Raw genomic sequence first — 839,507 nt, 5'->3', positions numbered from 1 at the left:
GAAATATGTTATTTTACAAAATATCAACACATACAAAATAGTAATAATAGCTAACATTTACTGAGTATTTACTATGTGCCAAGCACTTTTCTAAGTGCTGTGCTTAGAACAACACATTTAACCCTTGTCACGGCCTTCTGAATTACTCTTACTTATCTTGGTTTTCCAGATGAAGACGTGAGATGCAGAGTTGCACAGCTTGCTGTGGTAGCCATGCTGCAGGATACTGGTCACACTCCTGAGTCTGTGTCTTAGTCTTCTGTCACTCCAGCCGTGAGGAGGTGATGAGGGGAGGAGGGTGTGCTGAGAAGTGCCAAGGAGAGGGAGGCCCCAGGGGTCCCCAGGAAGTACCATCTTGGCTCAAGAGAAATACTCAAGCCCAAGTTTCACTCCAGTTGGACCAACGATGCCCAATCTTACACTCATGGTAAATAATCATACTTGTTACTGTGATGATAACAGCAGTATCTGTTCTCGACTGCATACATCCTGGGACCCAGGAGGCCCAGAGGTGAATCCATTTATCTGAGGGTGTGTGATAAGTGAGCAGTGGCACAGACCCATTTGGAAACCACTGGCTCTTTTGACCCAAAACTGGGTTTGAGAATCAGCCTGAGAAGAGAGTTTAAGTAAAAGTTGTTCCTGTAATCATAGTGGGTGGCATTTATTTTGCATTTACCATGTGCCCAGCCCTGTGCTGAGCACTTAAATTCGTTAACACCCACACACCTCATTGAAGCAGAGGATGCCCCCTTCACAGGATCGCAGGGGTTAATAACAGGCCCTAAGTCACACAGAACCTTGAGAAGAGATGCAGTCCACATCCTCCTGCCGAGGCTGCCTGCTGATTGGTGGCATCTCCTGTGGTAATTTATGGGTGCATTCTAGAGCAGGGAAGTCACCAGTGTCTGGCCCTCCAGGGCAGGCAGTGGGGCAGAGCCCAGAGCCAGGCTGGAGATCCTTTCTGCCACCACCCTGCCACGGGCCCACCGACTCTGGGCCTTGTCACCACTGCTGAGAGGACCCTGAGGAGGGACTTAGATAAGCGAATGAGTGCTTGTCTGAGCACACACATCTTTCCATCCCCTTGACCCTTAGGCCTGGTTTACCCTTACCCAGGAAAAGTTCTAGAGGGAAATCATGTTTGGTAGTTTTTCTATCAGCTTATTCTACAGTTTACAACTGGGGTGTTTTGACCCGACCTAGCTTGTTTATTTCAGTACGAGAGCTGTTGTTTCTGTCTGCCTCATGTGATTTTCACCGAGGGGTCTGCTTTCCCCACTGGCCACTTCTGCCCAGGCAGCTTTGCCCGCAATGTTCCATGTCAGGGCCCATTGGAAGAGACACCTGGCTCAGACCTCAGACAGCATCCCGTCCAGCCCTTGTGTTTGCAGACAGGGAGTCCTGGGCTTGGAGCTGTAGAAAGGCCTGAGCACCTGTGGCAGGGCCGGGTTCCCCGTGAGTCCAGTGGAGGCTCCAAGGCCCATGTCTGCCTGCACCCAAGGTTGTTCAGGAGCCAAGGAAAGGCAGTGACTGCAGGCTTGAGAGCCATCACCGTTTCTGTGGTGGAACAGAGGAGAAGCAGTACTGTCACGGCAGGCCTGGGCTTCCAGAGACTCCCGTCCAGTGGTCACTCCACCTTCAAAGGTGCTTCAAACTCCCAGATGGATGGAGGCCCCGACTCCTCAGGTATCCAAGTCCCCCACTGGCCTTGGGTGGGAGGAGGCCTTGTTCACAGCTGAGTGGCCCACAGGGAACCCCTCTGGGCCTCTCTAGGACTCAGTTCCTCACCTGTAAACAGGACTCTACTTGCAGGATCCTATTCTTGCTCCCACCTGACTAGTGAGGAGATGAGGCTCAGAGAGGCCAAGCAACAGTGTGGATCTGGGATCGGAACCCACATCTTCCGTGGAAGCAGTTCTGGACAACCACGCCACACGTGTTTTTAAGCTCTTGGGCCACCGGGCCCTGCCAATAAACACACATGATAAAGTCGATTGGGCGAACCCTGTTAATTGTGAGCTCTATGAGGACTGATAAAGTTCCTCTGAGAAAGACCCTGCTGCTGTCTTTGCCAGTGTTGGAGATCTTTCCTTCTCCCTTCACAGTGTGTGCAACATACACTCAGTTATTCATTCAACAAAAATACCTTCAGCATCTACACCGCACATTGTGATACTTGAAATGCAGCTGCCAACGAAGCAGATGGTCCCTGTGGATGTGGAGGTTGGAGTTTCATAGGGGACACAGTTGGTGAACAGCAGGTACAGTATGGTGTGCTGGTGGTGGGCAGTGGGTGGGGGGCTGGTGAGAAACACACACCCAGAGAGAGAGAGGGACAAACTCACAGAGACCTGGGGAAATGGTGTGAGGTTCACACAAAGCAAGAGCGTCAGAGACCAAGAGAAAGAGACTGACACACAGAAACAGAAACAAGGGGAGACAGAAACACAATGAGCAAGACACACACACACACAGATACACACAACCAGACGAGATACCACTCAGAGAGAAATACAGAGGCAGAGACCAAGAGGGAGCCAGACAGAGCCAGCATCATTTCTTAAAGTGGCAGAAGACAGGTCAGCCTAGAGTTTCAAATTAGAAGCTTCCAAGTCGGAGGACAGGGGTTCAAATCTGACTTTTGTCACGTGGTTATGTGGCTTTGAACCAGTCTCTTCACCTCAGCATCAGTGCCTTCAAATGTAAAATGCAGACCATAATGCTAGTTTTGAGAGCTTATGTAGAAGCCCAGCTTATGAGAAGGCCCTGAAACAGAGAAGGCAGCTGCTTGAGGCCCGGGGGAGGCTGGGCCTGGCACAGCAGCCTCTAGAATGAGAACCCTAGTCTCCCATAGTGACAGAGCAGAGAGCATCCTGACCGCATGCAGGTCACCACAAGCCGGGAGTGTGAGCAGAGAGAAGACACACCAGGAAGGAAATGTGCTCTCCGCCAGGGTCTTGTCTGGGCTGGGGCTATGCCCAGGTCTTAACTTCTGAAGGAGGTCCCTCAGGGAAGCAGTGCAGACGGGGCCTGTTTCACCCGGAAGCCACGTGGCTTCTTTCTATTTCCCACAACTGTGTTTCAGTCGTTTTTGTTTCCTCCTTTCCTCTGGGCGAGGATGGGGGCTTGTGTCATGAGTTTACTTCCTGCTGCAGGAGTGGAACATCTTCCTGGCTTCAACCTCAGTGACTCCAGAGAATGTAGGGCTTAGTAGGCACTTGTGCAACGCTATTCCTGAGGAATTTCAAACACAGTCTCATTTGTTGCTCAAAAAAGCCCAATGAGGTAGCCAAGGCAGGTGTTATTTGGGGCAGTATGTTGCTACCTATTGTATACAGTGCAGTGTGTGGTGCGTGCAAATACGGCATGGTCCCCTCACAGAGTGGGTAATGTGCTAGTGGTAGCCGTCATTACTTACATCATTCCGTTTGTACAGTGGGGAAAACCGAGGCTAGAAACAGGTGAAGCAACGCACTCAAGTTCCGAGAGTCAGTAAAAGCTTGGATTTTATCACCCAGGGTTGTTTTGGGCTTCATGTGACAGCAAAATGACAACAGTCATTTAACCGAAGAGTGTACTTTTTTGCCCACGTAACCACAAGCCGGAGGTAGACATGCCAGGGCTGGCACAGCAGTTCCATGATGTCATTGGGATCCGAGGCCCTTCTGTCCTTTCTGCTCCTCCATCCTTAGCATGTTGCATAATAGAGACTGCCCAGCTGTTTTCACATCTGCAAAAGGTGTGAAAAACGAAAGGGAGATAGCAGGAGCAGTGCCTGTAAGAGCAATTTAAAACTTTTCCAGAAATCCCTAATAGAATTCCTTGCAGGTCCCCCAGCTGCAAGGGAGCCAGGAGAGGTGAATACCTTTAACTGGGCACATTGTTGCTCCAAACAAACTCAGGGTTCCAGCTGGGAGAAAGAAGGGGAGGATAGACATGGGCTACAGTCAAAGGTCCTTTTAGCCTCCTGACTGAGTTCCACGCAGCTCCCTCTCTACCAGGCGGCTTGGACTTTGCCCTCTTGGATCCAAAGTCCACATCCTTTTGGTCCATAGTCTAGCATCTGCTCCTGCAGTTATTTTGGCTGGACATGGACCATATGCAGGGCCCCTTGTCAATGAGGGCTAATGATGCTCCCTGCGAGCTTGGCATCTGCTGAGGGGTTACTGAGTGAGGGCTCTGGGACAGACCTGGGTGGAAAAGGCTTCCTCTCAAAGCCTCACACAGCCACCTTCCTTGCAGTGTTGGCATCAAGGATGGACATCCCTCTTGCAGGATGAATGAGACATTCTAAACAATGGAGACCTTTAGGAGCCTGTCGCTGAGGCTTTAGGGACAGCTCATTTATCAGCCATGGATGTTTTCCTGAAGCACTGATTGAGGAGGCCTGTCAGCAGCAAGATCTATGACCTTTATCTCAAGAATGACCTGTGTGTGCAGCACCATAAATCTTTCTGAGCCGCCAACTGGGAGGTGGAGGTGGGTGAGATTTGGCACTGGCTGCTTAGAGGCATTTTCCCTGACTCCCTCATCATCCTGTCCTCCAGGACATCCTCACATTTAATGGTGGGCCATTGAGTGGCAGCAGAGCTGTGCTGAGATGAAGGAGGCCATCTACCAAGGAGCTGGCCTAGGTCTGCTCTCACCAAGTGTGGGTCCTACTCCAGCCCGGGCCATGGAACGAGAGGGGGTCATATCTGAGCTGGAGAGTTTCAGGCCTTCCTTGAACCCAGTGGAGGGTATGTGGCAGCATGCAGAGGGCCGCAGGAGAACCAGAGGATCTTGTCACAAAGTAGAGGTTGACAATATAGCATTGTGGTTAAGGGCTCAGTCTCTGAGTTGGACAGTGTGGATTTAAACCCATGCCCACCAGTTATTAGCAGGGGGACCTTGGCAATAAAACCAGGCCCTCCCCCAGGCCCTGTGAGGATGAGGACAAGAACAGACAGGTCAGCACAGGCATTGCTTTCCAGTCAGAAGGGAGCCCGTACTCTTGGGAGCGAATGGTCCCCTTGGGGGCCTTCCTCTGGTTCTGGGCCTCATCTTCTCCTTTAGGCTGCAGCCTGGATCTTAGGGGAGGGGGCTTGAGGGGAAAGGCTGATGCTACAGAGGGCATTCCAAATGTATTTTTCAGTCACAGATCCATCATTTTAATGTACCCCGGTCTCCTATTTGAATGATTAACCAGGAATGGTCTGTCCCAGTGCCTGTGACTTCTGCAGAGCTCTGATAAGGCAGCCCATAAAACTCTCTCCGGCAGCCAGAGGAGCTTTATGTATGTCTCTGAAAGGGTGGTTTGATTTCTAGCAGCTTCTAGTAGAATTTTATTTTCTGGATGTGGGAGAATGCTAGGCACCAGGATCCTGTGAATTTGGGAGGGCTGGCCCTGGATGGACTCGGGAGGCCCAGGTAGAGACAGTGGGATGTGTGAGAGAACTGGGCTTTGCTGTGGTGCTGACTGCACAACTCAGGGCTGCCAAAATGGCTCCAGACTCCGGTGTGACCTCAGTGGAGCCCTCCCACTGTTGGCCAGGGGGCTCCTGTGCCCTCCTAAGCCCCGTGTAGGAGTTTCTCTTCCTGAGACAATTCCTGAATGCAGTTAATCGCTGCGTTCCCTGGGCTGCTTCTGTATTTTGTATGTATGCTGTGCATGTTTTTTCATTAAATACATGTTTATGGAGCTCTTCCTGGATGTCAGGCTCTACACCAGCTATAGAGATATGGCGTAAAGGAGAAGGTCCCTGTCCTCGTGGGGTGCATGTCGAGTCATGCAGACAAAGTACTAAAGAAGGAGTGACAGTAAGTGTGGTAAGCATGAGGATGGGGTGAGTAAAGGGGCTTGTGGATGCACACAGAGAGTCAGGGCAAGCGTCCTGGGGGAAGTGATGGTAAATGAACGTTTTGCTTTGAATAGGTGATGGATGAGAGCCAGGTGAAAGGATGGTTGGAGGTGTGGGGAGAGAGGAAGAAGGAATAGCAAGTGCAGAGGCCCAGAGGCTAGAGAGATGGCCTTTTTGAGAAAGCACAAGTCGCTCAGTATGGCTGGATCATAGAGTGTAGGGGGCACGTACAGCCAGATGAGAGGTGGAAAACAGAGGTGGGTAGGAGCCATGCCACAAGAGGACTGGAAACCATGGGGAGGAGGTAATTCTATTTCTTGAGGTCAGTGGTAAAACACTGGAAGTGCCTAGGATTGGGTTCCCCCCAAAACATACTCTGAGATGCCGAGATGTCCATGCAGGATGTTATTGGCGAGTGCTCTTAGTAAAACCCCCCAGGAAGGAGAGGGGGAGCAGGAAGAGGCAGAGGGAGAAGTTGAACTCTAGTGCACTTGCAACAGAGGCCACAGCCTATCAGCTGATGAAATGAGGTACTGAAAACTTGCTACAAGTTGGATGAACCTCGAAAACATTACGCAAAGTGAAAGAAGCCAGACATAAAAGGCCATCAATTGTATGGTTTCATTTATATGAAATATCCAGATTAGGCAGTTCTATAGTGACAGAAAGTAGATTAGTTGTTGCTAGGGGCTGGGGGACAGGGGAACGGGGGTGACTGCCAATGGGCACGAGGTATCTGGAGTATTTTGGGGGATGCTGAAATGTTCTGGAGTTAGATAGTGATGATGGTTATACAACTTTGTGAATAAATTAAATTGAATTGTACTTTAAAAGGGCAAATCTGTATGAAGTGTGAACTATAACTCCTTGGTAAAGGTCATTTTGTATGCATACCACCCACTTCCTGCCCTGCAGGTCATATAACCTTGGGTGAGGCAGCTCCCTTGGGCAGACAGCCGTATCTGGGGAGGGGCTCGGCTGTGAGCCGCTAGCAGAAGATTCTCTGGGAGGCTGGGGGAGCATGTGCCTCCAGGGAGCTGTTTGGTGCACCACTGCGTCCACTACAAGAGGCTTTAAGGGTGGAAGACCCTTACGTCTTCCTTTAAGGGTGGAGGCTTTAAGAATTTCACCTCAGAGTGTGACCTTCATGACAACCCTAAGAGGCGGGCATTATTATCCCCCCTCCAGTTCAGCTGAGTGAGCTGAAGCTCAAAGAGGTTAAACTGCTTGCTTGCACGGGGTCTCCAGACCTGAGGAAATTTGAATTGGAAGGTGACTTCACGTCTCTCTGAGGCGAAAGACCATGTTCTTTGCTACGATTGTGTGCTATGTTGTGCTCACTCATTTACATATTTGTCTCTCCTGAAAAATTAATTAGTTTGAAAGCAGGGACCAGTTCTGAATGCATCCTTAGCACCTGGTACAGTGCATAAAGAAGGTGCCCAAAAGTGTTTGTGAAACTGAAGTAAGTTTTTTTCCTTCTCAGCTACTTAAAGATGCCATGCCTCATTTAATGTTCAGCGAGGGCAGTTTTCTCCAGGTTACAGGAAAAAATGAATGGCGTGAACAGAATTTCTTTATTGTTAATCCTATTCCTTGCATGCAAATTTCTGCTTATACTTTGACAACTTGTTTGTACCAAAATCTAGTGTCAGAAGTCATCTTATTTATCAAAAAACCATAGGCTTAGCTTCATCAATATTTCAGTTTCCTGTTGGGTGCTCCCACACTAAACACATTCCCTTGAAGACATGGGGAAATTTATGGATTTCAATAAATTGAAGGCTGGGCTGATGGAGATGCAATTTGATTGCTGTTTTCCCCTAGGCTTCCCCGTGAAGCTGCTTCCTTGAGGCTGATGGAGGATCAGGAACATTATCCTCGACATGTGTGCTACCTACTCCTGCCATCAGGCCCGCTGTTTCCAAGGCCCCAAGTTGCTGCCTCTTGGATACACCCTGGTTAGCAATGGCTGGGTGTCAGCAGGTGCATCTGGGTTGCCTTTGGTAGATTTTTCTCCCTATGGGGGAGACTGGGAGCACGAGCCCACGTAGGGGGAGGTTAGCTGGGAGACCGTACGAGTACCCAGAAAGGCACTTTTCAGACTAGGTGACTGTGGGGTGTTTCCAGAACCCAGGAAGGACCCACACTCTGCTTACTTTACTCTGAAGTTTCAGCCTTCGAGCTCAAAGAGATCTTGATGCTGTTAAAGTGGTAACACCTCTGCCTGTCACAGTTAATGACTCCTATCTGAGCATGAATGCCTAAGCACATTTTCAAAGGGGAGGGAAGCAAAGGGCACTGGAGATGTGAGTGGAGGCCAGGAAGACCGGGAGGGGAAAACAGGGCAGGATAACGCAGCAGCGAAGTGCGTGGCTCCGGGGACACGCTGTCTGGCCTGACTGCTTACAGGCTGTGTGACCTTGGGCACTCTCTCCCTAAGGCTGTTACTTCATCTTTGCAATGGGAGGAATAATTGTCAACTCAGAGAGTTATTGGAAGGGTTAAATGAGATAGTGCCTATGTGTTGGGTATAAATGAGAAGACAGCCACGTGAGCAGAGAAAATGCAGTCTGGGGTTCTCTCACAGCCTCTGATTTTCCTCACAAGTCACTCACTTGCTGGCTAGTGGGAGGAAAGACCCTTCCATTTTCAGTCCAATCTGGTAAATGTAGTCTTATTCAGAAATTTTAACCATCTCTTCAGGTAGTTTTCAGCCTGTCAGGTTTGTCTGGTTCCCTTTTCTCTTACCCAGAATGGCATCTAAGAATGCGCGAGGTTGGATTCTGAGGACAGTGGAGAATTGGTCCTTGTCTAGTCAGGGTTCGGCTACAGAGAGGAATGTATAGCAGGATATTTAATGGCCTATGAAACTGTGGGGAGAGGTAAAAAAAAACACTCCAGGCTGCTGTGGCTCTCAAAGCTAGGCTGCAGAGCTCGGCTGCCTCTCTCCACGGTGGGAAGTGGCAGCATCCAAGACAGCTCCTAGCCACGTGCCTGCCACCTCTGCCACATCCACACCAGGGACATGGCACCCACGTCTGTCCCCAGATCCTTAGATCCCAGTCTCTGTTTTACTTCAGTGCATCTCCATGAGCAGAACCTAAATCACATCCAGAAACCCTAGCTACAAACAAGTCTGGGAAATGTAGGCGGGTTTTTTTTTTTTCTTTCTTTCTAGCCCCTGCACAGTAGAAGGGGATGAGAATGCCTATTGAGTTATCAGTCCTCATGATCTGCCCCATTCCTTCCGTCCTGCTACTCAACATGCATCCAGACCCTTCTTCCCATCTGACTAAACAATCACAGCAACAGCTTGCTCTTTTCTAACCTAATGCAACTGTTCTCTGCAAAAATTGAAATGTGCTTATCCTTTTTCCCCTGAGGGGAAGCTCCAGATTTCATCAATCCCTGCATCTCTAAGTGATACTCTTCTTCTAGTTCAGTGACAATTCTGCCTCCATAGCATATAGCCTGAAGCCTAAATATATAGTTAAGAGCCACAATATATTCTAGAGCCTTTATAAAGTAGGAAAAAGGAGAGAAAAAGGATAATTGGGGCATATGTGCTTGCATGCATGAATATATGTATGTATGTATGTAGTGCATGTTATGTAACATGCATATATAAACACACATATATCAGTTTTTGCTGCATAACAAAGCACTTCAAAACTGAGTGGCTTAGAACAATCATTATCATTTCTCACCATTCTGTGGATCAGTTGGGCAGTTCTCTGGTCTGTTGTGGTCTGGCTGGTCTCTGCTGGAATTGCTGATGCACCTCTGGTCAGCTGACAAATCAGCTCGTGGCTCAATGATCTCAGATGGCCCCACTCAAATATCTGGGGGCTGGCAGGTTGTTGGGGTGGGCAGGTGTGCACGTATCTCATTTTCCAAGAGGCAACCTCAGCCTTGTTCACACTGTAGCCTCAGAGTTTCAGGCACAGCATGAGATCAAGCCCCAAGTGGCAAACACTTCTCTCACATTTGCTCATGTCCCACTAGCCAAAGCAAGCCCCAGGGCCAACCCCGACACAGGGGTGGTGAACCTTTTGCTTGGCTGCTTTTGTCATTTCCCACAGTATATCTGTACACCAAGGCAAATCACATGCACACCATAAAACAAATCTCAATAAATTTAAAAGGATTAAAATCATACAGAGTTCATTCTCTGCCCAAGGCAGACATCACTAATCAATTATAATACCATATATTATAATACTAATTCCCTGCAAGGCAAGGCACCAGACAGCCTCTTGCTAATCAGTGGGAGTTGGCACCAGAGATGAACCTGATTTGTCATCTCAGTTTTAAGCACTTGTCCTTGTGCTCCTTTCCCTAGGGCAACCCTAATATTTTGTTCTGATGGTCCACATATGGGGGCAGGGGTAGAGAATCATGTCTTAGAGATATGTTACAATGGTCAAAAGTGCCTGAAATTGACTATATAAAATAGTGAAACAAGACATGACTCTTTTTTCCCCTGAAATACTATACAATTTCTAATTTTTCTCAGGTTGGCAGAATTTTTAACTGTTAACATAAACAGTGTTATGTGGAGACTTAACATTGAGCTGACAATGATCTCCCCAAAACATTTTTTCCCTAAACAATTCTTTTCCACCCTTATTCTCATATCTTAGAGAGATCCTAGAAGCTTTTCCCTTTGTATGTAAAGAGAATCTCAAAGATTTAAAGTCAGTTCTGTCCTATAACTTAAGAAAATACCGTACTTGCACACCAGAGGCCCCTCTTTGATTTAGAAATACAAATAAGTTTAACAGCTACCAGCTCCTGAATTTCTTCTGTGTGCCAGCCACTCCTTTGAATGATTTATCTACATCAGCTCATTTACTCCTCACAGCAGTCCCGACAGCCTTGTATTTGCATCCGCATTCTACTGATAATGAAATGGCTCAGGGTCTTCAAGTAATTTGTCCCAAATTGCACAGCTAGGACATGGCAGAGTTAGGATTCGAATCTGGCATCAAGGCCTTAACTAATACTTTTCCTGGCCTCTCTCTTAGGGGGTGTGATTCTCTTGGTTTGGGGGCTTATTGGCCCCTCTGCCTTTCTTCTTGCTTTCTGCCCTCTTTTGCTTGAACTAAGTCGAACACTTTTCAGTCTCTCCCCCTCTGTCCTTCCCGCCCTCCCTCTCTCCCTCAGGCCTCCCTCCTTCCCTTTTCTGTTAAGCTTGACATTCTTAGATAGGCAAATGGCCTTTCTTCCCAGAGACCCAGCTTCTAGTGCAGGAGTCCCAGCACAGACAAAATGGCCCAGGAGCCAAGTAAGCAATGTCATCAGGTCCTTCTTGGGGAGCAGAACTTGAGAGAGGTAGGAGGAAACTCAGTGGGGCAGGGGAGGAGGCAGGAGTGGCAATGTGCCTCTTTCTGTTCACCTCGCAGACTCCAGGCCTGAGACCTAGAGACTTAGTCATTGTGTATTCAGTCCTGAGCCCTCCCTGGAGCACCGCTGTGTGCTAAGCCGTGCGCAGGACTCTGGACCCACCAGGATGACTGATCCCTGCTCTAGGCGGTCACATTCAGAGGAGGGAGGACGGGCACACATGGGAGACTGCCCCCCTGGAGAGGTGCGTGTGGGGCGGGAAGGGCAGGCAGGGGCCACAGGAGGAGAGAGCCTTTCCTTGGGGCCTGGTCCTGCGGGCACCAGGCCACACTGCAGCTTCCAGCCCTGCTCTGCGTCTTTTCTCTCTGCTCTCTGTTTGGCTGGTTCTGAAGACCAACTGGCCTCTGCTTTGAGGCTCAGGTGAACCATTAAATATCATGGAATAAGTAAATCCCTGGTGCTACTCACTGCTTGGAAAGAAACTGCCCCATCCCAAACCAAATCCTGTAGGCCAGGCAGTCTGCTTAAGACTTCCAGTTTAGGCCCACACTGAACACTCCTATTTGTTTTCTCTGCCTATACTGTCTTAATAGGAATGTAAATGTTTCACTGAGGGCCTGGCCTGTGGGTGTCAGTAGATGCACTTTGTTTTCAACTGCTTTGGAGGAGGAGGAGTCACCTTTTGGTGCTTTCACAGTGACTGCTATATGTCCCTGGGTTTTAAGTCAGACTCTCTCAAACGTACCCCTAAATATAAGTTAAAATACCTCCAGCCTTTTTGGTGTGCTGTGCTCAGACAGAAACTGAGTTGTCCGTATGTCCATCCTTAAAGACATTCTCTGCCCAGTCTCTCCCACTCTAGCCTTTGGAGGAGCCTTGCATGTGGTCTGCTTGCCACACTGGCTCCAGCTGAACTGGATTCTGCAGGCACCTGTGGGCTGCCTCGCCCCTTCTCCTGCAACCTCCATCTGCTGCCTTTCTCTGCCCTCAGCCCACTGGGTTCCAGACACAGATCTGCCTCTGGGCTCACTCCATGTACAGACCCCAAATCAAATGGGAGAGCTTCAGCCCACTGAACTGGACCCAACTGGAGAGGACAGGGCTGTGGCTGGTGGTTCTGATTTCCTTGAAGCCTGATACAGCTTGGTTTTGACAACTTGGTATTGGCCAAGCTTTCTCTTCTGTTGTACGCTCGGCATGTGATATTAGACTTACTTGGTCCTGTGTTACCCCTTGGAGAAAACTGACGGCAGGACCAAGTGGTGTGGGCACCTGCAATCCCCCAGCCTCCACCTCCCGTATAAGCCCTGCGCTGACAGTTCCAGCACCGTTTTTGCAGAAGTGCTGTCTTGGAATGGCAGGAGAGAGGCAGAGCACTCCCGAGGTCTCAGCATAATTTGGTTTTATTACAAGGGTTTCCACTTTGATGGCAACATTATTCTTTTCATGGAAGAAATTATCTTCAAATTATTTAATCTTACTCTTTCATCTCTGGGGCTCCTTTGAGGGTATATTGCTGCAGTCTTTACAGATTGCTGGAAAATAGCGGACTTGTCTCTTGTTTTACTCATTCTCACTGGCCTGCATTTGGAGGGGGAGAAGGATCTTGTTATCACAGAGACATGGGTTCCCTGAAATAATCCTGACATATCTCTGCTTTCTGGAGCAGAACCATTCAGGTTCTTTGATCACTTCAAAGGGAAGTGATTAGCCTGTAAAGAGTTGAGGCTTCCTGTCAAGGAAAGTTCTAAAGGAGACAGACTCAGCTATCTTTCTTGGGTGGCGGGTGTTACCATGAATGGCATATCCTAGGCAGAATATTCATTTTATTAAAAACAATTTTTTTTTTTGGTCAGGAATGTAGTAAGCATTAAGAAGTAGAAGCATTTGTTGTTGATAATAATGAAGCAGCTGGATAAGCTGGCTCGGTGAAGCCTGGGGAGGAACCTGGAGCCAGGAGTGAGAGAAGGCCCCTCAGGGGTGAATGCTGTGACTCAGCCTGGCCTCACCAGCACAGGCAGCACCGTGGTCCACAGATCCTGGTCCAGCAGCTGCCCCAGAGGAAGATACAAGGGGAGGATTTCAAGTGGACCTGAGACCAAGGGTGGCTTCTCCAGCCAGTGTCAGGAGCTAAGCTGGCCCAGCCCACTGTGGCCTCCAGAGGGCAGCACTTTGTGGGCTATTGTGCCCTCTGTTTGGGTGAGTATCAGGTGGACTAAGGACAGAACTGAGACAGCAGCTGGGGATTAATCGGGGAAATCTAGGAGAGGGGGCCAGGTCAGCACACAGACACAGAGAGATAGGAACACAAGGGCTAGGTGGCTGCCCCTGGCTTAGGCCCTCAAAGTAGTTCTTGAATGCCTGGGTCTGGATCATCTTTCCCAGCCTTGCTTGTCGGCCTAGCTGTGCCATCTCCCCTCACAACAGCCTTTGCTTTCTATTCTCTCGCCAGCAGGGTGGACTGCCACCTCCTGTGTGTCCCTAAGGGGCGTTATGCAGACACCCATGCCTGGAATTGCAGTCATCTACTTACGCCGGCGTGTTCATGTTTGAGGGCAGAGCCTAGCAATGTGTCTGGCCCAGACTATGGTCTCAATAAATGAATGGTAAAATGTCACTGGCATGCTTTACGTAGGAAGGCACAAGGGAGGGTGTGAATTGATGGAGCATGCTCTGAATCAGGGTTCATTTCTTCCTAGAGCACTGCTCACTGGCTGTGTAGCCTTGGGTAAGTCTCTTTGCCTCTCTGAGTCTCCATTTTCACTCCAGTTGCATACAAAGGGTGAGAGCAGAGGGCTTCGGTGAGGCTCCAATGGGCTTATGGTTGTGCTGGTCAGGTGGAGGGTTTGTGTTTCGCCCTGCTCTCCTGCTTGCGGACGCGTGCACACCCCCACCCAGAAAGACTTCTTGGCAGCGCTAACATGATCAGTGTCATACTCTCCAGATGGATGAGCCCCTTCCGGGGGTAGAAGGTGGGATGACAACTGACACAGCTGCTATGTGTGAGGCTTTACCTGCGTTGTCCCATCCAGGGCTTGCAACAACCCCCACCCAGTGAGTACTATTATTGTTAATCCCATTTTGCAGTACTATTGTGAGTACTATTGTGAGTACTATTTTGTTAATCCCCATCTGGGAAAACTGGCCTCAGAAAAGGGAAGTGATTTTCTCATGTTTCCCAATATTAGAATCCCAGTGGTCTGACTCCAGGGCCATGCTCTTAACCACCACACTCCACTGCCTCTCTGTGCCTTGGAGGAAACTGAGGGCAGTGGGACAATGTCAAGTTAGAACTCCTGCCAAAGGCCCAGGGAGGTCATGGTATCATCCTGGAGACAGTGGGGAGGGGGCAGGGTGAGGCGTCTGCCTTAGCTCTGGATTCCGCTGGATTCCAGGGCCGTCCTTTCTGAGAGCCGCACTCCAATGGCCTCGGACTGCCCAGAGCCCAGGCCCTCGGCTTTCAGCTCTGAGGTTGTCTCTCCTTGTTTCAGCCCAGCAGGCAACAGGGTGCTTGCTGTCTGGCAGAGGATGGAGTGAGGACTATCATTCTCATTCTCATTGCAGAAGAGGACACTGCCAGCTTTTCCACTGTTCCCCTGGTCCTGGTTGATTTACGCAAAATTACCTTGAGGGGTGGCCCAAGGTGCCCAGTGGGAGGTTTAGCAAAGTGGTTAAGGGCGGTTCATAAGTCAGACAGACCTGGGGTTTGAGTCCTAGTTAAGTCACTTACAAGCTGCTTAACCTTTCCGAGTCTCAGACCCATTATCTATATAAGTGGGATAACACCATCTGAAATGTGGGTCTGACTCCCACTGGATGTTCTATAAACTGGAGCTATTATTATCGTTAGTAGCATTATGATGGACCCACCCTGGGGCCTGGGGTGAGTGTGGGGGGCGATTGAAAAGGGAGCCGCTCTGTGACGGGGCGCTTGTGTAGGGCTCTGGGCTGATCTGAAAGTGGGGAGCGCCCTGGCCCCAGGTCGTTGGTTCTGCCAAGCGTAGTGCCTCCCTGGGTGGAGTCATCATCCCCTCCCCTCTTCCTGGAGTCAGACATTTAATAAGGGCAAATGTGTCTATTGATCCTCCCTAGAAAAGTTGAGATGAGATAAAGGATGGTGTTTAGAAATGACTGGGTATACATTTCTAATAATATCAGGATTTTTCTTAAATTAGAAAGCATTCATTTGGAGTTTGGGCTGAGTTTGGGCTCCATTTCTCTGCCTCTTAATATCTTACATTTCTCTATTTTTTGAAGCATATTGGAGACAGACTTCTTTACCCCTTGTCGGCTTTGCATTTGTTTTCCTCTCAGGAGTGCCTCCTCCCTGCTCCAGGGAGCTTTGTTTGGGGACAGACACTTAGCTGGCAGTGGGGAGGGGGCCCACATGAAAGAGAAAGCTCAGGGAGTAGGTACCCGGACTATGCTTGGCTTTCTCCAAACGTGGGGGAGTGGAGTTTGGAGAGGCTGAGACTCCCATTTCATCGAGCCTGGAGCTGCTGCGAGGTCCAGGTGGGAAGGGATCAGGCTCCAGATCTTTCTAGTCTTACTTGTTGCCCCCGTCTCTCGTGCTGTGGGTCTTACTGTGAGGAGTGGGGTGTGGTGTGTGCGGAGGTGCACAGAAAGCCGGTATGGGGCTTTAGGAAGTTTGTTCTGGTTGTGTGTATGGGGTCTCCCACTCAGCATACGGGGCTGCCTGGCTGGGGGCTGCCTGGCTGGGAGCCGTGTTTCCATGGGAATCCGAGGGCTAGTGGGTCTGGACCAGGTGCTGAGAATCGTGGGAATCTTTTACCTGGAAAAGGACAAAAGAAACTTCCACTGGGCTTCTCGCTTCTCAGAGGATGCCTCCCCATCTCTGGCCTAGGAGGGCTTCAGACAAAGGGGGCTGGCCCATGTACACCAGGGAGAGAGCTGCTAAGCGTGGAAGATGAGACCCAGGTATTCCCCACCACTGCCTGGGGAAGGCAGCTAATTTTGTAGATAAGGAAACTGAAGCCTATGCAAGCCATTTTGCTTTGGTGTGACCCAGTTTCATCATCTGTAAAAGGGGATCATCTCCCCATAAAATAGCATCTTCATTGCAGAGCCTCCGTTATGAAGGTGCAGGACATGTAACTGGCCCTGCAAAGTGACTGGCTTGTAGTAAGTGCTCAGCAAATTGAATTTTCCTTCTCTGTGCCTGACACTCCCATGTTCTGCTAGATTTCTCTTACTGAGCTCAGGTGAGTTTTCTTGAGGGATTTCCAGTATAGTGTGTGTGTGTGTGTGTGTAATGAAGAGCTTTAATACTGGAACCACAAAACTTGAATTTGAATCCTTGCCGTATTATTATTATTATTGAGAAAAATATCCCCCAAACTTGGGCAAGTCACAGAACTTCTTGGGAACACAGCTTCCTCATCTCTGTTCATGGACTTGCAGGGCTGGTATAAAGCTTGAGCAGAATCATGTATGATAAAGAGCTTCAAAAAGTACAAAATCCCTGGCAAGTGGCAGGCACCATCCTTTCCTCTTATCTCTGTTGTCTCTTGCATGCCCTGAAGTGCATTTTCCTGTGAGAGAAATGAGGTCTTAGGGACTGAGCAATGAGAGTGAGTTGAAGTTTGATCTGGTCCTCCGAGTGAGTCTTAGAGTACGCCAATGCTGTGAGCTGCTCTAATTGATTCCCACCTGCAGGTTTTCTTCCCCTTTCTCTTCCCTCTCCCTTGATTTGTGTGAAAGCTGGGTCTTCTTTCCTATATTTTAATTCCATTAATGATCTGTCTAACCAAAAGTGAACAGCTTCTGAATTGGCTAGAAGTATTTCCAGACTTATCGGGCAAGAATATTACAATCTGATCCTGATTCATAAGAGCCAGGGGTTGAATTCCATTACAGAGGAAACAAGTGTCTGGTTTGTTTTCAGGAAAAGGGGGCAATTTAATCTGATGCATGTGATGAGGTTTTTTTTTTTTTTTAAATGGCCACAGTAATTACATCTTTCTCATGTATGGTTAATCACATCTTTTAATATTTTTCCTCTATTGGTTTTCATTCTTTTATCTTCCAGGCATCCTTGGTAAATTCACCTCTTTTTTCTTATTAACATGTTCATTAATCCTCAAACATTTATTGTGCATCATTAATCAGGTTAGAGGAGTAACAAAAATTGGGTTTTGAGCAATGAAATTTACAGGCAGGTCAGAATCGTGAACTATAGAATTTCAGTCTGCTGACGGCTTCATTGCCAGCCTGGGTTTTGAGGATGAGGAAAAGGAAAATGAAGGATAATTTGAGGTTAGTTTTCTTCCTGGATGTTGGAGCTTTCAGCCTAGTCCCTGGGGGCATTGGGAGTATGCAAGGTACAATCTTGCTGGCTTCAAAACATGTTTGTCCCAAGCAATATGTTCCTGAGACTAATCATCTCAAGAGTCCATAACAAGTTAGGGTTTAGAGTTCAAAAGCAATTATTTTAAAATCTTTTTTCTCTTGTCAAATCTTCTTGAGGCTCTAATACTTAATTTCTTTCCATGTAAGATGGAAATATTAATAACATTAGTAATAATAATGAGAGTTCTCATTTATTGAATATTTACTGTGAGCCAGACACTGCTATGCACTTCACATGAGTTATCTCATTTTATCCTTGCATGAACCCAAAGAGAGAGATGCTAATTATGTCTCCTTTCAACAGGTGAGAAAACTGGGGCCCCAAGAAGGTAAGTAGCTTACATGTGGACACATAGACAGTGAGTGGCAGAGCCCGAGTGACCATCGTGTAATAGAGTAGGCACTGATTGGGCTCAGAGACTTGGATTCCAGCCTTGATTATCTCACCAATTCTGTGACCTTAGAAGTCACCAGCCTCTCAGGATTTCAGGGTTTTATTGTTGTTTGCTTGTAAATGAGAACATAGGAAAACATGGACAATATTTAAGCCTTTCTATCTCTGACACTGGAATGCTGAGATATGCTGAAAATAAGAAGGGCCACCAGAGTGGACTGAATAGAGTTATCTCCATGCAGAACACTCCAGCTGATTTTGATTTCTAGCTGTGACCCCTCTGTGCTGGTGCCTGTGATTACTTTGCAGAGAAGTCCTTGCCAGGTAATGAGCTGTTCTCAGCCATCTCACACTCCAAGCCCCTTGAACTTTGCCCTCAATTTTGCAGTTTCTACTCATGTGCCCTGAAGTCCAGACAACAGGTAAACAACCAGACCAAGAACAATAATTCTGCTTCTTGGTATTGAGGAGTGTATCAGTTTTCTGTAATTCCTTGTAGCAGAGTGAGCATACGTTACAGAGTTCAAATGTTTTGAGAATAGGCTATAAAGAATTGTTATCTGTTTAAAGAACTGGCAATTTTTCAACTTCCAGTGACTCAGTGGCTGATTGCACTCTATGTGTTGTATGCTGTCAGTGCTGGTCTCAGAGAGGTATGGGTTAGGGTAGGTGGGGGACAGGGAGGGGACTGTCCCTTAACTTCTCAAAGAGAAAAATAATTTAGTTGTTGGAGATGTGGCAGGACTTTCACAAAAACTTGAAAGAAGCTATGTAAGTTGTGGCACATAGGTCTTAGTTTACACGGTGTTATAAAATATAAAGAAAACCCATAAAAACTTTGGTACAACACAACTCAGTCATATCACCCCTACCTACCAGCTAGCACCAAGAACTTATTGACTTGTATCAACGCCAGCAAATATTAGCATCACTTGGTATCCTTGATAACTTTCCTACTTTCCTTGAGGAATTTTGTAATTTATATTCCAGTTATGGTTGATCATGGCTCTTGGTAACTACAATAGTTTGAAAAATAAGATAAAAAATTCTTCTTTTTCACTTGGATATTAATTTTTCAGTGGTCTCTATCTTTGCAGTTGTCTTTGTTTTTTGTTTGTTTCTCTTTCTTCCTCTTCTTTTTCTTCCCTTATATTTTAAAAGAGTTCTTGGAAGAGGTTACTCAGTGATCACCGTTGTCCCAGTTTAGGTGAAAAAAAAAAAAAAATTGTACCTTGGCAAGTAGGATCAGTACCTTGGACAGCACCACAAGCCATTCATACTTCCCCAGATTCTCCATTCTTTTTTTAATTTCAAAAATTTAAAACATTTTTATTGAAGTATAGTTGATTTGCAACATTATAGTAGTTTCAGGTGTACAACATAATGATTTATTTTTTAAAGATTATATTCCATTTAAAGTTATTACAAAATAATGGCTATATTTCCCTATGCTGTACAGTATATCCTTGTTAATTATTTTATACATAGTAGTTTGTACCTCTTAATCCTATACCCCTACATTGCCCCTCCCCCTTTCCTCTCCCCACTGATAACCTAGTTTGTTCTTTATATCTGTGAGTCTATTTCTGTTTTTTTTTTTAATTGTAGTATATATAGTCAGTTTACAATGTTGTGTCAATTGCTGGTGTACAGAACAGTGTTTCAGTCATATGTATACATAAACATTCCTTTTCATATTCTTTTTCATTATAGGTTACTACAAGATATTGAATATATTTCCCTGTGCTATACAGTAGAAACTTGTTTATCTATTTTATGTATAGTTGTTAGTATCTGCAAAACTCAAACTCCCAGTTTATCCCTTCCCACCCCCTTCCTCACCACCCCAGTAACCGTAAGTTTGCTTTCTATGTCTGTGAGTCTGTTTCTGTCTTGTAAATAAGTTCATTTGTCTTTTTTTAAGATTCCATGTATAAGTGATATCATATGGTATTTTTTCTTTCTCTTTCTGGCTTACTTCACTTAGAATGACAATCTCCAGGCCCATCCATGCTGCTGCAAATGGCATTATTTTATTAATTTTTATAGTTGAGTAGTATTCCATTGCATAAATATACCACAACTTCTTTATCCAGTCATCTGTTGATGGACATTTAGGTTGCTTCCATGCCTTGGCTACTGTAAATAGTGCTGCTATGAACACTGGGGTGCTGTTTCTGTTTTGTTATAAGCATTCATTTTATTTTTTGGATTTCACATGTAAGTGATAATATAGAATATTTTTATTTCTCTGTCTGACTTGTTTCACTAAGCATAATACCCTCTAGGTCCATCCATGTTCCTGCAAATGCCACAATTGCACTCTTTTTATTGCTTAGTAATATTCCATTGTGTATATACCACATCATCTTTATCATTTTATCAGTTGATGGAAAACTAGGGTGCTTTCATATTCTGGCTATTGTAAATAATGCTGCTCTGAACATTGGGGTGGAAATATCTTTTCGAATTAGTTTTTATTTTTTCGAAATTGCATACCCAGGAGTGGGATTGCTGGATCTTATGGTAGCAGTATTTTTAGTTTTTTAAGGAAACTCCATACTGATTTCCATAGTGGCTGCACCAACTTACATTTCCACCGACAAGGTAGGAGGATACCCTTTGCTACACACCCTCACCAGTATTTATTATTTGTAGACTTTTTGATAATGGCCATTCTGACTGGTGTGAAGTGATATCTCATTGTGGTTTTGATTTGCATTTCTCTAATGATTAGTGATGTTGAGTCTTTTTAATAAAAATATATTTAATGTTGTCATCTTAGGACAGGATTGAAACTTATAGAAAAAATTTAATATTCATTTAGAAGCTATGGAGCTGAAACTGGACTACTGTGTCCTCTGTTGTTCTAGGAAAGAAAATGTTTGATTCCTAGGTCCCTGACTGCCCCAGCCAAACTTTGTGGCAGAAGGTTAATTGTTGCTAGCTTTGAGCAAGGAGGGAGGATGTGACACCTGGTAAGATTGAAAAAGGAAAAAAAATCCAGAGTTGACTTTGACCAGAGGTTGTGGGGCTTGAACTGGAACTGCGTATTCCTTAGTGGAGAGCAGTAAGCAGTTTGTCTAGAGTCTTGGTCAGCCTGCCTGAGAAGGAGACACATAGGCATTTATAGGAGTCATGGGTGGGAAATCAGTGCACATTTTGTCCTCAGAGGAATAGAGTATCAAATGACATGCAAATTGGCTACCACTGTTTTGCCACCATTAGCCCATGTGGTTTGCAGAATGTCACAGAGCCAGAAGAGTATAACCTGAACATCAAGGACATCACCCAGAAGTAAGGGAGAATCCAGTGGGCTACAAAACCTTTTCCTAAGTAGCCATGATTGAAGGAGGCCCTCTGTTGTGGGGACAAAGGCTGAGATACTTTGCTACCCAGAGGAACCGGTCCTAGGATGAATGGTGAGGCAGAGAGAGGGACAGGGATGTTTTGGGAACCACTTAATGTCAGAGATTTTAATATTAATTATTTTACTGTTAAATTTTGAATAGGTAGGACATGTGAAAGATGTGATATTTTTATCATCATCATGCAGGATCATTTAACTTTTGGATATTTGAATTTGTCACTTTTCTTTTATGATATCTGGGGTTTGTGTCATATTTTTAAAAGCCTTTGATTTTAAAATTATAAAAATATACCTTGCCATATGTTTTGTCAAGCATTTTAATGTTTTTTTTAAAGATGTTATTATGAAAAGTTTCAAGTAGGCCTCTCTTCTCCCTGTCTCCCAGCCGTGTACTTCTACCCAGAGGCAATACTGTGATCGGTTTTTTGCGAATCTTTCTAGAGGCAATCTGTGCATATAAAAGTAAATACTTTCTATATTCTCTCCCTCTTTATATACCAGTAATAGCCTGCTGAACACACTCTAATATATCTTAATTTTTTCGATTAACAAAATGTCTTTGAGGTAGTTTCATATCAGCACCATCAAGTTGCCTCATTCTTTAGGGATTTCAGATATCTCTAGGATATGTGATTGTATTCAAGCTTTGTATCAACTCTGTGAGGTTATGAGCAGACATTCCTGTGATACAGATGAGGAAACTGAATTGTCTAGAGGTTCAGCAGCTTGTACAATTTTTATTTTCCCTCGTAGTAACAGGGCTGGGATTTAAATTCAGGCCTTGTGGTTCCAGTTCTAACACTCTTCTTTCATTATACACAAAAATTATACCACATATTCCACAGAAACTTCCTTGTCACCTTATTCTGTTGGAGCTGAATTTTCTGTGTTCATTTGTCTTTATTTTTCCTAGATCTAGATTTGTGATTTCCTTTCACCACGTTGTACATTTAATTCCTCCATCTTCAGGCTTCTCTTGTTGCTGTTGATAAGCCAGCTATTAAGCTAACTCATTCCTCTTTGTCATTTTCTTCCGAGTACTCTTGTACTCTTGTGATTTTTTCCCCTTTATTTTTGGTGTTCTGTGGTTTCACTATATCATCATATACCAGGTGATTAAAAAACAAACAAGCAAACAAACTTACCCTTCTTGGGATTTGTTTGGTTCCTTGAATCTGTGCATTGGTATCTCTTATATGTTCTGGAAAATCCTCTCTAAATTTTGCCTCTGACCCATTTTCTCTTTTATCCTACTTTTAGAACTCATTAAACATGTTAGGTATTTTTATTCCTCCCCTTTGTTGCTTTGTTTTTTTGAAACACCTTTACTGAGATATAGTTCATATACCGTACAGTTCACCAATTTAAAGTATACAATTCAGTAGTTTCTTGGTATATTCACAAAATTGTGAAACCAACACTGAATCAATTTTAGAACTTTTAATTGCCTCAGAAGGGAAGTCCATGCCCTTTAGCTATCATCTCATCCTTATAGTTATGAACTAAGTGTCTGTTTCCCCCTAAAATTCGTGTGTTGAAATTCCTCAATGTGATGGTATTTGGACGTGGGGCCATTAGGAGGTATGGAGATCCTCATGATGGAGATCCTCAAGATTGGGATTTGTGCCCTTTTTATAAGAGACCAGAGAGCTAACTTACCCTTTTTTAGCCATGTGAGGATACAAGAAGCCAGCAGTCTGTAACCCAGTAGAAGGTCCTTAAAACCCAACAGTGTTACCACTCTGATCTCAGACTTCCAGGGTCTAGAACAATGAGAAATAAATGTCTGTTTATAAGCCTCCTAGTCTATGGTAGTTTGAAATAGCAGCATGCACTGACTGAGAAACTGTCCAACCCCAAGCAACCACTAATCTACTTCCTGTCTCTTTCTATTTGCCTGTTCTGACATTTCATGTAAAAAAAAAAATTATATAACATATGGACTTTTGTGAGTGGCTTCTTTCACTTAGCATAGTGTCTTCAAGGTTCATCAGTGTTATAGCTTGTACCCACACTTCATTCTTTTTTTATGGCTGAATAACATTCCATTGTGATAAACCACATCTTGCTTATCTGTTCATTAATTGATGGACATTTGAGTTGTTTCCATCTTCAGGCTAGTATAAATAATGCTGTTGTAAACATTGATGTACAAGTTTTTGTGTGGACCTATATTTCCTCTTCTTTTAAGTATATATACCTAAGAGTGGCATTGCTGAGTCAAATGGTAAATATGTTTAAATTTTTGAGGGACTTCTAGGCTGCTTTCCAAAATTTTTTGTTTTACATTCCTGCTAGCAGTGTGTGAGTTCCAGTTTCTCCACATCCTCATTTATTTTTATATGACTTTTCAATTATAGCCATTCTACTGGGTTTGAAGTGGCTTCAGTTTCCATATCCCTGATACTAATGATATTGAGTATATTTTAAATGTGCTTACTGGTCTTTTGTGTATCTTCTTTGGAGAAATGTCTCTTCAGATATTTTGACCACTTTTGAATTGAGTTATCTGTCTTTATTGTTGAGTGTGTTTTTTTTTTAAAATATATTTTAGACACAAGTCCATTAACAGATGTGGTTTGGAAATGTTTTCTACTATTCTGTGGTCTGTCGTCATTCACTTTCTTGGTAGTGTCCTTTGAAGCAAGAAAGTTTAAATTTTGATTAAGTCTAATTTAACTATTTTTTCCTTTGTTCTTTGTGCTTTTGGTGTCACATCTAAGAATACATTGCCTAATCCAAGGTCATGAAGATTTATGGCTGTCTTTTCTTCTATGAGTTTTATAATCTTGCTGTCACATTTAGGTTTTTGATCCATTTTGAGTTAATTTTTGTATATGCAAAATAAGGGTACAACTTCATTCTTATGCATTGGCTTATCCAGTTGTCCCAGCACAATTTATTGACAAGACTACTTTTTCCCCGTTGAATGATTTTAGATTTTTGTTGAAATCAACTGACCATAAAGTATGGATTTCTTTTTGGACTCTCAGTTCAAATCTGTTGATCTGTACGTCTGTCTTTTTGCAGGTACTACAGGGTCTTGATTACTGTAGCTTTGTCGTATGTTTTGTTAAACTTACTCCTATTTTTACTCTTTTTGATGCTGTTGTAAATTGAATTGCGTTCTTAATTTCATTTTCAGATTGCTTATTGCTAGTGCATAGAAATAAAATAGATTTTAAAATTGACCTGGTGTTCTGAAAGCTTGCTGCACTCATTTATTAGTTCTAGTGGTTTTTAGTGGATTTCTTAGGATTTTGTACATACAAGATCATGTCATCTGTGAACAGAGATAGCTTTACTTCTCCCTTTTCAATCTAGATGTCATTTATTTAATTTTATTGTCTTACTGCTCTGGCCAGAACATCTGGGAAAATGTTAAGTAAAAGTGGCATACTGGACATACTTTTGTTCCTGATCTTAGGTGGAGAGCCCCCAGTTTTGGTCCCATTAAGTACGGTGTTAACTGTGGAGTTTTTATAGATGCCCTTTATCATATTGAGAAAATTCCCTTCTGTTCCTAGTTTGTTGAGGTTTTTATTATGAAATGGTTTTGGATTTTGTCAAATGCCTTTTCTTCATCTATTAAGATAATCATGTTTTATTCTATTGATATGGTATATTAATTGATTTTCAGATGTTAAATATCCTTCCCATTTCTCTTCCATATTTCCATCTTATTACAGCAGTTTTATTTTTTATCGTCTGTGTCTCCCCACTAGAGTATGAGCTTGATGAAGGTAGAAACTGCATCCACGATAGATTCTTGACTTTTAGGAGGGAGATATTTGTGGATACTGAAATATCTGAATCCCTCTGCAAAATGCCACTGAGGAAAAAGGAGAGAAAAACAAATTGGATTGAGCTGTGTGTTCTGGGTAGTCATTGGAGCCCAATCACCAGAGAAGTATCTTTTTCTTATATACCAATCTTCCAGCAAGTAATTTGATTTTGCGCTTCAGCAAAACAACAAACCAGGGACCTTAGGATCACTCTTGAATAGCATAAACATTCATTGCTACATTCTCTCATACTGCAGGAATAAACACAGACCACTGGTGTTCACCCCTGCAGTGTCTGGCATGTAGTGGGAGAACAAAAAAAGTTTGTTCATTTTATTAGGACTGTGTATTCTGTGTTAGTTGCTGAGGTTATAGAAATGCATAAAATATGTTCCTTATCTCAGAATCATTGGAGGTAGAGAGACAATTAAAATACAGGGTGAGGGGGTGGGTATAACTCTGTGGAAGAGCATGTGCTTAGCATGCACAAGGGCCTGGGTTCAATCCCCAGTACCTCCATTAAAAAAATACAGAGAAAGTGGTATGGTGGTGCAACCACTGCAGAAGGGGAGAGAATGAGGCTTCCTGTAGCAAGTGGGGTCGGAGCTTTCCTCTCACCACCTTCATTGCCATCTCCTTGTTGCCATCAGCTCTCTCCTAGAATGATATAGGAACCTCTAACTGACCCCTTTGCTTCTACCTGGCTACCTATGTAGTCTGTTCTTAGTACACCATTTGGAGTGATCCTTTAAAAGCTTACGTATATTTATGTCTGTCTTCTACTCATAGCCCAGACCGACTGCTTGCCTTTCCAGAGTCAAAGCCCAAGTTGTGACATGGTTCACAAGTTCCCCTGATCTGGTCCTCCACTATCTCTCTGACCTCTTCTCCTACTTTCTGTCTTCATCGTACCACTGCACGCACTCTGACTCCTGCTGGTCGACCAACACATCACACTCATTCTGCTCCCACGTGGGGCCTTTGTATGTATGGTTTCCTCTTCCAAAATGCTCTTCCCAGATATCATTTCCTCACTCTGTTCAGGCCTCTGTTCAAAGCCCTCGAGAGCAAGGCCTTCTCTGACTACAGAAACTAACAGACTGCTTCCCTGTTCCCTCTCCACCAGAACTTGCTTTATTTTTGCTATACCGCTCATTTATTTATGTATTTATTGTGTCTTCCCCAAGTAGAATGTAAGTTCGTGAAGTCAGAGCTGACTTCGCCCATTTTGTTCACTGTTGTTACTCCCATTGCCTAGGACACTTCCCAACACATAGTAGGTCCTTATTAAATATTTGCTGACCTGGAGGATGAGTCAGAGTGACTTAGGAAGAAGAAAGGAGCTGGGATATGAGGTGGATAGGCCCTTTATTGAACTGAGTGGTTTTTAACTCCCCCGTGTGTGGGTTTGGGTTTTGAACTAGCTGGTTGCTGATGCCCATTTTCATCCAATCATCTCTGAAGTAACACAACAAAATGGCAGTTTTGCAGCTCAGAATGGACTGGAGTGTATGTGGAGGACAGTGACAGCTCTGAGCAATCTGAGGTTGGAGGGGTGTCTGAAGATTGGTGGCACCAAAGCTCATTACCAGGCAGTGAAGATAGTTCCTGAGATCAAGATGAATTATAGATGCTTCCCAGCACTATTTTGAAAGGCACCTGGTTCTCTCATCCCAAGAACAGCCCCTTCACCAAACCACAAAGCTCAAAATTTATAAAAGGCATCCCCAGCATAATGTATTATTAATAACTGTCATTTATTGAGTGCTTCCCTTGTGCCTTGCTCAGTGCTGGGAGCTTTATAATGTTCTTTCCTATAATCCTCTGAGATAAGTACTCCATCTTACAGTTAAAAAAAAAAAAACAGGTGCTGAGAAAATTAGTAAGTTGCCTAGGGCCATGGGGCTGGTAAGTGGCTAAGCTAGTAAATTTTAATTCCAGTCTGATGGAGTCGAAAACCCATGTTCTTGGCCACAATGTATATTCTCCAGATCAGCCACCTGCAACAAGTATTTTACCTCTGAGGGCAAGAACACATCCCTTTGGTTTCTGTACTTTTCTGCTTTCAGAAATGAGGTTTGGGATGTTTCGGAAGCTGCAGGTGTGTGTTTACCCAACAGCTTTGACAGGACAAGGGCAGAAGGGGCCGTGGAGGCCTGGACACTGCTCTAACTGTATTAGCTATGATTTAATATATAGTATTGTCAAAACTCAATTAGGGAAGTCATTAGGAGTGCAAAGGGCCAAGCAGATTAAGAAGGTAATGCTTTTTAGAATAAATATATTCTTGTCTAGGAAATGTGTTTTCTATAATTATTTTGGGAGTCCAGGTTCCATAAGCTTTATTGAAGGGAGCCTGATATATTTTGGGCAGAGTTTGGAATAGCCCAGGTTTCCTTAGGGAAAGAGCAGGAGGTGTGTATTGAAGTGTAATGAGGAGTTTCTGTCATTCTCCTGTAGAGAATTAGGGAGCTGGATGGGAGGGTGTGTGAGCTTCAGAAAAAGAAATGCAGACCACAAGTGGTTATAGGTTTTCAGAGGGTTTACAGATATTGTTTGCAGTCCAGATAATAACAGAATTCCTCCTTTTGGAGGCTGGTGGTATTTTTATGGGCAGCTGGGAGGGGGCTTAGCCCACAGAGACTGTTCGTGGCATCAAGGAACCAGATATTTTCAGATGAAGCACTGGTGCAGTTTCTGGTTATATCAAGGGCTATGTTGTGAGATCTCTGGATTATGTTAAGGGACGGTTGTGTGACACCCCTAGGTTATATCATGGGCAATGCTGTGAGAACCCTTAGTTCTCAGTACACTGTGAAGCACTGTGGAAAGAGCTGGGGCATTTGAAGTTAGAGAACCATTCATGGGGGCTGAGCATGTCTTAAATCCCTCTACCTGTATTATTCTATGATAACATCTCCTTTAGGGGTGGGCCTCAGAGTCTTGCCGATGATGGAGGGGAACCCTGGGAACACTGGAAAAGCTACGACTTTGTCCAGCTTTCAGACAGTTGCCTCTAAGCCTCTTTAAGATGAGAAAGATTCTCAGGATTGTCATGAGGCTAAAAGGAGTTTTTGTAGGCTATGAAGTCAGTTGTCAACAAGTTCAACAAAGTAGGGGTTTGTGAAGAGAGGCATGATATTTTGGTCTCCGTTTCAGATCCTTCCTCTTTACTCTTGTGCTGGGGCTGTGCCCAGCCAGTCATGCAAATTCTAAGGTGAGCCTGGCCAGTTTAGGCTCATTAGCTTTGTCAGGCAACCTGTTTTGTGGGGGAAACACAGTGTGTGTGTGTGTGTGTGTGTGTGTGTGTGTGTGTTTGTGTGTGTGTGTGTGTGTGTGTGTATCTAGAAGGCAGTTGGGAGGAGTCAAGGCCCGTGAGATTCTGTGAGGCTGTCGAACTGCCTCTACATGGCATAGGCACCCCACGGCAGGGGGAACCCTGTCTTACTTCTGAGCTGCTCACTTTCCCATTCCCTACCCCACTGTACACCCCAGACCTGGCTGTCCACTATCCAGGTTCATCTTTACATTTTCCTATATTTGGACTTGAGTTTGGTTCCTCCATTCAATGTCTTAATTGAGTTCCCCCTCTGAGTGAGTTTCCTTACTCCCTTGGAATTTGTTTACTCTCAAAGAAAACTTCTCTAACATACCATTAATACTGTTTAACACTCACTTTATGGAGACAATGTCTCACTCCAAGGAAGAACTCCAAAGATGAGTACTGCAGTCACTGGGAAGGCCAACGGTCCAGATCCAGGGGCTCCTGACCATGGAGAGAAAGATCTGGCTGGAAGAGCCATGGGAAGAGGAGGGAGGGAAAAAGAAAGTGAGAAGGAGGAAAGCTCCATTATGCAGGAGCTGTGGGAGGTGACTGGAGAGAATACTATTGTGCAAGAGATGTTGGACTCTGTACATATCACAAGCTAATTAAGAATAGATTAAGCTGCTTTGGTGTCAAAATAGCTGTGGGGAAAACAACCTTAATAGCAAGTTGCAGATGAAAGAAAATGAAATGGGAAAGAAATGAGGAGGATTTAAAAGAAAACAATCAAGCTGGAGGGAATGGAGAGAGCAGAATAAAGCAGAGCATTTAAAAAATTAAAGAAGTTGGCATGGGGTGCCATATGCATTTCTGATGAGCACCGGGGGAAGAGAGCCTCGTCCCACATTGCCTGGGCCTCAGTGTTTGTCATATTCAAAGCCCCAAAGTTCCTAGGGGTCAGAAGACAGGAGAAGGGAGGTGGTGGAAATTTTGGGGCAGGAGGAGCAGCTTCAGGTGGCCAGGCTGTGCTCTGTCCCTTCTCAGTCTCAGCTTTGCTACTCCCTGTAATTCTGACCCCTGTCTTCCTCTTTTTATTCTTTGCAGTGAGACCCTGCTCCTTCCATCCCTCTCAGGGCTTTCATCACCATCCCTTAGGGCATGAGTCTCAAATCTGGGTTCCCATTCCAGATGGATTTCTTGAGTTGTCTCGCTGCTACCCACCCCATCCTACATGATCTCACCTCACACGTCTGAAATGTACTCCCTCCTCTCCCCAGGATGCCCATACATGCTTCTCCTCCAGATTTCCCCATCCCAGCGATGGCACCACCATCCACCCAGTCTCTTGAGCCAGAGCACTGGGAATCTTTCTTGACTCTCCCCTCTCCTATCAGTTACTGCTTTCACTTGATTCCACCTTCTACGTATATCTCAAATCAGCTCAGCATTTCTCTTCACCTCACTGCCACTCTCTTGTTCATCACTTACCTGTACAATTGCAGTGGCCCAAAGAATTGTTCTGATCCATTCTCCCCACTCCCCAATCCTCTCCCCACATGGTAGCCTAAATGCTCCTTCCATAACCAATCTAATCACATCACTCTCCTTCCTCAAAACCTTCAGTTCTCCTTCTCTGTTCCGGTTATTTATTGCTGCATGAAAATACTACTCCAAAATTTAGTAGTTTAAAACAACAGCCATTTTATTATATCTCATAAATTGTGGGTCAGGAATTCAGGCAGGGTTCAGCTGGGTACTTCTTCTGGTTCATGGGGCATCCACAGAGGTCATTTGGTCATATTCAGCTGGTAATGGGCTAGTCTACAGTGCAGGATGGCCTCACTCCCATATATGGCACTTTAGTGGAGAGGGCCAAAAGGCTGGGCTTAGCTGGGTCTGTCATCTAGAGCACCTACATGTGGCCCCTCCAGCATAGTGGTCTTAGGGTAGTTGGTCTTCCATGGTGGCTCATGGCTCCAAGAGTGAGAGTTCCAGTGAAGAAGGTGGAAGCTGCATGGTGTTTCATGGCTCAGCCTCAAGTCATATGCCATCATTTCCAGGTACTGTGTAGGCTGAAGCAATTACAAGCCTGCCAAGTTCCCAGGAGAATAGACAAAGACCCTACATCTCAATGGGAGGGATGCAGCCATGCCTTTAGAGGATGGCTTTGGTATCATGGCCTCCTCTCTACTCAGCACTCCCTAACTCATTGTATTTTATTCTCCAGGCTCCAGCCATCCTTAGCAATTTATAACTCCTTGAGTAGTCTGAGCTCTCTTGCACTATTGGTTCCACCCTCTGTTTAGAGTGACCTTCTTACTTGTTCATCTGACAAATTCCTACTTCCCTTCAAGTCTTAGCTTGAGTGCTACTTCCTGCAGGAGGATTTCCATGAATTTGTTAGTCTAGGTTAGGTGGTTTCCCATGTGGCCAAATAATACTCATTGCACAGTATTATGATTGCCTATATAACAGTCTACATCTTTCACTGAATTGAAGGTCATTAGAGCACAAGACTATGTCATGTTCATCTTTTATCTTTGGGCTCCAACACAAAACCTAGCATGTATTAATTGCCCCAAATATATTTATTGCATTCCATACTCTCTCTGAGTCCCAGTTTCCTTATTTGTAAATTGGGAAAACAAATATTTTTGTCCAAAATGCTATTGTCTCACTCAGTTGCTTTCTTAGCATAGAATGGAAACAGATCCTGAAGTTAGAACTGGGCTCAGCAAGAAGGAAGATTGTGATCCATTAGTGATGTCTGCCATGGGTGCAGCAGAGGGAAGAGGTAGCTTATATACTATGCATTTGACATACCTAGATTATGTCAACTTCAAATATCTGTCCATAGCACTATCTACATCACTTCTACCTAGACTCCTAGACTGAGAGCTGAAAGTTTCCCATGGGATCACTCAGTCCCATATTCTCATTGCATAGATGAGAAAACTAATACCCAGAGGGAAAGTGATTCATCTGAAGTCAGAACCAGAGTCCAGGGTGAGACCTAATATGATGAATTAATTTGCAGTTGTGTAAGCAGGGCAGGAATTGAGGTTTAGTATACAAGATAGTAAATGTTAACCCCAGCTCGGTGTTAATTCCCTCTCTTGTCAATTCTGAGATTTCAGACAACTTGGCAATAGAACAAACTGGATTTGAATTCTATGCATACTTAATAGTTGTGTGTTCTTGAAAAAATTACTTGACTTTTCTAAACTTCAGTTTCCCTTCCTGTAAAATGTGAGTAATAGTAATACCTACCACTATTGTGGCTTGCACCTGGGAACTGTCTCTAGACCACTGCCAGAGCAGAGACACTTTCCATCAGGATTTCTGTAAGGGAGAAAGGGAAGTTCATCTAACAGGCCAGATGCTTTATCAGATCTAAATAGCTTTGTCTTTGGGGAAGGGAGGGAAGAATGGTAAAAGTTAATAGAAAACAATTGATTTCAGATAAAATTTATATATATGTCTTTTTTCCTCAGCCTATTAGGGGACAGTGTCAAAGTCCCCTGGGGTTTGGAAGTTTGTTCCTAAATGCTGAACTGTAATGAATTAAGGTAAACTGATTATAAGTTTTAAAAGTAAATAATTTGGGAAAAGTCAGTAGAGGGTGATTATTGCCGCGGCCGGTGCTACAGTGAGGACTCGGGAAGCGGCAAGAGTGGTTTGTGTTGATCTAATTTCTGGAGGGCTAATCCATGAAGCTCTCCAGGCAACATGACAAATGCACTTCTAATCATCTCCATATTAAATTTAGTATCAAGGAGAGGGGCACTTCTCTCTCTTCAATTTCATAGGAATGTGATTAACACAGATCTGAAAAAAGTTAAAGGAAACAATTTGATTTTAACTTCATAGTCTGTTTCAGAGCGAAAATTAAGATGTATTTGTCGGGTTTCCATGGATGAGTTCCCAGGGACTCTAAATTGTGATTGAACCAAGTCCATCTTGTATTTTTCCTTCCTCCCTTTCCCCTTTCCTGGAGGTTTAGTTCTGCTGAGAATGAAGCAAGGCGGAGAAAGAAATGAACCAGAGGAGCGCGAGGAGGATGGCAGGCTGGGGCTGGGCAGGAGAGGTGCTTTGACAACATTGCATTGTGAAGGAGTTCAGGCTGGTGTAGACAGGGGAAATGAGCCCCTTGGTTGGCAATGAATCCTTTGTCAGCATGAGAGTGGGCCCTCTGAATTTGGAACAAGCAATTTGAACACAACCAAGAAGGAACGTCCCTAAAAAATTGTAAATCTGGTGGTCAGCAGATGGCTTTAGTGCTGACATGTAGTAGGCTACAATTCCATTGACAGTCATCCAGGTTGGAGACAACTCCAAATCCTCTTGTTTCTCTGGACCCTCTCCCTCACTTTCCAACAACAATGTTTTAGATTCAAAGGTTAAGAATTTGAGAAGTTCTGTGGGCTTTCGGCACCTGGAAAGTTCTCTCCTAAGATTCTCTCCCTCAATTTAATAATTTTCAGGAATAGTGAAGGAAGATAAAGTGGAGGAGAGAAATGGAACTCCTCTGACTTTGACAATAAAGGCACCTGTAGCTTTCCTGTCTCACTTTGTGAAAATAGGCTTTGCCTTGCTGCTCTCAGCCCGTGGTGTCTGAGATTTTTTTTTTTTTTAACAGAGATGCTTTTTTGGTGTTTGCTTAGAAATATATCTACTTCTTTTAGGGAAGGGCCTTCTCTGAACATGCTCTTACCTTTAGTCAGTAATTTAAGAAACACCGACCCTTGGTCTGGCTAAACATTAGAAGATGGTGTAATTAAAGGAATGTCTTTAATCGGGAAATTGACCCAGAGCCCAATTTAGCATCATCATCTAGGCCAGACAGGGCCAGGCTGACGTCAGCAGAAGTCTGGCTGCCTCAAGAGTTGGGGACAGAGCTTGCTTGATTAAGATGTTTCCTGGGAAATGGAATTAAGCCTAATGATTTCCAATGGAAGGGACTGCTAATTGGGGTGGCAGTGCTGCTTAATTGGGACACCTGCAGGTAATTAAAGGCTCCCTCCTGATGGCCTTCTCTGTACTGAAGACTCTGGGAGAATAAGACAATGTGGAGGATACAGGCATTCTCAGAACCTGTGCTGCATCTCTGCCTTGACCCTCTGTCCAAGGCCTTTCAACTAGGTCACCTTCCTACTCCTTGGCAAACAGTGCTTTGAGTGAGGTCTTCCATGGATTCTTAGGACCTTGAGTGAATTTAGGTATCTGGAGCTAAGCTGCTGCCTGGGAGTCTAGTGAGCTCCCTGGAAATGGGAGAAGAAGGGACTGAGGTAACATGGCAATGCCCAGGAGAGGCCCTGCATTTTGATCTTGACATTCAGACCCCAGAGACCCATGGGGGAAGGGAGCCCTGGCAGAAAATACTCTAGATTAAGAATTGGATAAACTGATTTCCGGATCCAAGTCTACTGCCAACAGGCATTGTGATTCACCTCTTTAGGCCTCAGTTTCTTCAACTGTAAAATGGGAATAGTTCTTTCTAATTATGGACAATGAAAAGATACTTTCATTCTAGGTACTGGGTAAGGAACTGAAGAATGATGAAATTTTCAACTATATTCTAAGGAACTCAGTCTGGTGAGGTAGACAAACCTGTAAATCAAAAGTTGCCTTTTGGTGTTACAGGTCGTACTGTACAACAGGGGAGCAGATCAGTCATCAGAGAAGAATGGCGCAGGCTTCCGAGGCAGATAATGTTTAAGGGAGAGTTTTGAGAGAAGAAGTTTTATGAACAGTTACGGCAGAGGGAGAGAGCATCGCAGGCCCAGAGAAGAGCAGATGCAAAGGTGCGGGCACGCAAACCCTGTGGTCCACCAGAGTCGTCACGGGTGGTGGGCCTCTGTTGAGTGGGAAGGATGTGCATTTGGGGGAAAGAGAAGAGTGAGGGGAATACGAGACATGGAAGGTCACAGGAGATGGATCGTGAGAGGCCATAGACACGTTACTCTAGGGGCTTGGTTGAGCTTTTTCCCATAGGCAGTGGATGATTGTTGAAGTGTGTTCAGTGTGGGAGTAAGAGTCACAGCTGAGTTTGGGAAAAGTTGCTCTGATAGAAGTGTGGTCCTGATGGGGGAGCTGGGTTGGAGACACCAAGCTGGAGACAAGGAGACTGCGGTGACAGTCCAGAAGATGGGTGGCAAGTCCCTAAATTCAGGCAAAGCCAGTGGGAAGTGAGAGGAGGGCCTGATTGGAGTTTGTATCATAGACTGCTTTGTTTGCCGGTGTTTATGTTTTTCAGCTCCTGAGAACTCTGGAATCACAGCCTCATTCTGGCCTTTACTTCCCTTTTAGCCAAAGTCTTCTTGCTGACTCTTCTTTACCTGCTCTAACCCTTTGCTCTGCAGAGAGAGGCTCCCGGAACCTGAATTTCCAAAGGAGACTTTGGCCAGCCCTGGGACTCGCCACTTGGTGTCCTCAGACAAGGGGAGTGAGATAGGACGAGACTTTGGGGCCTCTGGCTTTCCCAGGAGGCTCAGGAAAGAGATTGCTGGCAACAGACGGGAATGCAGCCTGGCGCTTGAGTTGCAATGGGTTTGGAACAAACACTAGATTGAAAAGCAGCCGAGATGGGGAAGTACAAAGGTGAGCTGGAGCCGGCGGTAATTGCAGCTTTCACAGTGGCTGTCATTTTCTGTTTTCTCCTTTCATACCTGGCAGTTTGGGTAATAGGCCCAGCATTCATGCCTCAGTGGATAAGGTAGGAGTCCATTTCCAATTTTTTGAAAAGTTGTTCCCCAGGGTTGGGTCACCTTAAAGTCTTGGTACAGGCTGTTGGGGCCAATGCAAACTCTTGGGACTAAAGCTGTTACCTTCTAGGTCTCGTCAAAAAGCATCTTCAGGGTTGAAGTTTTCTGAAGTGTTCATTTACGATTCTCTATAAAGTGCTTCTTTGAATAGCCTGTGTGCAGAGTGTGAGCTAATGGGGATGAGGTAAACTAGGCAGGGGGTTTTCTTGCTTTTCCATCTGAAGAAGCAGAGACCCATCCCTCCCCCTCTTAACTCTTACAGCACTCACTGTATGAACCACCCCTTGTCAGAGAAGACCTTAGACTAAGATTGGAAAGTGTGTGTCTATGTGGAAAGTATTGCTTGGTACATTTTTAGAATTCTCATTCCTAAGTGAAACTCAGTCCCTTTCAATTTGTTTTGTTTCCTTCTGAAGTCCTGAGTTAAAAGAACCCATTAGAGTAGGAGTCTGGAAGGGCCCTTCCTGTCTGGGAAACCACAGGCCGACCTGCCTTCTATCCCAGCCTCTTGAAGTCAGGAGCTTGTGTTTTCCCCTGTGGCCTTCATGTGCCCAGGCAGTGAAACACCTTTAGAATTTCTGTAGGACAAGCTTTTCCACTGACTGCGTGACACTGATTTCACCCATGGTAAGGAAGAGTCTATTACCTTGGTCTATACTTGCTAGGTGAATGAATGAATTTTATACTTTATTCTGCAAAAGTGTTTTCCAAACGGAAAAGTAGGGACTGTGCTATTAAGTTTATGCCCAGACATTTCCCCAAAACCATAGAGAGGGCTGTCCTACCTTAGCAAGTAGCTTCCTCTCGTGCCCACCTGGTCTGGCATAATCGGGCCTCTTTGGACTTCTGGGGCCCCTTCTTGCTTTGCTGTCTGTCCCCTTTGCTGGCTCTGTGTCAGCTGCACTGTCCCACCAGGGACACAGCACGATTGTTCCTCTGACTGAGATGTTCCTTTTCTCCACATCCAGCAAATTCTCACTCACCCTTCAGTCAGGCCCTACGGAGGTCTTACCTGATCGCTAATTTGAATTAGGTTCCCTTTCTCCACGCCATCATCCACCCCACACTCTCACTTCACGGCCCTTATTAAAATTTGTTGGGCCACATCTACATGCGAGATTATTGACTTAGTCTGTCTGCCTAGACTCTAAACTCCAGAGGGCAGGCACCTTGTCTGTTTTATCCACTGCTCAACTCTGCAACACAGTGCTTGGCACCTACTAGGTGCCTAACTAATGTCTGTTGTGGAAATGAATGCCTGGTGTAAACTTTTAGCCCAGCGTGGCAGCTGAGGTGGCAGTGCTGGAAAGCATTAGCTGCAGCACAGTCTAGGTCTGGTCCATCCCAGAAACTAGGACTTTCCTGCCCTGTAGGGGCCATCAGAGTGGGGCCAGGAGGCGCACGCCAGGGCTGTGATATTTCTGACTCGACAGTAGTCCTGCTTTTGCTTCTCCCTTCCTCTTTGAGTCCTGACAGTGCCCCTGGTATTTTCTTCTGTTCCTGCAGGGTCGGGTGGTCTGATGGGCTGGGAGCCAGGGTGGGGAAGAAGGAGGGCAGCAATGGCGTGGCCAGATTGGAGGCTGGCAGAGCTGTTCCCTTAGCAGGATGTCTGATGATGAAATACCTGCGAGCCGGTTGTGTGAGGTTATTAATCTCAATTAAACCTGATTAGGATGTGATTCGATTTGGGCTGAGACTGTCCAAGCCAAGCCCAGCCCACTTGCTAGTCCGCTCAAGGGCAGGCTTGTATGACACAGGCTGGCTTTCACATCAGAACAGAAGGAGAGCCTCTGGCACCTCTGGAGGGAGGCATATCTGGGTGCCATGAAGAGTCAGGACGTGAGCCCCAGGGGGTTTCACAGATTGTGGGGACCTGGCTGCTGCTGACGTCTTGGGAAGATGTGCCCTTCACTGTCGGGAGATTGTCGTCACAATCCTGTGATTATTACCTTGAAAAAAGACACTTTTATTACTGAGGATGTATTGGGAGAGGACTTGGTGCTTTCTCAGTGTTGAGCCAGGGGAGCCAGTCGGCATGAGCAGCTTCCCAGCTCCTGCTGAGGGCCCTGTGGGTTCTTTAACAGACAGGAGTGTTGGCCAGGCCTGGCAGGCTGCTCAGGGCTCCAGTTGTTGAAAATCACAGCTCAGCCGTTGTTATCATAGGGAACAATGAATGAGGTCATCAGCATGTGGGCCAGACAGGCTGGGCCAATCATGAAACTGTTAGTGCCGGCCTGGACTCAGAACTGCAGAAGCCTGGGGAGCCGTTAGCTACTGAGTGGTGGGAAAATGTCAGCAGTCATACCCCTGCCTGTGTGCCTAAATGTGCCTGGATGTGCAGGTGAAAGTCCAAAGTGATCTGGTAGATGTTGAAGGATAGACATCTAAGCATGTCTCTGTTCTCTGAGAACTGAAGATAAAACAAAATATAAAACAAAATCCTTACACCGGAGAACAATGCATTGTAACTGACTATACTTCAATTAAAAAATTAAGAACAAAATCCCTCTTACCTTTTAAACATACTCTTAAATAATATGTCATGTTTCATGTGTGTTATCTAAAATATAAAATTTATTTTGAAAATTTTATTTTTTTTTATTTTTAAATTTTTTGTTGAAGTGTAGTTGACTTACAGTGTTAGTTTCAGGTGTACAGCAAAGTGATTCAGTTATACATATACATACATATATATTTCCTTTTCAGATAAAAGTTACTTTTGTCAAAGTAATATATTCACAGCTATAAAATACTTACAATAGAAATTAGCAGTTAAATGCCCCTGCCCCCCCATCCCTTTTCAGTTCTGTCCCCCAGTCGGTTGCTTTCCACATCTTTAATATTTCTTTGGGAATTCAATAGATAATATGCTAATACTGCCATTTCTTTCTATTGTTTTATTTATAATTGATGTAAAATATTATATAAGTTACAGGTGTACAACATAGGGATTCACAACTTTTTAAGGTTATCCTCCATTTATAGTTATTATAAAATATGGACTATATTCTCTGTGTTGTACAATATACCATTGTAGCTTATTTATTTTACCATTTCTTAGCGTATCTATGTCTTGGACGTTACTGAACTCTTGCTAGAGTGCGGGTAGGTTTAGGACGCTTGTACACAGCCCTCTACCCACCTCCCACTCCCCACCTCACTGCCACTTCCCTGTTCTTCCAGTACAAGTAGGTAACGTATTTTGTTTGAATTTGAAGTCAATGGTTACATGATTATGATTATGTAGTTAATGGACAAGCCAAGTACAGTACTATGGTTGTCTTCTTTTGAGGGGGAATTTTAATTTTGTTTCTTCCTAGAGTTAATGTCTTTTCCCCCCTATATTTTACTGGCAGAGTTTTCTTTTTATATAACCTTGATTTCTTTTCATTAGCATCCTCCACTTTCCTATTGAAAACTTTTTCTGAATAACACCTAGATATTCTATCCATTCTGCATTGTTTCCTCCTGGAGTCCTCCTTCCTGGAAGCTTCCATCTTCCTGCTCCTAATTTGGACTGAATATTCTCTAGGCCTGCGGCACAGTGTCACCCAGAGGTACTGCAGCTTCCCTGCTTCAGATTCCTGCTTAAGTTTTGAGTTCTTCCAAGTCTGAGAATGAATTTATTGACTCCCACATGATTGATAGTTTAGCCAGCTATGAAATCTCAGGTTAAAAACTTATTTGAAAGCATTGCTCCATTATCTTCTGCATCCCATGTTCAATTCTCTCCCTTTCTTTGGTCTCTCTGTGTAGAAAAGAGGAAACTAGGTGGAAACTCTACTTTTGAGGTAAATTCTTTACTTTTGTTTTCCAAGCCTTCAATTGAATTCTTTTTCTTTGGGCTATCTTATTTTTAATTTTAGATTTCTTTCTTTCAACTCTGTGCCCTTATGAAAGGGAATCCTATTTTTTTCTTGGAAGCCGTATCTATTTTTTTTTTTAATTTTGACGTTTATGTCTCTTGAGTAGCTTAGTTTGCCTGTCCTTTACTTTTTTGTGTTTGTTCTGATCTCTCTGTCATATCAGAAGAATTCCTCAAAAGTTAAGTGATATTTAGTTGGCTGTCAATGTTTCACAATAGGGTTCTAAAAAGCTGTTTGCTGTGCGCGTGCGTGTGTGAGTATGTGTGCATGTGCGTGTGTGTGCGTGTGTGTGTGATTGGTCAGTCAGCACATGTCACTGTAGTAATACCAGGCAGATGTAGGAATCTGGCCATCTTTTCTCTGGATATGAATCGTCTAGACTCCAGCCTGGGAGGAGAATGCCTTGTTCCCAGAGTGGAGAAAATGGGCCTGAGGACTTAAAGGTAACCTATGTTTATCTCTAATAGGCCTGCTGTTCTTGCATCCAGAGCCTGTGGGTGGATTTCTCCAGAGAATAAACCTTTGGGAATAGGGTGGGTGGAGGGAGTCACCCGGCTGTTTGGGGCTGTGGAGGTGCAGTAATTCTGTATTCTGACTCTCCACGGGTCCTCCTGTTTTCAGCTCTGCGGCTCATGCTCCCTACCTGCTGCCTTAGGGCAGTAGAACCTAGAAGCTTAAGTCCTGAGCCTTTCAGCGCTTCTGTGTTGGGGTGAGGGAAGAAGAGATTAGTTTGTATATATAGGTATCTCTATTTTGTGGGCACATTGGTGGTAGCTTTTTTGCTCAGCTGTGCAAATTACCAACCCTGCAACCACTTTCTGTCTTCCCAAAATCAGTGGAAAATTTTTATTCCCTGGTATCTCTTTTCTCATTCTCTTTTCCCTTGGCAATTATACTTAAACATTACTTTGCTATTGTTTGAGTGGGGTTTTCAGAGGGAGCAAAGATAAATGCTTATGGTCCATGGGGCATATTTAACTGGAGTCTTACGTTTATGGTCTTTTTAAAAATTGAATACATAGGTGATTGGCTTAAGTCCAGTGAGTACTACTGGGATTAAAGATGGACTGCTTTGGGCTCACAAAATAATTCTCCTGTGTCTTGAAGCTGTACAAAGTTTATATGCTTTTTTCCCCTCTCACAATGGCCTTTGGCATTTTCCTCTCATAATCTAATATTCAAATATTTGTAAAAAATAACTACACTCAAATGTAGTAAAGCAAACAAAACTGTTGTTTAGGGAGCAAGGCCACCCAATAATAGCTTGAAGTGTTTGTCCATGAGTTAGACAGCCCAGCTTTGGGGTGAAAGGACAGTGTAGAGATAACAATGTGTGAGGTACGAAAGTCACAGACATGGCAATAAGGACTGCTGGGAGATTTGAGCGTTTAAAAAAACGAGGTTGGCATAGTGCTTCTCACCAGCTGCCTCACTTCCAGTGTGTCTGTGGGACTCTAGCAACTGCACTGGTGGGATCCCTTTTCATCCTTCAGTGGGTAATTCCTCCCCTGGGAAGCCTTCCTTCTTCCATCCTGGGCAGGGCTAATTGCTTCTTATACAGTTTACCCTTGAACAACAAGGGTTTGAATTGGGTGGGTCCACTTACACGCAGATTTTTTTCAGTAGTAAAGACTATGGTAATACGTGATCCATGGTCAGTTGAATCTGCGGATACAGAACCTCAGATACAGAGGCACCGGGTACACAAGGGCACTGTATACAGAGGGCGGACTAGACATTATACTTGGATTTTAGATGGGGCGGAGGGTCAGAGCTCCTAACCCCGTGTTTTTCAAGGGTCAACTGTATGCTTTGGTCATGTTTGCTTTTTCACACTCTCTTGTGGTAGCTTCCAAATGCTCTTCTGTGGCCTGTAGGGTCTCTTCTGGACTGTAGCGCCCTTAGAAAATACTCGATACATCCCTGGTAGTTAATGGATGAACTGGTTATATGCTCTGGCCACTGGGCCGGGCTCAAGGGCTTGCCTTCAAGGGGTCAGCCTTCTTAGTGTGAGACTCAGGTCTTGGTATTAATATCAAAGTCACATGTCTGTGCTCAGGCATTTGCCTGCCCTCCCACCCCACTTTTAGCTTTCCTACCGTAGTAAGGCCAAGCTTGGCAGCATCACAGGGACCAGAATTCTTCCGGTTCCTCCTTCCCCCTCACTGGAACATGTATCTCCCCCTTGCCTCTCCCACTGTGAGTTCCTTAAGGGACTGTATTTGATTCATCACCACAGCCTCACTCTTCTGGCAAGGAGCCCAGTGCCTGAAACATAGTAGGCACTTAATCAGTGAATTGTAAATAATTATGCCTAAAAATCTCATAGTGCATATAGTTTTCAAGTGCCTCCGTGCATTAGCCGATTCCTAGAAACAAACAGATGAACATTGAGAAGCTTGCAAATCATGAATCTTAAGGAATTCATGGATGGCCTTACAGAACTTGAGAGCCTCTTAAAATTGGATGCAAAGTCTTGTGTATGTTTGGTATATGTGCATTTTTCTGGGGAGGAGTTATTATAGCTTTATGTTTAAAACGTTAAGAACCACCAAAGAAAATGAGGCTTGGAGCTATGCACAAATACATCTGAATATACACTCTAAGATGAGAAGTGCTCTGTCGGTGCAAGGTGTTATTATTTTTGTCTGTAGGTGTCTCCTGCTTTCAAATAGGCATTCTTCTGAGCTGACCATACCTTATGGTGCCATCCTTTCTTGGAAACACCATAGCTTTTAGGTTTATGGACCCAAAATATCTTTGGGTCCGTGGTTCTTGGAAACTAACCCTGGAATCTTAGATTCAGAGTCTCTGAGCCTCATGCATGAGTCTGAAGATCCAGGTTACCCAAAGACATTTTTAGGTTAATAACTAACCAGATTGGGTAGAGCGTTTTGTTTCACAAACATGATCATAATTTGTTCTTATTTAATTCTAAATTATAAATGATAAATGATTCTTCAGTAGGTTTTTTCCCCCTCCTTTTTAAACAGGCTCTTGAAAACATTGCTTTAATGAAAAATAAAACTTAAATGCAGCTGTGGTGTCTGTATGTAATGACTGAAGTATAATTAAGAGTTGTAATTATTTCCAATTAGGCATTTGGAATGCCAAAGTAGGGACCCCAATCAACTTAACCCAGGCAAGGGCACATCAGGTCTGAACCAGGGACAGGGCGCAGAGTAGGAAGGGGTTGACTTGGGGACTCCCTGGGATGGGACACCTCGGGATCAATTCCTAACATGTGGTGGGATGGAAGAGGGATGGTCCCAACCTTCCCGGGCTCTGGGAGGAGAGAAAGCTCTGAATAATATTTCCCTGAAGACTTCTGAGTCTTATCTACTTGAGAATAGTCAGACACCCTGGAATAACCTTCTCTCCTTATGAAAATGCAACTCTCTTCTCTGATTACCTTCCCGGATTGCCCACAGAGGCCTCGTGACCTGGTTTAATTTTCAGGCTGCCAGCCCTCCTTACTCCCATAGTTTCTTGCTACCTCACCTACAGCCACCTTCTCCATGGCCCCACTAGAGACCGTTACTATGCCCACCTTATTTTTTCACAGTTAACATGATCAGGTTTCCATGACCCCATGGCCCTGCTATGAGCTCATACATGAACCCAAGCTATGACTTGATGTCATGGTCCTAACATGGAGAGCAGGGTGTTAAAGTCTGAATCGTCTGGGTTTTGGACTGGTTCTCCTGGTGGTATTATTTCCCTTTGAGCCCTTCTCCCACAGTTGGGTGATACTGGTGCCTGGACAGGGTGGAAGCAGGAGGCATATCAGGGAAATGACACGCCTGGCAGACCTGTTAGTTGGTGGTACAGGCACCTGTGGCAGAGCCATGGTGAGATGTGGCTGGAAAGGTCCCATACTACCTGCTCACAGCAGTAGACTTCTGAACTGGGGTTTTATCTAGCAGCATGGCTAGTATGGGGTCGCTGGAAGATTTTGAATGAAGAAGAGATCTGGCCAGAATGGGGCTTTGGAAGATTTGTCAGGCATCCTCTTTGTAGGGGTCAATAGGTGGGGAGCACCTGGAAGCAGTAAGATGTACAGAGACCACTCCTGCTGTCCAGGGAAAGTGATGATGAACTGGCCACAGGCCAGTGGAATGTGGGATTGAGAAGTGGGGTGTGGGAGGCAGCAACAGAGGATACCAGGTGCCTAGCAGGATGGTATGGTCTGGAGAAGTGGGGAGGAGAGGGGAGGTCAGCTGTGCTGGGGTTGGGAGATTTTGAACTTAGTTAACTGGAAGCATTAAGAGAGACCGGGAGAGGTGGGACTGGATGAGAGGAGGGGGAGCATGAGTTTGGGATGAGTCATACTATCTGAGAATGTCCATGTGGAAGTGTTCAGTTAGCATCAGGAATATGGGGGCTGGGTTGGGTCATCCTTGGTGAGAGGGCAGAGTGGAAATATAAAAGGACTGGGGACCAGGTCCCTGCGGGATGCTGTGTGAACCCAGGGCTGGAAAAGGGCCAGCAGGAAACAGCCCTGCTGTATACTAACAGATCTTCATCCTTAAGGACTGGCACCAGCTGTGAGTTGGGTCTGTGGACTTACCATGACTCTTGTCTATCAGGCTAGGACGGAAGCTCCCATGCTGGTTAGCAGATTCTGACCTTAGAACTGGGCAGATCTGAGTTCTCACCCACCTCTGCCACTTCTGGGTGTACAGCACTGGCTAATTTATTTAACCTTTGGAACATCCATTTCCTTATCTGTAAAATGGAATAACAATGGGACCTTCCTCTCAGGTTCACGTAGCACATACTTCCTAAGCACACTTTGTGTGCTGAGCATCATGAGTTTACAGGAATAAGATGTGACAGTCTCTGCCCTCAAACCACTTACCACCTAGAGGGAGGCAGATGGAACACCAAGGATAGTAACATGTGATGGGCGCTACAGAGACCGGATCAGGGAGCTTTAGAAGCTCATGAAACGGCCGCCTAGTCTGTGTGTATGTGTGTGTATACTGAGGTGGGGGTGGGATTGGAAGAGAGAGAATGTTTCCTATTTCCTGGAGGGGATGTTTCAGATGAACTTGAAGGCTGAGCAGGCAGGAGTGAGTCCAGGGCTTTTCAACCCTGGACTGTGCATGAGAGTTACCTGGGGGACATGTAGTTGGTCAACCCACCATGACCGATGACATCAGAATCTGGGGGATTGGGGGCCAGGCATTGGCATATTTTTAAGGCATCCTATGTGACTCTAATTAGCAAAAGAAAAGGGGGAATAGGGAACGGAAAGGAAATTCCAGTGGACATAGCTGCGTGTGTGGAATCTCAGAGGGACAAGAAGGAAGCATGATTTGGACGGACTGCAGAAATCAGCCTGTGCCTCCAGGCCTGTGCCTCTGCTGTTTCTTTGCCTCACTTGGAGCCCCTGAATCTCATGTCCCGAATGCCTTCTGCATAAGGGTGGCCATTCCTGTACCCACCACGTGTTGTTTTTACAAAGAGAAATGGGAAACCCTGTTTTGCCCTGAGGGACCAGCCTGTTTAGCTGCCAGTCATGAAAATCCATATGTAAAAAAGATAAGTAATGATTCAAGGCATCAGACCAAGTGTTAAAAAGACCAAAGACTCCAGCAGCTGGGAGGAAAGTGAGAGTGGAGAAGGTTGGAGAGATGGTGGGGAGGGCTCCCTGGAGGAGAGAACAATGAACCTGAACCAGGAAGATGGGCTGCTTTGACAGTTCACTTTGGAGAGAAATTAATCCCATATCCATGCGTTGCCCAGCTGGCCAACTGCACAGTCCATGTGAGGTGAATTTACTGGAAGAAAGAGCCAACTTGAACTCCTGAACTTTGAAGGACTTGAAAAAATTGTGCTTAGCTATTTCTGCATTCTCCCCCAATGCCAGCCAGGCCTGACAGAGTTGGGATTGGGATGCTGCCGCCCCAGGATGGAATTGCCTCTTTTTATATTAGTGTGCGGCTTTGAAATGTAATATGACAACTTCGCCTGTCACAGGCCTGAGAAGGTCCTCAGCTGTCACCCCTGGCTCTGCTCCTGCTGCAAAGGGGCCACATTAGAATCCAACCCCAGAGCAAATGAATCTGGAGTTCACTGAGACAGCAGGTGCTTTTTATAGCTTTCAACGGATTTTGAATGGTGCATGGAACTGACAAAAAACAAAAAAACAAAAAAACAAAAACAAAACCTCTCAAGGCAACAGCTTCACTGGACACAGTGTTTTGAAAAGGATTCAATTCCATTGAAATCATGGTATTTTGAGTATTTTTCACACTGTGTACCCTCTGCCTTCCTTTTTATTTTCTATAGGAAAAGTGCAAATGTGAATTAAAATTGCCTGGGAAAGTCTAGGCATAAATATTAAAACGCTTGGCAGCTGGTTAAAGAGAATTTATGTCTGCATTTTCTCTTTGTTGCAGAAACATGCTTTTATTTTGGCAGAGGCTGTTCTTCCAGACTTCAGAAGAGGTCCTTCTTGGTGCTTTCTCCCTCTTTCTTTAGCTGCCCCTGTGTCCCTTCACCTCTGCCCCACCTCTGAGTCAGGTGTCTTGGAAACGAGACCATCGTATGTCTACAAAGCAGGGACTCAAACTCCAATGCCCACAGGGCCCGCAGATAAACAAATGAGTGACGTAGGCTGGGGAACCTCGGGTGCCCTGGAGGGGTCGTGCCTGTCCGGAAGGATGGAGACTACTGTGCCATTGATGGTGCCCACAGGCATGCAGTCCCAGGGTGGCTATGTCTCTCGAGTTGATTTTAAAATGTTGGCAGCTAAGAAATGACACCACTGTGTGGACTGAATACAATCCAGTAGGTTCATCTCCAAGGCTACCTGTTGGCAGCCTCTGCCGTCGATGTGTTGGGCTCTCCGGGCCCATTTATAAGCTGGGGCTGCCTCCCGGTGTAAGGGACCCCTCTCCTCTCTGCTCGCAGGCCTGCGTGGGCCAGCAGCTATCTCTTCTAGGAAGAGTTTTCATTTGAAAGAGTGACCTCATCATGTAGAGGGAAGAGCCTGGGCCAGCGAGGCCTGGGATCTATACTTCTGTTCATGCTCTGTCACTTCTGGGGCTGGGTGACCTTGAGCAAGTCACTTAATACCCTGTGGGTCTCCGTTCCTCTATTCTTTTAAATAAGGAAAATTATATCTGAATTTCCCACTGGTTTTCTTGTGAGACAAATAGGGTAACATAAGTAATGTGACTTAAAAAGTGTAAATTCTTGTTCTTCTTTTGGGTGGCCAGCACGTGATATGAAGGAATTGTGAACTTGGAAGGAACTGTCTACTCCAGACATGTCCAGGTTCCAGCCTGGTTCTTAGTCCTGACTTCAACCCAGGGAAAGTGAGGCTTGGGGCTTTCTGTCTGCATCTGTCAGCCTGTTTTTTTTTTTTTTTTCTGAATCCAGCAGGGTACGGACCCCAGACAAAAGGGCAGGGATGGGGCAGGCAGAGCTGGGGAACAGCAGATCCCTTCACACCCCACTGGGCTGTGATGGCTCAGAGCATTCTTGAAAAACTGTGGGATCACCGGTTTGTTTAAGTAGAATATTTAAAACCAGAAACCTTATCCAGGGTACCGTTTACCAAACTGGTGTTGTAAGGCACACTCTTCTCAGTAGGATTTTGAAAGGAATGAGAAAAGGATTTCATACTCAGGTAAATTGGGAAACATTGTATTCAAGTTGAATGACCGTGTTTCTTGCAGACCCCTCAGAGTTTTAAAAATAACATGCTGACGTGTATTGGGAGGTGAGAGGATATGATTTCTCCAGCCTTTGTTTACTGAGCACGGGCTACCATTTCCTTAAGACTCGCTTTGGGTAACTCACACCTAGGTCGGCAGATCATTTCCTCACTCCGTTGACTTCCGTTGTGTGCCACCCGAGTGCCAGGCACAGGGGACAAGATGGTGAGTGAAAGCAGACCTAGGCTCGACGCTGCCCTCTCGATGTTGACAGTCCAGTGGGGGAAGCCAGCCTTAATCAAGTAAGCACACACCGGGTGTAAAATGACAGCAGAGGAAAGTGCGTGCAGGAGAGGAGTGTGGCCCCATCAGGGATTTGCCCGCTCTGTGTAGAGAGGGAGGGCTGAGGGAGCTGTGAATGATACAGAGACATTAACCAACCCCAGCAGCCCTGAGTCAGGGTGCAGGCACTTCCCAGAAGTGGGGAGAAGCCACTGCGACCAGAGCTCTGGAGGGTGAGGGCTTGTGGGGATCTGGTGGAGAAGGTGGGGAAGGCACCAAGCTCTCCTCAGCCATGACAGGGAACAGTGATCGCCTGGCTGGGACCGGGGGGTGGGGGGTGGGGGTGGGGTTGTCTGCGCAAGGCAGATTCCCCTCATGCCCAGAGGTGCAGGAGGCCTCTATGGGCTGGGTGCACAGAATAACAAACACACGCTGGCTGCCTGGGGCAGTGCTGAGTTTCTTGCTGCCGAGAACGGTGCTCTGACCTGTGAGTGCAGTCAGCTTTCCGTGCAGACGGACTGTTTCCCTGGGAAGGATGCAGCTGCCTGCTGGGAAACTTGTGCTGGGGCCTCCAGCTGGTGACTCTGTTCACAATTACGTTCCTCTTGCTCCTATTTGCTCTGGAATCAAGAATTTGGTGATTGTGCCCCCCGGGGACTAATATTCTCCTGAATTTCATAAAACATAAAGCAGCAGAGCATCAGCGATGCCCTCCCTGTGTTCCACATTTTATGCAGTGAGTGTTTATTGAGCATTATTCAGGGCACGGGGTAGGGGTGGGGTAGAGAGGTGAACAAGACAGTTGAGACCCCAGCTTTCACTGGGCTCTACTTTGCATGGGGACGGTTTGGGTGGGAGTGGGACAGGCAGTGAAACAAGGCTGATGAGACTGAGGGCTGTGGGAGGACCTGACCTTATCCGGACAGCTTCAGGGAAAGCTCCGGGGGCAATGTTGACTAAGGTAAGGGAGGAGGATGCGCCACTGGGGCGAGGCCAGGGAGGAGAGAATGGACATGGTTCTAGAGGAAGGAGAGCATGGCTTAGTCATGTGGCTGGAGCCCAGGTGCAGGGCTCGCAGGGACACTTAAGATTTCCACTTTCCCTTGCTCTCCTGAAGACATTCCCTGGAGTTTGTCAGAGGTCCTGAGCAGTCTTGGTCACAATTATATAATGCAGTTGTATTTTTCCTTCTGAGCACACCAGGTCCCAGACACACCAAACCAAGCTGTGTTTCTCATCTACTGCGTATATGAGGGGATTGCGACGCTTGCGATGCCAGAAGTTGCATGAAGTAATCATTGCAAACTCCTGGAGTGTGCTTCCTGCTACGAAGCCTTTGTGCGGATGCCCTGAGCCCAGCACCAAAGAACTGATAGAACTGCCATGACAAGGGACAGCTTTTTTCATTTAATAAGAAGGATAGGGGTGGTAGGAATATATTGGCTGCAGTGACCTTTCACGGTAGGCAGAGATATACCAGTGTTGAAACAATTATCTCAAGCGCCTGCGGGTACCAGCTCCCTGTTGATAACATGTGGCACTAATTACCTTGAAGAATTTAGGGCAGATGTTGGTGCTCGGAATTAATTGGCCAGCAGAAGGTCTGAGCCTGGCTCAGGACCAGGAGCCAAGGTGGGGCAGCTCTGTCTTGTCACGTCCCCCTTTCACGACTGCGGATGTGGTCCCTCTCCTCCTCCAGACACTGTGCTTTATTGCTCCCTCTTAACCTTCTCAGAGGACCAAAAGTGTGATTGGCTGACCAGTTACCCCTGTCTCTGTTTATAGCCTTCTAGACCTGCAGGGGAGGAATAGGATGGCCAGTTAATCAAAATATTCTGTGTGGAAAAGGTCAGCGTGGTGGTGCTCCTACTATATATTTTCCCAGAATGAGAGATATTAACATTCTGCCTCCTCATTCCTTTCCAAGTTGACCCAGGTGGTCAGGAAATTGCATCAGTGCTGTGGATCCTTGATGACCACGATTTTAACGAAAGAGAGTGATGGTGCCAAGTCTGATGACATTTTTCTTTTTCCTATTGGACCAGTGTTAATCTGGAAGGGTGGGCAGTGACCCTGGGACACGCTCAGTGCTTTCCCTGCCGTGAGCGCCCAGGCTCTGCTCTCTACCCTCTCTTGTTTTATACAACACACTACACATGTAAGTGCTTATGACATTATTAATTAACCTTTATCTGGGGCCACTTTGTGCTAGGCTGTGTGCCAAGCATTTCACATGCATCGTCTCATTTAGTCCCCATGACAACCTAACGGGGTTCATTATGCCCCTTTAACAGACAGGGAAGCTGACAACCAGAAAGGTTAACCAACATACCCACGCGACCCAGCTGGTCAGTGGGATGCCGGGACGTGAACGCCGGGAGTTTGACTCCAGAGCCACCTTTGTTTCAGCACCCTTTCCCACCAGGTCCTGACCACAAGGATGGAGATGATGACTAACTTGCTCATTTCCATACCTTAGTTCCCAACAGAAGCCAAGCACACAGGGGAGGCTCAGTAAGTATTTGTTAAGTGAATAAATAAACTTAAACCCCCAACCTTGCTTGGATTTGAGGGCAGGAAAGGTGGGTCCAAGGCAGAGGGTCAGGACTGAGTGGATTTGCTGTGGGCTTTTGGAGACGTAGTCTGGAGGGCTGGGGTGCATGAGGGGCTGGCCCGAATGGTGGTGGGAGTGGGTGGGGGGGGAGCAGGGTGGTTCCTCTTGTAGAATCAAATGGAAGCTGCTTTGATTAGTCAAGGGAAGCTCACTTTTGCAGAATGGAGAAATCATTGCTGTTGATGGTAGCAAACATGGTGGGTCATTTGGTATCATTTCTTGTTTCCCAAAATCTTTAGCTTTGAAAACTCTGGTCCACATAGCTAGCTAACTAAAAACAGAAGAAAACCCTAGACATAGCCATTCACCTTTCACATATCCTTAGAGAATCTTGCACTCTCAGTGAGTGGAGTGTGTATTGGTGCGCGTGTGTCTGTGGGTGCATGTATCTCCGTTACTGAACTTAGCATGTTGAATTTTCTGCAGTGAGTGCTTCTCATTTGTACCATAGAAAGATGTTCCCTTTTGAAAAAAATTAAATTGTATAAACAAAACAGAAAAGCCTGAAGGAAAAAGTGCAAATCACTTGATAACACACCACCCAGAGACAACTGGTAGATAATTTGGTGAACATTCTTCCAACATCGGTGTGTGTGTAAGATAGAATTTTACGAAGGGTAAAATACTATAGATACTGTTCTGTAATCTGCTTTTTTCTGCTCCACTTTAATATACTGTAGAGATCTCTCCCTGTCAATAAATATAGTGCTGCATCATTCTTTTTAATGGCTATATAGGACTCTATTGTATGGCTTTTTCATGATTAATTTAACCTGTCCCTTATGATGTACATTTATCCGCATTCAGATGGCACTATAATTATCCATTTAATCATCTATCTTTCCCTGTAGGCTGTAGCTCATTGAAAGCAGGGACATTCTGAATCCACAAGGTGTCCAGTAAATTTTCGATGGATGGAGGAGAGAGTGAGGAGAGGAAGAGGTTTTGTCATTGCTATGGCTTGTTTCTGGCTAAACCTGTGTTCTGAATGACAGCCTATTAACCCGTGGCTGGTGAGGGCATTTCAGTGATTATAAAGCTGGACATTCACTGTTCTTTTGGTGTCATGAGTTTAAATCCTGGGGCCATGAGGAAGTATTTCTGACACCAATCAGATTAAATTCTGATCTTCTTGAAGGAAAGTGCTTGGTTTCTTCACCCTATGGGTTACTTTCCATGCTGTTACGGGCTCTCCTCTGCTCATGTCTTCCAAAGCCACACAGGCTGCCAGGGGGGATGCCTCTCACACATTTAGGGAAACAAGAATTGGCTTTTGGCATTGGGGGCAGTGCCAGGAGTGATGGTTCCTCTACCCTCCTGTCTTTCTTTAGAGCTATGAGCTGGGTGCCTTAGCCCCATTCCAGGGGGATAGAATGTGTTAAAAACATAAAGATGGAAAAAAAAATCCCAACCATTCTAGACCATTAACTTAAAATAAAGTTAAAATTCTAGATGCCTGCTTCTGGGGAGAGTCAAAGATTTTGTTAAGCTGGGGTCCTTCACCTGGGGTACACCAGTGGGGGGTTATATGGATTCCTTCACTGTATTTTCCAATCCCTTGAAATAGTATGCAGAATTTTGTATTACATGCACATACATATCATATATAATACATATTACTATATACATATATAATACATATTATATATGATACAGATATATTATATTTGTATTATAGTTTTTAAGAACATGAATTTTTCTGGGCAGGGGGGTCCATGGCTCTTATTAGATTCTCACAGGGTTTGAGACCTCAGATAGGTTGAGAACCTCTATTTTGGAGGAGAAATAATTTCAGTATATGAACCTCATTTTTAAAATCTGTGAAATGGAGCAATAGCTCCTACCTCAAAGAGTTGTGTGGAGATTGGAAAATAAGGTATTCAAAGTGCCTTGTTCAGGTGTACAGTAAATGGCTACTCTTACTGATGCTCACAGGCTAATAGAGCATGACTTTTCTCTGCTCATGGGTGATCGTCCACTCCTTCATCACAGTGTGCGTGTGGAATGGGCTTTGCTCTCACTGAGTGGTGGTCCCATGGGCCAGAGGGCGAGAGAGAGAGAGAGAGAGGATGGCTGAAAGACCATTATCATTGTTTGGGCCTGAGGTTGGCAGTGCTGGGGCTGGAGGAAGAGAAGCAAGCAGGAAACTCATTAGGTCTTGGTGACTGCCAGTGGACTTGAGAGCCAGGAGTCAAGAGAACTCTGAGGGTCTGTTTCCTTCCAGAGAAGAATGAACATTCTGCTAGCAGATGCAGAAAGGGGGCAGTGCGCGGAGGAAGTTAGGTTTGCAGGAGGGGTTCAGTTTCCCTATGTTGAGTCTGAGGAGAGATTGGCCATATAAGTGGAAATATCTAGCAGGAGATATAGGTCTTGGATCCCTTTAGTTCTTTATTTGCCTGAGTTGCAATTTGTGGGGGTTTTGGATTTTGACTGAAAGAAGGGAATTGACACCTGGTGGCCAGAACGCCTGAAGCAGGGAGAAGAGAGGTTGAGGGTGGTGGAGAGAAGGCTCTGGGGTCCAGTCCCAGCCGAGTTCCTAAACTTGATGGTGACAGGGCTTAGGGATGGAAGCTGAAGTTGCTGTTTTCACAAAGGACCTCATGAGCCATGGCAGTGCTGGAGGATGCTCTGATACCCACCAGGCAGATTGCTGCAGGGTCAGGGCGGGGCCATTCTCCCACGTGGCTGTGGAAGGTGGGTGGCTCTGTAGGCCTGGGGGTGTCAAGAGAGAGAGCATTTATGTTGGATGTTGGCAGGGGTTGGTGAGTTCTGCTGGACGCTGTCAACAGCAACAGGGGTGAGGGTCTCTTGCTGCAACTTGAGGAGAGGGTATCGATTAGGCAGAGGAGGGGTGTGGCAGGTCCTGCACAGTGGTTGCAGATGATCGACGAGCCTATGAGCCTTTAAGGGATACTCTTCAGGGGCTGTTTGGCAATGGAAGATCTCCAAGGACTGAAGGACTTCGGTAAGAGGGTGGGGCAAGGTAGGGAATCTGAGTTTTTGAGGTCAGTGTGCTTTTATCTCCATCTGCAGGCTGGAGAGGCCAGGGGATTTTTGGATAATGAAAGTAGCTATCTGAATGTTGAATTCGAGGACACTCAGTTCAAGAGTTTGGGGATTCCATTGATAACGTGATTCTTTTTTGCTAGTCAGTAGAGTCAGTCTTTTGGGAAATGCTTTCTCTCTAAGCAGGAATCTGCATCTCAGAGCTGTGTCCTGGCAGGAAGAGCCCATTGCTGGGGAGCCTCTCAGCCTTTCCCAGCCCACTGAAGCAGAACCATCTCTTGGTGCTTCATTGCCTCACAATCCTCCTCAGGTCTGTCTTCCCCTGGCATGTGACCCTGCAGGTAGAAATGTCTGGAACCCTCTGTTGAGAAGGGCCATTCGTTTCCCAGCCCACCACATGAGATTTGAGCTCCAAAAAACCTACTGGGTAGAGATGTCTGGTCAGCTCTGAAATCCACTGATTCTGTTTACAGTCTGACCAAGTCCCAGCAAATTGGGGTGTAGACATTTGGCTGGGGGCTGGATTCTTGGGTCTCCTCTTTCACTCCCGTTAAGCACCCACCTTCTGCTGCCCCTGCTCAGAGGGACAGACCTCACCTCTCCGTTATCTTCATAACTACCCCCCACTTGCCCCAAGGAAGAATAAGATGTGGGGAGAAGTGGGGGGACTGGTCTGACATGGGCAGATTTCTTAGCCCTTAGGCCAGAGATGAGGGTAGGGCTACCTGCAGGGCTCACTTCCTTTTTTAGGTCCCATATCTCTTTTTGGCAACACTGTACTCAGTGCCCAGTATCTGATGAGGCTCTCACCCCGGTCTCCCAGTCCTCCTGGGCAGTTCCTCCTGCTCTCACCCTCCTCCCCATCACCACGTGGCCAGGGGCCCTATACTTTGATGGGTGATTGTGAATGCTTAAGTGAACATCTCCTCCTGAAACATCTAGTGGGGTCCTTACATCTTTCTTAAATCTCTTTATATTGTCAAGTGTCCCCTCTTGGGGTGATAGATTGCACATGAACAGGAACCTGACATCACCCAGGAATTTATTCCTTTCAAGGACAAAACCTTCCTACTTCAACCATTTTTTGACAGAAATCTTTAAATATTGTATTATAAACTTTCTTGCCTTTATAATGAGAGTGTTGATATTGTTACTGATTCCAAACTCGTTCTGCTTGCCGCACAACAGGCCAGTAAATCAGGAGACGAGGTGTTGGGGCAAGGAATAACGACTTTATTTGGAAAGCCAGCAGACCGAGAAGATGGCAGGGTAATGTCCTGGAGAACCGTCTTCCTCAAGTCAGAATTCAGGCTCCTTTTATACTAAAAAGGGGAGGGGGTATATTTGGTCGTTGCATACTTCTTGGTGTCAGAATCCTCTTTGTTCTTGTAGCTGTCCACGTGGGTCAAGTCATGGTGTCCCTGTAAACCTCTAACAAAACAAATGTTGTTTTCTATTCTGCAACTTTTTACCTTTATATAAATGGAAAAGTGTTAATACCCTTAAAGGTGAGTCTTGAGGATGGGCTCTCCTGTATATTTCAGGCTCCAGGCAACATTCTTTTACAAAAGGTGTGGAACCAGCATGATGAAGCACAGGAAACAGAGCACAGGGTTAAAGCCAAAGGAACAGATCTATTATGGAGTCAGATTTGTTCTTTTCTGGTACAATATTATTATTAGGAATAATTTTATTAGTCCTATTGTAAAATAAATATATTCTCTGACCTCCAAGTCTGTGCGCCCTCGAGCTGGACTTTTCTACTTCTGTGCCTGCTCTTTGTCCGTTTCTCATCTACTAGCGGGCATTTGGCTGTCACTTTTTGTGCCTTAGCTTTTTATTTTTTCCTTTTCTTACTCTTTCAGAAACGTTAATATTTTTCTCATGGTAAAACACATTTCTGTAGAAAATTAGGAAGATATGATTATGAAGGAGAAAATACAGATAAGTAATAAGAAGGAGCATTTTATTTTGGTTTTTCCATCTAATCCTTCCCCACCTCTCTCTTTCCTGCCCTCCCTTCCTTTTTCCATGTATGTATATAAATCCAATCATACTGAATATAGACATACATATGTGTACACACAATATATACCCATACATATATTCAGTATAATTGAAATATTTTACAAAATGATGAAATTCTATTTTATTATAAGATGTAAAAATTTAAGTCACCATTTCTCTTATGGTTTAACATCAGATGATTTACTTTTTTTTTACTAATTAATTTCATAGTGAACACTTTTGAGTACATTTATTCTCATTTGAAAATTTTTAAAGAATAGATTCTCAGGTGTGAGATTACTAGATCAGATTGTAGAGTTTTGTTTTGAGCTCTTGATACATGTGGCCACCTTTCTTTCACTGACAATGCCAATTGCTGGTGATGGAAGAACTGGAACTCTGATACATTGCTTGTGAGAATGTAAAATGGTACAACCTTTTAGAAGAAAGGTTGTCAGTTTTTTAAAAAGTTAAGTATGCACCTACCATATGACATGGCCATTCCACTCCTAGGTTTTTATTTAAGAAAAAAGGAAATATATGTCCATACAAAGACTTGTACATAAATGTCAATAACAGCTTTATTTATGATAGCCAAAATTTAGAAATAACCCAAGTCCCTTCAACTGGACAAGGAATAAACAAATTGTGGCATAGCCATACAATGGACTATTAGCAAAAAGAAGAAACAATCTATTTCTACCTGCAGCAACATGGATGAATCTTAAAATTACTAAACTGAGTAAAAGAAGCCAGCCAAAAAATAGCACATTCTATATGATTCTGTTTATGTAAAATTCTGAAAAGTAAAAACTAATCTAGCAGAGACAGAAACCATTTCAGTAGTTGCCTAGGAATGGGGGCGGGGGTGGGAAGAACTGGTAGGGAGGGTTTACAGAAGGACACAAGGAAACTTTCAGTGGGTGAAGCATGTATTTGCTATCTTGATTGTGGTGATGATTTCAGAGGTATACATATATGTCAGATTTTATCAATAGTACACACTTCAAATACATATAGTTTATTGTATGTTGATTATACTTGGATAAAGCTGTTTTAAAAAGATGATCTTGTTACATATGGCCAAATTTCTTTCTAGAACACAGTACCAGTTTATATTCCAACTAAAAATAAATGCCCTAAATGCCCTTCTCAGTAGGTTCTTTTTTTAAAAAAAATTACTTATTTATTTTCTTAGGTAGGGGAGGTAATTAGGGTTATTTATTTATTTATTTACTTAATGGAGGTACTGGGGATTGAACCCAGGACCTCATGCATGCTAAGCACTCACCCTATCACAAAGTTAACCCCCCTCATATTCTCAGTAGATTCTTGACACTCTTAGATATTATAATTTTTAAGCATCTCTGACCAGTTGGATATATATATACACATATATGTGTGTGTGTGTGTGTGTGTGTGTGTGTATAAAGATTATTAAAACTTTTGCTTATATTTATTTTGGATACTTTTTTCCTAGGTCGTGATTTTAATTTTTATACAGAATTTTTGATTCACAGGAAGTTTTTAAAGTTCTATAGTGAAATCAATTGAGTGTTTCCTTTACGTTTGCCCACATTCCTAATTTGCAACTTTTACCTCTGGAAAAATAGGTAATCAAGGCTCTTAAGATTTCTTACTAAATAAGAGTCACTGAGGCTGTAGCGTGGGCCTGTGATCTTTTTTTCTACACAGTAATGCGTATGAGTTTGGTGACAGCTGTTCCAGCCCTTTTGAGGTCATTGCTTTCCAAGTTTATGATGTTTAGGAACTCTTTTTAATGTAAAACAACATTGTGGAGCCCCACATGATAGTGATTCTACTTTTAGTGGCGGTTGATGGAGAATATATAATGACCAAAACCACATTCAGTTAATTTTAAATATGAATTTGCATTGTACTAACCATCACAGCACTGACATACATTTGGGAAACAGTGCACCTAAGTGTGAAGCCTGTATTCTGTCTACAAAGTTTGCTGTGCATGTGGATGCTGGATCCCTTTGTAATATTTTGAGGTCCCAGGTTTGGGAACCCCTGTTGGGAATCATATCTAACCAGGTGGAGCAGAGACTCAGAACTTTTGCCTGTGCTGAAGCCTATCTCTTCTTCTAAACTTTTTAGCCGGGAATTGTGAGGATGTGGGCTTGGGGCTTCTGGGAAGCCTGAATTTGGGATAACTGGGAGTCCTAATAATCTTTAAAAAAATTTTTTCTTCACCCACCCTTTTCAAATTTGAGGGAGTATCTTATGCAGGTGTCCTGGTACCAGGTGAGAAAGACATTCACTATACTCTTCTCAGCCATCCTCTTTACAAATGGAAGTGTCTTTTCCCAGAATAATCAGCTTGTGGCTTTTCCCGGTCCCTTTGTCGTTTTCTCTGCGGGCATTCAGAGCACGCCTGCTACAAGGCGATAGCACGTGTGAGTCAGCGAGCACAGGGCCTGGCCCTCGGCTCACGCTCGAGGGATCATCCCACGCCTCCTCCTCCTCCGTTTGACAGCAGGTTCCAAGCTCACTTGCAGATGCTGCATTGATCCCACTGCAAATATGTTTTGGCTTAGCGACAAAGTCCACTCCAAAGAAGTGAGAGTATTATTTAAATTATTGAAACACCTTAATCCATCAGCTCACGTCAATATTGTTTTGAGCTAATAGTTTTCTGCACTTCGCCTTCTATGTTCCATCCTACGGGTGGTTAATGTCTCTTGCTGTCACCTACTTAAAAAATTCAGGCTTTTGAAATTTTCCTTTGTGTTAAACTTGCAATGGAGTATTGGATTCCTTGGTTCATTTGAAAAAAAAAAAAAAGCCCTTTATCAAAATGTTAAGCTTGGTTAATTTGCATAAAATATTTCCTCCGCAATTTGCCGTCTATTACTTTTGAAGCGCAAATTGCCTCAGCTGCAGTGTCGGGTGGCTGTAAAGGCAGGCAAGCTATTAGAGCTCTCAGTTCTAGGGATGAACAAGTCTCAGATTTGGAGCTCAAGGAAATAAATTAGAATCTTGCCTTGTCTTACTCCCTTGTGTGATCTGAGCTCATCTGTAGAAGAAAAGGGAGAAAAGGAACCCAGGATTGCCAAGAAAGGGTTCAAAGGCCTGGGTTAAGAAAGTTGGAGTGTGTGGTTGGGAGCTGGGTGTGGCTGTGCGCTCAGGGAGTGCAGGAGGGAGGAAGGAGAGCCTTGGTTGTCTCCAGGAAGATGCTCAGTGACAGCAAACCGAAGGGCACACAGCCAGGTTCTTCTGCCTAAAACACAGCTCTCACCCCACCATTCCTCTGCCCTGCAGCCTTCACTGCCTCCCCACCAGCCCAGTATCAACTCTGCATTCAGATGGGCAATCAGAGTAGCTCGGGGACATCCATGCTGGAGGAGTTCCCTGGGGACAGGTACCAGGAAAGTCCTACTTTGCTCAGAGATGCCCACTTCCAACCTGGATCTCAGTACCTCCGGTCATGGCAATGGAGTGGAGCCTTTTTGTCCTGAGTAACAACCTCCCATTAAGGCAAATCTGCTTAGCCTGAAAAACACTGATGTTCACAAATAACAGATGGGCAGGGCAGGCCAGGCCACAATTAGGCTTTGCTGGTTCCTCACACTCCCTTTTCCTAGAAAGAGGAGGACTTACAGGAAAGAGGGAGGGCTTCCTTTTGGGGGAGGGGTCTTCCCTTTGCACACAAGAAGTTCCTTCTCTGACTCACCCTAGGCTTTTCTCTGAAAGCTCAGAAAGAGCTTGTGTTAGTCAGAGCAAATGAATGTATATGGTGAAAGGTGGGGTTCATGTGCGAGGAGATGGTGTTATATTTAGACCCGTGTAATTAAAGATCCATTTATGTCTGAGCATCCTTAAACAGACAAATATAAAACTCATGAATACCAAATTCTATTTGGGTAACTGGCTGGAAGCACACACATTCACGCATACACTCTCGGAGCCTGTCTCTTGTCTATTCAAGCAGAAGAAAAAGCCACCATCAGTCTTGGCTCAGGTCTGATGAATTTCCAGCCTCACTCCTTAGGGCTACAATGAAGAGCTTTGTATTTCTGGCTCTTTCTGTTCTCTCTGATTTTGAAAGTCTGATTCCCTCTTGCAGCCTGAAACCCAAGATGACTCCAGATGAATACTGACAAGAGAGAGACCAACATTTCTTCTGAGTTGCTTTTCCCTTGGGACCCAGTAGATGTGATGTTTGAAACTGATGCAGGAAAACAGATGTGGGGCGTGAGAAGGGCCACTGTGCCAGGCTTCGGTTGAGCCCCTGGGACGTGCCCCGCCAAGTGTGGGTCCTTGGCTTCGCACAGGAAAGAATTCAAGAACGAGCCACAGTTGAGTGAAGGTAGATTTATTCAGAGAGATACATTGAAAGGCAAGAGAAAGGCCACAAGGTGTAGGGGTTGGGTGCTCAGATTAAAAGTAGGTACACATTCCATGGACAGAATGTGGGCCGTCTCCAAAGAGGGAGAGAGAGGGGCCTGCCGCAAAGCGCAGTGTTGCTGGTTTTTATGGGCTCTGTGGCTTCATATGCTAATAAGTGGAAGGACCTGTCTAAGTAGGCTGGGGAAGGGGCTGGGATTCCCAGGAAGTTGGCCATTTCCCACTCTTTGACCTTTTGTGGCTAGCCTTGGGACTGCCACGGTGCCTGTGGGCTTGTTGTTCACCATGCTAATATATTACAATAAGCGTATAATGAAGCTCAAGATCTACTAGTAGTTAAATCTCTCATCATCCTGAGCCTCAAGGCCTACTGGGGGTTGAATCTTTCACCATTTTGATGTAAATTGCTGTAGCATTCTTTGAATGGCTGTGCCCTGCACCCTTCCGTCTTGTCTCAAAACTTAGAAGTCAATGATTTGTACCTGTGATATAGTAAAAAACAGAACTGGTCTTTGTCTCTGGTTCCAACACAGAGATCTTAAAACCCTTGGAATTTCCTAAGTGAGAGGAGTGTCTTTTGTTATTTATAATGAGCCCCTTTCAACCAGACCTGAGTTTATGCTCGTGAGGTGACTGTTGGTGAGCTACAGGATCAGGCTGGTAGCAGAGAAAACAGCAATGTGATTAGAGGGTTGGAACTTTCAGGGCACCTCCTGACCAGGAAGAGGGGCTGGAGGATGAGTTCAATAACTAATGGCCAATGACTTAACAGTTGTGCCTACTGAATAAACCTTCATAAAAACTCCTGAACAACAATGTTCAGAGAGCTTTGGGGTTGGTGAATACACTGAGGTGCTGGGAGGGTGGTAAGTCTGGAGAGGGCATGGAAGCTCTGTGCCCCCTTCCCCTTACCTTGCCCTATGTATCTCCTCCATTTGGCTGTTCCTGAGTTGTATCATTTATAACAAACCGGTAATAGCAAGTAAAGCGCTTTCCTGACTTTTGTGAGTTATTCTAGCGAATTATTGAACATGAGGGTCGTGGGCACCCCCAGTTTATAGCTGGTTGGTCAGAAGTATGGATGGTTTGGAACTTGCAACTAGCATCTGAAGTAGGGGCAGGCTTGTGGGACCTGTACGACGTGATGCTAACTCCAGGTGGTTAGCGCCAGAATTGAATTGAATTGTAGGACACCCAGCCAGGGTCCAGAGAATTGGAGAATTGGTTGATGTGATGAAGAAACCCCACACAGTTGGTGTCAGAAGTGTGGTGAGTGAAAACAGCTCAGCACCTATTGAATAATGATTTGTTTTTCACTTAAAAATACTTCAGAAAGAAAAAGCAGACATTCCCAATCTCTTAAAAGCCTAGCCAGCCTAGAAGCTGGAACAAGTTTCCATTTTCAATGGTAATGAGAAAAAAAAACACTGATAGCTGACTTTCTCCATCCAATATCACATCAGAGATAATCACCTGAAATTACTGCAGTTGTGTTGTTTCTCAAAAATGTCAGCCCAGGCACATCTTTGGATTTTAAATGTGCTGGAGTTTGACTGCTATATCCCAGTAGAGGCTCCTCTCCCTTCCTCCCTCCCTCCTCTGAGTGCCACTCACATGGGGACAAGTTCCACACAATTCTCTCCTATCCTGTCTGGTGTTTTTACCCACTGTAATGCAGGCTCTGAAGGAGAGAGAAGGCAGACAGGGCTGTCGTGACTCATTCTGAACCATGGAAGGGACTGCATGGGAGAGTAGACATGCCAGGGACCCTGGGGACAATGTCCACCTAGACATGTCTTATCCAGGACTTGGTGAAGATAGAGAGGGTCTGCACATCAGTTTGTGGAGGACAGAGATGAGAGGATGACCACCTTGTTGAGTGACAGATGTAGGAGTCAATCAGATCTTGACTGGCTGGAGCCAAAGCCTGGAATCTAACGAGGCCAAAGCTAAGGGGGCAAAGAAGGTCACACCTAAAATACCAAGGGAACACACACGGCATGGAGGGACTTGACCTACATGGATCTAATTCGGGGTTTTGGCTGATTGTAAGTGTATTTTGAGTCAACAGTGGGCTGTGGGATTCAGGGAAGCAAGTGATCTGTGGCAGTGTGTTAGAGGCAGGACAATTGGAGTGAAGGAGCTGATTGCAGCCTGGTCATGCTGGAAATGCTTCCCAGCTCAGGACCCCCACTGAGCACTGCAGAGACCAATGGAGGGTGTTCCAGTCGGGGAGCTGGAGACTGTACAAGAGAGAAAGGAAGAAATTGGATTTTTTGATTTAGAGAATAGAGGGCTTATTGAATTTACCTTAAAGTATCTGCAGGACTGACCTGTGAAAGAGAGACTTGACTTGTTCTGGATGGTGTGATGCCAGGGTTGGCCAACTAAGGTCTGCTGGCTGCCTCTGTAAATAAAGCTCTATTTGAAATAGCCGTGTCCATTCCTTTATATATTGTCTACGGCTGCTTTTGTGCTCCGATAGCCGAATTGAATAGTTCCCAAAGCAACCGACCGGTCCACGAAGCCCATTTACTATCTGGTCCTTTCTAAAAAAACATGTTCTGACCCCTGGTCTACTGTGTGGGAAGAAGGCCTAGTTTGGAGGATTTGATGGTGAACACTTTAAAAAGGCTTATTTTTATACAATAAAAGGAAGAAAAGTTAAATTTAAGATATTAATTGAAGGTAAGAGTTGAGTTATCATCTTGGTGAGATTGATTGAGAGGTGATTTAAGCATTGGTGGGTGTTTGGACTCAGGTGACCCTTGATCCCTTTCCAGTTTTGGAATTGTCTGATTTACTGCCTTGTGACATTACTTAAATTACTTCTGGGTTTATTTGCTGACATATTTCAAATACATCTCACCTCTGTCTGCCCTTTCCTGTACCCCCCTCTTCTTCTGCATGGGGCCCACATCTCACTCTGCTCTGTAGCTCCTGCTATGGCTAAGGTAGGTCTGCCCTGGACTCTCACCAAGTGTGTTTATAATGAGAGTTCCAAGAGGGCTTGCTCCTGGAAGATTTCACCTACAAGGATGTCAGAAAGCAGGTATTTCAAGGGTACTGTTGTAACAAAAATCTAAGAAGATGGCATAGATTAGAAATAGTAAAGCCTTACAGCCAAACAGCCTTGGGTTTGAGTATCAGCTCTACTAGGATGTTAGAAAAAATTTTCTTTTTCTCTTCCCTCCCTCCTCCTTTCCCTCCTCTCTCCCTCTCTTTCCCCCTTTTCTTTCTTTCTCTTTCCCCCTTTTCTTTCTTTCTCTTTCCCCCTTTTCTTTCTTTCTCTTTCTTTCTTTCTTTCTTTCTCTTTCTTTCTTTCTTTCTTTCTTTCTTTCTTTCTTTCTTTCTTTCTTTCTTTCTTTCTTTCTTTCTTTCTTTCTTTCTTTCTTTCTTTCTTTCTTTCCTTTTTCTCTTTCTCTCTCTCTCTTTCTCTCTCTCTCTTTCTCTCTCTCTTTCTCTCTTTCTTTTTCGTGAATTGAGAGCCTGCTATGGGCCAGGCACTACTTAAGGCATTTATCAGTGAACAAAGGAGTAAAAATTCCTGCCACCCTGGAGCTTCTAGTCTTTCAGAGGAGACAGATAATACACAGTAAAAATGACAAATATGGAAATTACATCATATGTTAAAAGGTGACAAGTGCCAAGGAGCGGGAAAAAGCAGAGCAGGGTAAGGGTGTTTGGGAGCTGGGGCTTGTAATCTTAAAAACAGTGATCAGGGTAGGCCTTGTTGAGAGAGTGAAATTTCATCAAAGTCTTGAAGGAGATGAAAGGATTGCCTTCCCGACCTCTGCAGAGGACTGTGTTGTGGGAGTGTCCCTGGTGTGTTCAAGGAAGAGACAGGAGGAGGCTCGTGTGGCTGGAGTGGGGAGGCAGAGGGAGAGCAGGCGGGAAGATGTCAGAGACCTCACGCTGTGGGAGAGGTGGGGAGCAGGGCATCCCAGGATCCAGCACATGATGAAGGACATGGGAAGCCACATGGGAACTTCCCTTATGACCACAGGAATGATCGGATCTGACTTTTGATTTAAATGTATGCTCTGGCTGCTGGTTGAGATTAGATTTAGAGGGATGTATTGGTTTCCTGTGGCTGCTACTACAAATTACTCCATGTTAGGTGCCTTAAAACAGCAGGAAGGTATTCTCTTACAGTTCTGGAGGCTGGAAGCCTGAAATCAAGGTATTGGCTGGCTGCACTTCTCCAGGGCTCCAGGGGAGTGTCTGTTCTTTGCTTCTCCCAGCTTCTGGTGGGTCCAGGCTTTCCTTGGCTTGTGGGGGCATAATTCCAGTCTCTGCCTCTGTCTTCACATGGCCTTATCTTCTCTCTCTCTCAAATCTCCCTCTGATTTACTTTTTTTTTTTCAACTTAGTGAGTGGTTTACTATGTTAGAGTAAATCAACATGGGGGAATATTATACAGCCATTATGCAGTGATGACTTCACACTGCATGGAGAATGTTTAAGATCTGGTGTTTAAGTAGCATATACACTGTTATTATAGATATAAGAGATAAAGGCATCCCATTTGGAAATGACTGCAGAAAAATGAAAATAACTATGTTTGGAGAAACTTATTTGGTAATATTTCCTTAATCTTGTGATACTATCTTTTAATTTTTCTTAGAAGTTATTGTGGTTACAGAGCAATGGTTCTTTGGGATCACCTAATAAACACCTACTAAATTCCACAGAAGCACCAAGTTTGGCCAACCTACAGTGGCCCCTATGACTCAGTTACAAGGCCATCTAAATGGATGGAGTCTTCACAGTGGAGACACAGAGAGTTCTAAGGCACTGATTGGCTGATGGTTCTCTTCTGTAATAGTGTATTTTGTTTACTGACTTAGTTCTACAATCTGCTTTACTCTTGTAAGGACATTTGTCATTGGATTTAGGGCATGCCTAGATAATATAGCATGATCTCATCTAGAGATCTTAATTACATCTTCAAAGACCTCGTTGTCACAGAAGGTCACATTCCCAGATTCTGGGGATTAGGACACAGACATACCTTTTGGGGGGGCCCTCAACCCACTATAGGTGTCAGGGGCAGAAGGAGGGAGACTGGCAAAGAGGCTACTGCAGCAATCCAGGCGGGAGGTGATGATGGCTTAGCCCGTAGTGGTACCGGGAGAAACTGTGAAAAGCCCAAAAGATCTGATGACTGTTGGGATGTGGGTGTGAGAGAAAAAGGAGTCAGGATGACGTCAAGTTTTTCACATGAAAAATTGAAAGGATGGGATTGCCTTCCACTGGATTGAGGAAGGCTGGTGGTGGAGAAGATTTTTGTTTCTGTGATCAGCTGTTTGAATGTTTTTGGTGGGTGTAGATCTGGAGGTCAGTCTTTGACACATAAGGTTGAAGCATCTGTGGGGCACTTATGTGGAGATATGAAGCAGGCAGTGGTATTTACAAGTCTGAAACTGAGGGGGGACATCTAGACAGGGATGTGAATTTGGGAATTGTCAGTGTATGGAAGGTATCTAAAACCCCAAGACAAGACGAAGTTTCTAAATCTCAAGGAATCAGGGTTCAGCTGTGTGGGAAACTGTGGGATCCAGTTTGTCTGTGAAGGATGATATTATAGTCGTTGGGATGAGACCCTGAAGTTCTGGTCTTCCTCAGACCGGCAACATTGACATCACCTGGGAGCTTGTTAGAACTGCAGAATCTCAGACCCCACCCAGACCCATGGAATCAGAAACAGCATTTTACAAGATCCCAGATGATTTGAATGTACTTGAAGTTTGCGAAGTGCTGGTCTTATCAGTATAATTACTGACCTCACTTGGGGTGTTTCAGGCATGGGCTTAATTTAGAGTTTCTGGAACATTAAGCATGCCTGCTGGGGTGAGAAAAAAATGTAAGGAACGTTCTATAGGAAAGGGCCAAACTTTTGTTCTGGTGACATCCTGGCCCCTCCATCATTGCAATCTAAAAAGCAGCCCCCCACCCCATGGTCCAGCAAGGCGCATCAGCTTCAAGGGAAACAGGTGTGTGGAACATACTGGGAGGTGAGGAGTGATCCTAACTCCAGGCTTTTCATGGCAAGGGGTCTGTGTGCTGGTTTTCTCTTCCTCCAGTGTCAGTTCTCCACTTCCCCATGCAACGATTACAACTTTCGCAGCCCTTAAGGATCTATAGGCTCCTCAGGTGAGCAGAGTTAAGTTTCTTGACAGATAACATGTGATTTCTCTAAAAGTCTTAAAAACATGTAGTTTGGAAGGCAAGTTTACCTTTCCCCCCTATGGTTCAGTGTTGTACGTGCCAGAATAATCAGTAAGTCTTTGTGTGTGGAAGTAAGTGGACTTATTTTAGATGCTGTCTTCTGAGAGGCTGGCTCACAGCCTGAGTACAGAGGTTCTGAAGTGATTAATTTTAACCTGGTATCTAAGAAATCTACTTTCAAATATTTGATTTATGGGGGTTGTTGGGTATGTCTTGCTATATGTAGGAGACCCATTTCAGAAGGCTTCTCCTTAACTGTAACTTCTAGAAATCAAGCTGTATTTCCCCATGAACCTGTGTGATGGTTCTAGAGACACTTTGCCCCCTTTTCTGAGTAAGGCACAAGCAGAATTCACCCTAGCTGCCAAAGTAAAGGCAGGTCTACTAGTAATAAATTCACTCAATTTTTGTTTCTTTGAGAAAGTCTTTTTTCCCCTTCACTTTTGAAGGATAATTTTGTAGGATACAGAATTATAGGTTGGTGGTTTTTGTTTTGTTTTTTTTTCTCTCTCTCTCAACACTAAATATTTCACTTTACTCTCTTCTTGTGTGAATGTTTTTTAAGAATTTAGATTTAATTTGTTCCTCTATAAGTAAGTTTTTTGTTTGTTTGTTTGTATTCTTTCAAGATTTTTTTCTTTAGCTTTGATTTTCTTCATTTTGAATATCATCTACTGAGGTGTGGTTTTTTGGACATTTATTCTGCTTGGTTGTCTCTGAATTTCCTGGATTTGTGGTTTGGCGTCTGACATTAATTTGAGGCAAATTATGAATCATTGTTATTTCATGTATTACTACTGTTCCTTTCTTTTTCTCTTTTCCTTTTGGTTTTTCCTGTTATATGTGTGCCACACCTCTTGTAATTGTCCTACAGTTCTTGGATATTCTGTTCCAGTTTTTTTCAGTCTTTTTTCTTTTGGCTTTTTAAGTTTTGAAACTTTCTATTGACATATCCTCAAGCTCAAAGATTCTTTCCTAAGCCATATCCAGTCTACTCAGCCCATGGAAGGAATTCTTGTTTTGTTTTTTTGTTTGTTTGTTTGTTTTTGGTTGGGGCGTGGGAAGTAATTAGGTTTATTTATTTATTTATTATTAATGGAGGGACTGGGAATTGAACTCAGGACCTCGTGCATGCTGAACATGCACTCTACCACTGAGCTGTACCCTCCCCACCAGAATTCTTTATTTCTGTTACAGTGTTTTTGACCTGTAACATCTCTCTTTTATTCTTTCTTAGAATTTTCATCTCTCTGTTTATGCTGTCCATCATTTCCTGCATGTTGTTTACTTTTCTAATAGAGGTCTTAGCATATAAATCAGAGTTTAAAAAAATTCTTGGCCTGATCATTTCAACATTTGTGCCATTTCTGACTTCGGTTTTGATGCTTGTCCAGCCTCTTCCAACTGTGTTCTTTTGCGTTTTAGTATGCTTTGCCATCCCTTTTTTCTTGATGGCCAGATCTGATGTACAGGGCCAAAGGAACTGTGATAAACAGGTCTTTAGTAGGGTGGTGGTGAGGGGTGGAGAAACAGAAGTATCCTATAGTCCTATGATTAGGTCATAGTCTTTTCATGAACGTGAGTCTCTGAACTGTGAACTTCACAATGTGTCTTAGAACACCCCCCCCACCCCCGCGCTTATGTGAGACAAGATGGTTAGAGGGGGCTGAGTGGTGTATTTCTCTTCTCCCATGTAGAAGACTGGAGCAGGTTGGAGCTGGTGTTTCCCTCCCTCAGGTCAGTTGGGCTCATGTGGGCAGGCCTTGTTAGAAAGAACAGAATGCACTGGTGTATTTCAAAATGGCTACCTCCCCCTCCCCCTGCTGGAAGGATGAGTCTTTCCCCCTCACTGTGAGCTTGCCTGGAGGGAAAAGTCACAGATGTGAGGACCTCCCTGTGACTGGGCCCTGCTAGGGGGTTTAACTCTCAGACTTGTCCACTATGATCCTTTAGTACTTCATCAGTAACAGCTCAGGTTTTCTTATCCCAGGACTTGTTCTGCAGAGGTTTCTGCTTGTTGAGTTTCTCCTCCACTGAGTTGTGATTTTCTGCATCTGCCTGTCTGTCTCTCCAATGTGGGGTGCAGTGGTTTGCCCTGTGACCTCACTTCTCTGATAGACCTAAGAAGAGTGGTTGATTTTTTCAGTTTATTCAGCTTTTTACTTGTTAGGACTGGGGTGATGGCTCCAAACTCCTTACATGCCAGACCAGAAACTGGAAGTCAGAGGGGGGCCTTTGCTGTATTTAAATGAGTTCAGTTCTAGGCAAACCAGGATGGTGGTTCACCCTACTGGGGAGTGCAGAGACCTGGATCTTCTTGTGGCTCTGGAGAGTTCCCCTGGGCATGATCAAGGTCTTGAAGCCTCTGTTTCCTCTCCTGTGAAATGAGAGGGTTGACTTTGAGCTTCTTTCTGGCTACTTTTTCAGCACATAGCATCTGGTTTTCTTTATGTTGGGTGCTTTTAAGGCAAGGCGTTTCTGGACCTAAGCTAATGGAGTCTCCTGGCTAGAAGATGAATTTTAAATTCTCTTGTTAAATTCCTTTTTTTTTTTTTTTTTTGACTTGGAATAATCTTTGTCACACAGCAGGGTTTTTCCCCCCCTTTGTCACCATGTATTTGAAAACAGAACCATCCTTGTTAAGAATGGCCTTAGGATCTTCTGTCTCTTTATGTTAAATTGGATGTGAAGGATCCAAAGTAGATGTGGGAGTGAGGTGGGGGTGTGATGTTAAGGTCTGGCCCAGCCTGTGGGCTGAAGACACAAGTCTTACAGGACAGCCTCTGGTTTATTTCTTTCCAAATACCTTTCAGTCCCTGCTTCTCCAATTATTCCATGGTCCCTGATTTGCCCAGCAACATCGTCAGAAACATTAAGTACATCATTATCTTCCAAAGGCCACAGCAGAGAAAGAGCTAAGAGAATTTTTATGAAATTGTAATGCGCCCACTTGAACACAAACCCTCATTTCCTGAAGTCTAGCTCTAGTTTGAAGAATTGCCTGATTTATTTTAAAATTGAATTTTGCTGTCAGAGAAGCTGCCAATACTTACTGCCACCGTTGTTATTTTTCTTTACGTATTTTAGTCTTAGCTCTTCAGTATAAAAAGCTCTCTCCCTCCTTCTCTTCCAAGAGTTGAGTCTCAACTGCGTGACCAGATTGTACAATTTTGCATGGGTTTAAGGCTTCGCAGGAAAGTGGAGATGTGCCTGGCTCATTATCTCTTCTTGCAAATGACAGATTTTCCAGTGGCTACAAGACCTAGGGAGACTATTCTAAACTCTAAAAAGTAGAAGGGTTCTTAAGAGGTGTCCTGCTCTAACTCTCTGTCCACTGGCAGGATTGCATTCAAGCCATTCCAGGTAGAAAAGGGGATGTCACAATGTGCTTTGGGAATCATTTTATTCTCTAGAGGGTCTTGCACAAGGTCTTTAATTTCAAGCCAGTTCCACCAACAACTATAGACGACAACACTGTGTAACAGGGATGGTTTCACGTACTTGGGATACAGCAGGGAGCAGGGCAGGGGAATAAATGAGAAAACCAGGGATTGTTTCAGGAAAATGAAACAGAAACACGTGGTAGAGGTGCTCGGGGTTGATACAGCTTGTGAGAGAATAGGCAAGAGAGGGGTGGGTTTTGAAAGTGGTGATATTTAAGAGGAGTTCTGGATGACAAGTCATTTAGCTTCTCTCCTACAGACAACTGGGAACCAGTGAAAGTTTCCTGATTGGGTGAGCACAGTGCAGTGTAGTCAATAAACTATGACCCCACCTAGATAAGTGGACATGTTTTATTTTCTTAAAAAAATCTCTGTAAGGTAATTGTTACTCCCATTTTACGCATAAGAACACTGAGAGTTGGAGGCCCCCCACCTTGTGCCTGAGGGGACCTACAGTCCCTTATTTCTTTTGATTTCACACAATGAGATTCTTTTCCTTTGTTCATTCCTTTCCTTTGCCCGAAGTCACACATAGTCAAAGGAACCAACTCTTCTGTACATGTTGCTGTTTGACCTTGGGTCAGTCATCTTTGGGACCAGGTTGCCCATCTGTAGATGGACGAGTTGCCCTCAAGAGACCTCCCAGACTTTAGATGTTTTAGAAATCCAACCTTACACTGTGTCCCTTTTAGGCCCACCTACTCAGATCATGTCACTCCTCACTCATCACCTCCTGAGGTTTTTCTCATTTCATAAAATCCAAAGGCCTTGCAATGGCCCAAAAAGTCCTTCAGGATTTTGCGCCTCATTCTGAACTTCCCTCCCCCCTGTCCCTTCCTTGTATGTTCACACTGGCATTCTGGCTGCCCCCTTCCCCAGCGCCATCACTCTCCATGTTTCTCCCGCTTGGAGTGCCCACACTTCCACCACCTACCCCAGCTCCAGCTGTGGGCTTGGTCCCTCCTTTTCTTACTCTGCTCAAATGTCACCTTCCCAAAAAGGCCTTTTTGGCTGACCTTGTTCAAACATTTAAACTTGTACCCTCCCCATCATTCCCCATCCTCTTATCTTGCTCTGGTTTCTTCCTAGTCCTTATCTCTATCCTCACATCTGTCTGTCTTCTACCTCCCCCAGATTGTGAGCTCCATGAGACATGTAACCTTGTCTGTTTTGTTAATTCTGTATCCCAGAGCCCTGCAAAGGGCCTAGCATATATAAGCATTCCTATCCAGTTGTCCTTGAATGCATTTTCATGTTTGTGTTTTCATACAGTAGTGATAAATGCTTAAAAGAGAAGGCTCTGGAGTAAAATTTCCCTAGCTTCTAAAATGAGTTCCGGTTTAGTTACTTTGGGCATTTTACTTAACCCGAGCCTCAGTTTCTTCATCTGAAAAATGGGAGGAGTAATCATACCTACTTTATTGAGTTATAGTTAAGGATTCAGTGAGATAAACCAGGTAGTGTGCTAGTCACTGTATCTGCACATACTTGATGATCAAAAAAAGTTATTTTGTTGTAACCAATGTTGTTATTCTTTTGGTTCCCGCTTTTCTTTTTGCTTGATCTTGTTCCATGTGCACAATAGCGAGGATCATTTTGGGGATCTACAGGATCTTATCCTAGTGATCTATGACACTTGGCTTAGCTGTTTCCTATGTGGATGGTTCCAAATTTTTTTCCTTCATTATAGGGTCATGATTTGCCCCTTGGTATGCATTTTTATTCACCATTGTTAATCTGAGCTGTTTGGGATACAGTCTTTTATTTGGGTTGCCGGGGGAAAGGCATAGAGCTGAGTTGTCTTGTCCTTTCTCCGTTGGGCTGACCCAGCTCTTCCAGCTCACCTCCAGTGGCACCAGCTCAACACACATGCTCCTGCTTGTGGCTTTTCTGGCCAGATAGGAAGCTGAGAAGGGGCAGTGCACAGAGGAAAGGGAGGGGCTTCGTGGCTAGACAGACCTGGGTTAGAACAGTGGTGCTGACATTTCCTCACTGTGGGATCACAGTTAATTAACCTCTTTGAACTTCAGTTTTCTTGTTTAACAACGGAGACTTAAATGACCTACCTTGAAGAGTTGTTGCGAGGATTGGAGGTACAGTTAGAAGTGTGTCTAGAACAATGCCTGGCACGTAGTAGGTACACAGAAAGTGTTTGCTACCAATGTTGCTGTTGCTTGCAGACAGATGGTCTCTGCCCTATAGGAGGTTGGCTGATGGAGGAAGGTTGGTAAAATGTTAAGGCTGAGTAGTAATCTTGGGACACAGTCTTAGGAAATGAAAGTTTCTTGTTACCCTGGAAGATGTTTCCTCCCTGCAACTTCCCCTTCTGGGGGATGATCTGACTTGATGAAAACCATGTTAGTGGGAAAAGCTCCCTTTCCCATCTAGTATAACCCTTCTTTTTGTGGCCTAAGACCTGGAGCCTGTGCCTTTAGGTGTCTTGCCCAAGACTTCTGAGCTGGTTAGTGGTCGCTGTGAAAACACGAGCCATGGCCAACTTCCAGTCTGGCTGTCTCTCCTGATAGAATGAACCTCCAAGGTGAACCCCACAATGACCATGCACATCTTTCTCTTTTCCTCATTCCTCTATCTTTCTCTCTGTATTTTTACCATTTATTTTAGCGCTTAGAAAAAAATCCAAAATCTGCATTACAGAGGTTTTGAGTATGTGACACCTGGGGAAGAAGGCAGGTGGGACACTTGGTTGCTCTGGGGAGACGTCAGATTTGTAAATGTTGAGGTGTGAGGTGAGAGGGAAGACCAGGAAAGTGAGAGAGAGGAGAATTAAAAGAATTAGAAAGAGAGGATTATTATAATGGTATAGCAGAGTAGGTGAATTTAGAGACAGAATGGGTGCTGAGATTTCAAAGAAAAGACATTTTTGGGGGCCTGGAAATCTTTATTTTTAATTACTTATGCTATTAGTAAGTATTGGAAACCCAACTGAAGCTGACTTAAGGAAAGAAAGAAAGAGAGAAAGAAAGAAAGGAAGGAAGGAAGAGCAGGAGTATGTGGACAAATATATCTGCTTGGTCACCCTCTCTTTATCTCCACTTTCCTCCTTGTTGGCCTAATTCAGCATCTCTTCCAAGAGACCAGCAAGGTGGGCACCCCTGACTCTTGCCTTAACCTCCTATCACCTTAGTACAACCCTGGAAAGGAAGAGCCATTCTCTTTCCTAATAGTTCTAACGAAAGCCCTCGAAGGGAGTCTTGTAGGTCAGGTTGGAGGCCTGTGTGCATGTCTGGACCTGCCCGCCTGAATCACACAGGCTAAGAGAAGAGAGGAGGCAGTTTCTCAAAGGAAAAATGGGGTATAGTTAGTAGAAGAAAGAGAAAAGAATACTGAGCAGGCAAAAGCTGCAGGCCTCTGCTCCACTGATTATGGGCTGATGTTTACTCAACTGAGCATTTTCCTCTGTGCAAATGAAAGGGTGCCCCCTGAATGGCTTGTGTCAGTGAAAACACCTGACCTTCATAGGAATATAATTATAATGTATCACCTTTTATAATTTTCCTGCAACCTTTGTACACACCACAAACAGGGAAATTATACATGACTATTGAATTTGAGTTCAATAAAGGATTTGTACCACCTGAATTACACCTCTACACACAAGATAGGATACATTAACTTAATTACTGTTGGATTCAATAACATAGGCCACTGCCCTGGGAATTTATCTTGTGTTGTACCCAGAGAGAGAAACTGTGCATCGTTTCTAAAGGCAGTCAATTTCCAATTATCCATGCTAATGGAAGAACACAGCATGCAGAGGCTCTAAGTACAGTTTCTGTTTGATTCAGGGGGTGAACATAATTTTTTATTTTTCTACCTGAGTTATTTGTTTTGCTTGGGCTTAGGTAACACTTAAAAGAATGTGCGTTATCTGGGCCTACACCTTCTTTCTTCTCTTTTCCCGGGTTTATAAAATGTGAAGTGTATTTTACTTTTGGAAGTTGATGGTGTAACTTTTTCATTTTGAACTAATTTTAGGCATATAGGATTCTTGCAAAATTAGTAGAGAGAGTGCCTTTCTGTTCTTTACCCAGTTCCCCTTAATGTTAATATCACACAAAACCACAGTCTAAAACAATGACACTAATATTGGCACAATACTCTGAACCAAACTGAACACTGCATTTGAATTTTATCAGTTTTCCACCGATGTCCTTTTTCTATTCCAGAATCTCACATTTATTTATTGTCTATCTTTAGTCTTCTCTAATTCTCAACAATTCTGAATTAAAAAAATGTTCATAATCTTGACATATCTGAAAAGTACTGATCATTATTTTATGGAATGTCCCTCAGTTTGGTTCGTATGATGTTTCCTCGTGTTTGGAATGAGGTTGTGCATTTTGGGGGGAGGGGCAAGAGTACCAAAGAAATTGGTTATGTCCTTCTCATGCACCGAATCAAGAGGTTCATAATGTCAAAATGTCTTATTACAGTTGCTGTTTGACTTTCATCACTTGGTTAAGTTGGTTTCTGTAAAGTCACTAACTTCTTTTTTTACTTAAAATCTTGATCAAGATATTTTGAAGCGATTCATGCCGTATTTCTCTTCAAACTTTCACCTACTGATGTTACCACACATTGGGAGATCTCGTCTGCAACAGTTACTACCGTACTGTTTCAGTAATGATGATTTTCTATCTCCCTCTTTTTTCTACTTTTGTTAATTGAAATCTGCCGTAAGAAAAGATGTCCTTTCTCTTCCCTTCCTCCATCCCCTTCCTTCCTTCCTTCCTTCCTTTCTTCACTCATTCATGTCAGTATGAATTCACTAATGTTTATTTTGTTCCATGGATTAAATCCAATACAGTCATTATTTATTTTGCTTCCAAAAATTTCCCAGCTTTGGCCCTTAGGAGCCCCTTCAGGTTGACTCTGTTCTTTGGACAAGCCCACATCTTTTGGAGCACTTTCTTACCTTCTGGCACTACAACATGTTTCTGGCTCATCTTCTATTTTCCTGGCTGTAGCCCTACTATTGACACTTTGTAAGGAGCCCTAGTTTCTTTTATTGGAGAATAGTGTTTAGAAACCATGACTGGGCACAAGGTCTGCTCATTGCTACTGGCACGTGATTCCTCTAGCCTGCTCAGCAGACAGGGCTAGGAAGTCTCGGTGTGAGGACAATCCCATGCATGTACCTACATCTGTGTAAATTGCACAGTGGGCTGATGTATGGTGTGGCCACGGTGGTGAAGAAGAAGGCTATTCATAGTCCTAACGACATGGGTTTTCTTTCCCTAAGGTTGACTTAGCTCCTGCCACTGCTGAATGTTTGACCTGCCAGGAACAGAAATCACTTCTGAATCCTTTACATGAGGCCTCTTCCATCTTGGAATGGGCAGCATTTCATTCTGACTTGCACTGACACATACCCTGAGTTCCGATTTGCCTTTTCTGCCTGTCATATCTCAGCCAGCACCTCTAGCCAGTATAAGGATGGAACCAGTGTTGATGAACTGATGTGGGACACCACATAACAGTGCCTTGGACCAAGGCCCCATTTTATGTCAAAGGAGTATGGCAGTGAGCACGTAGCTGTGGGATCCACTGTTCCTTTTCTGTACTGTATCATCTGGAAGCTGCTGGCCTGACTGAGGATTGGGATGGCCTCTTGAAGGAGTAGCTGAGGTATCAATTTAGAGATGATATCCTGCAAGGGTGGGGCAATATCCTTTGGGCTGAGTATACATCTCAAACCAATGGCCATCATATGGTGCCGTGTCTCCAATAGACAGATTACAAGGGTCTAAGAATCAAGGGGTGTAAGAAGGAGTGTCCCTGCTCATCATCACTCTCTCTGACCCAGATGGAAAATTTGCACTTCCTGTCTGCAACTTCAGTCTGTCCATCTAGAGATCCTGGGTCCCAGAAGGGAGATGCTTCCGTCAGGGTTCATGGTAGGCATTCCATTAAACTTAAGCTGCGGCTGTTGCCTTGTCACTTTGGGTTCCTCATCTCACACCAGAAGACCAGCAAGTGCAGAAAGGAGGAACTGATCCACATCATCGTGAGGAGGTAGGACAGCTGCTATGTGATGGCGGTGAGAAGAAATACAGGTTGTAATAATGAATTCGTCTACAGAACAGAAACAGACTCGCAGACGTAGTAAACAATCTTATGGTTACGAGGGAGAAAGAGGGTAGGGATAAATTTGGGAGTTCGAGATTTGCAAATATTACCCATTATATGTAAAAATAGGTAAAAGACAGATTTCTTCTGTATAGCACAGGGAACTATATTCAATATCTTGTAGTACCCTTTAATCAAAAGAAATATGAAAATGAATATATGTATGTATATGCATGACTGGGACATTATGCTGTACACCAGAGATTGACACATTGTAACTGACTATACTTCAATTAAAAAAAGAAAGAAAGAAACACGGGTTGTATCAGGTGATCCCCTGAGGTCTCTTGGGACTCCCATTGTCAATCGTCACTGGAAGTGGGCACGTACAGCAGCCACAGGCCAGTAAGGGCTCAGACTCAGGGATAAGGGTCTGGGTTGCTCCACTGGGAAAGTCACCTAGGCTAGCAGAAGTGTGAGACAGGGGAGGGGAGGACAAGAATCAGTCATGACTTCAAGACCAAGGTCAGCAGCCACTCAGTAACCCACCCCGTACATGATTTCCTTGAGAGTGTCACCTATCAGAATCCTGCAGAAGCTCTGGGTGGATGGGGTGACCTTACCATGAAGAGCCAGTGGGTATGAGTGGTGCCCCTTCCAGGAGACTTGCCCTTGGCAGAGATACCTGGGGAGGTTATGCCCTCCTAACTTCCCTGCCTCCCTGTAGTCAGCAGCCAGTGCCTTGGGGAAGCAGAAGACCAGCCCCACCAGGGGCACCAATGAGGGGGTACAAGTCTGTTCCAGAGCTTTGTGAGGGACTGGGCTGAAGCTGGTCTCCTGCAGGGACCACACCCTGCTTGGCTTTCTGCCTCTGACCTCTCCTGTTCCCTTCACTCGCTTCTCCCCACAGCAATCTCTCAACAAATCCAGTCCTCAAGGCTGTGACTCTAGGGAACCACCCTCAGTTAATCCTGATTGATTATTTTTTATACAATTAATAGCTTATGTTCCTGGCTGTTAGATATTCCCAAATAACATAACTTTTTTTTTTTCTGGAAAGCTTTTTTTTTTTTTTAAAAATACATATGTATATATATGTACTTTTAATTGAAGTATAGTCAGTTTACAATGTTGTGTCAATTTCTGGTGCACAGCACAGTGCTTCAGTCACACATGAACATACACCAAATAACATAACTTAACAGCTGCATAAAGTTCTGTTATAGAAATGTAATTTGTTTAACTAGTCCTGTCTCTAAAATTTAGATTGTTTTCAAGTTTTCACTATTATAAATCATGCTGAGAAGAGCAGCATTGTTGCTAAATGTTTGTAAACATTCTAAATGAGCTTATTAGGTTCAATTCTTATAGGCAAAGTTGTGAAGTCAGAGGTCAGAAACATTTCACATGGCTGTTAATATAAATGTCACGAACTTGGCCTCCAGGAGGATTGTGCCAGTGTATGAGCCCACAAACAGTTTATGACTTTTCCCTGTATCTAGAGAATAATGATTTTTAAAATGTGCCAATTTGATAGGTGGTTTATTAGTTCAATGTGCTTTATTTTGGTTACAAGGCAGTTGACTGGGTCATAGTTTGACATTTGTATTTCTTGGTGAAGTGCCCAATCCAGGCCTTAGCCTGTTTTCCCACTGATGTGTTCCTTCCCTCCTTGATTTGTTTGAGCTCTCCTTGTAGTTGATTCAAAGTATAGGGAGCTGTCAGTGGTTAACGTCAAGGGCGCCTCACACCTCCCCAGGGTAGAATGCTGGGGTGGAGGTGCTGCGGCCTCTCCCGTCGTTTTAGAGAGGAGAAATGAGGAACAGCCGGGAACGTATGGCACGAATTGGGTCTCCCAGCTCCCAACTCAATTCTCTCTACCACCTTTGTCCGAAGCAAGGACAGAAGAATCGACAGAGTAGCAGCCACTATTGGCCAATCCCCAGGGGTAAGGAGGAAAGAGGCTCCCCTTCTTCTGAATCCTCACTGGACAGTCACTGAGAACCTGGTACGTGTCAGATGTGCTGCAAGCACTGCGTATATGTGCTACCATCGTCTCAAGATCCTGATGGGTATGTGCTACCATTACCCCCATCCTGCAAATAAGCAAGCCAAAGCTCACAGAGAGTGAAAAACTTACAGTAACTTCACAGGCGTTAAGGGATGGAGCTGAGATCCACGAACCAGTCTCTCTAACTCCAGAATATGTGATCTTCACGAAGGTTGTGCTGTTTATGTTACATTTCCACGTTGAGATATCTTTGGGAGACGGAAAAGAACATTATGCACAGTTCTCCCCTAATAGAGCCACTGCCAGTCCCTGCAGTGTGTTTTCTTCCCTTTCCTCCTGCTGCAATCATTCTGTACATCCAATTCTGTAACTTGACTTTTTCTCACTCTGTGTTTTTCCATATTGCTTCATGGATTTTATAGGCATCGTTTTAATGACCTGCATAATCTTTCTTTGTGGGGCAGATGCTAACTTCTTGAATTTAGTGTTCTCCCACTGCAGATCTTGGGAGAACTTCTGGGGACCCCCGCTGTCTATTCTATAGTTCTTCATGACTTGATAACTTCATGCCTTGAATGAAATAATACAAATTTAACTTGCAAATTGCCTAAAGACGTCTTTCATAGTTGTAGGCATCTGTAAATTATACACGAATATGCGTGTAGCCAGGCAAATTCTTCTTAACACTTTGACTTAAAAAAAAATCTAGTGGAGAAGAGTGTATAAGTGATTACAATTTCTTCTCTAAGTTTCTCAGTCCATAAAGGGGCGAATGACCTGCTTATGTGAGCCTCATGTGTGAGACTTTAATAAGACATCACTGTGTAAGTTGTAAAGCATCTTAGAGGAACAGCAGTGACACTGCTGCATCGTATTTATAGTGCTTCTCATGTGCAGACACTCGGCACTGGGAGTTTTACTTCTTAATCCTCCCCACAGCTCTATAAAGAAGGCACGCCATCATTGTTCCCATTTTACAGGCAAGAAAATGGGCCCAGAGAGGTTAACCGACTAGTCTGAGAGTCCAGAGCGAGTAAGAGGCCGACCTGGTGTTTGAACCAAGCTCCCCATAGCCTCGGTGCTCTGTGCAGGCAGCACAGTGATGGAGATTTGGGTCTACGGCAGACCTCTGGGACTGTCTTGCCCTTAGATGATGCCTTCTTAGAGTGGTTCACTCTTGGGGGCTTAAGCTGATTCAGTTTAGTGTGTAGGACTTGGTGACCCATCTGTATTCCATTTTGGAAGTTATAGTAGGAAATATTTATAGGAGGTTTGGTTTTGGGTCAAGCTAGTTTCCTGGGTGGTTTTAGAAGTCCTTTTGAGTTGCTCATGCTCCAATAAGACTGAATGCTCCGACTTCTCTGGGGGCTCAGTGAGCTAGTCTGGCTCATTGGGTTGTGTTTCCGAGGCTCACCTGGCTCTGCGTGACTTCCCTAGTTCCAGTTTCGCATTCTTGTTTCCATTCCACTGGAGAGTTTCCTCCATTTTGCTCTCAGTCTTGGGATTCTTGCTGCGTTGGGGCCTCTTTGAGCAGCCTTGCTCTCTGGAGGCACAGCCAAGCTCTCTGTCCACCCAGCATCTCCAGCCTCCATCTCCCTGAGGTATGAACCTGCATCACCCCCCAACAGAAACCCTTCTAAAGGCCGAGACCTGATTTTGACCTGAAAGGGAAGGGGGCCCCTGCCAGCCTGTTTCGAATTTTTGCCGTGTGTATGGAGGTTGATGCCAACACAGGGTATATTTCTCTGCTTTAAATGAACAAAAAGCTAATGAGAAAAAGAAAAGACACTTGGCTGGCTTTTCTGGGAGAGGAAAGGAAAATTGTCTTCAAGTCTCTGAGAGCTTGTTATTTAGTCAACAGAGATCAAATATCTTGATATTTTCCATCTCAGAGCACAATGTAAGGGAAAGAGAGTGAGGCAGGCCTGCATCAAGCTGCAGACATCAACTTAGAAGCCAGAATGCCTGGGTTCAGATCCTTCGTCATCTTGAGCAAGTCATTTAACCCCTCCACACCTCAGAGTCCTCAACCACAAGGTGGGAGAACTGTGGCACTTGGTTCCCAGGGTTGGGTGAGGAACTTTTAATTGAACAAACACCCATATAACATGTATTCTGTGTAAGCACATTGCAGATATAAACTTGTTTAATCCTCTTGGTAACCCTATGAGGTGAGCACTGCACCGTTTTATTGATTCTAAGATGCATGCTGTTTTAACTTCTCTGAAATGGAAGCAGCCAACAGCTGACAGTGCCTTACAAACTCCAGGGATTGTTTTAGCCATTGCAGAACTAAGAGAATGTTCCAGACAGAAGGATGTCCTAGCTTTTTGGGAACCTACAGGAGCACAAAAGAATCAAACGTGAATTCTCTCCAGCTGGGCCAAGCCAGTTTACCTCCAGTGGTACAAACAGGTGCTGAAGTCTTCCCAGTTGGAGGAAGCTCCACGGGGCAGGGGCTGTCCCATCCCCCTGCTGTGCCCCTGGCGTCATCTTGCCTGGCACGCAGGGCCTGCTCAGCAGCTGACTGTTGAATGAGTAAATGACGATTCAGAGGTGGCCTTCCCCAGAGCAACTCAGGCCCTTCCTTCTCATCCCCAGTGACTATTCACAAATGCATCAGTGCCTGGAAGTCTCTCTCCCATGATCCCTGGACACCTCATTGGACTTCAGTTGGAGGATTGCAGAGGTGGGTCAAGACACCACCTTACCTTGTTTCACCATGTATCTTGCCAGCGGCCGTCACTCTTAGAGGTAGAGAGGGCCTCAGTATTCCTGGGTGAGGATCAAATGTGTGACCCCTGGCAGCCAAGTACTATCTTACGCTCCGTGATGATGAGGTTACATCACCATTATGGACCCTGCAGCAGATCAAGTTTTTTGGTGCCATGTTCAGTGAGTCATAGTTGTCAGTGCCTTTTGAAGCATATAAATCACAACTGTGAATAATTAGTATGATATTCCATTTCAATCTTGTTTCATGGGACAGGACACTAGATTTCATGACAAAGATATATATTGTGTATAAATGAACTAGTAACGCGTCAGAAGGTGACTTTGCACTAGTGTGAAATTTAGTGTGGGAGGTGGGGGAAACAGAGGGCAGTGGGGATGGCACCTGTGGGGCTGAGTGCTGTGGTGGGTCACAGTGGGGCCTTTGATATCAGGTGGTGGCCAGTTGAAATACTGGCTCTTCTGTTTACTCTCTGAGGGATCCCGAATGAGGGACCACACAATGCTGGGACTCAGTGTCTCCCTCTGTGCAATGGGGCTTATCTCAGTGCCTACTTCCCAGGGGGTGGTCGTGAGGATTACATTAGATAACACACAGGATCTCAGTATCTGACATGTCATAAGTGCTCTGTGCACATCAGCAAATGTTACTAATACTGTCACCCTCGTGACTTTTCTCTCTGTGGTCAGGACTTTGACTCCCTCAGCTCTGTCCCTGGGTAGTTACTTGGCCATTAGGCTTTTCTGACAGTTATTTTCGTTTCTTTGTGCAGTCTTCATTTGCTTAAAATCAATTTCCCCAAACTAAGTTGCCCATTTGCCATGGCACTGCGTTGGGGGAAGAAAGCAAGGAGGCATGTGAGGTGGGGGTGGCAATGGGGGATGCGGGCGATGGAGAGAGATGGAGGGAGGCTGGCTCTGCTGAACACACATAATCAATAGGTGAAACTGACATGTTCATAAAAGTTACAGGCCCTACTGGGCAGCTGTTTTCAATGGTGCCAAGAAATGCATCAATTTCATTTTTCCTCTTCTTGGGGCCAGGAAGTGTTCCAACATCACTCTCAAACCAACAGAACAGCCTATGAGTGGAGAGGTCACACCATCCCCCTCTGTCACCACCTTCCATCCGCAGAGTGTTGGGGAGTTATGATATCAACATAAACCTGGCAGTATCTTTGCTTCTGAGAAGAAAAGGAAATAAATGCATTGAGCCATGGGCATTTACCAATTCACTCAGTATTTATTGTGTACCCTCTATGGACCAGATGCTTTTTTAGGCATTGCAGGTTCAGCAACAAACAAAACAGACACACACCTGGACCCCGCCCTGGTGCCCTGAGTGTTTGGTGGGAGATGGACAGCTGTGATGAGTGCCATGAGGTTGTCAGGGTCACAGGAGCCTTTTCTGAGGACTTGGAGTAAAGCTGTGACCTGAAGGGTGATGGGGCTGGCTAGGAGGAGGGCAGGGAGCGAGGAGAGCATCCAGCTGTAGGGAGCCCCCTAAAATGCCCTGAGGTGGAGGGGCAGGGTGCAGGTGATCATTAGGGGAGGGGCTGGCAGCCCCCAGCCCTAGTAGGTGCATAGGTCGTCATGGGGGGTGGTCCCTGATCTTCACCCTGAGAGCCTGGAAAGGTCAGTAAGGAGAGAGAAGCGATCATGTTTATACCAAGAGACGACCACTCTGGAGCCTCTATGGAGAATGAATTACACACAACCAGCCGAGAGGCAGAGACCCTTGTCAGGGGCCTGGCAGAGTGCAGGTGAGAGGTGTCTGGAAAGTGGACTCTAGAAGCAGAGCAATGGAGAAGAGTGGGTGGAACTAGAAATACTGCAAAGGTAGACTGGACAGATTGGTGACTCATTGAAAGTGGTGGCTGAGAAGGAGGTCAGAATGACGCTAGCATCCGGGGTGCTGATGGTCATTTTCCTGGGGCAGGGATGTGGGCAGGGGAGCAGGCTTGGCTGGTGGATGCGGCTTCAGCATTCAATTTTGGACTTACTGAGTTCAAAAATACCAGTGAGTCAGGCGCCAAATGGAGATGCCACGTGGCAGGTTGGTATATGAGTCTACAACTCAACACAAACCTAGGCTGAGGACAAGTATCACAGGCTCCTCTTTTATCAGATGGGGCCCAATGCGTGATTCTCATTCCAGCCAGCAGAGCATCAGAAAGTGTGGGCTCCACCTAGAACCTTCCACGACTAGATCTGTCTTTCTCTCTGTCCGTGACCTTGAGCAATTCACCTAACATTTCTGTGCGCCCCTGTCCCCAGCATAAAATTGTGATAGTTATGTCTGCTTCAGACTACCCATGTTTGAGGATCCATTAAGAGGAAAATAAAACATGTGGGGCTCTTTGGAAATAAGAACTATGTTAAAACAAGGAGTTATTATAGTTGTGTGTAAGCCAATGACAAGCAGAAATACAGCCCCGAGGCTCAGTATTGATTTTGGTCCCGGGTGCTTCCCATGGCTGAATAAATCTGACATCTCCCCTCAAGCGCTGGCCGAGCTGATGGCAGGTCTCCAGCTTCTAGCTCCTTGCCCCCGCTCCAAGGTTATGTCCTTTCTCTGCTCGGGCCAGATCCAGCACCCTGACAACTGCCTGGGCTGCTCTGGCTGCCCTTCCACCCTGGTGGGTGGTTACAGGGAAGATTCCAGTTGTAAAGTTGGAGCCTGGCCAAAGGCAGATGCCCTCTCATTAAACTTGGGACAGGCTCAGCCAGAAAAGCAGAGCTTGAATCTGCAGAACAAGGAGTTTGACGGCGATCAAAGGAAACGTCCCCAGACAAGTAGTTTTCAAACTTTAGGGTCAGTTAAGGATTATAGAGCTGGCATCAATCATTCATTCAGTTATTGGATAAAATTTATTGAATGCCCACTGCATGCCAGGCTGTGAGATAAGCCAGGGGATATAGGAGTGAAAAAGACAATATTTTTGCCTTTGTGGAATTGATATTTGAATTGGAAGAGAGAGAGACAACAGGACAAAATAACTCTTAAGGGAACAACTGAGTACAGAGATGGAGAGTAGTGATGTGGCTGGGATGGGAAGGGCTTGTTTTAGATGGGGTGGTCAGAGAAGGCTTCAAAGAGATGGTGACATGTGAGCTGAGATTTGACAGCTAAGAGGGAGCTGAGCTGTGAAGAGCAGGGAGAGGACCATTCAGGCAGAGGGTGTGGCCAGTGCAGAGGACTGAGGTGAGAACATGCTTGGCATGTGTGCAAAGCCATGAACAGGAGCGTGGCTAAAATCCAGGGAATCCAGGGGATGCGTTGGGGGCGGATGGTACAGGGCTTTATTGGTCACGGGAAGGAGTCCGGATTTTTGTGTTAGTGTCCTGGAGAGCCACTGAACAGTTTTATACGAAGGAGTAATTTCTGTTTTAAAAGATTGCTCTGACCCATGTGTGGATAATGGGTTGGAAGGGAAAGGAAAGAATCAAGGAAATTAGCCACGAAGCCACTGTAGTCCTCCAGGTGGGGAGTGATAGCCAAGTAGACCTGGTGGTGCCCATGGGTGTGGAATCAGGAGGCTGGACTGGAGGGGAGTTTGGAAGTGGAGGGGACCATCTTGCTGACAGATGGGCAGCGAGGGACCAGGGAAAAGGAGGGATTGAAGATGACTTGTAAGTTCCTGGCTTTAGCAGTTATGTGGATGGGGATACATTTATTGTTATAGGGATGACTCTAAGCACAGGTTTGTGGAGGGAAATCTAGACTTCTGATCTGACCTGGTAAGGTTTGACATGCCCCTGGGCATCTGGAGGAGATGTCAAGTATGATGTTGGACATCGAGTTGGAAATTATCACATACTTCCGGGTTGGAAATGCAACTGGAGAATCTCAGCACAGGACAGGACATGAACACCTAGAAAGGGCAGACAGCCTTGGCCTGAGCCCCGAGAACCTCTGGTATGTACATGGGGAGCAGGAAAGCCAGGAGGGATGGAGCCTAAAGGAACTTCTCAGAGGTCAAGGAGGGGAGAACTGAGGGCTTACTCTTGGTGGGGTGACTTGGAGGAGGCTGCTGATGGTAACAAGTCATGTCAGTTGGTCAGTGAGGGTGAAAGGATGATTAGTGGGGGTGGACAAAAGAATTGGAGCTGAGAAGACAGAAAGGACGCCAGGGGACAACTCTGGAAAAGTTTTGCCAACAAACTGGGCAGAGAAATGGGGCAGTAGCTACTTCCTTGGGTTTCCATGAAAGTTAGAAATGTTCTCTCCATCATTTCTACACCCCTCTTCTGCTGTGATACCCCCAGGACATGACATTGAATTACCTAAGATATTCCCATGATAAAATAAGCCGTGGATGCCATGAAGTCCCCCGTATAATAGTTGTGACTCTACTCCTTTTTCTCCCTTTGAAGAAAGCTTCTAGGAATGTAAATCAGTCAGAGTGATATTGGAATAAGCATCTGTTACTTTTTAGGAAAAAATCATAATCGAATTTCCAAACATTAAACTGCATGCAACCAAATTTGCAGCACAACTTAAAACTGACTGCGTCACACATGTTGGGGTATGTGGGCTGAGAACCGTGGTTCCAGACCCTGATTGGGTGCCACTCATTTGTTCACTCATCCAGTATTTTCTGAGCACTTGCTACGTGTCAGGAGCCTGGCTCTGAGCACCGGGGGCAGTGATGAACCAGCTAAATTTGGCCTCTGCCCTCAGGGAGCTCCGGGCAGGCAGGGACCCAGATAAGGAGTAAGTGATTTCAAGTGCAGTGACCTTACAGCTGAGAAGCATTGTGTTCTCAAGAGTTACCAGCGTCCTGGCCTGGCGCACTGTCTGAAGAGGTCAGGGGGCATAAGCCAGGAGGTGAATCATTGAGGCCTGTGTTGCAGGTGGGTGTGATCAGCAGCCCCAGCAGAAGTGAATGCCCGGTGCTAGAGGGAGCCCATCTCCACTGAGGTCCATACAAAGGCCAGCCTGTCTGGGAAGTCAGGGAAGGAGAGGGGAGTGGGTGGGGCAGGGAGGCGTCAGAGGCAGCCAAAGAGGTGGGCAGGGCCAGGTGAGCTGGGCCCAGAGCTCCAGATGTGAATTCAGTCTTTATCAGGAAAGCAACATGAAGAGACCAAAGTGTGCATTGAGAGGAGATGGGTGAGGATGTCGGATCTGTTCTTTTTTTTTTTTTTTTTGGAAGCTTTCTATTTTTTTAAAATATATTTTTATTGAAGTACAGTCAGTTTACAATGTTGTGCAAATTTCTGGTGTACAGCACAATGCTTTAGTCACACAGGAACATACATGCAATCGTTCTCATGTTCTTCACAATAGGTTGCTACAAGATATTGAATATGTTTCCCTGTGCTATACAGCATAAACTTATTTATCTATTTTATATATAGTAGTTAGTATCTGCAAATCTTGAACTCCCAATTTATCCCTCCTCCCACCCCACCCCGGGGTAATCATAAGTTTGTTTTCTATGTCTGTGAGTCTGTTTCTGTTTTGTAAATAAGTACATTTGTCTTTTTTTTTTTTAGATTCCACATGTAAGTGATATCATGTGGTATTTTTCTTTTCGTTTCTGGCTTACTTCACTTAGAATGACATCTTCTAGGTTCATCCATGTTGGTGCAAATGGCCTTATTTTATTATTTTTTTATGGCTGAGTAGTATTCCATTGTATAAATGTACCACAGCTTCTTTATCTAGTCATCTGTTAATAGACATTTAGGTAGTTTCCATGTCTTGGCTATTGTAAATAATGCTGCTATGAATATTGGGGTGCATGTGTCTTTTTGAATTAAGGTTCCCTCTGGATATATGACCAGTGAGATTGCTGAGTCATATAGTAAGTCTATTTTTAGGTTTTTGAGGAATCTCCATACTGTTTTCCATAACGGCAGCACCAAACTGCATTCCCACCAGCAGTGTAGGAGGGTTCCCTTTTCTCCACACCCTCTCCAGGATTTATCGTTTGTGGACTTTTCAATGACGGCCATTCTGACTGGTGTGAGGTGATACCTCATTGTAGTTTTGATTTGCATTTCTCTGATAATTAGCAATACTGAGCATTCTTTCATGTGCCTATTGGCCATTCGTATGTCTTCTAAAGGAGTACTCAGCTGTCTGGGGAATGGGTTGTGGTTGTAGAAGAGAAAGGTGGCGGGTGAGTGTCACCTGCACCCAGGCAGGGACCGCACTAATCCCTTCCAGCCCCTTCGATCAGACTTGCCTGGGGATCTGGAAAGCTGATGGGATTGGAGGCAAGGCCAGCTTCCAGCCTCATGGCCTGCCCCTGAAGCCTGGCCTGGTTCTCCTCCCTCCCAACCTGCCTCCGTAGAAAAACCCAACATGCTGGTGCTGGGGCCGGCTCTTAAGTGGGGAGGGGCAGAAGCAGGAACTGGCTTCTGTGCAGAATACCAACGGACGCCACAGGGTCAGTGTGGGGGCACAAGGCTATAGAAATGATAGAGATGGAGGCCAAAAGGCTGTCTTAAGGGATTGATGGCAGTGGGCATGGTATAGGGCATGGGAGACCAGAGATACAGGTGGGTTCGTGATCTGAGTTGGAGCACTGCAGAAATCCAATCACCTCTGGGAGACTTTCCTAAGGAATGCTGATTCAGCAAGCCTGGGGCTTGAGCCAGGAATCCCTATTTTAAAGAAGCTCTCCCCGCCCCCCATCGAGGTGATTTTGACTTAAATGGCCCTCCAAACTTCATCTTGAGAATGCCTCAACGCTGGCCGGCTTCTTGGCCTTAGATCTTCAGTACTCTCAGCTGTCTCTCACTAGCGTGGGCCTGAAAGCTTCTTTCAGCCCTGCAATAAGATGTGGGTAACCAGATTCCTGGCTGCTGGACCAGGGGCGGCGGGGCTGTCGGGCGGGCGTTACAGCAGCTCGCGGCCGCCAGGGGTCGCCAGAAGCCTCCGCTCGTGCGCTCGGGCTCTTCCGCCCGCGGACGCCGCGCCCGAGCGAGCGAGCGAGCGAGCGGAGCCAGAGCGCTTCGGGCTCACAAAGCGGCCGGACGCGCGGCGGCGGCGGCGGCGGCGGCGGCGGCGGCAGGAGCGCAGGGAAGCTAGCTAGCCCGTCAGCCTTCTCGGTGACCGCGCCACAGGAACCTAGCAACTCGGACGCGGGGACCCGGGTCGGGCCCCAAGGTACGTGCCCCGCGGAACCCCGCGCCCCAACTTGGCGTACTTGGGACCTCCTCGCGGCCACTGAGGGGCTGGCAGGGTCAGGGCCTGGGACTATCTCCACTCGCCCCCTTTTCGCCGAGGCGGCTGGGCGGGCGAGGGGAGAAACCCCAGCTGCGGGTATCCCCCCCCCCCATTCCTCGTTTTGCGAGAGCCTGGACTGCTGCTAGGAGCACTGTTACCCTCTCCCTACCCCGGAGCTCTGGGCACCGTCTCTGGGAGTGCGGCTTGAGGACTGAGGGCTCCCCATTTTTGGTGAGGGATACTGAAGCCCCTATCCGAGAGTGGCGGTCAGTGGGGCGCCCGGAGAATAGATGACACAGGTCCTCTGTAGTTTGGTAGCAGCGCCTAATTTGTGACGCAGCCTCTTCATTTGTAACTGAGCCCCCCGCTCCCCATTCGTGAGAAGGGTCTCGGTCTGTAGAGCCGCCCCAGGTGTGCGAGGGTTGACCCTGGCCCTGCTGGGAGATTCCCCGCCCCTACAGCGGGGACCGGGGGCGGAGGCACTCAGCCCTCCGCGCCGGGCGAGGGGCTCGCCACCGCCCTGGCGTCCCGGCTCACCGCCCCCGCGTGCCCCTGCCCCGCAGATGCCGGCGATTGCGGTGCTCGCGGCGGCCGCCGCGGCGTGGTGCTTCCTCCAGGTCGAGAGCCGGCACCTGGACGCGCTGGCTGGAGGCGCGGGCCCCAACAACGGCAATTTCCTAGACAATGACCAGTGGCTGAGCACAGTATCCCAGTATGACCGGGACAAGTACTGGAACCGCTTTCGAGACGTGAGTACGGTCGCCGCCGGGCCCCGCAGGGCTGGGGAGCCTTTCAGAGGAGGGCCTCTGAAGCGGGTGGGGAGGGAACTGATGCAGACTTCCCAGGCAGCTTGTCGGCCCGGGGTTCCTGGGCTTCGTCTTGCTTGAGAGGAACTTTAAAGAGAACTTCTAAGGCTTGATGCCTGTTACCTGTGGTCCAGGTGTGTTGTATTTGTAGGACTGGGGGAGGTGACTGCACTAAACATGGTATAAATAGTGAGCAGCTGCGGAAGGAGAGGCTCCCTGAGCTGCTGAGTTCTCCTAACAAGAATGGCTGGCTTTGCCAAGCCCCCTGGAGAACCTCCCTGGGCAGCAGTGATTTAGACCACCCCTAGGGTGTTCCGGAAGAATGCGTGCTGCCAAGGCTAGGTTTGGGGTGAGCCCAGCTTATTGACAAAAGACCCAGGTGTCCCAGGTTTGGAGAGTAGTGGCCATGGGCCTGATAAAATGTTGGATGAGAGCGTGGTGGTTTTGACCCTTGGTGTCTTTAGGGGAAGGGAAAAGGAACAGGCAGCTCATGGAGTTGTTCTGCCCTGAACCAGAGCCTGGGTGGCAGAGGATTGCTCCTCTAAGGGAGCCATGGGAGGGGAGAAAGTTATTTCTGGGCACCCGGAGGCAATCTGCTGCCTGTTTCTGCCCCAGGCTGGTGCTGCTCTCCAGGTACGCCCCGGAGGATGCCTGCTGGACAAGAGGCACCTGGCGCAGTCTTTCCAGCAGATGGCACCCCCTCTGTGCTGTGGGAGCCACTGCCAGCTCTTTGAAAGGCTGCCCCAGGTGACTGGGGCCCTGCGCTTCTAAGGGACTAGGAAATAACTTTTATGATACTTAAAATTAGGAATTCCTGCTCTGAGGAGAGACCCATACCACAGAGCCCCTGCTCTGGTCACAGGGCTCTTGAAGGTGGGAGGTGTGTGGGAGTGTACTGGATTCCTCTTAGCCACGTGCCCAGTATGCCCAGCCCTTGCACAGAGAGGGTCTGATGCATCCTGTGACTCTAGATATTTTCTAAAGCGCGTCTCTCCATGTTCCATTCAAGAGGAGCAGGGGCCATGAGTGGGGGTTTGCTTATCTCTCGTCTCTGTTCTTCTTCCCTCTCCCTTCAGTTGATGGGGGTCTTCTCTTTGAAAGGGGCTTTCAAACTCTTTCAGTGCGCTTCTACAGTCATTTGGGGCCTTACTCTTACAGCAACTCCCCACCCCCGCCACATGATCCCTGCTGCACCTCCCCCTGTCCCTGACCTGCTCTCTTAACCATCTTGGATACCCTCTCTGTTTGGCTCTGAGGAGCCCTGCCCTGACTACCATTGCCTGTGGCTGAAAAAAATGGCCAAACTACCCAAAAGATGTTCCAAGGAAGCTTCTGTTCCCAGACTTACATAGGGTAGAAATTATCCTGCTTTTTGTTTCTTTTGCCATTGTGTTTTAGATAGAGTTGAGGAACAGGGCAGATGCTTAACTTGGCTAGAGCTGGGAGAATTGGGGCAGGCTTGGAGGAGAAGGGCATCTTTGCACATGGCTTGGTTTGAGTGGCAGCTGGGTCAAGTGGAAAGCAGCTATGCTTGTTGGTCTTTGGATATGTACCTTCCTGCCTCTTAAAGTTTTCTAGTCTCAGTGTATCATAAACTTGACATCATTCTTATTTCCCATTCAGCTTTAAATTTTGAAAAATTGAGCTTTTATTTCTTGCAAGTGGTGACATTTTAAATTCTTGAATCAGTGTTTTTCTAAACCTGACTGATCATGAAGCTCTTACCTGGGGTGCTTGTTAAATTGTAGCACCCAGACACATCCCCACCCCAAGATTCTAATTCCATAGTTGTGGGATGAGCGCTGGAAATACATATTTAAATGAACATTCTAGGTAATTCTTAGAATGTTTAGGAAATACCACCTTATAAAAATGTACAAAGTGTAACAAAAAGAGAAGAGCTTCTATATTTAAATGTACTACTTTTTTGTTTCTGGAGCATTTTAAGGTGTTAAACTAATATTTTTAGCAGCATATATCCTTTTAAAAAGATAATTTAATCTAGCATGCCATTAAAAACATCTAAAAATGTTTAAAATAACCTTAGATATCTTTAGTCATCAACCATTTTATATGCTTCATAGAGTCTTCTGATGCTAGCTATGGGTTAGATATAATGTAATGCCAGTAACCTTTCTAAAGTGTTGTGAAACTCAGACTAGATGCCCTTTCAGGCCAAGTCTGAGTGTCTTCAGTTGGGTCATTTCCTTAGAATAACCACAAAGCCTCAGTCCCGTGGGCCCAGGGACTAAAGGGTTGCTTCCTCTAGAAACCAGCAATTCAGTGGACCGTTGATTAAGCCCCAGCTAATGGTGCAGTTGCTCAGCCTACCTGATCATTTTTGCTGAACCAGGCCTTGCTTGAGGTTGACAAGCCTACCTGCCTTCTTTCAGTTTTGTTGAAGCTACTGATAACTTTCAAAGACTGTGTCCTGAGGTTATTGTTACAATGCTTGTCAGTTTTTGAAAGTCCTCATGGAGGAAAACTTCTTGCCTTTCCCTTGACTTGTCACTTTTTTGGACTTGGGAGAGGGATAGATTGAAGTGACTTTTGAGCTTGTGAAACCAGAAACTAAGGGCTCCTTTAAGAGAGTTGATGATACCATTGGTGGGTGTTACCAGCAAACTTTGAAATGGCAATGATGGTGGACCATGTGCTCCATGCTCCCTTATCTGTTGATTGTGTTGTGACATTGCCAGAGATGAGCTGACAGACACTACTTAATGCTTTGAAGCAGTCCTATTGCTCTAGATACACAAATAATCACTGTTTACTTCTTTCCAGAAGTAAAACTAACAACTACTCCCGGGCTTGTTGCCTGGAGTGATGGAGCCGGGAGAAATACAACAGCATTTGAATGTTTGCTCCTAAGTGTACTGGTGGTCTGCTACTTTGGTCATTATTCTTTTATAAAGAGTAGCAGTTGGGATGTTTTGGCCAGATGGAGACCCAGACTTTTGCACAAATAACAGTATTAAGAAGGAGAAGATGAAGAAGGCAGATGTGTGTATTAGGTTGTACAGTAATTTCCCTGCTCCAGCTGTCACGCCTTTAATTCCTTCATGGTTTGAGGTTGAGGGGCCAGGATGCCACCACCAGTCTCCTGACTTTTTCTAAATCTGATTTGGCTTTCCATAACCTTTTCTGTAAACTTTTTCTTTCTTCATTCCTGCATTCATTTGTTTGTTCATTCCTTCCAACAAATGTTTGACTGTCTACCATGTGCTTGTAGGCAATAGGCTAGAGGGGTAAGTAAGATAAATAAATGTGATCTCTCCTCTCAGGTGGTCTCTTGTCTACTGAATGAAATTCTTTAAGTTAGGCTGTTCTTATTTCTTTCTTATTGTTTTCTGTTTTTGAAAATAAGTTTTTTTCTAATAAAGATAATATATGTTGGTTGAAATTAAAAAGTGAAAACACTGCAGAAATAGGTGATATCTCATTCATACATTCATCGAACACTTAGTGCGCCAGGTATTGTTTAAGACTCTTTAGATATATTGTCATTTAATTTTGATAACAGTCCTCGGAGAGAAGTACTATTATTCTTACTTACTGAGAGGTTAGAGCCTGCAGAAGTGGGCCTTGGAGGAACTGGGTTGGACCCATGCAGTCTGACTCTAGACTCATGCTGTGCACTGCAGCCCATCAGAAGTGGAGTGGATTTTGGCTGTGAGCTTCCATGGGTATCACACTACAAGTCTTTCCTTATTTATGTCTTAAGGCCACCAGTGAAGAGCCTTGGGTTGAGACAAAGTGGAGTGGGAATCCAGGTAGACACAGCTTATTGTAGGGGTCACATCAGGGCTTCTATTCTGCTAATAATGAGCTTCTGATTTGATTAGAATAATATTGTTGCTTACACCAAACATGACATTTTCTTTATTTTGCACTCCCGATACTGGTCCTGACATTTAACTCCAGGATAATTACCTTTAGCAGGCTCGAAGAATCAGAAGTGTTGCCTTGGCTGGCATTTATCTTACTCTGGAGTGACCTGAGTTTGTAATTCTAATGAGACCACAAGGACCAGCCCACGTGCTTTTTCCTTCTTGTGCACGCTCTGTGGGATTTGGTGGTCTCTGTAGCAGAACTGGGGTGGTGGTGAGCATCTGATCTGCTCATTGGATCTTAACGGCTCAGCTATAATGAGTTTCAAGGGCAAGTGAGGCTTTATTGACAGAACCGTGGCTGGCTCAGTGTGTGGGGTTGGTGACAAGAGAGGTGGTATGGCATAGTGGATCAGTCATTAATCTGTCACCACAGAAACTCAGCTTGTAATAGAGAGTAGCAGAAAATCATTTTGATTAAACAGGTTCAAGGAAAATTAAATGAGTTTGTGATCCTGACTCTTTTTAATGAACCCAGTATCTTAAATCCCCTGTACTAGATGACCACTGATAGAATTATTTCATGGGAATCATTATAAACAGACTGTCTGCAAGTTGATAGGCTTGAGACCATTCTTGTATTCTCCATCCTCACCATCTGCTTGCCCTTACAGGGAGAACCTAGTTTTGCCTGGCAAGGATGGCTGAGCTGTTTCCCTAGGTGAGCCTCCCGGGCTGGGTCCCCCTCCTCTCCTGGTCCTCTGAACCCTGCCCCCACAGTGCTTCCGCTGACCTGGATAGCTAGGAGGATAAGAGCTCTCCTGTACGCTGATGAGAGTATTTTCAGAAGCAAGAAGTGATCCCAAATGGCTCATCGGACTTGTGCTCCTCCCCTGGAAGAGTGGGACGTAATCATTAGCTCAACTCTTTTCTCGTGCTTGAGGAGACACAGTAATGTTAGTAATTAAGTATTTTATAATACATCCTTTCTTACTCACCCACTATAGTGTATTTCAGAGATAACACACTCAATATCTAAACCTGAATACCTTCTGGATGACTTGTTTTACCTTTCCTTTGGTGAGGTGACTGTTGATGTTCCTTAGGAAATTCCTCAGACCCAAGCTCATGCTTGGTCTCAACTTCCCATGTGAGATAGTTAACAAACAGAGGAAATTTTCTGTAAAAGACGAAATAATTTGCCCAAGGTTACAAGTGTGTTTTTCTTTTTTTAACATTTCGTCCAGTATAAGATGCCATCCATTGTAAGACGCTCCATTTGTGTGCACTACTAAGAAAGAAGGCAGTGCCCAGAAGGAAGAGTGTAATAGATTCCTGGGTAAAGGTGGGACCCCAGAGGACCACCCCTCAGTGTAGAGGTATAAACTCACTATGCTGTAAAGGGTCCATAGCAAGGCGACTCATCTGTCTGTACCTTGGTACTAGTGGGTGAAGGGGAAAAATAGGCTCTGAGCGATTGGATGGACTGACTCTAAGGTTTCTGGTCTAAATGCACACTATTGTTGCGGCTCACCAAACCTTAGACAGTTAATTCAGTCTCAGGCTCTTTGTCGTCTTTGAATTCCTGGCTTCTCATTTGTTAAATGGGGGATGATCACAGTACTGGTAAGGACTCTGGATTGCAAATGACTGAAATCTAGTCCAAGCTGGCTTAAATGGAAAAGAAAACTTATTCACTTGTGTAACTGGAAAATCTACTGATAAGCAATGGATTTAGGTATGGCTGGATCCCTGGGCTCAGGTTGCATCATAGGACTCGGTTGTGTATGTCTGTTGTCTTTCTCTCCCCTTTTCCCCCCTCCCCCGAATCTTTGGGATTTATTTCCGCCATGTTGGTTGTATTCTCAGACTGTTTAGTTCAATGTGGTGGCTCATGGCAGCTACAAATTTACATCATCCTGTAGTTTTTATGTTTCAGTATTGCCACGAAAGTCCTAGAACTTGAGACTTGTCAAATTTATCTGTTTTTGTGTCAGTACTATATTGTTTTGATTACTGTAGCTTTGTAGTGTAGTCTGAAGTCAGGGAGCCTGATTTCTCCAGCTCCCTTCTTCTTTCTCAAGATTATTTTGGCTACTTAGGGTCTTATATGTTTCTATACAAGTTTAAAAATTTTTTGTTCCAGTTCTGTGAAAAATTCCACTGGTAAGTTGATAGGGATTGCATTGAATCTGTACTTTGCCTTGGGTAGTTTGGCCATTTTAACAGTATTGATTCTTCCAGTCTAAGAACATGGTATGTCTTTACTCTGTTTTGTCTTCAATTTCTTTCATCAATGTCTTATATATAGCACAGGTCCTTTGCCTCCTTAGATAGGTTTATTCCTAGGTATTTAATTTTTTGATGTGATAGTAAAAGGTATTGTTTCCTTAATTTCTTTTTCTGCTGTTTTGTTGTTAGTGTATAGAAATGCAACTGATTTCTGTATATTAATTTTATATCTTGCAACTTTACCGAATTCATTGAGCTCTAGTAGTTTTCTGATAGTATCTTGAGGATTTTCTATGTATAGTATCATGCCATCTGCAGACAGTGACTGTTTTTCTTCTTTTTTTCCAATTTGGATTCCTGTTATTTTTCTTCTCTGATTGCTGTGGCTAGGACTTCCAAGACTATGTTGAATAAAAGTGGCAAGAGTGGGCATCCTTGTCTTTTTCCTGATCTTAGAGGAAATGCTATCAGCTTTTCACCACTGAATATAATGTTAACTGTGGGTCTGTCATATATGGCCTTTATTATGTTGAGATCTGTTCCCTCTGTGCCCACTTTCTGGAGAGTTGTTACCATAAATGGATGTTGCTGTACCTGTGTTATACACCCATACCCCAGTCAGTCGCTTTGGCCAAGTTGGTAGAATATGCTGGTACATGCCCAGCCCTAGCGTGGGGCCTGGGATCTGGGGATAGAATGGTGGTTGGGACTTCATTGGATTACATGGTTAAGTGTCTTAGGGGAAATGGATGCCTAGTGGGCAAACATCAAAGGTGTCCACTATGTTGATCAGCCTCACAGGGTTGGCATGAAGAGTAAACTGGATAATAGAAGTGAAGCTTTCAGTGAAGTGTCTGGCTTAATACTCAATAAATGGAGGCTGTTATTTTCACTAATATTAACAAGTCCTGTTATGCCTTTATGCATTATGCCTCAATTTATAGTTGTATATATTTGTGTTTTAGCTTCTTAACTAGTTGGATTCTTCCTGAAGAGCCCGAGTCTTATTATGCCTTGCACACAGTTGGTGGTCAGTTAGCATTTTGCTGACTTAAATTATAGCCTAAGCACACCTCTAGATGAGTTCCTGAGAGAGGGAAACCTTTAGAGTTACTGGCACATAGGCTTTTATAGTGTTTGGTAGGGGGAAATTCTAGGTTAACACATACATTGGAAAAAAATTTTTTTTTTTTTTTTTGCTCTAACCCTGTCTTTAAGCCAGGACCTCACAACTTTATAACCCTTTTTGGGATACACTGAGGTACAGAGCTCCTTGTCCCCTAGACTTTTACTACTGAGCCCAGCACAGAAATCTGTTCAGTGAATGCTTGAATGAATTTGAGTGAGTGAATGAATGAGTGAGTGAATTATCCTGGACCAGGACTTTCCACACCTCCAGGATGAGGAAGAGGTGTTCTTTGCAGAGGGCCGGCCCCAGTAAGTCATGCTGGCTTTGGACATGTCTCTCATTCTGTTTAGTAATTGACAATGATTATACATATCAACAGATAGACATGCTATTGAGAGCCAGGGGAACCTGACAAAGAAACTCAACCCACTCACAATCCAGGTACAGTCCCTGGACCTGTGAAAAGCTCTCTGAGGCTGGGTCATGTCCTGGTGAAGAGGTTCCTCTTAAGCTGAGCTTACCTTCCAGTCTTGTCAGGGATAAGCTTGGGTGTTGGCTACAGCATCAGTTTCCTGATCTGTAAGATGTGGAGTGATCATACATACTTCATGGGGTTTTGGGAGCATTGAGTGAGCTCCTGGCACAAAGTAGATGCTCATGACCTTTCAGTAATTGGTGTACCTGTGGTTCTGATTTGCTTTCTGAGGGTCATTTCTCGTAACTTGTGTCCTGGGAGCACACACCAATGGACGTTGTTTTCTGTCTTATGTCTTAGAGAAATGTTGGAGACATTTGTTCCATTTGCCTTGAGCCTGTCTTTACTTCATCCCTTGCTGGTCTGGAAGGCTGTCTGAGCTTCTATGGCCTATTCTCTGATTTTCCCATTGCAGCTCTTGGCACAGAAGACCATCCCATCATATTTCACATTATCACTGGACCTCTTCTGAAACTGGCAGCTCTCATCACAGTATATCTGAGAGGGGGGTTGTGCCCAGCCACACCTCAAGTCCTAGTAATGTGAAGGGCTCCCGGGGCCCTATTATGCTGAGCCCTAATTCATGTCACTTCTAATGTTAAGCTCTGATGGGTTGCCTTCAGCCCATCTCGAAGGTGAAAGCCTCATCTTGTCCTGCAGAGTGGTCCCAGGCTGGCTTTGGTAGGCGGGGTTCTGCATCGGTGTCCTCAGGGAAGCTCCTACAGGGTCTGGCAAATATTTCTTGTTGGTGTTCAGGTGTCCCTGAGCTCCAGGTTTGGCTTTAGAACCAATAGGAAGATACTAGTAGGACTGGCCAGGCCTTTGTTCCTCCCCTCTACAGATCCACCTCTTCAGTTCCAGATCATTACAGGCCATCAGAGGACCTGTAATTCACTACAGCCAAAGCAGGTTAGCTGTGGTTTAGGAAAACCCAAACAATAATGAACAGTTAATACAGGGCATGGTGTTTTGCTGATGCAAAAATGTTCTTCAAATGCCAGCTTCATGCCAGGACTTTGCTTGGTGCTGGGTGAAGAAGACAGATATGGTGTGTACCCTCCTGGAGTTTTTGGTCTAGCATCACAACAGATAAACAATCACAGAATAACCATTTAGGTACAGCTGAGAAAAGTGCTACGAGATAGAGGCACAGAAGCTCTGAGAATATGTAATGGGGAGGGGAAAGGGCTAATTAATTTTTCTTGTCAGAGAAGGCGTCCCTGGGAAAAACACTGGCCCTGAGACATGGCGGATGAATGACAGGTGAGCCGGCCGAGAGCAGAGGCAGGTGTGTTCCAGGCAGCAGGTGGGAAGACAGATCCAAAGGTCTTGAGATGGGAAAGACCTGGATGTGTTTGTCTTGGGATTGATTCCCTTAAGTAGCAAGCTCTCTCCTGATTTTATTTAAAAAGCATGCTTTGTACATTTTCAATTTCACACACATTTTGGGGCAGGGGAATCAGTTGCCTGTGGAAAGTGAGGTACACAGAGGGGCCAAGTACTGGGAACGGTGGCCCGGTTTCTGTATTCCCATCGACTTCTCCCTTTGTGGCTGGTAGTACTTGTTTTATGTATTTAGGTGCTCCTATATTGGGTACATATATGTTAATGAGTGTAATATCCTCATCTTGTATTGATGCTTTTATCATCATATAGCATCCTTCTTTATCTTTCTTTATGGCCTTTGTTTTAAAGTCGTCTTTGTCTGATACAAGTATTATGGCCTGGTTTCTTCTTGCCCCTCTCGGTGCCTCTCTGCTGTCTTTGGCAGCCATCTCTGTTGTGTAAATATCCCTCACCCTGCCTTCCACTTTAAAAAAGACTTCCCACTTCTCTGGAGTCTGTGGCCCATGAGTGTCTCCTTCTCTCTGTGGTCGAGAGCTCCTGCTGTTCCCACTGCTCCTCAGAAATAAGGGTACCCTAGAATTTCTTGGACAGAGTGATTATGAAGTCTCTGCTTCAGAAATGAGACTGGTATAGGTGGGCTGCTCTTTGCTTTCCTCCCCATTCTCCTCCCCTGCTACCATCTCTGAGAACCAGCTAGGTGCCAGGCTTGGAAGCTTAAGATGGAAACCAAGATTTCCACACACAAGGCTCACACCACAGTTCAGGGCAAGAGACAAACATGCATGTAGTTTCTACACTGACACATTGGCGTGCTGGATGGTATGTGGCATCATAGCCCCTGGGCCTGGGTCCTTCTCATGTCCTTGTGGCAGACATGAGGATAATGGTTTTTTCCTGAGGAAGAGGAAAGATGCACTCACAGACTAGTGATGTGAATTACTGGGGATTCTCCTGGAAGGATAACACACCAAATTAACCTAATTGGGTTGGGATTCTATGCCGCTATGTCCCTCAGGAGACCCTTCCCTTGATCTTTTAGGATGAACTTTTCTTTGGTGCAATGGGGAAGGAAGGACACATTATACAACTGTCTTGTAATAATTTTCAAACTCTTCCTGTGTGATTTGTGACATGTCACACTACAGAAGACACTGTCAGTGTTCCCCAGCATAATTGGTGGGTGAGCAGGCCTTTATGTGAAGTCCATCGATGCCGGTGATGGAAGCAGGGAAGCAGGGAAGCAGAACTTACGCCGGTGTTCTAGGCAGTTTTTGCATATTTGTTTTCTCCATACTTTATCTTTGCAGAGAGCAGAAGCCTCACTTTTCTGTTTCAGCTCTACCCTTCCTGTCCCACCATGTGAATCTAGTTGCTCTAACTCAGCTCTAAGAAAGGCTAGGCCAAGATGCTGATGACCTTTTGCGACCAAGGCAAAAGGGCAGATGCCCAGAGCAAGGTGTTGGAGCAGTGGTTCTCAGATTTACATCTTTATAATCTTGAAAAATCACTGGCAGTGCTCATTTAAAATGCAGGTCTCAGCTTCCTAGTCCAGAGCAGAGTCTTCAGTAGGTCAAAGGCCACACCCAGGAACCTGCATTTTGAATAAGCAATCCAGGCGATTCTGATGCAGGTAGTTCTCAGAATGTATTTTCAGAAAATCTCTGGAGAATTATTACTCATCACAAATAGACAACACCATTAGCTCCACTGAATAATACAATTTTAGACAAAAATGAGCATTTTATTTTGAAGATGTGGAGTAAATTGTTATGTGTGCCGTTTTCCGCCTTAGACTGACAGGGCTACCACTGACATCAGTAGAAAGAACGGCCTTGCTTTCCAGTGTGTGCACGTCCATAGGTCTCAGCAGCAGGTGTTGTGAAGTGTTCTTGGAGTGGAATGATGTTTGACTCTTCCCTGGCTTCTAGGACGTCAGAGATGCTTATGCATATGAGCATGGTGGAATTGATGTGGGACCTTCTCCATGACAGAGTCCCAGCAAATCTTCTTTTCTCCAAAGGGACCTGATCACTGCCAACTCTGGTCTGATTTTGCATCTTCTCTAGCAGAATTGATAATGTTTTGTGCACAGATGAACTGAAGGACATTGACTCTGACCTTGGTTTTAGTTTTTGGAGAAGTGGATATTGAAGCTGAAATGATGCTAAGCGTATGTAGTAGACAAGGGATGGTGGATGTATTAAACAGTGTTCACCCTTGTGGGAGGTGTGTCCTTGGGCATAGAGAGGCTGTACACTCATCCCTCAGTGTCAGTGTGGGATTGATTCCAGGATCCCCTGCAGATACCTAAATCCACGGATGTACAAGTCCCTTATATAAAATGATGTAGTACATGTGGCCCTCCATATCCATGGGTTCTGCTCCCCATATAGAGGATATAGAGGGAAGACTACTATCCGTTGAAAACACAGAGAAGTTCTGAGAGATATGGTCTGGACAGTCATAACTACCTGTGACTCTCTTCTTGGAATAGTAAATTTTTTTGCTTAGTTGGCCAGATAATTGTGGCAAGATCAGAGGACAATAAAAGCAAAAACTTGTCAAAGTTTAGGAAATGTATGAGGATTAGCAAGACATGGCATTATTCCATTGTCCACTGTACAAACCCTCAAACTTTGCTTTATGTTGCTGAATTTCCTCTAATTAATGGCACCTAAAATTGACAAAACTATTGCCAAGAGGAAGAAAATAGTCAAGTGTACTGAACAGACTTCTGTGGTTATTTGGAGTCTCTCCATAGCCATGTTGTTAAGGGATAATTGGGTAGTTTCCACTTGTTTCTGTGCTCATTGGACATGCCGATTCCTCTGTGGCTTTGGGGGCTTGGTTGGTTGGTGTCCAGTCCTTTCATCAGGCCAAGGCATCACTTCCTTCTGAGCCAAATAGCCTTGCTGTGACTCTGGACGTGGTCTGTTACCTTTGACCTGCCATCTTGAATGAGGCCCATGTCACTCTTGGTGAATGAGAGAGTAGAAACGCGGTCCGTGGTAGAGCTAAAATAGTGCTGTCTTTACTGGTGCTAAAAGTGTGATTTTTATGGCAGGGTTGGTGGTTTAAAACTTTTCCTACCTAGGAAAGACCTTTGCATATGTTTTAAAACATATTTTCTTTTGTTTGTTTCCATGTTCATCCTGAACCTAGATCCTCACCTTTCTAATAGGCAGATGCTGGTACACAGATTCAGTAGTTTTGTTTGTTCATGTGTTCATACATTCATACCGCAGATTCTCACTGGCCAGGCTGCTATGCACCAGGCACTGTGCTGGGCACTTAGGATGTAACAGAGAGCACAACAGCTCTTACTCCTTTTCTCTGGAGTCTACAGTCTTCTTGTCTGAGACCAAATGAAGAAAAGAGGTGCTTGGTGGTCAGGGAAACCTGTTAGGGGTTATTCTACAAAGGGATAGGCCTGGTCTACAAAAGGACCAGAGTGATCCTATCAAGCTGGATGTCCGGAGGCCTTGGGACCTGGGCAGTGTCTTGGGGGAAAAGTCACATAAATTTTCATCTCTGAATGTGTTCTGTGGTCAAACTTCTTCAGCTTAATTCAACTCTTGCTGACCTACATGAGTGGTCCCTGCTATTTTGCCTGAGTTTAGGACCCAGACACTGGCAACAGAAGGGTGCTGGTCTGTACGATCGAGGTGGAGCATTTAGCTGAGACAGGACTTGATGTGTATGCATGCTGAAGTGCAGTGAGTTGAGCCTTGTCAGGGCTTCAGGTCAAGGCCTGTAGTGAGTGTAGAGAGAATCACAGAAGAGCCCCTGTGCTCAGCAGTGCTGGATAGGCAGGGAGTATGTTTCGTTGGAGTGGAACATGTACAGAGCAAGGGTACCAGTCATGAGTGTGCCACCTGATGTTCACAAAGTGAACACAACATAAGGCTAGCAGCCAGGTCAGGGGACAGAATGGTATCAGCATCTGAGAAGTCCGCCTTGTGCCCCTTGTACTCACTGCCTGTCCCCCTCCCAGGGAAGACTCTCTTGACTTCTAACGCTCTAGGTTAGTTTTGCCCTGTTTTCATGCTTTTATAAATGGAATCATAAGGATGTATTTTTTGGTGTGTCTGGCTTCTTTTGCTTGGCATTGAATTGTGATGCATTGTTGTGTGTGGCTGTAGTTTGTTCATTCTCATCGCTGTGTAAATATTCCACAAGTTACCTGTTCTTTTGTGGAAGGACTCTCGGGTGGTTTCTGGGTTTTGGCTACTGCATAATAGCACTTCCTTGGCCAATCTTTTGGTGAACCTACATATATGTTTTTTCAGGTGTATACATACATACCTGTGGAATCCATTGGTCATAAGATAGGTGAATGTTCAGCTTTCAGAGGTGTGGTTAAATTGTATGGAAGTTCACTGGGAGCAACATTTTTGTTTTGCTGATGGAGAAATAAAAAAAAAAAAGCCTACAGTCTAACTCATAATCCAATTCAACCAAAATGTATTGAGCATCTGTTACATATCAGGTACCCTTACGGAGCCTGTGTTCTAGTTGAGAGAAAAAAACAACACACAGGTTAAGATAAAAACCATTGGTTGTAGGTGCTAATGACAAAAATAAACTATGGTGACTCAATTTGGAAAAATAGTCTCTTGGATGAATAGTGTTGGGAAAACTGGATATTCACATACAAAAAATGAAATTGGACCCCTATCTTATACCATTCACAAAAATGAATGGATCAAGGAGTTAAACATAAGACCTGAAACCGTAAAACTCCTAGAAGAAAACAGGGAAAAACTCCTTGGCATTGGTCTCAGCGGTGATTTTTTTTTTTGAACATAACACCAAAAGCATAAGCAACAGAAGCAAAAATCAACAAATGGGAAAATCAATATCAAACTAAAAAGCTTCCATATATCAAAAGAAACCATCAACAAAATGAAAAAGCAACCTATGGAATGGGAGAAAATATTTATAAACAGTGTATCCAATAAGGGGTTAATATTTAGAATATATAAGGAACTCATACAACTCAATAGCAAAAAAAAAAAAAAAAAATCCGACTAAAAATGGGGAAAGGACCTGAATAGACATTTTTCCAAAAAAGATATACAAATGGCCAACAGGTACATGAAAAGATGTTCAACATCACTAATCATCAGGGAAGTGTAAATCAAAACCATGATGAGATTTCATCTCACACCTGTGAGAATGGCTGTCATCAAAAAGACAAGTGATAACAAGTACTGGCAAGGATGTGGAGAAAAGGGAGCCCTGGTGCAGTGTTGGTGGGAATGTAAATTGGTACAGCCACTATGGAAAACATGAAGTGTGAAGGTTCCTCATAAAATTAAAAATTGAATTACCACATGATCCAGCATTCCCACTTATTTTTTAAAAATATAGTTTTATTGAGGTATAATCAGTTTCTAATGTGTCAATTTCTGGTGTACAGCACAATAGTTCAGTCATATAGGAACATAAATTCATTTTCATATTCTTTTTCACCATAAGTTACTACAAGATATTGAATATGGTTCCCTGTGCTGTACAATATGAACTTGTTGTTTATCTATTTTATATATATTAGTATCTGCAAATCTCAATCTCCTAATTTATCCCTTCCCATCCCCTTCCCTCTCTGGTAACCGTAAGTTTGTTTTTCTGCCTGTGAGTCTGTTTCTGTTTTGTAAGTTCATTTATCTTTTTTTTTTTTTTTTTTTTTTTTAAAGATTCCACATATAAGTGATACCATATGGTATTTTTTTTTCTCTTTCTGGCTTACTTCACTTAGAATGACATTCTCCAGGTCCATCCATGTTGCTGAAAATGGCATTATTTTATTCTTTTTTTTTATTGCTGAGTAGTATTCTGTTGTATACATATACCATAACTTTTTTATCTCGTCACTGTTGATGGACGTTTGGGTTGTTTCCATGTCTTGGCTATTATAAATAGTGCTGCTGTGAACATTGGGGTGCATGTATCTTTTTGAATTAAGATTCCCTCTGAATATATGCACAGGAGTGGGATCAGCAATCCCACTTGTGAGTGTATATCTGGAGGAGTGAAATTACTGTCTTGAAGAGGTAACTGCACCTCTGTGTTCATTGCAGCATTATTCACAATCACCAATGTATGGAAACAACCTAAGTGCCCATAAACAGATGAATGGATAAAGAAAATGTGATATATGTACAAAGTGAAATATTATTCCACCATGAAAAAGAAGGAAATCCTACCATTCATGACAGAATGGATGAGCCTTGAGGGCATTATGCTAAGTGAAATAAGTCGCAGAAAGACAAATACTGTTATGATATTATTTATGTGGAGTCTAAAAAAGCCAAACTCAGAAACAGAGAATAGAGTGCTGATTGCCCGGGGGTGGAGGCAATAAGGAGATGTTGGTCAAAGGGTACAGATTTCCAATTACAGTTAAGTTCTGAGGGTCTAATGTATATCATGGTGACTATAGTTGAAAATAAGTGTTGTATACTTGAAACTTGCTAACAGAGTAGATCTTAAATGTTCTCACCATAATAACCACATCAAAGTAGTAATTATGTGAGGTGATGGGTGTGTTAACCAACCTTATTGTGGTAATCATTTCAAAAATGTCTGTGTAAAATCATCACTTTGTGTACCTTACACAATGATATTTTGTAACATTGGGGAGTAAATTAGCATAAAGGGAGTATGGAGGGGAGGTATTTATGCTCTAGCTGTGGGTTTACCATGGTTCTTTTGACTTTAAATTGTTCTTTTTCCAATTTAAAGAAATAGACAATTTGGAAAGGGTTTATAAAATATAGAAGAGAAATAATTTACTTCCCTCCTATATGCAATCACTGTTAAATTTGCAGGGGGTGGGGGTGCGATCTGTTTGCTTCCTGAAGGCTTCCTAATGTTTTTCTTTTAATGGTTGATAACATGCTGTTAATAGGATTTGGTGTTCTCTCTGTTTCTCCCTCTTTTTTCTTTTCATTTAATTACACAGCATAAACAGTGTAGTATAGTATGATGCTGTTCTTTGTAAATGACATTTTAATAGTGTATATTGGTGTATGTATATACTGCAATATATCAAACTAAAATATCTGACAGCAGACAATTGGTTGTTTCTATTTCTCCTTAATCTAAATAATGGCATGATGAGCATTTTGGGCATATGAGCCTTTCAACAGTTAGAATTATTTCCTTACAGTATATTCCCAGAAGTAGAAATATGTGGTGTACTGGCATGTGCATTTTAAAGGCCACTGATGTATGTTACCAAGTTCTATTGATTCTACCTCCCAAATTATAGAATGTGTATTTGATTGCACCCTTGCCAGCATTGGCTACTAGTAATTTTTTTTTCAGTGAAGAAGAATGTGATGAAATCTTGGCATGCCAAGATAGGTGCAAGTGCTGAGTCACTGCAGGTAAGATGATGCATCCGAGAGTCCTAGGTGGGAGGGATGTTCCTCTGATCCCTCCTGATTTTGTCAGAGAACAAGGTATGAGAGGTCAACAGTTCGCCCAGAGTTGGGGAGCAGGAGCTGTTGCCCAGTCTCCCATTTGAACCTGTCCTGTGAATGCATCGCAGAGCCTGTCCTCTGAGGAGCACTTTGAACTAGTTGTGGGGATACTGGAGAATCCCAGCCTTGTCCATAATTAGGAGCAGGAGCAGATGCTTCAAGCCAGATTTCAAGTGAAATTGCTGCTGACGGATCCCCTGCTACTGGTACTACGTATAGATGCTTTAATGCCCTTGTGGTGGAGGAGGGTGAGAGGAGATCATTAAAAACCAAGTCCATCCCCACCACGGTGGTAAAGTGGTTTCTTCTGCCGAATACAGACAAGGCCTGGACCCACATCTCAGTCTTCATTTGTGTTCAAGACATCTGCCTGATTTTCATTACCCAATATTTCCTCCCACCGCAGGCCTGTCTGGTGCATTCATCTCAGGGGAGGCAGGGAGAAGGGTTGCCCCTGACTGCTGTCTCTGCATCATGCTGGAGACTGGAAGCATGCATTCCCTGTGTCTGTCAGCTCTTGGGGAGCTGTCTGCAGGCTGAGAGCAGTGATTGCCTGCTAGGGAAGGGTTTGCCCCCAGGGAACATTTGGCAGTGGACGGAGACATTTCTTGATGGCCCCAACCAGAGGGAGCAGGAGGGTTGGTGCTACTGATATCTAGTGAATGGACGCTGATAAACATCCTACCATGCACAGGACCCCACCCCCACCCCCCAAATGTCAGTAGTGCCAAGGTTGAGAAATGCTGGCCTGAAGATACGGTTGCTCTGATGATGATGATGATTTTTTAATGTGAGGTGTAGTCCAGGTGGATGCGGCTGAGGGGCCGGGGCACATGGGGAGTCATTCTTCCCATCGTTGATTTAAGAGATCGATGTGCCAGCTGCTCTCCTAGGCTCTGGGACACAGCCACGAACACCACAGACAAAATTCTCTGCCCTAGTGGAACTTACCTTCTGGGTCACGAGATACTTGACTTTGCCACAGAGTTAAGAGGAGGGAGGATGAATCAGACACATACATTATTTTTTATATCTTGAGCAGGTCTGATGCATTATTGCAGACAGGTAAATGAAGACCATATGATTTTTATTATTTTTGTGCCAAGGTAAACGGTCACAGGGAGTTTTGGTGTGAGATGTTGTATATTTACCTGTGAGTCACAGTAAATTGCCTGCACTGTGAATCAGAGAGACTGATTTTGTCTCCCTGAGGAACAGGAAAATGCAGCACAAAAATATTTCTATTCCCCCAAAGAACTGACTATCTCCAGATGGATGGGCTGGTGACTTGCCCTGGAATCTTGTTTTGCTGCATATCTTGGGTAGTAGCCGTTATTTCCAACAAGATAATCCTTGTTCACAACTCACTACTTTCTCATATGCTGCACAGCCAATTTTAACAACCCGCTCCTCTGAGTTCTGTAGCAGTGACAGCCCGAGTCTCACAGCTCAATACTGGAGAACATCTTCCTCACACTGGGTTCTTGTTTGATCTGTTGGCGGCGCACCTGGATTGTGAGCTTCTGTTTTCCAGGACCTTGGCTCATGCACTCCATCCTCTCTGAGGCTGCTGGATGTTCATTACACATTTGAGGATGTACTAGGAGGCCTTTTCTCTCTCCCTGTGTAATTGCAGCACTTGGGGACAGAAAAGGGGACCCAGTGCGTAAGGAAGCGATCAAGCTCACTCAGCCTCCCAGAGAATATCTGGTTAGCCTTTACTCCTGGTTCAAGAGTCTGCGGTGAGCCCATTTGCTGGCAGAGATGAGGAGAGTAATGTGTCTCACCTACTTGGATTTTTCCATAGCATCTTTTCATGGATGTGAAGCCTTAGGTCAGGATGACAGGTATACCATGTGCCCTGTCCCACTGGGCATTTCCATTATGTCCCCTTTCCCCGTTAAAGAGTGCCTTTTCTCCTTTATTCTTCTTCCCTCCTCAAGGGCCACCAATCACTGTCCTTTCCATCCATCGTGAGTGGCTCTCTCTGCCCTGCCAGGTCTCGCCCCTGGGGAAGGTTGAATGTCTTAGGCACTGGTAGGAGTGTGGAGAGAAGGGCTTCTTTTGGGTCTCGTCTGAAAGACCCTTTCCACTTTGACGATTAACATCCTGCCAACATAACTCCTGTGTGATGCTAAGCTTAAAGTGGACAATTCTCTTCTAGCCTTGAGTTAGTGTCAGAAGGCCCCCTGAGTTCATGGGCGTACTTTCAGGGGCAAGGAGCAAAGAGAAGAAAATGCATGTTGCCATACCTCTGCTCCCCTTTCCACAACCCAGGAGGACCCCTGTCTTTGTGGCATTTATTCAGACCTGTAGCTGACTTGGCCACTCTGTTACTAGTTGTCTCATGTGGCACCATGACCCCCAAACTAATCTCCTGCGGTAACTTTAGGTAATTTTCTTCACTCATAGTTTTTAAGTCTCACACCCTCTCTTCTCTCCTCTCCTCTCAACAGAGTAAGTATTTGTGTGAGATGTTTTCATAGCCATAAAACTGACCTGCAGAATAACAGAGATGCTGACAAGTGGGCAAGAGACTGAGCTTGGGAAATAGGGGTGGGGGAGCAGGTAAGAATCATTTCCCTCTCATTATTTTGGTCAAGTGAATTTTTGAGCTTGGGAGAGACTAGATGATCTTAATTATTGAATACCTGTGTGCTAGGTGTGGTGCCAGGCTCAGCAATGTGGAAATTCAGTACAAAATCATGGCCCTAAGGAGCTGATGTTCTGCTTGGATAAACAGAAGAATAGACGATCCTAACAGAGGTGATGTGAGTTAACGCACAGGATACTGGGGGAACCCGAGCGAGGTCATCTGGTCTCATGGAAAGGTCTGGGAGGCTTGTGGGAGAAGGACACCTTTTCTGAATTGTGCTGTGCCTTTTGGGGAAGATCAGATAAAGAGGGAAAGAAGGATGTTATGAGCAGAGAAGTTTCTGCAGAAGAATCTGTCACCCAAATACATCCCAGGGCCCCACACAATCAAGGTTTTGTTCGAAGTCCCATTTACAGATACACAGTCCAGCAGCCAAAGGATTTCAGGAAGAATTCTAGTCTTTCTACCTTTGAAAGCATGTGAGAGAAGACCTAGTTCATAACCCACAACAGCAGTTCTCAAAAGCTCTGTTCTCTGTGTTCTCCTGGTCCCTCTGCTACTCAGGAGTCCTTTTACATGACAGCCTCATAAAGCCCTTCCCCTTCTCTCCTTCCTCTTCCTCCGGCTACTTACCATGTAGCCGGACCTCGCCTCTCTTGGCTGAACACGGGGAGTGGAGAGTTCGGGACCCTTTCCACGGTAATGGGTCTCTTCCCTGTGACACCTGTGACCCACACTTTGGCTGTTGGGTGCACACCCTTCTCAGTAGCAGTCGTTGGGCTCTCAGCTACTTCTCTTAGATGCAGTATTTCCAGATACCCTAATCCTCTCTCCCTACAGGGGGTACCTTCTTTGCAGGGAAAGACAACTCTATTGCTCAAAGAAGCAGGAAGGCCACATAATTGGATTAGAATACTATGGCTGGTAGGGCCAGTTAGAGCTGATTGTCTTGGGGCAATATTGGTTGTCTTTTTCGGATTAGTTCAGTAATGTGTGTGTGTGTGTGTGTGTGTGTGTGTGTGTGTGTGTATGTATGTATGTTTGTGTTTTAAGGAAACGTGAGCAGCTGTGGCTGTCTGAGACCAGTCATAAACAAATGTCCCTGTTTACCAAACATGTATGGGCAACTGGCTTATTGAGGAACTTCAGTTTGGGAAATAAACATGTGACAATTTTGTTTATTTTTAATTGCTGCTTTCCCTTTATAACATCCTGGGCACATTCCATAGTTTTCCATCATTTTTAGCTTTGAAACTAAGGCGAGTTGAGTTGAAAACTTCCGTCTCCTAACAGACTGAGAGTTTTCTTTTTCTTTTAGCCTGCATAGTCTAGGCTTGAGGCTTGAGGTGTTGGTGTGGTGATGACTGCATGATTGTTCACTTCTTTTCCTCGCAGGGTTGGCCTCAAGGTGGGGTCTCTGGAGGGCCAGGCAGGGGACCTGCCTGCTACATAATTCCTTGATGGGGTAGTTTGACTCCAGATCAGCCTCTTCCTTCCTATCCATTTTTGAAAAATTAGCCAGGATAGGCTAGGTTATGCTGTAGTAACAAATAACTCCAAAAAATCATATTTATGGCTTACAATCAAGGGCTTATTTCTCCCTCATGATGACACACATTTCTTGTGGGTTGGTGGAGCTCTGATCTGTGTTGTCCACAGGATGGCAGGATGATGTAGACTGCCAACTCCATGTGTTCACAATCAGTGTGGCAGGAGGAAGTGTGTGCTGTGGGGCTTTGCTTTAGCAACTCAGTGCCTCTTGTTAAATGAGGCATTCTTGTGACACCACATCAATGGGGTAGTTAAGAGTAATCCTACCAAGTACCTGGAAAGAGGGGAAGTCACATGTTTGGCCAATGACCTTACCATTCCAGGATAATCCTCTCTGAGATGTCTGTCCCACAGCCTTATGCTAATAAGGTCCTCTCACCTGGTAGGTGGTTCCCATGGAGGGATACACACAGGATGGCTCCAGCTGAGCTGCCTTCTATGTTCTTTTATTCCCTAAGCTCTCATCTCCTTGTTCTGCTAAATAATACGGACAGATGCTTCCCCAGTGCTGCCTGTTCTCTGTTTGGCCAGTCCTCTTGAATTCTCTTTCTCCTGATCAATTAGTCACAGGACGATGGGCAAGCCCATTGTTTGGGAAGATCTCTAACTGGGGAAACAAATCTTCCCCTCTTGCAAGTGCCCCCAGTTTTTAAGCTGTGCTCCTCTAATACCCCCTTAAATTGCACTTGAAAGGGGAAGTATACCTCATTGGGGGAATGTGGTGAACATCTCATGTTCCAAAAGACTGATGACCACCTTCTTCCCACTCTGGTCCTCTACTTGTACAGACTGGGGAGCAGGCGAGGGCCAGAGCTGGGTGATGGTGGGATCAGTTCTGTCCCCTTTAGGAAGCCCTCTAGGTACGAATCATTCCTCAACATCTGGAAGCTTGTTGCCTGACACTTTCTTTTTTGGTAGAATATGTAGGAATTTGGTGCTCAACTCTGATCATAGTCATATTTGGAGGGCAACACAAGACCCACTCAGACAACACACTCCTGATATAAGGAGCCTGCCCATCAGCTTGGCAAAAAGTCTTACTAATATATTTACTTACTAATTTAAACAGTCTCTAGACTTGCAACCTAGCTTATGTTGGTTAACACTGGAATCTTTGCTGAATGCAGTTGTCTTTTTCTGTTCAAATTAAGTAGGGGCATGGGAGAGAGTTAGTTTAATTTCTTAAAACAAACATTTTATTGGGTCATTTAGTTTATGTTCCATTTAAAGTAAAAGCAATCATTATTTCAGATCTGATGTCTCTGATATATGTAGGACTTAGGTTTGATTTTTTTTTTTTTTAAACCAGTAACTTCTTCCTTTTTTGAGATACCAATACCAGTCTTATGTCCTGGAGACTGAGTGTAGGTACAGGTGACTGTCTAAAGCCCTCATGTTTGGTTTCAGATCTGTTGGTGGATGACTCTAGCTCACTAATCTTTGCTCTAGGATTAATATTTATTGAGACTTAGTATGTGCCAGGTGCTTTTCTGAGGTCGTCCTGTCACCATGTTGCTTTGTGTTTATCTGTCCTCTTCCTGCACATGTGTACGCCCACACAAACTAAGCTTCTCTACCAAGTACTTCGCACATAGCTTGTTTCATCTTCACCACTCTCCTTCAAAATCCTTGAGAGCCTGAGGCTCAGAATGGTTAAGACACTTGCCATTGGAGTGGAGCTAAAGGGCAAAAGGGGAGCTTCAAATCTGGGTTGGGCTCCAAACCTCCATTCTTTTTTTTTTTTTTTTTTTTTTGAATGAAGTATAGTTCGTTTACAATGTTGTGTCAATCTCTGGTGCACAGCATAATGTTTCAGTCATACATGTACATACATATATTCATTTTCATATTCTTTTTCATTATAGATTACTACAAAACATTGAATATAGTTCCCTGTGCTATTACACAGTAGAAACTTGTCCAAACCTCCATTCTTGAGCGTGCTGTGCTGCTGATGGAAAGAGGCCTCATTCTATTAACTGGCTCGGCAGCCAGCAAGTTGACGGAAACTGGGACTTTTTCAGCTTCATTACGTGAAGCCAAGCATCTCTCCTTCCAGAGTCACAAAGATATGCTGATGTGTGGGGAGCTGCTTCTGTCAGCTTATTACAGGGGTCCTTGGCTTCCAGTGCTGTCTGAGCTGACATGTGGAGCTTAGCAAGGGGTTGACACGAGGCTACATTTTCCCCCTCAAGTGTGATTGTCCCCTGGGGGGTTATGGGGGAAGCATTGTCATGGTCCAGTGGACGTTGACCTACTCTTGTGCAGAGCTGCTCTTAGGGGTTGTCAGCAGACTGACAGGTTTGTTTTGATATCCTAGCCAGTAGGTTGGTTCCCCTCCCTTTCCCTTTCCTGCAGGTTATACTGAGAAATGTTATAGGAGCCAGAGATGTGTGTTGGCAGTCCCCAAACTCTGAGTGATCTACAAGTCTCTTTCCAACCTTGAAGTTGGTAGGAAAGGTGTCTGGATTATACTTCTGAAGCTTTCTGCATAGGGCTTTTCCAGTCCTACTTACAAAAATAAATTCACTGCCTTAAAAAAATTATAGTTAAAAAGTCTCATTTTTTGAGGAAATTAAAAAAAACGAAAGGAAAAAGTAAAGTATCTGTATTCCTGTCCCCTAAGATAGCTGTATTCCTTTATGCATTTGTATACCTACATGTGTACAATTTTAAAAGAAATGATGTAATGCATATGCTCTTTTCATTTAAAAATGCTCCATAAACATCTTTGTATGTCATGGCATATACTCTGAACACATCTTCCTAATATTCCTTAGGGAAGATATTCCATAGTTTATTTAAATAAGCCTGTATTGTTTGTTTGCTTGTTGTTTTTACACTTAGCCCCCCCCCCCACCCCACTTTAACAATGTTGTGATGAACATTTTTGGTGAGTAAATCTTTGTTCATTCTTATAATTATTTCCTTAGGGCAGATTTTTAGAAAAAGAGCTACTGAATTGGCCAGGAGCACGAATATGCAAACATGTAAGACTTTGGACGTGTTCTCTTACACGGCACACCTACTCACCCCCACTCAGCCTGGGAAGACCATGTTTTCCAGTACCGAGGACATACTGACACCTCCCCTTAAAGGTCCCTAAGTTTTCTCATTGACCTGTTCCTTCCACTTTCTAGATCTTTTTGTTTCTTTTCTAAAAAACAATGTTCAATTTTTTTGGAGTAGACAATACCTACTCATGGTTCCAAATATTTAAAAAAGTACACAGTGTATATTCTTGCTCCCACCTTGGTGATGTTTTACACTTACTACTGTATCACATACGACACCTAATACCACTTTGTCTCGCTACTGGTGATGCCTAGTTTGATCATTTGGTTAAGGTGGTGTCTGCCAGGTTTCTCACTGTTAAGATACCTTATCCCCTTTATATTCAATGAACAGTCTGTGGGATGGAATTTCAAGACCATGTGGAGGTTCTTAAAAACCTTTTACCCAATAGTTTCGGCATCCATCGATGGTCCTTGCTTGTATCAGTTACTGTATCAGGGATTGCAAAGTGATAATTTTCCAGTTCTATTCTTTCTATATTTTTTAGCTGATATTTTTCAGCAAAGAAACAAAGCTTTTTAGTAATGTTACCTAGTCCAAACTCATTCTGCTTGCTGCATGACAGGGCAATAAATCGGGAGACGAGATGTTGGGGCAAGGAATAGTGATTTTATTCAGAAAGCCACCAGACCGAGAAGATGGCAGACTAATGTCCTGAAGAACCATCTTCCCCAAGTCAGAATTCAGACTCCTTTTATGCTAAAAAGGGGAGGGGGTTTGGTTGGTTGTTGTGAACTTCTTGGCGTAGGAATTTTTTGTTCTTGGAATCCTTTGTTCTTGTAGCTGTCCACGTGGGTCAGGTCATTGTGTCCCTGTAAAACCTCCAACAAAACAAATAGTTCTTTCTATGCTGCAACTTGTTATCTTTATATGAGTGCAAAAGTATTAATATCCTTAACGGTCAGAGTCTTGAGAATGGGCTGTCCTGTATATTTCAGGCTCTTTCATTCTTTTACAGAAAGTGTAGAACCATCAAGGCTAAGCCTAGGAAACAGCACAGGGTTAAAGTCAGAGGAACAGATCTAATACGGAACAGATCTAATACGGAGTCAGATTTGTTATTTTCTATTACAGTAACACTATGGACACATGGATTTTTCAGAAGTTGAGTCTGTTACCATTCAGTGTATTGTCATCATTATTCCTCTTGATGCTTAAGTTGTCCCAGGTTTGACAGTGGGGACCCATTCAAGCTTGCTTTTATGTCCTTTTGGGCACTCTCTTGCTTTCTGGCATAATAAGATGTTACAGGCTTATCCCATATTCCTCCCTTCCCAGTCTTGGAATCAGACATTGATTCAAAGAATCCTGGTTCCTTCTAATGAGAACTTGTATTTAGAAACCAAGATCTGGGTGCTGGGTGTGCTTGTCACTCCTAGAACTTGTCACTACTAGGGTCTTTAAGTGCATGGAAGTAGGAGTTACGTAAATTATGCGTTCATACCCATACTTTCAAAGTAAACCTGACACCACACTGCTAGATGCCATAAATTTATTCTTCCCCCAGTGAGAATCCCAATTCCTAATAATATCAGCACGGTTACTCATGTATTTTATCCTCCTGTTGACACGGCAGAGTCTAGGAATTTTAGCGCCAATGCCACTCACTACTCATGACAAACTTGCTAAGTAAAGTTCAAGATTTGTTTGCAGTTCTGTTGCCCTTAAACTATGTCCCACTAAGGGACTATGGTCAGAGTAGTGTGTTCAAAATTACTTGAATTCTTACTTCTAAGTGACTTTGTTACCGTTTTAACAAACACTTAGATTTATTATTGTTTGTTCATATGCAACATTAGAGTTTACTTTTTTGTCATTTTAAAATGTATTTACTGAACATATAAAATATTTCCATGTTCAAAATCAAAACTGTAAAAGGGGCTATTTAGAAATCTTACTCCCTGTTGCTGTCCATTCCTCTGTTACACCTGCCTCTGACAGGTAAGTGTTTTCCTTAGCTTATAGTTTATTATTTCTGTGTTTCTTTCTACAAGTACACATATGTGTATGTTTTTATTTCCTCTTTTTTTGTGTGTGTGTGGGTATATGAATATATATCACGTGTACTTTTGCACCTTGCTTTTTCCACTTAACAGTGTATCCTGGAATGAGTCCATAGCAGTTGATTAAGTTCTTTCTCCTTTAATTTGGCTGCAGAGTTTTTTTCCACTGTGTGGATTTATGGTCATCGATTCTGCCAGTCTTCTGTGGAAGGGCATTTAGGTTGTTTCAGTGTTTTCTGGCATATTCATGAGGCAAGTGAAGACCTATGTGTGTCTATTGTTTCACGTTTGTGGAGTCATATCTTTGGGGTAAATTCCTCGAAGTGGGATTGCTAGGTCGGAGTGAAGGCTGTGCAGTTGTGTCAGGTATTGCTAAATCCCTCTCCATGGCATTGAGTCATTTGGACCTTCTTCCAGCAACATGGGACAGAGCTGGTTTCCCCACAGCCTCACTGTCAAAATATGTGATAAGACTTTTGGATTTTTCTGAATATGATAGCTGAGAGATGGTACCACAGTGTAGTTTTAATTTGCATTCCTCTTGTAACAAATGAAGTAGAGTATCTTTTCATGTATTTGTGTGTCTTTTGTGGACTGTTTATGAATTTTGCCCAGTTTTTCTCTTGGGTCCTAATAATTTTTTTAAGTTGCATAATATTCCATTGTCTGGATATACATACTTTAGAGACTTAGTTTTCTGTTGGTAGAAATTGGATTCATTCCTGTGTTTTGCTGTTAAAAACAATGCTGCAGTGAATGATTTGTGCAAACCTCATTTCACTCATGTGCAGCTGTAGTTGTAGGTTAAATTTCAGAAGTGGATTGGCTTGGTCAGAGAGTACATGCATTAATAATGTCAGTAGGTATTGCCAAATGCTGCTTCCCTCCCATGGGTTGTCCCAGTTAACACCCCCACTAGCAGTGTGAGTACCTGTTTCCTCCCAGACTGGGTGATGACTTTTATATTTTTGTCCTGACATGTGAAACATGCAATCTCAGTGAAGTGTTAATTTGTATTGAGCATTTTTTGTATACTTGAGATATTTGGATTTCTCTTCCTGCACTGTATCTTCTGTTCTTTTAAGGTTTGCCCCCCTTTTTTCCTGGCAGATTGCACTTCTTCCTGGACATGGTTTTAGGGGTGTCACAGAATCATAATGACCGAGGTGTCTCCTTCAGACCAGGACAGTTGCCTCTGGAGAACAGCAGCCCCAGACCAAATCGTTCCTGAAGTGTCCGCATTCCTAAGGTCCCCTCTGAGCTTGCACATGGTCCGTCTGCTGGCGGTGCTCGAGCCAGGTCTCCCTGATGGTATAGCCTCCCACGAATTCATGGCAGCGAGTCCACAACGAGTTGCTCTTCTGATGAATTCCTTAGTGGAGAGAGCGCCTGCCTCCAGGACCGCAGCTCGGGACTGGAGGAGTATTTTCATCACCCTGCTCTCTGCTCACCTTGTCAGCGGCTTGCTTCCCCTTTCCTGCCCAATCTACCCAGGCTAAATCACTCTGCCCCATTATTTTCCATGCCCTCAGGGCCCGTAGACCTGTGATTACGTTGGTGCTGATTGCCAGGCTGCAGAGTTCCCTGATCACCTTGTTCTTAGCCTCTCATTTCCCCGCTGAGAGGTGGAGAGGGTCCCGAGTCCCCTCCTGCTCTGAGGAGGTGCTCCTTTTCTTATAGCTGTGACTCTACCTTCTTGCTTGGCTGCCTTTGCCCTGGGTCTCATCTACTGACTCCTGGTCCCCAGCTGGCCCTCAGGAGCCATCATCATGCAGGGTACTAAGGGACTGCTTCTGGGTTTTCATGTGAGCTCAGAACAGCCACCAAAGCCCTGCAGTTTCCAGCTGTCTTGTTCACCAAGCTAATGACAGCAAATGCCATGGTGGTAGATCTTTCTCCTGATTCTGGAGAAGGTAACCACACAAATAGTAATAGCAACTACTGGTGGTTGAGAATTTCCTCTGTGCCGATTACTCGCTGTATATTTCCATTTAACCTTTGCAGCCATGGAACAAAGTAGATGCTATTATCACCTGCATTTTAACAGGTGGGAAGGCTGCCCAAGCCCTCAACACCTATTAAGTGGCAAAGCAAGAAAGTACACAAGTCATTTGACCTTGGGGAGTATTATAATCTGGTGGGGAGGGCAGCCAAATCTGCCAATCTAATTATGCAGTGAATAATTTTCATTTCTTGAGCATAGGTAATCTGAGTAGATTAGCTCTGATCACCCCTGTGGCTGTGGGGACCTCACTTTGGGGTAGAACGTTGGGCAGAGGTAAGTCTTGCACAAAGTAGACTGTGGTTGGGAAAGTGGTGATTAATAATAACGGCTAGTGTTTTGTGAACATGTATTCTGTGCCCAGTGTGGGCTAATAAGCACTCTGTGCAATTATTGTATATTCCCACAGCAACCTTAGGATAAAGGAACTTTTTTCACCCCAATTTACATAAGGAGAAGACTGAGGCTCAGAACATTAACCAAGTTGCCCAAGGACAGTGGTTAATCATGAGAGCTCCGGGATTCAGATGGGGGCGGGGGGTGCCTGTCTCCAGACACCTATGCTCCTTCCTATCACGCTATTCCGCCTCCCGTAGGGGCTCGGGGGGTTCCCCCAGACCTCTGGGTGGCCTCCCCCAGGTGAACCCACCCTTCTGGTATTGGAGGGCGGGAGGCCAGGACCTGTTGGTGGTTTCCTTTCTGCCTCTGGCGAGCCTGTACCAGGGTGGTCTCTGAAAGCTACAGAGCACATGAGCCACCAGACTGGATTTGGGCATGACTAGGCTTGGTCCCTGGCTGGACCTGTTGGGGTCTTAGGTGCCCCATGCCCAGCAGCCACTGCTTTTGAAGCCTTTTCCACGTGTGCCTGTGGCCTCCTCTCCCTCTGGTCTGGTTTGCCCTTCTTCTTGGTACCCCCATCACAGCAGGGGGAAAGCCTTGCCTCCCACACAGTCCCCATGGATAAGACAAACAACACAGCTCTTATCTCGGGAGGGCCAGTGCTGCGCTGGCTGGTCAAGCTTGGTTGACCCCTTTTCATAACAGTACCTTGCATTTTCCTTTAGAGTTTTCTTGGTCAGTCAATAAAAAACTTGAAAGCCTCTATTCTCAGTGCTGCAGGGAGATAGAGAGTCCCTGCCCTTGTGGAATGCATTGTTTAGTTGAGGATGTGCCTACAAATCCTCCTACAAAGAGATGATCCAAGAGGACAGGAGTCATAAAAGGAAACACAGGGAGTGTGACAAGGTAGTGCCCGGGTAAGTGCCAAGAACATCTTGCAGGCCATCTGTGCTCTGAGAGGAGTGGGAAGAGGGCAGTGTGGTCTGGAATCTTCCTAGAGGAGGTGGGTTTTTGAGGGTGAAGGACACCTTGGGGTGGAGTTTCATATGAGGGGATGGAGTATTCCAGGTCCTGAAAGGTTTTCACAGCCAGCCTCTGGTTTCCAGACTGAAGTATGAAGGCTGTGCTGCCCAGAAAGCCCACCCGAGCGGCACAGTCAGTTGTGGAGCTTGACTGGGTGGTGTCCGGTGCTGCTGCCATGACACAGCTCATTGTGCAATGGTGGCCCATGGAGGAAAGGCATTTCCTGTGCAGCCGTTTGTCCTCATCAGGAGCCTGTCCCAGGGACTCAGGCCCAGGCTAAGACAGTCCTGAGCATCAGGAGTGTTTACTGGAGGAGAAAGGCAGGTGCACAGCACAGTCTTTCCAGAGTACGTGCTGCAGAACCTTAGTCCCATGAGTAAAATGATTCCCTGGAGAAATACGTCATGTCTCTCCTTTAGATGCTCATAACACACATTAATTTTTTAAAAGGCTCTGAGAAGTCCTATAATAAAGAAATCTGTTTAATTTTTCAAGTCATTGTTTCTAAAACTTACTGAACATGAGACCTCCCAACTTTTTCAGGGAATCATTAATACACAGTAGAACCAGTGTTGGTGTGTATGTGTGTCTCAAAACTTGGGAAATGATGAGATCGTATATTTCTGAAAGACTTCCGTCTTAAAAGCACTTAAGTGTTAAAAAGCTCTTATACTTAAAAGCTTTAACTCTCAATTCATAGAAGACTCAGTAACAAAGAGTCATTCCTGGCAAGTTCTGGGAAGTTGAGGTTTTATTGCATATTCGTTTTTCACCCTGAGTTAAAAAGTTAAGTTCCTTGAGGGCAGCGATGGAGTCTTAACCTCCTTTGTATCACCCCCTCAGCCTGCTCAGCACTGACCATATAGTAGCTACTCAATAATTACTTGCTAATTGCTTGATTGAAGATGTTTGCTAAAGGCCAAAAAGTTAATTAGTTGAGGCTGGAATCCAGCTCTTTCAACTTCTAGCCAGAGGCTTGTTTTACCAGCCAACAAACTCTGAATTTAGGGTCTTCCAGTCTCCTGCTGTTTCCCAAAGCTGCTTTAAAAAGCTTACCGAGCTTTCTCATTGAGTGGTTTTCTCCTGGTGCATCATTCTTGACTCCCTTCCTCCACCTTATCATGGCTGAAGCTGGGATGATGTGTGTGTGGAAGGATGTGGATGATGGAACAACATGTCGGAGATTTTTTTATGGGCAGCCTTTCTTCCTCAGTTGTACCCCACTATACCTTCTTGCCCCGGGAAAGCATGCAGCTTTGATCTGGTCTGCTTTGTTCTACCTGTGAGTTTTACCTTAGGAATTCTATCCTGTTGCCAGGTGTGAGGAGGTGGGGCTGGAGGCCTGCTGGTCTCAGAGCTGCCTTACAGTTGACATTTAGTTTTTGAGCATAATAAATGTGTCACTTACCCCCAAACCTTAATTGCATTCTTACATGTGGTTTAACTACTGGCGGCCTACTAGGGATTTTCACAGCATCAGTAAGAAAGTTGGCTCTTTGTCAATAGGATTACAATATATGCCATTTATCATAGGTATCTCAGCCCAGGTGAGCATGCAGATAATGAGAATCTACGAATTTCTTTTCCTGTGCAAATGTTTTGGATTTCTGATGTACTGAAATGTGTCCTTTTGTGGCTGTTTGACACTTCAACCTGCAGCTTGCTGGTAAGCACGAGATGGCATTGAGCAGAATTTGAGTGCCCTGAAGGAAGGTTCTTTATTTAAACCCCCACTGGGCTGCATCTGTTTCTGGGTCTGTTCTCTAACCTTGGGAATCAACAGAAGCATCTTTATTTTGAGTATTTCATTCTACCTCGGCCATGGATCAGCATTCCCGTGTTCTCTTTAACTCCAGGGGTCATTTTGCTGCATTATTTTTGGAAAAATTGATTGAATTTAATGAAATGCAATGAGAACGAGTCTTCATGGTTCGAATTGAGTGCTTTGGGTTAGCAATAATCCATCAGAATGAGCTCTGATTTTGGTTAGGGGTAGCATGTCCTTTATGGAAGCCTGTCTTCATGAGCTGTTTATTAAAATAACCCTAAGTATTCAAGACACTGGAGGTTTGAAGGTCTGGAAAATTGAGACCAAAGTGGGGTTTTATTAATTGTTTCTGTGGTAGTTTGTCGATCTCACCCGAATCATGGAGGGCCAGTCTGTCTGAATTGCATTTGGTGAATTCAGTTTAATTGAGATCAGTGGCCAGTTAGAAACTTGAATGCTGCTTGGACACTGTCTTGCCCCGACCCCTCTGTTTGTTGAGTCCACCATGTGTAGGGTATGCCTGACCTCATGGCTTTCCTTCCTGTTGTTCTTTGACATCTGGACCTCTTTCCTGGCCCTGCCCTTGACCAGGTTAACTTTTCCTCATCCTTTTGGGCTCAGCTGACTCTCTTCCTCAGGGAGGCCTTATATGAATCGGAGTGGATCACATTCTTCCCGCACTTTTACATGATTTTTCCCCCCTGGCATTGTCACAACTTTAATTCAATAATAATTTGTCTTTTTTCTTAAATATCTGTTTCTCCTGCTTGATCTGCTTCCTGAGAGCAAAGGCATATCTCTGTTCTTCAGTATATTCTCGGGGCCTTGGTGCAGGGCTGAGCACAAAGTAGGTGCTGAAATATTTGTTGAAAGAAGGACAGAGAGATTTGGAAGCTCCTTGTGAAGGTTGTGCCTTTTCAGACAGTAGTTGGCAGAGCTCTACGATGTCCCTCAGTGACCCCCACCTTGTGTGAGCCCCTCTCCTTGAGTGTGGGATGGACCTAGTGACTTCTTTCCTGACAGATAGAATGTGGCAAAAGTGTAGGATGTCACTTCTGAAGTTAGGTTAAACAGGGAGAGTGTAGCTTCTGTTTTGTGGGTCCTCTCTTGCTCTGTCTGCTTGCTCTGATGGAAGCCAGCTGCTGCTTTGTGAGCTGTCCACTGAGACGCCCAGGCCACTTGGCAAGGAACCAAGGGAGGCTTCTGGTCACCAGCCAACTAAGGCCCTCAGTCCAGTCGCCTGGGAGGACCTGGATCCTGCCAAGAACCACGTGTGTGAACTTGGAAGCAGACCCTCCCTCAGTTGAGCCTTCAGGTGAGACAACCTTGCTCTAAGCTGTGCTCAGATTCCTGACTCACAGAAACAGATAATAAATTCTTGTGGTTTTAAGCCACTAAGTTTTGGGGTGATTTTGTTCTGCAGTCATAAATCATGAACACACAGATTTTTCTCTATGAGCTTGTTAGATAATATTAATGATGATAACTAAATATATGCCAAGTCTGGTGCTAAACACTTAATATGCATACTCTTGTCTATTTCTCACGTGAACTCTGATGTTGGTTCTGTTGTCTACAATTTATAGATGAGAAAAACGAGGCAAATAGAGGTGGAGTAACTTGTCCAAGGGTCTTGGTGGAGCCCAGGTAGTGTGATCCTGGAGCCTGCACCACAGATGGAATAGAACCTGAAACGTTTCTGGGCTCCTTCCTCATCTAGAGATTAGGGCTGCTGACTCTCTGGGCTTCCAGGACTCAGTGCAGTGGGTGTGCCATTGTTCAGGATGATGATTGGCACAGTGGCTCAGCCTGGACCCTGTCTCTTTAAGGAGCTGGAACAAGCCCCTTTAGGAGCCATCCAGCTGTCGGTCTCCTAATGCCATGTGAATTAGCATGCTTAGTGTGGAAGCCCACTCCTCCTGTGTCCAAGAATAAAATCCAATCAGGAAAATAAAAGATGGTTGCTTTTGGAATAAAATGAACAGCATCCACCATGATTACAGCTTGTTTTTCAACTTCTGCAAGATGAAATTAAATTGAGTAATTGTTTGCACATTTAACCACATGACTCTGATCTGTCTACAGCAGATTGTGGCATTGTGAATGTTTAAACCAGCAATAAAGCCCTTTAAGCTTATGTTCCATTTTATCTCATTTATCTGTAGACCTAAAAATGCAACAGAACAGAACAAAAGATGTTTTGGGGGAAAGGCTAATGTGGTGTAAGATCACTATGGATTTAGGTTATGCAGTTCTAACGCTTTGTGTTGGGAATGAATTTTGTGTGCAGAATAATTCTGAGTCCTGGATTCTGGAATGTATGTTCCTCCAGAGAAATTTGAAAGACCAGGACTCCATTGTTGTCTATTTCTCTGTCCCCTGGTGTGCTTGTGTATCTCTCGCCTCAGAATCAATTTTTGTCCACTTCTTGAGTGCTGTGGTGTTGCATCATAATTGCTCACTCAAATAGATTCACTTTGAGTGATGGACAAATAACCAGGCATGTACAGATTGCAAATAAATGTTGGAAAAAAAAAATATGTTGAATGGATAACTATTGGAAATATTGCTTCAGATAAGACCTCATATTCTGCAAACATACCTGGGTGTCTGAGGTAAAACCCTCTGACAGTTCAAGAGAACTTTTCTAGATAAACAAGGATCAAGTTTGGGCTCTTATGAAAAGATCAGTTTACAGTTTGTCAAGAGTATATGCTTGTACATTGGTCTTAATGTTTTTATGTGCCAGAGTTTGGATGGAGCTCGGATTTTATATCCCAAGGCTCTGCTTTGCCTACAACATTCGTCTGTCATGATTTGAACTTGTTTTCGGCCGTCATGATCTTGGCAGCCTTTTGACACTGGTGTTGTTTTCTAATTGGAGCGAGATCACAAGTGAATTAAATGAGTTTCTGATTTGGTGTTTCGTTTGAGTATTTAAATTTGAAGAAATGTATTCTTTATATTGTAACTTATGTTTTCCTCATGGAGTTATTTTATGACTATAACCAAAATGGATGGCCTAGGTGTTTAACAGTTATTTCTTCCCATTCAGTCATAATCTTAGATTCTAGCATCACCTGATAGTGCCTTCTTTTCCTTTGGTTTCCGCAGCATTATTGTCTAGTGGTTTTTTGACATGGCCTCCCTGGTGTCCCTGGCTCTGTCTTTTTACCTGAGTCCCGTTCCTCCTCTCAACAATTAAATATTAATGATTACCCAGGCTTCTGTCCTCGGGCCTCTTCTCACTTTATTCATCTCTCCTGGATCATTTCATTCACTAAGGAAGTTGTTACATCCACATACCTGCTCACACTCTAAATAGGTCTCTCCAGCCCAGGTCAGAGGGTCAAGACATTGCTTATCCATCCAGCTGCCTAGGGATGTCTCCACTGGTGTGGTCTCTCTGCTGTGGCAGCTCAAATTCAGCATGTGCAAAACTCAGCTCGTCTTCCTCCTGCTTCTTGTCATTGTGAGTGGTGTTGCCATCCCTCTGGTCACCCGGGTATGTGGGCTGGTGTTATCCTGGGTCCTCCCTCCCCAAACCCATCCATTATACCCCCTCTGCTCTCAAATCATGTTTTCTTCCCTGGCTTCTTCTGAGTCTCTTAATTTAGTACTGCCTTTCCTCCCTTGAACCTCCACCCCTACTTCTTGACACACCCTCTTTCAGCTGATTTCCTTCCAGATCTGTATTTCTGAAGCTCAAATCTGATCTTGTCAATCCCTGCTTAAAATGCTTCACTGACTCTCCACTGTCCTCTAAGTCAAGTCCAGATTCTTTCTGTGGGCTCTGAGACCTCTCTGGGGTTTCATTCCTGCTCAGTCCTTTAACCTCCTTCTCTGCCATTCTCTGAGTTTCCCCAGCCACCAGCCACATCATGCTACTTACATGTAGTTCCCCAGACCACCGTGCCATTCCCTGCCAGGACACCTTGGGCATGCTCTTCCATTATCTGAGTGCTTCTCAGCTGGGGTTGGTTTTCCTCTCCAGGGGGCATTTGGCAATGTCTGAAGACATTTTTGGTTGTCACAACAGGAGTTGGTGGGGAGAGGGGTTTCTACTGGCATCTAGGGGCCAGAGATATTGCTAAATTTCCTCTAGTGTATGGAACAGTTGCACAACAAAGAATTGACTGGCCCCAAATGCCAGTAGTTCTGAGGCTGAGAAACACTGCCATACTGCTTGATGGCTTCCTTTTACTTTGTCTCAGGTCAAGCACAGTCCACTCTTGCAGCCTTTAACTAGCTCTGTGACCTTGGGCAAGTGACCTAACTTCCCTGTGTCTCAATTTCTTCATCTGTAAAATGCAAATAATAATAATTCAACCTCAAATGTATGTTGTGAGGATTAAATGAATGAAGAGTATGTTAGGATAGTGTGTAGGATGTAGTAATTGCTCAGTAAATGTTAGTTGCTATTATTGCCATCATTATTATTGACTCTATTCTTTAATTTTTAAATTATTATATTTCCTATTCAAGCAGAATTGAACACTCCTTCCCTGCCACACCTAGACTGTGAGCACCATGAGGAAATGATCTATGACTTCTTCATCTATATGTCAGTGCCTGGCACACACTAAGCACCTAAGTAATGTTTGCTGAATGAATGAATGATTCCATCTGCATATGTTTTTATGTTATAAATTCAGAGTTCTCCACTGGTACAAAATCAGTACTATGCATTGGTAAGCAGGGGCTTAATAAATATTTGGTATTGCCATTAGTATTTAATTGTTGATATAATTTATAATTGTTGTTAGATAAAATATAATTCCCTCCTAAAATAAGTCTTAATTTTTAAACACTTGAAATGTTTTGATGTCAACACTTCCTTACAAGTGGATTTTCTCCACGAAGGATGTGGCCGAGGACACAGTCTGGTGGTGGACTGTGGGTCCCTTGGGATCTTGGCAGTTAGCTGGAGGAGACCCATGATATGAGATTGTCACTTGCACATACATGGTCCTTTCCTCAGGGAAGTGGACGAAGACTCAGGTTTTTCCGTTCTACATGGCAGAGGTCCACTAGGCGCTGGAGAGCCCAGTCCCCTGCTGTGATGGGAATATTGGGATGGGGGTCCTGAGTTGCCTGGCTGAATTGTCCAATGGGAGGCTCTGGAAGGTTGAGTGGAGGTTCAGAGCTTGAAGAGAGTTTTATCACACTCTGGAGCCCATGTCACAGGAGATCGTCTAATTTGACATTAGAGAGTCCTCTGGGACTACTCATATGGGCAGAACCTCAAGTCAAATGCACATTTGTCTTCATGGTCCCCTACCTGGTACATCCTTTCTCAATCTGGAAAATTCCTACTTATTCTTCATGGCTCAGTGCAGTGTCATTATTGGTTCAGCCAAATTTTCTTTTGTGCATCAACTTCATGTTAGGCACTGTTCTAGGCCCTGATGAAGCAACAGTACAAAACACACAAAGTTTCTGGCTTCCTACAGCTGATATTCTGGCGGAAGAATTGGGCGCTAAGCAAGTGGACCCGTAATATCATTTCAGAGAGTGATGGATACTGTAGAGACAGGGCAACAGGGTGATGTGACAGAGTGGTGGGGAGAGGTCCCTTCAGATGGGTGGTCAGGGAAGCCACTCTGAGAAGGGGATGTGGGAACCAGCCATGGGAGGATGTGGACATTGACCCGGCCAAGCAAGTGCAAAGACTTTGAAGCTAGAACAAGCTCGATGTTCTCAGGGAAGCTTTCTCCGTCTCTTCCAGTGAGTGGTTGGTTTTGTATTTGCCTCCCAGTCTACTTCATTCATCTCTCTGTAATATTATTAAGCTTTCTGACAAGTGTGCATGTTTCTTCCCAGCCCTCATCCTTTGTAGACTCTCTTAACCTTTCCAGAACATTGTATATGAAATGAGAACAATTAAAGGCAACAGCTAACATTTATTAAGCCCCTGCTTAACAGTGCTAGACACTGTTCAAAGTGCTTTGCCGGTGTTTTTTCATTTCATGCTCACAGTAGCCCCCTGAGGCCGGTGCTCCTATAAACCTCATTTTTTCAGAGGAAACTGAGGCTCAGGCTAAATAACTTGCCCTGGGCCATACAGCTGGAAGGTGGCCGAGCTGGGCTTCTGAGCCAGGCAGTCTGACCACAAGTCTGCTCTCTGACCATTGCATCCTTCACTTCCCAGGGCTGTGGCCCGCAGGGGTCCGCCTGACCCAAGGAGGTCTTGTCACCTAAGTGTGTCAGCTGTAGCCTTGTCTGTGTCTAGTCACAGAGTTCCCCACGACCTGACAGCCTGGAGGTGCAGGGTGCTGGTTGCTGCACAGCGGACCTGCCTCTGGGCCTTTCCGTGTTCTGGTTGTTGAGGAGAAAGGAATGTGCTGGAAACAATTGGAGGAAGTTAGGAAACAACAAGGTCCTGCAGTGAAAAATAAGAGAAAATAAACGTTTCTGTGAGGACTCGGGGGCAGCCCAGGTGGGAGGCTCTGGTGCCGGCACAGAGCGCAGGGCCCTGCCAGGGACCTTCCCAGGAACTCTCCTGCCCACCACCGGCGAGGAGGTGCGGGCGGGCTGGGTGGGGAGTTACTCCCTCAGCAGGAAGGGGTCTTGCTTCTTGCTCTGCCTCCTGTCTGGGACTCAGGCATGTCTCCCGTCTGGCTGAGCCTCAGTTTCTTCATTTGCAAAATGTTGATGATACAGACAGTGGCCTCATGGGGAGTTTGAGAACCCCAAGAGAGGATAAGATGTGAAAGTGCCCAGGGAGTGATCCCATGGTACAGAAATGGTAGTAGTTTTTATTCGACCACAGAGAGGTTTGCTGGAAGATACTTCTGAATTAATATGAAGGTTTCATGTGTTGTCCCTCCACCTCGTTAGTCTGTGTAAGTGAGCCTTGGCTGCATTTTGCTGTTTCCAGGTTAGGTTGAAATTTTCTTAAAAGGCAACTCTGCTTTTCATAAAGCCTGGATGCAGGAGCAGAACAAGGCGCAGGTCTGAGAGCATGCTGTGACTTCTGGCCTAAGCCTTCCAGACTTGTTTCAATTGTGGTGGAATGCCAGCCATCTCATCCCTCTCCATCCCGCCCTTAACTTCACAATTAGGGGAGTTTTATTACCAACAACGACAGCGTTTCAAGGGGCTGCCCCCAATAGCCACATCGTTAGTGAAGACATTTCTGGGAGTTTTTTTCAGTGACTGTGTGCTCAAGTTCCCCATTGCTTTCCCCCCATTTGATGTGAACACACATAATACCCAGCTGCCAACATTTTGGTTGCAGATGTTTTAAAAGAAACTAGAAGCTCTGTAGCTCTAGTCTCTTTGAGATCTGCCTGAGCATCACACACCCTTCAAAAGATTTTCTGCTCAGAGAGGTGAAGTGTCCTAGAGCTCCCACGAGATGGATTGATTAATTATTTCACTTACTTGGCAAATATTTATTGAGCTCTAATATGTGCCAGGGACTTTTATAGACACTGAGGAGATAGAAGTGAATAAGACTGAAAAAGTCCCTGCTTTTCTAGGTTTTAAATTCTAACAGGGACTCAGACAATAACCCATACATTTAGATAAGTTAGGATTTCTGGTAGAGCAGGGTAATAAGGTAGGTGTGTTGTTGCATCCTCCTTCTGTGGGCACAAAACTTACATAAGAGTGCCCCGGAAGGTCTTACTAAAGAAATGAAAGTCAGGTGGAGGCAGCTGGGTTAAATCTGGAAAAAGCATTCTAGATGGAGGGAGCTGCATGTGCGGAAGCCCAGAGGTGGGATTGATCTTGGCATGTTTGAGGAATAGAATAGGAAGTGCTCTGTCTGGAGAGTGTTCAGTGAGCAGAGGTGTGGTGGAATAGGCAGGCAGGGTTTTACAGATCATGCAAGGCCCTGTAGACAGTATAAGGAGTTAGATTTTGCTTGAAATTAGAGATCACCTTCTCTGCCCTTCAGGTTCAGGTGTAACAGGTAGAATCCCACAGAGTGCACTTTTCTGGGGGGTCTTTGTGACCCTATATTACCTGCCTGTCTGCTGGAGGCAGTCACCGTGGTCCTCCCTGTGTGTGCAGGGATCGTCTGCCTGGAGCCTGGCCTTACCTGTTGGCTGATTGCACAGACTGGCTTTGTCTCCTGTAGGGTTGAGGCACAAGGGGAGGGGCAGGGAGTAGTTGCTAAGCTCTACTCCTTGGCTCCCCTAAGTGCACTAAGCTGACTAGTCCTTGGCTTGTTCCTTGACCTAGATTCTTTCTGGGGGCCTCACATCCAAGGGGCTTGCTCCCGTGCCAGGAAGATGGTTAAGCAGATGGGGTCGGGAGGTTCAGAAGAATCATAGTCAGTAACCTCCTCAGCCCTGCAGATGCAGGAGCCGGGCATCGCGGACTTCTGGAGCCTTTCCCTGTTCTCCAGCACAGGCTTTTCCCACTCCGGCCATCTTTAGGCCTTTCGGTTAGTAATCTTCCATATCGTGTTTAAATGGACATGCTCAGGTGCTTTCAAAAACTGCCTATTGTTGATGAATTAAATTCACACTCTTAGCTTGGCCTTTAAGGCCCTTTACAATTTAGTCCTATTTACTGCCCCAGATTTGGCCCCTTAGACTTATTTATTTGCAATCTCTAAATACCACTTGCACTTTCTGGCTGCATGCATTTGTGCAAGACAAGCCCCTCTCCCAACACGTCTTTCTATTGGCCTAACACCCCAGGCACACGTTGCATGTCTTGTTCCAAACCTGTCCCTCAAAGGAATCCTTTCCTGTTTGCTTTAGTTGATGAAGATCTTTCATATACCTCTGAACGGTTCAAGGGCTTACAGTTTTCAGTTGTAATGCCTTGCAAGATAGTTATTTTTTCTTTGTATCTCCCCCAGTGTACCATCAGCTCCTACAGAAAGCAGGTGCCTTATTGATGATGGTGGTGGTAAAAAGCTCAGGGATGGTAGAAATCTGTGAACAAGCTGGAAACCACATGCACCTCCATCAGGTCAGGCCTGGGAGTCTCTTCCAGATGAAACAGTCCAAAAAAAGGAAGCAGCGTTGCTTAAATTTGCAGGTATTCCTGGTCATCTTTATAAATAATTTTCAAAAGGAGTCCTTGCTGAAATATCTCCTCAGAACTACAACTGTGAGGAATGATGATCTTACCCATAGCCTTCAGTTAGCCTCTCTCCCTTGTAGAGTGCAAGGACATCTTGCTCTCGGAACCAGCTCTTCACTGATGGAAAACCTCCCTTAAGGCTTGGAGTTGGAGGTGCCCTTCTTGTCTGAGGAGGAAGGTCAATTCTAGAGTTGGAGTTGGTTGAGCTTGGTCACAGGAACTGTCTTGTTGCTTCTGGCATTGATTTGATTAATGTTCTTGTCTCAGACCTCAGGGAGCTTCCTCTGCTCTTGAATTCAGTAATGAGTCTTGTTTTCAGGTGGCTACAGGACACATACCTCCATATCCCCTCATCTTGTTCACCCTTCTTGTTCACCATGCAGTCACCAACACACTCATTTGGTACAGGACGTTTAACCTGGGCTGCCTGCTCACATTGAGTTGTGTGTGCAGCTTCAGTGAAGAATGACATGACATGGTCAGAATTTGAGGAACACACACTCTTCCCTCCTTGTGTGTATTCTGTTTCTCTGTTCATAACATCATTTCACTTAGGTACAACCAAGTTGGTGGTCTACCCTTATGGGCTGAGAAGATAGTAAAACCATCAAAATCAGCTTTCTCTAATACTTATTTTGGCATCAGCATTTCTAAGTATTAGAAATAGTATTTTGTATTAGTTTGGGGGCTAATCAGTGTGCTTTCATTTGGTGGCCAAGTGTTTTGTATCCACAGATCGCACATGTTTTCTCAAAGGGATAAGAAGATATACTCAGGAATATTAGGTGTTTTCCTATAGCTTACTGGTAAAAGCCAAAAGCCAAGAAATGGAACTCTTACTGCAGGAGAAATTTAGATGGAGGAAAATGAGATAATTGAACAACAGAAATGTTTCCCAAATTTCATAGTGCATGAGTTCTTACTATGAAAACTTGACTGAAGGCCAAGACTCATGGACTTTTCCATAAAGAATGGGTTATTTTCCAAATTGAAGGCATCTAGGCCCAAAGATGTTGCCTCAGGCAATGTTTAGTATTTTTCTGTTTTTTAAAAATTATCTTTCCTATTTTAAAGGTAATATATATGCACTGTAGGAAGTTTAGAAAATAAAGTTAACCCTTGATTTTTTTTTTTTTTCTGAAACTCTTCCAGACTTGTCAAGATAACTTGATCTTGTAGCCATTTTTTCAGGAAATACTGACCAACATTTGTGACTTCTTCAGGAATACTTGACTGGCTCGGTGCCTATGTCTTGAACATCACAGAAAAGTGACTGTTTACATTGGTCCTTTGCCAGGTTCAGCTCACCCATGTCGTCCTCCCTCTGAAATGTGAGGCTCTGACCTGTGTAAGAGAATTCAGCCTAATCTAGAATGAGTCGTCCCTGGAATGATGATGCTTAGTTTTCAAAGAAACAGTCTCTCTTTAGAAGACACCTCACCATTTCTCTAAGTACCTGCTTGTCTTTCCTGGTAATGCCATGCCTGACTGCCACTGTTGTCTTTGTTTTCAGTAAGCACAGAACAGAAGTGAGTCATTTCTGCGGCTTTTCTCATTTCGTGCCCTTTGGTGTATCCCCCACTTGCAGCTCCTACTTTGTTCAGAACTGAAGGATATTTATCTTGTTCGAGGCACAAATTCCTCTTTTTGTTTCACTGAGAAAATTAGAAAAGTCAACCTATTTTTATTGAAATAAAAGGGTCATGGTAATTCTGTGAGTGTGGGCCCCAAGTGTTTTTTAATCTTTGAATCCCCAGCACTTTTCAGTTTTGCACACAGTAGGTACTCAACCATGGCTGGTTGAATTACTGAATTATACATCAATACGTCCTTTTTGGTTTATTTCTTTGATACAGAGCTGTCATGCTGCATAACTCCTGGGCCATCTTTCACATGCATAATCCTGCCTGTGTGGCTGAATGTAGGAGCCTTGTCTAGAAGCTGGGGTCAATCCAGGGTATGAGGTTTGAGTAGCTTCTTGATTCTTAGTATGGTTTTAACAATCTCCATGAGAGGCATTGGGTTGGAATATTTGGGAAGTGCCGTATTCTCCCACTGCCCGACACTGAGATGACCCATTTGTCTACTTGAGCCTAGAAACATTGTATTCTGCTCGAGCTCACCCTGCATGGATAGACTTTATCTAAATTCCAATCCATGCCAGCACTGCTTCCACTTCATATCACTCTGCTCCAACCCATTCATGTCTATTTTCTCTTTGATCTTCCTCTGAAAAATTCTTAAGTACCTCTGCAGGTATCTGCTTATGTGTGGGTTTCTGCTCAGAACCAGCCATATGTGAAACTCCTTCTTGATGGTGAAGCCTTGTCTTACCTAGTGATTTCCCCATGAGTTGCTCTTGAATTTCAATTTTCTCTCTCCTAGATATCAAGCTAAACTGAAAAGCCCTGGACCATTAAGTGGAATGAGTAGTGGAAAGACACTAGTAACTCGGCAGCCTGCAGACTTATTTCAGATTTATTGACTAGCCTCTTGAAACAAAGGTTAATATGCCAACTAGCAGATGTACAGTAGTTGGTATTGTGTTAACAATGAATTTCTTCTGTAGATGTCAAACTATCTTGTGTAGAAGTAGACTATTTGATGTCATTATTGTAGTCTCATAGATGAAATAAATTTTACACAGATTTACTGTTGGCTTTAGGTGGCCATTACTGTTTAGGTCCACCATGCCATCTGTGGCAGACTTCTGTTGTAGTTCCTCTAGATCATCATTTTACTGGTTGGTTATGGGCTCTTGCCCCATCATTCATCATTATCTCCTTGAGGACAAGAATAGTCTCTTTTCATATACATTCCCAGTAGTGATAATTATGCCAGAACAATTCTGTTTAATAAGTGTTTGTTGATTGAAAAAAATATCAAAACTGTTAAGCCAGTGGGTCAGAACATCTTTAGGTGTTTGGGTATGAAGATACCATCTGGGATCAGGAGTCACTGAGATTCTTATTGTTTCCAGTATGGTTGGAGAATCAGAGGGAAGGCATAAGGGGCACATTGCCTCTCAATTTACTGAATGGGGGGAAGAAGTCATATTAGTACATATTAAAAGATGTGCAAGCAGCTACATAAATTGTGATGCATGAGTTATTGGTTATGTTAGTTTTGTAGTTCTATACAAGCAGAATTTTCCCTCCTGACAAAATGAGAACTATGAACGCTGGAATGGGCAGGAATCACCAGTGTCTGAAGATTAGGAGAAGAAATTGAGTATCAAGCAACAGTGCAGATAAGGACCACGGACAGCCACAAGGTTTCTCAGGCTCCTCATATGACCAGTATAGTGTATTAAATTAGACTGGGAAAATAAACTAGTCTTTGAATTTTAAGCCATGAAGAAAGTTGGTGGCCACCAGGAAGGATTGATCCTATTTCAAGAGTGAATCCTCTGAATGTCTCCAATTTCTGGGGCTACAGATGGTACAGCTAAGGAGCAACCTGTTGCTGTGGATCACATGAGCACACACCCTCATGAAAGGTGGTTTCTGCTGCTCCAGGCCATCACAGGGTGGTGACTTTGGCCACTATATCTTTAGCATTGTTCATTTAGGCTCTATGAAGCAGTTTTTCCTGTCATATACCCTGTTAAGCCAGCATGGGCCTGGTCTTCTAGGAGACATGCTCAGTATTCTGAGAGCACCTACCTTGGTCTGATTCAGGTAGCACAGTGTCTATAGTGCTGCCCTGGAAACAAAACCATCTGTAGAAAGGATCATTCCTTCTTGATGAGTTACTGTGAGACTCAAGACAAGTCCCTTCACTTAGTCTGGCCACTCATCCCTCTTAGTTGGAGAAAATAACTTCTTATTGCCCTTAAAATAAGGTAATATCTGTGACTAGACCCAGATCCTCTGAGTAAATATGCTTTGGAAGGTGGGAGTGAAGCAGTGTTGTCATGATGAAAAATGGGTGCATTCTCTCGTGTAAGATGCAAAATCTGTTGTTCATGCTTCAAAACTCAGCATCATTTCTCCACAACTTGTAGCTAAATGAACTCATAATACAAAGGTGTAAGAATTGAATATGAATCTGAAAAACCTCTTTAAGACAATGGTGCTACATTTAGTTTGGAAATAGAGATTGTTTTCTTGTGTATTATTTTCTCTGGGTTAAAAAAAGAAACAGATTTATGCTTTATCTTCAAGTGCTCCAAATTATGTGTGACAGCTCTTAAAAAAGCTGGTCTCTAAAGGCAAAAAACTAAACTCTTGGCATATATATGATTTGACAGCATTCTTGGCCTGGGATTGTAGAAGAGCTGTCATTTATTGCTGTAATTCAGCAATTGTGATTAATTGTTCAAGGGCCTTCATTGTACTTTGCCAAAACAAAATTAAGGGAAAACAACATTCTCATCATGCAAATCATGTTACTTTCATGTATATTAATCCTTCCATGGCGGAATCACTATCCACTCTTAAATGAGAGTGCTAGTCACTGTGAACCCTTCTCAAACATTGCTGGGAGAAATCATTTTGAATTTTTCTAAGGAACTCACCTCATTATCCCAGCAAGTTAGATCTCTTTGTTTACCTCCCCGACATCACAGACTTCTGAGGTGTTTCTATGGGTTTACAGGGATGTGACCTTTGCTTCAGAGTCTACTGGCCATGTAAAGGAGATTTTAAATGCTCCTTCCTGTGATTGTTATTGAACCACCTCTAAGCAGTAGGTCAGTGATCCTCTGAATGTGTTTTCCACTCCCCTAGGTATTTTGGAGGGTCTTTGTAGTTGAATCCACTTTGGTGATTCCAATGTTGGTGTTTCTGTCTCTTTTTGAATTCTCATAAACACCTATCCACACCCAGGTTTTGCATGTCATATAAGCAAACCTCAAGCTGTACAGATTGGACCATATTAACTGGAACAAATATGATCCTATTTTATCCTTCACTATTCTCGCCTACTCTATCTTTGAATATAGTGGATGGACTCAGATTTTGTTTCTCTTATATTCTCTTTTCCTGATTCCAAATAATATCTGTCTTCTATTTTTGCTTGTGACAGCCTTTTGAATCATAGTATATACCATTAGGGAACATGGTATGTGTTTGTACTAATCCATACACAAACAGCTAAATTTAGTTTGGAAAAGTGAAACCCAGGGGTCATCTTAGACTTTTTTAAAACCTTGATTTTTCATTTACTTTATCACTCCATTCCCCCATGTCCTCTCTCAGCAAAACGGGGCAAAGTAAAATACACAGTGACATCTTCATCCCTTCTCAGTTTGCTTCCTAAATGCATCATTGTAGTCTTGTAGGTATCTGTGGTGCAGTGGTTAAGCTTTATTTCTCAGGAACCTCCCTGTGAACTGTCCATGGTGCTGAAAGGCTTACAAGAAAACAATTCTTGAGCTAGAACGCAGTCTCACATGAAATCAAACTTTTGCTCCTTGAACTTAGCTTTAGATTTCCATGGATGGGTTTGCCATACTGAAAGAAGTAGAGAATTAAGGATAATTATTTTACTTGCTTGAGGCAAACTAATATTTTTTTTCTTTCAGTACATGGATATTTTGGTTTTAAGTTCTCTTGGCTCTAGATATCAGGAGAGTTTCTCACTTCTGGGCTGTTTCTGGTAGATACAGCTCATGTTTTCATTTTCCCTTTCTTGTAGCTACCCCAGAGAATCACAGAGAGCACACAGGGAATTGACAATTATTTTTAATAAGAGGTGTATGTGAAGCAGTGTCTCATTCTGAATTCCCTGCACTGCTTTTTAGTGGAATCAGGGGGTTTGGGATGTGCTTCTGATGCTGTTTGTGTTGACAGTGAATTCCATAGTTATTTTCTGGCAGGCCCAAATGGACTCTGGTTTTGAATTTTATTTCAGAAGCTTGCCTTCTTTTCATAAGCAAACCAACTAGTTGTGACATTTGAGGAAAAGACAAGCCATCTAATATTTGAGGAAAAGACAATCCACCTAATGAAGGTAAAGAACACTATATGGTGGAAAGGGATTTAAAAAATTAAATAATCTGCAATTTCTCTTTTCCTAAAACTCAGATTCATAGCTTGAAGGTGTCCTGAATTTGTAGGCTACTAGTGCCCTAGAAGATTCTTAGGAAGCAAGGGAAGGCTTTCTTTTTCACCTGTATACCTGTGCTACTTTGATACCAACACCAGGATCAAAAGTGATATTCAATTACGTATATATATTTTTGTAGCTGGCCCCTCTAACAGCCAACAGTGCCATAGGAAAAACAGACATAGGATAAATAATTGCCCTTGTTAGTACATGGATGCCATGTCAGTAAAGAGAGTAGCAGTTTGTTTGCATTTGAAATGCTAGTCATAACAGTACAAATGCCATTTTGCAGAACTATGTCCTGGGAATTTTTTTCCCACTAAGAATTATATGGATGTTGAATGGGGCATGTCACCCATGCACATTACAATCTCAGTTATTAGAATTTCTCCTAGACATATCCGAAGTAAAAAGGGAGAGTTTTCCCAAAACCATTAGGTTGCAAACCTTGACTCAGATCCATTCCCAAGTGGCAGTAGGCAATAGCCAACTCAAATGGAACAAAGGATGACTGAGTTACATGGAGTTAAGAAAGCCCCACCCTTTCCAAAATGACAGCTTCATAATAATTTGGCAAAGCACTGTTTTCCTTTATTTTTTTGTCCGTGCAACAGTAAAACAGCAAAACTGATACAAAAATAAATTTCTTTGACAAAAGCTTGTCTCATCAGAATACCACTGTTGTGATATAAAAAGCACATCTCATAGTGGTGAGACTATGTACTGCAAATATGGATCATTAGATCTTGGTTTATTTTACAAACCACATTTTCAAGGTTCTCTATTGTTAGTGATCTAAAATTAGTAATTATTATAGTGTCTGAAATTATCCTAATCTGTAGAATTAGAAAACATATATGTGTATTTACTTAGCTAAAAAGTGATAGGACTCACTGAAGGGAACTCATATAAATGGATGATGCAAATCAGTGGATTCTGCTGGCAGCATTTCATACAAACCAGAATTAATGTGCTGCAATAGAATTAAGATTTCAAATGGAGGCATAAAATGTATGTGCAGGACCAAACACTGCCTGAATGGGCTAAATCCAGTTTTTATTTCTACAAAGATCAAGGGAGAGAGGTTTACCAAGATGATGCTTGTTAAATATTCAAATGAGAACTGTATTTCAGTGGATGTTGGAGGGAACGCACATTAGCTGGATTAGTAAAGATCTTTCGTATTACTTTGAGGTACATTTCAAGAGTCTGTTGATGCTTAATGTAATTCCTCTGTGTTTATTGTCATGAAAAAATGAAGGAGAAAAGGAGATGACAGATGTCCTGCAGAGTTAAATACGGTATAAAAAGTACCATGATAGCATTGTGTTCACCCCTGCTAAGGTGGAAACATGAGTTTGGGGCAGGATGGAAAATGTGCATTGTGAGAAGTCACTTTTTAAAATTTCTGCATTGTGCTGGAGTGTTTGGGGTAAGTAGAGATGTAGTGGATCAAGTGTGCATTCTGACTGCAAGGAGCATACAGTATAATAAGGCTGGTACCTGAATCAGAAAGAGGGTGTGGTTCTGTTGTAGAATAAGGATCAAGGAGGGAGAGAGGACCTTGCCCCTAGCCTGTGGCTTTCCTAAAATTCTGAAGAGTCCTGGGCAGTGTGGGTCTGTTCCTAGACTGGGCCAAGGTTGGGGTTGTCAGTGGCTTCAGAACCACAGAGCTTCTGCCCTGGGAGAAAGCGGGGCACTGTGACGGGCAGTGGGCAGGAGAATGTTGTGGCCACTCTCGCCTGGGAGAGATCAATCTGACATGGGCGGGCAGGGTGGATGAGGGAGAGAAGAGCCTGGAGGAGGGGAGAGTAGTTGGAAGAGTATTTTAATAAACCAGGAGGGAGAGAGTGCAGCGAGCAGCCACAGTGGGGATGGAGAGGAAGCTGTGAATGCAGGGTTGGAATAGAACTGACAGTGCCTGGCAGCTTTCAGTGCGGTGGAGGTGGGGCTTATGGGTGGAGAGGGTCTATGATTTCCAGTCCAAGTAATGGGGAAGATAGTGATGCCATTATCAGGAACGGGAGAGTGGGTTTGGGAGAAAAGGTGAATATTGTGAAAACAGAGCCTGAGACTGTCTACATAATTTGTTGGACCAAGTGCAAGGCCTCCTTTTTAAAAAAAGACTTTCCAGGTGGCAATAGCAGGGGATGGCCCTTCTAAGCATGGACTCTGGGGGAATGCATAGATTGCTCACCCACGAAGTTGGCCCTGATTGAACCAGAGGTGCTGAAATGCAGGTGCACCCCGCACCCTCCCTGGACACCTGCTCGCATGCCTGGGAATGTCTGAGGAAGGGAGCAAAGTAGGGCAGCATGCACTGGTGCGGGTGCTGCAGGGCTGGAACATGGCTGAGAAGGACCAGAATCAACAGCAGTTTCTGAGTAGAACTGAGTCCGTTATATCCCAGTTTTTGGTGATAAGCTCATTAGCAGAGGTGATTAATTCTTCAGAATATGTGGGGACCCAGAAGTCCTCTGATAAATATTTGTCTCAGTTGAAATTTGAATAAAAACTCTTAAAGCGAAGAGCTCTCCACACTAGCATCTCACTCTCCCATGTGTATTGCTTGAAGATTCTCTGGGCGCTTTTGTGTTGGGGGAAGAAGATACCTTTTTTTCCTGAATGTCTACCATATTTGTGTGAGACACAGTCTTCTAGGACTGTTTGTGAATGCTACCTTATTTAATTTTTGGATGTGGGCATTACTACTGGATTGCACAGATAAAACTGAGGTCTAGAGAGGCAAGAGACTCTGCCACCTCACAGCTACCAGTTAGCGAAATCCATCTCTGCGTGATGCTGCCCTCCTTTGCTGGTCAAGAAAACAAATAGGCTGCTCAAGATTTTTAAAAAAGTTGTAGCAGAGCTAACGTTAAAAGTATTTTCTGAGGGAATTGACTGGTTTTTGGATGCAGGACCTAGGGAGAGGAGAAGAGAGGCTGAGAATGTTCTGGAGTGAAAATCGTAGTCAGGTGGTACCACCTCTGACAAAGTGGCCCAGGAGGCCTGTGGTCTGCTGGAGAAGGCGGCTGTCTTTTTATATCACTGGGAAAAAGTGTTTGGCCCTGGGGTCAGTTGAAGAGAAATCATTTTCCAGTTGGTGGATTTTGTTCAGTCAGCTGGCTGAAAGGAGCAGGGGGACAGCTGGTCCTCAGGCACCCTGGGGGCCCAAAACCAGGCTTCCTCCTCCTGACTTCTCAGCTGCTCGTGCCTGGGAGCAGGGCCCGAGTGAAGGGGATCATTGGAAGGTTGTGAAAGAGAACTCAGCACTCAAACAGAAAGGGCTGTCTCATTACCCTGGGTGCCCAGCTGACAACTCGGGGAAATCAGGTCTCAGGCCAGATTCCTGCTGCACATCAGACCTTCCTGCCTGGGGCCTGGCTCTCCCTAATAGGGGCCCTGCAGGATCTGAATGAGGAGCGCTGGGAGGGGGTAGAAAGCAGAACAGCTGCCAAATGCTGGATGTGTTTGTACGAAGTGTCGGCTAAATCTATGAATATCAGAACAACGGAGAACCTGATTGTTTCAGAATCTGAAATCCATCATTGAATTAATTCTAAATTAGTGGTTCACATTGACTGATAGGAAAAATAGGTCTTAAACACACGGCTGTTTGAAAACTTAGAAGTTCAAGGGTGTCTCACTTGAAAAATTTTAAAAACATGTCCGATTTTTTTCACTCACTTGCACATTAACTTAGCTGTGTTTGGATGCTCTGTGGTGGCTGTGCCTGGTGGAAAGGGGTCTGCGGAGTCCCAGCTGCACTGGCCCAAGTGCGGAGAGGCTCAGGTGGCCTTTACAAGGGTTTGGGGATCTTGGGCTGCACTTCACAGTGGAATACATCCATCCAGTTTTCCTCATCGCAGGGGACCTGAAGAAACTGCCAGATTTCTAATCAACTGATGTTTGGACAGTGCCTTGATCTTGGAGTGAGTGCCTCTCCATGGCATGAACATGAGGTCAGGTGTGGTTCTTACTGTGATGCCAGTGGGCTTGTATTTATTTACTTAGTACTAGTGCTTAAGGCCTGCTTGATGTGAGAAACTAAATGCGAATATTAGGGAAAACCAGGCATTAGGCTCCTGTCTTTTGAGCGTAGACAGATTATGTCATATACCTCAGAGTTATTAGTGTTTCTGGCTGGCTGTTCAGAGGTGGGTTAAGTTTATTTAGGGATTTTTTACAGGCCTAGGTGGAATCCTTGTCATTCCTCTTACAGGTTTGGGTGGCAGGCTCACAGATGGCTGACTAGGTGGACAAGGATGGTGTGGGAAGACGTTTCCCACCTCTGGACCTCAGATCCCTGGCTGTGGTGGTGGTGGGTGATTTCAGGTCTTTGACTCCTTATGCCTGCCAAGCTTCGCTTATTTTATTTATATATGTTAGAGGATGCTATGGATGTAATCCAATACCAATTTACTTTAACATTTCTGAATTATTAGTAGCTTTTTGTCACTGTGTACTTTTCTTTAAAGATTTTTTTTTTGATGTTTAAAGGAGTTTCCTTGTACAATAAACAAAAACCACCAAATGGGGACCTCTGGTTTAGGGGAAGGCTATCACTCCTGATGCTGGGACCTGACGGCGCATTTTAGGAAGTACCAGGATGTTCCTCCAGTACAGTCTTCTCCTCGCTGCTGAAGGTCTTTCTCATCTCTTTCCCTCCTTTTCTCCACCTTAGGGAAGAAGGAGTGATAGTTTATGTTAGGAAACAGTAAAGAAATTAGTCTGACCCTTTGGTTCAAAACAGGTGTTTCTATTTATGAGAATCTATTTAGAAGAATCATTGCCACATTCATACATCCAGGATGTAATCACGGATTATTCACAGTGGCTAAGAAGTGGAAGCCTCCCAGGTGTCCATCAGTAGACGAACGGAGAAACACAATGTGCTATAAATACATGATGGAATAGAATACAGCCTAAAAGAGGAAGTAAATACTGACACATGCTATGACGTGGATGAACCTTGAGGATGTTATGTGAAGTTAAATAAGACAGTCACAAAAAAGACAATATTAGATAATTCTATTTATATGAGGTACCTAGAGTGGTCAAACTCATAGAGACAGAAAGTAGAATGGTGTGGGTTCCAGGAACTGAGGGTGGGGAGGGGGCAACAGAATGGGTAGGGTGTCCGTTTTGCAAGATAAAAAAGTTCTGGAGACCTGTTGCACCATAATGTGAGTGTATGTAACACCTCTGAACTATACAGTTAAAAGTGGTTAAAATGGTAAATTTTTTATTCTATGTGGTTTTTACCATAATTAAACAAAAGTAATTAGTTTTTTCAGTCTCTAAGCCATGCTGATCTGTGCCTGTCAATAGTCTCTTCCCTGGTGTTGGCGCATTTTCAATTTTCCCTTACTGTGCACCTCACATACCTTCCCCCTGTGGGAATGCCCCAGAATTCAGGTTAGACTTATTTTGAGATCTCTCACCTGTGGCATCCTACAGAGACCAAAGAGAAGACTGCTTTCCCCTCTGGGGCCCCCCTGTGGTGGTTTCTCCTCTGTGTCAGTGGGTACCATCTATGATGTTTTTTCCTGACTCAGCTATTCTCCAGAGATCCAAATGCTGTGTTGTTTTCTGCAGCTGCATTGATTAGTTGTATCACTGGGTTTGGTTTAATTGCAGTGATTCTGCTGTTAACAAATTTATGCAGGTAGAGCAAGAAAAAAAAGTCTTAGGGTACTTCCATTTCCCCCAAAGAGAAAATGTAACCATTTTCCTGCATCATTTGAATTTTTACTGCTAATAAATGCCTGGCACTGCTTTTTGGTGTGATATTTAAGTCCAAAGGGATATTGTGGAGCCTGCGTATGTATGATTTAACGTAGCACATAGAATTTTAGTGCTGGAAAAAATCTCTGAGGGTTCTTATTTCAACCTCCTTGTTTTATAGAGGAGGAATTGGGGATTCTTATTAGGGAACCAATTGTGGCAGAGCCAGAATTAGGTCAAGGTCCCAGTTTGTATTGTGGGTTCTTTGTATTCCTTGATGTGTCCTCTTGGAATTCATAAAATTGTGTTCAGTGCCACGTATCTGAACACCATCCATTTCAGAGCATAATATATCTGTTAGCTTGAAGTGATCATGAGCTGGGTCTGTCACCAGTGAGAAGTGACTTCTCACTATGGAGTCCTCTGTGGGTTACCTTCCCTTTCCTCAAAAGATGTACCACTGATGCCATATGCAAAAATCATCTTTTGAACTTTCGATTCCAAGGAGCTGACTATTAGAGGATTGTTGGATTAAGTCATTCTGAAAATGGAAAACTTCCCCAACACAGAAAAAAATCACCCTTGAATTAACCTTTTATGGGAAATAATGTTTGCATTCATCTTTCACCCCCTCCTACCTTTACTCTCTGCAATGTGTGTGATGCTCTTTAGAGACCTTGTAAGTTACTTCCTGTGTGGTTTTGAGCTTCCCGAGGTCCTCCCACAGCTTCTAGCTCATGCCCAGTCCACAGGAGGGACCCCTAAAATCTGGTTATACTGGATTTAAGTAGACCATTCACACAGTTGAGGGAAAAGTATGGTCGAAAAATTAAGTGTAGTTTCCTTAAGCAATGTGAATAGTGTTTGACAACTAGGTGGCATTAGCCCCAGAAGGCTTCATGGGTGAGGTGAGATTTTGTCTTGGTTCTGAAGAATAGGCAGAAGATTCATGAAGGCAACTCTTGTAGAGGAAAAATAGCCTACTTAGGAGGAGGGCAATATAGAAATGAGGGAAAAGCAAACTGTCCAGGGTGGAGATGGGTAGTGAGTTTCCTTTGGACTGTTGAGCTAACTCATCGTGAGCGTTGTCACTCCCTCTCACTCCCCACCATTTTATAGTAGTGGGCCCCTCAATGGCCACTCTATCTTGAAGCATCCTACCTGATACCTATAGTTGATGCAGTCAGGGTTGGGCCCCTGACTCAAGCTGGACCAATCAGAGCCTCTTTTCTGGGAATTTGGACTAGGAACTTGGAGAGGAGCTTGGGCTGGTGGGTCTGTGTCATGTGAGCTTGGAAGCTGGAAGGTGGACATCTGGTACCTGCCCAGAGGCCAGAGAAGGGAAAGAGGATGGTTAGCAGAGGGAGAGGTGAGAGACAAGAATAAATTGGGTGGTTTTCCAGTCCCTGGGACCCAGCCCTATCCTAGGGCCAGGTTACAACCCTCTGTGCCCACGCCCTTCAGCACCCCTGTGGCTGCATCATTTGATTCTCCTTTTCTGCTTAGGTCACCTCTGGGGTGGAATGAGGGTGGTTGTGTTACTTGCACCTAAAAGAGTATTAAGGAATAGAGGGAGCCTCAGGAGGAAGAATTCGAGTTCAGATTGCATCTCACAAGCTTGTTGGGGAGGTCTGGGTTTACCCTCCTTGGCAGCCAGGCATAGTGGCTTATTCCTAGTATGCCTAGGTCAGTCTGTCACCTCCGCTGTGACTTGGCACTTCCTGTGCGATCTGGACTCAGAACCAAGAGAGGAGATCATTGGTTGGATGTTTACATGTTCATTTGAAACTTGGCTGTCTCCACTGTGTTCTGTACTAGATGTTGCTGTTACCCACAGCTGGAGTCCAGTAGGAGGAACATAACAGTGCTCCCCTCTCATTCTTATAAGTGTCCAGGTTGATAATAAATAGTATCTTCATCCTACTTGTAGGCTGTGAGCTCTACTGCAGGATGTTAAACATCAGAGCGACAGGGTGAGATTCCAAGATGGGGAGATGATTCAGGGGTCAGTGGAGAGGATGGTGAGTCAGAGAGCACAATTAGAAACAGGATGATGATAATGGACTGCAGTCAGCCATGGTAATGGAATTGGAAGAGAGAGCATTAATGGGAAAACCAGCAAGAAGGTACAGACCATGGAACTCTGTGAATCTATGACTGTCTAGTGAGGGGACTTCTAAGGGTAACTGAGTAAAAACAGGCTTGGTGAGCTATATTGAGGCTGTATTTTAGATACGTGGTTTAGGAGCCATGGGGCAGCCAGATAAAGAAGTCAGGTATAGAGCTGGAAATAGGGGTCTGGGGACCAGATGAGAAGACTGGCTGGAGACAGCTGCTTGGGAGTCATTAGGCTGTGGGTGATCTTTGAAGGCATCAGCATGGATGGGACTGTCCAGGGAGAGAGAGTGTTGAAGAGGAAGTCAAGAAAAGATGAGTCTACAAAGGACACTGAGAAGTACTAGTGGGAGAGGTAGGAGGAAATCTGTTATCATTAATTATTACTGCCAACTGAAGGTCTAATGTGATTGAAGCAATATGCTGGGAGCTTCATGTCCCTCACTCTTTAAACTTGCAACAACCTTGCCAAGTGGGTATCAGCCTCCAGTTATGGGCTCAGAGTTTAAATAATATATCCACAGTTAGCTTTCCAGCCAACATGGCTGACATGACATTTTTCAAAGACCACGATCTTTTCCACCCTGTGGGAGTGGTGGTTGCAGGAGAGATGGAGGCACCAGAGGCCAGAAAACCCTTCTCCTTCAGGTGACCTCAGCAATTTTGGCAGACATCAAGTTCAGGGAACTTAACCGTTGCAGCTACAAGTCTGAGGCAGGAGGGGCTGCCCTCCTTTCTCTGCTGGCCTCACTAAGTAGGCCATGTACTGGGGACCTGGACAAGGAGGCTGCTTAAAGTAGAATACAGAAAACAATGCTGGTGATGTAATTGCATCATGAATTGTGGCCAGAAAAGGAGCCTAGCAACAAACTCATTTTCTGTTGGGCACAAGACGCAGAGGGCCTACTATAATTAGTTCTGGTTTTTTCCCTTCTTATTGGCAAGTGCCTCTCTCTTTTTTCTTCCTTGAGCACACATGATGGACCAGCTTTTATCTAAAGTCCTCGTGTTGGCATTATCTCATTGTACTGTGAAGTGTTTGGAGGGGTCTTTACTTTGTATGAGTGTGGGCACATACCCGTGCCTACAATTTATTGAGCACCTACTGTGTGCGAGGGATGGTACTTGAGTGTTGTCCATGAATTATCTCATTTACCTCTTGGCGCAACCCTATGAGTTAGGTAATGTAAGTATCATTTTTTTCTGATGAAGAAACTATACTGAGGGAAGTTATCAACTTGCCCAAGATCTTACAGCTAATAGTGGTGAATTCAGTATTTGAACTGAGCTCTCTGACCTTTCCCAGTCATTCTCTGCATCTCCCCTCCTTTGTCATGGGCCGGTGTCTTGTCTAGTCAGAATCTCCTTGGCCTGAATCTGTTTTTCTTTGGCCCTCAACTATGATTGCCCTAGAAGACTGAGGGGATATCTAGGCTGTTGAAGAAGTAACTGGTTGAATGACCTGGAAGAGTTAAAGCAACTTGAGCAGAGGCCTTCCTCAGCGGCTGGAGTAGCTGACACCTGGGGGTGAGCTGAAGGCCCAGAAGGAGTGGGTCACTTTCTGTGGGAGCAACACCAGTGATGTTCCCAGGCCCCTCATCGACAAAGCTTTGTTCTTTGGCTTCTTGAGAGATGGAATGAGGCTGTCGCCGAGACTCCGGAAATTGTGATGTGATTGAATACCCTGTGACCTTTAGGGGCAGTTCTGGGGGCCCCTCATTCCTGCAGGGAGCAGGCTTTCTGGCTTGGCTGTGGAAGCTCTGCACCTGCCTGGTTGTGAATAGGTAACTGCTCATCCCCAGCGACCTGGACTGAGTGTCCTACTGAAAGCCAGTGTCTTAATACTTAGAAACATTTCCTTTGTTTGAGGCCTCTTGCTTATGGGTTTTTTTTCTGTCACCAGGGTGGCTCTGTGCCCTCTTGCTAATGAATTATCCAGGAGTTAATGGCCCGTTCACAGTGGATTGGTTTTGCCATTCATGCGGCTTAAGACACAGCTGCCAGCCCTGTGTGACTGGAACCTGAGGTCAGAGCCTCCGAGGGGAATACAAAGCTGCTCCATTAGCCACTCCCCCTGTCCCTTCCTGTCCACGGGGAGTCCTGCAAACAAGCATTTGCTCACCAGCGTGAGGGGAGCAGTGGTTTTAAGCTTGGCAGGTGGCTAAGACTTCTGATTGAATTTATTTTACTAGGTAGTGTGATTTGATAAATGTTGGAATCCCAGACTTGGGGAGCTGGAAGAACCATGGTTCAGTCCCTTTATCTTGCACCTCAGAAAACAAAGTCTGGAGAAAGGAGGTAATTCCCTTGGCTGTGTCTTGTAGGAGACTCAAGGGTGAAAGCTGAGGCAGCCCTCTGCCTTGGACCCCCAATTTTTCTAGGTTTCCACTTCAGATATCTCAGTGGCAAAGGCTTCTAAGACTAATGCTGTTGCCTGAGAAAAGGGGGAAAGAGGATGATAAGGAGATTGGAGGAACCCCATCTCTGTCTCCCAGTGGACACTGGGTGGGTTTTGCCTCAGATGCTCTGATGTTGAACATTTGATTTTGCCTCACTTATTTCTATCCAGAATCACCGAAATGGTTGTGACGAATACTCATCCACTTTCTGCCAAGTAAACGAGGATCAGTTGTCATGTTAGACAACTCCCTTGCTCTTCAGGTTATTAAAGAACTATTAGTGCCCTCCGACAGGCAAGTAATAAATGGAGCCTCCAGAGGCTTCAATAGCAGTAATAAGTGCCTCGTTTGCACCCAAGGATTCGCTTGCTCACTCAGCAGGATCTGGGTCAATAGACATCATTTTCATAAGACATTTATCATTCTTTTTCATATTAGACTGGCTTATTTTTTTCTGGAATTTGCTTTTCGGGCAATAGGCTTTGGGGAAAAAATAAAACTGACAGATTATAAGAATAAAGCTTGAATCAAGTTGAGGTATAAAAAATAAAATGTAACTTCCAGGGCAACAAAGCACTGTACCATTTCCATTTATATCAACGCTTCGCCGCAATGAGGTTTAGATTCAAAAGTCAGTTCAGAGTTCTGCAAGAAAGGGTGCAGGTGGGCCCACTAATAATGGTCCTCAGGGAGGCTGGAGAGGGCAGGTAAGGAAGATGAACAGCAGATGGTAGGGGGTTAACCCCTGACATGATCAGAAGATTCTGCCTGTGGGAGTCCCAGTTACCTGATCATTCTTGTGGATCTTGGTTTTGTTCTTTGATGAATATCCTTCCAAAGCTACGTGTACATACTCTGTCCTACAATTACATTCCTGGGCCATGAAAACCTTCCCTCTGCATTGACTGAATTGTGGTCTCCCCAGTATTCAGTTGTTGAAGCCCTGACCCCCAATGTGACTGTATTTGGAGGTAGGGCTTTTAGATGGTAGTTAAAGCTAAATGGTGGGATCCTAATTTGATAGCACTGGTAGCCTTTAAAGAAGAGGAAGAGAGATTTCTCTCTCTGCCACGTGAGTGCACAGTGAGAAGGCAGCTATCTGCAAGCCAGGAATAGAGTCTCAGCAGAGCTCGACTGTGCTGGCGTGCTGATGTCAGACCTTTGGTCTGTAGAACTGTGAGAACATTAATTTCTGTTGTTTAAACCACCCAGGCTATGTGTTTTGTTGTGGCAGCCCAAGCTGACCAAGCCTCCTTCCCTCCCTTCTTTCCTTCTATCTTATTTCATGTCAGCATTTCCAACTTAGGTCTGTAACTTAGGCAGTTTTGGATGCATTTTGCCCTGGAAATCATGTTCTAGGGTATGACTGGGTTACCAGGTGGTCCTGAAAAATCTGTATAAGCCGTGTTGCAGCTAAATGGCATAAGGTGTCACATGGTATTTAGGCATCATTAAAAAATGGATAATACATTCACATTGTTTGAAAAGGTCTAAATGGAGAGATTCATTTTCATCCCATCAACCATCCATCCTGTTTCTACTGTTGCCTCCCCAGGTAACCATTTTTATTAGTTTGAATACACACATGTACATAAATTTAACTTTCCAAGACCTTTTTTTATTTTCCAGATGGTCTTTTATTGTACCATACTATTCATATTTTATAGTTACAGTATCTTGTCTTATCCCTATGAGGATATTAATTGTTAATTATTTCTGTTTTTTTCCCTCCCTGTAGAGTCCTTTTTTCCAGTGTCTCGCTTTCTCCCCCCCCCCCCCTTTTTGATCTCTGTCTCTCACATTCAAGGCTTTCCTCCAATGTCTGATAATATTCAGTTGTTGGTTCACCTGTAAGAGGGACTACGAAGCTGTTTGGAGTCTTTTGTGTGTGGGTGGGGCTTGCTGACTCTGGGATATCTGATAAAGAATCAGTACTGGCTGAGTTCTATTCCATTGTCTATATATAGACCACATCTTCTTTATCCCTTCTTCCATCAGTGGGCGCTTAGGTTGTTTCTGTATCTTGGTTGTCGTAAATAATGCTGTCATGAACATAGGGGTGCATATGTCTTATTGAGTTAGAATTTTTTTTGTATTCTTTGATAAATACCCAGAATTGGAGTAGCTGGATCATATGATAGTTCTATTCCTTTTCTTTCTTTCTTTCTCTCTTTCTCTCTTTCTCTCTTCCTTTCTTCCTTTCTTCCTTTCTTCCTTTCTTCCTTCCTTTCTTCCTTCCTTTCTTCCTTCCTTTCTTCCTTCCTTTCTTCCTTCCTTTCTTCCTTCCTTTCTTCCTTCCTTTCTTCCTTTCTTTCTTTCTTTCTTTCTTCCTTTCTTCCTTTCTTTTCTTTCTTTTCTTTCTTTCTTTTCTTTCTTTTCTTTCTTTCTTTTCTTTCTTTTCTTTCTTTCTTTTCTTTCTTTCTTTCTTTCTTTCGTCTCCCTACTATTTTCCTTAGTACCTGGTAGTTGGTGGTGATGTGTATGCATATCAGCAAGCATATCCAGAAGCTGAAATGTCATGTTGAATACATGAAATTTGTATAATGCTATAAACCAGTGTTACCTCAATTAAAAAGAATCAGACACACTCTGCCAGGCACACTCAAATTCACCTACATACACTACACACACCTACGTACACCACACACACCGATGCACTTACCTCTACCACCTCTACACACCCCTACAGGACCACACATAACACTGCACACCTACATACACCCTACACGTTACACCCACATGCACCACACACACACTCTAAACCCCACAGCCTTCTACACACAATACAGCACACATATACCTACTCTCTCCCCTACACACACAAAAAAAAAAAAAAGGAAAGAAAAAAAATCATTGTTGCTATCTTCTGATCTTTCCTCTTGGGGTGCTCAGACTCTCCAGAGAAGACTCTTACCATCTCCTGCCTGGAGACTGAAGGACAGACTGACAGTGTTACTGGGAGCCAGTGGGGATGAGAGGGTTGGAGTGTGCGTATGTGTGGGATTATCTCAGCATTCTTCTTTGTTTGCTTAACCCCCTATTTTATGTGAGTTACCCTGGCCCTCACCCTCCACTGGGGTCCCTCAAGGAGGAGACCTAATATCCCTTCCCCTGTAATAAACCTCTTGTGTTTTGCCCTGGTAGAGAAAGGGCAGTACTCAGATCTGCAGGGTGGCTGAGGGCATCTGGGGCCTTATTGCTTCTTGATCAGAATTTCGATTAATCCTTCTTACTTTAGGTCCCCACCCCATATCTTGGGAGGAACCTAATAGAGCAAATTCCTCAGCCTTTTGGATTTGCATTGTTAATGGGTTGGATCTTAGCTTTCCCTGATGCCAGTTTACAAGTCAGTTTATCAGGTCAGCTGAGACTTCACAAGTGAGGAAGCCCAAGGCAAGAAAGGGAAGACATTTGTCTGTTGTCACATAACTGGTTAACACAGAACTAGAGTAGAAACCAGGTCTTTTGACTCCTTGTCTAGCACTGAAACCACCCGGTGTACTTGACCAGCCCGTAATGCGTGTGTGCGCGCGCACACACACTCACACTCCCTTCCTCCCTCCTCCTTTCAGTTTCATGTAACTCTCCCACCAATCCTGTAGGGTAGGCTTGATTATCTTGATTTTGCACATTCAGAAAGGGAAACTCAGAGAAATGGTAGGATTTGCCCATTACAGAGAGCTGTTTGGTGGTGCAGCCAGTGTCAGATTGCAAAGTGCATGCTCTTAACCATTACATGTACACCCTTAAGTCATGTGTTGGGTTGTTGGGTCCTGCTGAAAAACCCGGACTATCTGAATGCCTTCCTTACTTTTGTGATGGCTTTTGGGAAACCTGAGAAATGGCTATTCCCCTATAACTGGGTGTGACTATCTGGTCTACTTCTTGCTACTCCCTCTGCAGTGCAGCAGCCTCATCCTTCAACTCATTTTGCCTAAGAGGGGACTCTTGATCTTCCTTTTAAACCTGTCGGTGAGAATTCAGGCAGATGATGAGGTTAAGCTTCGTAGCTTCTGTGTGTGCACATTTGTGTGACTGTCCACACTATTTATGTGTAGGAAATCTTAGGAATAAAGTTTTCTTATAAAGGAAACAGGGTGGTGAATTGGCCAATATATTTTAGGGAAATTGACTGTAGACAGTCCCTTCCAGGGCCTCCTTGAATTCAATGAAACAAGGCACTTGTACACTTTTATTTCTTCTTGGGGTTACTTAGAAGTAGCTCCTGGGGGTACCTGACTCTTGATTTCCCCTCCCTCTTATATCTGTCCCCTACAGTCTCTCAGGTACTCAAAATATTATTTCTGGAGTATTCCTCTCCCTTAGTCCCACAATGAACCTATCAGCAAGTCCTGCCATCCTATCTTTTTTTTTTTTTTTAAGTTCTAAGGTATTTTTATTTTTTATTTAGTTTGGGGAAGTTTCAAAGAAGAACACTGAACACAGTAATTTATGTCTTAAATTAAAAAGACTTAAAAAAGGTTTATTCTTCTAAAGACTTTCTGACTTTTTGGTGTTACCGTAAGAAATGTATTTGACATGGTCACCCAGTTTTCAGACCCTCACTACACACACGACTGAGGCTAAGAATTTCATGAAACAGTTTTCACCCTTTCTATAGGCGATGCATTGTCATCCTATCTTTAAGTATATTTTATTAATCCAATATAGATCTGAATCTATCTACTACCCCCACGTCCCCATCACTGCTCCAGGGCCAGCCACTGCCATCTCCTGTCATGACCAGTGCAGGAGCCTCCCAGCTGCTGGTCTCCATCCTTCTTCCCTATTTCTCTCCTTGCTTCTCCCTCCTTCCTTCCCTCCCTCCCTTTTCTTTCCTTTAAAAAAGCTTGTAATATATTAAGCCTTAAAAAGGAAGGACATCCTGACACATGCTACAACGTGGTTAAACCTTGAAGACCTTTTGCTGAGTGACATTAGTCCCAAAGTGACAAATACTGTGTGGTTTCTTTCACTTATATGAGGTACCTTGAGGAGTCAAACCCGTAGGAACAAAAAGTAGAATGGTGGTGGCCAGGGGTGGGGAGGGAGGGGGAAATAGGGAGTTGTTGTTGAATGAGTACAGAGTTTCGGTTTGCAGGATGAAGTGGTTCCAGAGGTTGGTTGCAGAACAGTGGAGTTAACATGACACTACTGAACTCTACACTTGAAAATAGTTAAGATGATAAATTTTATGTGTATATTTTACCACAATTTTAAAAAAGGTTAAAATGGCTACAGGGTTTCTTTTTGGGATGCTGGTTGCACAATTCTGTGTACTACATACATAAAATTGTATGTTGTAAAAGGATTATTTGTATGACATGTGGATGGTATCTCAATAAAATTCTCTCTTTTATTTACTTCCAACCACCTTTTTATAATATCCATCAGGACTGACACCATCCTGACTCAGTTCCAAAGATCAGTGTCATTCTGTTTAGAACTGAAACTCCCTGGAAAACCTTGGCTTGTCTGTGCCCACCTTTTGGAATTGCGTGGAAGATCAGGGGTTGTTGGGGAGAGTCTGTACTGTGATGGCAGAGCTATCAGGTCGTTGCATAAATGTTTTAAGATGATCTTTTTTTTTTTTTTTGAGAATGTTGAAGTGGTTATTGATCATGAGAGAACCATCAAGAGTCTGCTCTGTGATCTAGTCAACCCAGTTCTTCTTCAGTACCAGGGCTTTGGGGCCCATTTGTCATTCATTCGCTGTTTGTCCTCTGGTTCATTTGTGAAACATTGACCCTCTCTGTCAGGGCCTGGAGAGATAAGCATATCTTATGATGTAGTGTTGAAATTTAGGCATGTTATTTCAGACTTTCCTTGCTTAGTGTAGTTTAGTTACAAGTAAAAATAAATAAGACGCACAGGAATAGCGTAACAGGAAATGTTGCAGAGGTCATGCGAAGAAAATCACAAAAACGTATTGACTGCCATAAAAGAAGACTTGAATAAGTGAGGCTGAGGGCTGTGGTTTCTCCCAGTGTGATAAAGATGTCAATTCTTCCCAAATAATGTATCATTTCACCCAAGTCCAATCAACATCTCAGCTGGGGTTTTCTTTCTTTCTTCCTTCCTTCCTTCCTTCCTTCCTTCCTTCCTTCCTTCCTTCCTTCCTTCCTTCCTTCTTTTTTTGGAATTTTTTGGGATGTGTCAAATTACTCTCAAATTCTTGAAGAATCAGCTGGCTAGAATTGCCAAGAAAATTTTGAAAATGATGTATAATCAGAGGAGATTTGCATTTCCATATATAAAATGCACTCAAACTATGCTAATTAAGACCATGTGGTTATTATTAGTGCACACGGTTATAAGACCATGTGGTTATTAGTTGAACAGGATAGTCTAGAAACAAAGCTAACATGAAAGAGGGTTTAGTGCATGATGGAGGTAAAGGATGAATTATTTAATAAATTCTGAATTAACTACTTGGAAGAAGTACGATTACAGCCTTTCCTCATACAATATGCCAAAATAAATTTTGGTTGGATTAAAGGGTTGAATGGAAAAGTTACCATCATAAAAAGTAAAAACTAAGGAAAATTGTAGATGTCTCTGATACAGATGATAGAGTCATCAGAAAGAAAATTTCAAAGGAAGAAAATGTTTACATAAAATTAACATTTCTAGAAATAAAAAAACTTCCTCAGGAAAACAAAATGCTGATTAAAAAAAAATCTTGGAAAGCATACCCAATGAAGGATGAATTTTGTTAATGCATAAAGAAATAAGAACCACACTAAAACCCTAGCAGGGAAATTGGCAAAGACTAACCAGGTAATTAACAGAAAAGGAAATAAAAATAGCTAATAAACGTAAAAAATTTTTTTCAACCTTTTAATACCCCTCCCTTTACTGAAAGAAATACATTTCATATGATAGTCAAAAAGTTCAAAGGAATCATGTTTTCAAAGAACCTTTAAGATCCTGATGTTACTTGTATGTTGATTGAAAATAGGGGACAAAATAGTGTATCAAAATTGGTAAACACAAAGGGAAACATATAGAAAAAAATTGGCAGGGCAGTCACTGAAAATTTAATAATGCTGTTGGGAAGGAAAAAAAGATGGTTCTCAATTAGGGCTATTCATTACCCTGTTTGTGGAAATGTAGATTGGTATAACTTTTAGTTAAAGCAATTTGGCTCTTCTTATTAAGAATCTTAAAAAGTTAATGAATGTTGTCTCAGGAGTTTGTGTCTGAGAATCCCTCCTAAGGAGTGAATCAGAGATGCAGGTATAGTTTTATGTAAGTGGATGTGAGTCAGTTTACTGATTAAAGGTTAAAACTCGGGAACAAACTATAAATCCAAAAACAGGGGATTATTTAAAAAATCATGTTAAATGTGTTTGATGATGTTTAATGATAAAATGGGATATAAGCTTATAAATAGAACATATTTACCTTGTTAAAAATATGTTTGCTTAGAAAAATACATTGAAAGGAAAGAGACCAAAATGATTAAATATGGTGGTTGGTGGGATTGTTGGTAATTTTAATTTTCTTTTTTGTACCTTGATGTGTTTTCTGTATTTTCTTCTTTGAGAACTTATTAGTTTTTTAATCAGAATCTTGCCCTGATAGATTACTTAGTATTTGAAACAGCAATTCATTGATATTTCAGGAATTATATAACTTCTTGAGGCTATTAGTATTTGACTGTTAACCTTCTTGAGAAATTGAAGGAGGAAATATTTTTCTTGACCACTTAATGATTTGCACCTACTTTTCTGAGACCTGAGATAGTTTGGTTGAAAGGTAAGTAGTAGGGGGAGTTTCCATTTATCCTGGAGAGTCTATTGAAGATTATTGGACGGGGGGATGTGTTTACGAGTTGAAGTAAATTCTATTGTGAAGGACTGAAGATCAATATAGAAATGTCTTTCTTTTTTCCCACATGACAGTTGAGGAAGAAAGATAGATCATTACTCACTGCCTATTTGGAGGCTCTTCACGAACTGCTTTTAAAAACCAGAGCACGGTTCAACAACTTTGCCGTTTGTTCAGCTGGCCAGTTTCGGTGAATCTATTTAATTAGATTTCAACATGGCATCTGTAGCCCCAGTAAATTCAAATAATTAAGCTTCATGATTTCTTGTGTGTTATAAATGTCACTAAAATTGCCGTTGCAGAACAGATAATTTCTTTGGTAATTGCAATTTCTGTCATGAATTGTTTCATCACTTACAGCAATTAGAACTTTGAAATAATTTCTTAAAATTGGACTCAACTGAGTAGTTTTTTGTTTTGCATTGGGCCTCCATATCCATTTTTCTTCTTTTTTCTCTCAATTATTTGTGCTACTTTACTTGCCTTCAGTATAGAGAAGGAGATGGGGAAATGCTCTGAAGGAGCCAGATGCCCAGAATGGGAGTTGAGCTGTAAGGAAAAGGGGCCCGTGTTCCTTTAGAAGGGAAGCCCTGATCTATCTGGTGGGAGCATGCATGTTAAAGGCTTTGGGGGGCTAAGACCGCCCTGTGGGATCCATCAGTAACTCAGCCTTTGTAGGTGATTGTTGTGGCTCCTCATTCTTTTCAGAAGTAGCCCAGGTACCACTGTAGGAAGTATCTTGGCAGTTGAATGGGGCCTGCTCACTCTGATAACCAATGCTAGTCATTTTCAGGCTCTCTTCAGATGCTGCAGTCCATTGAATAAGTTGACAGTTTGAGAACTCGTGGTCTGCTTCCATGAGTCTTAGCTGCTGTGGGTACAAACACACATCTTTATCACAGGCATCCTCTATTGAAGTAAAGATTCAACTTCATTGCCTGGTGCTGGGGGCTTCATCTGGCTCTGATCTTTTTCCTGCCCACCCCTGTGCTCAATTCTCTCCAACCAGATGATGGCTCAGCCACCTCTGCTCACATGGCTGTTACTGCTAGCTGGAAACATCCTCAAAACCACTTCTGTTTCTGCAATAAACATTCTTAGTCAAGTCCAGCTCTCTCTTCCTGGGAACTTTTCTCAAACTCCAAAGCCATGAGCAGTGGCTCTGACCCCTGAAGACGCTGCTTTGTTTCTACCTCTCTCTGGGGCAGGTGTTATATTCTCCCTCATCATGGGGCTATTTGTGGAAATCTTTCTGCCTTCTTCAGGGCAGGAAACCATTTGACTCAACTCTGGTTTCTTAGAGAGGCGAATAGTTGTGTCTGTTTGCCTTTGAATGAAATGCCCTTTAGATCCCTTGATCTGGGACAAATCCACAATGGGGGCAGGCATTGCTGGGCTCCACTAAGAGTGGTGGCCTGCCTGGGGTGTGGGCTGACTGACTATGACTTCGTTCAGATATTTCTGGCATTTTATTTAATTTCTAAAGTTATTTATTATTATTTATTTTTATTTAAAAATAGTGGTAAAATGTATACGACAAAGTTACCATTTTAACCATTTTTAAGTGTGCAGTTTGGTCACATTGAGTATAATCACATTAGGAGGAGCCATCATCACTGTCCATCTTCAGAACTTTTTTCATCCTGCAAAATGGAGATACCATTTCCTTCTTGCTCTAGTCTTTGAAAACCACCATGCTAAGAATTTGGCTATGTCCATGAATTTGATGACTCTAAGTACCTCATAGGAATAGCATCATATAGTATTTGTCCTTTTGTGACTGGCTTATTTCACTTAGCATAAAGAACTTCGAGGCCCATCTGTGTTATGGCATGTGTCAGAATGTCCTTTTTAGGCTGAATAATACTCCATTTTGTTTATCTGTTCATCTGTTGATGGACACTTGGGTTGCTTCTACCTTTGGGCTATTGTGGGTGATGCTGCTGTGAGCATGGATGTACAAATATCTTTTTGAGTTTCTGCTTTCAGTTCTTCTCAGTATACATATCCAGAAGTGGAGTTGTGGGGTCCTATGGTTATTTTATGTTTACTTTTTTGAGGGACCACCACACTGTCTTCCATAGTGGCTGCACCCTTTTATAATTTCGCCAGCAGTTATAGTATTTTCATAGAAGATGAAAACTGAACTCTGAGGAATTAAATAACTTGTCCAGTTTCCTGTAGCTTGTCAGTGACCGAGCTGGTACATAAACACAGGTGTGTCTAGTTCAAAGTCACGTGCTCAGTCATGCCCTCAGCTATGTATTCCAGGACTATGTGGCTGCAGGGGACAGAAAGCCTCTTGGCCAAAGGTTTAAACACCCAGAGCTTGGTTTTTCTTACTTTGTAAGTAGTGTGAAGGGATATAGCTGCTGTCATCTCAGAGGCTCAACAGCAGTAACAAGAATGACTCTGATTCTCTGGGTCTTTCCCCTCTGACTGGCTCGTTGCCTCCTGTCTGAAAGTTGGCTGTTACTGCTCCAAGCATCCCATCTATGTGTTGTGAAGACAGCGACGAGGATTTGGGCCAGCCTAGTGGGAACTGTCTGTTCTTAAAATCAGACCAAAAGCTTTCCTAAAAGCCCTGAAACAGATGTTGCAGTGGTTGGAACGAGGTTGTGCGATGACATTCAGTGAAAAGGAGGCTGGCAAGGGTCTGACTATTCAACCTCTGCTGTGAGAGGCAGCAAAGGTAAAGAGGGTTTGCAGTGCCTTTTGATAGCCGCTCAGCAGTCTGCCACCCTGTATGTTTCTAGAAGAATCTATTGATTTTTTCCTGCCTACTTGAAATACTTGGCCAAAATGAGGGTAATTAAGCTCCTCTGCCTGATTTTAACTGGAAACAAATTTCATGTCAAACTATTCTCAGACCAAAGAAGGAGAAACAACAATAATAAAAATCCTGGGTAAGACAGATAAAGGTTTAAATGAAATCATTTAGTAGATGGTAAAGTTCTATGTAAACGTAGTTCACTAGACTGTGAGCTTCCTGGAGCAGAGGCTGCCTCTCATCATTGCTGAATCCACAGGGCCAAGCACATGGCCTGAAACATCATGGACAGAAAAATAGGTGATTATTGAATTGGCTGAAACATCATTTTAATATGCCAGTGGTGAAAAGCTTCCAGGACACGGATTTTCCTGCATGAAGCTGGGGCTATCTGGGCATTGACTGAGTATGAGCTGTGGTGATGGATTGTCTTGTTTGTCCATGTGGAAATCAAGCCTTTGGTATATTTAATAATAATGCTGTGAGGACATTTAAATCAGAATTTAAATTCCTCATGAACACATGGCTGGCAGAAATCCATTGCCATCTTTTTAAGATGGATCACCTGCCACGTGGCTCTGTGTGCCTGCTGTTAAACACACACCTGTGTGGTAAGATGGGTATCATGTGTTTATCATCTTCATTGAACACTGTGGGCTGGCTGCCTGGGGGGGCAACAGTGACTGCTTGTTAGGAAATGCTTTCCTGCCTGCCTCAGGACTTGGCTGTTCTTGCCTGATCAACAGTTCAAAAGTTGTCCTTAGAACAACTGGTCTCTGGAGAGATTATCTATGCCCGATCCTCTGCCAATCACAGAGTACACATCGCCTCATTTAATCCCTACCACAGCCTTGTAAGGTTTAAGTGGCAGACCTAGGATTTGAATATGGCTTTTTGGTCTCTGTAGTTGAGGTTTTAGTCTCTCCTTTGGATTATGGTTGGATCGATCACTTGGTGCTAGAGTGACTTAGGTGTCAGTATCGACTAAGGATTGACCAGGGTTTAAACTACAGCTCTGACAAAGATAGCAAGACTTTGGAAAACCCCTTCCCTTCTCGGGGCTACAGTTTCTTCATCTAGTACATGGGAAGGTTGAATTGACTAAGCCAAATCAGACTTACAGAGTGTCTACCATATGTGGGGGTGCTGGGCACCAAGGGAGCCAGTCCCTAGCCTGCCTTTCCATGCGGCTCTCCCAACTCGTCCTGCATTTACCTAGATTTGCTGAGATTTGTGGGATTGAAGCATGGAACAGTTTGCACATATTCCTGCCTTCATGGAGCTTAGATTCTAGTAGAGGAGACAGCTGTTAAAGAATCACCCAAATAAGTATTTAGTTACAGTTGTCATCAGTGCTACAAAGGAAGAGTACCACGTAAGGGGGTTTCATGTATTTTACATACATCTAACTATTTCCATTACATTATATATAATTTACTTACATTTATTGTGTTTGAAGCACAGTATGATGTATATTATATGAATGAGAGGCCTAATGGAATGGTGGTAGGGTTGGTGGGCTGGGAAAGCCTCTCTGAGAAAGATGTACCTTAGGCTGAGATGAAGGATACATAGGAGTGAAGAGGGAAAATCTGGGGGCATGGTCACAAACGTCTTCCCAGAGACAGAGCAGTCTGACAAAGTCAGAATCCTGGGACATTTCAGGAACCGGAAGGAAACCAGTCTGTGGGAACAGAATGAGTGAAGAGGAGAGAAGCAGGAAGACCACTGGAAGGGTAGGCAGGGACTAGAATGGCACTGTGCTGTGAATACCATGTGGAGAATTTTGTTATTTATCCTGAGAATAAAAGGAAAATGCTCAAAGTTTTAAGTAGAAAATGCCATGATCAGATGTAAGTTTTTTAAAGATCACTCTAGTTGCAGGATGGAAAATGGGTTGGAGGGGAGCAGCAGTAGATGTGGGCCTTCGAGACAGAGGGTATCTCATCAGTCCGTGGGAGAGAGTCCATGGGTTATGGTGGCAGCAGTCGGGGCAGAGAGAAGTTGAAGGCCTTAGGAGCGATTCAGGAGGCAGACTCAGTAAGATTTGTTGCTTTACCCCCAGGTGGGGAAGTTAGGGAGACAGAGTTATCAGGATGCCTCCTACAGTTCCTGTTGGTCACCTGTCTTTGGGAGTGGGCTGAGGCCAGTGAGGAGAGCCAGAAGGGAATCAGAGGGCTGGTAGAAGGACTCTGAGGGAATGGCTTAATATCTAACAGGGATAGATGGCTCTTCCTTTAAAGTGCACTTGAGGGAGAACACGAAACTCCCATTCAGTGAATAGACAGAGCTTACCAATTTTTCAGGGAAAGATACAGGATGAGAGTGGAGGCTGCAAACAGAGTAAAGAAATCTTCAGTCCCACGAATCTAAGCAAACCAAAGGTAAATGTAGGAGGAGCTGGGAGAGTTGCATGGAAAGGCAGGCTGGGGACTGATTCCCGCAGGGCCATCTTTCCTGGATGGCCCTGACAGCCTCCTAACTGGGCTCCCCACCTTTCACTGGGAAAGTCACATGGCAAAACAGAAAGACAGATGTGACTGTATCTTAGGAACCTCTTTCTTAACACTTCTGAAGGCTCCTCATTATCTAAAGAATCCAACCTGCCTTCTCAGCCTTTTTTCTCCCACTGCTGTCTCCATTTTCTCCCTCACCTGCTAGTGCTAATGTGTTTGTAAGCTGAATCCAGTCCAGCTTATAGAGATTGGTATGTCTCGTGGTGGTCCCAGGAAGCAGCTTTTGGTAGGTCATGGCTTGGCTTTGCAGAGAAAGTCCTGAAGTAGACAGAAATGGAACACCTCTGGGTTTTTTTTCCTAGTGTGGGTACAAGCAAGGGGAGGTGACTCCTGGCACAGCAGTGATTCAGAACATGGAACCTGGACTTTAGCCAGGGTGATGTGATTTCCTGAGAAAGAAGAATATTGCCCTTTATGGTGGTTTAAATTGTTTCTCGGTGCTGATGTGATTGGAGGCATTAGTAAGACCACAGTTCTGAGATTCCTTGTTTTGGTGGGTACCTTCATTCAGGGGGGAGTCCATGACTGCATTGCTCTGAATGGATCTTTGTGAGAAAACAAGGGAGACAGTGGAGAGCTCGGCCCTCACCTGTATCCTTGGCTTCTTCCTGACCCTGGCACTGCCTGTCTGATGTTTCCAGAGTAAAAAAAAAAATATATCAACGTTGTTCTCACTGGGGCCTTGGCGTGTGAGAACAGTCCACACTGCTTTGGGGCTCAAGCATCAAACTATCAACAACGCTGGGAGAAGGGGCTTCTCTCCACTCTAGCAGTCAACACAGTGTTTTAGTTAAGGTAATGCTGCCTGCTGTAAGAGAGAAATCCCCAAATCTCAGTGGGTTAGGGGAAGGCCCTGCTTCCCAGAGTCATTCAGGGACCCAGGCTATTAGAGAGTCTGCTCTCTTTAACATATGTCCGTTGGCAATGGGGAAAGAGAGAGCATGGAAAATACATCTCCACTTTTTTTTTTTTTTAACCATTCAACCTGGTGGGAGCACTCATGACTACTTTCTATTCCATTGGTGAGGATTAGTCATGTGATCATCTAGTCTACCACCACCTAGATGCAGAGGGGGCTGGGGATTGGATCCATGGCTTGGCAGCTGCTTCTCAGCAACACCTCTAGTCTTTGAAAGAGAAACATGAGTCTTCAGTGGACCACTGCTCTCTCTGCCACACACAGTAGTATTGTAGTATACCTCTAGGTTGGGGGCCTTTGAAGCCCTTGGAGACCATCCCCTTCATAGAGGTATCAGCACACTCAAGATACTGCTCAAGTATAACACTACAGTAAAGAGGAGCCAGACAGGGAATGATTGTTTGTGAGCTTGTGTATTTTACTCCCAGACATTCCTAGAAATAACTGAATGAGACTTCTGGAAGCTGGAGGTCTTACATCTTGGTGCAGGCACTGGGGAAAGGTCCATATGTTGATGAGGTTTCAGGAAACTCAGGTTACACATAATGAGAATTTTCCAGTGCTTTGCTAGGAGAGACTATCTGAATTCTTTAAGTAGAAATACCCTTGAAATGTAGGAGAATAACTCATTAGGCTGTCATTATTAGAAACATCCTTTGAAAACATGCCATTGCCTTGGCTCTCATTCTGTACTCATAAGGCAGACTTCTGATGGGTGCTTTGGTCTCCTGGAAAACCCCATTCAGGATGAAGGGATTTCCTTGGGTGAATGGCTGACTTTTGATCATAAATATTCCTGTTGCATATGAAATACATAAGTGGGCATTCTGAATTATACATTGGTTTTATGTTTGTTCAGAAAGATTGAGTTCTTAAGCTCATCTCCGTTGCGAAACTGAGCACCAAAGCTTGTTTCAGATCACTTGTTGAAGCTCAGCCAGAGTCCTTATTTCTTTTGCAGATGTCACCTGCTATCCAGGGAGCATACCATGTCTGAGAAAGAGTTCCTGAAAGGCTGTGTATCCAGATTGGGTGTCCAGAATTCTCATTACTTCTCTCTACATTTGAGAGTGAATAGTCAATAATCTGTTACTGAATGGATTGCAGTTGATACACAAAAAGGTTATGCTATGGTATATAGAAATTAAAAACTGTGATAAAACAGCATTGATGATAGGCAGGCAGCATTCATTGATCAGTCACTGTTGGCCAGGCAGTTGAACTGCATGGTACTTTATAAACTAGGTGCTGCTGTCGTCTCTATTTTGTGAACGCAGAAACTATGGTAGATCTTCCCACGTGGTAATGTAAACCTGTGGCCAAGCTAGGGTTGGTATCCAGGCTGTTGGATTTAGCACCTGACTCTGCATAGGCACTGGGGTAGAATGAGTTGGTGGGAGACTTGAAACATGCAGGAATCTGGGTTTTCTGATCTGCATAGGTTTAGTGGCTTTAATCATATTCTGGTTCTTTGGACAGCTTCTTTTTTTCCCCCTGGACAATGTAGAAGAGGGAATATATACCCTAAAAGGATTTGAGGATTTTGGAGTTTTAATCTGAAGCAGCTGTTGCAGGTAGGAAATGTCTTGGAAGTGTCTTTTTGAAATCTTTACCAATTATGGGAATAGTGCTTTCTATTCCATAATACAGAATGACTGTTTTACCACAAAAACTTTTTCTCCATCCTAAATTTCCATGTAAAATTGATGCTCCGGAAGAAATGTGCCATGTTATTTTGTGGTTTGTTGTGCTACCTGGTCAAATGCAGGGCACTGCTAGGGGTAAGCACTTCCCAGCTTGAGTGCCTGTACATGGCTGGCTAAACCAGAGGTAATAGATGGGTTATCAGCCTTCAGGAACTGGGATGTGAACGTGGCTGCCTGGGCAAGCCTCAGTGCTCTGCAGTGCTGGATTGTGTTGTGATTCATCAACATTTTTTCATCAACATACTTGCTGCAGAAGATGCAAACCATGTTTCTTTTTTTGGAGGTGAATTTGGCAGTGAAGTTCCAGATCATTCTCTTTTGCAGGGCAAATTGGGAAGGATGTTTGCCTGGTGGCCCAGATGGGAAGATACGCACATGAGCAGAAGATGTTACACAGTGGGCTATATTTGCGTTGAATATTTCTGCTGTGTCTCTAGCATCACAGTCTTTTGCCATACCAATGGCTTTATGGAACTCTGGAAAATAACCAGGGCAGATCAATAAGTACATTAGTAATAAATGTGTCTCTGCTAGGTAAGGCCATCCATTGTGCCAAGTCCAATCTTAAGTGTTAGTTTAAAATATTAGCCTTGTGAAAGCGTTCTAGAAATAGTCGATAGAATGATGGGTAACCCAGCATCCTTATATCTATAAATGTGATCTTTCATACTAATGAATATAGACAGACCCTTGGGTAAACTTTTAGAACAGAAGGCCCATATTGATAACAGTGAAGACTGCTTTTTAAAAAGCAGTTTTTTTGAGGAAGAATTTGCCTGCAGTACAGTGCAGCTATTTTAAGTGTTCAGTTTCAGTTTTAACAAATGTACACACCCATGTAAATACCACCACAATTAAGATTTAGAGCATTTCCATTACCATACGTTTCCTCTGGCTCCTGTGTAATCAACCTCCTAGCTCTGGGAGACCAGATCTACTTTCTGTCACTGTAGATAAGTTTGCCATCTAAATGAAATCATACAGTGTTTTGTCTTTTGTCTGGCTTCTTTCTTTTCACATAATCTTTTTAAGATTTGTTCGTGTTATTGTGTGTATCAGTAATTGATTATTTTTATTGCTAACTGTTGTGCCCTTGCATGGATAAAGCATAATTGGTTTATCCATTCACCTTTTGATGGACATTTGGGTTATTTCCAGCTTGGGTCTGTTACGAATAAGGTTGCCATGAGCATTCATTTACAAAGCTGTTGTGGATGTATCTTTTAATTTTGAAAGGGAAAAACCTAGGAGTGTAATTGCCGAGTCATATTTATAGATCAGTGGAACAGAACAGAGAGTTCAAAAACAGGCCTCCACATATATGGTCAATTGGTTTTTAAGAAACATAAGTACCAAGGTAATTCACTGGGAAGAGGGCAGACTTTTCAACAGTGCTGAAACAACCAGGTATCTGTACGGAAAAAAATGAACATACCTCATTCCACATAAAAAAAAAACTTTAAATGGATTGCACAGTTAAACATAAAAAAGTATAAAACTATAAAACTTCTAGAAGAAACATAGGAGAAAGTGTTCATTACATTGAGGTAGGCAAAGGTTTTCTAGATAGATTACAAAAAAAAAAACACTTATATAAGAAAAAAATGGATGAGAGCTTGTCACCATTAAAAACTTAGATTCTTTGAAAGGAAAAACAAGTCACAGGTTGGAAGAAATATTTTACATATATATATAATACAGATATATTATATATGAATGGATAAACAAATATATATATATATGGTGAGTATGTGTGTATCACAAAAGATAATATGGAATATGTAAAGAAATGTAACAGCTTCATAATGAGAAGACAGCCCAGTTAGGAAATGGACAAAAAATTTGAATAAAAACTTCACAGAAGGATATGTACAGAGGAGTGCATGCAAAGTATTCATTGGCAAAGATATTCAGTACTTTAAAGATGTTGCTCTTTGTCTTCTTCGCATTGTTTCCATCAAGAAATTTTTTTCTTTTCCTTTACTCCTATTCTTCTGTAGGTAACCATTAGTCTTCAGGGAGATTCAAATTAAAGCCATAATAATATGCTATTTCACATCCACTGTACTTGGTAACATTCGAAAGACTGACAGTACCCAGTGCTGGTAAGATGTGTAACACCTGGAGCTCTCATGGAAAGCTGCCAAGAGTGTGAAATGGTACAACCACTTTCAAAAATGTTTGACAGTTTCTCATTCATATTATTATTGATAGTCTTCTGTTTTTTTTTCAGTGAGTTATAGATTGCTTCCATCACTGTATGTTTTATTTCATTTCCCCCAATTTTATAACTCTTGGGGGAGGGTAATATGTTTTCTCAAGTCCTGAGTATTGTTGTCTTTGAGCAGGATTATATACAGTTATTATCTTGCTCTTCTTAACTCATGCAATGCCAAAGAATGACATACTGTTTAGGCAGGAGTTAAAAGGTTAAAACATATGTTCAAAAGGATAATTACTCTAAAGAAGTATATATATATACTTTTTATATATATATATATATATAAAGAAATATATAGAATAGTGTTGATTCTGACAGCTCATGTAATTATTTCTAGAGCTCTTTGTGTCTTTGTGTAGGTCCATATTTCCATCTGCTATAGTTTTCCTCTGCCTGAAGTATTTCATTTAACATTTGTCACAGTTTAGGTCTACTGGTGAGGAATTCTCTTAGCTTTTGTTTGTCTGAAAAAATATTTTAACTTCATTTTTGGAAGACATTTTGCTGGGTATAGAATTGTAGGTTGACAGTTTTTTCTTTCAGTATCTTTAAAGATATTGCTCCTTCTTTTGTTGTTTTGTTTGCTTTGTTTCCATCAAGAAATTTTTTTCTTTTCCTTTACCATTGTTTTTCTGTATGTAACTTACCTTTTTTCCCCCTGGCTATTTTAAAGATTTTCTCTTTACCCCTGGTTTTGAGCAACTGATTATAATGTGTCTTCAGATAGTTTTCTTCATGTTTCTTGTTCTTGAGATTTGTTGAGATTCTTGAGTCTGTGGGTTTATAGTTTTCATCTAAGATTTCTGAGAACTAACAAGATGACCTGAGGTTATAGAATATTGAAGAATATGTGATTTCTCAGGGTTGCCAGGGTAACAATCAACTGTGCTAGCTAATGAATTTTCATTCAGTTGAATTAGCAGGGAAGTAAGTGGATGTGGTTCAGTAAATTTTTTTCCAGAAGCAAGGTGGGTTTGCTGCCAGGTTCTGGGTTAAGAAAATGGAATTAAAAGAAATTTAAATTTTGACTCATTTGGACAATCTACTAGTTAGAGATTTCCCAGTTGTGGGTTTCTGAATCAGAGATTCTTGGGGTATAGCTTCTGGGATGTAATGACCAGCTTGTCTGGACCCAGGAATGATTGCCTGTTTATTCCATGATGGGAATCCAGGCAGTTTCCACTGTTCTTCACAATGGAGGGAGAAGACAAGACTTGGCTGTCACCTTGTTCCCATCCTAAACAACCTTTGCTACTACCTTTGGTGCCAGTCACTCCACCCTGGGTCTGTAGAGTTCAGTTTCCCCTTGGCTAGTAGCCTCCGGCAACCACACAAAACACACAGGTTGGATTTCTTGTCCTCTAACAAATTCTGTTTCAACAGTCAGCCCAGGGGGTTACCAGTAGCACTGATTCAACTTGGAAGGATCTATGTGCTTTAATAGGAAAAGACTGCCTTTTGTGATAGGAATATCAAAAACGTTGGGACCTTGTTTATCTATCTTGCCTTTTTCCCTAATCCAGGAGTTACTCATATATATCTATTTACATTTATTCTCAAATACCCTTTTTTCCTTATCTACTTGAAATATGACCCCCTAAATGGCTCATATCCTCTCATTAGGACTTAAAAATGTTACCTTGTATCTTTTTCTCTGGTTTACTTATAACTGCTAGTTCCTAAATCTGAAGGCTTCCTTGGCCCTAATTGAATATTCATTTGTGGATTCAGGCCAAATTCAGAATCCAGGAGGTCTGTGGTAGAGCAGTTACTGATTTGTAAAGCTGCAGCACGTGGGAGATGAGATGTAATATCCTCCAGTTAGTAAGAGGGGGAGAAATACTGGAGATCATCTGTGACTCCTTGTAGCACCAAATATGCAGCATTTGAGGCTCTGGACCTTAGGAGTTAACATATGAAGTCTAGGAAAATATTTTCTGACATCTCCCAGGAACACAGAGCGCTTATTGCAGGAATTACTGAAAATGTAAATCTCTGTTGTTTTCTTTTTCCAGTGATGTAATTGATTGCTAGACACAGTGTCACATCCCAATTTAATAAAATTTCTCCAGCAATAAATCATGACCAGAAGGGTATTTTTGATGTTTTGCCACCAGCAAGAGAATGTCTTCCATGTAATGTAGGGAAATGTAAACAGAGCAAGCAGTCCCCTTTCTTTAGGTTTTAAAATCATTAATAAAGATGTCTTTACCCTCGAAGGGAAGGGCGGTGAGCAGTCACATTTTTATTATTCTACTGGATAAGTGAATTTACCCGGCACATAAATTAGCAAATACATTTTCTCCCTGCAGCACATGTTGACATTTTCCTGCAGATGGCTCGGCAGAAGGGGAACGAGAAAGGTGGTTAGTGACAAAGGACAGGCGTGTTTGGTCACTGTCTTTCGCCATCCAGAGACACTGGCCTGCCTCCCCCTAACCTGGCCAAGGGGGTTCCTGGGAGGGGAAGGGCCTGAGACTGCAGACACTGTTGTGAAGGATGGAGTGGGGATAGGAGGGAGGTCAAATATACCTAACTCCTTAGAATGAATTTTTTCCTCTTCTATATGAAATTTGTTCATACTGTTATGCATTGGACAGAGCATTTTCTGTGGTGTACAGATGATCTTTTCTTGAACCATTAGTTGGGGACAGGCTGTTTGACAGCAAAAACCTCAAATTTTGTTTTTGGGGAGCAAAATTGGAGAGAGGATTTAGGGAGAACAGGTGAGTGGAGGGGGATGATCTCTGTAAAAACCAAATGGGTGCAGAGGTGAGTAAATAGCAGCCTCTTATCATCCACACACCTGCTGGACCCTGATGGTTGACAAACTGGTGGTGGTTCAGAGGAACAGGTATGGGCTCACTGTGAGTTGTTTGATATTTCAGGATTGTGAGGGGTAAAAATTTGTTGAGGAATTTGGGACTGAGGTTTGTCTTCAGGCAGAAGATTGTCATATAAGTGAAGTGTGGGTGTACACAGCTCCCTCCAAAGGTTGTGGTTTCAGAGAAGCCAAGAGTGTAGTTCAGATCTTGGTTGGAGGGCTATGATTTGTGTCCAGGTAGGATGAAGCTAAATCCAGGAGCTAGGAATGAGTAAGTGTGACAGAGAACTTTCAGGAAGGCAGAGTAAGATCAGCTGGAGCTGCCCAGGTATGTAACTATACATTCCAACCCTCTAACCACTCACCCATTAATTATCAACTTATTAAAAATGTTCAATATAGGAAAATCCCCTTTGAAAGAACGAAGTAAGTAAAATCATGGATTATGGTATATATGTTTTTTGCTTGTGTGTATGTTGTTTCTACAAGCAAAAGAGAATCAGGATATGTATGTACATTATAATTTTTTTGAGAGCTCATGTTTAGAATTAAGAACAATCCTGGTGGGGGGGAAACCTCAAGATAGACTCAGAGTGCTTGCACTGGTCCATGGGAAGTAGTATGGTTCTGTATTCAGCAAATTGTCCAAGAGAAGAGTTTTTTAATTTGATTTTATTAATTTAATTTAATTTAATTTTTTGAGAGAAGAGTTTTGAACAGATGTTCTCAATTACAAAATGAGATAAAAGGAGATAACTCTCACAAAGGATTAAATGAGATGTTGACTAAGTTTTTGGTACAGCACCCAAAAATGTGAATTCTTAAGATTTCATAAAAATAGGATCAGACTATATACACTGTGTTCATAAGTACCATTTTTTTTCACTTAACACTAGATTTTGTCCAGCTTTCTAAGCTAGAACATGCAGATCTAATCAGATGGTCAGAATGTGCTTGGATTCTCATTTTTTTCCCTAAAGTTTCTGTCGGATGAAATTTAGGTCTTCTGTGCTTGTCTCCCCTTCCAGGGCGTTGGAGAACATTCTTGCTCTTGTGTCTTAGTGTCCTTGCCACACTCTCCTGTGGGGCAACATCTCTACCTCTCTCACTTGAGGCCTTGAATGGGGCAATGCACACCCTCTGCCTTGGGTCTCAGGCCCCCGTGGAGACTCCACAGACATTCTCAGGCTTCCCCTAATGTGGGGAATTGTAGCGGGTGGGGGCCACCTGTCCTCTTTCTGTGCCTCAGTGTGTAGGGGAAGGAGTCTCAGTGTCAGTGGGGTTTCTTCCTGTTGGTCTGGGAATGATGCTTTCCAGGTGGAGACCTTGTGCTTCCGCATGTTCCTCCCTAAAATAAAGTGGCCAGCCAATCCATTGTTTCTGTAACTCCTTCATGTCAGGGGGGCATACTTTGGGGAGCATCTCCCCACACTTGCCTGTCTCCTGTGAGTCACCTTTTTCAGGCCAGTCAGCTGTAGAAGGGAAGTCCAACTAATTTCCGACCCTGGCCCAACTTCTTCTGTCAGGCTGCCAGATGTTCACTTGGAGCAAGGCGCTACATCTGGCAGCAGTTGGATACAGCACCAGCTTCCCACCAGCCACTTTTCAGTGAGGTCCTGGGGCAGAAGGGTCTCCAGGGTGCACACCTGCACTCTGACAACTGCACAGTTCCATCTGCACTGAGGGGGACTCTGTGGTTCCAGAAAATGATTGTCTGGTGGGAGAAGGAATACATGAGATTACTGTTACATTGGGTCATGCACTCTGTCTTCGTGACATGTGGTTATTTCCCTCAATGCTTTGTGGTTGGGATGGATTATTTATTTTGGGGGTGACCTGGAGTCCAAGGGCTCTGCCTCACAGAATCCTCGAGTGTGTCTTTTCCTGAGTTCCTCTGGGCGGCTGCATTAGCCCCTCAAACCTTCTCTTTACTGCGAGGGTAAGGGTTGGAGAGAGCAATGGAAACTCACATTCAACATTTATTTATTTATTTAGATCTAAATAGATTTTCTTTTTCCTGGAGAAGGCTAGAGCCATGGGATGAAGGGAGACTTGGATGTTCAGGGGACTGTCATTACTGTTGCGTTGGTCTGACCTGTTGCAGTTCAGGATGCTCTCAGTTGGTGACTAGAGGCATATGATGGCTTGGTGAGGCCAATAGATCTAGCTGTGGTTAGCCCCATGTTATGGATTATAAAGTGAGGCTCACAAGGGGACATGAGTCATCCAAAAATGCATGGCTGGCAAGCAGCAGAGTGGGCAGAAGACCCGGTCTCCTGGCTCTAAGTTCACAGCATATTCCAAAACAACTTACTGGTTCCCCAGAAGGATTGTCTTACGAGGCCAACCTAATTGTCTTTATTCTTCTTGAAATCCTTCAGGGCAACTTGTTGCCTTCAGAGTAAAGCCCAAAGTCTTATGAATGTCTCTGTCTTGCCTCCTGACCTGTGAACACGCTCATCTCTCTGCTCCATCCTCTCTATGGATACCCACGACTCATCCTTCAGGCCCCAGCTTAGAACCCCTTGGTCTGGGAAGCCTTGGCTAAATCCCGATCTGAGTTAAATAGCTCTTCCAGCTGCACATACAGCACCCTGTTTCCATTGTGCTGTGCTGGTGTGTGTACCCATGTGGACTTTAAGGGTAGGGACTGTGCTGTCCTGTTCTCCCTGGATCCTCAGGAGCATCCAGCACTGTGTCCCGTCTATGAGAAGGGGCCAGGTAAGGACCTTCCTGTTGGAATCTGTGCTGCCGCTGGTACCAGTGCCAAGGGAATTTGTGACTTAATTCTGGGTTTTATACAAAGTGAGATGCTGGGAAACATCCTTTCCTGTGGTCCCTGAATTTGGGGTGCTCATCTGGGAACATTGTGTTCCTCTCAGGCAGCGTTTCTGCCTTTCCCACCACGTGCCCCCCTTCTCCCTTCCTCCTCTGGTTGTATACCTCTCCATCCTGGCCTCCAAGGAGAGAAGATCACCCTTCTTTCTGTCTAGGGTATCTCTGTGTGTGTCCTGGGCAGTACCTTTTAGAACGCTGGCCTGGCACACGCCCCTCCCAAGGCCAGCTCATGCTCAGGGCCGTAAAGACTGGAGTCAGCATCCACCTTACTTACTGGCTCTTTGTGATGTGTCCTAGGCTGTGTGGGGCTCACTCTCTAATACTTGTTGGCTCCATGAAAAAAAGCAGAGATGTTTTCTTAGCCAATTATCTAGTGGGCAGAAAACGCAACTTGTTTGCAATAGTGAAACTGATAACAGAATCCAACAGCAATGATCAAGCAGGCACCGAGATGATTATCAGAAAGCAGCCTTTACCCTGCCTCCCGCAGCCGCTTGTAACATCTTAAAAAGGCTCTGTTGTCACGATAAACCTACATGACCATCAGTTTCCAAAGGCTGGTTCCCCATAACATCTTGATCAGTTCTTAAAATTAATTATCATCAGGAGCAAGTGAGATGATACTTCAGAAAGATCTTTTTAAACACTAGCAGGCGCGGTGGTGGAGTTCCTAGATAAAGGGAAATAGATCAGCTGGAAGAAGTTGTAATAAACCAGCACAGCACCTTGATTAAGTGCCTGTGAACACCGAGTATCAGGAGCATGATAAAAGGATACAAAATGGGAAGACTTGAAAAGGTATTAAGTTCTTGGTGCAATGATTTGAGATGAGGCGGTGCCGAGGGAAGCAGTAAAGTTTCCAGGGTGTGAGGAGGCAGCAGGGACCCAGTGATGGCTGAGTGATGTTGTGAGAAGGCAGCCCACCATGGTCCATTGCCGGACCATCCAGATCTGATTCATCTGAGCGTCCCTGCTTCCGACCCCCAGTCCTTAGCCCTGGCCTGAAATGTATGAGGTGCCTGGTAAATGCCAAACTGAGCTAAAATGCATTTCCAGTCAGCTGTTAAGTTCCCCAAGGACCAGACATCTCTTTTGCTCAGCACTCCCTGGTGAGCCTAGAACTGAACAGATGTTGAATGATTGAGTGAATGAAGTGCTTGCATGTATACCCCTCCAAACCGACAGAGAAACAGGAACATCAGGAAGCAAAGCAAAATAAAACCAAGGTTACCAACCCAGTGATTGCTAACTTCACAGCTGGTCTTCCATGAGCAGCTGCTATATGCCCCTTATCCATGCAGTTATTTACTGTGTTCTCAGTGCTGTACATGCAGCATCTCAACCCTCACAAAAACCCTAGAAGGTGGGTACTATTATGCCATTTTCCAGAAAGGGAAACAGAGGCTCACATAGCTGGGACATGGCAGATTTGGGATTTAAGGCTAGCTGTGTTCCGAGTCACTTGGCCAGACTGCCTCACCCAGATAGCCTGTGGCCTTTAGTTCAATACACAGAGGTTTGGGAGCCTCATGCCAGCGTGTTCAGTGCAGCCTCCCTTCCCCACTGTGCACTGCTCCTGGATGTAGACTTCCCTGAACCCATGGCTTTTGTTCAGTGTCTCAGGCTATAAAGCACATCCCTCCTGCAAAGGGGAGGACAAATAGGATTAGAACACATTCTCTTGGCGCCTCAGCAGTACCATCTCCACCCAGGCTTTGAATGAAGAAAGGGAAATCCTCTTGAAGGATGGGGAGGTGGAGGACCATGTCTGGATTTCCTGAATGGGGCTGGGATTGGTTGTCATGACACTTTGGGGGCCTGGATCCTCTCAGACTTGTAAGTTTCTGCTCAGGAATCTGGTGGGCAGTGTTTTGAGGTATGTGTTTGGGGAACGGACTGAGCTTCATGGAACATAAGTTGTGCATCAGGCACATTGCTGGACCCTATTCACTCACCCGTGGAGGAGGGCAGAATTATCCTCCCATTTTACAGTTGAGGAAGTTGAGGCTCAGAGAATTTAAGAAGCATGGCCAAGGCCACACAGCTAGTAGGTGGTAGACATGCAGTGTCCCCCTGTCTGTTTCATGTCAGAATTCATCTTTCCTTGAAATCTTGTTCTACTTTCCAAGGGAATCGGTCCTTGGTAGATTTACCACGTGTCCTTTACCACGACAAAAAAAATCAGAATATATGAGCTGCAAGTGACCTTAAAAGTCATGCAGTCTGAAAAATAAAGTAATTAGGGCCCAGAGACTCTCTTCCTTACATGTTGGCCACTGCTGGGAACTCTTTCCCCTCTTCCTTTTCTTATTTTTTTAAGGATAGGTTTCAATGACAGACAAGTTCTTTTATCCTTGAGAAGGAGGGCAAGGAGTGATGTGTTTCAAAGTCAAGAACACTTAAGATGTATTGCATTCCAGAGGTGGAGCTTACAAGGTGATGATGGCCACAGCAAAAGGGCGTGGTCTCTCTTCTTTGACATCAGTGGACTTAGGTAATGGTTTGAGAAGGTCAGACATCTTACCTGTGCATCCCTGTCTGTGTTCTCTCCTCATCCCCACTCTTCCCATCTGGTAGCCAGCCTGCATCCTCGTGGTGAACCGGGGGGGAGCTAGCCTCTCTGCCTTCTGTGATACATGCCGAGTTCCCGGGGCACAGCAGTGGATGACACAGACCAGGTTTTTGTCCTTGTGGGACTTACAGTCTAGTAGGGCAAATAGACAATAAGCCAGAAAACAAATAAATCATGTTTTCAGAAGGTATTGACAGCTAGGAAGGAAATAAATCAAGATGAAATGAAATAACCTTCCGGGGAGATGAAATGGCATTTGCTCCAAGCTGGTGAGAGGTGGGGCTGCTTTGGGGGCTAGCCAGGGAGACCTGTGTGGTCAGAGCAGAGTGAGTGAAGGGGGAAGGTGGGAGAAGGGGTGAACAGCACAGACTCCACAGAGCCTGTGGCTTGGCAGGAGGACTTTGGGTGTCATTCTACGCCCAGGGAACACTGCAGGTGGGTTTTAAGCTAGGGAGTGATCTGTGTTTCAGATACTCTCGTAATCTCTGTCTCCGTTTTCTCTGACACTGGTAGGTGTACAATGGACTGTTTTCTTGCTGAGCAGAAGGACCTGAGATCCAGCTTTGTGTTAGGGAAAGAATGAAGTTCTTTATGTTAGCTTGAGTGATATGAATTCTCAGTAAAACTAGTCGTCTCGCCTGGGTCACTGGTTATGTTGGGGATCAGACTCAAAAAAGCAGTACTTTGTGCTTACTTGGCCGAGACCTTGAAGAAGAGGGCAAGGTGGGCCTGGACAGGATTTAGGTATCCATGGGTCACTCGCTAATGGGACCACCGGATAGTTCCCTAACATACTCACTGCTTCCCCTTGTTGGGTGCACCAGCTGGTAAATGACTGTGAGAACCCCAGGGCCTAGGTGCCAGGCAGGTGTCATTTTTATTATCACATCCTGCCCTCTAGTTTAAGCCTGTCATTGCTGCCCTTTCTCTGTCTACTTTCTCTTCCGAAGTTTCTCCCCAATTGTGAAACTAGTTTAAAGTACAAAAGCACAATGTTGTCATCTCTCCCTGCAGAAAGAAAAGATCAATTGCACTAAAATGGCCCATTCTCCTTGGACAAGAGCTGGTTTCAAGTGACAGCCATGGAGTTGAAGCAAAGATCTTATATCTCTTTTTCCAGACCATGAAATTATGTCCTGTGCCACTACATATTTCACTGATATAATTAAGCTGTTAATTCTCTCTGAGTTTATTTCAACCACATTTCAGCAGCATCCGGGCTACTGTTAATATTTCACAGTGGTTAAGGGTGAGACTTCAGTTCAGGACCCTGCTCTGCCACTGACTAGCTTTTTGACCTAAGACAAATTACTTTTTCCTGCAAGCTTCAGTTTCCTCCGTGTAAAATTGATAGAACAGCAGAAGCTAATGGTTGCTAACATTCATACTTACTCTATGGAAGCACTTGCTTGAATAGTTCATTTAATCCTCTTAGTAATCCAACTGGCAAGTACTACCATTATTTCCATTTTACAGGTGTGAACACTAAGGCCTAGTTCAGTTATTGGCCCAGAGTCACTCAGCTGAGAAAGAAAAGAGCTGTGATGTGAAGCCAGAGCCTGTGTTCTTAGCACCTAACCAAACTATGCGTAGATCCTCCCTTGGAGACATCAGTGGAAAATGCGAGCACTGACCTTCTCACGGTACCTGGTGTGTAGTCTGTGCCCTTCCCATGTTTTCCTCTAATTCTGAAGAGTTGTCCCCTTGGAAGCCTTCTTAGAAGGGCAGAGGTCTTGGATCCAAATGATGGTGATAGTCCCTTAGCACCCTGTGCTCAAGCGGGATTGCTTGCTTAGCCAGCAGGCATTGACATGGTAGAGCTGTCAGGAAACTGGTGTTCTGCCAAGACCCCTAGTCCTCTCAGCTGCCTTCAGGATGCTGGGTGGGCATCCCTCCTGGCCTGGCTGCTCCCATTGGAGTCCTCACTCCCTGACAAGCCTCTCAGTCCCCGAATTAATACCTTCCTGCAGATGTCTTTAGCGCCCACGGGGTTTGGCACAGGCGTGGAGCACCAAGGCTGATGCCACTTCTGTGTGTCCCTGAGCGTGACTGCCCTGCTAAGAGGCTCCCTTTGTCAGGATGCCTGGCCCTGGGCTGCGGGTTTCTGTCAGTGGAGAGTCTCTTCTGTAGGATGCTGGGCTCCTTGGGTTGGGAGACTGCGTCGTCTTCTCATTTTGCTTCCTGGAACTGTGGACGTGCTCTCAGCAGGAGTGGGGCAGGAGCCTGAAGGGCAGCAGCTTGCTCCTGGGCACTGAATTGAAGTGTGAAGGAGTCAGGCTACTGCCCGGCCACCAGGGTTTCTGTTTTTTCTCCCTTCTGAGTTGACTGGGCTAGATTGGTAAACAGAGTGGAGTGGAGCTCAGCCCCTGCAGGAAGCCTATGGATGATGACTCTGCTTGTCTGGTCTGTGTTCCCAAAAGGCGTGGTGAGGCTGCATGTTCAATCTACATCACAGCTGTGGATTCCCTGCTTCCTTTTCTAACCATGAGTAAAGATGTGTCCCCTCTAATTAGGGATTTCAATGTATTTGGCTAAACTGTGGAAGGAATTAGCCAGATTGTCCTTTGCCTCTAAACTGGGTCTTGTTAGCAGACTTGTTCCTTTTGGTCCTTATTCCTGAGAGGTCTGGGTCAGTCTGGAGCCCCAGGTCAGGAAACGGAGGGGCCCCCTTTGACCCAGAAGGGATTAGGGCAGCTCCTTGGTTTGCTTCTGGTGAGAGAGATGGGACTGGGGCAGGGCTGTGGCACTTGCCCCTAAGCTGTCCCCAGGAAGACCCTCGTTTCTGCCTGGAGGACAGGACTTGGGAGAAATCTTTGCCTTTGACCTCCCACCCCTGGCCCTTCTCCCACAAATCATGCCTCAAGCTTCCCTCCCCTTTCAGAGATGTAATAACTTACAGTTCAGCTGATTTATGGGACTAAAATAAGCTCATTATGTGAGTTGTCAGTAATTATATGAATTGATGAGAGGATTTCCCTGTTTCTTCCCTTGGATGCTTGCAGGATCATTTCAGGTTGATTTTGCATTCTTGACCTAAATAGAGATGGGTTTAGGCATGAGTTTCTTTCAGTTCAGGATAACTTCTGAGCTCTGCATCCATCCCTTTGTACTTGTCTTAGGTGAGGTTCTGATGAAGTTTTCTAGCATCAGAGGTGACAGAGGTGCCCTGCATCTTTGATAAGGTTGTGTTGTTTTTATTTTCCTAATTATTAAATGTTAAGAGCATTACCTGGAAGGACTTGAGCTTGCTGATTCCTTTTGTCAGTGCTTGCTGCATTTACAGCCAGGTTCAAAGTGAGTTGTGGGGTATCCTTGAAGATAAAAACCATAAGCACCTGGAAACATAACTTTGGGAAGGGTGCCGGTGCAGTCTAACCTTTCAGATGTTAGTTGGCCAGTTTTTCAGTGATTAATCTGTTAGCAAAGGTACACCAGAGGTGACAAACCCGTAGGTTAAATCTGGCTTGCAGATACGATTTCTTTGGACAGTATATTTAAAAAAGTGCTTTGAACAACTTGTTAACATTAAGAAATTAGAAGATGTCATTCAAAACCCCATATATCTGGATTTCCTGTTTCTCTTGGGAAATCCTCAGACAGCTACATGGTCCATGAAGGATACTGTTGGCTGGCTCGGGGTGAGGCTGCCCCTTCCGATGGGGCAGTGCACCTTCTCTGTCAACTTACCTCTGTTAGACCTTACCTATGTTGTTGATTTAATTTATCAGTTTGGCAGTATCTGGCATTTGTGTTTGTGACTCTACGAGCAGACTGGTGAGTGTGGGTATATGTGCCCAGTGATTGCTCATCAGCTCTTGTTGCTTAGCTTAACATCTTGCCTCTGGATTAGTGCAGACGCCCTCCAACAGTTCTGCCTGCTGTTTCTGCCTTTGCATCCTCACTGCTCCCCAGGCTAGGCTCAGCACAGAAGTCACACTGGTCCTTTTAAAACATGTCAGACATGTCCCTCCTCTGCTCAAAACCTTGCTTTGGCTTCTCAGAGGAAAGCCCAAGTGCTCACCGCCCTACAATCCCGTCCTGATCTGGCCTCCTGTCACCTCTCTGAGCTCGTCTCCTTCTCTCTCCTCCACTCATCCTGTTCTTGCCATACTGACCACCTTGCTATTGCCTAAGCAAGCCAGACCCCAGGGCCTTTGCCTCACCTCCCTGGAAGCTCTTCTCCTAGATACCTGCTTGGCTAATTCTGTCACTTCCTATAGGTCTTGGCTCAAAGCTCACCTTCTCAGCGAGGCCTCCCATCACCTTCTTATTTATTACTGCATCGCACCCCCGCCCATCTCCGAGTTGTCATTCCCACTTACCTGGTTCTGTATTTCCATTTTTCTGTCGTATTCCCTTTTAATACACAAGATGCTTTCTTTATCGCATTGATTGTTCGCCTCTTCTCTCTGCTAGAATGTGAATTTGACAAGGACAGGAATCTTTGTTCTGTGCACCATTTTATCCCCAGCATCTAGACCAATGCCTGGCACGCAGCAGACCATAATAAATGTCTGTCATTGGATGTGGCTAAAATCGTGGAGTGTTTTCCGAGTTCTCCAAGGTGCTTGAGACTTAAAATGGTGGAAGTGGGGAGATGCTTTTCTGTCTCAGTGGACGCCACCCAGGAGGTGAGCTCACCAGAGGAAGAGGTAGCGTGGATGTAATGGAGCCTGAAAAGGGAGGGCCGAGTTTCCAGGACTTCCCTGGATCTTGTTTCCTCTGTGATCTTCTCCCTCCTCCGTCTCTTGCTCTGTGACTGAAGAGGAAGTGGCAGCATCTTTGTCACACAAAGCAAAGAAGAAATGGAGGAGGACAGGGGAAAGGGCATGTGTCAGTGGCTCCAGCTCTGAGTCGATCCAGCTGTGTGACCCCTGCACGTTCCTGGGCTTCAGCATCACCATCTGTGAAATGAGCCTGTTGCTTTAGAACATCTCTGAGGATATCTCAGCCCTTTACTACTGTGGGTCAACAGTTCTGACAGGGTCTGATCCACACTGACTGTATTTCACATTTCAGAAGAGAACCTCCAGGTAGAGTCACTTATGCCTCTCTGTCACTGTCACATCCAGAATTGTGTCCTAAAGCTGGATTCATACTATGAAAAATAAGCTTTTTCTCACTTTTCATATTTCCATTAGAAATTCCTCTTGGGATCAGACACTTTCCTTCCACTCAGTGAAATACAACGTGATTCCAAAGTGCTGCTTTACTCCACGTGGCTTTCGTGTCACCTCTCGTGGGGACATGCTGAGTTCTGACCCCCTGGGGCTGCTTTTGGGAGCCTGGCATTTACACTGTGGTGTCTAGTATAGTTGTGTGGATTTTCATCTCCATGCCTACTTACTAATAGAAAACCAATTAGTCAGATATGAACTAGTACGGGCCACCCATCACCTCGGCCAAGTGGCGTAAAATACACTTCATTCCCCACTCCAGATGGTTGTCAATAAAAAGTGGCATTTAAAAACGCTGACTAAATTCAAACCTGTGAAACGCTGTCTTCCATAATTTAAATTCATTTTGGGGGGGATGTGCAAGTCTGTTTTGTTATAATGCCTATAAGCGTATTAATCTCATAAGAACTAGAATATTTGCAGTGGTTGTACATTTTCCTAAAAGCTTTTCGAAGAGAGACCTAACAGTGTCTCCTGAAACAAATGAAAACCCCCTCTGACTCAGGGGAACTGAAATAAATGGGCCTATTTTCTCTCAGACACGGCAGCATGGCACTTGTAACCTGTCTTCCCTGGCTTTTCGGTGCCGGCCTCAAGGTGAAATCTTCATGAACAGATGGGGCCCCTCAGAGCTCCTGGGGAGGGAGGTAGAAATGCTTCTGAGATAACACTAATAAATGTGCTTTTTGAAAAGTGCCCATTTCTTCCCGGAGAAACCTCTGAGGCTCAGATCTTAAGATCTCAGATAGAGTAGAAGCCTTTCTTGAGGGAAGGCCTCTTTAGCTTTCTCCTAAAAGAAAGCAGTGCCAGGGCTCCTGGGAGGAGGGGGTGTGCAGTGTCGGGAGGGGCATGGAGAATTTGGGCTCATATGCACACCTGTGTTCCCACAAGCAGATTTTCCTTGCTGTGTGACCTCGGGCAAGTCATATAACCTCTATACCTCCATTTCGTAACTTGAAGACGAGAATGTTAACAGTAGCTGCTGCACAGGGTCATTCTGAAGACTAAATACGATGATGTAGGTAGAGCCAGCACATGGCTAGCACTTAATCAGTTTTGCTTTTATTAGCTATCAGTTTGCCAAGTTGTCCCGCCAGCCCCTCGCTCTTTGCCTCAGACTGTTTCTTATCCTTGTTGGAGCAGTGAAGAGATCTAAACATCCTTAGAACTGCTGCTTTTTCTCCAGCTGTGGTGTTTCCTTGAGTGGGATTTGGTACACACCTCTCCTGACGCAGGGTCTGATGGAACCATCGGAGGGTCCCTGATTCCCAGCTCCTGGTTCTCTGGTGGGTGTGGTGCCAGGGTGATCTGCAGCCTCTCCATTGAGAGACAGGTCCTCTCTCTGCTCTGCTCCACACCCATCCACTGACTCTTTAGTGAAGGCAGGACACTAGGGCATGGCTTGGGGAGGCCCTGATTAATCTGGAGCTGGACTTCTCTTTGATTCACCCTTTTCCTCTGTCTTTGCCAGCTGTTTTTGGGACCATCTGTGTGTGCGTGTTTGCCCACACAGCACCTAGCTCCTTGGCAGGGAGTGGGGCTTGAGTCTTCTAAAGAGCCCTCTAGAGTTGTGAGTGCTGTGCTGAGAGTCCCATAAGGACACTGTGCGGGCCCCCATGCTGCTCACCCTGCACACTGTCTGTAAAACCCTAAAGACCAGTTATAGTAAAACCTCTTCCTCTTGATCCCTCTAAGTAAGAGTAGTATGTTGTAATTTAAAGCCCCTCCCCCCCTTTAGAAAGTGCAGTGTATCTTGGAGATTTCCTGTTCTGGCTGGATAGGGTAGACAGGGCAGGGCCAGGCATCTGTGGGCACAGGTAGGGGTCAAGACCCTGCATAGCTTCCTTGCAGACCTCAGTGGTCTCCCTGTGTATTTGTGAATCTTCTCATTCACAGACCCGTGCCCCTTCTCAGTGGAAGCTCTGATAGCAATAAGGATCTTTCCCTGAGTCTTTTGTAGGCATTGTGGGGACCTGCAGGATCTGCATAGGATGGCTGGGGTTATGGTGGGCTCCTAGGTACAGTCTCTGCCTGCAGAGACAGGCGACAAGGATCGGTCCATCAGGGCTGCATGTGGAGCACTGTCCTCTTCCACCTGGTGATCTGGTGATCACCTGAGCCGGCTAGAAGCTGCCAGGTTCATGGCCATAGACTTTGACACACAGCTGCTTGCAGAGGGACCTTTGCAGCCAGCTGATTTGTAGTTTGGTTGATGAGACTTGCTTCAGGACAGATAGTTTTGAGACTGAAAAGTAATTCTTTTGATTTCCAGGGAATATTAACCCCAGATATGGTCCAGAAAAGATATTAAATCTTCCCAGAGTTAGCAAACCTTATGTCTTTATTCTTTATTAAAAATAATTTTAAATTAATTCTTTTTTTAAAATACAGTTTCAAAAGGTCAACTTTTAATCCCTCCACAAGGCTTTCCTCTGCTGTTAGTGGGGGTCTTCCTTTTACAGTGCGCATGCTCTGGTCTCCACCCCAGACCTCGTCTGGTTGGGAGCTGCTGTGGTGGTCGTGGGCTTCTGCAGGGTATCATTTTTCAATGATGGAGACAAGGTCAAAAGCTTTTTTTCTTTTCTTTTTTTTTTTTTTTTTCTTTTAACACTTAAAGAGTCAGCATAGCCCAGCAATGAAAAACCTGGACTCTAGATAGATACTCCCTGGTAGGTTTATTAGAATTAAATGAGCTCTTGCTTGCAACACACAATGCCTAACCCTCAGTAACTATTAGTTATCATGGTCCATGATACAGTTGTTCCTTGACATCCTCAACCCTGGCATATTTCATACATGCTCTGGCATCACTTTCAGCATCCAATGTGGGCTGCTGTGCTTCAGAACAACAGAACCTTTAGGAAAAATAAATAGCTTATTGAAATGTTGCTGATAAGTACACATCTCCCAGGAGGCATGCATCTTGTCCTTGTGGCCCTTATGTACCCTTTTGTACATGACCCTCCCCCACCCATTCATTTGGCTAGATCCTCTGGCCATCTTAGGTTTTCCTAGCTGCCTGCAGTGTCAGGTTGTCAGGAATGCTACGTGGCTTGGTGCACGATGTCCCCACTAGGTTGGTCTCTCTCTAACTGTGGGTTCCAGGTGACAGCAGGTTGGTGCATTTGGAATCCACCCTTAAGTATTTTTCATGCTGCTTGTTCCTTTTCAGGAGTAAACAGGTGCTAGGATGTTAGATTTTATCGATCACTTAACTAGGAAGAAATTATGGAAATATTATCCATAAAATCCCCATAACACCCTGTTAATCTGCCAAATTTCCAAATTAGAGAATCAATTAGATTTGCTGAGTATTTGTTTAGCTGTGGTCTCCAGGTGACTCCTGCTTTATTTACGCTCATAATTTCCCCAAAGATTTGTTTCTGTCTTCCTGAGAGAAGGATGTGTTCTGCATATCCTATCAGGAGCTGTTTGAAGGGATAGGGGCATAGAGATAAATTAAGCAAATATTTCAGAGTTGTTACTGTATTTTCATGAGCCATATAAGTTAATGATCCAAGGCCAGAGACATTGCTTAGTGCCAGATACAATCACGTGAAGTTCTGCTTTTCCTGGGGGAGTTGGGGGAAGGATGGCAGTTCAGGTTTCTCTGGCCTGTCTCCCAGGGTGATGGGGACCTGCCTCATGCCACTTTATCTTGGACTGAACACTTAGTCTCCACGCACCAATTATTTCAAAGGCACAAGTTACTGTCATGGTGCCACCTTGTCGCAACCTATCAGCTAACAAGGCTGCCTCACTGAGGTTTGCACTTACCCAGAAATTGCAGGCACATCTTGTTGAAAGTCTCATCAGGTAACAGAATGGGCCTATATGTGGATGACAGAGGCAGCCGCATGCAGAGCCTGAGCTGGTGGGAGAGGGTGTCCTGGGTGGGCTCCCTGGGCTATGGAAGATCCACCCTCCCATTGCCATTTTAATAGTTCATCTTCCTTCTTTCAGGTTCTGAGGATTCTCTTTCTTTTGGAAATTATCATTAAACATTCACTGCTAAGTATTTATTGAGCTTTTACTGTGTTTCGGGTGTGGTACTAGCCTTTGTGGGCAGGAGGGTGGGTGTGTCCAAAAATGCTTCCCGGGGGAGGTGATGTCTGAGCTGAGTCTTGAAGAATGTGTAAGAGAGCCAGGTGCAATGATTCAGGCTGATTAACTCAGTTGGCCCCCTTACAGTCATGAGTTGTAGGCATTGATGTTTTTTTATTTCCACTTGATGGAGGAGGAACTGAATCTAGAAGAGGGTAAGAACTGGTACCTGAACTTGGAAGTTCTCTGTCCAGAGCCCACGTGCTCAGTAACTATAACTTCACAGTAGACAGACAGGCAAAATCCACAATTTGACTCAGTGTCGGCCAGGAAAAGAAGGAGCATCTGTGATGAGTGAGAGGATGATGAATAAACCTCACCTCCTTCAGGGCTGGTTCTATGAAAGGAGGGCAGTTTAGGGTGGAGAGAGTGGCTCAATCCCCTTCCTTAAGGAGTTTATAATCTGGTTAGAAAGATAAGGCTGCAAAAGCTCTAGTTGAAACCTCAGTTTTGCTCCTGCCTCTCTTACTGGGTGATCTTAGGTAACTTATTCACCATCTCTGGGCCTGTTTTACTTTCATTTAACAGAAGAATACTTACCTTAAGGTAAGTAGATGTTGATGGATGTAAAAAAGTTTTTATGGCTGAGTAGTATTCCAGTGTGTGTGTGTGTGTGTGTGTGTGTGTGTATACATACACAACTTCTTTATCCAGTCATCTGACAAAAGGCATTTAGGTTGCTTCCATATCTTAGCTATTGTAAATAGTGCTGCTGTGAACATTGAGGTGTATCTGTCTTTTTGAATTAGAGTTTCTCTGGATGTGTGCCCAGCAGTGGGATTGCTGAATCATATGGTAATGCAGAATACATTCTTAACGTTGTAATATTTTCTCTTCCTGCTGGTTGTAAGGGGGTGACTCACCACAGAGATGCCCTCTTGGATGGCAGTGCATTAGTCTAGCCATGTTTTGAGGCCAGATGACCCACTTCATATTCATGGAATTAATGAGCATGTTACTATGGATCACTGCTTAACCTCTCTATGTTTCTCCCCTGAGTGTCAAGTGAGGAGACTGAGTTCTGCCTTGCCAGATCATCTTGAAAATTAAATCAGATGGTGCATGAAAGGCTCCTGAAGCTGAGTAGGTGCTTAGAGAATGTTAGCTGCCCTCCCCCATCACCCCCAGCTGTTGTGTGTGTGCTCACAGGCAGCCGCAGGGGCAGTGGGCGTGGCTCTCCCATCTCATGCCCAGTCCAGTGCCTCTCAGACTTGTGGGTACCACCGGCCTGATTTCTGCCACATTGCTGAATACCTGAATTTATTTTTAAAAATAAAATAAAAATAGAAATTAAAAAAAAATCAATTCTCCTTTTCTATGTAAGAAACCACAGATTTACCACACATAGCAAATTATTTAGGTAAAAAATTTTGGGTACTCCCTAAAATTCCCAGCGGTGTATGTACCACATTTAGAAAAGCACTATGCAGATTGGATTGGTTTATGGTAACTTCATGCATGTTTTAAGTATTCTCTCTCTTGCTTCTCACAAATAAATACTGGGGTCATTTTGGAGGTTGGCTGGTGGAGGAAACACTTTTCTCTGAGAGAGTTTAAGGAGTAGAACCAACTGAATTGCAGTGTGGAATCCCAACCCCAGTTTGGCATTTGGGTTCTGGCTTGAAATCTCCATCTTGCTCCAGATAGTGGAACCCAAAAGTCTCATCTGAGGTAGTCCTTGACAGAGCTACAAAAAATTGAGCAGTATTACAGGCTGTAAAGAAATGTCACCTGTACTGGGGAGACTTTCAGAGCTCTAAATGGGTACCACTACCACGGCATCATATCCTTCACGTGGTGTTGTGGGCTGTGGGATCCTTTTGCGAGTAAACTAGGAGGATGACCTCTGGTTGACATTTCCTTCTAGGCTCTTCTCGGGGTTCAAGTGCACCCCCAGGAGAGAATCCTAGCAGGCTAGCAGCATGTCTTTGGACTAGCCCCTTGGCTTATCACCTCACTTCCCAAGAATTCAGCCTCAAGGCTTTGCAGGGACTGAGTTTGTGTCTGTCTAGATGCATCGCAGGAATGTTATTTCTTCTGTGTCACCCACCTCCCCTCAACATAACCCTACCTCCTCTTTTCCAGTGCACACACAGCGTAGCACCTGCCTGCAGTTTGGCCCTAGAAAGGTGATTGTTGTCACTATTAAATGTCAGCATTGGGAAGAAGTCGCCAGGCATTGAGTGCCAGATCTGATGTTGGTAGGATGTGGGGAGTTGGCAGGTCTGGTTGGAGTGCCCTCCTGTTGACCACTTTGCTTCCTGACAGAGACCTGCTCATCCCAGACTGATGGAAATACATCCTGTTTGTTAGGACTGTGCTTTCATTCTCTTCTGAAGAGAAATGTGGTTTTAATTTCAGAGATCAGATGGGATGACTTGTGTTCATATGGCTGATAAATCATTTCAAAGAAAATTGCTTTGGCATACTTGACATTTGTATGGATGGCTGATGAATTAAAGGAATGGATCCAGATCACGTCAGAAATATTTTACCATTACAAAAAATTGTGGTCTGCGGAAAACAAAATCCAATAAAGCTGTAAAGCTGTCTGGCCATCTTTCTGGGCTGCAGAAATGCAGCATTTGGGGACCATGTCATTGACATAAACGCGCCACATGGTGGACAGTTTGTAAGAAGGAGACCCCAGGATAGAAATGAGGAGGTCTGAGTTCTGGCCCAGATCTGCCCACTGCCCGTCATTTGCCGTTGTGCAGAACTGTTTGCACCTTGCTGGACCTCAGCTTTGCTGGGTTGGTGACTCCCCTTGAATATTTGATTAACAGTTTGCCTTCTCCCTGAAAAACATGGACACAAATAAAAATTCTTTTTTGCACAATGCTGGGGATTGAGGGACCTCTTGAAGCCCATCCATGGGCCTCAGATTGAGGGCTCCCAGACCCAGTGAGCCCTACAGTCTCCCCCTGCCTTAGAGGCCATCTTGAGGCTCACTTGGCTTTGTAACACTCTTCTACTGCAGGAGGCAAGGAGACCTGGTCCTCAGAGCTGACTTCCTCGGCTCCCCTGGGCTTTATTGCCTGCTTCAGCTCAGGGAACATTTATTGAGCACCTTTTGTATGTGAGGCACTGGGCCAGGTGGGGAGATACAAAGTGGAGGAGAAACATAGTAAATCTCCTAAGGGAGGTGGTTCATGTGGTCACGAGCGTTGTGAGTGAAGGCCATGAGGGTGCTGGTGCCGTCACTGGGGAGAGAGTCAGGATTTGAGGTCCAGTTCCAGCCTCGTGAAGAGTCTAATTCTGTCCTTTGTGATCCTAGAAGATCCACTGTGCCTCAGTTTCTTCATAAGTACAATAGGGTCAATAATTCTAGAACTTTCTCCCTCTCAGAATTATTGTGAGAATCTGATATGCTCATGTATTAATTTAAATAAAATTGTTAACTGCTCTGGGACTGTAATGTTTAAAGGGGTTAAATTATTAAAGTCGTGTTATTAATTAAGAGTTTTGCAATATTCCTATGGAAACAAGATCTTCAATAAAAAAGCAAATAAAAATGTAAGAATGGATGATGGCAAACAACACTGCGAGTTCAGAGAAGGAAGGCAACTTCTGAGGTTTGGCTGACGGAAGAGGCCTCTGCCCTGAATCCAGTGTCTTCACTTGAAGAATTTTATTTGAACTTTTTGTCTGTTATTGTAGAAATCATCATGTTAATTATAGAAAAATAGAGCATACTGTTTACTAAAAACCAAAAAAAAAAAAAGAAAACCCCAAAACACATACCATCTATTATGTGACAACCATCTATTATATAAACAATGGAAGTAACCACTTTTGATCATTTGGTGTAAAACCTCTAGACCTTTGGATGTGTGTACATGTATGGAAATTCACTCATTTATTCATTTAATGGTATTTATTCATAGTATACTAGTGTTCCTGGCCTTGAGTTAGGCACTTAAGTCTATAGTAGTAAGCATAGTAGATAAGATTCTTCCATGACATAGTCCTCTAGGGTGAGAGACAGTAAAATGAATATATAATTGCGTCTGGGTCACTTTCTGTGAACAAAAGTACAGTATACACACTCACTCTCTGTCAGTTGGTGTATTCTCTATGTTAGTGCTTTGCTGTCAGTCACTTCCCCTTTCCCTCTGTTCTGTGCTGTGATCTTTTCTCCATTTGGTTAGTATATTTATCAGTTACCTGTTGCCTGTCAAATAGAGCCTCACTGATATGTGACAATGAGCATTGATGTCTGGAGTTAGCTTGTCTTGAAACCTTGGCTGGTCTTGCTTGCTGTGAGTCCTCTGGCTGTCAGCTGATCTAAGATGGCCTTGGCTAGGACAACTCCACGTGTCTCATCTCCCAGCAGCTAGCTCAGGCATGTTCTTATGGTCAAGGCCAAGGAACAAGAGCAGACACTGAATTGCTTGAGTGCTGTGTCAAACCTCTGCTTGTGCCATGTCTGCTAACAAGTCACGTGGCTGGGCCCAGTGACACAGTGTAAGGGAAACCACTACAGGGTGTTGTGGTCAAGGGTGTACATACAGGGAGAAGAGAAGAGTTGGGGTCTTTAATGCCTTTAATATCCTGCAGTATACATCCTCATTGCCCTTCTTAGTTGCTGCATGGGATTCTGTTATGTGCCTGGAGACGGGTGGGATTTTAAACACAGGGTGTTTGTGGCAAAGATGTGGAGGCAGCCCTGGATTTGTGGAGATTGGGTCTGCCCATCTGCCAGGATCAGAGGGTGGAAAGCGTCATGTGCTGGGAGAAGGAGGTGGGACTTGATCATGTGAGTAACTCAGGATAATACGATCAAAGTAGGACCTGAAAAGGTAAATCTAAAAGTGGTATTTGGAATGTATTAGGTGAACAGAGGCTTGGAGAAAGGGAGACAAGTCACTGTGTATTGGAATAACAAAGTGTGGGGCTAGAGGTAGAAGGAAATGCAAAGGAAGGGATGGACCAAAACAATTGAATTGATAGTTATACCTTTCACTAGTTGAATTCTTACTGTGTGTCTGCTTTAGAGCCTTACTGAGGGCGTTTGGCAACCCAGCGAGGATGGCTGTGGGTGGCAGTACCAAGGGGTCCTGTAAGTCACAGAGTGGGAAGGCAGGAGGACATGGTGGGGGTGATTGAGGATGCCCGAGAAAGTGGAGCTAATCAACAGGGCATGTCCAGGAGGGATACGTGAAGGATGGACATCAAGAACAGGCAGAGGAGGAGTGATTAACCATAGGGAGGAGGGAGGGGTGGGTGGAGGCCATCTGCGAAGACTGTGAGTGGGTTGAGATTCGGTGGGGCTGGGAGGAGAGGTGAGCCCCATCCAGTTGCAGGACAGTGGCACCTTGCTGTCTGTATCTTTGCTTAAACTCCCCCGCAGTTGCCCTCGTCCCACACAGTAGCCTGCGGATCTTTTGAAAAGAAGACCATTCAGATTCCCCTTGCCCTCCGAGTAAAGCCTGCTCTCCTTAAGGTGGCCTGCATGCTAGTTGTCCTTCACATCAGGGTTCCTGCCGCCCCTCAGCCCCTTCCACCCTCCCCCAGTACTTCCACCCACCCTGTTCTTTTGCCTGGAGTGCTCGACCCCCTGTACCTCCACCCACTCCTTCCTTTCTAACTCTGGGCCTCAGTTTGGACAGTTGACCTCTGGCTTCTCTCCTGCATTTCTGCTTTGGAAAGTGCTTACTCTGCCGAATCCTCAGCTCTCAACATCAACGGGCTCAGTACAACTTTGCTAAAGGAAATCAAGATGGGCAGTGTGAACACACAGGAGCCCCTTGCTGCCTCTGGTAGCTGAGAACATCTCTGAGGGTGGGGGTTTTCTGGTGCTTGCCCTTTGAGATGCTCACCAGGAGAACTACCGTGTGTTCTTCAAGCCTGACCAACTGCCCTCTGCCCTGCGATCCCCCTTTTCTCTTTTCTTTTTGAAAATGGAAACAGAACGGGCAAAGCAGACCTCACAAGGACCTTTTTCCTTTAGACAAATAGCTGGTATTCCTATTAAAATGCTAATTTTCTTTGTTTAAAAAGGCAGATATGGTCAAATTAGGCTAATCTAATTTGCAATGTTTCATTAAAAATATATATGAATTAGGCTGGGAGGCTGTTTGGGTCCCGGGGTCATTGTGTTAGCAGCCACGGGAACAAATGTCCTTTATTGGCTTAAAAATACAGCTTCCAGCAAGCATCATTTCCTCACGGTGACTTCTTGTGACCTTGCTTGAGACCACGGGGGATTTCTGTCTGCCAGCTTGTGTTCTATTTTGCCCTTTTTTATTAAATAGAAAATCCCTTCATACCCCTAGGTTGCAGAGTCCCTTGTACAGACAAGAGGAGGAAGGGTCTCCTCTAACTAATAGGGAACCCGGGACAAAGACATGGGATTTTATATAAGAGCAAGAGAGAATGCATACTGTATAGTGCAGGGAACTATATCAGTTTCTTATAATAAGCTATAATGGAAAAGAATCTGAAAATATATATGTGTATATGTGTCTCTGTATATGTATAACTGAATCACTTTGCTGTACATGTAAAGCTAACATTGTAAATCAAGTACACTTCAATAGAAAATAAAGTTTAAAAAAAAAAAAAGAATGCAAAATCCTGCGTGAAGCCAGGAGGCTGTAGAGATGTCGCTGGCTCAGATGCATGGATCTCGGTGGGAAGGACACTGGAGGGTAGAATAGGACAGAGGCAGTTGTATCCCTGCATGTTGAGTGGTCATGTGACATTCTCACGTCCCAGAATTTGTTGGTACCACTTATTACCTAGGACTTCCTCCCAAAAGTGCAGTCAAGCATGCCTGAAACCTCCATGCCCTGTCTGAACCCTAATGAAAGTTCATGGGCTCCGGACAGTTGGGACAGCCCAGCTAAGCTATGTGGAGCCCACGATGTTTTGGTCAACCAAAATGATGTAGTTTTTTCTCCCACATCCCAGTGCTGAGGAGCTCAAATCAAATACATTCCTTAGCAGCTCTTTTGGCCTCTCAGCAGCCTGGCTTTGAGCCCCAGCCCTGCTTCATGCTGCTCTGTGGCTCCAAGTCTGTGAGATGAGGATGATGCTATGCTGAGGCCAGCTGTAGAGGGCTCTGTGTGAGCTTGGCCAGTAGTTGTAGTCCTAAACGGTGGCTCTCACCACCACCACTGGCTTTGGGATTGCTTGTCAAGTGTTGGGACCATACATGTCAAATCCACAAAGCCAGGTGTCCCTCCTGCTTCTCGTTCACCTTGGCAGTGACCCCTTGAATCCCATTGCAGGGTGTGGTCCAGTGATCTATTGTGCTGTCCTAGCTTACAACAAGTCAAAGTAGTATTAGAGCACAGGAATAGACATGTTTGGGGTCCACAAAGGAAGGCAGTGCCCAACAGAGGAGAGGGCTGTAAGATTCTGAGGGCCTGATAGACCTTGGCAAAGTATTCTTGAAAGTCTAGAAAGCTCTTGGCCCTTCTTGTAGTACTGTGAGACTCTGGAGCATGTGAGAACTCAGAGGTGCTTACTATTTGAAAGAGGGCTGATGATATACTTGGAACTACAAGTTTTATTTGGATTATCATTTGCAAGCTTGGATAGATAAAAACCATCTCCCAGGAAGCATGTGGCAAGGTGCTTTATTTGCACCCATCGCTTCCTATCTTGATTGGTCTTCGGGACGAGCCTGAGGTATTTTGCTGTTGTTGGCCTATTTTCTTGCCTGCCTGAATTATCCCAGTTTGTACAGAGCACGGTACATGATGACACGTGAATGGTCTGCAGTGAATTCTTGGTTCCACAGCCCCTCTTCTTGTCAGTGTCACAGCTGTGAGTGTTGGCACATCCTCCAGATAGATTTTCTTCTCCTTTGAAATGTTTGTCTAAAATTAATTTGAATGATTTTGAAGAGGTTGTCGAGCAGTCAGAGGATTTTGTGAAACAGAATCTGCGGCCCTGGCAGAGGAGGAGAGAGCCGCGGATTCAGTGGGATGCGGGAGTGCCCCACCAAGATGGAAACTGGGTGCACACCCATGAAGAGCTGGAAGGTCAGAGTAGCCCCTGTGCCACTGAGCAGCCCTGGGTGGGGAGCCCTTGAGGTCGGAGCCTTAAATACCATCACACCATGTGGACTTCAAGGGCAGGAAATGGCATGTATTAGCATAGGCCTATGGACTCTGGACGTTTGGCTGCCTTTCAGGAAAAATAGTTTTTTAAGCATATAGTCTGTGCCCTTGCTTCTTCTGTACAGTATCTTGTGAATTCAACATCATCTCTCTCCATGACCCTGTTCCTCAGAGATCACATCAGAGAACACAGGTTTGAGAAGGATGTGAGTGTTGAGTGGATTTCTTTGTGTGCCATGGGTTTGTATAACTCACGTGCCTTCGCTTGGCATCCAGCTCAGCGCTTTCATCCAGGAGATGAAACTCTCACCCACTAGGTTGCCAGCCGCCTGGGGGATTGGGTGTGCTTTGCTTGCTGTTCTATTCCTAATGCCTATCAGAGGCCTGGCCCACAGTAAGAACTCGCTAAATACTTACTGAGTGTGTGTATGAGCAGACTTTTCTGATAATGTTGATTGGATTTTTTATTATAAATATTTCCTCTATGCCATTGACATATAGATTCAGTTTAACTCTTCCTATATTTTTTTGAGATGTAGAATTGATTCTTTATTTTTTCTTTTTTTTGGAGGGGGCAGTAATTAGGTTTGTGTATTTATTTACTTAAATGGAGGTACTGGGGATTGAACCCAGGACCTCATAAATGCTAAGCATGCATTCTACCACTGAGCTGTACCCTTCTCCTTCTCCCTCGTTTTAAGTGTATTTTAAAAAACGTTTTTTAAAATAAAAAAAAAATTTTTTTAATTTTATACAAAATTTAAAGGTTACTTTCCATTTACAGTTATTATAAACTATTGGCTATCTTCCTCTTGTTGTACAGTTCATCTTTGAGCCTGTCTTACACACAGTAGTTTATGCCTCCCACTCTCCTACCCCTCTATTGCCCCGCGTCACTGGTAACCACTAGTTTGTTCTCTGTGCCTGTGAGTCTACTTTTAAGCGTACTTTTGATTGATGCTGGGTGGACAAGGTAGGACACAGTTCAGCAGCCTGTTGTGGGAGTGTGAGACCTGGATTCTGTTCTCTGAGTGTCCCTTCCTCTCTGTGTGGATACTGAGTCTTACTCATTGGTAAAGCCTCAGAAGCAGGAGTCACAAACAATGGCCCAACACTTGTTTTTGTAAATAAATCTGTTCTGGAACCCTGCCATGCTCATTTGTTTACACATTGTCTGTGGCGGCTTTCATGCCATAACGAAGAGTTGAGTCTTTGCGAGAGAATCCATATGGCCCAGAAAACCTAAAATACTCGCTGTCTGGCCCTTTCCAGAACAAATTTGCTGATCCCTGCTCATGAGCATCCTAGAGGTGTTTGGCACATGGTAGGTACCTCCCTGGCAGAGCCTGTGTTTGGTGAATGCCTGTAGGTTGGTTGAAGGAAGTGGTTTATCCATCTATGTGTGGTGGGTGTTCATTCCTGGGGCGCTAGAGGAGGTGAGGTGATGGGCTCCATGCTGGCCCTGCCTGTGAGGTTTCTGCAGGGATGTAGATTGGCAGAGGGTGATCTGGTGCCTTGACTGGACAGTGAGGAGGAGTGGCTGGTGGCATCCACTTATTCCGTTATCAGATATTTATTGGAACGCATGGTTGCTGAGCATGAAGAATACATTATTATTCTAGTTATGGAGCACATACTGTTGGCTGATCACTCTGGGTTATGTATCTGTTGTCTGAGATGTGCATTATATTCCTGCCCAGCTGTGATAGTCCTGTTCTTCAGATGATAGTGATTGATACCAGTCATTGATACTCATGTCCAAGGTCACATGATTAGAAGATGGTGGATCCAAGTTCCAAATGAGTCTGTCTGTCCGTGGGAGTCCAACAGATCTTGCTGCTAGGACCCTGTCCCCCCACCCTTTTAGGGATGCTTGGAAAGTGGATATCAACAAATGTGGCCCCTGCTCTTAAGGAGGTTTTAATCTGAAGGGGGAGTCTGAATCATCTTGAATTCTTTTTGGAATAAGTTATCAAAGAGGCTTCCCAGAGAAGGAGATAAAGATGATCACTGTGATAATAGCATCTTGTAATGTTTATTGCTTACCCTATGCCTGGTCTCAGCAAAACATGTTATGGACATTATCTCTTTTAATCTGAGTAACCCTATGTGATAAGCACTATAGGGTTGAACTATGTCTCCCCAAAAGAAAGGTCCACGCTTTAACTTCTAGTACCTTACTTGGAGATAAGGTCTTTGCAGATGTCATTAATTTGAGGATTTTGAGATGAGATTATCCTGGATTTAACAGGGGTCCTAAATCCAATGATTGGTGTCCTTTTAAAAGAGTGAGGGGATTTGATACACAGAGACTCCGAGGGGGAGGTCATGTGAAGAGACTGAAGTCTTGCAGCCACAATCCAAGGAATGACGGGGAGCCCAGGAGGTGGAAGAGACAAGGAAGGTTCTCCCCTAGAGCCTTTGGAGGGACGATGGCCTTGTCAACACCTTGATTTTTTTGACTTCTTTCCACTAAGGTGAAAAAAATAAATTTAAACCACCAAAACTCTGGTGGTTTGGGATGGCAACAAGAAACAAATATAGACACAGTGATCATCCTACTGGGAGATGTCGAGTCAGTTGCCCAAGGCTGTAAAGCTGGTGAGTGCGGGAGCTGGGACTCAAACTCAGGATTTAGTGTGCTTTAGCCAGTGGGAGGGGTTTGGGCTTAAGGTGGGGCAAAACCTGATTACCAGACCTTTGTTGTGGGCAGAGCCTCACTGGTCAGCCCTGCTGTCGATTCTCCATGAGTGTTCATGATTATTTCTAAGAGACCTCTGAGATTATCCTGGCCCCAAAGAGAAGGCCCCTCCCCTTGTCCCCATGGGGCACTGGCCAGGCCATATGTCCCTGCTGTGTTCACAGCCCTGTGCCTGGAATGGAGCCGTGTGGCTTATGCCAGCTGGGGACACAGAGGGCAGCTTTGGAAAATGTGGCCTCCATCCCAACTGGCTCTTTGAGGCACAGGCCACAGAGCTGGCGGGAGACAGAGGCCTCTGTGCTTGTTCTGGGAGATGGTGAGAACAGCATTGCCTTTTGTGGCCCTTGAAAGAACACCGACCTTGGTTTGGTGATGAGGAGGGAGGGAGCAGTGGCTGAGTCTTTGCGGGTGCTTTGGCAGTTTAAAATTGCTGTTCATTCAGTGCTCCTTGGGGAGAAAGAAGGTGGAATAGACCCCAAGGCTTGAAAGACTGAAGGCATTTCCTGAGAGGGAGCTGGTGGCTGATTGTCTCCCCAGGCTGCAGCATCAGAAAGCCTGTCACAGGTACCTGCTGGCACAGAGGATGAGCTAAGCGATGCCTTGGGTCACAGCCTCTGAGGCTTTATGTTTACCTGTGGCTTCCACTGCACATCAGGTCATTTCCATCTCAGTCAGTGCTGACCTGACTTTCAGGTCCTCCCATCTGCCTGAGCCTGTGTGCTGTCCTTGGTCCTGAACTGGCTGGAGGGATGGAGTCAAGTTGCATTGTGAAGCCAGCCTGCATCCTTGGGTATGAGGAGCCTGATGAGGAAGATGTGAATGGCTCCCCCTAATCTCCCCTTTCATTCTCTCTTCTTGATGAATAGAGGTAGGTAAAAGTCAGGTGCTGGTGTTGAAGGAAAAATTAATTTTTCAGGTCAGCTGTGGAAACCAATGGTTGGGTGGGTGAGAGAAAGACAGTGGGGGCTGCCGTTTGTGGAGCACTCCATGGGATGGGCAGTGTGCTGAGATTTTTAAATTTCTGCATGTTCTTATTTAGCTTGAGCTTCACAGTAGCTCTTTGAGATGTTCTTACATCCCCATTTACAGATGGGAAAAGGAGGCTTGAAGGCTTAAGTGACTGTTTCAAGGATGCATTGTAAATGGTTGTGCTGGGATTTGAACCCAAGGTCTTTCTGACTTCCAAGGCCATGCTCTTCACTGTGCTTCTGGAGCCGATGCTGTCTGGGAGGGGCAGGACCAATGGGTGGCGTATGTGGAGATGGTGGAAGAGGGCTTGAAAGACAAGGGGACCATCTTTACTTGTTTCACAGTCTGAACCAGTCCTGTCTCAGCAGCTAATCAAACTTCTGAGACCTTATCAGGTCACACACTTTCATTTTAAGGTGAATATGTTTAAGCTACTTCCTACCACTGGTTAGTGCTACCAAATCCCTCCCCCTGGGGTCTCTCTTCCTAAGCCATGGCCTCTTTCGGATGCTCACAGTCACATATTAGATACACATTACCTGCTTAGGAAAGTGCATCCAGATGACTGTACCACTAATTACATTAGTTCATCTTCTGTTGAGTTACCCACCTTTTTGACGTTGGGTGTTGTCCAATGTGTCATACTACCTCTCTACGTATTTCCCCTCTGCCAGTCCCCCACATTCTCAATTCCCACCTCTCTGACCTTAGTCCTTCTGGTGAAAGGAGCTGTCTTCCACTGCAGATGGAGTGTGACTCACGCACAGGACACTTGCTCTGTCAAGCTGTCAGTCTGGTGAGTTTATTTGGTGTGGGTCTTAGGGAGTTGGTATATGAATATCTTTGGAGGAAAAAGTGGAGAATGATGAATGCCTGAAAAGCTCTTTCCTGACATTCTAATTCTTACTCACTAAGTGTTAAAGTGGCAATATTTAGTCTGATGATTCAGTCTGTGCAGGGGAATTGGTTTTAGTGCTCTCACCATTGGGGCTCATGAATTGATCCACCACTGAGGTCTGAATTACCTGAGAGATGAGTTTATTTGGGCTCTGGAAAGAGAAGATCATTTTCAACCCCACTCACCCCACAGCCTCTGATGATCAAGCCCTGGGCGGTGACTTGGGTGATGGTACTACCAGATGTGTCTCAGCTTATGGAAGGAAAATTTCACATTCACATCATATGCTGGCTTAATGTATGATTTATAGCTATTAAGGCAGAGCAATGAGTAAAAAGTTTAAAATCATTGGCTCATCTTGTGTGATTTTTAAGCAGCACCAGTACCCTCCTGTGGGCAGTGGAGGCTGCTCAGTGGTGTTTGCTTGCTTGGGAAGCAAAAAAAAAAAAAGCATTAAGAGACCTTGTCACTTAAGCAGTGTCTTTCTGAACATGAAACCCTCCCGGTTTTGTTATTGTAGTTAAAGCCACAGGATGGCACAGAAACACATTGGCTTATTACCCAGGATTTTTTTTTTCCTTTGCAGTAAAGATGAATCCGTGTATGTTTGATCTCTCTCATGTTTGAAGGAGATTAAAATAGATTCATTATGATGAAACTCTTTTCACATGGGTATCTGTCTTTGTTGTGATGGAAAGCCAAAATGAGTTTTCATGCTAGTGGCTTCAAAACAGGATCCCGACCCCATCAGTCCTGGGGGTGTGGGAGGCTGGCAGAGGCTCCCTGCCCACCCATCAGACCGCCACCACACTTAACAACCCCAGCCCTGGAGGCAGGCCACCAAGGTGAGATGGTGTGGGGATGGTGTGGGGATGGTGTGCTGTGCTTTTTCAGACTGCTGGGAGTAGAGGCTCACTCGGGGCCCTGCAGGAGAGCAGGGCGTATGGCAGGGCTAGCCAGGGAGGGGTGGAGCTCCGGAAACAGTGTCAGTTATGCAAAAGCCAAACACTGAACAGCTGAGCCTGCGAAGTCCTGGGAGGTGGCTCAGGATACAGTAGCAGCCTGTAGTAGGCTTCCTTTCCTCCCCTCTGCTGCTTCTCTCTCTCTCCTTCCGCTGGAGGGGTCTCACATTCCAGCTCCCCAAGGGGGAACTGAGTTACTTCTTATGCTCACCATTGGCTGCTGGCTAGTCTGTGGAGGACAGCCTGGGCCTCAGGCACTGAACTCTGGTCCAGCAGTGTCAGACACGCAGAACTGTGGTCCTGGAACCCTGTCTGGCTACTGTGCTCAGTTAAGGGGACAGCCGTCTGCATGGAGCTGATTGTAGCATCTTAGCCTCTCCAGCTCACTTGGGGAGTCCGACCTCATTTCCATGAAGGGCCTTTGGATTTTTTCGTTTTCCAGCTCAGAAACTGAAGCTGTCCATGCCTGAGACAAATTGCTGCTGTTTAGCTCAACCTTCAAGATTGGCTTTGCTCATCAGCCGGCCTGTCTACGTCTTCAGAGCTGGGGTGGCTGTGCCTGTCCCAGTTGTGCTGCCAGTGCCACCTCTTTCTCTCCTCTCCCCTTTCTCCTCCAACCCCAAAGCCCAAGCATCTGCCTGTATATCTGTCTCTGGCTGGGTGTCCCTCAGGCAGCAATTCCCATGCAGAACAAAACCAACAAATGGAAGAGAGTAGGTGATTGGATTGCATTTCTCCCAGCTCTGTCTCCTGATTCTCATTCAGTCTTTCCTGATTTCTTTCAGACCCAGGCTAATTTCTCTTTGGGATAAGGACTTACTTTCGGGACTGATCTCGTTAATTTGTTGGCTTTGGACTCTGTCCAGGATACAGAACATCAAGGGGTTTCTTCTGAACACGTTAGCAGAGAATCCTGAATTTTGCTACAGCTGGTGGTCGTGCAGAAGCATAAGAAGTAGACCTCCACCACCCAACAATTGATCTGTCAGCTTATTTAATTGCTTATGTCTTGTCTTGTTCCCAAAACTTAATTTTTCCACTAGTAATACATGTTCCTTGTAGAAAATTAAAAAAAAAAAAAGTAACAGGAACAAATTGTTCCTTGATACTTGGAGAGCAAGACATCACACATTCAATTTTTGTTTTTACTACAGTAAATCAACTTTAAGCACAACTTGCTGAGATAGACAAGGAGCCTAGTGTCAGACATTTCTCAAGGTCCTTCCCTGGAGAGAGACTCAGGAGATGGAGGGAGGGAGGGAGGAGGGCCCAGAGGCCCTGGTGCTGAATGCCGCACAGGGCCTGGTCCATACAGGTGCCTCCCACACCCCACACTGTGGTCCTGCAGCCCAGAGGAGTCAAGCTCCCCTGTGGAGGCCTCCACTTGCTCACTCCCACCCCATACAACAACCTGGGTGAGGCCATGCCCTGCTTCTGCGCTTAAGCTCAGGCTGTCACCCCTTGCCATGTGGAGATGCTCATAGAGGTAATTTTCCTTGTTGGGCCAAGAAATTGAATACACAGAAATTGGAGGAGGGCTTGTCCTCTGCCTGTCCATTCCTCCTCTCTTGTTCTGAAACTCACAGATAAGAACATCTATTTTTCTGTGGAGACAGGAGAACCCAGATCTTTAGAAGTTCGAGCTGGTCTCTTCTTCATAGGTTAGGGAAGTGAGGTGCTGCTTTGGTGAGAATACTGCAGCCAAAACAAAGGAACAACAAAAGACACCGACACTGTTCTTAATAAAGTTCCCTCTTATGTACAAGTCCACACAAAGATCAAGGCACAAGTCAACCTTGATTTTGTGACCTGGGCTTCACAGCTGTTAGCATTTTGTTGCTGATTTTGTCTTTTGTCTATGCACATGTATGAATGTGCACAAGAAAGGTTGGGGACAGAGATCCAGTATAAAGCGGCACCTAAAAAAGAACAAACCCATGTGAAAGGAAAATAAGGGTATGAAAATAAAGCAAATCCAGGACTGACTTTTCTCAGAAGACTTATTTGCTTTCCCCAGCGCTAGAAGGGGGTTTCTGTGAAAAAGAGTCTTCTCCAGGGAGCTTGGAAGGAAAACCTGTTTGTTTGGTGGGTCTAATTTCCTTTTGAAAAGCTCTGTCTCTCCCCACCAATCCCAAGGGAGCTCTGTTGGCTGAGGACCTTGTAATTGCTGAACCGCGATTCAAATTAGAGTGTGATTGTGATCAAACTCAGCGACTCTCATTACTCCTTGGCCTCTTGCATCAAAACCACTCACAGTGACGGCAGCAAAGGCGAGCACGCAGCCTGTGATTCTGACGGGCTTCACATTTACTAAGCAGGGGAGAGCAGGAGGGGCAGGCATCTGTACCTGCTGCCTGGGGATGTGAGGCTCTGCCTGTGCTGCTCTCTTCCTGGGACCATGAATAGCCTGGACTGTTCCCGGGGGCTGTGACTGGGTGGGTTCCCCGGCTTTTATTCTAAACCCAACTGGTTCACAGACCTGAAAATAATTAGAGGCGAGTGTGCCCAGAGTGGTCTGCCGAGTGTGAAAGCCTGGTGGCCGCTGGCTTTTGTCGTGGATGCCCATTTTGCCTCGTGTACTTGGTTGCTTAGATGGCCAGCGGCAGTTTTATTGCCTTCAGTGCTTTCAAGATTGCCTTTGAGTTTCTTGTGGCGCCGTCTGAAAAGGCCCGATGCTCCTGGGTGCCGGGGAGGGTATATGCTTCTAAGCCCCTTTGAAGTGGAGGGCGTGGGCTTTGTTCTCTGCAGACATGTCTTTCCAGAATCATACTGTGGATCTCCTCAGTGGGGAGGGCTGGGGGTAGTTGGAGGTCATGTATAACCCATGCAAACCTGGAGCATGAGGCCCTCACTGGCTAATTCTACTGCTGACTGTTTGATGGTTGTGGCTGTATTTTTGTTTTGGGGTTTAAAAAAAAATCCTTGTTTTAATTTTAACAACCAAGATAGGCAGTTGCCTTCTTTCTTAAAGGAGTTTGGGTTCATTCTTTCCTAAAGATGGGATCCTGGATTAAATAAGTTATTAAGATTTTCTTGGGTTTTTACTTTATATTTTTATCAAGGTGTAATACAGAAAAGTACACAAATTTTAGGTGTACAGGTCAATAAATGTTTACTTCTAATATTCCTCTAAAACCTTGTCTCGATCAAGATATAGGAACATTTGCAGCACCCCCAAAGGCTCTGTCATGCCCTTCCCAGGCAGTGCTCCCTTGCCAAGGGGAAGCACCACTCTGACTTTTATCACCATTGACAGGTTTTGCCTGTTTCTGAATTTGATCTAGAGTGAACGCATCCAGTATGTATCCTTCTGTATCTGTCTTTCACTCATCACGTCTGTGAGGATGTTGTATCCTAGAAGTTCTTTTTCTATCCTAGAAGTTCTTTTTCATTGTTGCATTGTATTCCATTATATGAACTTATTACCACAATTTATCTATTCTACTGTTAGTGGGCATTTGACTGCTTGACGTTTTTTTTTAATAGCTGGGCATGTAAGCCATCCTCTGATACTGTCCATGATTTTTTTTACATATTAGCAATGATGCTTTCTTTATTTCCAAGTGAAATTCCACATAAAATTCATACCTAGGAATGAGATTGAATGTGACTGCTGTGGGTTGGTGGCTTCCAGCCCTGCTTCTTTCCCTTCCCTCTCCCCTGGGGGGGGCCCCAGGTGAGGAGGTTCAGCTCATTGTCTCAGAATCTGGTCTCTGGAGTCAGACTGCCTGCCTGATTTTCCCTTGCTGTACATCCTTGGATAAATTAATCTCAGTTTTCTTATTTACAAAATGGGAATTGAGAAAACAGTACTGACATCCTAAGGTTATTGAAAACCTTAAGACAGTGCAAAGCAAGCGTGACACACAGCTTTGCCACTTAGCGAGTGCTTGATAAGTGGCATGCTAAGGGCTGTTGCCATCCTTGTAGGCATCGTCATTTCCGTCTCGCGGGGGCCTAGTGCTCCCTGGAGTGCTGTTGCAAAGCCATGAATTCACGGCAGTGGCGGGATTGCAGCCCTTAACGATTCCTCCAGGCCCATGAAGATGCCATACACTACAGCGCCTTGGTATGTGGCTCTGAGGCGCTTCTCGCTGCCGTGTGTGAGCTCTTTGGAGTCAGGCACATGGCACCTCACGGAGCCTGGCTGGAAGCTGGCCCTCCACTGGGCGGTGGAAATGTACCCCCCAGAGCGCTATCCCAGACCCACCTTTTGATGTGTACCTGGGCTTGCTGGGACTGTTGCGTTTTCTAAATGAAGACTCTCTGGGGCTCCATCCCTGTGTCAGGATGTTCTTGTGGCGTGAGTCCAGAAAGATGTTAGGATGGGGAGAATGGAGCCCTGTCAGGCTTTTATCCCACCCTGGCTTCCAGCCAGATTGGACTTCTGGAGCCAGGCCAAGGTGTAGCTGAAAGGATTAGATGTAACTGTTATTACCATTCATAATAACAATAGCTAACATTTATTTAGTGCGTGCTGTCTGCGTTAGATGTGCTGTTTAATTGAATCTTCACAACAGCCCTGTGAGGTAGGCACTCTTGTTACATTTGTTGATACACGTTGATCTGCCCATTGGGCACCTCCTCCTCCAACTAGGATTAAGTTCCATGAGGGAGGGTTTTTTTTTTTTCTTCACCATTGTATCCCCAGAAACTTGAATAGTCCAGGCTCAGTAAATAATTGTGAAATGAATGAATGACTCCCTCTGTTAAAGAAGAAGAAATTGCAGCTCAGAGAATTTAAATAACTCAATCATGGTCATGCTGTGAGTTAAGTCCAGCTGGGGTGTGTTTGATGCTGAGCTCCTGCTGGTAACTGTGGCCTGTGCAAGAGTTGGAGGCCTCTCCCAAAAGGACAGAGGTCCAGGCTTGGAGTGGGATGGAGTGATGTTACCCTGAGCTCAGGGTTGGCGTATACCTGTGGTAATGAACCCAGTGTGCTGCAGGGATTACCTGCCACCCATCAGCCAGCTGGGGTCTTTCAGGGGGACCTCAGGCTTGGCCCTTCACTCACTTGCCGCGGGCTCTGGGCAGATGTCTCTGTCCTGGACCATTCTACAGGGATGCTGAAGGGTGTAATGGGGCAGGAGGTGACACCTGCCCTGTCTGACAGGGACCTCAGGTCAGTTTTGTGCTTAGTTTGAGACAAAGCAGTTCACCCTTGGGGGTTTTCACCTTCTTTTTCTTTAAACTCTGGGTATTCCCAGCGGCTGTCTCTGGGCTGGAAACTTTGTTGGGTGTGTCAGTCTCCTGGGGGCCTTTCAAGCCATCCTGGTTCTTGAGTCCAGTTTTGCTCACAGCACAATGGGCAGCGAGTAATTACCACTATGCTGTTCTACCAGACATCATAGCTGCCAGGAGTTTCTGGCCTGAGTAATTTCCATGTCTGTGAGGAGACAACTCAGGACTCTCTGAAGTGAGGTGCAGGTCAGAGAGGGGCTGCTCACCTCCAGGCCTCTTCACTTGCTGCTTATCCACCCTGGCTCCATCTCCTGTGAAATTCCCACTTACCTGTTCCCGGGTAAGTGCGTATTCCTTCTTCTTTGACTCTCCATTTTTCCCATGCTTAGCATTGTCATTTTCTGGTGTTTTACTTTGGGATCCTTACTCCACTGTAACTCATCCCTATCACTCACTCTCTCCTCCCTTCCTGGGAATTTCTGACACAGAGTTGGACTTTTTTGGGGGACAGTTGTGAAACTATCCTCTGACATCAGTGGGGTGCTGCTAAAAAAAAAAAGGTACGTGTCTCCCCTTTTTAGCTGTTTCCCACCCTGGGGTCATTTTAAGCAGCTTTTAGAGATGGTGCCTTGTCAGGATCTTTTCTTTACAAGTGAAATTGCAGGTGTCTCCTTGTACTTTTCCCTCAGGTTGCAGGCGCAGGCAGGAATTTGCACCCAGTCCTTGGAGTGAAAGATGAAGCCCCTATTTCTTGGCACAGGTGGTGGACTGCAGAACATGGGGTTGAACAGACTTAGCAAACAAGTGGCAGGAGAGCATAGATGCTAAGATCTTGGCGCTGGACAGACTGCCTGGGTCCATGTGGGGCCCTGGCCAAGTTTCTTCTTGTAGTTTCCTCGTTCTTCAGGCTCTCATGGTCCACCATGGTGACCAGCAGCCACATGTGCTTACTGAGCACTTGTACTGAGATGTGCAATGAGTGTAGAACACACACCAGATTTTGAAGCCTTAGTATGAAAAGAAACATTACAGATCATTAATACTTTAAAATACCGACGACATGTTGCAATAATATTTTGGATATGTTAGGTTAAATAAAATGCTGAATTTAATTCCACCTGCTTCTTTTTACTTTTTAAAGCAGCTGCTAGAAAATTTAAGTGCCGTCCACGGCTCACATTTGTATTCACGTTCTGTTTCTGTTGGTCAGTGCTGATCTGGATGGACAGTCATATCCCTTTCTCTGTGAGTTCTTGTGAGGGTGAAATGGGCAAACAGATGGATGTGTTTAGTTTGGTACTTGGCATGTAGTGAGCATTCAGGGAATCTGAGAGGCTGTCATAGTCAACATGGTCATCATTTTGTCATCAAGGGTGGAAATCTAAGCTAAGAGGAGATTTGGGGACATTTGGATCATGGTTCGAGGTAAAATCATCTCCTTCCTCCAGAGAAGTTATGTGTGATTTGGGGGGTTCTCTCTTGCTATCAAGAATCCTGCTCCCCTTGGCTTCCTGTCTGTGTTTTTAATGAAAGGTTCTTTGTATAATTCATGGTGAACCCTATTACCTAAAGGAATGACTTCTCACTGCACACTACTTTGTAGCGCCCCTGGGGCTTCCTTATTTACCCAGCTACTTTCACTATTGTATTGGAGTGAAAAGCCCATTTTTTATGAAACCAATTGTAATAGCTAACCTTTATGAAGTGCTCACCCCATGCCTGGCCCCAAGCCAAGTGCTTTCCATAGTTCAGGCCTCTCCAGGTTGCGTTGGGTTTAGGATAAGAATGTGCTCAAATTTCATAACCAGCAAGTGAGGGAGCTGGGCTTCGAGTCCAGATCTGTCTGATTTGGAAGTTACTGCATTCTTCATTCCGCCTCATTAGCACTCAGAGCAAGCCTCTCTTAATCAGGAAACCCTAAGCAGCTGCAGACTGGCTACTTCACGGTGTCTGGGAAACTGGAGGGTCATACGTCTGAAGGTGCAGAAAGCCCAGGAAATGGCTGAGCATCCTCAGGCCGAGGCTGAACTGGGTTCTGGAACCAGAGTGAAGTGCACAGTCACCAGTGACAGGTTGTGGCCAGGTACTGTGACCAGCAGTCAGAGCAGTACAGCCCTGGTCTTGGGCCATCCCTCCATCAAAACCAGGTGGATGTTCTTTGATCGTTGCATGGATGTGAAGTCCTTCCACCACAAAGGCTTTCCTGAGACCCTGCAGACGTAGAGAAAAAGGCAGCCCCGCACACTTGACAAATGCATTAACTTCCCCAGTGCTGCCTGCAGGAGGCATTTGATAGGATGTTTGCAAGGTCATAGTGTTTTCCTAATGACCATGTGTGTCAGGAAAGGACCTTATCTTTCGTTGAGGTCTGATGTAGATTTGCTGGTGACTTTACAGTGTTAGCTAAATGTCAGGAAAGATCCATGTCATGATCTGGGCGCTTCCGTTGCCGCGGGACACCAAGTGGTGCGAATGTTCTTTAATGAGCGAGTGTTGCTGATTGGAGCAGCTGCCTTTCAGGGAAGCGGTTGCTCTTGAATAAAAGATTTTTCTTTAGTATCCCAGTTATTTCCTCTTTGACCCTCTTTCTGTCAAAATATGCAAGGCATATTCCTCACCCCTTGACATCGAATGCCTGTTAGAGCCTTATTAGCATTTGTTCTCATTGATGTTCATTGCATTTTAAATCCAGCAAGGACGTGATTAAGAGGTGGAAAATCGCCGGACTTTGTCCGTGTGTGACTGTCAGATCGTGGCATGATGACCAGCTCAGCATTTAATCATCTCTTTTGTGTGTTCCCTTTCCTTTCTTACTCCTGGAGGGAGAAAGTTCAATTCCAAGTCACGCTCTGGCTTGGCAGGAGGGAGGGGCCAGGAGGGGATGTAGAAGCTGTTGGTTCTGAGTGTGTGGAGAGGCATGCTGGGGCCTGGGAGACACATTCCACCTGCCATTCACCCCAGGCACCCGGCCCGCATCAATCTCCACAAGAACAGGCCAGTCGTAGGGGTTTATGTGGGCTTGGGGCTGGTCTAAGTGGTGACCCTGTGGGATCCCAAGTAGTCCCCATGCTAGTTCTACAAGATAGGGCGCTCATGATGGGATGCATGTTCCTTTAAGAAGAGACACTAGCGGGCTTATTGCTTTTCTCTGTCTGCCATGTGAGGACACAGTGAGAAGGCTGCCATCTGCAAACCAGGAGGAGAGTCCTCCCAGGGGAACCGAGTGAGTCAGCACCTTGATCTAGGACTTGTAGCCTCCAGGACTGTGAGATACAAATTTCTGTTGTTCATGCCACCTGGTCCATGGTATTCTGTTACAGCAGCTTGAGCTGACACAGACAGTGGTCCTGATTCGTTTCATCACTTGGAGGAGCTTACCCAAGTTCCCTAGTCAGTGCCCCCAGGTCAGTCTGGGTAGTGATCTGCAGTGTGGGCTCCCTGGCTCCTCTCCCCTCTGGGATGTGCCTGGTGTTAGTGTCTGCTGGGGTTTTTCTGCTTGTTTTCTCCCTGGGAGGATTTCTCATGGTTCTGTCATTGAGCCCTGGGTCCTTCGCAGAGCCTGGAATCATAGGCACCGAGAAGATACCAGCAGAGTGAATGAATGCATGGCATGGAGTGAATGAATGAGTGAGTATGTTAGCCTGGGATGGAAGCCAGCTAAGGAAGGAGACAGACAGAGGGGACCACAAGTCACTCACCACCCTTCCCTCAGGTTGTGTGCATCCCTCTCCATGAACAAGGGACCCTGGAGCTGTCTCTCCACTGCATCTGGCCTCCCCAGAGACTCCCCACATCGGGAGGTGTTGCCTTGGTCATCTGGAACAATCCCGAGTGGTCTCACATTGTCCTGTGCCATGTGGGCCCAGCTCCGCCTCCTTGTCAGCTCAGGTGACAGCACCCCATGGGGGCCCAAATCGCTGGTTCCATTTGAGCACCGGGCAGGATGGGAAAGAGGGGTTAAAGCCTGCAAGTGCAAGTCTGTTATACAGAGCAGCATCTAGGTCATTCTTCCAACACAAAAGAAATGAAATACAGCTCTCCCGGCTGCTGGCAGCTGCTTGCTGCAAGAACCCTGCTGCTCTGTGCAGAAGAACACCAGGCGGGCACCAGGCCGTTTTAATAAAATACACCAAGATTAATAAGGGAGATACACCCTCCCCTGGAACCCACTGTCCTGTGCGCGGGGAGAAGCAGAAGCAGCAGGGACGGAATGGGGGCAGGGAGAGGGAGGCACCCAGGGCAGCAACCTGAGAGGCCAGACCAGGAAACTTCCTGGGAGGAAGGGTAGCCTATGGCAAGGATATCAAACCTGGGTCCAGCCTGAGTTCCTGGCAGTGCTGGGACGCCCTGAGATGGTGTGCTGAGTGCTCTGTGTGCCCCCTTGCGTGCTGCCTCCCGCCTGGCCGGCTTCGTGTGAGTTGCATGGGGCCTTTGCACGTGCTGTTCCTCCTGCCTGCAGCATCCACTCCCTCTCTGCCCGGGGAGCTCCCACTCTTCCTTCAGGTCTCCTTTCTTAGGGGAAGCTTCCCAGACACCCCAGACTAGGTTGCAGGTGCCCATTGTTCAGACTCAGGGGGCACGGTCCCTGCCTTTATGACATTTTGCATAGTTGTAATTTTACCTTAAATTGTAACCTCCCCTTCCCCCTTCTTTGCTTATCTTATTTGTTCTCTCACTTCACAAGGTAAACTGGAATTCACTTCTCATTCATTAGTATGTTCACATCTGGAAACAGTTTTCCCAGCCCTCTCTCAGCATCATCTTCTGGTTCAAAAGCCGATCGTTAGCGATCCACAATTTTTGAGGAGAACTTTGGTTGGATTATTTTGGGCTATTGAGTGTGTCTTCTAGGGTCAGGTGTTATGCCCACTTCAGACAGTATTGTGAGGAGAGGGTCAAGAGTTAGAGAAACTATCTTTTGGGGGTCGGTTGGGTAGGTTCGGCAGGGCAAGGAAGCCTGGGTGGGAAGGCACATGGGATAATAGTCCCGCTGCGGTTTCCTAACCAGAGGTGGAAAACCAAGAGGTATCCCCTTGTCTGCAGCTCAGTTACAGCCCTTCTGCTGCTTAAAGCAGTAGCTTCTCTGCCTTCTGCCCTAAGCTTTGAGGGCAACGATAAGCTCTTTATCTTTTTTTTTTTTTTGGTGGTATTGTTTGCTTGTTTCTTTTATTTACTTATTTTTTGTAAAAGTATAGATGACTTACAATATTGTTTCTAGTATACAGTGGAGTGATTCAGTTATGTATATATTTTTCAGATTATTTTTCGTTATAGGTTATTATAAGATAATGAATGTAGTTCTATGTACTATACAGTAAAACCCTGTTGCTTATCTATTTTATGTGTAGTAGTGTGTATCTCTTAATCCCATACTCCTAATTTATCCCTGTCCCCAACCCTTTCCCCTTTGGTAACCATAAGTTTGTTTTCTATGTCTGTGAGTCTGTTTCTGTTTTGTATATAGATTCATTTGTATTATATTTTAGATTCCAAATATGTGATACCATATAATATTTATCTGACATCACTTAGAATGATAATCTCTAGACCCACCCATGTTGCTGCAAATGGCAATATTTATTTCTTTTTAATGGCTGAGTAATACTCTTCTCTGTGTGTGTGTGTATATATATATACACACACACACATATGTACGCATGTCACATCTTCTTAAGCCAGTTGTCTGTTGTTGGGCACTTGGATTGTTTCTGTGTCTTGGCTGTTGTAAGTAGTGCTGCTGTGAACATTGGGTTGCATGTATCTTTTTGCATTAGAGTTTTCATCATTTTTGGATACATGCCCAGGAGTGGGATTGCTGGACCATATGGTGACTCTATTTTTAGTTTTTTAAGGAACTTCCATGCTGTTTTCCATAGTGGCTGCACCACGTTACATTCCCACCAACAGTGTAGGAGGATTTCCTTTTCTTCACAGCCTCTCCAGCATTTATTACTTGAGGCTTTGATGATGGCCATTCTGACTGGTGTGAGGTGATACCTCTTTGTGGTTTTGATTTGCATTTCTCTAGTAATTAGCAATGTTGTTGTTGAATTTTATGAAATGCCTTTTCTGCTTTATCAAATGCCTTTTCTGCTTTATCTAAGCGTCCCAAGAGCTCAGTAGATTTAGGACAGGTAGTTGGTGCCTAACAGGTATTGACTGAAACAGTGTGAAAGAGAGGAGATGTATAGAGAGATTTCCAAACTTTTTATGCTAAAAAAATTTGTTGGCATGTGTGGTTTACATGGGACAGCGTGAAGGACAATGGGCAGATAAAAATGGGGAGCTAGAGGAGCTTAACATGGGATAGTCATGATAATAATAGGTCTTGTATGTTGGCGCTTCTGATTTTCTGCTTACTATATGCCCGTTGTCTAATTTAATGTTTTTAGGCATGTCTCTAGTGGAATTATTTATATTTTTTTCATTAAGCTGTAAACTTCTTAAGCAAAAGTGTCTTCTAAATGTTTCATCTGGGGCCATGATCCCTTGAAGCTGCTCTAGAAATACCCAGAGACTTGATTTCTTTAAACTTTGGCTTTGTTTTCTTCCCTGCACAGTGCTCCAGTGCTGCTGCCTCCTGACTATTGACAGCATTGGGTGGGATGGTTCAGGGATGTTGCTGGCTTAAGGGGGTCCAGGAGAGGCCAGGCTGCTCCAGTGCATCACACATTTCTGACCACTTGTTGCTGTCTGGTGATTGTCAGCGGTTCACTTTGGGAAGCAGAGGAGTAGAACCTTAGGCAGGGAAGCTGTAGAGGAAGGCAAACCAGAAATTACAGGCAAACTCCTTCCCCTGTATCCAGATCGATAGAAAGTCAGTATAATCCAAGTAATTTCATTTCATCTGCTTTAAAACATATTGAATAGGTGAACAAACAAAACAACGCCACTAAAAGCACAGAATCCCTGCCGTCTGACTCAGTTGTCACAGCTTGTGCTGTCCCTCTCTTCCTTGTGCGCGTGTGTGTGCGTCCGTGCTCGCGCGCGCTCTCTCCCCCCACCGCCCCGCCCCCCGTCTCTGGCTCAGCAATGTAAGCATTGCAAGGTCTGCTGTTTAAAAATTGCAACCACTGTTGTTTGCTGTTCTCTTCATTTGCTTGGTCTGATTCTGTTTGTTTGTTTGTTTTGCTGCCAGTTGGTCCACAGATACTTAGCTGGAGCATCTGTCTCCCTTTCTGTCCCCTTTACTTGGAGCCATGCTCTTTCCCCTCTGGTGGCCTCCCGATTTCACACTGGAGGCTGTGATGGGCTCCCTGCCCCACCTGTTTTTCTGATTAAACTCTTGCCTAATCCTCGATGTCTTCACCTTACTCAGTGACCTGCCTCTTCAAAGCAGCTGAACTATTTTGACAAACAGTTGACTGGTGGTAAATGGCAACGATGCTTTGCCTGAATGTAGTCTTGCATGCTTACAGTGGGGATTGGGTGGGACTCTAGCTTTGACCGTCTGGGTCAGTTCGGAGTAAGGATTTAGAGCCTGAGTGTTGGGGTTGAACAGGTCTCTGTGCCCAGCCTGGCTTCACCACTCTTTGGTGGCTGTGGGCTGGCTGTTAATATTTTTGTCTCTTTTCTTGTCTGAAAAATGAAGATGATAATGCCTATCTCATAGGATTGTTGTGAATATTAAGGGAGATCTTGTATCTCTACATTATTTAGGACAACACCTGGCAGTGGGTTTTCAGTAAACAGTAGCTATTTGTGGTGTCATTATCTTGCTTATAGATTTTGATGAGCTGTCGTTCCAAATTTTCCATTTTGGAAACATCACATTGTCCGCTTACCTGCATGACATTCTGGACCTTCATAAATATTACCTTGTCCTTGAAGCACTTGGAGAATATTCTTGGAGACAAGTCAATGAAATTCTTGACTGAAGTACAGAGAGCCCCATCTTTGTGTGTTTGCCTGCCCACTGAACCCCTGTGTGGGGAGGTCTTCTGGGGACCCGTCTCCTGTCTCTGCCTCCCCTAGTATCTGTTGGGAGTCCACGCCATGCTCAGGGCCTTTGCTGCTCCCTCTGGGACAATTTATGGGGATTCTCTTTTTCCTGGTGCTGCCAGAAATTTTGGGACTGTACTTCTGAGTGCCATTGTATGTGAATGGTGCTACAGAATGTTTAACAAGGTCAACCGTAATACATGTTTGAAAACTGTATAAGATGAGTTAGGAAAACAGCTTTGATTGCATGAGTAATATTTAAAGTGCCTGTTAAAAACACAGTGACTTTTCTGTCAATAATAGAAAACCTTCTGAGCTCTGGAGAAATTTTTAAAACAAGACCTAGTGGCTCTTGCCCGTCTTGGTACAAGTTTCCGTTAAACAGATGATTCATGTTATGAGAGTGGAATGATTAACATGAATTATGGGAAGATTATTCTAAGACTTGCATGTCTGATTTATGAATGCATCAGGAGGCAGATTGCTCCACCACCGGCTTTTTTAAAGGAAGATCTTAGCTTACTAAGCTGTCGAAGACTCTTAAAAAGTAAAGGTTTGCCCCGATATTGGTGTTACTTTTAAGGACCTATCTCAGGGTTCCTTATTTATGAGGGAAAACTTGTTTGCAGGGGAGAGGCGCTACCCACTTCTGTCAATTCCACGGTAGACGCTTGAGTTTCACCTCCCAAACCTGACTTAATTAGTAAGGTTGAGAAAGTCAGAACTCCCCCTTAGGGGGTGAACCTTTGAGTCCAAGGGCTATGGGTGGGTTGAGGGGAAGGCTGGGAAGAACCCAAGATTCATTCAGGTTGGCCAGAGACTCCCATGTTGATGAAGGAAGAGGCTGAGGCTCTTCTCCTGCTCACCAGCCACAGCATTGCTCTTAGGGGTCTTCATGGAGAACCCTGGGCTGGGAACTGTAGTGTGGAGGAGGAGGGAGGCTGAGCAGGGGAGCAGCTGCTGAGAGCTGGGTGTTCTGCTGCCTACAAGCTTGTGTGAGTGTCGTCATCAAAAGCATGAATTGAGGCCCTCCTGCTTCTCAGGACCCATGCTGGGTGCTGGGACACTGACTAGAACCTCACATGGTTGCTCCCTGAGAGGAGCTACATTTCTCTGGGGACCACAGATGATGGAATGACAGTGGTCAGGTGGTGAGTACTAACAAGCAGTTTGCATGCATCTCAGTCACCTGGTCCTCACAGCACCTCTTGGAAGGAGGCACTAGTGTTAATATCATTCTGCAGATGAGGAGCCTTAAGGCCACACAGACAGTGGTAACTGACGGAGCCACACTTCACCAGCTTTGCCTGTCTCCAGCCTTGGCTCTTAAATCCTGCCTCATCCTAGATGTGAAAGTGTTGGGCACAGTCCCAACAATACAGAGCCCAGGAGCAGCGGGCAGGGAGGGAGGACAAGGTCCTGTCCTTCGTATACATTGATCCTCTGGGTGTTAAGTGAGTGAATTGGCCCCGTGGTCTGTTTGCCAGGCATCACCAGGGCAGGGGGAGCTCTGTATAAAGGCTCTTCATGTTCTACAGCCTTTTGTGTACCCACTCCTCACCCAAGTGCTTGAAAAGAGTGACTCCACTTTTCTCCAGCTTTGTGTGGATTCTTCTCTCAGGTCACCTGAGTAGCAATGGCAGACAAACCAAAGTGCCACTGGCCCCTAGAAATGAGCTGCACAGGGTTCCGGATGGAAACTGCAGGGCTAGAGGCTCTGCTGTACTCTGAAAGGACTGGTGGGTGATTTGTGGTCTTGCTTTTCAGATTTACCACCGGAGGTAAATTGTGTGGACACGTGTACGTGTGATAATGCCTGTGCTCAACTCAAGGAAAATGATGTTTGGGCCTCTTGTCCTGGGAATATGTGTAGGTGGCAGTTTGTCCGTTTGTTCATCAGACTCAGTTGAACACCTACTGCATGCTGAGCACGGTGGGAAGGGCTTGGGTTTAGTGGTGTAGAGGTCAGGTGATGCTACTGCCTCCTGGAACCTGATGACCTAGTGTGGAAACAAACCACAATCATCCACATTGCTGTTGGATTACAAAAGCTATGAAGGAAAGACCCAGAGCCACAGCAGAGGAGAGAGAGGTGAGGGTGGAGGATTAACCTAGATTCTTGCCAAGCGTGGTGGCCAGCAAGACCTTCCTGAGCAAGTGCCAACTGAGCTGAGAGCTACAGGTTGAACCGGCGTTAGGCAGGTAAAGAGAAGGTGGAGAGCATTCCAGGGAAGAGGAGCAGCAAGTGCCTAGAACAGAAAGGAGACCACCGTGACTGGTGTACAGTAGACGAGGGGGAAGGAGGGCAAGATGGGCAAGGGACCCCCAGTGCCGTGGGCGTTGGATAAGGTGGAGAGCCCGTGGACTCACATGGACCTGCATGTGCCACCTGCTAGCTGTGTGATCTTGGACTGATGACATAACCTCTCTAAGCTGTAGCCCCCTCTTTAAAAATGCAGATGAAAATACTCTAAAGGTTGCTATACAGATATGATCACAGAATTTGTGTGCCTAGCCCCACGGTCCCTGGCATGCTGTAGGTACAGGAAATGTCACTTTTCTTGCCCACTCCCTTTCCTCTAGCTTTAGAGTTGATGAACCAGCCACAGGTGTGCAAACGGTGGGTCACCATTAGGGGAAAATGCTCACAAATCTTTGTTTAACCCTTGCCCTCCTCCAAATAGGCTGCTTCCCGGAAAGGCCAGTGGCAGGTAGGGGAGTTGGGGGAGGGTCAGGCTGGGTGTTCACTGCCCTGCTTGCTGGAGGTTGATGAGGTCAGAGTTTATCCTAGAGTAAAAAGCAGGAGGTGAACCAATTGCAGGGGCTGGAGAAAGAGCCAGGGTCCTGGAACCTCAGGCTTGTTTGTATTGAGATGGGTAAACAGAAGCTGTGCTGTACCCTCACCGCTCACTTGAACTGCCATCCACACCTGCCTCTGACAGAGGAGGGCCTCCCGGGATCACTCAGAGGGTGCTTTTGTGCATCTCCAGGCTGCTCCCTGGCTCTGCCAGACAGCTGTGCCTTGCTTCCAGTGCTCATCCTATTTTTCTGATGACTTAGCTTATTTCGGAAAGTCTCCATTTTAATTTGTCTCACTTCCCTTTATTTTTGTACTTCCAGTGATCCTGGTGTTCTGGATATGATCATGGACAAAATAAACAGAGTCCCTGTCCCCGTGTTGTCTCCTAATGGCTCCAAGGTAGTGAGGATTCCTGACCTTGGCTTACAGGGGAGATAGCTGAGGCTTAGATCATTTGCTCACTGTCAGGCAGAGCAGGGATTCCCTTCCAGATGTCTCTGACCTCAGGTCCTATGCTCTTTTTTAAACATTTTTTATTGATTTATAATAATTTTACAATGTTGTGTCAAATTCCAGTGTAGAGCACAATTTTTCAGTTATACATGAACATATATATATTCATTGTCACATTTTTTTTTCTCTGTGAGCTACCATAAGATCTTGTATATATTTCCCTGTGCTATACAGTATAATCTTGTTTATCTATTCTACATTTTGAAATCCCAGTCTATCCCTTCCCACCCCTTGCCCCCTTGGCAACCACAAGTTTGTATTCTATGTTTATGAGTCTGTTTCTGTTTTGTATTTATGTTTTGTTTGTTTTTTTTTATTTTTAGATTCCACATATGAGCGATCTCATATGGTATTTTTCTTTCTCTTTCTGGCTTATTTCACTTAGAATGACATTCTCCAGGGGCATCCATGTTGCTGCAAATGGCGTTATGTTGTCGGTTTTTATGGCTGAATAGTATTCCATTGTATAAATATACCATACCTTCTTTATCCAGTCATCTGTTCTTGGACATTTAGGCTGTTTCCATGTCTTGGCTATTGTAAATAGTGCTGCTATGAACATTGGGGTGCAGGTGTCATTTTGGAGTAGGGTTCCTTCTGGATATGTGCCCAGGAGCAGGATTCCTGGGTCATATAATAAGTCTATTCCTAGTCTTTTGAGGAATCTTCATACTGTTTTCCACAGTGGCTGCACCAAACTACATTCCCACCAGCAGTGTAGGAGGGTTCCCTTTTCTCCACATCCTCTCCAGCATTTGTCATTTGTGGATTTTTGAATGATGGCCATTCTGACTGGTGTGAGGTGATACCTCATTGTAGTTTTGATTTGTGTTTCTCTGATAATTAGTGATATTGAGCATTTTTTCATGTGCCTATTGATCATTTGTTTGTCTTCCTTGGAGAATTGCTTGTTTAGGTCTTCTGCCCATTTTTGGGTTGGGTTGTTTGTTTTTTTCCTATGCTCTTAACTATGAAGTGAAACTGACCCAGTACAGTGATTTTCTGTTGGAAGTTCCTCATGCTCTATCTTTGTCTCTTGGTTTCTGTTCTCAAGGATTACAGATGTACAAACCAGTATTTAAAAGCCTTGAGTGAGCTGACTTCCTAGCAGTACCCTTTGTGGAGAACGTCAAACACTATTGGGAAGGAATTGGTACACTTGTTGTGCATCTGTGCTGTCGGTGTTAGCCTTCCTGACACCTGTTTTATGCCATTGGGACATACCTGTATTGGGGAGCGGGTACCAGGTAGGTACCTGTGCGGCAAATGCTCGTCTTAAATTAGGAACTTCAGAAGGCAAGGCCTGGATCTCACTCAGCCCTGGGCCCCCACCAAGAGCGTGCTGCTGGCTGCAGGGTGTGCTCAGTGTGACCTCGGAGTAAGGAGTAGGCTCTTTGGAGTTAAATTGAGATGGGCTTGAGCTGAGCCCTACCACTTCTTGATGGTGTAGCTTGGGCAAGTGACTTGTGTGTCAGAGCTTGCTTCCCCATTAGAGGCTGTGGGAATTAGAGATGTCACAGTGCCTGCTCATGTCAAGTCAGAGGTTGGCAAACTATAGCCCTTAGGCCAAATTTGGCCTGCTGCCTGCTTTTGTGGATAGAGTTTTATTTGAGCACAGCAGTGCTCATTCTTCTACGTGTTACCTGTGGCTGCTTTCGCACTACAACAGCAGACTTGAGTAGTTGTGAGACTCTGTGGCTCACAGTGCCAAAAATATTTTCTATCTGGCCCTTTACTGCAGAGGTGTGCCAACCTTCGTGTAATGCTCTTAACAAATGGTAGCTGCAGCTGTTACAGTTATTGTCGTTACCTATAACTTCGGCCCCTTCTACTCCATAAAAAAGTTATTTTTAGAGCAGTGACCTTCCTCTGCGTTTTAGAGCTTTGGGAGGAACTCTTCAATGGCTTGGTGAAAGCATTGATGATTCCCTTAGTCTTGGTCTTCATGGCTCTTGAGATTTGGGTCAGCTTCCTTCCCCATCTTTTCCTCCTGGTCTGGTGATACCTCCTAGTTTTCGGTCTGTCCTCACAGGTGGCATTTCCTCCACCTCCATCTGCATAACTTTTCCTTCTAAATGGTTAGAGCCAAAAGAAAGCTTAATGGGGAAACTCTTTGTGAAAAGAAGATTATGTGTGAGGCTCCTTCGTGCTTCTGGAGAGTTGTGAGCATCTCAACTCTGGGCCTGAGAATCTCCCCAAGTCTGGACTTCACCACCCCAAATCTCTTTGCCTTAATGGTAGAGGAGAAAATTTCCTAAAATGTGAAGGCATTTGCTATTTTTTTCTTAGTAATTTCCTTTTAAAAAATGTAATCTTATTTTGGATCATAAATGTAATGCATGCAGTTTATGGAAACATGGGAAATGGAGAAAACTACAACAATCAGTCCTAATCTTACCACCCGGAGATAACCACTATTAGCGTTTTTAGCACATTTCCTTCCAGATCCATAATCATGTGTAAATGTTTACATAATTGGAATCACATTGTTTATATAATTTTATTTCCTGTGTTTTTATTTATTATGTCATAACCATTTCCTCCAGCTTTGACTGTTTCAAAACTGTAATTTTCATCTAGGCATACACACATACAGCCGCTCACCCACCCACCCATGCATGCCTACACCCATCCATCCATTTAACAGATATTTCCTTAGTGCCTCTTACATCCCAAACCCTGTGCCAGATGCCAGGGATGCAGTGGTGAGCACAAATAGACCTTATCCCCCTCTTTACAGAGACCACAGTCTAGTAGAGAGTAGAGAGAAGTAATCTATTGTCTTAGTCGGCTTGGACTGCCATAACAAAGTACCACAGACTGGGTAGGTTAAAAACAGACGTTTACTTCTCACTGTTTGGGAGGCTGGAAGGCTGAGATAAGAATGGTTGGATTCTGGTGAGGACTCTTCCTGGCTTACATGTGGCTGTCTTCTGACTGTGTTCTCATGTGGGAAAGTGGAGAAGCTCTAATGTCTCTTCCACTTCTTGTAAGGGCACTAATCTTATCATGGGGCCCCACCCACATGACTTCCTCTAAACTTAAAGGCCCCACCTCCTAACTGTCAGTGAAGGTTATGGCTTCAACGTAGGAATTTTGGGGAACACACGGATTCAGTCCATAATTAACATCATATGATAATGCTTTAATGTGGCAAAATAAAGATCTGTAGGAACATGTATATAAGGAACCCATCATTGAACTTGGAGTGGTGCAAGTAGCCTTTCCACAGGAAGCTGATCATAGTTATCTCTTTGGAGGACACTTGAGGAATCCTGATCTACAAGCTCTCTTGGAATGGCAGACAGTCTTCTGAGAAATGTGCACCTGAATGGTATGGAAGAAGAAGAACTTAGTAGTTCCTATTAGTGGTAGAACCCCTCAAATTTCTGTACTATGTTATTATGAAGACAGTCTTCCCAGCATGGGGCACTTTAGAAATAAAGTAAGGCAATGAAGAGATAAAAGCAGGCAGGCTCATTTGGAGATGCTGAACTTATTCCTGAAATAGGAGGCAGCGTTCCAGAGAGAATCCCCTTTGTAGACATAAGAGCATGTGCTAGGATAGGTAGTACTTGGAGAGGCTCTTGTGTTTGGAAGATTCAGCAGGTGTTTCCTGGTGACTTTGGAGATGCTTCAGACCCATGTGGCCCAGATGACCATGGGGTTACCATGGAAGAGGCTGTGTGCCTTGTAAGAGGTGAGGTGACACCGACATTTTTTAGCAAGGGCCAAACTCAGACCCAGTGCTCTTCCAAAGTTCTGAGCGTACGTATGCTGCCGCCTTGTGCCTTTTCTCTTGCTTCTTGCGTGTGTGTTTGTTTTTACATGTTTCCCCTGGGGAACGACAGAGTGAACGATGGCTGTTGTGACAAACTGATTGCAGATTGAATCTTGCACATTTTTGTTTGACAGCTGAGCTGGGCCCTGGAGTGGTGCATCTGCAACAAGGGAGTAGTGGCACCAATTGGCTGTTTTTCATGAATCCTCTCTGACTGATGGAAATGGAAGCTGGCCCTCTTTGTTCCTTGGACATTCAGAGGATGGAAGTGGTCAGGGAGAGCCTGGTAGGTTCTTAGTCCATAGCGTATTTGTCACCACTAGGATCCCTGAAGTTGTCACAGGGTGAATCTGTGGCTCATCACCACCTCCCAGCAGTGGACAGGGCCAGCACACAGATGTGTAAGTGATTTGGGAAAGCTCAGCGCTATGTTAGGTCCATCACAGAGGGATAAAATCCAGTTCAGGAAATGTATCAGTCTATGTATTTCCTCTTGGCTTTTTATCTTTACCCAAACTGGGTGATGATATAAAAATGCTGGCTGTATTTGCTCCTTAGTATGGATTGCAATATTTTATAAAAAAAATAAAAATGACTTTTCATTAACAAAAGCCTGCAAGCAAGGCAGAAATGAACACAGTTTGCATTTCTTCACCTTCAACTGTACAATGTGGGTGTTATCATGACGCTGTAGGGTTTGCTGTTGGATTAAATTAGAGAGCACCTGTCCTGGACCTGTTGCCTGCTATGTGGTAGGTACTCTGTAAATGGAAGCTATTATTTCTATTGCTATAATAGCTAATTTTCATTCAGGGTTCAAAGTGCTTTCTGTGTTCTAACTCTCTTAATTGATTCCGTATGCTCTGGATCACCTGCGTTTTGGTTTTTAATCAGGTGGAGCTGTACATGCGCATACACGCCTGTGTCTCGCTCCCCTTCCTGGGGGTAGTAGCTGCTGCCCTGATGATGCAAAGTCAGAAAAATATTTTATAGCAAAAGGAGACTGTCATCCAAATGCAGATTTCCAAGTCAGTCTCTAGGTTGCTTTCTGAGATTCAGTTACATTACTGTAACATAATCCAAAGTTTTATTCTTAAGAGGGTCCTGAGCCCCAGTTAGAGAATTCTTACCTCATATGGACTTGATGCTCAAAAGAGTGCTCCTAATACAGGCCTTACCTACCACCAGCTCCCTAGTAGGCTCAATTTATTTAGGATTCCTTTGAGGCTAACTGACTGTGATAGACAATTTTTAGCCTTCATCCCAGAAATGATACCTTAAGAAGCTGTCCTCTATTCTCCATACTGCAGGCTTTGTGATGAGTTCATACTTCCAGTACCATCTGAAACTTTCTAAATTGGAGGTCAGGGCATCTAGATTCTTGATTTGATCATGTAAGTCTTGAAATTTTGTCTGCGAGGCACAGAAAAACCCTTCAAAGTTTTGAGTGTTTAATCTGTTTGAACACAGTCTCAGAAAGGGTTTAGCCAAAGAATATCAAACTGTGATATAAACAGTTTATCAAAAACCAACAGAGACTTTCTCTTAAATACACAGCCACCTGGAACATTCAAATTTTGGAGGAAATGGGTGAAGAACTGTTGGATGGATTCAGTTTCTTCTCACAGTTGGTGGAAAGTCATGGCTGTCTGGGGAGATGTTATTGAGGGAGAAAGCAGATCTTTATCTGTTTGTCTATCTGTCTATCTACCTATCTAATTTGTTGCCTGAAAGTGAACAGGGCCAAATGTGGTGTACAGGTGAGAGACCAAAGAACAATGCCCCGGGTCAGCACTGGGTCCCTTTCTGTCAGCTGGGCAGTGGTGTTGGCTGCACCTCACCTGGACACAGCACCTGCTGCAGGGCAGGTATGAAGGAAGGTAAAGAGATGCTTTGCTTTGGGAAAGTGACTGGTCTTACTTGGTCACTGCCCTGTGATGTCTCATGGACACACAGCATGCATCCACAAAGCCCTTTCACCCTGCCCTCCCTATTAAGCAGACTTAATTGGGTCACCTGTTGCTCTCTGATGTCTGCGTGGAAAAACCGTCAGGATTTGCAGTGACCGGTACAGTCTTGAGAAAGGAAACAGGGCTCTGGAAGTCCTCGTTTGAAGGTGAAGCTTCCATTGTTTCTTTCACATTTGTATCTCAGGATGGGGTGAGTCTGGCAATAATTGCTTGGTTGCCAGGATGATCTATCTGTAAGGTTTAAATGGAATGGTACCTTAGAGTCATAAGAGTTTACTCTGGTGAAGGATAGGTTATTAATGGATGGTGAGAAGAGCAGGCTGCAGGGGTTCCAATTACTCTGTTATGAAAGAATGAGAAAAATTCTATTTCCTTCCACCTTTGTGAAGGTTCTGTGAGAATCAGTAGTCACAGACGAAGTAGAAACACACTAGCGTTTTTAAAGGGAAGAGCACGTGTCTTGCCTGCCCCAGCAGCACGCTCGAGGCTGCATCTTGCCCTTAAAGTGTTCATGTGTGCTAACCCACTTGCAGTTCTCTGTGTGTTCATGCAGTTCCCTGACTGGGGCCTTTGCACATGTTGGTCCTTCCCAGGATGCCCTTTCACTTTGTCTGCCTGGTAAACTCCTACTCATCCCTCAAGACCCAGCTCAGGCATCTCTCTCTCTGTGGCCTTCCTTGACCCCATACCGGCAGAGCTGAACACAGTATCTTTTGCATCTCCACTGACCTTGAACGTAAATTTGTCTCACACAGTTCTCATCTCCTCAGTCTGTGCCTAGAACAAGTGCACCTCAGATCTAATTTCCTTTGTAATGATTGGTTTGCATGAGCACCTACCCTCTGGTCTCTGAACTTCCTAACAACAGAGAATGTGTTCTCTTCATCTTTGTGACTTAGCGAATAGCACAGTGCCTGGATCCTAGTAACAGACATTCAGTTATGATTAATCACATGGATGGATTCAGCACGGCGGCCTATGGGAAGGACGTACTAGTGTTCATGGCCACCTCGATGAATGGTCCTCTTATTGGGTTCTGTTGGCAGTGCTTACCCTCTTTTTAGGGGAGCTTCCACTACAAATATTGAGCTGTGAGTGAGCGAAAGTCATTTCTTTGTATCGACTTGAGGGGAAGAGAGAAGTCTGCTAATTACCAGGTCAGCGGTAGGTGAAGTTTCCCTTTGTGTGAGACAGGTGCTCTGTAGCTGCCCTGAAGGTGGAGCATGGCAGGGATCTGCGGAGGGAGAGTGGGTGGGAGAGTAGCTTCCCTCAGGGTGGTCAGTGCACAGCTCTCCAGTGGCTTTAGGTGGAGGAGAGTGGAATCCATCTGCTTGTGTTCCTGGGAGATAAAATGACAGCAGCATCAACCCAAGCAAGTATTCTCCACTCATTGACGTGATGCTGGGCAGATGTCCGCTTCCCTCTTCAGTGTCCCCCCAAGTTCCCGAATGTCCAGATGGCAATTGGTGGATGAATAATTTATAACAGATATCTTACGCATTATGCAGTGCAGTTTAAATTATGAATTGACGTCTCTTGGCAGTGTACCTTAGTAGGTAGACTTGGTGGCGGTAGGCTTGAAAGGCCAAAGTGGGCCTGAGTTATTGTTAGTGGATAGAAATGGGATGTCTGGCCTAGTTCAACCTGCAGCAGTGAGATCAAGCCTGTGGGAGGAGGATCAGAGCTTGGGATGCTTTGGCTCAGAGGAGCCTCTTCTCCGAGGTTGAGCTCGGGGCTCACTGAGCCAGGCACCTCAGCTGTTGTCCCTGTGTCCCACAACTTGCCTCTCATGGGAGGGTAGGGTAAGAGATAGCTGGAGAACTGGTTGCCCTACCAGCCTACCTCCTTCCAGGTGGATGAGCTCCCGGAGCCCGGCCTCTGAGCTGCATGGCCTGTGTGAGTGAGGTGTACTGGAGCCCACCTGGGAGCCAGGGTGTGATCTGGGCTGAGGGAAGTGGAGGGGAGGCTTGAGGGCCAGAGACGCTGCTGCAGGGGTGTGGAGGATGCTGGAGACACACCCCAGAGTGCTTCAAGGTACATTGAACTACCTATTAGATCTTTAAAGCAAACGGGCAGTGAGACAGGTGTGGCGGGAACACTGTGTTGATGACAGTGCATCTCCAGGATGTCACTGGACTGACCCCGAGCCCTGGGCCTGCATCATTTCATTGGCACCTCATGACAGCTCTTGGAGAGGGTACTGTTTTCATGTTTTAAAAGAGGTGGAAACCAAGGCATAGAGTGAGTCCCTTACCCAAGGTGATACAGCTAATAACCAGTAGAGCTGGCACCTGAGAGCAGATCAGCAAGTTAATAAAATATTCACTGAGTGCCTTCTGGGGACCAGATCATCCCCTCGATGCTGGGGTGCAGGGGGGACCAGGCAGACAGGACTCCCTCCTCAGGCAGGGTACCTTCTAGTGGTGGAGACACAAAATAAAGCTGTCGACAGGCAAGTACCCAATCTCTGCGGCTGGTGCCAGGGCCCTCACTCTAAATATTACGCTGTATTGATTGATTAGATAGTATGTTCAGCAAACACTGATCGAAAGATTGAGGTGTGTAAAACTCTCAGCGTTGCAAGAGACGTAGGCAGAGGTGACTGGGACTCAGTCCTATCTTCTAGAAGCTCCAAGCTGGGGGTTGTAGGGAGAAGTGGAGCACATGGTTGGGTCTCAGGGGAGCTCTGCTTCCAGGCAGCCCCAGAGGAATGTGGAGAGCAGGGCTGGGAAGGTTTGGCTGGAGTGAAGGGTGTACGTGGAGGAGACTGGACAGGCGGAGGCCAGGGTTCCTCCAGTGGTGGATGGGTTGGAAGCCCTTTTTGGGATGAGTTTGTGGATGATGTTGGAAGGCGGGAGGATGGTGGAGTTAGGGAGATGTGATTTTAGAGCTCCGATAGATCTGAGAGTGAGTGAGGATCGTGGGAATGGAGAGAAAAGGGCTACAGGAGCTTCCTGGAGGCAGCTTCCCTGAAGCTTTTTAAGGACTGTGGGTGACACGGGGGTTCCTCAGAGAGGACCCCGAGGACGCCTTTAACACACACAGAAGCCCAGTTTGCATTGCGACTTGAGAAGGAAGAGATGATGTTCAGCTTTCCATGTGCTGCTGGAGAGGCCGGTGAGTATCTGCAGAGGGAGGATGTGGGCCAGGAATAAAACCCGGGAAGGAGATGGGCCTTCCAGGGAGACTTGGGACAGAGAACTGGGGAGCGGATGCTTCTGCTCACCTCTGCTGGGCCTCCCACCTAGGAAGGAGTTTTAGGTCACGAGCTTGTGCTCCCTGAGTGTGCTGTGTTCTGGGGACCTTTCATTTGTACATGGCTACTGTGCCTGCTGGTGGGATCATAATTTGGTTCCCATGGGAAATCTGGTGGGATGACAGAGTTCTGATGGACTGAATAATTGGTGTCTGTTACAGGGGCTGCCTTATTGGATCAGGAGCCCTGTGTTACCTGATCAGAGGCATTTGTTTCTGATGTGCAGAGTTAACCCAGCCACTGAGGTGTTTGCTGGCAGGTGCGGGGCCAGCAGAAGGCTTTGTGATCAGGCTGCCTTCTTGTTTATTGGGAATAAGCCAACGGGTCGGGTCCGCTTGTCATCCTTCGTCACTTGTGGGAAAGTGTTCCCTAAGTCCCTTGTATTTGTGCTTCGTCTGTCTGTCTTCTCTGACTTGACCAGAACGGTGGTGGAACTTGGTGAATCCAGAACTACAAAGCTGTTTGCTGTGTAAATGACAGAAAACCACCTTCGAGAGGACTTTGTACACTTTTTGGGGGCAAATACAGGAAATGTGTGTGTGGATGAAGCAAAAAGACAATATGGAGATAGGTCACTGCCAAGCCCACCTCGTCCAACCCATGCATGGAGAATCACCCACTCCTCCCTTCCCTAGCTTTGTGTTGGACTAGAGAAGTCACTTCACTAGCATTTACAGGAAAGGCCAAGTTCTCCTTGGCTGTGGCCTATCAGCGTCTGTCAGTACGTGGTGTAGCTGCATTTTTCAGGGAACTTCTGACCTGAGTGCCCCCTGCCCCCACCCCCACTCTGCTGGGTGAGCTCTTCCTCCAAGCGCTGTGCTGGGCACGCCCCCAGCTCTGTGACAGGTGTGGTCTGGTCCTTCCAGAGGCTTTCCTTTAGTGGAAGCCACTGCCACATGCTTAAAAAGATTTTTCACAATTTGGTGGAAAATAGAGAAACTTCTTTACAAATCACGTGACCAAGTTGAGCATCCCCAGCAGTCATGACATAACTCCCTTGAGGTGAGATACCATGCATCTTGTTTTTCTCCTCTGCCATATTGGACCGTATTAAGGGCTCATTAAATATTTAACGTGTGATTAACAAAGATGTCTTTTTCGATGGAATTTAGTTCTCTGCCTTGAAGGAAAAAATCTAATCTATTAAAATACCTGCTAGCACAATAATCACAATAATAGTAGCTGCCATCTGTAGGGACCTGCAGTAGATTAGCTCTCATTCTAGAAAGTTCTCCCTTTTCTCAGACCTTCTCAACAATCTGACACGCCTGGATTTTAACTCATGAGGATGAGTGAAGGCACAGAGAAGTTGAGAGACTTAGTTCAAGTCACACAGCCAGTAAATTGCAGAGAGGGTCCCAACCTTGTTCTGATTCCAGAGCCTGAGCCTGTCACATCATGACACACAGCCTTGTGAGCGATTGGCCATCAGCTCTTCCAGAGCCTCAGAGAGGGAAGCTTCTCCTGCAGCGTCTCTGCCTTGCCTTCCAGAGCTAGGCTGATGTGAGGCTGAGTTATGACTGGTGTTTCCCTATGGCTGTCACATAACTTCGGTTTAGTTGGGCCCTCCTTAAATCGGGGTTTTGTAGATACTCTGATCTGCGTGACAGTGATGTATCCTTTAAGTGTTTTAAAGGGTGCTGACATTTGGCAAGTTGCGGAGAGGTTTTATTTCCATATGATTGCAGCCATGTATGTAAAATGACTGTTTTCTGATGTGGTCACCCCATGAAGTGTCATGGTTATGCCATCACACCACTGAATGTCAGGCCTTTTCCCCAAGAGGGTGGCTGGTGGTAAAACAGAACTGGGCGGGCCTGGAGGGTAAGATGCAGGGGTTTCTTCCCTTCAGAGAACAGAGGGTGGATAATTCCCAAGCTGGATTCTGGCTCAGCTTGTGTTCTTCTGTCAAGAGGAGGTAGACAACAGATGGATTAAGGAGGACCCCTGGACTCCAATAAAATGACCATGACAATGAGAGTATGTTTTGTAGAGGGTGCTTTCCACCAACCAGCCTATTGTCACAACATCCTAGTGAGGAGCTGTGTTGTGTTTCTATTTGATCAGTGAGGAGACTGAGGGGCTGGGGGCCTTGTTCCAGCACATACCCAGTGAGGGACAGGGTCAGGCTTCTGGCCGGGCTCCTTCTGCAGACCGCTCCTCTGCTGGGAGGTGGGACTGCATCCTTGATGCTCTCCCTTTCCCGGCCGGCCTCTTTCCATCCCAGCAGCCTGCTTCCTTGATGCTCTTGTCTTGATCCAGATTCTTCTCTAACTGGGGTCACCTCAAGGGCTGTGGTCTTTGGTGGGTCAGGGCTGTTTCTCTACATGTTTTCTTGAACAGATGTGGCCCCTTGCTGAGTCTGCTGCCGAGTCCTACTTGGAAATTGTGACCATCTGCACTCAGCTGGGTCCTGATGGCATCAGCTGTCTTGACCTAGAATGAAATAATGTCCTTCATCTGGAATTCACGAGAAGCCTGCCTGTTGACAAGATAGAAACTCGCATCCCAGCGAAATGGCATGAAAACTGATCAGACTTAGTGCTTTTAGTGGAGTGGTACTTTCATGCTGACTTTGGTGCCAAGTTTTATATTTTTTCACTTTTGATTAAAAAAATTTTTTTTTGACATTTGACAAAGTAAAATGCTGTCAAACATACTTAAACACAAACGTGAAACTACATTGTCTAAATAGCCTCTTAAGCCAATGTGTGTAGGTAACTTGGGTACTCTAAATAAGTCATGCCTAAATGAACTAAGTTTCTCCCCTCTGATGCACTCAGCAGCAGTGCTGTTCTCACTGTCAGAGCAGTTTTTCAAGGAGAGTAAGCCATCCTGTAGTTAACCGGGAATGTGCAGGTCTTCAAGGATTTTTTTTTTTTTTTCTTCTTTGGTCTTAACCATTTTGAAAGCTTTATTATTTTTGAATGTGAACAGGCTTATTCCCTAACTCCCTTTATGCCAAAACCATCCTTCACATAAAATAATGGTGGTTTTTAAGAATAACTACCAGTATGGCCCTGGGGACAGGGAAGTGGGTGTGTATATTGCTTTGCATAACAAGTCTTGTAGAACTGATTAAGTCATAGCTACCACACAATGGATGATAAGTATGTACCAGACTGTACAGTCCCCACCTGTTATTTAATTCTTTTTTAAAAAATTGTAAGAATTCTTAACATGAAATCTTAACAAATTTTTAAGTGTACAATACATTATTATTTTTTCAACTTTTAATAACTTTTTCGTTCTTTTTGTACAAGAAGTCCCACATTCTCATTTTGCAGCTGAAGATTGCTTCCACTGGGGAAGGATAAAGACCAGGAGGATAAAGAAGCAGGAGCCAGATAGACTGTCTCAGAGGAGCATGAGACAGCATGCTTCAGAGTCCGTGGGTGGGCACTCTGTGGGACATGTGCTGCTGAGTCCAGCCATTCCCCTGCCCATCTCTCACCCCAGGTGCTGGGTATGTAGGGGAGCAATACTGGGCCCTCCAGACCAGCTCATCCCCCAGTTGGTGCCACGTGGTGCAGGAGCATGGCTCAGTGGAGCCCTGTCTATCCTCCTGCCCACAAAACTGAGAGATGACAGGTGGTGGTTGTGTTAAGCTGCTGAGTTTTGGTGTAGTTTGCTGTGCAGTAATAGATAACCGGGATCCCTTAATGGAGGCAGTGACCCTTCCCTTCAGACCTTCTTTTCCCTTGGCCTCAGTGATGTCACCCTCCCAGGTCTTCTCTTACCTCCTTGGTAGCCTTTCGGACTGCTCTGTGGGTCCCTCTCTCATCTGAAGTGCTCATGTGCTGAGGGTTCCCTGCTCAGTGCCCCTTTTCTGTGAAGCCCTATAACTTCTCTTGGGGCAATCTCATTCATCGTGTGGCTTTAGCACACCTTCTCTATCCAGAACCTGACCTTCACACATCTGTTTCTGTTTGAACAGATACAGATAAAGGAATGCACATCTCTCAACTCTGTCTCTTGCAAATTCTCCTCTTGGTCTGAGGACCCATGATGCACAGATAGCTCACTCTCAACATGCTGGGAACTAGGCTTCACATCTCCTCTTGTCCATGTTAGAGGGTGAATTTTGTCCCTCAAAAAACACACATTGAACTTTTAACCCTTGTGACCTCAGAATGGGACCTTATTGGAAAGTAGGGTCTTGAGAGACGTTAAAATCAAGTTAAAATGAGCTCATTACCCCTTAATCCAGTATGACTGATGTCCTTATTGAAAAGAGTAAATTTGGACAGTGAGATAGACATGTGCAGAGGGAAGATGATGTGAAGAAACATAGGGAGAATGCCTTGTGAACATGAGGGTAGAGATTGGGGTGTTGGATCTAGGTTCAAAAAATGCCAAAGATTGCCAGCAAACCATAGGAGTCTGGGAGAGAGACCTGGAACAGATTCTTTCTCGTGGCTCTCGGAAGGAACTAACCCTGCCTATACCTTGATCTTGGGCATCTAGCCTCCAGAACTGTGAGGCAATACGTTCCGATTGTTTAAGCCACCTAGTTTGTTATATCAGCTGCAGGGAACACATATGCTCCCCCCCCCCATCCATGCTGCCAATTTATTCTTCCTCCTATAGTCCTGGTTTCAGCCAGTGGCTCCCCCATCGCTCCACTTGATCAAGACAGAAACCTGAATTCTCAGCCTCAAGAACTGTGCCTGCTTGAAGTTAGGTGCTCAATAATATTGACTATTTAAATATATGCCCTTAAATGTTGCAGGTCTTTTGTCAATTACAGATATTACCCTGAGAATATGCAGAATTGGAATTAAAAAGAGATAGAGACCCCAAACACCTTTTATATCTATCCTCTCTCTTTGTACTTCAGGTTTCCTGCGAGAAACTATTGATTTCTTCTTTCTGCCATGCGACAGGGGTGTATTGAGAGCCACGTGTATGTAAATAAGGACGCAGCAGCATGCCTGCCTTTTTATTCTTCTGAGAGATACTGATTGTGACTTCGGAGAGTTACCCAAAAGTTCTCTTTTCTCCAGTTTCTTCACTGTGTACAACCTGAACCAGTATGTTAAGTTCTACAATGTGATCTTTGTAAGGAATCTTGCAAGTTGGACTGAGTTCTTTGGAAGGCTTAAGGCGAGGAGGGCAGCTTTGGAACTGTATTGATCTGCTGCCGGTTACTGAAGTTGTTGCAAATGCTTGCCTCCATTTTTCCCATTCAGTGATACTTAAATCATTGGTCTGCAGAATTAAGAGTCTGGTTTCCCAAGAGATGTTGTGCTACTTTTCTCTTGACAGTGATTCAAACAAGTCCCTGTGCGCCATCCTTTCAGGGCATCCGGATTACCCTTGGCAATGGAGGAGCAATATAATTGTGGCAATTTCATTTTATATTGAAAGTACGTCAATGCATTTCCTAACTTGGTCTATGCAAATTGGTTTTTTTTGGGGGGAGCACGAAGAATTATAGTTGTGTGTGGAAGCCCTAAGCAGGGCAAAAAGACATCAAAGTCAGCCATAATCATAAAAAGCACATGCAAATCTTTCACATTAATAATTCACAGTTAAGTGCAGGCACTGTGGCCCCCTGTCTGAGATTGCAGCAAGTAGCGATTTGTTTAGCTTTGGTAAAGGCCACAGAATCACCAAGTTCAGCTGTTCTATTTTGGTCTTGTACTTGCTTTATGGATTGGATTGAGGCAAATAATCATCTTTATAAATGGATACTTCTGTATTCTCCAGAAAGGTCTGATCTGTAAGGGACAGTATTTTAATTTTGTGGACATGGTCAGCACTATCTCCTGTGGCTTTAATGACACTGTTATGTGAACTCCAAACTTCTGAGTCTCCATCCCCTCCACCTTCCTCATTTATTCATTTGATCATAGTTTACTGAGTGTCAACATGTGCTAGGTTTGGGCCTGGTGCTAGGGATGTACGGCGAACAGGACCAGCATAGCCCTGCTTGGTCCATCGTGGACCATCTGTGGCCACAGCCCAGCAGCATCAGCATCACCTGGGAGCTGGTTAGATGGGCAGCATTGCAGGTCCCCCTCTGGACCTACTGAATCCACTTAGCAAGATCTACATGTGATGCCTATTCGTTATAGAAGAGGAAGGATGAAATCAGTGAGCGTTGTAATATGATACGAAAATGCTCAGGTATGACATGCTCACCTGTAGGGCAGTCTGAGAGCAGGTAATGCCTGTGCTAGAATGAGAGGGGCCCAGGGAAGGCTTCAGAAGGAAGAGACGATTTCAGCTGAAATCTAAAGATTCAGAACCAGGCAGAGTTCAGGTGGGTGTGTGAGATCCTAGGTCCCAGAGAGCCGTGTGTGCTTCACCTCAGAAGAAGGAGATTACAGCCTTCTGGGGGAGCTCAGAGTACAAACAGGAGGCTGGGAGAAGAGAGGCAGTGAACTTTTCAGAGGGCTTAAAACAAGAAGTTTGAACTTTCCCCAGAAAGTAACAAGGAGCCATTGAGGCATTTAAGTGGGGTTGGATTTTAAAACACGATGGATAGTAGAAAGATCACTTTCTCTGCAGTACAGGAGATTGATTGGTGCAAGGAGAGTGGAGCGCTCTCCAGGCAACAGATGGTGGGCGTGGACCAAGGTAAGACCTAAGGTGGAGTGAGTGAGTGCCTGTGAGAGGTGCCTAGTGGGTGGAACTGGGAGGTCTGGGTAGGTCTTCTGACTCTCACTTCTTATAGACATGTGCCATGTGGGTTTAGGGGTATTTCTCTTCTCCTCTCTTGCCCAGATCATTACCTCTTGAAGCCAGGGCTGTGTTCCCCACGTTTGGGTTTTCCTTATGCTGCTTAGCACAGAGCCTGCCACTGGGCACCATCTGGAGTCCTCTTCTCAAGCTGTGACCCATTTTCCCAAAGAACTTGCCCTTCGGTTAAAGAATGGGCTGGAGAAGACTGTGTTTCCCTGCTTGTTTCTCTTTCATGTGAATGATGACTCCTGTTTGGTGCTCTGCAGTTCACACAGCATTTTCCTAACTGCTGTCTCATTTGCATGCCACCCGTCAGCCCTCCCTGCAGCTTTGGAAAAGGTTGTACTTTCACAGCTCAATGTTAATCAAGGCCTGATTATCTCAGTCTCGCTCTCCTCCCTGTTCTGACTTCCTGCCTTTTGACTGGGGAGTTGCAGCTGGAAGCAGGTTGGGGTCAGACAATGCAGAGTTGAGTCAAATAGATTCTCTCCATGTGAATGAGCCATCCAGGAGAAAGGAGGGGGTGGAAAGGAGGCTGAGTGTGGAGAGGGGACAGTTACCTACTCATTTTGTGGTTCAGGCTCCCAGGTAACTGGCAATTGAATCCCAGGGTGGGAGGAGACCCTGGGGAAATGGGAGCTCCCTGCCTTCCTGGTCTCTGCGTTCTTTGGGGTCGGTTTTGTTGTGCCCTGGGAGAGGTCGCCTAAAGGAACTTAGTGCAGGGGAAGGGGGAGTCGAGACCTCACTGACATTGCCTCTTGTCTGTCAAATGAAGAAAGGGGCTTTGGGTACAACAGACCTGAGTTTGAATCCTGGCTCTGCCACTCACTAGCCCCATGTCCTCATGTTATAACTGCAGTGACAGTCCCTTTCACACAGGTGTATGAGGACCAGATAAGGCAGAGATGATTGCTAACAAGCAAGGTGCCCCCGGTATTGGTGGAGCGCCTGCACCAATCTGATACATTTTTGTCTCTCCGGCTCTTCCCACCCCTTGCTAGAGATAATGCTTCCATCAGACAAGGGAGGGCACTGGGCTATGAATTGTTTCCATATAGAATGTAGGGGTTTGCAACCTTAATATGCAAAGGAATCATCCAGGAGCTTGGTGGAAGAGGCAGTCCTGGGCCCAGCCCCCAGAGGGTCTGATCTGAATGGTGCCCAGTTGATTCTCATAGGGACCATGTTCTGGGAAGGTTGAGAATGCAGACAAAGGGAGCTTCTATATTTTCACCAAGCCCCAGGCAATTCTCAGGACAAAGCAAGTTTGGATAACCCTGGGCTGTGAGATCCAGGTAATGGCCACCTCTGTGAGGGTATTTTGTGCAAGTGGTTCAAGCAGCTGGGGGGCATGTTTTTAAGGCAGACAGGTTCAGCCCATAAATGAAGAGCCCATCATGGAAGGAACTCTGTTGTCTTCCCTGTTGTGCTCACAGCAGGGACTCTGGGCAAGCAGTCTGGCAAGGTCACAAGCTCTAGAAGCCAGCGTGTCCTCATCTGATAAATGAGGCTGTAGGACTGAATGGCTTTAGTCCTTTCATTTCTGAAGCTGCTTCACTCTGAAAGATTCCGTGTAAGTTAACTTAGGCAGAAGTGAGTATTTGCTGCTAGCCGAGTGCCCCCAGCATTTGATGTTTGCGTTCCTTTTAAGTGTTGCACTGTATTATGTGAGTTTATTCAATTTCTTTATTTAGTCCATGTTGGTACTTAACTGTGGTTGTATTTTTGTGGGGAAGATAGCGCATGTATGGTTCCATGAGATTCTGCCTAAGAACTTGATGGGAATTATTTGTTACGCAAGCTAAAAGCACTGCTACCTGGTGGCAGAACCTGGAATTGTAAGCTCATGCTTCTGTGGCATTAGCAAAAGCATATCAAAACCACTTGGGGAGAGGGAAGAGGTTTTGCCTTTTTTTTTTTTTTTTAAAGCAAACTCCCACCCCAGACCACCTGAAACAGAGTCTCAGGGGGGCGGGGATGGAGGGGATCCAGAAACCTGCGTTTAGAGTAAACCCTTCATGTAAACCTTACTCCCGGTGTGGTTTGAAAACCCATTGCTGTACATCAGTTTCTTAATCTCGGCACTGTTGACTTTTTGGACGTTTCGGACTTTTTGGAAAATTCCTTGTTGTGGGAGGCTGTCCTGTGCAGTTAGGATGTTTAGCAGTATCCCTGGCTTCTCCCCGCTAAATGTCAGTAGCCGCTCCTACTCCCCATTTGTGACAATCAAAATTGTGTCCCCTAGGGGCAAAATTCTCGTGCTTAAGCACGACTGCTCTGAAGTGTGCTGTGACCATCCAGCCGATTTCAGTGATAGCACGTGTCACCAGGTCACTGAAAGCTGAGATATGTCAGCTGTCTTTACAGGAGGTCATTAATGCAAATGTGAAATGATTTCTGACTTGTAGTAGAATAAACATGCTGGCTTTATGATCTTTGTTTTGATTTTTAAATAGTCATAGAGGAGAGTCGTGAAGGAGGGACTGGCATTAATGGCTCTGCACGCTTGGACTGCGGCATCTGATCACGGACACGGAGGCCATGCACAGGGCCAGGTTCATATGTTGGCTTCGTACTGCTGGTGCATGGAAACCTTGGAGGAGGGAGTGGGGAAAGTGCAACTTGGTTTCTCTTAGAATCCCTCTGAAATAATTAAACTCTCTGAGCTTTTTCAGTTGTGAGAGAGGACTGTTTACTGTGTGAAATATCCTTCTGCACTGCAAACACGTACTCTAAGAGCATTACAAAGGGGACCCATGGCGAGGCAGAGAATGCACTGAGTGTCTGTGAGGACCACAGTCTGGTTAAGTGAATGTTGCTAAGCCTGTTCTGTGAAGTAGAGCTGAATTCTCTGGTGTGCACCTGCTAAGTCCAGAGGGGAACACCTGGACTTAACACCTCCAGGGAGAGTCAGTTGGCTGGTGAGGGCACCTCACTGCTCTTGACAACAATGATAGCCGGGCCTTCTGGTCTCCCCATGCTGGGATAGAGGGTCTTGTTGTCAGCCTGATGCCCCGGGACCTGTCATACGATGAGTACCTGCATGTTGTAGAAGGGATGACATCTTGTTCTCTAAAAGCAGAGGGTTGGGAGTGACACTAAGGAGGGTCTTTGTGAGTGTGCTTCCAGTTTGAGGTAGGATTTCACACACCAGAGCTGAGAACCTGGAGCCCCCTAGGTGGCTGTGATGGGGAGTTTGAGTAGAGGCAGCTGAGTGGGTTGGAAGCACCAAGGTACTTTCCCCATGAAGCCCCTCTCCTTCAGGCCTCATGTCTTCCCCTGTTGAACAGGAACAGTGAACTTGGGTATTTCTGAGGCTCTTACAACTCCTCTGTGTGTGGCTCCTGTGCAGAGAAGGACTGTGGCTTTTGCATCTCTTCTGCTCAGGGTGAGGCTGGACCAGAGGGTCCTGAGCCAAGAGGGGAAAGAAATGCTGTGTAATTTCTGATCTCAGTCTACTCTGTTCTTCCCTCTCAACTCCTCTTGCCCTCCTGAAGGTTTGCAGATAAAGCTAGTCTCTGCCCCATTGCGGATGCAGAGGTTTGACCTGGACAAGATCTGGTGGGTCCTCCCACACCTCCCCTTGGGGTCCAGTGTTCCTGCAGCTGCTTCCTCTGACACCCATGGGGGTGGATAAGCTTCATGATGTACTTGGGCTTGATCGAAGGCACTTCAGCTCAAAGAAACTCACCCACCAGCTCTCTGATGTCTAAAAATCTGTCTTGGGAGTGCAGATCTTTTGGTTTATTACCGAATCTAGGACAAATCATTTCTCCAGTATTAGTCATTACATTCTCATGTGAATGAAATGTAGCTTATTTCCTGAGATGAGATTGTGCTGGGAGAGGAGGATGTAGACATTGCACTCCCGAGAGGATCAGGTGAGCACAAGGAGCGGAACAAAAAAGCCAGGAGGAACCCAAAGGGCACGTGACTTGGAGACCAGCGCTGATAAAAGAAACTCCCACTGCCCAGTGTTGCCAGAGGGCAAGGTTCTCGGACTTCTTGGCCACAGGTCATGGACTGGGAGTAGCCAGCTGAGCATCTTGCATTTCACCCTGCTCTTCTCTTCTGGTCTGAAACTCTAGCCAGGTGTTCTTACTTTAAATAATCCGTGAAGACCCTCATTCCTTTGCACGGGCCTACAGTTACTGTTGCTCTGCAACTCTGTTCATCACTTCTGCGGAACACTGTCTGTTGGAAATCCACTTTACTTGGTCCTAAATGGGTAGGAAGGAGGTCACAAAAATGCTCCTTGAGATGACAGTTATTACCACCTTCAGTGGATGCAATAGAGATTGGCTGGGCCACTAAATGGATTTATTTGTATTTTCAGTTCTTGACGGTGATCAGTTATACATGGTGAGTTGAAAGAAGAATCTAAGGTACTTCTTGATAACATGAGGGATAAAATGCCTTTCAGATTCTCAATTCTACTTTCTTCCATTGAGAGAGATTTTTGTTCTGAGAGGGACATAGGAGTGAGTTTTGGCACACAGAGGAGACGGCATAGACAGGGGAACAGGGACAGGGGATGCAGAATTTTCCTGCAGCGATGGGTCTGCCTCAGCCACCATCTTTGACGGCATTGTTTTCACAAAGGGCTTTCTGGGAAACACTAGTCCCTCAGAATGTTCCACGGATAAGAGTTTGCCTAATTACATAGGTTTTAGCAAACCTTCGCCTGCCTGGTCGGGTTGGGCAGGCCCCGTGCGCCCACACGCTGCAGCCCTGATACCCCCCTGGGATGTCACCAAGCACATTCCCGAGGTGAAGGATGGGAGACATCCTGCAGTTAAAGAAACGGGTGTGCCAGCTTTAAAAATCAGCCCTTCTCAACTAATTTGGCCACCAAAGCTTTTTTGTTTTCTTCCCTTGACACCTTATTAGAAGGAGTGAGTTTTTAGAAATGTTGCTGCATGAAATGATTTTCTCTTGGGATTAGCTGTTCCCCACATCACTGTGAACATGCAGTTTTTGCAAACCTGTTAGAGCCACTGGCAGGGAACGCAGGGCCCTGGGAGTTGTCTCTGCTTCCCATGGGAGTGCAAGGGCTGTGCCTGGCATATTTAGGGTTATAATCTGTGGATCTCCTGCAGGGCCTGGTGCATAGGGTCTCAGTGAAAATTCTTGGAAGAAATCAAAACAAGAAGGTTTGTGTTAAAAATTTGATGGTCCTGTGAAACTTTTATGGTTTACACAGATGTCCTCTGTGCTGGAAGGCATAGCCTCAAAATTCAGAGAGTTGACACATTTGGGTTTTTTTTTTTTTTTTTTTTTGGCCACAATTTTTCCAAATCTGAGACACAATGATTGCATCCCTCAGGCCTAGACCATCTTCCTTGGTAGCATCTTAATTCCCTTTGTATGGTGATACATCTGTTCGATTGCTGGAGCATCTTGACACATGAGAAGAGTAAAGCCTCCAGGAACAGGTTTTGTTTATTAGGAGAAGACCTTAAAATACAGCGGCATTTATAATACTACTGAAAGGCATCCTGAGCAAGCACACACCTTAGGAGATAGAGCTTTTTTCTTGTCTCTGAGACCCTGCTTCCTAGAGCAGAAAGTCGCTCTCACATGTGTGCAGGGTCTTTATATTGGAATTTTCCCCCCTTGAGAGACCGCAGCCTGGATGCCCCAGCAAGTGCATGAGTAGAGATGAGGGAGCGTCACAAATGTGGTCTTGTGGCTGTCAGAGCTGTGGGACGCCAGAGGGCCAGCCTTGCCACAACGGGGAGGGATGCAGAGGGTCAGGGCTCTGATGACAGACCTGGGTGCAAGTCCACAGTCCTGCAGTCCTTACCTCCGGGACCTTGGGTTAGTCACCCACCCAGTCTGGCCTCCGTCATCTTGTAGGCAGAACTAAGTCAAGACCTGCTCTCCACCTGACCAATAAGTCAACCTTCATTTTATCTTTTTAAAAAACTTGTGAGAGGGTAGAATTATGAGCCTTGTATAGATTTAGAGTCTGGGGCTCAGAGAGGTACCACGACGTGGTATAGGACACAGTCAGGAAGCAGCCGAGTCAGGAATCCAGTGCCAGTGGTGCCGAGGCTCCCAGTGCAGCACTAACCACTCTCCTACATGGCCTCTGGATAATGACCAGCTTAAGGGGGGAACTACAGGCAGGGGCCAGAGAGGGTTGTCAAGAGTTCAGATGGCCTTGGTGTCAGGGTGACGACACCCTGCACCTGTGCAGTGATGGAGGGTGCATCTGCCCTGGTGTTCAAAGTTCCTTTTTCTTGGAACAGTCCAGGATCAAGAGCTCCTTCAGCAACACCAGCTGGAGATCGTGGGTCACTGAATGGTCCATCTTCTGTGTGTTTTAACCACGTGTTGTTTGTTTTCCCTTTAGAGCAGTCAGTAGAGTTTGTGAGGAGTGTCCACACTGTGCTGCAGAGACCATGGCCCTTATGAATGTCCTGGTACCTCCCACCTGAAGGATGGGGCATGGAGGGAGTCAGGAGCTGTCCTGTGCTTCATGCATCACACCTGAACTGGGCCCCATGACAGATCTGGGGTTTGCGAGTTAGAAGGTGGCGTCCTCGGGTTGGGAGCACACATCTTGGGGCTTGTTGATTTGCTGTGGGTCAGGCACAGTCCTGTCCTCAGGGTTCTTCCCCACAGTCCATGGTGAACCTGGGCCTCTCCGTGCACTCCCCCTCCTAACCAGCCCCCATCCTCTCCCTCCTCATGTCAGTCAGGGCTCTGTCGGGAGTCACAATTCTGACTTGAAATTGATTAGAGGGGGGAAGAAGGGAAGAAAGAAAGACCATTAAGACAAAACCAAGAATTCAGGAGGAGTTCTGGCTTGAGATTCAGCTTGATGACAGCTCATAGGTGTCATCAGGGCCTGGTTTCCCACCTTCCACCTCCCAGCTCTGTTCTCTAGCTCTTTTCTCTGGTGTGCATTGGTCTGTTCTCAGGCGCGCTGTGTCCTCATGGACTGAGTTGGCAGCAGCAGCTCCAGGCTTCCAGGCTCTTACAGCTACGTGGGATAGAAAATGTCTTCCAGCCATCCAAGCACACATCTTGTTGCATTTCAGTGGCTATGATTGTATCACGTGCCCATCCCCATGGCCAGAAAAGTGCAGTTGAAGGGCTGAGGTTTGGGTCACATGCTCTGTCCTTAGCTGGGGTCGAGTGTGGCCCAAAGCCAGGAACTAAGTGTGGGGGAGAGTTGATTCTCCGGAGGAACCCAAACAGGAGGAGGTGGATCCTGTTGGCCACGATGTAAAAACCATTCACTGGACTTGCTGTCCTGCTGGGTCTCTTCGGTCCCTGGTCACCGGCCATACCAGGGGTTATGTGTGCTGCTGGAGGAGGGCCTGTGTGTGCACTCATGACTATATTCCAGAAGTGGGTATGTGGTGGTACCCTGGCCATCTGCTTATACTGACACGACAATTCACACTGAATAAAATCAGTAGTGATGGCCACAGCTGCCATCTGCTGAGTCCCTGCCATGTGACAGTTACGGCTAGACACTGTGATGTGCATTCTCTGACTTCATCTTTGAAATAACACTCTAAAGGGGTATAGCCCCAATTTACAGATGGAGAAGCAGACTCTAGGTGATGAAATGCCTTGAAAAGTCTTGTAGTTACTTTGGTTAATTAGTGGAGAGGCTACAGTGAGAAGTTATTCTAGTCTAGTGGCCAGTACTCTCCCAAATCACTCACCTTGTCCTGTAGACATACTGGTTTGAAAGATAGTCAGGTATTTATTAATATTTCTTGCTAGACAAAAAGAAACCAGGAAGCATCTTCCTTCTGAAGGGCCAGGATTCTGCACAGTTGTCAGCGGGGTACCCCGTGTGTGCGTGCATACATAGTTGAGTGTACCCGTGCGTGTCAGCCTGCTGATGTAAGAATGGAGAGCTGAACCGTTGGCCTTCGTTGGACTGATGCTTGTTCTCTGCCTTCAGCTGACTGTTGCTGAAGCTGATGTGGCATCTCTTCACCTTTACCTTGAGCTGCTAGATGCCTTTTGTCAGAACATCCAGACAGAGGTGGAGGGTGCTGGCCTGCCTGAGACCACATAGGTCTCAGTATACTTAGGATTTTCATGGTACATGATACAAAAAGGGAAGACACTACGAAATCTTCCAGGTAAGTAAGAATACCCAGAAGGCAGAGTGACGAAGCAAAGTTGGAAGCATGATTTGAAGAACTGCAGTGAAAATGAGTTCTGTCCCATGGATTTCTTAGCCATGGTGTGATCTGAACTACAGACGAGATAACTTTAGGATTGACACTCAAGGCTTTCTCTCTTGTCACAGTCTATAGCTCTGCAAACATGCTTAGTGTTCCCCCCAGATGGAGCTGTTTCTTGCTCCCCGGAAAGACCCTATACTTTTCTACTTCCTTCTTGAAACATGGAACTTGTGGAGCTTGTGCCTGGAATAGATTTTTGCAGAAAGTCGATGCTCACTAATTATTTAGGCATTTTTTAGTTAATTCAGAGGGTACCAGTTGAGCCCTTTCTATGTTCCATATGCTGTTCTAGGTGTATGAGATATAGTGGTGAGCAAAGCAGGTGCTGTCCCTGGTCCTTGTCCTTGGTGAGTCTCATTGTGATCCATTGAGTGAATCGATCACGCTGAAGGCTCCACTGGGCTTCCAGCCTGGACACCTGCCCTGGGAGCCCTTCCTGGAGGAACTTGTATTTGAAGCCCTCTCTGCCTTCAGTTCTGGGGAGGAAAACGTTCATTCTTCTGGCTGTCCTTTTGTTAATGACTTCAGACAGAGAGCCAGGGGAAGTATTTCCTCTTCTCAGAGTGGAATGTATTTTGTAGGTTCTTATTCTAAGGCTCCTTTGGATGTAAGTCATACAAACTCAGGATAGTTTAAGTCAAAACTAGGAATAAAGTAGCAGTTTGCACAACCTGAGAGCTGACCTCACAGGAACTGTCACCAGGACCCAGCAAACTGTTGGAGACCGAGAAGCTCTCACTTGCTCACATCTGTGGTCTCTACATTCCCGAAATGTCTCCTGGGCCTGACTTGATCGGCTTCACCATGTGCTTGGGGCACATGGCTGGCCCAGAGCTCTGGAACATATAGATCCATGTTTCAAAGGACCAGTGGAGAGCATTGTATTGCAAAACCTGGTTCTAATGTCAAGAGAGAGGATAATTGGGTCAGAGTTTTGCCCACAGCCCCTGCAGCTGTGGTCTGAGAGGGCATGTGGGGACCTGTATTGCAAACCACGCTGTAGGGCCCATCCCTGTGATAGGTGACGGGCACTTCTTAGAAAAACGGTGACAGGCCGAGGGTTCTACGCTCAAGGTTTTCTGCCTGGGCCTGGTCAAGGAAACATGCTGTTTGCTTAAGTTTAGGATACTTCACATCAGCAAATGGTAGGAAGGACCTCAGCTGACCCTTATCCGCAATCGTAGCACCTGTGATGGAGAAACTCCTGTGTTAGCATGGTACAAAGTATTTATTGTTTGAGAAAATTCTGTATCAGCTAAGTACCTCGAGGTCCAGCGTGTGATATTAATTCTGAAGGATAGGAAATCATTAGTTGGGGCCAGTAAATCCTCTGTTACAGTAAGACTGTGTATTCCAACAAAATAAAGAGTCCTTCTCATGGGGAAACAAAGCATTTGTACAAATAGACTGTGTTCTAGGTTGGGGATGGGCACCTCAGGACTCACGCTTGCTAATGTCATTCCAGCTCCTCTTGTCCATATTTAATTGAATTGAACACACTGAAATTTGTTCCAGCGTATTAACAGAGAGCCAGTGAAGGCGTGTGCAAGATGTCACTTAATTAATGTTTGCTCTCCCTGTTGCCGACCCCCTTCTGGGAGCACACACTGTGGACCCACGGAGGGGAGAGGGATGTGCTTGCTTGAAGAGAGAGGCCTTAACACTTCCAAGCCCCTGAGTTTCAGTAACAGGCAGGGAATTGAGAATGTACTCGATTGATGGGGCCCGAAGTAATATCTTCTCAAACATTGCTATTAACTCTTCTAGCTCTGTGCACTGGGCTGACTACTTCATACATACATTATTGAATAAATTAATTTCTTAATTATGAGAGTAGTACATGTTTATGATCAAAATTTGGAGCATACAGAAAGTATAAAGGTGATTAAAATCTAATGCTGTATCTATAATAGAATCTAATTATATAGAAACTAATCACTCTAAACATGTTGGTTTATCTTTTTTATTGAAATATAGTTGATTTACAACATTATATTAGCTTCAGGTATACAGCATAGTGACTCAGCACTTTTATAGATTATGCTCCCTTTAAAGATACTACAAAATAATGGCTATATTCCCCTGTGCTGGACAATATATCCTTGCTGTTTACCTACTTTATGCATAGTAGTTTGTATCTCTTAATCCCATGTCCCTGTCTTGCCCCTCCCCCTTCCCTCTCTCCACTGGTGTACACTAGTTTGTTTTTTATATTTGTGAGTCTTTTTCTGTTTTGTATTTTATACATATATACATGTATCTTTGTTTTATTTCTTAGATTTCACATAGAAATGATAACATACTTTGTATGTTCATTTCACTAGGCATAATACTCTCTAGGTCCATCCACATTATTGCAAATGGCAGCATTGGCTCTTTTTATGACTGAATAGTATTCCATTACATACACCACATCTTCTTTATCCAGTCATCTGTTGATGGATACTTGGGTTGCTTCCATGTCTTGGCTGTTGTACATAATGCTACCGTGAACAATGGGGTGTGTATATCTTTTCAAATCAGTAAATTTCTTTCTCTTATTTCTCTTATGCCCTTGTATGTGTCAATATGTATTTTTAGTAAATTACTGTACAATTTGATGGCAGTATTCTATTTTATTTTGTTTTTGTTTTTTACTTATGTTCTATATCTTTAACTCCTCAGTGAATGCACTTTCTAATTTTATTGAGGTCTAATTTAATATCATAACATTAGCTCATTTTAAGTGCACAGTTCAATGAACTTTAGTAAAATTTTGGAGTTGTGCAACCATCACCACAATCCAGTTTGAGAACATTTCCATCAGCCTCCTAAATCCCCCAAGTTCCCACTGCCACCCCCGGTCTCTCCATCTCTATAAATGGGCCTTCTGGGGACATGCCACATAATGGACTCATCCCATATGCAGTCTTTTGCATCTGGCTTCTTTCCCTGAGCATGATGATGGCTTCCCTGTCACTGAGGAGGGTTCCTTCAGAGGCAGCCCTGGAGTGCCAGCAGTCTTTGCTTTAAGTGGGCAGTGCAATCTGAATGGTGGGGGCTTCTCTCTATTCAGAGAAAGGCAGTGCAGCCCAGGTTTCTTTCTTCAGGATTTGGTTGGATTCCTGCCTAAGTGCCAAGAGAGCAGTGATTACAAATGTTAAAATGATTGTGCAGAGAAAATGAGGTGTCTGTGTCATCATTCTGTCGACCTCAACAGGGGACCTCATCTTCGGGCCAGGGTTATTGCTTCATTCTGAACCAAATGCTGCGTTACAGCTATTGATTTTCACCATGTAGGTTATCTTTGAAACCAGAAGGGCCAGAAAAGCCTTGTCTGCTTTGGAGAGGATGGGAAGCGACAGGGCAAGAAGCACAGGGACCTGGTTCCATGACAGAAATCTTCCCATGTGCCTGGAATTTAGACAGTTTGCTCTCTCTTTGCCCTCAGCTAATTGGAGTGACCTTTCTCCAACCATTTCCTTTCTTATGTAGAGCTTAAAGGACTCCCCCCTCAAATCTTGCTGGAGTGTTTACAGCCTGTCTGCTTTTAGAGAAGTGGAAACGATGTCACTTCTTTTGGCTGGATCCTTGTTGATGCATTCTAAAGAGGGAAGCTTTTTAAAAGTCACCTCTTCTATTTATCTCAGCAGAGAAGAAAGTTGTTTGGATGTTCATACACTTTATCTTTTTGAGTCGAAATTATGTATCTACATTATTTTGAGGCAAGTCTATCTCACCGAATCCATGTACTCTTCTAAAGGCAGTCAGTTTGCATAGCTCACAGTGTAAGAGCCACGTAGACGTGGGGAGAGAGGGAGGTAGGGGAGGACGGAGGGCTTCCTTGGCACAGACCCCCGGAGAGTGAGGCTCTGCTCTGCTCTAAAGGGGCCTCTTCTAAATTCCCCAGTCAGGATAGAAACTACCCAATGTGCTTTCATTTAATAGTGATGCTTTGGATGTGATGTTTATATATCCTCCCACTCCTGATTTCTTTCCTTTTCTTTCTTATTTTTTTTTTTATTAAGTAGTAGAGGCCATTGGGATTCATCTCCCAACAAACAGATGCATCTGTTGAGAAGATATCACACTTACATTTAGTGTTCATGTAAATCTTTGTATATTTATAGATATACAGGCACATGCCAGCTCTCCTCCAAAAGCAGGTTCTCGGCTTTGACCGGATTGCAGTTACTGTTTGTTTCCAGGAACTTGTGCTCCTGGCATTCCACATATCTCTGCCAAATACCAGTGCTTGAGCACTTGAATTATGAAGGATCTCTTACTCTTTTGGCCTGCAAATAAGATTTTCTCACTTGTGCCATGAGATCCTATGTGTTTCTTTTGTCAGAGCATCCTCAGGCCTGCACTTAACAGGAAGGCCAGAGAGGATGCCTGTGAAGGAGACTTGCTGTCTGTCTGTGGTTGGTGGTGGCCAGTGGTGGCCTCCATGAAATTCTGTGTGGGGCCTTGGGGGACTGGGGAGGGCTCTGCTGGCCCAGTGCCTTCTGTGACCCCCTCACCGTCTCCCTTTGTTCGCACCCAGCTCTCTTCCCATCCCTCCTGAGGTGTTTTCCTTTTCCTCTGGAATATTGCATTTACCATGTCACTCCTTTGCCCCAAAGGCCTTTCCCTATAGAATCCAGACCTAGCTCTTGGACCTAACATTCCAAAGCCCCCCATTGTTAGCCTTGACATATATTTCCAACTTTTTATTCCCTTTATGCTAGGTTCTTCCAAGTTACTGTCCTACAGACATGACTGGGTGCCATCAGGCCCTTTTCCCTGGTGAGCTTCCGTTTAGCTGGGTGGTATTGGGTGATATCTTTAATGTGTGTCAGAATCACCTGGGGTTGTGATGAAATGGACAGACGCCCAGAGCTTAAGCTACCCGGATCTGTGCCGTTAACCAGCGCCTCCAGTGATCATGCCTGCAGGGGTAGGGCCACACTTCAGCTACTTCATCTATTGATGAGTCAAGTCTGCACCCGTTTTAGGGCCTCTCCAAAGTCCTGTTTCCCTGGGAAGCCTCACCTGCTCCCTCTTGCACTCTCTTGGCTTCGTTGTTGGTGATGCTCACTTTGTACTTAGCATATTCTGCCTTGGACCATGATTTCAATATTTGTCTTCTATGTATTTTTACACCAGTTATGCATATCTAAAAGAACCACCTGATATTTGCATGGCAGTTTAGAGTCTGGAAACACTGCTGTGTGTGTGACTTAGCTCCTACGGCGCAGGGGGCTTACTCTTCTTACGGGTCTCAGCACCATCACCTCCTCCCACTGGGCAGCCTGCAGCGGCTGAGAAGAACCCTCGGGGTTGGCTGGACATTTGCTGCAGCAAGCAGATAGGGTTTATGGAGATAAGCAGTGTCATTCTTTCGGATGTTCAGTGAGTCTTTACTGAGACTGGTTTTGTGCTGGGCACTCTCCTGGGTGTAGGTGGCAGGTGAAGTTGAGTCCTCTGTTGGGGAGCCTTGGCAGAAAAATGATGAATTGTGTTATCTGCTGTGAGGAACCAGACAGAGCTGAGACAGTGAATACTCAGCGGGAAGACCTCTCTCAGGAGGGGACCTGGAAGTCTAAAGGTCAGGGGGACTGTGCTGTGGAGAGGGGAAGAGTGTTGCAGACACAGAAGAGCAAAGGCGGGAGCAAGGTGAGGTTGGAGGAGGAGCCAGGGCTGTGGGCCCTGGTGAGCCCAGGGAGGGAGCGGGGGCCGGGGTGAGCCCCTGGGGCCTGCAGGTTGTGCCCAGGAATTTCCATAACCAGCTACTGGGGGATATGACCTTTCAAGCAGGGGAACGATGTGATCTGAGTTTTGTGAAACTCAAATATTAACAAAAGGGTGCTTTGTCGGCAGGGGAGGCGAATCAGAGGAGGAGCCTGCCGGTCCATGTCTGACTGGCATGTGGCTGAGGGGTGTTTCTGGAATCGAGTCCTCTCTGCGTGGCTGCCCGTCAAAACCTGGCTGTGGGACTGTGTGCCCTGAAAATGAGCTAGAACCCCTTGGCAGGTCCTCCACTGCAGGGATTCAGAAGACCCTGAGGCTGAAAGACAGCCTTTGGATCCCCTTATTCCACTTCCTCTTTTGCTAGATGACAAGGTTAGCTCCAGAGAGGGGAAGTGACTCCTCCAGGACCTGCAGCTACAGCCCTGCCACTCACATAGCTGTTCTCAGAGGAATAAACTGTCCCTTAGCCACGTAGACAAAATGATATGAAGGTGATCCCAGGGCTGAGTGAGGAGCAGGCCTCTTCTGAACCCCTTGGCCATCATGGTGGATCCCCAGAAGACCAGAGCTTGGCCATCAGACAGATGAGGAATTTGAGTCCTGGCTCTACCACCATTTGTTAGTTCTATGACTTTGGGCAATTCATTGAATATCTCTGGCCCTCAGCTGTGAAGTAGGAGTACTAATGCCTACCATGCAGAGATGTAGGGTGGATTAAATGGTAGAACATGCATAATACTTATCGCAGTGCGTATGGTGCTCGATGAATGGATTGGTGCCAATACGTGTGGCTGACTAATGATTAACATGTGACTCCCTTAGATGAAGGCTGTAATTATTAGGGTGAATATAGGCCTGGGCAGGTCTCTGCAAAAATTCACAGAACCCTTTCTTGGCAAATAGAAGGGGTTGGGCAGAGTCCATTAGTAGATGGTGAGTTCTGCAGTCCTCCTGTCTCCATCTGTGCCTCCATGGCCTGGACCTGGCCAGCGGTAATTCCTCAACTCGTGTTTATTGAAGTGTTACATGGATGAATATTTTTACTATCAAGAACTTCCAACAGGTTACGTAACCAAGTATTAGCCCTGCATTTACATTTATTTCTTATTTCTCCTTCTAGCTTTCCATGTGGTTTTTCATAGTGTGGCTGATGGTAGACTTAGAGCAGGTTCATATGTTGAGATCTAAGAGATAGGTGACTTTGAAATAAGTGCCAATGTATTTCATGAGTAAGTTCACCTGGCTTTATCCTGATCTACCTACAGAGGTAGTGTCAGTTTGCATTTTAGTTGAAGCTGGTGGAAGGGGCTGGGAAATGTTAGGAGCACTGTAGCCCTGCAGCTCTCATCTTAAAAGTTGCTCACAGTTGGAAATTGCAGTTACCGTTGACATTGCCACAATGTCTGGGGACCTTTGATTCAGCCAGCCAAAGTTACTGAGCAGAGAGATATGGCAGGAACATAAATATTAAGAATTGGTCCCATAGGTCATCTCTTAGCTTCTGTGCTTTGGGCAGCTCATTGTGATGAAAGAACTCATTTTCAGAAGCAGTGGCCTGGCGGGAGACCTGACAGGGCAGAAGTGAGGTCCCAAGTCTGCTTTCTATGCAATGTGTAATCATGGCTGATCTGACTCCAGCCTGATGACAGATGAATCCCCCCTAAGCCTAGTTGGAGGGCCAGGGAGGGGAGTCTGTCTTCTAAGTGGGAGAGAGAAACAGAAGCTGCAAAGAAGGTTCTGACCCAACCATGCCTTGGCCTTCTACTGCTTGTTCAGACTCATCCAGATCCTTCTGCAGACTCAGGAAGATGGGGAGACCTGTGGGAGATACGCTGAGTGAGCCACAGAGAGACTTTGTCCTCAAAGGGAAGTGCTGGGTGAGAGGAGCTGACAGAACAGCAGTAACCTGAAAAGGTCCTGCAGTGGCATCACTTTCCTGGGTCCCCCTCATCTATCCCTCTCTTCCAGTCACTTCCCATTTCATTTTCAAAGCAACATGTCTTCAGGTTGGACATTTACTTAAAGTTTTAGTTTTAAAAACTGGTCTGTTGGATGCTTCTTGTCTAAACAACCCATAGAAAAGCTTCACTGTTAACAAAGCCATCAGTTGGACTTCTGTGGTACTTGGCATCCGTATTAGCCAGGGTTCTCCAGAGAAACAGGACCAATAGGATGGAGAGAGTTATATCCATGCAACATGCAGCAATCGCTTATCTGACACGAGTCTGATGACAGGTAATTCCCCACTGAGCCTAGGGAGGGCTATTGGGAGAGCCAGGGGAGTAAATATAAATATAAAAATAAATAAAATAAGAACTGGCTTTTGCAATTATGGAGGCTGGGAAGTCCCCACATCTGCCACTGGTGAGCTGGAGACCCAGGGGAGCCACTGGTGTAGTTCAAGTTCAAGTCTGAAGACCTCAGAACCAATGGTGTTAGCTCCAGTCCACAAACTGGCAGGCTTGAGATCTAGAGGGAATCAGTTTTTCCATTTAGTTACTAAGGCAGGACAAGACCCATGGCCCAGCTCATTTAGGCAGAAGGAGTTTCATCTTATTCAGACTTTTGTTCTATTCATTTTTTTCTCATTTTTTATCGAGAAATTTTTTTATTGACATATAGTTGATACACAACATTATATAAGTTACAGGTATACAATATAGTGATTTACAATTTTAAAGATTATATTTCATTTAGAATTATAATGCATTTGCTATATTCCCTGTGTTGTATAATATATCCTTATAGCTTATTTTATATGTAATAGTTTTTACCTTTTAACCTCTTACCCTTATATTTCCCTTCCCCCTTCTCTCTCCACAAACTAGTGGTTACTAGTTTGTTCTTTGTATCTGTAAACCTACTTCTTTTTTTTTTTGACCACTAGTTTGTTCTTTATATCTGTAAACCTACTTCTTTTTTTTTTTTTTTTTTTTGAATGGAGGTGTTTTTGTTGTTTTGGGGTTTTTTTTTTTTTTTTTTGATTTGTTTTTGTTTTTGTTTTTTGTTTTCTATTCATCTCTTGAGTTGATTAGATGAAGCCCAGCCAGGTTAGGGAGGGCAACATGCTCACTGATTCAAATACTCATTTCCTCCAGAAACCCCCTTACAGACAAACTGAGAATAATGTTAGGCCGAGTGCCTGGGTGCTTCATGACCCAGTCAGGTTGACATATACGAGTAACTGTCACAGCATCCAAAGTTTGGTGTGGGGGAAGCCTGCCAGATTCAGGACCATTTATGACGTCATTTTCTCATTTCCAATTCCCACAAGACTTTCAGGTAGTAGAACCATTGTTTAAAAAACAGAATCATATGGTGTACGGAGACGCTGCGGTTTAGAGGTAGTAATGCAGAAGGCTTGGGTTGGCGGTGCAGCTCTGCAGTGGACTGACTAATAGTGTAATGCTGGCCAGTCTCCTAGGCTCGCTGAGCTTCAGTTATGTAAGCTGGAATGTGTAAATGATAATAGCACTTGCTCCTTAGTGTTGTTCTGAGGAGTAAATAAACCGAGACATGAAAGCACTTAGCATCGCGCCTTGGTCTGCGGCATGCTGGCTGCTGTTTCAGCTGTCTTCTGCCTTCAGGAGGAGGGTCGTGACTAGGGCCGGTATTTCAGAAGTAAATACTGTGGGCCTGGTGCAGTGTTAAGTGCTTTCTGGGTGAGAACTCCTGCGGCCTCTTGGTTCAGGTCTTAGTATATGATCTGTTCTCTTCCCTGCAGGCCGCTTGGATTGTTTCTCCTTTTCTAGTATTTTCCTTTTGTTATTTAAACAGGAAGAGATTTATTTCTTTGGGGAGGGGATCAGCCATCCTTTGGATGGCCTTGGCCGACTGTCATTGTTGCGAGGCCACCCTCGTGCTGCCATCCCCCTCTCCAGAGTGCAGAGGAAGATGGGGGTTTGGGGGCAAGCGCCCTGATGGGGACATGGCCCAGGGATCGAGGTCCCTGACCCAGGGACGCCAGCACCTTTGCCATCCAGTTGGATAGGATTTACAGATTCTCTAAAATCACCATGCTGTCCTTCAAGTGGGTTCCTGGAAGGCACATACTCACTGGTCAGTCCAATCACCTTTCACAGTTGGTTCCCCAGTTATCTGCGAAGAGTAGTTCAGCCATCAGTTGGCTGTCAGGCAGCAGAAAAGGCTGTGATGAGCTGCTGCTGTTTTCACCTTAAGTGGCATCACAGATGGGCATGGACAATGGACGGTTAATTCTAAGGTGAGATCTTAATCTCGGGGGTCTCTGCAGGAATAATATATTCATGTTCTTTTTTCTTGCCAAGACATCTTCCTGCTGTTTCTTTAGTTAGAGAATATGGATTATTTCCTGAGTTATGAAGACCCGCTCTAGAAAAGGCAGGTGGACGTACCTTCCCAGCAGTCATGAAGCTGGCCAACGCTGTGTGTGGGTGGCCAGATTTCTCCACTCTGATGGCATAGTACATTTTCTTCACAGCATCTCTGGCAATTATGCATTTTTTATTATTCCCCACCTTACAGATGAGGACTTCGAGGCACAGCCTGGTTATTTGCTTGGCTCAAGGTTACACAGCTTGTATATAAGATTAAGGGTTATATTTAAAGAATGTACCAGGCTATTGGGATAGGAAGCCCCGAGCGTCCATACAGAGAATTTGGGGTGGATTATTTCCTTTCTCTTTGTTGGAATGTTAAGAATCATTTTCTCAACATTGGTGTCTTAATTTCCCTGATAGCCTAATGGAGGTAATTGTGTTGGCTTTTGCCAGTGCCAGGCGGGATATTTAAGACTTCATTATATTTAAGAATTTTTTTAAATTTATTCTTATAGGTTAAGATTATGAAAATAAACTGCTACTGTTTTTTATCAGAAAAATACAGGGTAATAAAAAACTATTAGTTACATATTTTGACTAATATCAGTCTGCATTATTGGGATACACCGAACAATATTCATTGCAGCTGACACTAAGGATTTACCATGGGGCAGGCAGCCTATTAGGTGATAAACTCCTGGAATCTTTAAAAGCAGCCTGTATGGTAGGCACTTGTATGGTTCTCCTTTTAGTGTTAGGAAGTGTTGGAGCTGTGGCAGGGAGTCAATCCGACTCACGATTTTGTGTTCTTAACCATAGTGCTCCGTCCCTCCCACACCTTAGAAAGCGTAACACTTGGGCTCTTTGAAGGTTCTATTTAAGTCAGTGATGAATGCAAATGATTATTTTTCAGAATTCAGGTGAAGTGTATTCAGAGTGCGGCTCTTTTAGACAATGTCTCATCCCCAATAATGAGGTTTAATGCAATGTATATTAAAATGCACCCCATGTGAGGGCATCCTGAAAGAAATTACTTGGTTGATTTTTACAGTGGGCAGAAACACAATGGAATGATAGACGACATGAATTCAGGTAATCTCTGGATTAAAATTCTGAGCAGTCAAAGGGCATCTTGCACAAAAGGTTGAATTTCCTGATAAGCTCCAAATTATATTCCCACCTTATTTAAGAATATGTGTTGGCAGGTTTAACAAGATCTTGGCACATTCTAATTTGAGATTTATTACAAGATGTGTGCATGTTTAATAGGGGCTTAATTATTCATATCCACATCTTCCTGACAGTAACTTACTTCAGCTGTAGATAAATTCCTGCTGCATGGGGAAATACTGGCTTCTACTGTTGGCAAAAAAAAAAAAAAAAATACAGTGAATGGAAAATTGAATGCATATGCAAGAAATTACCTAGGATAATCAGCTCCACTCAGGCAGGAGATTTGAGTGAGTAGATGCCCATGTCCCTTGTAGGGCATCATCTAGAGGGCTCCTATATGCCTCTGAACTCCAAGACCCTGTGTCATGGAAAGAGCTCACATTCTGGAGTCAGGCTTAGTGGAGGTCAGTTCCAGTTATGTCCTAATGATTGCGTGCCCTTGGGCTGATTTGATTTCCCAAAGTGTCTAGGCCTCAGCTTTTTTGCATGTGAAGGAGGGTACCTGTGCTTCTCTCAAACGGTTGATGCTAGGATGAATCCAAACATTTGTCAAATAAGGAGCAAAGTGCATGGTATGGGGAGCACCAGATGGAAGCTGCCTTCCTTTCATTTTCTCTACTCCCATCATCCACTCCTTTGAATCCATCTAGCCAAAGCTCTTGAAGAAAATACAGTGGTCATTGTTTTCTATAGAAAATAGAAAGAAATATGAATAAATGAGATGCTTCTGAAAATGTAGGGAAAGAGGTACTCCTGGATGCTGCAGGTGAGTGTGAATTGGTGCAGTCTTTTTAGAGGTCAGTTTGTTGATACCCAGCAGAAGAAAATGCCCCAGGGCCTTGGCACTTGCTGTTTCCGGTCTGGAGTGCTTTACTCACACTTGTCTGCATGGCTGGCTCACTCTTTATTTCAGGCCTTGGCTCTGGCATGACTTTCTTAGCCTAACTACCCCGTGTAAACTAGCACCACTTGTCACTCTATAGATGTCTTACCCTTCCTTGTTTTCTCTGTAGCTCTTACCTCTCCATGACTGTTGCATCTCCATACCACTCACAAAGGGGAGTCACGAAGGCAGGGTCTTTGATTTGTTCCGTGCTGTGTACCCAGTGCTGACTGCAGTGATGTGTCTGGCCTAGAGTGGGTGTTTGATAAACAATTGCTGAATGATACAGTTAAAAGTTACTCCCTTGAGGTTCTCTTTGGGCAAACATTCCACAGAGCTAGGGTATTGGCTCTTGGGAGCCGCATACATGCAATTAGTTTGAGCAGAGACAGAGATGTGACAGACACTAAAAGAAGTGTCTCTACTGAGATCTGGCTGCCCTGACAAGGAGCAGGTGTGGTACTTTGTCCTGGTCTCAAAGAGCTAAGGACAGTGAACCCAGTGGCCAGAAACCTTGTGGCTTGTCAATGCCAGAAAGGTGACATTTCCCTTACTTGAAAAGGGGTGTCATGCAAAGGAGGGCTTAGGTTTTTTCATGTGTCAGTGACATATACGGAGAGAGAATACTGTAACTGATTGATAAATAGTGTTTTTAATGAAGATATTTTATTTTCACTATTTTAAATTACACAATTAAGTCATTAATGTTTTTCTTTTGAAAGATTGTAACATTACTCCCAAGGCTAACGGACGTTGACCACCTCTTACCCGGTTGCCCCCACCTTCTCCCTCACCCCCCAAGAATGTCAGTGCCGTTTGACATCTCTATATCCAGACATACTTTTTTTGTACGTGTATATCAGACTCAGGGTCTGCAAGTGGATTGATAAACATCAAGCTTTCTGGATGGGTGCTGACCCTTCATTTTGCTTTAGGGTTGGAACCATAGAACTTCTATATGGTGGTGCCTTGTTCTTCGCCCTTTGGAAGCTGAATTTAGGATGGAGAAACCTGCTTGTGAAATGTTTCGGGGTTCAGATTCTTCTGGGACTTTCAGCTTAGACAGGAATTACTGTTTCTGTTTTTTACTGTGCTAAAAATATGTAACTTGAAATATACCTTATGCACATTTTCAGTGTACAGTATAGTATTCCCTACATGCATGTTGTTGAACAGCAGAGCTCTAGAACTTCTTTGTCTTGCGTGACTGAAACTCTGTACCTACTGAAATAGAAGTTCCCATGTGTCCCTTCCCCCAGTCCCTGACAACCATCCTAATTCATGCTTCTAAGGTTTGACTACTTTAGATACCTCAAAAGTAGAATAATGCAGTATTTGTCCTCTATGACTAGCTTATTTCACTTAGCATAATGTCCTGAAGGGTCATGTGATTTTTATCCTTTCTGTCAGTCACATTGATTGGTTTTTATTTGTTGAATCATTCTTGCAACTGAGGGATAATCAGCACTTACCATGTGATCCTTTTCATGTGCAGTTAAATTCAGGTTGCTAGTATTTTGTTTAGGATTTTTGCATCTATATTCATCACTTATATTGGCCTATAGTTTGATTTTCTTGTATTATCTTTGTGTGACGTTGGTATCAGGGTAATGCTGGCCTTATAAAATAAGTTTGGAAGAAGTGTTCCTATTCAGTATTTTGGAAGAGTTTGAGAAGGATTGGCATTAATTCTTCTTTAAATGTTTAGAATTCTCTAGTGAAGCCATCTGGTTCTGGGGTTTTCTTTGAGGGAAGGTTTTGATTACTGATTTAGTCTTCCTACTCATAGATCTGTTCAGATTTTCTGTTTCTTCATAATTCAGTCTTGCTAGGTTGTGTGTTTCTAGGAATTTTTCTGTTTAATTTAAGTTTTGGCTTTTGACTATTGACAGTATTCTCTTATAATCTTTATTCCTATAAAATTCATGGTAATGTATCCTACTTTTATTTCTGATTTTAGTAACTGAGTTTCTTTTTCTTTCTTTTTCTTTTTTTTTTTTTTTTTTTTTGCTTAGCTAAAGGCTTGTCAAGTTTGTTGATCTTTCCCCAAAACCAACTTAGTTTCATTGATTTTTTTTTCAGTTATTCTCTTCTTCTCTATTTTATTTATTTCTGTTCTAATAGTTATTTTGTTCCTTCAGCTAACTTTGAGCTTAATTTTTTTCCTAGTTCCTTGCTGTATAATGTTAGGTTGTTTATTTGAGTTTTTGCTTCTTTTTTAAATCAGGTATTTACTGCTATAAGCTTTGCTTTTAGTATTACTTTTGCTGTACCCCGTAAGTTTTGGTATGCATTTTCTGGGTCAAGGTATTTTCTAATTTCCTTTTTGATGTCTTTGACCCATTGTTTGTTGTATTGTTTAGTTTCCACATATTTTTAAATTTTCTATTTTTCTTTCTGCTATTCACTTCTAGGTTAACTACATTGTGATTAAAAAAGATACTTCATATGGTTTCAGACTTCTTAAATTTGTTGACTAACATGTTATCTGTCCTTAAGACTATTCCGTGTACTGTTGAGAAGAATGTATATTCTGTTCTTGTTGGGTAGCATCTTCTTGTTGGGTAGGATGTTCTATATATGTCTTTTAGATTCATTTGGTCTATAGTGTTGGTCAGTTCTATTTTTTATTGATCTTCATTCTGGATGATTTACCCATTTTTGAAACTAGAGTATTAAGATCTGTTTATATTATCATATTCCTGCTTTTTCCTTCAATTCTGTCAATATTTGTTTCATATATTTGATTTCTCTGATGTTGATGCATATACAGTCATCCTTCAGTATCCACAAGCTCCCATATATTCCAAAATCTGTGGGTGCTCAAGTTCCTTATATAAAATGCCATAGTACAATTAATACAGTCTACCCTTTGTATCCATAGGTTTCACCTCTGCAGACTGAACCAACTGTGGATGGAAATTTCAGTCCACGGTTGAATTTGTTGAATCCGTGGATGCAGACATAGAGGGCGAGCTGTATATTTATTAAAAAAAAAAATCTGTATGAATGGACCTGCATGATTCAAATCCATGTTGTCTGAGGGTCAGCTGTATATTTGTAATTGTTTTTTCATCCTGGTGAATTGACTTTTTTATCATTATATAGAGTCTTTCCTTGTCTCTTTTGATACTTTTTATCTCAATGTCTTTATTTTGTATGATTAAGTATGATCATCTGTGTTCTCTTTTGGTTGCCATTTGTGTAGAATATCTTTTTTCATCCTTCAGCATTCAGCCTGTATGTCCTTAAACCTTGAGTGAGTCTCTTTTAGACAGCATATTGTTGTATTAAAAAAAATCCATTTAGAGACTGTCTTTTTGATCAGGGAGTTTAAATTCATTTATACTTAAAGCAATTACTCACAGGGGAGGCGTTAATATTGCCATTTAAAAATTGTTTTTCTTTCTTGTAGCCTTTTTGTCCCTGTTTTCCTCTCTTGGTATATCTTATTTTTGTTTCATTAAAATTTTTTTTTGTATTGAGATGCTTTAATTCCTTTCTCAGATAATTTCTTTGTGATCATCGTAGGACTTAAATAAAACATAATGATAATCTATTTTGAGCTCATAACTTCAGTCACATACAAAAAGTCTACTCTTTTATTTCTTCCACAATGTACTTTTGTATTATTGGTGTTATAAATTAAATTTTTTATATAGTGCATTCACTAACTTATTTTTATAGTTATTTTTGTTATTTTGTCTTTTAATTCTTATATCAGAATTAAAGATGATTTATGCACCATCATTGCAGTATTATAGTATTCTGTATTTGTGTATAAATTGACTCTTGCTGGTGAGATTTATACTTTGATATGCTTTCTTGTTGCTGTATACCATCCTTTCATTTCAGCTTTCATTTCAACTTGAAGGACTCCCTTTAGCTTTTATTTTAGCACAGATCTAGTAGTGATAAACTCCTTCAGCTTTTGTTTGTCTCACAAAGTCTTTATTTTTCCTTCATTTTTGAAGGACAGTTTTGGTTGATATAGTATTCTTGGTTAGCAGTTTTATTCTTTAAGCTTTTGAAATATAGCATCCAACTGCCTTCTGGCCTGCAAGGTTTCTACTGAGAAATCCACTGATAGTCTCATGGGAGTTCCTTTGTACATCATGAGTCACTTCTCTCTTGATGCTTTCAAACTTACTTCTTTGACTTTTGACAGTTTGATTATAATGTGTCTTTGTGGACTCCTTTGGATTCATGTTTCTGGGCTCTTTTGAACTTCTTGAATCTTGGATGTCCATTTCTTTCCCCAGTTGGGAAGTTTTCAGCTGTAATTTCTTCAAATAAGCTTTCTGGTCCTTTCTCTCTTTTCTTTTGGGAATACTACGATGTGTATATTGATCATCTTCTTACTGTCTCATAACTCCATCAGGCTTTCTTCACTCTTTTCCATTGTTATTATCTTTTACTGTTTGCTCCTCTAACGATAATTTCAGATGACTTCTCTTTAAATTCTCCGATCTTTTTTTTCTGCTTGATCAAGTCTGCTATTGAACCTTTCTAGTGAATTTTTCAATTTATGTATTATGTCCTTCAGTTCCAGAATTTTGACTTGGCTTTTCTTAAAATTCTCTGTCTCTTTGTTGATACTCTCATTTTGTTCATGCATCATTTTCCTGAGCTTGTTGAGCATCTTTATGGTGGTTGTATTGAATTCATATACCTCTATTTTTTGTGGGTTGGTTTCTGGAGATTTATTTTGTTCCTTTGGTTGGGCCGTGTTTCTTCATGTGACTAGTAATTTTGTGTTGGGATGTGCATATTTGAAATAAACACTCATTTCTCTCAGTCTTTATACACTTGCATTCTATAGGGAAAGACTGTAATCAATCAACCAGGCTGGATATTTGCAGAGCATCTCACACCTTTTCTGGGCATGTGTAATCTCTGGGCTTGTGCATGTAATTTCCCAGTTAGAGAAGTTTGCCAGTTTCTTTTCCAGCAGTTAGTTGTCTCTTGATCCTTCTCATGTGTGTCTGTGGCACTGCGGGTTCTCTGGCACTGCTACAAGCCACTGAGCTCTGTTTTGTCTCTGTGGCCCCCTGGTACCCAAACTGTGCCATTTCTGTCAGTGCTCTGAGTCATGTGAGTCAGAAACCAGTCCCTCAGGCAGCCCTCTGAAAAGCTAGAATGTTTGATGTGTGTTTCACTGTTTTCTTCTTCTCCCAAGGGAGGAGCCACAAGCTGGGCGCTTTCTCCCCAGTTGCAGCGAGCTGTGTTGGTTTCTCTTTGCAGTGTTACAGGTTCTCTGGTGTTGCCACAAGCTGCTGAACTCTTCTTTGTTCTCTGCTGCTCCCAGGCATCCAAGGTATGCTGTTCCTCACCAGTGCTCTGAGTTAGGTGAGACAGAAGCCACTCCCTTGAGCGGCCCGCCAAAAGCCAGACCGCTGATGTATGTTCCACTGTTTCCTCTCCCTTCCAAGGGAAAAGCTACAGATTGGGCTTTTCCTCCCAATTGTGAGCAGTACCAAGTCTAGGGAGGGGCTGACATGGCTGTAATGAAATGACTTTTATAACCTCTTTTAATGCATTTCTTTTTGGCTTTTAGCTTGCCTGGGGTACTATGACTTTCTGATTGATTTACGGAGTTCTTATAAAGGCTTTTTGGACCCTCTGTTGTTCTTAAGTTGGATTTTCTGTCAGGAAATGAAGTCTTAGACTTTGTTTTGCCATCTTGCTGATGCCACTTGAACACAAAGTATTGTTTTATGGCATTTCCTAAAATCGTAACCCACCATTACTCTTAGTGGTGTCATAGTAGTTTTATAATTTATGCCTTCCAGGAAACCATTTTACACGTATTAAAAAGACTTTCTTTTCAGGGGATGTCAATCTTCTACCTATAATGAGCAATAAAAATATTGGAAAAAATGTGTTGAAAGAAGGAAAGGGGTAATAAATGGCTTGAAATTAATAGGTATTTCATCCAACACTAGCCATAGAGTGTGATTTGCAAATCAATTAAAGGCCAAAGGAGAGCTGAATCGTTGAACTCTCTCTGGGTTTTTACTTACAGAGATTTTCCTCCAAATGTAGTTTATCTCAGAGTCCATGAGTCCTCAGTTCTTTGGGGAGAAGCAGCTTAAAATTCAGCCAGGTAGTTTTCATGATGTCTCAAACAGGCTCCATAACCTTTGTGATATACAGCCTTGGAGTTTGTGTGCACCTCCTCTTTTCTGTAAGGCAGAGAGATTTAGCAATCTTTAACTGCTGAGGTGGAGAAAGTGACTTATTACATTTCTGAGTCTATAGCTGCATCGGTTGGCAAATTTTAGGGGCAAAAATGTGACTTGTAAGCCTGGTAGAATGGTGTTCATGAGACCTCCTCTGACTGAGCAAGGCTGTAGATGAATGAAGTTTTATTTCCTGCAGAGAAGCAGGTGAATCGGTCAGCAAACCCAAATTATTGAGTGTCTTTGCGCTCAGTGGCATGTTTTGGGGTTAGGAAGAAATTTTACCTCGACCAGGGGATGTCCAGAATGGGCCTGCTCGGTGCTTTCCCATGCGTACTCTGGTTCTTATGAGTCCTAGCTTTTCTCTTAGTACCTTACTTATATCAGAGGGAATAGTCTGCAGTAGGCAGTGCTTGTTTCATCTTTGATTTCCTGTTTTGTCAAGGGGTGGTTTTCCTGGTGACATCCTGAATCTGTTTCTTTACCGACTTCAGATCCACTTGGGCAACTAGACAGTTATTGGTTCATCACTCAGCAGAGACCTAGTTATAGGGAGAAACCACCTTGAGCCCTCTTACCTCTTCTCAAGGCACTGAGAGCGGTTCCTGGGAGAGAGCTGAGAAGACAGAGCCTCGCATGATGATCCAGTGGTCCTTTGCTGTTGTTGCCTGGAAATAGGAATTCTGCTTGTATTCTAGACAAAAGGGCCATACTTTTTTTTTTTTAATAATTTAAAGACATTTATTTCTTTCTTTTCAGGTAGCTGACAGCTAGCAATTTAAATGAGCTAGGTTTATGGATGGTTGCAGAAATCCTCCTCACTCACACCCAGTATCTATCCATCAGGCATCGTGCAGCACTTTACTGCGGAGGCTACAGGGGGACAGTGCATCAGAATTGCCCCACTGGAATGTTATGATAGAAGAAGAGAGGACTAGATTACATATCTATGTGGTCTTTGAAAATGCAGTGGGACAGGAAGATTGCTTGTAACGTATGCAGTTACATTAAGTGACTATTAACCTTCACTGCTTGCAAATGTCTGGTGAATACGTTTGTGCCTGTGTGTGTTGTGTGGCTTGAAAAATTAATGAGACTTTTCAAATAATCAAATTAAAAGTATTTGTTACCCTAGGTCCTGGTGAGCTATCAAAAGAGAACTGGAGACAACTCACAAAAATAAAGTGTCTACCAGGGTAAAGAAAAATATAAATTGCTGGGGTGTGGGGCCTGGAATTATAGCTAAATGTAGATCTTGGAAGTTAGCTTCATTTGATGGAGTAAAAGAAGAGAAAATATTGTAACTTGGTTTCATTAGTGGATTATGATTGGTGAATTACGTCTTTGGTCATAATTGCATCATACGCTGGTGGAAGGAGGCATCCTTTGCAGTCATGCTTTATTTCCGTGGGTGTTAGACTTTCCTCCAGCCTCTGACTTGTTGGGTTGGTTTGCCTGCCAGACATGATGAACGGTACCTGCTGACCAGAACCTTCACTTCCTGAAACAGGATGTTTTGAAGATGCTCATTTGACTAACATAGTTTGAATCTACTGTAGGTTCAATCACACTGTTAAATTTTTAATTTTTTAAACATTCTCACCCGACTTTCATAAAAATCACCCTCCATCCATTGTTTTGGAACTCACCCATTCCTGATAAGCTGAAGGCCATGTTCTCCCTAGTGTTCTCCCTAGTTCTCCCTGCACTACAGCAGCACGAGTATAGGTCAGGGACAAATCCTTGGAGTCCCTGAAGGTCAGAGACCATGAGTTCTCCCTTCCCTCATTCTATGGCTGTGGGATGGGAGGGATGAGAAGGTAAGAGTTTCCAGCAATTTCACTGGAGGGACTAGCAAAACAGAGGTCTTTTCTGCTTCAGTTAAAAGATTTTTTTCTGAAGACTTAATTTATCTAGTGGAAGCCAGGGAGGGAAATAAGGGCTGTAGATTGGTGATGGGGGCTGTCTGGAGGAGGTCGGCATTCAGCTCTGCCAGCAGAGCCGTCCCCCCTCCTCCGCCATGCAGCACATGAGGGAGTAGCTGTGTTATACCGAGAGGCCTCCGAAAAAGGTGGGCTGACTTCTCTTCCTGGCCCAGTGACTGTTCAAAGACCTTGCCAACGTGGACAAAAGCATAATCCTCAGAGGGATCCACAGTGTCCCCTGTCTCCTGTGACAGGGCACTGTGGGGGTTCTGGCTCTTCAGCGTGTCTCCTCCGAAGGCCACTCGGTGTTCTCTGGTGGGTACGTGGCCGGCCCGTGCCAAGCGCAGAAACCACGCTATTCTAATTGTGAAATGAGAAAAACCACATGTTGTGAGTTAGGCTAATTGATCTGTAGAGTTCTGGTTTCCTGCAATTTAAGACTCCGTCCTGGGCATGAATGAAATATTCAAAGGGCAGAGGAGCCAGAGGTGAAACCTACAGGGGAAAAAAATCATTAGAATAAGGCTTGGTGTGTACAGTTCGGAATTCCAAGGATTGGAAGGCCATCGCATCTGTTCGCACCTCTGTGGCCGTGGCCAGGTTGTTAGTAATGAGCTGTGTGGGCCCTGGGTCCTGGCCAGGGACCTCAGAACTGGCAGAGAAGGGAGGAGGGCTGGGGACTCCTCTGCCTTAGGTCTTCAGGACCAAAGCTTCTGCCTCTGATTTTTTGGAATCGCAATTCCAAGCATCAGTGGGGTATTCTCATGACATGGCCGAAAGAAAGGACGACTCCAAGTGCCTAGGAATGAAAACCAGAAGTTGTTTTTTGAAAAGGAGAGGACTGGCTTGAGCTAGCTGAGCCTCCCCGATGACAGCCTCGCATCTCAGAATGCGCTCTGCTTTCCAGCTCATCCCCGAAGCTTATTAGAAATACGGACCGACTCTAAGGCTCCACCTCAGCCCTACTGAATCAAAATCTGCATTTTAAGCAGATTCCTCAGGGATTTGAAGGCACAGAAAAGTCTGACAGGCACTGAGGGACAGGTGAGCTTTTGCATTCATAAAGCAAATTTTATGGGAACCTAGCCTGACCACCCTGCTCATGCTGGACACAGAGGAGACAGACACAGTGCCTGGTCTTAAGGAGTTTACCATCTAGAGGGGGAAGAAGGCAAATAATCCTAAAACAAGATAAACTGATCACATCAGTGTGTTCTGAGAGTCTCAAGCCTTCAAGGCAGCAGGATGCTGCCCAGTGTGCTTTGGTGGCAAGGGTCCTGGTGTGGAGGACTTGTTTTCCTCCTGTGTAAAGCAGAGGGGCCCCAGTGGAACTTCTAAGCCTCTCTTAACTTCTGTTTTCTTGTGTACAAAATGCAGGGGAAAAGCATTATAGACTTCCCAGGCTCAGATCATTCAGTAAAAGTCTGTTGAACATCTACTCTATACCCCCAATCATACTTGGTGTAGAGTTGAAGACAGATCACAGCTCACAGCCTCCTGGGGATGACAGATGGTATGAAGAGGGAATTATAGTACTGTGGACTATGAATTGGGCAGGGACACTGAGCATTAGAGATATATGTCCAGCTGATGATGGAAAAGCTGGCCTGGCCCAGGTCACCATTATCTATTTAGCCCTAGTCATTCCCATCTACTCGTAAGTAGGCATTTCTGGTGTGTGAACCCTTTCAGCCCAGTCCTGCTGCTCAAGATTTGAGGGGGCTGAGTTTGAATTTGGAGCCACATCCTAGGGGATTTTCTAGGCAGTTTTTGCAATGAGATGTGTCTTGGAGCCCTTTGAAAAAGAAGCGCCCTAAAGAAATAGCATATGAAGGCAGTGACGTGTTGAGAAATGAAAGGGTCTCCACATTTTAAAATACCCAAGTACCTGCTTTTTCTGATTTGGTATAGAAATGGAAGACTAACTTTTGTCAGACAGGAGCACCTAATTAATTCAGACGAGCTAAGTAAATGAGAGCACAGGCCTCTGCTGCGATCCTAGACAGCCACTCAGATGATGCTGTAGAATATTTAATGACACGGAGAGAAGTTCATGCTTTATTAAGTGTCAAAAGCAGGTTACAAAAGAGTGGGTGCAGAATTACCCTATTCTCTTGTAATGTAGAAAAAGTATAGAAGACGAATGACAAGACAGGCATCACCTGTGAACAGGGACTCTTCCTAGAGTTCACTTTGCAGGTGATGGTGATTTTTTCTTACTTTTACATGTATGTTAACTTTTAGTATACATGTGATGTTACTCAAATACTAGAGAGAGAAAAGCAAGAAAAGTATGTGTGTGTAGAAAGATTAGACTTGAGAAAAGAGGAAAGGAGTTGGTATTTGGAAGTTATTTAAAAGTATGTTGGACCAATGGCTCCGCTTATAGATGAAGAAACTGAGATTCAGCACAGTGGGAATAACCTTGTCTATTTTCCAGGCTTGTTATTAGTTATCAAATGAGAACATCTTTGTAAAGAATCTAAGACATGTACTTTTGAATTCTTTTTCCAGGGGCTTTTAGTATACAGCCAGGACTGAATACCAACCATTAGCTGGGGCCCAGGAATAACCATCAATTTAGCACCCTTCTCCTTGCTTCTCCAACAACACCCCTTCCCCTCCAAAAAAACAGAATCTAAGGTGGTACTTAGCACATAGTAAGTCATAGAAAATGGTGAGCCATCATTTTCTGAAATCAGGAAATTACAGTAAAACCATGACATTCAGAAGCAAATGGGGAAAAAGAAATGACTTTGAATTTGTCCCTTTGAATTAGCTAAGTTTGTTCGGCCAACACCAGAGGCTCTGTCTTATGGCCTGAGAGATTACTATCTGCTTTGAAACATGTGCTTTTTAACATGAAAACAACATAGATTCAGTCCTGGCTGTATACTAAACCAGCCTGTAGGAGGTTTGTTCTTGAATGAGCGGAGGGATCCCTGAGGCCTGTCCTCTCGCGAGGAGTGCCTGTGTTCCGGAACAGAGCGATCCTTCTGTTCCCTACTCATAAGCGCAAAATTGATTTTAACACTGTCTTACCTGCATCTGGAAGAGGCAGCTTTTTCTCACATTCAGCCTCATAGCCTCTCATTTCCTGGGTTGCTTTTGCAGTATTTCATGGACATTACTCAGGAGAAAATAGCCAGTAATGTTTGCTAAATTATTAATTCATTAATAAACCCATTAAACTCCTGCTGCTTTGCAGTGATGAATGATGGAGGCCCAGTCTCCATTGGTACTGTCACTCCCAGGCTCGGATTTCCATGGCTGTGGAGTGGGGCAGGGCTGGGGGAATTGTTGGATGACACAGCTATATAGTAGATTTTTGTGCAAATTCTCCTTTCATCGCAGAAAGACAGCTCCGCTGAGGCCAGCTCATCAAATTTATGTTACTGTTTTGATGATTAATGATTCCAGCGTGTTGATCCACCCAGTTTTCTTGAAAACAATTATTTCAACTGTAATCTCCCCTGGGGAATGGCTTCTTATGGTTAATAAATCAGTAGACAATATAAAATTCTTAAATGAAGATGACACTTGTGTGGTTCCACCTGAGTGCTGTTATGTTGTGGTGTTTATAATTGCAGCGAGGTTGGCTTGCTTTTTTTCATGAGCTGAGAGAAGATTTTGTGTCATCCATTTAAATGGAAGGGATGGAGGCTAATATTGTAGCATCCTTCCCTGCCAGGAGCTATGTGAAGCCCAGGGTATACATTTTTTCCTATAATCTTTATTAAGAATTCTTTTAAGGAAGTTAGTATCATCCCCCTTGTATAGAAGGGGCTCAGAGAGATTCAGTAACTTGCCCGAGGCACACAGCCAGTGACTGGGACCACCTAAATCTGAACCAAAGGACCCTGTATCCCAAGTCTGTGCTGTTTCCAAGCTTCTGTGCCTCTGGGGTTATTGTGCAAAGAGGCAGGCGTTTTCACGTGAGGGTTCCTTGAGGGCAAGATTAATGAAGTCTGTGTGTCCAAAGGGACAGTGAACAACAGCTGTTGACAGAATGCCTGCAGTGTGCCAGCCCCTCTAGTGAGGCTGGACCTGTGGATGGCAGGGAAGCCCTACCGTCTAAGTCCCTACTACGTGGTGGGTGTAACGCTCGATCCTTCACCTGAGTTTTCTTGTTTAATCTTCATGATCAGCTCATGTGATAAATGGTCTGAACTCACAACTCAGTGAAGAATATGCTGCCAGAGGACACAGATTTAAAGTGGCAGAAGCAGGGTTTGGGCTCATGTTTGAGCCTCTTAAAAACACATGATCACAGTCAGTGGGAATCATGCCATCACATGCTCAGGCCACGGTGGAGAAGGAGCGTATTTTAGCAAACATTCATATTGTGCCTTCTGCTCTACCAAGAAGAAAAGGAGTGGGCCCACTTGGGGAAAATTACAGCCTTGGCTTAGAAGGGCGGGGAAGGCTTCTGGAGGAGAGGAGCTGGTTGATTTGGTTCCTGGGAGGGAGCTGGAGGGAGCTGGTGGAGAAGTGACTGGTGATGACAGAGTTCTCCAGACCAGGCTGGGGTGATCAGGAGAGGCACGGAGCAGGTACCTGGTGCCTACTGCCCCGAGCAGGAGTTCTGGCGACTCTTGGGCACCCTTGGTCATGGCCCACACTGTCTTTCCCTGCTCCATGTACCAGAACAAGGTTGGAAAGCCATCTCCATGAGGAGTTATGCCCAGGAGACTGATAAATGGCAGTGGAATGAATGATCCTTCAGTTTTTCCCAAGGATCAATCTCTTTTTATGTGATTATTTTCCCCCAAAAGAGAATTGCCTTTTAAAAAAACATATTAATCATAAAAAAAAATATAAAAGTAATTCCTACTTATTAGAAAAGAATGAAACTCTTCAGAAAAGCACAAGGATGTAAAAAAATATATATATCAATACTCTTACTACCTGGAGATAACCACAGTCAAAATTTCATGTATATTTAGTGTTTTTTTTTTTAAGTGCTTTTTTTTTTTTTTCTTCAGTGCTTAAATGAACATGCCTCTCTCATGGCTGGCCTTTTCCTAAGTATTCTACTGTTTCACAGTCATCTTATTCTCTTAACCGTAGCTTCAGTCCTCTTTATATGTTTCTACGTTTATTATTTGTCATTGTTTCTAATGGCTGCTGAGTGGTCCATTGAATGGTTGTACAAAAGTTCTTAAGGTGGTTTATCAGTCAGGGTCCAGTTAGAGAAACAGAAACCACATTGGGTGTTCTCAAGGAAGAGAGTTGAGTACAGAGTTGGGTACGTGGGAGATGGAAAAGCTGAGAAGAGCTGGAAATTGTTCCACTCCTGGGCTGAGAGGCACACGGGAAGAGGTGGTGGTACCAGAGGCAGGAGCCAGGACAATGGTGAGGGCTGCCCTGCCTGCGCGGAGACCTCAGGGACAGCTGTCTGCAGGAGTAGGGTCACGGAGGAGACATAGTTACTGCAGAAGGGCCACTGGAAGCAGAGGAAGATGGCGGGGGAACACCCTGCAGCCGGAGGTCAAAGGAGTCTAGAAATGTCTTTGCCCCTGATACACAGCAGAGGAAGAGCAAGGAATTGTTCTGAGTTCAAACAGGCAAATGACTGGCATAGATGTGAATTGGGTACATTAGTCTGAAGGCTTTTTGTGTGTCTGTAAAAAACTTGGTTGAATCAATCAAGTGCTATCTTTTTAGCACTCTTGCTTGCCCTGCACTGGCCGGAGTCTGGTTGGGAATACAGAGCACTCCAGGCTGTTACCCCGGCTCTGTAGCTAAGTTCCGCAGGGGGCATCATAAGAATTGCTAACGGCTGCTGTTTGTTGAGCATTTACTAACTGCCAAGCACTGTGCTCAGTACTTTGTGTATATTATTATTTTAATCTTCATGGCTCTAGAATAGCATCTGGTTTCTTCTTAACAGTGATCTCATCCTGTCATTATGTAAATACAGACCTCTTTCAGTGCAGGGTGAAAGCGCTCCCTGAATCAGCACTTGGCAAGGTCGCGGTGCACGAGCCCCATAGTGCTGGGTTCTGGGCTTTAGATGCCTGCAGTCACCCTTCAGCACAGACGCCCCAGGGTCGGGCCAGGCATCCACCTGTTCTCTGTCCAGTCCCCTATTCTGAAGGTTGTGTGCTAGTCCACCCAGGCTGCAGTGGTTTTTATGATGTCTTCCCTGGGGTCTGCTCATCCTTGCTCCCTGTGTCCCTGAAGTTTTCATCTGAAATTTTGCATTTTATCATCAAGTGTCAGAGTCTTCCTCTGCTACCTACTTTTGTCAACCATTAAGGGTACAACCCACAATGACTAAAAACTGTTGACCAGAACACAAACTCCATGCTGGAAAAAGAGGCCACACAGCAGAGTAAACACACTGCAGAGTAGGATCAACTCACGATCATGTAGTGGAGTGCACACTGGCTGAGAGACTCAGCTGTCCCATGAGCCGTGCTGGTTCTCTCTGCCTGGGAACATGAGTAGCTCTTGGAGAAAAATAGATGCACATTACAGCTGTACTGGTGGGGCTGGTGTATACAGACATTTTGGGTTGTTAGAAAAAGATTTCAGAGGCCGTAGTTAAGCAGATGGCTCTTTTTTTTTTAACATTTTTTATTGATTTATAATAATTTTACAATGTTGTGTCAAATTCCAGTGTTCAGCACAATTTTTCAGTTATTCATGGACATATACACACTCATTGTCACATTTTTTTCTCTGTGAGTTATCATAACATTTTGTGTATATTTCCCTGTGCTATACAGTGTAGTCTATTCTACAATTTTGAAATCCCAGTCTATCCCTTCCCACCCTCCACCCCCCTGGTAACCACAAGTCTGTATTCTCTGTCTGTGAGTCTATTTCTGTCCTTTATTTACGCTTTGTTTTTGTTTGTTTGTTTTTGTTTTTTAGATTCTACATATGAGCGATCTCATATGGTATTTTTCTTTCTCTTTCTGGCTTACTTCACTTAGAATGACATTCTCCAGGAGCATCCATGTTGCTGCAAATGGCATTATGTTGTCGGTTTTTATGGCTGAGTAGTATTCCATTGTATAAATATACCACTTCTTCTTTATCCAGTCACCTGTTGATGGACATTTAGGCTGTTTCCATGTTTTGGCTATTGTAAATAGTGCTGCTATGAACATTGGGGTGCAGGTGTCATCCTGAAGTAGATTTCCTTCTGGATACAAGCCCAGGAGTGGGATTCCTGGGTCATACGGTAAGTCTATTCCTAGTCTTTTGAGGAATCTCCACACTGTTTTCCATAGTGGCTGCACCAAACTGCATTCCCACCAGCAGTGTAGGAGGGTTCCCCTTTCTCCACAGCCTCTCCAGCATTTGTCATTTGTGGATTTTTGAATGACGGCCATTCTGACTGGTGTGAGGTGATACCTCATTGTAGTTTTGATTTGCATTTCTCTGATAATTAGTGATATTGAGCATTTTTTCATGTGCTTTTTGATCATTTGTATGTCTTCCTTGGAGAATTGCTTGTTTAGGTCTTCTGCCCATTTTTGGATTGGGTTGTTTATTTTTTTCTTATTGAGTCGTATGAGCTGCTTATATATTCTGGAGATCAAGCCTTTATCGGTTTCACTTGCAAAAATTTTCTCCCATTCCGTAGGTTTTCTTCTTGTTTTATTTCTGGTTTCCTTTGCTGTGCAGAAGCTTGTAAGTTTCATTAGGTCCCATTTGTTTATTCTTGCTTTTATTTCTTCTAGGAGAAAATTTTTGAGATGTATGTCAGATAATGTTTTGCCTATGTTTTCCTCTAGGAGGTTTATTGTATCTTGTCTTATGTTTAAGTCTTTAATCCATTTTGAGTTGATTTTTGTATATGGTGTAAGGGAGTGTTCTAGCTTCATTGTTTTACATGCTGCTGTCCAGTTTTCCCAACACCATTTGCTGAAGAGACTGTCTTTATTCCAATGTATATTCTTGCCTCCTTTGCCAAAGATGAGTTGACCAAAAGTTTGTGGGTTCATTTCTGGGCTCTCTATTCTGTTCCATTGGTCTATATGTCTGTTTTGGTACCAATACCATGCTGTCTTGATGACTGTAGCTCTATAGTATTGTCTGAAGTCTGGGAGAGTTATTCCTCCAGCCTCTTTCTTTCTCTTCAGTAATGCTTTGGCAATTCTAGGTCTTTGATGGTTCCATATGAATTTTATTATGATTTTTTCTAGTTCTGTGAAATATGTCCTGGGTAATTGGATAGGGATTGCATTAAATCTGTAGATTGCCTTGGGCAGTGTAACCATTTTAACAATATTGATTCTTCCAATCCAAGAGCATGGAATATCTTTCCATTTTTTAAAGTCTTCTTTAATTTCCTTCATCAATGGTTTATAGTTTTCTGTGTATAATTCTTTCACCTCCTTGGTTAGATTAATTCCCAGATATTTTATTACTTTGGGTGCTATTTTAAAGGGGATTGTTTCTTTACTTTCTTCTTCTGTTGATTTATCGTTAGCGTAAAGAAATGCAACTGATTTTTGAACGTTAATTTTGTAACCTGCTACCTTGCTGAATTCTTCAATCAGCTCTAGTAGCTTTTGTGTGGACCTTTTAGGGTTTTCTATATATAGTAGCATGTCATCAGCATATAATGACACTTTTACCTCTTCTTTTCCAATTTGGATCCCTTTTATTTCTTTCTCTTGCCTGACTGCTGTGGCTAGGACTTCCAGGACTGTGTTGAATAGGAGTGGTGATAGTGGGCATCCTTGTCTTGTCCCAGATTTTAGTGGGAAGCTTTTGAGTTTTTCACCGTTGAGTACTATGCTGGCTGTAGGTTTGTCATATATAGCTTTTATGATGTTGAGATATGTTCCCTCTATACCTACTTTGGCGAGAGTTTTTATCATAAATGGGTGTTGAATTTTATCAAATGCTTTTTCTGCATCGATTGAGATGATCATGTGGTTTTTGTCCTTTCTCTTGTTGATGTGATGTGTTACACTGATTGATTTGCGTATGTTGAACCAGCCTTGTGTCCCTGGGATGAACCCCACTTGGTCGTGATGTATAATCTTTTTTATGTGTTGTTGGATTCTATTTGCTAAAATTTTGGTGAGGATTTTGGCGTCTATGTTCATCAGTGATATTGGCCTATAATTCTCTTTTTTTGTAGTGTCTTTGCCTGGTTTTGGTATCAGGGTGATGGTGGCTTCATAGAATGAGTTTGGGAGTATTCCCTCCTTTTCAATCGTCTGGAAGAGTTTGAGAAGGACTGGTATGAGTTCTTCTTTGTATGTTTGGTAGAATTCCCCGGTGAAGCCGTCCGGTCCTGGACTTTTATTTGTAGGGAGGTTTTTAATTGCTATTTCTATTTCCTTTCTAGTGATCGGATTGTTCAAGTGTTCAGATTCTTCTTGATTCAGTTTTGGTGGACAGTATGTTTCCAGAAACTTGTCCATCTCCTCTAGGTTATCCAGTTTGGTTCCATATAGTTTTTCATAATATTCTCATATAATATGCTGTATTTCTATTTTGTTTGTTGTAATTTCTCCATTTTCCTTTCTTATTTTGCTAATTTGTGCTCTCTCTTTTTTCTTCTTTATGAGTTTGGCCAGAGGTTTGTCGATTTTATTTACTTTTTCAAAAAACCAGCTTTTGGTTTGGTTGATTTTTTCTGTGGTCTTGTTAATCTCTGTTGTATTTAATTCCTCTCTGATCTTCATTATTTCCTTCCTTCTGCTGCTTTTTGGGGCTTTTTGTTCTTCTTTTTCTAATTCATTCAGGTGGTGGGTTAAATTGTTTATTTGAGATTGTTCTTCTTTTTTGAGGAAGGCCTGTATCGCTATAAACTTCCCTCTTAGCACTGCCTTTGCTGTGTCCCATAGGTGTTGAGTGGTTGTGCTTTCATTTTCATTTGTCTCAAGGTATTTTTTTAATTTCAGCTTTGATTTCCTCATTGATCCATTGTTTTTTCAATAACATATTGTTTAATCTCCATGCTTTCCTTTTTTTCTCCTTTGTTTCTCTGTTGTTGATTTCCAGTTTCATGGCATTGTGGTCAGTAAAGATGCTTGAGATAATTTCTATCTTCTTAAAATTGTTGAGGTTTCTTTTGTGTCCAAGTACATGATCGATCCTGGAAAATGTTCCATGTGCACTTGAAAAGAATGTATATCCTATTTTTTGGGGGTGTAATGCTCTGAAAATATCCACCAAATCTAGTTTTTCTATTGTAGTATTTAATTTCTCTGTTGCCTTGTTTATTTTCTGTCTGGAAGATCTGTCTAGTGATGTTAATGCAGTGTTAAAATCTCCAACTATGATTGTATTCCCATCAATATCCCCCTTTATCTCTGTTAGTAATTCTTGTATGTACTTAGGTGCTCCTATATTGGGTGCATATATATTAACGAGTGTAATATCCTCATCTTGTATCACTCCTTTAATCATTATAAAATGTCCTTCTTTATCTTTCTTTATGGCCTTTGTTTTAAAGTCTATTTTGTCTGAAATCAGTACTGCAACACCTGCTTTTTTGGCTTTTCCATTTGCATGGAATATCCTTTTCCATCCTTTCACTCTCGATCTATATGTGTCCTTCTTCCTAAAGTGGGTCTCTTGTATGCAGCATATTGAAGGTTCTTGCTTTATTATCCAGTCTGCCACTCTGTGTCTTTTGACTGGAGCATTTAGTCCATTAACATTTACAGTAATTAATGATAGATATGTGTTTATTGCCATTTTGAACTTATCTTTGCAGTTGAATTGGTATATCCTCTTTGTTCCTTTCTTCTTCCTTTTGTGGTTTGGTAGTTTTCCTTTGTATTATCCTGGATTTTATTTAATTTTTGTGACTCCTTTGTAAATTTTTGGCTTGTGGTTACCCTTTTTTGTAAATCTATCCACCCATTACTATAACTGTTTTTATTAAACTGATAGTAACATGATCTCAAACCCATCCTACTGTTAAAAAAATTTAAAAAAGAAAGAAAAAAAAATTCTATATTTCCCTGCCTCCCTCTCCCACTCTCAGTGAAAGCAGATGGCTCTTGCATTAACGAAGATCTGCTGCCCTTCTGGTCTGTGTGCCTCAAAACAAGGACTATGTCTTTCTGTCTGTTTTCGCTTGATTTTGTCTCTAGCTCCTGGCACAGTATTTGGAAAAGCAACAAATACATATTTGGGACTGAATATATAAACTGCCATATAAACTATCCTCATTTTACAACCAGGAAAATCGAGGCTCAAAGCAGTTGGATAAACATCCATCAAGTGATAGAGTTGGATAAAGATGGGGGTCTGTCTGGACACCTGAGTGGTCCTGCCTGAGGGTGTGTGTGAGCCCAGTGTGTTCTGAGACTACTCAATTTTCCAGAGAGAGTAAACTCAGAGACATGCAGTAGCACAAGGCTGGGTGGATTCAGGTTTTGTGGGGTCTGAAGTTGATGCCGTGTAGGGGGCCCTCGTAATGAAAAAGAACACTGAATTGTGTGTATACACACATTTAGAAGTAAAATTATTTGTTGTTGAGGCTGAGAAAGTAAATCGTTGCAAAATTACAAATTTTATAAGGCTGGCACATATTGCAGTTATGACCCAGTCCAGAAAATAACAGATTGATATTATAAGTTAACTGCCTGACACACCTCTGTAATAATTTTTTTTTTTTGCTACATGCTCTTTGGTTGCTTCTTTATATGACATTAATTTTGTAACATCTTCAGAGAGATTAGAAAGATAATTCAGTCTTTCCTCTAACAAGGCTGATGAAATTTGTTTTCTTATTTTTTTGTATATATATTTTTTTCTTGAAGTATAGTCTACAGTGTTGTGTCAATTTCTGGTGTGCAGCACAATGCTTCAGTCATACATGAACATACATGTATTCACTTTCATATTCTTTTTCACCAAAAATTACAAGATACTGAATATAGTTCCCTGTGCTATACAGTGTAAACTTGTTTATCGGATTTTGTGAGACTCCTCCTGCATTTTGAAATCAGATTCACTCTGCCAGAGTTAAATAGGTGTTCTGTGCGATTCAGTGGGTCTGTAGATGTAATTCTTGGGGTATTTGTAGGAGAGGGCGAGCGGTGAGTCTCTGCTCTGCCATCTTGGCACCTGCCCCGGGTTTGTTATTTTTGATGATCGGGTGCATGAAGCGCAAGACTTCTCACACAGATCTCCTCTGCCCACTGTTGGTCCTGCCGTACCCCAGGGATTCTGATTAATTTGATGTCATGTGACTCCCACCAAGGAAGGAAGGAATGAAGCTTGGGTGTTCGTAGGACCCTCCTGTTGGGAGAGAGCTTCCATTTTGAATAGACATTAACAAGCGCTGTTGGACGTGTCAGATTTCTTACGGTTGTCCTGTGGCCTGGATTATGTCTCTGTATGTCTCAGACCTTGTTTCTTCCCCACCCACGTGCTTCCAGTGCTGGGCCCTGTAGGACATGTTCCTATCTTGACCTGACTTCCAACACTGTTCTTAGGTGTTACCATGAAAGCTGGCGAATGGGATCATTACTGAAAGCCACCCTCATACCATGGTGGCTAGTGGTAATTTTGCCTCTACATAGAAGTGCCCAGAAGCTGCACAGTCCATCCCGCTGAATCCTCCTTGGGTATATCTCCACCTGGTTCCTCTTGGCTGGATTCCAGTGGTAGCTGAACCAGGTGGAATGTGACAGAGGGGGCTGTGGCCTGGAAGGAGAGGAGGTCTTAATTGATTGTGGTAACAAAATCTTACTTCTACATATTTTATGTAAACATGTATCCATGTGAGCACATTGCTAGGCTGTCTCAAGGTCCTGGAGGGAGTATGTGCATGCAGGGGCCTGAGGCTTATTACCTTCATGAGTATGTGCACAGAGGGGCCTGAGGCTTATTACCTTCATGAGTATGTGCACAGAGGGGCCTGAGGCTTATTACCTTCATGGAGTATGTGCACAGAGGGGCCTGAGGCTTATTATTTTCACGGCATGTCTGCTTTCAGCCGGGGGAACTCTGGTCCCCTGGACTGCCATGGCTGTAGAAGTTTCCATGGAGGAATTTGATTTGAGCTGGGCATGAAGGTGATGGGCCTGGGAGCAGCCTAAGGGAAGGAGCCGTGTTTTATAACAGCGGTCCTAATTCAGCGATCAGGAAGCCAGCAACAGTGAGCTGGAGGAGAGCAGAGATGATGGGTATGGCCAGCCTGAAACCTGCACGTTACTGATAAGAGTCATTGGAGCTGCTGACATTCATTGAGTACTTCCTGTGGCCAGGTTCTGTGCAAAGAGCTCCTCCTGCCTAATTTCAGTGAATCTCCCTGTTAAACATTGAATGGTGGCTTCCAGAAAGCTGTGCTGAAGCCCTAACCTTGGATTTTGTGAGTATGACCCGATTCAGAAATAGTGCTTTTGAAGATGTAATCAAGTCAAGGTGGGGTCATTGGAGTGGACTGTAGTACAGTATGACTGGTGTCCTTGTAAGAAGAGAGACACACATAAGGGAGGATCTGTGTGACAGCAGAGGCAGAGGCAGCTGTAAGCCAAAGATGCCAGGGACTGCTGTCAACCTCCAGAAGAGGCAAGGAAGGATCCTCTTCTGCAGGCGTCAGGGGCAGTGCAACCTTGCTTTTGGATTTCTATTGTTTCTGTTGTTTTAAGCCACCCAGTTTGTGATACCATGTTACAGCCGCTCTAGGAAACTAATATGCTTCCCAGTGACCATGTGAGGGAGAAAGGGTAAGTCACTCATTGAGGGCACACTGCTGGTCATGGTAACGCCTGCTCGGCTCTCGCCTCTCTTCTCTGGGAAACGCTGTCCTGGTGCTGTTTGTGCAGTAAGTGGATCACTGGCTCAGAGCAGCATGTGGACTTCGCTTTTCTTTGGGCCAGGACAACCTGCCCAGCCAGCCATCAGGACGGGAGCAGCTCCCTTGTCCGCTCTGCTGGTTCCCAGTGGCACAGATCGCACCACGGTGCCTTCTGGGAGACTTCCCTATTCCTATCACTATAAATAGTCCTATCCATGACTGCGCCACATGTTCTGCAGCTTCTGCCCCCCTAGGCCTACGCAGCTCCACTGACATCTCACTGGACTGTTAAAACTGCTAAACTTGGCAAATCCCGTGCCTTCCCTTTGAGAGCCTCTGGAAGGCTCTGGAGGCCAGAGCGTTGGGAAGCCTGAGAGGAAATGCAGCTGCAGCGGGGTTTGTGTTTGGCTGTTCACAGGGGCTTCTTGGCAGACCCGCTGTGTGCCAGGGCCTGCGTGAGGTGCAGAGGTAAATGGAGCATTGTTCCTTTCTTGCTCTCAGTGTTAGGTGTTGATTCAAGCCTGAGAACATCAAAGTCTGATTTCTTATGGATACAAGTATTTCAATAAATTTATCAGCAATGTCTTCTCTGTTATCAGAAGGTAAAGGCTTTTTAATGTTTTAGCTTTTATGTATGTATGTATGTATGTATTTTTGCTCTCCTTGTTTGAAGTTTGTTTTCTGATTCAATAACAGTATTTTCAGCCACCTGTATTTAGTGAGCATCTGCCTTGTACCAACCCTGTTCCTGTTTTATTTTTAATGTATATACTTTTTTTCTTGAAGTATAGTCAGTTTACAGTGTTGTGTCAATTTCTGGTGTACAGCACAGTGCTTTAGTCATACATGAACATGAATATATTTGTTTTCATATTCTTTTTCACCATAAGTTACTACAAGATATTGAATATAGTTCCCTGTGCTATACAGTATAAATTTGTTGTTTATCTATTTTATATATAGTAGTTAGTATTTGCAAATCTTGAACTCCCTTCCCACCCTCATCCCTCATCACGGTAACCATAAGTTTGTTTTCTATGTCTGTGAGTCTGTTTCTGTTTTATAAGTAAGTTCATTTGCCTTTTTTTTTTTTTTTAGATTCCACATATTAGTGATATCGTATGGTATTTTTCTTTTTCTTTCTGGCTTACTTCACTTACAATGACATTCTCCAGGTCCATCCATGTTGCTGCAAATGGCATTATTTTGTTATTTTTTATGGCTGAATAGCATTCCATTGTATAAATATACCATAGCTTCTTTATCTAGTCATCTGTTGATGGACATTTGGGTTGTTTTCATGTCTTGGCTATTGTAAATAGTGCTGCCATGAACAGTGGAGTGCATGTATCTTTCTGAATTAAAGTTCTCTTTGAATATATGCCCAGGAGTGGGATTGCTGGATCATATGGTAAGTCTATGTTTAGTCTTTTGAGGAAACTCCATAATGGCTACACCAAACTACATTCCCACTAACAGTGTAGGAGGGTTCCCTTTTCTTCACAGCCTCTCCAGCATTTATCACTTGTGGACTTTTGAGTGATGGCCATTCTGACTGGTATGAGGTGATATCTCATTATTTGCATTTCTCTGATAATTAGCAACATTGAACATTTTTTCAAGTGCCTGTTGGCCATTTGTATGTTTTCATTGGAGAATTGCTTGTTTTTGTCTTCTGCTCATTTTTGGATTTTTTTCTTTTTGTATTAAGTTGTATGAGCTGTTTATATATTCTGGAAATGAAGCCCTTGTCCGTCTCATCTTTTGCAAATATTTTTTGCCATTCCGTATATTGTCTTTTTGTTTCGCTTTTGTTTCCTTTGCTGTGCAAAGTTTATAAGTTTAATTATGTTCCGTTTGTTTATTTTTGCTTTTATTTCTATCCTGTACCTGTTCAAGACTTGGACATTGGGTGCTGAAAGTGACTGCAATGGTTCTAGCCTTACAACCCCCATTTTTATGCCCCAGGATGGAGTGACAGGATGGGAAACTAGGGATGCACTACTGAATTCTTAAACTTTGCGTCATGAACCCCTGATGAATGTGAAAATTCATGGGCACTTTGGAGTGTGTACTAAACTACTGAAATTATTTGTAATGTATGTGTGTGGATATATGCTTTTTTTCCCTTGGGAGAGAACTTGTAATGTAAATAGACTTTCAATGGGATCTAAAACAGATTTAAAGGAACCCTAAGGTCAATGCCTTTTATAAACTATAGGAGTCTTCTACAATATGCATGCCCTCCCACAATTTAATTTTTCAAAGCTATTTAAAATGTAACTTGATTTTTCTCTTTGCCTTTACATTCGAATTCTAAGAGGTCCATGAAGGAGGGCTAGCCTGAATTTCTGTTAGTCTGTTTATAGGTACTGCAGTATTATTTAGTAGTAAGTTCAAGCCACTTATAAGATGCCTCTTCAAGAGGCAATTCAATTTTATAACGATTGGAAGCACATTGTTTTAGAAACATCATGACCTTCAGCATTATGGGTCACCTGGAGGGTGCTTGTGGATGTCAGTCACCATACTTACAGCCCTTGCTATCCTCCCAGCATTTAAATTATTCATCTGTGACTCTGAAACAGTACTGTTCAGGGAAAATTTGTGAATCTGGACTTGTCAAAATATAGACTTGAAATCATACTGATTTCCTTTATTGTCTAGATTGTCTCCACTTATGTACAGGAGATTGTGTAAGACATAGAATCATCTTGCCAGCAACATATATTTAGAAAACTGTGATTCTTCGTCTTTCTGTGTAAATAGAACAGAGCCATCCTGCTTTGTTGGGGAGGGAACGAATTGCCCTGTATAGGCCCTGGACATCCCAAGTGGGGATTGCAAGGCAGTAAGAGTCCAGAGGAGACAAGGATAGAGAGATCAAGGAGTCAGTTAGGGGACTGGAAGTTTCCCAAGGATATGTCTGTATTTCTTTCCTGTTTGGCTAAGGAAGAGCCTTTCCCTTTATCAAGACCTCATAGTCTTAGACTGGACTCCTAAAGAGGAGCAAACACATGGGTTTAGGTGTGCCAGAAGAAACTGAAAGGGAACTCACCCTTGAAAGAAGAGTACTGCACTTGGTAAAATTTTTATCCCCTCCAGTCACGGCAGCGTGGGTAGTTAGACGTCAAGCAAAAAGCTGTGCTGCTACTGAGTTGGGGGGTTGAAAGACAGAGTTCAGAGCTGCCAGAACAGCTGGAAAATGAGGGGAGCTATTTCTGAACAGAGAGAACCACAGAAGGGGGAGTACAAAAACCACTGTGAACTTTGCCCAAATCATTGGCTGACTTCTGAGCTCACACGAATGGAGGAGACTCCAAGATTCTCAGCAAAAAGCAAGAGCCTTAAGGCTGAAGAAATGGAAGTTTTAGCTCGTACCCATTGCAGGGGAAACTGAATTTGAAGTTTGAGTCTAGCCAAATTAACTGCTAGAACATAAAAATAAATACTTTCAAAAATAACATAAAAGAATCCAGATCCTCAGCAAGGTATCCTACTCAATATCCACTGTACAATAAAACTTGCTAGAGGAAACAGGAATGTATAAGCTATGGCTAAGAGACAAAGCAAATAAAGCTGAGTCTGAGATAATCCAGATACTGGAGTAAGAGAGAAATACTTTAACACAACCAGTATAAATGTGTTCAAAGACTTAAAGGAAAAAGTCCTAATAATAACAGACTGAGGAATCTAAGCAGAGAAATGAAAACTATTTTTAAAATGAAAATTCTAGTACTGAAAAGTATAGTATCTGAAATAAAAAGTTTATTAGATGTTGTTAAGAACAGATTGGAAGTGGCAGAAGAGCCCCTGAACCTAATGTTAGATCAATAAAAAATCAATCTGAAAAATAGAAAAAAGATAGAAAAAAATAACAGAGCATCAGGAACAGTGGGCAATATGAAGTCTAATATATATGTAATTGAAATCTCAGAAGGAGGGAGGGAGAGTGAGGCAGAAAAGATACTTGAGGAAATAATGGCCTAGCATTTCCTAAAATTGGAGGAAGAAATGAACTTAAAAATAGAGCAAGCTCAGTAAACCCAGAGCAAGGCAAATACAAAGAAAGCTGCATGTAGGCACATTATAGTCAAAGTGTTAAAAACCAAAGAAAGAGAAATCTTGAAAGCAGCCACAGTGGGGAAAAAGACACATTACTTATAGTGAGAATGATACTAAAAACCTGACTTTTTATTAGAAATAATGGATACCACATGAAAATGGAACATTTAAAATAGTAAAAGAACACTAAAAAAAATTGTCACCTCTTAAAATTTGTATCCAAGAAAAATATCCATCAAAAATGAAAGTGAAATATTTTCAGAGAGGTAAAAGCAGAACATTTGTCACCAGCATAACTGCACTGCGGGATATGTTAAAGGAAGTTCTCCAGGCTGAAGGAAACTGACACTAGATGTCAATACAGATCTACAGAAATGAATGTCTTCTCTTGCTTTATTTAAAATCTGTTGATCTGTTTAAGACATATAGCTATTTAAAATAAAAAGTACACAGTGCATTTGGTATATAATGTATGTAGATGATGAATATAAAATATATGTACATATATTCATATTTATTAACATCAACAATAGCTCATAGGAACAGAATAGGGGAGGGGGAAATGTGAGACCTGAGGTCAGCCGTATAATTATTACATTAAATGTAAGTAAACATTCATTTAAAAGGCAGAGATCGTCAGACTAGATAGAAAGGGAAGACAACTAAATGCTGTCTACAGGAGGCACACTTTAAATATAGAGGAATGGATAGGTTGAAAGCAAAAGCATGGAGAAAGATCTACCATGAAAAAAATAAGCTTAAGAAAACTAGAGTGGCAGATTAATATTAGAAAAACGATGAGTATCAAGACAAGAAGTATTCTCTGAGACAAAGTGGGACATTCTTCATAATAAAAGTGTCGATTCACCAATGAGACCTAACAATTGTGACTGTGTATGTTGTGTGTGTGCTTGATAATACAGCTTCAACATACTTGAACAAAAACATACACCTATTGAGAGACATAGATTCTTCACTGTAGCTGGAAGTCTCAACTCTACTTTCTCAGTAATTGGTGGAACAACCAGAGGAAAAACATCAGAATACTGAAGATCTGATAAATACTGCCAGCCATCTTGACCTGTTAGATTTTTGTAGAACACTCCACCAAATAGAAGAGTATATTTACTTTTCAGGTGGATGTGGAACGTTTGCTGAGGGAGACCATCTTGTATCATAAAATGAGGCGCATCTTTCAAAGATTGAAATCTTAGGAGTTCTTCGACCACAGTGGAATTGAATTAGAAATCCATATCAACCACATCCCAGATATATGGAAATTAAATCACATTGTGTGTGCAGTCCCCACAGGAGCTCTGGGAAGACCCTATTCTGGTGTCCAAAAACAGGACACCCTGTACTCGGAGTTGGGTATGGTCAGCCCACCACAATGAGAGGGGAAGGTACTGACAGTCAACAAGTCCTCACTGCACACATGGCAGTATGTTAAAAAGTACCTTAAATGCACTAATTCATGGAGTCCTTACACAGCCATCTCTGAGAGCTGCGACTTCAGTGACTTGCTAGTTTCATGGCTACTGGGTGGGAGAGCTGGGATTAGGGCCAGGTCTGTCTGGCTCTAGAGGCTGTTCTCTGAACCACCTCTAAATATGGTCTCTTAGTCATATTTGTATGGTTGCGTTTCCTTTTTTGATGAGATTTGGGAACTATGGTCTTTTTAGATGAAAATTTGTCCATTGTCTACCCTTATAGCTTAAAGCTGTACGTTTCCCATTTTATGTAATGATTCTGTTTTTATTAAATTAAGTTTGCACAGAAGTCATCCTTTTGCACCTCAGTTGAAGGTACCCGCTGACCCCTCTAGTTGTAGATGATGTAATCTCTAACGCATATGTGTACACACATACGGATGTATATATGTTGTGTATATGCACCCACATACATACGTATGTATGCATGCATATATGTATCGTACAAATAATATACACGAATTAGATGTGGTCTCCTGTTTTTCTTGAGGTTCACTCATGCTAAAATTCTGTAAGCAAATGTATTACAGTTCATTGGGTTTGGCAGTGCCCCTCACCTTTTTCTGGAGGGCTCAGGCAGCCTCGAGTCAGAGGCCTGCTGTGGAGGTCTGTGCCTTCTGTCTGTGTGCTTCATCAAATCCCACGTCCCCAGTCCCTGCTGCATGAGCTCATGTCAAGATTCTACGTGGTGCTGAGTGCACCTTTTAACCTGTCTCCCTGGGATGATGAATTGTCCTAGTGGTGTGTCAGGACACCTCCACCAGCCCTTCCAGAGGAGACCCCTAAACTGGGATTTATCTGTGCTTGTCACAGATGAATGCTATTTACTTATGAGGCCTGCGTTAGTGTCAGGCCAGTGGGAAAGCCTTTCCATCTCCTGATTCACAGGGCTGCACTTGTCAAACACTAATGTTTGTAGGCAGAAGCTGGAGCGCAATTTCACAGCCTGGATGCTTCTTTAGTTCGTTTTCAGTCGGCCATGCCGCACTTTGTAGCTGCCCATCATAGCCCCTCTATTATCTGGACACCCTTCCTTGCTGCTTTGCTCATAACTCTCACTAGAGATTATGCCTTTAACTCCACATAGGCCTTGAGTTTCCGTCCCAGCTCCACCTGTATGACAGTCTGCCTCTGTGACTTGGGACATGTGAGAAGTCATATTGCTTTTCTGTGCTTTAGTTTCCTCCACTTAACTGGAATACAAATAAAACCTACCTTACTGAGTTGTTAAGATTCAATAAGGTGATACAGGAGGAAAAACCCTTTGTAAAATGAAGGGGTACACTATGTGCCTTTATTGTTTTGTATATGATGCAACTCCATGGATACTTGATTGACATCAAACAGTGCTTTTTTTTTTTTCAGTAAAAAAAGACATTATCTAAGCCTGCTTGGTTAGTGAGGTTGGAATCTACCCTCAACTTCCATATGCCAGCATTATAAACACTGTTTACAGTTGTCCTTTACTGGGGGGAAACTGGGTAGCTGTTTCAGCAAGTACGGGGCCCTTTAATTCTTAGCTTCTGGTACAGTTGTAAAGTCGTCGGGAATGATGGAGGTGTATTTTCTAAATGAAAAAAGTCAAGTATGATTCATTAGCAGCCTCTCTGGTTGAGCTCCTTGGATCCAGCAGTTATGATGAAATATAGACGTGACCATTTCAAGGGCCCATTAGCTCTGTGCCATTGTTCGTGGAGCTTGGAGGAGGAAGGATGGAGAGGAGGGACAGGTAAAAGATAAGGCTTCATGGGGATACTGACATTAGGGCAACACAGTGACAACTGAGTAGGAGTCTGTGAAGAACATGTATTGATTTATGACCGCAGGGGACATGGATGTTTATTGTGGAATATTGGGGAAATAGAGTAGTCTAAATAACAACAACAAAAAACCCTATATTGCAGTCATGCAGGCAAACTTCTGTTGTATATTTATGTATTTATTCAGCGTATTTACTCAGTGCCTCTTACAGGCCAGGTATGGGGATACATCAGTGAACAAGACAGGATTTCTGCCCCTGTGACAGCTTGTATCCCAGTGGGGGCAGAGGGAGACATGATAAACAAGTGGTAATCTCATACTGCAAAGGAAAATAAAGGGAGTCAGTGCCAGGAGTAGTGGCTTGTGGGGGTGGAAGGAGGAATTAAAAAAAAAAATGGGAAGGAAGGACTCACTTCTAAGAGACAATTGAGCAGAGTTGTTAGGAAGGAGAGAGTAAGCCATGTGGATATCTGAAGATGGAACATTTCAGGTGAGAAAACAGCTAGTGCAAAGGTCTTGAGGCAGGAGAGTGCCTACTTTGTTCCTGCACAGTATGGCTGGAGCAGAGGGGAGAGCTGGAGAACAGGAGGAACATTGAGGACCAGATCCAGTGGGGTGTGTTTGGCCCCTGGAACCTTTTCTTTCTCTGTGTGATGCTGTATTTGTTTATTCATAGAACCCTGAATAGGAATGCCAATTGATAGGTGAAAAGTAATGAAAAATTTCAGGAGTTTAGGATAAGGGAAGTGACAATTCCATTACTTTTTCTTTGTGTGTTGAGTTGAGCTCGTATAAATGGAGGCAGCAAGTTGTAACGGCAGCTTTGCAGTGTTGGAATTGCAGGACTTGGATTCAAATCTTGTCTGTTATATCCAGCCCTGTGACTTCAGACCCATCATTTAGCTTCTTTGAGCTTGAGTTTCTTCATTTATAAAACTTATCTGATAGAGTTTTTGAGAATAGTAGGTACTCAGATCATGCTGTTTTGCATATATTAAAGAGATTGCTGAAAATTTGCCAAAGATAGAAAGGAATATGGTCTAATCCAGTTGACTTCCAAGTTTTTCCATAAATGCTGCTGTGCCATCAAGAATTACAGAGTTCAACACATAAGCCAATAGACACATGTGGCCACTTAAGTTAAAATTAATTGAAATGAAATAAAATGAAGCATTCACTTCCTCAATCTTACTCCTTATATTTCGAGCACTCACTACTCCATGTGTGGCTACTGTGTGGGCAGTGCAGACTTCAGAACATTTCCATCATCCTGGAAAGTTCCATTGGATAGTGCTGTTCTAGAGCAACGGACAGACCCCTGCTCATGCTGAGCTCTGGTCCATGTGTGTGGGGAGAGTGCTAATACCCTTCTTTGTGGTGGCATTTCAGGATGTTGCCCCTAGATCTCCATGATCACAGTCACTTGGGAGAGGAAGTGGGGTGGCATTTCTAAGCCCCGTGGTAGATCTCCTGAATCAGAATTCCTGAGGGTAAGGCCCAGGGATCTGTCTCTTAATCATGCCCTCTGTGTTTCCAGCACAGGCTAAAGTGTGCTATTTGGGGCTCTAAAGGGCACTGTCAGAATTAATTAAGGCGTGTTGCACGTCCTAAGTTGCTCTGATGGTGTGAGCTCCAGAACTGCAGAATATTATTACTAATTGCAAATTGCTTTGGTGAATCAGTTCCTTTCCTCCTGGTCCACTTGAGATTAGACTAATTTGTTGGGCTCTGTTAACTCCCTGCAGATAGCGTTTCATGTGTTCTCATAAAAGCTGCCTGTGTCTTATTTGTACTTTCAAAATATTCCTGAAGTAAATGGTACTCTGTGTTGGTTTATTAGATTTATTAAAAAAAACAACCCAAAAAACAATACCCAGCGGCCTGTAGTATACAGTGAAAAGAAAAAAAAGGCCACAAACCAACCACAGAGTTGAATTATACAACAGTGGCCATGGTTTTGCTATAGGAACATGCCAGACTGGCAGTGGCCACACGGGATTACTAGACCAAGAAGATAAACAAGATTAAAATGGAATTATTTCTCATTCCAAATCAGGATTTTCCACTGTTTTTGCAGCAAGGACTCTGGGGAAAATACCGCCTGCAAAGAGTTTACTGTCATGGTGCCTGTTGGGTGTTTGTGCAGTGATAAATCAGTGGATTTATGGATTTAATTTCCTCTTATTACTAACCCTCTTCCTATCTGAAGATACGAATTTAAAAGGTAAGGTGTGTATCTACAGGTAGTAAAATACCATTTTGATCATTCTCACTGGCTGAGTCTTGTACGAATTAAAATCACCAAAAAAATCTCATTAAAGATGGGTTGATTCATTACTCCATAGAGATTCATCTGTAAGAGACAAGCCTGGCTATGTGTTCAGTTCTGCTGCTGAAGGGCTTAATTCAGACAGTTGTTTGCTCTGGAAGGTGATGAGTGACTCAGCTGTCGCAGGTTCTGTCTGCATCCGTGGTAGCTGCCCCAACATTTTGGTCTGGTTGCCTTTTATTTTTTCCTTCTAACTACACTAGTGAATAGGGACAGTATAGAGTTTTATGATGAAACCATGTTGCTTTCCTTTCTCAGAAGCTGAATCAGGGTTTTGGAGATTCCACTTAGGGTGCTTTCCATTTGAAACAGGCCTTGGAGGTAATTCAGACCGCTTGACTTCACCCCATCCAGTTTGCCACCGCTTGCTTTGAAAAAGGTCCCTACCATACATCTTACCTTATTCAGAGACCTCTGCTGTGTTAGGACTTTAAAGGTTGCAAGCAAATGAAACCCAATTTAGACTAGCTTAAGTACAAAGCCAAGTTATGGTCTACTTAATTTGAAAGCCTAGCTGTGGGCTTCAGGCAGGGCTGCACCCAGGGCTTGCTCTCACACTGTCCTCATCTCTCTGCTGCAGTGGCTTTGGCATGTTGGCTTTATTCTCAGATATGCTTTTCCCATGTGACTTGAAAAATGTTCTCCAGCACTTCCAGGACAACTCTTCCTAATGGAGAACCCTGTCTGTCTGGCATCCATATGCAGACCCAGGGAGGACTCTTACTGAACTGTGGGATTGCGTTTCCCCATTCCTGTGTGAACTCCTGTCGTGTGGCAAGGAGGGAGAACCCACAGTGACCATGCCTGGGTCATGTGGTTCTCTGTGTGGCTAGGGGTGTGGTCAGCTAGACCTGGACCAAAGGTAAAGGGTTCTCTTAGAGGAAGAGGGGGACCCTGTGGGTCAGACAAAACAGATGTCTACTCCACTGCTCCAGGTGGAGCATCCTCAGGCCTCCCTCCAGCTTTTGTTTGTGGAAGGATTCTTCCACCTCATCTTGCCCCCTCTCCAGACTCCTTTCTTACTATGAGTTTGGCTCTGACCTGGGTCTATGAAGCAACCACGCAGGCAGGAGCATCCCCGGATGCTGCTTCAATAGGTTGACCTTCTGGAGTTGCCATGGAAACACCATGATGTCCGGGCCCATTCTGGCTGGTAGGACCTGGGAGACTACTGACCTTTCAGGTAGGGGAGTGTTGAGTTCACATCCTGCCTGTGCCCTTCACTGGCCTAGTGAAGTTTTCTGAACCTCATTTTTCTCATCTCTCAAATAGGGATAATAGTACTAGCTACTTCATAGCACTGAAAATTAAATCACATTTGGCATGAAGAGGGCCCTTAGCCCATTGCTTGGCACACAGTAGGTGCTCTGTTAATGGTGGCGCCTCTCCTCTTGGCCTGTCTTCTCTCTCCCTATCACTGGCATGAATGCCTTTGCTGAGGCAGATGCTTGGATTTCCTGTTCTTCCTCAGATTGTCAGGTAGTTTAGGGAGGTGGCACAGCATGTGGCTAAGTGTGTGGGTTCTCCAGCAGGAACACCTGGACTCCATCTGCGCTCTAGCTCTTCCTAGCTGTGTGACTTTGGGTTGGCCACTTAACTCCTCTGAGCTTAGTTTGCTCATTTGAAAAGTGCAGTCAGGACTTAGGAAAATTATATGAGTTAATCCATTTAAAGTATTGAAAACAATACCAGTACTTAGTAAGTGATAATACATTTATTATTATTTATGCCACTGTCAGGTTTCCCGTATGCTTTTTTGGCTTCCCGGACTTGTCAGGGTTGAGACAGGGTGGTGCCCCTCCCTTGCACTGACTAGGGGGTGTGCCCATCCAGCAGTTCACCTGGTGTCAGAAGAACATACTCTGCCATGTGCATGTTTCCTTGGAAATGCGTGTTTCTGGCTCAGAGCACAGCTGGCCCTTGAACAGTGTGGGGGTTAGGGGCACTGGCCCTCTGCACAGCCAAAAACCCGCATATAGCTCGTAGTCTTTAGAAGCAGTTTCTCTGTGTCTGCATTTCTGCATCCGTGGCTTCAGCTGACCCTCGACCATGTCGTACTATAGTCCATATTTATTGAAAAAAATATCAGCAGATACGTGGACCTACACAGTTCAGACCCATGTCGTTGAGGGGTCAACTGTATTTCTTTATTTCCAGCTAAGCACTTACTCAGCTAAGATCACATAAATACAGCAGAATAGACTATCTCTGTTTCACTCATTTCTTAAACTTTTGTACTGGAGTATAATATGCAAGTGAACAAGGTGCACAAATAGAATAGATTTCTTACCAAGTGAGTACACCCATGTGACTGGCCCTAGATCAAGCAACAGGACATGAGTAGCACCCCAGAAACCTCAGTCATCCTCCTATGATCTTACTCTTCTCCTGACTTCTTTCTGCTGCTTTCTTCCCAGAGGTTACCATGTGTCTAACTTTTCACTGTATGTTAGTTTTGTCCTTTTTTGAAATTAAATGACATTGTGCATTTTATATTCTTCTTTGGTCTTTTTTCACTCTGTATTATGCAAGTGGTCTCATCCAGTTGGTTATCATTGCTGCCTAGTATTCCATTGTGTGAACAGACTGTAATTTATCCATTTTGCTCTTGGAGGATATTTGGGTTGTTTGCTGTGAAGATTATTTTGAGTGTTACTGCTTATGAACATTCTTGTATCCATCTTTTTTCTATACCTGTACTCATTTCTGTTGGGTGTTTTCCTAGGGGTGGGGTTACTGGGTCACGGGTCCATGTAAATATCTTTAGTTTCAACTGTTGGGTGGTTTTCTGAAGAGGCTGTGCCATTGTAATGCTACACTCCTGCAAGTGGTGTGAGTGTCAGTCACTCTGCATCTTTTCTTACACTTGGTATGGCCAAAGGTCAGTGTTTTAGCCCTTATGGTACATTTTGGCCTGGGGGGATCCTATTATGTGAAATGCCTGTTCAGATCTCTTGTGCTTTACTTTTAACTGGGTTGTCTGTCTTTTTAAAAATTGATTTATCTAAATTCTTTTATACATTCTGAATGCTAGCCATTCATTTGTTAGGAATGATGCAAGTATCTTCTCTCTGTGGCTTGGTTTTTTTCACTCTCTTTATGGTGGTTTTTGATGAGGAAGATGCTGTATGAGTTTTCATCTCTGCATACCATTTCCCTTACATATTTTAAAGAAGCATCTAGGAAAGCGTGGCTCCCTGCTCTTGTTCAGCAGAGTGTACAGCTCTCTGTGGCGTTATTCTGGCTTCAACCAACACAGACGTGTGGCTCTTTCCTCCTGAACTGCTTTTTCTTTTTGAGAAAACAGAACCACTTTCCCTCACCTTTGCCTCTGGCTTACATGTTAGGATTTTGTTTTGTTGTTTTTTTCTTCCTTCTTTTTGAATGTCAGTGATTCTTTGGACCTGTTTTCAGACTATGGAGCCAGAGCGCTGTTTTTCAAAGAAAAGCAAGAGGCCAATCAAGTGTTCCTTTTAAACTTTTCCACCTAAGATCCTAATATGATCGGCCAGCTTTGAAAGAAAGAGTAATTAAGGGTTAAAATGCACATACATGAGAATCATATATTAAACAATGACTATTTCTAGTGGTTACTCTTTCTGAGGATTCATCAGTCCTTTTGCTGAGTGCTCTACATGGATTACCTCCTTTGAACTTTATAAACTCTATGAAGTTGGCTCCATTAATAACCTCATTTTATAGACTGGAAAAATGAGGTTCAGTAGTTTTCCAAGGTCACACACAGTCAACACATGTTGGGGCCAAGATTCAAAGTGGGCTCTGTTGGACTCCCAAGCTCAGTGCTCTGCTGTGCTGTCCTCCTGGTTAAGATGCATCCTTGAGCTTTACAGGACCAAGCCAATCAAACCACGTTTCAGGCCTCCTGCTATGAAAAGCTCGGTACTGATGAACAATTGGTAGCTTCTCCTACCCCAGTTCTCCATCTCAGAAATAAATCGATGAAGCTGACTGTCTCCTCAGTGCCTTTCAAAGTGCTTCTATTTCTCCTCATTACAGAAGGCAGTGTATCTTGTTCCTTGGATGCAAACAGGAGGACCTGCAAGTTTTGAGTAAAATATGGTAGACTTCAATGCTTAGTCACAACCTGGTCTACAATAATGTATGTGAAAAATCATTGTGAGTTCAGATTTGTTTTTTAAATGGAACCTGATGTTCAGGCTTGGCAGCAAATAACTGCCTGGTCTCGGGAACCTAGGAGTGGCCAGGGATTAGAACCTCTAGATGCTTCCAGATTATCTCTCTGTTCATTGGTTAAAAGACCCTTAATTTCCAGCCTGTTGGACCAAATTCTCATAGCCATGAGGGTGGGAATTGGCCCTGGTTGGGGAGATAAGACCTTTAGAGGGAAGGTGTTGAGTAGGATTCAGGATTCTGTGCTGGGCTGTCTATGTTGGGGGCAGGTTATTGTCAAGGTTGGGTTGGGTATTCCAGGGGTTCTGATATCTCATAGATTTTTGGTTTATGGCTGGGGGAAGTAGTAGTTTTGCCATTACCTCTTTTTTTCAAAATGTCATAGCACTGTGCCTGGAACAGTGCAGTTGACCACCATTGATGTTTGGATGCTCTGTCTATGTTGTAGAGTTGTGTGCTTGGAGGGAGAAAGTCATCCAGAAGTGGGGGGCTGGGCCTGACTCCCTCTTGCTGGGTGAAGTATCTTCAGTGCTCTGGGCACCATGACAGTGGGGAAGTTCAGTGACTTGTCATTTGGAGGTGACCCTTGCCCCTTTCCTTCTCTCTCCAACCAGAGGGTCTTGTCCTCTGGTGCTTCCACTCGACTATTGGTTACCTCTCATGAAGGAACTTCCCTGCACACTTAACTTGAAAATAGTATTTTCTCAATTTTACGGCTTGTGACTTCCACCCACCCATTGCTTCTCTCTCCATGTACGTACCGCCTAAAGCATAAACAGCTGTTTTCTGGGTAATTTTCCACCTCGCCTTTTGAACATTGAGCAGTAAGGGTGGGCTCTGGGAATGATTGCCCTAGCCTGAACCAGCCGCCCAGGGACACAGCTACACTGGCAGCATAAAGATGGGCTGTTTAGGGACTTCAGAGCTTAGTAATTGCAGAGGGCAATTTGCTTTCTCTCCTCACTAGTGTCTGTCTAGAGACAATTGCAAAAACTTTTAGGGGCACGTGAGAAAAATCTTATCCTTGGAGCTGGAGCTGAAAAAGGAAAGAAAATGCAGTTTCTTTTACTAATTCCCAATAACTTAACTAAGTTTTTTCCTGCTGAGGTCTCAGGAAGACAGTCATTGAATGTTTTTTATTTATTTTGCCATTTGGGTAGGGTGTGGGAGAAAGGAAGTCTCATGGGACCTGAAGGACTCTTTATCAGCACTGTCGCTCTGGGGAGCTGTCCCCATGTGCTAGGCAGGAGCAGGCCTCTGTGTTTCAGGACCTCCTGCAGCCTTGGCTGAGCTTGCTTCCTGCAAGTGACGTCTGACTTCTGGACGTCTGAGTCCAGGAGGAAGAGCGTGAGGCGTGTACCCATGGGCCGTCTCAGGACTGGGCTTGGGCTGTCTTCCTCCAGGGAAGTCTAGGCAGAAGCAGTTTATGACATGACAGCTGTGCAGGGCCCTTGTAGGTCTGCATTCCCTGTACTGTGTGGGTGAGAGGGGAGGGATGTTGATGGCCTGGGAGACAGGGGTCAGGAGAATTGGGGCAGAGGAGCCTGGGGGAACACCTGAAGTGTGCTGGGTCACATTGGGTCTCACCCAATTTGCTTTGTGATTAAGAGTCCCTTTTTGTTAAGGATGACACTGATAGCATATAAATTGCATGATGAGAGGAAAATTTTGCACCTGCTCCTGGCTTCCGGTAATAAACTCTTAGGTCGTGATCACTAAGAGAGTCCATAACTGTTTGTTGAACTAAATAGAATTTGTGTAAATCTTCCTTTAAAATCCCTATTTTCCACCGTTATCACCTTTTAGAGTAATGAAGTCCATTAATTCACATTGTGTGTGAAACAGTTGTCTTTCTCTTGACTGCAAAACTCCATCCTAACATTTCAGAGTGGAGGTGAGCTTGATTTTCCTTAGCACCTGAGGCTTGGTGCCTGGATTCCTGTCACTGGCTTCCCCCACCCTGCCATGGGAGTCTGTGTACTTGGACTGTATTCTGGCCCCCTTCATTGTTCCAGGCTACAGGTTTCCATGGCTTTTGGCGAGGCTGTTCTTCCTGCCCCCTGCCCGCTGAGGGGTAGGTGAGCAGAGCTACTGCAGCCAGCATGGTGCCCTTAGAATAGGAGGAAGTGTCCTGTCTGGGTAGGAACAGCCCTGCTCCAGGGTGTGGCTGATGCATGCAGTGCACACAGCATTTTAGCCCCCGCTCCTTTCCTGACGAGGCATTCTTATACAGTGAGCAACCTCTACAACCGTCCTTGCCGTCTCTGGGGACTCTCATGTGTCAAGTCCATGGGTAAGGCTCAATACACAGTAGATGCTCAACAAATCTTAGTTCCTTTGTCATCGTTTTGTACTTATAATGCTGAGAAGACAGTTGCCAAATTGGAAGTATTTTTGAAGCCATGGGGTATAATGGGGAGTGTATGACCCTTGAAAACCGGTCAGTCTAGGCTTGGATCCTGCCTGGCTTTAGATTAGCACACTTAAGCCAAGTGTGTGAACTCAAGCAGGTTTCCTAACATCTTAGCACCTCGTTCCCTTTGTGTTGAAAATAGGACCACACACTGCATCTACCACATGGGGGTAGAGAGCGTTAAGAAGTCTGTTTAGAGCAGGGGTGGACAGACTCAGACCGAAAGCTAAATCCAGCTGAGCTCACTAGTTTGGAGTGATTTGTACATTTTTAAAGGGAGACAGGGAAAAGAATGTCTAGGAGAGTCTGTGTGTGGCTCACAAAGCCAAAAATATTTATTCCCTGGCCCACAGAAGAAGTTTGCTGACTCCTACTTCGGAGGGTTGAGCCCTGTGGGCCACAGTTCCAGCTCTTCACGTGCGGTTTCCCCTCTTCCACCTCTTCCACATCTTTCCCCAGGGCTCTCTCTGTCTGAGCATCTGGTGCAGGAGGCTTCCATCACCAAGATCAGCCACAGAGGCCGAAGAAATGAAGATCTGCTCAAAGCGAAAATCTGTAGCAGTTAGGGGTTTTATGTCTTCTTCCTGCCTTTTAAGTATGAAGCTCACTGAAGACCATGTGTGCTTAGAGTTACTGCAGGTGTGAGTAGCTTTTGATAATTTCTAATAAATAATCATGTTTAAGCTGAATACCGGTGAAACATTTTTCTGACAATCTTTAAACTGGTTATTTATTTTTCTTGGAGAAATAGAACCCAAAATGGTTCAGTAATGAACTGCCGCTGTTATTACGGGACCTGCTCACATTCTGGTGAGGGAGATTTATGTTCCCAGGTAGATTTTAGTTGTGAAAGATTTAAGAATAGTGTAGCAAAGAGTAGTTGTTAATAAGCACAAAAGGTCTGGGTAGCTGTGGTTGACTATGTGTTCATAATTTATTCAAGATTTTCTCCAATTCTATCATTCAGGCCTAACTGTTGTGGGCCCAAATGTGAGTGAGGACCAGCAGGAAGGCAAGCAACAACCCAAATCAGATTTTTGGTAAAGCAGACTACAGCTTTGTTAAGATGTGTGTGCTCACATGCGATCGCCTGGGAGCCACACATGGCCTGCGTGCCTGTTAGCCAGTCTGAGCTCGCATTGCTGCCCAGAGAGGAGGCTCGTTAATCTGGGGCGATTCAGGGATCAGACTGAAGACTGGTGCACCCAGCCAGCTACTTTCACATAGGATGGGAATTTGCCCCTCTTGGAACCTGATCTGTGCTGTACATCTTAGGGGCAAGGTCCTGTTTCATCCTCTGTCCTTCAGCCCCAATTATACCCCAGCCACCACGGGCATTCTGATGTAATAGCTTGTTCCTCCCCCCTCCCTCTGGTGTTTCCTGGGGTTTCAGTTTTTCTCCCCTCTCTTTCCATACTCTGGCTTCCTCCCATATCTTAGCACTACAGGCTTAGTTTCCCTGGGCTTTGTCAAAGGTGGGCCTTTCCCTTAAAATAATTAAATTACAAGTTGCCAAGAGAATCCTGATTTCTCCACATATCTGCCCTGACATTCAAACAATAGCTCTTCTGAGTCTTTGCAGGTTGATCAGGTCTGAGTTAGGTCCAGCAGAGTCCATCCTTCAGGAACTGATGGCCTAGAGCTCGGTGGGGTACTCAGCCAACGTGGGGTGCTGGGCCATCGTGACATATGGAAAGGGCCCAGGACTCTGCAGTTGGGCAGAGCTGGATTTGAATCCTTGCCTGGCTGCTTCTTGCTGTGTGACCTGGAGCAAGTTACTCAACCTCTCTGAGCCATAGTTTCCTCAAAGCTGAAATGTAGGGGAAGCCTCCATCCTTTTAGGATCATTGTGATGATTATGGGGGATGATTCACATAATGTGCAGAGTGCAGTGCTTGGCTGGCAGTAGGCGCTCTGTAGATATCCATTGCTTCTCGTTGTAGGTTGAACACAGGCTCGAGTTGCTGTTCCTTGATCTTCCTTTAAAAAGTGGTGAGGTCCCAGCACCTCCCTAGGACCTGGGTCCTTGCTCTTCTGTCCACTGGCTCCATTTTGGGTCTGGAGTAGAAAATAGTCTCATATTGCCCGTGTTCATTCACGTTGTCTCTAGATCTTTTCCCTTCAGGACTATTTGCAGTCTCTTTTCAGTCCCTTTCCTCCTCTCCACTGGTTCTTAGTCATCTTTACCTGCACATCTTTAACTGGATCTGGGTTGACAGATGTGCTATAAGTTCAGGGGCTAGCCAAGGCCCTCTCCCCAAATATTCCTCACCTTCCCCCAGCAGACATCCTGGCAGGATTTTGTCACCACGGGATTGGATCCCTTATTGAATGTGAGTGGAGCTGTCACAGTCCTCTTTACTTGGCTCTGAAGGAAGATCAGGGAGCTGGTTGTGATGAGCAAGGGTTGGGGAGAAGACCATGAGGGCACAGATGCCCGCCCTGCTGGGAGGTGGAGGCAGGAAGGGCAGTCTCTGATTGTTGCAACTGAGGCTCCCCATCTGGGGAAAGGCAGCAGATGCCTTGGTGAATCTGGATTTAACATGAAGTGACCCTCACGTTCTTCCCTGTGGGTATTCTAGCCTCTGCCCCTGCAGATATCCACATACTGAGAGCATGCTCGCGGCTGGATTCTGAAGTAGCTTTTCTAGAAGTTCTGTGTTTATCCAGAGCATAAATGGTCTAAGAACCTACTACATTCCCACTGAGTGCTTGGCACCCATGAGGGTGGCTTTGGTCAAATGGAAAATGCTGTGATTTCAGAGGCGCTCCTCAGAGAGAAGGTAGATTTAGCACCACACTGTCGGTTCTCTCCTTGGCGCTTAGTTCAGCAGTCAACACTGCTGAGTCAAAAGTAAGTTCTATCACAGCCTCTGAGGAGGCTCTATCCCCACCCGGCAGGGCTGGGAGGATTCAGCTAGGGATTTCCTTTCTCCCCAACTATCTCGGAAGCCCCTGAGAGCTGAGGAAGAGACATTTAATGGCTGACATAGAACCTCGCAGCTCTTCCCCAAGCAAACACGTCTGTTTGTATTACCACCTCATTTTGAAGGCATCGCCTCCTTCCTGCTGAGTCTGTTCCCACTGATAGCAGGAATGCGGGTCCCATCCGGAGCTAATGTAGACGTTCCCAGTCAGGGATGCCTGCAGACACTTAGAAGGGCTGCAGCGGCAGCCGACAGATAATGAGAAATCCATCACACACACGCTTGCTTGCAGCTCCGAATCACATGCATTAAGCTGTGAGTAATGTGATTACTTAAGTGGCATTTTATTTACACTTTCTCACTGAGCAGTGGCTGCTGCTTTTCTAAAGCAGCCATTACCCAGATTTGATTCCTTAAAACTCTCCTTAGAGTCAGGATGGCAGCATCACAAATATCCTAATCCAGAGGAAACTGGCGATCTGTTTTTAAAACTCTGTTATCAGCTTACAGCAGAGGATGTGCTGAGGTCAATTTAAAAATGCAGTGACCATGTTTGGATTTTTGGTGTATACTCTGTGCTGGATATTTTGCATCTATGTCCTGAGTAATCCTCCCAGTAATCCCAGTGGAATGGGCACCATTGCTCTGTTATACAAATGAAGAAACTGAAGCTCAAAAAGGTTGGAATGTTTGCCCAGAATCACTTCGGCAGAGACAGTGGAGACGTCAAGAGAAGTAACGAGTTAAGAAACTGCTGTAGGCTTTAATGTTTTGTGTGTGTGTGTGTGTGTGTGTGTGTTTCAGATCTAGAAGCAGAGCCATTGATTTCAGCTCCAAACTGGGTTAAGAGCTGAGTTTTGTGAAAGAGGTGTGTGAAGCAGACATATGAGGCTTTGATGGGCAGCACCAAAATAACCCATGCAGTAATGTTCCCAAATAATTCTGGCGGGCAGCCCTGACAAGGTGCCTCTGATTCTAACTGTGATTTGTGTATCCTGCTGGTAAATCAGATGAGGGATGCAAGCCTCAGATGCCTTATTAAATCAAGCCACAATTTGGGTTTTTTGCCCAAATTGACTGCCTCATGAGTAAATGTATGATTTCTGCTGTGAGCTCTGGGTCCTTCGCCTGCCTGTTTCTGGTGGGGACCATAGGCTGTGTGCTGGTGAGTGAGCTGAGGGGTCACACCCTGTTTATTCCAGATCTTTCATTCCTGAATAGGGTGTCAAGACAAAAGAAGTAAATGAACGCTGACCTTGTGTGCCAGCCCAGAGACCAGCTACTTATAAGGGTTTGTGATTCCATTGAGCTACCTGGAAAGGGTCCTAGGTTCTAGGCCATGGCACAGAAGTCCTTTCTTCTTAATTCCCATGTCTGGGATGTGGGTACATTTCTCACTCTAAATCTCTCAGTGTACATGGCTCTCATACTGCAGATTTTAGTGCTGTGCGAATTCATATGAAAATGATTTTACCTTGCTGGCTAGAGTTGCCCTGACCATAGTATTAGGGTAATGCTGTCTTCATTTTCCCTTCCCGTAGAACTGTAAATGAATGAATGAATGGGTAAAGGGATGAATGCATAAACAGCATATAAATACATGAAATAATCCATGTAATTTTTTATTGAAAAATAATGAAGTAGAAGCAGGAAGAAAACTGTTATATTCCCCCAACCATCCATAACCATTGTTGCCACTTTGGTTTTTCTCTAGTCCTTTTTGTATTTTCTTTTCCTTATGGTGGGTTGTGGACGCTCTTTAAGGATAGTTGAGATACTTATAAAATGTGACTACATGAAAACATCAATTTTAATGAATGGGACCCAGCACTACACCCCTCGCCTCCAGTGTAGCCATGTTGTCCTGGCCTCATGCATGTTGGTGGCCGTGGCTGCTCCTTGTTCTTCACTGGCCTCTGAGGAGGTGGGCTCTGGGCATGGAGAGGATGTGGTGATGGAGTGGATGAAGTTGTCACCACTACATCTTTGGTCCTCTTTACTGCTTCTTGGTTTCTTCCTTCCCATGTTGTATGTGACCTTCTAGGAGTCTCCAGTTCTTAGAATAGGGTAATTTGGCTAAAGAACTTGATCTTGGAAATTTTTGGAATATATACATATATATATAGAGAGAGAGAGAGGGAGTGAGAGAAGTATAGTCAGTTTACAATGTTCATAAGTCATTTAGTAGGAAGGAGATTTTAAAGATCTAGGACATAATTATTGTTTGTGTTCATATTAGGCTCTTAAGATTTGGAAGCAAAACTAAAAATCAAAGAAAAAGCAGCTTATTGCTTTGGTCCATCTTGGATTCTTCCAGTACATTCTAGTCCTTGCTAGTCTGTGAAAGTTGCTCCCACTTTGTTTACACAGAGCTTTCAGGCATATTTGATTTATTATCTGACATGTTATAGAATCATTGAATTTTAGGACTGGAAGGGACCTGGATTGTTACTAACATTCCTGTTGTTTTCCAAATAATAAATGAAAAGAAAGCATAAAAATTAAAATATTGTATGGTGTCTGCCAGCTGAGTACTCTTCCACAAGAAATAAATACGTTTTTATTGATGTGTATTTTGTTATGATGTGAATGATCTCACCTGATAATTTTGCGCTGGAGGGTTTTGACTTTAAAAGATAGGTATCATGCAGGAATCCTGGTTGTTCATCGTCTCCTTTACCCCTGTCCCCTGCAGACAAGAGTGGGACCTTTCGAAGGCTCAGTGAGAGCAAGAGGACCTTAAGTGTTGTTACTGAGGGTGGAGGGGGGGCCTCCAGGGTCTTGGTTCCCAGAGTGTGGTCACCTGGCATGTTCTTTGTTCACAGGGAGGGATGTTTATTTAATGAAGAAAGGTGTAGCAAGCTGGCAGTATGTCTCTGCAGGACAGAGAGAGGGACAGGCACACAGACTAGTTGGTTCCAGTTGTGGCCCATATGACTCACACATGTCCTTAAGAGGTGGCATGGGGATGCTTGCTGGTTGGAAGGGCCGGGGAGTGAGCTGGCTCTGGTTCCCGGGATGGCATGCCATGGGTCAGTGTGGCTCCTCTAGACATTGTGTCATTGCTCCTCCTTGCAGCTGGAGTGAGCAGGTCGCAGTGATGCCAATGACCAGCCACAGCAGCTACAGGCTTCCTGGTCCCAAAACAAAGGGCAGACCGAGTGGTGTGGCCATGGGGATTTGGGGACCCTGAGCAAAGCAGGCAGGTGTGACCTGTTGTCCGGTCTCTGTGGCTGCACCTGGGCTCAGGCATCCCCACTTTTTGCCTGAGCCCAAGGCTGTTGAAACAAAGACTCAGGCTTGTTGCCCTTGCTGGCTTCTCTCTCCCACCCTGCTGTGTGTCCCTTGCCCAGAAAACTCCTTGTCCATCCAGACCCAGTGTAAGTCCCACTTCCTCAGTAGAGTCTGCCCTGGTTCCCTGGAGTAGTTTGTGGCTTCCTGCTCTGTGTTCTGTAGCTGCTTTCTTCATGTAATGACCACATCGCCTGGTAATATTACACTTCATCTCCTGACATTTCTTGTTCCCCATCCCCTAGCCAGACTGTGGGCTTCTGAGGGTAGGGGCTGGGGGTTATTCATGTCTGTTTTCTAGCACAAGGGCAGACATGCAGCACATGCTCCATAAGTGATGTTTGTGTACATGTGGAATGAACTTCTTCCTTGGTGTCCTTGGTTACACTTGGGCTCTCTCTAATCTGCCCCACACTCAGTCAGCCCAGCGTGCTACAGAAAGTAGTGATGTGATGTGATGTGATGTGATGTGATGTGATGTGATGTGATGTGATGTGATGTGATGAGGTCCAACTCCATATCAGCCCTCCAGTGGCTCCTTAGTGCCTGTAGATGAGATGTGGATGTCTTATCAGGCACTGACATCCTTGAGCCTCTAGTCCCAGCTTCCTTGGTAGCTGCAACCTCGCTCTGTTTCTGTGAGTGTGCCAGGCCCTAAATGAGCACAGCCAGATGATGGAACCCCCTCTGAAGGGCAACAGGAAATCTAGATGTTCGTGGAGTAGAATAGTTCATGGGTCCCCAAGTGGTGGGGCCTGAATGGCTCTCAGGGATGGGTGCACATTGCTCTTGGTACGAGGACTGTTCTCTTGCAGCTTCTCTGGGCACTCTGTCTTGTCACATGACATAAATTCATTATCTACATGTCTGAGTGGCCAGGTGAGCATGTTCCCAAGTCTGGAGCCTGGCTGAAATGCTCTGCGGCTGTTTCTCTAAGTCTCCTGAGTCTACCAGGCATCTCTGCGGCACTGCTGGGGTGAGGGACTGGATTACATCCATCACAGAGTTGCATAAAGGCTTGGTGGCTGAGAGGAAAATGAGCCATCTCCACGATCCAGTGTTGCTTGGACCCAGCTGTCTTTGGGAGCGTGGGTCCTGTGGAGGGTCTTCAGTCAGGGTGAGAGGGTTGTTCTACCTCGTGGCAAACCCTAGTTAAAGCAGTGGCTGCACTTCAGACAGGGCACACCCCCCTTCTCTGTGGAAGCTTTGCCAGTGATTGCAGAAGGAAACTGTGGCTTGGGACTGTGGATCTATTTGGCAGGCTTGTCTACACTGGTGACCTCTTACCAGAGGGAAAGCGCCACTTTGGAAGCTGCAGATTTTAAGTGAACCCTCTCAGATTCTGACTGTGACATCATTGCTTGGAAATGGGCAAAGACCTTGCCCAGATCTATTTCTGGGGCTTTGATGAGGAGCTTCCGCTGTGGGCATGGTCCAAGAGCTAGAGCCTCAGGATGCACAGGAGGGTAGACAGGGAGGCTGCTAGGATCCTTTCAGGGACCCCATGAGGGAGTTTTTATTGCTAACTTTCCCAGATGTTCCTTCCAAGAGAAAAGGCTGAGTGGCAGGGCCGGGAGGAAGTGCAGCAGGCCTGGCTGTGCTGCTAATGAAAATTTCATGCAAAGTCTGTGGCCGTGGCTTCCCAGAGAGTGACCGGTGCCAAAGCCACCACATCCTCTATGCGGTACCTTGATGTCGGTGTTGGATGCTCCACTTTGAAGTGGGCCCCAGAGAGTGCAGTGGCAGACAGGTGTAAGCGCTCCGTCCACAGCTCACAAAGCTTGCTGCTGAGGCTGCTGTCATCAGGGCTGACGGCCATGATGCTCAATCCCAGGAAGCCATCTGGCAGTTTGGGGGGAGGTGGGTACCAGGACATCTGGGTGTCCTGACTGCTTTTCCAGAGCCAGGCATGAGACAAATGAGCTTGCTGTCCAGTCTCACAAAGACCCGTGAGGCAGGTGTTTGCATCCCCCTTTAACAGATGGGACAGCTGAGGCTCAGCTGCCCTATGGGTCACTGCATTGGTAGACAGAGCATCTTGGGCAGCCTCTGGTCTTTGTGCTCATCTCCTACCCCTTGGTATCTCCTGTGAACACTGAGTTCTATCTCTAGAGGGGAGCGAGCCTCATGTCCTCTCTCCAGGGTTTCCGGTCTTCACCTGCGTCACTGTCCTCCCTTCACATGGTGCCATTGAACAGTGTGTCTAGGGCTTAGAGCATGATCTTCAGAGTCATGCAAAACCGAGTTCAGATCCTCCTACTTCTCACTAGCTGTGTGACCCTGTGCATTAATTTGATCTAAACTTCAGTTTTCCCAACTATATCATAGTTGGGAACATAGGCATGCTGACTGTGCCCACCTTATGTACATGGTAACTGTAAGTATTTGGTGAACTAACACAGTTGGCTTAGCACCAGGCCTCAGAACGTGGTAGCTGCCATTATATTTCTATATGATTCATGTTAATATTCCTATCATTTTGATTTTTTAATTTAATTTCAACTTCTTCACTTGAACTGTAACTGGATGCAAGTCCTGAATCTTCACTCAGATTTTTGCCAGCTGTGACAGGCCAAGTCATGAAGTCTCTTTGTTCCTTGGGGTGACTCCGGGCCTTAGCAGATGTGGGGTGAGGATGTCCGACAGAGGTCTGCCTTTCCTCCTTGGTCATCTGTGCAAGGTCTTCCAGTATCATCCCCGCTGGCCCCAGGTTCCAGTTCCTGTTCTAGTTGAAGTCACACAATGGGCGTTCGTTGCCTGTCTCACTTTCCTGGAAACCTCCAGGTCACAGAGCCTGCAGCTCTGCATCAAAAGGGAATGAACTAGGGAGCTGCAGCTCAAGATACCGGCATAAAGAAAGCAACAGAGGTTGAATTGTTTTATTTCTCCATGGGAGATGCTTACTGAGTACTTGTAGCCTAACAAGCACCCTGCTGGGCCCTGGAGGTTTAGAGGTGAAGACAGACGGCCGCCCGTGGCTCTGGGGGCTGCCATCTGTGTGGTTGATTGGTGGGAGAGTGGCCAGACACTGCAGAGTCCGTGCCCTGTTGTGGGTAGCACGGTGGGGTTGCAGACCACAGGGAATCAGGGACAGGGAGGCAGCCCACAGGTAGCATCATCTAAACTGGGATTTGATAGAACAATAAATGTTAATCGAAGAAGGGCGAGGAAGGTTGTTTCAGGCACAGAAACAGCAGCAAGTGTGGAATTTCGGAGCTTTTAAGTGAGCATGGCTGTTGTGGCTCCAAGAAGTAGTTCACTTATGGCTGGAATAAAGTGTGGGAGCTGGGATGTGGGCCCATGGGGACTGGAGGACTCAGCAGGGGCTGCTCCTTGCAGGGCCCTGTAAGCTGCTAGTGAGCTTGGCCTTCACCTGGGAGCTGGGGGGAGCAACTCGAGTATCTGATACCAGGGAGAGATGAGGCCAGAACGTCCCTTCAGGAGGTCACCATAGGAGCAGCTTTCCCCAGTCCCTGTGGTCAGCACCTCCCGTGTAGGGTGGCAGGGAGGCAGGAGGGAGGTGATAGTTAGTACCCAGTGTTTTATACCCTAAAAGGCAGCATCTGGATGTTCAGGGGCCTGCCATACTTGGGTGTGGCAGGAGTGGCATTCTGAGAAAGATGATGGGACCTGATTAATTAGGAGTTTGTGATACTTGGACAAAGCTGGGCCTCAGGCCAGCATACTTTGGATTTTCTGTAAAGTACAGGTTTATGTGTGCCAAGATGGCAAAGGTCTTATTTGGTGTGTCAATGGAATGGACCTTTTCAGAGTTCCTTTATCTGTTTTCTACATGGAAATTAATGATTATGTAGGAATTTCACCTGTTCAGAGTAGGCCCACTTCACTTCATAGTGAGTGAGTCATAATGGGAAACTTCAATTTACTTAGAATTAAATGATACGTAATAGCTAACAGTGGTTCAAAACGCGTCATTGGTTGCACAGAACAGCTCTGTGGTATATTACCTTTTTTCCACAAATGGAGTCACTAAATCTTAGAGAGTGGGAGCCTGACCTTTAAACAGACGAGCTTGCATCTCATGTTTTCCCATTTCATTGCATTTTTTCTAAGCCACTCTTCATACATAAGACTAATACAATTGCATGCATTTAAAATATTTCATAACTACTGTTCCCAAGTGTAATCAGTCTCCCTTCATTTGGACCTATTTGGTTAGGTTCAAATGCACAAGATGTCACATTATTGAAACTTTAAACACATCATTCTTTCTGTAATGCCTGTTTCTCTCAGTGTTCCTGGTTCATCTCAGTATTAAAAACCTCTGGATGTGGACACAAAATTTGTATTTATTGAGTCATTCTATGTGCTTAATAGTATCCCAGGCAGTTTGCCACGTCCTCGTGAATCATTGTGACCCATCCTCCAAGGTAGGTGCAGCGGTCTTGTCCTATGGAACCACAGCTCAGAAGCTGAGGGGGTTGTGCAAGGCCACCGAGCTGGTGAGTGCTCAGGGCAGGATCTGAACCCGTATCTGCTTCAGAGCCTCTCCTGTTCATAGCGTCTCCTCTGCCTTTAACTCCATAGTCCTGCCTGCTTCTCACCTGTCTAGACATTCATAAGCCCCCTGCTGGCCAGTTCAGACGTTTCAATCATTGTACTTGTGAGATCAAGGGTGTGGATGGCTTTGCGTCTGGGAGACACCCCTTGTCTTGGTCAGAGTACAGATGGAGCATCTTAGATCCATTTGTATTCCCACAAGAAAAGCCAAATGTAGGGCATGCTTTCTGGAAGGGACGTCAGACTCAGTTTTTGTGTCTGAGAAAGCCCAAGCCAGCAGTCACTCCCCCCGACGCCAGCTTGGATGGATAGACGGGATAGACAGACAGTCCTGGGGAGGGTGAGCGCTTTGTGGTGGTTATAACCCCTTAATTGGCTGGAGGGGCCATGACAACCCTACTCATTTTACAACCCAGGACCCTGGACCCGTGTCTTTCTCAGGTTTTAGACCCCTTCAAGCTATTTTGGAGCTGCAAGGGAAAACTGTTTCTTTGCAGCAACGTAGAAGGTCTATTACTCTTGCTCTCTGATGTCATCACAGGAGACATTTATTGAATTTCACCCTTTGGACCAATGGCATAGGAAATTCTCAGAGATAATAATCATGACTGAGAGTTTGGATTTAATCAGGATGTTGTTAGCTGTTCTACAGTAATGACACAGATCACCTGAGGACCCTCAGATTTGTCCGCTCTTAAATTATTCCACTGAGAATCTAATGTTCTTGCCTATGAACTAGTGAACGAGGGGACCTTTTCAAGGGGATGATGGTCAGTGACTTAAGGGAGAATATCTGCCTGTGACTTTTGTAATGTTATGATAATTTGAAATTGTGATGCAATTATCGAAAATGTTTACATTCCTTCCTATTGTTTGATGTGATTCTTTTATTTTTTTTTCTCATTTATAATGCTTTCGTACTCAGGAAGTTGAGGTAGGTTTTTGACTTTTCAACTGTGTGTAGACATAGCATCGAAATAGTTGCCAAATAAAATGTAAATTTCACTCTGAATCCTAAATCTCTGTGATAAATATTTGTTTTAGTTCAGTGAACCAGCGCTGCATACATTTATTTTTCAGTGGTATATCCAGGGGATGCAATTTATCAAATGCATATAAACAGTCCATTTGCTGCTTTATCTTTTCTCATTAGTTACAGTGCAAGTATGATTGTCAGTTATTATCTGTGTTTTACTGGTGGGTTATTTATTGAAAGAGCAGAGCAACTGACATTGTTATTGTCTAAATCATTTTGTCTGAGGCCTGCAGGACTTTATACCAAATGTCAGCCCAATTTATCAAAGAATCACTCTGTTCAGGAAGAAAGTGATTTAGAGTGTCTATATAAACATACACCCACCTGTCCTTACACACACAGCAAGAGCAGTTCTGGGCAATTCACATGGATACAGAGATGTTAAAGTTGGAACAGCTGATTTAGATTATATGCAGTCTAAGTAAGGACTTACTGTGTACTGTTGAGTGATGCCTTGGGGGACTATGCAGGTGAGTAAGACCCACCACAGCTCAGAAGTCACCTGGCCCAGGTGTATGGCTATGATATGTGCACATGGGAATGTGTGAATGACCTGTGCACCAGTCCTTGGTGAACAGGGCTCTCAAGAGTGCGGTCTGTGATGGGATTGCTGGGGTACGGGGCTCAAGTCACTGCTCAAGCTGGGCTGGTTGGTTGAATGCTTCATTTGGAAGGATTCTCACTGGGGCTCTTCACCAAGGATGGGAAGGACAGGCCTGACTGAGAGGAGACTGACAGCACATTGCTTGCCCAGAAATGTGACCAGAAATAGCTCAGAGGTGAGGTGGTGTCTGGGAAGCTAGCGCCTTTCCTTTCCTGATGGGTTGTTTTGTATCTCCTGACAGCATGATAGGTAGGGATTTCCAGTGCACACAAATTAAAATTGCAGGCAAGTTTCACCTTATATAGGGGATGCATGTGTATAATGTCATCTGGGAATCTCACATGTCCAGTGACTTCTATTATCTGGCAGGCAGGATGAGGGACACTCATCCTGCCTGCCAGACAGCCCTCCTTCCCATTCTCTCCAGACAAGTAGAGTGAAAATTAACTAGTTGGCACTGAATCCTTTTGAGAGCAGTTTGCCTATAGTCCCTTAATTGATCTGTTTGTAAAGGTTTTGGGTTCGATAAAGTGGGATTGACCTCCATCTAGGAACTGTGAACGTGACTTTAGTCCACCTGACCACCTGACCTTGGTATTGATAAACCCCTTTTGTATTTATCTGCAGGGGGTCTTAGATGACCCCAAAGGGGCTGCCTGCCCTCGCTCTGCCTTACTTCCTTCTATACACGTCTCCGTTGCTCACTCCTGGTTGAGACAAATGAGGCTCCCATTTATTTTCTAGGCTGGTAATTTGTATTATCTCAGGTAATCTTCAGATGAAGCTGCAGTGTTCAAACAACTTAGCTGAAATATGTATGAAGGAGAAATGATCTGTTCCATGGGAGCAAAGTGTCTTTGATCTGCAGTATCTAAAGCTGTAAGGTATATAATAAATTGCATCATCATCTTTGTAAGTGGGAGTAAAGCAGGCGGATTTCAAAAGTGGTTTCCATGTGATTATGCCATTCCATCTCTTCCTCAGAGTTGCTTTGACATTCTTGGAGCTGAAATAAACACCTCCGGAAAGGCAAACCCTTGGGGAATATTTGAGCTAAATTGCATCAGCCATTTTGGGGCTATGGAACAGTGGAAGAAAAATTCAGGTTCCCATTCAAAACTGGCTGTGACATCCATGATGAAGAGGCTTAATCATGGTAAATTATGGCAGGAATGTTGTTGCCTCATTTCATGGTAGGGAGGCTTAAAAGTTTTTCTTGGAATATGCATTATAGAGCAGAATGTTCTTTGGCATATACGTATATATGTACATCTATATGTTATTAACATGGATAAATGGTATATCCTTATTAATATCTATTAGATAATATCCAATATGTGTTATACATGTATGTATTTTAAATAAATTTCCCTTTCCAAGAATGCTTATCAAAATAGTGTATCTCTAATGTTGAAAACTCAGAGGTAAGGTCCTTTGTACCAGCCACTGGGTGCCAGTAATTTCACAGGATCCAATATTATGTTAGTAGGTTATTTATTTAGTGAGATAAAGATGATTTTATCTATATTGATCAGCTGTGGAGGATTTAAAACAAATATTTGGGGTCATGATCATTCCCATGATTCTTCCTCTGCCATCAGTACCACCCCTGCCTTCCTCATTTTTATGATTTGTCACTTTCTTATTGTGATCTGTAGGCTGACTTTTGATGTTTTTTTACTATGACTTTATTGTAACTTGAGATGTTTCATGATTTTGGACATAAGTCAATATGTTCAAATTTGAGACTTTTAAAATTTACAAGTTCTTCCAGGTTTTAACAGTCCCTAAAGAGTTGGGTAATTTTCATTTTTGAAGTGGTACAGTGAAATGGAATCAGCCTTCCTCATATGGTTAGAATTTAGAGGAAGACTGTTCTCTGCTCTGTCCAATAGAGGCTTGGCATAATTAGCTTGTGCTGTGTAGCCCATGAAATACACATGGATAGTAACATGGCTGTCCTTCATTCCTCATCCTGTAGAATGCACTAACAGGAGTTAATGAATATAATAAATGACTGTATTTAGGTATGCATCTTTCTATTAAGGTGTATGTTTTAAAAATGAACTGCTACTGGGGTCCTTGCAAGTCATTTTTAAAAGCATCATCACTAGATGGTAAAATTATCAGTTAAGAGACCAACTAAGACAGATATACCTCTCCTGGCAACTGTGGTCTGAGACATTCCACATGTCTTCCATCACAGTCTGGATTTTAATTGGCTGCAATTTTATTGGGCCTGAAGGAAAATCAAGGGTGAGGGCTCTCCGAGTTCCGCCCTTTACTGTTCTCTAGATCAGACCCTGAGGTCCCCACAGCGGGAAGGCCCTGGGATACAATGCAGCACTGGGATAAGGTAAGGGCAGGCACGCTGCTTCCCATGGAGGGATTTATAACTGAGAAAACAGAACTGTGAACAGCACAGGAAGTCCTGGGTCTGTTTTAGGATAACGTAAAATATACACTTTACTTAAATACAATATGTTTAGAAGACTTAGAAAATAAGATACAAGAAGATCTGGGCTGGTTTCCCTGGCTCTTAGGCTCTGGAGACATGACCAGCTAGCCATCTTTGTCCCTTGAGTGTACCGACTGTTCAGTGGGAATCAGGGATGACATGGGCCTCTAGAAGGACATTCTTTTATCTTTGGCTTTTTCCATGTGAATTTGGATGCTCCCTCACCAAACTTCCCGCAGAGACAGAGTGGGTTGATGGGCACAGCCCCCGCTGCTTAGACTGGCCACGTGTTCAGACCAGTCCCAGCTGCCGGTACAGTGTGGGAGGCTGACCTGTGAGCTCCAACCTCACTGTAGCAGGACCTGCTAAGCAGTCCCCTCCCCCGTGCTCACTGACCACCCCCCAGGTAGGCTCTGGGGTGGTTCTCCCCTCCGTGAGCACCCTCCACATGTTCAGGATCTTGGCCCCTGATAAGCCGTTTCTCTCTCAGCTTTAGCCAAAGCAGTTACACCCAAGGTTTTCTCAGCTTTTGGCTCATTGGGTTCTGCTTTGGCCATCAGCTTTCCTAAAGGCTGGGCGAAAGCAATCAGATTCAGGGAATCATTTTCCTTCTCGATTGGCCTTGCTGGGCAAGAGGCTGTTTGAAGGGCTTATTTTGCATAATGAGCTTTGACTCAAGGTGTACTTTCGCATTTGGGCAGCAATTAGGCAATACTACATTCACAATGACTTTTAAATATTCTAATGCAGATATCTGCTTTTAGAGGCTTTATATTTAAAACCATGATTTTTCCCTAAGAAACACGTAAAAATGGCAAGGATAGTTAGCCTGGAAAAGTGACTAGGTCCAGAAGAATGCTTCACATTCCATCCAAGCCATCACGTATGTTGAGATCATTAGGGAATAGTCAGTTCTTGAGACTTGCTTGAACCTTCCTTGGACATGAAAGAGAATGTGACACGTGAAATTAAAGGAAAGGAACTTGTCTTTGGCTCCAGCCCTTGCCTGTCAGACACACATCCTAAGCTTCCGAGGACTCTGTGTATTAAAACAGCATGTTCAAGGAGAAAATATTTCACATGATTCCAGATCGCTGTTGGTGTGATGCCTCTGTCTGGAGCTCAGAGGGCCCTGATGAACCACTGTTGGAAGGATGGATGTTTGTTATTTATTTTTTTTCCAGTGGTGAGGATGAATTCTTGGGTTATTTCTTCCCTTGCTCTTATGAAAAGCAGAGTGTCTAGATAACTTGCTTGTGTTTAGGACCAATAGGATATTGGCTGTCAAACTGGAGAAATCAGGTGCTAAATTTCCCACTGATCATCCAGCCCTTAACTTAGAATCATTTAACTCTGGCTTCTGAGTTTGAAACCACATAGTTCAAAAGATTAGGATTCTATTTAAAATAATAAATGAAGAGAGATGTGGCAGAGGGATTCTTTTCAACTTTCTCACTTCCAAACTGGGTAGATGAGAAAGCCAGTTACACCATAAAATTAAAGCCAGAGCAAAGGTGCCAATTCCTTGGAATTAAAAATAGTTTAATGCCAAATCCCAAGGATCCAGAGGCAACTGATCATGTTTATTCATGCTCTGGAAAATGGAATCACTACCCAAGAAATCATGTTCTGATTTTACTCTAAATCCAGGTTCTTAAAATCTATTGCAGGGCTTAGGTGAACTCAACAAGAATCTAATAAAGCCAGGTAACTGAATGACACAGAGGCCAATAAAATTCACAGGAAATGGTGACGGAGATAAACTGCAGCAGGAGATAAGCTGGACTAATTGTGCACTTTTGATGTAAATGAACTTTTCTAGAAGAGAAACTGAGGCCTCATTTTGGACCACTTTCTGAAACTGCAGTGTGCAGAATACCAGCCCAAAACACATAGAGTAAAGAATTTGAGTACTTTCAGGAGAAAATTAACTACCTAGGGGCACATGCCCTAATAATGGGGTGGGGATGATGTCCACGGGTGGGGCCTCTGTGTGTTGTAAACTGTCGAGCTGAGCTGACGGAGTAGGGGTGCTCGGCCGAAGTGGGGACGGGTGAGCGCTGACAGGGAGGGCAGAGTGGATAGTCGAGGTTTGGAAGGAAAGGGTTATTAGATGTGGAGAAGACGTTAAAGTGACAGTGGAGAAGTGAGTGGCCTAGCCCATTGCAAATCCAGAGTGATGAACTGTCTAAGCCTGCATGTACGAGAGACACGGTTATGAATCAACTAGATGGGCCAGCCTTTGTTTTTTATCTTTACATGCCCGGAACAAATAGTATTAAGCTAAATATATGCCTGTGGTTAATTCTAACATTTGAATGGCCCTCTCTTTTTAGGTTTTTGTGAGTGTTAGGAAACTGGCAGTGTGCACCACAAACTACATGTCTTCATGTAGAAGGAATGTTGATGGTTGAATTATCAGTGGTTACAAACACAGAGGCTTAATCCTAAGTGGGAACAGCAAGGCATCGCCTTCAGTATAATTGATAGCAAATATCTCTTGCACTTAGGAGGTGTCTTGGTGTATCTGTCAAACCAGGAAGAGCAGTGCTGCTTCCATATTAGCCTGAAATGCATTAACTGTTCCCAGTGTTGAATCTGTACTGTTTGAAAGACAAGTTTTTTTTTGTTTTGTTTTGTTTTGATTGCACGTGAATGCCTCAGAACGATTTCTAAGCTGTTAGTGTTTTCCTTTGTGTTTTGGGAGGTGGGGAGAAACTCAGGTTTTTATGCAATTATGCGAGAAGCGTCCTGAAATCTGACCTTTGTTTTCTGTTTCTTTCTCCTTATATAGGATGATTATTTCAGAAACTGGAATCCCAACAAGCCCTTTGACCAAGGTAAAGAATGCACGATTTCTTGCTGTATGTTCCCGGGAAATGCTGTCTCATTTTTCCTTCCTGGCATGCTGAGTTGCTCTTCCCACAGAGGCCAGCTCGCTGTCTTATTTTACTGACATCGGGGACTGATAGAGATTCTTTTATCAAATTGGTTATTTGTCTGCTACTAAGACAGATTAAAAGACATTTTTTGATTGAATTGACCACTTTAATCATTGGTTGGTATTGTAAAAAACAAACACTTAAAAAACCAAAATAGTAAAGTGGTTATCAGGCTAACCTGGTGGATTGTTGGGCTGAATCCAGTCGTTTCCCTCATGGAACAGACTGTGCCTGGAGACGCTGTCCAGTTCACATGAGCCACAGACATGAAGCTTTCTCTCTGGAAACAGGCTAATCCCGAGAGGCTTTCGAGGGCACTGATACTTCATTTGTTAAATAACTTCTTCGTGGTCTCTAAATGAAAGCTTGTTTCCGAGGCCGCCCCCGACCACTTGGGGTTAAGCTGGGTCCTCAGGACCATTTCTGCTCACACCAGCAAGCACCAAGCCAGTTTCCTGATGGCAATTGTACATCCCCACCACTGTCCTCCTGCGGGTTGTTTAAGACACAGTGAGGCCCTGCTGTGAATTGTGCCTTTGCTCTTATTGTTCCATGTGTCACTGCTGTTGGCACAGGCTGCTGCCAGAATGCTGGTAGGTTGGACTTCAAGTCTGTGCCTGCAGTTAATGCTGGAACTCAGAGGGAAAACACTCCCTGCCGAGTCTCAAATGTCCATACCTCTGAGAATCAGCGTCAGTTCTGTAGCTTGAGTGTTTAATGGAATCCTGATGGTCCCCTTGACACAAAGTCAAGGAAGGCATCGCCCAGTAATGTAATAGAAGGCGCCCCTTTCTGCCCTCTCCTTTGTCACTTTAATGGGTCTCTCCATCTGGACTCTAGTTTTCTTATAAGCAAAATTGGCATTAAAATATCCACATGTACATTTAGCTTGTATCCTCCAGTAGTGCAGCGTTTTATTCATTCATACATGCCTACATTTATTCATTCTCAAACACCCATGGACCTAGTGCTCTGTGTTCAAGCACCAAGGTGGTTGCTGGGGATAAGGCAAAAAATCTGTGGTGCCCGCCCAGGAGGAGCTCAGAGTGGGGAGTGGGGAAATAGCTCCGTCAGCAATTGCAGTGGGCTGTGCTAATGACTGTGATGCAGGTGTGTGTAGGTGAGTCTTTAGGTGGAGACTTGGTGAGCATGCGTGTGTGTGTGTAGGGGGCAGGTGCCAGGGAAGGCTTTCTTTTGGAGGACCTCCTAGGCTGTACATCTGAGTCTCCAAGGTCCACATTTCGACAACTCTAACAATGACTAAATCATCACAGGAAATCACACGAAGGTACTTGTAATTTAATTTAGAAATTTTCCATCAAAAATGGTCACAATTTCTAAAAAATTTCTTTTAAAAGGCTGTGCCTTCCTGGGGAAGAACACTTGGATAGAGAGCAACACATTCACTGTGTGTGCCTGGTAAATGAGTCCTTCTGTAAACACCTCTACCAGGCTCTTGCTTATGGAGGTACCTCAACTAATGCTGGCCGTGAACTGAAGCATTTGGCTCAGGTGCAGAAATAAGTTCTCATCCTGTAAGGATCAAATGTTGCCTAAATAACTGCGCAATTTATTCTTCCCCGTGGACTGCAAACAAATATGACAACTTTCCCAAGGGAAAAAAATGTGAGTCCCATTTTTATTTTTCCTAATACACCTTGGGAAAGGTTACACACGAAGGTCGGCATCCTTTGTCATTTGATACATGTAAACGATACATAGGATGTAAATGATAACTTCCTTTGAACCTGGTATTTAAATCTGCTTAACCAAAAAGCCCATATAGGGATTTTTCTCTCCAAAGAAGGTTGGCAACTATATCCAGCAGTGTCCTGTCCTGGCTCCCTCTTTTTCTAGCTCTGCAGACTGGAGAACTGGGTCTGCTAAGATAAGTCCTCCCGGAAAACTGCATGACTTCATGGGGTATAATTGAGGACCTTAGCCGAGAAGCCCCACTTTGTGCCTCAGGTGTAGCTGCCATTGGCTATTTATATACAGAGCCAGGGGGAGAGCAGGGAGGCCTGAGAATAGCCTTCACTTACAATGTCAGCCCCAGCAGATGTCATCAATTACATTGTGTGCTTCTCAATAAAAATGGGAGGTTACTAGATCAGCGCCGACACGGCTGGGTGAAATATAAACCACAGGCATGGAGGAGGTAGAGCATTTCATCTTCCAGAAAACAGGGGGATAGCAGAACTCCAGCAGAGACTGTCAGCTGCAGGGAGAAGTCATTTCCCCTCCGGAGCTGGAAAAGAATCAAACGTGGTTCTGGTGGTTTTGTGGTTGGGGAAAACTTTGGGTTGATAGAGATGGAACTCGTTGGAAAACATTTTGGAGCTCCAGATGACACATACGTTCTAGGATGGTGCCGAGGGAGGCTTCATGATGGAGTGGCTGTGGGGTGGGCATGACATGTAGGGAGAAAAGGGAAGGAAGGCCATACGTGGGGGATGCTGGTAAAGCCAGAAAGGTGGATTGGAGGCAGGTTGTGAAGGGCATTTCATACCAATCTGTGAGTTTACGCTTTGTTTTCTTGGCAGTGGGGAGCCATGGAAAGTTTTTGAGCACAGGAGTGATGTGATGAGAGCAATACTTTACAGGACTTAGTTTGGTGGCTCACCAGCCATGGTTAGGAGCCTGAGACAGATCTGCTAAATGATGTCCCTCCTACAGAACTCCTGGGTTACTTCTCTTTTGCTCCATTCATTGCGTTGGAGCCCTGGGCTTTAGTCACAGAGGGTCAGACATCATCATTCAACTCTGTAGCTTGCCCTCTGAAATGCCCATGTGGCTCCTGATTGTCTTAAGTATTGGGGTGAATAGTAAGGGCACCCATAGTATTCAAGAAATACTTACCTGTTATTGTGTGCTCTGATGAAGGATATTTACTGAACTTTGAACAACAGGGCTTTATAGAGCCAGCACTTACCATATTACTCCAAGGTAGTTAGAAGAAAAGTTCCTTACCTGGAGGTCTCCTTCCACGAGACTGAACATGTCCTTAACTTGTTATCTTTAAGAGAATCATGAATACTTCTGGCAGTGGAGTGTAATAGCCAGCAACTTCAGGCTTTTCTAAGAATTCTTTCTGAGATTTGGGCAGAGTAATGCTTTTTGATTGTAATGATTTCATGCCAGATCTCCACACGGAAGAGAGAGACTTGAGTTTGGAATTGAAGGAACAATGATTAACTCAGGTGAGAAATTTCCTTTGTGAAGTCCACAAAGACTGACGCCATGCAGGCAGCTGCACGGGCTGCATGGTTGACGAGGACACTGGGCAGAGGCAAGCAGCTCTTTGTTCTGTGTGGGCAAAGGGGCGAAGGCCCTTGAGGGGACCTCTGCAGGGGGCTGGCCGAACCTGTAGGGCTGTGGAGTGATTCCAGACTTTTGGGTGGTCTCTGCCGCTTTGTCCTTTTGGCACCTTCCTTCCACTGGCCCCCTAGCCGACCTCGGAGCACAGAGTGGGTGTTGAGCAGACATGAGGTTATGCTTCTGAAAGTGACATCTGATCCAGCAAGATGCTTCCTTAAGAAAACAGTCACCGTGCAGATAAATTTGGGACATACATATGCTCCGTTCATCTCTTGGAGATTCACTGTGCTTGCTTTGAGAAGTCTTCTGGTCAAGAAGCCCACTTAACTTACCTTTTTCTAAATTTGCCTTGGATCACATTTTTCTTTTTCTTTTTTCACCCCACTCCTATCAGGTACCCAGAGAAAGTATTGTATGCTGTGCGATACACTTTGCCAAGTGCAGTATGGGGTCTTGGGGTTTGTAGTCAGAGCCTCTAAATTTGGAACTTTGCCAATTACTAGCTGTGTGAATTTAGGCAAGTTGCTTAACTTCTCTGATTCTGTGACTTCCCATCTGGAAATGGCAACAATAAAATCCTTGAGAGGATTAAATGAGTTAATGTTTTCACAGATAGTAAGAGCTCCCTAAGTGTTGTAATTGATTAGCCAGTAATTGATCTTGTTCATTCCCTCCTTTCTGTTTAGCTGCCTCTCCTTGTTGCCTCTCTCCCTCCACGCAGGTTTTCTTTCTTATATTTCCTTCTGGGGGCCTTCACAGTTGTCATGCTCTGAAGCTCCCAGGCTAAATTGGAGCTGGCCTGTCTTCTGGTAGGTGGGTCTTTGCATTATTCCATCCCATATCCTCATGATTGGGGCTGAAAAGGTTCAGGCTCTTAATGTGTTCATTCGGTCATTCATTCTGTGCACAATTACCAAAAGCTGATGTTTATCTCCCCCTGTGCTAGATGATAGGGCCCACACTAAGGAGGGCCTCTCCTGGGACACTCGAGGTTACCCATCATTGGTTATCCATCCAGGCTCTTATGGGGGCAGAGGGGAGAGAGCAAGAGCAAGTGCTGGTGAGGGTGGGGATGCAAAAAGGGTGGTCTGGGAAACTGGGGAATCCGTATGATGTCACGTATTTACACAAGTGACATAGTCACTTTTAGTCGAGGTGAGATTTTGCTACCACTCGGCCTCACTCGTCTTGTCTGTGGAATGTGGATCGGTGCACCGCCAACCTCAGCTGGGCACTGTCCCCTTCAGGGCAACGATCAGGTGCTGTTGTAGAGACTCTCTTTTCCCCTGGAGTTGGGTGGCTGATGACGAAGTTTCTTCACAAGGCCTGAGGGGAGAGAAAGAGATCATGGATTGAACCCCAGCCCTGTGGTACAGAAATAAAAGGTAGTGCTTCGGGGGTTCACTGAGGGAGGGGATGAACAAGGAACAAAGTGAGTTCTAACAAGCAGTTTCAAAGCTTCTAGACCAGTCCTTTCTGAAAAAGAAAATTGAAGCTTATTCACAATGCTTTTGCTGAGTGAAAGGCTATCCTTGTTGTTGTTATTGCACTGGGGAGTTGGGAAGGTAATTTATGTATATAACCAATACATGACTTTAATGTAAAATTCTGATAACTTGAAGATGTCTTAAAGTGATGGGACACAAATTAATCTCGGTTCTCAACTGTAGCTGTGGTCTGCTTAGGAAAGAACCCGCTGATTTATTAGGATAGGAAGGTCCTCTTGATGAGACAAACCATTTTAGGAAAAATGGTTGAAGGGGATTTATCATGGAACTTTTTGGAGATGAGTGAGTTCCTTTAATATGGAATAAATGAATGTCTTAGGTAAAGTGTATAGGTGTTGGTTTAAAGGATAATGTCTTCCCTTCTGGAGTGAATACTAATCATTTTTCCTCCAGAGCAGCCTGACTGTGACTAAATCTCAGATGATGCTGGTGATCTTCAGAGCAGAATAGGAACTTGTAGAAATTGATCTCCAGATAAAAATAAAGCTCGAGAAGGCAGGGGCCCTGTTCACTCATGCTGTTCACTTGAGTAGAATTAAAGAAGAAAAACCTTGCCCTTTGACGTCCAATCTATAATACCCGGATCCTGACAAGCTCAGATTCTGCCCAAAGCCCTGAACTGTTTTCAGGTGAAAATTCTAAAACTCAGAAGGGAAGAGTTCTTCACGTCTTCCAGCTGTGTTTCTGGAGCCAGAGCCCTATGGATTGTCACAGCATCGTGTTTTGTCACAGTTTTAAAGGGCGCTTGGGGAGGCAAGATTGCTTATTGCTGAAATTGTTCTTCAGAAGATTTTTTTTTCCCTCTAGATTAATCTGAAATTTTACACGATGGGCTTAACAGAAGTCTGAAATCCCCATAGCTTTCCTCTTGACATGAAACTCAACCTCACCCCTTAAAAGACCCTCTGATTTGCATTTGGAGGACCTTGAAAAATTTTTGGTGTTGAAGGATCTGCTCATCCTGCCTGATCTCTTAGGCTACCGATTCTCAGAGGCAGCTGGCCTGCTTTGTGGGAAGCATCTTAATAATTTTCTCCAGGTTCCCTCATGTTTGGTCTGGTTGGTTTCCCCTCTCACATCTGCCTTTCCGTGTAATTCAAGGACCATTCCCTCCCCTTAACAGGAACAGCGCCTCTTTCTCAAGTCAACCGATTCATACTCCGCTCCATCCATACCGGCCTCTCTCCTACTGCCAGCCCTTCTTCTGTTTCTTGAGTATGACAGTAAAATAGTTACTAGTTAAAAAAATTTAGAGTATTGATTTTTAAATTTTCCAAGTCACTTCTGCCAGAGAAGAAATAGAAAACTACTCATTCAAATATTGGTTTGCTCCTGCTTTACTCAGCCTATCCGCTTTGAAGTTAGATCAAGTTAAAAGCATTATCTTTGATCTCTGGGTGCCTTTGCCTGTTTGTTTATTTTAAGGAAATACAACATCACAGGTAAGATTGAAATCCTCCGGGTGCCCCTTCTTGGTCCTCTTTTCCATTTTCTTTTTCCTAAAGCTGACCCTGTCATTAACATGCTCTTCTCTCTGTGTTCTCATCCTTTCATGTCCCGTGTGTCTGTCTGTAAACTCTGTTATATGTTGTCCAGCAGAAATGGATGTTTTCTTCTCTAACCTGTTAATTTCACTGAAAATTGTTTTTGAGGGTTTTTGTTTGGATAGTTGTCCATGTAGTTAATTCCTTTATATTGAAGAGTTCTATTTTACTTTGCTATGCTCCAGTTTATCCACTTAGTCCCCTACTGGTGGCCATTTAGATTGTCTCATCTGTTTTGCCACTGGGGCTGCCTTATCTTAAGATTTCTAACGCACGCTGAATGATTCTTCCTTCAGGCCCCTTGGCCCAGAGTGTGATGTCTCAGGAGGGAGGCCCAGGTGGGACACAACTCTACCGGTATTAAAATGTGCAACTTTCAGCAAGTCATGGCGCCTTTCTTGACTTTTGTTTACCTGCCTCTGCAATCAAAGGGGTGGGTGGGATGGCTCCTGAGGCCCCTTCCATCTGATAGCTAAGCAAGCGCTCATGGTTTCAGGCAGCAGAGAGTCTGTATATGTTTTCCTCATAAAGGAAGGAAACACGTAAAATTTGAAGTCCAATGCTCTTATTTCACAGGTTACAGTTGAACCAATGAGGTATGAATATCACTTCAATAAAACCAATGGAATTAAATGGGCCTTTTAACTGCCAGGAGTAGGGTGGGAGGCTCAGAGTAAAAAGCAAAGAAGGCCAAAGTAGAAGGTACTTTGTCTTGTCACCGAGTCCTGTGAGCACTGCAAGGAGTGGAGAAAAGAGCCAGGGATTAAAAGGCTCAAGTTCACATCTCAGCTTTCCCATGAACCTGAGGCATCTCTTTGAGTAATCTGACTTACCTAGGCTGATGAAATCCATCTTGTGGGCATTTGGGAAAACTGAGCGAGCTCATGTTTGCAAAGAGCTGGGGGTTGGTGTGCAGCACGTGCTTAGGAACGCTCACTTTCTTCTGAGCTCAGCCGTGCCCATAGTGTCTGTGTGGCTCCGTTTCCTCGTGGAAACGCAGCCGCGGCTGCGTGGGTGTTAAGGTTTCAGCTTCCTCAGGCTTCTCTAGGAGCTCCCAGCGCCCTGTGTCTTCAGAACCTAAGAGCCAAAGCCATTCTAGGCTGTTCCACCCTTTGGATGGAGTCTGGGGGAATCACGAAGGCTAGTAAAATTTACCTTCCAATAACGGGGCCCCATGGCTTTCTATTACTATGTTTAAGAGGTTCTTTCAGCAAGAACAAATCCGTTTAAGACAGGTTTATTACCTTTCCCTAAACTCGTAAAACGTAGTGTTAGTTATATAAAAAAAGAGAGAAAAAAATCCTTCCTGCTTTTCTACCTGCGAGAACAGCAGCCCCTGAATTAACTATGTTGTATTTGTGGAGTCCTAATGAAACAGCCTGGGTTTGGGGAAATTCTCAATAGGGAAAAAAATGTCAGCTGAATTTTAAAATCAATCAATAATGCTGTTTAGATTTTCCTCATTGGAGATTGTAGAGTGGATTAGAGCATTTTCACAATAGAGAGATGGCTGCTTGGAGAAACACCGCCAGCATCACCTGTGTTCCCAGAGCCCCTCTGCCTGAGGTGAAGGGTTTTCCTTTGTTAAGGTCATTGGTTGTGTTATGCAGCAATTCATTGCTGGAGGCCTATCAAATGTTCCTTCTACCCTGGTAGCCGTGGTGGTGAAAGGCGTTGTGATGTATTGGGACGACCCTGAGCTTTGCAGTCTCACAGATGGGGTTCATCTCTAGCTCTTCCCTTTAATAGGCAAGCACTTAGCTTCTCTGGGCCTCGATTTCCTTATCTGTAAAACAGAAACTATGGCATTTTTCAGCCCTGTGACGTGAGGGGTCTGTGAATCTCCTGATGTAGTGCCTGATCCAGTCTTATTACTGTGTGTATGATAAAGGCAATGATGCTTTGGTAAAAGAGGATGAATGTTGTGTTCAGATTCTCAGTTTGCAGGGTGGTTTTGAAGTGCCCACTTCTCCCTTTGAGTGTGTGAGCTGTTGGATCAGTGAATTGTTCAGTCCAGCGCTGACCAGTAGTGCTGAGCTGGTTCCACGCAGGGACATGATATGGAAGGTGACAGAAGCGTTCCTCAGGGCGTGTGTAGTCTGTGTATCCCCGAGAGAGACGGAGACGTGTGATGTGGAATAACTCGGAGGTGTCCTTGAGGAGCCCTGACAGAATCTTGCAGACAGGGAGCTCAAGCAGGGGGACAGTCAGCCCTTCCTGGGTGAGAGTCTGGAAAAGGGTCCTGGAGGACATGACCTGGAGCCTTTTTAAGGATGGGTAGATGCCAGGAGAGGAGTGGGTGGAGCAGCCTCTGATGGGAAGAAATGTGTCCTGATGGTTGAGACTTCAGCTGCTACAGAAGGGATATTTCACAGGCTGCTTTTCTAAAAAAGATGTTTCTTAAGAGACAGGAAGAAAATGTAAGTCATGACTCTAGCAGGTTGTTTCCCTCTGTCCCCAGCTGTCTCTCCAGATCGTTCTGATGTTGAAATCCCTCTAGAGCAGGGGTTGCAAATAATGAGGTGGATCTGGTGCAAGGACATGGGGAGGGGCTGGGGCCTGGGACAAGCTAGCACCTGCTCCACCTCGGGAGAGTGACCATGACCCAGCTCTCGCTGAGGGTGGTCATGAGGGGCTGGAGTGCAACATCTCTAGGAATTCTGATTTCTGCAGAGGATCAGTCTTTGTGTATGAAAACTCTTTCTTTGGTGTTAGCAATTAAATCCATTGTTTAAAAACCAAACAAGAGGGTAGATGTGTCCTTGGACTGGTTTGTGGCTTCTTCCAGACAAAAGCCAAGGGCCCCATTGTCAAGCCTTGTCTTTTGCCTGCGGCATGTGTGCTCTGGAGGCTGATGAGACCCTGGGGTCCCACTGTCCTGGAGCAGGAGGGTGGCCCGAGGGGAGAGGCAGCACCAGCAGAGTGGGGACCCAAGTGGGTGGAGTCACTGTTGCCCAGCTGCACTTTGACACAGGGAGGCCCGAAGTCACATGTGATGAGCATGAATGCTGAACCCCGGCGGAGCTTGGGGTTATTCCTACTGGTTCTCGGTGGCCGCCTGCATCGCTTTCAGATGGATTGCTTTAATCTCAGGAAGAGGGAAACAACACCGCTGTCCTCTCACAGGTACACAAGCACTCACACAACTCACGTGAAATGAGGTGCCATGGGGATTTAGAAACTCCCACCACATCCTGAAGAGCTGAGCCCCTTTTGTCTCGGGGTGACGGTATTAGGTTCCTTCTCTGGGGCAGGTTGGGGCAGTGGCTGCCTGGCCCGAGGAGCCCTCAGTGGGAGGTGAGTGCTGGGGACAGCAGTTGCTCTGTGCTTCTCCTGCTCTCCTTTGGCCAAAAAAGAATGGCAGAAAGGGATCGGACAGGTGGGAAATACCAGATGCACTCCGTGCACAGAGGAGAAGACCCCAGTTAGGTGAAAGATTGTCCTTCTGAGCCCACTGGGGCATTCTAGCCTGGAACTGGCCCAGAGTTTGTGCCACCTGTGAGCCCGGTCCTCTCCTCCAGCCCCTGTCTTTTCCTCTAACTTCAAAATGTGGCAGTAAATGCACCTGAGTTCTCCTCTTATGTTTACTTCAGGTTTGTAAGTGCTTGGTTTTCCTGCAGGAACTTCCTTGAAATGTCACTCAGCTGTCCTCAGATTGTAACCAAATGATGATAACCTGACATTTCTGTTGTCTCAAAAAAATTTTTTTTCTGTCTTATTCAGGAAAAGGTGACTTTCAGGAACATATGATATCTTGTGATAAGCAAATAGATGACTATATTTGGATCTAAGGAAAAATATAAGTGAATTAAAGCTGCAGCAGGTGTAATGCTCAGAACACGTGCACAGTGCATTTCCTTGCACTTCTAGAGCTGACCCTGGGGCTTCCTAATAACCAGCGGAAGGAAGCACCCATCTTATGTGCTGTGAGATGAGAGTAGGGCAGCTGTTCGTGAGAAACATAAGATGTTCCTGTACTGACGCCAAAGATGCTTTCTTCCAGTGAGTTCTTAAAAAGGGAGTTATGTGAGCGTGGACCACGTTCCTGACAGCGTTTTTACAATTGCTTCCTTCAGGGTCTCTCGGTGTATGCCAATGGCTTAGTGCCAAAGTACAATTCTGTAAGTTAATTCAATGATAAGCCAGACTAATACAGAGTACACAGTCTTCTAAAGGTCTGCTTGATATGGGGGTAAAATTTCCAACAGCAGGAAGAATGGATGGCCTGTCTCCATCAGGGAATACTCTGACTGTTTTGTTTCTGGTAACTAATTAGCATTGGGAACAGAGAGTTCTGGGCTTTTCCTGGCAGAAACAAGGAGTTCAGATGATCTGTGCTGCCAATTAGCGGAAGCATATGATCTCCTTCATCAGCCAAGTGGTGGTTAGAGCCAGTGTCCTCAGTCAGACACACAGAATCCGACCCAGAGCAGCGCTACCTGAATGCATAGGCCCATTCCTCCGCGACGAGTCTGTAGGTGGGTTGAGGCCCACAGGCAACTGGATGATTAGGAAGAGCAGCACCCTGCCCTCTATGCCACTGGAGCCCCGGGGTTACAGAGGTGTCCTGTGGGGGCTTTATAATGGGATTTGGGCTTCACGTGGTTGGGAAGGGCTTCCCTTGCACACGTGTATGTTTATACCTCTTTTTCTCAAATGTGTGCAGGTGCTGATGTCCCCAGTAAAATTCACATTTTATTTAAAGGTATTACCCAGTTCCTGTCAGATTTAGTTGTTACAAAATTCTCAGCCACCAACAGAACTATTAGTACAATGGTGACCTTTGGAGCATGTGGTTTACAGGTGTTTTGCAGTTTAAAAGGATCCTCATGGCAGGAGAATTTGGGCATATTGCCACAGCACGTAGATGCAGGAGTTTTATTCTGGAATGTTCTCACACAAGTGTTAGGAAGCACTCTAGAGAACTCAGTAGGAACTCCCAGAATGCCTCATTTTAAGCCATAACTCTTCTCTGCAACACTGCTAAGATAAATTATTTGTAAAAATAAAAATATATACCCTTAGGAAAAAATACAGTTTGGGGGCATGAGCTATTTAAGTGTTTAATAATTAGGATGTTCACTTTTATTGAGGTGGATCCCAGGTCTTTTCTAGCAGGGATTAGGGAGGAGCAGAAAGGCCCAGTTTGTGTTGACAAAATTACACTGTCAGATTATGGATGAACACTCATCATTCTGTTATCATAACAATGTATAGAGTTCCTCATCCAGACATGGTTTCAAGTGCTTTATGTGTGGATCTGAAAGTAGGGGCATGGTGATAAAGCACAGGGATGTGGGCCAGCCGTCATGCAAGCCAGGGCACTGCATGGAATTTGGACCTCCTTTGGATATAATACCTGTACTCGAATATTTGTTGGGTTGCTTGTGGAGAGGGAGTTTGGCTCCAAAGGACAGCCTTGGACGCAGTGGGTGGGAGTTACAAACGAATGGACGTTGGGGTCAAGTGTGGCTCTTCACAGCCCAAGCTGTGCGGGGATGTGAGGATGGGACAGGCCACCTCTGGGGGATTAGTCACCATCGCTGGGATAGAGACACCTATGACTGGGCAGCCACATGGTTGGTTGGGTGTTCAGGGAGCCAAACCTTGGGTGGAGTTGGGCGTATTTAACATTGACGTTGCTTCTGATTTTGAGTTCATGTAGTTCTGTGATAAGGCAGGTCTGTTGAGAAATGATTATTTCATAATAGAAATTATTCCCTATAGGTTTTCCTCAAACAACCTGCCTAATTGGTACAGCTGAGATAGATTCAGTTTACTAAAATTATGTCTATGCAGCTGAGTATGGATTCCTAATCAGTCAACAGGGTTGAGCAGATGGGAGTTGAAGCCTCATTCACTGCAAATACAGGGAACTGAGGAATACAAATGGCTGGATTACTGGGTGTGCCTAGTAAAGGAAAGTAATATAGCCACTCAGTTTAAGGCTTCAGTTCCATGCATTTGAAACTAACCTACTCCTTGAGATAGAGTCTCATGTCTTTGGCAAGAATGGCAGCAGAGTAAATAGCCTGGTGCCATGTTTTATTTTGCCAGAGCTGCAAATCCAGGCAAAAATTTCCAAATGCAGTGTGATTTCTCCGTGCGAGACTCGTGTAGAGAGAATGGTGTCTTCTGTGGGGAAGAAAATGTTTTTGCCTTACATTCAGATGATCGAGTTGGGAGCAGTGAATCAAGGGGAACCAGGGGTCTTCTTTATAGAGAAGCCCCCAAGGGTCTGGAGGAGTCCATTAGGCTGGTCTCTGCCCTCAAGGACACCTTGTCCCTGTAGTCTGCTGTTGTCCAGATTCAAAGGCTAGTGCCACATCCTTGGATCCCCTGCCACAGCCCCCAGGGCATGCTTTTCCAAATGCTTGTCAACTGACTGAGCTTGTGTTATTGGAGAAAGCTCAAGTGCAGGCAGGATAAATGTGGTTTTGTTAGCATATGTCATAACTCTCATGCTATCTCAGACCCTGCAACCCTCAGATAAAGAAGGATTATTGTGTTTGGAAAGTCTGTGCCTGGTGTTTACATCTGGTCAACAATCAGCTGGTTTGCTCTGGAGGAGAAAGGGGAGGGACCATCCCTGCCTCCAGGGACATTTCTGGAGAACCATCAGATCAGCGGGGTGGGGTATCAGTCACAGGATAATGCCAGCTGTCAGGTTAATCGTGCTGTAGGAGGTTTTCTCTAGGATAGTCGCAGTTCTTGCTGTGTTCATAAGTCTGCTGTTGACATTCCCTTCCTTGTATGTTTTCTATTTATCTGAGAATCGTGCTTTCCTACGTGAGTGTGATTCTTTACACGCACGAAATGGAAAGTTATCTGGGTGGCATAACTTCAGATAGTGTGAAGGAAGATAGGAAATTTGTAACTAAGAAAGCAAATTATAGTTATTTCATCTTTTGGCACTTTGACTGTTCCTTTTAAGAGTTTAATACTATAATTATTAGCAAATAGCTTGCACCAGGGCCTTTGCACTTTCTGCACCCCCTGCTTAGTGTATTTCTGGCTCCCTTCATGTGGCCTGACCCAGAGGTCTCAGTGTATGTCACTTACTCAGGGAAACCTCCTCTCATTGACTCTTTACTAGATTAGATCACACTTTCCTAATGGTTTATGTTTTGCATTGTAATTTAATAATTTTCAGAATTGTTTACTGTTTGTATCCCTGGTGAACTGTGATCTACTTGGGAGCAGGCTTAGGTCTGTCTTGTGAACTTCTGTATCTTCGGGGCCCAGTGTAGGTTTGGATACAAAGTAAGCACTGAGTTAATAATTGTTGGAAAAAATGATTACCATTTATTGAGCATCTATTGCATGCCAGTACTACTGATTCCTCTTTAAAAAAATGTGTGTGCACAGGTACATAATCTTTTAATACTGACAACTCTATAAAGAAAACATGGTTACTCCCATTTACAACTGGGAAAGTTGGTTGAAATCTTGAGAGTAGAATACTCAGCAGCTTTTAAAGGGGTTTGGGAAATTCGTAAGTAGTCATCTGGTAAAGTATCCGTGATATAATTATAAAAAAGCAAAACTGGACCTAATGTGCCTTTCCCTATGTCAGACAAAGTGTTTATATATGTATATAACCGATGAATACTTTCATTTGCATACAAAATATCTGAATCAACACCAAATGTAACCATTTATCTCTGAGGAATGGGCTGGGAGGGGCGTGAGGAATTTTACTTTTCATTTTATAGTATTTTGTATATTGTCATTTTAAAATGTTTACTGCAAGCCTCTGTTTTAAAATAAAAAGTAAGTAAAAGACAGAAGAGGCTGTGGCCAAGGTATTGTAGGTGGTGGGGTGGCTGAGGGGAAATTGAAACCCCAGGCCACATGGCTCTGGGGCCTGGGTACTGCTCCTGATACTCGTTATGTGTCTAGAGCGGTGGCTTCAGCTGGGGGGACCCCCACCTCCTCCGCCGTGTCTGTAGACATGTTTGGTTTTCACACTGGGGGAGGGTGCTACTAACATAGATGGGCTGAGGCCAAGGATGCTGCTAACATCCTGTACTGCATGGACGTCCCCACTCCCCCAGTACCCAACCTGACGTGTCAGCACTACTGAGGCTGAGGGACCTCAGCCGCCAGTCCTCTCTCAGCTGTGGTGAGCTCAGCCCTCCAGGAATGTCAGCCAGGTGGCCATGGGATGCCCAGCACTGGCCTTAGGAGCCCAGGGCACATGGGGTAATTTCAGTGCCCAGTGGAAACAGCCAAAGTTAAACTAGGTATCGGCCTTGCCCCCAACCAAAGTTTTAAAAGAGAGACAGACAGACAGACAGACAGATGCTAACTGGGCTTCTAGGGAGGCAATCACTAGGAGAGGGAGAGGGTCCTGAGGAGGTGCAGGGTGGGTGGGATCCTCCGTGTGCCTTAGCACAACCTGAGGGAAACTAAGAGTTCTTTTAGAAGGGATGATGATGTTTGGATTTCCCCCATCATCTCCTGTAATAATTTATACGTACTACCTGAAGTCAGGTGTCATGCAGGCATCCACAAGCCAGTCAGGAGCGCCGTTCTGCTGGTGCCTGCGTGGTGAGGTTGCCTCCAGTCGGTCTTAGTGGAGATGGTCATCACAATTATAGTCAAAAGTATCAGATAACCAGTATGTGACGGGTTCAGCCTTCTTTAATCTCAGATACCATGGATTAAAAAATACATTAGTTTATGTACCACAGAAAAAAAAACCCAAATACTCAATATTAATCAAACTGATTTGCCGTTGTTTAAAAAAATCTTGATCTTGTTACCGAGACCAAACTCGTTCTGTTCACCACACGACAGGACAATAAATTGAGAGACGAGGTGATGGGGCAAGGAATAACGACTTTATTCAGAAAGCCGGCAAACCGAGAAGATGGCAGAATAATGTCCTGGAGAACCATCTTCCCCAAATCAGAATTCAGGCTCCTTTTATACAAAAAAGGGGAGAGGGTGTGGTTGGTTGTTGCAAACTTCCTGGTGTAGGAATTCTTTGTTCTTGTAGCTGTCCATGTGGGTCAGGTCATGGCGTCCCTGTAAAACCTGCAACAAACAAATGCTGTTTTCTATTCTGCCACTTGTTATCATTATATGAATGGAAAAGTGTTAATATCCTCAAAAGTCAGAGCCTTGAGGATGGGCTCTCCTGTATATTTCAGGCTCTAGGCAACATTCTTTTACAAAAGGTGCAGAACCAGCAAGACTAAGCCTAGGAAACAGGGCACAGGGTTAAAGTCAGAGGAACAGACCTAATATGGAGTCAGATTTGTTCTTTTTCTATTACAATTTCAGTGTTAAAATATGAAAGCTGAATAAAAAAACAGTAAGTGCTGAGTGCTAGTCGCACATTGTCATGTTCAGCCTTCACAACAACCCTGTGAAATTAGTGCTATTATTGTTCCCACTTTACAGGTAAGATACTGACTCAGTTGCGTCACTTGTGTAGAGCACAGAGTCTGCAGACCTTTTCTGTAAGGAGTCAGATAATAAATATTTCAGGCTCTGTGTGGTCTCTTCCACCATTACTCAACTCTGCCTTGCAGTGTGAAGGCAGCTGTAATGAGATGTAAATGAATAGGTGTGGCTGTCTTCCAATAAAACTTTATTTATGGACAGTGACATTTATATTTCATAAAATTTTCTTGTGTCAGGAAACATTAGTTTTAATTTTCAACTGTTTAAATATGTGAAAATTTATTCTTAGCTCACAGGCTGTACAAAAACTTGTGGCAGGCCAGATCCCAAGTGTAGCCCCAGGGCCACGGGGTTTGAACCTTGGTCTAGAGTCACCTGGAGTCAGGGTTCAAATCCAGGTGTGTCTCCACAACCTGAGTTTAATCTCCTCTACACTATGCTATGTATAATAAGGAGAGGTAGCTGATTGTCAACTTACTTATTTTCAAAACACAAACAAAAATTGCTGTACTAAAAGTACTCTTTGCCTTAATCACAGAGTTGGTCAAGTTTTTCAAAGGACGTCTGGTTTTGATTCCCTCTGAACCTATTTCTTCTTAGCTCAGTGTTAATTATAATCTGGGGATGCATTTTGACTTTTGAACTGACAGCTTGAAATTATAAAGTTATAAGAAGGAAAACAGATTTGCACTTGGTTGGAAAAATTCACTTCAAAAGTATTAAATGAAAAGTAAATTTCTTTCTCTCCCTTGTTCCTTTTTATTACAAAATTCTTCTTGCACCACTATTAATAGCTTCTTGGGCATCCTTCTGGAAGTTGCCTGTGTGTGACTCCAGCCATGTGTGTATGCATATTCATTTCTATCTGCGTACTTTCTTTTTCATGTACTACATCTTAGAGAGCTCTCCTTATCCATTCCTCCATCAATACATTATTTTTAACGGATGCATAATATTCTACAGTGTAATACTCTTGAAGCGCTGCTGTTTATTTAACCATGTTCCCATTTTTGAATTTGAATCATTTCCAGGTTCTTTAGTTATTACCGAAAATGGTTCATTGAACATTGCCATAAGTAAATCCATCATGCTTCTCGAAATATTTCTATAGGATAAGTTGCTGGAAGTAAAGTCACTGCATCAAAGGAGATGTGCTTTTTTGATACATTAATGTTTTTCTTACATGGAATTTCAAACAAGTTACACGCCAGAGCTGAGAATGTCTGCAAAGAATGGCATTGCTGTTGGGAAAATTGACTCCCTCCTGCCTGCCTCTTGTAATATTTCCAGTTGTCTGTTTTTTTTTTTTTTTTGGTGAGAAAATAGGTCATGTTTCATCTTTAGAACAGTTGGTGGAGAATTAGTACATGGTGACACTGAGGTTTGGGGCTCTGGGTCTCATCATGATCTTTGACTCCTCTTTAAAGAACAGTCACCTTTTTTTTTAAGAACATAAGAAAAACGTGTTCTGGCCTGCCTGGCCAGAATTCTCTGATGAAGCAACAGAGGTTTGTGAAAACTGTTGTTAATCTCCATGAAGTTTTCTTGAAGCCTGAAGGAGGATTGTTATAGCTTATATATCAATTCAACCTACTAATTTTGAATATTGCCTTTGTGCCAGCTTCTGTAGTAAGCTCTTTATATGAATTACCTCCTTGATTGGGCACAGTGACCCTAGAAGGCTGAAACTATTCTCATCTCTATGTTCAGACGAGGAAATCGAGGTTCAGAGAGGGCCAGAGTCACATGGCAAGTAAGTAGTAAGTCCAGGCTTTGAACCAGGCGCTGAATCCACAACTCCCATGCTTGACCTCCAGGCACGCTGGTACGTGTCATTTGTTGTCTAAAAATAGTGTAAATATGCTGAGCTTCATGATAGAGATCGTCATTACGAGGGAGTGCATAGAAGCAGGTGCTGCGTCTGCCTTCTGCTCCATGCCTTGTGGTGGGAACGGGCTTTTTTTTTTTTTTTTTTTTTTAACTGTGAGTTCCAAGGTTAGGATAGTATGTGACTTACACTTGTGACCCAGCACAGAAGGGTGCTCAACAAATGGTGAATGAATGAATGAATGAATGAATGAGGCAAATCCATGTAAAGTGATTAGAAAACACTTTAAGCCTTTATATGACAAGGGGTTAAGTAGTATGGTATACAGATTAAGATGTTACAGGTTTTTAAGGGTGAAAAAAGCTAGGAAAACTTATATTTCTCTACATTTCCTCACCTATGAATGTAACCCAAAGAATAGTGGATTTTTATTTTTGGTACGTTGATAGTTTGCTTGGTAGCAACTTTTAGCCTCCAAGTTATATGTAGGAAAATAGATAGGCATTAATACAATACTTTTTTTTCCTTCACATTATGTGTGTGTGTGTGTGTTTTGTAAACTTCTACGGTGATGACCAGTGGTGTAGCTGGGATTCAGAAGAGGTATATCTGCTATATTTTCTGCGCTCTGGATCATTATGGATAAATAAACAGAAGGGATATTGCAAAGAAAACTTGCAGTTGTGTTAATTCCACAGCCATAGGGTGGTGTGGGTTCTAACTGAAGCAGAAACAGAATTTCTGGGTGGCAGGTGGCATGTGGCACCTAAACCAGGGGTGCGTGTAACCCTGATGTGTTTGCCACTGGCCCGCCCAGGAACTGCAAGCCCTTCCGCGGGCCTGGAGGAGCCCCGGGAGGGCTTGCTCCATTCCAGGTCCTGGGTGTGCACCCGCCTTCACCTCGCACCCCCGGCCTTGTATCACTGTCTTGGCCATGCGCTGCCTTTGCCTGCTGTGTTCTCTCTGACCTCCATGCTCTTGTGTTTGACCTGGTTAGTTCTTCTTCATCCTTCAGCTAGGTCTTGCAGATTCTTAGTAAGTCCAGTCCAGCTTTGATGTCATCCAAATTGTGGGGTCTTGGTCCTCCAAATTTAATCACTAACATATGGTTAAAACGCAGATCCTGGACTCCCCCTACAGAGGTTAGTTAAGTCTAGGGTGGAGCTTCTGATCTAGGTGATTTGAGGACTCACCCTGAGAACTGGTGCAGCAGGAGCTCCATACATGGGGCTGAATAGAGCTGCCAGAAACCCAGTCCAGCTTTTAGGTTCTTCTCCCTGGCTTCTTGCTTCCACTGCCCCATCTGCCCTGACCAAAGACTGGGCATGACTGCTTGGCCAATTTCAGGCAACATGTGTGTGATGGAATAAGATCCTGAGTGGTGAGTGAGGGTCATAATTCATGGCAGACTCTAGATGTGAAGAGCCCCTCAAATCACATTGTCCTCACCTGGAGCACACCAGGGCCACCATGTTTAGAGAGTCCAACAACAGTGAGTAACAAAGTCGCAGCTAAAGAGAAGCAGTGAATTGTGGAGGTGGCAGTGGAGGGTCTAGAATCCGTGGAGGAGAGCTGGGAGAACTGAGAGTTAGTTTAATTTAGGAAAAACCATCATGAAGAATGGAAGTGGGATAGGATATGTTCTGTTTGATTCTGAGAGGTGGGACTAGTGATCAGTGGCTATAACTTGGAGGTCAGCTTTAGCTTAGTGTATGGAGCATGTATAGTAACGACAGTAGTAATGGGTGCTGGGCAATTGACTGGTCACTTTATACATAGTGTCTCTGATGTTTATAGCGTCACTGTATGTAGTTACTAGAACCCTACTGTGTAGATGGTGGAACTGGGGACTCAGAAGCCATTAAAAATGTTGCCAAGATTATACAGTGATTAAATGGTAGTGATAACTCACATATTGATCAGATTCACTTTGAAACCGGAAGTGTGCCCCCTGTGCAGTTTACTTTTGCTGATTGGAGTTGTTTGTAATGATGTGGGCTACTGAGGTCTCATCACTGACTTGTGACGTAGAACAGGGGAGACCACCAGGGAAACCAGAAAGAAACTTCCTACAGAAGTTCCTTGTACTGTAAATAATAGGTATTAATATTTACATATGTGGGTGTATTGTGGTGACATTGATTTAAACAAAGTTAATTAAGTGCTTTACCGTTAGACTTCTCAGAGCCTTTAATACACTAACGCACATTGTGGTTCTCCAAAGACGGGCATCACAGTGATTGCCAAACTCAGTTGATCATGGATTCCATTCTTGAAGAATATCTTAGAGCAGTTAGAATTCCTGAGATGTTTGGATGTCGGGTTTTTTTTTTTTTTTTGGTTGTTTTTATTGTTGTTTTTGTTTTTTAACAAATACAGCTTTGAGAGTTTCTTCTTCAGAGACTTCATGATTGGGCCATCTGACCATAGATCCTTTGAGTTTGCTGATGTCACTGTGATTCTGATTTCATAACCAGCTGGGCAACTTTGCAAAGCATGAGCCCTCTGTGCCTGGGTGATTTTTTTTACGAAACTTGTGTTTTTCTTACTCCCACAAGTTCTTGATGCTTGTGTTGACCTAAAATTTGCTTTCATTTTTAAGGAGCTATATTGAATGTGTAATTAATTCCCTCCCCTGCTTATGTCCTTAACTATTGATTAGAACCAACAATTGGTATAATAATCATTTGAAGTATAATTATGTCTTATAAATGTTGTATGAGTCCTGGGAATGGCCTTGTAAAACTCCAGAAAGTAAAGGACAGATACTTATAACCATTTGTTTTTTCCATTTCTGAAACCAATTATTTTTCTAAAATTGCTTTTCAGATTGGCTATTAAGTTGAAAAGATCATTGATTTTTTTTAATACTAGCATCAAAGAGACTCCTAATGAAACATGACGTGTTTACAATTAATTATGTTAGCTCTCACCTGGCAGCTTAATACCAATAATGTTTTTTTTCTAGTTCTAGTGGGACAGGTGGTATTGTTCACTCATATTCTCCTCAACTTTGTGGGGGTTGGAAGGAGAGAGAGATTATCTTTTTGTTTAAATCCTTGGAGGATTATTTTGTATTGCTCAGAGTTTAAAATCACACCTTTAAATTTTTTTATCCATTTTTATGAGCTATTTTCTATTGATAGATGTAGGTAAACTTTGTCCTAGACATTGGTGACTTACCACATCAGTGTTTAAAAAATAATTTATCAGAGATCTTTATTGGAAAGAATCTGGCTACCCCAGTCTATAGGGTGTTCGTGTGTTGGAGGACACTAGGCCAAGGTAACAGATGCTGGCACCACAGAGCATCTGGTGACAACAAGCATGCCAAGGGCCATCAGTCATGTACAGCCTTGCCCGCATAGTCATTTGCAGTCACAAATGCAGGTCTGGCAGCCCCCATCCCTTTCCTCTGGCTGTGAGCACCTTCCTTTGATGGTGGAAGAAGACCTTGATGACCAGGGTCGGGGGTCTCCGTCTTGTGGCAGGACACTCTGAAATTGAGACCCACACATTTGACAGCCTCCCGATTTTAAGCTCAAGACTTTTCACCCCATTTTTCAGTTCTCCTCTGAGAAATTCATTTTTCCATTTTGGTGCCATGGCTTTGGGAAGATCTCCTAGAAATTAGACCTAATTTTGCTGATTCCTTTCACATACCTTAAAAAATTTTTTTTTCCCAATTCTGTTATGTGTCTTCCCTCCTAGTGCACTTCATTTTGTAAATCCAAGAGTAGAAGCTGTAGACTCAGTTACCTGCCGGACAATATGTACCCCAGCGTGGTCTCCTGGTCCCTGCGTCCGTCTGAATTTTGTTCATGTTGAACTTTGGGTGTTCTGTGGATTTTCTGTGGATCCCTGTGCCACTGGGAGTCTCTTTACGCCCCTTGCTTTGTGCCTTTGCGTACCTGTATCAAGCGCAGTATAGTCTCTTTATGGCCAACATGTTATTTTTATGTGCCTTACTTTATTACACATGAAATGAAACCATCTCTGACATTTTTTATACTCACTGAATTTTTATTAGGGTTGTATCTTTCATCAATAATAACATAAGCTGCAGCACCTTTCTCTCAAATATATACTGAGATTGCTGTCACTGTTTGGAAAGAGTGCTGTTGCCACCTTATTGGAAATGGTTTCATCCTCATTGCTTTTATCTCGTTAGATAATCCTTTAATCCCTGTTCATTGCCCATAGATTTTGACTCTCCTTGCCAGTGCTGTTAATGCAAGCCCTCAGAACAGTGTGGTGGGTGAGGCTGGCCCGCCAGTTGATCAGTTTCATTACAGAATCATTAGTTCTGGTGGCTGCGGTGATTAGAACTGGAGGGTCTCATACCTGAGGCCAGCCATATTCATTCATAATAAGGGACTTAGCAGATATTTATGCAAGCAGAAAATTGAATCAGCAGCACCATCGGTGCATTAAATTATGGCATTTTCCTGCAGAATTCCTGTAAAAATGTAACAGTAGATTTCGACAGAACCATTTCTTATGTAGTAAGACAGGGAGATAGGAAGTTTCCTCCATGAGTAAGTCCTCCATTATCTCAGAGACTCCAAACCAGTTTGTTCTGGTTGGTACCCCCATACCGATGTGCCACTGCACGTTTAGATACTAACCATTTTTCTGTCGATTTCAGAAAATCACCTTCTTGATGATGTCTTTGGTCCTAGGAAAATGAGACTGAAAACAGGGGAAAATAGGAAGGCTCTAGCGCTGCATTTAAAATACAGAATACTAGGTTGCCTCTGACATTTGGGTGGGTTTTATTGTAATTTGGAGAGAGATAAAATAACTCCCGATTATGTGGTATTCTAAGACCTTGGTGTGCTCTCCTGTAGGTGCCAGCCGTGATGAGAAAGGGAACAGGGGGCTCGAGAGAGAGCCAAAGGGAGCATCAGAGGCTCAGTTACAGGTGGGATGAGGCACCTCCCGGGGCCTGTGTGGGTAACAGTTTCTAAAAAAATCATCCTATAAAAGATGGTCACATACATTTTAATTTTCTTTGTTCTTTAAGTACGATTTTAAAGTCGGGTATACATTCAGACGGTTCAGAAGTAAAAATAAATAGGAAGGGATACAGTAAAAAGTCTCCTTGTGCCTGTTTTTCTCACCCAATAACCACTGTTATTGTCTATCCTTCTGGAGATATTTTCAGGCATTTATTAGTTTGTGTGTGCATGTATATTCTTTTTTAAAAAACATAAAAGAATGTTATAGGCAGTGTTCTTTACCTGCTTTTTACAACTGTGAGTATATCTTGGCGCTCTTTCTTGATCTGTATGTAGACATCATTGTCAGCTTTTTTCTTCTCCTTCCAATGTACGGATGTAGTGTCATTAATTTAATCCATTCCCAGTTGGTGGGCATTGAAGTTGCTTCCAGTATTTTGCTATCATAAGCAGTGCTGAAATGAATAACCCTGTATCTGTGTCATTTCACATATCAAGTGCAAGGTATTCGGTGTGTTGAATCACCAGAAGAGAAATTAGTGGATCACAAGATACATGCATTTGTGAGTTTGATGCCTATTGTTAAATTGCTCCCCCTTCCCCATAATGGTAAATATTTGAGAGTGTTTCCAAACAACCTTGCCAATAGATATGTCTGTTCAAGTCCTTTGCCTGTTTTTCTAGCAGGTCCTTGGTTTTTCACTTGTTGAGTTCCAGGAGCTCTTTGTATATCCAGAGAGATTAGCCCTTTGCCTCTTACTTGAATGCGAATATGAGATTCCCAGTGGTGATTTTTGCCTTCTGGCTTTACTTAGGGTATGTTGCCAGGTAACAGCTTCATTTTTATGTGTTACATTTATCGACCTTGACTCTCTTGGCATCTGGATTTTTAGGAATGACTCAAAAGACCTTTTCAACACCAAGGTTAATAAGGAATTTTCTCATCTTTCCCCCTCCCATCATGTTTTTACACATTTGGAATTTATTTCAGTGAGTACTGTAAGATGCAGAAACAACTTTTTCCTTCAGGTGCTGTTCACTTGTCCTTACATCACCAGTTGAATATACATTCCTCCCCCCACCGACTGATATGAGATGCCCACACCACCTTTACTGTATACTGAGTTGGTATTTGGGTTGATTTCTGGAATTTGTATGTGTTTATAATCGTATTCCCATTCCAGGGCCACGCTGTCATAACATTATGGCTTTGTAATATGTTAGGCTCTCTGATAGGACTGCTCTTCCTCTTTACCCTTCTATTTCAGTCTTGTCTATTTTTTCTTTTCTTTATAGTCTCATTTATTTATTTTTCAAAGTATACTTAATGATAAACTTGTGTCATTCTCCAGCTGAAAACAATGTTTTCATTAGAAGAGTATTATATTTATAAATTACCCTTTAGAAAAAAATGACATCTCTGTGAGTTTACCGTCTTGCCCATGAAAATTGTGTATTTCTTATTTGTGGAAGTATTTTTGTGTCTGTTTGAAGGTTTTCTTTTACAGGTGTGCACATTTATTATTTAGTCAATCCCTTGATATTTTATTTCATGTGTGCTATCTTGAAAGGAATTTTTTCTTGGAGTAGATCTCCTAATTGGTGGAGGTTTGCATATTAGGAAGCTATCAATGTCTTCAGGTTAATTTTTGTATCTTGTGAACTTTCTGAATTGTCTGATGGTTTTTATTTGGTCTTTTTGGGGGCTTTCCAAGAATATAAACAACTTGTCTTTAAGCAGTCCTAGTTTTATCTACTCTTCCCCAATTTTTTTTACTCTTTTAGGTCTTCCTAGCTTTCCCCTCATATGCTGTGAAATACTTGTGTTGGTAGTGAGCATCCTTGTCTTGATCCTGTCTTGGCCCAGATTCCTACTGGCTTGTATGTAGTGTTGCCTCATTAAGTATGAACCTAGCTTTGGGGCTGAGATAAATATATTTTTTTATGGCAAAGAAGAATACAGTTATTCCTCATTGATTGTTGTTGTTGTTAAGAATGGTTGTTGAATTTTGCCCAATACTTGTTCACTGTTTATGGGATGGTTATATGATTTTACTCGTGAGCTTTATTATAATGAACTAGTTTGATGGATTGACTAATATTGAGCAATCTTTGCATTCCTTGTATCAATTACACTTGGTCAGGATGTAATATTCTTTTATTGTGCTTCTTAAAAACTATGTGTTAATTTTTTTGCACTGATACTCATGAATAAGTTTGGCCTTGGGTTTTCTTTCATGTGCTATAGTTGGGAGGTTTTGTGCTTACTTGATTTAAAAAGCTACTTTTTGTGTGAAGGAGGGTTTTCTAAATAAATTTATACTGTGAACAAGATTTTAAGAAACATGTTTGGCTTAAAGGAACAAGGAGTTTCAAGGACTGCTTATAAATGTGTTCATGTATGTGGGTGCAAATTTAAACCATTAATGAAGGTAAGCTTTGTCTCTTTGGGTAGGCAAACCATGGAAAATAATTTATTAGCATTTTATTACTACTAATAAGAACTAACAGGATCAACCCTTAGTTAACTAAATTAATTAGTTTAATATGTAGTAGGTTGGCTTTACATATATTAGCTCATTTTAGTCTCCCATAATCCTTAAAAGAGGAAATGCCTTTAACTTACAGAAGAGAAAACCGACTTGGAAGAGGTGAGCATGACTTGGCCAAGATCACACAGCTAGAAAGGGATGAAACCACGCTTTAAACTTGTGTCTGTTTGACCCCGCATACATACGCTCAACCTTGGTGATGAACTGTTGTTTAAATAAATTTGAGTTGTTATAGGTAATGGGAAGTAAGAAAACAGTTTCCTTAAGCAGTGGCCTCTAAGTCTGATCTCCAGGCCAGTAGCATCTGTATCACCTGGGAGCTTGTTTGACATGCACATTCTCAAGCCCACACCCAGATTTGAAGCAGAAACTCAGGGGTGAGGACCAACAGTCTGTGTTTTACTAAGACCTCTGGGTGAAGATCTCTACAGACACTCAAGTTTGAGGACCAGCGGGTTCGACTGCAGGCGACCTTTCCCTTGTGCAGTCTGAATTTTAGGAATTGCTAGCTTGTTGACTATGAAGAGGGCAGGTATTCTTTATTTCCTCCATTTACTCTTCAGAAATAAAAGCTAATCCTTTGTTTGACACCTTATGGTTTGTTCACAAAAGGGAGTATTTGCTGTGCTTCGCTCCTTAGGAAACTTGTGAAAATTAAACATTTTCGTGAAATGTCAATAGAGCATCATTTACTCACAGCCTCAGTCCAGGCAGAGGTCTTTATTTAAGGTCTTTATTTAACTAATTAGACTTCATTTTAGGAGCATGAGCAGTTCAAAGATTTGCGTGTTTTCTACCTATGGCCTCTGTGCAGGATGTACCTTCCGGGACCAACTAGATGTGGGAAAGGGGCTAGCAGGGCCGGGACCCAGCAGCCTCAGCTCGCTGCCTCTGACAGGCTCACGAGGCATGTGTTCTGTTTCCTGGAATGAGTCAATGCCAGGAGGAAGGTGCAGTGATGACAACCTGCCCGCTTGACCGCATCTCCGCACAATGCCACCAGAGTGAGGAAATAATGATAATTTACTTAACCTGAAAGTCTCAAGCCAGTTAATGATTTCTATCCAATTGCCAATTGCTTGCCCTTCCCTTCCGGGTGTAGAATTCATTTCGTTGGCATCACGGATTTACAAAAGGCAGACGGCTTGCAAGCTAATCGGGTAAAGCCGTTGCAGAAGGCAGCATGTCTGTGAGCTGGAGCAGTGCTAAAGTGGTTCTCGATAACGTGCCTCTCGCCCCGACATTGCTTGTCACCCCCAGAGTGGTTAGATCAAATGGCGTCAGCTTGGGGCTGTGAGGATGCTGTGGGTTTACCAACAGCCAAGTGTAGTTTGCTGAAACTAGCTTTTAATTATATTTATAGGTGTCTTATCTAAGTCTAGGAGTTTCGAGACTGACATATTTCTGTGCTCAGTGGATGTCTTCCTGTTAGGCGTGTGCGTGTGGGTATGTGGGGGGTGTGTGTGTGTGTGTGTATGGTGGGTGCAGATGCATGTGTTAAACGAACCACTTTCCAGGGACTGCAAGTATTGTGCCTCTGTATGTGCTGACTCTAAATAAACCACCACCTGCGCCCACCATCCAGGTCAGAAATTACCACACCCGCAGTTCATTTTTCCTCTAATACGAGGTCTGAGGGCTGGAGACGAGTTGGTAGAGTTCTGGGAAGCTCAGAGATGCCTGCACAGACATACATCTATGCACAGGAGGGTCTAATAATTGTGGGGGCTATGGCAAGAGTGTAAATGGAGGCTCATGTTATTACCTTATGTCTAAACAATTAAGTTATAATATAATCAAGCTCACACCTAAATGGTGCCATATGTTCTGTCCTCCTCCCTTGACAGAGGAACCTTCCTAATGACCTGGCTGTGGTGTGTGGAGAGGGAGCCCCTGTCATCCCTCCCTCAGCTTCCTCCTGCTCCATGAAGGGCCTTGTGGGTCTGCTTGCAGATGCCCAGCCTTCTGGTCCAAACTCTGATCCTCAACTCATCTTCACTGTGGCCTGCTGCCCTGTCGCCTCTTGGGCCTGGGGGGCCCTCCTGGGCTCAGGCCATCTGAAAGGATGCACCCAAAGAAAAGGCCCTGAACATTGGCTCAGGAGCATTTTAGCAGGAAATTCTTATTCTGGGGAACAAGGACACGGCCTTGAAGCGGGAGCATGAGCTTTGGGTATGCATGGCTTAGAGAACTTGGGCACAGCCAGACAAGAGCCAGAGAAAGATCTTTCTCTGCCTGGTCTAACTGCGTCTAGGGGAGCTTGTGAAATGTTGGTAGGATTTCATTTATCTAGGGCCTTGATCAAGGGAGAGCCATTAAACACAGGCTTGTGGATTCATGCATACATCCCCACCGACGTTTACATCCTGTGCCCAGACACGGAGCTACCTGTGTGAGTCTTATGTGGTCCTCGCACACTCTGCCCTTACACATGCATGCACGCGCACACACACACACACACACACACACACACACACACACACCATATGGGCACATTCCTATACTCCTAGCAGACGTATGTGCATCCTCTTATATATACATACACACACTCAGCAACTGTCACCTGTCTGCTGTGGCACCCACATACCTGTCATAAATCTTTACAGACACGTGTATCTGTTAGCCTTGCACGTGTGTGCACACCCACAGCATTTTGCTTGTCCACACATCTCCAGACCTCTTGGGCCTCCTTCTGCACATACTCGCTTCTCTAACACGTAGCCACACTTACTTCATCAGGCATGTTTCTCTTGTCAGCAGTTGTCATCGAGGATCAGGTTCACACTCGCAGCTAAAGTAAGGCTGCAGGATTTTAGGCATGGTGATTTTATTGAGATTCTACTTAGGACTCATTAGCAGACAATGAAAACTGAACCTGTTGCATTTACTGATGACTATAAAGCAGTCTGGACACAAAACCTCAGACATCAGCTGTGTTTCCGTGGGTGGCACAGTCCCACTAAAGGTTGTCGTGTGTCATCCAGCAGGGCAGAGCGTTTGGCGCTGGCTCCCTTGACTGGATGTTTTAGGAGCAGCATTCACAGTTCCTTATAGCATCCCGCGGCCTTGCTTCCTGGACACAGAGAAACTCGTGCAGGGAAGACTGAGTGACCCTGGGTCTTCCTGTGGCCTCAGCTCTCACTTAGCCCAACATAAGGCTTTGAAAATCTGATCTCCCAGTCACTGCCTGGAAGGCAGATGCAAATAGTTTACTCTTTTTAGTCACTTTCATAGCAGCACCGTCTCTGCGATGGAACAGTGTGTTGTTAGTGAAGCGCTTCCAGGTCAGCAATAGTCGGGCAAAAGCCCTTTAGTATCAGTGTCTTATCTGCCTTACAGTAAAAGATGTCCAACTGTGTAATGGGACATTTCTGTTTGAAATGGGTTTTGTATTCAATAGTAGGATTATATTTCATGTGACTTAACTTTTGAAAAATGAACTTTTATTTTGGAATGCCTTTAGATTTACAGAACGGTACATCTGAAATGTATCTGCAGAGATACACAGAGTTCTTATATATCCATCACCCAATTTCACCCATTGATAACATCCCATATTACCATAGCACACTCGTCAAAACTAAGAAGCTGATACTGGTACATGACTTCTAGCTGAACTTCAGACTTTCATCACTTGGAAAAAGCAGAGTTTTCCAGTCTTCTCCTCTGTAAGGCTGTTTTTCCCTTTCCCCACACTCCTCTTTGGAAGCAAGTCACTACATCTAGTCCATCATCAATGGGGGAGGGAGGAGTTAAGCTCCACCTCCTGGAAGGAGCAGTATCTACAGATATTCTTTGGAATTCTACTGAAAGAAAGTTTTCACTCCTTCTCACTTTTAAGAAGATATGAAGATATTTGGTGCAATTTCTAGTTTGGACAGAATGTCATAGATGTGTTTATCCCTGCTCCTCCCTACTAAGAGTGACAGTAAACCCTGGAAATAGCACAAGAGGTGACCAGAGGAGAAGTCTGAAAGGAAGGTTCATTGGTCTGGGACCCAGGACTGGAGGAACAGCTCAACAGCAGACTGCCTTATGTCCTCCTCCACGAGCCCTACAGAAGGCCACCCAGGCATGGCCTTTCCTGAACTACAATGTAGCACCAAAAAGTAGCCCAGGTAGGCTCTTCCTCTCTTGATACAGTAAGAGTCCCTTCAACAACACTGGGTGAACCCAGTGTCTTGGCTCCACCGACAGTGGTAGCTTGGGAAGCTTCTTTGTTCTCAAGAGCCTGAGACTCCCATCCCTTACCCAGAGACACCTGGACAGCTGGAGGATGCCCTCCCCAACAAGCACTCAGGGGCATCTCTTCATCCCCACGAGCCCAAGACTCTCCTTCCCAACCAAGAAACACCGACTGGCTTGGACGGGAGATTCCCTTGCTTTGAGGAGTGAGGCAACGAAGTCTGCTGTCACCACTTACTCATCATAGTACTGGAAGTTCTAGCCATTGCAATAAGATGAGAAAAAGAAAAAGCATTGGAAAGGAAGAAATAAAACTGTGCCTATTTGTGGATGACATGGGGTTCTGTGTAGAAAACCCCAAAGAATACTATTTTTAAAAAAACTCCTAGAACCAGGAAGTAAGCTCATGAAGGTCACAGGATACAAGATGAATGCACAAAAACCAGTCACGTTTCTGTATGCCAACAATGAATATAGGAAAACTGAAATTAATACAATACCATTTATGTTCACTCCAAAGGAATGAAATATTTAGGTATACACTGAAATCATGCACAGGATCTATATTCTGAATGTTACAAAATACTGGTGAAAGAACTCAAAGAAGACCTAAATAAATAGATACATCTTGTGCATGGATTGGAGGACTCAACATAGTAAACATGTCCGTTCTCCCCAAATTGATACACAGGTTTTTAAAGAAATTCCAATCAAAATTGCAGCAAGGTTTTTTGTAGATGTAGATAAGTTTAGTCTGAAATTATGTGGACAGACACAGGCCCTAGAATAGATAAAATGATCCTGACAAAGAATTAAATATGAGGAATCCCTCTACCTTGTATTAAAGCTTACTGCATAGCTACGGTAATTAGGCAGTGTGGTGTTGGCAGAGGGATAGACGTGTGGATCAATGGAACAGAATAGAAAACCCAGAATTATAACCAGACTAATATGCTCAGTGATTTTTGTCAAAGGTGCAAAAGCGTTTCAATGGAGGAAATGTAGCCTTTTCAATAAATGGTGCTAGAGCCGTTGGACATCTGTGAGCCAAAATCCTAAACTTCACACCTGAAATAAAAGTTCATTCAAAATGGATTGTGGACTTAAATGGAAAATGGAAAACCATAAAACTTTTGGGGAAAAAAAAACGTAGGAGAAAGTCTTCAAGATCAAGAACGAGACAAAGAATTCTTAGATTTGACAACAAAATCATGATCCAGAAAAGGAAAATTTGATACATTGGACTTCATCAAAATATCAAAAACTAGTAGTCTGTGAAAGACCTTGCTAAGAAGATGAAGAGACAAGCTGTATACTGGAAATACTTGCAACCCACATATCCAACAAAGGACTAGTATCGAGACTGTATAAAGAACTCTCAGAACTTAAGACTCGAAAAATGTGCCAATTAGAAAATGGACAAAAGTCATGAAGAGACATTTCACTGGAGAGAGTACACAGATGGCAGAAAACCACATGAAGTGGCCTTCAGTATCAGTAGCCATCAGAGAAATGCAAATTAAAATAACCGCGAGATACCGTTGCACACTTAGCAGAACGGCTAAGATGAAAAAATAATAGTGGCAGCACCAAATGCTGGTGAGGATGTAGAGGAAAAAAATTACCCATAGTCGTTGGTGGTTATGCACATTCACTCTAAAATGCAAGTACCGTGCAAGCGGCCACTGCGCAATTGGACATTTATCCCAGAGAAATGGAAACTTACGTTCATACAAAAACTTGCACATAAATTTTTTTAACCTAAGAGATTGTTTTATATGAATAGGCAAGACGGAGTGTGTAGGAGATAATCTAAGTCAAATGAATTTTGTAACCAGTGGCTTTAAAAGCATAACAAAAGTGTATTACATAGCTCACATACAGAAACTCATACCAGTTTCCAAATGGCCAGATGAGTCCTACCCCTTTTTTTCTTGTTACTTCCCCCCAGCTTTATTGAGATAGATTTGAATATAACCCTGTGCAAGTTAAAGGTGTACACACCAATGTTTATTGCAGGTCTATTTGTAATAGCTGGAACCAGGCCAGAGATGCTTCAGTGAATCAGTGTTAAACAGACTGTGGTCCGCACCACAGAGTAGTACTCAGCAATGAAGTCGGAACACAGTATTGATACATGCAGTGGTCTTAATGAATCTCTAGGGAATTTTGCTGAGTGAAAAAAAGCCAATTCCCAAAGGTTACATACTGTATGGTACCATTTAGAGTTTAACATTTTCAAAATGTCGAAATTCTAGAATTGGAAGAAAGAGAAGTCATTGCCAGTGGTTAGAGATGGCAGGAGGGTTAAGAGGCTTCAGGAGGGGAAAAGGGGTGGTGTAAAACGGTGATGCCAGGGATCCTTGTGGTGACAGAAGTATGCTGTATGTTGACTGTGGTGGTGGATACACAAATTCACGTGTGATGGAATTATGCGGAACTGAACCCCACACACACAGTGCAAGTAAAATTGGGGAAATCAGAGTAAGATGGATGGGATATATCAGTGTGAATATCCTAGTTGTGATGTTGTACTATAGTCTTGCAAGAAGTTACCGTTCAAATAGACTGTGTATGGGATCTCTGAATTATTTCTTACAGCTGCTTGTGAATCTACAGTGATTTCAATAAAAATTTCAATGAAAAAAGAGACACAATGTGATGGAATCAGATTTAATATGTTTTGAAAGCATTTCAGAAGCATTTAATATCTTTTGAAAGCACTTCAGAGTCCTATGAAATTTTCAGAAAAGTGTATAGAACAGGTGTGAGCAATATGCCATTGAAAATTCCTATCCCAAAGTGGATAGATGAGTAAAAATGAACATGTATCAATTTTATTCTGATCTAATGATGCAATATATTTTTTTAAATGAAGCACCATTTTTTTTCTTAAAAAAGTACTAGAGATTCATTGTACTTGGAATTTCCAAGTAAGCCCAAACAATAAAGTAGACATTACCTGTGTGTGTTTGTTTTTAGTAGACATCTCAGTATGCAGTCCTTTCTTTTGTTTTCACTGGTTCCTCTTACTGTTCCTTTTGCAGTGGGTAGGTAGGGTGACTTTTCCTTTCCAAAGAGAATCCCCAAGTCCTTGTGTGGGAAGGTCTGTTTCCAGTGAACTAGGTCAGTCTTCAAGGGATGCTCTTGGTTTGAGACAAGGCTCTTGCACAACATTTCTGAAGCTAGCTGCCTACATGCCCTTAAGCAGTCTGGGCTGATAGTAGTGGTAACTGAAGGTGTGCCAATGGCTGTTTGTATGTAAAGAAGGATGGGGAGAGCTTAGGATCCAGAATATCTAATCCTGTCTCTGACTACCCCCTTTCGTATAAGGGCTTCTCTCTTGCTTCTTAGAGTCTTGGATTGCTTTTCATTCAGAGGTAAAAGGCTATCTCCGTTGCCCACCACTCTTCAGCAGTCACACAGTTGCTCTCAGCCTAATACCTCTCTCCTCTGAGTTCATTCCTGGACATCTGTTGTTTTGCCTGCCCAGAACAGTAGCCATCTCATCATACTTTCTAGGAGATAGGCCTTCCTCCTGTGTAAACTTGTGATTCAATCAAAGTGTCATCTTCCCACTGGAATCTGTGCACCCTGATGATACTAGGGACCTAGAAGCTTCCATGCTTCACTGACCTAGTGATAAAGCAGCCCCTGATACCAGTCACTCCCGAGACTAGCCCCCCTTTGAGCTGGCTGTTTACATAAACTGGGGAAGTGTGTTCCTTGGCTTAGCTGGTTCATGCTGAGTTTCCTTCACATGCATTCAAGTTTCCTCATTCATACTCTCCCCAAGATCAGTATTTCTTTCTCTCTCCTCCCCTACATCTTACTTTTCTTAGCTATAGAAAGAAGGGCCAAAATAAGTACTTCGTTTAATTTTGTTCTTTAAGTTTCCTGCTGTGCCCTAGACAAGATCAGTTGAGGGCTCAGAGCAGTGCAGCCCAGGCTTCTCCCAGTGCTGTTATCTGCAGTGACGAGCTCATCTTGTTACAGAAGGGACTGATGTCATCACCCAGTCCTAACAAATTTGTGTATCGAGACCGCAGAGTGATTGCAGAGGTATATTTAATTGTTCCTAAATTCTGACTTTGCTTGGAGGTAAATCCATTATCTGGGCAAGAGCTGCTACGTAGTAATTAAACTGAAAATATTATATTTGTATGTGCTTTCTGCCCCTCGGCAAGACATACTTAAAATATTCATAGGAGTGATTTTTTAAAATCTTGGCAATTTCACTTGAGTAACACAGAAGCAAATATTCTGAAGATGATCAGTGTTTCTATCATGTGTTGTGTGGTGTCTTGCTTCTGTGGTGTGTACAGTGTGAGTCTCTCTCGGAGGGCCTGGAGGAGGCTGCACTTGGACCAGCTGCGTGCCCTTTGTAAGTCCCCAAGCTTGTTTGAGTCATTCAGGGGTTCTCAGGTCAACTGGCAACAGTCAGAAGTCTCACATCCCCCTCTGTTGAAAAGTGGAGAAGCGGGGAATGAGAAGAAAACAGGCATGGTTTGCTCATATTGCATTTTGGTCTCACCAGCTTTGCTAAAGAAATGGAACTGACACTTTCTCTGTGTTGTATGTTGATGGAGAAATGTCCAGATTGCAGTGTTTTGCTGTTCCTTTTCATCAGTGTCTCAGCCTCACAACAGCCCCTGTTAACCATGGCAGCCCCTGGGGGAATAGGGCAGCAAAGATCCGGGGATGGGAGGGTCTGAGAGGCTTGCTGGTATCTCCCCAACCACTTAGGTGGTCTGTAGTCTATAATTAATAGTAGTCTTGGCTGTCATTGCTTTGTTCCCAGAGCCCTAAAGTATTGTGCCTGATGTCTCTTTGCAAAGTCCCCAGGTCTGCTCTGAAGACATCGGCCTTTCTTCTAAGAGCATCCCTCGGTTCAGGTCATCTAACCCTAATTATCTCCCAAAGGCTCCGTCTCCAAATACCATCATATAGGAACTTGGGACTCAATTTTTTGTTGGTGGGGGATACAGTTCAGTCCATAGCATGCACTATTGGGGCACATGGTAGTGATACTTTAACCCCTACTCAAACTTCTAGTATTAGTTTAACACAGACAAGGGAGGAGAGGACCATTTGTGCACAGGCCCAGAGATGGGGGCGTCCTGAGCCCTTGGGATGGGTACCTAGTGCACAGAAAATGAGGACGGAGGCCATGGATGCTGTGGGAGTAGACAAGTCAGATCACGTGGGCTCATAGGCCATGCTGGAGGGTCCGGCCTAACTCTGAGGGAGGAGCCCCTGAAAGGGTGAAGCATGAGGGGCAGGGAAGACCCTCACTCCATGTTGCTTTCTTAGCCTGAAAGCGCCCGCCTGTCTCTGTGGCACTTGATGGCCCAGCATCACTTACTGAGAATAAATGTGGATGCCTCTGCAGCATGACACTTCAGCCCTCGGGGCACAAAGATCAAGCCACAGTATATGTGGTAAACAGATTAATTTGGTCAATAGTTTAATTCTGGCAGGAGCCGAATGACATTATAAAGAATGCAGTGGCATTTCCACTGGAAATGTCTGCCATCATTTTCTTCTTGACATGAGGAAAATAAAAGCTTCCCAACTCCAGAAAGAATTAGCATGAAATGTGCCCATCAATCTCCCTGTGAAGAAACATTATGCTGCGGCAGTGTGTGAACACGGAGGAGGAGGCGATAACGGAACAGGTTGGTGTACGGCCCACTGGGAGCCTTGTTTCCAGAAACCCACCTCTCTTCAGGGCCCAGCTGTGGTCTGGATGTCCCTGCTGGCTGTGACCTGGGGTCAGTTCTGCAGTCCAAGTTCCAGGAGTGCAGCGAGCCTGCTACCAGTGGGAGGATGCCTGCCTGCAGCCTTCCCTGATGCTCACGGGAGACCACCTCCTGGTTTTGTTTTGTCAAGGGCTGGACTTCCCCTGGGTCTGAGCTTCTCAAAGGTGGCTTTTGTATGCATGTTTCCCTTTCTCAGTTCTTGAGCTGTCTCCTCTTTCTCCTTCCTTTAGTGCAGTGATTCTCAAAATACAGTCCTTGGACCAGCGCATCAGACGGTCAGATTCTTGAGTCCCACCTAAGACATACTGACTCAGCATCTCTGAGGCTGGGGCCCAGAAACCTGTGTTTGAACAAGCTTGCTAGGTGATTCTGGTGCATGCTCGAGCTGGAAACCCCTGCTTCAGCAAGTGTGGGTGCTCAGGCGCCATACTCCATGCCTTAGCGTGCAGGCATGCAGAAGGTGGAAGTGTGTGTTTGGGGGTGGGTGCACGTGTCTGAGCACTTAGGAAAGGCTCTGTGTAGGAAAGTAACTGTGGGGAGCACCTGGGTAGGGCTGAGTGAAGCTCGAGGGATCTTTCATATCTGTAGTTCCTAATAGTGATGTTGATGATGGAAGCTAATGACTGTTAAGTGGAATGTGCCAGTCACTCTGCCAGGCACTGTGTGCGTTACATCATTTTATTCTCATGAGAAGCTCTAAGAGGTAGCTACCTTCACTATCCCCATTCTACAGTGAGGTGAAGTCAGGCTTATTGCAGATACTGAACTTGCTCAAGATCACCCCACTGGAAAGTGGCAGAGATGGAGCCCAAGCACAGGTCTGCGCCGACTCAGAAGCCCGTGCCCTTGATGCTGCAGCCTGGCGTTCCTGTTGCTCTGCCCAGGGAAGGGCGCTTCTGGAGATGGCTGCTTTCAGCACCGCCTGGGTTTCCTGTGTGGTCCTTGGGCTGGTTTGGTTGACATGTTTCAATACAGAGTCCTGCAAAGGGATTGTGCATTGAGGACTGTCGTGCTTTGGGGAATGAATGGTACTTGATCCCCTCTCCACAGCAAGTTACTTTAGAAACATAAACAAGAACCAGAAAAAGGAAGTGAGCTGTTTTACCCTTGAAATGCACAACGTGTAAATGAGTGCCTATTAAATCGGGCTAGGCCCGAGCTCTCAGTCCCCAGTGATTGAGGCCCTTAAAATAAGGAGCTGGAGTGTGCGGGTGGGCTGGGTAATTGTTTTCGCAGGTTATTGGAACAGCCTGAAAGAGGGGTGCGGGCCTTACGGTGTCTGCATATCTCCCCATGGAGTTTCCTCTGTTATTAAGCAGGCAGCAGTAATGATTTTATTTTATTTAAGGGGAGGGGTAAAAAACTCAGATTGAGATTTAGAAATCTTCTTGTAGGCATGTGTGTGAGGTTGCTGTTTTATTAGGCTTAGCAGAGACAGTTTCTGAATCTCAGCTTGCTGCTTCCAGGATGATCGGTGATGCTTTTTCAAGTTTCTTGCTGTCTCTGAAATCTGTAGGAAGGTAGGTGCTTTGGGACTCTGATATAAACCGGCCTTTTGATTTCTACCAGCTTCCTTTCCTAGCTAACATTCTTTAAGGATTTCCATTTGGCTGTTTTCTTCCTTATGGACCATGATTTTGCAATCTGCTCCTTGAAAGCCTGTCACTTATTCCAAGGAAGAATCTGGCTAAATGCACAACTGAGTCCTGTGGACCCACATATTCTGCCTATGTGGTAAGCAACCCTCTGTCCACTAAGTGTCTCACCATTTTCCAGATTTGTATTGGAGACACCCAGCAGTAAACTGCATTTCCCTGTGATCTCTCTTTCCCAATTAGCTTGTAGCCAAGTCCTGATAATGAATTAAGCCTTGAGCTTTTCTTGTTAATTTCCCCACAGAAACTATGTGGCAAAGCTACAGGGAGGCTGAACTTAGCCTACAAACAGTGCTGAGCTATGCTGTTCTTCCTTTCAGATCATAAGCTGCTCCCTTGGAGAATAACTGCTTAGCGTCTGTAAAGATGTTCCAGCGCTATGGGAAACTGGAAACTTTGTGGCATTCTTAGTTAGGAGAAAACCACCTCTGGAGTAAACTTAATGAAGTGACTCTTGAAACTTCTCTTATTATCCAACAGGGGATGCGCTAAGGTGGTCCCCACTTTGTCAGATTCAACGTTTCCATAAACCTCGTTTTAGTACAGTATGAATTGAGGCTCACAAACATCTTTACATCCACTAGTTTTATATCATTTTTCAGATGTGCCCTAGCAGACAGAGAGTCTGAGTTCTGGCGGGGCCTGACAGCTGAGGGTTCGTGTTCTGGCAAGATCATCACCTTTGCTTGTACAGCCATTCATGTTCCAGCAATTCTTTGAACTTGCAGTGCATTTTTTTCTCATTATTTCATAGAAATGTGTGATAAAATGACAATAATGGTGTTGAAGCTTGGATCTCATAAATGTGAAGATAACACTGGGAATCATTAGACATGCCCCAAATAGCAAATCATTAGTCACAAATGGGTGGACGTGGGAATTAAGACAGTCAACTGGGTATTCAATTGTGAGGAAAGAGAAAGTTAAAGGACTCATATGAACTGCTGAAAATACGTCATCAGAGGTGGTGTTTAAAAATGGTGTCGTGAGGAATTTAATGCTGGTTTTCAACAACTTCCCCCTCAACACAAGGTATAAATCTTTAGTTTGAGCATCACACTTTTCACTTTTTTCTATATTATAACACAGTACGTGTATTATATAATGGAGCTGTCCTAAGTTATAGGGACTACCCTTCTAATTTGTTATCAGAATTTAATTTTTCTCACACTGAAGTGATAGCAGCCACAATTGGGAAAAAAATTTAAAAAAATCAATAGAAATTTTAGTCTCCTCGCATTTCCATCCTCCCTGTCCATTCTTGGCCAGTCTTTACTTCCTTTCCCTGCTTCATTTTTCCCTAGAGCACTTACCCTCAATCAACTACGTTTCACTTGTTGATCATCTGTCCACTGCTAGTAGAGTATTAGCTCCATGAGGGTAAGAATTTCTGTGTATTCACTCGTCTAGACCAGTGTTTCTCAACTCATTTTTCCCACTTTCCTAAGGAGACTTTTTAGACTTCTTTTTTCCTAATTGCCCCCTCTGTGAAATTTTAATATCACACATGTGCATATATTTGCTTATGTAAAGATGTATATCTGTACTTTATGCGTAAAAAGAGTAAGAGTGTTCTCATCCCTCAGAAACCAGGTTCCTGCCCGTGGAGAGCAGAATGCCTTCTAGACCTGGTGCCAACAAGGGTGCCTGAAACATAGCTCGTGTGGGCTGTGGTGGCCGACCTGAGCCTATTCCTAAATTTTCTTTTTTCTTTTTTTCCATTAGAGGCCAAACACACACTGGCTAACCACTTGATAGGTGCGTGAAAGGATCCTTCCCACAGTGTGTCAAGTTCTTATTCTTCTAAGATCTATGATCAACCAGTAGAGGGAATGCTTTGATTGTTGGTCTCGGTTAAACTTACAGACGGTTATCCTTGACGACTGATACCTAAACAGAAAGCCAATGCTCTCGTTTACTAACTGCTCTGACTAGCACCTGGCGTTAGCCTTTGTTCCCACTTAAGCTGTGGTCCTGAAACTGACCTGTTTGATGACAGAACCCCCCCGATGGTGGCCTGACCCAGACAGAGCTCTACTCCAAAATGGGATTGAGAAACAAACAGGGACACTTCAACAGATCTTATGCCCTGGACTTACCCGGGCACGGTGGATGTTTCCAGATCACTTGATAATCTACAGCGTCTCTGGCCCCCTTAGTGATGGCCTGTGTGTATGGCATGATAAAAAGCCAGCACATTCTATTGCATTAAATAAAATCAGAAAACTTGCAGCTTCGTGCTGTCCTGTGTGTGTTGGACGCAGTAATAGAAGCAAGACAACTAGTGTGTGTCCTTTAAGATGCCAGAGACCAGGGAGACCCTCTCAGACTGGAGTCTGACCAAGGCTCTCCCATCAGACACAGACAAACTTCAGTGCCTGAAGCCTTATGAAGGGGCAGGGACCGCTTTCCTTGAGATGCTTTGGGAGACATAACTGGTTGTGTGTATCCTCAGAAAGGAAAGTGTTCATTCATCATTTTAGGTAGCCTTGTTTCTCCACGGAAGTATTTCAGTTGCTAATTTGCTTAGGAGAGAAGACTGACATTTTCATTTACTTTTATACCAACAATTATAGAAAACTATGAATATTCATGTGAAGAAAATGAATTTAATTACAAGCTAAGCAAATACCACAATGAATGGTTCTGATAGTCTGACCCTCATGGCTGTAATAATAAAGTTAAATTCCTAAAATTGGGATCTATTGTAATCTTAGTCATTGACTTAAAATAAAAAGACTGAATTTTTTTATTTGCTCTGTTGGAGCAGATTTCTTTTTTTTTTTTTTAATTGTAGTGTAGTCAGTTTAAAATGTTGTTTCAATTTTTCATATACAGCATAATGTTTCTGTCTTACTTACATATATATATATTTGTTTTCATATTTTTTCATTATATAGGTTACTACAAGATACTGAATATAGTTCCCTGTGCTATACAGAAGACACTTGTTGTTTATCTATTTTATATACAGTAGTTAGGTTTCTTGAAATAAAACCTAAGTGGGCCATTTAACACTACCTTGTAAGAATTCTCATTTTAGTGAGGTTGGGATGTTGTTATATCTTCTGGAGTTTTGTTGTTGGGAGCCAGATGTCCCTGTAAGTTCCTCGTATTGGCCTGGACTTTTATAACACGAAGCATTGTACTTTTCTTAGTAAGAAAATTGGCCTTTTCCCTTAAGATGGACATAGTTTAAAAGACGTGTTTATTGGAAGGTGTTGAAATAAGACATTTAAAACCAAAATTTCTGAGACACTAGGCTATTTGGAGGAAACCTATGATGAATCCTTTTTATAACTGAATGTCTCTCCTTATAATTGCTTCTACATAGATACTTGGGATTTCTACCCCAGTTTTTCTTAAAGCGAGGCATACTTGTCTAAGCAGATGTGTTTCTGCTGGCCGTGTTTCTGTGGCCATTGTTGTACTATGCGGGTGGGGGTGTTAATTTAAGCAAGTCATATGAAAAGAGAATAATTGCAAAATGCTTTGAAAACATAGATATTGAATCCAACATCTTAATAATAAATAAAGTTGGTAGACTTTTTGGCTTGAATTTCATTTGGATGTTGCATGTTTCCACTTTGGAACTCTTAGACGGCTGAGGATTCAGCATGGAGAACAGAAACATTCACTGATTCACTCACATATCTGTTCGGTGGTCATCTGCTAAGTGCCCACTGCACACCAGTCCCTCTGTGAGGTCCTGGGGAGGCAGAGATGAAAATGACACAGTCCTGGCCTTTAGTATCCTCACAGTAGAATGGAGACTGTCATGTGGCCCAATAATTACACTAGGAGGCAATGAAGTTCATAGTGGTTTGGAGACTAGATTTAGGTGTAAGCCCTGTGTGATCTTGACCAAATAATTAATATCCTCTTTAGCTTAATTTGTTCATTTTTAAAATGGGGTTAAAAATAGTGCCAACCTCACAGGGTACCTTGAGAATTAAATGAGGTAAATCCAAATAAAGTGTAGTGCCTGGCAGCTGGGAATGCCCAGGAGATGATGGGAGACCCACTCAGTGGATGGGCAGACAGGTACCATAGAGGGGGATTCAGAACACAGCCAGGGATGTGCCACCAGGCAGAGCAACTCAAGTGACAGAGTCATTTGTGTGCCCATAGGGAAAAAAAGATAGGAAGGGCATTTTCTTTTTCCACTAAACTTAGCAATATAGTGCTTTGGGGGAATGAGGGATGATCAGTGTGGGATGTGTGGGAGATGATTTGGAAATTGTTTGGTCTTGTTCTTCACTGCTCTGTCTCTGCACCCCTCCTCTTCCAACTGCTTGGCCCAGAAGTGCCAGCCTCCAGGGTCAGGAGATGCAGGTGACCCCAGCAGAGGAGGGCTTACTGTTCAGACTCCTTCAGAATCTGCTGCTGAGGGAGACAAGGCAGGGTGTGAGGCCCCAGGCTGACACTTATAGCAAGAGAATCTTGAAGGTTGTGGCTCTTCAAAGGTTCACACTGTAAAGTGTGGCTCTTGAAGTCCTCCTCACTTTTAGGAGGCAAAGCAACTCGAAAAGGCAGGACTAGAACCCTATAAAGTCATCCCATCACTCTAGGAACAAGTTACCTTTAGGAAACTAGGCTGGGAACTGATCCAGGGCTGAGACCTCAGCTTCCTAAGCGTTTATCACAGGACCCTGTACTTGACAGGCATTTGTGGACTGAATGAATGGGTAATGAATAAATGAGTCTTTTGACCATGATGAGGTAGAGGACATTAAGTAGAGGCTCTGTGCTAACTCGTGTTTCTCTACATCTGTGTGTATTTCTGATACTTAGCTGTACTTTCTTGTGGAATTTGACCTGGGATTTTGTTTGGCAGTATTTTGGGCTTCTATTCATTTGGCGAAGAAAAGGCATGATTCTTAATTGGTGTAATTTTACCTCCATGAATTCAGGAATGCGATTCTGGGAATAATGAGTTCTCCTTTTAGAAAGAAACTTATTTGCAGAAATGCCAATTTCTGCCTCATTAGGCCCATTCTAGCTCTGGAGATGCGTGACTCTCCCTGGGGCAGGCCCTGTCAAGTTTGAGGACACTCTTCCATTTTCCAATCCCTGTTGCCCCTCATCAGCTCTACCTTTCACAAGTAAGAGTTAATATTTAATGAAGGGACCTTTGAGACTTCCACTGTCAGAATCCTGCTTGCTTACTACTCTGCAAATAATTTTGGATGAGTGATTTTTATAATCCTAGCATCATTATTCCTGGTTACACAAGGAACACAGTGTATTTGTGTAAACAGGCCAGTGGACAGATTGGTAGGGTGAAGATAGCATTTCCTGGGTGCAAATTTGTCAGGACTCATCTCTTTGAAGAGATTCCAGGGAAGCTTCCAGGGAAGAAGACTGTATCAAACAGCTTTCTTCTGATGTGCTGGCTTAAGATCCCTCCACCCAGGGATTGCAAAGAGGAGTGCCTTGGAGGGAACCCTGAGTTTTTTGATTGCCCCATTCCTGTTATTTATTATTTTTTATTGAAGTATAGTCAGTTTACAATGTTGTGCCAATTTCTGGTGTACAGCATAATGTTCCAGTCATACATATACATACATATGTTCCTTTTCATTTTCTTTTTCATTATAGGTTACTACAAGATGTTGAATATAGTTCCCTGTGCTATAAAGTAGAAACTTGTTATTTATCTGTTTCATATACAGTAGTTAGTATCTGCAAATCTCAGACTCACAATTTATCCCTTCCCACCCTCTTTTCCCCCTGGTAACAGTAAGTTTTCCATATCTGTGAGTCTGTTTCTCTTTTATAAGTATGTTCATTTGTGTCTTTTTTTTTTTCTCCAGATTCTATGTATAAGTGATGTCATATGGTGTTTTTCCTTCTCTTTCTGACATACTTCCCTTAGAATGATGATCTCCAGGTCCATCCATGTTGCTGCAAATGGCATTATTTTATTCTTTTTAGTGGCTGGATAGTATTCCATTGTGTGTGTATGTGTGTATATATGTGTGTGTGTGTATATACATATATATGTATATGTGTGTGTATATATAGATACATATGTATATGTGTGTGTGTATATATATTGCCACAACTTCTTTATCCAGTCATCTGTCGATGGACATTTAAGTTGTTTCCATGTCTTGGCTATTGTGAATAGTGCTGCAATGAATACTGGGGTGCATGTATCTTTTCGAATTAGAGTTCCCTCCAGATGTATGTCCAGGAGTGGGATTGCTGGAGCATATGGTAAGTCTATTTTTAGTCTTTTGAGGAATCTCCACACTGTTTTCCATAACGGCAGCACCAAACTGCATCCCCACCAGCAGTGCAGGAGGGTTCCTTTCTCCACACCCTCTCCAGCATTTATCGTTTATGGCCTGTTTAATGATGTGACTGCCCCACTTCTGATTGCCCTCCTGGGCCCTGCTTCCTTCCTTGTGGATGATCTTCTTTCCGGTTTCTGTGTCTGCCTCTGCCCAGGCGCCCAGCAGCTGGCTACCTGTCCCAGGCTTCTGGTGATACTTTCTGGGCTCTCTTCTCATGTAGTGTCTGATGTGGAAAACTCCTTCTGGACAAGTCTGGGACCACCTGTTCTTTGTGTCTCAGAGGAAGATTCTGGCTGGTTCCTAAGGACTTGATTCTGGGAGTCTGCTTCTCCCATGTCCTGGGAAGGAAATAGATGGCTCCCCCTTCTGATGTAGCTGAGTCACAGAACTTGTCAATTTTCCCTACAAAACTTGAGGAAAATCTAGCTCCTCTAGAAGGGGCTAAATAAGGAGCCTTATTCTTTTGTTTAACTCATGAGTTTTCTGGGATTCCCAGTTTACTTGTTAGCTTGAAAAAAATAAAGAGTTACTTTCTCAGCTTTATTGTTTCAATCAGAAGCAAGCAGAAATGCTGTTCTGTAGTGGGCCATTAGTTGGAGGATTTGTATCTGAGAGCTGTATGTTAGGGCTAGACTTGGGACATTCGCCTTCTGAACTTGATGATGTGGTCACCTTAGGTACAGCTCTTCTATTTATCTCTAGTCCATTAAAGAGGCCCTGTCCTCCGCATAGGGAGGTCTATCAGCTTGCTAGGCCAGGAGTCCAGAGACAGAGATGCCAGTTCCAGCTCTCATGAACAAGCTGTTACCTTAAATCACATCCCTCTGTTAGGATTTGGTTTTCCCAGGCAAAGATGAAGACAAAGGATCAGTCATCATCTTGAATTTTGATCAGTTATAAATGGATCGGTGGTCATAAGTCAGTTGGAAAAAAATTCTGTGATTGATTAGCCATTTGTGCCACAGGTAAGGAAACGGTGCGGGGTGGCATCCCTGAGCCAGGTAATGTCATACCCCTTCCACTTCTGATGTTCTGTACCTATATAGAAGCATCGGAGCAGTGGGACTGTGTGAGTGAGATAGTGCAACCTAGAAATAGGAGTGCCATTGGAGCCACACAGCCTAACTGCTGTCCCAGCTCTGCTGCTTGTTAGCGGGGGTTCCTTGGATAAGTTACTTCTCCTCTCTAAGCTGCAGTTTCCTCTTTAGCAAAAGCAAAAGGCTATAGTCCTTACCTCATAATAATGTTGGGAGGATTGAGTCAGACATTTTTAAGTATTTTGCATAGTAGATGATTAGTAAAAATGTGATGGAGCTGTTATTACAAGTGTAAGGAGTATGGTTAGTAATTCCTCCGGTTAACAGTGGCTGACTGCCAGGTAGTCTCTGTTTCTAAACTGCAGTGGATTTCCCACATTGTGGGTGTGAATGATGACTTCAGAGCAGTACAGAGGTGTCATGGCCACACCTGGAAGGGCAATCCCAGCTTTACAATCACCGTGCATGTAAGCTACAAGGAATCAGAGAGGCATATTTTACAGGAGGTAACAGAACTCTGAGGCCCTCGTAGGGGAGGGTCTTGTGGAAGTTCACCAGCTGAGGAAGAGGCACAGTGGGCCCTGTCCTTGACCATGGCCTCCCTCCCCTCTGCTTCCAGCTGCCCAGCTTGGTGGTGCCTGCAGGGACAGACAGAGACATGGCTCAGTGTGCTGGGCCCCACTCAGGGCTCATATGTGACTGGCTCTGGGGAGCAATTTAAAGGGAAGCAAAATGCTGCTTTGTAGTCATTGGAAGCATATTTATTTATTCATCATGTTTGAGAAGAGCCTCTGGTACCGGAAAGAAATGCTTCAGTCAACTGAGTTTTATTTTCTCTGTCAGTTTATCTTGAGTCCCTGTGGCTTCCCCAGCACCCCCTGTCTTTTCTCTCTTCCCATCATTAAGCTCCAATTCCATAGTCTTCTGCAGAAGAACACCTACAGAATCTCGTCTCCTAACCACCTCCTACCCTCTGGACTCCCTCTGGTGCCCTGAAGCCCCCAAACTCCTGCCTGATGCCTATTTTAAAAACATACACCTGACCATGTTATGTTTCTGCTTAAAGCTTGTCTCCTTGTGGCCTCCTGCACCCCAACCCCCAACACAGCCCGACCCCAACACAGTCCCAACTCCAGCACATCCCAACCCCAGCACAGTCTCACCGAGCTGCATCCGTCAGGCTCTGGCTTCTACCCATGCCTTCCTCACTCCTTTGTGGCTTTCTCCTGCTCTTTTCCTTCTGATTTCCTATGTATCCTGAAAGATAGCCTAAATGTCACTCTTTCAAGCTTTCCCCCTGATGGCTTCACAAATCACCCCCAACCTGGGCCCTTCCAGGCAAAATTGGGTAGAATTTTGCTCACCTTTACTCTGCTCTCATTTCATCCTTGTTTATTGTACCAGTACATTGCACAATCCTTAAAGGAAATAATGCTGTGGTATACTGTATATGTGTGCTGTATGCTGTATAGCACAGAAGGCTCTTGTTATCTGTTTCATATATAGTAGTGTGTATGTGTTAATCCTCAAATCATAATTTATCCAAGAGGGACCATATTTGAATTGGAACATGAATTGACCCCCAAGCTCTGCCACTTTGTGGCCTTGGGCCAGTTACTAACCTCTTTAAATCTGAGTTGCTTTATCTCTAGAATAAGGAGTTATATGTTCCCAGGCACTTGTAATTAGCCTTGTGTCTGGGGATTCACCTCCACAATGAACCCTCATGCATCAGATCAGAAATGGGCAGTCACCTCTGAGATACTTTGTTGTTTTTAGATCTGCAAAATTTGACTAACCCAGAGCCTTACAGAACTTACCACCACACATACCCCATTTCAAGGAATAGGAGCCATATTGCTGGGATGTTTAGGGGTGTGGCCTGAAGCAGTCTTCCACACAAACCCTAAATTCCTTTCAAGTCTGAGGTTTCATCTCAAAAACTTAATGCACATTAGGAATTTTATTCCTTAATGTCTGTGGTTATTTTGGTATGAAAATGTGTAAAATGACCACCCACTAAAGTTTACATTTCAGGAAGGTGCTCTCATCATAGCTGCTCTGGTTTATTTATTTATTTATTTATTTATTTATTTATTTATTTATTTATTTATTTATTTATTTATTTATTTATTTATTTATTTTGCTGGTGGGGGAAAGAGATTGTCTGACCTAATGTCTTTTTTGTGATTGAAGTGTAGTTGATTTACAATGTTGTATTCATTTCTGGTATACAGCGTAGTGATTGAGTTCAGTTGTATATATACATATGTATATATTCTATTTCAGATTCTTTTCCATTATAGTTCATTACAACTGAATATAGTTTGCTGTGCTGTACAGTAGGCCCTGTTGTTTGTCTATATAGCTGCTATAGTGTTCATTGCACACTAGATATGGTGGTGCCCCTCATCCTAAGAGCTTGGTTGATGAGAGTCTTCTCTAGGTGAGTGGAGGGAGTGTGATCTCAGGGGCCCTATAGAGCATGGTTGTCCCTTTGCTGGCTCAAAGGCCAGACCTTGGTGGAGGGTGAGTTCATTCAAGGGTTTGAGGCTGCTTAGAAGACTCTACCTCTTTGCCCAAGTAGAAACCAGATTCTTGACATTTCCTTGGAAGCAATATACCTGTTTTCTATGGGAGCAGAAACAGCTTCGTCTTAAGTCCTAAATGAGAAAGCCTATGCTAAGCTTGGTTCTCAGCACATAGTAAATGTTCAAAATGTTGTTTTCTCCAATTGAAATTACTGACCCTGCCACCCATTCACCCCAGCTCGTATTTATCCATCATAGGGCAAGGGTTTATCTTGCATTTGCCTGAGTCATAGTGCTTGTTACTGTTTAGTGTACGGTATTCATTTGGTCTGCACCTAATTAAGGAGCAAATGTTTATTTTCCCCTTGGAATGGAAACACTGAATTTTTTTTAATTGAGGTAGAAGTTGCTAATTAAAACATTTATTTGCATAGGAATGGAATATTTCTACAACTAAATAATTATGACTTACTGTGCTGTGAATTCTGCCTCCCGTCATGTCTTATTCAGGTACTCACTTCCTTCAAAATCAGCTCAAGTGCAGATTCCTCCTAGGTGGCCTCCTCAGGCCCCACTCATCTCTCCCTCCACCCCCTTTAGCCATGATCATTTGTGTCCTGAAACTGGCCCTTGTTGTGTGAGGCATTGTTTTTGTTTATTAAGCCTTTGTCTCTTTATTGATCCTAATTGGTTTCATGCTGTAGACAGACCACAGCTACCAAGAAATGCTTATTTTGTCATTGAATATGTTGTTGTTGTTGTTGACTGACTGCAGTGTGCCAAGAGTGTGCTCTAGGGAAATAACAGTGAGCTAGGTAAGCATGATCCCTTCTTCCTGAGCGGGTGATGAAGCCGGTGCCCCTGTGAGGACACAGTAGTCCTGGAGTGACCTCACTTTCTGGCATCTGAATGGTTGTGATTGTATTTAGGTGGCAGTACTGTAGAAGGGCTCTGGGTTTGAGACTTGGGTTACAATTCTGGCTCCACCACTGACCAGCCCTGTGGCCTTGGCTAACTTATTTCTCCTCCCTGAGCTTCAATTTTTTCATTTATAAAGTAGGAATAAAAGCAAAGCCTCTTTCTTAGGTTGGGAAGATTAATTGAGATAATACAGTACCTGGTTCTTAGTAAATCGTAGTAATTTGTTGACTATTGGCTGTCATTTAGAAATATCTGAGCTCCTGTTGTGTGATAGATCCTGGACTAGATGCCATGCTAAGTGTTGAGGTCTGTGTCTACATGGTGACAGAGCTCCTTTCCCTTCAAGACTTTTGGTAGTGATTTTCTTTGGCCTAAGTCTCCTAGCACCGATATAAACTGAATGCAGACATGAATGGATGTACAGTAAATATGCAGGGGTTTTTTTTTTTTTTGATGTCATGTTCTGTTGATATTCTTCGGGCTTTAGGAGTGGAATGAATTGAAATGGTAGCATCATGATGATATTTGGGTCTGGTTGGGTACCCTGCTGCATCCAGCAGCAACCCCAGATGGGAGGAGTCATTGCTGTCGCAGTGAGAGCCACTGTCCTGGGTGTGCGGGTCACACCCTTCCACTGGAGCCTTGCTGGACCTTTAGAAGGCAGATGCTGGTGCTCTGTTTCACAGATGAAACCAAGGGCCCATCCAGATTACTGACTTAGCTGTGCATGTGTGGTCAGCGAGTAGCAGAGTGGGGACCGGAGCCAGGTTTCCTGATTCCTAATCTGGTCCTCTCCTGATGCTTTGGAGACTCAGGGTGTACAGTCAGACACCAGCCTCACTCTGAGATTCAGTTTTCTTTACTGTAAACTGGGAAATAGCACCTACTTCTTGAGGTTTGATGGAGAGGACATGAGAGACGGTCGTGGCTCTGCACAGAGCGTGGCTCCTGAGTCTGAGGATGAGCCTCTGGGAGCCTTGTCGTCAATACAGCTGTGCAGAGCCTCTCTGGGACCCCCTGGGATGGAGTCTGTTTCTGTGACTTTGGATTAGTCACTGATCCTTGCTAAGCCTCAGTGTCCTCATGAGTGACATGGGGACAGTGACAGTTAACACCTGCAGTGTGAACAGCAGGTGCTCAGCACAGGTTAGTAACCCCTCTGATGGCGGTGACGCTGGTGATTTTGCTTTACCTCTCCACTCTTTCCACCTGACTCTGAATGAAACCTGACTGTGGGCCTCAGACTTGGGCCTTCTGTGATGCCTAGCTGCTGCATTAGCTGGCTCTTGCCTTCCCAAAAGGGCCCTCAGTGAGGTCCAGAAGCCGCTTTGGTACACTGAAACCAGGGCTTATTGCCTTGACCTCTCCTAGGCCTGGCTCAGCACTGGCTTCCTGGACAGCAGCAGCGTGAGTCTGGGAGGTCAAAGGGGGAGCCTGGGGCTTTGGATGCGTCCCTCCCAGTGCCCGTGCCTCCTTCAACAGACAACCCAGAGTCCTTGGTCCAGCCGCTGCCTGGAGCTGTTAACCGTGTGTAACTCACTGAGCTTATGACCTTGTCTACTGCAAGGAAGCTCAGCGACAGGGGAAGTAAATCTGGCAACACACAAAGTACAAATTCAGGAAATGTTGCAAATGCAGCCAGAAAGGGCTAGGACTCCTCACCCCCAGCCCCGGCTTCTATGTCAGTCATGGACTAAACAGGTAACCACCTGGGGTCCCCCTGACCTGATCAAGATGAGATTGTTAACCAGACATCATGTAAGCAATTCAAGCGGCTATGGTTGATGACAGATTCCTGCCATGGTTTGAAGGAATGCTAAGAAATTACACCATCATGTTAGCTACATTGTATTGCATACTTATTACATGCTAAACACTTTATGCAAATCATCACTGATTCTTAGCAACACCCCTGCTGACGTCAGTGCCATTAGTCCCCTCATTTTACAGTTGTGGGACCTGAATCTCAGATGCTTAGTGACTCACTCGCACAAGGTCACACAGCTAAGGAGTCGCTGACGTGGAAATCAGGGATATGTTTGACATTAAAGATCTTGCTCTTACCTATTATGGTAAAATGTGACCCAGGCTAATGGGAGCTCAAGTGAGGGGTTGTAGTCTTTTACCTCTCTGGACCTTAGTTTCCTCATCTTTAAAGAAATGGGGGCTTGGAAGTTCCTTCCAGAGCTGTCATGCTGGGTCTGGTTTCTCTTTGGGCATCAAGCGTGCATAGGGCTTGGAGCACTACCCCAGGCTTGTCTCCCTGCTGCTATTTTGGCTGCAGAGGTGAGGAGAACTGTGTTTCCACGTTGCTTTGGCTCATTGGTGGGAATTATAGCTAATTGGCTTGTGGACAGACTACTAAGGGGAATGAACAGCCTTAGAAGTAAGCCCGCAAATTCCAGTCGCATTGTGCAGGCCCAGCTTGTTGAACGTTCAGGGTCTGGGTGTCTCTCTTCCCTTACTGGCATGAAATAGGACTAGGAGAGGAAAATCAGACAGTTAGAAGATGAAAACTGTTGCGTAGAACCCTGGGCAAGCCTTCCCTCCCCCAACAGCCGCTCCTGCACATGTTGTCTGGTGGATGGCTCGTATAGGACATGGAAGTTCTGAGACTCACAGTGTTGACTTACTGGGGAAAAGCTTCCTTTTCATTTCCAGATTCCCCCTTGTCCCAGACTAGGGGCCCAACCTGTATTATAAATGTGTTTTGTACTTGGTGTTCTCTCTGGTACCTCCTTGAGTTGACAAACAGGGTTACTAGGAGGTTCTAAAGAATAGAATGATATGACTCATAAACAAAATGGATCATTTGAAAGAGTTTCAGAAACAAGTGCCCATTGTTCAGTCTTAATTCTCCAATGACTGGGATGTGATACTGCTTTAAGAGTCCCCTACTAAATTAAACACCAAGACTCAGTGGTAGCCTGGGAGGCTACAAAAAAGCAAGGAAACTCTCTGTTCTTTTGATCATCCCATTTTCAGTTTCTTTGAGATGAATTCATATAAAACTTGGCCCAGTTTCTTTTGCCTGTTGTATGGTGTCGGGGGGGTGGGTATGTGTGAGCACATGTGTAAAAAGGGAAGCTGACAGAACGTGGAATGAAATTGAAGCTCGCCTAGCTGATACACAACTGACATCTCCCATCACTTTGCTTCGTTGGAAATTTCACCCTAAAATTCTATAGAATTGGAAACGCGAGGGAAAGAATCAGCCATCCTGGATCCCTGTGTTTCGTCCCAAGCTCTTTCAGTTCCTGGCTTTGTAACAGAAAGTCAGTATCAAATCTAGTTGTGTTGGCAAATACAGAAGCTTGAAAAGACTACGGTGGAACATTGAAAGCAATAAAAGTGCTTGAGTCTTAATGCCCAGGGAAGGACATAAAATACGGATTTATTACATTTAGTGGTTGAAGAGTTTATATTTCCTGCTTTTCTTGTGGTTTTATATTTGTGTACAAAGTATATTAGATGAATCTTTTTAAGCTTGATCCCAGTAACCAGGTGCTAATTGACCATATGAATCAGTTTTCCACCTTCTAACAAAACATAACTTTCCTGGCCCTTCCCAGGCTGGCTTTTCTTTTGTATCTGATTTGATGGACACAGGGACTGAACTCCTAGGGGCCAGAATAGAAGCAAAGTACAGTCAAGCAATATGTGGTTGATCTGATTCAATCAAATCCGGTGCCTTCTCATCTGTCTTGCAGTTCTTGGCTCAACAAATGATTATGGAAATGGTTTCACATTTGCTGCCAGTGATAATGTTGCCTGCTTCCAACTTTGGGAAGGATATTTACAGTGTTTCTATCAGTTTGAGTCATATCGGAGCAAAATCAAAGTCCTTCCATACCTATTTACGTTTAAAAGCAATTCATTTACAGCGTGTGGGTCTTGCAGTGCTGGCTCCAGTGTCACCTGGTTCTTCAGGGCTTTGGCAGCCTTAATAGCTTTGAATTACCTAATGGAAATATATATTTTGGAAATAGGAAATCATAAGCACTCTTTGCAAGTAATTCTTACCGTGGTGTGGGACTTGATATGGAAAGGAAGAAAACATTGTTGCTGCCACATTCAGGAAACTACAAATAGAATTTTTTTTTTAAGCTGGCTCTTCAGGTGGAAGGAAAGAAACAACACTTATTGAGTGTGCTCTTTGAATTCTCACAACAACCCTGTGAAATAAGAATTATTATCCCAGGTTTGTAAATGAGGAAACAGAGGTGGAAGGGATCAGGAAAGTCACTGATGGTCACGCCATCAGGCAGGGATGAGACGGGGCTTCCCGCTCCGGCGGAGCTAGCTCACATCAGTGTTCCTCCTTCTACTCTGCAGGCAGAATTCTGTGTGGTTGGATTTCAGATACAGAAAAGGAGTTTGTACAGCCTCTTTCAGGAAGGCAGAATAGCACTGTGAGAGGCTGAGTCTCACCCGTCTAGGGGAGTTTGGCCTGGGCAGTTTTCTGAACCCCTCTTAGGTTTCATTTCCTCCTCTCTAAACACGGGAACTTTCTTCCCAAGTTCACATGGGTGTCCTTATGGGATCGGACAGGAGTATCAGTGTGAGCCTGTCCGTGGAGCTCTCTGCCTGCGGCCAAAGAGAATCCTGTAATTGCCAACTGTGTTTTTTCTCTCCTCCTTCCTTGTAAATAGGGCACCCCCCCCCAAAAAAAAACCTCCATAAAGTGGGGAGAGAGGCTAAGCTAGTCAAAATAATTAGGGCCAAAAAAACCACAACAACTAGATTGGGAGAAGATGAGGGATTTTTGGTGAGTGCACATAGTGAGGCCAGCTCCCCTGGGGGCTGGGAGGGGATGGAATCTGAAACACTTTTGCCAGGGATTCTCTGTTTCGATCCTTTTTCAAGTGCTTTTTGGAGACATTAAAGGATGGAATTCATTGTTTAAGTTAAATGAATGAGCTGTGCTCTGATTTTTAAGCCATGGAGGGTTTGGGATTCAGAGGGGATGATGATTAAAAATAATTACCATGATAGAGGATGACAGGAAGCACCGTCATCGTGGATGGATCGTGTGCTGAGCAGACCCAGTGCAGAGTCCTTCACACGCGTCATCTCATTTCATCCTCACACAGCCCCGGGAAGCATCCAGCACAGGGACCCCGCACATTGCCTGAGCGCAGAAAATGTTCCTTCTTGACCCTTTCCCTTAGTCCCCAAGTCACAATGCAGGGTGGCCGCCTCCTCCACTGCCTCTGCCCCTGCTGCCGGCTGTCCTTCATTCAGCCCCTGGCAGTGTCCCATTTACCATATCACCCAGGTGACCTGCTATAATTTGGAGGTAAAGCCAGCACAGACCCCGGGCCAGTCTGCGATGAAGTGCTGGAACCGAGCCTACACCTCTTTCCTGACAGGCAAAATAAAAAATCTGATTGAAAAGATCATGAAGGAAATATATATGCATCTGTAAATCATTTACTCACCATCCCTTACACATAATAATAAATCAAGAGAATGCTGGTGCCAGTGTCGTGGTTCCAACTTAAAGCAAACCTTATTGGAAGGGCTCTTTGCTGGCAGGCCTGTTCCAGGCCTGGAGGTGACCTTCATGGGGAGTGAGGGTTGTCAGTGACCCAGGTAGAAGGATAGCTGTGCTGGCCTCTGGCAGGAGTGGAAGGGATTCACTGACAGGCCATGCCGAGTTCCCAAGCTGGATACTGGAGAACCAGGACAGAAGGAGATTGCAGCGAATTGAGACCAGATCTGAGAAAATCTGTGTCACTTAGGACAAAGGCCTATACTTTAAAAAAAAAAAAATGTGTGTTCAGTGACAGCATGCCACACTGTCATACTCCTGATAGGCTGGTGACGTTGTGGTTTAGCATGTGCCCTCTGCAGTCACCTGGCTGTCTGTATTCATGTCTGGGCTCTGATACTTACTAGGCATTGTGTCCCTTTGGCAAGTTCCTTAATTTCTCATTCTCAGTTTTGTCACTTGCGAAGTGGGATTAATTGTCCTTTCTTTACAGGGCCTTTGAGAATGAAATAAAACAACCCAGGTATACTGCATAAGACGTTGTCTGGCTAGGAGTTAATGCTTAATAAATGTCAGCTATGATGATATTTATGTGAAGGTTTTCCTGCTTCTATTAATTATGCTGGTTGTAACATATTACAAGCAACTTCAATTTGTAGGATTATATTAGCCTTTCTTAAATATGTTACCTTGTATCTCATAATAGCCCCAAGGAGCAGTCGAGTAACACAGGTGAGGAAACAGACCTAGAAGAGGAAATCACTGGTTTGTCTCATGTGCCTGTCGGGTAAAGAGCAGGACCAGAATTCAGCTGAGGGGCAGCCCGCGTTTCTCCCACTCTTTTGCGAGCCTCTCTAAAATAACTTCCCCTTGTCTGACTTCTCCTGCTAGCAGGGACTCCTACCTGACTCTTGGTGTGTCTGGCCAGCCCCTGTGAACCGGATGGCCTTGTGGGGGGCGCGCAGGTGGGCTCAGCGCAGGCCGTCTGGGAGGTTGGTGCGGCTCGGCGCGCAGCCGCAGGGGCTTGCCCCGAGTTCTCAGCACGCCCTCCTGGGGGGATTCAGTGTGCAATCTTGAGAACCCCTTCCTTGAACCTGCCCTTCAGTGTGCTCCAGCTCAGGGGTTCCTGTTGGCTTCTTGGAATCCACCCAGCCTGCCAACCTTCCAGTGTTAAGTGGGTTTTTGAGCAACTCCTGTGGTTCTTCTAGGGCAGTTGAAAAGGATGATACATTGTGAATCTTGCCTTTCCAATTCTTGTGCTGCTGGGTAGTGTTAAGGTTATGAGTGTGTTTTCTGGTCCGTCCGCCCAGGTCTTTATTGGGCTTTACACTTGTAGAGCGTTTGACCTTGGGTGTTGTGTGTTGACCTCTCCCAGTAGCTAGATGTCATCTGTCCATCCAGTGGTGGCAGTGGTAGTACTTTTCCCACAGGGATCTGGTGGGGAGGAGGTGAGTTGACTTGGACACAGGGCTTATAACCTTGCCAGGCACGTGTAAGTCCTTTGTAAAGCTTAGTTAACTGTTTGTTTTTCCTCTAACTTAACTGTGCTCTTTCTGGAGATGGGCCTGGGCCAGCCTAGCAGAGATGGGCCTCTGTCTGGTTGGCTGAGCAGTGAGAAGTGCTGTTGTGCCTTCACCAGTAGCTGGACTTGATGGTGCATCTTTTCTAAAACTGAGGCCAGGAAGCCACATTTCAGGATCTGAGGACACTGGACACTTGTCGTCACAGCTGCAGAAGGTAGAACTACAGGATCTCTTTTTCTGCCACTCTACTTGGAGGATGACCAAGGGCTGAGTTTTTTCATCTCATAGCGTCACAGAGGTGAAAGCCACCTGCCAGGTTGTATGGTCCAACTAGTGATTTCCTGTGAACTGTTGACTAGTTCCTGCTTGAATCCTCTAAGGGATGGGGACCTCACTACTCATAGAGCAGGCAGCTCTTTTGAGACAAAGATGCCTGCCTTTCTCTTAGATGTGTCTACTGCCTCCTGACTTCTGCTCATGTGTTTTCCCTTCACCTTGAAAGCATGCTTAGTAAAGTCTAAATCTTACCTGAGCCCATGACACCAGAATTGTTTTTGTGTGTTTTTTTTTTAATCAATACTATTTGCCAAATACTATGCTAAGTGCAGGCAGCACAACAGTAAATGAAAGACAGGTCCCAGTCGCTCTTGCAAAGTCTGCAGTCTAGGGGAGAGATACAAGTAAATTAAAAGAAATGGCTTTCAGGTGGAGAGGACTGTTGGAAAGGAACAGATGGGTTAGCATGACAGGGAATAAGTCATTTTCTTGGGTGTCACTGGGATTCTCACTTCTTGGGAGGAAGTGTTTCAGCTGCATCGTGATGACAAGGAGGAAGCCAACTAAGCCAGGGGCCAGGGAGTCTCCTGTCATGCAGGGGAAACCATCTGTGCATGGGCCCAGGGGTGGGGGCAGGCTGAGTGTGTTTGAGGAGCGGAGGCGGTGCTCCCGGAGCACACAGGGTGAGGGGACCATGGTGGGACGTGAGATTGCAGGGTTGGCGGAGTTCTCTTTGGGATTTGGACTTGGCTCCAAAGGTGATGGGCAGCCATTCAGGGGTTTTAAGCAGATGAGTCTGGCTGTTGGATGGAGACTAGATTTGACGTGAGACAGGAAGTGGACGAGGTGCAAGGCTAGTTGCAATAGTGCAGGTGAGCAGATCAATGATACCTGGAGTCGAGGGGAATGGAGAATTGGGATGTGATTTAAAGGCAGAACCTGTGGGACAGCATGACGTGTTGAACAAAGGGAATGAGAGAAAGGAGGTGAAATTAAGGCTGACTCTTAGATTTCCACCTTGACCGTGAGGTGGGGGTGGTGCTATTTATTGATGACTCTTGGAAACCGATCGATGCGTTTGCCTTTTGTCCGCCTGCTGCCTTGCTTCCCCACCAGAGCTGAGCCGGTTCTAGCAGTGTCGGACTCTCTCCCAGACACCATTGTGGAGATGCACGCAGCTGTCTAGGTTCTGTTTGATCAAGTTTACAAAAATCTCTGCTCTCTTGAAAGTTGTTGTGCTGCTGGCTGGACATGCCTAATAATATTGAGAATGGAATTAAAAATAATATTTGCATCTGATGTTTATCAAGCCAGTGCTAAGGACTTCGTAGGCATGATATTAATTGATGCCTTGTAACAAAGCAGGAGTTAGGGGTAATGATTTCCATTTCACAGAAAAGGACACCAAGACTTGAGCTGATTTAACTAACTAGCCCAAGGCTGCCAAACAAATAAATAGCATGGATTGAAATCTGTATATCAAGAGCCTAAGCTCTTACCCACTAGCCAGAGGTGTTTCTCATGTTGCCGGTATTCCATCTTTTGGAAGAATTCTACTTTCCCCATCCTTTAGGAAGTGACAGCACATCATTAATCCACATTACTTGACAGGGATTTTCTGTGATGTCCCTCTAATCAGCCTGATTAATTTATGAAGGAGAGACAGTTATGCAAGAGTGACATCTCTCCTGATCTAAGTAGTTTCTTGTTGACACATGCAACATTAGTAAGCACGCTACAAATCAAAAAGTTGTAAGCCAGGTAGAGTAAATAATTTTTGTTGATGACTTGGTGGGATACTTTAAATTCATTTAAGCGGCATCATATGCAAAATTCCTAAGGATTAGAGAGACAGAATGATTTTCTCATTTAGCTAAAGCGTGCATTACCCTTCAGGTAAACATGGTAATGCCATCCTGAGGAAAAAAGGGTAAATAGCAGTAATGATCAGGAAATGATACACTGAACATCAGTAATTAGAAGCAGCTCTTGGGACTTCCCCAAGGAGGTAATAGTAAGATGCTCAGGCCTGGAATCCCTGTGTTGCCCTTTTTTACTGAGAGAGAGTAATCTCATGCCTTTAGCCTCACCACCTTGATTTTAGGAAATGCCCTCATCCCAAGTGGATGGTGATGTGAAAGCTCTCGTGAGCCTCATCATTGAAGGTACCAGATCAGGCACCGCTTTCCCTCTGTCAGGAGGCTGAGCAGTCACTTTGTGGGGCAGTGGGACCAGATCATCGTCTTTGAGTGTCAGTGGCCAAGCCCAAAGAAGTCACCCATGTCCACAGTGTCAGTTACCGAATTTAGGGCATGAAACTACAGAATGTCATCTGTTAGTTATGTGTTAAACCAACGTAATCATTAGCCTAAATGAAGTTTCATTAAGGGTGATGTACTCATTAGGCATAAACTGGCTTGAAAAAGCTTAACTATCATCATTTCTTAGAATAACTCCACCCTTGGCTAAGATGGTTGACTTTCACCCTTGTGCACGAAGCAATCAGCATTTAATTAGTTGAGCACTTGGTTTGTTGATTAGAGCACATCCAGGACGTGCATATGGATGACGTTCTGCAAGTCACGTGCTCACAGCTGCCGCCGCTTTTCTGAGATGGCTTGTCCAGCCAGTTTCAAAGGCTCACAATGAATATGGATGCTAGTGATTATTTACAGAATAACTCTTCTATTCCCATCCTTAGCCTTTACAAAGTTATTTTTGAGTTTACCGTGACCTGATTTTGCATTCCAGGGAAAGAATGCTTTGCTGTTATTTTCCTTTTCAGAATCTGAGCTCCTCAAACGAAGGAGACATCTCAGCCTGTGAACATCTCAGTCATGTGCAAATGGAGGAAATGATTTTCGAGCTCAAATAAAGCCTCCAAGTGCTGTTCAACACAATTTTTACTCATTGCTTCTCCCGGAGGCATTTATACATGCTGGAAACACCAAGAAATTGATATGTCATGTGCATTTGTGTATATATGTTCTTGTATACATCTCTATCAGGAGGCATGAAATCAGGTCTCAAGTGGAGCTGCATACCGGCTTGTCGTGTGTTTTGGTGTGGCTTCTCTGGTTTGTCCTCTCGCATGATGCCGTCTGGTTTTCTGTTCTATTTCCAATACAAGAAGGACATTAAACACACATGCATATATGCAGTATATGCACATGACAAATGCTTTGTCCAGATTATGAATGAGCAGACAACTCTCCCTACTCCCACTCCTCCTTTTACTCATCATTTTACTTTCTCCTTTTCACCATTCTGTTACTCGCTTTTCGTCTGTTGGAACTGGAAGTCCCGAGGATTTGCTGTGGTAACAGGAGGCTGAGCTGTCATGAGAGACTGAGTCGTGAGCGTGGGATCTGGATTATTTGGAAATGACGGCATCCAATGATGCAGAGCTGTGTTCTGCTTATATGGTGGGCAGCACATTGTGCCTTGATGCCCAGAGCATCCCTGTGCGATGCCATGAGCATCTTCACTCCCCTGAGAAGCTGCCGGGCAGAGGACCAAGGTCTGGGCAACACATGGGGACCTTGACCGGGCTGAGGGTCTGCATGGCCTGCTGTGATGCAGTTTCAGTGTCTGTGTAAGTCACGTGGGTCTTCTTTTTTATTTCCCCTGCCATGGAATGAAACTGACTCTATTAATAATACAGATTCTTTGGAGCTGCAGGACAGTTGATGTTACGAAATGATGAAGACAGAGAGACAGAATGTACCATTCACTGTAGTCTTTGTCCAAACTGGGATTAAGCAGCCTTTCTCATGGGTACAGAATTGCGTTTTCTTTTCCTTTTCATTTTTTCCAGGGGAAAGCTTCTATTGCCTTATTTGTTCAAGTGAAGTGTGTACATGAGGTATTTTCAAATGTTAACATTGGGATTGGCACCAAGGCCTGGATTACATCCCAAATGTGGCATCTCTGGGACTCAGCTAATAAGGTTCTGTTTATATTAGCAAGGAGAATATTAAAATTCTCCCCAAAACAGCTTGAAACGATACAGTGGCTTTGTTTCTAAGGCATAACAGGAATGAAGCACATTATTAATTTAGGAACAGCTAGGTAGAGCTGTCTTCCTCCTTACTTAGAATTAAGCGATGAGAATGGGCGTTTGTGAAATTGACTGAGTGCTCTTCGGGGGATGCTTATTAAAATCCTAACCTCGTTCCAGAGTTTTGTAGTGGATTCATTATCAGCTATAATCTTATTAGGACTGTTTTGTTTGGTAATCACCATTCTATTCATGGTGCTCCTACATGTGCATCATGCCTTTCTGTTGGTCTAGGCCTTCTGGTCTCTTCTGTTCCCATGAGTTAATTCCTCTCCTTTTCTGTCAGTCACATCCCTCACTCGCTCTGTCACTCAGTATTGGGCACTGTCTTTACTGATGCCTTTTTTCTTACTGGGCCAACTTAAGAGGACAGTTGCTCCATGTCTACATTGTTCCTTTTAATTTTTTTTCCCCAAGGAAAACTATATTCTAAAGATGTTGGTGGAAAGCTTGTCCAGTGCATTGGGAAACAGAGCAGGCTTAACTCAACAGATCTGATTTCTATTCATAGTGTCATCATCTCAACCCCTCACTTCATATCAATGGTGTGATGAGCAGAGGCCTCCTTACAGAAATTCTGGTCTCAACCCAGAGAGGCTTTCTAACCACTCTAAGCCCCTGCTTGCTTGTTTATAAAAGAGGGATTCATAAACCCATCCATCTATGCATCCTTCCCTTCACTGAGTAGTTAGGTTACCTCTTGTGCGCCAACTGGTGTTCTGGTATGATAGTCCTGCACGTACAGCAGTAAACAGACAAATGCCTGCCTTCATGAGCTTAGGTTCTGGCAAGGGAGACAGTCAAGAGTCAAGCTAAATAAGTAAAATCTACAATCTTTTAGTACAAGTACCAAGGAGGAAAAATAAGACCGGATGGAGATATAAAGTGGGGAGTTAATAACCTTATTTGTGTGTAGGGGTAGTTTGACGTTTTGGAAAGTCTCACTGAGAAGGTGACAAAGAGCAAAGACCAGAGGGAGTGACAAGTCAGGTGAAAGGGTCACTGGGAAGAGGGAGCAGCAGTTACAAAGGCCCAAAGGAGCGAGTGAGCCTGGCTTATCAGAGGAATTGCAGGAACTTCTGGAGGAGAGGGAACAGAGAGGGGAGTGTCAGGAAATGAGAACGGAAGTGATGGGCCATGTAAAGGTAGGGAGGCTTTGACTTTACTCTGAAGGGGGTCAAAGGGCAGAAGAAGGGAGACCACTTAGGAGACTTGTTCTGACGTAGCCTCGGATGATGGTGGCTTGGACCAGGGTGGTGCTGGTGGGGACGGTAAGAGGAATTTGAATTCTGGCAGTGTTTTGGTGGATCTGCTGATGGTCTGTGATGGGGTGAGACTGTAGGAGGAGCTGGCTTGCCTTGGGAAGGTCAGGAGTTCCCTTTAGGACACATTAGAAGTTCAAATGTTGAATTGTTGGAGATACTGGTCTGACTATCAGGCAGGGACCCAAGTTGGACATGTGAAGGTTTGGGGCATCATCAGCCTATCTTGGTGTTGAGAACCATGATGTTGGGTGAGATTGCCCTGGGAGTGAATGTAGGCAGAAAAGCGAAGAGGTCTGATGAATAAGACTGATGACTCAGGTCCCCAACATTCAGAAGTTAGGAATATGAGGAAGAAGCATTAGAAGAGGCTGAGAAGAAATTTCTCAAGAGTGGGGGGAAACCGGGAGAGTGTGGAGCCCTGGAAGCCAAGCAGAGAAAGTATTCAAGGGAGAGGAGATCAACTGGGTTAAAGGTGGCTGGTGGGGCAAGTGAAATAAGGACTTAGGTCTGACAAGGTTTAAGTAGTGGCCACCGATAGCTGAGAGCCATCCTTGACATCATCAACCTTTGCTCAAGAAATTAGCTCTCTGGTTACTCAGGCAAACCAGCAGGCTCTTTCCTGACCAGCCTAGACCTTAGTAATATATACAGAACAAAACAAACCATGGCTTGGAAGAGAATTCATGAGGTGAGGTGCTGGGGCCTGAATGGTGTTAATGAAACCAAAGACACATGTCAGACTGACACACATTCTTCTGTAGCATGAGGTCTTCATACTAATGCCCAGGCTGGTCCTGTGATAGGTAACTGTCATCTGAAGGAAGGCAGCAGTGACTCACGTCCTCTGGGTCATAATGTGACAGGATCCACTGACTCAGGATCTGAGGAAGATGAGTCTCCCCTCTCCCTTAAAAGTTCAGTGTGAATGATGTAAAACTCAATGGACAGAACACTGGACTAGAATTCACAAGCCAAAAATAAACCATAGTCATTGGAAGGTCTTTGGCATGTGGTTACTGCAGCAGTACAAAAAGGATGATTTTACAGATGGTGCTGGGAGATTTTGCAAAATACTTTTAAGATAGGTTGTTCTCTCACATATACCACTAAAACACATTTAGTCAGATTGTTAAATATTTATTCGTAAGAGTTACGTAAAAAAATTAACATATAAAAGAGGAAGTCACGATTGAATTTGCATCTAATCTATGAACACTAGGTTTTAAAAGTAAAGCCAGAAGGTTTGAATACACTAAAATTAAAATATTATCTGTGTCAAAATAAAACACAAAACAAATTAAGAAAAATATCACCACATGTAAGTCAAAGAGATGATAGCCTTAATATACAAAAAGCACTTACACATTAATAAAAAATACTAAAACTTTACAAGATGGACAAACACATGAATACGAAATTTCATGGAAGAAATATATACAAATAATTAATATGAAAAAATGCTCAACTTCATTGGCATTCAAAGAAATATAAAATAAAAAGATGTAATCTTTCTTCTGTTGTTAGCCTATATTTTTAAAAAGACAATATTTTTCTCCTCTCTCCTTTTGATAGCTCTTTATCCAGCCCTTCAATGTGTTAAGTACTGTGCTAGGCACCATATACATTCTGGAAAGCAATTCATCATACACTGAGAATTAAAAATAAATAAATAACCATTTGCTCTGTTAAACAGTAATTCATCCTTTAACAGTCTGTCCTAAAAAAAAAATTTGAAATGAAGACAAAGGCATATGTAGAAATGACATTTATTGCAGCATTACTTATAACACCAACATTTGGTAAAAAGTTATGATGAATTAATTCTGGTACTACCATCTGATGGAGTACTATGGAACGTTTAACATCATATTCTCAATAATTAGGACCTAAGAAAAGTGAAAACATTGGCACACAGCAAGGTTTATATTGTATGACCCCAATTTTGTAAAATTTAAATATTGATGTGATTATTAGAAAAAACACCAAAATGTGAAAATGCTGATTTATGATTGGTGGCATTTCCAATTATCTTACCTTCCCTTTTTTTTTTTTTGTATATATGCCTTTCTGACTTACAGTCTCAATAATAGCAGTGATGATGATGATTGAAATAATGTTTACTGAGTCTTTACAATGCGTCAGGTGCTGGATCAAGAACGTCACATAGATTATCTCATTTAATGGCTACAACTAGGCTGTAAACTGGGACATGTTATCATCTCTGTTTTTACGGATGTGGAGACCGAACTCTGGGAAGTTAAGCAGCTTGCCCAGGGCTAAACAGCTGTTAGGAACTGGTGCTGGGCTTGCATCCACTTAGTGGGTCCTCATCTCCTGTGGATTGCCTCTCAATGAAAATGCTTTACTGTGATAATCAGAAAAGAAGAGTTGTACAAATCATCTCTTAAAAGAATACAATGTGTTCCCAGATTTTATTTTTAAGCTCGTCTATTTTTGTAGAGAAGTAGTATCAGAATTTTTCTCTTATAGTGGAAACTGGAATTTGAGTATCTGCTCTCTGCCCAGCATGCCACATGCATTATCTTATTTAATCCTCTGAATGTCCTTGGACGGGAGATGTTATGATACGTATCCTGACTTTATGCATGAGAAGATTGACCCGGAGCGGCGCAGTGCCTTGTCCGTGGTCACAAAGCTTGTGCAGAGCAGAGCTGGGACTCTGAGTAATTCTATTTCCTTTCTAAGCAGATACCCTCATATGACATCCCCCTGGGGTAGCATGGTTTTCCTGTGGGTGTTTGCTGAGCAATATCTTTTTAGTGGAGCGACATCAGCAGACATCAGCAGTTTGCTCAGGGCAAGTCTCTCATTCTGATGCCTGGTGACCCTGAAAATGCCAGCATCTACAGGGTCCAGAGTAGGTTTTGGTTGTGTGATTGGAGAGATTCATGCCTATGTGGGTTCCGGGGGCTTTGCAGAATCAATGAGCTTCCCAGAGTGGTCTAAAGGGCCTGAGATCCTGACTGTGTTGTCCAGATGACGGTGATGGTCCTCTCAGGGGTATCTTGCGCAAAACATTCTCTTGAGGTCCTAGAGCAACTTGAGTCATACTCCTCGCCTGGGTCCGCCAGCTTCCTGTGTTATTTTCAGCACTGGAGTTCAGTTTGCATGAAGCTGGTTGTGGGTCATCTCATGAACTAGACCAACTTTTGCAAGCCCCTGGAGGCCAAGATTCCTTAACTCAGCAGGTACACACCAAACTCATAGTGCATGTGGGACACCCTGTTGAGTTTTGGCCATGCAGTGATGACAGAAACAAGCATGGCTCTTGCTCTCCTGGAGCTTATAGTTAAGGGAGGAGACATAGTAATCAAATGATCATGTAGGTAAATGTAGTGTTTAAACAGTGATGAGTGTCAACTATATACACAGTGCTCTGGAAGGTTATTAAAGGAAGATTTGACATATTTAGAGATGAGCCTGGGAGGCCTCCCTGTGAATGTTGCTTTGGAGCTGAAACTTGAAGGAGCTGAATCAGTAAAGCGGCAAGGAAAAGCATTGCAGCTACAAGGAATAGCATGTTGAAATGTCCTCTCATGGAAGGTGGTGGGATAAGTAAGAGGGTTTGGAAGAAGGCCAGAGTACAGAGAGCAAGGGGAAGGGGTAGGAGATGAGGAGGAGGGACTGGCTGGGGCTAGGCACACAGGGCCAGGCAGAGCATCTTAAGGAGTGTGGTCCTTATCCTATCAGCAATGGGAGCCCACTGGAAGCTTTTCCAGTGGGTGTGGAGGGTTGGATGACATATTTACAGTTTGAAAAAGCACCCACTGGCTGCCAGGTGGAAGATGCATTTGACAAGGAGGGCTGTGGTTTGGTGTCTGCCGTTTGGAGGTTGTTGTCAGAGATCAGCCTGCGGTTGGGCTGGGAGGGAGTTCCCCAGGGAGATGGACTTAGTGTAGGGAAGAGAGCAGGGGCCACTGAGGCTGTGATTGATGAGATAATGGGTAGTAAAGGATAGTTTCTGAGGCTCCAATTTCTTGGTATCCTTTACAACTTTTGTCATTATTCTGGGCACACAGTAAATGTTAATTCAATTGACTCAGGGACACTTGAGTGGCCTGAAAGAGTAGTTCTCTTTCTTCAGTAGCTTTTCTCACTTCCTCAGGGTAGGGCATCTTAGTTACCTTAACTCCCAACCCCTCTTCAGATGCCGATCTTAGGTCTGTGTTATCACCTGGGCTTCTGATCAACCAGCTGTAGATTTGTGGTTCCTAGCACCCCCAACTTGGGTTCATTTAATTTGCTAGAGCAACTGACAAAAGTCAGAGAAACATTTTGCTTACTAGATTACCAGTTAATTATACAAGGATATAAGTCAGGAACAACCAGGTGGAAGAGAAGCATAGGACGAGGTGTGGGGCAAGTGGGAAGAATGTCCATGCTTTCTCCAAAAGCACCACTCTCCCTGCTTCTTCCTGGGTTCACCCACCTGGAAATTCTCCAAACCACATCCTTTTGGATTTTTAATGGAAGTTTCATTACATACTCATGATAGATTAAATCATTGACCATGGGTGACTGAACCTTGTTCCATTTTGGGAAACAAACGTTTGTGTAAAATTCCTTCATCTGCATTGTTGGGAACACATAGATTTTGTGTTTGGGAAACAAGCCTATTTTCATGTCCTGAAGGGCCTTCACTCAATATAGCCCTTAGAGTGCATAGCCCCTACCCTCTCCCCTCCGTGGAGCCACCATCCTTAGGTCTTTTCCAAAAGTCACCCCATTAATATAACAAAAGATGCCTATGTTGCTCTCATTACTTAGGAAATTCCAATGGTTTTAGGAGCTTTGTGCTAGAAATGGAGTTGAAGACCATACTTACTATAAATCACAGTATACATGGCGGTACATGTGATTCTGCAAATTCACTACCATCCACAGTGCTGACATCTGTGTCCCTGGCGTGGAGGAGTGTATACCAGCTGTCTCTGGAGGGATGTTACCTTGCAGCATCCAACCAACATGTACTCAGAACTCCTTTCTTATTTCCAAGTATAGAGGGTAGTGAACCTGGCTGAGCTGAGGCACCTTCCTTGGAGCGGACAGTTTGGGTGATGTCTGATGTAAAGTGCACACATCTGGAAATGTGGGCCACCCCCATGTCATGTCATACCCACTAGCAGCTGCCCAGTCTGAAGGCTGACCTGCTGGAGCCTGTGGCCACATCAAGCAGCCCTCATTCCTGGATCCCAGCCTTCATCCATTGCCCTGGCTCCCACATCTTTTCTGCCTCCTGCCTCGTGGGGATGATAGTGACGTTTGGGCTGCATCTCAGCTAATTCCACAGTCACCTGTGTGCTTTGTTAAGATACTTTTTTAAAAACTTGATATTAGGCAAAACCAGAGCTCTGCAAAGTTACCTTTTAAAATATCTGTGAATTTCAGGTAAATTGCTAATTGCCTATATCAGAGCAGGTTGGCAGGGTGGTACCTGTAGAGAGTGCCTTCCCTGGAATCCATGCAACTATGTGGGCAGAGAATCATTACAGTCAGAAAGTTATAGTTAAAACTCAGAGCAGGGGATATCGGAAAGCTGTGCACAGGCGGTGGGTATGCTTTCAGTGAAGGGGAAGGGAAAGGAGAGGCCAGATCAGCTTACTCACTTCAGTTTTTTAAGAGGGTCATTTTACATCGTTAGAGTGAGAAGAAAACAAAAGGAGTGATGGATGACGCCTCTGCTGCATGGTGAATTTAATCACGGGCTGCTACCAGGCTGTTCTGTCTTCCTAATTCACATGTTGGACATGGAGGGAGCCTGAATCATGTTGGGGAGAGGCCGCTCTTAGAACTTTGTTTTCATTATGGTTAAACCTGTCGACCCTGACCAGACAGGACTGGGGCCCTTATGCTACCGTACGCAGTGTCGGCATCCTTTCCAGAAGTCTTTGACCAAAAATGGGACTGTAGCTGCTGGCCCAAAAAGTGGTGTTTATGGAGGGGTCAGAGGGAGTCTTTCTGCTGAGTCCTCGTTTTCCTCTGGACCTGGATGGATAGTGATCAGAAGGGGCTCTTCAGTAGAGGGGTGAGAGCTACCTTCCTGGAGGGAAGTCAAGTGGGGCTTGATGGAGGGAGCAGGCATCTGAGATGGGAGCCAGGAGGGAGCCGGGAGGAAGACTTGGCTCTGCTCTGTGAAATCCTGGAGGGCAGGGCCTTCCGGATGTCTCCCTCTGCCCAGCGCAGGGTGGCCCAGGGCTGAGTCTGGGGAAAGTGAAGATTTGTTGCCCCCATATACTCCTCCGCCCTCATCTCTGCATGGCCACCTGCCCCTCTCTGTTCTGACAAGACTGAATCACTGCAGTTCCACTGACAGGCCTGGCTCCTTGTCCCTTGGACATGCTGTTCCCTCTGCCTGAAATACTCTTCCACCCCCTTGGTCTGAGTAACACTCTGTGGTCCTTCGTGTCTCAGCTTCCCTTGGGCAGCCCTCCCGGCTCCAATGTGGACTCCCCTAGACACACTGTGCCCCCCTGTGCTGTCACCCTCCTCACACAGTTTCTTGGTTGCCTGCTCACTTGTCTGTCTGTCCCCTGTGCCCCTTGAGAGCTGGGCACAGTGCCAGACATAGTCAATACTTACTGCCTTATTTAACGAATGAATGACCAAGGCTCTTCAATATTGCTTCTCTCCCTTTGGCGATGAAAAAAGGTGATTGATTCTAAAGCGTGTGGGACAAGAGGTTGCTCTTGCGTCCATCTCTTTTTCCATCTATGGGTGATACTGTACAGAGTGGCTAGTCCAGGCTGTACCCCTGCTTCTATGCATATTCAGACTGAAACAGGCACATTGGTGTATCGGGTACACAAAAACCAAGACCTCGGGCAGCTTGTGAATTAAGTGAGCAATTAAACATTTCCCCATTCAGCCTAACAGAGTGGGGTATACATTTTTTGGGAGGGGTGTGGAGGAGGAGGTTTGGCAGGGGAGCCTCAGACGTGCCCACAGGAAAGGAGAGCAGACACAGGGCCGTTTGGGGCTGAGGTAGCCTGGTAGGTTATCTACGCAATCGCAATGTCATCTCTCATCCATTCTCATTTCCACACTATTAAATCTGCCTTTTCTAACGTATCCTTAAAGGGGAAATAAATTACCAGTACATATAGCCCACCATGTTATTACCGCTAATGTAACTTCTCAGGGGCAGCCAGGCGCCGTTCATATTTCATAGTCCTTGGCACCCCCAAAGCTATATTGAGCTATCAAGTATTCATGGACACCATCCAGACCTCCTATTTTTCTCTGCTGGTTGTACCCAAAGGTTTGAGGGCAGAATTAAGTGCCGGCTGCTTTACTACAGGGGGCTTCAGCTCTGTTCTTCTCATCCTTTTCTTAATTGGGTTATTTCATCAAAGGCAGGTTCCAGGCATGGCTTATAAAAGAATTCTTGTGATATTCTCTGCTGATGGCCCATTATAGGTCTGTCTCACTTCATTTGCTAGAGAATGGTGCTGGGGGTGGTTGGTTCTGGGTCAGTCCCTGGGTTGACCAGATGTTTCTCCTCCAATGCTTTCTGCTTTGTCTAGTGCTTCCACCGCCTACTTTAACTGGGAAACTGGACATCTGAATATCTCCTCTCCACCCATCAACCTCCACCTAGCCAAAGCATCCCATCAATACCCAAAGCCTATTTATTGGGTCACCTCCAGGATGTACGCTGAGTCTGTCCACGTTACATCATCTCTACTGCCTCCCCTCTCTCCCACCATCTCTTATCTGGACTATTGTGGTAACCTCCTGGTTGGCCCATCTGCTTCTTGTCTTGCTCTGTCCAGTCCATTTGCCCCAGAGCCATCCCAGTGACACTGTCTTTTTTTTTATAACTAGTATATTTTAAAATGTACATCTCTACCTGCCAACCAGCCTTAATTTAACATAGCTATGTCAGTTTCATATCATTTACTTAAAGAAAAAGATCATAGATTTGTTAGTGAAGACCCCAGGAGGATCTTCCCAGATACCATTTCCTTCTTTCCTCCTGAGAGGTAACAACAATCCTGAATTTCTCACTGTATGCTTTCTGTTGTATGTGTATATATTTTACTGTGGATGTATCCGTAAGTGGACATATATACTATCATTTTGTATGTTCTAAACTTCACGTTATGGTATCATACTGTGCTTTTTCATCTCAACATTTTCTGAGGTTTATCCATGTTGATTCATGTCGTTCTAACTCATTCACTTTAGCTGCTGGGTGGTAGTCTGTTGTGTACACGGTTTATTTGCCCATCCTTCTGTTGATGGGTATTGAGTCATCTTTCTAAAGTATACATCAGATTGCATTTCTTCCTTGCTGAAACACTTCGGTCCCTGAGAGGCGGCTGTCCCATGTCATGTGGCCTCAGTTGTGCCCAGGCTAGTGACTGCACAGCCCAACACAAGCAGACACCAAGAGGGGAGGCAGCCTTGGGAGTGGGAGAAATCCTCTAATTTAGGCTAACTCTAGACTTCTCTTTATTCTCGCCTGGCAGTGGCTGCTCTTGGTGGGTAAATAACAGATCACATTGGACTAGGGTGCCCTGGACTTGAGGTCTAGAGAGCTCTGTATTCTTCTGATAGGCTTTCACACACGCCAGGCTCTCCTGCAAGAGAGTAGGAGAGTCCCTCCACGCAGGATGCAGCCCTGGGAAGGAGGTTCTCTGAGCTTGTTTTGTATTCTCTACTCTCTTTTTGATCCCCCCTTTCCTATATCTCTTTCATGAAGACTGGTGATGAGTTTGTTGCGTACAGATATGGGGAATTTTCTGGAGCCAAGCATCTCAGCTTTAATTAAGACTTATGGACTTTAGGGACTGCTCCCCTCAGAATACTCTGCTCCCTACTATCTACAGTGACTTTGTCTGAAGGCAGTAAGGCCCAGTCAGTGGTGTGAGTGAGCCCATTTTCCATAATGAAAAGGCAGCTCCAAGCCCATTCCACCTTGGGGGCCATTGATACTGTGTGGAGACTGGAGGGTTGTGGTTGACCTACTGATACTAAAAGTCAGGTTCTACAGTCCTTGAAAAGGAGATTTGTGATTCATGCAAGGGTTTTGAACCACCAGATGAAACCTAGCTTATTTTAAACCAAGGCTTATATGTCCAAAATATAAGTAGCTCGAACTTCTCAGCCTAGGCCCCCAATAGGTGTGGTGTCACGGAGTTCACGGTCAGAGTTCCCATCACATAGTGGCCCTTATTTGGACACAAGTGGATACGAGATTCTGTAGTTTGCTTAGTGAGGATTATAGAAAAAAAGGACAGAGGAAAAGGAATGTCACAGGAACTAAGGGCTTACTATATGCTTAATAAGACACGTGGTAACTTATTTCTTCTTACAACCCACTTTTGGGATGTTTAATGTTTTTCATTTATGGAAATGGAAGCACTCGAAGAGGTTAAATAACTTGCTCAAGGTCACATAGCCAGGAAGAGTTGGAGTCTTGCTTCTGTGGCTCCCAGGTCCTGGCCCTCTGCAACTTCTAAGGGGGAAGATAAAACAGAAGAACTCAGAGAGACAAGGATTAAAAAACACCGTGGAACATTCTATCCTTAGGTGCAAAGAGAGGACACAGACAGAAAGTCCTTTCAAAGCTCCCTTCTTGTCCTGGGCAGGCGTGCTTCTTCTGGCTCTGCATCAGGTGAACCCTACAATGAGTTCTTGGTTTGCTCAGAAAATATGCCTGGGGCTGTATCCATTGCCAGAGGCTGGACCAAGACCTGAGTAGACAGGGCAGGACCAGACACCAGCCTCTCCCAGCTGTGCCCTAGATATCATGGAGGATGGGGGAGGAAGACCACAGACTCTTCCTCTGGAGTCCCCAAGGAGGGGAACGGTTGGTCATTCTTTCCTGGGCTGTAACATGTGACCTGAAGGATGGTAGACAGTGGAAGAAGCATTTCAGGCATGGGATAACCATATAAGAAAGGTCTCCAAGTCTTGGAAGCAGAGTATGGTCATAAAAATGGTGCTCAAGTTTGGCTAGAGCAAGGAGCAAGTTGGGGATAGATGTGAGATGGGATGGATGGGGCCGTGTTATGTGGACCCTAGACACCATAATGAGAATATCTAAAAGGCCAGTAGCTTCCATCCTTTCTTCTACGGTGACTGCCTGACCTAGGTTGTCCTGTGGACTTGCCTGGGGTGATGCTCACCTTATGGGACTGTATTTCTTCCCCTTAAGATTGCAACTAAGTGAGAGTGCTGTCCTAACTAGACAGCATTGTATCTGTTCTACTGTACAGGAAGATAATGGTCCCTCAAAACTCCTGCTCTTGGGCCGTAATTGTTTTCCCTAATACAGGCTCACTAATTACTTGGGATACCTCATAATGGGTCAACCTCTCCTACCAGCACTGGTAGCTCTGTTGAGGGCATCTGGAAGGGGAGTCCCTGAAGATTGTTAATATGAAGAGATGTGAATGTCTTTTTCAGTCTCCTTTCCAGACACCTGCAGAGCTCCATATGGATTCCTGTTTTTAATATATTGAATTTTAACGATTCACCTAGAATCCACTGCCACCATGAAGATATCCATAGTGAGAGTGTTTTTTGGTTCAGAGTACCCAGTACACACTAGGCGCTCAGTGAGTGTGTGAATTATAGATAGATAATCATGGCACTTCGGAAGGTGGGTCCAAGGGAGATTGAGTTTGAACCCAGCAATATCTCAATAAGGAGGTAGTTGCTGTAGATCAGATGAAAAACTGTGATGGGTTGGTGAGGAAGGGGAGAGATAACTCTGGGGGTCCTAGAGGGTAGAGAGAAGGGTGAGTTTGGATGTGGGGAGTAGAGAGAGGAAGGAGTTGGAGATGATGAAGTCTCTGTAGTTACAGGATGACTAGAAAGGAACACAGAAAGAAGAGATGGTTTGGGAAGAAGAGGGATGAGCTAAGTGTAGGGCCTGGGTCACTCTCATAATGCCTGTGGATCATCCTTGGGACAAGGACCGGCAGGCCACTGGATAAAAAGCAGGAGGCGTGCTTACAGGGGTCCAAGGAGGTGCCAGAAAGGCAGGAAGTTGACTGGGATGGGCAGAGCCAGAATGCCATGGAAACCATAGGGAGAGATGCATTCAGGAATGAAAATGTGGACAGGGGACCAGAGGGAGCTGTGAGCCAAGCCAGGTAAGGATGCAGATGTGGCCTTTGGAGTTAGGGGCCTGGAGGTCGTTGGTCCCCTGGTAAGAGCCGTGTCTGTGGAGTGAAATGATAGAGAAGGACAGCTGGGTGGGATCTCAGGCATCTACACCAATGGAATGAGATCAGATGCAGAAGAGAACATGTCCACTGCCTCATCTGTCCCCATGCTGGACACCTGAGGATTCTGGGATGATGCAGGGAACATGGGGAACACTTACTCACAGGCTGGGGCTCTGGCCGGCCCCATGTGTGTTTTGCCCTTGTTTAAGCTGGACCCTGTGATGAGCCTTGATGAAGTTTACAGCAGTAATTACCCCCTTCTAACCCCCAAGCTTCTGTCCCTTCCCTGTTGTCTTGTGGGACTAGAGGAAAGTTACCAATGTTAGCTAGTCCAGTTTGGTCCAGGGTTTTGAAGGCGTCTTCCTGGAGTGAAATTGAGTCCTTCAGGACAGTGTTGGTGACAACAGGTGCCATCCAAACAGCTGTAGCTCTAGTATGTAGCTGTTCCCCCCAGAGGAGCTTCTGCCTGGATGGAAGGTTTTGCCTTGGTTACCAGTCTGTATGGTCATCAGTGTTACTGCTTCAGACTCTGTCTAGAAGGTTGGTTGTGAAAGGTACGCGAGAGGAAAGCACTGAACACGGGTGTGGGGCCAGCGTTGTTTTGTGAAGATGGGGGCGACCCGTCCCGTTCCGCTGTCCCACACGCACATCCTGACTTGGGGAGGCTCCGTGCCTGTGGGGACAGAGACTCGTTGGATCCCCAGTCACCTTTGTCCTGCGGTGCAGATAAATTTGGTCTCAAAGGGAATTGGCTTCCACATGCTGCCATCCCCACTTCTGCCCCTTAAGAAGACTTCATTTCTCATCACTTATCGGGCTGGAACACTGTATTTTGTTACTGCCTGTCTTGTAGCAATACCACATTCATTTTGTTTTCAATTACTGGGCTGTACCTTGAAAGGCCTTATCTGGCGGAGACACAGCTTGCATCTTCCCTGCGCGGCGTCACTCTGTGGTCCTGCAGGAGCCTCCTTAGATGCCGGGCTGGCTCACATCTATTTTCTGCCCCCTTAGTGAGTTGGCCTCCTCTGGGCACCCTGGCACCGCTGTACTCCATCACCTAATCACACAGCAAGCCCCCCTGCATTCACCTCATTCCTCTCTGAATGACTTTATTTATTTCTTTATTTTATTAAGACATAAGGAGCCTCAGAGGGCGCTGGGTTGAAAAGGCGATTGCTGCGAAACTGTCAGGTATTGAAGTCATACAAGTGTAGCTAATTTGTCTGCTTCTATTTCCTGAATTAAAAAGAGAAACTCAACAAATTAAAATAATTGGTAGGACTCTTTCGGTGCTAGAGCCGGCGCCATCTGCTTGATAAATTTCTGGGTCCTGCTGCGGCTCAGGGTCCACAGGTTTCTTCCCAGGGGCAGCTGTGCGGTGGAGGGGGCAGCCAGTGGCTGTCGCCAGGTGGTAGGGGCTTCAGAAAAGGTAGCCTTAGCGCTGGAGCAAGTCAGTTTGAAATGGAGTGGAATCTTTGTAGTGCCTCCAAAGCAAAAAGCCAAACGTGAAAATACCCCTGGCTACCCAGGGCCCAGGGCAGGCACTGTCTCTTCTGCTTCAGTCTTGATGTTTCTTCTCTTCCCTCCCTCTCCCGACTGAGGCTTTCCATTTCCTCCTTGTCCTGCCTTGATGTCGCCCCACCCCCTCCCTTGTTGGGTCCTTTCCTTCATCCTGTCTATGCCATCTGCTCTGCTGGTTGCCGGGGATACAACAGTCCATAAGACAAACACAAAACAGAATAATCGCAAGCAGGGTGAGGGAACATGCCGGTTACGGTGAGAGAGAATGACAGGGACAGGGACAGTGACGTGGTGGTCCAGGGTGGGCTCTCTGAGACGGAGCTGTTGAAGATGAGGCCGGGGATGCGAGGGCACAGGTGTGAGACTGTCCTGAGGGAAGGGCTCTCAGAGGGAGCAGCACTCCCAAGGCCTCCAAGCAGGGCAGACCTTGGATGCTTCTCAGAACTGAAGAGGGGCACTGAGGTTGAGGCAGACAGGGGGTAGGGAGGGAGGGGTGCTGGAGGAGAGGTTGGAGGGATGCTGGCGCCCACGCGCCTACTTCTTGGTTCTCAGGGAGAAGTTCATTGTCCTGGTGGTGTTGGTCTTCCGTGCTCATGCCCTGGAGCTGGGCGCCGGGTTTTGAGTGGCTGTCCTAATGTTCTTTGCCCTGGGCTGTGAGGGGCAAGAGAGCTCTTGTTCGATTTCATGTATGGACATGGTGTTGATTTTATTTGAAAGGCTACACAGCTCCAGCCTGGGGAGGCCTTCACCTTCTCCCAAAATGACATGAGTGTGAGCCATGGTGGGTGGCAGGTGCCAGGAGATGATGGGACATCCTGGGCAAGGAAGGGGACAGATGTCTGGTCAGGAGTAACTCATGTGGGTTCCTCAAAAGACTAGGAATAGACTTACCATATGACCCAGGAATCCCACTCCTGGGCTTGTATCCAGAAGGAAATCTACTTCAGGATGACACCTGCACCCCAGTGTTCATAGCAGCACTATTTACAATAGCCAAAACATGGAAACAGCCTAAATGTCCATCAGCAGGTGACTGGATAAAGAAGATGTGGTATATTTATACAATGGAATACTACTCAGCCATAAAAACTGACAACAAAATGCCATTTGCAGCAACATGGATGCTCCTGGAGAATGTCATTCTAAGTGAAGTAAGCCAGAAAGAGAAAGAAAAATACCATATGAGATCGCTCACATGTGGAATCTAAAAAACAAAAACAAAAACAAACAAACAAACAAACAAAAACAAAGCGTAAATACAGGACAGAAATAGACTCACAGACAGAGAATACAGACTTGTGGTTGCCAGGGGGGTGGAGGGTGGGAAGGGATAGACTGGGATTTCAAAATTGTAGAATAGATAAACAAGATTACACTGTATAGCACAGGGAAATATACACAAAATGTTATGATAACTCACAGAGAAAAAAATGTGACAATGAGTGTGTATATGTCCATGAATGATTGAAAAATTGTGCTGAACACTAGAATTTGACACAACATTGTAAAATGATTATAAATCAATAAAAAATGTTAAAAAAAAAAAAAAAGGAGTAACTCATGTGGGGCCAAGAAAGAGAAGGGCTTTGTGTAGCTGTGTGCTGGGGTCAATTTAGGGGAGCGGCTTGACCGCTCCTGGACCAGCCTGGTGCTGGCCTCAGCAGTTTCCTTCGGCTCTGGATATCTGAGTCACATCTACCCAGGAGCTTATTTTACTAGCCTCTTAAACACAGCTGTGTACCCTCAGGAGAAAGCTCAACCCCAGAAGCTCCTTGGAGAATGCCTACTTTGCATAGTAATTAAGGAAAGCAAAGCTATGTTTTAAAACTTGGATAAAGTTTGTTCCAGTCCTGGGGAACCCTCCTTCTGTTGACAGTCACGGGGCTAAATCCTAAGGCTACACCACTATCCTACAGTGAGGATGACGGTCGTGATGCAGATAAGCGTTTGGTAAGTGCCCGGTGTCATCCACTGTGTGAAGTGCGTTATGTGGATTTTCTTCTCTATAATTTTCATAGCTCGATGTTATAAGTAAGAATAGCTCTAGCACAGAGAGGGCAAGTGTGACCTGCTCAGAGTCACCTACCGGGGAAATAGCGGAGCTGGGAATTCCATCCAGGCAGTGTGACTTCCGGCCTGCCTGTGAGGACAGGGGTTCTGATTTGCTGAGTTACTTGTCCTTGGCCGCACAGCCAGCAAGAGCTGGAGGCTGAATGTAAACACGTCTTTTCACTTGGAGTCTAAGCCCCTTCCAGCCTTCCCTGGACCACCTGCAGTCCCCTCAGGTTCTTGGGGTCTCTGTGTCCCAGAGCAGTGGTCCAGGGTCTCATCCGTAGACCAGCGCCAAACAGGCTGCCGAAGAGTCGCCTGGAGAGTTGCCACCCATATTCTGGTTTCAGGAGGTGAGATCTAGGAATCCATAGTTGGTCATGCAGTTGCGTTTAGAGTGCTGACACAGATACTTACACAGAGTAATGGTTTGCAGGCCAGGATGTCTTCCCTCTCCCTTTTACTGACTGTATCGCAGGATTGGCCAGTCCACCACTTGCATCCCCAGGCAGGTCACTGCCTCACCAGGTGTCTTATTTATTTTTTTTTATCCATAGTCTCTGTACATATTGAGAACTTTGTAGAATATTTGTGGGAATAAGGGATGTGTGAAAGGGATATGTTTATATAATGAAATGTCAGGTATTTACACAGAGAGTTACCTGTTATTTCCTGGTTGAGACTCTGGGGTTCTCATGCCCTTCATACTGAGAACAAGTGCTGGTACTTTGTACCTAAATAATACACTAGGGATTCGTTCTGAAATTGTGGGAGTGGCTCTCCACTAAGTGTTCATACTTCTTCACCTAGTCTCCCTGGAAAGTGTTGAAGTGGGACTAGAAGGTGTTTGGCCAGGGCATATGGGTCTAGGGAAAAGGCGTCCAGAGCTGAGGAACTTTGCCTGATGGTCTTTTTGGACCATGAGCTCTGGGATTCTTGACAGAGCCCCTGCAATAGTCCAGTATCCCTGCACTGGCTAGAGGGATGGTTTGTGCCATCTCTGCTCTCAAAGACTTGACCATCTGGTAGGAAAGACAAAGAAAGAGAAATGTTGGTGCAGAGGTTAAGTTGAACAGGGAGATCATTTAGACAAGGGCTCCAAAATCCAGACTGGAGTGTTGGGTGAAGGCAGGTTGTGTCTCTGCAACTTCAGCAAGTTAACCTCTCTGGTCTCCCTCATGGTGAAGTAGGGAGTACATACAGTGTACATACAGTGGACACTGACAAGTATTTGCTGAAAACCGTGCAGGAAACTTCCCAGAGAAGGAGATGTGTGAGTTGCATTTGGAAAAACAAATAAAATTTAGCCAGGAGAAGAGGAGCCCTACAGGAGGGAACTATAAGAGCCAAAGCATGGAGGGGGTTGTGTGTGTTACAGGAAGGAAGCTGCAAGCGGTTCATTATTAGGGGCATTGAGTTTTAGGTGGCAAGGAGCCACGGGTGGCAAGGGCTGGAGAGGTGTGCCCTACAGAGCATTTTAAACTTTGTTTCAGAATTGATGGTATCTTCTGAAAGATGATAAGTAAAGAAGGGGCACAACTGAGCTTTACATATGGTCTGTAAACAGAGGGGGACTCTGAACTCTGTGCACTGATCAAACTGAATTTCTTCCTAAGAACCTGCTGCTGCAGAATTACTTGCAGATTACTGTCCTTGTGTCCCTTTTGGCCAACAGTGAAGGTCTGGCGGATGAGTTCCTGGGGGACTGGAGCACGGGTGTTGCCGGAGAATAAGTTCGTGCCTCGCTCAGGAAAGAATTCAAGAGCAAGGCATAGTAAAGTGAAACCAAGTTTATTTCAAGAGATACACACTCCATAGACAGAGTGCAGTCCGTCTCGCTTAGAAGGGAGAGAGGCTGAGGAGATACACACTCCACAGGCAGAAGCGGGGTGTTTAAATTAAAAGTAGATACACACTCCATAGACAGAGTGTAGACTATCTCAGAAGGCAAGAGAGAGCGACCATGAGGTTTGGAGTTGTTAGTTTTTGTGGGCTCGGTAATTTCGTATGCTAACAAGTAGAAGGATTATTCTGACTATTTGGGTGGGGAGGGGGTGAGGATTTCGAGATTAGGCCCTGCCATTTTTGGACCTTTTATGGTCAGCCTAGGAGCTGTCATGGTGCCTGCGGGTGTGCTGTGAGGCTCACGGCCTACTGGAAGTCGAATCTTCCGCCATCTTGGTTATAACCAGTTTATCCTGTCCTCAATTACTGTGTCATTCCTTCAATGGCTGTGCTCTGCCCTCTTCCCTCCTGTCTCACTGGGGACATGTCAACTTCATGACCAGGTCTTGTCTGTCGTGTCCTGTGATGTCCTGGAGGATGGAAGAGAAACATCAAGCAAATCCTAATCAAATTTCCCAGGCAGGCATCTGCCAGGCCAGATTTAGATTATCATACATGATCCTCAGCTCAGAGAACTTGTGATGATGGTAAGATTAGCTCATGCTTTGCATTTGCCCTGGGAGTTTGCACAGCAGCAAGCCTGTTTGTCAGCTAATGCTCCTAAGTTTCCAGCCTCCATGGGGACCACACTTCTGGCTCTGTTGAATGCTCTATTCAAATGCAGCAAAAGAAAGATACAAAGCTGATGGCAAGTTGGAAGCTTCAAGAGTTGGGAAACTAGCCCTGGGGCCCCTCTCAGTCTTGTCCTGTGACTGTTTTTGTCATTCCCTCCATCCAGCTGAGATGTTTCATTTCTAAGGCTGGGATCTGAGAGAGCCCTGAGGCAGAACCACAGCCTCCACGGTCCCCTGTTGACTGGCCCTTTCAGTTCACCCCAACTCCCATGGTCGATGGGGTGAAGAACAAACTCAAGCAGATCCCTTGCATCATCCTCCTCCCCAGAAACTGCCAGTGGGGCTTGCACTGATGATGGAATAAAGACCAGACATACTAGTGCAGTGCTTACCATGCTTCTGTTGTAGTTCCGGACTGGACCACCCTGATACATACCCGGAATAGAACATTTGCTCCACATCTTCAAGTTCCTCTCTTCCCACGTTTACTCAGGCTGCTGCTTCTACCCAGAAGGCCTCTTTCCCACCTGCTGGAAATTGCATTTGCTTCTCAGTGCCCCACATAGCACTGTTTCCTCCCCTGAGCCTTTCTTTTCCCCTGGGGACATTCATGGTGCTTCCAGCCCCTTGTTAGAGTTGTTTGTGAGGGATGGAAGATCCTTGAGTTTATGAGCCTGAGGTCGTCTTTACCCCCCACCTTTCCCCGCAGTGCCCAGCCCAGGATCTCACATGTACACAGGGTTGGATTCTATCCCAAGTCAAACCTAGATCGCACTTTATTCACCTTATTTCAGTTTTTGTTTCGAGGACAAGGACAGTTAGCAGCTCGTTTGTGGCCTTTTTGTGTGTTTCCATTATCCCAGTGCCTGAGCTCTGGGGGTTTCTATTTTGAGACTGAGCTAGTCAGAGTGTGGGAAGGAGGAAAACTGAGGAGGGGAAAGGGGGCCTCCTCTCAGCTCTGACCTGAATATTCTGGAGCTACCAGCTCACCTAGTTTTCTTCTAGCCAAGCACTAGAGGGGAGGGGGTCTTGGTCATAGCCGGAGGGGGCCATGGCATGGCCAGGAGCATGGTGCCAGGGAATCAGACAGACCTCGAGGAGCACTGTCATCCCTGAGAATCTTTCAGAAAGGCCTTTGGGAAATAAAACCCACTGGCTTCAGGCTTAAGAAGCTGGAGATTGCTTTGAGTTTGATGTTCTCTCTTGTAAAACAGGGATCGTAATGTCCAGAGTCGTTGAGTAGTAAGATGTTACAAGGAGCCTGGTGCTTCTGAGAGTCGAGTATCTCTTCTTCCTCTCCTACTTCACCCCCTTATTTAAGCTGCTCAGGGGAGACATACAAACATTATCCTTACAAAAGGTAATATCCGTGAACAGTGGCATCTTACTGTCCCATCTTTCTCGCTTGCATTGCAAAATGTGTTAGCCTCCCTCAGCAAGTCCTCGTGAGTACCAGGTGCCTGGCGTTGCGGAGCCAGCTGTGCGGGACGGTGAGGGCGGAGTGAACCGGGGTTCTCACTGCTGCCGGCTTCCTGTGGTGTCTAGATCACTTTTGGCAAGTGATTTAACCTTTTTGGGTCTCAGTTTCTTCCCTGTGAAATCATGATACCGACAGTCACTTTGTGGAGTTACTCTGAGGAGAAAATGAGATGGTTCTGGTCAAGCCCTGGCATCTGGCATATATTGGGGGCACAGCACACATCAGTAAGGGGCCTTGTTGGAGGGAGGTAAGGCTCCAAGTTGTGGCTGGCCCAAGGGGGAGGTGGCCTCACCTAGGATGAGTCCTCACAAAAGCCCTGTGTCTTAGAAAGAGCCAGTCCTAGAAACCCATCCTTTTCAGTAGAGTCAGGGGCCTGCCACAAGTGTCACAACTGGCTGGTGTCTGAGCCGAGGCTGGGAGCAGCTCTGCTGCCTCGCCTTCTTGCTCCCCAACCTGGGAATGAACTTTACTCCGGCCCAGCTGGGGAAAGAGCTGTGTGGACAATCTGTTAGTGCTCTGCGAGACTCTGGTTGCTACTTGGAGAAATTTTGGGCTGTAAAAGTGGCTGGAAAAATAGGTTTCATGAGAAGGGATCCCTCCCTTAAAGGCAGGAATGGTTCTTAGGGCTCTAAGACACCCCGACAAAGCAGAATGGGAGCAGGAGGACCATTGCAGGGCTGCCGCACTTCCTGTGTGACGGCTTCAGTGTGGAAGGTAACTAATTGGTGGTGTTAGACCCTGTTAAGGGTGAGCAAATGGCTGAGCCTTTTCTAAGACAAAATCAGAACTTAGATCAGACTCTCTCCCAGGAACTCAGAGCCAGGGACTTTATTTTTAGATCAAATGGGACAAAGAGGACAGATATCTTGCCTTTTCACTGAGTGTGGATAGAAAACTGGTCCCTTTCATTTTTTTTAACCCATTATGGGTGTGGTTCTTAGCAGCCTCAGGATGAAGTCTGCCTTTTCTGCACTGTTCCATTTTCATAATCGAAACCTATTTTTCCTATTGGAGGGAAAATAATATCGGAGTTTGAATAACCTGAATGTCCTTAAAATGCTCCATAGACAGTCACTTCGTAACCAGTGTGGAAACAGAAGTCACTGTCCACTACCCAACACGGCACTTGCCCTTCTGGGCCAGGTGCTGTGCGGGTCCCTGGGAATGCTGAGGGACACGGAGCCCTTTATTAAGGTTCCTGGGGCTCCTGCCATGTTCCAGGCACTTCTCCAGGCCAGGAATACATGACAGAAAGATCACTGCTCTTGTGGGTCTGCATTCTACTAGGAGAGATAAACAAAATATCACAGAAAAGTCAGGATGATGTGACAGGGGCAGCTTCTCTATAAAGGGTGGTCTGGGAGCATCCTTAGGAAGCACAGTGTGCATGCTGAGAAGGAGCCAGCATGCAGTGACCTGGGGAGGAGCGTTCCAGGGATAGTGAGGGCTTTGAGGATAGAACCAGCTTCTGAGAAAGGGTCAGAAGGAAGGTGAGACGTGGCTGGACCAGAGGGTGAGCAGTGCCGGGGATGAGGGCAGGAAAGTGTGAACGGTCCACCTTGTGTAGGATCTCGTTGGCCAGGGGAGAGGCTTTGCAAGTCACTAGGGAAGATTTCCGGGAGGATTCAAGCTCTAGTGGGGCTCACATTTCTGAATGATGACTCTGAAAGCTGCATGGAGGGGAGACCAAGGGCCCAAGGTGGGAAGACAGAGTCCAGTCCAGTTAGGATGCTGCTGCAGGGGTCCAGAGAGGCAATGAGGATGGAGAAAAGAGGCCATGTGCAGGGGATGTGTGCGAGGAGGGCCAGTGAGACTGATGGGTGATGTGGACGTAGGCAGGGAGGGAAGAGCGGAATCAGGTGGCCTCCCCGGTGTCTGGCTTCAGGGCCGAGTGTGTGGTGCTCTCATTGACTGAGATGGAAAAGACTGGATGGATATGTTTTGCAGAATCGGAAATGTTGTTTTTGAACAGTAAGTGTGGGCTCCCTGCTGGACACTTGGAGGTGTCATATCAGCAGTTAATCTCCCAGTTGGGCACTCAGGAGAGGTCAGGCCTGGAGACGCAGAGCTGGGGCCCAGTCCACTCATAGAAGCCCCGGACGCCCTTTTCCCTGTGTAACCGAGGTAGCACTAAAATGCCACTCACATGCCCCTACAAGCTTCTCCCGTGACACTTGCTGTCATTGCAGAATTGATCCCTGCATCCACTGGGGGTGGGAATCCAGAGGCAGAGATGTTGTCAGTGTCAGGCCAGCGCAGAGGTGGGTCAGTGGGAGTCTGAATAAACAAATTAAGCTGTTTATTTCTGCCTCCTTTCTACCCTGAGGGTGCAGGACTGGGATGAAAGTGGCTCCAGCTGGGCTCTCGCAGGGCCAGGTGAGCTGTCTGGTGCTGGACTCTGTCGTTCCCGCCAAACTGTGCAGAGAAGGACCATGGGCTTCTGATTTTGATTCTTGCTCTGCTATTCAGTAATGCAGGGAGTCAAGTCCCTTGACCTCCCTGAGCTTAAGTCTCCTTTGCTATAAGATGTGTGTATGCTGCCCTCCTCTGCGAAGTTGTAGGGATGGCTTGCGGTCAGGTGTCTGGTGCCTAACAGATGTCACTAACGGGACCTGCATGAGGGTTCCTCTCTTCAGCCCCTAAGAAAGTGGTGCCCTCAGCGGTGGTCCTGTGACTGCAAATTGGAAGAGTTGAGAAATTCTTTCACTTGTTCCACAGAGTGTGTGTTTACCATGTATTAAGCACAGGAGTTTGAGGGGTAAACAGACAAATTCCCGTTCTTGTGGAACTCTTGTTCTAGCTGGGAAATCAATGGTCAGTAATCAAACAAATAGATGAGCCGATTGCTGGACAGTTTCGTGTGAAGCTGCTGGGTGGTCAGGAGGCCTCTGAGAGGAGGCATCCCGGCTGCGAACTGGGCAGGGACATGGGCTGACTCAGGGCTCAGGATGAAATGGCCTCAGAGATTCGTTTCTCCAAAGCTGCTGTCCTGCCTGGGTGTGGGGGTAATTCTGGAAGGCGGCCACAGAGCAGGTGTGTTTCTCCCATAACCTCTGGCCCTAGAGGTCCTTCCCTTTCCTTGGCCTAATGGCCACACCTTCTCTTACCTGCCCTGGCTCCTTAGAACAGGAGGCTATGGGATTTTTTTCTCTAAGCCCCAATCTGGGAGGCTTTGGGGATGAGTCTCCGCTCCCGGGTCCCCTCCCTTGCATTCTGCATCCCTCCACTCCTTTCTCTCCCTGGCTAACACCAAAGACATTTCTTAAAGAGACTCTTCAAAGTGAATGCTTGGGGCTCCCCTCCCTCTTATCTTTGAGTCTGACAGCATTTTTGTGGAAGATCTTTTTTCAGCGTGCGTTCATGTGGAAGGGAGTTTTAAACTTGGTTAGCTTACAAGCTCTCCGTTTTCATGCCCCTCCTTCCTGAACCCCTACATTTCTCCCTCCCCTCCACAGCATCCCTAAGCTTCTTTTCCCAAACTGTTTTCATCTGTTCTTCCCTTATCTGTTTTCCTCCTCTTCTCTTTGTCACACGCTCTTGATTCCTGCCTCTCACTCTGGTGCGTTGCTCCCTGGTTCTCTCTTATCTTCACTCTCGCCCAAGCTGGACGCCCTGAGCTCCCTAACCCAGAGGCTGCCAAGGGCTGTTTTCCCCGTGAGGGGGCCTCTGGGCTCCCGCCCACCCTGGATCCCTTTGAAGATCCCTTTGATAATGTGGGATGGCCCCCAGCACACCTGGGCCACAGGACACCTGCTTTGCCCACTGGCTGAGGTTGCCGTGATTTCAGAGAAAGCAAATGTTATCTTTAACTCCACATGGTGGATTTTCTCTGGGAGGACTTTGCAGATACAGAGAAAAATGCACACCACTCATTCCATCATTGAGGGAGAGACACTGCTTTACAGGCTGTCCGTTCTCCTTTGCTCCCTGAGCACACTCTGTCCGGCTTTAGGTTTATTAACGCCTCCAGCCACTGGGGATTTACTCCTTTCTGTAAGTTGCAATTCTAGGCACTGGGTGCTACTAAAAAATTTCTGGCAGAGGAGGGCATGATTAGAACTTACAAAAAGGAAAGAAAAGGGAAGCAAAGGGAATTGTGGTTATACTCTTACACTGTCACGCTTAGTTACCACCCCTCTCCCCATCCCCGACCACCACCACCTCCACCATCAGGAATGCCTTTTAGGAGAAGGTCACAAGAATGGGATGTGGGATCCTTGGAATTTTGTTGTCACTGCATCTGTTGTTACATTTGATTAACCATAGGCCGTTGATTAGTGTCATTTTTCTTCTTCATCCCCACTAGTCTTCAGCCTTTCCTGCCCCTGTGGCTGATTTGTATTGATGAGAACATCACTTGGAGTTATTGCCTTTTCTGAGAAGGGAATCATCTTTCTGAGAACTTAACAGGTGATGGATTCTTATAATCGACTTTAATTACTGATGAAAAAAGTATGTATATATGTGCATGTGTGTGTATGTGTACGTACTTATACACAAGCAGAAACACACGGTGGGTTTGATTGTGGTGAGAGAGATTTTTGTAATCATGGAAGCCTGTCAGGATTCTGAGCCTTTCAGTCATATTTCAAGTTCATCTTACCAGACTCTAAAATATCGGTGAAGACATGCAGGGATCTTCCCAGCTCCTGGGGCGTGTGCTGAGTCATGTCACCACCCACTGGCTACTGTGTCTACTGCCAAGGGGGGAGCAGGGCTCCTTCCTCCAGTGGTTCCCAGCCTGAAGAGAGCCTCACATTGTGCTTGATCAAGATGACCTTGATGGCAGGTGCCTAAGAGAACTGAGGGCATCCTGGCCATTTGTGTGATTAAGGAGCTGAATCTTTCTCCCTTGAAGACAAGTAAAACACATCGTGGAATTTGCTTCATGCTTTTCATTATAGGAGCTTATAAAGCAAGATGGGTTGGTGATTTCAATGGTTGTTGCTTTAGATTAATTCAGTCATTAGGAAGACTGGGTAAAAATTGAATGCTGTTGGCAGTCCCCTGGGGTGGCTACCCAAGTCCAGAAGCCCCTTTTTATAACATTAGAAATAGCATCAGTGTAGTCAAAAATGAGTGTGGGCAGTGCAAGCCTTCTGCCTTTACTGTTATTGAAAATACAATTTAATTATATTGTGAGTTTTGAACAATGTGTGTTTTTTTCCAGAGGAGTTACTGGTTATTGCTTGTCATAAACGTGTGTGTGTGTGTGTGTGTGTGTGTGTGTGTGTGTGAGAGAGAGAGAGAGAGAGAGAGAGAGAGAGTATATATCTACATACACAGATCTAAATCATGCTCATCCAAATGGATAGTCATGGAGGGATGGAGGGGCTGGTTTAGGAGCTTTTTAAAACACATTCTAGATGTCTGGAACTCTGCAAAGCATGCTGTGTGGATTGCCTGCCTTATTACTTGCAACTTTGGGAGATAGCTATAATTATTTTTCCACTTCAAAGATAAAGAAATTGAGGTCAAGAAAAGTTAAGTGACTTGTCCGTGGTCAAGTAAATGGTAAAGCTGGGATTAGAACCTGGAGCCTAAGCTCTTAATCACTACACTCTATTGACTGACAGTGACACTTCAGAGAACAATCCAGCAATTCCCAGTAGGGGATACACCAAACCATAACACACAGTTATCAGTCTCCTACCGTACCCTTTCCCTGCCACAACTGTACTCTGCTGCAGGTAGCTTACATGGGAACTACAGAGACCGAATATTTGCACTTGTGAGGGCTTTGCCTTTAATTTACTTTAAATCATCTGCAGCTCCAGTTATATCTTGATTTTGTTCCAGAGCCTCAGTTTCCCCCGCCAAGCCAACCTTGTCACCTCTGATCACTTTTTTTCCCTACCCACAATTTCTGTGTGTCTTAGATGACCCGTTTTTCAGAGCCCACCTCCAGCACTCCCACTTCTGATGCCCCCCCCCCTTTCTATAGGCCTTCTTCATGCCTGGTGTAGGTAGCAGTTTCTCTCTCTTCATAACTCTTACTTCCACAGTGGTCTGCTGCTTTTTCTCTTTTGTGACGCCTGGCACCTTTCTTTTTGTAATTTTATCAGCTCCCCAAGGGCAGGGACTAACTGAATTTTAGACACCTGAAGAATGAGTAGAAATTAGATCTGCATGGGGTGTGTGTGTGTGTGTGTGTGTGTGTGTCTGCATGCATGCATGATGTGGTGTTTAAGACACAGCACGTATAAGAAGGTGGTGGCCTGGCAAGGTATCATTCCTTGGGGATGCCCTCTCCCTAGGGCACTTGGTACCCCTTCTCCCTTCATTCCTTTCTGTGGACATTTGCTGGACCCCCCTTTTCTGGCAGTGCCTGTTATTCGTTGGAGGACACTGGGGCGGTGAAGGGCCAGGACTTCCCTGACTCTAAACCAGGATGGTATTTCTTCCCTGTGTAGTACCAATTCCTGGATGCTTGGATCTGCCAATGAATCATCTTTGGAGCAGAATCTCATGATCAAGGCAAATGCCCCCTTTTGGAGTGGGGGCTATCACCCACCTTGGGCATGAACCTTTTTACCTCTGCCCCTCTGATAACAGACGCCGGAGTCAGGCATGAGAGGATGGGCAAGACCAGGCACCAGGGCGTGATGCCATGTATGAGGACTGCTAACTACAAAGGACAGCCAGGACATGGTTCAAAGGAGAGCAACAAATTTGATTGTGGAGTTGGAAATTAGGGCATGTATGAAAAATAATTAGGAATTGTAGCCTCAGGAAAAGAAGCCTGCAGGGAGACCTAGTAATTGTCTTCAAGCATATGGAAGCCAATTATACCACCGAGTCAGGTCAGCTTGTCTCTTCCACATGGAGAGGAGAGAAATATGTTTAAACATGAAGAGGAAGGGTTTCTGCTAAATGTGGGATTGTTCCCTGCTGGCACGAGCTGTCACGAAACAAATTGGAGAAGGTGTCCCCTTTTCTGGAGGAAAAGGTTAAGCAGAAACTGGGGGCTGGCTCAGGTTCGGCTCAGCTCTCTTTTGGTCTCCAGGACTTAGTCATTGGATTTGACTGTGGGGGCATCATAATATGTGCCTGAGAGCAATCGATAAGTGGCATAGCTTGGTGGTGAGGTTAGACTCAACAGCTCTTAGTTCTGCCTTGTACCAGCTGTGTAAATTCAGGCCAGTCACTTACCTTTTCTGGGCCTCTTTTGCCGCTACTATAAAATGGTAATAATAAGGCACACTCTGTGTCATTGTTGTGAGGATTAAATGGTCACAGGTATACACAGAATTTTGTAACTACTTAACGTATCAATGGTCCTAGGTAGGTAGTTGCTAGATTTTTATGACAAGAAATCCCAAATGAGTTGGTACCCTATTTAGGAGATGTGATAAATGCTGAGGTATGTGTTCCATGGGCAGGGCCAGGCTAGAATTTTTCAGATCCTTAAGCCCCGACCCCATATGCAATTTAAAAAATCCACCAAAACACAAAACAACTAAACTACAAAAGAAATGCAAGAAAGACCAACACAGTTCTGATGTTTACCATGATACTAGTCCACAGCTTGGTGGTATTGAGTTGTTTTTGAAATATCCATCTTGTAAAAATATCTTCGGTACCCTAAGCACATGCTCCACCTGCTGGTTGAATAATCTGGCCTGGTGATGAGATAGAGTGGCAGTCGGATTACAGCTTCAATCTGTTGCTCAACAAACAGTGGTGGATCAGGCAGTGTCTTGGTTGCAGGAGACAGAGCCAATTCTCTTGACTTAAGAAAGCTTCAGAAGCAGGTGATTTCTGAGAGGGATGGCAGGAGCTCAAAGAACAGCTGGAGCTGGGGGTGGGCTTAACCAGTGGGTAGAAACTGAGGCCATATATTGCAAGCCATGAGGTCCAAGTGCTTTCGCCTTGGCTGTGGTGAATGTGATCTTCGGATTTTCTCTGAGACGTTCCCTGAAGACTCTGAAGGAGGTGTGGGGCTGGGCTCAGACCACGTGCCTGCCCAAAGCTACACCTGGCCTCAGGGAAAAGAAGGATCTGGTCCTTTCACCGCAGGGTGAACAGTGTGCATCACTGGAAAGCACCTTCCCTGGAACGCTAAACAAATGGGAACCTGGGTGCTGGAAGGAAGGAAGTTAAATATTGGAGGGAAAGAAGAAAGCAGACACTACTGTATATAGAGTAGATAAACAACAAGTTTCTACTGTGTAACACAGGGAGCTGTATTCAATATCTTGTAGTAACCTATAATGAAAAAGAATATGTAGACGAATATATGCATGCATATGTATGACTGAAACATTATCTTGTACACCAGAAATCAACACACTATCATAAACTGACTATATTTTAATAAAAAAAAAAAAGAAGGCAGGTGGATACTCACATGCCGTATTTACAAGCCAGACCCTGTGCACCACCCACGTGATAGTCACATGCTTAGCTGGTTTGCAGTCTCCATCCTTTGCCTATCTGTGTATTTTCATCTTGTTGCTGCAGGGAGCCTCTAGGTTCCATGAGGGTAGGGACCCCAGTTGATACGATGTAACCCCCAGAATGGCACTCAGTGTCTGGTAACCGATTGCATCACTGTTGGTTGAATTCTGAAGTGAGTTCACCTCAGTCAGCAGGAACAGATGACGATCGGGTGTCCCTGGCTTCTGGAGTGTGTATGAGACACTGGGAGTGTGTAGGTAAGACTAGAAACACCCCTGGGCCTTGGAACATAGGCAAATACATCTCTCTGCCAACTGAGTTTCAGCATCGTGTAGCGTAGGCCTGGGTCTCTGATGGGGAGGATGAAAAGTAAAATAAGCTCATCCCCTCAACTGCATTATTAAATAGTGCACAGACGACAGGGTGTGAATTATGGATGCACAGAGAGCTTGTCCTCCTGCAGGGGAGAGGGGCCTCTGGATAATTGGTTTTTTGACATGGCAACAACTAAGATAGCTTGGAAATACTGTTTCCCTCACCATATCAAGCCCTGTCTGTTAATGGAGGGATGGGGTCAGGTGAGTCTTCTTTTCCAGATGCTTATTATCCTGCTGTCACCAGGGCAGCAAAATGAATGGAGGGGCACAGCACGGTATCAATGTTTTCATTTAAATCAGCTTGCAGGATCAGAAATCAGCTTTGAGTTCAGTTTGTGGGCCATTCTGACCATCTTTTTAGAAATTGGTGGAGTATTTTTTTTTAATTGATCTGGAAAATTGAGAAATGCTAGTGTTGCAGGCAGGGGCTACATGATGTGCTGTTGAGGATTTCAGCACGGTCATCACTGAATTCTTGGAGAAGGCTGTTGTTCTATGGAAGCGAAATATGAGAACCACAATTCAAATGTCAGATGCTCAAGACCATTTGCTGGCCAAGGAGGAGGATGGTTCCTGGTGATGTAAGGTGTGAGACGTGCACGGGGCACCTGAGCAGGTGCTCTGACTGGAATTGTAGGTGGCATTAACCTTCATCATTGGAGGCACACAGATAACATGTTTATTAGAAAGGTGCCATCATTGTCATGTTGCTCTCTCAGACTGGAGTGGCAGTTCAAACTCGAGCAGGTGTTTCTCTTCAGAGGAATTGTTAGCAGATGGGTTCGGCAGTCCAAGAAATGTTCTTGGATGCCTACTGTGTGCCAGCGTGGGCTTTCTTCTCTTGTCTTCATTTTTTGTTTTATTTTTTTACTTTTTGTCATTTTTAATGTTTTAGAAAGATATTTTGTTCCAAAAATAACATGCATGTCTTAAAGTAAATGCAGATAGCTCTAAGTTGCTTAAAACTGATGAGTGCATTTTCCTTTATTCAGCAAATCTTTGCAGAGCACCCATCATGAGCTCGAATCCAACTCTTCACATCCCATAGTGTGGTTTCAAGAACTGCTTCCCGGTTCAGTGCTGCAAACGTTTGAGTCCCTGCTGTGCGGGAGGCATGGCCGAAATCAGTGGGGACACAGAGACCAGTGAGATTCATTCTCCGCCCAGGAGGAGCTCACGGGTCAGGCAGAGCAGTATGCAGAAATGATCATCCTGTGACCATGTGAGGGATAGGATGCAGGCCGGAGGAGGCTGTCCAGAGATAAGAATTGATTCGGAAGTGGGCCTGTCCATGGGGAGCGCAGGGTTGGAGCCCAGCTGGGTGATGCCCGGTGGCAGTGCCCATGGGGTCTCAGGTCCATGGTGGGTACTTGTTCTCTATGCACACCTGCTCCTACTTGCATTCTTCCCATTCACGCCATAGGACACTCCATCCCTGGGGTGCCTGGAACATAATGCATTCACATCCCTGCGGTTTCCATCCCCACCTCACATCTGGTTCACTGTGCATGCGGCGGTGTTAGGACACGTGATAAGTAGAAAGGGCTGTGTGACCCCCATGGGGGGTTCTGAATCAGAGCTTATGACTGCACTCAGGGGCTTCTTTAGTCTCTCAGAACATCAGTTTCCTTATCTTTAATCTGGTAATCGTCACAGCACCTACATTAGCTTGGGCGAGCATGATCACATACCATAGACTGGAGGGCTGGAAAGACAGGAGTTTCTTTTCTCACAGTTCTGGAGGCTGGAAGTCCAAGGTAAGGTTCCAGCAGCCTGGGGTCTGGCTTGCAGATGTCTGTCCACCTTTCCCTCTGTCCTCACGTGGCCTCTCGCCTGTGTGCACGTGGAGAGAGTGAGCAAGTGAGTTCTCTGGTGTCTCCTCTTATACTGGCACTGATCCCTCCAGGAGCCCTCCACTGATGCCCTCATCTAGCTCTCATTAGCCCCCAAAGCCCCATCTCCAGATACCATCACATTGGCAGTTAAAGCATCCATGTATGAACCTGGAGGGGAATACAGTTCAGTCCGTAGCAGCACCTGCATCATCTGGTCGCTGTAGGGTAACGTCTGCGGAGAGCCTTGGCCAGTGCCTGGCATGTGGTAAGCATTCTGTAAAAGCTGACTTCTGGTAAAGGGCGGTGTGCGTGCATCTCTTTCCCTGTAAAACCATAAGCTCTCAAGGCCAAGGCTGTGTTTTATTTATGGCTGCCTCTCTTAAGTGGCTGGTGTAAGGAACCACCTGTGAAAGGAGAGAAAGAACTTGGATTTAGAAAGATAGGTTGGGATCTTAGCCTGGCCATGTCCTAGCTGTGTGCCCCAGGGCAGTGACTGAACCTCTCTGAACCTCATTTTGAATAATTTTTTTTTCTGATCCCTGAGATGGAAGAAGTTAACTTTTATTTCCCAGAATTTGGGGGAGGCTTAAATGAGACCTGTGTGAATGTACCTATATTTTCTGATACATAGCAAGTGTCCTCTAAATGTTGGCAGAATGAGTCTCAAACGTTTGTCCACAAGGTGTCCCTAGATCTGATGGAACTGCTCTGCTCTTTGTCTTGTGGTCTTAATTCCCACGTTGCCCTGATGCTCCTGCTCTTCACATGAGACTTCGAGACCCAGTGGATGTGAGCCTGGGCAGATAGCCATTTGATGAGATTCTTGCGAGGGATTAAAAAAATATATGAAGATGAACTTATTAATTTGGTAGAGGAGTAATGATTTAGATCCAATATTCACATAGAAAAAAATGGGTTATTTTGAATGTTCTTGGTCCCATTAACAAAATCTAATCTAGTGGTGAAAATTTATGGGGCAGCAGGCAATCTGTCTTGCCTGATGGTGCTCAAAAGTGCAAATGAAGTCTTCTTATAACCTCCCTGCTTTTCAGAGTTCAACAGTGTAAGGACATTTACATTTCCAACAAGATGGTCCTCAGGCTAGTGTGTCTTTTTATGGCCTGTGTGAAATACATGAGTTTGAAATACATGGTCTGCTGACAACTTAAATTTTCTGAGAAGCCACATTGAACAGAAAGAAATACAATGTGTATTAGTGAAGATGTGTAGTTGTTTGGTATAAGATCTTATGGATAAGCGGCAGGCATGCCATTTGTCCTCCATAGGAGGGACAGGAGAATTGAGTCCCACACTGGCACAGAGTGGCTGCCATGCTGACTGTGGGTCTTAAGCTGAAAGCTGAGAAAGTCTTGATGTCATCCAGCCTCCTACTAGGTCTTGGAGACAGACAGACCAGGGTATGAGCTCCCCTAGCTCTGTGACCTGGGACTAGTTATTTTACTTCGTTGACCCTACCTCCTGCATCTGTCACTTGGGGCGCTGATACCTCTGTCACAGCGTTATTAAGAGGATTTCATGAGATGGATGGTGCAGTACCCTGTGCGTGTATCCGTGTCCAGCACGTGTTGGCCATTATTATTACTACTGCTATTGCACTACCTAGTCGTGTGTTCCTAGGCTGTTACTAGGTAATGCAATAGTTAGCTACCTGTGAAAGTTTTAGAGCTTGAAACAAAATGTTGCATCATCCTAAAACATCCTTTTCAAAGGTACTTAGGGAGTTTGCTTTTCATAGGTCTTTGAGCCCTAGAGGGGATATTAAGGTACCACACTTACCTTTAAACTTCTATTTACCTTTGGTCTTAGCTTTCCTGCTGTTGCCTCGTGGCCATGACTGCCACTCTTGCACGTGTCACCGAAAAGTCTGCCACGTGGCAGCAGGCACTTTGTGTCCCATTCACTGGTGTGTGTCTAGCACCTAAACCAGTGAGTGCCTGGCATATAGTAGATGCAAAATGCATATTTTTTGTTGAATAAATCCACTGCCTTCCAATCTTCAGATTGTGCATCTGGTTCCTCCCTAGGTCAGAAAGGTGTCTTCTTACTTCCCATCTCTCTTAATGAATTTAAAGGCCAGTGGTAGTTTCAGAGCTGTATTTCCTTTTCTCTTTTCCTGGGGATCAGCATGATAGAGTAGATGGAACACGGGGCTGGGGGTATGAGACCCAGGCTCCAGATTCAGCTCTGCAGCCAGCTTGCAGGAACCTTGGACGAACTAGCCTCCCCTCTCTGGACTTCAGTTCCTCAGTGGTATCATCTGGAAATGCTTTGTTAATTTCAGAACGACTTTCCAGTGCTGACCTTGGACAGATGGCTTCTCTGAAGGTTCTTTAAGGTCAAGCCCCACTTTGCTGCTCCCTCTTTTTTGGACCTCCAGTTGCTACCAGGTTCACTTACTTCTCAGCCCCGAGATAGAAATGAATCCAGACCAGAGACTGTTTTAGATAGTAGCTCCAGCCAGCACACCTTACATATCTCAGCTAGGGTATCTCTAGCTCAGAACTGTTGATATTTGGGGCAGATAATTCTTCGTTGTGAGGGGCTGTCCTATAGATTGTAGAATGTTTATCACCCTGATCTGTACCCACTAAATGCCAGTAGCATCCTCCCCAATGCCCGACCACCACTTTTGACAAGTGCATTGTCTCCAGACATTGCCAAATGTCTGGGTGGGGGCTTTGCAAATAATCCCTGATGTAAGCACACATTCTTCCCTAGTCTTATTTCAGATGACATTGTAAGAAGACAGACGATTTTTTTTCAGGAAACTAGAGCAAATGGGGAAAGTGTATTGATCAGAATTATCTTTTCGCTAGAGATAGGGAAAAAGAAAAGAAAAAGAAAACAACTTTCTCAGCCACTTCAAAGTAGAAATGCAGAGCTACCCCAAACATTGTGCTAGGGCTCTGGATTCACACCGACATAATTCCACGTGTAATATATCACCAAAGATGAGCATAGAGAATGACATCTCTTAGATCTTACCCTGACCGTGACAGCTATTGGATCTTATTTTTACATCATGGAAATTGGGTAGCGGTGGCGCTGAATACTTGATGAAAAAGACAGGGTTTTAAAATCTTCCATCTTGCTCACATCGTAGATGTAGGCACATCCTAGAGATTTTTGAATATAAAAACATTTTGGTCAAGATATTTTCAGTGGTGTCGGGATAATATAAACAATTTTGTTCATCACAAACTTGATGGTAATGTTTTGTCAATAGAGGTAGGATATCGGTCACTTTGAGAGGAGTTAAAACTGTTTATAAGACAGGAGCTCACAATTTGGTAGGTGATGCAAGACAAAAGTTGGTGGAAATTTAAACCATAACTTAATGTGTAGATGAAGGCAATAATGATTTTACAGCGTAAGCAGTAATAGCCATTGCAGCCCCAAGAGATACCAGTGTGAGCTCAGGTTGACAGGAAAGGAGGTCAGAAAGTCAGCCTTACCTGCAGAGAGAGTTTAAAGGCTTCCGAGGAACAAAAGCTACTCTGACGTGCTTTGTCTAAAGCGTTGGGGGGGTTGATTAAGATCCTAATTAGCTCTCTTTGGAGACTGGTGAGACAACATACACTTGACATCAAGTGTCAACCCTCATGTGTTTATTCCAGTGGCTAAGACTATTCGAAACAGAGTTGATCCCATTTTAAAAGGCATGTCTCATGTACTTCCTGAGATTGATACTCTTTGAAGTATCTTCCCAACTCGAAATTACCCATTCTCCAGGAATATTCTATCTCCATCCAGAAAGAAGAAGCTGAAGTCCCATGGGTGGGCCTCTGGCAGCCATGCCTGCTTTCTGAGGTGAGACCCCTCACCCCAGGCTGTAGTTGGCTGGGTTGAGGAGGACACCTGATTTCTGCTGGACCTGATCCTTGGCTGAGACTTTGGACTTAGGATGAAAAGGCCCATGACCACAACTGTGCCTGTTAGTCTGGGAGTTGTCGCTGCCTTTCCCCTGTGAAGCCCGAGAAGACACATGAGAAGCTGGTAGTTTGCCATCTCTGAACAAGACCCTGGGTGTACTGGTCACTGATACCCTGAGGACCAGGTGATCATAGGGCCACTCTGTGGAACTTGGGGTTTGCCTAGAGGTCTTCTTAATGCCCAGCCTATCCCTTCCCCAGGCACCTTCCCTTGTCACAGTGCCCCCCGGACTCCTGCCCTTCTGTGGCACAGCCGAGGCCCCCTCTCTGCTGCCCTTCAGGGGAGGGTCCTGAGGAAATCTCATTACCCACATTCCCGTGATATGTGCAGTGCTGTTCATCTCCAGGGAGCAGCTGGCTGAGAGCTCTAATGTTGAGAAAGGTCTGCTCACCCCAGCCCCTCTGAGCCTCATGGCAGTGATGGGTCAGTGCATTAACTTTCCAGGTGTGGCTGCATTTCTACTAAAAAGGACTGTTCAATACCCTAAAATTATGGTTTATAACCACAGACCCTGTGGCTTTCTCTAGAGACCCCGAGTCTGTGCTGCTTAAGAGCTCTCTGGATGGTAGCAGCACAGCCTGGCTCAAACATTGCCAGAAGGGTATCAAAGACTCATAGGGGCTGCGCGAGGCTGGCCTGGAAATGGGAAGGGACTGAGGCAGCGCCAGAGGGCCAGGCGGTAGGAACCACAGGCTAATGATGCCCAGTGTCCCCTCTGACCTGGGCCCCTTTCACCTCACAGAGTCGTGGGAAAGTCTGGAATTGAATGAACCGGGGCAGGGAGAGGAAGGGTTAGCTGGCACCCGTCACTCCTGTCTCTTTAGCAGGAAGTAGGCAATTTGAACCCCTGGCCCACCTAGCCTGCACACAATAGGGAGAGATGATTCTGTGCAAGGAAAACAGGATGCTGCTAGGAAAGGGGATTGGAGGACTTAAGGTAAACATCCACCCTGGGTCCTTTGCATCACAGAAACATACATAAAATTTGGGGTGCAGGTTTTATATCCTCTAAAGCCTGTCCACAGAATCCCAATAAACAACCTCTCATCCAAAGGACTTTCTGTTTATTCCTATCATTTCAGACGTCAGTGCCCAGGATGTCTATGGGCTGTGACGTGGAGAGGATGCTAATTGCAGACCATGCGAATAGCAGAAACCTATACAGGGAGGGAAACCATCTGGAAGATGCCCTTAGCTGCCACTTTGGGATGCGGAGGCAGTGAAAGCCCTGGCCGGGGGAGAATGGCGGGGGCACGAGGCCCCTTTGTTGCTCCCCCACCAGAGTCACCTCTGGGATCTGACAGCACGGAGACTGATGTTCAGCACAGTCATGACTCTATGGAAAAAAAAAAACAGGAAAGCCTGTTAGAAGGGGAGAATTCTCCAGGGCAGAGGATCGCTAAATTAATTACGTAGACGTGAAAATTCAAAGGAAGAAAAATGAGTCTTTTAAAGCTAAAAATAATAATAGTAATAAAGTTCTCATGTTGTTTGCCAAAAGCTGAAGTGCTTTTAAGCTTAAGAAAACTAACCCCTTCAGGAACATTCCATTCCGATTGTCTTGGGAGTCTTCAGTGAGAGAAGGAAGTATAGAATTTGCATGGTGCTGTTTATTTTGTAAAGGAAAGACATGTTCTTATGGAGCTGTGGGCGGTGCAGACGCCAGGCAAGCGATTCATGGAGGAGAGAGGAGGAAGCAATGGACCCAGATGAAACCGGGTGTAAAAAGGGCACAGAAGGAGACGATAACGTGGAGGAGGCGGCCACGTGGGAATGCAAGCCCAAGAGTGGCCAGCTCTTCCAATGAAAAATAACCCAGAAATGTATACTGGATTTCTGTATGATATTCTCTATTGTTATTGCTACCAACATATTCAAAACTGTAACAGCGCTGTCTAGGCTGTTCAGAGCGCAGCTGTGGGATGATGGGCCCTCTGCTCTTTGTAGCCTCTGGTGCAATGTGACTTTGGGTCCACTTCTGTCTGAATTCTTGCCCTCTTCCTTTTGCTAGATGCTCAAGCAAGTTCTGTGTCCTTTCTTACAAGGTCCTCCATTTCCTTAGCTATAAAACTAACACGATGGTTCCACCTGCCTCATGAGGTTGCTGTAGATATTCTCTGAGATCAGATGTGGCAGGTAGCTGGTGGCACTCCCAGGCCACACGCATGAGGGGAGGACCTTTCTTGTTCAGCACCCAGAACGTTGCCTGGCACATACTAGGACTCACTGAGGGTCTGTGCTTATTAACCAGTTGATGAGTTATTAGATATCAAATTCCTTTACAGTAAACTGTCTCTCCTATTGATTTCCTTTCTGAAGTCAAAGGGGGAAAGTTGCTAAGGAGATGTGTTCCTCTGAGGAACGATCCCCTAAGAGATGAATATGCAGACTCTTGGTGGGGGAAGGGATGGGTTGAGATGAGACTTAGGGCCTGGGAAGCGTACAGTGGCACATGCCAGCAGGACACGTCAGATCATGACCCACGTGTCACTTCATTTTTGCAGCAACACTTGGTGGTCGTCCTGCCACAGCCCCTCCCTACTTCTCAGGATGTAAAGGCGCCTCTCCTGCTTCCCCATGAATGTGGTCCTAAGGCTCCTTACTCTGTAGTTCTGGGAATTTCTACCATATCTGATGAAGCTTTGTCACACCCCATCTTGTTAATGCCATCGCCTCTCACAGTAGTGAGTTTAGTCTGAGATGTTGTCAGCTTGCAATTTAGAAATGAGTTAAAAATTAGTGTGGGCTGCTTTACCAGTCTGAGTTCAAAATCCTGGATTTGGGCTTAGCTTCCAGTGAGGGCAGCTTGTTCGGTGAGTGGGAGTGAGATGACCCAGCAGGGCTGCCTTTGTGACTGGGACTTTGAATTGGCATCAGGACCTGTGGCCCTTTGACTGAACAGGGTCCGCAAATGGACCAGACAGAGTTTTCATCTGTCAGAGGAAGGAACACACCAGGGAGATTTGTTGCCCATTTAGAAAATGATTGGGCATGAAATGGATACTGTTTGGATTACAGAGAAACACATCTTCTCATTAGCTTTTTCAGGATCACAAAAGGCCTGATGGCTGGTTTAGCTCCATCCAGTGGGATCTGGTGCCAGAAAATCTGTTACGCATTTGCATACGGAAGCAGCCTTGAGGACAAAGGGAATCTCTTTAATCTCATCAATGGTCTTCTTTCACTCTGTTCCACACATGTATGGAGCGCAGAGGGTATGTTTCCAGCTCTGTCTCAAGGAGTAGGGGGAAGAATCTATCTGGTCACCTTTCCTGCACCAGCTACCTGGGTGATGGTGGATGCTGAGTGGAGAGAGCTGGTTGCTGATGTGGGGGGGGTGGGAAGGGGAGGGGACCAAATGGGGTGGGTTGGAGGGACAGTCACTAGTGGGAGTTGTTGTGGAGAGTAAGACCAGGCTGGCCGTAGAGGTGGATCTCCGGAGGTCTCCTGGCAAGTAGAGAATAAGAGACAAGAGGACTTCAGGGCTGTACTTTGGCTTAAAGATGACCTTGTAGAAAAACTGGGAGAAGAAAATGGGTCCAGTTGGTCTGGTGTGACTCTAAAGAATGTTTAAGAGGAATCATGTGGGAAAGAGTTGAAGCTCACATTTACTGAGTACTTGCTTGGAATAATGTTAAGCATTTGATAGGTTGTCTCGTGCAGTCCTCCTAAGCACCATGTAAGGGTGTTGTTACCACTTGCCTTTACAGCTCAGAGAGGTTGCATAACTTTCCCAGGGTCACACAGCACCCAAGGAGCTGAGCTGAGATGTGAAGTGGGATCTGCCTGGAGCCCGTAGTTCATGCTCCTTTGACCTTTCCATAGCATCCGTATCACGCAGGTAGGTAATTTGCTCATATTAGCAAAGACATGTCCAGAGATTTCGGTTTCCTGCAGTCTGTTCACCTTTAGCATCAGCACCCTGAGCAATGGCCAGCCAAGAGCCCTGTATGAAAGCAGAGCCGCTGGCCTGTCATGGCGTGGTGGTAGTCATGGAGATGAGTCCGGGTCTGGAGCAAGGCCAGCATGTGGCTGCTGAGGCACCTCAGTTAGACCTCAGCCTGCTGAGGCGATGTCTGGAGACTCATTGGTCTCAGGGTACACATCTGAGAATGAGTCTTCGTAGAGGTAATTCCTGGTCCTACCCTAAACTGTGTGTCTTCAGAAAAGTCGTGAGATCTGTGGAGACCTGTTTCTTTCTCCAACACTCCAGGGTTGGTTCCCATCTTGATGCCTTTGCAGTCCCTCTCCTAGAATGTTCCTCTGTTGGCCTTCAAAAGAGGATCTTCCTTTTTGTCACATCATGACTTAAATGTCACTTCCTAGAGAGGTCGTCCCTGACTCCTTAATCCATTGTGACTATTCAGGAGCTCTCTTTTGTCTCACTCTTTCAAAATAAGCTATTTAGCTTTTATCTCTATCTAACATTCCTTCCTTCCTTCCTTCCTTCCTTCCTTCCTCCCTCCCTGCCTGCCTGCCTGCCTGCCTCTCTCCCTCCCTTTCTTTCTTCTTTCCCTTTCCTATTACTCCTCTTTGAGAATGTCAGTTTCTTAAGAGCAAGGACTTCCATCTTGCCCATCTTCAAATGCCCAGTGCTTATAGTAGTACTTGGCATGTACAGTGAGTTTCACAAATGTTTGCAGGATTGATGGGCTGAAGTCTTTCCTATGTTCAATACAAACGTATGTGTCTAGAGGCAGATGCTCCAGGGACTCCTCTAGCTCTGAATCTTTGTGACCTACAAATAAAAGAGTTATCCAGAGATACTCCTGGCTCAGACAGTTTATTCAGCATTACATGAGCATGTCCCTTGGAGCAGACACATGTCAGGGGACTTGGGGTTCAGAAATGATGAGCCAGGCTTGGTCCCTAGGCTCTCAGAGCAGAACTGAGTAGTGACTAAGCCCATGGGCTGGGGACCATCCACGTGCTCATTCACTGACTGTTATGGAACCCCATGATATTCCAGACTGTGTGTAGGTGAGGGGCAGGCAGCAGTGAGGAAGAAAGATGCTATCTGCGGTCTCCTGAGGCTTCTAATGGATTTCGACAGAGTTAGAATCACATCCCAGCTTTTCCACTTATTAGTTGCTTGACCTAAGGCAAGTTCTGATTTTTTTTTTCTCTTCTATCAAGTGGAGGTGAGATTGCCTTCACAAGGTAATTGTAAAGGTGGAATGGTTCTTTGTATGGGACGTTGCAGTCTAGACACTAGAGGCCTGAAAGCAGACCAGATGTTTGAGGGCTTATGAGCTGACTGATGTAACTGAAGGCAGGGTGAGTATTGGAGGAAGAGGAGAGTATGGGCAGGGAAGGGGGACTACATTTTAGAAGGGAGGTTTGAAGCCAGGTTGTGGAAGACAGAGTCATGAAGCTATTTCCTTAAAAAAAAAAATAATAAATTTAGAATCTGTAACTTGAACAAAAACAAGAACATCAATCCCCTTCCTTTAGTGGGAGAAAAAAAAAAAACCCTTTGCAGCCATTATAGTATCTAAAGATGATTATCTCCTTGTTCTGTCTTACCTGCTAGGTATTCAGTATTTATTGCTAAAGAATGAAAATGAAAGCTTTTACTCTTTGTGTTTATTCCACATTTGTCTTAGGAAACCTCATAGGTACTTGCCCATAACTTATCATTGCATCTGTCTTCCATGTGCAGTTTAGACCTGATTTATATTTTATATTAACACTATCGGCCTTAGCTTAGAGTAATGTAAGGAAGGGAATTGGCCATTGAGTGGTACATTGGTGAAGAGATAGGCAGGAAAGAGAGCTAGTTGTGGGCAAGGTTGAAACTGAATTGCTTAGCGCATGAAAAATTGTATTTTGCAATGATTGAACAGCGTGGGATGTGCAAAACAGAGGAACAACAAGAATACACAAGATATAAATGATATGGCACTTACTCAAGTCTATAGTGGGAGGTGCAACCATGCTTCTCTCGGCTTGAGGTGATTTCTAATAGCTTAAAAGGTGTCCCCAAGAAACCACAGCTCCAGGCACCACTAACTTTGTCATGATTGCTTCGATGTTATCATTTAAGGAATGGAATTTAATAACCTTGGGAACCAACCCAAGAAAGCAGAAATGAGTCTGCCCTAATTGGAGAAAGAAAGAACTTGGAAATGAATAGTCTCCGATTACCCATTTATAAATCCAGAGCCAAGAGTTTCTGAAAGCAGTGGGAGGGGTGAAAGTGATAACAGGTTTAATTTTGTTGGTCATACCTGGAGAGCCACAAAAGCTTTGTAGCTCTTTTGTAAACCTTACCTGATGCTTGGCACATGGAGGCTCTCAAAAAGGCTTTGGATTCTGTAGGATCAGTTCTCTCAAAAACCTTGGGGCCTTTCACCAGTGGGACTGAGATAGATCCCTGGAACAGATGGCATGGGGAATCTGTTCCAGGGGACATGGGATACGTTTTTTTATTAACCAGCTTTAACTGGAGCTGCTTTCTGGCCTTTGCAGGAAGAACATTTGTTTATGAAGGTTCTTTGTATGTACTTTTACTGCTGTTGATTTTCCATCTTAGATATCAGTATCCTGGAGAGCTCTCCCCTTCATTCTAGGACCCTTTAAACTTGGTTAACACTTTAAACACACATTTTCAAAATCTCCTTGGTGCAAATTTATGTGAATTTTGCATTCTGTTGCACAGTAGACCAATGACTGCCTTAATTTTTTAAAAAGTTTCAAATTACTAATTATTATCTAGTAAAAAAGATGTTGCAGGGAGATTCACTATGGGTTTACATTCTCCTTAGCCCACCACAGTCTAAGAAGGAAGGATTTAGGTTAGATTGTGGAAAACAGGACAAGGAGACCAAGCCATGATAGATACACATGGTGCGGGACTGCCTATTTCCCCATCTTCCTCTGATTTTTAGATTTGCCGGTGGGTGGCCAGTGAATGAACACCACGTTGCCCCGCTAGAGCTCTGTGCTGAGCTTCTGTTCCCCAGAATGCCACACTACACAAGTGACAGCCTTACCTGGGGATCTGAGAGGTCATATGAGCATCTCTGTCTCCCATCTGGGGCAGGCATTCCTCAGACTTTTCTCTTCTGGTTTCAGTTAACACCTGTTCCTGCCAACCTCTGTAGGGCAGGGTGGAAAGCAGTCAGTCAGACATCCTCTGGCTGAGGATCAGAAGGCACCAACCTTGTCCAGCAAACCTGCCTTGCTGAACCTTGCTGTGAATTTATCCCTCACATCCTGCATGTTACCACCATCCCTGGAGTTGAGCCCTTGTCTGCTAGGATCAACAGTGTTTGCCAGATTCTTTCTCCTCGATCATTCTCTTTTCTTCCTAATAACTTTTTACTAATAGTGCCTGAATGTCGGCTCTTAGGATACCTTAACACTCAAACTCCATGGCTCTCTGGTAGAGACTTGAAAAAGCCCAAAGACCTTCTCTCGAAAAAGAAAAGAAAAAAAAAAAAAAGGTATGACCATGTATGTTGTGCTCTTAGTGAACATAATTTAGGGCAAGAGAAGGTTTTTATTCTTTGTTTCCAGACTTGTCTGTCTCTGAGATGAGACAAAGCAGAGCATAGCTCTGCCAGAGATACACGAACACCTTAGCTGTCGTATGTTGGTTTCAGCAGTGGTGTCGATCTGGTTAATCAGCAAAAGTTTTCTGGGTAAAGTAGGACCTGAGCTTAATGTTCAGAAAGAAATTAAACGTTTTTTTCCTGTGGAGTCTAACATTTGAGATTGGAAAGGCTAAACAGCATCACAGCTCCAGGATCTTGAGTCTCTGAAATGCCTGGGGTCCCTTGCCCTTGGTGTACCTCCCCTTTCTTTATTTGAAAAGCTGGTAGGAGAGATGAAGATGATAACTGAACACACACCACATGCCAGGCCCCGTGTTCAGCACCTGTCACGCATCATCTCATTGGATCCTCATGAGACCCCAGGGAGGTACATCGGTTGGTTTGCATCTGAATCCTAAAGAAGTGAGTGACCCATTGAGATCACATCGGTGGGAAGTAGCCCGCTATGCCTCTCCTCTCAAACCCACACCTCTCTGATCCAAACCCTTGGCCTCTTGGCTAAGTGCACTAATTTTTAATTTTGAAGTTTGTAGAGTTTCTGAACTTCCCTGTTCTTACATGATTAACTACTATGGCTGCAGAATAATGGCAGAATCATGCTCATTAACACCAAAGGAGTTAGTTCTCTGGGAAAAGCTCCACGTTTTATAGGCATTTTAATTGCTTTAAAGTGAAGCACAGGTACAAAAGATAGACTTTATGAGCTACGGCTATCTTTTAAGTATACCTTTTTCCTGGAAATATTTGATTTTTACTGTGCTTTTTTATACCGTCTTATCTTCCTAGGTTATGGAACTGGTCTTAGATATTTTAAGTAGTTCTGTCTCCTTTGTTCGTAAATGTCTTATGAATAATTTCTGTCAGTTACAATGAAATAGAACCCACATGTTTTTACTGTTATAACACTTTAATAAATTCTGGCCATTTTGATGGATGAGAAGATTAAAACTTCTCTATGCATGGTGTCTTGTCCCTCTACTGAGAGTTGTGACCATTCTCAGGTCCTGTTGTTCATGCTGCCTGGTCCCATACCCTGTCACCACAAGGCATCATGCATTTCCCTAAACAGTGATATGGTACACTTCTCAAATACCCTCTCACTGAAGGAACCTCACATCTCATCTGTTCCATCCCGTATCTTACATCACAGAGAGAGCGAGAGGGAGATAAATTCACTGGCCATTAGCATTGCCTTGGAAAGGAACTTTGACTTTTATATTCATTATAAACATCATATAAGTTTATTCACATATCCAAGCATTTGGCTTTGACTTCTGCTGCTACAATGTTTTCGTCACAGTCGGAAGTTCTCTTGGGGATCCAGTGGATGGGTCCTATGGGAGGTGGAGAGAGGGGTTCGTACGCTGTTGCTTGGTGCTGTACTCGTCAGTTGTAGCCCCATCATAAGCTGTTCTCGTGAGTGGTGTAGTGACTCGGAGCATCATCTTTGGTGTGAGACTCACCTAGGTTGAAATCCAGACTTAACAGCTGTGTGACTCAGACAGGTTACTTAATGTCTCTGTGCCCATTTCCTCATTAGTAAATTAATAATAAACTGATTTCTATACCAGTTACCTCAGTGGTGAACTGGGATAATATCACATTATTCTACGTGTTGGTGGATGTCAATATCTGTTGTCAGCCCCCGATGGGATGATGCGTTATCTAATAACATGCTTCTTTCTGCCCTTTTTCCCACCTAATTCTTCTCCTCACCTCTTGTTTTCCCTCCTCTCCCTCTATCCTACTTTTAAAGAGAAATCAGTTTCTTGGTGAAAACGCGGAGTGAGGGTCCTTGTTGTTACCATCCCAGAGCAGCTGGAGAACCGGGGAGGGTGTGGGGTGAGAACTTTGAGAAGAGGGCATTGGCTGGCCAGGCTAATAATATCTTGGGGTCTGTGATTTTATGGAGCATATTTCCACAGCTGCTCTAGTCAACCCCTCTTAACGTGTTCTTTTCTATAGATCAGGACATACAAATTAGCCACGTTGGACTTAGTCGTGGCCTCTCCTGATGTCTTCTTTTGCACATGAGCAGAGGGTTAAAGCTCTTTCCAGCTACTGCCATTAGTTCCAGCCAGGCACAGGGTGTCCTTTACTCTTCAATCTCAGAGGCAAAAGTTCCATAGTCTCACAGGGCTGGACACTTGCTCTTGTCCCTGGTGATGGTCGTGACTTGACATTGTCTCCCTGCTGCTGAGATTCTCCAAGAGGCAGAAGGAGACTCTGCCTTTTGTGGGTGATGTTTCTAGACTACTCAGTGACAGGCAGCTGTGGTGGTCGCCCGCAGGTATAGGGAGTCTGAATTCCTTCACAGTGTATTGCAGGGTTGGCCCCAGAAGATAGAGGACATTTAGGAGAAACTGAGGACCCTGGTGTGTGAGAGGGTGGAGGCTGGGTCTAGTGCTTCTTTTCAAAGGAAGCAGGACAGGAAAGGGCAAGGTCATCTCCTTTGCAAGTTGACAGACCTGATTTTGAGCACTCGCTATGACGTTTATTAGCTGTGTAGTATTGGGAAGTTACTTGGCGATTTCAAATCCATTTTCTCATGTTTACCTTCCTTTTTCACTTAATGTACCATAAACATGAATCTATTGTTAATACTTATAAACCTACTTTTCCTTTATAATGCCTGGAGAGTATTTCATAAACGAATGTCTTGTAAATAACCATTTCCCTATAGGTGGTATAATGGACTGAATGTTTGTGTTGAAGCCTTGATCCTCACTGTAGCTGTGTTTGGAGATGGAGCCTTTAAGGAAGTATTTAAGGTTGAATGAGGTCATAAGGATGGGGCCCCAATACAGTAGTTGTAAGAAGAGACATCGAAGAGTTTGCTCGTTCTCTGAGTGCACCTAGAGAAACCAATGTGAGGACACAGTGAGAAAGTGGTCGTCTGCAAGTGAGGAAGAGAGCCCTCACCAGAAATTGACTATACTGGCATTCTGACCTCAAACTTTCAGCCTCCAGAACTGTGAGAAAATACATTTCTGTTATCCAAGCCACCCAATCAATGGTATTTTGTTATGGCAGATGAACATTCAGGTTGGTTACAATTTCCCCTTACTGTGCACCATTAGGATATACATTTTTGCCTAACACATTCACCAGCTGGGTCATAGGATGCTTCTTTTTTCCATTTTTCCATTGATTATTAAAATGTTCATACATACCAAAAAGCTGAGGGAATGATATAATCACTTCCCATACACCTATCCAGCTAAGTTTCATGGTTGTTATCATTTAGGGGCATGGTTGAAAAACTGCCCTCCAGAGAGGCTGTTCATAGTTGATACCACCCCCTGCAAACGCACACATACATACACACTAATACAAGAGAGAGGGTACTTTTAGTTTTAACACAGAAAGAAATGAGTCCTCAGACCCTTGGTTTGAAGGGGAAGGTAAAGGTCTCTTTCCAGGAGGATATTTTTGGTCAGATGCATCTTCTTATCCTCTTCCCCTTTGTCCTTGTCTATCCTATGTCCCCACCCACCCTCATCCCCCAGTCCTTGGGCTCACACGATCAGCCTTCAGTATCACTCAACTGTCTGTCCTGTTTAGACACATGGTTATTACGCCCCTTTGTTTGGCCTCAGAGAACATGGCCAACACTTTGATTTGAAAGCTGAGAACAGTGACGGAGGATTTCCAAACTGCCATTCTTCCCTAGTTCCAGCAAAATCCGATGGGTGGAATCTCCTGTTTTGTATTCTGTGAGGCTCTGTTGTCAGCTAGTAAACAAGCCCCTCTGGAGAGGGGGGACGCACGATGCATGCATGGGTTACCATGGGGACAGACAAGCTGTAATAAATGCTTGGGATCTTAGCTTGATGAGGTTTTAGCAGTTTGGAGTAATTTCTTTGTCAGTCATCCATTAAGTCACTCCTAATGAATCACTGGGAGTGCCTTTGGTCTTCAGATGAACCTCCGATGAGCATGGTTCGGGCAGAGAGCAATCTTAAAAGGGACAGGGAGACAACAAAGTGTCATTAATTTGTCAACTCTTTGCAAACTGAGTGGCCTCTTGTCAGAGGAAGTTTCCATGAGTCACAGGAGTGGATCACAAGTTCACATGACTCTTTTAGACTAAGTCTTTGAGTCTTGGTTAACCCATGTAGACTTGTTGCCTCCCAGAATCCTTTGCAGCTTAACGTCCCCAGGGAAAGGGATCACGGAGGTGCCTCACAGGAGGAAAGGGGCACTAAGAGCTGACCAGTGGTACTTCCACCCTGACAGCCCCTCTCATTTGGAGGGTGAGAGTGTGCGGTGTGTCTATTCTGATCCAAGGTCCACTTTCCATGTAAAATGTGTGTAAAGGGTTCTCTCTTCTACCCCTTCTCTAGCAACTTCAGCATGGAAGGGCATGCCATGTTTGTTGTCACTGTCAAACTTGGTGGCCATGGGCCCTGGAGTCCTCACTGTGGTTTCAAGGCCTCCCAGGATGACGCTGCCACGTTCTCCGGTCCTTTCTTGCACCACCGCAGCCCGAGCCCGCCGCCAGCCTGATGGAACACTGCTGTTCCCCAGACTTGCTGTGATTTCTCTTACATCTGGAAAGGGAGCTTCTTTTTACCCGAAAAGTTCTTCCTCATCCTATTACCTGGTTAAACTTATTTTTCCATAGATAGCAGTCTGTCCAGGAGGTCTCCCCTGACCCACTGAAAGGCTGGAAGAGGTACCTTCCTTGACTCCTGTAACAGATAGAACTTACCCTCTTATTTCCTATCTCCTCTATTGAGCTGTGAGCTTCTGGAGGGCTGGGCTGACATCTTGTTCACTCCAGAACTCCCAGCCTCCAGCCTAAAATAAAATGAGCCTGTACAGAGCAGATGCTCTATGTCTATGAATGGAATAAACCCAAGATGTATCTCTTAGGTGACTCTTAGGGGCCCTTTGATCAGCACACAAAATGGAACATCTTCTCATCTCAGCATCTCTGAGGTGGTACCCTGCTCTGCTGTTCTAGGCGTTATGACCCTTTGCCAGTGAGGTTATAGGATGTGCCTACGGGCAGCAGAAAGGCTTGATTCAGAATTTTAAAATCAATATAGCTAATTAAAAATTAACTTGTACTGGAAAAAAAAGTTCAGAAACAATTACAATAATTAAAATATCCCTACCTTAATTGAGACCAAGCAGTGAGCTTAAAAAATAAAATTAATTAAAAAAAACTTACACAAAGCCTGTAATTAACTGGCTTTTAAATTCAGTGTTTTCCAGCTTGACAAATTTCTGTTTAAATTAATTCATTCTTGTTTTTTTCTTTGAAAAAAATTTTTGTAGAAGTTATTGAAAAAATTAATTGGACATGTGTCTTTGCCAGTTGACACTTGATTGGTTTGTGTGTGGGAGCAGGAAAGATGGCATTAACCTTCCATGCCTGTCTGCTCCGTGCTAGGCACAATCTCCTGTTTCAATCCACATGAGTCCTGCAGGTATTATGGTAGAAGAGGTGGGCGGGAGGTGGGGCTTTGGTATCTTGTGGGGATGGCTGCGTCCTATCACCAAGCACATGCTTGGAAAGAGGGAAACTTGGAGCACAGTCTCCAGAATTCATTAGGACCTTGACAAGGAAGCTTCTACCCCTGGTCCGGGTTATCACTCACCCTCAGCCCTCTCTCCCTCCCTCCTCACCTGCACAATTTCCCTGCGGCTTATTAAAGCGCCTTTCAAATTCCACTTATCATTCTGATCTCCTATCAGTCCCTTGAGAAAGTGGAGCCACCCAGCCCTGTCCAGTATGGGAGGGAAAAGCGAATTTGAGAGGCAGCATTTACATGTAAATGACACACTCCTTTACCATCCTCATCCCCTTTCAATCCCAATATTGCTGTTTTTCAAAAGCAACATGCGTCCTGGTGATTAAACAAACCCTGACAGCTTGATTTGTTACTGTTTTGTTGTTCTGTGAAGTTCATTTACTCTTAAATAATTCCCATGCATGTTTGAAGTCTTCAGACCCTGGTAATTAATTTTTAGCAGACTTGATTTCTGTATGCAAATTGTTAAGTAAGTTTGTGTATGGAGTTAAATAACTGATGATTTTTATTTATGACTATTTCTGGTTAAAGTGGATTTATTTCTTGCTCTTTCTTTCTCTCTCTTTCTTTAGGAATGGTAGCTTCAGGAATTGGAGGGGGCCGTTTAGCCTAATGGTAGGGTGTCAGATGGCAAGGATGCAGAAAGAAAATTGACAGCTACTGGTCAGATGACTCCTTTGGGGTCCACTGCATTCACAGCGGGTAGGCAGAGGACACAGTTGCCCAGGGTCAGCACCCCACCGTCTGGGGAGCGCTAGGGCCATGTGTGGCATCAACTTGGGGCAGTCCTGTGTGGCCCAGCTCAGGACCCCCTGGCTGCCACTTACTTTTCTCCTCAAGTTTCATTCTGCCCCAGCATCCTCTCGGGAACGTGGTGCATCTGGGCTCTCTACTTGGTGTCAGGTGGAGCCCCACATCAACTTTTAAAAGGAGACTCTAGGTGATTTTCAGGCCGCTGGCGTATCGTGGTGAGGAGTTGGGGTTTGGAGTCAGCCGACCAGGTGTCCAACACCGTCTGCACCTCTCAGCTTCTTTGTGCAATGGGCACACGAACCACAGCCAGCTCTGGGGTGTTTGTGAGAATTAAGGATGGTAATCCAATTACAGTTCACTGCCTGCATGTTTCAAAAGCGCTGGGTAAGTGTTAGCTATCGTTCTTGTTATGATCAAGGCTTATTATGCACTTTGGGAACAAAATACAGACACGCAAAAATTAACCATCAGCCACGAGGTGCTTAACCCGAACCACGTCTGTTCTAAGCCCTTAAAAGATTCACTCACTTACCCTCATGACAACCGAAAGCGATACCAGGTATGGTTACTACTCCCTTTCACAGACGAGGGAAGGGCTGTATAGAGGTTAGGAAGCAGTGCGGCCAGCCTTCACCTTGAACCCTGGGCCTGGAGTCTGCTGTTCCCACCAGGCTCAGCTGGCTTACTTTCCTTGAGATCGTGCTGCCCACGAGGCCATCTGGATCCCAGCGTGGACCCTGCAGATCTTTGAAGTTGGCTGCAGAAGCAAAGACCAGCTGAAATTCAGCCCTTAAGCTTGTCCTCTAGTTCTGCGGATCTGGACACCCATTACCCTAGGCCAGCCTGGCATTCCCCATCTCTGAAATCCCCTCCGGGGAAAATCCCAAGGGTTCCAGGACACCTGACACCTGTCAGGGCAGTGTCTCGGTGGGCACCTGCAGCTGAAGCTTTGGGGCTGGTCCCCGAGTTTCTTGGGATCCGTCCGTGTCTTACTTCATCCTTTGGTGCCTGGATGTCTGAAAAGGGGCCGTGAAGGCCAGCATGGTCGTCATCAGTGGTCACCTGGTAGTTGTTCATTGCTAGCTTGATGCTGTGTGAGTCTAGGAGAGCAAGTCACAGCTGGCTGGGCTGCCGCCCTGGGGTTGGGGTGGTGGGCGGTGCACAGGGAGGCCACTGGCCTAAGACGCACCGGCCTCCTGGCCTCTCCTGAGGATGTTTCCAGGAAACCAGACCTCCACCTGGGACCAGAAGTTCCTGCTGGAAGTTTCTGGAAGGCCCAGCCTCAGAGGACTCTGAGGGCAGACACAGGCCCCCTGCCTCTCAGCTCGTAGAGGTGAAACCCTCAGCTTAAGAGCTCAGAGTGAGTGCCCTGTCTCTGGGGCTCTAGTCAGCCTCTCTTTATCCTGCTGCATGTTTCCTGCTGCTAAGCTCTGGGCTGCTAGGTCCATCCCATCCCCTGGGGAGTCAGCTCTGCTGGGTGACTCCCTGGGACCAGGACCTGGGTCTTGCTGCTCACCTGACTGGCCTGAGAATACACCCAGGTTTCTGTTTGCAGAGGCTGAAGCTGTGCCCTGCACAGTGCAAGCAACAGAAAAATGCCTTTGGATAGCGTGTATGCAGGTCCCTGGAGGAATTAACCAGCAGCCATCTGAAGAGAAGGGCATTGAGATTCTGGGTTTGGGTGGGCTGATAGGAAGCGTGACTTCCTCCAAGTGCAGGGAGCTCGTGATCACTGGGGAGCCCAGAGGTTGAGGGGACCACAACATTTATGACAGCAGTGGTGCTGTCCCTGCTTGGGATGCCAGTCTGTTTAACCAAATGTTTGTGTGGGGAGGACTGGGAAACATTCCCTCCCCAGGCTGTGGAGAGCAGTTACAAAAGATTTATCGCCCGATGGGCTTTAGGCCCCAGAGCTGGGAGATGGCACAATTGCTTTTGTTTTGCAGAGAATTCCCTGTAGGCTCTTCTCTGCCCTGATGAGCACATGCACCTCAGCCTGCAAGTGCTGATTAGCCAGGGGCTCACTGCTCTGCCTGTTCTAGGAAATGTAATATACGAACTGCTGTCTTTGGAGACCTTTTCTGCAGTGACTTGGCTGAATCAACACACACGCCGCCCCATTATTCCCCCCAACAAAGCACACAGTCTAGTCAGATTGAATATTTGAGGATTGCCCAGACATGCCTCCCTACCTTGGAGTGTGGTGCCCATCCTGGCCTAGATTGCCTTTCCTCTCTTTGCTTTTTAAAATCCTACCCATCCCTCAAGATCCAATTCACATATTAATGCTTCATTAATCCCTGCCCCAGAAATTGATCTCTCTTTTGCTCTCAAGCTCTGTTATCATTTTCTATGCCCGGCATGGCCCTTATCTAATTCTCCCTTGCACAATAAATATTTATATGTCAGCTTTCTTTTTTCCTGCCTGATTATATTGTAAGTTTGTGTGGCACTGGACTGGACTGGCTTGTGCATCCTGAAGTTCTTCACAAAACTTAAAAGAGACTTACTTATGCATATAGTCTATTTTGATTGAACTGAAGATCTCAATACTCCATCCTCTGGGACTTACTGCACCATAGGAAATAAGCAAAATTGGGCACAAAGTCATAAAAAGCAATAGCAGACAAATAACCAAAGAAGGAAATATCACTTTTGGTCCTTAGAACACTCAAGATGCTAAAGGATTTTTAAAAGTAATTCCTGCCAAGAAGAAGATGCTGAAACTCCCCAAAGCACGAAAGAATCACTGTCCTGATGCTGAAGAAAAACACGTGCCATAGACGTAGAATTCCCCCTGGTTTGCGTTTTCATCCCAATCACCTCCAGCCTAAGAAAACGGCTTAGAGTGCAAACACATGGTCTGTTTATTTCCCACTCGTTTATTTGAGTAGAATTGGAAATTAAATTTCCCAGGAGGTCCTAACGCCCCTCTTTGTGTTCTTTTCACTCAGCCCTGGACCCATCCAAGGACCCCTGCCTGAAGGTGAAATGCAGCCCTCATAAGGTTTGTGTGACCCAGGACTACCAGACCGCCCTGTGTGTCAGCCGCAAGCACCTGCTCCCCAGGTAAGCCGAGGGCTAGGAGGCGCTCTGCTGCCGGCAGAGCTGGGGTTCCTGATCTCTGACTGGGGGACTTGGGGGTGAGGGGGAGCAGGTGTCTGTATCTGTGTCTTGCGTGGTACGTGGTACCTGAACTCTTGCCATGGTATGAATCTCAGGTCTCAAAGACATATTTGCAAAGAATGTTAACATCTTGATTTCCTTTGAATCAACTTCATTTAACTCTGAGCCTTCATTCAAGAAAATGCACAGAAAGTCCCTTCCTGGCCATTGTGGTGGGGCTTTCCTCCTCCTTGGATGACCCCAGGATCCGGGAAGCGTCTAGCTAAGGAGACAGAAGCTGTACATTTAGTCTCCTGGTTGCTACTGACATCCTCACCCTGATGATCCTTTGAGGTCTGTTGAGGCTGGGGAGGAAGGAGGAGGGTTGTCTGCTTCCATGCTGTATGGGATGTGTGCATCTCCGCCAGGCTGGAGCCCTGGGTCCTGCCTCCTCGAGACCACGAGGCCACCATTCCTCCCGAGGACATGCACTGCTGTTTCCTCAGGGCACAGCCTTCTCCAGGCCAGGAGGAGGTCTCTCCTCTTCACAGCTGTTAAAGCTTCTGTCTCTTGCCCCACCCACTCCCAGCACCCCGTGGGCTTAGGCTTTCACACAAGTGACAGAAAGAGCCTTTGCACTCAGGCCGTTCCTGCCTTCAGTCCTGCAGATACTTGAAGCAAGAAAACACACACGTGCGCACACACAAATAGGCTTTTTGAAAGAATGGGATTGGATGGGGTACGGGTGGGAGAAGGGTGATTTCGGTGCCAGTGTACCGCCTGTACAGTGGAGAGGTGCAGCGATGGGCACTGGAGTCACACACCCTTGGGTCACTACCCTTGATTACACACACTTGGATTCGGCAACTTTCTCTGCCATTCACCTGCACTTCACCGTAACCACAGGCGAAGAAAGTAGCCTACTGGAACTCGATTCCCACTGAATTCTGCCTCCCTGTAACTTTTGCTCCTTGGTTTCAGTTTGACCCTGGGACCATGCAGAAGGCGTCCTCTACCGTCTCTTAGTTCTTTAAGTCTAAGTAACGCTTGCCACTTTGGCTACTTCTCTTGGGACATGCGTTAATTTCCCTCGGCCCCTGTGTGGTTCCCTCCGAACTTGCATGGGGAGCACCCATCCTCTGACAGCGTGGCCCAGCTGAGGACCAGCGCTCCTTGGGTGGTGGGACAGCGCGGAACAGAACCCCCGTCGCCCCTGCCCCTGCAAACCTGGCACCTACAGCAACAGACCTAGGCTCTGTGATCACCTAAAATAGCCAAGCTCAAATCAGATTTGAGGTATTACAACACATTAGCTCTTCCCCCAGAGCGGAGTGTCCTCCCTGGAAGTAAAGATAGATCTCATCCCTGAGCCTTCAGTGTGCGGCAGGCATTGTGCTCAGAACCAGCAGCCTTGAATTCCTCCAACCATTGTGTCAAGTTGGTATTTATTTTTGTCGTCGCTCTAAAAATGAGAGGGCTGAGGCAGAGAGAGGCATGAGTAGCTTGCTTTTGTATAGCTAGTAAGTGGCAGCCGTGACTCAAACCCAGGACTGCCTAGCTCCCAAGCTTGTGTTTTTCGTCCGTACCATGTGTTGGCCTCACGATTCAATCTGTTTTGTCATTTGTTGTCATTTAACAGAAAGGTCTTGAGTACCTACTATGTGCCAGGCTTGTGTTAGGACTGAGGCTACAGAGGTAAACAAGGGACCCTATTCCTACCCTGAAGGAAATCACATTCAATGCAGAGTGAGATTTAAAAAACAGATTTTTGTTGTTGTTATTATTATTCAAACATCCTTTTAAGGCATACATGCCCTGAGCAAACTATCCTAGATGATTCTGCCACCCATGATTTCTTCCATCTCTGAAGGAGGCAAGATGCAGCCTCTTTTGCTGCAAATACCCAAATACCCTTTGGTAGAGTGCTGTAGGTTGTTCAGCCATCTGGCTTTGTGTCTGTGTGTGTGCACGAGTGTGTGTGTAACGTGAACAGTCCATTGCCTGTTTCCTTCTAGAATACAGCCCTTTCTGTAAGTGCCAGACAAGAGATTTTTAGTTTTAAGCTCAAGTCTGTCTTGAGACCGAGGCAGCATCCTTTTTGGTATTCAGGCCTATTCAGGTGTAAATGGGGTTCTTCCGGGGTACCCCGTGTTTCTGTGTTGGAAACACCGCCACTTTTTTTGTGTGTTGAAAGTGTAATTCTCATCTCCCACATCTCCTGGTGGCCACAAAATTACAGTGGCCAAGAGCATAGGTTTCGGACTGAGACCCTTCAAGGCTCCGTTCCCAGTTTGGCTCCTTCCTAGCTGTGTGCCCTTGGCAAGTTTCTTTACTGTCCTGAATCTGTGCCTTCTCCTCTGTAAAGTGGTTTTAATGAAAGCACTTACCCCCTTCTCTGTCTCATTTGCTGGGATACATCCTCTAGTAATTCTTGTGGAGAGGGTTTATGGGCAGTTAAGTTTTACTCATTCTTGCGTAGGGTATTTTATGTCCATTTTTGATGAGAGGTCAGTAAGATGGAGGTGTGTGAGGTACGTAGTAACATAATGACAGCTAACCTGACAGTTACTAAAACAATTGTGATGATAGTTACTGTTACTGTCTGATTCCTTCTGGAAGGTCAGCCACCAAACCTCCCATTCGCATGCCCCTGAGAAAGAAGTAGCTCATGCAGCGGCCCTGCCCTCATCCCGGTCTGACTGTTCTGGCCTCTGGAGTTCCTGCCCTAGGAAACCTTGAGGTGTTGTAGGAGGGTCCCAATGCCATTTGTGCCGCCCTCTGTGATTCTCAGCAAGGTAGGACTTGCAAGAAGATTGCATTTTTGATGATGGATACCGATTGTTCCTGGAAAAGCAGCCCTAAGAGGAGACTTTGACTGAGGCGGGTGCCCACTGCCTCATCAGGATTTGGGAGGAGACCTACACCTGGGGAGGCTCCGCAACGGTGTTGGCTGTGGTTGTGGGTCCGGCCTCCCCACCCCAAGGCAGAATTACTCAGCCCTATCAGCCAAGTGCAGACCTCCTCTTAGGGTCTTGGACACCTTCCCAGATGAAACATCTGTCCTCCCACATTATACTTCAGGGGTCCCCTCTGACCAGGGAGATCATGTTGACAACCCCATTTACTCATCAGTCAGGAAAGTAATCTTTCTGTCTGTGAGACATCTGTAGGCAATCCCGTCAGCCAGTCTGGCCTCTGCAGCCTCTCAAGAGGTAAATCCTGCCCGCCAGGCAGGCACTCACAGGGAGAGGTGGCCGGGCCGGCCTCGGGCGGTGGCCGGGCCGGCCTCGGGCAGATGACGAGGCTGCAGACTTGGGCTGTTTCTTTGCAAGCAGATTGAGGCAGAAGGACAGTGCCTCCGTGAGAGAATTTCATAAGCTTTCTTTGCCCTCGGAGATTGAGTGAGTGGAGACGCTGTTGGACACGCACACCTGCGACTCACAGTGTCTGGTAGGTGAACAGGCAATTTCAGCGGGGGATAGGTGGGGCAACCAGCCCTCCCTCTGCTGGGACACTTCTCCTTTATTGGGATGGTATTGGGATTTGTATTTGGTTTCCTTGAGAGGCTTCAGCTAAACTCACATTCCCTTTGGAGGATTCTCTTTGGAAATTCTGTGTTTCATCTCTTCTTGCTGTTGAGCGATATTGATTGGGGTTGGGAGAGGGTAAATTCTTGGTAGGATGTTCATCTTTTAGGTTCTCCAACGGGGCCTTTTACACACTAAAGAGCAGTGTGAAGGCAGCCCAGACTCAGGGAGCCTTCTCTTAAATGACTTTTTCTTAATATTCTAATTAATTTTTGATATAACAGTAGTTGATGCTTATTACAGAAAACACTAAAAGTATAGACAAGTAAAAAGGAACAGGAAATAGGCAATGGTCACATAATCTAAAAATAGTAATTCAAATATTCCAGCACCTTTTCTTCCATTCTTCTAGTTGTAGGTTTTGTCCATTGGTTTGTTTTTGTCAAAATTTGATTATCAAGTGGTACCTTTCCAGTGTATAAAAATTTGTATTGAGCTCTCTTCTTTTAATATTTATAAATGAGTATTTTATGATACTGAAGCTCTTTGTAGATATAAATCTTAATGATTGTATAATGTATGATTTAAAAAATTAACTTGAAACAGATCATAGACCTCAATACAAGAGCTAAGATTATAAAAGTTTTGGAAGAAAAGAAGAGTAGTAACCTTGGGTTTGACAAAGATTTCTTAAATAGGACACACAAAACATGAACTATAAACGCCAAAAAAACAAAAAAGAGAGAGAGAGAAATCTACAAATTGGATTTCATCAGAAGTGAAAACTTTGATCTTCAAAAGACGCTGTTAGACTAATAAAAAGCCACAATGGGAGAAAATATTTGCAAAACATATGTCCAACAAAAGATTTGTTTCTAGAATATGCAGTGGAAACATATGTCCGTGTAAAGACTCAGTCATAAATGTTCATAGCAACTTTGCTTACAATAGTTAAAAGTCGAGGGGAGGGTGCAGCTCAGTGATAAAGTGCATGCTTAGCATGCACAAGGTCCTGGGTTCAATCCCAGTACTTCCATTAAAATAAATAAATAGATAAATTTTTAAAAATCCAATTACCCTCCCTTCCCCCAAAAAATAAATAGCTAAAAGCTGGAAATCAATGGGTGAACAGGTAAACAAGTTGTGGTATATATTCTTTGCAGTGGATTAATAGCAATTAAAAAAGAAAAGCTATTGATACATGCAATAGCATGGACAGATCTCATAATAATTATGCTAAATGAAGACAAAAACAAAAAAAAGTGTATGATTTTCATTTACATGAAATTGTGGTGGATGTAAGTTTTGGTGACCAAAAGCAGATCATTGTTTGTCTCGGGGAGCAGGTTGGCGGGGTGCTTGATGTAATGCTTGATAATGCAAAATGGACCTTGGGAAACAGTTAAGTCAAGCATTGGCCTTAGGTGCCAAAGATGCTACTGGCAGATGGGTTTGTTTGAGGAAGAAGAGTTTTTAATACAGCAATGTGTTACTCTTCCTGACTTAAGTTTAAAAAATATTCTCTTAGGCCTTCTTAAAGAAAATACCCCCTTAGGGTATGATTCATGAAAAAAAAGTGGACAGAAAGTCATACAACTTGCGGAGGGACCGGCTGTCAGGAATTCACTGCCAGTGGGGTGGCCCGCTCTGATTTATGGTTCTGGGTGGGCGAGAGAGGGGGAGGGCTTCTCCCTACAGAACGCTGAACATTGATTTCACCTCTCTGTTGCCATTGATTTTCGTTTGGTGAATGGAAAATTGAAGCATTTGTTTTAAGTCTCCCAGACAAGCCGCATTCTCAGATTCTGCACATGCGTTGTGAATGGGAGGAAAAGCTGTCAGGGTGGGACTTGCGGTGTCTGAGTGTATCCTTGGAAGCCTCCTGGGAGCAGTGGGAACTAACCTGTTTTTAAACCAGGAGTTGATGGCTGGTCCTCCCGATGGTCTAGGCCTCTCTAAGGTAATAGCCCTTTATCTCTACTTCCTAATAATTATCTGGAATAACAACGAATCCTCCTCCGCACCCAGCAAAGAATTCAGATCCAGTCAAGGCTGGCAGTGCAGTAGACCAATCTGAGAGCTCTCTGTCTTTTATGTGAACTTGAAAAAAAGAATCAAAGTGTCTGAGGTCAGAGAGAAGTACATCACAGAATGTGCCTCACATACCAAACTCTCACAGGATATTTGAAAGGATGACGGTTATTTCATCTCAGTTTTGTTTTACAACAAAGGACTGCCTCCCACTACAGGGGCTTTGAATGGGTTGATTATACACACACGTTTGTCTCAGATTGGGAGACACACAGCCACGAGGAAGGTGGGTAGTTCCTAGGTGCCTGGATGGCTCTCTGGTGCCTTGTTCCCAGTTACCAACAACGTGTGATCACACCCACAGCCCTTGCTATGACTTTAAGTTGATGTGGCTCATACCCTTTCTCCGAGGAGCCTATGAATGGCCTTGCATTCTGTTCCCACCTCGAGGGATCTTCAGGTCCCGTGTCCTCTCGGTAGGCTGCTCAGGAGGGCGCAGTGCTATTTCTAGGCTATTTGTGGAATTGGTGCCGCTGGGTTTTGAGTTGAGGCCCCCTTTTGAATCAGTCACCTTTCTAAACAGAGAAACTGCTGCTGCTGGGGTCTGTTGTTTTGGGAATACCTACCACTAGGCCCTAAGGAAGACGTAGGGAGGGTTGTAGGGTCCAGAGCAGCCACTCACTGATCGCCTCCCATGTTGGGCTCTCTTGGCAGAGAGGACCTCACTGATGTCTCGCAACAGCCTGCAGGTCTCTTACCGTCCTCATTTATAGATGGGGCTGTCGAGTTTCTATCAGTGACTTCCTCGGTGGCACAGGGGCAGTTTTGGAACAAGGAAGGAGGGATGCCATGCAGCCTCCTCGGCTGTGGAGTCGTGGGTGTGAGCTCTCACTAGTTAGTTGACTTTTGCCCATGGTGCTGCAGCCCACAGGCCTACCAGCCCGCCTGTTCCTGATCCTGCATTCACTGCCGCACACAGGCCTGGGCCCTTCTCTCCCGCCTCCTGCCCCTTTCAGAGCCATTGGTGGGGTCTCAAGTATTAAACCCATGTCCTCCTTTCTGTGCCCAAAGCGATAATGCTGGGTTCATTTTTTCCCTTTGTGGTTTTTCCAAAAGCAATCATTCCAACCACATGTCACTGAAAAATAGATACTTAATTACTTTAAACCACAGCCATTGAAAAAACAAACAAACAAAAAAAACAAAACCCCAACAACTGAAGTACTATCTCCTTCTCTCTGTAAGGACCCGGGTGTTACCCACGTCCTCACTGAGCAAGATTTCTTAACTCAAGCAACACAGTTACCATCTCTCTTCTTTCGTTTTCCTCTCTGAAGCTGAAGATATTGATTAGATGAGCTTGGGGACAAGAGCAGCAGAGAGTAAAATACAGTTCATAATGGAGATGTGAATAATTGGGTGGAATTTTTAGTCCCTTGGAGTGGGGCAGGGTTGGGGGCTGCTGGTGGGCGACAGGAGTGAGAGGCACATCTTACATTGGAAGGCAAATTCACTAGGCAAGTTTTATAAATGCATTAAAAATACATTATGCATATATATGTATGTATAACTGAATCACTATGCTGTACACCAGAAATTAACACAACATTGTAAATCAATCATACTTCAATTAAGAAAATCAAAATCATGACTGCCAGTAAAATGTCCCAGACCCATATCTTGCCCTGCCCAGTTTTCCTCTTTTTTTTTTTTTAAACCATGCTGCCTGTGCCAAAACAGTGTTACATCTGAAGATATGGGGGCAGGGGAGTGTGGCAGGGTTACCAGGTGAGCCTCCTAGTACGTCTCAGGGCCTCTGCCTGACTGGGCAGTTTCTGGGTGAGGCTCTCAAGGAACAGACCCTCTGCCCCGCTCTAGTCCTGTCTGGCACCCTCCTCCAGGCTGCCATCTCCACCTCCTGGGCTGCACTGCTGGAGAAGGGCCTCCTTCCAGAGGGAGCCATTCAATTTCCATTGGACGCCAAAGCACTGGATCCTTGTCTTTTTTTTTTTTTTTTCCTTCTTTTGAGCCAGGTTCTGTGTAGAGGAGATGGAGAATATTTTGTGGTGGACTTCTCAGAATATGCGTGTGCCCAGGTGCAAAGCTGCTGGAGAGCTAGTCAGCCCAGAGTTCTTGGAGCTGGGAATGGCTGTGGACAGGGCCAGGGACTGATGGAACACCACTCCCTCATTTCCTCCCCATCTCTTACACAGCGTTCAGTGCACCACCCTGCTCTGTGGTTCTGCCCCAGATCACGGGGCTGCAGTTGCTGTGTTCCCAGGTGTCCTTGCATAAGAAGGAATGTACAGAGTGGTATATTTCATGCATCAGATTTAAGTGGGCGAAAAAGTGGAGGCTGAGGTGGGTGTGCCACCCTTTGTTATTGTGTTACCTTCGCGTAGGCCTGATGCAGGCCAGGCTCAACCTGGAGAATCTGTCAAGAGAAGTGTGTCTGGGACCAGGGTAGCTGGAGTTGTGGCATCGTCTGTGCACAAATGGGTCCTTTTTTTTTTTTTAATTTAATTTTTTTATTTTTCTTGGGGAGACAATAAGGTTTATTTATTTACTAATGGGGATTGAACCCAGGACCTTACGCATGCTGAGCAGGCTCTGCCACTGAGCTATAGCGTCCCCCACACTGTCCCCACAAATGGGTCCTTGAATTGCTCCAGGGGACTTGTGTCCCATGCATGGTCTTCCTGGGACTCCAGTCTCCCGTGTCTGTCCAAGCAGGTGGACCCTTCCTTTCTGGCATTGACTCCACCAGCACAGCCGGGGGCACATGAGGAGCCCCTCATGCATGGACCACGGGTGACCTGGGCCTCTGAGCAGCCAGTGCAGATGTCCTCGGGCTGCTGTGCCAGTCGGTGTGACACCGGGCAGAGATGTTCCCAAGATCATGGAAGCCCCAACACCCCGCCCTGGCCACCTCCCACAGTATGGCCTCTGCCTCCCTGGGTCGTGGTCTCCCGCCTTTGCGTCTCTCTGATTCCTCTGGATCCAGCCCAGACCTGCCTCCATCACCCTCCCTCGCCTAGTCCTCCACCCACAGTGAAGCCCCCCTCCTCTGGGCTTGTGTTCTGGCCACTCTATGCATGGATCCTGCATTGTTCTCTGCCTGCCCATTGTGTTTCCTGGTGGCTCCGACCCTGCCCCCCCATCTCGCACAGCCTGGCTCTATCCCTGTGCGCTGACCCAGCTCTCTCTGCCCCTCTGTCCACAGGGGCCCCTGCACATTCTGGGGTGCTTTCCAGGATCCAGGGGAGCAGTGCCAGTGTGGCCTCAGAACACAACCATCATCTATTGCAGGGGTGATCAGATTGGTTTTCCCGCATTCACTTACGTCTGTTTTAATTTTCTTAGACCTCTTTCCTTTGCCTTTGTTATTACTCAGTCTGCTGTGGCCTGCTTGCTGCTCTGCCGAAACTCATCAAGATCCCACCTCACAGGTCTTCACTTTAGATGTTTGTTCTAAGATTAACTCAACCAATGAACCGTGAAAGACATTCTTTATGGATGTCAGGCACCAGAGTAGGGCCCATCTGAGGCACTGACCATGAGGGTTCTGGGGCCAGAAAATGGACTCGGGATGATTTAGACGGGCATCCAAGGCTATCTTTAGATGTACTTTTGTTTTAAATAGGATGTTCTCAAGCTAATGTCCCGTTTTTAATGTTCCTGATGAAGGGGGTGGGCAGAGGGCAAGGCCTTCTATGCACAGAGGGACAGGAGAGATGAAAGTTAATTAGTTTGGGGACCTTGATACCTTTCCAAGGCACTCTCTTAAGTGACAGTTTTCATGGGTGCACGCTGACATGAATGTGGCTGTCTTACTGAGGAGTGAAAGGCGCCTCTTCCCTCCTGTCTTGTCTGCAGCCCTGCCACAGCTGGCGGTGCTGAGCCCCTGCTTCCCATGTGCTTGGTGGGAGGGAGGAGGCTCCGGCTCAAGCTTCCACTGCTATAAGGAATTCCCAAGTGGAGGGCGAAGTGGCAAGGCTCCCCTCTGGCCTGGAACTAGTGTCCTTGTCTGGCAGGTACCAGGAAGGCCATCTGTGAAGGTGATGGTAGTGAAGGGCTTTCAGGCTTGAGTCCCCACTGCCGTTGCTTTGGTAGGACTGGTTCTCAGGAAGTGGCTCCCGTGCCCTGGTGATGACGGCTTAAAGGTCACTCATTCAGATAAGCTGCAGTCTGATCACTTCTTTATTTAACAAGTATTTCCGGTGCCTTCCATCTGCCAGCCACTGCTGTGTGTTTGGAATTCTGTGATGAATGGATGCCGTGGAGATTAAAGTCTGTTGGAGAAGACAGATGAAAAGGAAGTATCAAATGAATTGTGATGTGCATTAAGTAGGATAAGAGCAGGTACCGTGAGAGGGTCACTTGAGGGTGGTTGAAGGGGGTGAAAGGTGCAGAGTAGGGAGGAGTGTTCTTGGAGGGTGCGAGAGCCTTCGCAGAGGCCTTGGGTCAGGGAAGGGGGAGGGACTTGGTATCCTAAAGGCAGTGAGAGGAGAGAGACCTGAGTAGCAGGAAGGCAGTGATGGAGGGGGCCTGCCTGCATGATGCCAGTGAGGGAGGCAGGGCCAGACCGATTGGAACATGCTGGGGTGACACTGGATTTCCTGCGAATCTACTCACTCTCCAACTTAAGCATTTTCTACTTGTGCCTTTTTTTTTTCTTTCACTTTGTGCAATGGGTGAAGTTGGCTTGCTGCTCTTAATGGCTCTGTTGATTACTTATGGACCTTTGGTGGAGAATCTAAACACTTTGTTTCAGAGCAGCTCTCAGAGCAATACTTGGTAGATGTCTGCAGAGTGGAGGGTTGGGATAATGGAGTAATGCTCCCTGCAGGGCGCCGTTGATGGAGTGTAAATTGGTTACAACATTTCTGGTGGATATTTTGGCCTCATTGACCCCATGATTCCACACTGGAGAATCTATCTCACGGAAGAAAGTAGAGATACACATAAAGATTTATATACAAGGATGTTCAGTACACTGGACTACAGTATTCAAGAAATGGAAACAACCTCCTCTTTGTCCATCATAGAAGAATGCTTCTCACATTCTCACATACGCACAGATCAGAGTATGCCTTCTATAGAATCCCTTTCGTCTAAGTGACCTCTGCTTGAACTTTTGCAGTCTGGGGAACCTCTCTTCGCAGCCTTCTGAGATGGACCTTCTGTCTTTGGACAGCTCTCACTCGCTGTGTAAGATGTCTTCCTTGTATTGAGTCAAAAGGTTTTCTGTTGGTCACGTCTATCCTCTGGTCCAGGCTTTAGTCTGGAATAGCATTAGGACACAGGGTTACTGCTCCTTGTGCCAGCACATTCTTGAGCATCTTGTCTCTACGTAGGAGCCACTGGGTACCTGAATAAGTGTCACCCACAGTGGCCAGTGATAAAGAGCTGCAGGGCAGGAACACGGGGCTGGGAACATGGGGCAGATGTGCTTGGAAGAAGGGAGGGGCCATCTGAGACATCTTCTGAGAGGGATGGCATTGGAGCTGGCCTTTGGGAAAGGATGAGGGGAGCCTGGCAGGAGAAGGTAAAAGTGTTGGAGAAAACATAAGACCAAGGGAGCTCGGCTTAGTTCTTGGCCACCCCAACCCAGAAAATTCCCTACCAGTGAGGGCCACAGAGACGCGAAGGAGCTTGTCAGGGGCTCTGGCTTCTCTCTTCTGACCTTGACCATGAAGAACGCTTTCAGAGCAGGTGAGAGTTATGCTGTGGATGTGGCTGTACCTGCATCCTGCCGCACTTGTGGTGAGTGGCCCCACGTGGGTGGTTTGCGGATGATGGTGTTCAGCTGGATCTCCTTGGATACTGTGTCTCTGTCAGCTTCCAGCCTGTCTCTGTGCCTGTCCTGTAAAAGGCAGTGTCCCCAGTGCCATCTCCCCACTTCTCCATTTTGCTGACTTGTTCTTCCTAAAGTAGATCATATGCAGCCCTCCCAGACTGGGGTCATTTTGCTGCCTGTGACCAGAAAACAAATGTGGGTACACTTTCTCTTATCCACACATCTCATAGTAATTAAACACACGCAAGCGTGTGTTTTCTAAGATTGTAGCAGCAGAGCCCGTGGTAGGTTTGCACATGCCTGCACGCACTCTTGTGTGCACACCTGAGCTTACAGATAATTAGCAGGAAGCTGTGTTAGCAAAGCCCTCAGTACTTCTGGCCCCTCCTGCAAAGAGGCAGGGTTATGAACACTCAGAGAGGGAGGCAGATGAAATTCTCGGCCCTGGGCTTTACTAGCTTATCATTTGATTTTTTTCCAATTACCATGTCCATTGCTAAAGATTTCCTCTAAGGTCTCAGGGCAAAATGGGACCGCTTTTTCTTGGGCCAACAAAGAAGATCAGCAAATAAGAAATCCAATGGGGAGGCCAAAGGTCAGTGGGTAATAGTAACAGTTTCTTTTCTGCCCCTTTTTAGGAGAAAGGGATTTTTAAAACAGTGCACTGCTATCCGTTATCCTAAGGGAATAAAGAAAGCTCAGTGGTTCTCTTACATTTCCCTAATAGCTGCTATTACACTGCTGGCTTGGCACTTTTCGTTAACAAAGCAAAATTGTAGCTGGGCCCTGTGAGTGTGTGTGTGTGTGTGTGTGTCCATGCACACAAGTTTATGTGCAGGTCCCAGTGGCTGTGCTCTTCAACAAGCTGAACTTTGAATTAAAAACCCCACTGTCTCTGCCTTACAGAGCCTCTTGGTGCCAGTGGCCATGCTCTGTTGTCCCCTTAATGGAAGGTGACTGCAGGCATTCTCCAACCAGTTAGTGAAATTTGCATAATCACATCAGCCTGCTAATCTTCCTGATCTGGTCAGAAAGTACTGAGGGCATTGTGAGTTTAGGCCAGAAGTAGGTTTGACTAGGGTCCCTGGACATATCTGTTTGGTTTCAAGTAGAAGGAAACCTTGATCGAAGTAATGCTCAGAAATGTGAGAAACATCAAAGATCTGGGTTTGTAATCTGGCAAGTTCCTTTTTACCTTGTCTTTTACTCATTGGCCACATAGATTGCTTCTGACATTCTTAAATGTGGAATGGCTTGGGGGTGCTGATGGGGAGTCCTGAAATTAACAGCAAATGTCCTGCCATGTAGAAATTTTCTTGGGTAAGTTAGTAGTCTATGAGAATCTTCACTGTCTCAAGATGTGAGTAAAAATAAAAACACTTAAGGTAACACCTAGCCCCAGATAAACTCAGTCATTCAGAGTTCATTAAATATCATTGTGCTTACTAATAATTGTTACATGTAATGGGTGTTATAGGAAGTACATTTAATACACACTAGCATTATCTTTGATTCTTTGCCCAATTTCTGGCACATAGTAGGTATGTAATACATGTTTACTGAAAAAGACTGCCTCTAGGATCCTAACCACTTTTGGAATATTTATACCTTTAGTTTCGATAGCTTTGCTTAAACAGACCTTCAAAATATAATATAGAAACTTAGTTCTGCTAGCTCTGACCCGTTGATCTTCACTGAAACCTTTGAGGACTGGTCAGGGGGCTTATATCTAGCTGAACTTTTTTTATTTTTTCTTCCGCCCTCCTTCTTGCACCTGGGAGATCTTTCTTCTGTTTCAATCAGGTTAGCTTTTTCATACACTCCTGGAGCAATGGAAGACTGGCAGACAGGGTAGACTTGACAACATGCATTTCTTTAAAAATTCTGAAAATGTGTTAAATTTTGAACAGATTAAACCAGCAGTACCTAATTGTAAGAGAGTCGCATAATAGACATTTAGAGTAACAAAATCAAAGTTTCCTTTCTCGCTGAGGGTGTGTTCCCTCTGCAGTGTGCCCCCTTAATCATTCTCAGTTCTTTTACACGTGCACGGACAGGGTTTTTGGAAACTTCTGTCTGGCTATTGAATCCTGTCATCTGTGAAGCCTAGATTCTTCTTCCCCCAGCTGCCTTGGCCATTACACAGCTCAGGTGAAAGGCAGGTCATGGAGCCTCCAGTTGAAATGGGCTGCAGTCCAGAGGTTGACTGACATTCACATCACCCAGAGAGATGTTGCTGCTTGTAGAATTGCATCCATTCCAGACACACATCTTTTTGGTGGCCCTTATTCTTCTTTAAAAACTTTCAAAATATGCAGTTTTCCTGTGGATTTGCAGGTGCTTTAGAAACCTGGCTTGGTGGTGGTTTGGAAGCATGCCTGTGGATTGATGGCTCTTGGCTTATGTGGCATCTGTTTATCTCTTCTAATGCATTTGAGCCTTGACCTGGGGTATGTCGAGGCCCCCAGCCTCCTTATCTGGGCCATGTCCGATGAGGGGAAGCCATGCAAGGTCACTGGCTTTCCTGTGAGTGACCTGCCAGCTGGAATCAGTAGATGCTCCCCCCTTATGAGCAGGGCCCACCTTGTGAGCCTGAGTCCTTCCCATCCCCGTGGGTCTGCTTTGTTCATGAAGTCTCCCCGTCTCCCTCCCAGCACAGCTTCCCGAGGCCCACTGTCCCTTTCCTCCCTCTTGGAGCTGTGGGGAGGAGTTGGTGTGACAGTTCACGTAAAGGGCTTAAAACAGTGCTTGGAGCGTTGTGAGAGCTAAGAATGTGCTTGTTATTGTTGCTGGTAGTAATAGTAGTAGTGTCAGCAGAATGATATGTCCTCAAGAAGTGCTCAGCTGCCACTGTCATAGTTGCACATTTGCCCTTTTCAGTTTCCAGGTTCTGTAAGCAGTGCGTCTTTGTACCAGGGAGTGCCCAGTAGCACTCAGGGCACTCCTAGGGGCACAGCAGTTACTCTCTGGACACATTCTTTGTGCAGTTCTCTAATAGACATCTGTTTATTAGGAGACATGGACTCTCTTTGGAGGATCTGGTGTCTGAGACCTTCGTTTGGAAAAAGAGAGAGACTTCTGAGCCCGTGGGTACCAGGACTGAGAATGTCTCATGTGGGAACCTGTCTCTCTGCTTTTGTAAATGACACAGGCCATTATGCTCTTCTGTGTAATTTTATGACTGAGTATAATGGCTCAAATAACCCTAACAACGAAGGAATGATAGCCTCATTTTACATGACAGATTATTTCAATGGTTAACATGTTTCTCATTTCAATTAACATTCATGATTTTGTCTCTGGTTCAAAATAATAGCCACCACATCAACTCTCTGAGTATCTTCCAGCCTTGTTTGGGAAGCAATTAGTTCTGATTTTGCAAGTAAATTTAATCTTGTTTTTGAATGGGCAATTTGATATTAACATGAAAATAAAATGCATGTAGTGCTGGCGGCCAGCAAACACACAGTGTGGCTGCTGAAAGGGATGATTCTTGGGTAGGTTCTCCGTGCCTCTGAGCTGACAGGTCTACCTTAGAGATTGGGTGAGAGAACAAAGACAGGACAGAGAAGGTCCTGGGACTGGGCTAGTTAGGTAAGCCTCCGTTTTATTTTCCTTCTGTAGAACGGAGGTAATGACAGCCTCTACCACCAGGGGGTCGCTGTGGGTGAGGAATCAGGGAGATGTGTGCAGGATTGCGACAGGCATGTGACAGTCTCACAGAACAACTGGAGTGCTGCTGCTGTCATTTGTGGTCTGGAATTGCCTTTCTCTCTCACCAGCTGTTCATACATGGGGTGGAGGAGTTCTCTCTAAAGTTACGCAGACGTGTTAGAATGCACAGGGTATTGAATAAAATGAAGGGCCCTTCTTCAATAACTGAAAAAAAAGTCAACAATTCTATATACACTTATACAGACTTAACAGCCCCCACCCACCACATCATTCAAATATTTTTGACACACATTGTTGAATGTCATCCTGTGCAATTGATAACAGGAAATTTACACCTGCATATGTACTTCTGGCTGGAAAAATTACGACAGAAGTCTTTGTTCTGACCCTGCTTGACTTGGGCCCTGATTCTGGCCCTTCTCTGCCTGTGGTTGAGTGAAATATTGGGTCACAACTGATGTCATCAAAGACTCCCTCACTGTCAACTTGGGGCTTGATTGGTGAGGGTGAGGATATCTGAGTGAGGAGCAGCAGAGTCCAGTGGAAAGCAAGAGCAGGAAACCCTGACATGTGGACTTGAAGGTTGAGGTTGACATTTCTAGGAACTAGGAAGGAAGGAGCAGTCATGATCTGGCCTGCCTCGCTTGTGCCTGGGGCCATCTTCAAAGGGTGTGTTCATAGTCCACTCTGCTGCCAATGGTGAGTTGCTTTTACAAATAAAATGATTATTCCTAAGTGCATTTGCATAGTATACCTTATAGAAATGCTCTGAATGGTGTTCCCAGAAGTAGTTTTAGAACAAATACCAACGTATAATTAAGTGCCATGCTGTTAACTTTCTAGAAGATCCAAATGTCCCATTATTTGAATACTACCCAATAATGCTTGCTGACAATTCCTAGTGTTTGAATTTTCACTTTAAGCTACATTTCTTTATAAATACTACTAAACATAATGTTCCCTATTTGTTTAAAAAACATAAATAAAATATTTTGATGAATGCAGGAAAAAAATGTACTATTTCAGCAATTCTTGAGGATTCCTGAGAATTCTGATTTCTCATTCTCAAATCTTGAAAATTAATATCTGTTGGGACTGTGGAACAACTGCCTCAGAGGTCCTTCTGCAGCTTTGGAAGCTGTCTGACTTTGAGAGGACGGGGGGTCCTTCAGCCCTCAGATGACCATGAGAGTCCCCCCCTACCCACTTGTATGCTGTCTTTAGAAATTTTTGCTAATTAATTTTTTCTAGTCTGTATTAGGATTTCTGGGTCTGTTGAATTTTTGTTGCTTATTTTTCCTTCTAGTTAGTGCTAATAGTTTCCAGAAATAAAAGGAGAAAGTTTTAAATGTCCAAATTAATAAATTCACTTATTTCACTGAGCGAACCCATGTGGTGAGGGTCAACCATGTTTCCAAGCACAAGAAGCCCAAAAATGATTAAGATCCAGTTACTCCGCTTGAGGGGCATACACTATATCGCAGAAGATAGACGCAAAATGACCTGTTTTGTTCTGTGGTAACTGTCACAGTTGGGTCTGAACAAGGCGTAATGTTGGAACAAATAATGTCATGGTTCATTCTATGTGGGTTAGGGCTCCCAGGGGGAAGAGAAACTTAATGAAAGGCAGCCAGTCTGAAGCTTGGACGAGGGGCAGACATTTGCTCTGTGAGTAGAACGCATTTACGAAGTCACATGGACTTGAGTTTGCGTGGTACACGTATGTGGCTGATAGGACGAGCTGGAGGTCAAATCAGTAGGACTGAGTGATGGGGAGAAGTGGTCAGGGCAGAGAAGGGAGGTGTCCAGGATGGGATCCAGGGCTTTTAGCTTGGATGTACCCCATGTCCTATCTGAATAATAGTAGCATCTTAACATGTTGTCTGGCCAAATCAAGGTGCTTGCTTGGAGGCTAGTCAGGGAGCCTGACCAGAAGTAATCAGAGGACCATGGTGGGCTGGGAGTGCAGCCTGACTGCCTGTGGAAGGGCAGAAGACTTCCAGGGGGAGAGGATTTTTGAGCTGGGGCTTGAAGAAAGCCTCATGAGACAGAGAGGAGTGGAGGGTGGAGGGGAGAAATGTGGGTGGGAATAAAGGTGTTTCCGATCTGGGAAAAACCTTCATGATAGTTCAGAGGCACAAAGATCCTTGGTGGGCTCTGGGAAATAGCAGAGGGTGGCTGAAGCAAAAATATTTGGTGTTGGTGATTAGTGTGTGCGTGTGTGTGCGTGCGTGCACATGGAGTTTGTGTGTGTGTGTGCATGCGTGATGTGTGTGTGTGTGGTAGGCAGTTTGGAGAGGGGAGCAGCGCAGGCAGTGACCCAATGAAGGTAGTCTCAGTCAGTTTAACACCAAAACTGGGAGTTCAGACGATACCCTAGGAGGTGGGGAGAGGATGGAAGCTTTAAGCAGGGGAGTCACGTCACCAGATTTGTATTTAAGAATCATTATTCTGCTTCCAAAAACAGACAAGCTGGGAATTTTGGTAAACTTAGAAAAAGAAATAGACTGAGAATAAGCAGTTGAGCAAAAGAGCATAAGAAATGCTGGTGATCCGCCGAGTGTCTGTCTTCTCTCCATTGTGTGTGTAGGCTGGGATTTTCTGTGTGGCACTGTGAGTAGGGTAGGAGGTGTGGCTGCCCCCAGCAGCAGCCAGGCTTCAGTGGAATTCGGACTTTGTGGCCAAAGGAAAGACTGGCAGGACCTGCCTCCCAGACTAAATTGCTTGTGTCGCCCCAGTTGATGAATGTCTGTGACGCTGGGAATAGCCTTCCCATCAAGACACCTTCATCGGATTTCACTCTTCATTGACTCAAGAAGTGAAATATCTTACAATCAGAAAGCTTAGTCCCTTGCCTCGACTGGGTTGGTTATTTTTTATGGTTTGCACTGAATTGTGGGGATTGAAATATATACACAATAACCAGGGAAGTTACGCCTCCTTAGGTGCACATGTACTTGGTACATAACTTTGCATAATTTGGCCTCTGGTCAGAGACTACAGGTTGGATGCCATCTCCACTTGGGTCCTAGTGGAGTAAGTAACACCTGGTTTTGCCCTAGTATAACAGGTATTCTTGTTTCATTAGAATTGAGAAAATTCAGAGTGGTTTGGCCTTTGTACCTCTAGCCCCCAAGGCATCCCAGGAGAGGTCACCGTGGTTCCTCCTGGACGTGATCCATGACCACGTGGCCTTGCGTATGCTAAGCCTGCTCCTCCGCAGATGAAGAGCCAGGGACAGGGATTCAGAGGGGCTTTATTTGTAAAACCGAGCCCTGATAGTGAAAATATAGATGCCAAAAAAGGGAATTAAAATGGTCTCAGTGCAATGCAATCATTTCCAGGATAACATCAGTCTGACAAATAGATATAAAATAACTTTGCCATATTTCTTTGTGACACTAGGCAACTCACTCCCCCATGTCTCTGATTCTTCGTTTATAAAATAAAGTTCTTAGACTAGATTCATTTTAAGGTATTTTCTGGCTCTGATAGATAGCCTGTGAGTTTGTGGTTAAGTGCCGAGTAACCGCTGCAGTGGTCAGCCCTCCCACCCCCACTCACCCAACAAGGATATATTGTTGCACCCACTAGTAAGCAGTGGCCAGCCTTGACTCTTTGCCTGCCCTTAATGCACTTAATTTAATGGTGAAGTTCAGATCCAGAGACAGGGATGACCTGTCATTAACTAGTGATTAATAGGTGGTTCTGTCTTGTCCTCAAAGCCAGTGGCTCAGTATTCATTTCTCCTTTGTCTGCCTTTGGCTAAGCTCCTGCAGATTGACTTCCTCTGGGACATCACTGCACATGGTTATGTCCACTCCAGCAAAGCTGCCCACTCTTTGGACTTTATAGCCCCTTTCTGGAAACTCAAAACACGAATTGCTTCAGCTATGGGCATGTACGCTGGGGACTGATCCAGGAGAGGGGCTGCCAGGTGCCAGAACTGCTGCATGTATTTGCTGATTCATTATCAGTGTCAGACAAACTGCTGTGTGAATGATAAATGCGTGGTGTCCTCCTGAAGGAATCAGATGTTCTAAGGTTAACCCCGTGCCAACAACCTGCTCATCCACTGCATGGAGTCCTGTCACCTCCCCTCCCTGTTTCAGTAGTCCAGAACAAACCTGGAAAGAATAAAGTGGGTTTGGTTAGGGGTAATGGGAGACCTCATGTCCGTGTGATTTAGAAAGGCAGTGGTAGGAGAGGCCAGGACAAGGTGGGTAGAGGCTGTGGAAACAGGGAGGCTTCAGAGAGAGGACCCTGATGACAGACGTGTTGGTGCCCCCAAGAACTTTCAGACTAGTAACCTAGGTGGACTGAGATGAGTTGAAGAAGAGTCACCTCTGCACACTCTGTGGTTGTGTGAATGTCGTCACAGCCTAGCCCCAGCTTGTCTCCAGACTTCCCCCGCTGGGCTTTAGTTGCCCCCATTAGTCAAGTGAGTCATCCGGACTGGGTGATCTCTAAGTGCCCTCATAGGACTGCCTTTCCTAGTTCACTGGTCAGGCAGGCTCAGCCCTACAGCTTGTCCAGCCTGGGATCCCCGCTGGCTCCATGTTGTGCTGTGTGTACGTGGTCATCCTCCTTGATGTCATCCTCAAAGGTAGTTCCCCAAACAGACCCTCCTCCTCTAGCTGCCTCCCCCAGATCCCTGGGGGCAGGGTTCAGGTGGAATAAGAGCCAGGCTGGTGGGTGGTGTTCATGCTTACTTGCCTTCATTTGGAAGAGGATGGGTTACCTCATATGAGAGACCCAAATCCTCAAGGAGCTGGCAATTCATTACACACCTGAAAGAGGGGGTTCCTTCCTTGTGGCCCATGAGTCCTGGGGATTTCAGTGCCATTGCAGACCTCTGGCCCTAGAATTAAATCACATGTCTACGGTAACACTACTTTCATTCTCAATACCCTCATCTACTGGGGCAAATAATAATGATGACAGCAGCTACCATTTTTGTTGCTTCCTGTCTTCCAGGCATTATACCGAGTCCCTTATATACATCAGCTCACTTTAATCTTCATACCATCTGCTTGAAGGAGATTGTATTTCCACCCTCAAACCCATTTTACAGGTGAGGAAATTGGGATGTCAGAGTGAAATATTCTGCTGAGATCACACATTAAGTGGCAGAGCTGAGGTGTGAACTCGTGTTTCTGGCCCCAGAGGCCGGATGTTAAGCACCACGCGGGACCGCCTGAGCCAGATACTTCAAGGGCACAGTATTCGCCTGACTGGTGGGCAGTTCACAGTCACTTGTCCTCCACCAGAACTCGCCCCTCGGCCATGAGGGTCACCCCCAGTGGTTTGCTGGGAAAACAGCCTCAACTAAGAGGGAAAGGGCGGCAGTAACTGTAGGCCTTTATTTTGGTGGTTTACAATACAGGGATGGGGTTCCTTCCGTGGACATAAGCCATCCTAATAGCACCATTCATCATGATGACAAAGGTTAGGATGAGGGGACTGGAGCTGGAATGAAAGAGGAGAATTCTGATTATTTTAGCAGTTGAAAGTGACATCACCTCAGAGCCTCTATCAAATGGCAAATTGAAAGCCAGATTGAAATGGCTTTAAAACGTATCCAGAGATGGTTTTCCACAGCTGTGATGAAGTCATTCGGTTGTGTTTGGAGATGCGTTTCTGTCTCAGCTGTGTGCCCTCCCCCTCGGAGGCTGACCCAAGGAGCGTGCTGCTCTGGGACGTGGTTTAAGGCCTCGTGACCTGCCCTAGCCCTCACGGGGGCTGGGAGAGCTGGGAGAGTCCTCTCATTGTCTCTTTCATGCATTGTGAACGTCTCTTCGTGTCAGTAAGTGATGTTTTACAACATGTTTAATGGCCACTTGCTTTCCTCGGTCCATCTGGTGGGCTGAACCCAGACCTTTGGAAAAGAGTCTCCTGCCCCATCAGCAAGTCAGAACAAATGGGGGTGCTGGCCAGGTGCCTTCAGGGTGCACCTGGATGTTTGACTGGCCTTTATTTATGTGGCTCTTTTCCAGGTAACCGGGAAGAAAGACCCCTGGGACCAGAGTTTCAGTTAATTTACCCCTCTTTTTTCACCCTCAGGCAAAAGAAAGGAAACGTGGCCCACAAACACTGGGTTGGACCTTCGAATCTGGTCAAGTGCAAGCCCTGTACGGCGGCGCAGTCAGCCATGGTCTGCGGCTCCGATGGCCACACCTACACATCCAAGGTCGGTGCTTTCATCTTTTGTCATGAAAAAGTATCCTATGTCTGCTTGTTCTGGCGTCTCTGGGCCAAAACTGGGGCCTCTGAATCTCAGTGGGCTTTGAGACTTGCCTTTGAGAAGGCTGTCACATGAACAGACTCTCTGGCCTAAGAGACAAGATGAAAATGTTACCGCCTTTGTAACTGGAGTGATTGAAGGCTAAGGGTAATGGTGATTCTGAGAGTGGTGTGTGATCCTGAAGTGAATCTAGAAAGGCTTCCTGGAGGAGGTGAGCTTGTAAGCTGTTCCAAAGATGTGAGTCACTCAGCTCTGCTGACGGAGAAAGAAGATGTGAGGAAGGCCTAGGATGCCTGCCTTAGGGACAGCATGGTGAAGAAAAGGCATGTGATGTCAGCACATGTTTAAGCTGCATTTATTGTGTATCTAGAATGCATCCAGCAGGACACCAGGCCCTGGGGCTAGAGGGGCTACTGTTCCTTTCTCTGGGGCCTTCAGGGGTTTATTGTCCAACTGGGGCAGTGGCTAGTATGGTGACAGGTCATTTGAACTCAAACTGATGAAGAGAAAATGGTTTCATAGAAAAAGGGACGAGGGATAAAATGGGTCTGTGTATTCTTGTTGGAAGAACGAAGAGGGAAAGTTTTCCAGAGGAGTGGTGTGTGATCGGGGTTCTAATCAAAGGAACTATCGAATAGGCAGGGAGGCAGGGATCATCAGGGTGGAAGAAGGAAAGGAGGTAATAATTTGTTCTTGGAACTCTAAACAGTTTCCTTGGGATGAGGCTACCCATTTGTGTTTTGAGCAGGTGTGGCACATTTCATTGGGATAATAAAAGAAAGAAAAACCACGGAATTGACAGGGGTTTGCTTACTTGTTCTCTTATTCCACAAACATAAACCAGCACCCCCTTAGTGCTAGGCGTGAAAAGTCCCAGGTGCGTGTCCCCAGAGCTTTTGATGAGACGTGGGTCGGGGATAAGGAGTGGGGCTCTGCCCCTCCCGTCTCCTCCAGCCAGAGCTGCTCCGCTCTCATCTCCGTGCTTGTTTTCTATGGAAGGTTCATTTGCAGGATGGAGTCTGGGGCTGAGATTTGAAACTGGTGAGTCCCTGGTCCCTTGTGGCCACATTGTCACGTGGTCCTCTGGCTTCAGCTTTCCTGCTGGTTGCCCCTCCCCTCCCCACTGCACCCAGCGCTGACAGCTTCTGTTCTCTGTGATCTCCTCACCAGCCTGGCTCGACTGAGGGAGACTGCGCAGGCCTGGGGGACCCTCACTGCCTGCTGTCCTCAGAAGCTCATTTGGATTATTATAAGACTGTGCCAGGCTTTCCTACTGATTCTCTGTTGTACAAGGCCTATATTTTTATTCACCAAAAGTAGAGTCTTAGATTCTCAGATTTTCACAGTTTTCTAACCAAAGGGAATATATTTAACAAAACAGGAAGCCGGAAGGTCTGTCTTGCTTGTACCCAGACCCCTGTGATCTGCTGTAGGACCTCCACATCATAATCACTGCTTGATTGTTCTTTTGTTCTTTCAACACATATTATTGGAGCCTTTCTTATGTCTCTGTGCCAGGTGCTTGAGACACTTACAACACAATGCAAATAGAACAGTTGGCTCTTTCATGGCCAGAGTCAGTAATCCTTACCTCCGTATCTTTGGACCTGCTGTGTATTTTGCAGCTTCTCTGTCCAAGGTCCCAGCCAGGCCACCTCGGCTCAGCGTGCCCACCTTTCCCCTTCTCTGCTCTCCCTGACCCCAGTGGGACTGCAGTTGGAGATAGTTTGTGACTTCTGACACCCTGCACATGTCCGGAGTAGTGCATTCATAGTAACATTGATGAATCAGTTCTATCCTCTGCTCTACAAAGGCACATCAGGGCATTATTGTCTTTCTCCCAAAGCCCACCTTCTAGATATGTGAACAGTTGCCTGGAGTTTCTGTTAAAATGCAGGTTATGATAGAACAGTTCTGGTGTGGGACCTGACGCGTTTCCAGGTGAGGTCCATGCTGCTGGCCACGGACCACACTTTGAGTAGTGACAACTTCAGTTTTCATAGCTATCTCCTAATAGATCTCTTTACCTCCAGTATGCCTTTCCCTGGCTCCCAAAGTCCATTTCCACACGGCAGAAGGTGTGGATAATTCTGTGATAAAACTCTGTTTGAGCGTCTCCCCTACTTAAAAGGCATGGTGAGCTTTCCTCTTGCAGCTCCAAATCAGCTCAGACCCTTCACTGTCATTAGCAAAGCCCTCCAGAGTCTGTCTCCATAGTCACCTCCTTGAGACAGACCTTCATTCATTTGTCCAGCAACTATCTCTTGGACACTTGTCATTGTTCATAGCACTGTGCGGAGTGTGTGGATGGGCAGTGAGGAACCACACTGACACAGTTCCAGATCACCAGGAGGTTACACTCTGGGAGGGGAGACAGAAATAACTAACTGACCAAACAAATATAGAGTTTCAAATTTTGCTAAGTAAGACCAGGGAAATACATGTGGTGCTGAGAAAGAGAGAGGGGCCTGCTTTATAGGGGATGGTGAGGAAAGGCCTTTCTGAGGGGGCCTTTAAACTGTGAGTGGGGGATGGGGGCATAGAATGTTCTAGGTAGAGAAAATAGCATGGGCCAAGGCTCTAAGGCAGGATGATGAGTTTGAAGAACTGAGAGGATGCGCCAGTGGTGGCTTTGATGTTGAGCGGAGAGGCGCAGGAGATGAGAGAGGCATGGAGGATGTGAGAATGGTCTAAGAGGAGACGTTCAGCCAAAGCTTGGCAGGTGAGCAGGTGGTCGGGCAGTGGCAGGCTCAGGGCACTGATTACTGCGAGTGCCTTCTTGCCCGCGTCTGCCTTAAGAGTGTGCGATCCTAGAGGCAGGAACGATGCCCATCCACCTTCACCAGGCCAAGGGCACATAGTGGGCGCTCTGTAAGTGTCATGGATGAGAGCCCCCAGGGACGCCAGCTAGGATGGTGAGATTCCTGTCTCTGCAACTCTTCTGGAATTTGAGTGACTGGGTTGCAGAGAGCTTAGTGATGAAGAGCAATAAGCCATCCCCACTCTGGGCCAAGGTGCTTAGCTAAGCCCCCAGCCTGGGGCCCTGGCAGAGAGAGCTCCTTGCAATGATTCTGTCTTTGTGAAGATGCAGTTTGTGCTGTTCAGTTATTCCCTCCAGCTCTGGAGTGAACTGTCTGATCCTGGAGCCTGTGATTAGAGATGAGCCATAAAATGTCAGTGAGTGATCAGGGCTGTTTGGGCAAGTGGCATGTTACACGTCAAACTCCAGCAACAACCTGCCTGCTTGCCTCTGTCTCTCATCTGCAGAAGGAGCTTGAAATGCCAGCTCCCTGTGACCCCTGTGCTACAAGGAACAGAGGTGACTTGTCAGACACAGCTTGAAATGCTGTCAGTTGCTCAGGGAGTGTCTCTGTCAATGCTAGCCAGCCAGGGCCCTCCTGCATTTTGGGCTGGAAAGTTGACTTTTTCTGTTAGAGAAGTTTGCCTGCTTATAGGTAGTGATAAATACCATGTTTAAGAGGCAGGATCGGCATTTGGAAGACTCCTTTGCAATGACTTCCGATTTTTCAAAAGAAATGACTTCCAGGTACTGCCGGACAGAGCCTCAGAGCCTGCCCCTTGACTTGATTCTAGGCAGTAAGGCTCACCCTCACAGTTTAGCTAGCCCTGATGTCACAGTCTCCTGGCCAGGGAAACCCAAGTAGTGCAGAAATCCAGTAAATGTTTATTGCGTTCTTTCTTTATGTGCTTACTCATTGTGCTGAGTACTGGGGGGTATGACCAAAGACAAAGCCCCAGTTCTCATGGAACTTACAAGGAAGGCAGACAAATTAAAAATCATTCTCTCTCCATTAAAGTAGGTGTCCAGATAAGGGATGTTTGGGGTGCTGTAGGTCACAGAACAGGGCCGCTTCAACCAGTTAGGAGGTGTGAGTAGTCTCTTAGAGGAAGCGATGGTTCCATTGAGATCTTAAGGCTGGAAGGAGTTGCCCAGAATAAGAAGGATAGACAACTCGTTCCATCAGAGGTAAGAGGGGCTTGAAGAGATGAAAGAAAGCATGACCTTCTTGCAGGAACCAGTGACAGTGTCACTGTGGCTGGGGCGCATGTGGATTGGGGTCTAGAAAAGGATCAGGGGCCACTTTTCCAGAGCCTTGAAGGCCACATGAGAAAGGTTGGACTTTACCTGAAGAGCACTCGGGATCTTATCAAAGGTGTGTATTCGCCTTGGCTTATGCTGACTGCAGGCTGGGAGTGGCTGAGGCAGGACCATGAGGAGGTTGTTGGTGGGAGCGAGGCCTGGAATTGTATGGCAGTTGTAGAAATGGATAGAAAACAGTCCGAAGAGGCATTCGGGAAGTCAGAGCAGGACTTGGTGACCGAATTTCAAATACAGGAAGTCATTTCAGCTTTGAGCTCAGCGGAACTACGTCTTCACCATCTAGGTCCTGTTGGGACTTGAACTTGGTCTTGCCAACAGCTTTGTGGCCTCAGCAGAAACCAGAGGGACCCTGTCGTCTGTGAATGCCTTTCCGTTCTCCGCTGTTATCTGCACAGAAAGATGAAAACTTTTGGGGTCCTGGCTGCCAACTTTTAATTTGGCCAGTAGGAGAGGGAGCATCCCTGGCTGAATCCAGCCCGTCCACCCAGGCTTCACGAGGGCAGTCGCAGCTTTTTTTCCTTCCAGAGGGGAGAGCTGTTCTGGAAACTTAGGTGCACATCCGGATGGTGCTGGCGTCCTACCAGCTGAGAAGTGAGCAGGGGTGGAGGTCTCCACTGCTCCAGGTACAGGCCCTGTTGGGTCTCTCATTACACGCCTCTTTCAGCGGGACTCCCTTGACTTTGCTCCACCTGCACCCACGTGACCAGAGCTCAGCGGTCAGGGCCAGGACTGCTCATGTGCCAGGCGCAGGGCGCTCGGCCTGGCCTCCCAGGGAAGGGCTCTGGGAGTGCAGCTGGGAGCCCTGTTCACTGGCATCAGCCTGGCTGCTGGTAATGGGAAAACAAGCAGGCAATCACCCGTCTGCTCTCACCCTCCCCCCACAACATTTACTCCCTTAACTGCCGTTAAACAATTAGCAAATGGCTCATTTCTGTCTAGACACAGAAGAGAGATGCAGAGTTAAGAACACCGTGGAGGAAAATGGTTCTCCTTTGTTCTGAGCTCGCACATGTGAGGGAGGAGGAGAGAGAGCTTGCCTTACAGGGTTGGCATTTCTTTCAACATATTGTTGCTGCGGATTATATTATTTTCAGAGTCATCTTAATAGTTTCCAACAGTTGCTACCACGTAAAGGTCATGTTTGAAGTTCTTGGCAAGTGGAGTCTCTTTTGGCCAGCATTTCCCACCAACAGGCTGTTCTGAGGGTTAGAGCCAATCCAGGGTGTGGATTTGTAAGACCTCTCGAGATAGTTTTGAGCCTGGCATGCCTTCTTGGTCTCCTTCCCCCAGACCTTGATGGCCCTGCGTCCACGACAGGCATGGGAGATTTTTATGTGTGGCTTCCTCTTGGGTTTTTGGCCCAGTTGAGGCTGGCAGTATTTTCAGGGTTATTTTTGGATGGCCCTACCTTCCTAGAACCTGCTGGGTGAGAATTGTCTTCACTGGCAAGTGGATCATTGGTGAGGGCCTTGCTTCTGACTAAGCAGAAGATAAGATGATCGGACACTGAGAGTGGAAGGCATGTTTTTGCACATTTTGTGCATGTGAAGCTGGAGCACAGTGGCACTAGTAATGGCCCCAGGAATAGGAGGAGTGGCAGCAATTAGGCTAGACATTGGATGCTGCCATCTGGCAGCCCTGTGGAGGGACAGGAAGGAGTAAGTCTCCTGCCCCCATCCCCGCACGCTCTCGGGTGTAGAGGGGTAGAAAAGGGGCAGTCCTGTGCCCGTGGACCACATAGACACCAACGGTCTGATGAGGGATTCGGGTCACAGATTTCACTATTTTGCTTTACTTTTGCTGAGGACAAGCTAACGCAAGAGGTGGCATCTAACCAACTCTAAGAAATTATGTTGTATCCATTAAACAGCTTGAGGTTTGGGGACAAATCCCTGTGGCATATGCTCCAGCTTTGCCTGTTCCCCTCAGGCCTTATTCATTTTCAGTGTCCTTTCTTCGATCTGGGATAGCCAAACATCACTTGATCATAAGAAGCTAGTTTTCATAGTATGGAAACCCTCAACTATTCATTTCAAGAGAGTTCTTACCCTCGTTGGGTTATCATCCCCTTTTCTCTTCCAGAGCATTCTTTGGAAGGAACAGGTATAAATAATATTTAAAATACTTATTGTGTGTGAGTTAGGATATATGTTCTGGCTGCTAGAACAAAAATCCAAATGGAAGAGAGGCTTAAATAGGATAGTTCTACTTCTCTCTCATGCAAACATTCTAAAGGTAAGCAGCCCATATATGTGGAAGCTAAAAAATACAATAAAGTAGTGACTACAACATAGAAGAAGCAGACTCTTAGATGCAGAGAACAAACTGGTGGTTACCAGTGGGGAGGAGGGATAGGCTCCAGGATGTATTGTGCAACACGGAGAATAGAGCCAATATTTGTAATAACTGTAAATGGAAAGTAACCTTAAAAACTGTACACAAAATTTTTTTGAGAAGATCAGCAGCCCAGGGCTGATAAGCTGCCTCCGGATGGTGGACGGCCAGTGTCCTTTCCCTTCTTGTTGCTTCATCCTCAGCAGCTGGAACGGTTGAGCTTCTGCATCTGGGTCCATGATGGCTGCCACACGCCAGCCAGTAGAAGGAGGCACATTGTGGAAGTCACTGGTGTCACTTCTGCTCACATCCCAGTGGCCACAACTTAATCCCAAGGCTATGTTAAGCTGCCAAGGAGGCCAGGAAATGCGGGTTTTATTCTGGGCAGCTATGTATCCAGCTAAAATGTGAGAGTTATATTATTAAAAGAAAGGATAGGGTGGATGTTGGAGTCACCTAGCAGACTCTACCATGGTCATATTTTAAATGCTAATGACAATCACAGCAAAACAACAGTAATTTATTATTGAGCCTATGTTAAGTACTGTGACACTGTGCTCAATGCCAGAGTATTATTTTATTTCCTCTATTATTCTGTCTAATTCTCGCAATAAAGCTATGAGTTGTAGGTAGTTAGTAGTCTCAAAGATGGGACAACTGAAGCTGTAAAGCTTTGCCCGAGGTTAACACAGTGCTTAGTAGCAGTGTAGATGTTTGAACCCTGGTCTGTCGGGTTCTTGACACACAATCTTTACGTCTATGAGTAAAATGCTGTCTGAACAGTAGTACGAAATACGAGCTGTATCATCAGGATGCTTTTGATTTCAAGTGACAGAAACAGAACTCAACCTTAGCTTAATCAGAAGATGAAGATTTCGTGGCATACGAGGCTGGAAAGTGTGCTGGGGGGAGGCAAACCTTAGAGAAAGAAGGTGAGATTCAGTGCTGACGACCCTCTGTCTCCTTCCTTCTCATCTTTATCCGTCTCTGCTTGGCTTCATTCTGCCAGGAGGCTTTCTCCCTTTGGCAGGGAATAGGGATTTTGACAGCCCCAGATGCATTTGCTTGTAGCCTGGAAACTGCAAAGTAATTTTGCTACTGTCTGTGTTTCAATCCCAGGGAAGGATTCCAGTCGGCTGTTTCTGAATCATGTGTTCATCCCTTAATCAAATACCGTGGTCATGTGACCCTCTTTACTCCTACCCTCAGTTTGATCAAGGGTAGTATTTTTTTTTTTTACCAGAGGAAGAGAGAGGGAAAGAATATTTAGTGGGCTGAATAAAATTTTTAAAGAAGTGTACTACATAATCACCTTTAAAATATCAAATATTGTTAAATATGTGTGTCATGAAAGGCTTCAGCTAAATAACAGTGCTCGAGCCTAGAAGGGGGTATAAAAGCACACTGTGTTTCTAGGAATGATAGACCAAAGGGACGAATAAGATGGGTCTATAGGGATATGTTAGTTACCTAGTTAAAGAGAAAGTTCATCTAAAATAAAGTTGATTTAGCACCATTTTAATTCAGATATCTTTTAAATTATTTGGCCTACTGTCGTACTACTTCTTTCTAATCATGAGGCACATCTTGTCCTCAGTTCTATTAAATAGTTCTTTCTTTTTGGAAGCTGCCAAGATAACGCAGTCTTTTTGGCTCCTGAGGATGAAGTTTCAGGCAAAATGGTTATTGTGACATTTTCAGAAAGCACAGATGTTCAGACACTGTCCAGGGTGAAAAGGCACCTGCAGAATTTACAGAGTCTCCTTCCACATGCAGAGAAATGATGAAGTTACAGCAGAAGGAAGCAATTCAGCTAATTATTTTACCACTTATTTCTGTGTTCTGTATGCAAACATGCGTTTAACCAAGATTTGAAGAATAGGTTTCCATTTCTTCTTCTCACATGCCCTGAGTAGAATGCCATGTCATTAGTTAGCACTATTGTTAAAAACACATTAGGAAGAATAACCTTCTTGTTGTCAGCTCTGTTGAATGCACAATTAAATGATTTGATAAAGCAATTACCTGAACATGATTATGCTCATCCTCACCGCATCAGGAGATGAAATTAAGGATTAGGAAAAATTGCAAAGCTCATGAGATCTCTGCCAACCAATCCTTTAGAAGACAGACAGGTCCCTGGCCAGAATGGATACACATAGTGCTATAAATCTAATTAAATCATTACAAACAAGTTTAATTAAGTTCAGGATCATGTTGCTTTTGTTTTTCTTTAAAAAAAGAAACAAACAAAATGGTCCTTGTTGGAACAACGCTCAAGTGAGTACAGTCAGACTTGTTTACAACATGTTGTTCCAAGAGTACATTTCACTACTAGACAGGGATGATGCTCAGAGAAGCCGATCTCATGCTCTGAGCCTTGGGCTGGAGCCTGTATGTCACATGGGGGAAGGAGGGAGTATTTGCTGGGTCAGCATTTACCATGACTCGATGTCCTCACTGCCTATTGAGGATAGGACCTTAATGATGCTCTCCCTTTTACCATAGCAGGTGGTTGGTTTTTTTCCCTTTCTGAAGTAGATGAAACATTTTTGCATCTTTATCTACCATGCATGGGACAGAACTTTCTCATCGTTTGGCCAAGGATAGCCTTGCTGAGATGCTGGGTTCTGTCCAGTGAGGTTCTCAGAATAGCAGACCGTCAGCAGTAGGGAAGACCCTGTGTCCCAGAGAGCAGTTTTTCCCAAGTTCTTAACCCAGAGGCACTGAGGACTACTTTGGAATGCCAGTCTCCCCAAAGGCAGGCTGTGCAGTGGCGGCCAGGCAAGAGACCAGGTGCTATGGGAACCCAGGGACCCTGACCACATTGATCAGGTGGAGCTCCTTATAAGGGTTTATTTGCTTTCCTATCTCCTAGTAGAGAGACCAAAAGATGATATGAAATATAAGCGATGGGGGGGGGGGGGCGGCGGTGTACTCCCCACAAGTGGTCCTGAGCAAGATCTGCTATATCTCTCATGTCTTCTACCATTTCCTGCTGGGAGCTCTCTGGACCAGCCACCTGCCCCATGGTTATAGCACATCTCCACACGACCCAGTTCCCTGCCACCAAACAAAGCAAGATAGCGGTGGAGTAGAAAGGATGCATAAATTTTTTTGCATTTTAATACACATAACAGGTTGGGATGGAGCGAGCCTCCCTTACCCTTATCCACCTCTGCCAAAAATGGAGTAACCATATTCCTGGGGTTTCAATTTCAAGGTTCAGCTAAGCACCATCTCCTCAGTGAAGCATCTTTGAGCCCTTTGTGCAAGATGCACCATTTCTTTTCTGTGAGCTACAATAGCACATATGTATATATGTTTGCTAGAGCATGTATTGTACTGTGTTGGAATTCTCTGTAGATAAGTGTGTATATCCAGCCATATGCTGGGCTAGAGAGCCTTTAAACTCTGTGATGCAAAACTCCTAGATACAATAAATATCCTTTTAAGTAGATGATCTTGCAAGATGTGAGGGGAATCTCTGGTTGAGGGGTAGAGGGAAGAAAAGCCAGGATGGATACTGACCACTTCCCTGGGGGTCAAGGAGGTAGGAGGCAGCTGATCTAACTAACAGGTTTTGAAGTAACAGCTGCTTGCAGACTGGAGATAATGCCTTCAGTTCTTACAAGGGGAGATATTGGAGCTGAGACCCTACATGTAAATCCAAAACTTTCAGTATGTTTGCCCTGAGTTGAAGAGTGAGCTTGGTTCAAAAAAGATGATAATCTCGAGTTAAAGAATGAGCATGATTGTTTTTAAAATTTAAATATGCCTGTTAGTAAAGTAAGACAACATTTGTCCACTTAAGCCTGGGCAGAAAAGATGACCTGCCAAACTTTTAACATGAACCTGCGTTTGTTCAGTTAGAGCACAGTTGGTACACAGAATATTCGGTGACCAATATAGGACACAGATATAAACCAACTGGAACCAGAACTGCTGTTAAGCTGTCCTATGGCATGCCATGTGAATGGCAACCTGAGGGTGTGGTCCCAGTTTATCCTCTTTGGGTTGTGTAGGAATCCTGAGGCTTGTAAGCTGACTTAAAGTGACCCTGGGTATGGGATCCCCAAGGGCTCCTGGAAGAAACATGTGTAAATCTTCTCTGGAAGGTGGAACCATCAACCCAGCCTTCATGGGATTCCCTCAAAACCCTGCCAAATATGGCTCATAAATCCTTAAAGCATAGAAGGAAATAAGCCACCATGAGCAAGAGGCAGCACAGGTAATAAATAGCAGAATTAGACCCCCTCTCCCCCCAAGAACTTGAGAAATGAATTTTTCAGATACAGGATGTAAAATCAGTTCAAGTGTTCAAAATGTTTAAATGTTTAAGAAAAAGGCAATTGAAAACTTAAGCGATGAATGATATACTATCAAAAATACCAGATTAATTTGAAACTTATAGAAGTGAGAAATAAAATCATTAAAGTACATTATATTTATTATATTTTTTCAAGTATTTAGATTTTATTTCACAGTAAACTCAACAGCAATTAACCTTGTGTATTTAGTCGATTTTTCCAGTGTAATTTAAAACCGTATCTGAAGTCATAAAAAATAATTCTCTCCTGTTATTTTTTTACCTAATAATTTGACACTGTTATAGATTATACAGCACACAAAGTTATCATGGTATTGTTGACTGTATTCCCTATGCTCTGTATCACATCCCTGTGACTTGTTTATTTTGTAACTGGGAATTTGTACCTCTTAATCTCCCTCATCTATTTCGTTCATCCCCCTGCCCACTTCCCTTCTGACAACCACTAGTTTGTTCTCTGTATTGGTGAGTTTGTTTCTATTTTGTTATATTTATTCCTTTGCTTTGTTTTTAGATATTTCATGTATAAGTGAAAATAAAGTGTTTGTCTTTCTCTGTATGATTTATTTCACTAAGCATAATACCTTCCAGGTTCATTCATGATGTTGCAAATGGCAAGATTCATTTTTTAAATTGCTGAATAATATTCCTGTGTGTGTGTGTGTGTGTGTGTGTGTGTGTGTGTGTGAGAGAGAGAGAGAGAGAGAGAGAGAGAGAGAGAGAGAGACATCTTCTTTATCCATTTCATTTATCTATGACCACTTAAGTTGATTCCATAACTTGGCTATTGTAAATAATGTAAATAATGCTGCAGTGAACATTGGAGTTCATGTATCTTTTCAAATTAGTGTTTTTGTTTTCTTTAGATAAATACCAAGAAGTGGAATGGCTGGATCATGTGGTAGTTTTATTTTTAATTTTATGAGGAACCTCCATACTGTTTTCCACAGTGGCCACGCCAATTTGCATTCCCTCCAACAGTGTGTGAGGGTTCCCTTTTCTCCACATCCTCGCCGATGCTAGTTATTTGTTGTCTTTTTGATGATAGCTATTCTAACAGGCGTGAGGTGCTGTCTCATTGTGGTTTTGATTTGCATTTTCCTCATGATTACTGATGTTGATCATCTTCTCATGTGTCCATTGGCCAACTGTATGTCCTCTTCGCAAAAATGCCAATTCAGATCCATTTCCAGATGTGCAGGGGTTGAGGACTGTGTTAAAAGAGGCCACCCAGAGGCAAACAGACACATTCAGAATGTGAGGTATTGGAGGAGCCAGAAAATGGACCCAGTTTCTGCATAAAAATGTGGAGTGGGAAACCTGGCTACTAAATGTTTTGTGAGCACTGGTTGAACCCAAAGTGAAATAAGCCAAGAAAAATTTTAGAAGTAAAGGATGTTTTGGGGACCTTAAGGAAGCTTGATTATGAACTGGCAATTAGATATGTTGATAGCATTGTAGTTGAGTAAGAAAAACACACATTTTTAAGGAGACCTCCCGTGAAGAACACAGAGGATTTGCTTTGAGATAATTTAAGGTAATTTAGGTAAGATCAAGCAAATGTGGCAAAATCTTGAAAATTGTTGAACTGAAATTGTGGAAATTCATTGTATTAATTTCTCTACTTGGTCATATATTCACAGATTTTCCTAAACAAAAAAAGTATGCTCTTTGAGAAGAGAAACTGTCTCCTTCTAATCTTATTGTCTCCAGCACTGAATGCATAAAATGAATGTTAGTGGGAGAAGGGAAGCTATATTTGCAGGATGGTTTTAGGAAAAGCAAAAGTGATAAATCTGTAAAAGTGTAAAAATATACACCTCATATACTTAGGTATAAATCCTAAAACTGTGCACTTCTAGAAAAAAAGTAGAAAAATCTTTGTGACCTTGGATTAGGCAAATATTTCTTAGATAAAAAACCAAAAGCATGATATATAAAATAAAAAATTGATATTTAAAAAAAATTCTGCCTTCGAAGGGCACTGTTAAGAGAATGAAAAATGAAGCCATGGCCTAGAACAACATATTTGAAAATCATATATCTTATACAGGACTAGCATCCAGAATATATATAGAACTCTGTAAATTCAATAGTAAGTGAACACATAACCTAGTAAAAATAGGCAAAAGGTTTGAGCAGGCATTTCACCAAAGAAGATATGTGAATGGTAAATAAGCCCAATAAATGATGATCAACATTATTTGTCATTGAGGAAATGCCAGTTACAACCCCAAGGAGATTCTACTACATGAGAATACTTAAAATCAAAAAGATAGGTCATAGGAAATATTAGTAAAGATACGGAAGAACTGGAACTCTCATACACTGCTGGTGGGTATGTAAAATGATCTGACCCATCTGGAAAACAGCTTGAAAATTTCTTAAAGAAAAACTACCATATCATCCAGCCATTCTAATTCTAGGTCTTTACTCAAGAGAAATGAAAGAATATGTCCATAGGAATGCTTGTTCATAAATGCTCTTAGAGACTGTATTTGTAATAACCAAAAACTGCAAATAAGCATGTCCATCAGGCAAATGAATGAACAAATGTAGTCTATCCACACAGTCAAATACTTCCCAGAATAAAAAGTAATGCACTGCTAATGCGTGTAGCATCATGAGTAAATATTAAAATAATTATGCTGTGTGAAGGACAGATAATACTTGATGACACATATAAAACTTCAGAAAATTCAAGCTAATCTTTGATGAGAGAAAGCAGATCAGTGGTTTCCTATTATTTGGGGAAGGATAGGAGGGGCATGAAGAAACTTTTGGGGATGATAAGATACGTTAATTTTCTTGATAATGGTGATGGTTTCATGTGTGTGTATATTTTATTTATCACATTATACGCTGTAAATATGCATAGTTTATCATGTGTCAACTATACCTTAATACAACAGTTTAAAAAGTTTTAAAAAGATGACCAGACCTGTAGAGTGTGCCTTGAGATGAGCACATTCTTCCACATACTCGCATTTGTCTCTGTGTTTCTCTTTTTTGATGCTGGTACCCTCCATTATTTAGAAAGATCCCACTCTGTAGCCTCATCTAGGATGGGCAGTGTCAGAAGATAGAGTTGACAGTTTTCAAAGACTTCTTCCAGTGAAAAATCAGAAGATGAAAAGGATACAGAACCCCATACACCCAGTCACTTTGGAGGCTTCACTCCAGGAGAATTCTCTACTGAAAGTGCGTCTGGATTTTTACATCTCTTTGGGTACAGAGCCCGGTTTTCATTTGTAAGCATTTCCCTGCTGCCCTCTCTTTGAGAAGCAGAGATCTTGGGGGACACTGAGTGGCAGCCAGAAGGGCCACCCAGGGCGTGGCTGGGATGGTGGGGGGGGCAGATGTGTAAATGAGGGAGATAAGAATCTGTGGTCCATGCAAGTAACAGAAGAGTGACATGTTCGACCTGGTCCCTGTTACTCATGTGAGAAAGCCATTAACCCTGTAGTGACAAGGGAACAAGGGAGATGGCACCTCTGAAGGCCACGTGGGTAGAAGGGGCCGTTTCATCTTCTGACTACAAGTGTGTAGTTCATTCACAGATTCCTATCTCAGACCTCCAAGTCTGCAGAGTTGGAAAAGGCTGCAGACTTTTCTGGTGTCTACTGTGGGACCCTCTTCCAGGGTGGCCTCTCAAGTCATCAGACTTACCCACTATGAACCAGGCCCATGCCAGCCCTTGGTCCTGTCCCCAAGCTGTCCTCTGGTTCTAGGGAAGATAGGCATGTCTACATAGATTGTTCACTAGTTGGCCAGGTGAGGCGGTGTGGTGGAGGTGTGGCTGTGTGGGAGGACAGGGGAGGGGCTAACACATCATTGTCATGGTTGAGAGTTTATCCAGTGAAGCCGGATGGCATTGGCTCAAATCCTGGTTTGGGTTTGTAGCTCTGTGGCCTTGAACAAGTCATGAAACCCCTGGTTGTCCCCATTCCCTTGTCTACGAAAGAGGATGATGCTACCTGCCTCTAAGAGTTTTTGCAGGGGTTAAATTAGTTATCACGGATTGCATTCCTAGGTCAGTCCATGGCACATAGAAAAGCAAAATCAATATCAATTGCCCCTCCCCAAAGAAGCCTAAGTGTCCTTGTCTGGAAAGCTAGTCCTCCCTGTGGTTCCAACACTTTTATATCACATTTTTCATTTTCTTCCTGAGGTCTTTTCTGCCTCTGTCTCCCACGTTGGCGGGAGGCTTCATGGTCTCGGCTGTGGAGGTGGTGGTGGGGGTGAAGGTGGAAGGCACCTTTCGTTGAGGGCTTTCTCCACAGTGGGCGCTGGCCAGCATGAGGGAGGGTTCTGTTACTCACTTTGATGCCGTGGCAGTGCCCACCGTGGTAGGTGCTGCAGCTGTTGGTGTGAAATGGTGCTGAGGTCCATTTCCATTCGTTCTGTCCACTTGTCGTGAGTGTGAGGGCCAGCAGCTTTGGGCATGGCTGTGCTGCTGTTGGTGGACTCAGGGTGGACCTGAGTGTAAGGCCATCAGAATGGCCTTACAGAGCTGGTGAGGAGGCAGTAGGAAATGGATGAAGACTTGCACAGCTTTGCAGGTGGGAGTGTTTTTTGCACGCTCACTCCTCTCCTTATCTCGCCCCGACATCACCTCATCCTCCCTCCACTGTTCATTTAGTCATTCATTCATCACACGCTTGCTGAGGCCGTCTTTTACACTCGACATGTGTAGAGATGCTGAGGCAGGTGAACTGGCTGCACTTTCTAGAGCCAGAGGAGCTTTCCTGGTATTTCTGAGCCAGATTTAAGTAGCTCTGAGACAGGGCCCTTTTGGAGGTCTCAGTGACCAGCAGCATTTTTGCTGGCCTGATACATTTACTGGAAGGGCTGGGCAGAAATGTGACCCTGACCAAGTCTGCTGGATGGACATGGGGAGTAGATAACTGGGCTCGGGCCTGCTCCTGCCTGGAAAGCAGCCCACTTTAAGGAATTAAACAAAGGTAGCCCCACTCCTCACAAGGCCAGGGGCCAAAGTCTGCTCCAGAATCTCTCTGGGGGCCAGTGTCACGTCCCAGCCCCTCCACATGCACCGCTGACCGCACAGACACCAGTGCCCATTCCACATCGAGCATCTGCCCTGTGTTACCCGCTGTGCTATGTGAACATGATGTGATCTTGCTAAATTCTCGTGCTGATCCTACGAGATGGGCCCTAGTGTTAAACCCCTTCTTGAGATACTGAAGTAGGTCAGACACAGCTATTAATGCTCCTGTGGTCCCCCACCAGCTAAGCGAGGAGCCAGGCTTCCCCCCAGCATCACCCTGACAACTCGCCATGTCCAGACAGACACAATTCCCACACTGCTCAAGGCAGTACAACACAACTGCCCAATTCAGCCTAATCTAGGAGGGGCAGAATTCAGTCAGAACTGGCAAGGAAACTGGATTTTAATCATACCTATTTTAAAAGAATTTTTTGTCTTTAACTTTCAAGAAATACTATGGCTGCAGTGTAGAAGGTCTATTAATCTTGCCTTGGCAAACGCCTACAGATAATGGCGTGGGCTGGCTCATCAATTTCTTAGATACAGCTGTGCTGCTGTGATAATTTGTTTTCACCTGTCACAAGCCGCCCCTTTTCCTGAGTAGAGAAAATGGTCCTTTGGCAGTTGTGTCTGCATTCATTCCTGCCCTTCAGCAGACCTTTCCTTTCCCCTCCTGGTGATGGGAGGGACCCAGCATGGCATTTCCCAGAGCTCTGAACAGGTGCCTGGGTGTTAGGGGTGCAGTGGAGGGCCGGTTCTCCATGGACCACAGAACACCCCACTGACGCTGCCTCTGCGTGGTGTCATCCCAAGTGCCTCCTCGCTCAGAAGTGGTTGTCATGGGAACCTGTTTTCTTATTTGTTTGTTTTGGCTTGGATAGAAGTCATTATTTTATTACAGCCACGTGGAAAGGGTGGAGAACCCGCCCACCCGTGGAAAACAGCCCTCCCACCCATGGAAAATGAGCAGAGCATGTGACTGAGCGGTTTCGGGGGTCCCGGCAGACAGCTGGAGGCTGAGGACGGGGCGGGCCACGGGCTCCCGCAGGGAGGACGCTGTCCACACCACCCCGTTACTGTGTCAGATGCGCAGAGGGCTTCTTTCACATGCCTTGGGTGCTGACAGCACTGACAGCTCCCTGAGTCTAGTCTCCTTGGTGGCTCACCTCTCCCTCTCTCCTGCCCACCCCTCCAGATTTCTGTGTACTGTTGGGAAGTGCTCCCGCAGGGAGGGAAGGAGGGTTCCTGAGGTTACTTGGTTTTCACAGCCCACAGCTTTCCCTGATTGCATGTTTTGGAGGTCCACATTTTTATCCCTGTAGCTGTCATTTTTCTTGACCTGCTATTTCAGTCACTCAGAACAGTATTACTGTATTGCTTTGGAATTTCTCAGGCTTTTTTCCTCCATGAACTTTCTGTCAACCTAGGGAGAATCAGAGCTGATGAGAAGCGTGGAGAACCACAGCTGACCCCACCCAGCCTCTCACTGGGAGGCAGGGCCTGGCTCTCGGGATGTGCGGTCTGCCCTGACAGCCCCGGGTGAAGCAGTTCTGTCCTCAGTTTTACGGGTGAAGAAACCTACACAGTTTGGGTCTTTTGTCAGTGCCTGAAGAGTGTGAAGTACTCAGCTTTGCCGGTTAGTGGCAGTGAGTCACGGTAGCACGGTGCATTTACAGGGTGCCTTTTGAGTGGCCAGCGGGAGCTTTTCCTTGACTGACATACCACGTTCAAGGTGGCCAGAACGGCTCCTGATCCTCCTCCTCCCCCGGGCCTCCCCTCATCGGCTGGGACTCTACCCCACATCCAGGGGCTCGGGCCCCAAACTGTGGCCTAGAAAGGTGGCTGTGTTCCGAGCACCACAGGAGGGTGTCGACCTCACCTGGGCAGTCAGGGAGGGCCCCGTGAGGAGGTGTTAGCTGAGGTGTGTCAGAGAAATGGGAAGGGTGCCCGGAGGAGAAAGCAGTGTAGGCAAAAGCACGGACACGGGGGGCCAGCCCTGGTTGCTGGGCGCCCCTTCACACACCTGTAGCGAGCCCCGCTCATCTTCCCGCCCTCAGCCCCTACCTCACTCCCTCAGGAGTGCCTTCCCTGATGCCCTCGGGCTGGTCAGAGCCACTTGTTGTGGGTCTCAGCAACACTGCTGTAGCTTTTATTCTTGGCTTTCACCGCAGGTACCATCTAATTTTGTATTTGTAACATTATTTAACTAGCCTCGCTCTTCCCCAGTGAACTCTGAGCATCTGGGAGTTGGAGCCATATTTATTTTTGGCTGGGGCTCACACAGTGTCTGGCACAGAGAAATGAGTCAGTAGGCAGCTATGTATGGAAAGGCTGTGGGTGGGGACAGGGGAGAGAGGGGGCCAGGAAGGTGAGCAGGGACAGATCAGGAAGGCCTTTGTGTGGCCCTCTGTGGCACTTGGCAGGAAAATAATGGAAACGTGAGTTGATCGTGTCTATAAAGACCGATACGATTGAGCGCTTTGAGATTTCTATTTTGTCTCAGTGGATGGAGTAGCTTTGTGAGCAAATATAATAAAGAATCTCTTAGGACAGGTGAACTTCCATATGCAAAGAGCTTTCAGTCTTGGAGAAAGCGGTTTATGAACTTAGGTTCACTGTTCCTCAGGTGTGCACCACCACACCGGGCTTTGTGTCCTGGGAACGACGGACGTGAACAATTCAAGGCCCCTGCCTGCAGGCGCTCTCTGTTGGGGGCTCAGAGCGGACCCGTGATTCTTCACCAGTGAGCAAACTTGGATTGCTGAGGCGGAGGGAAGCTCAGAGAGCCTGGGAGCCAAGGAGAGCCAGCAGTTAAATTAAACCTGGCTGTGCACAGAACTGTTATTTTTATTTGGCCTTACCCAGAAACCAAACCTGAATGTAGGGGCTGCCGGCAGGCACATCTCTCGGTGGAAATGTGCCCGGGGTTTTTCTGAGTACAGCCTGGGCCATTTAGCTGCCTGGAGTTGATGCTGTTTTATGAAGGGGTTGTTTCTCAGCTGCAGCCAGGGCAAGGGTTTTAGCCTTTCAGTTTAGTGTCACCCTTGGGAGTCTCTTCTGCGCCTGTCTGGACACTTTTGCTAGAGCTGTTACTTTATATCCCTGGCAACCTACTCCCTTGCCTAGCAGCTAGTGTGCTCAGCAAATGTTGGTGGAAGGAAAAGATGGAGTAGACAAGGGATAGTCCTGGGAAAGAAGGAGGAGATGACCTCCAGGAGGCCAAGTTTGAGGGCAGAGTCCCTGGACACACAAAGAAGCAGATTTGTGAGATACCTCTTTGCACTCCATATGGCCATCTTCACTCTGCGTCTCCCTTCCTGCCCCTCTGCTCCCCTGTGCCTCTTGGCCCCTGAACACAGAAGCAGGGAAAGGGAACCTGTGACCCAATTTCCATTGCTCTTGGGATGCCTTTTTCCCCTGGGCCTGGCTCAGTTCCAAGGCTGTAGAAGCTCATGAGGAGGTGGGGGAGAGGGGAGGCTGGAACCTGAAACTGAGCCAGCGAGGACCATAAGAAAGAGGAATCGCTTCATGACTACAGGTGCCTGAGTCTCAGGAGAATCACGCTGCATCTTGTCAAGGCCCCTTGCTTAGAAGCCTGGGGGAACAAAGGGATTTTTCCTTTTACAAAATCTCCCTATTCTGTTTGTGCCACGACCTTCTTCTCTCCCAGCTTGGGGACTATGGAGCATTTGAGAGGTGCTTCATGCTTTCAAGATGATCCCACGTAGCAACCGAACTGGACTGATTCTCATCTTTGACTACCTTTGGCCAGCAAAAGGGCTTGCAGAGTTCTGGTCCCCATACTTGGCATGCGTGGTGATGCATTGGACATGGTGCCTGTCCTGGAAGAGTTGGCAGTCTTAGCTGCTACTTACTTCTGCCGGCTGGGCAGCGAGCGGTACTGAACATGGAAATTCAAGTGTTCCCAGGCCCTTAATGTCTGTGTGCCAGATGCCCGCCAAGCGCAGGGGGGAACGCCTGGGTATGGCTAGAGGCAGAGCCTGGAGGTGAGATGCTCTCCTGCAGACCAGGACAGGAGAGGCACGCTGGAGAGGGTGGGGAGAACAGAGCAGGGATTCTTCTCTTTCTTTCCTTGTCTTCTGACTCCTGGAGGTGTTTGTTGGCTAATTGCTTCTCTGTGAGAAGTTTGGAAATTACACAGCAATTTTGTTCACAAAAGGATGAACTTCAAATTGCTGTTTTGCAAAAAAATTGTTTTGTTCTCGAGGCAAGCTCCACCCTTTGTCATTGAAATAGAACCTTCAAACTAGCATCCTGTCTCGCAGGAGAATTGCACGCTTTGTTAGAGAAAGTATTGCTCCCATTTCTCTTGTTCTAAATGGTGGACCATCTCCACGTTGATTCCATCATTCCATTTCTCCGTGGATTCTCATCTAAGTCAGCAAGCAAAAAATGTCTAGCATCTGGGTGTTAGATCCTATGCTTATATCCCAGCCGATTATTTGGGGAGTGGAACACTCCAGCCTGCTGACGGCCTCTGTCCTATTCCTGGCTCACTTCCAGGGTGTATTTATCTTTCCTTTCTTCCTTCCATCTCCAACTGTGGAGTTTTTTTTTGTAGTTACGAAGCCCTCTAACCCAGGACTTCACAAAGCGTGTTTTGAAACTAAGGTTTTTAAAAGCCTACCCTCAATTTCTGCACTTACCTTGTTACTAAAAATTAGTGAAGGTTTGGAGGTTTTTGTCTCAGTATGAGTTGATGCATCTAATGGGTCTTGGAGGTTGAGCAGACGTCCAGGTTCAATGGAGAATGCTTCCTTTCTGAAGCTTCATCTGCTTTGTATGGCTTCCTGAAGTCAGCCCCTGATTTTCTTGGTGACTCAAGTCACAAGCAGGTCTGGCTGGGCGACGTCACTAAGAAGGCACTGAGAGACAGCAGCGCAGCCCTCCAGATCCTGGGTGTGCAGGAGCTCTTGTTGGTGTCCTCCTGCCCTCTGGTCAGTGGCATGAAGGCCCTCGGCTGTCACGTTGTGGCAGGTGTGGGAGAGAGGGGAGGGTGGTCACATCGTGGGAATTAACACGTTGGCCTCTAGGGTTAGTGCATTCAGTATGAGATATCAGCTCTCCCTTCAGTTTTGAGTCTGGAAGCCTAAAGGCATTTCTCCTTGCCTTCCCCAGCTACCCAGAGAATTAGAAGACGCTGTTGAGACAGGGTGGCTCTAAGGGTTTTTGATTTTGTGTTCTTCCAGTTTGAAGCAGAGGGAGAGTCAAAGACTCTGATGCTCTTGGGCAGGAACAGGGGAGGGATGGGAGGCCAGGGAGGGGTGGCGATGGGTTGGCTCTGTTGGGAACACACCCTCCCCTCCTCTCCCTGTGCCTGCAGGTCTGTGCTACCTCCCCGTTTCTGTCCCCTCCCCAGTTCTCCAATGCCTCCTCTTGGCCCCTGTCAGTGTCTTCCTGGTCTCCCCTCCTGGCACATGAACTGGACCTCTCCTCTGCTTGAGCAAACGCAGTAGCTGCTTCTTACTCCTCACAACAAGATGAGGCTCCAATTTGAATTCTAAGCCTCCTTCCTAATCTCTTTCTTTGTTCCTGGTCTCCCACATGCCTCCTTCTTTCCACAACCTCAGAAGCTTGCACCGAGTTGCAAGGCCGCCCAGAAGACTTCTCCCCACTAGGTGTTCTGTCTCTCAAACCTCACAGAGCTTAAGGTCACTTGCCATGGTCCACCATGTAATGGCGGCCAATTTGGTGTAACATGCTGGTCGTTTCATTTGTTAGTCTACTTGGAAACTCTCTGAGCGCAGGGCCATGACCCTGCCACCTCTTTGTGTATCTCTCAACACATAGTCCCCCCAAAACAAAAGTGCTTGGCCTGAAAAACTAAGGGCATCCCGAGAGATGGGGGTGGTGGTGGGTAGGAAGAGAGGTGAGAGGATTAGCACACTTTCTTCACGAGGTTGATGGGTCTGACATCCTGATACCATTAATTTTGGTTTTTATTTATAAATGCCTTGAAGCAAGCTGATCAGGTGATTTATATCCAAAAGTAGAAGTGAGCCCATCTAGGAGACAGATACTACTCATTTTTCAAATCCATGAGAGATTGCTGAGGAAATGAAAAACATGCCACCCACTCACATTGATAAAACCAGTGGGGTTAGGAAGTTGAATTTTCCTAATAAATATGCAGGGGGCAGGGACGTGAATTCAGATGCAAAACACTGCTTGGGGAGACTTCAGTCATATTCCCTGGGAAGCTTTGTAGAAATAGAAGATGTAGCCCCTCCCCGGAGAGGAATCCACATCAGCCTTGAGGTAGGATGCTCTGTCGGCTCGTGAAGGCTCAGTGTACTTGAGTTGGAGGGAATCCTAAAACCCAGCTAGTCCAGCCTCTCCTGGTCCCCACTCCCACCCTCTAACAACGTTGACAGGTGTGGAAACTGAGACCCGTGAAGTCAGGTTATTGTCCGAGCGGAGTCTCGAAGCTGCTACCTGACTTCCACCCCAGAGTTTTTTATGGGAGGGTGGTAGACACTTCTGGGCACCAGTAAGCTTAGAAATCCTGGGTGGGAGGTTCCACTTAAATAGAGCTACTCATGTGTTTCCCCAGATGACAGAGGTTTTTTTTTTTCCTCTTTTTCTGCCTGTTTCCTGACCTCCTTTTGGAGATGTCTCAGTGTTCTCCCTCCCGTGTGGCTTGGGGAGCCCTCTCTGGACCCCTGTAAGATCCAGCTGGTGCTGCACTTCTGTCTCCAGCCTCTCCTGCATGTCAGGGTCACAGTGCTCCCCGGTCCCCCTGCCCTGACACACACGCCGTGCCATTCAGTGAGAGAGAAGCAAAATCTCCAGTCCTCCCTGCCATCCTGGGGCCTTAGGATGCAGGGATTTTGAGGATGGGAGATCTCAGGGGAGATAACCTCTTTCAGAAGAACGTGACGACCTGGAGGACAATGTCAGTGATAATGACGGGACTGATGACGATAAAGATGAAATGGCTACTGCGTGTTGAGTCCTGCCCCAGGCCAAGAGCTTGACCTCTGTGGTCTCACTTAGACATCTCACGTGGTGGTCTCCGTTTTCTGCAGGAAGACGTGGGAGCTCAAAGAGGTGAGGTGACGTGTCTGAGTTCACGCGTCAGGACTTATCTGGACCTACTCAGGGTCTCTGGGGGGAGCGGAGGTCTGAGGGGAGAGCCCCGCACTGCTCAGCCCTTCTAGGCTCAGCCTGCAGATGTGACTCTTACCTGAGGGGAGAAGGGAGGTCACTCAGTGACCCTTCTGCCCTCTGGTCCTGCTGCAGGTAATCAGTGGAGACGGAAAGGAAAACAGACCATTTCTCTTTGGGAAGCTTTTCTCGGTGTATCCATATTATACTGCTTTAATTCATTTCAACAAATATCTACAAGGACTCCCCCAGCAGCTGGGGAGATGACAGCTTGCTCCACAACAAGAACATTTGATTAGGACTTAGAAAACATGACTCAGATCTCAGCTTTACTTGGTATTCTCCTGGTAACCTTGGACAGATCACACGAGTTCTCCGGGTCTCACTTTCTTCATCTGTCCAACAAAGCTAATGATGACAGAGGCGCTGCGGTGGTCTCTGCCCAGTTTCTGCACTTGGATGGGGGCTGATGGGGACGAATAGCCCTTGACCCCTTATCACCTTTGGGCTGGTTTATTTTTTTCCTTACAAAGAAACTTTGTGGTTGGGCAGAGTGTGGGTGTGGGGAGAGATGGCGGAGAGGAGCAGAGGGGAGGAGCCAGGGGTTCGGGCAGAAGTTCTTTGGGTCCTTAGTGGGGCTCAGGTGTCACCAGCTGTCGGGAAAGAGGTTAACCTGGGGAGAGGGCCTAGAGGATGCAGAGGTCTTCTTAGTGAGGAAGAGGGAGGAGGACCAGATGGGGAGTCCCTGTGCTGAACAATTTTATGAGCATTTTTATTTCATTTGCTTTAACTGTAGCAGCCCTTGATGTAGGCATTATTATTGCATTCAGTCTATGGCTGGAAGAACCAGACTTTCCTAGAACGTGGCTGAACTGGGGTTAGACTGAGGTCTGTCTGACTGCCCAGCCCTGAGTGGCACTGCCTTGTGGGAACAGGAAGGGAGGGGTTTGTATTGGTGAAATGATTATTAGATGCAATTTTCCACCCATCAGATTGGCAAATATTTTAAGCACCAGGCTTGCTTACCTTGGAGGTTTGTTGTGAGGTTCAAATGACCTCATGGACACAAACCTCATGGACATATAGCAGTTATTGTCCTCATGTTTCCATCATTGTCATCATCATTGGACGTCTGCTTTTATCAGGGTGAACAGGAGTGGAGTGAGCCGTTTATTTCTGCCTTATCTTTCTTTGTTCCCTTGTGAAAGGTATGGGTCTCTCTCCTCACTGGAGTGTTCACCAGCACCTCCACACCTCTTTCTCTAAGACTGTGTCCTCCCAGCCTTCTCATCGGTAGCCTCCTCCTCCTCCTGGTGTGGGAAAGCCGGAGGGAGGCCCGGCCAGCACTTGGCCCCCATTACAGATGGTGAGTTGGGTCACTGTGCTGGAGCTGAGCTTCTGCCTGGGGAAGTGTCACTCTCTTGCCCCTGCCTCCAAATGCCTCAGAGCTGTGGTTTGTCATGGCCCTAAATTTAAATCTTGGTTTTTCCTTTCTTGCATAACTTATGGGCCCTTTCTGATAGCTGCCGTTAGGTCCACTTCATAGGTCTGTCCTCGGTCGCCTGCCCTGTGTGTGTAGAGAAGTCAGGTGGGGCAGTTCTGGATGGTCTCAGAGGTGCCCCTTAGGGAACCCTCTGATCTGTGACCTCCGCCCGTGGTTTGTCACTCTGGGCCCTGAAAGTCCCTTCTGTTAGAGTCACCTGTTGGGTTGTCTCCTAGATAAAAGGAAATTTTATTATTTTTTACACAAGTTTTATTGCTTTGCTCTGATTAGAATTGTAATAAATATAGAATGTGTGTGTGATGGTGGACAGTTAATGGGCCTGGTATTAATCCCTTGTGCTCTGCAGATGGTGGGTCCCTAAAAGGACCCCTTGCTTCCTTAGAGGGATATGAGTATGAGGATCCAGAGGAGAAACATCTGGAGCCAGTGAAGGGTGGCCTGGCCTGGAGAGCTGAAGGAGAGGCTGGGTCAGCGGCAGGGGCAGAGGGACGTTTAGGGGAGACCAAAGCATCTAGTAGAGATTTCCGGTTGCTTTAGGTGTGGGGCCCATGATGTCACTTTCTCCTCTGTGGCCCTCCAGAGTCTTTAGCAGAACATTCGTGTTCACTGATGCTGCTCACAGAGAACTTCTTGTGGGAGAATCGGGGTGACAAGGGCCTTTCTAACAGTGGCTTCTCCATGTCCCCTTGGCCTGGTCCTGCTTCAGCTGTTTCCATCCCTCAGGGACTCTCTGTGTCCCCACACCATCTGGGGGTTGAGGGGGTGCTCGGGGCAAGACGGTGAGCCTCTGCCCTGCAGGAGTTCACAGCCTGGCAGGAAGGGGAGAGCGGCCGCCTGCCATGGCTCCGAGTTGAACGGGGAGTTACAGCCCATGTGCTGCCCCAGCTTTGCCGACCCCTGGCCCCTCTGTAGCTTCAAGGTACACCTGTGTGCTCAGTGCTATCGTTACCAAGTAGTAGGGGGCAGAGCCGCCTGGTGGGGATGGAATTTATGGCATTTTTGTGGATGACAAATGAAGTGACTCAAGGCCCCTGGGCACAGTCTCAGAAGTGGGATGGAGGGACTGTCACAGCCCAGCTGCCCACATCAGTGCTGAGGGAGGGCAGTGGGCAGAGGGAACGAGCGCTGACGCTGTGCCAGGCATGGGGCTGAGCCCTGACCATAATCCTGGCTGATTCTCACAACTGAAGGTGGCAGGTGCCACTATCACCCCCACTTTACGGATGCAGAAACTGAGCCTCAGGGGGTTACGTGAAGTGCTTACGGTCATAGAATGAGCAAGCCCAAGCTGGGATTTCAGTCTGGGTTTGTCTGTCCCCAGATTCTGTTGTCTCCATGACACTGCCTCACCCCTAGCCCCAGCAAGCTTCTTCCCTATCGTTGTTCACTCCTGCCGCCCTGGAGGGATGGCAGCCTGGCCCGCCTCCGTGGACAGGCAGGGGGGAGGTGTGTACCCAAGCATGGCCCGCGTTTCCCGCTCTCACAAGCCCTCACTCAGGTCTGGCATTGTGCTAAGCGCTGTGTACACATCGTTTCATTTCATATTGATCTTTCCCAGTATCTGGCTTCCTTCTCTAGAACGTAAGTTTCAGGAGGATGGCAGGGTACCTGTTTTGTTCCCTGCTGCATTCCTGGCACCGAGAACACTGCCTGGCACACAGTAGCTGCTCAGCAAACTTCAGTTGAATGAGTGGATTACAGAGGTCTCCTGAGCTCACTATTATCATCCCCCTGCAATTTTACAAATTAGGAAATTAGCTAATTTTCCCATAGCTTGGAAGTCTGGAGCCAAGGAGGACTGGAACCCGGGGTGGCTCATTCTAGAGCGTCTGCTGTGAGCTCTCAGCTCTTCTGGGAAGTGAGCAATGTGGTTCCGAGGATTTGAATATATGGGCTTCCTGGGAGCTTCACAAGTGGTGTCCTTCTCGGGCAGCAAAGGGAAGGAGATAATTGATGAGCTTAATTATCTGTGGCAGCGACATGATGGGGGGGGTGCGCACCATGAGCGCTATCACTTTGTGGTGCAGAATTGCTTGGAATGGGAGGGAGCCCACATCTGACAACGCGTGTCGTGAGACAGGAGCTGGCCCGTTTTGTTCACAAGGTTCCCCCCACCTCGGAGCTTGGTGTTACAGTGTTTGAAAACTCACTCGACTGTATGAAACAAATTATCCTAGATGGAGAGCAGCTCGTTTCCTGGAGATCACAGTTGGCCTTCATTAATAAGTTTTGGCCTGATTAACACAGGTTCTGGATTGACATCAAAATATGCAAGTAGTAGAAGCTTGGCAGGTGGGAGGAGACTAGTTTGAACTTTCTCACTCTGAAATCGGTGGAAGGAAAGGCTTGTGTAGAGTCTGGAGCTGAGGCCTGAGTGTGTAATGAGCTCCCGGATCTTTGAAGCTGCACCACTTTGCTCAGACTCCCGCAGACTGAGGCCCAGCCCGGACTCTGAGGCCTTCCTGGCCGTGTTCTGAGCCCAAGGACACAGAGCTGGGGGTGGAAATCTAAGGCTGATTGACCCTCAAAAGCTGTACCAACGGCTTCTTTCGTGTCCCATTCCTTCAGCATTTGGATAATGGTCCTGCATACTTATCTAAATTCACCGTCCCCTGCATTCTGCATGAGGACTTCTAGTGGTGTCCTGCCTCAGCTGGGGCCCTGTTCCTGCCCCTCCTGTCTGGACCCATGTCAGTTGCTCACTGCTTGGATCTACCTGCCTGAGCATCCCACCCACCTGATTGGGTCCTGGCATCTCGTCACAAGACAGAGCTTTTTGCAAGTGCTAGGCATGTCTCTGCTCCCTTTATCCCCAGGGCTGAGCGTCCCCCCTCAGATCTGCCTCTCCCTGTACATCTGGAGAAGTTAGCCAGGTACTATATTCCAGTATCTGATGCCCGCACCTCACCTACCTTATAAGTTTGCCTGTGTCAAGTCACAGCCATCTCAGCATCACTGGGGCTGTAGTTACAGCCTCACGGGAAAGTACAAAAGGAGAGGAGGTCCCCAAGGGTGATGGGACTTGGACATTTCTGGCTGTGGGACGAGTCATAGGAACCATCAGCTCAAGCTTGCCTCCGGGGCAGGATGGTCACGAGGGTCATCCTCAGGGGACACCTGGTCTAAGTAGTTCCCCTTTCCTCAGGTTTTAGAGAAATGAGATGAGATTCATTGGAGGGGAACTATGTAAGCAAAAGTAAGGGAAAATGACAGCCTTTGTCCAGCCCTCACCAGTTTCAGAGAATAAACCCTTGCAAGGGCATTTTATGACTTAAATGTATTTTTCACAGAGGCGATGCCGAGCAAAGAAAACCCTCTTTGAGTTTACGGCTCTTTCATTCAGCACTCTGGGGGCTTTCATCTCTAAGCACTAAAATCAGGCAGCAATTCAAAGTTTAAGTTAATGTTTCATTTTTTTAAGTATCACCTTAATCTTGTTGCACTTGGTTAAAGTCTGCTTTGGCATTTTTGGTCACCTTTACCTGTAGCTTTATTTTGCTGGCTCTTATGAACATAAGCAGCCTTTCTTTAGAAAGGTACTTGAAGTTTATTTTCTCAAGCAGGTAATAAAGGATGGGGGGAGAAACTGGGCTGCAGAGCAGAGGTAAAGTGAGGCCAAGTGGTTGGTGATGGTTATCTTGTGAGGCCACGGTGAGATGTTAATGGCTTTTTCTGACCTTGGCAAGACATGTTAGCTTTGGGAAAGGAGCTGGTGGATAAGCTTAGTTGGCATCTGTTTTCTCATTCTTCAGAATGTCAGTGGCTGCTGGGGATGAGACTGGATGCTTTATCCCTCTAGAAATCTGCTCCTCTTTCTCTGTCTGTATTTCTTCTCCCTCCTCTGTGGAGTCTCTGTATCTAAGTGAAGAGAGGGGTTTTTATGAAGAGGCCCTACAAGGGGTCGTCCCCTCAGAAACCAAGATGCAGGAGCCCGTCTCTGCAGCGTGTCAGTGATGACGGAGAAACGCAGACAACACGGGAAGGCACCCTGGGACCGCCCCTTAGAGGTGCTCTGGGACTGGAGGCGGTGTGTCCTCCTGCTGAGGGGACCAGAACAGAAAGGTGACTTCACCATTGTCTGAACTCCACAAGATTAAGGGCCTACAAAGCCTACATTCTCAGGAGTTCAGAACAGGAGAAAATAAATTGGAAGCCACAGAAGAGGCCTTTACTGGGCTGCCTTCCCCAGTTGTGGGTCTGATACACACTTCTCACTTGGACCTTCCTTCTCATGAGTGACTTGGTCCTCCCAGGCTTTTCGTGGTGGTGAAGGACCCTCTCTGCTGTAGCCACGTCAGATGTCTTGCTTTCTTCCCTCGTTTCTCTGAGAAGCTTATTATTTCTTTGGTGATGGGTCTGCCAGGGCTTGGGAGTGTGCTGATTATGCCGTTTCTTTATTCTTTCACTGAACAAATAAGGGTCCCTCATGTGCTGGGCACATCTTTAGGTGTCTGAGAGGCAGCAGGGAAGGAGAGGTCCAAGATCCCTGCCTTCATGGAGCCCACGGTCCAGTGGGATCATGCCAAGAGCCCTATAGAGACACTAGGGAGGGACACTGCCTTTCTGCCTTTCCAGATGCAGAATAGTTTAACCCTACGGGGCAGGCTGCCTTGCTGCACTTCACAGGGAATGCCTCCCAGTTTGTGTGACTTAGTTGTCTTTGTAAGAGAGTGGTTCCTGCAGGCACCATGGATGGGCTGACCAAATGGACCATTGTCAGCACAGCTCTGAACTTGGTAAGCATCTAGACATGAGACCATATAATAAGTGTCTTAAGAACACATACCTCAGAGTCAGATAGCCTGGGTTTGAACTCTGGCTCTGCAACAAGAACTGGCTTTCCCTAGGCAAACAACGTTTTTTTTTTAATTGAAGTATAGTCAGTTTACAATGTTGTATCAATTTCTGGTGTATAGCATGTTTCAGTCATACATATACATACATATATTTGTTTTCATATTCTTTTTCATTATAGGCTAACTATAAGATATTGAATATAATTCCATGTGCTATACAGAAGAAATTTGTTGTTTATCTGTTTTTTATATATATTAGTTAGTATCTGCAAATTTTGAAGTTGCAGTTTATCACTTCCCACCCTCTTCTCCCCCAGTAACCGTAAGTCTATTTTCTATGTCTGTGAGTCTGTTTCTGTTTTGTAAATAAGTTCGTTCGTCTTTTTTTTTTTTTAAGATCCCACATATAAGTGATATCATGTGGTATTTTTCTTTCTTTTTCTGACTTACTTCACTTAGAATGATGATCTCCAGGTTCCTCCATGCTGCTGCAAATGGCATTATTTTATTCTTTTTTATGGCTGAGTAGTATTCCATTGTATAAATATACCACAATTTCTTTACCCAGTCATCTGTTGATGAACATTTAGGCTGCTTCCCTGTCTTGGCTATTGTAAATAGTACTGCTATGAACATTGGGGTGCATGTGTCTTTTTGAATTAAGGTTCCCACTGTATATATGCCCAGGAGTGGGATTGCTGGATCATATGGTAAATCTGTTTTTTGTTTTTTGAGCAATCTCCATACTGTTTTCCATAATGAAACAATGTTTCTGAGCCTCCATTTCTTCCTATGTAAGATGGCTGTTACAATAGTTCTTACCTTGTAGAAGCTGGAGTGAAAATTAAAGAAGAAAGTGTAGGAGACATAGAAAACAATCTTAGGGTTACCAAAGGCGAAAGGATGGGGATGGATAACTTAGGAGTTTGAGATTAACAGATACACAGTATATAGAACAGATAAACAACAAGGTTCCACTGTATAGCACAGAGAACTGTACTGAGTATCTTATAATAACCTGTAATGGAAAAGAATCTGAAAAAGAATATATATGTATGTGTATAACTGAATCACTTTGCTCTATACTTGAAACTAACACAACATTGTAAATCTACTATACTTCAATAAAAAATTTTTTTTAAAAAAGAAGTGTAGGTAAAGCTTTTAGCACAGTGCCTGGTTCCACGACTAACTGAACATTATACATATTATGCATATTATATATAACTGAACATTATACATATTATTAAGACCTTATAATCCATTTCTCCCAGCACCATGGAGAATACAAATATACTTTGTGTTCATAGCTTTACTCTGAAGGCTACACATATGACTCAGAAGCCTTGAAGTCTGGCAGCTGAATCAGAAAGGGGAAGAACACAACAGGGGGACAGAGGCAGCAGGAGGAGCAGCCTGGGGCTGCGATGGCTGAAAATGTGGCTGGAGCAGGGGGTCCTGCTGGAGCAGGAGCGCTTGGCGCCTGTGAGGACCTTGGCCTGAGCGGGGAGGCTGCGATAGGAAAAGAGAAAGGCTCTGGGGGAGAGGAACGTCAGAGTGAAGCCAGGACTGGGGAGCAGGGCGGAAAAGAGCTATTGAAGGAACGGGCAGCCCTTGTGGTTGGAGAAGCTGCACCAGAACCAGAGGTGACGGGCCTCAGAAATGAGGATGTGAGCATGTGAGGAAAGTGTCAGTATTTGGGGATCTTTGGTCTGACTCCCCGGGAAGCGGGGAGAATCACAAGGTAGCAGAAGGAATCATCCGAGCTTTGCCTCCGGTAGAACCCAAGAGCCCGGATGTCACTCATGAGGCTGAGGAGCATCAATGCCCAGAGTTGTATGTTGAGAGATGACTTCCTTTAGGCAGCTTGACTGCAAGTGATGACCCCAGGGCCGTGTGGAATTGCTCAGGAGGCAGTGAGATGGTCCATCCATCCATCCATCTGCCTGAGCATCTATTCATCCATCCAGTGTTTATTTAGTTTTTATTTTTATTTATTTTTTATTGATATATAGTCAGTTTACAATGTTGTGTCAATTTCTGGTATACAGCACACTGTTCATCATACATACACATACATACGTTCGTTTTCACATTCTTTTTCATTGTAAGTTACTGTAAGATATTGAATATGGTTCCCTGTGCTATTAAGCAGAAACTTGTTTATCTGTTTTATATCTAGTAGTTAGTATCTGTACATCTCAAACTGCCACTTTATCCCTTCCCACCCCCTTTCCCCACTGGTAACCATAAGTTTGTTTACTATGTCTGTGAGACTGTTTCTGTTTTGTAGATGAGTTCATTATTTAGTACCTGTTGTTTCTCAGATGGTCTGTTCAGCACTGGGGTTAAACAAGTGAATGAAAACATCTGATTTGTGGAGCTCACGAGAGAGACCGATGAGAAAGCAGCCCTTGCAGCACAGGGCAGGTGTTGGGGTGAGGTAATCACAGGTGTTGGGAGCCTTGGGGGCCACCGTCCACAGGCTCCATGGGGGGCTGCAGACAGAGCAAGGTGTGGGGAAGGAGGGGCTGAGGTGGAGCATGTGTTGTCCACATGGGGGTCTGTACTCTGGAGCAGAGGGGCAGGTTTGGGAGGGAAGGCAAGGGAGGAGGGTGGAAGGATTGTGGGCCGTAGATCACCAGGGGCCTTTTCTGCTGGGCTCAAATTTCTGTTCTTATCTAAGGGTGACAGGGAACAAGGAGTGGGTGTAAGCTGGGCTGGAACATCACAAACACATTTGCATTTGACAGAGATCACTGGGGTGTGGAGAAGCTACTGCAGGCCAGGAGGGCTGGAGGCAGGGCTGGGAGGGCTGGAGGAAGGGATGGAGATTTATTGTCTCCCGTGTGTCAGCAGTACTGCCAGTGCGAAGGATCCCTGGCTTGTCCTTTCTGCTCTCCTGACAGCTGCACGGGGGATTCTCTTTATTGAGTGATAAGGAAAGGGAGACTTGGACAGGTTGTGCCAGTTGCCCCGGTGGTCACCTCCAGTAAGCAGTGGAGCCCTGAGTGTCAGATCCCCTGCTAGATTTACAGTGAGAGAGGCAGGTAGACCCAGGGCAGAAGCCTCTCCTCTTCCTTGTCACAGCCTGAGAGGTGACAGTCATGGAAATCAGATGCCACCTCGACTCGCCTGCCCCCTCCCATGAGTCCTGTCGGGACTCCGCCTCAGCCATGCAGGGGGATGGCCAGCTGGGAGAAGATGCTTAGCACGGGCACAGCCCCCAAGGAAGCTGGAGAGCCAGAGAGACAGGCATCCCCAGGGCACTGCTAGCCATGGAAAGGTTTTATTTTAAGCAGGTGTCAGCGCCTCGGAAGACTTCCTTTCTCCTGGCGCTGCCTGCGCCCACACACCCAGGCTGGGCAAGAGACTGTGAAGGAGGCCCTGCTCCTGCCGCCCCTCGCACTTCCTGGAGTCTCTCCGGGAGGGCTTCTGCTTCTTCCTGCACCTGCAGCGTCGCCCCCATCCTCCTCCCCATATTTCTCCTCACTTCGCTCCCATCTCTCCTTCTGCCTCGCCACCTCTCCTGCTGTCTTCTCTTCCCCTCTCCTCCTTTCATTCTTTTTTGTGTTCTCTCTTCCTGACCTGTGTTTGTTCTTATCTGTAAAATGAGAGTGGTGGTCCCTGATCCCCAAGAGGTGCTGGGGGGATGATTCGTTCCTTAATTTTTTCAGCAAGCCCTTTCTACCCACTTTTGAGGTGTGGGGCTTCAGTCTGGCCCTGGGGGGGGCGGTGTGAGCATGACCAGCCTCCAGTTCTTGCTCTCGAGGGGCTTCCCATCAGATGGGAGTCAAGTTCAAAGGCCTTATCTCTTGTTTGAGGCCCCAGAAATGCTTTGCTGAGGAGAGCCCGCCTGCCATGCTGCTCAGCAGTTACTCTTGTGAGCCCGGAAGAGCTGCAATCGTGTGCGCCTCCAGGGTAGGGGCCCCTGCGACCTTCAGCTCCTGGAGGCCAAGGAAAGGTGCCCACATCACCATATCCAGGTGTGTTGGCAAACCAGCCTGACTTCTGGAAGTTATCTTAGCTAATTGTACCAATGTACAGTGACTTTGAGTCACATCACTGTCAGTGATGCAGCTGACGAGTGAGGGTTCCATTTGGCATAATTTAGGGAGACGTGGCCAGTGGCTCATTTCCCTGCTAGAGCTCAGCCTGGTGGTAGCCCCTTCCTCCAGCTCCCCAGCTCTGGTTCTTCCCTCCTCTTGTCCTCTGCCTCTTCATCCAGCCCTCCTGGGATGCCTGGAAAGGCTTAACCAGGCCCCTCGCCATGGAGAAGTCTGTGAGTCACCACACACAGCAGCTGACGAGCGGGAGGCTGAATGATCCAGACTAAAAATGAAATCTGCCCAAAAAAGCCTGACTACCTAGAGGCAGTCATTTGCTTTCTCGAGGTTTCAGTTTCCTCACCTGTAAAACCAACAGCAGCTCTCACCTAGTGTTATGTGAGGTGCATCCTATAAATAAGCGGGCACGTGTTAATACTTGCTGTGTGCTGGGGCTGAGAGGAGGTCAGCAGCAGCTGAGAGCGACCTCAGGCAAGATGCCCGTCTTCGTCCAGCCTCAGTGTCCCCCTGTGCAGCATGGAAGAGCAGCTTTGCAAGACCTAAAATGCTGCAGTTCAGGGTGCCTTGCCAAGCCTCTCACTGCAGGGAGCTGCTTAAGTCTATGGAGATAGTTTGTGCTTCAGGACAGCCTCATTCATTTGTCTGACAAATCCTTGTGGAAGTCTGGTTCTTCGCCGTTCCAGGCCGGGTCCTTTGGGCAGCAGTGTAGGAGCCTCACTGCTTGCCCCCTAGCGGGGAAGCACAAGAGGAAAAAGTCAGTGTAGTAGATGGTGGCCGCACACTAGGGAGGGAGCAGTTCAGGGGAACAAATAGGCGTGGTTTCTGCGAAGAATTCTAGCACCGCAGGGCAAAGCAAGCTCTATTTGCTTTCCCCTAGAGATGGGTTTAGTAATTAGGAAACGTATGGAAGAGTTTAAGGAATATTGCGGTGAATACTCATATACCCATCACCGAGGTTTGACAGTTTTTAACACTTTGCAGCATTTCCTCTCTCTATATATATACATGTGCAATTTTCCCTTGAACCATTTACAGGTAATTTGTAGACATTGTGACGTCTCACCCCTTAGAGAAGAAAACAGACATTCTCCTGTACGATCACCTTAGTAGGTGTTATTACACCTCCGAGGGCAATAATTCAGCATCACCTAATATATAATCCACATTACAATCACAATGTTTTCCCCAGAATGCCTTTTTATAGCTTCGTATAATTATTATTATTCAAGAACCAATCAAGTCTCACTCATTGCATTTGTTTCGTCTATTTAATGTCTTCTAGAACAACAACCCGCTCACTCCAGGGATTTTCGTGTTTGTTTTAGGTTTTGAGCCATTCAGGCAGTTGTCTTATAAAACGTCCTCAATGTTGGCTTTGGTTTCTAATGAACAGCTTCAAGCTAAGCATTTTTGGCACTGATCCTTCAAAGGCTCTATCATTACTCCCTTTTGAGGCACTTCAGGAGACACATGCCATGTGGTCCCACTACTGGCTGCACTCATTTGGCCCCTTGGTCCCTTTGTTAAAGGGTGACTGCCAAATATTTATTGAAAATGTCCATTTTCCTCTTTTAATGAGGTACCCTATGAGGGTGACACTTCAAGGCTATGTGAATGTCCTGTTCCCCAGTAATTTTCACCCAATATTTTTAGCAAACATCAAATGATTCCTTCCTGACTCAATTATTACACAGAGGGGGTTGCAAAATGGTGGTTTTCAAATTTTAACATTTCTTCTAAATTTATTTGGCTGGCATTCTTCCATAAAGAAGAACTTTTAAAAAAACAAAATTTTAGCAACTTGATTTTAAAGTTTAAGCTTCTTCCTACTTTGGAACGCTTACTTGAGAAAAGAAAAGTGTGTGTGTGTGTGTGTGTTGTGAGAGAAAGAGAGATGGAGAATGAGATCTAAAGGCTGAGCCTGGACATACACAGGGCTTCTTCAGAAGACTGACCATCAGGCCTATTGAGCTGATCTCTTCCCCTCTCCCCACCGCTCACTCCTCTCCAGCCACGTTGGTTTTGGGACTACTTCCCAAGTGCAGTCAGCATCTTCTACCTCAGGGCCTTTGCACTTCCCTTTGCCTGGAACCTCTTTCCTCAGATAGCTGCATGGCTCACTTTATTCTGTTCCCTGCACAGATATCATCCTGCCAGAAGATATCCTGGTCACCTGTATAATGTCCCGCCCCCTCCCCATTACTCTCTGTGCCTTATTCTCCATTGTGGTCCTCACAGCCCTCATCAGCACCTGCTGCATGAGAACAGAGCCTAGAATGGGGCCCAGCCCACACTGGGCACTCAGTAAATATTTGTGGAATGTGAAAAGGAACACACAATCTCTGAATAAGACCAGAGCTCCTTCCTTTGTTTCTCCTCTGTGCTCCCTCCAGATGACCGTAGAGACACTCAAGCCCTGGGCAGACAGACGCCTGTTCCTGGTCCCAGGGCTAACGTGTGTTGTCAGCAGTCGCTCACTTGGCGCCCAGTTACAAAAGCCAGCAGAGCTGTGAGATTATCTGCCCCCACCCCTTCCTTGACATGATTTTTAGGGAATAAAAACAAATCAGAATTCATCAACTGTGAACAAAATTGTCAACTGTGAACTGTCAACAGTCTGGTTTAAAAATAGAAGATCGGTTGATGAAATACAGTGGAGAAAGCAATTTAAGTAAAATGTTAAAAATAATACCCAAAGGCTGTGAGGCGTCAGAAAGAGTGCCACGTGGTGGAGACTACGCTCGGTGGAGACCTGCGTGAGCAGTGAACCAGAGAGAGGTTATTAGAGGTGCTTTACAAATCACAGAGGAGAGAGATTTACTGGCCATTTGCGGGAAAACATTCACTCATTGTGATGTGTTGGCGTGTTATGCAAAACGGAAGGGAAGATTGGTTGGGAAATCTGCTAGAGCATTTATTTTTAAGTAGGTCAACATTTTGAAGATTTCTGCCCATTTGTGAAATCTCTGGCTCTTCTTCTGTCTTCTCTGTTTCTGTGATGGTTGGGGAAGGCTTTTCTGTTCCGGCAGGTCCAGAGGGGTCTAGAAGCTGTGGGGGGTGTGTGTTTATTTTTATATTTGTCTTCATATGAATGCGGGTTCCAGTACTGTCTTTAAAGTCCTTAACTTATTTCTCACTTCTTCCACTCTCCCCCTTTCAGTGGTCATGGCTAATTATTCATTTAACTGCTTTATCATAAAATCAATTCAAAGCCTTGAAGTCTCCATGCTTCCTCTTTTCTGGGCACAAATCTTAGCCCATACATTGGGCAAATTCTTTGTGTCCAACTGCCCATATCCCGAGGCGGCCGTTCCATGTTACTTTCTTTCTTTTTAGGAGAATTGAGCTATCTTGGAGCAAAGACCTGTGCTTTATAAACCTATGACAAGGTGCTGCAAGCCTTGGAGACTGTCTCTTTTTGCAGATCTGGGTGGGAGATATACTTGTTTCCTAGGGCAGCTGTATCAGAGGACCACAGGTTGGGTGGCTTAGACAACGGAAGTTCATCGTCTCACAGTCCTGGAGGCAGAGAATGAAATCAGGGCGTGGGCAAGGTTGGTTCCATCTGAGGCTGCGAGAGAGAAGCCGTCTCTTGCCTCTTCCAGCTACTGGCAGCCTCGGGCATTTCTAGTAGATGGTCCTCTTCGCCCTGGGACTCTTCACATCCTCCTCCCTCCATGCGAGTGTCTGTCTCTATCCAAATTTCCCCTTCTTCCAAGCATGCCAGTCATACTGAATTAGGGCCCATTCTAATGACTTCATTTTAACTTAATTATCTCTGTCAAGACCCTTTTTCTAAATACGCCACAGCCTCAGACACCGAGAGTCCAACATGAGGGACAGAATTCAACTCAGAGCACGAGATGTCAAGCTTTCCCTTCCAGAGGGAGAGTGGGGGCAGAACAGCAGTAGTTCCTCTCTGCTTAGACCAGCTCCTGGCATTGGCCGGGGCGTGGAGGGCTCTCCCCCAGGGGCCGCAGCGACCATCTGGTGGGACCTCCATATGGATTGCTCCGTGACTCTCTCCCCGTGTGAGGGATGAGCTCCAGGGGGCACCCGTGCTCTTGGCGACCTTTGAGCAGTTGAGTGGCTCTCCTCTCCACACGCAAAAGCTTTGTTTAGACCTGTTTCTTTCTCTTTCATCCACCCAATGCCATTTTTTCCCTTAAAATGAGGAGTTCTGGGTGTCCCAAGAATGTCATTTTTAGTTTGTTTTTCAAGTCTCCTTCCAGGCTGTGGACTCTAAGAGGCAGGCTCACACTCCACCCTGTGTCTCCTGGAGCTCTGCAGACCCTGTTCTGATGCAGGACGACAGCCCAGGTGGGGCAGGGTGGGGTGCCAGCTGGCTGCCTGGGTCCTCAGGACCTGCGGGGCACACGTGGAGGAAGTGGATATGTGCTGTCTGAGGCAGTCCTTACTGCAAAGAGCTCAGCATCCTCAGTTTTGTCAGTTCTCCCCTCCTGCTCTGAGAACAATGTGTGGGAGTTCTGAAGCTTTATCATTTGGTCTTGAAGTGAGGTGGGGCCAGTGATGTCCCTGTGGGGTTGGGGGACATTTGTTTCTCCCTCTTCTTATCTTCCTGGCAGGATCCTTTTACTGTCTTGCTCTCTGCTGCTCACTGCCCCTTTCCCAGGAAAGCTGCCTGTGTCCTGATTGGTGGGAGCCCAGTGGCTCTTGGATCAGGTGCACATTTCACAGCAAGGAGCAGAATCCGTGCATTGGCCCGGCCACGTGGGCGCCTCCTCTTCTCTTGGCTTTTGTTCTCTTGGTCGGTCTACACTCAAGGGGCAGCATACCTGCCTTGTGGTTCCAAAATCTCTGTGTGCACAGACCAGGGCACGCTTCCTCCAGGTCCAGCCAGGTCTGTGTGTTATCTCTACCTGCGATCCTCGGGTAAGCAGACCAGGATTTCCTGGATCTCTGTTCCCTGCATGTTGGGAGAGGGAGTTGGAGGCCTCTCCGTGGTGTGAAGGTCCCAGGCATGCTGGACAGCCCAGTTGAGTGGAAGCCCTGTGCTTTGAGAGCTACGTGTCTCCTCTGGGCAAAGTGGCACTGTGCTCACCTTTCAGCTTCCATATCTGCTCTTCGTGTGCTGGGAGCTGGGGAGAGGGGGTGGGGTGAGAGACTGGTGAGTAGTAACAGCACTGGTAGGACGCGGAGAGGAGCCGTGGGGAGGGGACGTGTGTGAGGTGGCTGAGCCGTGGGCCCTCAGCATGCTTCTGCCCGTGGATAATTCAGGGTTCCCCACCCTCCCCAGAGGGCGCCCTAGACACACGTTCTCCCTTATTCCTCCTAATGAGCTTCCTCGGGAGATGCGGTTAGAGCTTGGTCGTCACCTTAATGCAAGCCTATCAACTCTTGTTTTATATTTTATCATAAAATACTTGACACATATGTATTATTTATACACTGCCAAGCCTACTAACAAAACAAACCTCAGAATCCAACACCCACCTCGTGCACTAAACCATCCCCACTCCCCACAATGCCTCTAGGGGCTCCTGTCTGACGCCATCCTCTGCCTCCTCTGGAGGTAACCCCTGTCTTGATGGTATTTGCCAACCCTTCCCCCTCCTGTAAAGTAGCCTTTACCATCTACGTGTGTATCTCCAAATAGTGCATTTTGAGCTTTATAAAAAATGAAATTATAGCCTTTGAGCTTCATTTAAATGCCACATATTCTTCTGGATGATAAAAAGCAGATCTGTGCCCTTGAAACATGCATTTTCACCACTGCAGATAAATACTGTTTTCTCTGGTGGCATCTTCCTGGAGTCAAGGGAGCGGCCCAGCCGCCCGCACAGACTGAGACCGCGGGAGAGGGGTGCAGGGCTGGCCGAGGATGCCGAGTCACTGGAATTACAGCCCACAGGAGTCCCTAGGCAGGCCATTCAGGGGGACAGTTGTTCTGGGCATCTGGGGAGCAAGTGGACAGGAATCCCAACTCCAGTGATGGACTGAGATGAGGGGGGAGGCTGAAAGGCAGAGTGCTAAATGTGGAGCTCCCAGAGAGGACCGAGGAGGGGTGTGGGTAAAGGGTGGTTCGCGATGGGCATCTGGAAACCAAGCTCCAGCACCTACACTCCTAGTGCAGGCAGACTGGTGCCTCCTGGTGGCCAGGGCAAGGTTTAGAACTGCAGAGCGAACAGGGCCACCCTTTCTCCTGCCTGTATCGTTCAGCAGCTGTTTACTGAATGTCTACTCTGTGCCGGGGGTATGTGTGTATCATATCATACCAGGGAGAGACAGTGACTAAGACTTTTCACTGCTGTTCAGTACTTTAGAGTCTCATAGGAAGTCGCCTTTTACTGATCTCTGCTGTGGTAGCACGCAGTCCCCAAACATCAGGGCTCACAACAGCAAACGTTACTCCTTGTTCACGTTGCCTGTCGGCTGTGGGTCAGCTTAAGCTCTGTTCCATGTCCTCTGCCATCTGGGTCCCAGGCAGAAGGAGCAGCCCTTATTGGGCACGTGTCATTTTCATAATAGAGGGAAAAGGGCAAGAAATGAAACCAAAACATCCACTCAAACCTGGCTTGCATCCCTCTTGCTCACAATCTACTGGCCAGAGCAAGTCAAGTGGCTAAGACTACTGTCACCAGGGTGGGGACATCACCTTTCACACAGGGCGGTGCTGTGCTGCAAAGACACAGGACACTGAGCAGTGTAGACTCTTCTTTTGGGGGGCCCAGAGAACGTTTGGGAAGAGAATTACCATCTATCACACATATAAACAGGCAGTTGCAGTCACTGTATTACAAAGCTTTAGAGCAAGTCACTGTACTAATTTTGACTTTCTAAAATAAATTTATATGTAAAAAATACATCTATTTCCCCCTAAATTAGCTTTAGGGATCCTGTTGAGAAAGTAGTTTGAGAATCACTAGTCTGAGCCTGAGGAGTGTTCTGGAGAGCTACCCCGGGAGGAGGAGGAGGAGAGGTGGGGAGGAGGAGGAAGGTGGGGAGGGGGGCTGCAGTGGTCTCCACGGTAGCCCTGGGCGTGTGTGCATAGGCTGTGTTAGTTTGAAAAGAAGCTTCTTGTACTGGTGGCCCAGCTGCCACCTTCAGGCATGCCTCTTGGGCCACCTTTCAATCATTTGGACTGTCTGCAGGCACATCTCTGCCTGGGGTCTCTTTGATGCTGCGTCCACATACGTCCCACCTCCCCTCATACTCAGATCCACGTGACTTTATAAGGGCTCACGTTTTCTGCTTCCTCACTGAGTTACTTGACTTTTGTGGCCCAGGCTGTGGCTTCCTTTCATCCGCTCCCCCACCCATCCCCCGCCTCCTACCACCATGATGAGCACTTACCAGACACCCCACAATGTTGTCAAAAGGGAGTTTTACATCACGTGAAAGTCAGCACCCTGTCGGCTTATCTGTTGCTGTCTCTACAAGGGTAGCCGGCAGCTATGTGGGTGACAGTGGGAGTTACACAAGAGTGGCTCCAGTACATCTGGGTTGAAAGCCCTTTCTCCGCCAGTTCGGGGACTGAATAGGCTGTCCTCTCACAAGGAGGCGGTATTCATCTGCGCTCATGGGTTGCTTTGCAAATGCTAGTGGCCTTTTTCAAAGGGATGCATTTGTGTTTTCCAAGGGCAAGGACCATATCTCCTCTTTTCTTCCCTTTGAAAGATTCCCCGTGGCACCGATAAGAGCTGCACACACAGTGGGTGCCCCCTCGCTATTGCCTGTCTCCCCTTCCTTTGAACCTCCAGCAGATCCCCAACATGGTTCTGGGCCCGTGGGCCTTTGCAGAAGACTGATTACACACAGGCCTTGATCTAGAGAATTTTACAGGTAAAAAAGGGAGGGGACTATCAGGCAACTCAGACCCAGACCAATAGCAAAGTTGCATAATTCGCCTCTCCCAGAGTACAGTGCAGGCTGAGTGCTCTCGGGCCCTCCCCGTGCTGGGAACAGTGATGTGGGACCACTCAGTGCTCAGCCCTGGGGTCAGCCAAACAGGGCTTGGAATCCTGGACTGTGAGTGTCATGGTCTGTCACCAGCTGCGTAGCCTCTAAGTCTCCATTTCTTATTCCACAACGTAGAAATAAAATGCCGTTCGTTGTTGTGGTCTTTTGCATCTATCAATAGCATCCTTCTTTCCCTCATGTTCTGGACTAGTTCAGACTTAAGAGTAAAGAGCTGACAGAGAGTGGCCAAAATACTACCACTGTCACAGACGAAGGGGTTGGCAAGAGGATGTGTGGTTTGGGGGCTTCTAATATTGAATCCTAGAATTTGGTGAATGTTTCCACCGAGTCCCAGGCTGGTTAGATAATCACAAGCATCCTCTGGGCAGAAAGACTGTGTAAAACTTAGGTTTGGGATGGTTGAAGCAAAGGCATTCACTCCTCACTTGCATCCACCATCCAAACTTAATAAGTGGTTGCTCTTCCTTCCCGGGCAGAGTGCGGGCAGCTGGGAGAGACCGGAGGCAGGTGCTGCATAGGCAGCTCCTCTGGTAGGGGTACATGGCAGAGCAGCCTTCTGCTGGGAAGTGGGGGCCTTTGTGGACCTTATGGGACTCCACAGACGTTCAGTTTTGTACTAACACTTGTATACACTGTTACAGTTGACTTTACCATTTATTGAAGTTAGCCTCTCGTGGGGTGCTTTTAGACATTATCCTGTGCAGTGGGGGAAACATAAAAGTCCATTTCTCATTTAGTCTTGTGTAATTCAGTCCTCCAACAGAGATAGACTCCTCCGTTCTCTGCCTTTGGTTCTGTGGTTAGAAGGGTGCTGGCTGTGTCCTGGGGAAGCCGAGGAGGGGTCTGCCAGGCAGTATTCGTAAGGCTTGTTCTGTCTGTCTTTTGCAGTGCAAGTTGGAGTTCCATGCTTGTTCTACTGGGAGAAGCCTCACCACCCTCTGCGATGGGCCCTGTCCCTGTCTCCCGGAGCCTGAGCCACCAAAATCCAGGGCAGAGAAGAATGGTGAGTGGGCATCGCAGGAGACCCCCTGACGGAGGGCTGGGGGGTCGGGGTGGCCTGATGAGGCCTGGCTCCGCCGCACACGCCAGGGACCTGGGCTGTAACAGAGCTGTTCTACCCAGGCCGGTGAGGTGGGCGCACTTGGCGGGCACTCCATCTTGTTTAGGAACTCCAAACTAAGCTCCCTTCCGCCTCCATTAAATAGAAAAGGATGAACTGAGAGTCTCTGAATGAGGTTCTGTTAGACCAAGACAGGCACTAGTTTCTTTCAGAGGTCACGCTGGCTCTCGTATGGGGAGAGCAAGGTTTCCGCGGTCAGACTAGGCCTGCTGAGGGGTGCATCTTGGTCTTCTGTGAACTCTAATCTCTAAATCCTTTGAACTTCTCAAGGCCGGATTTCAAAACAGAGACTGCAGAGATGTCACAATGGTGGAGAGTGTCCCCCCGCCCCCCGAAAAGCATTTCTTTATTAATATATTCTGCTTGGCATGCGGCACAGAGCCAGGGCAGATGAAAAGAAACCTCCTCAGGGGACTTGGTGTCTCATGGCTGAGCAGGGCAGGAAAGGGTGGGCTTATCCTGGTGTCTTCATGATGGAGAAAGTAGTTTTATCCCACTGGTCTCAGCCCCTTTTTGAGCCTTCTGTAATGAGACCCAAGATGGAAGTTTGCATTGGCCTTCGTGGAGCTGGGCTTTTGCAGCTGGATCTGGCTGTTCCATGGAAAATGTTGGACATCTGTGTGTGTGTGTGTGTGTGTGTGTGTGTGTGTGCGCGTGCAGACGAGTGTGCTCATGCATGTATTCTGAAGCCTGCAACTATTTGTGATGGAGATGAATAGGATGTGAGTGTTTATCCACTTGTCTCTTCCTAAGCTGTCTTGTCTTTTCCAGGGCACATAGATGGAGATATTCAAGTCTAAATTTGTTCATGGTGGTGACAACTGGAATATTGTGTTAAAAATTTCTTTGGGAGGTTTAACCCGGGATGTGGACATTGTAAACTGCAAAGCACGGTGGTCACAAGTAATCTCCATAGGTTACTCTTGATTACCAAAAAGCTGGTCTTGTTGCATTTTGGGCTGATCATTTATGCAACTGCAGTAAGAAGGGTTAACTCATCTATACAAACCTCCTTGTAGTTTGGTCAGAAAACCTAAAGCCCGTGGTGCTAAGCAACTACAAAGTCTAGAAAATTAACTCTCTGGAGATTCCTTTCTTAGTAAGTCTTAATAGTGTCTCTTACTCCAGGTAAATTGTTGGTTACTTTTATCTACTCTTCTATTCTGAGGCAAGGAAGCCAAACCAAGAAAGTCGTTTCTACCATTTTGCCCGTGGTATCTACACATGGGGGTGAATGCGTCTCTCCTCAAGTACCCCCAAATCTGCTAAGGTTTCCTGACTTGTCACAGTAAGGTAACAGACCAGTTTTTGGGGAGGGCTTTGTGGTTCTCCAGACAAAGTATACACCTTGTTTCCTCAAGGCAGGCTTGTTATGCCTGATTAAATGAGATTCGCTCTCAAATATGACACTGCAAGTGTGGCCTTGGCTGTGCCATCTATTTGATGAGTTACTCGTGAAATCGAGAACAAATTCTTACTGAACCTATGCAAGTAACTACATTGCCATTAAAAGTAAAAAGACTCAGGACAAAAACGTGTTGTTACAGAATTCTGGGGGGTCAGTGAGAACAAGGGTACCACTTGGAAGTGTTTCATTTCCACATGTTTGTAAAAGCATAGACCACTGACTTCATACTGAGAGATCAGGAAGCAAGAGAAAGGACTTCATTATGTGCCTATCAGAAATGAGGACAGTAAAAATAATACCAGCAGTATCCCAAAACCAGTGGTCAAAGGTTTATTTCCTTCACTTCAGTTTCTGCAGTCCTGTATCATTATTTTTGGTGCCACTGGCTCTTGGGTCAACATTGAACTTTTATGAAGTAGACTGACCTCTGGACTGAAGAGTCCTGGAACTCCACACTCAGTCTCTCCTGTCATCTGGCGATTGTCTAAGAAATACCACCGTGGAAGCCTGTAGCAAGGGCTCTGTTATGGAAGTGCCCATCAGACTCGGCACAGTTCTTTCCATGAGGCTCTGAGACTGTCCTTCTTGGCTAAAGACCCAATTTCTGTGTGACTTAAAGCAGAGTTTTTATATAAGCATGAGGGGAAGCAGGGACTTCCTGTTGGTGATAAGACTGAATGGCTATAGTTAATTTATTACATATCCAACAATATCCTAATGAAGGAGAGTATAATCCCCATCAGGGTGAATGCTTCACTATTTAAAACGGATTTGATCAATGTTGTTTTCTACAAGGATGAGGACATGTTACGGGCAGTGAGGGCACTGATAGATCCCCAGGGTCCTTATGTGAAATGAAACATTTAAATTCATCATGTTTTACCTGGACAGACTCCATCAAGGGAGGGCTGACTTGTTCCTTTGATTTGACAGTTCTCTCCACACATCTCTCAGAACCATTTGTGACGGGCAGTTGGTGCAGACCTGAGGCTGGGGCAGTGGGGTGAGGAGGAGGTGATGGGTGCACAAGAGAGATCAGAGGTGAAATGAAAAGCAGCCTTCCTTTGGCCACGTCGCTGTTGGGGTGGAGGGTGGAGACAGTGTGCCCATCAGTCCACCTTCCCTTACCTGGCGGCCGCCTCCCTCAGAAGCTGCAGGCAGTGGGAGTGGCACCTGCAGGCAGACTGTCCACTGGCCGTGCATCGTGCCTCTGAGCGATGTGAGGAGCAGTCTTGTGTCTGTGCCTGTTGCGGAAATGACATTTCATAGTCCTACAAATACGGCGGGTCAGAAACATAGCATTGTTGTTGGTGGTGATGATATTTCATTTTTAACCTTGCCTCTATTTTGAACCTTAGTTCCGTCCGGTAACACAAGCATTCAGTTAGTTACTTCCAGGTAAATTCTGTTAATTCAGGATTGTATCTCAACTTGAAGAAGTAGGGGGTTGGATGAAGGTTTACAAGCTACCATATTGGTGTGAGGTGGTTCCTGGTGTGTCTGTTTGGCATCTACCTCTGCAGAGTTTTGCTATTTTTAATGAGTTATCCAGCAGTATTCATCCTCAGTGCGTCAGAGGAGAGCTTAGGATCCTATCTGTGACCTCTGCTCCCCGCTTCCAGTAAGGTCATACTGAATCGTCTTTCTTTCAAGTCATACTCTCCTGGGGTTCACTAGTTTTCTCACGGCCCCTCCTTGGCCCCCTTCAGGGCCACAGAAAATTTGAGGATGCCCTTCAGTGACCTTCTGGTGCCAAGAAAGACTGTGGTGAGTTTCTCCCTGAAGCCTTGTCTCCTTGGATCTGCCTGGCAGCCATTTCTCTTCCATGCAGAGGACATCTTTATGAGGCTTACTGCAAAATAGATTTCATATTGGGAGCAGGACAGGTCCTCTTTGCTGCTGGGGCTGCCAGCTGCCTGGGGTTTCAGGAGCACCTCTTCCCTGCCCAGAACCCAGAGATGCATATGGCGATGGGGAAAGCTGTAGTGAGCGGAACCTCTCCTAGGGACTCACCGGCCTCTCCCTGTGCTTCTTCCCCAAATGTTACCTCTTGTAGCTCCAACTATGATCAGCACTGGGTGTGCATGTTGAAGGTGTGTGAGGCCAGGGTCTACCTCATTCTCGTCTCTGCTTCTTCTCTCCTTGGGCCATTTGAGTTACAACATATCCAGTTCTTGCAAATCTGAAGTCTCTTGTCTCAGCTTTGGTTTCAAAACCATCTTTAGGAAGACAGAGACAAATGGTTGACTTACTGTTTTGTTCTCTGTGTTTCTTCTGACATCGCTCCTTTGATGGGGCCCTTGAAGAGTTGGTGGAGGGTGGAGTCATCCTTGAATATCTGTGAATACGTCCTCGGGCACCTCTCAGTTACCTCATGACCTTGGACAAGTTACTTAATTGCTTTATCTCTCTTCTCTATGATGACACCCTCCAGAGTATAGAGTAATGATTATCCAGAGAAAGGGAGCAAATTAAAGAGAGGGAGGTGAAATTGAAAGCCATGTGTTAGGCCTGGGTTTCTGAGCCTTTTCTAAGAACCTCGCAGGAAAGATCCTGCCCCAGTTTCTCTTGGAATTTCCTAGTGCCCAGCGGCCAGCCCAGTCAGGAAGTCGCCTCTTACATCTGACAGTGACTCTTCAGCTCTGGGTTTTGCAGCTGCATTTTCTTCAGTCCTCAGTGAAGAGTATGAGGAATGCCTGCAGCCCTCATTTCTTGATTTTTTTTTTTTTTACAGGGGTTGAAAATGTAAGAGTAAAATAGAAGTCTCTTAAACTTAAGAGTCTTTAAGACACATTTTTAAACTAGCCAGCCATTCTAGCCATTCTCCACTTCCAAACCTGCTCCTGTTCCCAACCTGACTCCCCTGGCGTCATTCACAGACAGACCCCTCCCCTTGGCCTGGGCTTGGCAGCCTCAGTCCTTCTGGAGGAGGGACTTGGCACTCCCTCACTGCTGGGGGGAAATTTTGCAGTTGGAAGATATCAGAGCGGGAAAGATCTCAGCTCTCTGACTCCATACCATATTGAGGGGACCTTTGTGTTCCTGGAAGGTAACTCAGGTTTCCCCATGAGGACCAGGGGAAGGCCGAGTGGGTGGCGCCTCCAGCCTCCGCAGGAGCAACTCCATTTTTATGCCTGACCACATCAGAGTGTGGCCACCAGCGAGCCCTGTTCAGTACCCATTTACCCAAAGAGAAAACTGGAGGCCCCACTGAGAGGGAGAATCTTGCCTAAGGTCAGACCATGGGTTGGTGTGTCACTGGGTTACGCCCTGGGCCTCTTGACTCCTGGGCTAGTCCCTCTGTCCCCCTTTGTGTCCACCCTTAAGTCACCATCAGCCAAGTCTGTGGCCTGAAGATGGTAGAGGGTCTGTAGCTGAGTTTGGTGGGAGGTAGATTTATTTCTCTGGGGCCTGATGTCACTTGCCTGAATCTTGAAGTGTTAACCGTCAGGCAGAAAATATCCCTGTGTTCCCACAGCCACAGCCGGCAGTGTTTGGAAGGCTTTCTGCAGGGCCCCTCCCACCCCTCTCCTCCACCTTTGGAGGAGGAAGTGGAGAGAGCAGCAGTGTCGCTAAGGACAGCTCCTTCTTGGCTTCTGTTGTCACAGAGTAGCTTTTGAAGAAGGGCTACAGGCCCAGCCAGTCGGCCTCGGGGGCTCTGGGGACGGCTGTGGAGCTGCGACCCCTCACTGGCCTGGAGGTGCCGGGAGGTGAGGGCAGAGCGGGGCATGTTTGGTGCGTGCAGGGGAGGAAAGATGCCACACATCCTTCCAGCAGGGCTTGCTAAAGAGGAAATAACCACTTCCCTCCAGCTGAGCTATTTGAAACAGTAGAAAAATAGTCTACAGTGATTTTCTCTTCTCAAATGGTGATTTCAACCTGAGGGCTAGATTCTGGGGAAGAAAGTCGTGGGTTGACAGACGGTTGTCTAATTCCATTACTTATCACAAGGAGAGCTGGGGAAATGTGTTTAAAGGGGAACAGAAGGTGGTGCCGAAGAGACGGGATGAAGAGTTCTTCCTGGCTGTAATGTCTCTATGGAAAAATCTGCAAAGAATCCTGCTGCAGAGGCTCCCAGCAAAATGAAGATTTGTCTTCACATCCAGGAAAGAACATTTTTCTTTAATGCCTATTGTGTAACAGGCTGAAGGCCTCGGGCTTGCAAACTTGCAGTTTGAAAGCAGTTTATGTTAACCTTCTTGTACCCAATTCAGCTTCACTCACTTACTGCTCGTTCTTACATCATGGTCAGAAATTAAACATGTAAAGGAACAGGTAGTGTTTAGGGCCTTGTTACTCTAAATGTCATGACCTTAAAAAAAAAGCTCAAGAATTAAACTGGTAACTGTGTCCAGGAAGAAAAGCATAGTTGTCAGGTCTCTTGAAATTACTTTGACTTTGGACTCGGGTTTCTCTCCTGTGAGTTCAGCTCGCGGGAAGTAGACTGCAGGTTCTCCTGGTCATTCCTACTTGGTAGCAACAGACTGGGGAAAGCTAAAGGAGAAGAGAGAGAAGGGCAAACTGAGGTAGGGGGTGGCCAGGGTCACTGCTGGAGTCCAGAGAAGGAAACAGAGTTCTGTGCTAGAAATTAATGGCTATGATAATTCACTCAAACAGCAGTCTTTCTCCTGCCTTTGTGTTTTACTTAGAAATCAATCCACATTCTTATATAAAATCCAAATACTATGGCAAAAGTATCTCATATTCCCAGTTCTGTTAGCTTTCTATTGCATATGCATCTAATTATTTTTTATTTACATGTACTAATGGACTTTTAAAACTGTACTCGCTCAGAATCAAGATCTTATTCTGCGTAATGATTTGTGCCCTGCCTTTTATGTGTATCTTAGGCGTGTTTTCATGGACGGATGCACCTGTCTGTCTGTGAGTGTCTCTCTCTCTTTCCCGCTGCCCACTCCTCCCTCCCCACCCACCTCTCTTTCCAACCAACCTTCCAGCTCTGCTCCCTTCAGCTCCAGACTTAAATCTATACTGACTGCCTAGCATTTCCATTTGGATGCCCACAGGCATATCAAACTCAACATGTCCAAAGTGAAACTCCCGATCTTCCTCCCTCATCTGTTCCTTCCTCTTACAGTCTTTGCCATCTTAATTATTGGCAGCTCCATCCATATTTTGAGCTGCTGAAGTTAAAAAAAAAAATCTTCTCATGTGCCACATATTAATCATCATGTTGAGTCTACTTTCCAATAGATTTTCAAATATATCCACTTCTTACCACCCCCACTGTTAACCACCCGCGTGGTCCAAGACAGCCTCATCTTTTATTTCCATAGCTTCCTAATTGATTTCCTGGCGCCCACGTTCTCTTTTGAACATAGTAGTTAAACATTCTGTAAAATGTAAGTCAGATAGTATCGTCCCCTGGTCAGGACACTCCAGTGACTTCCCATCTCGTTAAAAGGAAAAGATAAAATCCTTTAAGTGAGCTGCAAGGCTGAGGATGATTGCGTTCCCTGATCTGTCCCTGCCCCAGCTTTCTGCTCCTGTACCCCTTGCTCCCTCCATTCCAGGTACATGGGCCCCTGCTGGTTCCTCAGATGCACCATCACCCCCCTGCCTCAGGGCTTGGCCCAGATGGTCCCCTCAGCCTGGGCTGTCTTCCTAGACGTCTCCATCTTCCCAGATGGCTCCCTGCATCAGCCTCCTTTAAATCTCTACACAGATGTGACCTTCTCAGGATACCCTCCCCAGGGTTCTCCATCTCTCTTTCCTCCTTTATTTTTCTCCATACCATTTATCACCTTCTAATGGATTAGGTCATTTATTTCCCTATTTTACTGTCTGACTTATCCAGCTAGAATGGAAGTTACAGGAGGGCTTTTTGTCTGGATTCTCAACACTTATTTGTCAAATGTTGAAGGAATCTACCTCATTCTTTTTAAAGCCTTGACTGTTATATAGATGTACCCTAGATTATAATGTTTAAAATGGCCAAATGAAAAGATTTATTGTGACAAGAGATCATGTGTAGAAGTTGCTTAATGTATGTACTAAGCCCTTGGTGTGTGTGTTTAATTCTTCTAACAAGCAAATAATTTCATCTATATCTCTGGGGAGAAAATTTGAGGCTTGGAACATTTTAGTACTTTGCCTAAGGCCACACAGCTGATAAAAGAGCAAGGATTTGAAGTCTTTCCTACAGTGTGAGGTCCTACCCGCCCTTTGTACTGTGTTCTTAACCTAAATTGAATGTCCATTGAAAAGGTAGGCTTCCTTTGAAAGAAAACACACACACACACACACACACACACACGTTCACAAATTTGAAACTACATTTCCCCGTGCTTTCAGTGCTCAGAGAATGCTGCACCAATACCGCGGCCCCTCTCTCATGGGATTTTTCCAAGGTGAGAGAATTTCAGCATCCTCTCTCATTTTCTCTTTCTTTCTGTAAGCACACTTAGCTCTCAGACGTTGATCAAAACCTTGGTGTAGGCTCATTTGTTACCACTCTACTATGCTTTCCTGATAGCCACAAGTTTCTGACCCAGCTTCTGAAAGATAAAAATTCATTTGTAATCTGTCCTGAAGTCGACTCTCCTTCCATTGCCTTGCTATCTGTTGCGGGGAAAAGAAAAGACAGCATTACAATACAAAATAAATTGAAATTATAATTGAGAGAGAGCGAGTGGCTGCCCACCCTACCCTCACCCCATCCAGCTGCTTAGTCAAATCTTGGTCTGCCTCTTCCTTCCTAGAGCCGAGGGTTGTAGCGGGAGCCTGGACCTTGGCGGAGAGGTGAGCGGGGGAAGGTACAGCACCTTCATGACAGGTGTGGTGAGAACTGCACAAGCTCAGTTTTAACTATAGATGTGGTTAGTGTTCAAAAAATAGAGCCGTACCGTCGTCATTATTATCGTGATCATGGTTCTCTGTTTAGAAACTCAAAATGGCAATTAGACATAAGGGAGGCAGGATGTCATGTCAGTTTGATTATTTAACTTGAGGAATATATCACGATGCCAGAGAAAGCTCAGAAGAAGCAGTTTTTTGAATAGACGGGGATACATCTGCAGATGGCTTGGGAGTGTAGCCACGACAGAAACAGTGAGCCCTCTTCAGCCAAGGGAGACCAAGGGAGACCAAGGGAGAAGAGGCATCTGAGAGACGTTTGCACATCACGGTGATGTCATGAGGGTGAAACCTTGTGCGCCTCTCCTGGCCTCTCCTAGTCCCAGGGCCCCTCCCTCCTGCTTGAAAAGAAGCTTTTCTGGGAGAGATGGTCAGTCGGTCTTACACAGCAGGGGTTCTGTTCGTGATTCTCATTATTTCGAGACATAGAGTGAGCTAACAGATGAGTTAGTTTCAGGACACTTGAGGGGCAGTTCTGAGAGGTGGAGGCTCCACGACACTGGGGCGGAGGAGATGAGGAGGATGATCATGGGTCCCTAGAATGGAAAACTCCCTGCTCTCAGCTTTTCCAGGAATGCAATAGCGAGTTGCCTTGGGGGCAAGTCCTTCATATTTGACTCAACTTTACCACACAGAAGGCTCTGCATTAGGAACCAGTGCAGCTGTCCTGTTACATATCTGCCTGGGAATCTCAAGAAGACAGTTTCAGGGGCCTGTGTCCTCCCACCCCAGCCTAGAGCGTATCCATTTACTTGGGCATCCTTGACCTGGCTATGTTTTGTCCAAGCTTGAATCTCCTAAGTGGCTCTTTCCAGCATATCTTACATTGGGAGTAGGGTGAGGCTAACACCCATGTGAGTCCTCTGCATCCCACCCTAGCAAGGGATGTGCACAACGGATGCTATGAAACCAGATTTAGAAGTTGAATGTCAAAGACCAGAAGATTAGTGCTGAAAGGGGGTTTGATCAGAATTGTGGTCAAGTACCAATGCACGGGGCCAAGTAACACTCCAAAACAAAAAAGACTATCAAAAGACTGTCACAAATTACTTGAAACCAAGCTTTTTTTTAAAAAAAGTTCCTTTTTATGGGAACTGATAATCCTATGGAAGTACGACCCTGAGAGGTATTACAGAGGCTGGAGAGGTCTAGATTCCTGTCCCTGCATCTCTCCAGATCTTAGAACTTAGGGGACTCTGTCTGAAACCAGGCTAATCCCTGGGAAGTGTTCAGAGCTTCCAGACAGTAGCTTGGAGAGTGTAGAATTGTATCCCTTTATTTTTTTGGCCCCATTTGGATCCCAGTCTGTGGCTCAGTTCCTTCAGGGCCTCCCCTGGCTCCGGGACGTGGCATCTACACTTCTCTCAGACCCCTCCCCCCACCTTGCTTCCCCAGGTGTTGGACAGTGGCTGCTGTGGGGTCCCTTCACCTGCCAGGCTCCGGTCTGTGAGTCTGCACCTGCCAGTCTGTCCTTTCCACCGGATCTTCTGCCTCAGCTTTCCCTACAGACTGTTCCCCTCCATGAGCACTGTGTGCAGCACGTACGTGGGCCAATGCCTGGCATAGATTAGGCCATCTTCAATCATGTGTGCAGTGACTTAACTGGGGAAATGTATAGGCTCTTAAGGTTCTCGGAGTACTTTCATGGACTTGGGCTTGTGGCTGTTGCAGTCCTTGCAAAGCTTGGGGATTGTGGGTGACTTAGGTCCCTAGGTTGAAGAGGCAGTTTCAGGGACTCGGAGACACCCATTTCTGGCCTTGTTTGCTTCAGTCGTTCTGGGACGTGACCTCAGGCTGGACCATAACTGCTGTGTGTGTTTCTGGCTTCTCTGGTTTGGGACAGATGGCTTCATCCAACCTGAGCCCTGGCAGTTCTTCTGTCTGCCTGTATCCTGCCTCCCTGACTTAGGAAGAGGACTCAGGGTATCTCAGGAAGCAAACGTTTCTTGCCTTAATGTCAGAAGTGTAGTATCCTTTGGAGTAAAACATTCCTTACAGTGTTTCCTCAGTCTCTCATGACCACACAGAGAACATTTCTGGACAAAGGAGGGAGTACCTGGAGGTAGCAAGAGATTGTCCTCATTTGGGTTGACAGCTTCCGGTCCAAGAAACATATATATTTCTTTTGCGAGATTAAACACTAGATTAAACACTGATTACTTCGGTGTCCAATAGGAAACTTGCCTATTCAGGAAAACTGCAGTGAGCTAAAATGACACTGATCTGTGACTTCACGTGCCTTGCTTCTGAAGACCTCTAAGCCCTGTTTAAAATGTAAATTTAAAGCTTAAGACAACGTTCTGACAGCTGTTTTGCTTTGGCTTGGTTTTTTTCTAAAACTGAGAGCAGTGATTGAATCCGGAGGTAGTGAGTAATGTCTTCATCCACCCAGCATCTGTCCATCCGTTCACCCATCCATCTGTCATCCAGCCATCCAGCATTTTGTAAATGCTTATTCTGTGCCAGGTCCTGTGCTGTCTCTCCCCTAAGCAAGATGACAAGAGATCGACACCAAATACATCACTAATATGTTACTTGAGTGTCCACGTAGGGAGTGCTTTTCTGTCCCAAGTAACAATTATCTACAGCTGGGCTGTTTTCCAACTCTTTATGGAGTTGGATTTTTGTCTGGGACTCTGGAGGTTTTTTATTGTTTTCTGAGTAGATTTGTTAGAATTTTGACCTACTGTTGTAGTCTCAGTGGTTGGAAGAGCTAGACTTCACCTCATGTGGCTGAGACAAGAAAACTAACCTAATTTAAAAATCATATATCCACTAGATCATCACCTTGAAAGCAAGGATTATGTCCCATTTATTTGTCTTTATATCCCTAGCGTAGGGTCTGTTGCATGCATGGACACAACTAAGTATAAACAGGAATTTGTAGCTTATCTGTTACATGTTTAATGGCAGCAGTATTTAAATAAATACATATCCAGGTTAAATTTGGTGCCTTTCCCCTTGTCTGTTATGAGTTATTATTCTTTCTACATACGGTGGAGACACACCTGCTTCTCAATTTACTCTGAGGCTTCTGGTTCCAATTGGCATCTAAAATGTCTGGAATGTTTTACCCAGTCTCTTCCTGTCATAACTGTCCTGAATACTTTGCTCTTTGGGGTCTAGTGTACTTGATTTGTTGCCTCCTGGAGCAGAGGGAGATCACGGTCATGGCCACTAGCGTACCCAATATCTTCTCTTTCCCACAGAAGGCTGCTCTCCGTCTGACTTCCCATGAGTCTTTAACTGTGTATCTTCAAGTTTTGATGCAAACTCATTTATCCTTCCCCTAATCCATTATATACCCTCCAGATATATATGATGGAACTTGCCAAGAGGCCAGTGTTGTATACTGGTCAGCACATGGGCTGTGGTATCAGATAGCCATGCAACTGAAGCCCAGCCCCAGGACTTCCTAGCTGTGTGGTTTGGGGCAAGCTTCTTAACTTCTCTGAGAGTCAGTTTGCACATCTGTGACAACCAAGAGAATAAGACCTATCTTGAAAGGTTATTATAAGAATGAAATGAACTCAATGACATAATTATGAAAGCAGGTGGTTCTGAAAGGTGCTCAATAAATACAGGTTTCCCTTCTTCCTTTAGGTAGCACATACGCACACACATGAATAGTCTGGACTGCACTGTGTGTGGTTTGGTAACACACTGCCTTCTGAAAGACCTCGGTGTTCTACAGTTAGTCTTGCCAACACGTAGCAGACACCATTGGTTGTCAATCGCAGACCCACTCGGTTCTGGTTTTGTTTGAGGAAGAATGTGCCCAGCTACATTCTTATTTTCCCAGTCTCTCTTCCAGCTGGGGGTGTGAAGTCAGCCTGTGAGTCAGTCCTGGCCATTGAAATGCAAGGAAGGCCCTCTGGAGCTTTCTGAGTTTTTTACTTTCATGAAAATCAGGGAAAGGCACAGCTGGTGCTGTCCCTCCTCCCTGTAGAGGTTTGTGTGGAGCTGGAGCAGCCATTGTGTGACTACAAGGTGCCAAGCCTGAGGATTAAAGTCTGCTCATTAAGGATGATGGGCAAAAGCATAGCGAGAAGCTGCATCCCTGCTGACTGCCTTTCTCCAAACTTGTGTCACAAGGTAAACCCCCAAGGAAGACTTATGCCACTGTTCTTCAAGCTTTCTGGTACTTGCAGCTAAACACATTTTTCTATTGACACAGACCACATTCCTCTTACAGATCATTTGCTCAGAGACAGGCAATGCTGGTGTGAGGTCAGGAGCCCCCAAGAAGTCAGGGCCAGTGGCACCTTGGTATCTAGGGAAGGGGAGACCCAAGAGGAACTCAGGAGCATCACTCAGAGTGTCAGGAGATACGCTGGGTGTCTCAGGAACATCTAGTCCCCAGAACAAGGCACAGGGGCTTGGATTGTCCTGGAGTGGGAGCATCTGACCTGTAAGTAAAGTATGTTTGTGTATCAGGTGTTCCTCATCCTTACAAAGATTTTTGATAAGAAAGCAGAAAGGATATTCTGTGGTACAAATGAGTGAGGCATGTTGGACCAGAACACAATGTACATGAAGGGGAGTGGAGGAACCGCCCAGCTGGAGGAGTCAGGTGTGTGGTGAAAGGCAGTAGACACATGCAAATTTTAAAAAATATATTTTTATTGAAGTATAGTCAGTTTATAATGTTGTGTCAGTTTCCAGAACATAGCACAATACCTCAATTATATAGGAACATACATATATTCGTTTCCACATTCTCTTTAACCATAAGGTACTACAAGATATTGAATATAGTTCTCTGTGCTATACAGTATAAACTTGTTGTTTATCTATTTTATATATAGTAGTTAGTATCTGCAAATCTCAAACTCCCGATTTATCCCTTCCCGCCCCCTTTGCCCCCTGGTAACCGTAAGTTTGTTTTCTATGTCTGTGAGTCTATTTCTGTTTTGTAAATAAGTTTGTGTTTTTTTAGATTCCACATATAAGTGATATCATGTGGTATGTTTCTCTCTCTCTCTCTTACTTTATTTAGAATGACGATCTCCAGGTCCATCCATATTGCTGCAAATGGCATTATTTTATTCTTTTTTATGGCTTAGTAGTATTCCATTGTATAAATATACCACAACTTCTTTATCTAGTCATCTGTCGTTGGACATCTAGGTTGTTTCCATGTCTTGGCTATTGTAAATAGTACTGCTATGAACACTGGGGTGCATGTGTCTTTTTGAATTAAGGTTCCCTCTGGGTATATGCCTAGGAGTGGGATTACTGGAGCATATGGTAAGTCTATTTTTAGTCTTTTGAGAAATCTCCATACTGTTTTCCATAATGGTGGCACCAAACTACATTCCCACCAATAGTGTAGGAGGGTTCTCTTTTCTCCACACCCTCTCCAGCATTTATTATTTGTGGACTTTGAATGATGGCCATTCTGACTGGTATGAGGTGATACCTCATTGTAGTTTTGATTTGCATTTCTCTGATAATTAGCAATATTGAACATTTTTTTTTTCATGTGCCTACTGGCCATTTGTATGTCTTCCTTGGAGAATTGCTTGTTTAGGTCTTCTGCCTATTTTTGGATTGAGTTGTTTTTTTCTTATTAAGTTGTATGAGCTGTACATGTTCATTATAGAATATTTTAAAAATTCTGAAAAGTACAAGGAATAAAGTTTTTAAATTACCCATAGTCTTCCAAACTGAGTATAATCACATCCTACTTTAAAATTGTTATTATTAGCTTAATACTACTTAATAATATTCCCATATCATCAATTATTCTTTTAAAACCTGATTTTTAATGGCTTCCTGGTGTCTGATTTTATAAATGCAGTGTAATTTTTATAACTAGTCCTCTATTGAGCATTTAACTTCTCTCTAGTTTTTCATTATTATAAACACCACTTTTATGAACAACATGAGGTATTAATTTTGTACTCATCTTATTTGTTTTCAGAGGATACAGTCCTAGCAGTAGAATTTCTGGGTAAAAGTATGTGCATAGTAACTCTTGTTACATACTGGCAGAATTTCTTTCAGAAAATGTATATCATAAGTAATGTACGGGAATGCCTATTCAGAGGACACATCAATTTTTAAAAGAAGTTTTCTATTGTGTAAATTTAAAAAAAGGTCCTTTTATTAGTTAGGATTTGGCTCAGTGGTACATAATCAACACTCTGGTGCTCAAATAAGTGGTATGAGCAAAAGAGAGTTTATTTCATTTTCATACAAAATAAATCAAATGGTAGGAAGTCTACGGCTGGTAGGAACACCTCAGTCATCAAGAACCTTTCCATTTTGTTGCTCTGATGACCTTAGCATGCAGCCTCATGGTCCAGCATATCTGCTAGAGCTCCAGCCATTTCATCTGGAGTCCACTCAACAGGAAAAGGGGACAAGAAAACAAGGGCACAGTACTTTTCCTTCAAGGTGACCTCTGTGAATCTGGATATAGTTCAGCTTACACTTCAGGGGCCAATTCAGTCTGAATGCAGTCAGAGTCTAGTTGCATGGTCCTACCTGGATGCTGGGAATGTAGAGTTTTAAGCTGGAAAACAATATGCCAGCTAAAAGACAGGGTTCTGATTACTAAGAAAAATAGAATAATGTATCTTGGGAAGACAGTTATCTGGTTCCATCGAAGTCTGATTTTTTTTTACTTCTTTGACTACATTTCAGGTTTAACTTTTTTTCACGTGTGTTTCATATGCATGTATAACATATAGCATATGTTATATATGCTATTTGTAATTGTTATTTCTGAATTGCCTCATATATTCTATTCTTTCCCTTTCACAGTATTGGTCTTTTTCTCAATAATTTATAAGGTGATTATTTTATATAGTAAGGCTATGAATCAATCATTGATTCATTTATATATTGATGAATGATTGATTCATACCCTTAATATATGTTTCACTTTCCCCCCCTAATTTGTTGCTTGCCTTTAATGGTGTTTTCTGATAGACTAAGATTTTGATGTTTTTATCCAGTTAGGTGTATCATTCTTTCCTTTGGAGTTTCTGGCTTTGATGTATGTTTAGAAATCTCTCCCACTCTGAGGCCAGAGAAAAATTTCACCTGTATTTTCATTTTGTTCTTTCATGGCTTGAATTTTTCATATTTGATGCATTAGGCCAGTGGCATTCAGACAGAAAGAGTTTATATTGTGAGCCAGTACTTAAAGCTTCCACCAACTGATACTCACTCTTACTTTGTATATTTCCTGCTCTCTGCCATTATACGTTACATTTCAGAAAGTTATGTTCATCATCCACTCACAGGTTGTGCCAGTAGTTGAAAAAATACTGCTTCAATCAATCAATTCCTTAATCTGGGGTATACTGTGAGAAATGGAACTGTAAGGGTTTGTTGTTTTTCTTTTCTAAACAGCCAGTTTTCTTCATGATTTTCACTCTGCTGTTCATCTTTTCGTCTAACTACACGCTATCCTCTTTTTCACATTTTTCATGGCCGTGCTTGCTTGTTCTCCCAGATGATTCTAAAAACCATTTTGAAAACTTGCAGAAGATGAGCTTTAGATGGGATTTACAAAGTAATTTGAGACGAAGTGATAACTTTACAGTTAAGTTGTTCCATCTGGAAACGTGGCACACCTCTTTTCTCAGCTTCCTCGGGAAACGTCTGCCGTTTCCCCTCTTCCGGGCTCCTAGATTTCTCATTACACCTCTGACGAGGTAGTTGATGTCTGTGATTGCTTTTTGTGAGTTTTTTATTTTTGTTAAAATGATTATTTCTTTCAAAGAAGAAATCTTGATTCTGATAGTTTTACTTTATCATTTTGGATCTTCTATAGAAAATGATCTCCTCTGCAGAGAACGGGCATTTTATCCTCCTCTCCAGTGCAAAATTTGTATATATATATTTTTATTGAAGTATAGTCAATTTACAGTGTTGTGTCAATTTCTGGTGTACAGCACAATGTTTCAGTCAAACAGGAACATACATAGATTCGTTTTCATATTCTTTTTCACCAAGTTACTACAAGATATTGAATATAGTTCCCTGTGCCGTACAGTATGAACTTCTTGTTTATCTGTCTGTCTGTCTGTCTATCTATCTATATTAGTTACTGTCTGCAAATCTCGAACTCCCAATTTATCCTTTCCCACCCCCTTACCACCCTGGTAACCATGAGTTTGTTTTCTATGTCTGTTGTAAATAAGTTCATCTTTTTTTTTTTTTTTTTTAAGATTCCACATATGAGTGATATCATAGGGTATTTTTCTTTCTGTTTCTGGCTTACTTCACTTAGAATGACATTGTCCAGGTCCATCCATGTTGCTGCAAATGGCATTTTATTATTTTTATGACTGAGTAATATTCCATTGTATAAATAATTTTAACAAACAGCTGCTATTTTGTGATGACTTGCTGTTGTTAAACACTGTGTATCATGTGTATGTTTCCGTATCATCATCATCCCGAAAGCCCAGTAATGGGAGGTACTGTGATCTCCATTTAAAGCTGAGAAAATAGACCTTTTTGATTCCAGCGGCTCAAGGTCATTTATCTAGTAAACAGCAGAGGTGGGATTTGAACCCAGATCAGTCTGACTGGTAGACCTGGGCTTCTCGGTACATCCCTGTACTGCCTCTCTGTATGTTATACGTCTCTTTTGTGTCTCGTGGCTTTGGATGAAACTTCCAGAATGGAGTAAATGAAATAGTTCTTCACTAAGTTGCCATGGTGCAGTGATTTTCAGTTTTGCTGGGCACCCGGGTGAATCAGGGCTGTGCAGGCCTTGGCACTGTCGGTCCCTCTGTGCCTGGTCTCCCTGGCGCTGCCTGCAGAGGCCCTTTCCTCGCTGCCTCGGCTTCGTCAGTCCTCGCTCATCCTCCACGCTCAGAGCGCTGTGTACCTCTCTTTTTGAGCACTTGAGAGCCAGCAAAATTCTGCCATTTCCCAAAGTTCTTAATTCAACGTTCACTTTTTACATAAACTTCTCATTTTAGATAAGTTTTAGATTTACAGAAATATTGCCAAGAGGGTACAGAGAGTTCCCATATACCCCGCAGCCGTTTTCCCCTTACATCTTACACTGGGACGGCGCGTTTGTCATAGTTAATGAACCAACACTGATACATTATAATCAATCAAAGTCCACATTTTGTTCAGATTTCCTTAGTTTTTAACTTAATGTCCTACCTCCGTCCCAGGACTCCGCCCAGGACACTGTATTGTGCTTAGCTGTTAGGTCTGCTGAGGCTCCTCTGGGCTGTGACAGTTTCTCAGTTTCTCCTTGGTTTTGATGACCTGGACGGTTTTGAGGTGCACAGGTCAGTTATTTTCTAGAATGTCCTTTAATTGGGATTTGTTTGATGGTTTTCTTGTGACTAGGCGGGGGTTGTGGGTTTTCAAGAGGAGGACCACAGAGCTAAGTACCATGTTCATCTCATCATTTCGAGGGTACGCGCTGTCATCGTGACTTACCGCTGTTGATGCGAACCTTGGTCACCTGGCTGAGGTGGTGTTGGTCAGGTTTCTCTGCTGTAATGTTACTCTTTTCCCCTCTTTTCTTACTGTGCTCTTCGGTTGGAAGTCACTATGCACTATCCACGCCGAAGGAGTGGGGAGTTAACGCTCTCTCTCGTTGAGGATGGAGCGTCTACGTAAATTATTTGAAATTCTGTACCAAAGATTTGTTTCTTCTTCTGAGTTAAGTTTTTATTTATGTATTTATGCATTTATTCATTCAATCAATCAAACATATATTTATGGGTTCATAGACATTTACTTTGTACTTGAGGTTAAAATCTCAAACTAGTAGACTAATCCATTGCTAAGATTTTGTTGTTCATGCTGATCCAGCTTCAGACACAGGGAGCTCTTTCTGGGGTCTCCTCTGTTTCTTTGATGTACCCTTGCTGTGGTTTATTTGATTCATTTACTTTTGAGTACTTCTTAACTTTCTGGCACTGTAAGATGAGTCTGGAGCATCCTTATCCCAGCCGCAGTCAGCCATTTATCCAAGCTGCCCTGGTTATGTTTACTGAAGAAGAGTATTAGACGCCAAGATCTGAGTTCCTGGGCCCCAGGTGTGCTCATTGCTGCTGCAGTGTCACATCTCTGCTCTCTCAGCTGACAGAACACGGAATGTATGTGTGTGTACTAACACACACATTTGTAAATTCTTCTGTAAAATGTATCCGTCTGCATCTCTTGTAAGCCAAATATGAGATCCTTCTGGTGTCTCCTGCTCTCATCCATCACCATGTGGATCGTTAGAGCCTCTTCCCTTGCTTGTCTAAGATCTCCACTCCCACAGTGAGAAACCTGGCCCCTGCGTCCGCCATCCATTCAGGTAATTCTGTAACCATTGTGTGCATGTACATATGGTGGTATCAGACTGCTGACCTCTGTCTCTGTGGGAAACGACTTTATCAGCTAGTGCACAGTGCTTGTGTTCAGGCCTTTGGCCTTTCGTCTTATAGGCTCCGCTTGTTTCCAAAGCTGCTCAGGTCAGCACTTCTGTCATATAGTTAGTTTTGTCACCTTCTGGTTTTCATCCTGGGAACTCCCAACCCCCTAAATGATTTTTTTAATTTACATGTATTAAAGTTCACTCTTTGTGCTGTAATGTTCTCTAACTTTCGGCAAATACATAAAGTCATATAGCCACTCTTACAGTGTCATACAGAATAGTTTCACCACTCTAAAAAAAATTCTCTGTGCTTCACTTTTCAACCACCTTCCCTCACCCACCTCAAGTCCCTGGGAACCACTGATCTGTTAACTGTCTCTACTGTGTTGCCTTTTCTAGAATGTCATATAAATGGAACCATACAGCATATAACCTTTTTGTACAGGCTTCTTTCACTCAGCAGTATTCATTTAAGTTTCATTTAAGATTCATCCATGTTTTATTGTAGCTTGGTATGTCATTCCTTTGTATCAGTGAGTAGTATTCCATTGTATAGATGGTTCATGGTTTGTTTGCCCATTCGTCTGTTAAAGGACATCTTGGTTGCTTCCAGTTTGTGCAATTTTGAATAAAGCTGATACAAACATTTGAGTGCAGCTTTTTGTGTTGCCATAAATTTTCAGATCACTTGGGTAAACACCTTGGAATGCTATTGCTGGATCATATGGTAAGATGTTTAACTTCAAAAACAATCGCTAAGCTGTCTTCCACAGTGGCTGCACCATTTTATTCCTACAGTGGTAGTGAGAGTTTCTGTTGCTTCCCATCCTTGCCAGCAGTTGGCATTTTCTTTTTTTTCCTGACATTCTCCTGTGTGTGTGGTGGTGTGCCGGTGTCGTGTTAATTTGTATTTCCCTAATGACGACTCTTGGTGAGAATCTTTTCACGTGGTTATTTTCCATCTTATTAGGTGAGGTATCTGTTAGGTCTTTACATATTTTTAATTGGGTTGTTTCTTTTCCTGTTGTTCAGTTTTAAGAGTTATTTCATATTGGGTGCAAGTCCTTTGTTGGCTATGCATTTACACATCTTTTCTCTCAGGTTGTGGCTTGTGTTTTACTTCTCCTACCAGTGGCATTCACAGAGGAGAAGTCTTTTTTATTTTTTAAAGCCCAACTTCTCTATTTTTTCATGAATTATGCTTTTGGTGTTAGATCTAGAAATTCATCACCAAACCCAAGATCGTATAGATCTTCTCTTGTATTTTCTTCTAGAAGTTTTAGTTTTCCAGTTTCCATTTAGGCTGATCATTCATTTTGAGTTAATTTCTGTGTAGGGTATAAGGTCTCTGTCTGGGTTCATTCTTTTGCATTTGGATATCTAATTGTTCCAGCACCATTTATAGAAAAAACTATCCTTTCTCCATTGAATGGAATCCATTGACTTGCTCCTTTTTCAAAAATCAGTTGACTGTATTTGTGTGGGTCTACATCTCAGTCCTCTATTCTGTGCCATTGATCTATTTATCTACTTCTCCCCCGACCTTTTTTTAAACCACTGCCACACCATCTAGTTACTGTAGCCTTATAGTAAGTCTTGAAATCTGGCGGTCTGGGCACTCCTACTTTGTTTTCTTCTTCAGTATTACAACTTTTAAAAAATATTTGGTAATATAAAATATTTCTTAAGAAGGAAATATGGTTTTCAGCCATTTTGCCTGAAACATGTACTTGGTCTGGGTAATCCAGTGCTGGCCAAGCACATAGTAGGCCCTCATTTGTGACTTGTTGACTGCCTGGAAAGACAGTGTAGGGGACAGCTCCCTTGGCCAGTGCGTGAGTCTAGCACATGGTCAGGCATGGCCACCTCAGTGGGCCCTTGTGTCTCAGCACCTCTCATGAGGTGATCAACACTTGTGATTCCCAGAAGAAAACGGATGCCTAGTGAAGATCATTAACATGAAGAGATGTGAAGAGGTTTGTGAAATGATGGTTCTTAACCCAAAAATAGAGATTTGAAGTAAACTGGAGCTGAGAATTGCATGAGAATGAGAGCACTGACTCCACAAAGCAGGAACAAGGAAAGCAGTTCATGAACTGGTTTCAGCAAAGCCTCCAGCCAGTGTAAAGACTCCTATGGGTCACTTATGCTTTGCTATTGTCTGACAGTTTGGGTGCTGGCGAATCTTTCAGGAAGGATCCATCCTTCCCTTATGCATCTTGCGGATCTATCTTTGCAGAATATTCGCCCCCACCTGCCTTCCTTTGCTCCGAGGCATGCTTGAAGACTGTCTCCAGCACTTGTCTCCTTGCTGCAAGGCAGATACATACTTTGTGATGAATTTTCCAGCCAAAATGCAGGGCCAGGGCGAGGAGACATATGCCCAGTATAGATTGGCAGCAGATGGAGCTCATCAGGATGCATCAGAACAGTTGTCCAAGCCCTTGTGAAGTGCTAGCCTGCTGTTAACACCATCCTTCCCGCCTCTTTGGATTACTGGGCGTGCCCACTTCAGCTGGAAGCCAGTCGGTACTGATGGCCCTGTTGCTCCAGGCTCAGAGCCCAGTCTCTGCTGGCAGCAGTGTTCGGCGGGCACTGGGCAGCTGCTGGGCAGAGGCAGAGCAGGGAGACAAGTGCACGAGGAACAACAGAAGCCCAAGTGCAAATCTAGCTATGCACGACAGCTCCACATTAACCTTCGCAGAAGCTCTCCTGGAAGGAAGCCTTGGCAGAGCCAAGCCAGCAGCTGGGTTTATGACTTTTCAAACCTTCTGAACAATGAACGGGTTACTTGCCTGGAGCATTTGGTCCACCCGTGACCTGAGGATGCCTGGCATGGGAAGGAAACTGTTGTTCAGGTGACCAACCAGCTACCTGTCTACCTGTGAATGTGCAGCCTTGTCCTGGGTGCCTGGGAGGCAGGAGCCAGTGTTCCCTTTGAGTGCTCTGTTCTTCTTCTGCTGGGTCTGCCCAATGCAATAGCCAGTAGTAGCTACCAGCAACAGAGGGTGGATAGCCTAAATCCTACTCAGGGCCTTGATGCCAGGACCACGCCTCCCTCTGGGCCATGGTTGGTAAATCCATGCCTGCTGATGGCTGAGGGGGCCTGGTGCAAGGGTGCCCTGGGTTTGTGCAGGATGAATGTTGAGGATTTGTAATCTGAATTTGTATCTTCTGACGGAGGTCTTACGCAAGGCAGTGTGCAGGGCGGAATGACATTGCAGAGAAGTACTAACTGAAATTCAAGCACCCAGCAGAGCATCAGCACAGACATGGGCACTGAGGTCATCCAGGATCAAGGTTCGTAATTTCTTTTGTCTTCACGTGTCTCAGGTTTACCCTGGTCTGCCCAGGGCTCCTGCTGTGAGCAGAATATCCCTGTTGCAGAAGCATGGCGTGGCAGGCAGAGAGCAGAGGGGTGGAAAATCCTGCTTCTAGATTCAGGCAGATCTGTGTTCAGTTCAGAAACCTACCCTGTGGATGACTTTGGGCAAATACTTTAACCAGTTTGAGTTCATGTCTTCACTGGAGAGATGGAGATACAGACGATGGTATCTCCTCATGGAATTGTGTGGAGGTTTACATGGAGTAATCAATGTAAAGCACTTGGAATGGGACCCGGTACATAACCTCACAGTAAATGCCATTATTTCCACCACTGTCATCATCATCAGCATCGTCAGCTACATTATAATTGGTAATAGGAAGGTCCATTGAACAGCAACCTTTCTATTCTCTGTCATCAGCACCTTGCATTCAGTCAAAATCATAAAACCCTTCTTGGTTCCTGCTCTGTGTGGCAAGACAGAGACGTCCACACAGCTTTGGTTTCTGCTGTCATAGAACTTATACCTTCTAGGGGTAAAAATTCATACATTTATTAAATTTCAATCATAAGTATAAAAATAAGCAATGCCCCACGTGGTTATTAATTGCAGGGAAAAGTAAAGTAATGATATTCATCTGTTGACAAATAGCCATGACCCACAAGGTCTTTTTGTGGTTTATTTCACTGTCAATCTGTGTCACAAAAATACTGTTGCTCTGAAAAGTGAGGCATAGAGAAGTAAATCAGAGCGACTGCAAGGCTCCTGCCCATTCTTTGGTTTTGGCGTTCAGTAGATACTCCCTTTCCCCTTTTCTGCCTCCTGGACCTCCCCCTCCCGTTCCACTCCTCCTTCCTTCACTCCCAACCACACGGCCATTTGAAACCTGGGCACTCCAAAGATTTCTTCAGGAGAAAAAGGAAAGATGCAGATCATGTCTCTTGTGATCTCCGCCTCTGCCCGCACTTGCTTCGGGTGTTGTCATCTCCTCGCACCTTCCTGAACAGATGCAAGCATCCCGTATCCAGGGAAGTGCCGTGGGTGCCTCAGAGCTGCAGATTTCCCCTGAGACGGAGGAGTTTAGTCCATGAGATCATTCACGAGTCCCAGAGTTTGGTGACCAGAAATCTGGATTTAGAATAGCAGCTTCAACTGTCTGCCCCCTCCAAGTCAAAAGGGGAGAGAGAGAATGAATTCAGTAGTTTTTCTTCCTTCAAACCACTCCTGAGGGATTCTGCACAGTGTTTCCCGTAGGAGGCCCACTGGAGAGCTGGCTCCACCCTCAGGCGAGCATCCGTCTCAGCGGTACCTAAAGCCTTGTTGTCGAAAGGCATTTTTCTATTCTGTGACACATCCAGCCTTGCCTTTTCCATTCATGTGATCATTAAAATATGTAAATCCAGCCCCTGGCAGTACTCCACAGTGAACGAGCCAGCACCTCTGGGTTACCGCTCCCTGCTCAGCTGTGCCTTGGCTCTAAAACATCGGGTATAATTGACCAGGGTTTCGGAAACTTCATGTCTACATTTATTATTTCCAATGCACACTTATATCTCAGGAGACTTTTTGTAAGGTGGGGGGGACTCCTATGAGTTTAAGAGGCAGAGCCCACCCCTGAGACATCTGTCAATGAGAAGGACAGTATATGCATAATGATCTTGCTGCCCACTTGTCTTAGTTGGAGGGGACAATGAATGGTTAGATACTTCTTTTAATACTAAACCACTAGGTGTTGGGGATTATCTGTTGCAGTAGCGACTATTACCCTAACTCATGCAGAAATTAATTAAAAAAAAGTTGATTGAGCACCTGCTAGGAGACAGGAGTTGTGCGAAGGGCTGGGACCCTGCCTTAGCTCAGGACTGCTCTAACAAAATACCGCAGACTGGATGGCTTAAACAACAGACAGTTATTTCTCATAGTTCTGGAGGCTGGAAGTCCATGATCAAGGTGCCACCAGAGTCTGTTCTTGGGGAGGGCCTTCTTCCTGGCCTGCAGACGGCCACCTTCTCTCTGTACCCTCATGTCATGGTGGAAAGACATGGGGCTCTGGTCTCATCTTCTGGTAAGGGCACTAATCCTATCATGGGGGCTCCCACCCTCATGACCTCATCTAAAGTTCATGAGCTCCCAAAAGCCCCACCTCCTAATACCATCACACTGAGGCTTCAACATATGAATTTAGGGGGACACAAACATTCAGTCCATAACAGACCCCAGCGACAGAGAATGGGAAGGAAGATTTGCTGTCATGGAACTGATTTCCTAGGGCAGCAGCATCTGGCCAGTATGATGTGCAGGTGCTCTGCCCATACACAGGTTGTCCCCAGCAGGGCAAGGGCTCTGTTTTTATGCACCTTCATGTCCCTGCTGCCTAGTCCCATGGGTTTCCATGTGTGGAATGTAGTATGGGTTTGAAAATGTGTCCCTGGTGGCCTCGCATTGATCCTGGCTACTGAAAAGGTGTGACCTCCCGTCTTTCTTCCTAAATAGGAGAGAAAGAGGCCTTCCAAGCTAGTCCACTGTCTGAAAAATCAGCTTTATTTTTAACCATGTCATAGAAAAGGGAGCTTAAACCTCTAATTGCTCCTGTCGGAGCCAGAGCACCTGCTGGTTCTCGCAGAAGCCTCCGTTAGCGTGTTGCGTTTCTCCCTGGGCTGCCAGGCTGGTAATCTGAAAGGGAAATAACTTCTGCTTGGGGGGCGGAGGGGACTCATTGTTGCTAACTGCTCACCATGTCTATCACTGTCTCACCTCTGCTTTTGAGGAGAGAAATCAATAGCGTTTTAAATGTCTTGCTAAGTAAGTGTTTATGAAGCAGGTTCCCTGGGGGCTTAGCCCGGGGCAGCGCTCAGAGCAGCAGCGGGCAGGCCTGGAGCAGGAAAAGCTGCTGAGGTGCAAGAGCCCCACCCCCACCCCGCTCGCTCTCATTCTCGCCCCGGCTCAGGAGTGGGCTGGGCTCTTTGAGCTGCCACACGAACCAGCCTGCTTGGGGGTAAGGAGGAAAGGCAGTATTCATTCATTCACCCGTGAGCTCCATGGTATACCTTCTGAGCTTTGTACTGACGCCCGGGCTCACCACCTTTGCCCGCAAAGAGCTCCCTGCTGGAGGGAGGGAGGGAGGCTGATCAGTCGTGATGGTTGTGTAACGTGTGTCCTGCGTCCTGATGGACGGGAGGTAGAGAGACTGAGGGAGCCCAGAGGAGGACCCTGGGGCGCAGGGGAAGGAGGGAGAGGGGATAGGCAGAGAGGGCTTCATGAATGGAGGAGGAGGAAGTCTCTGGCTTTCCTGCCATTTCTCCAGAACCCCCAGGTGTGGCAAAAGATATGGGTCAGGGCGTGACAAGCAGAGAGACTTGGGACTGTGTGATCAGCCGCTACTCAGGTTACTCGGTGGAGAAGGGTTAGGAAATGTGATGTGGACCAGAGCGGGGCCCAGTGAATGTAGGTCCCTTCCCTTCAGGAAAGCACATAGATTCTTCCTCAGTCCCTGCGCCCACCCAGCTTTCCCCCCACCCCTCTCCCCGCCCCTCTGTCTTCCTTTTTGCCAGGCTCTGCGTTCTGGGCAGGCTCCACATCTTTCTGGTTCCCTGGGGAGCCAGCCCGGAGCAGCATCTGACACGCAGAGGGCATCCAAGCCGGAGAAAAGGCAGCCCTGCCCCTACCCTGGTGACTGGACTTCCTCTCTGCATGTTCTCACCACCCTCGAAAGGCTTAGCTGAGGGAAACGGTGACTTGGGTGGTCACCCGGGCACCAAGGGTGAGGAGTTGCCAGCAGACCTAGGGCCCACCCTCACGCCCCAGCTTGGGTTGGGCACAGTCCCAGCAAGGCTTGGTTAGGACTCATTCATGTGACAAGGGCCTACAGTGACTTCAGGACCATACCTTCCTCCCATCAAGTCAAAGCGCTGGACGGCCATCCCGAGGGCATTGGTAAACAAGACAGTCAGTCATGCAGAGCAGTGGCCAGAGGCTTCCCAGAGCAGAGGCCTTAGGTGAGCATCGTCTCTGGTCCTGGCCCTCACCCCCTCCCCTCCTACCTACATTCACCCTGCTGTGGTTTCGCCATCCTTCTCATATGTCCATTCCGTCTAGAAAATCAGGCGCCTTGCAGACAGGTATTTGTGCCTTATAAAGAAGGCTTTCTGGACAGCGTGAAGATCCTGTGTCTTTGTCAGGGCTTCTCTGATTCAGGGCTGGGGAGGCCGGCAGGCAGCCGACGCTGGTCCTGATGCAGCGACGCTGCTGGCGGCTCCCACTCTCCCTGTCCTCCAGTGGGCCGAGGGCGGGGACAGAAGAAGTTGCAGCACAGGCACCTGCTGAAATAGCACTAACTTGGCCTGACTTAAGTTCAGAGGCTAACACGGGTGGTCCTCTGCACGCCAGTGCCGGGGCCTGAGGAGCAGCTTACGGTCTCGCTTGTGGGCAAGGAGGCCGGACGTGGAAGGACCCGTAGTGGCCCGCTGCCTGCAGCTGCACCGCCCTTCCCACCCCCGCCGAGGCTGTGCGAGCCTGCTCCTGGATCCCTCTGGACCACCGGCACTTACCCTTTTGTGCTACCTGATTTTTGTCAAGCTTTGTCATCTGGAAAAGACAGCTGCCTGTCATCCGTATCGTCCATGCCAGCCCTGCCCTGGATGCCAGATCTGCAGTGCCCCTTCTCAGCTCTTGGTCTGTCATCACCACGTGGTTCCTCGAAGGACCACAAGCTGCCTTAACTACGGCCTAACAGTTCGCTCTGGAGTCCCACTCACCTCCGTTTCATTTCTAGTTCTCTTAGACCGCAGCTTTAAGCTTGGATGCATCCTTTAACCTCCGAGCCAACCTCAGGTCTCTCAGCTGTGAAAGGGGCATGAGGAGGGCGCTAATGCTCAGTCCACGGGAGCGGCCAAGACCATGAGATGCTGCCTGTGAAATACTTCACATGGGGCTGGAAGCCAGGAAATGCTCAGTCAGGCCGCCTGCTGTCGCCATGGTCTTCAGTAGCGGCCTGTAGGGGTTTACAGCCCATCACGGAGACCCCACCTCGTGGCTCATTTAGGGGAGGTGTAAGGGGTTGCCGACACCATCTTTGTGAAGTGCTTGCCGTGAGGTGGGCACCTGCTGGGTGCTCTGTAGGTGGGAGAGGCTCCCCCCACGGTGCTTTGCAGAGAGGAGTCTGTGTCTGTCTCACTCCCCACTGTCTCCCTGCTTCCTCAGTGGGGCCTGGCCCTTAGGAGCAGGTGCTGAGGCTGCAGAAAAACTGTGTTCTCATAGGATCCTGAGAGCTTGGGGTTAGTATCTATCCTTCAAAAAGGTACTCTACTGACTCTGGATGGCTCCGTGTGGGAGACTGCGAGTGTTTTTAAGGGGGATGCTTTAAAGTGGAAACACTTTGAAATGAGACCCAAAGCACAGCCCACCTTGTTGTAATTATGCTATGTATAATTTACAAGGAAGAGTGTGCTTTCATGATTCTGGGGGAAATGTTTACAAGACAAAACTCTTCATTACTGTACATATTAAAATTTTAAAAAAATTCTTTGGGAAGAATTAGAATTAAACACACACTCAGTAGCTGCTCGGTTCTCCCACTAGGGAGTACGTACATCTCGGCACGCGGCGTAATTACATTTGCCATTTGCAGAGGCACTTGGGTTATGTGAACTCGTAAGAAGTTCACCATGAGATCTGGTGCGTTTTGGAAACTGGTACTGGTTAAGGGTAAGCCCAGCTATAGTGTAATGGAGAGAAGTCTACTCTTGAAGCGAGGGAGCTGAGTGTGAGGCCTGGCTCTGATGTGCAGTTAGTAGAAAGCATGGCTGAGTCTCTTCATCTCTTCCAAGTCTGGGCTCCCGTGGGCAGTACAAAGAGACTGAAGGAACAGGATGAGATCCCACGAGTGTCACAGGTTACTGTTGGTTTGATTTTTGAGACTTACATTCTTTTTACAATAAAATTATAAATAATATATATATATTATTGAACATGAAGAAGAGAAAGCACAGATAAAATACAGAAAAGGCAGATTTTTATTAACAAAACTTGAATGATGTTCTGTTGTGCATTGAAATCTGCTTTTTTCACTTTGAGATCTAGTGCAAACATTTCCCACATCAACTCTTTGAGAAATTGGTTTTTGATGGCTGCATAGCATTGTATTATATGATGTATTTAAGCCATCTCTGGGTTCAAACTGTTTGCTCTGTTTTTTTTCCTATTCTAAATGAACATCTTTATAAATAAGTTTTTGTACACATCTCTGATAGGATAAACAGTTGTAATAAAAATACTAAGTCAAAGATACAGATGATTTTAGGCCTTTTGGTCCGTATTGCCAATCTATCTGCCCCCAAATAACCAACTTACACCATGTCATACTAGCCAATTGCTGACATCCTTTCCAGTCCTGAGTATTGCTTTAAAAGAGACAATTTTTTTTTTAATATGGGCTATTTGCTAGAACCCCCTAAAATCGATTCTTATTTTAGTTTGAATTCCTTTGCTCACTAGCAAGGTTGAACGCTTTTTCTTTTTTATTTGGCAGTCTATAGTTCTTGTGTGAACTGCTGTTTGGCTCTTTGTAATTAGAGACCGCGTTAAACATCTTTGTTCCTGCCCTGAATTGCTGAGGCACAGTCATGAATGGTTCATTAAGCTGTGTTGAGTCATCTTGGATCAGATCTTTAAACCGGTCATTTGTCCACCAATAAACGTCTGTGGAATAATGCTCAGTGAGTCATACTGCGGTCGTTGGATGGCTGTAGGGCCAAGAGCTAACGGCCACCCTCCCCAGGAGTGGCAGGACGTTACTTCATCTGCTCCTCCGCTCACCCACCACTCTGCCCCGCATCCTTTTTAAGTGTGCAGGGCTGTGCTTTAGGCTTTTAGTTCCTGCGCTCAAGAGCTTTGGTCTGAAGGAGAGGAGTTCACGATACAGTGTTAATTTGGAAACCCTTCAGCACACCAGTCCATCTTAAGAGGATGCATTTGACCCATAGAAAGTACACATGTTTTCATGAACAGGCGGAAGCTTCTCAGCACACCTTATTTCGGAGGGTGTGTTCGCCTTCTTTTCTTAAGTGCTTCCTGAGAAGCAAATTTAAGCACCAAACAGATCAAATTCATTTTGTAGAAAACAAAACCAAACCTTCTTGAGTGCCTTTTTTTTAGAAGCTAATAAATGCGGTTTCTTCTTGACCTCCACCTTGCCCCTTTGCGTGATCTCTGACCTGTCTGCCAAACTAAGCTTGGAAAGCATTGCTGGAGTCAGGTGTGCAAAGACTTTGGAGGCAGGTAGACACGGAGTCTAACCCCAGCTCTTGGGCTTGTGACTCATCTTCTCTGGGTCTCCATTTCCTAGCACATAAGATCTGGAAATCAACCTTACCTCACCAGTGCTGTTGTAAGGATCAGTCTAGGTGCTGATTTCAAACATCTGGTACAGAGTAGATAATTAATAATTCTCAGTATCATTATTAGTAGTAAAGTCACATAAGTTTACCATGAAGGAAATCTCTGGTTGGTTATAACAAAAGATTGTGTAGTTGGCTTTGACTTCAACATTTGCCCCTTTCTGGATCTGTTTGGACCTTAGTTTCGCAGATCTGAAACTTGATTTTGTCTTCTCACTGAGAATGGCTCAATCCCTGAGGTATGAGGTCGTATTAACCAAGTTTCCAAGAAACCATTGTATAAACCCAAAACAGGATAGCTTATCACGTCCAGCTGGTTGTCAGATAGGTGGGGACTGGAGTCCTCCCACGACAGGTCAGCGCTTCTCCCCTCCATGAGAGCCTTGTGAGAGCCAGATTATAGTTAGTGCCTGTTAGGTGAGCAGGGAATTGGAGCAAGGGAACTTAGTTGATGGGAAGAAGCCAACTTAACCACCCCTGCTCCAGCTAGGATACTGTGATGACCTGTTCTTCTTACAGGATTAGTCTTACACGACCATCCATGAACCGTGGATCCTTCAGGGACAGTTTCGATGGGCACTGCCCGTACTTGTCTCTCAAACTCTCATTTTCTTCTTGGTTCTACACTGACCATTTCCTTTTCTGATCGACACATCGCCTGTCTGGCTGTGTCATTGTCTTTAAACCAGCTATGAATTACCACTAAGTCTTTCATTCTAGAATTGAGTATCGGTAGGAGATTTTGCACATGTTCACTTGAACATCGATTCTGTCATTCACTTCTGTGAGGCCAGTTTCATTTCTAGAGAGCCCTTGAGTGGGTGAGCGGGTGAGAGGCACACACCTCACTGTCCTCCCTACCCGTGACCCATCTGCAAATTTCCTACCTTCCTGGTGTGGGATATGACACCCACCCCCAGGGATGACATCCCCACCAACACACACAGCATCTCTTGATGTCCCAGAAAGCTGGGAGAAGTCTCAGGGCTTCCTCCTGCTCAAGGTGCCCCTGACTGTGTGAACACACTAAAAGCCTCCATGTGCTGGCTGTGTGAACATTCTCTGCTAGGTCCTGTTTTCTGTCGTTTAGAGCCAGCAAGTGGTGGTGGCAGGAATTACCTTTCCTCTGAGACATAGCGTTTTGCCCGGGGGGAGTCTGGCTGAGATGATTTTTCTCCTCTGTCTCACCTGGCCAGAGAGCCCGCGTCCTCTCACCGCAATTGCCACTCACTCAGCCCTGCCCTCAGTTCCTGGGAAGGCAGCTTGCTTCCCACGGAGGAGATTCACAGCTCTGACGTGGTGACATCTCCTCCAACAAGTGGGACCTCTGATCTGCCACAGGCACCCTGACTTAAAGAAGGGAGCAGAGGAGGTGTGGGTGCCTTGCGGCAGAACATCCCCTCCCTCTCACTGTCGCAATTCTGGGGAAGATGGGTAAGTTGGCTTCCTACAATCTGAAAGAGTTTGAGGGTGGTACGTTCATTCTGGCCACAGACCCCACTCTCCCGGTGGCCCATCCCATCACTCTGGCCAGTTCCTTACCCAGCAGGCTTTTCAGTGGGGGGCAGCCACGAGATTCCCTTGAGGTTTAGGTCCCTGCCTGCTCCTGTGCAAGGAGAAAGAGGGGCACAGAGGGGTGGTGGGTACCAGGCCAGAGGGGAGGCCACTGCCAGATGGCTGACAAGCTAACCCAGCAGTAATAGGGTTGATGGGAGAAGTGTCCCCATGCCTGGGCAGACCTACTCTGTTAAAACACCATTTAGTGATTCCTCCGGTTAGTCTGGGACTGGGCTGCCCGATATGATTGCTACCACCACATCTGGCTACTAAGATGAATTCAGATTCAGAAAAACTGGAAGTTCGGTTGCTTGGCCACGTTAGCCACATTTCGGGTGGCCCACTTGGCCAGTGGCTGCCATGTTGGATGCTTGGTGTAGAACCTTTCTGTTGCCACGGAACGTTCTATTAGCCCTGCTCTGGGGAGTGATCACTGGCTCTACAAAAGACTCCACCTTGGAGGTCCTTTAATGCTAGAGTGTTTTTGTAAGCATTGGCTTTATATAAAACTGGCCTTAGAGCTTTTAACAACTACATTGTGTAAATTGGGACCTGTTTGTCTCTGAACATGTTGCCTCTTTGACAAACACACATTCCTACTAATAAAATAATCAAGTTCAAAAGATAAAAAGAACTAGAGGAGAAAATGTCCAGACTGAGAAGCGGGGTACCAGAGCCCCATGCCTCTCATTAGAAATTCTTGCCACTGTCACCCTAGCCTGTACGTGATCCTTGCCCTCCAGGTATCTTGTCCCGAGCTCCAGATTCAGTCACCTGGGTTTGGAGTTCTTTATGAAATGTAACAATTATAAAAATAAGTAAGTTTAAGTTTTTAGAGCAAAGATTTTACTTACTCAGTCGGTGTTTACTGAATGCCTACTGAGTACCAGGCAGAGCCCAGATGCTCTGGCACCTAACCCAGGGCTTGGCACATAGTAGGCATTCAGTAAGCATTTATCAAGTGAGTGAATATATTATTCACCATAAAAAAGTCCACTAAGCCATTCAGTCTGCTTTTTCTCTTTTGCTCTCTGTGAATCTTGAGGGTCCTAGGCCCAGCTATTCAGACCAACAATTGGGAGGCAGATTCATCCTGTTCTAGGCATCGTGGGATTCTCAGGGCTCTGGAAGCTGGTTCCCTAGTTCCATATTTTAATGTAGTTGTGTTAGTCTGGGGTTCTCTAGAGAGAGAACCAACAGGATGTATTGAGTGTGTGTGTGTGTGTGCAGAGATTGATTAATGGATGGCTTTTAAGGAATTTCAGTTGTAGGGGCTGGCAAGTCCAAAGTCTGCAGGGTAGACCAGCAGCCTGGAGTCCCAGGAAGCGTTGATTCTGCAGTTTGAGTCCAAAGAGAGTTTGCTGGCAGGATTCCTCTTCTTTTTTGGAGATGGTCAGTCTTTGTTAACAGATCTTCAACTAATTGGATGAGGCCCACCCACATTATGGAACATAATCTGCTGTGCTCAGCGTCTACTGAACTACATGTTAACTCATCTAAAAAAAATACCTGCACAGAAACATCTAGTGTAATGTTGACCATCTAGTATAATGTTTGGGTGCCATGGCCTCGCCAAGCTAACACATAAAAGTAACCATCACAGTGGTCTTGTCTTCCCTCTGTTTGGAGGAGGTGGGATGCTGTTCCTATCCTGGTCCCGACCACGCCCAGCACGGTTGTTCTTCCTTATGTGGCTCTTTGCCCAGGCCAGGCCTGTTCCCTCTGATGTCCCTCGTGGTGGCCAGATGACCTCAGGTGCCTAGAAGTACACCTCTTGCAGTTGTATTTCTCTGTGTGTCTTCTATTGAGCAATCATTTCACCATTCATCAAGCCAGCTTCCCACCTAGTTTTTATAGATTATTCCTTGAGCCCTATTTTCATTAGCCATGTAGTCCCAAGTCAGTCCCAAGTCCCACTTTTCTAGCTGCCTTGAGCAGTTTCTTCTCTCCTTTAGCTAGAGGGAAGCTCATGATCAGAGGGGAAGTATCACGAGTTTGGAGTCAGGCAGATGTGGACTGCAGCCTTGGTTCTACTGCCGGCCTGCTGTAACCTCTGTACACCTTAGCATTCTCATCTGTAAAATGGGATAACTGTTGTCTCATGGACCCTTTTGTAGCACTTTTTATTCAGTTGTGGAACTGCCTCTTGATCTGCTTGTTCTTTGAGGCCAGAAACTATGCATCACATAAATAGAAGAGCTGTTAGCATATAATAGATGCTCATGAAATATCTGGTGATTAAATGTTGAATGAATGAATGGAAAGGGGGCGACACAGGCAGAGCATCAGTTACTAGCAAACACTGTACATGCAGGTTTGCTTCCCACTATAGTTGGGCTTGTCTTTAGCCCTATTTCCAAGCCTTATCTCACCTGTGCTGTCCCCAGTCTCACATCACCTGCATGGCAGAGATGATTGACAGACCGTGACATCATGGCTAGTCCATCTTTTTTCTTTTCCCTGCCTACCTTTCTGGTTCTCCTACTTTTCCTTCAAGCTAGGAGGCACCCTTCCTAGGAATTGCTCTCTACTGGAATGGGAGATTAGTTTTTATGATTAAGGTGTCCAAGCTGTAGAGCGGCAGTGGGTTAGGTGGCGTAAGCAGGGCGTTTTCTCACGTGAGCTGCGCTGATGCCTTAAACATTTCTGTGGGTCAAGGGTTAGTGCTGTTTTTATTCCAAAGACCTGGTGAGGTTTCATTAATCACAGTGAAGTTCTAGAATCCCAGCTTTAAATCAATGTTGTATTTAACAAGAAGTGAGCAGTCAGTTGTAACTTTTTTTGTAAACTTATGCAATTTAGTGCTTATGGAATTTATGTCTGGCAGATCAGCAGCTGAACATAATTTTAATTACACCTGTCACCCTCGGCCGCTTTCCCTCATTCTGTGCTAACCTTCTCAGAGTTGCAGTAGTTATGCTGCTGGATTTTGCTACTCAAAAGCCAAAGTTTGCTTTCTTGTCATTTAGGGAGCTTCCTGGCCCTTGAATTTCAGAGAGAAGCTACCTTATTAATATAAAGAGACTTAACAGGAAATACAAGCTGTTAGGTTGCGTATCTAAAGAAATCTCCTGTAGACTTCCTGAAATAGCAAGGGTTCGAATGTTAAAGTTAGCAAGGAATACTCTATTGGCATTTGCTAATTGGATCGGATTTCACCATGTAGCCTGCTATGGTTATGTGAATTTTACTACCTTTATTTGCATTGTGCTATAGAAGCATTTCCTGCTGACGACCCTCAGTGTATTCAAGGGGAGCAATCTTTTAAAAGAGCCAAATCAGCCATGTTCTTCATTTCTGTGAGCAGACAGGATGAAGGGACAGGGGATGAATACCACTTAGGATGACAAAGAATTGGCATTTTCTCTCCTGTGTGGTAATTAGGGTATTGAACATGTCTGGGCCCTACATTGCCGATGAAAGGTTATCTTCCTCGTTGTGCCTTCTCTCCATCAGTAGCCCAATTTGATTCTCATTTTCTAAGCTGTTCTAGGCACTGTCTGATATATGAGTCACACTTTTCATGTCAGTTATTTCGGGGCATGTGTTGTCTGCTGCAGACTTCAGAAGTACAGCCACTGTTAGCAGATCACACCCTGCCCTCAAACCCATCCCTGGTGGCTCCTGAGCAATGGCTACTGGTGTTTCTATTCCAGATGGCATTGCAGAGGCACACATTCCCTGGCCAGAGTCCAGTGTCTGCTCTCTGGTGGTGGCTGTTTGGGAGTAAAGACAGCTCTTCTGTTTTTACTGAGTTCTACTCTTTGCACTACCAAAATAAGGCACTTCCCTCCAGCTTAGTAACTAAGCACTGTCAATGCTTGTGAAGAATTTGCTATGTGCCAGGCAAGGTTCTAAGCACTCTGTGTTAAATCATTTAATTTAATTCTCATATTTCCCCTATGCAGTAGATAATACTTTTTTAAATTGAAGTACAGTCAGTTACAATGTGTCAATTTCTGGCATACAGCACAGTTTCCCAGTCATGCATATACATACATATATTTGTTTTCATATTCTTTTTCATTAAAGGTTATTACAAGATACTGAACATACTTCTCTGTGCTATACAAAAGAAACTTTTAAAATCTGTTTTTATATACAGTGGCTAACATTTGTGAATCTCAGACTCCCAAATTTATCCCTTCCAACCCCCTTTCCCTGGTAACCATAGGATTGTTTACTATATCTGCACATCTGTTTCTGTTCTGTAGTTGAGTTCATAGTGTCCTTTTTTTTTCTTTATCTTTTGGATTCCACATATGAATGATATCATATATTTTTCTTTCTCTTTCTGTCTTACTTCATTTAGAATGACGATTTGTAGGTCCATCTATGCTGCTGCAAATGGCATTATTTTATTCTTTTTATGGCTGAGTAGTATTCCATTGTATAAATATACCACAACTTTTTTATCCAGTCACCTGTTGATGGACATTTAGGTTGCTTCCATGGGGGTGCAGGTGTCATTTTGAAGTAGGGTTCCTTCTGGATATATGCCCAGGAGTCGGATTGCTGGGTCATATGGTAAGTCTATTTTTAGTCTTTTGAGGAATCTCCATAATGGCTGCACCAAACTACATTCCCACCAGCAGTGTAGGAGGGTTCCCTTTTCTCCACACCCTCTCCAGCAATTATCATTTGTGGACTTTTGAATGATGGCCATTCTGACTGGTGTGAGGTGACACCTCATTGTAGTCTTGATTTGCATTAAATGTTAAATGCTGTATTCTTAAGATTTTATGCTGCTGCACGTAGCTGGATTTCAATCACACTCACTTTTATATAGTATTCAACATTGTAAACAATAACATAATCTACTGTTTGATGGACATTTCATTTTTCCATTTTTCAAATCATAGACAGTGCTGGTATTAACATTCTTACACATGCCTCCGGGTATACATGTGCAAACGTTTCCCAAGGCATATACCTAGGAATGAAATTGTCAAGGTATAACAAATGCTTGCTTTCAACTTTATTAGAAATGCCAAATTGTGTCCTACAGTGATTGTTCTATTTATATTTGTACCATCAGCATATGAAAGTTTGGGTTCTGTTTTTGTTTTTTTTTTAATATTTGTCAACCTGATGCATATGAAGTGATGTCTTACTGTGATTTTTTTTTGGCATTTATAAATATCTCTTTTTGTATTTATTGTTCATTCTAGTTTTCTTGTTCAGTAAGTTCCTGTTCAGGCCTTTTGCTAATTTTTGTATTGAGCTGTCTTTTTCTTATTTATAGGAGTGTTCTTCTTCTATTCTGGATACTAACCTTTTTTCAGTTATATGCTCCAAGTATTCTCTTCCCAGGCTGTGAGCCCCCCTTTTTTTAAACTGTCTTTGTGGTGTCTTTTAATTCATAGAAATTGTTAATTTAATACTGCCTTTTTTTTTTTTTTTAACTTTTCCTATTGTTTGCACTTTTGGGTCTTAACCTAAAACTCCTTCTGTGCCTCGAGGTTGTAAATATATTCTATCATAGCTTCGTCTGAATGCTTTATACTGTTTTCTTTGATGTTTCAGTGTCCAGTACACATGGATTGACTTTTGTGTTGTTAAGTGCATGCATGATGAGGAAGACTGCTTTCCTGGTGATGTGAAGTCTTACCAATGTGTTTTGGCTCTTTATTTTCAGTAGCTCTTCTGCTCTAAGTTTTGGTAATTTTAAGAATTTTGATGTCAAAATTCCAATAATTCTGATACTATAGGTACGTCAGCTCTCTTAGTATGAGCCTAGGATATTTTTCTTTGCTCCTTCTGCATTCTGTCTTTTAGTCTTATTTGTCTATTAACAGCAAATAGCTGGGTTTTATTTTTCATTTTGTGTCAATCTTTATCTTAACTAAAGTATTCAACTCACATATACTTATGATAATTCCTTCCTCATTAATTATTTTGCCTTTTCCATGATTCTTTTTCTCTCCCTCTTACCTTCTTTTGGAATTTTTTTCCTATTTTTTAAATGTGGTCCGTAAGTTTTGAAGCTAGTCACTCTGTTTCTATTCTGTTCAAGATTAATCCAGAAATTTCTGACATCATACTGTATTCATCAGGATCTAAACTTGATCAGTATCTTTGCCTCCCCACTCTGCTCCCAGACGGTGTGAGGAAGAACCTTCGGGTACTTCCGCTCTGACATGCTGTTGTCGGTACGTGTTTGAGTTCTACATTCTTTGTACTTCCAAGATGTTATTGTTGGTTTATACTTATGGTTAATGTTTATTTAGTTTTACCCAAATATTTGCCTTTTTCTTTGCCCACCATCCCTCTCTGCACTTCAGAAGTTCTGTCGGGTAATTTTCCTTCTATCTATAGCATATTCTTCGGAAATTGTTACGATGAGGGTCTGTGGGTGGCAGTGTATCTCAGTTTTTGTCTCACAATGGCTTTGTTTTCTTGTTATTCTAAGAATAATCTGGGCAAATAGAAATTATTGAAGATACAAAAAACACTGAGTCACAATGATGTCATCACAATCTTGTTTATGACAGACAAAAATAAAAGTGAAAAACCTGTAGGTCCAATAGAAGGGGAGTGGTTTATCATACAGATACATCCACATGGCCTATTATACAATCATAAATGACCATATTTTAAAGGTAATGTGATGGCATAGGATCATGCTCAATAGCAATACTAAGTGAAAAAAGCGACATACTAAACTGTATGTACAGTACATACACGCTCACCATAAATACCCTAACAAAAGGCTGAGGGAAACGCAGCAAGAAGTGAAAATTCTTTGTTCCTCAGGTGTTGAAGTGCTGGGTGATTCTGATTTTCATTGTTCTACTTTTCAGTATTATACACACTTTCTGCAAAAACAAATATACATCTTCCTTGACTTATGATGGGCTTATGTCCTGATAAATCCATCATGAATTGAAAATGCATTTAATCCGCCTAACCTACCCAACATCATAGTTTAGCCTGGCTTACCTTAAATGTGCTCAGAACACTTACATTAGCCCACAGTGGGGCACAATCATCTAACACAAAGCCTATGTTATAATAAAACGTTGAACAGTGGAATAGCTCATGTAATTTACTGAGTACCGTACTGAAAGTGAAAAACCGGGTGGTTGTGTGGGCGCAGAATGGCTGTAGGCGTATCGGCTGGTTACCCTCATGACGGCGTGGCTGACTGGGTGCTATGCCTCACTGCCATGGCCGGCATCACGAGAGGGGATCGTGCCACATGTCACTTGCCCTGGAGGAGATCAGAACTCAAAATTTGAGGCATGGTTTCTACCAAATGCATATTGCTTCTGCACCCTCGTAAAGTCAAACAATTGTAAGTCGAACTATTGTAAGTTGAAGACTATCTATATAGCATTTATAATTAGGAACCAGTTATTTATTTAGAAATTAACCATAATCAAAATGATTTTCAAGATGGTTAGATCATTTATACTCACAGTCCACCCTGGCAGTGTGAGTAGCAATTTTATTTTTAATGTTTGCCAATTTTGTAAGTATACTCTAGTATTTCATTGTTATTTCCATTTATACTTTTTATTAGTATTGAAGTAGAATGCATTTTTATGTGTGTTTATTGGCCATTTGTATTTCTTTTCCCACTAGAGCATTTGTTTATAACCCTTTGTCGATTTTTCAATTACATTCTTAATGGTTTTCCTATTGATTTGAAAGAACTCTTTATATATTAAGAATATTGACCCTGCCTCTTTTCAGAGTGTTTTCCAACTTGTCTTTTAAATATCATTTATAATAACTTGGTTGTTTTTAATACTTCATTTTTAAAATTATTCAGGTATACATCTTGAAAAAAGGGATAGAAATAATTATAAATAAGGTGAAATATACATTCACAAAGATTCTGATATACCTTTGGGTAATTAGGGGAGAAAAATGAAATACAATATACCTCTAAAAGAAGTTGCACAAAAACATAAGGAAAGGAGGCAGAGTATTCCTTGAGAGTTTTTAACTGGCGGGAGGATAGGGGTGATTTGTCTCATCATATACCCCTCTCTGGACATACAGATATATTACATTGTATCTATATATTTAGTCGGCTGTCATAATACCTTCCTAAGGTTTGTGGTTATCCATGATTCCTATGAAGTACACTAGCGGGAGCAGACAAAGACAGAAAATAAAGGCAGCAGCAAACTACACTGTATGCAAGATAAAGGTTTATGCAGCTTAGAGCAGGAATTCACCCTATGATTTTTCCACTTTATACTGGTCGTCCTGAGGTTTGGACCTCAATCTGTTTCTTCATCTATATCACCTGAGTAGTCGTCACTGTTAGTCATGAAAAACCACAAAGTAACTCTTTTTTCTCTTCCAACCCAGGGCTTCTTAATCTTGTTGCTATTGACATTTTGGGTCATACAATTCTTTGCTGTGGGGGCGTCCTATGCATTTTAGGATGTTAGCAGCATCCTTGGCCTCTACCCACTAGGTGTTAGTAGTACTTTTGTGGTTGTGACAACCACAAGTGTCTCCAGATGTTACCAGATGTCCCTGGAGGGTAAAATTGGCCATGGCTGAAAACCACTATTCCAGGTTCAAGCCGACACAGGACAGTGAAAGCTCCAGGTTCCCTTCTAGGCTTTGGGGACTTTTAAGTTGGAGTCTGGGAGAGAGACGTCACACTGGAGTCTCCTCTGGCCCATATTCACTGTTTCACCCCCACCCCGGCGGGAGGCGCCTGCATCACGTGAACGGCAGGCATCCTCGTGAGCGCCCATCACAGGCCAGCTCAGCCAGAGCCCCTTTTCTCAGCCCTTTGTTCCTCCAGTCAGTGATGCCAACTAGGAGAACAGGGAGGGACACTGTGTCCGCCAGAGCCTGCTCTGTGGCCTCATGGACCTGCCGAGTCGGCAGGAGGAGCCCCAGCTCTCCACCTCCCCAGATGGACAGCCGACAGGATTGGTTCAACACTGGCACCCAAAACTAAGCCCCTCATTCCTCGTCTCCCCATAGGTCCTCCTCAGAGCAGTCTCCCAATGCTGTCTTCATGGGGTTACACTGGGCTGGTACTTCTGGTCCTTTATTCTTTAAATTATGGCACACAGCTGAGTCCTGGGCAGCCTCATTGGGTCCCCAGGCCATCCCTCCTTGACCTAACTTTTAACGCCAAAGTTGGTTAGTTGGTTTCCCTCCAGAAGTCGAAAAAATGTACCAGTCTCCTGTGGTCAGAACCATGTGAGACCTAGGTACCTCCCTCCTGTTACAGCTGGTAGGGGCTGGCGGGCATCAAGCTGACCTAGCTGATTGTCCCAAGGCCTTACAAGCTGAGGTTTGCTTTTTGGTATGAGACCGTTTTCTACAGATTTCTAAGTCTGCTTGTTTTGGGTACACATTTGAATTCGAACGTAACAAAGGTATCAGCTTGCAGACGCCTCGCTCGGGACGAGCCCTGGGTGAGCAAGCCCAGGAGCGGGCGCTGTCGGGCGCTGGACTTGCCGACGCCCCCCACGCGCTGTGCTCGTGCTTGAGGCTTTGCGTGACCTTCGTTTAGTGCCCTTCCTGACAGAGTGTGAGGTGGAAGCACTATTTTGCCCATGTGCACGAGTGCCATCTCAGAGGTCACAGGAGAGCCCGGTGGCTCCTTAGTGATGCTCACGTCTGCCGAGGACCCAGGACAGGAATGCACATGTGTTGGCTAGTGGTCTGGTTGTGCAAGGCCGGGAGGCCTTGTCGCCAAGGGGCACCTGCATCCTGTGTCCACACCCTCACCTGCCCCAGCTTCTCCCCCTTTCAGCAGCGGTGGCCTGCCGGACTCTAGCCACTTCATTCCAAGGAACCTTCAGACACCAAATCCTGGGTCCAGAACGTGGATGCTCTGTTTCCTTCCCTCCACACCCCTCTACCTGGTGAGACCCCCTTCAGAGCCTCGTGTCGTCAGGCTCGACGTCATGTTCTCCAGTGCCAGGCCCTTCTGAAACAGTATCCTGACCTGGTGGCATGAAGAAACAGTCCCCCCGGGTGTCTCCTCCTCCCCTGACCCCCAGAAGCAGGGCCCATACACATGGCCCAGAATAAATCTGGCAACTTGTGGGTATGTGACTGCGGAAGTGGGGTCTGTTACATACACGTGCGTACCGTGACTCAGCAGATCGCCTTTGTCTTCCTGTTGAGACCCGGCAAGGGGGTGACAGCGTCAGAAGCAGGACCGCTTAGGGCCCTGACTGCTTTTCCAGCAGGTCTGGGAGAGGAGACTCGGGATGGAAAGGTACCCAGATGTGAGAGTGAGGGTTCCCGACACCAGCATCTGAATCCCTGCTCTGCTCTTTAAGCAGCACACAGATTTCTCTTTCCCAAGACGAATGTGATAACCACGCTACAAACTCTTCTCCACAGCTACTTAAGCAGCCTCTTGGGAAAAGTCAAAAAATGAGTCTTTAAGAATGCACTTTTACCCCAAGACTGTGAATCAGCTCCAGCCTAATTTCTCAGGATAAGAATCATCTGTCTTGGGGACGTCACCTCCACACCACTTGGCCTTTGTCTTTATCCCTTGCCAGCTGTCTTGGGGAGACCCTCCCTGCATCCTGAATAACTCCCGTCAGAGAAATGGGTGGTTTCTGCAGGAGTCAAGGGGGGTTTTCACATAATTACACAGGATTTAAAAAGGAAAACAAACTAAAGAAAAGATGATGTATTCTGACCCTCTCAGGACTATGTTCCTGTCAGGGTTTTTATATCCCTTGGGACAGAAAATTGGATTAATGAGTCTTAGCTATGTACATATTCCATGATGGGTGATAAGCTTTGGCACACAGACACAGAAAGCTCAGGGACCTCAGAGGGTCCTTCCCTCTCTTTCTTGGGCACTTAGTCTGGACACTGAGGTTTAACTAGCTGAAAAATTATGTCTGAGGCCACATTTCTAATAAGACCCCAAATCTCAATGTCCTGAGACCCCCACCCAGGGACTCCAAGGACATATGTGTGGACCTGAATGTCTTCACTCCACCTCATCACTGGGGACCACATGGCCAAGTAATATTGGGTTCAGCAGGGATCCCATATAATCAGAGCCATTGCTTCTGCCCCACTGCACATGATGCCACTGGATCAGGCCACCACTGTCTCCCCCAGCTGCCCCTCTCTGAGTAGTATGCAGTCTTTCTAATATGGCTTCGAACAGAAAGTAGACCACTCAGCGCTGACACTGGTGTCAACAGCAGCAGCACTGGGGGAAAAATAAAAGCATTTCACGCATCACAAAGTTTTCGGACCTGAGATGATGTCTCCAGGTCCAGGTGTCCCATGTGTAAAAGGAGCAAGAATGTTTCTTCTTTTTTTACTTAAATTCTTAAAGTACGGGGGCACACTGAGAGGAAGCAATTAATTAGTGTCATAGGTGTTCGAGAAAGGGAATTCCTGGGAGGGAAAGGTTGGCCCAAGGTCTATGAATAAATTGTAGAGATGAAGAAATAACACAGGCAAACATTTTCCAAACTGGGCTCTTCGGAGCTGCTAGATGTTAATTATGTCACACACACAGACAGAGACACACAGACACACAGACACACACACACACACAAAGTGTTTTGTGACCATAAAGATTTGGAATCCTCCAGGCTAAATTTAAACTCTCTTTAACATGAGACTCTGCAGTGCAAGTCACCAAATGCATTTCTCCATGAAACTCTTTTCTAGAAATATCCATGCACTCCGAACTCTGGGAAATGCCGCTCTGATCTCCAGCAATCGAGCCTAACTGGACTGTTTTTATCTTAGGTCTGAAAAACGGCTTTTTAAAACTCACAGAATAATGGGTATTTGTTCAATGCAGACACTTAGACAACCTCAAGGGGCAAGGGGGAAACAGCCGTGTAGGGCCTCCCGCGCAGACCCGTCCTCAGCCTTTTGTGCATTTTCCCGCCTCTGACCCTTTGCCTCTGTCTCTCTCACTCACTCCGCGTGTCCACACTACGCATTTCGTGTGACAGAAGTGGAATCCATCCATAAGTACTTTTGTATTATTCTTTTTTTCACTTAATTTATTGTACACCTTTTTATGTCATGATATCGTTTCTTCTCACACTTTTTAACGCCTTCTCGGTTTTCTGGCATATTAATGAGCCATAATCCAGTCCTTCTCACTGGACATTTGCTTGTCAGTTGGTGTGTGTCTGTGTATGTGTGGTAACCATTGCAGTTGTAATGATACAACTAAATCTTTGTAGCCATCTGTGCTTGCTTGACTTAAGTCTCATAAAATCTGCTAATCGGCCATACTTTCCACTGTGCATTTTTCATCCTGAGACAGAGACCGAATTAGACCCAACTCTTGGGCCAGAGGTACTACATCTCTAATTATTAGATTAACTCTCTTGCCACCTCCTGGCTGAGAGTACAGGAACAGAATCAGACAGCCATGATACAAACCCTGACCCTGCTGTTTGACGTTCACTGACCTTGAATAGTTAATGTGACTTCTCCACGCCTCAGTCTCCATGCTATAAAGCAGTAATGATACGGGTACCTTCCTCGTAGAGTTCTTGCGAGGATGTACAAGTCTATCACTGGGAACGGTGTGTGTCTAGGGGGAAGATCTGGGGGGAAGGGGAAGTGTTGGGTACCAGAGGCCAGCATGACTTCTGCCTGTCCAGGATGCTTCCTCCTGATTCTTCCTCTTCCGTCAGTGGGGACCTCTTTTCAAGTGGGAAGAATGCAGCACACAGCAGGACTGACATGGCTGTGGCTGTGACCTGAACGGGACTGCCAGCTCTACCCTTTATTAGCTTGTCCTGAGATGTGGTGTTACAGCCTGGGAAATGGATATTAATGAAACTCCCTACCTCGTAGAGAGTTGCAGTGATGATTCAGTGAGATCGTGTTTGTGTGGTTAGTGCCTGTCATATCGCTCACAAGCACTCACTGGCAGCCAGAAAAGAAGTCACTTAACCTCCCTAACCTATTTCTACAGTAAGAAAGAAGTAATAATGACGACTGTGATGAATTATCACCAGGACTGAATGAAAAAAGATGAAGGCAAGATGCCAGCATGGTTCCTGGCCACAGCAGGGGTTTAATACGTGGTAGCTCTTGGGACACACTATTACCGCTGGTGTTAGTACTGAGGAAAGCGATGCAGCCAAGCTGCACCGACGCCCCTGTCTCTCACAGTCAACAGCTGGCTGTTCAGGCTCTGCAGGTCAGCGAGTCCCTTGGATGCACTGCTTGTGGACCAACGTAGCACCTATGCTTGGGTCTGTAGGCTGGAAATCCTCAGGGTCAGGCACTCTGACCTGCCCTGTCCAGGAGTTCTGAGTCCACAGCATGGCTTGAAGGTTGCCCTTTGTGATGTGATACTTGTAATTAAAATTTCAGCGCAATTAACTACTGATGAGGTCCTAGAAGGGACTGAGGCCGCAGGTCTTAGTGGAGAATAGCAAACATCATCGATTGCAGGGAGGCTTTAACTGTTGCAGTGTTTTTTCAGCGAAAGGTAGACCTAGAATTCTTTCTCTAAGCCCAAGGAGAAAAACATATGCTGGGAAATTGTGTGAAACATGAGGAGTCACAGTGGAATTGAGTTTGAAATGTACAACCTCATCACACCATAAATTCAATCTCAAAGCATGTTATGGGCTGTAATTTTCTGAAGTCCTTAGAGACACCTTAACATCACTTAAAATTAGACCTATTCAAACTCTGCTTTTGCCTACCCTCTACTCCACAGTGTAAATCACCGTTTTCCACTTGTATTTGAGTTCAACTCTTCTTACAAACCAATAACTCTATTCCTTTCAGAATGGCTCTACTGCACTGAAGCTTCCTTGGAAGGTACCTTTGTTTTCTTCAATGCTCTGAAGTGTGAAGTCGACGTAATTTGCTAAATGTATCATGTTTACATATGCATAAGCCAGCTACCTCCAAATCACCTCTCCTGCCTGCATTATTGGCTGAATGCTTAAAGAAAATGAAGCTTAATTTTCTGTGAGCAGCATTCCATGGTTTCCAAATAAGCTTGCAGAGACACAGATAAACTAAATTACTTAGTGGTGACTATCCAGACAGGAATGAGAAGCCAGTGCTAAAACAAGCCAGGTCTAGGGGGTCATCCCAGCATCCTGCTGTCACAGTATGCAAAGCAACAGAAAAATGAGATCCCAGGGACCCCTGGCCGCTGCCAGGCTGGCTGAGGTGTCAGCAGGGTGGGTTGGCGCTCATCTGTCAGCCCGTGGGCCTGATTTCAGCTTGTAGGATCCTAAACTCCGAGTTGTCAGACTTTCTGGTAATTCCTTTCCTTGGGCAGGGGGAGTCAGTGTGATGTCTGTGGTGGGAGAATCATGCCATCCTTCCAGTAAGTGAGTTGGCATGGATGGAGGGAAGAGGCTGGCTTGGAATCATCTGGTCCTGGGTTCAGATGTCGGCTTTGGTCTTCACATGTGTGAGGCGAGAATGGGCAAGGCCCCAACTTGTCTAGAACTTGGTATCCTCACATGTGAAGGAGAGGCCACAGGATCACCCTCCTAGGACTCCTGAGGCTTCATTAAGACTATGTGTTCTTATATAGTTGGAATCATAGAGTCGGGGACACAAGTATCTCTTCCTGCCTCTTTCCCCACTCAAGCCCAGTCTTTTGACTGAAGTTACTTGTCTTGAGGGTGGATATAATGCTCCCCCTCATCCTCAAAGACATGTGCTGGTCACTTTTTTTTTTTGACTGAAGTGTAGTTGATTTACAATGTGTTAGTTTCAGGTATACAGCAAAGTGATTGAGACACTCAGACACAGACACACACACACTCTCTCTCTCTCTCTCTTTCAGATTCTTTTCCATTATACGTTACTACAAGATATTGAATATAGTTCCCTGTGCTCTACAGTAGATCCTTGTTGTCCTTGTTTAGCTGTTTTATATACAGTAGTGTATATCTGCTAATCCCAAACTCCTAGTTTATCCCTCCCTCTCCGTTCCTCTTTGCTAAGTGTAAATTTATTTCTCTGTCTGTGAGTCTATTTGTGGTGTGTAAATAAGTTCATTTGTATCGTTTTTTTCAGATTCCACATGTAAGTGACATCAGATGGTATTTGTCTTTCTCTGTCTGACTTACTTCACTTAATAGGATCATCTCTAGGTCCATCCATATTGCTGCAAATGGCATTATTTCATTCTTTTTTTATAGTTAAGTAATATTCCACCATCTATGTATACAATAACTTCTTTATCCAGTCATCTATCAGTGGACATTTATGCTGCTTCCATGTCTTGGCTATTGTAAATAGTGCTGCCATGAACATTAGGGTGCAGGTGTCTTTTCGAGTTAAGAGTTTCTCCAGATAAATGCCCAGGATTGCTGGGCATGGGATTGCTGGATCACATGGCTGCTCTATTTTCAGTTTTTTAAGGAATCTCCATACTGTTCTCCATAGTGGCTGCACCAATTCACATTGCCACCAACAGTGTAGGATGGTTCCCTTTTTTGCATACCCTCTCCAGCATTTATTATTTGTAGACTTTTTAATGATGGCCATTCTGGCTGGTATGATACCTCATTGTAGTTTTGATTTGTATTTCTCTAATAATAAGTGATATTGAGCATCTTTTCATGTGCCTGTTGGCCATCTGTAAGTCTTCCTTGGAGAAATGGTTATTTAGGTCTTCTGCCTATTTTTTTAATGGATTATCTTTGATATTAAGTTATATGAGTTATTTGTGTATTTTGGAAATTAATCCATTGTTGCTCACATCGTTTGCAAATATTTTCTCCCATTCTATAGGTTATCTTTTGTTTATGGTTTCCTTTGCTGTGCAAAACCTTGTAAGTTTAATTAGGTCCCATTTGTTTATTTTTGCTTTTATTTCCATTACTATAGGAGATGGATCCAAAAAATACTACTGCAATTTATGTCAAAGAGTGTTCTGCCTGTGTACTAGCACAAAACTCTGAAAACTGTAAGATGCTGATGAAAGAAATTTAGTATGACACAGAGAATAAGATACACCAGGTCCTTGAACTGGAAGAATCAATACTATTAAAATGACCATACTATCCAAGGATTCTGTGCAATCCTTATCAAATTACCAATGGCATTTTTCACAGAACTGGATTTTCTAAAATCATATCATCTGCAGTGACTGTTTTTCTTCTTCTTTAACAATTTGGGTTCCTTTTATTTCTTTTTCTTCTCTGATTGCTGTGGTTAGGACCTCCAAAACTATGTTGAATGGAAGTGGTGAGAGTGGGCATCCTTGTCATGTTCTCAAGCTTAGAGGAACTGCCTTCAACGCTTCACCATTGAGTATGATGTTTATTGGGTCGCTCATATATGGCCTTTATTATGTTGAGGTATGTTCCCTCTATGCCCACTTTCTGGAGAGTTGGTTTTTTTTTTTTTTATCATAAATGGATGTTGAATTATATCAAAAGATTTTTCTGCATCTATTGAGATGATCATCTGATTTTTACTCTTTAATTTGTTACTGTGGTGTATCACATTAACAGATTTGCAGATTTTGAAATATCCTTGCATCCCTGGGATAAATCCCACTTGATCATGGTGTGTGATCCTTTTAATGCATTGTTGGATTCTATTTGTAGTATTTTGTTAAGGATTTTTGCATCTATGGTCATAAGTGATATTGGCCTGTGATTTTCTTTCCTTTTTTTTGGTGATATTTTTGTCTCAGTTTAGTATGAGGGTGATAGTGGCCTCATATAATGATTTTGGAAGTGTTCCTTACTTTGTAATTTTTTGGAATACATTCAGAAGGATAGGTGTTAACTCTTCTATAAATGTTTCAGAGAACTCACCTGTGAAGCAGTCTGGTCCTGGACATTTGTATGTTGGGAGTTTTTAAATTACTAATTCAATTTCAGTACTGGTAGTTGGCCTGTTCATATTTTCTGTTTCTTTCTGGTTCAGTCTTGGGAGATCGTACCCTTCTGAGAATTTATCCATTTCTTCTAGGTTGTCCATTTTATTGGGGGTATAGTTACTTGTAGTAGCCTCTTACGATCCATTGTATTTCTGTGGTGTCAGTTGTAACTTTTTTACTTCTGATTTTGTTGGTTTGAACCCTGTCCCTTTTTTTCTTGATGAGTCTGACCAACGGTTTGTAAATTTCATTTGTCTTCAGAGAACCAGCTTTTAGTTTCATTGATCTTTCCTTCTTTTTTTTAAAGTCTCTATTTCATTTATTTCTGCTCTGATCTTTCTTTCTTTCCTTCTCCTCACTTTGTGTTTTGGTTAATCTTTCTCTGGTTGCTTTAGGTGTAAGGTTAGGTTGTTTAGTTGAGATTTTTCTTATTTACTGAGGTGAGCTTGGATCACTATAAAATTACCTCTTAGAACTGCATTTGCTGCATCCCATAGGTTTTGGATTGTCGTATTTTCATTTTGACTTGTGTCTAGGTATTTTTTTAATTTATTCTTTGATTTCTTTTGTGATCCATTGGTTGTTTAGTAGCATATTGGTTAGCCTCCACATGTTTGTGTTTTTTGCATTTTTTTTCTTGGTAGTTGATTTCTAATTTCATAGTGTTGTGTTTGGAAAAGATTCTGGATATTATTTCAGTTTTCTTAAATTTACTGAGACTTACTTTGTGGCCCAGCATGTGATTTATCTTAAAGAATGTTCTGTGTGCACTTGAAAGGAATCTGTATTCTGTTGCTTTCATATGGAATCCTCTATAAGTTATCAGTAAAGTCTAATGTGTCATTTAAGGTCTGTTTCCTTATTGATTTCTGTCTGGATGATCTGTCAATTGATGTAAATGGAGTGTTAAAGTCCCACACTATTATTGTGTTACTGTCAGTTTCTCCCTTTATGTCTGTTAACATATACCTTATATATTGAGGGGCTCCTATATTGGGTGCATATGTATTTACAGTTTTATCTTCTTGAGTTGATCCCTTGATGATTATGCAGTGTCCTTCTTTGTGTCTTGTAACAGTCTTTATTTTAAAGTTTATGTTGTCTGATGTAAGTATTGTTACTCTGACTTTCTTTTGATTTTGATTTGTGTACAGTACCTTTTCCATCCCCTTACCTTCGGTCCATATGTCTCTAGATCTGAAGTGAGCCTCTTGTAGTCAGCAAATATATGAGTCTTATTTTTGTACCCATTCAGCCAGTCTGTGTCTTTTGATTGGAGCATTAATTTGTTTACATTTAAGGCAATTATTGATATATATGTTCTTACTGCCATTTTGTTAATAGATTTGGATTTGTTTTAGTACGTCTTTTTTCCCCCTTCTTTTGTTTCTTTTCTTTTGATTTGGTGACTCTCTTTAGTGTTATGTTTAGATTCTTTTTTCTTTTTTGTTTGTTCATCTATTACAGATTTTTGGTTTGTGGTCACCAAGAGGTTTTTGTATAGCAGTCTGTGATTGTTTTAAGTTACTGATCTGTTAATTTCAAATGCATTTTAAATACCCTGCAATGGTACTTTCCTCCTCTCACGATTACTGTTTTTTGATAGCATTTTTTACTTCTAATTGTTTTATCTCTTAATTGATTATTGTGGACAGATGGGTTTACTATTTTTGTCTTTTAACCTCCTTACCAGTTGGTGTGTGGATGGTTTCCTACCTTTACTGTATGTTTGCCTTTACCAGTAAGCTTTCCCCCAAATTTTGTAATTTTCTTGTTTCTAGATGTGGCCTTTTCTTTTCCACCTAAAGAAGTTCCCTTAGCATTTGTTGTAGAGCTAGTCTGGTGGTGCTGAAGTCTTTTAGCTTTTGCTTATCTGTAGAGCTTTTCATTTCTCTGTCAGATCTGAATGAGAGCGTTGCTGAGCAGAATATTCTTGGTTCTAGGTTTTTCCCTTTCATCACTTTAAATATATCATGCCACTCCATTTTTGGCCTGTAGAGTTTCTGCTGGAAAATCAGAAAACTCTCATAGGGTTAATCCTGTATGGGACTCTCTCTGCTTCCTGGACTCGAGTGATTATTTCCTTTTCCCTGGTTAGGGAAGTTTTCAGCTATTATCTCTTGAAATAAGTATTTTTCAAAGTCCTTTCTCTCTCTCTTTTCCTTCTGGGACCCTTATAATGCAAATATTAGTATGTTTGATGTTGTCCCGAAGATCTCTTAACTCTCCTGATTTCTTTTCATTTTTTTCTGTTCTGCAGCAGTCATTTCCACTACTCTGTCTTACAGCTCTCTGATCCATTCTTCTGCCTCATTTAGGCTATGACTGATTCCTTCTAGTGTATTTTTCATTTCAGTTATTGTATTCTTCAACTCTTGATTGTTCTTTGTATTTTCTTCTTTTCTTTGTTAAAAACTTCTAACTTCTCACTCTGTGCATCCACTCTTCTCCTGAGATCTTTTATCTTTCCGATCATTACTCTGAACTCTTTCTCAGGTGGACTGCCTATCTCCATGTCACTTACTAATTCTTCTGGGATTTTATTTTGTTCCTTTGTCTGAAACATTCCTCTGCTACCTCATTTTGTTTAAATTTCAATTTGTATTTTTATATACGTAGTAGGTTAGTTACGTTTCTCAACCTTGGAGAAGTAGCCATCTGTAAGAGACGTCCTCTGTGCCCCAGCAGTGCACTCCCCTCTCATCACCCAAGGGCCAGGTGCTAGCTGGTCCTGGAGTAGGGTCTAGCCTGCATTTGCATACCTGTTTGGCTGGCTGCAGGATCATAGTTTTCTTGCTTTTGGTATCTGCCCCCTGGTGGGTAGCGCTGGTCTAGAGGTTTGTGCAGGCTTCCTGTGGTAGGGGCAGGTGCCTGGCCACTGGTGGTTGTGGCTGGGTCTTGGCCCTTGGTGGGGCCAAGTCTAGGGGCACGTCTAGAGGCAGCTGTGGGCTCAGGAATTCTTTACGATTCTGTCTGCTGATGGGTGGGGATGTGTCCCCTCCCAGTTAGTTATTTGACCTGAGGTGTCCCAGGCTGTTGAGTGGCACCAGGTCTTGGAGCTAATGGCCGAAACAAGATGTTAGCTTCCAGGAGAGTTCATGCAGATGACTTCTCCCCAGTATGTCTGACACCAATTTCTGTGTCCACAGTGTGAGCCATAGCCATCCCCCTCCCCCAGAAGAACCTCCAAAACCAGCAAGTAGGTCTGGCCCAGGCTATTATGAAATTACTACTTTTGCCTTTGGTCCCAGTGAGTATGAGATTTTGTGTGCATTCCTTAAGAGTCAAGTCTCTATTTCCCCCAGTCCTATGGAACTCCAGCAGTTAAGCCCCATTGGCCTTCAAAGCAAATACTCTAGGGGCTCTTCTTTGTGGTGCCAGACCTCCTGTCTGGGGAGCCTGATGTGGGGCTCAGAACTCTAACTCCTGTGGGAGGGCCTCTGCAACAGAATTATTCTCCAGTTCGGGGGTCACCTGCCCAGGGGTTATGGGATTTGATTATATCACAAGTCCACCCCTTTTACCCATCTTGTTGTGGTTCCTTCTTTATCCATGCCAGTCACTTTCTTTCTTACTCTCCTCACCATATTTATGCTTGGTACTTACATGGTGACCAGAGCAGTGTTTTCACTTAGCTCAGAATATTCAGATTATTTTCTTTGTGCCTTCTGCAAATACATACCAGTGCCTACTTTTGACCAGACACTCTGCCAGGAACTGAGGGTTAAATACAGATGTGACTGTTAGAGAATCCTTGCAGCATTGGCTCAGAGTCCAGAAAAGATGACAGGTTGTGACACAGCACAGAAAAGCAGAAGCGGAATTCTAAATATAGGGCTCTGGGGATACCCCATGAGGGGACAGTCCAGTCTTCGTGGGTGGGTACAGAGAGGATTCCATAGATGAACACATATTTCAATGGAGCCTGCTCTCCAGAAAAGAACATTCTGGGAGAGAAATCAGCTCAGGTCTTTGTCGTTAAAATTCCACCAATTCAGTGAAAGGAAAACATTGTCCTTTTACAAATAAGGAGAGGGGAGACTGAACACCAGGCAAGGACCATGTCTTAATCAAATCTGCATCCCCAGAGTGTCTGACTCAGGGAGTGCTGGAATTGAATTTAGACCTGCCCAAGGTCACAAGGCAGGATGGAGAGCAGCACACAGATCGTGTTGATTAAAAAATCCACGTTTAGGGACTATTTTTTCCCTTTGGATTAAAAAGACAAATGTTAGCGTGTGGCATTAGAACTGAAGGAGAGGTGCAAAGTATTCTGAGTTACACAAGTCACAGGCCTCTTGAGGTCCTATCACTGGAACTTTTTCCCACCTCGCGGTTACCACTCTGCCTTGCATTTGTTCATTCATTTGTTCTTTCATTCAACAAACCTGAACCACCACCTGTGTGGGTTCCACCTTGAGCTCAGTGCTGGGGACAGAACTGAGTGAGAGAGACACAGGGAGCACATGACTTCAGGAGACGAATCAGGAAAAAAAGCTTAATTTTTCAAAGAGTTGTGCATTCACATCACAATGCAACCAGAAAGTATTAAAAGGAATACAGGAATTCTTTCCATTACTGTCCCATCTCCCTGCAAAACAGAGTTCATTATTATTAGCTGTCTGCATGTCTTTGAAGAGGTTCTTGCTGCATACAGAAGTAAACACAAATACAAATTCTTACTTCCCCTATCTTTAATAGAGATGGTAGCATATGATACACACTGTTCTGCACTTTGCTTTTTTTAACCTCATATATCTTAGAGATCCTTACATATCATACAAATAGCTGTGAAGTTTTCCATTGGGCAGATGTACTGTGATCGATTTAACCAAGGACATTGGAATCATTTCCAGCCTTTTGCTATTTCAAATACTGCTATAACAGATAGCTCTATATATGTTGTTTCAAATGCATGAATGTTCATATTTGTAGATTATAGTCCTAGAGTGTAATTCTGGAGTCAAAACATCTAGCAACCTTTCTGAATCACTTTGTAGCTGTTATGTCTCTTATAATCTGTATGCAGTTAGTTTCCAAGACCCAATTTGAAAATAAAATTTTACTCTTTTAAAGGATGAATTTTAACACATTTAGATGTATTGATATAAAAATTATGTTTGGTCCTATCAGCTCTGTTATTTGTTTGTTTTCCTTTCCACTGTGTGCTCTATTTCCTTTGTGTGGGGGAGGGCAAGTGTGTGTATAATTCTTCTGATATTCAGGAATGTTCTCTTTCAAAGGCAATGAAGTAAATATTCTCTGTTCACTTCCTTTTTTTCTCTTTCCCTCCCTTTCTTCTATCACTTAATAATAGTTAATATAATTATTCTCTTAGCTTACCTTTGTTCTGTAAAATATATTCAATCTTCTGTTAACTTGATTTGTCATCTTTTGATGTTTTTATGACCCTAAGAGGCAACCAGCAAGTTTGGTCTGCCTTGTATCTTTTTCCCCTTCACCTCCTTTTTTTTTTTTTTTTTTGTATCATTTATTCATTATCAGGGCATGTATCATTGCATTCTTATCTGTCACTCTAATTTACAGGTTTGTTCATTCCTAAATATGTGTATTTCCCAAGTCATCTCCATGGGTGGGTCCAATGAGCCCCCTCATAGCCCCTCTGAAGGGCTCAGGAGAACAGTATTCCCCGAGTCACTGCAGGTTCAAAACTGGTTTTCTGTATATTTGTTATTGGAAGGTAAGCTCAGGTGGATAGAAAAGCCTTGGTTCAACTTTGTTTTCTTGACTATCTTCTACATATTGCTCTACTGGATTCTGGCTTTGGATATTGCTGTTCTGAAATCTGAGGGTTGCCTTCTTTTTTTCTCATAAGTTACTTGGCTATCTTTTCTGCTACTAAGTCCCCTCTTCTTTATTTTTGCAATCCAGTAACTTCATTAGGATGGATCTTAGTATCGACGATTCTAGGTCAATTTGCCCTGGCTAATACTGTGCCTTTTCAATATGTAGGTTCAGTTCTTCTTTTATTTCAGGAATGGTTTAACAAATTGTATTTGAAACATATGTCCCATTTCTTTTGTTTCTTCAGACGCTCCAATTATGCACATGTAGGATTTCCTCTGCCTCCTCTCTGTGGCTGTCATCTTCTCTCAAATCATTTGTAATTCCTTATTTCCTTTCCATGTTGTTCACTCTTCTCACTCTGGCATCTTCTCTTACTGGGTTTCCCATAGTGTCTGTCCTCAATTGTGTTTCCTCCAGTTCGGGTTAATTTTTGTGATGATTTTGGTTTTTCTTTCTAATTCTTCTCTGGAACCTGAATGCTCACGTGCTGTCTCCTCTGTTGTCTCTTCATCTCTGTTGTCTCTTCATCTCTCCTCTGAGTCTTCTGTGTACTACGTTATTGTCTTTCTTCATAAGTGACTGTTTTATCTTAATTTGTGGTGTTATACTCGGTCTGTATTTTCACCTTCTCCATTCTTCTGCCGAATATTTTGTGGTGAGTTTTATTCTGCTGCTCTTTTCCATAATTTAGATAGATATGGTTATCAATATGACATCTTTTTAAAAAACATATTATTGGAATAAGTTAGACTTTAATGGCCTACCTATTCAAAATGGAGTCCTGTGGATGGAGGGGGGAAACCTGTTCAGTTTTGTAGCCGTCACAGTCCAAAACCACTCTGCTTCAGTGAGTCACCAGTGACAGATGGCTTCCTGCTAAAATGGCTGCTCTGTGTTGTCAATCTTCTCCATTTCTCTGAAACAGATCAGGCCCAAGTAGGTTTTTATCATTAGCTGTCTCTGTTTCTCTTGCTGTCTCAAAGGTGCACTTTGGAGTGCCTCTTGCCTATAAGGAGTAACAATTCTGCGAGCATTTTCTGAGACATGCCCCTAGGCCACTGCACTTCCCCTGCTTTCTTATTGGTTCTTCTGCCTGTGTAGCTTGTGCCCTGTTCTTTCCTCAGATGCCTTAGCTGAACAGGAAATGTTGGTCTGTCACTTCAGGAGGAGTCCTTCACCCATCAGACACATATTTGTGGTACTTTTTTATTGGTCCACCTGGACATTTTACTTCCACCCGGGTGGCTTCTGCTGTTGTTCAAAGCTAGGGATCGTACCTCGGTTCTAGTTTTACTGGAAATGGAATTTCTATCTTTCCTGTTTACACTGTTGATTATATATGGTACTTAGGAAGACGGAAACTGCTAGTTGGGTCTTGCTGCCTTGTCAGATACTAGATCTCTAAACAGGGAATTTTGATCAAATCTATAGACGTGTTTCTAGAAATAGTAATAGCTCCTGTTTCATCTTTGTGCCGGTCATGAGGAACTCTCTGAGCCCAGAGGAGGTCTCTTGAGACTTGGATACCATCTTCTTTTTATGTCAAGCCACTACACCCATTCATGCCCTAAGGTCCAGGGTGGACGCAAATTTAGAGTGAGTTGTACAACCTGAAGGGTGAGAATAGTGAGTCAAACGTTGCACCTAGCAGGATTTGGAAGATCTTAAGACACTCTTCATGGTCTCAGGAGGCAGCTCTTCCTTAGACACTGCTTCGCTTACCCTGATCTATCACTTTGTCCATGAGAAGCATGAGAGTGAAGATGCCAGGCTGTGGCTGCTCCAGGCATCTCCAGGATTATTCTGTTCCAGTTGAGGGTTTTCAACTCCAGCTCCAACCTCTCCCCTGTATCGGAGACTCCAGCACCCTGGAGGGACTGCTGGGCCTTTGTCACAAGAAGGGAGTGGTGCTACCATCCTTCCAGACACTGTCACTCTTGACCAGGATGGGGAGAAGTTGTGGGGAGGAACTGAGAGGAGCTCATGGTTTTCTGCATTTGGGCTAAATCCACTCCCGGTTCCCAACCTAATCTGTGAATGAAAGTGTGTCGACATCCCCCCCTCACCTGCAAATTAAAGAGGCCACCCCAGGTTCTGTACACATACCGGGCCATTAGGATCAGATCTCCATCCCAAGCTTGGAAGTCAAGGTCTTCGACGAATCCTTTGTGGCATCCTGTCCCATTAAATAACAGTAAAGTTTATTTCATATTTCAAGGAAAAAACATACATGCAGGTATTGGTGCTTTAGGTATTGAAAAACACAGAAACTGAAATTACATTTAATAATGCCCAGATTTGGACACTGAATTTGAACAGATTAAACTGGACACAGATCACCAGTTATGAATGGAGACTCATATGTACCTTCAAAATATGTTTTCTGTTACTGTAACCTCATGCAGATATAGGCTTGGGCATCAGTCCTGGAATAGTCAGTGTTAACTAGTCAGAAAACAGTCTTTGGAATGTATGTAAGCATTTATGTAATGTGCAATATAATGGAGTATCTTTAAGCAAATATACAGAAGATTTTATATATACATACACATCTATGTATGTTTGATTTTTATATATGTTTATGATTTAGAATTAGAGCTAATCAGGCTAAAGCCGGTGTGTTTAATTTGAGCAGAGCTAATTTAAATATAAATCAGCTGTAAAAACCAAACAGTCACTTCATTCAAATTGGCTTCCTCATTATTTCTAAGACCTGCCTGGAATGTCTTCTCCTCTTCAAAGTCCTCCCTGCACAGGCGTCTCAGCTCAAGTCCTGCCTCCTTCTGGAAGCCTCCCCTGACTGTCATCAGCCATTTGTGCTCCTATATTAACAAAACACTAAGTGACTTGCAGACACGGAGCCTGCCTCTCTGCAGTGGGATGACCCATGCAGGCACTGGCACCACCAACCCTGCCCCTTTGCCAGGGCTCTGCCCACCCATGGTGCTCTCAGAAGTCCAGGTGGAGGCTACATCCCATACCTTGTCCTAAAGCACCTGTCACTGCTATTTTAGGTGAGAACAGGAGTTGTCATCTCTCCAATTTAGTCTTTATTAGTTGAGGACCTGGGAAGTCTGGTTGGCTATGAAATCCTTCAGTAAATCTGCAGGTTGTGATGCTGTTTCCCGCAGCACTGCTGCTTATCTATTCTAGGTTTCCCATGTAGGGAAGTGCTTACCCACTGCCTGGGAAACACAAGTAACACCAAAGTTTGCATTTGTAACCAATATTTTGTGTATTCAATATTTTTTTTTAACCCTGGAGTGTGGAAAATCTGTGGATTTTTTCAGCAGCTTTAACAGCTTATTTCATCGAGCTAACTTCCCTGCTCCTAGATTATTCAGGAGGAAGAAATAAGTGTGACTCCACTAATGCACATTTACAAATGTTGCACAAATTCTAAATGTGTTTCTTTTTCCAGATGAAGGATTATCATTAGAATCAAGAGAAACATTAAGGTCTCCTGAAATCAGGTTACTAAGAATAGTCTTAATGGGTTTATTGGGGAAATTTATCCATCTTTTCTTGTAGGTTGTACCATCACTTACTTTAACTCATCTTCCTCCCAGTTTAATGTCAGTATTTTAAGCTCTTTCAAAGACTGCTTTCTCAGAAGGACTTTACTAGCGAGCTCCTGAATAATGGTGCCCTAATTCCTTTGCTCATGACTGCTTTTACATAAAACGATGCATTCTCTAAGGATAAGAGAACATGCATATATACTGATGTTTTAGGCACTGAAAAGGAAAAACTGGAATTACATGTAATAACACAATTTAATTTGAGCAGGCATAACCTGGCTCAAATCTTTGTTAGATGATCTCCAATTAGAAATGGGGATTCACCTTGTATATGCTTTAAAAATCCCATCATGAAGCCCAGATTGTGTTCTCTGTCACTAAAACTGCTGTAGCCGGGAGCTTACCTCAGCTTCCCAAGGGTAAGTGGTACCAGCCCTTGAAACTCCTCAGAAGAGAACCAGCTGCCTGCTGGTTTTTGAAAGTTTCATCTTCTCATGAAATCCTTACCACAATCCCATGAGGTTGATACTGCTGATATACCATTTATAGACGAAAGCCAGAAGCTTGGAGAACAGTGACGTAATTGGAAAACAACCACTTGTAACCCTGGGACCTGGTGTTCAAACCCAGAAACCTGCACTCTTAACTGCAGCGCCAGCCTCCGGTTTGTAATCAAGACAGGGGGTGCAGTTCTGCCCCTATACTCAAGTGTGTAACCTTTATTTTTTTTTACTGAAGTATAGTTATTTGACTGACAACATTGTGTTAATTTCCGGTGTACAGCAAGGTGATTCAGATATATATATATATATGTTCTTTTCTGTTATGGTGTATTACAGGATATTGAGTATAGTTCCCTGTGTTAAATAGTAAATCCATGTTGTTTATCTATTTATATATAGCTGCTTGTCTCTGCTAATCCCAAACTCCTAACTTTTCCTTCCCCCATTCCCCCTCCCCTTTGGGAAAATAAGTTTGTTTTCTATGTCTGTGAATCTGTCTCTGTTTTGTAAATAAGTTCACTTGTGTCATAATTTAGATTCCACATATAAGTGATATCAGATAGTATTTGTCTTTCTCTGTCTGACTCAGTTCACTTAGTATGATAATCTCTAGGTCCATTCATGTTGCTGTAAAATGGCAATTTTCATTCTTTTTTATGACTGAGTAGTATTCCATTGTATAAATATACCACAACTTCTTTATCCAGTCATCTGTTGATGGATGTTTAGGTTGCTTCCATGCCTTGGCGACTGTAAACAGTGCTACTGTGAACACTGGGATACATGTATCTTTTCACATTGGAGTTTTCTCCAGATTTATGCCCAGGAGTGGGATTTTTGTATCGTATGATGACTCCTCAGCATTCCTCCACACCCCCACCCCCAGCACTGGGGCACTTGCTGTGTACTGGATATTCAACAGCAAAAGGGACCCACTCCCTACTGGGAAGAAGAAGCTACCTGTGCCTGAAGGCCACCAGCAGCATGAGGATACCAGGGTAGAAGGAAGAGGATGGATCCTGGGCTAGGCAGTTCAGGAAGGTATTCTTGTGTTTGCTCCATTCCAGGCTCTGCCCATCATCTAATTCTGCCCTGAAGAGGGCTCAGCCGGACCTTTTACAGAATGTGCTAACTGCAAACACTCTGAGTGCATTGATCCAGGGCTGCTCTGATTAAGTAATTATGCACAGCGGCACCTAGGAGGGCTGAAGGAGATGAGCTGGAAAGGGCCAGCACCAGGTCTCCATTTCCAAGAGGCCTCTGGCCTGCTCCAGAGAGAATCCAGTCCGGCCCAACACTTTAACTACCTTCAGAGGCACTAAAGTTTAAATTACATTCTCATTGTTTTCATATTAGATTCTGCCCGAGCCTTGAGCTAAGCACTGGTGAGGCTAAGGTCTGGGACAGAGGGTCTGTGTGATTGGGGGGTCATTTTCTCCTTTGATTCTTCAGCTGCAAGATTTTATGAGTTACAAGAACCAACCAGTAATTGGTTCCCGAGCAGAGGTTTACAGCTTGAGTGTCAGATTTGCCATTTTCAAACATCCCCAATGAGGGGTTCAAATGTGGCTTCAGTTAGGAGTTGTAACACAGAGATACACTCACACACACTCTTTGTTAGATATTAACACTCTGAAAAAAGAATTTCTCAAGTCTGTCCCCACCTCTTATTTTTACATCATCTTCTAGGAAGTTTTTTTTTTTTTGAAATAGTTATGTTTCAATTTCTGGTGTACAGCACAGTGTTCTAGTCATGCATATACATACTCGTATTTTTTCATTTAAGGTTATTACAAGATACTAAATATAGTTCCCTGTGCTATACAGAAGAAATTTGTCTTTCACCTGTTTTTATATATAGTAGCTAACATTTGCAAACCTCAAACTCTCAAATTTATCCCTTCCCACTCCCTTTCCCTGGTAATCATAAGATTGTTTACTATGTCTGCAAGTCTGTTTCTATTTTGTAGATGAGTTCATAGTGTCCTCTTTTCTCTTTTTTTCTTTTTTTTTTTTTAAGATTCCACATATGAGATATCATATGGTATTTTTCTTTCTCTTTTTGGCTTACTTAGAATGACAAGCTGTAGATCCATCCATGTTGCTGCAAATGGCAGTATTTTATTCTTTTTTATGGCTGAGTAGTATTCCATTGTATAAATATACCTCAACTTCTTTATCCCGTCATCTGTCAGTGGACATTTAGGTTGCTTCCATGTCTTGGCTATTGTATATAGTGCTGCTATGAACACTGGGGTGCATGTACCTTTTCAAATTAAGAGTTCCTTCCATATATATACCCAGGAGTGGGATTGCTGGATTGTATGGTAAGTCTATTTTTAATTTTTTTGAGGAATCTCCATACTGTTTTCCATAATGGCTGCACCAAACTGCATTCCCACCAGCAGTGTAGGAGGGTTCCCTTTTCTCCACATCCCTCCAGCATTTATCGTTCATGGACTTTTGAATGATGGCCATTCTAACTGGTGTGAGATGATACCTCACTGTAGTTTTGATTCACAATTCTCTGATAATTAACGATATTGAATATTTTTTCGTGTGCCTATTGGCCATTTGTATGTCTTCATTGGAGAACTGCTTGTTTAGGTCTTCTGCCAATTTTCGGATTGGGCTGTTTGTTATTAAGTTGCATGAACTGTTTATATATTCTGGAAATTAAGCCTTTGTCAGTCACGTCATTTGCAAATATTTTCTCCTATTCCATAGGTTGTCATTTTGTTTTGCTTATGGTTTCCTTTGCTGTGCAAAAGCTTTTAAGTTTAATTAGGTCCCACTTGTTAATTTTTTGCTCTCATTTCCATTGCCTGGGTGGACTGCCCTGGGAGAATGTTGCTAAGACTAAAAGTTCTATACCTTGTAATGCTTCCTTACCTTCGCCTGTTCTCATCCTCTGAGAGGAGGGCTTTGCTGAGTGTCATGCCACCCCCAAAGTCAGCAGTAAGCTCAGAACAGCCTGGAATACCAGTCCTGGCCCCTGGGAGCACTTTTTCAAAGCAGCACAGATTTCCCAGCTCATGTCTTTCCCCTTCCAAAACCATTACCTATTTTAAAACTTCCTCAATAGCCCTTGGCTTCGTCTGAAGGAAGACAGAGGAGCTAGGGAAGAAGGGGTGACGGGGTGACGGGCATGGGCAGAGCCAGGCTACTGATACCGATTCAGTTAAGGAGCAGTCCTCTTTCTCCCCTAGGAGCGCTTACCCCCCGGGGCTGCAGTGACCTTGTCACCGCTTGCTGCCCTATGATGTTAGCCACAGGGAACCCTTCTCCCTCTCATGAGCTGGGCCACTTGTGATGGACTCCAGCCTTTGTTGGAACACTCCGCATTCACAGCCAGTCTCACTTAATCCCCCTTAAAGCTTGTGCAGGGGATAGAGAGTGCCTGGGTAGAGAAAGTGATCACATTTTCTTACCAGGGCTCTGCCTTCCATGGAGGCTGCATGTGCCTTATTTATTCTTGCTTATTGCGTTCTGTTTATATTTCCCAAACAGACAGGAGAAGTCCACAGGGAGAACACCAGATTCCCTGGGCCTTCTCTGCCTGAGTGTGGTGTCTTCATGGGGGAGGGAGCTGTCTTCCTGTGCACAGCTGGAGTAATGCAGGGGTGCTGTACTGTTCTCTAATGAAGCCCCAGCAGCAGTGCGTGTGACACATGCTTCTGGGAGCGCAAGAGGAAGGCAGCAGGCGGGAAGCAGTCCTTCCAGAGGACCACTGTTCTCAAACCACAGCTGATCAAGGCGAGAGCCTGACGCGCCCCTCCCTCCTCTGATGCCCCTCTAGCCGCCTCCCCTGCGTCACTGTCAGAGCTTCCTGTACCTGTGAGGGCCTGATGTTTCCATTTTTTTCAACCCAGAGCATGGACCAAGAGTATTAATTGCCTCAGGCAGTCCTGGCTACCCACACGCCAAATCAATCCCAAAAGTTGGTCCAGGGGCAGCCCAGCAAGATAGCAGCCAGAATCCAAGTCCTGTCTCTGCCACTTGATAGCTATTTGACTTGGGGAGTTTATCACCAGTGCGTTCATGTTTTCCTTCAATATGTACATTCTGAACATAAACTATGTACCTGCCCTCACCCTAAGGCTGACAGTGTAGGTGTGGGCAGGTCAGACCAACCCCTCCTGCCACGGAGCTTTCCACTGGAAGGAGGCAGACATATATTATAAGCTGAATCACTTGGACTTGTACTGACCTACCTACAAAATAAGTAAAGGAGAGCTGTCATTCTTTGTATCACAGGCATCTCCTTAGGCTTTTTTAAAAAAAAAGCATAACAATAAAATTCTAACATATTATGCAGACAACTGGGATCTGGGAAGGGGGAACATAAATTTATTGAGTCCCTGCTGTACGCCAGTAGCTGTGAGCTGTTTTACTGATAATCTCTCATTTCATTCCACGCCGCGATGCTATAGGCTCAGCTTTATGATGCCATTTTGCAGATGGACGGGCTGAAGTTGACAAAAGGCAACAAGAGGGCAGTTTTACTGAGTTACGCGCGGAGAGTATGCTTCATGCCAGGAGCCGACTGCATAAGGTGCTGGGCCCCGAAGTCTGAGCCAGACTCAGGGCATGTTTCCTGTTGCTGCAATCTAGAAGGGCAGAGGGACACTGAGCCAGGCGTTCCAGGGGCGGTGAGTGCCAGGGAGGAGCAAGACGCTGGAAGCATATGAAGGGAAAGCTCGCCTAGTCGGGGGGCTGGAGTAGTCGAAGAGGAAATACCTTTAAAGCAAGAGATCTGATGGAGAAATAGGCATTAGCAAGACAGACAGAAGAGGTGGGTTCCAGGGGGAGCCTGTGTGGAAGGGACAGTAAGGGCAGAGTCTGGAGGCCAAGGAGGAGGGGAGAAGAGAGATGGAGGCCACCGTGATCACTAGTGTGGGTGGCCTGGCTGCAGAGGGACTGGGAGCCTGGGAAGTAGCTAAGTGGGAAAAGGACTTGATCAGATGTCCACTTTAGCACAATCACTTTGGCTGCTTGATGCAGAAGGGAAAATGGGGTACAAGACTGGGAGAGTGATTACCGTGGTCCTGGTGGGAGGTCCTGGTGGCAGCATGGGCTGGAATAAAGGCAGTGGTGATAGCACAAAGCAGGGAACGTTTTGTACGAGTCCGAGACGAGCAATCCCAGGAGTTTGCCCTGAGGTTATGAGTGCCTGGCAGTGCCATTCTCTGCTTACAGGAGGGAGATGGGGGTCAGTGGATCTCAGAGATGCCACCAACACAGTAGCCATGCTGGAGTAGACTGAGGTCATGGAAGAAAGATGGGGAGTGACCTGTAGAAACAAAAGGGCAACCATGGAAACACTGAGGAGTAGGATGCTGGGCAGAGACGATCAGGAGGATGAGAGCAATTAAAGTGAGCTGAAGCCAGGCTGGGGGCAGGAGGGGAGAGAAGGGGAGTGGGAGGACAGGAGTGACTGCGCCCACCCACTTGGGAAGGGAAGGCAGCGCAAGGGGGTGGGGTCCTTGCCTTCATGATCGCGCCAGATCCTCTCCCAAGACAGCACCATAGTTCCTGCTGATGAGCTGATGCTTGTGGCCCCACGACCCTGGCTTTGTCCCAGGACGAATAAAGAGACCATCAGAAACCCCGCTCTGGGTTTCTGACAGGAACTGGTTAGATGGAAGGTGGATGTGGCTCTATGCTTTTCTCCACACACAAGTTACTTTTCCCCAGAAAGGAGCTGAGTGTGTGTGGGAGGTACCCCTCCCTTCCCCTCCTCCTGAAGACATGAGTCCTCATTCATGGCTTTAGCGGGGGCAGTGACAGGCACCTGAGGAGGCCAGCACTGGTGGCCCACTGCCAGTCTGTCACAGCCAGGACACCAAGGCAGAGCAGACGACCCCCTGGGCTGCTGTTTGGGATCATTCTTTCCTCTGGGACGTATCTGGCTGCAGGCAGACTGGGCCTGACGGTCTCCTCATTAGCACCACTCGGTTGAGGACACTGTGAGTGAACAGGGCCCACTAACTGAGTGCCTCCCATCTCCATTTCAGCTCTCTGATCTCTCTCTACCCAGGCTGGTGGCATCCTACTTGAGGACTTTTCCCTGAGGGACAGATTTGGTCCTTCCAGACTCCAGTCCCTGTTTTAGAGATGGGCTGAGGAAGTAGATCACAAGTGTTCTCGGTGGCGGGGGGTTGGGAGGGAGCATCGCACACTGAGCCACGTGTACAAATGGGGGGAGGAGCCATGCGAAGCCTGGGGACCTTGGGAAGCCTGTGGGAAATGCAGCCGCCTTCTAAAGATACAGACAACCTGCACTTCTGTCAGGGGCTAGTTAGACAAGACTGACTAGTTTATCCTGCAGTGTGAGATGAGGATTCATTTCCTTTGCAAGTTGACTTGGCAATTTTCTCTGCTCAAAGAATATGTAGACTAGATGGTGTGCACGGCAATCGAAAAGAAAGAGCTGCTGTTAATTCTCCATTTTCAAATGTGAGATGGACTGTAGAGCCTACGTCCTATTCCCCTCAGCCAGACAGACCACATCCTCTCCTGTGTAGAGCTGTGTGCCATTTGAAAAGTCGAAAAAGAGGGCCTTTTGTTCCCCCAAGACTCAGAGTTGGGGCCAATAAGTGTGTTAGTGGGGCCCGGCTCCGGGGGCCCAGTCCTGGTACCCAGCCAAGCCGTCAGCACCTACTCCTCCTCCTGTGTGCACACATGGCTCAGCGCGCGATGCTGGTCCCCACCTTCAGAGGACTTGTGCTCGCCTTCCTCAGCCCATCTCTAAGCGCTGAAGGACAGGCCAGGAGGCACAGGCTCGGATGTCAGGACATGATCGTGAACCTCCCAGAGGGAGAGCTGGGTTCATCCAGAGCCCTCTGTCCAACATTCTGCCGTGACGGAAATGCCCTGCTTCTGTGCTTTCCCGTATGGCTCACTAGCCATTGCTGAGCACCTGGAATGGGATGGGTGCAACTGAGAAACTAGATTTTAACTCTTACTTCATTGTAATTGATTTAAATGAAAACAGCCACATTTGGCGAACGGCAGCTGAGTTGCATAGCATAGGCATCCATGGTCACCTGCGTCCTGTGTGGCCAAAACCAGGTTTGTTTGTTTAGGTCTATTTGTCTTCCTGGCTTTCTGAATGCTGTGAGGTTTGCTGTCAACTTAGCTATAAATCTTCCATTTAAAAATAAAAACAATAGTGGTGGCAATAAAAATCATAGCTGGCACATGCTGAGTCATGGCTGCACACCATGTGCCAAGCACTCTACACACCTGGTCGACTCTGTAGTCACAGGATGACATGGGGAGTTGACAGAGGCACTGAGAGGCTGAGTGGCTTGTTGGGGTCACCAGCCAGTCAGCCGTGAAGCTGGGACTCACCCCAGCGGTGTGACCGCAGAGCTCTTACACTCTGCTGCTGGTACGATGCTCCTCGGTGCCGTTTCCCGGCTGCTGTTCTAAGATACAGTCGTGCCCTGGTTGTTGAAAGCCAGGCAGTGTCTTGAGGTCATTAACAACCTGGATGTAAACATTGGCTACGCACAACCTGAGCTGCTGAGTTTACACCTGGCTCCCACCTGCTGTGAGCGCAGCAGATCAGTGAGAGCAGTGAGGTTGGCCCAGCCTGCGTCTGCTCATCTCCCCTCAGATGGAGGGCGGGAGGGACCCTGCCTGCCTGAGGTCTGGGAAACCTGGCTCTGTTCTCCAGTACCAGCCCCTAGGCTCAGGAGAGATGGGCTTTCCTGAAAGCAGACATGGGCTATAAAAATGAGGAGATCTGCATATTATTTCCTTCTGGAGAGGAGTCATCCCTTTGAGGGCAAAAGCGGGCCGATCGCCTCCGCTGAGTGAGAGCAGGCACCGACTGAAGGCTGGATTGGAGTGTCAGTGAGACCCTCTGCTCATTCATCAGTGGCCCCATGCTTCCAGTGGAGAGCCTGGGGGTTTGCTGGGGTCTCTCTTCACTGACTGATCCCAGCCTTCATCCATGTCTCATCAGCACCACAAGACATTCAGAACTTGGCTCTGCATTGTAATGGTGTTTTGCTTGGTTTGGCAGCCTGACTCCTACTACTGCAGGTTTAGAATTTGGGGAAAGGGACAGTCTTGGGGTTCACTTCTTTGCTGCTTCTTTTCTTTTGGCACATTGGCTGCTCAGGTCTTTATTAAGTCCCTCTCCAGATGCTAACAACTGCTAAACGCATTGCTAGTTTTTCTGCCTCTTGGTAGTGGCCACTGCCTGGACCCTTTGTCAGGAGTCTCAGTACCCAGAATTAGGGTAAAATCAGGGAGCTGGGGCAGGTCAGCTCCCTTCCCTGCACCATTGCCCCTCCTTTGGGAATTTCTCCTCTCAAGTCTTATCTCCATTCTATGAGAACTTCAGCTAGCCTCCACCCACTTCCTCAGCCACGCACCTGGGTTTTCTTGTTCTCAGAGGGAGTATTCGGTGGCCTCGAGTACTCTGTCAAACCCTGAAAGATGAGCTGGAGAGTTACAGATGGGCTGCCAACAGAAAAGACTCTTCCAGGGTGAAGGCATCCATCTGCCCACAAGGGAATGTCGTGTCAGTGTGTCCAAAGGCCAACAAAATATATGTCACATCCACAAATCCGAACTTGGGCTAAAGCAAAATTGAGAGTCACTGTTACTGGGATCTTTTGGTGTCCTGGGCAGCCTTTCCCTAAGAGCATTAGCTATTTCTGAGTGTTAATCTCTTGGCGTGAGTGGAAAATGTGGATCTTTTCTGGCAGACCGCGGTAGCAAGTTTGATCAGGTTAGCGAAAGGGACCCATGATGGTCTTTGGAGGCCGGAGCACAAGTGGGAGGCCACCACAGCTGGCTCTCACGGTCCCGAGGCAGGCCAGGCCCAGCTATGCACAGTGCTGCCTGCCTGGGGTCTCGGCTCTCGCTGTCATGTTCTTTATCTGGAGTAGCAGCATCTTGGGGGCGTTGTCACAGTGGAGGAAGGAGCCCTGTCCTGGCTGCAGAGGGAAGTCTGTTTGGAGCACGGCTTTGCTGGGGGCATCACATGCTGAGGGCAGAGAGCTCACAGGAGGAGAAAACCCAAGGGCTCACTATTTGTGCCCTCTGCTTTTTTCCAGCCTGCACAGACAAGGACCTGAGGAACCTCGCTTCCCGGCTGAAAGACTGGTTTGGCGCCCTTCACGAGGATGCTGACAGGGCCATCAAGCCCACTGGCTCTGGTGCAGCGCAAGGCAGTAAGATGGCTTCGCTCTTCTAGTTGATTTCACTGTAAACACCACGTGTCCTCAGTTACTGGACATTGGTGACTTCACAGGAGCATTTGGGGGGTGGGGGCGGGCAGGAAACACCAGGGTCCCTGTGTGCACAGACTGTGCGGGCTGTTCCATGGCCTTCCTTCACAGCATGCTGGGGCTGTCTGTCTCTGTTGCTGAGAAACTAGTATTCTCCTTTGTAACAGCAACAAAAAATCTCAGTATATAGATACAACGTAATTTGCATCATTAGACCTTTATTTTGGAGCTTGAAGGTTGTCCCTAACTTTCAGCTATTATAAGCAACGCTGTAGCAAACATATTTGATAATTTATCTCTCAGAACATTAGTCAGAGTGCATTTTGTCCATTACTGACTTGGCAGAGACAATGCTCAGAGCCTCTTCATACGCTGGAGAAGCTCAGAGTGGGTCTGGATGTTTGCACTTTGATGGAGTCTCTCACTGCCTTTAACCCAAAGGTCACGAGCGGTGAGCCCCTCCACCCCGTGGCTGATGGGCACAGAGTGACGTACTCAGCAGTGCAATTGTTCAGATACACAGAGCCTTGCCACGGCCTTTTCTACAGAGCACTTCTTATGCTGTGACAGAGTGATATCAAAACACGTGTTGTTTAAAGCATAGAGTATTGCATCCCATCTTTGATCCCGCATGTGTCCTGACAGGATTTCTGAACGTGATATGCTCCTGGACTGAATTAAATAGGTAAGAAGTGCCACTGGCAACTTGAGGGACCCAGGGACCCAGGGGTTAACCAGCATCTGGTCTTCAGCCTAAACTAGAATGAACTTCCTAATTTTTTGGTTATTCTTTGCTGTTCATGGCCATTTAGAGATATTAGTAGAGAATATTCAACTAGGGGACACTTCTTTTACCAGTTTGGATCTTTAACCTTAGTGGAAAGATAAAGATTCTGGGGGAGCAAATGTTAAGTGTCCAAAAAGTAGGTCCTGGTGGTTTTATCTGTGGAAAGGGGAACATAAAATGGTTGCTTTCCATTCTTTCCAAAGGCCTCCTTGGGGGTGTGTGGACAGTTAATTCACCGCTTTTCCCTGGGTTCCTCCAGGAGCTGCTGAGCCCCTGGGCTTTCTGAGCAACCTTTCAGTGAAGGGCAGATTGATAAGGAAGAGCTGCTTCCTGCAGCCTCCAGTCCCAGGAGACTCCTTCTGATTGCTGGGGAGCCTGCAAAAAATCTGCCTTTGGGCACAAGCAAATGGAGTCCCCCGAAGAGGTTTTCGGGTTTGATGTCCTGAAGCAGCTGGATTGAAGGGGGCCACCACCTACCTTCATTTCACTGCCATCCTTTATATGGTAGTTTCCTTTGTTTTGGTTTTTCAAATAATTTTTTTCCTGAAATATAAAAGTATAGTTTGTGGTACCGTCACAGTCCTCTGTACTCACCACGCTGGGACCCTTCCTGTCAGGCATACCCTGTTGTAAGCAAGTTTGGCAAATGAACCCACATTTACATTACAGATAAATTCATATTAGGGATTTTTTCCCTTTAGAACATAATTTCCTCAAATGCTGATTTCTGTTTTAGTGCATTTTAAATTCTTTCATTTTAAAACTCACAACAGCTACCAGCTATGCTGGTAGAGTGCTGCTCAGACCACGAGCGGAGGGGAGAAGCATCAGGGGAGGAGACGGGGGAGGGGCTGGGCCTCCTTTTGGGGCAGAGTCAGGGAGCAGGCTCGGTGGCAGCTGAGATGTGTCCTTCCCTCGGCAGGGTTCGACACCAGCATCCTGCCCATCTGCAAGGACTCCCTGGGCTGGATGTTCAACAAGTTGGACATGAACTACGACCTCCTGCTTGACCACGCAGAGATCAACGCCATGTACCTGGATAAGTACGAGCCCTGTATCAAGCCGCTCTTCAACTCCTGTGACTCCTTCAAGGACGGCAAGCTCTCTAACAATGAGTGGTGCTACTGCTTCCAGAAGCCTGGAGGTAAGGCCCAGGGGCTGGGCTGGCCATTCAGGAGGCCTCCTCTTCGTAGTCCATTAGAAAGAAAGACGGACACACTGACAGAGACACTGGTCGCCTCTTCCTCCTCCATTAGGTAGACAGGTAGGTAGATACATAGAAAGGAAGGAAGGAAGAAAGAACAAACGTACGTAAGTCATACTTCCATGTCCATGGGCTGAATCACAACTTCACAAGCTAACAGATGGTTGTTCCACTCTGTCTGGCATTATGGAAGGGCAAAAGTGGCCAGATTTATGCATTCACCAATCTTTCTTCCACCTTTGATCATTGTGATTAAGCAAAAGGATGAATGAGTAGCAACCACTGATCCTAAGAGTCAATCAGTGTCTATCAAGTGCAGAGACGTCTGTTGGGGAAATCAGATTCCTAAGTTAATTCAGATGTTTTGGGAAATTTTATAAGCATAGGCAGCAACCTAGAAAGGTATGCAGGACTCTGAGTGCATTCATCTTAAAATGAAATTTGAATTTTTTTGAGGAAACTGGAACCCAGCATACTCCCTGAATTGGGGAGATAAAGGTGATTCTGAGGAAACTCAGGTAGACAGGCTATAGCTCAGTGGTAAGAGTGCATGGCTAGCATGCTGGAGGGCCTGGGTTCGATCCTCCCGTGAGAGAGAGGCAGAGAGGCAGGCAGCACTTCCTTGGACACCTGCTGAGAGGGCAAGCTACCCAGAAACATCCCAGGTGGCCAGGGAGTCGGCGCTGTCTCCTGGTCAAGGCAGAATCGGGCATTATACCTCCAGGTGAAGAATGAGCCTCAACCTTGAACCCTGAGGATAAAACCATACAATTCTGTATGATCTCAAGCCCCAAGCTCACTAGGCTTAATGCTGAGCCACTATCAGCATTTCTGTTGAAGTAAAAAACACAGCTGTTATTTAACATTGATTTGGAAGGAACAGCTGATGTGATTAGAAAAGGGAAAGATACGAGGTATAAAAACTGAAGAGAAAAAATTATCACCATTTGCAGATAATATGGACTGCACACCTGAAAAATTCAAGGAAACCAACCAGAGTAACTATCATAAATAAAATGAGAATTTAGTAAGGTGGCCAGGAACAAATTTAGTATTGAAACAACCACCAGTGAGGAAATACAATGGGAAAAAAATGGATTTCGTTTATGCTGGTATAACAGTCAACACCAGGGCAGTGTATCTGAGAACAAAACTTGTAGCTCCACTGGTTTACAGGCAGACCCTGTGCTGGGATAAAAGGGCTCAATAGTGTAGCGCTGTCAACTCTCTCTAGATTCATCTAATTCTTCCCTTTAGTGGTGATGTAATCTTTTTGCCTGGAAGCCAAAAGGATTCTTTACCTTTCAAGAACATAAATTTCCTAGGACATATCTTAGTTTTGCTCATCCTGGTTGCTGTCACTTTTTCCTGAGACACAGTGTGTTCCTTTGAGCTCTAGAATTAAAACTTTAATCTTAAAAGCACCAGTAATATGGATGTCTCAGCTCAGTTTTGCTGCTTCAGGTATATCTTTCCTTCTTTATTGCTTAACTTTCCTCCTTATGTCATTTATATCCCTGAGTGCGTCTCTGCCTTATAAAGTCTTTTTTTCATTAGAATCCTTGCTTTCTTGGAAAAAATCTTTGGCAAATATTGTCCTCTGCTTAGCAGCAAACGGTTTCTGCTGTGAATTTTTCATCTGCAGTTTTCTCTTGCAGCATTTTTAGTAGGTCTCAGTCTTGATTCATTTCCCCTTATCTTTCAATAAGTAGCGTTTTAAAAATGACTATACGACAACTTGAGAAAGGGCCTGACAATTAGAAACTTCATACTAAACAGACACCTTGCTCACAGGAATGACTGGGACGTTCCTTCTGCGCAGTGACAGAGATGAGCATTTCCATTTGTAACTGGTTGGTGTAAACACGTAAGACAGTTCTAATACACGGTCTAGTGCAGCCTAAGAATTCAATCACTGCTCATTATTTGTCATAGCAAGTGCTACCTTTAATCATTTTAAATCCTGAAGGCAACAAAATATACTCGATAGCCGGATTCTCTCAAGGAACAAGCAGCGAGACCAGGCGGCACTGTGAAAGCCCCAGGGTAACAGATGTAAATGGGTGCTCAGGTGCTTCCTCCAGGTTCCACACCTGCAGGTACAGAGATGGTATAAGTGTCTGGAGAATCTGAATTCATGGTCTGCGCTGGAGGACCGTGAGCCAACAGGGCCTCCTAGAGCCACAGCCTCGGCAAAGGTGAGTCATGGTAAAACTCCAGACTCGAGGTCACCTTTCTTCTTGCCTGGAGGGGAAGGAACCAGGGTAGCACACACTTGCCTATGCGCTGCTTAGCCACGCGGCTCCTACTGTATCAGTCTTTCACTTGAGAACTGCCAGTTTGGAGCTCGTCCATAGCAACATGTGCTTGATACCTGAGGGCGTGGAGGATGAGAGCTACAGAGACCGGCTGCAGCCACTCAGCTAGGAAGCGGCAGAGCCCGGCGTCAAGGTCTCACTCTTCTGTCCTCACTGTCTCTCTAGGTCTCTTCTGTCCCTTCAGAGTCGTCCCCTGAAGCCCTCTGTTTTACTTTCTTGGGGTGTGAGGGCTAAAGTGGGCATTCTAATCCTCTTTCTAAACTGCAGCAAGACTGGAGGGTGATTAAATATTTTTCCAAGTCTTTGGATTCAGTACACGTGCCCTCTAGTTTAAAGCTTTGGTCCTAGTTCTCAGCTCATAGAAATCTTAGCTGATAACAGACTTTCTGCTTTAGGTAAGGAAGTAAAGCATCAAATCACCTAGAGACACTTGTTATTTGCTTGTCTTGCTGGTGGGGAGAAAGATTCCTGTACAGTGCAAGTAGCCCACAAATACTATTTTGATACTTAATACTTACAGCACCAGGTACTTGTGTACCTACGTATTTAAGATTTCTTAAACTTAGTAACACCAATGTCCTGAATCTGTTTTGCCGCACAGTAATAATAGCACATGGAGTAATTCCACTCCCAGGTGTGTCATTGTGTACATTTCACGTCAAGAGTGAAGCCAATCATTAGAGATTATATCCCTTACCATCTGGAAACTGACTTACATAAATTATTTTTAGGTCTCCCTTGCCAGAATGAAATGAACAGGATTCAGAAGTTGAGCAAAGGGAAAAGCCTGTTGGGTAAGTGCCATTTCTTGACACTCATTTAGACAACTAATTAAACCATCCATGTCTCTTGTAATATTGAGCACAGCAATGGTTATTCAGTTAGGGACTAGTGTTTCGTGAAAGAAATTCCCCGTCTTACCCCACATAGGGCTCTTCCAGGAAGCTGGTGATGTGCCCTAGGCAGCTGGACAGAACCCGAGGCCCAGGTAACTAGCTGAGAAGTGCTGCAGGCTCCATCAGCCGGACAGCATTCAGAGGTCACCTGTGAGCCGGTTGCCTGGGTGGACACTGAGCCCCATCTCTACTGCTCACTCCTCCCTGGCCTTGGGCTCCAATGGACCTTGACTTTTTCTTTTTTCAAGTACACCCAATAGATAAAAGAGCTTCCTACATTCCCCAGATCAAGTTGTACATTCAAGGAGGAAGATAAGCTGATTTCCTTCTAAATTTATCAGACAGGGTCCAAGGACTTGAGCGTACTTAAAGACATTTCTGTTTCATGTGCGTGATCCCTGGACTCTGGCTCCATGTTCCTCCTGTTATCTTTGTCCAGATGTTGAGGCAGAAGCAAGTGGGTTGTGTGAGTATGTTTTTCCCTGACATGCTGCCCTGTAGCCGAGGTAAAGGTCCCTTTAGCCCCACACCCTCCTTCCTGCAGGACTCACCTGTGGTTGTGGCACTCAGACCATGCCATTGCCGACACAGTAGGGGAACCTTATCTGTTGCTCTAAAAAGAGCCTGCATTGCTTCCCTTGCTTTTTAAAAAGAGAGCTGGCAACTGCAACACAATAATTCAATTATTCTTGTTCCACATTCAGAAGCAGGTGCACCCCCTAAACAGCTGCCATTTCAGGTGTTTATCATCTATTTATTTACCTGAAGGAAACGGGCAAGTTTTTGCAGATTGTCAAATACAGATGGTCTGTGACCTCTGGCTGTTCACTTTGAGTTTTGGGTCACCTACTTTTGAAAATTACTTATTATTTCCCTGGCTTGCCTCACACTTTCCACTTCTGATAACACCCTTTTCAACTCAACTCAGAAAGAGCTCCAGAGTTGTGATTTTGACCTGTCTGGGTGTCGGTTCTTCTCCAGTGTTTTTTAAAAACAAACATCCTTCTGGTTCTCCCTTCCATACGGCTTTCCAGTGCAAGGACTCGGGCCTACTGCTCCATTAATAATGAATGAGGTACTGTAACGGATGTGGTCTGAGACTAGAAGATGACTTTTTTTTCCCCAGCACAAATCAATGAAAGGCCTACCTTTGTCTGACTAGGCATTATCACATCTCCCCACATAGGGAGATTACGCTAGCTGACTCATAAAAATACCATTTATACTATCTGCTTACAAGGTATTTTTTACATGAGAAAATTAATATAACTGATTCTAATTTGTTATTTCTCATTTTATTTTCTGAGTCTGAATGCCCCTGAATATACATTCATAATTACTGCCTTAGAAAAAAATGGTAATTCTATTACATTATAGATAGAGTAGCACCTGCTTCTTACCAACCTGGAGGCTCAACCCAGCATGCATTTTTTTGTGTCTATTAAGTACTATTGTTTTCCAGCTGCAGGGCGAGGAGGAGGACCAGCGTTTCCCCAGCTTTTTACTTGTCCATCTTTGCAGAGCTTGACTGGCAATCTGTTAACAAATCTGCCTTTTGGTTACTGAAGGCATTTTTTTTCCTTCCTCCTATTTCTGCAGACTGGAGGTGCTGTGCACTGGCTGAGTTTCTAAGTTAGAGTGTGGGCACCACTTCTAATTGTGGCATTAGCAGACTTGACTTACCTGTCCCTTAGGAGTGGTTTTCTTGGGACAACTTCTGATCCTTGATCTCTGAGAGCCTTGTCATCTTGGAATAGCCTGGTGAACAGTGAGTAGTTGGTAGAATCAGCTGGATCTGTGGTTACTGCCTCCCCTATTTCATAAAATAAAAAGTAAATTTAAAAACAGTCACTCTAAAAAAACACACAAATTTAGAGAGTAGAAAACCAGAGTGGAAGCAGAAACCTCCATCTTCACATGGGGTGAGGTAGACAGTGTTACTACTCAGGTCACACTAAGGAGAGTTCTCCCGCAGTACATGAGCTCACAAACACATGCACACACCCAAAGAAAAATTAAAACTAAAAACTCATAAATGCTACTACCTACAGTTGAGTGAGGATCAGATTGGTAACACTGGTTTAAGCACAGGGAATACTGTCTTCAAAGCTGAGAGGAAATCACTTTGCACCTAGATATTTATTTCCATGATCACATGACAGAGATATTCTCAAACTAAAGACGCATGGCCCAGACTTGAAACGCATCACTGAAGCCTGTGATACTCAGAAAACAAATGATCCCAGAATTATTATTGAGATGCAATTGTGGAAAGGAAAAAGGCATACTGCTAAATCTTAATAAACATCAACTATACAAATAAATGTTTTGCTAATAAGCTAGAATTAAAATTTCATACTGTAGGGGGCAGTGAGAAAACTGTGTTGAGTTTCTGGTTAACTTTAGCTCTTAGGGGAAAAAATAGGCTTCTCTGCATATTTTAAGGTAACAACAAAAATATTGGAAATAGAATATACAGCTTTTAAACTTATGGAAGAAAACCATGGAATAAAGAATACTTGACCATTTCAACAAAGAGCAGGAAAGGAAGAAACAGTAAATACAAAATACAGTGGTAGAAATAAAAACATACCTGTAATCACAATAAATGTGAATGGGCTAAAAGTCAATTATTATGAGACAGACTATTAAAATCTGACAAAAGCAAATTGTTTTGAATTCTCAAAAGAAAGGGGGAATATCATCTTGCTAAAACATTTTTTACCATATAATGTTTTGTATTAAAATTATAGGTATTCTAATTAATGACAACAGAATTGCAAGGAAGAATTGTCATATTTACAACCCAATCAGAGACTTCACTGTAACCTCTTGAAACTTACAGTTCAAGTAGACAAAAAAAGTAACATAATTAGTATTCTTATACATGTAGTCCTGTGTACACAGGCATAGAATATAGTCCTTTCAAAGACACATTAATATGTCATGGATTATACCACAAAAGACAACTAAAACTAAAATATATCTCAAAAAAGTATCATAGCTCATATTCACTCTCTACAACACAATAAAAGTAGAAGATTACCCAAAGGCAAGAAAAAAATAAGTCATCCAAATTGAAAAAAGAGGAGTAAAAAGTTTCTTTGTCCGGAGATGAAACGATTTAACCAAGGGGGTGAAAGATCGCCACACTAAAAACTGCAGACACTGATGAAAAGAATCCCATGTTCATGGATTAGAGGAGTTAATACTGTTAAAATGTCCAAACTACCCAAAGCCATCTATAGATTCAATGCAATCAGTGGCATTGTTTTTCTTTTACTGAAGCAGGAAACACAATCCTAAAATTTATGTGGAACTACAGAAGACCCCAAATAGTCAAAGCAATCCTAAGAAAGAACAGTTCCGAATTTCCAGCTATAACATAAGCGACAGTCATCACAGCGGTGTGGTACTGGCATAAGAACAGACACACAGGCCCATGGGACGGAACAGAGAGCTCAGAAACAAACCCATACAGGTAAAATCAATATATTCAAAAGACAGCCTCTTCAATAAAGGGTGCTGGGAAAATTGGATATTTACATACGGAAGAATGAAACTAAACTCCTAATTTGCACCACTCACAAAAATTAATGGATCAAAGACTAGAAAGCATAAAACTCCTAGAAGAAAACAGGAAAAAAATCTCTTGACATGGGCCCTGGCAGTGATTTTTTGCATATGACACCTAAAGCAGAAGCAACAAGACAAATGGACTTATTTACAAAACAGAAACAGATTCACATAGAAAACAAACTTATGGTTATCGGCAGGGAGGGGGTGGGAAGGGATAAATTGGGAGTTTGAGATTTGCAGATACTGACTAATATATATATAAAACAGGTAAACAACAAGTTTATACTGTACAGCACAGGGAACTCTATTCAATATCTTGTAGTAACTTGTGAAAAAGGATATGAAAGCAAATCTATGTATGTGCATGTATGAGTGAAGCATTGTGCTGTACACCAGAAATTGACACATTGTAAACTGACTATACTTCAATAAATATACACAAAATAAATAACTGGGACTATGTAAAATTTAAAAGCTTCTGCAGAGCAAAACAAACTAGCAAGAAAATGAAAAGACAACCTACAGAATGGGAAGGAATATATGCAAACCATGTATCAGATAAGGGTTTATATCTAAATTATATAAAGGACTCATACAATTCAATAGCAAACAAAAACCCCACAAATATTTTAATCTGAAAAATGGACAAAAGAACTGAATATTTTTTCAAATGACAGTATTCAAATGGCCAACAAGTATATGAACAGGTGCTCAGCATCACTAATCACAAGAGAAATGTAAATCAAAACCACGATGCATTATCCCTTTGTGCCTGTGAGAATGACTGTCATCAAAAAGACAAGTGATAACAAATACTGGCAAGGATGCGGGGAAAGGGAGCCCTTGTGCACTGTTGGACGGGTTATAAACTGGTACTGCCGCTGTGGAAAACAGTATGAACGTTCCTCCAAAAACTAACAATAGAACTACCATATGATCTAGAAATTCCACTTCTGAGAATATATCCTAAGGGAATGAAAATACTATGTCAAAGAGATACCTGCACACCCATGCTCACTGCAGCATTATTTACAATCGCCAAGACAAGGAAACCCGTGTTCATCAATGGATGAATGGATAAAGAAGTTGTTACATGTATATACATGACACAATATCATTCAGTCACAAAAAAGAAGGAAATCCTGCCAATTGTGACAAGGACAGACTTTGAGACCATTATGCTAAGTGAAGTAAGTCAGACAAAGAAAGACAAATGCTGTATGATCACTTATGTGTAACTTAAAAACAAACTCATAGAAAAAGAGCAGAGACTGGTGGCCGCCATAGGCAGGGGGAGAACTGGAAGAAGGTGGTCAAAAGGTACAAACTTCCCGTTACAAGATAAGTAAGTACAGGGGATGCGATGGACAACATGACAACTATAGTGAACATTCTGTGTGGTATATATGAAAGTTGTTAACAGAGTAAATCCTCAGTTCTTATCGTAAGGGAAAAAAGCTTTCAATATGTATGAGATGATGGATGTAAACTAAATTCACTGTGGTATCATATCATTATGCTATATGATATAAGTCAGATCTTTGTGCTGTATACCTTAAACTTACACGGTGTGCTATATGTCAATTATATTTCAGTAAAACCATAAAAACTTCCAAAATAAAACAAGTTACTAATAAGAGTAGTACCAAAGAGAAAAATAAGAATTCATCAAAGAAGGAATGCTGTCTAACCTTGAGCAAGTCCTAGAACCGTGTTATCTGGACTGAGTAATAACCAAGCAGCCCATCCTGTCCTGTCAGCTCCACAGCAGATGCCCCATGTGCGGTGTGAGCCCTCCCTCTTCTCTTCGAGGGCATTAACTCTGAGTGTCTGTTCACTTCTCGGATTCAAGTTGGACCTTTTGTCCCCCCAGGAGCATTCATACCTCGATGTAACGAGGAGGGCTATTACAGAGCCACACAGTGTCACGGCAGCACGGGGCAGTGCTGGTGTGTGGATAAGTACGGGAACGAGCTGGCCGGCTCCAGGAAACAAGGTGCCGTGAACTGTGGTGAGTACACACAATGGCCTCTGATGACTTGTAGGTTCTCACTGTGTAAGGCTCTGGGCACCAGAATTTCCAGAGGTCACTGAGGTCTACAGTGAGCAAGTTTACAATGCAGACACAGTAACCCTGACATCACATGAGATGAAGCATGAGACCTGGCTTTTCGAGTGGCAGGAACTCACCATGACTAGTGAATTGCATTAACAAGAAGGTAGAAGCATCTCTAGAATTATGCGGCTCACATCAAAACAGAGCTTATGGTCCATGCCACGCAGACTAGCCCCACCGGGGCAGGGATGATCCCATTTTCAGAAGGTAAATGGCATGGTTTTGCCCTCCCGTGAAGGAGGTAGTGAGGCACGAGCAGAAACTAACCTCAAATCTTTTCTTCCTTCCTGATGTTTCAGAAGAGGAGCAGGAAACTTCAGGGGATTTTGGCAGTGGCGGCTCTGTGGTCCTGTTGGATGACCTAGAGGATGAGCAGGAGCTGGGCCCACAGGACAGACTGGGGAGGCTGCGGGTGCACACCCGGGCAGTGACGGAGGATGACGAGGACGAGGATGACGACAAAGAGGATGAGGTTGGGTACATATGGTAGTCCCCAAGAGGAGGAGGACGCGAGCTCTGCACACAACTGCAACTCACTTCCTGTTCCTGCGTTTGTATCTAAGACTCCATGGCCCACGGCCTCTTCTCCATTGTTGCCCTCTCTACCCAACCTAAGGTTTGGAAGACGACTCCTTGTTCCCAGAGCATTCTGATTTTGCATACGGTGTGTGGGAAGAAGGGTGTTGGGTTTTCTTTTTTAGACAGAGGAATGGCTGGTTGAATTAGAGCCTCCTTCCCTCCCGTGAGTTTTCTGCAACAAGCATGTGATGTATGTGGGATTCTGACAGCGCAGGGAGCCCCCACCCTCTAAACATCAAAGACCCTTTCCATCACCCACACCCGGTGGTTATTACAGCATGGTTCCTGGCCTTACTGTGTCTAAGTGCTTTTCTTGTGTCCTGTAGATGTTGTGGAAAACACACCACACTGTACCTTTCCCCCCTGCCCCTCCCCACCCACCCTGGTGTTTATTATTACACATTAGTTTTTCACATCACTCGATCTGGCTTCCTACAAACAACAGCCTTAATTCAGTTAAGAGTCCCTTTGGGGAACTGATCTTCTCTATTAAAAGATACTTCTCTCTGTACGTGCATCAGTATGTGAGTCTGTACAGAAGAGACTGTACACACCTCTCAGAAAAGAGGGTTTGGGTGTCTACTGAAAATTCACTTGGAAAAAAATTACACATTTGTCAGTATGTCCAGACCTGGGTCATAGTCTCTGGAATAGGGAATTTGTACCGAAGTCCTTTCTTTGCACTAATGGCTGGCACGTGTAGCCTGCAGGCTGAGGAGGCTGCTTCTCTATGCAGCGGCAGAGTTACTGGGAGCCTCTTTGTTATGGAGGAGCCTCTGTCTGCCTAAATCACTTTTCTCGCAGAAGCCATGCGACTCCCACGTGGGCAGCCTCACAAGCCATCTCTCTCATTTCAGCTCAAACCTTCCCCTGGGCTGCAGCAGGCCTGTCTGTGGCACGTTCCTCCCTTCCCTACCTACTCAAGGGCTTTTTCTAAGGCATGTCCATGTACACCCTGCTCTCCGGGAAGATGGAACTATGGTGTTCCATAGCAGAAGAAAATTCAGGATTCTTAACTCGGTGTTTCAGTTTGCCCCTTATCTATCCATAAATCGTCATCGTGATGAGGGTACCAAAACTGTACCGATTTTTTTTCTATCACTCATCATTTGTAAAGAATCTCAGATGGAGGCCTAGAAAAGAACTTCAGGGCAGCATATGAGAAGTAGGGTTGGATTTTTAAGAGCTAGTCTGTGCCCCACCCCACCCCCACCCAAAGCCGCATCAAGGTACAAATGAAGAAAGCCCTTCACCACTGCGTTTCTTTTTTCTAAGGAAACTCATTGTCCAACTCTAGCTCCAAGTTTGGTAAGGTCATCATCTCTACTGTCTTTAGGATTTTCCTCTCCCTATCAAGCTGGCCCAGGCACAAGTACCAAAGAGTAGTCTTCAAAGTGGCCCCATTCAGTTCAGTACAGGGCCTCAAGCTCCTGTCCCACCTGGTGTCCGCCTACCTGGATGTCCTAATCAGCCACCCTGCAAGGCTCTCTGGCCCACATATGTTTTTCTTCCCTTCCTGAGCTCCAGCCAGGCCACCAGAAGACCACATACACTCAGGCAACAAATATAGTCAATCAAACTGAGATCATGGGGGCAGCTGACCAGTCTTCACCCCAAATTGACCATTTGTACTTTACCAGCCCACCTCTAACTAGTATTTTCCAGTCTTTGCACTGGCCAGACCCACTGGCAATATCCCTGGAGTTGGCTCAGATGGGAAATGAACTTCTTGGATACAGCAAACCCGTTTGGCCTGACAGACAGGAGGACAGCCAGGACCCCAGCTGTAGGGAGACCACAGGCAAGCTCTGTACTGGGATCTCTCAACTCCATCACCTCCATTTCAGTACTTTTTTTTCTCACTTGAACAAAAACTCTGAGATAGTAATTTAGAAAACAGCTGCATAATTGCAGCTAAACACAATCAAGTGTATAAAAGAATCGAGGCGTATTTAAAAAATCTCAGTTTAGACCAACAAAGAAAACCATTGTTACTGTCTCCTCTGAGCCTGGGAAACACACAAGAGGACAAATTAAAATTGACAAATTGATTTCACTTACAGAAACTTCTAGCAACAGAGCAAACTACTGATTTTAATTTGCCTAATTATCTTATGACAAGTGTCAAATTAAGATGACACTTAAAGACCCTTGGCATTAACTTACTGATGGAGAAGAGTGCTCAGTAGTCAGTTCCCAGTGAGGTAATGAGATGCTCATCTTCAGAGATATTCCAAGAAGGTATTTTTGATTCATTAAGATATTAAATAAAAAGCCCTCTTATGACTGGAACCCAAAATCAATGGAGCAACATTAAGGCCACTTTTTGTGCCTCACTTTGGCAAGACAGCGTTAGTTTTTAAAGGTACTTTTCATCAGTACTAAAGATTCGTGTCTTTAGTTACCTTAGCCTTAGCAGAATTTTGTTTTCCTCTCTTTCGGCAGGAGTCTTTTAGCAGGTGACTAAGTATACATAAAAATCTTGATTTACAAAAAATAGTGCTGTGACCATCATTCCCTTGTTGCAGAAAAGTATGGAGGTGAATCTTTGCAGACTCATTTTTGGAACCTCCTTAGTGAAATAGTTTTATCCTTATTCCATAAGTGGATCTTTGATTTTATACCATTTCCTTGGCATCCAAGTTAAACCCTAGAATTTTCTTCCACAATTAGTTCTCTGCCATATCAGTGTCTTTTTATTTCCACAAATACTCTAAGCATGGGAATACCCTCACACTAAATTTGAGGTTTCGTATCAGTTCCTTCTCCTTCACGCCCGTCTCCCCCCACCCAGCAGTGAGCGGCGCCGTGCCTGTCCAGCTCTGCCCTCTGCTCCTCCCAGGACACCACTTACGGCTGTCGCTTTCTTTTCTTCTTCACTTTGACCACACTGTACAGTAACGTCCAAGAGCCCTTTCTACAGTGGGTGGTTTTGGTCTTTTTCTACCTTTTCGTCAGAGTCACTGCTGTTCGTCCCTGTCCACTGTGTAGCACTGTAATGACAGCCACCAAATCCTGAGTGCCAGTCTGTCGTCCCTCTTGTAGATGAAATAGTAAAGTAGAAAACCTAGTAAATTCTGAATGCTTTTCCATGTAGACTTATCTGGAATGTGAACACGACTCTTTGGTTAATAATAAATGCTTAACTGTAGTCCTGAGTAGGTGCATTTCCGTCTGTCTCAATAAATTTTAATTTGTCTCCAACATCTGAGTGTTGTGTTTGTTCGTCTGCACGTGCACTCACAGGCCGTGTCCACGCCTGCTCTCTGGGGAACAGCATGGGCAGATAAAGGGGAGCCCCGGTGCAGGGTCCTCTGTTGAGGCCCAGCATGTCCTGACCCCTCGGCACACCCGGGCCCTGTGCTTGTTCAGCCTAGAACCCTATCACCTGGCCCCCTTTGGGCTGCCTTCTCCTGTCTCAGGCCCTGACTTGTTACTCAGTCCTTACCCATCAGGTCACTGTTGTCACCCTGTTGACAACCTTAAGCTTTTATTTCTTATTCCTCCCTCCCCAGCTCCTCAGTTATTCTCCAGTTCTCTTGGGAAAGGAAGAAAAAACCTCCTTTACAGGAATTCTGAGTTCTCCTTCCCCATTCATGGATTGACACACAGATGCTTGTCAAACATCAGAAAGCGCCCAAATTGGAAGAGGAATTGCTTCCTTTCCACCTTTATCCACATTCAGGCTAGTATATCTATGACTTAATTATACCGAGTGAGTAATTTCACCACCAACTGAGGTAGAAACGATGTTATGAATAATTCCATTCCTTTACCCCATGGACTGGATTTTACAGACAATTTACAGATTGACAGTTTAAGGAAACGTGCTTCAGAAATCCGCAAAATAACTAATGTCAGGAGAGCAATGGCCAACATGAAGCCTCCAGGGGAGGCGGGGAGGTAAAGGGTACTGTAAAGAGCAGCTGGCATTTGTGGACACACCCCAAATTCCTCTTAAATCAGCAGATTTACAGTCAAACCCCACAGGTCTCCTCAAGTCATGCCATCATGGAAGCCACCTTGATCCATTAAAGACCAGGACCAAAGGGATATTAGTTACATAGCGTGAGTAAAAAGGTCCCAGCACCTCTCAAAACTGTCGGTCAGTTGGAAAGTTTGCTTTGACAAACTGGCTCAAGAAAAGAGGAAGGTTTCAAAATGTATTCATTCAACAAGGCTTTAAAGATGAATGAGTACACTTGCAGATTTATAGATTGAGTGCTGGGTAGATGAATGCTGCTATGGGCAGGCACCACATTCAGTGCTAGGAATATAAAAGTAAAGTAAGACCTGGGGCCTGCTCTGTACAGTTATCTCCTCGAAAAAGAGACAAGTAACTATTACAGTATAGGTTGGTGGATGTCATAGTTGACACCAATGGCTATCGCACCCTTGTTAAAGCTCACCTTTCTTGGTTTCTTATATACATCCTTACCTGGTTTTCATCCTATCTGGCCATTCCTTTTAGGTCCATATATCCTTTTGTTCAACCAGTCCTGTTCATGTTGGTGTTCCTCAGATCTGTGTCCCTGGCCTATTTCTCTTTAACGTTACATGCTTTCTCTGAACAGTCTGTCGATGGTTTCAACCAACTCATCCACTTGGAGAAGCCCCAGTCTATGTCTCAAGTGTAGGTTTCTCTCTGCTCCATTCTGAAATCATCACCTGACATGTAAGTAATTCTACTCAAATTTCCCATTGATACTACCATTTTAAACCTTACAAAATCAAAATGAGAGAATGAAATATAGAGTGAATATGCCTACGACAATAGGGGTCAGCAAGGCTTTTTTTAAAAAACAAGTCCTAGCATACAAGAGCCATGAAGGAATAGATGAATAAATTTTCCTCCATCAAAATTAATAGCATATGAACAAATTTCAAAGATAAACAAGAAACTAAAGATACTGATGACATAAAACAGATGCAGTATTAGGATATAAAGTTTTTTCAACTCCTACAAATCCGTAAGGAAAATACAGTTCAACAGACTGATGGGAAAAGACAAAAACAACTGATCCATACAAGATGCACAGATGGCCAAGAACGCGATAACCTCAGTCATGACCAGAAAAACAAATTAAAGCAATTATCTCTCAGTCTGACTTAGAAAAAATATATCATGATCATGTCTTGTGTTGAGAGTGTAGTATAAGGAACACTCTTGGACACTATGCACTCAAAACAACCATGTAGAGCGCAATTTGGTAATAACTATATAAATAAGAGTAAACACCCTAGGACCCATAATTCCACTCCTCAATAATTACTCTTAGAGGGGGAAAAAATCATACTAGTTTACAAACATATGTGTTAAATGTATGTATGTCCTTTGTAGCATCATTTATTAGAACAGAACATTTGGTACAAAACTAAACATCCATCAGTGGGCAGACTGGACGACTCTCTGCTCTGGAATACTATGCAGCAGTCAAAAATAACGAAGTACTTTCACATGCACTGACTTGGCAAAAATTCTAAAACATCAGTTGTACGGGGGGAAAAAATCAAGTGATACAGAGTATGAAACATGTAAGTCAGATATGTAAAAGGCAAGACTATCCATCTTCTCTAAGTATGGAAATACATAAAACAAGGCCTAAAAGGACACACACCAAGCTGGTAGCAGTAGTGACCTCTGAGGAAAGGACTCCAATTTTCTCTGATAGCCAATGGGGGTATGAGCCTCATCCCCATGTTTCACTTTTATTTTTTATCACAAAAGCAATACACCACAATGTCTTCTGTGACTTTAAAATAATTCATCAGCTTCCTCTTCAAATTTTCTCCTCCTACACTCCTTGACTTCAGGAATGGCACCACCATCTACACCCCTCTCCTCAACTCCCAACCTGCAATAAGTCACCAAATTCTGTCAATTTTTCTTTCTAAATATCTCTTCTGCTTTATCTCAACACCACTGTCATGCTTCTGACCACTGCCATCTCTCTCGACTGTCGTAGGAACTTTTGTGACCCTGCTTGATTCTCGCCCAGCTCCAATGCATCCTACATGCTGCTGCTGCTGCCAGAATAATTTATTCTTAAAGGCAAATCTGATCATGTCACTGACCTACTTAATTTTCAAGGTTTCTCATCACTTTCAGGACCAAATATAAACTACTTGGCTTGGCAGATATGTTCCTTTGTAATTGATTCCTTTGCACCTCTTTGTTCCCTTGCATGCCTCACTTCTCAAATTCTAATTTTTTCCCTGAGCACCTCCACCCTTCTCAAGCTTGTGCCTGTGTTCCTGATAGTTCCTTTACCTGTACTGCCTCGGACTCTCAGAACAATTACTGCTCCTCTAGGAACTCTTCTCAATTACTCTGAGAAGCAAGAAATGTTAAATGGAGTCCTTCAGGCTGAAGTGAAAGGAAGCTAGACAATAGCTCAAAACTATATGAAAGCATAAAATTCTCTGGTAAAGGTACACACGTGGAAAATATTTTAAAACTAGTATTGTAATTTTGACTTGTAACACTTTTTATTTTCTACAGTATTTAAAAGATAAATGCATAAAAATCACAATAAATCTGTTATATATATCTCTATACATAAATATAGAACGCATAATACATAAATACGTAATTTGTGATGTCAATAAGATAAAGAGGAGGGATGAAGGTATAAAAGAGTAGTTGTTATATGCAATTGAATTTCAGGTCTTATCAATTTAAAATAGATTTTTATAATTTTAGGATGCTATATGTAATCTCCATGGTAACCACAAATAAAGTATTTATAGAACAGTCACAAAAGTAAATAAGGGGCAAATCAAGATGTGTCAGTACAAAACAATTAACTAAACCTAAAGGAAGAAGGCAGTGATGAAGGAAATAAAAACAAGAAAGCTCTAAGATATGCAGAAAATAAGTAACAAAATTTCAAAAGTAAGTCTTTATCAATTGTTACTTAAGTGCAAGTGGATTAAATTCCTTAGTCAAAAGTCACAGATCAGCAGAATGGATTAAAAAAGTCAAATGAAAACATGATCCATCTATATGTTGTCTATAAAAGACTCACTTTAGATATAAGGAGAAAAATAGGTTGAAATTGAAAGGATACGGGAAGGTATTTCATGAAAAGAGTTACCAAAAGAGGGAGAGAGTGGCTATACAGGTATCAAACAAAACTGACTTTAAGTCAAAAACTCTTACAAGAGACAAAGAATGGTATGATAAAAGGGTCAAATCACCAGAAAGATATAAAAATTATAGACATATATGAAACAAAAATTAAACCTACAAAATATATGAAGATAATAAAGACAGACTTGTAAAGAGAAATTGCCCTAAAATAACAGACTTCACTAGCCCACTTTCAGTAACAGAATCAGACAGAACATCAATAAGGAAAGGACTTGAACAACATTATAAACCAACTGGACCTAACAGACATATACAGAGTATACTATCCAACATCAGCAAAATACACATTTCCTAAGTGTGCACCTGAGCATTCTCCAGGATAGAGCATATGTTAGGCCACAAAACTAGTCTGTCTTCTTGTTTTAAGGTTTTAAACTGTAAATTCGATTTTAAAAGATTGCAATCATACAGCATCTTTTCTTATCACAATGGAATGAAACTAGGAATCAGTAACCAAAGAAAAGCCACACATTTTACAAATTAGTAGAAATTAAACACTCCTAAACAACCAATGGGTCAAAGAGAAATCACAAAGGAAATTATAAAATACCTTGAAAGAAATGAGAATGAAAGCACAACATACCAAAACTTACAGGGTGCAGCAAGAGCAGTGCTAAGAGGGAATTTTATAACTCTCTCTATATGGTAACATTCAAAAAGACCTCAAATCAACAATCTAACTTTATACTTAAGTAACTAGAAAAAGAGTAAAATAAACCCAAAGCTAGCAGAAGGAAATAAAGTTTAGAACAGAGATTAAAAAAACAGAAAATTAGAAAAAATAATGAAACCAAGAGTTGGTTTTCAAAAAGACTAACAAAACTGACTACCAAAATTTAGCTAGACTAACAACAACAAAAAAAGACTCAGTATAATTAGAAATGCAAGTAGGGGACATTACTACTCATTTTATAGAAATAAAAAAGATCATAAGAGAGTGTTGTGAACAACTGTACAACAAACTGAGTAAGTTAAACAAAATGAACAAATTCCTACAAAGATACAACTGCAAGATTGAATTATGAAAAAATAGAGAATCTGAATAGACTTATAACTAATAAGGAAATCGAATTAGTAATCCAAAATCACCCAAAAAAGAAAAGCCCTGAATCAGAGAGCTGCGCTGTTGAATTCTACCAAACATTTAAAGAAGAATTAACAAAGTTCTTGTCAAACTTTTCTCAAAAAATTGAAAGGGAGGGAAAACTTCTTAACTCATACTTTTTGGCCAGAATTACTCTGATACCAAAGCCAGACAAAGACACTGCAAGAAAATAAAACTATAGACCATTATTCCTTATGACTAGTCATGCAAAACTCCTACTAAACAGAATGTTAGCAAATTGAGTTCAGAAGCATGTTAAAAGGTTTATAAGCCAGGACCAAACCATATTTCCTTTGAATGCAAGATGATTCAACATACAAAAAAATCAGTATAATATACCACATCTTAACAGAAATCGGAGGGAAAAAACCCACATGATTATCTCAAATGATGCATGATATTTCATGATGCATTTATTATGCTGTTTTCATGATAAAATACTCAATAAGCAAGGAATAGAAGGAAACTACCTCAACGTAGTAACATCCATATATGAAAACAGCACAGCTAACATTATCGTCAATGGTAAAATACTGAAAAACTTTTCTTCTATGTTCATGAACAAGATGAAAATGTCTGCTTTCATGATTTCTATTCAACATAATGTAGGAAGTACTAGCCAGAGCAGTTATGCAAGAAAAATTAACTAGAAGCATTCAAATAAGAAAAGAATAAGTAAAATTATCTTTGTTTACAGATGACATAATATTACATGTAGAAAACCATAAAGGTTCCACAAAAATTAGAGCTAATACACCAGTTCAACAAAATCGTAGGATACAAAATCAATACTAAAAATTCAGCTGTGCTTCTAAACAATAACAATGAACAATCTGAAAGGGAATTAAGAAAACAATTTGATTTTCAATAACACCAGAAAGAATAAAATGTTTAGGAATAAACTTAACTGAGGAGGTGAGATAATTGTAGACTGAAAACTAAAAAACACTGCTAAAAATTAATGAAGACAAATAAATGGAAAGGCAACTAGTGTTCACAGACTGGAAGACTTAATATTGTTAAGATATCACTATAACCCAAAGTGATCTACAAATTCAACACAATCCCTAGTAACACCCCAATAATGTTTCTGACATAAACGGAAAATTCCATTCCCAAATTTATGAAATCTTAAGAGACGCTAGAGACCAAAACAACCTCGAAAAAGAACAAAGTTGCAAGATTTACACTTTCTGATTTCAAACCTTATTACAAAGCTATGCTAATCAAAATTATGAGGTACTGGCATAAAGACAGACATACAGACTAATGGAATAGAACAGAGAGCCCAGAAATAAACCCTTGCATATACGGTCAAATGATTTTCAATGAGAATGCCAGTATCATTGAACGAAGGATAGTATTTTCAGCAAATGGTGCTGGGAAAAGTGCATATCCACATGCAAAAGATGGAAGTTGGACCCTTTCTTTATACTACAAAAATTAACTCAAAGTAAATCAAGGGCCTAAATTTAAGAGCTAAAACTGTAAAACTCTTAGAATGAAACACAGGAAGAAAGCTTCATGACAGTGGATTTGACAATGATTTCTTGGATATGATACCAAAAAATATAGACCACAAGAGAAAAAATAAATTGGACTTAGCCAAAACCTAAAACTTTTGTGTATCGAAAGACACTATCAACAGAGCCAATGGGAGATAGTATTTGTAATCATATATCTGAAAAGGGATTAATATCTAAAATAGAGAATGCCTGCAAGTCAACAACAAAAGAACAAACACCCCAATTAAAAAAATTAGCAAAAGACTTAAGACATTTTCCAAAGAACATATACAAATGGCCAATAAGCATATGAAAAGGTGCTCAACATCACTAGGGCAATGCAAATCAAAACCACAATGATACACCACTTCATACCATTTAGGATGACTGTTAGCAATAATAGTAAGTGTTGGCAAACATGTAGAGAAATGGAAACTCTCACGCATTGCTGGTGGGAATGTAAAATGTTGCAACCACTGTAAAGGACATTATGGCAGGTCCTGGAAAAGTTAGACATAGAATTACCTATGATCAGTAATCCTAGATCACTCCTAGGTGTACATTCCAAAGAACTGAAAACAAGAACTTGAACAAATACTTGTATAAAAATGTTCACAGCAGCATTATTTGCCAGAGCCCAAAGGTAACACTACAAACATACATCAGTGATGTATGGGGTAAAGAATATGTGGAGATTCTGATACATGTTACGACTTAGATGCACTTTGAAATTATACTAAATGAGATAAACCAAACACGAAAGGACATACATTGTATGATTCTACTTGCATGAGGTCCCCAGAATAGTTCAACTCATAGTGACAGAGTAGACTAGAGTAACGGGGGGATGGGGGAGGGGAGCTAGTGTTTAACGGTTAGAGTTTCAGCATGGGATGATGAAGAACGTCCCGGAGAGAGAGAGTGGGGATGACGGAACAACAATGTGAATGTACTTAGTTAGCCCCAGTGAAGTGCACACCTAAAAACGGCTGAAATAGTAACTTGTGTCACATATATTTTAACACAGTTAAAAAGGGAGGAAAAAAAAAGGAAAGAGATGTCCTTCTGTCCTGCTCTTTCTCATTCCTCAGTAGCCAACACATGGTTACCAATTACTGTTTGTTGGATGAGTACTGAATACAAGCAAATAGCAATGGGAACAAAAAAAGACTGACCATTTAATTCTTTCTGGAAGGATTTTTTTTTTTTTAAAACAGACCTCACAGAAAGGATGACATTTGATCAATACCTTCACACAGGTTGAGTTTTTCCATCAATTCACATAGGTTGAATTTTTTAAACAGCTTTTTTGAGGTGTAATTTACTTAGTATAAAATCTATCCATTTTAAGTGTGACATTTATTAAATTTATAGAGTTGTCAACCACATCACATCTAATTTTATGTGGCATTAAAAAAACACCCTCCTGCCCAGTTATCATTTTTCCTCTTTCCCATCCTGAGCCCCAGGCAATCACCAAACTACTTTCTGCCTCTGTAGATTTGCCTTTTCTGAACATTTCATACAAACGCAATCTTCTAACATATGGGCTTTGTGTACACTACTGATGACAAATGCTCCATGCCAATGAGTTTTATTAGTCACCAGTTTGGAAGTTACAAGCTCAGATGGCCAACCTGGTGCCAAATAATGATTTGCAAGTCTTCTTAACAGCAGGTGTTGACACTCTAAACAGCTGGTAGCACATGTTGTCCAAAAATGACAGAGCCATCCTGCTTTCCTGACATTCCTGTTGTTTTTGCTATTCTGCCCTACTACTCCCAGTTTTACTGTTCACCATTTTTCTTCCCTCTTTGTTTTTTAAGGACTTAGAGACCATTTGATTATATAGAAAAGTGGTTCCTTCTCACTTATTTTTCACAAATTTGAACTCTATTCATATAAATCTAAGTTTAATTTTTTAAAGCAGTAATACTAATCACATTCTGGCAAAAGAAACAGTGAAAATTGTGGCCAGTTCTTAAACCAGGGACCCAGATGATGCTGTTCTGTGGCTAGTGGACCCAGAACTCTACACAGCCTGTGTTACCTCCTGGTCACCTGGGCTCATTTTCAGAAATCAGTGAAGGTGTCAATGTAAGTCAGCTCAGTGTCTCAACTCATCCCCCAGTGGGAACACTGACTGGAGCCATCTTTGCCGTAACCATCCTATCTCGTGTAAGTCTCACAGTAGTTCCGTACATAGACAGGACTGCTCTTCCTATTTTACAGAGACGTTAAGCAACTTATCTAAAGTCGCACAGCCAGTAAATGGCAGAGTGCAGATGTGAACCCAGGATGGGCTGTCTCCAAATCGCATATTCTTAACTATTAAGTTATGCTGTGAGGCTGTGTGCTCTGACTTAAAAAATGAAATATAGATACATAAGTGAGATAAAACATAACCACACACACAAGAGACACCCTAGACCTTGGGGAAAAGGTCTGGCAATACATCAGTTCACAACATTTACCACCTACCATGCACCTTCCACTATCTGCTGAGGACATTAGACCTGGTCCTCAAAGACCTCTAGATGTCTGTGCTAGAGCAAAGGACATACAGAGACAGCCTGAGCTCAATGTCAAGTGAACAGGCCGGTCTGAGATTAGGCCATCACGAATTAAGAACTTCACTGGCTCCAGTGACTCCCTAGGCAAGTCCCTTCCCTTTCCGGGCCCCAGCTTTCTCACTTGTGAAATGAACGGGCTGGGTGTTCTGGCCTCTGAGCCCCTAGGATTCTGTGTTCACAGCAGCCTGTGGTCTCTGCTTCCTGTGTTAACACCATTTCTGCACCTCAAACCCTGAACCACAGGCCTTCTGCTGATTTTCTCGGCTTCAGGAACAAAGACTCACATATTTCTTAAACACCCAGCTATATTATGTGGCATCCCTCTCTTATAAATAGGCACAGATTAAGATGAATTTCACTTGGTATTGCTTTTCACTTTAATCACACACTGCCCTCCCCTCTAGCTTGAGCTCAGCCTCCCCATGGTCTCTCCAAGTCCGATCTCAACTCCACCGCACTCAGCGCCTCGTTCACCACAAAGTGCCATATTTCACTTGTGGCTGAGTGGAGAATTCATTTCATTTCACTGTTCAGTCTCAATAGTGCAAACATATATTCAGGGCTGACATATTTTCATTACGGAAAAGCCAAGCTCTCAAACTGACGCTGCCCATAGGGATTAATGAAGAGAATGGTTATTTATTCTGCCACTTGACATTTTGTGCAGAATAATTCCTGAGTCATTTTATACTTTAACAAATAGTTCACCAACAAAGGATCTTAGCACTTTGGATGAGCACCAAGCCAGGATTTAGGAGCTGGCTAACATTAACCAATAGCAATTGAAGCCACATTCCAGAGTCACACTGAGTGTAATGACACTACTTAATGTCACAGCCAGCTGGCTATGGGAGACAACCGTCCATTCCTGACACCAGAGAGTCCCTTCTCACCTGAAACCAACTGCACCAGCCAACTCCTAGGGGAACTCTAGAGACACCCTGAAATCCTCCTACCCTGATGTCTGGCCTGTGCGTGGGTTCAGTCAGACATCTCTGTAAACACGAAAATATCCTTGACCATTTTGGGTCAGAAGTCCGTATTTCCCTTTTGCAATATAAAGAATACACAAACTCCATAACATCTCTCCAATGTACCCTGACTTCCTCTTCCATTTTAATCCTTTCTCTCAGCCTGCTTTACCTGCATCTGACAGTAGTTTTCTCTGTTTCTGGTGTACTCTTACTTCTTCACTCTGTGCTTGACTGAATGAAGCACATGCCTCATCCCTGCCATCTACCCACCTGTTAGGGTTCCCCTCAGCCATCAGAATGGGCCACCTCTCTACTGCCCCACAAAAACACAGCCCTGGGTCTTTTGGCCAGTGTGCGCTTAGGGGTTGTTTTCTGAACTGAACACATTCCAAGCTCCTAAGAGCAGGTACCACGGCTATTTTTATGTAGCTGGCACAGAACAAGGTACAACACATGATGCTCAATACAAACTCATCTTGAAAGAACAAAGAAAACAATAATAAACCAGGGCCAGGGATGGACTAGAACATCAGGTAAGTTTCCAAGGCTCAGAGAAATCTCTGTGAACTCAACCATTTGACAAGTATTTTTTGTGCTCCAATTTTGTACTGTATTAGTTGATGGATTCTTCATTTTTTCCACTCTAGGATCTGTGACACTCAGAGAAGAGACAGTGTCAACACTCTGGGGCCACATCTGTGGATACTGCAGTTACTATATCTAGGACCCCCAATGCACTGTTGCCTTCAATCTGTTGCTTCTGACCTGCAGCCTGGCTTGTCTGTGGTGGCCTGACACATTTGGGCCTGCACCTGTTGAGCTGAGATAGAAGGGACAAGGGAGGTATGGCCTCCAAAAGGCCACCCGCTTCAAAATGACTGCCAGGTTATCTCAGGCAAGGACACTTTGGGGAAGCGAGAGTGAAGCTTGGGCTCTTTTGGACAAAACACCTACAGGTCACCCAAGGCATCTGAACCTGCCTACCACTGCACCTCCCAAGCCTGTTAGCAAGTAAATTCTCCAAACTACCCACTGAGTCTGGGGCCAGCATGGTTATTAGGTCCAGGATACTCCATGAGGAGTATGGAGAGTGGTAAGACAGGTTAGAATAAACAATTCAAGTGATCTCAATGTTTGGTAATAGGGCTGACAAGGTGCTCAGAGAAAGCACTCCTGGAACAGTATTTCCCCAACTACTGAATAAAATTTATTTACTTTCCTGCTAGCTCAGCCATCAAGCAATCATTAACCATTTACTGATTGATATATTAATTCCTTAATTGGTAGGACAGAAATCAAAAAAGCAAAAATCCACAGGATTAACCTAATATGAGAGCTAGCTTTTGCTAATCTTTCAGTGGTCTCTAGCTGTGTTTTATGGTCCATGGGTATCAGAGAGAGGGGACAAAGACTAGGCCTCAGCAAGATGGGGTTAAGCTCAGAAACTCCAGGGAAGCCAAGACCTTCAAAAGGCAATGAATGACCTCAGTGGATGAATTTGTTTAAAAAAAATAGGAAATTAGGGGAGGAAGCTACATATGCAAGTCTTGGCTTTGGTTCACTTTAGAATAGAATGATAAAGAAAGAAGAGAAAACATTTCCATGAGAATATCTAACACAATGTGAATTCACATGGGTTTGAGGGCAGGACTCATATTACCTATGTGGTCCAACCACCCCAAGATGTAAATCAAATTTAATGTGCCCCTAGCAGAAGCAAATGCAAATCATCTTCGGGGGATAGGTGAAATATAATAAAGGTAACAATGAATATAAAATATGGGAAAATAGTTCAAAATAAGGAGTATAAAATGAAAGGATCCAACATAAGTCTTATTGAAGTTCCAGAAGAATATAGTAGAGAAAAAAGGGTAAAAGCAATATTTACAGAGGTAATGGGTTACAGTTTTCTGGGATTAAGGAAGCCACAAATACTTAGATTCAGGACGCACAAGAAATCTTAATCAAAATAAATTTTTTAAAATTCCTATACCCATCATAATCTATAGAACACTAAAGACAAAGAAAAAACATTAAAAGCTGCCAGAAATAAAAGATTACCTTTCCCCTTCAAAGGAATAACATTATATCAATGGCTCTCAAACATTACTATGCATTGAAATGACCTGGAGGACTTTTTAAAACACATATTCCTAAGCTCCAACCACAGAGTTTGGATTTAGTAGGTCTGGAATAGTTTGAAAAAAGTGTATTTCAAATAGATACAAGGTGATATAAATGCTGCTGGTCTAGGGGCCACCTTTTGAAAACCACTGAATTACACTGATAGGTGCATTATAAAGAGCAACAGTGTCAGACAAAAGAAAATGGAATGGTATCTGTAAAGCACCAAGAGAAAAATCATTGTCAACCTAGAATTGATACCCAGGAAATCTATCCTTAAAGAACAAGCACAAAATAAAGATACTGTTGGACAAATAAAAACTGACAGTTTATTAACAATAGACTTTCACTGAAATAACTTCTAAAATATGTGCTTTTAGAAGAAAAATTATCCCAGAAAGATGATCTGAGATGGACAAAAGAGGATGGAAGTACAGAAGATGGTAAAGTGTTGGTGAACTTAAATAAATTGTGCAAAACAAAAACATTACTCTCTAATCTGTAGGGCTATAAAAATTAATTTAGAATTAATATCCTAGAATATCCTAGAATACAAAAGTATGCATGTCAAGATTGGAATGGTCAAACTGAAAACATTCTAAGATCCTTATTTTATTTGAGGAGAAAGAATGCATTTTTATCTAGACTTATAAAATTAAATATAAATTTAAAATGTCCAGTCTATTCACTGTAGGAACAATAACAGAATATACAAAAACAAAATCAGTAGAAGGGAAACTATGGAGTGAAATAAAAAGAAAACATATAATCCAAAGGAACTTATAAAAAGAAAAAAAAAATAATAGAGAAGAATGCACACATATCAATATTCACAGTAAATATACATGGACTAAACTCTCCAGTTAAAATATAGATCAAAATTAAGATTCAGGCACCTGCTATATAGAAGATATAGCTAAAACACAAGAATTTAGAAAAATCGAAAGAAAAATGATACAAAAATATTTATTAAGTAAATACAAAACAACATTTTGTTATTATAACTATGTTACTTTCAAACCAAGTACATTTTACAAAAAAAGAAATTACTGGGATTTACAGGATTGCTATTGATAAAAAAATTTTATTGATATATATTGATAAAAATGTAATTTAGCCATTCAAAAATATTGATAAAAATATAATTTATCCATTCAAAAATATTTTTAGAGTCTACTATGTGCTAACCATCATTTCCGACACTGGGGATACAGCAGTAAACAAAACAGAAAAACTCACAAGAAGTAAATTTAAAATTCTAGGTTTGTATACACCTAATAACATACTTCAAACTCTAAAGGGTAAAAAGTTCAATGAACTACAAGATGAAATTGACAAATTCACCATAAAAATAGGAGATTTTAATAAAAACACCTCTCTGATAAATCAAACAATGGGAAAAAAGAGTAAAGCAATAAAAGAATTGTATACCATAATTAATAGCTGGTTTAATAGACAAGTATAGAAATAAATTGTACATAAGAAAGTACATACACATGACAGAGCATAAAGGAGAGCTCAATAAATTTCAAGCCATAAATATCAGATAGACCTCATTCTCGCTAATCAAAGTTAGAAATCGATAATTAAAAAGTAAATAGAAAAAAAATTTCTATGTTTGGAATTTAGGACTAACTAATAATATAGAGAAAAAAGGATACAATAGAAAAGGTGAAATTAAATGAAGGATCACTATTAATTCTTTGAAAAGATATAAATGACAATTCATTCAGTTAGAATAAAGAAGGCAAAAATACAAATACATAATATTAAGAATGAAAATGGCACATAACCACTGGTGGAGCAGAGATTTAAAAGCAATAAATGAAACTTATGCCAATTAATTTCAGCACCTAGATGAAATGGAAGATTTCCTGCAAAAAAAATATCGACTATGATAGTTGACTCAAAAACTTTACAACTATCTAAAAATGAAACAATTTAAAAAAGAACAACTTCCTTCAAAGCTCAGATGATTTTATACAAGCATTCAAAGAAACTGAAGAAACAGATTATAATGTTAAGCAAATTCTTTCAAGAATAGAAAAGAACACTTCCCAAATTCTTTTATCAAGTTAACATAATCTTGACAATAAACCCAAGAAAGGATATTACAGGAAATAAAAAATTGAGACCAATTTTACTCATGAAAGAGATATAAAATTCATTCTTCAAAAAATGTAAGCAAACCAAATAAAGCAACACAAGGAAAGAATATAACACCAAGAATTAAAAGTCAGATTTAAGCCCAAGTAAACCAAGGCAAGACCAAGTCAGGTTTACCCCAGGAATGTAAGATTGGTTTAGTATTAGAAACTATTCATCCATTTCACCATACAGATTAACTGGAGATAAAAACCCATATGATCTATCAACAGATACAAATAAAATAGCAATAATTTAATGTCCAGGTTTTTAAAATATGTATATTTTAATTAGCAATCTAGGAGTAAAAAGAAACGTTATTTAATTTAAAGCAAAAGCCTACAATATGCTGCCTACAAGAGACCCACTTTAAGGACACATACAGATTGAAAGTGAGAGGACAGGAAAAAGATACTTTATGCAAATGCAAAAGACAAGAAAGTGGGGGTAGCGATACTCTCATGAGACAAAATAGACTTTAAAGCAAAAGCCATACAAAAGATAAAAAGGGACACTATACAGTGATAAAAGGATCAATATAAGAAGAGGATATTACACTTGTTAACATATATGCATCCAATAAAGGAGCACCTAAACACATAAAATAATTACTAACAGACATAAAGGGAGAAATTGATGGGAATACAATAATAGTAGATGTTAACACCCTACTAACATCAATGGACAGATCTTCCAGACAGAAAATCACTAAATGGCAACAGATATCCTAAATGACACAACAGAACAGCTAGACTTAATTGATATCTTCATGACATTACATCCCAAAAAAACCCCACAAAAAACCCATAGAATATACATTCTTTTCACATGCAAAAGAAATATTCTCTAGGACAGACCACATACTAGAACACAAAACAAACCTCAACAAATTTTAAAAGGATAAAAATTATTTCAAGCATCTTTTCTAACCACAATGACATGAAACTAGAAACCAACCATAGAAAGAGAAGTAAAGAGAAAAAACAATTGTATGGAGACTAAGTAACATTCTACTAAAAAAATCAATGGGTCAATGACAAACTCAAAGAGGAAATTTGCAAATACCTTGAGATAAATGACAATGAAAACACAACCATACCAAACATATGGGATGCAGAAAAAACAGCCCTAATAGGGAAGTTCATAGAGACACAGACTTCCCTCAAAAAACAAGAACAATCTCAAATGAACAACCTAGTCTACTATCAAAGATAAATAGAAAAAGAAGAAAAAATAAAACCTAAAGTCAGCAGAAAGAAGGAAATAATAAATATCAGAGAGGAAATAAATAAAATAGAGATCTAAAAAAACAAAAACAAAAAAACCCCAAAACAGAAAAACCAATCAATCAAGAGCTGGTGTTTTGAAAGAGTAAACAAAAATCAACAAATCTCTGGCCAGGATCACCAAGAAGTAAAGAGAGAGGACCTAAGTAAATGAAATAAGAAATGAAGGAGGAAAAATAACAACCAATACTGCAGAAACAGAAAAAAAAAAAAAAAAGTAAGAGAATACTATGAACAATACCAAAAACATATACCAAAAATCAGAAAAAATTTGAAGAAATGGGGACCTTTCTAGAAATACACAGTCCATCAAAACTCAATCAAGAAAAAATAGATAATTTGAACAGACCATTCACTAGAAGTGAAATAGAATCTGTAATTTTAAAAACTCCCTGCAAACAAAAGACAAGGACTGGCTGACTTCACTGGGGAATTCTACCAAACATAACAAAGAGTAACTTACACCAATCCTCCTTAAACTCTTCTAAAAGACTGAAAAGAAGGGGACACTCTCAAAGTCATTCTGTGAAGCCACCATCACCCTGATCCAAAACCAGACAAAGACACTACCAAAAAAGAAAATGATAGGCCAATATCTTTGATGGATATAGATGCAAAAACTCTCAACAAAATAGCAAACCAAATCCAACAACACATAAAATAGATCATACACTATGATCAAGTTGGATTCATCCCTGGGTCACAAGGATGGTTCCACATATGCAAATCAATCAATCTGATACACCACATCAACAAAAAAAGACAAAAAACATATGATCATCTCAATAGATGCAGAAAAAGCATTTAATAAGATTCAATCCACTCATGATAAAACCTCTTACTAAAGTGAGTCTAGGGGGTGTGGAGCCAAGATAGCAGACTAGAGAGACTCACAGCTCACCTTCTCCCACAAATACTCTGGCAGAGTGTCTCTCATTTCAAAACACAGGAGGATTCTCACAAAATCAGATAAACAACAAGTTTCTACTGTATAGCACAGGGAACCATATGCAATATCTTGTAGAAACCTCTGATGAAGAAGAATATGAGAACGAATGTATGTTCCTATGTGACTGAAGTATTGTGCTGTATGCCAGAAACTGACACAACGTTGTAAACTGTACTTCAATAAAAATATATTAAAACTGAAAAAATAAAAATAAAAAAATAAAATACTCAATGGTGAAAAGTTGAAAGTCTTCCTGCTAAAATCTGGAACAGGACAAGGATACCAACTTGCACCAATTCTATTGAAAATAGTACTGGAAGTTCTAGCCACAATAATTAGATAAGAAAAAGAAAAAGGATGCAAATTGGAAGAGAAGACATAAAAGTGTTACTACATGCAGATGACATGGTACTATATATAGAAAGCCCTAAAAGCTCCACACAAAAACTACTAGAGCTGATAAAAGAATACAGCAAGGGAGCAGGATGCAAGATTAACATACAGAAATCTGCTGCATTTCTTTACACTAATACTGAAATATCAGAAAAGGAAAGTTTAAAAAATCCCTTTAAAAATTGTATCATAAAAATGAAACAATTAGGAATTAACCTGACTGGGGGATGAACGATTTATAAACTGAGGACTATAAAACGTTGACAAAGGAAACTGAAGATGATTTAAAGAAATGGCAAGATATCCAATGCTCTTGGATTAGAAGAATTAATATTGTTAAAATGGCCATATTACACAAAGTAATCTACAAATTTAATGTGATACCTACCAAACTACCCATGACACTTTTCACAGAACTAGAACAAACAATCATAAAATTTATATGGAATCACAGAAGACCTAGAATTGCCAAAGCAATCCTGAGGAAAAAGAACAAAACTGGAGGCATAACTCTCCCATCCTTCAGACAATACTACTGAGCTACAGTAATCAAAACAGCATGTTATTGTCATAAAAACAGACATATGGTTCAATGGAACAGAACAGAGCGCCCAGAAACAAACCCACACACCTATGGTCAATTAATCTTTGACAAAGGATGCAAGAATATACAATGGACAAAAGATAGTATTTTCAGCAAGTGGTGTTCAGAAAGCTAGACAGCCTCACATAAATCAATGAAGTTAGAACACTCCCACGCACCATACACAAAAATAAATTTAAAATGGCTTAAAGACTTAAATATAAGACAGGACACCATAAAAATCCTAGAAGAGAACATAGTCAAAACATTCTCTGATATCAATCATAGCAATATTTCCCTAGGTCAGTCTCCCTAGGCAACAGAAATAAAAGCAAAAATAAACAAATGGGACCTAAAGAAACTTATAAGCTTTTACACAGCAAAGGAAATCATAAACAAAATGAAAAGACAATCTATGGACTGGGAGAAAATATTTGCAAACAATGCAACCGACAAGGGATTAATTTCCAAAATATACAAACAGCTCATACAACTCAGTAACAACAAAAAGAAAACCCAGAAAACAACCCAATCCAAAAGTGGGCAGAAGACCTAAATAGACATTTTTCCAAAGAAGATATATAGATGGCCAACAGGCATGTGAAAAAATTCTTAATATCAGTAATTATCAGAGGAATGCAAATCCAAACTACAATGAAGTGACACCTCACTCCAGTCAGAATGCCATCAATAAAAAGTCCACAAATGATAAATGCTGGAGAGGGTGTGGAGAAAAGGGAACCCTCCTACACTGTTGGTGGGAATGTAGTTCGGTGCAGCCATTGTGGAAAACAGTACGAGGATTCCTCAAAAAACTAAAAAATAGAGCAATCATGTGACCCATCAATTCCACTCCTGGGTATATATCTAGAGGAAACTCTAATTCAAAAAGATACATGCACCTCAATGTTCATAACTGCACTATTTATAACAGCCAAGACATGAAAACAACCTAAATGTCCATCAACAGATGAATGGATAAAGTAGATGTGAGATAGATAGATAGATAGATAGATAGATAGATAGATAGATAGATAGATAGATACACACACCCACACACACATACATATCTCACATAGTGGAATACTACTCAGCCATAAAAAGAATGAAATAATGCCATTTGCAGCAATATGGATGGACCTAGAGATTATCTTACTAAGTGAAGTTAAGTCTGACAGAGAAAGACAAATATATAATGTCATTTATATGTGGGATCTAAAAAATAATACAAAGGAACTTACTTACAAAACAGAAACAGACTCACAGACATAGAAAACAAACTTTATGTTACCAAAGGGGAAAGTGGCAGGGAGGGATAAATTAGGAGTTTGGGATCAGCAGACACACACTACTACACATGAAACAGCTAAACAACAAGGACCTGCTGTATAGCACAGGGAACTATATTCAGTATCTTGTAAGAACCTATAATGAAAAAGTGTGTGTGTGTGTGTGTATCTGAATCATGTTGTACACCTGAAACAAATACAATATTGTACATTAACTATACTTCAATAATCAATATAGGTAAATTTTAAAAAATACTTTCTTAAACTGATAAAGAAAAGCTCCCCATCATAAAAAAATCCAGATGCACACACACATACATGAGAGAAGTATTAGAAGATTTACTTTTAAAATCTGTAGCAAGAAAAGAAAATCACCATCACCAATATCACCAATTCTATCTAATGTTATATGAAGGAAAGTAACCTGAGCAACTAGACAACAAAAATACATGAGCCGAAAGGAAAAAATTAAATTTTCATTAGTCGAATATAATGTAATTGTACTGCATGGAACGTCTCCCCAAATATGTACAATACATTAAAATTAATAAGAGTTCATCCACTCATTTAACAAGTATTTCTGAGTATATACCATAAGGAGAATACTCAAATCCTCAGTTTTCAATGCTGGAGATACAACAGCAAACCAAAGAGAAAAAAGTACCTGCCCCAATGTTGCTTACATTTGACAATGTAGTGAGGGGAAATGTACAATACACAAAATAAGGAAGAAAATTATATACTGTTAGAAAATGGTAAAATTATATAGTATTAGAAAATGATAAGTACAGAAAAAGCTCAAGTTAAAGAAAAGGATAAGTACTGGGAGTACTATGGAAAGAGAGTGGTTTAGCAACCTAATTGCATTTCTGTACACTAGCAAATTCTTAAATGATGTAATAAAGAAAAACCACTTATAATAGCAACCAATTATGTGTTACCTATATAAAAGTAAGTAGAAGATACGCTAAATGCGTTTAGAGTACATTAACAGACTCTACTGAAAGACATTCACAGAATATCTAAAAAATGTAGTGGTTCCATACGCATGGGTTGAAAAACTATAATCATAAAGATGCATTTCTCCTTAGATTGTTCTATGGCTTCACTGTGAGTCCAATCATTTTAAGCTTTTATGAAACTTGATAAGCCGTTTCAAAATATTTACACAGAAGAGCAAAGAGGGAAGAATGGATAAACACTCCTGGGAGAAAAGCACTAGGCTGGGGGCAGGAAGGTAGACTTAACTCACCCACGTATCAAAATTCAGTATACAGTTATACTAATACTGCATAGAAGGCACCATGTAATTAGCACAGTGACTGACAACAGAACAGAGGTCCCTAACGTAGAATCACACTAAAATGGACACTTGACATACAACAAGACTGATGCTGCAGATGATTGGGAATGGAGTATGGAATGCAACAAAGTACGAAAACAACTGGGCATCTTTTTGGACAAAAGTGAATTTGGATTCCCACCTCACACTATGCTTTAAAATAAATACCAAGTGGATTAAATAGAGAAGATAAGCTTATAAAGCTTAGAATATAGGAAAACAAATTAAAATTTGAGAAAACTAATTATAAAAGAAAATATTGATACATTTGACTATATGAAAATTAATAATCTTCTTCCTAAAATGCTTCATGAAAAACCAAAGTACAACTGTGAGATGCCTGTTATGTTTACATCTGACAAAATTTTAGTATCCTGGCTCTAAAAATCACCAGGCAGAGGACAAGCAACCCAAGAAAAACAAGGATAAGGGAGTTGGACAGGTTATCATAGAAGAGGAAAACAAAATATAAGAAAAATGTTTAGGGAAGTGTGAATTAATCTCATAAGATATTCTACACTTCTTCCAAAGAGAGGAAAGGAAAATGTTAGACATTATCAAGCATCACTGAGGACAAGGAGTAAGCTGAACTCCTATATCCTGAAGAATACACTGCTGTATGCATTTTGGAAAACAATCTAGCAAAGGTAGAGATGTATGGATGCCACAGCCCAGCAAACCTACCCTTGGGTACATGCCTGGGACATACTCTTGTGGGTCTACACCCAAAGGACATACAAAAATGTTCATGGATGGGGATGTAGAATGGTACAGCTACTCCAGAAAAGAGTTTGGCAGTTTCCTACAAAGTTCAACACGTGCTTACCATACCACCCAGGTATCCCAGACTTGGGCATTTATAGCAAAGAAACAAAACTATGTTCACACAAAAACTAGTACACAAATGGTCATAGCAGCTTTATGAACTAGCCCCATCCTGGAATCCACCCCAGCATCCTTCACAGGTGAATGGTTAAATTGTGGTACATCTATGCCATGGAATACTACTCAGTAAAAAAGGAGCAAACTGATGGTGCATGCAACAACTTGCATGGATCTCAAGGGAAATATGATGCCTAGGGGGAAAAAGCCATCTCAAAAGATTACATGCTGTGAAATTTCATTTATATAGCAGGTTTGAAATGACAAAATTATGGGAATGGAGAACAAATTGGTCACCAGGGGCCAGGGAAGGAGAAAGGCAGGGAGGTGGCTATGGCCAAAAAAGAGCAGCATAAAAGAGGATTATGACAGAACTTCTCTGTTTCTTGACTGTGTAATGAAATTTCATAGAACTAAACACACATACGCACACATACACACATGTGAGTGCATAAGAACTGGTCAAGTCCAAATAAAGTAAATGGATTATATTAAGGTCAGTTTCCTGAGTGTGATACTGCACTATAGTTATGTAAGATGTTGCTATTACTTCCAGTAATAGTTACTGGAGAAACTGGGAAAGGGGCATAAAGATCTCTTTGTATGATTTCTTACAAGTGCATGTGAATGTATGATAATTTCCAAAAAGTTTTAAACTGTTTATAGAAAAACTGTTTTTAATAGTGAAAAAATCTTGTATAAAATCTAGATGTCATTTTGGTAGTAGAATGAATTAATAAATCATGATATATTTAGGCACTAGAAAACTGTACAGCAGGAAAATGAAAAATTTATAGCTTCACACACACACATCAACATAGGTAAATCTCCAAAAAAAAAAAAGTCTAATTGTGGGAAAAAGAAATCTGCAGAAGAATTAATATGATGCTATATATGGTTTATAAATAGGTAAAACTTAAGGAACTATTTTGGTTAAGAATGCATCCATATGTGGTAAAATTATGAAGGGAAACCAAAAAATGATAAATACTATATGCAAGAAGGTACCTCAGGGTGGTAGGAGGTGTCTGAGACAGCACTCAGAAAAGAGACCTCGGGGCTGTACTCTTTGCTGTTTGTGTCTCTACCATTGAGTTCAACTGTTTTGCTTTATACTTTGTGCTTATGATAATCTCTTGTATGTATTCAGTATTTAATTAAAACAACATAAACAGCTTACTGGGATAGAAAGCTGCTGGCCAAAAAAGAGGGCATGTGAAAGACTACGGAATCTAAGAATACATGATGTTAGTGCTATTAAGTTCCAACTCCAAAGTCCTCTATAGGAAGGCACTAACAACAAAGCAATAAACAATTTCTATTCCCCTTACAATGGGGATAGACTAACGTGCGCCTCACACACACCAGACATACAGGACCTACTTTGGCACAAGAACATTCTGTTTCTCTGTAATACTATGAGTAAAATAAAAATAAACATTTGCAGATACTTGGCAGACGGCCGCAATATACATGGTCTCTGTGACCAGACTCCATGGGTGTGGCTCCCAGTGCCACCACTCTCTAGCTGAGACTCTTGGGCAAGCAGCCTCACATGTGAAATGGGACTAACACAGCAGTTCTCAAATGTTTTGGTTTCAAGACCCTTTTAAACCCTTAAAAACTATTAAGGGCTTCAAAGATCTATTATTTATGTGGGTCAGTATATCTATCAATATTTTTTGTTTATTAATCCATCAAATATGATGACAAACTTACTGCATATTAGTATCAGTAATGTATTTTATGAAAAAACATTCTAAAACAAAAAATAACTAATGAGAAGAGCAGACTGTTCCACATTTATAAAAATCTCTTAATGTCTGAGTTAGAAGCCAGCTGAGTTCTCATGGCTGCTTCAGCATTCAAACTGTTGCAGTATGTTGTTTTAGCTGAAGTATATGAAGAGAATTCAGCTTCACACAAATATAAAGTTGAAAAAAGGAAGGACCCAGTGGAACCCTGAAAAGGTCCCAGGGACCCCCCTACACCTCATCAAGGATCCTTGAATGACACTTTAACAACCACTAGACTAAAAGTTTCCAGTTTTAAGACTGCAAAGTAGACACATATAGCAATCTACTGTTTCCTACACCAAACTGAATTACAGAAAATATGTTAAAATAAAAATGCATGGCTGTGCTTAAAAAACTTGGTATGTGTGCATGACAGAATGTGGGGGTGGAGTCACTGAAGGAGAATTCAAGCATAAAAAAAACCCTTGCATTGACATGTGAAAGTCAAAACCTGAAGGTGACCCCAGAACAATGATTTGGGTGCTAGCTAAGTTGAGGCACTCCAGGCAGATAGAACCGTGTGCATCGTTCCTGCCTTGCTCTGGGACCAGGCAGCAGCAATGAGGGGTATCTGTCTGCAGGTGGGAGCTGGGATAAAAAGGCTAGACAGAACCTCTGGAGAAAGCAGGTGCTCAAGCACAGAATGCCAACGACTCCACCCAGTCATCAGTCCACACCTGCCCATTCTCACCATACATAGTTCATCTAAAACAGTCCCACGGCATAAATAAAATTTAACACAAAATTTTAATCACTGAGATAAACATAATAAAAAATCATCCAATATTGAAGGAAATTCAGGAAAATCATCTAATATTGAAAGAGGCAACAAACTCAACCAACAGCAGAATTTATATCTGAGGGCAAAGAATTAATACAGCACTCAAAAGAGGACTTTTTAAAAAAATTACTCAGAGAGAAACTTTAAAACAAAACACATTGTTTATAAACTTATTCAAGTGAAAAATATAACTGCTGGTGGAGATTATTAATAGATAGATTAAAAAGCCAAATAAATAACATAAAGAGAAAGAAATCAGTGAGCTGGAAGACTGAGGTGAGGAATTCTTTCAGAATGCAGCCAAAGAGTTAAGAGGAAAAGGTGGAAAGGTAAGTTTAAGAACGTGAAAAATCGATTTAGAAACTAGTAAGTTTCTAAGGGAAATTCTTGAGAGGGTGAGAACTGATAATGGAGAGACAGCAACAAGAAAAGGAAGAACAGCCAAAAACTGAAGATGGATACTGATGAGTCTTCAGATTGAAAGAGACCACTGAGTGTCAAGCAAGGTAATATCCAGGATGCATGGACAACTCTAAAATCTACTAGGAAACTCAGACAGAATACCTCCACGTGAACAAACATCAGATTGACATGAGAGACTGAACAGACAGACAATAATGGGCAGACTACAAATAAACAGAACTCTCACCCACCATTTGCAGTAACCAGCCCAGGAAGCCAACCCATGATCAACAGTATCCCTCTTAGGAAGGCAGACAGCTCTCTATTGGTTAGACTTATGGGAAGTCAGTCTGCAATAATCATCCCCAAGTGACCATATTAGTAACTGATAGCTTTCCTGTTTCCAACTTAGGACCAACCAGAGGAAGCAAAATATATACCCCTAACCAACCGCATACATGTCCCATTTCTAGTTAGCTCATCCTCAGCTTTCTCACACCAACAGCCTACAGTTAGGGCATAGAAACCTTCCCTTTTTCTCAACTATAAGGCTTTCCCACTCTTCTGTCTGCCTCTGAGTCTCTGCCAAAATTCAAGTGATAGTGGCTGGCTCCCTTGCTAGAGCAAGCTCTGAATAACATCTGCTTGTTCTCATCTGGTTGGTCCTTGTGTATTTCCATAGTTAACATGGAGGACCACCGAGCCCTGTCTGCACTGTGCACTGCATGGACCGCAACCTTCAACTCGTGTGGTACCCACAGCTCCCCCTTGTGTTTTGCTGATTGTCCACTCTATGACCCAACACCAGGTCTGAACAATGCTCTCTTTGTGTTGAGTTCCCTGGCTACCTATTATGTAGGGAAAGAAAAAAATTTTTTTCTTCTACTCTTGTAGGTTCTCAGCTGGGGTCTCTGTTAACAAAAGACAGATGAAGAGAAAAATAAAGAGATGTTTATTATTATGTTTATCTCAAATATACATGAAAGAAATTCATGGATGAGTAACTCAAAGGGGTGGCTAGAACTTGGGTGTACATAGCATCTTAACAGAGAAATCTGTACAGAAATTACAGGACAAAGGGAAATATTTCTAGGCTTCCAAGGGTGGGAAACTGTGGGAATATTAATATATGGGGGGAAAAGAATGAAGTGAAGTTTCTTTGTAGATTCCTCTGGTGCCATCTTTAGGCCTAAGTCTAGAACCCTCTTACATGGACTTTGTTATTGGTTTACATTTGTTGGCCTATTTGGCCAAACCAGACCATTCCATTTCATCTTTTTTTGCTGTCTTTTGTGTTACTGTTTTGTGCTACAGTGTCCGAAGTGTTATTTGTCCTAAGGAGGAGACTTACAGGGCAGAATATAGGCAAAGGCCTTATAAGCCTGTTATCTGAGCTGGTCTCACAGACCTTTGAGAGTTCTATTCTCACCAGATCGGTCCCATTTAATAAACTTTGCTGTGGGACACCAATAGAATTAGATAAGATTTCCCTTACATGTTGTGTTCTAAGAGGCTGACTTTGATCTAAAGAGAGTATTCTCTTTGGTTTCTCACCTGACAGGGGCACGGACTGTTAGGTCTGCATTAGGAAGTGGCCAGCTCTCAGGCAGGGACCCAAGACATAAGGAGTATAAGTATTCCATTCCTGCCAACTATGACCAGCTCTCCTGGAGTTGTCTAGGTCTAAATCCTCTCCACTGCCTAGAAAAGCTCCTGCTTCTTACACGTACTCTGATTGAAATCCTAATTCTTGCATCTAACTTTCTAAAGGATGATTTGAGCCTTCAGGGGCCTCTCTAGGGAACGTCTGATTTAAACAAAACTGCTCATTTGAGAGATGCCTTAGAAAAAAAAGGAAATAAAATTCCACAATCCCAATGAGCAGCATTTTTGACTGATACACAGAAACCTCCAATTCTGAATAAGCAATCACTTCACTAACAGATTCTTTGGCCAAAGCTAAGGGAAATCTGACACACAGGCAAGAAGGAAGGACAACTCCTTCCCTAGAACATCCTCCCCTCTTTGTCCTCTGGTTGCCTCTCTACATCCAGCCCTCACTCTTCCTCTTTGTCTTACTGTTCTCTCTCCTTCCACACTTCCTCCTCCCACTTCCTCTTGTTCAAATACCCTACCTTTTCCCAACCACTTACCTAAAACCTCAAAGGGTCAACTGCCTGTACAGAACCATCCTTCCCATGAGCTGACTTACGGGCAATTGTGGAACTTAAGCCTTGGACCTGAGCTGAATTAAGAGCTATAATTAACAATTTCCCTAAATCCAAACAAGATCACAAATATTCACAGAAGAACTTAAAATTCTTTGGGTATATATGAACTAGGATTACCTGACTTACATCAACTTGTATACATGTTGGTCGGAAACTCAGATGCTAGATCCTGGGTAGCAAAAGCTGACTGGATTGATCTGGAAAGGGACCTGTAGATCCCCTTCCCTACAACAGACCTGAGAGGTTTAAAAAAAAAAAAAAAAAAAAAAAAAAACAGAAAAGAAATTCATCTCCTAAAAGCCACACCTGAAACATTCTCCCTTCCAAAACTGATTGAACCACAATTCAAGTATGCAAACCAACAGGATGAAACTATAGATTTTCAGGGCTGATTAGAAAATAACTCCTGATAACACTTGTGAGTTAAAGAAGGTGCTTATGTAGCAGCAGCCCTTCCACCTCATTGTGATGATGGAGTTAAACCTGAAATTGGAGCCCTAATTCAAAAACAGAAATTAGAATGGAAAATAGCCACTTGAGATAAACTACAACACCCAGCAGGATATTTTAACAGAGTTTTAGAACAAAAACGAAATAAGACTGAAAGTAAACTTGGCCCTGCAGATCAAACACCCAGATGGCCTGCAACCCAACCAACCACCTACTGACAAGGAAGCTTGTAGATACTGTTTATAGAAGAATATGGAGGAAAGATTGTCCCAGCTTAAGGAAGAAAACCAAGACAAAGGAAGATCTCTCACTTAGGATCAATGAGGCAGTCTGCTAATCCATGGAGTTCACAGTGAAGGCCCTGGGAGATGGGAGAGTCACATCAGGAGCTTTCTTTCACTTGCGACCCTGCAGGCTGTTATCAAGAGCAGGCACAGGTGGGAGGGTTAGTGTCGGTTCAAAGCCCCTTCCAGCCACTTGGCCAAAAAAAACGAACACCAAGGCAGAAATATTATGTAGTAGTTTTGCTAAACAATGGACACATATCTTAAACAGTCAGGGTTAATGAACTACAAATACAAAGTCTTTCTCACCAATCCCTGGTGCTAGCCATTTTCAAAGAGATAGGAGTACTACTCTTTTTGCACTAAACCCTGCCACCTTTCCACAATCTCTTCCTCAGAGTAAACATATCACAGAAGGGGTACGTATTTCAAATAAGCCACAGATTTCCCATATCTCCAATCCCTTGCCAATAAAAATTCTTCCTGCTCTGTGGTATCACCCCTTTAAATTTAATAAGGAGAGACTTACTTTGCCAATGGAATTGTAATATCAAATTTACACCAGAGGGACTATTTCTTGAGGTCCTAGAGGACTTGTCTATTCATAATTAAATTGTGTCTGCTCTGAATATACTTCTGCTTCCTCAGTTATATTTAATGCGTACCACAAATAAGGACCTTGACATTGTCCCTGACACTATGGGCTAAAAAGTTCACATGCATAGGCAAAATAATTGGAATAGAATCTCTGTAAGTTCAGATACGCCCTCCCATGCCATCATTTACACTTCCCCAATATTCCCTGAAGTCAAAAGCAAAGAAGAGAGATCAAATCTATCTGGAAGCCTTAGAGTCAAAGTCTTATACCCTACACTAGTCCTTGTAACACTTCCATCCAGCCATTAATGAAACCAAGTGGATGGCAATATCCATTTGTTCAAGACCCCAAGGCCATCAGCAAAATTATTATGCATTACTTCCCTATAGTACCTAACCCAGATACAATCCCGTCATCAATTCCTCCTGAAGTCACTTGCTTCACCACGATAGATCTCTGCTATTTTCAGGATGCCTCTAGACTGGGACAGTCAGTGTCTCTCTTTGCCTTCACTTGGGGAGGACAACAGTATATCTGGACAGGCACACCCCAGGGGTTCAATGAAGCCCCCTCCTACATTTCCCAGGTCCTCAATCAAGGCTTAAAGGATCTAAATTCCCTTTGTGATTTAGTGCTGATACAAAACGTAGATGATTTCCTACTTTATTCAGAGTCCAAGGAAGCCTATGAAAAGGATGCCATTTGCTTGCTCATTCTTAGCAGAAAAAGGGACATCAAGTTTGAAAAGATAAATCTGAATTCTGCCAAACAGATTATTATTTAGGACGTGACCTATTTAAGAGGGAAAAACTACTCTCTCCTGATGGACTGAAGTCTGTTCAAATGTATCTTAGACTGCTCACAAACAACAGTTGAGGGAGCTTCTAGGTTTTACTGGATATTGCAGAAAACACATGCCAGATTTTTCTGAAATTGCAATGCCTCTTTATGAATTGACCAAATCCTCAGTAAGAGCCTCTCTGCTCTGAGAGCTCAAATGAGAACTGGACGTAGATAACCTGGAGAAGTCTCTCCAACAGCCTCCTTCCCAACACATCCCTAACCAGAAAAAGCTGCTTCATCCATTTGCGTATGAGCGATCTCAACAAGCTCTCAGGGTTTTAACTCAACCCCATCTGCACCATCAAAAACACACTGCTTTGGTACAGCCTCATGGTTGACTTCGCTGCAAAGGCCTATCCTCCTCATCGTAAGGCAAGAGCTGCCGCTTCAGCACTTGATGCTTCTGCTGAACCAGTCTAGGCTCGCCGCTTGACCTCACAGGTCCACATGCAGTACAGACATTACTGACAACTCACAGCACTTGTCAGCCAACTGATGAACCTCTTATGAAATTCTATTTCTCTCTCTCTCTCGCTTTACCGTTCACCACTGCTTCACCCTGAATCCTGCCCCTACAAGAGGGGGAGCCTCATCATCGTAGTACTTCAATTAAGAGACTCTCTGCACCTTGCTCAGATTTAGTAGAGACGTCAATTGAGAACCTCAGCTGACTGTTATTTGTTGATGGATCGAACCTCAAAGTGAAATTGGAGATTATCAAACAGGATATGCTACCACTAATCCAAGCTCTGCCTTAGCATACAGCCCTCTACCTAAGGTAAAAGCAGCCCAGATGGCAGAAATTACTGTGCTCATTAGAGCTTTCCAACTAGCCACAGACCAGGGAGTAAACATATACACAAATAGCAGGTATGCTTAAGAGTGGCACATGGGTTTGGGATGCTTTGGAAACAAAGGGGGTTTCTCACCTCTGCTGGAAGCCCCATCAAAAATGGACAGCAAGTTAAGCAACTTCTAGCCTCACTCTTGCTTCCTAGAGAGGTGGCTATTATAAAGGCTGAGCCCACATAAAAAGAGATAAAAGCAAATACTGTAATAGATCATTGTGCCAAACAAGGTATTTAACCAAGGTCAGGACCCCATCTAAACCCTCAGAGAATCCATGCCTGGAGACAATCAAAAAGGCCTTTATAAAATATCAGTGCAACAACAACCAACAAGGATTGACAGAAGCAGAGATAAGCTTTCAAAAGGAGTTCATCTGAAACAAAGTGACACAGGAAGAAGGAAAATAAAGGAATGAAAAAAAAAATGCAAGCAAGCAATAACAAGATTAAGTTAATTGCTAATGTATGATAAGGCAAAAAGAAGACGAAATAAAAATATTTTATACTGATTAAAGAAAAACCAACCACAAACCTTTTACAGTCATGAGTAGTCCCACCCGGTTTGGGGGTATTTTTCTGAGTCTGTTGTCTGCTTGGTACTGGGTCTTCCCTTTCCCCTGATTCTCAGAGATAACCTCTCTCTTGTGCTTCTCCCACACATGTGCCACTGCTATGTTTCCTTGACACTTGTTAGTGTGGTGGTGAGAGATGCAGGGATGGAGATGTTCTCTGATCCCGGACTGAGGCTCAGCCACGGGCAGTCACTGTGCACCTGGGACAGGGGCGTGGCCTCACAAGTGGTCTTGCCCCTCCTCCAGGCCCAGTGCTCAGCTTTACACTATGCCTGCCCTCCTCCCAGGAGTAGAGCTTTTTCTCTTCCCCATATCCAGCTCCAGCCCTCTCTTCCTCGGCAAGATTAGGGCCTTGTTTCATAGGGGAGACAGGTCTCAGAGGAGTTTCAGCAGGGCTGCCATCCGCCTTCCCCGGCCACCATGGAGCTGAACGTTCCTAAGAGAAACACCCCTGTAAGACTCTGCAAACCTTCCTTATGTCTGGGATTCACACTCTTCACAGAGCCCGCTCCCAGCCTTTAGGAATTTTTTTAAAGTTTCTGCCTGAGTCTCCTGTGGACTTCTGTAATATCTGGTAGTCTGTTTCAGGGAAGCAGCTGCAGACTGTTAGATACCTGCAGACACAAGTCTCTCCAGTGACAACACTGAACTTTACCTCAGCCCTGTGCTCCCATCAAACAGCAACAGTTAAGAAATCCCCCCACCATTCTGTGTTCAAATGATTACCACAAAGAACCATCCTTCCCCGCGTGACTCAGATAAGACTTACTCTTTGTCATGACTGCCTTAAGGACACAAGATGACTACTGTGTTTACCAGAGACAGGGCCAAACACAGCCTTTTGCCTGAACCTGCTGACAAAGCCAGACATAGACTCTTCCCCTTTCACCCCAGGCCACCTTCCCTTTCTTTGCCTCCTGAGTGAATAGCCAAAGTTAGAACTGTTTGTCCCCCTGAAACCAGCCAGACACAGAAATGAACACTTCGACTTCAGCTGAGACTGCCCCTGATTGCAAAACAATCCTGCCTGCAAATCCCCCACCTATAACCTGTCTATCACCCCCTGCAGAAGTCTAAGGTAAAGCCACCCCTCAGAGTCCTGATCTTTGAATCTAGGTGCTGTCCCTTTAGCCATAGTCGGAATAAAATCATCTCCTTAACAGCCCCATGCTTTATGTCTTTGACACTGGATTTCAGGTCAGTTATTTGCCTTATAACCTCAGTTCTCTCAAAGATCAAAAGACACTCATTTGCAGGTGAAAATGTGGGAACAGGGCTGCATCCAGCTCTCTAGATCTCTGAGGCAAAACAAGAAGTCTTAATTCTCTTATTGACCACTTTCAGGTGACCCATAGGGTTTTTTTTTAAAACTACCACTATGAACTAATGGATTTTAAGACTTCCAGGTTTTCAAGACTGCAATTTTTCTTTTTACCCTTAACTTTCCCTAATCTTTTGATACAATGCAGTAGTCTTTGAAAGCCTCCTTGCTTTCAGTACCACAAGATATTCCAGCCTCACCCCATGTACCTCCTACCCCAGAGCCGGAATCAGCGATTTCTCTAGGAAACCTTGTTTGTTTTCCCGGGAAATGGTATTTTAAGACCGCAGTCTGGGCCCTAGTAGTATTCTAACTCTTTATGTGCAATATACATTCATGTATGCTTTTCTTAAGTCAAAAATACAGGAATAATAAATAGTGTTACTCATAATATTATACTAATTAAATGAATCAAAGATATAATAAAGATCTGATAAAGATCACCCATTTCATTTGTTCAAAAAATATTTAATGAGCACATTCTTTGAGCCAGACATGTTTGGGTAGTGGAGGGAAAAAAAAAATCATTTGCCTGTATAGGATGTATATTCTACTGAAGAAAGGTAAATAATAAGTAATAAAATAAATAGTAATATGGTAAGTGTTATGCAGGAAACCAAGGCAAAGAAGAGGTTTTACCAGAGTGCTATTGTTATTTGCAGTAATACTATTATTATTATATTTATGTGACCCACTCCAAGTACAGCTGTCCTTCAGTATCCTCTGGGGGGGGGGGAAGGGGGGGCAGTTGGTGTCAGAACCATCTTATATACCAAAATCTGTACACGCTCAATTTTCTTATGTAAAATGGCGTAGTATTTGGATATTAACCTATACAGATTCTCCCATATACTTTAAATCATCTCTAGATGACTTATAATACATAATACAATGTAAATGCTATGTAAATAGTTGTAAATACAATGTAAATGCTATGTAAATATTTGCCTGTGTACAGCAAACTCAAATTTTGCTTTTTGGAACTTTAGGGATTGTTTTTTCAAATATTTTTTGATCTGCAGTTGGTTGAACCTGTGGATGTGGAACCCATGGATACGGAAGGCCGATTGTAATACAACTGGGCAGGCAAATGTAACTTCTAAACGCAAAAGTCTATTGTCAAGGTCCTACCAAGCCTCCTTATTTAAATGGATCATAGATAAATGATTTTGTAAAGTCTGCACATCTCCTCCTCCTCAACCACATCCAGTGGGTAAGATGCCATCATGGACCAAGTTTGTTTGAAGAAAGAGACACCTTCATACTGGAGAGGAGGGACACATGTGCTTTGCAGGTCCTCTCTCTCATGCTGCAGAGATACGAGGCACAGGGATATGGCAATCCCCCTCTGGACAGGTGACGTACATCTTAATAACATATCTATTCTATGTTCCCCCTCTTCCCAATAAAGATGAAGTGGTGAATAGAAGAGCCATCCTTTTAAGAGGTAATATAACCCCCCAGCTCTGTCTCCTCATCCCCACTGATGGGTCCTTGGAGACCCTCTGGCTCCCCTTGAAAACATTCTGAAGGGAGCTATAGCACATCAGTACAAGGAAGTTTTTATTTTAATCTCTATTGACATACCATCAAAGAACCAAATAAAAACACTTAATTTGGTGATGCTTTCTTAAGGCACCAACTATTTGTGAAAAACATTTAAGTGTCACGGAAGAATGACAGCCCTGACCACATTTCCAATGTATCCGCATAAGAAATAGAAACATTGCTGCCTGAATGCTATAAAGTATTTTTATTGAGCTCTAAATTCTCTTGGCATACAGTAAGCCAGGCACTAGAGACAAATTTCCAAGATTGCGTATATATCAATATAATAGACAGTCCAATCTATTTCTAGGGTAATCGTTGTGTATATCTTAAAGATACATTTTTATTAAAAATGAGATTTATTTTATATGAATAGCATTGCGAAGGTGCTGCCCAATGGTATGGCATCAACTTTTTTTAGTTGGTACTGCAGATTAGTGTTTTTTGGGTACCAGGTCACTCTAAAATCCCCAAAGTTTTGGCTATTAGATTCCTGGATCTCTTTTTAAAATTTCCTTATCTGCCCTTTAAAATGATGCAGACACTGGGGACTTGTAGTAGAGACATTCTGGGTTTAAGCCTCTGCCTTCCCTATTTGCCATGACAAAACAGGGCTCATATCCTGAGAAATCTGAATCCACAAGTGATGTTCCATCTCTGAAATGTGTGCAAAGTGTGCCTGTTGTTTCCTTTACTTATTATTATTACTCTGTCCACTAGACTGTGGAATTCTCAGTTTGAGCTGCATCTCATTTATCTCTTATCCCCAAGTTCCTGAACCTGCCTTACCATTAGGAGCCAACAAACTAGTGGTTACCAGTGGGGACAGGGAGGAGGGGAGGGGCAATATAGGGGTAGAGGAGTAAGAGGTATAAACTATTAGGTATAAAATATGTTACAAGGATACATTGCACAAAATGGGGAATTACAGCCAACAATTTATACTAACTATAAATGGAGTATAACCTTTAAAAACTCTGAATCACTATATTGTACACCTGTAACTTATATAATACTGGACAGCAAGTACACTTCAATTTAAAAAAAAAAGGAAAAGAAAGTAAGTCAAATAAATGAATGGTGGTAACTGTATTAGTTTGTGCCTTTATTAAACTTTCTTACAAATAGCACCTGTCCAAAGCATTTTCTGCTTCATGTAGACTGGTCGCCTGCGTCTTTCCCTACACAGACCATGGTCTTTCCCACTGCCAAGCCTTTGCTCATACCATTAGCTCTAGTAGAACGTCCTTTCCTCCCATCCTCTGGGAAGTTTTCTCCTATGATGTTTATCTTACAGGGTTATTCAGAGGCTGGAATCCGACAAAACATGTAAACACATCTAACAGATGCTTGTCTCGGTAAACCTGAGTTTCCTCATGGTCACAGAACTTCATCACTCTCTGAACTTCTGAGGACCATGTCTGGGCCATGTAATTCAGCTCTTGGGTAAACACAGTTTCCTACTGCCCAGGAATTACTTCTTCTAGGTCTGCTTGGTCTCCCCAGCTAGGCCCTTAGAGGATCAGCCTTCACCCCCTTGTGTTTATCAGGGCATCTAGAACACAGTAAGTCATCTGGCAGGAACTCAACAAAAGGTGGCCAGCTGGCTTCCTCATCTGCACTCCTTCTCCTTATCCTGTGGTAGACACGCCTGAGGGGGCGGTCTAATTTGTCCCCCGCCCACTGTCTTGCTTTACTCTGTAATCTTGCCTATCTGGGCCACAGCAATGCGGACCAAGGGTGGAAGGCTGGGTCAATCAGGTCCTCTCACACAGGGTTAAATGGAACTGAAAGATATTCTAGAAGTTTCGGGAGAGCTGAGGTAAGAATAAGTAACCCTGACTCTGTGGGCACCCACATTCCACCCTGCAGATTGGACAAAGCAATCATCATATGGAAAGAGAAGAGGAGGAAGCAGTTAAGTAGCCAAGGGTAGAGAACAAGAGATGGAGGGCGTGCTACCCAGTTTCCAGATCCCAGTTCTGCTAGTTCCCCTCCCAAGGCCCAGACACCTTTCTGCTTTGGGTTGTGTGAGATGCTCCTCTTCTTTCATTAAATCCCTCCCCACCCCTCTAGCCAAGCTGGCTTACAAGTCAAAGATTCTTATTTGATATCTTCTTTTTGTTTCCCTGTCTGCCAATACATAAAAGAGCAACCGTGGGGGACTCTGAGGGTGTGGGGTGCTGGGATTTCTCTGTCTTACCTTAAAATTATCCAGGGACTAGCAGGGGACTTGCTCAGTATTACCAAAGGAATTCAACGCAGGTCTTGGTCAAGGACTCAAGAGTCTACTCTTCACCCAGCGGTCTTTCAGCTAGACTGTGAGACTGCTTCCGCCCTCACTTCTGGGGATGTAAGCAACCTCTCAATTGGCCATTGAGGATGTGATGGAGGAATGAAAACTGCCTTGAGATGAGAAGAGTAAGAGAACTGTGAGACATGAACTTGGTGACAGAAGAAAGACACCTTGTTTGAGTCAGAGACAGGAAAGTCTAGAACCCTGGGGGAAGCAGCAGGGTCGCTGGGGTGGAGAGCAAGCAGTGCCCAAAGAGCCTTAGGGAGTCACTCAGGGAACCAGCAGGGAGGCCGGCCTTAAAGGCACAGGTGCAGATGCAGGGGGCCACCACGGCCTGACTTTCTAGTTTGGTCAAGCAACATAAAATATAGGCACTTTTCAGGAAAGTCAGATAAGTGGAGAAAATAGAATTTTTCAAGGATAATCATTCTACCTGCCAGAGATCTCTATGCTATTGTTTGTCTTTATACAGAGTTTTCTGTGAATTTTGCTTTTGTTCATTTGCCTAATTATAACCATACTACAAATACAAATCTGTCGTATTCAGCCATTCCCATTGGCTGACATTGCTGCTCTTCCTGCGCCTAATTAGGTGGGCACCCAGCGAGGCACTGAAGTGGTAGAACCTGGGAGTGATGGACTTTGCGGAGAAGAATCAGAAAAGTCTGGAGGAGAACTTGCCCAGGTAGGACACCACTGTGAAGGTCTCTAGGCAGCTGGGCAGGGAGTCAGCACAAGCAGAAGATGCCTGCAGCAAGGACTGACTGAGAAAGAGAGCTGAGAGGACCAGCTAGATGCTCTGAGCCTGGAGAAAAGGATGCTATCAGCTTTCAGGATACAGCTGATACAGGACAGTGCAGAGCTCTTCGTCTAATGGATCCAGGTCAGGGGTAAGGGAGAGGGGGGAGGTGTGGGAGAGCGGAAGGTGACAGTAGCCTGGCCATTTGGAAATCAACTTTGTCTCTGCACTATACCTGTTCTTGGCCAGCAGTGGCTCCCCTGATCATTGGTTCTTGAGAGCATCATAATATAGGTAGGGAACTGTGCCAAGAGCAATGGCTTCAAAGCCAGAGAGACAGACTTGAGCTCAAATCTATTCTTTATAGGAGGTATGGTATGGGGCTCCTTTATTGTCTTTCTCCTAATGCAGCAGATATGAGGATTAAAGGGGCTAATCTTGGGCTGCAGTGCCTCGCCCAGTGACCTGCATACTGTGCTCATGGTCTCATCCATGCATCCTCATGTGAAAGAATAAAGGAGAAGAGAGGGAATGCAGGAAAGAGATGTTGATTTCAAACAATGCCTGAGATCCTTAATGCCGGGAAATGTGCACAAGCTCTTGGACCCCTAGAAGCCATTCAAAGGATAGAAGCCATTCAAAGGACACAGGAAACAAGCATTCTTCCTTGAGTGGGTTGAGTGTCAAAAGCAGAAAAGAATGTTTAAGACAGGATAAGGAAGAGGTGAGGTGGTGGTTAGGGAGGATAGAGAGAGAAAGCTCTTCCTTTTCTTATAAAGTTACCAATCCTATTGGACTAGGACCCCACCCTTATGACCTCATTTAACCTTAATTACCCCCTGAAAGCCCTATCAAATACAGTCACATAGACAGTTAGAGCTTCGACATATGAATTTCATGGGGACATGATTCAGTCTATGGCACCAGGGTTTGAGAGAATGAGCAGGGAATGGCAGGTAAAGAACAAAGTGAATGTTCCTCCCCTCCTCACCACAGTCATAAATAAACATTAGAAAGGAGACAGATGCAAATGTAGGAAAGAGCAAGATATCATCACTATCCCAGGAGGAAAGAGACTGTTACATTTCCAATTGTTAAAGATTCAACCACAGGCACAGAATAAATGTATCTCATTTAGGTCTGGAAGTTTTCTGCCTTTATTCTTAATTAGAGCATTTGCTTTGTGAAGACCTCATATTTTTGTGAGAAGCATCATCAGCAAATTTAACTCAAGAAGAAAAGTAATTAATTTCAGAAATGGAGGCTGCCAGTCAGTTATATGCTGGCATAAACCACATTGCTAGTGAGCAGCTCCAGCTTTTGGGGTTTATTTCTGTTGCTTTTGTCAAAACTGTTGGGATGAGCAGACTGTCCCAATTGGGTAGAAATGGTGAATACACTGGTTTGAAGTCTTATGCACATTGATATAAACTAAACTAGCCTGGTAAGATGGCCAGTTTACACCCCACCCCATCTACACATACACACATTTTTTTTTCTTTTGCTAGCTTTGAAGGTTTTCTTATTTTAATCATCATATTTGGTGGCCTTAGAATTTCAGACAAACCAACCACAGCAATGAGTAGTAAAGGAAATCCTGATGCTGAATGCTGAACACAATAAAAGGATTTTTCTACTTGTAGGAGATGAGGATAGAGTCTTTCTCCTCTGACCAACTGATAGAATAAATGATGCTAGCAGATTTCTTCGGAGTTTGTTTCTTTTCAAATGCTGCTGGACTGAATTTGCTAGCATTTTATTTAGGGATTTTTTTTTTAATCTAATTTATAGGTTGGGTGTGTGTTCCACACTCATCCTTTTCAGTCAGATTAGAGCATCAGAGTTAGGCTACCTTTGTAAAATGCCCAGGAAATTTGAAAAGTACCACAATGGATAAAAAAGGTGTTTGACCAAGCGTATTCTGATACCGTGTCATGGGGTTGGGAACAGGAATAAGCCATTGGACTTAGCTGCTGAGCTACAGTTGCCCATTTGGCACTTCTGTGACCACCCCATCTGCTCAGCCCCTCTCCCTCACTTCCTCTCTGAGCACACTGCTCATCCTCCTGCAAGGCTCAGCATATTTTACAGCTGTATAAATAAGTTGGTCTGCTTACTTGTTATACTGTCTCTCACTGAACTTTAAGCTCTATGAGGGTAAAACCATGCCCATTTTATTCACCAAAATTTTACCCAGTACCTAGCACACTGCCTGAGCATAATAACAGGGGCTTGAGAAATATTTATTGAATAAATTATGGATGTTAGGCAAGTTTCCATCTGACCCAAGGTAAGCTTTATTACTGAGCTAGAAGACAGAGAATTTGTTAATATTAATTACTACTAATTACCCTATACTGAGTATTGACTGTGTATGATGGATGCTATACACTATAATATAACTATTTACATACACCACGTACTAAGAGCATTCTATACCAATCAGTTGATAATATGTTCTCTCATGTGATCTTTTCAAAAATCCTACAAAGTAGGCTCAGAAATAGTAAATAATTTTTTTCTCTTTATATTAAAAAAATTTTTGATTTACAATGCTGTGATAGCTTCTGGTGTACAGCATAGTGATTTAGTCATACATATATAAACACACATAATTTTCTTAAAGGCACCCGGTTAGAAGCTAGGATTTGAACCCAAGTCTTTTCAACCTCAGAGGCTGTATTGTTTACAACTGTGAGAAAGTGTTTTCTCCCTAAAATATGTCACAGCAAAGAAAAAACTGGGCTCAGTAAATTTTCACTAACATAAGGCCATGTCTTGGCTTATTTATTCCAAATGTGAGCTTCTTGGGCCAATGTTACATTAACATTTAGAAGGATTTTCACTATACATAATGAAACTATTGTTGCATGTAGAATAAATGTGGTTGCTTAAATGCTTAAGGAACAGTGTTTAAAATGCAGCATTCACCACCAGAAAACAATCCTCCTCTCCCTTCTTTGTTCATGATAATGTGCTCAGAGAGGGAAAGAGAAAGGGGTAGGGCCTTCTTCCCTCCCACCCTCTATCTCTAGGCAGGGAGTCTGGCAGTTAGGGGGCTGGAGGCTGCAGAACTGTGTTCCCAGCCATGACAGGAGCTCAAAGGAGATGGGCTGGAGGACTCCAGTGCTTCAACATGGTGGTCATGAGGGACCCACTCCTGCACTTCTCCCTCCTAAGACAGCCCCGCCCCACAATCTCACGCAAGGATTATCTTGGGTCAGCTCAAGAAAGAAGCAATTCTACAGCAGATACATTAATGATTTTCTCTCCTTTGGGGTTGGAAAGGAGTGGGGACCAGAAAATGAGTATGGTCTACAAAGGCAGGCAGACGGTATGGAGTTGATTTATGCAAGAAACACTGATTGAACAACTTGTAGATGCTTGAATCCAGGGATACAATCAGGGATGAAAGCCGATGAAGTGAGAGTATAAAAAAATCACCATTTTTATAAGCACACTTGTGTTACACACCAAGACGGACAAATCACGGGTGCTCTGAAAAGGTAAGCTATTAGGCTGAGGATAGGTCTCCCTGAGGCACTGACATTTCAAGTCTGAAAGAAAGGTAGCAGGTGGCCAGTTGTCAGGGTTTGGGACACAGTAAAAGCATTCTAGACAGAAATAACTTTATGAGCAAATTTTCTGAGGAAGGAAGGACATAAGGCCAAAATGAAGAACAGAGATGGGGCTGGCGTGGCTAGAACTGGAAGTAAAAACCGGATGAGGGGCAGGAGGCACAGGCAGAGACTCTCAGGAGCAGTGGGAGCCAGTGAGAGTGTCTGAACAATGGAGGGACAAGCCGGACATGTTACACACTGCAGTCTGACCGCAGTCAGGAGAACCAGCTGGAAGAGGCAGGGAGGAAGGGGTAGTGTTTGAGAACAGCTGGATTTTCACTGTAGGGAGAGAACTGGTGCCTGGTGGAGACAGTAGAGATGGAGAGAAAGGGGAAGGTTTACGTTTTATCTTGGAAATGGAACTGTCAGGTCTGGACAGCTGATTAGACGTAGGAGGTGAGAAATACAGAGGTATAAAAGATGTTCCACATTCTGAGCTGAACAACCAATCAGGTTGCTGGAGATGCCACTGTTGACACAGGGGGACACTGTGGGAAGGAAAGACGTGCAGGGCTAAATTAAAACCTCTTTTTGGCTGTGTTTTGGTTGAAAAGCTTGAGACATCATGTAGTCCACTGGATATATTTATCTGGAGCTTAGAAGTAAGGTCAGGGCTGGAAAGTTAAATTCAATTTCATGTGATGAATACTGAACACTTACTCTGAGGCAAGCATCATGCTTGGGCCTCTTCTTCCCAGAGAATCAGACTCAAGCATAAGACCATATGCTGGAAATGCCAACAGTGAGATACACATGAGCAATGGAAAGGGCCCTGAAGTGCAGAACTATGGTAACCAATCGGGGGCGGGAGGAAGAAGACAGAGAAGGAATGAAGATGGGAAAGAAATCCAGGAAGGTGTAAAAGTTGGTCCAAGTCTCAAAGGCTGAGGAGGATTGCAACAGGCAAAGAAGCAGCAGAAGGCACTCTAGGTAGAAAGAAAATTCTGATCCAGGGCATCATGTAAGCACAGGGTGTTATGGTGGGGATAAAAAGCCCTATCTGAGGGACACAAGAAGATAGGAAGGCTGGAAAAGCATGCTAGAGTCAGACTGCCCAAGGCCTTGAGCAGGTGAAACCAAGGAGTTTGGATTTTATAATATCCAATGATTTCCAATCCTGGCAGCACATCGGAAGTTACTTGGGAGAGATTATAAAAATTCATATCCTCAAGCTCCATCCATTGAAATTCTGACTCCATAATCTAAGGAAGGAATCCAGAGACCCTTGGAGGTTCTCACAGAGCTAATCTGGACACTGTCATGGGGGTACCACTGATGTCCATGGTGGGAGACAAAAGTCCATGCCTGCCCTGGGTACCTCATGCAGATAGAATCATACAGTATTTGTCTTTTCATGTCTGACTTACGTCACTTAACAAAATGTCCTCAAGTTTCATCCATGTTGTAGCACGTAGGCTGAATATTCCATTATGTGGACATACCACAATTTGTTTCTCCAATCATCCACTGATGGACACTTGGGACGTTTCTACCTTTTGGCTATTGTGAATAGTGTTGTTGTGAACATGGGTGTACTTTCAGGGAGTTTTAAAACTCAGTATCTAGATTGCATCTAGACTATCCAAATCCAAACTTCTGAGATAGGACCCAGGCATCAGTATTTTTAAAAACACTCCAAGTAATTCCAATGTGCATCCAAGGGAGAGAACCACCATTTAAAGTAAAAGGAGGCTGTTTACAGCAGAAGCAGAGATAAGAAAAAACAGAAGTATTTGCATGTTGGTCCCTGTTCCCTCTCTTCCTGCAAAGTCTTTCTTCCTGACTCCCCAGGACAGAAAACAACAGCCTTGAGGTAAGCCCTGGGTTGGCAGTCCTTTAAATCCCTTTGTCCCAAAACTAAAGTGCATGTCAGACACCTGAAAAGTATATCTTCATGTCCATTTTCAAGTGATTTGGTTTGTCTAGGTGATTTGGATTGGAAACAGCCTTAATCTGGTACTTGGTTCCCAGGACATCTATGACCCAAGACTGATACTCAGGTGGTGGCGGTGCAAATTTCATGGGGATGGCACGTGGCTTCCATAAGCCTACCTTCCTCCAGCAGGCATGCTGAGGCTTTGGGACAGGAGGACACACTCTAGGGCCAGACTGGGAAGGCAGAAGTGGTTTCTAGAAGTGCTGTCCAGGGAACCTACAGATGGGATTCTTAATGTGGCTATTGGGACAAGCGGCAGATACCTACATGCAATAATTAGACCAAGGGAACCTGGAACGGTTTGCAAACATATCTGTAGAGGAGAGAGGCAGGCACACCTTAGTTATTTCAGAGCTTCCTAGACAGACAGCTGCAGTGGATAAGGCACCCAATCCAACTCTAAAGGGGTGAGCACTGCTCTGTTGGAAGACCTGTAATTCTCTCTGACTTTAAATTCTTCATCTCTTTCAAAGCAATAGTTCTACCTGGGGAGGACTAGCCTTTCCTGGGTAATTTTGGAAAGTCCAATTGTGGTTAGCTTAGAAGTCAACTAGTCTTGGATTATTTTGCTCTCACATGATAATGTTGAGTTAATCCCTCACAGATAACCAAGAAAGTAATACATTTTCCCAATAGTTTTTTTTTTTATAATCATCGTTACACAGTCCAATGCCCCAACTCCTTTATTTATAAAAAAAGGTGAGAGAGAAAACAGATCAATATTTATAATTTGTTACAAACACAGTGGCTTCTATAAAGACAACAGCAAAAAAGGGTAAACTGCAGAGAGGGAGAGATGGCCCGAGAGTAAACTTGCTGCATCTCAAAATCCTACAGGGAAAAGCAATGAACCGCAGCTACATTACAGAAAAAATATATCCTTCCAAACCAGGAGCAGGGCAGGGAGATGGCCAGGCCAGGGAGAAGAGCATATATCCAGTGGGAGTAGAACAGCATACAAATTACCTAATTCACACTCTGCATAAAGACAGCATCCTAAACGGTGCGGGGCGGTGGCTGACCCAGGGTCCTGGAGCCCTCCAATCCGGGGTTCACGCCCCTGCTCTGTTATTTACCAGATCTTGGAAGGTTACCCACTGTCAACCTCAGTTTCCTCATCTGTGAAATGGAGATACGGTACCTATTATTCAAGGTCTTGTGGAGCTGAATGAGATAACCCACGTGGAAGTGCTGGCACTGAGGGGTGGTTGTTACAAATGCCTCTCAGAGGCAGCAGAGGTTTCCTTCTCTGGGGCCAACTGTGTGTCAGTTATTGATCTTGGTAAGCGGAGGAAATCCTGTTTTGTTTTTTTATTTTCATTTTCTAGCATTTCAAAGATGTGGAACCTCACTCCTAAGAGAAATGAAAATTAAACTACCCTGAAACAGCATTTTTCACCCATCAGATTGGCTAACATCCTAAAGTTTGATAACACACTCTGATGTAGACACTGTGAAGAATCAGGTACTAATGTGAATGGTACAACCACTAGGAGGATACCTGGCAATATGTCAAAATTACAAATGCACAAATCCTTGGTTTATGTACCATGTTAGCAATTAAAGGATTTTTCTTTACAACATCAGAAGATTAGAAATAACCCAAATATCCATCAATAAGGGGGTATTTAATTATGTTGCATCCGTTCCACAGACTACTTTGTAGCATAGTAAAGTAGTTCTTTTTTTTTTTTTTTTTTTGTACTGACATGGGCATTCTCCCAGATCTATTTTAAGTTAAATAAAAAGCAAGATGCAGACCAGTGTCTGTAACAAGCTATACTTTGAGTCCCCAAAAGAATGTAAATAAGAATACTTACTCACATTTGGCTAATATAACTGTAAAGAAACTGAAAGATGCATAAGAAACTAAAAAAGTACATGCCTGTATGGCGGGCAGTAACTGGCCTGGGTGGGGTAAGGCAAGGGAAAGAGACTTCTCATTACCTATTTATTTATACCTCTTTATTCTTTTAACGTTTCAAATCATGTGATTGTATTACCTATCAAAAATGAATCAAGTAATAATTTCAAAAATTCAGTGTTCTGGAAGCTATCCTGTATTTGGGGGTCAGTCTTACTGGCTTGAACCTAGCCCTGTCAGGGTCATCCTGGCCCACTCTCTGTTAAAACATATCTTCCTGGAGTTGCCTCTTCATGTCCCAATCCTTGTTCTCCTTGAGAGAACTCAAACAGGCACTACTGCCTCTGAAGGAGCAGAACTCACCAGATGTGGACAGGACAGTGCACAGCACGAACCTAGTTTCTGAGCCTACCTCTGCCTCCAACTGCTTGACCTTGACCTTGGCTGGACAACTTGCTTCCTTTGCCTGGGTCTCAGTTTATCATTCTGTAAACTCAGGATGTTGCTCTAGCATTTGTTCCTTTTGGTTATTAAATTGGAAGACAAATATCAAATGACACATGCCCTTGCCCACTTAGTCCCACTTCCTTTGATTTCCTCACCACATCCTTCTTTTTTCAAACATTAACTAAATATCTATCATGTGCCTTGTATGGTGCTAGGTGCTCTAGGCATACAAAGATGAGAGACAAAGGCTTTACCATCAAAGAAGTCATGGTTGGGGGAAAGAGAATACAAAAGGCAATCACAGGACAAAGGGAAATTCCTCCCGTTGACTAAACCCTACCAAAAAAGCTCTCAGAAATACAAAATGCCAGTAGGGCCCAAAGGGGCATGGAGCGTCCTCATGATGGCAGTCCCTGCGAGTAATAAACCAAATGCCTCTTTTCCCCTAAACCCACATATTCCTGCTGCCCTAAAACTTGAACATCTTGGATTCCTTTTCCCTACTCTTTGGCTCCTTTCTCGGCCAACTTTTATTCTTCCCTTTTGCTTTTACTGCCCTTATGTTGATCAAAACCCTATTCACTTCACTGCTTGCCTGGGTTGATCCTGGAAGCTCATTATTGGCCTTTTACTATTCCCATTTCCTCTTAATTCTGTCCGTCATACATATACTTGCCAGGCAAGTATTCCTAAAATATTTCACCCCATTTAGTCCCCTGAAAAATCAATCTCTGAATATGAAAATGGGAAATGAGCAAAATGAATGGTGAGCTCTTGCTCTTCAGTATTTGGAGAATGAGAGCTCTCTATCATGTTTCATTTCCACAGATTTGCTATGTAGTAAGGAAAGATGAATGGTGACCCCCCAAGGCATGCCAAGATCCTGAGGTGCCTACTTAACATCGAAGAAAAATACCTGTTTGATCCTAATTTAGTGATATGCATTTTGTCGTATAGTAGGAATAGTACATGTGTGGTAACTCTTTATTAACCAGTGTACTTGAGTAACCAGGAACCTTAGTTCCGTAAGTTTGAGAGTAGAGTTTATGCTACCTAATCAGTAATTTTGTCCTGCAAACAATTTTCAAGATTGTGGATTTGTATATTTTGTCAGTGGAGACATCAAATTGATTCTGATTTTAAAAATCAGAAGACATTTATTATAGTACCTTATATGTAATTTGTATTAAGTTGTTACCATCCCCTCAAAAAGAGAAAAACCTCAACCACAGATGAGTAACAACTACAAATAATCACCAATAACAAATCCACACAGACTAGAATAAATATCATTATAATTACCTGTTCAGGAAAAAAAAAATGTAAAACAATTGGGCAAACTGCTTAGCAGATTATACAACGGCTGTTTGGGAATTTTAAATGTGTGTCAACGGAAGTGCAAATATTTATCTTTTCTATTTCTCAGTGTAACATGTAGTCAATAAACATTTCCCTCTGATGTGCAGCTACCTGCAGTATCACTCACTGGAATTTAATTCATTTGCAAATCCTTTCCCACTGTCTTGGGACGATATGCTTCCAACCTGACTACTGGGGATCAAAGATACTTTTTCCTTTGATACTTGAACACTGCCCAGCTTGTATCAGTGTCCTGCTAGGCACTCAACAGTCTTATTCAACATAGAGAAAAAATGGTATTTTAACCAGAAAGCTCAGGGAATTAGAATTTGGAAAAGCAAGGAGGATCGTGGCTCTTCTTATATTCATCAGAATTTTGCATGGTTGGGGTTATAAAAATACCCATTCAAAGCCATACTTGAGGCAATGACACTACCTTCAAATGCCACAATTATAAATTATCATGTAGTTCCAGATTCCCTGTGTTAGTCTCTTTATCCCCATCTTTGAGGTCAGAATCTTGCTAATGGTCCCTTGGTCTGTCAAAACCAGCGATTCCGACACTGATGCATGATCAGTGGGCCCCTTGCTCCCCAGCAGGTTCACTCTGACCCTGTGGGGACCCAGGCTGCTGGGAGCCTGTTGGAGCTTTGAGGGTCTGGGGAAGGCCCCTTCTCCGTGGTTTCTTATGCTCTCCCTACTGAAGCTGGCTTCATGGGAAAGGAACCCTGTCCTATGGTACAGGAAGTGCTCTTGCTTCCTACTTACATCTTCTCTTTCTAGCCAAATACCAAAGCCATGAGGAAATGGCGTGGGTACCATTCCCACTGCCAACCACCACCAGCCCCACAGATCACTGACCTCAGCTAGACAGTGTTGACAACCCATTATAAAGACCAAGAGGCAGCCAACCCAAGGACACAGCCCAGGCAAGGGACCTGGCCAAGGTTAGAACCCTGGCTTGTCTGCTGTAGAACAAGTACTTTTAAACCACTCTTGCCCAAGTAGGGCACGGTCTTTACCAGCAGACTTCTAATGACCCTGCAGTCACACCCACGCAGGCAGGCCTGAACCAAGGGCCCATTTCCAGCCCTCTTCTGCCTCCTGAAGAGAAGCCTATTCCTCAGCCCAATCCCTGTGCCGGACCTGCTTCCTGGATGCTTTGGGGGCCACATGATCCACAGCTGTTTGGCTTTTGCTAGTCTTGTGGGGGGGGGGGTCTTCTCTTCCTCATGCTTGCCATATACACCCAGTCTTTCATGTCGACCACTCACCTGACTCAATTTATTCCAGATGTGTACATGCTCCTTAAGTAAGGGGATCCACATCTGGGTTACAGGTGGCCTGCTGGTCTCATCCTGCTCCAGCCAGCACAGCCGTCATGACTGCTCACTTTTATTCAACTCACTGTGCCCCTGAGTGCTGAAAGCCTGTTCAGGGGTCAAGTATCTCTATAATATTCATACTTTAATATTCTTCATGGGTTTATTTTACTTCTAAACCATCCCTCATAAAACCAGCTAGATCTGAACAATGGAGACATAGGTATTCTGGCAATTATTCCCATAAGTACCCAATTTCTTCTTTTACAGTCCCATTCAATAGTACCATGCACCCAATAAAGACCCAATCCATGTTCTCTCTTTGCTAATGTGCTCTGCTTCCTTTTGAACACTCTTATGATTGTCTGGTCCTATTTACAATTTTCTACAAGTGGATCAAAATAGATGGAACTAACCTGCTCTTCCAGCTTCTTTGAGTCATGCCCAGGCTGAGTTTAATGAGGTGATTTAGGTGTGTAATATGTTCATGTTGGGAAAATAACTGCTGAATCAGTTTAGAGGGCCACTGAGCAAGACTAATGTTACTGCCCAAAGCCCAGCATCATTTGTTTCCACAACCTCAAACTTCTGCGCTCCAGCTACATGGAATGTATTTATTTCTATGGCAGGGCCAGGATCCCTCCTCATTCCCTCTTTGCAAATGCTATTCCCCCTGCATAAACACCCCTTCCCTCTCCTGTTGTCTTGCAAATTCCCACTCATCCTCTGTGATTTTGTAGCATGGTCATTACTTCTTCCAAGAAGCCTCCCCTAATCACATCTTCTAAATCAAGTCCTGTAAGGTTTATCACACATTGCCATTATTGGTTTTCCCTACTAGACATAAATTCCTGAGGCCCTCATACTGTTCCTGTATTGCTCTCCATTGTGTGCCCAAGGCTTAGTATGATACCAGACCTGTAACAAGCCACAAAACAAAGATTTAGGGGATAAATGGATGAGGGATTAAGGGAGTAAACGAAGGGTCAAATGTACCATACCACCATGTGACTGATTATGATTTAATCAATATCAAACAGTGATCACATCTATTATCATTGTTAAAGATTTACAGAACACACTGCTGAGTGAAAAAAAAATAGCTATAAAAATGCATGAGTGTTAGAATCCCATTTCTAGAAAATTCTATTTCTCAGAGAAGAGAGAAAATGAACTGCCTGGAAGATGTTTACCAAAATGTTAAAATAATGAGATATAGAAATTGGGGGAATTTTTTTTGTTTTACTTTCTTTTTAAACATTTCCATAATGCCTGAAAATCTCATATGAAAATCAGTCAGATTTATAACGTAATCTCCTAAACAACGCTACTAATTTTGGACAGATAAATAAACGCAAGTGTTTGTGTTTTGCTCTTCTGAAGCCTGCAGGATAGAAGGACAGCTACTTGAGGTCAGGAGCCACAAAAACAGTAGTGCAATCAGAGCACAGGGCTGGAAAATTTCTCCCTTCTTCCCTTCTTTGGCTGCTGTCATAATTAAAGATGTAAGACAGATTAATAGGAGAAAAACAAATTTAGTTTCATATGTATGGGCTGCCCAAAAACATGAGACCCAAGAGCAAGTCAGACAATGAGACTCCTATGCCATCCTGAACTAAGGACTGTGATAGAGGCCTGGGGCTTCAAAGAGGAGGAACGTTAATTCTCAGAATCAAAAGAAGAGCAGATGCTCGGTAAGGAGAAGTTTGCTCTGCCGGGCAGAGAGGTCTTTCAGATTTAGAAAGTTTTCTCTGCTAATAGCTCTCCTTCATTAAGCCGTCGTGTCTAAATTCTTTTCAGTAGTTAAGGAAGAGGTAGAAGTTTTTCCTGAGTCTTCTGGGTCTTGACTGCCTTCAGCTCAAAACAATTCACATGCCAAAGTGGCGTATTGGGAGGCGGTGTACTCTGCTTCCCCTCAAGCTTGTGGGGCATGTAGGAAGTGGCATTTACATGGAGGATCTGGAGAGAAACAGGGTCTCCGCATACCTAACACACTCTTCTTACTTAAAAGTTTGTTTTCCTCATCTCTGCAGGAGATTTCTGCAGGTTTCCAATTAAAAACATAAACAAACCAACATGAAAACAACAATGATGCGTTTCCTATGATTTGGCTGTACTTTTTATTGTCTGGAAAACGTGTAACTCATCCCAGAGGTGGTATCTCAATAGCTATCATTTGTGTTTTCAGAGTTTTTCCTCCCTTCCTCCTACCCCCTACCACTCCCCAGATAAAATGCAGATTATCCTGTCTGTCTTCTAGTACTAGGCCTGGGGTTTTGAAACCTGTCCATGTGACCTACACACTAGGCTTGGCTGATTACTGACATCCTCTTATTGCTAACAAGGAAGCTAACAAACACTATATATCTGAAAATTATAGAAATTTACCCTTGTGTGTAATACCAAGAGGAAAAAGACAAGAAAAAAACAACCCAAACCTTCTCCAATATGGGATAACCAAAGTTTGTTGCTACCCTGTTATGAACAATAAAATAGGAGTTTAAAAGAAGGGAGCCTGGACACTCTTACCAACATGCTGACGTATCCAAGACATATTGCTGAGTGTGAAAAGCAAATTGCAGCATGAAACAGAGTATGATTCTATTTACAAAACAAATATACACCAAAAAAAATCACTACTATATCTATTTTACAGGAACATATGTATGCAAGCACTAGAAAATTCTGGAAGGACACAAAAAGCTGAAAACGCTGTTACTTTTTGGTAGGACAGAAGACTCTTGGGTGATGAGAGGGACTGAGATCAAATTAGACTTTTGTGTTCTTTAAATTGCTTTAATTTTTATAAGGAGAATGTAACTGTGTATCATTTTATAGCTAAAAATTAATTTATACAATTATACAGCATTCATACAGTGCCTAGGTATTGCCTGGCACAAAGTACACACCCAGCAAATGGTAGCTGCATTTATTATTTTAAAAAAATAAACATGCAATACTGATTTAATTAACATGTAATTAAATGTGCTAAATATATTGCCAAAAATTAGTTTATGTTTATCAAAGGCGTGTGTTAGCAGAAAAATTTCATTTGCCCATCTATGTACATTCTAATTCAAGTAGGAAAGGAGAAAGAAACAGATAATACAGGATTAGGCAGTGATGCTATCAATGACCAAATTGCCTCAGAGCTTCTCAAAGAACACCTATTTCTATTCCAGCCTTAGCAAAGTCACATTTCACCTTTGTATCCCTCTTAATGGGCTATTGAGACTGGAAGAGTATTTTAAATATTCCATTCACTCCCCAGAGGAGCCAATATGACATTTCCGCGGAAAGGAAACTTACACCATATTACCTCTTAGAAGTATATAAGCTCATGACTGTACAATTTGATAATTGAGAAATCCAATTGGCTCTCTGTGAGGCGGGGAAAATGGATTTGAGAGGAGATGGAATTTGGGCAATGACTTTCAGGCAGCTGGTCAATAGCTCTAAGAGGCCTGATTGATTGCAGGCAGGAGTGAGCCGAGGAGCTGGAGAGGGGCTGGGGGTGGATGGGAGAACCAGGCTGCTGGTTGGTTGCCTCTTGCTGCTGTGCTGCAAGGGCCTGGAGGAAACTGTCTGATTCAGCTTCTTTCTCGCTGAGTCCCTGCATCCAAATACAGGCCATTTCCCTTTCCCCAGGTTAATGTCCTCTAGCCCTTGAGTGCTTTCCCCATGATGCCATGCGTGGGGATAAGTTATGAAATGATGGCTCTAGTAATTTGTTACGAATAATGATCAAGATACTGCAATGTGCAAATGACACTTTTTCTTTTCTTAAGTAAACTGAAATTCATGGCTGATTTTTTTTAACATCGGCAGTCTTGCTCATTTGCTTCTCAATATGCTTCCTTTAATGGATGATAAAGTGAATTCACTATCTGTCTTATTTATACTACAGTAAAGACTGAGAACCTCTGATTCAGATGATGGGTCAAAGATTTCTCCCCTGACCTGATTTCCTGCCTGTTCTGAGGCCAAGCAGACCATGATTCACACTCTGAATCTGCCACTCCCTAGCCATGAAATATTGGGCAGGTGATAAAAACTCTGAGGCTCCATTTCTTTCTCTGCCAACAGGGGCTATGAGGCAGCTACTGCAGCCCCAGAAAATGTCAGGCACTCAATAGCCAGCTGTCTCCTCCCCTGGGAATAAAAGTCCCAAAAGGACCCACTGAGCAGCCCTCTGTCTGCCCATAACTTGCTCCTGACTTTATTTCTCAGATGGCTCAGTAAGACAATTCTAAATAAACTCTAGTGCTTCTTATGTTTCTATTTCCTTATGTGAATTTCATGGTGGGTCTTTCCTGTCCTTCTCCAACTTCCAGTCCTTCCCAATTAATTCTCCTGGGTTTGAGTTCTACATGACCAGGTATAGTATCCCTACTGGAGAATACTGGTGACAAGCGTCAGGGGAGTTTCTTACTCATGGAACAGGAGATTCTAATTGCCAGACTTAACTCACGTCCTATTGAACATACCTGAAAGCCAAAAACTTCCACTGGTTAGTGTAGGTATGTCACTTTGAGGCCACCTGCTCAGAAAGCCAGTGTGTCTTGGCACTTCGGATAGGAAGAGAAGTGATCTGATCCTACTGCCAGAGACAGGGACATTTACTGGTGAGGTATTTATATCAAGTGAAGAGGTCAGACTTGAGCCTGACTTACTGCCATTTGATTCTTCCTCTCCTCACTGTCCTGATGGAATTCTGAAAGAAGACCTCCTCTTCTGGGTATGACTGACTAGGAGAGTCCCCTTCTCCTGCAGAAAACAACTACTAATCCTAGATATAACAGAAAAGCCCAAAATCCTGAAGGTGCAAGAAAGTGAACAGGAGCAGACTGACTGGTGGGGAGTGCACACTAGCTTGGAGGAGGGAGCCAGAGAGTTATACAAATAAATTCCCACTTCCAAAGTTTTTAGCCTGGAGCTAAGCTGCATGCACAAAGGCAGATGAGGCTGCATGGAAAAAACAAAAAACAAAAAACAAAACAAAACAAAACAAAACAAAACAAAACAAAACAAAACAAAACAAAACAAAACACCCCTGCAGTCTTTCTGGTCTTGTGAACCAGAAAAGTGAGCCTTGGCAATCACAGGTTCTAAAGAGAGTGAAGGCCCTCAGAAGGGAAATAGCGAGATCAGGGATCTCTAAACTCTGTTTTCCCCTATCTCTTATCACCCTTGAATGACTCAGGCATGGAACAGATTTAAAGCAGCTAAGCTAAAGACAAAACATATACATTAAGACCAAAGCTGCTGCCCTCCAAAACAGATTTGTAATTCAGGCCCACCCAGGAAAACTGTTTGCTAAAACTAGAGAAGCAATAAAAATTGTGTAAAAATAACAGATTCCAAAACTTATGAAATAACATAAAAACTTCAAAAAGTAACAGATTCTTATAACTTAACATTCATAATGTCTAGGATATAGTCTGAAATAATCTGACTTTCAAAGAACCAAGAAAATGGAGCATTTTCTCAAGACAAAAGAGTCAACTGAGCACAAGTCTAAGATGAACTAAATGTTGAAGCCAACATAAAAGAATTTTAAAGCAGTACAGTAACTATTCTCAATGAAGCAAAACAAATCATGTTTCAGAAAGGGACATCTCAGCAGGAAAACAGAAATAACAAAAAATGGAAATTCTCGAAATTAAATATGCAATTTCTAAAGTTAAAAAATTCAGAGGAAAGACTTAATAGTCACATGGACATGACAAAGGAAAGAGTTAAGTGAACTTGGAGATAGGATCACAGCAACTATACAAGATGAAAAAGAAGGATTGAAAAAGAAATTTACAGAACCTTACTGAACTGTTAGATGATATCAAACAGCAAACATACATATATGTGAAAGGCTACAGGAGAAAAGAGTTTCAAGGTGCAAAAAAAAAATATTTGAAGTAAACAATAATCACAAAGTAATCAAGAAAATCCCCAGTAGTTAGAAGTTAAACAACGTAATTATAAATAATCTTTGGTTCAAAAAAGAAATCACATGAGAAATTAGAAAATATGTGAACTGAATGATAATAAAAATACAAACATCAAATCTTGAGATGCAGCTAAAGCAATGCTTAGAGGAATGTTAAAAGTTTAAAAGGCTGTATTACTAAAGAAAGGAATCAAATTGATGATCTAAACTTCCATCTTAAGAAACTAAAAAAAGAAGACCAAATTAAACACCAAGCAAGAAGACAGAATGAGATAAAAACAAGAGAAGTTAATAAAATAGACACAAGAAAAAAACAGAAAACTTGAACAGACCTACATTACTTAAGATAATCTATAGATACAATTATATATGTAAAAGACTCAAAGTAACCCACAGAAAAATCCTTAAAATTAATAATTAAGTTTAGAAAAATTGCTGGTTATAAGATGAGAATACAAACATTAACTGCATTTCTATATATCAGTTAAAAAGTGAAATTTTTAAAGAAAATTCATAGTAACATTAAAAGGATCAAATATCTAGGAATAACTGATGTGTAAGAGATTGAGATAGAAAACTATCAACATTATTGAGAGAAATTAAGACCTTACTAAAAAAAAAAAGATATGCACGTTCCTGGATTTGAAAACTCAAATTATACAGAAATCAGTTCCCCCCAAATTTCATCTATAAATTTAATGAAATTCCAACCAAGACACCAATAGGTGTGTGCGTATGTGTGTAACTAGATAAAGTGATTCTTAAATGCATATAGAAATTGAAAAAAAGAAAAGCTAAGACACACTTGAAGAAAAAAAGATCTACTTGAAGAAATCAAGATCTACTGTAAAGTTACCACTGTAGAATTACTACAGTAATTTTTCCAATATGGTGGTGAATCAAGGAGAGACAAACAACTCACTGGAGTAGAATAGAGAGCTCAAAAAGAGATCCAGGCGTATATGGACACAAGACAAAAGGTAGCATTGCAGAGCAGAGCAGCAGGGGAAATGACAGACTTTTTAATATATGGTGACTAGAACTACTGAATATCCAGTGTGTGTGAGGGGAGCTCTTAACCTTACCTCACACATACATAAAAAACAATCCCAGGAGGATTATAGATCTAAATATGAAAGGCAAAAATAATAAAGCTTCGGGAGAAATAAAGAGAATTTCTTTGTGACCTCAAGGTACAGAAAGATTTCTTAGCTCAACAGCAAAAACACTAACCATAGTTTAAAAAAAAAAAAGAATGATAATTTTGACTACATTAAAAGTAAGGATTTCTACCATTAACGACACTCCTATGGGCATGAAATGGCCAAAAGAGAAGACATTTGTAATACAGTAACAGACAAACTATATTTAGGACATACAAAAAGTTCTCACAGACAAATAGACGAAGAATATTTAAAAAAAAAAAAAAAAAAGAACAAGATGAGCAGGGGATTCACAAAAAGTTATCCAAATAGCTAAAATCCACATGAAAAAGTGCTTAACCACATGAGTAAACAGGAAAATGCAAATCAGCAGCACTATGAGATCCCACTGTTCACTCATGAGAATGTTATACAAGGAAAATAAATAAGCACCCCACATAGCAATATGGCTGAATCTCACAGACATAACGCCGAGCAGGAGAAATCAGATGGATAACACCACATGCTATATGATTCCATTTATTAAAAACTTTAGAACGGATAAAACTCGAGTGCATTGGGACAAACTGAACTGACAAAACTATAATGAAAAGTAATGAAGTGACAACTGTAAAAGCCAGGATGGTAGGTTTTTTTTGTGGGGGTGGTGGTGTGGAGAGAGATTAGGCAGGAACCTGAAAAGGAACTTTTGGGGTGCTGGCTATGTTCTTTTCCTTGACCTGGATACTGGGTACATGTTTGTCTGTTTTTTGATTATGTATTGAGTTATATATATTTTCTTTACATTTTTCTCATGGGTATTACATTTCATAATGAATAAGCAGAAAAAAAAAAAAGAGGGAGTGGGCATGCTTCTTCCCTCCTTCCTCAGTGGAGGAAGAAGGCTATTTAGTACAGACGGCAGAGGGAAAATAGGGTCCCTGATCATCGTGGAGATGCCAGATCAGCCCTGGACCACCTCCGAACTATTACACAACAGAGAAACCAACTTCGACCTTATTGAAGTCACCATTTAGGAGATGTCTGCTCTTTGCAGCCAAACCTAATGCTAACTTCTACAAGATAAGCTTTAGATGCAATTCAACTCACATGTGGCAATTGCCTGTTGTATGTTAGGCCCAACGCTTAGTTCCGGGGACAGCAAGAGGAATAATGATCTTGTAGACTATAGGAGACCAAGAAAAGTGAGACACACACTAAAAGATCAGAGAGAATCCTTCAGACAATCAAGATTTGAACTGGGCTATTCTCTATTTGAGAAGAGCTTATATCACCTGCTAAACGTCCAGTGTAGTTCCTACCTCGTAAGCTTCTCTTGTGCCATGGAAGGCTGGTCTTATGATCACTGCTGAAAAGGGGGGTTGTTTTTATTAAAACTGGCCATAGGCCAAGTCTTTGCTTAAAATGGGCTTCATGGGTCTTTTCAAGTCTCCCTGGATTGGCAGTCAGACAAGGACCCTGAAAGATTTATTTTTCAGAACTGAGCTTCATATAGTTTTGTGTGTGGGGCATGGGGTCTCAAACTGAGCACTGAGCAGAAAACGAGGAGAGGTCTCACTCATTCCCAGAATCAGATGAAGCTCAGGTTAGTTTAAAGTGAAGCAAGTCAAAGTTGCTTTTAAATACATAAATCCAATAAGCCAGCTGGACTCAGGACTAAATCTGTATCTTCTCTCGAATTATTCAACCAGAAAATCAAAATATTCCCAAAACTGAATCTGAATTGAATTGTACTATTATTTCATTTGGTTCAAGTCCCTGGATTGCGGAAGGAGGGGAGGGCCGTGCTGGTGCAGGTAGGGGCTTAAAAGAGGGAGCCGATGTGGGTGGCAGAAGATTCCATGAGCCTGCTTATGTTTGGAATGTAAAACAAAACCCTGTCAGGGATCTGACATGCAGGAGCTCCGGCTGCACGCACACAATTCAGTCATCAAAGGGGAAGATGACCTATATTTGTCTGTACAGACTTTGCATTTGTCGTTTAATCAGTGCTCGAGAGATCAGCTGCGGTCCAGGGAAGATAGCAGAGTCTGGCCTTGTGCTTAGTGCTCCCAGAGATGGGCAGCCTACCTGACAGGCATAATTTGTTACGTAGAGAATGCAATGTTCTCCTCTGGAAATACACTCCTGAGGCATAGCAAAGAAAGTGAGGCACTATTCCCAACGCTCAACTGTAGTTGTAGCGTCTGATCAAGGCAGGGTTTCACCAGCACAGACACCTTGGCTGGGAACACAACGTATTGTAATGCAAATGGCTTCAATCCTTCTTAGGAAATCAGGAGCTTTTCAAAAAGGTGTAAGAGGAGGGAACAAATGGCTGCTAAAAGCAAAATACAGAAATAAAACGAAGCCGTGCCACAGCATCTTGTCTCTGTGAGTACCACAGTTTCCTAAAATCAGAAATAACTTTGACTTATGCTGTGCTGGGGCTCAGGGCAGAAACCCAACCCACCTGCCAAAGCTAAAAAGGCCAGAGTGAAAAGGGAGCCAGATGTGGCGGGATGAGCCCCTGATGACAGGTGTGAGGGTGGTTCCGAACATCCACCCTCTACAGATGGAACCTGCACATCACACCTTACACTGTGTCAGGCACTGAGTGTGTGATTAGAGAAGGAAAAGTACTGGTCCTCATGTCCCTCAGAGCGTGTCCTTGTCTGAGGGAGTGCGGACAGGAATGGCTGAGGCCCTGTAGGTCCAGCCCCAAGACTTTTCCCATATTTGTGCCCGGCTTTAAGACTGCTGAGATGGATTAGCTAATGAAGATATGCAGAAGGAAAGCATTAGGATGACCCAGTGGCCACAGAACCATGTCCTGATCTCATCCTGCAGCTCCAAAGACAGAACAAGGCAGTGAGAAAGAGGCCATACTGTTCCCCCTGTTTGAAAACCCTTGCTGTTTTCTGATGCTCTTTGGATCAAGCCTAAAGTCCTTGCCTTGTCCCCCAAGTCTGCACACATGTCCAGCTGGGTCACCCTCTGTCTTCTCCACCACAGCATCAGCTTCGTCTCAGTTTTTCTAACTTGCCAAACTCCTGTGCACGCCAGGGCCTTTTTATCTGTTGTCCTCTCTACCCAACATTCTGCCTTTTGCCTGGTCAAATAGCCCCAATCCTCACAACCCGGACTGTCACTTCGCTGGGGGGTCTTCCCTCAGGCCTTTCTCTACCCATTCCAGATCAAGTCCCTGCTCCATTGGCCTACTGCCCCCTTAACACAGCCTTCTTAGCACTTACTCCAATTGTAATTACAAATATCTGTATAATTACTTGGGTTTATTTTATCTATTTTCTGAGGTAGAGTTGATTTACAATGTTGTGTTAATTTCTGATGTACAACACAGTGATTCATTTATACATATATATATATATATATACATATATATATATATATATATATATATATATATATATATATATATTCCTTTTCATATTCTTTTTCACTATAGGTTACATATTTATTTGTAAAGTGTCTTTCCTGCTGGATTGTAAGCTTTGTCAGTGCAGGGATTGCATGGTTTTTACTTACCACCCCCTAGCACAGTACCTAGCTGTTATTTATAACAACATTTTACATTTGTCAGATACTTTCCATCTTCTTATTGTGTTAATTTAACCCTCATGATCACCTGAAAGTAATTACCATTGGTACACTGTCTTTGCAGATGAGTTTGGGGACCAGAGAGGTTAAGTAACTTCCTCAAGGTGACCCAGCCAGCAAGTACCTGAGGACTAAGAATCTAAACCCAGACAGTGGCGCTTCAAAGTCTACGGTCTCAGAAACTACACTGCAGTGGCTTCAAAAAGATTTGTCGGACCAATGAGTTTATAAATGAACGAATGAACCTGAACTGGCATGTTTGTGAGACTAACCAGCCAACAGAGATACGTGTGGGAGGGGCGTTTTCTCTCTCTCTGTTACATATGCTAACATTTACTGCATGTTTATTACAAGCACGTTCCCTTCCTTTGCTGATAAAGAAACTGAGGAGGCTTCAAGAGTGTAGTAACAAGTTACACAGCTAACAAGTAGCAGAATTTGGATTCCAAACCCTCTGAAACACTATATCATGCTGCCTTCCACATAAATCAGAAATAACAAATGCTGTGTAAGAATAAAGAGAGAGTGCCACACTTGTGAATTTTAGTCACGTGCACCCAGGCACACAGACAAAGCCCTTTCAAATGAAAGAGCAAAGTGGATGGGATTTAGATTCCTTTCTCCCCTTCCTTTATGAATTCAACCCAAGTTAAGGCATAGAAATTGGCCACTGATGACAGCCGGAATCTTGCACTGGCAGACAAAGAATCTTGTCCTTAATGCTCAAGACAGAAGCCCTTCGCATCTCAGAGCAGGAGTCTCTTAGCAGGGATTCCATCTCCTCTTTTGCTAGGTCTTACCTCCTTCCCCAAATCCTCACCCCTCCTCTTTCTCCCAATTGCTCATCTGTGCTGCCCTTGTCTCTTTCACCAATTCTGGCACATGAATGAGGACTTGAAGGAGCACCAGTCAGTCCTCTTGGATTGCCAGAGCTCACCTTTGTGGGCAGGCAGGGCACTGATGTGATGGCTCTTCATTCATTCAGCAAATGTGAACTGAGGTCCTGTGACACAGCATGTCCTGGGGTGCAGAGTGTTGAAATTAACAGTGAACAGTACAATCCCTGCCACCACAGAGACACTGCATCCCAAGGCAGATGAGAGACTGTCACAAAGCAACTGGTCACATAGTTGACTATGCAATTCCAGGACAAGGTGATGTGAAGCATCACACACAGATGCCTCCCCTTCTCTACCCCATTACCCACTGGTCCCTTCCCCCAGCCAATACCCAATTATAGAAGAGCAAGCTCATAGCTGATAACCGGAGAGGTTAAATCCTTCGTCTTACTAACTGAAAAGAAATACACTTCCTGGGACCAGACTCTTTCAACTTGCTCCAAGTAGAAAATGAATCACCACTGGTTTGGTGGGTTCGGATATCAAGCCAGAGGGAAACAAGGCTGGAAGAGAGAGGAGAGGAGCTTTGGGGAGATTCGACAAGGAGGACAAATCACCTATCTGGGCTCTTTTCCCCTCTCTGGGTGACCTCATGAGAATGTTCTTGACACCTTGGGAGTGACTACAAACATAGGGTCTGGTACTTGCTTCTCAGCTGGTACTTCCTGAGCAGCATTCCTGTGGGGAAATAAAGCAGCAGAGGCGGCAGAGGGGCAGAGTGAGAAAGAAGGTAGCAAAGTTAGGTCCCTAACCTCCTGCAAGCCCGAGCTGGCACAGCAGACTCCTGTGGGCCTGGAGCAGGTGAGACAGTAACAAGGATGTGGGCCAGTGCGCCAGGCAGCACCAAAGACCCTCAGCAGGGCGAAGACCAACGCAGAGAGCGTAACAAAGCCTGGTGGAAACATCCATGCCTCCAGTTCCAGGAGGGAGGGGAAGGAGTACCCAGAGAGGCCCCCGTACATAGATCCTTCCTCGTCCTTTCTGGTCTAATGGTGTGAGGCCTCAAAATACTTCAAATCGTGTGTGTGTATGTGTGTGTGCGTGTGTGTGTGTAAAAAACCTGGACGGAAAGCTCTGGATTGGGAATGGTTCCTAAATAATGACAAAATGTAAATTTGACTCTATACCTGGGCAAGACTTCTAATCTATAAATGACCAAAATGCTATATAGGCTGAATGGAATATAGTGGATTAGGCTGAATTTAATTTTCTCTCTGCCAAGGAGAGACATATGGGCTTGTCTGGGCTGGTCTTTCCCTGCTCTAGAAACTAGAATTTGCCCCAAACCAGAGACTGGCCCCATCCCTCTTTGCCAGCTCTGGCTGGTGCCTCTATGTGTCTAATGTTGGTCACCTGTGGGCACCACCATTGAATCAAGATGGGCCAAAGCTATGGGTCTCTGGCTTCAAAATAAGCTCAGTTTCATCAATACTGAAGAAAAATAACAAAGCTGGAGGAATAACCCTCCTAGACTTCAGACAATACTACAGAGCTACAGTAATCAAAACAGCATAGTATTGGCATAAAAACAGACATATGGATCAATGGACCAGAATAGAGAGCCCAGAAATAAACCTACACATCTATGGTCAATTAATTTTTGACCAAGTAGGCAAGAATATACAATAGAGAAAGGACAGTCTCTTCAACAAGTGGTGTTGGGAAAACTGGACAGCAACATGTAAATCAATGAAGCTAGAACACTCCCTCACACCATACACAAAAATAAGCTCAAAATGGCTTAAAGTCTTAAACATAAGACAAGATACTATAAAACTTCTAGAAGAGAACATAGGCAAAACAGTCTCTGACATAAATCTTAGCAATGTTCTCCTAGGGCTGTCTACCCAAGCAATAGAAATAAGAGCAAAAATAAACAAATGAGACCTAATTAAACTTTTGCATAGTAAAGGAAACCATAAGCAAAACAAAATGACAACCTATGGAATGGGAGAAAATATTTGCAACTGATGTGACAAAGGCTTAATTTCCAGAATATATAAACAGCTCAATAACTTAATAACAACAACAACAACAACAAGAAAACAAACAACCCAATCCAAAAATGGGCATAAGAACTAAACAAGCAATTCTCCAATGGAGACATACAAATGGCCAATAGGCACATGGAAAAATGCTCAATATCGCTAATTATCAGAGAAATGTAAATCAAAACTGTAATGAGGTATCATCTCACACCAGTCAGAATGGCCATCATTCAAAAGTCCACAAATGATAAATGCTGGAGAGGGCGTGGAAAAAAGGGAACCCTCCTACACTGCTGGTGGGAATGCAGTTTGGTGCAGCCATTATGGAAAACTGTATGGAGATTCCTCAAAAACCTAAAAATAGACTTACCATATGGTCCATCAATCCCACTCCTGAGCATATATCCACAGGGAACCTTAACTCAAACAGATGCATCCCAATGTTCACAGCAGCACTATACACAATAGCCAAGACATGGAAACAACCTAAAGTCCATTGACAGATGACTAGATAAAGAGGCTGTGGTATATTTACAGAACAGAATACTACTCAGCAAAAAAGAATAAAATAATGCCACCTATAGCAACATGGATGGACCTAGACATTATCATTCTAAGTGAAGTAAGCCAGAAAGAGAAAGAAAAATACCATACGGGATCACTCATATGTTGAATCTAAAAAAAAGAAAAAAGAGGACACTAAAGAACTCATCTACAAAACAGACACAGACTTGGAAATAGCAAACAATCTTATGGTTATCGGGGTAAATGGGGTGGGAAGGGATAAATTTTGGAGTTTGAGATTTGCAGATGTTAGCCACTATATTTAAAAATAGATTTTAAAAAAAGGTTTCTTCTGTATAGCACAGGGAACTATACTTAATATCCTGTAATAACGTCAATGAAAAAGAATATGAAAGTGAATATATGTATGTATATGCATGATTGGGACTTTGTGCTGTGTACCAGAAATTGACACATTATAACTGACTATACTTCAATAAAAAAATAAATAAATAAACTCTGTCTCTGCACGGGGCCAGAGACAGGGGATATGGGGAGCAGGGAATGAACTAAATTTTCAGAAGCAGTTTATGCATCTAAGTCCACAGATCCAAAAATGCAGCTTGTAGCAGACAGTGTCAAAAATTACCAACACAGCTTCTCCAGAGTGAAGAGCTCTCCTCTGCTTCAGAGAATCTCATCTTTCTGACTTTCCTTGTAACAAAACGAAGCCATCAGGGTGCCCACTGGGCAGGTAGACCACAGCCTAGTAATTCATTTACATAAGACCTTTGCTAAGAGATCACAAAGTCCTCTTACAACTAAGGTTTTATCATAAAAATGACTACAGGTTCCCTGAAGACCAGATGAAATAAAATGCAGAAATGAAAACACACCTGCAAGAGCCCCATGTTTCCCTGTTTATCAGGGATGTGAGGAGGAAGTGTCTGGAGAGAAGAGGGAGGGTGAGGTTTGAGAGAGGGAAGAGAGGTGGGGAGAGAGGAGGGGAGACGGAGAGAGAAGTGAGGGCAGATAAGGGTAGAGTGGAAGAAATAAGAACGCAGAATCTGAGACTTAATTTATGGATTCTGATTTTCCCATCCAACCTGTGATATTACAGGAGGCCCAGTTTCATGCCTATGATGGAAAAAATAATGACAATATTTATGCTAGAGACACAAAACTATAAATAGCCTGACTCTCCATCAATGGGACGCTGGTTGCAGCAATTATGGAAGCACATACTATGCACGGATTACATTATTAGTAGGCTGCTGGGAGTAGCATGTGGCTCTTCCAAAGAATAAGTTTGTTTGGAATATTGAGCTAGAAAGACATTTGTTAAAGCAGAAAGAGTAAAGTTGAGGACAGTATGATCCCATTTTTGTGAACCCTCCCACCAAAAAAAAAACCCACAACAGAAACACATATACATACTTAGGGGAAAAAAATCCCTAATATTTACGAATGTGTTAGTGTGAGTAGAGAGAAAGGTGCGAGGGATGCCCACAAAACTTAGCGATGGATACTTCTGAAAGTGTGTGTAACATGGTGGAAGCAAAGGAGTGGGGAAAAATGAGGTTTTCTTGGCACACCTCTTACTGTTTGACTTGTCACAATGAGCACATGTTACTGGAATGTGAGATGAAAAGAATAGAAAGATTTGAAATATTAACTTCCTTAGCATCTAAAATAACAACTAGTACCGAATGACAACAGTAAGCACTGCCCTGCACGCTGTCAGGCATCTTGCCCACTGTGGACTGTTTCACCAACACCTGTCTGCATCTCACAATGACCCAAGGCTTCCATTCTGCAGACTGAGAAATGCTTAGTAAGTGGTCTAAAACTGCACCACTGGTGAGGGACATAGGGGGCTGGACTCCAGGTCGGGCCTACTGCAGAAGCCCTGGGGAAGGGTACAGCCAGAGGGCTGCCAGGTACCAAGAGCTCAGGCTGGAGGCCACTGAACAGGGTATCAGGTGATGGTGCGCCATTTCCTTCCGTGCCCAGCGGCGGGGCAGGGACAGTAAGAGCTCTGAGCTGGACTCAGGCTGAGAATTGCTTCCCTAGCATATCAAACTTTAACATCTCAATTCTCATGGCTGGGCTCAGCTGAGCAAGCTGCTATTATCCATCAGCTTCTACGCAGCATTTCCCAGGGAACAGGCTGTTGGGAACATTCTATATCTGGAAGCATTTTATCATTGAAAAGGCTTAACCAAGACATAGCAAAATCGCCGAGCTCACTTTCCTATTCCCACGGGCAGGGCAATTAAGGGCACTCAGGTCCAGCTGGCATGTGGCGTCAGGCAGTCAGGTCTTGCTAATTTGGGGTTTTGTGACAAGTTCCCATAAGCCTGGCAGAAGTTTGCCTCTGCAACATCTGGAGATAAAAGGTTTACCAGGTTTCTTGATGAATAAGGAAAACAGACAAGTGAGAATGGGAAACGTTTAACCTACTTGAGAGACTGAAGTGATTTCTTTCTGTTTTATTTGTAAAGAACTTAAGCAAGGTGTCTTCCTGAAAATGTCAACCCCTAAATAGTTGTTATTAATGGCAAATGCAGATTCAGCAAGATTTCTACGTCAAAACTTTTTAGAAGTAGCCAAATAACTCTAGCTACTTTAAAGGAAGTCTATTTCTCCAACAAGCTTATTTTCCCAAATGACTAGACATTCTCCAGTCATCATCTCTGAGACTGAAAATCTGAACATGGTAGGCATCTCCGTCTTTCCTGCAGTTTACTCATCTCTGTCTTCAGGTGACTATGGTTCCTGGTTTGAGTCTTGGCTTGGAAACTTTACATTCCTGTGTCTCTCCAGGGCTCAGCAGATGCAAGCCACACATTGTCTCAAGGAGCAGAAACACCTTCTCTTCCCAAAGGACAAATCTGCATGTTCCTTTCCTCTTAGCCCTTCCTGGGTTTTCAGAACGACATTTTCTTTTGCCTTCCCACATTTCCTGGACTCCATTTCCTTGTCTCCTGTAACCATGGAGACAAGGAAATGGAGTCCAGGAAATGTGGGAAGGCATCTTCCATCTCACCCCCTAGAGATGTGAGCTGGGAGAAGAGCCATCCACATCTGCAGTCTCCATTTCTCAGACCTACTCACTCCTTCTTTCTCTGTCCTCCATCCCCACAATCACAGAATCCTCTCTCCCAAATGTCACCAGTGACAGCCCATCTGCAAATGTGGTGACGTTTTCTCAGTCTTTGTTCTGCTTGACGTCTGAGTGTCTCACACCACAGGCTATCTCCTCTCTACCTCTTTGGAGAATGCATTTTTGCTTCCATTGTCCTGTAGTCTTTTATTATTTTCCTACTTCTGGTTGGGATCTCTGTTCTCTTTCTTGGCATCCTTCTTCTTCATCTACTCCCTTGAATGAAAAATTTTTTTCTTGAATTCTCTTTCTCCTGGGGGGGTGGGGACAGTGTGTCAAATCTCTCCCATGACTATAAGCGTGTCTTTGTGGGTGACTTCCAGATCTAGAGCTAAAATCCAGTCTTGCTCTGCTACCTAAAATCTTAGCTGGCTCTTCTTCCTCGTGGCACCACCACCTTCCTGGTCCTGAACTTGACATATTGAGATGGTCTTTACAACTCTCCCTTTTTTCTTACCCCATCCCCCAAAAGTAAGTAATGCCCTGTTGGTTCTGATTCTGCAATGTCTATGACAGACTAGCACTTGGCATTTCTTTAATAAGTGACCTCAGTTCTACTCCACAGTTCTGAGCCTCAGTTTCCCAACCCTTGCCATGTAGATCACGGCAACCATGCTGCAGAGCTGTACGGGTTCCTAGCCCTGAAGTATAGAGGGACTGGGACAGGGTAGACACTGCCAGGTGCTATTGCTACAGTAATTACAGTTGAGTCTTGTTCTTCCTGGTAGTTATGTCCTATGAAGTCACCAAGAACAATGAAGTGGTGAATACTGAGCCACAGCTCCTGGGGAAACACAGGGTGACCTTCCTGCCAGCCTCTGATCACAACATTGTCATCAACTGATCCATAAATACCCTTTTTTTATGTTTGTTTCTATTTTAAAACACCTTATTCAATATACATTGTTGATTCTTTAATGCTGAACCCACATCCAACAGCACAATGACTTGTGCCTGTATGAGGTTTATCTGACACACTTATTTTCTCCCTAAGGCACATTGAAGCCATCCTGTGCTTAGGAACACTAAACAGCACTTCAGCACTACACTTGGTGGGTTATTTGAAACAGAGAAATCACCAACTGAAAGCACAGAAATGCAAAAACATGCCACTACTAAGTAGACCAGAAAAAGGACATGCATTTACAGCCTGAGAGCTGAAACAACAATCACCCTACTCCACTTTAGCTGGGAACATGCATGTTGGGCACCTCGAGTTTTTTTGCCACTTTGTGTAAGTCTGTGACTATCAGTGAAAGTGCCCCAAGTATTGATTTGGGGGTTACAGATACATTTCAGCGAGCAGGAGAATTGGCAAATACAGAATACGCTAATGATAAAACTGTGCATTCTCCTTCTATAACTGAGCAGGACCCTATGGGGCCCTCCCGGGACACACCCCTCCCCCATATCCTCGCTTTAATTCCTCTCTGAAGTACCCAGATACTAGTATCCCATGAGTTTTTCAGATGTTAAAAGACAACATCAAATGGACAGATTAGATTCATAGTGGGGAATTCATGACTGCATGATACTTGTAACTGCACAGTAGTAACCTACAGTGGCTTCCCTCATGCTAACACACACACTAGCTTGATTTTATACTGCATATATTTTCCTTTTCCTTGGAACACAAGTCCCCAGACCCCCTCCCTGAGTACCCTTTGCTCCAGGCACAGGGATGTGAAGAGACATGGTTTGTGAACTCCCAGAACAGGGGACAAACACCTGACCCCACCCTGATGGAGGAGGAGGATGTGATCTGATAACCTCAGGAACAGGAGGCCTTGTCACCAGATTTCCTTGATGCCAATGCCACTGTGCCAGGAGAAAAAGAATGCAGGCCTGTGTATACTCGGATTTTTATCAGGAGCACTGCTCCCTTGGACGTTTGCTATAAAACTCCCTACCAGCCCTCCCCAAGGGGGCTCACTGTCTTGAGGCATTAACCTGCTGTGACTCTCTTTGCCTGGCAAAGAACTAAAGCTATTCGTTACTACTTCACCCAAAAGTCTGTCTCCAGATTTCAATCGGTATTGGGGCACAGAGGCCAGGGTTTCAGCATCACTTCTCATACCCAGTACCCTTGTCCTCACTGAAGCCTTCGCTTCCCCTTGCCTGGACTGACTCTCCTAAGCAATCTTTCTGCCCAAACCTCAGACTTCCCATGTCTACCTTATCCTTCCCATTCCCTTGACCTGGATTTACAGCTTCTGGCTGCAAAATTCTCTTCCCTCTATCTGCCTATCTCTTTCTCTCTCTCCGTCTCTCTCTTCCCTCTATCTGCCTAGCCTACCCTTACCAGCTGCCACGTTATAAATGTGTCATCTTAAACAAAACTGCTTAACCTCTCCTATATTCATTTTCCTGATTTCTAGAACGGGCTGATAATGTTTTCCCTACCTAATTTATAGCATTTTTTGAGGATTGTGTAAGATAGCAGGTCTGAAACTTTTATGTGCATAATAATCACCAATGAAGTGAACCAGAAAGGGAAGAGAACTTGTTTAAAATTCAGGTTTCTGTAGCCTAAGCTCAGAGATTCTGATTTAGGAAGTTTTCATTACTACTTTTAATAATCTGTTTCTTAGATCACACCTTACGTAACACTGGCTTAAGTTAACGGAAGTGAAGGTGTTCTGTAAACTAGAATGCGTGCCACCTTCTTCCATCAGCAAACAGCCACTGAGCGCCTACTATGTGTTGCTCAGTGGCAAGTGAGGGACAGAAAAATAAACTCAAGCAGGAGGGTGAGAATGAGTGGTGAGCATTGTTTCTTTTGTTTTTGGGGGCTGTTTTGGTGTTCCTTTTTCACAAGAACAATACAAATACAAGCCAAACTTCTATAAAGAGAAAGTAGGCAAGCACAGAGATCCAGAAGTAAGTGTGCTACCACACCCCAAAATCGAGCTCAGTTGCTCCTTCCACTGTCCATCTTCTGTGAAAAGTTTGCAGGTACCTCGTTTCTCCTGTCAGATGATGCTCTCCTGGTGGACAAGGGGCCAGCAGTTTGTGCCTCCAAGGACTACACTGTGGCCCTTTGTACCCAATGTGTGCTCAGATGTTTAGATGGGTCATCTGTTTATGCATATGTCAGGTGGATAAAGCCCCACTCGATATAATTAAACAGATGGTCATTTTTAAAAAGCAGCCAATTCCTAACTTTTTATTTTTTAACTGGCTTGTAGGCAGGGATAGCTGTTGGCCACTCAAAGAGGCAGATGGGGAACCAAAAGGGAGATAATACCCCTATATTAAAATGCCTACTGTCTGCCAGCCACTGTGCTCACAGTCCAACTAGAAGATTTGGGACCCATCTTCCGAGGAGGATCTTAGAAGGCCAGAGGTGCCTTCTGACAGGCCAGACCTGTCTGATGCACAGATTTCATATTGGAGCTCTTAAACCTATCCTGTGCCATGGACTCTATGGGCACGCCAGTGACGTCTACTGACCCCCTCTCACAGGCATCTTTTTAAACACAGAAGATTCACAGGACCCCAAAAGGAAGCCAAGAAATTGAAATATGGTTAGCAAAATATTTAAAAACCAAATATGATATATCAGTACGTATGCTTCTATAATAAGACTAAGGAGCAGATCTAATAACTACAATAATTTCAAAATAACAGTAAACGTAACAACATAAGTACCTGTACTATGACATGAAAATACATGGACTTTTTACTGGTGACAAAGTCATAGGCGCTGCCCACATTTGCAATGGAAGGAAATTCGTATGTGTAGCTGGACAGTAATGAAGATGAAGATGCAGTTTCTTTCTCCTCGAGTTCATGGACATCCCTGATTCTACCCAGGGACCTGTTGAGCCCTGAGTTAAGAATCTCTGTTCTAGGTTGGAGCACTTGGGTAAATCACTGAGCACTTCAGCTTCAGAGAGCCCCTCTTGCTCTTTATAAAACCATGTAGCTTTACATCTACCTCTGCTGAGTACTTCAATTTTTACTCACTACTAGTCAGGAAAATCTTTAGACAGTCCAACTGAAACCTATTTGTTTTCAGCCTGCTTTGTTTTATTGTCCAGTGAGCACATCGTCTTTGGATCTTCCATTTTCCACTTGAGATAAAAATGAACAACTATTCGCTGACTTTGACCTGGTTTTTAAAGACTTCAGGGTGGGGAGCAACCAAATATATTAAACAAGGAAAAATGTGTTCAATGTAGGAAAAATAAGAAGCAATCAACAGAAAGAAGAAAGCAAGTGCCATGCAGAATTCCACCCTCCAGACACAAATTCTATTAATACTTAGATGTATATATACTTTGAGGCTTATAAAAATATCTGTATATACACAGGAAAGTATACAGATACTATTTTTTAAACAAAAATGAGATACTGTATAACTCTCTCGTAACCTATTTCTCACACTTAATACATCATCAACATCTGAGTATGTCAAGAAATATTCTACATTATTATTAACAATGTCAAGATGGCTGAATTCCATTGAATAATTGTGACATAATTTAACAAATCCCCATATCAGAATTTTAAGCTGTTTCAGTCTTTTTTATAATTAAAACAATGCTTAACAAGAAACACGGATTTTATTTTCTAACTACCTACTAGTTGGGTGACCTTTTCTTTCCTCAAACAAAGAATAGCATATAACAGTCCCTGTCTCATAGGATTGTTGGGAAGATTAAATGGGATAAAGCAGGTAAATTGCTTGGCAGAGGGCCTTGAACACAGTAAATGTGCAGTAGGCATTAGCTATGTTTTTTTTTTTTTAATTATTCTATAGAATAAATTCCTAAGTGTGAAATTTCTAGGTCAAAAGATAGACCCAAATTTGAAATGTGCTACCAAATGGTAACCCAGAAAAACTGTCTCCCAGCACCAGTGACTGTAAGAGTCTATTTCTCTTAGTATTGTTATTTTTCAAATACTTTGTTTTGCTGTTTCTTTGACATTGTATTGCTAGGAGAATCGACTACTTTGTGTACACTTATTGGCTATTTGAACTTCTTTTAAAAATTCTCTTCTCCCAAACTTGGTCTTTGTCACATGTTGCAAATGTTTTTTCCAGTTTTTAAATTTTTCATTTTAGTTTTATTTACAGTGTCTTTTGTATGGAGTTAACTTTAGTACTAACTTAATGCAGTCAGTTCTATCTCCTCCCTCCCTACCTCTTAGGTGGATTCATTGTTTGGAGTCACACTTGGAAAGACCAGCTCTTTCCCCAGTTTATAATATATTCATTATGTTTTCTTTAAGTACTTTTAGTTCACTTGGAAATTATCTTAATGTATAATGTAAGGTAGAGAATTAGCTTAAAACATTTTCATAGTTATCCAGTTGTACCAAAGCAATTATTGAATATGTGGATTCTTTTCAACAAAGAGATGGTTCAAGAATTTGTACTAATCCTGTATAAAGTACATTTCAAAGAAATAGATTCGATTATGCTTTATTCACTTACGTTTTATTTGTCTTCTTAGTTCACACTGGTAGGGAGGACTGATTATGTTAGACAGGATAACAATAATTAATCTTTCCCACACCCTACTTGATAATTTCTACTGAATCCTTAAACATATTTCATGGTTCTTTTCCCTCTCTTCTTTCCTAATCTCTTCTACATCTCCAGCTCTGTCCTAAGCCTCATTGGATCAAGAAGACTGGAAAAGAAAAGCATAAGAGCCAAAACAGCACAGCTTAGTTGGCCACGTTTGCTGTTAGTATTTTCCTAACACATTATATATAACCCTATGTAGTCATCAAATCTGTAGAGATGACTGGCTCTTCAGGAACAGAACTGTGCCATTGACTTGTTTTTCAACATGCCTTGGGTAGAGGTAAATATTTTATAATTTTTGGATAAGGAAAGAATGTATCCACCTAAGTATTTAACATGAAAGATTTTAATCTTCATTTTTTGTCTCTGCTGCCTCAGGCAATATTCTGTTTAATTCAAACAGAAGTATTGCACACTTGCTATGTGTTGGGCACCAACTCAGCTAAGACAGTTTTTGAAGAAGATTGGCTCATATAGTAGCTCCTCTTGATACAAATGGAGTCATATTACTCTTGGGTGGGAGTATAAAATTATCCTTGGTCAACTGAATGACAGCAAGGCTGGAGGAAAGCTGTTAGAGAGACCAAGTGTCTAAAAAAGAACTTTATTGACCAATAAGACATCTAAGCCATCAAAAGGTAGTCATAGGAGAAAGCATGCATTCCAACCTGCCCAAAGGAAATCCACCTGAAGCCAGTTTTGTCTCTTCACCATCCCAGAAATGAGGTAAAGGACTAAAGAAATTTCCTGCTGCCCCAAAGTCTTTTAAAAGGCACATTTGAGGCTATATGTATGATCCTGCTGAATGTATTCTATTTCTTTAAATTGTGCATCAAAGATCCTCAACTTCAGCAGTTCATTCCACTTGTGAACTCCAGGAGTAACTCAGCAGAATTACCACTATACAGACAGAGCTGAGCTCTTTAGAATTCAGTGCATCTATTGGTGACCTGCCTTTGACATCCAAGCCATGTATCACAGAGTCACACTTCAGATAGAGGAGTAGAGGGCCATTTAGAAAATCCAACTCTTCTCTCTTCCTTCCAGACTATGCTTGTCTGATTTGTGTAGGACATCCTTTACAACTGTACCTCCAACCTGCTTTCTTACAAATAAGATGAAGAACAAGAGGAATTCCTTACAACCCTAGTTTTCATAAAAGAACAAAACAAAAAACCTTCTCCTGGGTCTCAGCTATGACTGATCTCAATGTCCAGACTGTATTCAAGGTCTCCAAATCCTATGTCCTACCTTCAACCATTGGCCCTCTTTCCCACTACCCTAAAACTGGAGTATGCCATGTTCAGACAGAAAGGAACTCTACAATACTGAATGTATTTATTGGTGTGTTCAACCAGTGAAGGAAGGAAACCTACAAACCAGGCAGGTGCATCTAAAATGTAGGAAGACAACGATACCAGAGAATCAGTGATACACTCTAACATCCCCAACCCACTTCCTTCTAATCTATCCTTCTCTGAAGTGCTGGCTCTAAGAGGGGCATAGGAATACACTCTACGTGGAAGTCAGGTGGGGTGAGAGGGAGGTTTAAAACTGCATTTGTCAAAACTAAGAAAATGTCCCCTGTGCACATCCAAAAATGGAGAGTGGGCAAGTGGAGATGAAGGGAACAGCTCAGTCTTTCCTTGTCTACCACCAACTGCTCCTCTGAGTCATATCTCTTCCCAACCCCAAATGGCCAGGTCATCTCTGGTATGCAACCTTCATAGTATTATTTCTTGGTCTCCTCACCTCAAGTCAGACACTGGTACAGAGAGGTCTTTTTTTAGTTATCTGAATCGGAATCAATGTTACCCTTCCAATGGCTACAGGCCTGGCTTTATTTCCTCAGCTCTCTTCCTGTCCTAGGTGTCCCTTGCTCTCCTTTTTGTCCAGGTCCTACTTTCAAAGGTCCTGCAATGCCCTCACCTCTTCTAGAAAGCCCTCCTTGGCATATTGAGGTTCTCACTATCTGAACTGCCCATCCTGGTACCACACCAGAAAAGACCCTCTAACGTATCAGCTCCATGCTTCTGGCCCTCTGTCTTACTCTCTGAAGAATACACATAGAATTCTCATGGTTCCTTGACCTAGTAAAGCCCGAAAACCCTGAAACCAAACTCATAATCTCTTATTTCCTCTGACACCTAAACTCCAGAGTAAACAAGAAGTAAAATGATGTACCATGAAGTCCAACAAGTACCAGGGTGATCACCAGTGCTAACAGTAGCCAAGGTCCTAGGGCCAGTAAACTATGGACTCTTTCTAAGTCTTAGTTCCCTCATGCCAAAAGATGAGTAATTATACTCCCTACCACACGAAAGCCATTTCTAAGAAATATATATATGTGTGTGTGTGTATATATATGTATTTCATGTATATATGTGTATATATATGTATACATACACACACACACACTCTAAATACAATGCCTGGTTCAAGAAAATGTTAACTACCGTTTTTTCTCTCTTCCTTCTACTCACTACACCCCAGGGTTTTCCTCACTCACTTTTACAGAAAGTATGGTCTCTATTGACACTACTTTCCACTTTGTTTTTGCCATTTAAGGCCATGACTTAATGCTTCTACTAGACTATAACTAAGTCTATCATAGGCATGACACACAACCAGTTCTCCGGGAATTGCCCCCTCCAGTGGGCCCCCTGCATGTATGCCATGGACTGGCATGAATGAATGAATGAATGCCAATGACTTTCTTTTCAAAACTAATACCTGCTTTAATGTATGTTTGACTCAAAATTGGCCCTTGTTTTGTCTGCTTACATCAGTGGCCTGTGTGTTCTAAGGACAGGGACTGTCAGAGTAATTGGTTTTGCACCACAGAGCATGCAAAAAAAAGGCCTAATTGATGATGACATTTCAGTAACCAGCAACTCTTGAAGTTAGGAAGGATTTCTTTTTTCCAGCATCATCTTTATGTTCAATGAAATGTTCAACCCTCCTCCTTAAGAGTTTTATTTCCTAATTTCCCCAAACCACATTTCTAGTTTCTGCATGTTGCTTGTCTCATGTTGACAGTTTCAGGCATTTTCCCAAATGCTAATGATACAAAGGATGAATGATAACGTGGGTAAATTGCAGCAGAGTCAAGCTTTTGAAAAGATAAAATAAAACAAGAAATGGGACTTTTCTAGCTTCTGTTCTTATTAGCTGGTTTTGTTTTTACTCTGTGGGTATTTAAATTTTAGCAAATTGAGTAGTTTCTCCCAGGGAACTATCAATTGAGCATTTTTCAGCTATGGCAAATATCATTTTTCTCATAGGAAGTAGATTATAGCATTCCTCCAGTATAACTGAAAACACCATTGAATTGTTAACTTGGTTCCCAAATGGGCTTTTACTTGCAGGGAACATGGGAAAGCAAGAGTGTTTGGAGTGGGTCATTCTTAGTCCTCGGTTATTTTTCCAGCATCTTTATGGGTCTCCCTGGCCCTCATTCAGTGTTAGTCCACATCATTATCCCAGTGTGCTTTCTCACATGTGCGCCTGATCACATCACTCTCCTCCCAACACTGTAATGGCTCTCCTTTACCTTCAGCGTAAAAGCCAGACTTCTCCCTCTCCAGCCTCACCTACTATCTGCACTTTCTGTTCCAGCCACACTGAACTAATTTCCATTATTGTTCTCACAGTGTGCCATGCTCTTCCTGGCCTTCAGAACTTACATACGTGCTCCACTGTCAAGAACCCAGAACTCTCTCTGTGTGCCTTCTCAGTTCTCACCCACCTCATGTCAAATTCTCTTAAACTTCTTTTCATCAGTCAGAACTTGACTTTGATGTCACTTCTACCAGGCATCTTCTGTCACCCCTGCTAGGCTAGGTGCATCCTTCTGTGATCCTCCAGTTCCATGGACCCCCACATTGTAATCACATCATAATGCTGTACTGTCACTACCTTTTTTCGCATTACCTATTTGATCTCCCTCAGAAGACCACTCAGGAGAAATGGATGCCAATTTAATCACAACTGTGTTCTGCAGGCTCTAGCATAAGAATGGCTCACGTATTTGTTGAACGTTGCTGTGCTGGTGGCATTTTAGAGATCAAAAGTAAAATGGGAGAAATACTAGGATCCCAGGCTCATGCTGCTTAAAGTTGATCCAGACATTTAGCTTATATCCTCATTTGAACTTGATTACATCATGAGTTGCTCCCCCAACAAAAACTTAAGTGGCTGCATGCAGTAGGTGAATCTCACTGCTCTATAAATAGCTACTCTCTCTCTCAGTGGCCTATCAACGACTAATAGAGCTTGAGCACCTAGTTTCTAATTACTTTTGCAAGCAAGAATAAAACATCATGAAAAATAAAATTTAAATTATAAAGAAAGATCTTGTTGATTGCGAGGACTGTGAACATTGGAAGACTTTGTATAGTGAGATGATCAAATATTGCCTTAGCCTATTCCATTTTTAGCCATGGGTCCTGTAGATAACAAAGGATCAATCTGTCCTTGGCTTTCATGAGGGATCACTACCCTGGAAGAAGTAAAGTCCATCACTATGGTCACAATTGGCCACCTAAGCAAAAGCTGTGATAATGTCCAGTACAATATTCCACATAAACTTAAGGACACATCCAATAGGTTTAAATGTATTCTTAATAATTGTAGAGCCTGGTGCTCAAGATTTCTAAAATAGCAGCTGAACCAGAAGTAGCTGCTAAAGGTAAGGATCAGATCACAGCAATTATCCACTTAACGTGGCATTTATCTGAAACACTCACTTGGTGCACGGTCATTTAGACTAACCACCGTTTATTCTCGAACACTTTTCTGAAACTAGCAATAATCATAAAGATAATAATTTATTGCAAATGTAATCAATTTAAGAAAGACAATTAGCAGGAACAATTATGGTAGGGAAATATTAGCTATCCATAAAATATATGCCTAAATCTGTTTCTGGCTCCCCTTAGAAGAGATGAGTTACATACGGCTTCTGTGGTGCGCCTCTTGCAGATGTTGATACTTAAAAAATATGAACTATCATTATTAATCTTTTTGTGAGGAACAAAAGAATTAATTGAGAGCCTCATTATCATAGATGATTGAGGCTTTAGACGATAATGGCATTTTATTTCAAAAGTTCATCAGAGGATTTTAATTGTGAGGCTTGACTAATCATGGCCACTTTGACTCTTGACAATTATGTATCAAGATGGTAGTTTTTAATGAATCTTCTTGAAATCAAGGGTTATTCCACCATTGTGCATTTGATACAGAAAAAATAAGGCTCCAAACTCTAATATTTGAAAATGTCAAAAACCTACTTTCAAGCATACTTGTTATAAAAATGTATTCTAAGATGAGGTGAGAAACAGGAATGTAGGAGTGGTTTTCAGCCATTGAGAGGGAAGGGTCATGGGGCCAATTTAAATAATTAACTAACAAAAGAAGTCAACACATGCTCTGGGCAAGGAAAGGCCCTCTAACTCAAAGCAAAGAGGTTAAGGTGTATGCCACAGGATTCCAAAGGCCCACCCACTACTTAGAACCACTAGGAAAGCATTCTGCTGCAAGTTTTTCTATTCCTCAAGCTCTCATGATATGTGACTTAGAAGAGCTAGTCCATTCTCCTTATAGAATATTAACCAGGTGGCACTAAGGTCTCCAAGGATGATACCTAAAATCTGCAATGGGAACATACATGTGTTCCGGGATAGAAGCTTCTGAGCTGTGTACCTTCAGAGCTGAAGCTAGGTAAGGATGACGCTGATTTTCCCACAAATTAATGATCTCTCTTTCACCTCTGACTAGTTGGGAAACTGATCTGCTATTAGAAAAGCTTTCTGTTCTAGGCTGCGTTTCTAAAATGCGATTCTAGAAGTGAAATTCTCTTTTACATAAAGAAACTCAGAAAGAGTTGGAAGGATTAGAGAGCTCTAGGCCCTCTGAACCTTTCCCTAGGGTCCCGCCAGGATGCTCCCTGAGTTTCAGTGGTGGGATATAAACCCTGATCACCCACATTCCTGACTAACTATACCAAGTCAAATATCAGAAGAAATTGAGGTCCTATTCAGGGGCCAATTTGATGCTGAGACACATTACTGAAGAAGACTTTTATTTCCCCATGGAACTTTTTTGGGACTGCTCTAAACTGACAGCTTTTCTGGAACCATGGTTTCCAGAACTGCAGACATCACACAATACATTATTTCCTTTAAACAGCACACACCCTTCTGAGACAGGACAAAGAACCTGAGATACAAAGATCCTGGGTAGGTGAAATAGGCCACATTGTTAGCTAATGCTTGGAGCAAATCCACCCAATCGCTGAAACTGGAGAATATCAACTGATTACAGAAGAGGGAGGAAAATGCAGGAAAGTTCACACATGCCTTGCCTGTGCTGTGTTTGCCCAGGGTGGAGAGGGGCGATCAAGAATCTGCTGAAAACTGCCCAGGGATGATGCAGAGTCTCTGGCTCCATCTCTGCTTTCAGCCATAGCTGTCAGAGGGGACAGAGGTACTAGAATGAGAGTGAAGATTGGTAAATACTTTTATTAGGAAAAGGGTGATAAGCCTGATTTGAATCTGACAATAAGAGGACACTGAGTCAAGACTACTTCCAGCCTGTACAATGCTTTCGTGCAGACTGGAAAAGGCACATAGACAGTGCCCGGGGATCCAACCCTGGCAAGCTGAGCAAGTGCATGAGATGAACAAGCTCAGAAAATACAATGTGCAGTAAATTTAGATGACGTGGACTCGGGGCTGAGACTACAATTAAAATCAAGGAAAACAGACAAATTCATGCTTGTCTGTGCAGTCACCCATTCTCAGAACGAAGGACAAATAGGCTCACAACTGTAAAGTTAACGGCTCCTATTTGACTCAAGAATGTAGCATCTTATATTGATTCTAACAAATTGGTGGGCTGTTTGGTCTCTATAAATCACACTGACTCATCCACACATGCACGAATATTCCTTTCCCCAGCCAGGCTATGAAAGAAGTCAGTGTGTTCACTCTTCCATCTTCCAACCCCAGCCTTCAGCCACCCACCACATACACAGATGTTGGTCCTGATGGCTCCTGGATCCCTATTATTCCATCTCTGCTCCATTTCTCACCTCTAGTGGAAGACATTTTCCTCTAGTGTGGACCTTTTCGTTGACTCCTTGTAGCTTCTTGGCCTTGCCTTCTGGTCCCTTTCTCAGCTTTTCTCCATCTCTTGATTTGCCTTTCAACTTCCTGCTCTAGCTCTGACCCCCTACAGTGGCCATCTTCCCTAATTATAATCTAATCAGACGACTATGGCTGAGTTGGCATTCCCTTAATATCCAACTGTGACAAAGGAGATAGTCCTGGGCTTGGCACACATGAAGTAGACACAGAGTAAATATTTGTTGAAATACTGCGAAAGGAATTGAGTACCTAAATACTGCCAGTAGTCATCTCTGGACTACTGGTTGATCATATAGACTTCTGGATTTATCTCATTTATTGAGCCTCAATTAAGGCTTTGTTAATCAATCTCTCTCAAAACCGTATTAACTGCATGGTTAAGTCTATGATGAGGACAATTTATCCACTGGTGAATGAGAAATGATTGAATTAGCTAAAGTCTATTAGACTAAATTAGCTGAAAAAAAGAAGAGCCTTAGTCATTTGGGGTTAGTTTTTCATCCCCTCAACAAGTCACTGAATCTTCTAGGCCAAGACCTTATCAGAGCCACCAGTGGGACTGAGCACCAAGTAGGTACCATTCATTGAATGGGCAAAATGCTCCATGTACCTTAACAAAGAGACCTCACAGCTGGAAGAAAAGCCTTATTTTGTCCACGTTATGGATAAGAAACTGAGGCCAACACATGAAGCAACTTGTTCAATGTAACTAGGTTGGTAGATATTGGAGCCCAAATTCAAATTTGGGTTTGGTTGATTCCAAAGACCATACTCTGCATATTTCCATGTAGCTTCCCAATTGTGGTGAGGCACAGGGCAGGGACCCAATTTCAGAATCTAAAAAATCAGAGATCTAGGTCCCAAGGAACTCACAGCCACATTTGAAACAGGCACCTGGTCAGAAAGAGGCAAAATGATAGTCATGAGGTATGAGGTGGTCCACTGCCGGGAAGAAACTCAAGGGTAGTCAGTGCACAGCTGCTGGTCCCACTCTGGTTTTCCCCTTTCTATCTGCCAAGCCAGACAGAGGACTGAAGACACACCATTCCCTGCTGGCTGATTTCCCCCGCGTGGCTCTCTGCTTCTTGCTGCCCAGTCATACATGTAGGTGAGATTCACTCACCCCTCTGAATCTCTGGACTTCCCTTGAGCTTCCCAGACCTTCAAGTAACAGCCAGCTGCTGGAGGTGCACCACTCAGCCCTAAGACCTGCGTTTCTCGCACTGCCAGAGTCAGCAGGGCTCTTCAAGTTCCACATTCAAACTGGAGTATTTTTCTTTCTGTTTAAGGGCTGCGCCATTAGGGCCACTTTACACTCCACCATCCAGACTGGCTGCTTGCAATAACCCCAATTCCACCAGTAACAAGGGTGCTCATTTGCTGTGAGTCTTCCAGTCAACAGGAAAAGGTGACTGCCATGGGGGAACTAGGGAGGGAGAGCAGTAAAAGGGGCTTCAAAGAACTTCAGGTCCTTGACCTCAGAATTTGAAGGGAAGACTGCATAAAGTAACTTAAGAAGTACACAGGCAGAGCAGAAGAAAATGTGAGCATGGTTGGAAGTGGCTGGATGATGATGATGGTGATGACGACTGCTCCTTGAATATTTACTACATGCCAACCACTGAATTACTTTCAATCCTCATGGTAAAGGTGTTTAATCCCCATTTTATTGATGAGAAATGAAAAAGCCTCAGTTTATATAGTTTATATGTGGCAAAGCCAGTTTTCAAACATAGGTCCTCCAGCACCTTGTTCATGTTGGTCTCACTGCAGCATCCCGCAAAGAGAAGGGTGCATGGAGCTCAGCCTGAACATCTTGGTGGAGTTTTAGAAGGGAGGTGAAGGGACAGCAGGAAGCTGGAATGTGCATCTGTACCCAGAGTCTGTCCTGAAGACCAGGCAGGGCATCTGGGCTTTAGGAGGACGAACGCAAGCTGAGGGAAGAGAGAGGTGGGGGCTGTAGTTGGAGATCAGACCAATATTTATCCTTGAATCCCCTGCAACCCCTCTCCTTTTGCACAGAGGAAATGGGGACACACAGGCCTGAATTCTCTGGCAGGCACAACGCCTGGCTACACAAAGCTCAAGCTGAGGCACAGAAAAGATGAACTGCTTTGGCCCCAAAGGCAGAGCAATGAGTAAAATCCAGCTCTAATTTCCATCCGCTGGAAACCAGACCTAATCAAACGCCCACAACAGTTTTAAAGAGAATGTTAGTTACAATCCAGAGCTAATTAAAACTTTCCATAAAATGACTCTTTAAAATTTAAGTGGCCTTGAATGCTAACAGCCCAGGCTTGTCTCTAACTGCAGAATTATTATTAACACATTAGCACAGCAATACCAGCCGTTGAATTTGCTCGGCAATTTCAAAATAACGATGTTTTGAGTGTTTCCAGCTGAAATGACGTGTCCCTTTCAGTTCTTACACAGCAGGTCATCAACTTATTCCCTCCATCAGTTCCCCAATACCGATGTCCTCCCTCTGAGGCCAATACAGAGTTTCTTAGTTTCTTGTGGCTCTGCCTGCATCTGTCCATAGTTCCTAGGTTTCTCTCTGCCATGATGTTCACCTGCTTAGTGTGGACTTTTTATGTTCATCTCCCCTTGAAAGCACACACTGTGTTAATGTAGAATACAGGGTAATGTACAGAGAGAGTACAGGCATTAGAAATGGACAGAGCTCACTTATATGCGGAATCTAAAAATATGATACAAATGAACTTATTTACAAAACAGGAACAGACTCACAGACATAGAAAACAAATGATTACCAAAATGGAAAGCGGGTGAGGGAGGGATAAATTGGGAGTTTGGGATCAGCAGCTAACAAACTACTACAAAAAACAGATAAACAGCGAGGTCCTCCTGTATAGCACAGGGAACTATATTCAATATCCTGTAATAAACCACAATGGAAAAGAAAATGAAACAATAAATATGTCATATATATTAGACATATATATGAATAACTGAATCACTTCGCTGTGTACCAGAAACTAACACAACACTATAAACCAGTTATACTTCAATAAATTAAAAAAAAAATGGACAGAGCTCATTCCAGTCCTAGTGTTTTCCCTTACTGGTCTGGAACTTTAGAACAAGTTACTATGACATTATTGCTACTGACGATAATAACTGTTGACATTTGTTGAGCACTTACTATGTGTCAATTTGCACATATCACCTACATTCCCTCAGCAGTCCTTATTTTTATCTATTCTGTTAACAAATAGCTACAAAATACTATTACACTCCCTATGTGCCAGGCACTGTTGTGTTTTATGTACATTAAATCCTCATAACAATCTCAACAAGGTAGTTATTGTTATTATCCCCATTTTCCCCATTAAATGAGTGAACTCAGATTAAATAACTAGAGATTAAGTAACCAATATCACACAGCTAAAAAGCAGTCTTACCAGGACTCAAATACGTGGGGTCAGGCTCTAAAATCCATGCTCCTAACCTCGCTATCACTGGTTCTCCAACATCAGAAAGCTTCAGAATCACCTGTAGGGCTCGTGAAAACACAAATTGCTATATCTGCTCTCTAAGATTCTGGTTCCAAGGTTCCAAGGGACCCAAGAATATGCATTTCTAAAATATTGCCAAGTGATACAGATGTGATGGCACAAGGCTGCTCTACATTATGTTGCCAATTTTCCTGTTATCCTCCCCTTTTCACAGATGAGAAGACTGAGTATCAGGTTATCTGAATGACCCAAGGTTACACAGCTGGTAAGGAGCTGAACTGCGAAAAGAAATAGGTTGATCTAATATACATAAAATACCCAGAATCTCAGTTCCCTATCTGTTGAATGGGGACATTAGTATTACCTCACTACAAACTTGTTAACACCAACTGAAATAATAAGCAGAACAGTCTATGGCATGTAGGAGATGCTCACTGAGTGTCTGCTTTCCAAGCATCCTGCAAAATGCTGTATACAGCATGTGCTAAATAACTGTGAGCCTAATGGAGGTGAATCCACTCAATACCTCCAAAACAGAGCAATTTTGTTGTTGATGCTGTCCAGATGCTCCTGATTTCTCCACTCCTTAGTGATACGCTTCTTTTTAGTGCCCAATGTCAACCATCTAAACAGCTCTCTCCCTCTCTGGAGTCCAAGCACCCAGGGCTGACACATACCGTAACTCCTGGGGGACACTATTCCATTTCTATTCCACATGACTAGCACTCATGGAGTTGGCAGTGTGACAACCAAGCTAGTCCCCAGCTCTTTGTTTTGAGATCCAGAGTGAGAATAAATCTAGTTTCCTCATTACCCCCAGTTTTAGGCCTGCCTCTTCATGTAGTTCTACAATAGTTAAGTAAAACTTTTAAATTATTATTACACTTAAGAGTTTATCTCCTCAATAGACTCAGCTTTGATAATTTTACATAAGCAAAATATTCTTACATTATTCCCCACACCTCCACAGTACAAAAATAAAAATAAAAATAACAAGTGGCTTGTAAAATTGAGTCTAAGTGTTCATGTCAAGTAAAAAAGAAAAAACAGTGACAAGCCCTTTGACCCAGCAATCTCATTTCTAGGAATTTACCCTGAAGATTTACTACTCATCAATATTAGAAACAAACAGCATGTGAGCAAGGTTATTCACTGAGACATTATTTGTTACAGCAAATACTTGGAAGTGAACTAAATGTCTATTCTTAGAATTTTCGTGGAATAAACTATCATACATGCACATAATGAATGAAGTACTATGCATCTGTAAAAAAATAAATAAGGAGGATATTTATAAACCAAAATAGAGCAACCTTCAGGATACGTGTCTTTAAGTAAAAAGAAACAATGTGCAAAAGATTATAGGCTAAATAAAATAGAAACTAATGAAATTAGTTACCTAATTAATAAACCAGAGAGGAAGGGTGGGAATAGGCTGCAAGAGTGAGAATGAACTGGGACACCTCCAAATTTATCTTTTCACATAGTTTTGGCTTTGATTCTGTTAGTGCTTTACATGTACAATCAAAACATATTGACAAAGATGGGGAAAAAAGATAAAATTTTATATAAACTCATACAAATGGTCTTCTCTTAATTTCATGTAGATATCAAATCACACAAAAGAAAAACAGGATTTGTTCAAGTAACTTTTGAATACTTTACTCCAATTACCTACATTGAGATTTAAAGACAAAGAAAAAAAAGTAAAACAAAAAAACAAGCAAAGAAATCTTAAACTTATTTAGGAGATTTGTTATTGGTAGTGGTATTGATGTAGCAACTCTAGAACTATTAATTTTCTGTACTATAGATCTGAGCAAATGAATAACTATATTGATGCTGGGAACCAAAATTATCACTATGCCTATTTATACAATATTGGATCTCACTATGAGAGAAGAGAGATACAAATATGGAATTCAGGAAAAGAGGAAAAATTCTGTGATACTTAGTTGAATTAAAGATATTAGTATGAATATGAGTTTAAAAATATGTTCTGGCTTTGTCCACAGAAAGAGGCTAGTGGTACCCCAGTAGCAATGAGCACACACAGTGCCCAGATTTGGATTTCTAAACACTATTTCCCACTAAAAGGAACCTGGGATTTTTGAGAAATGGCTGATTCTAGGTCTTCTGAATAGAAAGAACAAAACAAACCTGGAATATCTCGCTGGGATGGAAAATAAGAACTTTGTTCAAAGACTAAATGGAGCATGTCAAAAGGTTCCACAGCCAGCTTTAAGAGGAAATCACTGGGCCAGATTAGAGTATAACTGGGTATAAAAATGAAAAGTAACAGGAATGGATTATGTTACACTTAATAAAAAGGGGCCCATGAGTCCACGCAGATATTCTTTACAGCTGTAGATGCTGGGCTTCAAATTCCTCTAATGCCCACTATGTATACAAACATATATGCACATATACAGATATACATGCATATTTACTAGTATTAAAAAATACAGAGAGAGGGGGAATGAAGCTCTATTTTACAAAAGAATGCCAAGCAATAAATATAGAGGAAATAATAGAGAAATTACCACCATTCTACAGCCGAAGAGTAAAAATTGATTCAGGCAGGAAATATCAATGATGTTTAAACTACTGAGGAAAAGATTGCTGGGGAACCAAAGGTTCACAGCATCTCAAAATGCCTCCCCACAAATTACTTACTAGTTACAAATGTAAAAAGATTCCTTTATAATAGAAAACTCTGGTAGATACACTTTAAACAAGTGATCAAATGTAACGGAGGACAAAACAGAGATCCTGTGTTCCCTGAAGTGATTCCTAAAAGGACACAGTATAAACAGAGTAAAATCCCTGCCTGTGATGTTTAACCTGAATCAAGTAATCAGAAAGCAATTAGACAAATACCAACTTAGGGACACTCTAAAAAGAAAAATGTTATGGTTTCTTAAAAATTGTTAATGTCATAAAAGAACTCCTGAAAAAAAGTTGGGGTGACTATCCTAGAACAAAGAAAACTTAAGACTTATGCCAATTAAATCAAATCATTATCTTTGATTGAAAAGTGGATCAAAATATCACAATAAATAATCTCTCAGGGACAACTGGGGAAAGTTTAAATAAATTGGATATTAGATAATCATACTGAATCTATATTAAATTTTCTGAGCACGATTTTTTATTGTAGTTATTCAGAAGAATTCTTATTCTTAGGAGATATATATAGAAGCACTAAGTAGTCTGCAGTTAACTCTCAAATAGTTCAGAAAAAAGTATGTCTATATATAGTGAATGATTAAGCAAATCATACAAACATTAACAATTAGTTAATTAAATTTTGCCTTAATAAAAGAAAAAAACAAGACAAATGCTAAAATGAGAGCAGCATGTTTCCCAGGTTTGGGCCATCTGCTGAGCATCCAGACAATATGGCACAGACATCAGGAGCAGTTCATGCCACATCTGAGGAAAGCCCAAGAAATCTGCCTTTTCTGATTTTTGGTTGCCTCCAATTAAGTGAATGCATGACCAACCATCTCTACAGATGAACATCAACATCTTAGGCTGTATGCTCACAGCCTCCTTCATCTGATGAGAGACAAAGTAGGACACAGCTGAAAATCCTTTATGAGACTAAAAATGAAAATTATACATCTGCATCTTCCTCGTGATTCATTTCCTTGCCTCATTCTCCCTAAGTTTTCTGGTCTCAGCTCCAACATTTTAAAAAAGCTTGGGAATCATCACTCCCTTACTTACAACAACAATAAGAAAACAAGCTGAACAAACTGACAATCAGCAACTTTCCTTGGACTTATCAGATAACGGAGGTTGCAGGACAAACCACCACCCCAAAATACAGAGAACCACAGCCAGGATTCTGTAGGAATCCAGGGAATTCTGCTTCCCTAGTGCAGAAGCCCTTGGGGCCATCAACTGGTGGGAATACTTAAAGGGCAATTTTGATGAATTGCTGGAGGTGCAATATGAGTAACTTGACAGTAAGAAACCCCTGGGGGCTGCATTCTTGGGTGGGCTACACTTCTGTGGGTTTTAACTTCAGGTACCCACCAGGTTCTCATGATAGAGAGCCAAAAAGAAAAACAAACAAACACACACCTCATGGTTCTGGCAGTGGGAGGAGAAAAGTACACTCTGAAATGCATTCAGAGTATTCTCTATAACGAAGAGCTACTCTCCAGTGGGGGAAAAAAAAACTTTAACAGCACCTTATCTCACAAAGGCATAAGGTAGAAGTGCAACTACCCAACCCCAATCCCCTGTAGCCTTTCTGTCTCACCTAAAGAGATAGGAGGTAAAGCTAAGAAACACTTGTGAGGGTCACAGCCCACTAACGAGAGGTCTAACTATAAAATTACCGAAGATTTTCTTCCCCCTGCGCCTTACCACCACATCCAAAGTGCTCCACTGTAATAACGGTGGAAGGCAACTAGGACAGCTGCAAGGCATGAGCTGTATTTAAGGAGTACTTAGGGAAACACAATGACAATAGGGGGGAAGAAAGGAAGACACCAGAGAGGAACTGAAGCTCCTAGCAACTGCAGCTACATCAAATATTAAATACACCCTAAGTCATAGCCAGATTAACATCAGACCTCACGCCAAAGGCCTAAATACCTCAGTTTCCATTACTCAATATATCATGTCCACCTTTCAACAAAAATTCCAAGTCATGCTAAAAGGCAAGAAAAAACAGTCTAAAGAAACAAAGCAAGCATCAGAATTACACTCAAATATGATACAAGATTTCAGAATTAGCAATGGAAATTTAAAACATTTATAATTAATCTGTTAAATCCTCTAATGGAAATTATTATAAATGGATCTCATAGTTAACTGTCCCAGATAATAAAATAACCATGTATTACCTATCATATGGATAATTAAAATGAATGATACCATTTCTATAAGGGATGGGAGGAATGGATTGGGAATACTCTGTTATAAAGTATTTGCACCATCTGTGAAGCAGGATAGTTTTATTTGAAGGTGGACTTAGATTAGTTGTAAATGTATATTGAAAATCATAGGAAAACCACTAACATTTTTTCAAAAGAAATACCATTGATATGATGAGAGAAAATGCAAGTGTATAACATGCTCAATGCTCAATTTCTGGTTGTAATCAGAAAAGGCAGGAAAAAAGTAAGGTAAAAGAAACAAGCAGTACAATGAAAACAGGTACAACTATAGTAAATATCTAACTTGATCAACAATCACTTTAAATGTAAATTGTCTAAGTATTACAGACAGAAGCTGTCATAAAAGACAGAAAATCAATTAAAAGACAAACTGTCATAGCAGATTAAAAACAACACCCAACTACATGTTGTCTATAAGTAACCTACTTCAAACATAAAGACACAGATAAGTTAAAAATAAAGAATTGGAGAAAGATATACCATACCAATACTAATTTCAAAAAGAATCTGGAGTAGCTATATTAATTGCAAACAAAGTACATTTCAGAGCAATAAACAGTAGCAGGGATAGAGGGTAATTACATAATAATAAAGGACCCAATTCTCTGAAAAGACATAATCCTTAATGTATATGCATTTGAGAACAGAGGATCAAAATACATGAGGCCAAAACTGATAGAACTACAAGGAGAAATAGACAAATCAACTATTATAGTCAGAAATTCAATAACCTTTTCAGTTGACAGATCCAAGCAAAAATTGGTAAGAATATAGATGAACTAAACAGTACAAAAAAATAGTACCATCAAAAAACAATCAACTGTATCTATTTGGCAATAATAGAACGTCATCCAATATTAGCAGACACATATTTTCATTAGCTCACATGGAACATTCACCGAGGTAGACCAAATTCTGGATCACAAAACATAACAAATTTAAAAGAACAAAAATCATACGAAGTGTGTTTTCAGACTACAATGATATTAAACTAGAAATCAACAATAAAATGATAGCTGGATAATCCCAAAATATGGAGATTAAACATGTTTCTAAATAAATGTATCAAAGAAGGCATCACAAGGAAATTTTAAAATTTCTGCACTAAATGAAAATGAAAATGTAACATGAAAATTTGTGAGATGCAGCAAAAAGCAGCATATAAAGGGAAACAGTACTAAATGCATATACATACATACAACGAAAGGAAAAAGATCTAAAATTAATCTATCTAAAGTTTCACTTTAAAAAAAGAGAAAGTATAATAAATCAAGCCTAGAGCAAGGAGAAAACACATAAAAATTAGAGCAGAAATCAATGAAATTGTACAGAGGAAGGGAAAAAGGATTATTTGGCTAACCAGGGGGAATAAAAAGAGAAACAGAAACAACTAACAGCAGATATGAAAGAGGGGTCATCACTACAAATTTCATGGACATTGAAAGAATACTATGAGCAACTCTATGCCCAAAACTATGCAAACTCAGATGAAACAGACTAATTCTTTGATAGACACAAACTACTAAAACTCACTCATGGAGAAACAGATAATCTAAAAAAGCCTCTACCTATCAAAGAAATTCAATCAATAATTAGTGATGTTACAAAAATAAAGCACCAAGCCCATATGGTTTCACTAGTAAATTCTATCAAACATTTAAGAGTAAAATAATTACAAATCTTTTCCAGAAAATAGAATCAGATGGTACACTAATGCGATGGTTAATTTTATGTGTCAACTTGACTAAACTGTTGCAACCACTGCACCCAGTTGTTTGGTCAAACACTAGTCTAGATGTTATTATGAAGGTTTTTGTTTTCTTTTTTAAAGATGTGATTAACATTCAAATCAGTAGACTTTGAGTAAAGCAGATTACCCTCCATAACATGGTGGACTTCATGGAATCAAATGAAGGCCTCAAGAACAAAGACTATGGTTTCCCAAAGAAGGAGGAATTTAGCCTCAAGATTGCAACATATAAACCCTCCTAGGATTTCTAGCCTGCCTTCCTTGTCCTGCAAATGTTGGACTTAAGACTGAACATCAGCTCTTACCTAAATTTCCAGCCTACCAACTTGACCTATAGATTTTGGACTTGCCAGCCCAACCACAATCTTGTGAGTCAATTCTCCCTTTCTCTCTCCCTCTCCATACTGTACCCCTCTCCCCACTACACCCCCCATCCTGACCATACACTAATGCAGTCTCTCCATTCCAATGAACAATTGAATTTTAAAATTTGAAAACACAACATCATTTACAACAGTAAAAAAAATGAATTAGTTATATATTTAACAAAATATGTACAAGGTCTATATGCAGAAAACTATAAAACTCTCATAAAATAAATAAAAGATGATAAAAATAAATGGAGAGACATTCTGTGTTCACGAATAGGAAAACTTGGTATTTCTAAGACATCAATTCTTCAAGGTTTTTCTACAGATCCAATGCAACACCAATCAAAATTCAGGTAAACTATCTTATAAGTATCAATAAACTCATTCTAATGTTTATATGGAAAGGCAAAAGACCCCAAATAGCCAACAAAATGCTGAAGAATAAAGAGCACTGACACTATAGATTGTCAAGACGTTCTATAAAGCTACAATATGGAATTGATGGAGAAAAAAAAGACACAGATCAGTGGAACAGAATAGAGAGCCCAGAAACAAATTTACACAAATAGAGTCAACTGATCTAGGAATCAAAGGCACTGAACAGAGAAAAAGTCTTTTAAACAAACAGTGCTGGAATAAGAGGATGTCTAAACCAAATAACAAAAAAAACAAAGACCTCTAGACATGACCTTGCACCATTTACAAAAATTAACTCAGAATGCTTTGTAGATCTAAATGTAAAATGCAAAACTATAAACTTCTAGGAGAAAATATAGGTGACCTTTGGTTTGATGGTGAGTTTTCTGATGCAACATAAAAAGGTTGATTCATTAGGAAAAAAACTTGATAAATTAAGTGTTATTAAAATTAAAATCTTCTGGTCTGTAAAAAATACTATTAAAAGAATTAAAAGACAGCCACAAACTGGGAGAAAACAGTTGCAAAATATGTATCTAATCAATGACTTATAACCAAAATGTAAATGTGCTCAATGATAGGAAAACAAACAACCCAGTTTAAAAAATAGTCAAAAGATCTGAAAATACACCTCATAAAAGAAGATAACCAGATGGAAAATAACCATATGAAAAGATTTTCAACAATATCTGTCATTAGGGAATTCAAATTAAAACAATGAGATACTACCCCACAGCTATTAAAATGGTGAAAAAAAAAAAGAAAAAGAAAAAACGAAAGCCTGACAATACCAAATGTTGGCAAAGAAGCAAAGCAATCAGAATTCTTATTTAGAGCTAGTGGAAATGAAAGAGAGTACTGTCACTTTGGAAGACGGTTTGGCAGTTTTTTAATTAAATTAAACATATTCTTACCAGACAATCCAGGAATCACACTCCTAGGTATTTACTGAACTTAACTGAAAACTTATGTCAGAAAAATCTACAAGTAAATGTTTAATGACAGCTTTATTCATAACTGACAAAAACTGGAAGCCACCAAGATGTTGTTCAATAGGTGAATGAGGCAAACAAGCTGTGGTTTGTTCACAATGGAATATTATTTACTGATAAAAAGAAATAAACAATCAAATCATGAAAAAAAAAAATAAGAATGAAACTTAAATGCCTATTACTAAGTAAAAGAAGCCAGCCTGAAAAGCCTATGTCCTGTCCTGAATAACTCCAGTGATGTGACATTCTGGAAAAGACAAAACTACAGAGGTGGTAAACAGATCAGTGGCTGCCTGGGTTTGGGGGGCAGAGATGGAGGGTTATGTAGGGGAAGCACAGGGAATGTAGGAAGGTGCAATTATTCTGTATTATTCTTGACATTATTTTCAAAACCCATAGAATTTTACACAACAAAGAGTGAACCTGAGTGGAGGCAAATTTAAAAGCAAAAGCAAAAATGTGATTAAAGAATCCCAGAAAAGAATTAAGACTGTGGTAAGAAAAATCTAACTGGATAACAAATACATGGAACTACCCCACTGAAGGGATGAGAGGAAAGGTGCTGAGCTATGTAACTCTGGAGTCTGCAAAAATAAAGGCAAAAGGAGCTGCACGTAAGCACTGTATTCTAGTTGATAAAACTGTTTCAGATGGGGGTTCAGATGAACAATTCAGAAATTGGAATTGAACAATTAAGTAAATGGACGATGGACAGTGGGAGTCAGTTACCTCACTATTCCAGTGGGGATTATAGTAAAGCGAAGGGAGATGGCTGGAACAATCCAGGTGGAACTAGATTAGAGTTGAAGACATCAGTATGAACTCAGTATTAACATGCCTACAGAGAGGTATGTATGGAAATATTTAAGACAAAAGATAAATGTTTACATACACACACATCTCTTATCTATCAGCTGACGCAACAAGACTGCAGCAGCAGTGAACACATCTAACACCCAGAACTTGATCTGTTATACCATTCTCCAGGACTTCTTGGAGAAACGGCTGATTCTATTATCAGGGCAGTAAATATATAGGATGAGCCTGGACCTTCTTGAAGTGTCAAAAAGTAAGCGGATGCTCAAAAAACAAAAACAAACAAAACAAAACCTACATTGATGGTGTGTGTCATAAAGACACAGGAGCCAACAGAAAGAGCTCCCAATAGTCAAAGCCAGAACAATCTGAACAAGTAAATAAAGTAGTACTGGATTATAACCCAAAGTATAGCATGAATATCCATGAGTCCCTGCTAATATAAATAACTGAACAAATAAATAATTGATGGAGAAGAGACAAATTTCCCTTGCAGAAGATGTCCAAAAAATTGTGTAGATGCTCCCCTCTCAGGGGGTGGAGAGAGCATAAATTCCCCTCCCTTAAGTGGGGGCTCCACAGAGTGACCTCCTTCCAAAGAGGATACCAAGGAAAAGGGGAAGGGTAAGTGACTTTACAGTGGAAAATGTGACAAACATTATCCCAGTCAGGCGATCAAGGTCAACATCAACAGTGATAAACTATGTTGATCACGTCCACCCTCGATATGATGTGATACTGTATCTCAGTGCTCTTCCTCCCCCAAACCCATAATCCTAACCTAATTAGGGGAAAAACATCAGACAAATCCTTGAGGCCCATCCTACAAAATACGTGAGCACTACTCCTCAAAACTGTTAAGGTCATCCAGAACAAGAAAAAGATGAGAAACTTTTGCAGCCAAGAGAGGCCTAAGAAGATGGGACATGTAAATGTAACGTGGTGTCCTGAATGGGATTCCGGAAAGGCATTTGGTAAAATTAAGAAAATGTGAATAAAGTATGGACTTCAGTTAGCTAACAATATTGTATCAGTATTAGTTCATTAATTGTGACACATGCACCATACTAAGGTCAGCTAGTAAAATAACTGCGGAAATCAGGTATAGGGTATACGGCAGCTCTCTGAACTGTCTCCTTGGTTCTTTGGTACATCTCACACTTTTTTTTAAAGTCTACTTAAAAAAAAAACAACTCTCCTAGTTCTTTTTCCTTTTATGTAGAGGATTTGAGTCAAGAAAAAGAACTCAGTTCCTCATTCTTCGCCCTAGTTCTTTTTTTTTCCTTTTTTTGTCCCAAATGGTTCTTGCTGCTGCTATGTCTCATCTTGTTCTGCTTCTGCCACCCCTGATTTGATCACCGGGCAGTTCTAATAGCTTGGAAATTCTATCACTGTGCTTACTTCTTTCTGTTCTGCTCTCCTGGAACAACACAGAATGAGTGTGCTTCCACAAAGTAGTTTTTCAGTCATTCAAAGCCACTTTTCTGAAGGCTTTCTCCCAGGGTTAAAATTAGGCTAAATAGCCTCTGTCATTCCTCACATGGTGCAACTTCTAAATACCTCCTCACCCTGGACACTTTTCCATGAATATTTATGTTTGTTAAGAAGAGAAGCCCAGATATAAATGCATTTTTCCTATTATATTCTGAATAGAATTGAGCAGAATATTATTTCTTGGATTGTATTTACTTTAATCTACTTTTAAAATATGTATCATGTCACTCTGGTTTTAGCTCTCCACTTCAAGAAAGTGAGCTAAATAAAGTTAAGGCTCCTTTATACATCCTCCCACTCCTCATTCAAATCATTGCACTGATGAATTTCAAACAATTCATTTAAATTCCATACCTCATCCAGATGTTCTGAGATCAACAGCTGCTCTGATCAGCTTTCTACATGAACCAACAGGTCACGTCCACAACACGACTGAATAAGGCATCCCCCGCCATGTCCCCTCACCCTCAACAACAACAACCTGGCATCCATCCACAAAAAAAGGTGTCACTCTGAGAATCATGGGGTCCAGTACCATATGACAAGGGGCCTGAGAGCGGTCTCCCCCACCCACGCATCAAGTAATTGGCATACAGACTTCAGGTCCTAGCAAAGAACCCTGCAGCGATTCATGACCCAGCTCCAGGCCCCTTCAGGTATGGTCCGAGAGGCTCTGGAAAACCCCATCTTAGGCAGTCACCCATGGACAAGAAAGCCGCTGCGGGAGGCCAGGTTTCCCTTGGAGAAGTCCTGCCAATGGAGCATCATGAACAACAACAAAAGGAGTGTGGACACACTGGAGGCTTTTCCTACATCACCCCTCCCCGAAGGCAGCACAGCCAAGGGCCAGGAGAGATTTTCTGAGTATGATTTCCCCTCAGGCGAAAGTGAAATCATGCAAGTGAGCATCCAGCCTCCCCGGCTGTGTGAGACACTGCCAAAGACACCCAGTTCTCTCTTCCTTCATCCAAAGCAGAAGTGGCAATTATGTGAGGTGATTGTTAACTAACCCTACAGCGGTAATCATTTTGCAACACGTAAGTGCAGCAAATCAACATGTTGTGCACCTTAAACTTACACCATGTTATATGTCAATTATATCTCAATTTAGTTGGAAAAAATAGATCACAGGTTACCATTTGAATAAATAATAAATACATAAATAAATAAATGGACATTTTCCTCATTGTACAGAGAGCCTTGAACTCATGCCAAGGATGCATAATGAACACACTCAGATACATGTCTTTTGCTCAGCAACGTGCTTTGTGTACATTAGCACGATCATAGCTTTCAAACAGGAATATATTGCAATAGTACTTTCCCCAGAGGAGCTAGCTGAAGTATAAAATCTATTGAATTAGCATTATGGAATTTGGTGGCTCAAAGTTAGACTTTCATGCTGTGCATAGAACTGAACATAGTAATAAAATAAAACTATGATGGACTAACTCCCAGGGGAATACAGAAACTATAGGAGTCGACGTGAATGCTGGAATTAGTTGCTTACTTTCTGTGTTTCAGAGTCAGCCTTTCTGAACATTGCAGAGAAGTTACTTAGGGATACTGGTATTTGGAAAGAAAACATCTTTACCTCTTTGAATGATCATTCTTTCAAGATGTGCCAATCTGAGCCATCCTTGACAACCTCCTTGGAAAGACAACTCTAGATGTAAGGTGTACAGTGTCAACACAGAAATTCTGAACATGCTCAATGAAGCTACATATATATCTACTGGATGGATTGCTCAACAGTTTGACTTTTTTCAACTCCTAGCATTCAGCTTACATCCTCCACCTTCCTCTGAGCCTGCAGCTCAGTTAGCAACACTATGCTATACTGGTATTGCCTTATCATTTTGTACTGTACAGTTAGGTTCTGTATCATTAACTGTGCCTTGGTTCTTCCTCACTACCCAAACTCTCCTGTTTGGTTGGTTGATCTGCTTATCAGTCTGCCATGTGTTTGCCTCTAGTGACGTCATATGGATAAATAAAATGTCACTTAATGATATGGCAATGATGCTGAGGACTGGAGCTGTATCCTGAGTTTCTTGCTTGTCCCTCTTACCATTAGGACTCAAAGGAAACTCAAATACGAGAGTGCTCAGTGGTCTTTTTGAATCTACCAATCTTTTTTGAATTTATCAAACACCTAAATGCTGGTCCAGGCCAAGTCTAAAAGACTCCAAAATAATAAAGCTGATTCATTCAGACACATAATCGATCTCATTTGATTACAGTCATGTATCTGAGTGTCCAGAAAAATGCTTGTTCTTGAAAGGACTGACAAAATATTGGATTTGGGACAGTTGGTGGCAAATCCAGTTTTATCACTCACCTCTATGTCTGTGCTGAGGGAAGAGAAAGATTAGTTTCTTCTATTATAAACAATTTGAGGGGCATATGAAGGGGGATAGTCATGCTGCTGGGAATTTGCTTGGTTCAGAGAGTCAGGATTAATTGTGTGGGGTTTGACAGCCCATCCACCTCTGTCTAAGCTTGCAGTAGCTGAAGTTGCCCAGCTGCTAAGTGTATTTCCGAACAGCTTCCAGTCATCCTTCTTTGTAGATCCAGAGGCAGCTCTGATGCTTCAAAAACACAACTACTTGAAGGAGTCTCTGCTGCTCCTCCCTGAGCTGTCAGTGCCCTTGTGAGAAGCAGGCTCTCTGAGCTGAGATTTCTCCCTCCACTTCTGGTCAGGGAGCCTGCTGTGTGACTGTCACTGCCCCTCGGGGCCAGGCTCCAAGGGGGTGTGATTCTGCTCACCACTCAGAGAAGTATTCCCAGAAATTAGGCCTGCAAGCCTAAAGGATCCTGCGCAAATACATTTGAAGCTTCAAAAATGTCGATTGTTGCTGAAATTCATTTTCACGCCTTGCTCAAAGAAATTGGGGATGGCGAATTGATTTCATCTTGTGTGTTGATTGAGATCAATTGATATGCACTGGTGAACTGTGTGGAGAGAGTCTCAGGCCATGTCTAAACTCAGGGTAAAAAGGAGCCTGATCATTTAGAGATGTCTGCCAGGAGTAGAAGCCAGCCCCACAGAGGCACTGTGTCTGTGTGATGTGCCACCATGGACAGAGACTTCTTTGGGCCATGCAATGATTATGGGGCATGCTGAACACACTCAGCACCGTCTCAAGTGCACGGAGGAGCTCTGGCACAGCAGAAAATGCAGTTATTGATCCCAAGGAGACTGTACACAGAACAACGTGACGTGTTATTGTCCCTCCCTAACACACACACTCAAGCACGCATGCATACTCAGTAACACAGATGTTTCAAGTAGATGTTCCACACTGTGCAGTTCCTACACTACCTAAAAATGTTCTAAGCCAGTGTTTTTCCAATTTTAATATGAATGTCAATCAAGTGGGGAACAGACTGTTTCAGCAGCAGGTGTGGGCTGGGCCTGAGTTCTACCTTTCCAACATGTTGCCCCACGATGCCCATGCTGCTGACCCATGAACCACACTCTGCTGCAAACTTCTAAACTCGCAAATAGCTTTACATTTTTCTTGGGATAAAGATGAAACTTAACATGACTGACAAGGTTCTGCATGGTCTTGATGCCATCTCACTCAACAGCCTCCTCCTCCCTCCACACCCTGCCTTGTTGTTCCAAAGCACTGGCATTGGGCCTGATTCCATCCTTTCTACTAGTCAAGTGCTGCTCATCTCAGGGCCTTTGCACATGCTGCCTATTCTGTCTGGAATGCTTTTTCTCCCCTATTCACCTAGATAAATGCAGATCTCAGCTCAGACACACTTCTTCATGACAACCTTTCTGCTCCCCCTAACTAGAACAACTCTCTACATTATCCACTCTCATAGTACAGGACATTTTTACCTTCAATCTGGTGATAATCACCTGATGTCTCTCTCCCTGTGAGAGTATAAACTCTATCAGGGCAAGGATCGTGTCTGTTTTTCTCACTGGTATGTTCCCAGCACTAAGCACACTGTTTTTTGCTTTCAACTTCTAGACTTTAATTTTCATAGAAATGGCAATCCTCACAGTAGGTGTTTCAAGAAAATGAAGTCCCTTATCCTCCAAACTGCCCTTCTGGGGCACTAGGCTGGGGACAGGAGGTGAAATGACGTTACCAGTATTTGGTAAGTAACATGTTCCTTGGCTGCAGGATGAGACGTGGCTTTGTGTTGTTTCATAATGTTACTGATTAATCCATCTCTTCAACCCTCAAAAGAACCGAGGACAGTTCTGCTTCTTCCACCTCACAGCAGTTTCTTGAAGGCTTATCTGACTGCCCTCCACTCACTACCCTACTACTGGACTAGAAGTTCTTTCTGTACGGAAATCAGGACTCTCCTTATTTCTGCTACTATAAGTCTTATAGACACAGTAGAAACTTAGTACCATAGGAGGCTAAATCAAATCTGTAAACATGTTTAGGAAAACTTGTGGCCCATGGGAGTGTACAGCCTGGCCCACTACTATCTTCCCTAAGATTGCCATGATAAAATTGTGATAATTTGCCCTGTGGTTATGTGAGTGACATAAAATGTCATGTTTCCTTTTTGCACTGGATGTTGGAAAGCTTAGCATCAACTTCTGTGCAAGTGTATCATGATTTACGGCGAGAATTTGTTAAGCCATCTCAATTTCTTTTCAGATCGAGGCAGGATATAGAAGTGGTAATAAATATTTAGTGAGACGCCTATTAATGCTCACAATTACTAAATGCTCAACAAGGGTTAATTCTAATTCTCTTTACCAAAAAGCAAGTTATAGTATCTCGTCTTAAGATGAGAAAAAAGAGTGATTATATAACTTATCCAAAGTCAGAGATGCCAACTCTGGTCAAGACAAAGAAACTGCGGCCCAGAGAGAATAACTAGCTAACTCACGTTTACTTAGCTGATTAGTGACTATATTCAATTCCTAAAACTGCCACAATCAATTACCACAAGCTCAGTGGCTTAAAACAACAGAAATTTATCCCCTCAGAGTTCCGGGCACTAAAAGTCCAAAAACAAGGTGTGAGTAGGGTCTTGCTCACTCTGAATCTTTCTGGCTTCTTTCTAACTTCTGGAGGCTCCTGGCAACCCTGAGCATTCCTTCGTTTGTCGCTGCATTACTCCAATCTCTGCCTGTCTTCAAATGGCCTCCTTTCCTCTGCATCTCTCCTCTTCTTTTAAGGATTCCAGTCTTTAGTATGGCCCCTCAAATCCAGTAGGACCGCATCTAAACTGAATTAATCACACATGCAAAAACCCTATTTCCAAATATGGTCACGTTCTGAGGAGACATAAATTTGGAAGGTACACCCCTCAATCCACTACAGTGACTGAGCTAGAACTAAAACTTAGATCTAGTTTGAGGCAATGATCTTCACACTACATCCAACTAGCTACCTCTGGAATCCCTTTGCCCTAGTGTTTTTCCCGTGATGCCTCACACCTGACGGGTCCTTTCTATGGGCAAGATGACTCTGGCAAACTTTAAAGTTATTCTGGCAGCTTCTCTTAAAAGTGGACTGGTGGTTGATTTTTATGGAAGAATTGCTGAATAGTCAATTCAGAGATGTAATTAGTGGGTTTAGGTTTAAAAAAGAATTACGTTTTGAGAAACCAAATATTCAGAGAATAGAGTTTGGTTTAGTCAACACAGAGTTACTACCCTCGCAGCAGTGGCCTCTTCATCCATAATCATTTCCCTCCACCCAGCATCCAAGCCCCACTGGCGAGAAGAGTGCTTACCCTGCAAAATATCCCCTCCCTTGCAGGGCCAGAGCAATGCTGCCTCCCAATTGCTTGTTTGATGTTAACATTATTCTGAGAATTACATCTCGTCCAACATGATATTTTAATGAGCCTTTGTCTGTTCTAGTTAAGTCAGTTGATGCTGAACTAACAAAACACAGGAATGGGGAGAGATGGTCCTCAGTGATGTTGGCTGTTTCTGTAATTCCACAGATTAGAATAACAGTTCCCTTAGCCTTGCTGCTCACCCCAGCAGTGACAAGTTGCACATTTTGAGAATATCTCTGAGAATGTTCTTTTCTAAGTGCAATTCCTCCTTCTTGTGATTTGGAAGGTGGAGGGAGGCAGGGTGTCCACGAAGGCTCCTTGTCCAGGACCTGCATGAATCAGCCACGTTACAGGACAGGAGGAAATGGGCTGCCAGAAGAGACAGGCTGGGTAGGACATGTATCAGGGTTCTGGGTCAGCTAGAGAAGGACAGCAGGAGGCTGATGGAGAGAAGCCAACCTGGCATTTCCTGGACCTGACTGCAGGGAGGCAGCCTTGGGACAAGGAAAAGCATTGTCAGCTAGTGGTTAAAAGTCAACTAAGGAGGTTCGTATATTCAATCTGCTAACCTTCTCTTCTTTCCACCCTCCTCTTGGCCTTGATGACACCCTTATTTCTTCTAGGTGACTGGTCTCTTTCCTAGGTGACTTAATCTCCATTCTGATCTGATTTCTTCCGTAGTTCTTGGCCTCTGGGTGATATTTCTTCATGGGTAGGTCTTGGCAGCTCCATTATGAGACTCATCAACCACTTACATTTTACTGTGCATGTCAGATCCTTGAAAGTAAGCTCTGCTAAGCAAAAAGTTGGAAATTACAAATGGAAAAGAAAAAGTATGACCTTTGGCCCCAAAAGAAAACTTTTCGACACAGGGAACCAAATACTGGTTTTAACAATATTGTTTGGGGCCAGGAGCCCTTCAGTAGACATGCAGAAGGAAAGAAAAAAAGAGAAGAAAGAAGAGAAGAGAAAGAGGCAAGGGGGACAGAAAGCAGGGTACTCCAGAACATCATCAATGTTTTTCAAGCTGATTGGAAAGCCTGGGCCCTCTGAACAGCTCTGGCGGCGTCTAAGCAGAGTTACCAAGAAGGTCAGCAAGTTCGTGTGGAACAAGCACGTTGCAAGAGATAATTAGTCCAATGATTTAGACTGTGGGTTCCAGGGTCAGAGAGACTTTAGTTTGAATCTCTGCTTTTCCCCATTACAAATGTGTAAACTGGGGAAGATTTTGAACTTTGCAGAGGTCTGCTTCATCCTTTGGAAAATGGGGAAAATAACAGACTGTGAGGGGAGATTAAATGAATGACTAATACGTGGAAAGAGTTCCAAGTATGGCACTAGGGAAAATGCCAAGTCCATGGGGTTTTACACTATTTGTACCCAGCAGTGTGCACCAGGGCTGGGAGGGCTTTGGGTGACCCCCGCCCCTACCCAGAAGTACTTGCTTCCCTTAGAAGGACCCGGCACAGGTTCAAAGCACAGGTTTAAAGGCATGGCTGATTAGTTTCTGTTTCTGAGGCCCTGCTTCCTTCATCCTGAGGATTTACAAGCTGCCTTCGTTCCCTTCCTTTTGGCCCTTCCCACCTACATACACTGGCAGAAGCAGACGCCTGCGCTGTGGGCAGGCACGTGGCAGGAAAATGAGATTTCCTGATGCTCTTGAACTTCTTGCCCAGTAGCTCCAGTGATTCTGGCCATTGCCAACTGAGTCTCTCTCTTGATTCGCCGGCTTCTCCCGGGCTTGTTATTCTCATTCTTTTGTAGTCTTGTCTTCTGCCGCCCAGCAGTGATGCTCCACAAACGCAGTTGGGGATTTGAGATGACAAGCCAGGTGAGGCTGAGGGGATCATGTTTGTTTGAGCTAATATTGTGCTGGCAGGTCAGAGACTCAGGGGGTGGACAAAGGAGTGATTTGAAAAGCGGCAGCCTTCCTCTTTTTCTAAAACTACTTGCATTTCTTAAGCCAGGCCTCTGAGGGCCTGGGAACAGCCTCCTTTACAGACCCCATCAGTGATTCACAAGGGCACCTGTCCTAGATTTGCTTGGCTCTGTAGCTGAAAAGGGTAGCGAGCAGAAAACTAACTTTGGAACAGTTAGAGGGTTTACCTCCTGACACCAGCATACATTTTCTCTTCTAGCTGAGGACCAATTATATAAAGAACCATATGGAAAAACTCCACTGGGAAAGAAAGAAAGAATGTCTAAGTTTAGATCCAGCCAGCCAGGAGGGGCCGGTGGCATCCAGGGATGCCGTGAGTATTGGCCCGATAAGGAGACGACTTGAGGAAAGGGGAGTGACATGGGGCTTGACATTTCAGGACACCTGAGGTCCAGTTTAGCTTTGTCCTAGATCACTTTGTGACCCTGGATAAGTAGGTCACACGACCTCACCGGGCCTCAGTTTCTTCATCTGTGAAGAAGAGGACTGGATTTAACAGTCTAGGTCCTTATAGTGTAAACACACTCAAGGCAAAGGTAACGATGCAGCTGGCCAGAGACAGGTGAAAAGGGAATCTGTATTCACAGGGACCTTGTTTTAGATAGAATATCACTGAAATTCTGTGCATTAATAACCCGATTAATCATAAACTTAGAGGGCTCAGTTCTAAAAAACAACTCCTCCACTCAGAAGTGTTACCATTTGGTAATAGGCATGTGTCTTTTCAGGTGGGGGATACACAGAAGCCACACTATTACGAGCTCAACTCTTTGGGGCAGAAGGAAGAGCAGGAGCATGCGCACGCACGTGCACAAAAACCACCCGCACCCATAAGTATTAATCCAAAGATGGACTACTTTCATCAAACAAAAATGTCTTAGTCAGAGACTACTGATAGCAAAGAACAGCTCCCCAACTAAATTAGGACCCCTTTAAGGGCATTCATGCTAAGGAGGTAATCTTCCAGGTGCCCGTTGGCAAGTCGCTGTCTATAGCTGTGGAGTCTGTGCATTTGGGTATCTGGAATTTTTTTTCCTTGTTCCTCACTCTCCATGGACTCTCACCCAGCCTGGCTGCCTATGCTTGCTGCTCAGGTCTGCTCTTTCAAAATACTATCTAGGATGGAGGGAATTCCCAGAGAATAGGGCTGCAGGCAGAAGCACACAATTCAAGAAAGCTTACAAACAAATTAACAGACATAGTAAACAAACTTATGGCTAAGGGTGGTATGGGAAGGGATTAATCGGGAGTTTGAGATTTGCAGATACTAACTAATATATATAAAACAGATAAATAATAAATCCATACTGTATAGCATAAGTAACTATATTCAATATCTTGTAATAACTTATGGTGAAAAAATATGAAAATGAATATATGTATGTTTATGTATGACTGAAGCATTGTGCTGTACACCAGAAACTGACACAACATTGCAAACGGACTATACTTCAATGAAAACATATATACATTAAAAAATACGAACAAACAAATCTCATCAGAGTGGGTTAAGCCCTTGTGAGAGAATAAAGGGCTATTTTCTAGACAGAATATAAATCATGGAACCTAAAAATAAACAAACAAATAAATAAATAAATAAATAAATAAGGGGAAAAAAAAGCTATTGGAAAAAATACGGCATACACAAGAGAAAAACCTGGAACCACTTTTTTGCTTCCCTACCTTCTGGTCTACCCATCCCCTCCAAAGGGGAAACTACTGATGGGCAAGGCAACAATCCTGTAAGAATGGAGCAATAATGAGCCTAAGACTTCCTTCCTATTGAATCTCTAGGTCTCCAATCTTATTTCTCAAATAGGACAAAAACCACATACCAAATCCCAACGGACATTCCAGAGATAGAGATATTCAAACTTTTTGTCTTTTTTCTCATCTTCCGAAGCCATGTATCATTTTCAAGTAAAGAACCACCCCTGTATTTCCATGTGGAAAAAAAAAAACATTATCAATTAAATAAACTTCTTTAGATTGCCTACTACATCCTGGCAATGCCTGGCACTGGAGAACGAGACAATTAACAGGCTCCTGTGGACTGGTGAGACAGACAGGGTGCACAGGGAATTCCAGCTCAATCAGCAATCATGATCATACACATGTGCCTGGTGATTTCGCCTCGTTCCTCACAGGGCTTTCACGAAGCCCATGGTTGCACTGCCTGCTAGAAATACATTCAAACGTGACCAGAGGCAGGCTTGGAGATTAAGATGAAGACAAGAGAGCTCATTTTCCCCAGTTTTCTCCACAAGTTCCATCTGTCCTTACCACATGGCAGTCTTCCTCCCAATACCCACGTACGGCTTTATCCCTCTCTGAAAACTTACCTGGAGCGATAACTTATCTGCTGAAGGCTTCTATGTTATAACAAATATAATTTCACTGGAATGGATAACCTCTCAGATCCATTCCACCTCTGAGATACAGGGTTTCTCTGGTCATAATGCATTATCTGTGTTTACAGGAGAGTGCGTTCCCACTATCCTTTATCTAGGTTTTGGAACTGAAAGTCCACATTATCTTTGTTTGCTTTTTTTTCTTTTTCTTTAATAAAAACTGAGGTGACAGTATTCACCTCAATAAACTGTAAAACAAACAAATAAAAAAGCTTCTCTGAGATGTCACATATCAGAGGCAGGGAGAGGACTCCAGGTGATGCCTAGGCTCATGGAGAGGACACCAGGTGACGCCCTGCTCATTGAAAGTGAGAGAAAACAATGCTGAGTGTAATCCCTTTGAGGAGTGCTTGAGAAACTGCTCCACCCTTTGTCACCTGAAGATTTCTCATTCTCCTCTAATCAGGCATATGATACCGAGAATGTGAATTTATTGGTCATTTTATTTATTAATTAGCAATGTATTCATCTATTTCAACGTTGCCTTGTACAAAGGAGTTTATTTATCCTCCACCAAGTATTTATTGAGTTCCTGCTGTGTGTCAAGCAGAGTGTGGGGCCTTGAGGCTAGTGTGTAGTTAGTCCCCAAACTGTAACACACCACATATAACACACTGTCCCTCTTTTCTGGAAGCTAGTGGAAAAAAAAGAGGGTTTGAATCAACAATGATCAATTATGATATAGATGAGGGAAGTGCAGTAAGGGGCACTATGAGAACACAGAGCAGGGGAAGCAACTTAGAACCTAACTAAGATGTAGTTCTGTAAGTGGTGTGCACGCACGTGTGTGTGCGTGTGTGAGAGAGAAGAGGTTAGTGAGAAATGGGGGAATTGCTGGCTTTGAGAGAGAAAGAGGGAAATGGGCCACTATGATGACCATCCTTCCAGTCATGGTTCCATGAAAAACAAGTATTTTTGTTTTCCCTTTACATAATGGGAATCATGTTCTATGAGTTGTTTACTGACTGGCCTTTCTCATTGACAAGGAAAAATGGCTTGGAAAAAATTTGTGTCAGTAAGTATAAATTTACCACATTCTTTCTAATAACTATAGTCTATGTGTATCAACAGTTTAACTCTTCCTCTAACAATGGGCATTTTTCCCAGTGTTTTCACATGAATCTTGAAGAAAATGTGTCTTTCTTTAGAATAAATTTTGAGATGCAGAATTTCCAGATTAAGGGGTATGCACATTTAAAATGTTAATAATACTGCCAGGTTGCCCCTGCAAAGGCTCAGATTTGAATACTCCAAGCAAGAGAGGATGAGAGTATCTGTTTCCTTAACAACACAGAATATCATCAATCTGTTTATTCCCAATCTAATGGATAAGAATGTTAGCTAATTGTGATTTAATTTTCATTTCCCTGATTACTAGTCAATGTGAACAATTTTTCCTATGTTTATAATCTGCTGGTATTTCTTCTTAATTGCCTATCTTTATTCTTTTTCAAGTTTTCATTTTTTGGCATTTATTGGTACTTTTTATATATTCCTAATATTAATCCTGCCTGTAATTTGTGTCATAAACATTTTCTCCTAGTCTGTTGCTTATTTGTTTTTCAAAATTTTATTACAAAAATTTTCAAACATTCAGCAAGTTGAAACAATGTTACTTATTTTTAACTTCCCTTACGATGTTTTTCTATATACAGAGTTGAAGTTATTTTACCCATCTGTTGACTTTTCTTTTAACTTGTGGTATTTTGCATCCTTCCTAGAAGATCTAACTTATTCTACGGTTATCAAAATGTTCTCATTCATTTTAACCTAATATTATCATTGTTTTGAATACAGAGCTTTTTACCTCATCTTAGTTGTATTTTGGCAGTGGGGGTGGAGACTTGGGGAAGGCCCAGCTTCACTCAATTAATGATTTTGGGACAACCAGCTCTCAGTTTGAGAGGAAATAGTTCATTCTCTTTTTACCCCTGTGAAATTCCATCTTTCCCATAAGCCAAATTCCTGTATGTACATGGAACCATTTCTATATTTTGTTTTATTCTGGTGATCTACTCATTAATTTCCCTGTTGTAATTACTCTGTCTTTATGGTATATTTTGATATGTTAGGTCAAGCACATCCCTCACTGTTTTCTTTCGATTGTTCTTTATTTATTTATTTATTTTTTCTAAAACAGCTTCTCTTCCATGTAAACTTTATAAACAGTTTGACAGCTTCTATGAAATATCTTGTTGGCATTTTGATTTGGAATTCACTGATTTTTTTGAAGAAGTTATGGAGTGTTGACACCTTAGCAACCCTGGATCTTTCTATCCAGGGTTACTATGTGTCTTAGTCTTGTCTCTTTAACCCTGAGAAGGAGGCAGCTCTGGTTCTCTAAGGGGAATACGCTTAGTCTGCACCTTGGATGACTGCCTTGTTCCCCAAGACTCAGCATTCTTCTGCTCTCTAAAGTAGAGAAAGAGGAACATCTCCCAGCCTGATAGAAGTCATCCCCTCTCCCTGGGGAAGAGACAGCAAAGAGTTACCCACTTAGACTGAAGCCAGGGTGCCACAACACCTCCTGTGCACGTCTCTGGAGCTCATCCAAGGTGGCAGGGGCTGCTGGAGACGCTACACTTTAGTCTCTCCATGTCTGACAACTTGAGAGGATGACCACTGCTTCACAGATTCACTAAGGAGAGCGGTACCCTGTGGATGCTTAACTCAATTCGTAATAAAATGCTTGCACTTCTCTCCCTATTTGCCAGTTTGATCTTGGCCTAGTTCCTTTGGCTGTTTATCTGTTTATGAGGAAGGAGGGTTTGTAGGAATTTGTAAGAACTTGCTCTCTCCCATAAACTGTTCTCTGGCCCCTTCTGAGATGCTCATAGAATCTCTTTCATCATCCAACTCTCTTCTCAGGTCTTATATGTATCAGGTCTTCATAACACCCTACCTCTGTCCACTTCAGTCTAACGATATAACAGAATATGAGGGTGGGTGTGTGCATGTGTTACATAATTTTTTAACTGGCTAAATTTTAGAAGCATATGTGGAATACTATAACTAAGAACACAGATTTACAATTATTCTATAATAAGGCAGTGCAGCCTAGTTGAACAAAACTACTCATCTATGCATAAAATAAAGAAGATAAAGTCCACAGCCAGAAAGACAGGAATCCTGGTCTATCATGCAATATTTTGACCCAGAGTTCCTCAAGTCACTGGACTGACTCATGTAAGAGTCAATGCAAAGACTCCAGATAAAGGATCAATTCAGTTTAAACCATTGAACAATGATTTTGAGTTAGCTCCAGATCATCCCAATTTTATTTCAAGGAGTGAGAAATAAAATCACATATATCAGGGTAAGGAATCAGACCTCACATGAAGATATGGCTTTAGATTAATGGACCTTAACATTGGGTGGGAGTCAGATTCCACATAGCACCTTAGATGAATACAACTTATGGAACCAGACAGAACCTGTTGCGCCCACCAGGAGGAGAAACCAGATGATGTACAATATAGTAGTTAGGAACAAGGACCCTGAGATGGACTGCTGAGTTCATGCCCTGGGTCCACCCTTTACCAGCTGAGTTCATCGGGGCAAATTAATTAAACTCCCATGGTCTCGCTTTCCTCATCTGTAAAATGGAATTAATCATTGTACCTATCTCACAGAGGTTTTGTGAAGATTAACATAATCTATGCAGAATGCTTAGAATGGTACTACCTTATTCACAGCAAGAACTCAGGTTAGTGGTTATTATTCCGTAGTTAATGTTAGCTATTCTTCTTCCACAGTTATCATTTCTGGACAGGTCACAAGACTCAAGGTGGACTCCCAGAATGTAATGGTGCCTGGTTTTTTGTTAAGACTGTATTGTGACCCCAGTAGGTATTAGGATCCCCTTAAATACTCCTGTACAATACACACTGCACACTGCCCCCACAGATCACAGGTAATGATTGGTTTACGGCACTGAGAGGACAGATTAAACCAAATACAACTGGAGATTCTCTGCGAATGAGCCCCACAAATATCACATCCACATTTGCTCGCTTGGAATGGCAGGGGGCCTGCGATGAGACGGAAAGGATGCTGCACAGTTTTCTAAGCTGTGGGAGCCTTCAGATCAGGTGAACTAGGAGGCAGTTTATTACAGTGTTGTCAGAATCTTTATCTGGCTGGCTGTCTCAGCTAGGGTATCACCACTCTCAAAATCCCTTTGTCACATTTTCCATTTCAATAATGAATTGCTAATTTCTCTGCTCTCTCAGGCTAAAGTCCTCTGTAATTTTCTCATTCTCTAATTGCTCTTCTCATTTGACCCTGTAAAATAATTGGAAAGTTGCCACTGTGCTACCAGAATTTGAAAAGTGAGGCAAGATTCTTTCATTATAGAATTCATTCCAGTCAGCCAGATGGTGTGGTGGGGCCATATGAAAGTGCGATCAATGAGTTATAGGAATTCCTGGGATTCAACATGGGACATCTCAGCTACAAAGCTGGCGAGATGCTCTCCAACTCAAAGGGCTGCCTTGACTGCTGGTCACAGGGACGCACACAGAGGATTTCACTGCCTAATGGCCACTTAAATCCCAATTTGCATGGACCTTACGTTACCCTCAGTTTTGGTTGTGCTGATGGCTCCCCTGGAATGACTTGACCTCATCTCCTTTCTGTCTTCCCATTTCCTCAACTACCCTTTTACTCTTTCCCAAATGCTACCTCAGGAATAATAAGCCTTGCTATCTATCTTTATTTTTTCCATTACTTTCAAAGTTATCTTTTATTGATGCGAATACTGTCAAACTCTTATCATCAATATAAAAATATTTTAAAGTATAATGGAATTTTACCTACACAGTATATTGGAAAATGCCGAGCAAATCAGGGAGAACATTTTAATCCCTGTTCAAATAGTATTAATTAACTAATCCATAGTCAGATATAGAGCAAGAAAATGAGGCAGCTATGGCATGGATTATACACAATAAACACCTCTGAGAAAAACAAAACCAAGCCCAAAGTCCCTTATCAGGTAACAATTTGTTGATTGGAATTGGAAATACCTCACTTTACAATTTAACTGTAGAAATAATCAAGAATGTAATGTGCAAAGTATCATTAAAATCATTTGTCCATCATTGCAAACTCACATACTGACTGAACAGAAAATTCATTTTTTCAACGTATTTCTGGCATTATTTGACAGCATCTCATTGTAAGGTATATATCTACACAAACAGATTGAAAATACTCTGTTCAGGAATAATACACATGAGTATGTGAAATCTTCAAGGGATACTCAATCTTTAAGATATTTTCTTAACCCCCAATTATACCTAAAATTTAGGTTACTGTTTTACACAAAATTGACTAATTTCACTTCTAAAACCATTTGTCTGTCCTTTTTGCTATCAATGCAAGAGAAAAAACAAATACTGGGAAGAAAAAAAAAAAAGGACATGGAAATAGATGAACTAGACAATCATCTTCTGAAAAGTTGATTCTAATTGACATCTTTAGACTCTAATGATGGTTCACAGCTGGAACAGAACATTGTTAACACCTTGAAGTAGCCCCATATTTCCACCTTGGCACATATTCAAACTACAAGGAAATGGTACTTATCCATTTAGCATTTCACACAAGTGATACCTTTACATTGTTGAGTAATTATATACATTTCTCTAGGACAATAAAAAATTGGAGTTTTCAATTTTGATTACTTGCTCAAGATGTAAAAATTCTTTCTCCTTTACCATTTTTTTTCATAGCCACTTAGCTTCTCTGATTACAGACTTGTTTTTGTTTTCCACAGGAGTATGCATTTTCTATAACTCATACCACAACCATTTCACTTTCTCACTCTATACCTGTTTATAAAGTAGCCAGTAATATTTACGCAAAGTTACAAGTGCCTTTCTAATTTTCCAATTCACTTTCACCTTAGATCTGTATTGTTTTTCATGATTAAGAATAAAAAAAAAATTACTGAATACTGAGCTGAATTTTTAATATTGCAACATAGTTAGCAATATTTCAGTGTATTATTCACTAACCTAAGAGAAACAGACATTTATTAAGACATGTTTTTTCCCTTATAAAAGTATATTTGTAAGGCAGAAAGACATTTTACTTGGCAGCTTATTGGCTTGGTTCATAAATTTTAAATAAATTGGATAAAAATAAATAAACTTAAAAAAAGTTCACCCATTTCTCCCACCCCTCAGCACTCATCTCTGGCAACCACCAATCTATTCTTTGTATCTATGAGCTTGATTTCATTCATTCATTCATGTACAGATTTCTTATACAAGAAAGATTATATTGTTATCTTTTGGGGGTGCTCACTCTAAACACCACATAGATATAAACTCACTGGTGGTGCAGAGGGGAGCACCACCCTCTATTCCCTGATGTATCTAGAACAGGCCTGGCACAACGCACGTGATCAATAAACACCTGAATTATGAACGAACAAATGAATGAGGCTAAGTACTTTACATGGACTATCTATCTTGCTGACTCCTACAGGAGTCCCATAAGGTACTCTTATCATCCCCATATTATACGAGGAAAACAAGGCTTAGCTAAATTAACTTACCGACAGTCACACGGCCAGCAAATAGAGCCAATGGCTCTCAAACCAAGCTGTCTGATCCCAGAACCCAAGCTCTGTGCCTCTCCAACTATGTAGTCAGTCTCCGAGCCCTGTCCACACGGTTTTGAGCTTCTCACATCTGTGCTAACCTGTCGCACAGGATTTATCAGGCCGAATTTCAGCGGACTGCTTACGTGTGTAACTCAAATCACAGTGACATGCATTCCAGCAGCTCTTCTATCAGGAAATGGCCCCTTCCACCTGTCCCCTGGCTGATGTCCAGAGGGGCCCCTCACGGGGCCTCAAGTCTGAGCACACAGGGCCTTCGTTTCTCTTACCCCTGCTTCCATCACCACTGGCCTCAGAGGACTCTCAGTCCCAGTCCTGTCTACCTCTCCATGAGAGGGGACCTGCCCTCCCCTCCACTGCCTGCAGGAGGGCATGGGCCAGGTGTAACTCTGAAATTTTACCAAAGTTTCAAGAACTATGACAGAGATGTGTAACACAAAGGAACAACATTCAACTGCTGGGCAGCAAGCTCCATCTCTGGGGTTTCTCATCCCACTGTCTCTTTAACTCTTAAGTGAGTGGCTTCCTTCTGGCAGGTTAAGCTCATCTCCCCGCTACCTGCCCCTAAATCAGGACCTCCCCATGTCTCAGAGTTGGGGTCAGATGGACCCTGGGAGGGGGGAAGGCTGTGCCTTACCTCAATCTACAGTCTGCCAGCCCAGTCACCTCCTGTCCCAGATGACGAGTGGTACTTGTTTTCTATCCATTCAGGATTCCCTCCATCACTAGTCCGACCCTAAGGGCCTAACACCATACCAGAGACCAACATCCATACATCCCAGAGTTTGGGTTATTCGGTCTCAAGACAAACAGTCCAGTCCAGGCAGGGCCCTGAATCCAGGTCAACACTTTCCAGCCCATCCCCTCCAGCTTGAATCTCCTCGCTGCCCACTTAAGTCTCTCAGACAAGCTCCAAGACCCTTGAGGGCAGAGTTCCCCTCTCCCATATGCCTCGCCCCACTCCCAGCACACAGATCTCTGGAGACACTGGTTGTGGGAGCTGAAAGTGTACTGTCTCACTACTGTCTCTGAGCCCCGGACAAACATTAGCTTTCTGCAGCAGAACACATATGGACTCAGCAGCCTGGAGCTAAAGGAATCAATCTGAACATTTAAAGCCCTGGAGAGAAAAAGCCTCTACTTCATGTTGCCCTGAGGGGAGGTGCCAGGTATACCCTTGGATTCTGGACACGACGCAGAGGACAAGATGTGGAAAAGACAGGGTTGACAGAGCTCAGTTTTACTGTTCTCTTTCCAGTCTGTGCTGACAAGACAAATAATGGCTCTCAGACAGTATTATCCAAGGATGTGACAGAGGCAGACTCAGGTAAACAGACAGGTTCAGGCTGAAACTCTGATTTCTCTGCCAGTTAGTTCATTTGAGGATACCAAGGGACCTGCTCTGATTTGTGCAAAGGGAAAAGGCCAGTGTGGTCAACATGCCCGCACTGCATGTGAATTCTTTAATCCATTTGGCATGCACAGGCACTACCCAAAAAAATCACAAAGGAGAATGGAAAAGGTGTTTGCCCTTTGCAGGAAAATGGGTTAGAAAATTAACTATGGAGATGTGACCAACCTGAGAATCTTCTAGATATATTTATTCCATTGACTCAAGAGCCATTAGAGGGTGTTATGGGTTGAACTGTGTCCCGCCTAAAAAAAATCATATATTGAAAGCCAACCCCCTAGGACCTAAAACAGTGACCTTATTTTGAGAAAGGGTCTTTGCAGAAGTAATCCAATTAAATGAGGTCACGAGGGTGACTAATCCAATATGACCTGTGTCCTCACAAAAAGGGGAAATGTGGACCAGAGATACACACAGAGGGAGGACGACATGGAGAGATACAGGGAGAAGACGGCCATCTTCAAGCCAAGGAGAGAGGCCTGGACCAGGGCCTCCCTTCACAGCCCTCAGAAGGAGCAACCCTGCTGACACACTGATTTTGGACATCCAGCCCCAGAACTGTGAGACAGTCCATTTCTGCCATGTAAGCCATCCCGCCTGTAGTGCTGTTACAGCAGCCCCAGCAAACTCACAGAGAAGGCATCTGGGCACCGCCCGTTTATATCATTTACTGGCTACTAACCCAGACGGTGACTAGATGTCTACTTAAGGGCTGTGACTTTCTTATCACATCGCCAATAAGGGGCCTCTCCTGGCTCTCAGGGCCTGAGGACTGTTTACACTCAGTACATAAATGGAAAAGGCCAATAAACCATGAACACACACTTCACAACTAATCACCCCAAAGACAGGCAGCCTTTTTCAGATTTCTCTTTTGCTCCCTCTCTGCTGGAAAACTCAACACAATCATTGCTGACCGGATGGGATGCCCAATTTTGGTACTGCCTTGGCTAACAAACATCACCCTCCACCTGGGTTCCCGCAGTCAAAGCCAATCAGATACCTGAAATAACCTGCTGCTTGTGGCCCCTGTGTTGACCACAAATGAAGGGCATGATGCTGGTCGAAGGCTGTGCACCATACCAGCCTTCTGTCCCTCCAGGAGTACCCAGCTCTTCGATAAGACCCATCAATGCATTAATTTTTGTGAACTGAACTGAAGTTGAATTAGGCAAAGGGCTATCCAGACATATTTGTAGACAAAAGGGAAGAAATCCTTGGAGAGAACGAAGCTGCAAAAGCGAAAGGGAGTATGGATATGATTAAGGGCACACAAGAAAAGGTTGTCCTGGAAAGGATATTTGCCATTTATTGAGGCTTCCTATGTGATAGGCCTCAGCCTATGAGCTTTATACTCACCACAGAAGCCTCATAAAAAACCCTGTATTATTATCATTTTGTAGAGGTGGAAACCGAGATGCATACAGATTAAGTGGTTTGCTCAACATTATGAAGCAGGTAAGATAAAAACAAAAATGTCCATCCATTATACTGTGCTACCGTCAATGGAATAAAGCAGTCCCTCTATTCCTTTTCTTGAGTCAGCAGGAAAGAAAGTAGGATGAGATGAAGAGTGTCTTGGGTGATGCTCTCTTTGCTCCTCCAGGCCCATCTCCCATCCCCCTTCAGCACCCTGCCCCGTGCCCAGGAGCCTGACCTCCTGTATGTTGCTTCAACATGCTCTCTTGCCTGCTGGCTCTGGTTGAGTTACGCCTGCAGTGGAAGATGTCTGTAGTTATCTTTTGCAGTGAAGCCAACTGCAGATCAGAAGACAGGAGGAGAGAGATGCTGGGGTGTCTTGCCTCGCTTCTCTCTCTATTGGGTGTCCCACAGGTTGGCTGTGTCCCTTTTCCCCATACCAGTTCCTATCCACACCACAGAGCTCCCTCTCCAGTCCTGGAGACTGCATTCTCCCTCAATTTTTCTTTAAACCTTGACTGTATCTTTGTCAAACACCCCCTTATCAAATTCTCCCTAAGTTATCCAGCTTGAATATGCCATATTTTCACTGCTAGGACCCTGACTGGTACAGAGAACACAAGCTTTAGGCAGGGAAGAGAAGAGGCTGTTAGGGAAGGAGGCCTGCGATCATCCCTGAGAGAGAGGGCCGAGGGTGGCAGTGGGGTCCCTGGCAGGGAAGGAAGGTGTAGAGAGGTGCTGCGGGGCTGGGGGAGGAGGGTCATCTAGACTGGAATAGGGATCACACTGAATGGTGCTGCCAGGCTCTTTCAGCTTCTGTAGCAAGGATTTGAAATAGAACTAATCTGCCTGATTCCTGGGCGTGTTGAGTTCAAGAACAGAAACAGAACAATGTGCACCAAGATGGTAAAAGGGAAGAAAGATGTGCTCCTGGAAGCTGAGGTTCTCCTAGTCCAGCAGAGGAGCCAGGTGTGAAAGGAGACACCTACAGCCCAGGACGTCACGCACTGTAACACCTGGTAGGTGCCCTGACACATGAGGCTGGGGTAAGCCTCAAGTCCTGAGTAAGGTCTTCCATGTCTATAGACTCTGGACTCTGCTTCAGTCCTTCAGATCCTGTGACTCTGGGCTGTGGCATGAGAGAAAGCACATGCCTGACAAGTTTCAATGGTGTCTGCAGGTGGCACTGAGGGTGACTTTGGGGTACTGTTAGATACTATTTTTGCTAAGCACTTGGGGACTCCTTAATCCTACCCTGCCAGTCAACTTTCCTCCCTCTGAGGTCTCAGAGAGAGAGGCAAATATGGGGAAATGCCTGGCAAAAAGAAAACACAGCAAACACAACAAAACGATGTATTATCAGCAGTGGTTTTTGCCTCAGACCCCAAAACAGAGAACTCTGGTAACCTGGTAGGTATCTTTCTCCTAAGCCAGTTAGGTCTAAACAGCTACAGCCCAAAGGCTGGTCCAGTATAAAACCCATCAACACGAAGAATGCAACCAGAGAGAAGTGACAGCACCAGAGAGGGTCTCAGCCCTCAGCCCGGAGCCAGCCTGGACCTCAGCTGATGCAGACTGTCCTGGGCCCGGGGCCAAGCTGGAGAAAGAAGAGCATCCAGAGAGAAACAGTGACTGGCTGAATCCACAGGACGGAGCAGACCTGTGTCTGCCTGGCCCTTTGCCACAGGAAGGGAAGCAGCTAGAAAGTGAATCATGCCCATGTATCAAGTGTCATCTCACAGCAATTCTACTCACAGGGTCCTAGAAGCTACTTTAAGTACTCTTCCCTGTGAGTAGGGAAGGAGGAGGCTTGAGAATGTCCCCCGTAATGTCCCGTGCCCCTTACTCTCCCCTGTGACCAGGTAGCTCCTGACCATGCTACCCTCCTACAAATAACACCCAGACCTAAAAAAACACCACAAAACAATGATCCAAAGGCATCAGTAGGTGACAAAGATCAGGCAGATTCTCAAGTGGAGATGTCAGTTCTAACAAAGGAAAGGCATCAGGAGGTCGAGATTTTTGTGGGGAGTTTTAGCCTGAGGGCAAGCTGAAATCAACACTCCATGCAGCTAAAACTCCAGCAGAAACCAGAGAACTGAGGTGGGACAACCATGGCTGCTGGACAAGTGAGGGGGGCACTCAGAAAGGACAGAGCCCCAAATCCTGTGTTTAAACGCTGCCCAGGTCTCTGGTTGAGCCCTGAACCATGTACACAGAGAACAGACTGGAACAGCAGGAACGGATTAAGCTGCTGCCCAACAGACAGAGCTTGCCTTCTGAGCCCAACCCAGTGCACTGTCTGCTAGGGAACAAAAACAGAAGCAAAAAACATTCTTCTTCAGATATAACATAATCCAGAGTCTCTGCAAGTGACATTCAAGAGGTCCAAGACACAATCCGAAACTACTTCACATGTGGAAATTTAATAGCATCAGACCTGGTCCAGGAGAGATGGTGAGGTGCAACAGTTCTCAAAGTGAGGGGCCCTGGGACACTTTAAAGGTCTACGAGGTCAAAACTACTTTTACAATGCTAAGATGCTATCTGGCTTTTTTCCTTTTCATTCTCTTTCAAGTGTACAAGTGTACGGTAGAGTTTTCCAGAAGCTACATGATGTGTGATGTCAAGACTGACTGAATGTAAAAGTAGATATGAGAATCCACCTGTCTTCTACTAAGCCAGACACTGAAGAATTTCACAAAAATGTGGAACAATGCCCGTTTTCTTACTAATTTTTTCTAATTTTGAAAACAATTTTTTTCATAGAATTATAGGCTTTTATTGTTATTTTAACAAACCAATAGATTATTTTTTTAATCTCTTAGTTTTAATTTCTGGTAAATATAGATAAACAAAAGTTCTTTGGGGTCTGAGGTAAGTTTTAAGAGGTTAGGGGTTCTAAGACCAGAGTTTGAGAACTGCCAGTGAGAGGCAGTTACTCTCAGACTCCAGCCAGCATCTGCCTCACCTGGGGAGCTTGTTAAACCAATGCTTCACCCCACCCCTTAAGTTTCTGATTCAGTAGGTCTGCAGTGGGGCCTAAAAACTTGTGCAGATCTAACAAGTTCCCAGCCGATGCTGCTCTGGGGCCCACTCTGGTAAAGGCTGCTTGGAGCACAGACCAGACCCCGGCAAGACCAAGGAATTCATTTCCCATCCCAGCTGCCACGAGTGTTGCCTGCTAGACGGCTTACAGCTGAGCCCCTCCTTGGGCATTGCCCTGGGCAGAAAGAGCTGCCTGTCCTACAGGCCACCTCCACTCCAGGGACAGCACATCCCATGACCGGACGTTGTGGCATACAAAGACCTGGCCCTCTGCCTCAAAGCAGAACAGCGCTGGAGAGCCCACACAGTGTTGGGGCTCCCCAGGGGATCAGCTGGGGCCCTCATGGCACCTACATCACAGTTTAACCCCTCCCTCTGTCCAGTCTGCGGCCATCATTCCCTCCCAGAAGTTGTTTCCAACAGCGTCCCTAATAAACACACATCCCCATTTCAGAGTCACCCTGACCCCTCCGACTGCCCAACCCCCACCACAACGCCGGCAACCGACCTATAGCAAGTGGAATAAAGGACAGACCTGTTTGCAGCCTCTGGAGTCTCCAATCTCTCTGACGGCAGAGTGGCAGTTCTAACGGCCAGACTTTCTTTGCTTTTTGGTACTTCTGAGCAAGTCTGAGGCTCAAGTCTCTAGTCTCGGGAGTGTGGTTCTCCTGCCCAGCATTCCCGTTGCTGGGCGGAGTCCTGGAGGGATGGTGGGGGCAGTGATCAGGGTTAGTCAGCTGACAATGGGGCTGAAGCCCGCCCACACCAGCTCCCAGGTGCTGACCATTACATTTTTAGGAATTTTCCAAGCTAGCTGTTAAACACAGCTATTTTAAACATCAAATTATATCAATTTATGATTAAATAAATTTTATTAAAACAAAGGTACTATGTATTCAAAATGTATCACTTTATATTTTGCTACTTTTTACTATTATCTTTGCTCTTAAGCTTATTTACATCTACAGCATCTCTGTTGTCCCTATGGTACCATTATATATTATTTTCACCTACAGACATACTAGATAAGCTTGAGAGCTTAAATATTGTAAAATGTAGCAAGATAGTGAGGGAAAAAGCAAAGTCAAATGGCCAGGAGGTAAAAGAGTTGCTAAGCTCTATGAGAAAACAGCCAGTAAGGGGTTGAAAGTGTATCTTCCAGCTCAGGTCAGAAACTGCCCATTTCAACAGCTCTCACCTGGAGACCAGCAGAGGCACTATTCCTCTTGCTGTTTGCTGATGACAGCTCTGTGCCTTCCCCACTAGTGTGGCTGGAATTATGATCTCTCATCTATTCATCTGGTCCTATCTATTCACACCTACTTCCAACTCTGTGCTTAGCACCAGAACAGGGAGGACACGGCACTGACCCTGGATAGTTCAAGTCTCGTGGAGACATATACACACCTCATAAAATGCAGTGACATGTGCACATTGTCATAAAAAGAGAACCTCATAAATGTCTGTTGAACAGAACTGGAAGCATCAGGTGACGGATGGTGTACTAGGGAAACCCTCACAGAAGAGAGGACATATGAGCTATGTTTTTCCAGAACACCAGGGATCTTGCCAGGTAGAGTGCCAATTGGAAAGAGTGTTATGGGCAAAGGCACAGAAGTAATTCAGGATACAGCCTTTGATTTTTGGTCATGGGGACTATGTAGAGCTGCCCACACTCTCCCCTGTTCCCTGAAGACCACATGTTGTCTGATCTGCATTAGGTCTGCAGGCATCAGAGGGAGGCAGCTGGCTTATGTGGGAATCACAGCCCTGACTAAGGCCATGCTCACAGGCTCTTGTAAGCCTCTGAGCTAACTGGACAGGATTTCTGTATTTGTGTGCTCTCACATCTTTGTATGATGATTCAGAGGTTTTATGATTAATCTCACATTGGAAGGGGCATCCAGGAACTGACTCCCCTGAAAATCTTCCAAAGGTAGGATTAACTTCTTGTTGGGGATGGTTTAGACAGATCTGGTAGGTGGAAGGTGTTGAGAGGGTATCACAGTGACCTGTAACCTTTGCTGTCTGATTCAAGGATCAAGTCCTGAGTTTGTCCACTGACCTTCAACTTGGAATAATTGGTTCAGATGGATTAAAATCCTGGCAAAGGTCCTAGAAGCTCCAGCAGCCTGTGTTTAAAAGTTCTTCCATTTCCTATACATCAAAAGAGGAGGTTACTGTGGCACTGAAATCAGGATATAGAATGGGTCCCTCCAGACTTCTGTGTAGTCAAGACTTCGAGGCTTTTCTCTGGGACCAAGAGGCTTCAGTGAGCAGCCAGGAGCAATGGACAGACAGCACACTGCAGCCAAATGAGGACACCCCGTCTCAGCTGTCACATCAATGGGGAAGACTGACAGGTTCCAAGCTGGCAAGTCCTAAGCCTTTCAGATATATCATATCATAATAAACGTGCTTGCGTGTCTGTCTCCCTGGTAAACCTGCCAGCTCCTAGTGGGCTGGGTCTGGTTTGCCTCTGGGTCCCAAGTGTTGGAGAGATAGATGAATGGATGGATAGATGATCAATGTTGTCCTACAGGAGCTCATTTTGAAAATCGCAAGTCACTTAAAAATGTTTACTGGACACTAAACTATGTGCAAGGCACGTTTCTAAGTGTTTTTTAATTTAATTTTCATAACACTTCTATGAGACATGTATTATTAGTATCCTTATTTTACAAATGAGGAAACTCTTAGAAAAGATTACTCTTTCTCAAGATCGCACAGCCAGCAAGAGAAAGAACTAAGATTCAGATCCACTCTGCCTGACTCCACAGTCTTCATTCTCAAACACAACTGGGTAATGGAAATACCCTAGTGCCACGGCTGCTGACGGGAGGCAGGGAATGAGGTAGGCTGGGGCAGTAAGAGCATGATTCCTGGGGGGAGTGGGATGGAAATGGAGGGCTAAAGGATGGCTACCATCTGGAGAGCTACAACGGGGATGTAAGAATGTTCCAGAATAGAGGGCGGGGTGAGCAGAAGATTGCTGAAGGCTTCAGTGGTCTATGCCAGTCAGTGAGAAGACGGGAGACAGACAGGGTTGAAGGAGCAGTCTGCGGCCAAATACAGCTCAAACTCAACCTTCCTCCTCTGTTTCCCTGAGGTCTGTCCATTCAGCTGAACAAAGATGTCAGTCAGTCCTGCAAGTGAGGCAGCTGCCTGCTGCCTGCTCCTCATGGTTTAGAAAGCCTTGCTGGAGGTCTCCACAGGGGCGAGTGCTGCCATTGTGAGAGGCAAAGAAAACAGGCTGAATCTGAGGCAGATTTGCAAGGAAGCAGGAAGCCACTTAAGGCTCTTGCCGAGAGGAACTGCAGCACTCAGTGTTCAATTAGAAAGCATAATAAAGAGGGCACTTGAAGCAAGTTACAGGGCAAAGGAAAACAGTTCCATTACGTCTGAAAATGGGGCAGAGGGTGCTCCTCAATTCAGATTATGAGGTGAACGTATTACATAAATCATCAGTATGGGTGTTGAAGACTCTGGGAAGGGGTAGAAAGAATCAGTAGACATAAGAGAGGTCTATATGCCAGGCAATGTGCCAGGCACTCCACATGTATCACCTAATTAAATTCTTAGAACACTTCTATGAGGATATAGGGTCAGAAAGGTTAACTGACTTACCTAAAATCATCCAGCTTTTAAGTTGTTGAGTCATATTTGAAAGCCAATTCAAGCTTCAGGCTCTAAGCGTGTTGTACGACTAGTCTCCTTCTGCAAAAATATTCCACATATCTTCTTCTCCAGAGTAGAGTATGATCTGCTGCAGTGAAAACAAGGTGTGCCAGCTGTTAGCAGTACGAGAACACACTAGGTCACGCAAAGTGTAGGGAGCAAGAAGGGCAATGAGAACAGCTGTTAGAACTCAGATGCAGTTTCTCAACCTTTTGATGAGTAAATAAATGTATAACACTTTTTAAACTTGGAGGGATTATATGCAAAGAAATTATCATAGTGACTAGTCCACAACTAGTGTATAATAAATGTAGTTTGTTATTATCTGAAGCATTAAACTTGCTTGAGGAGTTGCAGAAATGTCTTCCTAATTGGGAATTACAATAGTAGACAATCAGTAAAGTCCTTTCAGGTTCTAAAATTCTGTAATTGTTTCTGCCTTCTCCATCCTGACCTTCAAGGTTTTCTTAGAAAATTTACAAACTGCATAAAAATATACAGCTCAATCCTAGTCCCTCTCCTGAGGGGCATCCACAGTTGACATTCATTGTATTTCCTTCCACTCTGTTTTCTTAGGTGTTTTTTATATTATTAAAGGTTATTCTATTATGATAACTCACAGAGAAAAAAATGTGACAATGAGTGTGTATATGTCCATGAACGACTGAAAAATTGTGCTGAACACTGGAATTTGACACAACATTGTAAAATGATTATAAATCAATAAAAAATGTTAAAAAAAAATTAAGGTTATTCTACACAAATGTCTACCATGTTTTCTTAATTTAACTTTGTATCATATTTTCTCACAACCTTCAAATTCCTCTAAATATCACTTTAAATCAGTGAATAATGATCCAACACTTGAAGATTTCTTTGATGTTGAACATTTAGCTTGTTTACAACTTTTGGCTAAAAGAAATAACGCTTCAATTTATATCTTTGAACAATAAACATAGCATATAAAATTATTTCCTCAGAACAGAAACTTCAAATGGCAGCAGAAATTCCAGTGCTTTTATACATGTCATCCTCATTCCTGATTTTTTTAACCAGCTAAAGCTACATCTTCAAGTTTGTTTTTTTTTATTAGGATAGCTTTGTGAGTGGTATACTTATTTAACGTCAGGATATCTGAGAGTGTTTCCCTATTGCTTTCATATATGAATTACTGTATCTTACTACCTTCTCAACAACTTTGTTCTCTTATCCTCTGTTATTTAGTATCAGAAAAACAAAAGAAATGTTTGGGGCCAGCCAAGTACTATTTATTTGTGGGTCATTTAGGGGCCATCTGAAAGGATGCTTATAGAATTATTTTATTTATAAAGAAAGTAAGTAAAATATTTGATTTCAGATTTATATTTAGATGTAGGTCATTTTAATTGATTCTATCTGGGAATGTGTAGTAAGATCTGCTTCTCTGCCTCCACAATATCTTACTATTAAAGTACCTCCTTAAAAAAAAAAACAAAAAACTCTGCAAAATTTCCTTCAATTATGTTCTTGATTATTGATTCAATAGCAATGATTCTGGATTTCTCCTCAGTTTCTTATAACTGTTAAGTGTGATTACTATTCACTGCTTTTTCTCTATATGTTATCACCCCCATTTTAATATTTGTTCCATTCCTCTAATCATCAAATATATTTTAAAGTTGTTATCTGCATCACTAAATTGAACTTTCTGCAACTTCTGATTGTTAATGTTTCTAATGTAGATTTAATTCTGTATTTTTAGTTTACCTGAAATCTTTGTCTATCTTTATTTTCTTTATCTTCCCTGAAATCCTTATTTTTTTATCTTGTATTTTCATTTTAGCTTATTCTATCCTTGAGGATTTCTGCTTTTTTTCCACAGAGGCTATATTTCCTGGCAGCTTTTTAGTATCCAAATAATTTCCTAAACTTTTTTTCTGATTAATGTATACCGTATCTTCAAAGATCTGCTATTCCTCTGCATCTACAAAATAACGTACCTTTTACCCATCTATTCTCATGGATCTCATGTTTTTTCTCTCATGAGCTTGAATAAGGGAGCTTTATCCAGAGCCAACTGTTGGTATAAGTGTTACCCATCTTTGGTCCCTTTGAACACTAGTCAACTTTTCCTTGTTTTCTTATTTTATAACCAAAGAGCAAAATGATAAGCAAAGCTGCCAGTCCAATTTACTTGTTTCCATGAGGCACCTTCCCAGCACCCTTATCTAGCCTGGGAAGGCATCTACTGGCCTTCCTGGACTTCTTTATTCTGAACGAATGGAGAACGCCACAGGCAATGATTCCAAATATGTCTTATTATCAGAATACCTCTTTCATGTGTATCTGAATTATTTTACTTATGATTGAAAAACAAAAAAACACAAAACCAAAACCGAAAAAAACCTCTCGAGAAAAAAAAATGCTTGTACACACTGATAGACCATGCACACTCCCCTCCTCCCACATATTTTCTTTAGTTGTCTTAGTTTATGTCCCAGAATAGTATAAAATTTGCTCAAAAATATGTGTGTTTATGTGTATAGCGCACTGAAGAAATGAAGGGGCAATTTTTCGTCTGTGCAAAAAGCAGTATCTGAGCAATTGAGAGACTGCCCCCTTTTCTTCACTGTGTTTTGAACTATGTGGATAGTGGTGAACAAAGGTACTGTCCACTTACTTTAGGATGAGAAGGGCTTTTTCATAGGTGAGTTAATGGAAATTTGAGAAATGCTGCATCTGGCTAAGCCAGAAGCCAACATTAGGAACCAAAATGTCTAACCTGACTTTGATGAGTCATAGAGGCTAGGCTAATCCATTCTAGACTGTATTTGATTCCTCTTACAAGCAAGTTTTACTGGCATAACCCCTTTTTTCTACTCACCTTCATCATCAACTTCCCAGTATCTCTGCCTCTCCATTTTTAAAAGTAGTTCTCTCTTTCATTTAAAGTAAGCCTCTACTTTTTCCCCTTGAGCTATGAAGCTTTCAAATATTCCTCTTGCCAGGACAAACTTTATGCAACAATGAAGAGACATTCCTGTCGCAACGAGTTGTGGGAATAGTCATTTTCTCCTACATGTCTCTAGTTTATAGAACATAGATATCATCCATTTCTAATGGAATGGATAGTTAAACTTAATTATTTTTTACATCATTTCCCACTAATGTGTTTAGGGGAAGTGATTATTGGAGATGTGATTGAAGCACTAGAAATGCCATTTGGTAGACAGATGGTTCATCTCAACCTACGAGCTCCATCCATCAATAGGAAACGGAGTCACCCCACCGTGGGAGAGTGGGTGTGTGAAACCCCATGTTTGTGTGTGTGCGTGCACGTGCAGGCATGTGGTCATACAGGCTGTTAGTTATAACTTTCTGTGTGCAGAGAGGACCAGTATAAAGAGTTTCAAGACTCATTAAAATAGTGTCCATTGTGAAGTGACAAGCTCCGCAGATCTCTGAGTGAATAATGTTCCCTTTAGTGACTTTCTACATTTCAAGATGCAATGATCATTCAGAACTCATTACCATCTGAAAGAACACAGGGAGTTCATAGAAACTGGGCAAATGTCTTTCACCAATGTTAATTCTTGCCATGGGCAAAAGAAATAGAAGCTGCAGAAGGAGGAATAAATGCCCACCCTCATTCCTCTCCCTCCTTCCTCACTCACTCTGGTTGTCTACCATCTCTCCTTCCCTAGAGTGGGACAAACCAGCTCTCAACAATCCTTGCTTCCCTCACCACTTTAATCTTTGTTTTCATTGTCAAATAATTGCAGCAGGCTTCGCTTCTTACCCATTGGAAACTCTCTCCTTTCACTGAAATTACATCTCTGTTGAGAGACTTAACACTGGTCTTGGTCCAAATTCCAGCCTCAGATATCCTCTTTCTAAATAAAATCATCCAGAAAAAAACGAATAAAAGCAAGCATAAACAAAAGTTCTCACCACAAGTATGAACTGTAAAATTACAAATAATGACAGCTTAGAACCTCCAAAATTTTTTGAATGATATGTATGGCATGTTGCCAGATTACTGAAGTTCCTGAATAGCCTTTCTATCCAAATGCAAATAGTAGTTCATGGAGGGTCTAATACATGTCAGGCATAAGCTTAGATAAAAAGCTGAATGATACATGGTCCCTTTCCTGTAGGAGCTCTCTGTACAGATACTGATAGACAAACAAGATGAGAAACAGCAGCACAGTGTAGACCTAAGATCACCCATGGCAGTAGCAACAGAGAAGTGACTATCTGGAGATTTGGAGAGGATATCAGGAAGAGGTGACTTGTTAGCTGGGTTTTGAAGACTGAACAGGAATTCAATAGGCTGAAAAATAGTAGGAGCAAAGCATGGAGATATTAAAGAGCAAAGCATGTTATGCGGAAGGCAAGAAGTTCAGCATGGTGGGAACACAGTCGTGGGGGGGGGGTGCAGGAAGAGCAGTGTAAAACGGGGTTGGGGAAGCAGGTAGAGTCTTGATTCTGAAGGTAGTGTAAAACATGTGAAGACTTTTACCTTAGAGATGGTGGGCAACCACTACAGGGTTCTCAAGAGAGAAGTGATGGGATCCAATTCTTAGAGTTCATTCAGGCTGCGGTGTAGGACAGGAGCGGGGTTGGAGATGTGGCAACAGGGTAAAGAAAACCAACCAGGAATGCTATGGCCATGCTCCCAGCAAGAAAGGAGCTCAGATCACAGCAGGGAAGGGATGTCTCTGTGCATCCTCAGAGAGCACAAACCTTCCGCTTTAGCTAACATATACAGAACATCAACAGTTGTCCAAGGAACAAAATGGGAGAAGGTCCAGAGATGGTTTCTGCTCTGTCCTGACACACTCAACTCCAATGCAGTCTAAAAGGAAATTTTGCATTTGGTCCTATTTCCCCATTTGCATTTCACTGTTGTCTGAGATAGTGAGAACTATTCTAAGAAGCATCTGTGATGGTTTCCACTTACAACCATTCACCGCCTGATCATGACTCCCCTTTCATTTTAAAACAAGGTGGTTTGTTTGCACGGATAAATAGCCTAAATAAAGAACCCCAGTGAGTCTCACTGGAAAACAGCTCTGTATGCCAAACAACAGTTTAATATTCCTTCAGTAGAAGATCTCTCTCCTAGGGAAACCATCTCAAAAACTGTCAGCCTCCTCTTGAGAACTTTTCTGTTTATTTCTGAAGCAGATTATGGGCCAGCAGCGCCCTCTCCTGGCATCTTGAAGTTATAGCTCAACATTCCCTTTTCCAAAGACCAAGGAGGTTTTTCTATAGGAAGAAGCCACTGTTAATATTACTTCTCTCTACCCGGAGACTGAAATTAACTACTCAATTATCAGGGAACAAGAGTTGTGGCTGGAATAGAGATCAAGGAGAAGGCTATTTTTCAATGGGTAGGGTAACGGGGACAGCTGAAGTATTAACCAAACAAAAAGCCTAAATGTGTGCTCCAGAGTTGGGTTCAAGGGTCAGCATCACCCCTTATCCACCATGACCCTGGACAGGTCATTTTCCCTTTGCTACCCTCACAGGACCCTCATGAGCATTAGATACAATATGCTTCTGAAAGCATCTGCACATAGTAAACGCTCAATATATGTTATATAAAAATCTGAAATTTCCCTAAAAGGGTATAATTGATGCAATTCTTCTGGGAAAAAAAATGGCTAGCAAGTATCAAGAACCTTAAAATGTATGGATCTTTTGAATCAATAGTTATATTTTTAGAATTTTTCCTAAGGAAAAATAAACTGCGGAAAAAAATGAATGTACAAAGATGTTCATTATGGTGTTACACATAATCCGAGTTATAAATAACCCAAAGGCCAAAAAACTAAGGAAATAGCCAGGTAAACTCGGCATATCCATACCATATTTTCATGCTGCCCTTTAAAATCAAGGTTTATAAAAATTTGTTAATTAGTTTAAATATTTATGATGTTAAGAAGAGCAGGCTGTATATTTTGTCAAGTGTAACATCAAAGTTGTAAATATAAAAAATAGGAAAACATTTTAAAATGGGATACAGAAAAATAGTTACCTTCAGATATTGCTGAGAGAAGTGAAAATTTGTAATGCCAATCTGGACAGCTTTTTAGACACATTTGTTAAAATAAAATGTATACATATGGCTTTATTCTTGGGTAATTACTCCAGAGAAAAATGAGCATCAGAAATGCACATAAGGATGCTTATCAACACATTTTTACGATGGGAAAAACCAGAAACAACTTGCATGTGCATCCATAAGGAAATAATTGCATGAATTAGGATACGTGGGTCCGTCTGGATAGACGAGGAGATGCTGTGGGTGCAAAGAACATCCAAATCTCGATGCCTTAAGAAAACAAAAAAAGCTTATTTCTCACTCACACTGTCTGCCTATCACTCTTAGGCTGTGGACTCAGCTCTGTGTCACCTGAGATCCAGGTGGGGCTGTGCTGTCCCAGATGGTAGCCGCTATCCACTAAGACTAAGACAGGGCTGCTGGGCCCTTGGGATGTGGCTGATTGGCACTGATATACAATGTAAGTTAAAATATGCACTGGGTTTCAAAGGCATTGTATGAAAAATGTAAGGTATCTCAATAATGTTTAATCTTGATTACATGATGAAGTGCTAACAGTTTAAATGTACTGGATAAATAACATATATTAACAAAATTAATTTGATCAGTTTTAAAGTTCTTTTTAAAATGTGGCTTTTAGAGCATTTCAAATTACAGAGTAGCTAGTGTTACATTTTTATTGGACAACACTAGTCTAAAACTTCCCTAGTCCCAAAGGCAGAGGAAAAGAGAGAGATGGAGAAGTTCTTGTTGGCTCTTAAAGCTCTTACCTGGAAGTGACACATGTGACTTTGGTTTACATGTCCTTGCCTGAAGGAAAGTGCACTGGCACACCGGAGTTTATTAAACTCAGTGAGGAACTGCAGTCCTGTCAGGGCCCCAGAAGGAGAGCAAGAAGTAGGGTATCGGGAAACAGCCTTCCCATGGACCGCACCAGGGAACACCTTGCAGGGGGTTAAAACGGTATCAGCTTCACATGAGCTGACACAGAAAGAGTCCAAGACATATGACTGAGTGAAGAAGCAGGTTCACCATACACACTGCATCATACCACTTATAACCCCCCCACACACATACACAGAAAAAAACCGCACATTTGATGACAGCATACACATATAGGTAACTGCCTAGAAAAATGTCTGAAGGATCTGGACCAAACATAAACCAACAGTCACGTCTTTGCAGAGAGGTGTAGCATTATCCATAATGTTTGAATATCAGACCACAGGAACATGCTCCTGTTTAGGCTGGATGTCTGCTCTTCCAGATCTGCTCTCTACCCTTGTCCACCCTGCCCCATGCTGGGGAGGCTGACCATGCCAGTGGGCAACCATGCTCGCTGGTGTCAGGGGCCACAGGCAGGTAGAGAGAAGATGGAGGACAAGGTGTTTACTCCCTTCCCATGATGTCCCATCACCCCTCATCTTGTCAGGGGTCCTCCACCACTCAGTCCTCTCTCTGACTTGGGTCGGATCACTATCTCCACCCTCCTCTTTAGGCTGAGGGTGGTGGTGGCATCTCACTGTCACTAGACCCCAGGTGGTTCCCTTACTACTCTCTCTTCAAATTTCTCAACAGAAGTGTATCACTCGTTTTTTGCTGGGGCTGTGAGTAATACCACACGTTACTTCTAAAATGAAAAACCTACAAATAAAAATCACAGGAGAAAAAGACCAATGACAGAGTTATGATAAAAATGTCAAAATTGTCTGCTGTACTCTCTTTAGCAGGAGGATTAGTTGTGAATTCTTTTCTATGCCGTTGGACTTCACTGTAGTTACTTCTTCTCTAATAAATATGACTTTGATCATTCATTTTAAAACAGTCTAAGATGCACAAAACCAGTAAACAGAAGAGGTTACTCTAAAATCGAATTTGTTCAGAAACTGCTGACCTTTGTTTGATGAGACTGTGACTAACAGGGAGTAGGTCCCTTCTTATCTGGCAGAGAACGCACTGCATCTTTTGTAATATCGAGAAGAAAAGTTATGACTAGCATTCACGGAAGGCTATCTTCTTCCCTGTGTGTGACTTTCTTGTGACCCACTGCTAACAGCTCCACCAGCCTGTTCTCATGGTGGTAGGGAGGGCAGCTTTCTGACACGAGTTGACTCTCATGTATACCCTCCCACAAGGAGAGACCAGCGCATCCCCAGTGTGGGAGTTTGCAAAGTCCACTTTCCACAGCCAAGGCACTCCACCATGCAGCCAGCTGAGCCAAGAAACATCTGGGACAGCAGCTGCCCAAGACAGGGCCTAATCTCATGCACCTGCCTGCTTCTCTGGCATGGGAGAAGGTACCACTTAGGACTAGGCCATTTGTGAAAAACTAACCTTCCTCTTTAGCACAAAAGAAATCTCATATGGTGTGCATCTTTATTTGTATAGAGTTCTTATTAGCAGAAGATCTGATTGGCCCAGAGAGCTTACGGATTTGGTTACAGCTTTCCTGTTACCTTAACTGTGACTGCTTTCAAACTAAACACAGTCTTCAGGGTCCAGGAGACCTTGGAATATCATCAAAGCTCATCTTCCAGTGACAGTTATTAGTCCCCCCAAATAGGGTCTGCTTGGACTGAGAGTGCTTTCCCAAGGAGGCGCCTGCTGAGATGGTTCCATCTGGGACCTGAGTTCAACTCCAGGCTTTCTCAGTGTGGAGCTGACAGAAAAGCACTTAAGCTCTCTTCTTCTGTGCCAAAGAGAAGTAATAGCTTCTATTCTGGTGGCAGTAAAGTACCTAGAGTATTTAGTGCCTCAAAATATGGGAAGACGTTATTATCAGTGCTGAGAATCAGTGTCAGTAAGTAATGAGCCACAGCATTTCATCAAGAAGTGATTTCCCTATTTGCATCCTGCAGGTCTGTCCCCTCCATCTTCTAAGCTCTTGTGACAGTGCTTGGTTTCCTAGGATATTTACTTTTTTAATCTAAAGAATAGTATTTTTATTATAGTAAATATATAACATAAAGCTTACCAATATAAACCATTTTTAAAGGGAACAATTCACTGGCATCAAGCACAGTCACAATGCTGTGCAACCATCACCACCATCTATCCCCGGAATTGTTTAATCATCCCAAACATAAACTCTGCAACTGTTAAAAAATAACTCTTCATCCTCCCCTCCTCCCTCTCCCTCAGCGATTTCTGCGCTGCTTGCTTTCTCTATGTATGTGACTATTCTAGGTCTCTCATCTAAGTGGCATCATGCAATATTTGTCCTCCTGTATCTGCTTTATTTTATTTAGCATGTTTTCAAGGTTCATCCACGTTGTAGCATCCTAGGATGTTTTAAGTCAGGCCAATGTAATTGAATTGTAGCAACTTCTTTGTGCCGATGCTAAGGGCAAGGCAGTGAGCCTACCTGGCCCTGCCTCATGTGGCTTCCTCCCCCTTGATGTGGCCTCACCCCTGCAGCCCATCATCACAGAGTGGGCAGAGGCAGGACTCAGTTCTAGCCTCTGGCTCAAACCCAGATTCATTCCATTCTCCCATGATGCTCATTAAGTGCTACACAGTTTACTTGGTATTTTTTATACATTCTCTTTTCATCAGTATGGGCTTTCAAGTCAGACAGAAATGGATGTGGTTTGAAGCTTTAGCTTTGCCACCTACCAGTTCATCTTCAAATAAGGCATGAAATTGCAGTGTCTAGCATGTAGCAAGCACCTGTAAGTATTAGCTATGTTTCTATTCATTCATCAAATGCCCATCTCCTAGATGTAACCCTGAAGGCTCCATGAAGCAGGGACCATGCTTGTCTTGATACCACAACAGCCCCAGTGGCAGCATGGTGCCTGGCAGTCAGTGTTGACTAAATGACAGCACAGCCAAGGCCCCAGAGCTGGGCTGTGATTCCTGAGTCTGAACTCTACCCGCGGCGACTGCTCACTGTCTCTCCAGGGGCCTCCAGCCACCCCATGGGGAGACAAACAGTCTAGCAACAATGGCCACAAAATGTGACACTAGCCACTCTTTTTTGACTCATGGGTCAAAGATGCTGCCTTGGAAGCTCAGATGGGAAGGAAGGTCACGGTGCTTGACTTTGGTCCCTGCTGTGATGTAGATGAAGAAGGGCTTAAGCCTCACTGACTCTGTGCTGCCAGTAACTTGTACAATGGCTTAAGCACAGAGGAATTTCTGCAATGGTAAAATCAGCAAACACAGAAGAAAGGGTGAACCAACCTAAGAGACAGGGAGGGTCCAGGCAGAAGAATGCAGAGAGGAAGGGTACTTGATCATCTCCCACTAGCTTTGCCTCTGCTGTGATTCTTCTGTGTTGTTTGTGGCTTCAGCATCTCCAGGCCTTGTGCCTCAGTTTCCTCACCTGTAAAATGGGACATAAAGTTTCTTCTTATATCTTTCTAAGCATGTTTTACTCTAATTCTATCAAGCTTGAGGACCACCTCATAGAGGCAAAGGCAGAGGATTCAAATGTGCTTGAAAAAAGGAATGGTGAAGGCCCATTAATTTATTTGGTAAGTATTTACATTCTTTTTTTTTTACATGGAGGTACCAGAGGTTGAACCCAGGACTTTGTGCATGTCAAGCATGCACTCTACCACTGAAACCCACTCCCCATTTGGAATGTGTTTAATGACTACCTATGATGTGTCAGGCATGGTGCCAGGCACACGGAGGCCAGTAAGATAGTGCCCTTGCCCTCAAGGACTCGCTGTTTAGCAGTTTTCATTGAAAAAGAAAACACCTACCACAGAGGTTACTGTGTGACTTCAATATCCTTCCACAAACCACCAGGGGGAAAGATAAGCAAAGTCACTCTGGAGTCGGAGCAGGAAATCTTAAAGAACCAACTACTCCCAATAGAGAAGTCTGGGATACGCTATAGGCAGATGAACTTTTTTTGCCCTTTCATGAAACGGATTTTAATTCCACAGAAAAAGTAATAATGATATAATGGGTGACAATTAGGAGTATTAAAATCTGTCACTTGGAGAGTGATAGTGCCCTGAAAGTATCCAACGTGCACTAGGCAAAGGGGGCTGTGAGCAAGGGCAGGGAGTCGGCAGGCAGGGCCCCTGTGTGGAAAGACGGGGCCCCCACTGGGCTACACGGGGTGCTGGGCTGTGGGTCTGTCAGGCTGAAAAGCAAGTCCATTATTTCCATCTATGAAATGGTGGGACAGGCCGGACTAAGTAAGATTATTGAAAGAGTGAGACAAACCAGTGGAAAGAGAAAATGAGTTTGGTGCCAGAAGGATGTGAGTTCTGATCTGATCCTAATAACTAGCAGCTGTGTGTCCTTGAGCACATTATGCAACCATTTAGTACTGGTTTGTGTCTATAAATGGGAACATCAGTAACTACTGACCTCACTTATTAAAAGGATATCCTGGGGCCTGATTAAGGTACAAACTCAGTAGGCAGTTTTATATACATATATACTATATCATCTCTGATATACACACAGGACTGTGGAAACTGGCAAGTCCAACATCTGCAGGGTAGGCTGGAGGCCCAGGGAAGAGCTGTGATTTGAGTTCAAAGGCTGTCTGCCAGCAGAAATCCCCTCTTCTTCTGGGGAGGCCAGTCTTCTAATAAGGCCGTCCTCTGATTGAATAAGGCCCACTCACATTCAGAGGGGTAATGTGCTTTACTCAAAACTACTAATTTGTTACTATCATCTGAAAAATACCTTCCCAGAAACATCTAGAATAATGTTTGGCTAAATATCTGGTATACAGCTTTTCTTTTGCACAGCTGCCTTAGTCCATTCAGGCTTCTGTAACAAAATGCCACAGACTGGATGGTTTAAACACAGCAGCAATTTTACCGCTCACAATTCTGCAGGCTAAAATCTGAGACTGGAGGGTCAGCACGGTTGAAGGAAGGCCCTCTTCCAGGTCACAGACTTCTCACTGCATCCTCATGTGGTTTAAGGGCTGAAGGATCTCTCTGGAGCCTCATTTGTAAGGGCACTAATCTCATTTATGAGGGCTCCACCCTCATGACCTAATCACCTCCCAGGGCTCTCACCTCCAAATACCATCACCTTCTGGAGTTAGGATTTCAATCGATCAATTTTGAGGGCCACAAATATTCAGACCATAGCAATACTCCTTACATAGTCTATATTTTTTCATATTTTTACTTTTAATCTTTCTTTATCCTTATGTATTAAAGTGTCTCATGTAAGTGACAAATAGTTTTTGAAAAAAATTTCACCTAGTCTGACAATCTTTGTCATTTAATTGACATATTTAGTTTGGTCATATTTAATGTGATTGCTGGCATATGTGGATTTAATCTACTATCTATCTGTGTTTTCTATTTATTTCATCTATTCTACAATCTTTTTTTTCTCTATTGTTTTAGTTTCTCTTTAGGATAATTCCTTTTTATTGTTTTATTTTTCTCCTACCTTTTTTACTATCCTTTTATTTATCATCCTAAATATTAAAATATTGGTTAATATTTTCATATATATATGAAATATATGTATTTTTATATATTATATATATTATATATAAATATATATGTGTGTATATATATACATATATACACATATACATATGTAAGTAGTATTTTTTATACTCCTTGGACAACACAAAGACCTTAAAATATTTAATCTCCAGTTTAATTGCAACAGTTTAACTCTGTCTTATTGGATATTTTTGTTATTTATTATGCATGTATTATAATTTTATATGTTTTACACAATTAAAATATTTTAATAAATATGTATACATATATGAGAGTGTTTACAGGCACAGATACTTAAGGTTCACAAGACAGTATTATGATTATTATTTAATGAAACCTTTTTAAGATTTATTTACATTTTACTTCTCATTCTCCAACTACGACTATCCATCCTAAAGTTAACCTCTGTTCTGATTCCATTCACTATAAATCTATGATGATTTTGTTTCTCTTTTTGTATTTTATGACTTTTATGGACTCAAAAATATATGCCCTTTTTGTGTCTGGCTTCTTTTGCTCAGTGTTATGCTTAGAGATGAAAAATGTTCTTGTAATAATTATAAATTGCTCATCCTACAGCTGTATAATATTCCACAGTGTGACTCTATCACAATCTCTTCGTCCACGCTTTTTTTTTTTTTTTTGACGCTGTCCCAAGATCTTTTGATTTTTTTTTAAATGGGAACTATTATGATGTACTTAGGTGTGGTTTTCTGTATACTTTCTTACTTTGGGTTTGCAGAGCTGCTGGGATATAAAAACAAGTGAACCTTGAGAGATCCAAGATTTCTAAGAGACAGGAAGCCCAGAGAGGTGAGTCTAATGTTTGTAAAGGCTTTCTCCCTGAAACATTTAGAAATCAGAAAGCTGTGACAAAGATGGAAAAGATAAGCAGAATGCAGTAGGTGACAAGCTGAGAATCTGAGCAGAGATTTTTATCTGTCTCACAGGATTGTGGGGCTTGCCAAATAGAGGGGGCCTTGGTAAATAATCCCAGAATTTCAGTCTTGACCCTTTTGCCCTCAAAGACTTCACACTGGATTAAGCTAACTCCATAAAGAATGAAGTTCAGTCCACACCTGCATTAAGATGATTTGCCCTCAGGCTAGCTGCCTGCTAGAAGTGACAGCAAATCCTCTCTGGAGGAGGATAACGTTATCCAGAGCCTCACATGATCGCTCCAGTTGTTTAAATGCCAAGCCTCAACTCAGTCAGAATCAACCAGACATAACAGAACATGAGATATGACCCAAATAAAATCAACTGGACAACAGAAACAAACTCATGGGAGATCCAGATATTGGAGTTGTCAGATAGGAACTTTAATAGGGCCATCATTCATGTGCTCAAAGCATTAAAAAATCAGATGGAGACTTACAGTAGGAAGCTATAAAACACAGAAAGAATAAAACAGAAATTCAAGAACTGAAAAATATAGTAACTGAAATAAAGATCTGATATAGTTAAAGACAGTTAATAAACCAGAACATAGATCAGAAGAACATAACAAGACTGAAGCACAGAGAGAAAAAATGCCAAATACAGAAGAGAGTATAGGAAACATATATACATACAATTTGAGTCCCAGAAACTGAGATGGTAAAGAATGGACCAGAAGCAGCATTTGAAGAGTTAATGGCTAAAAATTTTCCAAAATTGATGAAAGAAATCAAGCCTATTTTTCTCTCTCTCTTCTAACATCTTCAGCAGATATTTTTCAAATATTTTTTCAGCCTTTTTAACTGTGGGGGAAAGGTTGGCCTGAAATATGTTAGCCTGATATCTCCAGAAGCAGAATTTCACTACCAGATGCTTTTATCTTGGTCAGTGTGACAGCATAAGTGATTATCTCATCACTGTCCTCTCCTCGTGTCTAACGCTAGCACTAAAACAGTGCAGAAGTCCACCTTCAAGTGGCTGGGAAACTAAACCACTGTGTTTAAAAGTGACCAGAGGTCATTTTTTACATCTGAAAGTGACTACATAAGTTATAAGACCCACCCTAGGTTTAAGCAATGTGTATGTGTTGGGGAGGGGACCAAAAAAACCAAAAACTAGCTCACCAAGCAGGTATGAAAGGGCAAGACTTGGGAGAGAGTTGTTTTATGATTGTATCCTGTCAAATTCTGCTCTTTCAACAAATTGCTTGCATACCCGTAGCAATGAGAACAAAAAAAATCACAATTAATACTGCAACAAATTATCCTTCCATTCATTGATTAGTTGGTTGATTCAACAAATATGATTTAACACCTAACATGAGCCAAATTCTGTCAAGTCCTTGGAACAAAGTTGTGAGTGACAAGAACCCAGTCTTTCCTCTCTCCTAAAGGATCCTAAGGGATATAAAAGGATCAAGGGGCAAAGTTTGAATTAAGGACTCTGGCTGTGGAGTCACAAAGAAGTAACTTTCTGCCCTTAGGGACTTGAAAGAAAATGATATAATGTAGAGAACAAAAAAATGCAATTTATTTTTTCCCCAATATTATACAAGAAAATGAGCATCTGCTACAAGTGAACAATGAATAAATGAACAAGATGATTAATCTTTGCGATGCCGTCTCTCACTGCGGTGGGCTGAGCCTGCCTTTCCTCTCTGGCCTCCAGTTTCCTACCTATATAAGGGTTGATGAAGTTCACTAAATATCTCTAATGGTAATTCAGTTCTGAAATTTTTTGTTTTCCGTGACTATAAAATCTAGGGCCAGTGGTGAGAAGGCATTTTTAGGTTCAGTAAGTTCTTAACGCTCTGAGACACTGGAGGGCAGTAAAACCACACTCATTTAAAGAATGAACATCCTGTGGCTGTGGATTCCAACAGCAAAAAAAGGCTCTTGCTAAAACACATGCTTTCTTCCTGCCTAGGCTGACTCTGCCCTGACGACCACAAATGGACTTTGTATCTCTGACAGGTCAATTTCATAACCATTTTCCCACTCTTACTCTTCACTGCAGTGACTGTTTTCACAACAGATATTTAGAACTCCTGATTTAGAAGCAGAGCACAGTATTTGAAATTGGAACTATGCTATGAAATCCCTGACATAATGTTGTTAGATCTAAGAGCGTCTTGGGTCTGATTACAGCCCCTTCTGGTTCAACTCATGTATTGAGTCAGAGTGGAAATAACAAACTTAACATACTGTGCATCAAATCCTCATTTGTGTGAAAGTGACAGAGAGAGGGCCAAAATAAAAGCATTTTAGGGATGACCTGATATCCATCATGCTGACAGCCAGCACCCGGTGGTCACAGAGCCGAGGCCAGGAACCTCATTGTGAGTGTGCAGCAAAATCAGAAATCAGAGAAAGGATGGTTCTGGGAGTTGGTAACAGTGAAAATGTTCCTTCTCTGTTAAAAAATTTTTTTAAAAAGTTCAAATACAGCAGGGATTATTTTGATTCAAAAACAAGGGAAACATTCCCTTATCCTGAGGCCTCAGGTGCCATGGGCAGAGGTTTACATCACTGATCAAGAGAGTGCAAGGCCCCACCTACTCAGTGTGTGGATGGTAGATTATGGCCTAGCAAGGGGTGGTTTAAGTGAACTCTCACAGCAAGCCTATGAAGGTCTATGATATACTGACTTCAAGTCTTGGTCCAAGATAATAACTCCTGAAACTGAAAGTCAAGGTTTAGGGAAAAAGTGATTAGGGGGCGACCAGCTGGTACAGAGTTCTTGCTCACATGGTTCCCAGAATGTACTGAAGTGGTCCTCGCAAACCCAGGATGAGTAAGCTCCAGCTGGCCACGATTCTGAGATGTGGAAAACCACTGTGCCTGTAGAACATACACTTTCAGACAAGGGTCTTTACTTAGCAGGTCAGCATCTTTTCTTGTGTACTCTAATCCTTCTATCACCCACAAGGTTCAAGTTCACTGAGGGGCTGGTAGGTTTCTGTGTGACCGAATCTCTCACCTTGGCTTTATTAAGGGACTGAAGGCTATCTTAGACAACCTGATACTCCCACCTTTGTCTTATCAAACCCTGCACTTCTGCCCTCTCCTATTAGTGAAGATGAGCTTTTCAATTAGTTGAGATCATTCAGAGGGCAAGGGAGGGGAACTTATGCATATCTTACATGCATTATGAACCAGATAGTAAGAATGCTCCTTCTAGCACATAACTTTATTCAGTTCTCAAAAACACCCTTGTTAGGGAGAGATCATCATTCCCATTTTACAGATACATAAACTGAGGTTCAAAAATGCTAAGAAACTGGTCAAGGGTCAAAGAAAATCTAAGCCCCAAAGCCAAAATTAAAAACATGATGGGTTTGATTCTACTATCCATTTTCATCCAGAGAAAATAAGGACTTTCATTAAGGAAGTTAGGTTCCAGAATATGAGGTACCAAAAGCAGGTTAGAGAGACCAGAAAAGAAGGGGGTTCCAGATAGGGGGACGATCTCTCTGGGTTGGCTCAAGGCTGGCCCAGGCCCTGTGTATAATCTCAGTGATTATAAAGTGGAGGTATGCTGACTTAACCATGTCGGATACAACTTCTGCGTGATGCCTTGTGATGAACTTCTATGTGCATTATTTCATTTGTTTCTCACCACAGTTCTACAAAACAGGAGGAAATGGTGCTGCTAATGTTAGGTTATATGTGTTGGATTTTTACATAATTTGGTACAGTTTGATACATTTTCAGAAGGAAGTAAATGCCAAGCCTATTGTCCAGCCTCCCTGCATTCAAGATGGGAAAACTTGGACTCAAAATAACCAATTTCTCTGCTGCAATAGGAGATGCCATTGTGGAAAAATGAAGAGATCTTTGACTGTCAGCCTCAGAGAGAAAAGCCACTTTGGGCAATGCCCAAAGGACCCTCTATTTTGCCAGGTGTCTGGGTGATACCACATGCAATACACGGCAGGAAGGCTCTAGCGTGTCTCCCTCTCATTCCTTTATCTACCTATCCATCTATCTAAAGATGGACACTGAGCTAACCATACATGTCTGGCATTGCACTAAGCATAAACAAAATGGTGAGCAAAAATGAATAGTTTCTGCCTCGTGGAGCTGGGACTTTTCCTTTTGTGCCAAGATGACAGGTATGTACCGATCTCTAATTGTGGTATTAATTTTCATTTCCCAAGTTGCTAAGGAGGTTGAGCACCTTTTAATGTGGGAAGCCATTAAAATGTCTTATGTAAGGGGATGTAATGAACCCACTTGTCTTTCTGTAAGGTCTCTCTGGCACTGATCGAAGGGAGCCTGTCAGCAGGCTGCTTCAGCAGTCCAATTCAAAGGGGGTGGCAGCTCAGATCGGGGACAGAGACAAGGCACCAGGCTCTAAGAGAAATTTAGGCGATAAAGGCAGTAAGAAATCAGAATTCTCAGGAATTCTTGGGAATTTCTGAAATTATAAGTTTTTCTCAAAATATTTCCAACATTCTCTATACTCCATCATTATTACGGTTATCTGAAAATGTGTCTGATTTATAAGAATACATAAGATGAATAAGAAATTTTAAATTTTATGTCATTACAAAGAACTGTAGCTTATAGTAATATTCACATTCTGGATAAACACCAATAAACGTTGTAAGGTAATATTCCAGTAGTGTAGCATTTAGATTAATGACATGATGCAGAATCACAGGTCAAAACTGCCAATTTAAGGACTTCATTTGTTTGCAAAACTTATTATTTCTTAGCACATCACTCATAGGATTTGCATAAAGCATACTATGTGTATAAGCTTATTAATATTTATTTTATTAGCAAAAGTGACTCACCATTAGCAGGAGACAGGTACAGGGGCACCTACAGACAAGCATGGCAAGAGCTACAAGGGGAAGAGATCAGACTGTCCATGACTAGGTTTCCAGAAATGCTCCTTAACCTCTCCCTCTCCTTAGCACCTTCTGCTCTTGCTTTCAACTTGAAGTCAGTGGATTCCTTCCAACCAGTCAAGTCTCTGTTACTTGTTAAGCTTTAATTCTCAAAGGAGGTTTGTAATACTTGTTTCCCATTTTCCTGACTTCTTGGTCCATTTTTCCTCAGAACTGGGAATTCAGAAAACTGCAGATTACCCAGGAAGCGCCATGAAGGAATTCTGGTCTGGAAACACAGGGCCTGTGATAGATTGACATGCTGACAGTCTGGCTGAGAGGTGGCTAATGAATCTTGTGCCTGTTTTTATCTGTGTTTTCTCCAAACTGACAGTCTCCTTAAGCCTGGCCATCATGGGGCAGGTCAACAATTAATACAATCAGATAAATAACCAACCCCACTTTATTACCCAAAATGAGAACTCAATTTCCCAACAATGCACTCTTACTACTCTTGAAAAAGTAATAACACATTTTGAAAGAGCAAGAACAGATTGAAACACAAGTCTTCCCAAATTTAAGGGCTTTTACCCTGGGACCATCAAAGCCTAGGCTTGGAAGGAGACAAGACGGGTCAGCTGAAGATCTGAGCAGCGTTTCTGGAGGTGGGCTTTCTTTTAGACACACTAAACACGTCTTTTAGACTTATTTGATTTTAATCCTGAAACAGAATATTTTGCTCACTCATTAGCTACTCCTAAAGATTAGGTGGTTGACAACTTGGAAGCATGGCTAAGTGTGTCACACTAAAATATGCACCGTTTCAAAGACAGGAAAGAGACAAAAACATGAATGCAGAAATAAGATGAATTGATTGAGTCAAAAACAAAAACAATTTCATTATCTCAGGTTGCAATGCACAAAGTCCCTAAGACATCAAATAACTGCAATTCTTTTCTTTTAGTTCTGAATCCCAACAGGTTTTCCCCATGATGCATTAGAGATTCAGAGCAGAGGTGAAAGCAGAGACTGGATAGTCAGTTTATCTATGGGCTTAAAATAGTGGCCACTGGCAAAATTTCTAGTAGCACAGTTTTCTCTAGGTATTCCTCCAGAATTGTGACGTACATACTTACTCAGGAATGTGTGGAGACTCATAGTGGTAAAATCTATACCTGGGCTGGAAAGACACTTTGCTATTTTTCCATTCATTTGTTAAGTAATTATTAAGCACCCTCTGGAGACTTAGGCACAGTCCCTTCTATTTTAGGGCATTTGTCATAACTTTCCCCACAGGGAAATATTTTTCAGGCTGTGTAGGAATAAAAAAAAAAAAACCTGGGAAGAAAATGAACACTGCAGAAAGCACAGGAATACAATGTGCTAGAAGAATCTTAAAGACCCATAGCTATTTATAGATCTTGAAATAAATGGCCTTCCTTTGATTGGAAGAGGCACTTATAAAAGAACATTTAAAAAAATAGGACAAGGGAATGTCGGTGAAGAGGGAAAAATTATCTAAGACCTGTCTGTCTGGTATAATTTTTTCTTAGGAAAAAAAAATCTGAATTACCACATTATCACAGGGACCAAAAAGAAAAAAAAAAAGTGGTTATCTGAAGAGGTGGCAGATCTTCTCAAAGGTGTTTTTTTTGTTTGTTTGTTTTTTTGTTTTTTTTAAGGCTAGAGATAAAATCAAGGAACTGATTGCAAATGGGAGAAGAAACATCAAGCTCACTGGTTATTTTAGGACTGAAGTTTATTTTCCAAAGGCATTTGTGGCTGGAGAAGTTAGGTAGGATGTGGGAGGACTGGGAAATACTTTCACAATTCTGTTCATTCTTCTTTAAAAGTAATTATTTGCCTCCAGTTCATGCTTGTTTTGAGGAAATCAATGCAAGTAAATAAGGATACAGAGTATCAAAGATGGACAAGGAGAAGGATTTGGAGCCAGGCCTTAACTGGCTTCATGGATGATGAGCATACAGTGGATTATCAAAATCTGCCAATAATCTAGGAAATTCAAAGTCACAAGAGTATTCTAGAGCAGGGATGCTCAGCCTGACTGCCCACTGAATCACTCAGTTTTTAAAATCTTTGATGCGAAGTTCTTAGCAACATTAACTGGTCTGGGTTATGGCCTGACATTAAGATTTTTCAATGCCCCTGAAAATTCTGATATTCAGTCAAGACTGAGAACTATTAATCTAAGAAGCTGATCAGAACAGTGAACTGGTACTATCTTGTGATCCCTTCAGAATCTCTTGTAAGCCTAGGAAATCTAGGAACTAGATTTTCCCCTGGGCCTGAGTCAAGCCGGACAGGAAGACCTTGGTGTGGACGGTGATGTCTCTCTTCGCAGGGCCCCTGGCACCCCCTCTTCCCCTCTTTTGCTTTCTGCAGATTTACAACTTTTTCTTTGTCCTCGCTCACAAGTGTTCCTCCTTCATCTGGGCAATCACAGGCTGCACATGATCTGAGCAGTTGGTGGTGCAACTCCACAGATACACACAGTTTTTCTTCTTTTCTTTTGCTTTTCATTCTTTTTTGTTTTGTTTTGCTTTGTATTTACCTTAATTTTAAAATTCTATGAATCTTAAACCGACATAAAACAAATGAAACTGTGACTTCTGCTTCCCAGTCTATATCGTTGGATCCCTATAAGATCATATTTCACATACAAAAACCTTTTTTTGAAAAACGCTGATATCTTCCTATTGGATATTGTCACATGACCCATAAAGGCACCCCCCAATCCCTGTGCTGACATTCAACACTCAGGCACCCAGAACAGTGCCATGTGGCAGCTGCAGACCAATGAATTTTCAACACAGGCTTTTAGACAGAGAGCTCTTACAAATTATCTGATTCCTTGACTTTGCACTGCTCCATTAAAGAAGATCAAGAGTGTGAAGCCATTAGAAAGTATATTTGCCAGCTGGACACCTTCCTGCACACAGTATATCTGCACCTGGACTGTCTGTCCACAGGAAGAGCTCAGGGTCAACCTGACCTGAAGAAGAACACAGAGACCAGCCACGTAGGAAAGGATATTTACTGTTCTTTCACGGTGAATTTAAGTCTCTTGACACCACCTGCAACTTGACCTTGGCCAGACCTCAGCAGTGTCCAGGACAAGACGAAGTGAGGTCTTCTAAGCTCCCACATTCAACACTTCTCCCAACCCAGCTGTCTCCTCCTCCTCTTCTTCCCCCAGTGTCACTGTCTCCTGATGGGCTGTGCGTGGAGCAGGGGTGGGAAGGAGGCCACACACCCTCAGAGCTGCAGGCAGAGCAAGTACGTCTGCTCCTTGATCCTGAGACAGTGAAACCAAAACCCCAGGGATTCAGATTTTTGTGGTTTGGACAAAATGAAGGATAGAGTTTGGCTGCCCCAGTCATGCTCGTGGTTGGCGGGGTCTCTCTAGGCTCAGAACTCATTGGCTGGGCAGAGACCCTGAAGCCACCAGCTTGGGTGCTGCCCTTGCCTGATGGGTTAGCCCACTGGAGTTCCCCACGTGGGCTCCTTTAAGGCTCCACAGCGCAGAGCCCATCTCCCTGCCCTCTCCACAGGCGCCAGCCACCAGGGTGAGGATCAGGTTCAGTGCTGACTACTGCACAGCTCAAGAGGCCCAATGGTATCACCAGATTGATATATACTGAAGGAAACAAGTCCCCTTTGCCACGCACATGGGTTGGTTTTGAGCAAACTCTTCATTAGCCATCCAGTCTCTAGAGCCGTGGTTCTCAAAGTTCCTGGTCACCTGGGAACCCATTAATGCAAAATCTCAGGCCTACCCTATACCTATTAAATCAGAAATTCTGTGGATGGGACCTTCCGGGTGATTCTGAGGGCCACTGCTCTGGGGTACTATATCAAAGTGATTATGCAAAGAGAGGAGGGAATCACACTGACCGGCATATGAACACTTGAGCAAATTACCTAAGATTACTGAGCCTCCCTTTTCTCATCTGTAAAATGGTAATATGAAAATTCTGCCCTCACTGGGTTGTACTGATGTTATATGGAGTGGAGCATGTCCAGTGCTTAGCAAGTAAGATTCCAATAAACACAAGCCCTGGTTTTGTTCCTGAGTTGCTTGAACTCTGGCTTTACACTGCCTATTGTATTCCTGTCACTTAGTCATCCAAACTATCCTTCGGTTTTGCAAACATGAGGTTATATGGGGCTGCCCATGTGAAAGAAAACCACAGCATTTACCATGACCCGGGTAATGGGCATTTTTCAGCAGGTGAATATCCCAGTCATCCTAAAGCCAGTCCCACATCACTTGCATGCAAAGCTTATCAGCTGAAACACCTGGGATTTCCACTGGGCATTCAGAGAGGGAGATGGACAGTCCCCCTTCTCAGGGTAAACAGACCTTACAGTGTTTCCTTTGGAAATAACCTCCTATGTGTCCAGATCACATACAGACATCTGTGATTGTTCCACAGTGAGCTGTGGGGCCTGTGTCCACCCAAACATGCTCTCCCACTCTGCAGCATTCAAAACCAAAGACAGTTTCTAAATTAGTTACTCTCACAATCAATTTCAATAAAGGTTCCTCAGGAAGCCAATGATACTGACCCACAAAATGAGACAGTTCCTTCAAATTATATTTCCAACTTCAATAGTTTCTTGGTTTTGCCTTCCCCCTACACTGACTACTTTCTTGGTAACCAGAGGTCTTGGAGATACTTTCTGTTGTCCCTGCATAATTTTCCCCTGTGTAGGCAGCTTTAAGGTTGGTGGCCGAAGCTCAGATGGACCTAAATCTGAGCTTAGTTTAGCACCAAGGTCTGACCCAGTATTTTCTTTTAATTTATTTTAGCTATTACAGATAACAAAAATCAAATGATTATATGTTTAGCATGCTTATTATTTTGAATTTCCCTATGTAGTCAGTGATTCAACTCCCCAGGAGCTGTATCCATCTCTAAATTTCATCGGTAACTTTTATGTTAGTAACTGACAGCTGCACAGCTGCTGCTCCGTACAACGGGTGATCATGCTGTCGCCCAAGAATCAATGGTTCTACATCCTCCACCCCTTTCACCCGTTCTTCCCAAACCATGTTTCTGCAAGCCAGGACCAATCTAGCAAATTCCACTTCTGACACCAGCTGAAAGGGTTCTGGGACCCAACCTCAATGTGTGTGTTGGGGGGATGGAAGTGGTTTCCTCTACACCATCAAGCAATTCTTGGAGTCCTACAATTCAACTAAATTCTGAACTATCCACCTAGACATAGCATCAAACCACATATGTTAAGGCCTCGGTCCTACCAGAATTTCCTCTGCCCACACTTCAGATGTCAGTCATGAGCCCAGGTTACCTGTGCTTCTGACTGACTGACTATAGATGGGAGGTTACAATGACCCCCTCCTTGGGTTCAATTAATTGGCTAGAGCAGCTCCCAGAATTCATAGAAACATTTTACTTACTAGATGACTGGTTTATTATGAAAGGGTATAACTCAGGAACAGAAAGATGCATAGGGCCAGGTATGAATGGGGAAAAGGTGAGGAGTTTCTGTGCCCCTCTCGAGTGCACCACTCTCCTCAAACCTCCACATGTTCATCAACCTGGAAGCTCTCCAACCAGTACTTTTAGGGTTTTATGGAGGCTTTAATACACAGTCACAACTGATCAAATCACTTGTCACTGCCATTTATTCAACCTCCAGCCCCTCTTCTCACCCCAGAGGCCAGGGATGGGGGTGAAGATGGGACTGAAAGTTCCATCCCTCCAATCCTTGATTGGTTCTCCTAGAAACCATTCCCAAACCTCTGGGATATTTGAAAAGTCACCACATTAACTTAACAAAAGACACCTTAATCACTCTCATCACTTCAGAAATTCCAGGTTTTTTAGGAGCTCTGTGCTACGAATAGTGGACAAAGACCAAATATATATTGCTTATTGTAAATCACAATCTCAGACTTTCCCTGAGAGCACATGCTGCCTTATTTGGTTTCATTGTCCCTTTGTGGTTATGCCTTCACTTCCTAGGGAGAATGTATTCTTTTTTAGGGCAAACGCTGGGTCTCTTATAGCCCTAGGGAGAGGGTTATGCACATGGAAGAAATGAAGGATCTACCTTGTTTAAGAGTATTAATGGGAAGGCTCAGCAGTCAGAGTGCAGTGAGCCAGACAGCCACTCGGGGGCAGTGGAGGACCAGACTGAGAGCAGGTCTGGGGACTCTGGACAGGAACTCAGGTGGGTATTCAGGTAGCAGTGGCTGCCTCACAGCACAGCCAGGGAGGATAACCCAGGAAGAGTCTCCAGCCAAGAGTTAGAGGAGGGCTAAAAACCAGGAGAGGAAATGACCCAGAACCAGGTCCTTCCAATCTCCCCACACTTGTAGGTATGCCCCCTGAGACCCTAGAAATGCCTGGGACTGCCCCTGGGGTGTCCAGAAACCCATCCATGCGAGCATGTCCCCTTTGTGCCAGACACAGTGGGGCCCTGTCCTTCAGAGAGGATGGCTTAACCCTGGCACAGACTCCAGCCAGAGTCACAGGGAGGAGAGACCACACTGTGTTAAGACCTTAGGAAGCCAAGAAAAACACCCCAGAACAGAGAAATCCAAGGGCTTAACCAAGCTTTGCTCTGAAGGCTGCTGCTAAACACAGCCAGCACCAATAGTTCCCAGGAAGCATGCCAGACTGGCTTTATCCTTGCTGGTGTGCCCAGCATAGCTCTCCTGTCCCACCACCGGCCCTGACTCTGCTCTGAGCTGACACAACCCGCCTCCTTCTGCTGCTGATGTGGAAAAGCTGCTCCCCACGGCCTCACCCACATACAACCTCAGAGAAACCTTCCGGCTTGGGAAGGGAGGATCCACAGGGTGGGTGGGAGGTGAAGCAAGGAGTGTTTCAGTATTTTTCAGCAACTGTGTTTCCTTTCAGCCTTGACCTTGGCGGGAAGGCTACTTTCCAACTGTGTTCAAAGCAAGAGTATTTGAGGACAGGACTTGTCAGCAGAGAAATGTGACTGCAGTTGCAGGGGTCCAGCAGGGTTTGGTGGGGTTAGACCACACAAGGGGATGGGCCCTGGTACCTGGACCCAGTGGGGTTCCTTTCCTCTGATGTCTGTAACGACATGCCAGGGAACTACCCTCTGCAGGACAGCTATGGTTAATTCTGATTTATGGCCACTGCACGTCCCTCTGCTGCCTGGAGAAGGAGCCTTTGGAATGGCTTGGTGGCAGATGATGCTGGTAGTTCCATTCTGGTGCTCCCTGCCCTGGTCCTGGCAGAGAGCTGTGCACCCTGCCCCTGCTGGCTGTGCCCAGCTGGGCCTCCCCTGCCTGCCTCTGGGCCCCTCCTGCGGGGCCTAGAAGTCCAAAACCACCCCTCACGCCTGCAGCTACAGCTCTCCACCTACCTGCCTCAGCTCCCTGCTTGAGCCAGCCTTGCCCAGGTGCTCCCAGCCAGACCCCATCTCTGCCCTTTTGCTGCTACGTGTCCCTTTGGCCCTGTCTGCACTGGTTCTGTCTCATATGTGACTAATACTCAGTGACATCTGTTCCTCTCCTGGGCTGTGAGCCCCTGGAGTACAGGGCAATGATTTCTGCTCCTTGTTAAATTATATTAACAAATGTTAACTAAGCAACCACTATGTGCCAGGCACTGAGCAAAGTGCGATGGAGCAGGAGAGCCAGGGTCCCAACTGTCGTGGAACTAGAAGACTAGAGATAAACAAAGGAACAGAAAGATAATGGATAGTGATCAACGCTACCCCCCCCCCAAAAAAAACCCAAAACAACAAAGAAGCCAAAAAACCCTCAGTTTATGTGATTGGGAGGGGGTGGGAGCTACTTTCAACACACGGGCAGGAAGGGACAGCGGTGTTGAGATCTGAAGGAGTAAGGGCCCTGAAGGTCGGAGCACCGTCTAGCAGACAGTTGCCCCCAACTGCCTACAGTCCGGGAGCAGCAAGTGCAACGCCAGGAGATAAAACAAGCTTGACTGTCTAGAAACTGCCGAGTGACCAGGGTGAAAGTACAGTGAGTTCAGGGGGCGTGGTAGGAGATGAAACGTTGAACTTGACGTGTCCAAACAGAACTGCTGATTTCCCTACACAACCCATCCCTCTCATCATCTTCCCCATCACAGTAAAAAGAAAAGCTATGCTTATACTGCTGGGCCCCAAACCTTGTCCCTGGTCCTTGATCTCTTACACCCTACAGGCAACTCTGGGCGAGTCCAGGCAGCCCCACTGTACACTTACACTCTGACCACCAGGAGGGTGGGAAGACCCACCTCCACTGTTGCCATCCAAGTCCCCACCTACCTGGAGTGTGCCTGCCTGGTCTCCCGCTTCCCCTCTCACTCCCTACCTCCCAGCAGCTAGAGACACCGTGTTAAAATGTCAGTCGTGGCACTGCTCTGCTTCAACCCTCTCACAGTTCCCATCTCACCCAGAGTGTAATTTAAAGCTTGTATGGTGACCATGAGACCTACATGCTCCAGAACTCTTCAGCTACCTTTCCTCCTCCTTCAATCTGCTCCAGTGGCCACCATGCTTTCTTGAAACATCCCAAGCACACACTCACCTCAGGGCCTTTGTACTTACTCCTTCCTCTGCTGGCCTGCCCTGCCCTACTCCCACGCACACCAGATATCCACATGGCTCCGTCTCCTAAAGTCAATATATCTCTGCTAAAATGCCAACTTATTAGAGACTTTCTGTCTCCTTCCCCTCCTTGCTGCCGCTCTTCACCCACTTTGGGCACTTTCTTTTTTGCCCTCCATGAAAGTTAGTGTTATCTGACACATTTGGTATTTGTTTGCTTACTTGTTGTCTCTCCCCATCATGATGGAGTCTCATCAGAGGAAGAAACTGCTTTGCTCACTGCTGTATTTCTAGCACTGAGCAGTCTTTGGCATGCAGCAGATCCTCAAAAACTGAGTGTGGGCCTAGCGTGCATTAGATCCTGGGTTCAATCCCCAGTACCTCCATTAAAAATAAATAGATAAACCCACAGCCAGCATAATACTCAACAGTGAAAAACTGAAAGTCTTCCCACTAAAATCTGGAACAAGACAAGAATGCCCACTCTCATCACTTCTATTCAACATAAGTCTTGGAAGTCCTAGCCACAGCAATCAGGCAAGAAAAAGAAATAAAAGGGATCCAAGTTGGAAGAGAAGAGGTAAAACTGTCACTATATGTGGATGACATGATACTATATACAGAAAACCCTAAAAGCTCCACATAAAAACTACTAGAGCTGATAAAAGAATTCGGCATGGTAGCAGGATACAAGATTCACATACAAAAATCAGCTGCATTTCTTTACACTAACAATGAATTAGCAGGAAAAGAAAGTAAAGAAACAATCCCTTTTAAAACTGCATCCAAAACAATAAAATACTTGGGAATAAATCTGACCAAGGAGGTGAAAGACTTACACATGGAGAACTACAAAACATTGATTAAGGAAATTAAAGATGATTTAAAGAAACGGAAAGATAGCCCATGCTCTTGGATTGGAGAAATTAATATTGTTAAAATGGCCATACTGCCCAAGGTAAATCTACAGATTTAATACTATCCCTATCAAATTAACCGGGACCTTTTTCACAGAACTGGAACAAATAATCAAAAAATTTATATGGAATCACAAAAGATCCAGAATTGCCAAAGCAATACTGAAGAAAAAGAACAAAGCTGGAGGCATAACCCTCCCAGACTTCAGGCAATACTACAGAGCTACAGTAATCAAAACAGCATGGTATTGGCATAAAAACAGAGATACGGATCAATGAAACAGAATAGAGAGCCCAGAAATAAACCCACAGACCTATGGTATTAATCTTCAACAAAGGAGGCAAGAATATACAACGGAGAAAAGACAGTCTCTTCAGCAAGTGATGCTGGGAAAACTGGACAGCAGCATGTAAATCAATGAACTTAGAACACTCCAACACACTGTACACAAAAATAAACTCAAAATGGCTTAAAGACTTAAATATAAGACAAGACACAATAAAGCTCCTTGAAGAAAACTAGGCAAAACATTCTCTGACATAAATCTTAGCAATGTTCTCCTAGGGCAGCCTACCCAGGCAATAGAAATAAGAGCAAAAATTAACAAATGGGACCTAATTAAACTTAGAAGCTTTGGAACAGCAAAGGAAATCATGAGCAAAACAAATGACAACCTACAGAATGGAAGAAAATATTTGCAAATGATGGGACTGACAAAGGCTTAATTTTAAGAATATACAAACAGCTCATATAACTTAATAACAAAAAACAAACAATCCAGTCCAAAAATGGGCAGAAGACCTAAACAAGCAATTCTCCAGTGAAGACATACAAATGGCCAATAGGCACATGAAAAAATGCTCAGTATCACTAATTATCAGAGAAATGCAAATCAAAACTACAATTAGTTATCACCTCACACCCATCAGAATGGCCATCATTCAGAAGTCCACAAACGATAAATGCTGGAGAGTGTGTGGAGAAAAGGGAACCCTCCTACACTGCTGGTGGGAATGTAGTTTGGTGCAGCCATTATGGAAAACAGTATGGAAATTCCTCAAAAAACTAAAAATAGATTTATCATATGATCCAGCAATCCCACTCCTGGGTATGTATATGAAGGAAACTCAAATTTGAAAAGATACATACACCCCAGAGTTCACAGCACTACTATATACAATAGCCAAGACATGGAAACAACCTAAGTATCCACTGACAGATGACTGCATAAAGATGTGGTATATACTATGGAATAGTACACAGCCAGAAAAATAAAATAATGCCATTTGCAGCAACATGGATGGACCGACCTAGAGATTGTCATTCTAAGTGAAGTAACTCAGAACGAGAAAGAAAAATACCATATGACATCACTCATATGTGGAATCAAAAGAAAAGGAAAAAAGGATACTATGAACTCATTTACAAAACAGAAACAGACTTGCAGACATACTAAACAATCCCATGGTTACTAGGGAAAGTAGGTAGGAAGGGATAAATTTGGGAGTTTGAGATTTGCCAACGTTCACCACTATATATAAAAATAGATGGGGAAAAAAACGAGGTTCTTCTATATAGCACAGGGAACTATATTCAATATCTTGTAATAACCTTTAATGAAAAAGAATATGAAAACAAATATATGTATGTATATGCTGTATATGCCTGACTGGGACATTGAGCTGTACACTAGAAATTGACACATTGTAACTGACTGTACTTCAATTTTTTTAAAAAAAGATAAATAAACCTAACCCCACCCCTAACAAAAAAATAAATAAATAAAAAGGTAAAATTAAAAAAAAAAAAAAAACCTATGTGTTCAGGTCAGAAATATCAGACAGGGCCAGACCATGGAGAATACAAAGAACACTTCAAGTGTATAGATTTTATTCTAAAAGTAGTAAGAAGCCACTGGAAAGCTTTGAGCAGTGGAGGAAGGGACCCGCCTTACATTTACTGTGGCTGTGGAGAATGACCAGAAGCCAGGGCCAAGAGATGGAGCTGGTGGAATAGCCCAGGAGAGAGGCTGGGGGCTTGGACCAGGGTGGTGTCAGTGGATAGGATGAGAAAGCTCTGAGAAGTAGTTGGCATATCAGCTGGGAAGAAGCTGGTGTCCAGGGCCAGAAGGATGCCTTGTGTGGCCCCAGCCTTCTGTGAATGGCCCTCAGCAGTCTGAGAACCAAGGATGGCTCCTCTGTGCGAGCTCTCAGGCAGAGGCAGAAGGATTCTACCCTGAGCTCATCTGCAGATGGGAGTTTGAGCAGAGCTACCTACGCTTCTTTTGTGCCCAATGACCAGCATCTTAAGAGCAAGGGCTGTGCTGTTTCTTGGTGTCACTTGCCCTCACCCACCACTCACATGTGCATACCCCTAAAGGCTTCAACATTGCTGCAAACTAGAGTCTCCCAGAACTGATGCTGAGACAGACTGTGAAGTACAAGATGTTCCTGAGGGACGAACCCCTAAGAAAGGAAAGGGAGGAAGCAGCGTTGGGCAGGGGGAGAAGTCGAATGACAGAGACCCCACAAAGCCTTAGCCCACCTGGTGGGAAGCTTGGGAGCCAGCATCACCCATCCTGTGTTGAGCCAATGGCCTAGACCGGCACCACTGAATACATGCTGCCCAAGAAGAGTGTGGCCCCAGGTGAGCCCGCACTCTGCAGTGCAGGCAGATTCTAAAGGAGCTGACAGCGGGAGGTATCTGCTGTTTACACAGCCCCAGTTGAAGAACAAGTCCTTCTTTGAAGGGATCTGGGTGGTGCATCTCTGTGTCTTCCATGGAGAGCACCTAATTGTCGTGGGCTGCTCAGATGAGCCTACAGTCCCTCTCTGCATGATAAGAACTGGCTTCCAAGAAGAGCTTCTGCAACAGCTTGGTTCTATCTGGGCCTCTGAGCTAACTGGCCTGACTGGGCTCATGAAGAAGCTACCGGCCTTGTATCAAAGCATCTTTTCCAACACTAGAAAATGCTTACAGATGGAGGTCGATAATGTGAAATTCACTCAGGGGACCATTTCAGAATCATTTCAGCATCTGTTATGCCGTGGAAAGATAGAGGCTTTGCGGTTAGAGAGTAGAGTGTTCCAATCCTGCATCTGATGCCACACACAAGCTCCGTGACCCCAGGCAAGTTAACAAGCCTTCTGGCAGTAATTTTCCTTCTTATTGTAAAACATGTGGAATGATGCTGAAAAGAAAGGCAGCCTGCGATTAAGAGCTATGTCTAACTGGCCCTGTCTTCCCATTGGACTGTAGGTGTTCACTGAAGGGAGGAGTGCCACTTGCTGTGAGGTATCTGTGCCCTTGTCCTAGGCAGGCAGAAGCAGCTAGAAGCTCTGCAGGGCAGCGAGGAGCTGTTACTCACACTTGCAGAGGTGTGCAACGGAGCTCACCCTACTTCAGCACTTCTCACACTGCCTGCGGTTTATCGTCTGACTGCCACATCCCCCACCCACGGGCACCGGCAGGATCACAGCAGAGAGTGCAGCCCAGCCCACAGTCTGGCACAGAGCAGGTGCCCGCCACACACTGGCTGCCATGACTGAAACCTTCCCTGACCCACTGGGGACTCAAAAGCACCCCAACAGTCAGCTCATGACATCTCTGGGAATAAGGCCCAGTTTGCCCTGGGCTCAGCCCACCTTTCTGGAACCTCATCTGCATGACAGGCAGCGTGCCGCCCCGGGCTGGGATTATAAAGTTGGTCGTGAGTGAAGCATTGGCCAGAGCTCACTGGTTCACAGAAGATTTAACATTACCCCTCTGAGCCCTCCTGGGCTCCCTCCTGTCAGCTCTCTTCTACCGGCAGATACTGGTTTTTTTCTTTAGGTTGTAGGAGGAAAGACTGTATATGTATAGCTCCAGAGGAATACCACAGGTTTCAGTGAGACTGCAAAGAATCTAGGTTTGTTCCTTGCATCAAATTGCCCCCTGGTTTTGCAAAATGCGGCCCTTCATTTTGCTCCGTTAAGTCTGATGCCATGGGATCAGCACCTGCTATGGATCCAGCCAGACCGGAGTTCAGTCCTGTGTGGTCTGGAGCAAGTCGGCACCACTTCTGAGAGCTCCCACCCCCTTCTCTGTGATGCTGACCTCGCGCGTTGGTTGAGGGCTTAGAGAAGTAATGGTCTGAGACAGAGCACGTGCTCCAATCAGGCAGTTACCATCTCCCTTTGCCAAGGGGAAGGAACAAAGGTGAGTGGTGCTGGTGTCTGTCTTACATGATGCTATGTGATGTGCACTCAGCGTGGAGCAGAACATTCTGGCATCTGCTGTACTAGATTAGGACTGAAGAGGTCAGCAGGTGCCTGGAAATGTGAATAGCTGCAGTGTAGCCTGAGAGGAACTGTCTCAGGCAGTAGGAGCCTCTGGAGAGTGAAGCAGAAGACAGAAAGTTATGTTTCTTTCCCACATTTACCTTATCCTCTCTCCAGGTGGGAATGGGAATGGGGCCCAGACCCCTGATGGATCCTTACATACAGGGGAGGTGGGCTATGGATCCCAAACCCTAAGAAAGAGGCTCTCAGGTGGGGAGAAGAGAAGGCATTAGAGCTCATAAATTTAGAAACCCAACCTGAAGCTTCCAAAAGGCAGGAACCACGACTGTCTGGTGACTGGTAAATTCCTGGCACATAAGAAAATGCGTGGCACGTAGAAGGTCTTCAGTTTCTGTTGAATCCAAGCACTGTGTGTAGACTTTTATCCATCCATCCATGTATCTGGTAACCATTTGCTAAGTGCATCCTTAGAGCTGGGCTGGGTTGAACTTACAGAGAGACGTAAAGCCAGTCTCTGGTGACTCACTGCCTAACAGGGGGACAGGCACATTGAACAGACAAACCCAGCTGGTGGGGGGAGGGCAAGTGGTCTGAAAGAGAGAAGCCCAGGGAGCTGTGGGTGTGCAGGGGAAGACACTCAGTCTGTGGTGAGGGAGCGAGGGCAGGGAAGGCATTTTCAGGCCATGCCCCAAAAGAAAAGCAGGTAGAAAGACTGAAGACTCGGAGTCAGCTGACTCATCGAGTCCAAGCTGTGTTTTCCCACTGCCTCTTTATAAAGTGTCTTTGGATAATTAACACAATAAAGTCTGTAAAATGGCTAGCATGTGGTGTTTGCTCTCTGAAATTCTGCCATCATCATCAGCGTCACCATTACCATCATCATCCTGGTTCTTTTGCAGGTAGAGGAGAGGGCCTGTGCCTTCCTGGCCTCTGCTGCACTACAGACATCATCCAGCCTCAGTTGAAAGCTAAGGGCTAGGGCTCTTAATTCCCTTAAAGGTCAGAAGGGCTGGGAGAGAGGAGTGTCCTGGGCGGGAACGGGAGCTGGGGGACTCCAAGGGCCCACCAGTGGCACTCTTGGGATCTGGAGTTGCTGTTCAGGTAATGAGGCAATTCTCTGACTTTCAGGGTTTGATCTTGGCTCCACCTTCTTTCTTAGGTCTTCCCCTCCTTGATGACAGTTGGCCCCTCTGCCCATAAGCTCAGAGCAGTCTTGAGAGAAGCTGGAAGGGAGTCTGGCTCTGCTTGGACTTGTAATGTCAGGGATGAGAACTGAGGGACACCATTACTGGCTTCAGGAAGCACACTTTGTCCAGGGAGCTGGACACATGCCCTGCAAGGTAGGTTCTTCCCAAGGCTCCTGGTTCTGAGTCTGGATCCCATGGTGGATGGGAGACACTGCAGGCAGTCACACCAAGGAAGACTGAAGGGGAGCCAAGTTTCCAGATTTCCATTAGACCACATCGCCTCAGCCTTAGCACAGTGAGCACCATCCATGGCCAACACACGTCTGCTTCTTCTTTTGGCAAGGTGGCACTCTGATGAGGAGGTTTTCAATTGATCCAAATGCCAATCTCTGGTTAGTGGGCCATCTAGCAGTGGGTCAGGCCTCCCAGGACTGGCTGTGCTCTACTTATACGCAAAATATACTCAAAAAGATCTCATCAAACTACTCACATAAATTTACTTCTGCTCAGTTCAGAACAGTAGGGCTGTAGTATGCAACATCTCTACTCCCTCGGCATCTGGCTTCTAAAATCAGTAACATGGGCTTTGTGAATGCTAAATGTGATTTCTTTTCCCACAAACTTGATCTGTGTGTATGTGTGTGTTTTACAAATTATATTCTGTATTTATAATTTAAGTGAACACATTGCTAGAATTTACACTCTGGGGCTAAAGAGCTTACAGACAAGAGATCCCATACTCAGCCCTCAGCCTTCCTATAATGAATTAGTGAATTATCAAGTGAACAAATAGTTTCCATTGGAAGAAAAGGAAATCATCATGTGCCACTAACAAAATTCACTGTTTCTCTCTCATGCTCACATGATCTCATGCTTTTTCTCGGTCTCTTGCTGTCTCCCAGGGACGTGGTAGGAGGTAAAGAGAGGAGGGGTTTCTGGAAGGTTCTGGAAGCTTAAGGAGATTGTTTCTCTCATTCAAGTTTTCAGAAATGGAGAAAGGGCAACATACTATGTGTTTTTGCTACTGGCTCAATTTGCCTGTGGCTCTGACCGAAGGACACTGTAGTTTTTTAAGGATTCTTGCCCAGATCTATGCACCCTAGGGAGTGTTACCCTTTTCGAAGCAATCACTCTGAAAGACTGTATACTTATTTCAAAGACGCTTTGGTTGCTCCAAACACACCTTTCAGTAACTCTAATAGCTTCTTTTAAAATAGTCTTTAGGGTCACTTTACAAACTGTACAAGAAATTTAGCTTCATTACCTCCTAATCACTTTGCAGAGGGTCAGGTGGGATGGTATAATTCAACTTACCCATCAGGTTAGACTCTTAATGACCTTTGTCTGTTTTACAAAATTTATCCATCCTCCAAAGACAAAGACTAGGCATCATTAAGCAGATATCAAAAGAATGTGTCATGAGCTTGGGAAGTAATTTTGAAGCTGGAGTTGGCCAAACATTTTGAGCAAAGAAGCATTTTTAGATTAAGTATCAAGTCTGCCAAGGAGAATGCTTTGAAGAACACTCATTTGGTTTTGAGATTTTTAATTGTCTGTTAAGTTCCCAGATTTTTTTCACCATCAACAGCCACTGTATTTTAAAGGCCTCATTTTCTGCTGCTCTGTGTCACAAAGGTCCTGAGAGTTCATGGCTCATAGTTTGACTTTCCTTCTTTATTTCCTAGAGTTACTGACAATCTCAATCATTTCTCCTCCTCTGCAGTCAAGACTCACGTGTGGATGTGAATATGCTTTGTCTATACCTGCCAGTGATAACCTGTGATAACAGGCTGGGAGACATGGAGCTTCTAAGGGGCTCCTTGAAATCCTTCCTATCTTATTGGGCAGAAGCAGGCATTGCTGGCAAGTCAGGCTTTTGCTCTGCACTGCCATCTGAGACATATTGACTCCTCCCGACCCTATTGGGAGGACTCAGTCAAGTACTGGGGGTGGTGGATGGGGCATCACAATTCAACAAATGCCAGAGAAGGTTATTGTTAGCAGTTACCTATTTAAAGCTAGTTCAGGAACCCCTAGGCAATCTTCCCTTTGGTTACCATGATGCTTTTAGATTAAGCTATTATCTCTATGAATAACCAAAAAGAAATGGATAAATTCCCAGAAATATACAACCTTCCAAGACTGAATCACGAAGAGAAATCTGAACAGAGCAATTACCAGTAGGGAGATTTAATCAGTAACCAAAAACCTCTCAAAAAACCAATGTCCAGGACCAGACATTCAAAAAAGACTATCAATCCTTCACAAATTCTTTCAAAATATAGAAGAGAAGGGAACACCTCCAAACTCAGTCTATGAGGCCAGTATTACCCTGATACCAAAACTAGAAAAGGATGCCACAAGAAAGAAAAATTACAGGCCAATATCCCTGATGTAAGGTAGCTGCAGAAACCCTCAACACAGTATTAGCAAAACAAATTCAATAACGCAGTAACAGAATCATACACTATGGTGGGATTTATTCTAGGGATACAAAGTTACAACATCCAAAAATCAATCCACATACTACACATTAACAAAATGAAGGATAAAAATCATATGATCCTCGAGACCACAGGAAAGCACCTCAACATAATGAAGGCCATACAGGACAAGACAACAGCTGACATCATACTCAACAGTGAAAAGCTAAAAGCTTTTTCTCTAAGGTCAGGAGCAAAACAAGGATGCCCATTCACGTCATTTTTATCCAACAAAGGACTGAAAGTCCTATCCAGAGCAGTTAGGTAAGAAGAAATAAAAGGCATCCACAACAGAAAATAAGAAGTAAAATTATTACTATTTGCAGTGACATGATATTAAATATAGAAAACTGTAAAGACGCCACCAAAAAACTATTAGAACTAATAAATGAATTCAGGAAATTTTCAGGATACAAAATCAATATAGAAATGTGTTGCATTTCTATACATTAATAATTAACTATGAGAAAAAAATTTTTAATTCCCATTTATAATTGTATCAAACAGAATAAAATACCTAGGAATAAATTTAACCAAGGAAGTGAAATATCTTTATAAAGCAAACTGTAGAACACTGATGAAATAAACTAAAGAAGAGAAAAATAAATGGAAAGATATTATGTGCTCATGGACTGGAAAAATTAATATTGTTAAAATGTCCATACCATCCAAAGCAATTCACAGATTCCATACAATACCTTTCAAAATACCAACGGCATTTTTCACAGAACTAAAACAAATAACCCTAAAATTTGCATGGAACCACAAAAGACCCCAAATAGCCAAAGCAATCTTGAGGGAGAAGATCAAGAATGGAAGCATCATGCTCCCAGATCTCAAACTGTATTACAAAGCTACAGTCATAAAAACAGTATCAAACAATACAGCCCAGAAATAAACACATGCATATACAGTCAATTAATTTACAACAAAGGAGCCAAGAACATATAATGGGAAAAGGACAGTCTCTTTAGTAAATGGTGTTGGGAAAACTGGACAGTTACATTCAGAAGAATGAAATTGGACCACTATCTTATACTATGCACAGAATTAACTAAAAATGGATTAAAGGCTTGAATGGAAGACCTGAAACCATAAAATTCCTAGAAGAAAGCATAGGCAGTAAGCTCCCTGACCCTGGTTTTGGGGATGATTTTTTAAATTTGACACAAAAGCAAAGGCAATAAAAGCAAAAATAAACAAGTCAGACTATATCAAACTAAAAAGCTTCTGTAGAACAAAGGAAACCGCCAACAAAATGAAAAAAAATAAAAGGCAACCTACCGAATGGGGAAATATGTTTGCAAATCATATATCTGATGAGGGGCTTAATACTGAAAATAATATAAAGAACTCATATAGCTCAACATCAAAAAACCAAACAATCCAATTATGAAATGAGCAGAAAAGCTGAATAGACTTTTTTTCAAAGAAGATATACAGATGGCCAGATGAAAAGATGCTCAACATCATTAATTATCAATGAAACACAAATCAAAACCACAATGAGATATCATGTCACACCCGTTAGATGGCTATTATCAATAGATATGATGAGGATGTGCTCTGCTGGTAGGCATGTAAATTGGTGCAGCTACTATGGAAAACAATATAGAGTTTCCTCAAAAAATTAAAAATAGAACCACCATATGATCGAGCAATTCCACTTCTTGGTACTTATCTGTGAAAATGAAAATACTAACTCAGAAAGATGTATGCACCCCCATGTTCACTGCAATATTGTTTACAATAGCCAAGATATGGAAACAACCTACGTATCCATGGAGGAAAGAATGGATAAAGAAAATGTGTACAGTCATCCCTCAGTATCCATGAGGGATTGGTTCCAGGACCCCTGCCAGATACCAAAACTCTTAGATGTTCAAGTCCCTTAGGTGAAAAAGAGTAGTATTTTCATATAATGTATGCACTCCTCTGTATACTTTAAATCAACTCTAGATTTCTTATAATACCTAATATAATATAAATACTATGCAAATAGCTGTTGGCATGCAGAAATTTTGAGTTTTGTTTTTAGGAACTCTTTGGATTTTTTAGTATTTTCAATCTGTGGTTAATTGAATCCAAGGATGAGGAACCTGCAGATACAGAGGGCTGACTATATATATTTTTTTCAGTGGGTCATTATTCAGCCATAAATATGAATGAAATTTTGCCATTGTGCAAGAATGGACCTTGAGGGTATTATGCTAAGTGAAATAAGTCAGAGAAAGAAAAATACTGAATGATCACATTTATATGTGGAATCTAAAAAAAAACAAAAAAGAAACCCCCAAACCCTCACAGATAAAGAGAACAGATTGGTGGTTGCCAGAGGTGGGGGGTGGAGGTGGGCCAAATGGATGAAGGGAGTCAAAGGTACAGCCTTTCAGTTATAAAATAAACAAGTCATGGGGATGTAAGGTTTATCATGGCAACTTCAGTTAATACTACTGTATTACATAATTGAAAGTTGCTAAAAGTAAATCTTAAGTTTTCATGATAAGAAAAAATTCTGTAATTATATATGGTGATGAACGTTACCTATATGTGGTGATCATTTCATAACATATTCAAATATCAAATGTTGTATAAATGAAATTAACATGTTGTATGTCAATTATACTGCAATAAAAATAAATAACATTAAAATTTTAATAAAACAATTGAGATTACATGATTGTAAAGTTAAGTAAGTTAGACATTAGTGGTAAACACCAAGAAAAACGTGATAAAGATAAAAATTAAGAACAGAAGTATGTATCAGATCATATATATTTTAGGGTCCTTTGGGAAGTAGCTTAGTTAGACAGACTTCTGGGGGAAAAGAGAGGAGAGAATCAATCACATTAAAGAATAAAAATTAGAAAATGACTTATTTAAAAGGAATTGTTTAAGAACTGCAATTATTTGATCCACAGAGGGGAAAACTGATATATGAAACCTCAATGAATTTCTTCTCTTATATAATTTCTCTCTTAATCAAAGAAGACATGTACTTAGTTTTAAGGGCTAAAAAAAAAAAAAGGTGTTGTCTCAAGAAGCCCCTGTTAAAACCGGAATACATCACCTGGTAGGTAGAACACATTAACCAATACCAGTTAGGCAGGAAGTAGCTCAAACACTCACCAGAAAGCTGCTTCAAGATTCTTTGGAAACAGAAGCCAGGGTGAGTCTTCTCCAGGAGTGAAGGTGGGGAGGGAGGCGCCAAGATGTCAAAGATGGAGCAGATAGGGCTCTGCCCGGCAAGGCATTCCTGGGGGCAGAGAGGGAACAGTGACAGACTACAGGTTAGAGCTCGGGAAAGGAGGCCTCTGGCAAATCATATGCTTCTCTTCGTTTATCAAGGGGTGGCCCTGACCCTTTTGCAGCATCACTGTCTCCCCTTTGACTCAGCTACCTGGGAGAGCTTCGAGGATGGCTTCCTATTCTTGCCAAAGACAAACCCAAGATGATATTTTTCAAAGGGATGATGCCAACCTATTTTCTGAAATCACAATGTAGTGTTGCTATGTTTTTATTCAAACCAGGAGGTGTCTGGAGCCAAAGGGGGAACTTCTCTGTGTCTTTACAGCTCGGTCTTAGGATCTGTGGTGGTGCCACAGGCCCAGGCAAGCCGCCTGCTGGGAAAAAACCCTTCAAACTTCAACAAATCACTATCTTCATGAGATGAGGGAGAATGTCAGCCTGGGCATAGTGTTTGGAATACCCCTTGCCAAAACTGCTAAGTCTTTTGAATGCCTTTACTGACAGCTAAAATTTTCTAAGTCACCCAAGTATGCAAAATTCTATCTCCATTTTTTTTTATTAAATGTCTACTCTCAGAATCCAGTCTCATCTCATTCATGAGAGGGCCTCCTTAGCTATATAATGGTGTAACAGTAGCACCCAACTCACAGACTGAGAATTAGACAAGGTCACATTTCTAGGAACCTGGAGCTCAGGAGCCTGGTCTCTGCATCTGTTATGCTATGTGACCTTTGATTCTTTGTGTAACCTCCTGGCTCACTTTTTTTCAAAGGCAAAATAATAATGATAATTATTCAGGGGGATACCATTTTGTTTTATTTCATTTTTAACACTTCTGTTTGTTCACTGTTTTCAAGCTCTTTAGTGTTTGGGGAAATCAAAGCTTTAAAATGAGAACTGCAAAGGTAATGATAATACCTTCCTCAGTAACAGATGGACACTAGGAGGGTGCAGACAACCATCGGTGAGGCTTCCTCAGAGCTCATTTGGATGCAGCCCACATAGCCATTTCAGCATGTACTAAGACCAGACCTTTAAAAATTCATACTAAATCTCACAGTTTCTGTCCATGTACAAATTCCACGCTGGCTCGTGATAATTTCTGCAAAGTGACTGTGCCTTTCTCATAATTTATGGTCTCTTTTCACTCCGTGGGGGCTGAACGCCAATGCCTGCAGGAGTGTGAGCCTGATGAAGTCATTGCAGGCTGTAGCCTGTGTGAATGGCTCTGCACTGTTCCTGGCCAGGCTCGTGCTTCCAGACGCCACTGGTAAGCAGGGCTGAAGGAGGACAGTTCTCAGTTTGTGCATCAAAAAGAGTGTGAGGCTCAGCAAGTACACACCAATAATGAAACAAGGAAAAGACTGGCAACTGCATTCTCTTAGGCAGAGCAAGCTCTTTTACACTCCTCCAAGGGACACCCTGGACCTGAGCAAGCTTGGAAATTCACCCTATTGGGGGGGAGGGGAGAGAGTGTGAGTGTGAGAGTGTGTGTGTGTGTGTGTGTGTGTGTGTGTGTGTGTGTGTGTGTGTGTTTAGGAGGCAGGGATGGGAGGGTGTGCCATTGCTGAGAATCCATGGTCCTTTTGGGACTAGGCTTCTTGCACCCGTGATGTAATGAGGTCTATGTCTCAGAAGGCTCAAGTCAACAGCCTCCTGCAAGGAACACCAGGGTCAATACTCTGACTTCCAGACATTTCAGGGGGAAGGTCTCTCCTGGCTTGAGTGTTGAGCCTCTCTCAGTCTCACTCTCAAGATATTACTCTTTTATATTCAACTCTGACCCGATAAAAGAAAGGTTCTCATTGGGTTACAGTTCTACTCAAATCACCAAAGGATAATGAGCACTCACTCTGTGTCAGGCATCCTACAGCAGAAACTGAGGATAGTGGTGAATAAGATGGTGGTTCTGATTACAAGGAACTTACAAAACATTAAGCTTTTCCTGCATGCTAGCCATATACCAGGCACATTCCTAAGCCCTTAACATTTAATTCTCACCAAGGCTGCATGTAACGCATGTATTAACACTATCCCTGTTTTACAGATGAGAAAATTAAATCACAAAAGATCAATTAACTTACCTAAAAAAACACAGCTAGTCAGCTGCAGAGCCAGGATCTGAATCTGGTCAGTCTAACTCTAGAGTTGCTGCTTAAATTATTACAAAGTTTACCTTATTAGACCATCAAGGGCAGTCCACACAAGGCAAATATAATGTGTTATAAGTGCTGTGGCGTTAAGTACAGAAGCTACAAAAGCAGACAGAATCATGTGTGGGAAGACTAGGCAACTGACATACCTCCCAGAGGAGGTCATTTCTAAACTGAGACCTAATACAGACCACCTGTTAGCCAAGCTGAATGCGGGTGTGGGTTCCAGGCAGAAAGAAAAGCAAATGCAAAAGCCTCATGGTGAGAGACAGCATGGCTTGTTTGTATTAAAAGAATAGAAAGAATTCAGTGTGGCTGAATCGCAGATTTCACAGGAGGAAATATTTAGAGATGAGGTTGCAGGGGTTTCTGTATCCATTCAACAAATAACTATTTAGCACCTGTTCTGTATCAAGCATTGTGGTAAGACATTAATTGGTACAAATAAAGTGATGCCCTCATGGAGTCTATTGGTTGTAAAATTAATGATATTTCCTTGTCTTGCCTGTTAAGAAAACAAACATTAAACTTGTAAAAAAGGCAAAAAAGTGAGTAGCATATTCCTTTCAATGTCAACCAGGGATTAATATGTTCATTCAAAGATTATTTAATTATCTAGAGTAATATGCTTGGGTTTGACCTGGTTGTTTACTATTAGTTATGAAATCAGACTCTTATGAGGTTAAATGCACCATGTAGATATTTATCTGGTAGAAAAGATAACCTCAAAGGTTATCATTTTATTGGCCTATAGGATATTACAAATTTTCTCTCAGTTGCGTTTGTTTTCTACTGTTGTCATAGCAAATTATTACAAATGTAGTGCCTTAAGGCAACACACATTGTAGTATTTTACAGATTTGGAGGTCAGGAGTTCGACACAGGTCTCACTGGACTAAAATCCAGTTGTAGGCAGACTGTGTTCCTTCCTGAAGGCTCTGGGGGAGAATACTTCTCCTACTCATTCCAGTTGTTGGACAAATTCAGTCCCTTTCAGGTGTAGGACAAAGGCCGCAGGGTTCTTGCTAATTCAGCTGAGGGCCATGCCCTGCTTGTAGAGGCTGCCATGTTTCTTGGCTCATGGACCCCTCCCTTCCTCCACCTGCAAAGCCAGCAGCAGCAAGTCCTTCTCACAGGGCATTCTTCTGACCTACTCTTCTGCCTTCCTCTTCACTTTGAATGACTCAAGACTAAACTGAGCCCATTCAGATAATACAGGATGATCTCCACACCTCAATATCCTTAACCTAAATTCCACCTTCAAAATCCTTTTTGCCATTAAGGGAACCTATTCACAGGTTCAGGGGCTTAGAGAGTTGGCATCTTTTTTCAGTTTACCACATCATAATGACCACCGTTATTTAAGAATGTTTTTTGGGGGTAAATTACATAACCTCTGTTGCTCAAAATGCAATGTTAGCTATCTTTACTCTCTTACTAGTTTTCTTATTGATTAGTCAGTAAATCTCTGAAACATATTCATCCTATATTTGTATACTTTTAACTTTTTGAAAATTGGAATAATTCTAATTGTCAGTTTTGGAGGCTTCAATAAGACTGCCAAGTGGACTAACCCATCAGGGCCAATTCATCTGTGCTGCAGGGAGGTGCACCACATGGGCTGCTTCAGGCTAGTATGCTATTTTGGCTCCTGGGATGGATCCTAAGTGTTCATAAGTGCTTCATCTTCCCTGACACTCTCTCTTTAACCTAACTCTGTGTTTTCTTTTTATTTCTGGTCCTTGACCAACTTCAGCTCTCATTCTGACTTATGCATGACTGGTTCGTTTCCGTCAATGGTGACTGCAATGACTGGAATTCCAGTTGTGTGGTCTGATCATCTGGCCATTTCTACTGGGATGATAGGATCTAGTCTTTGTTGGCGAGAAACAGACAATGCAGTTGGTTAGTCTTTCCTGTTTGTGTGTTTGGTTATTTGTGAGCTCAAAACCACTAAAAAAAAATATTTTGTGTTTCTTAGAAAAGCTCTTTGAGGTCTGGACCAGTGAATTTTTGTATTTCTATGTCTGTTCATGACCTGTGAGTTTGTAGAACCGAAGCTGCAATTTTCTGTAGGTTTGCGTATCTGAAGTTAAGAAAGGCATTTACTTCTCATTAGGAGGGAGTGAAATATTTTCTTTCTCTTGAAGGCCATTAATAAATTAGAATGCAACATTGGTTAAGTTAATTAATTGGTTCATAGAGATTTTGAACCCTTACATAAGTAATATTTCCAGAATCCCCCCAAAATAAAAAAGTTGGACTTCTAATATTTCAAATGGCCGGGTTTACAAAAATCCTTTCTGACAGAAAATATAAGAGGCATCTTGATAAAAAATCAAGTAATCAAGATGAATCTGAGGTCAAATCAGATATAAGAATTTTAGCTTAACAACAATTATATGTTTTCTTTGGTTTTATCAGTATGAAGTATAATGCAATATTTTAAAAATTGAAGTACAGTCAGTTTACAATGTTGTGTCAATTTCTGGTGTACAGCCATATATATATTCAGTCATATATATATTCATTTTCATATTCTTTTTCATTATAGGTTACTACAAGATATTGAATATAGTTCCCTGTGCTATATAGTATAAACTTGTCTTTTAAAAGTAAGGTTTTGGTGTGGTTTTCATGAACAGACTAGTTAATCTACACTTCCTAAACTTCTTACACTAATTTACTAATCAGATAAGCTAATATTACACCTACATAATATTAAGGATTGTGAAAAATGTAAAAATTACAACTAAATTGAATTATAATCCTGACAAGCCTTTGATATCAACAGCAATTAAAATTGTACTGTGCCAATTTGAATATAATTCCCAACCCTCTTAGTTAATTTTAAAACAACAGACTAATATTAAATTGAGTTAACAAATCATTTTTAGATATTTGGATAATTTCTAAATAAAATAGAATACTGACATATGGGTTACAGAGTATAGTCTTATTATATAAATATATGTACTTCTGCTTCTTATTTTCATACATCATAGAGTGGTTTTATCTTTGGGTCATATTAATGAAAGTGTTCCTTTTTGCCACTTGGAGAGGGTATAAAGGCATGTGGGTAGCTGTAGGGGTCGTAGTATATGTTCTTGTGAGCTTTTCAGTCCAAGTCCTACCTACCTCTCAGTTCTCTCTTTAAAAGAGAATTTGGTTACTTTAGTTAAAAGTTTTAATCAATAAGAAGGGTTAAGACTATACTAGGAGTAATGGCAAAGAAATTTGACTACTTTCATGATAATGGAATATGTCTCAAAAAAAAAAAAAAAAAAAAAAAAAAAAGGCTAGTTTTGACCTAAAGTAAAGTATCTGGCTGTTCCTGAATGTGGAAAAGAATCATGAAAGACAAACCTGGATACAGAAAGTTGTAAAGGATTTGCAGAAATGAAATTTTATTTACCTTAGTTTACAGTACATGCAAATATTGAGTCTGAAAAAAATCAAAGAAGTGTGCTAAAATTTTTGAAAAATGTGTTCAGTGTTGATGGGCTTATTCATAAGGTAATTTTAATAAAAGGGATGGGAGGAGCCAGAGATTACTTACTGTCAAATCTGATATACTGCTGGGATTTGATTCTTCTCTGTTAAAATGATAAATTGATCTTAGAGCATTTAGTCTGCTCTAAAAAAGAGAGTAAAAAGTTATTCTTCACATTCTTTTATCTGTCTGGATACCAAGGATTCCAATTCTCACCAGAATAATTTTCTATGCTTCTGTGCTAACTTTATATTATAATGCCCTTGAGTCTTAAGGTGCTGAAGTTCCATGAAATTGTGTCACCTTCCCCTTTGTCTAATTAAAATATTGTATTGCCACTTTGATTAATGGGTAACCAAGCTATCGTTTCTATCTTAATCAGGTGCCCAGATTTTCTCTAATGACTCCTGATTTTGCAATCCCCAAATTGGATCATAACTTAGAAAAAAATTAGGATTTCTTTTACACCTAAACATCTTTGTGATATTCCTAAGTTCCCCTGGGAACTCACAAAGATTTATTCTTTAATCTTATAAAACAAGGGCTGCTAGAAATAATAAGGTTTGTTTTGGATAGTTCTTAATTAGTTCAGCAGAGCTGTAAGAGCTGAGTGACAAAACCTGATCTGTTTGGTATATATAGGTAAAATGTTATTGACATTAATGTTTCTGAAAGTGTACACATTACAGAGGGGATTGGGAGGTCCTAGAGGTGTTCTAATGCTCTTAGTGTCTATAATATGGTCCTACCCAAGAGGGAAAATTGACTGACTTCTCAGGAAAAAGTTATATATTATATCCCAACAGAGAATTTAATTCTCCTCTATTTTGATATTATTTACGAAAAAAAGTGAACCACAGATATATGGTCTCAACTATCAGGTGGCTTTCCTTTTCCTCTGATAGTTTCCTGAAGGCCCATAGGCTAGACTCTGTATCATCAACAAAGAAGAGACTCAAAGCCTTGAGGAAAGGACTGTACCAGGTACCAATAATCAGAAATGTTTAAAGGACTAGACTTCCGGGTATAAGCTCCTCAGGGTAAAGATGACATTATTTAGACAACTGTCAGGCTGTCTCAGCGGACTGGTCAGAATGTCCAGAATTCTTTTAGTTCAAAAGCAGAGAATTTCAGGAAAGCAGCTGCTGACTCAAGACCCAGTGAAATAAACTTAATTTCACAGGACTGAATTAACTGATGAAAGAAATATAATTATAGTTATTTACTTTGGAATGTGGTTATGATTTTTTAATATTCTCTTTTTGATAGATAGATGAGGAAATTTTTTCTCTTTCCTTTTAATCCATTTCTAATGTAGACTATACATCAGTCAACTGAAATATGATACTTTAATGGTATCTGATCCTTACTGACATCTCAGAACTCAAAAACTAATACTTATACTGAGTTTCTTTATTTTGCACAGCAATATAGTTGTTTGCATATGCTCACTGAGAATTTGGTTTCCTTTTTACCAAGATATACTTCCACAAATCAGTTGTGCAACCGAGGCTATATCTGGAGTGTCATGTTGAAGATTAACCCCATTTAATCAAGTTTGCCAAGCTCACCTTTTAAAAAGGTACACTTAACATCTGGTGTCCAGGTTTACAAAGGCCTTTCAGGACACCTGGCCTGAGTTACGCTGTCGACTTAGAGAGTCTCAGTCTCACAAGAGGTGTGGAAGAGTAATTCCTGGCATGCCTATCGTTAATAAAATTTGGAGAATCTTGAAGAGAGAATTTATCAATTCTGATTGATATGGCATATGAAGTCTGGTGGGTTTCTTGGGCCTGTTTCTAGCCTCAAAACAGAAAAGCAAATAATCAGGTCTTTTGAATAGCCCACCCTTAATGAGACTTCTTAATGAAACTTCCAGACAGAAGTTAATTCTCTTTAAAAGCTGCATTTAACTGACTGTATGCTGTGAAGTATTCAAGAATGTAAATACCCTTTTTTGCCTAGAAGTAGGCACTTTTATATGAAGCTAGCTGCTGTAACAAACTCCAAATTTTCTGCAGGTGAACCCAAAAGTTTACTTCTTGCAAAGTCTAGTCTGTGGTGGAGACATCTGTTCAGAAACCCAGGCTGCAGACTGCCATCTTTCAGTGTGTGACATCTTTGAAAGTTACCCTGGGCATTGGTACTCAGCTGACAGGTTGATGAGAGAGACTTGAGGATGGAGGCAGAAGTTCTCATAGGTCAGGCTGGAAAAAGTATCTTCTATCCATATTCCATAAGACAGAATTCAGTGGCAAAGTTGCACCTACCTGCAACGGAGGCTGGGGCACTTAATCCAGCTGTGTTCCTAGGAGGGGAAAATGGCCTTGATCATCAGCTGACTCAGTCTCTGCCATAGCTTCTAGGACCTAGAATCCCAGAGTGCATTCAGTCCTGACATTGACTCTAGAGGTCCTTAGAAGAGAGAGGTCATGTCCCTTTAAAACCTCACATCACACTACTGAACTGCTGGCTCAGCAGAAATTGCTATCTGAGAGAGTACAATGGGAAAGCGACTTTATTTCTCACTTACAGATCCTGGGGGCAGAGACAATCCCTTTCCTTCTTTTATCTTCAGAGTAGAACTCTTTCAATGTTATTCTCAGAACTTCACTGAGTTTGAGATTTGCAAATGTTAACCACTATACATAAAAATAGATTAAAAATAAATTTCTTCTGTATAGCACAGGGAACTATATTCAATATCTTGTAATAACCTTTAATGAAAAAGAATGTGAAAATATATGTATCTATATACATGACTAGGACATTATGCTGTACACCAGAAATTGACACACTGTAACTGACCACAATTTAAAAAAAATGAAGCCAGGAAACCCGGGGTGGGGGGGAGCGGGAAGAATTCAACAGGGATTGGGAAATGTTGACAGTTTAGGGGAGGGGATTGAGAAGATGAGAATTGAGCTTCTTGAAGATAACTCTTGACCGATGTCTCAGGTTTCACCTACAGCACCTGGTGGATGAGTCAGCACAAGCAAGACACCAAGAACCACAGGGTTTCAGATGGTCTCTAACTTGACATCTTAGCTTTCCAGGTCTGCCCTGTGAACCTCAGAGAGGTTACAGTTTCCCTAAACCACCAAACTAGCTCACAGCCGACTGAAAACAAAGCTGAGTTGTTTTATTTGCAGCCCACACTATTATGCCAGGCAGCATTTCATCAAACAGTGCATGACTGATCTTTCATTTTAATGCAAAATATAACAAAATGTTGAGTCACCAGGAATATCAGTGAATATACTATTTTCTGAACCCAATTCTCTAGTTAACTCTATTTTAACCAAAGAAGCTTTAAATTTCAACTTGTGGGGTTGAAAGTCTTCCAAAGACATACCAGTTGGCTGTCCTGCCTTCACGAGCCATGTTGTTCATATGGACAATTATTATTCCAAAACGGGGAGGGAAATGACAATTTTCAATAACCTAAAGCTCAATCACAGTGATCTGAATAAATTGTGAGAAGCTGTTTTCGGGACTTTCTCCCCTCAACAACCTTTAAGTTTCAGAATTCAAATCAGAGTACAAACTGTTTACTAAATGTACTAGACAGAATGTTCTTGCTACTAGCTGAGGGGACCTGAGAAATTAATACACCTGCCTCTGCCACTTTCCGACCCACAGTTGGGGAAAAGGCCTAGATGGATCTCTGAGTACTTAGAAAAATAATCAAGTTCACTTTGTGCTTTGTTTTTGAATAATATTCATCAAATAAGAACCATGCTAATTATGGCTCCCACATTCATATTTCATCAAGACAATGTAGATAAGAATTAGACCATACACCCATTCAGTGACTGTGTGCATGGAATAATAATGCTGAAAACTTTTTCTTATGGTTATCATTACATCTAGCTATTTTACATTGCTCTGGTCTGAAAATTACATGGCCAAATTGCTGTAAGAGACTTCAGGTGTGCTTCCCTCTAGCCATGGAAAAACTGATAGAATTTGTGACAGCCCAGTTCTTCCGACTCCAGTTCAGTGTCCTTTTTTCCATTTAAGAAAGACTAAGGACTGCTCCAAATCATCTGTTTTTGACTAAAAACTTGGAATATGTCATCTCTCTTTAGAAGAGAGATGCTTTTGTAAAGCAAAAATCCCGTGGCCATAAAATTGAATACTGGGATACTCAGATGGAATTTCACCTTCCAAGATGGGAAGGAGGTCAAAGAAGAGAGAAAGAACTGTTTGGTGCCCTGTTTGGACTACACAGCTCTGCTGGGCTATGAATCTCTTTTTGTTTTCACAAAGTTATAAGAGAGATGTCATCGTCTCCAGTTTACAGATGAGGAAACAGTGGCACTGAATTATAAAACTTGCCCCAAATCATGAAATTGGGATAAGGAGAAACCAGCCTGGAACCCAGCCAGTCTGGCTGTATCTTAGGGGCAGGGGTGACTCCCCCCGCCCCCCATTCAAGACACCAGAGTGTTCCATTTATTCCCTAGTTCCTGTTAGCCCTCTAAGTCTAGCTATTCTGCACAGAGGATCTTTCTTTTCCCCCTCAGATGGAACACTCCCTGAGGTCCCGCAAACCCTCCTGCTGCCTAAAGAAAGATACGGGTAATTTTTAAAATGCCTGAGAAGTCAGATCAGGATGGCAGAGTAGGAGGCCCTGGCACTCCCATACTCCCACAGACACATCAAAAATACATCTATATGTGGAACAATTCTCACACAAAACTAACTGGTAACTGGCAGAAGAACTCCTATATAGCCAAAGCTGCAAGAAAGATTTCCACATAAATGGGTAGGATGCAATAAAGGCATAAAGTTAGGATCTGTGTCCCTGGGAGGGATCTGAAAGAAAGAGAAGGTCTGCATGGATGGACCGTTGCCTAGGGAGTGCATGGGTCAAGCCACGGACTGGACGTCCCAGTCCTGGGGTTCTATGTGGAAAAGACAAGCCCCCTTGGCTGCTGGGGAGAACCACCCACTTCCTCAAACCCTCCATCCTCTTGGGCTTACATCTGCACCTCTGTGACTGGGTCCCAAAGAACAGGACTGGATGTTGGCTTTGTGCCCACTCAGCACAAGCTGGTTCCCCATTTTCTCCAGGCAGCACTGGGCACTGGTAATCCCCTGCATTCCACTTGGCTTTAGGGGCTCTCAGGACCCAAATAAAACACTGACTTTTCTTTGCTTTTGAGAGACAGTTCCATTTTGCCACCTACCCTTGAGCATAAGCTATTTCCAAAGGGCCCTGGAAGAGCTGTGCAGAGGATGAAGGTGCTCAACCAGTGCTGTCCCCACTACACCAGGACAGAGAGAAGGGCTAGAGAAACTTAGACTCTATTCACAAAGAGTGTGCACATGCTGGCTTGCCAACAATCAGGGCAGAGAGCGCCTTGCACCAGTGGCTGTCACCTCATCACACTTTCAATATGAAAGGGACAGCCCCAGCCCCGCCCACTCCATACCATAACTTGGCACAAGATCTGGGCCAGCTGGGCCCTGGGAAAAGATTCTGGTCAAGCACTGCATGGACAGCCCAGGGGTTTGGGTGTGTTCCTGGCAAGGTGGTAGCAGCCACTGTCAGTACTTACTCTGATGGCACTACAAGAGACACTGCATTCAGTGTACCTGGTCCATCTCCCAGCTGAGTGACCACTCTGGCCCTACCGACATGCCATAGCTTGGTGCTGATCTGGGGCAGATAGGTCCTGGGAGAAGACAGGCACAGAGGCAGCCCAGATCTCTGGCAGCAGCATGGCCATGTCAATTCCTGCAGCCACAACACTCCAACCCCCAGCCTCAGCCTAGCAAATACTCCAGCCCCACCCACTCCACATCACAGCTTTGTACTAGATCAGAGATGATCACAACAGAGGAAAGACACAACCTTGGGCTGCATTTAAATGGAGCTGTGGATGCCTACACATGTGGTTCATTGGTTTTCTCTGACTACATGGGCCTGATTTGTGTCAGCACTCCCCTCTTTGGGGCAAGGCACACACGCAAGGGGAATGGAACCTGATCAAGCCTGACCCTCAGGGCTTCTGCTTCAACATCTGGGGAGCAGACCTCATCCCTGATAGGGTGGTTACATCTACCAGGCAGAGAGGAAATCCGGCCTCACACCCTGCACAGGATTTAGATCCTCCAACACTAACCACACTTCCTATCAAGGTGATAGCAGACAGCACACCCTGAGGAAAGATGAGGCTGGCATCCATATCAAAACCAATCCTCTCACCAAAGACACAGTCTACACAAGGATGCTCCCACCTATAAACACCCTTTCAAGATCACAACAGATAACTATTTCTTCTATATTCATAGAGACAGAGAAAATTAAATAAAATGAAAAGGAAGAGGAACTACTTCCAATTAAAAGAGCAACAGAAATCCTCTAAAAAAATAAGTACTGAAACAGAACTCGCCAGCCTACCAGACCATGAGTTCAAAAAAGTGTAATAAAAATGCTAAATGAATTAATAAAGATTTTCAATATAAATGCTGACCACTGTAACAAGGAATCAGAAACTATAAAGATGAGCCAATCAAAAATAGATAATTCAATTTCTATGATTAAAAAGAAACCTAGAAGCAATAAATAGTCAACTTAAGCAACAAAGAAGAATGCATAAGTAATCTGGAAAACAGAATAATGTAAATTGCCCAATCAGAACAGCAGACAGAGAGACAGAAAACACAAAGAGTCATATTTCAGGGAATCCCCATAAAGATAACAGCTGATTTCTCTGCAGAAACTTTACAGGCCAGAAGGGAATGGCATAATATATGCAAAGTCCTGAAAGGGAAAAATCTGAAACCTAGGATACTTCACCCAGCAAGATTATCACCTAGAATAGAAGGAAAGTTAAAGAATTTCTCAGAAAAACAAAAACTAAGAGAGTTCAGCAATACTAAATTTCTCCCTAAAAGAAATTTTCAAGGGTTTTTTCTAAATAGGGAAAAAAAAAAGGTAAGAATCTACAGGAAAGGGAAAATCCCATTAGGAAGGCAAATATATAGTGAGGATTAAAGAATACTTAAATAAGCCAGTATGTAGATTAAAAAACAAACAAAAAATTGTAAAAGTGATTATAACTACAATAAGCAATAAAAGGATAAGCATGAAGGTGTAAAATAGAACATAAAATCACAAAATTTAGGGGAGAGGAATAAAGAAATGTAGATCTTTTACAGTGTGTTTGAACTTGAATAACTATCAGCTTAAAGCTAGTATATATAGTTATGGGTCAACATACATGAATCCTATAATAACCACAAATGAAAAACAGACAATAGATTCACAAGAACCAAAAAGAAAGGAACTGAAGCGTATCACAAAAGAAAATCATCACACCAGAAAAGGAAAAACAAAAAAGAAGAAGAAATGAACAAGGAAGAACTATAAAAACCACTGGGAAACAAAGAATAAAATGGCAGTAAGTACATACCTATCAATAACTACTTTAAATATCAATGGACTAAATGCTCTGATCGAAGGACAGAGTGGTTGAGTAGATTAAAAACAAAAGAGAACCTGCAAAATGCTGCCTACAGGAGACTTACTTCAGAGTGAAAGACACACAGAGAATGAAAGTGAATAGGTGGAAAAAGGTATTTCATGCAAATGGAAATGACAAGAAAGAAAGTAAGGTTAGCAATACTCACACCAGCCAAAATAGACTTTAAAACAAAGGCCATAAAGAAAAACAAAGAAGGGCATTATATACTGATAAAAGAATCAATACAAGAAGATTTACAATTGTTAACATATATGCACCCAATATATGAGCACCTAAGTATATAAAACAAATAAGCGCCTAAATATATAAAATAAATACTAACTGATATAAAGGGAAAAATTGATATCAATACATTAATAGTAGGAGACTTGAACACCACCATGACATCAATGGACGGATAATCCAGACAGACTATCAATAAGGCAACGGTGGTCTTAAAGGATACATTAAAACAGTTAGACTTAATTGACAGCTACAGGACTCTATATCCAAAAAAAGGAGACTACATATTCTTTTCAAGTGCACATGGAATGTTCTCCAGGACAGACCACACACTAGGTCACAAAACAAGCCTCAATGAATTTTAGAGGACAGAAGTTGTATCAAGCATCTTGTCTGACCACAACAGTATAAAACTAGAAATCAATCACAGAAAGAAAAGGAAAAAAACTACAGGAAAGAACAAACACATGGAGAGTAAACAATATGCTAGTAAAAAAAAAAACAAAAAAACAATGGATCAACAATGAAATCAAAGAAAACATCAAAAAATACCTTGAAACAAATGAAAATGAAAACACAACTTTACAAACTCTATGGGTTGCAGCAAAAGCAATTCTAAGAGGGATGTACACAGTAATACAGGCCTTTCTCAAGAAACAAGAAAAATCTCAATTAAACAAGATAACTTATCACTTAAAAAGAATTAGAAAAAGAACAAAGCCCAAAGTCAGCAGAAGGAAGAAAATAATAAAAATCAGAGAGGAAATAAATAAAAGAGAGATAAAAAACAAACAAAAAGATTAATAAACCTAAGAGCTGGGTTTGGTTTTTTTTTTTAAAAATAAACAAAACTGACAAATCTTGAGCCAAGCTCATCAAGAAGAAAAGACAAAGGACCCAAATAAACAAAACAAGAAATGAAAGGAGAGAAATAACAACTGATACCACAGACATACAAAAAAATCATGAGAGGATTCAAAGAACAGTTATATGCCAACCAGTTGGGCAACCTAGAAGAAATAGACAAATTTCTAGAAACATACAGCCTCCAAGACTGAGTCAAGAAAAAACTGGCAATTTGAAAGACTAATCACTAGAAGTGAAATAGAATCTCCCTGAAACAAATGTCCATGACCAGAAGGCTTCACTGGAGAATTCTACCAAAAATATAAAGAAGAACTTATACTTATCCTCCTCAAACTCTTCCAAAAGAATAAAGAGAGGGCACACTCCCAAATTCATTCTGAGTCCTGATATCACCCTGATACTAAAACCAGACAAAGACACTACAAAAAAAGAAAATTACAGACTAGTATCTTTCATGAATATAGATGTAAAAACCCTCAATAAAATATTAGCAAACTGAATCCAACAATACTTAAAAAGGATTAAACACCATGATCAAGTTGGATTCATACCAAGGTCTCAAGGATGGTTCCACATACACAAATCAATTAATGCAATACACCACATTAACAGAAGGAAAGACAAAACCCACATGATTATCTCAAAAGACACAGAGAAAGCATTTGACAGAATTAAACACACATTCATGATAAAAACTCTCATAAAAGTGAGTATAAAGGGAACATATCTCAATGTAACAAAGGCCATTTACAACAAACTCACAGCCAACATAATACTCAATGGTGAAAAGCTGAAAGCATTCTCCTAAAATACAGGAACAAGACAAGGATGCCTACTCTTACTGCTTCTATTTAACATACTATTAGAAGTCCTAGCAATAGCAATCAGAAATGAAAAATAACAGGTATCCAAACTGGAAAGGGATGGGTAAAACTGTCAATATTTGCAGATGACATGATACTCTATACAGGGAACCCTAAACTCTCAAAAAACAAACAAAAACTACTAGAACTAATAAATGATTTCAGCAAAGTAGTGAAATATAAGATTAACAAACAGAAATCTGCTGCATTTCTATACACTAATAATGCAATATAAGAAAGAGAAAATAAAAAAATCAATCCTGCTTAAAATCACATCAAAAGAATAAAATGCTTAGGAATAAACTTAACCAAGGAGTTGAAAGACCTAAATGCTGTAAACTATAAAACACTGATGAAGGATACTGAAGATGATACAAAAAAGTAGAAAGATAGCCTGTGCTCTTGGATTGGAAGAATTAATATTGTTAAAATGGTCATACTATCCAAAACGATTTACAGAGTTAATGTAATCCCTATCAAAATACCCAGGACATTTTTCACAGAACTAGAACAAATAATCCTAAAATTCATATGGAACCACAAAAGACCCAGAATTGCCAAAGGAATCATGAGGAAAAAAAAAAACAAAACAAAAACAAAGCTGGAGTTATATACCTTCCAGACTTCAGACTAAACTACAAGGCGGGAGGAATCAAAACAGTGTGGTACTGTGGTACAAAAACAGACACATAAATCAATGGAAAAGAACAGAGAACCCAGAAATAAACCCACATTCATACGGTAAATTAATCTATGACAAAGAAGGCAAGAATATATAGTGGAGAAGAGAACCTCTTCAACATGTGATGTTGAGAAAGCTGGACAACAACATGTAAAACTCCTAGAAGGGAACACAGACAAAACATCATTTGACATATATCACACCAAGATTTTCTTAGGTCAGTCTCCCAAGGGAAAAGGAATAAAAGTAAAAATAAACAAATGGGACCTTATAAGCTTTTGCACAGCAAAGGAAACCAACAACAAACCAAAAAGACAGCCTTTGGAATGGGAGAAAATATTTGCATATGAGGGGACTGACAAGGGATTAATATGCAAAATACACAAATAGCTCATAAAACTCAGTATCAAAAAAAGGAACAACTCAATTAAAATAATGGGCAGAAGACCTAAATAAACATTTTTCAAAAGAAGACATACAGATGGCTAATGAGCACATGAAACAATGTTCAACATAATTATTAGAGACATGCAAATCAAAACCACAATGAGGTAACACCTCATACTGGTCAGAATGGCCATCATTAACTCTACAAATAATAAATGCTAAAGAGGATGTGGAGGAAAGGGAACCCTTCTACACTGTTGATGGGAATGTAAATTGGTGCAGGCACTATGAAAAGCAGTATGAAGTTTCCTTAAACAAACTAAAAATAGAACTACCATATAACCCAGCAATTCCACTCCTGTGTATGTATCTGGAAAAGAGAAAACTTTTTAAAAAAGATATATCCATCCCAAAGTTCACAGCAGCACTATTTACAAGAGCCAACACATGGAAGAAAGACAATTGCCCATCAACAGACAATTGGCTTAAAAAGCAATGGTGTGTGTGTGATGGAATATTACTCAACCATAAAAAGAACAAAATACTGCCTTTTGCAGCAACATAGATGGACCTACAGAATATAATGCTTAGAGAAAGTCAGACAGAGAGACAAATACTATATATCACATATATGTGGACTCTAAATAATAATACAAACTAAACTATATACAAAACAGAAACAGACTCATAGACATAGAAAACAAACTTTTGGTTACCAAAGGGAAGAGGGGGAAGAGAGGGAAAAATTAGGAGTATGATATTAACAGATACAAACTACTATACATAACATAGTTAAGCAAGAAGGATTTACTATATAACACAGGGAATTACACACAAAATCTTATAATAACCTATAATGGAATATTATCTACAAAAACAGGACAAAACGAAATAATAAAGTGCCAGAGAGTAAAGGGAACAGGCTGAGAATATTCACTCAAACCTGACATCAGGTGCATATATGCTCATGAGAAATCACCTTGCTGAGACAAACTTGTGAGCTGGGTATGTGTGGAAGTCCTCAAACTAGCAGAATCCTTTTTCTTCTATTCTTTCTCTTTCAAAAACATCTTATTATAAAATTATTTTGAATACATAGAAAACTACTTATAGTTTTAATTTTTGGTTAGCCTTTTGTCGTGTTTACTTTAAATTTTCCTTTTTTAAAGGAAAATCTGAAATTGTTTATTCTTTCATGCATGTTGTTATATTCTTACTACATAGATATGTGTATCCATACATGGACTTGTTTTAGCATTTAAAACTTTACAAATAGTTTTAACTTTTGGCAACTTTCTTTTTGCACTGGACATTATATTTTCTAGATATATCCATATTGATGAGTTAAGCTCTGGCATGAATGTTCACTGCAGTATAGTATCCCTGTGCACAAATATATAATTTATTGGTCCAATCGGCTTTTGAAAATATTGAGATTATTTTCAATTTGTTGCCATTACCAAGTGTAAAGGTTAACTTTGTATCAATTTCACTGGGCCACAGCTTACCCAGATGTTTGATCAAATATTATTGTGCGTGTTTCTGTGATAGTCTTTTAGGATGGGATTAACATTTTAATCTGGGAAAACATTTAAATAAAGCAGATTGTCTTCCCTAATGTGAATGGGCCTCATCCAATCCGTTGAAGGCCTAAATAGAACAAAAGTGCTGGCCTGAGTAAGAGAGACTTCCTCGCGTCTGGCTGCTTCCGAACCAGGACATTGACTTTTTCCAGCCTTCAGAATGAGACTGATGTATCACCTCTTCCTTGGTCTCTAATCTGCCAATCTGTGGACTAGGACTACACCAGTGGTTCTCCTGGCTCTCCAGCATGCTGACAATTCCTGCAGATCTCGGGACCTGACAGCCTCCAGAGTCATGTGAGCCAATTCCTGACTCTAAGTCTCCTTCTACATATACATGCATCCTACTGGCTCTGTTTCTCTGGGGAACCTTGACTAAAACATAAAGCTGGCCCTTTAGTAAGCATGGCTTCTATGCACCTAGTTCTGAGTAGCTCCTGAGTATAATGAAGAAAAGAATTACCTCTACACGCCCAGGATTCCCTCTTTCATTCAAGTTATCATCTCAGTGAGCAAGGCAGACTCTCCACTTCGTCTGTGAAACTTCACAAGTCACTCTGATTCCCTGGCTGTGCTGGCCTCTCGTCAGCAGCACTGATGCCTCCGTCGCCCTCCGCCCCAGACCTTCTCAGGGAACTGCACTGTTCTGCCCTGGCATTCCCACCATCCCTCTCCTCTCCCCTCTTCCCTTCTTCCACCAGGTGTTTAACTGTAGTGTTCCAGGTACTTCCCTAAGTGTGGGAGATTCAAACGAGTGTTAACATAGCCCCTGCCCTTGAGGAGCTGAGGTCAGGAGTACTGATGGACAGTAATGGACAGGACACCAACTGAAAACAAACCTATAAATTAGGCCACGCCTGCAAAGAGAGTCAAGGCAGGTGTAGGCAAAGCCCTGAGGAGAGCATCCAGCCAGGCCAGCTATCAGGAAGGAGGGGACAGTCATGGGAGGATTCCTAGAAGAGAAATCCTGCAGCCAGGCCTGAAGGATGGGTGGGGATTTTTCGGTTGCACCAAGGAGGAGGAGACAGACAAAGAAAGAGAAATTCTAGCAGAGAGGATGATTGGTACAAAGCATGTGGCAAGGAGACAGCTGAGCAAGACCAGTTCACAATGAGCAGGATGAGGATAGAGAGGTTGGCAAGGGTCAGGGCCAGCCTGCTTCCTGTGAGGAGAGGCCACCAAAGACTGTAAGCAGGGCTGTTCCAGGCTCTCCCCCAGCCCTGGACCACAGAGGGTACAACAGTCACATGGCTTATTTAGCATTCATTTATCCAATCACTGTCTAACATTTGTAACAAAACTGAAATCAATTGTGTGCTGTGTATGTCTACATGGGTGACATGTATAAACCATAAAAAAAAATGTAGCTAGAAACCACCTGAAGTTTCTCCTATTAGGTTTTCCAGATTTTTCCCAGCCTTACATGTCTGAGAGTCAGAACAGTAATGAACAGCATGGTTTTTGCTCACGGACTTGATGGTGAGGAGGCACTTGACTGGGGGGCTGTGACCATCTTCTGTTTAAAAAGGGTCTAACATATAAGCTCCACTATCAGAGACACCAGCTTTCTTATTTTAGAAACACAATTAATTGATTCTGCTCACTTGATCAGTGTTTTCTTGAACTAGTAAGGAAAAGGAAAGCCATTTGGAGAAGTTGCTATTTTATTTGGTTTCCCTGGCTAGTTCTCCCGGAAAGGAGATTCCCTTATTTTAATTACATGAAGTTGGGTTTCAGCACTGCTGCCAAGGAACTAAGGGTTTGCCAGGGGTAGCGTCTGTGACTTCAGGATGCTTTGTCACTACAATTGAATTAATTTACCGAAACAGCTTATTTCTGCCTGCTGTTAAAATCACCTACATTATGCCATGCTGAATAACAAATACATTTTCTGGGCTTATTTCCTTTTTTTTCCCTCAAACAATCTCCTCTAGTTGTTTCTCAAGAGTCGTAAAGTGGGCAAAGTAAACATAAGGTGTTAGTGAGACCTGGCAAAGCAACCTTTCCCTTCGCAGCTGCGTTCCTCTCTGTCCACTCCCCAACGGCGCTGACTCGCTGATGTGCGTGTACCTGGATCAGTCCGTGGGACACCTGCCTCACCCAGCCCACCAAAGGGCAAAGACCTTTCTTCTTTCTCCCTTCTTCATCTTGACCCAGAGCTCAAAGTGTGAGAAGTGATTTTCAACATGCCACTCTTGCCACTGTATCCTGTTCCAAAAAGTCTCTCTTGGAAGCTGAGTTTTGCTAGTTAGTTAAATAACGAACCTTTTATGGAACTCTTACTGGGAACTCCATGCTAATTACAGAGAAAAGAACAATGGTTGTGGCTCCTTCCTTGGCTACAGAAGACCGAACCAGGGGAATGTGAAACATATCAAGAGTGAATTTACACAAAGTTAAAAAAACACAGTATGTCTTCAGGGCAGAGAATAATGAAGTTGACGAGACCACCCATTTCTGATGACCTATCATGTGCCGCAACAGAGTGATCTGTGAGATGCTTCTCCCCAGGTGTCAGCTGGGTGGGGTAAAGGGCATGTTTTTCTTGTTGACTGCTACACCCTTGGCATTAGCTCAGCTGTGGGCAGAGAGGTGTCCAGAAGTGCTTGTGGAGAGCAGGAGGAAGGCAAGAGACTGTGCAGACACCATCCTGTTCTTTTTATCCTCAAAGTTACCCTTATGCACACTCATATTTTCAAACTCAATTTTACCATAGGGTTCTTTTTGTCCTCCTGTTTCTTCTTTTTAACAAAGCAGCAGGTTCAGTGATGAGGCTCTTTGTCTAAAGTCACACATCTAGTATCTATCAGCAGTAAAATTCAATTCTGCATGATTCTTTGCCAAAAACTACTCTGCTCAGTGTACTAACTGCCTCGTAGCAGCAAACGCCTGGCCTGGGGTTGCAGAGGCTGCTTAGCGGGGGTGAATGCCGGCCTGAACCAAGGCTGCACTCGGCAAGCACGTGAGGACCCTGTGAGAAGCCTGGGAGGCAAGCAGGGCTGAGTAGCAGCTGGCCTTGCCCTCATGGTGCTCCTTGCAGGTGATGATGGCCTGGGGTTAGGAACGGCTATTTCAGGGAGGGGAAATGCCTGCACAAAATGAAGACAGAGATATTCCTTTAACCAATAACTTCATCAGTCCCAGCATCAGAGATGGGGATTTCCCATACAATCATCAGATGGTTCTGAGCTCAGGCTGCCAACAATGACTGATCAGAGCATCCCTTCCCTTGATGTTCAAGGTCAGGTACAGGACACTGCAAATCAAAGCCATTAAAATTATGAGGATGAATCACAGCACTCAGTGGGAAGCTAGACTGCCCACCACTTTTTCCTGTTGAATCACTTATCATTTAAAATGGGGGAATTATGTGAAAGTTCTCCTCCAAGCCTCCAGGGGAAAAAAAATTGTAACAAACACTGTGCTTATCTGGCATTCCTGAGTTCTGCGGATGTTTTATCTTGTCCTTTTGACCACCGTTTTGACTATTAAAAAAATAAGCCCATTTTATGGCTTTTGTTCTTAACCTTCAAAATGAGTATTTAAAAAAAAAAAATCAGTCAGCGCTCTTGGTCTTTGGAGAGCTGGAAGACTGGGGAGAGGTTGCCAGCGTGTTTCGAGAAGCTTGTCTCAGAGTGGATGCTCAGCTGGGGAAGGGCATCTTGGCACAGAGAGATCCCAGTAAGCACTTACAGAGGACAAGAGAAAGTGGGGAGGCTGCATGTGGCACTGGTCCATGACAAAGCTACCATGTTTGTGATTTTCAATTTTAGCTTTGTGATGCCTCAGGATGAATGACTATTTCAAAATTGATCACAGAAAATTTTAAGTTTTGAAATAAAAGGCACTTCCTAATACATACGCCTACAACCCACAGAGGGGCTGGGCTGCCCAGCTTGCCCCTGGACCCACAAGCTAATGAACGTCAGTCCCACTCAAAAGGAAAGGATCGCAGATATTTTCCTCTGCTGTGATGTGGACCCCCTTGGGATTGATATCAAAATGCTGTTATCTTTTGATTGCATAATGGGGATCAGCACCTTAACCTCTAGCAGACACTGGTTTGGGATGGCTGTGCCTTTAAGACCAGAGGAGGTGGAAGCTCTCAGAGCAAAGGGGAGACTGAAGGTGGGCTTGGCCTCTCTGGTCTTCTAATCCCCAGAAGTGATTTTTTTTTCCCCAGCTGGCCAAGAATCTGTCCTGAAAGCCTCCTAATAAGTTCTGTTTGCCCTTGAATCTGACTCCAAATTCCAATTTTCACACACTGCTCAGATCAGATGTCTCCTGCAGAGCTGACCTAACGTCAGAGTCTAGACCCCTCCATCCTCCCTGCCCCAGCTCAGCCTCATTTCACGCTCCCAAGTCTGACATTGGCCCCCAGCTGACCTCAGCTCCCCAGCTCTGGCTTCTCCTATCTCAGTCCTGACAGCTGGCTGTGACTGCTTCCAATTGCACTGCAAAGGAACGGAGGCTCCTTCCCACCTGGGTACATCTGAGTTGCCTCTTAATCAGGCCCAGAGTTCTGGAAGGGGAAACAGGGCAGCCAAGCTGTGCTTCTGGCCTCATCCAGAAATGAGAACAGAGCAGCCGGCCCTGCTGGGGCCCATAACCCCATAATCCTGTCTAAAAGTAGACCCAGGATTCTCTGCTTAGGAGGAGACCCCATATGTACTTACTAAAAAATTCAGAATGTGGTATCCTACAAGCGTTTTCCTATTTTGCAAAACCCTTAGATTTTTTAATTTTTTAAAGTTGTTTTCTAGTTCCTTTTCGTTTTTCTACTCACCACCACAGTCTCCCCTAGGGAGGCTGAGGTCTTTGTGTCCCTTTACCAGAAACTGATTTCTCCAATAAGTCAGAGCTTGTGGGCACCCAAGGGTCACTTTTCCCTAAGCAAGATCAGTTTCTGATCCTTGTCCTGGAGCTCTGAATGTGTTTCCTCTTTCCAAAAGCAGAGATATGATCAGATTCACATTTCATAAAATCACTATAGCTTCAGGGTACAGGATGGATCAGAAGAAGGCAAGGCTGGAGAATTAGAGATTTCTGAAGAGTCATTTTAAGAGTGCTAATAAGGCCAGTGAAGACACTTTTTGTCCCTGGACATTTGTGATGACTTAGTTGAACTTAAATAATTTCAGATAAAGGAAGCCATGAGAACATTCTGCCAATTCCCTACCTACCACTCCTTCAGCACCCAAGTCTTGAACCTTATTATTATCACACAAAATAGAAATTCATCAGCTACAGCGACGAAATCAAATAGAGAATGTGTCTGTCCACTAGGGACTGTTTATGCCCTTCAGACATGTCCTTTATTGCAAAATGAGTCCCTGGAATCTCAACAAGATTAATACCTCCTTCAGAGTGAAATCGGTTGAGTTAGAGGGAAACACTGATTTGAATCCCATCCTCTAAAGGAAGCAGAAATTATTAGTCAATTCCTAAGAGCCTTTGGGCTTATGAGTAATTGAAATCACTTATGCCCACTCACTGGCATCTTCCCCTGACTTCCTGCAAGGACACCAAAGGGAGATTTAGGCTCAACCTGGGAAGCCAAGGGGAGATAAGGTCAAGCAGAGAAAGGAAGTCTTCTAAAGGAGGCAGGCAGGTTTGAGGCTTCAGTGAGAGTATTATTATTTAACAAGAGCCCCAGAGATATCATAAGACAGCAAGACATAAAATAGCCCTGAGTCAGTGGGTGACAGCATTTTCAGTTACAAGTTAAGAGACAGTAGAGTCAGAGGTACCAATACATTTGGCACATAAGACTGGCTGTGTTATTAACAATGAAAGAGAAGGTTTAAATGACTCTTTGTTGAAACTTTCCAAGATTTGATTTTTATGAAAACCATTAGAGAATATGAGCTGATGGGGAGAGGACAAACAAACATAACCCAAGCAAAGAGTGATGACTCAACTCATAAATAAGGGAAAAAGACAAATGGATGAAGATGAAGAGAAAACAGCAATCTCTCATCATTGGCTAGAAGGAGTTAAGAAAAGAGGGAGGAGAGGAGACACATGGCAGAGTTTTAGTGACCAAAATCCAAGTATGTGACATCTTTCTTAACAGCGGGAAATCTAGTTATGCAGCCAAGCTTAGAACAGCAGGAGAACCCAGTAGGAAGCAGCAAGACAAGGACAGTACAAAGCAAGTCTCACTCATCCTCTGGCCCACAAAAAATGCAAACAGGCTTAGTCTTTGTGCCAATTTTATGAATTAGAGTGGCTTCTTCAAACTTAGTACTGAAAATGAGTCTGAGGCTAAGTCTGGACCAACAGTAGAGTACCATAATCGATTAGTAATATCTGCCATGGGCCCAGGGCTAGAGAGAGGGCACAACTGATGTGGCAGAAAGGAGTGCCCCTTGTGGCCCAGTCTAACTTACCTGCATTCTCTTTATTGGGGTCTAGGGTCAAAGGCCCAGCTAACACTAAAGTGAGTCTGTCTTTTATCTTTGTCCTGTACATTCTCTTGGGGATTCACATGGAGAGTAATACATTATGGGTAGGTTATGTTCCTGGATTCCATGGCCCTGAAAAAAATCTAATAGAATCTACTTTGATCTCCCATATTTTATATGTAGATACTTTTGGAATTTGGGACCTAAAATTTTCCCTTGTAGGGCCAGGTAGGGCTTCCAGAAGTCTCACTGGTTACTTGAGGATTGGGGTGGGGATGCCACTGTGCAGGCTTCAGTGAGCAAGAATCATTCCCAGGCTTCTGCCCCCATCACCATCCAGAGAAGTGATGTTCAAGTTTCTTGAACTACGGTCGAGGACATCAATTATCCTGGACACCACTGGCCCAGGCCAGGAGGGCCTAGGGGGACATAATGACTTGAGATGACATGATGCACCTACACTTAACACTCAAGTGTCATGTGGGGGATGCTGACATTATCTATCTGGATCTAATCAGTGCTTTTCCCTCTGACAGCCAGAGATAGATGTTCAGGCATCCATATGAAAAGCTCCTTGGCATTAAAGTAGACTGAGTATTGATTCTCATTTATGGATTCAGAGGTCCCTCTCTAGGAGACAGGACAAGGAATCTACATGGCAGACTCAACAACTTAACTACAGAGTGACCTTTCTCAGAATGACAACTCATGCTACATGGCCTGAGTCTGAGAACAAACAGAACAGCTTCCAACTGCCTTTGGGTCAGAGCTCATTTTATTTTGTTCATAAGAACATATAAATCAAGACCTTGCTCAAGTGCTAAGTACTGAACTGGGTCAATAAAACTTTGGTTTTGTTGTAATGTTTGCACTTTGTCATCAAGGAAATAAAACAAAGATTTTTTTCAAGATAAAATTACAAAGTTGAAAGGACCAAACAATTATTTATTTGTGCCTGTATATAATCTCCTTTCCTATATAACATCTATTCTGAGGGCAGCATTGTGGAGCTCATTTCTATGTTCCCCATGTGTGCACAGTAGGGATGCTTGATAGAACTGTTAACTTGAAAAGATGAGTTTCAGTGCTCAGTAGTGGAGAGAGCCCTGTACTTGTGTTTGAATTTGCTTCTTGCTATATTCCTAGCCCTAGAATAAAACCTGGTAGAAGTTCTTACTAGCAATAAGAACACTATGGTTATAAGCAACATTTTAACCTGTCTGAGCTCAGCTTTTGTGAGTAAAATGGGAATAAGTACGCCTACACTGCTTCACACCTTTGCTCCATGTAGCTTACTCCTCTAGGAAAGTCTTAACTCAATCATTTCAAAACCTTACTTGGGGTCACTTTTTCTTTGAAGCTTCCCTTGCTTGACACCCTGTTGTTCCCTAGTAAGAAATGACATCTCCCTCCTTTGGGCTCTGCTAAATCCCATAATCAATTCGATCAAAGCACCTACAAGCCCTTTGTGACGTTTATGTATTCACAAGACTATCCACCTCTGCTAGACAGTGATTTTCTAGAGGGAAGGAACTATGTCTTATTCATTCCTGTATGCCCAATGCTGAGAACAGCAGAAACTTAATATATAATTTCTGAAAGCTTACAGGAATGAATAACGAAGGACTATAATCAGCAAAGTGACGTGATTCATTTGAAGTTTTAAAAAACTCTCCATCATAGGGGAGATGGGCTAGAGTTCAGAGAGGGTTGGGAAAAAAAGCATCAAGACTCTTTGGGGTTCAGACACTGTCTCCAGAATGCTTCTGTTATCTTCAGAGGTAATCCTGGGTCATACAAGCCATTACCATCACCCAGTACATTATTTGAACACTGAGTCTGCAGAACCTAAGACACCGAGCACGTGTCCTGATGTGGTCCAGGATGGGGTAGGGAATGCTGCAGCATGATGCCCTCTGGAAGGGATCAACCTTGGTGAGGGTCCTGGAGCTGTGGAGACAGCACCAGGCGAGACCCTTCATCCACTGCACAGCTCTTCCAGGGCCCTTTGGAAATTCCTTATGCTCAAGGGTAGGTAGTAAGATGGACCTGCTTTTCAAAAAGTCAGTTTTTCATTTGGGTCCTGAGAGCCCCCAAAGCTGAATGAGATGCAGGGGGTTACCAGTGCCCAGTGCTGCCTGGGGAAAAGGCAGAACCAGCTTGTGAGGCAATATCCAGTCCTGTCCTTTGGGGCCCAGTCACAGAGGCACAGATGTAAGCCCAAGATAATGGAGGGCTTGGGGAAGGGGGTGGTTCTTGTTCCAACTATTCTCCCAAAGACCAAATGACTTAGATGCTCAATTCTAAAGTAAGGACTAACTTGACCTTTCAATAAACTGCACTTAATTAAAGCACCCAAATTGATGAGTTTTGACAGATTTACATACTCCCTGCTAAGGACTGAACTCTGCCCACCCAGAATTCTTACGTTAAAGCCTTAATCCATCCATGTGACTGTATTTGGAGATGGGGCCTACAAAGAGGTAATTAAGGTTAAATGAAGTCATAAGGGTGGGAACCTGACACAACAGGATTGGCATCCTTCTAAGAGGAAGAGACACCAGAGCACTCTCTCTTTTTCCTTCTGTCTGTCCTCTGGCCTCTCCACCCCACCCCCGTTCTCTCCTGTCCTCTCTGTCACTCTCTCTCCAACATGTGAGTGCACAGTGAGGAGGTGACCATCTAAAAGCCAGAAAGAGAGCCCTCACCAGAACCCGACCATTTTGGCACCCTGATCTCAGACTTCAAGCCTCCAGAACTCTTAGAAAACTAAATTTCTGTTGTTCAAGCCACCTAGTCTATGGTTTTTGTTATGGCAGTTTGAGCTAAGACACTCATAAAACCACCACTATAGTCACGATACAGAACAATTTCACCCCAACCCCCAATTTTTTATTCTTTTTACAAAAGACTGAAAAACTTTAAACTTGAGACTAGGAAAAAATGTCTGCTGTAGGGAGGAAAAAAAAAAAACCCAAAAAACACACAATCCTTTCCAAAATGCCCCTTGAATTATTTTGTTGCCTGTAATGTCATAATGCCAAATTTTAATGAAGAAAAAAAGCCTTTATACACTTAAGGTGGAGAAATGACAATAATTCAGCCCTGAGTATCCAATTATGCTGGGCACAGTCCCCAGCTCTGAACTGGTTCTGGTAACCTATATATTTTCCAGCTAAGGCGTGATAGCTATTTATCAAAAGCAGCAAGTTATCTGAATATAGAAAATTCCAGAATGTTGAAAAGAAATCCTTTGATGCTTTCTAGCCTCTTCCTTCCCTAACTTCTCAGGAGTCAAATTCCCTTCTCCTCTGGAAACACCTTCTCAATCCTTGACACTCCTCCCTCAGTCCTTCCCCGGGCAGTGTCAGTGCAGCTTCCCAATGGGGAAGGGCCTCCTGTGGTTCCCTACTGTGTCCCGGCCAGACGGTGTCCAGCAAGAGGTGCCGCAGAGGAAATGTTTGTGGAACGCATCCCAGATTAAATTAAGTGAGAAGGAGGTGACCAAAGGAATGGCAGCCATGTGAGGCTGTCAATCTTGATGTTTAATGCATATTAAGACAGCCTAGAATGTCATCTAGTAAATTGTCTTTTGATTTTTATGAGATCTCTGGGCAAGCAGGGCTGGCAGAGCAGAGAAATTATTCTAACCGCCTAGAGGAAATGGCCTGACTGCTGCATCACAGAATCAAAGGCCCCTCTCTAGTAGAATCCACACTTCCAGCTCCAGCTCCCATCTGCCCTGTATGTACCTGATGGTCCAGATACTATGACTGTGTATTAGAATTTAAATCTATGTGCGTTTTGTCTCTACTTTTCCCTATGTTGTTGCCCTTTGTAGTGTCAAACTAAAATGGAGTCACTTATGTCAGGAATAAAATGCAGTTGGCCAACGCAAGCACATTAAAGAAAATTAAACTTAACCTTACCCAATGTAAGTTGTAAGAATTTACAGCTCTCCTCAGAGATCAGTAGAGGACGCCAGCCAATCCCCAAGGGCCAACTCTGTTCACACCACCTCGGGACTTCCCTGCTCCCCAACTCAGCTACTGATCCAAATAAGGAAGACCACCAGGCAACCAATCAGCTGAAAAAGCAAAAACTGGCATTTACCCATGAAAATCCCTTACTCTGTGAGCAACTCAGAACTCACTGCCCCCACAGCCCTGAGCTTCCTAGCTTGTGGGTCGAAACCCTCGCAAAACAAACACCTCACCTTTCTGCCTTGTTGCACTCGGAGTTTGGTTTTTAATACTTTTCACATATGCGCTTCCCACTTTGTCTGTGGTGGCCTCCGACTGAAGTCTTCAAATCCAAGCTCAAAGCTTCCTTTCCTTGAGAGCCTCCCTTCTCGGCGTCCCGCTCTCGCAGCGCGTTGCCGCGCGTCCGCCATGGTCTCTCCCGCGTCGCTTCCACTAGCCGCCTCTTGTTTGCCTTTCACGAGCCCCCTGAGGGGTGCTACGGAGTCTTAATCATCTTGTAAACCCACGGCCTAATCCAGGGCTATGTACGTAAAGCCGCTCAATAAACACTTGTAGAGTCTGACTGCCCGATAAGCACTCTCACTCTCCTTCCCGGATGGAGAGAGGGCGGAAGAGGCAGCTCCGCGGTGGGAGGGGCCTGGCCTGTGTCCTGGGTTTAAGTTCCGGTTCATCGTTCATCACCTTCTATATTCAATTTCCATGGCTGTGGAACCAATTAACACAAGCTGAGCCGTTTTAAACACCACCTGTTTATTATCTCCTGATTTCTGTAGGCCTCAAATCCAGGCCCAGCTGAGTTGGTTCTCTGATCAGTGTTTCACAAGGTTGCAATCAAGGTGAGAGCTGCATTGAGTTCCTTTCTGGGCTCGGGGCTTTCAGGCACGCGTGGTTGTTGGTAGAATTCAGTTTCTTGCAGCTGTAGGGTGCAGGCCCCTAAGGCCGCCTGCATTTCTTCTCACGTGGCCTTCAGCTTCAAAGCCAGCAAGGGAGAGTGTCCTCCATGTCAACCTCTCTCACTTTTCCAATCTCTGCCTTCCTCTGTCTCCAACCTCTCTGCATAGATTTAAAGGATCACGTGATTAGTCAGGCCTGCCTGGATGTTTTCCCTTTAGATTAACTCAAGGTCAGCTGGTAAGTAACCTTAATTACATGTGCACAATCTTTCTGCCACATAACATAACGGAATTAGGAGTGCTATCCCATCATATCTACAGGTTCTGCCTACACTCAAGGGGAGGAATTATACAACGGCAAGGTTCAGTGGGTTTATCTTAGAAATCTACTTCACCCCACCGCTTCAGGCTACATTACAGTTTCCTTAATTGAAAAATGAATAAACTAACCTCCCAGACTTGTGGTGAAGACTAAACTAAATTAAATACACGAAACAGCCATTTAGTTACTGTAGGTCTCTTCTCCCTGTTTTTTCTGGGCTGCCTGTCTCTTAACTGTTCTCAGGTTATCTAGAGAACAGATACCAGCTGGACAGTATGCCTATGAAACAACTCTATGAGATGTTTAATAACAAATGCAGACTTAAAAAAAAAAAGATTAATTGATAATGTCCAGTGGTCTGATTTTTGGAGGGTAGTGATAGCTGAGACCATCCAGAATTAGCCCATGCCCCAAGTGAAGATGATTTTATAAAGACAAATCCAAGCTCCTCAAGGAGATTATTTTATAAAAGGCTTAGACCATCATTTGTCTTAATAAAACAAAAACACTTGTCCATGGCATTTGAGTTTTAATAAGTTAGATGCTATGATAAAGAAAACCTATGACACTGGGTTTTAAGAAACTAGATACTCTGAGCCCAGAGAAAAGGATGCTATCAGCTTTCAGGATACAACTGATATAGGACAATGCAGAGCTGGTCCTCTCAGCTCTCTATCTCAGTCAGTCCTTGCTGCAGGCATCTTCTGCTTGTGCTGACTCCTTGCCCAGCTGCCTAGAGACCTTCACAGTGATGTCCCACCTGGGCAAGTTCTCCTCCAGACTTTTCTGATTCTTCTCCACAAAGTCCATCACTCCCAGGTTCTACCACTTCAGTACCTTGCTGGGTACCCACATAATCAGGTACAGGAAGAGCAGCAATGTCAGCCAATGGGAATGGCTGAATACGACAGCCTCTTCCTGGTTACATCTGCACTCTACAGAGGCCTTCAGTATTATTCAGCCAAAGGAGACTTCCTTTCCTCTCAGGGTGGGAAGGTAGACCCCTCCGCTTCCCCAAGCGCACAGAGCCACAGCTCTCCCCCACTGGAGTGGAAACCTACTGCTTACAGAGCTCCATGAGTGGTAAAGGGCACACCAGTGGCCAGGTCCCATCACTCCAAACCCTGTGAGCCCTAAATACAGAATAACTTGCAGTCCCTCACATGGGTCGTGTGCTTTCTTACCCAAAGTGAATAGTCCTTATGCTTCACCTGGCTCATTCCTACTCAGTCTTCAGGATTTGACTTAGCAGTCACCTGCTCCAGAACGCACTTCCCCTCTGCAAGTCAGGGATTGGTCCCCCTCCTTATGCTTGCACAGCCCCATCACAGTATCTACCACATTGGTGGTGAGACTGCCGTATAGGTGGGCTGGCCTGTCGCTCCCAGTAGTTGGCGAACCCACTGACTCTCCAGTAGTGAACCTGAAATTTGCTTAACATTCAAAAAACTTTGAGGAAGGAAGGGAGGAAGGAAAAAAGGAAAAGGAAAGGAAGGATGACCATGAGGATGTCAGACTGATGGGGACATCAGACTAACCGGGGCTTGAGACAAAGCAGTTGGTTGGGGAACATGGGGGAGTGATTAGGCCTTCCTGAAGGAGCACCTTATATCAGCATTTCAGTCAGGCATCAAGGCCAGGCATCCAGTCCTGGCCAAGAGGCTCTGCCACGTACTTACTCTGAGATCCTAGATAAGTCTTTCCCCCAGAAAAGTCTCAGCTTCCTCCTTGACTCATGTGTGGTGTAGCTGGATTATCTGGCTTTGGCCATCTATGAGGAGAAGTTTGCTGAGAGTGGTGATGCCCCGAGCCACCAGATACTAAGCATCCTCTCTGCCCAAAGCCTAGTCCTGAGTTTCCTGCTTCTTTGTCTGAGGAAGCTTGTGATTGGGTCGATGAATGAACTTCCCAAACCTGAGATTTCACCAATTAAGCCTGAAGCTCACTGCAGCCCTTAAGTGGCCAAACAAACCATAGCAAATGAAAACTGACTGGGAATGATCAGGAGATGTTTTATGGGTCAGATCTATCAGTTTCTCTTTAATCTGTTCCATCAGCAGCAATGATGCAGGATTCTCAGGGGAGGAGTCCAAGAGCAATGGAGAGGCGTCCATGCTGGTCTCACTTAGCAGCGTCTGACTCAGTGAATTGGTCCTCATCTGGTGCAAATGCCAAAGTAGGGCAGTTTTGGGGCAGAACATGGGTTGTCAGGGTTCCACCAAGCCAGGGACGGAGTGTAGCTGGCCCACCCTCTGGTCTGACATCCCTCGGAGAAGAAGCACTGCAACAAAGCAAGTGGTTCAATTCATGGAGCTGAAAATGCCTAGTAAAAGGGAGTGAGAAAGTAAGCTGGGGGACAGGCTCTCAGATTATGTCATTCACTTTTGCAAATGTTGGTTATAAAACATAGATAAAACACGGGAAAATGTTTTTAAGATAGTGCTAAATGAAAAAGCAAGCTATAGATTTGTATTTGTAGTGTGGTTATAATTAGGCAAATGAACAAAAGCAAAATTCACAGAAAACTCTGTATAAAGACAAACAATAGCATAGAGATCTCTGGCAGGTAGAATGATTATCCTTGAAAAATTCTATTTTCTCCACTTTTCTGACTTTCCTGAAAAGTGCCTATATTTTATGTTGTTATGATTAAAAATAATCATCTGACAAAGGGTTCTTCAAGGCCATTTGCTTCAGTGGCTGCCAAGCATGGTTCTTCTGGGTGCCCAGCGCCTGCTCCAGCATCTCCAGGGAAGCTCATTAAATATGCAAGGGTCTAAGCCACACCTCTAGAAATCCTGACGAGGCAAGCCTGGCATTCGAGCAGGAATCTGCATTCATTAAGTTAAAACTAAAAAGCTGGCCAGGTTATTCCAAAGTGGACCCAGAGCTGTAGGTTCTAGTGCAGCTCGTCTTTGCCAAATGAGGAAACAGGCCCCAGAGAGAGGAGTCACCTGCCAGGTACATGACAGAAACAGGACTGGAGCTCAGTACCCATTCTGGTGGAGCACAGTGGACTGGGTAATTAGACACAGATTGTGAGATATGAGAACTCCGTGCTCCTTCTGTGTTTCTTGGCATTGTATGATGTGGCTCCAAAGGCAGACCTTTCTGGAATGGCCTGACCGGTGAGACTGCTTAAGAATGCTTACTGGAGTAAACATGCTCTTCTTGTGACCTTTTACGAACAAAGGCACCCGGCCCTCGGGATTGGAAATGTTGATATGGAGAATCTGGATAAAAGGGCTCTGATTCTGCCCTCTTTCCCTAAGGGCTAGCATTATAATGTCTGTTGATTTTGGCCTTCAAGGCAGAAAGTAGAATTGCTCATGCTCCTTTGACATGCAAGGTTGCTGTGTCTAAATGGGATGCCAGAAGGGCAGGGTGGCCCCAGTCTTCTGGCCAGAACTCCGCTCCTTCAGGGGCTAACCTTCAGCCTGGGAGAGAAGCAGAAAGGGCAGGAGTGGGGAGAGACGGCCTCAGAGATGCAGCAGCAGTCAGAGCTGCCGAGTCAGTTCTGCGCATGCTCCTAATAATTACACCACATGCCATTCAGCCAGGGCCTTTCTAGCAGGGGCCATCAAAGCTGCCTCCTTCCTTATATATTTCTCATTAAATGATGTCCTCGGAGGTGACAGATGTCAAACTACATTGTTCTGCCTCCTGTGAACACAACTGCACCTGGATGGAGCTGTCTTCTCACCTCCTGCAGCATAAGCAGCCCCTGCCTCACTGTATGGAGATCAGGGGGTTTGGAAAACAGCTGGTGTCCCAGCCAGAATCTCACTCAGGTGACTTCAAAGGAAAAAAGAGTTTATCGTTGGGATATCCAGGGTCTGGAGCAGGGCTGGAGAAACAGTCAGGAAGCAGGCAGTTCTAGGTGCCAGAAAGAACAATGATAATGATAACAATAATAATAGCTAATGTGGGAAGACAGGGTTTCCTCTCATCCTCCCCCGACCTCCCTGAGGAAGAGGGTGTCTGTGTTAAGACAGTAGAAAGACAGAAGTTTTGCTGAAAGGATCCCAGTCCCCAAGTGGCATCCACACTGCAGCATCTAAAGACCCACTGTAGGCAACCAGAGGAGGGTCAAAATGACCACAGAGCATTTGCAGTCCTTCTCTTGAATGGAGATGAGGGTCATGAGAAGAGGACTGAGGCTTGGCTCAAGAGCATAAGAAGAAAGACTCAAGGGCAGGGTGACTGGAAAACACAGGGAGAGAGGAGTCTCCTGGGCAGACCTCCAAGAAAGACTTTATATCGCAAGTGGATCGGGGGAAGGTCAAGAAATATTTTGCACCACCATCCAAATTCAGTGTGCTTCATCTATTTTTCTTTTTGGTGATGGGGTACCTACCTGTCATTTTTGACCTTACAGGTAAACTGAGGGGGTTACACAATACCATTTAAGCACCTAATCTTTTAACATTTGCTTAAAATTGGTTCAAGTTCCAAACCTAAGTGTACTAGTAAACTTACAATCTCCACCACCACCTCTACCATCACTACCAATTCATCTGGAAATTCCTGGAAAGCACTGCACTGCACCTGGACACCTCTACTTAAACCCTCTTCCTTTCTCTAAGTTAACTATCAAATTCTGGCATCTCACAGCATGAACCATCAATCCCCTGCACATCAGTCTTCCCTCAAACACCACCAACACACCAAGATCTGCATACTCTACATTTTTAAAATTAATAGACTTTATGTTTGTTTCACAAAAAAAATTGGGCAGATAATAGAGTTCCCATATTCCCCCTCCTCCCTATACATCTTAGATGAATGGGCTACATTTGTTATGATTAATTAACATATACTGATACGTTATATGAAATCATTTATATTTATGCTATGAACTTAATGGTTTCACCATGGTTCACTCTTTGGGTTGTACAGCTCTATGGGTTTTGACAAATGCATGATATCATGTATTGACCATTGTAGTATTGCATTAGTCAGGGTTCAACAGAACCAATAAAAGATATTTTTACTTGTATTATTTTATTTATATTATTAATATTAAATATTACTTAAAATGGTCAATGTTAGTATTAATTAAAATGTTAACCAAAGGGAATTGGTTCATGCAATTATGGAGACTGATAAGTCCTGAGATCTTCAGCTAGTGAGCTTGAGACTGGAGAGTTGATGGCATAGTTCCAGTCTGATTCCAAAGGCCTCCAGGATCAAGACTCAAGAGCAGATGTTTCAGTTTGAGTCTAGAGGCAGGAAAAAACTGATATCCCAGTTCAAGGAAGTCAGGCAGGAGAAAATTCCCTCCACTCAAGGGACAATTGGCTTTTTTGTTCTATTCAGCCCTTCAACTGATTGGAAGAGGCCCACCCACCTTAGGGAGGGCATCTGCTTTTCTCAGTCTACCCAAGTCAATTGTTAATTCCATGCAAACAGCTTCACAGACGTACTCAGAGTATCTGACCAAATATCTGGGCATCCCATTGCCTAGCTGAGTTGACACATACAATTAACACTCAAAATATTGTACAGAATAGTTTCACCACCCTAAGAAGCCCTTGTGCATAAACTATTCATACATCTCCTCTCCTCCAACCCCTGGTAACCACTGATCTGTTTACCATCTCTGTAGTCTTGACTTTTCCAGAATGTCTTTTAGTTAGAATCATACAATAATCATATAGAGGACCCACAGACAAGGAGAAAACATTTGCAAAACACATATGATAAAGGATGTGAATCCAAAATATACAAAACCCAACATTATGAACACAAATAATCCAATTGAAAAAGTGCAAAATAATCTGATGAAGACACCTTACCAAAGAAGATGCAAATAGGCACAGGAAAAGATGCTCAACACCATATTTCCCAAGGGAACTGCAAATGAAAACAAAAATGAACACCTATTAGAATGGTTAAAATCCAAAAAACTGACAGCACCAAGTGCTAATGAAAAGCAACAAGAATGCATTCAGTGTTGGTGGGAATACAAAAGGTCTAGCCATTTGGGAAGACAGTTTGGCCATTTCTTACAGAACTAAACATAAGACACACCAATGCTGTTCCTAGGTATTTACCCCACTGTATTCAAAACATAGGTCCACACAAAAACCTGCACGTGGATGTTTATGGCAGCTTCATTCATAATCACAAAGGTGGGAACAACCAAGATGCCTTCAGCAGGTGGATGGATAAACAAACCAAAGCAGCACAGGGAGGAGGGAGAGAAGGGGATGAATTTGTGAGGTCTCTACTACTACAAAAAGGGCCAAAGCCACACCTGAGCCCGCGGGTCAGTGGTATCACTGGAATCCAAAGGACTGTCTGTCCTACTAGAAAGCTGAGCACAGTCAGTCCATGTCTGGAAAGCATGTGGCACTTCTTGGAAAGCAGCAGGTGCAGAATACATGTTAGTTTGCTGTCCCTTTCCATGTATTCCATAAATCAGAGGGAGGGGCTTGCTGCCTTCCTGAGGTGATGTCTGGGCCTCACCTGCTTCTTGTTCTGAATCTTACCTTCCCATCTGCAGCAGGATGGTGGGATAGCCAAAGTCTGACTTGCAAGGTACCAAAGACCCACCTCTCAGTTCAGTTTAGCTCACTCAGCACTTGTTGATACCTGCTGTGTCACCAAGACCAGTCTCAGACTATCTTTCCCGCTGGCCAGAGTCACACTTTGGATTTTTAGGACCTTAAATGTGGGCTGCATTGAAGTGAACTAAAGGGCCCTGCTGAATACAAATTTGTGATTGAGCAGAAGTGAGATATTAGTACCCACTGACAAGAACCAGGAGGAATCAGGGTTCAGGTTTCAGAAGAAGAAGGAATCAGGGTTCAGGTTTCAAATCCTAATGGAGGCATTAGGATTTGGCAATAGAAAGGTCTAGAGCTCAAAGGTGGGATGTGCAAATCTGGGGCTGGAGAGCCCCATGGATCTAGAGGTAACGTGTCGGCTTCAAACAGACTGGATTTCTGGAACCTGACTGGTTCTCTGCTAACATGTACGTTGCTTGCACTCAGGAGACTCTGAAAGAACATTTATCTTGATAACTTTAAGGGACTAGCAGGGGACTTGCTCAGTATTACCAAAGGAATTCAACGCAGGTCTTGGTCAAGGACTCAAGAGTCTACTCTTCACCCAGCGGTCTTTCAGCTAGACTGTGAGACTGCTTCCGCCCTCACTTCTGGGGATGTAAGCAACCTCTCAACTGACCTTTGAGGATGTGATGGAGGAATGAAAACTGCCTTGAGATGAGAAGAGTAAGAGAACTGTGAGACATGAACTTGGTGACAGAAGAAAGACACCTTGTTTGAGTCAGAGACAGGAAAGTCTAGAACCCTGGGGGAAGCAGCAGGGTTGCTGGGGTGGAGAGCAAGCAGTGCCCAAAGAACCTTAGGGAGTCACTCAGGGAACCAGCAGGGAGGCCGGCCTTAAAGGCACAGGTGCAGATGCAGGGGGCCACCACGGCCTGACTTTCTAGTTTGGTCAAGCACTTCATTTCTAGAGACAGACAGCCTGAGGCTTCAGTGAGGCATTATTATACATCAGCTCAGGTTAGGCGTTTTGCTTTCCATCCTGGCCAAAACTGATTTTATATTTTTCTGATGCAAATTAGGTGGGAGTACTCTGGGAAACAAATTTTGTCTTCCAAGTTCAGTTTTCAATATTCATAATATATTAGTTTCTGCCACTGGTAGATATAACATGACTGGCTGAGTATGAATCACCATAAACTTGATAAAACAGGTTATTTGCCCTGAAAGAGGAAAGAAGATCAAGAAGCCAAAAGCCAACTTATAATTCACTGAGTTGATGTGTTTATACAGTTATATCTACTAGGAGATACAGACAGACAGACAGACAGACAGATAGGTAGATAGATAGATACAGGTAGATATATATAGACGAATTGTAGGATAATAAGGTCCTTGGAAGAAATACTGCATGTAGCTCTCTATGGAAAGACCTATTTCTCAATCAGCTATGATAGCTTGTCTAAATCATACTAACTCACTGGGAACTTCTTCTAAGCAGTCATATATCCCAAGATAAACAATAGATTATCAGAAGTGAGGTTAGTGGTCATAGTGTAGATCAAAGACAACCTAATGAAAAGTGCAGGTCATTGACCCAAACCAATAAGAGTTCCTTTTGTAAACAAGCAAGTGCCCTCCTCTCTCTGATCTGCTTGGTTCTCCTCTCAACTGAGTAGATGGAGAAGGTGCAGGGAGAAAAGTCAGTTTCAGCTCTTATCCCTCCTCCAGGGATTTGACAACAGCTACCTGGAAGTGAATGCAGACATTACTTCCAAAATCGATGACAAACTGTCCTGATCAACTATGGCTATGACTAGGGCTATGATTAGAAGAAAATACATTTGACTTTCCTGGATTGTATAATCTTTTTGGGGTCAGCCTTATGATCTCAGCATAGAAGGTGAATTTGCTATTTATGGACTTGGTGAGTTACACAAACCTAGGGTGGAATTCTGGCTTCTTACCAGTTGTGAGTCTATCTCAATTTTCTGACCCCTATAAAGCAGGAATGATAATTGTACCTACTCCATAGGGCTATTATATAAATGAGACACTAACTATAAAGTGCCTTACCACATTATAAATGCTCAAAATTCCTATCTGCTATTATTCTTGATGCTATTAATGATGATAATATTATGTATGTTAACATCAATGCACTCTCCCCCAACTTCTTTTCAAAACACATCACCAGGGCTGCCTCCACCATGCTGCACACCAGGCTAAGCACTGGGATATAGTGATGCCTTCAAGTGCCTTGTGAAAGTGAGGGAGCCCAAAATCTCAGTTAGTGATTTCCGAAAGAGCTTTAGGAGGGGCTGCAGGGGGTACAGCGATGAATCAAAGGAAGGGAAGAGAAGTCAGCTTTGCCCTGGAGATCCGGAGACACTACATGGAGAAACAATTGCAGCCTTGAAGGGTGAGATCACCACATGTGTGAGGAAGAAACACATTTTAGCCTGAGGTGACAGCAAAGGTCAGCCAGTCTGGTGCCTTGCTTTGGTCCCAGAGGGGTGCCTGAGTCAGGAATCTGGTAGCAAGACTTCCATGGTGGGCCATGGAATAAACATGAAGAAGATGAAATTATTTATTAGTGACCCCATCATCCCATCCACGCCCTCTGCTCCTTCCAGACATACAAAGTTTCACCCGAAGCCAAGGAAGCTCATGATTTAGGTCCCGGGAGGGGCCTAGCAATGTTTTCACACTGTCATATGTTTCTGTGAAATCTGAAAAAATCAGATTATTTGAACCACAAATGGTTGAGACTACTATCTTGTCCCCTGCCAACTTCCCTTCTGTCACTTCTCCTCTTGGGCGAGTGGTGCTGGAGTGGCTGTGACAATCTCCTGGATCTGGCTCCAGAGAAACTGAGTTCTGAACACATTCAGTTTGGGTCTAGTGGGATCTGTTTACGGAATGTGCCATCTTCCCCAGACATGGTCACTGCTAGCCATCTGCTGGAGGAACGGCGTCCAGGCACACTGCCGCTGCCGTTCTGCCCACTCACGACAGTGAAGGCACAGCCGATCGGTAGACACAGGCTTCAGGGGCCTCGCTCAGGAAGGTCGTGAATAGGGAGGAGGAACAAGGTTGAAAATATAGAGCCCGAAGCCAATTCAGGAAAATGTCTTAATGAGACTTGTAAAATCCTAAGTGGAGAATTTGGTTCTCATCGACACCCTGTCAAAATGGTCAGAAATGCAATTACAATGACACCATCCACGTCCTTCCCTTTTCTGAATGGAACTGTGTAAAACAACGTAACTGAACACCCAGGCTGGTAGGGAAAATGCCTGAAGCAGTGCCACCAGCAGTGAGGACGGCTGTGTGTGAAGGCATATGCTTTACGTATTCTAACTATAATAAAAAATCACTTTTTAACCAATGAAGCTAGAAGACTGAATTATCCTTCTATGCTTGCTATAAAAATTATCAAAAATTGTTATTAATATGAAGAGAGATGGAGTATATGGGCAAAAACTGAAGGAAAAATTATTCAAGAGGTGTCTCAGCCAGTTAATAAAACAGTATCATTTTTCTAGATTTTTGTCATATTTTAAAAATTTCTACCCCTTCCCTGTTGTGCTGGCTTGTTTTTCTTCTCTGCTGTCTGTACCTCACGTCCTCCCAACCAGTGGATCAGAAACTGCATGCAGATCTTAAGTCCTTATGTAGTATGTCTCCAAAAGGATTCCACAAATCCTTGACATTTTCAGAGCACCACCTTCTCCATTCTTCAGGAGTTTCTCTTTCTAGAGCTCTGTGGCAGACACCCTTCCTTCAGCTGCCCCTGTATCTTCCTTGTAAACAGAACCTTATTTTGTAGGCAGCAGGTGGGCAGCAGCGGGCTCAGGGAAGACTGGCACTTTCACATCCCCAGGCTGAGTGGTTTAAGCTGGCCAGGTAATCCCGGTCATCTGTATCGGGGACTGCACTGGATGCAGGCACATGACCGAGTTTGGCCAACAAGACTAAAGGGACACCTGCTGGGGGGCCTTGACCTTCATAATAAAAGAAAGAATACTCCACTTTGCTGGCCCGGCCCCTATAGCCTGCCTGGGGTATGACTAAAGAATATGTTGCTTTAAGCTTCAGTAATCATCTCGTCACTCTTAGTGAAAGGCCAAGAGCACTGCCGGGTATAGACACACAGCCCTGACATGGCTAGTCCTCTGAATCAACTCGGAATCGCTTGTCTCCAGACTTCTTGTATTTTTTGTAAATGAGAAATATCCTTACAGATTTAAGCCAACTTTATTGTTTATTGGTGTTGTTACTTGCAGCCCAAAGTAATCCTAACAGACAGAAGTATGCAGCAGAGTCTTATTAGACCAAAGTCACTCCCAGCCTGGCCTCGTCCTCTATGCTCCTCAGTTTGGAGTGCCTGTTATTCTCATTTAGCAAACTACTTACGCTGGTGATGCAGCTGGGAAACACTTTGCTGAAATGCAGCCAGTGCAGACTGCTGGTACATTTTTAGCCAGTGCCTTCAGCAAGGTCTTAAAAGCGATAAGTTGAGGCTTAACTAGACTCCAAGAGCAGAGAGAAAAGACGGTGTTGCTTTACTAAAAGGAGGCCCTTTTTGCTCATGTCCTAAAACCCAAGTTGAATGTAAGCCCAATAACTTGGAGATAATCAAGGTCAGAAAGTCTGAAATCTCTACCCAACCTAAAATTGGACATAAAAGAGGAAGAAAGTTTAGAAAGAGATGACTGCGGGAAAAGGTAAACCTGTTGTCAGGCTTCTTCCCACCACCTTCTCATAAATACTCCCTGTCTGACAGAGGGGACTATCATGTCCATTGGAAAGATATATCTAGGAAGAAAGTTGGGGTTAAGGAGAGATTCCTGTTGCTGCTTTTGCAAATGAGGCCATTGATTTGAAATGATTCAAGGTGAGAAAGTTAAACTTTAAGCCAAGGGATGAACACAATAACTTTAGTTACTTGAATGCCCACGGAAGAACTCAGAAGCAAATACGCTGGAAACTACTAAGTTTAGAAATGACCTCTACGGCCAAAGGAATCCCGGATCTGGCTGGCAATACAATCCTAATGTCTAAGCAATTCCTTGACCTTGGAATTTGTCACATCAGGAAATGGACTAAAAAAATCTATGCATGCCCCAAAGGAGCACATATCATCCTCCAGGACACAAGGCAGGAGTGTCCATGGAGGAAAGCAGACTAGGAGTGTTGTCCCAGGTAGTAGAGTCAAGGGATGTCAAGTTGATTGGTCAAAGAGTCATTTCATTCCCGGGCAGAAGGGTCTTATCAGTTGTGTTGAACAGCAAAATATGCTAGTATTAGGGACCACTGTGCAATACTTCCTCCCCGTCCTTTCTAAATACAAAATGTTGTGATTATTAACCCATGCCTTCTTCACTATTGAATAATGGCTTGGTTTGGGAATTTTTAAAAAAATTGTCTTTTAGCCATTGACAGAGATACACTTGCTTTTAAGTTAATGAAATTTTGGTGTCAGGGACCCTCACTTGCATGGACTCCTTCCATGGTTCAGTGTGGTCTTCTTGGTGTCACCAGAGATACAAGACACAGCAGCTGGAGGTGTGGAGTGCCATCCAGTCTGGGGTTTACTCTCTGTGCCCAGGTGTAATCCTGATGCTTCAGGCAGGGTCAGTGGGCTATTAGCTTTTCCTCTATATCTGCCTGGCCCCCAGGAACACCAGGCCTCTGCTAGGCCACTATTCAGCATCTGGATCTGTGATGGTTAATTTTATATGTCAATTTGCCTGGGTGACCATACCTAGATATAGATCAAATATTAGTCTAAATGTTGCTGTGAAGGTATTTTTTGATGAAATTAATATTAAAACCAGTAGACTCTGAGCAAAGCAGCTTACCCACCATAACATGAATGGGTCTGATACAATTAGTTGAAGGCTTTAAGAGAAAACAGATGGAAGTCTCCCGAGAAAGAAAGAATTCGGCCTCCAGACTGCCTTCAGACTCCAAACTCCAATATCAGGGTCTTCCCTAGGTCTCCAGTTTGCCAGCCTACCCTACAGATTTTAGACTTGCCAGCCTCCATAACTGTGAGAGAAAATTCATTAAAACTTATCTCTCAGAGCTACAGTAATCAAAACAGCATGGTATTAGCATAAAAACAGACATATGGATCAATGGAATGTACTAGAAAGTCCAGAAATAAACCCACACACCTATGGTCAATTAATCTTTGACAAAGGAGGCAAGAATATACAATGAAGAAAAGACAGTCTTTCAGCAAGTGGTGTTGGGAAAACTGGATAGCAGCATATAAATCAACAGAGTCAGAACACTCCCTAACACCGTACACAGAAATAAACTCAAAATGGCTTAAAGACTTAAATATAAGACAAGACACGATAAAGCTCCTAGAAGAAAACACAGACAAAACATTCTCTGACATAAATCTTAGCAATGTTCTCCTAGGACAGGCTACCTAGGCAATGGAAATAAGAGAAAAAACTAACAAATGGGGCCTACTTAAACTTATAAGCTTTGGAACAGCAAAGAAAACCATAAGTAAAACAAAACAACCACCTATGGAATGGGAGAAAATATTTGCAAATGATGGGACTGACAAAGCTTTAATTTCCAGAATATATAAACAGCTCATACAACTTAATAATCAAAAAGCAAACAACCCAATTCAAAAATGGGCAGGAGATCTAAACAAGCAATTCTCCAATGAAGACATACGAATGGCCAATAGGCACATGAAAAAATGCTCAGTATCACTAATTATCAGAGAAATGCAAATCAAAATACAATGAAGTATCATCTCACACCAGTCAGAATGGCCATCATTCAAAGGTCTACAAACAATAAATGCTGGAGAATGTGGAGAAAAGGGAACCCTCCCACACTGCTGGTGGGAATCTAGTTCAGTACAGCCATTATGGAAAACAGTATGGAAATTTCTCAAAAAAACTAAAATTAGACTTATCATTTGATCCAGCAATCCCACTTCTGCATATTTATCCACAGTAAACTCTAATTCAAAAAGATAACTGCACCTCAATGTTCATAGCAGCACTACATACAATAGCCAAGACATAGAAGCAACCTAAATGTCCATCGATAGATGGCTAAAGAAGCTGTCATATATTTATATAACCGAATGCTACACAGCCATAAAATATGCCATTGTAGCAACATGGATGGATCTAGAGATATCATTCTAAGTGAAGTAAGCCAGAAAGAGAAAGAAAAATACCATATGATATCACTCATATGTGGGATCTAAAACAAAAGAAAGAAAAAAGAGGACACTGATCAATTCATCTACAAAATAGAAACAGACTCACGTACATGGTAAACAATCTATGGTTACCGAGGGAAAGGGGGTGGGAAGGGATAAATTCGGGAATTTGAGATTTACAAATGTTACCCACTATATATAAAAATAGATTAAAAAACCAAGTTTCTTCTGTATAGCACAGGGAACTATATAAAATATTTTGTAATAACCATCAATGAAAAAGAATATGAAAACAAATATATGTATGTATATGCATGACTGGGACATTGGGCTATACACCAGAAATTGACACATTGTAACTGTCATTCAATTTTTAAAAATTTAAAAATAAAATAAAAATTAATCTCTTTCCCTTTATATATATATATATATATGTGTGTGTGTGTGTGTGTGCATATATATATGTATGCCTATCTTTATATATATATATTAAGCTATATATATATTAAGCGCTCTCTTTCTCTCTCTCTCTCTCTATATATATTAAGCTATTATGTATATATGGCTATCTTTAACCTCAAAGAGAAATGCCTGATTGAGAGGCAGAGAGCCTGCTCTCCTCCTTGCTTGGAGGCCAAGACAACTGAGGATTCATGCCCATTACCCCAGGTCAGGAGTGGTGGGGCCAACAGAAACTAGAAGTGCCAAGGACCAGGTTGACTTGCTTTCCATGGGACCTGCAATCTGCACCTGTGTCCTCTGAGATCAAAGGGCTGAAATTCTCCCACAGTTAATCTCGAAGCATAAAGATCTGCCTGAGTAAGAAAATGCAGAGAGTGTTACCACTGAGGTATTACATGTAAGAAAACAAGCTATAAAGTTGGATAAAATTATCTAGGGCCTTTTCTGTGCATGGCAGTCCAGACAGATGGAAAAACCATGGCTCCACCATGATGTGGTTGAATCCCCAGCTCCAACCCCAAATCCTGCCTTACCTCTTGGCTTGCTGTTATGCAAGATCAGCACTCCTCTTATTTTTAAAGTCAGTTAGAGTTAATACTTCTTGCATTTAAAATCATCTTAACTGATAAGGTCTGTGGCTTAAATTCAATACATCAAAGTTCTTGTCAGCTTGTTTTTGTCAAAATATACCGTTTAGGAATTTTATAATATTCATTCAGCAGGTTTACATATACTAGTCTTTATTTCATTGTTATAACATTTATGATGGTAAGATTGCTTAATTACTTGCAACTTTGAAAGCATATGCATTTCTCAGTATCTTGATAATGCTTGCTGTAGTGTTATTAGTTTATTTCACACACCATCCTTTTGGTCTTTGAATAAGTAATATACCAATTGTCATTTTTAATAGTAAGTCAAACTACTGCACAGTTTAATAAATACTTACTGAAATATAAAAACATTCATTTGCTTTCTGAAAAAAATACTAGCATCCATTTTTAACTTAAAAAATAATCTAGAGAAAGAAAGCAGGCTTCATCATTGTTTCTGTAAATACACTAGTGATAAGATTGCATGTTGTGAGAGATGTAAGCAATTCACTGTGATTCTAGTGAGCAATTTCCTTTAACTTGTTTCTGTTAAATGCAAACAGCCAAAGTCTGCAAAGTTTTTGTGCTCCCAGATAATCTGGGACATAAATAGGGAGCTGAAGTCTAGAGTGGACACTGAGGTGATATGAAGGAGGCAGAAAGCCAGCTGCTTTCCCTATAATCATAGCTGAGCCTTTAAGATTTGGTTCAGAATCCTCAGGGATTAGGAAATCCAGGCCCCTGTCTGGCTAAACTAGACAGGAAACGTGGTCTATCAGTTTCCTCCTTGAAAACTGCCAGCAATGTAAGTTCCTAGCCTCAACAGCATTCAATTCTATGGTTATAGCCCCTGAGAGCCAAGAGACTACCTCATGTCTCCTCGAAGTGTGTTCCTTTTTCATTAATGTCTACTGTTGCCTCCTTTTGTTCCACCCAACACCAACCCCAGCGATGGACAAGAAACGATTCCAAAACTCTTTATAATTTGTTTTTCTAAAACCATCTTTGTTTCAACACTCTGACTGCCTTAGGACTCTTGAGTCACTTCTGTTGTCCCTGTACCCTCAGTCACTTATCCTAGGCTCAGAACTATCAATGACATCAAACGCATGTGATATCGTCCACTGCAGCCCTTCCCTTTTCCTCATATTTCTGTTTCGCTCTCTCGGACCATTTTTTCCCATCCCAGCACTGAAACACATCATCCTCTTAGCTTCTTCTCACAGTAAATTATATCTAAGTTCCCTGCTACAGTTTGCATGACCTGGAAGCAGTTGGTCAAGGTGTTGAAAAGGACTGTCAACTGCATCACTGTCAAGAGGCCTCCCCAGGGAATGCTCAGTCCGTTCAGCTAACCACAGTCCAGGGGCTGGCCTTCAGTCTTCCAGGTCAGATGCCTAATTTTGCTGTACTCTCCAAAAGAGAGCTGCCTCCTGGGACAGACTCACCCCATGCCAGCTCTCACAGCCTGAAGCAGACTCAGAGGGCCAGTTCTATGGTGACAATATCACTCTCCCTGTGCCATGTCATTCCTAATGCTGTCTCTCTCTCTCCCCAAAAGAGAGAAACGTAAGAATCCAAATTGAAGTTAGAAGATTCCTGTGGGTATGAAATCAAGTTTAAAAGTTCTTAAGACATATTGCCAAGTCTCTTTCCAGGAGGGTAATATATACTAACTTACAATCTCAATGGTTGTGTATCAGCACTCGTTTTGATAGACTCTTGTCAATACTGGTCATAACTGAGATATTTTTAGTTAATTTGTAGGCTAGCATCCATTCTCATCATCTCCACTGGTATCAAATGACATTTTGAAATGCTCTTTCCATCTTTGGGGTGTATTAGCAGTATCGTGTCAATCAATGTCATACACAGTTCTAATCAAGAGGTTATTTTTAGTCTTTTCGAGGCTCCACAGTAAGATAACTGGATAGAACTGACCTTCAGAGCTTTATCTGAGGAAGAGTTCTGTGGATATCCCTAAAGCTGAATTTGGAAAGAAACTTTTTACCAGGGAGCAAAATAAAAATATTTTTGATTCTGATTCTAAAGCACTAGGTTGTAATCTTTCCCCAACCACATGCACATCCTATGCTGAAAATACTGGTGTACAGAGATTCACTTGCGTCAGCTTTATACAACCATCCGTAAGAACTTCAGTTACAGCATGAGTCACTTCTATTAGCTATTATCATATAGAGAAGAAATCAGGTTTGGGGAATAGAAAAGAGCAAAGTAGAATGGAGGTTTTTATGGTGAAGACTTGGGAGAGAATAAAAAAAGCTAAAGGAGGTCAGCCAGGGCTCAGAGCTACACTCTGACGTGTGTTTGGATGAGAGAGCTGAGCTGTACAAATCTCTAATAAGAGGATACTGGTGGATGTGCTTGTGCTTAGGGCTCAGTCCCTGGACCACAACAAGACCAGGCAGATGGGAGTCAAGAAGTCTGAGTCATCTAATCCAAAAGAAATTAAACATTTAGATTGAAAATCGAATAGGAAAAAAATGATACATCTATGACAAAGCAAAATTAATTTCCAAGCATTCTTCGGAAGCCTCAAGGAAGGGTTATATTAAATTTTTCCATGACACGTAAATTAATTGTACAGTACCAGTCACTATTAATTTAAAATGTATTAAGCACAGTTTTCTTTTAATTGGATTGAGTTGGGTTTATTTTGTATTGATGGATGTGAAACTTTTATAAGGGCATTCATAGTGTTTCTGTGATGTTGGTCCTCTCAATTCTACTTTTCCTATGGTGTTAAGATTCTCCACCATGCATTTTTCTTTACTCATACAATTTTTAGAGAAAGGTACTGATATTGTGAGTGATGCTGGAATTACCATGCTTTCTTCCTCCTGATGCGGTTTCATTTCTCAAGTATCACACTGTTAGAATCCAGCTGGCATGACACAAAAGTGTGGTACTTGTCACTAAGGGGCCTTTAGAAGCCGCTGGATCCATAGCTGTTTGCAGAAGAGACCTCTTGGGTGGATAGTTGGGGACTTTACCTTGCCTTCTAATCATCTGACTTGCTCAGTTTCCTCAGTTCATTACTCTCTTGGCTTCATGTCAATCTCCTAACCTCTATTTCTATGTCCCTCTCTCCCCACCCCACACATGCACACACCCTGTTCTCTGAGTCATTGCACAGACAGCCGTTTCATCAGGGCACTCCCTGGAACCATTAACTTTTCTCTCTCCCATCCTCCTGCCTCATCCATCCCTACCCACAGTCAGCCTTCCTGTCTGGAGTCTCAGATTCCTAGCCACTGAGCATCATAGTCCTGCAACAAAGGGACAAGTCAATTTGGCAGAGTGATTAAGTTCATTAACTTGAGCATCAAACTGTACAGCTCCAGTTAAAAAATGAGTGTTTATTAGTTATGTGACTTGGGCAAGTTACTAAATCTGTTTGAATTTCAGTTCCCTCATCTACCAAATAGATATAATAAAAGTACCTACTTAGACTGTTAAGCTAAGGGTTGGGCATAGAGTTGGCGACCAACAAACATTAAATGTTATTACTGCTACATGATGATGATGACAAACCAGGCACTTTGCTAGGCACTGTAGTATCTCCTTTAAACTTCGCAACAATTCTTTGAAGGTGATGGCATCTCCATTTTAAAGATGAGGAAGATGAGGTTTCCCAGGTAAGGGAAGAGGGGTTACTTTGTTATGCAGTGTCACCGGATCACAGCTATAGGACTCCAAAGCATGTTTCCTTTTTCCCATACTACACTGTGCTCTCAGTGTACATTAAAAAAGGAACAGACAGGTTTTCAAACTAGTATTTCCTGAGCTAAATACCAGGCTGTGCTGCTTTGTTTTCCTGGCATCCTCTCATTAAAGCCTCACTGAACACTTCTCTGTTCAAACGATTATTAATTATACCTGTAACTTTAGGAAAGCCATTCACAATTCCAATGAGACGTTTAGGCACAAAGGAAAGTCTCAATTTTCTCTTCAACCAGGGGAAAGTTCTAGGGCATTTCAGTGCCACCTGACCCTTCTGCATGCTTCACTGGTGGTGGCAACCAGATGCTACAATTCTTAATCCCATTTTTTTTTTTCACTGCTGGCTTATTTTGCACTGTTTTCCCATCCTCCTCAAGTTGGAGCACTTTGAATTATTGCCACACAGATGCCAGTGTTTCAGGGGTAAGACTGTGCAGTTAGAATGAAATTAAGTGTGTCAACAGTGATGCATAATGGAAGGACTGGCGTTTTCTGGTTGGATATTGGATTTTGTTCCATTGTGGGATTCAAATTAGCTCATAAACATTGGATGATATATGATAAATATTCCCTCTAAATAAAGCATACAGATTCTTCAGAGATGAGATTTATGTACCTGCTTGGGATACTCCTCACTTGTGCTTTATTCAGTGCCATGACTAAGTCACAACAAAGCCTCAACCCGGCAGTGAGGCTGCTCTCCTGAGACATGACTGTTCTAATATAATTCAGGCGGGGGTCTTAGGGCACTACACTGGAAGATTGCAAGGCAGGCAGACAAAAGTCCATTTGCATGAGGGACTGACTGGGGATGCTCATGGGAAAGCACTCATCCCCAGGGAAAGAGGAGCCAAGTTCCACCAGCTTCACTCTATTGCTGAGCTTTGCTATTGGCGCTGGGTCTGAGCATGGCACGGTGGTTGCCTGTCATTGGATGTCTCAGGCTTAGCCTCACTCCCATGCATTCGTGTCTGGGTTTTAAGGTGAGAGGACACTGCCAGCAAATACTGAATGTTCTGTATTGCTAAAGTAAAACAAAAGACAAAATCCAAGCTGGGTCCTTGAGGACAATGTTCCACCATAGGGTGGCAGAGACGTGCTCCCTCACATCAACCTCATCCACCACACAGCTCTGGTCTCAGCTCCAGGATGGTTCTGGCAGTCCCTGTGCAAGTTGGTGGAAGTGGCAGCAGTGGATTATGGGAAATGGCTGTGTTTAATGAAAAGTACAGGCAAGCCTAGTAGAAGTGTCGATGGTCTGGAGATGATTTAGGTCTGGACAAGGCAATGGAATTCACTAGACCTGGTGGTACCCAGGTGAAAGGAATGACAGTATGTGGCACTTAACTACAGAGGCTGACTGAACTTGCCTGTGAGCACATGTGTAAGCCGTGATGTAACTCCCAGGAATGGTGTCAAGGACTTTCCAGGAGGCTGGGAAGAAAGGGCCTGGGAAATACAGCTTATTACTGTAACCATGACTCCGTGTGTAAGTGACCAGGTGAGGCCTGGCTGCCTCGGGCCTCAGGGAACTATGTCACATGATAGTATTAATTATAACAGTGTGTGTCACCTCCCAAAACGGATCAATGTCCTAAACCTAAAACCTGAAACTATAAAACTGTAAGAAGAAAACACAGGGGGAAAGCTTCATGACATAGTATTTGGCAATGATTCCTTGGATATGATACCAAATGCAAGAGTAAGAAAAATAAATCAAATGGACTACATCAAAATTAAATACTTCAACACATCAAAGAACACAATTAACAGAGTGAAAATACAACCCAGAAATGGGAGGAAATATTTGTAATCATATAGTTAACAAGGAGTTGATCCAGAGTATACAGAGAACCCACACAACTAAACAACAGCCAAAAAAAAAAACAAAACAAAACAAAACTCAATTAAAAAATGGGCAAAGGACGTGCACATTTTTCCAAAAATAGACAGGCCAACCAGCATATGCAAAGATGCTCCATATCACTAATCATTAGGGAAATGCAAATCAAAGCCAAATGAGGTATCACCTCACATCCATTAGGATGGATACTATTTTTTAAAAAACCAGAAATAACAAGTATCGGCTAGGACGTGGAGAAACTGGAATACTTGTGCACTGTTGCTGTGATAGCAAAATGGCACAGCTACTAGGAAAAACAGTATGGCAGTTCCTCAGAAAATTGAAAATAGAGCTACTATCTGACCCAGCAATTCCACTTCTGGTATATACTTCTTTGGTATATATCCCAAAGAACTGAAAGCAAGGTGTTGACGAGCTATCTGAATGTTCATTATTCCCAATAGCCAAAAGCAACCCAAGGGGGTCCATCAATGGATGAATGAATAAACAAAATGTGGAATATACAGAGGATGGAATATCATTCAGACTTAAAATGGAAGAAAATTCTAACACATGCGACATGGATTGAACCCAGTGGACATGATGCTAAGTAACAACCAGTCACAAAAAGACAAATACTATATGATTCCAATTATGTGATCTACCTAGAGCAGTCAAATTCACAGAGACAGAAAGTACAATGGTAAGTTCCAGGGGCTGGTGGAGTCAGAAACAGGAACTCATTCAATGGGCACAGAGTGGCAGTTTGGAAAGATGAAAAAGGTCTGGAGATTTGTTGTACAACAAAGTGAACAGACTTAATAACACTGAACTACACACTTCAAAATGTTTTAAGATGGTAAATTATATATTCTGTGTATTTTTACCACAATTTAAAAAAAGAGTGTGCCAATTTGAGAGCATTCTTTCAAAACCAAGCTTTCTTCACTGCCACTTGCGGTCAGGGTGGTAAGCCATCTGCTCCTTCCCTCACCCTACCCCGCCTTTCCATAGATGCCTAGTTTGGTCTTCAAAAGTCAAGGGAGTGTGGCTGGTTCAGAGCAGCGCTACTCAAACTGGGGAAACTAACAATGTCTGGAGACATTGTGGTTGTCACGACTAGGGAGGTACTTCTGACATCTCCTAGTAAGAGGCCAGGGACATTGCTAAACACCCTCTGCACAGCATAGTCTCCCCCAAAGTGTCATTAGTGCTAGGGCCGAGAAACCCTGGGTGAAAGCAAGCCCATTCCCGCCGGTGGTGGGTAACTGACTGCATTTTCATAGGCGAAACTATGTGGGTGCCTGCAGGTAACTGGGACTCTCTGCACCTTCTTCCACAAGCTTTCAGCCAGATTTTAATGTACCTCGGAAAGATGTGTCCAAAGCATAATCTGTCTCACTTTGTCCTTAGTGAATATGCCCCAGATCAGCCATCCTCTTTCACCAATCCTCAGAGAGCTTAAGCCTGAGGAGAATAAAAGGAAAAAACTGTTATCTCTGCAGACCTGCAGTGACTCTGTCCTGGCCACACGTGACAATTCTGCCCACACATCCAGGCTGCTTAGTCACACACTCAGCTTCATGGCACGCATGTGGCCTGTCCCTGTATGAAATTCTCACACTAACCTTTCTGCGACTTAGAAAAAACCATGGCTTGTCTCTAAGTGATTGTTCAGAAGAAAGCTGGGTTGAATTATTTGACTATTTGATTCACAATGGGAAGTATCAAACAACAACAAAACTGTTTTCCCTGGTTGATGTGCAAATTCTCCAAACCAAGTGATTAAGTTAGGCAAGCAATTCAATTCCTGCTCTTTAGGGGCTCATGTTTAGGTGGAAACTAAGGGGCATGTTTGCAATGGAATAAATTATTTCGCAGATGAGTGACAATGCAGGACCCAGGGGCCCAGAGATAAGATGCCCCTTTCCTCTTTCCTGTCATAGGTAATTACAAGTGCAGTAATCCATGCTGATTTAAAAATTATATATTTTTAGACTATTAGAGCTGGAAGGGTGAACTGTGGCAACCTCTCATTTTTCTATACAAAGCAGAGAGGCTCAGAGAGGGAAGTCAACTGCTTAAAAGTCACGGAGCTGGTACGGGGGAGAACTCTCTACCTTCAGGTGCACCAGGCCACTGTGTTCTCATGTATGGGTTTTCATACTGCTCCACTCACTGACAGACGCTGGGCAAGTCAGGATTAAATGGCTGGGAGCAGGGATAGTGTGAGCCACATTTCAGTGCCCAGTGTGTGGTTTAATATTAGCTCGAATTTCCCTAAGTAAACTATCAGCTCAATAAAGGTAGAAGCAATCCTTTCTCCTTTGAAAGGATTTCCTGCTAGGCACATAGGTTTTTTCCCCAATGTTTTATTAGGAAAATTTCAAACAGACACCACGTTTTAACTGTTTCCTATTCACTTCATCTGCAGGGAGGGATTCCCACCCTGGGGTAATGGAGATGGCTGGCCAAGCGACACCCGACACTGGACAGGTGAGATCTACTAGTCACATGTACTCACGACTTGGGGGAGGAGGCCACCACACATGAGGCAGGGCCCACAGAGTGAACACCCAGGGCTGAGAGAAGGCTTTGTAGTATCAAGGAGATGGGCTGCCCTGACCCCACAGGAGGATGGGACTGACTTGGCTGAAAAATTCCTTGGACAGGCAGGGAACTGAACCCCTACCCAGGGATAAGCAGGGAATGCATCTTGTCCCCTGGATGAGGAGGATTATTTGGCTAAGGGTCCTTACCTATGAGAGCAGAGTGGGGAGGGGAACTGGAGGTGAGGCCACTGGAGGCCCTCCTGATTGTACCAGATGTCAAGGCTGCACAGAATACTGAATCTTACTTTCAGGCCTTTCACCACACAGCAAAGTTGCAAGAATTTTACAATGAGGACCGTATACCCATCATTTAAATTACAGCCCTGACACTACTATACTGGCTGTATCACATATTCACCCCTCTATCCACCTATCCATCCACTGATGCACCTCATATTTTTTGTTTCATAGTCAACTGCAGGCAGTAGAATACTTCCTCCTAAATACTTCAGCATGAAAACTATGAAGGTGAGCATTTGTGTATAGTTTTGTCCTTTGATGAAAATGTACATACAATGAAATGCCCCAAGTTTAAGTATATATTCTGAGTTTTGACAAATGCAGACACCTGAGTAACCCAAACCTCTATATAGAACTTCACCATCATCCTAGAAAGTTCTGTCACCACCCCTCCAGGCGATCCCTGCCCTCAGTTCCCTCAGAGACAACCACTGTTGTGATTACTTCTATTATAAGTTGGTCTTACGTGTTTTAGAATTTCACATAAATGGAATCATACAATATATCCTCTTTGTGTAAGGTTCCTTTCGTTCAGTACCATGTTTTCCAGGTCCATCTGTGCTGTATTTATCAGTTGTGTGTTCCTTTTTATTGCTGTGTAGTATTTCACTGTATGACGATGTCACAGCTGGTTTATACATTCTTCCGTGGGTGAATACTTAGGCTGCTATGTACATTTAAGTTGAAGTCATTCTATGAACATGCTTTCAGTTCTCTTGGGGAAAGGCCTAAGAGTGGATTCCAAGACAGATGTATATTTAGTCTTTTAAGAAACTCAAAGCCTTTTTTCAAAGTGGTAGTTGTACAATTTTGCACTTCCACCAACAACAGATGAGAATTCCTGTTGCCCAAAATCCTCACCATGTTTGGTACTGTCCGTCTTTTCGTAATTTGTTGTTAATTGATTTTGAAAGTTAAGAAGGCGCATGCGGAGGAAGGCAGGATGCTGGGGACAGTACAGAATTTTTGTAAATGTTGCCCCACACTTGTCAAGTAGTCCTCAGACATTTTCCTGGTTAAGTTCAGGGTGGTGCTGTCCCCAATTTCTTTGACGTTTGAGAGCTGTGATGTCCCTGGAGCCTGGGAAGGTCCTTGAGAAATCAACAATCAGAAGCTGCAGCGTTGGCAGCCATGCCATTCAGGGGCCACGGTGATGTTTTCTGACACCTCATTAAGGGTACTTTCTGCATCAGCTAACAATCTGCTGATGCCTTGTGACATGACCACTTAACACTGGTCTGCAGACCTGGGAGCCTACGAATCCTCCAGGGACCCAGAGAAGGTAACACACATACACAGCTTTCGCTCCCTCCAGTGGGGCTGAGTCAACCCACAGTTGGCTCGCACTGTCCATTTGTGGCCATTTGCAAGTGGAGCAGGTGAAAACGGAACTGGTCCTCTCCTACCTTCCCATCACTGAGGAAGGGACCTCTGGACCTGAGGAGCCAACGCTGGGGTAAGGATACTGCAAATACGGTTATACTGGCAGAGAGAAGAGTCTCTGGAGCCTTCTACTCCGTTAAAACACTGGCTGCCATGATTGGTGCTGAAAGAGACAAAGCAGGATGGGAAAGTAGGAGAGCTTCTAGGTATAAAGAACTGAAGTATTTCTCAGCTCTGATCCACTGCTAAACTGACAGCATTCCCTGAGGATGGGGTGAGGGGGGAAGAAAATTCCAGGCGCACGTGTCCAGATGTGCTCATGTTTCCAGATCCCATGACTAAGACGAGCAGGGACAGTGAGGAACAAGCTTTGGTATCTGCCCTCACAGAACATGTAGGACAGGGTGATGGCAAAGGTGAGGATGGAGGCTGGGGAGGAGAGAGCATGAGGATATGCCCTTGCCCCTCACTGAAGGGATCACTCCAGTCTGACGGGCAGAGCCTATTCCTAAGACAGAAGGTAGGAGGTGATTGTTCTGAAAAGTACAGTTTGGAATCTGATTTCAAGGAAGGCCTGATTACCAGAAAACACTGGTGGTTCTAAAACCAGTTGGGAGGCAAGTGAGAAATCTACCCCAGCAAGCCAGGTGAGAAGGTGTCAAGGCCTAGACTGAGACATCTGAAGAGAGGCTGGAAGAAAGGAGACAGACGGGAGACAGACTGGGTAAAAAGACATCACCAGAGGGCAGAGACACGCTGTGTCTTCCCCAGGGCAAGAATCCTGCTGGTCAGCTAGGAAACAGACCTGCAACCCTGCTGGTCCCGGAGGCCAGTGTGGATGAGAGTGACCGACACAACGGCATGGCCAACCTCCATCCTGGCTGCCTCGTTCCTCCAGATACAGAAAACACAAGTGCTGACTTGCAGTGGTCATACTTGCTGCTCCCTCACCCCGAGGATCCAGGCAAGAGAAAGGTGAGGTTGCTCATGGGGGTGAGGATGCGGTGAGCCATCACCTCTCACCTTCCCTCCAGTGTCGTCACATCTGCTAGTGCTTCTTCAATTCTTTCTCCTCTGGGAAGGCAAACCACACTCATGCAATCTCTCCACCTACTCCCCGCAGCAGACCCCCACTTAAACCACCCCCAAGGCTTCCCACGGGGCTCATGAAACAATCCCAAGTCCTCCTCCTGAGTGTTCTGCCCTTACCTCCCTCTCTCACCTCTCCTAATACCCTTCCTGCCCTTCTCACTGCCTCCAGTTATGCTAACCCCCCATAAAGCCCCTTCCTGGAATACTCGCCTCCTCCTCCTCCAGCCACGCCTGCCTCATCCCTTAGGCCTGGGGTGGCTGCCCTGCCCCTCACCCACCATCCAATCTCAAGATTTCCTCTACTATTTTCTTTCATAGTACCTTTTTCTTCCTTTCCCAGCATTTATCACAGTTTATAGCTATGTATTTATTTGACTTTAATCATTCAACACCCGTCTTCCTCATTAGCCTGTGAGCTCCATAAGGCAGGGGCTGGAGCGGGCGCTAGTGGCATGAACGTGTTGATGGATGGATGGGTGAGTGAGTCCTGCGCCCCAGCTTGCCCTGTTCACCTTACCTCCCTCGGCAGCCCATCAAACATAGCTCACTGAAGCAGCCTGCATTTCAGAGTCCTTTCTGTAGAAAGGGGGCTGTCTTTCCAGAGGCAGGAGCCAGTCACTTTCCTGGGAGTGGCTGAGTTTTCTCACCAGCCCTAGTGCAGGCTACTCTGCTGTGATTTTACCTGGGAATGTAAAAACTCCGTGCTCAATATTTCCCTGGCCCCACCAGGTGGGGAGCACTGGCAGGTGTAAAACAGAGAGAAGTAGGTGGGTTTTTATCTTTACTGGCATTGCACAGGAGCCATGTGTATTCCACAGTTCAAGCTAGCACAGACTTAGGAAGACAGAAACACTCTATTTTTAGGGGAGTCCTTCATATTACCATGGCATTTACAAAGTGGCAGCTTCACCAGCTGGAGGGATTAGTATAAATAGTCTGAGACCCAGCACTAGGACATTACATCTAAACACACACCTTTCAAGAGCCCTGTGGTGAAGGACGTGGAGAAATGGGGATCCGAAAGCTCCAGGCCTGTGTGCGACGCTGTGTTGTGAATTGGGACGGACCTGGATTCTCCCTTCAGCTGTGTGTCTAAATGGACACATTGTGTGTGAGACTGCTTGTGTCACCAATACCTGGAGATAAAATCAGGTCATATGGGGTGAGACAGTCCTGGCCAGGTGACTGTCCTGCTGCTCGGGTTTGTTAGCACAGGGCTTCTTAGCCGTGCCGCACACGAGAACCACCTAAGGACCTTTCAAAAACCCTCATGCTCAGGACGCTGCCCAGACCAAATCTCTCTGAATCTGCGGGATGAGACCCAGATATTACTACTTTTTGAAACTCCCCAGGTGATTGCAATGGAAAGCCAAGTTTGAGGGTCTGTGTAAGGGATTTTGATATTCAAAGGAGTGGCCTGAATTAAGTATTTCATGACTCCAAACGTAAATCAAGGCCTTACTGCCAGTGCAGATAGAACTTATTGTATAAAAGGAGAAAAAGAGGGTGTGATACTGGTTAAATACTTGCTACGAGAGGCAGTAAGAGGTGCTAAGAGCACCGCCTCAGAGACCAGATATTTTAGCATCAAAATATGGTTTTACTATTACTACTCACTCAGCTAAGGGAGCTTTGGCAACTTGCTTAAATTCTCTGTGCTGTATTTCTGCCTTATTTCAAAGCAAAAGTGCAGCCCCCAAATATTCCTGTATCTGCCCCACATCATGCATCCAGGAAGGTCAGGAGTTGGTGAGAGGCCTGCTCAAGAGTGTAGTAAGTCCTAATGAGCCCAAGTGCATGAGAACAAAAATCAGGACATGTGGCTTGTGGATGAGAAGTTCAAGCACTCTCATGGGAACTACCTGGGAAATGAGAGACATGAAGTCTTAGATGTAAACAGAGTTCTGATAGGTCTAGACTGCCTGCCTGCACTGAATGTCTAAAAGGCATGGAGGCTCAGAGACAAAGAGATTATGTGAAGCCATAAAATACGTATTCATTATAAATTGCAACCAATTTGGGACTGTACAATCTCTACAGATGAGCTTGGCACATGGACGGTTCCCTCTCTTCCCTGCCTGTCTCTCTGAACTGTTCTTTATACTGTAAATCCTGCGGATCCAAATTCTACTGTTCATGTCATCGTAAATCTCTCATAATGGCCATGGAGTTTCTATTAAGTTGGTCCCCTAGCAAGCAGCACACTTAACTGAAGGAAAACACAGAGTAGCTCTTCAAGAGCAGGCATGCAAATCTGAACCCATGGGCGTGGTCCACAGACTAGTGGGCAAGGTACTCCCCTACATCTCTGCTCCTGGGAGGCTAGGTTCCGAGATCCTGGCTGCTGCGGAAAGGTAGTCTGTGTAGCTTCTGATTTCCAGGGCTATCGCTTTCCTCTGCAGGAACTTTTGACTAGTGAATATGAAGTGGAGGAGAAATGACCCTAGTGAAAAGAGGAAATAGGAAAGGGCATGGACTAAAGTGAGAGAGAGAGAGTGTATGTGTGTGTGCACACGTGTGCATGTGCAGGTAAACTGGAGATAACCGAGTAGGAGAGGTGTACCACCATCTCTTATCCACCCACAATTGGCCCAGCACATTCACAGGTGCATCAGAATAAAAAGAATAGTGTGGCTGTCAGGCTGAATGAAAGAAGTAATCAGAGACCTAAACTAAATCCCAGTTTCTAATTTGTGGGATCTTGAGCTTGCTATGCAATCTCTGAGCCTCATCTGTCAAGTGAAGATGCAATAATAGTACCTACCTCCTAGGATGGCAGGTGCAAGGATTAAATGAGCTTTGTTAAAGAACTGAACACAGTGCCTGGCATCCACACAGTCAATATTCAATTATGCCTAACATTTCAACATAGCTATTATTCTCTTAGTAGTAATTTGACTCTAATCTTTTCTAGCTATTGTATTGTGTGCTTACCACTACAGAGGCAAATGGGCAATGTTCATCATTTCTAATATACAGATGAAGAAACTGAGGGTCAGAGAGGTAAAGGGACTGGACTGCATAACAAGGATTCAAACCCATCTTTCTTCCCCTTCTCTTTCCCACTTTTCCTGTGTTTTACTTTGGCCTCCCTCTACAGGGATTCAACCTTGCAAGAATTGGAATGTCTAAGATCTTTATTTACATTTAGACTTTAAGGAAAATGACTGATTTCAGATCATCTTTTTGCTCCTTTAGGAGATGAAGCTCCTAGCAAGTAACAGCTTATGACAAAGAGAGGATGCAGTTTACTGTAAGAAATGGTTTACTTACTGAATTATCATGTATTGATTGCTTGCTGTGTGCCAAGTCATTACCAGGATTTTCTCATTTAAGACCTGTGAAGTAGGGCTTCTTGTATCAGACAGTGTAGATTGTTGGCCCTGTAGTCTCTCTTGTTCTTCCTTTTGGTAGCAGCATTCCCATTTTCCTCTGGAGACCACTCTCTTTCCTATTCTCAGCCATGTGACGCATGCGGAGTTGATGTATCCTTAGCTCCAAAGGGTCATGTGGTCCAGTCCTGGCCAATCAGAAAGTCATGCTTCCCTGGTCATGGTGACTGACTGAGGGATGGGCATTTACCCAAAGAGAATGATTTACAATGAGATGCTTGATGAGATAGCTCAGAGAGGCAAGAGTATTTGTTCTCTCCCATCGGACATTATTAACTTGAGAGGATATAGGTATAAATGGAGCTGTTGGCCACAGCCACAGGGAGCTTGAGAATGGAGTCTACAGGGAGGAGCACAGAGACAAGAGATGGAGAGCAAATGGGTTCAGATGGACTCATTTGAATTCCTAGATTCAATTCTGCCTGAAGCTGGTCCTGCCTCAGAGCTTTCTGAGTCAAGATATTCCTATGTATGTATGTATGTATATATTTTGTCAGATTAAAGTGGGTTTTCTGACACTTACAACCAGAGATTGTTACCTACTGAATTTATTACCTTCACTTGGCATATGAAGAAACTGAGGCTCAAAGAGAATAACCAACTGAATTAAGTCCATGCTGGTCAGAAGCTGTACAGAAAGGATTCAAACTCAGGTTTGCTGGACAGCAAAAACCTATACTCTTAATCTTTTTACCATCCTATCTCCTTTTCTAAAGAGAAAAGGGAGTTGCTGTGCTCCACAGATCACTAAGACAGCCAGAATATAGGCTACCAACGCCGCTAATGGTGCTTCCTCTCAGAAAGGGGACTACATTCTTTCCAGGAGTGGCCAGATGATCTGCAATCTGTAGGTACATAGATACCTACCTCTTAAAATTAAGATGATTTGATTTGGTAGATGATTTGGGTGGATTCAAACTTGATCTGTAAACAGATATTTAATAAATTCTAAATATTAATTTATTCATTTGTAATGAGAAAAAAGCTATTAAGCAGAATGTCAACATGACCACCATGACCACCTAGTAAATGAGCAACTAGGAAATCAAGGTCTTGTATGTCTGGTTGGCTGGAAGAAACTTAGCACAAGAAGAGTTCTGTAATGTTCTCGCTCAGTGGCACCCGGCTCAGTGCCCCTCATCGTGAGTGTTGGTGGGAACTACCTGCATCAGAACCAGCCCAGTAGCCTCTTAACGAGGCAGATTCCTGTGCCACACCCTGAATCTACTGAACCTGAATCTTCAGCATGGGGCCGGGAATCTGCACTTTAACAAGCTTTACTAGTTTGAGAGTCCCCTCAACTGTAATAGCAATGGCAGGGGCAGACAGCCTGATGGAATGCCACTGGATGCAACCCGTCCTGAATATAGGCCATGAGCTAAATGCGAATTAAGTGCATAGAGGGGCTTGTCCTGTTTTTGTCCATAATCCTTCATCCTTCATGGAATCCTCGTGTCCCTCTTTCTGACTGGACTTGAGTGGAGTTAAGCATTCAAAGCAATATAATTATCTTCAGCATAATTAACAAATAAATCCAAATCTGTTACCTTAATACCTAGAAAGATGAGATTATAAAATTGCAGCAGTGGCTGCATGACTTGGTCTTCCTGATCTAATTGCTTATTTGGGTAAAAACTTCAGAAAAACCACTTTTTATTAAAAGTCTCAGTAAACTAAACGGTGGGATGCCACGAGTTTTAAAGCAACTGAATAATATAAGCTCTGAAAAATCTCTGTGTTACTTCAAGGGAAAAAAATGCTAACTTTTACTTGATGTTTCTAGAAAGTACAGATTTTTATCACACCCACTTGTATATAGGAGAAACTATAATTACAGATGCTGTTTGAAAATCACTTTTACTAAACTGGAAAAGGCAAGTCAATAAATAAACTCTAATGACTTACTAGGTACCTAAGCTATAGGAAGGGCTCAGGGCCTGTGTTTGCGTTTCTGGGAACGAGGCTGACTGCCCTCTGTCCATGCTCTTAAAAGAGGACTACTTCCTGTGTGACAGTGTAAGGTGCTCCTTTGACTTGCTCCCCAACAAAACTGGTGACAATGAATAAAAACAACAATTTAAAGCCTCTGGAAATGTCCTACGTAAAAACAGCCAATGAAGAAACACATGTTCAAGAAAATCTATGAAACTTTGGTAAAAAAGACTAGAGTCTATAGTATTTGAACCAAAACATTCCTTCCTCCCCACGTCCTAGCTGAGCAAGGCAGAGACTCCACTCCTGACAGCTGCCCGTGAGAACACAGGGCTCCTGGACGGAGGGCTTTCTTCCGGGGAGGAGGAAGGCTTCAGCACTTGGGATCTTGCCCCAAGCTACTTGATGCTGATGCCGAGTCCCGGCTGAATGCAGCCAAGAGATGGGGACTCCCTTCTTCCAGCCAGGCCCCACTTGTGGGATGCAGCATGCTGAGAATACTGATGCCCTCATCACTCGTGCCTGGCTCCTGAGATGGTGGTTCCATGGCAGGAGAGGCAAGCTGAAAGGACCTCAGGCCACTAGCCTCTCCTCCCTACCCCAACCACATCCACATACACACACACTGAGCACTCAGGTCCTAGAGCAGGAATGTCACTCACAGAGCAGCTTGTCACTGTCCCCACCTCCAGCTCCACAGCCCTGGTTGGGAGATTTTGTCTGAGATGGAAGTGAAAAACCAGAAAACAAATAGTTCCTAATATCTTCACAAAGGAACTGACCTCATTTGCAACAGAGTGGAGAAGCTCAAAGGTACAATCAAGATGAGAGGAGGTTGTGAAGAAAGGCATATGGGAGGAGATTCGTGGATTAACTGAATATACATCCTGGACTTTAGGCAGGTGAGTTTGTAGTAAAAAAATCATAGAATAAAAGAGCTGAGATGAGGCCCTCTGAGGTTAGAACAAATATTAAACACCAACCTCAGAAACTATTCCTTTAATGGAGCCACAATTTGACTGGATTAATTTGTAGAGCTATTTATGCCCAGGGCTTTGCTGAAAACAACAGAGCAATCAATGGCATGTACCCCTGGATGTGATCAGGGCAAGGAAGAAAGAGAGCCCTACCAAAACTGTCATCCCAAGGGGACTAGGCTCACCCAAAGCCGCACCTCCCTGAGGGGCAAAACCAGAGGCTTCCCACGGTGTGGGTGTGGGGAAGGAGGGGGGAGTAGACTCCACGACACTAATCCAGCCAGTTACTAAAATATAAACAAGCCAGTAACAATAACAATCCCCAGACGTGGGAGACCAGTACCCAGAGTGGATACACTGGGGGAAAAGAAAAAGACAACGCAAACAGCCTGTGAGAAAATACATGTCAGATTTAGTAGAAAAAGACTTCAAAATAGCCATTCTAAATATGTTCACAGAACTAAAGGAAACCATGGTTGAAGAAGTGAAGAAATATGACATTGTCATATCAAAGAGGGACGATCAATGAAGAAATATTAATCATAAGAAAAGAACCAAGTAGAGATTCTGGAGTGGAAAAGTACAATAGTTGAATTTAAAAAAATTACCAGAGGGGTGCAACAGTAGATTTTAATTGGCAGAAGAAAAATTAGTATAGTCGCAGATAGATCAAGAGAGATTACATAAGCCAGAGGACAGTGAAGAAAGACTGGAAAAAGTGGACAGAGCCTCAGAGAAATGCCGGACTGCACCAAGTGCATCAGCGTGCATGTAAAGGGAGTAAGAGAAAGAGAGGAGAGAGGGGCAGAGGAAATACTCAGGAAAATAATGGCCCCAAATTCCCAAACTTATTGAAAAACAGTAATTACATATCCAGGAAGCTCAACGAGCTACAAGGAGGATAAAAACAAAGAAATCCACAGACAGACACGTCACAGGGAAAATGCAAAATCAAGACAAGGAGAAGATCCTGAAAATACCAGGGAAAATGACTCATTACTTAGAAGAATAACCCGATAATATTAACAGCTGACTCATCAGCAAAAACAATGGACGCCAGAGACAGTAGATAACTTTCAAAATTCTCGGTTAAAAAAAAATCCATCGACCAAGAATGCTAGAGCCAGTAAAGCTATCTTTCAGAAATGAATGTGAAAGAAAGACTGCCCAAGGTAGAGAGAATTGTTGCTAGCAGGCCACTTGAAAAGAAACGTGAAAGGAAGTTCTCCAGGCCGCAGGGAACTGACCCTGGATCAAATCCACATGATAAAACAAAGAGCACTGGTAAAGATGATTATAAAAGGACAGTATAAATGCATATTTTCTCATTTTTTCCTGATAGCTGTTTTTAAAAGAAACTATATAAATAACATGTAAATAACATAATGTTGGGCCCATAACATACAGAAATGTAATCTATGTGTAAGACACTTGCTAGTAACAGCACAAAGGCGGTAGGCAGGAACAAAGCTGTGTTGAGATAAGGAAATTACTACAGATGATAACACAATTAAAATTATAACAATGAATTACTGGATGTGTAACATTAATAGATGTATTATGTATAACAATAATACCACAAAAGGAGGGGAAGGGAATAGACCTGTATAGCAGTAATGTTTATACACATCACTAATATAAATCTGATGCTGACTGTAATGAGTTTAGATATATATGATAAACCCTAGAGTAACCACTAAAAATAAAACTAAAAATACATACCTTGAAAAGAACACTAAAGAAATTATAATGTTATTTTTTAATTTATAACATGAGAGACAGGTAAGGAATAACATCAATTTAAAGTTTTAGGGAGTTTGCTTTAGACAGAGAGGCTGGGGCTCCTCTTAACATGGTTGATTTCTCCCAAGAAAACAGGATTCTGAATGTGTAGAATTTTCAAAGTTCCTCCAAATAGTATCCTTTTAACTTGTGCTATGAAACAGTCTTATTTTTATGTGAATAATGCCAAGTGGAAGACTGATTTAAAAATACTTTTCACTCATTTAGTAAACATAGTTTTATTCACATTGTATCTGAGCTTAAATACGTAAAAGGCAAACACTATATTTATCTAGTAATTGGTATGATCATCTTAACCTGCCCAACCTTTGAGAGATACTAGGATTATTGGATGATAGTATCTTTCCTTCCTCCTAAAATGAGACTGTTTATCACCGTGGCATTAACAGAAAATTCATAACACTGAGGGCAATGGTGGAAGCTAAGTGTCTACTTTGATACTGCTCTGTCTAATATTCATTAACATTTTTGAAAGAGTAAGAACTGCATAATTAATTGACTATATTTAGTACCAAAGAGTAGCTACAGACATCTCTATTGTACAGTTTTTAAAAAGCAATGATTATTTCTCTGATAAACCATGGGGCAAATCACTTTTCTAAAAATCAAAATCATTTAGAGAAAATATTGAAAGTAATGTACAGAAACTATATGCAGAAGTTAAACCAAATACTTGGGAAAATCAAATAAGATGTAAAAGATGTGGCAGATGAAATGTGGTCCTGTATTGGATGTCGCTATGTTATAAAGATGTCAGTTCTCTTTGCACTATTTCATAATTTTATCGTAATTCAAAAAAAGTAAAAAACAAACCCAACACCGCATAGGATTTGGGGGACATTTAACCATGATTAAACATGATTTTTAAACCCATATATAAAAAAGAAACCAGTGAGAGTGACCAAAAAAGTTTGTAAAATAATAACGAAGTTGGGTTTGTACTGCCAGATAATGAAACATATTAAAGAGTTACAATTACTCAAGTCATATGGATGAGTATAAGCAGAGACCAGATAGATAGTCAAGAAAAAGAATAAGAAAGTATGAAACAGGCCGGGTGGAGTATTAGTGCAGATAAGGAAACTATGAGTAATAGGGGAAGTGTTGCCCTTTTCATAGTGTTAGGATTTGCCTACATTTTTTGAAAACTGGATCTTTATTCCAAATTATTCACCTAAAGGTGTATTAAAGAATAATGTAAAAAATAAAACCAAGAAATAACTAGAGCAAAATATAGATGAATACATGCTCTCTGTGTGAGAAAATACTAAGCACAAAAGCAAACAATCAGGAAAAAAATTCAAAGATCGAGTACAGAAAATTTTAAAAATTGAATATGTTGGAATGTTTGGAAGTAGGAAGAATATTTGTAACATGTAAGGCAAAGGGTTAATATTCCAAATACAAAGATAATTAAGTAAATCAATATGAAGGCAATCCACTTGTAGGAAAATGGCAACAGATGTAGCAGGCAGTTCATGAAAGAAGCCACATTAAGAGCCCAAGTTAAAGAAAAAAGCTCAAGTTCACTGTAATCAAGAAAACAAACATTAAACCCATTATATATTTTTTTTTGCTTATTACCCAGGAAGGGTATTTTTCATTGCAAATTACAGAAAACCAGAATAAATGTCACTCAGAAAATCAGAACATTTATTACCTTATACAAGAGTGTGGTCTGGAGCAGGTCCCTGGTAGTTAATCTGGTGCCTCATCACGCTGTCAAGGACCCACTTTTCCCACCTTTCCCTCTGCCATCCTCGGCACACTGCCTCCAGTCCGCCATGCATGCCCCCTCATGGCCACTCCACGGGGGCAGCAGATATTTCTAGATGTCCTCTTCCACTTCAAGAACTGGGAAAATGGACAGTTTTCCCTTCTGTATCTCTTTTAATCAAAGAGGGACTCATTTCCTAGAAGCTCTCAAGATGTCCCTTCACATGTCACGGGCCAGAACCGTGTCATGTGCCCATGACTAACCGAGTCACCGGAAAGAGATATGGAATTACCACGACTGGCTTAAACTAGCTAAGATTTATCCCGAGTCCGAATTAAATCTTACAGACTGCTAGTAGCGGATAAACTGATGCAAACTTCCCAGGCAAAACATCAAAAGTGTTAGAACTATGTATACCCATGAACCCACAATTCTACTTCTTCCAGAAGAAGTACTCTCGAATGGGCTCAGAGACATAGCTAGAAGGTTGTTCATCACTTAGGTATTTTCAAGAATAAAGAAATCAGAAGCAAGCCACGTGTACAAAAATCAGAGGTTGGTTAAATAACTAAGGATATTATTACAAGGTGGAATACTAAGGAACTGTGAAAATTATGCTCGCTCTATATATTTATATGAACATATATTCATGTTCTATTAAGTGGGGAAATGATGTTAAAATATTAAATAAATATGTAAAAATCTGAAAGGATATATACCAATATCTTAGCAGTGAGCTATAAGTAGTGTGATTATTGTAATTTTTTTACAGTATTTTTTGGGTATTTTCCAACATTTTCTGTAATAAATGTTATTTTTATAATTAAAATGGAGATAACATTTAAAAGAAAAAATAATTCTGTTACATTCTTTCTTTCCTTTTACAAATGAGATAAAGGGACTGACAGCTACATTAGTTTGGGATGTCTGCCTCAATGCAGAGGAGATGGGTTTGGCTGGAGCTGCCTTATTCCTGGCACCAGGAGGAGCCTGTGGTGGGAGTGAATTCCAGCAGAGCACTCGGTGCCCAAGTGTGCGGATGACTCAGGCTCCCCTGGAGCCAGGGGCACACCACTGTTTCCTTAGCTGATTCTATCTCCCTTGTTCAGTTCTTAAATGAAACAGGAAAGTGGCTTTGCGTTATTTTTAAGCGGAAATTTAACTAGGTACACAGAGCTTGTTCTAAGAACCAGCTGGAAGCAACAGAAAGGAGCTGAGGGAAATAAACTACAGAGGTGTCTAACAATTTTGTTTTATCATTAAATAGAACAAACCTCTGCCCTTCTTTTACCCTCTTTTCTGTGTAAACTTTGGAAACAATATTTCATTAACTGCAGAATCTCTCTATTTGGAAGAGTTTCAGTAATAGCCACCATGAGAGTTTACAGCTGCTGCACACTTAACCCTGTGCCGCCTTGCTAAATTCTCTGCACATTTTATTGAATTTAATACACATGACTATCTTGGGAAGGCAATGCTATTTTTATGCTCTTTTTACTGAAAAGGAAGTTGGTGACTTTTTTGGGGGGAGGTGGGTAACTTTTCTCAGGTCACAGGGCTAATAAGTAGCAGAGGCCAGAGTGTATCCTTATCTGTCAGGCTCTGAAGAGGAAATTGTCCACCCCTTTGCTGTATTCCTCTTTTAACTCAGGGAGAAGGGATCAAGGTCATGGTATGATGGTGAAGAGAAGGTCAGAGAAGGGACAGTATCTGTGACCTATCTACCTCCCAAGGAAGGCTGCAGAAGATGAGAGCTGGCTGTGAAAGATGGAGCCTTTATGGTAGGGATGGGGGTGTGTGTTCAGGTGTGTGCATGAAAGTGTGTGTGTGTGTTTGTAAGAGCACCACGCCTGTTTCACTTGGATGAGGTACTCAGGTGTTTCACTTGGCCCTAGACCTTAGACGGAGAAGCTAATTAAATTGTAACTATATTTCTCAAATTCTATGGGCAATTTCTCATTTTACACATTCATTTTGCAATCCTTGGCCCTTGATTCAGAGTTGTGGGACTGTCACCCTATAATTATGGGTTTTCTCCAGATGCTCCTGTGAACACACATACTCTCACAACATGCTCACTCACAAACTAAGACTTGTCAGTTTAAACTGTTTGGATCCTGGAAGGATGACTTTATAAGCCTTAATGAAGTCTGGACATGGGTGGGCTCTGTCTGATCTCCTGGGCATGTTACCTTATGGCAGAGGTTTCCTTTTGAGCTTTTCATTTTAAATGCTAAGCCTAGGGGCAACTCTAAGCATGGAAGTCACCATGACCATCATTCATGTAACAACTTTAGTGGAACACCTACTATAAAACAGGAACAGAAATGATGTAAGAATGACCTTCTTATATATCATACCCCTCCTCTCTATGTAGATATAGATAAGGATATGATATACATGTATATATACTTATATATTACATTTACACATTCTCACATATTATATATATAATACACACGACCTTCTTATATGTTATATATCTCTGAACTTCCTGAAAAATTCTGGAAACCAGTCCAGGTAGCATTTACAGATGAATTATAATAAACCTTTACATTTTAGAATGGAAGGATTTTCATTCATTCTCTCATGGTAGCTATTTTTCATTCATTGTCTCATGGTAATTAAGGGGCCTAAACCCTTAATTATCACCATGTTTACGACCGGAAGACATTGTTCTAACCATCATCAGATAGGTCTGAAGCATGCCTGGCATCTCCAGGGCTCACCGTGTTCTACTGGGCATAGTTTCTGCTCTGAGGAAGCAATTGTCTATCTCTACTGTTACATTTACTTTACTTTCAGTCCTGAAGCCAGTAAAATATCTTAAGAGATTGTATTCCCAACTTTCTACCATAATATCAATTTTTTAATAAAGAAAAAAGTTTTTAAAAAAGGAGTTCACTAAAAAGGAGGTGTCAATAAATGTATGAAAAAGTTAAAAGATATGCAAATTAAAAGAAGATTGAGGTATCATTTTCACCTTCAAGTTGGCAAGTTTTTAAAATGACTATACCACAGTTAGCAAAGGTGAGGAGAAACCAGAACTTTCCAGGCAACAGTATACATTGGTCTGGGATTTCTGATGGAAAATTTGACAAGATACAAGAAAAGCCCTAAAAAATGTATTTATCCTAGAACCCAAAACTTTTGCATCTAGAAGTTTTTATAAGAACATAGTAGCAATATGTACACATATATATGTTTCAAGGTCTTTATCAAAATGTCACTTAGAACATTTAGAAAAACAAAAATAAACTTCAAACAATAAATGAAGTCAATGTTGACACCATACAGCTATTAATTAGGTAGAATGGAATATTTACAATATTTCACTCAGTGAAATAAAAAGGGTTAACAAAATATTCTATAGGTTATTATTCCACTTAATTTTATGTAATACTGTGTGTGTGTGTGTGTGTGTGTGTGTCTAAATACAGAGTGGTGTGGGCGGAGAAACAGGTTAGAAAATCAGATACTAGAATACCTTGGGGCTCTCCATCTAGTAGTATTAGAACTGATTTAAGAATTGGTTGAGGAAAGCTATATGGCCAAAATATTACTTCGTGATATAATTTTCTGTGTTAAAATAACCAACTGTTCTGCGACTTCAGTGAATCACTGAATGCTTTGTGGAAAGCTGATATGTAGTTTTCTGCAACTGTAAATCCAGATACAGGTTCACACAAGTCCTGACATCAGGGTCTCAGTCAAATAATAGTCTTAAGCCAGCCTTAAGCAAGTCTTAATAATCTTGGCCAGCCCCTTCACTAAGTCCTTGGTAGTAATAAAAGTTACCTTGTAATGAATGCTTAATATATCCTGGGCTCAAGGCTAGTCACCTTTTGGTATATATTCTTATTATCCTTTCACTAACCCCATGACCTAGGGACAATCAATCTCCTTCCTGTGAAAACCCCAAGCTTAAGAGAGGTTAGGAGACCTGCCCAGTTCACAGAGCCAGTGAGTACCAGAGCAGGAATTAAATCCAGCTCTATGACTCTCCACCTGTGCGCATAACCTACCTGTAACACAGCCTCCCATCCACCCAGTCCACTGTCAGAGTGAATTCCCTTCACTCTTCAGGGTAAGCCTCTCATTAGCCCTCTCTCCTCTTTCCCAAAGCACATCAGCTTCCTGCTTTTCTTCTGGCCAAATGAAAGTCAATTGAATACTTTATTACAGATAATCTGATAAATATCTAGCAAACAAAGAAGAAAAGTGATACATTTGCAAAAATTCTTTAAGCATGTGTTTAAGAACGTGCATCTTGGAAACAGGAAAAAGGTCCAATGAAGCTAATGTGTTTTGCATAAATATCATTATTCTTGTACCTTAGAGCAAAGCAAATATTGGTTTATACATTGCCTGAAGAGCCTTAGGGGGAAAACTAGCATGAAAACCATTTGCTTTCTAAATACAAAGCTTAACTCACCAAATACGGCTAAATAAAGACGGCACAGTGAAATAAATCTGACAGTAAACATCTCTGAGATGACTTAGAAACAGAGGAAACTTAGAAGAGTTGGTCAAATTGTCCCGTAATCTGGTGGGTGGTCCCCTGAGGCCTGATGCTTCGTTCTTCACTTTGCTGGCTTGCCCTGCAGTGAGATATTACTAAACCAGGCAGGGGCAGTGATCTGGGAGGGCTACCTACAGGGCCAACACATCTTACCAGGAAGAAAAATGAATGCACACGACGCCTAAAAATAGCTTGGGAAGACCAAAATGCTGATCATTCTCACAGCTGGACGCTTTGGCCTTCACAAAACTCAATCCTGCCCCGAGGACCTAGTTTGAAACATAGAGGAAGAGCAGCCTTGCTGCTCCCCAGCACGTGCCCTCTGGCAGATCTATAATCGCTCTCTGTCCTGAGGTTCAGTTGTGCTGTGCTTGTACCGGAACAACCAGTCCAAAGCTAAGAAGGCCTGGAGCTCCAGTACTTCTCTGAAGAGCCCACAGGTCTGGTCAGATGAGGGGTTGGAGGTGGGAGTTGGAGTCAGCATCCTGACCAAACTCTATGAGGACCCCCAGCCTTGAAAACCCCCTTGACCTAGCATTGCTTTGTTTTTCACACCAGCACCTCACACCACGAGGGGCTCGCACTGCTGTCCTCATCCTATATTCAGCCAAAGAGGAAAGACGTGTAAGATGAAAGGATAGAATTTTCCAGCTCCTGCTCAAATCCATCATCTACTAGAGAGCAAATGGAGACCGCTGATCACAAGAGCTGGCAAAGAGATGCAGACTAGGAATGGCTGCTCGGCATCCGTCTCTAACAACCCTGGGAAGAATTCCCAAACAGCATCATTTATAAAAGAATCAACAAATGACCCTTTCCTGACATCGCCCACAGCTTGTGACAGAATCCATATGTGCCATTCCAGAAATCACTTTAATCTTACGCGTTTTATACGATTTCCTCCTTAATGATGCTGTTTGGATGTTTCAGATTTTAGAACCGTGATGAGTGCTTTGAACACTCGATGGCTTGATCGGTCTGTTTCTGTGGCTGCTGTCATAAATAATGTTGTGTTAATCTTCACAGACTGAAAAGCATCTTTACTCTAATATGCTATTGATCAATGTGTCCCAAGAAAGCAATCTGAATTATACTGAGAAAAACTGTAATGGAATTTAACTAACTTCATTTTTCTTATGGATTGTGAAGGAGATATAAAATAGGTATTCTGTAAGACTTTAGAATTGATTTTCAATTAGACAGAAAACAGCAGAAAATAAGGGTGCTTTCCTCAGAGTGCAAAGGATCAACCAAGTAAGCAAATTAAGCTCTAATTAATCTTAGCAAGATGTTTACTCTAAGACCTAGCTTGTCCGCCTGTAAATGAGAATGATACCTGTTGCTGCGTGAAGACTGAATTTTACAAAGGGGTGCCTAAACTTTTAAGCACTTCTTAAAGGCTCACCATCATTATCATCATCACCACCATCATTATTATTATTGCCAATTTTCATTTCAAGCATATGGACGTATAGGCAACACCAAATCAAGGAAGATGGGGATGATGCACTGTGGGAATTCAGGTAGTTAGAGGGTTAGGACAATGAGGCAAGACCCATATTGTGCGGGTGGACTGATGGATCTTGTGAGCACATTTAGTCCATCTAACCTCAGAGAGTTGCAAACATGTACCTCCAGTCACATGAGGGTCTCGGTAAAGTCATGGTCTGCCCATCAAACTCACATCCCATAAACACACCTGTCTCTCAGGTGGTACATTAATCAGTACTAGGGAGCCAGATAAGTGAGTTGGACACTTTAGCCACCATCTGTGCATATCGCTGGATAAAGGAAGTCTTGAGGGCCACATTTTAACTGAGTATAAGAGAAGCTTACTTTAAAAGATATAATTAATAAGCAGGCACCCAAGTCCCTTAAAACTCCGCTTATTGCTATGTTGTGATCCAAGATACTCCCCCTTGAAGAAAAGTCTTAGTCCTCTCATATGCGGATCCTTAGAAGCTTTTTTCAGTTGCCATTCATCTGTCTACCAGTTTACTGACTTTTTTCGTCTGAGTGTAAGGTAGAGAGCTAACTGTTGGACCTACAGACTTACAGTGATCAAGGAATAGTGTCAAGAATTCACTTGGGGGAGCAGGAGACACTTCATTACACTATACCCTCAAGAGGGCTTGTGGGATGGCCACTTTTAGAATCACTGGTCCCTCTTATGCCTATAACCACAGGCAGCTCCTTATGAGCGCCCCGGGCCTGAGTCCTGCATCCCTCCATTCTATGGGGTCAAATGAGGGTTAGGGAGAAGCTGTGTGCGCCTGGCTGTCAACATGGGGCTACAAAGGGGAAGTGTCTGGAGAAGGCTGGGAAACTCCTGCCTCTGTAGAATCAGTCGCCACTTCAGAATTCACCTGTGGCCTATGGCCAAGAACATGGGAGCGGGCCTGGCGCTGCTGCTGGTTGGCAGAAACAGATGAATTTCATGAGCAACAGGAAGAGAGCAGGGGCTGCCTGAGGCTTTCCAGGCAGCTGGCCAGCGTTCATCATCGTGCCTGACTGTGCCACCCACGAGGGTATGGCCTCTGCTCCACCTCGGACCTCGCACACAAGCTCCTCCGGCGGCCCTCACTCAGAATCGCAGGGGGAGGGAAGTCCTGGGAAACGCCCCCTGCCGCGCACAGGAGAAGCAGTGTTGAGCTAATGAAGAGAACAGTGCCTATCTTGGAATGGTGATGTCATGTGGGCTCTGGACCCAGACTCCAGAACACTGCTCTACCACCTACCAGCTCTGCAACCTCCGCAGGTCTAACTGCACAGAGCTTCAGCTCTTTATGCGGAAAACGGAGGAAATGACAGAATTGACCTCAGAAGGCTGCTGGGAGGATTAAATGAAACAAGACATGTCAAAGGCTTTGTTCAGGGACAAAACAACAATAACAATAATAATACCAACAACATTGCAATAACAATACTGAAAATAGTATTATGCCATGTGCCTTGTAATGGCAAGGCATTAAGTCCAGCACAGCTTCCACACTCAGTACTCCAGAAACTGGCCAGACCGTACTGATGGATGGCTAGAGCAATCCAGTCCGCTCCACATTCAGTCTCTGACAAGACACCATGATCTGCAGGGGACTATATTTTATCCTATTCTTATAAGCATGAGCCCTAGCCAGTAAATTACATGAGGAAATGTGCTTGGATGACAAGAATACCCTCTGGGTTAGCTGTGTGCTCAGAGTGACACACAAAAGAAGTGGAGATGACTGTCAACAGGCTGTTTGACTTGAGAGAGGCCACAGAGAGACTGACTCACTGGCAAGCTAAACATGAGGAAACTGTCTGTTTTTAACATTGTGGGTTACTTCTGATGATTTCTAGTCAATTCAATTATTTTCAATCCAACAGCCACATTTGAATACTTATTCTGTGTGTGTGTGTTCAGTAGGCTAAGTTTCCATTTATTAAGCAAAAATACTAAGTGTCAAGGCATTATGTTAGGCATTAATCATTTCATTAAATGTCATAATTAAAAATTAAAATTTAAAGTTAATGTAAGGGATAAATAAGACGTAGTTCTTTTCCTGAATAAGATACAGCCTAACAGATTGGGCCAGGATGTAGGAGGAAAAGAAACACTATATAGATCATGAGAAGCATTTTATAAGCAGTACAAACATTGCCGTGAGCCCCAGACCAAGGGAAGTGCACACATTCACATGCTCAAGTGTCAGCCCACACATTACCTTCTCAAAAAGGCCTTTGTCCAAACTCAAGTAGCCCACCTCCCTTTGTCACAATACCATCTTTTCCTCACAGCTGTGACCACAATTGGTGATTTTTAAAAACTTTACTTTCTTTACTGTCATCTCCTTCAACTGGGAGATAAATTCCACAAGATGAGAGACTTTATTTTGTTTGATGCTATTTCTTCCGGGACTAAGACAGTGCTTCTCACTAAAGAGATGCTCACTAAGTATCTGTTAATAAATGAACGTTTAGTTGATAGGATCAGAAAAGACCTCATAAAAGAAGTGGTATCACTCAAAATGTGTCTTAATAAAGAAAGAGTTTCAACAAGTGGAGTTTGGAGTTGGAGTAGAGAGGTCATTACAGCAGAAAGGAACAGGGTGAGTAAAAGTCCAGAGGTGCATGTCTCCATTCTCAAGGAATCTGAAACATCAGACCATGCACGTATTGGAGTATGAAGGTATGAATGCATGGGTTAGTTTAAAGAGTGGGCTATGGTTGAAAGGAGAGCTGAGTTTGATGTCAGGAACTCTCTGGCCCTGTAGACAGACTTACTCTCCTTGGGGGACCCACACAGAAGCCCAGAAGGCACCAAGCTGCCATGGGGTACAGAAACTCCCTGATGGAATACACTCTTCCAGCTAGAATGCAGCAGCGCATGCACTGCCTGTGGCAGAGGCTGTTAATCCTCACTGAATAGCCAGTAACTCAGAATCTTTTGGTTGGGGGGGAGGGGGGTCACATGACTAATTCTTTAATCCAAAGGATGTGCTGCTTCTAGTCACTGTTAATCATGAAAGGGAGTGCTTTCTCTCTGGCCCCTCTCTGTCATCTATCTGCACAGTCAGAAGCAGAGGACTCCAAGATGGTGGAACAGCAGAACGGAAGAGGTCTGGGTCCCTGAGCCACTGCCTGTAGAAAAGTCACTGAGGACACAACATTGTAAAATGACTATAACTCAATAAAAAAATGTTTATATAGAAAAAAAAAAAAAAGATCAAGAAAAAAAAAAAAAGTCACTCAGGGAAGTCCCCAGTCCACATCAGACTGATGTGGCAGATGACCCTTTGTTGTTGCAAGCCAAAGCCGTTGGAGTGTTTATTCTCCTGCAGCATACAGCAGACCAGACTAGCCTCCCTGACTAATACACTTTTTTTTGAAAAACTTCTTCCTTTGTTTCTTTTTTTGGGGGGGGGGGGAAGGTGGAAGCTCAGCTTTGATTGAATCTTCATATACCCTACAACCATAATGTGTAACCATTTAAATAATTTAGCCAATCAGACTAATGCCCCTGCTTTAAACCTTCTGTTCCCACCCAAACTTGGCACATCACAACATAATACTGGTGATGGACAGTATCGGTCTGATTACTCAAACACTTCCCGTAATAGTGGGGTCTTCTATTTAGGAAGTGATTTTAAAACACTGTTTTAAGCACTACAGAATCTGATATGGGTAAGAACTACCAAATTTCCCTACATTTTTAACCATCCCCACTTCCTCCTCTGATGTCTACATTGACCCTTATTTCAGTTTCTGGTTAATATAAACAATTTCCGACTGAATGACCAAGTTTGATCGGGGGAGAGAGGTGAGAAGTCAAGTACAGCAGGGGTCTGTGTAAAATGCAGGGCCCCTGCCAGTCTGGGGGCACTGCCCCCCAGAATGCTATGTGACAGATGCTTTCTGGAGGACAATTCTCTAAGATGCCTTGCACAGAGTGCTCCAGGTTGTGCCGTCAACAGGGAACTGTGCTCTCACAGTTGTACAGTTTGGTGGCAATGTGAGCAATGCAGCAGTAATCCAAAGCCCACAATGAATTATAAATGCCAATCCCCCCACACATAAATGGATCAAATTAGAACTTGGTCTCTAAATGGAGTAAGCGTGTCTTCAGAGAAAGACAGAGGCTGATTAATGCACAAGCTGGAGTACCATCTTCTGAAAATGGAATAACCTCTGACCTCAACCCTCTGGCTCATTTGAGATGGGTGCCTTTGCATTCCCATTTAACATGATTTCCAAGTAATTGGTGAAATTATTCTAGATATCGGTTCAATAATTGCATAAAGCATTTAATTTTGAATTTAGAGAGAAAATTACATGAATATAAAAATTTATACTCACTTAAGCCTCAGTTGTTCTCAGAGTTCAAGTAAGCAAAGCTCTAACTCCAAGGATCTAGAGCTCCTTCTGATACGAATTTTTCAATGAAAATGTGTGTGTGTGTCTGTGTATAATCCATTTTCACTAATGAAAACTTAAAAGTAGAAAAGAAAAATATGGGAAAGTCACCTAGGATTCTGCCACCCAAAGCTACCTACTATACATTTCTCTGTATATTTCACAGAATTATAATTATATTTAAAAAGTATTATATTGTGAATTAAATTTGTAAGCTGCATTTTTCTTTTTATGTCTGTGCTTTCTCTGAAATCTTTAAAAACCCTTTTAAAAATTTTTAAAGGCTGCATAATATGCCACACTATAACTGTAGCAACATGTAATCCTATATATCCTTATTACTGCATATTTAGAGTATTTTTTAAAGTACAGCTTATTCCATGTTACAAATAATTAATTTGTTATATATCATCATGTTTACACATGACTATACTTTCTGTGTTTTAGATTACTAACTTAGGATATATTCCAAGAAGTGGACCATGGAGTCAGAAAATACAGTCCTTTTTTGAAATATATTTTTGGCCATACTAATATATTTCTGAATATAAAAGAAATTGTGAAAAATTATTAACCATGCTCTAGCTATCAGAAGATAATCACTGCTAATATATTTATTGATACATATATTTCTTTTCATGTGAAAATATAAACTCAAATAAAAATGGCACTAGGACTAAGTAATTCCCTCTTATATTAAAATATTCGGGTGCCCCTTTTATCCTAGCTTCCAGAATCCCAGGGTTGGAGCAGGTGGCAGAGGGCAGGGAATGAATGTCCAGTCGGAAAGACAGGACTGGACGTGCACATGAAGGAGAGGGGACAGCATAAGTGGATCATGCTAGCTATGCTTAAGGCAATGTGCTTTGAATGCTCGCCCGCTCCTCCATATTCAACATTCTCCTCTCAGAACCTCATTAGAAAGGGTCTGCCACACTTCACTTCTAAATGCATTCTGCCCAGCAGGACTGGATCCTCTCCAGATACCATCGACTTCACAGAAATCGACGTGGTGGTGGTTGTCCGTTCCAAGAATAATCACTTTAAAGACTCCTTGAATATACAAAAATCAATAACGGAGCAAGTCATTGCAATCCATACAATTAAATCACTCCCGAGTACCCTCATTTTTTTCCCTAAACAATAGTGATAAGAGTCTGAGCTGACAGAAACTCCTGGGGGCACCTCATCTGAGCTCCAGAAGGGCCACGGTTTGATTCAGACTCATCTTGTTCTGTGGAAGTCAGGGCTTCTGACCTCAGCTAACAAAGCCAGTGCTCTAGATACATGAGGAGAAAGGCCAGGGGGGAAATGAACATTCCTACTCTAGTGAGAGCAGCCAGCCTTGTGTTTGGGGGGGTAACTAGTTGCATCAGAGTCAATCATTCACTGTTCTATCTCCACCAGTGGATGGTGTCTGGTGATCACTCAAGAAGTATGTCCAGTAGCAAGCTAATCTGTCAGCCAGGAATTGGAATATTCTTAGCATTTCTTCCTCTGTGTGAGATGCTGAGGTGAGGATTCAATATTTCAGACCAACCCTCCCACTGAGATCAACCAGAAAATGTGTGTGTGTGTCCTAGAAGATCCTCATATGTTTCAAAATTAAGAGGCGTGGTTCTATATAAACCCTTGGTCAATAAGAAAATTATAGTAGAAATTTGAAAATATTTGAAAAAATAATGAAAAAGATAGACATCAGTATTGTAACATGAAGCTAAAGGGGTGCTTAGAGACACATTAAAAGCCTGAGATACATATAAGCTAAAAAAAGAAGAAAGGTTATAAAATCAGCAATCTAGGCACTAAGAAAAATCATTCTCAAAAAGTTGGAAAAATAAAAGTAAACTGAATCCAAAGTAAAAGGAAGTAAACAATAAAGGTATGAGTAGAAATCAATAAAATAAAGAGAAAAAGTTGGTCTTATAAGTGTAATAAATTAGACAAACTGTGACAAAACAGATAAAGTGAAAAAATGGAGAACAGCCACAAATAACCAACATCAGGAATGAAAAGAAGACCACAAGATGAGAATATTATACACTAGTGTATGTAAATGCATTTGAAGGTTTAAATGAAATAGTCAAATTCCTAGAAAATCAAAAATTTCAAAACTGATAGAAGAAGAAATAGAAATGTGAATGTTCCTCTATTAATGAAATTTAATCCATATTTTAAATCTTGCCCCCAACCCCACCACCAACTGTGGACTTAGGTATCTCCTCCTTTAAATTTTATTAAACACTTAAGGAAGGAATTAAACAATTTTTAGAATAACTTTTGCTGATAAAAAAAAAAAAGAAACACTTTCCACCTCACTTAATGAGGGTACAATAACTCATGAGCTGCAAAAATTCTAAAAGAAATGTATTGGTCAATCAAATACAGCAGTACAAAAAAAGGATGATACATCTTGACCACATTTATTCCAGGAATACAAGGTTGGTTGTGCATTTGGAATTGATCAATATATTTTACCACCTTCACAAAATAAAAAAAGAAAAATCATATGATCATTTTGATAGATAAAGTAAAAGATTTGTTAAATCCAACATCTATTCATAATAAAAACTCTTAGCAAAGTAGAAATAGCAGGGAACTTTCTAAGTATCACACAGGTTATTTATACACCTAATGATAAAATGATGAAAGCTTTCCCTCTAAGACTGAGAGTGGGACAGTGATACTTGCTATAACTACGCTGATTTCACATTATACTGAAAGTCCGTGTAATAAGGCAGAAAAAAAGACAAATGTTTAAGAATTGGAAAGGAAGGAGTAAAATAGTCATTTTCACAAGAGAGACGATTTTTTACATAGAAATTTCAGAAAAATCCAAAGAAAGTTTTTAGGATTAATAAGTGAATTAGTAGGGTTGTTAGATACAAGGTCAATATGCAAAAATCAATTGTATTTTTAAATACCAGCAAAAATAGCTCAAACATACAATTTAATAAGATGCCGCTTATGGATCTTACTGCTTAATTTCTGGCCCCTCCTCCTCTGATGGTGGGCTAGGCTTAGTGATTCATATCTAAAGAACAGAGGGAAATGGGTAAACAGTAACTTTGCAGTGGAGACACCTGGCTAATACCACTTTAACCAAGTGATGAAGGTTCACTTCACCAGGGTTGTCATGTGGATGTCATGTGTCCCCTGGTATAATATGACTTAACCTCTGTGAATTCTTTCAAAAAAAACTCGTAACTGCAGTCTAACAAGGGAAAAACATCAGAAAAACTCAGACTGAGGGACTTTATGGGGTACCTAGCTAGTAACCCTCAATCTTGTGAAGGTCATGAAAAACAAGGAAAGACTAAGAAACTGACATAGACCCCAGGAGGAAAAGAAGGAGGCATAACAACAAGGGCAGTGTGGTCCCTTGGATTTCTCTATAATAGGAAGAGGACATTACTGAAAATACTAATGAAATCCAAATAAAGTCTGGAGTTCAGTTAACAGTAACACAAGCAAAGCCTGCACTCCTAGTCAGTCTCGACAGAAGGTAAGATGGTATTCATCAAGGCCAACCTCTACCTAAAGTTTGATACCTTGACATCATCGTTACAAGGTGACCTGCCTTCTTACAATGACAAGAAGGTTATTGTCTATAAGGGGCTGGTCATTAGGAACTTCTTCCCTGTATTTTCTTAAATACCTTGGGTTCTTATTCTGCCCTTTGGGCACCAATGGGCATGTAGGGCTTGGTGCTAAAAAGCTAACACCAATTTCCTGCCATCTCCTGGATATGTATCTTTCCCAAGACTGCATCTGAATCTTCCTCACAATTATTCCCACTGCCTTAGGATCTTGGAATGTATAGTGGGCCAGAACGAATATAGGTTGCAGCTTTTACTAGGACAGTTGCCAGAGTCACTCAAGTGATTCACGGCCTATGGAAGAATGCATATGTAATTTGGGCTGCTTTCTCTTTATCCTGAAAGCTTGTACACATCTTGTGTTGCTGTCAGACGGGAAACATTGACTCATTTTTAATAGGTGGACTGAACAAAACATAATTTGGAAGGGAAGTCAGATTTTAAGATTATTGATACCTCGATTTTAATCAGTAAGTTTTCCCTACCTCTAATGTCCTAAAAGGAATTTTTAGAAGTAACTGTAGTACATGTTTTAAGAAGAAATGATTTGGTGATAAGATGCTAAAATTAACATATATCATGAGCAGTGGTCTTGGTATTAACATAGGTCTTGAGTATGAATATACAATATCTTGAAATAACAAAGAAAACTATATTGAGATAAGTATCCTATGGGGGGCATGCCCATTCTATGTGAGCTTGAAATTATCCGAGAAGCAACAGAAAAAGGTCCTTTGAGATAACCCAATCTAACCATCTTCTATAGAATGGAAAACTAGAATTTGGAAAATGGAAGAGATTTGTTTAGGTTCACACAGTGAGTTACTAATACATTGGGATTAGAACACATTTCCTGCTATTCCCAGTTCAAGGGCCTTCTGAGTGGCTTCTAGATACAGTAGAAAGTACCAGCTTCTAATTATCTATAAATAATTGGTCACTGCCAGGAATAGCAAAGGGAATAGAATCTCCTATCCTAACCCTCTTCCTTTACCTTTTGGGATTACTCCCTTTTTGACCACAGATTTTTTTTGAAGTCTCATAAATCAGACAAAACCAAAAAATAAAACAAAAACCAATAAACAGAACTTTAAGAATTATTATAGTAGCTACCATTTAAGGACTGTCTCCTGTGTGCCATTTGGTACACAATTTTACATAATCCTGCCCACAAATCTTGGAGTAGATATTATTTCAACCATTCTATATGGACGCCTGTTGTATTAAGACCACAGATGTCCAGAGTCTGATAATTCTATGTTTGAATCCGTGCTTACACAACTTGCCAACTTCAGCCTCAGTCTTCTCATCTCTGCAATGGAGGGGACATTCTATGATATGTGCAAAGTGGGCAGCACAACTCTTGACACAGAGTATCTAATGACTGGCGATAATTATTTATGTGATTATAAAGAAATGGAAATTCCAGAAAAAAAGTCTAACTAGGTTAAATACCCTCATGGTATCCTCAAGGACACAAAATGGTTGCTGCATTGTCACCGTGTTCAAAAAAGGCAAAAAGAGGAAGGAGCAAAGGGGAAGAATAAAAGATGTCTTTTAGACGGCTTCTTAATATCTGATCTCAAATACACTGCCTGTCAATACACTGCACATCATACCAGGTACTGAGACATTCCTAGTCACCAAAGCAAAAGCTGGGGCACCGAGCAGAACATCACTGCCAGTCACACAACTGGTCACTGGCTCTCACTGTGCACTGCAGGCCCACATCTTGCTCCAAGCAAGCATTTTCAAATCCTTTTTCCTATTCCCTACCATTGCCCCTGCCCCAGCTCTCTGATAGGACTAATCTAGTGAATGAACTCATCCTATGGTGTTAACAGCTGATTGTGGCTCACCAGGACCAGAGGAGGCAAAATGCCATTTTAAATCACCCTACCAAGTGCCTGCCACTGCACTACTGCCACCTGTCTGCCTAATCCTCACCTGAGGTGAGTGGTAATACCCCCACCTCACAGATGAGGCCTAGAGATGGTAACTAAGGTCACAAAGCTTCAGTGTGGTGTCAGGATACAAATACAGGTCCATCTGATTCCCAGTTCATGAAATAATTGCAGTTTAGTTTTAGGAAACACTTGTATTTTATTAAGCCCTCCCAATGGTAGACATAGAGTAGAATTCTGATTCCCTCTCAGATTTGAAGTATGAAACATTTTGTGCACAAGGCCATTTTCTTGTGCCCCAAGGTCATCCTTTGCCTGCTCGCTGCTCTACTGTGATATTTAGCAGCAATGGATGAGACTCAGTTATTCTGGAGAGTGACAGTGAGGTTTGCTGCTCTGTGTCTCTTTTCTCTCTCTTCTTACCTGCTAGTGCGGACCAGGGAATGCCCAGGACATCTTTACTGGCTGTCATGCAGCCTCATTGTCACTTCTGAATTCTAAAACAGGGCGTTTGCTCCCACCACACAGATGCCTCAAGCTGGCTCCAGGAGAACACTGTCAAGTCTCCACACTGTGATGCCCGCTGTATAACTCACCTGAATTCACTGCCCATTGAAAAGGATCTTTTTCACTCCTCTACAAAAAGACAGAGTGAAAACTAGTTTGCTAACAAAGAGACATGAAGAAATGTACCAAAAAGGAGTTCAAAGAGAGAGAAGGAATCAATAGCACTGAGGAAAAACAGGATGAATGTGACACCTGGAAACATTTTTCACCAGAAGTATTGTCACTGCAGTCTGAGGAATAACCAAATGAAAGATTCCTGCCTGGGGCTGCCAAAAACAACTAATTACACAGAAATATTAGCTTAGTTCAGTCTCGGAAATGTGTTCAGCAGAATGCTAACATTTAAAAAGATGATTAAAAGGTCTTCTGCCGGGAAAAATAGACGACAGTCAAAAACAATTTGGAAAAACCTAGGTTAAACAAAAGTAAATGGATTTCTTTACTTCTTTATCAAGGACTTCTCTGTCTTTAATATGTTAATGAACATTATGAATTTCCAAGAGGGGAACCACAGTATGTAGAATTTTCCAGACTTGACAACCTTCCATGACCTTTACAAAGCAGGCCCTACCTATTTCTTTCTATCATCAAACCATGTTTACTTCTTCCCCAGATTGTATCACAATTTGTAATGTTAGATTGATTTCTTGGTATACTTGTTTGGGTCTTCCTCACTGACTCTAAGACAGGGAGGCTGGGACCAGGCCAGTTCATCTACCACAGTATCCCTGGCATCTAGGGCTGGGTCTGACACGCAGACCTTGCTGCATAAATGTTTGTTTATAGCTTTTTTCTTTTTCTGTTTATCATTTATTGAGTGCTAGATACTTTGCTTTACATGGACTGCCTTATTTAATTTTCATATCAACCCTACAGTATAGGTACTATTACTATCTACCCCCTTTTTACAGATAAGAGGACCAAGGCTCCAAGTAACTTGCTCAAGATCACACAGGTAGTAAGTAGTGGAGATAGGATTTGAACCCAGGCATTCTGAGACCAGAGCCAGTGTTATTATGTTAAAGAAACTGATCAGGTCTCTGTGCCATCCCAGGAGGGAGACATAAGTGAATGATTACAGTAAGTCTTGCCTCAGATGCCAGCCATGATCTTTCGAATTAAGGGAAGTTGTGGTATATTTATACAGTAGAATACTACTCAGCCATAAAAAATAATAAAATAATGCCATTTGCAGCAACATGGTTGTACCTGGAGATTGTTATTCTAAGTGAAGTAAGCCAGAAAGAGAAAGAAAAATACCACGTGATATCACTCTTTTGTGGAATCTAAAGAAAAAAGAAGACACTAATGAACTCATCTACAAAGCAGAAACAGACTCCCAGACATAGTAAACAATCTCATGGTTACCGGGGGAAAGGGGGTGGGAAGGGATAAATTGGACGGAAATTTAAGATTTGCAAATATTAACTGCTATATATAAAAATAGATAAAAAGCAAATTTCTTCTGTGTAAGATAGGGAACTATATTCAATTTCTTACAGTATTCTTTAATGAAAAAGAATATGAAAATGAGTATATGGATGTATATGTATGACTGAAACATTCCTCTATATACTAGAAAATAGACACATTGTAACTGACTATGTTTCAATTTAAAAAAAAGAAAAAAAAAGAGGAAAAAAGAGGAAATGATCTGGTAAGTTGGTAAGTTCCTATTGATCCCTTATTCTGTGGCAGATCTTGCTTTAGGGCAGGGGGGTTAACCATTTTTTTACTGAAGTATAGTCATAGTCAGTTTACAACATTATGCTCACTTAGAAATATCTCCAGGTCCATCCATGTTGCTGCAAATGGGATTATTTTATTCTTTTTTATGACTGAGTAGTATTCCATTGTGTAAATACACCACAGCTTCTTTAACCCAGTCATCTGTCGATGGACATTTAGGTTGTTTCCAAGTCTTGGCTATTGTAAATAATGCTGCTGTGCACACTGTGGTGTCTTTTTGAATTATAGTTCCCTCTGGATATATGCCCAGGAGTGAGATTGCTGGATCATATGACAACTCTATTTTTAGTTTTTTAAGGAATCTCTGTACTGTCCTCCATAGTGGCTGTACCAATTTACATTCCCATCAACAGTGTAGAAGGGTTCCCTTTTCTCCACACCCTCTCCAGCATTTATCATTTGTAGATTTTTTTAGTAATGGCCATTCTGACTGATATGAGGTAATACCCCATTGTACTTTTGAATTGCTTTCTCTAATAATTAGTGATGTTGAGCAATTTTTCATGTACCTGTTGGCCATCTGGATGTCTTCTTTGGAGAAATGTCTAAATAGGTCTTCTGCCCATTTTTTCATTGGGTTGCTTTTTTTTTTTTTAAATATTAAGCTATATGAGCTGTTTGTATATTTTGGAAGTTAGTCCCTTGTCAGTCACATCATTTGCAAACATTTTCTACCATTCTGTAGGTTGTCTTTTCATTTTGTTGATGATATCCTTAGCTGTGCAAAAGCTTTTAAGTTTAATTAGGTCCCATTTGTTTATTTTTGCTTTTATTTCCATTACTCTAGGAACTCATTCGAAAAAAAAAAAAATCACTGTGTTTTATGTCAAAGAGTGTTCTGCTTGTTTTCCTCTAGGGGTTTTAGAGTATCCAGTCTTTCATTTAGGTCTTTAATCCATTTTGAGTTTATTTTTGTACACAGTGTTAGACAATGTTCTAATTTCAGTCTTTTACAGGTAACTGTCCAGTTTTCCCAGCATCACTTATTGAAGAGACTGTCTCTTCTCCATTGTATATTTTTGCCTCCTTTGTCGTAGATTAATTGACCATAAGTGAGTGGGTTTATTTCTGGACTTTCTATCCTGCTTCACTGATCTATGTGTTTTTGTGCCAGTAACTCCATACTGTTTTGATTACTGTAGCTTTCTAATATAGGGCAGACCTTGTTTTACATGTGTTCACTCATTTAATCCTCTCTGGTGCACTTGAAGCAGCAGGAATATCATCTCCTTCCACAGAGAACCAAACCAAGGCTCAGAGAAGCTAAGGAACCTATCCAGGGTCAGTGGGCCAGGGAACAACAGAATAGAGGTTTGTCTGATTCCATAGCTCCTGGTTTAGGTGGCCTAGCTGGAGTCTGGAGGAGCACAGAGGCTTGTAGAGAATTCTTAGAGCAAAAGCTGTACCTCCAGATTCCCCCCTCTCTGTTGCCTGCCATGGCCCCATTCCAGAAAATCCATGTGGCATTGACACTTCAGCCCTGATGTTGCCCAGATTCTGACCAAGGGACAGAGAGGCCCCATTCCTCCCCCTCACTTTGGTACCAGGCTCACCTTTCTGATCTGGCTAATCCTGTGGACTCTGGAGCCTGCATTCACACACAGTTCCACCACTACACTCACTCTATGTCCTTAAGCTATTTCATCTCTTTGAGCCTCACGTATAATAGGTCTGACTTCACTAGATTTGGGGTATGATTAATTGAAATGACACATGTAACGTACTTTAGCTCATTGCCTACTACATCTTGGATATGTATTAAGTAGTTGTTATTAATAAAATAGTTAATAATCCCTCATGATCTGGACTGGTGACCCTAGGGAGGCTACGGAACCTCAATACCTCAGGCCCTCAGCTGGAAACACAGGATACACAGGTAACACAGCTCTTGGCACACAGAAGGAGCTCAGTAAATGTTTGTTGAGCTGCCTCGGCTTCTTTTCCAGTACAAGCAGAATGGAAAGGTAGGAGGGGGTGGACATGACCGTGGCATGCCCAGAGCAGCTGCACAGCAGGACAGTGACTTCTCTTTCTTTGCTCTGTAGATCTCACAGGCTCTGGTGGCTCTGAGAGGCCGTCTCTGGAGTCCTTTTCCAGGAAAGCTCTGCTGTCTCCAGGAGACAGGTGTTTACTTCACTCTTTCAAGGGGGATGCACAAGGTCGAAGGCTTCTCAGGCAGTGGATTGGATTAGCTCATTTAGTTTTGCCACGTTTGTGGTCTCTGCCTGTGAGGACAGACAACCGTCTGTTGTTGTGAAGGAACCATCTGTTAAGTAGTAAATTCAAGACCTCATTTTTCACACAAATGCTGCACCTGTGGCTGGAGTGATTCTGTCTGCTTATCCAAAGATGGACTCATAAGTCATCCATGTCCTCAGCACTTACCATGTGCCTGGCTGCCTGCTAAGCCATCTCTGCTCTTTTTGCTTATTTGACACATGCTGAGGTGACTGTGAACTGCTACTTGACACTAAGCCCCTGGCCTTGGACATGACTTGCCGGGCCTGGCAAGTGCACACTGAATCATGGAACGACGACTTCAGATGCATATTCTACACCTGCACCTGCAGCCTGCCTGCACCAACACGTCCTCAGCGGTCCATGTTTTAACATTGTGTTTTCGAACAAATCTCAATTCATTATTTCCAAACTCAGTTTCTTTTTGTAAGTTTTCCTATCTTCCACTTCTTTTCTATTGTCTTTGAGGTAACTGAGGTCCATGTGGTCCCAAAGAACCAGGGTAAATGGTACTGGTAGAACTGAGCAAAGCAAGGCACACAGGGCTTCTCCATTCCAGGTTTGCAAACTCAATAAAACGGGCCTGAACACATCAGTACTGCCCATGCTCACAATGGGATGAATGCCCCCGCCACAGTACCCAAGTGACAGGCTGTGCAATGTTTCTCATTGGTTTACACAACACACACTATGCTCAGAGATGAAGGCGGGCGGCCCAGACACATCCTGCCCGTTGTTCAAGTGCCCAAACCCAAAACCCTGCATGAAAACTTCTCTTGAAAATGTCAAGCCAGGAAGGACTTGAAGAGAAACCCTGAGCCACCTGCAGGTAGGCCTACTCTGCGTCCACACCTCTGATTTCCTCTTTAGGACTTAGTGTTTTGCCTTTAAGAAAAAGAAAGTAAGCACAGGCCTAGGGTAAACCCCGGCTGTACCACTTACCGGCTGTGTGTCCCTAGGAAAGTAACCTAGCCTCTCTAAGCCTCTGGATTCAAATGCAGATGAAGATGATAATAATAACTAACTACCCTGTAGGGTTGTTGTCCAGGTTGAATTTGACAATGTATAAAATGTACCCTATCTGCCAATGCCCCATACATGGAAGCTGTTACATGTGAAGATACAAAGATCACTGACTCACAGTGAGGGCTATTCATTGCTGCCATCTCTCCTTACTTCTCCAAAGGAAATTTTATTTCTGCAAGCTCGCATCTCCCTTTGACATGCTAAGAAAAAGAGTAATGCCTGTGCTGCAAAAAGGCTCCATGAAGGAGACTGAAGTCACTTGAGTAATGGTGAAAGATGACTTGGGAAACCCTGAGCAAAGCTGGGTCCTTCAACAAGTCTGGCCTGATTCAGAAACTGCTCCTAAGTGGATCTGTGATCTGGCAGGTGCGGGTGGGCAGCTGAGGCAGGGAGTGTGTAGAGGGCTGCGCAGAACACGAAAACCTTCCAGTCTGGCTTACCTGTCAATGATGCTTCCTCATCACTTTAATGATGCCCTTGGGGCATATGCTGGTTCTGAACCTGGCTGAGAGGGACACAGGAGTTTCTCCCACATTCTTAATGAAAAAGATGCCTTTTCTGTTTTGAAAAAATCTTCAAGGAGATTTTAGGGGCTCAGATCAGCAAGATTCCCTCTTTCCTTTTCAACTGATGTACATCACCTTCCCTGGGGTGTATCTGTATGTGTGTTTTGTTTGGTTGTTTTTGGTTTTGGGGTTCTTTTTGGCTGTGATCTCCTTAGTCTATTTGTCTTGCTGGATGAAAGACTAGAAGAGGAAATATTTGGAGAAAGATTTTTTTTACTTAAAAATGGTACAAATTATTTAGATAATAGCACTTTTTATATGTCACAAAACTAAAGAAATAACTTCTTTACACACATACACATGTATATTTATACACACATATATGTATATATATTAATACAATGTTTCAACTTTATAAGCAGAGTGTATTTATTTGCCTGTCATGTTTATCCAATGGGAGCTAAGAAACAGTGGCAAACTAGATCAGGAAGAAAGCAGAAAGGGAAAATAAAATTCTCTGAATCCCTATTCTGTGCTAGGAATAGGCCAATGGTTTTCATAAATTATTATGACCCCCACTAAGAACCTCATAAAATAAACATCATTTTATCCCCACTTAAAAAATGTGGAGGTTGAGAAGTCCTAAAATTATGTAGTTTTCAAGCAGTAGAACATGGATTTCTATCTTGACCATTAGTCTGTCTCTAGACCCCAAGAGAAATGGTAGAAGAAATTCTGCATTTCTTTAGTAAAAAAAATTAAATACTAGCACTCAAGTGAACAATGTCTTAACTGTTGATTTTGACTACTTCCAACTTTGACATTTCAGAACTTGTTTATAATGATTGTATTCTGTTGAGGTAAGAAGAAAATTAACTGGGATGAATAAAAGTTAATTTAAAAATACATTTTAAAATTATTATTATATTTACTAATAGCTACTCAATTGTTATCTACCCAGTTGTACAGAAACTAAACAGAGGAAGAAATGTGTAGTAGATAAGATTTTAAAACTGAATGAATCTGAGTTCAAATCTCTGTTAGTTTACTAATTAGCTATAAAATCTTAAGGCAAATAACTTAGTTTTCTGCTCTTAAATTTGCTTATCCATTGACAAAAATGATTATCACCCTTAAAGGGTTCTTATAAGTATAAAATACATTTAAAGTATGTAAACCACTTAGAACCAAGAATATATATCACATTCACGAGGTATACTCTAGGAACATTTTGATTATTTATTCACAACTATTTACTGCATCCTATGTACTGGGTGTTTGCCAGCTGCTAGGTTTATTTTTAAGCACATCAGTTGTTCAAAGACAACTGCACTAAACCTGGTCAACCAAATGGCAAATATTTAAGAGTGGGAGGAGCTCCACTCTAGGAAAGATTTCTCAGAAAACAGCCTACTGAGAGAGATTCACAAATCTCACCTTCATTTGCAGAAGTGAGCTTCTTTTCTCCACAGATGGCTATATTTAGTTGTCTTCTCGTATTTACATTTACAGACATATTTCAAAATTTTCCATCCCTTCATACTCAGTGAATTGAGTTTTCAAGAGAAAAAGAATCCACATGAGATGTTTCAAAAAGGATACTTGGGAAGAGATTTGCAGTTGTTTGGAAGAATTTCTCCTCCTTCCTCCCCTTTAGATCTTAAAGTCATTAAGCACTTTGTGACTCTTGATATTGCCAAACTGGTTTCCAATCACTTGGCTTATTCGTCCTGCCCTGAGAGCTCCTGCTCAGAGCTGCCTAATTAACAATGAGCCCAAATCACTGCTTTTTTACTTGCCTGTTCAAATTGATGGAGTGTTCAAAGTGAGACTTAAGAAGGCAGACAAGGGAAGTTGCTATTTTCCCCAGTGTCATGGGGTTTTATTTGCTTTTTTCTTCTTTTGGGGCAGACCCAAGAATTTCCTGAACACTCCCATTAGCCATTCCTTACTGTAAACAAAACAAAACAAAACAAAAGAAAACTTTTCATTTCGCCAACTAAGTAAAAATACTCTTTTTGAGACAGAAAAAGGACCAAAAAGCCTCTGCCCAAAGCCCTTTGATCACTTGTTAATGAAATCAATGAAGTCACTAACTATAAAGCAGAAATCACAGCACCTAGGACCTTAATTGAGGCTGTTTCATAAGAGAACAGGCATTTAATGAATTTTCATGTTTTCCTTTCCAATGCTTACAACATTTTGACACATTTGTTGTTTATCAGGATAGCATGTATTTGGGAGATTAGGGAGGGGGAATGAGCCCAAAGGAAATGTGGCTGGCTGATTTAATTATTTCTCTTTGTGTAGAGTGATATCCTTTCTAGTAAAGCACTGTAGTGCATTACCCTGGATAAATTATGTTAGTTTTTCTACCCGGTGGGAAGGAGGAGGCATGAGCATTAGTCTAACCAACTCTGCCTAGGGGAACAGCATCATGGGAATGTGGTTAATGGGATTGACTAAATGCCTTCTTAGTTTCTGGGTAAAGAAAGGAGATCTTTGAATAAAGAACATTTTTTTTATATTCCTAATGGGAAGTTAATTCCACTTTCATGCATATCTTTATTACGTGGTAAATCAAGAGATCAAAGGTCTGTGAATTTGCAGGAGATTCATTCTTTTCACATTCGTGCTTTGAAATAGTCAAATAAGAGCGGGCCCTGGATCTAATATTCACTGATCACTCATTACAAATGTTCTCAGCTCTGGCTGGGCATAAATATAAGCTGTGGAAATACAAAAACATACACCTTCAGATTTCCCTGCCTCTCAGCTGCCACACTAAATTTCTGATTCAGAGGGTCTGGTGGGGCTCCTGTGTCCATAGTTTAAGAAGTTCTTCAGGTGACTCTGGTGATCATCCTGTATGGGAACTAAGAATCTATAACAGTGGTTCTTTAATTTCGGTGTGCATCAGAACTTCCTGGGGCTCAGATGGCTGAGCCCCATCCCTAGAGCTTCTGGTTTGGTAGGTCTGGGGCAGGAATCAAGAGTTTGTTTTTCTACCAAGTTCCCAGGGGATACTCATCCTGCTCATCCTGGAATCACACTCTGAGAGTCAGTGATCTGAGGCAGAGGTCAGCAAACTATGACCTGGGGGCCAAATCCAGATGCCTCTTGTTTTGTAAATAAAATTCCATGAGATCACAATGCTCTTCCATTTATACATTGTCCCTGGCTGCCATCACAATATAATGGCACAGCTGAGTAACTGCAACTCTATAACTCATAAAGCCTAAATTCAGTACTACCTGGGCCTTGACAGAAAAATTTGTCAGTTCCTGATCTGGGAAACAATGGTCTAATCTTGGGATTTTATTTGGCGAAAGTGTTTCCAGATAAAATACAGGGCACCCAGTTAAATTTAAACTACGGATAAGTATGTCCCAAATATTTTATGTATAAAACCACTTCGGAAAACAGTTCAGCAGTTTCTTACAAAGTTAAACATACCTGTTCCAGATAATGCAGTCATTACATTCCTAAGTATTTACCAAGGTAAATGAAAAAAAGGTCCACACAAAGACTTGTATATAAATGTTCATAGCAGCAATTAACCCAAAATAAATAAAATTAAATTTAAAAAATAAAATAAAATAAAGCAACACTTGCCCAAATCTGTAAAAAGCTCAAATATCCACCATCAGGTGAATGGACAAACAAGTTGTGGTACATAATTGAATATTACTCAGCAATAAAAAGGAACGAATAGTTGATGCACACAACAACTTGAATGAATCTCAAAATAATTATGCTGAATAAAAGGAGTCTGACCAAAGAGAGTATATACTGCATGATTCCACTTAAGTAAAATTCTAGAAAATGCCAACTATTCTGTAGTGACAGAAAGCTGATCAGTGGTTGTCTGGGGATTGGGAGAGCAGGGAGGGAAGGCAGGGAGGGCTTACTAAGGGGCACAGGAAACTTTTGGGAGTGATGGATATGTTCATTATCTTGTTTGTGGTGTTGATTTCACAGGTGTATATAGATGACAAAACACATCAAATTGTATATTTTAGATATGTGCAGATAATTATATGTCAATCATCCCTCCATCACACTGTAAAAATGAGTTGAACACCTCAGTTTCTGGTTTCAATCACTCTCTCCTAACTCGGAGCCCTATCTGAGAATTAAGGCTGGAATAGATGCTGGCTCACTCTGGCAACAACTGCATTTATCTGAACTCTTTGTAGCAGGGAGTCTAATCTCTCCTACTAGATTATAAGGTCCTGGAAGGCAAATCCTCATACTTAAATGCCTCCAATCCTGCACCTCCTGGCTTCCTGCTCCCTGCTCTGCCACCTTATGAGCAACTCCAATCTGTTAAGTGTGTCCTGAGTCTGCTGTGTAATTATAAGCCAGCCAGCCCCACCCTGGCAACTGCCTCCTGGCTCTGCCAGAAATGCCTGCTGCCCAGAGTCCCCAGCTCTCATTCCTGGCCCAAGCCAACCTCAGGCCATGTCGCTGAAAGACTCACATGCCTTTTGCAAGAGTGTATCTGCATCTCCCCAGGGGCTTTCTGAGTCAGGCTTTTCTACCATGTCCCTGAGAGTGGACTGAGGAACAACCTTGATCTAATTTGTCTGGGAGAGAGGTCTGAAGGTTAAAACTTAAAGCTGGTGTCATTGAACTGATGTCATTCCTCTTGGTTAATCTGCCCTGGCTGGAAGGATCTGATGAAAGCAGAGGGATCTCTGAGTTCTCTCCCTGCCCCCAAAAGAGGCGGCCTGCAGGCCAACAGACACATCGGCCCTACCTCTCCAGAAGCAACTGAGTCAGGGAATTCTGAGGAAAAAAGACATCCCTGCATGGGAGCAGTGTTTCCCCAGCTACCTTTCTGAAACATTAATAATTAATCTCCCCCTAAAATTTATCTCTGTGTAGAACTCATCATGATTCTCAAATATTACATAAATCTATGTAAAATGAAACGGTAGATGCAAAAAAAAAAAAAAAGTCCCCACAAATTAATGATGATGTGGTACATTCCTTGTGTCAGATGGAATCAGTCATCAGTACCAACGTCTAATCAATTAAAAGATGCCCAATCCAAACAGCCATCCTTTCCCATTCTGCAGCTTGATCGTGGAGGAAACACTTGCAGCTCTCAGAGATTCTAAAGGGAATTTCTCCAGTTTAGATGCTGGACTTAACAAAATGAGGGAGACCAGCTGGGCTCCACTGCGGGGCTGGCTCAGGATGGCAGAGCACTGCAGCTCAGTACACACGTTTTCTTTGTGGGGCTCAAGACCCCGTAAAAAGTACAGCAGGAACCACAGGACCTACTCAAACCTGGGCCACAGGGAGACTGTCTTCCCCTGCCCCCTCTCTTCACTGGAGGGCTGCAAAGCCTCCTCCACTACAGTGCCCAGGGCTCACTGGGGCAGAACCTAGACCTTTAACGTGGGCCACCAGACTCCTGTTCCCTCCCAGGGCGACACTCATGGAGCAGAAGCAATGAAGATACTTCCTGTGCTCCGTCCTGCAGTAGACACTGGGTGCACTGCCTCAGTCAAGCCTCACAACCCTGCAATTTAGCAGTTACTATTCCCATTTCACAGCGAGCTGGAGATTAGGAGACTCCTGAGGCTTCTCACACTTTAGTGTGTATCTAAATCACGGGCCATCTGGCTAACTGTAGGGTCTGGTTGCGGTGGGACTGGGGAAACTGCATTTCTAACCTATGCAGGTGAGTAACCACAGGCTGGGTGGACTGCAATGTAATCAGTTCTAAGAGCAGAGCTGGGACTGAACCGGGTTCTGTTCGACTCCAAGGCCTGGGCCCTTCTACTGCCAGTCAGTCGTGTGAGGCATGGGGATATCGTGCTGAGTGAGGACACATGCTGCCCTTGAGGATTCCCCACCCTGTCAGGGAGGCAGACACCTCCCCAGGTGCCACAAGGCCCAAAGTGTTGCCTTAGTGCAGGGAACAAATTCCTGCAGGCGGGGAGCCATGGATGAAGAGGGAGGGAGTCGTCCTGTCTGGGGAGCAGAGGATCAGGCAGGAGCTCACAGAGCTTAGCCTACAAGGACTAGCAGAACTCAGTCCCCAGGGGAAGAGAGAGTTGCCATCAAAGGACACTTGAGTCTGAGGGCAGCATGGACAAAGGCCCAAAGCTAAGACAGGGAGTGCTGTGTTCCAGAACGGTGAGAACTGTAGTGTGGCTGGAGTGTCTCCTCTGCTCCCATCTGCACGGGGTTTGGCTTTTGTTAACAATTTCTGCTTCCTCAGGCCTGAGTTGCTCACGCTGCAGGGCCTGAGTAAGTAGGTCAGGACCCGTTGGGTGGGGGGGCCGCAGTCACATGCTAGGAGGGCTTCTGCCTGGTTGTGGCCACCTGCTTGGGCCCATCCCCTCCACTTCCTCCTCCTCCTTGACCATCCCAGACCCAGTGAGACAAGAGAGGAAAGTGGGGGCTGAGGATGTGCTCTCTGGGGCTCTGGCAGCTTCTCAGAAAATGAGAGCTCAGAGGTGCAGAGGGAGGAGGCTTTCCATCCAAGGATTCTTAACACTGGCTGTACAACAGTCACCTGGGAGACTAAAAAATACACATACACACACACACACACACACATACACGTACATATACATATACACAGCTTCTGCTTTAGCAGCTCTGGGGGTGAGGCCCCGGCATCAGTATTTGAAACACTGCCCAGGAGATTCAAGTGTGGAGCCAGCGCTGAGAAGTCCTGCTCTGCACAAACTCAGAAGAGCTGGGGCAGAGGGAGCCTGCATGAGTCCTGGGGGAGGAATAAATATTTCAAACATTGGCAGAGATAGGGGAAAAAAAAACCACTTTGCTTCTTTTATAATATAAGGAACTGAACTGAAAGAGGTTAAGAGGAGAGAGCCTAAACTATATGCAGTTTGTCAGGATTTTCTAAGATTGAACTCTGTTTTTAATAATATTTATGGATTTCATCTGATTATATCAGAAATATACAACTGCTGCAGAATATATGAAAGTTTTCAGAAAAGTATAAAGAAGAAAATAAAAATCTGACCACCCAGATAATCACCCTTATGGTAAGCGTCTCTTTCTTAGTCACATTTGTAATAAACACATATGCACATGTAGCTGTCAATATAGAATCATACTGCTCATGCAACTCTCACTCCCTGATACTACATTTCATGTTTGTTTCATTGTTTATGGTTTCTCCTACATCCTGAAAGAAATTTCTCCAGGCAAGAACTTTGTTCCCAGTGTCTAGAGAATCTAGCACACGGCAGGCCCTCCATAGTGACTTGCTGAGTGGTGAGTACAGTAAGTGTTTAAGGTCAAGGGCGTTGAAGTTGGACCTGGATCTGACCCCAGCTCTGTCACTTACTTGGACAATTACCTAAATCTGCTAATTCTCAGTTTCCCTCATCTACATGATGGGCATAAGAAGAAAACCACACTGTCAAAGCTTCTATAAAAATGCTCAGTACAGGACCTGACACATAGCAAGTCCTAAGTAAAATGTTACCTATCACATCATATAAGGCAAAATCCTCTTGGAAATCTAAAAAGAAGGGATGGCCACAAAGTCCACTGGTGTGGAGGGAGGATTTGTGTCTCTTAAAGACACACAGACCTGAGAAAAAGAAGCACTGAACTTCCACTGACCTTATCTACAAAGTTCAGTTTTAGAAGACCAAAAACTAAACTAAACTAAACTAAACTAAACTAAACTAAACTAAACAGCAAATTCAGAGTATCCTTATATTCTAGGAGTTTTCTTCAAGGCACATTAAAAGCATTTCAGGATAATGCTCAATAAAAAGCTAAATGTTATTCAACAACCATTTTTTTTCCACCTCCCAAATCCTTAATTAGAGAGCAGAGTCGTGTCCTGGCAATACCTCCTTATCTGATACTGCTGAAGACAGCTTTGCTGGTTCACAGCATCCCCCTGCAGGACTCCTTGTGTCAAAGAGGGAGGCTTTAGACCCGGCTCTGGGGGAAGCTGATTTGGATCCCAGGTCACCTTTTGATTATCACCAGTTGTCTTTAATTACATGATGCTCTGAGAACCAGAATAGAAACTGAAATACAGGAGAAAGTCTCCAGCATTGAGGACAGAGCCTTCCACAAAGTAAACTAAATACTCAGCAGATATTTGTTGAATAAAAGATTGAAATCATGCATACTGATTTCATGTGATTGGGTTTTGTTTTACAAAATGCTATGTGTTTTATCTCTACTAAACACAAATGATTGGCTTTATATGAATGTTAACTATTTTCTCTGTTTCACCCTGAACATGACATGCTCTCACATGTCTCTCCTTCTTTAAAATGCTCAAAACCTTTAACCCAGAAAACAGAGAAAGACTTTGCATTCTCCCCTGGGTTAACCTTGAGTGGTTCTTGTCTCTAGGGTACTTGGGAAGCATTCATGATATGTAACTCTTACCTTTGGCCAGGCTGTCCTACACTAATGATCACTCTGCTGTATTATCCCTGGCAAGTTTGGAGGTTGTGGCCTCAAAGAGGTACAGAAACCACAACAGACTAAGCCTAGAACAGGTTGGTGGCAGAGGCCACCTGGATTGCAAATGCCAGTGCTTACCAAGTGATGTTTAAACTGCTTCTGTGGAAGTCATCATAGTGGTAAAGAATATGAACTTTTTAAAAATTAAAGAATAGTTAACTTACAATATAGTATTAATTTCAGGTGTACAGCAAAGTGATTCAGTTATATATTTTCAGATTATTTTCCATTATAGATTATTACAAGATACTGAATATAGTTCCCTGTAGTATACAGTAAATCCTTGTTGCTTATCTATTTTATACATAGTAGTGTGTTATCTGTTAATCCCATACCTTCCCTGCCCTTCCCTTTCCCCTTTGGTAACCATAGGTTTGTTCTCTATGAGCTTGTTTCTGTTTTGTATCTCGATTCATTTTTGTATTATTTTTTAGATTCCACATATGAGTGATATATTTGTCTTTATCTGCCTTATTTCACTTAGTATGGCAATATCTAGGTCCATCCATGTTGTTGCAAATGGCAATATTTCATTCTTTTTTGTGACTGAGTAATATTCCATTGTATATATGTACCATACCTTCCTTATCCAGTCATCTGTTGATGGACATTTAGGTTGTCTCCACATCTTGGCTACTATAAACAGTGCTGCTATGAACACTGGGTGTGTGTATCTTTTCTAATCAGAGTTTTCATCTTTTCTGGATATATGCCCAAGAGTGGGATTGCTGGATCATATGATAGTTCTATTTTTAGTTTTTTAAGGAACCTCCATACTGTTTTCCACAGTGGCTACACCAATTTACATTCCCACCAAGAGTGCAGAAGGGTTCCTGCATGATTCCTGGGGGAGGAATACATATTTCAGACACTGGCACACAGGGTTCTCTATACTCTTTCCAGCATTTATTATTTGTTGACTTTTTGATGATGGGCATTCTGACCAGTGTGAGCTGATACCTCATTGTAGTTTTGATTTGCATTTCTCTAATAAATAGTGATGCTGAGTATCTTTTCATGTGCCAGTTGGCCATCTGGATGTCTTCTTTGGAGAAGTTTCTATTTAGGTCTTCTGCCCATTTTTTGATTGGGTTGTTTGTTCTTTTGATACTGAGTTGTATGAGCTGTTTGTATATTTTAGAAATTGACTCCTTGTCAACCACATCATTTAAAAACATTTTTTCCCACTCCATAGATTGTCTTTTTGTTTTGTTGATGGTTTCCTTTGCTGTGCAAAAGCATATAAATTTAATTAGGTCCTATTTGTTTATTTTTGCTTTTGTTTCTTTTGCTTTGGGAGAATGATCTAACAAAATATTGCTATGATTCACAGCAGAGAATGTTTTGCCTATGCTGTCTTTTGAAGTTTTAGGGTGTCGTGTCTTACAGTTAAGTCTTTAAACCATTCTGAGTTTGTGTATGGTGTGATGGTATGTTCTAACTTCCTTGATTTACATGCAGCTGTCCAGCTTCTCCAGCACCACTTGATGAAAATATTGCCTTTTCTCCATTGTATATTCTTGCCTCTACTGATGAAGATTAATTGACCACAGACGTGGGGTGTTACTTCTGGGCTCTTTATTCTGTCCCACTGATCTATGTGTCTATTTCTGTGCCAGTACCACACTGTTTTGACTACTGTAGTATTGTCTGACAGCTGGGAGGGTATGCCTCCAGTTTTGTTCTTTTTCCTCAGTATTGTTTTGGCAATTCTGGGTCTTCTGTGGTTCCATGTAAATTTTAGGATTATTTATTCTAGTTCTGTGAAAAATGTCCTGGGTAATTTGATAGGGATCTCAATAAATCTGTATATTGTTTTGGGTAGCATAACCATTTTAACAATATTAATTCTTCCAATCACAGAACATGGGATATTTTTCTACCTCTTTAAATCATCTTCAATTTCTTTGATCAGTGTTTTATGTTCTCGGTGTATAGGTCTTTCACCTCCTTGATTAGGCTTATTCCTAGTTTGGGTTTTTTTTTTTTTACATAATTTTAAAAGGGATTTTTTTTTTACTTTCTCTTTCTAATATTTCAATGTTAGCATAAAGAAATTCAACAGATTTTTGTATATTAATTTTGTATCCTGCTACCATGCTGAATTCATTTATTAGTTCTAATAGTTTTTGTGTGGAGTCTTTAGGGTTTTCTATATAGAGTATCATGTCATCTGCATATAATGACAGTTTTACCCCTTCCCTTCCAATTTGGATACCTGTGATTTCTTTATCTTGTCTGACTGCTGTGGCTAGGACTTCCAATATTATGGTGAATAGAAGTGGTGAGAGTGGGCACCTTTATCTTATTCCAGAATTTAGCAGGAAGGCTTTGAGCTTTTCACTGTTCAGTATTATACTGGCTGTACATATGTCATAAATGGCTCTTATGTTGAGATATGTTCCCTCTGTACTTACTTTGGTGAGAGTTTTTATCATGAATGGATGCTGAATTTTATAAAATGCTTTCTCTGTTATCTACTGAGGTGATCATGTGGTTTTTGTCTTTTCTTTTCTTTTCTTAATGGAGCTTATCACAATAATTGATTTGTATATGTTGGACCATCCTTGCGACCCTCAAATGAATCCAACTTGATCATGGTATATGATCCTTTTTATGTATTGTTGGATTCAGTTTGCTAATATTTTGTTGAGGATTTTTGCATCTGTAAAGAATATGAACTTTTGAATCAGACAGACATGAATATAAGTTGAGGCACTGCCAACTCCTTTTCTGTGACTTCGAACAAATCACTTAATATCTCTAAGCCTTAGAAAGTGATGGCACTAGTGCCAAACTTATAGGGTCATTGAAAGGATTAAAGGGGGTAAATGCAGAGTAAGGCTTTAGCATAGGGCCTGGGATATTAAAAACATGCAATAAAGGTAATAATCATTCGAATCATAATTACAAGTTAAAACAACTATGGCCAAGGTCCATTCTTGAAATAAAAATAGAGTTTTTCAAATGGCTTCTAAAGACCTGCTATTTATTTATCCCTTCCCTTTGGTGAGCTGATCAATATGGAAGTTAAGATCAGAACAAAGCAATGAAGAGACAAGAGCCTAGCCTGGAGTGGAAAGCACTCCCTCCCTTGGACACCACCCTCCCAAGGCAACAGTGAGCGTCCCTTCCATATTCCCCCACCTCTGCTTCAAGTTTCATTTTCACTAAACCCCAAGGCTTCTGGAAAAAGAGAAAAATAAAACACTGCACGGTATTTCATCAAAGGTGAAAATAGGTTCCTGGGACGACACCAGTAAGACAAGCTGTTTTTTCATTAGAGATTAAATTCTTTTCAGATTCAATGCAGAATAAATTTAGATCATAACATTCAATAGCTAAACAGCTATACAGCTAGTAAATTGAATAAAAATCTAACGTCAGGGCACCTCTGATGAATGCAGTCTTTGTGCAAGCTGCTTTTTATCATCTACTTGCTCATTTCTTTCAATATAGAATTGCCTTCAGGTAGAGCCTTGAATCATTTTTACTCCACTGTACAAATGTTTCAAAAGCAAAGCTTAAGGTCAAAAAGAGATGCAGATGGAGAGAGGGTTTGCTTGAGGGAGGCTGCTGATGAAACTGGGTAGAACCTGGCCAAACCTGACTTCTCTCTCAGGAATGGACTCACTAAGGTGCCCAGAGACTGCTATAAAGTCAGAATACCACCTTATCACTTTCCAGTGAAATTAGAAATTCTAAGGTGATCACACATGTTCTTCTTTTGACCTGTGCATGCTACCTACATGTGAGGACCAGTATTAATCAGAATGTGGCTCCTCAACAGGGGATGAGAACAATTTATTCATTCAATATCCATTCACTGAAGGGTTGCTATGAGTCTGGCTCTGCGTAAGGCACTGCAAATGAGGAACGAATCATACTTCACCTTTTCCATTATATAATCCAAAATGTATTAAAGGACATAAGCAGGTAGATAAGTAAGTATGAAATGATGCAGAACTTGCATAATGTGACATGGAAAGTGTATGATGCTGTGGGAGCCTGGGGCAGAGGCATCTCTCCCATTGAGAGGGGCTGAAGTGGAGGGAGTTGGGAGATGTTGAGAGGCACTGATCCTGGAGCTTAGACCTAAAGGATGGTTTAAATGTAGCAGATGAAGAGCGGGGAGAGCTGGCGGGGAATGGTAGGGAGAGGGAGGCAGGGAAGCGTATCCTACAAGTCCTAGTTATCTTGGCTCATTAACCATAGACCTTCAGCTCTGCAGGGGTGTTTCAAGATGGCTGTTATTTCCACAGTAGAGATAAAGTTTCCTCAGAGTCCAGACCAGGTGTCCTTATGCACCTTTCCCTCTGGACGTTGCTAAGAAGGCCAATGTCAATGGTTCCCTCGGTGAGTGTCCCACTGAGTAACATCCTCTTGTTGAAAAGTCAAACCAAACTTGCTGGCCTAGAACATTTTGTTTTTGACTCTGTACATATCTACCCCAATCTATTATGTTTTGGTGTTTTTCTCATTTCTCAGAAGGCAATTAGATATTTGCTATGGACAAATTTTTTACCCAGGGAAAACAGCCCTTAATATATACCTGTGTATTACCTACATGATGATTTCTGCAAGTTGTAAGGAAGACTTAAGGACCAGTGAAATATATAGGCTAAGAGCTCACTGTATACAGTTTTTTCTATTTTAGTGGATACCACTCCTCTGGACAATCATTCATTCATTCTTCATTTGCTCACTGGTAAATTTATCATACAGGTATCCTGTTCCACAGAATAGAGATAAGATGTTCAGCAAAAGGCAGATACAGTCAGGGCCTTAATGTAATCCACCGTCCAGTGAAGGAGACAGAGAATAACTAAGTAATCAAGCACTTAAATGTAAAATTGAAACTTTGATAATGCAATATATAAATAAGAGACTACAGAATGATGGTGGCAAGAGAGAGACAGGAGGAGGTCAAATATAAGGACTGTAGACATTTTCCACATGATCGGGAAAGGAGTTAGTTTCAGTCCAGGTAGGGTGAGTAGAACCAACTCAAATCAGGCAGTACAACTGTGAAAGAGGTTACAGTTTTCTATTAACCAGGAAAGGACACAGAGTCTGACTACAAAATAGGGCTCAGCTTTTATATCTGAGGCTCAGGTAGAATTATTTTGTACATGAAGCCAAATCCATCGGCATCCTGTGTCTTAGGGCAGTGACCTCAGTTGACCAGAGGTGGCAAATCTACTCTCCTTATTTGGGTAAGTGTCTTTGCACACTGAAAAGTCTGAAAATAAGCTTGAGGTGGTAAAATATGTAACACACAACTGTAAGTATTAACACTTCTGTACTTGGCTATGAAAGGTTTTGCAATCATAATAATTTGTGTTTGTCTGTGGCAGTGCTCCTCAACCGTTACCATGTTATGAGACAATAATATTTCAAAGGAATACTGAGGTTGCTAACTGGAGGGATTTGGAACCCTATATGAGGCTGCTGTTCCTGGGATGCAATCAGACCATGGACTCTGGCCACCTTAAACCCCACCTGCCTGCCCCACAGATTAAGGTCATCAATTCTTGAGGCACACTGCACACAGACTAGGGGATAAATGTCTATTTAAGGTATATGAAATGGGTAAGCTGACTGACACATTGGACTTACTATTTTGACTTCAAAAGGTTAATTGGTAACACACATGATTTTAAGTTGATCAGTTTAGGAAAACTTGATTGACTATATTTGCAAACATCGTTTACTTGATAATCTGATCCATGACATTCAAAAGTTGAGTTTTTTAGTCTCAAAGTAGTGTTTAAGTGTCTAAGAAAATTATGTTCAAGTTTTAGGTCTGCCTATAACTGTGCCTTGGGAGAATCACATCTATTACATTTGTGATTGTAATTTGAAACATCTAAGGAGACATGATTAATTAAGCGAGGAAGTTAAATGAAATGTTATGGAGAACTTTAACTGTTAAATTTATAACTAACATTACTATTAATCAAATTACATTAATCTAATACCAAATTAAACATTTCTTACTCTTATACAGAAAATAAACAGATTCATAAATAAAAGAATGTGATTCATCCTTGAGATTAAAGCTTAAGAGAAGCCCATTTTTTAAAGCCCAATTGCAGTAATTTTAATATTAATTAAAATACAAGTAATAATAAGTATTCCATTGAATGAATAAAATTCACTCCTATACAATACAAAACTCAACTGACAACATGAAAACAAAGGCATGATCAATAAGAATACATAATAACAGAATCTGATTTGGCCTTGGGGGTCAAAAAGGTTTTCCCTGAGGATGTGATTTTAGCCTAGATTTGAAGATGAGGAGGAAAGAGGGTCCAGTGAGGGCAGGGGAAAAGAGTATTCCGAGCACTGGAGGAAGAGGAGAGGAGAAGCAGCAACAGCAGGGGAAGAAGAGGAGGAGAAGATGAAGAGCTGGGGGCATGTGTAAAGGTCCTGGGGTAGCCTTTGGCACTGGGGAATCTAAAAACCATCAGCCAGCCTACAGCACAGAGAATACAGAAGAGTAGAGAGCTGGGGCCCCAAGTGTGCTCTCACCTTTAATGTTCTGTGTGGGAGTCCTTTCTTTGAAGAGGCTTCCTCCACCTCCTTTCTAAAATTACTCCTAGCTGGTGACTCCTGAAACCTTTATACTACTTAATGTTACATGGAGAACTACAAAACATTGATTAAGGGAATTAAAAATGACCTAAAGAAATGGAAAGATATCCCATGCTCTTGGTTTGGAAGAATCAGTATCATAAAAATGGCATTAAAATGGCCATACTACCCAAAGAACTCTACAGATTTAATGCAATCCTATCAAATTACCCAGGACATTTTTCACAGAACTAGAACAAATAATCCTAAAATTTATGTGGCAACACAAAAGACCCAGAATTGCCAAAGCAATATTGAAGAAAAAGAATGAAGCTGGAGGTATAATCCTCCTAGACTTCAGACAATACTACAGAGCTATAGTAATCAAAACAGCGTGGTATTGGCATAAAAACAGACATATGGATCAATGGAACAGAATATACAGCCCAAAAATAAACCCACAGACATACTGTCAATTAATCTTCGACAAAGGAGGCAAGAATACAGAATGGAGAAAAGACAGTCTCTTCAGCAAGTGGTGTTGGGAAAACTGGACAGCAGCATATAAATCAACAAACTCAGAACACTCCCTCACACCATACACAAAAATAAACTCAAAATGGCTTAAAGACTTAAATAGAAGACAAGACACAATAAAGCTCCTAGAAGAAAACATAGGCAAAACATTCTCTGACATAAATCTTAGCAATGTTCTCCTAGGACAGGCTACCCAGGCAATGGAGCTAAGAGCAAAAATTAACAAATGGGACCTAATTAAACTTATAAGCTTTGAAACAGCGAAGAAAACCATAGTAAAACAAAACAACAACATATGGAATGGGAGAAAATATTTGCAAATGATGGGACTGACAAAGGTTTAATTTCCAGAATATACAAATAGCTCATACAACTTAATAACAAAAAACAAACAACCCAATCCAAAAATGGGCAGAAGACCTAAACAAGCAATTCTCCAAGGAAGAAATACAAATGATCAATAGGCACATGAAAAAATGTTCAATATCACTAATTATCAGAGAAATGTAAATCAAAAATACGATGAGGTATCACCACACACCAGCCAGAATGGCCATCATTCAAAAGTCCACAAATGACAAATGCTGGAGAAGCTGTGGAGAAAAGGGAACCCTCCTACACTGCTGGTAGGAACGCAGTTTGGTGCAGCCACTGCGGAAAACAGTATGGAGATTCCTCAAAAGACTAGGAATAGACTTACCATATGACCCAGGAATCCCGCTCCTGGGCATATATCCAGAAGGGACCCTAGTTCAGAATGACACCTGCACCCCAATGTTCATAGCAGCACTATTTACAATAGCCAAGACATGGAAACAGCCTAAATGTCCATCAACAGATGACTAGATAAAGAAGAAGTGGTATATTTATACAATGGAATACTATTCAGCCATAAAAACTGACAACATAATGCCATTTGCAGCACCATGGATGGACCTGGAGAATGTCATTCTAAGTGAATTAAGCCAGAAAGAGAAAGAGAAATACCATATAACAGCACTCATATGTGTAATCTTAAAAAAAGAAAAAGAAAGAAAAAGAAAGAAAGAAAAGAAGAGGACACTAATGAACTCATCTACAAAACAGAAACAGACTCTCAGACACAGTAAACAATCTTACAGTTACCAGGGGAAAGGGAGGAAGGGATAAATTTCTGGAGTTTGAGATTTGCAAAGGTTAACCACTATATATATAAATATATTAAAAAAATTTTCTTCCTATAGAATAGGAAACTATTTTCAAAATCTTGAAATAATATTTAATGAAAAAGAATATGAAAATGAATATATGTATGTATATGCATGACTGGGACATTATGCTATACTCCAGAAACTGACACATTATAACTGACTACACTTCAATTAAAAAAAAAAATTACTCCTAGCTGGTGACTCCCAAATCCTTTATACTACTTAATATTTCTTCATAGTCCTTATTACACCCTGAAAATTAATCTCTATTTTTATAATTTTTAATTATTGATCTCCCCCATTACAATATATATTCCATGAAGGCAGGCATTTTGTTTTGTTTATTACTGTTTCCATGATGCTTTGAAGAGTGTGTGCACTCAAAACATATTTCTCAAAGGAATGAATCAAGCAATCCATGATTAAGCACAAGAAGGGTCTTTAGACCATGCTAAATGCTTTTGTCTTCAAACTAAGAGCAGGCAGAAGGCCTGGTCAGTTCACTTTTAGAAAATCCTTGGTTAACCACATAATGAAGACAAATGAAAAATGGCCACTTTGACTAAGACTGGCACAGAGGGAAGAGACATGTAAAGATGTGGAAATTGAGAGCCTGTTGCTAGATTAGAAACTCAGAGCTGAGGGAGAAGGAGGTCAAGTTCGGCTCCTAGAACTCTGACTTGTGGAACTGGATGGATAAGGATGCTAGTCACTGAGACAGAGAGGACCCTGGAAAGGGACTAAATGGGGTATTTTGGATATACTGAGATCAAGGTACCTAGAAGCATCCAAGTGTACATGCCATGCAGACAGATCTATGTGTTGGAAGCTAGGCTGAAGATTTATTTTAATGATTCATCATGCATAAGTAATAATTAAAGCCATGGATATCAATGACACCTAGGCAGAAAGTATAGAGTAAAAAAAAACACAGAAAAAGTGAGGGATCCTATGTTTAAGCTTTGACTGATTCTAATATTTAATGAGCTAAAGAGGGATTGAATAGAGAAGTTAAAGAAACACAGGAAGATGTTATGTCACAGACACCAAAGAGAGAGTGTGATTCAAGAGGAGAGGGAGTGGTCAGTTAACAGCAAGAAATGCTACAGAGGTAGAGGTTAAATAAGGGAGAGCTGAAATATGGTCACTGGATTTAGAAACATGGTGGTTACTGGTCATCCTAGCAAGCACTGCATGGCTAGCTAGTTGTGATCATAAGTCATTTTGGACTTGGTTGAGCAGTAAGAGGTGAGGAAATGGAGACAGGCATAAAGGCAACACTTACAAGATAGGCTGTAAAGGGAAGGTTAAGCAGAGAGGAATATGGTATTAGGAGAGGACTTTTTAAGAGGAGGATTGGTTTTGCTTGTTTGTTTTTAATATAGGGGGACTTGAGCATGTTGAGATACTGATGGTTTCAATAAAAAGACGGAAAGGAAAAAGGACAATCTACAGCCCATGTGCAGTCCTTGAGAAGAGGGAAGTGGGCGTGAGAGAAGGAAGAGAAAGTGAGGGCAGGTGGAAACAGGTCCGTAGATTTTGGGTTGGGAACTGAGAGCATTTCCCATATGACAGCTGTACTGTTGTGGATTATTCTCCAGTAACATTACATGTGCAATTTCTGTCACCTCCTCTAGGAAGTCTTCCATGATACTCCTTATCTCTCCTCCAGACTTAGCCAGGTAACCTCTGTGCTTCCCTGGTATCTTGTGCCTTTCTCTCTACTGTAGCAAGCAATGCTGAATTACATTTTAATTTACATGCAAATACCTTGCTTATTATACCATATCTTCTTGTGTCTTCTAGAAGGCAAAGACTGTGCCTTACTCATGTCTTAATCCTCAGGACTGGCACAGAATGGGTGCTAGTGAACTGAACTGACCCATTCTCATATTATAAATTCCTAGGGTGGACACTGCTTTTCTATCATCTCTCTAGTAAGGTTGAGGGTCCAGGTGATAATGCTTTCTGTCCAAAGATGCGTCTTCCACTAGCCATCCTACTCATGTGAGAACCATTAGAACACGAGTAAGATGGGAGGTTAATAAGTAGAAAAGGAAAAAAGTTTCCCATATCAAAATAAGTTTAACAGAATAGGTATCAGAGAACTTTCCAGCATCTTTCATATGGTTATGACTCTTCAAGAAGAGAGTGTAATCGAAACTCAGTGCTCTTTCTATCATGGGAGGGAGGAGTGGAGTCTTGTTTTCACGTCACATTGTTTTAGGGACACTGCAAAACAACATGGCCGTGGTTCACCAATGAAACAGCTCAGGGCTGCTGGCTTATTAGAGGCTTCTGACCTTAAAAATCATGGGGCTCAAATTCACATGTTCCTCTAAACTAGAGCTGTGATACTCTAAACGCCATGGTTCTCACACATGTGCTTTTTCTCTTGCTTGTTTCAGGGTTCTTATGGCTACTTCCTTTCTTCTTTCCCTCTTTCCTTCCCTCCCTCTCCCCTTCCCTCCCTCTCCCCTTCCCTCCTTTCTTTTTTCCCTCTCTTTCTTTCTCTGTAGCCTTTGCTTTGTGTTCCTTCTTCTCACTCTCCCCCTTTCTCTCTCTCCTCCTCCCTCTTCCCCTCCCTCTCCTCTCTTTCTTTTTGTTAATTCCTCATTGTGGTTCTCCCCCCCCCCCCCCGACATACACACCAGGAGGGAAGGAAATTTATCTGTCTTTTTTACCACCAAAATCCCAGGGCCAAGAATGTCACCTAGTGTAAACTAAGGCCTTGATAAATATTTAGAAATGAAAGATCGAGCAAAGTGTAAATAAATGCTGATCCAACATCAGGCCTGAGTGATCTGTTTGCTGAAATGACCCATTATTTGACTTTTTAAAGAAAAAGTCAACCTGGTTGTTTATGCACAGAGCACAACAGTAGAGTAAATCTCCTGTTAAAACACTAGATCTATCCCTAGACAAATTATATTGGCCAATGAAAGGGAATCCCTGAGGCTATGCCTGGGGAGGAAGCAGAGGCTCAGTGAGGTCAGGGCCTTGGTGGAAGGGCCAGGGCTTATCTTGCAGGGAAAGAGAAAGATGTACCTTTTAATGGAAACATAAGGATGTAACTGAGAGACCCATGGGCACCACGGGGAATTTCTATTTTGCTTGAATTCCTTTTCATGGTTTCAAATTCCATTCTGGGCTTTTTATAAGATGATTGATGGTAAATCCCTATTTCTCTTGTTGGTGTATCAGAGAGTATTTGTAGTTGTCATTACCACTTAGGACTAACACGATATGTGATGGTGTTCACATTCAATCACGTTGCAATAAAACAGATAGGGTTTTAAGGACAGGTTCCCCTGCCCTTTAAAAAGATTTCTCCTAGCTTGCAGCTATAAATGACAGCATCTACCCTAACATCTCAGGAAACTGGCCAAAGTAATTCCTTTATGTGTCTCTTGTTACAATAGCGTGAATGGTCAGATATTGAAATGTACACTCCTTAGATTAAAGGAAACGGCAGCATTTTATCACACAATGCCAGAGAAGCACTTATTGCAAACAAGGACATTTACTAGAAAATGCCTATCTTAGAATTCACTTTGGCAGGAAAAATGATGTAAGACCTTCTGCCAGAGTCTACTCCTCTTTTAATTTCACAAAGGGAGAGGAAGCTTCTGGAGCTCACTAAGAAATCATATTGCTAAACACCTCTAGTAAATTAGTTTCTTCACCTAATCATACATGTATTTTACCTTTAGGCCTCTTAAGGTCTCTTTAACTTTTCTGAATTCTTTAATTGGTTCTGTATAGTGAAATTTCTATTGTCTTAATTCATGACAATTGCAGAGGCATTACCTGGAGAAGGCCAGCTGCAGTCACCAAGGCCACTCACCATGGATCAGAAAACAGAAAACTTCATTACTTCAATTTTAAGCTTAATACGCAGAAGGAAATCTTGTTTCCTCAGTTATTTGGAGATGGGAAAGAGTCCCATATACTATAATTTGGTATATTCAAAATCCATGTACTCTAAATCATGTTCAAGTTTACATTAAAAGATTGCAAAGAAAAAAGAGGTGATTTAGCCATTTTAAGTTGGGGACTACGACAGCTGGAAAAGCTACGAAATCCAGGTAACATGCATCAGAAGCATGATGTCTACTGGGTGATGATTTTCAACAGAAATACATCAGAGCAAATATTCTGCCTCTTATACTCCTAGCACAGTATTATACTGAAGATGCCTGCAGAGTTTTTTGAATTGTTTGTATGAATAAGTGGGTGAGTGAATGAATGAATGCGTGAATGATGCAGCAAAATAGAAAATGAGGTGCCTTCAAGCTCAAAAGTTATTTCTACAACCAGCACCCATTGGCAATGAGGCATTAAGAGATGGGGAAAATGCCCTTAAGTTACATATTTGTTGAGAGAATTTTTCTCTGCATCAAAGGGGTTAGTTCCATGAAATAAAGACCTCATCTGTTTTGCTCACCAGTTTCCTAAAAGCTCTAATATGATATTTTTCAAACAATGAATGGTCTGTTCTGTACTAGTCCATGTAAATAAATTACTCATTCCTCAATATTTCCTCCCAGTCTTCTACTTCTGAAAATGAGCTGTCACCCATTCCAAGGCAATCTGCTCTCAGGTACTTTGTTTGAATCATCAGAGATGTGCCGTGTCCAGGGTGAGTAGGGAACTTTGATGAATAGATGGCCCTCTAAAGTCTTAGGGGCTTTACTGAGAAAGGGGTTTGAGAAGATTGCATTGAGTTTTAAGACAAAATTACGCCACCAATATTTTTGCTGACCTTACACATTTACCCCAAATTTTGGTCTCTAAGTCTATCTTTTTTAACTGCTCAGAGAAAGCAAACTGAGGCAGCAAACGTGTCCACCCAGAAACTGATCAGCAATGAGATCTAGCATAAAGGTAGCCATGCGCTAAGATAGGAGGCATTAGGCCTCTACTCCAGGAGCTAAATTCCACTTGGGAGGTAAGATTACAATTAGACACAGAGGAAATAAAAGTGAAAATAATCACAGAAGAATGTATACACAAGCATGCAGTGTTGTCCTAAAATATTCTTACTATGATAAAATGAATGCATAAGCAATGTGAACATTCTGAAGAGAATAAAGAGGAGAATGACAAATAAATGGTAGTGCTATAATTTAGAAATTTTAAACTATTTTTATTTTGACATGTCTCCCAGTATTCTTATGCCCATCTGTATGTGTATATGAGGATAAGAATAGGATCATATTCACGCTTAATTTTTTTCACTGAGCGTGCTAATATGAACTTTTGTCTACATCATCCATTCTGACCTCTGATAGTATCCCATGGTTGGAAAACGGACATGTGGCTCATGGTGGTTTCACCATAGTGGTCCCACCCAAAGGCTTTCTCAAAGCATCTTTTGCCTACTGTCAAGGCCAGTGGTGATATGAAAACCTTGTGAAATCTCAAAAGAGTTCCTCCAGGGATGCAGATGCAAAGTAGCACTGTAGAATGTGAAGGTCACAGCTTTTCACTCTGGGACGTCTAAGTGTTCAGTGTGTATGTTCATCATATCTGTAACCTTCATGAGATCGGAGCCTACTTCCATTGTCATTCCTGCTCCCTTCCTTATCCTAAGCAGCTCGCCCAGCCTCCCCTGTACTCTTCTTGTTATGGAAACATTACTTATGAAGAGTGGCTAAAATAGTTTCTTTGTCAGAAGTCGTCTTATACTTCATTAATTAAATTCAAACATAAGTTATACTGTTGTAACTTCTTATATTTTTTTGTCCCTTTTCAGACTGGGTAATGTCACATTTATACTACCCACTACCTATTCTCGGTCTTTTAATAGCTGGGATCTTGGTAGAGTTCTGAAGAACACAGAAAAAAGGGTCGACAGTGCTAACAGTATAATCAAAAAACTTAGCCTTTAAACCCAATGCTTTGATTAATTCTGCGTTCACACTTTCTTAATATAAAAGTATGTTTTCCTTCATTAGCTCACAAACTTCCATAAGTAAAATATAGAATTTGTCTGGTCTTTGTCCTATTTCCTGGTACAGAGCTTCTGAAATCCTCAATATTCCATTAGGAACAGGAGTGTCTTTGTTGTGCTAATAAGGTGACACATGGTGGGGCCCCTAGATGGCTTTAGTTGTGCTAGTTGAGCTGGTCACCAAGAAGAGCTACCACATGATTAGAGGGTTGGGACCTGAGCCAGCCCAACCTCTGGGGAGAAGAGGGAGCTAGAGATTATGTTCAACCACATGACCATTGATCTAATGAATTATGCCTACATAACTGAACTCCAAAAAAATCTCTGGACACAAAAGCTCAGTGGAGTTGGTGACTGGTGAACACATCTGTGTGTGATTCCAGGGGGAGAGGGCAGAGCAGCTCTGTGTTACTGCCAGACTTTACACCATGGGCATCTTTTATAATAAAATTGTTTCCTAAGTGCTCTTTTCCTGGGTTCTGTGAATGGTTCTAGCAAATTATCAAACTTGATAGGCACTGGAGGAAACTCACGGACTGGTAGCCTATTGGTCTGAGGTATAGGTGGCCTGGGGATCCCAGTGATGAGGGTCTGAAGGAAAGTCTTGTCATGGCCCATGCCCTTAAACCTGTGGAGCCGGATGCTAATTCCTGGTGGTGAGCATCATAATTCAGTTGTATTGCAGAGTATCCAGTTGAGATGGAGACAAGAATACTTCTCAACTTTCTGATGTAGGAATTGTATTTCCAGTTTTATAGGGGAAATGCAAGTGTTTAGAAACATTAAGTAATTCTCATCGAGTAATACAGGTAGTGAGTGAAAGCTCTAGAATTTAAACCCAGATCTATGTGATTCTAAGCTTTGTGATCTTTCCGCTTAATGCCAATCTGCTCTTCCACAAAGGTCAAAATTATAAATACTTATCCCAGTGCCATTACGAGGAAAGGTGCTGAAAATAGAAATGCTAAGGGAAACATTTCTGGTCCTAGGTCTTCAATCTCCTAAGTGTGCAAAGTGTTCAGAGTGTTCAGAGAGTTTATTTTACAGAATAAACCTGCAAGGACTTACACAAAGGAGATTGTCCTGGGATGGGGCCTCCATAAATAGTTTTCTCATGTGGCAGAAAGGTTCCTGCTTTCCTCTAAGAGAATGAAAGTTCCAGTCTTGAGTGATTGTCAATAATTACTGAGCCCCTACTGTTCAAGGCCACTGTATGAGGCTCTGAAAAAAGGAAGCAGAACCTAAGGTCCCTGCCCTTGAGCAGCTAGCAATCCAGTTGGTTAGACAGCTTAAAGCAGTGCATGATAAATAATTCAGACAAAAAAGATCATCCAAGGAAGATATTCCTGAGGGTTACAGTGGTTATAGAAGGCTTCCTGGAGGAAGAAGACATGAAGCTGGGCCTTGAAATGTGTATAGGACTTAAAAAGGAATGACTTCCAAGATGGGAATTGAGCAGTATATGCAATGTGCCTAGCACAGTGCCTACAGTGAAAATAACAATGATAATAATTTAAGCAATTCAGCAGCTTGTAAATAGGTACACTCCTGGTTAGAGTGCTCAAGAATAAAATAGCTAAGTGCATGCTTTGAAATCGAACATACACTGTTTAATTTTGTTCCTAGAGGCCTTTGAATTAGAGGTACTTTCGTACCTAGAAGGAAAACTTCCCCTGACGAGGGAGAGGCCCCTGTTAAGGGCAAAATATACCTATAGATGCCCTGGGTGGAGCCATCAACTGAGCCTTCCGTGATAAGGAAAATCTCACAGCCCAGCGTTTACAAAACAAGGAAAGGACTGAAGGTGATGCACCGTTAAGCTTCTGGGGTCATCATCCCCAGACAGTGTTAGCCAGATGCTAACACAGGTGTCAGGCCAGAGTCTTGAGACCATGGTGAGGAACCACCCCTCTCTCCTCACCTGTGACACTATGTGGCTCAGGTAGGGCTGACTTGCACTATGTGCTGTGGCCAGATCCCAATGGATTTAAGCCAGTCGTGGGCTCCTCTTCCCCGACCACCACGACTGATTCAAGAAAGACACACGGACAAATGAGAGCCAATAAGAGACACGATGATTTGTTTTACGCAATCAGAGGGGGCCCCTCCTCTTCCCTTGGACCATGTCATTTGAGGCTGGCCGTGAGCCTGTGGCTAGCAGCAGCCATCTGTGAAAGGGAAAATAGAGGTGGGAATGGGGACTGGGCAATGTGTGGAGCCTGAAGACAAAGTCAACGCTATGAAAGACAGAGCAAAAGAGAAAAATCAGGTTCCAGTTACAACATATGTGTTATTGGATCAAGTGTTGCCTGAATACAGAAATATATCTGAATCCTTCAGGTCTGTCAGCCAAGAACTGCCCTCCCTACTCTCTACTGTGTGTGTGTGTGTGTGTGTGTGTGTGTGTTTTTCATTTTTGGGGAGGGAGGTAATTAACTTTATTTATTTTTGGTGGAGGTACTGGGGATTGAACCCAGGATCTCATGCATGCTAAGCACACACTACCACTGAGCTATACCCTTCCCCCTACTCCCAATTTTTGCTTAATTTGGTTTGAGTTCTTTTTTCTTTCTTTTACAACCAAAATTTTCCTAACTGGTGATGAGAGACAAGCAAGCTCTGAGCTTATTCAATTTACTTCAATTTACTGCCTGAGAATGTTCACTCCAAGTATTAGCCATTCACGTAAAACAAATACCTTGCAATATTTTCTAAGCATAAATCACTATGGATACTTGCAATTTCAGCTGATATTTGGCAATGTGACTTGAGAATATCTGTCAAATCTATCAGATCATAATGATTACAGCATAATGGCATATTCTAATGAGGTTTCATTTACATTCACATGTGGCAAATTTTGAAGCACTATGCATATGAAATAATTCAGATGAAGCACTTAACACCACTCATTCTCATTTTTTATTTTTGGAGGGGAAGGTAATTAGGTTTATTTATTTACTTATTTTAATGGAGGGACTGGAGATTGAACCAGGACTTTATGCATGCTAAGCATGTGCTCTACGCTCTACCACTGAGCTATAGCCTCCTCCCACATTTTGAATTTAGTGGCTCTCTTTTCATTCAGGCAGCAGGATCCTACCTAATATTAGAGTCCTTAGGGTTTCCTCAAATGAGAATCTCGGTTCAGAATACGAGCAGCCACTACCCGGGTGATGGCCAGGGGTATGTGAAGCAAAGAGACACGGCAAGCTTGCAAAGCACCACCCTTGCTAACACCTGGATGCACACATTTTGCATGTTCCATCTCCATTCTCATTTCTACCATTAAGGCCATAAGGCTGTGTGATGGGAAGAATGGAGGGCTACTCAGAAGGACACAGAAGACCATTAAAACTACTCCATGCTCACTAGCAGCTCCACAATTACACATCAAAAAAAAAAAACAAAAACAAAAAACTCAACCTCTCTAAGTCCTAGTATTTCCACCAGTAGAGTCGTGCCTGCAAACCAGGTCGTCCTTATACTCAGAAGACCCCATTCTCTCTTTGCCCCTACCCTTTTCCAATTTCCTTGCAAATGGTAAGTGATGGGGGTATAAAGATCAGTGATTTCTTATACAGATGCTCACTTGATGCTCACATTCAGGAGGTATATATCTCTTCCCATGTGCAAAAAGCCCCACGAAGCCTTGATAAAGAGCTCATGGGGCCATGGGAGAGGGGGAATGCAGTATTTCTACCTCTGGGCATGGAGTGGTATTCTTAAGTCCAATGTTACATGAAAGACTGAGTTTTCTCCTTTATAGGACTCTTCCTTTGACCTTAGTATTCATCTCTTTCTGACTGTAATAACTAAGGTGAGTAATTACTGTTTTAATGGAGGCCAGAGCCAACAGAACAGCTTGTATAACTTGCCAAACGAATGTATGATGTCATACTTTTATTTCCTTTTAATAATAATTAGTAACAATGTATATAAAAATAAATATGTATATATTTTTATATTATTATATTTCTTTAAAATACTATACAAATTTTTATTATCTCATATACATAACTGTTTAAAGACTGTTAACTCTTTCTCATTTTCACAAAGGAAAACTGACTTTTTAACGTAAAACTAATAATCTATTGTGGAGTTTATAACTGATATAAAAGTAAAATCTATAACAAAAAGAGCTCAATGTGGGATAAATAGAATGATAACATGGTAACATTCTCAGAATGTTCCTAAGTGCTATAATATTATTTGAAGGTAGCTGTGAAAAGTTGCAGATAGAAATCTCTAAAGCAACCAAAAAAAAAAAAAAAACCACAAAGTAGTATAGCTAAAAAGTCAATAAAAAGTATAAAATAGAATACTAAAAATATACTTGATATATCCAAAAGGTAGGAAAGGAAGAACAAAGGAAGTAAGAACCTATATGACATTGTTATGGGCTGAACTGTGTCCCCTGCAAAATCCATACGTTGAAGCCCTGAGCCCCAGCACCTCAGAATGTGGCTGTATTTGGGGATTAAAAAGGTAATTAAGTTAAAAGTGAGCCCTAATCCAATCTGACTGGTATCCTTATAAGAAAAGGACTTTTGTACAGACAGGCACAGAGGGAAGACAATGAGAAGACACGGGGAGAAGACAGCCTTCTCCAAGCGAAGGAAAGAGGCCATGGAACGCGTCCTTCTTTTACTGCCCTCAGGAGGAATCAAGTCTGCTAACTCCTTGATCTCAGACTTTCAGCCTCTAAACTGTGAGAAAATAAATTGCTATTGTTTACCCAGTCTGTGATTCTCTGCATCGCAGAGCTAGCAAACTAATACAGACACATAGAAAATAATTACCAAGAAACTAAACTTAAAATCCAACCATAATGATACTTACTGGAGATGTAAATCAATTAGCACTACATGTAAAATGCAGACATTGTCAAACTGAATAGAAAAATAAGACCCAAGTACATGTGATTTTCAAGAAACATACTTCAAAACAAAAACAGATAGCTTGAAAGTAGAAGGGTTGAAAAAGATATGCCATGCATACCACAAGGCATAAGGAAGGGGCATAGTCATATTATACCAAAGGAGACTTCAGAACAAGGAAAATTACAGAAGGAAAAAATAAGGACATTTCATAATGATTAAATGGCAATGCATTGACAAAACATAACTATTATAATACACATCAATATGCATTAATTAATTGGATAGCATTATTCTGGTAATAAAAATTAGAAAATAAAATTAAATTCATAATAGCAACCAAAATATCAAATGTCTTAGAATAAACCCAATGTATGTGATATGTAAGACACTGAAAACTACAAAATGTCATCAGAAACTAAATAAGATCCAAATAAATGGAGAGGTGTACAATTTTCATGAACCAGAAATCTCAGAATTGTTAAGGTATCTATTCTTTTCATATTGGCCTGTAGATTTCATATTGTCCTAATAAGCAAAATAAGCAATAAGCAGGCTTGTTGAAGAAAATGGCAAACTAATCTTAAAGTTTATATAGAAATTCAAAGGGTCTAATACAAATGATCAATAGGCACATGAAAAAATGTTCAATATCACTAATTATCAGAGAAATGCAAATCAAAACTATAATGAGGTATCACCTCACACCAGTCAGAATGGCCGTCATTCAAAAGTCCACAAATGACAAATGCTGGAGAGGCTGTGGAGAAAAGGGAACCCTCCTACGCTGCTGGTGGGAATGCAGTTTGGTGCAGCCACTGTGGAAAACAGTATGGAGATTCCTCAAAAGACTAGGAATAGACTTACCATATGACCCAGGAATCCCACTCCTGGGCATATATCCAGAAGGGACCGTAGTTCAAAATGACACCTGCACCCCAATGTTCATAGCAGCACTATTTACAATAGCCAAGACATGGAAACAGCCTAAATGTCCATCAACAGATGACTGGATAAAGAAGAGGTGGTATATTTATACAACGGAATACTACTCAGCCATAAAAACCGACAACATAACGCCATTTGCAGCAACTTGGGTGTTACTGGAGAATGTCACTCTAAGTGAAGTAAGCCAGAAAGAGAAAGAAAAATACCATATGAGATAGCTCATATGTGGAATCTAAACAAACAAACAAACAAACAAACAAACAGAAACAGACTCACAGACATAGAATACAAACTTGTGGTTGCCAGGGGGGCGGGGGGTGGGAAGAGACTGGGATTTCAAAATGTAGAATAGACAGACAAGATTGTACTGTGTAGCACAGATAAATATATACAGGATCTTGTGGTGGCTCACAGCGAAAGAGAATGTGACAATGAATGTATATATGTTCATATATAACTGAAAAATTGTGCTGTACACTGGAATTTGACACAACATTGTAAAATGACTATAACTCAATAAAAAATGTTTATATACAAAAAAAGAAATTCAAAGGGTCTAGAATAAGAAAAATAATCTTGAAAAAGAATAGAGCGGGAGAACTTATACTCTACAATTTCAAAATAAACCTATAGTAATCAAGGACGAGTGTCCAAGATGGTGGAGTAGGAAGACCCTGAGCTTACATCCTCTCACAGGGACGTAAAAACTATTTACAGAGAAAATCTTGATGAGAAAAACCAGAAGACTAGCAGAAAAGATCTTCTACAACCAAAGATATAAAGAAGGAACCACAAGAAGAAGGTTAGGAAGGGTGGAGACATGGTATAGTCAAGACCCACATCCCTGGGTGGGTGACCCATAAACAGAAGGATAATTACAACTGCAGAGGTTCTCCCCAAAGACACACTTAAGACACTTAAGACACTAGAATGCACAGGACATCTCCTGCAAAAGTCCATTTCTCCAAGGTCAGGAAACATAAACTACCAAACACATAAAAATAAAATCAGCAAATCAGGCAAAATGAGGAGAAAGAGAAATATATTCTAAATGAAGGAACAAGGTAAAGCCCCAAAAGAAGACCTAAGTAAAGTGGAGACAGGCAGCATACTTGATAAAGAGTGCATGGTAATGATTGTAAAGATGCTTAAAGAACTCAGAAGAAGAGGTGCACACAGTCAGAAGTTTAACAAAGAGGTAGAAGGTATAAAGAAGAACCAAACAGAGTGTAATAATAAAATAACCAAAATAAAAAATACACTAGAGGAATCAACAGTAGATAAGATGACAGGAATAGATCAGCAAGCTGGAGGACAGAGTAGTGGAAATCACTGAAGCTGAATAAAAAAAGAAAAACATATATAAATAAGGATAGTTTAAGGACCTCTAGGACAACATAAAGCATACTAACATACAGCTAAGAAGGCAAGAATATGAAATGGGAAAAAGATGGCCTCTTCAATGAATGGTGTTGGGAAAATTGGACATCTTTTCATATTCTTTACCCATTCATCTATTGATGGGCACTTGGGTTGCTTCCATATCTTGGCTATTGTAAATAATGCTGCAATGAACATAAGGGTGCACATATCTTTCCTAATTAGTATGTCATTCTAAGTGAAGTAAGCCGGAAAGAGAAAGAAAAATACCATATGAGATCGCTCATATGTGGAATCTAAAACAAAAACAAAAACAAAAAAACAAAGCATAAATACAAAACAGAAATAGACTCATAGACATAGAATACAAACTTGTGGTTGCCAAGGGGGCGGAGGGCGGGGAGGGATAGACGGGATTTCAAAATTGTAGAATAGATAAACAAGATTATACTGTATAGCACAGAGAAATATATACAAGATCTTGTGGTAGCTCACAGTGAAAAAAATGTGACAATGAATATATATATGTTCATGTATAACTGAAAAATTGTGCTCTACACTGGAATTTGACACAACATTGTAAAATGATTATAAATCAATAAAAAATGTTAAAAAAATTCTGTTTTCTTTGGATTAATACCCAGGAGTGGAATTGCTAAATCATATGGTAGTTCTACTTTTAATTTTTTTTTTGTAATATACAAAAGCACAGTAGATTATTACTTAGCTATAAAAAAGAATGAAATCTTGCCATTTGTGACAACACAGATGGACCTGGAGGGTATTATGCAAAGTGAAATAAGTCAGACAGAGAAAACTAAATACTGTATGATTTCACCTGTATGTGGAATCTTAAAAAAAAAAAAAAACCAAAACAAATGAACAAACGTAACAAAACAGGAACAGAGTTACAAACACAGAGAACAAACAAATGGTTACCAGGGGAGAGGGAGGTATGGGGAAGAAAGAAATACACGAGGGAGGTACAAACTTCCAGTTGCAAAATAAAGAGTCATCAGTATGAAATGTACAGTGTGGGGAATATAGTTGATAACTAAGCACTATCTTTGTATGGTGCCACGAAGTGACTAGACTTACTGTGATCACTTTAAAATGTATAGAAAAAAAAATCACTATGTTGTGTAACAAGAACTAACAGAATGTTGTAGGTCAATTATACTTCAAAAATAAACAAACATACAAACAAACTCTTAAAAGAAAGAGATCAGATTTGTGGTTACCAGAAGCAGAGGGTTGGGGGGATTGGAGGAAGGTGGTCAAAATGTACAAACTTCCAGTTATGAGATAAATAAGTACTGGGGATGTAACGTACAACATGATGACTACAGCGAACACTGCTGTGTGACATACAGGAAAGCTGTTATTACTCAGCAATGAAAAGGAACAAAATAATATATACCACATTATTGCACTTAAATTAAGTAACAAGAACAGAGAAAACTGATATATAGTGACAGAAGTCAGAAAATCAATGCCTCTGGTATGGGGGGACAGTTAAAACTGACTGGAAGGCTGCATGAGGGAATGTTCCAGAATGACGGAAACATTCCACATCTTGTTTTGATGGGTAGTTACAATGGTCAAAACTTATCAAACTGAACAGTTAAGATTTGACCATTTTATTGTTTATAAATATTTAAATTTTGGAAAAAATGCTATCCTATAACAAAAAGGCACCTTGACAGAGTTTTACAATTTAAATATTTCGTACTTCTACCTTAAGATTATAGTAAGCCCTAAGGAAATGTAACAAAGAATAACATGGAGTCTTTGCCACTAATGAATTAGAAGCCAGCAGAGAAGTATATGGACATGAGAGCTCAAGATCAAGGAGACATGTACCTCACCAGCAGCAGTGCAGGAACACCATGGAGATTCAAGAGGGAGATGAGAGCATAATGCTCGACAGCCATGGAGACAAATGGGGCAGACCTGTATGTCTGATGTAGAATAATCTAAGACACGTGCTGAACTGAGGAAGGGAAGGGGCAGAACAATGTGCAGAGGGAACGTCCATTTACTGGTACAGACAACTAAGATAGTCAAAAAACTGAAAACAGAAAACGCCTCAGGGGAGAATGAAGAGGGTTGGGTGATGGGGAGACATATTTTCGTCATATGCCCTCAAGTATTTTGACTTTTTTAACCCTATACAACTATAACTCTAAAAATTAGCACAGAGAACTATATTTAATATCTTGTAGTAACCTTTAATGAAAAAGAATATGAAAACAAATATATGAATATATATACATGACTGGGACATTATGCTGTGATACATTATAACTGACTATACTTTAACAGAAAATTAAGTAAACAACAATAATTAGCAAACAAACAAAAAAAGATGTAGCTATTACTTCTGGTTTAGGGGGATGAATATTGAGGAGGTCAATAATGGTTTTATGAAAAGAAAGATTGGACAATTGAGCTGGGTCTTAGGCGATGGGCAGGGGTAGAACTTAGAGACAGGAAAAAAGGGAATGGTAAGAATCAAATTGCCACACTTAAAAATCAGCAAACAGCATGCCATCTTTCTCTCTGCATCACAAATACCAACGGACTCCTCCCTGTGTAATCCCAGGACTAAGAAGCAAATGCATGCTCCATTACACAGAATGGACTATCTATCTTACTTAGGGAGTCTGTATTCTGAATGAGTTGCATGTTCTGATTGAAGTGTTTGCTCTAGGTAACGTTTTATTATCTTCCTGGTATCATAGATGGAGAGAAGAAAAATAAGTTCACCAAGCTGCTCTTAAAACTCTCAATACACAGTCCACCTCCCCAGGGCTTTATCTCCAGTGGAACTTCTGCCTGCTAGGCTCACTCTGCTGTTGATTGATCCCCAGTGTAGAAGGGGCCCTGGGGGAGACCCCTCTGTCCTGCAGCCTGTTCCCCCTCCCCATGTGAGTCCAGATTAGGGTCTGTTAAGGTTTCTGCACATTCATTTCTGCTTATTTCTCTTAAAACTGCCCCATTTTCACAAGTAATTTCTGTTCCATATCAGAAATTCCTGCATGTTTCTGGCATGGGGATGTCGTCCTCTCTGATTTCCTGTACTGATGCAGGTTTTCTTCCCCTGTTTTGGATTCTTTTGGTCTTTTTGGTCAGTGTATGGGAGGGGAGAGAAGGGAGGGAGCGCAGGGAGGGGTTGGGTTTCTAAATTCAAGTCACAATCCTTCCTAGATGCTAGCCTGAGATATTAACTTCACAGTACTGGACAAGACTAGGAACCTGTCAGAAACTGGCCTGATGTTTTTATGTTTTAAACATTTATCTTATATTGTACTGTATTGTAATGAAAACAAAAGGTGTTGTGAGTTAGTAGACAGGGTTCAGATCCCAGCTCTATCGCATTCTAGGGCAGTGAGTGAATCATTGAGTCTCGTTTTCTTCATTTGTAAAATGGAGATGTTAATAGCACCTACCTCACTGAACAGTTATGGGGGTGAAATGAGTTAGGGCATCTAAAACTTCAGCACCATGCCTGACACTCAATAACTGCTTTTTAAATATTTAAAAGAACGTCCTCAACCTTCCCTCATCCCTAGATGTGGTGACTAAACTCAGACGTTCCCAAAAAGGTTCAGATTTCTCACACCTGGCTTTTTTCAAGAGTAGGTTTTTTGGAAAGAATGGTTCATAGTCAGATTCAGTTGGATCTAATCCAAAAAGCAATATAAAAATGCTAGAAGGATGTATCCTAGCTGTCTAGACAGGGCTCTTTGGACTGCTGGTGTCCAAACCCTCTGGCTCTTACTTTCCTCATTTGGGAAGTAAAATTCTATTTTCATCAGAATCTCACCAAGCTGCATTTAGCCACACTCTTTACAGATGGAATTACATTCTCAGGTTATGGAGCTGTGGGTTTCTTTTAATAAATGAGGGGATTTGTGTCTTCCCGAGCTTGATATGTAGGGAAGGAGCTGAGGATTAAAAGGGCAACTGGATGAGGATTTAAGTAGATTTATTGCAAATTATTATTGGAGTGCACTAGTTATGGGCCCAAGATTAAAGCAAGCTTTTTTCTTTCTCAAGAACATTTCCTTCAGTAGTAACAGACTGAAGCAAAAAAAAAAAAAAAAAAAAAGCAAAGCCTTTTTCTTTTAAAAAATCATCCTCTAATAAGAAATGGTATAAACTGGGGAACTTCTCTGCACAATAAATTGGACACATTCAGGGACACACAGGAAAGATCATTCAGTAACACAACTAAAGCTGTTGTACCTAACAGAACCACGTCAGCTACAGTTAGAATGAGATGTTCACAGAAACTGACAACCAGTCAGCTGTAACACTTGCCACAGAATCAGCCTGAGACAGCTATACTCATATTAAATCCCTGCCCCTGATACCTCCCCAGTGTTGCCCCTCTGACCTCTGTTCAAAACCCTTGAGTGGATTCCCAATTCTCTCAGGAGAAAACAGCAACTCCTCAGCATGCCCTGAAAGTTCCTGCATGGTCCTGACCCTGCTTACTTCCCTAGTGATTCTGCCCTCACGTCTTGTATTCCAGCCACACTGGTCTCAAATGGAACATACTTCATGGCCACAGGGCCTTTGCAAATACTGTCCTCTCTACTTGGAATGCCCTAGTTGGTTCCTCTTCATGTTTTAGATTGTAGCTCATGTTTACAGTACCATTGGCCATGTCCAGAACCTTTAACATTGCAATCAGTGATTAAATGTATAAATTATTAATATCTGTATCTAAATTCCCCATTAGAATAGAAATTTCATGAGGACAAGTAGTGTGTCTACTGCACTGCCCACTCTATTCCTAATATTTACAGAAGGCAAATTTCAATAAATATTCATTGACTAAGTCAACAAATGGATTTGCAACCTCCATCAACACCAGAAGCTTGGACTACAAATCTCTAAGTTCAATAGATCTTTGAAGTGAATCTTATGAGTCACTCGGCTCCATGAGAGCTGGTGGACATAGACGTATGTGATATCTGTGGTATGTTGTGTCTGTATGTGTTGGATATCAATTGATCTATGTTCTCACCCTTTCCTCTGTACTCTCTTCCCCTGGGTCTCATTTGTACTACCAGGTCCCCTGCCACATAGCCCTTTGTCTCTTCATTTCCTCCATCATGCACCTATTACCGGTCATTTCTGCTTTCTCTCCATCCCTCATAGACCAGGACCTTCCTGTGATTTGGCACAGCCTCAGTAACATTCACATTCATGGTCCCCAGGCTCCTGACTTGATGGCTCTCTTACTTCCCTGCCAAGACACTTAGAAATTCTTACTCCTAGGAAAATACTCAAAAGATAGATTCTCTCTCTCTCCCTCCCTCTCTCTCTCTCTCTCTCTCTCTCTCTTAGTTCATAGGTTTTAGGGCCATGAATGTTAAGACAAATATGATCTTTTTTTAACCCTGGAATGAGCTGTAGGAGCCCCACAGTATTTTCCACTGAATATGTCCTGGATTTCTTTAGTAATCACTTTAAAGACACTAATGACATAGCTGGCTCTTCAAGAGGATGAAAACTGTATCACTAGGACTTTGGAAATGAAAGCTATTTGGAAAACAACTGAAAATTTCATGTAATGTTACTGTGTCTGGAAAATCATTATAGTACGGATATATTCGTTTATTTGTTCATTAATTTAATGAGCATGTTTTGCGGGCCTAACACAAGCCAGGCACTGTGTTTCTATCTGGTTGGTGATTCAGTGGTGAACAGGGCTGATTGGGGGTTCTTTCCCCAGAAGCATGCATTCATATGGCAAGAAATAGACAGTGAACAATGAAATACACATTTCTGGCAAGTATAATGAATCAGGATACTATGAGTTAGTTATAAGCACTGAAAATCCATTTCCTCTTCCACAGCAAGAAAAGCAAAGCTATCCTGCCTTGGCCATGCTATTTGCACTGTCCAGTTCCTGTAGCGTTTTTCACACTGTGAGTGAAGATCCCCTAGTGGGTCATGAAATTATGTGTTTACCAACATTTTAAATGAACAAAAGAGAATAGAAAATATTAGAGATTACCTCACTTATTAAAGGTAAGTACTGACTTTCTAAATATGTGGATATACTGGCTCTGATGTAGAACATGTCCGACAGCAGGTCACCGCCAAAAACGTGTGAAAGCATGGCTCCTGGGGCCAGAATCTCAGCATTGTCCCACCCTGTTAAGGTGCTAAGGAACCATTTATAATGAAGACAGGCAAGGCAGTTAGCTGGTTCCTTTGGGTAACAAGAAACAGGCACAGTCAAATTCAGCCCTGTTTCAAAGGAACTTTCATTTCTTTAGATTATGAATCAAAAAATATTATCTGAACACATACTCAAGGCGAAGTGAAAAGAAGTTATCATTCAGCACAGGCAATTTAAAAAATGACATTATGGGGTAGAAAGCATTGGTAGAGCTTCCTAATTATAGATCTGCCACAGGATTACTAAATTGCTCAATTCATTCAACAAGTCTTTATCAAGTATCTATCATGTCCCAGGGACTGTGCTGAATAAATCATGCATGGTTCTTATTTTCATCAGGTATATAATCTTACTCATCACTATTTAAATCCGCAAATCTGGTAGCAAAATATAATTATCTAGGGAGTATTTTAAATACACTGATTTTCATTCCCAAAGGTTCTGGTTTAATTAGTCTGGGGTAGGGACCCAGAATGAACATTGCTTAAGCTATGCAGGTGACTCTTAATGTGCAGCCAGTATTGAGAACCAATGGCCTATAATGGTCAATAAGAATCTTGCAAATCTGTATATTATTCAACTTTTCTTAAGACACCTAGAACATTTTCTGTTTTGGGGTGGCAGAATAACTGCTTTCAAAGGAAGAACTTTAAAACTCCTCTAAAACTCTGAGCATCTGTAATACCCATGAATTATTTTTATCACTACTCTCAGGCTTAATACTGTTTAACAACCAGTTTTTCATTGTTTTAACCTTAAAATTTTTACTTTCATTATTATTTTGAACCCCATTTATGAAAATATTTCAATTCCTTATTATTAACCATTTCTCCTAAATGATTAACATTAAGGAGAGAAATTATCTTTTAATTTCCACTTTTAGTGTCAATAATTAAAGTTCCTACATGAAATATTCAAACTGATAATCATTTGGATATTTGTTTCATTTTTGCTAGTGTTTTGTCCTATTAATACATTCATTAATTACTCATTCCTCTTCATGTTCTAACAGTGAATCTCCACACAGCCAAAGTTTATAAAAACCCCAAAAAACAAGCCTCTGCCTGATTCAAGCCCCCATTTTCTGAGCATCCTTTGTGTATCATCTTTTCAAAAATTTTTCAAGCTCATCTCTAACACCATGTTTTACGCTCTCTGAAGATAGGATTAAGGTATCTGATTGAAGAACTCCATTCTACTTTATTTCCTTTTCAAATGAAACAGAGAAAACTAGCTGAAATATCTGGGAGCTTTCTGAGTTTCCCATAAACTTGGGCTCACTGCCCACTGATGATATTCCTATTTATTCCCTTCTCTGTAGGCATCTAGAGGTAGCTTACACCTTCTTTCATTTCTTCATTTGATCCTATGACTCCATGTGGGCTATAGACACATACAGTCACCTTGACTTAGGAGCTCCCAGTCGTGTGGTCTCAGGCCAGTCACTTAAATTCTCTGAATCTCAATTTTCATATAGGCAAAATGTGAAGATAACATGGTTTAAGTATTAGACATAATGAATATGAACTGCTCGGCACAGTGCGTATAACTTCTAGGGTACACTGCTGGTAGACTGCTTTAATGCTGAAGTAGTAGGCTTCCCACATTTAATGACAATCCATTGTGCTGGAATAGGGCATACAGCATTCTTCCCTAGAAATAATTTCAGTCCATTTCTCACTAGAGAAAGAAGGCTTAAACACTGGAGAATTGGTTCCCTAAGAGCACACCTGTTACAGGGACATTTGTTCATTCATTTGACAAATACTAATCAGGTACTCTCTCTGTGCCAGGCTCTGGGCTGGGAGCCAGAGTTCCAGCAGGGATCAGGACAGACATACTCAGCTCTGTGGAACTTACAGTCTTCCCAGGAAGACTAAAATTCTCAAGAGTGTGCTCTAGTGTGATAGGAAAAGTTGCCTTTCAGTGCCCCGGGGGCTCCATGATTGAAGAGTCCTTCCCTGACAAGAACAGAAACAATGATGACAAAGATGATGATGATGACAATGATGGCCTGCATCCTTTATTTGAAAAGGTGAGGGCATTCTCTACTATCATTCCCTTTAAGGAATGTTAAGATTCCTTTCTCTGCTTACTGCAAGGGTATCTGGATCAAGGCCTGAGCTTTAAAGACTCGGTCCACTGTGAACAGGAATCCTTGGAATGTGATGAGTGCCGCCTGCAGACTGTGCGGAGGAGCTTTTGGTTCTCACAGGCTGATTGGAGAACAGTGCTCAGTCATTGGTTTTCACCAGGAGTCACAGACTTTGCATTGCTGAATTTTCTCCCAGGTTTTTTGCTATTCATATATATATAGATGTATCTTAAACACTCATTTGTTTCTTGCTTTTTTAAAACACTCAACACTCTGCCATGCATTTCAAACACGGATGATTATTACATTTTTTCAAAAGTATCTTTTAATTTATTACACATCATTCAGCCTTTTCCGTTACATTTAGACATTATACATCCTCCCTCTTTATTTTTTTTCAACACCTTTATTGTGGCATGGTTTCTGTACAGTAAATTACATATATTTCATATGTACAATTTGTTGAATTTTGATAGATGTATACACCTATGAAACCACCACCACAATCAAGATAGCTAACATTTCCATCCCCAGGAGGTGCAAATTCCAAATTCCTAATTTTTCCCTTCCCACTCCCTTTACCCACTGATAACCATAAGTTTGTTCTCTATGTCTGTGAGTCTGTTTCTGTTTTGTAGATATGTTCATTTGTGTCCTTTTTTAAAATTCTACATATAAGTGATATCATATGGCATTTTTCTTACTCTTTCTGGCTTACTTCATTTAGAATGACGATTTCCAGGTCCATCCATGTTGCTGCAACGGCATTATTTTATTCTTTTTTATGGCTGGGTAGTATTCCATTGTATGATACTGTATTACAATATGGTAAATCTTCATATATAAATTTTTTTTATCATGTCACCAATCATTCCATAGATTTGGTATCTACAAGGTATGTGACAAAGAACTTAACAGCCTTTAAGTTTCTTAAAATTTACAGACAAATTTCTTTCCAGAAAAGTAGTACCAATATGTAATTTCCACAAGCAGGGTACGAGTACCTGATCCATTATATCTTCATTTTCTCTGAACACACAAACACACAGACACACACACACACACAACAGATTCAGATTCTATCAAGATTATAGGAGGAACATAATGTCTGATGTGCCTCTCATTTTATGATGTTAACAGCCTTTGATGTTGAATGCCTGGATACATTTTTTCCATGTATTCCATCTTTTCATTTTAGTTTATGATGAGATCGTTCTGAAGAGACAGAAAGGACTCCCATCCAAAATTACTTTGGATGTTAAGACTGGTAACACCACACACACCCCAAGAGGGAATGAAAAGTCTTATTATTTTCCTAATGAGGCTTCTAGAGAAGCATGGCTGGCTCTCACAGCTGGCTCAAGAATGTCTAGGGAGGGCAAGAAAGGGAGACAGGCTTGGGGTTTTTACTGTGATTAGAAGGTGAGACTGAGGTGAGGGTTTCTGTGCACAGACAGGACTTGTATGGTTTGAACTTTCTATTGGTGCCAAAGGACAGAGCACCCCATCTTTCTTACCAGCTTGCCCAGATGTGGGCAGAATGCAAAAAGGGGAAAAATGAGGCTTAACAGCTGTCAGCAATGAAACATCAAAAAACAGAGTCAGACATTTTATTAGTGCATTTGTTGGAATATTTTATAGAGAGACACATCTACTCTTTGATTACTTGTGGTACAGTTCATAAAGGAAAAGTAGGAAAATGCTTGATCCTTTTCACTTATTTACTGATTTTCAAGATAATGAAGTGGTTTCCTGTCATTCTCTGAAGGTGATTAATTTTTTTAATGCTAGAAACTCATGGATTTAAATATATTTATTGGGTTTCAACCCATTGAGATTTTTATCATTGTTGAAACACAATTTGTCCCCCCTTTAACCAGTGGGAGCCTCTTTAAGTGGGCTCTTGAGTCATTTTGTCATGATCCAGGGAGGACTTGGCAGCTTCCTAGCAATCCCCTGTGGGTGTGACATAAGACATTCCAAGCTCCTCATAGCTTTCCTGCCTCATGCCTAGAAC

General features: G+C 43.4%; 1 protein-coding gene and 2 long non-coding RNA genes across 3 annotated transcripts; 2 read left to right on the top strand and 1 right to left on the bottom strand.

The window, feature by feature from the left end:
* The first annotated feature begins 1,437 nt into the window (after positions 1 to 1,437).
* LOC116152284 (uncharacterized) lies at positions 1,438 to 34,950 on the top strand. Its single transcript, XR_010380368.1, has 3 exons — positions 1,438 to 1,689; positions 1,816 to 2,264; positions 34,738 to 34,950. It is a non-coding gene; the product is annotated as an uncharacterized LOC116152284 (long non-coding RNA).
* A 51,525-nt stretch (positions 34,951 to 86,475) lies between these two features.
* SPOCK1 (SPARC (osteonectin), cwcv and kazal like domains proteoglycan 1) lies at positions 86,476 to 556,622 on the top strand. The gene is made up of 11 exons (XM_031449094.2): positions 86,476 to 86,586; positions 87,210 to 87,395; positions 300,832 to 300,877; positions 411,264 to 411,378; positions 432,511 to 432,637; positions 474,811 to 474,925; positions 541,686 to 541,802; positions 543,569 to 543,790; positions 546,900 to 546,962; positions 552,517 to 552,654; positions 553,059 to 556,622. Exons 2-11 carry the CDS (start codon positions 87,210 to 87,212, stop codon positions 553,247 to 553,249), a joined length of 1,320 nt encoding a protein of 439 aa, XP_031304954.1. The 5' UTR covers positions 86,476 to 86,586; the 3' UTR covers positions 553,250 to 556,622.
* LOC116152281 (uncharacterized) lies at positions 543,802 to 673,409 on the bottom strand. Its single transcript, XR_004135879.2, has 4 exons — positions 673,349 to 673,409; positions 670,257 to 670,420; positions 548,748 to 548,877; positions 543,802 to 543,893 (listed from the first exon to the last, which is right to left on the bottom strand). It is a non-coding gene; the product is annotated as an uncharacterized LOC116152281 (long non-coding RNA).
* Positions 673,410 to 839,507: the final 166,098 nt, after the last annotated feature.

Source organism: Camelus dromedarius, chromosome 3 (assembly GCF_036321535.1).
Source record: "Camelus dromedarius isolate mCamDro1 chromosome 3, mCamDro1.pat, whole genome shotgun sequence".
Lineage (NCBI taxonomy): Eukaryota > Metazoa > Chordata > Mammalia > Artiodactyla > Camelidae > Camelus > Camelus dromedarius.
This window is presented reverse-complemented; position numbering and strand designations above follow the sequence as displayed.

What these genes read in the sequence shown, in the direction of transcription:
- SPOCK1 (XM_031449094.2), top strand. Translation starts at nt 87,210, where the DNA reads ATGCCGGCGATTGCGGTGCTCGCGGCGGCCGCCGCGGCGTGGTGCTTC. An exon ending in CTCTGGTGCAGCGCAAGGCA is followed by an intron (nt 541,803 to 543,568) that starts GTAAGATGGCTT and finishes TTCCCTCGGCAG; the next exon opens with GGTTCGACACCAGCATCCTG. An exon ending in CTGCTTCCAGAAGCCTGGAG is followed by an intron (nt 543,791 to 546,899) that starts GTAAGGCCCAGG and finishes AATTATTTTTAG; the next exon opens with GTCTCCCTTGCCAGAATGAA.